This window comes from Lathamus discolor, chromosome 3 (assembly GCF_037157495.1).
Source record: "Lathamus discolor isolate bLatDis1 chromosome 3, bLatDis1.hap1, whole genome shotgun sequence".
Lineage (NCBI taxonomy): Eukaryota > Metazoa > Chordata > Aves > Psittaciformes > Psittacidae > Lathamus > Lathamus discolor.
Window position 1 is genome coordinate 100,710,926 of NC_088886.1, and position 1,048,259 is coordinate 101,759,184.

Consider the following 1,048,259-nt stretch of genomic DNA (forward strand, 5'->3'; position numbering starts at 1 on the left):
GCTTGTGGAAGCAGCAGCTTGTGAAAGCCACTATTTTTACCGTCTACACTATGAGGGTTTCATGGGACTTCTGAGCAGAGCACGTTTCCTCCCTGGAGCGGATGTAAAGGCTTGAGACTGTGCAACCCCTGTGAGTACCAATGAAGCGCTGCAGTGAGAGGAAGGGGCCGCCACTCCCCTGGGTGAGGCTGCCCGCTGCTGCTCGGTGTAACAAACTTTTAGTTGAGTCCACGCAGGGCTGGCGCGGTGAGCGCCGTGCTCCCAAGCTGCTCAGGAGCGTTCTGGCCGCAGCTCTGCCCGCTCCAGCTGCTTCCTGCACCGGGCTACCCGGGACACCGCGGCCCCCGCGCGGCGCCCCTGTACCCGTGCGGGCTCCGGGGCCGGGCTGCCCTCGCCTTCAGAAGCCGCCGAGGAGACACTTTGCTCCCGGGGGCGCTCCCGAGCGACGGCCGCCTTGCAGAGCGCGCGGGTCCCGTCAGGCCGCGCTACCACATCCCAGCCCGCCCCGGCCTCTGCTGAGCGACGGGGCCCTCGCAGGCCCAACACAGCGCGGGGCCGCGCCTGGCGCGGGTCTTGCCGCCGCCTCCCCGGGGCTTCGCGGGGTCCCGTGGTGGGAGGGGCGGCCCCCACCGACAGGCGCTCACCAAGCGGCGAACTACAGCTCCCAGCAGCCTCCGCGCGTGGGGGGGGGCGGTGTCAGCTCCGCGCGCGGAGTGCGCGCATGCGCGGCGGCGGCGCTGTCGGTTGAGTAACGCGGGGCGCGATTGGCTGCGGGCGGCGGCCGGGCGTGGGACGCGCAGTGACGGAAGGAGCGGGGCAAATGGCGGAGAGATGGTCCCGGGCCCCGTCCCGAGAGCGGCGATAATCCCGGCGCGGAGGAAGAGGCGCCGGAGGAGGCGGCGCCGGGGCTCCTAACGCCCGCGCCGCCCTGGGAGGCTGCCGCCGCCGCCGGGGAGCCGGCGGAGGTGTCCCGCCGGAGAGCGCCTTTCGCAGGCGGCACATCGGCGGCCAGAAACCGCGGCGAGAGCCACATCCGCGGCGCCGCCCGGAACGCGCAGGCCCAGCGCCCAGCACCCACCGCTCGCTTGCCCGCCCGCCCACCCACACCTGCCGCCACGACCGACGCCGAGGTAGGTGCCGGGCGAGCAGCGGCCGGGGGACGCCCGCTCGGCGGCCGAGGCCTGTGAGGGCCGCGGAGCAGGCCCAGGCACCCCGGGGGGCAGGAGCCTCCGGCCGGTGTCCCGCTTCCGGGGCGGTGGCGGCGGGGTGCGGGGGGGAGCAGCGGCCGTCCCCGGCCCTCCAGAAAGTTTTCGTTGCGGTAGTCGCGGGACTTTGCCCTAGCGTTAAGTGCGGGCTGGGGCCCGCGGGAGGGAGGGGGAGGATGCGGCCTGCAAGAGCTGCGGATGCCGGCGGGCTGTGCCGTTTGCCCCGGACCGAGGGCTGCCCCGCGGCCCGGGGACTTGTGTAATGGGGGTTGGTTTTCTTTCGTGGCGGGGAGAGGGAGCCAGGGAGGAAGGGAAATGACATCAGAAATGGCCGGGCGTGCACGGTGGGGTGACCCGGTTCCGCTGGCACCCTCTCCCCCCCGCCGCAGGGGGAGGGAGGGAGGAAGAAAAGAAACTGTCACCGTGGGATTTCATCAGCTGCTTCTGCCTGCGTGCATTTAACCTATTTTCCTTTACTTTGGTTATGTAAGAGGAGCGGTGTAGCGAGGAGCGACGAGTAGGGACGGCCGATGGGCTTTCTGGGGAATCGCCGGGGTCTTTTATGTTTAGCCGGTCCGCTGAGTTAGCGCCGGCAAAAAGTGTTGGCGTGTATTTACGTTTCTTGCGCTACTCCAAGTATTGCAGCACAGTACAGGAGAGAGGGGCAGGGAGTGGAAAGAGAAGGGAATTAGTCGAGTTTGTTATTTCACACTGAGTGAAAAGCAAGAGGGAATTTTAAGTCAAATGTCAAAATCCTGATCTGTTGATTATTCTCATGCAAGGAGGCACCTGCATGTTTCCTTGTCTTTAATCTCAATCTAAGATGTGAGTTTATAGCACGGTGTATTTATAGTTTTTTGGATACTTATCTTTTAACCTGTTTACATATTTTTTTTACAATAATTTCTTACAATTTACAGTATTTATTAGAGTTTTGACATTTTGATTCAGAACTCTGTATGAGACAATCTTAATTATTAAACTTAAAAGTAGGAAAATGTGAAGAGAGGAGCTCTAATATCTGAAAACAAAGTCCTCTTCACCACAGGAATCTTTATTAAAACTGCAGGCCTCAAGTCATAATCTAAATCTGCCATTTGCAAATGCTGGAAATGGATAAGTTGGAAACAGTTGAGTCAGGGTGTAGGGGAGGGCAGTGTGGCAAGCGAAGTGTTTAGGCTTTTTTTGTGATAGTTGTAGAGGAATGGAGATGTTAAGTATTTCACTTCAGTTTCTATAGCCTTAAACCCCGGTATTTCTGGCATAAAATACCTGTTAGAAATATTTTCAAGCACTGGCAAAATAAAACTAGTAAATTTGATTTGTTTTGCTGTTGTCTACAATATGTAGGGAAGTCTTAGTTTCACTCTTGCATGAAAAATAGGAAGTTAGAGCTAGTTACAGGGGAGCCAAAGAAGAAAAAGTTTAGCAGTGATGGGTTTGGAGCACAGTGACACTGGAGAAGAAAGGATGGAGATGGGGTTAAAGGGTGAGGCCTACTGGGAGCAACCAGAAGGAGTCTGCAGAATGGTGTTTTGCAGACTTGTGGTCAGTAGATAAGCACATGCCTTTACGGTCCATCTGCTAACCTCCTGAGGAGAAGTGCTTCCCAAAGTAGTGGCTCTTGTATCTCTTCTGCCTTGCAGTACCATCTGCCTGGTAAACTTCTGAAGTTCAAATTTGATACTTTTAATTCACTTAAAATTTGCGCAGGCATAGGTGGCCTGATGAATTCTCAGCTCATATGATAAGTGAAGCTTGGCCTCTTCTGATAAAGGAGAGTATTATTAAGTGAGATGGTCTTTTCAGAACAAAGTGATAGAATGGCATTTCTGGAAAGCAGTCTGTCAGTCTTGGCAGAAGCTGGTCTGGCACTTCAGGTTGAGAAACTGTGAGTGTTGAGAAGAAAACTAAAATATGGAAGACAGTATACCACATATTTTGGGGAATAATAATAGTAAAACCAGATGTTTTTAACACATAGATCAAGTGATAAGTTTATTAACCATGGTTTTAAATGCTATTTTTCGTATACTTTATATGAAGGCAGTTGACATTTGAAGAGTTGGGTTTCCTTGGCTCTGTATCTTAAATGAATGCCCTCTTTTTAACAGATGTTTTGCCAGTATGGAGAATAGTTTCAGAGGGAAAGATGGACTTGATTAGATTCAGACTGACTGTAAGGGATTCCAATTTCCTATTCATGTTCAGGCCAAACAGGAAAAAAAAAAAAAGTGCTGGTTTACAAAACAGATATGATCATTTTCATTTTATGTTGACTTTTGTTCAGTAGCCTGAGTATTTGGTTTGCGGAAAAAGAAACAGAGTGGTTTGTCTTCTTGAGTTAAGCGAAAGTAGGAATAGAGCACATGTAGGGAACTTTTTAAATGTGTTCCTATTTAATCTGTTCATATTTAACCTTTATTCCTTTGAGAGACCAAACTGTGAATTGGGCTACAGTTGTAACAACCAGTCAACAATTGTGGTTTATGCTGGTCTGCACAAGGAGGATTCCTCCATGTTCTTAGAAATGGATTGAGAAACGTCTTTGTTGCTGTCCCTTGATCAATTGGATTTATTCATGGGAGATTGCTATGTACCAGTCTTTACCATGGCTGTGCCGATGGCATAAACCACATCATATTACCAAATGATATGATTAGTACGTATGGCTGTGTGCAAGAAGAACATGAGTTGGTGTGGTCATAATTGTTTGTGATTAAATAACATCTAAAATATTTACAGCAACTTGAAATATTTGACAGTTTTTTTAACTACAAAGAATCTTTTAAAGGCATACTGTGCGGTTAGGCTCTAGCAGAGAGCTGCATGTTCAGATGTGGTGAAAATACTGCTTAGTTTTCTGCTGGTTGTTTCATGAAGGCAGTGCCATGTACAAAATCAGAGCAAAGCAATAAAAAAATAATGCATTTCTAGCAGTTTTTTCTTTTTTTTCATTGTGCCATTGTTTTATAAATGTACAATAACTGGATTTTGAGTTAATTTGATATATACGTATTGCAGAAACTTTTGACATAGTGACAGTCACATGTAAATGAGTTGGTCTAGAGAGAGAATCAGATGATGTATCTGTTATTCATGTGAAATGTACATTCCTGGTGCTCGTGGGCCCCGAAAGGATGGAAGTACATTCATATGCCCTAAAAAGTTGGTGAGTTTATGTTTCTTCTTCCCTTTCTGACAGAGAATATGAAACAGGAGCCAAAATGACATCCCGATTTGGAAAGACCTACAGCCGGAAAGGGGGAAACGGCAGTTCCAAGTTTGACGAAGTGTTTTCCAACAAACGGACCACCCTTAGTACAAAATGGGGAGAAACCACCTTCATGGCCAAATTAGGACAGAAGAGACCCAGTGTCAAACCAGATATTTCCGAAGTTCCTAAAAAACCCAAAGTTGAAGATGAGGTAACAGAGGATCCATTTGGTTTTGACAGTGATGAAGAATCTCTTCCTGTTTCTTCAAAGAATGTGTCACAGGCTAAAAGCTCCTCTCAGCTGGAACCCAGTGAAGCTGCTCAGTCTGAGGACTTCACTCCTCTACTTGAAGCTAACAGCAAAATTAATCAGCCAGACAGTGGAGAAAATGTTGCATCCAGCAAGTGCATAACTTTTGGCAATACTGTTCCTCTCTTAAAAGAAAAGAGCACAAGCAAAAACATGGAAGATGGAGAATGCCAAGGCAGCAGTGCTAAGCTTGTAACTTCGGGTATGTTTACTCAGCTGTCTATGGAGTTATGCTATTGTCTGGTTTTTACTAATCCACATTTAGACTTTGTGTTTTCAGGGGTTGGTTAAGTGTTCTAATAAAACTGTGGGGTGGTTAATTCTTAATTGTAAGAAATTGTCAAGAATATGCTGTTTAACTAAATCAGGAAGAATTTTGTGTTTTACATGTTGGTTTCAGGTCTTTGGTACTCTGATTCTTATGTCTGCAAATTGAAATACAGTACTTGAGATACAAAGTATTATGTTAGTCTACCTTGAACAGAATAATATTCATTTTCTAAAAATGTGTTCTGAGCTCAGTGCCTTCATGGTTTGGTTTGGGTTTTTTAACATGTAGTGTTTTGAAGAGTGATGAGTTGGTAATAACAGAGTGCTTTAAAATAGAATTCTTAAGTTGCAAGCTTTAATTTAGCGCAGGTTCATGGTTACTACCATGCAGGTGCAGATACAGCTTACTACTTGCCTTAATTATTTGGATGGAAAAAGTACTTTTCTGAACCTCAGTTGCACAAAGGTGTGTGTGTATATATATATATATATGTCTGTTTGGTTTTTTTGAGGGGGGGTGTTTTGGTTTTTTTTAAGATTGGCACATCTCTATCAATGTGTATGTAAGAAGTTCTGGACCCATGAAGTGGAATTCTGTCTAACTTCTTCTAGGAGCTGTTTTGAGGCTCTGAAGTGTTTGTAAGGTATCTTAATACTTTTCAGAGGGAAATCACAAACCCCATGGAGCTGAATATTGCTGTAATTTTGTTCAAGACATTCTTAGACAAGATCAGATGTTATTAGGTCTCATGTTTTTACATAATGGGCTAATTAAACCACAGCTTCTAAATTGGGAAGAAGATGACATTAGATGAACCTTGATGAATATGACACCTACTGACTTGCTCTGGATTATCATAGTCAACTTTAATGACAGAATATGTAACTGAATTCTCAGATACAGTTAACCTTAGGATGAGAAATTCGAGTCTACCTGTTTAGTTGTAATACCGTGGACAAGAAGATACTGAATAGTGGAAGGTATGCATAGCTCAGTTATTTGCAAAGTAATTTTATTAGTGATGTAACACATGAAAACCAAAAAAAGTGTTGACTTGAACTGTAGTTTGACAGACACAATGGTGGGACATGTAGTTGTCTTTCAATTTTACTCCTGTTTTTGCTGCTGAAATATTTCTCATTTTCAGGTTTTTCTGTAGTTTATCTATCTGTAAGTATGATCCACCTTCACACCTTCAGTCTGGAAATACAATTTATGTTTTCCTAAGTTTGAATATAATTTTCATAAGAGATTGAATAGATTCACCCTCCAACAATTACAAGGTGAAGAATAGTTGCACGTTTCCTGCGTTGTTAATGAGAGTTTGTAGCAAAGCAGGTTTTATAGTGAAATGGATTCTATGTAGAAAAGCTTTGTTAGAACAGTATTTTTCAGGTTGGAAAAGAATATGAGAGAGCAGTGGGAAGAAAATGTAATAGAGTGCTGAACATTCATAGTGCTTGAAAGGCCAAGAGGAACGGATGTCAGCAGTTTCATTGGTGCTTCCTGGTTCCTTTAGTGTAGAAAATAATAAAATAACAGTGTGTAGCACGGACAAATATTTTAATTTGGTGCTTGCTGAAATTCTAGAACTCCTTGTGAGGCAATACTATGTATATCATAAATATATACAGCTCTAAAAGTAAGGATAGGTGGGGAGGTCCATCAGGGGCTGTTTGAGCATAGTGGTGGTCTGAATGCAGAGGGGGAGATAACTTAACCAACAGTTTATTGAAGGAATTCTGTTCTTGCATGCTTTGCTGGTGTGGTTACTGACTGCAGTTCATCCAGAAGCAGGGAATGATAAGGTGGTTCTTGATCTGATTAAATTATTCTTTCAGAATCTATTAGATTCTGTTTACACCCAGTCAGATAAAGGTTAAAGTCCATTTCATAGCTTTCTTCAGAAATGAAATTCAACTGAGTATGAATCTTTGCAAAATATCCTAGGAGGGCCTTTAAATAAGGGTGAGGGAACCAAGACTATAGCTTTTTATTTTGGACAGTTATTCTAAATGAAACTTGGATGGCTTAAGCAGCTATTATGTTTGTGTGTGGATTGATCCAAAATAAATAAAATTGTCTCTGAGGATGTCACTCAGAACATTGAGCAATTAGAGGCAGTTGCATAATTAGGCAGCATAGATGTACATACTTCAGAGTCTTCTTTGCTGGATTGACAGTCAAGTTAAAAAGTTTGGTGGCATGAGGCTATCTTCCAAAACTGGAGAGTTAGTTTTAGTGATTGGGGGTGAATGTATGGGGGAAGAGGGAACTTGGCGGAGTTAAAACTAAACAGCAATAAAAATGTTTGTTGTTGTGTGGTCTTCTAAGGTATGGTGTATGTACTTTTACTGTCTACATGTCCTCACCCTCTCGACAATAATTTTCTTCTTCCTGGTGACTCTTACACTCTACTAGGTTCAACCAGATCTGTTCAGCAGGCTCTACTATTCCTGAAGGGGAAAGAAAGGGCGGGGGGGGGGTGTGTGTGTGTGGAGGGTGTGTGTGAACAGGGGGAAGGGCAAGCAAATAGAACAGTGTTAATATTCCCAGTGTGAAAGAGACTGCAATGTGAGCTTAACCTTAACCCACATATGCCAGTATTATCTCTAGGTGTAGGAAACTAGGCTATATTGGTAGTAATGTTCATGAAAGTGTTCATTAACTTGTTTAAAGTGCAGCTTGTTAGTCCTTGTCCTGATACTGACTAGACAGTGCATGATTTAAGGTCTCCTGATAGCATGTGCCATTGTTGTATCTTAAGTGTTAACATATGTGAAATAAGGTTAACAATTAGAACAAGGCAGAAACTCTGATTTGACATGGCTTTGGTAAGCGGGGAGCTGCACTTTAACCTGCTACTGCTGCTCCAGATGTATCGTCCTGCCTCAGTGTCCATTTCTTCAGACATTAAAATAAAGGTGGTGGTGGTGCAGTGTCAGTTAATTTTAACTGATGTTTGGTATTAAAAAACAGTCAGTGTGTTTGTTTGTTTTAATGTTTGTGCAACTAGATAATACAGTTGAGGATCTGTACCGTTTTATTTAAAATGGTTGGACTTACCGGTTTGTTGTTTTTTTGTTCTGTTTTGTTTTTAAATAGCCTTCAGCTAGCGCTGAATCTCATTTTAAAGGCTTTGAGAAGCTCTTAATGTGGAAAGCTTCTCATAATCTTATCCTAATGTTACTTGATCAAGACTTAGTACTCTCCAAAGAATATTCACGGGTAATCCTGTACGTAACAAATAATGTACAGATAGTAGCAATTCAGGTAAATTAGTAATAGCAAAAGAGTATTCAGTGTTAATAGTTGCTTAGGTCACTTTTGTTAAGGTTGGAGGACTTGGTAGCTAGAATGTAAGTTGTGTTATTGGAAAAACATTATACTGGTAATTCCTACCAAGCAAAAATATATCAGCTTAGTAGGTGGGGTTTTTTCATGAGGGAGTCTTACAGTAGGATAAAGTGAAAACCCACAGAGCAACACTTACTTGGAATGCTCGAAAGCCTCGGTGGGTCATGATTTTTTTTGGTTGTTTCAAACTGTTAAGCTTATTCTGTACGGCAGAGTTGTTGAGTGCAATTTACTTACCTCTTGAGGAAGAATTTCAGTTTTGGCATTTACTGTCCAAAAAATGGGACACGAAGTTGGGAAACTAAATGAAGTCTGAGCATTTGGCTGTCTTAGGAGACAGCTGACAGCAACCATAATTAAAAAGACCCGCAGCTGTGCTCTATCTGACTCAAAGCATTAAGGAACTTATAGCAGAGAAGTGGAAAGGTCTGCCAGAAAATATGTATGCCCATAGAATTTCAGTGTTAGGAGGTTTTAGAAGGCAGTAGTTATGCTGGGTATATAGGTAGGGGGGGTAAGTCCTTTCTTCTTCAGTTGTTTCTGTTATGTTTCCCCCTTTTTAAGATACTCTTTCTGCCATTACACAGAGAATTTTCTTGCTGTATGAACAGCTCAAGTTCAAACTAACGTGATACTAGTTCTCTTTCGCCTTGGTATTACTCTGATACTTTGCAGGCTTGGTGGTGGTTTCTTTTTTTTTTTTTTTACTTGAATTCAGAAATCTGAAATTCCATTTAAATTTCCGTTTTCATGCTGCTTTGCTAAAATAGCAGTACAGGAAAAAGACCCAAGTATTTAGCAAGGAATCTTCCAATTTCTGCAGCATGTTTTTTCCTAATGACAGGGAAATGCATGCTGTGTATATGCGTGGACAGGGTACATGGAACTCTTTTCCCCTCAGTCTGTAACTCTGCTTTCCCAAAGAACTGTGATGGACTCAGTACCTTCTTTCAGAATCCATACTTTTAAAATAATTTTTTTATGGACTTGTACAATGAACAGTTTTTAAAAGGTTTAAGTTTCGACCTTTTAATTTCTTTCATGCTTCAAAAGCTGAAGTAACTTTTCGTTCAAAATAGTTGGTTGTTGCTTGTAGAAGAAAACCAAACACTGTTCAGTGTGCCTCGTAAGCAGGCCAAAGCATGCAGGAAAGCAGAAGACAGTTGGTGAGGAAGCCATTTCAGGTTCAAACTGCTGAGATACTAGTAACTGTATGGGAAATGGTTTTCAATTTCAAACTTAGCTCATATTTTCTTCTAAAAAACTGCTGCTATGTTCAGTAAAGGGTTTCAACAAACTTGAGCAGTGTCTGAATTCAGACTGACCTAGCCCAAGGATACGTTTGTTTTAACAGTTATTAGTGATGCTATGTTATAATATGCTTTAATATTTTTTTTTATGAGGGCTCATGTTACAAAAGTTGGTGAAAACAAGCTTTTTTGGCACCTGCCAGCCCCTTGTTTTGCCCATGACACTTTTTCTTGTTTTCCCTGCAAGGGGAAAATAATTAACTTCCTGGATTGGCTTTCTTCTGTTCTGAGCAAAAGAGCTACCAGTGAGGAAGAATGTGTCTGTTTCATCAGACTTGCTACCAGAGGTGACGGCATAGTACAGCTAATTAGCTGTGACAACTCTCATACTGCAAATTGTGGCATCTCTTCTGACTGTTGGATTTGATGTTTTACAATTTCTTGTCTCTTCGGGATCGTTTTAGTTTTAGATTTCCAACCAAGTAATCTTGCGTGTGGTGGTGTACAGTTCTTCAAAGTTTAATTCTTTCTTGGAAGACAAAAAATAGTTTCCTTTCCATAGGAAGGGGTTTTAGCACTGTTTACTAAAATGGCAGTTTATCTTTTGTTTGATTGAGTTGTGGACTTTGCATGCAAGTTGGGTGCGGGCATTGATAACATGCTGTGTGGTATGCTGGCGTTTTGCATAGTATCGGTGTCTGTGGAGTCACGTTATAATTCATAGTGTTACGAATGTAAACATACAGATGTTAGGCAGTTAAGAAAAAATTCTTTGTGCCTGTCATGTATATACTCACCAGAAGGAAAACAAATGAGGTTTTCAGAATGTTGTAGAAGAGTTTTAAGCAAGATTAGAAAGAAGAGAGGAGGAATGACAGTTATTCCAGATGCAGCTACAGGTTGAGATAAGAAGTGATGTAGAGCGGCCATGTGAGGGATGACTTAGGGGTGTTGGTCGATGAGGAAATGAACATGACCTGGCTTCAGTGTGTGCTCGCAGCCCAGAAAGCCAGCTGTATCCTGGGCCGCATCAAAAGGAGCGTGACCAGCAGGTCGAAGGAGGTGATCCTGCCCCTCTACTCTGCTCTCAGGAGACCTCACCTGGAGTATTGTGTGCAGTTCTGGTGTCCTCAACATAAAAAGGACATGGAACTGTTGGAACAAGTCCAGAGGAGGGCCACGAGGATGATCAGGGGACTGGAGCACCTCCCGTATGAAGATAGGCTGAGGAAGTTGGGGCTGTTCAGCCTGGAGACCTCCTATCAGCCTTCCAGTATCTGAAGGGGGCCTGTAGGGATGCTGGGGATGGACACTTCATCAGGGACTGTAGTGATAGGACAAGGGGTAATGGGTTAAAACTTAAACAGGGGAAGTTTAGATTGGATATAAGGAAGAAGCTCTTACTGTGAGGGTGGTGAGGCACTGGAATGGGCTGCCCAGGGAAGTTGTGAATGCTCCATCCCTGGCAGTGTTCAAGGCCAGGTTGGACAGAGCCTTGGGTGATGTTTGGTGTGAGGTGTCCCTGCCCATGGCAGGGGGGTTGGAAATTGGTGATCTTAAGTTCCTTTCCAACCCTAACCATTCTACGGTTCTGTGATTATTCCACCTGTTAAAGCTAAGCTGTAAGACTATAGGTGCAACTGGGACAAAAATACTTGCATGGGAAAACAAAAAAGGGAGTTACAGGGCTTTAAATTGATAAAAATTGATGGTGGTCATGGTAGCTAGTACTACAGTGGTGGTTAGGGCTCAGCCTTTCACAGGGTGGAGCCACAAAAAAATGTCCTGTTCTGAAACATGAAAATCTGTTAGGTTTTCAGAATGAAAATAATGGTTTATCAGAGACACTGAACACTGTGTTACCAAACTGCTGCATCTGGGTGATTTGAGAGAAGAAAAGGTGCCTTTTGCCTCACAAGCTGTATGTTTAGAAGAATAGCTACACTAACGAAAATGAAAGGAGATGAAATTTAACAAGGGCAAGTGTAGAGTCTTGCATCTGGGGAAGAACAACCCCATGTACCAGTACAGGTTGGGGGGTGACCTGCTGGAAAGTAGCGAAGGGGAAAGGGACCTGGGGGTCCTGGTGGATAGGAGGATGACCATGAGCCAGCAATGTGCTCTTGTGGCCAAGAAGGCAAATGGCATCTTAGGGTGCATTAGAAAGGGTGTGGTTAGTAGGTCAAGAGAGGTTCTCCTCCCCCTCTACTCAGCCTTGGTGAGGCCGCATCTGGAATATTGCGTCCAGTTCTGGGCCCCTCTGTTCAAGAAGGACAGGGAATTGCTTGAAGGAGTCCAGCGCAGAGCCACAAAGATGATTAAGGGAGTGGAACATCTCCCTTATGAGGAGAGGCTGAGGGAGCTGGGTCTCTTTAGCTTGCAAAAGAGGAGACTGAGGGGTGACCTCATCAATGTTTACAAATATGTGAAGGGTAGGTGTCAGGATGATGGAGCTAGGCTTTTTTCAGTGATATCCAGTGATAGGACAAGGGGCAATGGGTGTAAACTGGAACATAGGAAGTTCCACATTAACATCAGGAAGAACTTCTTTACTGTAAGAGTGACAGAGCACTGGAACAGGTTGCCCAGGGGGGTTGTGGAGTCTCCTACACTGGAGATATTCAAGGCCCGCCTGGACAAGTTCCTGTGTGATGTACTGTAGGTTACCCTGCTCTTGCAGGGGGGTTGGACTAGATGATCTTTTGAGGTCCCTTCCAACCCTTGGGATTCTGTGATTCTGTGATAATGTGATTGAGAACTTGCTTTATACACATAGTCTTAATAAATAATAAATTCAGACTTTTCATATAAATTTCCTTAGTATTTTGATGTTCCAGATGCTGGAAAGGAAACAAGAAAAAGCAAACTATTCTTGAGGAAAATAGTTATGTGATGACAGCAAATTAAATTTTACCACTTCTGTGTTTTCTGGGGAATTCTGCAAAAGAAGATGCCACTTAAAACATCTGCTAAGAGACACTGCCTATGTAACCTGCGTGCTAACTGGTTTGGGAGCTCATTTTGATTCAAAGAGCGTGGAGAACCAGAATTAAGAATTTGTCATCATAGCTATGGATGTTGTGATTCTGTAATTTTAGCTATTTCAGTGATTGTCAACTGTGAAACTGGTCTTGAGAGTCTAGTCTTCTGAGGCTCTTACGCTTATCTTCTGTTTATGTCTCCTAATAGTTGCTGCTTTTTGAGAATTTATGGGCATCCATGGATAATGACTGATCTAAGTAAATTTTGCCAATTTCTTACAATTGTGTATTTCATATCCATAAGCTTTTTCTGTGTTTCCTAACTGTTCAATCACAGGTAGGAAACAGATCAAAGGATTTCAGCCTGTAAGCTTTTTCCTTTTGAACCAAAACATTTGATTTCCAATGTAAAGTAGAAAAGAGAAACTGTAAAGAAGTCCTTTTTCTTATTTGGAGAAAAGCATGGCTTCTCTGTGGTTGCTGGTTTTCTGTGCAAACCAGAGGAGATGCTGTGTGTACGTCTCATTTGGGCTCCCTTCCCAGAAATGAGGAATGTGATACAAGCACCTGGTCAAGATTTGTCTTTTCGTTTAGCTTGTCGGCTTCAAGTTATAGAGCAAAGGGATGTAGCTTTATGCTTGGGAACATGGGTGATTGTGTAATAGAGCCTTAATAAATATTTCCGAGAGTACAGGAACATCAGGCAGAGCTGTAGCTCATAATGAGCTTAACAAACTTTCCTGCATCCTGTGTCAGTCGTCTGTTCATGAGCTGTAGCCTGTTGGCGTATGTGCTCTCAGTAGTTGTGAGAGAGCTGAAAGCCCTGGATATGCTTTTCTCTTACTGCTGCCTTTTCCTTGATGTTTTTTGTTCTCGTGCTTTTGCATCCGTCTAGGTAGTCAGGTTTCTATTTGAAGAGAAATAAAGAGGAATATAAAATTGGAATCATGCCATGTGCCTGCCCTTTTAAAGATTTCATTGCTTCAGACTAACTTTAATATTATCTATACGTTCACAATTAATTCTATTAGTTTCTGTAGCTAATACTGCCTAGTTTAAGTTTGTAGATTTCTTTCCTGCGAGTAATAATTCAACCATGCTCCTTTTGGTATTAAAATGAAGACTTTTACAGCTAGTTACATAGGAGTGAAGGAGCGTAAGATTTCATGCTACAAAAGCTAAAGAAGGCAGTGTAGCTTGTTGCTTGTAACTTGGAGGATGCTTTGATTAACATTAAACAATTGGTAGAAATGAGAGAAAGCTAACCTGGAGTTCCAGTTACTAGGGCTAACATTTAATACTAGGAACTCTTTCATGAATAAAAAAAAAAAAGAAATGAGAGGTTATTTTGCATATGTGATAATATTTTGACATCTTAGCATGTTTTCTTAGCACACCAAGGCAAATATTGACTGTCCTTTTCTTCAGTTTCCTAATAACGTACTTGTTAACCAGTTTTGATCAAACATGGAAGTAATAAGGAGAGATTTCAAAGATATGGTGGAATTCCAAGTGCAATGAAAAACGGTGGAGTGAAAAACTGAGTTCAGTTAATTTATGTTTCCTTACCTCTCTCTTGTCTGCATGCTGGTAAGGAAAGTGCAGTTACAGCTAGGTTCCTAATTCATTTGAGAAGGCAGCAGCAAGCTGGCTAGCCAGCACATGTTGCTGCTCATAATCTGCAGTGTGGGCTGTGTCATGCCCAGTCAGACAGGTTGGTGTTGAGGAGGATGCTGAACGTGGTGGTTGAGTTGTGGGGCAACAAGCTTTGTTTGTTCTGTCAGTCCCAAATCTGTTCAGGACAGAAATTTACATCAACATTGTTCACACAGCCTGAGATTGCCCTGTGCTGCAGGTAACTTAAAAATAGCAAGTAAGATTCTGCACCTCTGTCTCTAAATGCAGTGTTTGACTTCAGGCAGGTAGTGTTAGATTCTTAATGATGATTTGATTTTTATGGAGCTGAAAATGACGTTTTCAGATTTAGAGCCACTCAACTTACAATAATGGAAATAAAATTGAAATGGGGACTAGGCTGGAGGATACCTTTCTTAATGGTTGGTTTGGATTATGGGTGTGTTCTTTTAGGGTTTTTTTTGTTGTTTTTTTTTTTGGGGGGGGTGGTTGAGGGTTTCTTGGATGTGTTGGGTTTTTTGGGGGGTTGGGTTTGGTGGGCTTTTGGTTTTCTTGAGTGTGTTCCCTCCACCAAGAAGAGTTGTTTGCTTTTCTAAGGGATCTACTGCTTTTAGGCCTTGCCTGGAGCAGGTTTTGACCAAGTTTGAGTTAATGCAGTAGTCAATACCATTATGATGAACCATGAGCAGGAATGAGGGTGGCTTGTGTAATGTGTACCCAAATGCTGAAAGTGTAATGTGATCAGTCAATCACATCAATATACTTTCATTGGAATAGAATCATAGAATAGTTAGGCTTGGAAAGGACCTCAAGATCATCTAGTTCCAACCCCCCTGCCATGGGCAGGGACACCTCACACTAAACCATCCCACACAAGGCTTCATCCAACCTGGCCTTGAACACTGCCAGGGATGGAGCATTCACAACCTTCCTGGGCAACAGATTCCAGTGCCTCACCACCCTAACGGGAAAGAATTTCCTCCTTACATCCAATCTAAACTTCCCCTGTTTAAGTTTTAACCCGTTACCCCTTGTCCTGTCACTACAGTCCCTGACGAAGAGTCCCTCCCCAGCATCCCTATAGGCCCCCTTCAGGTACTGGAAGGCTGCTATGAGGTCCCCACGCAGCCTTCTCTTCTCCAGGCTGAACAGCCCCAACTTCCTCAGCCTGTCTTCACACGGGAGGTGCTCCAGTCCCCTGATCATCCTCGTGGCCCTCCTCTGGACTTGTTCCAGCAGTTCCATGTCCTTTTTATGTTAAGGACATCAGAACTGCACACAATACTCCAGGTGAGGTCTCACAAGAGCAGAGTAGAGGGGCAGGATCACCTCCTTTGACCGGCTGGTCACGCTCCTTTTGATGCAGCCCAGGATACGGTTGGCTCTGTGGGCTGCGAGCGCACACTGAAGCTGGCTCATGTTCATTTTCTCATTGACCAGCACCCCCAAGTCCTTCTCTGCAGGGCTGCTCTGAATCTCTTCTCTGCCCAGCCTGTAGCTGTGCTTGGGATTGCTCTGACCCAGGTGTAGGACCTTGCACTTGTCATGGTTGAACTTCATAAGGTTGGCATCGGCCCACCCTACAAGCGTGTCAAGGTCCCTCTGGATGGCATCCCTTCCCTCCAGCGTATCAACCGGACCACACAGCTTGGTGTCATCGGCAAACTTGCTGAGGGCGCACTCAATCCCACTGTCCATGTCCATGTCACCCTTACAGTAAAGAGCTTCCTCCTTATATCCAATCTAAACTTGCCCTGTTTAAGTTTGAACCTGTTACCTCTTGTCCTGTCACTACAGTCCTTAGTGCAGAGTCCCTCCTCAGCATTCTTATAGGCCCCCTTCAGATACTGGAAGGCTGCTGTGAGGTCTCCACGCAGCTTCTCTTCCTCAGGCTGAACAGCTCCATCTTTTTCAGCTTATCTTCATATGGGAGGTGCTCCAGCCCCCTGATCATCTTCATGGCCCTCCTCTGGACTTGTTCTAACAGTTCCATGTCCTTTTTATGTTGAGGATACCATTACTGTAAATATTCTAGTATGTCATCAGTGATATGAGAATATATTAGTTTGAGCTGTCTGAAAAATTCTCTGAGGAATCTGTGAAGCTGTTGAGGCAAGAAGATAAGTAGCTGTAGTTTGACGAAACAGAGCCACTCTGGCAAAATGTATAGCAAATTCTGGAAAAACACTTCAGGGTCCTGGAACCACTTGTGCAACCTCTTAAATTCTTGTCCTGCCACCCACCTCTCCAAATCCCCCATTCTCCCCATATACTTTCAGGTAGTTTCTAGTATTCTCTACCTGTATTTACTTTCAAAATAGCCAGTAGGAAAACTTTGCATTAATTACCCATTGAACTATTTCTCATACTAGGCATCTTTTTCTGGCCACTCTGTACTCTTCTGGCCTGTTGCAGCTATAGTTAATACACCTGGGTTTCGCCTGTTCCTGTTGGTCTCTTGGTGCTTATTTCTAGGTCCTGAGGTCACGCTCATTTGTGTCACAGAAACTTGTCTTGTGCTTAGAGGTGATGTCGCTCATTTGCCAATATGAAGTTACTGGAATCACTTTACTAAGTGGGGATATAAATTCTCATGTTGTCTATTTATTGGTTCTTCTAGCAATTTCTTTTTCTAATTTCATTGTCAATCCAGAAGTTAAGTTGTCTGAGCCAGGTGAATAGAAAGGTTCCTTACATTCCCCTTTCTTCACTATGGGAGTGGGGAGATACTAGAACAGGTTGCCCAGAGAAGTTGTGGATGCCCCAGCCCTAGTAGTGTTCAAGGCCAGGTTGGATGGGCTTTGAACAGCCCTGTGTAGTGAAAGGTGTCCCTGCCCATGGAAGGGGGATTGGAACTACATGGTCTTTAAGGTCACTTCCAACCCAAACCATTTTCTGCTTTTATGATTTATCTTAAGTGCCTGCTCTAGAAGGCAACTTGAATTAGTACCAGAGGCCCCACTCAACTGGTGTGATGTGGCTTTTGCTCTAAAAAAAACTGTTTGTCTTAATTTTTTTTTTTTTCTTTAAGGGAATATTTAGCTAAAAACTGAAGGCAAGAAGCCTAATAGGAGGTTGTTTTTTCTATTTCCAATTAGTAACTTACCTTGTTTCCTTGTAACATTCAGTTTGAAACACTATTTTTATGGATGTCATGCAGTTTAAAACAAAGTGATTCTCTTCACTCTTGCAGTTTATGAAAGCCTTGCAGTATTTTTAGACCTTTAACCATCTCAATGAGTCTGTAATTATATGGTGTCTTATTTTACTACTGTGATCAAACTAAATGTTTTCTGGATGTGGAAATATTTCCTTTTCTCATTCAGTATGATAAGGAGATAGCAATGCTTCTGAGGGCTATTTAGGAGAACATTTTCAGGTAGACATTAGTTCCTTAACAAGAAAAACCTGTTAAATTAAGGGCAAGATGTGCTATGGGTACTTAAAAAGTAAATTGGAAATCTGAGATGTCTTAATGTCAAAACCATGAGAGGTGTCGAGCTGAAGGATGTAGGTGTCTTATCACTTAAAAAAAAAAATTAAAAAAATGTGGTCTTTAGGAAAACAAAAGTCTAGAATTGCATTCTTCCTTTTGTACATGGTTTTAAAAATGAAAAGGCAAGAGGTAGTCCCACTATGGCTACTCGTGGTAGGCACAACACATTTTCTCTTTTGTGGATATTGTAGAATAGCATTTGTTCCATCTAATAAATAAGTGTTTAAATGTGTTCTTTAAAGAAGATATAGATGGAATATTCTCTTTATATCCATCCAGTTTCAATGATATAATAAGTAAACGCATATTTTTTTTAATGTTTAAAGGTTTATTACTGAAAAAGCAGTGGGATTTTTTCACGTTCCGACTGTTTGAACATTTTCATATATCTAGAGAAATATAAACTATTAGTTTTTATAAATTGAGTTTGTTGCAGTGTATGAATTTGATTTTTTTTTTTTTTTGTCTGTTAATGGTCATCTTACTGAGGTTACTTGGGACAATAATCATCATAATTACTTAAATATAGCTTTGTGAAGTTAGGTCACGTGCATCTCTGAAAAAGTATTTCAGTGTGTTCGGTGGGAAAGTGTAGAAGTTTAACTTATTTTTTTATTTAACCACAGTACTTCAGACTTTCTTACCTTGCTAGTGACATAATGTAGAGTAAGAGGTAAGTGTACATTTGTGAGTGTTTTTCTTTACCAGTTAACTTTTAATTCAGACAGGGCAGTTGTTGACATTGGTTCTCTCATACTTTGATTATTCACTTCCAGAAATTTAAAAGGAAAACAAGTTATGACTGCTACAGGAGAGTGTTAAGGTTCTTAAGAATATTGTGCTAGTACCTGAGGGGGTGGGGAGAAAACCTCTCTGGTGGATTGTGTACTTACATGCTGTTGCTGATCTGAATTTACTTGGGAGACTTATTCTGGTATTTAAGCCCCCCAAACAGCCTAATTGTAGTTAAAGTTGGGAGGAGATACTGCATGCCTCTGAACTCCAGAATTTATTAATTCAGAATTAGTTAATTTTCTCATATTTTCTCTGTGTCTTTTATATCTGTAAATAAAATTGTATGTTACATGTTTCCTACAGTTATGCTAGCTTCTGCTGTAGTAGTTACTACTGATAAATATAGTAATTTTAAAAATCAATATTATGAGAATTGCTGGTATTGTGTGCAACTAGCAAGTGATTTGCAGCAATTCCTGGTAGGGAAGCTTCAGTCTGATAGCTGTGACCTACTGATGAGGTGAAAACCGGCATTTGAACCCTTCAAGGAAGCATTTCTGTAAATGTCACTGCTTAGTTTTCCGCTAGTGCATTATGATGGTTCAGTTTTAAAGCCAAACTTTGTACCTGGTGCATGGTAAACAGTTTACTGGTTCCGCTTTCAATCAGCTTTGCTTATTATTTGAGATGGGAAAAACTTCGGTGCTGCAGTTGCTAAAACTATTCAAGTACTGTGTGGTTATAAAGTTTTGGTGTTGGATAGGCACAGAATGAAGGGGAATGTTAACTGCCACTTACTTGCTGAGTAATTTTTTATGCTGTATTAAATTACTAGCTGAGAGTGAAAAGTGAGATGTAACATTAGGTTGATACTTGTGAAGTCTTTTCAGAGACAACTGAAAATTCTGTAAGTTAACAGGGGAAATTAACATGAAGAAAATTAACATAGGGAAAATGATGCATAGCTTACAGCAAGGCAACAGAACTCCTGCTGTGGTACAGAAAGGGCTGTTACTAATGAGTACTTGACTTTTAAGATAACTTCTTAGAAGTGTAGCAAATAAAAACAACTGTTTTACTGGGATAGAATGATCTTGTTATTTATTAGTCAGCTGACATGACTGGAGAAGGTGATTTTGCTCACATTTACAGGTGAAGACAACAAATTAGTGTCTGAAAGGACTAAATTTGTGGTGCTACTGCCTTAAGCCAGTCTCATCAAATTTTACTTATGTGCCGGTGTGCTAATACCGTGAATATGTGTACATTTTGGTGGTTCTTTTAGAGGTGGCGGAGACTAGCACTGAGGAATTAATAGCTAGCTTGATTCCTTTAGTTTTGTACTTGGGACTGTTGGGAACAAGCATGAGGAGAATAGGCAGGTTGGCTAAGTGTGAAATTGGAGGTGAGAATAAGAGCTGCTCTGGGAAGAAAAAGTATAACAGCTTCAGTGCAGCCAGAAAAATGAAATGGAGAAAATAGATATGAAGTAGGAGTGGTCTTATCATGATGTCTGTCAACTGATGCTTCAGTTTGTCCAAACGAGGCTGCTGCAATAAGAGTAGAAAGTTTTGTGCCCTTAATAGGTCACAGACAACTAAATGGGCCTGTGTTGCTTGCTCAGAGTCCTACAGATATTAGGCTAATTTTAGCACATTCTAAAATATTCTAGAACACTTTATAGAATAGTTTTTCAGTGCATGTAACTACACCATCAAAATTAACTAAAATTAACTCTTACAGAAAATACTGTCTGTATGTGTTACAGGCTAGTCGAGATTTTTGTGATGTCCTAGTAGCGGAGTGTTTAAAAAAAACAACAAACCAAACCACAACAACAAAGCCCCAGTTAAAACACATAAACAGCGAAAGGGACACCCACTCCTCTTCCCTCTTCTTCTCCCCTGTCCTTTATTTTTTTATTCCCCAGAATAGTTCATTAATGTTTCTTTGGAGTCAGATTTCTTGGGAATTTTTTCCATTAATTTTTTTGTCAATGCCAGTGATGAGTATGAGTTGTATATGTTTTTATGTATCTTTGGCCTCTTCAGACTGTTTTCCAGGCTTGAGGTGTTGATCATCATTTCTAGTTAAGAGCACAGACTGTAGCTGAGATGCTTATGAGTCAAGCAAAGAGACAATGTAAAAATTAAATTTCAGCTTTTTTCATCTCAAAACAGATTCCTGAGTTATTTGAGTCTTGGGCTGCAATGTGCAAACCCACACATGTGTTCTGTTGCTTCCCTGGGAAGATGAGATTTTATTTGGTCCTGGTATGAAATGTGGCTCATTAAAATCCCATACATCCTTGGGATGGGAAAACCATTCCCTTTCCAGATACGCATACTGAAACTTCTTCCCAGCAATTCAGTAAAGTATTGTTTAGTAAGCCAAGCCAGACAGATTTTTAATGTACTTATTTTAAATAATGCTTAGACTTTAAGTAAATGATATGGAATGGTAGCGGTGAGGCTGCAAAATAAGTGTATTTTAGCGAGAAAATTGGAAAATCTTTTGAGTTTCATTTGGTGGTTTTAATGTCTGAGTATTATGGTAGTCTTCGGTTGCACAATAATGTTAAACATATGGGTGAAGAAGGAACATACTGTGTACTGTCAAACTGATTACAGAAAGATTAATTTTGGTTTGGCCGCTTAGATTATCACAAGCATGAGATTGAAATGGGAATAACAAGATTTTTTTTGTTTAATGCGTAGATACTGAAAAAGGTTAAACAAGATTCCATCACTGAGGTGGCCGAGTGATGTTCTTTGGGGAATTTAGTTTTGCATTTCACATACTCCTGTTGAGTATGTAAACCTCTGACAGACCTCAGATGGATCCCAGAGACCTTAAATGCAGTTTGTAGGATACTTCTTGTCCTGTCTCTCTGAAGAATTTCAGCTGGGATTAAGCCAATTTCTTGCAAAACTGGTCTTGGTAGTAATTTTTATTAAATAGAATTTTCTGCTTGCACCTTAAAGTTCTTTTATAAACCACATAAGCAAGGATAGCATTTACATGATGTGGTTGTAATTTGAAAACAAATGGATAAAAGCGCCTGGGCAGAAGTGATGTTCACTTTCCCCATCAGGAAGGTTGTAACCTTTTGGTCAGTGCTGTGAAATTTTGGTACCGTTTGGGTAAATGGTAGCTGATGAAGTTTACTGCAGTCAGGACTAGTGCTAAAGGATATCAAAGCTTTATCAAAATTTTAGTCATGAATTTAGGAAGCATTTGCTACCTTTCGAATTTGAACTTTAGCTGTTGGATTCTGCCAGTAGAGCCTTTTTTATTACTGTAGCATTCTGCACCTGTGTCTTCTAAGCATGTTCTCTTCCAGCATTTTGTTTTTGTACTTGTCCCTGTGCCAGTTGCTTCTGTTTCTCTAGTTTATCTCATTATGTTCTACTCTTCTGTGCATCAGGGTCCTCTGCATTGCAGTCACACTTCTTATCTTGTTTCTCCTGGCCCAGGCAGCCAGTACAGTGAGGGTTGATAGTAACAGTAGACACCTTGGGTTCTACTGTCTCAGAAATTTCAAAGAAATTTCTGCTTATCTAGTTTCCAGGAAGTAACACACTTGTGTTTCTGGGTATCTTTGTGTGAGGTACAACAACAGAATATGACAGATGCAGATGTTATTATCTTCGTGCAACTCTGGTACCAAATCCAGTTAGCTTTTTTAGTTTAGAGGATAACAGGTGGAAGAATTCATACTGTTTTCCCTGGCATTACTATTGTGTGAATGCTGGTCAGCTGGAAACAAATCTTATGAAAACCGAGTTCTTACAGTATAATTTGTTCTCTTTGAGAGCATAAGATGGAAGTGTGGCTATGGGTTGGGGAAGTGCAAGACTAACTTGTGGCAGCATCTCTTCTTCAAATCTGCAGAACTTAATTGTAGAAACTTGCATTTCAGAAGTGATTTAATTTAATGTGGTGATAAGAACTATTGCATTTTTTTTATTTCTTACAGAAGTCCAGATACTTTAATTTGAACAGTAAAATCAAGTAACAGTCGCTGAAGTTGTGTGCCATTCTGTTTGGAGTACATTGATTGAAACTTGTGGTACAGCTTGTAACAGGGACTGTAGTATTTTTAGTACAGATACATTAGTGGATTGTTTTCAGTTTTTTAGTAGCTGTACAGTTAGTGAGGTAGGCAGTGAATTATAGGTTAATTTTCAGCAATTTTACTTACTTCATCAGTAGGTTCTGTGGTCCATGCTGATTTTAATTTCTCCCATGCTGATACCTCACTGCTATCTAGTTCTCAGACCAGGAATATCTGAAGGGACAAGCTGAAATCTGTCCATGCATCCCCTTTCCTGACTTAAGAAGAAAATTTTAAACTGGAAGGCTGGAATGTATAAAACCAGGAGGATAAGGACCTCTTTAATGGTTTTTGTCATTGACCACTGAGTGTTTGCTGTTACATTGTGACTTCAAAGTTGCCTGCACGGGTGGTTTTTTGTTTTTTGTTTTTTTTTATAATGCTTTTTAGTTATAAATTTGTCTTTTCTTGTAGATAAAATACAGAATTTGAATGAAGATAATGAGAACAGTCATTTCAGTTATGAGAACGCTGAAGACAGTAATAAAAACAGTGCTGAAACTACAGACACTTCTGGATATAACATTGAAGCCAAGGACTTGCCTGATTCTTGGGACTCCCGCATCGGAAAAACAGACTGTCCATCAGAAACATCTCGGACGAAAGGCCCATTAAGAACTCACTTGTATGAATGGGAGGATGATACTGAAGACACCAGAACTGCAGAGTATGTATTAGATTTTGACAATGAACGTCTCTCAGAGATGAAGAGCAAGGATGAGGAGTGTGATAAAGAAGATACTGAAAACCCAAAGGAAGCCATTAGTGAAGAACTTGTGCAGACTATTCCTAGGCCAAGCAACTGTAGGACGTACTGTCGATCCAACAAAGCAAAACTGCAGGGGGCAACAAATTTTGACAAGCTAATGGATGGCACTAGTCAGTCTTTATCCAAAGCAAATAATGAGTCAAATAATGATGGTCTGAACCCAGCAAGAAAAGTTCCTTTAAGTAGCGGGACCAGTTTTAGAGGGACGGTTGGACGGACTAGAGACTACACTGTTCTACATCCATCTTGCTTGTCTGTTTGCAATGTAACTATACAGGATACCATGGAACGAATTGATGAATTTACCACCACAGCCCCTACTGACCTGGGAGAAGCTGGACGCTTAAGAAAAAAAGCAGACATTGCTACTACAAAAACTACAACCAGGTTTCGACCAAGCAATACCAAATCCAAAAAGGATGTCAAGTTAGAGTTTTTTGGGTTTGATGATCAAGATGAGGGAGAGGGAGATGAAGGCGCCTCTAGAAGTTCTGGGAGTTCCAATTACAAAATCAAGTACTTTGGGTTTGATGACTTGAGTGAAAGTGAGGATGAAGATGAAGAGTGGCAGGTGGCGGAAAGGAAAGCCAACAAAAAACGAAATAGAACTGCACCGTCTTCTTCGCTACAGTCAACCTCTGATGGCAATGAAAACTGTTCCCAGGATAGCCAGCTCAGTACTAATGCAGGTAAGCAGAACCCTTCTGGAATATGTACTTAACATTAAAATTTAGTTGACCTTTAAATTTTGCTCTTTTTTGCACTATACCTGAAACTTTTTTGATTACTACTGATTTGGAAATGTAGAAGTTAAATTTCCTTATTTCTGCTGTGGTCCTGTCTTGTACAGGTGAGAAGTACACTTTTTACCCCTTGATCTCTTGCCAGGGGGTAGAGGCTTGGTTTTTGGTTTGGCTTTTTTGTTTGTTTTTTTTTTTTTTTACAGAAGATTCTTACCTTTTTGGTGTGTTGAGCATACAGTGCCTATGCCTGGAAGGCAGGTATCTTCCCTCAGAGGCTCCCCATCAACCTAGAATTATAGAGCTGAGTGCAGAAATTTAGGTAGCTCTTGAAGATACCTTTTTCATTTTTGGGCTTTTGGATATGTTTGTGAACAGTTTGACCTTTCTCAAGTTGTCTTATCCAAGGATGTGCAGCTCAAGGGAGAGAGGATGGGAGCACCTTTGGTGTCCCAGTCAGATGAGTGGCTTTGGGTGTGCCTCTGCATATTGATGTATTTCTGCTTTTGCTTTTAGCTTTCATATATCCCAGTCTTCTGCATGGGTGCACTTGCTGAGCAAGTTCTGGTGTTTTGAGTGCCTTTGAAACATTGGGCTTGCTTGGTGGTCTTTTGGGTGCTGTATAATGACTGTGATTAAGATTGAGGTGTTTTGGTGAAGAAAAAAAGGAGCAACTTTGAAAAGCTTCTTTTAGTCTTTTCTTTCTGAAAAAGTCTAATGCCAAAGAATCATGCATGTTGGAATAACTATTTCAAAACACTGCCGCTGGTTTAGGGAACTTCTTGGAGCATGAAGAATGAGAAGGTTTTATCCGTTCACCGAAGTTGTTAAGATTTTTTAAGACTTTGATTTTTAAGACTTTGGCTAGATGTATTTCATCGTGATGGGGAGAGGGGAGGACTGAAGTCTAGCCTTGCAAATGTTGGAGAAGCTGTTTTTTCCTACAAATAGCTTCTGTTAATATAATCCAGAAATAATGTTTCATAGGAAAAAAGTTCATTTCTCTAATCTAATTATAGCATTCTCCAAAACCAGAATTGTCTGTAAGCCTTATAATCAAAGGCTAATTTAACTGCTAGGGTTTTTTTTGTCAATTGTAAATGGGCTAAATTGATACTGGTATTATAGGAGAAGATTGTGTTTTCAAACAAAAAAAAAACCCAATTTGATTTGTTTTCATAAAATGTAATACTGATGAGACACGTGGATTCCATCTTCTTTGGAAAATGGATTTAACTTACAGGGCTGCTTATGAAATACTCCGAGTCCCTTTCTCTGATGAGTCTTTGTTCAGCCATTTATTCCAAGGAAGAAAAAACATCACACAGTTAATGCAGCTGATGTGCTGACCCATTAAATAATTCTTTCAGCTGCTTTTCTCTGGAGCCTTAAAGTACCTACAGTTTGCATTCAGCACATTGTTCACCACGGAGACCATTATACTCTGAGGTATCACAGATTACTTCTCTGTGAAATGACAGATACTTTCCTAAGAGATTTCCATGGCACAGGTAGATGTTAAAATTGTGTTTCGTTAGTTTCCTAGAACATTTCTTCACTTCTCAGGTTAGAGCTGCCTCTCAGACCTCTGCTGAAAGATGCTTCCCCTTTGTTTTGCATTGCCTTGGCTCATTTGATTTGTTTTGTGCTACTGTAGCTATGTTGGATTTGACTTGTGGTTTTTCTCTGAAAATTGAAAGGGTGATGCAAGGTTATTTCCCTAAGTTGCAGCACATTGCCTAGTTCAGTCCTGTAGTACACATTATAAAAACAGAGTCTTGATTTTCGCACTAAAATGCGTAGGGCTCTTTGATACATTTCATGCTGCCTTCTCTGAGACCTTTGAGTATTTTGAGCATCAGGGCTCACTTGAACAGCCACATTAAAGTCCTAAAATATAGTGATGCTGAGTCTGAGAATTTATCAAGGACTTCTGGGTTTGAGTCTGAAGTTGCAGTAAAATATATGGCATTGCTGTGAGGTTCTGTCTTCACATGTTGGAAAAAAAGTGACCTCTGTGTCCATGGAAAATGCCAAGTCTCAGAAAAAGCTTTCAGAACATCTTGCACAATATAGCCTTTCTTTCTGAAGTTACAGACTGTACTGAGAGGTGCTAATGCTACCTGAGGTCTGTGTGTGCTGTTCTTTTTTGTAATGAATAAATCCACAGATAAAAATCAAGTGTTTCTGTTCCAGGTTGACAGGTGAGATGCCAGATTGCCTCTCTGAATTCCAGCCCTGGAAATTCCTGACATTGGTGTTGGTGTTCTGTGTGTAAAGAATGTGATATGACATAGTCAGTTTTTCAAGAGATTTGATACTTTCCTTTACAATCTTAGGTTGGTTTTTTTTTTTTACATAGCACTGGTTTAGTTCATTACCATAATCTAGGCCTACGTTTATGGAATATATTTCAGAATCTTAGTATAAAACACAATACAAAGATTTTCTAACTGAACTTTCAGTGGACTATTCCTTCCATTCTAGTAGCTCACAGTTAACTAAAGTAAGTTTAATAATACGTATTTAAATGTTTCTGGAAATGAAATTCAAGGAAGCACTAAAAATTGGATGGACAGTATTGTTAGTGCAGGAAAAAATGCAAAGCAGATAAATTTGATTTTAATTAGACTTTCAGTGAAGCCTTTTTTGTTCACTTCTGCAATAGGCTTCCTTGCTAAAAATGGTTAAAAAAGCCCACAAAAAATCTCAAACAAAAGCATAAAAAATCCCACCCCCCCAAAAAAAACCCCAAAACAAACAAACTCCCTCCCCCCCAGATCCCCCTAAACAAAACAAAAACATCCCCAAACAAAATATCCCCAACCAAACCAATCAAACCATGAGAGGTGGATTTCAAAGTCCTAGATGCTGTTCACAGACTTTCTTCGTAATGAAGAAACTCTGTAACTTCAGGAGCCCAGCAAAGCAAAAGCTCCTTTGTTTCACTTGGTGGGTCTCCCAGCTGTAGTCTGCTGGAATGCCAGGGGCTGAAAGCGCTGGTGAGACTTTACTAGATGTGAGGCAATACCTGTAACCATTTCATTAGCCAGATTACAGGATGGCTCTAGTAAAGAGAGCTTGTAATATGGGAGGAAAATAACTTAATTACTTGACTGGATCAGCTCAATGAGGACTTGTATCCAGGAGCAATCTGAACTAATGAGAAAGAAGAGTAAGGCTTAACGAAATACAATTGTAAGCATCAGTTTTGAGGAGCAAGCCTGTGTCTTTGGAACGGTGTCATACTTCTGGAATTAACTGTGCCATCAGTTTGTTTCTGTCTTTTTCTAGAGGTCCTTTTATGGTTGTCACTGGTTTGTGTGGTCAGTAAGATTTTTAATATTTTTAGCTTATGAACTTGCAGTCTCAGAATGCTCTGTTTCCCACCTCTTCAGCTGAGACACCTAGGACTATGTTAATGCTTGTTTTGGTACATTTCATTTTGGTCAATGACAATAAAATTATTACAGAAAGTGTCAGGCATAACAAAAACCTAAATAAACAATAAAAAATGCTGATGCAAATTAAACGTTGCAGAATTTCTATGTAGACTGACATAAACAGGATAGAAGTTGCCCTGAAACCTCCTGCTAAAGGAATGCATGAAGATTTGTCATCTCGAACATGCTTACTTTTATTTGGTTCACCTCCTTCTTCATTATATATTTCATTAGCAGTGTAGTGATGATGAAGTTAGAATTTTCTTGATTTAAATTACATAGCAGTTATCCTGTTACTGTAGCTTAAGTATTGAAGCTTAGCCTTTTGATTTGAAAATCAGTTCTGATGCACAACTTAACCTTTGTGTCAAGCATTCATTTTTCCTTTCGGTGATGAAGTTCAGATTACTGTAATCTTTTCTGGATAACAGAATAGCTTTTGTGTACCAGCATCTAGCACTTAGCTCTCTTCTGGTGAGCAAGCCTGCTCAGTTTTGGTTTTGGTTTTTTCCTTCCTTTGTATCTCCTCAAAAATTGAATCACCTTAATTGGTTAAATGTTTTTAGCCAGTTAATAGTACATCAAAGTCCTCTAAGGCAGAGTCCTGTTTGGACTTCAAAATCTTCTGCAGAATTACCCTTGGGCACTTAAACAAATATGGGTTGTTTTTCCCAGGGAGATTTGCTGTGGTGTTGCCATCTAGTTGGTCTTTGAACATCTTTCCAATTTTAGCTGAGACAGACAAATGAGCTCCAAGACTATAAATACCTTGAAATGGTCAGGTACAGGGGAAAAGGCCTTACGTGCTCCCATATTGAGAAAAAGGTCAATATGCTCATCTTATCTGGGAGGATGAAAAAAAAACATTCATACGAGAGTGAGCCAATAGAAAACATGCTTCATTAGTGTCACTGCTTATCAAACTACTCCTGTCTTTGCCTGGCTTGGTTAATGCAAACTAAAGATTTCTCCCCTATGCCCTGTTTAGTTTAAATTTGAAAATGTGGCAAGGTATGTATGCAGAGTGCTTTTAGGATACCTGGAAGGTATCAGAGAGCATTGCTTAAATAAAAACATTTGAGATAATCTTACGAAGCTAATCCTAAAAGCGTTTATGAGCTAGCAATGTCTAAAATGCAGAATTACCCTATTGTCAGTAGTGGTTGATTCTTACCAAGAAGGGGCTTGCAGGATTGGTTTGTTTTGTTTTGTTTTTTTTTGGGGGGGGGAGGGGGGGTGTCCGATTGAAAATTACCTAATTTAAATGGGATAGTTCAGGATCACACAGGAGTATAATTCAAACAAACCTACATATTTCAAAATTGTGGCTTAGTTGATACACAGTACTGCTAATCAGTATTAACCACAACACCAGCTCCAAGTCTTAGCACAAGGCACAAATTACTGTGCTGATTTGGTGGGTGAAAACACATCCTGCATTTCTAGAATGACTTGCATGTTTGTAATTATTGGAGTCAAGCAAGGAACTTTTTAGCTTTTAACCTGTGATAGGAGGATCCAGTTCTGTTCCTTTGATTTTCTTTGGGAGTTGTATTCAGGACCTGGCTTCTTCAAAAGTATTTCAGGATTTTAATTTTTTTTTTTAATTATCTGTATCAAATCAATTTGATTTGACTCCTTTAATGGGCAAGTTGCAGCAAAGGACTAAGTTGACTTCTGTATAGATTTAGAAGCAGTTTTGCTTTATTTAAGTTAATGAGAATTGGTCTTTGGTATTTTTCCTCTGTTAGATGAATTTGATCAAAAGATCTTTAAAAGGTCAGTTATTTTCAGAGGGATTGTTCCAGTTATTAAGCTCTTATACTAACATTGTACACCTAAACTGAAATGCAAAATGGGCTAGGATGCAGGAGGCTGGTTGTGGTAGGTGCCTTGCAGTAGGCATGCTGCCACCCTGGCGCTGCCAAGCCTGTTGAAATTTACTGCAGTTTAAGAAATGCTTGAGCCTTATTCTAAGAATGCTTGTATTCCCCAGACTAGGTAAGTTTTGTGTCCTTATGAGTGTATTTATAAATTTGCTTGCCTCATCTGCTTTTGATTGACCCTTTACCTAGGTGCTTGGCCAGGCCTGTTTACTGGATGCAAGTGCACTTGGGATTAGAGTAACCAATCCAACCTGCTTGTATTTTTGCAGTGCAGTTTTCAAATAGTAGCAGCTTCTCTGGAATAGATAGGTTTTCTGATCTGTTTATAGATGAAATAGTGCTTCTCTGTGCCTGTTTTTGTTTCCAGCTTGAAATTTATGGTGGCTTCTGGTTTGTGCCAAGTAAAAGAACGTAAGCTGCTCTCCAAGGGATAATGCTTCAAATACAACACAAGTTTAAAAAAAAAAAAAAACAACAAAAAAACAACCCAAACAACATAACAGGATAAGAATTTAATTAGATGAATCAATTGCAGATTTACTGTCCAGAACTGAGTAGTAGAACCACTGCTAAGTACTGAATACACTGAAAGGTGGTTTCAGAGTCTGACTTTGTCAGCTGACTCCTTTCTGAGTTGATGACCATGTTTTTTAATACTGTTTATAGCAGAACAAGCAAATATAAACAGGCTGCCTTTGTGAGAAGTGAGATCCATTCTTCCATCCTGTAACTGTAGTGACAAGTATTCTTCTTGTAAATCTCTTGATCTCACTCTCTTGAAGAACCCCATTTACTGTTTAATTTTCCTGTTGCTCAGAGGTGTAGCAGTAAGCCATTAAGTAAGCACATATAAAAGGCAACCTGGGATTCACAGAAGTGCAAAATGGGAAATGGTAACTTGAAGCTTACACAAGGGGCCAGAGGTGCTATAATAATTATGACTGTTTACCTTGTAATGTATATTTTATGTTTTGTGACAGTCTAGCCAGGAAACGTGAGCTCCATCCAGTACTGGGTTTGGCTTTAAAGCTGATATTTCTGATACAGATTGGGTTTTTTATTCTATAATTTCTTAAGTTACACTTGTGTAAATGCCAGATGCAAGAAATGCTCTAGCACTTCAGTAACTTTTAATATGGGTATTTCATGTCTTTTACCTTTCACAGATCTTCTGGAGTTTTCAGAGGATACACCTGGTGTGCTTGAAGGCAATAAGAAATCCACAAATAAACAAGGTGATAAATCTAAGGAAAACACCAGGAAGATTTTTAGTGGGCCTAAGCGGGTGAGTAATAATACTGAGACCAAGGCAAAGTTATTTTAACTAACTCTTCGGTATTGATGTTTCCTCCTATCTAAGTACCAGGCTTTTGTCCCAGTTTGTATCTGCACTTGAAATAATTTGCCAGATTTTTAAGATTATATCTGGAAGAGTAAAACTTTCAAGTGCAAAACTTTTGTATCAGTAGGAATTTCATTTTAGAGATGCGAGCCTGGGGGTTGCACAATGGTAATGGGTAACCTGAATGTATTCCTTTCTAGGTGATTATTAAGCACCATTAAATATCGTGGGGTTTATTTTGTTGCTTTTTTTGTTGCTCTCCTAAGAAATATCTATCATGTTATAGGACTGAACCTTTCTGAAAGCTTCAAAGGTGTCACTGGTATAGTCTTCAGGGCTCGTCCATAGGACAAGTGCCTTTATCGCCTGTGGAAAATTAAGATTTTTCTTAGTTTAAAAAACAACAACCACTGACCATCACCACCAAAAAACCAAAAACCCCAATTCCACCCCAGTATACCCAAACTATGTAGTATTCAGTATGAATTTGCCCTTTCATTATGTGAATGGAGCTTATTCATTTTGTTGGTTGTATGTGGTTTATCTTACCTGTTATTATAGGTTACTAATTATTTTGAGAGTTTTTAAAATGTGCATTCAGCAAAAATTGTGTTAAGCTATTAGGTGAAAGTTTGCAATAGTGGGACCCATGTAATTTCCACTAAATGAAGTTTAATGACTTGGTTGTCCAGGATACCTGTTTCTAATGCTTAAGGCCTTTTCTTATGTTTTTTGCATAATATGTTCCTGTCGTCTGGTGAAGAGAGTAGCTGTCTCACCAGTGCTGCAATCTAGAACTGGTAATGAGAAAAAGGGGAAAGTGGGAGAGGGAATTATACTCGTATTTCTCTCTTTTTCTTAGGGTTCTATAAGTTTTGCAAGGTCTGGCATTTGCATGTTTTAATAGAAACTCCCTTTATGTGTTCAGCCTTCTGACATTTCTAAGAATTGATTTTAAAATTACTTTCCTTGTTATTTTACCTAAAATATTCCAGTAATTAAATTGCACTAAAATTTCCTATAAAGGTAGCTAATTGTGTTGTATGATAGTTCACTTGAAGTAATTTCTGAAGTTTTTGTTGGGTTTTTTATTGGTGTTGCAGAACAGGAAGATTTGTTATATCCTCAGCTGTGTTGATATATAACAATTTTCCATTTAAAAATGTGGATTTGTGGGTAGAGGAAGGAGGACAAACTTGGTTTATTTCCCAAAGCATGGAAGAGAATATTTTCATTTGGGGCAGTCCAGTAAGTACTGCCAGTTGTAATGGCCTTTTGAAAAGAAGCATCGCTTCTTGACTCTTGACTGGGAGAGAACAGGGAGCTCCTGCCTCCTGAGTTTGAAGTCAGGCTGTTGATAAGTGAGAGAAGGGTCTTTTCAGAACTGAAATAGTATTTCTTGAAGATCAGAGATCCTCAGCTTCTGCTGACAATATTTTTTGGTTTTAAATCAGCTCCTATCAGTGTACGTTACACTAGACTCGGAAACAGAAGTACAGGGAATGTAAATTCAACAGTATCTTTTTTTGCTGTATTAGCAGCATAAAACAGCTGTAGGTGTTCTGGTAAATATGGGATATTTTTTAATGTTTAAATGTATGTATGCTTCAAATACTGTTCTATAATAGCATTTTATGTGTTTCTTGTTTAATTTTTATACTTTAAATACTTGCAGGTTTATATGGAAACTGTTTTAATTAATTTTGAATGTATTGTGAAATTTTATGGAAAAAACCTTACAGCAATATTTATAAGAGAGAATGGTTTCAGCTCTAAAAAATTGTCACTTGGGAATAAACTTGAGTCAAGTGGGAAAGGTGAAAATCAAATAGCCTTTTTGATCCTGCAGTCAAATTGCAATTCAGATTTCAAACTGTAATGGTCTCTAATCATACGGCTATTTCGTGGAGTTACTAAAAAAGCTTGTAAAGCTTGTTCTGATGGTAATTAGAGATGCTATAATTATCTTCCTAAACTACAGATATGGACTCTTAATCTCAGTTGAATCTTAAGGGACTTCTAATTCTGGGAGTGAAAAATTGAACTATAAGTATTAACCTGACCACAACTAAATGATCCTCTCCTAAAATACCAAACGCAGCAACCCATCACCTCTGGAATGCCTTCACTGTTTCATCACCTTTTGGTTTTTTCTCGTAGAAACCAGCAGACACAGTATTAATGAATTTTGTCTAGGTGGTGGTGTTAGAGGTATGGCACTTAGTATCACACTGAGCTGAAAAGTACAGAGTTCTGTTGCTCAGGAAGCAGCAGGTGGTATTGTTAAACTTCAGTAGATCCAGGAAGCTTAAGTGGTTTTTTTCCAGTTTGTAGTCAGCAGGACTCTTGCTCGTGTTTGTGGTTTTGAAACCTGACCATTGTACTCTAAAGTTAAAGTCCGGTTCTTGAAACTTTGATCGTATGTGTAATAAAAGATTACAGACATTATTGACTTAGTGAATAAGTGTTCCTGAAAGTTGCTTTTAACCTACGGAGTCTTGCTGAAATAACTTGACTATTCACACACATAATAATGAGCAAAAAAGTTGCAGTAGTGTGCATGTTATGGTAGGTATGTGAAGTCTCAACCAGAATTCTGCTTTTAAGTGAATTAAATCTCTTTATCCTGAGTCTGAGTTACAAGAGGAATATTATGTTCTGTAGCAACATAATTATGTACTTACAGAACACAAATATTGGCATTACTTGACTTGCAAATTATGGGTGTGAAGCATACATGAGTAACATCTGCAGAAGTTTGTTTGCAGCTGTTTACAGTTTTAATTGAACTGGTTCAGTAACTTGTGCTCTAGCATGTAGGTTTGGGAACTGTGGGGCTGTGATATGCCCACCTGCTGGTCCCTTTGAGCTTAGTTCCCTTTTTACAGATAAAACTAATTCTCATTTATCTGGTCAAAACCAGTAAGGTATACAAGAGCTTGCTCTTTCGTGCCAGACCTGTATTGTCAGCTCAGCACTTCTCTTGTCCAGCATGTTGTTAAGGAACACCAGGTCCTCTGAACAGCAAATTTTCTGTGATGGCCCTCTGCTCTTAAACTGGAAATGAATGTTTAAGAGTGACTTGCAACTCTGTGCTGATCCTAGTTCTGCCTGTGGCCATAGGAAGCCAATGGAGACAAGGCGAATACTGATTACGTTTGAATATTTCAAGGTAAGAATAAAAATAGAGTTGCAAATCATAGTTACTAAGTATGGGAACCTTTCAGCTTGAGGAGCAAGGAAGAGGGGAAGACTATAATCCTGTTGGTGCTCTTCAGCGCTACTGAGACATATGGGAAGACTTAGTGTGTTTGTGGGACAAAGGAGGTACGATAGGAAAAAGCGCTGACTCTTTCAAGTTGGTGTGGAAGACCTACTGTTGTTTTCTCAAAGCAGCATGACATTTGAAGGTATTAGATGACTGCTATATATCAGAATGTTGTGGGTTTTTTTCTGTGCCTTGGAAATGAGTCTTTTGGAATTAATTTCTTAGATGTTGATATTTTATTTGGTTTTTTTGCACTGAGTATTTCAGAAAGCTTTCATGCTGGTGTCAACAATTCAGTTTAGCACCTATTAAAGACTGAAATTTTCTTGAGAGAATGAAATGGACATTTCTGATGATTGGTAACACGAGGAAGAAAGTGCTTCCTGCACAGACGGTCTGCAGTGGTGATTTGTGGACTATTGTTCAAACTAAAAGCTAGCTGCAATGCTAGTCCACTGCTTAGTGACTTGACTTCTGTTCAAATTTGTGTATTTCCCTTAACTCACTTTTTCAATAAGAAGCGAATGTTTATAAACAACTTTAAGCTAGCTTTAAATAGTATTTCTTGTTCTCTTGCCTTGTTATGTGTGGAGAAACTTCTCTAAATTTGCTTGTTGAGGTCTTGGCTCTAGAAAACCTGTCTATTTTGCCTCTCACTCGAGTAATACTGGGCCATGAAGTGACCTGTGCAAAGTACTTTCCTTGTTTTTTAACAGTGTCATTGCTTGAAAGTTATTCCACTAGTGTGGAATATATTTGTCAGGAAAAGTGGAGATCTTGTATTATGCATTTGAAAAAAACCCCAACGCAATGGAACTCCTCAAACTCAGCCTACTGTAAGGCCTGGTTTTGTCTGAAAAAGACAGAAACTACTGACAAGTATTTGGAGGTGTTGCCTTTGCTCTCTTACTGCTTCACCTGCTCACTCCTCTTCCCTTGCTCCTTTCCCAAGGTTGTGTATTGAGCAAAACTGAAGAACCCATCTGTGTTTAAGAAATAATCCACTAAAAGGAAACATTTAACAAATCACAGTTTAGTTCACTGGAGACTGTAAACAGTTGTATCCACTCAGCTGAGGGAACTAAAGAAGAGAGATTAAGTCCTCTTAACCTGGTTAAGTCAACATTACAGCTGAGAAGTGCTCACTAACCACGTCTGGCGTTAGCAGGATTACAAGTATTACTTTGATCAAGTGACATTAATAGAGTTAGTCATGACAGTAGTGTTGAATACATGAATGAAATCATTGCTGAATTCAGACATGGCTTAGCCAACAGACTGCTTTTGAACTCTGCATCCAAGACAGAAACTTCATCCAGTCATAACCCTGCAACTGTTTATTGCTTTTCATGTTTTATTCAAGTTTTATGAATAACTGCTGTGTTTTGTGCCCAACAAAGTACAGATACGTGTGCAAGATCTCAAAGCGTGCTTTTGGACAGATGAATTGGAAGGCATTGTCACATCACTACTGTGTGAAGAGCTTTAATTTCCAGTTATCAAGTGTTTAACCACAAAATTTTTTTCTTCCGGGTGCCTTTAATTTGATCTGCAGCTAGTCCATAGTTCACTATTTAGTTGCATCTTTCTTGCCCTTTAAGTAGGTTTGGGTTTTTTTCATAACTAGGTTGTTCTCATTAAGTTGCTATATTCCTGTTACAAATTTTAGACACTGTAACTGTCAGTCCTTGAAAATAAAGCCTATTTGAGATCCTGTTGTTTCTAATGGATTTGCTGTAAAAGAAGTTTAAGGGTATAACCTGTGAGATGTTTTATAGGTTAATGTAAGCTTTTTCCACATGGTGACTGGAGGAAGCTATAAATACCAACTTGAAACAAATGCTGTGTCTAAGTTTACTTGAAGTCCAGGATGAAATACTTGTACCTTATCTTTGGAAGTGTTTTGAAATTGAAGAAGTCTGAAACCATGCGTGGCTCTTGGTTTGACTGAGTTATCTTAGGGCTAATACGACGATGACATTTGTGTGGGAGGGGAAAGTAACTGGGCTGTGCTGTGATCTGTAGTTTTCCACTTTGCTTGTATTACACTTTGCAGTAGATGTTTATCAGAGACATCCTGCATGCGTCATTTATTTTTGCTTGCCTGCAAATCAGTCTGCATTCCCTCCAATTTTTAAAGATTTCTAAAATTTTATTTAATGTATATGAAGGTTAATCTATCTTTAGTGCCTAGCCTCAGGTAGTTTTGGCTAATACTTTTTCCATAGCTTATTTTAAGTAAATAGTCTTGGAAAATCATCAATGGAAGTGTTCTAAAGTTTTGCTATGTTAGTCGTAGCCCTTTCCATACATTTAATGATAGGCTGATCAGAACTAATTTTAAAAAGAGCTGCTTGTCTCTATGTTGGATAACCTTAAGGAAAAGTGTCCTGTCAAAAGGATGAACAGCTTTAACAAAGCATTTTTTTTAGTGGTGGTGAGCTGTTGATACTGCACACATAGAGCTGCTGTTAGCATCCTAACTTAGGATGTCAAAATTGCTTTTTTTTTTTTTTTTTTTTAATAGTAGAGTATATTAGTTGACATTTGGTGTTTTGACTCTAAGGAGTCAAGCTGAATTCTGAAAGTCACAATACTCTTTGAACTCTGTGTCTTGTATCATTATAGTGCTAAGCCAGCAGTCTTTCATCAGCAATTTGACGAACAAACAGTGATGGTCAGATCTGACATCCTGTGACAGCATGTTGTTGCTTCTGCAGTACATGCCTTTCATTTACTGTTGGATGCTTTCTGGCAGGTGGTCTGCCCAGTCCTGAACTCAAGTGATTTTTATGGGTTTTTTTTGTCGAAGAACTGTTTGTTGTAATGATATACAAGAGATGAGCTCTTCTGAGTTCGAACCAGTTATAAACAGCATTGGTATTTTAAGGAACTTTTATATTGCTGGAATTAATTAATTTAAAAAAATATTATAAAAGGTAAGAATAAATCTGTTTCTGAAATAGTTGATATGTTAAAACCCAAAGCTTCATATTGATATGATTATTTCACTTAATCTTTGTAAAGCCACATTCTTCAGTAAGCACGTTTATTTAACTCTGACTTCTTAGTGCTTACCATTCAGGGACTGGTAAGCATTTATCAGTGTAAATAGACCAAAATTAAATCTTAGTTTTTCACGTTGGTAAACAGGGTACTGGTAAGAACTGGCAAGAACTGACAGGTTTTTAGGATTAGTCACCTTTTTTGAAGATGAAGTAGCCACTGTAATTTTACTGAATTGAGTTGGGCATAACACCTTGAAGCCATCTCAGAGAGGAAGCAATTGCCTGGAGTTGGTCTGCTAACTTCAAGATAATCATGTGATGCTGATCAAAATTATTTTCTTCCCACTCCTTCATATTAAGCTGTGGTGAAGAAGGGTGTGTCCTGGTAGATGCTGAGCTGAGATCCTTCCACCTGGCAAAACTGCTTCCTCATCTGTTCTCCATATGCAGCTGTTGCGTGGAACTGTGGTAGCAGTGTTCTTGGAAGTACGTGTCTTCTGTGCAGTGTCAAGAAAGATGTTGTCAGTTCAAAGAAAGGTGGGGTTATTAAGTGCAGTGTGAAGGTAACAGGCTCCGTCCTCACAGAGGCAAGAGAGACAAATGAAAAATAAGCATGGAAGTCCTTCTCCCTATATATGTACTTATGTTTTTTCAGGGAGTAGAGGAATCAAGTTGAATGGAAAATGTTTAATGTCGCAGTGGAAACTGCTTTGCGTTTCCAGCTCCTTGGATAGTAACTCTTAGGTAAGAAGCAAAGATGCATTAAAACATTCTTGAATCAGATTCTCTTTTGCATCTTCATATTCTACCCTCTCCCTCTTCCCCCAGGTTGTATAGTTCCTAGTCATTAACTTGGTGTTTTAGTAATTAGGAGTGTGACCAGCAGGTCGAAAGAGGTGATCCTGCCCCTCTACTCTGCTCTCAGGAGACCTCACCTGGAGTATTGTGTGCAGTTCTGGTGTCCTCAACATAAAAAGGACATGGAACTGCTGGAACAAGTCCAGAGGAGGGCCACGAGGATGATCAGGGGACTGGAGCACCTCCCGTATGAAGACAGGCTGAGGAAGTTGGGGCTATTCAGCCTGGAGAAGAGAAGGCTGCGTGGGGACCTCATAGCAGCCTTCCAGTACCTGAAGGGGGCCTATAGGGATGCTGGGGAGAGGGACTCTTCGTCAGGGACTGTAGTGACAGGACCAAGGGGTAATGGGTTAAAACTTAAACAGGGGAAGTTTAGATTGGATATAAGGAGGAAATTCTTTCCTGTTAGGGTGGTGAGGCACTGGAATCAGTTGCCTAGGGGGGTTGCGAGTGCTCCATCCCTGGCAGTGTTCAAGGCCAGGTTGGATGAGGCCTTGTGTGGGATGGTTTAGTGTGAGGTGTCCCTGCCTGTGGCAGGGGGGTTGGAACTGTATGATCTTGAGGTCCTTTCCAGCCCTAACTATTCTATGATTCTATAATTAGGCAAAATTCTCTTCACAGCTCCCATGTACTTCCATGTATGGTTGGTGGACTCACCTCTCTCTGACTTTGTATATGTTAGATAATAGCATGATGCAACAAGAGCACAGCCCGGGAGTGAAACAGTTGGTGCTGAGGGCATAGTGTCCCCATGATACCCATCTAGAAGTTTTGACTTTGAGTTAGCTTTATTCTGATCTGCTTTAGGGAATGCCCAGTAACAGCTGGTGTGAGGTGGGTGCTCCTTGGAAGAGCATCTTCAAGATGGGTTTCATCAGAAGTCAGTCAGATAAGTGTACTCAGAGGCTCAGTGATGCAAACCACAGTGTCGTCACTGGGGACAGCTGGGAGATTTATTTGAAAAGTGTTTTACTGATCCCAGTGGAAACACTTACATGGGTGTGCACACACACCTACCCAGCTGTATGACCTCTGGAATTTCATTGCTGTTGAGATTTTGTGAGGCTTTTCTGTCAGTAGATTGATACACCTTAAATAGATCAGGATTAGTAGCATGTGTGTGCAGGGGGATATGTGTGTGTCTCTGCCTTTAAGTAGCAACAGAGAGGGCAGTAATTTAGTAGAACAGTTTTTACAAGGATGTGTTTGTACCAATCAGTTACTTACTGGCAGACACAGGGTATTTTTTTCTCTTGATTGATATATGTTTCCAGTATTGTGGCATTATGTCTAAGCTACTGTACCTTGTCCCTTTTAATTAGACATAACATAAATTTCAGAACAAGTCAGTAACCGTAACCATATGGCTTCTGCTTCTGAGTGACCAGCTTTGAGTGTACTCAGTATAAGCAGCATACAGAATGCCATGAGCTATTTCTGTTTAGGAATGAATCTCACGTTTATCAGACTGTCCTGTTTCTTCAAGATAAATTTTCATGTCTCACTTGGGTGTCTGACCCATTGTCTTGTTCTGCCCTGGAGGCCTCCTTTTGAGCTTTGAGGAAGGAAAAACATTTTGCAGTTTGATAGAAATCTGATGCAAGAAAAGCTTCAGTGACATTTTTCCCTCTTGCTCATCATGTTATCTGCTGCTGATACTCTTCAGCCTTGTCTGGCTAACAACTTGTAGTTGTCTAGCTGTGTGCATGCATAATGTTTTTTATGTACTGCATGAAATAGTGTAGCAGCTCACGATTAAGTGGTCCATGGCACCTACAGGTGAATTATTGGCACTTATCTGATACTGTGATCCAAATAATGGAGATTTAGTTCACATTTTGAACAATGAATAAATGACATTGTCCTAGTTTGCCTCTGGTTTTTAACTGCTGTTGAAACCTGCTATCTTATCTGTAGTCCAAATTAACTTTCTCGTGTGTTACATATACATGGCTCAGCCTTTGCTGAATTGGTGCTCCGTCCTCCTCTTTTGAAGTGTAATTTCTTTTTCTTTGCTTTGAATTTGATGTTCATTCCTTTCCCTTTTCAAAAGAAACAGTCCGTTACGAATAGTTGTGTGCTGCATAACATACTTGTTATCTTTTTCCTGTTCAAACTGAGACATGCAGGACAGAGTAGTACTCTCAATGATTTTGAATACTGAGTGGTGAATACTTATCTATTTTCTTTAATTGGTTTGGCATTTTTTTGGAGCTGGAAGCATCTGGCATACAGATACAAATAATACATTTATCAGGATATGTGTTAAAAATGGCTTTTTGGGGTGTTTTCTTTTCCCATTGTCTTCTACCTTGGAAAGCATTTTTGCCTGCAAATAGCTGCTTTCTTGTTTTGCTAGTATTTTCAGCATGACTCATGTCCCTGGCTCTTATTTTCTGCTATTCTTGTATCTTTGAATGGTAGGCAGCACAGTATCCATATGTACAGAGTATCAGCTCCTGAAAATTTCATCGTGAGGCTTTTAGAGATGGGAGGTTAAGCATGACCCATAGTTTATGCCATTTAGAGATGATTGTATAAAACTGACAACCCTGTGCATTTTGTAAAATCCCCGGTGTTAGTTCTGGTTTTGCATCTCAGCTCACCTCCCAGAACCACATGCGGGGCCCCATAGTACAATACGCTTTATACCCTCACTGCAGTATTTGCAGTCTTTCAGACATCTATCTGAGTGTAAACAGCTGTCAGTTCTATACATATTAAAAAAGGGAACTCTTCTGCTATTCAGCAGAAGCTCTTACGGCTGATTAATATTGCAGATGTTATTTGCCTTAAGAACACAGAGTTCAAAGAAGTGATATATTTCCTCTTGCATTTATTCTAACTTAAATCTTCAGAGGAAGAATTCCTGAAGAAAAGTCTGCATTATTTGAATAATTGCATAGTTGCCTTCTCTTTAAAGAGAAAGTCAGTTTCTTAAATTACTGCTGCTTAAATGTCAGCATTGCTTCTTCAGGGAAGCTTGTTATAATAAGCATTTGAGTTGCCTTAAAGAAACCCACCACCACCACCACCAAACCAAATAAACAAACCCCTTTGCTTATGTGATAAAGCCCTTCTGAAAAGCCTTTGTTCATTAGCATTCATTTGCTCTTTGATACTTTTCCTGGCTTCAGTTCTGTCACACAGTAATCTAAAAGCAAGTTCTATATGGTTCTTACAGATTGATCAGTATTGGCACAGTTTCCTTACAGTTGTTTTGGAAATTCATCTTTGTTTTGTGTTGCAGGTCAAAATGTGAAGGTTGCTTTAAGAGGTGATTGTAGAAGGGTGATCTGTTTGCCATATCCATGTGAGTTTTAAGAGAACTCCAAAGTCCGTGCATAATCATAGAATCATAAAATAGTTAGGGTTGGAAAGGACCTTAAGATCATCTAATTCCAACCCCCCTGCCATGGGCAAGGACACCTCACACTAAACCATCTCACCCAAGACTCTGTCCAACCTGGCCTTGAACACCACCAGGGATGGAGCATTCACAACCCCCCTGGACAACTGATTCCAGTGCCTCACCACCCTAACAGGAAAGAATTTCCTCCTTATATCCAACCTAAACTTCCCCTGTTTAAGTTTGAACCCATTACCCCTTGTCCTATCACTACAGTCCCTAGTGAAGAGTTAGAACTGATTACAACATACTTCTTTGGAAACCAGTGCTGGATTTTGGGTGTGTGCTGAGCTGTTTGCAGGCAGTGGACCAGATGGTAGGAGCTGCTGGGGAGCAGTTTCTGCTGGTCAACAAAATATTACTAGAAGGGCATGGAATCACAGGTGAAATCTAAACACTGTTTGGATCTGCAAGTGGAAGACCTCTGTGCCTGGTAAAATCTTGGAGCACATTCTCCTGGAAGGCATGCTAAGGCACATGAAAAACAAGGTGCTTGGTGACAGCCACCATGACTTCACTAAGGGAAATCCTGCCTGACCAATTTGGTGGCCTTCTATGATGGGGCTACAGAATTGATGGATAAGGGTAAAGCAGTTGATGTCATCTACCTGGACTTGTGCAAAGCGTTCGACACTGTCCCACATGACATCCTTCTCTCTAAATTGGAGAGACATCAATTTGATGGATGGACCACTTGGTGGATAAAGAACTGGCTGGACGGCCGCACACAAAGAGTTGTGGTCAGTGGCACAATGTCCAGCTGGAGACCGGTAACGAGTGGTGTCCCTCAGGGATCGGTGTTGGGACCGGTCTTGTTTAACATCTTCGTCACTGACAAGGACAGTGGGATTGAGTGCACCCTCAGCAAGTTTGCCGATGACACCAAGCTGTGTGGTCCGGTTGCTATGCTGGAGGGAAGGGATGCCATCCAGAGGGACCTTGACACGCTTGTGAGTTGGGCTCATGCCAACCTTATGAAGTTCAACCATGCCACATGCAAGGCCCTACACCTGGGTTGGAGCAATCCCAGGCACAGCTACAGACTGGGCAGAGAAGAGATTCAGAGCAGCCCTGCAGAGAAGGACTTGGGGGTGTTGGTTGATGAGAAAATGAACATGAGCCGGCTTCAGTGTGCACTCGCAGCCCAGAAAGCCAACCGTATCCTGGGCTGCATCAAAAGGAGCGTGACCAGCAGGTCGAAGGAGGTGATCCTGCCCCTCTACTCTGCTCTCAGGAGACCTCACCTGGAGTATTGTGTGCAGTTCTGGTGTCCTCAACATAAAAAGGGCATGGAACTGCTGGAACAAGTCCAGAGGAGGGCCACGAGGACGATCAGGGGACTGGAGCACCTCCCGTATGAAGACAGGCTGAGGAAGTTGGGGCTGTTCAGCCTGGAGAGGAGAAGGCTGCGTGGAGACCTCATAGCAGCCTTCCAGTACCTGAAGGGGGCCTATAGGGATGCTGGGGAGGGACTCTTCGTCAGGGACTGTAGTGACAGGACAAGGGGTAATGGGTTGAAACTTAAACAGGGGAAGTTTAGATTGGATATAAGGAGGAAATTCTTTCCTGTTAGGGTGGTGAGGCACTGGAATGGGTTGCCCAGGGAGGTTGTGAGTGCTCCATCCCTGGCGGTGTTCAAGGCCAGGTTGGATGAGGCCTTGTGTGGGATGCTTTAGTGTGAGGTGTCCTTGCCCATGGCAGGGGGGTTGGAACTAGATGATCTTGAGGTCCTTTCCAACCCTAACTATTCTATGATTCTGTGTTACAAACGATAGTGGCTAAAACTAAACTTCAATAGGTATTCAAGGTTTTAAGTAATTGCCATTTTCACTTCCAGTTTAGACTATATTACAACAGAGCTATTAAATGAGATGTCGTCATTTCTCAGAACAGGCATTAATGGGTGACATTACTTGATTTCTTGCATGCAGCTTTCTTCTGTATTGCATTGGTAGTGCCTAAGCAATCTGTAAAGTACTTTGTTGCAAAACACTTGGGGATGCCCTAGCTTTTGATTTAATAAGGAATTAAAGAAAATCAGGGAAGAAAAGCCCATTTTTGACTGTTAAATAAAAATGAAGCCATCTTTGACTCAGGAAGCCTTTGAGCCCTGATTATTTAGAAGGAATTGTCTTTATCTCGTTGCCCTGTTGAGCTCTTTCCTACACATCAACTGTTGCTCTATGCTGAAGAAAATGCACTAATGCTGTGAGGGCCTTTTGATTATGCTGGTGCAGCTGTTTGTATACTTTGTTCTTGTGCTGTACTGAATCACTGAACTTGATCTCTGTCATCTGTGCCTCCATGCTCTATGCATGTGTATGAAACAGCGGTGCTAAATTCTGAGAAGCCGAGACTGCAGACACTCCTGTTGCATGGTGAGCAAGGGCCTGTCCCGGCTCAGTAAGACAGCTTTAATGCCAAGCATGATTCTGCTCCCCCCTGCACCTGATAAGGGCTGTGTTTGGTTTGTCATGGAGCACTGAAGAAAAAAGGAACATGCAGATAGGGCACTGAGCCAACAAGTGAGGTGTGCTCTTTCCTTGAAGATGGATGTGGCAGCCGCAGCAGAGCCTGCTTTGCTTTGTGCCCCTGTTCTTTCTGCATGGAGCTGAGGAAGGCATACATCTAGGATCCTGTTGTGTGGGTTGCATCTCCCTGCAGCATCTCCCTGCTGGGTGCACTGGGCCCGGTGCTGCTGTGGCAGAGATTTAAAAAGCTGTGCTGCTTGTAGCTATGAGACAGGAAACTCAGGAATATTAATATATTAGTATCCTTTAAGCAGGGATAGGATACTGTGGGAGATTATAACTGAGATTCGGGACTACTAATAATGAATATCGTATGTTAATAGGATTTATGGCAGCTGTAATGCAATAGACAGCTGTCAGAACTGTAATAGTTAAGTTTCCCTGCCAGGTTAAGAAGAATTATGCATCAGATTAATATTAAATATATGCTGTGCTTCCACGCTGGGCTACTTGATAGTGTGTTACTTCCTTGAATTATCCTGTATACCAGGATATTGGCACCCAGAAACTTAGACCTTCTGTTCCCCATCTTAAGCATTGAGGTAATCTGTGGAGCAATTGTAATTCAAGAAAAAAGTAGTGAGTACCCAGAAAATACTCTGTTGTGGTTTATTTCCCCATTACAGATGTTTGTATAAAACCTTGTGTCCTTCAATATTAAAAAAGCATCTTTGTTACTAAGTTGTCCTTGGTTTGTTCATCACAAACCTTGAGTCAGACTTTGGTAAGACTTTGCCGCTCAGAAATGCAGTAAGCTTGGGGGAGAAGAGAGATAACCTTTTAGCGATTTCGTTAGCAGTTAACTTTTTTTTCAAAAGGGGATCTATATGGCACCATCTTCCTTTTTGTGGACAGAGATGTCCTCTCGTAACTGTAGCAGCATGAACTTAAAAACTGATTCTCGGTTTAACTGTTTGAGCTTGGAGAGATTGTCAGGAGATTGGTCAAGCTGGTGCTTCTGTTACTTTGGAAAGTTAAAAATTGAAATTATCAGACTCCTTATTTTGATATTCCTGCATGTGGCTATAGTGGCTGCATGTGGCTGCTGAGCAACTTTGCAATCTGTTACCTGAAAATGTATTGTTTAAAAGAGCTTCCTCAGAAAACAGCTGAAGCTGTTGAGATGGTGGCCATTGCATGCATGTTGTTGAATGGTACATGAGCATTGCCTTAAAAAAAAAAATTAATTAAAAAGTCCAACTAAGTTAAGTTTCTTATGACCACATCAAAGCTCACTGTAGGAGGGAAGGAGTTTCTCTTGTCTGGAAACTAAAATGATGTAGTTCTTGACAGGTTTTTTTGAGCTGTGAAAAGTCACAGCTGAGACTTTCATTCTGCTAATATTCTTTGAAGTTTTGTTAGTCAGGGCTTTCTCATCTCATAGAGAATGGAAGGATGCAGCTCAATAACATGTGACAGTAATACTGAAACTCTTGAAAATCTACTCTGTAGCTTTTGACATGCCAAACCCTTGTGCTTCAGAATGGTATATTCAATCCATAGCTGGGGCTGCTAGGTTTGCTGTGCATCACCCCTCTGTGGGCTGTACCTGAGCGAATATCTGCTTTAAATAGCTGATACCTTACATTTAACAGGATTTTTTTTTTAATGCCCAATATTTTTTTAAAATATATATTTTCCATGTTTAAAATGTTCTATAAGTGCTTGTGAGAGGAGGTATGTAGTTATGCAGTTTACACTATATACAGCATGTTGAGAAACTATGAGAATTGTAATACTGTATTAATCTGGAATATTACAATGCCATTAAATTGGTAAACTCAGCTGCTAGAAATGCAGTTCTGTCCTTGCGTCCTCTAAGAATTATATTGTGTTTCCCAGAAATTCAAGGACAGTAAATCTGGGTTTAGTTTGATTTGCCTTCACACATTTCTGAGCCAGAAGGGGAAAAAAAAAAAAAAAGAAGAAAAAAAGCTTGCTTTATCATATGGATTAAGGCATCCTCTTTCTCCAAGCATCAAAGTCTATGTCTAATCTGCATTTTGATTCTAAACTGGTCATATTTTCTACTGACATGATGTTTGCTAACAAGTTTTCTTTCCCCCTCATAGCTGTCTGGTTTTGTCTATGCTATGGTTGCAGACCCTTTGTCTTTGAATAAATTTAAACAGTAGAAAGAAAAATCTTGAAATACATGCACGTAATGTCTTTTGCCATTTGAGTGGGTCTGTGTGTCTTTAAAACCATCAGGTACTTCAAAGTCTTACAGATTTTCTGATATATATGATACAGAAAACTTGTATTGCTGGGAATGCAGAAGTAGGGGAAATGAAACGCGTTTGACTTGTTGGGTAACATTATTGCTACAATAAGTTTTGAAGTGCATAGTGATTATTGGTAGATTAGCTTTAAAAATAACTTTCATTTTTATCTTTTAGTCACCCACAAAAGCTGTATATAATGCCAGACACTGGAACCAACCAGAATCAGAGGCTCTGCCAGCACCACCGGTTTTGAAAACTCCCAGTGTCCCAGTAAGTAGACTGTAGACTGTTGTTTGTTTTTTCTTTTTTTTTTCCCCATGTTTAGTAAATCCCCTTTTAAGATTCACTGATACATTTTGAAACACAAGTTCTTGATATCTGGTCATGTCACAGTAATTCAGAATGAAATCTGCTTTGTGAGATGAGCTGTTGAGTATTTGATGGGAAAGAAATTGTCCACGGAAATACCTAAGAATGGGATCTTTCATATCATTTCCATATACTGATACAAAAAAAAAGACTTCAGGTTATGTTTCTTAATCTGCTGAAGTTCAGTTTTCTCACAATGGACTCCATTTCATCTTCTGAGAGAGCCCTTAGGATTAACTTGCTAATACCCATAGAAATCCACAACTTGCAAGTCAAAAAGGAAAAACTTCAAAAGAGATTTCATTTACTTTTACTTTCTAATAGAGTATTGTGGATTCCTGACTTGAGTCTTTAGACACTATGAAAGAAATAAAATGTACTGTATACAGCCAGAAATGTTAATATAACCACAGCAGATACAAGCATGTCTACAAAAAGTAGACAAGAGATGAAAAGTTCTGAAAGAAGCTTGTTTTTTCGAAAATCTGTGATTGTTCTAAGGCCTAAGGTAATTGTTTTTTAAATCTTTTGAGACCCTGACAATCCAGGGTCTTGGGCTTATATGTGTGTAAAAACTGTTATGGATTGTGAAGAGAGCATTGTACATTGTCAGTGATCTTAATTTCATTTGGTGATTTGCTTTCAGTGCTTGCCTGGTGACAGAAAATTGGAAAGTAGATATTTTTGCAGGGATGAGTCTTCAGCTTTTGCTGTTGTCACCCACTTCAGTTTTACCTTTTCATTTATTTATTTTTTCCCCCTTTTAATTCCACATGCATGTGTGTTCTGATACTAGCTCCTCTTTTATTTATGGTTGGTTTTGGTTGCATCCTGCCAGCGTTCTGAGCAGCCTTCCTTTCTTCCTCCTGCCTGGAGAATGCAGATGACTCGTTTTAAAATAACCATGACCACTACTGTTTGAGGAGAGAGCAGAAATTTCAGTCCTGGCTTTCTTCTAAATCGCTTTCTCAATTTAAGTTATGTGCATTTGAACTGAAGCTTTTGTTGCTTACTGAATCTGTATTGATACTGATTTTTGTGAAGTTCTCTGATAGCTAACTTAAAGGCAGATTTTGTCTGAGTCTTCTCAGAGAGACTTTGAATATATCTTCTTCAGGCTAGGAAAATGTCCAGATCATTTCTGTTCAGCATTTTGTCTTCTGTCAAACTTCGACTTTGTAACTGGAACCATCAAAATATTAATTCAGGAATATGGCAGAGCTTTGGCTGAAGGAACCAGTTAGGGGAGTTCTCCTCGTTTTATAGTGCGCATCTGAAGTTACTTCCATCACTTTTTTTAAACCTTGCTTTACATGTATATGATTAATATTAGAGAGTTAAAAGGTACACGAGCCTTGATCCAAATGTTCAGTGGTAATTTCTGCCTCTTGAATTTCAGTAGAAATTTGCTACCTGAAGATCTGGATAAATTTGTCGTAGATTTACGGTGAGAAATCTGTAGCATGCAAACTGCTTATGCCAAGAACTGTTTCTTACGGCCTTCCCAAGCTCCCTTGGAATTTACTTTGAAGGGGAAGCCATTAACCAAGACTTGGATGAGATATTTCAGTGCATCTCCTGTGTTCACAGACTGATAAGATCAGAGTGCTCCAGTATGTTCTCTGAACCAGCTTTTCAGGGTGATGTATTGGCACTTTTCCACTGGAGCCTAAGTGAGCAAATATACTGAAGTGCTGGACAGTGATAGAATACTCTGTTAATGTAGCATTTTTTGGCTTATATTTTGACTGTCAATGTACAATGCACAAGAAGGATATCTCTCAAAATGTCCCCTGGAGTAAGTGACAGTTAATGCATCCTCCATGCCTGCATATTAATTCTCTTTTTTTCAGTCACTTAAAAAAAAAAAAAAAATGCTCATTTTTCTGTAGAAGGAAACTGAAGTACATGATTTTATTTAGAGACTGAGGGTGAATAAATGGTCACTGGCACTGACACTTTCATATTTATAGTTTGGCATTTAGGTGTTTTTTCCCCTGTATGTCTTGTTTTCTGTAGTTTGCCTTTGCATCTGAATTTGTGCCAAACAAGGAATCAGAAGATAAGGTGACATTTAAGCTTATATAGTAGCATCAAACTAATACAGAGAAGCAGGTTGAGAAAAAACTTGTAATGCTTGCCTGAGATGTCTGGCAATGTGTCAGTGATTATTCCAGTCCTAACATCAAGTTATCTGTTACCTTTTATAAGTTCAGAATAGGTTTTTCTGTGTTTTGTGTTATAATATGTTGTTCCTAAAACACACCATAAGTATGAATAAGGCCAGTGTGCAGAGAATACCATGAAGTTACAAGAGCATACCCTACCTGCTTGAGTCATGCCTGTCTTATTTATCTGTGTGGCAATTTTTTATTGTCTACAAAATTCGTATTGGTAGTCTGCTACCTACAGGCAAAAAACAGTTTAGGGTGTCAGGTTGGAGAGGTCAGTTGATAGCTCTACCCTGAGTACAGTAGTGCGGTCGCCTCTAGTAGTTAAGAGGTGAGAACAGTAGGCACAAAGGTTTTTATTTCAGTTTATGTTAAGACAGTGATTGCTCATTGCTGTGCTTGAATCCACACCAGTGTACTTAATGGTGGTTTGGTATAGCAGCCAGTTTAGTCCTGGTATCTCCAGTGTAAGGGGGTAAGATGCTTGTCCCTATCAACAAATAACTGTTTTTGAAGGATGAACATGATCGGTTTGCTTACCCTAAAACTTAAGGAACTAGTGTAAGGAACTATTAAGTTCCAGAATTTCACTGGAGCTTTCCTGACTACATAGAGCTGGTTTTTGTATTTAAGAATGCATTTAATTTATAACTTTTTTTTTTTTTTAGAGTAGATGCATTATCACACGGTTTAGGTAGCTCTTGATAGTGCAAGGCAAGGACTAAATAGTCCCAAAATGTGAGTTTGACAATTGCACACCTGTACTGTTTCCTGATGTATTTAGTGTATGTTTACATGCTCAAAACACCTGCCCATTTTAGCACTTTCTTATTAATAGGTAAGGCTATCTTCAAAGGAGGCAATTCATAAAGATGATGGAGTTTTTAAGGCTCCTGCACCACCTCCCAAAGTGATAAAAACTGTGACAATACCTACTCAGCCCTATCAAGAGATAGTAACTGCATTGAAATGTAGGAAAGAAGACAAAGAAGTAAGTATTCTTAACAAATTTTTAAGATAAAGAATTATTAGTAATCCTAAATACTGAAGGAACAGTGTCAAAATGAAATTTGGCTTTCCTATTAAAGATAATATTTTTATTGAAGTAGTTGAATGGCCTTCATTAACCTCTTAATGTTTCCTTGCACTCAAAACTGAATAGATTTTTAAACTGTACTTGTTAAGGTTACAGTTAATTCCCGGAGCAACTTACCTAGGTCATAATATTTGTCTCTTCCAGTTATACACTGTTGTTCAGCATGTAAAGCACTTCAATGATGTAGTGGAATTTGGTGAAAATCAAGAGTTCACTGATGATATTGAGTACTTGCTAAGTGGATTGAAGAGCAATCAGCCCCTAAACACACGTTGCCTTAGGTAAGATATCCTAATATAAAACATTGACCTTACATTTAAAAGAGATACTGGATTAAATATTTACTAATGAAGTGACCATGCTTTAAAATGTGGTTTGGGTAATTACCTGGCACTTCTGTAAAGAGTATAAAGTTGGAAAACAGTCATCAAGGTGATTTACTGTGAATATTCAAAAGAAGGATGACTAGGAAGGTGAAATAAAAAACATTACAGTAAGCGATATCTTCAACAGATTTCCATTCTATAAATTAAAAAAATCCCCACTTTATTTAGTGCAGTCTTACATGCAGTGTCTGCTCTGGTTTTTTTTTTTAATGCAAAATTCAGTTCTAAAATAAAATCCTTAAGACTGCAAAGGTTGCTGGCTGTAATCTGGAAGTAATGCAATAGAGATTCTGTTTAACTCCAGCTTTCTTGGTTGTTACCTTCTGTTGAGAAATAACATAGCTAGCATTCACTGGAGGTGGTCTCAATATTAACTGGAAGCTTTATCTTGAACTGTTTGTTGTACTCTTGAATATGCAAGCTACTGTGAAGTTAGTAGCAAAAAGTGTTAGTTTGGAAAAGTTTGACTTGATGTTATGCCTAGAGACTGGACACCAAAGGTAATAAGAATGATTTCCGGTAACTTTGTAATCATATTTTTAATTTTTTATTTAATTATTTTTTAAGACTGGTAAATTTTTCTCTGTGTTCAGCAACATTGAAGTGGTAGAGGAGGAAAAATGAATCCACAGAGACAGGTGATAAGGAAAGACTTGAGATCTGACTGTGGATAAGAAAAAGCTTTAATGCTTTTGAAAGCTATTTTAAGAATTTATTCTTCATGTTCCTCAAAAACTAGCAATGCATATTGTTGCTGGAATATAAATACAAGAAATCTATTACCTAGTTTCTATGTACTTTATGATAAGTATAAATTAATACAGTTATGGGTGCACTTAACTTGCTTGTACGGCAAGCTTCCTAAGATCTGAAACTGACTTGTTTACTTTCCAAATTTATATTGTGGAATGTAACTTGTATAAACACTTGTATAAAAATTTTTTCTTTCAGTTAACAAATTAAAAGAAAAGTATTTTTCCAAAGGAAATCAATGTGTAAGGATAGGAATAGACGTAAAAGAATCAGAAACTGGTAGGTAAGCTCTAACTGGTGCTGTTGTGATTGGAGAACAGAAGGACACTTGTTCTTTAAATGCCACAACATATGAATCTTTCATAGTAAGATTCCTCAATAGATTCCTGATTGCAGAATCACTTCCACATAATTCCACATTTAAAAGAAAACTATTTTTAATAGTGTGTATGTTGCACTGTGCTAGAAATGGCAGGCAGCTTGCTAATAAAACCAGGGGAAGAATTCTGTTATTAAAATAGAACTGTTAGACTAATAGATTTATCATATTTTTCCCAAAATCTGCAATGTTCCAATCAACAGTGAATACAGCAATAAATATTAAAAATGTTTGAGGTTGTTTTTTTTTTTTTTTTTTTTTTGTAAAAGTATTGTCCAGCATAAGCAGGACTAAATACCTAGATAGATAACTGTTAGATAGCAATGGAAGCTCACATTTATAACTTTTCATAATGCTTTGATCCATAATAAACTCTCCTATGCCTCTAAATCAGAACTTTGTACTTAATTCATGAACGTTTGTTTTTCAGTTTAACTGTTTTAAGTTATTTCAACTTTTGTTTGAAAGAAGCAAGTTCAGGATACCCTTTCAAATCCTGCTTTTAGCCAGCCTTAAAATAGAGCATACGTAATTTGGTGCTAGTAAGCAGCAGTTGAATAATATGCTGCTCTGTTCACCAACTACCAACTTGCCTTATACAAATTTTAGAAGAAACATCCTAACAGAGTTTGTCAGGGTCTGAGGTACATGGTCAACCACAGTCTGTAGACTTGTTTAGCTGCCATATTCGTAAATGTGCCCATTTTAGTTGTTCTCATCCAGAATTTATTTTCTTCAGTGTAATCAGCTTGGCGACTAAGTGCGCCATGCCCAGCTTCCGAATGCATCTGAGAGCACATGGGATGGTGGCCATGGTTTTCAAAACACTGGATGATTCCCAACACCATCAGGTATGGCTATCTTGTACATTTCATTAAAGTCTGGTAATACCTGTCTACTTTGTATGAATTTTGTGTACACATAGTACAAGGCCAAGCATCCAGTATAGTGTGCCTCTGGGACCAGTGTCTTCAGTTTTGAAATCTGTAGTGAAAAATAAGAGCACCTATGTTCCAATGACAGATTCCACTTCCACTGTAATGTGCTGCTGGGTTTGGAAATTCTTTTTTTAAAAAGTCATTTCAGCTATTTAAAAAAAACTCAAACGTACTGTGCTTTGGAATGCTATTTTCTCTTAAGCTTTTTTTTAATAGTTTTAGTGTTGTGTTTATTTCTTTCACATAAAATACTTTTGAAAGGAATCCTCCTTTTATTTAAAGATGGCTCTAAGTGCTCTTCTCCAGACTTGCTTTTATGTGAATTACTGCCTTTTCTGTAGCTGTTGTGGGGCATTTTTCATGTCCTGTGCTTGTCTCCTTGAACAGTGCTGTAATTGCAGTTGTAGGATGCTTTGAGTGTGTTCAGTATTCTATGGTTTATCTAGGAAAGGTAAATTTTAACTGCTTATGGTAACGTGACTTGAAAGGCAAAATCTGAAGCAGTTTGGGGTTTCCTTCTTATCAACTTACAAGTTCAGTTCAGCTGTAATAGATGCTTCTTGCAGGTGATATTTTTCCAGGGGTTGGAAACTGTGCCTCTGCCTCTGTGGGGTATCCCTTGAGGTATTGTTACAAAAGCTGAACATAGGAAATGTTATTTGAAGTGGGTAGTAGATGCATATATCCAGTCAGCTCTATTACTTGTATTTAATAGCTCTGGAAGAATGACATACAATGCAGAAGGGAGCTTTGCACCCACAGAAATAGACATTTAAGAGATTGTATTTGACATCTTACTGTGGGTGGGGGGAAAAAAACTGTAGAGCTTTAAGTAACTTATTTAGAATAATAGCTGCTTTTCCATCTCCTTCAAAAATTAGCAGTGGTTAACTGTAAAACACAGGAACCAGGTTCAATGCGTTTGTTACTTTGTGAGCTGTCAAAATAGTGCCAAGTGATACTAGAAATAAATGAAGTACAGTCACAGTATTTAGGACAGTTGCCACCACTGAGTTGCAGGAGATCTGCAGAGGACAGCTCCAGTTCCTTGGAAAATGTACAAGTCTGCTCGGTGTATTTTTGGCTGGCTTTTGACAGTTACCATTATTCCTTCATTTTCAAAAGAACTAGCACATACAGTTCAAAAGGAAATTGCATGCTATTATTAGTCTGCAGTAACAAGAAGCATTGATTATATTCACTATTTTCAGTGTATCTGATTAAACACTTTTTGTCAGAGGGGTGAATAAAGGTAGTAACGTTTTAGTATTGTTACAGTGCATTCTTGATGCAGTTTATACAGTATTATAAAATTATTGATTTATCAAAATACTATTAAATACTAAAGTATCTCTACTGACAGTATGTGCTTCAACAGTGACTTCTGTATAAGTCTGCTGTTTCTATATAGTGCTCTTGTGTTCAACAATTATTTCACTAACATTTTAACCTGTTTAAATAGGAATTTTTCCACGAAATCTCAGTGCAGAGTAACTCAATAAATAATACATGGCTTAAATACATTTAAGTTGAATAAGGACTAGGCAAAAAAAAGAAGTACAATTATTTTGTTAATATTAAAGTATTTTGGAGATGGGAAGACTGGCATGGTGACAGGGCTAATGGAAACAAACATGTACATATACTGCATTGATTGTACTTTTACAGTGGAATAGACTGAGAAAGTGGGGGAATTTCACATTTCCGTAAGAATATGAAATAGCAGTAGCTGAGGTGTTTTGTAACCAGCAAGGAAAGCAAACTAACAAGTTACCTTACTGAGCTATGCCCAAAGTATTTACATGAATATTACACGTTCCACCATTTTTTTCTGGTACATTTGTCTTTAAGCTGCAGTTTCAGTTTTTAACCAACTGTCTCTCCAGGTATGCTCTAAAAGCTTTGGAGTATGATTATCATTTTTAATCAGAAATGATGTCCTCGCTGTAGCTGTCGGTAGTTAAGCACAGAAATGTGGTTTTGTAATGCCTTCAGCATGTGAATAATTATAAAAAAAAAAAAAGTGCATTAAATGTAGTGCTGAACCCTAGAAAATAACCATCTGTTCCCAGAAGTTGGAGTATAAATAGAACAAGCAAGGGAAGACAAGGATGAGAGTGGGTGTAAATGGTCTGCTGTTTCTGGAGTATATGTTCAACTAGGATGTTTTCCTGAATTCAGTAGAAGTATGGATTGTAACTCCATAGTTAGATGTGCCATAAAATTTCTGTCTAGAGCAAATCCTGTTTAATTTACTTTTTTTTTTTTTTTTTTTTTTACTTTTTTCTCTCAACATTTGTCTGGAAGCAGAATGTGTTTTAAGCATCTTGAAGAATAGAGTAGGAAAAAAAACCAAACCATAAAAAAAGAGCTTCACTACTACAATCCATAGGGTGGGATTTTGAGGGTATGATTTTGTTCTTGGTTTTGTTTGGGTGTTCGTTTTGTTTTTATGTGTTATTCCCCACTCAGAATTCTGTGTACTCTAGGGCATGAGATAGGGCTTTCAGAAACAGTTAAGCACATTGTCTAACACAGAAGATCAGAGCAAAATGTAGAGATGTTATATTCAAGGTTAAACTAACTTTCCTCTGGGAACTGGAGAAAAATTAGGTTTAGAAAACCCCTATCACTGGCATGTACCTGGAGGAGGTTTGTTCTACAGTATAAGCACCATTCACTTTGAAGTCCTTACTTCCCTTACATGAAAGTCGTTAATTTTTCTTACAGGAAAAACAGGAATTTTCCTGTTGCATGTAAGCATTGGGAGGCTTAGTGGCCTGATTTGCCTTCTGTATACATGCTGTTGCAGGAACCTAGTTCTTGTTACACCTAGCTGTTTCACTCCTTGCTTTTCAGGCAGTCCTTTTGTAGCCTGAAACCTTCTGTGTAATGTCTTAGTCCCCTGCTTAGGTCCCTTCTGATTACGTTTAAGTATCTTAAAACCTGGGTGGGAGGTCTGAAGAGAAGTGTTGGCAGAACCTATGCGAGGAGAAAACCGTTACTCTCTTCATAATAGTAAATTGAATTGTGAAGAAGGGAGCCTGCGACAAGCAAGGGCTTGGTACAGGGGCTTACAAAGTGAGTCTGACTGCCCTTATTAAACTCTGGAATATCTATAAAGCGTTTCTGAGTAGTGACCCAAAATCAGTCTGACTTCCTGAAATGCCTAAATATTGGCAGCCCAGATTTTAAATTCAGCAGTTTCCCTGTATTAATTGGGGGGGGAGGGGCTAAACATTATTTTATGTTATTCTATTATTTACTTTTCCATTTGCTGGAATGTGTGTGCTCCTATATCCTGCTTTAAGAACAGCCATTTGGAAGGAACAGAGTTGTCTTCCAGGAACCTGAATTTTCTTGCAGTGTAAGCCAGTTGCAACTGAATCCAGAAGAAACTATTTCTGTAATTAAAATGATAAAATTGCAAGGTTTATTGGAGACAGTTAATAGAAATTGAGAACCATGTATACCCTGTCTGTGTAGACTACATAGATACAAGCCACGTAGATTACATAGATAGAAGCCACATAGATTACTTTCTGCCCTAGAGCTGCAAAGGCTGGAGGAGTGATATTCACAGCTAAGGATTTTTATTTTTAGTTTTTGTAACTTTTTGTCTTGGGGTTGTATTCATGAAAGGAGATGTAGATTTGGAAAACGTTGCGTTCTTCCTTCAGTGTTCCAAATGCATCTTCAGTAGTTAGATCAAAGTCTCTATTCACCTGAGGGCTTCCTTGATTCAGACAGGAAAGAGTTTTAACATAGCTTTTGCTAGACTATCAGCTGTCTAAGCCTGTTTTGGAAATGCTGATACTGCTTAGTATGACTAGGTGTGATTATTACGTGCTTCTAAAATAAACAGAAGCGGCTAACGATTGGTTTGGTGCTTGGTTGAATTGTAAACAAGATGTTAATCTGCATGACACAGGAATTCTGCTCTTTCCTGTTGAGCTGTACAACATTCATGTCCCAGAATTGGTTTGTCTCCATATTTTAATTTGCTTATTACAGAAAAAATGGAATAGGTGCATACAGCACGCTGAGCCCAGAAAGACACACGCATACACCCACCCCACTCCCAGCTTTTTTCCCCCAGATACCACCAGAGGTTTCCAAAAGTAGTATATCCAGCACAACTCAGTTCTCCATGAACATCTCTCCTCTTTACTGTAACTTGGAGCTCACCTGGATGGGTGATGCTGTACTTACCAGCACTAGGGACAGATAGGTTTGCACTGATTTCTTCACTGTCATTTGTCCCTTCCTGGCAGTTTCCTTCTGCCTTCATTTCTGGATACTCATGAAGAAAAAAATTTAATTCCTTCTTGAAGAAGGACTAAGTATTCTTTATCCAGTAAGACGTGTATATACCAATTCTGTGTAAGATAGGGATGATCAAGATAATGCAGGGGGAAGCTGGCTTGTACTCTGTCTTGCTTCTGAAAAGCAGAATTCCACTGGTAATTAAATGTGTTTATGCTGGAAGGGTTTGGGTGAACTACTGATGAACAGACATGTTTGGCAGAATTGGAGTGTTATGTCACCAGGCACTTTGTCCCCCCACCCAGTTCGCATGCAGACACTGTCCCCATGATCTCTGTATTTTCTGGTGCTGTCACCAGCTTATCCCATCAAACAAGAATGTTCACCTACCTCGCCATGTACCCTGTGCTTTTCACTTTGTTCCCCTGCCATCTGTCTCTTCTACAATACTGTGTTACTGGAGTTACCGTTTCTTACTCTCTGCAGCACTGAGCCCCTTAAAAGTAGAAACCCCTGCTTTTCTACTAGGGTTTTGTAAATGTGTTAAGTGATTTATGTCTCAGTTGTTTTGCTTAGAAGAATGCATTAGTAACTTGCTAGAAGGAATCAACATAAAACAGTAAGTACTGATGCAAGTGCTAGTGTAGATTGGGACTTCTCAGGCTTTTTCTTTTGTAAATCTTTGTTTATTAAAAACTGAAAAAGGTCTGCTTAACGATTCCTAAAACCTGGTTTGTTTGGTTTTCTTTTTTCCTTTCCTCTCCCAACCCAAGAATTTGTCCCTTTGTACAGCAGCTCTAATGTACATTCTGAGTAGAGATCGTTTGAACATGGATTTAGACAGAGCTAGTCTAGATCTGATGATACGGCTTTTGGAATTGGAACAAGATGCTTCTTCTGCCAAGCTGCTGAATGAAAAAGACATGAATAAAATCAAGGAAAAAATTCGGAGACTGTGTGAAACTGTTCACAACAAGCATCTTGATCTGGAAAACATCACGGTGGGTATCGTGCTTTTATTTGCAAGCTTTGGCAGTAGTGGAATGCTTAACAAAATGGAACTTGCAAGCAGCATCCTTGATTTTGTATCTCCCAGCTGTGAGGAGTCAGGACATTTTGTCTATGTTTTACGTATTTACGACTGCACTGCAAGTATCATCGCCTTTAAGTCTGACTTTTTTTGTTTCTAAAAGGCTTTTAGTAGGAGAAAGTTCTGATGTTCTTCAGCTGTTTGGTTCACCATTCACATAGCTAAGGGTAGCTATTTAAAGGTAGCAGTTGAAAAGATGTAACATCTTTAATAACCATGTGTTAAAAGACCATGTTTAGGTTATTTGACTCTTGATTCATTGCCTAAATACTGCATATACATTCACAAACAGTGGGCTCTTATGTGGGAATAAGAGCATTGTGTGTTAAATTGAAAATGTGGTGCAGGTTCTCACATTAAAAATAAACATATTTGTCCAACAGAAACCAATTTCGCTGCCACCCAGAGTGTGGTGGCAGGTCTGTTCATTATAAATGTGGATGATTCTTTTTTCCTTCCTTTCTGAAACGTACTAGTTTTTGTGAATGTATCTTCAGCTGCAACACAGTGAACTGGTTTTGTTTAAAAATAAATTTGGCCATGCTAGCAGCAAGCTAGCTTGAAAAATAAAGGGTAAGTTGCAAGTCTTTTTAAGAGTATATTTAGAGAATTGATGACAGATTGACTAGATGAGTGGTCATAAATGGCAAAAATTAGCAATGTGGTTTTGCTTTCACCATATTTCAGTGTAACAGATGTCGGTATGATCTTAATTTCTTAATATCTTGTAGTATATTCTTTTGATGTTTTAAAGATTCTCACTATGTTTTTGCCGTTCTTAATTTAATACTTAATGCCCAACAGGAGAAGCTTCTGATTTATTGTTTATGAAGTGAGCTTTTCAGAGCTTTATCTCTGCAAATAATGTTCCAGCTCCTGTCAGTAATCTGCATTTAAGATGATATTCCATTTTAGGTTAGATTAAAAGATGACATGACTTGTTGAGCTGCCATTTTCTTTTGTAGGCTTTGTGACTTTTTTGTCAGTTTAGGAAGAGTTTGGTTGGTTTTGGGGTGGGTTTTTTTGTTTGGTTTTTTTTGGTGTTTTTCTTTTTTGTTTCTTTTTTTGTGGTGGTGGTGTGGTTTTTGGTTGGTTTCTTTTCCTCAAAAAAAAAAAAAATCAAGCTACAGAACAGTTGAATTGGCATGAAAAGTCAGTATTATGTAGCAGCAGAGAGAGCTGAATTTTGGGGGAGAGAGGTAATATTGATGGCAGTTCTTGTCCCCAAACTGATTAGCAAGGTTAAGGGAGAATTGTTTCTGAGTACCAGTTTTAGGCTTGTTTACTGCAAACCTATGAAACATGCAGGTAGGTGGCTTGTATTAATTTTCCAGCCTTGCAAGTCTGCAAAGGAAGAATGAATTTGAGATTATTTTCTCTGCTTTCAGCTTACTTTCTGAATTCACTGAATACAATCTGAAGATACTGACACAGAATGAAATTTGTTCTCCAGGCGGGGATCGGCTAGGAATTGGTATAATCAGTGTCTTCTTTCAGTGGTGTTTTGGCACCAAAGGCAACTCGTTGCTCACAGTCTGAGTGGCAGGGTATCTTTTGCACTATGAAATGTAAGACAGCTCCCTTTATTAAGCGTGGAATGGCTGGTACAGGTTCCTCATTGCCAAAGGATCCAGACACAGACCTCTTGTCTCCTGTTTGAGTTTTTCTCATATTCAAAGTGTGAGCTAGCCTGATGTTTTTCTATGAACTGTAATTCTTTTCTTGCGTTTTCTTAGGCATGTGTTTTAAAGGGAGAGGACGTGTTAAAAGAGCCTGTCTTGTGAGGAAGCTTTCCATAAGAGTATTATTATCACAGGCCATTAGTTTAAGCTGTTTTGGGTGTTTTTTTTTTTTTTTGGGGGGGGGGGGCGGTTTGGGTTTGTTTGTTTGGTTTTTTTGGTTGGTTGGTTATTTTTCTTCTTGGGTCATCTTTATCCCTTAAAATTATGTCGAGCTGTTATTGTAAATGTGTTGAATACTGTAGTACCTCACAGATGGACACTGGTTCCCTCCCAGCTGCAGTATCTAGAATCATCATAGAATCTTAGAATAGTTAGGGTTGGAAAGCAACTTAAGATCGTCTAGTTCCAAGCCCCCTGCCATGGGCAGGGACACCTCACACTAAACCATCTTACCCAAGGCTCTGTCCAACCTGGCCTTGAACACTGCCAGGGATGGAGCATTCACAGCTTCTCTGGGCAACTGATTCCAGTGTCTCACCACCCTTACAGTAAAGAACTTCCTCCTTATATCCAATCTAAACTTCCCCTGTTTAAGTTTCAACCCGTTACCTCTTGTCCTGTCACTACAGTCCTTAGTGCAGAGTCCCTCCCCAGCATCCCTATAGGCCCCCTTCAGGTACTGGAAGGCTGCTGTGAGGTCCCCACGCAGCCTTCTCTTCTCCAGGCTGAACAGCCCCAACTTTCTCAGCCTGTCTTCATACGGGAGGTGCTCCAGTCCCCTGATCATCCTCGTGGCCCTCCTCTGGACTTGTTCCAGCAGTTCCATGTCCTTTTTATGTTGAGGACACCAGAACTGCACACAACACTCCAGGTGAGGCCTCACAAGAGCAGAGCAGAGGGGCAGGATCACCTCCTTCGACCTGCTGGTCACGCTCCTTTTGATGCAGCCCAGGATACGGTTGGCTTTCTGGGCTGCGAGCGCACACACTGAAGCCGGCTCATGTTCATTTTCTCATTGACCGACACCCCCAAGTCCTTCTCCACAGGGCTGCTCTGGATCTCTTCTCTGCAGAGACTGTGTATTGTTTAGAGTATATATGCAAGCCAAATGAGATGGTTAGGTTCTCTTCCAGTTTATGATAGTAGCAGTGTTGAGCCAATAATGAACTTCATATGTAGAAGATAGTTGCTTTCACATAGGTCGAGATATAATAACCAATCTCTCTTTTTGTACCAGATGACATGCAGAAAATACTAATAAAAATGCAGATCTTCTGGGGGTAGAGATTTTGCTTTTCAGACTCAGGCATACCCACTGAGGAGCAGAAGGATTGCAGCAGATGTTTTGATAACTCCAGTTTGTGCCTAACCAGTCACACCTTTTCTTTCTGAATCTTACACCGATCCAGGAATGATGATCAAGACTGCCCATCTCTTTCCACAGTGTTGTTCATGTGACTATCTACAAATTAGTTTGGACTAACTTTTGAGTACTGTAGCAGGTATTCAAAGGGTTCTGTTTTCTAGACTGTTACGAACTTTAAAAAATGTGAACGTAGAAACTGAACAGGAGTTCTCTGGGGGTTGAATTTTGTCAGTTTTTTTGTTTTCTGGCTTAGAAGATAAAACCTGAAGAGCTCAGCCCTTGTTTTGGCAAATGGCATTTGCGTGTCGGTTGGCGTAGGCCTCTGTAGCTGATGCTTGCAGCTAGCTCCTCTCTGTTGAATTGTAATGAAAATCTTCGGAAGTGACTTCTCCTTTCTGTTGGTGAAAGAGGTTATTCTGGCTTTCACTCTCAGCATAAGCCTGAAAGCGTAAGCGATTCATGTTTTGAACCGTGGTGTTACAATTTCATAGTAATTGACATAAAAATTGGATATAATAGATTACACTTTCCTCTAAAGCAAAAGCGTTACAAGATTTTATTTTATTAAAAAAATAAATTGTGTTTTTATGCCCACTAGTATTAATATCAAATTTTCTTCTTCTGAAGTGTTTTTGAAGTCTTTTTGCCCTTTAGCAGGAAACTAAGCACCATATTTTGAATACTGAGTGGCCTTTGAGCTTTTGTGGTGAAGGTATTTAGGAAGTCAGCCTAATCTTTTGTAGGTGTTAAGATTTCTAAGGAGAAGTTTTGATCATCTTCAGTCTGCATGATTTCAGATACCCATGTTACAACATTTTCAAGCTCAGTCTATGAATTTGAAGGGAGTCGTCTGCCAGAGGACGGGGAGGCTTCGGAGAGCTAGGGATCTGTCAAAATGCAGTCTTCCTGTTCTCTCCCCTTCTCCCTCAAAAAGCTTTCTCATTTGTTTGGCTTCAGAGGGGAAGTTCTCCACCCATTGCTTAAAATATTCTCATCTCCTTTAGCATTATGCTTTTAACTTACAGCTTTTAAAAATGCAAGGTTTTGGATCTTGTATCTCCCAGTGATGAGATGAAAAAACTGTAACCAAGTGTGTTTAGTTTCCATCATGTGGGAACACTCTGTGAGGGACTGTTGGCAATTAAAGGCGGTTAGCAGTTTCCTGGGTGGTGGAACAGTTGCAGGAGTAACTGCAGCTTTTGTCTTTGCTCTGTGATAGGGAATGGAAGTGCTGCTGGCACTGGGAGGAATGAGCCACCTATTGCAGATCTGCTGCTGCTTGTGTTCTCTTGGCCCCCACAACACTTTTCATGATGCAAGACACTTCCATTTAGATTGGAGAAATGCTGTTACTAACTGTATGCTCATGAGTGACTGTGTGCTCCTAAAAAAACGCAAGTGGCCAACTTTGGGTGGTAACTCTTCATCAGGACTAATCTTCAGCTTTCTTTTCCTCCTTGGAAATCAGTATTTTGAGAATAAGGAAAGCAGCTGAAGATGTTGGGGGGCTCATACCATTTATAACTTGGTTTTCCAAGACAATGGGGTGTTTACTGGAGCCTGGTGAGTATTGTTATTCCCAGGAGGTGCTGAGGTTTGAACTGGTATCCTAGAATATACTGCGCAGCTCAGAATAAGCACAGCCCTCCTTGAAGCATTACCAATCAAATGCATCAGGGAGGGAAGTTAACTTAAGAGTGGTTAAATTCAGTTGGCTTTTATGAGATCTTACAGCTTCTTCTCTGACCTTTCGTTGCTATGTTTATGTACCATAAATGAAATTGAGTTTATAGTAGTGTTCACTGTGGCTTTTCTTGTGTATTTTTCCTGCCTGATTTGTCCATTTCCTTCCTCCACTTGTTTCTTGTGATAACAGGAGAAGTGGATGGAAGGAGTCTGCTTAGGGTTTCTAAGCTAGTAATAAAATCAAGAGAAAGTTGAAAAGGCAAAGTACCTTTTTATGTGTACCAAGTAACTTCTGTGATACTGTGATACGTGTATTTTTTCATCCGTTCTTGCTCCCTCTGGTGGTTGTTCTACTCAGAACCTGTAGCTTCCTTTTCATGGTTTTTATGTGACGTGTGTTTGTATGATTTGATACATTGGCTACATCTGCTTATGATGATATCACTAATTCTGGAACCTAATTCTTTCAGACCGGGCATTTGGCAATGGAGACGTTACTGTCTCTCACCTCGAAACGAGCTGGGGACTGGTTTAAAGAAGAACTGCGACTTCTCGGTGGTCTTGATCATATTGTAGATAAAGGTATATTGGAGCTGCTGCTTTGGCAGCACAGAAAATCAGTGAATCTTACTAAGATGTCTGCTACTTTAAATATTCGTTTTCTGTGGTTAAAAATAGAAATGTATTTTTCTCAGCAGTGTTAAAAACTAAAGTACATTATTTGATATCAGGTCACTGGCAAATTAATTAGTGACTTTAATCAGTTGCATGTGGGATTGAAAGTAGGTTTAAGGTTAAACCGAATGTGTATAGTGTTGCATATAATGTGTGGTTTAAGCTTAGGGTACATACTAGTGTATTGCATATCTCTGTACAGCACACTAATACAGCACACTTATTAGAGTAAAAATCTCCTTTACAGTCTTCTAGTATTATTTTCAGGCCTGATTTTTTTATTTTTAATTTTTGCCTTAAAACCAACTCTCCCAGAAGTTAAGAAGAAATCGTGGGGTTTTGTTTCCATATTTTTATGAAGTTATGTCTTGGTTAGGTTTTTTGGATAGCCTCTCACAGATAGGAAAAAGGACATTTCTAAAATGAATTCTTAAGTTGAGCAAAGCTTCATCTTAAACAAGCAGAGGGACAGGCAGAGGAAGCATTGAAGAGACGAAAGCATTCAACTTGCACACGGTTTCACGTATCTAAAGTGTGGGGAGAGTGTCCTTGCTGTATTGTTTTTCTCTTCTACAAAACACTGCATTACAGTTAAAGAACATAGTTTTGTGCTACACAGTCTCTTCACTGTCAGAACATAAAATATACAGATAGGTAATTCACAGCAACAACCATGAACTTGTACAAGTCAAAATTAGCATCATAGAATGGTTTGGGTTGGAAAGGACCTCAAGATCATCCAGTTCCAACACCCTGCCATGGGCAGGGACACCTCACACTAGGCCATGTTGTCCAAGGCTCTGTCCAACCTGGCCTTGAACACTGCCAGGGATGGAGCATTTACCATTTCTTTGGGCAATCCATTCCATTTCCTCACCACCCTCACAGTAAAGAACTTCTTCCTTATATCTCACTTGAACTTCCCCTGTTGAAGTTTGAACCCATTACCCCTTGTAAGTGTTCTGTTAGGTTTTATTTACTTGGAGAAATTAAAGACTTTGGAATGCTGGTCATGTCTTTGATTGTTTCCTTACGGTAGAGTCTTGAAAAGTGCAAAACAAGGTTGAGAGCAACTCTCTGAGTAGGTAGGTAGTTTGTATGCTTTGTGTTTGAAGATCTCTTATTGATAGTGGAAAACAACTCTTTTGTTGTTTAGTTAAAGAATGTGTGGATCACCTGAGCAGCGACGAAAATGAAGAGAAATTGGTCGCTTCGTTATGGGGTGCAGAAAGATGTTTACGGGTCTTGGAAAGTGTGAGTATGAGCAGGTGGATTGCATGCCTGAAAACCTCTTTTTCTGAAGCAGATCTTTTCAGTGTTACATTCTTCCAATACACAGTTGCATAACAATCCTATGATGTTGGTTATTTTTTTATAGAAGATACTGACTTTGTTGCTCAGTGTTCCTGGAGTGTTTGCCTGAAAATTTCTTTTACCCTTCTGTATGTATGTACAACATTGCAAGTTTATTTTTTATAAGAATAACCATGTAACATGATGTTTTCTCTTCCTTCAGAAAGCTGCTGTTTATAGATGCTTGTTTTCAAGGCATGAGTTTGACGCTTGGATCATTATGGAAGCAGTATTTTCTTAGCAGCAATAAATCAATGTATATTTTAAGAATTGCTTCTTTTGCAGATCAGCTGGCTAAGTGCTGAAAGAGAAAACTGCCCTGAAAGTCACACTAGTCCTGTAGTCAGTTGAGCATGTATATTGAGACAGTAAATGTTTTTTATGACAACTTTGTTCAGAACTAGAATACATGGCCCTTTTGTAGTGCTTAATTGACAGGAATGTTAAGCATATGCTTCTCTACCATGCCTTGTTTTGCTGAGTTTCATGTTTGTTACTAGTGTTTTTCTTTTTGCATTGTTATATGGTAAGCAAGCAGGAGAGTGCTGTGATGTTTAAACAGTACATCTCTATGCATCAGAAAGTGATGTTCAGGTTCAGAGTACAGGTCGATGAATCTCGGTGAACACCTTAAACCCAAATTAAAGGGCAAATAGCTACAGTGGTAACTTGTTTCCTTCACTAAAACAGAAGGACAGACTCAAAGATAGTGTAAAAGTAACCAAAAAGCTAAGGAGTATGGACAATTGCTGAACTCCTAATTCAGAAGTGCCTACTTAAAAATGAATGGCACCTAACTCTGCCTGCCTTCAGAACAGCGAGAGGAAAATCTTCACATCTGATTTCTGCTTTTCTATTTGATAGATGGAACTGCCAGGCAACAGTAGGTAGAACAGCATTGTTCAGTGGTAGGATATTCAAATTTGAACTTGGGTGGTTTGTGATATAGTAAGATCCTTAGGAACTTGGAAGAGATGGCAGAAATCGACACACCAAATCACGCAAATTTAAGAGAAGAACTTCTACTGTTTCTGGAAGTTGATTCTGAATTTCAGTCAAGGGAATCAAGGAAAAACTTGATTTTTATGGTTGGATGTGTAATAAGCTCTCAGAAGTGAAGTTCATGCCAAGTCCTAAAATAACATTACATATATAATTGTATTCAGTGTTGTGTTTTTTATATATATATATACACACACACACATATATATATTTAGACACACACACTTAGGACATTGTAGTCCCAGGATATAGATTCAGGGTGGTTCTTTGGCAGAACATTCTGCCACATGGTGTCTATACTTACTGCATCAGGGAAGATGGTTTCAGCGCAGTTTTGTGTGACAAGATAAAAACTGTAAGGACATACTGGAAAATAAGGCAAAGTTTTTACACTGGATAATAAGCAAGAAATATAGAACTGATTAAAGTGCGGTGGTAGTGGAAGGGAATGCTTTTTTTTATATTTCTGATATTACTTTTTCCTCTTTTTAGGTAACTGTGCATAATCCAGAGAATCAGAGCTATCTGATAGCATACAAAGACTCGCAACTCATAGTATCCTCAGCTAAGTAAGTTGTAACAAAAAGGCAGTTTTGCAGAGGCGCTGCACGTGATGGGGGGGGGGGGGGGGGAAGCAGAACATAATTGTTATACCATAAGATTGTAGGGGAGGAGGGGGAAACAATTTCCACTGTTGCTTTTCATTAAGTAATGCTAAAACTAATTTAGATGAGGGTATGGGTAACTGCCTGAATGCTACCAGTATGTAGTGCTGCTATTGGTGGTTATGTAGAAGCTGCAAACTGTAGATTCAGCTCCTTCTGTACCAAGTTAATATGAACACAGAAGAGGGCAGTTGACAAGCTATGCTTATTTATTGTGTTTTCATTATGCTTAAGTATTTCTTGAAATGGAGTGTAACAGAAATGACAGTGTAACCAGAAATGGTGAAATTTTGTTCTTGGGTATTCTCCCTGGCAAAGATGCCTCTACAAACCCACCTCTAACCCATTTATCAACTTGGATGAGGTCTCAGTTTACTGGCAGAGATTGTATCCCATTTGTACGGCTCTTTGTAAGAGAACAAATTAAGTTGAAAAGCTGACTCTGCAGGCTTCATTGGAAACATAATGTCCTGGTTGTATGTTACATATTTGGAGTATTTCTTTAAATAAATAAATACACCCAAAAACCCACAAGCAAAACCCCACACCAAAAATCCCCAGTTTACTGTTACTTAGACCAGTATGTATTTTTGACATTTTTAGTCTTGTTTGTAATTAAAAGCAGTGTTTTCAGTTTGACATCAAACTGATGTCATGCAGTAGAATCATGCCTGTGGTCCATTACTGTTTGAGATTAAGGTTTTACTGCTAGGAAGTCACGTGACGTTTATTTCTTGCAGAATGGCAATAGGTCTGAGGACAGAACAAGAGAACATTGAGATAACCCTGTCAGAATAATGTTGTGCACTGGTGTCAGATGATATGAGAGGCTGGGTGTGTAGGGGGGAGGAGATCTTTTCTAAGGCCATGCAGTGGAGTTGGAAAGAAAAAAATAACTTTTCTTAATCTCAGGCTGATAAAGCTCTAAGCCACAAAGCTCTCCTGATTTTTGTTTTCACAATTTCAGTTGAGCTCATAAAAGACTTTATAGGCGGTAAGTTCTTTATCTCTCCCCACGGACAGGGCATCTGAGCATCAGAAACATTCTGCATAAGCTCTGTATTTGATTTTTGTCTTTTTCCCCTGGTGAAATGAATCTAAAGGTGTAATGTCCTGTGTGTTGTGGAGGTAATTTTGTTCTGCATCTTCTCCCTGCAGAGCACTGCAGCATTGTGAGGAATTAATCCAGCGATATAATCGTGCTGAAGACAGTATCTGTTTACCAGACAATAAGCCTCTGCCTCACCAGAATGTAACTAACCATGTGGGTAAAGCAGTGGAAGACTGTATGAGGGCCATCATTGGTGTCTTGCTCAACCTGACAAATGATAACGGTAAAACAAAGAAAGAAAAATAATGTGCATATTTGGAGTTAAAGCATCAAATAAACCATTAATGTAAACCCCTTTCTTATACTCACTATGGTCTTTCCATGTGCAGTGCAATAAAGCAGTTATGTAGGGTAGATGCTTGCCTAATCAGTAATTTGTCTTTGCAAATAGGATGAGTCATTAAAAGTATTAAGATGCGAGCTCTGGCTTAGAGAGTCCCATTTACCTCTAGGGCCAGGTTTTTATCAATCTGCTTCCAGTTATGAAAAGGAGTATTTTCAAAATTGAGCCTTTAAACTCTTTTTTTACAGAATGGGGTAGTACAAAAACGGGTGAACAAGATGGTCTGATCGGCACAGCTATGAATTGTGTGCTTCAGGTTCCAAAGTTCCTACCTCAAGAACAGAGATTTGATATTCGGGTGCTGGTAAGCTGTTGGTTTTGTTACATTAACAGAAAATGATTTGCTGCCTTCTGGTGCATTTAACTACTCTGGTTCCAAATTAAGGAGCGGCCTCTACAGTTTTCATTAACCATATATGTACGCTTAGTGAGGCACTTAAAGAAGGTTTCTGTAAAGATTTGGTGGTGAGTTCTAACAATTTTCCCTGTGCTAGATGAACAAAGATTTAACTAATAAATCTGAGAACTGCCTAATTTTCAATGTTTTTGCAGCTCAGAAATACTGTGGCTGTTACTGTTTGAGAGAGAGGCTTTGTCAAATTTACCTCAGCTTATCTGAAGTGGGTCTGTGTAGCCTAAATAGCAGTAGTGAAATTGTGAATGTGAAGGGTCTTTTAAGAATACAAGATGAAGGTTGGACACCTGAGTCCCTAATCTATAAATCAAAGTTCATCTTCAAAAATATTTTCACTGTTCTCGTATACAGGGATCTCAGTTTTGCCTCATTTCTTTAAATCCTATTCCCTCTGTTTATCAAACTATTTTGTGTAGGTCTGGGTTATGTAGCTTCAGAAAGATATGGCTGAAAGAAGACATTTATCTGGATAGATGTTTTTAGCTATTTTTAATGTGTGTAATCCTCTCCAATTCTTGCAGGGATTGGGTCTGTTGATCAATCTAGTAGAATACAGTGCTCGGAATAGGCACTGTCTTGTCAATATGGAAACATCATGTTCTTTTGACTCATTCTGTACGGGAGGAGGAGATGATAGCCTAAAGATAACTGGGCAGATTGATGCTGTTCAGGCTTTAGTGCAGGTAAGAAATGTGTTTTTGTGGTTATAGTTAACCATTTCTCATTATCACAATCTCAAGGGGGAAGGGAAAAAGAATTCAGCAGTGAAGATTTGTCAGAATTGTCTTGCTGTTTAGTATTATGAGTAATACAGCATAGTGGGTGCTGTGCACTTTTTCAGGACTGTACATTACAGAAACAGCTTTTCTGGTAGAAGACAGTGGAATCATTATTACAGCATCTAAATGCTGTTCTCGTGCTCCATAAAGCTGTCTTGTTCCTATGCAGTTTATTTCTAGTTAACTCGTTCCTAAATGGGTTCCTTTTGTTAAAATTGTAAACTACCATTGTTGTGCTTTGTTTCCACAGATTATTTTTTTCAATACTATCTTTGGGGGACTCTGCAACTTTAAGTTAAAAAATAAATAAAGAAGTATCATGCTTTATAAGAGCAATAAGCTATGGATACACTGGTTCTGTGTGTGAAACGGCATTCTTAAATGTTTTCTTGACTAACTTGGTGATGGATTTCTTTTTTTAACAATTTTGGTTAATGAGTTTGCACCATGCAAACCCAAATAAAATAACTGCAATTTCAGCCTTTTTATTTCAGTTGAGATAACTTTATGAATGCTATTTAACTATGTGAAGTAACTGGCCAGCAGCAGACCAAAAAAAATCAACAATAAAAGTATTTGATATCTTAATTTGTACAGCTCAGCAAAGCAATGTTTAAAGCTGGTAATTATATGGCTTTGATAGTAATTCACAAGATACAAGTGCACAATATGAGATTGCTGGTTTGGTCACATCCTTGATGAGTCATTTTATATTACGCTTTCAAATTTTTGTGTTGTTATCTATGAGAGGAAAAACCGAGAGAGCAGTAGGGATGCTAGCATGGAGAAAAAGGAGGATTGATAGAGAACAAAAATGGGCAAGAAAATGTGGCAACCTTTAGTCTTCAAGCTGTGTCTTAAAGACAAAGATGAAACATTTTATGATGCCCAAGAGGAGCCTGCCAACTGGTTCAACACTGGGGTGGGAGAGAGGCCTTTTCTGTAGAGCACAGCCTTTGTGTAGGGATAAATGATGTTTTCCTTTGAAGAAGAAAAGGCTGTTGTTAAGAAAAGTATTGAAGGACTACTGTATTAAGGGGTGAATTGTGATGGGGAAATTAACTTTGAAGTATTAAGTCAGTGTGTTTAGGGTTTAATTTATAATGGAAATTGTCCTGAAATTTTCCCCCTTAGCTATTTCTTGAGTGTGAGAGGGCGGCTCAGCTGGCTGAGAGCCAGACAGACGAATTGATTAAAGAAGCTCCTACTGCTCAGCATGATAAGAGTGGGGAATGGCAAGAGACAAGTGGAGAGATACAGTGGGTCTCCACAGAAAAGCCAGACAGCACTGAAGAGAAAGTTAAGAAGGAAGAAGATGATGAAGAACTTGATCTTAATAAAGGTGCGTTGTCTGGTTGTGATGAGCTCAGAAGAGGCAAAGAACTCTGATACTGCATGAATTCCCACCTTGTTCTCTGCTTCCTATCTACATGCAGTCTCTTGGGCCAAGGTTTCCTCAGCCTATCCCCCGGGTGAAACTTACAGGTCATGAATAGGAGCAGTTCAGAGCTGAAGCATGAGAAGTGGAAGAAACTATGCTACTTTTTCTTACTAGTACCTTCCTTCTGTCAGTTCCTTCTTAAAGTTTGGTTGGTTTTGGTTTGGTTTTTTAGGGACATTCTGTGCAAGAAATATTCTGGAATGGATGGCTTTTTGGCCTTTATCATATTCTCCTGAAACATTCCTTGAAAGTTGCCTGCCTTAATTTTGGTTTTCAGGGTATCATGACCTGTTCTTGTTTCATGCTTTTAGGGGTTCTTTTCCTCCTCTTCCTGTTTGCATGTATGATGCTTCTGTCCCTGTTTTGTTTTTTTTTTGTGTCTTGATATCTCGCTCCCTTGGTGGTATCTCAGGTACCTGTGTAATGCCTTGATGTGCGGCATCTTTGGTAGTTTGTTCCAGGAATTTGAGTATCATTAAGTCAAGTAGCTTGTCTCTGGAAAATATATCAGGTCTGAAACTTCAGGCCTCCCTGTTTAATCTTCTAATAGTAACTGCAGTGTATTACTTCTAATAGTATTTTGAATTTCTATTAGTAGGTGTGGTGTATTACTTTCTCCAACCTTGCTTTATATCCTTCCTCCTTTTTGTAGCTCCATGAACTGGTGTCTGTAGCTATTTGTAGTTTGCCCAAAAGTGCTGAGTCATTAGCAAGAAGTACTATATCTGTTATCCTCAGTACAATGGACTTCTTTTGGTGGAAGTGTTACTGGCTTATAGTACCACATAAAACATTTACATTCATACTGTGGTGTGTTAAACATACAGTTTGCACATTAAAATCACAATTAAGAAAACATTGTACGATGTAATGTGTTGAAAGTGAGTGAACACCGGTTTTCAGTTCAAGAACGTGCTGCTGAGTTAGTAAGTACAGAGTTTGCCTGATTCTTGCCTCTGAAGTCTTAGTCCAAAAGCTCATTTTGTTTGAGAAAAAAGATTTCTGAGAAGTGATAATGAAAGATTGTATTTGAAGCAGTAAAAGATACCAGCTGCTTAGAGAATACAATACACTCAGTTGTCTCTCTTTACAGCTCTTCAGCATGCTGGGAAGCACATGGAAGACTGCATTGTGGCCTCCTACACGGCATTGCTTCTAGGCTGTCTCTGCCAAGAGAGTCCAGTAAGGGAATAAGTCAATAACTTGTTCTTAAAGTCCAGTAGAACTTTTACTGAAATAATCATTTGCAGTACTGAAATGGGTTTATTGAATTAGGCTTCCATGTGAGCTAGTACCTTGATGTATATAGTTGTGTGAGGAGTTTGTCCAAAGCCAATTTTCTGAACGGAAAAAAACTGTTGGAACTGAATATTTAACCTCTTCTGCCCCTCTGCCCTTCGCTGTTAGCCAGCACATGTACTTAACTTCAGAAAGGCAAAGAAAAACTGGCTTGCCTGTTCTATAATTATAAAAGCTTGCTTTTTTTTTCAGTAGTTTCAGTAAGGAAGGTAATGTCAAACTTGTTTATTCTTTTTCTGTCAGTTTATTTTTTCCTCCATTGAAATTACATGAAATTGTGTATGTCCACGTTAGTTGAAGATGACTGTCTCAGGTTGGAACTGGCTAATAGACAGCTGAAGTTAAAACTGAAGGATATAGAACTCTAATAGCTGAGAAATTCATATACTCTCCTGCTAAATACATGCTGAAATGAAAATGAGCTTGAGCCCTGCCTTCAGGCTTATCTAAATTTACCATGATGGCTGTAATGTCTTTTAACACGCTATTCTGTACCTTTTGACTGACCAGCTTCCGTACAGTTTCGGTGTTTGGGATGATACTGACAATAAATTCAGTAATCATAGAATAATAGAATAGTTAGGGTTGGAAAGGATGTTAACATCATCTAGTTCAAGTCTTAACAGTTACAAAGGGAGATTCTCTCCATGTCAGGAGAGTGATCTGGTGAGATTTGTAGTTCATGACAGTCTCATAGGCCCTGGGGAATTCTGGTGGTGGTACTGAACTGGAAGGGAAGGGGAGGGGGGGGAAGGCAAACTTTTAGCAGTTACTGTTTCCTGGAAACAGAAATATGAATATTGCTTGACAGAATTAAAACACAGTGATGACAGCAAAAGCTATCTTAATAATGCCATGAATCTACTTGTCTTATTGTATCTCATATGCAGAGTAACATAGTTCTGTGTCAGAAAAATACCTCCCAAATTACAATAGATTGTTTTATTTCATAGATCAATGTGACTACTGTGAGGGAGTACTTACCTGAAGGGGACTTCTCAATAATGACTGAAATGCTCAAAAAATTTCTCAGTTTTATGAACCTTACTGTAAGTAATATATATTTTAAATTGGTGTATGTAGATATTTTTGTAATTGTGTTTTCCATAAATAGTCCATACATTTTAGAACCATTTAACATTTTCCCATTTATGTCCTTAGAAGAGCACAGGATAATTTTTCTGTTCTTTAAATACTGAAAACCCAGTTGTTTATCACTATTTTGGTAGTAAATGCAATGGAGCTACTTTCATTCCAGTTATTTGTCACTGGCCAGGAAAATGTTTCTGAATCCTGTGCCTGAACTGAATAGCTCTTACTGATACGTAATTCTGTGTACTGAAATTCTGAAATGAGCATAGCTTTCAGATATTTTGAAGAGGTTTTACAAATGCTTGCTTGTTACTTCTGTTTTCTGTTACATTTTCCAGTGTGCTGTTGGAACAACAGGCCAGAAATCTATCTCTAGGGTGATTGAATACTTGGAACACTGCTAGATACTTAACTTCCGCTGCAGGCACTCTAATGCTGGAGCTACCCTTAGACAAAAGAAGAAGTCATGAAAGAAGTCCTTGAAGGATATACCAAGAGCATTCATCTGTGTTATTCGTGTTCGGATTTTTAAGGCTACCTGGTCTCTTAACCATGCATTCAGCATTTTCTAAAAGACAGTTACTACATCAATCTGCAACTATCAAAAATGAGGGGAAAAGGTTCTGAGGAAAGTAAATAAAGAACCCGTGCTGTTTATGATGCAGTGCAGTATTTAAATATTTTTTGGCAGGGTTTACCCTCCCTATCTTTATTTTTTCTTGCTTTGTTCGTGACAAGTTTCAAGGGGGAAAAACTTGCTGCTGATAGTGCAACTGCTGTTTACTGTTGAGCCACTGTTTCGTGCCAGCCAGGTGCAAAGGCAGCTTAGCTACTGAGGTATCAAACAAATGTTCTAATAAAGAAGTTCTGGACAGCAGCACCTCTCCTATTTGAGTTTAATTTGCTCTTGCTTTTTTTATTACTAGATTATTCCAAAATCATAAAAATATAAATTTTTAAATACTTTTGTGATTTTAACTACTGTCTATATTTAAAATTTGTTGGAATCCAAAGAGGCGAGGATTGGATAGTTTATTTTTTATACTGTTTTGATTGAAGTTAGGTTGTTGAACTATTTCTCAGTTCTAAAACTATCACGGCCCATGTACTGTAAACTGGTAGACCGTAACACTTTGTAGTTCTGAGAAGCATGTGAACCCATAAACACGCAAAGCCATTTGAGGGTATGTTATCCACGAAAGAAAGAGTAACTGTAAGAAGTTGTGCCCTGTTTAAAAAAAGGAGGGGGGGGAAGTCGTTTGGTTTTGGGGGGGGTGTGTTTCTTTTTTTTTTTTTTTTTTTTTTTTTTCACTTTTTAAGATATTAAATCCCAGGGTAGCTCACACTTCTAATAAGCAAAAGCTTGGAAATGCTGTTTTGTTTTAAGGAAGCATTCAAGGTGTATTTTGTAATGCTCAGTACAAAGAATTCGGATGCTTTAGGGGGACGAATTTTACAGAAGCTAAAACACCGAAGGGGATTAATGTTCCTAGCTGACATAATCTTTCTATTTCATTCTTCTGAAGTATGACAGAGTTGAAATGCATACAACATAAAGCCTTAAATTGCTGATATAGCTAAGATTTTGTTCAGTCTGAGGTCTAGTTCACAGCAAAGCATTGTGTTTGAAGACTGAAGTGGAACAAAGAATCCCAGAAAATACATGCATTTTTTTAAAACCATTTTTTTTTCTTGCACTCATTATTCAGACCAACAGAATTGGTAATTATTTTTATTAAGGTGGTCTTGAATATTTGCAGACTGTTGTGAGATCTGCTTCATCGACATTTTTAAGTACCTGTACAGGTAGTTACATCATGTTATTCCATTAAATTTGTGAAACTTGAAGCCATAAAAATATTAGTTCTATGTATAATGAGGGGGAAATAACAGGAAATCTAACCTGCTTTTAGATCTTGTGTTATCTCCATGTATAAAGTTAAGAACTTGTGCTTTTGTATCAGTGCCAGCTGTAAATTTTTTACATACAGTGGCTGCCTTCTATGTCTTCCTATTTTTGATAATGCAGATTGTTGGGAATTCTGTAAGGAAGTAACTGATTAGCGGCAAAAATCCTATGTTGGTCATACTTTTTTGCGTTTTCTCTCATCACCTTCTAAAACTGAGTGTACCAGTGTAACTTAGAAAAGTGTTTGAGGTTGTATTCCCCTTTCTTTAAGATAAATAAATCTGTATTGAGAGAGGAACTGCATGTAAACGATCTGCATCAGAAGGAAATGATTGAATATTTTGCCCATTTAGTTTTCAGCTTTTGAATATTGTCACTTATAATGGGATTTCAAATTGATTATGTGGTTTTCTGTGGAGGGAAGGCGAGAGAAAATACAATGCATATGTGCTGATGGGGGAAAGCAGGGCCAACTACCTTTCTTTGTTACACTGGTAATGGTTTGGGATTTGATTTACCTCAGTGTTTAACAGTTTTTTTTCAATGTAACTAATTGTCAAGCACTGACAAATGCAGACTATTTCTTTTTTTGAGGGTGGGGGGAGAAATCACCCTGTGAACTGCAGTGCTTTTTGTGTGTTAGACCCTCAAATAACTCTGCATTAAAGGGTACTTGAGGCCAACTTGCAAATTAAAGTTTTAAAGTAACTTTTTTTCCATTGTAAATATTTGTGTAAATACTCTCAATTGGAAATTAGAACAGTAGAGTACTTTTCTGAATCCAATCCTATTTTTATTTTATACAGTATTTCTCAGCTGTGATCTTTGGAGCAAAAGCCAACGGCAGGAAAAATAGTTTGTACCAGTTTCATGAAGTATGTCTTTGGGTTTTTGTAAATAATTTTAACTCAAATAAAATTGCTACTTTCAATACATATCTTGTCTTTTAACATGCAATAAAACACTCCTCTGAGTAATTACAGAAAGAAGGCAGTGTCAGGTAAATTGTTAAAAGGGAAGAAAAGGAGAGAGGAGTGTCTGGAAGGTACTGCTCTGTTCTTCACTGGTGTGTTGGGACGAGAAAATTCAGTGCCTGGACCTGAGGCTGCGGTGAGTCCAAGCCAACTAAGCCTTGAAATTTCCTGGAGGTGATGCTCTCAAATCTCTTGATGTGATCTGGAGTTCTCCACATAAGTTGCTGTTGATCTTTCAGCCAAAGGGGCATGTAACAACTCTGAAGAGCTGTAGTTAGAACAACAGAAATACGCTGAAGTGTAGGGGAAGTGGAGCAGTTTCTGTCATGGTGATACTTTTCACATCATGGGGGATGTTAGCGGCTGCTTGCTTCAGTGAAAAATGAGAAAATCACTGTGAGCATTGCTCTGTTTCTCTATTAATGTGAATGATGCTTTAATTTCAGGATGGATTTTTTTTCCTGTGGAATTTTTTTCTTGATACAATTTGACACAGGTACAAGATGCAATAATTCATGAGCTGTAAAGTGAGTTGAATAGGATGTGTCATCTCATTTCCACTTTAGCAAGCGTCAGCATAATGTAACTATTTCTGGGCTGTGAAGGGATGTTGTATTTTGAAATACAGAGCAATATGTTGTCAGTATGTGGCACTGTAGGGGGCAAAACCAACCTTACGTCAGTGTTTTCCAAAAAAATAACATCCGGTAAAAGTATTTCCGCTTGGTTATTTTGTCAGTAGGTGGTGGAAGTGTTAGGTGTGGATGCTTTGAGATGACATCAGCGTTTTCAGATTAACAGGACAATTGTGAAGCTTCTATAGGGTTTGGGAGTCATCACCTTTCACATATATTATTTAAGACTGTTAGAAATGCATGATTTGTATAATAACAAGTGATCTGGCATGATGTGTACAGCACTGGTTTATCAAAAGCTTAATGTAAAAGCAGGTAGGAGTGCTAGAGGCGACTCCTCAAGCTGGCCTAAAGGCATTTGTTTTGTGCTGTCAGCAGAGTGAGCCTGAGCAGAAGATCTAGCAGTCGTCACAGAAGTACAAAAGCCTTGTTTTCCTCCCTGAGCTGAGCATCTGTGCCAAGCATGCAGCTGGCATAGCACAGTTCTGGGGGGAACTCTGAATACTCACGGCACGGCCACATCTGGGCAGATGGGAAGACCAAGGGAATTCTCATACCCATCACAAGCAGTTACGGTTTTTTACCTTTTTCTGTAACAGAATATTGTAACAGAAGTTCATGCTTTTAACCAGGTTTTTGGGCTCAAGTACCTCACTTGAATTGGTAATGATGTTTTTGGTGTCAGGTGTACTGGTATCTGACACGAAGGCATTCTGCCTTCCCTCATTTTTCCTTTCTGGACATCAGTAATTCCTCCTTTGAACAAGCAGAAGTCAATGCATATTTGCGTAGCTGGGGCTATTACTAGGCAAACCGGTGTAGTTTTTCAGTATTTTTTTTTCTGTATTGTACTTCTCTTGCTTAAATAGGGCAAGGAAAGCAAAACTGTGTATATTAGTTCAAAAGATAAGAAAGAGAAGTAACTGCCATTTTTCTGCGTCAGAGCTTTTCCTTATAGAATGGCTTGTTAATTAGGTTTTTGAAGATAATGAGAATTTGCCCTGAATCCTGCTAGGCAAGTGTTTTCAAAACCAGGACAATGTAGTTCTTGATGCTGCGTCTCCTCCTTCTCCAGTATGTTAATTTGTGTTTGGGTAAAGGACAGTACTGGTTTCTCTTAGCTATGTGGAACAGAAGCCATTCATATGTATTCCTTTTTACCTGCCCTAAAGGTCCCCTATCTAAGGAACTGTAATTTATTAAGACGTTCACAGCATCAGTAGGTGCAGATAGTCTTACTGTAAATAAAAGTGAAACCATCATAAATAATGCAGCTGTTTGAAGCCCTTATCCAAGGGCGGATTGATTTACTAATGCCACAAGGATCTTCATTCCAACTGTGAAAATGGAACTTAATTTGCAGCTATATGTTAAGCCTTGGGTTGTCATGCTTGGTACGGTATGTCTGTCTGTGACAATAGGCACTCTCTGATGCAGAGGATGTTGTGAGGAGCCCTGGAAAAAGCAATTCTCACTGGGAGGAAAGTGAACTACACTGGGGACAGCCTTAAATTTGGAAGACAGACATATATCTTTCACCTCCTGTCTTCCCGACCGTATCTCTTAAGTCTCCTAATACCCAACTTTTGCTACGACATGCTGAACTTCCATTTCATCAGCTTAGAGGAGTGAAGGCCAAAGAATTTCTTGATGTGCGTAGAAAGCTAGATTGCTAAATTATAAGAAGAGCTGTTCAGGCTGTGCTGCCTATTTCCTTTATTCCCGTGGCATAGACTCAAAATTCTAGTCTGTCCTAGGTGGTCCAGAGTTACTTAGAGGAATTTTTCTTTCTAATCATTCTTTTCCAAAAGAGGACTCTCCTTGGAGTAGAGGAAAGAATAACAGGGATTTTATTTAGATTTTCTGTTTAGTGTGGGAATTCAAATATCCTGTATTATGACAGAAGATTTTGTTGCGTCTCCATTTAGTTTCTTTAAGAGTATTAACGCGGTGTGTAGAGTGGATTAAATGAGTTTCTTTCCACCTGTAAAGCTGACCCTGTGATTGTGTCCTAGAACAACAGTTCGGTGTTGGTCAGGTAAGTGAGTAATAATAGTTTGTGTGAGCGTGTTGCTCTTCTCCCTGAACTTAACAGCTCTGTTGCTTTATCCTCTTAAGAGGATTAGATGTAGTCTCACCACTGAACAGAAGGAATCAAGACAGTGAATGTTTTACCAGGAGAAACATTTGAATCCGAGGTGCACCAAAGAGCTTATGTTTAATGGTGGAGCTGGATATTTATCACCCGAATAAGTATTTCTGTTAGACCCAAAACAGGCTTCTTCTCTCCTTCACAGTGTGATGTTTAATCAGAAACAAAACTTGAGAAATGCTACAAGGGCTACAGTTGGAAGGAAAATACCAGAACCAACCCACCAGCACACCCAGCTTCCCCCAGATGCTAGAAACTATCTTTTTCCAGCCAGTAATTGACCAAAGCAAATGTACTTAGATCACCTGTTTGACAGGAGAAGGACTTGTGAATGTGGCTGTGATATATGTCCTAGTGACAGCTGCTGCTGTTTGGTTTCCTTCTGCATTACAGTATTCTTTTTGGTGGAAAGCAAACCTTGATGAAAAACGTGTGGGTATGAATATGCATACACACACATGCATGTATGTAGTTATTTTGTTGCTGTCAGCACCTACTACATGAAAATCAAGGTGAAGGGCAGTAGTGTAAAGTTTAAATGAGAAAGGAAAGAAGGGAGTTGCTTTTGCACCTGCAGGAGCTACCCCCACACCTCAGCACCTCTGGGAATAACGCCGAAGCTGTGGAACCTTGGTTTTTTTCATGAATGGGGTGTTGGCCTCTTATCCCAACCATGTGGCTCTTGAAGGTGGTTGTAGGGCACAGAGTTCCAAAATATCCAGCCTAAGTTGTTTTCTGGTCTGCTCTTAATTCATAGTCTCTGAATGGAATTTAAGTACAAACCATAAGGAAGACTTGGAAGATGATAATTTTGTGTCACTGCTTTTCTCCCAGGTGTGAATTTGGGTTCAAAAGGCTGATATTCAGGTTACTGAGCCTCACAAAGTACTTTAGTGGCATGTTACACAAACGGCTGTACAACATCTAGTGTCTTTTTCCTGGCTCAGATTTTGATTTTTTTGCCTTCATTCCACAAGGAATTTTACGGCAAAGCAAGCTTATCCAAATTAAAAATGCCATCGTGTTTGTCTAGGTTTAAAGTGCTATGATGAATTGATACTTTAGCGGCAGAAATGGAGCATTGTAAATTAAACAGAAGTGATGCAGTTGTTGCTTGTAGTCTTCTTTGCTCTAACTTTTTAAAACCTAGCAATAAATTCTTAATAAGAAAAAAATCATCTTCCTAATAGGAAAAGCCACTTGGCATTTGTGTGCTAATTCTATTCATGCATATCATACACATCAGTTTTACATTGGAACTTCATCGGACAAAACACTGGTTTTTATTTGTGGTATCTTTGATTACTGTGAGAGTCTTGGAGGCTTTTGCAAGGTCAAATTTCTAGCTAGGTAATCATAACATTTCCTCCTTCCTTATTTGATGCAGGTTATAATGGTTCTTCAAGTATCATTTCAACTGTGAGACAAAACCAAGTATCATACAGGACTTCAGATGCCACTTACGTATTCCTGTAGAATTTCAATTAAAACTGCCGTGATAAAGCAGTACTCTAGAAGGATTTGCTAGTGTGCTACACGGCCAGTCTAAGACTAAATAAATAATCGTTCTGTTGAGAGAACTAAACCAATTTTTATCTTCCTCTCAGGAAGACATGGTTTTATGGCTATCCTGGTGTTGTTCAGTGTTAAGTGGTTTATGCAAAGATGAAATACACAGCAACTGTAATTTCAGGTAGCACTTGTGATTAGCCTTTGGAAGTTCTTAGGAGAACTGGTTTGTGCTGTCTGATGAGCATCCACAATGTAGTTTCAGCTGTTTTAAATCTTCTGAAAATCACCTAGAACGAGCTTTGGTTTTTGGACTTTGCCACCTGGGCTCTTGAACCATGGCTGTCTGCACAGCCCTGCCCTTCTCTGGGAGGATTTTCACTGCGCACCATTTTCAAACTGCTGAATTCAAAGCCTGAAGTTAACTTTCATCTGTCCTGTGCTGAGCTCAATCTGTATACCCTTTTCTATACCTCAGCAAATGCTCAGTATGTGCCTAGGTCTCAGCAAGACCAAAAGTCCTCTTGTATCAGCAGGAGAGTGTGAGGTCTGATCTCGAGGAGTTGCTCTGGGGAGGCCCATGTGGCCAAGCCTATGCACTTGAAATCCACTGAGCAGGAGCGTGACACCAAATGTATTTGAAGAAGTCAGCTTGTTTATAGGGGGTTTGCTGAGATTACTAGAAGTGGCTGTGTTGGGCTCTGGCCCAGGAGCTCAGGCTGTTCATAAAGGGAAGTGTATGATGAAGTGTGAGAGGATACCTGGTTAGGTATCTTAACACCAGGATTTACTGATAGCAGACCCTACTCTGTGTTTCGTTGGCTTGACTTCAAAACCCACCTGGTTGCTGAGCTGTTGCTAGCCTCATTCCAGTGAGACAACCACCACCGTGTTACCTCTGGGGTGCAGTTTGTTTCCTGGGGCTGGCAGAAACCCTATGCATGCATTAAGATGTTGGAAATGATGCAACCGAGAGACTCAGAGGAGTTCTATGAAGCCACATTTCACTGAGACTGTATGTAGTTTCGCTTGCCAAACAGGAGTTGTACACTTGGAGAGGTGGAGATCACCTCCCTTTCAAATGGAATTTTTGGCATATGTGAGACAAGGATATCTGGAAGAGCAGGATTGTTCTGCATAGCCCTGAGTCACTGTGTTAATTGATGATGTTTCTTCAATGCCAGTAAATGTCAGATTACTTAAGGAGCATGTGGAACTGTTGATATCCTGGAGATAAAATGAGAATTCTTAAGACTCAGACTTGTGAAAGAAAATGATGTTTCAGCACTAGCATGCTAAAAAGCTTGTCATCCATCTGTGACCAACAGTGCAGGTGGCAGATACCCTCAGTTAACAAGCTTTCCCTGGAGATGAAATCAGACAGCGGTCTGACAAGGTGGAGAAGACCCATCATGCAAGTTATGCTACAGAAGCTGGATCAGCAGCTGGGCCTGTTACATGGTTGCACAGTTCTTCCTGTTCTGAAGTGTCAAGTATTTCTTGTAAAAACAAGATACCACTGAAGGCTTTGAGGAGTTCCAAATGGGTTAGCAATTAGCCAGTGAGTGCCTTTCACTTCCTAAATGAGATTCCAGTAGTACCACATGCCATCTAGATTAGGTTGCTATCTCCCAGCATTTCATGATTCTGTGATACTGCACAACATATCACGTACAAACAGTTGCCATGAAGATTGCATACACTGCTGCACCATAAGCAACTTGGTTGCAATACTGAGAACTTAAGGCAGAATACTAACTTTAGCTGGATCTTGCTAAGTTTGGCAGTACACCGTGTAACATCTGCAGATGTGAGGGCAGGCTCCAGAACACTGGCACATAGGCTGCCATGTGCTTTCCTTGGAAGCTGCTTTGCTCTCCACCATTGAATGCAGTTGGAAATTTTAGTACACAGCAGAGAAATCTCTTTGCTGTCTTCTCTCTTTTCCCATCTCATTTCAACAACACTACAGAAATAAGATTTTACGAGAAGTCCTTCTTATACAGAAGTACCTGAGAGTTGTTCTTCAGCATCAGGAAGAAACTTGTATTCTATTTTTTTCTAGGGGGGTGGGGGGAATAATCATCCTGGTCTTCTGAAAAGACTCTTAAAATGACTGCTGTTTCAGGATGCTGAGGTTTGCTTCCATCAGTCTAAGGTCCAGGCTGCTTCGTGGCACTTGGTTCCAGTGCTGGTTCCACAGAAAAACTAAGGAGACATCAGGCTATCAATTCTGAATTTTCACATCACAGTAAGGACCAGCACTGACTGGTCTACACTTAGTACCATGTAGTAATAGTAGAAAATAAGAGGTGCTTTACTCAGAAGTGAACTTGCCAACTGTCATGTCAAATTGTAAGAGTAGATACTAGAGTATAAAGCTAGTTGTTCAAGATGCTGAGGAAAGTATGAAACCCATAATCTCTTGCTGTCAGTATTACAGAATGACCATCATAAGCCTCAAATTGCAAAGGAACATAAGAAAGACAGGGTTTTTGCTTTTTACTCTAATAAGGAGAGAACCAGGAAGCCCAGGAACATTCACAACTCAGTTTTGAATGCAGCTTTCCAAAACAAGCTCTTTAAGATCCTGAGCTCAAGAGTGACAAGTATTCCTCTAGCGGGTTTTATGCTGACTCCTTTATCTCTGCAGAAATACAGTAACTGTTGGAGGCATGTTGTGACTCTGCCTCCTCTGATCTCCCATGCTGCTGGCAATAGCTCTGGGGAAGTCTCTTACCAAGTTTCTGTGGCTCTCCAGAGAAACTGGTTGTTGAAGCACATCTGAAGTCCTGTCTCTGTGATGCTCTGCCCCGCAGCAGCAGGGGACATCTGAGATCTGCCCTGCTATGCATGTATGAGCAGAGCAGGTAAGTGTGTGTGCACTTGGCTCCTGAATGCCTCATTTCTGCAAGAAGCTCTGTAAAGACAGCTGGAGCTTTATATGGGGTTACAGTACAACAGAGCAGAGGAGTTCTTTGCTACCCAAGCTGTCATACTGTTTTATGCTGCACTGGCTGAGAACTGCCCATACTGCTGCGTAACAGGCACTGCACTCTGGTCAGACTGCAGAGATGTTCAAAGCAAATCTGAGCATACAGACTGTTAGTAACAATGTGGGATTTGGGATGGGAATACGAGGTTTTATGAATGGCAAGTGGAAATAAGGTGTTAAACTGTATGAAGGATACAGTTTAACATTAAATTAACATTTTAAATGTATTATGAAATATGAGGAAAGCCACCACACCTGCTTGAGTTCACTCTGTGAAAGAGATCATGTATACAGGATGTCTTTAGTTAGCTTCCTTGCAGCATTTCTACTTAAACACAAGATTTACTATAGAGAAACGTCACTGCCAGTGTTCTGGCAGACACACAATGCTCTGGTTTCTTACTGTCTGTCACTATTTGCAAAGGATTTGAAGACAACATATTGATTACAAATGGACTTCTTGGAAACTTGGTGGAGGGAAAAGTGTTAAGGAGGTGCCAGTGTCAAAGCATGAACTGTATAGGTTCATGAAAAGACGTGATTATCAATGACTAGCAGGCCCAAGTGGTGTGAACCAAGAGCCATAAAGCAACTCAGCAAATGGCTGTGGCAGTTGGAACTAAGGAAAGACCGTGACCACAAACCTTCAAAAGAGCTTCAGAAATAGTCCTACTAACCACAGGCTAGTAAGTTTAACTTCATTCCAGAAGCAACTCCTAGAAGTTATACACTATAATAAAACACAGGCAGCTGATAAGGTACTTGGTTAAATACTGGGGGGAACCAGTTGCTGTAATACTAAGAGAAACTGTAAGTAAGGATTGCTCTTAAAACTCCAAAGGAGCTTATAAGTAAGCAGACAGGTATGACACAGTTAATGTAAAACCATGCTTGAAAGGAACCATAAAACCATGGGTGGAAGGAACTCACCAGAACATCTAGCCCAGACTTGTGCTCAAAATGAGATGGGTGACCACCCTAGTTCAAGTCAGCACTGGCTTTGTCTAGCCAGGTCTTCAAAACCTGGAGGCTTCAGAGTCTCTTTAAGTAATCCACACCAGTGCTGCACTACTCTCCTAGCAGGAAAAAAATTAGGTGTTCTTGTCTAATTAATTTTTATTTTTTTTAAATGAAAGTTTTCAGCAAAGCCTCCTCAAGACCCTAAGGTGTATGTAGGAAAGTCCTCTATTGGACTGATAATCTTTAATCCAAGGGCTTGAAAGAGAAGAGCTAAGCAGGAATAACAATCCCATCCCTCCAGGAAAGGATACTGCTGAGTTACCAAGGATGTGGGCTGAGTGCTGTGCTGTTGCATGGGGTCATGATTGACTGGACAAGAGGAATGTGGCGGGTGGGGAGGGAGATGCACTGCAGGTGTTTGCCACTCTGTGTATTTGGTTATTCATGATAGTCAAATACAAAGCCAAAAGTAAAGAGCTGTGGAGGCTATAAAGAATTATGGTATGATAAAAATGCCAATGAAACTCATCACTGATAAATGTAAAGTAATGCATGTGAGGAAAAATAACTACGCCTACATCATGTTAGACCATAAATTAACTGCTGCCATCAGAAGAAAAAAAAAATCAGACTCTTCCATTGCAGCAGGGGGCAAAAAGAAACTTTAACATATTAGGAAAAAACCCAGAAGAATCACCTTCATATCACAGGCTGCATCCGTGATTTTGCCTTGTTTTAAATACAACATGAATTTTAGGCAGATACAAAAAACCAGTCTTGTTATCTTTCTTCTGTTTTATACCCTGAATAACCAGCAATATGGAATAGGCAGAAGAGGTTAAACAGCCCAGAATTCTTCAGCTTGAAGAAGAAATAATGACTGAAGGGATCTGACTGGGAACAACAAACTCAAATATCATATGAAAAACATAAATATGAAATGACTGTTTCTCCCAAAGCTCTCCTTCACTCTTACAAGAGGGAGCCCAGTGCAATTACCTGCAAAAGGAAGTACCTTTCAACACAGCACAGAATTCAGCCACAGAACTCGCTGCCCCACAGTACCAGGGCTCTTCACTCTGAACCATTTTGCTACTAAGTATTAGGCTTCACATACCAGGCAGCTAAAATTCACAGCAATGACTGAGGGAGTAGTGGCGGGTCTCTCTGACGTCTAAAACAACTGGTCTCTCCTTTCAAATTTCGTATCAGTACCCCCACTCCTTACTGCATGATTAGTCTGGCAGCACATATGCTCTCCACTGTGTACCTGCAGCTGGAGCAGCTTTACTTGGAGCCTAATTCCTCAGCTACCTAGCAATGCCCCAGACACCACTATGAGTCAGGATTAGCTGTGCTTAAAGAGTCACGTCCCTGGCTGACAGTCCTAGAGTGGCAGACTGGTGAGCCCCTGGCTATTTGTTGGATAGGAAGTGGGTTTCCACCCCTACCACCAAAGCACTTCTGTTCCTACAGACGGATTTCCTTGCATCTGCTTGGATGATAGCATGAGTCTATTCCCCTTTTTTTCCATAAGGGGAATTTGTATGTATTTACTAGAGCTCATCATTTATCCCCTTCCTGCTTCTCTTCTAGCTCTAATTTCTATTCACCTCCTTGCTTTCTCTCAGCCTCCACATGCCTATTAACCCCCTAATAATCTGCATTCTTTTCAAAAATAGTTCGAGTCCCCTCTGAATAATCTGCTACACTCAGACTGCATTTCCAAAATAACTAAACAAATACTTCAGCCATTCAGACATGCCATGGCAGCAGGTCTTGCTCACATTTTGACCCGGAGTAGAGTTCCGGGTTCTGATGGCTGTACAGGTCACATGAAACCAGGCTGGCAAGAAACTGCCTTAGCCAGTTTTTCTGCTGCTCAGGGTTTGGCACATCACACAAGTCTTTCGGGAGAGCTCAGCTCTTTAATATTGTTCTCCCTGTGGCTTCCTTAAGAGTGACAGTGAGGAAGCTCTGAGATGGCTGTCCAGTCACGGAGATCAGTGAGAGGGCCGCCAGAGCTGCAGGCATGCTTCCATGCACCCTATGAAATGCTGGTCTTGAGGCTCAGGGCATTCTATGCTGAGAATAGCAATTCATATCCCCACGAAGTGGCAATGCTGGGCTCAACCCCTGCACTGTCACACACTGCTTGTTCTGACTCCAACCAATATCTGAGGGCTTTAGCACAATTAGGAAAGACAGCCTTTGAATAGGACTCCCTAAACTTGATTGCATATGGAAGTGACACGAATCCTGAGAGCAGCTTGCAGAAATGTATACTGCTCTGGTGTAAATCCAGCTCTGTGTTAATTATTAAGTAGTAGTATTTTTAGTCAGCATTTGCAATAGATTCCACATGATGAAACCTTGTTCCCATGAAAGTTCATCACAGTGTCAAGTATTTAATTAATTTTAATCTTTATTTTAAAGTTGTTACTGCAATTAGTAGAAATGTTTGTAAAAGCCTCTTTGATTCCTTTCCTGTCCCCTCCCCACTGGGAAGGCTAAACAATCACATGAGTTTTGGCCATGCTTTCTAACATCACAGAGTACCAAGTTTGCCCAGGATATAAATATAAATCCATAGAAAAGGAGAGGCAGGAATTGCTGGAGGTTCTTTGAAAGAAAAGCGTAAATGTCTTAAATTAAACAACTAATCTGCTATTCTGCCAATGTGCTCTTTAAAACAACAAAAAATAATAATTGCAATACTTGCAATCTTTCCTACCAAAATAAAAAAAAAATCCTGAAACAGTTGGCAGCTCTTAGTATCATTTGCCTAAATTCATAGACTAATTTACATGTAAGAGCACATTACCATGACAACTTTCAGATCTTGCTAAATTCTCTTAATACTTTTTTTTCTTCCCTGTACTTTCTCCAAGAAAAGCGATCTGTAATCTGGAACCTCCTCCACACACAAGGACCTTCATCCTGCATCTCTAAGTGCACTTTTGAGTGCTACTGTTGCAATGAAGAGTAAGCTTAAAGCATGTTACCCTCAAAATCCTGCTTATAGACAGGAAGCAAATAATTTATAGAAAGCCAAGAATTTATTGTTAGCATAACTGAAGTCTTAAGTCTAATCTAAAACTCAGTCCAGATCTAATTATTACAGAAAAAGAAAAAAAACACTTATATACAGAAAGAATTACAATAATGATACAGCTGAAATTGTTATACTCATGCTTCCTAGCTCTTTACCCTGGTGTTACGCTCCCCCTGCTACTCCTTCACAGGTTGGTGGCTCCAATGCGGTGGTGGGAGTTCTAAGGCTGGTCACCAGCACATAGGGTCTTTCGCTGGCAGGAGTATGATATTGACAATTGCATCCTTCTCTCTCCAGGATCCACTTGGGGTCTTTATGTTTGCAAACAGGCTTTCACACCTTGCTGTTTCATTGCTGGTTTGCAACTCTAAATGATATCCAACTTTACCATAAGTGATGTATATTGCATATGCTAGTAATGTGTTCTTTGTTCTGTTCTTCCATAAAAGGGGGGTTTCCTCTAGCTCTACATCTGTATTTCTTTTTAATGGAAAACAACTGTTGATTTGTTTATACCTGTGGGGTCTCCAGTGGCATGCCTGTGCCTCATCTTTTGCCTGTCCTCCTGTTGTGGTTTAAACAAAGTCAGCCATAAATCACGCAGTCGCTCTCTCACTCCCCCCGCTTCTTTCTGTCCCTCTACTCCCAGAGGGATGGAGAGGAGAATCAAAAAGAATGCAACTCCCACAGGTTGAGATAAGAACAGTTTAGTAACTAAGGTATAACACAAATCACTGCTGCTACCACCAATAATAATAATGATAAAGGAAATAACAAGAGGAAAGAATACAACACCTCAACCCCACCCGACCGAGCACTGACCGATACCTCGTCCAACCCTGCAGTCCCTAGCCCTTCCGAGTAACTCTCAGTTACATCCTGGGCATGACGTGCTGTGGTATGGAATACCTCTTTGGCTAGTTCGGGTCAGGTGTCCTGTCTCTGCTTCCTCCCGGCTTCCCCTCTTCCCTGGCAGAGCATGAGGCTCAGAAAGTCCTTGGTCAGACTAAAACATTTGAGCGGTAACTGAAAACATCGGCGTTATCAGTGCTGTTCCCAGGCCAAAAGTCAAAACACAGCACTGCACCAGCTACCAAGAAGGAGAAAAACAACTGCTACTGCTGAACCCAGGACACCTCCTCCCCATTAAATCCTGTGTCTCCACCTCTCGAGGCCTCTGCTATTCATCCCAGGCCTTTATTTCTCCACACCACACACCCTTATGTTGGTTCTAAGTATCTCATTCTGCACAAAACAACTACTTGTTACTCCTGTCTGTACACAGCTACAGTGGTACCATACTTGGATAAGCAAAAGTAAAACCAAACCATCTGTAACCATGTGGTCAGGAGAAAAAATGCTATTACAGCTAAGCCAAGTTAAAAGAAAACTTGCAGGCAGGTCAGCAAACGTTCAGCCAAAGCAAGCCTGGCATGACTCAGTGCTGAGGCCTTGAGAAATCAGTGCTAAGCACGTGGTCTGTTACTAACAGTGGCAGTATCTAATACAGGGCTACAGGCAGCTGTCCTGTCAGCAGAAAGCAGTAAGCGATGCAGTAAGTAATGCTGCTGTGTTACATTCCAGCTGCAGTTACAGCAGTGCCTGCTCTGCTGACAAAAATAAGGCTTTAAGGTGCAGAGCAGCAACATCTGGGATCTTAATTACTGCTCGTTCAATAGAAGAACCCAGCCTGGCGTTACAGGCTCGCTCCAAGATGGCTGGGCAGATGCTTGAGTGGAAAAATAGCTTACTGGTGAGATCAGCCTGTTCAACCCAGGGAAGTGAGAAGAGCAGCTCATTATTAAAATAGAAGGCAAAACGAGGCAATTCCTCTGCCTGCCAAATAACCAGGTAAATCTTCTCAGAGTCTTCGCTTCACATGTTTTGTTACATTTGGTTCCTTCTGTCCTGTGAGAGTAAAACATTCTTGGTAGAGGAAAGGCTGCTTTCACAAGCTTTTAAAAATTAATAGTATTTAGAGAACATGCTTTGTTTTCATAAAAAGGTGCTGAAACAGCCCGAGTTTCAGAGAGATTTTTAAATAATCTTTTGCATATTTTCAGGAACAATGCCTGGTTTCACTGGAAGTACAATGAGCCCAGGTATCTCTCAGTTGCCACAGATGAGCTTCTAGTATGTAAACAGGGAAGGGAAGCAGCAGTACGTAGTCTGCCTCCAGACCAGGGGAGTGGGACTAAAGTGAAGCTTGGGAGTTGGCGGTTTTTGCTTAGCCAGAGGCCTCCCCCATTAGTTTGACCAAGTGTCTTTTTGAAGTCCCCCACCGTGGGGCCCTCCACACAGCTCATCCAAATTAATGAAAGGCAGGCTGCACCAATTAAAACGTCATTAAACCTGCAGAATGGATACTAAGCCCGTGTTTTAGTTTAATTCACAAATGGGATTGAGTAAAGCATCTACCAGCTCCCCCTGACCCAAATCCCCAAAGGCTCGCTGTTCGCTCACGAGTTGTGAACTTCAACGTCTCCGCAGTCCTGCTTCTAGCCCAGGCCGTACCACGCAGGCCGCCTGTGTCCCTGCCGCAGCGATCGGGCGGCAGCCTGCCTCTCACCGCGGCCTGCCCGCAGCCCGCGTACCCCGGCCGGCGCTGGCCCGCCCCCTTTACTGCCTGAGCGCAGGCATGCTGCCCGGCCCCGCCATTGCCACGGCGGCTCCAGGCCTCCCCCCAGAGAGGCGGAGCTGGGGACCGGAGGCACAGCCGGCAGCGGGGCGCGCCGGCTTTCACCCCCGTTTCTCCCGGGGCGGCGGCCGCCTCGCAGGCCCGGCTGCGTGCCGTTTTCCGGCGCCCAGCGCACTGAACTCCGCCGCCCGTTCCGCCCTGCCCCTTGGCGGCCTTCGCCCTTCCAAGCACCGGGGCGGCAGCGCTGCTGCTGCCGCCCAGCGGTGGCGGTTGGTTCTTGTGGCGGAGGGGGCGCTCAGCGCCGACTGGAACCTTTCTCCCCCCGCCCCGCAGCGCTCAGTACCGAAGGAAGGGGTGGGGGGAACCCGAATAACTCGTCAGGGAGAGATAAAAGGAATCGTGTGGGGACACTCGTTCTGTTTAGGTCAGTTTCGCACTGCTGCTCTCCTGGGTGCGGCGCTGAGTTTGGGGGATGTTACTCTGTAGCCTGAGGTGACACCGGAGCCGTGGGCGGGTCCTTAGCACCTCAAGAACTGCAGGCACCCCTCATCCCAAAAGCCGTTCTGAATGGCTCCCCTTGGAGCTCCCCCGGCAGATCGTGCTGCCGCCAGAGAGTGAAAATCGGGATGCACCAAATACCTCAGATCTCCGTGTGCTCCAAGGTGAGCGCCAAACCCCCGCAGGGTTGGAGGCTGTGGCGGCCAAGCCACACTGAGGCTTAGGGTCAGCCCTGCGCTATGGCAGCGTAGCGCCAGGACCCGCCAACAGCCGCCAGGGCTGTGCTGTGCCTGCCGCCCCTTGTGAGCTGCTGCTCCCCAGCGGCAGCCGGGCAGTGGGAGCTGCAGGCTTCCAGAATGTTCTTCAGGCAGGTGAGTAGGCAGGGTCTTTGCTGGCCGCCTGCCAGTACTGGTGTTTGCAGGTGCTGGACAGTAGTTTCTTTCTCTGGGTTGTGGTGAGAGGTGACAGTCAAACACCGGCAAACAAGAAGGAAGGGACTTTGCCCTACTGTGCTTGTGCGCCCTGCCAAGACCTGTCACCATTCCCCTGAGGAGGGCCTTGTGGTCAGCACTGCAAGCTAGGCTTACTCTGTGGCCTGGAAGGCTTGAGGAAGTCCAGTTGTTCCACTACTTTTATTTGCTTTTATTTGCTCTTTGTAACTGTCACAGGGTGACATGCTGGAGTTTTAACTAACTACTGAAGTGAGGCACTCATTTCTTTAAAGGTCAGAACTCCTGTTAAAACTCTGCAGGTAAAAGAGGTGTTTTTTGTTGTGAGCTACTGATGACCTAGCCACTCCTCTGCTGCTCTCTTGGTCTGTGTTTGGAGCATACTAGCCACCCCTAGTCAATTTCCTGTGGAAATCTTCTCCTTCATGCTAAATAGTGATCTGTTGAAGTTTAAACTGTGGGAAAATAATTGTGAATTCTGCATTGTCTGATGTTGACTAAAAAAAAATATTTTAATATAGTTGATGTCTCCAATTTCACTAATATTTACAGGAATATATTTAGTTTAATTACTCTTCAGTTTGGAAATTTGCTTTTTTCTTTTTCCTTAAGAGACCAGACAAAATGAGTAAAACGCGTTTCTAAGTGTTAATATCCACATTGATTATCTCCGCCATGGCAGCAGTGTTTGATGCCACACAATTTGCTTCTCCCCACGATGCACTACACAGCCCTTTCATCCCAGTCACTGTCCTGTATGCCACCTCATGATCTGTTTTCATTCTGTGCAAAGCCTGAGGCTGAGGTTTATGTGTGTACAGGAGTAGCCTGTGGTAGGACCAGTAGGACTATGAAAAAGCTAGATGTGGAAAGTTGATTGTGAACAATGCTGATGGTTTGCTGTGTGGTGGCAGTTGCTGTAGTTTGCTGTAGATATATAGATGGTGCTGATGTGAAACAGATCGGATTTTGAGTGACTGATGTTGAAGACTCATTTCTGTAGCAAATATAAAAGAACTTGTGTGGTCATTTTGGGCATAATTGGCTACCCATAGTAGACAGTTACACATTGCTTGGGAGCTTATCAACAACTGGATCCATGTTTAATGACATGATCCATTTGTTTGCACTTACTTCAGTATTGAATGCTGTTGTTCCTGTAGTTGTGAATGCTGTTTAAAAGGACATAAGTATCAAACTGCAAACTAAACATGAAATAGACCCTGGGCCCTAGGGATGCACCAAGGCTGAGGAAGGTACGGTCTTCACAGTGAAAAGAAAACAATGAAATGAAGGTCGAAATGCTACCATTTGGGCCTTTAAAAGGATTTTTCATCCCATGTGTGCAAATACCAATTAGTTGTGCAAAGCCCAATTAGCAAGTAGTTTTGACTACTGATCAGCATGCTTATACCATTAAATATCTTTGCATAAAACAGGAAATGGCCTACTTTAACGCTGCAGAAACTAAGCAGGTAGTGGCTGGAGCTTAAACAATTAATAAGAAGCAGGAGACAGAAGATACTACCTGGAAAGAAAACATGCTCTGTAATGTAGAAGTGACTGCTGAAGTGCATACACAGTGAAGACTTGGATACTTTTTTTCTGGGCAGCATTTTGTCAAAATACCACTGTGTTGCAGGTTTAGGATTCCAGTGGAACTTAGACTAACACAGAGGGATCACTCTGGCAGATATACTCCTTATTCAGTTTTGGAAGCTTAGGAAGTTTTTGACTTCTTACGGAATTTCACTGCTGAAATGACTTTCTATGTTTAGATAACAATTTGGAATACATATAGATTGTTTTGTGGGTTTGGTTTTGTTTGTCTGTTTATTTGTTAGGGTTTTTTTCCTGATCCAGTCCATTACACAGGGAATGAAAAGGGCTGTAAGTGGTTCCTTGCTAAAATCCAGGCATGCTTCTATTTTAAAGCTCAAGTATGTGTTTTTATACTACAGTACTGCTGACTTTGCTCTAGCTATACATAATTCCTTGCCCTTTGTCCAAGACATTTTTAACTTCACTGTACTGTTTTAAAGAAAACTGAATTAGAGAAGACACATGCTTCTAATTTAGTCTCTTCATTTTTTTTATTTATTTTTTTTTTTAACCTCAATGGAGATGGAAACTGAAGTTGCTCTTGAGGGAAGTGTAGTAGACGGACCAGAACTACTTAATACCAGAGTCATTATTCATGCTGCACACTTCTTATCATAGAAGTACAAATTGTACTGTTCATGAAATTTCAATGCTTTTTTTACACCATTTAGAACACAGATTTGATCTCTTCAGTTTGGAAAAAGAACTCAGTGTCTTCACTGTACAGAATCTTCAAGCTAAAGCTGACTTCTGTCAGTACTTTGAGGTAAACGTTAGCTTGATAGCAATAATTAAAAGTGGAGGATTTGTTTCTGCTGAGTCACTTCTTTTCTTATCCTATGTGTTTCTAGGTAATAAACCAGTTTGTTACTGACTTTTTGTATGTACTCACAAGTATAGGAAGGCTTGTGAGTAGGCTGCATTTGGGAAATTCAGCTGCACCTGAGCCAAGTTCCTAATGATCATGGGCCATCCCAGTTGCTGTTAACTTTAGGTAGACCCTGCCCAGTGGCAGATCCCCAATAGCCTGGTGAATTCAGTAGGAGTTTCTCTTCTAGTGAAAATTGTGAAGGTAATAAAAAGAAAGGAGGACTTTATCCTCCTGTGGATCCATGTGTGCTAATTGTACTGCTTCCAGTTGTTGATCATTGCTCCTTAGCTATACTTTCTTGCCTTCACAGCTTGTTATCCACTGACAGCCAACAGTGCAGTCCCTGTGCAACTCTAGTTCTGCTTCAGAAAAAAATGGCAGATTCACTGTGACCTCAGCAAGGCCTACAGCTTTTGTCAGATCTGCCCGTCACAGATAAGATGCTGGAGTTGTGCTCTTTTCCCTATTTGTAACTCACATAATTATGCTGTCAAAATGTTGTTGTGTAAACCAAGCTGCAGTGTGTTTGCAACATTAGTGCTTATGTGGCTGGTCTAACACTTCTTCTAATTACAATTTGCATATTTGCAGCAGGTGGCTGAGCTGCAGGAGGTAGTAAGAAGGCTAGGTAACATTAGGGAGGCTGAGAGAGAGATAGCTGATTCCGAATGCAGTCTGCAACGGACCCACAGCCTGTGGTCAAATAGAGGGAAGTTGCTGAGAAGTATCTGCAAACACACATCTCCTTTAGCATAAACATGGTGTGGCCTGCCATTTACAGCACAGTTCACTGCCTGTGCGCATGGGCTCAGGGCTGGGCCACTCCTCGCTAGCTCAGGTAGCTTATCACCTTCCCCTCCAGGGAACGCAGGTGGATGTTCCCTAATGAGGACAGTCTTTTGTAACAAGAATGGAGGTGGTGCAGGTGTATTTTTGTGTGTCTCTCCTACTTTTCATTTCTTGTCTCTGAATTACCAGCTCTAGTGCATAAACAAGTGATTGTTTTCATAGGGAAAACAGGATACAGAAATTATGCTAAATGAACCAGCTCTTGGTAACCTCTTTCTTTGGAGCAGACATTGCAAGACTAATAGGCAAAGAAGCATGAAGCAAAACTGGCTGGCAGGGAGCCCCATAATACCTCGCACCATGGCCCTTTCTTCCTTGCTTGGAAAAAAAGATGGTAACTCACATCCACAGCCTTGAAATTAATCCTATTAGACACTCTTCTGGAAAAAAAACCCGACAAAAAAACCAACCACCACCACCCCAAAAAACCCTTAACCCAACACAAGAAGCATACAGGCATACATTTTGATTAATCCAATATGAACATATTATAAAGACACACCCCTCCCATCATGCTTCACATTTCCATATGCTCTTGAATAGAAATGAGCTCAAGACTGTTGGGAGCTTCTACTGTTTCAACTGTTTTGAGGGTGACAGAGCACTGGAATAGGCTGCACAGAAGGGTTGAGGAGTCCCTCTCTGGAGACATTCAAAACCTGCAAGGACATGTTCCTGTGTAACCTGCTCTAGGTGGCCCTGCTTTGGTAGGGGGGTTGGAGTAGATTTGTAGAGGTCCCTTCCATCCCTAACAGCTCTCTAATTCTGTGATATGAACCCATTCATCATATTGAGCTGAATTATCTCAAAGACAAAATTTCTGTAAATGCCATGGAAGTTGGTGGCTTAATAAAGGAGAGAACCCAATGGGTTCTCTGGCAGATGGCAATACTGACAGATTTTAGGTTGTCTGTTCTCTTTGGCATCAGCCAACTGTACAGGCAGCATGGGCTTAGTCCTGCACTGGCTGTCCCTTCCTGTGGAGTTTTCACAAAAACAGATGGAGCTGCTGCTGCTGTGAATAAGGATAGTGGTGGTGGTTAGACAATCACCTGTAGGAAACAACATGTTGTTGATCCCACTATTTGTGTGGTTTCAAAGGGAGCAATAACCAGTTCTGAGATGCTTGATTTGAGAACTTGAAATCAGCCATGCTAACAACTTGTAGATTTTCACTGTCTAACTCTCCAGCACAGAGCCGTTGGAAATTTTAGTGTGGTTTTCCCCAATTAATTTGTTTTGTCTGTTGCATATGTCTCTTGTATAAATAAGTCTTCTGTGTTTTCATTTAAAAAACAAAAACAAAACAAAAAATAGAATAGTATAAGTGAAACAAGCACCTCTGAAACATACTCCTAAGTTAGTGAAACCCCTGCAACAGGAGAAAACACTAAAGATTAAAAGGAAAATAATCATATTAGGAGCAGAAGCATTGCTTCGGTATTACTGCACTGAATATTAATAGTGAGACTTGTAGAACCTATGTGCCGTTGAAAAATAATATTTTTTATTTTTATTTTTTTAAAGGCAGAATTGTAGCATAGACAGATTTCACATTTGCAATAAGATAGGAAGAAATTTCAGGTTGAGGAAAACGATCACAGACCCTGCTATATGTGGGAGGTTTTCTGGTTGCAGAAGAACGGAGGTTGTTTTGCTTTATGTATTCAGCAGAAGTTATAAGAAGTGATAACTGGGTGTATCTGCTGGATTTCAGTACATCCTCGTTAGCTCTGTCCCGGAACAGTCTCAGAAACGTAAGGCTTGGGAGGAGGCCGTGTTTGTGTTTCCTATTGCCCTCTACAGGGTCTCAGGAGTAAAACACCAGCTCAAAAATACGGAAATACGTTGTATTAAACGTATTAACAGCAAATTGCACACTACAAGGAAGAAAGATGAAGAGATGTTAATAAGCATTATTTACCTCTGAACAATACACTGCTGCCTTTCTATGGCTAAGCTGGAAAATCGCATGTGTAACTTACTGATTTAAAGAGCTTTAAAATAAGTACAAAATTCCACAGTGATCCTTGCTACTTTCTGTTATTAACTGGATGTGTTGCAAACCCGGTGATACTCTGTGTTTTGCGGCTTGAACAAACTCAGATTCTGCCCCCACCCCCTCCCCCACCCCCCGAAAATAGAGTTCTTGTTTTCACAACGTTACCATATGAATCTACACAATTTTGGGGGAAATAAGCATATTCCTATTTGTCAAACAGTGCTTTTCAGTGTGAATTTAACTCCACTTCTGAAGAGCCAATAGCATTTGAATGCATTCCAAATTCCATTGTAATTCATGCTTAGAAGCTTAGTCAGGCTGGAAATCTGCAGGATAGCTTTGGGTTACATGAAAACAAACATTACAGTGCTGAACAGGAATCCCTTCAAATCTGTTGAAGACTTTTTCTATTCAATTCCATAGATCTTGAGTCTGACCATTATTTGCTCTCTCTTTGAACAAAAAGTTTCAGGGAACTACTTGCACGTTCACATTTGTGTAGTGTTCAATATGTCTCTGCTGTGCAGTTGTAAAGATAGGCCATGACACAGCTCTGCCTCAGCATTCTCATAGACTGGATCTTTTTCACAGTACAGGTAGGGCTGATATTACTTACACCAGTTTCTGTTACAACAGTATCTGTTTAGAGGTTTATAGCTGAAGTAAGACATTTGGTCTGAAATTTCATAATGCTGCTTCATATGAGGGAAAACTCTTTTACTGTGTACACACCTTTGAATGAATTTTGAATTATCCAAATACTGGAGTTTGTGTGTGTTTCAGCAAAGACTGGCTAGAGCTTAGCAGCTAAAATTTGTACCCACATCAAGACTCAGTTTGTCAAGTAGCTAGTGAGCAATAAATTCACCCCATCTCCTTTTGCATTAATGTCCTGTGTAATCAGGCCATGAATCTGCTGTAAATCATGTTGCTTATGAAAAGAGAGGTCAGAAAATATAAGTGTATTGGAAAATAAATGAATTGTGATGAAATGTTATATGTCTGTTGGCACAGGATGTTTTTTTGCTAGCTATTGTTACAGCATCAGAAGAACATTGAAAATCAACACTGAAATCAGACCTGATTCCTACCTGTATATTCTTTTATGTTTTGTGCTTGAATAATATCTGTTCATTTTCAAAATGAAAATTGGTTGGTTGATGAATTGGTTTCTCCAGGCAGAGTTTTCCTTTCTCACATGGATAAGTAATTAAATTTGTATGTGCTTTTTTTTAAATCTCTCTTAGCAACTTTGCATTATTTCTTGTGTTTTGACAGAAGCTACTCCTGGCATAGGGAAAAAAGGGACTAGTACCTGTCAAAATAATGGTATCTATCATGTTTTATCATTAAGAGAACAGGCTGATAAGACCTGTCAGTCTTATACCAGATGGTTATGTAGATAAATTGCTGTTGACCTTTCAGCACATTCAGTGATCCATCCTTGTTTTAGGGAAATAGGTAGGTGTAATTTCTCCATCAAGAAAGATTTATGGTCATGTAGACAAAGGGCAGGGAAAATGTGAACCAGTCTGCTGCTGTTTATTCTTTGGCCAGTTTCAATCCTTAGGCCGCTCTATATTGGCTTCATTATACCTGCTACAGCTAGATGCTCATCATAGGATTTATTTTTCCATTACAGCCTTCCTGAAACTGTGATAATGAGTTAATTTTATTGCCTTAATATTTTCAGAACACACAAGAACTTGCAAGTATGTAATTCAGCATGATTTCAAAGCAGTGATTAAATTTGCAATTGTGTTTTGGAAGACAGGATCATGAGGTGGGTTTTGTACTGTAATAAGTAAATCTGTGACACAAATCTTCATTTCCATGTCATAACTGTATTGAGAGTGACATTGGAGGTACCATTTACCATTAAAGTAGTCTATAATGCTGAAATTCAAATCTTAGATGTCGGCTATGATATCAGGCTCCTAGCATTGCTCTAAGTATGCTGTGGTAAATTAACCTGTAGATCGAATTCTTGGATCTACCCCAGTTTTGTATTTTTTTGACTTTTAATAGTGAAACTATCTATAGCTGCTAAACTGTCATTTCTGTGGAAGAAGTGCAAGTATTTTCTGTGGAAGAACTGTGCAAGTTCTGTTACATTTTGTTGCTTTTATTGGCACACTAGTCACTGAAGCTAGCATATAGAGAGCCATACTTGGTTCATGCACTCATCTGCAATCAGGAAGATAATGAGGTACCTTCAAATGCTTTTCTTTCTTTACTGCTCTTATAAGATGGAAGTTGATCGATAGAGAATTCTTTAGCAAGCCGAGCTGGTTTTGTAATTCTAATGGCTACCAGTTGAATCAGGTAAAATTAATTCACTCCAATTGCTTATGTATTGTGATTATTTCTAAGAATTCTGCTTCACAAAATGTCTCTTCAGGTGAATACAATTTAAAGGAAGTATCACAAAGCATTTTGTAGTATAAAATGGGTTTCTTTTGCATGTGGGTGATGGCTGAATGCCATAATGAAACATTCAATAATTGCCCACAACTGGGGAAACCCTGGTGGTCCAACTGGGATCAATTACAAAGTTCGGGTCATTTGCAGATGAATGGCTGAGTAAGTAGTTAATCAGGCATGTGCACTAATAGTAAGAGACCTCTGTCTCTTATAGGTGACTGAGGACATACAGTAGTCCTTGTCCCACTTGAATAGTTCTTCCATTAAAATGACTGTATTACCAATTAGACTCCTCTAAGCTTGTTTTGTCTTGCATCAATATCCATTGTGTTTCCCTTGTTTTTAATGACCTTACAATTGATCTATTTGTCTTTAATCATGGCCAGCTGACCAGGGGTGGGGGAGTCTGTCTTCAACTGCAGTCTCTTACTTGTTGGGTTTGCTTGCTGATAATTTCCTTAGATTTATTGTTACTAATTTGTATAGATTTAAGTTAGAAAATCAGAAACAGAGTGCAATGCCACTGAAATTAGGAGAAAAATGGGAAAAAAAAAGAAAAATGAAGTTAAGTTCATATGAGCTGTAAAAGGCAAAATATAAGCTGTGACCCTACATAAGTAGTGATTTAATTTTTAAAAAGCTTCTCAACAGAAGTTGCCATTTTAGGTTTTGTATTATTTTTGATGCTGCCAGATTAACTTCTTTCCCAGACTCTCAGAAGTGCTGAATTAGTTCTGTCTAGGCTACAGAAAATGTAGACAAAGTTACTAATCTGATCATCCATTTAATCACTCCAAAAGGTAGGTAGTGATGTAGGTATTCAGTGCGTATTTGTGGTGATTCACTTTGCAATTATAGCCTTCTTAGGCTAAGGTACTGGAACATTTGTTTACCTGCAAGCTTTTGTCATCTTTGCTTCTTTCACCTACCCTAAGTACCATTTTAACTGACATAGGGCATAATAATTCTTGAATAAAAAAAGTCTTAAATTTTTACTCTTAAAAACTAACTAAGTTTGCATATCATTTGTTGCCTAAAATGTTACGGGAGATACTCAATGGGAGTTGTTTGCAATAGCTGAATAGCTTTCTGAGTTGTGATTTTCTAGGCTTGAATGACTGTTGCTTCAGCAGGTGTATTTCTGTAACACACTTTTTAATTTTAACCCTTTGAGTTAAATTAATAATTTGGATAGTTCATTTGATGTTTTTCTAATATGTGCCTTCCAAACATTCACAAATATACAGACTATGCTGGAGGATGATGCTTTGTTGAAGAAAACCAGTTATGTCTCAAGGGGATGGGGGGCAGAATTTTAATTCTTAAAGACTTAGTCATGAGCCTGAGTATGCCAGTCTGAGTTCAGTGAGTCTGGGCTGAACTCTGTCAATCAATTTAATTTTTAAACTCGAGACACAAAGGAATGAAGGCTTCTTCATATTCCACACTGGGCACACCATGTGGATGATTCCACTTGAGGTCTTTCAGGTTTTCAACCCCACCACAACTGGTCACCATTTTGCCTTGTGAACTGATGCAGCAACTTTACTTGGTGAGCACTGTAATGTAGGAAAGCTGAGAGGTAAGTACAATCATTTGGCCTTTCCTGATCTTTTATGATTCACCTCACCTGCCTCCTCTGTATTACTACTCTGAAATGCTCAGCAGAGCTGAGGAGCTCGGTGTGTTCAGTAGGGTAAAACTGATCTGAAATGCTGCCCCTCTGTGTGTCAGGGAATAAATTGAATGTGGCTAATACTCTCTTCCAAACAGTTCACAGTTCCCTCTGATTTATGAGTGGAGATTTAAAACTATCCAATGAAACATTTCTCCCATGCACTCTTGGCTTCTGCTGATCCTTCTGCTGAATTCTGATGTACTTACATATGAGCTGGGGCAGCATAAGATGCATAAACATTCTGTTGTGAGTACTTATGATTACCTTACAGAAGACAAAGTATTTTATGTGTGTTCTCCATTCCTTAAAATGTGCTGATCAGGAAATATGCATGCCTGTAAGCCAGTTCAGTAGAATAATTATGAAATAAAAATACCATAGAACACAAAGCAGACTTGTAGGACTGGGGCTTTAGAGTCGAAAGCATCTAGAGTATTTTAGAAAACAAATCCCATTGAGAGTTAAAGGGATTTGACTCTTCAGCCATTTTGAAAAACCTTCTCCTAAATGAATAGGTAGAAGGAAACTACAAGTGTATTCACTCCCAGAGAAACAAAGCAAGTTCAGAAAATATATAGACTTCATGCAACAGCAGGCAAAGCAACCTGAAAATTAGCAGATGATGGAAGAAAAAAAGATTACTCCCAAGGTTTTTTTGTTTGGTATGGTTTTGTTGGGGTTTTTTAATTAATATTTTTGCTATTTGTTTTTTTACAAATACCTATTCTAACCAGTGGCTAAAGGTTGGATTGATCCTAGGTGTAACTGCTGTGACTTCAGAGTTTCAAATTTTACTCCTGATGTTTTAGAAAAATAGATTTGGGGCTGGCTGGAGTATATAAATCTCTGTTATCCTGTGGCGGATGTTGTCTCCTTCACTGCTGCCTTTCATTCAAAGACTATATAACCCTGTGTTATATCCAGAACAACCATATAAATTATGTACTTGGGAAGACGATGTTTGCATAGGCTAGTGTTTGCCTGCAAGTAGAATCTAACTCAGATCATTTGTAGTCTGATAGGTATGTACCTTAAATCCAAGTGTATAAGATGAAGCCAGAAAGCCCAGTGCAGTAACAGTTCACGGTATGCACCAGCTACATTTATCAAACATACTTTCTGCTGAGATGATGTTTCTGTTACTGTGTTCAGTGCTGAAAAAATGGTATGCTCATCACTGTGAGTTCAGATGCTAATGGCAGTGTAGGTATGGGCATCCTTCCTTTATATATAGTTACTACAGCTGGTAATTCTTCCCTGGTGCAGATGGGGAAACCAATGGAAGTATATTGTGCATGTTCTTGGATTATTTTAAAAACAAACCAGACATTTTTTATTGTTTTTGTTCCAAGAACTCTCTGAAGAAAACCTGAGATTTAAAGAAGTATCTTGTTTTCTCTTTACATGCTTTCTGAACCTGTATGATTTAATTACTTCACATGTTCAAATTTTGTCTCAAATGCAAGGGGTTTTATTTATTTTTCAATAAAGGGCAAGATTTCTGATGGATAAGTAGATGCGAAATATGAAAAAAACTGTCATTCTCTCTGCATAGACTGGTGAAAGGCAATGTTTGGACTTATTTTTTTGCCATCTGCACAAACATGTCCTCGTAACTGTTGTGGCAAATAACCACAACATGTGGATGGTGGTTAGTTTTGTTGGAAGCAAGTCCAGTCAAATACTGAGAATATATAGTTCTCCAGGGTATTATTTTTTTTCATGGGTGTGGTGTGGCAACATAGGAGATGAAAAAACTGATCATCATGACAGCTATTAGCAAAATTTGAGGCATATTATGTGATCTTCTCTCTTCCTCACTAGTGTATGAATTATTTCTGCGATCTTTTGCTAGAAAGAGGGATTATTTTCTCTAGTGCTCAGATACATTCATAATTATTTAGATCATTTAATAGAAAAATAAATAAGCACACACTTAAATTAAATTAGAGGACCCCCCCCAGCAGTCCCTGAATCCTAAACATCTACAGAGCCAGATGAAGAAATACCATAAAGCAGAAGACAGGTCCTTCCACCCTACCAGTCAGTAAGCTAGGAAAAGATACATCATATGGAACAGACCACTTGTTTTAACAACAACAGTGACAAAAAGAAAAGGAATATTTTTTATAAAGTATCCTATTCCTTACTTTCCTTATTTCCAGAATAAATAAAATTAATAGAATCGTTTCCAAGGCCAGCAAATCTAGCAGTGTGCTGAATGGGGAGCTCTGACACTGCACAGCTCTCCCACACTGAAGAATAAAAGTGACAGAGATGGAACAGAGTTACTTGTTATGTACTTGTTGATACTTTCCCGAGCATTTACTGTTGAAAAAGCTATCCACCTCTTTTTGAATTTTGAGACAGGGTGCCTGGCTGTAAAACATGAAATAAAATAGGGCAACTGCTGTCAGAGACCAGTGATAATGAGAAGAAAGGTATTTTTTTTTATACAAATCATAAGAGGAGAAGGACAAGGCACTTTTAACTCTTAAAATGTGGAAATTGTAGCAAGGCAGTGAAATTCTTAAGGCAAGTTGTAGATACTTTATCCTGGAACTGGTATGTTCTGAGGCCTGGAGTTTGTAGAAGTTCTGTAGGAGTTGCAGGAATTGCAACAAGAAAAATGGAGGGGAAAAAAGGCAGAGGTGTAAATGCATCATATCACCTATCTGAGGGAGAAAGCTGAGAAAAGATGAATGTTTTCTGTGAAAGAGGGACTAGGACTGGACTGAAGACTCTCAGTCTGTTTGTCTCAAAGGGCTAATTTCAGTCTGGGTGAATAAGGGACTAGAGGGAGGGCATGATGTCTTGGTTTGAGGGGTTGGTTAAGAACCTTTAGAAAGTGAAGAGACAACAGGAACAGAAATAGTCAGTTGGGAAAAGTTAGTTTCTGTTTTGCAGACTATGAGCTTCCCTTGTGACTGGGAGAAAAAACATAGTAGTTCCTGTGCTAGCTCAGAAGATGGGATTTGTAGTTTGGGAAAAATGAAAACTGGTCAAAAAACTGATTAAAGCCACAGGACTGAGCCACTTGTCTGTCACAGAAGTCACTCTGTATGTGCTCCACAATTTTTATTCTATCTAAACTTTTACTATGCAAGAAAAAAGTTTCTTTAGGACCTGCAGAAGTGTAAGTCTGTGAAGTTTCAGTTTTCTACACTAAGACACTTAACAAGGGAAAGAAGACCAAGGGAAATGACTGATTTTTACAGTACTGGGGACAGATAGAGGAGCAAAATTCTGCATGTGCATGTGGCTGCCTAATTCCAGTGTAATACAGATTTAAAATGCAGTTTTTCACTAAGGAGATGGACAACTTTGCATATGTGAGAAGGAAAGGCTTAAAAATGTGTTCTGGACAATTAGTAGCACTGTATCTTGAAATGAGCTGTTTACGAATTTTGATAGAGACAGCAGAGGCGTTAGCAGCACAAACCACCCTGCCTACATCTACCAGTATGCCCTTACACTGCTGTAGAAAGTGACAACCTGCCTGGAGGCATGATAGCAGGGAGTCTCCAGTTCACTCTGCCACTGGCAGCTCGTCTGAGACTGCCAGAAAGATGATAACTAGTGCCAGCTGCTAGTTCTAGAGGCTCTTCAGATCAGGCACCCTACAGCCAACATAAGGGACTGCTTTACTTTCACAGTAGTAGTTGTCAGTATATTTTCATTCATGTAGAAGGGATAAAACTCCATTAGTTATGGCAATAAAAAAGGGTGCAAGGAGTTACTTATCTAAAATTCAGAAGGAAGATTATTTGAATTACTGTCTGATAATGGAGGCACACTGAATTAAAGACAAAGGTACATGCCTATGTATGTCAGACCTTTGACTTTCTAATCCTGCCCAATTGCTGCAGCCAAGATCATAGAGATTATTTTTGTGAGCTATTGCTCAGTAAAAAGCAAAACAGATCAACCGTAGTTTGTGGAATTAGATCAGCCTTGTCCTGAGGCATCAAGCACAAGCTACAAAGCTTCTGGCAAAAACAGAGGAAATATAACCAGCTTGTCCTCCTTAAATCTAAGTGAGGAAATAGCATCTGATGTAACCATAAAATAAGAAGTGACTTGTTTTAAAAGGAAAAAAGCACCAATCTGTCATTCTGGAACTATGTTGGGATTGTTGAGGTGTTTTTTTTTTTTTTTTTTTTGTGTGTATGTGTGTTTTGGTTTTGTTTGTTTGTTTGTTTTTTGGTGGGGGTTTTTTTCAGTGCAGATTTGCTGTAGGGATCACAGTGGTCAGGGATAGAGAAAGACTATTGAGTCCATTCCCCTGTGCTCATGGACATAATCCCCTAATGCAAATACGTGGTTTATTAAGCTTGCAGTGTACTTGCTATGGGAATCAGACCTCTAATAACATCATCCCTGGAGCTGTGGATCGATGTGCACCAATGCTGTACACTGGTAAAAGGAGTAGACCGTGGAGGTAAACACAGAGCAGTAAGAAAGGCCATTTGAAAGAAACCATGAATGTTCAAGGTGTCTGCAGGCATTAAGTGCTTTACAGATAGGTCAGTATTTGATGAGAAAACTGATCTGTTGGCTTGGGACATGCTTAAATTCTTACAGTAGATCTGGAATTTCAGTCCCATCCTAGTGCACTTCAGCCTAGAGGGGAAAGCTGTGTTGAATGCCACAGAAAGAAGTGTGAGCAGAAGGTAAAAAACTCTGTTGCTATTGGAATCTCCATCAAATAACTCAGTAAAAGACCAAAAGATTAGTTCTAGCAGCCCAGACTGAGTGCAGGGAAGCAACTTACAGAGGTGGGTAGCTTTATTGTATTTTTTATGGAATATAATTCAGTAAAACCTTTGCTGAGTTCTCTGTCTTCCTTTCTTTTCTATGGGATGTGGCTTTTGATTTACAGCTTAGCCGCTAACAGCAGAGTTGGAAACACAGCCATGTTGAACACATCTCTGCTTTTATCTGTCGCGGAATTTCCTTCCTCCTCCCCCTACTCCAAGCTTTTGCAGCTGCTGTGACTGCCACATCTATACCAGTAGATACAATGGTAGGAACACTAGGATACATAAAGTGATGGGTTTAAGCTACTGTGTTTGCATAATGCAGTGCACATTGAGGGCCTGAGCTCCAGAACTCGGAGAAAGCACAACTGCATAAATATCTAACTTGCTTCACCAGAATGAGCTTGTGATACATGCCTCATTTTTAACTAAGCTGATGTTTCTTATCACGAGAGATTCGGTTAATCACAATAAAATTAATTCATCCTTCACTTGCCTGCCAGATCCTCAGGGTTGCTTCACTATTTTTCTGTTGTAGGAGATGATGTCTTCACAAGTATTTTTGTTCACTGCCTGTTGCTTTACAAGCTTTACAAGCTCAGTGTAGCATAGGACAATACACAAGAGAGGCCTTGAAATTGGGGCTATTGGTTTTCCTAGAATCTTGGTTGAGGTTTCTGGAAATTGTAACTCAGTCAGGGTTTTGGTTTGATCTGCTGCCAGGGTCCATAATTCAGGGAAGAAAACCCTAACCCTCAGAAAACAGTTGCTGGTGAGGATGTTAAGTTGGTTATTAAAAAATGAAGAAAATCACCAATGATTTTTAAAAATATTCTTTAGTTTAAAGCCTTCTGCTAATCACTCACCCGTGTATATACACAGTGCTAGAAATTTTGGATCTGAAGTAGTGTCCCTTTAAAGCTTTGATGTTCACCTTTTAGAACATTAGTTTCAGTCATTTTTCCTTTTCCTAAAATAAATGTGAGAGTAAACATCACATTAATCATAGATACAAAGGCTGCCCCTAGCAAGGTAGCTCAGTAAGCTTCCTTTTTCCAGGCTCTGTGTTTATTTCAGAATTTTAATCTCCATAGTTGTGGTTTATATGTTGGTTTTTTTTTAATGGTTAGAGTGTGTGTAGTATTCTGCAACCATGAAATGCTTTGCTGTGTCATTTATCATCCTTTGCCTTGATGTAAGCCTGTACAATTATCTTTGTGCTTGTGTTACACTCTAAAGTTTTATAATCCAGTTGTCTGTAGGCTTCTGGAACTTCTGCAGTGGAGATGCACATTAGAGAAAATACATCGTTGTTTCTGAAAGCCCATCCTTGAAGTAACATATATCCCCTTACACAAAGTAACCTGTTTATTTTTTCATTGCTGTTCTCTGGCTTATAGCACCACCTACAAGTTACTTTCGAATTGCAGATGCAGGTTGATCTTTGCATGTTTGTGTACTCTCTTTCATGATCTAGCTGCAATTGACTACTCTTCTGTGCCTCATGAGAGCATCAGTGACTTCAGCCGTAGCAGTTCACTGCTTTTAAGGATACTGTGGCTCAGTGATTTTGTCTGTGTCTTGGCAACCAGTGAACTTCATCCAGTTCTGAAGGTCAATTCAAGTCCCTGCATCACATTTATTCCTCAGCTCTGTATTATTACTGATGAGGGAGGAACCATGAAGGGAGTCTTCATTGGCACTAAGGGCAGTCCATATTCCAAAACTTGCTAAACGTGTAAAAGGCAGTGATGGAAGATCAGGTCCAAAGACAGTCACTACAGGCAACCAAAAGCAATCTTATCGTTTCTTCATCAGGTGGAGCTTCATGCTAAAACACTGAGGTTTTTTACTTCCAACTCAAGCTCTTGTCAGTCTAATGAGTTTGATTATTTAAGTCTCGCAAGAGTGAAATTATTTGCACTCCAACAGAGAAACTCTTCATCAGGGACTGTAGTGATAGGACAAGGGATTATGGGTTTAAACTTAAACAAGGAAGTTTAGGTTAGATACAAGGAAGAAGTTCTTTACTGTGAGGGTGGTGAGGTACTGGAACAGGTTGTCCATAGAAGTGGTAAATGCTCCATCCCTGGCAGTGTTCACGTCCAAGTGGGACAGAGCCTTGAGTGACATCGTTTAGTGCAAGGAGTCCCCCATGGCAGGGGTTTGGAACTGGGTGATCTTAAAACCCTTTCCAACCCAAACCACTCTATGATTCTGTGGTTCTATGACAAGAGGTAATGGCCTCAAGCTGTGCCCAGGGAGGTTTAGACTGAACATTAAGAAAACCTTCTTCATCAAAAGGATAGTCAGGCATTGGAACAGGCTGCCCAGGGGAGTGGTGGAATCACTGTCCCTGGGAGTGTTCAAAAACCATGTATATGAGGCCCTTAGTGACATGGTTTAATGGTGGACGTGGCAGTCCTGAGGTAGTGTTTGGACTCAATGATTTTGAAGGTCTTTTCCCAGCTACTTGATTCTGTGATAACTGAACTGCATGCCGCAAATATCAGTAAATTATTGCAATGGCTGTAATGGCTTTGATGGAGTTTTTTCTTCCCTGTCTTTTTCAGAGCACAATATTCCTCATGTACTTTCATGGCACTATGTGCAGTTCAGGAAATGTTCATCTGTAGCTCTACTGTCAGTTAATCCCTCTCCCCAGTGTAGCTGACAAATTTTTACCCTGGTGAAAATTGTGATGATACCCTTTATTCTCTCATTTCTGATAAAAAAAAAAGGATAGTATTTGTACTCACAAAAATAAAAGGCACTTACCAATATGGATGCACTTTACAGCTATTGAAGCTTACACACTGCTGTTGCAGCTGCTGTAACAATAAAGATGAAGCCTGGATTCATTCAGATTCTTTTTGCTATTGTTAAGCAGAAGAGGGAGGAGATTATTCTGTTCCATTTGAGGAAAGCATTGTTTAAATTGGAAAACTTTCAGTAAGACCCTTAGTTAAACCTAATTTATCCCCTAGTTAAACCTAAATTTGTCCAATTTGAGCTTTATTTATGGCTTGTTTAATGTATATTCATCTAAAACTTCTTCCACATTAGCCATAATACAGTCCCATTCTCACTGGTTTGATACGGCTGACAAGGCTATGAGTCAAAGAAAATACCTGGTGTGAATATTCCCAGGAAAGCATAAACAAAATAAAAAACAAAAATGAAAGAGTATTCCTAGCAAGAGAGCACATACTTTTTTCATGTAAAAGGCATCATTCATTTCCCAAGTGCATTTCTATTAGCAGTGGGTAGTTTATCAAAAGGACTTTTCTGCTTGGGAGTAGTCCTACTTCACCACATAGACATGAACTTCCTGACAGTTACTAACTCCTGCTGTTAAACTTGAAAAACACCAGATTTTGTTGAGCTGCAGTTCTGCAGACACTTTTTATTTTATTTCTCCTTCCCTAATTTAATTTTTTTTAAATTTCCAAATACTTTTGCATGAGGACAGGATTCAGTATTTGAAAATTCATAGCCTCCTGCTGCTTCTTCCCTGAGTGAATCACTGTCACAATCTACTTGTGACATCTGAGATTGCTGTTGTAGAGGTGGTTACATCATAAGGATCTGGTTTTGGGTCAGGAGAATATGCAGTAGGAGTAGAAGAAATGTCAATTATACAGCTTTCATACTAGCTACTGTAGTAATACAGCTGAAAACACACCTCCTAGTGTCAGGAGAGAGGCAGAATTTTTCTAAACTGAGCATAGCTCTAAAGTTTTGCTTGTTGTGTCAGATGCTCTTTTGGATTCTGTTAATTTGACAACCCGATTACCAACTGGTAGAGAAAGTATTCGTTTTAGTAGCATGCATTGTGGATTTTACTGAGCTTTTTATTATGTTACAGGTAAGGGAGAGGTAGATTTTTGCAACATGGTAGCAGACAAGAACTCTAGTCTAGTAATTTAAACAAAATCTGTTACCTGAAAACAGTGCTTTAGGTGTCTGTTGAAACAGCTGCAAAATTACTTAATTCTTTCTTTTAGCAAGATACCTTGGTGTCATGCAGAAAAGAGGGAAGGCCAAATGACAGCAGAATACCAGCTGTGGAAGTCAAGGAAATCAAATGAAGGCTTTAATTTGGGGGTTTAAGATGCTGGCAAAGCTTTCTGCTGAGCCTCTGCTGAGTCAGTCATGTCAGGAAGAAGTCTTGTGCTCTTCTTGCACACATGATGATTTGTTTGAACAGAACATGTTTTTCGGCCAAGACACCCTCCTTCCCTTTCCCCTCTCCTTACTCATTTCAAGAAGAGTAATGGAAGCAGTACTCTGAGGCCTTATTTAGCCCAGCATCTCTTCCCAATTAGCAAATATCCTGCATCACTGATTTTTAGAATTTACGTGACCGTAGTCCTCTAACTAGTTACAACATACTGACTCCATCTTGAACAGTATTAATTGTTCCCAGCAGAGTTCTTGAGTTAGGGTACGTAGAGCTGAGCATAGCAGATGGGAGCCTTTGTTTGCAGGTTAAGCAAGTCCAATTAACCCGGATCCTAATTCAGCAAGCACCTTTGTCTCCTTGATGGGGGAGTTTTCCCATCAAGGGTAAAGTGTGTAAAATGTGGGTAGAATAAATCCACCTGTAAGGTTGAGGAGAGCAAAGGTAGTGAACACTTCAGCAGGTAGGAACACCATCCACTGAAACCTCCTTCCTTCATTTCCTTCATTCTCTGGGAAGAGTAAAGCTTGCAGGGAAGGTGGACTTCCGAATCTTCTCAGTCACTGACCTTGTGCCTGTGTCACTCCACTGGCCTTTATGCTGCTTTCTATGAATCTTCTGATAAATGCATCCTTCCAGTTGACTTTTTGTGTGCACTTCAAGAGAAACTGTATGTGTCAATTACAAATACCCTATACCCTCTCCTAATATTTCCTTTTATTTGTCTTACCTAGTGTCGTGGTTTAAACCCAACCACAAACCTCTTTTACTCACTCCCCCCCTTCTTGCCCTCCCCCAACTTCTGGAGGGACGGAGAGGAGAATCAAAAAGAATACAACTCCCACGGCTTGAGATAAGAACAGCCCAGTAACTAAGGTGTAACACAAATCACTACTGCTACCACCAGTAATAATGGTGCTAAAGGAAATAACAAGAGGAAAGAATACAACACCTCAATACCAGCCGACCAATAACTCACCCCACTCCCCCCAGCCAAGCACCGACCGATACCTCATCCAACCCTCCAGTCCCTCTACCCCTTCCGGGTCACTCCAAGTTACATCCTGGGCATGACGTGCTGTGGTATGGAATACCTCTTCTGCTAGTTTGGGTCAGGTGTCCTGTCTCTGCTTCCTCCCGGCCTCCCCTCCTCCCTGGCAGAGCATGAGGCTCAGAAAGTCCTTGGCCAGACCAAACATTCGAGCAGCAACTGAAAACATCGGCGTTATCACCACTGTTCCAAGGCCAAAAGATCAAAACACAGCACTGTACTAGCTCCTAAGAAGGAGAAAAATGACTGCTGCTGCTCAACCCAGGACACCTAGCAAAGTTTTAGCCCATTGGGAACTCAGAGCAGTATCCAGCTTTACCACCTGACGCAATGGTCAGGATCAGGCTATTGATCCTGATTTCACAGTCCCCCTGCATATGTTATAAGGACACTTTTTTTTTTTTTTTTTTTAATGCAGCAGCATGTAACTCAAGTGGTGGGTGCTTCACATGCTATGAATTTTGTGTTCCCACCCACAGTACAAGGCCTTTATTTCTATTGCTTTTATTCCTACCTTTAATTGTCTTTGGATATCATCATTAAACGTGGGATAGTCTTCCCTATTCAACTGTAGTAATAGTAATCTCATAAGCTTCTTGCAGTTAAGATAGGAGTTATTGTCCTACTAGAACAGATTTGTTGTTTGTTTGTTTATTCTTGTTCTTCAATTTAATCCAGGCTTTTGGAAAACTAGGGAGATTTCTTTTAAGTATTCAGTATCTTCACTTTGGATTTCAGGAAACAGTTCCTACTGTATATTTCTGATCTAAGTAAGCTGTAAAGAGAATGAATAAATTCTCTATTTGAGAATCATCCTCTTATATGTACCTATGCCTTTTCCTTCCCGGAAGTTATAGGATTTTTCATTTATGTATGTTACCTTTTTTGCTCTGTACGCACAGTTGCTATAATTTCTCAACATTGCTTGATGGTCACGCCTTTGTCTATGTGAGTGCATTACCCCTTCAATGGTGAGATCACCCACTGAGCTGACTCCATCCAAAAAAGTCAGATAAGATACAGATGAAAATTCCTGGTTTCACATATACTTAAATAAAAAACCGCAAATAAGCACACCTGTAGAGAGCCTATGAAAAGTCTTGGACTGCTTGCTGTCCTACAGAGAACAATGTGGCTTGAAAAATATATATTTCACTATTTCTACTCTGCAGGCCGAGTGTGGGATGCAGGCAAAATCTGAGAATCATTGAATATATTCATAGCTCTTTGCGCACACAAAATCTGCAATCAAATTGGCTATCATCGTGCCATCAGGTTCTCTTCTATGGTCATGGCTGACACAAATGGATAGTAAATACTGGCTTTGCATCTGACTTCACAATCCCAAAAATACTGCTGTCCTTGCATCTAGCTGTTCTCACATAATGCAGGCTCCCTTCTCCCAGAACTCTATTTCACTGCCACTGAACCAGTGATAAAACCTGAGCACTGACAGCATGAACAATTGGCATCCTTAAAGGTAAACATGAAGCCTTATCCCTTGGCTGCTGCTGCTGCAGATTGCGATAGGGAGATGAGTGCTGGGCAGTGACAGTTCAAGATGAGAGATTGCAACAAAGGGAGAAAGAAAGGTCTCTGTACTGATAATGAAATTACTTAATAGTTCTGACATATATAACTTGGAGCAAGTAACCTCCCAATCAAATTGTCTATTAAATACATTTCCAAACTGCACAAACAACATAAGAACTAACACTGTTTTTCATTTTCACCTTTATATTAGCTTGGATACTTTTACCTAATGGGTATAAATGCTGTGAATTTGACAAGAATGGGACAGGCAAGAATTCTAAATGATACTGTATGAAGGAGTTGTGTTGAACTTTTCCAGCTCTTTCCTTTGCTGAGCAGGTCACAGGTGCTAAAACTTGAGTATTTGAGTGTGGGTTACCTTGCTTTTAATGAAGTTGGCCTCTCCTTTGCTCCTTGATTTTTGTTCACAGTTCCTCTAACCCTAGAGAATATATAAAACTGATTATCAGATCTGAGGCATACTGGCAGTGCTAGCTATGATATTAGGTATTTTTTTCTGATTAGCAATACACTGAGGTTTAGCCAGTACAGGAGCTTGTGTTCATGCTCTCCATAGAGCTAATTATGTTAAGTGCAAATTCACTCCTGTGCAATTCTGTTTCCAGTTTCACATTCAGCCAATAGGACTCATCTCCCTCCACCGCAAGATCTATACTCTGCTGCTGCTTAATCCTGTTCCTGCTTATGTTTCAGAGCTGTTTTCAGCTCTGAGCTGTGCCACACATGAACTGCATTAGAATTTAAAACTCAGGTTTCTCTGTTTCTCTTGCCTGGGCTGCTGTTGTAACAGGCATGCCTGAACTCCACTGGGCCTTTCCCTTCTAACCAGTTCATTTGAGATGTTCAAATATGTGATATAGAATCATAGAATCATAAAATAGGGTTGGAAAGGAACTTAAGATCATCTCTTTCCAACCCCCCTGCCATGGGCAGGAACACCTCACACTAAACCATCTCACCCAAGGCTCTGTCCAACCTGGCCTTGAACACTGCCAGGGATGGAGCATTCGCAACCTCCCTGGGCAACCCATTTCAGTGCCTCACCACCCTTACAGTAAAGAACTTCCTCCTTATATCCAATCTAAACTTTCCCTGTTTAAGTTTTAACCCATTACCCCTTGTCCTATCACTACAGTCCCTAGTGAAGAGTGCCTCCCCAGCATCCTTATAGGCCCTCTTCAGATACTGGAAGGCTGCTATGAGGTCTCCACGCAGCCTTCTCTTCTCCAGGCTGAACAGCCCCAACTTCCTCAGCCTGTCTTCATACGGGAGGTGCTCCAGTCCCCTGATCATCCTCATGGCCCTCCTCTGGACTTGTTCCAACAGTTCCATGTCCTTTTTATGTCGAGGACACCAGAACTGCACACAATACTCCAGCTGAGGTCTCACAAGAGCAGAGTAGAGGGGCAGGATCACCTCCTTCGACCTGCTGGTCACGCTCCTTTTGATGCAGTCCAGGATACAGTTGGCTTTCTGGGCTGCGAGCGCACACTGCCGGCTTTTGTTCAGTTTCTCATCAACCAACATCCCCAAGTCCTTCTCCACAGGGCTGCTCTGAATCTCTTCTCTGCTCAGCCTGTAGCTGTACCTGAGATTGCTCCAACCCAGGTGTAGGACCTTGCACTTGGCATGGTTGAACTTCATAAGGTTGGCATCAGCCCACCTCACAAGCGTGTCAAGGTCCCTCTGGATGGCATTCCTTCCCTTCAGTGTTATCAACCGAACCACACAGCTTGGTGTCTTGGGAAATTTGCTGAGGACGCCTTCAATCCCTCTGTCCATGTCACCGACAAAGATGTTGAACAAGACTGGTCCCAACACTGATCCCTGAGGGACACTGTCATGGTTTAAACCAGCCCCACAGCTTGTTCACTCACTTCCCCCCTTCTTCCCCCCTTCCTCCCTCTTTCTTTCCTTGCCCCCCCTCTCCCACCCCCCCCCGAAACAAGCCCAACACCCAGAAGAGAGCCCGTGCCCTTCTGGGTACACCCAGTTACCTCCCTGGGCATGATGTGCTGTGGTATGGAATACCTCTTTGGCTAGTTTGGGTCAGGTGTCCTGTCTCTGCTTCCTCCTGGCCTCCCTTCATCCCTGGCAGAGCATGAGACTCACAACGTCCTTGGTCAGACTAAACATTACTTAGAAACAACTAAAAACATGAGTGTTATCAGCTCTGTTCCCAGGCTGAAAGTCAAAACACAGCGCTGCACCGGCTGCTAAGAAGGATTTAAATTCACTGCTACTGCTATGCTAAACCCAGGACAGACACCACTCGTTACTGGTCTCCAGCTGGACTTTGAGCCATTGACCACAGCTCTTTGCATGCGGCCATCCAGCCAGTTCTTTATCCACCGAGTGGTCCATCTATCAAACTGATGTCTCCTCAGTTTAGAGACATCAAAAAGTCAAGAATCAAGCAAAATATGAGTCAAGCAAAGATAAGGAGCAGGAACATTCCCTTATATCTGCAGGTAAGTGGTATTTTAGCCATTTGGAATTGGGATGACAGTCGTTCCCACTCTCTGAATATTTTTGTGGAGTGGACCAGCTTCTGTATTAGTAATTGAGCATGTATGTCAGCCCATGTCAAAGCAGAGTTGTACGATACAGCAGGTCTGGGCTCAACATAAGCAAAGGAAACATGTTGGTTTTGGTACTGAATGGAGGTTAGGCATTTAATTTCAGTATTCCCTAGAAGTCAGCACCCAAAAGCCCCCAGAATATTTCATATGTACGTCCTTTGCAGTCTCTCTAGAGTAATTTGATAACTTGTGAATTCCAGTCAACCCGAAGTTAACTGAAAGTTACTTTTTGTGTTTTGTTGAATCTCTTCAACTTGTGAAGGAGAACTAAAAAAAAGTAGATGTGAACGCAAACCAACAAAGAGGTAAATAACTCCTCTCTAGTATACTGGGAGTTCATAATCCAGTTAGCTGGCAATATACCCTTCATATTCTTACTGGTACGGTATTAAATATCCTGCCTAGTGACAAAGAAAGATCACAGCACAGGTATTGTCTAATAGGGCTGCCACTCCCTATGGGACTTGCAGTGGGAGAGGTAATTCAGAATTGCAGTGTCTTTTAGATTTTTTTTTAAGCTCTTTATCATGAAGACCATTTATTTCCTAGCCAAGCAAGGGTCAGGTGGATAAATGATTGGACATACACTGTGTATCCAGAGCTTAAAAATATCTCGTGAAATTGGAAAAAGGCAGAGATACCCCTCATGAGGGAAGAGAGAGTGCTAATTGCATTTACATTCATCACTTCAGGAGTGTGAGTTGTTGATAAGGTGTTGATAGCTAAGATAACAAGCTGTATCCTCATGTAGTGTTCTGTTTTTGCTTGTTGCCTTGCTTCCTAAAGCATTTGTAGAGCGTGTCCCTTAAGCAGGGATTCTTTCCACTGTTTGCATGTAAAAAGCTGAAGGCAAGTATAGCATTGAAGCTGTTTCTTCCACTTTGATAAAATACCACATTTCTGTCAAGGGTAGTAGCATTATTAGCACAGGCTGTAACTTAGACTTGCTTTGACATTGCTTGGTATGTCTTATGCCAGGATGCGCTCCATGTGGAATCCCTCAGAGCACAGTTGCTGCATTATAGGCCCTCATGAGGTACACCCAAAGGCTTCAATCTTCCCTTGGAATATCTGAGTATTGTCTTTACAGTGAGTGGCTCCTGCTGCTGTTAATTAATGTAGGTTAAACCTTATTGTTTACTAAGTAGAGACAGCAGTGTGAGGAAGGCTTGCTGCAGGAATTACTAAGTAGTGCAATTCTGTTTTATTGCTGCTGTTACACAGGTAAGGGACTTCTGACTTGTTCCCCTAAGAAAACAAATAGCGCACAAAGGTTGAAATTATGGATGCTTATTTAGTGTTCAACTTTTATCTATGCCAGCCTCTGGCATAGAGGGTCCTGGTTCTTGTTTGAGGACTGTTTTACTTTGTAAAGAAAGTCTAGCTGTGTAAAGAAAGCCTGACCAAAGTTTTGGGTAGGTTTCAGTTACAAGCTTTTCTTAATTATACTTCCTCTAGAAGGACAGGACAGTTGGGGTTGCTGTCCAGGGTTGAAAATCTAAAGGAGAATTTCTTAACTGTTCTGGCGAAAAATCTGTAAATATTCCTAATCTTGGAATGGGACCCAGGACATGTAGGAAATCTGTGCTGCTTTAGTTAAATTCCTAAAAGGCTTGTTTACATTGATAAAGATGCATTTTTATGTAATACGTAGCCAACTCATATCTGGAATGTTGAGGCGTCCTTTCTTCTTTCAATTCTGTTTTTTTATGTCTCCTGTATTGAAAAACCTCTATATTATACCAGAAATGTGAAATAAGCTTTTCACTGCATGGATTACAAGGTGCTAAAGAGTGAATCCGTTGTCTGATCCTATCCTTTTGAATGCTCTTTACAGTGGTCTTCAAGTTCATAATTATGTTATGTTAAATATTTTTTGTTGTTTGTTTAAAAGAATTATGCTTTCATGTACAGTGTGGCAGCAGAACAGACAATGAAAAAAATAGACTTTTTGTGTTCATCTCTCTCTTTCAGGGTGTATTTGTGTACCTATCTGTACAAGCTTAATAATGCCTTAACCTAGTTTTTCACATTCACTATGAAATAGGGTTCATAGAAGCTCATGGTAGCAACCTCTATTTTTAATCAGAGGTGGAGGGGAAAACGCACCTTGAAAATACTGCTTAAGGCGGTCAAATGCTAGATTCTCTGGAATTATGCAGACAAGCCCTGTTTAGCTCTTTCCAATGTGTGTGCCTATTTCAGCAAATACAAGCATATAAAGTAATCACTATTTGAGACACCTGACCAGATGAAAATAACTTCCAGGTTGTACTGTACGTTGTGAGCACAGTTGAAATACTACTGGAGTTGTGGTCTGGAGAAGAGACCCGGAATACAAGCTCAGTTCAAAATTCTTTGATGACATATATTTCTTTACCTCAGGAACAAGAGATTTAGCTTTGGACTTTCGGTACAGAGTGTGTGAGAACCTTGAGGAAGGTAAAAGGGCAGCACCTTCATAGCTGGCAGATCTGCTTTTGTGGAGATGACAAATACAGATGTTTCAGTTCTGCAGTATAGACAACAGGAACAAATAGCTGCTGGAGGGCAAAAAAGGTTCTCCTTGTCTCTCTGCACAATCAAGGGGTCTGTTATTAGAGGGCCTCTTCACAAAGGACTGACTAGAGAATAGTATGTACTACAATGAACTGCAGGGAGCCACATCTGCAGATAATAAATTATAATGAAGGACTATATCTTATTTTTTGAGACCTCAGGTAGAATTTGCAGGGCCACAGCTTTTCCACCCTTCCATTGAGGTGGGGGCTTTTGGGGATTTAGGATCACAGTATTGCTCCTATAGTACTGTTCCAGTCTTTGGCTCAGGTTGATGTTCATCACTGTTATCATCACTTTCTCAGGGAAGAGAACCCTAGATTACTGAAATGCAGACTACTGGTACTGAGTTCTGTCTGACTGAGACTAATCATCCACTGTGTAGATGGGTACCAGAATTTGAAGTCTTAACTCCTAGCACAGTAATTCCTATTTCTTCTTTCACCTAGGAGTCTCTTCTTCTGGGATGTTTCAGTGCAAGAAGCAAAAGGCAGCTAGGTGGGACAACCTGTGACTGGCCTGTCACCATGGGGACTACTTCCATATGACAGACAAGCAATAATTTTCCAGGTAGCATAGAAAAATTCTGTTTCTCCTAGCTGCTTCTAGACCATCTTCTTCACCTTCATTCTTCATTTCTGGATTCGCAGAGGAATGAGAGTGAATAGCATTTTTTTTCTTTAATTTTTTTCTTTTCCCCTCTCACCACATTCTTAAACTCCTTCTGCATCCATTCCCTGAATAACAGTGAAAATTAAGTCAAAACATGCACTTGATCTTCTGCTATTATGAAGTGTTTGAAAAAATTTCTTGGGTATTCATGGGACTTGTGCTTCACTTAAATTTCTTTTTGCCCCAAACAAGGATAAAATTAAAGTTTGAAATGAAACTTTTCTGTTTTGCTGAATTTTCTAGTGTTCAGGCCCTGGCACAGGTTGCCCAGGGAAGCTGTGGCTGCCCCATCCCTTGCAGTGTTCAAGGCCAGGCTGGATGGGGCTTTGAGCCATCTGGTCTAGTGGAAGGTGTCCCTGCCTATGGCCGGGGGGTTGGAACTAGGTGATTTTAAGGTCCCTTCCAGCCCAAACCATTCTATGGTTCTACAAAATGACAACTCAGCTTTTGCACTCACTGTCTAGTTAGTTAAGACCTTACAAAATTATGCCATTCTTGCTAATGGATTGTTTATTTTGAAAAATTCTGAAAGGCTCTCCAGCATTGTTGGATAGAAGTGTTCTGTGTGGTGGTACATTTGTGTAAAACACTTGACATTTTAAAATTTGCTTGGAAAGGTAAATGGATTAGAAAGTTAATTTGTACAATGGGTTTCTGTTAATTTGTTACAATGGGTTTCCATGATGAAACATTCAAAAGGTCTGCTGCTAGCATTTTCAGGTCAGGAGAGAGTTTGACTCCCACAAGTCAAAATAAAAGGGATTTCTGCATAATATATGAATGATGTATAACTTCAAAGGGAACTTTCCAGGAGCAAAGTTTCAGTCTGTCCTTGCCTAACTTCTCTTTACTGCAGGGGGTGGGAGATAAGGGAACAGGCACACTGGGTTGCTTGAAGGATTAGTAAAATAGAGGAGACACTTTCACTTCCACAGTAGTTCATTAGTTTGAATCCATCAACAGAACTCATCGCTACTGACCAGCTGTTCAGTGGTCTTTTGGTGATCACTAGCCCTCTTTGCCAAGAAGTTGGTGACGCTGCAGTGAACATCAACTTGAGCTTTAGGCAAAATGAAAAACTGAAGTCAGTTTACAAAAATTCTTGTTCCGAAGACCTAGTGAGTTTGTGATATAATCTGTGGGCGGAAATATCTTTTTGGACCATGGGACTGAAGAAGCTGTTGAATTCCAAGCAGCTGTGTAATATGGCCCTTGCAGTAAACTGAGGCTCCATTTTAGAATGAGTCAGGCTGGGTCTTTGCCCACTCAGCTTCTGCTGGAAGGCTGTCTCACATTTCTGTAATGACCTTCCCCTTTCCAGAATGCTCTGGGCTTTCCTGCTCTAGAACTAGGAGCGTCTTTGTCCTGCAGGGCAGACCTAGGAAACATGCACAGTAATTTGCCACACTCTGTTTAAGTAGAGAAATACAGTGCTGGTAGCAAATACTGTGGTCAGTGAAAGGCATTGAAAAGACTGTTGATCTTGTATGCATAAAAATAATTAACCTGCAACTGCTTTAGGAAAGTGGGGGAAAAAAAGCATGTTTTTTGTTTGTTTTGTTTTTAAGCATGGTGCATTTATAATAGGTGTGACCAAGTAATTAGTTTTGAGTTATTTGACATGTGTTTAAATTTAAAATTAGAATCTGGACATGTCTCAAAAACCAAGAGCAACAAACAAAACCTTTAAGAAACCAGGATCTTAAATTTTATTTCTCTGCTTTGACAGCTATCGTGTCAGCGATCACGCCAACTCTGTCAAAAAGAAATTTGGTTCTAAAGAATAGTTGTAAGATAGCTTCATGTCTCCCAGGGGCTGGGAATCATGCATGTAATTTTTCAAATTAATGACGAGACTTGGATGGAGTGTGTACTCATAGAACAAAACTGTCTTGTTAAAAAGCCCTGTATTGAGACAGCTTGCAGCAGAAGGAGATTAAATTGCTGGATTGGCCTTTTATATGGCTTGACTGATGAGAAAACTATGCTGCAGTATTCATTGTTTATCAAATGACACTCAACCAGTGGCGCTAACAAAAACCAAATATTTATTGGATGCAAGGTTATAAAATGATATTGCAGAAATGTATGACTAGTTTCAGTAAAGATTCCTATACCTCTGTAGGGGCAAAAAGTTCAGATCCGAAACAGTAATGAGAGGCACTGTGCAGTGTAACCAAGGAGATACCAGGCACTGCCTCTTTTAAAGAAAAGAGGTTCTTGTTGGTGATCTCTTACTGAGGGGCACTGCAGGAGTAATCTGAATGTGTTTATAAGAACAAAAACAACTGCTTTCTCCAATTGTCTCATTTTCTCCCTTTACTCCTTTCAAAAATAAACAACCCCAAGCCTTGAGTCCTGATGGGTGTCCTTTTATTGTCGCTTTTGAGGTGTAGCTTTCTCTGTGAGGGGTTATACCTGTGCATTACAATTTATATCCACCTAGCTGCAGCATTTTTATCCACAAGCAGAAATGGGAGCTTATCCATATGGTTATCTGGTTTAGGCATCGTAGATGTTGTTTTCTTTAGGGCAGTGCTGTGAACTGTTGTCAGAGTCAGTAAGAACCTGAAAGGGGTATTATCACAATATTAACCATTTAGCAAACAAATGTGGTGACAAGTACATTGTGGAAGTATTTGATATGCTGTCTTTTCTTCCTCTCTACCTGTAGAAGTGGATTTAGCAAACATGGGTTTTTTAGGATTTGTGTGTGTGTGCAGTAAGAATGGACTTGGAATGGACTCAGGATGGACTCTGTAATTGGATGCCATGAATAATAAATAGGTATTACCTGTTCATTTGCAGGGATCCTGTGTGCTGGTTTTTTTTTTTTTTTTAATTTTTATTTTTTTAACATGCTTATCTAAATATAGTGTTTGTAAAAATGGGTCTCATATTATCTGTAGTTTAACATAGTTTTGAAGACATGCTGGGCAAACATCCTCTAGCCAGTCTGTCTAAAAAGAGCTATGATTAGTGAAATGTTATCTTGGCTAATTTGCATCATTCCCCAGTGAGTCAGCTTGAATTCCATTCTTTTATTGGGTTATTATTTTTTTTGGAAGGTAATTCTCAATATATTTGTATTTATCAGGCAATGTACAGTAGGTAGTTAACACCTGCTACCTACAATCTCTGTGAGCAAATGGCCTTCTCCTAGTGGGGTTTATAGTTACTTCATATTTAAAGGCAGAGAATTCAAATCATATTTAGTTTGCTTGGCTGTGAGCAGTTATAGTACGTACCTTCTTTCCCACAACCTTTTAGTCAGGTTTTAAACTAATGCTGCTTCTTTTATACCAAACTAGAGAATAGCTAAAACTTGGAGGGTGTTAATAATTGTTTCATCATTTCAAGGTCTTTTTACCCTCTAAAACAGGAAAAGGTGGGAGTGTGTGGAAGAAAACTGAGGAAAAAATAACCCTGTCCCACCTTATTTACTATGAATATTTTGTAAGCTTATTGTCTTAGTCTCTGCATTGTGTTCTGCTATTGATTTTTATGGAGGAAGAGTCTACGTAAGTGTGAGGCAAACCTGTGGTCTAAAGCTGTAATTGCCAGAAGTAAGAACTGTGTATTTATGTCTGGAGTCGGTATAGTTCCTCTTGGGAGGTCTGACTTAAGGTCCTTTGCATATCCTTGCAGTTCTGTTACAGCTTCTGGTTTCATTCAGAAAGTGTAGAGAAAGTGTAAAATGGGAGGGGAGAAGGAGATTTTAAGAGATCCTGGTATATCCATTATATCTCTCTTTGAAATAAGGGAATGCAGTGTTTGTGACTGAGTTTTGGTTTGTTTTGGGTTTTTTTTCAGTAACTAGTCTATAGACAGAGCTGGTAGATGTAGCTGGTGCTACCTCTACCCTACTGCAAAAACCCTGTGTTTGGGAGATCATTCATATCAGTAGTTGCTCTAACGTTAAGCAATAGGAAAAAGCTAAACTCTGCAACATCATTTCAAAATGAGAAAACTGCCTTTTGGTTAAAAATGTAATCATCATTACCTGATAGATAATGGACAATTATTGCCTTCTCACTGCAAAGCTCTGCATAGAAATGTTCACTCCAGCTGGTTGAGAGACCGTAAAACTAGATTGAGTGTTCTGTGGCATCTTGGCCCGCATAATCAACAACCTTTTGTTGATTTCAGTCTCTTGCTTAACAGGTTAAGAGTACTCAACATTAAGATGAAATTTCTCTTTTCAGAAAAGGGAAGAAGTGTTTGGGGAGGAGGGATATTTCTCTTCCCATCTTCCCCAGGAGGCTGATTATTTACAGTGCTTATCAGCTTTTCAAAGCTGTGTAGATGGAGTATGTCATAGAGCAAGCCCTCTCTCTTCTGATTATTCATCTTATTTGCTTTTTCAATCTGTTGGACAGAAGAAATGATCTCTGTGCTCATCTTAGCATTAGAACAAAATCGGCCTTTGCAATCTTACCCTTGATTTCTATCCACCTCTGTAGCCTGTAAGTGGGCTGAGCTGCAGAATGCAAAGCCTATGCTCCTGACTGCTTGTCCTCAGTTCAACAGGGACACATTTTAGATGCAAATGGCAGACAGCATGCAAAACAGAGACTTGAAAAAGAACCAGAAACACTTTGGAAAGAGAGAGAAGGATACTTTTTCAGATCAAGCTATCTGCTTGAAAAGCACTGGAGAGAGAGAGAGTTTGTCAAAGAGCATGCTCAGTATGGAAGGGTTGCTAGCTGTTTAAAGAGGACCAGTCATCCACAGTGCCAGGGTAGAACACTGATCATACAGGAAAAATTGCTAGTGTTGGGGTTTTTAACAATAAGCTGTAGATAACCTTGGAGACTGCAGAGAATAGCTGCTTCTGCAGGAGAAAGCCTGTAGCCTTACAGAAGCAGGAGGATGGGGCAGCTTAGGTGGTTGAACTGAGCTGTGGAGTCAAGTCACGCATTGTTGGCACGTCTGGTGGAGAAGAAGAGTTTAAAAGACCTCGCAGATAGCTCAGTCTTGGAGAGATCATGCAGTCAGCCCATGAGTACACCAGAGAAGTTCAGTCTGGGTGCTGGAGTGCCCCATCCCTGAAGGATGTGTTCCCTTGGTAAGGTAGGCCATGTCAGGGAACTAGTGTTCTTTCTTTCCAAATGAAGGCCTTCCCACAACTAGAAAGGGTGTTGGTTTGGGGGCATGGCAGTCTAACACCTTTACAGTGCAGAGAACACTTCCAAGGGGTAAAAACAAGCCAACAAGCAAATCGCAAACAAACAGGTTCTTGGATGATACATGAAATAGAGCTCCAGCTCTGCTTTACCTTTACAGAAACAAACACAGTTTATGGCTGGTTAAGTAGTGGCTTTCTATTACCATCTGTTGAATCTTGCATTTTCTCTTCCCTCCTGCTCTAGCATCTGTGAGTCTCAGTAGCAGAATTGTTGCTTGGAAACTCAATTGCCTTTTTGCATTTACTGGTAGAAAAGTGCTCAATTTCAATAACTTGATTATCACGACTTCTGCATAGATCTAAAACTCCTTAGCAAAGACAGTTTCTTAAGTGACAGGATAAATGCTTCAAATATACAAAAAGTGTTTAACAGTGTTTTCGGCAGGGTTGGAGCTGTTCTGATTTGAACATTTGTTGGTATCATAATTGAGGCATAAATTGTGTTGCATGGAAGCAAACCTATTGTGTATGTGCCAGTATTGATGTGCCATTTCTACTTCTGTTTTTTCTCCTGTGGAGTAGAAAACCACCTATGAGTATTCAGGTTGCCATTGTCTGAATGTGGGTAAATTTGGGGTTGTTTGTTTATTTTTCTTAATTTTTTTGTTTGTTAAACTTTAGTTTTGCAGTGTACTCTGACAATTTGTTTTGCATCTTCTGGAGGAGTCAAACTTCTAATACTTATCAACTTCTGATAAAGATTCAGTCACAACATGTTTCTGTGGTGTTAGAAGACAACACAAAAGTGTATTGAATCTTTTTGTACAGGCAGACTATTTAGAGCTAAGTTTGTCTGAAATAAAACAGTAAGCATGTTTTGTGAGTCATTATATCTAATCTCTTGATTCCGACTGCTTAGGAAACAGACACTCCCTCCTATTCCTTGAGACTCGTGTTCTCAAATTGAAAACCTGGTGTCGAGAGGCTCACTCCCTGATAGATTCACAAATAGTATGTTTGATGCTGACAACTGCTTTTTTCCCTCACTTGTTAATTTAACTTGGTGTGTACCTGGCTGAATGTTTGCCTTAAAAGACTCCTACGGCACAAGAAGGATTTTGAGTTGAGGAGTGTTTAAGAAGCAGTCATATAACGAAGTCTGACATGTAGCCCCCTGTTTAATTTTCCTGTTGGTAATTCTGACCTTCTCTCCTACGTTTTGGGGGAGCAGGTAGAGAGGGCAGATTCTGAATTGCTTCGTAGCACTCTTGGTCAAATTAATCTTCTGACTTCTGTTTGAATCTGTTCTTTCTCTGGGGTTCTTGTTTCTCTATTCTTCCCTGCTCCTCAGGAACTTTCTTGACGAGTGTGTTATGGGTAGATATTCACAGCTTGGTGAGAAGATTTTTGTGGGGATTTCTGGTTTGATGGAACACTTCTTGAGTTTGATTTCTTTGGGACTATTCACTTTGAGGGTTGCTTTGAAGGGAGGGAGAAAGAAACATGATCATTGCCTTGTTTTCTGGGTTAGTTTTTTCTTTCCCTCTGTTGCCTGAAGTAACATGAATTTCACAAACATTGCAGAGTCAATACTTAAATTGCATGCTAACATGTTTTAGAGAACTATAGAGAAGATAAGTGGATGGAGAACATAGAATGACTCTATCTTTTTTTGTAATTTGGTTTGAGAGAAAAAATAATAGAGCTGTAGTTGCCTTCTGCAGTTATGCTCAGGTACCAGCATCGGTGTGGCTCTACCAACACAAAGAAGGCTTAAGCTTTTGGTTTTATTGCCATAAGAGTTTAAATATTGGATCCCATGTTGTGTGCTCTAAAGTCATAGCAAAGAGTTATTCTTCACTCAGTTTCCAGGAGGTATCACAAGAACTGAAAACTACGCTAAATGCCAGAGTAGGCTATGTGAAGTGTTAGATCAATACTTGAAATTAGCACATGTAATGACAGCTTTGAAGCTGACCCACATGTGAGCATGATTGATAATTGCACTGAGAGCCTCTTAAGAGAAGGCTGGGGATTAATTTTGTTTAAAATGGAAGGAAAACAGTATCTATACCACACTATGTATTACACTTTATGGTGTTACAAATGAAGGCTTCAAAGAGTATTTAAGTGCTTTCTGCTATTAATTATCCTCAAGAGTACTATTAAAATCAGCATTTTAGGTTGCAGAGCTTGTGGGCTGTGCTTTCCCTTAGGATGGAGAGGTAGTGCTAGGAGGATTCTTTTCATATATTTGTGATGTGTACTTCTTTTAAAGGTTGAGTATGCACCAGCAAGTATTGCCACTTGATCAATACTTCTACATCACACCTCTTGTGGTTTTGACTTTATTCTGTGGGCCATATAAGGGTCTGAAAGTACGAGATGATAGCAAGGTACCTAATTACCCCTGCTATTCCAGTGTAGTCAGAAGCCTACACTCTCTGCACTCCTGAGGAAGTAATTTGGTGAGCTAGGATTGTAAAGAGTAAAAGGAGAACAATGTACTGCTTTAGTGCTTTGCAATAAAGGGCTATTCTTGTTTTCTCACAGACTATAACCACTGAAAAAGACTTACAACACCCCAATCAGGGACAGCCCCTATTTGGGGGCTAGATTATTGTCTTCCATTTGTGGCTTGGGTGTTTTCAGCCAAGAAGAGACCAACCTCCTTTTTTATTTTCAGGACTTGGGGATCTTTAATATTGGGCCTTTAAGCTCTTTTCATGCCATTAGAAGTTATTTATTGTCAGGTAGGAGGTAGGACAGCAGTAGGACAGCCTACAGAAGGCTCTCATTAGATCTTATTCTGAAAATTGACCTGCTGGAAAAGATTTTGTAAAGGATGTGTTCCCAAGCATTTCTCTCTATGGAAACTGTTGTCCTAACTTCCCACTGAACATTCAGAAATTAATTCTTATAATCTAGTGTTGTATGTATTTACCTATAGATCTTTTGGTTTTTAAAAAATCAGCCAAGTAGTGGGCTGAAAGCTTGCTTTGGCATAATATGAAAATGAAGATTACCTATCATTTTCTAAAGCATTTATTGCTGGAGACATCAATTCAGGTGTGATTTTAATGACACCTGTTTTTTAGGTCTACTTAACAGTTGGATTTTTTAATGTCTGAGCATGTAACTGTGTTAAAATTGGCCTAAATGAGGTTAAGTGGAAAGAAAAAAGCTGCTGTTGGCATGAAAGAGAGGCTGCAGAGAGCTGAGTAACCTGAGGTTTAAAGCAAAACCATGACTTGCTGAGTAGTGCAAGCAGCAAACTGTGAAGTACATTAATTAAAGGCCAGTAGTGAGCAGGTGGGAGAAATTATATGTAAAAAGACAGTGAGTTGTGTATCGTCAAAAAAAGAATACCTTAGGAAATAAATTAGTTGGTTTTTTTTTATCTTTGTTCCCTCACCTAGTTGTAATAAAATTTTAAATAAAATGATAATAATAGAAAAATCTTTCCCTCCACTCCAGAGGGCTTTTAGGCTCCTCTGGAGTTCCCTAAATCTGAAGCAGCCCCAGACTCCTGTTGGCATAAAATGGGGAAGGATTGATAGTGCCACTGGCCAAGGCAGAAAGGTCATGCTTGGAAGCCTGGCAGAGGTAGCATAAACACAGATGTAACTCTGTGCTCGTATCTTTAATGGTACAAAAAGGGAGTTCTTGCAAATGTCATGCTTTTCAGGATCTGTAAATATTTCCAGTGGGGACCAGCAGATACCAGCCCTGAAATGTTGTGATGTTATGAATTAACAAAAGGCTTTGGATGCTGGGCAGGGATGATTGCATTTTTTTTCCCTACCTTTTTGTATTGCGCATTCATGTCTAGCGAATGTGCAGTTAAATCCTTGACCTTTCATCTTAAGCCTTGAAAGATCCTGTGGCACTTTACATGGGAGTAATATGACTGCTGTCAGGGGGTTAGCATTTGCTAATTGAATCTGAATTTGCTTTTTCTGTGATGCACTCTTAAAAATTCTTTTGCAGACATCCTGGTATCAGAGAATAGGCATTTTGTTCTTTTTTTTTTCTTTTTATGCTGCTAGTAGACTCTGGGGTAAGAACTCTCTATTTTCTGGAACAGAATCTGTGGCTGCCAGCATGGTACAAGTATTTTAAAAATGGAACATAGAGAGGCACATGCTATGGTCATACGATATTTTACTTTTCCTTTTTGATGACTTTATCTTGACATCTTCTGAAGGCAAAGTTCTCTGCCAAACAGTTTGCTTTAGGTTTGGAGGAAATTGTACTATTTGGGAACTGGCTTAAAGTAGGCCTCGTTCTACCCAGTGCAAAAAAAAAAAAAAAACAAACAGTATTACAACCAGAATCAACTGAGTGTGGAAATGAATTGCCCATATAAAATTCATATGAATGTTTCTTTGGGAAATGTTTCTTCTTCAGTTTTCAAATAGCAGCAATGAATATATAACAGGGGATCTTCTGGAAGATGTTTTGCATTTTTCTTTGCTGAAAGATTTCACTTGTTTGCTAAGGTGTTGGAAATCTTTAGGATGTTTTTTAGTGGTGTCATGTACATTGCATTAACCATGGAACATACCAAAGAAGAATTTCCATGGTCCTGCATCCAGATGTCACTTTCATACCACTCCAGTTGTTTGAGGTTTTATTTCTAGTGAATAGAAAGAAAATCAGTTTCTTCAGAAAAGTTGTTTCAAAGTATTGTAATTGGACAGAAATAAAGGCCTTCCATGCCTTTGCCAGATTCTAGGGTAATTTTTTTAGGCTCATAATACTGAATTAAGAAAACTTGTTCCATGTAGGTCTCAGTTTTGTGTTTTCTTCCATGAAGATGACTATTAGGCACTTGTGGTCAGAACTGAAAATGTAAAAGCCTCTTGAAAGGGAAATAATTCTTAGCCCATATCACAAAAAATGGTCTCTCTTCTATGTAATAATCACCAAATATGCCTATTGTACAAAGGAATCCCACATGAAGAAGAGAGCCTCAGAGCTAACCAGGTAATTCTATTAACCAGGTGGAAATGAATAATTTGCTGGTTTCTGGGTCCAGGACATAGCTTGGGCTTCATCTTGTTCTTCAGTTTTATCCTGTAGCTTGGGTTGCCTGGAGTAATTTTTCTGTATTTTAGAGGCAAAGTCTTTTAATTTTCTTAGTGTAAGGAAAACAAGGCTTCCTATAAATTGAGTCTAGGAGTGCAGGTGCTCGTAAGTATGACATGAAGAAGCCTCTCTCAGGAAATTTAGTAGAAGTACTAAGGCTACTTCTTCTCAGCATAAGCCTGCTCCAAGATTATATCTAAACCAGAGAGGGAGCTTAACAAGAGAGTGGCTTTTCAAAGAATGGATGTAATATCTCCAGTAAAATAAGAATTTTTAATAGCACCACCTGAAGACTCCTGTAGCGATATTTCCTCATTAAATTATAAGTAATGAACTTGCCTCTTTGGGATAGGTGGCATAGCTAATTCTCAGTTGTATCAGTTCATCTGTAGTTTTCTTGCTTGAGTATGACTGGTCATTGATTTCTGTTTATTTGGGTAGGTTGATCTTAAATTCTTTCTATTCTGAGACTTTCCACAGAGCCACTTGCTACTGTAAGCTTTCACAGCAGTTAAAACCAGTTAGCTGAAGATGGTTTACTCAAAGTATTTGAAAAATCTTAGAGAAGGAGATTACATCAGCCTTCACAAAAGGTAGAGATGATCAGATTTCTAAGATAAAGTTAACTACTATGTGCTAAATGACAATTTAGTAATTCTAGAGGTTAGATTTTGATTTATTTTATGTCCCTATTGGTTTTGATTATAATAACCTGTTCAAAACAAAGTGGAAGTTAGCTTGCTTTTTGCAGGCTCAGATGTTAGATAGCTATTAGATGCTGCTTCTAATACAGGTAGGATTCTAATAAAATATTTCAGACTTATGAAAATAAGAAGTGAAATATTTCAAGCAATGTGTCTGTCGCTTTTATCACATACCCCATGGAGTTGCTGTGTGAGCTTTGAGATAATACCAGCTTCAGATTGAATCTGGAGCATTAATAGCATGTTGAACGTGGCACACTGGCTGGTTATGTAGAAATTCATTTTACTACAATGACCGATGACCACAAAAAAGAAAGCTGAGGTTTCTTGGAAGTATTCTATGGACAGCAGTAAGTGAAGAGTAAGGTTTCATTTCTGCTTTTCCTGGTGCATTTTAGTTCTGTTGCCCTGAAGAAACATGAAAAAGACATGTGACGTGTCTTGGCAGGGATGTCCAGGCCCCAATGAAGTCGCATCACCGGTCCCCGCAAGGAGAGGCAGTGTGAGTATGGATAAGCCAACGGAGAAGCAGGTCATTGACATTTAATTTATTCCTAATGAAGCAAGGGAATTGACAGGGTAGCTGTATAAGAACTGCAAAATCTGCAGTTATGTTGCAGCAGCAGTTTCTCAGGAGACTAATTGGAAGAGGCAATACTTTGAACTCTGATGACTTAACAGGCTTAGTTCCTGGTTCTTGTTCAATGGAACAAGGTGATATGAAAAACACAACAAAACAAAACAGTCTTGCAGCTGCTTTAAAGATGGTTTTGAGCTCTGTTGATTGAAATATGGTAATAGGGGGTAAACAGCCTCTGAGATCTAAGATTTAACATTACCCTAAAGTAATCATATGGTAGACTGCACTGGAGAATCGACAGCATGTAATAGATAAAGACTTCTGTCTCTTTAGAAGGTAGGCCTGCTCTTGGTTTCCAGGACTGATTTAGTATTATACTGAAAGAAGATTGGAAAAGGTCATGCAAATGGCTCTGGCTTTACTTGCATTTAACTGAGATATGTCTAGGAAATCAGCACTAACAGTGCAATAAACTAATTGTTTGTTAGCCATGGGTATTTTGGGAGGTTTGTTGTTTTCTTTTTTTTTTTTTTTTTATTTTTTTTCCTCTCCTTGCACACATGGATATCAGCATAGGATTCTTTTAGTATTGTTTTTTTTTTCTTTTTTTAATCTTTAGAGAAGGAAACACAGATGGCACCTGAGTTGATCCTAACGCTTGTGAATGATCAGCTTGAATTTCTACTGCCAAGAGCAGAGAATTGGTAACTGCTCATGATTAATGGTCAGCTTGTTTTTTAATTTCAGTTTCTTCTTGTTCTATTACCATTGAAAGGATCAAAGTTAGTATCTAAAACAGATGAAAAAGAACTTGCCACAGCAAATGTGTCCTGTCTGTGTCCTTAACCAATAGAAGTTTCCCCTGGCAGTTCTGTAAATGAAAGATACTAGTTGGGTATGTAACAGCATCCAAAATTCTGGGGAGAAATACCTTTGGGCATACCTCTGTTTACTCCTAAATTTCTTTAGACTCCTGGTTTGTGTTGTAATATTCCATTCTAATTAAAATTTTAAACTGTATATTGAGCTGTGAGGTGTTATAGCTGGTATGGTGCTTGGACAGTTACTTAATACTGAGTGCTCCTTGCTTCCTAGAAAGAGGAGTGCACATGCAAAGCAGTAGTAGAGATGAACAGATTTTCTTCAGGGATGTCTAGAAGTGTGTGGGAATTTCCTTCTTTCTGCTTACTACAAAAAGATGTAAATTGCTTTCCCTCCCCCAGACTGCATGCTGGATAATATCCCGAAAACTGACTATATATATAGAATTTGTGGAATCTCTTGCAAGTTTTTTTGACACAAATTTGATGGTGCTAGCTAGAAAGAAACTTCCTTCAGAACTTAGCTCATACAGTGAAATTCCCCAGCAACATTACTATGATGCAGTGCACATGGCACTCGTTGCTGTTCTCCAGTAACCTTCCATGTAGATACAGCAGGCACTGGTGGAGCATTTTAATCCTTGTTTTCTCCGGGAGAGAGACAATGACTGTTACAGACAGGGGATGGCACTGTTGCACTGTAGCTCCTCAGCCTTCCATCCAAAATGTCTCTATTTATAAAAAGGGCTTGGTGTTTACCAGGAAGGGAGCAGAAGAACCAGATGCATTACTGGAAGATTTTCTTGAAATTGTTCTGCATTAAATATCAAATTTGCATTACCAGGAATTTAATGTTTTGATAGAACCCAAAAAGAATGTGTTAGCATGCATATAAACTGGATGTTAGCAGTAGACATAGTTTAAGGCACTCTTGTTTATTTTAGATTTAGAATGAAGCACTTGTGTGGAGCTCTGAGGAATAGTACAATAAACTCTAAGCACCATGGCAGTAATCATTTCAATAAGAATTCAACCAAAAAGCACTTAAAGAAAATCCTTTCTATTTTTCTTTTATTCTGGAAAATGCAAACTTCCTTTCTGCAAAGCCTTAATGTATTGTTTTCTTCTGCAGCTGAGCCAGAAATTCCCTAGGGCAAGAAGCAAGTTGTGAAGGATGCCCAGCCCACGTGGGCACACGTATGTGTGATGCATGTGGAAGCAGCATTAAGCTTACTCATCTTGGCTGACCACAGTCATAGGAGCATGGCAGATGGACCAAAAGTATTTCTTTTGAAAGACGGGGTTTTGCTTTGTAAGGGAATATAGATCTTGATCAGCATCCTTCAACTTTAGCTGCTAGTCGAGTGCAGTCAGAGCTGTTACTTGAGCACTGACAACAGCTGGTGGCAGTGAGGTATCTGACTCTGCTTCAGTCATTCAATGATTCTCAGATGGTATCCCATCCTGGATGTGCTATTAACAACCTTAGTCTTGAGGTGATGAAAGTTTAGGTAATGGTGAGAAAGTCCATGTTCAAAATGCAGATGGTAGGAAAAGCTGACTGGGCTGTTGCTGAAATGTGATGGCTGAAACTCACTTATTCAGTCCCTTTTCTTGGAGGAGTACAGCTGCCTCTGGCTATCTTCCACCAGTCCACTGTGGCTCCCTTAGTTTTACCTGAAAGGTGGCTCCCTCATTTTCACCTGCATGGACACTACTCCTGAGGTAAATTGTGCAAGACAGATGAGGTAAAGCCATAAAGATGACATAAGTCAGTATGCAAAACCCACTGGTACGTGACTATGAGAAAAAACATCTGAAGTGGAAAGAATGAAGTGTCTCAAGGAAAAATTAGACACTGCACCAAAGTCTTTATCTTTCTCTCACCATTTTTTAATTGGGTTTTTTTGTCTTAATTTTCCCCTCCCCTCCCCTGAAAATGCATGACTGAGTCAACCAAAACAGTCTGTGTGAAATGACTACATGTAGTTTTTTGGGAGGGAGGGAAACGACACACATAATTCAGCTCAGACCATTTCATCTGGCATTGCACTTTAAAAAAAAAAAAGAAAATTTCAACATGACATATTTTTAAAAGTAAATGTAAAATGTTCCCTATGTTTAGTTCTGGGACAAAAGAAAATATACTCAACTTGAACTCACCTCTCCCTGTCCTTCCTGCCAGTGGTGGGAAGAGCTAAGAGAGTGAACAGCTTTACTGAAGCTTAATTTCCTATTTGAAGGGAAGTGGTTCCTGCTGGGGTGTGTAGGTGACACAACTCTGAGGCCTTCCTACTCTAAGGAAGTCTATTTTCTGGACAAGATAAATCAGATTAGAGATAATCTGTATGTTTCTGTGACAGTATCAAAGGCAGCCAATCAAGCTAGCAATAACAGCATTATTACAAGGCATCTGATTCTCATCAATCACTAGAAAGAGGTAATTAACTAAGAAGTCCTTTGGCTTGTTCTAAGTCCATGCCTAGATTACCAAGGTCAAGTGCAAGGAAGGTTATACATGCTAAAGCAGTCTCACCGTCTACCTTAGAAAGAGGAGATGAGATCTTGGGTAGTTATTTTATAATACTCTGGTGATGATCCAGAACAATATTCAACCTGTCTTTCCTGAGTTGCTGATGATCATTACTGGGCAGGAGTTTGATAGTTGTCCTTAGGACTCCTTTAGAAAGAGATTACATAGGTCTAGTGGAAAAGGTGCTAAACTTTTTTTCTTAGCTCTCCTTGAATGTTCATGTTCATGTGGTAACCTGGAAATAGCATGAATAGAAATAAACTAAAAATGTCCTAGCTTTGTTTCATTTGTGGGCTTGCATAGTTTCAGGTGCTGTTTTGGACAGAGTACTTTTCATTCTGCTTGTTGGTTTGTTTTGTTTTCTTGGTTTTTTTTTTTTTTAACTTGGAAGAATGTTTTTTATGAAATATATTGGAGCAAAGTGAATTTTTCACCTTTAAGCTTCACCTGATCATGCTGTGTATGTTTGTCCATATAGTTATGTGATGACTCCTTCCTGGGAATTAGGAAGGGAAAAAATGAACCTTTAAAGAGAGAAGCAAATTATTTCTCTTGAGGTAAATTGCTGGTCACCAAAGATGATGATTTTACTTGAAATAGGTAAAGCTAGATTGGAAAAATCATTAGAATCATATTGTAAACCTAATAAGACTGCAGTAATACAGGAATAAATTGGAAGAATTTAGAGGACAAAAGCTATCTGTATTTTTAATGCCAAGCATTTTTTGATAGGTATTAACATGATTAAAATAGAGGTATTGCTATTTTGATTTCAGAAAGGGGAAGCAAATGGACGGATGCTGAATGACTTGTTCAAGTTACTATTTGCATTCCTGTCAAGGCAAGCCTCCTAATAATATTAAAACATAATATTACCTCAGGGAGTTAAAAGAAGAGCTAAGCTTTCTCACTTAAAAAAAAAATTATTATCTTAACCTATAAATTCAAACTGACCATACATGTTTGAAAGCATTATATGGAATGTCATGCAAACCTCTGTGTTCTGCATTAAGAGCAAGCCAAATACTTGATCATGGTGTTCCTCCTGCATTCTCCTCTCCCCTGAAAACACTGAAATATTGCTGGAACATCCAAGTGTCTTCAGCAAAGTTCTGCCTATTCTTCATGATAAGGAATGCCCATGTGAAACTAATCTAGGATATGTAGTACTTATGCATTTAGCACTGCAGAAATTGGGCTATGAGTCAAAATGTTGATGACCTACTATGCACTGAAATGAGGCTGATGATGCATAAAGTGGTGAAATATTTATTTCAATACTTAGCTGATGATGCACTATTTATTTTAAGACTATTGAAATATGTAGTTGTAATAAGGTTTTGAAAGGCAGTTATGAAATGGCCTGATAGTAAATTTGCCACATCTAAAAATGAATCTGAACTCTGGAGGCAAATACTGCTGGATTCTGGTTGTTCAATATCTAAAGTTGGTTCTATATTGCTGTGGCTTAGACATACATGTCACTACATTCAGGCATGTATCTAATTTCATAGAATATTCCATTACAAAGCATACTGTTTTGGACTTCAAGATGTAATGTCTTGCAAAACTCTGTTTGGATAGGGATTTTGGACATAGACCTCAAAAAGTCACTGTTCAGAAGTTAATTCTGACTTACTTATTCCTTTACATAAGGAGTATTCACTCCAAGAAGATAAGTGTGTGGATTTATGAATAAGCATTCAGAAATTTCCTTCCCAACATCCTTGTGTTAGTGTTACTTCATCCATTTAAACTGCAGGCCTGAATTTTTATTTTTTTATTTCCCTTTGCCTCCTCTGGAGGTAAATTCCTTTAAATTACATAGCATTTCTCTGCAGGAAAACAAAATTAAGGACACTTTCTCGGAAGACATTAGTTTTATAAGCTCTGGGTCTGTGACTGTGAGACCTTTTCATAGTTTCTCTAGGACTCCACAGATCCGTTAGAGATGTACTGGCACTAAGTCCGTAAGGAACACAACTGGTTTTGGATATGCTTTATGGCTAGGAAAAATTAGTTGAGAATATAACCTACTTTCATTCTACTTCTAAGAAAAAAAGTATCAGTTGCCTTTTTTTTTTTTTTTTTCTGTGAGGAAAGCTTTCACATTGTCTTTTGAAGATGGTTTTTGTGTGGTTTGGGGTTTTCTGTTGTTGTTTTGGTTTGGTTTTTCCCACCAGCTTTATAAAACAATATTGGGGAATGCATTTAGAAATTCTCGTATGTGCTTTATGAACTGATTCACAGTGGACTGTACTGTGACCAAATACTGGTGGACCGTAAGTCTACTTACTGCATCTAGATCCAAGAGCCATATAAAAGGGTCTTTGTTTTGTAGGATCTGTTTGACCACTGTTACGGAACATGCTCTTCACAATTTGTTAAAGAATTTATGTTGCTGCCTAAAGTACCTAACAACATAAAGTAGTTTATGTGTTAAACTAAGTGTCTTAAATGAGAGATCTATTTCAGGGAACTGGTTGAGTGATCTTGTTTCCTTCTCTCATTTGGTGACTTGGTATGCCATGTTGTCTGAAGGTATGAACAGAAACAAATGTCTTCCTATGCAACTGTGATTTAAACTTGTGAAAATAAAGTGTGAGCGATGGCCACATTAGTACTGGTTTCAGGGTGACTTTTATTTTTTTTTCAACTGTTACGATTTGTGAAGAAATAAAGGCTCTTTACTATGATCACTCATATTTTTAAAATAAGCTACTTATTTTTCACTTCTTAGGATTGCAAGTGCTTTAATTATTTTTTCATTCACTTTGGATCTTTGATACGCAGTTACTATTGCTTACACTAAAAGAAGAGAAGGATTTGACTTGTGTATTAAAGGTCATCAAGTTATGGGTAACCATAATGAAACTATCTTTGGGGATGATTAGAGATGCCATACTATGATGGCCATCAGCATTGCTTGGGCTGCTAGACCTCTGCATCCTTTCTGTTTAACGCAACTGATGAAAATTTGCAGTAAAGTCACGTTTTTCAAGCCGAGAGGTCTAAGGGATGGCAGATTCCAAAGTGTAACGTGCAGGGGCTGAGGGAAAAGGGTGTGTGGGAAGGAAAGTGTGTTAACCAGATGGCTCTGCTTTACTGTTTTTGGAAGCCCTTGAAAGGAGTGAGGGAGAGATCAAGGCAGCAAGTTTCTGTCTGAGCAGAGTTTCAGCCAAAGGGAGCTTCTCTGCATGCTCTTCACCTCACTGGTTCAACTCGACCAAGCCCAAGGTATACCCTGTAAATAAACTCCCTTGTATTTTACTTTTCATCTTTCCAACATGCTGTTGTTGAATTGGATATTTCGTATGGTACTAACGGGGATCCTCTTTCTGGAAATGTACAAGCTGGTATTTACCTTTCCATTCAGATCAATTAAAAAAACCCCGAACTTTTATAATTGTGTAATTGCAGGGCTCCTGTTTATTACAAGTTCCAGGCAATGGAAACTAACCGGTATTTGGCTCATTGATGCCTGTGTACCCCTTGGTGACCTTTAGAACAATTTAATTTGGGTCATTTTAGACCCAAAATACCTCTAGAGATCTGTCTCTCCAGGCTAAGCATGGATAATATTGTCCTCTGAGGCTCCATTCAGGGAATTCTGTGTCTTTTTAAAGGTAAAGCATATGGGGATTCGAGGCTACTGCAAAAGCACAAAACAAAATAAGGGAATGAAATACTGTTGCATAACCTGTAACATTGCTCTAACAAACATACCACTAGTTACTACTGAAATACTCTGTGGTAAATGATATAAGAGCGGCCTTTAACCTAACAAACAAGAGGAGGGGAAAAATAAAAAGATAATACTAGGAAGCAGAAGCTGAATCATGACTATATATTCTCCAAAGAGGTGAAAACAACATCTATTTCTGTTTCCACGTAAGGCAGGTTTTGACGTGAGTGTACATTGTTTATTTATTTGCTTCATCCAGAGATAACCACCATTCATTTAAATGAGTTTGAACAAACTTTAAGTAGTGGCATTTAAGTAAATTACAGACAGTGTTTTTCAACTTTCATGTCAGAATTATTTGTACCATCTGAAAGCATTTTAGTTCCTCAGCTCTTCTTGCTATTCATTGTTCTCGGCTTGCTACTGCGTCACATTTCATAAACTAAGTGAGGTTGCTGTGATTCCTGCTGGCACGGTTTACTGAGTTGCCCTATCTCCTGTTAAAATTGCCTGCCATTAGCTTAAGACTCTCTGAGTTTTATAGGAATATCTCACTGACAGTGAATTGTCTAGAAAAACAGTATGTTTTCCTCCGTAAGGCATCCGTAGGACACAAATGGGAACTTCTCCATATCCACCCCAAAAGCTGCAGACCGTTTGCACTTAGTCTTGATCTTTGGCCAAATTCCAGTGATTCCTGTAAACTTCGTCTCTGAGAGAAAGAACACCAGTTTGCTTTTTAGGTGCATCACTAAAAAGATCGATATTGGAATTTGTTTGGGTGCCTTTTCATGAGAGAGGTAATTTTTTTCTTCTTTTACATTATTCTTTTTGTTCTTGACAGCCTTTCTTACACTGCCTGACTCCAGGCTAAAAGCAGCATGTGCTGCTCTTTGTGTATCAAAAATGCAAATGCAAAATTATTGTCAAAACTTTTTAGTTTCCCTCAAATACTTATATTACCCTGTCTTAACACTGAGAGCTGTGTTAAGCTTAGCACAGTGACCTCATTTTTGGTAGAAATGTAGCTTTTTCTACCATTTATCTAAACTCCATGAGGGAAGTGAGTCCTGTATTCTGGGATAGAAGGCATTATAATCCTGTTGGTTAAGACATCAGACTGCTTTGTTGTAGTGCTGTAGAGAAACAGCAAAGGCGACAGCTCCTGTCCTGGCAGCCGATGGTTCCAGTTATATGACAAGCAATGATAGAGGAACACAATGAAGAACTGTGGCAAGGCAGGGGTGGAAGACTGAGGCAATATCAGAGAATGCAGTCTACGTGAAAGCAACTGAAGTGGAAACAGAAATCGTATGTTGATATGCCTAGAAAACTGCTAAGGTATAAATCGTTCCTGACCGTGCTTACCTGTTTCTTCATGTGTGTGCTTGTCCTGTGAACAGCTTAGTGTTTACGGTTCCTGTTCGAGTCACTAGTCCTAATTGGACCTTTAGCCAGAGATATAACCCCCTTGAACTTTATGCTGATATGAATCCACTGTGACCTATTTTAAAAAAATCAATCGCAATTTCATTAATTGCACTAAACCCATCAGTTTCTGCTTAAAGGGAAATTAAGCTCTTGTATATTTGGGTCATTTGATGACTTAATTATGTATAGAAGTCATACATCTGATACATTCCAATCTTAACCTTCATAATGAGACTGCTTTATTTTAATGGTTAATATGTAAGAAAAATGCATCCTTTAGGTACTGACAAACATAATGCAGATACATCCCATTCTAACTCTGTGCTTTAAGAAAGATTTTTTTTTACTGTGTTTTTGTCTTTTTTTTTTTTTTTTTTTTTTTTTTGCGAAAAAGAGGAGTTGCCATTTTGCCTGTAGTAGTTTTATATCATCTCTTTGAGCTTCCCTCATGAGACACCTTCTCTTGTGGAGATCAAAGAACAAAATCACTTCTATCACATTTGTGGATCATTGCAATATATAATTTTGTGTGTCTTATGCTATTTGAATGACTGATCAAAATCAATTACATGAAAGTTTAAATTGCTTTTTAAATAGATTAGAATAAGAAGACAGGAGATATATTATTCAGGATATATATCCAACTTGCTTCTTGATGTTTAATGGCTCAAGTCCTCATAACCAAAGGCTTCAGTATTACCTGTTGTAGCACTGTCAACACTGCTGAACTGCAGCTCCTGAAGTCAGAAATCTTATACATTAAAAAAAAAACCAGATGTCAATTTTTAAACCCCATGTTTCATTGTCCTATAAATTTAGATAATCAAATGAATAATTAGCACTCAGCAAGAATAATATTCCTTCTCTGTTAACTACTTTATAAATCATAAACAAGCAACTAGTACCTTTTTTACCTCTTGCTGATAATTCTGTTTGTAATATACCTGGTGTTATTATCGTAAGAACATGCTCATCTCTGAGTTAACATTTCAAGTTAGACGCCAAGAACACAAGTGGCACCTACTTTTCTTTTCCTTCTGCTAAACATATTCCTATAATGTGCATATACTGGCATTATGATTATACCGTAGTTTCCAATGAGGATGGATTTCAAATGGTTGAAAATCAGATTTTCTTTTCTTAGAAGGGAGGGTGGTAACTGGCAATTAGGTTAACATAAGTCTTAGCTGAAAGGAGGTGAAAGAAATTGCATTTAAAATAATAATAATGCCAGGCAGACACAGATCTCTTATGGATAGTGTAACCAGCTGTGCAGGAGAAATGTCAAAAGATGGTTATGGGAGCATTTGGAACATAGAAAAATCAATCTGAAAGGGTATTACATAAAACCTGTAAAATTTATTATGATGTTACCTTAAGACTATTATCCTGTATCCTGTCATTATGAGATTCTTTCTGTTGTAAAGTTACTCTACCTTCTCTCATATAACTCCCTTAATGTTATTTATTGTCTTTTGTAGCAGGAAGGCAATGTGCTGCTTTTATTCATGTAAGAAGTAATGAACTCAACCATCTCGTTAAAATAAAATAGATCAGCAAATCAAAGCGTGCTTTGGAACAGAGAAAGTATTAAAAAGAACCCTTATTATTTGGTACATCTCTTTTCTTTGTGTATTCAAAGTCCTGTCAGCTTATTTAAGGCTTTGATGATGCTGCATCTGTGTAAAGGTTTTGGTTTTGCATCAGCAGTTTCTAGTGATTCCTTAACAAGGAGTTGCATCTCCCCAGATAACAGGTCATCTGAGACTTCCTCAGCTCTGAAGAAGGAAGATGGTTCCTACCAGCATTTGCTTTGGCTTGTGGCATTCTGGGGTTGATTTTTACACATAGAGAGTGGTACCTATTTTGGATCTTGCTGCATTTTTATTCCAGAAAATGCTTATTTTTGTAAGGAAAATTTCTTGCAAACATATAAAGGGAACCTTTGTTCTTTTGTGAATTGTTTGCACTGTTTGTCAGCAGATAATGTCATGAAAGGAATAAAATTGCTTCTTTGTCTTAATAACAAGTGAAACCAGTAGCCTGATAATAGTTTCATTAATAGATATTTGTCTATTAGTTAAAAAGCATAAACAATGATTACAGAACTGAGATTTGAACCTGTGGCCATGAATGGCTGTTTATGGGTGGAACTTGAGCTTTCATTACAGTTTTTGTGGTGCAGCCACTCTGCTGCAACAGGCTGGCCCCAAGAGCTGTGTTGGCTTCTCTGGATCCTGCTATAGAGCCAGGGGTTGTGCTGTGGCTGTGGAGGAGGATTGCAATAGTCCAACTAGGGTGGTGGCGGAAAGGAAATTAGCCTGAAGCCCAGGCTTGAAGCTATCCCTGGGTTGAGCCCACAGGTTCAGTACTTATGCAGTCAACCAGTTTGTTTCCCTTATCTATGAGTATGATCATTAAATCATAAACAAGGGATTGATTTTTATGTTTCTGTTGTCTTTTTTAGAGCAGTACGATATAGAAGGCTGGATTCTGTTCTAACTTAAACATCAAGATGCAATCACACTTTTTGCAGGAGAATTCTTGATAAACTTTTCACTGGTGGGAAAATGAAGAAGAAATGGAGAGGTAAAAATCTGAGCTGCTGCTAAAAGAAATTTCATGCATTTCAAACCAGCCAAGATTTTCTGGCTTCTTTGTGAGCTAGAGACCAAGAAATAAGACATTAGAAAGGTCAAGAAATAGGGTTTACCACCTCAGTGTTAAGAAACTTCTCTTGGCTCAAGTTTGAGGTCAGATGTGCTGCTGGTTGTTTGGCTTTGTTTCCTCGCCTATATTTTATTGTCCCTTGAAATCTAAAACAGTGTACTCAGCAGTTGCCTGTGTTCCTCACAAGTGTGGTTTATGCACTACAAACAAGCTAGTGCTGGCTGTGGCCTTGTGTTCAAAGGGAGCTGGGTCTTTAAATCCTCTCTATATAGAATTAATCCAAAGCCATTCTTTTTCCTGTGAGCTAGAAAGCTTATTCTTCTTGTGAGCTGATTTGGCTATCTGTTGCTGTATTAATTTAGTGATCTGATCCTTTGAACCTATTGATTCAACTGTAACTGTTCACTCAATTTTGTTCATTGCATTATTCCATCTTAAATTAGTTTAGTAAAACTGTGTAGTGAATCAGCTTAGTACAACTATGGTTGCTCAAATGTGTTGTTTTTTTTTTTCCTTGTTCAGCTTTTAAATTAAATCCGTAAATGCACAGATTTATTCCACTACATTGCAGCAACATGAGCTCAAGGTTACAGAAACCAACAGATGACAAATGTGCTTCCCTCTTGGTTTCATTTCCCCACCAATGTTCAAAAGTCCCTTTTAGTCTCAGACAGTATCCTGAATCTGTTTCCCCTCTGTAAGCAATATAAGGTTTGATTGTGTGCTAATGGAAAATCGTTTGAGCTGGTATGTTGCTACCTTCATTAACAGAAGAGTGTTTTCATCCTGTGCACAGAAAAATCACGATTCACTCCTAACTGCACATAGTGAGAACTGCTCCAGCATTTAGAAGTCTAACTAGAAGAAATCACTCCCTGCTTTTTTAAAATGCATCCTCTCAGTCCACATTGGCCAAAGCACAATAAAATATAGTGGCAACCACTGATGGAATTGAACAGACAGACAGGCTACTGCCACTGGAAGTGAGAGAAGCTGTGGATTTGTGACTGTGGACGTGGCTAGCAGGTGTGATGCAGGAACCACTCATGCAATGCTGGTAGGGAGCAGGGCAGCTTGCACTTTCCATCTTTTTAACAGTTAGGCAAATTTCTAGGGTTGTTCTCCAGCTAGAGGCAGTTGGCCCTGTGCTTGGTCTACACAACCAGGGTATGTATCTACATAATAGAAACTTCTGATCTTGTGACTTTTACTAGTAGTAACCTAGATAAATGAGTGCATGACCAGATAATGATCTGTGTCTTTGAAGAACCTGATAGATTTTATTTCTGCTCATGCAGTTTTGTAGTCAGGCAATGATGTGGGTATGTGGCCGAAAAGGACCAGTATCGCTGACGGAGAGCTTCAGCTTCTGTGGCCAGTAATGCCACTGCTGAAAACAACACTGAGCCCAGATTATAACACAAAGTTACTCATCCCAGATTACTAGGCAAAATCCATGCATCTGTATCCACTTTCACTTTGAACAGAAAAATTATTTAGCAACATATATTCAGCGTTGCCAAAACTTTGTGGAACTGTCTGTCTTGGGCACACTGGAGTAAAAAGAATAACACTCATGGGAAAAAAAATGCCTGTGCAATCAAGTACTGCACCTAATAATTACATATGCTTGTCAGGTTTTAAGAAAACAAAGTTGTGAGGTTTGTTTTCTTACATGGATGAGAGCATAGAACTGTGAATTGATAAAGTGTACCAAGAACCATGGTTTTGCAGGGATGTGTCTTGTTATAATTGTTCCTTACTATAATAGCATTTCTCTTCCACGTCGAATTAGAGGGAGGTAGAAGTTCACTAAAAGGTGTCTGTAATGTGTTTATTAATAGGCTTCTTTTATGTGTATAATGCAAAGGTGGTTGGTAGCTAGTTTGCAGTAAAAGGAACTTTGATAATTTCAAAAGAAATCCAACTAGGTGGCAACAGAGCAATGGGACACATTTGAGTGGCTGAAGTAAAACTATCCAGCAGCTCTCCATAGTGTAATAGTGCTGAGAGAAATTGTGTTCCCCTAGGTGAAGTAAGTCTATGAGCATATGTGGCAATGAAATGAGGGACCTGTGGGGAAGTGACAGTTCCACTGTGGTGATCCTAGGCCAGTCTGCTTTAGTATGTTGTATGGAAATTTTGGTTTTGCCCCATGCTGGGGAGAGGGCAAGTCACTCTTTTGTGTGGACTGTTCCTAAATCAAATGAAGAAAGTTTTCAAAGTTCTGGAGGACTATGGCACTTGCTGCTGGTTCTCCTGTGGCTTTCTGTAAGCCTTGTTAATTCAGTTGACATAGATGAAGGAGGTAGAGCAGCTATGGCTTTTATTCATCTTAGGGCTGGTTTGTGCTTGATTAGGGGGAAATCCGTGAATGCAGATTGAAAAGAGAAGCTTGAAGTGAAAAATAGGGCTTAAAGGTAGTAAGTGCTGCCATGTCACTTATCTCTCCTGAATGCATTTTATTTGGTAAATTATAGGAACTATGTGGAGTGGTTGACTTATGGATGCATCTTCAGTTAATGTTTCTACTGGATTTCGCTGGACCTTAACTGTAAGTCTGGCTCTTGAGAGGGAAACCTGCCTTACTTAATAAGCCTGAATCAGGTTGTAGAATCAAAACTCTCTGAACAAACCAGTGAGGAAAGTAAAATATAGTTTATCCATAATGGTAAGTCCATCAAATGCATAAGTGACTAATAACAACTTAGAGGTAATGCTCCAACCAGGGCTCAGAAATGGAATCTTGCTTTATTGTAACACATGCCATAAAGGTCACTGTGTACTTCAGGATTTTAGGTTTCTGGTGTTTTGTAAGTCCTGAGAATGAAACAAAGAGTTTGTGGTAAGAAGGGCAAAGACTGACAATTCTTGTTTTTCCTCCAGCTACTGTGTGAGGAAAAAGGTATATTGCTACTTGTGTAGCAGGTTCTGTGCATCTGCAGGTACACCAGCACAGGTTAAGGCACTGGTGCACTCAGCAGGTACACCAGCACAGGTTAAGGCACTGGTGCACTCAGCAGGTACACCAGCACAGGTTAAGGCACTGGTGCACTCAGCAGGTACACCAGCATAGGTTAAGGCACTCAGCAGGCTTCCCAGCAGGAAGAAAGCAGACATACATACAGAAAAGTATGGTCCTTGTGCATTATTGCAAGAACCCCACTTTGCATGCTGGGATGAAGCTGGTAAAGCAGTAAGATGACTAGGAGATGTTTACCAACTTGGGAGTCATTGAGGATATGAGAATTAAAGCACAACCTGCAGAGAAATCTTGGAGAGGTGTTTAAAAGTTAATTTTGGGATGGAGTAAGTAGCACCCCAGGGAAACTGGTCAAGCAACGATGTGGCAATAAATCTGGAGGACTGCTTGGGAGCATAAAAACTCCGTAATGAGTTTTATACTCTCAAGTATGTAATTTAAAATGTAGGTGCAAGGATATGCTTTGGGTTTGAGGCTGATTTTTTCTTTTTTTCTCCCGCTCTTTCCCTCCAATGTATTAAATGTAAAGCACTCTTCCAAGAGTGGTTTAGCTTACTTGTTTGTAGACTCTTGCATGACTCGGAGCAGTATGTGAAGAATCTGCCTGTGTTTTCAGGGAACAGAAATCCCTACCTAAATATGCTCTAAAAGGTCAAATTCAATTTAATAAATTTATCTCTCAGGCAAAAAAGCATCTTTCTTAGCTAGTGGGGGAAAAATAAAGGTTTTCCATTAAAAAATAAAAAAAATCTGAAGTATATTATAGTTGTGTAAGTTTGAAGTGCTAAAAGCTCATATTATTGAAATCATGCTGGTGTAAATCCTCAATACGTGCTGAAGTCAGTAGAATTACGAGGAATTCTATTACATAGTCTCTGTAAAGAAAGGAGGGCTGCTGGGAAATGCAATTCAAATATGGTTTTAAAGTACTTATCTAAGGTCTGTATCCTGCCAGCATTTTAAAAATAAGAGTTGTAATCAATGCCATTGCTTAAAAATCAATGTTGCCTGGTATAGTCATGTGTGATAATACAGCATTGCAGCAAAGCTATTTCAACTGCAGACTTTTATTCAGCTGTGGTATTGCTATATAACGCAGCACAGTTTAGACTGGGAGCACGACAGAGTGTATTTAGTGGTATGAGGATTGGCGGATGGCAAAGGTCACACCAATCTATAAGAAGGGCAAGAAGGAGGACCCGGGTAATTATAGACCGGTCAGCCTTACCTCCATCCCTGGAAAGATGATGGAACAACTTATTCTTGACTCCATCACTAGGCATATCAAGGATGAGGGGGTCATTAAGAACAGCCAACATGGTTTTATGAGGGGGAAGTCATGTATGACCAACCTTATAGCCTTCTATGAGGAAGTGACTAGGTGGAGGGATGATGGTAGAGCGGTAGATGTAGTTTTTCTTGATTTCAGTAAGGCATTTGATACTGTCTCCCACAGCATCCTCATAGATAAGCTAAGGAAGTGTGGGCTTGACGATCAAGTAGTGAGGTGGATCGAGAACTGGTTGAAAGGAAGAAGGCAGAGAGTTGTGGTCAATGGCGCAGAATCTAGCTGGAGGTCTGTGACTAGTGGAGTTCCTCAGGGGTCGGTGCTGGGACCGGTGCTGTTTAATATTTTCATCAATGACCTGGATGAGGGAACTGAGTGCACCCTCAGCAAGTTCGCTGATGACACAAAGCTGGGAGGAGTGGCTGACACACCAGAGGACTGTGCTGCCATTCAGCGAGACCTGGACAGGCTGGAGAGTTGGGCGGGGAGAAACTTGATGAAATTTAACAAGGGCAAGTGTAGAGTCTTGCATCTGGGGAAGAACAACCCCATGTACCAGTACAGGTTGGGGGGTGACCTGCTGGAAAGTAGTGAACGGGAAAGGGACCTGGGGGTTCTGGTGGATAGGAGGATGACCATGAGCCAGCAATGTGCTCTTGTGGCCAAGAAGGCAAATGGCATCTTAGGGTGCATTAGAAAGGGAGTGGTTAGTAGGTCAAGAGAGGTTCTCCTCCCCCTCTACTCAGCCTTGGTGAGGCCGCATCTGGAATATTGCGTCCAGTTCTGGGCCCCTCTGTTCAAGAAGGACAGGGAATTGCTAGAAGGAGTCCAGCGCAGAGCCACAAAGATGATTAAGGGAGTGGAACATCTCCCTTATGAGGAGAGGCTGAGGGAGCTGGGTCTCTTTAGCTTGCAAAAGAGGAGACTGAGGGGTGACCTCATCAATGTTTACAAATATGTGAAGGGTAGGTGTCAGGATGATGGAGCTAGGCTTTTTTCAGTGATATCCAGTGATAGGACAAGGGGCAATGGGTGTAAACTGGAACATAGGAAGTTCCACGTTAACATCAGGAAGAACTTCTTTACTGTAAGAGTGACAGAGCACTGGAACAGGTTGCCCAGGGGGGTTGTGGAGTCTCCTACACTGGAGATATTCAAGGCCCGCCTGGACAAGTTCCTGTGTGATGTACTGTAGGTTACCCTGCTCTTGCAGGGGGGTTGGACTAGATGATCTTTTTAGGTCCCTTCCAACCCTTGGGATTCTGTGATTCTGTGAAGCTGTTGGTAAGTGAAGTTTCACAAGCGTTCCGTGACAGGTACTGTGCCTCGTGGGATACTGAATGCTTGAAGGGCACCTGTTTTTTATCCTCCCTGCCCTTTGCATAAACGTTTTACTGCAATATCTCTGAGTTGCCAGAAGACTAGGGGGAAAAAAAACCACCAAAAACAACAAAGAAAGAAAAATGTTTGGGCCACTTCTTATTTTTTCTCTCAGAACTGGTGAGTCAGGTATGTAGAGAAATAGTTTTAAGTTAATTTCTCATAGAAATCAATAAAAAGAGATCATTGTTTTCAGTGCTTTTGGGCATTGTGTACCATGAACTGAAGTGTTTTGGAGCTCTTAAACTAATTTGTATTTTTTCTGTGGCTTAAACATATATATTATGGCAGTAACACCCACACAGTGCTGTATGGAATGCTACAAAGCTGTGTGGTCCTGGGTTGCCTACTTCCATTGGCCACACTATAAAGACTGCCAAAATGTATCTATGATATACACTTATGTTGTTCACAGGCTGTGTAAATAGGAAGGGAGAGGTGGTGAAGGGATGAGGCAATACTAAGATGTGGCTTTAGTGACCTAAACCAGTGGGAAGCTTGTGAATTCCTGGGTGTGTTCGTAGGCACGAGTATTCACGGAAATAGCTACTTTTCAGGGAGCAGCATGAAATGCCCGCAAGAAATCAACTTGAAATGAACTTCTTTACACAGGGAATCCTAGGTTAAAAGGCAACTGTTCTGTTCATACACACAAACACCCTTTGCAGCGTAGAAGTATGAAGGAAGATATGGGCTCTTATTCTTCCTTTCTCTCACCCTTTCTCACCAGGCCATATGGGAATATTTCAAGGTGGTTTTATTTTTTCTCTGTTTCTCAAGAGGTGTATATCCTACCCCACTCCTTCCCTAACACCTAGTCATCAAGACACTCCTTTCTCAGGTGGGAGACCTAGTTTAAGTGCGTACTCTAGCAGAATTGAAGTGACTTGAATGTAACTAGGAAATGAGTATAACCAGCTTGTAGTTCTGGGTGGGCTTCTCTGTAGAGCTTTTCCAATCTGTCTCACTGTAAGGTGGTGTCCCCTGCCACTCCTCTCTCCCTGGTTAAAAAATTGAAAGAAAAGAATCATTAGACAGCTAAAGTCTTGTCACTTAAGTCAGCAGTGGAGCCTGGATACCGAATGCTTGCATTCAGACTCAGATACATGGAATAGGCTGGTCCCAAGGACCACATGAAACATTTTCTGTTTGAAATTATTTTAAATATGACTAAAAGATTTCTAGTCTCTGTATGATCTACAGACTTGAAATTACTTGGAATTACCTATTTCACCTGCCAAAAATAAACCTACCGTGTTTCCCTTACACCTTCTAGAGAAGTAGGACAGCTGACTGTGTACAGCAACTGAGGAAAGGAACTTGGTGTTCTTGTTCACCCTTAAATTGAGAACTGAATACAATGTTCATGCAACAGTCCACTCAATTAGTCATGAAATGAATCGGTGACTGTGATGGGAATGGAGCCCGGGAATCATGGCCCCTCTGCTCCAGTGGCTGGATTGCACTGCCTTTAAAAGAAGATCCCCTTTCTTGAGCATGAAATTTAAGATATGGTGTGGCAGTTTACCATACTGGCTTGATTTTTTTTTTCATTTTTTTTTTCATTTTTTCCCCTTTTTAAAGAGAAAAATACAATAAGCAAGGGCATTGCTAGGATAAATTTTGAAGTCAGACACACAATGAGAGTCAAGTTTCTGTTACAAAATCTTCATCCCTTCCTGGAAACATGAGTATGAATTATGAACTCTATGACTGACAACCTTTTCCTGAAGATAACACAGATCCTTGGGAGAATACATTCTCTTGCCCTCTCTGTGTGACCGCCATTAATGCTAATGGAGTCATTGAAAAGGCAAATGTGCCCTTGTTTGTACAAATGGCTGCTAAGTAGATGTTGCAAAAAGAGGCTGGGGAAAAAAAAACACCCAACCACCCCACAACAAACACGCCCCAAAAGCCCCCAAACCAAACCAAACCAAACCCTACACAAAACCAACTCTGTGACATAGTGATGCAAGTCAAGAGAGACTTTGCCAGCTGGGAGAAGTGGCCTGTTGTGACATACATTAAATATAATATGGTTTAGAATGGACTGTTGAGAAAGATCACCTTTTCTTAAAGGTAAAATTACTTTCTATGTAGAGTGCTTTCTATTGTAAGGCTTTAAAGGATTCTGCACACACAAACTGCATCATTATTTAGTGATGGCAAAGGACTGAGTTAGTGCAATTGGAAAGGTCCCTATTCTTTGCCTGAGATGAAGCAAAGGGCAGTGTTCAAGTTCTTGGCTTGTAGCAAAATCTTTCTGCTTACAGCACTTCTCAGTGGAGTTTGCAGTGAAGCAGGAACAAATACAAGATCAGTTACTGTGTCTTGGCTGCAGGGCAGAACTTTTCAAATGTACGTGTTCAGACTTCTTTGGCTATCTGCTTCACCATGCAGCAGCATCTACTTTACTGGTTTTATTGCTCTCTAGATGGGTAAAGTGAGAAGGAGCAAGAACATGACTTTTCCTGTCTTCAGCCAACTGAAGTGAACTGCAGGATAACTTCTAGTAACTTGCTTTTTCCCTGGGTGATGTACCCCCCCCTGCAATTTCAGCCAATTCTAGCAAAGAAAGGCTATAATTCTAATGGTCAAGTGTTGGTAAATTTTATAATAGTGAGAGTACTGGGAAATGTATTTCAGTGAATTAACTATACAGTGTAGGTATCGTTCTTGGCTTCTTATCACCTGAGAAAGTGTGAGATAAATCTATGTATTTTTGGTGGCTACACAAGTAGTGAGATCTGGGGGTTTTCTTGTTTAGGTTTTCAGTTTTGGATTTGCCTATCTCTGGGTTGCCTGTGATGGCAAAGGACAGCTGTCCTAGCAATGTCTCATCATCTATAATAGGCAGCTCACTGAACAGCTCATGAGACTGGACATTGTGTACAGTGTAGGTGGATCAATAAGAGGTACACAAGATATTTTTTAATAACTTGTAACCATTTGGACAATGGAGACAGTATCATTTCTATTCTTTTGTCTGCCTTAAGAATTGGGAGCAAGAGTTCCCCTGGAGAGGATTTTACCTGTTTGGTGGAAAATCTTGTAAATTCCTTCCTCCCCTCCTCAGATGAGTGCTGAAAAAGTTAGTTCAGAGATTATTTTGGTATGGCTACTATTAAATAATGAAAAATTAATAAACATTCTTACTTGGGAAATTCGCATCCTTATATATCTCTACTGTAACAAAGATGGCAATCATACCTATCTTGCTCCTTTTTTTGCTTTGTCTTTTGAAAAGGATCCCTGCTCATGAAAACAAGCTAAGAGAGTTTAGCCTTTTTACCATCAGTGTCCAGTGGATATAATAACAAGGAGCTTGCTTAGCAGTGAAGGAGAAAGAGTTTTTCCTGCAAATGAGTTATACTCGCATCCCAAATGGCCATGCCAAATGATTCTTTGGCCACCTGTGTGTTAAAGCTCTCCATATTGGTGGAGAGCTTTAAAAAAATACATATTGGTGGTATTAAAATGTTGTGAATAAACAGATTCCTTCTGATTTTTTTTTCTGAATCAGTGTTTATTAAATACAAACGCCAAGATAGAGATTAAATTTACCAACACTGATACAGCTTGCCTTGGACTGCATTGAAAGTGCATTTATGCAGCTACAAAAATGTGCGAGGCTGGAAAAGCCTATATAGCCCTTGTCTCTATTGTAAAGAAAACACCCCTTAAAGAAAAACAGGGTGTTAAAAGGCACAGTTGGAAGACAGGAATAAGGAAATAAATATGAATCTTATCAAGATGCAACAGATATTGAACTGATGGAATTAACTAAACCTAAGTATGAATTAAATAAAATCTAGGTTGTGTGTATTCTGCTGAATTAAATCAAGTAAAATCGGGAAATAATAGTACTTTGCCTTCTTTATGGCATCTTAAAAGGCATGTCAAACCAAATAAAGTGGTGACTGTGGCAAAGTTTTGGATTGTTAGTAGGCATACAACAACTTACTCAAGAATGTCAACTGTCCCACAAAGAACTCTGTAATTCAGCAGCCTCTTCTTGCAGAAAGGCTCTAGCCCATTTACTGCTGGAAGATTATCATACTATGCTATCAACCGTGAAAAGAGAAAAGGAAGCTTCAGTAAAGCAACTGAAACCTCAGGCTGTCACCACAGGAAAATGACAATCAAATGACTTTTAAAACATATATATCCATAAAGTTAGGAGTAGTGTAGGTTTGAGTTTTTGCATTACTATTTCCAAAGAGAAGCAGAGCTGTTAAATTTCTCTTTCTAAAATGCAATGAAATTTGATTTTGTGTGTAACTGCAGACATCTTGGCTATTGGGGAAGGAGGGAGAGTGTTGCTGTGTTACTAAGTTGTGTATTTGAATCTTTTTGATCATTTTTTTATTTTCATTCTTCCAGCCCCATAAATTGAGCACCTAGCACTGAGCACCTTGGAGATATTTCCTGCATCTTTATACCTGCATAAGTGATACAGAGAAGGGGTTTCATTCACTTTCATAGGGAATAATAATTACTGTTACATGTACACACAGAGATATATGCACACATATTTTAGGGGCTAGCTCTTACTAAAGCTAGGTGCAAATGCCTTTTGGATTTGGGCTGTCAAGGGAACCAAAGAATCATCCTCCCCATCCCCTTACCACTGCTAGACATAAAGATTTTTAAGAAGTCATTGGAGGTAGCTTTGGAGAAGACTATTTCCCATGATTTTCTTCCAATGCTTCTCACATTGTTTTAAGTACCTACCATTATCCCAGTTTTATGTGGGGAAGCCTCAACATAGCTATTGTAAATGGGTGAAAGGAGGAGACACATAAATGATGAATCTTGGAGCACTCCATTTAGGCTGAGTATAAACTGTGATATGGTAAGAGTATCAATGTTCTGCTCTTGCAGAGTTCCTACTTATGAAGCAGCTTTGTAAATGCTCAGTAAACGTGAGGGGCTTTACAGATCCAGGCATATCCTGCAACCATAGCTCTGGTGATGTCTTTCAAAATGTGCCTTGTTCTTCTTGTGGCAGCACAGAGCGACAGACCCCTGGGCACAAGGCTGTGAGTGTGATGCTGCACAAACCTTTCAGTTCACTTTTCTAGGATATTCTATGGTTTTAATTGCAATGTAGGTTTTCGACAATAGTAGTTTTTTGACAAGTCATTCTCTTGTGGTAGCAAAACCCATTTGGTACAGGTTTTATACTATGTTTGTTCTGACAGAAGAAATAGCTCAATGGTAGGTTAGCTTAAAATTACCACAGTGATTTGCAAAGGTAATAGGGCTGTTAGAGATGTGCATAGAATTGCATCTTTTGCCATGGATTTGAACTTTGAATAGTGACTCTCACTTGAGTTGGGTACCTACCTTGCATACTTCTGATGTTGTTCTTCCATCAATACTATAAATCCAGTGGTACCTTGTGTAACGTGTAGTGAGTTGTCCCCTACACAATGATGATGGAATATCACTGTGACTTATAACACTCTTAATATGCAAAATGCTGGCAAATGGATTAGCTTTTTAGTGCTGACTGCTGCATCTAAACAATGTACACCCACCGCAAAATGTCAGTGCTCTTCCAATAGCAAATGATGAATAGCAGAATTGGAATGGGCTCTCTCATTTATACTGGCCTTAGAAATGCAACATTGACAGCTGTTTTGGAAGGAGGGAAATACTAATGGAAGCAGTAAGTTGGAGGTGGAAGAGAAAGAAAGGATAACGCAGATAATGGAAAAGAAAAAGTAATGCAGGTGACTTTAATCAAGTTTAAAACCAGAGACAGTGAAGTTTTAGTGCTGCAACTCTCCATCTTGAGATATGCTACTGAAGTTGCAGTTCTTTTTGGTGTGGTGAATCCATTTAAGTCTCATTGTCCTTTGCATGTTATAAAACAAGTTTTATGGATTTGAGATTTCTTTTAGGCCTTTTCCTCATTTGTTGTCCTCCGGCTGTGACAAACAGCCTTCTGCCCTTTTGGGGGGCCTGTTTCAGTTGGTCTGTTTTATAGTATTGTGGGCTCATGTCCCCTCTCTTGGCTAGGATTGGATCTTTTTCTGCAGGCAGAGTCTTTGCTCATGGATTTCACAGAAAATTTGTAATTTGTCCAATTCCCTGAGTTTAGTTTTTTTCAGTATAATACTATTTTACTATTATTCAAATAGCAGCCAGAAGCATCCAGCTGAGGTCAAGACCTCACTGTACAAACTGAAGTAAGAGGCAAGCCTGCTCCCAGGTGCTTGAGTATAGCTGTTTGGACGCTCACATAAATTGCAGGGTTAATAGATGCATATTTCTACAGGTTTCAAGCTAGGATGGCAAAGCACATCTCAACCACAAATAAATTTAGCCTCTTTTCCTCTGTGGAAGTTGGAGATTGGTTCTGTGGTAACACTTCCCCCCTCTCTAATTCCCACACATGTACTTGTTACTGACATATATATGACTGTGGTCAATATAGGTGCTTAACTTTTTAAAGAGCCTGTGTAAGTCACTAAGTGCATATTGATTTGAAGCAAATGTAAATTAGAAATAATTTTGACTTGCTAACGTAGTCAAAGAAGGAACATTTCTATTGATCTTTGTCCCAGAAGCCAATTATCTGGATTAAGTGTTTTTATTATATGAAATACAGTGCATAATATATATAATTCTGCATTGATCAGTGTGAAATTGCATATTTAAGACAAGCACTGTATGAGTGGTTAACAAGTGATTTATTTTTTAAAAGTAAATCCTGTTTTACTTATCCCCCACTTTTACCTGTTCAGCAGCTGTGCTTGTAACTGACCAGGAGGCTGTTGACGCATGTGGATCAACACATTTTTGTTCCTATCATTTCCATTTTGGCTTCCTTCCCTTTCACCCTGCTCCATCTACACTATGTTCCCTCCCCCTTCTGCCTCCCCAACGTTGTGGAGCTTACCTGTATTTCTGACTCCTTAGCATTAGCAGTTTTTGCCACACTGTGCTCTGCATTGAAAGACTGTTCGCTGTATTAAATAAATACATTGCGGCAATCTCTCATGCCGGGAAGCGATGCTAAGATGTGGAGAATTTAGTAGCGCATGTACAGGTGATGGTTATAAAAAGTGTGCTGAATCTACACGCTAGTGCCGCTGTACCGACGGGGGCGCGGGTCGGTGGTCCGCTGCGGCCGGGCTCCCGGAGTGCCGCCGGCGGGGCTGCTCCCCCCAGCCAAACCGGGGCCCCGGCGCTGCCTCCCGGGGGCAGGATGCGGCCGCTGCGCTCCGCTACGAGACGGGCTTGCAAAACGGCGACCTCCAGGAATCTCTTGCTTCTCGCTACCCAAACGCTGACAGTATCTACACGTATCGCTACAGCGAGCCGTGCCTCAGCCCCGCAGCAAGTTAATAATCTTGGTAACATCCTGCTCTCGACTCATTTTCTTGGCAGTAGTTTTAATTACGTTTCGGGCTCCTGAATGAATTTGTTTTCTCTGGATCCTTGGTGTATTGAGACGCTTGTCACGTTTGGGTGCCTGCAATCACTGATGCGTTTGTTTTAGGGGATGAATTAGTCTTCTGAGCCTGAGCATGTCCAATTTCTGAATTAGATTTCATTGAAAGCTAGAACAAAACAAAACAAGCAGCGGTTTTGCTGTGCCACTTTCTTTCTCCCACCCCCTCGTTCCCCGCGGCGGGGTAAAAATCGCGTGTTTCCATTCGGCTCGCCAAAAAGCGGATCCTGGCCCGAGCCCGAGCGTGCGGAAGAAGGGGCAGCTCCCTCCTCCGCCACCGCCCCCCCACCACCCCCCCCCCGCCGCGATGCCCCCGGCCGCTGAAGTTGGGAGAGCGGCAGTGAGCGCAACCCCGCGCCCCCCGCACTCACCTCCATGTGGGGGGCGGGGGGGGAGCGCCGCACCGACAGTGCAGTGCCGCGCCGGCCTCGCTCCGGGCCGGGCGAGGGCCACGCAATGCCGAGCGCCCTCCGGGCAGGGGCTGCGGCCCCGCGGAAGAGCCTGTGCCCGGCAGCCGAGATGCTGGCGAACCGCCTCGCCTTTTCTTCCGCTCTCTGGGCTGGGAGAATGGCCCCCCCGGGACATATACACACATTACACATATATATAAAATTATAATTCTGGATACATCTAAATATGTTAACTGCGATTAATTTCGCTGCTCTTGCAGAGCCACCCCGCTTCCCCCGGAGCTGCGAACTCCCCTCCATGCCGCCCTCCCGGGCACCCCGCTGCCCGATCCCCGCCGCCGCCGCGCCGTGCCCCGGCGGCACCGAGCGCCGAGGCTCCGCAGTCACGTGGCGCGGGGGGCGGGCGGCGGCGGCGGCGGGGGGGCCGCTCCGCAGTTCGCGGTCTGCCGGCGCCCCGGCACACACCGAGCGCTGGAGGCTCCGCCGCGCTGTCTGCCAACCCGGGATCTACCTCCGTGCGTTTTTATCCCCGGCTTCTTTTTTCTCTCCCCATCGCCCGTTTTTTTCAATCTCAGAAAATTCTTGGGGTGCTGGGGGAATTTGGGATTTTCTTTCTAAAAGGTGGCGTCTGGGCATCTCCCCCCCGCACCCGCTGCCTTGCTCCGCTTGCCCTTGCGCCTTTTTTCTTCTTTTCCCCTGCCAGTCTCTCCACCAAACCCGGGCTGATGTGCTGTGCAAGAGGCTGGAAATGGAAGTGTTGATGCTCTGGCTTTTCCCCTGGATATTTCAGTGCGTGTCGGTGCGGGCGGACTCCATCATCCACATTGGTAAGAGAGGGAGCGGGGCGGGGGTGGAGAGGGACGCGGTGGCTAAATAAATAAATAAGGGGAGCGTCTCGTTTAACCGCGGGAATGTCACAGGCAGCGGTTCAACCCAACTCTGCGGAGAGACAGGAGGAGGGAAGGGCGACAGGCAGCGGAACCCTTCCCCCCCACCGCCGGTTGTAAAGTTAGGGGCGAAACGGCGGCGCGGGGCTGGAGGGGTGGGGGGGGTGGTGTGTGCGCCGGGGCCGCCGCTGCGGTCTGCCATGTGGCAGGGGAGCCCGTGCGGGGACCTGTTTGCGGAGAAAGGCTTTCTTCGTCCCCCCCGCCGCCCGCCTCCTCGCCACCGAAAACAAACAACCGTCCCCAACAGCCCAGCGGGAGCGAGGCAGAACCTGAACGTGCTTGCGGGGAAAACTTTCGGGGAGCTCGAGCCCGGATTCCCAATCCCGCGTTCCCATCCCCTGCCGTAGCAGGTGTCAGCCGAACCGGAATGCGGGGGGAGGGGGAGGAACGGGGGAACTCGGCTGGGGAAGGGTTAGAAAGGAGAGATTTGCAGCGGCTGTGTGCGTGTGTGTGTGTCTGTGAGCGCAACTGTTGTGGTCTGAATGAGATCTCATTACATTAAACCCCTGGGCAGCAAGGAGGCTGGATCAGCAGTGGGAAGAAGAGAGGGATGAATAAGGGGCAAAAGAAAGGCTGATGTGAACTTTTATGGCTTCTGGGAGCAAGGCGTGCTGCTGTCCGCGGAAAGCCTGGCAAGCAAAAGCGAGTCTCTGCAGTCACCTTTTGGCTGGTGTTGAAAGGTACCAGCAGGAGCGAAAATGAGGATGTTTAGGGGCGGAGAGGGGGGAGAGAATCACTTGTGGAGGATGATCGAGGAGAGTACAGATGATCGGGAGTACGGCTGGGAAATGAAAAGCCGTAATTCCCACCGGCCTTTTCGGGAGGATGGGAGATAAAAAATAGGAGGGAGCAGGGACGAGAGCGACCCTGGCGAGGGGAGGCTCCGCGGGGACGGGAGGAAAGTCCCGCTGCGACCCGGGGCGGGGAGGGGGAGAGGGGGCCGGCCCCCGCCCAAGTTTCCTGGCAGGGGCGGCTCCGGGGCCTGCCCGGGGGGGGGGGTTTCTTTCGGCGCCGCTCGCCTCCGGAGCCTAGGGGCGCAGCCGAGGTAGACAGCATTGCGGAGGCATTAAGGAGACGGGGCCAGCCCTGACAGCTGCGGGCGACTCCGGTCCCGGGGCACTCCCCAGCGCAGGGCAGACCTGACCCCGGCAGCACCGGGGCCAGCCCCGCGGGAAGGGGGGGGGGCACCGAAGGGAAGTGCCCTGACCGAGCTGGGGGAATAGCCTCCGCTGCTCTCCTCAGCCACACTCTCCTGCGAGTGGAGAGGATGAGTTACCTCAGCTTCTCCCCGCACGAACTTCAGCCCGAGTGGTGGTGGCGAGCAAACTCCTCGGGGAAATAGCGGTCCGATGGGCAAGAAAGGAGAGCTGCTGTGTGCAGGGCCGGATTTCCCATGGGCAGTACATGGAGACTCCAGCCCCAGGCGCGCACAGTGTGAATCAGCAGGACTTCTCCAGGCGATGGGGATAACGTTTTTTTGCTTGTTTTGTTGCCAGCACTAAAGAGCTCCCACCGCCACGCAGAGCCGGGCAGTTAAGCCTAGTGTGGGCGTATATACGCGCCGTAGAGAGCGGATTTTATGTAACACACATCGCCAGATGTTTTCACGTTAACTGCATAAACAGGACAGTGAAATTAAAGCTTCCAGGTTATGGACACAAATCCGGGCTTCATGTTCGTGTGTGCATGCAAGCCTCAATAAAACCGTGCCCGAAAGGCAGCAGCCTAAGGACCCTCAAAGCAGTGAGCAAAAAAGTTGGTCAAATTCCCGAGCCTGCTCCGTTTCCCGTCACTGGCGAGGTGCGTCCCTCACTCCAGCGTGGCTCCGGCTCACGGCACCTTCAGTGCCCGTGGAGAAGAAGTGGCCGGAGGAGGTCTGAGCCACCCCATGCTCTGGATGAGCCCGAGCAGACGCACGTGTGGGTCCAGGCCCCACAGGCGTCCAGTGCTCCCGCCGAGCCGGGTAGAGCGCTGCATGGTCCGGGTAGAGGAACGGCAAGGGGGATTCTGGGGTGGCCGAACCCTCCTCACCCTCTGTCGCCTTCCTCCTCTCAGGTGCCATTTTCGAAGGCAATGCTGCCAAGGACGACGAGGTGTTCAAGCAGGCGGTGTCGGATCTGAACCTCAATGACGACATCCTCCAGAGCGAGAAAATCACTTACTCCATCAAGCTCATAGAGGCCAACAACCCCTTCCATGCGGTGCAGGAAGGTGAGCGCCCCGGGCGGCACCCCCGGTGCGGGCGGGCTGCGCGCCGGGAAGGGACCGGGCTGAGAGAAGATCTCCCCGGCCGGCCCGGCCCGGCCCGTTGGCGGGGAGGGAGTTTCAGCGCCGGTAAAGCCCGGACCCGTCCTGGCGCTCGGCTGGAAACTTTTCTTCGGTCGGGGGTTGGCGCTGTCTTACAAGGAAAAGGGACGCGCGGCGCGGTGCGGCTGTGGCATGCCCAGCCGTGATGCGCAGGGCAGTCCGGGCTGGTGGTGGCAGCCGTGGGGAAGCCGGCATGGCATAGCACGGCACAGCACGGCACAGCACGCAAGGCGGGGGTCCCGGTCGGTCCTGGATCCACAAGCGGCCGCTCTGTTCGCTGCTGCGGAGGAAAAGCCGGCCTCCACCGCCGCCCTAGTCCCCCCCGCAGGGCCCACGTGTGTACGCGGCTGGCAGGGCAGATGAGGGGGTGCTGCCGGGGAAGGGGTGGTGGTTTCATGCGGCGCCAAGGGGTCGGGCAGGTCGACTCGATGCTTGCGGGAGGTGGCGGGGCACAAGTCGGCATATCGCCCTGCGAGTCTGCCCCAAAGAGAAACAGGGTTCGGGCGGCCGGCGGCCGCAGCGCTGCCCTCTGAGAGCAGAGCTCCTCCAAAGTGGCTGAGGGTCAGGTAGCCCAGTCGCCGGCTGAAAACCTTCCCAGAGTTTACAAGATCTGACATGTAGCTACGTAGGTAAATCACTTCAATTAGATTTTTCCTTCTTCTTCTTCTTCTTTCTTCTTCTTCTTTTTTTTTTTTTTTTTTTTTTTTTTTTTCCCAAAGGGAAACGTTTAAATTAATCAGCTTGCCTTTACAAATAAGACTTTAAAAAGATATTATTTGTGATTTAATGAAACCAAGGTTAATTATGGCCTAGGTAATTTCAGAAGCTGTGTTTTTCAGTAGTAATTATTCTAGAAACAGAGAGCTATTTATATACCTAGACTAGAATATTTTAAAAAATGATTCATCACCAGCCTTACCCTTAGGTCTACAGAGCACAGAGTGAATCTTACCCTGTATGAAAATTTGCATTAATCCATATGTATTTATGCCGAGTTGTGTACATGTAAATTGTGGCTACAAAATTACACCAAATGTTAATGTTCATGAACTCCAAACAATTTATTTGGCTTTTTTTTTTTTTTTTCCCTTGGAGTAGATGCTAGTTAATATCACACACACTCAGGAGAAACAGCAGTATACACGTTTTTAAGGGTCTAATCCTGTTAGCAGTAGGATTCCTCCTGCTGCTTTGAAAGCTTAGTAAGGCAGTATGGAAAAACCCTTTATGAAAATGGGAAGAAAGGGACTTTAAAACAGAACTTTACCCACATAGTCAGACACCAGAGGAAAATAAAAATCTCTAAAAAATAATGGCATGTTGATTTATTGGCAAAGATTAACTCTGAACAATTGGATACATTTGCAAAGCTCAGTGTCCTATATTGGAGCTTATTCATATTCATGGAAGTGACAGTAGTTGGCTGGCTGAACAATTGCTTTCATCAATGTCTCTTCTCAGCACTAAAACTTTATGAAACTATTCTGAATGCCCTGGGATCTGACAGTCCTGTTGATGGAGTCCCTTTGCTCAGTTTTGTTGAAAGGAGAAAAGCACGAACTGGAGCATTCTTCTTGACCCACTAGGATTTTATTTATTTTTCATTTTTAATTGGTTTATTTGCTAACCTTGAAGATTCGTATTGCATTTTTGAAGACTGTTATGAAAACAAAACTTCTCTGTTGAAAATCCATGATGGACCCACAGAAAAGACTCTGGTCAGATTTTTAATCTTTTTGATTCTAAATCTTTGTGCTACCTGAGTATATGTAAATAAAGATATTTCTTACTGTCTCTTCCAAGATGCTTTTTCAGGGCTCATGTGCCCATTACAATTAGAATTGCTCTCTGATGAGCTGACCCCACACTGGAGAGTTCAGGAAGTGGTTGATGAATGTTCACAATTCCAAAGAGAACTTGTTCTCTGTCACTACTTGATTAAGGCATATCAATGTGTCTTCTTTTGGGAGGACTGCAAAATGATCCTATCTGTGAGTAAAAGCTTGCCACAGTGGGAGAGCCAAGATAAGAGTATCAGGCTTTGCCCAATTTCCTGGCTTGCTTTGTTGGTTCAGGTCAGCTCTTTTTTTTTTATTTAATTTCCTACTTTTGAAACTGTTATGCAACTTGCTGACAGAATGATCCACAGGATGTACAAGTTGCCACGTTATTCTTACTGAGCGGTGTCTCTCTGCCCAGTGTTACTTGGTGTCATTCTGACTATTCAAAATCTAATTGTATCGCACTGTACGGATGTCCTTCTCATTTTGGTATAATATTGCTTATAGTAGTCAAAATAACGTGGAGCAAATCTGCTGCCCAGACTGCTTGTAGGATCTTGCTGCTGCTACATAAAATGCCCTGACACCCACATTATTCTTCTGCAGTGAATTGCTAAGCAGCACCATGGAAATCAATGTTGCAAGCATTAGTTTCATAGTGATGGAACTTTTTATAGTAAAAACCAATTTGGAGTAAAAATAGACCATTGTGATACTACTGCCAGAATAGTTCACGCAAGCAAACCAATCACAAATATTGTTTTTATTTGAAGTTTCTTTTGCAGAGTCTTGTGAGATGACATGATAAATTATTCCTTAAGTCCTTTTAAAAGAATGCTGCAAGCAAAGACCTTCATTTCAGTGATACTGTGCTACCAGAGTTATGAAAAGTCATCCTTCCATGTATCAAAGTCTGTTAGACAGTAATAAGACTTTAATTACTGATGGAGATAGTCTTTAACATGCATTTGATCTGGCATTTATTGTGCAGTTGGAGAACTTCAGCGTGGGTAGGAAGTATAGGATTTTTTTGGTAGGAGCAATGCATTTGTAGAACTAAAAACCAAACAGAAGGTACCTTGCCTTTCATAAATATAGTAGTTTTCAGTGCTGGAAGGTGCTGAGAAGTGTCATAAGATTTTGAAAACAGGCTTTAGGGACTTCACTTTAGAGAGAGAAGGGCACTACTGTGATAGTTTTTGGTGACTGAAATAGATAAATAAAATGCAGAGATCCTGTTTTTTTGAAGGTGGGCACTCATGTTAATGGTGCCAGAGAACAATAATTAACAAAATGAAAATTGTGTTCCATCTTGTCTTTCATTTTAATATACATTGCAGAAACAAGATCCTGTTATGCTGTTAAGTACAAAGGTTGCTTTGGCCCCATCAAACTCATATTCTATAACAAAGTGTGGCAAGTGGGTGGAAGGAACTTCAGTGGCAAGGAATGTAACAGTAAAGAATCAACAGACCCTAGTGTACACATAAAATAGGACTTTTGTCTGTGCTTGCAAGTACTCATCACATTTTGTAGAATATTGCTTTTCTGTATGCGGGAATTACTTGAGGGAAAAATTGCTTTTTCACTGCCTGTCATGGGAGAAAATATACATGGGGAATCATTGTTCTTTTCATATGGTGTTAAGGAAATGAGCTCAAATCACAGACATGATGTTAAATTATATCCTTGCTTCCAAAAGAGCTATGTGCTCAGTTTCTCTTAAGTGATTGAAATGTGAGATAATAAGTGCTTGTTTGTGTGTGGTGTGTATTCAAGCTAGTACTGTGGTAACCTTTCTATGATTCAAGGATTCGAATAAGCTCAAAGGTATGAGAAAAAATTTAAAGCTTTCAGTTCAAATTGGGACTTTTGAGCCTGCCATTGGTTTTGAAAAGGGACTGTGTGTATGATATATGGGTGGCAAACTAGCTGGACTTGAAAACATGATTCTATGTTTAAACTAAAAACCAAATGAAGCTAAAATGTAAGTTTCTGAAATGATGCTTTTAGAGGTGGAATACTTAGCCATAAGTCAAAACTGGGGCATAGGAAAGCTAATATCGTAGTGCTCTTTGGAGAAGGGATCCAAAGGAGACAGTTACTTGGAAACTGTGAAACTTTAAAACCCTGTTTCTCAGCGGATGGTGCTTGCACATCTATGTAGCTTTCCTGGAGCTGAAACTTGCTGTTCTCTCTGCATAGCAATTTCAAATGAATTGTTTCTAATTTGGGCAGCCTTGTATGTGTGCTTGTTGATGTTAAAATGCTGTCAGCGCTGGAAACCAGAACAAATTTGGAAAATCAGTATGTGATTTGAGAGCAAGAATGGTGTTCCATAAAAGGCTTTATTGTCAGTCCCATGCATGCTGCTGTGGTTTCAGAGCATCTCAGAGCAGCTGATTTTTTGGATATCTGTGTTGTATACCATTGAGTGAATCTGATCTCTTATTATAGTCAGTAGGACTTGGTAATGATACATACTTGGCGTAGAATAGAGTAGACAGAATAGACTATTTCAGTTGGAAGGGACCTACAATGATCATCTAGTCCAACTGCCTGACCAATTCAAGGCTGACCAAAAATGAAATGCCTCTTAAAAACTGACAGGCTTGGGGCACTGGCCCCCTTCCTAGGAAGCCTGTTCCAGTTTTTGACCCACATGCTTGGTAAAGAAAGGCTTCCTTTCCCCTCCACCCCCGCACCTCCCCTGGTGCAGCTTTGAACCTTCCCGTGCGCCCCGTAACTGGATATTGTGGAGGAGAGATCAGCACAGAGTTCTTGAGCTGTCTTGGTTCAGCGCGTATATTTCATGTTACTACAACAGTTGCTTTCTAAGAGTTTTATTTGTTGAGAAGGTACAAGCTGATCAATGTGTAGATAACGAAGATGAAATACAGACATGGAGAACAGGACTCAGCAGCTATGCTGCTATTCTTACATTAATTTATCTGGCTAAAATCTCAAGTGAAGCTATGCTTGTCATATGTGCATTGCCCAGTGGTAGGGAACCGCGGAGTGGTGTGACTGTATGCTTGTGTCTGTGCATGTGTCTCGAGATATTTGCACATAGCTCTTTTTGCAAGCCTAGGACTCTACTTCAGTAGTAGTGCAAGTGTTCCTGACCAGAAGGCCACAGATGGCCCAGAAGCTGTGTCCTGGCAAAATACAGACTTAAGACTTCAGTTAAAATACTGCTTTCTCTGTTGTGAGATTTTAGGTGGCTATTAAATATAGAAGGGGACAACAGCTGTAAAAAGATACCCCTGGGCATGGTGATAACCCTTCCCTTGCCATTGGGTAAGCCCAGGTCTAGCACCGTATAAAGCTATGTCAAGTAGGTGTTTGTGTAAGTGTGGAGTAAGACGTTTTGTTGAGCTTATAGTTTCACATGCTGCAGAAGTGAAGGTTGTTTTTAGAGTTAGGATGTTTTAATATCAGAATGTAAGAGTAGAGGGAAAGGAAAGGGAAGTTTAACAAATAGAAACAAAAAAATAAGATAAAAATTCGTAAAATATTGCATATACAAATTATTAGTTTTTTGCAAAGCGGAGCTTTATTGATTTGACTGCATTAGACTGGGGAATTTGGTGCCTAGCTAGAAATCATAGGCTGTACCTAGATTCCTAATGTAAAACAAAAAAATTGCAAAATTACTATCTGCCAGATAGCAAAGGATTGGTTTGTATCAATATACTGTCAACTGATTTTTCTCCAGTGGTTTCTCTTAAGTCTTTCATTGTCGTGTAACTTTACCTTTATCTGCTCTTCTGATGTGGCTTGCTTCAACGCAGATTTCACAGTTTTCGTCAGGGTATGGGGTCTTGTTTGGCAGTTTTTGACAGGTGAACTCTGAGCACAAATTGCTACATAATTTTTTCTAGGTTTAATCTGAGCTATCAACACTTTTGAAAAACCAGCCAGGAAGCAGGAAGGGTGGTGATCCCTCCCATGGTCAGAGAGGCCTTGCTGTGTGACTACACATTGCACTAGTTTGCTGCAGTTAAAAGCTGTTGTTCCGTGGGGTAAATGGGCTTAAAAATTTTACCTCCTTGCGCCCTTTGAGACCAGACCAAGGCCTGTTAAGGACTGCCACAGCGGAGACATCTGTGACACCATTGTCTCATTGTGGTTGCGTTTGCATGCTCTGTAGTTGCATGGCTCAGTATATTACAAACTGGAGTATTTTGCAGAGCTAAAGAAAACATTCAATTAAAATGTCCATCTCTTCCCATTCATAGAATCATAGAATTGTTCCTATGTGTTTGTTATGCTGAAAGCAAGGACCTGCATATATCTTTGGTAGGAAAGGAGCCTGTTTGGTGTTGAGGATGAAGGCAGCCTACAGACTGGGCAGACATCCAAATATCCCTTTGCTTTGTTGTTTCTTTACATTTGTGATGTGTTACTTTGTAGCCATGCCTCTTCAGGTTCTGGTCACAATTTAATTGCAGGTGCCAAATATTTTGTACTTCTGTGAGGCAGTCCCGCACACACATCCCTGCTACAGTTTAGGTATTTTTTTACAGGATCCCTTTTGCAGAGGCTTCTGTCAGTTCAGGTGAGGCTGAGCTGCCCGGGGACCAAGATCCAGGCAGTGCCATGCATTGGGGTGCAGCAGGCAATGAGGAGTCAGAGGAAGCAGTAGGTGCTGCTGTGGGCTCACAGCTTAGCATCCCAAGGTAGTAAGGATTGGTTGGTTGGTTTGTTTGTTTTCTGTGGAAACACCAGGAGCATTGATGTGAGCTGTTTGGAGCAGAGAGTTCTGCTCCAGTTAGAAGGATTTTGTCTGAAATATTCCCCCGCTTCCATCTGCATAGCAGGTTAAGCTTATTTCTTCTCTCTCTTCTAATATACGAACTTGCTAATACCGTGCTTTCCATGCTGGGTGTGGGTCACCCATCTGTTTTAAGTGTATTGTGCACAAGAGTAGCTGCAGGGTAGGCTACAGGTTTTTTTGAGTACCCAATGGTCTTTCCCACTAATCCTGCTGCTGATCCTGCTCATTTATCAAGTAGCTGCAGTTGGGTTTCTTTTTCTAGGATTTCATCATCGAAAATATGCTACATCATTAGCCAGCATGCTAGAAATTATCCCAAATGATCAGAAATAAGCAGTATTGATAAAAATATTAGCAAATATGTTTCAAGGTTAAATATTTCTTTCTGTTTCTCTTTTTATTTAATTTTTTTTTTCTTGCAGAAAATATTTTTCTGAGTGCGTTGTTTGTCTGTGGCACCTTTTCTCAGCCATTACTGTGGAGGAGGATCTGTAAATGTGAAATGAGTATACAAAACCGCCTCAGCCTGATCTAGTTAAAATAATGGCAAAAAAAAAATGATCCCTAATTGTGAAATACAATCTGTAGATATGCATATATATATGTATGCCTATATATTCCATACAGATAATTTAATTGCTAGATTTACTGTAATGTGTCCAGCAGAAAATATGCCTTGAGCTTTTTTGTGTTCAGAATCTTCCAGCTGCAGATGATTAGAGGATTGACTATCTAATATTACGTTTTAACTTATGTTTTCATGCAGAATGAGGTGAATTTAATATTTTGATGTGATTTATCATGCTATGGTTGAGCCATACTGTGAAAGCAGTTAAAACTACACATTCTTTGAATGGAGGGGATATCGTCATGTTTATTAAAGCTGTTTATGGCTTACACTAGTAATTTACTGGAAGGAAAACTAAACAAAGCCTCAAAGCCTAGTTCTAGAATGGCAATAGTGCTTGCCTATAAGACTACAGCACTCTTAAGAATGTGGCTGAAATAGTTACTTCAGATTCAACTTCTTGCCACTTCAGAGGAACATAGTCAACCCAATGTTTTTTAGGCAAAGATCAAGAAGTTTTTCATGCTTTTATTCATAATAAGTTCCCTCTGAGGGGGATTCCTGTTGTGTCTTTATTTGTCTCTGTCATCTCATGCTTAGAGGTATTTTTTCAATTTGCCCCTCAGAAAAAATTTACTTAAAATGCATTGCTGGAATCATGGCTGTGTCAGTCTTTTTTATATATATATATATATATATATATACATATATATATATTTTATATATATATATATATATATATATACACACACACATATATTCATTCTTGCAGGACACTTTCACATAAAACCAGACATCTACATATATATACTCTTTTAGCCAACCTATATAATATATGTATAGTAGAATGAAAATGGCTCACACAGTTGTTGCTTTTCTGGCAAAAGATTTTTCCATAATTTATATATATTTGAGATGATTTTGAAAAATGGTTTACATGTTCAATTTTGCATTTTGACAGGGTTTTTTTCTTTTTTTTTTTTCCATGTAATAGAACTTGCAGTGATTTTTCTTACACACAGGAATGCTGTGTGGTTCTTTCCATTTAGAAACCTGTTGGTTTCAGAGCAGGTTTCAGACCAAGGAATGAAACATTTTAGACACATGGCACATACAAGTTATGCAGAGTGCCTTACACAAAAAAGTGTCAGCTCTGGAGCTCAGATCTAGGTGCCATCCTGAGAATCCTTTCCATTTTACTCTTCGTTGAGGAAAGGGAACAGCTAATGCTAATCCTTAGTGTGGCTCTTTGGCTATTAGAGTTCTTGTCCATGAGAAAATTGAAGTGAGACTGTTCAATAGAATGCAACATGTTGAGAACCTCATTTTATGTCATATGTAGATCTGTAATAATTTCAAAGGGAGATAATAATGATATGCTAATATGCCAAGTTTTCTTTCATTTACATAACTTTAAGGCAATAAATGTCTGAAATATGTTGAAAAGGTTTCTTTTATGCTTTTCCGAATGGCTTGCATTTAATTATAATTTGGAGACCTGACTGCTGTGCTTGAAACTACATTCAGGTTTGTGGGTTTGGAGTGATTTTTATAGCCGTAGAGGTATGTCTTATTAGAAAGATACTGTCTGTACTAGCCCTGTGAAGTTCTGTTCCTTTGACCCTGTTGTGGCATGTTGGTGTCTGTCTATTTTTTTTTACTTTTGCCTATTACATATTCAGGTATGCAGTAAGAATTAATACTGGAAAGTACAAGCCACCAGTGCTTAAAGGTATAAAGAACCAAGAGGCATTAATTTCAAGTGGTGTTTGACTACATTAAAACACACAGCAGGGTTTCTGCTGCTTGACCTTACTGAGAACTATTCCCTTAGCAACCTTTCATAGACAGAGTAAAAGGACAGTAAGAAAACATTTTTTCTTCCCCCTATATTCAACAGAATAATATTTAAGAAATTACTTTCTCTCTTAAAAAATACAACAAGCTCAAACCAAAAATCTCCCAGTGGGTTCAGCATCTCATTACGGATCTTGTTTCTCAGTCCAGTTATTTAATCCTCTGCTTTTTAACTTACTTATCTGAGTCTTTGAGATTTTAAGTAGTAGCATTGCTGATGGAATATTTTCAATATCTTCAAGAACTCACTGATACTCTGTTTTGTTCTCATTTAGAAAGTGAATAAAAGAATTTTCCATATAAGTGAATGTTTGTAAACTTCATGAAGATCGTCAGCAGGTGAATGACTCAGCTTTATAGGATTACTTACTACTTAGGAAATACCAATTATTTGCTGCTTGGTAAGAATTTCAGTGGGGAAACCATATAATTATCTAGGGCAGCATTTCCACAGCCCTTTGTTTCCTTAACCTCTGTGCTCCTGGATAAAAGTATAATTTGGGATAGTGAAAAGAAGAGAGACTGGGCCTCTCAGTGTTTTTTCTGTGTGTTTGGAAACACTTGACTTAATTTTATTTTTATTTAAAAAATGCTTTAGAACCCGAAGGAAAACTCTAGCATAAATTGTGCATTATCTTGTGTGGAATATTAGCTACATTTTAATCTAAAGGACCAATGTTTTGTCCATTTTCTATCCTACTGGAGCACATTTTTGGAATGATAACAGTTATCTGACACACTCATAGAAGAGAAATTTAGAATGTGATGTCTGTAAGGGTCAAAACACAGAGGTCTAGGATGTTGAAGTGCACAAAAATAAAAGGGAACAACCCAATTACTGGCTTTAACTTTATTTTTACTGAAACTTTATTTTTCTTTCCTTTCAGCTTGCTTTTGTCCCGAAGTGCTACAGTTACTGTGGAAATAACAGTTTTTCTGATACAGCTAGGACTTAGTGACCCAAACAGAAAAAGCTTGGGCTTCCTCTGGCCTGAGCAGGAGGCTTGCACAGCATGGGTCTGGATTTTTAAAGAGGCTGTGGAAGGGCAGGGCTGCCACAACGTTAGCGAGTAATCAGTCTGCAAATAATCACCCCATGGCAGGCATTTCACTTCCTGAGAGAAGAAAAGGTATTTCCAAAGTGTGCTCACAGGACAAGATAGGGAAAGATATGGTCTAGCAGAAGTTGAGGTTCACTCAGCCTCTGCTTGTAGAAAGTCACTTGTCCAGGGCAGCTTGAAATTAGAGTGCCTACATCTGATTAAAGTGATGCACAGTCAGCATGAAAAGTAATTTCACGTTTCAGCACTACCTAGGTTGGGATTTTTTTTTCTTAGTTTTATTTTTTTTTCTTTTACCTTAGAAAAAACCTATCAAATTGTAAGAATGCTGATGTATGTGATAGTGTTTAGAGAACACCTGGGAGAAAAGTCTGCCAGCAAGGCTTCTAGACAAGCAGTATCTTCAGCTATGTGGTTAGCGCACCCATTAAATGTGTTACAGTGCTTCAGCAGCCAGTGGGTCCTGCCTTGCCTCTGGGTGGGTACTCACAAAGTCAGCTGTGCAAGCAAGTCGAAGTACTGTTGTCAAGCGTGATTAGAGACAGCCTTCTTAAAAGCAGGTGGTTGGAGTAATCTTTTCCTCCCTTCTCTGCCTGTGGCAGAGGCTCTGGTGTGTCAGGATTGGTTCACAATTGGGTTTCTTAAGGCTCAATGCCTTAAGAAGGCTCAGTGTCCTCTTTGCTTTTACGCCGTTGCTTAAAAATAAAACATAATGTCAGTTAGAACTCAGTCATCTGGGCCATACATGACTAGTAATGCCTAATTCTTTTTGAATCAGATCTGCAATCCTAATTCTCAAAAGGCAGTTTGCTGTCTTTCCTTATTATTTTTTTTTTCAGTAACCTAATATTTATGTAAGGAAGGACTTTCTTCTGTTATCCATTTTATTTGTTCTTAGAGTCTTATTGCCAAGCCAGGGACGTACACTTGTAGCTGGTATATCTATGCCTGGGGTCCTTCACCAAATATTCAGTTTCTCAAAGGCATCTGGGTGGGTGAGACATACACTTTCCTGTTTGTGGTTGTCCTTTTCAGAGCCATCTCCTCACTTCCCACCATGTCTCATTTTATATGGATAGCAGACTCATCATTCTACTTCCTAGTGAGGTTTGGAAACATAGATACTTTCTCCCCAGTCTTTTTCAGCTGCCTCCTCTTGTTTGGTAGCATGGCGTTCCCCCTCTACTTCCCCCTTTCCCTGCCACTGCTCAATGCAATAGATTTTATGAACATGCTTTTTGTGATTTGCTGGATTATTCTATTTCCACTGCATTTTAATCATCATGATGACAACATCTGTTGGCAGCAGTACACAGATGTCTTTTCAGAGCATATTCTAAGGTTTGTAAATGGTTACTATATCTACATGAGAAAATGAAGGGTTTGTCTTTTCCTTTTACATTAAAAGAAATGGAACTGCATTATGGAAATGAAATGTGTGTCTCTGGGAGACTTGCTGCCTTTCAGTCACCGCCAGAGGAAACTAAGTGTTTTGCGAGGGTTCCTCTGTGTTGCCTGCTGCAGTGAGCCTGGGGTTTCTATTACAGAATTAAGTCTCTCATCCTGCTTTCACTGATATGATGGGTAATTTTCCTCTTTATTTTATTTTATTTTATTTTATTTTATTTTATTTTATTTTATTTTATTTTATTTTATTTTATTTTATTTTATTTTATTTTATTTTAGATTTTAACTTTTAAAGCTGTGTATCTCTGACATTATAAGGAAATGGACAACACATGTGGACAAGAAGCCAGCGGTGCTCCTTGAGAGCATCACAGTAGCTCTAAAGAATGGCAAAATATCAGGAATGTGAAAAAGAAATTACAGCGGTGGTCAGTTGTATTTGCTATAGTGCATTCTGGCAATGCTTGCAGTGAAATGCATTCAGAATAAAATGTTAATTTGATCAAAAAATACTTCAGAAAATGTCCATCAACTAGAAGGCAGATACTGTATTGTCATAATTTTAATGCCCCTTTATTTTCTTTCTTGTGCTAATTATCTTCCAAGAGTCATTGTCCTTTAGGCAGTTCAACATGCAGAAAAGCACCTGATGGGTATGCAAGAAGCAAAGTTTGTTGATCAAAACTGGGAGTTCATGACCTGCACTCATGGTTGCAATGGGGCTTTAAACTGGATTTTGATAATTCTGCTAACTGGTCTGTTATTGTTGCTGGCCTGTAGGGAGACTATTTGTAAACTGGAGTCTTGTCTCTTGCCTTGAGAAGTTCTGGGTGGTTGTGCTGAGTCAGTTGAAGTGGCACATCTCCTAAAAGATGCTGTAAGAGTGGCTTGAAGCAGGATGTGTATGATGTTTTGGCTCTGAAATTCATTTTCACAGAAAAATAAATGAATAAGCTGTTACATGGGGTAATTAATAGGGAAATAAATTATTTTGCATCTTTAGTGAGAGAAGAATATGCATCATACACACACATGTATCATACATGACATTTTACTTAGTTAAAATCAAGTTGAACTCAGTCACAAGATGATCAAAGGACAGGCAGAAAAAGGTGTGAGCCAGCCCTGCTCAGTTCACTCCCTGGGTAAGTTCGGTGAGCTAATAAGATAAGATTGTTCTCTTTGAAGTTGAAGAAGAAATAGGAGGAATTTCTTTGAATGTAGAACAGCGTAGTGACAGCTGGAAAGGCACTGGGAAAGGCTCTGTTGGCTCCAGTGCACCTGGAAAGTGCCTTAAGGCAAAATGAAGGCTTGTGTCAATTTGCCATTTAACTGTTCCCAACTACTTTTTTTGGTGAAGTGTATTTTGCTTAGGAAATACAAATAAATACATGGATTCAGAAAATTCTGTCTTTTAAAAATATATCTCCGTCTCTTCAGGCTTGCCTTGAATGTATGATTTGCAAATAGCTTGTCAGATTACCAGATTAACTGGGAAATAGTTGTAGATTTTAGGGCCTTTGGAAAAGCTCAGAATTTTAAGTGGGGGATCTTCAAGATTTAGCATGTTATTACAAAGTTAATAAATTGCTTGAGAATTGATAGGGAAACTTATGATTCCATTGATAAAATGCAAACCAACTGAGGAAGCTGGTCTAAAACTCAAATAAGCATGCAAGAGGGGAGATGAAATTGTTCCTGAAAAAAGGTTTGTATACATGTGAATTTCTACTTTTTCTTTCTTTTTTTTTTTTTTTTTTTTTTTTTTTAGTATTTCTGGTGATGTTATATTGATGTTTAAAAAAAATTACAACAGTTACTTTTGGCTGCAAAGTTTCCTAACAGATATGACAAAATCATTAACTCCATGAAACCGTAGAGACAGACAAATGCAGATGTACTTTGGTCTTGGTCTAATAAATCTAATTTTAAAAAGTCCTTTAAGTTTCTTAATGAGGGGTTGTTAGTATGCAGTGTGCCTGTGTTCTTTCCAAAAGATTTTCCAGGGTATCCATATTTGCAAATAATAGCTCACATGGGAAAAGTGTGGCCATCAAGGTAATAGAGTGTTCACAGTCCTTTAAAAAATTGTGCCTGCAATGCATTCATCTGGAATAATATTAGGATTTAAACTGAAGATGGGAAATATTTGCTGACAGGACTGGCCTCAAGGCATTCTTTTTCCTTCCTAAATGCTGATAAAATTGCCTGAAATGTTCTAAAGTATATTGAAGGTTGTCTCAAGATGGATGTATTGGTTTAAAAAAGGATTATTACATTCTCCCCACAATAATATTCTCTTTTTGATGAGATTTTACAAGAAACTGATTTTCTCTCTTTTTCTATAGAAAAATATTGATATAGGAAGTGAACTTGTTGAGAGTGTTAGTTACCTTGATATAGAGAAAGGTCAATTGATTTTCTGGATGCTGGTCCTGGATTAAGTTTTAAATTGTGGAAGTTTGACTCTAACTCTGGTTGCTGATGAATGAGAATTACAAGGTGAAGAGAGATGGGGTCTCAGAGCATTTTCTCATATGTTTGCTTAGCTCTGATCTGTTTAGCATGGTAAGGAAGACAGAACTTTGTGACCTCTGTGTGTGTCATTGGGATTGGCATTCCTCTTCCCAGTGCTCATGGAGTGTTATCACATACTTCATGCCTCTTCCTGACCTGTCTGTGGGGCCCAAGAAGGGATCTTTCTCTTGAAATGTAATTTAAGGTGCATGTGTTTTACTTCATTCCTTATTTCCTTCTCCCCTTTCTCTTCACTGTCATTCTTGGTTCACCCAAAGTACCAGATTGGCCAAAGGAAGCTTTGAGACATCTGGTATTTTAGGCTGGTACGCTTGTCACTTAATTCTGTTATTGCTAAACTGTATTTTCTTAAGCCAGAAATGATTTAAACTAGATGTGGACTTGTGAAGGAATTTTTGTCCCTGGTGAGGTAAGTGGGGACCTGCTACTTCTTTTTTGTTCTCTGTACTGTGTGGGTTGTGATCCATTTCTCAGGATTTTCTGATATAACACATTTCGTGTGAAGAGGGCCTGAAGTTCCCCTGCTCTGCTCGAGTTGCATTGTGGCTCTTGCCTTTGGTCTTTTACTGTAGACTGTGGGACGGCTGTAGGCCAGTTGTTTTCAAGTGTGTTCAATTTCTATACCTCTGGGAAAGTTCTTGAGAGGGGTCATAAATTAAATCAATGACAAAAGATTATTATTTTTTTTTATTGCCTGAATTGCCTTGTGAACCACAAGTTGAAACTAGTGGTAGAAGATTTAGGAAAATAGGATTAGGAATAATCCTTGGTGTTCACAGGACTGATGTCTTTTTGACCCCTTGATTATATTTTCCTCTGATAGAAAAGAATTGGAATCGATGACCCAGATGATTCTTCCAGCTTTGTCCCCAAGACACAGAGCATAAGAATAGAATCCTAGAATCATTTAGGTTGGAAAAGACCATTAAGATAATTGAGTCCAACCATAAAATGACAGTATGCTCACTGTCTTTAATCTCATACTCATGTTTATTTTCCTTAAAATGGTCTGTTAAATTTCTGTTTGAAGTACTGAAGGTTTGTCTTATAATTAACCAACTACAGAAAAAAATAGAAAAAATTGAGAAACATTTTTGAATGACAAGCTGTTATCAAAGTGCTTGCAAGCAGATGAACAATTCCCTTACATTTGCTAGTCTCAGTTGTGTTCTGTAGGGAAATATAATGGGAAGGAGAACTGTAGGTCTTTGGAGGTATAAAAGCCTCAGAGGTATAAAATGAAGAGGGGATTTTTGGGATGTCTGACAACCAACCATAAGCTCAGATACTTGCCTGTTTGCCAAGCATGACTGTGCCACTGTCATAAAGTAGACTAGAAGTCTTTAATAGCTGTACTTCAGTGCTTGTGAACTAGTGAGCGATTATTTCATCTTCTGTTTATACCATTCATCAAAGCAGTTTGGGCTGACAAGGCCTGGAAAATTCTCAAGGGTCTTGCTGCTGTTAATGCAGTGCACTACAACGGGACCTCTCTTGTACAACAATGTTGCTGAGTACTTCTAAAATTGTAGTCTATATTGGCACTAACTCACTGAATCATAGGAGTTGCACACACCTACCCATCCGCCTCATTTGAAATGATTGTAGTAAATTCTTTGGAAGTTTTTCCTTCTGTATATTGCATGTGAAGTTTTGAAGTTGATTATGTTTGTTACCATTAATAAGACACAGTAGCTATTTGGTGATTTTTAGAAACTCAGACCATCTACTTAAAAAAATAGAATTATTTCTGTGAGGATTTTGAGGAACTGAACTTTTTTTTTTCTTTCCAGAAATCTGAATAAATATCTCCAACAAATCACTGTATGCAGAGATGTTTTACTGCTTTAATTTACTAAATTTATTAAATACTACTGCAGCTTTCTTCAGTTCGTAGAAGCTTTGTATGAGGACCACAACTTGCTTGCTTTCTGTTGATAGAGATCTGAAAGCATAAGCTTATAACCATCAATAACCATGTGAACTTTTGCCTGGCTTGATCCTCAGACTTATTACAGCTGAGGGTCTAGACCACATGTAACCCCATGACAACTATTTGATTTTAAATAGTGCAAATCACAGTTAGTTACTTTTTACAAGCAGGCTAAGCATTTGTGCATAGAAAAGCTTTGCAGGCCCACATGCATTTAGCCCTGACCCGTGACCAATATAAGTACTGTGAACGTGAGCCAGATCCAGTCCTAGGGATAACTGTAGGTACATGATGCAAGCTTTATCTCCTCTGCCCTGCCATGTGTAGTTGTAGTAGAGCATGGCATACACACGCTTTGGGATGCATTTCTTCTTTCTTTTCAAGTTAGCTTGGCTCTTCAGGCTCTGTGAGTGGGCATCTTGTACAACAAAGCAATTAAATTGGTCTATTGCTTATGCTTATTGTAGTCACCTGAAATCTTTTGCAGGAATTTCTGAAATATGATGCTTGATTCTTCCAGAGTCAGAACCTGCATGTGGGAGGAGCTTCTCACATTCATGAGCTTAAAGGCAGTATGGTTCAAGGCACATGCAAGGCACAGGAAGCTCTGGAGCAAGTGACTGTGATTGCAGCATCAGCTTTAGTTGTAGTGATGAATTTGGCTGCTCTGTGAAGCTTGTCAGTATTGCTGCTACCCAATGAGAAGGGTTGGAATTTGGGAAAGACAGCTGTGGGACAGGGAAGGAGCGCCACTCCTATTTTCCATTGTCTCCCAACTGACAGCAGGGGTAAATCTGAGTGCACTGCTGGGACTTCACTTGTGGTTTGTCCCTTCACATGTATTTCATATTATGGTTGAAACAGCCTGGACTTAGCCTGAAACAACCTCTTATAATTGTGGCATCAAAATTAGATTCTTCCTAAACTTCTGAGAGGATGTGAGCTGTCTCTGATTAACAGTCCATATGATATACTGTCTGCTTTGCCTGTGTGGGAACTGAGTTCATATTTCTGAAAGGTACAGCCCATGGGAAAATTTCAAAATTTCAAAATCAGAGCTGCACCATGGGCAAAGTTGAAGGAACATTGAGTGTTCTCAGTGATACACCCATTTAGGCCAGATACAGCTGATCATTTCACAGGTGAAGGCATGTTCAGCTGGCTAGGGAAAGACAACCCAGGACTATGTCACTGGGGTGACTGCTTCCAGCTAAGTCGCAGCAGACTTGACTGATCTGTAAGGATTTGAAGTGGTTAATTCCTAAGAGAATGAACTGTAGTCTGATATATGGTATTCAATGCAGGCACAAAATAAAGACTATACTGGGGGGGAAGTTATTTGTTGAAAATTATTGTCACCTCTAGAAGAAATAGGCAATAAATCTGCTTGACTGTCTTCATTAAACCAAAAAACATCTGTTGCAACTCTTGTTATGGTAACTGAAGTAGGTATTAAGTTTGACTGTAAAAGTTATAGAAAACATAGCTTTAAAAATTCATTGCCTGTTTTACTAGTGATTGGCAAATAATTCCTAAAAAGAAGTTTTAAAGGGTCTGATCTGTGGAGTTCAGAGTTCTGAGTCTTAATTTCGGTTTGAGAGTATCTAGCTCTTCCAGGGAGGGTCTGTTTGCAGATTTAAGATCAGTATCAGATGTTTTTCTAAGCTCATAGCCGCCTATTGCACAGAAGTGAGCAAGAGCTAGGCAAGTATGGACAATGGGAGAATGAAAACAGAAAATTCCCTAAGAGGATCTTTCAGGCCTTAGTGCCAGTGATGCAGATGGAGCTTGATATCCCTATTTAGGAATATCCTTAAACTGTAATAGGAGAAAGGGTCTACTTGCTCAAAAATACCAGACTGCATTTATTAACTTACTGTAGCAGCTATAGCTGCTGTTGTATAGTGCAAAGCATACAGAAGATAAGAGTTCTGAGCCTATGATTTTCTTAATACGCAGAAATGGTTACATGTAGCACAGAATGTATTCCGTAACAGATTAGAGATCCATTATTAGTTTCTAAGTGCTTTCAGCAGCAGAATATAATGGTTCTTTGAAAAGTCATGTAGGCATCTTTACTCCTTTATCATTCTCCTGAGAAAATGTAAAACAGAAAATGCAAACAAAATTAAACTCCTGTTTTTTTAAAAATTCTTTCCATGAGATTTGAAAGAGCAGTTGGAAAAATCCTTTAATCTTTGTTTCTTTGAAAGCTCAATAGAAGGCAGGTTTTCTGTTACAGACTTCTTATTAAAAAATAAATAAATAAATACTCCTGCCTCAGAATGTTTAATTTTTGGTGACAGTGCTGTTTTCTATTACCTCTGCCCACTCTCCCAAGTAAAATCCAAGAAAACCTTTGCTGTCATTGCAGATTCTTCTTGTGGTAAGGAATATTTTTAGCTACTGAAAATGAAGCAGCTAATCAGGCTTGGGCAATGGCAATCCATAGACAGAATTGCTGCATTTTCTTACCCTCTGTAGTTCCCTTTGTTTCCTATCTTGAAAATAGTGGGGAGAAACTCCTAACTAAAATAATCTCCAGGGAACTATTTATTCTTTTAGTGTAATATGACAATGAAGACTGATTGTATTTTGTAAGACATAAAACCAAATGGAAAATATGTGACTTCTACCTTAGGGCTTTAGTGGGCTTTCTGTTCCCTATAGTCAATGGTTGCTGGGTCCAGGGAAGGATGAGGCAGACGTGGTGCTGTCCCAGTGCTGAGAGCTGCCTTACACCTGGCGGGCATCCCTGCTTTTGTGCGGGCACTTCTGGGAAGGGGGCAGCAGAAGAGTGGTGCGTCTGGACCTGCTGCCTGGGCAGCTGGCCAGGGGCTGCTGAGGCTTGCAGGCAGGCAGTCTTCAGAGACCTTTGGTCTCTGTGGGCCAGTCACAAAAGATACCTTTTGTGTACCTTCTGTGAACCGTTCTTGGGACTTTTTTTTTGTCTAATGAGGAAGCAGGATATTTTGTGTTGCTCATGACTGATTGGCTGGTGTCTTTCTTGAGAATTGTTATTGAAGTCTGTGTATGTGGGTAAAATTTGCTTTTAACTTCAGCAAGGAAGGTACAAACTGAGGCAAGGTAGTCCTGAAAGCTGGAACTTGAACCAGTCAATTGGTATGTCATTTTGTTATGATACTGTCACTGGTTTTAGCACTAATCTTTATTTTCTACTGTCTTCTATGAAATTGAAACCTGTTGTTTTCATGCCTTTTTTTTTTTTTCAGGAAAAGTTTCCTAAAATATATGTCTTGTTTTATGCTGAATAGGAATTTCTTCATTAAATCCTTGCTGTGTGGGCAGGCTGACTGCAGCCCCTGCATGGCATTGAATGGCAGTTTCTTGACTGCCCTGGTATCTCCTCTGCTGGCCCAGCCTCTCCCAGGCTGGTCTTGTGCTCTAGATGAACCAGCCATCAACTACAGAGGCACAAGTCTCTGCAGCACTTGCTGGCACCTAACTTCATGTTTGCATTTGCACTGGAACTCTTCAATCAGATATTTAAATGAGCATTCAGTGTTCTTATTTCTCACAGAATATTGAACTCTCCATTTAATATCTCCTTTCATGAGGAAACACTCTACACAAACTTTAAAACTACTTGAATGCCATTAGGAATTGCTGTGATGCCTAACAATGTGTGTCTTGTAACTTGCTATAAAGACAGTTCATGATGATTTGGTACAACAGAAAGAAGGCATATTTCCATTGAAAGTACTTTTCTTCTTGCCGTTTGTTCAGCCAAATGCTTCAGAAATAGCTATGGTGATTGGGTTTACCTTCGCAAGCTTGAGTTTTTTGATATGGGAGATTTCCTGTTCAGAAATGACCAATTAGGTGGAACCTCAGAATAAAATAAGGAAGTGTCAAATGTGGTAAGAATATCTAGGGAGGTTGCTGTGTACTTGCACTGTGTGTTTGATTAGGGAACACTTTAAAAGCCTGGGAAACAGACAGGCTGTCATTATTGCCTTTAATGGGAGGCCTCAGAACTGTTAACTGCTCTAGAGATGGCACTGTGGATTTCCCTTTCAAAATAGTCTTGAGATAATGCTCCTTCCCCAGATCCCTGGTGACATGAAGGGCTTAGAAGTGTGTGTCTGACTTACAGCCCCTCAAAGCATTCTTATTCAGGGGAAATCTTCCCAGGAGTCTCCATAAAGATACTTGAAAAGAACAGGACATAGCTGCTTGCACACAGCCATACGATCTCATAAAAAGGAAAGCTTTGCAGAATAGAGGATTTCTCTTTTTCTTCATATACCCCCTAATGACTGAAATCAGTGAAAACTCCCAAACTATAGCCTATCACACAGCAAAGGAAGAGGACTTGGGTTAGACGAAGTTTTTAGCTTGATATAAACCTTCTTTGTATTTTGTATAATAGCTGTGTGTCAATGTGAAGCACTGTAGAAGGGCTTTTATCAAGAGGGATTTGGATGAACGCTAAGGCAAGGTGGTACTAGTACTTACTTGTTTCACAGGTAGTCTTTGTCATTTTAGCAGTGTCAAAGTTTCTTATAGCCTGGATGTTTCAAAGAGGCGGATAGGTACATGTAAATGCATTGATTGTTCAGGATGGTTATAACTTTCAGGCTTGTGAAGCAGAGCTTAAAAATCTCAGCCTTTATTCAAAGCAGGAAAAAGAAAGGCAGTCAATTTCCAGTAAAGTTATATTTTTTAAACAGAAATATTTTAGCCAGACCGTTTTGTTGTCTATCACTGGATAGATACTGATATGGTTGCTCTGTAATAATATAATCTTTCTGTTGTGCCTATTTGTGAGAAGCATTGTGAGAATTAATTAACAAAGCCTGATAAGAATATTCAGCATGCTCTTAAGTATTTTATTCAGAGATATCTTGCCTTCACTACAAGAACTTGAAGTGTTTTTCTCTTCTTCATTTGCATTAGAATAAAAGGTCAGGATAGAGTCTTGCAACGTTGCCCCTCAGGACAACCTGAGGGATATGTTTTGAGATAGTGGTGTTGGGGGGGTGGCTGGCTGCGTGAGAGTCTCTGAAATTGCTGTTTTGATTGCCTTTCAAGGGGTTTGCCCCTAAAGTTTTCTGAGCATAGATGTCCCTTCCCTACTGGTGTCTGAATTTGAAAGAGAAGTAGACAGCATGTCTTGTGAGTGACCGAATGAAACAGGAAAGTGGCAAGGTCCTGTCAAAGCTGCAACTGCTTAGCTGCATAGTGATGCCTATTTTGAGAATATCCTGCATCACGAGGTGCTTTCTTCAGGCTCATCTGTTCCTTTTGCTACCGCTTCAGACTTTACTGATTTTCTCTTTTTTTTTTTCTCAGCTGTCCCTTTCCTTTTCCCTCTCTGCCTTTATTTTTGGGCCTCCTTTTTCTTCTATTTCTTCTACTGGTGCAGCCATGTTCATCAAATATTGGTCATATAGGATGTCTATTGCCTTAGTACTTTCAGAAAGCTTAAGTGAAAAGAAAAAGGAAGCAAAACTGTGCACTGCTTAGAGGTGAGGGAGGCTAAAGTGCGAGGGCTCCTTATGCCAGAAGAATATCCTTGTGTTCCTCAGTCAGGAGAAACATTATTCTCCCACATTATTTTGCTCACGTTCCTTTCAGACTGGATATACATAAATGTGGTTATATGTCAAGTCACAGCAGGAGCCATACTGAGTCAGACCATCCAGGTTCTCAAAAGCAGCTCATGTTCATCTTTCCTACAGCGGTCATGCTCTCAGATTTTGTATACCGTGGAATAAATACTTTCTCCCTCTCTATCTAGGCTGTATTTCCTATTTATGGTAGAAGAACAGAGACATCTCATTCTTTTTGATTTTTTTTTTCCTCTCTGTGCATTAGCACAGCTGGAACTCTAAAGGATAGACTTCACATGAGTTCTGAATTCTTATATTGTTTGCAGCAACAAATACTACAGTCAGAAAAAGACTTCCATTATAGTCGCTAGCTTGGCTCTTGCCTCCCATCAAGCGCTATGGATTCCTCTTTCATTTTTACTATTCATCTTTAAACAACATATGTTAACTGCAAACACAATGGAGAGACGAGCTCTTCAGATATTCATGTAATAATAATAATAATAATAATAATAATAATCCATTCTGCATGCTATTCAGCATGAGGTGGTGAGTATTTTGGAATCTGTCCTGCAGGAAAACAGTGGCATTTCAAATGAACTTTGTTTTGGAAAGGTAAGGTAGGGCAGTGTCCTGCTTTCCAAAAGAGTAAGGGAAGTAATTCATGTTAACCTGGCTTTATGGATTTCATGAGTAAATATGAAATGCTCAGTTGTCCTTCTGGATCAAGATGGCTTTAATCTACTGTGTTGAATCAGAAAGAATGACAAGTGTTTGTTTTTATCTGGGGTGTACAGTGGTGAATATCAAACCAGCACAGTGCTGTAGGTTTATAATCTGTCAAGTCTCCAATTTGCTCATGAGCATGGCTCTTGAGCAGGATGGGAAGATAAGGGATTTTGGTCTACCTGAGATGAGTTCCCCTCTCTTAGCAAGTGTGGGGATTTCATGCACTATAGAAAGTACATTTTGGGCATAGTGATCAGTAAGTGAAAGGAAACTTCTATTTATGCTGGTAGGGGAAGAAGAAAAGCTTTAGCTTCACTTTTTGTTCCCTCCATTTGCCTGCACAGTCATCTAAGGATAAGTTTCCTTAGATGGGAGACCAAAGTAGGCACAAATACTCTCCTCTTAACTGTATACTTGGTAGTTGCTTGTTAATGAATTAACTATGAAATTTGGACATTCACAATAGACTGTGGTTCAACTTCCCTAACCCAAAGGTTCTCTCATGTGTGAGACAAGTTCCCAGCTTTATTCCAGTGGCTTCAACACAGCTAATTTGGAGTCTGTTAGTCAAAGTGCATGTTTAAAGGATTTGTGCGTCTGCAGACTGATGTTCTCAGTTTGGTTGAGGGTCTGGAGTCAGTGTTTGTTGCCATTAAATAAGGATTGTGTGCAAGGTCTGGAAAATAACAAATCCAGACCTATTCAGTCATTGTCACGTAGCTGCATTATGATATGTGAAATTTGTACTGTGCTTTCCAGTGTTCTGAAGATGTGTTGTTTCTGCAGGGAACAGCTTATAGTATCTGGTAGATAAAAAAGATCTGTGGGAAATTAGAGTCATTGGGAGAGCCTCTTCTTCCTCCTCTGGTCTGATTCCCCCTAGTTTTCTGCCTGAGAAGGAAAAAATTGTCCCGCATTTCCATAGAATAACTCTTGTTGCTAAACTGTGTGAGTTTGGTGTGACACAGTAGGTATCAGGAGGATTATGATCTATATCATACTCTCCCTGAGTGTGCTTCTTTGTATGACTTTCTTGTTTGTTTTTGTTGTAAAAGCTTTTAGCGTCTTCTGTTTCTAGTCTTTCTAGCAAAAGCAATTTATTCTTATGAACTTTGATGAAGGCAGAGATAGGATGGACATAATGAAAATTTTGTTTTGAATACTTTTAATAGGCAGTTACAATTATGATCTTTGATGAAAGCAGAGATAGGATGGACATAATGAAAATGTCGTTTTGAATACTTTTAATAGGCAGTTACAATTTAACTGAAATTTGAGATTTCTGAAATAACATTAAAAAAGCTTTCATGGCACAAGCAGTAAGAAGGATAATAAAATAGGCATCTACTTTAACCCATGCCATTCTGTTGGGTCCCTCCTTTGGGTTTTCATCAGAGGGTCAAGATTTGGGACTCAGGAACAAAATAGAGTGACAGCTTTTGACAATGTATCTTTTTGAAATATGGGCTTTAAATGTCTGTATTTGCTCTTTTTTTTTTTGTTTTAATTTTTTTTTAAGGCTGTACAGAAGATCTAAAGTTCTGAACTTGGCTTTTCAATTTAATTTTCTTCCATTGTTATAATAAGAAATACAGAAATGCATAAAACTTCTGGGTAATGTCAAAGTATGTGGCTATCGAAAACCAGCTTGTGCTATTCATGTGAACTTTTAATTAGATCTTGGTAGATTTTGTGTTTGCCAAAACCTGGAGATATTTTGGGGAAGGAGAAAATAGACAAATTTAGGGTAAAATGCAATATTTTTTTTCACAGAAAGAACTGGAATTAAAAAGGCATTACAACATTTCTTGCAGTGTCTTCACATAAAATATTTTGACTTTTTCCTTTTGGAAATGATGTAGTTCAGGGATGAACCCTGTTTATATAAAATCATGCTTGACAAGTTTCTATACCTTTTGCCAACTTTATATCACAATTTTTTGCTCTAAGAATCCCCTAAATTAAAATGAAATACTGTTGAATGAAGGTCCTTTCCAACCCTAACTATTCTATGATTGTATGATTGTATGATTCTGCTTCAAAGGAGCTTTTTTTTTTTTCCCCCAGTGTTTTGGTCCTGTAGAGTATTGTTGTTCTTATTTTTTTAATTTTTAAATTTCTTTTTCTTAAACCTAACTTCAGCTCTATTTCTAAAAGCTGTAACTGGTAAACAATCACAGGTAAATGAACTATCGCAGCATATTCCAGTACATGCAGACGGCCTGGCATTCTAATATTCCCTTCAGGGAGAGAATACGTTCTGAGCAATCTAGTCAGCAAATTATCTCTAGTAAAAATGTATTATTTCTGGCAAAGCTACAAATGGGGTGCCTGTGTCGATGCATGCCCACAATGTCATTATCCATGTTCCTTAATAACTATTAATTAGTTTCACTGGAGTTTAGGTAGTCCAGATTAATTGCAGTGGGAGGGCCAAGGGGAACTAAAACACTCCTTTATTTCACTGCTTGCTTAGAGTTGACTGCATTTATTGATAAGAGGCTGCCATTTGTCTATAACTGTTTGAGTGATGTTAGTGTCCTTGGATCTTTTTACCTGTCATGACTGAAATAACACCTATTAACAGTATCCAAAATTATGATTGAGACGAGCACTCTCATCTTCCTTTGCATGCCAGTATACAGCTTCCAGGAATGCACATAGCTGGTGTGCAGGTAGCGTTAAATTTTCCTTCATCCAAGTATTTTTTCATCCCGTACTCTTTGTTGTAAACTTTCCAAAAAAAAAAAAAAAAAAAAAAAAAGAAGAATGCAGAAAAATAATGTTGTATGGCCAATGTCCTGATGAGCAGAAACCAGGAATTGCAACAGGACAAGGGACAAGAATCTGTTTCTTTGCTCTTTGAAGTTTATCTTCCCATGAATCAGAAGGGAGCTCCCACTACACAACAATCTGCTCGAGGACAACTGTTTTGGCAGAGAATTGAATCTTCCTTATTTTATCAGTTTTGAGAGCTAGAGACTTTTGGTTTTTCTTTTAAGAGTCCTACAATAGCTGTACGACAGGATAAGTTCTGTTGACCCAACTCTAATAACTACACCAGATGGATTAGTCATACCTATTGTTGATATGCAGCTTTGGTTGGAAAATATCAGTGTTTTCTCAAACTTCAGTGATTTCCAGTGATTGCCAAGATGTGTCTCCATAAAGGAATTAGCCATATTAAAAGTTAAGCCATATTTTCAAGTTATTACTGAAGAGCAGTTCTTTTTTCTCTCATTTCAGAGTATTATAATTTTGGAAGGGAATTTTAATTTGGAAGGGATAGAGCAGAATTAGTTGATATGGTCGTCTTGTAGTTTATGCAGCAATACTGGTACTGGGTTACAAATACAGGTACAGGTTTTTTTTTTATTTTATTTTTTAATCAAAAAAGGAACTTACCATTTAATCTTATACTACTGCAGATAATAAGAAAACACTGTCTCATTTTGGTTGCTTTCTAATTAGGAAGCAGGTTGGTTAGACTTTGAGCAATTTGTAGGCTTCCAGCAGTAGTAAAGTGTTCCAAAGTTTTTAACCCAGTGATTTCTAATCTAGGTTTTTATACCACTTGGAATCAATATGCTTGAAGAATTTTTGAACTGTTATTAAGGAGACTAAAAAAATGAAACTTCGAGAAATCCAGAGGGAATAGGAACTCCAGACTCATAACAGTCTGTTTTTAATGTCATTTGCTGGTTGTGTTTAGAAATTCTTGTTGATTTCTGTGGTGTTTTGTTCTCTTCAAATTTTGTATATTGACTGATCTTTTCAGAAGCAACCTGCTGGGAAGTGGAATACTGCCAATTTTTTAAAATGTATCGACTGAGATCTTTAGAGGTAGTTCAGAGTGCAGGCAGAGGAGGGAAGGGGATGTGGAGTGTGTTAATAAAATCAGGTGCACTTATATTGGTTGAGAATCTGTCCTCCCAATATAGGAAAAATTAAAAGATACCAGCTGTCTGTGACAGAGTGATACATTATTTTATAAAGGCAATGGGCTTATTCATTGTGTTCTGGGATACTGATACTACTGATAGTTGAAGTAAATGTGAAGCCTTCTACATAAGTAGATAGAAAATAATCAGCTGTGGTTATCATTAGAAAGTTGACTGTCCTTGGCAGCAACACAGTAGAATTTGCAATGTTTTGGTATTTAATTTAAAGGATGCTGAACTTGTTTTCTACTGTCTTCATAGGGATAAAAATAAATAAAAGAATAGTTATCTCTTTGTGTTTCTTCTAGTTATGTTAAAAAATAGTGCATCTTTTGTTCTAATGCAATGCACTGACAATACCTACTTTTCCTTGTCATGAAATAAGACAGGTAATACTGTATTCTTATAAATTGAATAAAAACATTTATTCTCTTCAAATGGATTACTTCTGTGAGCAACAGAGCTCACTTTGTACTGAGACTTAGGCTGCAACCTTCATTTGTATGTGACTAGCTCTTTCTAGAATTTATTTAATGATAGACTGATGAAATTTCAGCCTAATATGTGATAGAATTGGGTATTGGCATTTTGGTTCTATTATAATAATATTGGTCTTGTTGTTTCTCCGTTTGAGTACTTATTTTTTGCCTGGTATCCAAAAGTGTAGTCTTTCTTTTAGTATCCATCTCTACATGTAACAAATGCAGGGTCAGTCCGCTTTTGAAGCTGGATTTCATAAGCCAATAACGAATGAAGGGTCTTCACTGAGACTATACCCTCTCTGTATGTCTCTGGGGATGTGAAGCCAACTTAAAACTGATCTTATTTCTGAATAGTCACTCTTCGTGATTTAAAAATTCAGAGTTGAAAACATGTATTCGGTGAAGAAGATATAAAGCTATCGGTTCAGTTCATGTATTCACATTGCTTGGTACTTAATGTGACATTAAACAAGCCAAAAAGAAAAACTCAGGCCTCAATTTTCCATTATTTACAAAGAAGAGATATCATGGTGTTTTAATGGCAGATTGTCTCTACGTCTAAGATTCAGAACCATTTTACTGCACCTTTTAGCTTAGATAGAGTAAGACCTATTTTGTTCTTGTTAGATTTATAATCCTGGAATTACTTTCAGCACAGATTGCTTAATGGAACAAAATTATGCCTACATTAGGTAATTTAGTATATTTTTATTAAATTGAAGATGTGAATATGACCAAACTTGAATATGTATCACTCAGAACCTTTTAAATTATCAATTAACTCTTGGCTTGAGTAACATAAAGCGGATATTAAAATGAAGTTTAATGATTAATCTTGGAGCTTTTCTCTGTTCTTATACAAGGCTTTTTTTGTAAAGTTCCAGTCCTAATGCTTTGCAAAAAACCATCTTACATCTGTTGCACAGAGTAGGCAGGATACTGAAATTCCAAATAGATAAATGTCTTCAGCTTTATGACAGACATTTAAACAGTTTTGGCTGTAAAATGTATCATATGGTGTTAGTATTTATCATCTTATTTTATGACGTACTCATGATACTGCGATTTCTTTAAATACTAATAGACACTTTGAAACTGGAGTGTTGAACTTATCTTGGATTTGTTATCCAACTACAAGGATGTTTTAGCGGACAGTTTTTTACATGCACATTTGTGGTTCTCTATGTCTCTGTGCTTTACTGCTGTAGGTCAGCATTAAAAAGGAGGAAGAGAGGTGAAAATTCTCTTCTGCCGTGGAAATAGAATTGTGTGGTACTCTTGCTGGTTCTATATGTTACTCTGTGTATCTGTTATTAAGGCAGGTGCATTATACTATGATAATGTGGCAGAGGCCTAGTTTTTTTCCAGTGGTACATAATGTCTCTAGGATGTCATTTAATCCCAGCTGTTCTGTTGTAGCCATGGTTGGTGGAGAAGAAGCTCCATGGCAAAGAGTGGTCTTACTGGGCAACAAAAATATATGACCTATTGAAAGAACAGCTTGCAGGTGTATTGCTGTAAGAAAACAGAATTGCTTCATGACAGAAAAAATAGAAGAAATAATGTATGTCTTTTTGGGTTATGCTTCAGTGTGGTGCATAAACTGTGTTACTTTGTCGGTGGGAGGCTGAGTCTCAGTGAGAGAACAGGTGAAATTCAATATGTGCTGGCTTTGAACCAAATTCTAAAGAATGAAAGAAAGTTACAATTTTTATAATTTTATATATACTCGATGTTGCAGGAAAACTTGTAGTCTGGCTAGTTCACTGATATGCGTTGTGTAGGTGACCTTAGCTGTATCTGGAGACATACCAACAAAGTCTACAGAGGTCCTAATGACCATTTGACCTGATCCTCAAAGCCATATATAACCTAGAGCTTAAAACTGACATGGAAGTAATGGTTTTTAAATTTTGTTTTTCCATGCTGGTTGACTTGATATAGATTTTCTTACTTCAGGAAGTGAGCTTTTTATCTTATCTAGGATATTACTGGGAGATGTAATGTGGATTTGGTGATGAGATTCATTAATAACTTGCTTGCATGCTGTTAGACTGCTGAAACAATTCTCTTATGTTTACTGTCGTGAGTATGTGCGGGTCAAAAGGAGTAATTTTGCAGTGTTTACTCCACCCTGGAACCATTTGTGGTGTTCAGACTTTACATGTTCCCATTGAAAGTAAGTGGTGTTTATTGAAGAGTTTGTCTTTTCTTCAAAATTATATGGGGGTAGTGACTTTTAAAATGGGAAACAAAATCCTGGGATCTTTCCCATTTTGCAATCTTTGTGTCAAATATTTGACATCTTCCTTGAATTATTTGCATTGGTGAGAAGCCTGTGTCACAACTGAAGGATGTAGCCAGATAAGGAGTGAGAGTTGTTGGCGCTGTTCTGATTCTTGAAGGTTGGTGGTATTACTCTTTTTAGGCTTGTCATAGGCCAAACTGTTTTGTCTGGCACTATTTAGATATTTCCAGATCATTTTTCAGGATGCAATATCTGGAGAATATTTAACTTTTGTTCTTTTATACCATTCACATAAGTAAGCCTGATGGAAAATCTCACATGAATGTAAGGTAAAGCTTTATGGCTTAGCTGTACTGTGATTACCTTTATAAAAGAGGAATTATAAGCCTCTAAATTCTACTGAATTCCCTTGTTAGCAGCCCCCATATAGTACAAGGCTTATTATACCTAAGGGAAAACTAATATAAATGATATTGTAGTATGCCATTAACAGGTGGGAGACAGTTTTACTTGCACTATTAGTTTCATGTTAAAATCCTGGAGAGCAAAATATTTCATCTGCCCTTGACTATAATTAACCCCTTATGTCTTTTCCCCATAGTCATGTCATTTAACAAAGCTTCTTTTGCAGAGGCTCTGTAAGACAGTATGTGCTCCTACACATGCAATGACCAATTCAGTGTTTCCCTTCTGCTACAGGCTGGTTATCCTGTAGGGCAGCTTTGCAGGATTAGTTACTCTCTGAGTTTCTTACTGCTGTTGCCTATTTTAAACACTAAGATAGTAGGCAATTCTGCATTCCAGAGTCTGTTACTACCTACTGCTTTGAATGCTGTTTTTATGTAAATACTTATTGCCGGTTGCTTGGTTCATTCCGTAAAGCATGAGCACATATAGGACAGTAAATGCTGGTTTTCAGGAGATAGGAGAATGCTTTCAAAGTTCGATGAAACTGGACATTAGTTATGCTGTAGTTGGCGTAGCATTTGTGCATTGTTTATACCTTATATCCACAGCACTTAGCTGTATCATTAAACTGTGTTCTGCACTGGTCTAACATTGAGAAGGAAATATGCCCCTTCAACCTTCAGTCAGCTTGAGCTCTTCACATCCCTCACCTTGGACTGGTGATGGGCTACGGAAAGGTAACCCTGCGCACATGGTCCTTTTAACACAAGTGCTTAAAGGAGACATATGGATGGGTACTTCGCTGAGTTTCCTCCAGGCTGGTTTTTGGATGACAAAGATCCTGGCTGGATCAACATGTCGCTTGTTACTATTAGCCAGGAGAACTTGAAATCTGGTCTATTAACTATTCTTACTGGACTTACGGCATAAGAAGAATAAAGGTTTGTGACTCAGCACCCTGCGGCTTATGTTGTTGGAAGTGAAATTGCTTGAATAATCTTTTAACTGCAGATCAGTTGCTTAGCACAAATGATAACTACCTGCACGGTGACTGTTACACTATTAACAAATGTGTTGTAAGTCTCAGTGCATTGTAATATGCTAGTTACTTTGTAGGTCAAAGTCAGTCAGTGTTAAGAAAGCTAAGATAATTGAATTGGAAGAGGGGAATAAATTAAAATAAGTGAATTGGATAAATAAGAAACAAGTTTCACTGTTTTTTCCAACTTCATAGAAGCATGATTGTATTACCACGCACAGTGGTAAAATACTTCCCTGAATGCTCTGTCCGTGTGTATTACTTGTATGTTGTATATGATCCTGTAGATTAAATATGTAAGTAAATTTGTTTTCTTTAAGGTTTGCATTTTCTATAATCTTGTGTACCTGTCTTGCTGAATTTGATCTGTAGTAGATATTAATTAATGGGACAGTAGGCTGCAAGAGTAGCACAAAAATCACAATGATGTTTTGAGGAATTTGTTTCTGTATTGTTTTCCAGTGTTGGAAACTTGCATAAGTCACATTCATTTGACCTGGAAGGTAAAAATATTACTACATGATTAGATTAGAAAAGTAAGGAAGGAACAGGACATAGTAAGAATAATTCAAATTATTTCACAGAATTACAGAGCTGTTAGGGTTGGAAGGGACCTCTGGAGATCCTCTACTCCAAACCCCTTACCAAAGCAGGGCCAGCTAGAGCAGGTTACACAGGAATGTGTCCAGGTGGGTTTTGAATGTCTGCAGAGAGGGAGACTCCACAACATTCCTGGGCAGCTTGCTCAGTGCTCTGCCACCCTCAGTGTGAAGAAGCTCTTCCTCATGTTGAGGTGAATCTTCTTGTATTTTAGTTTATGGCCATTGCTTCTCATCCTGTTGCTGGGCACCACTGAAAAGAGTCTGGCACCATCCTCTGGGCACCCACCTTTGAGATATTGATATGCATTAACAAGATCCTCTCAGTCTCCTTTCCTCCAGACTAAACAGACCCAGCTTCCACAGTCTGTCCTCTTAAGAGAGATGCTCCAGACCCCTGATCATTGTTGTGACCTTCTGCTGGACCCTCTGAGTAGCTCCTTGTCTTTGTTGTACTGAGGAGCCCAGCACTGGGCACATTACTCCAGATTTGGCCTTACTAGAGTGTGTCAGCCACTCCTCCCAGCTTCATACCATCAGCAAACTTCCTAAGGGTACATTCTATCCCTTTATCCAGGTCATTGATAAACAAGTTGAAAAAGACTGGAACCAGTATTGATCCATGGTGTACACTATTGACTACAGGCCTTCAACTGGATTCTACTCTGTTGATCAGGACCCTCTGAACTCTGCCATTCAGCCAGTTCCTATTTAAGATTTCTATTTTTTCTTTTTAATTTTTTTTACTGACAAAGAAACCATATCCACTATGAAAACTAGCCGCATCTACGTGTGGTTTTTCCTATTGTTTTTGATATTAGTTTGGTAAGAAATCTACTGCATTTTAAAATTAAGGGAAATGGCTGAAATTCACAAATCAGAGTTATCATTGAAGGAGCTGGTGAACTATAGCTGTACACTGGAACCATGTTTACTTGTCAGCTGTTCAGATTTTCCTGGTCAGCAGGGTTTAGACAAAATCTAAAACTGTTTTATGACTAGTCTGTCTTGACTGAATGATGTACTAACCCTCCCTTCTGTGGCACCAGTAGTACGATAAATGCACGTGGGATATTCCAGGACTTGTAATTTTTTTTTTTTCCAGTCTAAATGATTAAATCCTATGTGGGGAATGGTGTATGTTGCTTAAAAAGCCACTACTACAGCCTGTGCCATCTACTTTAGTCAAAAGTAATAACTGGTTCCTTTTCTCCTAGTGTGAAACTAGCTAGAATGATATTTCTGGAATTTTCTTAATACAGATCCTGAATTGCTTCATTGTTAAGCTTAAAAAGATGATAACTGCACCTTGGCTGTCTAAGAAAGGTCACAGAGACTTGAATCACAAATTTCTTTTGATCTCTCTTCCTCAGTCACTTTACAAAACCATATCCTGCCCAACAGAGTACTAAATAAGACCGCTACAGCCATCATCCTTGCCGTAATGAAAGACGTGAACATATTTAAAAATTCAGGTTTTCAGTCGTCTCCACCCTTAAAGATAATTACGTTTTGTAAATATCAAAGCCTTGTGAAAGCGACGTACCAATGACTTATTCAGGCCTTGGATGTGAAAAGCCTAGTCTCTTCTTGCTTGTGCAATACTCATCCATGAGAACAGATTTGCTTCTCTTAAAATATTTGCTGATGCTGCATGACTTCTGAATTGGAATGAATGTTTAAAATTGTGCAAAAAAAAAAAAATCAGGGTAAAATAGGCTTGTGAAATAGATGTTCTTTTTGTGTGCTCTGAATTGCTACATGGTTGATGTGGTTGTAAGGAGATAGTGATGTGAGATGGGAGTTTCCTGTTTTGCTGGTGATGTGTTCTTGTGTGTTGAATAACTACTGTGTTTGTGCTTCAGTTTTATTTTAAGTAATATGATGGTCTTCTTTCTCAAGTTCTATGAAAAAAATATGTAAATGTTCTTAGAATAAACTTTGAAGACAGTTTGAAATTAAAATTAATGTATTGCAAGTTTGTACTGGAAAGGAGTCATGAAAATGTACTTCTCTCTCTTTGGGTGGTCCCTTTAAATACAGAGGTGCAGAGGAGTTTGTAAGAGAACCAGATTTCTGTTAAGTTCAGATTTCTGCACAGTTTTAATGGCACTATTACTTTCTTTCTTCTCCAATATTTAATACAAAATGTTTACATTTAGGTTTTTTGTTAAGTTTTAATAAAGGAAGTTACAGTTAGCATGTAATTGAATAAACAGAATTTCCCATTCTGCTGTCAGTTCCATTTGTGTACCTTTATAATTGTTCATCAGACTCTTGTAATACGCTGTCTGTACTTTCTTTTTTCTAAAAAACAGGAGTTCTTAGTTTTCTTTTTGTAATTCTACTTCTACTGCTGGCATCACTGTCTTGAAAACTTGACTGTAAGTACCTGTAATCACCTGCCATGAAACAGAAGAAATCTTTAAAACTGGAAAATCAAATTTGGCTCATAAATTGTTCACATCAGTCACAAGCCTAGTGATGCTTCTGGTGTTCTCTGGATTTCTCAGAGGGAAGTGAGAAATGTTTCTGCTGCTCCCACTTACTGATCCTGCAATCTCTGTCTCTCTGCTTCTACTGCCACAGTAGGAAGTATGTTCCAGGTAAAGCCTTGGCTAACTGAACCTGTGTTAGGAGGTGGATGTTCCCTTTTGAGTGAACTTTCTTTTTGTTGTTTTCTGAGAAGTTATGGAAGATTAGTTTACCTTCAGAAAGGTCAACAGTGTGCGTTGCCACATCAGCAAAAAGCCACAATTTCTACTAAATAGTCAAAACTACTGTCTTTGTGGAGTATGTTGAACAATTTGAAGAAAACAATCATTTCTTGAAAGTAAAGTTGTCCTGGGTTCAGCAGTAGCAGTCAGTTTTTCTCCTTCTTAGTAGCTGGTGCAACGCTGTGTTTTGACTTTCAGCCTGGGAACAGAGCTGATAACACCGATGTTTTCAGTTGTTGCCAAGTAATGTTCAGTCTGATCAAGGACTTTGTGAGTCTCATGCTGTGGCAGGGACAAGGGGAGGCCGGGAGGAAGCAGACAGGACACCTGACCTAAGCTAGCCAAAGAGGTATTCCATACCACAGCACGTCATGCCCAGGGAGGTAACTGGGAGTTACCCGGAAGGGCACGGGCTCTCTTCTGGGGGTCGGACTTGTTTCAGCGGTGGTATTGTATTCTCTTCCCTTGTTATTTTCTCTTATCATTATTATAATTGGTGGTAGCAGTAGTGATTTGTGTTATACCTTAGTTACTGGACTGTTCTTATCTCAACCCGTGGGAGTTACATTATCTCAATTCTCCTCCCCATCCCTTCAGGAGCGGGGAGGGGGGAAGGAAAGAAAGAGGGAGGAAGGGGGGGAGTGAGTGAACGAGCTGCATGGCTGGGTTTAAACCACAACAAAAGTGTACATATCAGGTGAGTTTCTTCTAAACTTAGCTGGAAATATATGCCAGCTTCTGGTTGCAGTCTGTTGACGCAGCAGGTGAGGAAGGTTCTTAACCCTGCATGTGCAAACTTAGGTGGGAATTCTTTCCTTAAGACTTGCAAAATTATGATAGGAAAATCTATTTCTCATAAATGAAAAAGAGCATAACAGTATTTTGCAAGATAAGATTTGCAACATATTTTACTCAAGTGATGAAAGCATGGAACTGAAGGTTAATTAGGTCACCATAAAAGAAGAATCCAGGTAGTGTGGTATGTTCAGGAAAGATGTAAAAGGGTTTTTGTACTCTTCTGGTTAACAAGTGTGACAGGTGCAGTGTGTTCCAATTGCTCACAATTACACTATTTGAGTTTGTCTTTCCTATTTTATTGCTATCAGATGCCAAGCCTCTAAATGCAATCATGCATCTATTGATAATAAAGCATGAAAATGTCTGTGTTTGTTTTTTACATGTAAGTACATCATATTGGCTTTGATTGCAGTAAAAATTCAAGACAACCAAGTACTGTCTGTTTGTTTGTGAATTGAATGCATTATATAATGTAACAGTTCTGGAAATGAGCATTGCATATGTGCAAAACATGTTTGTTTTATCTGAAGTGATATTTACTGTGAAAGTTTAAAACATTTATTCCTTTTCCGTTTTCTTTAAACTTTCTTTTTTGGGGGGAATCTAAAAATAAATTATAGATACTGAATCATTATGAGATGCATGTAAGTGACTGGTACAGTTTTAATTGCTGCTATGCTTCTAATAGCTTTTCATCAGCACTGTCCATTTCTGAATGGAGTGGTATATGGATTACAGAAGAATTATGAAGCACTGTTATAAAAAGGGGGAAGGGCTCCCTGTGACAATGCTAGGTGCTGTAATGAAAAGCAGACAGTATATTCCTGGCATCTGATTGTTCAGTTACAATAGTAGTTTTCATGTCTGCTGCAGTATAGTGCCAACTCTTGTAGAAGGTACGCGTTTAAAGTATTTTTTATAGACTAAATCAGTTTTCAGAATCCATACTTCAGAAGCTTGAATTCCATTAATTAAATGCTCGATTTATTCAAGACTGCTTTTTTTATGCTCTGGATAGTCTGAAAACAAGAAAAAAAAATGTGATAGGATTTCCAATGTTCGCTGACGTCGGGGTGAAAAGAATCCCTTTAAATGAACTCAAAGTTCTTTGGAACAGCACATTTTTAATTATCAAAACTATGTAGGATTAAGCTTGCAAAAGATTTACTTCATGTAATAAAAAGGTGTCAAGCTACTTAGCTGGAGCTAAGAGAAATTAATTAATTAAAGACAGTAAAATCAGGTCTCCAGTGAGTACAAGCCTTCACTGATCAATATAGCACGTTAGAAAGAACTGGGGGAGGATCTGTTCAGAATGCTAATGGTGTGCAGCCCAGTAGAAACAACAACTGCCAGCTGGAGAGCTGGTTCATGCTTCCTCATGCTCCTGATGCCTTTCATGGCCACAGAGCTGTGAGGCTGAGCATCTTTTAACTGCTACTAAACTGTGTGGAGGGAATAGCACAATGGTGGGTAAAAGAAGTGGGTTGTTAGCCCTGAGTTCGTGTTTGCAGTAAGGCCCTATTCCAAGTGGCAAAATTCCTTTGTCTAAATAAGACTTGGACAATTTTGTCTGTATGCCCTCAGTCAGGTGTAAGGTATAATTACCTGGAGTGGTCAGCTATTGCTGTCAGCCCAAGGAACCAAGGCTTCTATCAGGTCTTCTTTAGTTTTCCATTTAATTTATAAAAGCTTTCAGGAACAATTTACTAAAAACCTGTCTTGACTGCTTAGTCCAAGAATATCTGAAGCATGATTTTGTGTGATAGAGAGGTATGTGTGGCAGTTGATACAAAGTGCCGCTACTACTGAGCAGCCCCTTGGACTGACTGTCGTGAAAGAATTTGAAGTGAATCAAAACCCTTGGAAGGCACATGGAGGAATGTGAGAATGTGAGGGAATGATCTCGTAGGAAGTTCTTGCCTGAAAAAGATCTGTCGTAGCCATGAGCCTTGCACCGGGCCTGTCAGCCATATTACAAAGGTCTAAAATTAGAGAGAACAATGTTAAAAGTGAATGTAAAGAGACAGCAAGAATTATGTAGTTTTTGTCTATGTAGTGAATAGTCTTAGAGGCTTCAGTATTATCAGAAAGCTTTATATGCCAATCAGCTCTTAGTTACAATGATTTTAAGTAACAACAAATAGGATGACAGTGGAAGTGGCAATACACCTGAAAGTTTCAGCAGAGATAAGCAACAGGAGGATTTTGTGTTGGGCATTTTGGTTTTGGAGTACCTGGCAGATTGTTTGTTATTTTTGCCCAAGGTCACGTGGGAGGGTAAGCAAGATGTTTTTTGCCTGGGTGATGACTGCTCTCAGGTTCTTACAGAGCCTGAGGTTCACACTGGAGCAGGCCTGTTCAGTTGTTCTGAGCAAATATGAATGAAAGAGCACTGTACTTTTATTGTACTTGTAGCTAGAGGTGAGTACAGTAGTCTCTCTTACTTTTAGATCAGTCGTCTGAATAGAATGGTGCATGTTTTAAATTGCTTAAGTTCAGGGACTCTTCAGAAGTGTGTAGGTACTTGCTCTGTAAATATTTCAACATTTCTCATTCTGTACTTACATGTGAAGCAATTTTTAAAGAACTTGCCAGTGTCTTTCAGGGTGCAATAAGAAAAATAATAGTAAAGAATTACTGGAAGTATTATTTAAATGGAGGTCTGGAGGCAGAAACTTGTGACATATAATTCCCGTACTGAAACTAATCCTTCTGTGGCATTTACTTCTCCTAGGATTTTCCTAATCTTATTACTACAAAAATATTTTTATTACTGTCAGGCACCTATCTTCAGGCTTTAGCAGTTAATCCCCATGCTTCATTGAACCCATTGTACAAATGGGGGTGCCACTTTTCAGCATCGTTCCATGAGCATGCTGTGATCATTACTGCTCAGATTCAGGAGAAACCCTGAACTCGTTGGTCCATTGTGTTTATGACTTGATCTATACACATGAGCACATTGACTGTATGCATGTGTTTTGTCCTGAGTAAGGATTGTTTGGGATGAGAACAGAAGGGGGTTAGTGCCAACCAAATTCTATTTCTAATATATCCTCGCAATAATTAACAAAGGGTTATCCCAGATTTATTCTTTTAAAACTATCTGTGAGGTTAAATGACCAATTGTTTGAAGAGACTACTAGCCTTTATCAATCCATTTCTTAGGAATGGACCATTGAGATAAATGCTATTAATTAAATACAAATCCTTTTCTTGGTTGTGCAGAAACAGCCTTGCTACTGGTCCCTCTCCTAATCTTGTTATAACAGTCCCCTGATAGGTCTCATTAGATTGTCTTGTTAGCTGATACAGAGTATATTTTGCAGCAGACCAGACAGAAAAGTTAATCTTAGTCAGTTGTAATGTGTCTCAACCGCTAAAGGTTTTTTTTCCTCTTTATTCACTTTTGTTTACTCTTATCATCTAGTTCCTTTAATTCTGTTGCCCAAAACAATAGATGTGTGTGAAACCAGTAATTTATTTACTTTGATTAGTTTTTATTTAATCTGTCATGGTTTATTGAATTTAATTACTTTTAAATCATTAATTTAAACTGAACAACGTGAGGGGAGAGAGAAAATCCCTGAGTAACTTGTACAGTGTGAATGGGACATGCCATGAACTAGTTCCTTATTTGCCAAATTAAAGGAACTTCTTCAGACATAGAGCTTTAGTCAAGGATGCCCTCTATATTGCCAGGAGAACATATGGAAATATTGTCACCTACAATTGAATGTGTAGGATCTTCTCAGTTTCTTTATCTGTGACTTTCTTGAAGGCAGCTGCAGAGCTGACTCTCAGTTACTTGAGAGATCCAGAAGACCAAGGCCTCTTGAAAAATGACTGTTTATAAGAATGAACACTTGTAAAAGGTAATTTTGGCATCTGGAGTTGTCCGTGATTGTGCTAATTGACTTCACTGGATGGTGTGTGGAAGGTGAGTTTCAGTAGGGTTAGCCCATTTTGGATGGTGGTGTTAACAGGAGACTTATGAATTCCTAACCATGAAGAACTCAAGATTAATTGCTCTAGTACTTAGCAAACTCTTAGGCTTGTTGCCGAACTGTTGGTTATACAGCGCTGTTCGTGTGTGATATTTCTTTAAAGAGGGATGGCTTGCCACGGAGACTTTATAAATTAGCAGATATGGTGAGATGCAAAATCAGAGAAGAAACTAATAAAACTACTGGACTTGTTAACTGAATACAATCATCTGTCATTGCTTGCTTCATTTTTACTCCTGTTTCTCACAATGATATGTGAACTATCTTTGTATGGACAAGGTATTCTTATGTTTTATATCATGATTTAATTTTTTTTTTAATTGAGAATAGCAAGAGGAAGCAAGTGCTTTGTTGTCTATTTTTCAAATAGTCTGTGTTTCTTTATCCTGTTTTATTGAAGAAAACTTGGAGGGAAATGGTATACAGAATAGTCTTATTAAGAGTTTAATAATATACTAAAGCTAGTGATTTTATATATGTGTGTATATATATGTATTAGGTCCTTGATTGTTGAAATTGAGGCCTTATTGTAAATGCTTACTTTCACTTTTTGAGAAGGCTAGCTGTTGCATTTTCTGTTTACTGTATCACTGGAGACTAGTAGTTTGAGTTTCAGATTTGCAAAATGATTCCATCACTGTTCAGATAATAAGGACCTCACATTCTGCTGTTTCTCAAAAATCACGGTAGTAAAGGTACCTTCAGCAAAGCTCTTTTCTCTCTGGTGTTAACTCTCTGCTTTTTCTTCTTCCAATGTATTCCTTTGCTTTTGAGCCTTAACTATGTTAAACTTCTGAGGAGTTAGAGTCTGAGGATTTTCCTCTTCCTTCTCAGATATCTTCTGATGAAGTGAATGTAACCTGAGAAGCTGACGCCAAGCTAAATTGATCTTCTTCACAAAAGACCAATATCAATGTAAAGTGCAGCATCAGGTGCACAACACATCTGTCCTGGCTTCCAAATCTCTGTCCTTTTTCAAATGCAATTTTATTTTCTGTCTTTCATGCTCCATATTATATACATGACAAATCCCCAGCTAGAACTGGCTCTCTGAGGAGGAATATAGGTGGAAAAAACAATGGCACTCTAGGCAACACTGCATGTTCACATTTATTATTCATTCTTGCATGGATACAGTTTTATTCCATTTGGAGCTGTTCCTCTAAGCTTTCTACTACAGCATTTGTAAATACTTACGTGATATTGGCTCACTGTTCAAAGAGGGAGGATGAGAGTATCTTTGGAGAAGTGTTGGGAGTCTTTGCCAAGTAGCTGTATGTTTTAAGGAATAAAGGATGATAGCTTGGCAGATGAAAAGTGGGTGGGCTGATTCAAGTGTGGGTGCTGGGATGAAAGAAGAAATAAAACTGAGAATAAGTACAGGAAACAAGTGTGCAGGTAGGAGGGACAAGGAAACTGTTTACTCAGCAGCCTGATATCCTTTTCAACTCTGGCATGACAGAATCACAATGATCTTGGTGATTGTGAATTAACTGGTCAACAGTTTCAAGTTTACTGCCCAAGCCTTTTTAAAATTCAAAATATTTATGAGTTTGATGAAACCTGTGGCATGTTAAAAGCCGTATCTAGCTACACTGGAGCAAGCTGTGGCTCTTAGGATCATGTATGGTTTAATTTTGAATTAAGAGTGTCCATGCAAGTTTATTGTAGGTATGACTGAGTGGTCAACTATTCTTATTTCTGTTAAATCTGAGTTCAAACCAGGCCAAAATATCACCTGGCTTCATGATAGTAGTTAGGTTTTGATCTTCTAGTTGTTTTATTTTTTTGGGGGGTTGGGGGGGGTGGGGGGGTGGGTTGGGGTTTGTTTTGGTGGTTTGGTGTTGGTTTTTTTTTTTTTTTTCTTTCTCCAGCTTTGTGCATGGGAAAAAGGAAAGGTAAATTCTTCCTTGGGGCAAATACATCGGCTCTTTTTAACATATCTATCTTATTTTCAGAAACCCAAATTCAGCAATATATTGTACAAAAGAGCACCTGAGGAAATGTGCTAAAACAGTAAAGACAGCTGGTAAAGCTGCTTTTGTGTGTAGTGTAATAAGAACCAAAGGCATGAGTGATTATTATTTTTTTGTCCTGAAAGATGAAAAGTCTGTGGGTCTTCAAAGACATCAGGATGAACTTGAACAAGAGCCCATCCCAGGTCCTCCCTTGTATAATGTGAGTAGTATGGGCTTATAGTATGAAAATAGCTCCCATTTCTTTGGTGAATGAGCAATACCCCTGTGGATATTCTGGCTAGGAGCATATGATAAATTATTCTATGGGAAATAATAACTGTTTTCCTCAAGCCCATACTGGATTTTTAACGTGCATCTGCTCCTTTACCAGCAGCCTCCCACATACTGCCAAGAAATCATAACTTGCACATTTTGGTCTTCGAAGGAAATGTTTCCTATAGGCCTTGACTTGTAACGCAGAGTCCCCAAGGATGGTTATAAAATGTTTGCATAATTAATTTTTTAATGGGATACAGCTTTTGTTTATTTAAATTATACTGAATGTAATAATATCCAGGTGTCTTAAACTTCTACTAGTGTTAACAATAGAGTATTCACAAGTGTTATAGGCTGAATCCTCCAGAAAAGGCTGTCACTTGCAGGAATACAGGGAGCAGCCCTGCTGCTACTGAGATGATTTGCATGAAGGCTGAGCATCTGGTCACCTGTGGTTCCTGATTGCTGGTGAGTGTTTGGGATCTCTTGCAGAAGCAGGCAGGAGAAAATCCTTCATCTCACCTTGCAAAAGTTCGATCATTAAATCAAATGGTACTTTCACTGTTAGCTAAGCCCCCATAAAATGTGACTGGATAAGCTTTTAAAAAGCCATTCTTTCAGTTTTAAAGATCTGCAGGTTAGGAACAGAATGGAGCCATAGGTTTAGGAATTGATGGATAACCCATATTTCAAACAAGAAACACTTGAAAATATATCCCCCTTTGGTTGCCTAATTAAGTACTGAGTTATCCACCCCACCCTGTCTTTACGGCTGAAAATGTCAGTAATGAAAGAAGAGACAAAAACTGTTTATGCTTTGCAGTCATTGCCAAAGAGACATTAAAGAGCAAACATAAATTTCTTGTATTGTATAATCATAGTGGTAAAATAGTAAATGATGCAATGCAGAGCCAGCACCTTCCGGTGACTTCTAGAGCACATGTCTAAGTGTGACCTAACTCCATCTGAATACAATGAAGTAACTCCTAATATCCTCTAATTTTGTGAGATTTTTTTGGGTCTTATTTACCTCAGAAGTGTTATTGCTAATTACAAGAAAATAGCTTTAAGATCCCAGAAGCCAGAGAACTACATTGGCTTCCACAGTTGTCCAGAACCTAAATGATTTCAGCAAAGAGAGGAGTCTGGCTGTACAATCCACAGTGCAGTAAAAGAGGTGAAAGTATAATGGTTAAAGCAGAAATGTGTTGGTGGTTCAGCTATCAGTGATGAATAAGTCCAGGGATTTTTATTGCTTGGTTATTAAAAATGCTTCCTTTTGGAGAAGGAATGAGATTCATGTTCTAAATGCTTTTAATCTGAGGGTTGGTAAATGCCCGATCTGGTCCTGTTCTTATAAGCATTTTATAAAGTAAAATAAAACATATACTAAATAACATGAAATTTCAAAGAGGGGTAGAAACAAATATTTACATTAGTGGACAGTATTTTTGTTTATCAGTTTCCCTTTTTAAATATTGTTGAGTTTATTACCCCATGGACCTTTTAAAATTTTTTTCTTGTGATTTTGAGTTTTTCTTGGTTGTTTTTCTGTAAATTTTAATTGATAGTGTTGCATTTACATAATGAGCGTAATTGTACCTAATTATATGTCATCTCCCCACTGGAACTTGTAATTACAGAATTATGATGTATAATGACATCCATGTTAAATTCAGTGGGTGAATGTATAAACGAAGACCATAGCAAATTCGTTTAAAAAATGAAATTGTGTTGAAATAAAAAACCCCAAACCAAACCCACAAACAGAAATAACTGAATCCAACCAGTTGGATATTTACTATTTGGACAAGTTCTTATTTCAGTTTATTTCTTTTCCTGGGCTGGGGAAATTGTGTTCAGTTGCTTCTCAGACAGCATTTTACTTTCTCAGATTCAGAGACTAAATTTTAGGATTTTTCCCTGGCCAATATTTATGCAGTGTTTTGTCTAAGCATTTCACTTATGATGTGCAATTAGGTTAAACTGGAGAATTAAAAAGCTGCAAACAGTGTGAGGCGTACAGAAATAGATACAGATTAAAGGAGAAGATCTTTTGTATCTTAAAATCTGCTGCATTTTAGGGAGAAGTACTGCTATAGCAGTAGTAAATATTTAATCAACAAACCCAAATTTTTCTTAAAAACCAGAAATTGCTGCCTTTGTTAGTCAGTTGGAAGAAAGCTGTAATCAAAGCAGAGAGTAATTTTAGAAGTTGATTTTTAGTGTTGCGAATGTATCATTAATTTTATAACTGAGAACTCACTAAAAGATTAGAAATTTTGAAGTCCTGCTCTAGATGGGATAGCAGTTAGATACGCAGACGTGTAGCAGCTGTGGGCCTTGATGGAAAAAGCCCACAGCTGTTTGAATACACTTCTTTGTTCCTAGGCACTGTGTAATTTTCATCTCAAGAAGGTGGACAGAGCTAAGTGACTCATCGAGTTACTTTGTGCTGGAGGCTGAATGCCTAGCTGAAATGAGCATCACTTAGTGGGTTCATAGACTCTCAGGAATCATGGGGGGTACTGAAGTGTAGCAACAGAGGCCTTTGGGAAGGCCAGCATACAAAACTTTTCACCTGTCCATGTATGGAGAATCTAGAACATAGGTTGATGTTGGAGGACTTCAAGTGAACTTGTTAAGGAAACTGGCAATTCTGATTAGCAATCTGTGAAGAGGAAGAAGGTGGCCTTTTCCAGTTCACCTTGGGCTATGAATGCTTCATGGATGATCCCTTAATTATTCTGGTGCCTCGTATTTATATTGTTCTAGTTGGTTTATACTTGGTATGAGTGAGAAGGGATGCAGGCCTTTTTTATAAGAGCAAAATATTCAGAGCAGGCTTTCTGAGGTCTTGAGAACACAGTGCAGTAGGGGAGAGATGGGAAAATCCTGACTTTTGGCACATCAGGGTGAAAACCCCAAAAGGTTCTAACTGTCCTGTGTTGGAGGCTAATCCTTTCAGAAAGCAATGACAGTTGCTTGCAGTCTTCTAAAGGAAGCTGATCTGGCCCAATTCCACCTTCAAACAAGTCCTCTTCTATTGCCTCCTGACAGCCTCTTTTGCCTCATCAGTGCAAGGTCAATGTTTGACCTTGCAGTGAGTTATCTTGTGACAGATAATTCTGTTCACAGTGCATTCTTTTTGCAGTACAGCCTTGTCAATAGCCTCCTCTCTGAAAAAGTGCTTCCCGGGATTCATTTTGCAATCGCCACGCCGTTTATAAATGGGCTTTTTCAGGCAGATGATGGCTGAGCTGAATTCCACCACAGTCAAACCACATCACTTGTAACATGAAAGGGACTTTCCTCGATAGGCTAGATTTCTGGACTTGTTTATTAAAGAACTAAATGCTGTACTCCATTTCCCCTCACAATTTCTTTATGCCCTCCCTCTCTTCTCCATTTCAGTCATTCACAGTAGCAGGCTCCTTTATATAATAGCCAGCAGCACACATTTTCCACCTGTACAAATGAAATGAAACCACTGAGCATAGCTGAACCAGAGGCACAATTAAATATGTTATAAACTACCAGGAACAGGAGGAACATGCCATGAGGGCATCATCTATCACAATAGAAGTGGGGGGAAGGAATCTGTCAATTTATTCTGTGTTAATGCCATGATAAATTGGTACTTACACATGTGTATGTATATAGCTGTTTAGTCTTAATTTCTTTATAAATAGATGGGAGAACAGCTAAATGCCTGTGAAGACCTCTCAAGCTATTGCTCTGAAGTTAGCAAATTCTTGGCTCAAAGTAGCTTTTTTGCAAATGAAGTCTGAAAGCTGTTTGTGTTTGACTGAAATACCATAATGGAGAACAAATGAATGACACATTTAATTACATCTTTGGAATTAAATAAAACATGCTGTTAGAACATATGTGTAAGGGTTACAGCAGAGCGTTTTATTTTCTGAGAAATTAATTGGTTTATTTATTATTCATAAACTGAAATCACACAAAATTATATTTGATGTATCTGGGCTATTTGTCTTTAGCACATTTTAATTTTCTCTGAAAAAAAGATTTGTTGAAAGAGCTTTTGTCTGTTTATGTTTTCAGAAGATACTTTCTGAGCAGCCCTTAGATGTTTGATAGTGGCTCTTAGTTTTCCACTTACTAAGTTTTTATAAAAAATAAGGAAGAAAAAAAGAATATAGTTTAATATAATGTGTTCAGATGTATGCTACTTAGCATAAAGTTATTTCATAAGGTAGGACAAAATATTAATGCAAGAAATGGGAAAAACTGACCATAGTTTGCTGTAACTGGTACATGATCTGAGTGGAGCACAGGGAAGATAGGTATCTACCACAGAGTACGTATGCACACAGTCTGCTTTGGAGTATCCTTGTGCTTGCCCATTGTAAGCACTGGGTCTGGGATTGGTTTTCTTACCTCTATCTCAAACACCAATCAAGAGTATGATAGGAAGGCCAAAGTAGCTAGACAGCAATTTATTGTTTGAGGTGTTTTGTGTGTGCAGTGACCTATGCAGCAGCCTTGAGCCTAAGAGTCTGCCCAGGTTGTCTTGGAAGTAAGGGGGTGAAGGGTAGAAGATGACTTCCCTCTCCTAGGGGCTGTTTGGAGTTTCCTCTTGCTAGCTGTTATTTTCTGTACTCCATGTGGAGAAATGAAGTACTGAAGTACTGAACTGAGTACAGAACTGAGTATACTGTTTCATTGCAGATAATTTTTGTTTAGTCATCCAGGTGTTTATAGCTACCTTGTTTATATTCAGTGATGAGTATGTGGGCAGCAGTCTATACTGTTGATATATGTTACTTAAATCTAGGTGGGCTGTTAACTGAGAAACTGTAAGTCAAACATGGTGAATTTCTAGTTTAGAAATAGTTCTAGTCACTAGAAAAGAGCTAAAGGTAATTCTGAGGAAAAAGCGGGCAAAAAGGCAAATATCACTGTGAATACTGGGAAAGGAAGAAGCAAAATCCTCTTGGAAGATGTGAAAAGAGGATGAGGTTGCACCCAGATGTGTTACTTTTCAAGCTAGCTGCATGAAGAGCTCCAGCTGTGGCTGAGAGTTGTTGAGAAGCAAGCAGACCTGAAAAGAACTTTGAGAGATGTAGCAGAGTAAAGGAAAAGGCTTAAGGCATTTATAAAATACTGCACTGTCATTCTCACTGAACCCTGGGCTCCCCAAGGCGATGCAGTGGGGAACTTCTGCTACTCTGTCATGGCAGAGTGATAGCTGTGGTCTTGGAAAGTCACAAGAAAGGGTCAGTGTTGGCTGCTGGAATACAAATAATGTTATCTGTTCTTTTAGTTCCAAAGCTGCATATCAGAGGAAGGAATACCAAGGCTGATTTCTTTCTTCTGTCTTCTTTTCTTCCCCTCTCCTCCTGTAATCCACTATATCCTAGCAGTCAGACTGCAGGTGAAACAAGCAGAGTCACAGCTTCAGAGGGAGCAGTTAGAGATGGACTTTTCAATACCAGGGATGTGTTCTGGTTAGCAATGCTTAGTTAGTTGGTAGAAATAATACAGCAGGTAAGCTGCCGATGATTTGATGTTAGCCACTACTGCCAGCAGTTGAATTTATCCATAATGCATGTTTTAGGACAGTACATCTTGGCCATAGTCTGCAAGTGGAAAAGTAAAGAAATATTTTGGAACCTATGTTATCAGTTCCATGGTAAACTCTCAAATAAAGTTAATAAAGCTTATTCTCTTATACTTTTCATTATTAAAGCTGAATTTGCTGTGTGATTTCTTTTTCATTTATAACAAAACAAAGCTTTTCTGTGAGTTCTTAGCATGATGAAGTTTTTCTCAGATGGCTACAAAAAGTACTTGACATGTCAAGCTCAACATGGTGCTGATACTATCTGGGAGAAAATCCAGAGTACATTGAAGTTGATGATGGAGTTTTCAATATGCTCATTGACTGCTTGGACCCTGACAGATATAATTTCTTTGGCTGATTTTCAGAAATAGCTAATTAATGTCATTAATGCAATTTAAACCTATGTTGCCTTTGAATGAAAGCTGATCTGAAATTTGACAGGAGTAAAATATCACAAATCAGTTACATAAAGATGGGGAACCAATAAAAATGGAATGTACAGTACACAGTTCATGTGGTTGATCAAAAAGCAATTGTGAAACCTATGGGTAGACATGAGACTGAAAATGCAAGTTGAAATAGGAGGAGTGGACGGAAAATCAGTGAGACTAAATGGAAATTTTTCATGCATCTCTGAATTGAAATGAGGTATGAATGCCTTTAGAATAAAATCGTGCGATTTCTCCACCACTTGCACGAAAATTGACAATTAAAATGATAGATCTAGAGCAAGGGAATGTTTTCTTCATACCTATCTGCCATATGATCACAGTTACCTCTTCCAATTTCTATGACAACTTTCCTGCAAAAAGGGTAGATTATTCCTTTGTGTATTTTGTCAGAGAATATTTATGTGGAAACAAACTAGGGAACATTTCCCATTCTTTAAGTAAAAGTCACTAAGTTCGTATGACCCATTTTAAGAATCAATTTTCTTTGATTCCAGATTTCTTGTACTCTAGATAGTTACTTTTTTTGTCATGATGGCTCAGGGTGACTTAAGGCTAACATATTTCAAAATGACAGGGTGAACTTAATGCTATGAGGACATAAAATGGGTTCTGTCTATCATGTTCTTTAGAGAATTATATATATGGTGGAAGTTGTGTCAGAATTTATCTCGGTCAAAGCTAATATTAAAATCACTGTCAGTTTCCAGGCATCTATACTATATTGAAAAATGTTGTAATTGGTTAACATAGTCATGTTTAGTGATGTCAACTTTTGATGTATTGTGTGAGTAAACTAGGGAAGAAAAATATTTAATATCAATTGTACCAGACTACATTTCAGTGAACTGTGAAAAAGCACCTATGGGTAAAGTGCGTTATCTCTTAAAGCATTGCTAGTCACAGCACTCTATATGAAAAGTAAATGTCCCCTTAGCACCTTAATACTTACAGTGAATTTCCCTGGAGGAAAAAAGAAAGAAGTATATAGCCATAAACCAGAAAATAGTTTTCTTGTTTGATAGATGTATCAAGTTCCATCCAGTAATGAAGAATGGATGTGAATAGCAAACCTTCCTGATCAATGCATGTTCCAGCATAAATTTGACGTAGCCACAGTTGTCAGAGAAGTTACCTCGTGTCACCTCTTTTAACATACGTGGAGTGAGGGCCCCTGAATTCAGTTCCCATACTGACTTGTATACTGATGAGGGTAAGAATCAAAGAAGGTAGGGCAAGCCAGGTGATTGAAGGAAGTTTGCAAAAGGCAGAATGAGAATCAGTTTTATTGATTGCAAGAGATCAGTTCAGACTAAAAGATGAAAACATGGAAGCTGCTTCTCAGCTTGTTAGAGAGAATGAATGGGTTTTGCATTCCAGTGTGCATGAAAAAGCAGTTTCAGCATGAGAATCTCATCTTCGTACACAAGTACTGCTCTGGTAGGTCATGTATCAGTGTGATTATGGGTGTAATACCTGGATTTCCATGTCATTCCTTATGCAATTCTTACGTATGTTAACTGGCTAAATCTGTTATATGCCATAAAGGAAGAAACTTGTTTATATCATCACATACAGTATATTGTTTTGCAGAGCTCCCTTTTTCTGTAAACATTACAAGAATTAAAGTCATGCAGAAGTTAGAATCTATATTCACAACAGTTACATTATTAACTGAATTAAATTCAGTTACAGAAGAAATGTATTTCCATCAATTCCTGAAACCCATTATAGAAAATGTATATAGGAGTAGGACGTTGCATTTGGCAGCTGTGTTTGATTTCAGCACAGGAGATAACTGAAGGGACATTAACACAGTAAAAACGTGATGCATAGTGAAAAGGTTTCACTGCATTCATCCCCATTGACTTCATAAGGGTGTCAATATAGCACTGGTGAAAGGAATGTTTCAGGCTGCTTGACTGTTGGATGCTAAACTGTTTGGTTTCCAACAAACAGTACTTTTTGAAACTCAGTACCTGTCAGAACTGGGAATGAATGCAGGAGACAGTGAATCTTCTGCATTCATATTAAAAACAGAGAATGGCCTTCACTGTGGTGAGGAGAGATGAAGGCTTTGTACCAATGTGACACTCGTGAGTATGAGCTCTGGTCGCAGCACAGACCCACACTGAGCTGTAGTCATACTTCAGAAGGGTTTTGAGAAACAGTAAACAATGCAGATTTAAAGAATTTCTTCTACATTGAGAGTAATTTTGAGCAAAATTGGCAGAGTGACAGATACATTGCGTTTTGTGGAAAGGGTATGTTAAGATTCTGAGAATACTTTCTGTGCTGAAGTTAAATGCTCGGATAATTGAGAGACATGAATTTAAGCAGTGCATGAACTGGTTTTGCACTTTATTCCTGGCACATTCCAGCAATCCAGTCCTAGGCTTTTTAGGTGCAGAAGCTGCACCTTTGTTCAAAAGAAAACAGGAGAGAGTTTATTTCCTTCTACTTTTACAGAAAGTTTTACTTCCTATTTCTTTCTTCTTATTCAGAAAATGAGAAAAAGTCGCAGAAAAGACCACCAAAGATGATCCTACCCAAACTTAGTTTCAAGAGAGCTATGTCAAGACATTTGTAATCCTGTGTAGTTTTCTGCAACAATCTTGTGCTTATGATAGTTTTTGTCAGTTTCAAGATGTAGTTTCTTAATGTTTCTAAGCTCTTTCTAGCTTCTGTGTTTGAAATACAACATGAATTTATGACTTTACTAGTCCTAGCTGGCAGAGGTGAGACCAGTAAAGGGGTAGGGTTTCTCACTCCCAGGTTGCTTTATTTCCTCAGCAATATAGAACTGCTGTTGACTCCTCGAGTGCTTTCCTGATGCGCTCTTGATGTGGTCTTGTTCATGATGCTCCCTTTACTAGGAAGAGGAAGAGAAATTGTATTTTTCATTAAAAAAAAGGAGACAATTCAGAGATCTGTCACTTTTTTAAAATCTGCATATGGATTAGTTTGCTTATTTCAGATCTTACTATCTACTTTTTTAAAAGGGATTTTGTCACTTACAGAGAATATAACTACAATTTAAAATGTATTAATTCTAAACCAGTTTAAAGGTACACATTTGCTGTTTAGGGGCATTTTACTATACCTTTCTGCACTGCATTTTTTAGTTCACTGTCTTTAGGTTGTCTGTAATGTTTTAACACTTCTGCTATAAAAGCTATCATAATAAAATTTGTATAATGAGTTAATTGCTAATTGCTAGTAATTGTTAGTTAAAAAAAAGTCTGAAAATTACCCTGTAGTAAGAACTCTGCAAAGAGCAGAATTCCTGTTTTTGTTTAGCTCCATCATTCGCTTGTTAAGGTTGGAAAGCATGGCTCTTGCTTTCATGGGAGAAGTCTCCCCACTTTTTGATGGGAAGGTACCTTCATGATCCGCCATGAAGAGAGACACGTTCCAGGAGAGTACATGTATCCAGAGGGAGGTATGTGATTTTGCTTTTTTATAACTGTAAGTTCTCAAATGTTGGAATGTGTATTGCCTAAAATTAGCCTGAAATTGATCTGGTCTTAGAATGGGTCAGGAAGAAAAAAAAATGAGCACAGAAATATATTATCATATAATATATAAAGTCAGCAGTCTTAATTGGTAAACAATAGAGCTGTAACTAGTTTATTTTGATTGTATGCACTAACAGAGTAATTATCATTTTAATTGATATGTATGAACAGGTGCTTACACTGAAAACAATTTCAAACTGGGATGCGTTATGCTTGAAAAGTAGCCTGGGTGATTGTTCTCATTAGCTGAACAGATGGCTGGACGTTTGCTTGCCATTTTATGGAGAGAGAATTATAATCTGACAATATTTTACATAGTGTGAAGTATTTATAAATCAATAAAAGATGAAATTTATGCTCTGTAGTAGCATAGAGTAAATGCAACTCGCATGCTGGGGAATGGTATCTCCCATCATAAATATCAAGCTACTGTTGTAATTAACTCTTTCGGAGGATTTACTTCCACATGCTCAGGAGTATGTGGAAGCAAACCTTATTTTAAATGATGGATTTTAGTGCTCTTCTCTGGACACCCTGCATATATTTCATTCCCATCTGTGGCCTGTTTTTTAAAACTTTAGGGCTTCTTAGGAGGAGCCTTGCTATGCATCTCTGAATGTTAACTGGGCACGCTCTAAATGTTGGTTTGTATATTTATCCTTGTTGAAAATGAGGTTATGTGGGGATTCCCAAATTTTTAATCTAAATTTACTTTTAGATTTGAGAATCTCCTTCAGTTATTCTCTACATAGTGTGGGATAGTTCTTTGTAATCTGTGGAATAATTGTGATGGCTATATTGTGCTGCCTTGTGTGGATAGTATGGTGGTTTTGATAGTGTTTGCTCCAGTGTAATTTGAACTTTCTCTCAGTTTGTTACTGTACTTGGCCCTGCAAAATACCTGATTTTGAAAACTTCCATTTTATGTCAAACGGGTGTTTGTGTGGGCCTTTTGCTCTAAAATTTGGGAGAGAAAATGTACTCTGTAAGCAACAAATGAAGGCAGTTGCCTCTGATTTTGGAGTGACAGAACAGGAACATTTGCATTGTCTTTACATAATACCTTAAGTCACGTGGGCACTCGGCTAATAAATGTTCTTTGGTGTACACCTATTCTTGATTCTGGATCCAAAAGACCTTTTCCAGTGAAGACTCACTGAACCCTTTAAAGTCTCCTGACAAGTGTGGCTTCCAACCAAAGCCAATCAACACCTAAAATAATAAATCACAGATATCTGCATCAGAGATTACTTAACAATGTTTTCTTTGGACCTGCAGTTACAAGGTATTTTAGGTGCATCTGGTTTGGTGGCAGCCAAGCACCTAGTAAGTCTTTTAGGTATCATCTACTGCTATGAAATTCTGCACCGGAATGAATCTTCTTTACTTGGCACTTAATTCTTTCCAGAATGTTGACTGCAATATCTGAAAGAGAAACAGATGACCAGCTGGAAGGATCAGCAATAGCTCTTCACAAACTTAAGAGTTCTTGATGACTGCCTTGCTTGAATATAATATTCCTGTTAATAAATGTCAAAGAGAAAAGAATTATGCTACTGTAGCATAAATAAAAAACTTAGAAAAAAAATCATATTGTATAAAATATTCTACAGTGATAGTAACAGGTTGTTTTTTTTTTTTTATATTCAGATACCATAAACGGTCACATATTAAATTTCTAATTATGGCTTCAAGCCTGGAAACAGATTTGGGGTACGTAGGAGGGCTTTTTCTTAGCCCTGACACCGAAATAAAGCTGTTGCTACCTGTCCTTTTTACCTCCCCCTTTTTTTGTGCCTCCCTAGCCACATGATGAGCCTTTTTATTTGAGACTTTGTTTCCAGATGACCCTGCAGCCACACAAACAGCCACGCTGGCCCAAAGGCTTTCAGGGTCGTGGGTTAGGTGGAACATTTGGGACTAGAGGAAAGCAGGACTGGGCAACAGCAATAGCTTTTGCTGCCTTACAATGCTTCTGCTGCTGTAAAATATTTAAACTCTTGCCGTACCTGGAGGCCTTTGAGTACCAGGCTTGATACTGTCCCAGCTGGGGAGCCCTTCTCGGTGATAGATACTCCCTGATAAGACGACCTGCAGTGTGCTGTCCCTGTTAAAGAAGGTATTACCCTGTTAAAGAAGCAGCTGTGAATGTCAGATGGTATTGAGTTGAATAAAAATGATTTCTAGCACTTCCTTGTTTCCTATATGGGGTAATGTCCCATGTGTACAGCTTCCAATGCTTATCCGTAGCTGCACTTGTACAGTCTATACTTTGGCTAAGCATTTGAAGATAAGATGTAGAATCTCTCACGCTGAGCAGACTCTTATGCACAATGCAACTAAAATAAGCTGTCTCCTCCTTGGTCCTATGGGGCCAAGTGATAAGCATTTCATGCTAACCAGTGAAGACATTTTCGGTGCCGAAAGCATTCCTCTTTCTTTGTTAGCGCCAGGGGCTTCAGAACAGTAAATAGCATTAACAGATTTTCTCATGATTTAGCCATATTGTTCTGCAATCCAAAGACAAGGCAAAAGACAAAGCTAAAAAAGAGTTGTTTCAGTCAAAATATGATGAACAGCACACTTTTCTGAAACTCAGTTACAAATCATTCTGTCAACAAACTGAAATTACTTGGCCTTCCAAAGACGGTGATCACCATGGAAACAAAATATACCAGATACTTCATTTTCCCCAAACCTTTATTCATGTCATAAACGGAGTGGGAGCCCATCCTTCTTGTTCTAAGGGAACAGGAGAAATATTTTCATGGGCGCTTGTTACCTGTTGAAAGATCCTTGCAAACTTGCACATAACTGGGAAATGTTTGCTAGGGCAGGTGTTCCTGTAGAGTATCTATGTGTGCAGAGAGACTTGAGTATGAGCTGAGACCTAACGAACTTGGTAAAGCATTGAAATGGTCCATAATGGTTGATGAATTGCCAGGGGAGCTGAGAGGAGAAGAGAGGGAGAAGGGAGTATTTGGTACTGCTTGTATATGAGTGCTGGAAGATAAAAGCAAACTTTCTCCAAAAGTAGTTATCTTTATTTCCCATGGTGAATTTATCATATTTCAAGGGCCCAGAGCTCATAAACACACACCTGGCTCTTGAGTTGCAGTTTGTGTATTGAAGCCTCTTGTTGTGTAGGTGCTGTACTGGAATAGGCAAAGTTGTTTTACTATTATTATAGATGCTGTCAGTTCTTTCTTAATTTAATTTTATAAGCACTCCACATATTTTCTCTGTAGCTCTAGTAGGCCATCTGGAGCAGTCTTGTTTTCTTTCTTTCCACTTTATCAGTTCCACACTGAATAGTAGCCCTTCACTTTATAGTTCAATTATCCTAGGGAATATAGTAACCAGAAAGAGCCAGTTCAAACTGAAACTGTATCTTGAGCAAAGTTCCACATCTAAGACCTTACTGAGGGAAAAAACCGCCAATGGGTTTGAGCCTTGATTTTGCTTGGAATACTTCAGCGAAGTTTTCATTGGAGTAGGACACAGAGCTGGAGTAAAATTTGATTAAAAATTCACTTGCCTCTTTTTCTTTTCTTCAATTTCTCCCCTATTATTATTCTTTTTTACTGCTTTATAAAGAGAGACTTATCTTCTCAAAGCTGTTTTTTAAAGCTGAGAACCATCCCTGATAGACTTACTTTATCACGCTGTATCTATGTATTTTGGGGAACTCTTGTAATGCCAGAAAACTTTGATTAAGAGAACAAGTTTTCTAAAATCATCCAGTTGATCTTCTGTCTGACCTTCCCCTAGCTGTTGCCTTTAAGGTGACAGTCTATTTCTTAGGCTCAGAAATTTGTATAAACAACTATATTAATTCCCAAATTCAGTGATGGTTTTGAAAAGCAGCATTGTTTCAAGGTTAGTTTTGGAGTTTTTCTTTCTTATTCTAAATACATCCTACATGCAGTGTTTTGACTGAAAGCAGTAGATTTACTAAAAAAATAAACCTGAAGTCCTCTTCTATAATGTAATCTTCATTATAGATCCTGCCTTCATTTTTCATGTTGAGATGTAGTAAGATTTTCTTTCTGTTCTTTTTGTTCTTTTTTTATGTGATTCTATGATAAAACATTGATCTTGAGGTTTCTTGTTTGCAGTCCATAATTACAATTTAGAGTTAAACTAGAGAGTATGGTATTTCAGGTTAAAACTGAAAATAAGCATATAGATACATAATCATCTGTAAATTTGCTTCTGTTTTAAGAGGAGAAGCTAAATGCTAACCAGGAGAAATTTTCATTGATGCAAAGGAAAGTGTTGGCATAACTTGATCACTTACAAAGGAACTTCAGATAATTCCGTTCTAATATTCAGCTGAACCACAGACCTCAAAAGTTCTGAATGTATTAGGAGGGAAGATGTCCCAGCTCCTATCTATCACCCTCCCTGGTGATAGATTGTTACTATCACTTAGGCAGCTGCTCATTTGAGATACTGCTAAAGCATCTGGGATGCTTTCAACTATATGCTTCATTCCTGTAGTCTGTTTTGCATAACCAATGAGTAGCCCTGGATGGCAATATTAAATATTATAAGAAAGACTCATTGTTGGCCGTATAAGTCAGTAAGAATGACAATAGCTTTTATATCCTTGATCTTTAAGCTTTTCAGAGTGCATGGGAATACATCCTGCATGTGTATGTAAGTATCCACATCTTTTAGTAAGATTCTTGGTGAATATTGTTGTTTTCTTTTTTCATTCTGACCTTGTTCTGTCACAATTATTTTAATTTGAAAATGTGCTTTCTGCTAACAAAATATTATTCCTAGTGGAATTGCTGTTTTAATTTATTACAATCCCAACTATTTGCTTTGTTCTGTAAGTCATTCTAGTTACAATGAGACTATCGATTCTTTGTGGAAAACTTACAAGGGAATTTAAAAATGTTTAGGAAAATATTTTTCTTGCGCTATTATTGCAAGCAGGTGATAGTATGACAGAGTGTGATATGTGGTGCAGTGTACACAACACAAAGTAGTATGTCAGAACTTTAAGCTCTCTGTGGTGCAACTGTTAGCAGTGTGTCATAGTTCCCCTCCTCCTTTACATGATAAATACGCAATAAGGCTTTTACTCAAGCTGGGAAAAGCAATAGATCACATGTCATCTCAGAGCATAACGTCTGGTCATATATAGTAGATTTTCAACTATGTAATTCCTGCAGGTTAGGAATAGTTGAGGGAAACCTTAATTATATTCAAGAAAATTTTAATACCTGTAGAATTACTGGCCAAATAGACCAGTTAGGTCTATGGGTATGAAAACCAGGCACATATGAGGCCAAGCATTTGATTGAAGAGATTTCAGTTTAATATATGTTTTTGGTTTTGGTTTTGTTTTGTTTGTTATTGTTTTGATTTCTTTTGGTTTGCTCTTTTATGGTTTTGTTTGTTTGTTTTTTTGATGGTGGGAGGAAATAGTTAATGCATTATTATATGTCCAGACAAATTTTGGCTTTTTAAACACAGGTTAATTTAGGCGCTGGGCAGGAGTGGTATGGGATCTTTGCTGACTGGCTTAGGGAAAGAGCTTTAAACAAAGATCATGTGAGAACAAGAGAAAAATGCCAGCAACCTGGACAAGTATATAAAGATTAAAAGCCATAATCCCACAGTGCAATGAGAGAAACTTTAAATTTTGATAATTCACAAAAGACTGCACAATCAGGAATCTGGTGGGATAATTTTTAATGAATAATTTTATAATGACACAGAATTCAAGATTTGGTAGAGTGTAAACTTTAAATAGGGAGGCATGGGTGTTAAAAAATTGGTGCATACTCGGCAAGGTCTTGGAATTCATTCAGGTTGATTAACTGACAGGTATTTGTTCATTTATTATTGATAAGGACAGTGTGAAAATGGAAATTATTCAGACAGCCTTCAGTCTAATCTAGGAAAATTCAATGCTGAGGGTCATGTTGGGTGAGAAATGCTAGAGGGACTAGCACTTTTAGAAGGCAGGCATATAAACCTCTAAGATCTCCTGGGGATAGTCTAAGGAAAACAGAAAGTAAGGTGACCTGCTTTGAAATAGAAGACATTAACAGTATAATCCAAAATTATTCATGTATGGAAGAAGGATAGCAGAAGAAGATTATTAAAGACTAGCTTGGCTAAATCATGAACTCCACACTGGTTTTATGTGAAAAGAAAATTAGTTAGTTTACTAAGAACAGCTATAGAAGAGTAACACTGATTTATAGAGAGGTACTTAGAAAACCAAGCCTCAAAATTAGGTACATTTAGCAAGAAACATTAAGGATGACAAGAAATACTTCTATAATTACTTAGCAGGAAAAGGAAAAACTTTGGACCTCTTTATCAATAGAAGAGAGATTTCTCAGGAGATGATGCTAACAAGGCCAGTATTCTTAATGTCTTTTGAAAGACATCAAATATAAACAAAAGGGCAGCAAAATTAATGCTAGCAATAAAAGGAAGATATATCTTGCAGCTTGGGAAAGAATTTTACATTAAGCACTTTGATAGTTGAAAATGTTTTCACATCAGCCCAGTATAACTTCAATACATGATGTTTAAAAGCTTGAATAAACCTCCGAACCAGCAGTGGCTTTCCTTCGGGAGCTTGTGGAGAGTCACTATAGTTGAAAGAAGACACAAGCTTGCCCATCTTTAAAAGAAGTCAAGGAGGAGAAGAAAAGAATTATTAATTTCAGCAGTTTGGTTCCTACATATATTTCTGAAACACAAGAGGTATTTCTAAACACTTGTGATTTGAGGAGAAGTAGCTGCAAATCAGGTCAAACCAGTCTGATTTTCTCCTCTGCTAGGAAGATAAGTTGCTGTACACAGGGGAGGTGTGGGTGCTCTCAGTCTTGGATTTATTAAAACTTTTGCCACTGTCGAATATGTCCCATTCCCTTGTAAGCTGGGGACATGGTCTTGGGACTGCTCCTAAGGAGTGACTGCAAAGGTCAGAAAATGAAAATGAAGAATTAATCAATGAGTACTGTAAGTGTATATTGGTTAATTTTTCATGTCTTCAGCATCTGTGTTTTGCCTGCAGGAGGAAACGAACACAGATACATTTGTACACATTTCTGGTAACATTTCCCTCCCTTCCCTTTCATCTTTGTGGTTTTAGAATTTGAGTAGAACATCCCTAGAGTCATAAGGTTACACTGCATCCTGGGAATACTCCTTCTGATTTCAGGTTTCTGGTCAAAATGTTGGAATGAGTAAAAGAGTGGTGTTCCAAAGAAAATCCGTTTAAGGCATGCCCAAACAGGTCTACAATAATGTGTGAGTATTTGTGAAAAACAAGCTTCATTGGTATCATCAAGGTTTACCTTTTGCATCCCAGAATTTTGACTTGTCAAATTTATAGTTGCTTGCACTGTAGTTACCTGAAGTTACCTTTTTAATGTTACAGTTATTTTATAAATGTATTCCATATTTTAACAGAACTTGAATATGTTTCTTTATGTTGGAAAAAATTTGGGTTGGGTTGGTTACCTGGATGGATAACATTTCTCCCCCACATACTTTTGAACAATCTTTATGGTAAAGTTAGTGATGAAAACCAACTCCCGTTAGGAAATTAATTTTAAATATGAATTCTTAATTTCTTAATGCAGTTGCGTCACATAAACATGCGAGTACTAACCCTTTATGTGAAATAATGGCAAATGTTTTGAGATAATATAGGGATGCTGGAGAGGGACTCTTTGTCAGGGACTGTAGTGACAGGACCAAGGGGTAATGGGTTAAAACTTAAACAGGGGAAGTTTAAATTGATATAAGGAGGAAATTCTTTCCCGTTAGAGTGGTGAGGCACTGGAATCAGTTGCCCAGGGAGGTTGTGAGTGCTCCATCCCTGGTGGTATTCAAGGCCAGGTTGGATGAAGCCTTGGGTGGGATGGTTTAGTGTGAGGTGTCCCTGTCCATGGCAGGGGGGTTGGTTGAATCTTGAGGTCCTTTCCGACCCTAACTATTCTATGATTCTATGATTCTAATAATTAATTATATATATATATTTTTTTTGGGGGGGGGGTGTTGGAATTCATAAACTTGATCTTGCTGAACTTCAGAAATAAATAGACTTACTCCAAATCAGAATGAGAAAATTGCCTTTGCCCAGTGAAGTGGTAACTGTCTGGTAGAATGCCTTATTCAGTATTGGTGTACATTAGCTATACACATACATATAACTTGCATCTTTCAATATTTACTTAATATATGATTACTTTTTTTGAGATTATTTTACACTTGCATAGGTGTCAGTAGCTTAACCTTCCTGTCGTGTGTTAAGGGTGCAAAAATATGTCTTCAACACTCGGAGGAAGTTTTTTTGTGATTAGAAAGATGCTATACTCTTCCTTGCATTCTGCCATCCCCTCTTTTCCTCCATCACTTTGTCAGGAGTCTTGTTTAACAGCTCTTGCTAGGTTTCTAATTGTGGCTTACTGAAGGGAACACATGACCTTGTGTTTCTTTCCTCTGTGGTTTCATATCTTACTGGGAGTCACGCACAGTTCATTATGGTACCTCTTCCTCAAAAAATACGTAGTTTGTGAAGAATCAGTATTTTTAGTATGACTTGTCAGATACACTTGGTCCTTTCTCTTCTGTCAAGATTCTGTCTTTATCTTTTGATCTGTTGAACTAGTTGACAGCAAGCAAACAATAAACAAACCTATTTGCAAATAGGTTCCAGAAAGCCTTTTGTTCTGTTTATGTCACTGTATTTGCCATATAATATCGGACTGGGAAACAAATTTGTAAACAGCCTTGAGGAGTTTCTTACCTTCAGCTAAATAAAAGAGGTAATAAATTAATCCATGCGTCTGTGTTTTTGTTTGTTTGTTTTAAAAATTTTAATACAGAGTCCTTAAAATAGAGGTTAGTTTTCTTTTAACAGTCAGAGGGAATTGTTGATTTGACAGAATCAAAAGGACAGCTGACTCTGAAGTAAAGGTCACTGATTTACTTTAAGAAGCTACCAAGAGCAATGCAGCAAAAAATAGAGGTCTTAAAATGGGCCTTGCAAAATCTGATGACAAATGAGAACCTGATAGGGTGAAATACTTGTGAACGACTGATTTATGTCTTGGTTTTATTAGTGCTTTCCACCTTCCATAAAAATATAAAGAAATGATCTTGAAGCACTTAAAAATTACTTTTCTGTGAAATGAGTGCAAAGCTCTGTTGTGCCTGTGCTTCATGTGTGGATTGGAAAGGACACTACTGAATTTTTCATGCTCAGAGTGGGTATAACAACTGCAGTTGATAGCAAATAATGGCTGACTGGTAATAATAGGCTATAGGAGGTGTGACACCCTACATATACTCTGTCTGCAGTGCTATTTAAGAAGAAGAAAAACAAAAATCCCCAAGTTTGGCAATGAACTCCATCAAGTACTCCATCAGCCCTAATAGCTTTACTTCAGTAGCCTTGGAGATTCAGAGAGAAAAATCTTGTAAGGCAGATAAGTATCCTTTTGTCTTTCTGTTCTGATTGTGTTATAAACTTAGGTCATAGTCAGACTAGTGTTGCATAGAAAATACTAGGTGATGTGAGCTTTAATGTTCTCAACAGGATACTTAGGCTGTGAGGCCATATAGCCTCTACCTCTCCTTTCTTTTTTGTCAGGATTTTCATAATTACTAAGGGAAATGAGAAGAATTGTTCAATAAGTCTCTTCTCTGCTCTATTTCCTAAGGTCTCATGGTGCCTTGTGATGTGGAAATATCACGTGTTTTGTGGCAAAAATACAGGTGCCTCACCTACAGAGACCAAAAAGGCAATTTTGTCGGTAGACGAATTTACTGTCACATGTTGAACATTTGGTAAAGATGAATGGGAGGCCCAGGTGATCCATGGTGAATGAGGATACAGTATGGGGAAGATGTTCCTATACAGAATATAAGTGATTTTAGACTCAGTTTTGCCCAAACTCAGCTGAGGCTGGTAGTGGCTAGTACATTGTCTAGAGTCCATCCTTGCAGCAGCTTCTGCCAGCTTTTGCTGTATTTCAGGATGTGATCACAGATCCTTTTTGGGAAAATGAGGAAATGACTGTACAGAATAAAAACTGCTGTATTTTTTGTATGTTACTTTTAATGGTAACTTATGTAAAATTCATCAGTCAGAGCTAAAACTGATTTATGGTTTGGTGATATTCATTTAGACGGTTATGTGAGTTTATTTTGTTAAACTTTTAAATTACACGATTGCACCTTAATTTTTCCGTAGGACCCATACTCCCTTCTGTGCACAGTGGAATATGTGGAAGGTTGGTTTTCAGCAGCATTTGAACTTAGTTACTTCCATTTTAAGAAACAGAAAAATAAAATACAAGTATTTTAAACATGACATTAACTGCTAGTCAGTATTAGCTTTTTAATAGTGACAATACATGCAGTAAAAGTTAGACACCAGTAAATTAAACTGCATAAGTGTGTAGAACTAGGTATTTAATTTGAATTTCATAGTGTAGTAATCACTTGCAAAATAAATCAGTTTGGAATGCATATATTATAGATATATATTAACCATTGCATGAGAAGTAAATGTCTTATAACTGTTTTATGTTTAATATTTATGTACCATTAACATGCTATTAAATCCTAAAGGGTAACAAATTGAATTAGTTAAGGTGCACTCCCTTTCTTCCCCTTCATTACTGCAGCCCTACACTGTAACTGGTTAGCATTCATTATTTATACATTAAATGTTGCTAGCCTTTTTTCTCATGTATTATCTCTATGCTGTTTCCCTCTATGTGGCCTTGTTCTTCACTCCATGTGCATGCTTAGGCTGCAAGGAGCAGTTTTGCAAATGCCCATTAAGTGTTGTGTGCATGTACAGACTCTTACCTGCTGATTACTAAATGTAGACATTGCACATTTACAGTTTTGTGTTGGACTTTTGGGTAGATTGGAGTTACTGACTGCACAGGTAGGAACAGGATTGCTAATTGGGATATATCCTCTTAGGAAGTGTGTAGCTGAAGGTACAGTAGGGGATAAAAATGAGAAAGAAAGGTGGAAATTAACCAATAAGGCTCTATTTGTTTGATCAATAGGATCTCAGAATCTTTTACTCTCCAAGAGGTAAGAGCCTGCTGACAGAAGCTAATTGGCTTTGTCTTATTTCAGGAAAAGGTAACATAGCCTGTCCCTACTGACTCAGGAGCTCAGGGAGCTGAGAGCCCAAGTGGATTTCTTGACTGGCTCTGTCTGGCTGAGGCGCAGCTATATGAGTGCAGTAACTCCGTTGAAGTGACAGGTAGAGGAAGAGACATGCTGGTCATGTCTCCTCTGACACCTCCTTCTCACTTATGCTTCCCACTAATACACTGGAAGTGGCAGTGGCAGATAAGTTGGTCACCCTTGAGAGCAGTGATGACAGTCACAGTGGCTCTGAGAAATAGGCCATATGCTTTTCTGGTGGGCTGCAGTCCCCTCAGCCCGCAGAGTACTGTGGAACTTATGGGGGCTGTGAAAGTGTCTGGCTTAGATTGTTCTAATGTACGTGAAAATCAGATATGTGGTGAGAGGCTTCCCCCGTGCTGTATGGCTGCTTTGCTCTTCAGACAGTGGCTTATTTGTAGTCAGACCCCATGTTAGAAAAAGATGTAATTAGGAGGATGGGAAGACATTGATGTCTGATGCCTGAAGAAATTGCCTCCTGCTCCAGATGGCAATCTGGTTGCTGAGCAGAAGTGTAGGGATAAAGCCTTCAGTTACTGTAAAGAAGGAAACTAGAGAGTGAGGAGGAGGTTAGTGAGAGCTTCCTCCCAGGCAGAGTGGGAGTTGTGCCTCTTTGTCCCCGGGTGCCCGTGGCTGTTCTGTCACAATTTCCCAGGGATGGATGCTGTGATGGGGCATTGCATATCACCCCACCTGGGACTCTGCGTAGGACCTGTGTTGCAATGTATAATATACCCAGGTGGCATGCAGTCTTGTTCCTTCCATTATCACCACATTTGGTGAAGCATGTATAGATAATTTTGTTTCTCGAACAACTGGCAGAAGTGGGTGATTTATAATTTCATTTCCTCTCTGCCTTTCATTCTGTCATCATCCAGCTACAAGAAATATATATCTTTTATCTCTCTTTATCTTTATGCTATTTAATAAAAATAAATGGATCATAGCAGATTTGCAAAATTGCATAGTATACATATTTAAGTTCTCTGGATTTGGGATGACCAGCCAATAATACGGGCTAGTGATAATGTTCTACAGTAATCATACAACTGTTAGAAGTGTAGTTGAGTTCAGAATTACATTAGTAATTTTAGATTATCATATTTGTCATGTCACCAAAGAGGCCACTTACATGTTCTTGTGTTATAATAACACAAATATTAATTGGTGTGCTTTGCATTAGTGCTGAAGAGAAGAGGGAAAGTTCTTTCCATTCTTCTGTCGAGGCAACATAGCTTCTGGCCTTCTGTCTTGTCAAATTACCTTACTTTCACCATATATAGAAACATTCATTTATCCTATGGGGCACCCAGAAAAGTTTATTCTAGGAAGTAATTCTTATTGTTAATACTACAGTGTAAAAGATATGACAATCATTTAACTTCCCATTATCTTTTTGGCAGGTAAATTTGTTGTTGATTTAAGATGGTGTTTCTAACCCATTTTGTCTAGTTGAACAAATTATGATTTCATACTAATTCACATTTAAAAATTGACAAAACGAGGCATGACTCTTTAGGGTGAAATGTTGACTTTGAGCTGTGGCTAAAGGAAAATTAAGTGCCTAAGTTTTTAGTTTAATTTTACCACCAACAAAATTTTAATGTTTTAAAATGTTTGTTTAGAAAAGACAAGCTATACAAACAGGCTTTTATTAACTCTTCTCTCTTTATTAGCTTTTGTCTCTTTGGTTTCTCAAATTGTTTGCCCTCAGTTTGTCTTATCCTAGCACATTTTTCTGGTTTATAGGAGTGAATGTTTTCCTTGTCTCTTAGGATCAGAAATTTTTACCTGCTGGATTATTACTGCCAACAGAATTAATGTGGTTAAGACGTGGAACTTACTTTTCTTTGGAGAGAAAGATAGAGCTTCAGCATGTTTTACAGTATATTGCAGGTTTTATAGTAAAACAATAACAGAAGAAGAACTGCAAACAAGAAATGGTATAATGAATAAAGGTAACTCAAATCTTGCTTACCCTCTTTCCAGAATCTTAACTCATTCCTTTTGGTGAATAGGTGAAAGCAATATTTACAGAGGTGGAGGAATGACATCTGTTTTATAGGGGCAGAGGAATGACATCTGTTTTACAGATGCTGGAATAAATATGCCACAGAGGATTAAGACAGTCTTTGCCCAAGGTCATGAAATAATTCAGTCAAACAAGTTGTTAGGAAATATGATATCAACTACTCATGTGTTGAAATGTGGCAAACCATTCCCTATTTTTTTACATTCATTATTATTAGGCCTTTCTCCCGTCACTTTAAATCCTTTCTCTATCCTTATGCTTTTATTCCTTTAGGGTATTTCTCTTATGACAGTTTTGTGTCCACTTTATTCTCTATGTGTTTGTTACTGTGGTGTCTGAACATCAAATATACAGATATATAGAGCAAGCAGGTCCAGAAAAACACTAAGAGAAAAACAATTCCCATCTTTATGAAATTCCAGGAGTTTAATAAAGTTAATTATCATTAATTATGGAAATAGAAAAATAATATTCTTTAAGAAAACCAAATCATACCCTCAAGAATTCTTTGCTGTCACTTTAAAAAATGTGTATAATAAACTACAAGTAAAATTATTAAAATTAACCTTCCCATTTAGAAACAGAAATTGGTTCTCCCATAAAACCTTCAGATTTTAAGAGCTCGGCAATCTCAGATGAAAAAATGCTGGAGAATTTTGAGTAAGTAAACTATCATTTTCCTTGACTCATCCATCAATCTGTTTTGCCATGCTAATTTATAGCAATAGTGCCAAAGCATGGAAGAAATAAACCTGTGCTTCAGGAGATTAAAAGTTGTTGAACCCTTAATATACAACGAGTAGTAACAGGTTCCTTTAAATTGGGCTTCTGTTCCGGCTATACCACTGTCCTTTTTTTTTTTTTTTTTTTTTCTTTTCACTTTCTTGAATAAGTTATTATCTTTGACAGTCTGAGAGAAATAATTCTTTTCTTGTTTTGTGCTCTATTATAAAGTGGTTTTTTTTGGTATCAGTTTCCCCTTTGTTACGCTGGCTGCACCGACAATTCTATTTTTGTTTTATGTCTTGTCTCTACATGCATTTTATCATTTTTGACTGTATATTTTTGGGAAATCTGTTGAAGTCTTTGTCCTTGTACTAGAATAGTTTTCTGGGACAGGATCACTATTTGCATGTGACACACAGTTTTTGCTCAGCAGCATCTTTTGGTGGTATGACCATCCAGAGACTGTGTTGACTTTTATGCTTTGCAGAAGTTGTACGTTATTTTATTTTTAAGTTAGATTTGCAATGGAGAATATTAAAATCTTTGTTAATACACTGTCTCATATGTCTTTGTGGGTTTGGTTTTTTTCAGAGGTTTCATAAGCAACTGTGTTCTTTCTCTGTAATGAAATGTTATTGAATGAATGTATTCTGTAATGAAATGTTATATGAATATATCACATTTTGTACATTTGTTTCAAATGCTTGTAACATCTTCCAAATGAAATGATCCTTGTTACACCTTTAGCATCAAGAAGGTTTACTGCTGGGTTTTTTTGTTTGTTTTTAACTTGTTCATACTTTCAGAGGGAGATGCTCTTAGGAAAGTATGCCAATTGCACCAGTGTCTTCACTTTCTATATGCTTTTCCGTAATTTATTCTGCAGTACTTAATTCCAAATCAGTGTAACAAGGTGCTCTGGAGGAATTGCCTCAGACTCTTCCAGTGCAAGCACTCACGGATGAGCAGCAAGGAATACAGTGTATGTTCCTATAGAGGTCAAAGTCCCATTGTTATGCTGGAGAGTGCTCTGCTTACCAGTGCTTTTCTTTGGAGGTTTACCAGCTGTAAAGAAATCAATGGGAAGGAGTGGCTGTTGCTGAAAGGTAGTGATTAGTAGTTAGTCCCTTAAGAAATTGCAACATGATGATTATGTGTGCGCAGACAAAACTCCCACTTCCATACAGGAGTCAAGAGAATAACAAAGCCTGTCTGTAAACCATTGGAATGAGCCTCGTTATTTCTACACAGAGTGGGGAGGGTAAGACAAGCTCTGCATTACTGGGTAGTTTTACTAAACTAAACTAAAAGTCACCATTAGCAATACATAGGTCATTTTTATAGCAAAATGTTACAAGCTCTTACGAAGGTTTAGGCCTCTCCTTGCCATCAAATTCCTTGGCAACTGTGAGGGAATGAACTGTCCCCTGGATCTTGAAAGAAGGAGGGTCCTTTTCTTTCCAAAGCATTCTCCTTTGTATCTCCTCAGCCAGGGTAGTGATCGCATATTGCAGTGATTACCCTGTGTCTTGTCTTGTGTGGGCAGTAAGCTGTATGCTACTTCAATGCTGAAGTGCCAACGCACTCATCAGCTCTGTTGCATCGTTAGAACAGCTGTGTGACAGTGACGAAATCATATGGTTTGTGCTGTAAAAGCATATAATCAAAGGACCAGTTGGGAGGTTTAACACAACCCCAAATATTTTAAGCCTTTTCCAGCAAAATGTGTTACATTCTTTAGGCACTGTAGGGCGAGTTGTTACAGGTGTGAGCTTGTAAGTGAAAGTGGGAATTTAGCAAGACCAGCAAGGTTATAGTGTTGCTCAACGTACTGGTTTCTTGCGACACTGAGTGGCTTCTCACCACTTGATAACTATAAAGCAGTGAGAGAAGTCTGCGTTTTGGCAAAGCGTGCCTTTATTTCATGGTCTTTTTTTGAAAGCAGGCAAGTAGATAAGGGAGGAAACAAAATATTTTGGTTGTGTTTGCTGGTAGATCCAAATAAGTAGCAACATAATGATATTGATCTCTTAGTCGAAGCTCCTCTCAGTAGCAATAGCATGTGGGAGGTGAGCTGATGGCAACAAAAATTGACAAAATTGCCTGTTTGCTGCTTTATTGATAGAAGGAAGGTTCAACGGTACTGCTGCATTACAGCTGGGTAATTGCACAGTGTAATTGGGTATGCTTATTATTTTGGTGAAGTCAAGGAACACATTTATTCTCTGAAAAGCAGTGTAAGAGAGGAGAGATGCAAGAGTATGAGAGATGCAGGGGTTGGGTGGTAGCATACTCTGTGGTCTTCTTTTAATCTGTTTTCAGAGGATTATTCCTTCCATCTTCTGTTAAGTTTCATTGTAGTTGGAAGCTCTCAAAGATGTGCTTGTATGTGGGAAATGAGCCATCAGAAGTCACAGTAGAATCTTGAATAAATGAGTCTTCAACTAGTAATTTGACATGTATTTTTATTGAAGCAACAGAATTTCTTCCATTTATTCCCTTGTGCACTTGAATTTTTGTTTGGCGGTAATTGTGCCTAAAGAGAATAGTTGTTTTTTTCTGTAAAGTTCCTGAAGAGTTTAACAATACCAGGGGTAGTGAGCCTTTTTCCCCTTTCTCAGCTGCTTGTTTGGGCTTAAATTATAGGGATTAGTTTAACACTACTTGATATTGTATTTGCAGAGAAAAATGGAAGACCTGTAAACAAAATGCCTGTGGAATGCACTCCTTCCAGTTTTTATTCTCCCTACCTCTCCTATCATGTTGAGTAGTCTTAAGCTTTGAACTGCTGAAATGGAAAAATGATGTAACAAATACATTTTGCCCCATTATACAAATACATAATACAAATACATATGTGCCATCCCTGGAATTGTTCAAGGGCAGGTTGGAGAAAGCTGGTCTAGTGGAAGGTGTTCCTGCCTATGGCAGGGGGTTTGGAACTAGATGATCATTAAGGTCACTTCTAACCCAAACCATTCTATGATTCTATGATTCTATGATAATAAAAGCCTTTCATGGCATTGCATGAAACATTTTATGTTGACTGATTGTTTTTTGATGTATTTTACATTTATGTAACTGGAAAAAAATAATGTGGTGATGATGGTCGTGAAGACTGACAGGACTGCTACTCTGTGGTTCACTCATGAGGGATGTGTTACTAGAAGCTGGTTTTGGTATAATTGTGTTTTATGGTATCTGCCACTACTTCAGAATAATTAACTTCTTCCAAAAAATGAGGTGTTTAATTTTCAGTGAATCAATAAATACTCAGACAGATGTAATAGGTGTAATAGGTGTTGTGCCTTCAACAGAGTATTGTTAGGTTATAGTTTCTAGCTCTCTTGCTCTCTGCTTTAGTCATTAAGCACAGCAGTTTTGCCCAGTGGTGCTGTGCTGGACCAGTTCTGTTCTGGGATGGGAGGGATCTTTAGGGACATACCTGTGTGCTGGAGGCCAATGATTATGCACTATTACCTGTAGTTGTCTCGTTCCAGTTCTTTAACTTTTCTCTCGTGGTGCTCTTTTCTGGGTAGTAAAGAAAATAGATACTGCAGCTACTTTATGGTATTAAAAATCTCATAACATGTAGTGAAAGCACTGGTGGTTTCCACTTACTTTCGGTGAAATTTCCCCATTTGCAAGGCTATTTCATCATCTTTCAGTGTTTTCATTATAAGGAATGAGTTGGAATACAATTATCTGAGATTTATTTTAATGATTATGATAGGCCTCCTCATTTCCTGTCCTAAAATTGCTGTAATTAAATAGCTGCATCTCAGAACTGGCTGAAAATCAGAGACTAGTCAGTGGCATGACAGTGTTTTGAGGTGCTGGTGACCTTGTATTGTCCACAGTTAAGATGCTGGCTAATTCTTGTGCTGTGGAGAAAAATCTTACATTTGAAAACATAAAAAGAAAACAGAACTTCTTACATTTTCTGCTGTTGTAATTTCCTCACTGGCCTGGAAGACCAGAGTTTTGAAGGTCACAAGCCTATTCCTCACTTACTTTGCAACATGGGTTTATATGCAGCTGGTTGTATTTCAATGTCACTTTTTGCTAAAAATCCAAAGAGAAAAGAAAAGAATAGAATAAAGTCAAAGTTCTGTCAAGATTAATAATCTTAATTAGAATCTAATCTTTTTAGTGGCTCTTTTTCGGTTTTTTTAAAGGCTGTTGGAAATTTGATTATCAATAATGTGTTATACAGATCTTTTATTAATGCTGTCAGTTTATCTTTTCATAGAAAACTACACAGCAGTGTGGCTATTTCTCCATGTTTTTCTGACTAATGCTATTTTTCATGGAAAGGCAAATAGTTTGCAGAAATCACAGTTCCATGCATTGCCTCGAGATCAGTATTTTTAGGTTGATGTGTTACTTTTCTTTATTTGATCTGATTAATATGTGGTTTGATGGTGAGAATTTTGAAATGCTTTGTTCCCTAATTTTGGTTTATTTATTGTGAAAGAAGAAACTATGCAGTCAAGCTTGAGGCAATATAAGATGAAATCTAGATTATATTCCTCCTGACAAAAATAATATTTGGAAACATTTGTCAGATTCCTTTTGTCACACTTGACCATCCTTGATGTGGTTGATACTTGGGAAGTCCTAAACAGATGAGTTTGTAGTGTGAAAGGAGCTATCAGAATGTGAGACTCTGAACCAATTCTTTTATTTCAAGAATACTGAAGAGCACAGCTCAGAGTAGTTGAATGGTCCCAGAGTTGTATGCAGTAAACCTTCAACACATGGATGTGAATAAGCCTAGTCCTGCTTTGACTTTTTGTGTTATATAGCAAGTATTTTAGAAAGGAAAGCAGAGCAGACACTATTTTTCTATTTTCTGTTCCTGGTAGCACCTGAAAATGTTAAAAGACACAATTGGTTAGGACTGGCTTGTCAGAATCTGCCCATCAATTTTCTACCACTTTGTATTAGTATGTAGGTTTTGTGGATTACTTTCAAGTTCAAGGGACATTTGTGTCCTCATGGAGCACATATCTGTACAATAGAATTAGCTTGTGATTTTCACTGAGTTTTTCTATAAATAGACAGACCACTTTCTAGCTTCTTGCCCATATTGGGAAATCTGTGCAGCAGTGGTTGATGTTTACCCAGTCAGTAGCTGAGACTTGTCACGTTGTTTAGGTTATGTTGGCTCACCCTGTCTTTGGAACCATTCACCTTATGTCTGGGATGAAAGAGCAAGACGAATAAAGTATAGTAAAATTCTAGTAAAATCATAGAGTTTCTTCAATTGGAATTTTAGCTTACCTAATGTATGCAGTGAAGTGGCACATGCCTAAATTAGCAGTGGCATTGTATGTTAACTAGCCAGTGCCTTTATTGTTATTTGAATGGCAATCTAATTTTTAGTTATCCTTGGGAATACGACCTCCTCCTCTTCTAAAAACTCTCACCATTCCTGCGAATAACTGACAGTCGAGATTTGATAGAGCAGCAAATATGTAATATCTGGGCCTAGGCAGGTCACAAAAACTATATTGTAAAAAATTCACTTGATAACATGCCTGGTTTTAAATAAAGAAGTGCGTGTACTTTAACTACCTGAAGAATTCATAAAGAAAACACTAAGACAAAAATAATTTCACTTGGATCTCTCTGTTGTTGTATAGTTACTGCTACTGGGAGATACCTATTGTTCAGATACTGTGTTCTTCCTTTTTTTTCACTTCTTTCCTGAAGATAAAGTTCACAGGTTCTGCATCTACATGTAGGTCATCTGTTGCAATGGATTTTAAACAATTGTTGAAAGTTATGAAAAGATTTGGTAACACAAGCACAATGCTCCTCTAAGCTGTCTTACGTAAGAATTAGCTATCCTGGCTACAGGTTTTTTTCTAAGCCTGTTGGAACTACACAGGTTGTCAGGATCTCAGGGACTTCCACTTCTAATTCCTCATATAGGTGCACCAATGTTCTAATTCCAGATATTTTGGTTGTCACCCTCTCTTTATAAAATGAAAATAAAATATAAAAAAGAAGAATCAGGACTTTTCAGAGGGACTTTCAGGGAAAGTTCCTACTTTGGTTTATTGCTTCTTACAGTTGAAGAACATGATAAATGTTTTCTGCAAAACATATTTGTTTTGGAGAAAGAGAAATATGATTAAATACATGTTCTGTTTGGACATGAATTCCCCTTTTAAATTCAAATACAATTGGGAGTTAAGTCTTTAAAACGGGTCTGGATAATCCAGTATTTTTAAAATTGTTATTCTATTTTGTAAATACAGAACTCAGAGAATATATTTTGTTCAAATAGATGCGTATGCGCTGCAGAGATACTCTAACAGCATGACAGTGCAAGGCTGTATGGAAGCTTGATTAACATTTAGCATCATTTCTGCTAAGTGGTGGTTTGATTTTTTTTTCTCCCAGTAATTAAGGGTTTTATCACCATGTCTGCAGCTCCCCGTGTTTATCAAACTCTCCTCAGATTCCTCCTCAGTTCTGATGCCTTCCTCCCCCAGTCTCTTCCAGTTCTGGGCTCTTTCCTGACACAAGCTCTTCCTTTCTCAATATAGTGCTACTCAAAACAGATAGCTATACCTGTTTCCACTAGCATGCAGCTCCCTCTGTCCAGGACACTGCTGTCTTATGTGTCTTTACATCTGTGTAATTGCACTCAATATAGCATCTTCTCTGCAATGGTATTTCCTACACCTGAAAAATATGATAAGTGGATATTTGACCTTATCTTTTAGTGCAGAAATAGGAAGTGTTAAGATATGTTCACTGGTTTTGTGGCCACCTTTAAAATATTTCTGTCATTTAGAAGTAATGAATGTGCATTTGACCTATTCAGGCAACAAGAGCTACAGAGCTATTAATTACTTTTGTATGCATACAGGTGCACTCATTGAAATGCCACTGACTTAATTTAATAACACACTGTGAGTTTGGACATGCTGCCAATTTGATAGAGTTGTTTGTTTCTTCTTTAAGATATACTTAGCAAGATTCTTGCCTTTTTTCTGGAATCTCTGAAGTGTTCAGACGATAAATAATTTTCTTCCCTTATGAAAAGAAAGTGGTGTGGGTTTTTTTTCCTTTTCTGCTTTTTTTTTTTTTCTTTTCTCTTTTGTTTTTTTTTTTAAGTTGGTGATCAGTAGCAGTTGTTTAGAAAAAAATATCAGCTTTGATATTTGGACAAGGAGAAGGAGAACTGCATCTTTCTCAAGGCCAGTGATTTAGAGAGAAAATGCTCTGTAGAATGTCTTAATGATGACTGAATAAGTGTTGGTAAGTGAGACAGCATTTCTTGGAAACATCTATGTAATTATTCATATATCAGTTTTCAGGTTTGTTTTTTTTTCTTTATTTTTTTGAGGAGCCATTCATTGTACTGATGGGAAAATAATGCAGTAAATTACATATCTAGACAAGTCACCTAGAACCTGGTCTTGCAGCAAAGCATTCCCTGCTATTCATTCCCTGTCCCAGCACAGTTACCAGGCCAGGTTTATTCAGAACAATTGCCTGGCAAACTGCATAATATAATGATTGCTGGAATGAGTCCCGTCAGGTGTGCTGCAGGGCTGAAAGACCTGGAGGTTGTGTTTTATTCCTGCCCTGAAGAAATCAGACTTTACACATTGGAAGGAAATTAAAATAGCTTCTTGTTCTATGTGTGTAAGACTTACATTACAAAATCTAAACCAGTTCTGAGATAAAATTATAATTATATAAATATAAATATTTATATAAATATAAATTATACAGTCATTGTCTTAACGTATATATTTTGTTGATTTATCAGTATTGTTGGTAGTTTTCTTAGAATTCAGTTCTTGAGGGTTTAAAGCTGTTCAGAGGATTAATGCAATGCTCTTAGTGTCTGAACTAAACACAGTTCAGTTAAGCCATTAATTTGTTCAGAAAGATAAAGTGCTTCTCCTTCCAATCAAATTGCACTGAGCTGAATTTCTAGTTGTCTTTCTTAGCAAAGGATTTTACTGCCCTACCCTCTTCACAGAGAGCACAAGCTGTATTACAATGCTGTCTTCACTGTCTTAAGTTTCAAGGATTACACACTGTAAGAAGTATCAGCCAGTGCAATGACACTTATTCGTATGAGGGAACAGACCTTGATGTTCTCAGGGAAGAATCTGGGGTGTGGAAGGAAGAAAATCTTGCCAAAGACCTTTTTCACATTCTCAGAAAAATGAGCTTTTTCAAGAAATAGTTGACAATACTGTACAAGAATCAAAGCACCATTTTTCTCCTGTCTTGAAAGATATTTTAAGTGCGTATCAGGATAAAACGTGTTCAGTTTTGTAGTTAAACATACCAGCTTTACAAGTGTCTTCCTGAAAGTAAGCATCTCGATTTTTTTGAGTATCTGCTTTGTCAAATCAATATGTGAAATATTTCCTGAAAACAGGAGCTATTCAGGTAAGGCACAAATTCTGTCTCTTGTACAGAGTCTGGGTGTCAGAGAGGTGCCAATGCAACTCCAAGGAGCATGACAGGAGGATGACTGAAACTGGAAGATTCTGCCTTGCTCTGGACTGCAAAATGTTGTTACTCTTCTTGCCTCAATATTAACTCAGGATTCACAGCTTACTATCTGCAAAAGCACCAGTGCTCATCCTTATAATCATCAGGGAAGAACTAGCTAATGAAGTCACTAAGCCAAAATCATTCCCAGACGGACAGTGTAGTCCAAATTCCGTTAACATTTTCTACTGTCATAGTGCTTGTCAAGCTTGGAACCACTTTGTTTCTTCCTAGTGATCCTTAGACTCTCTTAGCACAACCGCTTTTTCAAGTTTCTCCTTTCAAATGCTACTCGAGAACTATCTGTTTCTGGAGGGATGCCTTATAGCTCTCTACAACTACCTGAAAAGAGGTCGTAGTGAGGTGGGTGTCAGTCTCTTCTCCCAAGTAACAAATGACAGTACAAGAGGAAAATGGAACCAGGCTGCCCAGGGAACTGGTTGAGTCACCATCCCCAGAAGTATTTAAAAGGCGTGAAGGCGTGGTGCTTAGGGACAGGATTTAGTGGCAGACTTTGCAGTGCTAGGTTAAATGTTGGACTCCATGATTTTCAAGGTCTTTTCCAACCTGATTATATGATTGATTGTTCTTTTTTACCAGCTGTCATCTTTTTGCACTTATTTTGTCTGTGGGTTTTTTTGTTTTTGTTTTTTTGTTTGTTTTTTAACCAAAACTTTCCAGTGTTCTCATTCCTGCTTATTGCACATTCCCATTTACTAGTTAAGGTCCTTAACCTTTTTTCATCCAGTTTTATATCAGATGTTGTGAACAAAGTTCTTATATTATCCCATGTTTTCCTCCTTGCAACTATATATTTATTTAATGTTTTAAAGTGTTGTTCATCAATGATTTTCATTAATTTTGAACACAAGTAAGAAAAGTCCCCCTCTCTAAGAAGCCATTTATGTAACTAAGCTCAGAGTCAAAATGCTTCTTGAATGAGATCTTTCAGTAAAGAGCAAAACACTAGGAGTGAGTTTATCATCTTATTGCTATGAAATTATACATGTTTTGCAAGCTTTTTATCTTAGCATGTGTAAGGGTTTGCATGATACTTTCTTTATGACCACCTGCTACTCATCAATCTCAGTTTCATTATACTCTCAGCTGAATTTTTTTGTTAGTACTTGTTCAGGCATTTTAACCGCAATGACAATACAGATTGCCTTTATTTCATATTCTGAGTATTTACTCAACATTTTTGTTTTCTGCATTTTCTATTTATATAAATTTTTTTGATTACTTAGAATAATAGCAGGAGTCACAAAACCATGACATTTCCACATGGTGTAAAACCTTAGGAGGTATAGCCATTCAATTTGTAAATGCTGCCTTGAAAGAACTTCTTACTAGCTCTTCATCAATGACTATTTCCAGACTGTTTGTCATGCAGCTAAATTGCCATTTTTTTGTTTATATCAGGTAATGGAAGGATATAAAATGATATGTGTAGTTATTTACTCTAAAGTTTCACACAATTTAGTATGATTAAGCTCTGATTAACTTAGGGAATGAAAAATGAGTTTGTGGAATATTTGATTAAGTGATTTCATATCTGACGGTTACTATAATTCAATATTCATAGTAAGAGAAAATAGCATCCACGAAACTTTTGCTTTCCCACTTCCTTATAGTCTAGATTTATGTGTAACACTGTGTCATCTTTATTTTTTTTCCTTCCAACAGCGACTTTGCACTGTTGAAAGAAGCAGGAATTTAATTTGTAAATCAGGTAAACCCTAACGGGCCTACCTGCTATCAACTTCATGTTTTGATAGTTTCTTTCAGCCTAATATTCATGTGGCATTGTGTCCAAAGCCTCTTCCTCTACTTTGGTAAGTTTTTCAATGTTGTCCAAGAGGCTGTAATGTTGGGCTGTGGATTTTTTCCTGAGTGAGGCATGCCACTTTTAATCTCAGATGAAGTAACAAAAAGGATTGGTTTAGTTAAATGCTTCTAATGGAGTTTCCCTTTCAGAGCTTTCCATTTTTCATTATGCTATGTTCTCACAGTAAATAATAAGAATTTCTTAAAATGTGTAGAAAACCCTCAAATAATCTGGAATGATTTAAGAAAGTTTGGGAGGGGGGAAAGTATTGTGGAAAAGTTTATTGTGTATAGTCTGAGAGCTTGTTTCATATTAACATTTGAAATTATAAATGCCATTTGAAGATGGAGTTGAGAAAAGTGAAATTCAAACTAAATATGACAGCATGAGAGTTTTGCATACTGGAATAGGCCTCCAGTGGTAGCAACAGCCCCATTTCTTCTGATACTTTAAAATCAGAGAGGACACAATTGTCAAGTTTTTTACAAGAATTGGCTTACGTTGGCTTTGTACTACATTGCCCACTCTGAAACATGTTTTCAGTCTGCTGCAATTTTTAATAGGGTTTTATTTGAAGTTCCCTGGAGTCCTCATGTTTTCTTTGCCCTTTTCAGGCTGGCTAAAGCCTCCCTCTGTATGTTAAATGCTATATAAGTTCTTATGTTGTTATTGATTTCTTCTGGTTAGTAGACTAATGCCAGGTGTCTATATTGATTATTTAAACCTGTTAGCAGTCTGCAATATTATTGACTGTTCAGGAGTATTTGGGTATTTTTAGGATCTCATGTAGATATTTGGACTCATACTTTAGTAGCTCCATTCCTTTTTTATATCAAGGTAGAATTACTGAGTATAGTGTTAGGCAGATTTATTGTGTACAGGGAGCTTCGTGGTCTCAAGTGCCACAGGCATATGCCACCACCCATTTTGCTCAGATCCATTTGTGTTTGAGATCACTAGAGGCAACTATGGAGTATTTTGTATTGCGTTGCCGTAAGGAAGTAGATTATGTGCTCCTCCTCACTCTCTTCATGTCATGGTACTTGAAAGAGACTGTTTGTCATCCAGTGCTTGCTACAACTTTTACCTAATCATCCAGTTTTAGAGTGAAGAAAGGAATGTAATTGGTGCCATGTACTTCAGGAAGTTTTAAAAGATTAAACTGTTTCTTTTAATGATAGTTCTAAGGTAGTAGACTGCCATATGTTGTATGTTATGTACAAAAATTTGTTCCAAAATCAGTTGCATAAATAGCTCTTTAAAGTGAGACTTTTCATGATCGAAACATTGTGTCTTAATACAGTGTTGCTGACTTCAGTATTTGAAAGTAAAGGTCCCAAGAACTTTGCTTTGCTGATGGTCATCCTTAGCCAGTTACAGTGGAACTCTGTTTTTTATCTTAATGTCGGGAATTCAGTACTACAGGAAAGTAATCAAATTATTTTGAAAGAAGTCAGTGTCAAAGTTTACTTTCTGTAATGCAACAGTGAATTCTCAGTGGTTCAAATTGGGCTACTTGAGCCACTGATGATGACAGTTACTGCAAGAGAACACACACACTATTTTTTTGCAGTGTTAGGGATATCAGTGCTTGTTCTGTGATTTCTGAGAAGCTCCAGGGTTGTGGTTAAATGTCTTCTCTGATGTGCTTCTTGTGACATGCCTTTATAATAATGCATCCCTAAAGTAAGGTTATGGCCCCCTAACCAATGGATAGTAAGGTAATTTCTTGCTTTTCTTCAAAAATCTATCACTGAATTTGTTGCTCAGGTATCAGTGGCATTGCCTAGAGTCAGTTGCTGCATGACAAGTTTCAGACAACACTGTGCACAAGCTTCCCCTCAAAATTTTGCGAATATATGTCTCAGGCTTGACTGCAATGCTGGCAGCTGTTCTGCATGAGAACAAGTCTTCAGCAGAAATGTGAACGGTGTCACATCAGGTGATGGTATTGTGAAATACTGTCCGTTCAGTCATTTCAGAGTGTGGATTTGTTCCCCAGGTAGCGAAAAGTTCTCAGTATCTCGCTGCACCAACTGAGATACTAAGTGGGCCCATGTAGTTTTACAGTGAAACTCTACTAGTCTGTTTTAGAAGGCAGATGCAGTTTATTGAAAACCTCACCTCTGACTAATCTGCCATTCTTTCTTTCATAGCATTCAAAGCAAATTAGAAATCACTTCAGAAGGGTGAACACTAATAATGAGTCACTTTAATTCAGTAGCTTCTTTCAGAAAATTACAAAAGTGTTTTAGTTCTTTGCATAGTCTGGGTGCTTTTGTTGTCAGTCATAAGCTTGTGTCCAAGGGCAAGCTCTGTGAACATTTATAGAAAGATTTCATAGTCATTTCATGCCTACCACAACTCATTTTAATTATCTTGTTTAAAAGAAATAGTTTAGCTTGCAATAAATGCCATGCCGTTTGTGAATACTAATGTTTTATAGTTTAGTTCTTAAAATCTAGCACAGAATACAGATAAGACACAATAGATGAAGGCTTGAGAAGCCCAATTCCTGTTCTTAAATAACTTCATCTTTTCTGATCTTCCTTTCTCCTTAAACCCTTCTGCCTGAAAAAAATGAACAAAAAAACCCTACCATCTTTATATGGAAGAGGAGAACTGACTTCACCTCTCACAGAAGAGACAGAGATCCTTTCGAAGTCTAGGAGAAATGCCAGGTCATGTTATCACGACCTTTTTGTTGTATTACACATAGTAACAATCTGATATTGCTAAAAGCCACACAACAGTATGCAGATACACTGTTAGCATGCAGTAAACTCTGACCAGATTCTCTGGTGTGTTGGCTTTATTGAAGAGGCGTTTCATTATATAGTGCATTTGTATTTTATTTATTTAAAAGAAATCCTAACCACTAATTATTGTAAGCCATTTAATATATACCATGTATTTAACACAGGCTGTGACTCTCCCCTTGCTTTTATGAGCTCTGTGCTAATGCAATGCTATTTCTGACTCGGTTGACATGCAGTTCTATAAATGGAGATAATTTGTTTTGCCTATTGAGACACTAAGTTGTCTGAGCTAGGACTGTCTCCTACTATAAACAGTACTTAAAATGAGGTGACTGTAACCTCAGCTAGTGTCTCTGGGTACTGTTGCATACTAATGCATTTAATATACATCAACTGCCAAAAATGAAGGATTTTCTTTCACTTTAAGGTCCCTTACTGTCTAGTTTTCTCTCCTCTGTCTTTGTATATTCCCAAACCTTTTGTGATTTCACCTCCTTTGTTCACACAATTTTGAAAGTTCAGACCTAATACACTTGGTAGTAAAAAGCCCAAGGCAGCAGTGTTGCATAGGCAATTAAATATTCATGCTCTTTTCAAATATTTATTTGTATAGTGTTAATAAATTAGAAGAGAGGAATGTGACCTTTTCCTCGCCGTGCGTGAGGGCAGCTCTCTGACACAGCAACACCTATAATGTGTCTTAAAAGTGTAACTACATGGATCCACCACTTAGTTGTCATTAATTTCTTTTTCAGTAGTCATTCTAGTAGAGGGCTCTGAGATTTTCAAATAAAACTCCCACATATCAGGGTTTCTCATATGTGTGAAGATTTTGAAAATTTGAGGTTTTAGTGAGCTTCTAACTTTTTAACAATGCACTAGAAATTTTAAAATTGCTGGAATTGTGTTTCTATATTTACACGTGTATTTTCATTTTTGGATCTTGTCAAAAGATACTTTTTCATGTTGAAATCTGTACTGTTGTTATTGTTGCATACTTGATTTGTGAAGGCAGAGACTGATTCGATTATTTAGGGTTGCTTGTAAGATTGTAAGAAGAAATCCAGCAACTCATGGGCATATGCAGCTGTGTAGTAAAGTTCGGATGCGTATTATTTATCCTGGCTCACAGAGAAACAGGAGAATTTTCTTTTCAAATCTTCAAAGTAAGTATTGCCAGGTGGAGCTACTTAGGTAGGTACAGACCTCAGGGGCATAAGATGGACATTCATTCATGAGGGCAAAGCAGGATGCTGGGATTGAAATCCATCATGGTCAGACTTATTAAATAAATCTCTGCTTTGTGCTGAATATAAAGCACAGTAAGGTTAGTACTGGTTCTCCATGGAATATTTGTATGCTATCATAGTTCAGATAATACTTGCAAGCAGATTATTCCAAATCCAATTGAAGTTGATGGAAAGACATTGTATTTCAGACTATTTTTTCAAAGACAACTTCATTAAATTAAAAATGTCTATGGACAAAATTGTAATAAGCAGGTTAGTGTAGTGGAATAAAGAAAACACCCTCCCACCCCCAGAAAAAAACCCTCTTACTGAGTCTTGCTAGTTACCCAAAGAGTTCATTACATAAGCAGTTTCTAATATCTGTAAGTTTAATGAAATGTGGCTGTAGAAATTAACTCAATTCCTGGATTCAGATTGCTTGCTTATTTCTTAAGCTTATTATGTTCAAATGTTTCTTGTATTTATGTTCCTCTTCCAAATAGGAAAAGTGGGGATTTGAATTTCATTCTCCTAGGAGCTGTGGCTGTGCACATGAATATCTTCCTTACGATATAGTGTAACCTTCAGCATCTTCATTAGTTTTCAAACTATTATTTTTTTATTTCATCAAAGGCTTCAGTTTCATGGGTCCTTATTGGATATTCTGGAAATTACAGAATTATGCAAGACTGGAGCATGTATTCAGTGATCTTTAAGGGCTTTTTCTAAAGCCGGTATGTGTATACAGCTGCAAATAGTAATTGTTCTAACAAGGTTTTCATTATAAGTCTAAAAAAGCTATATTAATCCAAAAAGCTAGAATATTTGGAGTTTTGTAAATTGTTGGGAGGACAAAATTAGAGCTATACAGGCATTAAAGTCTTTTCTGTCTTCCCTTTTGAACTCCTTTTCTCTGCAAAACTGAAATAGCGGCATACACAGGCAGAAAATTGGGTATACAAGTAATATTTCCTTCTTTTTTCCTCTTCCCTGTTGATTTTTGGGAGAGTTTTATCAGATGCCAAGTTTCTTGAGTATGGTCTCAAATTTTGCAGAGATGGTTTAGATATACCAGCAGCCTGGAGTTCCAAGTGGGATAGCTGGAGAGGAATGAGGAGTGGCATTCCTCAGGGGCTGGTATTGAGACTATGGTGCTGTTCAACATTGTTGGTGACATGGACAATGGGATTGAGTGCACCCTCAGCAAGTTTGCCAGTGACACCAACCTGTGTGGTGCATTTGACACGCTGGAGGAAAGGGATGCCATCCAGAGTGACCTTGACATGCTTGAGAGGTGGGCCTTTGTAAACCTCATGAAATTCAAAAAGGCCAAATGCAAGATCCTGCATCTGGGTCAGGGCAATCCCAAGCACTGCTATTTTTGGGTAAAGGATTCTGCTTCAGTTAAATTAGCTTTTTCTTTGCAATTTTTTTCAGTTTTCATCAGTTCCTTCTCCTCATCTCTTCTTTTGCCTGGTTTGTTTTCTGAACACCAGTGTATTAGGCAAGTGTGTTTTCAAAGCAGCTTTTCACTGACCTACGCTCTTATTTTTCATCTGAATACTCCTTAGTATAGCTGAAACTTCAGGGTTACGTCAAGGCTGGTTGAGAAGCATAACAGTGTTGGTGAACAAACCTTGGGGCAACCCTGACAAATATGATTTGCATTGCTGCAGTCTCTGTATGTTTACAAAGTATTATTATTTTGACAGTGTCTTAGAGGATATGTTTTTGTTGTAAGATTATGACCAGGTAGTCTCAATTTACCTCCAGATGGTCATATGTCTGCCCTTCACATTAACTTTTTATTGACAACTACATTCTCCTGTATGCCTTCAGGTAAAGGATAAATGTCTGTGTGATGGAAGTGCAATCTAACTTGTCAAAGGAACTATTTGTAGAGCAGTATATAACTCAGAGTAAGGTCATCAAAATCCTTTTAAAAAATATTTGAGATGTATTCAGCACTTCGAATCTATCAAATGTGTATAACAAAGAATTTGCCTTTCGAATGTTGGTAGTACATTCACGCTGTTTGAACATAAATAAAAATCTTTGGATATAATTTTTCCAGTTTAGTGTAGCTTGATAGAAAAAATTCTGGGGCATGTGGGTTTTTTCTTGTTTGTTTGGTTTTGGTTTTTGAAACAGTATTTTATTGTTTCATAACAATATAATGCTTTTTTTTTTCCCTTCCCTCAAGTGTGTCATTGGTATCTTACAAAATGAAGCATTGTATGCACACTAGAAAAATGCAAATTTATGCAGAGTCACACTGCTTTAAAAACCAAAACTAACAATGGCTTTTCCTGAGTAGAGAAAAATCCCCATTCCTTCAGGATTGCTCAGGAATGCTATTTTCACATGTTTATGGTAAAAAATTATACTGGCTGAACGGTGAAATCTTACCAACAAGCAACTATTTTACATAGTAGTGAGATCTCTATGTTAGTTACCAGCAGTTTCCTGGGATGTTACTCTTCGTCTGTCCCTCATCCCATTTTGTGAATGACTTGTTTTCTGGTTGATTTTTTTAGGGTTTTTTTTGTTTGTTTGTTTTTTAAAGAAGAGATAGATGTTGGATATTCAATAAAATATGGGTTTTAATGTGGTTTGGTGTGTATTTCTTCTCCCTATTGGAACAGGCATCTGCTCTGTGTATATGTTGTTGTCCTGGAAAAGAGGTAAGCTTGTAGTATAGCTCTTGTGGCAGTGCTGCTTTTCTGCTCAGACTCCAAACACCATTCTCTTCCCCAGAGGCAAGTGACCACCAGCGTGCTTCCAGAGAGAGTCCTACTTTCAGATGGAGAGAGCCTGCTCTCTGAACATAGCAGTGGATCTGTTGTCATTTTACATACTTTCATACTTAAAGTAGTAGCTGACCTACTTTTTCACTTTAATTTAAATCTCTTCCTTTCCCCAGTAACTCTTTTTCTTCTATCAGTAGTTACTGTAAGTTCATCTGGAAGATGCAATCCCAACTCTTTCTCTTTCTTTGGAATGCATCTGTGTTGTACTGAATCTGGTAATTTGCACTGGATTCTAAGTTTTATTGTCAGATACTATATTTTTTACTTTCCTTGCTCTTACAAAATTGTTGGCAGGGAACAAACAAAACAAAAACCCCCAACTAAAATTAACAGAATGCATCAGACAAAAACCTAAAGCTTTTAGAAAGAGTAAGTATAATTTAGAGTTTATAGTGTTGATTTTTGTACATCGTTTAAAATGACATCCTTGGTTTTTGTCTGGAATATGCTAAGATTATAATATAAGTTTAGAGAAAATGTAAGGTTCTGCAGGAAAATTGATGTTCTACTTTCAAAATGATTGTCCAAACCTTTATTCCTTTTTCTTCCATGGTATTTTGAGAGACAAGCCCACCCCTGAACATACGGGGTCTCAGTGATGAGATACAAACCTGGAAAATGGAAGATTTGGATCAAAAGGAGTATCTGACTTATGCGTGCGTGTGTATATGTCCTGAGAAGATGGAGGGGGATGCTGAGATTCCTATGACCCAGCAAAGTGCTGTAATCATTATGGGGTTTTTTTTAGAAAAGTTGTCTCTCTTTCTAGATGTCTCATAAACCTTCCAAACCACCGAAATATTTGTCAAACTGAAGGTATTGGATGAGTTTCCCAATTTCGGTATCTAGTTTCAGAAAACAAGTAGATTCTGTTGAATAGTTTATAGCCACTAAATTGCAAAGGTATTATTTCCTTGTCTTTCTTTGTCATTGTTATGTTTGTTACTAAATTTTCTGAGCAAGATTTACAAACTTAATATGGTAGAAATGCTGTTCTGTCATAGAAAGAAAACAGTCTCTGTGTATATTTACTTGACTCGAATACCAAATCTGTTTGTGCCTAATAATCTCATATTTAAACTTGAGTTTTATGCCAATAAACAAAATTTAGCTTTATATTTTAATATACAGTAATGAAAATAATTCAGTATCTTGTCACCACTGAGCAAGTTGCTCTTAGGAATTTCATTGTGATTTAATTTTCCTTAATGATAATCTACCTAAAAAATAGTTATGCTAGTTATAGTAATAGCAGAAGCTATGCCACACTCATTCCGCGCTTATTTAGTTTTGAAAAATAGATTGTTTGATGGTGATGATAGTAAAAGAAGTAGACACAACATTGGCAAATTATCCTAGGTTGTGTTTCTGCTCCTCTTACTTAAAGAATTGAGAATTTTCCAGTTTGCGAGAATACATGTGCGGTGCAGGGAGTTATGTGCTTTCTTTTATGCGTGGCTGCTTTAGACTAATCACATTCCCATGCCTTCATGTGAGCTGCATTGCAGTGATATTCTCTAGCACCACAGAACAAACTGAGTGCAAGGCTTTAATACCACATCTTTAGAAGTAGAAGAGACTACTGAAATGTTGCAAATTGCAGACACAGTGGAGACTTTGCTTTATAGGCTTGTTCGTTCAGAAGAGAAACAGGAATGCTTCATTTTGAGTTCTATTCCAGATTATGCAAATTGTGGGTGAAATAGGTGGCTGAAGAGAAGAGGCATTGAAGTTTTTAATTTCCAGGTCTCCATTTCAGATTCTGCATGAGGCAGAATGCTTCTGAAACCTTGCTACCAGGTTGCTGTTTGGCCAGCAGTCCAGTTTCCCATGTGTTACTGACTTCTCTAATAATTAATATGCAGAGTAACAATTTGAATAATGACAAAAGCCAGTGTAAATGTGGAATCTACTTTTTCAAACATAAAGATACCTTTATAGTTTGTCAGCAGCGCAAAACTGGCACTGCAGGAAGCTTGTGCTTCTGATGTCTTCTGAGCCCAAGAGTTTATTATCCAGGGAATCGTCTCTCAGTTTCTTGCTATAAGTAATTAGTGAAATCTTGACTATATGAAATTGCATGTGTTTATGTTGAAGACTGATATAGTTTTAATTTTCTTCAGTAGTTTAAAACCATTTGTCTTGACCCACTGCTTTTCTCAAAGGGATACATGTTCATGTTTTACTTCTTATAGCTAAAGAATATGTGAATTGACTTGCAGCAAAGCCAACTTAAAAAAACCCATTCATGGTGAGAATGGGCCAACTCTGAATGCTATAGCTCCCTCTGAAGTGACCATGTTTGGTTCTGTGTGTAGAAAAGATTAAAAGGAAGATGTTTCAGAGAGTAGGATGCTTTCTTGCTAAAGATATCCCTTTAGTAGTTTCTATCATGGTAATGTGAAGTGTGGAGACACAGCAAGTCCAGGTGGTCCCAGATGGAACACTTGGCTAATTGATTAATTCTGCATTAGTGCCTGGCCACCACTTGGCACTGTGGCACAGGAAATTTTACATAGATCCAGTAGGGAAGCTTCTGCTTTTTATTATCCTGGAAAAAGGAAATGGCTTTGATGAAATGAATCTTTTTAGTGAGATTTTTTTAAATTTTAGCATGGTCTAAGATCCCCCTCTTCAACCCTGCATGCATATCATCTTTTTGAAGTTGAAATTAAAACTGGGTCCTTGGTTTTTTTCAGTAGGATCTAGTAGTCTTAAGATCATGGCCAGTGACTCTGAAAGTGAAAAACTGCATTTCAGTAAATGTGCTAATAATAGACTTTGCTGATAGCCTGTCATAACTACTGACTAATGGATCTGCGGACAGGATGAATGCACTTGAGTCTACTAATTCAATAAAGCAAGTACCTTTCAGGACAGTGGGACAAATTTATTCTTGGAATTACTCCGTACACTCAAATGCACTTAGAGCTGAGCTGAATTTGTCCCCTAAGGTCCCATTTGGAGAACAATATTCATCATTTGTTCAGTTATGATCGCAAAGTACAGAGACATCTTTCTATTTTTATTATTGTATTTAAAGACACTGAGAAGTTGGTAGTAACACTGTAATTACAAGCTCTGCAGATCCCACGATGGGAACTAGATTTTGGGAAAGAAGGGAGTACCCACCTTCTGCAGATGCGGACTTGCAGCACATGATTTATGATAAGAGGTGACAGTTACTTAACTAGTTCTTTCCTTAACTTGGGCATTCCTTCTGAGCATTGGGAATGTATGTTTGTATCTTTTAAAATGCAGACACAGGCATCCCAAAAGCTTTATTAGGAATTACTTGGGACTGGGAATGAATTTTTAGAAGAAAAAATTTCTGTCAGAGTAGTGTGCTTCTCAGCTATGCACTATAAATTCTTTCCTGTTAGGGTGGTGAGACACTGGAATCGGTTGCCCAGGGAGGTTGTGAGTGCTCCATCCCTGGCGGTGTTCAAGGCCAGGTTGGATGAAGCCTTGTGTGGGACGGTTTAGTGTGAGGTGTCCCTGCCCATGGCAGGGGGTTGGAACTAGATGATCTTGAGGTCCTTTCCAACCCTAACTATTCTATACTTTTATGATAGGCTCATAACCCTGTCTGTTGTATTATACCTCAATGAGTACTGCTAAAAAATAAAAAATCCCTAAAGAATTGAAAATGGAAATGTATAGGAGCATGGGCTGGGCTAGCTTTGTCCATAACATGAAGCCTGGGATTTGGATTGGATGAATTCTTCTATTTCATTGTCGTTTACAAGTCTGCATTCAACAGTCACAGAATCATAGAATAGTTTGGGTTGGAAGGAACCCTAAAGGTCATCTGGTTCAACCCCCACTACAATGAGCAGGGACACCTTTAACTAGACCAAGTTGCTCAGAGCCCATCCAGCCTGACCTCGAATGTTTTCAGACACTGGAAATCTACTACAAACTGGTCCAGTGCCTCACCACCAACATGATAAAAACAAGTTTTCCTTATATCTAACCTGTATCTACCCTCATTCAGTTTAAAACCATTCCCCCTTGTCATGTTGCAACATGCCCTACTGATGAGTCTGTCCCCATCTTTCTTATAAGCCCCTTTTAAGTATTAAAGGCTGCAGTAAGGTCTCCTTGGAGCCTTGTTTTCTCCAAGCTGAACAACCCCAAATCTTTCAGCCTTTCCTTTAGGAGAGGTGCTTCAGAGATCTGGCTGTTTTTTTGGCTCTTCTCTGGACATGCTGCAACAGGTCCATATGTTTCCTGTACTAAGAACTCCAGAGCTGAACTCAATACAGCCTGGTGATTGTGCCTCACCAGATGGGAGTGGAGGAACAGAATCACCTCCTTTGACTTGCTGGCCACACTGATTCTTATGCGTGCCAGATTATGGCTGGCTTTCTGGGCTGTGAGCACACACTGTTGACTGATATCAAGCTTTTAATACACCAGTATCTCACAATGCCTTTGTCTTCTGTACTTTAGCAATGACCAAAGAGATATTGCAGATCTCTCTCTCCATTGAGATTTGCTATAAGGAGAGCTAAAGCAGGCTTTAATAAAATCTCGGAGAACCTTTAGCATGCCCAAATATGTAGTATGTTTGGAATAATTTTAAAAGGAATACCATCGAACGTAAAATATCCGTACACTTCTTGCGCACACACATTTATTACATTTTGCATTAGGTGTTTTTTTTTCATCTCAGGCATGTCAGTTGCTGTGCTAGTAGATGATTCCACCTACAGTGTATTTACATTTTCTGAAGGCATTCCCATTCTCAGTTTCTTGCAAATATTTTTCTGTTTTGATGGTGGTGGTGGGAGGAAGCAAAAAACCTCTAGTCCTGTGGTGAAGTCAGTTTAAAGATTTAAATAGCAAATCCAAATCAGAAATGAACATTTAAAGCAGTCTTTCAACAAGAATTGCTTTCTGCAGGAAGATACCTTCGTGTTTGTGTAGGCATGTATATGCACACATTTATGCCTTATTTATATAAGGAAACAAAACACACAAAAAGGCAGACATCAACTATTAAGAGCTGGTTACGGCTTGTGTGTCCAGAAATTTAAGTACTCCATATCATCTTGTTAGCCTAGCCAAACACTGTGTCTGTGTTTGTTGCATCATCACTGGCTGAGACATTTGGAATCCTCTTTGGGAATCTTCCTGCCAAAGTGGCTAGTCATGACAGTAACTTTGTGGTGACCGTAAAGCTCATTGGAAATAGGTCATCAGACATGTAACATGCCCAGTGCTTTTGCCTAATGAAAGATTGGTTCTAATTAGTTGTCTAGGAGGTTAACAAAGTTCTTTTTCCCATCCCAGTCTGCTACTGTATCTGTTTCTGTAGTGGACAGTTGTGCTTATGTTATCTGGAAATGTTTAATTTTTAATTAGTTTTGTTTTGTCAGGTGATGAAACAGAATTTTGTCTTCTATCCACTGCACTAGCACTATGTGAATTAATGTAAATAAATTTAGAGAAGTCTTTTCAGGCTGGAAAAGAGACAGCTTCAGTGGAATATGATAGAGGTCTGTAAAATCTTGACTGACATGGGAAGTGATCAACTGTTCCCTGTTTCTTCTAAAGTGAGCACTAGAGTTCACCATGTGAAAGTAGTAGGTGGCAGGTTTGAAACGCATGAAAGAATATGGCTGTTCTTGCTGCAGATTGCCATAGAGGTTAAAGTTTATATTGATACAGGAAAGTCTGGAAAAGTTAATGAGACAGAAATGCACCGAGTGTAGCTGAATGCATAGAAACTATATACAGGTCCCTAGTCTGAAAACTGTTGGCTTCCTGAGCCATCAGTATCAGGCTGAAGTAAGGAACAAATTTACCCTGTTCTTATTTTCCTCTGTGGGAATACTTTCATAACCCCTGGTGTGGAGAAGGTACAGATAGTTGAGAGAGTAAGGGTATGGGTAGTAGAAAATATATCATTTCTACCCGGAGGCATGATCAGCTTGTTCATGGCTGAACTGGTGATGAAAAGAATAGATCTGTTGACCATGTGATTTGGAAGATATTTATAAACTTTAGCCAGTCAAGATTTTAAAATATTTCTGAGATAATAGTGCAGTCAAAAAAAAAAAAACAACCCAACCAAAACCCAACCCCCCAAAAGTAATCTCTTTTTCTGTTCTACAGCTCTTGGGCATAATATACCCATGTTTTCATTCATTTCTTTTTCAGGAAAAATACAGCATACAAAACATGCTTTTGCCAATCAGTATTAAGTAATGATTTGCTATCTATACCTTCTATAGCTTTTTTTTTTGTGGGAAAAAGCAATGCTAGATTGAATTAGTTGAAAAATGACACAAAAGCTAATGATCTAAACTGTTTAGGCCAAAGTATTGCCAGATTGGAAAAGGATTTTAGTTTAGTTATGTTGGTGAGACAGTGAACATCTGAGTGTTTCAGAAGAGAGCTTTAGAATAGATTGAGTGTTGGAATATGAATTAGGATATGTATTTGGATAATCCTTTGGAATTATAAATGTATATTTCAATAGTCGAAATACATAACAATGTATAACAATGTCAGGAAAAGTGTAGTAGAGAACGTGGTTCTGTCTGGTTTCTATCTAGGTTCCAAATATTGTTTCAACATGAAGAAAAGCACTAATACAAACAGACAATTTACACTCATCTTTCTTCCAATCCTGGCAAATATTGCTGAGGTTCCAGTGTAGCACTTAAAAGCTTCTCCGATGTCCTGACAGTCTTCCATACGTACAGCTGCTTCTGTCTATATTGGTGCCTAATTTGCAGAAATGTGTTATCTTGTTCACATATTTTTTCAATTTGTCCTTCCTTTTGTAACTTAAGGATTGTCTTAAAAGACATCTTGGAGGTCTTTTCCGTGCTTAAGAAAGAGTGAGAAAGGACTCTGCTGCAAGAAATCAAATTGCTGGTGCAGAAACTAATGGAACACCACAAGGTGCTGCCCAGAGCCTGAAGTAGTACAAAACAAACATGGCCTGAATAGGACCCTGTCAAAGTGCTTGTCTATTGTAAGGTTGTGAAAGAATTCAAATACCAGAGGGAAGAAGCTTTGAAGAGTAGCTGTTTATCACACATGCTTCTCCTTGTTCCTATTTAGAGATGCTTGCAGCTACTTTCTGTTAGAGCCCTACAAGATGCATAAAGAGAAGCAGATTGCTTATAGGCTGGTAACATAACGCTTTTTTTAGCACAGAGCAGAGAGCAATGTATTAGCTCCCTTCTAATGCTGTGCATGTCAGTACATTGCCCAGTTAATACTGCTAACATGTTTTCCCTGAAAAGCTTTAAAGAATATGAAAAAAGAACTTTTTTGGAAAGCTTGTAAAATTCAATTTCACAGTGTTTTATAGTTTTATCACCTTAGTCAGTGGAGACTGAGTGCTGCATATCAAAACAAAAAGTAACAAGCTGGACCCATTGCAGCTTTTACGTGTTTTAAACAGTCTTTGACATCCAAACACCATGTTAAAGGGCTGCCTAAAATTGACAGAGGTCGTAGATTCATCAAAGGCTACAAAGGCAGATAGGCTATCTGGACAGCAAAATAGGTATCCAGAAGTGATTGCTCTTATTTATCTTTGGTTTTGATAGCATTGGTTTTGATAGCCTTTGAAAGAACTTAGAGTCTTAGGTGTGACTCTAAGTTCTTTTAAAGGTAAGCAAAGCAAGTTAAGCAAAACAAAAACTGCAATGCATTCCTTTAAATACATGCACAAACAAATAATGTGAGATAATGTAGCACTAAGAAAATTATTTGTGCTAAGTCTTAGAAGTAAAATAGCATGAAAATTTTGTAAAATTGTTGCCTTTTAGTGCTAGCTGTTCAGCAGACAGTTCTGTAGTTAAGAAGAATGTGGAACATAGAGCTGCTGATATAAAGGCTTCTAGGATTTTATTAAAGATGAGTGTGGTTTGAATATATTTAGGTGAAAGTAGAATCACTGTGATAGCCTAACATAAAACTACAGACATGAGCCAAACACCATAGTAATTCTCATCTAGAAGAAACAGTATTGAGGGGACACAGTCTGGTAGGTGTTCTCCTGTTCTGAATTCACGTTTTCAAGGAGCATTTGATTTTGTTGGCATCTCAAATGGGCTGGCCCTCCTATGCTCCTGAGTCCTGTAAGACTCTAGTGGGAAGTGGCTCTTATAGAAAGTTAGGAAGAAAAAAGGAAAGTGTTATTTTGTGACTCCTGCAGCTGTCTTCTGACATCCTATTGCTGTACTTGGCCCAGCAGAGTTGGGTTTTCACTTCTTTCTCTCTTTGTTTTCATAGAGACAACTGTCCCAAGATATTCGGCAAAAGAGGATGTGCAGACCTTCTTTGACCTTGACACAATGACATGTCAGTTTTGGTGTTCAGGCAATGCTTGGGTTGCACTTACTCTGCAACTGGTATTCCATTTGCTGTTGCAGCACTTGGTCCTCTCCCCTATCTGTGTTTTAGTGAGAAAGCAACACCTCTGTATTTTCACCCTTCTCATGGCCACATAGCAGTCTGTTCCCCAATCAGCTGCCCTTTGGAGACATGCCACATAAGCTGTATGAAATATGGTTATCAATCAGAAACTGATTTACTCAGTACTGTTTTTACAAATGACAGGAGGCTTGCTTTTGTCTTTTTTTGTTACAGTTTTGTGAACAACCTTTTCTAGAAAGCAGAGTGGCATTCAGCACATGAACGATAAATCTGGAGCATGGGGAAAGATGAAGCAACTACAGAAATTTGAAAGATATTGCATAGGTGGCAGGTGTGCTTCACTTCAAACGTTGCTGGTGCTTTGTTCTGAATTTATTCTCTGCATAGCAATTGTCATGGAGAAAAAGCAGAATGGAGTGATAATGGTTATCAGGGGTTTAATATTTTTCTTTTTAATCTGGTTATTGGTGGTGTTCACAACATAAAAATTAGCAGCTCTAAAAAGAAATAATTGATAGGCACTGTCAGTATATTGATATTATTGTTGGAAGCTCAGTGTTGAATAAGTATGACTTGAAATTAACTGGAATTGGAGATGAATATGTCAATGGGAGGAAAAAAGATTGTGACTGAATATGATTTACCAAGTTAAATATTTGTTAGCATTGTATTTCACATGCAGAATAAAAATGCAAGGATACCAAATCTGAACACTTGCAACATTTCAGCATGTTTAAAGTATAATGATTACTGTAGTTATTTAGCATAATGACTAAAATAGCTGCACAAAGTACTTTATTTATAGCAACGTTTGTAATTAGGTACTTGAACGTTTTTTATTTCAGACAGGATGTCCTGTAGAGCGAACCCATATGAAATGAATTCCCCAGTTAGTGAATTTACATATCATGCTTGTTTCTATGAAAAGTAAAATTAATTTTCTTTTTCTCAGCAACTTTTGTTACTATTAAGTTTGGTTTTAAGGAAGCAGTACAACATGGCTCTCCTTTGCCATATTTAAAACTTAAACTCAGCAACTGTATCCTCAGTGAAGAAATATCACAATTATTTTCTGGCTGGAAATCCTCAAATATTATTATTTCATGGGGATTACTTGATACATTTATGGTCATGAAGATGCTTTTTATTCTTGTAGCTTTTCTGCGATTTCCTCTTCCTCCCTCCCCCGAAAGAAGAAAAACTCAACAATACCTAGTATAAAAACTGGGGTAAAAAATATTTCTTAAAATAAATCAAGTTCATTCTTTACAAGTTATATATTATCAAGTTCCTTAGTAAGGTTTCTGTTTCTTTTAGTAATATTAAATTAATTGGAGATGGTTTGCCTGGTGCACAAGGCACAGTATGATGGAGACTTTTCAATTGCAGCACTCTAGAGGCTGGTAAAGGTGTTCATATAAAAGCTTTGTCTAAATCATTGATTTAAGGTTGAAGAAAACTCGTTTGCCACCATTTTAAGTGCCAAACATAGGAAATTAAATAAATATTTACATAACAAAGGTTGTCATGACCTCTACTGAAGTAATTTCTAACTCTATGTAGCAGTGGAAGTTTACGTACGCAAAGTTCCTTTCAGCCCAATTTTCTGCCACTATTCACACACAGGACATTGTCTTGGAGGATGGGAAACTTGTGGTCAAATGCTAGTTCCTCTGCTTGGTTTGAATTAGACTGATGAACTCAGGTTTCCTACTTCCCGAGGGCTGTTGTGATCACTGATCTGTTGAGTGAAAAGGGATCATTCCTCGCCTCATTTCTTCCTTACCGTGTGATCTAGCCGAGATGATTGTAGATTTAGTTTGTACCTGTACTCTCTAGAAGCCGCATAGCTGTTGTGATTTGCACTTACCTATGCTGAAGCTCCTCTTGCAAAGTCTGAGGAATCTGGGTGCTGACCGCAGTCCTCTGGGTTCCTCTTAGTGAAGGGACAAGTTTCACACCGATGGCTGTGTGCCTGGGGGAGATATCTTAATTTTAATAAAATGGCTTGGCTCACCCTTAGTATCTGATGAGAAAACTTACATTGTGCTGATTTAAACATATTTTACTATTTTGTTCAGATGATGGTGACTGCCAAGGAAGAACACCGCTATTTCAAGTGTTCCTTTCAGGCGCTGCAACACTTCAAGAGAAATAGAGAAGTTGTGAAGCTTAGTGCAGACAGTACCACCTAAGCTCCCATTTCCAAATAATTTTGCGGAAAGTGAATGGATGAAGAATTTGTCATATGGGAGATAAAAAGTAACTGTGACTCTGGGATCTGATCTGTTGGACTGGCTGCTTGGTTGAGTCCATGAAACACTGGTAGTGTTCCACCAGTTTATAATAGATTAGGTTTAGAAGATTAGTAGATTTTTAGTAGTATTGATAACAATGCATCCATGTCCTTTATGGCAGTTTGTATGCCTTGATTTAAGGGTGATAATGATAACAAATTTCGGTGACAATAGTGACCCCAGCCAATTTAGGAAAGACAGTAGTATCCGGATAAGCTCAAGTTTTAAGTATTTACTGCAATGAAAACGAACCATTCATGCCCGTTAACACTGATGTTAATGGGCATGAAGTATGGTTGACCTTCTGTTTTCTTAACTGTCAAATACTTTTAAATACTGATATATGTGTTTCTATTCATAAAGATGTTTCTATTGCTTTGTGAGAAATTCTTGTTGCTCTTGTTTTCTGAAGAAGCAGAAGTGGTGGTTTTGTACAACAGTTGACAATTTGCTGGGAATCAGGGAAACAGGAGTTGTTCAAGTCCTGCGTGTATTATGCTCAAGCAGCTGAATTGTTTCTATAGCCCCTTAAAAACACAAGTAAAAGAATTGCTTTTGATCAGAAAATACCAGTTTGTTGAAATGGTACCATCAGGAATAGACATCCAGGCTGATAACAGAATTTCTTGAGAAGGAAACAGATTCTGATTTCAGACAAATGAATAGCCTGTTAATTGTGTCTGACCATTGAAGGAACCTAGGGCTAGTTTGTTTGCTGTTTTACTGAACACAGGACTTGAAGTCAGATTCTCTTGGGTTGAATATGTTATGTAACTGGCATTGAACAGTTAGTTACACAAAGGCTTGGCATCCCTTGGGCAGAGCACTTGCTGGGACAGGAGACCCTGGTGTTCTAAATTGGTAAGAATAAAGCTAATATGTAGATAGGATTGGAATGCTGTGGTCACCAAGCTACTGGCTGATCTCTGCATGCCTTTGTCTTGTAGTTGATGAAGGTTCTCCCCACAAAAAACAAAATTCCTAAAGTCCTTGGTATATGAGGCATAGGTGTCTTGTCCTGTTTTATTAATGTGCAAAAGGCTGTAGGCCTGTGGATATTTCTTCATGACGATCTCTGACATTTGGACCTTTCAATGACACTCCAAAGGCAGTGCCATGGGAATATGGTAATGATTTTTGCCTGGCTTGTATGTGCCCCTTTTTATTAAATCCAAGACCTGATTGATTGTCAGTTGATAAGAATTTAAAGCCCTCCTTTTTTTAAGTTGTATCTTATCAGTTTATTTTAAAGGCTGCATTTTAAAGAAGCAACACTATACCCATAATGCAATGTTTTAGTAGGTGTTTAAAATGTAAAGTGTGAACTCTGAAATATTCTTTTATCTTCATGAATTTAAAATACTAATATTTCAAATCCTTTTCCTGTGAGTTTTCTAATATACTTGAGTGTTAATCTAGAACATACACTCTGATTTCTAAGAAAATACATTTCATTAAAAATTATTTCACATTTCTAAGAAGTGTAATTTTCTTTTAGAGCACAGCTTATGACAGCATGATCACTTTTGAAACATTATAACACAACACGAATGTGGTGCCAGGTAACATGACTAATTCAAGTCTGATGTGTAATTAATGTAATACTTCACAATATGAAAGCCTTTTTGTAAGAAATAAAAGTGCAAGTGCAATTCTGAAAGATAATTAACAAGTAAAATAACCTGAAAGGGCTGTCATTATGCTGGAGCAAGCAATGGCTGTTCGAGGCTTGGTAATGTATAGCTCACATATTGCAGATTATGTAGCTGGTAGTGTGGGTAAAGGTAGTGAAGGAATTGATGGTAAAACTGAAAAAAAAATAATGATGCATTTCTTTGGTTTTGAGAAGAAAAAATGGGCATTAATTGAAGATAGCAAAAAAAGAAAAAAATATGGTGTAATTTGTTATTTATAGTTAAGCAGCTCCAGTGTATTTAGGTGTATTTAAAATGTCAGGTTTATGCTTTTACCTAGTCCTTGGGATTTGGCACATGATTTTGAAAATTATCCTTTAAAAAGGAAGAAAACTTCTTGAAGTAGGAGTTTTATACAGGGAAAAAAAAGGAGTCAGTGTTCAGAATTCAGTGTCTTGTTAGCTATATATTGTTAATAATGCTCAAGCTTCTGGTAAAAGGGATTACATCAGTTGTCAATAACAGCAAACTTGGCTTTTCACTTAGAAAGCTTCTAAACCTAAAACTATCCTCTGAATGTCAGCTTCCTCAAAGATGAAAGTCAAAGCAGCTCAGGAGAAAAGCGGCGAATGGTGAGGAGAGGTTGGGGAAAGGAATTATGTGCAGTTCCTGGAAATGACAAAAACTCTGGTCAGACCTGGGTTTTCCCTTCTTTCTTTCTCTGTTTTCATAGAGACAACTGTCCCAAGATATTCTGCAAAAGAGGAATGTGCAGAACTTTTTTGACCTTGACACAGTGACATGTCAGTCTTGGTGTTCCGACGATGCTTGGGTTGCACTTACTCTGCAACTGGTATTCCATTGCTGTTGCAGCACTTGGTCCTCTCCCCTATCTGTGTTTTAGTGAGAAAGTAACACCTCTGTATTTTCACCATTCTCTAATGCTTTGCAGTTTCACTCAGAGACTGAAATTCTATTTCAAGGCATGAAATTTCTGCATATATGGTAAAAGAGTGTATATAGGGGTTTATGGCCACAGAGCAGTCTGGTCCCCAATCAGCTGCCCTTTGGAGACATGCCACATAAGCTGTATATGTTATGGTTATGTATATGTATATGATATGGTTATCAATCAGAAATTGATTTACTCAGTACTGTTTTTACAAATGACAGGAGGCTTGCTTTTGTCTTTTTTTTGTTACAGTTTTGTGAACAACCTTTTCTAGAAAGCAGAGTGGCATTCAGCACATGAACGATAAATCTGGAGCATGGGGAAAGATGAAGCAACTACAGAAATTTGAAAGATATTGCATAGGTGGCAGGTGTGCTTCACTTCAAACGTTGCTGGTGCTTTGTTCTGAATTTATTCTCTGCATAGCAATTGTCATGGAGAAAAAGCAGAATGGAGTGATAGTGTTCACAACATAAAAATTAGCAGCTCAAAAAGAAATAATTAATAACAACAACAGAAACTCTGGTCAGATTAGATATCACTTACTTTTACCTCATATTTGTTATGTGATGTGAAACATGAATGAGACTCGGAAAGGTCTCTGGAAGAGAAAATGTCCATGGTCTTTTTCAGGCCCTGCAGACTTTGCCTGGATAAAGTTGTCCCGTTCCTTGATCAACTGAACTCTGCATCAGTGGGACTACTTTGGGAAGAAAAGAATGAGTACTGGTTACCATACTAACACCATGCTAATACTGTACACTTCCAGCTTGAGAGCCGCTTTTATGCTAAACCTCGATGTTCAAGCTTTCTTCTCAATCATTTCCTACTACGATAGAGCAGCCACTTTCAGGGCAGACTTTTGTTCGCATGGGTTACTTCTATTTTTGAAGAGTGCACTTCTTCAAATAGTGGTAAAAACAAGTATAACATGCAGGTTTGAATAGCTGGTATGTCACATTACAGATCAAACAGTGTGTTTAGAAGCAGAATGCCTACCAAGTAAAGGTAACTTCCCTACATCTAGCAGCCTAAAAATGCACTTAAAAAAGACTCACTTATAATAGTGTGAGGTGACTGCTTTTAAGTGCTCAAAGTAATTCAGGGAAAAGGTTGTCTTCTCTATTTTAAACTCAAGCTGTTTCAAAAAAAGCATCCCAGGTGTGTGAGAACACTGAGTAATGCCTAGAAAAGCAGAAAAGGCAGCAAATTAAAAAATGCAGGCACCTACCATGCTAATGTAGCAAAACAGGTAGTCATGCTAATAAAGCAAAATCCCTTGTGATGGGAGGGGCATTCTGGCTATGGGTGTCTCAAAGGCTATGCACAGCTAGTGAGTATTTAGCATATGAAAGTGCTGGGCTCTGGAGCCAACACAGGATTATACTAATTCTGCAAGTTCATCAATAGGTGTGAAACAGTCAAGAAAGAAATGTAAATATATTTCTGCATTTGTGTGTGTGTCCCTAAATCTGTGCTGAGAAGCAAGGATTCTTCTCCTTTTCTGAAGGACTCCTGCCTTGTTTCTGTTTGGCAGTCAAGATGCTGCAGTCATTTGCAAACAAATTTCTCCTCTGCTTTCAGGCCTTAGGTCAACAAAACCCAGAGTTCAGGTGAAACTGGTAAGGCTTAGAAAGATACAACAAAATGGAACGTTCCTAACTGTTTTGCTGACTATGGAGCATTTTAATCTTCTGCAGTGTCTGTATGCCACATTCCTGTTTTATACCCTACACACTGGTATCTTCTTTTGTTTGTTGCTCTGAGAGTTCCTGTGCCCTAACAAGGGTCCTGCTGTGCTGCCTTCACTAGTATTGGCCTGCCGCATGGGAGAATGTGGCTCAAATATAGATCATAGATCACAGAATAGTTAGGGTTGGAAACCACCTTAAGATCATCTAGTTCCAACCCCCCTGCAATGGGCAGGGACACCTCACACTAAACCATCCCACACAAGGCTCTGTCCAACCTGGCCTTGAACACCACCAAGGATGGAGCATTCAGAACTTCTTTGGGCAACCCATCCCAGTGTCTCACCACCCTTAAAGAACTGCCTCCTTATATCCAATCTAAACTTTCCCTGTTTAAGTTTTAACCTGTTACCTCTTGTCCTATCACTTCAGTCCCTAATGAAGAGTCCCTCCCCAGCATCCTTATAGGCCCCCTTTCAGATACTGGAAGGCTGGAAGGCTGCTATGAGGTCTCCACGCAGCCTTCTCTTCTCCAGGCTGAACAGCCCCAACTTCCTCAGCCTGTCTTCATACGGGAGGTGCTCCAGTCCCCTGATCATCCTCGTGGCCCTCCTCTGGACTTGTTCCAACAGTTCCATGTCCTTTTTATGTTGAGGACACCAGAACTGCACACAATACTCCAAGTGAGGTCTCACAAGAGCAGAGTAGAGGGGCAGGATCACCTCCTTCGACCTGCTGGTCATGCTTCTTTTGATGCAGCCCAGGATACAGCTGGCTTTTTGGGCTGCAAACATACGCTGCCAGTTCCTGTTAAGTTTCTCATGGTGGGCTTTCATTACAGGTGCCAAAGCAGCTAATTTTATTCTGCAGCCGGTTGAATGCACAAGTGTTTTGGGAAGCCAGGAGTGCATGGCCATGTCATAGCACTTGGCTGTACAGATACATAAATAGTAACATACATAAAAGAAGGATTCATAGTCTGAGTCTTTTAGATGCTTTGTGGTCCTGCATCTCACCAAGGGTTCTCTTTTCCATCCAGCCCCACGTGCTTTCCAGATGAAGAAATCCATATGGTTATTGTATGCTTTTTTTCCTGTGAATAAATTAAGAATCACAATTACGTATGTACTTATTCTGGCATCTTCAATACATGAACATGCAGGGTGAGATTTTGTGTGTGCATATATAGTCAGAAGAAAAAGAGAGAGATGTTATTTTGATGAAACATCTGTCTCTATGTTAGCCTTTATACTGAATAGCTAACCTTAGAAAATCATTTAACTACCTTTAACTCTGTATTTTCATAATTAGCAAAGGGTACAACATTCGATTTTTGCTTTCTACCTTTCAATCCTCCTGTGTCTTGTGTGGAATTTAAATGCACCTTGTTACCGTTCTCAGTTACTTCCTAGAATGTCTTAATTTAGTTCCCATCCATTCTCCCCTGTGGCCTTCAAAGAAAAGAAAATAGGTGGGGCAGACAAATTGGAAAGTAGGAAAATACTTTGTGTCAGCTTTTCTGATTGTGTCAGGTGCACTGCAGAAAAAATAATCTACTTCATTATCTCCATGTTCAAGTGGAATACTAATCAATATCAAGGACTGAAAGAACAGCTTTTGACAAATACAGGATGCTACTGATAGTTCACTTTTTAAAGTGATCGTTCTTTAATAGTGACTTGTGGTTAACTATTACTTGAAATATTTCTTAAGTGGTTAAGTCTTTAAGAGTGCTGTGTTACTATTTATGCCTTTGAAAAGGAGACATCACTGAACTGTCCTTTACTACAGACAGGGCAAAAAAAAAGGTGTTTTTCATGTAGCTTGTTCATTTAGAGAACAAACACAAATTCTTTTATTCTAACATCTCTTCTTCCTTGTTTTGTATTTTCTGTTCTGGACCAAGTTTTTTGTATGTATTCCTTAGTACCTGATATGTAGAGAATGCAGGAGTATTAAAACAAGTTACATAGGAAGGATTAGGCAACCTCAAAAATAAAAGCCAGTGCAGATACCATCAACAATATTTTCAGCTTAAAATAATTTTTACTCTATGAAGAGCAAGTACTCTCACTCTGGCCTAAAATAAGTGGAAATACACAACTGTAGAAAAAGTGACGTATACCACCTCACTATGTATGTAGCCTTCCAGTATCTGAAAGGGGGCCTATAGGGGTGCTGGGGAGGGACTCTTTGTCAGGGACTGTAGTGACAGGACAAGGGGTAACGGGTTCAAACTTAAACAGGGGAAGTTTAGATTGGATATAAGGAGGAAATTCTTTCCTGTTAGGGTGGTGAGGCACTGGAATCTGTTGCCCAGGGAGCTTGTGAGTGCTCCATCCCTGGCAGTGTTCAAGGCCAGGTTGGATGAAGCCTTGGGTGGGATGGTTTAGTGTGAGGTGTCCCTGTCCATGGCAGGGGGGTTGGAACTAGATGATCTAGAGGTCCTTTCCAACCCTAACTATTCTATGATTCTATGTTCTGAGCTAAATGTGAACTCAAGAGCTCTACCTTTCCCATATAGCTCTTCTGTTTTCTTCAGCAAGGAGTAGCCTTAGTTGGATTAGGAGATTTAGTCAGGTGACAATCTACCTTCTTAGACGTGTTCTAACTGTAAATTTAGTCTCTTGTTTTCAGTAGAGACTTTTTTTCCTGAAAAACTGCCTTCTTTGTCCATTAGTGGGTAAAAAAGACTTGAACCCAACTTTGAAATTGCTGATCATTGCTGTTTCTGTAACCTGGTGTCATATGGAGGTCAAATAGAGCACCTGTATATTTTCTGTGTGTAATTTAATTTCCTAGGATAATATTTTTGTGTGATAGTCACTGTCTGTAAATGGTTTCTCTAACCAGGAAGCAGAGTGAAAGCCTTGCAATTATAATCACTTAATAGCAGAAGTAATCTTGATACTCAGAATTAAAGCATGTGTCTTTTTGTGTGAAGTTTGCATTCCTTCACTGCTTGTACAGCTGTGATGGCCATCAGGAGGCGGCTGTGGTGTTTGGTCTTGCTGTTCCTTTATGAATCATTGCTCAGCTGTAGAAGACCTGTGTATTCCAGAACTACCTTAGAAAGGGGAAAAAAAGAGATCTGAGTGGTGCTCTTGCTGCTTTGATGTGTCTGTCTCTGTCTGCTTTCCACTTAGCAGAGCTACTGATGCTCCAGCCCAGGATCCTCTGTTAGGGACATTCTGTGGACATTCAGACTTGGCTTTAGAGCCTGTGTGCCATCAGTCATGCCAGAAAGACCGAACTGGAGCTGCTGCTTTTGCTTGTGGATGGGAGTTAGGACAGAGCCCCGTGTTTCATTGACAAAGATGCTAGCTGGTTCAGGAAAACATGAAGTAGTGTTATTTAGTCTTTAATGTGCTTGATTGCTTTTTTGCAGGGAGGGAAGGGGTTAGAAGAAAGAGGTTGAAGCTCTCCTCTTGTTTTATGTGTTCAATTGCAGTTCACACTTTGTGTTCTTCCTCAAAAAAGGAGTTCATAAAAAGCAGTCAGTGGAGTGTCAGGGTGGTCTTTTTACCACATATGTGACTGGAAGTACAGGATCTGTATAAAAGTCTAGTACTGATTGCTGTACATATGATGATGATGGTATAAGTTACTTTATTTTGTGACGGCCCTGTTTATGGGCTGAGATCCCATTCTGCTCATTCTTCAAAAATTGCTTAAAATTTATATCTTTCAGCATTAAACCAGGACAGTCTAGTACAAGTTGCAGCTCTGAAGGTAGAACTCTTCAGGGCTCTTCCTGAACTCTTGAAGAGCTCTCTATATGAGATCACTCTTGAAAAAACAAACATTTATTTTTTAGGAAATATTCCTTCCCGTATTTGCCCTAAAAGACATCTACCTCCTCTTTCTCAGGGTATAAATAAGAGGTGTTTACTTTCTCTATTTTAATGCCATCTTCATGTGGCTTAATCCTTATGAATGACTGCAGCTTGGCTCTGTGCTATGAATCCACCTATGTCTATAGACTTAAAAAAAACAACCCAGCAGCCAAAACCCAAACTGGGAAGAATATTGGAAATCTAGCCAGAAAACCCCTCTTTAACTTCTTTGGCAAAATGCCTAGAAAGGAAGAGAGAACACAGAATTAAAAGAAATTACAGGATTCAGAAGAGCATTAAATTAGCCCTAAGAAATTGCTTTCTTCTTGTATTGGTGACTAGTGATAATCCAACACACTACAGCCCTGGCCACTTTATTATTTTAGAAGAAATGGAAATAGAGATGTAAGAACAGAAAGCTTGAGTAATGGGTCAATGGTTATGTTTTAAACTGATAAATAAAAATGTTTTGCTTAAGAGAAGACACCCTAGCAAAGAGTTAATTTTAAAAGAAAGAAGAGGCATCATAGAATAGTTTGGTCCTGAAGGGATTTCTGAAGGTCTTCTTGTCAATCCTCTTCCTCAGAGCAAGGGCCAGTGGAGATAAGGTTGCTCAAGACCTTGTCAATTAAAGTTTTGACTATTTCCAGGGCTTCAGATTCCACAACCCATGTGAGGTTTAGAGGGTGAGGTACACATTTCTCAGCACAGATCAGAGTTTCAAGCCGCAGGTTGCTGGCACTCTTTGTAGGTGCCTTCCTCACAGCTTTTTATGGCAGGAGTGCATTTTTATTTTTTGTTTTGTTTTGTTTGTTTTGTTTTGGTTTGTTTTTCCCACAGTTAATAAATAGTATAGGTCTGTCTCTATGAAGGTGTTGATTGTTTAAATCAATATTGTTTGGCCATTGTTCAGGTGGTCCTACCATGGTATTTATCTTCTTCAAGGATTAGAATTTCCCCAAAGACATTTGTAGGTTCAGTATAAAGCAAACACTAATAGTCAGGATGTGTGAGCCGACTCAGCCATGCAAGTCTGATCAGGTTATTTGGCTGCTGTGCTCACCTACTTAAGCACTAATTACAGCTAGGAGTTTGAAGTTTGCCTAATGGAAGCATGCAGAGCTGCTACAGAGCAATTCTGGCTGCTAAGACCTTTCCACTAGGTTAGACTGCAACTTCTTTTTTCTTTTTTTTTTTCCTTAAAAAAGTTGACCATATCTCTAAAATAAAAAAATAATACAGAAAGAATAATAATTACTGTAGTTTTCTCCATAGCTCAGTGGGAAAAAGACTGTATTAACAATAAAAAATCATTTATGAAGTATGCAGCAAAAATAAGACCTCCTCATTTCCTGTAGATGAAGGTAATACTTTGTGTATTGTGCAAATGTATTAATCCCAAAGGTAAGGATTTGCTGCAGAAAGTGAAATATTCACCTCAGAGCAATAAATGAAAGGATCATCACTCCTCAGTTTTCACACAAACATTATTCTTGGATTCATTTATGACTACCAGAAACAACTTTTTTGTTTGTGCTTTGCTTGTCAGTAAATGCTTAAATAATGAGCATTTCTAAGGATGCACCATATACATAAAGCCTTTATAAATGTAATATTGAAACTTTTATCCCACTGGAACCTGGTCCAAGTCCAAGGGGAACAGATCTGGAAAGGACATTCTTTTGCTCTTGTCTGCCACCCTGAATATCTGACTTAGTTTTTATTGATTGATTGATTTATTTATTTAGTATGTCCTATACGTATTTCACTGGCTGTGACTGTCAGAGGCATCCTTCAGGCTTTGTTTTCTAATATCTATCTCTTTGTCTTCCTTGATAGCTTTATTGTAAGGGAAAGAAGACACAGTCTGTGTTCCAGGAGTTGTCTGAATCAGCATGCTGTTGTCTCAGAAGTTAGAGATGTGCTGCGTAATGGATGCAGTGACACAGTGGAAGAGACAGATGAGTGGAGGGCATAATTTTCTTTTGAGCAGAAAGGAATAGTGTAGACATGCTTGCTAGTACTGGGGGAGAGAAATGAGTCCTCAGAGAGTAATCCAAGGAAAGTCTTTGGAAAAGAAAGATGACTCATTCCCGTGTAGTTCGTAGAAAACACAAAAAGCATAATCAGTACGCTGTCACGTCAAAGCAGACAGGTAAGTGAAAAGACCTTACTTCAGGAGGGTCACAGGCTGAGGAATCCCTAGTTATTTATCAGGGATACCACTTTGGTGTAACTATGAGTTAGAATTATTATAGTTGTTACAGGACAGTTATTCTATCCTATAGGTTTATTCTATAATGCATACTATATAATTTAATTTGTTTTGCTTTTTGGTGTTTGTTTAGCATAGAATGTCGCTGGCAATTTCTGCAGCTTGCAAGCTTTGTAACGAATAAGTGTTAGCATATGGCAGTGTAACCTACAAATAAGTAATGAGTGAAGAAAGGGTTTTAAGTTTGTTTATATGAAAAATATAAGAGAGACTATTTGTAAAGAGAGATCCAATGTAAGTTTAATTGAAAATATTTACATTTAGAATGTAAGATTAATAACTGTCAATTTAAGAATTTAATGTGCAGTGGTAACTTGGCTTTCAGTGAGAAGAAAGTGTTGGAGAGATTTCTAGAAAAAGAAAGTCTACAAGTATGTTTTCTAGTATTTCTTTGGAATGACTCCTGAGTTTGTCTGATCTTTTATTGTAGTTTGCCTCAGAACAAACTTCTGAGGCAGAAAAAGTGCTATCCTTATTTTAAAACTGGGGAACAGCAAAGCAAGATAGACTGTGGCTTTCCTAAGGTGCAGGAAGACGTGTGAAACTGAACAGAAACTGGTAACTTGGTTTCCCTTGTCCCGAGTTGGAATGCTAGCTCCCAACTATGTGAATTTCAGATTGCAATAGAATGTAGTTGGTTGGGTTTAAACAAGATGGCTTAGACACTGATAATAATTTCTATGGGAGAATGAATTTCAATGTAGTCGAAATTACTCTGCCCCTCATCCCAGTATCTGAAATATCTGGCACTACTGAGCTTTATGAAAACTTGGTTTCATATTCCTAGTCTAGCTAATGTAAAGGCTTAGAGTCTAGCCACTACACTAAAGTATGCTGGATAAACATACCCTATTGTATAAATGTACCACATTCTGTGGAGTAAGAAAGCGTGCTTTTGTAGTTTAAGTAATCTTAACTTATTAAGTCCAGACACATGATAGTTCAACCAGAATCTTGCAGTTCTGGCACAGATACACAGATGTGTAATCTTGGTCAGGATACTTATTCACTGTGCCCTGCAGTTCTCCTGTAAACTGGAGGCAGTATTTCCTTGCCTCTGGACAGTGCAACTAGGATAAATTCAGGTCTGTGGAATGCCAAGCGCCAGGGGGAAGACAGTCCTAAAAATACACATCTTAGTACCTTAGACCATTGAGTTGTTGCAGCTCTGTAACTGCCCAGACTGCTTTATTGCTGTTAAATTCCAACCCCAACTATTCTATGAATATTGTACAATGTCCACATCCTGTTAATGTCTAGAAATGCAATTCTGGGGGACAGTAGGGAAGGATGAAAGTTTTGTGTTTCTCTTGTTTGTTGTTTTCAAATGGAAAAATGAATTTATTATTGCTTTAAAATTAGTCTCAATTACAGGCTTCAAGAGTAAGATTGCAGCCTGCTCTATGCCTATCACTTGTTTGATTTTGTGGGGGTCAAAAATAGTGTTGTCAAATAAATGTATTTATGAGTTTTCTACCTTTCATTGAACCTTTACCATTGTACTTTATTGCCTAAAATTCTTTGTTTCTTCTGCTGCCATAAAAGGAGCCAAAAAGGTTTTCAATGAGTATAATGTCATCTTAATGTAATCACCTGAATGTGGGTTGGCCAGAAGGCTGTATGCATCCGTAGACACACTACACACAATAGATGCACAAGTATCCAAAGGAACAGAGTTTTAATTGAGGAATACTCTACAGCCAAAAGTTAAGGCTGTGTGACATTTAGTGCCTCTCTGACTTGGAATGAATAACTTAAAATTGAAACAGTTTTGAACCCCCTTCTCCCTTCAGCAGTTAGCTATAAGGCTCCAGTAAACAGGATTTGCAGACCACCTTGTTTTAGAACAGAGTAAGCAATCATTTTAAAGGATTCGAGAATGGACAGATTTTCTTCCCTTTAGGTGTTCTTATGGATAATCTCTCTGGAGTCCAAAAAACCCACAGAAGTGATGGAAAAAATGTTCTGTGACTGAACGGCTGAAGTGATTGATGAGAATATGGGATATTCATGTTTCTGTCATGTTTTAATCCAGAGCAGGTAAAAGGGTTGTGCTCTGACAGTTGCTGAGCAGTCTGTGCAAAAGAAAGCAGTGCACATTTTACAAAATCTGAAACCCTGTGAAAAGTTTAGATTATGTTTTAGGGCTACTTAGTAATACGAATATTTACTGTAATACCAGTGCATGAGGGGAATGCCTAAGACCAGCCTTTTAGAATTCAAAAATATTAGTCTGACATTGGAAAGGAACCACTAGTCTACCTTACTAAGAGATACTTACACAATTTCTAACAACAAACAATAAAATAAAAAACTCAGAGAAGATTTTAAAATAACACAGATCTTCTGATGTTGTAAGGGGGAGTATGTTGTTGCTTTCCCAAGAGGCTGAGTTAGCTTGTTCCGGAAACTTTTTCATGCTTCATCAACAGATCTTTGACACTCGTTTTGTTATCAGCTTTGTGGTGTTTTAAGCTCCGCTGAGAAGGAAATTAAAGCTCATCATCTTTCATTAAAATTTTTGTGCATTATCCTATGTGAGACATTCATTAACACATAATGCAAGATGCAAATTAATAAAGTAGCCCATCACAGAGCAGATCTCTGTCTTATAAATCACAGAATCATAGAATAGTTAGGGTTTGAAAGGGCCATAAGATAAATCATCTAGTTCCAACCCACCTGCCATGGGCAAGGACACTACACACTAAATCATGTCACCCAAGACTCCATCCAACCTGGCCTAATGTTTATAAAGTCTGCCAGCATAGGCACTCAGATCAGACTTCTGTGCTGAGAGTTGTCATGAATTTCCAAGTAGTTGTATAATTAAGCTAAGTCATCAGTAAAGTTTTGATCATGGTTTGTCTGTTGTTTTTCCTTAGTTACTAAAGTCAGACTAGAAAAACTTGTGAGCAGATGTGATATGTTTTGCTCTAGAGGTCTCTTAAATTCTTTAAAATTGCCCACTGTGTGCCTTTTCTATACATATCCTTCCTTACCAAGGGTACCACATACGTATAATTTAGGAGCTTCCTCAGAAATTCATCCTTCAGTGATCTGGGTTTTTCTTCCCCCTTGACTGGTATTGGTGAACTTTAATTCTTGGACTCTTACTGACTAATGAAAGCATATTTTGCATTTCTGCTTCTCTTGCCTGATGTCAATATTTGAAAGCAAGAAAAAACTCTACTAGTTTAATAGGTTTGAGAATGCAAAGTGCCTCAAAACAGGTATCTGAACCAGAGTTGAAAGCCTTCTAATTACCTGGGCAAGAGCAGAAATTATACTTCATGAATCATTCAGAGCAAGCATGCTTATAATCTGCTTCTTGATTAAACTTTTCAGTTGATATGCTGGAAACACCCTCCTTCCTCAGTTCATTTTGTTGGTGATGAGTTTCTGTCTGCCAGAGCCAGAGTTGAGCTGCTCCTTCCTTCTTGGCTCTGAAAGGTTCATCTTTATTGGTTTGACTCTTTAATCATGGCAAATCCGCAGTTTTTTAATGGAAAGGAAACATGTCGTCTTAGATGTTAAACTGACGCACGATTTTATCAGTATTGATTAACAGTGAGCAAAACCTTTAATTTAACATATTTATATTTATATGAAGTGAATCTCTATTTTTGCTGTACTTAATTTAGTGTTGAACTAATTACACAGTTCAATACAATGTAATAATTCTGCCTGAAGTACAGGACAGTAGAAGATATTTCTTTGTGATTTAGCTGGCAGCAAACACTAATCTTTGTGGTTGTTATCAGAGAAAAACATCTGAATCTATAGCAGTATTCGTTTTTTTTTGCTGGCACTTAATTCCTGTTTTCTCTGTGTGTCAGAGTTTTGTTTATCGTTTCCGGTTGTTCTGGGCTCATAGCATTTATCTTCATTTCTGTGTTTTTTTCCCTTCCCTCTGACTCACAGCAATAACTTATTTTCCTCTTACGTTGGTAAACAACATACTGATGTGTATTCTGAATCTGATGTAGGACATTCCTGTTAGATCAGAAGCAGTGACTCAGCTTGCTTTAGCCAGCAAGTGGCCAGTTGCTGATTCACTTTGGCAATTGTCTGTTTTATGGTGAACGGTGATGAATCTGACAGTATTTAAGGAACTCCTGAATAAAATTACTGCTCTTTTTGAATGCTTTAAAGGCTGATACGGGCACAACAGGTGGGAGAAAAAAAGATGCTTAAAGAGTGACCTTGATAATTTAAAAGACTACAGTCTCTGATATAAAAGAAATTTGATTGCTATTCCATTGTGAGAAGATACCTAATAAACTGAATTCATTCTTGGCATAGCTGCTGGGTAGGTAAATCAGTAACATAATTGTCTCGCTTTGCTTTTATTACTGTACTTTATATATTTATATAAAAAGTTGTGGAGAAATTCTTCACTTGTTTCGCATGTTTTCCATATTTTCTTGATTAGTGGAATAGAATGCTATTTTACATTGCATAAAAACATCCTTTACTAGTAAACTTGGACTGCTAATTACTGCAATACGATTTCCAACCATTCCTCCTTCTTTCTTTGTCTAGTGACTAAAAAGTGATGAATCCAAGACATCAGTCATCACTAGCATAAACCTGTTATGGTATCATTTTATGTTTCTATTATGCTGTTTCTGCTGGTATGCTTTAGATGAAGACCTTCATAAATACAGAAATTAAAATAAGGGAAATCACAGCATCTTCTAGAGACAGATGGTATTAGTTTATTTTATTTTTCCCCTTCACTTGCTTTCTTAAATAGGAAGACAATAATCCTTCTTACCAGAACAGAATTTTACTTGCCACTGATATTTAGAGAAGTTAGCCTTAAAGCCTTGTATGTTTTAAGACTGTAAATAGGATAATGCTGTAAGTGTACAACCTTAATACATGAAGATTGGCAGAACTAATCAGATAAGTGAGAATGTGCTTTCTATGCATTTACAATTTCCACTTGCTTTTCTGACTTTTTTAAAACTTTTTTTTTAGACATATGCTACTTTCAGCTTAAAATGATTTAGTTATAGTTAGTCAGACTTTGTGGTAAAGGTAACCTGCTAGGGATGACAAGCAAATTTAAATAGAGGAAGGACTACTTTTTCATTGAAAATTAGGGTGGGGTTTATTAAACAAAAATTGGATGTTTTGCTTGGATTCAGGATATAAGGTCCGGTAGAGTCAATCTAACTGAGCTAAGCTAAAATTTTGCCACAATTCTGACTTTTTTCTAATTATTTTTTTTTCTTCATCAGACAAAGTCAACATTTCCTAAAGGGAAAATGTAATATAGTTGGATGTGTTTCTCAGTCTGTGACTAGATTATTTGATCCGCTATACCAAGTATTTGGTCTTTCTTTCCTTGCAAATGGGTATTGGAAAGTAAGTGTCATCTAATGTATAAGTGTTGGATTTGCAGCAAATAGATTTTACTGACATCTATTCCTCTTGGGGGAAAGAAAAGCAGCTTAATGTTTAAAGGGAGGAAGATCATCTGATCTCATCCTCTAGAGAATGTGTTAAAAAGCACCTTAGGAAAACTTTGGTATATCACATAATTTCTGAAGCCTTGTACTCTTTATGAGTACATATGTACTGTTCATTCCTGAAAGATTTGTAAAACACTTCGCAGAGCTTTGCATTCACACTTCACACGCTTACCCTTCTGGATAACTCAGTAACTGCTTTCTGCATTTCCATACCTCTACAATGACATCCCTACTGGACAAAATTCGAAAGAAATGAAAAAGTGGAAAAAAAAAAAATGTGAAAGTGATGAAGCACATCTGTTTGAGTAAGTGCAGCAAGGATCACCCAATAAACTACATGATCACCCAATAAACGACATTGGTTTACAAGATAACTACAATATGGTCTACAATATTAGATATTAGGAAGAAATTCTTCCCTGTGAGGGTGGTGAGGTCCTGTCACAGATTGCCCAGAAAAGTTAGGGATGCCCCATCCCTGGCAGTGTTCAAGGCCAGGTTGGACGGGGCCTAGAGCGGCTTGGTCTATTGGAAGGTGTCCCTGCCCATGGCAGAGGGGTTGGAACTAGATGATCTTTAAGGTCCCTTAAGATCCAAACCGTTCTATGATTCTACGATGCAAAAGAGCTCTATAGTGGTGGAAGTGTCAAGGAGCATCTTATGATATCCTTTTCTAAAGTGTGTATCTGTGGAATTTGAACAACAGAAAAGGTATCATAAGGTATATGAAGTATTCCTTTGCAATGAAATGCTATGAAGTAAATGTAATAGTTGCCTTTTCGGGCCACACATTTTATTTTTTCTTCATCTTCTAAAAGTGAATGGATATATAAAATAAAATCAGTGTTGCTTGACTAAGGGCTAGTGAATACATGTATAGTATTTACTATACATACATATTTTAAAAATAGTTATGTGGGTAGTCTATCATTTCCTTACTGGTTTCCTCCTGCCTTTCTGTTGTGGGTTTTTTTTTTGTCCCAGTTGTTTCTTCTTGTCTGTCTTGTATTTTAATGGCTCCTAGACCCTTTGAATTATCTTTGCCAGGAGTTGCCATTTATTTTATGTCTGTACAAGGACTAGCACGAAGAGGACCCAAATTTCTGAAATCACTGGTTGCAAATGGTAATATTAATAATTAAAAATGGTAGAGGAATATTGGATTGAGACTAGGGTTTGTATGAAATGTAATATTGAATGTAACAAAAGAGGCTCTTTAACATATAAATGGATTTGAGAAGATACAGAGTAATCAAATGCAACTGCATTTTTTTAGTACTTTTCCTGTCATGTCTCCCAAGGTGCTTTACAGCACAATAATCGTGATTAACTCTGGATTTAATCAGTGAACTTGTGCAGTAACCCACAAAGTGGGACAATGAGTCAGTAGAGCTGGATGTTTGTGAGGACTCTAGTGACATGGTAAAATTCATGAAGTTCGGGTGTGGCAGAGTACATGGGTAATCAATTCTGTATTTCAGAGTAACAGTTGGAACAAAAGTCCACAAATGTTTCTTTGATGACATAATAATCTGGGGATGGGAAGTTTGGGATGTCTGCTTTTTCTAAGTATGATACTGACTAATTGTAAGTGGAAATTACACCACATTTTCTGACTTGCTTCAGTTTTGCTTTCATAAATGTTTGTAAGTGCAAATATCTCTCAAATGTGAACTCTGTGAATTGCAAGTACTGGTTTCTTGGCAACCACATCAGGACTTTTCTATTTGCAGCTATAAAGGAGGGTGCATTTTCAAACAGACTGCAAATTTAGAGGATTTGGTGGGATTGATGGTAATGGAGTTTTATGGTTTGTGTTTTAATTTTTTTAAAATCTTACATTCTCTGTCCTTAGACCACTAGCTGCAGTTAATGCATCAATGTGGTGAGTATCAAGGTAATGTTGAATTGCCTAGGTAGTGAAAACCTGGGCAGTTTTTCCTGGTTATAAGGCAATTTTTGAAATACAAACCTTCCTTAAATGGATGTTTTGTCACCAAGTGATGAAGTAAACTACTTGTATAGTGTGTTTCAGGTGGATGATGATGGGGACTCACTCTTCATGTTACTAAGAGATTATGATGATAGGAGCTGAGGAGACAGTGTTCCTGAGTGTAGTGTGTTCCCTGGGAGAGGTTGTTCAGGTATGGAAGGAAAGAGCCTGTATGGAAGGAAATACCTGAATGGGTATTTGATGCAGTGTTATGACCCAAAAAATTTCAAGTACAGTTTGCCTCTTTCTACTTCCCTCCTTCATCTCACTGCCTCAAATTCAGGTAAAGTCTCTTGAGTTGCTGTAGAACACCAAGAAACTGATGGATATCAGGCAGAATAGGCAATAATACAGTTGCTATGGTCCAGACGCCTAATATGAAAGCAGTATGATTTGAAGTCTTAACTACATTTTCCTCTACCGTTCTATGTAGTTTACATAAATTGGTATTAAAAAACAATAGTGTGGATGAAGAATTCTTTTAAAGTATTTTATTATGGTGAACAATTAGAGTGATTTATGTTATGATTTTATTGCTTTCTGAACCAAAGAAATCTGTGGTTATGAGAATCGGTACTGATTCTGTAAGATAGTGATTCTACTACATTTCAGGTGAAGAGAAAGGTCGGTGAGAGGAGAAAGATGAGATACTTTCATTCTCTTTTTGCAGATGTTGGTGTAGACTATAGAATGCATGTTCTGAATGTGGGTTGGATCAAGGTTTTTAGATTGTGGGCTCTTTAGGAGAATTTTATATTATGCCCTACTTTGGATAAGTGTTGTCTAGTATTAATGAAACAGCATCCTTGTCATGACTGCATCAAAGTTTATTATAAAGCTTCTAATTTTGTGGCACTGCAACCTCAATTCCCAGTACATTTTAAAAAATATAAATGAATTGACTCTCCCCTACCTTTAGAGAGCAGATAATTTTCCTATAGATAATGAGCTCACAAAAGAAGACAAAAGTAGTTTCTAAGGAGTTGCCAGGCTTATTGTGGAGGCACAGCTAGAAACCAGATTTTATTCTTTGTTGCCCTGACCAAAATTTTCTCACTCTACCCACCTTTAGTCCTTTCTTTGGAGTTAGGCCCCTTCAAAGCATGTCTGTTGGTCCTTTTGTCTTTGTCTTTTTTTTTCAATATCTTAACACATTTTTTTCTTCTGTGAAATGGAGAGAACAGTGCTTACACAGCCTTCAAAGGGTTTCGTAGTGTTGGCTGTTTCAAAGATGCAGAACTTCTTGAGCCAGAGATCTAGGAAGAAGGCAGAGAGTTGTGGTCAATGGCGCAGAATCTAGCTGGAGGTCTGTGACTAGTGGAGTTCCTCAGGGGTCGGTGCTGGGACCGGTGCTGTTTAATATTTTCATCAATGACCTGGATGAGGGAACTGAGTGCACCCTCAGCAAGTTCGCTGATGACACAAAACTGGGAGGAGTGGCTGACACACCAGAGGACTGTGCTGCCATTCAGCGAGACCTGGACAGGCTGGAGAGTTGGGCGGGGAGAAACTTGATGAAATTTAACAAGGGCAAGTGTAGAGTCTTGCATCTGGGGAAGAACAACCCCATGTACCAGTACAGGTTGGGGGTTGACCTGCTGGAAAGTAGGGAACGGGAAAGGGACCTGGGGGTGCTGGTGGATAGGAGGATGACCATGAGCCAGCAATGTGCTCTTGTGGCCAAGAAGGCAAATGGCATCTTTGGGTGCATTAGAAAGGGAGTGGTTAGTAGGTCAAGAGAGGTTCTCCTCCCCCTCTACTCAGCCTTGGTGAGGCCGCATCTGGAATATTGCGTCCAGTTCTGGGCCCCTCTGTTCAAGAAGGACAGGGAATTGCTTGAAGGAGTCCAGTGCAGAGCCACAAAGATGATTAAGGGAGTGGAACATCTCCCTTATGAGGAGAGGCTGAGGGAGCTGGGTCTCTTTAGCTTGGAGAAGAGGAGACTGAGGGGTGACCTCATCAATGTTTACAAATATGTAAAGGGTAGGTGTCAGGATGATGGAGCTAGGCTTTTTTCAGTGATATCCAGTGATAGGACAAGGGGCAATGGGTGTAAACTGGAACATAGGAAGTTCCACGTTAACATCAGGAAGAACTTCTTTACTGTAAGAGTGACAGAGCACTGGAACAGGTTGCCCAGGGGGGTTGTGGAGTCTCCTACACTGGAGATATTCAAGGCCCGCCTGGACAAGTTCCTGTGTGATGTACTGTAGGTTACCCTGCTCTTGCAGGGGGGTTGGACTAGATGATCTTTTTAGGTCCCTTCCAACCCTTGGGATTCTGTGATTCTGTGATTCTGTGCTTACATATCCACACAGGAAGAAGAAATTAATACCCCTTTCTTTGGGTATTTTATATTTCTAACGTCTCCCTGGACTACTGATGGATGAAGCCAATGCATCATGTCTTTCTCAAGCTCATTCTGCATGAAGTCAACATCTACCCATATATTTATTATTTATTACATGAAATATTTATTATTTTACTTGCTATTATTTTCAGAATCTCTTGACACAATTATTGAATTATGTATGATTACAGTTATGTTTGTACAGAGATGAAGATGGTACAGTATAGGTTTCAATTTTGAGAGTTAAGTAAAAGCTAGCTACATATGAAGAACAACATATCCAAATGAAGTATGTCTTCTGCTAAAGCAAATGGTGGTACTTTTTACTTCTTCCCCCTGGAAAAAGGCCACGTTTTTGAGATGAAATCCAGCATCTCAAATAAATTTTTCATATTACTTGCATGTAGCAGGGTTCATTTTCTCCATCATCTAATGGATCGTGTTTATTGAATCTGACAAACTTGAAAAACTGAACTTTCAGATGTAAAGAGTAAATAACTGCTTGCATTTAATTGGCATTATCGATTTACCAAGACTTTCATGTTGTGCAGGTTGTGTTTCCATCCCTTCGTGAAAAGTTCCATTATCTTTCTTACATCTTTAAAAACTAGTATTGAGGAAAAAATGATATTTAGGAAAACCATTAGAAATATTTTACAGACATTTTTTAGGATGCTATAGAGTAAATGAGTGGTTATTGCCTCGCTGTTCATTATGTTGATTCAGTGGAGAAGAGAATATGACTTCTTGAAGGAAAAAATAGTCTTGATACTGCTTTTAGCAAGGTCCGTAGTGAAACTTCTGCAGTTCTGCCTCTCTTAAAGATGTGGATACTCAGTTGTTTGGGCTAATGATATTTTCTTCTGTTGAGATTTTGCATCTGCAACAGGTCTTCTGTTTGAACTGTCTGTCTGGTAGTGAAAAGACCTATTGCTCCCATCACTGTGGGACAGAAACCTGCCTCTTTTCTACTAATACTTTCCTTTCTGAACACTGAAATATCACAGTTCGCCAGCAGGAAAACTGACCTTGTTACATTGAAATAAAGGGGGAGAGTTACCACTGCATTCAGCAGTAGTAGGGTCAAGCAGAAAGTTTCACTTTTTTTTGGCGTATGCCTTGAATCCACCATTGTTCTATGGTTTCTATCAGCTTTACACATATCGTAGAAATGCAGGGCACTTGGGGAGTGCATGTAGGAACCAGCAGACAACTTTAGAAAGTAGAGTCTTGGGCACATGTGTGCTTTGTGAGCAGCAAGGAGAGGCAGCTGTGAGGGATCTTTTGAAAGGGAATTTGCAACACCTGGGTGGGGGTGGCTTTGCTGGGAGCAGGAAGTGGTGTGTGCTCCAGAGGTGGTGGTTTGCTGAAGGTCTACTTTTGAGCAACAGTGTTCAGACAGGACTTCTGAATTTTAGAAGTTGATGATATAGATCATCTATGGAGGTAACAAATAAGTCTCACTTATTGTTTTTTTATATTGGGTCGTTTTTGCTTATTGTGAGCATACATGTTTGTGTATTTTTGGAAACTTGAATTATGTTTATGAGCTGGGCAGGGCATAAGTCCTTTTTAGGACTACCTTAAAGTGAAAAGATTGATGCATAGAAAGTATTTGGGGTGCAAAAACTCAAACGTAAATTAGAAGACTGAAAAAAAATCTGTCTGTATTTCAGACCTAGCAATTGATTTGGGCAGGGAGCTATTGGATTGCTACTTACCTGATATTTAGGTATGTTGGGTGTATGGGAGTCATGGAGAGATAACTATTGTAACTGCAAAAGGTAGCTCAAAGCATGTTCAGTGATTATATATATTCTTTTTAGGTATATTTCATTAGATTTGCATATTGTTTGATTTAGTGCAGCTTGGCTTTTGCATTGGCTCTTTGCTGTTAGTAACTAGAATGAGATGAAGATTTTTGTGTGTTAGGTTATGGAACTCAAATGGACAGTACAGGCTGTGAAGGATGTATACCAGAAATTTGGATTGGCTTACCTGTGTTTATGCTGGGTGGCAGATACTGCATGCTGTGCTCTGTGGTTTGATTCTCTCCTGTTTCTTTAATGAAACCCTTTTCACTTGTGAAAAGTGAGTGTAAAAGGCAATCAGCAAAGTCTTATTCTTAGCAGTGCAGTGGATGTAAGAAACAATACATTGGTATGCATGGTTCTCTTTTTGTAACAATATTCCTTTTAGAAAACTAGAGGATGTATATTTAAGAGGGGGATTTGAAAAATTTGACTGCAATTGGTCTGGTATTAGGAAGCTAAGACCAAATTTCTTCAAGCACTGGCTGAATCCTGTTGCCTTTTACAGACGCTTCATTTTCATTCTTCCTCTCCTAGATACCTTACACATACAAATTACAGGGGTTTGAAATGAAACAAGGTGTACACTCAAGGGTCTTAATTGCTGACTGTTAGTAAAGGGAAGTTTTTTTCATTAACTTGTTGCAAAGGCTGCTGAGTTAACTGCTCTGTGGTATGGTTTGCTCTCGTTTGGTGGGAGCTGTTTCACCTTTTGTGAATGCTAATTGCACATTTTGAATTACAAGGATTTATTTCAGAGGCTGGCCTGTAAAAACTGTGAGACGTCTTATCAGCTGGAAGAGAGCTCAGTGTTCTTAAACTGCCAGTCTATAAATGCACTCTTAGGTTGCATTCTTTGAGCTCCGTGAAGTGCGCTAGCATGTACGTATCCAGTTGTGAAGGATTACTTTTAGTCCCACTAGTTAATCTAGAGAAGTTTCTATTTTATTCTCACACTTTGGATGACTGATTCACATCTCAAAGGTGTACATATGGAAATGTAATCCGTTGATTACTTTACTCCCCACTATTCATATGCACTGCTTATATGTTGCCTTATCAACCATAAACTTTCATCACTGTTATCACTCTTAACTGAAGTGCCACTAATAATGAGAAAGCTTGTACCATTGTTAGCTGTCTCTGGTGTGGTAGAATGGGTTGCTTTGCCTTTCAAAAATACATCCTTCCAGAACAGTGGAAGGAGTGATGCAGTTGTCAGGGATGCCTGCACTAGTTGCCTGCTACAAAGTATTGTTTTTTTCCATTGAACAAGTTTACTGCTATCGAAATCCAGCCCTATGTAATTCTGGGAGGGGAAAAAGGAAGAAATAATAAACAAAAAAATTAATAAATAGTGCATGGTCTGCAGGCTGCCTTTCAGAACTCCAGTCAAACCTTTGGCTTCTGATAAACTGAAGTCATTCCTGCTTTAGACCCAGAGTGGAAATCTCTTTGGAGAAGGAGAAATAAACTCCATTTATTGAAATAAGCCAGGCGTTTCTTTGTATTGCCTCAAGTAAGAAAGTGAAGGGAATTTGTTTATTCAGATATTATAAAGGTATGTTTGAGACTTCCGCTCTCTTCACTCTTGAATTCTATGACTTAATGTCTGCACTGCTGGATTTATGCAGAATTTCAAGGTTAAGCATCAGGTGTCACTGGGGCATGCCACATTCCAACTAGGGCACTATATTAACAGTGGATTCTTAGTTACACTCTAGCACAAGAGGTTAGAGTTACCAGAAGCTGTCCTCTCCAGAAGTTGGGGCATGACATACTTAGATGCTTGTATAAGCAAGTTGAATTTAGTGATGAGCTGTGCTTTGAACTGACAGATACCTAAAAATATGATTGATTTTAGCCATGGAATTATGATTTCCCAAGGTTTTCTTGTAACTGCATTATTCATAAGGGAAAAATAATAAAAAGTTCCCTTTGCTTTCTTGAAAAAAAACCAACAAAAACCAAAAAACAAACAACCTAAAACCCCAATAGTCAACTCATGATATTCCAGAGAATGTAGGAATACATTCTGAAACATAAATGTTTTATTGTGACTGTGGGGGATAGTGTGCCATTTCTCCTTCCTTGCCACTGTTTATCCACAAAGATGGACTGTGATTTTTGCATGTTGTTTCTAGCTTGAGAGCATGCCAAACCTTCTTATGGTTTGATATGCCTGGTGTCCTTGTGCTGAGGCTGGACTATAACTTTTGCGATGCCGAAAAGCTATTTTCCCTAGGGGATAATGGGAGTCAAGCGTACTGGAAAAATCACATACACCCATGCTATTACCATTTTTTTGTAGGTCTTTTGCAAGAGATTTCATAAAGTAACATGAAAGCTGTGAAGGGACTACTAGATGAAAGTACTGTCAATCAAAATGTAGAACTATGTATCCTCACTAGAAGTTACAATAACATACATTCATGAATGATGCATTTTTGATGCAGAACTAAATTTTCTGGTTTCTTTTTTTTTGTCTCATAACATAGGATGTTACCAATTATTAAGAAAGTAAAATATGGAATAGTGATTCTTGGACAAAGTAATTCAGTCTCGATTCCTTTCTTTAAAAGGGTTCCTTTTGTCTTACTTTTTTCTGCTTAGCATTTTTTTCTTGCATGTGACAGCTGTTTTTTCTGGTAGGATTTTTGTTGTTGTGGTGGTGGTGGTGGTGTTGTTTTTTCTTTCTTTTTTTCCTTTTTTCCCAGAGGTAAAATAGCCCAAAGGGAGAACACTATACCTTGGTTTGCCTTTTATATGTGCATATATTCAGAGACATTTAGGTTTGCATATAGCGATACATTTATATAAATATGAAATTTAAAAAAACTTTGAGAACTTGTATAAGACGCAGCATAGATGTTTCTGCTTTCTAATTATGCTGTGCTCTATGCTTCTTAGTAGCTAAGAGAAACTTTTCATATTACATTTACCATCTTGTCTTGTTTTCCAAAGGAAACTGTGCTTGCATGTGTATTTCCTTTTCCCTTGCAGTTTCTAGTCTTGTAGTTTCTAGTCTTGTCTAATTTCAGGTGAGCTTGGCAAGATGGTGAAATCAAAGAAAAGGTAGCTGGTCTGGGGAGATGCTTTTAGCATTCCCTGCTGTGAAGAAGCCCCTGTGGCTGGAGGAGGTGTTTCCTTGTTTTTACCACAACAGCAATTCTAGACAGGTGGACAGTTTTGTATGCTGCTTGCCTATGGAAACCATTGTATTTGCTGAAACAGTTTGTGCTTTAGTTTCCTGAATCAGCTACTGTCAGGTCACAAATCCATGGGAGATGACATTTGACTAGTTATGCTACTCAAAGAACTACTTGTTACACCTTCCTGCCCTGAACACTGGAGACTTACGCTTGCTTTCAGAAAAGTAAATTTTAGAAAGTGTGTTCTGTTAAAGCAGTAAGTGGACTGCAACGTCTGATTTGTACAGACAGCATATCTGAGATGGCATATCTTTAGTTAATTAAGCTTTTTGGTTGATCATCTTGCTACATTTAATTTGGGAATATTTGAACAACATTACTTGAAGCAATAAAAGTAGATGTGCTAAATGTTGCCCTACTTCAAAGTAATGTATTGTTGATAACAACTTCTTACAGAAATTCTGTATTTGATCTGTGTGACAATTGGTCATGGAATTAGATGGAGAGAGAAGAAGCCTTTTGTGCTATTTGTTGTTGAATGACATTAGTTAAACTACAAACAAAATAGTTTTGTCCTTTGGAAGGAAAATGTAGCTGGAGAAATACTTTGCATTTATAATAAAGATGACTTACTAGTATTTCATAGTGGACTTGGTTGAAGAGGATTAAGTTTTTAATTTTTTGGAAGACACTGAAGTCATAAGTGTTTCTGTAGTACTGATGTATTTATTATTCAAGCCACAGGAAGGCTAACTGCCTCATAAAGCATTAGGAGAGCTACCGAGCTTCTTATCATTTCATGGAACAAAGCATGAGGCAGTTTACAAATGTTTCAAAGTGAAATCTTGGCGTGTTGGATGCCAAATTGTCTGATAAAGTACTCGGGAGTTTAACAGACCCTGGAATGTAAACCATCCAGCTGTTATATGCTGTGAACTGGCGTGTTCTAAGAACCTGCAAGCTGTATTTATAATTTGTGCTTTATGTCCAACCTATTAAGTCTTGGATAGAATATTTGAAGCTGAATTGTAATGTTCTGCATAACTTTTTTGTTCTTGGGGAGTTAACATTGAGATATTGATAATTGCAGTTTTTCATCTGCGATAGGTGTCTGACGGTGATTGTGGAAAGAAGACAACCAGATACTAATATTTGCTGTATGATCTGCTCTGAAGGAAGCAAGGGTTTTTCTTGGGTACTTTCAGAATTGTGTTTAAATTTATGTGGTCCCTCAGCAGTCACCATGGAAGATACTAGCTTTGCAATGAGTTAAACACTTAGACTATGGTTCTGAAAGCTGTTTAGCATGCTTCAGGGAGAACACACTGATATCTGACTCAACATGCAATTATTTACAGTTACATTTCTGTCTTTTGGTAAGGCAATTAATAACTTGTAACATGTGATTGTCATCTTTGTTCAAGGAATATGAATAATGCAAATTTAATTGGGCCTTTGGGTAATGAATTCACAGACTTATGTGTTTAAATCTTATTTCTGTTCTTTAAACTGAATGAGAGGTGTTTTGGTAGATTGAAGACCTCATCCACAATGCCCTCTAGGATAGTCCATGAAGTATTTGTCCAGTTGCTGAGCAGGCATGCAAGTCGTGACCTTATGTAAAGCTTTCTTTGCCTTTTTTTTTTTTTTTTGAGGGGGGGTGTTTGTTTGTTTTTTGTTTTAAGAAAGCAGTTATGTTATACGTTTTGTTGGAGATTGACTTCTCTTTTAGTTAATTTTTCTTAAAGATATGTCACTGAATCGGAAATATTTTCTTCAGTATCTTCTGACTGCATTTCCAACGTTTGTTGATGATAGTTGGTCCAGCTTCGTGCAATTGTTACAAAAATGCATTTGCATATTTGCATGAATGCTATGGTCTATCTTTTTCAAATGCTGAGTCTATTTTCTTTTACTGAGAAAACCTGTCCTTTAAAACTACTGGGTTTGATTAGGGATGTGTGACATGGCTTAAGCTATTCAGTTTAATTTGAAAATACAGCTTTGGAGAATTGCCTGCAACTTACTTAAAAATGGCTTTTAAGTTCTTTATTGAAAGATAAATATAAAGGTAAGTTGCTCCAGGTTTTTTTTGCCTTTTTTTTTTTTCCAGGTAATAATTATAGTCAGTGTTATTTCCCATATTCAGAAACAAGACATTTCTAGTATCTCTATATTTGTTGAAATGTTTTTTTAAAAAGAATGCCGTAAAAGATAGAGGTGAATGCTGCCATAGTAAAATAAGGTAGCTAGGATGATAAACCCAAGGAAGCTAAAAAGAAAAATGCATAATTTTCAACTACAAAGATTCATTCTTCAAGATATTTTATCTTAAACTGATCTGGAGACTACATGTTATTAATAGTAAAATATTTATTACAAAATTGTAAATCCCTCCAAGGAAAATGTATGATAAATTAAAGATCCTAATCTATCATATATCTTAGAGCTGGTTTGATCCAAGTTGAATCTCTGTAGTGGTACTTTCTTACTAGGCTGCATAAAGAATATTTGGAGCACAGTAGTTCTTTGTTGGTATTTGTCCTCCTTCCTGCATAAATAACCTTTGCTACTTAGTTCAAGTATTTTAAATACCAAAGCAAGAAGAGAGTAAGAGAGAAACCATTCTAAATGTTGGAACAAAGACATTTTGAGTTTGTGTGAGTTTTATTCTTATTACTATGCATTAGTAATGGTTTCGGTTGGAAGGGGCCTTAAAGATCATCTAATTCCAGCCCCACTGCCATGGGCAGGGATATGTTTCATTGGAGATTGCTCAAAGCCCCATCCAACCTGGCTTAAACTGTTAGAGATTCAACTTTTCTGTTAAATTTCAGATTCTTTAGAATTTTTTGTGTAACAATTAAAACCTATTTATTAAAATGTTCTAAAGTTTTTTTTAATCTGAACTATATACTCGAAATGAGTTTTAATGTTGATGTCATATTGTATGTAACATAGGCTTTACATGGATTGGATTCTGAAGTTTCCAAAGGTATACTGAATGATTAAACCATTTGTCATACCACACTGTAATTTATTCACCATAAGGATCCTCTTTTATGAAATGGAGGAGTTGAAATATTCTATGGGATTTTTTTCTGTTTGTTTTTAATCTGATCATTTGCTTGTTTCCTGCTACCTATAAAAGCTCTCTTCATTAATAACTGGACTCCAAGGGAGAGGAAAATGAAAATTTATAAATTTTAAAACATCTCATAAAAGCAGTCTAAACCAGCTTCATGAGCTATAAAAATGTTACAGATTGTAACTCATGTGTCTGGGGAGTGGGGTTTTATGATGTTAAAGCTGTGACCTGTAAGTGGAGCAAGACTGAATCTGATCTCTTTGTAGCTGAGAACAGTATTTATTTATTTTCAAATCTGGGTCCAGGCGAAAACTAAATACTGGAATAAAAAAACACTGTAAAAATCTGTGAATCTTTTCAGGCATTAGGAGTGTTAGAAATGTTAGTAGGGATGTTGCCTCCGTTGGAATGATATATGCAGAAAGGAGTTATGAATACTAACAGAAGCCTAAATGTTTTAACTCATCAAAACTAGGATTCTTGCCTTTTGCCTTCCTGTGTTGGTTGAATAGAAACTCCTGCTCTCACTTGCAGCAATAGAATCTGATATTTTCTTTGCAGTTCCTAGGTTCACTTACCCTATATCCTTTTACTTATAAGGTGGTGTTATTTTTTTGCTTTATTAGTTTTTATTGCATTAACTTTTGCCTTCTGTAAAAATACCTTGATTTGTCAAAGGGAAAATCAAATCCTGCAAAGAAGATAAAGGTGCAGTCTTGAAGTTTTGTAAATGAGCTGACTCAGGCCTTGGTGAATAGCTGCGGGACTGACAATGTCATTTACTTGCTGGAGTTCTTGGCTTCTTTATGGAGAGCTGGATATAAAGGTGACTGCTATGATTAGGGTGCTTTTCTATGGATTTGTGCTCAGAGCAGTTAAATGCAAATGCCCACCCTTTCCAGACATGTCAAGGAAGCCTCTGGAGATGGATGTTGGTGAGATTCTGCTAATTGTCAGAGCTTGAAGTCATTTAGCACCTCACAAGATCAGGCATCAGATGCTAATCACCTTTGTGTGGTGTTGACTTGGACAAAATTCAAAGTAGTGACCTATAACAAAAAAAAAAGTGTTTGTTTTTTTTTTTTTAAATAGTACTGTCAAGTTTTTCTCTTTAAAGCCTGGCAATCCTGCTGTCACTATTTGTTTTCGCACTGCAGGCAGAGCATTGATCTTTCCATTGTGTGTGTGATGCAGGAAGGCATGCAAAAGCAGTGGCTGTGATCTCCAGGACAACATCACTGTCTCTTTTTGGACAGGAAAACTAAAGCTTGAGAACACTAGAGTTTACATGCAGTTCAGATCAGGTATCTTTATTAGTTTGAAAAGGACTTGTATTTTCCAGAAATCTTCATTTGTGTAAATGTGTAGGGATTCCTGATAATTAATGGAGTTTATATGGTAATCATAGCATGGTTTGGGTTGAAAGGGACCTTAAAGATCATCCAGTTCCAATCCCCGCTGCCATGGGCAGGGACACCTTCCACTAGACCAGGTTGTTCAAAGCCCCATCCAACCTGGCCTTGAACACTTCCAGGGATGGGACATTTACTACCTGCCTGGGCAATCTATTTCAATGTATGGCCACCCATATTGTAAAATGAAGTCTTCCCTATATTTAGCCTAAACCTCCCCTTTTTCAGTTCAAAACCATTCCCACTTGTCCTATCCCTACATACCCTTTTAAAAATTCCCCCTCCAGCTTTCTTGTGGCCCCCTTTAGGTACTGGAAGCTGCTCTAAGGCCTTTCCAGAGCCTTCTCTTCTCTAGGCTGAGCAAGCCCAACTCAACCTGTCTTCACAGGAGAGGTGTTGCAGCCTTCTGATCATCTTCGTGGCCCTTGTCTGTACTTGCTAAAGCAGTTTCATGCCCTTCTTATGTTGGGGGCCCCAGAGCTGAATGCAGTACTGCAGGTGGGATCTTGCAAGAGCAGAGGGGGAGAATCACCTCAGTCTGCTGGTCATGCTTTCTTTGATGGAGAATAAATTTTCATTTGACAGGCTTTCATATGACAAATCGTAAATGATTGTCACTGGGTGGTGGGGAGGTATAAAACGTCCAAGAGTCAAAGTGGAAGGATTCTGGATGTATATGGAATCCTATGCTTCTTGCCACTGGGTACACTTGCAATGTCATTGTTACCTAAGATAAAGAGGATACTAAAGAAAAAAGGACTTCTCTGTATTGCAGTGTGAAAATACTCATAGGAGTTCTAGTTCCTTCTCAGCACAATAGGAATAGGGTTTAGGTAGTTTGAACAAGTGCGTTTGGCTTCAGTTGTTAAAAGCTCTTTAGCACTTGCTTGTTAGAAGACTGGAGGATTATGTGTAGTTCACAGGTCTCTGACTTTCTTTTCCAAGAAGAAATCTGGTTTTGTGATTGGAACTTCTTGGCCTTGACTCGCAACTACTAATTATACCGGCTAACTGCTGTCCTGCTCCTCTGGGTGAACGTTTGAAGGATCACTCATCCAGTTGTGGGTGGGCTTCCCCAGCCTGTATACTGAAGTTGACAATGAAATCAAGTAACTAGCTCAGAAATTTTTGGCTGCTCGTGGTGGTGTTTTTCCCACCTAAAATTGGGGTTGTGCAGTGGATTGTACTCAGCACATCACTGTGACACAGGACAAGTTTGTTGATTTTTCTTCTTTCTCAGTCAGAAGAAGATTTGGTCACATGTAAGTAAAGTAGTTTCTAATGAAAGGAGTCTTCTGTTGACATCATGGAAAAACGAAGCACAAGGGTAGTAAAATGAAGGACTATACAAGAGGATTGTATGTTGATATTATGCTCAAAAAACCAGAGGTATTTCTATTTTTTCTTCTTTCCTCCTGCTATGATTTAAATGATAGTGCTCTTACTTGGATTTCATTGCAAGCCTGTACCTGAATGATAGTCTTCATCAGATTTCCACCCAAAACTACCTCTGGCTCTTGGTGATCTAATCTGTTCCTGCAGTGAATCAGCCAGGTATGACTGATCTGGATTAAAAAAATAAATAAATCAAGGGGTTGGGTAGATAAAAGCTGAGTTCCCTATTTCCAAACGTATTGTTACTTTATAGAGAGAACATTGGTTCAAAAATGGCTATTGCAGCACATTTTTCATGGATATGCACCTGTGCCAGTTACTGAGATGTGACACAAAAGCTCTTCCTATAATAAGGAATTCATTTTTTTGATGGATCTTGCCTTTTGCAAATAGACTCTCTATTCTCACATCCATGCTGGTGATGGTTCAGAACAGGATTATGCTTTATTTTCATCTCAGAGAGAACATTGAAGAATACTGAGTTGATGAAAGTACCAGTAAATGTATCAGTTATTTTTTTTTTATTGATGTGACAAAGCTGCATGTCCAGTTGCAATCAGAGGGAGACAGATGAGCCAGAAAGGTTAATTACTTCTCGTTTTCTTAACCTTATGTTTATTTCAAATGCTCATCTCTTTCAGTGCCTGAAGGTGGCCAATTAGTCTGATGTACTTCTGTTTCTACAATAAGTATGGTTGTGGTGTGTCTTGCTGTTCTTTATAAAAGCATAAGAAGTTCTGTTCTGAGAAAGTATACCAAAAAGAATAGAAAAAGGCTTTTGGAAGCCTTTTTGAGGGTCTGCTTAAAGCTAAAACTTGTAGTTAACTTGTCATGAAAGCTCTTCCATCAGGAAGATTGGGATTATGCTTGGAGAGAGCTATGGTCTCTACCTTTCTTCAAAGTAGTAATTTCATTCCCTGCAAGTTGTGTTCAGAGGTAAAGCTTTCAGGCAGAAACCTAGCATGAGGGAGCCAAGCCCACCCACCTTAGTAGTGTCTATACTTCCCAGCTTCTCAGCTGTTAAAAGATTTCAGTTGCAGTGAATTTGCCACTGCATGCTCTGACTCTTCCCTACCTGTATGGAGCAGATGATGGAGCCATACCTGCTATTGCAATATTTATTAGGTATAGAACCATAAAAATGGGATTAGTAAGTGTGAGCTTTTCCTGTGGTACTCTAAAGCAAGCTACATGTTTGTTTGTTTTTTGTTTGTTTGGTTTTTTTTTTTTTTAATGCTTATTGTCCTCTCTTTTATTTTCTGTCATCTCAAAATATTTTCTTTGAGAAGCTATGTGGAGGCAAAAAGTCTAACAATAATTCTGCTTGACTTCTGCAGTCACTGTTAACTATTATTCCATGTCTACCACATCAAAACAAAACCTAACTTCTTAAAACAGATGTAAGAAAATATTTTCTCTCTTTAAATTCCTCATCCTTCAAATTTTATTTCAAATTCCCTCTCAGAATGCTGTGAGTTGCTCAGTACTCAGTTTCACTGTCTGAAAGTTGCCTCTTGGCTGGCAAAGAATTGGTAATGTATCAGGAAATTGATGTTGAAAGGATGTCAGCAGGAAGTCACCGTGCAGCAAGTAGAATTGGAAGTCCAGGAAGTTTAATAATTAGACGTGATGCCTGGTGGATAAAGGCAAAGTGCTTTAGAGATGGACCTAAAGACTCATGCAAAGGGATCTCTCTGTGATCTCCATCATAGAGTAATCAGATTTTAAAATACTGTAAGAATTCTTCCCTTTTTTTTTTAAACAAGAGACCTCTTTATTCCTGTTATTCTGTCTTCCCCTTTGCAGTAAAGTATTACTCAGAGCCACCAATGATATCTCTTTTAGGACATCTCCATGTCCTAAAAGGCGAAAAGGCTAAAAGGCGTATCTATGACAATACTTCACAGTGCTGTGCCAGTGGTGTGGTGTTGAAAAGAAAAAAGGTAGAGAAGCCAAACAGTAAAACAAGTTTTTGATGCAGCTACATTGTCTTTAGCAGGTAATCTAGCAGTCCTCTCAGTGTAGCTTACAGTTCACCTAAATTCCTTGAAGATAGCTCCCTGACTAGCTGATTACTCACAGAAAGTTGTTTTGGTCAACTATTACAAAGACATTTTGGGAAAACAGAAGTTTTGTGTAGCTCTGAGTGATTCAAGTGCAGCCTCCCTGGATTCATAGACTAATTCCTAAATCTGTCAATTGACAATGCAGTGTTTACTTTGGTTCTCGCCTCACTCTGGGAAAGCATTTGTCCGTCTCATGCTGTATGCTGTGTAACGAGAGTTGGGAAAGTTTACTCCATTCTTTTACAGTATTTGGTTTACTATGTATTTCTTCCTTTGTTATTTTACTTTAACAGTTTAATCTGTTGAAGACTTCAATTCATAAATACCATTTATCAGAGTTACAGTATTACAGTAGTGAGAACTGGTTGGGGTAGTTTAGCAAGCAGAATACCAGATACAGACCCTGGAGGCCTCTTCAGCTTTGTCCCTGCTACTTCTGTTGTCCAGTGCATGTCCAAGTTGCTTTGCCATCACTCTGTTTGTTCCTTTTCAGAGCAGGGTTATTAGTACTGTTTTAAATTGCTTCAAGATCTGTTTGTATAATCTCATACAATGAGGATCCCCCCCCCCCCCGCCTCCTTCCATTTCACTGGCTCTTTGTATTGTTTTATTAAAGAGACTGTTACTACTTTTTTATTTTTCTCTTCTTACTAAATCGTGATGAATGCCCTTTCTTACAAGGCTTGAAAAATACCTAATTTTAAAAATAATTCTCCTTGGAAATGTTTGTGCTCATTCTACTACTGCAGTAGAGGTTAAGATTTGAAAAGCAAGACTTCTCATACCCTTCCTTCCTGCAGAATTCTGGTTCTCGAAGTACAGAGCTGGTTTTTACTGGACAGGATTTAGATTAGATGTAACAGAGCTGATGGTGGGTGGTGAAAGATTTCTGTAGAAAATACAAAAGGAGTGTGTCAAGAGTATTCATGGGAATGAGGTAACATCAACCTCACTGGTAAAGGAGATCACTAATTGAAAAAAGGACATGGAACTGCTGGAACAAGTCCAGAGGAGGGCCACGAGGATGATCAGGGGACTGGAGCACCTCCTGTATGAAGATAGGCTGAGAAAGTTGGGGCTGTTCAGCCTGGAGAAGAGAAGGCTGCGTGGAGACCTCATAGCAGCCTTCCAGTACCTGAAGGGGGGCCTATAAGGATGCTGGGGAGGGTCTCTTTGTTAGGGACTTTAGTAACAGGTAACGGGTTCAAACTTAAACAGGGGAAGTTTAGATTGGATATAAGGAGGAAATTCTTTCCTGTTAGGGTGGTGAGGCGCTGGAATCGGTTGCCCAGGGAGGTTGTGAGTGCTCCATCCCTGGCAGTGTTCAAGGCCAGGTTGGATGAAGCCTTGGGTAAGATGATTTAGTGTGAGGTGTCCCTGCCCATGGCAGGCGGGTTGGAACTAGGTGATCTTGAGGTCCTTTCTAATCCTAACTATTCTATGAATGGAGAATGAAAAGTGCATCAAACCTTGCAAATGAAGCTTGTGAAAAAGAGGAACGATTGTTTGTTAAAGCCTCTTAAAGCTGAAAGTGCATACATCTCCATTTTAAGCCTGTTGAAATTGTGCATGACTTAGCATGCAGAAGTCAGTACATATTCATTGTATAGCTCTTCAACTCCAGAACTTTATAAATTGCTCTTTAACACACAGTTAATTATTGCCTTTGGTTTTAATTAAATGCAGGGTCATGCATATTGGAAACATGATTTACACACTTTTTTCAGAGTGTAGTGGTTATCAGTTTTTCTATTTGGGCATTTCAAATGTTAGCTATGAAAGTAAAATTCAGTATAATTGTTTTGCTTTTTATAAGAACTGGTTCTACTTTAGCTTTCTTGATCCATCTTGCTGTCTTCATTACCACGCAGCAGGATTTGTAAGTCTAAAAAACCTAGATTGAATTGCTAAATTATTCTACTCTGAAACCCTTGCAGCCTGTACTTGGTAATCCCAGAAGAATTAAGAAAAAAGAGGATGGACTGTGTCATATTCATTTACATCATCTTAGCTTTTCATTGGGTCACAAGCTAATGGGAATAATTGCATAACTGCTAAGGCAGAGAAAGGCACTGTTACTAGGAAACTGAATCAAACAGGCTGCTCAAGTATGTATGTGTGTAGGCCTTGGGACAGTGATAATCACAAAGATCTCTATATGCTGAAGGTCTTAAATTGTGGAATCTGTGCACACTGAAGTCACCATGGTGCCACATTAATATTTTTTTGCTTTTTAATTTTAAAATTCTATTTTAAAGGAGTCAGAAGGGAAATCCTTAAATATAGATATTGATGTAAAACTCTTCAGCAGCACTGTATAGGTTGAAAATGTGCTCTGCAGTATGGAAGCAATGCTACTCCTGTTGGTGACCCTCTTATGTGTCCTTCTTAAAGCTTGATCCCAACCCTCTGCCCTCTTACTTGCTTACCTGAAGGGGGACAGTGGAAGGAGAGTTTGGTCTTGTGCATTAGGAGGTTTGATGTATCCTCTAGCCATGCTGATGTACAGACAAGAAGCCAGTCTTGTCTTCTTGCCAAGATGCAATTATGCAAGCTGCTCAAGGTGGATCAGCTGCAGTCTCATAATGGGGCAGCAGGGCTAGACTTGGGAGCTCTAGGGAAAAAAAATCCCCACAAGCCTCAGACTGCTTGTTGTCAGGGTTAGCCTTGCTTGTTGCATTGATTCGCAAGCTTTCAGGTGTCTAGCTGCATTTAGTTAGAGGAAATAAAACTGTGGAGATCCCCTGGGAGAAAAGGAATGGATTCTCATTGCAAGTCTGAACTCTAATTATTTGCATCTATGCTACCGTGAACTTCCAGATGGCATGCTGCTCTGTTTTTTTCCAGTGCAATGCACATTTTGGGGAATTTTCGTGAAGAAGAATGAAGCATATTTGAATCTGCATTCTGTCCCAGTACCCTGCAGATGCCTTGTAAGCAAGACTTCCTTGTCTGGCAGAAAGCTTCTGTGAATTAAAAGCAACTTGCATTAGGAATCCACATGCCAAATTAACTTAGTTTTGTTCAGCAGCCCAAACAGATTTTATTTAGCAGGCAGTCTGTTCCGCATTTGGATGGTCTGCTGACATCTTGTGCTTCTTTGCTCTAAGTCATCCAGGATGAAACTGGGATTTTATCATTCATTGAACCCGTATATACATTTACTCTTTCTAACCTGCTAGTGCAAGATGGAACTTGCCTATTTTCTCTAAACCAGCTCTTGACATGCATACGCACAAGTGATCAACATAAATACTTTCTTTGAAGTCCAAGACATAGAATATATACCAGCATTCCTATTTTGAAGCCTTCAGGCTCTTATTGCAAAATGTTACATATTATGGAACAAGTCTCCTGCTCTTTCAAATATTTTAAGTTGTGACTTCCTTTAAGCTTCCTTTCCTGGGACCTTTCTTCTTGCTGTAGTTTTAAGTCCTGTAAGCTTTCCAAATGCTTTCTGTGCTGATTTCTAGTACATGATGTCACAGCTGGTGGTGAACTGTAGTTAACTGTGATCTTATAAATAGGATATCCTTATTTTTGTTTTTCCATTGAAAAGGAGCAACTAGAAAATAAATTCTTTAGTAACAAATATCCTGTTTTCATATGTCACATATTAAAAGAAAATGGAAAAGTGTGGGAAGTAGTGGCAGCTCTTACCTGCAGGCATATCTCCATCAGTTGCTTTCTCGTTCATGATTTGAAACCAGTAGGCACTGTAAGAATTTTCACCTCAAAAAAAATACATTTACAACACCTGCTCTCCAAAAGTGAAACCTTTAATTTCCAGGTACTGCTGGTTGCTATCGCCCTGTAGTAGAGTTGGTTCTGTAGCCGTAAAATACTCTCCTTTGAACAGAGGCAGATAAGAGTGGTACAGTTGTGCTGTCTCTAACTTTCTCTGATGCAGTCTTCTATCTGCTTATGGTAGCTATGGTCACACTTGACTGAAAATTTGAGAGAAAATTTTATTTCATGCCAATGTAGCTTTCAGTTTATTTTACTGGAGCTGGATCCCTGCTTTAAAAGAGCTCAGAAGCCAATGTGTTTGTTTCATAACATTACTTGCAGAAAAGAATTCACTTTTTTGTGAGAGGATTTCCAATTCATGTAGTGCCTGGGCAGTGGAATTACAAAATTGGAATTATTGTCTGACTAGCAGAGGGATAAGTCCAATTTAAAACAGGGGATTTGTGCTTGTACAGCTGTGCATCTACTTTAGGACTATCAGTTACTCTCTCAAGTAGCAGGCTTCTTAATGATTTGAGAGACATTTTCATGAAGGAATTGCACTCTGTCCTGTTTTTCAATATGTACAAAGAGCTTACGGTTTATATATTTATTTCCACAATGCAGATAACTTCTATTTAAAACAAACAAACAAACAAAAAAACAAACCCAAAACCCAACTCATTACCTTTCAAGGGGAGGTCCTGTCATGACAGTGAAGAAAACCCTGTTGATGTGGTATTACTTAGAATGATGCTGGAATAGAGTTGTAAGAATATAATAATTCCTTGGTTTTGCTCCCAATCCCCTTGAGTATTAACAGACATACAATGCCCTCAAAAATCAGCCCAGCCCCAGTAGTTTAGGACCACCTCTTGGATGATCTAATTTAGAGCAAAACATAGTGCTCATAGGTTGCTTGAGTTCTATACATTATGATTCTGGAACTATAGGGGACAGGTTGAAGATCAGTTCTGTTTCCATTTCAGACCAAATATACTCCAGAGCTTTCTTCTTTTCTGTGCCAGCAAGGAGCAGGAAAAGTGTAGTGTAAGAGCAGCAGGTGAGAGTGTGAAACATCCTCATTACTGCTGAGATGGACGTAGTGTCCCAGTGGGGATGTACAATAATTCTTGTGTGTAGGATGCTGTAGGTACACATTAGTTTGTCTTTTCTGAAAGTGTTTGCTGAAAAATAGATGTCAAAGTCAGAAAAATGACCAAACACACTTATGTCTTGTCTTCCTCTGTTTTGTGCAGCAAGGCTGAATAACTGTGCCTTTGGGAAAGGGGTAGTGTTCTCACAGCCCAACCATTCAGTTACTGGGTCAGCCTGTAGTGCATCAGGGTTGTGATTTTTACGTGTTTGACATGACGTGTTTACGTTTGTCCTGTGGTTCTGATCTTCCTTGGGGAAGGGCTAGCAAAGTCCTCCTAGCTCAGGAAGTTGAAGCTGTGTGGTAGCTGTGGCTTTGTGCATAGAGGTTTTTGTATTTAGTTAGTTTACACCTGCTAATTTCTGAGGCCTTCGAGTTTTTCCGTTTGTAGCTTTTGCACAAAATTGTGTGCCACTCTGTTAAGGGTAAACACTTCTGGTTTTGAGATACTTCGTGGGAATAAGTAAATCTTGCAGTTTTCATTTTATATAGATCATAGAAACCAGACTTGCAGGTGCATTTCCAGACTTCAGAAACAAGAGAGCAGGTTTTCTACAGTGTCTGCTTTCTATAGACTTTCTGTTCTGTCTGTGAAGCACTAAGGGCACCTGTGGCATTGCATGCAGAGCAAATGTGGCATAGAAAGCACTTTGTAAATGAAATTACATGCCTCTTGCAGTTGCTTGTACTGAGGAAGAATTTGGGATAGCTAACTAGGAAAGAAAAATTGTTCCTTGTTTGATTTGTATGCCAACTCAAGCAATGTTCTGCATATAAACAAGCATTACTGCATAATTACAAAATAAAATGCATGAAAACTTTGAAAGTATATAATGCTGTTCTTTATTGGATCAGAGTAATAGCAATTTCTTAATAGGCATGTTACTTTTGCTGTCATTCCTATAGAACTCTTTAATTTTTGAAGTTTTATGCGTAGTCTGTGGAAAGAAATCTGTTTAAGAACTGCCTGCAGTTATCTATACTCATCCATTTTATTCTGGCTGTGGTGACTAATGCTTTTGCTTACTTGTCTACACAGCCCTTAAGGAAAGGCCCCAGTTCTTAATCACGATTCTAAGTCTTCTCTCAATATACATAATTCAGTCATTATTAAAACAATTTCCTTCCTGCCTCATCTATCTGTTACTGTAATTCACACTTAATAATTTGAGAGGTTGAGAGCTCTTGGCAGAAAGTCACTGTTCACATGTGTTAATTTACTGGTTTATTATTGGTGTTCTGTGAATTGCAGTAGTCAGTCCTACTCCATCTATTGTGGATTTATAATAAAAATACAAAAATTAATACCTAGTAACAGGCATAGATAGTCAAGTAATCAATGATATGAAGCAGCATAAACAGTAGTATTAGGATACCATTCATCTGACTAGATAACCCAACCAGAGAAGTATTGTGGGAGAAGCTTTGAAGTAGTAAAGCAAGTCCTTACAAATCATATTATTTTACATGAAAAAGGAGGATATTTTTAATGCCTCATTTATTCTTCCTCTCTGCCTTTTAATTTAAAACTGAATCACAGAATCACAGAATCACAGAATCCCAAGGGTTGGAAGGGACCTCAAAAGATCATCTAGTCCAACCCCCCCGCAAGAGCAGGGTAACCTACAGTACATCACACAGGAACTTGTCCAGGCGGGCCTTGAATATCTCCAGTGTAGGAGACTCCACAACCCCCCTGGGCAACCTGTTCCAGTGCTCTGTCACTCTTACAGTAAAGAAGTTCTTCCTGATGTTAACGTGGAACTTCCTATGCTCCAGTTTAGCCTAGCTCCATCATCCTGACACCCACCCTTTACATATTTGTAAACATTGATGAGGTCACCCCTCAGTCTCCTCCAAGCTAAAGAGACCCAGCTCCCTCAGCCTCTCCTCATAAGGGAGATGTTCCACTCCCTTAATCATCTTTGTGGCTCTGCGCTGGACTCCTTCAAGCAATTCCCTGTCCTTCTTGAACAGAGGGGCCCAGAACTGGACGCAATATTCCAGATGCGGCCTCACCAAGGCTGAGTAGAGGGGGAGGAGAACCTCTCTTGACCTACTAACCACACCCTTTCTAATGCACCCTAAGATGCCATTAGCCTTCTTGGCCGCAAGAGCACATTGCTGGCTCATGGTCATCCTCCTATCCACCAGGACCCCCAGGTCCCTTTCCCCTTCGCTACTTTCCAGCAGGTCACCCCCCAACCTGTACTGGTAGCATCCTCATTGAGCTTAGTATGAATGAGTATTTCTTCTGCTCTTTGTTCTAGGAGGCAGGGAGCTGCTGGAATAACTGTGTGCTGAATGCCTGGGTCACACAAGGGACTGTGTCCCTTTTAAAATTTAGAGTAGCCATCTGTAATCTCTGTAGCTCACATGATGTTTCTCCATTACTCTTGCCATGGTCAGCTATACCTTCAACAAATAGCAGAGTTGAGACTCACTGAATGCCTTGCTTTTATGAATAGAAAAAAATTTGTTGTGTAAAATTAAAAAAAACAAACCCACCCCAAACTCATCCCTTGACATCCCGTCCTTCCCCACCCTCCCTCCCCCCCATGCCCTAAACCACATGCCGATCTTCCTCAGGTTTGACTTGGAAGTGATTTAGCTCCATCTGGCTATGGAGGTCATGTGAATCAGTGTCTGTGTTGAAACAGGTTGAACCCTTTACTTCAGAAACTGCCGCTTAAAAATATTTAAAACCAAAATCAAATACAAGTGCTGCACTGTAGTTGTCATCATGTGCTGTAATTGGTGTGATGAACCTTTTGGAAACTGCATATTCTACCCAACATCTGTTATTGTGGTAATTATTTTGGAGGGTGTTTTAAATGCCGAGAGGTCAACAGTTAGGAGTCCTAATTGTTTGTGAGTCCGTATGGAAACACTTCCAGTAGTGATATGGCCCTACAGCAGGCTGCAACTCCGGGATAGAAGAGTTGTGTTAAGCAATTGGTGTGAGAAGGCAGATCTTTCAAACTAGTTAGATTAGATTAATTTGAGATTAAAATCCAAATGGTGTAGGTGTGCGCAAGTTTCCCAATCCTTGATTGAAATTTAGACAATTTAGTTTTCGATAATTTTTTTTTTTTTTTTCCCCTCAAACTAAATGGATCATCCAAACCCTTTAAAAGTACACAGGTTTAAAGATAAAAAGGTGACATTTGTGGCTTAAATAAACTTCTGGGTTTCCTCCCATATTATATAGTAGTATGGGACAGTATTGCCTACGCATATATATGATCAGGTGCTGTACTGATGAAATCGGGGACTTTGATGGTGCTACTCCTCACCCAGCAAGGTGGGGGATTCAGTTATGAGTGGAGAAAATTTGCAAAACCTTCACATATTTCAAGATCTTTCGATCCAGAGGAAACCAAGAGAAGTAGGAGTAGAGCTGACTGTTATGGTTTGTGCTTTTCAAGTCAACTCTCTTTAGAAGAATAGCTGAGTTGATTAGGTTATTTTAGGGTAGATTGTAGAACAGTGCTTACTTAGAAAAGTTTGAAAAGTTTTCTTGTACATGCTTAGAAAGACCCTTGGTCTTCTGGAGTATGCCCTTAATATCTTCCAAGGTGGAAATTAGGAAACCTTTTCACACCTTGGCCAACCCAGTACCTGTATTCCAAAGGGAAGAGTACTCATCCCTCTTCTAGGGAAGAATAAAGGGATGGGTAGTAAAGGGAAGAGTACTGATCTCTTTTCTATCAACCATCACACACACCAAAAGAATTGTTCTTTCCTTACGGAAACTGGCCATGTCATTTTCAGAGGGGTACAGTTTAGAAAGAAAATGTACAGCTGTAGAAATCATCTGCAGGAAAGCAATGTGGTGACAAATTTCGATGTACTAGATGTTTCTTCAAAACTATAAAACTCATGCGTATATTTGTGTATCATAACATCAGCTTGAAAATGCTACTTGCCACTGTTAAAATTTCTGTTAGCATTTCAGTTGTGTTCTCTCAAGTTAGCTAAAGGTTAGAGAGAAGGAACTGGTTTGTCCCATTAATTAGCAACACAAGAATAATAGCCAATAATTCTTTCAGGTCTGAACTTTAGGATTATTTATAAAAATTGCAGAATTAGTCAAAACTCAAGAGGATATCCTCGCAGGTGTAATATTCCTCTGGTTTTGCCTTAGAATACAGCTTATATAGGTCTAGGTGTTCAGATTGTCATGACTTGTTGATATGAATTAGAAACAGCCCCACACTTGAATGTGAGGCTGTTGTTGGAGGGTGGGCAGGGACCTAGTAATGCTTATACTGTAAAGTTTTTTGTTTAAGTAAGTAAAGCTTGGGTTTTTTTGTTGTTTATGTTGTGTTTTTTTTTTTTTTCTTTTGATCCACATTTTCTACAGAAGACTGCAGAACTGCCATCCTGAGCATCTATATTTTAAAATGAGTCTTTTGGGTAAAAGAATAAAAGCAGTTTGATTACCATAGAGATCCAGTCCATTGTGCTCAGTTTGTTCCATACCCTGAGGCATGTGGAGTTTGACTGCACTCCTCTTGCAAAGCGGCATGTTTTTGTTCCCTTCCCACTTGCTGTCCTCAAAATTCATCAATCCAATTGTTTTGAGATGGAGCTTTGCTTTTTCCCTTTCTCCCATGGGTCCCCAGTGCTTAGCCATTATGCCCAGGACTATTGTTTCCCCCAAGAAAATTCCCAGCTCAGTTTAAAGAAATAAGGTGGACTGCTACTGTGGCGAAATACAAAGATTAGAATGGAGAAAAGAGACCTAGTGTTGAAATGTGAGCGAATGAAGTACAAAGGCTTGTTTGGCTCTTACAAACAAGATGCAGAAAGGGGAGAGTGATCATAATATGAGCAAAAGTCATGGCATAATCTTGTGTTTTTTCCCTTTGTCATGCTGTTTAACAACCAGTATCATGTCAGTGCCTTAACTAATGGCAATTTTAAGAGCAACACTGGGAAATATGTGTCTCTTCCTGAAGAAGACCATGTACATTTGTTGTATGATATAGAGAACAATCTTTTTCTATCTTAGAGCTGTGACTCACTGAGAACATTATTGGGTGCTTTGTAGACATGGAATAGGAAGCTGTTTTCCATAAAATCTGTAATGACATAGAGCCTAGTCTTTGAATTCTCGTGCTCTGGAAGAGTTAATCCAAACCCCTGTGGAGTAAATGAAAAGACCCTAGTGGCTTCTCAGGACTTTGCAACAAGCTGTTGAGTTGAGGAGCCTGTATACTTTTCTACTGACAATCCTCCATGAGATGGTACATGCAGACTTGTTTCCTTTCTCGGTTCTACAATCACTCTGTGTGTTGTTTAAAAACCAAAACCAACAAAAATCACCAAGCAAACCCCAGAGAACAGGTTCTCTAGTGATGTCCATTTTGGCACTGACCAGTGAGGTTTAATAAGTCAAGAAGCACATCCAGTTTCATCCAGTTCTAGAGTCAATGATAGATGATGCTGAAGAGTACATCAGAGAAAAACCTGAGCAAAATTTGGCATTGTAAGACAGATACTTGCCTGGAAAGCTTTTAGAATGACAGATATAGGCTGTATTATATGGTGTACATTGGGCCTTTTCTGAGTAGACCTGTTGCGAGCCCTTCAGTATTTGTTCTAAAAAAATATTCGCTGAAGAGTTATCAATATTTATTTTTTATTCCTTTGATAGCTTGCTTTAATTGCCTTTCTCTAGTTCATTCTAATTTCAGGTTAGTTGTACACAATTTGATGACAATGTGCTGTGTCTACCAAATGTAAATTATCCAAAGCCTTCAAGCAGCATTTCATCTTAATGAAAATGGATTTGGTAGGGAAGAAACGTGGTTTGAAAACAGAGGTCAATTTTGGCAGCTAATGACTTGGTGTAAATGAATAGAAATGTCTTGCTGCCTTTTTTTTTCCTTCAGTATAATAAAACATGGGTCTGTTTCTGTCAATTCTACTCTTGTAGTGACTTAGGAAGAGAGGATCTTTTTCTTATGGTAATTTCTGAGAAAAGAAAGAAACTTTACCAAGCCATCATGAACCTGGCCCATTTCTGTTACAGATAAAAAGTACCCCTTTTTAGCCAAGTGATCTGATGGCCAGAGATGTGGATATAGGTGTTGGGGAATGGAAGCAGCAAAGTAAACAGAATGAAAGCTGATGTGAGTGCTTCGGGTGATCCACAGAGACTGAGTAACAATGTGTGACTTCTAATGAAATAAAGATGTTTAATCAGGTAACAGGAATTTTCTGAAGCAAGAAGCAAACTGATTAAGAGAATGTAATGTGAAACTGTCGATCAGTGCTAGCTTTTTAAAAAACATGCAGTGCCAAGTTGAAGACATTCAAGACTTACTCACATGTCAAAGAAAACAGTATCAGCTGAAAGTGTGGTGATTTCCCATTTACCCCTGGGAAATTACCTTGCTACATGCTTTCCCCTCTTTAAAGGAAATCCTTCCAACTGCTTGTGTTCTCCATGGTCCTTCATCCTGGGCTGTTCATTTGACGTTGGCCAGAAAGCAGGTAGGATTTGAACGTTGACTCAGCCTGGACGTAGGGAAAACTGGGGTTTAATTACCGAAATGGAGGAGAAGTTTTTATCCCATTAGCAATCCTCAAAGACTACAGCACCATAAAGCGGAATCATTTAACAATGTGTGTCTACTGTATTAAGCACATTTGAATGAATGCCAATGAAAGCCCTATAAAATGTAACTGATAATGAAAGTCTTGGGGCATATCTAAACAGCATTTGTTTTAAGTTTTAGAAACAAGCATCAAATAAAAACCAATGAAAACGGATTTTTATGGTTAGTCTTTTCTCCTCTCTGATGAAAAGTAATTTCCTCTTTTGAAGGAAATTTTGTGCCGTAAGAAGCGTTTTCAATGAATACCAATGACATTTGATTGGTAAACGTTCAGGAAGAGATTCCCCCCCTTTTTTAAAAAAAAAAAAGTGAAAATTTCTTTTTTTAAGAACATGTCATCTAATGCCCTTTTTTCTTTTTAGGTGAAACTTTAGGGTTTAGTAGCAGGAATGCTAGCGTCAGAATACAGATTTTTTTGAAAGAAAACCTTTTGGCAGATGACTGAGCTGTGACAAGGACGTTTTTCCAATGCCAAATGGGAATTAGGTGCCCAGTTCTCATTGACTTTCAGCATCTAACTGCCATTTGTTCTTTTGTTAATCTTTCTTTGATCTGAAGTAATTGGCTTCTGCCTGTGTATCTGTATCTCCTTCTGTGAGGCATGTGTGAGGAGGAATGTGTTGTAGGGAGATTTGGGTTGTTCATCAAAAAGAGCATCATCTGTGTGCTGGCAGTCACTTCAATGTGACAGCACGCAAAATGTGGATTGCAGACCTGCAGAGTGGGAGAGGATGGAAGCAGGATTCACCTTCTGGTGACCTTATTATGCCAGTAACCAAAATGAGTTTCTCAAATATGTAATAACAAGGTACAGGCTGGATTCAGTGGATACAAGCTATGTATTGATTGCCAAAGCATGGCTGCTCTAGATGATAACCTCAGACGCCGTCCTGCTTTGCAAGCTTCTTGACTTGGATTTGAGATAAGAGGTCTCAATTTTGTGCTCTTTCTAAACAGCTCTTTGCTCCTTCAGAATGGAATACTCCTCTGCCCCCATCTGAACCACAGAGATCTCTTGAGAGTCTGAGTGGGGAATGTTATAGTTACTCAAAGTTAAATCTTCTGTATTGAAGTTTCAAAAGTAAGAAATTGTGTGTAAAGCCTGTTATGTGCATTTGTTGCAAAACTAGAATGTAATGCTAAGCAAATTGCCTAAACCAGACTTTCTATACGTTGATGATTCTGCCTCGATTTTCAGGATGCCTTAGTTTGATTTGCAAAACTCCTGATCATTAGCAGGTGTCAGAAATACAGCTGGAAGCTGAGCTAGACTTTGCAACAGATAATACTGAGGATCCACATCTGGGCTGATTTTATTGGTTTTGAAGAGGGTGATCAATATTTTGTATGTTTGTATGTATACCATCCCATGTGTAGAATTAGGTGCCATGAGTGGAATGTTCTTCTAGCATTAGGATGCTTAATAACATTAATACCATAGAAAAATCCTGGTAGAAAATGAAAATTGGGTGTAAAACTGGAAAATAAGAGGTAGGCATAGACTCTTTTTTTTCTTGATTATTCAGTCTTGGTGAGGAGGTTTGTGTGTCTTCTGTTTTTATTTTTTGTTTTATTTGTTTTCTTCCATTGTTTGTTTTTATTTTCAGTGCCTTAAAAGGCTTATGGGGAGAAGTAGGATGATGCAAATAACCATTATATAGCAATGAAAACAAGGCTGAACCAGTTCTGGTTGGGCAATCTGTGCTGTGTAACTAACTTTATTGTAGGGGTGTTCATAGGGATGTTTGTGGAGGTTTGTGTAATTCTGTTGCAAAGCAAGTAACAGTGGGTAGTTTATAAACATTAATTAAGCCACGTGGTGGTTTTATAAGTGAATAACTAGGAATCAATTACGTGTTAATTTTTTTTTTAAAGGGCATTCAATGACATGAGAAGTCACAGTGGGCTGAGAAACTCCCTCAATTCTTGACTCATAGCTGTAGTTGTAAGACAGTTCTATAAAGAGTAGCTAAGTAGTCTTTCATTGTTTCAAGTGAGGAATGTTGCATTGGGTTTCCCTGTATTTCTGGCCTGGGTTTAGCAGTAGCTGGTGCAGCACTGTGTTTTTGATTTTTGGCCTGGAAACAGTGCTGATAACGCCAATGTTTTCAGTTGCTGCTCAAATGTTTGCTCTGGCCAAGGACTTTCTGAGCCTCGTGCTCTGCCAGGAAGGAGGGGAGGCTGGGAGGAAGCAGAGACAGGACACCTGACCTAAACTAGCCAAAGAGGTATTCCATATCACAGCACATCATGCCCAGGATGTAATGGAGAGTTACCCCAGAAGGGGTGGGGGACTGCAGGGTTGGAGGAGGTATCGGTCAGTGCTTGGCTGGGGGGAGTTGGGCGAGTTATTGGTTGGCTGGTAGTGAGGTGTTGTATTCTTTCCCCTTGTTATTTCCCTTATCGTTGTTATTATTGGTGGTAGCAGCAGTGGTTTGTGTTATACCTTAGTTACTGAACTGTTCTTATCTCAACCTGTGGGAGTTGCATTCTTTTCAATTCTCCTCTCCATCCCTCTGGGAGTAGAGGGAGGGAAAGAAGGGGGGGGAGTGAGTGGACAAGCTGTGTGGATCGGTTTAAACCACGACGATTTCCTAGGTAATGTTTTGAGCACTATATTATAATATACAATCAACTTAAAATATATTAAATTATATTCAGACATATGCATTAAACTGTAAAATTTCCACAATTTATATAATCAATGTAAAGAGCTAAAAATAAATGAAAAATTGAAATGCTTTGTTAGAAAATATCAACAAAACCTTGCCTTAAAAAAGTGCAGGCTATTTGATTTTATGAAGGCAGATCTGTTAACTTTTTACCATGGTATTACTAAATTCTGGTGTAATGCTTATGTTCTATTGGTTTTCTGTATTCAAAGGAAAACCTGAAAAGACTGAAAGATTTCACCTCCACTTTGTATCCTCTTGAAGTAAGCAGCTGCTATGAAATAAAGTGCTGTTCAAAATCTTTAAAGTTCCAGGGAATCTACTTTTGCCTTTGTTAAAATGGTCTCAGGGTTGGTAGGTCTTTGGTGGTGAGGGATGTGTTCACACCAGCTTTTCCCCTTTAGCTGCTTGTACTTGATTTTACTGTTTGGAAATAAAAGTTATTTTCAGAACAGCACCTTACCTTGCTTCACAGCTCTATCCACTGTTTGGCCCACTTGGCTGCCTTAGCTTTAGAGAGCCTGAGAGTGAGATAACGGAAGGATAAGTACATTGGGGCTTACCTGTAGCACACTGGGAGGGATCTGTGGAAAATCAGCTAAGAGCCTGTCCAGGAGCTTGGCACAAAGCACTCTGCTACTTGCTTGTGTGTTGGAGCTGCCACTTGAGACTCTTCAGAAAATCAAAAGCTCCTATAACTACTGATCTCCTAAGATACTGTGCAGTCTAACAGGTTAGGTAGTGTGCCCAAGAAATAACTGTCTGATAAAGTATATGTGTGCATTTGGAGGCACTGAAAAACTGACTGGGGTAAAGTATCCAGTATCGCTAGAGGATAGCTGTGATTCAGAAAAAAAGGTAAAGCATGTACTAATTGACTCCATTGCACGAAAGAGACTTTTAAGCCTTTAAATTCCTTGTCTAAGGGCTCTCTTTGGTATCTGATGTGCTGTAATGGCTGAATGTCAACTCCTGCAAAAAGTGGCATAAATACTGTCAGAATAAAGCTCACTTTGCTAAGATCTAGGGCAGGAAGCTCCTACTGTGCAAAAGCCACAATAAGGAAAGTCTGTTGCTAGCAATGCAAAAGCCGAGTAGGAACGCACTTAACTCAGACTGAAGAATTACTGCTCTGCCGAACTGGATCCAAGCAAAAGTGTTTGTACTTATAAATTACTTGGAAGTTCTTAAATTTCTGAGTGGGAAAAAGCCCGTTGGTGTGGGCCTGGTGTTGGAAATAGGATGTACTTCTTTGGGACTTTCAGACCACTCCTGTAGCATCAATCTAACCTGTTCTGATGATTTTTGTTGTGATGGAACACCTTGCTTGGACCACATTTGTCACCATTCCTTCTAGGGACTCTCACCTATGAGGCAAGCATTACAGAGTATATTCTGACCTGTGAAGAGCTTTAAACATTATGAAAGCCTAGCTAGGAAAAAAATGAAGGCAAAGAATGGCTGAGGTTCTGTTCTTTGGCAGACGATCTTCAGTTTTAAAATGTTAGTTAAGCAGTATTTTGCGGGGGTTGGATGGGATGGAGATAGACAATTATCTTGGCATGGGAAGCCATTTAGAACTGGAAGTGAACAGCTGTAAAAGCTCAAGAACTGATTGTGGTTCTCTGTGACACTTGTCATTCAGAGCCCTGAACCTAAAGCCACTTATGCCAGTGAGTAATTTACCCTAATTTGGGAAGAAATAGGTGAAGCTTATGCAAGTAAACGTTTTCAAGTTTGGATCCATACGATGGCTCATGGCTGCTCAAAACATCTGCTTTAAAACTATTTACATGTTTTATCAGAACAAAAATTGGTAAAGTAGAAATCCTAAGCGAGAATTCAGTCACCAAACTTTACATTAATTTCTCCCGTTACCTCCAAACATGGTTAGATCACGGGGCAGTTTGGTGAAACATTCCTGTATTACCCATGATTTATGGGATTCTGCTGACAGACCAGGATACTCCCTGGTTTCTCTGAGATTTGCCACAGCTCTGCTCCTGGGCTCCTGATGCCAGGTCAGTCAGCTGCATGTGGCATTACTGATGGGTTATTAGCTTATGGCTGAGTGACTCTGTGGCCAGTATCCCAATGTCCCTGCTCTAATCTGAGCCTTATAATATCATATTAAAAGATAAATATGACTCCTGACCTATTTATTTTCAGAATGATTTGGGAAGTGCTTTGGGTTGCGTGATGGGCAAATCTAAGGTTTACAGGATTACTGGAGAACATGAAATTTATGTAGCTGGATCACATTCAGGCCAACAAAAACTTATCTTTTTTTTTTCCCCTGAAAGTTGATACAGAATGTAATTTTAGTCATCAAAAGCTTCAGGTTTGTGGTTTTATTTTGTTTTTCAATATTTGGCTTCTTTGCAGAAGCCGATAAGCTACTGACAATTTTTGTCAGCTTAGGAATCACAAGCATCCGGAGGTTTGTGAAAATCTAATTCTTAGTAAAGAGAAAGACTTTTGTTCCCTATCTGTTGAGCATTGTCAGATCCTGTATCACTTGAATGCAGAAGGGTGTGGGAATAGTTTCTTAACGTGGCACAGTTCCTTCCACTTTGCTTTCAGTATGCCATCAGAGAAGTGGATATATACCCATTACATTAATGCAAGTAGCAGCTGGAGGCCTAGTTACACTGAGACTTCAACTCTGTGTAACTACTGAGCTTAATTACATTAGCAAAGTAAACATTTCCCTAGCATAGATGGCATCTGTGTCTTTAAAGTGAGTAAGGTTTAATGCACAGTGGATAACAAAGCTATCCAAATAATGCCTTCCTTTCTAGGTCAGTGCTTTCCTTTTAAAGTATACTTCTGTTCTGAAAGTCAATCCATACAAATAGTCTGTTGGGTTCCGTATTACGTTAGTGTCATGTTTTCACTTATTATATATGTTATAGTGTTATATATGATACCGTTTCTGTAAAAGCTGTGCTACAAAAGTTGTCAGGCTTCAGAAAACAGTGTGCTCTTCCCTCGGGAGATATCACTCTAATTTTAGATATCTGAAAACAGGATATAGCAGAAATAAAGATGGGGGAAAAGGTGAGAATTGGATGTATTGGATGAGTAAACATTCCAAATTTACTCAGTAAAAGTGAAGCCCATAGAAAAAGAAAAGCTCATAAATGAAGGAATGACCTTTGTTAGCCCATTGTTATAGTCATCGGCATGAACGGGGATCCAGAGGAGATGAGAATCAGGAGAGCAGATGGGGTATGTTGAGGCTACACTGTAGGTGAATAGTGAAAATGGGAACAAGAAGTGTTCTTGGTGGCAGAAATGCTCTATGAAGTCTGTTGTGCCAAATCCAAAGTCCCTGAATATTTGATAATGTTTAATTATGGTTCTGGATGAAACAGAGAAAATGTACTTAAATGTGTAGAGAGGCCAAGAAGGTTAAGGCTGAAAAAACGAACTTTTTCTTGTGTGAAGAAAAAAAATTAGCAGAGGGACTTGTGTTACTGAAAGAATAAAGTCAAGGAAATGCAGCTCTTAGCAGGTCTGTTTTGTTGGGAGCATGTCCTTGTGTCTTGAGTGCACAAAGTAAGAAGGTTTTGCTAGTCAGATGTGTATGATGAGGGCCTGGATGAGAGTTTTAACTGTCAGAGCTGAAAGAAAAGGTTACTTCCTAGACACTGTAGTCTTTGTCCTTTAGTTTTGCACAAAGGGAAAGCTCTAAATGAGGTAGTACAGGATAAATATGCGGTTCATGAAGGGTTTACAGTGGAGAACAAACTGTATTAAATTCAAATATGCATAAAAACTAAATTAGACTAGCTTATGAAGTAAAGTTGAAGCCAATTATGGAAATTAAGCATGATGTAATAGTTAATGAAACCAGTGTAGCAAGCACAGTGAAGCTATGCTGATTGCCAAGAACATCTTGCTTTTACAGTACTTACGTAACAGTTAGGAAGGGCCTCAGAGTGTTTTTAATGACAGTAAACCTTTTTAATAACATTTAATTTCTTCACTTGCTGTTCTTTTCCCTGTGACATTTTTTGCTGCATGTGTGTGTGTGCGGACAGTTTAAAAACCCTTCTATATGTAATATTTCTAAGCGGTATTCCAGGTTATACATGTTTTTTTGTTGCCACTGTGAGCTTCTGTGAATTGCATGTGTGTAGTCCATTAGCAAGGAAAATTCGGTCTCCCGAGGACTCTTATTGCCCTTACCAGCTGAATGGAAGATTTGTGGTGGTGCCTGCCATGATTTGCTTCTGTTTTCAGCAGTCCAAATTTAATGTCATTAGAAGAAAGAAATACCAAACAAAACACAAAGCAATGTAATATTGTGTTGGCTCGGTGATAGTAGCTGTTTTCCAAACTTTTGTGCTCTTAAAAATGGTGTAACATGGATCTGAGCATTACAGAACTTGAATTGTCACTTCTCAGAATTTCTCAGTCCTGTTCTCTCAGTAGAAAACTAGCTTTCACTTCACAAATCCTTGTCTGACTGAAGTCATAATAAAATAAGCCAAATGGACAGGATACCCAGTTTTAACATAGAGATTTGTTCAGTTATATGCTGATAATAAAAGCTGACTTACTACAGATTGCCTTTTCTTCAGCATCAAGCAGGTTTTAAATTTATTCTGTGTTTCACAGATATATAATAAGTTAAACTTATGACTAACATGCTGAACTGGAAGCTGAGAGATCATCGCTTGACAGACTTCTTATAAGATCTTGGGTAATTCAGGTTACACATACCTCAGTTTCCTATTTACAAAATAAATGTTAAGAACAGTGAGGTTAGAAGGTTAAAAAATGTGTTCTGAATTGTCAAAGCCAACTCGTTGTAGAAATACCAATATTTGACAGAATTTTACCTGAAAAGAGCAACAATAGAGTATGATATGTACTTGAGCATGTGGAATGAAGGTGCTGGGCTGGGCTCTCCCTAAGCCTTATTACTGGTATCAGAAGGGGACTTTACTGTGGTTTTAAATCACAATTAAATGATATGTGGTGCTTATTTTTCAGAATATCTGAGGCATTTGTGTTTTTTCATGCTTAGCCTTTTTTCACTTGTAAGAAAGTTCCTCTGTTTGCTTTAGTCAGTATCTGGAGACTGATTTTTGTGGTCACTCCTGCTTCCTCTCTTCCCTGATTTGGAAAGTCTAAAGGAGAACATGCTAATTCTTTCTTCCGTCATGTCATCTTCTGATTTCTCCTCCTGAACTGACTACCTGGTTCATCCTGTATTTTTATTTATTTTTTTTTTTTTTTTAGCCCAATTTTGGGGAGGGCACTGGGAGTCTCAGAGGGCCTGGGAGAGGTGGTCACGATGTGCTGGTGGGTGCTTCTGGCTGGAGAGGCCTTTCTTGAATGGAAGTTGTCTCCATGCATGTTTTGAGGCATTGGCACAGGTTGCCCAGAAAAGCTGTGGCGGCCCTATCCGTGGCAGTATTCAAGGCTAGGTTGGATGGGGCTTGGAGCAGCCTGGTCTAGTGGAAAGTGTTCCTGCCCATGGCAGGGAGTTGGAACTCGATGATCTTAAGATCCTTTCCAACCCAAACCATTCTATGATGGGTGTTACTGGCTGGAAAACAGATCATCAGATCTAAGCTACTGGGTCGAGAAAGGGACTTTGTAGATAGCAGGAAGAGTGTATTTAAGTAGCCAATTCAGCTGTGATGCTTGTTTGCCATGTACTTAACAGCACTGTTAGACCCATAGGAGAATCTCTATGGTCTGTAAATTAGAGAAGCAGGCTGTTAAGAAGCTTGATTCAAAGCTCCTGTCGGTGGGTATTCAGTGAATTTCTGAGATATATGGCGCAGATGAAGTAGAACTTTTTGTGTTTGCGAAACAATTTCGTAGTTGGAAAGTGACCCAAAATGTTGAGAAAAAACAGAAGAGGCCCTCAGAGTTGGTTGTCTTGACATCCATTCTTCTGGGCATCTATATATTCAATGCATGTATTCAAGTTGTAGAGGAGAATGTCTGAAGAGGGTTGTTAGGAGTTTTGCATTGTTAAACAGGCTATAAACTAAACTTGTGTTAATATTGTGTAACTAAGAGAAACTGCTACTAAGTACTTAAAAGTTCGGAGTTGTGCATGTGGTGGCAAGATATCCCAACTAACTAGTATTTTTATCATACCAAGACAAATATGTTGAGGTGGAATCAAACCCTGGTTTTGGATTACAAGTGTTTGAGTGAAACAGTGTGGGTATAAAATAATCAGAACCAGAAGACTGATGAATAAAGCTATGCTTCAAAGAAGTCCAAGCTCTTAAAAGTGAAGTCATACTCAGTTAAAGCTTTGCTGCTTTTGCAGTTCTTGTAGGCTTTTGATAATGCTACTACTGTGTTTGTGATCCCAGGGTAGCTTTAATTAATTTAAAAAAATTAATTAGATAATTTTCCTTTTTTCTTTGCCCTCTCCTTAGGGAGTTGTGAAGCAAATTTGAGTTATTTTGCAAATAATTTCTGAGCTTGAGAGTACTGACTCTATCAGACATGAAATACTAGAAACAGTGCAACAGCTCGTTGCATTCTATGTGTATTTTTTCCCTGTCATCTATTCTGCCTCATAAATCAAAAATCTCAAAGGGTTAAAAAGAAAAAGCATAAAAGGGGATAAGACAAGAATAGGAAAGCAAGAAGAAAGCAATTCTTAATTTTCTTTCAGAAAAATTGATTATAAATGAGTGACAGGTTTCTGAAACACTGAATATTGCTTTCTTTCCTATATTGACCAAACACAATAGTGTTTTGTATCTGCACAGAATCACTGCATGCAAAGAACTTGATGTTGCTTGTTTCTATAGCTACAGTGAATGTAATCACTAGAGTATCTTTTGCAGATTCCATTGTAACTTCAGGTAGCTAATGACATTTACTTTTTTTGAAAGCGTTTGGGGCAAAACACTCATTTTGAATGTAACACAAGTAATACAGTTTTCCGTCTTAGTTAAGTACTTTGTCATAAGACTCATCTCTGCAGAGCCTGGGGTTCTGTCTGTAAGCATATTACAGATATTATTGCTACTTATTTTCTAGAAGGAAGATAAAGTACTGTGTGTCCAGAGAAGCTTCTCTTCCATTTTTACTCTTTGCTACATACCACTGCAAATTCAACATGAAATTACTGCAGAGATAATTCATACTATTCTATGAGATCTTGAATTAAACCAGAGGCACCTGAGAGACCATAACATTATCTCTGGGAATACAAACTATATAAATATAGACTTGTGATGCAGGGTTATGTTAGAATGTATGATTTTCTTAACAACTGAGGAAAAAAAACAGGTAAAGAATGTTTATTTCTTCATGAGAGCCAGTTTTTCAGCTAACTGCCTCATAATTATTCTGTGGGAAGAAGGAGACTTTTTTTCCTTTTTTTAGGAGAGGTTCTTGATGGAAAAAATGATAGATGCAGTCAAGCACAATCCAGGCTGAACAAACTTTTAAATTGTGGCATATGAGGCGTTTAATGGTTATGTGTATGAGGGGAGTTTGTTCTGAACCCACAAAGGACACAGTAGCAGAAAAGAGGTATCTGAGTTTATCTTAGTAATGTGAAAATTAGCATGGAAATTTATACAACTTCAGTTGTTTGCTGTAGTATATTTTGACTGTGTTGAAATCTAAGAACTATGTTTTATCTTGGTTCATAACTAGACAGGTTCAGGCTATCATCAGGTCAGAGATTTTTGAGGTAATTGATAAATTAAGATTTCAATTAACTGGACTGAAACAAACACTAAGAGCAAAATTAAGTTATTTAAGGAGGAAGTTCTTATTTGACCTTAACTTTGTTACTTTGTTCATCTCTCACACTGTGCAACATGTTGCATTTGAAAATAACATACACAAAAGGCATCAAAACCCCCACATTGCTAGTCCACAGAAAGTTTTCTGGGATACCAAAAGCTGTCTGAAAGAGTTAAAAGTCTGCCCAGGCTGCCATTTTGTCACTTCAGAAGAACTAGCTGACTTCAGTGTCCTTCTTGCATGAAATGCATCTCCAAATGTTTGTTTGTTTTGCATATATATGTGTGTGCATATAAAAACATAAAAGACCCTTCATGTATCTGTATGTGAATACATATACAGTGTTTATAGTGCTCATACATTGGAAGAAAATATTTTTATTCTTGTACAGACTTATCCTTGTTGGCTGTCTTGAATGAACTTACTGGTCTTGGTTTTCAGTGAATCAGTTAGTGGAGTTTCTCTTAGAACTTAATCTGCTTACAAAGTTTATTGGCATTTTATTTCACTACCATCTTCATCCATGGCAGTACTTACACTTGTCAAATGTTTGCCATTTTTATTCTATTTGACAGATATGGAAATGTCACATGTAAAAATTATTGAGCCTAACTAGACCTGTATTGGAGCATGGACAAAACTATAAATGAGAGGAGTAACAGTGGCAATGACTTGCACAGCCTTACCGTGGCCATCTTTCCTAGCTGTGTGATAAGTTATATTGTGGTCAGCAGTCACAACACATGGATCAGATACTGTCATGGTTTAAACTCAGCCAGTAACTTGGCACCACACAGCTGTTCGCTCACCCTTCCTTTTCTCTCCCTGCTCTGGGTGGATGGGTAAGAGAATCAAAAGAATGTAAAACCCACAGGCTGACATAAGAACAGTCCAATAACTAAAGTACAATATACTACTACTACTAATAATAATAAAGGAAATAGTAAGGGGAAGAGAATATAAAACCAAAAGGTGGGGAGGAGCGCAAACCTGCAGTGATGCCCAATACAATTGCTCACCACCCACTGACCGATACCGAGGCCGACCTGAGCAGCACTCAGTCTCTTCTGGACCTTCTCTGCTGCGACATGGAATACCCGTTTGGCTAGTTTGGGTCAGGTGTCCTGTCTCTGCTTCCTCCTGGCTTCCTGTGCTCCTCCTCACTGGCCAGGGCATGAGAGACTGAAAAGTCCTTGATCAGGATAAGCATTACTTAGCATCAGCTAAAACATTGGTGTTTTATCAGCATTGGTCTCAGACTAAAGCTAAAATACAGCACTGCACCAGCTACTAGAAAACAACTCTAATCCAGCTGAAACCAGGACCGATACCTTGTAAAGCTGGAAGACAGGAACAGTCCAGAGAGTTTTACAGGCACAACCTGACAGTGGATCCTCCAGACTTTCAGAGTGGAGTGACTAGTGAATGTGGCTGGCAGTTCCCTGCTTTTCTCCATAGCTGACAGCTGGCTAACACAAAAGCCATGGCAGGAAAGTCCTGATGCTAATTCTGTAATGAGCCCTAGCATAAATAAGAGTGATTGACCAACTCTTATGTTGCATGGTAAGAAAAAAGAAGGAAATTACAGGCTCGGAGCATTTAATGGGCAGAGGTTGCTTGCATTTTGCCTGCAGTTCTTTGGGCATCAAAAGGCATAAACCACATTGACAGATTTGTTAATTACCTTTCTTACACATAGCACCCGCTATAAAAATAGAAAAGGAAGGAGGAGGTTTGGGCTTATTCCAGGCAGGATCCCAGTGCCCTCCATTTGGTACATGGGTGGTGTTTCCTCTTCTGGCACTCAGGGATTTGATTATTTACACAGGTTTGCTTAGCGAGTGCACAATTTAAAAAATGATTTGACAGGAAAACAGACTTGCCTGCATGTGTGCACATGCATACGGAAATTTTTGTTCTGTATGAATGTGTGGAATGGACAAGAAAGAGCATGTTCCTTTTGACAGTATAACGGGTATGGTGGAAACATCACAGCATCTTGGCCCATGCTCAGCCTTTCTCCAGCAGCCCTTTAGTGTGTGGTGCTCTCCCTGCCACCTTGTGTTTGCTAGGCTGAGCAGTGAGGTGGATGTGGCTGACACAGTGGCTGGGAGAGGGGACCTGAGAGCCAGAGGAGAAGAGTGAAGTTATCCTTTGGGACTTGCTTCTTGTTGTAGGTACACAGAGCGTGAGGGGATTGAAAGCCCCCTGGGACTAAATAAAAGAAATGCAAAGCTCACTCGTTAACAGTGTCTCACTATGGCTTACTCAGCTGTGTGTATGCATTTATTTTACACGCTAGCCATAGTGGTTTGGGTACACATGGCAATCTGTATTGCACATGATGCAGCAGCTGTACTAGCTGTGGTTTTATTGTTGATTATAATGTGGATAGTTTAGGAAAAAAACATAGAAATGGAGAACAATGACCTAAAAAATATGTGAATATTGCATGCTTAGGAGGTTCTTTCATTGAAGTTCATCAGGATAATCAATTTTGCCCTTATATGTTGATGAAGACCTGTCTTCTCTTCAGGTTTTATTGTACTATTGGAGGTTTTTGTATTGTTTTAATTGCAGTTCTTTGAAATGAAATGGAAAGAAACCAGATTTCTCGTATATTCACACAGTTAATGGTATGGTTGCTTAGCTTATGATTATTTCTTTGCAACAAAGCCCTAAAATAAGCAAACACCCAGTTCAAATTTTCAAATTCTATATTAAGACATAATGCAGGAAGAGAAGTGAGTACAGTAAAAGAGTTGTAATTGAGAAGCCTTTTTCTAAAGCGTGCAAAAAGTCTAATGTTATTGACAGTACCAGAGTCTTGCGTAATAGTTGCAAAATCTTTGGGTGTCACATATGCTGCTGTTTTAAATTTAACTGGCTGTCCTTTGTAGTCATCCTGTTGTGTTATGTGAATTGCAGACTTAGTGGAAAAAAGGTATTAGGATATTTCATGACAGCTTCTTTAGTGATTTCAGATGAATCAGCTTAGCACTTTGGGTCGTCTTTTTCTCAACTCATGTTATTCCTTGCAACATTAATAAAGGATAATATCAAGGGTGGATTGAATGATAAAGTGACAATAGTACAAAACCGTAAAACAACTTTTTCCCTTCTCAGTCCAGTGAAAGCCAATTTTGTGCGCAGATAATTTTGCATTGCATGGATGTGGTAATCAGGTTAAGTAAAAGTAGTGTAGGTTTTATCAGCAATAGCAGAGAGTGTGGTCTTTAAATCTTCCTGAGTCCTCATATTTCTAGGGACGAATATGCCACCTTTTGCAATTTAAATTCTGTTTCAACAAATTTGGACCAGGCACACTTGTTGATTCTTGTTCCTGCTATGCTTTTCTTCCCATTTTAACTCTGCTGCCAGCCATGCATTTCCTGCCCACTGGGTACTTTCCGTACTCTCTTTTTCTATCTTCCTGATTTCTTTCTATATCTCTGCCTTTCTTACTGCCATTAATTAGCACTCTTCTGGAAGTTATGTTGATAGAGATCTCCAAAACTGATCTCTGTTGATTATGCAGCCAACAAACAATGGCAGAGCCAGGGCTGTTCCCAAGGTCTGGTGTCAGCGTTGCTTGGCAATGCTATAGGAGCCACGAATTGGCTGGGTACAGTGGAATATTTTTGTCTTCGGTTTTGTAGAGCTGAAAAATATTTCTGTGAAACCTGAAAAACCATGGGTTTGATTTTTTTTGGGTTTGTGTTTTTTAATAAAGTTGAATCAGTGCAACTGCAACGTAATTAGATTGCGTTTAGAGGATCTGGTTTAGCTTTTGGAAAATAACCTTTTAACTGACAAACAACCCTGGAAATAATGCTTTTTGACTCCATCAAATAACAAGATAAATATTGGGCAAATGCATCATGGCAAAGTTCTTTCAAGTTTCTGAGACAGGCAAGACTGTTTTATGTGAGGATGTTTTTGTGTTGTAAGAATGACAAATGACAACCAGTGATTAGGAGTTGCTTCTGTAGAGTTTAGAGAGGCATTTAATAAGCAAGAAAAGCAGTTTAGAAAATGCCAGTGTGCACTGACAGTATGGTTTTAGAAAGTATGGCAGCATTTTCTGTGACCGATAACCTGTCCAGTGTTGAGAATTCATTTGAAATGGCAAGTATAGGATAGGTCAAATAAACTGGTCATAGCAAATCTGGGGAAAAAAAAAAAAAAAGGAAAGAAAAAAGTTTGGCTTAATACAAAATGTAAAATAATAAAAGAAAATTTACATCTTGATATCAAGCTAACTTGTGCTTTTTTTTTTGACTGGAATGAATGTTGGGCTGTGTCATGGAGACAGTTTGGTCCAGCTGAGTAAATTGGCATCCAAATCATAACCATTTCCTGAGTTGGCTGCTCAGTAATGCTTCCACCAAGCTGTGCTCCCTGTTATTGCTGGCCCTTGTCCTGGGAACTGTGCTTCCCGTACTTAATTAGATGAGAAAAAGGATGAGCTGTTCCTTACTTTTGCCCTTCAGGTTCATGTCGGGAGGGTCCATCCTGATTCTAGTGCTTAGTAGCACAGCTCACTGAGCTGGCTGCTAACCTGAGAGCCTACCTTCTGAGAGAGGATCTGCTTTGCTTTCTCAACTTGAGAAGAGACTAAATTCCAAATAATATTACTCCTGTTTTTAATGTAGTATGACTATGGAAAGACAAAGTGGGAAGTTCCCAATGCCTTTGTCATTTTGGGTATCTCCATAACTTTGGTGTTAAAAAGGGTCTAGATGAGGCCCTCAGATATGCTTTAGTGGTGGTCTTGGCAGTCCTCGGGTTATCGTTGGACTTCATGATCTTAAAGGTATTTTCCAACCTTGTTGATTCTAAGATTCTTTCCTGATCTGAGTTATGTCAGTATGTGGAAAAAGGTAGCACCTTCTCTAATTAATGGTGAATACATTCCTCTGGCAAATACAGTCCTCTACATATCAAGCAGCCAGAAATGGTTCAAATGTTCCGGTACCAAGTGACATCAAGCTTGTCTGGAAAAGCCAGCATTAATAGGAGCTAACTGGGATCAGCTGAGTTCTCAGCTTCTCTAAAATGATGTGCAAAGGGGGGAGTAATTAGTACTTTCTCAGCAGGCCTACATTTGAGAATATTCAGTAAACCAGCAGCGATGACACGCAGTAGTAACATTTACACTAGTCAGGAAGGATTAAGGTTCAGAGACAGAGGCTTTAAGGAGTTGATGTTAAATGGGTCGGCTGCATTTGGTACCTTCCATGCCACATAGCTGGAACATGGGGAGAGAAAGCAAAACTGTGCACTTTCTGTGGCCACTGTTTTGCCCTAATTAACATGATGTCATTGCTGTGTCTGCTAAAAGTGTTCACTGATTCATTAGAATTAATCTATTGGGGTTACCAGTATTTAAATGCAAGGAGAGTAGGAAAAGAAAAGTTTAGGGGTTAGAATGTCTCTGGAGTGAACCTAGGTGTGCCATTTTCCCTACTACTGTGAGTGACACCCCCCCCCCCATGCTTCTTGGAGCCGTGAGAGACTTTATTCCCTGCTGGGAAATAGCATGGGAGCCCTGAGGCAGCCGTTTTTCTATCCAACCACTTATTCCCTTCCACTAATCCGCTTTCACTACAATATATGTTTTGCCTCTTAGAATAATCTCAAATTAAAAGGATATTAATATGCGCACACATGAGTTATTAGTAACAGTAATCATCTTTGTTTAGAAAAACACATGTAAGGATTTCTTACCTTTCGAAGGAGGATGCAGTTAATAGCTTATTGCAAGCAATGAGAACAGAACCATGTATTTTTATACATTGGTTTATGAATTTAGCAATATATTGGGTGGAGCGTGAGTGTTACAGTATTTGAAACCTGTATCTGCTGTCAGATGGTTACAGTCAGTCCTCTAAGGGCTGTTAGAGGATTCAGATAAAGTTCTGCTATTCTGGTGTCAGAAAGGTCAGATCCTAGAATTCAGAAAAATTATTTGCCTCAAATGCCAAATGCAGATTATCTCAAATTAGCCGTATGCCGGTTTGTTATGGTGATGTGCACACGCTTGAGGTAGTATGTTGCTTTTGATGGCAAATATCTCAGTAAGATGAGTAGAAGCAGAGTGTCAATGCACTGAATATAATCCATTCCAATATTAGAATGTAGGGCTGGATCCCGGAAGCTGGCATGCCCTGACAGCCCAGCAGTTACAACTGCAGCTGAGGGTGCTCTGTATCTCAGTGCTCCAAGCAACCAGCATTCATTTTTCTGAGAAGTATGAGTAAAGGACAGCTAGTCCCATCACAAAATGAAGTTGCAGTGGAGAGTATGGTCTAGTGGAAATGGAAAAGTACTGTGTATTTTTATTTATTTCAGCTAATGCACTGGCTTGATGGAGAGCCTTATCCGTAGTCATACTATCTACAAAGTGAGTTTGCAAGTAACAAAAGTAATACCATAAAAAAGAAATACATACACACCACCACTCTGTCCTGGGTTCAGCAGCAGAAGTAATTTTTTCTCCTTCTTAGTAGCTGGTGCAGTGCTGTGGTTTCGACTTTCAGCCTGGGAACAGAGCTGATAACACCGATGTTTTTAGTTGCTGCTCAAATGTTTAGTCTGACCATGCCTCATGCTCTGCCAGGGAGGAGGGGAAGCCGAGAGGAAGCAGAGACAGAACACCTGATCCAAACTGACCAAAGAAGTACTCCATACCACAGCACGTCATGCCCAGGATGTAATTGAGAGTTACCCGGAAGGGCTAGTTCACTACAGGGTTGGACCAGGTATGGGTTGGTGCTCGGTCAGGTGGGGTGGGGCGAGTTATTGGTTGGCAGGTGGTGAGCAGTTGTATTCTCTTCCCTTGTTATTTCCCTTATAATTATTATTGTTGGTCGTAGCAGCAGTGATTTGTGTTGTACCTTAGTTACTAAACTGTTCTTATCTCAACCCGTGGGTGTTGCATTCTTTTCGATTCTCCTCTCCGTCCCTCCAGGAGCAGGGGGAGGGCAAGAAGAGGGGGAGTGAAAGAGCGACTGCATGATTTATGGCTGACTTTGTTTAAACCATGACATACTCTCAAATCTCCTGCTTTAATTTAAGGCCTCTGACTTGGATGTAAAGGTCGAGGATTGACAGTGACCATGTGCAGAAGTAGCAATGGCTAAGAGTTGGGGTTGTTGAGGGATAGGTGTGTTGGTAGGTGAAAAGTGTTACTTGTCAGGCACTAGATTGCTTCGTTAGTAATAAGGGAGTTTTTTCAGAAGCATAAATGGCAGGTGGGTAACTCTGTCCCACCCCAATCCGTTAGGAAAACCGTGCCCGAAAAGTCCTGTCTTGACTTCGAAATGGCAAACCGGGTAAGACCGATAGGAAGGGAACTGTTCGGAGCTGATTGCTGCCACCTTTAGGTGAGCTGGAAATCGTCTCCATGCTGTTACATGTTCTCCAAACTACCAGTTGCAAATGTAATTCCAAATTCCCTTAACCTCTAGAGATTTGGTGCATTGATCTAGTCCAAAACTCACCTTCATTGCATGCCCATGTGTTGAACTTGAAGTAACATTAAAAACAATATTGTACCAATGTCAAAATAAGTAATTGTAATAAAATTTGCAGGATGCAATTGTAAAGAACAGAAATGCTTGTTTGAGTTGATATTAAAATTTACTGTCTCTTGCCTTTGTTTTATTTTACTTGATATTAACTTCAAATAAATACACCAGTGTTGATGTTTACTTCAGTAGTGTATTTGCTTAATAGTCATGAGAAAAATCACAGAGAATCTTTTCTTTGCAACCTCTTTCTACTTAGCACTTCCCACCTGTCAAATATGTCTATTTGAATGCTTTTGGTATTTTGGTCTGTTTTAAGAGCATTAGAGAATAAAGGTTGTTCTGTAGTTCATTACAAGAGGACAGTTCTGAACATAATTGAAAAATAAAGATATGTTGCCAAAAATGAGCGGTGCAGTGTCTCTGACTATGGTATTTATAGGCAACCCATCACCATAGCAACTAAGTCTATGCTAAATAATTGCCAACAGATTTGTTCCTTTTTTTTTTTTTGTCGGGGGTTTTTTCCTTCTTTTAACTTGTATAATATGTCTAGTCTTGACTATAGTTTTAAATCTAACAATTGTGTATACATATACATGTTTGCACACTGCATTTGGAAGATAAGCCAAGGGCCTCGCCATATATAATTCTAATTCTTGCAGAAGCATCTTCTGGATTCTAGGTGTCTACGGTTGCTGTTTTCTTACAAATGAAAAAACAGTGCAGAGCAGGTTTAATAAAGGCAGTTTTAGTGTTACAGTAAGATGTTGCTATCATGGAAAGCCAGACATCAGGAAAAAGAAAGTGTTTTCTGCAAAGCCAAAGCAATTTCTTGAAAGATATTAAATTTGTATTTAATAAGCAGCTACTTCCAGTAGTGGAATTGCCTGTTTTAGCTGTTTCACTCCATCAGCAGCACTTGGACATTGCCTTACTCTGTGGGGTTGCATTTCACCTGTGGGTTGGTTTGTAGGGTTTTTTTTGGGTTTTTTTTTGGCTCATTCTGTTGTGTGAAACAAATGTACAGACTTGCTTTGGAGGATTTACTGTCCTGTGGGCCATAGTCTGTGTGAACAACTAGTGAAGAAGCAACCTGCAGACCAATGGGTTTCAGCATCTTCATTCACTTTTTCAGTTGCTGATGACTGCTTGGAAATCTTCTCTTCATGCAGTCACCTCCACATCTGCTTCAGGAGCATTCTGGAGAATACTGGAGTGTTTTACAAAATTTGTGCTTTCTTATGAGGGAAGTGGCCTGCTTCTCCATTGTTTTGTTCTCCAGAAATGCTGTTTCATGAGCTTATTCTGTTTGTAACCCTATTCTTTGTGAAGAATCCCCTAGCCTATCATTCTGTTCTTAGCAGACAGAGAAACAAATTGTAAGAGTTTCCTCTGCATAATAAAGTCTTCGTTCTTAAAATGTGTGTAACTTGGTCTGGCTGAAGAGATCTAGTGAAGTAGCTATAAGTTGAACATCATCTTGCAAAGCTTTGCATTTGGGTTGAATAATGACAAGGTGAAGCCTTTGTGCTTCTGACTGACTTTAGTTTCATCTTGTTGGGAGATCAAATGGATTTATTTACTCTAGCAGCTAATGCATCTTGCTGCTTCAAAGAGCTGGTAACTGAAAGATCTCTGACTTCTAAGGTTTTATTTGTCAGAGACTTGTTCATATTGATACAGGTCATGAACCATAAGCATGAGGTCTCTAAAACACTAACTGCATTATATAGAATGTCAGTTACCCTAGAAACAGTGATAGTAGCAAGACCCGTAGCACAGAAGACCCTGTCATACAGTATTTTGAAATTAACAACAGTAACAGCAGTAACTTTGGAGCTGTATTATTCACACCTTTCAATACTATGAGCCATTTGTTACATTAAAACATGTATGTAAAACTGGATTTTCTGAATATGTTCTTTATTGTATTTGTGTAATTGTTCAAACATAGGTGTGGAATGGGTTAGGTGAAAAAGCCAGTTCAGAGCAGTTTTTCTGTTTCTGTGAATATCATATAGGAGTCTGTACAGACATGCAGTTTAAAAATTGGACTGAATCAATGAGATGGACCTAATTAAACAAACTAACTCACTTTACCAGGAATCAGACCTTCAGTGTTCAGTACCACTTCTTTGAAATCTATAAACTTACATATGTTCCTGAACTGGATGTGGAACATCTCTGCCAGTAAGAAGATAGACCCACTGAATATGGTGTGTTATGAAGTTTGTTAAACTTTGGTTCATTAGGGCATAAAATGTACATACATAGATTTCATTATCTCAATCCATGTAATTTATAGCTGTGATAAGTACTACGTCAATCAGTTATCTAATAGTAATCTTCTAAATGGCAGTATGTTCAAATTCCAAATATCTCTTAGTGCACTAAGTGAAAAGAGCTCTTCAAGCTTTTGGAGGTGATTCACTTGGGGTAATATCCTTGAAAGTGTCACCTTGTATTCTACCTAAGGACATGCTTATTAAGTTTAAGCTGCAGTTTTAAGTTCTGCTGGAGATGAAGATTTACGATCAAGGTTAGACTAAACCATGGCAATGTTGTCTTGGTTAGTATAATGGCAACGTACCTAATTGGGTTTTAAAGCACAGAAAGTACAATTTCTTGTTCACAGTATCTATCCCATTTAATATATATCAGAGAAGTCACGGGTGTAACATCTTAATCATTACTGCTCTTTACAGACAATTACTCTTCTACTGACTCATGTCCCCTCACATACAGTTTGTTCCTTTTCAAGCCACTTCCAGACTGTTAAACAGCCACACATCCCATTTGAAGTAAGTGTGTGGACTTTACATTGTAGCGTGTAGTTGTGTGACTTTTTTGTCAGTGTCTCCCATTACTCATTTTGGCATGCATATCCTAGTTTCTTTCCTTTCATGTCTACCAGTGACTCGCAAAAAAAGTGAATGAATTTGATTTTTTAAATTTTTCACCGATATTTGTTGAAGGTATGATTATTACAATAAACCAATTTCTTATTGCATGCTGAGAAATACTGAGCTATGTTTCCAAGAGTTAAATTTTATTCAACAACAGTTCTGCATGCTCGTGGTCATTAAATAGCAGTAAGTAGTTTGATAAAGTGTTTTTTCTAGTTTCATCATGAATGTTTCGGTTTAGTATGTTTAGTTGGTCGTCTGATTCTGTGCAATATAATTTGGAATACTTGGAAACTTGCGTAAAATTATTGCATGTAAACCTGTCTACCACAACTGAACTGAGAGAAATTTTAATCTACATATGCCTCAGTTTCATATTTCAAAATAATTCACATTTATGTTCCACTAGAAGAGAGCAAATTAGTGGAGTCTAGATTTCTTCAACTTCTCTGACCTTTGTGCAATGTAAAACATGAGGTACATAAGGATTAACTAGGTTTGATTTGGTTTGAAAATGAAATCATGTTATGTATGCTAAATGACAGTCTGTGCTGGGGAGCCCCACTGATTAGGAAACCTGATTTATCTGGATTTTGGCAATAAATTGTGTAAAAAAAAAAAAAAAAAATTTGTGTGAGTGAACAGCTATTGAGATATGTACTTTTAAATAAAAATACATACTGTTTGTATTGCATAATATCGAACAAGGGAGGCCTAAGAATTTAGTGGGATGAAAACAGCAACATTGTACAGATTTTTCTTTGAACTCTATAGAATTAAATCAAGTGATTATTTCTTGTTCCTAAATTGAGGCACTTTATCTTGAACAATGATTTTCCTGTGGAAAATTGGTTCAGTTTTAATAGTCCTGGGCAACCTCCTGTTGCTGACCCTGCTTGAGGGAAGGGGAGTGTATGTATGCGTAGATTTGGTAATCAAGTCTTCTATCCTCAGCCATTCTGTCACTCACTGGAATTAACTTTGCTAACTTGACAGGATTGGATTTTTCCCATAAACTCTTCCTTTTACAGTTTAACGAGGTAAATTGAGCTGCTTAAGGTGGCCATGAAATTTTATGGAGTAAAATTTGTCCATTGATTTACGACATGAATTGAATAGAGGTGATGGTTGGTTGTTTCTGTGCTTTGAATTAGCATTACGTGAGTCCCCGCTCCTTGAGAGGAGGTATGAGGGAAGTTTGAGATGGACGCTGCAACTTCTTTACTGCTTCTTTTTCATTATGCTTAGAAAATAAAACTGCACATAAACCCCTGACAAAATTAATGTCAGCTGAATTTGGTAACTTGTCTGTATGCTTTAAGGTTTTGAGAAAATGCTTTCTGGTGATTAAATCAGTCTGCACAATGTGAAGTTTCTAATAAATTTTTTGACGCAGTATAGCACAAAAAACTTGTAAAAATGTTTTCCTTAATTACATGGATCTTTACACTTTAAAAATTGAGATGGTTTTGTCTGGGAACATTGAGACCAGTAAAGGACCTTTAATTGATATTTTCAGATTAACAGCCCCTTATTGTAACAGTCCTTATGATAATAAGTTGATCAACATTATAAAAAATGGAGCCTTTTTGATCTCATAGTGAATTCTAAAATTTCCCTGTGTTCATGTGGAAATAATAGCATTTGTTGTCTTAAATTTTAATTCTTATTACCCAAGCAAAATATGTGTCTCTTTATCAAGGTGGTATATGTGCCTATTCTTTACCAGCTTAAAATGTATCTTTGGTTTAAATTATGGGAGAGGTAAATGTCATGAAAGGACACAGCATACTACATTTGTTGGCAAGTGAAGCTGATTCTAAGTCCAAGTTTCTGTCTTGCTTTACATGTTTATTAAAACCATACATTTCAGTCATTTATCTAAACCTCTTATTCTGAGTGTTCAGTTATTCCTTCTCTCACTTCACCTTGATTTGTATAAATCCTCTGTATATACCAAGATCCTTCCTACGTCCATATTATTGTTATTTTCTAGAGCTACAAGAAAAACATCATGTTTTCTCTTGTTGAAATGGATAACATAAAAAAAGATTCAAAAACTAGTGTCATGGGTATTTCCAAGGGCATAGCAGTGCTACTGTAACAAAGAACAAATAATAAAATCCGCCATGGAGAGTTTTCAAGTCTATAAATTGAATAACTTCTATGAATATGATAATAGACCTATTGCATACCGAAGTGATTTGCATTGGTACAGCTACAGGTTTTTTTTGAAAAGTGTAGCTGAATATTGATTTGAATATGTTCATGATCTGAAAACATCGCTGTCAACTTTTTTCTATTCAGAAATTCTCATGCAGGAATTGCAAGAAAGCTGTGCTCATACAGATAGGTTAGAAATAAAGGCGGTGTGAAAGAGGCTGCATAGCTGAATATAAACATCTGAAAGGTGGAAAGTAAATTACTGTTTTTCACTTTAATATTAGAAATCTTTAGCAGAAGAGTTCAAACTCAACATAAAGATATGCCGCAGGATGTGCCTTTCTTTAAAAGCTTGTACTAAGCCTTGTACAGTTTTATTTTAGTAAGGCATGAACACTTTGAATTTTTAGCTTTTAACACGCTGTTGTGCGAACTAGATGAGCAAGCAGCCTGCAGGGTGCTGGAAGTCCAGAGCCTCAGGTTGGCTTCATGCATACTGGGATGAAATAAACTAGATGCTTGGCCCCTTCTTTAGCCATGCTCCCACTTTCCAGTAAGTGGCCATGTGGGTAGGCAGATGTCTCCTATACCCCTCTGGTAGAGTGGGATGTCCTTGCTACTGTAGCAAGACTTGTGGAGTATTGTAGCACTAATCTACAAGTTGGAGGCCAGCAGCGCTAGTTGCCACACTTGGGGCCTAAACATGAGGACATAAATCTTCAAAACCACTGTAACAATACATGTATGTATTTGCTATATTCATATGTTTTTAAAACGAGTGTAATTCTTGTTAACACTGTGTGCTACTGATTTATGCTTGTGCAAGTGAAGAGTATATTATGCCTTCCTTTTTGCTTATGCACCTGTGGCTAGATCAGGTTGTGTGCCTACAGTGTGTTATCTGTAGAGCTGAGCACTTTTTCTGCATGTGCATTCATGTAGTAAAGGCATGTAATGGCTGTGTGTATATATTAAATTTATGAAATGAGATTATAACCTGATTAAAATGGGCACAAATAGTAAAACTTGCTTTTTGGGGTGAATTCAATCTGTAGTAGAACAAAACAAACAAAAAAATGGACAAATGTTAATAAGAATAATCTTCCTAAAAAGGGAAAATAAAAAGCTTTGAAGTCATGAAATCATGACTTTGAATTATGCCTGCTGTAACACAAATACTAAGAAGAAAAGAATTATTCTTCAGTTTTAATTCATTTTTTGCAGTTTATAAGAAAAGCCTGTATCCTAAAGATATGTATTCAAATTTTGGTTGCCATTACTTGTTTCTGCATGGTCTTAAGCTAGTTAATCTATATTTTTCAGCTTCTAATCAGTAAAATATTTCAATAAACTTTTCTCTTAATGTGTGTGACACATCTGAAAGTTTTATTGTGCTTGTGTAACAGAACTCCCACTGTTGGCTTGACCTTGGTTGGTTTTTAAATACAGCTGCTTTGCAGTCTGCTAATTCAAACATATTTCAGGCTGAATTCGTACTTCCCAAGAATTAGCCCATTATGAAACTCAGTTACTTCAGCAAAAATATATTCCTATAATACGGAACAATTCAGCAATAGAGTGAAACCTCATTCATGCCTTAAAGAATTTAAATGCTGACTTAAGGAATTTAAGTGCTGACTTCAAATGCAATCTTCTAGCATCATGTATTTTGAAACTTGTAGATAAAAGATTGGTTTAATAGAGTCGTGCCTTTTCTTGTCTTATCTAACAGAATGTGGATACAGATCATAGTGTCTATTCAGTGTGATATGCCTATACAAAACCATAAAAGACAAACACAGCTGCAAAAAAGCTCCTGCCTTTGAGCGATTAGGTCAGATGTATAGTACTCAATCATGAAGAAAATCAGATGCAGAAGGTAACTGAGAAAGTTAAGTACTGCTCCATTTCGGGAGTATAGTATCAATGTAAGTTAGCTGGAAGGTGCCTTTCTGTTATAAATGCTGTACTTGTGTATGATGTGACTGTTGTGCTACTTTGTGTGTGAATTCAGGGAGCTTTCAGTAAAAAAAAAAAAGGCATGAGAGGAGTCTGAAAACATACTAGCAAGTACTTTGTTGACTTTGTATTGGGATGTCACTTTACTGACACAGTTGTGCTATTACAGTACTTTTGCCTCTGGTGCTAAAACTGTATATTTGACGTCCAAGGTTTTATGGTCTTCTGGGGAAAAAAGTATTATGGTAGAGTAAGGTTAATTCTCTGAATTTACAAGACAGTGGTTTAGAGAATTGGTAGTGACCCTAATCCCACACTGGGGTTATTCTGCCAAAGATGGTCTAAGATTGAGACAAATCTGCAGGGCATGTTGTTGTACTGTTTTCTTTGAATGAGGTATTCAATACAGAATCAGCCCACTGGTAACCATAGCTGATACGTAGTGGCCTATAAATCTAAAACATCTTTGCCTTGTTAAGAGTCAGAGTTGGCTGCAGACCAGTGATCAAATCCCTGAGCAGGAAAGGAGTACAAGCTGCTAGTGAAGAAAGATGGCGTTGCCGTCTATAGCTGTGCAAGCCTAACAGAGCAGCTAAAGAGAGCTTGGAGATGCAGCTGATGAAGACAAAATAAACCTGGTTCTCCCAGGGCAGTTTTGCAGTGGGATACAGGATAGGAATGATAAGCAGCAGAAGCAGCTCCTGTTTTTAAGAAACCTGGTTGAGGAGCTGAACCTTTTTAGACCATTGCTGTCAGCTCAAATACTTAGAGGGCTGAAAGAAACTTGATTTAGTTTTATTAAAAGTTCATGGTGGCAAGGTAAAAGATTGGAACAGTTTCTTTTCCAAGCTATCATAGAGAAAAATCTCCTGAATACTGCCTTCGTGAGTGTAATCCTTCTGATCAGGCTGGTGCAAAGAGGGTGAGTGCCATAAATGTACTTGTTTTTGTGAGAATTATCTGAATTGAGATTCCTTTTCAGTGAATCAGCTGTTTAACTCTAGCTTCAGCATGGTTTGGCAGAGCAAATGGCACCAGATAGTGTCTGTCACTGACCAGCTGTAAGTTGTGCCTTACCACCAAGAGCAGGCAAATTCAGGAATGTTTCCAGGACTTACCCAGAAGGTCTCTGAGAAAATGCCAGCTCCCACATAGTGAGTTTATTTGCCTCTAGGTATGAACAGTGAAGGTGCCAGGGTTACTGTGTGCTGGGAAGCAGGGTAAAATGAACTATCCCATGGAAGGGATATTGAGGGCAGGGAAGTTATAACGAGTACAATTATCTGTAAGGTAACCACGGGTGGCAGTGCTCACTGCCAGACTCGTCATTTACTCTTTCTAGTTTATAGGTGCCAACTTGGTGAGCACTAAATGGTACAACGGTGGGTGTCATGCTTTACCCTCAGCCAGCAGCTAAGCCCAGCACAATGACTTGCTCACTCCCCCCCGGCCCGGAATGGGGGAGAGAATTGCGGTAACAATTAAAGACAAATGCCATCACTCTGAATGTCATCACATCATCTCCTTTCCCCCTCCCCACCCTCCCTGCTACTTTTTCTCTCAGCTTTGTGCTGGGCATGATGCCAAGTGATCTGGGATATCCCTTGGGTCAGCTGGGGTCAGCTGTTCCAGATGTGTCCCCTCCCAACTCTTGTGCACCCCCAGCCTACTGGCTGGTGGGGTGGTGTGAGAAGCAGGAAAGGCCTTGACTCCATGTAAGCACCGATCAGCAGACTAGTGAAAATATCCCTGAATTATCCACACTGTTTCTGGCACAAATCCCAGGTGCAGCCCATACTAGCTACTATGAAGAAAATGAACTCTATCCCAGCCAAAACCAGCACAGTGGTGTTGGTTGCGTAATTTTTTTACATCTCCAAAGAATCCTAAAGCTCTGTCCAAAATGGAAAGCTAAGTAGTAACAGCGCACTGGTCTTAGCAAATCCCAGCAGCTATTAGATGGTTGGCAATAGCTAAAGCTATGACTGGTGGTATCGTTTTATTGAGAGGCTTTCTTGGCCAGAACATGACGATTAATTCCCTCTATGTATTAAAAGAATCCTGGGGTCCTTAATTTCTCTTTGAAAGTCACTAAAGATAAGCAAAAGAGACCTTGTTTTAAGTACTTACCTGAAAGCCAGTACTTCTATCAGCACAGCAGAAGCTGTGCAACTTCCCCATGCTGTGTAGTGCAACAGCAGGAGTACTTTAAGTGCAGGCTTTTGTGAGGGTTTCCATGTATGATTTCCTTCTAGTTCAGCCAGAGTGCTGACACCTCTGAGATGATGTTGTTGATTAAGTGCTTAATACATTCTGTATCCGTACTGCCGGTGCTGCTGGATTCCTAATCCTGAAGAAGTGTGGGTAAAGTAAACTTGCTTGAAAGACAGTCTTTCTCTCACAAACTTTTGTAGCATACGTATAGGGTGTTGGGTTTTGTTTGTTTTTTTTTTTTTTTTAATAATGGTACTTGCAGGCTTCACTTAAACGCACTCCATTCTGCCAGCTCAGTGCTTGGAATACGATACTGAAAGAATGTTCAGTCTGCATTAGCAACAACAAAGCTGCCAAAATCATTATGTAAAAGAAATGGCAGCATACTGTGGGGTTTTAAACCCTGTTGGTTTTACATGAAGAAAATTTAAGGCAGATATGCTGTATGTGTTCAGAACACAAAGGGTTGAATACTTGCTGAATGACTAGATTGTGATACTGGAAAATGCCGTATCTAACGGGTGTGCATGTGATATTAGGTATTTCCCTATGGGTTTTAAGAAGGTTGTGGTTTTGGGGGTGGGGGTTGACATGAGGCATATGAATAGGTAAAGTTGCATTGTTTTGAATTGAAGGTTTGTGGTTTTACATTAAAGGTGCTTTGCTAGGAAGTTTACGTGGGCCTGATAACAGATGGGTTATTTCTGAAAGCCAAGATTAAAAACAATTGGGCAGAGTGCTTTCAAATGACACATCATGGAGAAATTGACATGATTTGATATTATTAATGTGTGCTATCTTCTTAGGCCCTTCAAGATGAAAAAAATCTTTACTCTTACCAACACGTCATTAAATCTATTTGAAAACTGGTTAAACAGGCAGTATTTGTAGAAAATGGCTTGTGATTCAGTTATTACTGAGTGCTTTTTTTTTTTTTCAGTTATTACTGAGGGCAATTTTTTTAGCAGTTGTGTGTATGTGCATGTTACTCTAAGTAGATAATTTGCAGCTTAAAGAGACCATGAAGCCCTGGATCAGTGTTTAAATTGAAAATAATTTTTTCTTCAGACAGCAGTAGGTGTTAGACCCTGGTTTTAGGTGTACTGGAAGGAAAATGTATCACTGGAAGGTGATTTTGTGCTCAAATATTAGAGGCTTATGTTCTGAAAACGTGTTAGGATTCTGAAGCTGTGGTCTATTTAGGAGCTGTGCTTTTCATCTGGATCAGTGTATTCTGAGAACAGTGCCTAAGTGCTTTTTCATTTTAGAAGAAATAAAATCTTTAATGAAAATCCTCTTAGTAACAACTATATAGCAAATAACAGCTGTTCACATTTACTGTTAAACTCTGTCTACAAACAAAAACTTGCAATCCAGTGGCAGTAAAAACAGAGCTCCTTTCTTATTGCTTCTTATTCTTACTTGAATAAGAAAATGAAGCTTCCAGCCTACTAATGCTCTTTGCCCTGCTCAGTGGGTGCTTATTATCTCAGTGGTGTCTGAAATTTATGGTAAAGATAGCCTACTTATCTTTATTGTGAGCCATACCATTTATGAGCTCTGCTGTGTGCTTTGCTCACTTTCATGCAGCAGAACTCCAAGAATAAAATGGTACCCCACTATGGCATTCTTGGCAGCTTGTAATGGGCTTGAGAGAGTTGCTCAAAATACAGTCTAAACAGGAAATGGATGTGTAAAGTGAGAAATAGCCTTAATTGTAAAAAGGATTTAGGGAATAATCTTCTTGGTAGTAACTACAGTCTGATGTCAACATTGCAAATACCTGCTAACTCAATTTAGAAGAGCAAATAATCAGTGAATTTGCAGACTTTTATGCCTTTTTCTAAAGCTGCAAACAAGTACATTCTACTTTTGAGAGAAGTGTGCTGGGGGGAGGGGAGTGGGGGTGGGAGTAACATCGGCTAGTCAAACCAAGTCAGTTTTGAGCCTTGTCGCAGAAGCCAGACTATGAACTTAGTTTAATTCTTGCAGAGAAGAGTGCAAATGTCCACATGTGCAAATGCTTCTTAATGTGATATGAAGAAAAGCTTTATTTTACTTGATTTAATATTGTTAGATTTGCTTTGTCATTGCTTATACGTTTTAGTAGCCAGGGACCTGTCGTGTGAAGAAAGGCTGAGAGGACTATATTTGTTCAGATTAGAGGAAAGAAGGCTCAGGGAAAACCTTATCACCATGTTCCGGTATTTAAAGTGTGGCTATAAAGAAGATGGAGGCTCCTTTTTTACAAGGAGTTATATGTAAAAGACGAGGAGTAATGGGTACAAGTTACCACTGGAGACACACAAGAGGAAAGTTTTTCACAATAAGAACAATCAGCCATTGAAAGAATCTCCCCAGAGAAGTGGTGGAGTCCCGAGTGCTGGACACTTCTAAGATTAGGCTGGACAGGGTGCTGAGACATCTAGTCTAGGTCATGCTTTGCCTAAACAGGTTAGACTAGATGACTACTGAGGTCCCTTCCAACCTGATATTCTGTTCTATGATTCAGTTTTCAGTCTGGGGAAAAAAGCAAATGGAGGATTTGGGAGGATGCGCACCAACATAGCTTGCTTTGGTGACTCTGAAGGCAAATTTTAGACTCTGCTACCCTTCTGCTTTTGTAAAAGGCAGAGCCCAATTTCTTGTTCCACTTAGCCTTACAGTGATTTTCAAAAGTATCAAAAAAGAAAAGGTAAGTTTTTACTGTCACTGAATTCTAGAGGATATGAGAGATGGGCAGCTCCTTGATATTTGATTCTCTGCTGTGGATAGTCCTTGGAAAGAAGCAGAGCACAAAAAAGGAGAATGTAATGAGCTAGCTCTGGATGTGCAGAAAAATAAAAAAATGGCATCTAAAAGTAGAAGGGTAGGTTTTACTTTCAAGAAGTGATATGGCATTCTGGAGAAAGGGGAGCTGTTCTGCAGTGTTCTCAACTCCTTTCTGCAGTTCTGAAAGCAATGTAACAAGATAATTTTTAAGGTAGTTTCAGTAGTGGAGACAAATAGGGATTAAGGCCTAGATAAAGCTAGCAGAAGCAGGGAACAAGGTAGAGATGAATTTTGGCAACTTTTGTTTTGCTACTCTTTCAGTAGCAGTGGCCACTTATGCTCAGCACCTCTTTTTGCTGGGAACGGCAATTGTTTCTACATGTGGTGTCTGACAGATCTGGCCAGCTGGCAGGGAAACACCTTTTCATGGGCTGAATGACCCTGTCCCCTTGAAGACTGAAGATGGATGCTGCATCTGCTGACCAAAGGAACAAGGGGTATTCTGTGACTTTGTTCTTTAGCTTGTATTTCTCCTAGCTGGAGCAGTGGGAAGGCTTGCCACACCATTACATGGCACTGGTTTGCCAAGAGTGGTTTTGTAAAATCCTCTCTTTTAAGTCTAATGAGGTTGGGGTGCTGCAGAATGGGGGAATATACATAGGAAAAGGTCGTGTTGCTGGGCCTTGGCTGTGCTTGTATCAAAGAATACTTTTAAAGTGGTTGATAATCTGTCAGGCATCATGATGAGATGCAAAGTAAACCAGAATCTCTTTGATTTCTTCACTGGTAAGGTTATCTGTATGCATGCCAGTCTTGTTTTTCTGTTCTTAGCCTTGGGCTTTGTACAGCTATTGATCTCTTTTCTTTTTTTTTTTTTTTTTTTTTTCCTGGGCTGGTTGTTACAACATTAATACATTAATGCTTATTCAGGTAAAGATATTTGTTATTTTCCCAAGACAGCCTCACAATTCATTAGGAATGTGATGGATTCCTGTGTGCTAATAATGACTGCATAATCCCAGCAAACAGGATGCCTTACAAACAGCAGGTTAGGTATTCACAGCTAGATCCACGGTCTATTATAGCAATTCCTTTTCTTCTCCACTGCAGTTAGCATTAGTATTCAAAAGCTGAAAGCATGTTGGTGGAAAGCTACCTAAATATTTATGAACTATTGTTAGGGTCAGAGTAACAAGGGCAGCAAATGAAATTAAAGATTTACCCCATGAAACAAACCAACTTATCAGTCACTCTTTGCCAAGTTACTTATGCTGTTTAAAGAAGAGATTTTCTCAGAAGGTTTTTTTTTTTTTTTTTTTTTTTTTTTAAGATAAACTTTAGTGTGAAATTTCACTTTAATGTCTGCATTTTTTCTTCCAACAAGATGAGCAGGTGGAGAAGACATTGCACAACTGACAAAGTTGGCTGTTGCATAGCTGGATTTCATAAGAACAGTACTCCACACCTTTTATCCCAGTATATCGAAGTCTTTACCAAACTTCAGGGTCATAAATGCCTCTGTATGAGCAAAGTAATGTGAGGAGAGAAACTGAGATGCAGCAACCTCAGAAAATTTGTATGGCAAGTCAGACTTTAGAATAGAAACCAAAAGTTGGGCAGACTTTGCGTTTAAACTTTGCAGTTAAACCTCAGGCTGGACAAGGAAGCTAGCTGTGCTGAGCAGTGAGCAAGCTGAGATTGTTTTACATTTTTCTGGATGGGCAAAAGCACCTGGATATCTTAGCATCTGCATTAAATGAGAAATGACACTCTTCTGTTTTGTGGAAGCATGACAGAACATATATTTGAAATGGAAATTGCCTTGCTTATTCAAATGAGAACCTCTGAGCACAGAAGCTTTGCTTTCATTATTTTGATTAGAAGCTAAGTATTTTGCAGTAGCAAGCAGATAGGAAAACAAATTGGAGGGGAAGAAAATATTTTTTTTCTTCAAAATATTATTGTGGTTTTTGGTGATTTTTTTTTTTTTGTTGTTGTTTTGGTTTTGTTGTGTGGTGGGGTTTTATGTTTTTTGCTTTGTTTTTTCTTTTTCTTGAGATAAATTTAAGTGATTGTCTAGTAAGGCTTCCACAAGGTGACAGCACAATGTGAATACATAAGTACATAACATAGAGAAAATGAGCTGAACTGTAAGTGGCTTTAATAAGCAGCATGCCAACTTTTTCTTTTGGACTTTAGCTATGGATTGCACAAAAACAAAAGACCAAGGAACTGACCTAGCATTAATGCATTTTCTAGTTTTCTCTTGAAGTAGTATTAAGTATTTAAGCAGAATTAGGTGGGACATTTTATTTCAGTAGAACAATGATGAATAAATAAAAAAACCCCAACTATTTGTGTAAAGTACATGCACATGTGAAAAATATCCTTTGGTTTGGCTAGGAAAATTCTAAGGTAGATTAGGACCTGTAAGAAGAAGTATATAATGTTCCAGTTAAATATTAAAATAGCAGTTATTTTGCCTAAGCAGTGCATGTGCCAACCTCATGAAGTTCAACCAAGCCAAGTGCAAGGTCCAGCACCTGGGTTGAGGCAATCCCAGGCACAGCTACAGGTCGGGTGGAGAAGAGATTCAGAGCAGCCCGGCAGAGAAGGACTTGGGGGTGTTGGTCGATGAGAAAATGAACATGAGCCGGCTTCAGTGTGCGCTCGCAGCCCAGAAAGCCAACCGTATCCTGGGCTGCATCAAAAGGAGCATGACCAGCAGGTCGAAGGAGGTGATCCTGCCCCTCTACTCTGCTCTTTTGAGACCTCACCTGGAGTATTGTGTGCAGTTCTGGTGTCCTCAACATAAAAAGGACATGGAACTGCTGGAACAAGTCCAGAGGAGGGCCACGAGGATGATCAGGGGACTGGAGCACCTCCCGTATGAAGACAGGCTGAGGAAGTTGGGGCTGTTCAGCCTGGAGAAGAGAAGGCTGCGTGGAGACGTCCTAGCATCCTTCCAGTATCTGAAGGGGGCTTACAGGGATGCTGGGGAGGGACTCTTCATTAGGGACTGTAGTGGTAGGACAAGGGGTAACAGATTAAAACCTTAAACAGGAGAAGTTTAGATTGGCTATAAGGAAGAAGTTCTTTCCTGTTAGGGTGGTGAGGAACTGGAACTGGTTGCCCAAGGCAGTTGTGAATGCTCCATCCTTGGTGGTGTTCAAGGCCAGGTTGGACAGAGCTTTGAGTGATATAGTTTAGTGTGAGGTGTCCCCATGGCAGGGGGTTGGAACTAGATGATCTTGAGGTCCTTTCCAGCCCTAACTATTCTATGATTCTATGTGTGTAACAATGTTAGTGCAGTCATGTTGTTTGGAATCAGCATTTGCATTTTGAAATGAAGCTGGTCTCTTTAGATGACTCACTAGAGTGGAGCTGTGTTGATAATAACCCAAAAGAGATTTTGGATATGCTTGTAGAAGACACATTCTTGTTTCTAATAGTGGAGTGCCTGGACAATAGCATTTGCAAATATTTCTGTTTACCAGTAATTTATGGTGGCTCTGTTTTCCAGAGGAATATGGCCACAGTGAAGGTGAAAGAAAAAAGAAACTGAAGAAAAGTGCAAAGTGATTTTATTTCTTATTAAAAATTTTTGCCTTATAAGGCCAAAGGATTTACAGACAGGATCTGAAATTTATTGTCTTTAGATGAGGTCGCTGCTGTTGTGTGTCCTGTCCCCGAGGAGCAGAGTAGCTGCAGTTTTACTAAATCCACAACAGCTTCAGGCTCAGCATTGCCCAAAATCAAATCAACAAAGAAATGAATATTATTTTTTTTGGATTCTTAGCCTGAAAAGAATCTTGACCTGAAGAACAGTTCTGTTGCCTAGTCACTAAAAAAAACCTCTGACATGTAGGCACTCCAGTCTCTTTGGCTCATTAATATTGGGCTGACGTTATGTATCTTGTGTGGCCAGTGTAGAAATTCCAAGAACTTCACCAGCTTCAGAGCATCCCCCCACTTATTTAGCATTCATAGTCATGCCTGTATAAACAGAGTCTTTATTCTGTATTTTACTTAAACTGTATGATCTTTTCCCCAGTGAGAAGGAAGGAGCACGCAGCCACAGATGCCCGAGTGAAATATTCCTCTTACTGCCCTGTGAAAAAATTTCTGAAAAGTCCCTACCAGTTAAGAATTTTAGATGAAGATATTTGTCAGTAAAGATCATTAATAATAAATGTTCATGATTTTTTTATTAAAGGTTGAGCTTGAGATATATGATTTCCTCAACATTTGAACCCTGTATAATATCTAATGGAAAGTGTCTTTGTTTCTCCCACTTAAAATTAAAGACATCAGGCATTTCACAGCTGTTTATTTTGCTTAGAGGAGATTATTTTCCCTGTGAAATAGATACTTCAGAGTTTGTGTTTCCCTCGCTCTACATTTACCTGCCAAGGCAGGGTTACTTACAGCAGGTTATGCAGGAATGCATCCAGGTGGGTTTTGAATGTCTCCAGAGAGGGCGACTCCACAACCACCCTTGGCAGCCTGTTCCAGTGCTTTGGCCCCCTCAAGGTTCAAGTTCAAAGTAAAGAAGTTCTTCCTCATGTTGAGGTGAAACTTTCTGTTTCAGTTTATGGCCATTGCTCCTCTTCCTGTTGCTGGGGACCACTGAAAAGAGTCTGGCACCACCCTCCTGGCACCCGCCTTTGAGATATTGATATGCATTGATGAGATCCTCTCAGTTTCCTTTCCTCTAGACTAAACAGGCCCAGCTCCCACAGTCTCTTTTCATAAGAGAGTTGCTCCAGACCTCAGTCGTCTTTGTGGCTGGCTGCTGGACGCTCTCCAGTAGCTTCTTGTCTGTCTTGTACTGAGGAGCCCAGCACTGGACAGAGTACTCCAGATGTAGCCTCACTAGGGTTGAGTGGAGGTGTCTTCTATTACCAGGACACCCACCTGATTCAGCAGCTGCCCCACGTTTTCCCTAATCATACTTTTACTGCTGATGCACTTGTAGAAGCCTTTGTATACAAGGGCACATTGTGAAAAGATGGATTCAGGCAGGTCATGCGGACCCCAAACTATACAATCTTGGTTAAAACATAATTCCTCGGGATGACAGGGGAGTTAGGGATGTTGTCAGGTATGTTGTAGCTCTACAGGACATAATACTGATTTTGAGTAGCAGTCTGTCTAGAAAGATGCATGTGGATGTGGAGTGCATATTCCTTGCTTTACTTTTTTAATAGAAAGCGTAAATGCAAGCTAGAATACAGTGCTGCACATATTTTAAAATGTATGTATACCCTGTGTTTGCTTATCTGTTTTTCACAGTGTGGGCTGTGGGATAAGCTATACCTTTCATACTCTGTCAGTCATTTTGGACAAACTCCTTTTGTATGAAAGACTCCTGAGGACTTTTCCTGCTGTTGTAGAGAGTGCCTAGGTGTCAGAAATCACTATTGAAGTTGAAGGGGACTCAGCATTCCCAGTACTGTGGGTAGTGTGTTATATACTTACACTCTGATATTTGAATTAGCTGTTGTTAAAAGAGATACTTTCCTAAGAGGTACATAAAAGTTTTGGCCTATGTATATATGTATTCTTGCCTGTATATATAGAGACGCTTTCTTTTTTGGTTTTTTTTTTTTTTTTTAAGCAGCTTTGGAAGAATTCTGGTTGTTTTTATATATAATAAATTAAATGCAATTTTTGTTCCATTCGTATCCTCAGGTTTCATTTATTATAGAAACATGTCTGACTTCCCTGAGCTGGTAGACTTGAAGGAGAGAGAAAATGAAGATATATTGACTATCTTGATATGATACTTAGAAGTATACAGTATTTCTCTGTCAGCAGGATTTTGGTTTCCATAATGCATCTGTATTTTTTCTGGCTTCCCTATAGAAAGGTAGTCAGTCACAAGAAAAAATGGTTTTACATGCAAGTGCATTTCTTACATGGTGGTGATTACTAAAGGTTGTATTAAGCAGTAGAGGAATGAAGTGTTGTCTGCTATTCATGCTATGTAGGATAACTCTTATAGTTCCCCAGGGTTAGTGGGGGCCTTCCCATGTGGAACTGCAGTGTGGAAATGGCCTCAGAGTATGGATTTCTTTTTTTTTTTTTCCTTGGAGTTGAAGGCAGTGAATTGTAGAATGGTTTGGTTTGGAAGGGACCTTAAAGATCATCTAGTCCCTGTCCATGGCAGGGGAAGTGGAACAACTTCCACTAGACCAGGTTGCTCAAAAGCCCATCCAACCTGGCCTTGAACACTGCCAGGGATGGGGCAGCCAAAACTTCCTTGGGCAACCTGTTCCAATGCCTCACCACCCAGATCATTAAAGAATTGTTTATATCTAGCTTAAATCTACCCTCTTTCATTTCAAAACTGTTACCTCTACCCTAGATCCCTTGTAAAAAGTTCCTCTCCAGTTTTCGTGTAGGTGCCCTTGGAAGGCTGCTATAAAGTCTCTGAAGTCTAATCTCCAGGTTGAACAAGCCCAACTCTCTCAGCCTGTCTTCACAGGAGAGGTGCTTCTCCCCTCTGATCATCTTTGGAGCCCTCCTCTGGACTCACTGCAACAGGTCCATGTCCTTCTTGTGTTTGGGGCCCCAGAGCTGAACGCTGTACTCCAGGTAGGGTCTCATGAGAGAGAAGTAGAGGGGGGTAATTGCTTCCTTTGAACTGCTGGTCTCACTTCTTTTGATGCAGCCCAGCATACGGTTGGCTTTCCTGGCTGCAAGTGCACAATGCTGGGTCCTGTTGAGCTTTTTGTCAGCCAATGCCCTCAAGTCTTTCTCCTCAGGGCTGCTCTCAGTCCGTTCTATGCGCAACCTGTATTTGTTTGCCTCTGTCTTTACTCCTGCAGACTCTCCCCGAGGGCCCCGGATTTCTATAGCCCCAGAAGGAGTCAGGACAAAGGAGGAGTTTGCTTTGGTAGATGAGGATTGGGTTAGGGATCAGCTATGCAAACTGGACATCTGTAAATCGATGGGTCCGGATGGAATGCACCCACGGGTGCTGAGGGAGCTGGCGGAGGTCATTGCTAGGCCACTTTCCATCATCTTTGGTAAGTCGTGGGAAATGTGCGAGGTGCCTGAGGATTGGCGGATGGCAAAGGTCACACCAATCTATAAGAAGGGCAAGAAGGAGGACCCGGGTAATTATAGACCGGTCAGCCTTACCTCCATCCCTGGAAAGATGATGGAACAACTTATTCTTGACTCCATCACTAGGCATATCAAGGATGAGGGGGTCATTAAGAACAGCCAACATGGTTTTATGAGGGGGAAGTCATGTATGACCAACCTTATAGCCTTCTATGAGGAAGTGACTAGGTGGAGGGATGATGGTAGAGCGGTAGATGTGGTTTTTCTTGATTTCAGTAAGGCATTTGATACTGTCTCCCACAGCATCCTCATAGATAAGCTGAGGAAGTGTGGGCTTGACGATCAAGTAGTGAGGTGGATCGAGAACTGGTTGAAAGGAAGAAGGCAGAGAGTTGTGGTCAATGGCGCAGAATCTAGCTGGAGGTCTGTGACTAGTGGAGTTCCTCAGGGGTCGGTGCTGGGACCGGTGCTGTTTAATATTTTCATCAATGACCTGGATGAGGGAACTGAGTGCACCCTCAGCAAGTTTGCTGACGACACAAAACTGGGAGGAGTGGCTGACACACCAGAGGACTGTGCTGCCATTCAGCGAGACCTGGACAGGCTGGAGAGTTGGGCGGGGAGAAACTTGATGAAATTTAACAAGGGCAAGTGTAGAGTCTTGCATCTGGGGAAGAACAACCCCATGTACCAGTACAGGTTGGGGGTTGACCTGCTGGAAAGTAGCGAAGGGGAAAGGGACCTGGGGGTCCTGGTGGATAGGGGGATGACCATGAGCCAGCAATGTGCTCTTGTGGCCAAGAAGGCAAATGGCATCTTAGGGTGCATTAGAAAGGGAGTGGTTAGTAGGTCAAGAGAGGTTCTCCTCCCCCTCTACTCAGCCTTGGTGAGGCCGCATCTGGAATATTGCGTCCAGTTCTGGGCCCCTCAATTCAAGAAGGACAGGGAATTGCTTGAAGGAGTCCAGCGCAGAGCCACAAAGATGATTAAGGGAGTGGAACATCTCCCTTATGAGGAGAGGCTGAGGGAGCTGGGTCTCTTTAGCTTGCAAAAGAGGAGACTGAGGGGTGACCTCATCAATGTTTACAAATATGTGAAGGGTAGGTGTCAGGATGATGGAGCTAGGCTTTTTTCAGTGATATCCAGTGATAGGACAAGGGGCAATGGGTGTAAACTGGAACATAGGAAGTTCCACGTTAACATCAGGAAGAACTTCTTTACTGTAAGAGTGACAGAGCACTGGAACAGGCTGCCCAGGGGGGTTGTGGAGTCTCCTACACTGGAGATATTCAAGGCCCGCCTGGACAAGTTCCTGTGTGATGTACTGTAGGTTACCCTGCTCTTGCAGGGGGGTTGGACTAGATGATCTTTTTAGGTCCCTTCCAACCCTTGGGATTCTGTGATTCTGTGTTTAAGGTTGTCCTGACCTAGGTGCAGGATGTTGTACTTGATCTTGTTGGACTACATGAGGGTTACACAGGCCCATTTCTCAAGCCTGTCAAGGTCACTCTGGATGGCATCCCTTGACTGTATCGCACAGCTTGGTGTCATAGGTAAACCTGCTGAGGGTACACTGGATCCCACTGTCCATGTTTCCGACAAAGATGTTAAACAGCACTGGTCCCAGTACAGCTCATTGTACGCTGTATTGTAGGAACACTACTCATCACTGGTCTCCACTTGGACATGGAGCTGTTGTCCTCAAGTATTTGAGAATGACCATCCAGCCATTTCCTTATCCACCGAGTGGTCCATCCATCAAATCCGTGTCCATCCACTTCAGAGATGAGGGTGCTGTGTGGGACAATGTCAAATGCTTTGCACAAGTCTAGGCAGATGATGTCAGTTGCTCTTCCTGTACCCAGCAATGCTGTATCCCCATTGCAGAAGGCCACCAAATTTATTAGGCATTATCTGCCATTAGTGAAGCCATGTTGGCTGCCACCAATCACTTCCTTATTTTCCATGTGCCTTAGTGTTATTTCAGAAGGATCTGCTCCATGATCTTCTGAAGACAGCCCACATTTTCCCTAGTCTCTTTTTATCACTGGTGAAGCTTTTCTTGTTGCCCTTGGTATCCCTGGCCAGATTTAATTCTGTTGGGGTTTTAGCTTTCCTAACCTGATCCCTGGCTTCTTGAACAATTTCTTTGTGTTCTTCCGTGGCTAACTGTGCGTGCTTTCACCCTGTGTAGGCTTCCTTTTTATGCTGGAGCTTGTCCAGGAGCTAATTGTTCATCCATGCTGGCCTTTTAGCGCTCTTGCCTGATTTCCTCTTTGTTGGGATGCAGCACTCTTGAGCTTGGTTGGAAGTGATCCTTGAATATTAAGCAGCTGTCTTGGGCACCTCTTTCCTTCAGAGGTTTATCCTCTCTACTCAGCAGATCCCTGAAGAGGCCAAAGTCTGCTCTCTTGAAGTCCAGCACAGTAAGCTGGCTGCATATAATTAAATGTGTGCAGGACTAGCTTAGCTAATCAAGCTGTCTTGTGTTTGCCAGTGCATGTAGCCTACCAATCAGGAAGACAATAGCAGAGACGATGGCTTCTTTCTGCCAACAGGGAACTTGGCTTTTAACTGCGTTACCAGTAGTGCTTCAGGAGTTGTCCTTTGGAGTGATGTTTGGGAAACAGCCCTATGGGGTGCAGAGTTGCCCTGGTCTCTGTGCTGCATTACTGCTGTGGTTGATTTCCATACTGGCTTACTGAGACAGTTAGAGGCATCATCTCCTGAGGATGTGATTTGCATTTTGTGTTTAATTAAAGCATGACAGTTTATGCCAGGGGTTGCTAAAATGTATCATGGAATGCTTTTTGCCAGATACTGGGATTTTATGGAGACTTGGAAACTCATTAGTAGAGAATTGTATTCATAATAAGTGTGCAGCCTCTTTTGAAGGCCCATTGAGTTTGGCCTTGTTTTCTTTCTGGTTTCTCCCTCACAGGGTTATTTCAGCCTCACGTAATGCTGTTGGAAATACCCTGCTCAGTGCCAGAACTATTCGAGAAACCGAGCACTAAAGAAACTAATGTTTCTTTACTAAGGAGCTGCTCCAGGGGACTGTTAATGAGATTGAAACATGTGACCTAGTGTGGAGGAGGTCCTCCATTTGATCAAGTTTTAGCCATCTGATAAGCAGTTAGGTGGCCTGTAAGATATGAAGAAGGTATTTTATCCTACTTGTTAGGATTTTTTACATGACACCTATGCATACCTTGTGATACTGATGACTGACAGACTCAAATGAGAAGTCAAATATTAAATAGGAACAATCATGTGGATAACTGTGCATAAATACTTTGTACAGTGGGTCAGTATTCATAACAACACACAATTATTTATCACCTTTGTGAACTGCATGACAAACATCACTTTGAAATCAGCTGTTAGCAAATGAATCCACTCAAAGTATTTGCCAGTATTAATTAAGCATGAAAAGAAATATCATTTTTACATCCTTAAAACGTCATGCCACCTGAAATTGAAGCAGGTTGTTTTTTGTACAGAGGTTTACCAGGAGTCAGATAGAATCTACCATTCTCTTAAATACGAGGCAGTGTCACCAAGATGGGGATCACTTTGGTCTTTGTCCTGATTATGTTGTAAGAAATGGTTAACCACTTCATCAGTGTACTGCAGAGCTTCTCTTCAGAGATAGGCATGGTTGGTCAATCAGCCCTGCCCATGAGAAATGAATGTGGAGATGCAGAGTTGTTAGAATTATTCAAAATCCTATTCTTCATCAAAAATTGAGCTAAAATGGTGCTAAGAAGTGACATTTTCATGTGCATGAATTGACGCTCTTCAGAAGTCCTTTCTTTCACAAAGTCAGAGAAGGCAACAGAATTCCCGTTGAGGGTGAAGGAGCAGGAAATGAGGATCAGAGACTGGGAAACTATTAGTGAAGTGTTTGTGGTAGGCTTCACTCATGATTACCCACAGACATCCAAAATGTCATTTGTTTCATTGTGTTTGGGTCGTTTTGTTGTTGATTTTTTTTTTTTTTTTTTACTCCAGACAACCCTGCGTTGTTTGTGGAGCTGTGGAATAATGTTAATACAGCTCTCTACTGCCTACCTGATGATGCTGAAGGGTTTACCTTGAACCCAGAGAATGGAAACAAATCTCCACTCTACAGAATGGATTAGGCTAATTTGTCCTAGTCCATGCAGTCCTATGCAAGACATAAAACGCTAGCAGTTAGGGCAGCTTGGACTATATTAAACTCTTGTTTAGTTTCAGATAATTAACAATGGATTCCACTATGAGATTCATCCTTGTGTGTTGAACCGAGGAGGTCTGAGTTAAACAATATCTTATGATTTTCCTTTACTTTGTATGTATTTACAGTTTATGACTTTCAGTCTTGTTTTAACCTTAAACTGTTAAATTATTTATTGATTACTCTTTGATGAAGCTTGTTTAGCTGTACAAGGAATAAGGCCCCTTAAAGACTGCCCCTCAGGGTGACTTTTTTTTGAAGCTCAGGGAGAAGCTAGTTTGGACCTGATTATGGAACAAAGAGAGGGGGGAGGTCATAGAGGGAAATGCTGCTATTGTTAACTTATTCTCTTGTACTTTGTGTACTTCTGTACGCAAGAATTGTACAGTAAATGGTGCATTTTGAGTGAAGTTTAGTGAGGCCTCATTCCTACCTTGTCATAGAATCATAGAATAGTTAGGGCTGGAAAGGACCTCAAGATCATCCAGTTCCACCCCCCCTGCCATGAGCAGGGACACCTCACACTAAACTATCCCACCCAAGGCTTCATCCAGCCTGGCTCTGAACACCGCCAGGGATGGAGCACTCACAACCTCCCTGTCCTTTTAAGTCATTGGCAGTCTCCTACCAAGTCTTGGCAAAGCATGGGCAAAGCTCTTGCTCCACTCCCTTGGGCTGTGCTGCTGCCTGGCAGATTCTGTTCTGCAGCCAGCATGACTGTAGGATTTTTCTAAACTGAAGCAGACTGCAAAACATGAAGTTAAAAACTAATTTCTAATGACTTATTTTATACAAAAGAGCCACGTAGCATTTAATAGATGCTTTAGTAGAAAGATGAGATGACCCATCACAGAGAAGTTTATTCTGCTCCTAAATACACGATTAATTTTAAATTTGAATTGTATATTTTTTACCTAAAGTGTGACTTGGGGGAGTTATGGTTTTACCTATCACAAGTAGTAAATATTCATGCTTTTATGTGAATTTCAGATTGTACCGAGGTAATTTCTTTTGTAAATAATAATAACCATATAGCTCATTTCTTATTCTGTTCTTGTACTAGACTTCTCGTGCAGTAAATCTTATGCAGGACTGTGATTTCCTGTTGATGCTGAATGTAATGTAATGACCTGCTGTGCTCATTCATGGACATCCAGAAATAAATAAATCAAAGGAAACTGTGTGTTAAAATTTAGATTCAGCATAATTACTAATACCTTATTATGAATTACTTTGTGCTATTTCTTGCAATCGAAAGTTATGAAAGATGTGGATTTTAATCAGTTTCTGTTGGAGAGGGTTATTAATAAAAATCTTCAGGGATTAAAGAAACAGAGAAGAAGAGATTATAGTTCTGCTATTGAAGCCTCATTTAAAAAAAATTCTTTGTATTTTCATCAAATATACAGTGTAACCTGTGGAGACATGATGACAGAACAAATAGCATCCACGGAATGTCCTTGGTAGCACTGTGTACCTATTCTAAGATTTTATTTTTTGAGTTGTATCTGGTTATATTACATATTCCGATGTTATATCACAGCCTATTACATAACCTAAAGCCCTCAAAATGAGAAAAGGGGTGGAGGACCAAGCAGAAGTGGACTGAAATTCAGCAGTTTCACATTTTTTTGTGTGTAACTGCAAGTGGTCAGAAAAGCAGGCAGACTTAGCAAACTTAGCAGCTGCAGTACTAGAAATTTTCAATGATGGAGCAGAATTGCAAATGAGATATTTAGGAAATTGTTGCATGAGCTTTTAAATAGACAATACTCATAGCATGTATTCAACCAAATTAAAATATAGAAAATAAAATTAGAATCAGATTATACTTAGTATTTTCTGAAATGACATTTTGAAACCATAGATTCTGTATGTAGTACTGCTTTATTTCTCTCCCTCTCTCCAAATCAGTGGAATTTCTCTAATAATATAACTTCTTCAGAATTGCCTTTTTTAACTACTGTAGTCTTGTACTTCTGGTTCGTTATTTAAAAACCAGGCGGCAATTTTTATTTATACAGTTAGGTAAGTATGTGTAAATACTTCTCACAAAAGTAATTCTGGGGTCTGATTCTGTAGATGTGAATTGCCAACACATGTACTCTGTATCTCCATTGAATAAGCATTCCTGCTGTGAACCATATTGATGGAATCAGAGCTTTGACCTGGCCAAGGGACAGATGGTCATCCCAAAGACTGGTTTATTCAGTTGTAGGATATGTGCATGTTCTTTATTGTTCCTTTTAGGTGACAGTAGTTCAGTGTGAATTACCACTAAACAGAGAGCACTCTGTATTAATTTCTGTATTAACAAATGCTGTTTGTGTGTCTTTTGGGTCAGCCACCAAGATGTTCTTGTTTACATTGCTATCACCTTCACTGAAAAATGTTTCACAATCATTGCAAATAACTTAATAACTTGTGAAGCTTTTTTTTCCTTTTTTTTATAATCTTTTATCAAATCTGTATTCTGGGTAGCAATACATTCATATCTTTAAGAGTTGTTGAATCCTATTGATAGTACCTAAAAACGTTAAAATTTTACACCAGCTTGCGCCAGAGACTTGCTGTGTGACTTGAGGTCCAGAGCAATCTAAAATACCATCAGACAGACAAGCTCTGAAAATCTTTTAGTTTTCATTCTTTAACTGCAAAGCCGTGTGGCTGTTTTGTTGTTATCAGAGCTTAGAGATAAAGTTTGGTCGTTTTCTCTGTGAGCTATTGTGCTTCAGTCTGTGTTAAGGAAGCCAGAAGGCTTCAGCAAGTAGTGAAGCAACTTACGTGATCTGATAGCTTTTTCTGATTCTAGCTCAAGGGTCATTTGTTGCCCAAACTGTATGTGGCTCCTCTGTGTGAAGGAGCATCATTTGAGTACATGGAGAGAGTACAGGCATGCCTGAGTGTTTGGGGAATTGGTAGGAAGCCATTACCTGGCCTCGTAGTCATTTGAAGTAGGATGCTTAATTCTGATAGATCTCTAAATCAAATATGGTTGATATGGTCAAGAGTGAATAAAATCTCTGAAGAGAGCCTAAAATGCTGTTTTTTGCATTGAGGCTTTTCTCAGAAATGCCTAGTTTATTATAGCTAGGAAGTGTTACATAACTTGAATTCTTCAATGATGTAGTAAAATTAAGAGCTAGTTTTCACATAAAATAAGTACCTGTTGAAAAGCATTTAATTCTGGTTTCAGTCACAGAGAAAGCTGTGCCAACACACTTCCAGTATACCTTGTTGTTCAAATCGTCAACCAGGAAATATGGGATGCGGGTGGGAAGTTATGGGTTAAAATTTCTTGCTGTGGAATATTTGGAAATATCATGCTCAGTACTCTAGATGGGGAGGATTAAGACAAGCGCTAGAAATAAAAATCAGTGTTTACATGTGCAGAGCTTAGGTGTTTAGTTGCATCATGGTAAGGTTGAATTTTGCAAAGGTGAAGGACATTCATTTTAAGTGTAGTGACTATAATGTTATGGGTGGATTGGAGTACCCTGAAATCTGGACAGTACCTTGAAGCTTATAAAAAATGCACATTGCCTTTCTGCCTGCAGAGCAGTGGTAGAAGATAAAAGCAGTTTTGGTATAAATCCATTTTGGGAATGTTTGTCTTCTGATGAAGAAATGTTTTAATTTATGTTCTGATAATAGATAATTATTTTTAATATTATACTGTTTTATTTTTATTACAACATGTTTTTTTTTGAAACTAATTTAGCTAATATTTCTTGTTCGAGATTTTGATTTCCTATTTTACATTCATAAAATAAATATGACTTAGCAGCTTAGAGTTTTAGACTCTAGTTCTGATTTAGAAAAAATTATCAGAGATGTCAGGATTTCCTGTAGAATGAAAAATATTTTTTCAGTTTTGTTATTTTTGGTTTATTTGTAATTGCAAAATAGTGGAGGGTCTTTTAACACAGGGTGGAGGAGGAACAGAATTCCAGTGGAAGACTGTGTCTTGAATTTCTCAAAGGTTTAACTTAAAGTCTTATTGAAGTCTTGTCTGATTGGTAATTGTTTTAAGCTGTGTTTCTCTGAGAAAAAGCAAAATTCCAGATTCCTCTGCATGAAGGTGGAACAGGATCATTTTTTTGAGAAGGGAAGAAAGTGAGTATCTAGCCAACTTTGATGAGTAAGGGAGCAAGTATTGAAGGAGAAAGCACAATGTGGGAGGGAGGGATGCCAGGTTGCAGAGATGAAGGCAGAAGATGATGATGGGAAAGAGGAGTGGGGTGGGCTGGGAAAGATTTGGGTGGAGAGGGTTGTCCAGTGTGCAGTAGAAGGAGCTGGTGCTTGTTTTTTAACTGCCTTACTAGGTAGGCTAGTACCAGTGTCCCATGTGTGTTCCCAGTCCTGAGCAGGCTTAGGTTTGGATAAATCTCTCCATTAGCTGTGTGCACAGGCCTCTGCAAAGGGAGATAAACCCATACTCCCCAAGCAGCTGAGCAATGCCTTTTGCTCTGCTGGGGGAAAGTGACAGTGGTGAGTCTGTCAGAGTTCTTGGGAGAATGTTGGAGTCATAAAGGGCTGTGTTGGGTGTAGGGAGATGCCCATGCCATGGATGTGGTACTGTTGAGCTGTGCTTAGGCTGAAGAGGCCAATGGGATGGCAACTGAAGAGCTTTGCTGTGGGAAACTAGATGTGATAATTCAGACATCTGAACGAGGTCTGTAACATTACAGTCAGTATGAAAGCTAGCATTAAGAGATAACTGAATGTGTCACTTCTGCTTCTGGAGCAAAATACATGCCAGTATCTTAATTTCTTGCTGCTTATTGTCTCATTAATTTTTTTTCTCAAGGCTGTGTAGCATTTTATTACCTGCTTTTGCCAATACTTGTTATAAACACCTACTGAAGCTTCATGATAAACTAGTCTCACTGTTGGCATTCCAAACTAGCCTTCTCAATTCAAGTTTGCCATAAAATTCAGTCTGTGAAATAATTATATTAGAGAACTTCACTCTGCAAAATGTTTTAAAAGCTTGGAGTATCATTAATTATAAAGTGACCTCTCAGAGTTAGATTTATTTCTTTAGCTCGATTTAATTTCCTAATAGAAATTTCAGATTTCCACCAAACCAGGAATGAGTCTGTTGGTATCTGTGTTGCTATTATCACATCTAACAGTATTTACCTGCTTTGAGGTGATGAACTCTTAGGTGAGAGAAAGGGCTGCTTGGGGGCCAGAGCTTTCCAACCCTTCCTTTACGAGTGTCATAGTAGTGCTGATATCTATTGACATATCTACTAGAATTTACTAGAAACTGTAATGACATCAACATTTCCATTCACAGAAGTGGCTGTGTGCCAGTGAGGAGGTGTCAGGCTGTTTCAGTCCAACTCCTACCAAACTCTCATTAAGACCAAGATGATGAGTGGTTTGTACTTCCTTCCTACTTTGCTGCTGGGGACCCCTGACCAGCATCCTGTTGTTTTTGTCTTAACTATCTATGCTGCATCTCTGCAGGAAATTCAAATCCTTCAATGGAGAAGACTTGTTTTTTCTTTATTTTTTTTTTTTTTAATGCAGCTTTTGTGTGTAAGCTAGCTAGACAGCCATTTGTTTTGGATATTTTGAATATACTGTTTCTCTCTGTAGCTGACAATAGTTCTAACTTAAGCTATATTCAGCTCGCCCTCTGTTGAGCACTCAACTTTTCTAAAGTGCTTAGCAGTAGCCAGCTGATCACAGAATCACAGAATCACAGAATCCCAAGGGTTGGAAGGGACCTAAAAAGATCATCTAGTCCAACCCCCCTGCAAGAGCAGGGTAACCTACAGTACATCACACAGGAACTTGTCCAGGCGGGCCTTGAATATCTCCAGTGTAGGAGACTCCACAACCCCCCTGGGCAGCCTGTTCCAGTGCTCTGTCACTCTTACAGTAAAGAAGTTCTTCCTGATGTTAACGTGGAACTTCCTATGTTCCAGTTTACACCCATTGCCCCTTGTCCTATCACTGGATATCACTGAAAAAAGCCTAGCTCCATCATCCTGACACCTACCCTTCACATATTTGTAAACATTGATGAGGTCACCCCTCAGTCTCCTCTTTTGCAAGCTAAAGAGACCCAGCTCCCTCAGCCTCTCCTCATAAGGGAGATGTGCAGAGGCTGATACTAAAGCTTTTAGAAATATAATTGTTTTTTATTTACATTTAATAGGGATTATCATAGTGATTTAAGGGAATTATAATGAATACAATTTAATTGTAATATTACTAATCCTGCTGAATACAGCCAGAGCATCCTTTGTAAATGTTTGGGTAGTGGTGGTTTGTTGTTTCCCCCCACCATGACTGGCAGTATGTTTACAAAGATTTTCTACTCCCAGATTTACACTTCTATTCAGCCCTCATGTCTATGCCAAGTATAGAAAACATATTTTGTTGTTTTCAGTCTTAATCTCTTGTACTTCAACAATTTAAAGTCATTGTCAGTGAGTGTTTTAAAAGGAGAAGAAATGGAATAATATCCTTGAGACAGATTGGAGTGTTTCTGGTGTGAAAAGAATTTTGGATGTTTAGTTTGGAGTAGTCAGTTAAAGCCATTTTTTGAATGCCAGGAACAAGCTACCTCGTGCTGCACCCTGATGCGTGAGCAGCACAGAGGGTAATGTGTACTGTGTTGGCACTGTCAAAGAAAATCACTAGCAGTGATGTCAAATATAGCCTATCAGTGTGAGGACTAAGGAAGCCTGACATCATGATTTGGAGCCTGCCACCTGTGCTCAAGTGGAATAGTATCTGATTGCATGAATGCTTGCACTGAGTGTGCTGTCTAAGAATTCGTAATCAGAGTGAGGAAGAGTGGCACAAAAGTGTTACAAGAGTATTACTGTGCAGGGCTCTGTCCCAGCCATGCAGCCAAGTATGCCATGAAGAGTGGCTTTCCTTGTTCTGTGTTGGTGCGTTAGTAGCTCTTCAGAGAGGGCACATGTGTCTCACCTAGCAGTGTAGTAGGAGAAATGGCTACTGAAAGATTCACGGCATTAAAAGCAATTAAAATACTATGGTAGGCTATTATTTTGGTCTCGTTGAGTTTGTGGTTGAGCAAGGCTCACTGTCTATGGTTTAGGAGGAATCTGTGTTAAGCTAAAGGCCAACAGAATGGGACAGATAACTGAGAGTACTCTAGAGAAAGAGAAGGTATTGTATTCTCATAGATAATTTTACTTGATTATTTTTATTATTTTATTTTATTACTTGATTATTTTATTACTTGATTATTTTATTATTTTTTATTATTTTATTTACTTGATTATTTTATTATTTTATTTTATTACTTGATTATTTTTTTGGGTACGAATCAAGGGGCTGACTGGCACGGGTGATACAGTTGTGGGGGTCTATTACAGACCTCCTGATCAGGACGAAGGAGTTGATGAGGCTTTCTACAGGCAACTGGAAGTAGCCTCGCGACTACATGCCTTAGTCGTCGTGGGGGACTTTAATTACCCCGATATTTGCTGGAAGACTCACACAGCCAGTCATTCACAGTCTAGGAGGTTCCTCGAGTGCATTGATAATAATTTCTTAATGCAAATGGTGGACGTACCAACTAGGGGAGCAGCGCTGCTAGATTTAGTACTCGCCAACAAGGAGGGTTTGGTCGAAGTGGTGACGGTCAATGGCAGCCTTGGCTGCAGTGACCATGAGATGGTGGAGTTTAGGATCCTGTGTGGGAGGAATAGAATACCTAGCAAAGCCACAGTTCTGGATTTCCGAAGGGCCTATTTGGCCTCTTCAGTCAACTGCTAAGGGAAGTCTCATGGGAAAGTGTACTAGGTGGTAAAGGGGCTCAAGATAGTTGGTTAGCATTCAAGGACCGCTTCTTCCAAGCTCAGGATCGGAGCGTCCCAATGAGTAGGAAGTCAAGTAAGGGATCTAGGAGACCGGCGTGGTTAAACAAGGAGCTGCTGGGCAAACTCAAGTGGAAAAGGAGAATCTATGGATTATGTAAGGAGGGGCTGGCCGCTTGGGAGGAATATAGGACAGTTGTTAGAGGATGTAGGGAGGCAATTAGGACAGCTAAGGCCTCCTTGGAACTCAATCTTGCTAGTCGGGTTAAAGACAATAGAAAGGGCTTCTTCAAATACATAGCAAATAAAACTAAAACAAGAGGCAATATAGGCCCACTGCTGAACGAAGTGGGTACCCTGGAGACAGAGGATATAAAGAAGGCAGAGGTGCTGAATGCCTTCTTTGCCTCTGTCTTTACTCCTGCAGACTCTCCCCGAGGGCCCCGGATTTCTATAGCCCCAGAAGGAGTCAGGACAAAGGAGGAGTTTGCTTTGGTAGATGAGGATTGGGTTAGGGATCAGCTATGCAAACTGGACATCTGTAAATCGATGGGTCCGGATGGAATGCACCCACGGGTGCTGAGGGAGCTGGCGGAGGTCATTGCTAGGCCACTTTCCATCATCTTTGGTAAGTCGTGGGAAATGGGCGAGGTGCCTGAGGATTGGCGGATGGCAAAGGTCACACCAATCTATAAGAAGGGCAAGAAGGAGGACCCGGGTAATTATAGACCGGTCAGCCTTACCTCCATCCCTGGAAAGATGATGGAACAACTTATTCTTGACTCCATCACTAGGCATATCAAGGATGAGGGGGTCATTAAGAACAGCCAACATGGTTTTATGAGGGGGAAGTCATGTATGACCAACCTTATAGCCTTCTATGAGGAAGTGACTAGGTGGAGGGATGATGGTAGAGCGGTAGATGTAGTTTTTCTTGATTTCAGTAAGGCATTTGATACTGTCTCCCACAGCATCCTCATAGATAAGCTAAGGAAGTGTGGGCTTGACGATCAAGTAGTGAGGTGGATCGAGAACTGGTTGAAAGGAAGAAGGCAGAGAGTTGTGGTCAATGGCGCAGAATCTAGCTGGAGATCTGTGACTAGTGGAGTTCCTCAGGGGTCGGTGCTGGGACCGGTGCTGTTTAATATTTTCATCAATGACCTGGATGAGGGAACTGAGTGCACCCTCAGCAAGTTCGCTGATGACACAAAACTGGGAGGAGTGGCTGACACACCAGAGGACTGTGCTGCCATTCAGCGAGACCTGGACAGGCTGGAGAGTTGGGCGGGGAGAAACTTGATGAAATTTAACAAGGGCAAGTGTAGAGTCTTGCATCTGGGGAAGAACAACCCCATGTACCAGTACAGGTTGGGGGTTGACCTGCTGGAAAGTAGTGAAGGGGAAAGGGACCTGGGGGTCCTGGTGGGTAGGAGGATGACCATGAGCCAGCAATGTGCTCTTGTGGCCAAGAAGGCAAATGGCATCTTAGGGTGCATTAGAAAGGGAGTGGTTAGTAGGTCAAGAGAGGTTCTCCTCCCCCTCTACTCAGCCTTGGTGAGGCCGCATCTGGAATATTGCGTCCAGTTCTGGGCCCCTCTGTTCAAGAAGGACAGGGAATTGCTTGAAGGAGTCCAGCGCAGAGCCACAAGGATGATTAAGGGAGTGGAACATCTCCCTTATGAGGAGAGGCTGAGGGAGCTGGGTCTCTTTAGCTTGCAAAAGAGGAGACTGAGGGGTGACCTCATCAATGTTTACAAATATGTAAAGGGTAGGTGTCAGGATGATGGAGCTAGGCTTTTTTCAGTGATATCCAGTGATAGGACAAGGGGCAATGGGTGTAAACTGGAACATAGGAAGTTCCACGTTAACATCAGGAAGAACTTCTTTACTGTAAGAGTGACAGAGCACTGGAACAGGTTGCCCAGGGGGGTTGTGGAGTCTCCTACACTGGAGATATTCAAGGCCCGCCTGGACAAGTTCCTGTGTGATGTACTGTAGGTTACCCTGCTCTTGCAGGGGGGTTGGACTAGATGATCTTTTGAGGTCCCTTCCAACCCTTGGGATTCTGTGATTCTGTGATTTATTGAAAAGCATAGCCTGAAGGGTCAGTAGTCTGCACCCTGTAATCCACTCATCCACCCCACCTGGGGATCTGCCTCACACTTAATTGGACTTGAAACCCAAATTGGTTTGCTCATGTAGAAAGCTGGTTGTTTTCAGGAAGCGATTAGCTTTGGTTTGTATTATTTATGCAACTACTTTTTATTCTTTTAAAATAAGACGGTATCTACTGGTGTAATTGAGGAGCAGGATGGGGGATGTATTGATGAAAATCCTTCCTAGCAGCAGCCGGTCTCTGACTTTGTCCAGTGGTTGTAGCTGCATGTTTTCACAGCCTGAAAAATACAGGCTGAAAAATAAGCATGTATGTCTCTATATTTGAATCAAAGGAGCCTCCAGGTGCAAGCTTAGTGAGGGTGATTCCCTTGCTAACATATCATGCATTTCAGAGCCAAGAATGAGAAAGGCCAGCAGGTGAAAACAGCCATCCGTAATTTGTGTCTTGCTTCCACCTCTCACAGCTTGACCTAAGAAGCAGCCATGATGTCTGGCTTTGGGAGGAAAAAAATGTAACTGGTGTGTGTTTGTTCATTAAAGGACTCATTTGTTGTCTAGAATTAACAGGATACAGAGCCAAGTGGATGTTGAAGTCGATTGCATGCAGCTCTGTGATTCGGCTTTTAGAGTTACATACAATTGTACAGATTGTATCAAAAGCAGCTTAATCACCTGAGCTTTATTTGTGTATGTGCTGAATTATGATGAGAGGTCAGTTATCTTATGTGGAAGACCAGATTTAAATGAATTCAGCCTATGCTCACATAGTGATGTTTGCTCAACCTCTGGGACCATGAAATTGTTTCTTTTGAGCTTTACATGTACAGTGGTTCTGAGTCTTGCAAGTACACTGGGGTGAATATGTCTTGGCTAAAAATTGCGAAAGTTAAAAGTAGGGCATGAAAGGCCTCTCAAACTTGATTACCTTTTTGATAGAACTACAAACCTGGTGAATGAAAGGTATACAGTAAATGTAATATATTTGGACTTCAGTAAAGCATTTGATACTTAATTTCATGAAATCTTACTTGACAAAATGATTCAAATTGACTGTGATGGAGATGCTCCTGTGTCATCTAAGAGTTGGCAGGGCAACTGTAAGCAAAAGATAATGCTAAATGGATGAAGCTGGAGCTTTGGGAAAAGCCTAACCTGGGAATAATGCTGTATGTGTTCTGAATGTTTAATATGTTCATTAATAGCACAGAAAATGAAGAATATAAATTAAATTGTGAAGGTACTGAACTGTGATAGATCCAGTACAGAGGAAAATAGTTGAAGAACCCAAAGGAGCATCGAGAGTTATTAGAAATGTGGAGGAAAAATAAGATTGATAAAAAGCAAAATCTGAATCATGGCTAAAGGGAAGAATAATGCATAACAAAATTTGGAACAAGCTTACATGAAACTTAGGAAATAGATTCCGCTCCCTCCTCCTCTTTTTCTAATTAACTCCAATAACTTGAAAATTGAAAAAGCTTATCTTTGGGTCTTCTCTGTCAGGTACAAAGTCAATTCCATTAACTCCTGCACCTCAAAACCCCAAATAAAAGACCAAAATAAACAAACTTCTCCTCACCTGACCAGTACTTGAGTTGAAATGTACTCATTGCAGTACTGAATTGCAAATTGCAGAAATTGATGGCTACCTGGAAGCTTAAGTATCTTGTGGCTGTACCTGAAAATGAGCCTCTTAAGGTGAGAATCCTTGCTGAATGTTTGGCTTTTGTTGAATTCATGGCCATTTCATACCAAGCCACGCATTATTCAGGTAGTGAATTGCTGAAGAACACCCCTGTTCACACCAGAAACAAATCCCAAAGCACTACAAAACCAAACCCTTTAACACAAAACTTTAAAGAAGCATAATGCTACTGCTGGTGTTACCTTGTGGTGTTAACCTTGTGGTATTACTGTGTGTGTGTATATGTGTGTGTGTGTGTGTATGTGTATATATGTAGCCACCCAAACCTGTGTATGTATATATTCATGTACACCAAAATCTACAACAACTTGATTTTCCTCAAAAAATATCGGAAGTATCTTCATATTTCTCTTGGGGGGGGGGGGGGGGGGGGGAAGGTCTGCTTTGCAGAAATACCCTTTTCTGATTTCTCTTCTGTGATCAGTGAGTTCAGTAGTTGCTGAAGCTTCTGTATGAGAGAAGGCTGCACTTGAATGTTAGCATTTCAGTTCTACACTTGTTACGAATGCAGATCTTTTCCAGGAAAATGCCCCATTCTCAGTTGTACTCCCATGGGTAAGGAAAGTGGTGGTCAACACCACTTAAATACACTGCCTAGGAGAGGTGTAGTTATAGTTGCCAAAGTTTGCCCAAGAGCTCTTACGAGAATTATTACTTGGCAGACTACTGTTTGGAAGAGCCCTGTTCATGAAATTATGACTTTAAAGACAAAAATGCTGTTTGTAAAACTTACTAAGTCCCCTGAAATGGATTGTCACTATGAAGCCTCCCAGTGAAAAAGGAAACATGGAAGCTGTTATTAAAAACCAGCCTGTATCCCCCCACACCCCCAATAATAAAAAAGCCACAAGCCCTCAACATGCCCAAAGGGAGGGAGGAATGACTTCAGCCTTCTAATCTCATTAATATGTATTTTTATGTTCCCATTTAATAAATATAACTTTCCGTTCAATAAAAGGACTCTGTGGTGGCACACCCCTAAATCACTTCTTGGCCTTGGCATCGGCTGGTGGTTAGATGTCACCTCTGCAAAAGTGTTCTGGGGGAGGCCTGCTTGTCCTCTGAGAGAATTGTGTTGTGGAGCTGAAATGGCAGTGCATGCCACACAAAGTCCCCACAGCTCTGTGTTTGGGACCCTGGAGTCCTGCTTCTAAGGGTAGATGAGTGAGTTTGCCAGCCCAGCCTCATGTCACCCAGGCATACAAACTCAGCAGAGAAGTTTCAGCAAGCACAGACATACTAAGCTGCTGTATAGTTTGCTATGAGGAATAAGACTGCAAGGACTACTGTTCACTTGGGATTTTAATATTATGGTTGAACAACACTGATAAATATACAGTCAGTAGGAAACAGACGTAGTGAAATAAAAAAAGCAACAGGAAAAGAGCCACCCAGGCCTTTAACATACAATTATATTGATGCAGAGGGTTGACCAATGTACAGGGGGGTTGTACAAGAGGGGGTTAAAGGAATTTTGCTTGCTTAACAGAAAGTATTGTTTTCAAATACCTATCATGCTTGCCATGCAGTACCAGGACAATAAGCTACTGATAAGGGGGAGAAACAGTTACTTAGTTCCAGTAAAAACCAGCTTTAGGGTTTGGACATTGACCAGACTTCTAAAGAGCATGCATGACAGCTAGAGGTGAAAAGTTCAGTCTTGAGAAAGACTCATTTACTTCATCTTGAAGACCCCTATTCACAAGAGGAAGACTCATTTACTTCATCTTGAGACCCTCGCCTGTGACCACTAGAAGGCACTGCGCAGACGCAAAGGACTTCCTAGCTCATTATAATACGAAATGGGGATAAGACATGAGTATGTATAGGCGTGTTGCGCAAACTTATGTATAACTTTAGAGGATATATGTAAGAGGGAAACAACACTGGGGCGCGCTTGCTTTGGAGGAGCTATCCCCAAGTGCTGAATAAAAGCATACCTACTTTACAACTTTAACGACTTGTGGAGTCTATCTGCATATCAATATTTGTAAATTTTCTGTCTGAACAAATGGATCTCGGGATTAACGCTTTTTCTACAAGAGATGTTTCACAAAGTTGATATGAATAAAATGCAGTACATGAAGTCTTGTTATGGCAGTGTACATGTAATCAAATCAAAGGAAAAGGCAAGGTCACTGTGTGTTAATTCTCTCTGTATTTTATGAAGTTGACCTTTTCCTGTGTTGTACCCTAATTAGAATATGCAGACCTGCTGAGTTGTGACTAGGAACATGTAAGCTTACCTCTGAAGTTTAAGTCTTTGATCATCCTATAGATGAGAATGTCTGTTCCCATCCTTTCTGAACTATGGATAAAGTGATTTTGGCATTCATCTCACTTACGTAGTTTCCCTCTGACTGATGGATGCTGGCTTTGCTGATGAAAGGTGAAGCTAATCAGTATTTGAGGTATGGATATGCTTAAATCCAGACATAGTGTGGGAAAATACCGACTTGTGTTTTCACTAATTTAGATGCCTACCTGTAGATAACACCCTGCTTAGCATTTTTATTTTGAGAGAGTACTGACCAAATGCAACGTCATTGAACATGGATAATTTTTAATATATCACTAAAGAAGGGGAGGAACCAATAAGAAGTAGAAGTATTAAAGTATTACATAAAAACATGAGCTTGCTATTAGTCTTATGTTCTCTGCTTACCTAAAGAGAATGACATCTTTGATGCCAGCGGGTTACTTATGCACCTAGTAAGTTCTTCATAAGTCAGTATGGATGGCATCAACAAGATTAGACAAATAACTAGGATTTTATAAAATAAACTTAACTGCAACATTTGTAGGAATTAGTTAACTTTTATCTATACATTTCTTATTGTTAACATTATCTTTCTACATTGCAAATGAGATTTCTTCTACAGAGAATTTATTTTCAGGTACATCACATGGGAGATTGGGAGATTTCTGCAAGTATGCCAATTAAAGATCTGGAACTTGGGCTGATATTTAGCTATACTTTACTGGTGTTACAAAGAGCATTTCTGTTCTGCAGTCATATTTAAATGATGTGAGCTCATGTTTCTGGGAATGTAGGATGTGTATCATACTTGCTTAACATAGAAGGGTATTTTTGAGGAGTTGTGATTTAATAAATGGTATGGGTCATTACCTTCTGTGACTTCCAAATATAAGCTCTTAAAGATTCATATCATCTATGAGAGCAGAATATTGCGTAAAAGCATTAGCATCACTGTTTTACTGTAAATAGTCTTAAAATATGGTGTGGCTCAATTCTGTGAGCTTTATAAAGGATTTGGGAAACTTGCTATGTTCAGTGAACAGCTACAAGGCTGGTTTGACATCTGTTTCTCTTATGCTAAGAAATTAAAAAATGTTCACTTCAGAAAAGAAAAGCTTGACCAATTTTTCTGTAATGACTTTGAGACAATATTTCTGGTAGAAAGGAGCTCCGTACTTTTGTAGAAAAAGCCTTTACAAAATGGAGAAGCTGGAGTTAGGAATAAATAAGACTGGAACAAAAAAGACACTTTCTGAAATACTAAGAGTGATAAATGTTGCATCCATGAAGCTGAGCATGTGGTGAATCCTAGGAGCTCTAGACTTGATGTGAGAGTCATTTGATAACATTTCATATCAATATGGTGCAGGAGCTCAAACTAGATGGCTATAATGATATCCTTCTGGCCTTAGAAAATATGAATCTTTATTGCAGTAATTTCTAGGTAGTGAAATGAAGATGTCAGGTTTTTAAAGGGGGAAGTAGTGTTGTTTTTGGTTTTATATTATTATTGTCTATTAGATTTTACCAAGTGATCAGTAACAGCTGCATGTTGACATGATGTGGTAAATTTAATATAGTTTATTTTGTGATATGTAAATATTAGTCACTTCAAGATTTCCTGTTGTGGACCCTGGAAGAGAATACTATAATCTCCATGTTATAATATCATCAAAATCTTGATAGGCATCTTCTCTAACCATCTGCATATAACAGCCAGAGGTTCATGCCCCTACCCAAGTGTAACTTTTTTTATTTTCTTTGTTGAGTATTTGGTATTTTAAAGATTGAGAGCAGTGGCATGTGCCCTCTCCCCAGATCTGCTTGAATTTTTGACTGTTATCACAGCTAAAAGTTGCATCTTTGGTTGGAAAATAGGTGGGCAGAACATCAAACTCTGCTGTCACTGGAGACGGCAGGAGGCAGGGATGCGATTATGCCTCCTCTGCGCTGATAAGCAGCCCTGTCTAGCCGTTGGGTTGCATGTGGTGGTCCAGGATAACCACTTCTACTTAGAGTATTCCTCTGGGGACATTTGCAAGCTGCAGTGAGCTGGGAATTTCTCCAGAAGCTTTTAGCGCACCTGCTCTTAAGACTATTACTTCCAGAGTTTGTGCGGAAAAATCTCATTTTAAAAATGTGCAAATTACCTCCTGCCTGAGTATCAGCTGCTTTTTGTGGTGGCTTTGATTACACTCCTAAATCTACAAGTTTTTGAAAGAGGTTGGGTTCTGGAAATGCTGCTCTAAATTTTTATTTGCACAGGTATGCATTTATGGATTTTGCTGCTTTGATAACAATGATTTCTGCTCTGCTACATGCAATGGAGTGTTGCAACTGAAACAACTTAAAATCAAGAAGCAGTGATTCTGTAAAATTTTATTACATTCTCATTTTGCTTTTTTTTTGGTTTAAGTTTTGTTGAAGTGCCCAGTAGCAGAAGGATCATGACTTTTTTTAGGAGGAGTGGCAAGGAGAGGTGGTGTGGGTACAAAACCTAAGAATATCACCTCTCAGAAAAACAACTAAACACCCGTTTATGATGAATATTTTAAAGAAGTAAATTTAAATATATAATGTATAAGTGTTATTAAATACTGCTCATGATTGTGTAAAGAATCATAAAAATATATTTAAAATATTACTCCTTGAAGACTCATTACAAATATTCTGAATACTGAAAGATTTTCCATGCCAAATTAATTTAATCTGATTTTCAAAGTGTTTCTTGTAATTTCATTCTAATTTATTCTTTTTCTGCTCTTGTTCATTATAGACTGCTTAACAGTGCATTCATCCTGTAATTACTGCTGTCACCTCTATGTCATTTCTCTGAACTGGAAAAAAAACTTGCACAACTAGGTTTTAGCCAACTGTCCACAGGTTCTTGGAGGTCCCTGAGTGACTGCTAAGCCTTTCAGAAAATGTGGTAAGATGAGCCAGTGATGTTTGCTGTACTGCCATTTGTGAAATTTTCAGTGTCCTATCCCTCCACTGGAAAACATTGCGAAGGTGGAAAACCGCTGACTAGGACTGAGGTGACTAAGATTAAAAAATAATGATTTTTAAGAATAAGCTTTCTAAATATTGATATGAGACAGATTGCCCCAAGTGTCTAAAGACACATACAGTTAGTTAAAAATGTAACTGTGTCAGCTTCCCTGAAAGAGGCACTATATACAACTGTGAATGACTGTGTTTTACTGCACAGCATCTAGAACCTGAGTGATACCCCATGCCCTTTGGGCATCACCTATACAGTTTTCATCCCACACTGGATAGGAGCCATCGTTCAACCTGTGTCTCCCTACTTACTGGTCCTCTAGGTGGTACTTTCTCATACAGTTGCATCTGTAACCCTGTAGGCAAGTATCGCCTGTGAGCAATAGAGCTGTAAACCCTGACTACCTTTTCAGCCTGTTGTTGATGTCTCTGAAAAATTAAGCTGCTGAAAGACAAAAGCTGTTTTTTTTTTTATGTTTGCCATCTCTTCCTTTTTGAAGTAGCATTGAAGTAAGTACAGGGATATTGTTGGCGATTTGTCATATGGATCAGGCTGACCCCTGATGGACAACACATGAGTTGAACGCAGAGACCTTGAGATGCTATTTCAGTGAGAACAAAGCATAGCTACAGATCATGTTTCTCAGAGAATTTGGCACAATTTAGCCTTCTAAAGCAAGTAGAGTTATTTCTAATAATAAAGTATTTTTAAACTCCTCAAAACAAGGGTGATACCTGGTTAAGGTTAAAAGGTTGGCTGAAGATAAAAAGTATCTGACAGGCTTCCAGCTATGTTTATGAGAGTATGAATTTTTTGTACTGCTTGGAACGTATGTAAGATGTACAAAACAGATGTAGGGAAGTATAAGAAGTGAATGTTATGGAAAAAAAAAAGTATTTCTTTTTCTTTTTGGATCTAAAACACTTTTCCCGTTATCTGCTTACAGCACAAGACACACTTGTGTAGTATCCACTTTGAGGATTAAATTAGCTGCTTGTGTTTTTGCTTTGTTTTGTTTTTTTAATTAGAGAGTATATATAAAGGCCATTTAACAGGGGTACCTCAGCTGATGAGCAGAAATTGAAGACAATAGGATTACATATAGTCCATTCTTTAGATTAGGTTTGTGCACCTTTTTGATGTTAAAACCAGGCTGTGTAGTTGTTTGTTGCTGTGTAATTTTTCACTTACTTGAAACAACATAAAGTATCCCGCTATTCTTTTCTCTTATTTAAATTAACTGTGGCTAATGGAGGATATTTGCTGCAAGTATAGATTATAAAATAAGTTAAGGAAAAACGTTTCCAAGGTGTCTAGGACTAAGATAAGCTCTCTTGCTTTCCTGTACCTTATAAAATTAGTATTACTTTTGCCAGTGTGTAGTTCTCCTTGAGTTCATTAGTTCCTCTGTGTGGTTGTGCCGTTTTTTCCCCACCATTTGTCCTAGCATTGCGAATGCGTTGCTGGAGCAAGTCTTCAGGAGAGGGAGCTAATGTAAAGAGAAATCACTCTCCATTTGTGCAAATAATTTGCAGTGGCAAGTTTGTAAAATTGAATAAAGTACCAAAACAGGATGATAGATGCTAGGAGATGGAATCACCAACTGGAAAACAAAAAAGCTATTGCAGCAGATGAGCAGGTCAGTACAAAGGAACTGGTGAATGTAGCAGTGCTCAATTGGGTGCAAATGAAAAAAACACCCAGGAAATCGGAGAACACAAATAGAAAACCTGGCAAGGAAATAACTCCTGGTGCCTCATAATATACTGTTTGATTTCACTAAGACAGGTAAAGATGTTCACAATGTTTTCTGAAAAATACGAACTTAAGTGTAGCAAAGATATTTTTATTTAAAGGAAGAGTTGTATTATTTGCAGCTACTGGAGTTTGAAATTATTTCATTATCCTGCATTTCTACAGAATATATTTTATATTCCCATGTTCTTAACAAATGTATTCATGTCTGCTGTCTGCTGTATCTGTGAAGTGTTTGTTATGTATGCTCATATGCATGCTTGTCCCTGTTGTCATGTGTGCTACTGTTATCTTCCTGGTTTTAGATGGATGTATTAAAGATACATATAAAGATAATAAAACCCAGTTCTGCACTTGGATGCAGCAGCCTTCGGTCAGAGGATGGATGTGCACAGGCTCACATATTAACAGGCAGTGTGCTGGCTGAGCACTGTAGGATAGCCTTCATCTTAAGCTTTTTCTTGTAATGGCCTGAAGCTCAAAATTTCATGTACTACAACATGCAGTGACTTCCAGTGATCTTGGGATACTCTGGATCAGGCTGTAAATTAGTCTTTCAGTCCCTACACCCTCTAGGATTCATAATAGCTGACAGAGCTATTTATTTATTTCTCTGAGCTGAGGTGCTGTCTCTGAGCAGTCTGAGAGCAGTGACAGATTCCTGGCTACGCAACCACCACCTGCAACACATATGTGGTGGGAAAAGCATTTGATGGTGACTTGCCTATTAGCTGGTGAGATCATATCTGTGCTTGACTTCTTGGATGATGGCTAAACACCAAATGTGTAAATGTGTGTCCTTCTCTTTTTATATTGTCAAAAGCATTTATGAATAATCATAGATTCAGGGGGAATGGACATAGAGATGAATAGATGCATATTGTTCAGTTGTAATTCTGAGGTGGTATGATATGACAAATTGTGTTGGTTCCCCACCCTCCAGGCATAATGTTTTCTTAGTATTGCAGGACTATCCAGAAACATTTCCTGCTGTAATATGTTTCTGCCCAGAATATATATGCATTCGCGTACACAGGAGTAATTCTAAAAGTGCTATTATCATTCAGGAAAAGATGTCTTGCATTTGTTGTGGGTATTTCTTGGAAAACACTAGTTGAATGCTTGGTGGCAATAAGAAAAGACAAATCTTAGGAATTCTTAGTAAGGGAATGGAGAACAACCAACCTCATTTTTCAAGTCTACTTCTCAAATTCTCTGTGCAGATCTGATGATCTTGTCTCTCAAAGGTCACAGTAAAACTAATAAAATCTAAAAGAAGGACAAGGAGAATGGTTGAAGTTGTAATGCTGCCTGTAAGTGTGGAGAAACACAATAGATTAGGATTGCTACATGAGAATATATGATAATAGTGTAGTAGTATATAAAGATATGGATGGTACAGAAATATGAGTAGGGAATAAGAATTACTTGTGTTTTGTAATATGGAAACAAAGGGGTGTCCAACAAAAATCGGAGAAGATTTAAAGTGAACAAAAGAAAGTACTTTTCCATGGAAAGTACAATTGAATTGTAGAGCTTCTTACTGCACAGTATTAAAGAAGACATATTATAAAGGACTTAAAATTCATAATTTTTTATCAAGAATAGTTCTTCTGTAGGCTGCTAAAGGAGTGTAGTGGAAGCCAGTTCCAACTCAAGCTAATTCTGTTAAGCTGCTGGAACCGCTCAGTATACAGACAATACCTGCTCTGCTTCATAGAGCCTTTCTGTAAGTATTAGCTGATGCATGTTGTTTATTTACAACATGCGGAGGGAAGGGAACCCCATGCACATTTTGTGGTGCATGGTTTTCGGTCTTTAGTCATCGTAAGACCTAAGGAATGAGTTTTTCTAATTTAAAACAGAATGTAGAAGTGGTGCCATTTAGATGTCACTTTCTCCACTGTTGTCCAATACAGTTTTTCTTTGAAATCTTTGCTGTAGAGTTTCAGGTTAGGGAGGAGTAGAAGGTTTCCCATGATATGAATTGACTTTTTTGTGCCTCTGCTCAGAAGCAGTTTTCAAAGTGATGGCAGGATACTTAATGAACAGAAAAACAACTGCCAACACTGCAAAATAGATTTACTGGATATTCTCAATTTTTTCCCTAGCAATACCACCAAAGCGTTATACAAGAGGCATATTTACTATGGATAGCATACTAGGTCTGTTTCCCTGTTCTACATTGTAACCAGCTATTTTAAACACAATATCTAAAATTAGGTATTGTTAGGTGTTGCTACGGTTTCAAGGAAGCATCTCAGGATAGTGTTTTTTTCTATTTTAACCAAAATTGAGTGTAATTAATTGATTTTCTATATTTGCTTTAGGTTTAAGACAGATTTTTAAGGTCGAACAGGGGATGAATTTTATCATGCATCGAAGTGTTATTCTAAATGTTTTTCTGAATCATTGCATGAATTTCTAGAACCTTTATTTTCATTCAGGTTCTTCTGTAATAAGAAGAAAGTGCTTTACACTCAAGTATCTAACATTATCTGAAGTATTCCAAATTGTTAAGCCATAAAGAAGTGAATAAATTCATAAGCTCTTTTTTTTTTTCCATTTTGCTGTTATGTTTAAATCTGGGACTTCTCCATTTTGGTGAAGCGAGGTTTTGGACTGTGACTGAATAGTTCAGTTATGGGAAGCTAATGGAGGAACACAGACAGGAAGAGTGGGGAAGGGAAAAAAAACCACAACAAAGCCCAAAATCAAAAAGGCCATCATTTACCTGTGTAGGAGCTAAAAGGTAAAAGAAGGTTTAAAGTGTGGTGACTCCTTTCTAAATCAAACACCATAATTTTCTCAATGATTTCAGGAGTGTTTGAATTCCAGATTTAGTGTTCCCATGTTTCGAAGCAAGGGCTTCTACTGACCACAAGAAGCTGAAGCAGTCGGCAGTAGCTATTTAGGAGTACTCTTAAGAAACTCAGCGGTGTAATAGAAGCCGTAGCTTACTGAAGAATATGTCTAATTTATTTTCCAAATTTGTGTTACACCATAGGTCTGTCCCAGGCAAGGACTGCAAAGTCCCCTTGGCTAATTGCTGTGCATGCATGAAAGGGCTATTTGGTATTTCTTCTATGTCAAAATGGGAGTAGCAGAGTTCTTTGGAGTTAATTTAGTTTTGTTCTTTGTAATTTTTGACAGTGCCGCTATTTCTTCTTTGTGTTCATAGCTGGATTGTGGCTGAATGCACAGCCCACAAATAGCTGGTGAATTACTAAAGGTCGTAGAAGAGCATTATGCAAGTCAGTTGACTTTAAAAGGTATGTGTGTACACACACACACACACACACACACACACACACACACACATATATAAAAACACACATAAGAAACTATTTTAATATAAAGTCCTGGGTTTATTCCAGTCAAATGTCTCTTATTCCAGCTCAGATTAGTAGGCCTGTCTCAACTGCTGTAAAATAAATTAGGTCTGAATTTTCATTCTGTGTTCTCAGAGGAACATGAAATGCAGAGGGTATTATGAAAGTCCAGCAAAGATAATGTGAACAGAAGAGTGCTTTGTCAGGGGTATGTGAATACTTTTGTGCAAGATATAATTGGTAGATCAAACAGAGCAAAATCAGCACTGTGAATTCTGAGGTGCTCCTCTTCAAAGATGCTGCGGCAAGGCTCTATTTCCATTATTTTCTGCTTGTTTTATCTGATGCTGTGCTTGAGCCAAGTGGTTTTAATTGATGGTTATTGAGGCAGTGAAACACAAACTCTGACCATGAATTCTGCTCTTTTGTTCAGAAAAACAACTTAAATTTTTTGGTTTTGATCTCCTCAAAGTTTGTTCTTGAAAGTGCAGTTCAAGCAGTTAGCATTCTTCAGTAATGTATTGGGGTAAAATATTAAGATAGGCGACATGCATATATGTCCACATGCTTTACTGAACTACAATAAATATTCTGAATAGAAAATTCAGTGAAGTCACAATCCAAGTGAAATACAAGATAAAACTTCCTCTAAAAGCAGTAGCAGCACTGTAAAAGTTCATGATGGTATAATAAATCATTCACTGTGTTAAAAGGGTTATCTGTACATCCTGAAAATGTGTTTTCTATTGAAAATGTCTTGTGAGAGTAAAAGAAATGAGTCATAAGGATTCTGATGCTGACAGTAAGCTGTACATGGTAATTTCTTGCATCTCAGCTACTAGAAGGAACCTCATTTTCAGTTTTAAGAGGTAAATCCTATGTGTGACACGAATAAAGAGAGATTTGTACTGGGGGGAATAATATCCCCTTCCATCTCAGCTTAATAATGAGGTGAAAGCCTTGTTGAAGTGTTTTGTACAAAAAAAATGTGATGTATTTCTAAGGCATTTTTAGCCCATGAATTCCAGAGCAGTGGAAAACTGATCTGATACTGAATCTTTCCTTTTTTGTGATAGGGTGGTGAGGCACTGGAATGGGTTGCCCAGGGAAGCTGTGAATGCTCCATCCCTTGGTGTTCAAGGCCAGGTTGGAAAGAGCCTTGGGTGACGTGGTTTATTGTGAGGTGTCCCTGCCCATGGCAGGGGTTGGAACTAGGTGATCTTAAGGTCCTTTCCAACCCTAACTATTCTATGATTATATGATTCTATGATCATTTTCCCAGGAAATTATATAGCCTTCTAGGGTGGATGATTATATGATTCTATGATCATTTTCCCAGGAAATTATATAGCCTTCTAGGGTGGATGATGTGTCTCTGTTGAATCTTGAATTCCATGATATTTTGCAAGATTTGTTGATGGACGAAATCAATGCAGTATAAATACTTCATCGACTCTTCATCAGAAATATGTTAAGACTTAACAAGACCTCCTGCTCTACTTTGCATTTGTGAAATATGTGCCACTTATGAACTTTCCTGCATTGCACAGTCAGTGCACTGTAGCACAGACGAAAAACAATTAACTTCATGACCTAGCTCGCATAAAATGACCTAGCTCACATACCAGAAGCTGATGCAGCTGTAAGATGCATCATGTAGACAAAATGTAGACCTTTCACAGGTCTATATTGGTTCTGCTTTTCATGACTTTCCAGAAATGGCAAGATTTGGTGCTACTCCATCTTTAAAAATGTAAAGTAGCTTTATAATCAGCTCACTGTTCTTTTAGGGTTTTTTTTTCCTCATCTTTTCAGGGGACTGGATTGAGATATTTTGCTGCAACACCGCAAACGTAAGTTCATTAAAATAGGACTGCTGCAGTGCCTTTTAGATCTTACAAAAGAGCTTGTGGCTTTTGCTGAATAAACAACACAGTTTCCCAAAGCAATACCCAATTAAACACATGGTTATAAAACAATGTGAACTTCACCAAAGGGAGAAGCATTGGCTGTAAGGTAAACATTTATTTTCAGAATGTTCAGACAATGCTGTTGTAGGTCAGTGGGTTACTATTGAAAGGATTAGACTCTATATAGATAATTAGAAAATGCACAATTATATAATTAAGAAATTGTAAAGACTTTAAATCCTCATGCTTCAGCACAAAACCTGCATGAATATGACAGTATTCTGAAGAATATTCTCTTATGTGAGTTTGGTTTGTATATGTCTGCAAAAGATTTTGCAATCTTTGATAAGATTCATGTGGTATTGGTGACATATGGGGAAAAGAACCTGGATTAGACAAGGGTCTAGACAAGCCTAGCTAGCTAATACGATAGATCTAGTATTGTATTTACCTTCAGCAAAGGTGTTGCTTACACAGGGAGTACAAAACTGAGCCCTGACAGAAGAACAATTAGAGGATAACAGAAGTCCATAAAAGTTTTATCTCAAAAGAATCTTCATCCTTAATTTATCTTTCAGTAAGACTGTGATGGATGTCTGCAAGAATATATTAAATCATAATTTGTAATACAAGAGAGCAGATCCTGTACTGCACAAGAAATACATAGACAGTTATTTACATTAAAAATAGTTCCTAGCAATTCAGATTTCTGGTAATTTGCTTTTTATAATATCTGCACTGTTTTGCTTTCACTAGCCAAAAATAATAATATATGTTACTCTATTGTGCAGCATCTGAAATGTCATGACATGTACAGATTTCTTTTCATGCTGTATTAACCACTCAAACATAACACAATTGTGTGCTTCATGCAAGTACTCCAGGAAAACACAAAGAAAAGAAATAAACAAAATGACTACACAAAGGAAATTAGTCATTGCTGTCTATTGTCTATGTAAATTATCCATATGACTCCTTTCTGTCTGTGTGCAGAGATCAAAAATAAAGTTTCCCAGCTAAATCAAATTGATGCTGTGGGTAACAAAAGTTTAGTCTGTCCTGATTTGTGTAAGTAGCTTAAAGCGCTGTGCTTATTGTAGCACTTGCTGCACTCTAAACAAACATTGGCATTATTGGTGAAGCAGAAAGCCTGTCACAGGCTTTGAGGTTGGGTTTCTGAGCAACGGAGGCTGGGAATTGTGTTTGACGGATTTGGTCACCATTTTAGCTGGCTCATGCCCAACGCGTAGGAGGGAGTCAGGCAATGATTTATGCTGGAGGCTATTTGTATCTTGCCCTTGAGATCTCAGACTCTTCATAGGAAAGAACTGAGGCAAGATGTTCCCAGCTGATGCTAACCCCAAACTAAGTTTATAGAGGCCAGCAGGTTGCCAAAATTTTCTAGGTTGCAGAACCTTGAGAAAAGTGACTGTTGTGTGTAGCATGTAGACTACAAAGTATCAGGTATGGGGACTGGTTAGCTAGCTGCAGCTGAGGCCCACAGAATCTTCTAGGTGTTTGGGGGTGATATCAAGTGTGAGCCAGTAATCAAAGGGCTCCACCTAAGTCCTGCCTGATTCATGAATTGGGGAGGGAAGAAATGGGAAAGCTTGGCAGGGATAGGTGGGTGATCAAAAGTCATATGGCCTACACCTATACACACCAAAACACCTAGAAGAATGCCTCTAGGTGAGTGCAGAGGAGGCGTTTAGCAGTACTGATTTGCTTTGGAAAGACAGGAAGTGTGCTGTAGATGTATCCATATACAGTCCTCACTGAAAATCAACATCACGTGTGCATGATCTCTTTTCCTTGGAGGCTTCAGAACATAAGCCACTGAGCAACTGTTACTCACTTTTTCATTTGTGCTGCTCAGTGGCGATCCATGTGAGTGGGCTGCTGGAGTGGACAGGTACCAAAGAGATGTCAACTGTAGCATAGCACTAATCAGTTGAAAGTTCAAATTCCAGCTGGTATGTCCTACTTCAGCTGTGTCCTGCTGGTTTTCAGTTTCAGAATCAAAACAAAATTAGGCATTTATATTTTCTTTTTGCAAGTATTTAGTTTGTAAAATGAAAAATTTAAAAAGGGAAAAAAGTCACTACCTTGATTGAAATTTCAAGGTTAGATTTAAAAAAGAAATTGTTTAATCTTTGTTTAAAAGTTTTCACATGTTCTTCACATGAAACTTCTTGTGGTTGATCTTTTCCCTTGTAGTTTTATGACTTCAGTAAGGGTCAGTGGGCAAGAAACATGTAACTTCAAAATACATATTCCTTTTGAATCATATTTGCTTTACTGTGCATTAGCACATTGTGTGGCACAAAGAGACTATCTAGCTGCTTATCTCATATGAGTCTTTATGTGCACCTGATGTGCCTGTTGTCACTAGAAGTTTGTGTTGGCTTCTGAGGCTTGGTGCAGTCCAGTTGGCTGGACTATGGACATATTGTTCCAAATGTTCAGAAGGGTATATTCACACAGTATGAAAATTGTCTTTCAATTAATACAAAACAGAAACTAGGCTAACTGATAACATTGTTAAAAAACACTGTTTTCTTTTTGTTTTGCACTTCTATATGTTCTAAAATCAGTCTATGAATTCAATGTTATCTATCTGAATAGCTTATCAGTTGTCCGTGTATCTGAAGCATTATTCTAGTATTTGGTTAATGAGTTTTCTTTTTCCAGAGTGCATCTTTTCTGGGAAAAGACGGATATCATGCAAGTTGTATGTGATTTTCTGTATCACACGTGACTTGGTCAGTTTGAAATCTTCAGACTCGTTGAACATAAGCTCCTACCAAATTCCTGCTCTGCTGCCAACTTGAACATAGATGACCAATGGATGTTGAAAAATATTTTGCCAAAAGTATGATCGAGTTGTCATTCTTGAAGGAGCTAATGAAGACTTTGTATTAGGAATCTGCACTTCCTTTAACTAACTTGTACCATCTTTCTGTTTTGCAATCTTTCTCACAGTTTAGCTGATATATTTGGGGATTGCTTGCAAAAACCTTTTTAATCCATTTTGATGTTCAAAGAAGCTTAACTCCTAAGAGTTACCTGAAAAGTTCTGGTCAGCACAGCTACTCAAGTGTGTAGGTAATCTGGGAAAAAATGAAAGTGATAGGCACTCCTCCCACTTAGAACCCCCTTTTTTCCCCACTGGAACAGGTGCACCACAGTCAGTCTCCTGTGTGCAGAGAAGTCCAAGGAGTCTGGAAAAGTCTTTGAAAAAATAAAATGTTGCATTTCATTACATTGCATAGAAATGTCTCTTAGACTGAAAGGAACTTGGAATGGAAGTGGGGGAAAAAGGTTCTCCCCGATTGCCCAGGTTCCCTGTCACGAAGTGTTTAAATGTACTTGACTCTCCTGCTGGCAGGATCCAGTCATGCAGCTGACTTGTAACATGCTGTGCCTTGTTGTAGTCACCAAGAAAGCTATGTGTTCTTACAATGGATGTTTGCCTTGGTCTCCAGTGTCCACACTTTGGTATATGTCAGTCACCCTGCACTAGGAGAGGGCTGTGAGCGAGGAGCATTTTATATATGCTGCTGTTCCACCTAGATGTAATGTACAAAGTATAGCAGGGTGTAAATTTCCCCCAAACCTTAAGCTTGCTTCAGGATTGGGCTTCATTAATGCCCTCCATTGGTACTTTGGCCAAGGCTAATGTATTATGCATTGGGCTGTATGGCTAAGGAACCCCGCTGTTGGTGGAAAAAAATAACTTTTGTAGAACTGAGAAATACTTATTGGTTTTTATATGTGTGTATATATATATATACAATATATCTATTTTATTATCTTTTTTATTTTATTTATAATAAATTTTATTATCATATATATATATATAAGACTGATTTCCATGGAATTTCAAAGAGTAGTAAACGTGCAGGTTCACTGTCTACCAGACAGTTGGTCTCAAGATGTTGATTTGTACTGTATAAAACTGTTCTTACTATCTAACGATGGAGTGCTTCTCTTGACAAAAAACCTCTCTGAGAAATCAGCTGACATGTCATGTCCAGGAGGTAGTTTTTCTGGCTGCACAAAATAGTTTCATCCTGGGGAGTGAATAAATTCCATTTAATTTCAAAGAAGTTGCTTACTCAGATGAATCGGGTCCAAAAGCCAAGTGGCTTATAGTACTGTATGTGTAATAAATACTGTAGAAAATGCTCAAGCTCTCTATAGAACTCACTTTAGGGGATATGGTAGGGGTGAGTTAATATTTGTTTTTTTGTGTGTGTATTAGCACAACTGTGCACTTGCGTTGCTGAAGAACCTGTCTGTGAAAATTTTAGGAACTTTCTAAAACAAGACACTAGGTAGACCTAGATAAAACTACCGTTGTCCTAGTCCTAGCTTTAAAACATAATTTGAGAGAAGATAAGTGAGCTGTGACAAAGGTTGAAAGGGACAACAATATTAGAAGGCATTTAGATAAGTTGCTAATGTGTAAGCCTATCGTGGTAATTCAGATTGGTTATGAGAAGAGTTTGAATGCACCATTTCTGCTACCAGAGAGAAAAAGAATTTTCTGGCTGCATTAATCAATGCAAACCCTTAACATACCTGATGAGAGAAAAAAGAAAGGGGAAAAACAAACTGCAGATCTTTCCTGAACATGAGGGAGTTCTGTAGTGGTGAATGATTTACCTCATGGGGAAACTGCATCTGCTCTGCTATTAAGTTCATATGAAAAATATTATGTGTGAATCATTTTATTTTGAAAGTTTCTTCAGAATTGGCTTACTTACAATGTGTGATTTTTTTCCAAGGTCATGAACTTTATAAAAAGTTATACAGCAGCTGAAAGTCCAATTTAAAAATGGGTATTCTCCCTTCCTCGTCTCTTATTTTTGAAAGAATTTTTTAGTAGTAATATAGAAGTAACAATGGAAAGATCCATGAACACCTGGGACTGTGGAAGGCTCTTGAAACAAAGGTTGGTTATGGTTATGATAAAAACCCCACAAGTTTATAAAAAACAAATCATATTAAGGCAGGAAGCTAAGTACATTAGTATTTTCAAAGTATTTCTTGTGTTTGTATCATCTTCAAAAGCTGTGGTATTTATTTCCACTGTTAATGATCCTTGAATGAAAAATTATATCCCAATGTAGTGCTCATGAAATTGGATCTTTGAGAAAGACCTATTATAAATAAAAGGGACTGTTGAAGAGCTAATAGTAACCATTGAGTCTGCAGAATCAGGCTACAATGTTTGAGATCTCATAAATTGCATCTTTGTGATGTGTCTGGAGACCTAACCTCAGAAGGTAATGCCTCTCTTCGTGGAGAGATTTGGGAAACGTTAAAAGCCCACAGTGCCAACTGTGTAGCTTATTAGAAATCAGAAGTGAGATTCTAGAGGGGAAAGTCCTGAGCATTGATTTCCTCCATCCTTACACCTTGAGGTTAAGATATTTTATTAAAACAACTCCGTGATTATTAGAAAAGAATAAAAGGTACAAAGAATGTGACAATTTGGCTGGTGTATATAGTATGTGTTCTGGATGGAAGAGTGATTTTATAAAGATGATGTACAATAAAAGAAAAAATATCAGAGCAAGTATAACAATCATGCAATGATAACTGAAAAAAAAAAAAAAACCCAAACAAAATCAACAAGCTTAGCCCTGCTGGGAATATAACATAGTAATTGTCAGTATGTCTAGGCTCTAAAGCTGATGTTGTGTTGTTTACGATGCCCTGTTGTAACTTGATTTTTAGTGGTCCTAGAATTTGAGTGCTGCTCTCTCAGTAAAATTCTCTAATGCTTGAGACAGTGTGGGAATCACAAGAAGGCTGCAGCTGCTGTGACTTTCTAACATTTGGCTTCTGAATTTTTTTACTTGGCTAATGTGACTTGAGCATGTGACTATAATATATATTCTCAGGAAACATGTACAACCTAATAATGAACGTACACTGAGAGACGTAGTAAAAGTGCTTAGTGAGGAGCTCGTGACGAATAAACAAACAAAATTTCTCATTGGTACTGGTAGTTCTGATTAGAAAATAACTTTTCTAATAAGTCATTTATTATTTTGTAACTGGCAAAAAGTTAATTGTTATTTGAAAGGAGGATCCTTCACTGACCTGCTCCTTCTGCTTCTGTATTTGGAATGCATCTTTTCGTTTTTGTAAACCAGTATCTCTGCAAGCCCAGGTTGGAAATTAGTGCTAGTTTCTTTGGTATGAGGTCCGTCCTGTCAGTTTAAGCATTTTTGTTCAATCTGTGTTTAACTCTCCACACAAGTAATGGTTACTGGTGTTACAGTCCCCTATAGAAACAGATTTAGGAAGATGCGATACTGGATTTCCTTAGCAAGCATTACTTGTCCTGTTACATGTGACAATGCCTTAGTAACTGCTTGTTCCCCACGATCAGTTCCTCTGACCACACAGCATATGGGTAGCTCTCTTCAGCTTCTGTTGCTTCGTTCAAATACTGTGTCAGGAGAATAGGAGCAAAATTATTTTTGTTTTAGTCTGTGACTAAGAAAGTTACCTGGAGGTTTTATACACAAACATAATGTCCAGTTAGTAACATAGCCTAAGCAGCACCTAATCAGGAGTGAAATAACATATTAATGTATAGATAATGTTGTGAGGCTCAAGTTATCCTTTATTATCTGCTTTGACATTTTTCTGGTATGTAGTTAGTGAAATTAGATGTAGTTGAAGGAATTGTGTAACAGATGAGAGAAGACCCTTTAAGTGAAACAATATCTTTCAATGGAAGGTCAAGTATTTTAACAGAAGATCCTTTGTATGTGGTTTCTTCTGGATTAGCCAGTTTAAGCTTTGCTTAGTGATGAAATATTTTTTTTAGCTCTCTTCCATCGTGTGGTCTATAGTCTTGTTTTATAATCTAATTTAATGATTAGTTTCATATCAAGTTTATACAACTTAATATCCTATTTGCCTGAAGTTATTCAATAAATTGTGTAAGCATTACAATTAATTACAGGTCTTTGAAAATATAATACTTTAAACTAATTTAATAGTGGCATCAATTGTCATCCTTTTGGTAATAAAGCAATTTAATTCTTAGCCCGGTATTTTATCTGTAGAAACACCATTTTAAGATGGATTTTGTGTAACTGTAATGAAGGTGAAGAAGGAAGAAATACAGAGGACAGAAAGCTCAAAGTGAGGTTTAGATGGGCTAATCAGTAATAGATACCATTTAAGGCAGAATAAGAGATCAGCGGAATAAAATACTAATACATATTTATTTTTGTTCAATGAATTACTGTATAAAGCTGACTTTTTCCTCATAGATTTAATATACCTGACACTTTAGCAATTTTGAGGCTTATATACATATATATAGAAAAGGTAAATTTTGCTTTGAATAGCTCACTGAAACTTGAATTACGTTGACAGATTCCTTCACAGCTGTGATACAGGTGCTTAAAAAAAAAAATAATAAAATAATTATGTGATTTCCTAGAACCCAGTCACTAGCTGAACAATGGAAAAATAAAAGTCTTGTACTAGAAAAATATATATATTTTATATATATATAATATTATATATATTATATATGTATATATATGAAGTTACTGCAGCACTCCAGGATACGTTGTTAGTTTTCATATTGGTGTCTTCTTCAGAGTGATTTTCTTGTACAGAGAAACTTTAGGTACAAGGTGTAATTAGGAAAATTTTTTAAACAATTTTTATAATAGGAGAGTAAAGAAATATTCTGCATCTGTGTTGGTATAAGGTAAACCTGGTTATCCACAGTGTAACACCTGTTAAACCGCAGAGATGGAGGTTGTGATGGCTAAAAAAACCCAACAACCAAATGTACAAAGTATATGTATATAAAAAGTGTAGTTCAATATAGGAGCAACTTTCAAGAGGTCAGATTTCATTTAAGCATAAAATAAACAGGCTTGGTCTTCAAGCAGCCTCTGTGTAAGAAGTGCATAAATATTAAGACTTCATGAAAATCTGTCCTAAGGTTCACAGTAGGAGCTATCGGGTATTAAACACATTTGAACAAATGGCTAATTCCATGTATTCAGATGGGAACTCTTTGGAAATTTGTGGGTTTTGAAGTTTTTCCCTCATTGGGCTCATGCAGAGCTGAGAGGGGAGAGAAAAATTCAGAGTAAGACTCCAATAATTTGTAGTAGCTTTATTAAGTGTTAAAAAAGTTATGTGTGGTGTCTGAACTTACTCTAGAGCAACTGCTAAAAGTAAAACTGGAGAATGCAGATTTGTAATATTTTAATGCTACCCATTTTGTAGCACTGGATGGTCATGGGGGTTTGAGATCTGTAAGCAAAGTGTTTTTTATGTAAGGAATACTGATGCTGAGTGAGGACAGGATCTTTTTCTCAGTATTGAGCAAAATTAATTTTGGCATCCATTATGTTTTCATGGGTGAGGAAAGAAGAAAGTGTTCCTTTTGAAGTAGATTTTAGAAAATGAAATAGCAGTTTTAGATTGTTGGTAGGCTTGGAATATTTGCATAATCCTTGAATGCAATTGTAAGTACTTGAAACACTGCAGAGATCTTTCAGTAGGTTGACCCCTAAAACTTGTCAATAAATATATGCTATAAATATGTACTGAGTCACAGCTAGATTCATAAACACTACAAGTCTTTCAGCAGTTGGCATAAACAAATGAATGTTGTTTGGATAAACTGGCTCCTTCACCATGGGCGTGCTTCCCCAGCTATATGAATTGATTTCTAATGTCTCATCTGCCTTACATAATATTGCTGTCCATGGCTGGAAGTAACAGCTGTTGGAGGAGGGAACTCATAGATGGGACCATAAAGATGAGTTTTAGGGCTTTTGTGAATTTACCTTAAGTCTCATAACGCTTAGCTTCTCATAACATAGCAGCCCTGATAGTGTTATATATATCCCATATGCTGTCTGTCAAGTCTCCTGCTTAAAGTTTAAGTCAGAGGATGTGAAATGCTGCTTTGGAGTGGTATTTGCAGTTGTTTGAATTTGGTGTTTTCAAATAGGTGTCTTACTGAGGCATAACGGCAAGCTGGTTATGGAAAAGAGATAATGTGTCAGTGTTTTGGTTTGCGTAAAACTTCTAGGTGAGTAGGAGTGTGCAGTGAGTGACACGTGCTCCTAATGTGCTGAGGAAACAACAGAATACAGAAATATCTTGTAGTTCAGAAGCAGTGTCATGATTCTAGGCTGACGTTCATTCTTCTGCTTCCAGCATAAGGCATGATACAGAGAACAATTTTAGGAGGGGAGACCACCCCTGCTTGAAATGTCTATTGTCAGTTTTTGCGCATATGTGTCATTGCTGCTAATTAGACAGGCAAGCAGGGCTAACATGTTCCTTGCTTGTCAATACTGCTCCAAATACAAGTGAGTTTCTCAGTGCCAAAGAAGTAGGAAGCTTTATCAGCTTGTCTGGAGTTGCTACATTTGCCTGCTTTTTGTAAATGGTAGGAGAATGTTTTCCTATTGTGTGTGCTGGAGGTGAGCCTGAGCCATGCTGATGTTAAAATAACACTGTTTACATGTAAGTTAGGCCCAAAAGAGTCAGCGAAGTCGAGCATCCCTGCAGAATGCTAATGAAGGTATGAAAAAAATTACTTCTGTATCATTATGATTTATAATAAAGCACAGGTGAAAGAAGCAGAGGGTGAGTTTTTTCACAGTTTGTTCTGTGTGGAAGGGCAAAAGAGAACTTAATTACTAAATAACTTGCTAAGAATGGAAATAAAATAAGCCATTGCTTATGTCCCTTGAATAATTGAGATGGCTTGCAGAACTAGTGTTGGAGGAGGAAAAGACAAAAAAAAGTAAAAGCTGATTCAGTTCCATCTACTGCCTTAAAACAGTACTGATGCCATTGTCATTAATGTGTAGCTCTGTAAAAACATGCTCTATTAAAAATTACCAGAAAAGCTTATCCACATTTTTGAACATCATGCCAAGCTATAATTCCAGGAGAAAACCATTACTAATGGAATTAATTTTTGTTGAGAAAACAGAAGTACAGTTGTTCTGGAGAATTTCTGTACTGTCAAGGTGCTATTTAGCTGCTTTAAGGATTATTATTATTATTATTATTATTATTATTATTATTACTGTTATTATTAATTAGTTAATTCAGAAAAAGCAGAACATGTTTAAATTCTGTGATGTTTCTCATCTTTAGCTACTCACATGGCTAAATTGTTGTTTAAAACCTGTTTAAATTATGTTTTTAGTGCATACATAATGCAGTCTTTCCTTTTTTGGTCTTCCAAATCTACCCAACTGCAAAGCCCATAGCAAAATCAGCTCTAAAGCAGATTATTAGCTATGAAGCTGTTTCTGCTGTCAGAGGCTGTTTACATTCTTTGGAGGAGCTAGAGAGCAGTATCAGATCTGTCTTTTGTAAAAATAAGGCCATCTCTTATCTGTCACTAGTGCTCTTAATTAATGCACTTTTATCAGTAGAGTATGCCTGTTACTGATTTCATGGTGGTAGCTGTTTCACACGAAGTAGTGTGTTCAATGAAGATTAACCCCAAAACTTCACTTGGAAAACAGCTGGTGCATTTGTTAACCACTTGATGGCATCACTCAGTTGTATGGAAACTAAGCTGCTTTGATAGTAGAGCAGTTTTACTTGTGCACTTGGTGTGAGAGGACTTTCATGTTTTATTTTACACAATTAAAGACTGAAGAGAGCTATTAATATGCTCCCATAAATTATGTGAAAGCCCCATGTCTAATGTTAATAACTATTTTCCTTTTCTATGGTGTATTGCTTACAATTTTGATATCATTTCTTCATCTGCATAAGCTTGAACAGAAGAGTTCTAACTTGCTCCTCTTCCTGGTTAGTTTTTCAAGGATGGCAGCTGCTGGTTTAGTGGGTTGATACTGATACAGTGAACACTGTTATTCACTGAAATGTGTTTTTTGCTTTGCTTTAAACCTCCAATAGTTGCAGTCAGTATGCATTCTGGAGAAAGAATTTATGCAGTTGTGATTGTTCATTATAGGTCCTATAAAATATGAATGTTTGCAGCCTTGGTACCAAGACTAAGTGATCTGTCTGTGTTGTGTGCAAGCCAACAGTGAGAGCTTACTGAAAATGCTGAACCAAGAGGGTAATGAAGGAATTGAGGCATAGGTATTTAGAGGTAAAGAACAGTTCTGGTAATATCAGGGGACCTCTGACAGTTGCACATGCTGAGAATTGGCCCACAAGGCATCAGGTAGTAAACATCAGGTAGCAAAGCATATAGTTGAAAACAAGCTGAAGATCTAAATACTGCTTCTCCTATGCAGCCAGTGTCAACGAGCAGTAGCAAGGTGCACCTTTAGAGCTCTGAACATGCAGGAGTGACACACAGGAGAGAGCCAGCTTCTGACCCCAAAAGAGGTTAACAGGTAATGTGGGCAAAGCAGCACAAGGAAGGAGAAATATCACCAGTGTGCTTCTGTTCTTCAAGTAATAACGTGTTTCTGGAGGAAAAAATAATAGGAAAAACACATATTAAAACCTATTCATTTTTTGTTCCTTCCTTTATTCATCCTTCTTGTTTAGCTTAGGCTTCTGAATGCTGTAAAAAAAAAACCATACAAAGGCAGCCGAAGAACTGGGGCGGGGGGGGAGGATCTTCTGCAAACATTTCAACATCTCATGCTTTCTTTAGTTTTTGAGGTGTTTTCAGATGCTGCTTTGTCAGGGATATTCTGATACAGTGATTGCATTTACACTTATGTATGCACACTAATGTATGTACATATGGTTTTTCTTGAATGTATGTACCAGTTTTCTGGAATCTTTTCCTCATAACTGATGGCCTACTGAAATAACTGTCATTATCTTAGAAAATGTAAGTGATGATGTGTGTCTGTTTTTTGGATCACAAATTAAACTGACCTACTGAGAATTTTACTTAAGTTGGAGGCTGAAGAATCCTGCTATAGGACTTTACCCATATAATATATAATGAGTTTTTCTAAAAGAAAAAGAATGTGTTTAACAAATGACTTGCCAGTATTATTTCAGTTGCTAAGGTTCAGTTGCTAAGAAAAAAACCCCTAAGATAATAGAATCTTGTGTTTTGTAAGAAAAAAAGGGAGATAATGAAGGATGGAGAAAGAATTCAGAAACAAGCTAAATGGTAAATTCAGGTTTTTAAGACAATAAAATAATAATTTAGTGTAATTTTTTTGATTGGTAGTTATCAGGACACATAAGTAGACAAAAACCACCCATGGAGGGCTCACAATGACAGTTCCACTGCTGACAAATGTTATGTTTTCACCATAGTTGCAGTCAAAAAAAAAAAAGAGCCTGACACAAATCAGCAGTGTGCTTTTCTAGTTTACATGGAATTACTGGTAGTGTGTGCCTTGTGGGCAGTGTCTTCCCCATGTGTATATGCTAATGATCCTGCTGCAGGTTAGCTTATATTTTTTTTATCTTTGGCACTGTTTTGCCTTTCTGTTCAGATCATGGTTCTTTTGTTTTAAGTTTATATCGTGTTTCTGTGAAGTCCCACAAGAATGTTTTCTATCTGACAAACTCCAGGCTTGTTCTGTCCTTTTTTGGTTCTCAAACTGGTTATTATTGATTTATTTATTGCAAGAGTTTCTGCACTGTTAATCAGTGGATATGTTTGTATTTTGAAGGGCAGGCTGGTCACGGGTGCTCTCCAAGGCTCTTCTCACAGTGCGTTATTATATATGGGGAATACTTTCATGATTTGAAATTTTCATCTCTGGCAGAAGACTTGGCATCAGATTTGGTTTCTGAATGCTAGCAAGTGGGGAACACAATTGCCGTCAGGAGCTATGGTAAAGCTAGATCAGACTCCTGTGGCTTCCAAACCAATCATATCAAGGGCTCTGGGATCTGAGAATGCCTGTATCTTGGTCCCAGATACAGAAGAGAAGCTGTTGAAATGAAAGGGAGGAACCACTTAATGTTCTCAAATGTTATATCCCCAAACCATACACACCTAAGTTGGAGTAGTTAGGGGTTTTGGTTGGTTTGATTTTTGCATAAAACCACAGTGGACTAATTATGAATTTGCTTTCCTGTTTTAAGATGCATTTTGTTTTGATTGAAGGTTTGTGTAATGGAGTAAGAAATATTCATCTTCACTTCATATAAGGCGATAGAGCAATAAAAGTGCTACATTAAAGATTTTTGTTGTCTATATTTGTTATCTTTTCTCCTTATTAAAAGTTACTCTGTGACAAATATCTATAGCTTTATGTAGGGTTTTCATAATAAAAATAATAAATTAGTTATTTGAAGAATAATAGTGTAAGTACAGAACATAAAGGTAAGGAAAAACCTACAGAAAGGGAAGACAGAAAAATATGTTTACTGCTGAGTATCCAAAAGAAGGGCAATTGCATAGCACATTACATACCGATGATGCAAATTCATTATGAATTGCCTTTCTCTGTTAATAAAAGTAGCTGAAGAGTACGCAAACATCATGAAATACAAAGTAAGAAACATATTCTTTGGGAAACCCCATTTAGTGTAGCATCAGTTTGAGCGAGTGCTTAGATGACTAAGCTTGATGTTCTTAATTCACCAGTAGCAGGAGTGAATCTTTCTGTATATTAATATTTTTAATAGGAGCATTGTCAGTGGTATTAACAAGAATATTTGATAATTTTGTCTGCCTGATGGACTGGTTTTGCACAAAACCGTTTAAATTTTAAAGGCCTTTTAAGGCTTAAAGAGAATTAAAATGTTGATAGCTAATAGGCTTTTGCTATTTTTCTGTGTGACTGAATTACCTGTAGGTTTCTGCTCCAAGTTCATAGAGGTTTCCCGTGTACCACAGTAGAAACATTTGGGTTTTGCTTAGATGTGTGTAAAAATGTTCACTTCTCTGGTTTGTGTTACTTTGGTTTAAGCTGAAGGAATTGTATCATCATCCTCTTGATTTCCAAATATTGCTTGGTGCACTGCAGTTTTCTTCCTTGTATCATCATCCTTTCTGTCTCATGTCAGTGCTCCAGACAAACCTCCCGGAAGGAATTTTTCCATTTAATTTAAGAATACCTCTATGGATATGTTTCCCACAGACCTTAGATCTTGATTAAAGATATAGTTTGTCAGCTTTCTGAAGTGTTACATTTTTATCTCTTAACTCTCTGCTATTCTAGTGTTTGATCCAAAACTTCTCTGTGTATCTGTTTATATATAAGCTGGCTAATGAACAAAATTGCTGATTAAATTTTGTACGCATAAATAATACAATAGCTAGTTTCTTCTGTGTGTGTTTGTGTATAGTGCATGATATTCTGCTTGTTTTTGTTAGGGCAGTTAGTAGATTTGCTAACTATGCACTTTCAGCAGAATAAATTACCGGCCTTGATAATCTCATGCAATATTGGGATTTAGGTTCCCAAAATAGATCCCATTCTGCCTTCATGCCTCCTGAACTTGCTACTTTCTCTGGAATTTGATGTTTTAATGATAAAATGATTTTTCCCTGCTGGTTTTCAAAGATAAACAACGTGAAAAATTAGTTTTCTGCTAGATTGACTGAGACAATGATAGTAAGGCAAGCATGAAGTCCCTCATCTTATCTCAGCAGGATGATAGCTTTGAAACCTAATTACAAACATTTAAGTGCCAACTTTGTTAATAATTTCATCGCAGAGTACTACACCAGAAATATCAGGTATATGCAGTATGGCTGGATTTCCATTCTCTTGCCAGATCTGCAGTTCTCTTCCTTCATTTGAAAATGTCAGCAAAAAAGCAACAACCTCTCAGTTTTCAAACAGTGACATTTTTAAAAATTCAAGTTATTTGTGATTAGGATGATTCTCCATTTACAGTGCTTTAAAGACCTCCTAAGGGTTAGTCAAAATGAAAAAGAAGAAAAAAAAGTAAAAATAAACAATTTGCAGAGGACTTATCAAATGTAATCAGATGGTGTCCAAAGTGGGTAGGACCAGCTGTAGTGATACATAGGAGTGAGAGACAGAAAGGCATTGAAGTTTGAAGAGGCAGTGTGAATGCCGGTAGGTGGATATATTGTTACGTCTGAAATTACAGTGGTAGCTGGTCTCTATTGATAATTGTGGAAACAAAGGGAAAAGTTTCTGCCCTTTTCTGAATAATAGGAAACCACTGAAAGGGAGAATAGAAGATGGTCATGTTGTCACTTCCCTAGGGTTAAGATAAGTTTCTTTTGGAGCATTTTGATTCCCTGCAGTCTGGAGAAAGAAGGATTTTGTTAGAGAGATCTGAGCAATGTAAATATCCCTATGAAGATAGTGCCAAATCAGGCGTTTGCCATCTACACCTATCTTCAGAAATAGGATGGCAATACAAGAGGCAGTGGTAGAAAAGCAAGACCTTAAACGTGATTGTAACAAAGCAGAATTCTTGCATCATCTCATGTGCCACAAGGAGATCCACTCATGAAAAAGGTCATATGGGTAAGGTGCAGTCTGAAAAAATAATAGCTGCTCTTCTAGGATTAAGTGTGGTCTTAATGGGACATGACTACAGTTAGAGATGTGGGTCACGGAGTGAGAGAAAAGTTTTAGTGTGTACTCTAGGCTGTAAGAGTCAAATAAGACAAATAGGAAAATTAGGGAAGCAATGCATCCAGATGGACCTTGACACACTTGTGAGCTGGGCTGATGCCAACGTTATGAAGTTTAACCATGACAAGTGCAAGGTCCTACACCTGGGTTGGAGCAATCCCAGGCACAGCTACAGGTTGGGCAGAGAAGAGATTCAGAGCAGCCCTGTGGAGAAGGACTTAGGAGTGTTGGTAAATGAGAAACATGAGCCAGCAGTGTGCTCTCGCAGCCCAGAAAGCCAACCATATCCTGGGCTGCATCAAAAGGAGCGTGACCAGCAGGTCGAAGGAGGTGATCCTGCCCCTCTACTCTGCTCTCGTGAGACCTCACCCGGAGTATTGTGTGCAGTTCTGGTGTCCTCAACATAAAAAGGGCATGGAACTGTTGGAACTAGTCCAGAGGAGGGCCACAAGGATGATCAGGGGACTGGAGCACCTCCCGTATGAAGACAGGCTGAGAAAGTTGGGGCTGTTCAGCCTGGAGAAGAGAAGGCTGTGTGGAGACCTCATAGCAGCCTTCCAGTATCTGTAGGGGGCCTATAAGGATGCTGGGGAGGGACTCTTCATTAGGGACTGTAGTGATAGGACAAGGGGTAACGGGTTCAAACTGAAACTGGGAAAGTTTATATTAGATATAAGGAGGAAGTTCTTCACTCTTAAGGGTGGGGAGGCCCTGGAATGGGTTTCCCAAGGAAGCTATGAATACTCCATCCGTGGTGGTGTTCAAGACCAGGTTGGACAGAGCCTTGGGTGACATGGTCTAGTGTGAGGCATTCCTGCCCACGGCAGGGGGGTTGGAGCTAAATGATCTTAAGGTGCTTTCCAGCCCTAACTATTCTATGATTCTATGCCCAGAATATATTAACCTATGTTACTTCTGCCATTGTCATGACAGATCTGACAGGGAAAAGCTAAATGGGAAAAAAACCCAAACCAGGGCAGTAGATGGAGAAGATAGCAGTGTCCTGTGAAACTGTAATGGAAATAACAGTTCAAGTCATAAAATGTCAAACAGATATGAAAAAAGGGAGTTTCTGAAAACAGACTTAAAAGGAATAGGTCAGGAGAGATACTTTACTGAAGCAACTAAAAAGTTGATTAATAATTTGGGAAACTTCAGTGGAATCCAAGTATAAGCTTGGGAGATGGTCTGTTAATGGAGGCCAGTATTGATGAGCAATGGCCATGATACAATTTAATCTGCTAAAGTAGATGAAGGCAGATTTATTCTTTAGGTATGGCAATGTTCATGTTTTCGTCATAACAGGCACATTTCTTACATTTCTACATCTATGTAGGATGTTTGTATCTTCTGAAAATGAAGCCTGATGGTAATGAAAGCATTCAGTACAGTAAACTAGTAACTATTGCTATTCACATAGAAGGGTAATCGTGAGGCAGGATTGCTAGAATGTTGTGTCTTTTTATCTGTGGAACATATACTTCAAAAACTTTGTTTCTTGAAACTTATCTGTGTAAATATATCTCCAGGACAAATAAATATGAAAGCAGCTTAGTTATAACAAATGTGATTTTTTTATAACAGCAACTATAGTGATTAATGGTCACTAAAGATCTCAAGGTGCTTTTGATTCTGCTTTCACTTATGTTAGTGAGTTGACATGGACCAAGGCACTTCAAATCGCTGTATTTCAGTTTTAAGGAAATCAAGATGGGGGCTAAATTAACATGCAAAAATTGAAGGTTCTTTTGAGTGCTTATGAAGCTGCAAGTAACATACAGAATTAGTCACATAGGCAGGGGTGCTTGATAGTGGCTTAAAATGCATAGCCGGTATGAAATAAAACAGAAAATTACACATATTTTCTCATGTTAGAGTTTTGTATGCAAGAAAGTACAGACATGAGGGGGTAATCCTAAAAAAATTTGTCAATGGAATTTTCTTCTGGGATTGTATAATCCTTGAACATTCTCTTTCTAAGAAATTAAAAGATGTCATAAGAGTTAATGACTTTTTAACAGATTGGAGTCTGTTATGTAGCTGTTAGCGTCTGCGTAACTGATTTAGAAAGTAATACTTTATGTTCTAAAAGCTTATTTGCACCCTTCAGTGTAGTACATGTGGAGAGGTTGAACTTCTGGGAATCCACTGTATTTGTATGTAGTGGAAGAATTCTGTAAGAAATATGACATACTCTGTTTCATATTCTGTAATTTAACTAAAGAAAGCAATTCAGAAAATATGAAACCTTTTTTGCTTAGTCATGTCAGTTTTTTACTGCTTACTATATTATCTCAAAACAGAAAGGAGCAAGGAGATAATGTTTACTGTGTAGCATATGCTTTCAGGCAGAACATAATCAATCTACAAAATACCAGGATGTAGAAGCGGGTTGACTAATTTTTCATTTTAACCCATGGACAAAAGCTACAAAATGCTGCAAAAATGCCTCAACCAAATCAGTCTTTCCTGAGATATTTCATCCATGTTTGGTTGGGCTGTGCTGGGAGATAAGGGGTGCCTATTTGCTGTTGTCTGTCAAACCTCTGGTCATTTCGCTGCTAATAAACAAGCAGCTTTTGATTAGTTTCAACTGCTGAATGCAGTTCTCTCTTGTTACACAACTGGTGATCAGATCTGTATTCCACAAATAAGTGACTCTCTGAATGCAGCCTCCCATCAGAAAGGGTTTTGCTTTTTCTCTCCTTCTGTCTGCTTTGCAAGTAAATTATTCCTTCTATAGACCCATGTGGCTTGCTTCTCTTGCCCTCGGTGACAGCAAAGCTCACTGGTTGGTGATCTCTGCAGGGGCTTATAGCTCAGCTCTGTTGTTCTCCCTCTGTGTTCCCACTTCTCTGTTCCCTCCCCTACTGTGTCTAAATAAATTACCTGTATGACATGTTCAGTTTTCTCTGGCAAGAAGCCTGGGAAATCAAATCTGTTCCTGAACCTGGGTCTCCCATTTGGCAAATGCAATGCCTCCCTGCTGTTAAATCAGGTCAGCTCTCAGGAAAAACAAAGAACAATTTCATATAACTATAATCAACACAGAGTAAATTTAGATAATTCAACTGACATATGTTTATTGTAAAGACCATCAAGGAAATAATTTTAAAAGTACTTCATCTTCCTTTGTTGGATTAGGATACGTGTTGAATGTTCTATGCATAGAGAAGATCAAACATTTTCTTTCTGCTATCCTATATCAGAGTGAAATATATTTATTTTCTGTGTGGTTTAGGAAGTTATTTGGTGAAGTGGTTCATTGGTTGCATTAGAAACAGTTTATGTAATTATGGCGGCTTTATGTGGTTAATATTAGTTGATAATTAACTGTTAAGTACTATTTATTGTATAGAATCATAGAATAGTTAGGGTTGGAAAGGATAATAAAATATATATTATTTATTCATAACCTATCCTGTCCCTTTGAATTTTTGGCTTCTGAAAATAGAGATACACTGTTTAGAGAAGGAAAACAAAATCTTTTCAATTCGTATTCATTTTTCTACTTTTCTGATTAGTTCATTTCCACTGGAGACCAGCAAGTCAGTAACAGGGTGGCAGCACCTCTGTCCTGCGTTACCAGAACTGTTATGAGCCCCAGCAGTTACACAGCACATGCTGTGCATGTGCAACCTGCTGTCTTGCATGCTGAGGCAGTCACCTTGCACGGGAGAAGCACCAATGCGGGCAGCCTTCCCTCTCCATCTGGAAAACACATTTCCAGCCCTCAGCTATTCTGCATGTCCTGGAGTGGCTCTGAATTATGCACTGTTATTTTGTTTATCCACTGTTAGCAAGCTCAGTTAAACTTCAGGAGGATTGTGGAGCATCTCTAGACCTTCTCTTTGGGACAGAAGCATCTCCAGACCTTCTGTCTGGCTTTATCAGGTTGGGCCTCTGTCCTGGGGAAGCAGAGTGGCTGGCTTCCTTTGGGCAAGCTGTGCACATGCAGGTGTGCTTAGGGGCTGATACAGCTACTGAAACCTTGAGCTTACTCCCCTCTCTCCTCAAAGAGAGGAGTAGAAGTGCCAAATGCTTCTGGGGGACCCTCAGGGCTGGTGCAGTACTAACTTATGAGCGCTCACTGTGCTGAGCTCCCAGGGGCCAACTTTGCTGCTGCTTGTTCAAGAGGGCTAGTGAAAACAGGAATCAACAGCTGCCTCAGTCTTACACAGTCTTACCACCACCACTGATTAAATAGCTGCTGAATTATAGCTGGGGGCCTTGGCTGGAAATGTTTTCCAGCCCCAGCTGAATATTAGCTTGTCTTACTTTGAGAAGTCCTGAGAGTCCCATTTCAAACTCAACTAACACTTCCTTCTCAAAAGAAAATGGGCTCAAATGTATATGCTGTATTTTTAAATAGTACGTGCTTTTCTGGATCTTTTTGAAGACAGCTACAGCCTTGTTAATAATTGTTTAGTCACTGATGAGTTGCCTTTGTTCTAACAAGTACCTTTGTTGTTTCTCCATTACTCTGAGATGCACAGTGAATGTTTTTTCATCAATTAAAAAAATCCTTCAAAACTCTATTGTGTAAGGCAAATCCTTGAAACAAAAGAAATGGCTTTTTTTTTTTTTTTTTTTTTTTGTCCAAAGTCTCAATCCAATGTGCACAAGAAAGATTAAGAAGTAGAAGCAGCGAAGTGAGTTTTAAAAGACAGGAGCTCAGTTCCTGCTTCCCCTGGGAATGGCCTGAAGCAAGGGTCATAATATCTGTCCACATTGGCTCCTGTCTGAAGAAATGACAGCAGTAATGTTATTTGTGCTCTGTCTTATCAATACAGATTGCAGATACTGTCTCCTTCCATAAAGGTACAGGACCTGACTCTGAAAGGCTTCAGCTGATACTGTAATAGAAATAATTTCAGCTCTGTGTTAATTGCCTGTCTTGTTCCCTTCTTAGCATCTAAGTTCGTAAAAGGAATTGTTGAGCTTATTCTAACCCTGCTTTATTTCTTGTCTTCTCTAGCCTGTGATCTGATGACTCTGGGGATCTTAGCCTTAGTGACGTCCACTGGTTGTGCCTCGGCCAATGCCCTGCAGTCCCTGACAGATGCCATGCACATTCCACACCTTTTTGTACAGCGCAACACAGGAGGCTCCCCACGCACAGCCTGCCACCTGAACCCCAGCCTGGAGGAGGAGGAGTACACGCTGGCTGCCCGACCACCGGTCCGCCTCAATGATGTTATGCTGAAACTGGTCACTGAGCTGCGGTGGCAGAAATTCATAGTATTTTATGACAGTGATTATGGTAAGTACAGTGGAGAATTTCAGATGCTGTTAAATTGGTTTCTTCTTAACTTGGAGATGGGGAGGAAAATATAACGGAAGAGGTGGAATATAACTTTCTGGGTTCTTCATTGACAAAGAGGAAAGTGTTTCAAGTGGATGCAGGTCTTTGGTTTGAAAGAAAGGTTACTGTGAAAACTAGTTCTCAGACAAGCAGCAAAGTTGCTTAGCAACACCTACCAAGACAGCTGAAGTTTGAATCATCTCACAGTTTTTCAGTAAAATATTAATGAAGTGTTGACATTGATTGGCAGGGGTCACAGCTGTGCAAGGAAGTTCAACATAGCCTCTACCCATTCCCAGAAAACACTTTCTATCAAAGCTGAGTACCATTCTCTTTAAAAATTAATTTTCATAATAACTATTTACAGTTTCTTTTTTCACATGCTTCCTCACACTGTTCTCCATTTGGGCTAAACTTCACAGTGATATACTTCCTGGCATTAAACCAAAGGTAGAGTTAGTATTTTCCCTATATCTAACACATTTCCTTCAGCAAAATTTTCACTTTGGGATGGAACTTGAGGAAAAGGAGTCTCTGCCCAAGCAAATTATGATGGGTGTAAAGAATGAATGGAAAAAATCTTTCATTGTGCCAAGCTCTTAGAGTGAAAGGGAATTGTGTGCATAATTTTATTTTTATTTCAACCCTTCCACCAGCTCAACTGATACGAACACTGTTCCATAGTTGTAATTCTGTGGTATTTTCAGGACTCTCATCTTTGGCTGTAGGATCTATAATAGATGTAAGGTAAAAAGATGTAATGGGGAAAATAAATTCTCTGCAGTATATTTTAAGACCCTGCAGACACTTTTCATTTAAAATGTGATGAGTAGCTTTTGGCATTGGTGACTTACTATGAGCAGAATACAAAGAAAGGAGACTAGGTTAAATTGCAGTTGGAAAAATAATCCTATGTGTATCTGTGCATGTAGTTTGGGTCTTATACTTAGTCTTCCACAATTGCAAAAGATACATATTTGTATTCATCTCTTATAATGATAGATTTTCAGTGGTGAATCAGAGAGAAATAACATCTTTGGTTTTGAGGTTTGGCTAGTCCTGGTTAAAAAACAAACAAACAAACAAACAGACTCCACAACAAAACCCAACCAACCAAACAAAAAAACCCCAAAAGGCTGTGCAAAGACTCCTAAGCTTGGATGGGTTCTGGAAGTCTTGGGTACAGCTTTCTGTTCTCAGAGATGTCACTTTGCTGTCTCTTCAACAGGTGGACCAAACATGATGAGGGTGATTTTAAGTGGGAAATCAACTGAAACTGTAGCATCCTTTAATTGTATAGAATTATTTTACGCATGAGAAGGCTGCCGTGATGCCTTCTAAATCTATACAGTCAAAAGTCTACCAACCCAGCAAAAAACCTGCCATGTGATTACTATCCTATGTAATGCTTGGCCAGTGGATGATTTGAAAGCAAAACCCACAAGTGGTAGGTATTCTGTGGGTGGCCTTCTGATATCACTAAGAAAGTTGTTAAGTAGCAGAAGATTGGGCTTAAAAAGTTAAAATTATTCTAAGAGTTACTTCCAAGAATGAAAAAAAAAGAAGATCTGAAATGGATGCTTTGCAACCATTCTTTTATAGTTACTGTTTTCATCCTGCGGATTTGTAGCTTTAAACTTCCAAAACTGAGTTAGGGATCTTTCAACCTCTGGATTGGGAATCCTAGCCCTGGTAATACCCCAGATGTTCTGTGTACAAACTGCTGTTACCCATTTTCCTTGGTAGCAAACCTGGTTACTGAACTGTGGTATCACCCATTCCAGCAGTACATCTGTGTCTTTGCCTTTTTCTGCAAAGGGTTAACATCTCGGTACCAAATCCTGAAACCCTTAATTCAAATATTCTGTAAAATGAGTTTTGATCAAATTTATCTTTTCCATTTAGCACAGACTGACCTTCAGTCCAAATCAGTAAGACACTAAAAGGGGATGGAAAATTGCCACAGGTGTTCTGTTCCTTCCAGCTGAGAGTGCATTGTGTACTGCAGCTGCCTAAGTACTGTTTCCTTTCTTCCTCTTGGATGTAACAACCATCTTATACCCATTCCAATAGATGGAATTTAATTTTTTTTTCATAAGAATTTGGTTTGAGGAGTTTCTGTAATGAAACCAACTGAACCTTGCCAACTCTGGGGAGGCATTGGTGGAGAAGGGATAAATAATCTAGTTCCCAGGAGATTGCATGCTGAGCTCAAGAACAACAGCCTGGTTCCCAGGACATGCCCATTGCCCTCATTATCTAGCTTCAGCAGAACCTTGCTTACACATTTCCAGTCATGAGGAAGCAGTTCATTTCAAGAATACATGTTAGTGATTGCAGAGGGTTTCCAGCACTGGGCTTCTGTGGTTTGCTGTAATAAATGGTCCTTCTTTACCTGCTGTCTGGATATATCTCTCTGGAAAATATACTATTTCCTTGAGTAATGTTTTAATTTCTCCTTCTGCTGATCTCTTAAAAAACAGCCAATACCTTGATGTCCTCCTTGTGGATACTGTCAAGTTTTCTAAAGACAAAATAAACATGGCACAATTTAAAGAAGTCCCATGTTTATAGTAATGCTGTGTTATACTGGAACTGAAAATTGTTCACCTCAGGAATTACTCATCCCTTATCAGACATGCATATTTGGATTATAATTATTGCACTGGCTAAACTAAGGAAAAGTAACAGACTTGGCAATTAGAAATACGGAGCAGTCACTGAACAACCTAACAAGCCCCTGAATCATTGATGCATAGAACAGTTAGGGTTGGAACGGACCTTAAAGATCATCTAGTTCCAACCCCCCTGCCATGGGCAGGGACAATGAATATTATGCTCATGATAAAATATACATTGTTTTACACTCCTAACACTAACTTTACAGGAGGACATCTGTATGCACAACTTCAGTGAAAGAATATGATCCTTTCCAGTAAAATATCTCAAATTCTGCAACAAAAAATGGAGAGGTTTTGCAGGAAAGTTGCTCAAGTTTTAAAGAAAACAATTGCTAAATGGAAATGGTAGAAACAGGGTAAAAGCTGTGGTGTTCCACCTAATGTGAAACCAGCTTTTAGATTGTGTCACTTGTGGTGAAGAAATAGATAGCTGCAAGGAATGAGTAATAGCTTGGTTCTGGAGAAGTGATCTTTCAAAGACCTCAGACTTGATATTTGCAGCATTCAGACTCTTCTCGATTATATACTATTGCACTGAGCAGTACCAGTGGGGGAAAGTTCAGTTGATACATAACCGTATAGTTCTGTATTTGTATAAGAAAATATAAGGGTTGATGTCATACTGCATCTTCATGACTCAACCCTTGTTTTTCTGTTTCTCTCACTTATGGTTTGTGCATAATTTCAGACAATGTGTGGAAATTTGTTCCCCTTGATATATAAAAGGAGCTTTCTGCCGATGAGACTGCTGCCTGATATGAAAAGAATGACTAGGCACTATAGCAATTCAAGTCATAGTTAAGTGTCCTGTCTTGCTGATGTGTTGTAGCACTGATGGAGCTCAAGGCCAGAATGAGACAGTCCGATCCCTCTTTCTGTCTCTGCCATGCCATACCATCTTGAGAAGCCTCTCTAGCCCCTGTATATGCTTGCTTTTCCCGTGTGTGAAATGGAAAGTAAAACTTTCCTCCCAGTGTGACTGAACTGGTGGTTGAAATTTCCGTAGAAATTCTTTAGGCAGCAGAATTAAGTGGCACTGTCAGGAATATGGCAATAACAGTAAGCGCTCAAGGGACCAGGGTCATGATAGATACATTATTTTACTTTAAATATCGTTATAAAAAATGGCATCTCAATTGTGGTATCTGACATTAATTTTCTGGGGAAAACACCAAGTTGATTCTAAGTTTGTCAATGGCTGTCAGATGGTGCTCTGTGGAACTAGGTCTACTAATCTGTTAAAGAACCTGCAAGAGAAATTAGATCTGTTGTGTCATCCTAATCATCATCATATGTGTCATCCTAATTGATTTCTCTTCAGCTGTTCTGATGTGTTATGAATTGCTTTTTCCTCTACAGGAAGGAGCATCTTTTGTGCCTCTACATACATTGCATCAGTGTGTAAGGGTGTGCTGGAAAGTGTAAAGTTTTATTTTGCTGACCTCTTGGATGTAGAAGCATCAGTAATCAAATTTTCTGACATGAAAATTGGTAGCATGACAAGTTTTGTAAATAATCTTACCAAGCTCTAAAGTTAGTATATGTTAAAAGCAGTGGGTGCTGCCCACAGTAAGATACAGTTGGGTAATAAACAGTTGAAAGTGTGCTTCTAGGGTGGGTAAATAAACAGGTGTTTATTAGAGGAAGGATTTGAGAAGGATTTTGGAGGCTGGATGTGAAAATGAAAACAATTATGAATACCAAGTCATATTTTTGAAAAGAAATGTAATAGCTGTATTTTCATTAGTTTAATCTTCCTGTTGAAGAGCACTTTATAGTTATATTGAGTCTCTCTGGCTTCCTACATACATGTGCACATGGCCATATTACAAAACATAAGACAGGTTTGTTGATTGTTTATTTTTGTTGTTGTTGTTTGTTTTTTTTTTTTGTTTTTTTTTTGTGTTTTTTTTTTAATGACTCTATTTTGTTGGTGAAAGTGAAACTAGATGTGTGAAAAGGAGCTGTAATATTTTATTCTTAATTTTTGGTGTCAATAAGTGAGTGTTATCTGGTTAAGTAAAGTGTTATAAAAAAATTTTTACTGAAGAAACTTTTAAAGAATATTGAACCTTTTAAATCTATCTATGGAACTTTGTAAGTACATGGAAAAAAGCCAAACCCACAATGTATCCTCTTATAAATTATTTAATTTTTTAATATTAGAGATTTTTTCTTTATGATAATCGATGCCCATTAATTTTGAATTGTACTATGTAGAAAGATCTTGATTTTTCAATATGCTGAGTTTCATACATTTTGTTTCGTGCAATAATTACGTGACAGTTTTGAGTCCTACATGTTAAGGGCCTCATACTTGGCTGGAAATTACAGGTATTCTGCTCTCAATAGTTTTATAACTAGCTGTTGGTCCTGGAATAGTGTCTTCTTTGTAAAGATTGATTTGTACAGGTGACTACTCTTGCAACTATTTAATTTGCAAAGGAATATGGTAATAAAAATTAAGAAATGAGTGCTTTCACCCAGTCCATGTGTAACTGCAAATTAGTTGTGATGTGAATCATTGTCTGTCACAATAAAAGCAGAGTAAAACATTTTCACATAAGCTACTTTCATCATAGAATCATAAAACAGGGTTGGAAAGGACCTTAAGATCATCTAGTTCCAACCCCCCTGCCATGGACAAGAACACCTCACACTAACCCGTGTCACCCAAAGGTCTGTCCAACCTGGCCTTGAACACTGCCAGGGAAGGAGTATTCACAGGTTCCTTGGGCAACCTATTCCAGTGCCTCACCACACTCACAGCAAAGAACTTCTTCCTTATATCTAACCTAAGCTACTCCTGTTTAAGTTTGAACTCATTAGCCCTTGTTCTGTCACTACAGTACCTAATGAAGAGTCCCTCCCCAGCATCCTTATAGGTCCCCTTCAGATACTGGAAGGCTGCTATGAGGTCTCCACGCAGCCTTCTCTTCTCCAGGCTGAACAGCCCCAATTTTCACAGCCTGTCTTCACATGGGAGGTGCTTCATTTTACCTGGTTTACTTTTTTTATTGTCTTTAATATTTCTTTCAATTTTGTCAGTGTAATGTAAGTTATCTTCTGCTTTCTGCATCATTATTGCAGCTGTCGGGCAACCAGTTCTGCATGAGTAGGGCTGACACATTTCTCTACAGTATTTTCCAGTGAGAATGCTTTGTTTAATGCCAATACAGGAAATCTGGTGCTTAGGAAGTGGTGAACCAGTTGCGCATGCGTTGGTAAATGTCTGTTCAGCAATTTTGACACTACCAGAAAGAGCAATCAGCCACTGGAATAATCTCCCCAGAGAAGTGGTGGATTCCCCACCGTTAAATAATTTAAGATTCATCTGGACAAGGTGCTGGGCCAACTTGTCTAGAGTGTGCTTTTGCCAGGGAAGGTCGGACCAGGTGATCCTTGAGATCTTTTCCAACCTTGTATTCTATGGTTCTATAATCTTTGCCACTGGTGCTGCTGTGTAAGTTGATAAAGGGAGGAATAGACTCAGCCTAAGCACCTTTTCATCCAGTAAGGAACAGAATCCTCTGAGCATTTATTCTACAAAAATTCTGTACTACCTAGTTATTCATGTGTAACTGGGGATACTGGATGTCTAGACTTCAGACAAATATTAAATATTTAATTTCTACTTTTAAAAAATGAAGACTTTCCCATGAAAAGAGTGTTTCTTGTAACATAGTATGTAATCGTCACTGCTGCTGCAGAGAATGCCAGGAAAGAAAGAAATCGGCCAAGTTCTTCAAGTCCCATTGGGAATTTGTGATAACATGGTGTAGAGGAAAAAAAAGAAATTGACTTTTTGAATTTTACACTGAATTTGATCTGAAATCTGTTGAAGAAATTTCATTGTGTGTTCCTATGTTTATCCTTGAACCACTTTTCTGACTGTAGCAGCACTTAAAGTAATTGGCCTACTTAAATTAAGCATAGATTTTTGTCATTTTTGGTTGTATTTTTTTATTTAGTAAAGCATCACAGTATATAATACTAAATGTAATTAAGGAAAGTCAATTTCACTTCAAATGATTACTTATAAATTAATTTTAGTACTTTTATTTTTAAGGTATATGGGTAACCTTGCCAGTAGCAGAAGTAAGGTTTCTCCCTCTCTAACGCCCTCATAATTCCTAGCATGGTATGAGAGTGGTGGACAGAGATTGTTTCCCATAAAAGCTAGTAACTAAATGATTTCAGGGCAAGGCCTGATATCATATGATCTTACAGTTATGATAAATACAAATGATGTACAAATGTACAGATGTGCATATACGTAAATGTACATACATGTTGTATGTACAATTGATCTTAAAGTTATGATAAAGCCTTTATTCTGAATAAGTGCTGTCATAGTCTACCTGGAAGTTCAGTGGTATTAGAAGCCAGTCAGCTTTTCTGGTCAGTCATCTGATTGGAAGTGATTATTAATCTAGTCCTGAAAGCACTTATTATGCATTCTTTACTCTCTCTATTTCAACTCATTGTAATATTTTAATGAACACTCCAGGCTCAACTTTGTGGAAACGATTGGCTATTGGTGACTATGTTTTTTCTCGTTTATATTCTGAAACAGAGAAATATTTCATAATGCAGCACACACTGCCTAAAGAAAATGCAAAGTTCAGCAGCCTGGAACCAGAGGGTGCAAATTAATTCATTTTGAACAGAGAGGTCTTTGAAAATTGTAGATGCCATCTGCAAAAGGTCCAAAGTTCTTGGACTTTCTTTCCCTGACTGATGATAGTTTCAATCTCTTGACTTTTCAAGACATGGCATAAGGCTAAACTGTTTGTTCAGCCATGTGAAAATGGCAAGGAGATGTAAGGATAATTTGGTGTGCTTGAACAGGGAATCCAAGGAGCTAATTCCAGAAGGGACTCTTAGTTCTGTCCTGGGTTTAGCAGTAGCAGAGTTAGCTCTGTTCCCAGGCTGAAAGTCAAAACACAGCGCTGCACCAGATACTAAGGAGAAAAAACTGCCTGCTACTGCTAAACTCAGGACAAGTTCACATTTGCTAGAGAGTGAATGTTTATATATCCATTCATCAATAAATGCGTAGCTGGAAATTGAACTGCAGAAGGATTGAAGTCTGTCCTGAGGAGGTATGTGGGGCGTCAGGCAGTAACATTCTGAGAAAAAGTATTCAGGTATCTCGATGTGCAATGAACTTTGGTGAATAAGTTCCCAGTCTCTATTGTCTTTCATGGAAACTGGTAGGGAAGGAAGAGAATTCATATATGCATACCAGCATAAATATTTATATATGGTTTTCAAGGCAATGGTAAAGGAGTGTATGTATATTTACATGCACATGTGTTTATGCTTGTGTGTAATTGTATATATGAGCTCATATATGGAATCAAGGAAACATATTTCCTCTGCTCCTTTATTGCCTTTGCCCAGTCATGCCTACTAATCTTTTTGATGCCACTCTGATCTGGAATTCTTTGGTTTCCTTCCTGAGTGGAAATGGTTTCTTTTTTGTTTTACCCAGTTAAGATTTGGTGTGGCTTTCTATCAGTGCTTTATGTCTTACTTGAGACAGAAATCCTATTCCTTCTCCTTATCACGCTTCTTGTATTTAGATACTGTGTTTTATTTATTTTTTTTTTTCATATGGTTAAGCTTTGTTGTGGCTTTGCTGGTTTTCTTCAGCACCCTTTCCATAGGCTGGTGCTAGTTCTTTGGCCAGGACTATTCCTTTTCTTTGCTGATCAATGGTAAACAGTGAATGAATGTACTCTGATTCTTTTTGTTTCCCCTCTGCTTTGAAAAGCATTGTGACTGAGTATGTTAGAGAAGAGAAAGCATTATTAGTCATTGTTTTCATAGGAGGGATTAATCTTGAGGACCACAATGAATGTGAAATGACTAAAATCTTTTTAGAGGAAAAATATAGGATGTAATTTTTACAGGGTCCTTAGGGTTGAAGTGGTTTTCTATATATTGTGTAGCTGTCAATAAATATGTGCTATTAGCATTCCTGCACAGTATTCATATGCTTGTAATATAGTCATATATTTGTAAAACAGTAGACTACTGACTTTTTGTGTATATATAATGTAGCAAAATTATTTAGGCAGAGCCAGCTTTTTATTCAACATCTGGGAATTGGAAAGATCTGATCGATGCAATCCAGGTGACATTTAAATGTAAAGCCATAGTTGTGTTTTTTCCTTCCTCCCTTCCTTTTTTTTTTTTTTCTTTTCTCATAAGACAGGACTGTAAATATTCTGTACTGCAGTGATCTTTGTGGAATATGAAATAAATATCATTCATACTGTGAATTAAAACAAACAGAAGGGCCATTCTCCTAGCCCTCATGGAAATGCAAGATAATCTTTTATTTTGTGATAGCAAGCAGGAAAGCAAGATACTTATCCTTAGCTGACAAAAAAAGGGCCAGTGATCAAGAAGGCTAAGCAAAGCTTGATTGATTTTTCATGTGGAGGTGAATGCAAACACAGATAAGTTACGTAAGAGGCTATTATATCAGGAAACAGTAGAAAATGAAGAAATGTGAATTCCTGTCAGTACACTCTTGGAATTTGTACTGTAGAAGTTTCCATCTCAATGCTCCTTCTCTTCAGGAACTAGTCAATTTGAAATGTGGAGAATCCTTCAACCATTCAGATACCAAAGGACTTGGAGTTGTCTGGTCTCAGAGCAGAACCTGAAGTTGTACACTTAGTCAATGCTGTGTTATATGTTACCTTTATGACTTTACATGAAACTGTTTAGTGAGGTTCTTTTATCATAGTATCTGTGTGATTTACAGTTCATCACCTTATCCTACAAGATAAGGTAGCTGTGCTTTTTCCATTGCGTAAAAATTGCAGACACATGGGGAGCATTTGACCATTAAGATATTTGTGTAACTATAGACTAGGTATCTTTGATTTCATTAGTGTTCTGAATCTCATTTTTATGTCTAGCTAGCTGTCTACAGCTATGCAAAGTTCCCTTCCTGTCCAGAGGTGTGCAGAGGTGACACATTTTTTCTCTTCCTTTAATTGTCTGTGCAGGCCTTTTGTGCCTTCTGGATCTATGTTCTATGTTTAGACTTGTTGCTCTTGAAGTTGTTTTAAGACTCACTTCAATCACTTTAGAAGGAAAATGCATCATTAGACTATGAAAAATTAAATAAAAAGCAGAGGAAAAAAGGCCTCACAACTTGGATTATTCAGAGTCGGAGCCCATTAGGAATATAATCTGGATGTATGAGTTCCACTGGAGAGTGATTTAATATTCATCATGTTACAGTGTTTGTTTAAATGGAAATAATACATTATTTTTGTGTAAAAGTTGAGTAAATAGAATTAGTCTCATTACTGGGGAACACTAACACCTATGGAGATCCTTTTTAAAACTGGATATTTTGGTTTTGTATCTCTCGTTTTAGTAATCAAGACCTAAATAGGCTATTTCTAACAAAATCATCTGGAAAAATTGTGGAGGGCTTCAAGACAGAGACAAAAATTGAGTGGAGGCATTCCTTGCAATAACTTCATTGATTATTCTTTGTTATGGGAGAGCTCTGGGTGGAAATATAGATATTGTAATGCTATTTGGAGGAAACATTTCAGTTCTTTAAATTGGAAGGCCTTACAGAGTCGGGAACTGTTGACAGTCCCCATTTTATGGAATCATTTAGGTTGGAAAAGACCTTTAAGATCATCAAGTCCAACCGCTAACCTAGCACTGGCAAGTCAACCACTAAATCATGTCCCGAAGTGCCACATTTGCACATCTTTTTAATACCTCCAGGGATGCTGACTCAACAACTTGCCTACTTGACAACCTTTTTGGTGAAGAATTTTTACTAATATTCAATCTAAACCTTCCCTGGTGCAATTTGTTCCTGGGGAACACCACTTGTGACTGGCTGCCAGCTAGATTTAACTCCATTCACCACCATGCTTTAGGCTTGGCCATCCAGCCAGTTTTTCACACAGTGAAAACACCCCTCCAAGTGAGTACACCCCTCCAAGCCATGAGCAGCCAGTTTCTCAGGAGAATTCTTTAGGAAATGGTGTCGGAGACCCTACTAAATTCCAGGTAGACAACAGCCAGAGCTTTACCCTCATCTACTAAGCAGATCAACCTGTGAAAGAAGGAGATCAGGTTAGTCAAACAGGACTTGCCTTTTGTAAACCCATGCTGATTGGACTTGATCACCTGCTTGTCCTGTATGTGCTGCATGATATCATGTAAAGTGTATCTGCTCCATAACCTTCCTGGGCACCTTCTCACCAGCCTATCTCATCTATCAGTAAGAACTGAACCTTTGGCTCGATAAATCTTCAGCTGTCATGCAGCAGATGTGGAAGAGAACTCGAGAACTCAGGATAGTAATCCAGCTCTGGTATATACTATGGCTGTCTCGAATTTAATTTTCAATATGATTATGATTTCCTCTGCTCTGCCTCTGGCCACCATTTGCTTACAGCATGAGCAAAGTATCTTCTGGAAAACACCCATGCAGAGTGAGGAAAACCGAGAAACTGCTGTGGAAGAATGGTTGTTATGTTTATGTCCAAAGACCAAGAAATATTTAGTCCCTGAGATACAAAATGCCTTCTTTGCATAACAGACCATAACTAAGAGATCTTATTTGTCCTAATGCAACTCCTCAGTAATTTTGAAAGTAATTTTGCTTTGGCCCACTGATATTAATATTTAATACTGCCGTTAACAGGAATTAAGATACATCTTGTCTTCCAAAATCTGTATTATAACATCAAGAGAACTTTGTTAAGAAAGGAATAAGCCATTAACTAGAATCAACACTTCCCTGTAATCACCTTTATCCTTCAAATGACAGAATCTTTACAGGAAAGAACTGTCTTCCATTTATTTTTGTCAGTAGGAATATGCATCCCCCTTGCTGTGGAAGAATAATTAAAGGTCAAATTCTGGCATTGTATTCTTAAGTCAGCACAGCCTGAGCACCAACACCTAACTGGATACCCCGCCAGGCACTTCTGGCGTAATAGAAATCTTGTTGGCTGAAGGAACAGCAGTGTGCTTTAATTTTGAGTGAAGATCTTCCCTGTTGCTCTGCATTAAGGATGCTGTGTTGTGATTGCCTTGTATGAAAGTATGTATAAGCTTATCAGATTTTATAAAAAAGAGAATAGTTTGGAATGGAGATATTTGACTCCAAATGGTAGGTCTGATGGCCAAAATGCACTATTCCTTTAGCAAGCAATATTTAGTGATATGCTCTGTCTCTGCTGTATAAAGTAACATCTGTGGGAGTCTTTGTGGTGGTGTGTATCTTTTATTCATTCCCATCTTGTGCAGCTATGGAAGTCTGGACAAGCTGTAATTAAGTGAAACTATACATTATGGTATTAAAATGGGAATAACAAGGGCAGCCTTGCAGTAAAAAGGGTGGGTGGCAAAGAAAGAGGGACGCTTCAGATTATTGACTAATTAGTGGGGTTTATAGGGTACTTTTCTTTCTCTAAAATCCTATTTATGCCATCAGAAGGGAACAGACGTCTGGATCATGGCATCAGAAGGGGTTGGAACCCCGGAGACAAGTGAGTTTAGCAAGTGCAGCCACCCTCTCAATAACCAACGACTGGCTGCGGGAAGGCATTACATTGGTGTGATGGAAGTAATACCACTAAGGGATGGAAGTGGGTTTTTTTTGTGGAATCTCAGACTGTCCTCTTTCTGTTTTGATTACTATAATTTAGTCAGTTTCCTTTGGATCTGGTTTAGTAACTTCTGCTGTGCAACAGTAATAGAAAATTAGCAAACTAGCAATAATAGAAATCTTGAATTTATATCAGAGAACAATAAGACATTTAGGGCCACTTCAGACAGTTGCATCAGATCAGTTGATGGTTTATAACATGATGTGGTGGAGAAAATTCTTATTAGACTTAAGTAGTAAGAGAGAAAACAACAAAGTTAGCAGTGAGTGTCTCCACTTTATGGGCTTACCTCATGTAGTGAAGGTGATAGAAGGGCTTTGTTTCACTAGCTCTGCAAATTCATTGCAGTACATTTAAAAAATACAGTGTAAAAATTAACTAAAAGCTTCATAATTGAGGGGAAGGAGAGAAGGAATTTTGTTTTCCAGACTGAGATCTATTTTCTTAAGTTAAAGAATCTGGATTGAGTTGAGAGTAATAAAGATGAAAACTTTATTGCCAACTTTTTCACAAATTCTGCAAGAACTGATGTACCTGTGTAACTTTAAATGAGTTCATGGTCTCCTTGAAATCTGGATGGAAATGAATAATCATAGGAAAGGAATTGGAGAATTCATAGCCTGTTTAAGATACTCAGAACTACTCCTGATAGAGTAAGTTAGAGCCTAATACCATCCATGCCAGAGAAGGTCATGAAGCAGTATCACCTCCTATCCTGCAAAATTTAGGCATATGCCAAGTTCTCGATCTTTAGACTGCATAGAGGGACTATAGAGGCTACATATAACCTCAAACTGAAACACGCATAACTATGTTTACAGAATGAGCTGTCTACTTGTAGATAGTCAGGGACTGAGTTTTTCAGTCTGTGTTGAATTTTACTTGGTTGCTGAAAAAATACAGCATCTGTGATTGCACTCTGCATGTGTGAGGTCATCTGTCAGTCTGCTTGTGTTCTAAATAATGTTGATCTTGTTGAACAATTTCGAATCAGTCTGATATGGCAGAGGCCTCAAGCCCTTTCTGTTAATAAAAGGAAAAGAAAAGGTGGTCAGTACAAGAGATCTCAGAATTCCAGCAGTGTGGAAGATTGTGCTGTGAACTCAATTGCAAGCTATTAGACAGCAAAGAATCAACCCAGCAGCAGCAGGCGCTCAGTTAGGTTTGATATCAGGGAATCCCAGAAGAAAAGGCTCTTATAGAAGATTCAATGGTTTTAAAAGCTTTAATCAGACATTGTTAAATATGAGGTAATCTAAACATCAGACACAAAATCACAGGACTCATGACTGCCATTGCTCAGGAAAAGGTTTGTTTCTAATGTTCCAGTGTTTAATCCCTTTTGTGTTTTAATTTTTCATCTTTGTTAGCTGATGTCAGGAAGACTCATTGTTATCGTTGTACTGTATAATGGATTCGGAAGGAGTAAACCATCTCTAAAAGAGTTCTAAAATCCTTGGTCTATAGTAATCACTGAGTTGTCCTAGGATCTGTGGAAAAAATACTTGAATTTAGTCACAATTAATGCAAAATCTACCTTTCTCTTGTTCATTGTTCAAAATTTCCCCTGGAGATGGCCTTTTCATTTGCTTGGGACTTCATGAAATCTATTTTTCTGTTCACTGTGACCATTAATCACTTTATAATAAAACCAGACAAATTTGAGATCCTTCGGTCACAGCAGGGCTGGCAGTGCTACCAGATGGAAAAGAAAAACTTTGCAAAACTAGTGATCATCTGGGGCTGGAGAAGTATTTGAGAAGTTCTGACCCATTGCTGAAAAGGAGTGCATTTTCATTGCTAGTTTTTAATATTCATATAGGAAGAAAGATCACCCGTGCTATCTAGCAAAACAATAGCTAATTGGATCTTTGTTTCTTAATGATGAAAGCTTAAGGGAACCATCTGGGGACTCTGAAAGATTATTCACAAAATGAAAAGCCAAGTTGAATTTCCTCTTATTCTTGGCCGCTGCTGTTTTGCAAGTATTTCTCCAGCACAATCTATAGGGACTTTTTTTTTTGGTCATGGATTTATTAGAAAATGAGGATGTAAGAATATCTATGGTCTTTGTGTGTAAATGTGAGGGATCTGGGGGATGTTTAGATCAGTGTGTTCCTGAATGTTCTTATTTATGTTACCTGCCTAACTGAAAAGAAAAACACAACCCTTGGTTGAAATGCTGCTATGAGAAATTGATATTGATTTGAGTATCCTCTCAAACAGTAAAAATCAGCAGCTAAATGTTGGGGGGGGTGGGTGTGGGGGGGTGGGTGTGCTTTGTTTGGGGTTTTTTTGTTTGTTTTTTTTATTTTGGGGTGTTTTGGGGGGTTTTTTGGTTGGGATTTTTTTTTTTTTTTTGTCTTAATCATGATTTAGAGATTGGAAATTGGCAAGCAAAAGACCTGTAAATAGCTTTGTTTTCCCATGTGTTTTGGAGGGGAGGATGGCTGTTTTATTTAACTAATCCTTTATGTGCCAAAGAGATATTTTGTGAGGGGAAAATATTGTAAATATCATGGGGTAGGTGGTTTTTTTCTAGTTTGTTTGTTTTTTGTTTTGTTTTTAAGAAAAAGGATTATAGGAAAGAAGGATTTTAAATGATTGATGTTTATAGATGTTAATTACCACGGTAATTGTATAGAAATGTGTGATATTCATTCCGAGCTTGTTTGAAACATGTACATGCACCCAAAAGTAAGCTTTTCATTATAAAATCTTGTGTAGGACGTTGCCATATTGTCAGACACCAAAATCCCCCTACAGCCTGTCTTCCAGTGGAGTGTCTCTTACAGAATTTGACTGTTGATATGCAATGTCATATATTTCAAACAAAATGAAACCATAATAGTCCTTAAAGATCACAGAACCTGTAGAGATGCTTCATCTCTATGCTTTGAATTTTATTTAATTCCACAGAAGTTTTTGGAGGTCCAATGGCAGGGTGATGACCAAGTTTCATTGGCTTTTAATGTCATCTAAGTACTTGGTCTACTAACTATTTTGCCTTTTGAATATGTTTTTCCTAAAGCCTTTTTACAAGATGTGGCAAAGCTTAATTTTACTGGAATATAAGGGAATCTTCCATGTATCAGTGTCCTGGGTTCAGCAGTAGCAGTTATTTTTCTCCTTCTTAGTAGCTAGTACAGTGCTGTGTTTTGATTTTTTGGCCTTGGAACAGTGGTGATAACGCCGATGTTTTCAGTTGCTGCTCAAATGTTTGGTCTGGCCAAGGACTTCCTGAGCCTCATGCTCTGCCAGGGAGGAGGGGGACCCGGGAGGAAGCAGAGACAGGACACCTGACCCAAACTGACCAAAGAAGTGTTCCATACCACAGCACGTCATGCCCAGGATGTAATGGAGAGTTACCCCGGAAGGGGTGGGGGCCTGCAGGGTTGGAGGAGGTATCGGTCGGTGCTTGGCTGGGGGGAGTTGGGCGAGTTATTGGTCGGCTGGTGTTGAGGTGTTGTATTCTTTCCCCTTGTAATTTCCTTTATCATTATTATCATTGGTGGTAGCAGTAGTGGTTTGTGTTATACCTTAGTTACTAAACTGTTCTTATCTCAACCTGTGGGAGTTGCATTCTTTTTGATTCGCCTCTCTGTACCACCGGGTGTAGGAGGAGGGCAAGAAGGAAGGGGGAGTGAGTGGACGGGCTGTGTGGTTTATGGCTGACTTTGTTTAAACTACGACAATCAGTTTAATGTCTCAGGAGTCTGCAGATCCTCATGGAGAAGGATTTATATAAACTCCTACCAGCCATGTTTGTATGTACATATTAGTCATGTAAATCAGACTTTAATGCACCTTATTCTTATCAATTAGAATACTTTATGCTTGGCCTCTATCAGTCAGGTTTAGATGCATGGCCCATAACTTTCCAGTTATCACATGGATTGCAGCAGCCCTAAATCTCTTACTAAGATGAGGCAATGTTCCCATTCCTCTTGCTGTGACTTTTCCAGAGGATTTTTGTCACTCTCGAATGTTAAAAATTTCCAGGTATCAGGTAGCATGTGTGTGTGTTAGGTTTGTTTGCTTTCTAAAAGTGAAGTTTATCACAAAGGAAGCTGATGGCTATGGTGAGGACTGCGCTGAAGTCCAGCCCCTAATGCTTCTTATTAAAATGGTAGTAACAGAAGCCAACCTAAAATCTAGTTGTTCATGCCTTTCAAACCTCTTGGGAATTCTCATTTTAAAGAAAAGGCGGTATGGTCTTATTTAATTGTCAGTTTTGAAAAGAAATTCTGATTCTTACTAAGTAATAGGGGTTTTTATTTGCATTTCTGTTGGAGAAGGCTCTTCCTCCTCTCTTCCTCACTTTGACCAAAGTGCTTAATGAGGCAAGGGATTATTGAACCAACTGGTTGATTTTTTTTTTTTTTTTGCCAAAGTACAGTCTTCAGGTGGGGCCTTGCTGCACTCACTGGCAGTTTTGTTCTCCTTATAGAATCATAGAATAGTTAGGGTTGGAAAGGACCTCAAGATCATCTAGTTCCAACCCCCCTGCCATGGACAGGGACACCTCTCACTAAACCATCCAACACAAGGCTTCATCCAACCTGGCCTTGAACACCGCCAGGGATGGAGCACTCACAACCTCCCTGGGCAACCGATTCCAGTGTCTCACCACCCTAACAGGAACGAATTTCCTCCTTATATCCAATTTAAACTTCCCCTGTTTAAGTTTTAACCTGTTACCCCTTGTCCTGTCACTACAAGCTTTATTTTACTTTATCTTTTTCCTTTCTGTTATGTAAAAATTTACAACGTGGGATAAAACATACAAAGAAAAGTAAGATATTTCTGGCAAACTAACAGTTACAATAGATGCTGAGGAAATAAAAAAAAAAATTAAATTAAATTTAAAAATTAAGCGCATTTATCCAATTTTAAGTATACGAAAGCTGTACCAAAAAACACCTTTCAGTACACATCTTGTTTTGCTCTTTTCAATTTCCAAGTACAAGTAAGAAAAGGCTTACAGCATTTTTTATTTGATACTTGATAAGCATAAGCCCTCTTGAAAACAGGAAGGGTGCATAGCAGTTAGCATGGAGATGGTATTTAAATGCAGTGAACCAAATGACTACAACATAATTTTTTGTTCAGACTTGAAAATGGCCAACCTTCTTCTCCAAAACCAGTTATGACCAATCATTTACCAACATGCCTTTGTTTTAAAACTAAAACCTATGCATTATTTTGGCATTAAAATCTTCATTATCTCTGTTTAATTTGGTAGCTCTAAAGTAACATGCAGAGTGGCTTGTCAGAGCAATCACAAACAGAAAAGTCGAAACAAACTACAAAGATATCCCATTCAACTGATTTTTTTTTTTTTATTTACAAGTTATTTAATAAAATAAAACTAAGTTTCCAACCTAAAGCCAAATGAAGATGTTCATTCTATTAATTGCTTTGAAGTCCTTAGCTCTGGTAGCACAGCAATCGAAGGCAAGATTCATTTAAAGATGAGGAAGTTAGATCAGTATTAGGTATGAAGTGGCTTCTGTGTTCATTTGTGGTTCATCTGACAGCTGTGCACTTTACAGTTAGTGTGTCGTATGTAAAGTACGGTCTGTCTCTGAACTTGCTTCACACAGCGATGGGGAAATGGAGCTGTCTCTATTAGAAGTAATTGGTAAGGAGCCATAGCAACTGTTATGCTATGCAGCAAGGCTCATATCTCCCTTCAGTTGCTGAGGCTACATGTCGCAGCCTTCAAAATGATCTGGCTTTCTCCCTTTGTGATCACACATTGCTTCAGAGGCTTCAATGGGCTGTGTAAATCTTGTGGACAGTGTTAGGGTTCTGTCCACCTTCCTGTGAGCCTTCTCTCCTGACATGAAAAGTTACGGAGTCATTTGGGTAACATTAGTAAGGGAGCCACCTTCTTGTGAGCCTTCTCTCTTGACATGACAAGCTGCAGAGTCATTTGGGTAACAGTAATAAGGGAACTAATCAGGAGCTGGTTGTCTTCCTTTCCCTGCAGTCTTCACAGTTTGGGACATGCCTCTTTGATAGCAGTTGCTTGTATGGTGACAGCAGCTAACAAAGCAAAGTGAGCTTTTTGAGAAAATGATGTTTATTTTGCATGTCTGTCCTTACGGCAAGCCACCTGTTGCTGAGACTAATTGGTAGCATTTGAGGATCAGTAAGTGATAGGAGAAAAGTGGGATAAATGCATATATAGACAACATCCATGAACATATGCGCTTAAAATATTTCAGAGGGTGCATTTTTGTTTGTATTCATGTCCTCATGCTGCATTTGTGTAATACATATATACATTACTTATATGCACATGCATGTACAGAACAATATCCATACAAATATGTATGTATCTGTGTAAACAAAGAGCAAAGGCAGTCTGTGCTTATACTGATGAACGTCTGTCACCTGTAATCTGTAGTTAGAAGTTCAGCTTTAATACAGAGGTAGCATAGAAAAAACTTGCAGGAATAGGAGTTTGACTTGGTATTATTTAAACACATTAAAAAAGGTGAACCTTCTGGGAAAAAAAAATGCAATTTTTTTTTCTTTTTTCAGCATAACACCAGACTTTCCAGGTTCCCAAATAAGTCAGTGTTAATGTTGGAAGGTAGGGGCTAATGCATGGCATTCAGTCTTTATAGGAACATATTGTCATTGAACTGATCAATTTCTTGTGCTAGTTCCTTTGTGTGTGCACAGGAAAAATGTTAGCTATGTATACTACCTTTGCAAGTATACATGGAAGGAAAAATGCAAAAACCCTGGAGATGCATAGTGTCTGATTATTGTTTGAGCTAGAAAGCTTTTGAAGTTAAAACTTAGTTTCCACATAGCCCTGGTAGCTTACTGTACCATTCTGTTTTCCAGATTAAATTTGTGTTTGGTCTGTCCTGGAGAATGAGTTGGTTTGGCAAGGTCAGGCTATGTAGATAATGGGATGTTGATTCAGGAACATAAAGTATCCAGCAAACACGGAGAAGTTCATGTGTTTAAGTACTGTAAACTGACTGCCTCCTACGATTTTCTTTTATTCTTGCTTTTGCCCTTCTGTCTCTCTCTGATATGTCATATAGAAAATAAATTATTTCTATCATACAGCATAGTGTATGCCAGGTACCTGGTTATCAGGGGCTTCCCAAGGTAAGACAGCCCTCATAATTGGCTTCTATCTTCACAGTATAGTGGACACATGAAATTTCTTCTTCCTGGCTTCTTTCAGGTCAGTCAGCACTCCATTATTAATGCATTCTATAAAATGGGTAGAACAAGGAAGTTCATGTTCCCTTAGCATTCATTCTTAGACTTTGCTGTGAAATTCTGAGAGCTTAATCTGATAGATGTGGTATTTGAAGTTAGCTTCATGCTTATTGTAACTAAAGTCGTACAAGCTGATAAATATTGGAAATGGTTGGCTGTAAATTCTGATGATAGGTAAAATATGTTGTAACCTACATGATACTGAAGTAAAATTAACTGAAAGACTTGTCTCAAGGTCAAATTCAACTTCTTTTCAGAGATTAACATACGTTTTATATTCAATTGAAAGATAAAAATTAAATGTGATGTTAAGATGTTTGAAAGTTGTGAGGTAGTAGAATGTTTTAGTGTCTATTTAATCATACTTCGAAGGACTTCCACCTAAATGTCCGTATGTTAGGTGAATGAGTGTTAGGGTGACTATGAAGGGACATTGCCTTCTTGGTTCTTGTGTTGGTCACTTTCGTTTACAGTTGGGAAGTTTAAAAAAAAATCATAACAAAGCTCCCCAAATTTTATTTCTGTAATATGTAGTATTTCATATCTTGGTTAAGGCAAGTGACAAACAGTATACAGTAAAGACATAAGTGTAATACAGCAGAATGAAGATGGCTATGCTAGTTCCCGCTCCCCAAGGCATTTTGATTATTGAGAACTTGTTTCTGCTACCCAATGTGCATTAAAAGGGCAATAATTACAAAATCTCAGTCCTATCATGCCGTATTAATTTTGAGTTCCTACTATATTGGTCTGTTTTGCTGTACTCAGACCCTTCTATGGCAAACATTATGACTGGAAGGTAGTTCTGCTTCAGATAACACCCCTTTTCTCTAATGTCTTTGTGTACTGATGATTGAAAGTTTAATATGTTTACACAGAAGAGGTTTCCTGCATAAAAGTGATTATGCTTTCTTTTGAGGGTGACTTTTTTAGATAGCAAATGGTTAATTAATATTCCTGTTTTCTTCTCATGATTGAAGATTTTTTGGTGGAAGTGTTTAAGATTATTTATTTATTTATTTATTTATTTATTTATAATTCCTATATATATTATTTATATGTATAAATATAATTTATTTATTTGTTTATATTTTCTATTAGTGAAAGTCAAAAGGAGGACAGCAGGAGATCAGAGTTTTTAACTGCGGCGAGATTATTATTAAGAGTGTGTGTGTGTAGAAATTGTTTCATTACTTTTTGAAGAATGTTTTGAGCAACATTATACCTGGACAGTGAGGGATACATTCGTCCTTTTGGAGTGAAAGGCCAGTGCCACTGCTGACAGCGCTCTGTCTGCAGTGCTGGAGGAAGGGTTTGGCATCAGGAGGGATTTCATGCTGTGCAGTATCAGAAGGGTCAGGAAGGAGTGCTAGCAAACCCAAATGGTACAGACCAGGTCATGGAAAAATGATTCTAGATCGTAGCAAAAAAAGTATCTTTCCTACAACTTTCCTCTCCTATGTCACAGTCATTATGAATTACATGGATTCAATGCAAAAGTGACCACTGTCTGTTTCCAGTTTCACAGTGGTAACCATGAAGAAGGCCTGGGTTTTGCTATTTGCATGGGACAGTTCTCTGCATCCACTAATGGTTTCTTGCAAGTGAGTGCTGATTAGAAAAAAGCTGCAATGTATTTCAGAATAATTGAGATATCAGTCATTTCTTGCCTGCAAAATGCCCTAAAAACTAATATTTTTCTTTCATGAAAGTGAGAAATAGTTTTTGCTAGTAATTCCTGTCCACCACAAAGACAGAGACACTAGGATCTTCATTCATTAGCAAGCAGCTGAAACTCCAGAAACGCTCTTTTGATCGTGACAAGGCAGACCTTCTGCCAGGATACATTTGGGCCAATTGGGCCTGTTCACTCTGTGTTAAAAAAGAATCTAGTACCTTGATCATGAGTTCAAAACATAAAACTGCTTTAATTTTACTTAATTTGTATTTTCTTCTGGGACATTTTGAATTAGTTTTGTCAGTGTATAAGATAAAGTGCTTCTAGGTACGTATTTTTTACCTTCAATATATATATTTTTCACATTTATAGGAATATTCCTCTTGCACACGTGTCTTTCTGGAAAATGTTTAGAAGAGGGAAAAAATAATTGAAGATGCAGATGCTTTGTTGGATGTTGATCTTCCCAGAGCAGCAGTAATAACCAGCGATGTTGTGAAAGCAAGCAGCTCACTTTATCTCAGAGCTTTTCTGTATTTTTAAATACACAGAATTGAAAAGTGGATGGAAAATGTTTATTTTTGTCTCTGGAATTATTTTTGACTCATTTTCTGTTTGCTGACAGGCAGACACTTTGTATTTCGTTACTGCACGTCTTCAGTCACCACATTGATCTTTATATTAAGAAGGCACTTAACGCAAACTTTACCAACATTTGACATGTTTTTTCCTTGCTTGTTTCAGCTAGACTACTAGATGAAGAGCTTATTGCTGACTTTTTTTTTTTAATGTGTGATTTGCTCTTCAAATTCTTGCACGAAGTATAACAAAGTATTACTGAAAGATGACAATAAACATAAGCACACCTCACTTTCTACAGGTTTGTTGACGTATTTCTATCCAGTTTTCAGTATTTGCTACTTTAAAAAAAAAAACAAAAAAAACCAAACAAAACCCAACCCAAACTGTGTTTTCTTTACATGATTTCAAGTTTTTGTCTCCAGTTTAGACATCCCCATTTAAGTTGTTTGAATCAGTAATTGACACTGATTAGCATTGACTAAAAGTTAGCAAAAAGCATTGACTACAAAAGATTATTTTTTTTCTCCTTTGTTTTCCTTTTTTTTTTTCTAAACCATTTTTAAATTGCTATTTAGAAGAAAAAGAATGCTCCCCATTTTCCCTTTATAGAATCAGTCTTCTTAATTTTTCAGGTTTTCAGTTAGTTACAGATCTTGTTAGGTACCCACATAGATGTCCTTTAAAAGTGGGTTTGAAGAATGCTTTGATTACTTATGTGTGCATGCAAACACATGTGAGCCTATTTATTACATGAATCAACATGTATGTTAACCTCATTCTTACATTTTTATATTTATCAGAAACTGTATGCCTTCATACAGTATTAAGAAAAGCTTAGGGCCTGTTTTCCCCATAGTGGTTATGTTTGTTTGGTTAGTGGAAATCAGTAATTACAGTGATAAGACCAACTTAAAGAATTCTGAAGTGTTGGGAGAGATTTATTTATCCATATCCTTAAAACAGAATCCAAAGTTTTGGACTGAGTCTTTCAACCAACTTTCAATGTGCTTATGCCTATGACAGAGCACATTATTGTGGCTAGCAGTGATCTGCCTATCAGTCTTTGTTAACTTGTGGTCGATGAGATCATTCAGCAATGGATTCCTTGACAGTTCTTAAATTACGGTGCAAAGAGACATAATGTATTGCCAGAGAGAGAAGGAAAGATCACCTAATATTTTTTTCTCTCTAGAGGGTCACTATGTTGCTGCTTTTGCTTTTGAAACCAAGGTGTGTTTCAGTGTATCACCTGCCACATCATTTCAGATCAGTTTTGCAGGGCTGTTTTTCACCATGTCAGGTTGCACCATGTTTTGCTTCAAGCTGACTGTATGTAGCATTATGAGACTTAACACAACCTGACATAACTGAAACTCAAATTCAGTGAGAGATACCCTGCTGCAATCTTTATGGGGCGATTCATCAGGTCAATGAGCTATTGGTTTCATATGCTGTTTTGCTCACAAAGTAAATTCTGTAAATTGGGCTGGGAAAAGGATGTTATTGTTTCTGGTTGCAATCTTGAGAATAATTTACAAAGATGTGAAAACACAGTTATTATGTCAGATACTTCTGGGATTTGAAAATGGTTGGAAACTCTCTCCACTTGCATCTGTAAGAGTAATCAAGTATCATCAGCAAAGTCTCAGTACTGGTATATTAAACTGCAATAGTGCCTAACCTTTTTAATATAGTCACCCTAGTATTAAATTCCTTACTCCCCACTCCCCCCAACAGAGTAAGCACAGAGAAAATACTGGAGTAAGTACAGGAGGGTGCTGAAAAGAGTGGGCCAAAGACTTGCCTGTGGATGTTGCCTTTGCTAACAGGTAAAATTATTATTACCATATTGATAGAGCTATATTTTTTGGAGTTCATAGTTCCTTGAAACTGTTTGGAATTGCATTCTGTGCTAAATTTCTAGTAACAGAAGGAAGCATTTGATGAAAAAAAAACCAGGTAACACTAAAGTGAGAACTTAGCCTGTAGAATACAACACTGTAAGATTCCATGTAAAAGGACTATTTCTTGGCTGTGTCACCTGTTGTGCCGTCTTCAAGTTACCTACCTTACCTATCTGTTTTTGACTATTGACATTCACTTTGAAGCTACTCTGCCAGTACTGTGAAAACTGAATCAAATAAAATTTGAGATTTCTAGCAATAATGCAGTACAAATACTTTAAATAATTCTGTGTGCATTCTCCATGTGCATTGTGATTTCTGCACTGAGCTAGTGAGGTGCTTTATGAGCCATCTATATGAAGACGGCACAGGAAATTCCAAGCTTTCACTCTGTTTTTATCTATATATTTATCTTCACATGAGATTCTAGATTTGGATACTGAGATGACATACTGAAGTGATACTGTTTTGGAGTGATATGACACCAATAGCATCCTTTAATTTTCATGCCTACATATCAGTAGATTTTGAGAGAAGACATGCAGGAAAGCTTACAGTTATGAAATGAACAGTAGTCATTTTTTCTGAAGAATATTCTGACTGATTTCCTCTAGAAAAGGTGTGGGTTCTTACGTACTGTCCTGGGTTCAGCTGTAACAGCTATATTTCCTCCTTCTTAGTAGCTGGTCCAGTGCTGTTTTTTGGCTTTAGTCTGGTTTAAAACATGACACATACAATCTGAGGGAAGACAGAATCACTGAAACATCTTGGGCTTTCAGAGAAGAAGCCAAAATGAGGGGCAGAAATGGGAAGCTCCTTTAATTAGTGCAAAGATATAATGAAAGAAAATATATACAATAAACTTGCCCATCTTTCCCACTGAGGATACAGGCGAAAATGGAGTGAATCTGGGGTTTCATACAAAGTTGGCTTTTGCACAGCCTCTAGTAAAAAATTGTTTCATTAGGAAATGTGTGTTTTAACATGGTAATTACTAGACACTTGCTGAGACTGATTATACTTTAAAGGAGCAGTCTGAAGGCCCGAGGGGAGATATATGAATTGGAAAGAAGTTGTCAGCCACCTATGCAATCAACAGAAAGAGAGAAAATTTTTACAGAATAAGAGGTACAATTTGTGGGGTAAGGACCCAGAGGCCAAGGAACTGTCGGCCTGAAAGGCAGCAGGAAAGTGTACTCTTAGGAGCTACTCCTGACAAATCAGTCTCCCTCTCCCCCTTAATAAGCTCATGGACCAGCTGGAGACCCCCTCAGAAATGAAACTGAGCAGTTGATGCTCAGATGATTTTTTGTTGAGTTTGTGTGGTTTTATTTTTAATTATTTTTTTAAGACCCTCTAGAAGAACTAGTTTGAATTGGTAAATTGTATTACAATTGGTAAAAATTTTAATATAGTTTTTTGAATGGCTGAGAAAGGCTCTATGTTTCTAGAAATACAATTTGGATTAGGACTTGGTTGTACCATAGCTTTTGAAGGCATGTTTAATTTTTGGTGTGATAAGTTCAGATACCAAGTATAACAAAAAGATTGCCAGGTTCAAATGTGCTGCTTCTTAAGCTCAGTTTTCTCATGCTGATCTGTCTAGGTCACAGCACTATCAGTATTAGAGTTTAGCACTTGAAAACTGGTTTCCATATAACTGTGAAGGCTGCAGCCCCCGCCTTTATCTGCAGTACAGACAAACTACAGATCCAGCTGCTTGTTGTCATTCGCTATCACACAGCATTCCTGTAAGGGGAAAGTAAATCTGCTAAGGTTGTTCTAGCCAGTTTCCAGCCACTGGAATTGCTTTCTGTCAATTTAGATAATCTCAGAAGCTTTAATGGTGGGAGGAAGAAAATTCCCTAAACTGTTCTCACTGACTAATTTTAGGGGTTTCAAACAATACCCAGAAAATGCTTGAAATGTGAAAGAAGTTGGTTCTGTGTGACTTGAATACTTATTTCTTTACAAAGCGAGGTGCAAGGCATAAATGTTTCTCCTGCTAGAAGAAAATATTTTCCAGAATAAAACTTTAAATCTAAAAGCTGCTAAGTAAGATGTAAGGAGAAGTTTGGGAAGAGACAGTTAAGCAGTGCTATGATCGTCTTTTCAGAGAATGAACTTTAGATCTCCATGATTTATAAATCAAAGAATCAACTGTTAAAGGTTTCATTGGGAAACATTATCTCTGAAGTTAATGTGTGGGATATTTTTCTTATTGCTAGATAGATGAGGTTTGTTCCAGTTGGAATCATTAGATGAGTAAGATAAGCCATTTATTTCAGTTCTTAGAAAACCCAGTTCAAAACTAGAATTTAAATTAGTATTTTAGTTAAGGATGGTAGAACTCTTCAAGCCTTGGGTTTAATCCTACAGTATGTGAAGGAAACAGCTGTTTGAGTAAGTCACTTCGTGACATTGTAGAAAAACAGACTCAATATATACAGTTATATATACCCTAAATATATAGGGTTATGCATATACAATAAAAAAAAAAAAAAAGTACCTTCAGGTTGAGTATGGTAGTTTTGGCTGACCATCAGCTGAGTAGTACAGCTAATTTAATTCTGCTTTCATAGATGTTATATTACATTGGTTTCCAACAACAGCAGACGTGCCAGGATAGGAAGGAACTATTTTCTCTTTTCAGGGCTCTCATTGCTCACTTTTGAAACTTTAGTTCTTAAACTTGGCAAGTTGAAGAGAATGGTGTATGTTGCAGGGATTATTGAAACAGTCAAGAATTTAAAGATGTTGTGTCACTAGGATCAGTAAAGAAGAAACATTTGTCTGCTTTCTGTGAGTATGGGGCTTAGATATGCTACAGTATAGTAAGAGTCCAGTCTTGGAACTAATATTCTTGAATGTGTGGAGTGCGTGCATTAATTGTCTCTTCAAAATACTTTCACAGACAATGAAACATTGTCAAATATTGAAGTGTTAGGGAAAAGCTGTTCAAAGGTGATTCACCACCAGTGTGGAGATGAATGCTTAGGAAAGAACATTGGCACCTTTTTTTTATTGTCTTAAGCTTTTTTTTTTCCTCTCCCTGTTGACTTAGAGGAAGAGAAAGTTACTGCTTTTCCTTTTGACCTCTCTGCAAGAAACTAAGACGACAATATGCCTTGCTCATCAGCCTAAGTTGGAGGTGTCTCTTGGGTCTAGTTCATTTCACTTGCTTGTCTGTTCAGTTTCCATCCAATGTCTGGTTGCTCCTTCATGCTGGGTGTGTTGAATGTGCAGAATCTCCCATTGTTCTTTCTAAATACAGAAGAGCACAGGAGCAGTTCTTACCAGAAGAAAAGATTATGATACTAGATGTTCCCTGGTTTAAAGAGTGCAGAAAGTCTGAATCAGCTCTTTTTGGTTTGTTTTTGGTTTTTTTTTTTTTTTTTGCTTGCTTGCTTTTTCATTTGTATGTGGCAGGAACAAGAAGCCATTTTAATATAACAGATCTTTGGCTGGTGAAGACTTGCAAGGGTTGAAGTCCTGTAATGTTTTCTGGTTTTACTTTCCAGAAAAACTGTGAATAAAACAGAGGTTTAACCAGATCGGCAAGTTTTAAGTATGCCACAAGCCCTGTGTACCTTCAGTTGTGGAGACCTCAAGGCCTGACTTTCTACATCACCTAAGTTCTGTGTTTTCCTTTTAACTATAACATTAAAAAGATGATTGGCCACATTTATTGCACACCTAAGGGGCTTAGAGCTGTATTTTCAACTTCAAAGTTTAAGTGCCAGATTTTACAATTGGAGTAACTTGTACAGAATGCTAATCAGCAGCTCTAGAAGCTCTGTGAAGGGCTAGTTGTAGTCATCTTGAGGACTTTTCATTGTGAATAGCTCTCTTTTGAACAGATTAATTACCAGAAAGTCATTTTCTACATTGTTTCAATCACCTCTCACTTCCTAGTAAGACTACAGGCAACCTCAAAGTTACTTTCTTTGTAGCACACATGTCATAGAAATATGGATACCAGATTTGGCTTTTAAGTGAAATGTCCACAATCTGGAGTGAAATGCCCTCTAATGTATAGGTATTTAAAGGAATCCTTGCGTCCAAAAATCTCAACTGTTCATTTGCATGTATTAATATGGCTGTGACTTTCACTTTTGACAGAGTGGACCTTGTTGAAACAGAAAGGCAGTAGTGGAACTTGTAACATCATATTTCCTACTGTGTTCTTTTCTCCTTGCAATTCTTGCCCCTTTTTTTTTTTCTCTCTTTCCTCAGTCTGTTTAGATGTAGCATGTGCTAACTGCCTGTTTTGGTTCATATGCCACATCAATCTTTGTGATACTTAAGTATCTTTCAAAACCACTATTTTATTTGTCTGCTCTGTTAATGCAGTGGGAGCACCTTTCTATATTCAGCCAGCCAGAGTTGTTTCTCAGATGAATTACCAATGTAACTTTTGTGAGGACGGAAACACAAACTGTTGACCTGCATTTCTTTTTCCTTAAATCATAAGGTTGGTTTTATGAGCCTGTCAGCCATGGTAAACCTATTTACTTTCTGATCTTTCTCTCCATTCATAAAATTTTTCTCTATCTACAGAGAATTTTTTCATTAAAAGAAAAAATGAAATCTTTAAGATCAGTCTTTTCTGACAATTCCTGTCCTTATCCGATAAACCTCTATAGATTACTGTTCTTATTCATGTATTCTTTACAAATTTAGTATGTACTGCTAAAGTAATTCCCAATATAATTATCGAAGCAATTAGTGATTTAATTAAGACACAATAAGAAAGTCAAATCAGCAAGAGACAACACAAAGTAACTTTCAACTCATTGCATGAAGAAATAACGGAGTAATTTTAATATGTACATTGAAATCTATAGAGACTATTTAATATGAGTAGGACAAACACACACACCCTGCCTCCCCCCCCTGCATTTAAAAAACCCCAGGTAACCACCACCCTGGATGTTTTGCCTACAGCAAAACTCTTTAGGACTGTTAACCCTTTTAAGGGGAAGCTGAAAAGACTGACTTTTCTGTTTTATTTATGTGTTTAAAAGTGACTGGTGGGTATTGCAGATAATCCTTGAAATATCCTTGAGAAGATTAACATTGACTTTCCACTGAATGGATAATTATCTTACAGTATCACAGCTGAATTCATATAGAGCCAGCGGGCTTTTTAGATGTATGTGACAAAGAGCTACTGTAATACCTTTAGGCAAAATGCTTTGTAATTGAATGCAAGAGAGTTCAAATTTACTTCAGACCATTAATATGTGTCTACCTTCTCAGCTACCTGTCCCGGGTAATGAGGTGGAAATTGAGAGATCATTCTGTAAAGTCAGTTGGCACAGGTTTTGTCCATTGAAGACTTTTTCAGCTGTTGCTTGTTTTGGGGGGTGTGTGTGTGTGTGTTATTGTTTTAGTATGTTTTTTGTTTGTATGCTGGAGATGTGTAAACTTCTGATAGTGGCTTCTCTCTCTCTTTCTTGTCTCTATCCCCATCTGTTTTTCCTTTATCTACATCATTTAATTGTGTTTGGTTCTTTGTAGAGAGATGTCTTAGTTATCAGTGGATTTGAGAAGCCTTCTCTGAGAGAAGGGCTTACAAGAAACTGTGCAAGTAGAAGATCAAATCCCTATTTGATGTCAGTAAAATTAAACATGTCTTGCACACATAGACTCAGGTAGCTGACTTCTTCACATTACTATGATGTTTCTGCCCATAAGCTGTTGTTCATAACAGTGTTCTGTGGAGTGCACTGAGAAAAAAGGCAGGATCTGTGGAGCCAGGTCAGAATGTATAGAGTGGCCAGCTCTATTCATACCAACGATAGTGGGGATTTTTTCAATGGCATTCTTCGTGCTGTCCTGCAATTTGATGGAAAGGTTCATGTGATGTGACTTTCTGAGTAAAATGAGTTCTTACGAAGTTATGCTTCTCAGGAGCATCAGAGCAGATATTCAGAGCCTTTACAGTATTCCGTTGCTTTTAAATCCAGTTGGGAATACAGTGTTGGTACTGTTATGGGGTTCTGCATCCCTAATCTCCCACTACAAGGGAAACATTATAGAAAGGAGTAATGCCGGAGCTGTGGGAAAAGAAAACCTCCAGAGATCTAGTGTATAAAGAATCCCATACAAAAAGCAAGGAGAGATTTGTCTGGGCAGTCATGACAGGTGCCTGCACTGTGGCTTGTATTCACCCACAAATTACTATTCTTTTCTTTCAAGCACAGCTCTGGCAAAAAATCAGGTCTGTCCTCTCCTGGTGAGAAGGTATACAGCTAGCTAACGGATGGATTCTACTTTGCTGAAGTAGAATCCTTGGCCTGAAAGCCAAACTCCTGCTGACTTAAAAAAAAAAAACAAACAAAAAAAAATCAACAAAAAAAGTCCACCACCAAACAAAACAAAAAAGAAACCAAACAAACAAACAAACAAAAAAAACCCAAAAAACCCACAAACAGAAAAAAGGCAAAAAACCAAAACAAAACACCTCAAAAACAATCCACCCCAAACAAAAAACACAGCATACCCCCCCAAAAAAAACAACCCAAAACAACCAAAAAAAAAAGAACCCCCCCAAAAAAAACCTTCCCAGACAACAAAACAAAACACAAATGCCAGAGAAACAACAGTACAAAACCCTTATGGTGGTATGTCATAGTGCTTCTTTCTTCCTTTGTCTCATAAGGCCCCATGACATTGTTTCATTGTTTTGCTTCTGAAGAAAATAACTTAATCTTCATTTTATTATCACTTTAGCCACAAAGGGGAAACAGACAGTAAATGGCCTATTTGCAGATGATAACCTCATCTCCTAATGTTCTGCCATAAATGATGCTTAATTGATGTGATACTGATGAGCTCAGCATCTTGGTCTTTTTACTTTGTCGTAAAGGGCTAGTTAATGTTTCCCACTATAATAATATTGAGAAATATTGAAATTGTAATTTTTTAATTTTATTTTTTAACATTAGCTCTCTGCTAGATTTTAGCCATATACAAAGAGAGTATCTTTCATTGCTAGACAAAGAGACAAAGCAGTGGTACATATTTTTAAAACTTATCACTTTAAGATATCTTTCACCTAGATTTAACCATTATTAGTTTAATAACCCCTGGTCTTCAAATAAAAACAGAACTGCACTCAAAATTCCATAAAGCTCTCCAAAAGGCAAAACTGTAGCCCTGTAAAATTTTGAAACAAACAGAAAAAAAAAGTTTTCCTTTGCTAATGCTTAAAGACCAAATTGAAGGAGTAATATTGTAAGCCAAATTAGGCGGCACAGCAGAGGTGTTGTGTGAAGAAAGAAAAGTCTTTTCAATAAAGGACTGTGCAGCGAATAGCTCTTTGCTTTGTTTTTGGTGCATGGCTGAGGAAGTCCAAAAGGATCATCATGGAGAAGTCTGCATATATATGCGAAGATCAGCTCTCATGGGAATGGGATTAACCTTTCAGAGTTTTTTATATCTAAGAATTCTTTGCATTTAAATTCTTAAAAAAATATTTTAAAAGTTTTATTTTTATCATAAAATGAAGACGTAATTCAGTCTTACCAAAACATAGCTTATTTATTTCTTCAGTGTTTCTGGTGTTTAGCTTGGAAATTAACTTTCAGTTTAGTATGCTGTTTCAGCAGTTAAAGCATTCTACTTACTTCTAGGAAAATAGATGGTAAATGTCTAATGTCCTTGAGTTTAAGGTGATAGAATTAGAGCAAATAACTATCTTTCTTTTAATAATTTTCATCCTAGCATGTTAGTGTATAAAACTAGTATTATGCAAGTTTGCTCTTTGTCATTATTGCAGTGGATTAGATAGCTGTTTTGTACATGTTTAAAAACTTATGGGTTGGGTTGATGAAGAGAGTTCCTCTGACTGCAGATGACAGTTTATGGAATTAATTTTCCTTGGGGGTTTTTGAAAGCCAAGTGCTAATGTAATTATTGCCCCTAAATGATGGGACGGTAGTCAGGGTGCAAAATTAATAGAAAGCACCAAGTCAAATAAGTAGACCTAGAAATGATATCTAGGCTTGTCCGTGTCTGGTTTAAAAGTTACTTTGACAACCACAGTTTCAGAACCAAGTGACAGTAGTTTGCATTCTGTCTTGCAAGAGATATTGTCACAAATAGAAAAGTAGGTTTGAGTGTCATTGGTACAACAGTGATACAGTGATAAATTACAAACATGAAAAATCATGGAGAAGCGCCAAGGAGTTTTACTTATTTATTTTTTATGCCTGTAAATTTTTTTAACCGCAGTGACTACTAACATTAGATTACAATATAATGTAATTTGAGGATACTGCACATGTTTGCAAAATATGTTGGCATTGAATCCATTGCTTATGGAAGGTAGGAACTTGTGCTTGAACTTGAAGACTTTTTTTCATGTATGTTAGCATCAGCCTGTCTCATATTTTAGTCTTAGGGTTCTTTGAAAGTCAACAGAGTACTTTTGTTACATATGGTCTTGCATGTGTAGATGCCTTGGTCAGCTCAGCAGAGAAAGTGTGAAGCTGGAAATTAAAGATGATGTTCAGCATACAAAAATTTCAATGTCTTCAATTGTACTCTTAAATATGTTGCATGTATTAAGTGCATTGTGTTAACTCTATATTTTCAGCTTGATCTTGCAATTCAGGTGCACTCAATCTTTTGCAGACTTTCTGTGGCATCCTCTGTATGTATTATGCATATGGAATGAACTTTTAAATATACCTTGCCCAGTGAATTGCTTTTTGAAGAAAGTTTCAGAAAAGCATACTCCTTTTTTTTTTTTCTTTTTTCTCCCTCATTTGTGTGTGAAACCAGCACATGTCCTTCAAGGACTGAGACGAAAATCTTAGGGGGAAGCTACCATTTTGCCAGTAGTTCTCGTTGGACCTTTAATAATTTCATCAGTTTTCATTTTTTGTGAACCTGCTTTGCTCCATTTCCTACAATTCCTTTGTGTTTATTTAACATCATTTTTCTGTGTCTTCAAGTAAATGATTTTCTGTGATAATATGAGACAAATTAGAGGTACTAATAGATTTAAAGGAATATCTTCGCAGTGAAAAGAGGAGTCGAAACTATAGGATGCTCAGCTAGCTGTGACTACAAACAGTATGGGGAGTGACTTTAAAGGCAATATTTTGGCATTGAATCAGCATCAGATTTGTTTGTAACCTTTTTTTTACTGTAACTTTTTTTAATGCAAATTAATTTCACAGCTTCCTTCAGTTGTCAATGAAGCAGAGAGCAGGCCTACCCCAAACAGAGCTCGAAGTGCCCTAGGCTGTAAGCTTTCCCTTCAAGGCCCAGGTGAATATTTGCAGTTACATCTGGCATGGTGATTTTTATTGACATGCTCTGATGTGAACTGTTCTGGTGAGCTTTTCACCAAGTACATTTCAACTTCTGTTTATAACACATACTGTGGCAGCTGAAATTATATGGCCTAATTTGGAGCACGCACTTGCATAATCAGTCCCTTCCATAATGAGGTGTTAATGTGGTGAGAAACATTGTTTATTACTTAGTTTATGTGTGGGAATACAAGAAGTTAGAGAATGTTTAATGTTCCTTCTAACATCCCCACTTTTTATTTCAATCTGCTCCTACTAACTCTCATGGCAAAGTGGCTTCTAACTTGCCAAACACTAGTTAGTTTCATTTGCAACTGTCCAAACAGTCAGAGATTTTGGGCAGCTATTGAGACATGAGTGGTAGCAGAAGTCAGCTGGCTACAATCTGCCTTGGGACAAGCACCCATCTTCCAAACATTCAGTTAATACATTCCAGTTCGAGCTACTGACATAATCTTGGAAAACTTCACTCTCCTTTCTCTGCAATTCTCAGCTGTGTGATAGGACTGCATGTAAACGGCTCTTGTACAATGCTGCAAATACGCAGGTATGGCTTCTGCAAGGGGCTTTGTATTTGCCAATAGGGCAGACTTTAAACATCTGTTTCATGTGCATGTCCTTTCAAACATACTGTTTATTGAGCTAATGTTTCTCTTGTATGCTACTCCTATCATTATGATACATTGTTTAGAAAATTATTGTATTTAAATGTTGTGCTACTTGCCTCACTGTCATTTGTACTGTACTACCGTAATATATTTGAGAGAAAATGTGTTTACATAAGGTTTTTGCTTTACTGAACGTATTTTACTAGACTCCAGATAATATATTCCTTAAATTCTTTTGCTAAATCTTTCAACAATTGAAGATATTTAAAAAGCTTCTATCACACTGTAGCCATAATATTCAATGACTAAAAGTCCATTTTGTGAATAAAGAGACTCAAGTATTGAAATATTGTTTTGCTTAGTGCATAAGTTTCAACATGACAGTGTTGGGCTGAGGAGCTCCAAATGACAATGGCAATGTGGAATAGCAACACACATGGCTGTCTTGGGAGTTCTCTGTGTTAAATGAACTCAAATGATGCAGTTGTCTATTTTAAATGTAAGATTATTATTGTGCACAATCAGCTTTATTCCAAGGCTTTGTCTTTTGTCTTATGTTTGTGTAACTGGGTGTTGCACTTTTAACAAATGTGCAATTCTTTAAATCTCAGTTGCATATTCAGTGTTTATATATTTCTATATTCCTACCATGACGTCATTTTTCTAGCTTTGTTTTGTGTCCTTACTTTATTAAAGGAAACATCACTCAAGGAATCTCAGTGTTAAAAAGAGATAAAAATTAACAATATGGTTCCTACAGTAGCTGAAATGTAATTTCACAAGAGAGATGTATTTACGCATAAATTTAAACTCGCATAAACTGAAACATGAAATATTCTGGGGCAACTTTCAATGCCAATAGTAATTATTTTATTGCTAATTTATGTGCCTGAAGTCTCTGCCACTGAGCTATCTCTTTGTATCTTCTATATAAATTTTTTGTAATGAAAACTGCAATCCTGTGTACAATTGTCTTTCAAGCAAAATAGCTGTATAATTGCAAACTTGGACTGGAAAAATGCACTGTCATAAGAATACCTGCTAATTTTAAGAATACAGAAGGTATGAATCTTTCTTCTGAGAACTTCTGTTTGATTGGGGTTGTTGGTGCTGTCCACAGAAGAAGGAATATTCTTGAACTTTAAAAGTGGTTAATTGTGAATAGGAAATATGTGGAAAGTTTATGCCACACCTTGTTTTTGAAACGTGCCAGGTACTATTTCATAGAGTATGGAATATCTCCTTTCAAAGGTGCATGGTGTCATGGAAAGTTGAATCCTAATTCTTTTAGATTTTTTTTTTTTTTTTTAACAATAGAAATAATTTATTCAGGGCCTTGGAAGGAAAATAACATTGGGTAGTTCATTTGTGCATGTGAAAGAGAAATGTCCACTTAAAAAATCCTAGTATGGTTAACACATTTGTTTTGAAGATTGAAAACAGTGAGAATTTTTTTCTTCACCTTTTTGAGATATGTTACATAATTCTTTTAGTTTTGCCCTACCTACCTTGTAACCTCTGTTCATTTCCTTCCTTATCTGAGCCTTTTTACAAATTCACGTGTTTTAAGGACAGAGAGGATTATCTTATTTGCTCTATCTTGAATGTCACTTATGTAGCAGACTGATTGAGTTACAGCATATTGCTTGGAGAGCTATTAACCTTGAACAGAAGATCTCAATTGAAGGAGAATCTGGCATTTGCCTCATGTAGATAATTCTCATAGTGCCACCAGTCTGATTCTCGCTTCCTTTTTCTATCTAGCCTTTGTAAGCTTTATACTTGCTCTTCTCTTGAGAAGGAAAAAATAAAAACCCAAAACACCCAAGAAAACACAAACCCCTCAACACAACAGAAAAAAAAACCCAACCTACCCAAACCCCTCTTTATTTTCACCTACTCCTACCCTCCTGTGTCTGTCTTCTCCTCTTAACACCTCTACACCTCTTTCATCCTTACTTGGTGATGAATACGTCTTTTAGCTTCCTAGTTCCTCTGAAGAGGTGGAATTGAGGGAGATACTCTTCCTTTTTAGACCTTTCCTTTCTGATCTGCTCTTGGATGTTTGGATCCACATGTGTTGGCCAGGGCAGGGTAGCCACATGTCTTTTAAATTTTCCAGGAAGGCATTGTTGAAAATACTGTTTTCATTGAATCATTTCTGTGTACATCTCTTTTGATCTGGATCTAGGAGCACTGTACAAGGTGAAACAGGGTACTGTGTGGCAGGAACTTGTAGCTGAAATGAAATGAAAGTGGCATTAGTAGGAACACTATAGTAAAACTTATAGCAATGTGACAGGCTTCCAAAGATAAGCCTGGAAATGTTCTACAAGAACCATTAATATTGGTTCTTCTACTGCATGTAAAAGCAAATGAACTATTCAGAGGTCACAAAAGAACATTTTTGGTTCTTAGGCTTATTGCTGACATTATTGCTGAAATTCTGGAGAGTTGCCTTCATCTTGGTCTTAGAAATTTTTTTTTTATGAATCGTTCTGTTCAGACACTCAGGGTATGCACTATGTTTCTTTCATGGTGCTTTTACGATGACAGAAATTCTTTTATGAAACTAAGGAAAAGTCTTTTCCCACATTGGCCAAGCTATCCTGAGAGATGATCACATGCACACACATTTAATACCAGGGTCTATAGCTGATATCATGGAATCATTGAATGGTTTGGATTGGAAAGGACCACAATATCATCAAGTTCCAACCCCACTGTTGTGGGCAGGAACACCTCCCACTAGATCATGTTGGCCAAGGCCCTGTCCAACCTTGCCTTGAACATTCCCAGGGATGGAGCTTTCCCTTATTGTAATGATGATTACTTTAGGATAAGTGTGAAAAAGAAGAATGAAAGAAATGTGTCACGAAAGGATATTGGGTAGCTGCATTAATATTTGTAGGTGTTTAGCAGCCTTTCAATAAAGGTGCACTAGAAGGGACCCAAGTATAAAATATATAAAATATATATTCGCTTTTGAAAAATTATGGCAGTCAGGTGAAGTTCCCAACTACTGGAAAAAGGGAAATATAACCCCCATTTTTGAGAAGGGGGAAATGGATGACCCAGGGAATTACAGACCAGTCAGTCTCACCTCTGTGCCTGACAAAATCTTGGAACACATTCTCTTGGAAGGCATACTAAGGCACATGAAAAACAGCAAAGTGCTTGGTGACAGCCAGCATGGCTTCACTAAGGGGAAATCCTGCCTGACCAATTTGGTGGCCTTCTATAATGGGGCTACGGAACTCATGCACAGGAGCAAAGCAGTTGATGTCATCTACCTGGACTTGTGCAAAGCATTCAACACTGTCCCACACGACATCCTTGTCTCTAAATTGAAGAGAGATCAATTTGATGGATGGACGACTCGATGGATAAAGAACTGGCTGGATGGCCGCACGCAAAGAGTTGTGATCAATGGCTCAATGTCTGACTGGAGACCAGGAACAAGTGGTGTCCCTCAGGGATCAGTGTTGGGACTGGTCTTTTCCAACATCTTCGTCGCTGACATGGACAGTGGGCTTGAGTGTGCCCTCAGCAAGTTTGCCGATGACACCAAGCTGTGTGATTCGGTTGATACACTGGAGGGAAGGGATGCCATCCAGAGGGACCCTGACACGCTTATGAGGTGGGCTGATGCCAACCTTATGAAGTTCAACCATGCCAAGTGCAAGGTCCTACACCTGGGTCAGAGCAACCCCAGGCACAGCTACAGGTTGGGCAGAGAAGAGATTCAGAGTGGCCCTGCGGAGAAGGGCTTGGGGGTGCTGGTCAATGAGAAAATGAACATGAGCCTCACAGCCCAGAAAGCCAAACATATCCTGGGCTGCATCAAAAGGAGCGTGACCAGCAGGTCGAAGGAGGTGATCCTGCCCCTCTACTCTGCTCTTGTGAGACCTCACTGGGAGAGTATTGTATACAGTTCTGGTGTCCTCAACATTAAAAGGACATGGAACTGCTGGAACAAGTCCAGAGGAGGGCCACGAGGATGATCAGGGGACTGGAGCACCTCCCATATGAAGACAGGCTGAGAAAGTTGGTGCTGTTCAGCCTGGAGAAGAGAAGGCTGCGTGGAGACCTCCTAGTAGCCTTCCAGTATTTGAAGGGACCTATAAGGATGCTGGGGAGGGACTCTTCATTAGGGACTGTAGTGATAGGACAAGAGGTAATGGGTTAAAACTTAAACAGGAGAATTTTAGATTGGCTATAAGGAAGAAGTTCTTTACTGTAAGGGTGGTGAGGCCCTGGAATGGGTTTCCCAAGGAAGTTGTGAATGCTCCATCCCTGGTGGTGTTCAAGGCCAGGTTGGACAGAATCTTGTGTGACATGGTTTAGTGTGAGGTGTTGCTGCTCATGGCAGGGGGTTTGGAACTAGATTATCTTGAGGTCCTTTCCAACCCTAACTATTCTATGTTTCTATGATTCTATATATAAATACTGAGCTAGCGTAGGACCTAACCCACCCCAAATTAAACGACTTGTACTGCACAGGAAAAATCTGGTGTGATATCTCTTATGTCCTCTTTTATATGTTCTTTAACTTATGTGTTGTTTTTATTTCTCCTTCTGTCTGGTCTTTTACTGTTACTGTTGTTTTTGTGTCGTTTGTTTTTTATTTTTACTCTTCTGTCCTGATTTCACTTTTCCCTTTTCCTGCATGAGGTCAAACATAGCAGCTGCTAAGGAACTGCAGCAGAAGTGACAGTTGTGTACACAAGTGCTGTACTGTACGGATTGCTCCAGCTAGTCTGCAGCTGGCTTCTTATATAAAATGCTTCTTTCTCTCAATATTGCTGCTTCCACTGATATTCCGCCCTCCTGATTTTCCAAAGCGCTACATGTGGAAGGCTGGTTATCAAGAGTTCTGGTGGATATATGTGTGTGATCTTTTGAGAAAATGCTGCAGTCTTGCTGCTGAAGAGTAAAAGTACAACCCAGGATACCAGTTTCCAGATCTTATAGGAATAATGAAGTTGTTTTGTTCACTAAATGTATTCTTTTTCACGGGTGTCTTGCTTTAGACAGACCTGTAAAATGTACAATGCAGTGACACAGTCTAGCTGACTGCTGTCAGATCTGCTGTATTAGATTTTTTTCTGTGAAAGCATTCCAGTTCATAGTAGTAATACTCCTAGTATTCGGCAAATGGTATTTTATGATCTGATGCCTCCTTCAAATCATGTATTTTCAACTTTCAAAGTCTTCCTAACTTGCTAAGAGGAGTAGTAGTAGAGAAACGATGCTGTTCCAGTCTGCATGCTGAAAAATATGAACAGAGTTGAAAATGCATGGGCTAAATTGTCAGCACCTCTATGAAATATGACTGTCATGTAGATGCCTGATAACTGTCAGTGTTGATATCCTAGGCTGCTGATGTACTGATTTAACTGAGATCAAGGTAAGTATGTACTCATAAGTTATGTTGCTGTGCACTTAACTGCACAGGACTGCACACACTGAAGTACTGTGCTTTTGAAAGGATAAATGGATATTACTTTTTCCTAAATATCTTCTTTATGTCTGTAGAAGTTAAAATATGAGTCAAAAATAGTTTGTTGGATATTAAGCATTCTCCATCCATCTCTGTATACTGCTTTTTAGAAGGTGATAGTTTGCTTCAATTATCCAAATGAATGAATGGGGACTAGATCATGGCCGTACTCCTGTAGCTTTAAATGCAGACCATGCACTTAACGCAGGTATCAAGACTTTCTTGATGCTTTTCTAATTAATTAGTTAAGAGTGATTTCATACCTCAGCAAAGCTAACATTTGTTTAGAAATAAATGCTATAGAAACACTGAATTTATCTGGGGGGGTTGGAGTATTTTTTCTTCCTCCGGAGGAATCATCTGATTGTCAATTGGTGCTTTCAGTGAACACCCTGAAAAACCTACGATCCTTTTCGTTAAGAATGAAGAGTCAGAGAAACACTGTTTTGTCTACTATAAAATATTTCTCTAAAACCTAGATCAATAAATGGCATAAATATCAAGTGTGAAAGTTTTGTTTTGAAACCATTTTGCTGCAAAGGCTACATAGCAGGAGGTAACTACCTGAACTTTTTCTCAAGAACAAAGAGCAAATGCTGTAAGCAAAGTTTTTCACTCTTTAATATGCAATTGCACATAATCAAAGTATCAAAAAAAAGAAATGCCAAACTAGCTTTTACTGTTTTTTGATTCAGCACAAAAATTTTGTTTGAAGTAATGCTGGAAGCATTAGTGCCCATGATTACTGGAAGATTATTAAAATGCAGAAACTGGGGTATGTCTTGTGCTGAGCATCACTGCCCAGCCTATTGCACTAATTGTGTTAGTCCAGTTATGCGATCTGCTAGTGGCCAGAGTCACAGAAAGGAAGCCAGCTGCACATTCTCTAGAATAGCATCACTATTTCTGGCATGGCTGGCTGAAGCCCGGGGCATGAATTTAACTGGTGATTGGCCCTGAGCCCAGACCTTACACAATGTGCTACAATCACCAGTCTTCTCCTGAAGTTTTCTCTGATCATCACATTTTCTTACTTTTAAGCAAGACATGGTCTTGCCCTCCTATTAACTTTCTTTTTTCCTTTTTTTTTTTTTTTTTTTCTTTTCCTGGATCAAGATCAGTAGGTGTCGTGGTTTAAACCAATCCACACAGCTCGTCCACTCACCCCTCCCAGCCTCCCCTCGTTCCCGGCAGAGCATGAGACTCACAAAGTCCTTGGCCAGAATAAACATTACTTAACAACAACTAAAAACAATCGGTGTTATCAGCTCTCTGCCCAGGCTGGAAGTCAAAACACAGAGCTTGCACCAGTTACTAAGGAGGAGCAAAACGGCTCCTGGTAAACCCAGGACAGTAGGATAGAGCATTTGGATCTCTGAGATCCATCCAATGTGAGAGAAAACAGTACAAAACATATGGGATGTTTTATCCCAAGAAAGATTACACTACTCACAGGTCCACTGGACCTGTATATGGAAAGTGAGCATGAGCCAGCAGCATGCACTTCCAGCCCAGAAAGCTAAACATATCCTAGGCTGTATCAAAAGGAGCGTGACCAGCAGGTCAAAGGAAGTGATCCTGCCCCTCTACTCTGCTCTTGTGAGACCTCACTTGGAGTACTGTGTGCAGTTCTGGTGTCCTCAACATAAAAAGGACATGGAACTGCTGGAACAAGTCTAGAGGAGGGCCACGAGGATGATCAGGGGACTGGAGCACCTCCTGTATGAAGATAGGCTGAGAAAGTTGGGGCTGTTCAGCCTGGAGAAGAGAAGGCTGCATGGAGACCTCATAGCAGCCTTCCAGTATCTGAAGGGGGCCTAGAAGGATGCTGGGGAGGGACTCTTCATTAGGGACTGTACTGATAGGACAAGGGGTAACGGGTTCAAACTGAAACTGGGAAAGTTTAAATTGGATATACAGAGGAAGTTCTTCACTCTAAGGGTAGTGAGGCCCTGGAATGGGTTTCCCAAGGAAGCTGTGAATGCTCCATCCCTGGTGGTGTTCAAGGCCAGGTTGGACAGAGCCTTGGGTGACACGGTTTAGTGTGAGGTGTTGCTGCTCATGGCAAGGCGGTTGGAACTTGATCACCTTAAGGTCCTTTCCATCCCTAACTATTCTGTGATTCTATCTATTGTCTTCGGGATTTTTTCTTCAGCTTTTACAGTACAGAAAGAAATTGTAATAACTAAATGTTAGTGAATAATGATTATACAGGCAGAGACAATTCAGATGTAAATTTGCACATAAAAAAATTTTGTAATATGATTTAAGTATATGAAGCACAAAACTCTTGTGGAGAACCCCCAACAGTATTTTTATTTCCTCTCTGTAAAGAGCAGGGTAGACTCTCTAAGATGCTCTTTCATGTTGAAGATATGAAAAGGTTGGCAAGGATCATGTGGTGTAGGTTTAAATATTTTTCTACATCAATTTGTTTATGGAATCACCTTTGTTTTCTCTTTTTTAATTCTCTTTACTTGCTTAAGACTCTATTTTCCTGTATGGGAGACTAATACTACAGAAATGACTCCTTTATTTCTCTTTGCAGAATAGTTGTAATATGGGTTAGAATGTAGGTAGAGTTGTTTTTTATCTTCAGGGGACTGAGGTAGTAAAATATGGGCGGTGCTGAGCCCCCTCTGTTTAAGCAAGCATGAACAGTTTGTGGCAACAAGCCATAATCTTCACCTCTGTTTTCAGTCCACATTGCAGCCCATGTTTAATATTGCTCAAAGCACACCTAAGCTACCGTGATGGAGGAGGAAATGTGTGCCATGTGTAAAACCAGATTAGGTGGGCTTGTGATGAAAATGCAGTATTCAACTGTACACTGGTGCAATCTCAAGCAGGCATTTCAAGTGATAGCAGGCTTGTGAATGACCAGAGGCAGATGAGACCCTGCCATGCCTACTGCAATCATTTGATTTCTTGGTTGCCTGGGCTCTGAGAGTCTGCAGAAACTTGTAAAGTAAGAGTAGAAATGCTGAATTTATTAAAAATGAGAAGAGAGTTCCCCTTGTGTATCAGTGAAATTAAATTTAGAAAAGCATGTTTAAAAAGTGATAATAGATTAAAACAGTCCCATAATCTGGTAAGAGGCACAGAGCATGACACTATTGCATAGCAAGACTACTGACATTTTTGTTGTATGTTCAGATCATTTCTATACTTACTGTAATTGGGTTTCCTTTATGTTTCATTTGCTTTAAAGAACCATATATTTTTGGAAGTGAACACCGATTGTTGCCCTGAAATTTCATGGAGCAAACATCTCTGGCCATAGTGGACTATGGACTGCTTTTCCCAGATGTCTTTTGTAATGTCTTAAATGTTGTGCTTCTAGCATGCTTCACAACACTCACAGGTTTCCTTCAGAAAGCCAGCCTAATACAAGGGAGGTAGGTGGGTATATTTTTCTTTCAAGCTCACTTTTTTTATTGCCTGCCTAAAAACGCTAGCTAGCCTGTTTCTGTACATGATGTATTCTTCCTCTCTGCTTAATTAAGTATCTCTTGATTGAAAAAGCATCTGTTCCAACTGAACACCCTGTAACAACCTCTCTGTCTTCTCCAGGAAGGACTGACATTGTTCACAAAGCTCCAGTTAAGCTCGTAACAGAGCCAATGAAGCGGGTAAATAAGGTTCTAGCCTTAACTTCCAGTGGTTTTTGAATATATTTAAAGCTTCAGTAGAAACCTCTTGAGAGGATGGAGTCAGCATGGCATAACAGTTGCTGTATCAGAAATACACAGCTGAAAGCTCTCTGTGTTTTCACCAGTTTTACAGGCACAAAATGCTCCCTTCCTCCTCATGCCTAAAAGTGTTTCTGTCTTCACAGAACTGAATATCTTGGGCCCATGTCCATTTAGGCTTCTTTTGGGATCTCAAATCAAAGCTTTCTGAAAGGTAGAGCCTTGCTTTTGCTTTGCCCACAATGCTAGCCAGTGCTGTGACTTTTGAGTAACTGCAGTGTTTCCCACAACCCAAAGGAACTGGGCATACCCATGACTGTGGGCTTGTGGCTAGTGTCCTGCTCTGGGAAGGAGGAACCTGAAGGGTTTTTGTACCCGTAACCACTTGTCCCTTTTCTCAGAGTAGAGCTTTGCCTCCTAATGGGTTAAAATTGCTGTTTGTCCTTTCCTTGGATTGATGCGCCTTGCCTACTTTTCACTTAGTGGAACTGCTTTGCCAGAGGGGATGGGGAGGAGTTGACCTAGAGCAATAAAACTGAAGCTTGTCAGAGATGCAGGCAGGCTAAGAAGACTGTTAGCTGCTTGCTGAGATGTGTAGGTGTCTCGGTGATTGTACAGTGAAATAGACAAGTTTGTATTTACTGTAAAGAATCGGACATTGCCCTTTGCAGGAAGCATGCAGAAAATAGGACTTGTGCTCAAGAATTTAATTACTTAAAGGCATAATCTGATACCTGTTGAGAGCAATAAGAAGTTTTGAGGTAAAAACAATGGGTAGGTTTTCACACCCAGCAGTGTACACCAGTGCTATGCAGTTTGACATCCAAGGGAGGAGAGAGCGCATGTGCATTAATAAAGTGGAATATAGGAATGGGACTGGGCAGGTATTAAATTTAGACATATACGAAAAAGGTACAGTTTGTAGATCTGACTGATGGTAGTTGCAAATTTCAATTTCTCCCAGTGATTTTCTCTGTAAAAATTACACAAATGTGCACAACCTCTGCCTGAGCACTGCAGAGCACTGGGAGGTGGATGGTGTTATGGCTCAGCTGCTGCTGGTACCCTCTGTTGTAACCTGTGTCCTGGATGGAAATGAAGTGTGCTGCATGTAGTTGCCTGCTCACTAAAGAGAGGGCACCACCATGTTCATAGTTTATTATTTCCATGGTAACTAACAGCCAGTATTACTTCCAGAATATTTTCTCAGCATAAACTTTGTGTTTTTTATACCTCCTGAATTCAGACTAAGGAAAAGAAACTTGTTTGTTGAAATATAGATTCTTATTAGACTTATATACTATGTTGAAGAGAGTGACAGATTTTCCCCAGTCTTTGCATATATTATTGGGTTCAATTACTTTATCTGACAATGACATTTATACTGTAAAGGTCAGCAAAAAAAGAAATCAATGTGTTTTAAAGGACATAAATTGGTGGTAAAAAACTCCACTGAATTGAAAATCATTCTTTAAGAAGCCGGTATTGCTATTAGTGTATTTCCTGGGAAGTTTCTGCCAGTTTTAAGGGCTGAATTCTTTCCAGTAGAAGGAAAGGAATTTCTGTAATGAAGTTGTGTATGGAGAGAAAAACCAGTTACATTGATAACAAATGGAGCAGGTTTGTGAATTTTAAACATCAGATTATTTGCTGCCCTTATTGATAGTGTTTTAGTCTGCATGATTTGATTTGTGATAATCTGTTTATATATATTCAGAATATATATATTTTGAATCAAAAATTAGATAGGCTTTGCTAATGACATGGATGTTTCTTTAAGTACTCACTTTTTCTGTGCTACAAGGCAGTGGTAGTAATTAGCCTGTGCTGCTGGCACATAAGTGCAAAATGGCTGGAGAGAAAGTTAGCTGTCTGGTCAACAGACATTGCCATGAAAAGTCAGAAAACATTGTCTTGTCTAGGATTTGAGAAATACAAGCTAATGTGAATTACTACTAGCACATTGCCTTTTGAGTGTTGGTAGGGCAGTGTGCCTTCTCACATCCATTAGCATGTCGAGTAAAAATCTACTGGGCTATTTACACAGTGGCTAATACCTTCCAAATCCTGGTTTAGAGAAACTAGCATGTAGCATTAGAGGAAACTAATATTTTGCTCCAGAAACAAGCTTATGTGAAAAAACGAGCCAGTCTTCATGCTGTTTCAGCTGCAATTGCCCTGCCAATGTCCCCTGCAGATCTGTGAAACATTGACGTCTTTGTCCATCAAACATCTTACGTTTATCCCAGATTTGCTGAAAATTCGTCACAGATTTGCATGAAAAGTCAGCCCAAGAGAACTAGAGTAGAATGGCAATATTATAGAGTACAACCACGAGGAGGACTTGTTTTCAATGTGCTACTCTGTAGGTGGTTCTGCAAGAGGGCATCCCTGAGTTTAGCCTGGCAGCAATTCATCCCATATAATCCACAGTTTTCTAGAGCTGACACATGACTTTTTGTCGTGGTATAAACCGATCCACACAGCTCTTCCACTCACCCCCCCCCCCCCCCCCCACCCTCCCCGCTCCCGGAGGGGTGGGGAGGAGAATCAAGAGAATGTAACTCCCACGGGTTGAGATAAGAACAGCCCAGTAACTAAGGTATAACACAAATCACTGCTGCTACCACCAATGATAATATGGATAAGAGAAAATAACAAGAGAATACGATACCACCACCGAATGAGTTTGACCCCCCCGAAGAGAGCCTGTGCCCTTCCGGGTAACTCCCAGTTACCTCCCTGGGCATGACGTGCTGTGGTATGGAATACCTCTTTGGCCACTTTGGGTCAGGTGTCCTGTCTCTGCTTCCTCCCAGCCTCCCCTCGTCCCCAGCAGAGCATGAGACTCACAAAGTCCTTGGCCAGAATAAACATTACTTAACAACAACTAAAAACAATCGGTGTTATCAGCTCTCTGCCCAGGCTGGAAGTCAAAACACAGAGCTTGCACCAGTTACTAAGAAGGAGCAAAACGGCTCCCGGTAAACCCAGGACACTTTTCTTGTGGAATGAAAAATGAGAATTATGTATTTTTTTGTTCAGAAAATTATTTCTGGAGACCAAGTTTAATTGTTTAGATTAGAAAATGACCCAGCTGAAAATAGTAAAGCATGAATAATGTCTCATTCTCAGCATATTTGAATTAATCTAAAAGTATCTGTTCAGATTATCAAAAAGCTTGGGGAAGAAATACTTTCTTTGTGTCTGTATTTTCTTTGCTCTTTGACTAGCAGGATTAAACCAACAGACTCAGAGCTAGGCATTGTCACTACTGTCATATATTTACTGCCCTCATTTTGTACATATGCAGATGAGGATATTAGTTTGCTTTCTGTCAGAAGTGTGTGCTACTGAGGTATCAGAAGGAAGTCAACAGAGCAACAGTGGTTCTTTTCAAGTCAGATTTGAATAATTAAGAAAGTAGTCACCAAAGTGTGCAAATCAGAAGTTACTCTGCTGGTGGGAGGTGGGAGGGACCAAATGTAAAACTTTATTTCGGTTCCAAGGGTTGTTTTCAGTAATAAATTAAATAAAAAGATTATCAAATGAATGCAGCTAGCGATGGATAAAGTTCTGAATGTTCAAACTCTGAGGATTTAGAAGTTGTGCATAGCTTCAAGAAAATGTATAATTTCTTTTTCTATCTTTTAGTTTGGTCATTGTCCAGTCTTGAATATATTCCTTTCCTCTCCAGTGAATGGGTACATAGTTTTTTTAGGAAGAAATAGGCCTCTAGATCTATGTTATGTAGTGAGGAAGTGAGAAGAAAGGTGGGACTGGACAGGTAGGAACTAGTAGTTATATGGTAGTTAGCCTACTTGATTTGTTTTCAGGCTTTTTTTCTTCACTTTCCAGTGCTTTTTCTGCTGTTAAAGAACAGTGAATCTTAGAATGGCAGCATTGCTGTACTTCCCTGTGTCATGGAAGAAATATTTTCCTCTTTGAAATCCAATGAAAACCTGAAAGTTTGAACATTTGAGAAACTTGATCTTTCCCAGGAAGGGAAAAGTAACTTACAAATTTTACATACAGTTGGTTCATTTTAAGACAAAAAAGTTCATTCATATTTTCCTAATAATTAATACCTAGAAAAATATTCTGTTATTCTGAATGTTATTGGAGAGCACTAAGTATACCTTACTTTCCAGTGTTAATTGACAGTACGTTTTCTACATCACCATCTTAATTCTGATTTCCATGTACCCTTTAATTACAGAGTACTTCAAGTGCATGATTAATACCACTGTTTAATCAAGCTGTGATGTGTAGAGTGGAGTTTTGCCATTTGTGGCTCTGTGAACTGAGGTTCTGTTGAACTAATATGTAATTCTGCATAACTGATGAAAATATGGAGCTAGTGACTCTGTACCTAAATATAGCTGGTCAGTGCTACTGTAGGTGCTTGGGGTATCTACAATAAGCTATCTACATTATCTTCTGTTAGGCTGCTATAAAATAGGCAGAGGTCACTTGTAGGCCCTGCGTTATATCTCAAATGTCACAAGACACCTATTTGCAGATGTTTGAATTGCTTCTAGTGTGTCTGACAACCAAAAGTTTCAGTTAAAGATGGGTAACATGGAGATACTTAATTAGGTTTTATTTTACTGTGGAGTTTTCTTGTGGAAAAAGTGGAAAGTGTTTTGCCTTTGCCCCTGATGAAATTGGTGGTTATGTTTCCAAGAAGGAGATTTAAACCTTGAGTTTTTCTGTGCCTCTTCTGGTGACAGCTGTACAAGTGGAAGTTCACTCTTCTGTGGCAATACTTGAAGAAGAAAGGTGTGGGAAGAAGGGCTAATTCTGACACTGGAATAGAACTTGATTTAATGAGAAAAACTAATGTGTGCAGCCATAAATGAGTTATTTCAAGTGTATGAATACTGATAATTTTGTTTTCACTCTCAGCCATCACAACAGTGTCCCCTGTAAACTTAGTCTTGCATCAAAAGTTTTTGTGAAGGATCTTATACTGTGTAAGATCTTGTACTGATCAAGGTACCTAGCCTAAAAATAACTGACAAATTTACCAAAAATAGTATTTCCATAAAAGCAGGTTACATCTTACCTGTTTTAAACCGTCTGGGTCAGTTTTAAATTTTATAAGACCTTAGTTTTGCTTTGTTACTAAGTTGGGTCCTATGTAAACGCAGTATAAATTATTGCATGATTTGAGAGGAAAGAACACAGAGTATATGGTATTCATCTCAGGCAGCATAATCTGGTACTAAACTCTTTCCTTCGAACTTTTTGTAGCAACTTGTGCTATACACCTTTGGTAGGTAGGGAAGAATGGATTTTGTGTAGGTGTGGTCAGTGTGTTATGGCACGTGGAGCAATTTGAGGCTGTAAGTGAAAGCAAATTATTCCAGTTGTCAAAGTAACTTCTACTGTGGAAACTTAATTGAATTGATCTTGAAGAGCAGCAGCAGAATATATGAGCATTCTTTAAAACACCAGTGGACAAACACAAAATATTTCCAGCTGCAGAATGTAAAATATGTTATTGTGTGTGGCTTATTGTAACCATTCGAGTTAGAAAATGGCAAAGATTGACAGACACCACATTCACTTTATTCTTTTTCTCTCTTCGCCCCCTTCCTCCCCCCTTTCTTTTTTTTTGTCCCCTTTAGAAGATTGCTTTATCCTTGCACTGACCTGTTTTCTGTTCGGGATCCCTAGTACAAATGTTGCTGGCGGATTCACTACATTATACAGTCTCAGGGAACAAAATACAAAGAAAACACCCTTCCAAGTCCTACTTGGTCATCATGCCAAAAAGGAAAAATGTGTTTGGAAACAATTCAAACTGGAAAAGAATACAAAATTGGACATTGGCTTTTGTACCTTTTCCAATTTCCATTTTAATGGCACTGCTACAAAGTCAGTCATTTTATAGATCACTTACACACGGTAATTTGTTTAAATAAAAATGTTCTCTAGCTACTAGGAACAAAAGAATTAATCTTGACCATCAACTGTTGTGTATTCACTGGCATGATTTTGAACAAGACTGAGCAGGTATCTTGTAAAAATCTGGAGGGGAATAAAAGCCAGGCAAAATGGTTTAGCCCCAGGCAAAGATGTTTTATTGCAAGATTTTTAACATATAGGCCAATAAACTTTTATTTATTTATTTATTTATTTATTTATTTATTTATTTATTTATTTATTTTATTTGGAATTCTTGTTGTAAACAAGATTGTAAGGTATTAAACAAAGAAAGAAGAGATAACACACCCAAGTACTGCTTTTCTAAGACCCACAAAAGAAAGAGAGAATGTGGAGGTAAAAAAAATATGCTATTGGAGGCACATCAATAAAACCTCAAACAATTGGTTTTGATCATGTTCTAAGTAAAAATGAGGGTGAGATATACTCTGTTTTGGTTTTATTTAGAAATATGAGTATGATCCATATTATATCATGCATCCTTTCATAGTGAAGGTAGACTAAGAGCTTTCCATTGTCATCATTAAATTTGTGATAATATCATGTGTATAAATGGGCATAAATGTAAATAATTGCACTGAAAACTGACATGTGCTTTCCTAGATGACAAAGTTTATATTCACTTAAGTGAAAAGACATTTAAAGTAAAGGCCTTTGGAGATGTTTGCTGCATGTGTTTTAGAAAGGCTTAGTGCTATGCTGATCACAGTAAAACAAGTTGGTGTGTGAGTATCATGTACACTTTTTATAGTGCAACTCAATCTTCAGACAAAGGTCTTTTCCCATGTTTTAAACTTCAGTTTCTTGAGCAGATTGGAGGAACTGGTTGACTTGGTGAACACCTATAAGCCAAAACCTACCCACTGTTTTCCAGAGCTCTGGGATGTCTTCAAATGGCTTTGCAGTTGCTGGAGAAAGGGACTGTTAACTGAGATCTGTGCCTCTTCTTTGCCTTTGAGGCTGAATGGATCAGAGGAGAAGATGATATAAATTACTCTTATAGTCTACCCATGGACGCTTGCAAAGTCAGATATCATGTAAAGAAATAGTGCACTGCTTTCTGCCATGCCCTGTTCATTAGTGGAATACATTTTTAAAAAATCTTATTGCACCTGATAAACCAGATGTCTAATTTGAACAACTCTAAAGAATGGAGCAGTGGGTACACCTCAGGTATTTGAGTTCTGACCACAATTTTCATGGCTTCGTCACAGTTACGTGCCTGGGATCTTTGTAGCTGAAAAGCTGGAATTCTGAATCATAGGGTAGAGGTGTGGAAAATGGACCTCAACAAGGTACTACTACCCATTCCTTTTGGGGCACAGCAGGTATTTGCTGCAGTATCTAAAGAGGGAAGAAAGTGTGCAGTGGAACAAGGCTAGTTCTTAAAATGTCATTTGATTTTATATGCATATTTTTATGATCACTGCAGAGATCTTCAGTACTGCAGAGATCTTCACTCTGTCACTCCTGTCACTGTATTAGTACTTGCCCTTTCCTCAGTGGTGTGAAATCTGATTCAGTCAATGCCTTAGCTCTGACCTCTCTTGTTTGCCTGTAAGGCATCATGCACACCTGAAGTGTGATCCAAGTAATAAATAATGGTAATAAGTGTGATCCAAGTAATAAATAATGGTAATAACTGTGATTAGGAGCAGTTTTTATGAAATCACAATACCACTGAGTATAGCACAAGCTTACTTTTAAGCATTTGCATACACATATACAGAAATATCTGTGTGCAAACAGTGCTAATCAAATTGATGTATACTTGGTAGGATGTGGAGAGGAACTCATTGGTTAGAATAACGAAAAACAAAATTTATGATCAATATTGTTTGTTTAAGCTTTCCAAACACTAGTTTTGAAAAATTTGACTTGTTTGTTGTTCACATGTGCTACCTATGTATAGACTGCTTTCCTAAATACTAAAACATGTAACCATAAAGACTATGTATGTATGTGTGTAATTCTTACCATTGACTTTGAAACAATTAAACTAAACAAACCAGTAACACCCAGATATGGACTCCATGATGAAGTAATGTCATGACTCCCTTAAACAACTGGTGTGAATTAGAAAATTCCAGATGTCCAATGGTCTGAATACTTATATAAATATAAAAAATATATATAAAATATATATGTTAAATATAAATTTCTGAAATCTATGAATGCTTTGAAAATTTTCACTTGTAGCACTAGACATGCTGTTATATATTGGGAAGCTTCTTGTCCTTACATGGCAGTGATTAACATTAATATTTGAAATAAATGACACAGGTATAATTATACATGTGTGAGTGTTGCTTTTAGTTAAAATACTCATACTACAAATTAACCTGGAGCTACCATATATGAGCTAAATAAATGAACTGTGTACTTACAAAATTATCCTTGTGGGTTAAATATGAGGCACAGTAGTGTCTTATGTTAGTGCTTTTTATCCTGTATTTATTCAGGGAATAAGTGGAAAACTTTAATCTTTAAATGCTGCTGTCTTGGTTTTACCTAGCTGAGATTTGAGGAGCACTGATCGAAGTCACAACTTTTAAAACAGTCATTTGAAACTCATAGTTTCCTCTAATCTTGGACTGCAGTGTAGTGTAATGCAGTCACACTTTGACACAGTGGGTTAACGTGAAGCTCAGGATCAAGATCAAGGCTAGGTGGGTTGAAGCATTAAAACGGGTTGACGTGTGTAAGAAAGTAATTTCTCTAACCCTTTTCTAAAGTTCTGTGCTGATATAATGAGTGGCTGCTGTTATATATTCCTCACCTGGAGCTGTAGATGTGAGTGGTGTCATTGGTTAGAGTTAAAATAACGGCTGTGTCAAAATACAGGAGCTTAACTACTGGGGACGGAATCAGCAGCAGCAGAAGATTGCAGTTTGCCTCTTAAATCAGATGAAATTGCTGTGCAAATGTCCTTTGCAATATTAGTAATTTAAGAGCCAAACTGTGGTTAAATGCTTGGGGAATGCTAAATATAATTTTAGGTTAAATTGTTTGTTATTTATGTTTCCCTTGAACTGTTGGTAGTCTCTAATATATGTATGCTGGTTTGTATCCCATCCTGGCAAGTGGAAGAGGCACTTTGATAAACTTAGTGAAGCTTTGTTCTGTTGAACTGGAGGAGGATGCTGTGTAATGGAGTTGATGGGCTTTGTCTTCTGAGGGGAGAGTTTGGCTCCTTCACACTGCAGTCCTTCAAACTAGACAGTTAAATGCCATTTCCAGTTAAACTCCCAGTCAATTATGACTTGCCTGTTCTCTGAGTTGGAGAGCTGCATTCTGTAACTGAGGCTCCCATTTTGTACAGTGCTAAGAAAGATTTTTCTGTTTGTGTTTTAGTCCAAGTGAACACTGAAAAAACACTGCACTGTATGCTGGGGAAAGTGGGTGACTCACATAACCTTATAGACAAAATACTTTGAATACAATCGAAGACTTTTTATATAAGAAACATATATACAAAATCTTGTCAAAACACAGGAGCTTTTTCTCTGATTGCTTGAAGTGTGTTCTTCTTGCAGGGGGCCATGTGTTAATTTCAAAGAAGAACTGGCACACTTGCATAAAAAGAGATCAGGGCAGAGCTCACAAAACTATGGATAACATTTGTAGCTGTCAAATGGTATATGCTTGTTTCCTCCTTCTGTTTGAAGTCAGCATTGTTCTTACATCTTGCATACTCAAAAATCTAAGTGCTGTTAAACAATTACAAGTTTAATATATATGTATAAAGTTACATACCAGTAGGATACCTGTTAAACCTACAAAATTAGACATAACTAGCACTTTGGAATTTTGGAGCTAGAGAAGGACTTCATGTCTAGTTTTGATATAATCTATCATGCTGATACAACCAGTTTCTTTCCTTGACAAGAAAGTTCATCTTATGCTGAGATAATAGTACTTATTTTAGTTCTCTATTCCGTCTTGAGGGTCTTGATGGCTGTGGGACAGAAGTGTGTCAGGGTGTGACTGATAGTGGGAGTATAAACTGGAGCAGGACAAAGAGGCAGGGTGGGGGACCAGGAATCCTCAGAGGGGCAGGTGTCATGACAAAAATGGGCTCACTAAAAGAGAACAGAGGCTGTGCTGGTGGGGGCTGGAGGTGGCTTCAGAAACTGAAGTCCACAAGGTAAAATGCTGTTTGTCCCTACAGTTAAGTCTTTATCCACAGATTTCTATGCTGGTTCTTCACTGATGAAGAACAACTTAATCTTCTTTTTTTGCAGCACGCCCCTCTGCTCCAAGACAGGAAGATTTGAGCATTTATGAGACAACTGCAAAATTGCAAGTACATTTTTTGGTCCTCTGCCTCTTTCTGAGAGAGAATCTTCATGGTCCTCTATCCACATTTTTGTCTTAGTTTGTTCAGAGGTTCTGTCCGCTAAGCCTCTGGTCTAAACTGTTTGATGTGAAAGGCTTGCTGCAAGAGGCTTTTTCTCCTGCCCCTTCCCAGTCTGGGAAGGTCTACCATAAGAGATATTCCTTCTAGGGTTGAGGGACCTAGAAAATAGAATTGCTTTCCACCCTGCCCTCCCCTTTCACAGCATATTTTATTATTTTCTTTCTTCTGTGAGTTCTCCATGCTACAAGTCCCACTGCATATTATTGAGGCTAGTGCTTATCCATAGGTATAATCAGTTTGTATACCATAAACCAGAACAAATCATTGTATTTGCAAGCTAGGAAGCTGGAAAGCCTGTTTTGTATCTGGAGCTTGCATTGTATTTGCAAGCTAGGAACCTGGAAAGGTTGCTTTGTATCTGGAGCCAAGCTCCTCAAATCAAGTTTATTTCCAACAGCAAGTACTATGCAAATATCCTTTATAATTTCTTTTTTTAAGATTCGCAGCTCTTCTCTTACCTGGAGTGGGTCCTCAGTTGCAAGGTTGCATTATGCACCTGCATGTTCTCTGCCGTTGCATTTGGAAGAGAACCATGTGGAAGCAACTGTTAGGCAGAGTTTAGAAGCAGAGGTCAGACTGACCTTTCCCTGTGTCCTTGCTCCAGTGTACTGTTAGAGCAGTAATTGAATGGATCTCACAGTGAATAATAGGAAATGAATCATGCTTGTTTAATTTTTTTTTTTTTTTTTTTAAATCTCCACCAGCCTAAAAAGAAATTAATCTGGCAGAAGTTGCATGTATTGCCTTTTCTCCTGGGTTTCTGCCTTCCCTGATTACCATGACAGGGAATAAAAGATAATAAAGAAACAGTACTTCTGAGCTCCCACTCTTCATGCTGCACGTAAGAAGCATGGCTGTCCCACACAGGAAAGCTGAGCGCCTTGATTCAAGAGTGTCTGAGTGGAGTCATGCACGTAGGTGCGCCAGGACAGGTGACTACCTAACACTATCTCCCTGTTCTTGAAATGACATTGCCCATTCCAAAGGCACTGCGAAATAATTTGGTACTGCAGAAAGCACAAAACTGGCATTCTTCTTTTAGGTCTGACCTGATTTTAGACAAAGAGACAGGGACAAAGGGAAGATTGATTTTTGTCTCTGTGTCTACCATATGCTGAGGGAGTATTAGTGTGCATCTGTGAGGTGGCAGAGGTTGAAGGATGTGGAGCCTGAGCTGGTGCAATGATGGGCAGGAAAGGATGGAGGCTGTAAAACAGTTTATTAAGAAAGCCCATGCAACGTGTTGCACTGAAGGGATAATATTTTCTCTGTGTTACTGTTGTTTACTGGATCCTTTAAGATTCATATTTATCTTTAGGATGGTGTACTTTAGAGTGGGTGTTTCTATTTTTAGGAAGTTGTTATGTGCTTAAGGGCTGTTTTGCAGCCAGCAGAAATAGCTGATGTGGTTGGACATGTGATGTTAGCCCCAAATTTTCAAACTTCTGCCTAAAATTTTGAATGTACAAGTCTCATTAAAATCAATGGAAACTGTAGAGCCAAGTGTTTGCAAGCTAACATTGAAATTTTATGGTTTATCCAGCAAAAGCAGTTTGCTCCAAGAATGCTGGACCATCATGCTTGAAATGAAGTAGGAAGGAATTGTCAAATAGATTTTGCCCTGGATACCATGGTGACAAGAAAGGCATAAATGCTTCAGTTCAAATCATAAGCTAGTTGCAGAGTTCCTGGAGTTTGGAAGGCTTTTAGATATAAATAAACTTTTAAGGAGAAATAGTTTAAAAAACAATTGTTAAGGGGTCTTACTAAAAAGGCTCATATCAATGGTGAGCGCTGAATATTAACTCGTCTATTTGTTCTTAAATATTAAGTGTATAAATGAAACATGGTGCCAAATGTGTCAGTAGCAACCTTCCTGGACTAGGATTGCCGGTAGATTTATATTGATTCTACAAGAAGGGATTCATAAATTGGTGAGGTTGAAGTCACTGTGGCCTGTGGCTGCCTACACAGCAACCCACAAAACAGAGCAGCTCAGTGTTAGTTACATCTACACTGATTATACTGCTGTTCTGGGAAATATTTCCTTCTAGTAGTTTGTTGACATAGGGCCATTTTCAGAATGAATCCACTTGAAATTGCACACTGAGCTGAGTCAATAAGGTAAAAAGTAGGTAATAGTTAGGTTTTCAAGTGGTCCAGTTTACCCTTTATTTCTTCTATTTCATCTAAAATAGGAAAGACAATGAAAGAATTGTGACATCTGACTGAGGGGAGGTTAAAGGTCTTTTTTTTTTTTTTCTTAGCAGACAAATATCTTTTTGGTATTGTACAGCATTTTTTATATTGCTGTGTTATTTTGAAAAGTGAGTATGTGTAAGCTTTGACAAGCTAGGATCTCACAGAATCTCTTCATTCAGGGGTTTTAAGGCAGCTTTAATTAGTTAAATAAGCTTTGTGCCACCTTCATGTAAGCTTCACTGAGTCTTAGAATTGGATGAACTCGAGTGCATCATTACTGAGTTTACACCTTGCTGAGGGCAGGTCTAAACACCATGGTGCCAAACCATCGTGAGCTTTGCACTGCCAGGAATGACAAAAAGCTATTTCTGGGGTCCAAAGCAGTTCAGGTATCTTTCTGTTCAGTGCTACATGTAGGAAGGGAAATGGTACCCATTGATAACAGCTGAAATCTGACTCATGCATTAGGTATGACAGTAGCTTTTGTTCTTCCCAAATTTCTGCCATGTTCCCAGACATGTAGTAACTGCATGAGAATTCCTGTTGAACTTTTTCAAGTAACATAAAAATGTCGGGGAGAGTATGTGTATGTGTGTAGATATAAATAAATGCAATACATAAGAATGCATTAATTTTCTCATTTCATGTGCATCTGTGTCTGTGATTAAGGATGACATTTCTCATGGAATTCACAGTGGATGCTGGATTTTTTGTAAACAAGGGTCATGTCAAGTGTTGTTGTGGCCTGGTAGGATAAAATTCTAGTTGAAATTCCTGCAAGTGCAGTAACAGGTACAGATGGGTGGATGTTAGAAGCAAGTTGGTAGATAATATTGATGTTTTGGTGAAGCATGTTCAGGGTAACATGCTCACTAGAAGAGTGGAGTGGAAAACAGGGGACAGTGTGAGGAAGTACACTGCTCTGAGCTTGAACTGATAGACTATCAGTTGTGCTGCTGCAAGTTTTCTCAAAGGGGTGAGGGAGTCTGAACAATCAAGCAGGAAGATAACCAGCATTTTGTGTGAACCAGAAGTGTGGTGGCTGTTAGTGAAGCTCAAAAGTGTACATAATCAATATAAAAAATAAGAGACTGTATCACAGTGGTGAAAGGATGGAAAGGAAACAGCAGACAGGATAAATGTTATAAAGAAAGGAGCAGCAACTTTGACTGACCCAATACATATATATTAAAGTATTTGGGACAGAGAATGGAATTCTCTTTCTGCAGTTCAGCCAGAGAAGAGGGGGTGAAGGAAACACCATGATGGAAAGATTCTGGAGGACATACTAGCCTTAGAATCATAGAATCATAGAATAGTTAGGGTTGGAAAGGACCTTAAGATCATCTAGTTCCAACCCCCCTGCCACGGGCAGGGACACCTCCCACTTAACCATGTCACCCAAGGCTCTGTCCAACCTGGCCTTGAATACCACCAGGAATGGAACATTCAGAACCTCCCTGGGCAACCCATTCCAGTGCCTCACCACCCTTACAGTAAAGAACTTCTTTCTTATAGCCAGTCTAAACTTCCCCTGTTTAAGTTTGAACCCATTACCCCTTATCCTATCACTACAGTCCCTAATGAATAGTCTATCCCCGGCATCCCTATAAGCCCCCTTCAAATACTGGAAGGCTGCTAGAAATATTAAGACTTTGTCTGCAGTAAAATATCTTATTGAACATGCCAATTTGCTTAATTTTATGAGCATGTAACACTTTGTATAACAAGTTTTCTGACAGTTATACTCTAGTCAAAATGACAAGTACAGTTTTTCCAGGACAGCCCCTCCCAACAGGATGGGGGGTCTGAGCTCAAGTCATTGTTTTGTTGGATTCCCCGAACTCCTATTAATATTAATGCTTATTATGTACAGTAATTGGAGATGTACTTGAAATGGTATTTAGCTTTCTCATTATGTTTAGCTGTATATTTTGTCTGTGCTCAAATGTCTCATTTTGCATTAAAAAAGGAAGAGGTAGGATGACCTTTTCACAGACAGAGGGTTTGCTGTTCCTTTCTACCTTAAAACACAGTAGTACTCCTCACTGATATTTATACTTGGAATTTGAAGAATGAAAATGTAGACCTGGTGTATGGCTGGTGCCATAATTATCACTGACCTATAGTTTATGAAGTTTCATGAAGAAAAAGCAGCAAAGGTGAAACTGGAATTTTATTGCTCTGTAAAGGACTTTGAGACCTTACTCTGCCTAGTGAGCTACTGCCAAATAAATACACAATCGAATCTTTTTTATTCTAGATGACAAGATTTGAAATGAAGTAATCATATTTCACTCCCATCTATTTTTTAGTGCTACTTCAGAAGGGAAGGATTAATTTTAAATGCTTTCCTGGATATTAATTTTCTTTAACCTGGAAATTGCTATAATCAAAATGAAAACTCTTGACAGTGAATTTAAATGTTCTGTTTCTCACCATAACTTTGTTTAATAGGTATCTACAGTTTACTGGGGAAAAGCCATACTGATTTCTCACAGGAAATGAAAGCAATTTCTGTATTAAGATTTCAGCCCATATGGTGAAGGAAGGCTAGACTATATACTACTTTGCTCTGAAATGGTGCTTCATGATTTGTTTCTCCCTATTTATTGCATGGAAGTATAAGACTTCGGATGGATTGCATGAACTGCATGAACAGACTGTGAAGAAGATTTATTCCAATTATTCACTTTAGATTTATTGTTAGAAAGTGCAAGTATAAAATCATCCATCCTGGTAAAGTCTGCATAAGGTATTTGATTAAAGAAACTTGTCTTTGGTCGATATCCAATAAGAAGTAAAAGGTTGATTATTTCTTACAGTAACTAAGACTGTCATAATGCTTTCTGGTAGCAAGATGCATGGTTGTAGATACACAAATGCTGATTGAAAAATCTCTGTCTAGAATAGTTTAGCAAATTATCTAATATGATGTTACACACTTCTGGATTTATTTTGGTCATACATAGTGAGATTATCTTTAGCAATAAGCTTTTCTTAAACTGTATTATAGACCTGATGTAAACAGATTTTTAACTGAGCTCTTGTTTATAATTCTGAGTAGCGTGGAGTGGATCTTTCTTGCAAGTTGAAAAATGGGTAGATATCTTGATTCCTGTATAAATTCTATTCCCAGAATTCTCACATTCTGAAGCTCCTGCAAAACAGCCCCCAATTATGTTCTGATAACTGCTTATTTTTTCTACTTGAATAACTTTCACAGCTTAAACTACTTTCTAAGGTAGTTTACTTCCTTTGATAGTAGCATGTAGCATTTCTTTTTGAGTAAGATTTTAATTTCCAGTGTGTAAATAAGCTGTGTAGCTTTGCTTCAACTGGATCTCTGTGGTGGTTTTTTGTGTGGTTTTGGTTTGGCTTGGTTTTTTTAGTTTGTTTATTTTAATTAGTTGTTGTATCAGGTTTTACTAGTCCTGTGAATTCCTTTCAGCTTTTTGTTTGCTGTTCACTATAATACTTTATCACATATAATCTGAAATGCATGTACTGGGCACGACAGTACTGTTCCCAACATTTGATTAATCTCACATGATTAATTCTAACCGCTGAATCATAGCTTTGATTTATTGTAGGTCTGGGCAGTGACTGTGGGTGATGGATCATGATGGTCATGGTATTTCAGAAGTAAAGTTCAGATTACATTTTAAAATAATTTTCCCTTCTTTTGAAGCATCATATTTGTAATCTTCCCATAGAGTTTATGGCAGTAGATGATTATAGTGATTGATTCTTCCAGGATCCTATTAGACTAACTTTATTTTGTCAGTTTAGATTCTTAATTAGCATTTTCTTCAAATCATCAGTGAGAATTGATTTCTTTAAAAAAACATAACTGGTAATATTTTTGATCTCACTCTTGGTACTGAATTCCTTCATGCTGGCAATAAACAATGTAAGGGAATAAATTTTGTCGCAGAGTGCAAATGATTTTAAACTATCTGGTCCCTGGATATTAAAGATTTTGATACAGTTTAATTTTAGCTTAATAACTGAACTTTAGTTTCAAAATGGAGTTGATCGTGTTATTTTGATTGTCTCTTAGTACTATGGGGTTGCAAATCAATCCTTAAGTAAAATTCTGGTGCTGTTCTAAGACAGACCAGGGAGTGAAAACAGTGACAAACACTGCCAGAAGGGAAATGCAGTGGATGACTTGTGCAGCTGTAGGAGTCTGGCTGAGATGGAGTTAGCTTTCCTTCATACAGTGCTTTACAGTAGCTTATGGTAACACTTGCTGGTGTTCTAGATTAGATCTGAAACAAGGAACTTTCTGTAAGGGAAAAATACTTTGTTCACTCAATTTTAAAACATTTCCAGATACAGCACAGTATGTTGCCCTTGCCCAAAAATAGCATAGGTACAGCTGAAATGTTTTGTAAAATGCATCTTTATACAAAAAGAGAAACATATCTAACATTCAAATAGGCTATGTAGAGATATAGTTGATAGGTAAGGCAGAGAAGACAAAAATATGTATGTGTATGCCTTTTTCCCCTTACATGGCTGTCTTGTGTTGTAAAAGACTGCAGCAACACCTTAAAACATATGAGATTTTTTCTCTTCTGGACCCCCTCTTTTCTGAATACCAGAGAAAGAGGGTCAGTGTCTGTCCGCATCAGAGCTACTTAAATAGATTTTGAGAGTACTCCTTTTGATACCTAAAAATTAATATTCATGCAATATCTCTTTCACATCTTTAGCGGTACCAGGTGGGTCTGATATTTCTAGGCCTGACTAACAAGCATCATCTCAAGTCTCTACCCAGTACCTTCAGAAAATAAAGCCAAAATATTTAGGTCATGTCTGCTCATGTCTGCTAATGGCCCTCCCTCACTCCTAAATGAAGAGTCAAACACCCTTGTAAAAGCATTTTTCCTCCCCCTTACATGTTTCCATGTGAAAATCTCCTTGATAATTAATGCTTTTTCTTAGGTCTTTCCCACCAAGCAGCAGCTTCTTGTGAAGCTGTTTACACTCACAAATACCACTTCTAGCCTAGAAGGGGAAGAGAGCAGGAGAGACCACAAGCACACATTGCTTGAATTAAGTAGGTCTCCAAAGTCTGGTTCTTAAGTAAGATAGGATGCAAGGAGTTTCTGAGCTTTTAGATGTGTTTCTGAACATCTGCTTTAAGGAAGAGAGTATTGCTTCTGTTAATGTAGAATTTGGATAACATACCCACTTCAGAATGAGTATTTTATCCTTGCAATACCCATGTGGGCAATGGAGGCGCAGACATTCAGAATTTTTTTTTTCTCTCTCTTTTTTTTTTTTTTTTTTTTTTTTTTTTTTTTTTTTTAGAAAAGTGTTTAAAAGTATCTGTCTCCGTAACAGTTTTATTGGAGCGTAGAACAGAAAGTTCTGAAGTTGTCATGAGGCATCTCTTTGCAACATCAGACCTTTAAATATCAATGAATATGATCCTGTGAGACTTGCCAGATGCTGGGGGTGAATATCTGAAGTATTAGAAGGCTCTAAAATTTCCTTTGGTTTACTTCCAATGTAACTCTGAAGAGTAAATAATTTTACTATAACTTTTTCTTTCCCCACTTGTTTTTTATGTTTGGATTTGTAATTACCCAGGGAAGGATCCTCTCTCATGAAATGCTGACAGGACCTGTCACAGGGTGGATGACATGCAGGTTAGGCCAGCATATGTCTACTCCACAATGAAGTAAACGCAAGATGATTTGCTAATGAAAAAAACATGAAGAACATTTGCAAGATATTTATTCAAATGTGCCTTGTATATTAGAGATTATTTTTAGATAAAACTAAATGTTAGATTATTGATAAGTTCAATTTTTCTTCCACTAATAGTTGGGAATTACATATCTAAGATCATAGGTACAGATATTATTACTTTTAGGATTTTTTTTAAAGTCAAAATGTAGTATGGGTGTCTTCCCTCTTGTCTCATGGCTCATATCCTTCAGGGCCTATTTTTTTTTTAAATGAATATAATAATAATATGCCTTCTTACGTTGCTAATAAAGATACAGAATTTAATGTGTTAATGCTACACTTATTAAAATTAATTAAATTTATCACTGCCAATGATATAAATCAAATCTTAATGCAGGTTATAGTTTTGCATTGTCAGGTGTGCTGAGGCTCGTGGCCAAAATATTCAACTCCCTCTACCTGTACCCTACCTGTATGCGATGAACAGACTCAGTGTTCTTACAGTTTAAATCATAGGTCTATTTGCGTATAACTTTCACTATAGCCCAAACACTTGATAAAGGTTAATATGAGAACTTGAATATTTTTATGCATCATAATGCAATTCCTTAGATAATAATCATAGAATCATATAATAGTGTTGGAAAGGAACTTAAGGTCCTCAAGTTCCAAGCCTCCTGCCGTGGGCAGGGACACCTCACACTAAACCACGTCACACAAGATTCTGTCCAACCTGGCCTTGAACACCAACAGGGATGGAGCATTCACAACTTCCCTGGGCAACCCATTCCAGTGCCTCACCACCCTTACAGTAAAGAACTTCTTCCTTATAGCCAATCTAAACTTCCCCTGTTTAAGTTTTAACCCATTACCCCTTGTCCTGTCACTACGACCCCTAATGAAGAGTCCCTCTCCAGCATCCTTGTAAGCCCCCTTCAGATACTGGAAGGATGCTAGGACGTCTCCATGCAGCCTTCTCTTCTCCAGGCTGAACAGCCCCAACTTCCTCAGCCTGTCTTCATACAGGAGGTGATCATCCTCGTGGCCCTCCTCTGGACTTGTTCCAACAGTTCCATGTCCTTTTTGTGTTGAGGACACCAGAACTGTATACAGTACTGTCCCAGTGAGGTCTCACAAGAGCAGAGAAGAGGGGCAGGATCACTTCCTTCGACCTGCTGGTCACGCTCCTTTTGATGCAGCCCAGGATACGGTTGGTTTTCTGGGCTGCGAGAGCACACTGGGGCTGGCTCATGTTCATTTTCTTATCGACCAACGCCCCCAAGTCCTTCTCCACAGGGCTGCTTTGAGTCTCTTCTCTGCCCAGCCTGTAGCTGTGCCTGGGATTGCTTTTTTTGCTGGTCCTTTTGCTAGGACCTTGCACTTGGCATGGTTAAACTTCATAAAGTTGGCATCAGCCCACCTCACAAGAGTGTCAAGGTGTCCCTCTGGATGGCATCTCTTCCCTGCAGCGAATCAACCGAACCACACAGCTTGGTGTCATCGGCAAACTTGCTGAGGGCACACTCAATCCCACTGTCCATGTCAGCAAGGAAGATGTTAAACAAGACCTTTCCTAACACTGATCCCTGAGGGACACCACTCATTCCTGGTCTCCAGCTGGACATTGAGCCATTGATCACAACTCTTTGTGTGCGGCCATCCAGCCAGTTCTTTATCCACCAAGTGGTCCGTCCTTCAAATTGATGTCTCTCCAATTTAGAGACAAGGATATCATGTGGGACAGTGTTGAATGCTTTGCATAAGTCCGGGTAGATGACGTCAACCGCTCTGCCCCTGTCCATCAGTTCCATACCCCCATCATAGAAGGCCACCAAATTGGTCAGTCAGGATTTCCCCTTAGTGAAGCCATGCTGGCTGTCACCAAGCACTTTGCTGTTTTTCATGTGCCTTAGCAAGCCTTCCAGGAGAATGTGCTCCAAGATTTTGCCAGGTACGGAGGTGAGACTGACTGGTCTGTAATTCCCTGGGTCATCCATTTTCCCCTTCTCAAAAATGAGGTTTATATTTCCCTTTTTCCAGTAGTTGGGAACTTCACCTGACTGACTTGATTTTTCAAATATGATGGCCAGTGGCTTTAGCAGCTTCATTCACCAGGTCCTTCAGGACCCGTGTACGGATTTCATCAGGTCCCATGGTTCATTCAGTGTGTCAGATTTAATGAGCATTATAGCAGAAATCTACTAGTAACAGAAGATTCCTTGCCGCTCCTTTCTTAATATTATTGCTTTTCCGAAGTAGTTGGAGGATGTTTGCTGAAATGACCACCGTGCAGAGTAGAACGTGTCAGCCTGATGGGAACGTACTGAATACAGTTAGCTACAGATTATTCAGGATCAAGGCGGCAGGAAACCAAGGGAGGGGAAAAAAAAAAAAAAACCCAAACCAAAACCTTACAACTACTCATGTATGAATAACTGGTGTTTTTATCCATATAGACTAAATATATCACCTCTATCCAAATAGGCTGATCTTGCCCATTTATTTCTCCATCTGGAAATGGTAGACCAAGCTGTCTTTTCTGATCCTAGTCTCTGACAGTCAAATGGAGGGGAAAGGGTGCAGAATATTGTGCTAAGAACTTGAAAACACTGAGCCTTATAGTCCACATGAGATGTAGAAGGTACCGTGCCACTCAAGAATGATGGGGTAGTTTGGAGGTGTGCTATGGAATTTCACCTTCCTAACTCCCAGCAGTATATAAAAATAAAGTGTTAAACTAAAAAACAAAACCCAAACAAACGAACAAAAAAAGCCCAACCAAAAGCACCACAAACCAAAAACCTGACCCTCTCCAAAAAATCCAAAGCAGTTAAAAAAACCCAAAGCAAACAAAAAATCCCCAAAGAAATAAAAAACTCTTTAGGATTAATTTCTTCTTATAGGGAATAATCCTGGCCTGATCATAATGAGTTCTTAACTCTTTTCATGAGTTTGGTGTAGCTGAAGTGGCACTATGGACCTTCAGGGGCTGATTGTTCACTTTCTGAATTACAGCCAGGTCCTAACCTATAAGGCAGTTGTTTTCCAGTCCCAGTGAGGCCTTTGGAAAACAAACCACTATGATTCCTCTCCTTCCCCTCTTCTGTACATCTCTGACCCACTCCTTAATAATGCCATCATTAGTGCAGCAGTTCTGGGAGATGAGGGAAAAGTAATATGCATGTAGTTGACAAGATGCCTCAGAGAGGTATCTTTGGACACACAGGAAAGGATCTTGGCATCACTGTTAATGAAATGTATGTTAGTGTCACCTGTAGTAAACAGTGTGATAAGCAGGTCTGCAAGGGTTAGACTATATGGATTAGGAAGGGCATCTGGGGCTCTCCCTCTCCAAGTCCCTTACAGGACAGGGGCCGCCCTGGCTGACTTACAGTGCTCTGGAGGTTTTTGCCTGGTATTTCACTGAATCCTAAAGGGAACCACACTGTTTTAGAGGCATTTTTAAGTGAGTGGAAGGAGAGAAAGTGATAGACCATTAATGATTTCATGAGAAGAATGACTGAGAAGTAAGTATGGGATGAAAGTGTAATGCTCTGGTGTAAATGTGAGTAGATAGGGACAGAGAATTCCACAAAATAAGAAGGGATGTTAAAATTTGATAACTACTGCCATGAAGAATGATAAAATCTATTTTTATTAAGTTTCCATTAGTTGCATGCACATATTGAAAACAAAAGTACAAAGTTATCATTTTTCATGTATTTTAATTCATTAAAACTGTATCAGATAACTTTAATGAATTTGCAGGATATGGTAGTTTTAGTTTTCAGTTAAGCATGGCTTTCAGCTGCTAAACCTTTAATAGAGGTTAAAAAGAAATTGGGCGACGTTAAGAGGAGCTTGACCATTTTGATTGTAACAATAATCAGGTTATATGAAAATTATTAATTAGGAAACTAATAATAGACATTCAAATTAGGTGACATCCAGGCTGCAACAGAAATAGGCACTGAACATCCGATGAGTCTTAATGTCAGACATCAAAAAGTCTTTAAGAAAGAGAAAGTAGCAGTATCTGTCTAAATTCAGTGATGTTCAACCTTAGTTTTTAAATCTCCATAGTATAATTTGTCTTTTAAATTCTCCAGTCCTATTATTTATGCAGAAAATTGCAATAAATAGCTGCTTATATTTTTAAAGCTTTATATTTGCAGCTTATTTTCATCTTTCTACTGGCACTGTCACACACTAAAATTGTAAATGCAATTATAAATAATAAAAGAAACTTCAACCCCCCCCTTTTTTTTAATGTTTTATTGTATATGTATATGTAATCCTGTTCAGTTGGCTGAAAGGAATTGGAAACCACAGTGACCATTTAGTGCAATGGGAATGAGGGATAGGTTGGATAAAAAAATAAAAAAGGAAAAAAGAAGTTAAGATAGGAGACTTTGAAGACAGTGGCAGGTCACAAATTCATTTGCAGTACTGAATTATAAAATCAGAAACATGGAAAATTTTTGAACAGTTAGTTTGGACTATTCTCTATCTTTTTCTGGTTTGTAGGAGATTTAGGGTCTCTATGACTTTGTTTTGGTTTTTTTTCATGTGTGTGTTGTTTGGTTTTTTTGTCTTCAGAATCAAATAAAAAATGTAAATGAAGTAACAGGCTTGAGGATACACTTCAGTTTGTGTTGGATTTTTCCTTTCTATTCTTTAGTAGGAGCTAAAATAATTTGCGTCAATATTTCCATGGCACACTTCAGTGTCCAGTTCTTTCATTTTCACAGTCAACCTCGCTATCTCTTTTCATGTCTCTAGCTCATGGGACTATGCACTTCACTAAATCCACTGCGAATTTCAGATGAGTCAATCTCTTCTGAGTAGGCTTTTTTTTTTTACTCACCATCTCTCCCAATTGTCATCAGCATACTGCAACATTCAAGAAGTCTTTCTCCTGATGTTTATCTTCAATCAACTAGTCTATATTAATTTTAATATTCCTCCTCTAGCTTCGGCACTTAAATTATACCATGGTCACTCAAGGGAAATATTTTTATTGCTTGTTGTTTATTGCTATAGCAATGGAGTCTTATTGCTCCTCCCTGCATCTTGTACAACAGAGATTTAAACAGGCATTCATTTTATTTGGTAGGACTTTTCCTAGTTGGAGCTGTGAAAGAATACTTCTGTACACGTAGGTAAACCTCTCAACATTGTAGAATCAATAAATAAATCATTATTGCTTCAGGTGGAAATCAATGAAATGAATGACTGCTCTATAAGAAGAGAATAGGGACTCCACTCTTTAAAAGTAATTTTAAATTGTATGTTTCAATCGGTAAATTGTAAAACAGAAAAATTGAGATTATATAAATTCATTTGTATATGTATGATCCTATTGTACTTGTATGAAATAAAAGAGGATGTATCAAGGATATGTGAGAAGAAAGAACAGGAAAATGTTGTGGGGTGGTTAGGGTTTTTTTATTTTTTTTAATTTTTTTTTTTTATTTAGAAGACTTGATAATAGGGGGTGAAAGAAAGAATAAATCAGGATGCTATTAGAACATAACCAGAAACTGAAGAAACTGATATTTTTAGTATTTGATTCTTTCTCCATTAAAAAATGAGGGGGAAAAAAAAGACCCTGCTGTATAAAGAATGTAATCAGCGACCTCCTAACTCTCAAGAGCCTAACTTCAAGCACTCTCTTTTTCTGGTGTTAAAGCACATTTTGCTGGTCATTCATTCCACTATTTTGAGCAAAAGAGATGTGTTCATACAAACACTGAATGCTTGTTTCCAGGGGAAAAAAAAAAAAAAAAAAGATTTTTTTTCATGCAAACAGTAGATAGTGTAATAGAGCCTTGGAGGTGGCTGGGATTTGAGCTTTCAAGTCCTGTCACTAGATACACACAGCAGTGTTTCTGGGGATATGTCAAAAGAAATGAAGTGTGAAACTGTATCTACAACCTCTTGCTAGAAGGTTTGGAAATAAGGGTGTTTCCAGCAGTTTACATGACTGTCTCATTTCCTAAATATAGTTTACAGCTATATTGTCTGCTCTGCTGTTGAAGTCATTGTAGTGAAGTGTCAGAAGATGCATCTAAATAAATATTAAGAGTGAGAAGGAAAAAGGTGCAGAATCTGTTAATGTACTCAGTGACCATGAACAACCTCATGATAGTAAAAGGAATGATTATATGAGTGAATGAAAATATTTGAAGAAATACTTGAACTGGAATGAGACTCATTTTTGCTGAAATGAGGAGATTGAGGCGATAAAAGAACAAAAAAGTCTAAGATGAAGAAAATCACCCAGCATTATTTTGCTTGCCAGTGATTTCCAGCTGGTGTTCTTAAGTGACCTTTCAGAGACCCGAGTCACATTCTCCTGACAACAAGTCTCCCACCTTGCCCCCCCCCCATCCCCACAAGTTATTAATTATTTTAAACAAATATATTTACACGTAAGTGATTGAAAATAGTATGTAGCATCAAAGCAACTAAAAAAGGCATTAGCTATACTCACTCCGTGAATGAGGAATATTAGTCTTCATCTGGTCATTTTTTGTTTAATTACAGTACATGGAAGTTATCTTAAAACTATAAACAGGCAGAGCTTGATATGTTGTGTTCCAGGAATAGAAAACTGGGATTGCTTCTACCTGGAGTATGGAGCAGAATAGAAGATAAAAATAAAAACTCTCTATCCGAAAACCTGTAGCTAGTTCATCCAGAGTTCAAGTAAACTTTCCATGCCTCTACACTAAAACACCACAAGGTTAAACTGCTTTCAGGAGCTCAGAAGATTTAGATGACATTGTTTTAGGCATTGTAGTATGAAAATAGTGTGTATTTACTAGTTAAATTTTTACTTTTTTTTTTCCCCCTTCATTGTAGTAATTTTTCTTAAAGCTATTCCACAACAATAGAAAAATTAGAAGTCAGTAATTATGTTAAAATCTTATTGTTACCTGATTGATGGATTTTTAGATGCCTGGCAGTAGCATACTGTCCTATGCTTTCTGGCATAATTTCTTGTACTCTTCCAAGCCATTGCTTTATTTAAAGTAAGTGAAATTAGCACAGTGTCTGCTTCTGCGAACGAGCTTAAGGTGTGCAGATTTGCCCACACCCACAAAAAATGTCAGTACCTGCGTGATGCTGCTCAGCCAGACATGTTCTTCACAGTCTTTTCTAAAGGTAAAGCTTTTCCTGATGACATTTGGAATTGCCTAATTTGTTTCCAGTAAATTAGAAAATATTAGTTAAGGAATTAAGTTAATGGGGGGTGGGGAATAGACCTCTTCAAATGTTAATCTTAGGTCATATTGGAGTTCCTAACTGGTCTTCATATTAGTTGCTGTAATCGGAAGATAAAAGTCTATCAGATTTTTGGGGGAGTTGCACTGAATCTTTGTCTCTGAGTTCCACAGTAAAATTTCAATTTAAATTTACTGAGGCATATAGTTCAGTTGTTTTATCTACTCATACGATTGTGTGGAGGAGATGCTATAGTACCCTCCAATTTTATATATATGCAAATAAGGCCCCCTTAGTGTCACCAAAGTAAACCGACAACCCTGAATACTACAATGTGCAGCTTTGTTTCCCTTGTCCAAGTACATAGGTATCTCTGAGCACAGATTTCAAAATAACTGTCCGTTATGACTGGAATTTTTTATTGAGATTTACTCTGGGGATGGTTTTGACTAGTAAACAAAGGACTGTTAATGTATCTGACTGCTTTTCTTCAAATAAAGGTATTTAAATTGTATTTTTTGGGGTACACTAATGGAAAGTGTATGTAGCTCCCATTTTCCTATTATCCTTTTCTATAGCTGAATATTTAATGAGGGAGCCACAGTTTTCCTAAAGCCTGTGAATATTTCTCTTTGCTGTTGCTCTGCAGAAATAAGCAAAGAGAAGAAAAAAAGCTAGTAGAGATGGTTGTTAATTTCAAATGGAATGCTTCAGTGAAACATGGGTAATTGCTCTTGTGTCTGGGCACATATGAAACAAATCAGGCATGCTTCTCAAGAGCAAGTTTACTGTGCCTTCAGAAAGGCTACATATTCAGTAATGGGCATAAGCTGTTAAAATATCAGGGTTGTAGTCTGGAGAGGAGTTACTTGGGAGGATTAGTTAAACCAATCTTTCTACTTGATTTTATTGTTGTATTTAGAAAAAAGGCTTCATATCCAAGAAGGGGGAAGCGTGTTCTCCACATTTGAAGTGTTTGTCTTCATTATCATCATAGGAGTAAATCTCAGTGTGCAGTAGCTATGTGAACACTTATATGTTGAGAGATTTTATACGTGGGAGGAAACTTGGCATTGAGTTTTCTTACACAAAGCCAAATCCACACTTGAATGTTTCCATGATTAAGGCCTAAAACATCTCATTTTTCAGTCTGTTAAAATGTATTACTCTTATTTACAATGTGATGAGTGGAGAATCTTTTGGCACTAATCTTGGTACAATGTACCACCACGGTGTTACCAGTTGTCTTTTCAGTAATCTTTACTCATTATGTTCCAAAAGCATGGAGCTAACAGAAAGATATCTGAGAAGGTTTCAATTGATGACTAAGTAAAAGAAGATTCATGGTTTTATTCTCTAGCATGTTGGTTGTTGGGTTGTTTTTTTTTTTGCTGTTTTCTGTTTTTTGTTTTGTTGTCCCTCTTTTTTTTTTATACCCTGCCCCCCCCCCCCCCCCCCCCCCGGGAACCAGAGTTGTATTGTTAAAGAATGGAGTACTTGCATTTGCTGTCTCACTAAAAGTGGTCATAATGCAAATGAATAATTGGCAATCAATTTTTTTTTTCTGTTTGTTTATTATTGGCATATTTGTACAAGAGGGACTAATTGATGGTCATTATATGTGACATGAACTTAGTTTTTGTTTTCAACTCCCTCCAGCTCCCTTCAAGAGATTTATTATCTCAGTAGGGATTCTTCTCATCTTGCTTTTGACAGAAAACAGTGGAGAACAGAGGAGTCTGTAATTGATTTTTGTATCCTCTTGCTTTTTTTGTGCAGTTTTATAGAGGCTGCATTGCAAAAATGGGCTTTAAAAGAAGTAGGAAATTGAAGAATACAAATAGCAGCCTTCCAGTACCTGAAGGGGGCCTATAGGGATGCTGGGGAGAGTCTCTTCGTCAGGGACTGTAGTGACAGGACAAGGGGTAACGTGTTAAAACTTAAACAGGGGAAGTTTAGATTGGATATAAGGAGGAAATTCTTTCCTGTTAGGGTGGTGAGGCACTGGAATGGGTTGCCCAGGGAGGTTGTGAGTGCTCCATCCTTGGCAGTGTTCAAGGCCAGGTTGGATGAAGCCTTGTGTGGGATGGTTTAGTGTGAGGTGTCCCTGCCTATGGCAGGGGGGTTTGAACTAGATGATCTTGAGGTCCTTTCCAACCCTAACTATTCTATTATTCTATGATTCTAAGAATACACAATTTTTCTAATTTTCCAAATTCAAAGAAATTAAACTTTCAATCTCACTATCCTCACTACAGCCTGATAAGTAAGGACACCTTGTAAGTAAAATAAATCGGGCAGGTGTTCCTGCTTCCTGGGTTCTGAGATAAAAATATGCAAACTGTTGTCCTTACTTGCCAGCAGGTGACCAAACATTAGCCAAGTAGTTCAGGATAGGCTTGCCAGGGCAGGTGATCTCTGTGCTGCTCAGTACCATGCTCAGGCTCCATGTTGAGCTGGCATCTGTATGGTGCATGTGGTTTGGTGACACAAAGCCTTAATGATATTTGCAGCCTGGCGCTGACTCGGACAGAGACTAATGGTGATAAGGATCAAGACAAGCTATGGGTTCACTGCCCCTGTACCACCTTGTACAGAGTGCTCTGAAGAGAGTGATGGAGTGAAACAGTGGCATCTGCCAAAGTGACATCTAGATTTCTCAGTGTAGAAGATTCAAGAGAGTAAAAAAGTAACATCAGTAAGGACTCGATTGTCCAAAATCAGAGACTGGCAGAGAAATAGTAACCTTAAAGAGATTTCCCATTTCCTTAGTGAAGACCCCATCCCTAGGTGGTGTCAGCAACATGAAAGCTGGCAGCTCTGATGACCTTTCTGCTACTTTTGTGCCCAGGGCACCTGACTTTTAATTGAACCTACAGAAATACTCCATTGAGAGAAGGTTTCTCATACAGAATTGAATCATTACTTGTTGACATGTAGTTAAATAAGTATAACAGCAACTAGCTCCTATAATGTGTATTTATAGTATATACTTTGTTATACATACAGGTGTTTATAAAGTACATTGAGATCCTTAGCTGAAAGGTGTTGTATAAATGCAAGCGATAATTATTGTTACATATATAAAAAATAAGGTCTTTCTGCCAGTAGCCTTTCCTCAAGGGGGAATTTAATTTCTTCATCTCCAGTAGTTTTATTGCAGTCTCTCTTAAGATCAGAACGTGTAGTATTTAAAGTTGATTTAAACAAGAGGGAGACTTACTCTGCGATCATTAAAATCAAAGGGATGTGCTTCTGCCTGGACAGTTAGCTACACGCACACAGAATGAATCTCAAATTCTCAGGTTAACTTCTGTTTTTCTCAGAATGAGAAGATACATTTTATGCCTTTCTATTTGAGTCATTCCCTTTTCACATTTAGGCTGTTTCAGGATGTGCTTATTTGTGTTTGCTTATCCCTAGTTTAGGGTTACCAGTATTATTTATTAAGGACATACTTCATGTGTCAAAGTACAATAACTAAACTTACAATACAGTAAAAGCTCCCTAACAGTAACATCTGTGTTTCTGTTAAGACAGACAATCTTATAGTCCCAACAGTATTAATTTGGATGCTTATGTAAAATAACATGGCTTTGGGAAGGTGCATCTCAGCCCTCTAAAAGATGTAAGATATATTTTCCTAATGTACTGATGGATAGATGTTTAGAATTGCTTGTACTCAGCCATAGCAAATATTAAGCTCAGTAACTTAATGCAATAATTAGTATCAGTTTAGGTGAAAGAAATATTTTGTTTAAACTTAGGATATATGTCATCAAAAGCATAGTTTCTGTCAATGTGTCAATTTATTTTTTTTCTCAGAAGATACAGCAATAACACTGACCAGTGTCTTTAAAAGAATTTTAACATATTAACAGCAGTAGTGAGATGAGAAACTATTACAGCTTATTTGGGTGGTTTACCATTGGGCAAACAGTTGGCAATTATTGCACTTGGAAGAATTAAATGGATGATTTGAACAGGAATGCTCGATCGTCAGTGAGTTTCATCTTTACATCAATTGTAGCATATGTCCACATTTTTTCCAACGGCAATGAATTTCCTGAGGTGGTTTCACTTTGTGCTTTCGAATGTTAAGTGTTAACATCCAGCAGGAGAGGCCTGTAGTTGACCTTTCATGCTAAATGCAAAAGGGCTGTGTAGCCTTTAAAAGGTTTTTGTGCCTTCTGGGCCTCCTGGGAAGCTCCAGTTAGCTTCAGACTGAATCAGCCGGTTTGGGTATGAAACATCAGTTGTGCAGAGTAACTTTTAAATATTTTTAATAGTGATGTCTGCCTTCTATGATAAGTTGAATCTGAAAACATCTGTTTGTGTATGCAACACATCTGGCTTTATGGTGCATTATGTCCTTTTACCATATGCTCAGGAGTGAAAATTACCAATACCTATGGTTTGCTTCTATTCAGAGTCCTTCCCATAATTAAAAACCTGATAACAAAGTCGATGCAGGCAGTATAACTGCCCAGCAAAAATTTCTGCAGCCATTTTACAAGTTTTGGCCTTTGATATCATAAGGTTTCTGAGTAGACCTTCTCATTTGATTAATCCTGATGCTTGTGTCAAGACAGCTGCGGTAAGATTTTCAGTCTCTGCAGAGAGGTGATCAAATGTCATCCTGTGAGCTAGGCTTAAATGGCAAATCAATGTTTTCTGTATTTTTCAAAGTTTACATTTCTGATAGCCTGCTTTATTCTTTCCAGAAATATCTGATTTCTTGATTTTCTCTCATCTCTTTGAGAAGAAGCTACATATCTTCTAGGTCTGTATGCCAGTATGTAGTGCCCTTTTGGTCAGGCAGTGCAGGTGCTAGTACATTGCTTTGCGTTTGATCAATGTTAGTAGAATTATCCAGGAGAGAAAAGTGTAAAAATGGGAGAGAGTCCAGTGAGATTCTGAAAATATCCAGGTTAATATGCTGAAGGTGAACTGATCTGGATGCTCATAGTTTACACTGCTTTAAAGGGAAACTACTATTCTGAGGAGGAGAAAGCCATTGGGGGTTACAATGTGGAAGTACACCAGGGTAGTGTCTGGAAGTACATGAAGACTACACCTACCTGAGGAATACCATGCACTGCAAATTGTTAACTGTTGGGAGAATGTTAAAGGGGAGGTATAACTCCATGACTGCTTCTGTTCTACATTCTGTTTGTCAGAGACATATTGAGCTCGGCAGAACTCCTCATCTGGTTTCATCTAGTACAGGTATCTTATCTAAGCTAAATAGTAGAAAAATACAATTTAATTGTTTTATCGTACTAGCTATTGTACTAGCTATTATATGTACTTGCTTAGTAAGTAACTTACCCAGTTACTGACTTATTTTCTTAGAAAATAAAGAAAATGGGATATAATTGCAGAGGTGTTACTATGAGCTTTGGTGTATATAAAAGCATGCAAGAAGGCAAAGACTTATTTAGCAACAAGTTTTTGAGGTGAAAATGAGTAATGAGGTGACTAAATCACAGACATCGTTTTGAAAATCTGAGTTCTAATGTTTGTAGAAAAATTATCTGGCTGATAGCAATTATATTAGCACTGATTGTGGGAATATGCAGGCAGACACATGAGGGAATGTGGTAGGTGGGAAAGAGATGTGACATGTTTGAAGAGAGATTGTAAGAACAAAGAAAAAAATATAAAAGTAGGAAACATACCTTACTAATATCATTCCAGTTTTGCACTGGGATCCAGTGAGCATCTACATTCTAATATTAATGTGGTCATACCTATTGTAGCAGACTTTCTGGTCTAATTACTCTAAACAGTTAAAATCATGTTGTCAGTATTTTAGGTTCAAATTTTCAGTGCTTTCTCAAAGTCTAGTTCTTCTAGATGATTTGGACAAAATAGTTCCCTTTTGGAAGCATAAATAGTATTCTTTGCTCTATTGTTTGAAGGGAGAGAATTTTGTTATTAACTTAAGAATAAGAGCAACTTCTGAACTATGCCCACTCTTAGTTTCCTAAAATACTAGAGTATATTCAAATCCTTCAAGTAGGTTATTATCTGTAGCAAGGACCCAAAATGTCCTTCAAAATCGTTCACCAAGAGAGCTTACAATTCAGCAGGAGTCTAATCATCAGGATGTGCGTCTGTGTTTCTGACACAAATGTTATTATTCCTGATTTCTTATGTAAACAAATTGCAGTTGCAAAAACAAGGGATGAGAGGCATTGTAAAGATAAAATGAATTAAACCCATGAAACTGAAATGAAAACTAGTTTGAGAGGTGCTTATAGGTTATCTTCCATATTGGTGAATCCTAGAATGTTTATTTTATTCTTTCTTAAGAAATGGAAAAATAAGTGGGGAGTATTCCATCCAATTTGCAGTTAAGAGAGAGAAGTCTACAATAAAGCAGAGTATCTTTGTATTAAAGGTAAGAAATAGTCAATTTTTTGGCTTCTCTTGGAGCTTAATTACAAGGAAAAATACCTTGATAGTGCTTATTGGAAAAGATGAATAAGTGGGTAAATACTAAAATAATCAAACTCTTTTCACTACTCTAAATACATTACCAAGCTAGTCCTCAAATAAAACTAACACTTGGAAAAAAGTATGAAGTGTAGAACCTATAATCTGCAAACGAGAAAACTGAAAATACCAGCAATTCCTACCCGATCTAATTGTTTTTCACACTTATTTACTTTTTTCATCTTAAAAACGTGCAAGTATAGGTCATTTGAAAATAGAGCTTAGTGACAATACTTCAGTCCTCACAGAATTTACTTGGTGATGGATAAGAATGAAAGTATGTGTGAATTTTATTTCTTGGTGCTTCTTTAGCCTTACCTTCAGCTCCAGCTTGGTACTTCAGTTTGCTTCCAGCTGTTTTCTACCCCAAGTAAAATGTTTCATGGCCATGTGCTGCCTCTATCTCTGTCAAGTGGGGTTAGGAACTGGTGTTGAAAAGAGGATATAATGTGCTCTACCTCCTGGAAATTTCTTTCTACAGTGAGCCATCCTTAAAGGCCAGCTGTGCCCAACCACACAGCTGTTTCACAGAAAAATAATCGCTTAAAGCTTAGTGTCAAGGCCTAGAATCAGATTGTGTGAATTTATGAAAGATAAATTCTGTGGCAGACTGCAAACTCTTTTTTTTATATAAGCAAGATTATAGATAATAAAAGAATTATTTTGTAGATGGCAATAAGCATGTAGGTAGCTAATGCCACATTTAGTACTATTATTAAATGTTTGTGTTCTAGTCAACCAGTGCAGTGACCAGCCTAACCTCCAGCAGGAAATACTACATATTATTATTCCTTATAGTTCAATAAGCCCCCTTTTTTAATGGAGAGCATTAGTTTTGTGGTCAAAGTGACAAAATTAATATCTTAACAGTGCATCAAGGCTTTCCTTCCTTCCTTGTAATAGTTATCTCTGCAATTGCCTCATTTTTCTGTTGTCAGACCTGAGCATATGCTGTATCGGCCAGTTAGGAAGAAGGCTCTCAGTCACAGAAATTCTCTCTCCAGCCACAGGTAACAGAAGAGATACAAAGTTCGTAAGAAGTTTGCTTTTCTTATGAAGCTCTAGTGAGTTAGTTCCAATTCCAACCTAATTTTACATGGTTGTGGTTGACACTGGAATATTATAAACATATCTAATTATTATATGGTTTTACAGATCACTTTTAGAGAAATGCTTACCTGAGTGCTTTCTGTATAGGGTGCATTCATTTTCCTTCTGGAGTGCAGGTGTTGCATCATCTTCAAGAAACTGATGTTCTCTACAGTGAAATTTTCTAATATTGTCTCTGAAATTCTGCATGTTGAACATGTGAAAATCAGGTGGGCAATTAGATGATTAAAATAGTAATATGTGATTTTTATGGTTGAATGTAGGCTACACCTGAGTAAAAGCAACTAGTTAGAAAACTGAAGGCAGAGACAGCTGTAGGTTGTGTACAGCAGACTGGTCTTTCATTTGTCAGATGTTCAGAAAAAAGTGTTTGACTGTGATTGAGTTTGGATTTGCTGTACTTTCCTGTAAAGTATGAAATAAATGGGCACAAGAAATTATTTTATTAGTAACAGTTCGGGATAACTCTCTAATGCTAGAATCTGAACTTTTTATTAAAAGGCCACTGTTGAGACTACAAGAGACAAAGTATATTATTTTAACAGACAAAAGCATTTATAGAATCCTTTATTTTTATTAAATTACCTGAATTTTACAAGACTCCTTTGCTGCTGAAGAAAATAAAGAATTAACTGTTCTAAATTATGAGAACTGGAAAGAAATTCATTACTGTTTCTATGAATATTTCTGTTTGAGCTGCCATTGAACAAAGCTCAATTTTTCTTTTATGTTGCATGGATTTGTGATCTACTAAATGGAGGAGAAAAAAATGAGGGCATCAAGCTCACTTTCATATGTGATATGTCAAATAAAATGAAACCAAGGCTAATTTATTATGGTTTATAAACAGATGCTCCTGCATATGTGCATGTGTTTGTGCATTTATGTACTGATACATTTTAAGAAATTATTATCCTGTTAGTAATAGCTGCAAATAATTATTTGTGAAAAAATGCCATTCTATAGGCACCTAAAATAGTAACTTCTGGAAACACTTCTCTTCAGTTCCCGCTTCCTCCTCTGAATTCCCACCAAGCCTTCTCCTCCTCCCCAGTGTCATGTAAGAACAAGCATGTCAGCATTCAGGAAGATACAGCCATGCAGTTAATTCTAATTGCCAACACTGAATAAATTCACATTCTCTTCTATCTGTGAAAAACTGACAGATTGTGCTTGTACATTTGAGCTTGGACAGTCTCTTCCATCTCAAAGTTTGTTTTGTTCTCAAGCTGGGAAAAGTCTGAATTCTTTCACTTTTTCGAACTGGGAAATAGTCTGTTTTCCTTGGGGGTAAAAATTTGTAAGGGAATACAAGATACCCTTCCAAGACCAAATATTCTTATCATATGCATCGAGTATTTTGCACTGGTCTGCAACAATATTTCTACCCAGTAGTTCAGCAGGGCAGCTGAGACATAATGCAAAAGAAACAGAGCAACCACAGAACAGTTACTCTTTTGTAAACAGATTTTCTTTGTGCAGTGATAACTTCAGGTGCTTGCATAAAAAGACAAGTCATTTCTAAACTATAAAAAAAGGGAATTTTCTTACTGCTTGTCAGGCACTGCAGTAATTTTGAAGGACTGAACATAATTGAAAGAAAAATCTTAGTGTTTCATGTATCATCAACCCATATAGTGAGCAAAGGTATAGTAATGAATGCTAGTTTACTGAATTTAAATTAGCAAAATCCAAACTTAGCTTGACAACTTCAGTAAAATACTTTGACCTATAAACAATAGTTGTTTGTCACTGTCATTATTTCAGCACATCTGCAACATTTAGCAGTTCTAGAAGTCTGAAGTCTTCAGGAATTTTCCAGAAATGCCTGCATAAGAATAAACCCGTTGCTTTCCTCAGTGACTCAGGATTTTATACAATAAGCAAATCTCATAGGTATTTGTCAGTGTGATTACACTGCTATAGACTTGCCTAAGTCACCAGCAAAACCCTCATGAGTACACCTTTCCTGATGGTGGGGCTGGCTGGAATGATAATCTTATCAACTAAACTTGAGTTAAAAAGGCAGTAAAGAGTCTTCTGTGATTGGCACATCCCTAGCTTAATTTCTATTCCTTTCTAATGTTTCTCTCTAAATGAGCTATTTTCTGAAGCTGAAGTTATCATATTAACAGGCATTCCCATATTTGAATAGAAGTACAAAGCGACTCAGGCTAAATTTCAGTGTTTTCCTTTTGGATCTATTGTTTGATTGTTACATTGTTGGCTCCAATACCTTGCGCTTGTACCTGAGCTAATTCTTTAACTGGTGTGTTCTTGCAAGGTGTTACTTGTATCATGTCTCATACAATGTTTTTTAGGGACAGAAAAGAGAAGTTCAAATGTATATTCTATGGCCATGCAACACCAAGGTTGGTGATGGTCTAACAACCCTCTCAGATGGGGCATTAAGGAATGCTACTGACTTGAATCAGAGTGGTTTTCAGTCCCCTGGCTTTGATGGTGTCTGTGGTATCGAGGCTTGGAATTTAATCAGATGGTTACTTCCAGGATTTAAAAAAAAACCCAACCCACCAGTCTTTACAATGTAGTTTGTAACAAAGATCATTAGAGTTACAGTCAAGTTTTCTGAAGTGTGGGTTTTATTGTAAGATTTATGAATGTAATGTGACTTACACCATTGAGCTTCACCCACGAGCTGATATTTGATGATAAAAGTGTGAGAAAGGAACGTGAGAAAAGGGGTATAAAAACTTTCTTATTCAAGGCAAATTATATATGCTTCACATAAAATTAAGGGCTGCTAATGACATGGTAGAGCTGTGATTGGGTCACTGTCAATTTTGAAAGCAACCTGGTTCACTATAAGCTTTGACCTTTTTCTTGCTCTAAATTTCACTACAAAATAAAACCTCAGACATTTATTATAGAAAAAGTTGACAGTCATTAAGATAGAGCACAGTTTGAACAAACAGATTTCATCATGAACATAATATGAAATGTGTGTTCTTCCATACTAGTGTCCTAACAGATGTAATTAGGGAAAAACCTTTTTTTTTTTCAGTCAGCTTGAAGTTGAGGGACAGAGTTGAATGGAGCAGGCTTTGAAAGTGCTCATTTGCAGCATTTCACCTACTGAAAGCTTTGGGTTTTTTTTTTTGTTGTTGTTGTTGTTTGTTTGTTTTTTAACCTTCAATATATCCTGATAGTCTGGGGCTTTGTGTGTGGTTTCATAGGTCCACAGGTTAATGGTAAACTCCTGGTTAGGTAAGTTATTTAAAGGAGAGGAAAAAAAGGGGTCAAAAGGAAGGGTATGTTCTGGATACTGTTATTTTTTCTTGGAAAAAGCAGGTATAATCTTAGTTAAGACAAGTTACGGTGGAAGGAGAGAAGCTTAGGGGTGAGTGATTAGTCTCCCTGCTGTTCCTGGATTTCTGCATTTGAACTGTGATATTGTCGGGGGTTGGACTGTCTTTTTGTTTGTGTAGTGTTAGGCCCTGTGGCCTTGAACTTCTGGGGAGTTACATACAGCCACCCAAATACATGAACTGGCTCTTCCAAAGAGAAATTCAGGGTTTTCCAGGGAAAGGTAATTGAAAGGAGTTTCCCTGTTGAGCACTATCTGTGAAAGAGGGCTGTGGAAGATGGAATACTCTTCTCCTGACAGCAGTACAGGAATAAAAAGTAATAAAGTCTTTTTCACCTAATTAGAGATACTTGCCTAATTGGTGAAGGTTGATGCAGCGGTTCTTTTTTTTTCCTCTCCTACCTCCCTCCCCCCGCCCCCTCTCCTGTGTTACAGATATACGTGGACTGCAGGGATTTCTTGATCAGGCCTCAAGACTGGGACTTGATGTGTCATTACAAAAAGTGGACAGGAACATCAGCAGAGTCTTTGCCAACCTTTTCACTACCATGAAAACAGAAGAGCTGAACCGCTATCGGGACACATTGCGAAGGGCTATCTTACTCCTAAGCCCACGGGGAGCCCAGACTTTTATTAATGAGGTCAGTGCACAGTTTTTATCATTATCATTTCAGGAACGGGAATAACAGGTACTCCTGTAATGCATACCTTGTGGTTAATGCAAACTGGGACAGCATGGGCCAGGTGGGCACTCTTGGTGTAATACGTAGATTTATGGGACAATTCTGTTTTTCTGATCATCTTCCATTTTAGACCTGGATTTCAATCACTGTTGACAGGTGACAAGAACATCTACTATAGTCTATTAGAAAAGAAATATAATGTGCCTGAGTCATCTTTACTGCGGAAATCTTCAAATTCATATTAAAATGGCATGTTATTGATGTTTGCAAGCTGAGTCACAAAGATGTTTATAAAGTATGAAGTAGGAATTATGTGTTTGTATTTTTTTTATTTCCTTAATGGTTCCTTGAAATCAAATATGCTAAATAGGGCAGGGAGGTAGCTGTTGGGCAAACTTGTAATTAATATTGTGTTGTGGGCTAATTTTTAGCATGAGCTGTTTTTATCTAGCTTTTTAAATATTAAATGATTAACTATTCTGATGTTTTATGTATCAACATTGTGCATGAGAGTTGGATCCTCAGTATAAGTTTATGTGTATTCATTAGCTAGGAATTTGGCAATGAAGTAGGTTGTTTTAATTCTTTTTTTATTTTAACTAACCAGGGATAATACCGACCCAATAAATTAAACTTTGGATGAGGCCTGTTTCCAATTATCAATTTTGCTGCATCAAAGCCTGATGGATTAAAAAAAAAAAAAAAATAAAGTTAAACTAGCTCATTAAGGTTTTTTTTTATCATATCAGCATAAGTAAATTCTCTACATTTATGTTCATCAGTGATTTTTAAATCAATAGTGTAAATTTTGTGGTAAATAAATTAGGCAAATGGGTAGCTTGGGACAGACTAAGTACAGACACGAATTCTACTTGTGTTTTTGCATACACAGAGATTTTCAGTAGAGGAATCAGGGAGTACTTGCCCTCAAAGTATAGTAAGTTATATGCAGCTCAGTCAGTGGTTTTATTTGCTTCATAGTAGGCTTCTGGCAAAAATACGCATTGCTTAGTTTTACAGTGAGTCCTAACAAAATATCCAAACCAGGTATTGAAAAGACATCAACACATATGTTTTACTGAGACCCAATCTGGGTAGAAAGTCTGTCCCCCTTGAGTGCATAAGGCTTCAAAAATGTCTGTAAGAGTTACGTGCATGTACCGTGAGGACCCTGCGGGTCTCAAGAGTAGGGACTAATGTATTAAACTGTTTTACTACTCACTTCACCTTTAAGCGGTGTGTATTATAGGCATTAAGGCTAATGATCCTGATATATTTCCAGATCCTTGCAGGAGTTTAACTGTGGGCAGAAATGAAAAGTAATTTATTTGGCAATCTTCTTATATTGAATCTCAATTGATTCAGAAAAGCTTTATAAAAAGAAAATTTACATCTTAGAAAGGAACTCTCAAAAGACTTAAGCTGTGAGGTGCAAGGTTTAGGGAAGACTCCTTCACTAGCAGAGGCTGGGCTTACATTTTTTGGAGGCTTGCGATAACTGTGATTCCTCAAATTATCTGCAGCACAATTCCAGAGAGTCTAGAATAACAACTTTCAGATTAAATGAAATAGGTATTCTTAGTAAATTACAGAAATACATAATTCATAACGCGCAGCAGTAAGGGCGTTTGATGGGTTTGCTTATTTCCACAGTTAGTAAATATTTCATGCTACAGGTACTGTATAGCTATATACTGAATAATATTCTTACCAGTCCAGCTCCTCACCTTGGAAGTTGTTTGAGATTCTGGAACATTTTCCCTTTTCTCTTTTGGAAAAATATTTATGTCTCTAAAATATGTAAGTAGTAACCCAAGAAGAAAATTAATGCGGTTTATTTTTAAATTTTGGGTATATTGATTTTAATCTTTTCTGTTTTAGCTCAAATTACAAATAAGAACTTAAGAACAAAGAGAATGAATTGGATTTAAAACTTTGTTTCCATTAATTTCTGGAAATGGAAAGCTCCATGTGAAAAAGATGTTTCTCATTAAGTTTTTTTGGTTTTGCTGAGCTGCTATTTTGTAGCAGGGGAGAAATATCTGAAAAACTAGATCTTGTTAAAGTCCATTAGCTACTAACATAGAATCATAAAAAACAGGTGTTGTACATGAAAACTCTTGGGGAATGCCAAACAAAACCAAGAGATTTTCTTGGACAGTCTCTGGAATATGAACAGTAATGGAAATGGTTTTAACAAATTTTTCTTAGCAAAAGTTACAGATGTCAGTCATTAGAAGCTAGTACAAGATTTGTCTCTTTCAATATTGCAAGTGATACATTTTTCTTGCTAAATATATGGATACAGATTTCATCCCTGATTATCTCTTGGGTGATCTCATCTGACGGGATGCACAGAGTTAGGGCACTCTGACATGTCAGTGAAACTTTTGAAATTCTGTAATTCCTCAATTTTGAAATTATTTCTTTAATTTTTGTTTAGGCATCATTTTCACTTTACTGACTTAGTATCCTCAATGCCTGTTTCTGTCATGTGTCAAACTTGGGGCAGCAGAAATTACTGACATTTCATAAATTTTCAAAGCTTATTATTCTTCCATAAAATTACTTTGTTTGTAAGAATAGAGAGAAAAAAATCTTTTCAGTGTTAGAAGTATAAATATGGAATCAGCCTTTATTAAAAAAAACAGAAAGTAAATGCATTTTAAAAACATTATCTACCCTAGGTTTTCCATTAAAAGGTCACTTGGGGATTAAAACAAATTTAATCTAAAGACAATGTGTCTCTCCTTAATAATTTTGTGAAAAATGTTCCCTTCTCCACCTGCAAAAATCCCCAATATATTTGGCCTGGTTCCATTGCTTAGTTCATATGCAAAAGAATTCTCAATTGTAATAGGTATGCATGTAGGAGCAAAAATTGTTTCATATTTTGAAGATGTGGTTTCCTTGCAAGGCAATATATAGAGAAAAAAAAAAAAAAGAAGAAAATGTAGCAGTGCAGAAATGGGAAGGAGATTTATTACTTTCAGTTATTCAGTTAGTTCTGGCACAGGCATGGGATCCAAGACTCATAAGTCTCCCTCGTTGTAAAGACTTCACCTGCCTCTTCCACCTTATCAATAGAGACATTTTTTTTGGTTGCAAGTAGTGGAGGCATATTTGTATGGATTGCTTTTATCAGTAAGGGCTTTACCCTGCATACTGACATGAATACATGGAAAATGGTTTAGAGAGAGGTGACAAAAATAATAAAAGGATTGTAGCGCAAGACCCATGAAGAAAGATCTCAGGAATGTGCTATATACAGCCTTCCTAAAGGAATATATATAAATACTTGAGAAGAAACATAAGAGGAGGAAGAATTGTTAAAGGTAATCGTGGGTGGTGATTTGGAGAAAACTCCAGGAGCAAACTTGCCAACAAAGTTTTCAAACTGACAAGCAGGTATTCTTTATTGCGGTGCCAGGAGACACAGGGGATAGCTCCTCCTAACGTGTGTCTCCCTGTTGCTCCACAAGCTGTCCTTATATAGTCCCTGGGCATACACACATTACGTCATTTTCCAGAAAGTTCCCCGCATGCATACAAAAATGTGGTGGTGGTCTCTGAGGGTCGTTTACTTCTTCCAACAGTCTTCATCACTTCTGGCAGCCTTTGAAGCACACGCAGTAGATGCTCATACCAGTTTAATTGGTTTGTTAGCACCAGAGACACAATAATCCTCCTATCCTCCTACTTACCAGTTAGTTTAACTGTAGCCCCTCCTGGACACCTGCCGTTCCCAGATACTGTGTCCTGTTCTTCTAAACTGTTTTTCTTAAAACTATGTCAACTATAAGGATTTATCTTGTACAAGAATTCTCAGTATGTTCTCTACCTGCACTCTATTTTTGTTCTATGTCTCATGCACCTCAGTAATTTTCCATTGATACTATTACAAAGCCATAAAATTTAACATTACTTAAAACTAATTCTAAAGGTTTATATATTCCATTTTGTGATTTTGTGCCCCCCTTGTCTCAGTGGTCTAACAAGAAGTAATGACCCAAAATTAAAAAGGAATGCTTTCTAATGGGGAGCTTAATTAGACAAAAAGTAACAAGTGATAGGACAAGAGGTTACAGCTTCAAGCTGCACCAGGGGAGGTTTAGATTGGGTATCAGGAAAAATTTCTTCACCAAAAGGGTGATCCAGCATTACAACAGACTTCCCAGAGAAGTGGTGGAATCACTGTCCCTGGAAGCGTTCAAAAACCATGTAGATGAAGCCCCTAGTGGCGTGGTTTAGTGGAGGCCTTGGCAGTCCTCAAGGACTTGGTGCTATTTAAGGTCTTTTTCAACCTGGCTGATTCTATGCTTCTATATGAGTGCCTGACAAGAGAGGTCAGTGAGGCATCGTTCTTCAGGGTGTTCAAGAAGGGATCCACTAGATAAAAAATCTTTGTAAACTTAGTCTAGTGGTCTTTTCTGAATCAGTTTGAAGGATATTCTAGATTACCCAGGGGTCCTTCTGAAGACATGTCAGGAAGCATTCGTGGTATGAAAAAGTTCAGACTTTGTACATTTCAAAAGGGGGAAGAGATCTTGTAGTTCAGTATTTCTCAAGTTTCCTATTACAAATGTGCAGTAGCTGTTAGCTGTGGAGGACTTGGTGGTGGTGGTGTGGTGGGTTTTTTTTTTTCTTCGTTGCAGAGCACATTTAATTAATTTGGAATATGTATTTTAATGAGATTTTTCATGGAAACCATAGGTGATATCCGTTGCTTTATAGACCTTAATCATGCTGCTTTCTAGTATTGCCACCTCTACTTTTGAAAGCCAGTAAAATGGAGGCTGTAACACAGTTGCATGTGGTTCCTGATTTAAAAAGAGAAGGAATTCTTTGGTTTACAAAACCTTTAACTCAGCATTGCTTTTTTTTTGGCAGCTGCATTGAAGTGAAAAATGCTTCCATTTAGGTGTGTCTTTGAAAATTATATCATTGCTTGTTGAGTCTATCTTGACTGTAGGGCTAGTAAGCTTACTGCAGTAAGGTTGCTAGTATATATGCATACCCCTGCACATACAGGCTGAAAGAGGAACTCTTTGCATGCCTAGTATAGTAAACAGGGTAAGAAAAGAAAATCAAATAACTAGAGAGCTGATTAATTGCATTAAAAATTGATGCTAAAACCCTGTATCATTGCAGCAGGGTTATCTGAATCAATGCAATTCCAATTTGAGCTGAAGCTATAAACTTCCAGAATAATACTGTTTGTTAAACAGTTGTAATTTATCTCTGTCCTGTTTATGCAGTCACCTCTGTGTCCTCACCAGAAAGCAAGGACTGCTTTCTGTTTCTCTTTTACTCTAGTTAATGTCAAATGTTCTGACTCATTCCTTAAAAAAAAAAAAAAAAAAAAAAAAAAAGTATTCTGCTTTTGGTTAAGGTAGGGCCATTTCACACTGATTTTCGACCTTTCTTCATTCCTCGTCATTGAGGATGCTGAGCGCCTTAGTCCCAGCGCACTCCCAGCTGGCACTTTTTTGTGAACAGTGCTCCAGACTTCTTTCCCCTCTGCAGTTGGTGACATGCTATTACTTGACTGGAGCTGCAGGAATTATTTATGGCATCTTGAGCAGTTTGCACCCACAAGGAATTGTATGAAATGGATTTCCACAGGAAGCAAGCACCTTTACGTTTCAGAATTTAACAGGAAAAAAGTTTAATAATAATTTTCTGGCACTTGGCATTTCATATTGCCATACAGCTCTCTTATTTATGTCATGAGCGTTCAGCATATTAGCCGGTATCTCTGCTTTATAGACAGTCTATAAACATCTTGAAATACTGGCAAATAATTTGGGAAAAAAATATTATGCCTTTTCCATTTTTAGAAGGCAATTTCTTTGTTGAAGGAGATGGTAGTGATTTGTGAATGCTGGTAACAGAACTGTAGAAATAATACATTCTTCTTTCAATAGTTGAAGTTAAATCATACTCGACTTGTTTTTTCTCAATCTTTCTCTGGTTTTCTATTTCTTCCTCTGCTAAAATCTTGTCTGCTGGCATTTGCAATATAGTAAGACTTTGTGCTTAAAGAGAATAATAGTTATAATTAATTATTAACAATATCAAACAAGCAAACCTCATTAAACTGCTAAAACTTATGTGAAAACAAAGCCTCACATTATGGGATAAATTGGCGTAGAAGCAGGTTCTTTCAATTGGGCCAAAAGAAGCCCCAAGCCACACACAAACTCTCACACATTTTGTTTCACTATGATTAATGAAAGCTATGGGATCTCTGAAAATGTTTGTAATGATAATTTGCATGTGCAGTGATAGATTTGTAGGCATTTTGAAGAGGGAGAAAAGAAAGCATAATCTGGTGAATAAATGGCTTTATGTGAATTGTTTACGTAGCTTCATGTAAATGACACTTCTTTTACTAGTGCAGGTAAGTTTAAGTGACAATAATTCTAGATTTTTTTAAATTTAATTTTATTCCACTACTAATGTTGCAACAGATTTTGAACCTGAATGTTGAACTAATGAGAAACATGAAGCCTGCATTCAGTTCCGTACATCTCTAACAATAACTGATAGCAGCTTTGTGAGGCTTTGTGGGTCAATTGAGAGGAAAAAAAAGAAAGCAAATGGGCAAAGAAGAGATTCAGAGCAGCCCTGCAGAGAAGGACTTGGGGGTGCTGGTTGATGAGAAAATGAACATGGGCCGGCAGTGTGCGCTCGCAGCCCAGAAAGCCAACCGTACCCTGGGCTGCATCAAAAGGAGCGTAACCAGCAGGTTGAAGGAGGTGATCCTGCCCCTCTACTCTGCTCTTGTGAGACCTCACCTGGAGTATTGTGTGCAGTTCTGGTGTCCTCAACATAAAAAGGACATGGAACTGCTGGAACAAGTCCAGAGGAGGGCCACGAGGATGATCAGGGGACTGGAGCACCTCCCGTATGAAGACAGGCTGAGGAAGTTGGGGCTGTTTAGCCTGGAGAAGAGAAGGCTACGTGGGGACCTAATAGCAGCCTTCCAGTACCTGAAGGGGGCCTATAGGGATGCTGGGGAGGGACTCTTTGTCAGGACTGTAGTGACAGGACAAGGGGTAACAGGTTAAAACTTAAACAGGGGAAGTTTAAATTGGATATAAGGAGGAAATTCTTTCCTGTTAGGGTGGTGAGACACTGGAATCGGTTGCCCAGGGAGGTTGTGAGTGCTCCATCCCTGGCGGTGTTCAAGGCCAGGTTGGATGAAGCCTTGTGTGGGATGGTTTAGTGTGAGGTGTCCCTGTCCATGGCAGGGGGGTTTGAACTAGATGATCTTGAGGTCCTTTCCAACCCTAACTATTCTATGATTCTATGATTCTATATCTTAAAATTACACAGTTTCTATGAGCCTAGAAAGAAATAACACTTCCTTCCCCCACCAACCAACCAACCAAATGAAAACTCAGAACAACAAAACCCAACAAACAAACAAAACCCAACCAAACCAAACCAAAAAAAAACAACTGATGCACCGTATAATTTCTCACCACCTGCTGACCAATGCCCATCTTAGCCCCAAGCAACGATTGGCCCCTCCCAGACAGCTACCGCCAGTTTCCATGCCAAGCATGACGTGCTGTGTTATTGATTATCTATTTGGCTAGTTTGGGTCAGTTGTCCTGTCTCTGCTCCCTCCCAGCTTCTTGTGCCCCTTCTCACTGGCAGAGCATTAGAGGCTGGAAAGTCCTTGACCAGCGTAAGTGCTACTTAGCAGCAACTAAAAACATTGGTGTGTTATCAGCATTGTTCTCAGACTAAAGCCAAAACACAGCACTGCACCAGCTGCTAGGAAGAAAATTAACTTTATCCCAGCCAAAACCATGCCACTTACTAAGTCTTTCAATGTCATTAATAGTATGTATGGTCTGAAGGAACTAAATTTTTCAGTTCATATTTTGAATCTGATGACTGAACACATGCATAGAGGACCATTTATTTTTTAATATTGTTAAATCTGTATGTTCAGGAACTGGACATTCCTCTTGTTCCAAATAGTTACTCCTCATTATACTGTTGGGTTCTTGTTTCACTACAGGTGTTCAGTTGCTAAAACATGACTCAATTCCTGAAAAATTTACTTCTGTCCACAAGTAAGGATGTTGGGAAGCTGTGCTGAATATCTGTTTGAAAAAAAAAAAAAAAATTGTTGAAATATTTTAATTTTACATTGTTTCATGAGCTTCCTTAATTTTTATTTTGTTATTTTTCATTCATTTTTTTAGTCCTGAAAATTGTTAATTTTCTTACCTATTATATTTTTATCTTTTCTCAATCTCTCTGTTAAGTGTGGAAATTAACAGCATGGTGCAAGGTAAGCCTGTTCACATGGGATGGCCCTGATAGAGGTGACAAGTCTGTAAAGTGGAAGGCAATAGGATGCAGAGACTAGCAACCATGTCGTTGAAGCAGGTGCTCGTGCTACGGTATCACTGTGTCGTGGTTCATAGGTTTCTCCTTTCAGGGTAGCCCCACGTTAATACAGTATGTTCCAGAAGTAGCTCTCTGCACAAATTTAATGTCAGGATTTGGTAACTGTTTAACTTGTTAATTTTTTACATGGACATGTCGGATTGAGTGCACCCTCAGCAAGTTTGCTGATGGCACCAAGCTATGTAGTGCAGTTGACAGGCTGGAGGGAATGGATATCATTCAGAGGGACCTCGATATTCTTGAGAGGTGGGCCCAGGCAAACCTTATAAAGTTCAACAAGGCCAAATGCAAGATGTTGCACCTAGGTCAGGACAACCCTAAACACAAGTGCAGGCTGGGCAGAGACTGGATTGAAAGCAGCCTTGAGGAGAAGGATTTGGGGGCGTTGGATGACAAAAAGCTCAACAGGACCAAGCAACGTGCACTTGAAGCCAAGAAAGCCAAACATATGCTGGGCTGCATCAAAAGAAGTGAGACCAGCAGGTCAAGGGAAGTGATTACTCCCCTCTACTCCTCTCTCATGAGAAGACACCACCTGGAGTACTGTGTTCAGCTCTGGGGCCCGCAACACAAGAAGGACATGGACCTGTTGGAGTGAGTCCAGAGGAGGGCCCCAAAGATGATCAGAGAGCAGAAGCACCTCTCCTATGAAGACAGGCTGAGAGAGTTGGGCTTGTTCAACCTGGAGAAGATTAGGCTTCAGAGAGACTTTATAGAAGCCTTCCAGTACCTAAGAGGGGACTACAAGGAAACTGAAAAATGTTTTACAAGGGTATTTGGGCTAGAGGTAATGGCTTTGAAATGAAAGAGATTTAGATTAGATGTAAGGAAGAAATTCTTTACTGTGAGGGTGGTGAGGCAATTGCACAGGTTGCCCAGAGAAGTTGTGGCTGTGCCATCCATGGAAGTGTTCAAGGCCAGATTGGACAGGTCTTTGAGAAACCTAGGCTAGTGGAAGGTGTTCCTGCCAATGGCAGAGAAATTGGAACTAGATGATCTTTAATGTCCCTTCCAACTCAAGCCAGCCTGTGATCTGGGGATTCTCGCTGTCAGGAGAGGTTGTATTTATGGGGGTGGTTTTGAAGGGAGAGGAGTTATTAATGTCTTGGAAACAGAACTGTTGCACTGGGCAACATGCAATTCATTTCCTCTAGCACTGTCTTTAATAGTACCCAGTTTCAGCCTTTGCAAGAGTTAATGAAGGACAGCTCTTCAGGGAGCACTAAAATCTTAGGCTACAAAAAACTAACCCCACTTCAACCTACACCCTCATGTTTATTTTGGTTTTTTTTTTTAATAATCTTCAGATTTTTCTATTGACTCTTGGGGTACTGTGCAATTTAAAGATAAAGCTTTTATATGTGTGTATTTTTAATGTCACAGAAAGTTAAATATCTTGACATATCTGTGGTCATTATAATACATAAATATATGTAAAATCTTTTTCTAAAATACTGCAAATCTGCAGATGACTTTATCCTTCCTAGCAAAGATAATTTTCTGCAATTTAGGTATAATTTACCAGAAATCAGAGACTACAAATTAATTATGGATGATTAATTTTAGAATATGCTCCTGCATTTGCATTTCATCACTATGTATTTGACTATTGTAAGACACTAGCACAAACAGTGCAGGTACATGAGAAAATGTGTCTGCCTTATAAAAACAGAAGAAGTAATGACCATGCAAATGCTATTTGCCATCTTCCAGTTTTACATTTTTTTCTATAAATTAAGTAAATTGTTAATCTTGTGCTAGGGTAGCTTGAATTTGAAGATTATAAAATACATGCTGCAATTATTCAGTTTTTGAACCTTCAACACTGCACGTTGACTTTTTCCATTGACACATCTGCAAGAGTTTCTAAGCACAGGGATTGACTTGGAGTACAGGGCTCTGTACAATCAGTTAATCGTCTCTCCCCTAAAATGCACTTCTAGAGCTGGTGCTCTGGATTAAGAAAATCACTGAGTCATTTCATTAGTAGTTTCAGAGGTTATAGAATGAGGCCATTTTTCTGTAGTAGGGGATGAGTAATACTTGCTAGTAAGAATTTTCACCTGCTTTGCATCTTTTCATAGGAGGTTTTTAATCACTTTTAGTAGGTGAAATAAAATTATATTTACCTAAGAGTTATTTTTAGTTTCAAACTTATTTGTAAAATGATTTAAGCCTTCACTAATTGCTTGTAGCATACAGTGCAGTGCTGTCTGTGTGTGAGATAAAAGCTTAGGCAAGATTTATCTTGGTTTGAGAAGATTAATCCCAAAAAAGGTGTCCTAGGACTGATGCTCTTTTTCCCTAAAAGTTACTTTTATGTTGGGCAGGCAGTGCATAGCATAGGTGCAAGGGTTAGTGTTGCTGATGTAGTACTGTCCAGTATGTAGGAAACACTAAATGTTATGCTAATGTCATAGAATCATAGAATGGTTTGGGCTAGAAAGGATCTTTAGATCATTTAGCTCCAACCGCCCCTGCCATGGGCACGAATGCCTCACAGTAGACCATGTCACCCAAGGCTCTGTCCAACCCAGCCTTGAACACCAACAGGGATGGAGCATTCACAGCTTCCTTGGGAAACCCATTCCAGGGCCTCACTACCCTTAGAGTGAAGAACTTCCTCCTTATATCTAGTTTAAACTTTCCCAGTTTCAGTTTGAACCCGTTACCCCTTGTCCTATCACTACAGTCCCTAATGAAGAGTCCCTCCCCAGCATCCCTATAGGCCCCCTTCAGATACTGGAAGGCTGCTATTAGGTCTCCACGCAGCCTTCTCTTCTCCAGGCTGAACAGCCCCAACTTTCTCAGCCTGTCTTCATATGGGAGGTGCTCCAGTCCCCTGATTGTCCTTGTGGCCTCCTCTGGACTTGTTCCAGCAGTTCCATGTCCTTTTTATGTTAAGGACACCAGAACTGCACGCAGTACTCTAGATGAGGTCTCATGAGAGCAGAGAAGAGGGGCAGGATCACCTCCTTTGACCGGCTGGTCACACTCCTCTTGATGTAGTCTTCACAGTTTAAGGTGTAGAGCTCCCTGAAATATCTAAAATAGAGCCTTGTTGGAGTTCTTTGGAAATGTAAGGGAAGAAATGTTTGGGTACCCTGTTCATCAAGGGCAAACAGTTAGATCTGGTTAAATTAAGCTTATAACTTGAGACAGTGTGGCAACTGTGCAATAAGATCGTCTTTTCCTCAGGCAAAGAATGTTCTGTGTCAAACGAATACAGTAGTATATCATCAACATAAAGCATGATGTGTCATTTCATTTACCTTTGTACTTTGAGAGTGGCAAGTATCTTAAAAATTACCAGGGGTTTAAGAGTTGTTTTGAAAAGAGAGTACAGTCTATGCTAATAATTATTTTTTCTACTGCTGCTTTTAGTACTGGTGCTATTGTAAATAGTATGCTTGAGTGTCTTCTTATGAATTGGAATGTTGCTTTACTAGATGCTAAATGAATATATCCCCAAAGAATTTACAGCATGCAAGGTGGAACAGATAGAGGTATTTGGAGAATAAAAGGGATTGATGATGAATGTTGTGCAATGACAGAGGTAGTGTCTTCATACCGGGATCTTAGAAATTAGCATTTGAAAAGGGGGGAAAAATTAAATAAGGAAATATAAGACATTTGTGGATTTTTATTTTTTTTTAAATACGGGTAGGTGAAGAGGGTTAACACTGAGGCCAAAATCCTCTTTGTAGTAGAAGTTTCAATGAGGTGTGAGAGGAGCCTACAGTAACATTTTTAGTAATCAATATGTAATGTCATCAAACCTGAGAAAGGAGTTCTAGCGTTAGAGAGGGTTAAGAAGAACTGTTTATAAGAAAGGTTATGTCTAATGAATCTCTGAGACTTTGGGCTTATCCTGGTTGACCAGTTTAGGAAGAAATGAGAGTCAAAGATGACACTTGGACTGTAGTCCAAATTGGTAGGTCTAATATTCTGGCTGTCCATTTTGACTGAGGAAAAGGATTTCCTTTCCCTGAAGGGTGAGGGTTGAGAAATCTCATTATCCACATCAAGCTTATGAGGGCATCCAGAAAGCAAGCTAACTAGACTCAATAGAATATGAAAAATGTGTCACAGAGAAGTAGATCAGGACTCATCAACATGTGAATGGCAGTGGGTTTTTTTTTTTTTTTTCTTTTTTGCTGTTTTGCTCACTGGATGAAGTTAGTGTAAAAGGAGGAGTGAATGGTTGTGGGGAGCTCCTTGGCAACTTGAAGGGGATATCACAAAAAGTGTCCCCTGGAGAAGCTGTGCTAAAAGAGTGGCATAGGAGGAAACCCAGGAGAGAAGTGCTGGGAAGCAGAAGTTTAGCAAAATGAAATGTGATCATCTATCTGACAAGTCAAAGAGAAGAGAGTAACAATTTTAAAGTTTGGCTAAGAAAACTGAATGTCAGTAGAAACAGTTTCACTTAAGTGCAGAAAGTAGAAGCCCGAAGGAAAAGAACTTAGCTCAGAAGAGAAAGTTCAAGGCCGTGCATATGAACTGTGTGTTAAAGGATCTGCAGGTATAAGGAAGAGGGAGAATGGAATGATACATATAGAGCCAGGAAGACTGTGAGAAAGGAATACTTTCTGCCCTCAGAGAAGAGGAACGGGGTAAGAAGAAACTACTGTAAAGGTATATAAGATCTTCTAATTCTTATAATGACAAATGTGTGGCCTATATCTTCAAAGGTACCAAGGACTGGAAGGCTCCATACTGTATGTATGGAGTGAAGAGACAGGCTGGCAGTGACAGTACTTTGTTGTGGGCTGGGCATCTTTTTGGATGAATAGTTGCCAGAGTGAAAAATTAAGGGTTGCTTGTTTGTCTTTCAGTTCTTATCAGATATGCAGTTTTCTTGGTGTGCTGTCCTCCAACCATTGGAAAGCTGTGTATCTGTAGACAGTAGAAATTTTACTCCCTGTTTTTGTTGTTGATTATTTGTTTTACTGAACCAAGCATCGATAAGCAGAATTACTTCACATTCCCCTTATGAGACCTTTTTCCAGGTTTTTGGACCACTTTGCAGTATGAGTGCTAAGGGAATAAAAGCAGCTCTGACAGCATCCTCTGTGGGGCAGGACATAAACTCTGTGTCATAGTTCCTGATAGAATTTTCAAATTTAGTAATATCTTCTTATTGTAAGTCTTCATACTGAAATTTTCATAGAAAGAAATATAATCAGGTTTCTGTACATGGATTTGCTGGTTTTGCCATCATTTTTGTTCACTACATAGTCAGGCTTTTACTAAGATACATTTTCACACCTTTTTTTCAAGGATCACTTTTCAAGGTTGCTCGCTCCGTGTTGAGACAGGTACCTAATGATTATCCTTACAGAGCATAGAATATAGAGGTAAAGAGTTATTAGTCCTCTTTTTTTTCCCAGCTGGGGCATGAGGCTGCAGAGAAAGTAAGCAATTTTCTGAGGTCACCTGATACGGGGGCTGAACTTTTAAACGTCAAACCAAGAACTTGCCCAAAAGGTCATCCTTTTGTTTGATACTGCCAGATATGTCTTTGCCACCACTGACCCCTAGTAGTTTCATTTGACAGAAGTGATGGGCTTGTCACTCCAATGATGCTTTTGTCAGACATGCAGCCTTTAACCCCCCCACACTGTGTCAAATATTAAAATTCTCTTTGAATAGTGTGTTTGCTTTAGTTCCAGATAAATAATGCAGCTTGCACATACATTCCTACAGAGCATTTAAAGAGCTGCTAGGGTAAATTTAAAAATCTGTATTTTATTTATTGAATTGAGCCCTTTCATTGTAATGGAATTATAGTTTGCTATAGACCATGTTCTGTGAATGAGATCAATTTGTTTGGCACTGACCCATCCATTCAACTTGAAGCAATCATATTTAAAAGCTTTGCACTTTATTAATGTGTGTGCAAATAGCAATTGGATTCCAAGGACACACTTTAGGAAAGCACCTTGAGTGATTGGTCTTGACATATAATTTGTGTTTTGCTTCCAACTTTCCAAGGGAAAAACTCTTGATAAAATTATTTTTAGATAATACTGAAAAGGGAAAAAGGCCAAGCCTTGAAATATTACAATGACTTTGTGTGTTTAATAAAAGTATATTGACTTGAAAATATTGCAAGTTCCCCAACATGTTTTCCCATAAAATTATTAAAGAGTATTGAGCATATTTCGTGATGTACATAATATTAAAACAAAACACAATCAACAAAATAAAAAGTATAATATTGTAGAATTAATTTTTGAAACTGTTCTGACTTTCAAGATATTTTAAAACTCATTGTCAAGAACACATCTTGATTTAAAGTCAGACCAATCTAGCAAATAGAGCACTTTGGCCTGAATACAGTTATGAATACTTAAAATTATGCAGTTCAAGTCAGACTCATCCCTGATAGCTTGCATAACCAAAAGGCACCCTAGCACTGGAAGTGCCATCATGTAAATAAGATGCTTACATCATCCTGGACAAATAACCAGTGGAAATGTCCAATTTGGAAATGTGTGCTGTGCAAGAGTGCTAAAAACAAATACCAAAGGGAGAAAATTGTGATAAAAATTGGACCTTAAGGTCTTCATGCCAAGACCTCTTAATACTTTGGGAATGTATGGCTGGAATTCTCACTGCCTACTTCTTTCAAGTGTGAAGCATTGCTGCAAACAACGCAATTGAGATCCAGGTAGTTTTCATGCATGTAGGATCCTGCGGGGGAGGGCACCTCCACTTTTTTTGGTATTTCTTTAAAGAACTTAAGGGAGTTTGCATAAGATTCTTCAGAAGTTTGCACTGCCCAAACTGTTGGAGAACCAAGTGAATCTCAGGTTCCTAGTTTGGATGCTCATAGTTTAAGTTTATATTACATCTTCAGTTGTTTTCTTCTTCACTGTGTTTGAATATGTTTTATACTTTTTTAAAAGGTATGTCTGGATTTGAATAAGAATACTATTTTTTTGTGGTTAGTGTTTAAAAGCCTTTAAAATAATATTACCCATCTGATTTTCACCCATGTAGCTTTTATTATCTATATCTACGTAAAAATAGATTAATAATCAATTACTTAATAAAGCTAATTAATAACAGTTATATTTAACACCAAACATATTTGAGTAAAATATATATGCTTATGTAATATAGATACTATATAAAAATATGTATGTATTATATATACACACATACACAACTTGCATATTATACCATACCCAGGTAAGTCACTTAAGCAGGAACTTGATCCTGCATAAATATGGAAGAAGAGAGAGTAAATGTTTGTTCTCTGCAGCTGGAAAAGGAAAATAGGGATACTGGAGCAGAAACGAACCAAAGAGTACAAGTTCCTCAGAGCGGTTAAGTTTCAGCTCACTGAGAACATTCATATTTCTGATGTGCTCTACTGATATTTGCAAATAGCGTTGACATCTTTCAGTGTAAACTAGGTGGAGAACTGTACCTGTAAAAGCCTCTTGGAATTTGTTATTTCATGCAGGGGATTTGCAATGCTGACCAAACGGAACAGAGAGAGCGTAAAGGACCCACCTTGCTCAGGCTCATTAGCACTGATTTTTTTCTAACAGTAAAGACACAAAGAGTAAAATGAAAAAAGGTCAAAGCCTGAGTATGAGAGTGAGCAGGGAAAAGCTACCCCAGTACTGGCATCTTCACAAAGCTCAGAGGCCTCTTGGGGAACATAAGCAGTGCTTCCGAGCAAGTGATAAAGTCAGCCAGACATTAGTCCCAAACCCCTCCATATCTTAATGATAACTTGAGCATATAATGATAACTTAAGCTGTTATTTGTAATGTCTAAATGAAATTTGTGGAATGTTGCAGTCCCCAACGAAAAGGAAAACAAGCCTGCATGAAATGGCTGAATGGAAATGTCAAAGCGTCAGCAGATTTGTGAATAACTTGAGGCTAAAGAGTTGGCTTTGCTGTTTCGAACCTTGCGCTCCTGGTGTCTGCAGAAGAAAGGCCTGGTTGGCTACTTGTATTTAGTGGTTAATAAGAATGTGAAAAGGAGTCACAAGCTCTAGAATCTTTTAAGTAGGAAAGCTATAAGTGTGTTTATATCAACGTACTTATACTGGGCAGCTTGCATTGCTGATAGCGGTTGCCTCATATGTTAGGAGAATAACAGTCACATTGATCTTCCCACAAAATGGCCTACATAATCTTTATCTTTGTTCAGGATTTTGCTACTTTGAAAAAATTAAATTTAGCTTTTTTAGCCAGAGATTTTATGTCTTGTTCTCTTTGTTTCACTCCCCTTTCAAATGTTTTCATTTGTGATAAAGTTACTAGCTGCAACAAATAGGTCAAGAGTTTAGGAGTTCCTAAAAGTAAATAATAGAAGTGCTGATGTTAAATGAACTACAGAGGAACTTAATGAGATATGTTTTTCAGTTGCTGATCTAAAATTAGAATTAGAGTACACATAAATCTTTACAGGGAGGTAACAACCCAGTTAAACAATTGCCTTATCAAGATGCTTTGCTTAAGTATAAAGCTGAAGTAAATTCTTTTCACCTTGGCCAAAAATGCATAAAAATTAAAATAAAATACAATAAAATAAATTACACCCCCCCAAAAAATCCAACAACAAAACCCCACCCCCCGCCAAAAAAAAAAAAAACCAAACAAAAAACCTCAAACCCAAACCAACAACAACAAAAAAGAAAAAAAACTGAAAACAACTCCCAATCTGCTAAAGTTTTCATGTTGACTTCTGTAATTCAAAGTGAACTGTTAGGTCCATCTGTTTTACCACATCACTGGAGCGGTGAACACTGACAGTGGGTGTAGGTGAACAGTTAAGAGGCTGGTGAGCTGCTCTACAGCATAATGGCACCCCCCAATTTCCCACTCAGCTCATTGATAATGATTTGCAAATGAATCTGCCTACTTGTTTATCGGAATTGTCATTACTTCAGCAAAGTGTTCCTGCCAAGATAGAGCAGCTTTCCAAGGGCTCTGGATTTCATTGTTTATCACTGTCACTTGCTTGTGGAAGAATCAAGCAAGCTAGCAATGGGGACTTGTAATAACAAAAAAAAAAAAACAACCCACCCACAAAAACCAACCCACACACCACAAGCCCACAACCAAATGAATAAACAAACAAACAAACAAAAAAAGAAGTGTGACTTAAAAAAGTACTATGGCACTGAAGTTTTCAAAACAACTCAGTGAAGCTTAAAGAATAAGTATGCAGAAATGGTTCAACTGTGTTTTAATAAAGACAGTGTAGTGTGGGAAAACATAGCATGTATGCCACTGCTGTTGCTAATGCTCATTATTTGCTTGTTAATATAAGCAGTCCTAAAATAGATGCTTATCTTCTAAATCAAGACTAGGGAGATGGAGACTCTATTTGCAGTAGATATAACTATATGGATATTTCAGGGATAACTCCTTCCTCTCACAGGAAAATGTGAGGATAAAAGCCAGTAACACTCATAAGATACCAGACAGCAAAATAACGAGAACATAACAAGCTAAGTGAGTGGATAGTTTAGATGACTGGGCAAGTCAGATGTTTGTTTGAAGAGAGTCATAGTTCGGGTTTGAACTATACATATAATGAGTGTTTGACAATGCTTTGAAAATCCTTTTTCTTAATCAACAAATTCTTCAGTTATCAAGTGTGACCTATTTTCATATAGTGTGTTAATGTTAGGAGGACAACTAATGATTGTGAAGCACCACTTTTCTCCTGTCATACATTTTTTTGTGCACATTTTCCCTCAATTTTGTGCTGTTTTCCCTTGATGCTGCACATGAATGAAGGAAAGGGAATAGGCTTTGTCTTTTAAAAAGCTGGGCAAGCTAACATAATCTGTATGTGAGACGAGAGAGAGAGAGAACGAAATAGCGTAGTGCCACGTTTGTCTTGCCGTCATTCAAGTAGTGACATTTCCACTCAACAGCTGAGTCTTCTGAAGAATGTCAAAATGTTATTGAAGAAAACCCCATGCAAGCTCCCTCCAGCTCTGTTACTTTTCCTTTTATGTGCAAGGGAACTATATCAAAATGGCTGTCTTTGTGCATTTCCTGCCTTTTTTTTTTTTTTTTTTTCAGGATGGCTTCTGGAAAGGTTTAAGTAGTCTATTCATCTAGAATTCTGGCAGCTAAGGTAGCCAGAGATTTGCTGCCCGTCTCCTCATTTGAGTTTGACCTTGCTTTCCTCTTCCTGTTCTCTGCATATACTACCTATGTAAAACTCTGCTGTTCCAACGCTAGAAATATTTTTGGGAGAATACTGGGGTCAGATGAGTTTGCATGAGAGCTCAGCCCCCTCTACAATTCTGTGCTTAACATTTGAGATTATATAATGCCAGAGGATAAATACATGGTTTCTTTTCCCTTGTGGTGGTAAGGTCCTAGAATGTGTGATGTTCCAAGCCAGAATTAATTTATATTTCTTTAATACATTGAGTTTGTAGGCTATTTAAAGAATAATCTCTTGCATTTTCTTGACTGCAAGCAATGACTTGCTCCTGAAAAAATTAAATATTTCCCTTTGTTTTCACTAATCACTCTCAAAAGCCATTTCTGTAAATATACAAAAGAGTAATACAAACTATCACTATTTCACATTAATTGTCTAACAGGCAGAGCCCATTGCAGATTTTCTGTGAAAATCTGGAAAAGTTTTTCTGATTTTCTTTCTCTGATTTTCTTGTCAGGTCATAATGGCATGAATCCAAAGGAATGCATCTGTTGGAATTAAGAAATATAAATGAGGATATTTTACACTTGTAATAGAATCATAGAGTGGTTTGGGTTGGAAAGGACCTTAAAGATCATCTAGTTCCAACCTCCCTGCCATGGGCAAGGACACCTTCCATTAGACTAGGTTGCTCAAAGCCACGTAGAACCTGTCCTTGAACACTTCGTAGTATGGAGCATCTACAACTTCTCTGGGCAACTTGTTCTAGTGTCTCACCCACCCTCATAGTGAAGAATTTTTCCTAATATCTAATCTAAATCTCCCCTCTGCCAATTTAAAGCCATTCCCACTTGTCCTGTCACTAAATGCCTTTATGACACAGTACAATTCAATCTGTTGATCTGAGACAATCACAGAATCATAGGATGGTTAGGGTTGAGCAATGTTAGGTTTTCCCCTATTGTAACTATGCAATAAACAATGAAATCCTGTCATATATTGTAATAGGGAAATCCTTTTGATTGTTACTATTTTGTATTGAATTATTATAGATTTTGGAACCATTTTGCATAAAAAAAGCTTTTCAATATCATTGTGGGTTGGCTGCATTACTACTGAGTAAAATTTTTCCACTGTGTTCTGCAGTATGCTTTGCCTCTATTTAAGAAACTCTTACAAAAGCTATGAACTCTTGCTTTCACTTGACTGTTTAAAAAAATTTGCTTCTGCAGCTGATTCTTGGATAGGACATGCTATTGATCAGTACAGGCTTAAGGCTACAGCATCTTGAAGCTGATAGAAATGGCTTTTAGAAGAAAATTTTGGCTGAAACATTGTTTTTTTTTTGTAGCAATGTTCTGTGAGAGCCATATTCTGTCATTTCCATTTTTTTGTATTGCAGTAGTGGTATGTGGGTACTTGTAGATATATAAAAACAATTTTTTCAGATCAGTATCTTTTCATTATTTTGAATGAAAATGGTGATCGGGTTGTGTCTAGACAATGGACAATTGCTTCTGCCACCTGTTTGCTGGTTTGCCTGCCATTTTCTCCAAAGACATTTTAAGTCTCTAGAGGTACCCGCGCCATCTATTCCTTCCTTAGGTTCCTATGCTAGAGCTCAGACTGCAGGTCCCTCCTGTTCAACACCTTTGTCTGAGAGTAGGAACCCTCAGGGTACCTGTAACCAAGGCCAAGTTCAATTTCCCCAGACTCATAATGCAGTGTAAGCAATTCCTATCCCTCATCCCAACAAAAATGAGTTTTCATTGTTGGCAGTTAAATTTTTTAAAGATGTGATTTGATGGATGAAAATGAATATGTGCACCTGTTTAAAAAATAAACCATAGCCAAAGACAAAACTGCCTGTCTTCCCTTTTTAAGTAAGCAACATGAAAGGTTTCCAAATTTTTTTATAAAATTGATACTTTCCTGAAGTGTTGTCTCCCTGCTCAGAACGTGCATGCATGCTCAGGAAAGCAGGCTCCACCACAGCATGTCACCAGACTTCTAGTGTTGAGGGCCCCCATTAGGCTAAACAAGAAGTAGCATGGCAGTGACTTTCTCAGTGTACCCATGGAAAGCAGAAATTGACACTTTTTCACCTGGTCTTTCTTAGGCTTTTCAAAATGCTCTCCATCACTCTCTTTTCTGAGTGAATCACTGTTATTTGATGACAAAAGAAGAACTCTATAGACTGGGGTACAGGTGAGGGCTGTCTTTGTCTTTTTTTTTTTTTTCTCAAATTAGAAAAAAAACTAGTCAAAGAGAACTCTTAGATATCTATGTAAAGAGCCTTCTGGTTGTGTATTTATTGCATTTTTCTTCAGAACAAGAGCAGCTTTTTTTTTTTTTTTTTTGTTTGTTTCTGTGAGGAAAAATGAAGCTGTTTTCCCTCCTAATCTCCTGACATGATTTCCAGACCGTGCGGGAGCAAATACTTGGAAAATAACGACTGTGCATCAAAGATAAAATCAGACCTCGTGGGATGTTAGCAAAAAAGATAAAGATGAGAATTCAGAATGTGGTGCTTACAGAACATATTGAAAGCAGGTTGAGGAGCATCTAGAAGGGCTGCAGGGTCGGTCACAGAATTTTGTTAAAATTAGGGGAAATGCCCTTTGGGATTAAGAAGCTCTATCTGAAGATTCATAAAGCTAATATTCATATTATATCTCATCTCTGTTGAGTAGGCCAGAAGGATTAAATGGTAGACTAACTGCCTAAACAAGGATGAATTTCACCCTTGAGACCTCAGAGCTCAATAGAAGTCCTAAAATGTTGAGTCTGAATACTGAGTGGTACTTATTTTGTGTAGAGAACAGTAGCACTAATAGAGATAAAGGAATATTTGGTAACATGCATTGATGTCTATGAACAAGTGTGTCATGGAGGGAAGGCTTCATCAAACATCTTGATTTTTTCCTAGCCTCTGCATATATTTGAACACTGCTTGCACTATTGTTCTGATTTTTAAAAATATATTTAACCTGTATCATTAAGAAAGCATACTTATGATGAAAAGTAAATGCTAAGGTTGGATAAAACATGCAGGGACTTGTATTTGTTTTTTGTCTTTTGGCTTACCTTGCGAGAATCCCATTTGTATTTAATTTAAATATTTATAACCAAATAATGAATTTTAAATGGAATTTAGTGAGAAGGGTTTAAGCTTTTTAGTTTTGCTAGTAAATTCCCTTTAAGATCACCAAATGAAATATGATATTAAAAAATAATAATAAAAGCTATTAAAATAATAAAACTATTAAAAATGCTACCTATAGAAATCTAGTTCATTAGCTGTTTTGCTAAGGCTACAAATGTCCTGGGTTCAGCAGTAGCAGTCATTTTTTCTCCTTCTTAGTAGCTGGTGCAGTGCTGTGTTTTTGACTCTCAGCCTGAGAACAACGCTGATAACACTGATGGTTTTTGTTGTTGCTCAGTCATATTTACTCTGACCAAGGACTTTGTGAGCCTCATGCTCTGCCAGGGTGGAGGGGAAGCCAGGAGGAAGCAGAGACAGGACACCTGACCCGAACTAGCCAAAGAGGTATTCCATACATCATGCCCAGTATGTAAACTGGGGTCAGTTACCCAGAAGGGTTAGATCACTGGTCGGGTACGGATGGGTATCGATCAGTGGGTGGTGAGCGATTGTATTCTCTCCCCTTGTTATTTCCCTTATCATTATCATTATTAGTGGTAGTAGTAGTGGTTTGTGTTATACCTTAGTCACTGGACTGTTCTTATCTCAGCCTGTGGGAGTTACATTCTTTCGATTCTCTCCCCCATCCCTCCAGGAGCCAGAGGGGAGGAAGGCGGAGGGAGTGAACAAGCAGCTGTGTGGCTGACAATGAGTTTTCTCAAATTCATGAGCAAAACCATCTATTTTTTATATTGGCTGTAGCAGGAACATAATGAATGTAACGTGTATTAACTTCGCTGTAGTTTAGTATGACTATAGGTATATAGTATAGACTATAAAGGGCTATAATATTTATAAATTTTGAACATATAATTGCAACTGGACTCATAAATAAGGTGTTTGACATGTAACTACTCTCTTCTAGTACAAATGCTTTACTGTTTATTTAGACAGTTTATCAGTGTTGTAAGAAAGTTATATGAACAGCCCTGTATGCAAATTTAATGCAATTTAAAAGAAAGCCTCTGTGTTTCTGGTTTGGGTAGGTTGCCTACTGTTAGCAAATAAGACATGTCATGCCTTGAAAATGCTTTGATATCTTGCATCTTGTCAAATTGAAAAGTCACAAGTCCACCTTTACCAAAACCTAGGACTGCAAGGGATAACATGGAAGAGGGAAGTACTGAGGAAGGTAATGGATTTACTGCATGGTTTACCTGGATGTATGACTGTTATTACATGTCTGTGGTGGTTCTAGATATCCTTGGTCTTTGTCTTGGAACCTTTTGTTTGGTTTTGTGATTTCATTTTCTTTGCCATATCTAGCCTGAGGACTTCCCTGCTTATGTTTTCTTAGTGTACTTTGATATTTCTATGCAGCAACAAAGCTTTAACAAAATCTTTTACTTCAGAGTTTTGATAGACAAATCAATAAATGCAGGCAATAATGTGTTCTAGCCAATAAGATATATGAGTTGTGGTAATGACCACAATGTCATAATGTGGTAATGGTTTTGTTTTATGTTCCCATGAAATTTGGATTCTGCTCTACCTTGTTTAGTCTACAGTTATACTTTCTCTGAAGTGATCCCAGTGTTCATCCTCATTTCCCTGACTATGCAGTTTTCAATAGTTCTTGGAATAATACACTAAAGAGTATAACAGATTTCCATGGCTTTTTTTTTTTTTTTTTTTTTTTTTTTTGTCTGATTGGACCTCAGAATTGGTTGGATGATCCTTATTTATAGGATCAAAAATGGTTTTAGCTATGCAAGTGCTGCTTTTGAGATAAGTAGATAATTGAAAAATGTTAGGAGTTCTGCTTAATGGCCTCATGGAAAATTGATAATAAGAATTTAAGTTGATATAAGTTGTACTGACTTAAGTCATACTAGCATCATATTTTCTGCTATTAGATGTCTAAAAAAACCTAAACAGTAAACACAAATTTGTTGTATCTGTATTGAGCTACCTACAGAATGTGTGCTGAGTGATAGAGACATTTGGCAGATTTTATTTTAGTGTTTTATCACAGAGAGTTTTTTCTTAATGAGAAAGTTGATAGGTAGATTATACTAAGCTAATCTCTGATTTAACCTTATGGCTTGTTATTTCAGCTTTTTCTATGACTCATTAGTTGTCCTGCCTGCCTGTAGTAGCTTGGCTAGGTCTTGGAAGAAGCAGATCAATAGAAATTATTTAGATGCATGGTCGTTTACTGATAAAACAGTTCTGAATATCAGTGTCTTTCAGACCTTTCTATTGCTTGATTTGTAGCAGTGCTATCATAATTTCATATTCTTTCAGCAATGTAGTGCAGTTCAAATGCGTTCTCTGTTTGTCAGTGAATGTCACAGGCTTTGCACGGTTTTTACTGTTGCTTCTGAGAAATCAGGGAGCTGGACTGTTGACTTATGTCAAGAGGACTGACTGTTTTACAAGCAGCATCCCTATTGGAACTATCAGCTAGCAATGGGTTTGTTTTGTAAGGCAAAGCCATGTGTTTATTGTATAAGAGGTATTGGGTGAAATGGTAACCTTTTTCTTAAAGCAGAAGGCTATAATTCAATTACTTCAGTTTGAATACCTTGCTGTGTTGAATGAAGTGTGTTCTAGCACAAGCCTAGGTCATATATCAGTTAGCAGATTGGTTAGAGCTGGCTCCATGGCATTTAATCAAACCATTTCATCAGTCAGCAATAAATGCTATTGGAATAAAGTTTAAGGAAATCTTCAAGGAGGGGAAATAATGACACAGGGTGACACCAGACTTTGTATAACAGAGAGACATTCACAAAGACCTTTTTTGACATGTGTAGAAAAGAAATAGTGGTTATGAGGGTGTGTATTGTTAGATTTCCAGCGCTTATTCTGGAGTGGCTAATGTGCTTAAGTAATGCTACTAATTTCTGTGATAAAGTTTTTCTTGTGCTGATACCAGTGCATTGAGGATTGTTGGTTTAAAACAGATTCTAAACTGCACCTTTCTGGTGTGTCCAGAGAGGGCTCAGGAGAATTCCCAGTGCCTTGTTACTCTTTCAGACTAATTGCAGGCTCAGGGGAGTGCTTTATCATCTCTTACCCTTGGGTCACATACTGAAGGGTTTTTTTTTTTTTGTCTGGTAGACATAAAAGATTTGCTTTAACCATAACACATGGTTGTATTCTCTTTGGCCTCCAGACTCTGGACATTTCAAGACTTAGAGGTTTCTGCCTCTATCAGGCCACAGGAAATTCTGCTCCTTAAGTCTCGGGTCTGTATCTTCACATCTGTATCCGCTCAAATCTGAGACAGGCTCCACACCTCTTACTGTGTCAGACTGCATTCATTTCCCAGGGCTAATTTTTAATTCCTAAAAAAAGGGGTCAAATTGGAAGGTGTGGAAGTCATCCTCTTAATTCTTTCCTTGTCATTTCCTTTTAGGAAAGCAGTTTCTTTTTATAAATATACTAAGAAATTGAATAAAGGAAGCATAATGTATTTATGCAGCTTAGCTAATCATAAGGGGATGAAGAAAAGTGGGCAACAATACAAAGTATCATCACTGGATGTGAATTATCAGATAGAATGTGTAAGTGGTGTAGTACAGAAATTACCTCAGATCAACTTTCTTAAGCTGTCATCTGACTTGAACTGAGAGCAGAATGCATTAACCAACCAAAGACAAATTCAGACGTTTATTAAATAATGTGACTGTTTTAAATAAGTCCGTGAAAACTGATAGTTTCATTCAGCTATACTATTTGTCTTTGGGGCTTCTATCAATGAATCAATGTCCTTTATTTGACTGGCTGACACATATTTAATTTGGTGTAATATAATGCCTTTCAGTTTCAAATGCTAATGACTGATAGACACCATCATTCAAGTTCTGCCTGTTGCAATTCGGGTTTTTTCTCTACTCATCAAGTTTACTAATAATGATTAAAGATTTTCTTAGTTACATTGTCTATGGCAGAATTGAAGATTAAAGACACAGTCAACCTGTAGTATGGAACAGTTCACTTCTGTCCACCATTGATCTTCCTTTTTGTATTATCTGCCAGTTAGACCTGAATGGAATTATAGAAGAGCAAGGTTATTCAGCACATTTGATTGAGTTATTGACAAGTAGACATTAGTTAACCTAATGAAATATATATTTTAAAGCTGGTAATCAAGGGAATGATATTTCATGCTGATGAGGAGACTAGCATTACATTGGAAATTAGATACTTGCAGCTAAGATGAATGATGTATTATGTCATAATATATAATACAGTGGTACTGCATGGGTTTGAAATAATTAAAATTTACACTTTATCTGCAGTTTAAAACTTTGTTGTGAATTCTCTGTCTTGTTATATGGAAATCCCATGCCTTATTTTCTGGGGGCAAAGGGAAGAAATGCTACTTTTCCTTAAATATAATGACCTAAAAATTAAAATCAGTACATAAGAAAAAAAAACCCAAATGTTGAACATGGTATACGTGAATAATCTGGAGTCCTATTTCAGCACTGCATGCCCTTGATAAGTGTTTCCTGGCTTAGATGATAAGCACATGACTAGACTGAGCTACCTTGGTTTCCATTCCGAGCTCTTGCTGACCTTGGACATTGGCAAGCCATTACTGTGCTGCATGTGTTACATTCCACATTGTAAGAATGAGCTTACCGATACTGACCTCTTCCTTTAAAACATACTGAAGATCATATATATTTATAAGCAAGCATAAGCAATGGTTGGTCTTTACACTTCTGCCTAAAAAGAGACTATACCTATTTGTCCTCACATGAGATTTTTTTGGTCGGTCACTGCTACAGGAGTCAGTGCTTCCTGTTCCAGGCTGTGACAGAAGGTGTAACTTCAGGTAATTACTTTATCTTGCTTCTCTTTCTTCTATTCCTGTCTGTCAAATAGGGATCATCACCTTCCTTGTCAAATGATTTTGGACATATAGGGAAGAAAAAAAAAGAAAAAAAGCAAACTACACAAGCGATACAATTTATTTCTGTTATGTTTTAAATTTTGTGCCCTAAATGGCCAAGTATAGCAATATCTGGGGAAGCTTCATTAAGGGTTTCAGTTGTAAAGGAGTAATCCGATACAAATAGTAATTATTAATGTGTAAATTAACTTTTGTTGTACACCATTTCCCACCTATTTTTGACACTCTGATACATTTCAAAATCCTCCATCAGTTACACTTTTAATCCATCATTAGTTTCAGAGTGACAAGTATGGCTTTCCAGTTAATAATTCATGTCCAGTTTCATGTCTTAAAAACTTATTTTTGTAAATATACTCTCTGGCAAACATTAATAATAAATCAGAATAATTTCAGAATTATCTAAGTAATAATGCATTTTATGTATTTTGATATATTTCATATTTTCTTGCAGATATTTGAAGACTTTTTGCAAGTGATTTATATATGTATATGCAGAATACCTTTTAAAGTATTACATTCTGAAATGTATTTTCGTATTAAATATACATAATGCACAAATAATAAATGCTATAGGATATAATGTATTTAAATAATGTGTATTTGTCCATATAGTTATCAAATTATATATTAAAAAGGTACATTTAAAAAAGCCCTAACCATGCAGACTTTAGATTCTTGTGATGGTAGCAGGTAAAGATTAGCAAGTGCACCTATGTTTTTCTACTTCAAGCATACATTCATGGTAAATATTCTGCAGTCTTTGTTGACTAATTTAGCAAAGTGAGCTCTTAAGTCATGGTTCAAGGACATGGGTGCATTCTGTGAGTGACTATCAGACAAGCATATCTTACTGCTGAGGATGTACAGATATTCTCTATGCCTTGAGTAGATCTTCAAGCCTGAATTCAGAAATTAAATCTGGCCTCTTCCTAGGAATTCACAAAATCTTTCTAATTTTTAGAGTAGGGTATATGACTGCGTCTTCATTTTCTGTCGTTGTTATCTGGTTCCTTGATCTTGTGTGTGTCTGAGTCTATTATGTAAAGCTTAATACAAATCGGTCCATTTTCAGAGTATTCATCTCTTGAGTAGCTAAGTGCTAGGCTAGCCCTTACATTAACTGTTGACTTGCATACTTCAACTGCAGTTCTGACCCTGGCTACTTAACACTTCATGCTATAGGTAGATATTTGTCTTTTAAACCCATGGAATTATGCCTGGGCTACTGATCACTCCTTGCAATGTGACTGCTGCAGTGTGGTTAGATATGTGTTAATCACTGATATTCTATAACATGCAAAAAAAACCCCACAATTAAATATGAGCTGCATAGCTTCTGTGGCTCTTTTTTCCAGATTTTGCCTAGGGATAAGAGTACAAATTAATTGAGGTGCAGTTATACCTGTTTACTTCACATGCAATGAAGTAATCCTGACCCTAGATTGTTGTTACTTTATTTTCTTTTGTCTGCAGTCCTGTACAGTTTGTCACAGCACTGTACACTCAGGTAGAAAAGTGCTGCTTTAGCAGCAAATATGACTCTAGCAGTAAAATGACTCTTCAAGGCAAGACAGGACAGCAAAATGAATCTAAACTATTTGTAATTAAAAAAGAAGGTATTTTGTTTGCCTGTATTTTGGAATAAATAAGATGGATTTTGCCTGTAATTTGGAATAAATCTCACTATGTGCTTTGTGAAAACCAGGTCACATGCTCCTGTCTATGCTCAGCTACAGCTCTTAAAAGCATATGGATAACTTAACATGATGAAAAATAGAGACTGATGGGTAAAGAAGGGTTTGGCTTTTGGGATTTTGCTGTCTGTAGTAAGATTTTGAAATGCCAACTGTTTTTGATGAATGGAGGTGCAAATCATCATCCCAATTGAAGACAACGAACAAAACTCTTTGTGAAAACAGTGCTTCCCCTCCTTGGTCATGGTTACATGATCAATCTCAAAACAACTCTTTTATTGATTTATAGAAAGAAAGCAGATTGCCCAGAATCAGTCTTACATTTCACTCAGCTTCGTATGTTGCTTTAAAAAAACAGTTCTTGGTAAGGAGACTTTCACAGCATGCACCTCTTTTGTCATGTTGCAAAAGGAAATAATCCTTATTGTACAGCTCAGCCTTCTGCCACGAGTAAACTATAGGACATTCCTGCTTTAATCCTTGATTTGTCATTACTAGGTTTTTCATGGTGGTCTTTCTGTGTAGTCTGATTCTTTGTTGCTACTGGCTTTTTGGTTGTTGGCATTTCTGAGGCATGTAATTTTTGTGAAATGGGTTGATGCATGTCAGCTAATTAGGCTAGTGATATCCTTATGAAGAAAAAAGGAAAACAAAGGAAGCATAGCTGGAGACTACTTCCGTTGCTATTATAGGCTTTGAGGAAAACAGATGTTAATTTGAAGATTTTGGAAGAAAAATACAAATGTTTTGAATTAAGATTTAAAGTGGGAATAATACTTAACCAAATTAATAAGAAGTGATAAAGGACAAATTTATCTTTTGAAATAAAGGCAGTAATTTCATTACATTCAAGTGCATCTCCATATGCTAGTAAAACATTTAGATAATTTGTTGTAATTGCCACTCCTTCTTATACCCAAGGGCTAGAAATAAGAAATGTGGATTTTTATTTTTTTTTTAAATCTGTTTCCTTATGAATTCATGCTCACTTCAGAAAACTCTTGAAATAAGAACAATGAAGTCAATACTAGTTGATAACCTTAGCAGTTTTTGCAGATAAACACATTTCAGGATTGGGACCCTGCTTAGTTTCAGCTGTAGCTGCTTGTCTGCCAATGTTTAACTCATTAGTCTATAAAATGCTTTTAGGTACCTCAAGTAACACTAGCTGTATGGACAGGAAAACCTTCCATCTGTCTATCCTCTGTCTAAATAATGGATAAAAGATTTACTCTATTGGGCTATTTCTGAGTGTTGTGTTGTGGTAAAGAGTGGTATGGAGGTATGATTATATGCTGTAGTAATTAAATGAGGTTAAGTGCTTTCTTCTATTCCACTTGTTACTTCTGTGTAAAATTCTTCTGAAATATATATCTTCTGAAAATGATTGTATCCAGTGCAGAGACTGTCTAGAGCCCTTCTTTCCAAATGTGTAAGCCTATTCGTCATTTTAGCTTTTTGTAGAATAAATGTAGTTGTAAAGGCATGGATCATTCACTGAAGTACTGGGATGGATTAGTTTACTGTAAGAACAGAGTAATGGGGTTGTTCATCAATAAGGGGCATTGTTTGAAAGCTTATCTACAGCAGCAATGGAACAAAAAGGCACATTATTTTTCAGGCTGTAAACTTTCTTATTGCTGTTTCTGTATTTCATTGGCAGGCTCTGCACTGGACAGTGCGAAAAGGATCACTTGGGCTTTTTTTTTTTTTTGCATCCCAAATTTCATGAAAATTGTAAGCCTCTTTGCTCAGATTGAGGGGAGAATGCAGTACTCAAAATGCAGTTATTATGCTGTGTAGCCTTGTCAAGGCATTTCAAGTCTGGGTTTATAACACTGCTGAAGTATGATATGGGTTCAGTTCACATAGCTATAAATGGGCTGTCTGCAGTGAAGGTACTTGTCAGAACTGGTTTTAGTGCTGGTTTCAACTGGACCTGCAAAATGCTCAGCCAAATTTTAGGTGGTGGGTATGTATTAAAAAAAAGAGTATCACAATATCATGTATATATATATAAATATATCTGGTGATATATTTAGGTGATGATAATCAGTTCTTCCTCATTGATTAACTATTCTTTTGGAAGAACGTTTGTTGTCAGCAGCCCCACAATGACCATGTTGTAGTTTTCCAAAGCATTTTTCCTTGATGATGTGTTTCTGCTCCAGAATGGAAGTTTTAGCCTGTCTGGAAGGATGAGAGGATAAATGCTGTTCAAAAGCCACAGAAACTCATATGCAGACACAGGCCTGTTTCTCAAACTGTCATTACTAGCTTTAGTCCCTCTATTGCAGGAAAAATAGAGGGAAATGCAATGAGTTGCTCAAGGCCATTCGCTTGATCAGTGGCAGAGTCAATCAACTCTCAGCTGTTTCATCTCAGTCCAATGAAGTAACTGCTACATTGCCTTGCCTTGTCAAAGAAACCCTTGCTAATTATATTAGAGCTCTTGGCAGACTTCAAGGATGTGACAACAAGGATTTGTTGACTTTTTCCTAGAAGTCGTTACCATGGCTTTCAATGGGTTTTTTTCTTCTCCCGACAGGTCAGAAAGCTGATAGTAAGATGCTGTTCTACAGGCACCAATGTGTGCTCTATTAAGTCCTGTTGTTTATGCTTATAACTGAATAATCATCTGTCATAACTGTTATCTGAAAAGCCATCCTCTTCACAGGACACACTTGTTAATAGAATTCTACATTTTCCTACTAGAAAACAAAAACGTACAGGCAGGAGTGAAGATATGGAAATCTAGAAAACATTAAATACCACAGATGTTTCAGATCATTTAAGACTGAACTTTATGTGCTGGAAAAACTCCAGTAGTTAAATACTGTGCTTTCCTGCAGGCTCTGTGCAGGCATAGGAACTTTTATAGTATTTAACAGTGACAGGGCACTGTTTTACTGTACAATATATGTGTGGGTGTTTTCATTATGGAAACTAATTTATGTTAGTTTTTGGCTTTATTGCATGGAATTTGCTCAAAGACTGAGATGAATAAATGGAGAAAATAGTAAATATAATTCATATAGTTCAGGCTTTTGCAATGCAAAATTGCCATGGGGATTTGGTTGAATGCCCTTTACTCCAGCAGAATATAATGTGTGGGTCCGTGCTTTTAACATCAATTATTTGTTTGATGCACACTGAGCTTTTGAGAGACTTCCTTTGATGTTCGGTGGTAGCTGTGTCTAGTGTGACCCTTCATGCTCCTTCATGGCTGAAGAAAAAGCTGGTTGTGAAAACATGGACAAAATCCCATTTTAATTTCATTATGTTTTTATTGATTTTTTTTTGTTGTCCTTCAGCATATGGTCATATGTCTTATAAGAACAGCAACACAACAAAGCTGAATGTATTTGCATTTCTTTTTTCTTTTTGTGAACTCTTGACTCTTTCACCTTGGTTTAGTTTCCTCTTTACACTCAGTTATCCAGCAGCAGCTGTAAGAGGCTTCATCAACTGATATTAATAAACTGTCTTGAAAGGTTTGGGGACATCACAGATTTTAAGAATTGATTTTGTAATGTTGAAGCAAATTTGCATTTTGCACTGACCTCAGTAGATAAATATTCCTAGCTGAAAACATCAATGCTTGCAACATGACATAAAGCCTTGCATGGGGAAATGGACACTAGTTTCCATCCATTTGCCTTGATATTAGATTCATATTTTTAACTTAAGTTATAAATTAAATATTTACCAGTATTAAAGTTGTCCAGGTAATAAATCTGTGTCAAAGCATGTTGAACAATGCTGACACTGGTACTGTATGTTGTACAATCACAGTATTACAGATAGTTGGAATTTCAGCCTTGTAATGAAGGCAGCCAGAGGCAGCAAAAGCCATCTCTCCTCTCCCACCAATACTCAATCCATTTCAGTATGTCCTTGTAAAAACTATTTTCTCATGATAAAGATGAAAATGCAAACTTCTGAAGCTGTGCTTTTAATACCAAAACATACATAATTTTAGTGAATGTACATGTAATTACATCCCATCCTTTTAGACAATAGTGGGAGAAATAAAATTCACTGCAAATAACACATCTAGAGAAGCTGAATGGAAAAAAAGATAGTAACCAGTTTTGCGGCATTTAATTTATATTATGGATTTGTAACAGAAATGCAGAAACCAGCTAGTGGACAACAGGTTATTAATTCCCTTTTATATTTAAAGGTTGACAGCCCTGTCTCACAGCATTCGTGAGATGTATTTTGGAATGTTGAAAATAGAAAATAAACTTTCTAACTTCAGATCTGGACATCATTAGGAGCTCAGGCAGTACCTGATTGAGTCTGTCAGGGACAAAACATTGGATGAACAGCTGTTGAGTTCACTTAGAACCTCTTTGCAGTTTCTTCGAGTTAAGTTTACTGTTATTTGCAAGCTTCGCTGTATAGTGCCCACCACTGCAAAGGTTTGGTTACAGGAGAGCAGCTAAATATTTTTTAATGGCCAATTTATTATCCTCAGGCTTGAAATTTGTACATTCCATCCATATAGATTCTTTTCTTCCACCTAGATTGAGTTGGGGTTGTGGTGATGTAGTAAAATTTCTTTGATGCCGCAGCTGCATCAGCAGCAGTGATGTGGAAATTGACTGGCTGAATTACTCAGTGTGTACTTTAATAAGGAACTAGTCTGCAGCCAGCCCTACAGATTGCAAATCTGGGTATTTATTTGGATGGAATTTCACCAGGGAGAACTCAGATTCTATTAGGTAGCCATATTCAATGGATGTGAATGGGACTGAAAGGAGACCTGCTGGACTGCCATGTCTGGTGGTTTGGTGTATTATGTGAGATTTTCTGTGTGGCATTTCCTACAGGTGTTAAGACTTCAGACATAGATAATGTTGGCTAAATTCCAGTGAGAAACCCTTCTGCCGTAGCCCTATTCTTTCTAGCATTAATTGAGTTTGCTTTTATCTGACTGCTCTCTTCAGCTGTTGTTCAGTTGTATGAAGGTCCCCTGGAATACAAAAGCTCAGAGTTTATTAATTTCTCTGTCACAGGAATGAATTGTTAAACTGATCTTTGTAAATTCTCCTCTTCCAAAGATGGGGGATGTCACAGTGTCCTGTGGTGCTGCAGCAGGTCAGTAATGCCTGGGCTGGCCTATGAATTCACAAGTGAGGACTGAAGTACTACATGAACATCCAACAACAAAGAATATTGCGTGGTCTGGCACAGCTGATGAGACAGCCAAAAGAGTGATATGGACCCAATGTCCTGATAAGGGGGGTTTCACATCCAAGGCAAGGTTCTCTGCTACTGTGTCCTCAAAACTTTTAACCTGACACTTGAAAAACATCAGCTCAGGAGTCTGTGCACTCCTATCACCAAGCAAGATCAGAGCACGGAGACAGTATCTAGTGAGGTTGCAGAACAAACAGTCTACCTATTAGGGAATAATCCCCCAAAGAAACACTCTTTTCCTTAATTATCTGAAACTGTTTTAATCTTCCCTTGTGAGATACAGGAATGTACAAGTTTTTGATAGACTAGCAGATTGTGTGTGGTCTACACAGATGACATTTTTACCTTGGGAAATTGCAGTAGAAATATGTGACTAGTGGCATGAAGCAATTATAAATACAGCCTGAACAACGAAATGAAACAAACAAACACCCCCCATAAAACAAAAAGTTAATGAAAAGGGTATGCATAATAAACTAGGCAGAAATTCAGAGCAAGGTGAGGCCACCTGTAAAATACCATCTAAGAGAGAAAGAAGAGGTTCATTGCAACTGTGAACTGCCTAGAGGAATTTGGCTAATCTACCTGCTTAATCCATCTAGTCTGAGCCCAGTGCATGATAAAAATGTAAGGTGGACATGAGGTATGAATCTCTGTAAAAGATTTGAAAAGCTGAAGGATTTGAAGATGCCTTTGTTATCTTTCCTCACTTGTCTTAGATGCCTTTACCCAGGTGGGAGAGTATCTGCAGTGAGGATATACTTTACTTGGATACACTCCCTTCTACACACAGCTAGCTCTGTAACAGAACTATCTCCATGAGCAATCAAAATCTTCATATACATTTTAAGGTTTTCTATCCTCATTTGGGAACCAGGATTGGGATAAGAGCTCTACCAGAGAACTGATTTTTAGTGAGAAAAAGACAAAAAATACATGCACTGAAAAGGCAATAAATACTTCCGGAGCAACACAATGTTATGTAGGTTTGGGATGTTCTCAAGCAGAGTATGTGCAGAGCTTAATAACTCTTGGCTTTTATTGAAAGTGAGTCTCTTTGAATAAATATTTTGCTCTTGCTCTTTCTGAACAGTTCATGTGATGTTTATTATAATCATAGTGAGGTGAAAAGGTTATGTGTATTATTATGCAGTTGATTTTGCATACGCTGGACTGTATTAGAGTGTGTGGAAAAATGTGTGTGTGTTTACATTTATATTTGAAGCTTACCTAGGACATAATCTTTTTCCATAACAAAATGTTCATAAAATAACATTTGTTTCTTCATAGTAATTGGAAAGAAACTTGTGTATAACATGATGCCAGATGCTTGCTACCATCACAAATCACTCCAGCAGGAAAAAAATTACAGGCATAATTATCTAAGGAAATAATGAAGCTAGAATTTTGGGGGAGTAATTTGTTGGGTAAATGAATCTCAGCATGAACTGTATGAGCATGGGATGACACCTTATTTGTCAGAAAGCTGTTACCTATTGAGGACAACTGCTTCATGGCTCTGGTTGTCTTTGATTCTCTTCCAGGCTTTTCCTTATGCTCTTCCTTACCCAAAACACCCATATTGAGGTTAATGGTAAAGCTCTGAGCATCCAAAGTGGCAGTTATGAAAAATTCTGGAACTTAGTGAAATAAATACTGATGATGGAAACTGACCCATATAGCACTACAAAGACTGCTTATAACTGTTGAAGAGGATAACATGGCCGAAGCATATTGCTTCTATTTTCTTAGTCTTGCTGAAACATTACTAATTGTAGATTTAAAGGTGCCAAACCTCACCCAAAACCATTTGTTTGCAAAATACAGTTGCTTATTTCAGCATGCATTTGACCATAAGAGGGCAATTCTTGTTGTAAGCCTGAAAGTCAGCTACAGAATCAAAAAAATTTTTTGCTTTTGAAAAAAAAAATCAGTCCAAATAAATAATAAAATGTTTTCATCTGAGGTAATTACATCCTTCTATTTAACATTTTAAACAGCAAATCCCCCATGTTTTTAAAATACTAAGCAATCCAAAGGAAGTGGGACTATATATATAGTTGGAACTAGATGATCCAGCTAGGAAGGGTAAGCCAGAAAGGAACTAGGTCCTTTCTAATCTTAACTATTCTATGATTTTATGATTCTATGATTGGTAGTGTGTGTGACTTGTCAGTCTGGAAATTTGAACTTGTTTGTTTAGCCAGATTTGATGTGGAAGTAGAAACTTCAGAGTTGTTGCTTTCCAATAAGTTTTCTGGGAGGGAGGAAGGAGGGAGCAGATCTGTCCCTTCCCTTTCAAAGCTAAAGCCAGGACAAATGTGTAACTTAAAAAATTATTATTTGCTTTTTAGAATAGATGGATAAATCGATCCAGTGATGAGGCTATAGAAATATAATGCACTTCCTCTAAATAGAGCATTGAATAAAATTGATCAAAGTCTTCATCTTGGATGAATTAAATTATCTTGGCTTATAAATGTAAACTGTTTATTTGTGACAACCTCCTGGTTTCCAGGAATTCTGAGTCTGGGAATAACATCAACATGACAGTTAAATCGCTCAGAAACAGCCTTACTTGAGTTTTAAGTGACTTCCTGTTATTATTTGCCTCTTATGTAAGTTATTATGTAAATAAAGGTTATTTCAATGTACTCATGAACTATGCCATTCACGTTCATGACTGCGTACACACTCATCACACACATACTCAAACCATGTTCTTTGGTCTAGCTTCCCTGAGCACTGGTTTCAGCAAGTGCTGTGGAAAGGTGTTGCTGCTTTTCAGATCATGGTAGATTTTTTTCACACTTATTCTATGGCTTCTTAGTATATAATTTCATGCTGTTGTATCTCAAACAGTTTCTTTCAGACAATGTAATGATTGCCCATGTTGTGTTCCTAATGATAGAATGGCAGCGTTCAAGGCCAGGTTGGACAGAGCCTTGGGCGACATGGTCTAATGTGAGGCGCTCCTGCCCATGGCGGGGGGTTGGAACTAGATGATCGTAAGATCCTTTCCAACCCCAGCCATTCTATGATTCTATGAATGTGTGTATGTACGTGCTTTTGCAAGGAAAAAAGATGTGGATTTGAAGTAAAAGAGGATGGGATGAGTATTTAGATCTAGGGCCCCAAAGGTTTCTCACTTTCCCAAACCTCAGAAGTCACTGGAGCAAGTCTTATGGTCATTGGAGCAAGTAGCAGGCATGAATGTAGTGGAACAGGAATGGTGTGTGGAGAGAGGGATACAGTACTGGTTCTTTTGGAAATTGCCAAGGTATTTTTTAATTTATGGTACCCATTACTTTAAGACAGTGTTCCCAGGGTTTTTTTTTTACTTTTGTAAATGTATTTGTAAAGATCAATTGGCAGTATTAAATAACAACTAGAGTGAAATTTTGCATGCAGTCATATTTATAGGGTATTACCTGATAAATATAATAACAATGGTAAGATATTCTAAATCACTAATGTCATGAGACCTAATGTGGGTGTAACTTCTTTTGGTAGCCTGTCAACAGTTATCATCAGGAAGAATGAAAGGCAGTAATGACCAATTCTTACAGTTTTAATGGAAATATTTGGATAACATTGTTCCTAAAAAAAAAAAAAGAGAAAGTGAGTTAGGGAAGAATCAGAATTGGGAGAAACAGAAGTTTTCAGAATTGCGTTGTTAATTAGTAAGGCTTGGACCACTAGTAGAATGAAGATGGGAGGGAGCACAGAATCCACTTCTTTAGAAGAAAAAAAAGGATAAAGCTGTTGCAAATGAAAAAAAGTTGGGATCAGCTCACCTGGGAATCCAAATATTTTGAAACTTAAAAGGATTTCTTTTCTTTTGAGGTTCACTCAAAACAGTTTCCATTGCATTATAAAACCACATTGTTAATTGTTTCTTCCACAATGCACGACAGTCAGTTTTTTAAGTACTCTTTCCAAATACTGCCACAAACCCCTTTTTATTGTATCAGTACAATGAAACAGTTTTTACTACAGCTTGCTATGGTGTAACAGATAATGTATACTCGCATTCTCTGTTTTACTGTATTCTACCACTGAGGTATCCTGGGTCATTTGGCTTCATATTAAGTTGACAATCAGCCTTCAGATTAAATTGGTGACTTTTGGAGGCATGGTCCTGCAATGGCTGTAGGATGTTACCAGTAAAGCAAATATAGCTATGATCAGGAATAAGTGGGAAAAGGGTTAGTACATCTTTATGTACTCTCTTTCTGCTCTTTTGTGAAGCATGAGTATTTTGGGCATAATGTAGATCTGACTGTAAGCACTTCCAGATGTTGTCCTGGAACTTGCTGTTTCTGAAGTGGAGCTTTCCTGTTACAAATGTTTGCTCAGGGAAGTTGTGAATGCTCCATCGCTGGCGGTGTTCAAGCCCGGGTTGTACAGAGCCTTGGGTGGGATGGTTTAGTGTGAGGTGTCCCTTCCCATGGCAGGGCGGTTGGAACTAGATGATCTTAAGGTCTTTTCCAACCCTAACTATTCTATGATTCTACAATTCTATGACATTGTTGGCCTGGCATTCCCAGGGTTGCTCACCATTTTGCCCTGGGTTAATGCTGCAGGGAGCAGGGACCCACCGTGCAAGCACAGTCAAAGATATAAACCCATCCCTATTTCAGATCTTTCTTAATTTAGTATTGTGACAATGTGATGAAGACTAAAAAAATGGAACAAAAAAAAATGAATGATAGTATAGGAAAATAATTAATCCTCATTTGTTCATGTATTCCCAGGAGGACAGCATGAAGCTATTGGTCTACAATGAAATCTAATTATTGCGTTGCTCAAAAATAAAGAAATCTAGTATTTTCTTTGTCCTCTGCAGAGTTCAGGACAGGCCAGGAACTGGTGTTCATGGATGATATTGATTATATTTTGATTTAGTTTCCGCTTTACTCTTCTGTTGATCAGGGAGGGCAGGAGCAGCTGTCAGTTCAGACCTCCTCTCTGATTGTATCATCAGTTTATTGCAAAAGCATCTGACACTTAGCACTGGGTATTCTTTTACAGTTTTTATTGTATATTGCCAGAAATGATTCAAATATAGAGCACTTTTGAGTGGGCACTTTGGGTGTTAGGGAAGCTGACATATAGAGCAACTGGGGTCTCTTCTATGCTTACCAAGAAAGGTGGGAAGGAAAAATGACCATCCAGAGACTAAACACAAAGAATATGAAATTTCCAAGATGATATAGGATACTCTAATTCTAGAAGTATCCAAACATGTTTCCTCATACAAATAAACCTCCTACTTCATATTGTATTAGCAAGCAATATTTTTATCCAATAAAAATATAATCCAGTGTAATGATGTGCAAGATGTCATGCAAGGGATATCTTTTGTTGCCTAGTACATGCTAAGATCTTTTTATCCCATATGGAAAGCTTTAGAGCACTCTATGTAGAAACAATCCTTCTAACTGAACATTTTATTTCTTCTGTTTCTCAGTATTTAAGAACTCCTGTTTGGTATAGCAGCTCTTTACTTCTCAAGAGCATATTCCTTTATTATAATTAATATTTGTTTATTTTACTTTCATTTATGAGCTGTTCTTGTTCCTGTGAAAATTTAGCTATGATGTGCTGGAGAATGGCAGCTTAAGGTGAGAAGCAGGCAATAGAAATAGTTGAATGTGAAGGGCTAATGGCATGAGGACATTCCAGGGAGTGGTTTGGAGGTAGACCATGCCAGGAATGTAAGGACTATTGTGGAAAACGAGATTTGTTTACCCTCTATCACACATTTCAGTAGTGTGCTCACCTCTCATAGCAATAAGCATGTTAGAAAACTTGGTCAGTGCTGCTAACCTTGCTTATGAGAAACTTCCACCCCCAACAAGGTCTTACATTTAAAGCAGTGGAGTTATAGGAGGATAATGTACAGAGAGAATTTCATTGCCAGCCCATGTTTCATGTTGGTCATCTCTCTATATAGAAAGTAGACAGTCAAAAAAAGCCTACCAAAACTGCCAGAAAGCAGAAGAGGAGTCCCCAGCAGGTTTCTGACCTGTGATGTTCTGTGCAGGCACACGACACTCCCTTTGCTGCATCTTGAACCATCTGCTCTGGCATGTTTGGCTGCCTGCTGCAAGCCTCAGCCGAGGGCCACACAGCTGATGTCAGCACCTACTTATTCTGCAGATGCGGGGTTGTAAGAGGCCAGGGCTGCCCGTAGGCTAGGTCAGCTTGTGCGCAAGGTGCTACAGGTGCCCTGGCAACATGCGGGTTCTACCACCTGTGAGGACCCTGCTGCTGACATCACTGCTCTGCTGCTGAGAAGGGTGGTTCATATATATGGAGAGATGTCCTCCTGCACTCAATCCTGGCAATTTATTCATTTCTTTGTATTGACATATGACACCCCTGAGCCCTCCTGTAGTAATTTTACATGCACTCATTCACCTGCATGCTCATATTTATTATTTATAGATGCTTATCCAAGCTCCTTTTCTGTACATTTTCATGCAGAAGAGAACTCTATTACAAGAAATTATGTGACTCCATTGAATGACATTTCTTTGTTTAAAAAATAATAAGACATATTTTTCTTTGGAAAGCCAAATTTTATCATCCATTGCCTCTGTTATAGCATACTGCTTCTGCTTATGTATAGATGATCCCCTTGTAATCTCTGATCATTTTGCATAAGCTTTAGAAAATGCTGACCTCGAAGTCATGACTGCTGTATTTATAAATGGGAAAAAGATTGCTTTAATAGAAGATTTGAAAAGTTTTTTTATGTTGTAGAATTTAAGTCTCAAAAACACCCCACCTCACGAACTTTCCATAAAAATGCAAATACTATTCTTTCAAGCCTTGTTAATGAATACATTAATTTGCATGATTAAAAAACATAACTGGAAAAAAATGTGTTTGAAAGTTGTGTTCTATAATGAAGAGCCAATTGGAACTCTTTTACCAGTTTGTTTTATAGTTTATATTTTAATTAAGTTGTTCCCTAACAGAATATACTTTTTGTAAGAATAATTTAAGATGTAAACAATCATATCTCAAACATTTAGCTGAGTACATTTTAATTTTAGCTCTGGGAAATTCTTAGGACTGCTCTTTGGCAAATATTTTCTTTGCTAATTGGCTGCCTGGAAATATGATTATGTCAACCATAAAACAATAGAAGACTAATGAAAAAAAGAACTGCCAGCCCTTCTGAAAAAAGATAAATAATAATTGAGGTGAACTTGCATCAATTCTATGCAATATAAATGGGAATTACTTGTGCATGAGTCATGGGTGAGAAGATATTGCAAAGAGTGAGTAGGAGAGCTGCAGTTTTGTGTGAACTGAGCAGAGGAATGAACTTGAGGAGGACATTTGTAGCAGAGGTGCACACTAGAGAGTGTTAGAACTTAGCATCATTACTATCATTTTTATTCTTTTGCTGTTAGGAAATTATCTGGGGCCTCTAAAGAGTTTCCTACTCAGTGTGGGAGCAAACTTTATAATTTCAGCCCAGTGTTTGCTATGTTGGTCTTATGTTTAAATTTTGGAGTTCAGTGAAGTATTTCAAGTAGTGTTTATCAAATATTTGTGGCATAATCTCTTCAAGGTGCTTCCCTTTATTGGAATAAAATACTTTTCTTGGATTTCAGTAAAATTTGAATCAGCCCTCAAGTATTTTAGTAGATTACTTATGTACTTCTATTATTCGTCCCCCCAACTTGCCTTATAAGCTTTGATTTTAGCAAGGTTTGTGCCTTCTAGCTTTTACTGCCTACCATGTGAAAAGTATAATTTAGAAAAGCTGAGGGTTAAAATGCATGTCTCTCGGTGTTAAGAGTGGGGAGGTAATGGCACAGGATTTCCTTTTTGCTCATTGCCCTTTCTCTTCTGATTATTTTCTCTCATATTTCATCTCTGAGCTTGCTCATGTAGTCTGATGCCTTATCTTAGGACCTAATTTTTGTGTCTAACTGTTACCTTTGGAGGCTGCACTGGTCAGTTTTATAATATCAGAGGATGTTTGTAGCACCTTTAGTCAGTGCTTTGCTTTGGGGAAATACCGTAACACCAGCCCAGGGAAAACTGGTAACCCACCTTACAGCAGGGTTTGAACACGTTTGCATTTGCCTGTGGATCAAAGACTTTTCTTGTGGTAACAAGTAATGTCCTTTACCTTAACAATAGTTATGCTTTAGTTTATGCCACAGGTGGCAGACAGAAGATGTGGAACAAATGAACATGTGCAGGTCTACCTTTGGGGGATTTGACTGGTGCTGGTCTGGTCTGAGAGATGGTGCCAGTCGTGGGTAGCACAGTGAAGGGAGCAGCCCCTGCCCCTGCCCTAGAGCATGGGGGTGACTAAAGTGGGGAAGGAAGGGCACAGAGCATTTGTGGAAGAAGAGGTGATTCTCATAGGCAAGTTTTGGGAGGAAAGGGGTGACACAATGAAGATGAGCATACATATATAAACCCCTTGAGGGATAGTTAGGCATCATTAAATGATGGGGGAGGGAGGACCTGAAGCTCACACAGGATCCTGTAGAATTGAGCATAAAAGGGACACAACTGGTCCTGCTGAGGGATGTTTAAGGAAACCTTGTTTTAGAAGGAAGGCTGGCTGATAGCAGTGGGAAGCGAAAGCTCAGTGCAGGATTTGTAATTACCGGAAGCAGGGAAGGGAGAAATAAAGACCATGCACAGTCTGAACACAATCTCTGTAGGACATTGGAGAACACCCATGCCAGAGAAGGGGCAGGCAGATGCTACAGGGGACAGCAGAGTGGGGCGTGTAACACTTCATTTGTTCGTTATTATGTTTTCCCTGTCTTTGTGTCTCACTTTACACTTCCCTCCGTATTTCCCAATACTTACTGTATCCTGCAAGGTTCACCTTGTGCATCTGGCTGCTGCTGGGTTGCTGAACTCATCTGTCTCTAGAAGAACTCTTGCTCTTGTACCTCTTTATAAATGATGTGCGCCTGTCACAGGGCAGCACAGCAGAGACTGACCTGGAAGCTGAGTGCTAAATGGTCTCTGATAATGCTGCAGGTGGGTGAGATAGCTACATTTTTTTTTTTTATTCGTTCTGTTTGGCCTGTCATTTGCTATCTCATTACTGAGTACCTTGGGCAGTGAACCGTACAACTGGCCTTTTCAATGATCTTTTAATTCAGTCACTGAATCTTACTGACCCTCCTTTTCATCCTTTTCCTAAGGTATTTATAAACTTGATACGCTGTGCCTGAGATAGCAGAAGTTACAGAATAGCTTGAACTTCAAAGGTGCTGAGAAATTTCAATTCTCAATTATTTTCTTGTGTTCTTTGCAAACGTTAAGGCTCATCCGTAATTCCTCTTTCTTCTACTCTGTCGTGTTAGTTTTGCATATGAACTGAAAGAAGGACCAAACCTGTTTAATAGTCTTCTGATTTAAGGCAGATCTGAACTTTGAAATTTGCTATATGGAGATGTAAGAAAGTGTATTACACAAGGAAGTGGTATGGCACAGCAGCACTTGTCAGCATTTAGCTTGCAGGTGTCTGTGCCAGATTTTGGTGTTAGGCACCATGCAACATGAGACCCCATAAACTCAGGAACATAGGTATTAAACCCAGGAGCACCATATAAAATGCATTGTTTCAGAGTAATGCTACTTTTAGTCAGGGCATTGCCTAAATATGTGACATCTCTTCATTCTGGGTGCTATGTATAAATGTTTTTCTCAATCCTTGGGATTGTTAATTCAAAATTTCCCTCTGTCTCTGTCACTGATGAACTTCATGGGCAATTGAAAAGCTCTGTGCATTTGAAAGACTCTTCCACCTAATTACAAGGACAAATAATATAGTGCTTAAAAATCCATCTACTTTACTCAACCCTGCAGTCATAAAGTTAGAGCTGGTCTCAGTGAAGAACATTTGGAGTGTACTTAAAACTACACTTAGGCTGTTCTCAGTCACCTAGAGCTACTGACCTTCAGCTTCTAATGGGAGCAGAATCTTTCAGGACACTGTCATTTTTTTTATGCTCCCACATACAGCCAGTGTAAAAATACTTCTTATCTGCTTCTTTTCATGTGTTTGCCCTACAAGAAGATAAAGTGCAGTTTTGTGCTGTGGTGACTAGAGGGGTATGTCTTACAAAAGTCAGCCTTTCATTTGAAACATAGGGTTTTGTTTGCATGGAGTCAAAGTAGATTAAAGTAAAAGCTTAAGAGTTTTCTGGTGAATTATGGAACTTTGTATAGATATTCCTGTGTCTCGTAAAATCTTGTGAAATAGGCATTCTTGGGGCAAGGAGGAGGGAGGAATCCTTTGAAATCAGAAGTATGCTTAAATTATGAGATATTTTGTTACTGCAAAATTGTATCCATGGAAAATTTTTAACAAATATGTAGCAAATAACTAGTAATGCAAAGTGCTCCCCTGATTCATTAACTTCTTGTTTTTCTTGTAACAGTGGTTTTCCCCATATTTTTTTTTCTTTTTTCAGTCTCTTTATTAGCCTGTGATTAAATTAATTATACTCCTCTTGAGCTCTCACAGCAACAAAGAAATTCTCTCGCCAAACTCTTCAATAGTGTAAGCTTGGGCACTTCATTATTTTGTCTCCAGCAGTTGATCGCAAAGTGGGGTTTGTTTGGTTTGGTTTAGGTTTTTTTTTTCTTTCTTTTCTTTTTTTAAAGAAAACAGAAGACCTTCAAATGTGTTAAAGTGACGTACTCAAAATGGAGCGCATAACATTATCGTACTAATCGCATCTACTGTGGGTTGGACTGCAGAAATAAAATGAGAGAAAGTTGCTTACAGTCCCATATCAGATAATGCTCTCTACACTTTTAGCACAGTGTCCATCCTTTCTCCTGTAGGTATCTGCTGCTCCCACCCACTCTGTTTTCCCTTCTGGACAGGCACAGCTGTCTGTTATGTCCTAGAAGAGACAGAATGCTGATGTGTTTCTAGTTCAAGTGCCAGAAGCTGTACTTATTGCTCCGAAACAATGCTGTGATTTTCCTTACCTGCTCTAAGCATCTCTACATGGCATCTTTCTGTATATAAAAACATCCTTTAAAGATGATGCTGAGCAGTGAACCTTTTTCCTCCCTGATTTTACTATGGTATCATCCTTCTACTGTTGACCACAGAGCTTTCTCTCATCCATTTTCAGACCCTTATTGAATAAATGTGCTCCAGTCCACACTGCAAGCACTGCTGTTATCACAGGTTGGAGGGTATCTGTTAAAGGATGGAAAGAAAGGTTTTGTTGCTGTTACCTATAAACTGTGAGTCTTATAAGCATGCTTTTTGTAGCTTATAATGATAATTCATGATTGAAGACTCTCAAGATAATTTAAAAATCTCTCTAGGGCAAGGAATTGGAATATATCCCACTGACCTTAAGGCCTAAGAGCATTAGTTTGACTTTTCCATGAGCAGAGAGGGGTGGTAATAGTATCTATTTGACCTTCTGGACATAAAAGTCGGAGCCTATGCGATACCCACTTTTTCAGTGCATTCCTAGGCTGCTGGTGACTTCAAAGGGTTAGCATGACTACTGGTGGGAGGAGCAGCAGACCACACTGAGAGCACACTTTAGGCTGGGTAGTTAGAAGTAAACTGCTGTAATACCGATTGCCGGTACTGGGGTTTGCAGGCTGGTGAAAAAGGTACTTTGAAAGAAACTGAGTTGCATCTAGATGATGAAATATGGAGGTCTTTGTGGCTCTCCCTGGCTTTGAATTTTAATTTTTTTTTTTCATTCTTGTACCTCCTTTGACAGCTTTTTAGGGCAGGATTGACGAGTTTTCTGTCTCAAGTTATGCCATCACCCTATGGAGTTTCTTGATTCCCATGGAAAAGAAAAAAAGTATTTGGAGGCAGCTGTTTGGTAGTCAGGTACTCTTGTAACAACAGCTCAAGAGCAGAGAGAATAGTGAAATGTGGGTCCTGGTTCATGTGAGGAAATTAAAATATCTGTGCCAGAGCACACCAGAGGCTTTCCAAGGATGAGATGCTTGCCAGTTGATGGCATCAAATGGGAGGAATAAACTAATAGTGGATAAGGTGCTAGTCCTAAACACATAAACACAAATTTTGGTTTGTTTGAAGAGGTTTATGAGCATGGAGAGTCCATAATAATCACAATTGATGGTTTCACTAGTTCCATCACTGGATCTGACACTGTGTAACAAAAGAAATGAGCTGTTTTAGCATTATACTGAGAGAAAACTATGAGTGATACTGCATATGACCTGCTGTCCCTCCAGTTATTTTGCTAACATATACATATATAAAAACCCTTTTCTTTATAAAGTATTCTGTAAAATATAATGAAAATAATTAGAATGTTTTGAAGGCATAAAATATTTTTTTATTTCCAAGTTTTAGACTATGAATGACTCGATTTACATCCTCATAATCTGATTTATACCCATTTATTGTTTATTTTTGTTTATATATAATCTGATGTCTGATCCTGGTTATCTTCTTTTAGGGCTAAGAGAGAATGATGAAGTTGTGACACAAAACAATACAAATGCTTATGTCTTCAAAGTCACCATTTTTCATGCATTGGGATCAATATAATAAATTAGTGCCATAAATTATATGAACCCAAATGGCTGTAATTCTTCACTTTTCATTGAATCATAACAGTTGCAATATTTTTGATTTATTCAATATTTTCATTAAATGGAGATTTTCCTTATGAAGCAGTGCTGGGCTCTTCAAAAAGGAATGGCTAATAATACTTTAAAGTGATCAATTAATAATATTCATACTCTAACACTTTTAAAATCAGTTATTCCTCACGCTATTCTGGGCGATGTGTGGTAAATACATTGTTTATATAATTATTATGAAATGCCGTTAATTAAAGCAGAACCCCCCCCCCCAAAAAACGAAGTTCCATTTTCTAGTACTTTTCTGAATTTGTAAAAGACAAAATATGAAAACATATTGTGTATAAGCAAACAAATACATATATTAACAAAACATTTCCTTCAGTCCCAACTATGGTTTTCAAAGTGGATTTTAAGCAAACTTTTTTATTTTTGATTTCATGCAATTTTGAAGTTATCACAAATTAAATAAAGCGTAGATTAACAGCCTAACAATGAAGGATTGGTAATACTGATTCAAGTGGACATGCTGATATAGAGGCATGCTAAGTTCTTCTATGTGAGGAGCTACCTTTAAAATATTTTCTGTCTTTAATTAATTTGATATTTTAAAGTATTTTATATATTTATATATGTAATACATATATAAAATATAAAATATATATATTTATATATGTGTAGTTTTATATTTTTTGTATTCTGCTGTAAAATTATAGAATTTTTTTTATGATCTGCCTGAAGAAGTAATAGGGGTCTGCCAAAATAAGTTTTGTTTGCCACCTTGTTAGAATCTTTATGTGTGTAAAACAGCCAAGAAAATTAAAAGAGAGGCGCATATCTCTAGTTCACAGAAAGATTTCCACTGTACCATGTGAAATATTGTGGAAGATTTAAGTTTGGTCTAGCTTACACCAAACCGCTGGTACAAACTTTCTGTATTGTAGCAGACCTGATAGAAGGTGCTGAGGACCATTTGCTTGGCAAATTGCAGTGTCCTGACTTTGATTTTTGAAAGAAGAATGAAATTAATGTCTAATCATTATAATCTAAGTATTTCCATGTATGCTCACAATTTGATTGGAAATGCTTAATCCTAGGAGTAGTATACCTTGTTGTGAACATCCCAGATATTTAGTGAGTGCCGTCCTTCTTCCCTTAGATTTCCTCCTTTTCTTTAAACTGGACAACCTGGTTAATCAAGTGTTTGGCATGACATTGAAGGAAGATTATAATTGCTTCATGTAGTTCATAGCAGAAGGAATAATAGGCTTCTTGCACTATATTGCTGTCAAGGTGTTTCTTTGTGTGGTGGGTTGGGGTCTTTTATTTTTTTTTTTTTAAAGAAAAACAGTTGAGAAGAAAGAAAGATTCTGGGAGGATGCAGAGAGGAGCCAAATTGTGTAAGAAGTAGGAGGTGGAAGGACATCAGAGGAAACCATGGACTTCAGGGTCCTGGCTGTGACTTTGGAAACCCTTTTTCTTTACAGTCACTTTGGCTCCACGCAGCAGAAGACCTTCTTCTACTCCAAAAATCAGAAGGAAATGTGAGGTTATATGACAAATCTTTTTTTTTTTTTTTTTTTTTGACAAAGTGCATAGAGATGGAATTGATTTTTAATAAAATAGGGTGAAGGAGAGCCCTTGAAGTAGGATATTCCAGCCTACCTCTCCTATGACTTGAACACAACTGATACCAAATCAGCCAATGCACCTTACTTTGCTCCTTGTGGCCGAATCATTTTAGTATGGCGAAGCATCCTTCCTTAATGGTAAGTTCAGCAAAAAGCTCGCGTGATGAATTGTCAGTTGTATTGAATTATATCCTCGCCCTGAGAAGAAGCTGTGCTTTATCATTGTGGAAGAATACTGAGAGGAATATAAAAAGGAAAGGAGGGGAGGGGAAAAGCAAGAGGACACATTTTTGTATTAGTGTTATCATTGGTACTATAAAATTATAGATGGTATTGAAGGTTCATCCATTCAGACTTCCTTTACAAATACTGAACTCACTTTAAGTGGCGTAAGTGTGCCCTTGCTGAGCCTTTATATGCTGAGTTTCTGCCCAGAGCACATCTTTATGGTTGTTATAGGTCCTTAGTAAAAAATCTTCTGCAAGAAATGCTGTCAGAGGTTTAACTGGAACATCATGAATAAAGTCCTAAAGGAAAGTGTGTTGAATAGAAAGTCAATACTGCAAAGCTTGCGCTGTGTGGAGTAATTTCCCCAATATTTCTACAGTAATAAAACAATTAAAAAGCAGTGCCTTGCTTAACAGAAAAGGCATGTGGTCTGCTCGACAGCTGGAAGACAAAAGTGTGTTGGTGCTAATTATATTCTTCTCAGCACCCATAATCCATACTGTTCATAAGCTTTAGCAACAGCCATGTCCTGCTTAGGATTCAGTTCACATTTCTCTGCCACATTCTGCAGCCGTTGCATTATCTGCAGAGGCAGGAGTGACTACAAATAATACCTGAATGGAGCAGCGCAATGACTGACCAGGAAGATGACAGCTGTTTGCTGAAATTGTTGAAAGAAAAAAGTTCTCTCAGCCCCCCACAGTAACTCCCCAACAAATATATATATTTGGCAGGTTTCTGTCCCCTTTTGCAGGAAATTGTAATAATAAATCAAGAATAGAGGGAAGTGTGGGGAGATGGTCATACTATTTATGTATCTGTTCTCACCTCTTTTGAACAAAGGATAAGTGAATGAGCTCCTCATGTTCCAAAAGTGTAACAAGTAATGATTTGCTATATAAAGATGGCATGAAAGGGGGCTTTATCCAGATTCATTCATATAAAAGCAGCTGGCAATTGATAACTATTTTTCCTGATTAACACCAGATTGCTAGTGTTGCAATTATTAATGTTGTGTCTGATTTATTGAATTCTACTTTATTGGTTTTATTTTGATTGAAGACTGATTGCCACCTTGGAAAACAAAGTTGTCCTTGAATGTCACTCTTTAAGTATTACATTCCCTAAACATTCTTTAAGCCTCATGCTTTAATTAAACTTAGTATTATTGTTAAGTGTTGGAGGTGCTAGTACAGAAGAAGCAGAAACCAGACATACCTGAGGGCTTTTTCCCTCTCACTACGAAACATCTTAATCACTGTGGAAAAAAAAATAAAAGTCAGCATTTTAATATTTTTTTGAGATCAGCTACATTAAAACATGACTTTTTCCGTATGAAATTGTTCTTGTTGGTTCATGTAACACTTTTTACCTTTTTAGAAAGAAAACTTTTTTATGTACATTTACATGTCTGTTGATTTTGTGGGGTTTTTACTGATTCTCTGAAAGTGAATGAGCTTTGGGGCAAAGAGGAAGCCGGTCTGATAAGCTCCTGTTTTAGATTCATAAGGTCTGGGGTCTGTTTCTATTACCCATTGTGTGATGTTGGGCAAATAATCTTTGTTCTTGTATTTCCTCTCCTACCTATTTTGTTGCCATCTTAGTTTCTTTTTTAATGAGAATCTTGCTGAGTTTTATTAAGTGTATATATCATTGTTTTCTTCCTTGCTGCTGTTACAGGCCACTGTATTTATTTTGCATGACATCTTGTATTAACTTCTCTAATGGTTTTGGCATGTCCTACATACCTCTGTCAGTCATTACTCACTTCTCACTCATCAGTAAAGAGCCACTTCTCTTAACTCTGCCACACTGCTGTCATCCAATATTCAGCTCACGTGCAGAAAGAGCTAAATATATCTCCTTCTTGTGTGTAGAACTTTTTATCTGTAGATCTAGAGTTGTTTAATAGTTCACATCTCCATTTTCCAGTGTCATTAAAGTAATGCAGAGAATACATACTGACTTCCCAGGGTCACATAGCCAAGTTAAAGGTAGAATAAAATACTAGAAGCAATCACACAGCTTGTTCTGCTTGTGAAAAAGTTGGCATACAGGCAGGTTCCTTGATGTTTTACAAAGCTTATGTTCCCCAGGATGAACAAGAAGAACACGTTTACTGCTGTCTTTGAATGTATATCAGAAAAGTATTTTGCTAATGTTTTCTCCCTGACGTATTTGTGCCAATTTAAGAATTTATCCCTTCTACAACAAAAATAGCTGTTGAGTCAGCAATTTGCTAATAAGATGCATAATAATGCTTAGTGTATGCTGTTTTTTAATTAGAGGTGGCACCCGGCCTTTGGGTAAGGTGCTTGAAGAATTTAGATAATAAAATACTGTTTTGTGCATTCTTGCCTCCTAACAAGTGATATGTACATGTTAAAGACATTAAGTAACTACAAATTTTTTTTGGTCCAGTGAACTCTGGAAAAATAGGGAGATTCTGTCTGTTGCCCTTTATTACTTATCATTACTCAGGTGAGCAGACTCAAACATTTTACTTTTGGCATTTAATTTACCAACATAGCTGTCTGTGGAAAATGCAACAATACATGTAATGAGACAGCCATAATCAGAATTTGCTAAGGCTTATTAACGCCTTATCAGGACTTCGGAAGTCTCAGCACATATGCACTCTTCATTTGTGTTATCTCACTTCATGAAATATGCAAACAGTCTAAGCTAAGGCGTTCTCCATGGCTCATTATATCCCAGAACATTGTCAGAGAGGCACTGGTCAGATAAATCAATGACATGTAACATTAAAATAAATTGAGATTTAGTTTTTAATTATACAAGTGCATTCAGGGATGGATGCAAAAGAAGTGTCATGGCTGCAGAGGCAATCCATGTGTATAGATACCTGGGTAATGGTAATAAATGTGTGAAGGCAAAAGGACTGTATTTTCTCCAGTAAAGTCAAGCTATGAAGAAACAAAGTGGCATGTATTTCTTTGTAGTAATAATTGATGCTGATTGATATGTTAACCACTGTTTGAAACTTGATTTTTGAAAGACAGATATAGCTTGGTGTAACTGAAAACAGTTCTGGTGGTAACAGGTAAAGTACCATGTAATTTATGACAATTACTATTGGTGGAAAAATTCTGGAACATACAGAAAAAAGATCAAAAGGCCATGGGATATCATAGTCTTGACATTATCATCTTGGGCTGTGCTAGGTGAGTGTGTTTCTGATAGAAAAATCAATATCCCAGAAAGTGGGCATGAGCTTTGTATATTAAAGCCTGTGAATTCTTACCTACTTCCATTCAGGGTGAATGGGAAGAGTGGATCTGGTTTTGGATCTCTTGGCACTGAACCATTAAAATGTTTTATTTTCAGATTAAATTGGAGTCCAGACTGAGCTTGTGCTCTCATTCTGGCAGACCTAAATTTCTGGGAAATTTAATTTCTCTATTACATTTAAGTAATTCTGTACATAACACTTTGGCAACCTCTCCACCTTGACCTGGCAGCAAGCCATAGTGTGTGCCTACTGTAGAGTGGAAGGCACTATAGGTGGCCTTAATTGGCTTCTTGGGACAGTTCTGGGCTAGAGCACCTCCTCCCCCTCCTTCTTCACTGACCTTGGTGTCTGCAGAGCCATTTCTCTCGTATTCTTGCTCCTCTCTTCAACTGCCCTTATGCAGTTGTTTCTTTCCTGCCCTCCTTCTTAAACATGTTATTCCAGAGGTGCTACCACAATCGCTGGTGTATTTGGCCTTGGCCAGCGGCAGATATGCCTTGGAGACAGCTGGCATTGGCTGTATTAGACATGGGGGCAGCTTCTCACAGAAAACACCACTGTCCTGTAGCCCTTACCTCCTCCTGTCCCCAGCTTACCATGCAAAACCAATGCACCTTCCTGTCAGAGAAAATCTGAGGGTTTGGTTCAAGATATATGGTGTATGCTATACAGGTGGAATAGAATCACAGAATAGTTAAGGTTGGAAGGGACCTTAAGATCATCTAGTTCCAGCCCCCCTGCCATGGGCAGGGACACCTCTCACTAAACCATGTTACCCAAGGCTCTGTCCTACCTGTCCTTGAATACTGCCAGGGATGGAGCATTCACAGCTTCCTTGGGCAACCCATTCCAGGGCCTCACCACCCTTACAGTAAAGAACTGTCTCCTTATATTCAGTCTAAACTTCCTCTATAGAAGTTTTAACCTGTTACCCTTTGTTCTATCACTACAGTCCCTCCCCAGCATCCTTATAGGCCCCCTTCAGGTACTGGAAGGCTGCTATTAGGTCCCCACACAGCCTTCTCTTCTCCAGGCTAAACAGCCCCAACTTGCTCAGGCTGTCTTCATATGGAAAGTGCTCCAGTCTCCAATCATCCTTGTGGCCCTCCTCTGGACTGGTTCCAGCAGTTCCATGTCCTTTTTATGTTGAGGACACCAGAACTGCACACAATACTCCAGGTGAGGTCTCACAAGAGCAGAGTAGAGGGGCAGGATCACCTCCTTCGACCTGCTGGTCACGCTCCTTTTGATGCAGCCCAGGATACGGTTGGCTTTCTGGGCTGCGAGTGCATAGCCCAGAAAGAAAATCACCTTTTAATATGTATTCCTTTTTAGTCTTTACAGAGTGCTTTCCTCTGGAATTCTGAATTTGAGCAGTAGGAGATTTTATTTATTCTTTTACCTTTTGCTCTTACCCTTAACTATGACTCCTATATGTGTTTATACATGATCCTGCCTCATCACTCCAAGGCAGATGCTGGGCCTGTGTACCTTGTAATATCTCAGTTTTACCCTATGACATTACCTAGATCCTTTAAGAACTACCACTGATGCTTCTTGGAACCTTGACAATAGCTTCAGGTGTGCATGTGAAACTAAGGTCAGATACTTATCTGATTTGAATGCAACACTGACAGCTTAGCATATCTGTGGCCAGTCTTGAGAGAGGAATCAATACGAATGATTTTGTGTTATCAAGCCAGTGGGCAGGGATTAAGTCAGTAATACTGAACTATTGATATTAACTGCAATTATTAATAGTAAAATCACAATTTATTTTTGCTTTCCAGTCTTGTAGCTTTTTATTCCAAAGTATGATAGGCTTCCAAAAACATGTTTTGAGAGTGAAAGTGAAACTTGACAGTAAATTTAATAAAACTGCATTGACTTTGAAGAAGCAAATGCAGTCCAGCCTCAACAGGTCTGCAGAGCTCCATAGCTGCCACTGTGCTGGGTGACACAGATGCATTTGGTGCTCCGCAGAGCACCTGATGGAGAAAGAGGAGCCAGAGCAGAAACAGAGAGCTTTGTCCACATCATAAAATATGATAGATTTAATCTTTTCCCAGATGTGTTGCTTTACATCTGAAATTAGTTCCTTCCTAATTAGGTAACCCAAATTCCATGTATGCATTTTCCTTGTAATTCCTGACCCTTTATTACTGTATTAAGAGTCTCTTTGATCTTCTTTGGCCTGCAGGTGATGATTGTTTTGAGTTGTTCAGCCCGTCACCCAGCATAATCCAAAGGTCCTTTTCAGAAGTACTACCCAGACAGTCCTGGCCCTTGTTCTGACAGGCATCGTGTCAGGTTTTCCCTTGACTTTGGTGCCACCTGCAAATCTGCTGAGGGTGCTGCTATGTTATCATCCAGGTTGATGATGCAGATAATGGAACGAGTCCTGGCACCATCCTCTAGGATACTTTGCCCACTATAAGCTGTCGTCAACAATAAGTAGTGAATTGTCGACTGCCACCTTCTGAATCTAGTGGTTCAGCACATTTCCAGTCTATCAAACTGCCATAATTCTCCACCTCTCAAATGAACCTGCTGTGTGAAACAGTCCCAGAGACATGGTGGAGATGAGTTTTGGTTCTCATGAATTCTGATGGTTTAGTATATGTTTAGTCTAAAAATGAGGCAAACTTCTAAAAGAATTTCAGAACATCAGTGTGCCATTGCAGAAGTACTAATTTTTCATAACGTTGAAATATTATAATGAAGTACAATAGGAAAAACATCTCTTCCTGATATTTCTAGGTGAATAGTCTGAATGATACAGGAAAGTCTGAGGCAAGGGAACCTGCTAGTTTTTAATTGATCATTAAAGTTGAAATATTTCACTACAGTGGCATCTTCTGATGGAAAACAATTTAAGCAAGGACTGACCAGCTTAACACAAGCATAATACAATGCAACTAAATGTGTATATTTTCGTATATAAGTTAATATTTTTAAGTTTTAAGGGGTTGCACAATTTCATGCTTTAAATTTTTTTAACTATCTTTCAAAATGCTCTGTCAATCAGAAAATATTTTCAGTAGAAGTGATTGCTACATTAGTTCAGATTCCTCTACTACTGGAGAAGTGAAGAAATGAAATTAACTTGTATTGTTTAGATTGAATTTTACTAATCAAAACTCTGGTATAACATACATATTTTGAATAATACCTTCTATTTAGGTAACATTTCTAGAAGTTTCAATAATCTTTCACAGGATTGAGTGAACAAGAGTAAATCAAAAGTATAAATCAACTTAATCATCATTTATAGAATGAAATAACTTACTTTGGAATTTGCTAGGAATAGAACAGCTTCTACTTGTGGAAACTGATGGATGTTTGTTTGTGATAACTGGATGAGATTAGCTTTGTTGACTAGCTCTTGGTGAACTCACCAGATCTGATGTGCAGTCAGCATATAATAAGTTGATGGTTAAAGGGACTGTCTGCATAAAGCACCCATGGTTACTAAAAAAGTAAATATTTTGTATGCGAAATAACCCTCCAGTAGTGTAGAAGACATCCCTTTCCCTTGCTACATTGGATGTTTACATTTGGCTTGTAGAATTCTTTGTATTTACTTAAATGTACCGAACACTGTTGAATTTAAATGCAGTTGAGAGTTTTTTGCCCTGAGACTGACTGCAGCATTTGTGTTTGGTAGACAGAAGAAAAGATAATAGGGAAAGCTTTCAAAGTGTGAGAGCTAGCAGACTATAAAATAAAAAGCTTATTAGGCAAAAAGTAAATTATAGAAGTCATGCCAGTAAGACAAAAAAGAACCTATGGTCACTGGCAGAGGGAGAACCTACAGTTTTTCTGTCTAATTTTCATAATTTTGTCAAGCTTTGAGTGTTTGAAGATTGAGAAGGTTGGTTTGAAGTGGTTAAAAAACTTCAAATGGCAATAATTTTTAATTAAGATGGGTTAGTCAATTTATTAATTCTAATTTACTTTGTAAGAATTGAAATGTTGGAAAACTGGTGAGACTAAGAATGGTGTTTAGAAATGTAATTAAACTGTTCACTAAGAGTCTTAATTACCACCAGAATGTGTGCACTGCCCTTTAGTAGCAAGTCTTTTTAACTTCTTCAAAGGAAGTAGTTGCATCTTTTCTCAGGGCTGCTGCAATACTGTAGCGAAAGGCCTAACTCCTTAATCATCATAATGCAGCATAAGTGATTTCAAGCTTGTGTTTTTATGATCTGTGTTCAGCTCACTGAATATGAACCTTCCACTTCACTTCATGTTGATTTAGATTTGCTAACTTTAATGTTCCTGGGTACAGTGATGGCAGTTATCCATTTTCTAGAGCTCTCTATACTTCAGTGTGTTTATCTGCATCCAGGAAACTATTTATTTGATAAATCAATTTTCCATGCTTCTTCTCCAATAGAAAATATTCTTGCATATTACACAAATATAAGTTAGAGTTGAGAAAAATTAATTACTAAATGCAGTCAATCACTGTTCTGAAGCTGAAAGATTTGGATTCCAAATCCAAGTTAATATGACTGTAGGTTATCTGAAAAATGTCTGATTGTACATCCAAAGCATTACTTGTAGCTCTGACATGCAGTGAAAACTTAGGAACATTTGGGGCTAATTTGTTTTCAGAGAAGTAATTTCATTGTTTTTCCAGAAATGGAAAATGAAGTTTCAAATAACCTAAAAGAAGCTTGTATAAAGACAGTAGACTTTTAAACAATAACTTGTTACAATTAATCATAGCTAAAACTGAAGTTTTTAAAAAAGTTAATTAAGAAGCCTGTTGGATTTTCTATCTAAGCACATGAGCAAATGCAATTTGAGTGTTACACAGATTCCCTTCCTATAATGTGACCACTTAAGTCTGAAATGCAGTTGCAGTGGTTTGTTTACTGTTAAGGCCTCCTCTGATGTCTTCTTTTCTTCCTTAACATTTGCTGCTCAGTTTTCAATATTGATTAAATGGCAACCATCTCTTTGCTCTAATCAAATTAAGTCCTGCTAAAATGAATAAAAAAATAATAAAAATCTAAACCAGTTTTGTTATGAAAATGAATAAATGAATAGTTAAATAGATACTGGTGTAGGTTTGTGTGAACAGTATTTATCAGTGCATGAGTGTGGAACAACTTGCAAAATTGCAGTCCAGTATTTTATATGTATTTATAAATAAGTGTGAGTAAGAATATTCCATGCAACTACTCAAAGATGTGCAGGGATTATAATATTTCTTTGTATAATATTTATTCTCATGGATAGCTAGTGAATCTAAGCAGATTAATCAGATCTCTGGTTAAGGAAGCATTATCTCTCTTTTAGAAAGGGAACTGAAGCAGAAGTTAAATCGTCTTCTCAGTGTTTTATATGGATTTTGTTGTATTGATGGAATTAAGTAAATTCAATACTGTCTTTAGATGTAAAAACTGTATTTACTCTTAATGGCTAAATACAGAAGCATTTTTCTCTCTTTATGTACTTGAACTATGTATGTGATGGTGATTTGATCTTTAATGATGCAATCTCTCTCTCCTCACCCCAGGTAGCTTTGTTCCATTACCTCATTTTGTTGCATATATGAAAATATTTTGTGCCAGGGTCTTAATGTAATGTTTAAATGTAAGCACATGCAGAGCTTTGTTGAGGTCAAAGAGCTATTCCCATAGGATGTAAACAAGCAAGGGAAAAATTAAACTGTATGGCAAAAAACCCCTTTATTGCAGAAATATATTAGGTTGTGGAAGAGTCATTTTAATGAAATATTAGAAACCCATTCACTTGAGGCTTTTATAACTGGAATTGACAAAACACTGGAAAATGGTCTATAGAGTAAAAGCTGAGCAGTGCAGGCAGCTAGATGAAATAGGATAATGGAGCTTTTTCAATCTGGAAATTCTGGAATTTTTTGGTTTTGCTACCTGGAATTTCTCAGCCTTAATAAACTACAGAACTTCGTAGCTTACAAATTCCAGTTGCACCATTAGAGTGCTGCCATTCCCAAGCAAACTTTTGTCAGCAGAATTTCCTACAGGTATTTCTTCTGTTAAAAAAAGGTAATTTTTTTGTTTGTTTGTTTGGGTTTTGGTTTTTGTTTTTTTGGGTTTTTTTTGGTTTTTTTTTAAGAAGAAATTGGGATTGTTCAGAAACTCAGTTTGATCTCTCTTAAGGCCCACCACAGCAGTGATCAGAAGTCATTACTATCTGCATGAATTTGATTATTTTATGCTAAATTTACATAGAAGTTTTAAGAAACAGTTTTAGAAGTTGTGAAGTTTTTTTAAGACAAGGCTTGAGATATAAATTCTATTAAAGCACTTAAAGCAAACTTGACATACGATATAAATGTAATTTGTCTATAAAAGCCTTAAAATGAGTGTCCTGAAAGAAGCTTTGTTTAGTTTTGCTTTAGTCTTTAAAGTCACTTTAATGAAAATCTAATTTAGAACGTTTGTGTGCTGACACTATTTTAGTACAAAAATCAGGGAATTTTGCCTCAACTTAAAAATTACAAAAGAAAGGACTTATTTGACTATTTGCTCTACTTACATTTTCTTTTGATCCCTACAGACTTTTCTTGTGCAGAACTTTAATTTGCTGCATTTGGCTTTATCTAGCTGAGATGTGGGGTCAACTTCTGACGCTATAAATCCAGAAATAATCAGAAAGCCCAGACAAAGTTTTTTTGATAAATTAGTAAACTGGGCACCTGAATGTACTCCTCAGTTTAAAGTCAATGGGATTTCAGCTGGTAGAGGTGCTAGTTAAATTAGAACCAGATAGATTGTGGCTAAATTCCCAGTCTGCTACTCAGAAACATACACCTTCATATTGGAAAAGCAGATTTTTCAGCCAGACAGATTTTATATGTTAGATTAGAAACTGAAACTGGGCTGAAGTCTGGATTTGAATTCCTACATTGTGATGGAAATCTCTCACAATACTGGGAGATGTTTTCTGGTTAAGATCATGGAAATTGCATCTGATGTGGTCTGGGAAACAATGAGTTTATACTGTGGTTGTGCAGTGAGGCAGGATTGGATTTGATATTTGGGAACACTTTTCCAGACCAAGAGAGATTTTGAAGGAAACTCACTTTGGCATGTTAACATGTGTATGTTAAGTGAGAATAATTTAAGTCAAGGTGGTTTTCCCTCTCCCATCATGCTTTGCAGAATTTTAACTTTTTATTAGCTAATATAATTTAAATGAGGACTTGAAGTTCACTGTAGAAGAGCAGTAATTTACATGAACAGAAATTCCCAAGAAGACTCAACTTTTCCAACGAACCTTAATGCTGGTAATTTTCAACACTGGAAAGAAAAACAGTGTTTTTGTAACTGAACTGTTATTTGTTGTTTTGTGACAGTATTATATTTGTGCTTCATATGAATCAGCCTAAGCTCTTTTGAGCTTTGCATCAACTTCTGTGTGCTCAAGTCTTTTCTTAATATTCTGCAATAATTTTCATTCTTTGCCTGCTTCAGAGATTTTGTCCAGCATGATTCCAGAGTAACAGCAACAAAATCCTGAATTGCATTGTACGTCCTGTCTGTACTGTTTACTTTAAGAGGGCTTGTCATAGGAAAATATTATCTCAAAGTAAAATTTCATAGATCTTGTTTCTCAAATGGCCATGTATAATACTGTGAATTACTTTATCAACTAGTGACTAATTGTAAAATGTAATTTGTTACATGCATTCAGGTAGAAAAGAGTATGTATAAAAATATCTCATTTCCTGAATGCTATGCTGAACTAATTATGAGCATCATGGTTAATGGGGAATGATTTGTAAAAGGACGACGCTTCAGTTGTGAGAACAGTAGTTTGTGTGTAGGTGTGCATGTGTGCACATAAAACTAGTGACAATTTGTAATTTCCTATTGATCTTTTCACCATCAGAGTCTCTAAATCTTACAGTAAGAATGCAGAATTGATCGCATTGAAAGTTAAGCTGTCAGATATAAATGTTTCAAATGTTGCCCTTGTTTCAATCACTCCCAGATTAATGTTCCAGAAACCATTTTGCTGCAGGAGATTTTGAAATGGCAGGCTTTTCTCCTGATAAAGTGCTTGCACAGTTCCACTGGAGTTGATAATTACTTGGCTCTACCAAATTAGTGAAACTGAGATACTTTTTGGATTCCTATATAGTTTATTGTCTTCGCTATTTGTCTTAAACACTGATGAATAATGTAGTTGTTATTAAACTAGAGGAAGCTGAAAATGTTGAGTCTTATTTAATTAGTTATGTAAATCTCTGCCAGATTTCAAGTAGCTTTTCAGAATGAGCACCCTGTTGATAAAAATCTGAATATTTGTAGATTTGGGCAGCAGAGCTAATACTGCACTGGCAGCATTTTGCATCTGTTCACAACTTTTGAAAGCAGCAGTTTAAAATGTGCCATCTGTAATCACCAACTGCTTTAAAAGAGGGTAATGAATGTTTGCTATTAGCTATTAATGTGGATCAAGATATTTAAAAGATCTTGTGAGCTAAGCTATGTGACATTTCTTCATGTAATACTCTGTTGACTGGGACTGAGCTGTTGGTATGAACTGCATGTGTTGAGTCCTCTCCTGCAGCATAAATACCATAACACATAATCTTTTCATTGTTTTTTGTGATCTGAGGCCCTAGTGGATTAATTAATGCTCATTCTCCCATTTTTTGTCATCTGCCCTTGTGTTTCTTTCTGGGATGCATATTCTTCTGATGGCATTACCCAAGGCAGTTGTGCATTCTCTGTTTGACCTCTTGTCTGACTGTGAAGTAACAAATCTGTCTTTGAATATGTTCCGCTTCTGGTTGTGTTCAATTGCTGTGGTACCTGCAAAGTTGGGTAGCAGGCCAAAACAGTTTCTTCATAATAGCAAATAAGGCTAATAATGTAAACAATGTGGTCCTTAGCTGGAGGTTTATCTAGAGGCTTAAGTTTCCATCTTCTGTAATCAAGGAAGATCTGAGTTTTCAGGTGACGAAGGTTTACGAGCAGCAATTTTACTAGCTTAGGTCTCCAAGTCACCTTCATGATTTTATTGCATAATTTTTTTGCAGAATACAAATACAGTATACAGTAGCTTTCTCCAGTAGACTCTTAATTGCCTGCATTTTAGTGAAACAACATTCTGTGATGGAGATTTTCAAAATTAACAAAGTTAAATGATCAGTGCAGTAACAGCAGTGGTGGGAAATTATCATTTTGGCTTAACAGAGACAGGACACCTTTTAAGTTCTACTATCACATATAAGACTGTATCTTCAAAAAATTCATTTATATGAAAATATTTTGGAATGCAATGCATACATGGCTTGTCTGTGGCAAAATATATATAAATCCTGTGGCCAATGTGGGTATTTTGTTCATAACTTTAATTGCTACAGGAATACATAGTAGGTTAGGGAAAAATAAACAAGCTGAAAGCTGAAGGAAAGGCATGACAGTCAGGTTAAAATAGAGGAAATGCATGAGGAATGAATTTAAAGAGATCAGTATTTACATAGTCTATTAGAAATCTACAAAAATCATTCACATGCAGGAAAATTTGCCTTACACATGAAGATTTATATTACAGAAAAGAAATACTAGACCTTAAAAATAAATGCATAAAACTTGTTTGTGTTAGACATTAATGTTTACAGGTATTTGGTTGATGCATGATTGTACAATGTAGGTACACGAGGTACCCTTTTTCTCAAGATAAATGCTATAATTATATAAAACGCATTCATGCATCTAAATAGACTGCCTTGACTGAACTTTAAAGTGCAGTACAGTAATGCCTCCAGCATGGCAGTCAGTAATAGATGCAGTATATGTATGTAAGTAAAATTGGATTTAAGACAAAAACAAAGGGAAAAAGTTATTCTATACCGAAATCAGGAAAAATTTAAAGATAATTTTGAAAGGAATGCCAGAGTAATGACAAAAGCCTTTTAAATAACTAGGAGAAGCTTGGAAAAACAATTTTGAAAGCCAGTAAATTTCCTGGACTTTTCATGAAGGGCCTGAGCAGCATAATGCAGTGCTGTGATTGCCTGTGCCTTTATTTTCTAACCATTTTTTTTTGTTTGTTTAGGGTCATGTTTCTTTTTTTGGGGGGGGGGGGTGGAGGGCAGATAGATGGGAGTGGGATAATATTAATAACAGACAAATCCTGGAGAAAATCCACATGTGTAAATATCTAGTGGAGGGTGTTTTTCAGTAACTGCAGAGGGAACATGCATCAGATGAGAATGTATGTATTAAAAATCTGGCATATTCCACCTGGCTATTTTTAACATGCTGCAGAAAATGTGACTGATTCCCCTATCTGCTCACACTTTTCTCTTTGAGCACTTGCTGTCATATTCCTGTCGCATACACCACATTTTTCAGTAAGCTGTCTCTTTTTCACCCTGTGCCTCCTCTTATTACTCCGTTATGAAGCTTATAAATATATGAAATTGATCTCAAAATAGAACTACCCAGTCATATTAACTTTGAATAAGAGTGGCATGTAAAGCTTTTTACTTTCATGTTATAATTTTGAATTTGATCCCATTACTTGTAGGTTTGTTGATTGTTGTTTGGCTTTTGTGGTGCTTTGTTTGTGGGGTTTTGGTGGGGGTTTTTGGGGTGTTTTTTAGTTTTTTTTTATTTTTTTGGTTGGTAGGTTTCTGGGGGCTTGGGGATTTTCCCGCCTTTTTCTTAAATGTAACTAGTTCTGACTTGGAACACTTTCTGGTGAAAAGTATTGACAAAGACAGAAATAAACTGGGTTAAACTTGCCTTTGCCTTTTCATTATGGAGAATATATTTCAATTTTTCTAGATTAATTCAGAGGCCTAGTCTTCATCCATGGGTTGATGTTTTGCTTTGTGGCATGTGGGTGTTTTTTTTCACAGAAGTGTTTTGGCAAGTCGTTAATGCAATAGGCATTTAGAAAAGTAACAACCATTGTTATAAATTAAAGTTACATGGATTCAGTTTATTATTGGTTGTGGTACATGGAAAATGTTTGCTTATGTTATGAGCAATAAACTGAAATGCCTATTGGATAGCTTCTTGTATTTAGACAAAAGCATCTTTAATAGCTTTAGTCATCATCTTATGTGGAATGACAATAATATCTGTGCTTTTTCAATTCCATCTCAATATTTACAAAGCTCAAAGCAGTCTGTTTTGTTGTTGGTTTTTTTTTTTTTCCAAAATGATTTTTTGAAACAGTAGCAAGAGAAGAGCTATTTCTCCTTAGGTAAACTTGGCTCTTTTCACTATACTAATTAGCTGGTATTGATTAGTGCAGCATACTGAATATATATAATGTGTCAAAATCCTAGCAAGTCTCGTTTATCTATACGAACGCTTCTATTTCTTGAATTTTCATCAAGATTCAGTTTCACTTGAGAAACATTATTGTCTGACTTTAGCTATAATTGTCCATATCTGCAAATATTTTTGAAGCTACTAATGGAATATACTTTTCTGTTGGGTTTAACAAGATTTAGTTTAGGTACAGAATATATTGAACATACTGAAAATTATCTTATTATACAAAGACACTGTACTAGGTTGTGACCCAGTTGTGTTTTGAAAATGTAAAAATGCTGCTCTACCTGCGATGAAGAACCACCACAGCAAAGATGCTAATTCCAAGTCAATTCCTTCTCCTTATCCAAGAATGCAGGGCTGTGGTTAGAGGACAATGGCTGCATGAGGCAGGCAGTGTAGCCCCTTTATGGCTATTAATATACAGACCACTTAGAGCTGAAGTAATCTTAAAATTAGAATTTTAAAATTAGAACTGATCCATAAATGACTAATAATACCATAATTATCACTGCAGTATTTAATTTGTTCTCCATTGTTTTCCATTATTCACTAGTACAGAGTTAAAAGTTTTGTTCACTAAAAGGTGCACTTGGTAACTTCTTTGTGTTGGATGAATGTTTTACAGTAAAAAAAAATTTACCCTAGCAATGTTCTGAGTTGATTATAGACTGCTGCTGTTCACTGAGGAAGGCAGGTTCTGTAGAAAAGAACCTGTATAATGCTTGTGTTGTTCTGAAATACTTTTTAAAGAAGCTTAATCTATAAAAGAATATACAGCATAAGAACTATTGTGTGTCAGCAATTTTTAAAAATTGTTTGAAGGAAAAATACACATCCAGCAGCTGAAGTAAGCAGCGACCCCTGTTAGCTTTATGTGTATCAGCAGCTCAGAAATATTCGCTCATTTTGGGAAATCCGATTTGTAGCCAATTGTATTCTGGTAGTTAACGTTACAAAAACATTCATAGTGAGAAAAGGGGGAAGGCTTCCTATAATGGGAGCTCCAAGAAAAGCAGTCTGGATAGAGAGTGCAACAGCTTGCATAGACTGGATTTTAAAATATGTGGAGGAAAGAAAATCTTTCCTTTTGTGGCGTCATTTGCTCTTAGGTCAGTTAAGTTGTGATTGAAGTGCTTGTGTTCAGGGGGTAGCAATTTAAACAAACAAGAAAAACAAAACCAAACCAATCATATTGAGGTGTGTCACCATTCTCCCTCACACCTCTAATGCTTACTGTAGAAATAACTCCCACTTATGCACAGATACCATTGTGGAAGGATCCTCTTTATCTGTGTACTCTCCAGGGAAGTATTTGTGGGGAATGGGATGCTGTGGTGCCCGCTGTTGGCTCACTGTCTCCAGGCATGATAGGGTTGAAGGCTTAGATTTCTTAAGCTGACTACAAACACTTCAACATCGCTTTCATTTTGATAGAACTAAGCGTTTGAATTACTTGGGCAGCTTTGACATCCTTGGCTAAAAAGTTCAGAATGTTGAACTTATGTTCTCGCAGCTCCTGCATGGTTAAAACCCAGAAGGTGCACACCACCGTAGCACTGACAGAGAGATGTCTCATTTGTAGATACTTCCCAGTCTGGTCTTTGAGCATACACCAGAGACCTGACTTGGACCAGCCTGGATCAGTCCCTGGGTGCGGACAGCAGAAGACACATATGTTTCCTTACCCACCCACTCACAGTGATTCCCTACCCATTTTTCAGATTTGGGTGATGGCAGGGAGCTGAGGAGCTGGCTGAGGCAGAGTGAGTAAGTTGGTCACTGGCCTTATGCTGTTAATGCATCTGCACTTCAATATCACCAGGAGTTAGGCCAGGCACACCCTTCTTTGGAAGACCTTTTGCAAGAGGGACACAGTGAGAAAGTGGAGGGTCTGCAATGTGGAGAGCAGGAGAATTGGTTTAGCCTCAGTGGAAGTAGCCTAATGTGGCGCATTGTAGGTGACTGCCATGGAATCATAGAATCATAGAATAGTTAGGCGGAGTACCATGCTCACTTGCCCACTCCCCTCACACAGTCTGGAATGGGGAGGAGAATCTAGAAAAGGTGAAACACATGTGTTGAGATAAGAACAGTTTAATAATGGAAATAAAATAAAATATTAAAAATAACAGTGGTAATAATAATAATAATAGGAAATAAAGACAGAGAAAGGAACAGCCATCCCCCCCCCCCCAAGAAAAATAAACCAAGCAAACCCTAAAATAGCTAACAAAAAATCCCAAACCCAACACAAAACCAAAAAGCTGATGCCCAATACAATTGCTTGCCACCCACCAACTGATATGCAGCTTGTCCTGAGCAGTGACTGGCCCCTTCTGGCTCACTCCTCCCGGTTTATATGCTGGGCATGACGTGCTGTGATACAGAATACCCCTTTGGCTAGTTTGGGTCAGGTTTCCTGTCTCTGCTTCTTCCCAGCTTCTTGTGCCCCTCCTCAATGTCAGAGCATAAGCAACTGAAAACTCCTTGATCAGAGTAAGTGCTACTGAGCAACAACTAAAATATCGGTGTCTTATCAACATTGTTCTCAGATTAAATCCAAAACACAGCTGCTAGGAAGAAAACTAACTCTGTTCCAGCTGAAACCAGGACAGTGACTGAGGAGGCTGAGAAGAGAAAATCATATATATGGTGTTTTTTTGTTTTGTTTTGTTTTGGTTCTTTTCCTCCCCCTAAAGATTTAGGACTTGGAAACAGTCTATAAAATGACAAGTTATTATGATAGTCTGGAGATTCTTAGGGTAACAAGTGACTCTTAAAACACATTATTTTTCCTGGAGCTGCATCTTTTCTTACATTTAGTCTGGTGATTGGAGAGACGTGCCTATCATTACATTTTTGTGTCAGAACCTGAAAAAGAAGTAGCTTTTGGCAAAGTTATAAATGGAAAACAAGGATAAAATTATTATTAAAATCATTATGCTGGGGGATGCAAAACCAGGTAGAAAATCTGTAATTTCACTATGTGTGGCAGATTAAAAATATTAATATAATGAGCTCAGATACTCATCAGAAAGAAGTGCCTTTTTAGTTACTCAGTTCTTGCTGTAAATTATAGACTCAGATTCTGTGATATATGCAGCTAAAGCATTTGTTGAAACACGTATTTTCACATTGTGCCATATGTCTTATTGTTAATTGACTGTTGCCTCAAAATCCTGATTGATTTTCCTTACTCTTTAATTTAAAACCATTTTAATTAGTATCTTATAAGTTGGGTGTTGTTTTGCTTTGTTTTTTAAATAACTAAGTTCAACATGACTCCAGTGAAAAGAAAAAAAATCTAACTACTGCATGCATGATAGAAAAAAGGGGAATGTGGTGTATTTCTCTATAGAAACTCCTGAGGACACCTGGTTATTGTGAGCGGATTTCAAGAAGAGGTGGTCTTCACTCCTGGTCAGACATGTTTTAGACAACAGAGAGGTTTGTGTGGATGACAGCTCTGTGGTTGCTGATGCAGAGAGTTGAGAAAAATGGACTTGATAATTCAGGAGGGCAAAAAAGATCCTGATGAACAAAGTTGGGGTTATTTCTGTGACATTAAGATAAATGTCTCTCTCCTTTGAATTGTTTCTTAATATTTCTTTGAAGATGCTGCGCCAACACCATCTTTATTGCTCATTTGTTGAATAAAATTCTGTTATTTAATAGCTTGTACTAGGCAGCTTTTGTTAAGGATTATCAAGTGATGTTCAGCATTTAAGAGAGAGACTGATTTATCACTTTTCTTTCAGAAATCCTATAGTTTGATGGCAGTGTTAACTTTTCATTGCACATGTTGTTTTCTGGTACATCTTTATTCTTAGCTCTAGGAGAATGAACACATAAATAAAAATCCACTGTTCCTCTGCTGCTCTGCTGCCATTTAAATCCCTATTTATCTCACTCTAGGATGCCAGAGAGGAAATTTAATGTTGAGTATTGGTTCAATAAATGTCAGGGAGGGCAGGCAGTTTATATCCTCTTTTGCAATAAACATTTAGTTCTCCTGACAAAGACAGCATCATAATATTGGGAGGGGAAAATTGCTCTAGTGGCCTCTGCTTCTTTCAGCAGATGAAAATGCAGAGTGGTAATGGTGACCATGTGCACAAAGCTGAATCTCCAGAAGTGGTTGTTATGCTGTCAGGGTTTCAAATGTTTTTCTGATAAAAGTAAGTATTTATTGTTCAGGAAGTCGAACTATGTGAGACTTGGTCTTGCTAAATGTCAGTGTAATTTTCCTCTCATCTGTAAGTATGTGTAGGTTTAAACTTTTCATTAATCTAGTCTCTTTGCACATATTATTTTTGGTGTGCTTTGTTTGCATTACAATAAAAGGCAATTACATCTCTTACCCATCAGGTTAATGAATGGCATGAGACTTACTGACCTAAACTTGCTTGCATTGTAATCCAGAGTGTGTGTTAGTTATAAAAAGACAAAAGTACAGATTTAGAATATAACATTGTGGAAAGTGTTGCTGCCATGTCAGGTGAGTTGACAGGTTAAAGAACTTACTATGAAATTGTTATTTTTTTTTTTTATACCTAGTTAATGTATTGTTCTGTGCATTTTACAGTGAGGAAATTAAGGCAAAATGGAAGTGAAGGAATATTTTCTAAAATTAAATGATTGTCAGTTAGAGGTACTGCAGTTAAATCTATTGAGTATGAGGTAATTGCTATACCTATCATGATGGTCCTTACCTTCCACATTCATCAGGAGTCTTTGGAGTAACTAAGCTTAATTTCCAGGGGAGCTTCACTAAGGTGATGAAGTGATGCCATGAAAAGACATAGAGACATCTGAACAAAACTAGGTTAAAATTTAAAGTTAGGTCTTTATGCCCATGGGCTTTATTTGGTATGCTGGACAGATGTTAGTGTGATGCAGTATTCTAGCATTGTTTATTTGGTATAAAATGCATAATGGTTTGCAAAGGCTTAGAAGCATTAAATGTGTCATATACTGAAAAGGTAAGTTCTGTAATGGTTCCAAAAATGTAATAGTAACAGGCTTATAAGACTGTTCTTTTAGAATCAACTAGTAGGTCATATAGAATACATAATATAATATATGCATATGCAATATATGTAGAGACGTTACTATACATACATATAGTGATGTTATTTTGTTCTTTGCCTGTACCAGAGATCCTTGCCAATGAGCTTTTTAAATATATGTAATTAAAAATTCTCCTCAGCTTTCAAATCTAGTATTTCTCATCTTCACATATCCCCAAGACGCTAGTATATTTAAGAGTCTTTCAATTTCTGAGATTTTCTTATGACCTTTCAGCTTTTGCTTTAGGCTTGTGTTTAAATGAAAAAAAAAGAAAAAAAAAATCCCTCAAAATGAACCCTACAATTTGAATAAAGAATAGAATTAGAAATATGCTTTAGAGAGAGAATTTCATCCTTAAGTGTGTTGAGTCCTGTATGCTGAGGTTCTTCTGTTTTAAGGTGTGTTTCAGCTACTTGTTAAGCAAACTAAACCCAACTTAACCAAGTAAGAAGTTTAGTCATTTTGTCCTTGGTAAAATGCACAAGTGTAAGCAGATGGCTAACATGACTAAAACCATTGACCAAACATAATTTTCAGCCTAGAAGAAGAGGAGCAGAAAAAAATTTACAAAACCTGTCTCTTTAAACTTCTTCAAGGCATTTAAATTCAGATTGGATGAAATCCCTGACCATCATGTCTCAAACAGCTTGTGCCTGTATTTAAAAAGAGGAAAAATACTACTGAGACCAAGTGGCTAGACAAATAACAGGTCAGCGGGAAGGGATATGATGCTCACAGTGTGTCACAAGCTGAAATGTGACAGTTGCAAGAGCAGCAGCTGTTAGGCTGGGAATTATAGACAGCAATATAACTTACAAACTTGGTGAGCAACTCCTCTGTGCTGCTGAGCACTGGTGGTACATCAGCTGGGGCACTGTACACCAGTGGCTAGGTTTGGCCTCAAACACACCACCCTCAGAGGAAAGACTGATTCAGTAGGATTATCAGCCTTGACAAAGGAAGTCTGTAGGAGTAGGGTGACTGTGGTATAGCGTCTGAGCTCATGAGTGCCTCTGGCAAAGGAAAGGTGCTAGACAAAAGGGATAGGAATAGTGTGACCATGCATTGATACAAAGCCAAGTACTGCCATCATGCTGGCTGGAGAGTCCCTGTTCGGCTGTGTTAAACAGGGTCTGATGGTGAGTGTCTGGCAGACTTGTGCAAACAACTGCTTTCTGGACCTGGATTTAGCTAGGGCAGAAATGGCACATCAAAATTGTTCTAAACTGATGCAGAATTCCAGTGGATGGAGAAACACGAAGGCTGCAGAGCGTGCCTGCTGAGTGTCTCAGGCACCCACACGGTCAGAGTCAGACAGCAGCAGGACTGTGCCTGCAGACTGCACTTTCTCCTGTCTCTGTGGTGCTCTGTATTCATCAGGTATTCTTGAATCTGGCTCCAAGATTTCAGCCAACAGTGGCCATATTCTAGAAGTAATGATCCCGTTAAATAACTATCATGAGAGCATGTCATTCAGGTTGTCAAGAACATGGAGGCTAAGCATGATCATTTGTTCTCCTTTTCCTCTATCTCAGTTAAAGAGATTGTTATATCTCTAATAGGTTAATCATTGAAAATTGTGGCTCTGAATTTTGACGATATGCAAATCAGGGATGCCATCTGTTGATCAGTGCTGCAAACTCCCCAGGCTCAGTGCTGAGTGGTAAGCTGGTGCTAGGTGTGGTTGCTTTATTTCACTTGCACATGTGAGTAGTCACAGAGGGAATCTGATTCAGAAATTTGCAATGATATGTCCTCTCTTCACCCTCACAGTGAGTTTATTTCAAGCAGAAGTACAAGTCTCCGTGCAGGCATCCACTACAGAACAACCAGGTGATCAGGCATAGTCAGCATGGGTTTGCAAAAGGGTCCTGCTTGACTAAGCTTATCTCCTGGGTAGATGGGCTGAGGCCAGTTGTATGAAGTTCAACAAGGCAAAGTGCCGAGTCCTGCACTTGGGTCACGACAACCCCATGCAACACTACGGGCTCGGGGAAGAGTGGCTGGGAAGCTGCTTGGTGGAAAAAGACCTGGTGGTGGTGGTCAACAGCCAGCTGAATATGAGCCAGAAGTGTGGCCAGGAAGGCCAACAGCTGTATCACAGCTGACATGTATCACAAATAGTGTGGCCAGCAGGTCTAGGGAAGTGATTGTCCCTCTGTACTCAGCACTGGTGAGGCTGCACCTCAAATACTGGGTTAGATTTTGAGCCCTTCACTACAAGAGAGATACTGAGGTGCTGGAGCGTATCCTAAGAAGGGCACTGAAGCTGATGAAGCATCTGCAGTGCAAGTCTTATGCAGAGTGGCTGAGGGAACTGGGATTGTTTTGCCTGGAGAAAAGGAGGCTGAGGGGAGACCTTATTGCTCTGTACAATTACTTGAAAGGAGGTTGTGCGAGGTGGATGTAGGTCTCTTCTCCGAGGTTACAAACAACAGGACAAGAAGAAATGGCCTGAAGTTGCACCATGGAAGGTTTAGACTGAATATTAGGGAAAACTTCTTCACAGAAAGGTTTGTCAGGCATTGGAGTAGGCTGCCCAGGGAAGTGATAGGAAGTAGGAAGTCACCATCCCTGGAGGTATTTAAAAGGCACGTAGATGTGGCACTTTGGGACACAGTTTAGTGGTGGCAGTCCTAGGTTAACAGTTGGACTTGGTCTTAAAGGTCTTTTCCAACCTATGCAGTTCTGTGATTCTATGATTTAACCACAGTCTGAAAGAAAATGCACTTGTGAAATTACTGTCCATTCTTCACTCTCGTAACTAATTCAGCTGCCTGTGACTGTCCAGACAGAGCCCTGTTGGAGCACACAAGGCTGTTTCCTCCTCTCCTGCTCAGCCAGGCACACAGATATCCTGGCAAAGGGAGGTAGACACCTTAATTGAAAGTTTAGTATCTGCTATTCTGAGTCAGAGCAATGGCACATCTAGGCTTCTGTATAAAAGGACCAATAATAGATGCCTAACAGCAAAGGCACTGGGCATGTGAAAAGGTGCTCTCTCAGCACCTGGTGTTTTGCAGCTTCTATACTCCTGGAGCCAGGAGCTGCACAAGAGGTGGAGGTAACCTTTGTGAGCGTGCCTCCTCCTTTCTTGAATTCAGTTCTTTTGATTTCTACTCATTCTTTGGAGGTAAGTTGCATACTTTAATGTGCTTTGTGTGAAGAAGTGCTTTTTTTAAATTACAATCTGATAATATCATTTGTCTCTCTCTAGTTCTGGAATTGTGAATAATCATTTTCTATTCACCTTTTCCAGGCTGTTTAAAATTTTAAAGCTGCTATTCTACATCCCCTCAGGTATATCTTTTTCCATCTGAAATGCCGTAGTCTATTTATTCTCTTCTCATGTGGAGGGGTCATTTGACTGACATGGCCAACTTGTTTCAACTTTCTTCACTGAAAAGCCATTGTACTAGAATCATTTCAGGTCATTAAGAAAATAAGAAATAGTCATGTTTTATTTGAAATTACCAAAAAATTTGCAAAAGTTGCAGAAAATCATGAAATGCTGCTTTCCTTCTGCCTTGCTTCCACCCCCCCGCCAAAAAAAAACCCAAACCAATCCCAAAACAACCAACCAAGAAATATCTAGCTATAGTAATTCCAAAGGAAGTCTTATATATGGTAGTTCACTGTGAGGCTTTCTGTTCCATCAGGTCTGTTCCTTGCAGGGTAGATCCATATCACATGTATTGATGTTTAGCAGAAGTTGTTGTTGCAGGTTGAAGCAGAAGAGAGCACCCCAATTTCATAATTGTTTATGGCTGAAGCAAAGGTAATGTCTACTCTAATCTACCAGAATAGGGCCACTAAAACATCAATTATATTATCATCACATAATAGATAATTGATATTTTAGTGGTCCTGTTCTAGTCCAACCCTGGGCTCTGCACCATTACAGTGCCAAAGTGTAAGTAGGCTTCAGTTCATTCAGAGTGACATTATTCCCCAGATAGTTGTATTCCTGTAAATGCAAGATATACTTTTTGCTAATAAAACTGAAGACAGTCATCATAGTTAATAACATGTCAACATGTGGCTGATGGTGTTTGGTTTTGATAGCCCAAAGATTTTTTGGAAAACAAAGGTGAATAGAAGTGTTCTGTCCTTTTTGTTTTCTTAATTTTAAAATGAAGGTTTGTTTTAAAACAAATCAATATCCCTGAATTCTTTACAGTCCAGCACATTAGAACATAAACATACCTAATGTGATTAATTTTCTTTGTCAGATACAAGAGCAAAATAGAAGGTAAACTACCAGTAGTTCATAGAATGGCATTTATTTCTTTACAATATGAATTTTTCTTTCAAATTAAGTTGAAATTGAAAAAACAAATTTACTTGTTCATTATTATTTTGGCATTAGGCTACAAGAATTTACAATTTGTTTTTTCTTTTGGACCCATCAATTCCTCAGTCTCTGAATTACGTTAGAGGTGTTCAGACAGTATAATGTTCCAGGCAGACACAGTTGTGTGCCACACACTGTATTTTCTGTATTTCTTCTCATTCTTATGAGAAGTAATTATGAGGAAAATTTCCATGAAATGGGATTTTATTTTACAGGAATAAACAAGAAAATAAATAACAAAACTTCTGCTACTAAATCCTATTATAGTGAGAGCATAAATGAGCTTTTTCAAGGTAATAAGTAGCAGGAGGAGATGAAATCTTCTACAAAAAAGAAAAAAATATTTTTTGAAAGACAACTCAGTCCTCACAGAATGAATCCCACATCTTTCATTAGCAGAATCTGTACTTGTGTCTACAGTAGTAAATGTAGGTTTAAGGACATTTTTCCATGTGGAATGCTGTGAAAATCCAGCTTCTGAAGCCCCCAAAGTTGCTAGTTAATGCTTCATTCCACTTAAAATGAACCTGAATACATGTCTGACATATTTGTATATTGTCTGCACAAGTGAAGTATTGTAGCTTTACATCTAAAAAGTTTTCACTTTCAGGAGGCTTCACAACAAGGAGTTTTTGTTCTCTTTTATTAACACACTTTATGAGGACACCAAATGTTCAGAAAATAGTTATTGCAGTATTAGAAAGAGCCCATTAGTTCATATCTTTAATTGTTCGGTATGTAATTACTACAGAAATTTTTATTAAAATTTATATGATTCCAAAAGTGAATATTTCTACCTCACCCTAATTTTAAGGTTGGAAGTCATCATTTTATTGTGCCTCTGTAGAGTAAAAAAAGGAAGTGGAAAAAAGGAAATTCACTGGCTAATTAGCATATGAAAATGTGTGAACTTTTACGTCCCTTTGAGATTTACATCTTTGTCCTTCAGCATTGTCAGTAAAGAACTCTACATTTTTCCTATCACAGTTAGCCTCCTATACTGGGCTACCACTGCAACAATATGAACAGGAGCCGGCAGTGTGCGCTCGCAGCCCAGAAAGCCAACTGTATCCTGGGCTGCATCAAAAGGAGCGTGACCAGCAGGTTGAAAGAGGTGATCCTGCCCCTCTACACTGCTCTTGTGAGACCTCACCTGGAGTATTGTGTGCAGTTCTGGTGTCAACATAAAAAGGACATGGAACTGCTGGAACAAGTCCAGAGGAGGGCCATGAGGATGATCAGGGGACTGGAGCACCTCCCGTATGAAGACAGGCTGAGAAAGTTGGGGCTGTTCAGCCTGGAGAAGAGAAGGCTCCGTGGAGACCTCATAGCAGCCTTCCAGTATCTGAAGGGGGCCTATAAGGATTCTGGGGAGGGACTCTTCATTAGGGACTGTAGTGACAGGACAAGGGGTAATGGGTTAAAACTTAAACAGGGGAAGTTTAGATTGGATATAACGAAGAAGTTCTTTACTGTAAGGGTGGTGAGGCACTGGAATGGGTTGCCCAGGGAAGTTGTGAATGCTCCATCCCTGGCGGTGTTCAAGGCTGGGTTGGAAAGAGCCTTGGGTTACATGGTTTAGTGTGAGGTGTCCCTGCCCATGGCAGGGGGGTTGGAACTAGACGATCTTAAGGTCTTTTCCAACCCTAACTATTCTATGATTCTATGATTCATAAACAAATGCAGAGGACAGAAATTTTACTCTTTGATGTGTTGGTTATCTTACAATTAGATGTTGTGTAATACAGTTAATTACATTGTTCCAATTAAGATCACTTGTTGCTATTGTTATCTCATTGCTCTAATCTGCTAGCATCCATTGCATTGCTTGTTGAAGGCTGTCAGTTGCCCTGCTGAGAACTAACTTCGTGTTGCTCACAGTGACTGAAAAGTTGTCCTGGGGTGGTATTTTGCAAAAATATGGTTACTTAAACAGCACAGGGAAAGTATTATTTATTCCTTTAAAACAGGAGATTTTGCACAGTGGAGGAGGGTTTGAAAGAAACAGCTTATAATGTATGACTGCTGAAGAATTCTATATTCTCTGCTTAAGCTATCTGTCCATTAAAATAATTACATGCACTCCCCTTGCCACAGGGTCTAAGTTTCTCACAACTTTCATGTTCTTAACTTCACTGCCTGACAGAGATTCCTGCCTCTTCAGAGAGGAAGTAGGGGACAGAGGCAGCAAATGACTAAGGCAAAATGAATCATGTAGACCACATCTGTAGTTTATGGATTTGGACTCCCTTTTAAAATCCCCGACCAGCATTTCTTCTCAGCACAAAGAGGCTTGTGGTCACTATAAATAGGATATTCATTGGACTGCCATGTGCTACGGGGCTGTTCCTCTACTGAAGTGCTCAGCATCTTCGGAACTCAGTACATTTATAAAATCATTAATACAGTCAGAGACTCATGCTACTTATGTTCCACCTGAGAAGCAGTAGAGAGAAAAATTATTTCTATTTTTAGAGTATTTTCAGTGAGCTTACACTAAAAAGGTCACCTATGTATTCCTGTGGTGCCTTGTGCCAGGGAATAGGGTCTCTTGGCACTACCACAAAAACAAATAATATTTAATTACGACAGAAACCAGGGATTGTGGGAGGTAGAGCATGAATAAGAAGTCTCTGAAGTAAAGTAGATGTTATTTAACATTTACTTTGCAAAAGCACTTAGAAACATTTATAAGATTGGGCTCTTCACTAGAACAGGCACTTTGCAGAATTTGAGTGAATGACTGCCCTACATCACTTTAATAAACTCAATAAAAAAGTAAAGCAGTCTACGCCCTCTGCACAATATAGGTCTGTTATATTTACATTTATCAAGGACATATTTGCAGCCTATTTGTAGCCATTTTTTGTAGCAGTGTTAGGGTGCTTTTCAGTGGTAGCCATGATGATTTGTGGCATGTGGTACAGCTGACATATTTGTCCATGTTTCACATGCTCTGCTATCAGGGCCATCAGCCAGGCAGCTTTCTAATAATCTTTCTTCTCATCTGGAGCTGCAGTATTAGCAGATAGCCTTGAAGAATGATTCCCATTCCAGCAGGAATTAGCAGGCTCTTCAATTTAGTTTTAAAAACACTAGGTCCCTGCAGTCCTATTTTTCATTCTGTGTTCTTTAATTTGCTAGGTTTATGCTTGTTTGTGTTTGTAACATGATGGTGTTCAATCAGGACTCATATCTCACTATCCTGAAATTATTCTGAGTTCTTCAATCATAAAATAACCTCAAATTAGTGTGGAGGTGGAGAAAGAATTAGTAGGTGGTGATGCTGATTTTTATTCTCTGGAGATACTGTTCACACCAGTTTGTTGCATTATGGTGTTCTGACAGTGTGGATTTCTCAGCATCTCGATTTCAGATGCTGTTCTTCAGAGTCAAGTGTAAAAGTATCATCTTTCTCAGACATTTTTTCTTCCCTCACTTTGCAGTTCAGAAAGGTATTTATAACTAGAAACATTCCAGATTTCATGTACACACTTGGGTGATACACAGATAAAATAATGCACTTTCAGAAAAAAAAAAACAAAAAACTTGGGTGTGTTGTGTTGATTTTTTTTGTTTGTTTTTTTATCTCTCTTGTCAGAGGAATTGGAATTGTCTTACTGTGAGTTGGATTGTTAGGGTGAGCTCAGGAGATGATCTGTCGTTGTTTGGTGACATGATATTTCTCACAGTGATGAACAAGAAATGAAACCTCTTCTAACAGGAGTGGAAATGCTTCTTTATCTGCAGCTTTACCATTATTGATAATACAGAGCTGTGATCTCTGCAGACTGAAAAAGAATATATATTGTTTATTTATTTTTGTTAGTTGTTGTGTTCTTGTGGGACTTAGTAGTTACCCTCCCAGTGTAGTTAAGTTGAGTTATAACCATTTGTATGAGAACAGCAGCACAATTAAATGACTCCTGCCCTTTTATGAGTGATTGTCTTTGTATTCAAAGCATTATCTAATTCGGGCTGTGACCTGTATGAATATTCGGCTAGGGTTAAAGGCATCTTCTGGAAAGGTGATACAAATCGAATTCTGGTACTTAAAACTTCCTTACAAAAATCTGTTCCTCTGTGAGCCATAACTGTTGGCTATTGAGAACTCACGTTAAGTGCTTTTTATAGGGTTCATAGGAAACTAGACAACTTGAGTGTCTTAAGTTCTTATCACAAACACAGTCTTAGATATCTGCATGAGTCTTCTGATTTGGATAAAAAATCTCTTGGTATGTGTATATGCTTGTCTTGGGAAAGAGGGGGCTCTCTGATCTGCATTCATGTGTCTGTATTTGCTTGTACCTGCTAAGACAAGCAGATCATCCCATACTGTGTGCAAAAGAATGCACTTGACACTTACATAGTTTTCAACAAAACATCTCAAAGCTTTGAATCTCAAAGCATTAAAAAACTTTCAAAAGCAACCTACTGGGAATTAGCAGCACTGTGTGCAACACTGAAGATGGAGGGCAATATTCTGATGTCAACTTTTTCATCAAGCTGTGTCATTAAAGCTGCAACTTTTGTCAGAGTCTTTTTATGAAGAATGTCATGCTGGAAAAAAAAAAACCCAACAATTTGTTTTAACATTTGCTAAATAAGCTGTCTTATTTAAAATTAGTTGTTAACTTTTTAGAAAAATAATACTTTTGCATAGCTTAAGAAATAAGGGGAAAAAAAGTTGAAATTGAATTTTCATGTTAGATAGGAAAGTTTCTGAGATATACATAGCATCAAGGTAGGCAATTAAGGTGATGAGGGTGTAGAAATACAATGTAGTCCCAAAAGAAGCTTTGCCTGCAATGTCTACAACTTTCTTTTTATTTTTTGATCTTTCAGTAGCCCTCTTATAGGTAAATTAATATTCATTACTTTGGCCGTATACATTTGGGAGTTAGCTAGTTCCCTGTGATTTAAAAGTAATGCCTGGAACATATATTTTGTAAACAGATTCTGTGTATATATAAAATTTATGTAACTACACAGTTTTTTTATAGTGAAAAAATATATTTCATTTTCTGATTTGATGGTTAAGCAGAACTAAAAATTCAAGTCTATGCATGTGATGCACAGTAAAAAGCCCTCCTAACACACCCTCTTAAAAATTACTCAATGAATAATGCTGAATCCCAATCCCTTCATTATTTTTATATTTGCTGCAGCAAAGTAGTAAAGCATTAAGATGAATTACTCAACTGTTGGAGGGGTAATTTTAGATAAATATAACTTTTCATGGAAAATATGGGTAGTATAATTTTGCTGGTGGTTAGATATCAGTAAGAATCTTTGCTTGCAAGAATTTGGTAAGGATTTTGACAAACAATAGAGAGCCTTCAGCAGTAATAACAGTAATTTTTGAACTTCCAGCACAGTAAAGCTTAGCTTCAAGTTAAAGAACACATCTTCTCTTTCTGTTGCTGACCTTCATGACGTGTACATGACGTTATCCTTTTAAAATATACCTGGCATTTATAAGCATTAGAGAGGCCCCATAAAGTAGGAAGAATCTTTGCCTTTCTCTTTTACTATATCCTTATGCTTTTCCTCTAGTTACTTTCTCTTACTTTTGACAGCTATTATCTTGGCTATCATATCTTTGAGCAAAGTAATCTGAAAGACATCCAGAATCTCCTAAATACTAGTAGTCATTGGTTTTAAGTAGTGCAGATGCCTTTAGTCCACATAGAAATGAAATCTAGCTCTGCCTATTCTGAGATTAGTAAAGCTTGGGGAGGAAAAGAAAACTTTCAGTGTTGCTGATGTTTGAGTTTCCTTTGTTGTAGGCATGATGCTAGGAATCCATCACCTGAAGGAAAAGATGATATCAAAGTACGTAATTTTGTAATATACATTAAAAAGTCATAGCTTTAGCTTTAGTCATGGAGTTTGGTAAATTCTTTTGAGTTTCACATTTCAGGTGCAATAAAAGCGCTAAATATTAATTTAAAATCTCTGTATGGTAATAAATACAACAAAAACCTTGTATTTGTCACTGATGAACAGGGCTTTTTGTTTATTGCTAGACAAAATGTGATATTTTCTTTTTAGAAGGTCTACATTTTTAAAGATTTGGGTTTGTTTCTTACATGCTTCAGGCAAAATGTGTATTAGCTTTTGAAAAGGGAAATGTTCCACAGTAATTTGAAGCCTCATTTGAAGAAACAAATGAAGAGATCTCATCTTTTTTTTTCGCAGGGTGGATGTGCATGAAGTCTTAAGGTTACAAACAAGGTTGTATTGGATAGTGAAATTTGATCTTTGGAAATTATTAAAGCATGAGTTCTAGTGGAATATAAAGCAAAACTCTCAAAGAACAAATATTTACTTGCTGCTACTTATTAACAGTTATTCTAGGGTTCTTGAATGAAACCCAGAAGGTGAGAACATCTTACATGGAGTTTAAAAATTGTGCATTATATTATACTTTAAATAAGGAGTTGTGTAGGAGTAAAGATCAGTAACAAGGAGAAAGTTCTGGTCAGCTTTTCTCCAAAAGGAGCATTGACTTTTACTACAGAGTGAACAGTAGTCAAACCTATTCTTTCCTCTCCCCAGGATCATTGATGATATATTATTACAGTTCTCAGCCATAAATATGGCTAAAAAAATATTTTATTTGTTTTTTATCTTGCAATTTGCTTTTAACCCTGGAAGTTCTTGCAGGCTATTGAGGTATCAGCACTGGAAATACAAGTCTAGCAAGAGATGGTAAATAACAAAACACATACATAAGCAACAAAGTGAAGATTACAAAGAGGACATTAAGACATTGAAAATTTTGAAATTTTGGCTTAATTCTTTTGAAGCCTAAAGAAATGTCTTTTTCATAAAGAAAATTGATAGTAATTTGCATATGAATACCAGGTGAAATCGTGACTCCGTTCAAGTTATTTATGAAGGATTTACTATCTTTTTTTATCCTACTGTGTCCTGACCAGGTCTTGCCATCTACTTGTTATGTCTTCAGTTTTCACCTTTTTAGTTTTCAGCCTCTTGAATGAGAATTGGTATGGTTATGCAGTTTATGTTAAGTCTCTAGTTTTTGCTGCAGAAGATTTCTATCAGTTATCACCCACCTAAAAGTTTCAAGGCTTGAATGCTATATGTATAATCATAGAATCATTTAGGTTGGAAAAGACCTTTAAGATCACTGAATCATAGAACAGTTTGGTTGGAAGGAACCTTATATATCACCTAATTCCATCCCCCTTCCATGGACAGGGACACCTTCCACTAGACCAAGTTGCTTAAAGCTCCTCCAACCTGGCCTTGAACACTTCCAGGGATGGGGCATCCACAACTTCTCTGGGCAACCTGTTCCAGTGTCTCAACACCCTCACATTAAAGAATTTCTTCCCTCCCCATATCTAATCTAAATCTTTTTTCAGTTTAAAGCTATTCCCAGTTGTCTTATCACTACATGCCCTTGTAAAAAGCCCCTCTCCAGCTTTCTTGTGGGCCCCCTTTATGTGCTGGAAGGCTGCTCTAAGTTATTCCTGGAGCTTTCTCTTCTCCAGGCTGGACAAGCCCAGCTTTCTCAACCTGTCTTCATAGGACAGGTGCTCCAGACCTCTGATCATCTTTGGGGCCCTCCTCTGGACTTGCTCCAACAGGTCCACGTTCTTGTGTTGGGGGCCCCAGAGCTGAATGCAGTACTCTAGGTGGGGTCTCACAAGAGTGGAGTAGAGGAGCATCACCTACCTCTTTTGATTCAGCTGAGGAAAAGACTGGATTTATGGCCTGCAAGCACATGCTGCCAGGTCCTGTTGAGCTTTTTGTCAACTAACAGCCCCAAGTCTTTCTCCTTAGGGCTGTTTTTGACCCATTTTCTGCTCAGCTGTATTTGCTGTATTTGTGCAGGACCTTGCCTTGGCCTTATTGAATTTCATGATATTTACAAGGGCTCACAAAATCATCAAATCCAATGGTTAATGTAGCACGACCAAGTCCACCACTAAGCCATGTGGTGAAACTCAGTACCAGGTATTTTTCTAAAGCTCTTCTCACAGTGTCTAATGGTACTGCATATTAAGCCTTGACATCTCCACATTGCTGCATTGTCACATTTGACTCCATGAGCCTCCTGATTTCACCCTAGTGGTACTCTGTGCTTTTTTCTAGTGATACAAGATACAGACAAACCCAGTGGTGAAAGAATTCACAATATATACAACATCTTGTATAAAGATGCTCAGCCACTCGATACCGGCATCAATTAAAAGCACCTTCAGATACAAGACTGCATACTGTCTGATATGCTCAGGGAAGTTATTTCTTAGTAGTACTTTGATCAGTGCCTTAAAAAATGACACCTCTATCAGAGGTTGTTAGCTGTGGCAAAACCCACATAACTTGTTCTTCTGGGGCTAAAATGTTGTGCCAAAAATCCATAAAGCTTCCTGACAGAATTTCAACAAAATCCTCTTGAGAGTTACCAGAAACTGCTCCAGTGCACTACAGTGAAGAAATACAAGAAATGATGTCTCCCCTATTTTCTAACGCAGTTAGTACTCCAGTATTATGCTGTGGCTAAGCTCAGCACGAGCTGAGACGGAAAAAGAATAAAAAGAATTTATCTCACTTTCCAAAGCACTGTTGTAAGCTGCTTGGTAGACTTTTATAGTGATTTTAATTTATGCATTAGCTGTAGCTAAGTCAAAGACAGAACTGTACTGAAGTACTAGCTCCACCCTTTTTCTGGTCTACCCCTCTGTACATAATTCAAGCACTATTAGTCATTTCAGAATAAAACAGTATTTCAGAGAAAAGAAAATGTTTCAGCATTTTCTAAATGAAGTGTTTTGACTTTACTCTCATTTCAGAAGAACATTTTGTTAAAAGAAGCTACATTTTAGAACACAAACAAAAAGTTTTGGTTTGAATAACTTTTGTCAGTTGACCTAAAATGGAATTTTTCTTTAATTTTTAAATTTTTACTCAGAAAAACTATTTTTAAGTAAAGACTGTTTCAACTAAGTTGAAACTATTTTATAATTTTTTTTTAACTTGTCTGCCAGATAAACAAATAACCAAATCCAAACCAAACATTATTAACTGAACTCTAACCAAAAGTATTTAAACACAGGAAATTATAGAAACATCTAACTTGCTTTGTGGTAGGTATTGAAGACATATATTTTCATATATAAAGAACGGATTTTACATAAATCACTACAAATGTGTTTTTATGGAAGGGTAAAGCATTTTTACGTGGCACATAAGGAAAACATTTTATGTTCCTATGGTATATAACACAACACCCCTCTGTCTTCCTCAGCAAAAACTTTTCTGAAAAGACAGATGTTTTTCAACTTACACAAAGAAGAATTCTACTACTTTTTTATATAAGAGGCTTAATACTTGTTAAGAGTTCCTATATGATAGTGCCCTGGAATGAAGGAATCAGTACATTCAAATGGTATATTAACCTCTATAGTTTTTATTTTACAGACATAGTACATGGAAAAAAAGGGTTATATATAATTGTTCTCTTTCTCAAAGCTGTAGCATACAGGTTATGAAACCCTCAAATAGCAACTTTCTTGACACAGAAAGAGATACTGCAAGCAAGCTGTTAATTGTATGAGAGAAATTCCACTGTCATACAGCATCTTTAATACAGTTTTGGAAGGTGATTTTTTTCTGTTGGGGCTTACATGGCATTGTATTACCAGATAGACTTTAGATGTTACCAATACCATTACCTTTATACATGATTCATGTTCATTTGTTGTAACAGGATAACAAAATAATAGCACTCTTACCAAAGCAAAAGTTTGGAAGCACCTATTTTGAAATTCTTCTGCCTTTGCAAAGATGGTCAAGAAAAGGAGGGAAAAAAAAAAAACCGGAACTGCACACAATACTCCAGGTGAGGTCTCACAAGAGCAGAATAGAGGGGCAGGATCACCTCCTTCGACCTGCTGGTCACGCTCCTTTTGATGCAGCCCACGATACGGTTGGCTTTCTGGGCTGCGAGCGCACACTGAAGCTGGCTCATGTTCATTTTCTCATCGACCAGCACCCCCAAGTCCTTCTCTGCAGGGCTGCTCTGAATCTCCTCTGCCCAACCTGTAGCTGTTCCTGGGATTGCTCTGACCCAGGTGTAGGACCTTGCACTTGTCATAGTTAAACCTCATGTGGTTGGCATCAGCCCGCCTCACAAGTGTGTCAAGGTCCCTCTGGATGGCATTCCTTCCCTCCAGCATATCAACCGAACCACACAGCTTGGTGTCATCGGCAAACTTGCTGACGGTGCACTCAATCCTTCTGTCCATGTCTCTGACAAAGATATTGAACAAGACTGGTCCCAACACTGATCGCTGAGGGGACACCACTCGTTACTGTTCTCCAGTATATAACACTAAAATCTTTGTTCCTTGCTTTTGTTTAATATATATTTTGCTTTATTTACAGTGATATTATTTATTTCTTTTCCTCTAAGCTGTTGCATTTTTTATAGCTGTTTAATTATATATTCTTAAGTGGATGAATTCTAAGTCAGCAAGTATCGGGCTTTTGAATTATACAATATGGCACTTTTAAATTCACGTCAGTATTTAATAAGCAGTTTATGTTTAAAGATGTTTGTAGTTCATGTTTTCAGATGATGTGTATTTTTGCATTTTCTTCTGTCCTATCACATAAATATGTAAAATCAGGAATTTCAATCATAATATATATTCTTGCTCAGAAAAATAGTTAAGTTTGGCTAAACTGAAAATGAACAGAGACAATTGAAACAGGACTGAGGGATAACTAAGAATTAATCAAGATTGATGAAGATCTGTATTGGATCAAGGGCATGGCTGGTGGTTCTGGTATGGTTCAGGCAATAATGCGTTTCTTCTTTATGCTTTATAGTGCAGACAGTCACAAGAAATTAGTTACATTGAGATTTCCATTGTATGACTCATACCACAGTTATTTCTTGATAGTGTGATTCACATCCATGAAAACATTGTATAATGAAAGCTGTCCGCTTTGTGAAATCATAAAGTTTTGTGTTTGTTTTGTTTTTTTGTTTTGCATTGTGTTTCTAGGGGTTCTTTGTGGGTTTTGGTTTTATTTTTGTTTTGTTTTCTATTACGTCTTCACTTCAACAGTCAGCTCTCAGTATTTTAAAATTACTGACAGATTTTTCTACTGTGCATTACAGAAGAACACAAATATCTGTAGCAAATAATCTTCACATTTTGTTGCTAATTTTAAGAGACCATTTGGCCCCTTTTTTACAGTCCCTCTAGAAAGTCTCTGGTGTTTGGCTTTTGCTTCCTTCTGTTAACACTGTTTCCTTGGTCTTTACTGGGTCTGTAACTTAGGGGTTGGGATGCAGACCCAAAGGTCCTGCCATTAAAAGTAGAAGAAGGGAAAAGGATTAAATGGGATAAATAGGATCTTAAATAGGATAAATTACTCTGGAGCTGTTTATTTCTCTTGACTTGGCCTTCTAGTGGGCTGCTTGTATTAGGCACCTCATTTTACAAAACTGAAGTTAGCAGAGATAAGTCTCTTAGAAGTAAACAAGAAGGAAAGACTTCAGTGTTTCTAATGGTGGAAAAAATTGTTGCTGAAAATTAAATGTGCTTGTTACCACATTTAGCTTTATTACCTAGGTGAAAAGTCATTAAGTGGTGCTGAATGCAGAACAGATCTCTCTAAGAGACTGTGATTCAGCCACCTAATGACATGGGATATTCAGCTTGACAGTGAAGATCAGTTCATGAAAATAGCTTATAAAAAGCAAAGGTTTGGAATTGTAGTATCTTAGATGCTAAACAGGACTGTATAAAATGCATAAGAAAGCTAATTACGCTTCAAGAAAATATCCCTGGCTTTAGAAGAGATTTAATATTATGAGTCATTAGTGGTATTTTCCTAACTAGTCTTTTGAACAGTTCCCCCTTACTGTTCAAGCAAGAGGACATTATTTTCTGGAAACTAAAGAACTGGGCAGTTAAAACTGAAAGGCATTTACACTGTCATTCAAACTGAATGTCATTTGTTTTTTAAAGCAAATACTTATGGGTCAGAAATTGGCACTTTGAAATAACTATTTTTAGGTCATTTTGGGAAGAGTGGTGAAAAAGTTAAGGAAATGAAACAAACAAAAGAAACCTAAAAACTAGGAAACCTAAAAAACTTTTTTTTTTAAAAGTTTTAATCTACATCATTAATAGACATAAATATTATTATTTTTCATATGTCGCACACTTACGGTCTCTTATCTTGGAAACATAATTCCTCTCCTCTGTCTTTGACTGTTTTCTTGGCTCCAACTGTTACTGCTCTGGATTTCCATTACACACTGCAGATGTGTAGAATCATTTCAGCATGAATACAGAACTCTGTATATCTATTAAGAAACTGGTAACTCCATAAATGGACTGCATAGGAGTTTAGAAGCTTTGTCACCCAATATCATAAACTTCCATTGTTTCTCAAAGACTTCAAGTTGTTTTCCAAAATACTCCAGCAACAGTAGAGCTTGATACTCCTTATTCGATAATATTAACTGAAGAGGACCTCCAGCAACACTATGGCCATGTAACTAGAAGGTTATTCAGTTTTGGACATTGCCTTTTACTTCCTCAGCATTGACTGGAAAGATTGGAATAACTGGGAGAGATAGTGTTTGAAGTAATTTAAATGTACATTGTGCTTTTTGAAATCAATGAGCTTGGACCAGATATATTTGTGATCCAAATGATCCAAACTACCAGAGCACTGAGATATAGTGCTAGAGGTTCATGGAATATGGTATGCAAAGATTATTATAGATTGGATTTAATTTTTGTCTGTAAACCAGATAATCCACAGGTCTCATATAGTCCTGTCAAGAAGCCTTTATACTCAGACTTGGCTTAGTATTCCCTTGTATCTGACTTAAAAATATGATAAAACTAGCCATTTATCCTCAGGAACTGACTTTATATAATTTCAGACAGATAAAATCTCATCATTTCTAGGCATGTGATAAATGGTAAGTATAGACCTAGACTGCATTTGATCCAGAGTCAGATGTGATGAGGTCCATACATTACAGGGATTTTATGACGCTATTTTCCTGAGCCTATTTTCGTAAGTGAAATGAAGCACATTTTGTCAAAATATTAAAGGCATAAAGTATATTCATGTAATTTATTTTTTCTTCCTTTTTTATCCAAAGGAAAATTGTATTCTGTGAGACACATACATTTCTTAGAAGGATTTTCTGCCAAAAGTCCCACTACTAGAGGATTTCTTTGTTAATGATAAATACAGAGGTTTGGAGAAGAGCAAGAACTCACTCACACTTAGAGGAATATTTCTATATAAAAATCTTAAGGTTATACTACAGAGAATCACTTTCTGCTCTAGTAAAATAATAAATGCTCACCTTTTGTTGTTTATGGGCTAACACTGATAAATTTCATTTTCTCACGTCATACTCAAGATACTATTTTCTTCCTCCCCTGTTCCTCCCCCCTCCCCCGACTTGTATAATGTGAGTGGCATGTTGCTATAACCCTCAGCAGTTACCACTTTTTTTCTTATCTCTCTCTACAGTCTCTAAATGAGGTAAGAGTCTGTGCTGCAGAAATAGCCTTTCAGTTTGAGTTTTGGTTTTATCTTTCACTATGCCTTCTTAAAGAGAAAGAAGAAAATTTTCTCTTGCCACACCAATTAACAGAAAGTAAGAGTTCTAAAATGTTAAACACAGCATTTTATGTACAACACTATTATACAGAAACATCAGAGCATTACTGTTGATTCCTTCCACTAATGCAGGCTTCCAAATATTACCCTGCAGTGTTTATGTGTTTAGTTGATATTTGTTATAATGGTGTAACGAAGTAAAAGTCAGAATCTTTAGAGAATACTGAAAATAAACCAAACAAATGACTTAATAATACTAGAATGTAATTTGGGACATGTTCTCTCTTGAAGGCACAATGTTCACTGTAAATTCTGTGTTGCTTTCAGAATAATAAAACAGGCACAAACACATTTATATATATATATATATGTAAACAGATAATATTATTTCTACTTCTGGGCAATCAAGCACCAAGGTTTCCATAGTCTTACGATTGTAATAATGCCTCATTTCAGAGTAACAAGCATATAGGTGGGAGAAAGTCATGTAATTTTTTTCCACTTCTAGACGATGTATCCAAACTGAAAGGTTTTACAGATTATCAGTACTACCTTTTTTTTTACCTTTTAAATTATTTTTTTACCCAGAACTTTCCCAAATTTGGCTTTTAGTGATACTAATGAATTCTGCCATTATATTATCACAAGAAGAGCTCTTTATGAAAGTCTGCTTTGTAATTTAGCATTGTTTCAAAATGAAGTATAGCAGTTGGGTAAATGCTGAAGACAATTTTGGAAGAGGGAAAGAAGGGGACAATTTGTTATTAATTGTTGCAAATGTGATGTGTTGTGTTGGTTGCTTTGTTAAAATATAATTAATATAATATTTTGTGAAAAGTAATGAATTTAACTAAGCTGTTAGGAGGAATGTGCTTTAGGTGCAGGATGGGAGTTTTAATCCCAGAATGATAGAACAACTTTATCTTTCAGGTCAAGCTGGTAGTTCTGAGCTACTGTGAAAGGTGGAGTTGACTTTCTGTTGGCTGTACTGAGGTGCTGGAGATATATCCTTCAGAAAATAAGTTAGAGAAATTTCATTTTCTTTCAATGTGAAATGGAAACAAATTCTGAAGCATATTTTTTGTGAGGAGGAGTTGTTTTACACCAGTATTTTCAGCCTTAGCTTGCGTCTAGATGGTCTTGACTGGTTCAGGGATTACATTATGCATACAGATTTCCAGACTGCTTCAGTTACTAAAGCTGAAGATTTTTTTTTTAAATAGGGAGTTTGGCTTTTTTTTTTTTTTTCATTTAAATTTAAATGTAAATGTATTTACATTTACAATGAGAATTTTGTAACCCAAACACACAAATCTTGCGTACTGCTCTGGGGTTTGCCCTGATAGTTTCTGAGACTGTAGAAACAATAAATTTTACATGCACAGCAGCTTTATGATCTAAGGAGCCATTGATATTATTTTTTAATTTTGGACAATCAAATATTTGGATATTGAATCACCTGCTCAAGGTTAAAAGTGAAATCTGGGAAGGTCAAAAAGTTTAAAATAGTATGTATTAATCCCAGGACAGTTGTTTATTTTTATAAGGATATACTTTGCTTAAATAAGCAAGCATTCACGTGGAAGATCCACGGACAGCACGCTGATTAATGTAATCAGAAACTGACCTTTATTCACTTCAGAGCACTGCCTTTTATAGTTTCCAAGCTTGGTCCCGCGCTTAAGCTTTATAATGATTGATTTCTACACACAATGCAAAGACAGCTGATTGGTCTCTACACATAATGCAAAGGCAGCTGATTGGTTCCTTCTTCAGCATCCGGGAGTTGTTTCCCTCCTGCAGAACTTCCGCATACGTGGCCACAACTTTGCTCTGAAGTAGTCTGTGAACTAGGCCATTAATCCTTACTACAAACACTAACCAATGGCAAGAGTCCTGGATCACTCACATGCCCATTGTTTGAGAAAAAGCCCTCTACACATTCACAGTAAAAATACTTCAAGTTACTGCTTTGCAGTACTGATTTTTTTTTTAATTTTTATATTTTGCAGAAGAGGGATGAATTCTGACACTTTATATAGAAGATAAATTGGAGAGTATCAGTTAGATTTTTTTTTTTTCCTTATGCATGCACAGTGCTTCAGACTGGAGCCTTAATTTGCAATTAGTATTTTTAGGGATGTTTTTGAATGTGCAAATTTACTTTTTCTCAAAGGTGCAATAGTCCAACTGAATTATCTACCTGTAAACTAAAGCCTTCATGTGCACTCAGGGTGTCAGAGACATGTATTGCTCCGGTGAGCAAAACCTATGTTTTTTCAAAGTACAAATGGCAAGGAGTATCTTAGCAACTGCTACTCTAAGAATACACTGCAAGCGATGTGAATCCAGTTACATCCTTATGATGGGCAGGCGAATGCTAAGGGATGTGTGTTTATTGAAGTGTTTCTAACTGTCTCAGAGTTTGCCTCAATACTTTATAATTTTATAACATAGAATCATAGAATCATAGAATAGTTAGAGTTGGAAAGGACCTCAACATGGAATACAAAAGATAGTCTAGCCTTTTCAGTTGTTGCAGCCTAACTTGTTCCACACTTACCAGAATTAGCATAATGATAAGGGCAGGGGGAAATAACCATACATTAATCCATCCACTGTTTGTTCTCCTAAATCCATATAAAATCTCTATTAAGAGATCAAACATTGTACAGTACTATGTTGAATTAGTCACTAAGTTGAATTACTTAAAGAATTTATATCAATAATTTCTTTTTTTGAATCTTAGAATCATAGAATAGTTAGGGTTGGAAAGGACCTTAAGACCACCTAGTTCCAACCCCCCTGCCATGGGCAGGGACACCTCACACTAAGCCATGTGACCTAAGGCTGTGTCCAACCTGGCCTTGAACACCACCAGGGATGGAGCATTCACAACTTCCTGGGCAACCCATTCCAGTGCCTCAACACCCTTACAGTAAAGAACTTCTTCCTTATATCCAATCTAAACTTCCCCTGTTAAAATTTTAACCTGTTACCCCTTGTCCTATCACTACAGTCCCTAATGAAGAGTCCCTTCCCAGCATCCCTATAACCCTCCTTGAGATACTGGAAGGCTGCTAGGAGGTCTCCACGCAGCCTTCTCTTCTCCAGGCTGAACAGCCCGAACTAGCTCAGCCTATCTTCATATGGGAGGTGTTCCAGTCCCCTGATCATCCTCGTGGCCCTCCTCTGGACTTGTTCCAGCAGTTCCATGTCCTTTTTATGTTGAGGACACCAGAACTGCACACAGTACTCCAGGTGAGGTCTCATGAGAATAGAGTAGAGGGGCAGGATCACTTCCTTCGACCTGCTGGTCATGCTCCTTTTGATGCAGCCCAGGATATGGTTGGCTTTCTGGGCTGCAAACACGCACTGAAGCCATCTCATGTTCATTTTCTCATCGACCAGCACCCCCAAGTCCTTCTCTGCAGGGCTGCTCTGAATCTCTTCTCTGCCCAAGCTGTAGCTGTGCCTGGGATTGCTCTAACCCAGGTGTAGGACCTTGCACTTGGCATGGTTAAACTTCATAAGGTTGGCATCAGCCCACCTCACAAGCGTGTCAAGGTCCCTCTGGATGGCATCCCTTCCCTCCAGTGTATCAACTGAACCACACAGCTTGGTGTCATCGGCAAACTTGCTGAGGACACCTTCAATCCCTCTGTCCATGTCACAGACAAAGATGTTGAACAAGACTGGTCCCAACACCGATCCCTGAGGGGACACCACTCGCTTCTGGTCTCCAGCTGGACATTGAGCCATTGAGCACAACTGTTTATGTGCAGCCATCCAGCCAGTTCTTTATCTACTGAGTGGTCCATCTATCAAATTGATGTCTCTCCAATTTAGAGACAAGGATGTCATGCGGGACAGTGGTGAACGCTTTGCACAAGTCCAGCTATATGACGTCAACTGCTCTACCCCTGTCCATCAGTTCTGTAGCCCCATCCTAGAAGGCCACCAAATTGGTCAGGCAGGATTTCCCCTTAGTGAAGCCATGCTGGCTGTCACCAAGCACCTTGTTGTTTTTCATGTGCCTTAGCATGCTGTCCAGGAGAATCTGCTCCAAGAGTTTGCCAGGCACAGAGGTGAGACTGACTGGTCTGTAGTTCCCTGGGTCACCCATTTTCCCCTTCTTGAAAATGGGGGTTATATTTCCCTTTTCCCAGTCATTGGGAACCTCACCTGACTGCTGTGATTTTTCAAATATGATGGCCAGTGGCTTAGCAACTTCATTCGCCAGCTCCTTCAGGGCCCGTGGATGGATTTCATCAGGTCCCATGGACTTGTGCATGTTCAGGTTCTGAAGATGGTCTCGAACCAGATCCTCTCCTACAGTGGGCCTAGGGTCTTCATTCTCACAGTCGCTGCGTCTACCTTCCAAGACTTGGGTAGTGTGGTCAGAGCATTTTCCAGTGAAGACCAAGGCAAAGAAGTCATTCAGAACCTCAGCCTTCTCCAAATCCAGGGTAGCCAGTTCTTTCAATAGCTTCTGGAGAGGGCCCACATTGTCCCTAGTCTGTCTTTTATTCTCTGCATACCTATAGAACCCCTTCCTGTTATCCTTAACATCCCTAGCCAAGTTTAATTCTAACTGGGCCTTAGCTTTCCTAACCTGGTCCCTAGCTTCCCGAACAACATTCCTGTATTCTTCCCAGGCTGCCTGTCCTTGCTTCCACCTTTTGTAAGTCTCTTTTTTCCCTCTAAGTTTCCTCAGCAGCTCCTTATCCATCCATGGAGGTCTCCTCGCCCTCCTGCTGCACTTCCTTCTAGCTGGGACACAAGACTCCTGAGCTTGTAGTAGGTGATCCTTGAATATCAACCAACAGTGTTGGGCCCCCCTGCCCTCTAGGGCTATATCCCATGGAACCTTACTAAGCAGGTTACTGAAGAGGCCAAAGTCTGCTCTCTTGAAGTCCAGGGCAGTGAGCTTGCTGCACGCTATCCTCACTGTCCTGTGGATCTTGAACTCTACCATCTCATGACTGCTACAGCCAAAGCTGCCTCTGGAGCATCACGTTTCCAAACAGCCCTTCCCTGTTGGTGAGCACGAGTAAGCTCACCAGTAAGCTTGTTAAAGAAAAAAAACTCAACCCTACCAAAACCTCTGCAAATATAGATATTCTTAAATATCTAATTATTGGTTGACCAGTCATAGGTAATTTATTTTATTACCCCAAATGAACATCAAGATCCATGGTATATAATTTCATACCTCACTCCTTAATCTTTTATATATTTTAGAACTATAACTACTTTGGATTTTCCCGGCTTTTTGAGACTTGTTAGAATTAAAATTACTGGTTTGAACTGCCCATAAGTTAATGCTGTCAAGATTCTGTTCTGTCTTTTGTTATTCATTCTTAATACTGAAATGTTTTTCATTATATATATTTTCTGAGCTGCTGTCATCTAGCAGATGAAGATCCTTCATTTTTATCTAGTAGAATTCCTGAGGAAAGATTACTTTGAACACACTGCTGAACCAACACATCCTATTCGGCTTTAGTGGGGTAATGTGTCTATATTGTGCTTGAATTATAGAAGATTTAGATGCACTGCCAGAAATGTTTCTGAAGGGGTGAATCTGTAATATCAAGTAGACTAAGGAGATTTTCAGTTTATTTGAGCAAGCAAATGAATACAGGGGAGAGAGAATTCTTTGAATTATCCTTGGATATGAATCATTTGGTATCTTGTAAAGGCTTTTCTTCACATATCTCACTGTGCCTGACTGTCAATCAAAGTTTGCCTAAGGACCTGAAAGAGGCTCTAGTATTCATTATGTTTTCACAGGAGCATGATTGCCTTTCTGCCATATCAGTTGTTATATGAAATTTGAATGTGTATTGAATACACATCTGTGGCAAAAGGAATGTATTGTTTCCTTGATGTAGATGGTATACATTCCTTAGCAGAAATGTGCAAGTAAGGATAAATTCAAAAGAAACCATGCTTAAAGTACAGACCTGTTAATAGTATCCTGGGTAGTAGGCCAGACATTGTGTAAGGATCTCCATGTCTGTTAGGAAGTTTTCTGTGAGATAATTCAATGAGCTATTAGCAATCTCTTGTTGGAGTGGAGAGGAGGGAAAATTTCCATCCAGAGTAAGCAATTGGTTCTGATTTTAGTTAATGGTGGAAAATAAAATTGTTTCCAACCTTAGTAATTTTAGTAATGAAATGACGTGTAGTGAAAGGCTGGAGATAACCTGAAACTCTGGGTGAAACAGAAAAGGCTCTACTTCAAGCAGAAATGCAGCCACAGCCTCTTGTTGCCACCTTACATTTTTTGAAGGAAAAATGTTTATCCTGTTCTCTCATCTGCTGTCTGGGAGGAGGGAAAAGCAAAACAGAAAATGAAGAGCAACAGCATGTGACAGTACTTCTCTGGTTTTGGGGAGAAGGTGACAAGATGTCAAAAGATACTCTCAATTTGTTGATATCACCAACATGTATGCACACTGAGAACATGTGAATACATAAACACCTATGTGATGGCTTTTGTCCTTCTACAGCACCCAGACATATTGAAAAATCATTGTGTTAATTGATGCATTGGAAACACACCATTCTTCATTCTTATTGTCAGAATTAAGAATGTATGAAGGAGAATAAAACGTATCTTAGAGCTAGTTAGAAATTAGACACATTTAATACTTCAAATACAGAATTTTATTTTGAAAAATAAGCCAGTCCCAGCTGTGTGCCTTTTGCACACCTCTCACTTTCTGCTTCCTCTCCCTCTTGTTTTTAAAGGATGCTAAAGCAAAAGTTAGGAAAGTGATATTTTCCATACATGAAAGGAAATAAAAAAATATGGGGGATTTGGGTTACAATCTCAACCTTTTATAGAATTTTATAGAGAGACAATATACTTGGAGAAAAATGTGAGCTCTATTTTGCCATTAAGATAAAACTGTATTTATTTCAGTTATAATGCTTACTGATACATACATTTGCAACGGACAAGTAAGCACCCTGGTACCGGTTTTCTGTTGGCAGTTTGTCACGGGTGTCATGATAGAATTGTTAGAAAGGATTTGACGGATGGTGAGATCATGGTTTTACCTTTATAAAATATGTGTGTCATACATTTATATGCAAATGAGAAAATTCTGCTGTGTGACAAAAGGAGAAAATTGTGTTGGTGCTTTCTGTTTCAAAGAGCTGTTTGATAATTTATCATATTTACTGCAGTACATTGTTTCAGCTAATGCTATACCTACTTAAAAAGGTATAAAGTCCTTTCAAATTTCTTTACAATGCTTGTGGTCAGCCTTGCATGAAAAGGCCATTTGTTCTTCCCATATTAAAGCTTGTGCTTTCATGTAGTTCTTAGAATTTCCTATTACTGTAAATTAATTTCACTTCATTAAGTGGTTGGGTCACAGGCAAAGGAATAATAGCAGTCAGAGACACAGGAGATTACTAGTTTGAATAATCGTAAATTGGCACCCACCACATTCTCTTAAATATTGGAAAGAAGCTTCTGGCTGTCACAGCCATCTCATTAATCAAAAAAGCCTATGAATGTGAACTTTAAAGTTAGACAAGATAAAATTATCTACATGAACAATATTTTACAGTGTGGAACAATGGATTCTAGTCACTATGGGAGACAGTGACACAATGCTAAAGATTCAGTTTTCTGTGTTGCTTTGCTGTTATTTCAGGTCACTCGTGATTATTCAAAGTCATCTACTCAGCAGTTGTATATTATGCATATAGGGCTCATATGTGAAGAGATGACTAGAGCACAGAGAGTTTATTATTTAGATATTAATTTGTCATCTCATGTAAATTATTATTTCTTCTGCCAAGATACTCATTAAAGCTGTTGCAGTAGTTTTCTCCCAGAGGAAAAAAATTAGAAGGTCTAATGAAAACAGATAACTGGTGTTTATTTCATATACTTTCTTCTAAGTCTGGCCCAATGCTTATCAAAAACAACTGAAAAGAGTCCTACTCATTTCAATAGATTTCTGATCAAAGTACTAATCTCTAAAGAAAGCTGAGGGGAGTAATTTTTCCAGAATCTACCTCTGCTTATGCTGAATAGAAAGAATGAAGTACCATAAAAAGCCCTGAAAAGCATCCTTAGTCTAAGTGTTTCAGAGTGTGCTGTAAAGATACCCTTTGAAGAGCAAACTGGAAACTACATGGCCAGAGAGGCTGCATGTAGTGTGTTGCAGCTGCAGGGAGCTGCAGACAAATTAGCCAGGCCCCCAGAGCTTTTGAGTCATGGTGGAGAACCCTTCAGCATTTTCTCTGAAACCTTACACAAAACACAACAGTGGTGTGGAGGGATGTTGCTGCTGCTCTCTTCTTAGCCATCCCCACTGCTACCTCTCTGTTTAAACAAGGGTGAAAATATCAATTATTTCTCTTTCGGCATCAAAGAGGGCTCCTGGTATCGAGTTTGTCTCCTCAGCTTGGAAGTGTATCTGTAATAAAGAATTTTATTCATAAGCCTGGCTGGGAGAGAGGGGAAAGGTGTATTTCTATGATGTGTCTTCTGGAAGCGCTTCGATGTTGGCAGCATGTCGTCAGCTCTGTCAGAAGGTGCAGGCTGGGGAAAAGCTGACAGGGCTTGCCTTACTCTGAAAATACTTCATGGTATTGACTGTGTGCCTTTGATACATTCAGATGGAAAGAATGGTAATGCTTTGTACTGAATTTCTCCTTGCACCTGTGCTTGTCATTAGATTATTCAATGAGAAAACCTTGTTGTAAGGATTGATTCAGTAATTTATCATTGTTTCCATCTTATCCATACCATATATGATATACTTTATGTAACTAAGGGTGGCATAATTACTTAGATAAAGGATAATTCTGCAAACATTTACATATGTAAATGTAAAAGGGGGATTGGTATGAGCCCAATTAGTCATACATTTCATACCATAGTTATCTTTAAAGTATGGTACTGAAAATTGACATCCATTTTTTAATTATGGTCGTTTTACTTAAAACATTGAAGGAACTTTGATATTTGCACCAAACAGGTATTTCTGACTTTTTTTTTTTTCCCCCAGGGTTTCTCATTTTCTGTGGTAGCAATTCAAACAGTGATAAAAACAAGACATCTCTGTTTTTTTAATTTATTACCACAATTATTCATCTGAGGCAGGTTTTGAGCCTTCCCTAGCAATTTGATGGAATAGCAAAGTTTAGGATTGTATACACTGGTTTCCAAAGCTGCACAGACATGTAACTCAGAAGCAGGACTTGAGAAGCAATCAGTTTATTGAGCAATTAATCATCAGTTATTAAATGAAAGAGAAAATTCAATTTTGGTAAATTAATAATGCTTGGTAGTCATGGAGAAGGATCCAGGCCCATGTGAAGTCTGGGAAAACTGCATAATATCCCAGTTATTTTTAAAGTACATTAATAAAACTGTTTAAAATTATTATTAAAATTATTATGCTTTTTGGTTGCTCTTATTCCATTGCGGGCTTTAGTAGTGGAGTTTCAAATTAGAACACCTTAAGAATGCCAGATAGTTGTTTCGTTTGGTGTTTTGGTGTTACTGTTTTTTCGAGCAAGTATAATTTTTCTGATAAATTTGTGGCTCTTAGCTTGTATGGCAACTATATCCTGTGGTATAGGGTGTTTGGAAGAGTATATATGCACATATGCATAGCTTTTATACAAATAAGACTATGTATCTGTAGTGGTTCTAAACGAGAACTGAGAATTACAATGGCTATTTCTTTCTGCTTACTAAAGCCAAGAAAAACTATCCTCCCATTTTATAACTAGATGGTAAATAGGGTTGAAAATAATTTGCTTGGGTTTTGAAAGCTGGTGAAGGCTTGGTTTGCATTTACCACCACTCCCTGGGTGCAGCCTTTCAGCCAGTTCCACCCCCACCGCACAGACCACTTGTTTGGACCATAATGTATCAGCTTCTCTAGGAGGAGGCTGTGGGAAACCATAGCAAAAACCTAGGGAAATCCAGTGGGACAATGTCCACTATTTACCCCACATCAACCAAGCAGTTTACTTTATCACAGAAGGCATCAGATTTGTCAAGCACGACTTTGATGGTTGAATCCATGCTGGCTTTTCCCAGTCATGTGCTTCATGTGATAGCCCCCCAGGAAGATTTGTTCCATAATTTTCTGGAGCACTTCATGAAGTAAGACTGATGGGCTTGCAATTTCCTGGGTCCTCCTTTAAGCCCTTCTTGTAGATGGGGGTGACATTGGCCTTCTTCCAGTCTTTTGGGATGTCCCCCAATCTATGACTTCTCAAAGATTAAGGAGAGTGCCCTCGCAGCAATGTCAGCTAGGTCTCTTAACACCATTGGGTGGATATTATCAGAGCTCATCAATCTGTAGGGGTCTTCCTCATGCAATCATTCATATATCAGCTCTTCCTTACTGATGGTGGATCTGTTTGCATTAACCTAGAATTTTGTTTCCAAGGCCTGGAGCTCAACAGTGCTGGTAAAGACAGAGGTGAAGAAAGTGTTCAGAATTTCTGCCATTTCATCATTGTTGGTTACTAATTCCCCTCCCCTGTTTAACAGTGGGCCAGTATTTTCCTTCTGTTTCTGCTTGTTGTTTATGTACCTGAAGAATCCTTTCTTGCAGTTTTTGACATTTCTGGCCATTTTCAGTTTGAGCTGAGCTTTTGCTTTTCTAACTGTATCTCTGCACACACTGGTAAAGCCATTGTAATTCCCAGAGGTTATTAATCTGCTTTTCCATCTCTGGTACGCTTCTCTTTTTGTTTTGAGCAGACTCAGAAGCTCACAGTTAAGCTAAGGGGCTCCTGCTCCACTTACTTTTCTTCCCTTTAAAGGGGATGAACTGTTTTTATGCTTCCAGGAGAGTGTTCTTAAAAATCTCCCAGCACTTGCTAGCTGCTTTATCCTCCATGGAAGCTTCTCACAGAATCCCTCCCAACTGAGCTCTGAGCAAGCTGAAGCTTGCTCTTCTGAAATAGAAAACCTTTGTCTTAGTACTAAACTTCAGCATGCTCAGCTATATTGTGGCTGAAGTCCACAACATTGTGATCAGTGCAGCCAAGTCTCTCACTAACAAGAGATATTATAAAGCAGGTTTTCTTGGTTTGTGAGTAGCAAGTCCATTAGTGCCTCATTCCTGTTGGCACATCTGTTTTTCATTTTTAAGAGTAGGAATATCAGTGGTGTAAAGGTTTTTCAAAGCTGCTGTAGACTCTTCAGTCTGCCTGGGAAGGCAAGAGGAAAAAGGTGGTATAGAGAAGAAGAGTTTTATGTTTGTAGAGCTTTATCTACAGATGAGGGGAAATGGCTCCATTTGTCTCCAGGTTTGGAAGAGAGGAAGTAGCTGGTGAGGGTTTCAGAATAAAGACTGGTTGGGTACTTGTAACTAATTTGGCAAATAAATCTTTCTCTGAAATAGAGAGTATGGAATAGCTAAGGGAAAGCTAATTAATAGCATGGAGTGTGCTACAGCAGTCTTTTCACTTGACTGATAGTTTTTCTGCTTCAGTCATGCAGCAGGTAAGTGAGTGATGTCTTGTGGTTGTTGAAAGGGGCAGGAAGAAGTTAGCTGACAGAGAGACAGCCAAGACATACATTTTAGAGAGAATTGCTGAATAGACTTAATGAAAAGAAATAGGGGACAATGGGAGGTTAGGGAAGGTAGGTATGCTGCTGTGAGAGGCAATTGGCACAGATCTCAGCCATGTGGTATATCATCTAACACAGCTAACTGAAGCGGTGAAATGTGCTCTCAAAGGGAAGGCAACAGTAAATCTTGTGGGGGAAATGGCTTCTTGCCACTTGTCCCAGAAGTATTGCCCTGGGTGGGAAAGGCATCTTTCCCCTAGAAGCCAGCAGTTGATGACAAAAAAATGTACATATTCAAACTGTTTCAAAAGGACTGCCCTCCTCTGTTTTCTTATTCCTAAAGCCACAGAAGGGGATGAATACATGACCTATAGGCAGAATATAAGCAAACTGTGTGGTCGACCTATAGGCAGAATATAAGCAAACTGTGTGGTCTAATGGTTTATATTATTTACAGGTGAGTGTATAACTTGACCAATAAATCCTACTTAGCATAGCTAGTAGCATACTAATACAATTCTGCTGTTCTAGATGATGCAGGTCCCTGAACACGTGCAGCTGTGATTTGCCTACCTTTGACAGGCTTAGATGTACAGCTTTTTATGCATGCATATATGTGTGTGTATCTATGTAAATGCACATACATAATCCGAAGTTAGTTATTCCTGTACATCAAACTTTAGTAAATTTGCTCATATTTACTGAGGAATTTCATGATAAATCTATGCATGAATTTTTCTGAGTCCTCTCCGTGTGGTGAGTACACAACTTTGTCTAAAATATCCTTGATTCTTGGAGTTAGATGTTCTGGGTGTTACTGCTGGCCTGGTTTTCTTCTCTCCCCTTTTCCTGTTTGTTTTATGTGCCCATCCCCAGATATCTGTGTGGGTACACATGTATATGGGAGTATATCCACACAAATGTGCATATACACAAGCACACATGTATGGCATGGTGATTCTGGATTGTGGCTGGATAATTCTGTCTGTGAGCTTGAGATTCATGGAGGAAAATAATTCTGCGCCTTCTAACGTTCAACTGAAAACAATTAAACCACAGTTTTAGGAGTAGCTGTAGGTGTGACACAATAGAATATAATTCGCAAGTGCAAATTTGCAGTGATTTCTAAGTAAGTTTTGTTTTCAGTTTGAATGTTGTAATGAAGAAAGCCACAAAAGGCACAGATTTATGTGCATAGCCAAGAGTACATAATTTTAAAGTACTCTTCAAACCAAGATACCAAATAAGACAATGATAACAATGTGTTTCTGGTGAGGGCCTCTGGAACACTGACGGAGAATCTCCAAGTCTGTGCTTTCTTCTCCCTCTTCTGGAGCATAAAGCAGCAGATTCAGTACATCCTTTGCTGCAATGAACCCTTCTTGTGCTACTGAAGGCAAGAAAGGATACAGGCTTTTAAAGCAAGGATTACTGTTGAAGACCTTGAACAAAGACAAGTGACTTGATCTCCTTGTTCCGTCATGTGTTGTGATTATCATGCACTTGCTTTCCAATCGCAAACAAGGTCTAATAGTACTACATTATTATTATTGGATTTTTTCTTTTCCATTCTTTTGAAAACCAGCCTGATTTGAACACCCTACGTAGTTGGTGGTGTGTGAATTTTTCCCTTCCCCAGAACTCTCTTATATACTTTCTTTTGTCAATAAAGTAAAGCCGAAGATTTCTTTGCTTATATTTGGTGTGCATTTGTTTGTAATAGTCATTTGTAAGGACATGTTAACAGTTACTTTACTAAATCATATAGACCAACTGACTCTTCATATAATCTGAATTTATCCAGTTTTTAGGATTTGAAGCAGTATTTGGGAGACAGAAGACTCCGGAGGATGCAGTCTTGTCTCCCATAACTCAAATGGAGCTAATATTAATCCCATATTACATTACTAATTCTGGAATCATATGGTTTCCATGGAATGCCATCTTTAGGGAGGGGTTAGAGTTGTTTGGTTGGTGTTGTTTTTTTCTGAACTGAGCTCTTCAGATCTGAAGTAATTAGTCCTCTTTTCTCAGCCCTGAATTCAGAACATGGCAATTCTGCTACTTAAATAGACTTTGAAAAATTAGTTCCTTTTCTTTTACAGTGAAGCTTTAGTAAATAATAAAGATTATGGTAGACAACCCTATCACAATGGTAAAGGATTACCGCTTTTGTACTTAGTGCTTTAAAAAATTAGAACACCTTAATCTTTTAAAAACAATTGGGCTTCGAAAAACAATTTGCATTGAAGCTGACAAGTTGCTTGCCAAGTTCCTGGAGATGTAATTTGGAACATCTGAGATATTAAACCTTGAATGCCTGAATTACTAATAGAAACAGGGACTCAATATTAACTATTTCAGGTGTGCTGTAGTCTATAAAGTGCATATTTTTGTGTCTTTTTCATAAAACTTAGGAGGCGGCTGCTGTGTTTCTGTGTTGTCTCAGGGTAAAAGATGAGACATGAACTCCTGGTTTACTTGATCCTGTCCTCTGAGAAGAGAGGGCACCATAACATGTAAATATATATTCCATAATTTTTTTCATTGACTGACCATGCACTACCTTGAAATTGAATTGTGTGTAGTTTGGCTTGACAGTACTGTTGTGAGATGAACTCAGAATCTCACCATAATGTTTAGAAATCTTTGTATTCTCAGACAGACTACATCTGTGATCCTACTAGTATCCATGTGTCTTTGTGCTAGTATGGCCATGTGAGCTTAGCAGTTGGGATGCTTTGGTTTTTATACTCCTGAGGTACTTAAAATAGCACTTGAAATACAACATGCATATTGTCTTATGATTCTGCTTCTAAACTACGTGAACTTAAACTCTGCTTTCAACCAGCTAGACTACAGAAGTCTCTTTCTCTTGGTATTCAAACTTTCTTACTCTATTGACATTTCAGGGATACATCTTAGACTCTAATTGTTCATGGGTGCACAGATTGCTAGATGTCAGACAATAAACCTCTAATAAGCCTCTAGTTTTTCAAACTGAAGAAGTTTCAAATAACAGCAATTTTTTCTTTTTTGTTTCTGAGTGCATGACCTTATTTTTTATAGTAGTGATTTTCACCATAATTATGTTTCTGTTTTCAGAAGCCATCATCTTTTTAAATGCTCTCTAAATACCTCTGCATTTATCATACTTTCTATGTTTCTATCGTAGTTAATTCCTGTAATAATATTTGTCAGGATCATTACTGATGATATTAAATATTCCTTTAATAATATCTGTCAGGATCGTTACTGATAATATTAAATAATCTAGTAAAGATTTCAGGTTCAAAAGGAGTAACTGCTGAGAAAATGGGCTAACTGAACGCTCCAAATCTGGGGACAGTAGAAGAAATCTGGAATTTCCTTAAGGTCCTCTGTTGTGAAGCTAAGAACCTCATCTGTGCTTAGCTTCTTTTAACTCATGATTTCACTATTTTACCAGATAATTATTTTTTTTTTCTCTCTCTCTGGCTTAAAGATTTTAGATTTTGTTAAATGCACACCACCTCTGTAGAACTTTTTAATAGGTGAAAGTTGTTCTTCTTTACTCACCTTTGACTGCAGGGCCACTATGCCAGGAAGTCTTTCTTTCCTTTATTATACTTCCCCCACATTACATGGATTCAGTCTGTTTTGCCATAAAGTCCTGTTTATTTATTTGTTTTCTGTTATCTTGCTATAAATATAATTCAATTTCTTACTATAATGTCACCATATTTGTATTCTTCATATTGCTATTTTTACATCCTGCACTGCACTTTCTGTTTAGATGTGGCTGTTAGTATATCCTCATTAACAATTTCTTATAGTCTTAAAAATTAAAAGTAGATTTACGACTATGAGCCTTATGTACTCTTTAGTATTTAATTTGCTTCTAGTAGTTTCAGACTTAGTCACTCAAGGCCAGCAGTGAAAGTCTTACCTGAAAGACTCACCTAGGAAAGGCTCCTTTTAATGAGAATACTTTTCAGTGGTTACATTTACTGTTTGTTTTTTTTGCACAAGATTTTTTCTGCCTATTCCTCTTCAATAGCTGCATCCTACTTTAATTTGTAGTGTGCATCTCTATGAATAAATATTCCTTTAAATTTTCAGTGATACCTGGCCTAAGTGAAGAAAAATAATTCTGGTTTTAATCTTCTTTCTATTTTGCTTCAAGGCCACATTTATTGTCCCACCTTGCTGACCTTTTTCTTCTTTGCTTTCTGATGACAGGCCAGTCAAACTGTCTCTCATGCAATCCAACAGTTCTTGGGGTTGTATGAATCTCCAGTCTTCTCAGTTTTTATTTCCATCCACCACCTTTCCCCTCTCCTTCATTTTCCTTCATTTGTGTTTTTTAATTTTCCGTATGTTGTCCTCATCACCCATAAGTCTCAGCCCTTGGATTTTATATTCTTTGTGCTTGTGCAGTTCATCTGGTCTCTTTTTGTGTTTGCCTGTTTGCAATATTCAGCATTCCTTTTTCTCTGTACAGCTATTTTGCCCTATAATGCATTTTTTTTCTTGCCATCTGTGGTCATTCCTCTGTCTTGTCTTTGTGCTTACATGCTCCAGGTCTTTCTGTTTGCAGGTATTTACAACTCCTATTATGTCAAATTAATATTTTATCTTCTTTCTTGTGTGTTCTCTTAAAAATTATTTGGAATTTCTCCCATGTGTCCAGATGCTTCTCTACTCCTTAGTTCTTCTCTTCCATGTTTTCTATCGGGTGATAACATAAATTTTCCATCAGGTCACCGCTTAAGTATGCGTCTCTATTTTTTTCAGCTAGCAATGTTTATTGTCACATTCTTTTGTTTCTCTTGTAATAATGGATGTAACCCTGATGTAAAAATAGCCTATCTAATGTAATACTTTTTCCCTCCTCTATTACATTTAACTCTCACAAACTGCATTTTGGCTTTCCAAGACACTGTCTTTTAAAAATTTTCCCTAGATGAAATCTTATCTAAAAAAAAATGATAGAAATCAGCACTAAGAGTAGTATATCACAAGTCAAACATGCTCAGATTTTAAGATTAAAAACCTATTTCACTTCTTTTTCCCTCTGGATTTGTACAGAAGCTCACGTACATGGAAATTCTAACACAAATATCTGTTTTGTCTAAATTCTACCTCAGGAACAATGGGAAAAAAAATTACAGTAGTTAAAATGCAAAAAATTAACTTGGTTTCATGAACAGAATCAAGGCATAATCTGTAACGAATGCTGGTTTCCCTGGAAGCAGAAGATAAGCTGTTGCTCCAGACAATGTAGAAAGGTTCATTCTCATAAACCCATTTGTCTATGACTTTGCAAACACTATGTGAGCTTGTGTTAATTAGAAGTGGAAATTGTTTCAAAGGATAAAATTAGTATTTTAAAATAAATAACGTTGCCATACTCTCCTGAATAACTTTATGCAAGCATTTAGGAAAATTAAGAATGTTGTCTAGTAAAATCTGCCAATTACTGTAATATATATATATTTAATATCATTCTTGCTAGTAAAGATAAAGCTGATAAAGACTGCTAGTAAAAAGTATGGGTGTTCCAATGCATCTGTGCAAGCTTTGAGAAAGTGTGGATACACAACATACAGGTTTTGACCCAGATGGTGAATATTTGAAAATCTGCTTGGAAGAAAAATCTGTGAACAAAATGTAGACTTATTTGTCTCCAATTCCCACTAGTGTGTGAAGTATACGTACACTGCTGTAGGTAATGTCTGCCTTTGCTTACCTTTCTTTAGCCCATCAGGCTTTTGCATAAAGTCATTAAGACTGTAGATATACAGAGGGTGAGTTAGCCCTTCCATTACCGCTGTTACTGCTCCCCAAAGGTTTCTCTCCTCCTAGAGCAGCCGGAAAGTGTTATCACTTGGCAAGTACATGGAAGCCAAGTATCCTCATGCAGTATAAACAAAGCAAATACTCTTTCCTTTTGGCAAATCTGATCTGGAAGAGTCTTCTGGATTGAGATGGTTAAGGTGAATTTTAAGCTATTCTTTAGAGCTCATGCAGCCCATGACACTGCTTCTGCATATAAAATGCACTGACTGACAAGAAGGTGCTCAGACCTGTAAGGATTTTGCTTTATCTAGGTATTTATTTTGCAATTTAAAATAAGGGTGCTGTAATCAGAAAAAGATTGGATTGAAAGTGATTGTTTGAGGCTGAGGTAAGAACAGTGTTGTCATCTTTTGTTTAAAACCAGGATTTTTAAGGAATATAAGGGAAATGTATGTGGACAGAAGAAGAGATGGATAATGGACAGGGTAAACTTTGATATGGATATACCTGTTCAAGTTCATAGAGTTTAAAACCCCATAACCTATGTAAAATAACAGCCTTGCAGTGTGATTAGTAACTTTGTGCCAGAGGCAATGAATCAGTATTAAAACCATAAGTTCAAGAAAATCAAAGCAGTTTCTTCATCCTATAGCTGGTTCTTTCAGCAAAAAGTTTATGTGATACATGGTTTTGGGAGAGTCAACTATCATGCTGTCAACACAAAACATACTTCTTTTAAAAAAGGAAATTAAGAATGTATAAGTTGTGTTTTCACTGTTTGGTGTTGTGTGCATGTTATAAAGCTAAGAAGTTTGCACCTTTCTTTAATGATATAGTTAACAGTTGCTGTTTATACTTACAAAAAGACCAAAATCTTTGCAAAGTCAATAAATTTATATTCAGCTTCCAGTGCAAGCAAAAGTTGGAGCTGAAGCTATTGTTTCTGAGTAGAGCTGAGAAAGCACAGTGTATGAGGCTTGTGGTACATACTGAAATACATTACACTCTGACAGTGGAACAGCTGATCGTTATGAGAATAAAAAGCAATCATCCATGCTGAAAATAGGTTGGTTTACCTGGGTTCTATGACTGAAAAGGTATTTTCAACCATCGCACCTATGTCTAGTCAACCCCATGTAGGCATTCCAAACAAACAGACAACTTAAACTGCCAAATTATTTTGGTGACAATTTCTTCTCTTAATGGGAGACAGGATAAGAACCGAAGCAAACCAACTAAAAAAACACTCAAGCTCCAACTGCTGGCCAGTTCTGATGAAGTTTTGTTTGTTCTCTGGAGTTTGGCTCTTTCAGGAGTACAGTTCTCAAAGCATTAAAAAATTGTGTCTAAAAAGCTACTCTCTTAATAGAGTATAGAGGTACAAACCTGTTACCTTCAAAAGGAAATTCAGTGTCTAAGTGAACAAAATTTAGTTATTTCAAAGATTTAATTGGGTCTTCAAAGTCAACTCAGTGTGTGTCTTTGGTAAAATTTTAAGTACAAGATTTCTGAGAGTTTATGTTCTTTAGTTAACATTAGATTTATGTCATTATGGAAATGTTGCTTTCTGACAGGTGTGCAATTATCCGGTGTCACCACTGTGCCACGTAGTTAAATGGTCAACAGTTACCATGTTTATAAATAGTATGTGACATTTGGGCTTGGAAAAGTAAATTCTTACAGGATGCATTTGGAAGAGTTCCATATACAGTACTTTAATGCATCATTCAGTGGAATATGCATTAAATGGAACAGCAATAGAGATTGAATATAATAAGCATTACCTATAGAATGGGAATAAGATTAAAAGAAATCTCAAGACATTGCATCTTAATGATTAAGACTAAAACAATAGGCAATGTTATATATTACAGTAGTTACTCAAGAACATTACAGCCATGCAGCCAGAAGAAGTTGCACTGTGTAGTTCCTCTTCTTCTACTCTTCTTTATGATTTTCTTAATTTCAAATCTCTCTCTTGATTAACATTAAACTTATACGTATGTTTTCTTCAGTGTAGTTTTTGCCTGATCACCTATGCCACAGGCATACTAGCAACTAGTATGTTGCAACTAGTGCAGTACAAACTTTAAAACATATTATTAGTATATATCAGCTTGGGTTATTATCAAATCATATTGTGCAAAATATTGTATACATCTTCTAATTAGCATTCATCAACTGGAGGGGTGTGTGCTAAAATCTGGTGAAATTTTGGGTCATATTTACTCCTGTTTGCATGAAATGTCTTTTTAGCAACTGAAAACAGAATTCAGTTGTGGACGGTATTTGGGAATTTGCTCTAGGATGTATTTTTTTTTCTCTTCCCTTCCCCTTTTTTTCCCCTCTCCCCCTCCCCCCCTTTTTATCCTCACCCCTCATCTTTTTTCCTTAATTAGGTTATTTAGCTTGTGGAGGAAGTGAGAGGTCAAGAAAAGACCCTCTCATATCGTTTGGACAGACATCATAAATGAAATGTTACAGTTTTTGGGGAGATAGCCCAGACTAATGGCTAGACTTCTGAGCAGGAGAACACAGATATCTGTATGACTGATTTGCCCTAGCTTTTGTGGGAGTTTCAAGCTGAATATGCCAAGTTTACAGGCTTATACTACTGAAGAAGCCCAGAATAGTTAAAATACTATCTAATCTCATGATAGCCCTTCAATAATTACTTGTGTTTTATCAGTAGCATTGAGGGAAGAATAGCTTTTCTTAGCAACGTAGTTCTGCAGAAGAGTAACAAGGAAATATCAAGCCTCATGTTTTGATGTAACAATGCACTATAACATGAAAAAATGTCCCGAGTGAGGTTCTTTAGTAATATGTTTATAGAGTGTAGATGAAAATGAAGTAATACAATGAATTATCAAGAAATGTGGATTTCAAAAGCATGTTATGCTTGTGGTTCATGAATAATTTTAATGAAGCTAATATGTACTGAGATTTGGAATTGACAGCTTATAAGGGAAGTTAACTGTATGATTGACATGAGGTAGTGATCACTGAAAGACAGGGAATCAGTGAGCCTGTTAGGTGTTGTTTTTTTTTAATGTGTGTGTGTGCACATTTCTAGGAATATGTTCTGAAAAAAGGAAAAACATAGAATTTATGGCAAAACCTTTTTGTTAAAAGTACAAATTTTTCATGGAGAATGATGTTCAGTAAGAAAGAGTCAGTTTCAGTTGCTTTCCTTATCTGATGAAGTATGTCATGTAACCTCTTTAAATTCCCATTTTACTATTTAAAGAGGGAAGAATTTCATATTTCAGTTTGAAACAACATTTAGATATTTTAATTAACCTGTATTAAATAAGTAAACTTCCAGTCCTAAATCAGTTTACTGCAACTGAGTTTTCTTCTTCAGGTTTCTTAGTCCAAAGTGTCTTAGTTTTATAAACTTCATCTAGAGTGGGGATGTTGTACTGTCACCTGGAAAATTTAATTTTGATCCCTGTACCAATGGTACTATTTCCAATAAAGCTTTAGAAACAATAACATGTTTGATTATTTTTTAATAAACCATAAGTATTATAAGAAGATTTAAATTATTTTTATAAATATTGGGGGTAGTAATGCTTACTTACTTATTTTTGATCTATTAAGGATTATGGGCTTTATGCTTCTCTGGAGATACCAAGAGGTATTTGTTTAAAATGCAAGAAAAGAAAGGTTCTAATGAAGTGCAAGAATCTCAGTAACTGCTCTGGAGAAACCATTTTTCTGTGAAATTGTTATCTATGCAAGTCACTCCTGGACAAGAACTGCACTATTTAAATTAAAGAAGTTTCTAAACATAAATTAGGTATCTTTAAGATATAGACTGAACCCATCTGCTCTACCAGAATTGACTTTTTCATATCTCCTATCTTATTTGTATCTGTGACATACACAAAGCTTCTAAGATAAACAGGTGCACTTTGATAGCGTATAATTAATTACTTTCAGATGTCTTGCATTGGAAACTTGGTCTAGATCTCTTCTTTTGGAGGTAAACCAGGTTCCTGATTCCTAAGGTGTTTTCCTGGACATTTAAGTCAAGAAAAAAAGCCATTTTTAAAAAATACAGGTCCAACTCCTGCAGTGAAACCCAGCAGCTGCAGCTAGGTTTTGCTCAGGCTTCAAAAAGGGTATGAAGAAGGCAGTGACTTTTTCTTTTTTCCTACTGCTGTTTTACTGTAATAGATTTCAAATTGGTTCTAAAGAATTTTTGTGGAGTGAAGACAGTAGGTAAATAATTTCTCCAATGATGTGAAGTGAGAAAAAAGCTACTTTTGTAAGCAGGTCACTGGCTATAACCTTGCTTGGGACAGTAAGAGCTGGAGACAGTTTTCTTTTGAAACCCGTTCATTGGCAAAGTAAAGTGAGCAGGTAATTAATTGTAAGGATTGAGATTGGTTCTTTATGAAAGGCTTGCAGAGACGAGATTTACTTCCCCAAGCCCTTTACTTACACCTTCAATATTAATAATTTAAAAACAGACAAACCCTCAGGAAAAAAAAATAAAATATTTCATAGTAGTAAAGCTGACCTTGAGTATTTCCATCCTCATCCTGCACCACTCGGGTCTCTAAAAAGAACTTGGGTCTCCTGAAGGCTTGCTCACTGCTCAGCTTTCTCTGTGCCTGGTTTTGTGCTATAAGCATCCTGTGGGCTGACTGTTGGCAGGCTGTCTGGTTGCAGGGGTCTTCAGTAGGGTTGCAAGCTGGAATAGAGCTGCATAGGAGGAGCTTTGTAAATGATGCCTGGTTCCTGGAGCTGTGGTCTGAGATGACTGGGTGTATCTGCTGGCGTCTCCACAGAGCATTCCATGCTGCAAATGTATCTGTTCTCTGCTGCTACCTGTGCTTAGTCATTGGTTTGCAGCAGCTTTGGTTTTGTGTTCTTTCAGTATCTCTTAGGATGCCCTTCCCAAGTTATTTTCTGTGAACTTCCCAGTCTAGGCTCTCTTTCTTTTCTGTTGGCTTTTTTTTTTTTTCTTCTGAAAAGCTATGGTGCTCTTTATCCTCAACATTAAGGTAGGGGATGTGCAAGTAATACCCTTTACTAGTTTGATATCCCTCCTAGCAAAACACTCTGGTGGTTCTTTTATGATTTCAGGGTGGCAGCACTTGTTTCCAAAAATGTAGATGCAACAGGACCATCTGTGTTTGCCATCTGCAATGCATTTCTTTTTAGGATCCCAGGGTTAGTTCTGGGGCTTCCAGACATTCCTACTGCCTGTCCCCTGAGTACAAAGGAGACAACAGGTTTGTAACTGTAACACAGATGTGTGTAAGCCTAAACTCTTCAGCACGTTCTGCTGCCACTGAACACAGTCTGCATGTGTCTGAACACACACCAGCTTCTAAGTTGTGTCCAGCCACTGATCCTTACATTCCTTTCTACACAGCCTGCTTTTTGCTGTTTATACTGAGGTGCTGACCCTAGCAAAGCAGCCAGGTATTGTGGAAAAGAGCCTTCCCGGTAGCTAGACAGCCATTATACACTTGGAAATGCTTTCAGTTTCAGATGTTTTGAGAAGGTCAGGAAAGGGTTGTGTGGGTTGGTTTTGGTTTTTTTTTCCCCTGCAGAATTGCTTCATTTCTGTATGTAACAATATCTATTGCTTACTTTCCTAACTTCTTCTTTTAAACCTGCAACTGCCATTAAATGAAATAATGAACCAAGTTACTTATTCATAAAGGCAATGTAAATGCTTGTTCTCCACTGTATTCCAATAAAACAAGGTTGTCATGGATTATTGGCAGTAAATTATTTTAAGTTATATATTTAAAAGTAAACAAAGACATATACATGAACATATCTTTGATCATTTTTTATGAAGCATCTTATTATTTTATTTTATTATTGTTATGAGATCTGAAATCTTAATGCTCGTATTTTGATTTTCAGTGTCATTTCTATTGCAGGTGTTTTCTACTGAGAAATGATAAAGTTTTCTACATTCACTGCTCCCCTTCCCATCTTTTCAGACCAGCCCAATTCTGAAAATATCATGTATATGTTGTCATTGATGGTGGTCCACTGACTGAATTATAATTCTTTTGTTTGGGTTCTGCATTTTAACATTTGGCTGTTGAAATGTAATTGGGGAAGAAGAAGGGCAAGCAGTCTCAAAAAAAAAAAAACAACAACTTTTTTTTTTACAAATCTGTAGAAGCTATTTGCTAGTCTAAAAGAAAATAGAGATGGTCTTTGATTTTCAGTGTGCTGTTTATCTCAAAAGCAGATTTGGTAGAAATGTTGAGGCATTAGTCCCAAGTATCATCTAACTGGTAGGTACATAGAGAGTATAAAAAGAACTAGGATATTTTGCAGCTGTATTAATAATTTTTCCACAAAACCCCCCAATAGCGTATTTTAGCACCTGAATCCTGCTCCAATAGATGGCAGAGCTTTCTCTCAGCCAGAGTGATCACACAAGTTCCTAGCCTGCTTTCTTTAATATAGGGTACATTTATGAAATAAACTGTAATTGATCCTTTAGGATTTTTCGTTGACATTTTTCTTCTTTTTGAATGAATGGAGACACAATCTTAAAGAAATAGATCTTGAAGAGTTTGAATAATTTAAAACTAATTAAAAATGGGTGACCATAATCTCCCAAGTGCTGAAACCTTTTCCTCTTCAAAGAAAAAGAAACCCAGTAAATTACAAACAAGTTATTTCTTTCTTACTCTGAGAATTCTGAATAAATTTTCTTGCTTTTCAAGCTGCTTAACTTCAACGACCCTCTGGCAATACACCTGCAATACACCACTGCTGTAAGAAGGTTGAAAACTCTGAGATGCATCTTTCAATATTTCATTTTAGGATTCTTTAGGACAGCAGTCTGTAAATATGGTACAAAGTCTGAACCACAAAATACAAGAAGTGTTTGCTTTCTCTCAGCATGTCTTGGTTTATAATAATGCTTCATGATACGTGTTGCGGTTCTAAACAGAAGATATTTATGGACACCTAAATTTGCCTATCTATAGTTATGTTTCTAAATACATTTCAGGCTTTTAAAATGTAGAGCCACTGACTTCTGTAGGAGGTGTAGAATAGTCTAGCACTCTGATGACTAAAGATAAACTCTTAGCAACCTAAATTTAGGCACCTCATTTTAAAAACTTTGGCCCAGATATGTGAACCCAGAAGAATGAGTCACAATAATTCATTTCAAATTCCCTGGCTCTTGTGGCTCCCCAGACTTAGCGTTTATTCATACAAATTGCTCACTGTTGCAGATAAATCACAAAAGATGGCCAGTGCAATAACTCTGCACCTGAGCATTATTTAGTTCTGCTTTGTTAATGTTGGCAGCACTTTGCTTTTCCTCTGTATGTTACAGCTCCTGGCTATTTTGGCTTTGTCTGAATATGATAGAGGGATAAATAGGGAGAAAATTTACATGTTTTTGCCCTCATTTTCATTACTGTTAGCCTTCCTAATAGTCACAATTTTTCAGTTAGGTGGTCACTGCCAGCTTAAAAGAAATACAAGGGAGACAGTTACCAAGGGAGAAAATTTTTCATGTCATGCTTAAGAGAGGATTATCTTGTCAGAAGCGTTGTTCATCTCTGTTGACACCAGGAATAGTTAATTTCCTATAATGCTGTTCAGGAAGATGATGATTTTTCTCTTTTGATTTCTTTGTGGTTTCTCTTTAGGGATTTTTGTTTCTTTAAAGGAGTACACCTTGCGGACATGACAAGTAGATTGAAGTGTGTGTGTTGCCCACAATTTTCTCTTAGGTTTTCATAGGCCACACAACTGCTTAGAGTTTTAAAATACAATTGCTTAGACAAGTAATTTATACTCAGTTTTTTAACACAGTATAAATTAAGAGTAATTTTTTTAAATGTTGGTGTTGGCTATTGAGCCAGGTTTTGGTTTAGTTTGGTTTTGTTTTTGTTTTGTTTTGCTTTTTCTAGGATCAGGTAACAGTACTTCCTTTGCCTATGTTAAGGGTAGATAACCTTTTTCACTGCAGCTTTTTAAGTAGTGGGTTTTATTCTAAGCCAGTCATCTGTAGTCAGTGTCATGAGAGAAGGTGATTCATCCCACCTGATGCTAAATATCTCAGAGGCTTATTATGAAAATGCTTTCTGGAGAGGAAGGTGATTGATGACGTTCCTGCCCAATCCAGTACCACCGTCTACAGAGCCCTTCTGTACCTGTGTAATTGTTTTGAGGCCACACACAATGAGCAGGGTGTGGAAATTACCTTGGTTAAAAAACAGTGACTGGAAGTATTTTGTTAATCTGTATGTTTGTTTGTTTGTTTTAACTGGGTTAATTTCAGTGATTCATAGGGCCATTTATAACACAGGGATAAGAATATCTTTTCAATATATAGGGGCATACTGTCACAGAAGAAAGAAGTGGTTGAAGGCAGAGACATTTAGAACTTTGTGTAGTGAACTGCCTCTTGAAATACATGTGTGCACTGGGATTGTCCTGATTTATTAGGTGAGATGAATCCACAGTAGTTGTTTAACTGTGTGTTAAGCAGGATATTAGCAATATCGTTATCACTGTAGTGTACACCTCTTGATTCTTGATATTGCTTTGTTATACTATAAAACATCTTGAAGTGAGCTTATCTAAGTCAAACAAATGGGTTATAAACTTCTATGTATATTGCCAAATCATTCCACTGAGGTCCTCAGTACTAGTAGCGCTGTCTACACTAGCAGTCTTTCCCAATTTAGCATCTTAGTGAACCATAAGGGTTATATATGTATGGATAAATATACTGCCCAATGAGATTGGCTGTTTATGTTTATGATAGTGATTATCTGAGTCCACACCAGGAAGCCAGAAAACGCGTCCATGCAAATCATAACTTTGTCTTGGGTCTTATATAAACATGGAGAGGATGACTCATATGAACTTCACTTGAGTATCTCAGAGTAGTGTTTTGCATGAAATAGGTTATCTAATGCTTAAACTATTGGAGTTGTAATGAGGCTGAGGCAGTATATTTTGGGAGGCATATTGAAAAGCAACCCAGCCTATTTGGATGCATTACATATATCATGTGGAAGTTAAATTTCATGTTCTGTGTGCAGTTGTTCATCATAGGATTCCTTATCATGATGTACCACCCTACTCCAGTATACTTTTGTGGTACATCTAGGGAATATCTTCATGGTCAGGTTAGTTTGGTTTATGTACTAAAGTCAGAGAAATGTGACTAGCACCAATAGGATACTTCCATGAAGAAGCAGTGGAAGAGATGAAAAGAACTACGCTGAACAATGCCAATAGCAACGAAAGCAAGCACAATGAGCTTTATAGTAACTTTTAATATAAGTTCTTTCTGGGATATGTTTCACTTGTTTAATTTTTATTATTATATTTCTTTTTATTTTTGTAGGCTGTGGAAACCAACCTTGCATCAAAGGATAGTCACTGGGTCTATGTAAATGAGGTAAGAAAGTCAAAAGAGATAACATAGCTTGGTACATTCACTCATCACTGTCTTTTGTTTCGTATGTTTGACACACCAAACTGAACATATACTTAGCATATTTGCTCTTTGAATGGTACAAGATGCAAACTCTGTGGTGTCATTGCTTGCCTGTCTCAGTTGAATTGGCATATGTTGAATACCAAAGCTCAAAAGAAAGCTTCCAGAATACCTCACAGCAGCTTGGAGGCTATTTTAAACTTCATGCTGACCCTACTATATCACTTCCTATTTAGGAAGCAGAGAATATCTCAAAAGAAACCTCAAATACATGCATCCATATCTGGCAGAATCTCACCCTTCACTGCTATGAAAGCCTGCACTCAGATATGAGGAGAAGAGCATTCAAGCTAGTTGCAAGCTTAGCTTGTTTGAATATGCATTTACATGATACAGAGGTTTTCTTCAGTGCAGAATTGTGTTGGTGTTTGGCCACAATCCAGGATAGCATAGATTTGTAGTATTTCCTCTATGCAGCAAATGTTGTTCTGTCCCGCTACTATAATTATTTATTTTACCTTAGTTCCATGATGCCCTAATAGGCATCAGTGCAGACTCATATTAAAAAACAATGGAAACCTTGGAATGTTTTACCCTATATAATAATTGATAAATCGCTGATTGTTCAGGATATATGTCTGGTTTTAATAATGATTTGTTAAAAGAGTAAAATATCTAAGTTAAAAACTGATCATTGTTTTATTTTTGTATTATGAATGCATGGCCTCTAATTTAATAACCAATTCCTTTTTTAATTTCTGATTCCTTTATTTTCATCTAGCTAATAATTTTGGATAGGCTACTTTTACTAGTAACTATAAATTGTATTGTGTGGCATTAGAAAAGCTCTGTAATTAAATAGGGGTTGGGGAAAGTAAGTGAAATCTCTGCTTGTAAAGGCTTTATAAATTCTTTCTAGTCCTTTTGTCAGCTGTAGTAATGACCCGCTACAAAATATTAGCAAGATGCCCAGAGACTCACTCAGTGTTTATATTTGCATAAAGATAATACAGTTCGTATTTCCCTAACCACTTACAGAGAGGGAATGTTTGTGAATTTATTAATGCTGTTATTGTTCAAATATTAAAACTTACTTCCTGAAGCCTGAATATGTAACATCACAAATAAAAACCTTCAGCAGTCATGCACAAACATGTGCATGCTTACACAAACACATCATACAGGGTGTCAAGTCTGCTTTTATTTGGGGAACTAAAAGTTCCCCCAATATTTTTTTTTTTCTTTTCTGCCCAGAGACTGAGTAGAGAAGCTATGGTAGCAAAATGTAAATCTAAAATATAATTTTTGAGCAAAAAATATTAGTGCCATACTTAAATTCAAACAGGTAAATACAGAAATTTTTCAAATTCATGAAACTTTAGAGAACTCTTTTCAGGCAAAAAGAGGAGGAAATGTTTTTTATTATCCTTTTTTTAACAGAAAAGTGTTGGTCTTTATGTGCTTAAAGCTACTGGCAACTACATGGATGTATATGTAGAAAGATGGAGGTTCCTTAGGTTTGTGTCTTATTTAATAGTGTGCGTACCCCCATGCTAGCAAGAGGACAAACTGATAGTGCTTTCTATGTACATATTTCCAGTTTGTATCAGTGAGAACTGCATGCATACTTGATGGGAAATATGTTATACCTCAACTGGATGTTGACTGGAGCTGTAGTTTGCAGAGTGGAGTTAACTTTTTATTCCCAACAGTCAAATCAGCTTTTTAATGTAATTCCACATGAATAGAAAGCCAGATGTAGTCCATTCTGTAAATGGACCAAATACTTAGCTACTTCTTTTTTTTTTTTTTCTCCCAGGCAGATTGAGGATCTTATACTTTTCACCCTGTGGTCTGTGTGACCTAATTATCCCACTGAAAGGAAAGAGAGGTACAGGGCTAACTGACACGAGGGGGCACTAGCAAGAACAGAACACAGTGACAATTATTTCCATTGACATTCCTTATATGAAGAACATTGGGTTGTAAGCAGGTTGTTTAGGCCTTTCTCACTTCAGGGAACCATTTAATGGCCTGGTAGAGGTTTGGCTGCCGAGGTCTATTGATCTTGAACACCTTCTCTCAGTCTGCTCTGTCTCCCACCTCTTGTCAAACCAATAAGAATTTGAACCTTGTACTTACCATGCTGTAATAAGAATGACTATATAGCATGGTACTATTTCAATAAGAGATTATATCATTGTCTTACTTGAATTAAATCCACTTTACTCTCTCTGTGTTGACAATCCAATAAATATTTGGGTTATTTTTTTGTTGTTTTGTTGTTTTTTCTTTTTTTTTTTTTTTCTTTTTGCCTTTATGTTTCTGTCCCATAGGGCAGGATAGGAGTTAAGTTTTAGAGTTCAAAAATATTTTATCATTTTAATGTTATTAGGTAAGCAACACCACCAAGCTTGTGATGAACAAACTTAAAACTGTATGGCTGGTAAGCTTATTACAGCAAATGAGCTTACTACAGCTGTACTGTCAAGATTCTGTATTTGCTAGTCTCCAGTAAATCAAGTCTCTGGGCTGAGTTATCTATTCAGTTTGGATACCATTAGAGTTACAAAAGGACTGAGTCATCTTTAGAAAAAAAAATAGTGACTTGGGAGCTGGATTCATTGTATGGCATTGTAAGGTTGAAAAATTACATGGCAAGTCTTTTAGGATAACATGGGTCCTTGCAGGCAATATTATGCCCTTATATGTCCTCTTTGAAGCCAAATTCATAAAAACCTTACTGTTTTAAAAGTATGGATTTCTAAGTACTTTCTTTTCTCATTTCAACATTTTATGTTTCAAACTTGCAGAGCTGTCAAAAGTAGTGGAGATTTATCATCTTCATTTTTATTCATCTAGAAATACTGAATCATTCCTAGCATTTGTTTTAGTTAGTAATTCTACCTGAATTCTGGCTTAATTCTGAATTCAGGTGCTGAAGCAGGTCCAGAAAAAGGGTAAAAAAGCTGGTGAAGGATCTGGAGAATAAGACTTATGTTGAGCAGTTGAGGGAACTGGGGTTGTTTGGTTGTTTATTCTGGAGAAGAGAAGGCTCAGGGAGACATTATTGCTCTCCACAACTACCTGAAAGGAGGTTGTAGCGAGGTGGGGGTTGGTCTCTTCTCCCAAGTAACCAGTGATAAGACAAGAGGAAACGGCCTCAAGGTGCACCATGGGAGGCTTAGTTTGGATATTAGGAAAATCTTCACAGAGAGGGTGATCAGGTATTGAAACAGGCTGCCCAGAGAAGTGGTGGAATCACCATCCCTGGTGTTCAAAATTGTGTAGATGAGGCCCTCAGTGATATGGTTTAGTGGTGATTTTGGCAATCCTAGGATAATAGTTCTACTTGATGATCTTAAAGTTATTTTCCAACCTACCTGATTCTATGATTCTATGATTTTTATTATTCTCTTACATTTCTTTGGTTTTGGTAACTGACATCAAGCATCTCTGCCTGTTCTTCCTGACAGTTTTCATTCTCCCTTTCTCGTTTTCTTCCTATTCAGACAAAATGCTGTGCATTGCCCATGGCATATGTCTATGGAAGAGGCACAAGAGCAATACTTGAAACTGAATTTTTATGTGATTGTACTAGGAGCAATGCTCTAGGAGGCTGTGTCTGCTTTTTTTATTAGCAGCAGCAGTAAGTCTGAGGGTATAAATAGTACTATAAACCATGTTCCCTTTTTTTGTTGGACACTTCAGGGTTTTGAAATTTTATCCATTGCAAAGGGAGGCAAAATATAAAAGAAATTAACTGTTCTATAAAACCAGAATTCAGACCAGAAAGAAATATTCAAATTAAAAGTAGTATTTTATTCCCTCATATCAAGATATTTAATTATAATTCCAAGTTTCTAAATATTTGTTATTTTTACATATAAATCAGTAAAGTACACAAAGCAATCAACTACTCTTCATGGAAGTGGAATGGGTACTGAATTTGACTGATAACTCAAATGAGTTATTTCACCATTATTGCATGCATCCTTTAATTTGTTTTTCAAAAACCCTTCATTGCTATTCAGAAGTTTAATTGAAAGTTGTAAGACATGGCAAGATAAAACATGAGGCTACTGGGATAATTTTTCATGAAGGACGGGTAGGGATGAAGAGAGTACAATGTAGCATTGCACATCCAACCCATACGTACTTGCTCCGAACCTAAGGAGAGGTGATGGTCAAATTTATTGAATAACCATGTGGAAATACACAAAATACATGCTCTGAGGAAGACTTTTTTTAAAAGTGCGCTTTTGACAGAAGTGCCCCAAGGACAAGAAATTGGAATAATGGAGGATTTTAATTTCCCTGGCAGTTGAAAAAGTAATGTTAGGACACAGACAAGGCTTCAAAATTTCCTGTGATTGACAGTGTTATTCCTACATGCTTAAAAAGTTAAGGCAGTTCAGATTTCATTATGTCTAAGGAAGAACAGGGCAAAGGAAGTCAGGAAATAATTGGTGTGAAAGTGTTTGAGAGATGGTAGCATGCACTGTTTGAAGAAGAGGAAGGAGTGAGAAAAGGAAAATAGGGATAATGGGCATCAATAAAAAGATTGTCCAACTTCACAAGTTTAGAGAACTAGTAGTGCTTTTGGAAAGATAATAGGATGAGTAAAGGATGGCAAAAAAAATCCTGTGAAGTTCTGTGAAGATGAAGGCATAATAAGGTATCATTATGGTTCCAATTGGTTATCTTTTCAGATCTTGAAATCAGAGAGGAATTCTAAAGAAAAAGTGATGTAAAAAAAGGCTAAGGAGAAGTGCAAAAGTGCAATGAAGTAAATTATTATAAAATGAGGCTGAGGTGCAAAATTACTCATACCAGGGGTAATAAAAAGTAACAAGAAAAGTTTAGATATAGCAGAAGATAATGGAAAATGTAAGATTACTTAATGTTAAAATGAGGTTTTACTGTTTTTTCTGACTTACTTGATGCTGGCCTTATAGAAACTATTAATTGTAACCAGACTGTTAAAACATACTGTAGTAGTTCCAATTTATTTAGATAAATTTGAGGCACTCTACCAGATGAGAATCAATATAGAGAAGTATGGAGTACTCAGGTATGGCTACAAAATTAGGTGTAGCTGGTAAGCCTCTGCAGGAGCAGCTTAGAATCCTTGTGGATAACAAACAATATCAGTCAATACTGTTGTGGCCCTGCAAAACATATATTGCTATAAACATCCTTTATAAGGTAAGTTAGGCAATTATTTTGCTCTGCTTGACATCAACTTGGCCTTGTTGGAACAGCATTTCAATTTTGGGGCAAGACTTAAGAGAATGCAGAACAGTTTTGAAAATGCAGGGAATACTTAGTATGATGGGTGCTCAGTAAAATACAATCCATGAGGAAGAGTTGAAAAAATTAGGTTTGCTTCCCATAAAACTCAGAAGATGGAGAAAGGGTATAGTATTAAACCAGGTGTAATGAAAAGAAGAATATGATCCCATGTTCACTCTGGAAAGATAAAGGAAATGCAATTTAATCATCTGCAGTAAAAATTAGCTTCAGTAATGGGAAATGGTTTATGATGAATAGGAGCAACTTCCTTGGTTACTTTCCTCCATCTCATCATCTCTCTGCCTTTGCATCTGGTTCTGCCGCTGTTTTTTATTCTTTTTTTTTCACTATCTTATATTATGTATTTGGTCTCAGTTTGGAAAGACAACCACAACTGTTTTATAAGCTCCACCGGGTATTTTCTGATCTTCACCTTCTGTTGTAGGTCTTTCGACATATCGTTTTTCAATATAGGTATAGCAGTGATAGTTTATACAAAGTCACTGAATATACTTCTGATTGAATCATTTCTTCAGTACTTTTGCTGACAAACACGAAATTTATAGGAACTGTGACTCAGTTGATTTCCAGTCAGTGTGGAGCTCTATCCTTCTCCATCTACTAGTGAGCAGGCTGGAGTTACTGCATTTGATTAGATTCTGTTAGCCAAATCCAGTCTTGGGGTAGCCCCAGCATTTTGACTTAGCCAGGAATGAACAGAGCATAATGTTTCTTGATATCAGTCCTTTGAAATGGAGGAGTATATTGTAGTTGTATGTAGTCTTGATAGAAAGATGCCTAGTGATGAATTACTGTCACTTTCATTGCTGTAAATATAGATTTACTTATAAGGTGTGAAAACTGAAGGTTAGAGCTTCTACTTGCCTACAGCTTTTCATTTATTGCTTTTCTATTGAACTGATTCTCATTGATTCAGATTAACTCTCATCAAATGATGTACAAAGGGGTATTTGTTATTGCCATAAAATTATTTATTACCCTGCTTGTTTTTTTTAACCACATTCTGTACCATATGAAATAACAAATATGAAATTCAAATATATTAACTTCCAATTCTCAAACTGGAGTCATGGGAGTAGTGAACTAGTGAAAATTTCATTACATTAGTTCCTTACTGTCCAAATGAATTACACAGAAACAATGTCAGTCAGCTAGGAGCAAGGTTAGTTGAGCTTTGACGATTTATCAGTGAAATCCGCATTAAAGTTACTGGTGTTTTGTTGGGTTTTTTTGTTTGTTTTGTGCAGCTTTTCATAACTATCAATTCATGTGCTTTTCTTCCTTTTTTCTTATTTTATTTGTGAGATAGTTACTTTTTAGTATGGAATAGTATTTTGACAAATCAGAGGATCTTTTACTGTATAGGCACTCACTACTATCTGAGAAAGACTTTCGGAGACCAAGTACAGAGTCCTTATATCTAGAAACAGAGCTAATTCAATTAAATTATAAATACATCCCTGTAGAGATTTTTAGGAATATCAGGTAAAAGGAAGAGAAGTTGAGGTAGTGTTGGATGTGTGGGAGGAAGATGAGGATGGGCGTGGGACAGGTAGTCATGCAGACTTTTATTAGATTATTTTCTGTGCTATGAAAAATGGATTGTGCTCTTGCCTTAAAAGATTAACCTTTATATATATAAGTGTGTGTGTGTGCATCTGTCCATGTGAGCTGCAGTAAAGCCAGCATAATGTTAAAGTTGAATAAATTTATCCACGGGGTAAGCTGTGACTAATATTTTTTTAAAAAAGCTAATTGAAGGATGTTTTCTGGCTTTTCAGCAAATCAACAACTGCCCCTTAATAGAGGTATGTAGTACATTGAGGGGAATTAGAATAACCCAACAAACAGTATTGATCCTAATGCAGAAATTCCACATAAATTTGTAGCTTGTCTCCATGAGCATCCTTGTCTTCATTGTCATTCAGTTTAATCCTCCAGTTTTCTCATGAATGTACTTTCTGGAAATCTGTTTTGGTTCTTTAAATGATTAATGCCATTAAAATTTATAATTTTCTGTCATTACCTCTAGGAACATAGAGATTGTAATGTGAAACATAATTGCCTCATTTTGCAATTTGTGTTATGATGGTTGAGCACGACTAGAGCAGATTTAAATATTCCCCTGATCAATATGGCTAGGTATTGCAAGCTAACTGAAGTTCTTTGTGTACAGGTAAATAAATAGATAAATGAATTCCCCAAATGACCAATATCTGTGTGTATGTAAATAGATAAATGAATCCCACAACTTCTTGAAGAGTAATCTTTGCCTTTAGTAAACCACATGAACAGAAAATACAGTGTTTAAAGGAACACCCCTTCAGTGTTGAATTGGGTAGTGAGAACTGCTACTAGCCTAGGTTAATAGTCAGTCTTGCACTTATGTCTACCTACCAAAATATTTAAGCACTCCCTAAAATGTTGGGAATAGCTAAATTCTTTCCCTTAGTAAAGGAAAAATCCAGAATAAGAGAACTTAAGTAGGAAAACCTCTTTCATTCCTGGGTAAAGTTCTCTCCCTCCACCCTCTTTCAAAAAATTCAATACTTACAGGTCTGAGTGCGGATTGCTATTAAAGGTGCAAAGCAATAGAGAGTTAGGCTCTTTACCCTTCCTTAAAGCATATCGCTGAAATAAGCAGAAGCCACTATCTATATTAAGTCAAGATTTACCCTACATTGCAGTAGGAACATCATGCGATCGTGAAAGCCAAAAGGAGGGCATGTGATAAGGAATTTTGGAAGGAGTGCTAGCCTGGCCATACCAGCTGGTAAGCTCTGCTTAGAATACAACATTCACACATGGCATCAAAGGCAATTACTATGTGGAGTCTTGTGCTGTGTAATGATCCAAGGACAAGATTGGAAATTTGGGGTACGTTTGTTTGGAAAAAAAAACCCAAACAACAAAACCCTCTTGTACCAAATTCAGTTTTTTACTTAGTTTCACAGTGTAAAGAACATTTTCATATAATGTGCAGGAAAGAAAATGCTTTGCTTTAAAAAATATAACTAGATGAATAGACTTTAATGGCAAGATCAGTGTGAAATGTTTTTTCCCTTGGGACTCCCTTGGGACTTCAAGAACTACCTTTTTGATATATGCTGTTATTCTGAGGGGTGTAAAATAAGAGCCAGCTTCACATACCCTTGTTTGTTTTTTATGGGTTGATGTTTTGGTTGTTTTTTATGGGTTGATGTTCTGGTTTCCCCCTCTCCCCCCCCCCCCCCCCCCGCCATTTATCACAGCAGAATGTAGGTGACTTTTCTGTGTGTGACCTTTAAGGTTTCATGAGCTGCTAAGCCAGGACTGTGTTTGGCAGTGTTCAAGGCCAGGTTGGACAGAGCCTTGGGTGGTATGGTTTAGTGTCAGGTGTCCCCACCCATGGCAGAGGGGTTGGAACTAGATGACTTTAAGGTCCTTTCCAACCCTAACTGTTCTATGATTCTATGACTGCAAGCCTTCTGGAAGCAAGTCTGCAGGGACTGCCAGTGCCAGGCAAGAGAAAGGGGTGCACTCCCCAGGCCAGGGAAGCTGTAGCTGGGCTGCTCTTGTGTGGGATGGTGGTGACCTACATTTCAGACACTCAGCCATGCTTTTCTGCTCCTGGACCTTCCATAGGTGCCCTGTGACGCTGCCTGTGGCTGTACCACCTTGTGAACTGGCATGGAAAGGCCCATAGTTACCTTAGGGTTTTAGAGCACCAGTTTAAAAAATGCAGACATAGACCTTTTGATCTTATCTCTTTTTTTTTTTTTCTGTGCTTTTACATTTGTAAAAAGGAATCTAATTTCTAAAAGGTGTGGATAATTTGTTGGTATAAATGTCCATCAGCTGGAAAAAAAACAGGAGCTTTGTTGCCTTTGGCATTATATACTGAATTGGGGTGTTGAAAGATTTAACTACTGTAAGCTGTCCACACAGAAAAAGGTGTCACTTTCAGAGTCAGATTTAGCCCGATTTAGGTTCTGAATTTCCTTCTAGAGGCTCCCTGCCGTTTTAGTTCTCCAGCTGTATAGTAACTAGGGTTTGACACTCAGGACTCACTTGGTGCCTGTAGCTAAGTGGGAAGAACCAGGGTTAATGTGTCTGACACAGCTGTCCTCCTCCACTACCTTACTTCTGGAATCCCACGAAGAAGCACATATAGGCTTACAAGTTTCAGGTCAAGCATTTTCACACAGGTTATGATATGTCTTTGAAAGGCTGTGCACCACTTGGGGAGGACACAAAATGTGTGGTGTGAGGTGAACTGAAGGTTTGGATGATTCATGATCTTTTTCTTTTTTCTGTTTGAAACCACTCAGTCTGAATTTGCCTGCCAAGGGATGCAGCCTAAGAGGTTATGATTTAAAGCTATCCCGTAAAATTGTCTTTCCTTCAGACTGCAGCTTAGACACACTGTGTGGTTTAATACCCTTCAGTCCCTCAGAAAGAAATCCAAGGCAGCAGTCTAGAGGGTCTGTGGGTCTGCTCTGGTGCCTTCCTGCAAGGCTACAGATGCCTCCCAGCGTTTTCTATTAAGCCTCAAAATTTTTAGCTTCTATAAGGATGTATTTATTTTCTGTTTTCATGCCACACCAGCTGGTCTGTTGTTAATGCAATGAATTTCACCTTCTGCAAAGTTAAAAATTCATGTTCCTAAAAATGATGGGAAATCAGCAAAGAACTAAAGTGAGCCAAAGCTACAGTACTAGTCAACTGTAACAATTATAATAACCCCATGGTCATTTCATTCACAGCTTGACAGAGAAAATGGCAAGAAAACTTTTTTATTTTTTTTCTTGAATGTTTAAAGTGTAAGGCCAGGGTCATTTCTGTTGATGACACATCGGAAGGTGTGAGCCTTGTTGACCAAGTACAGCCACATGCATTATCTGCAGCCCCCACTACCCTGCAATGGACTGAGAACAGTCCTGTGCAGGCTGGAGAATGAGTTGGCCCAGCTGTGCAGCCAGTGCAGCCAACATATGCTGGAGATGTGCTGATGTGACTTGCAGATGCTGCTGGTGGCAGTGGTAAGGAGTTGGGATGTAAAGATGCTGTCTGCTGAGGAGGCACCAGTGGGAAAAAATACAGTCAGTGGTGCCACTGCCTGTCCTTCTCCACAGTGAACTCTTGGCAGGAAATAACCATCAGAAGCTCTGCCACTGTTATGATTTCAGGATCAGCTAAGCCCGTGATTTTCAAATTATTTACTGTGGTGTAAACCAAGAGGTTCTGTTTTTGTGGCCTTTTCAACATACATAGAGCACATAGTTGAGTTGATTTCAGTTGCAATGTAGGGGCAATAAATGCAAGCTCTCTCCCTGGATGGATTAGGAGTCTGGGATATGGAAAGGTCCGCAAAGATGCTTTAGATGGTGCAAAGCCTAGAAAGACAAGCAGCCTGTACTTGACATCTTGTATCTTATCCAAAATTATTCTTGGTGCAGAAACTTGCATTCCTAAATGTGCCAATCCCTTGATGAAGTTTCTCCTTTTTTTTCATTTCCTAATACAGATAACCTCAAAAGACTTCCTTGAGTCATTATCAGGATTAGTCTGGAGAAATTATCTACTGTTCTTATGGGAAAAGTACTTGCTTGTAATATTGTTCTCAGGGTGTAAGGGATGTATTTCCTAAAGGTAGTTTCCATTTTCCATTTTCCATTTTGTTCTGAGTATGTAGTGAGGTTCTGTTCTGTTAAACCAAAACTTTTTCTACACAGATTTATTTTCAGCGTTGTTTTTAACTTGGAAGCCTATTGGGACCACCTTTTTTTTAATGAGGAACTATGTCTGCAGTATGTTATTATTGCCAAGATAGATGTTAAGCTGTTTTCTTTTGTTTCAGATGATATGTAAAATAATAGCCTTGTTGTTACAAAACACAAAATAAGAACATTTGGCATAGACAAAGTATGTGCATCTGTAACTTTTTTCTTCTATTGTCTTTTTAAAAATATTTATCCAATAATGAAAAGAATATATAAAATGTCTGGACAAATACATGTGTTGTTTTGTTTTTTTTAAATACTGTGTCTCCCTTCACAGGAAATCACTGATAATGAAATATTAGAGTTGGTACATAGTGCTCTGGGGAGGATGACAGTTATCCGGCAAATTTTCCCTCTCTCAAGGGACAATAATCAGAGATGCATGAGGAACAATCACCGAATATCATCGCTGCTGTGTGATCCACAAGAAGGCTATCTTCAGATGCTGCAGGTCAGTAGCTGTGCCCAGAAAAAGAGACCATCTTAGGAATTTGACATAAGAGAGTTTTTCTGTGATTATATTACATCAGAGGAAGAATAAAATGACTACAGATAAATCTGAGCATGTGATCTTTGGTCAACTTTTCTTGACTTTATTATATTTTTTATTTCCCAGGATTGATTGCTTTAGATGTGATGTTATGTCCAGGAAGTGCTAGCAAGTGGTTGCGCTGATTCAGAGCTGATTTTGTGTATTTCATTCCCTTAAGAATCTTCTGTGTAAAAAAAATAAAAGGTTGTGCTATCATAGGCTTGTGGAGTTACTGCATGCTTGTTATATTTATGCCTATTAGACATCTGTTATGAAAAAGTTCATCTGGGAGGATAACAGAACTCTGATAGGTTTTGGGCTGTGCAGCATTTCATACTTGGTTAAATGGACTGAATCCAGCTGATGTATTCAATCTGTCCCATTTGAATAGTCTCAGAAATCTCAAGCAGCTGATAATTGTCAGAGCATGTAAAATATGCACTACTAGATCAAGTTCCAAATTTTGCTAACAGATTTGACTCTGGTGTAAGCAACATCTTAAAATTTCTTGGCAATTTATCACATATATCAGATTTTTTCTGCAGTAATTTAAACGTAATCTTAGGTGCTATTTCCAAAGATAGTTCAGTAATTTAGAAACATGGGTTTTGGGCTTATGATGGGTCTTCATGTGTTTCTGATTTACTTTAGACACAGTAAGAATCCCATTTGTATCACTGTTGAAGCTGTTAACTAAAACTGAAAACCTTAGAGAGACAGAATATAATCTTGATTATAACCCTTTTATTGCAGATTTAGGCTTAACCTGAGATAGACTGAGTGAGGACACAAGTGGCTGAAGCTCCGAGTTGGCAGGTGTGGGTATTGTAAGACTAGAATGGCCTTGTTTAGCCTGTTGGCAGTGTGGACTGCTGCAGCTTGGTCAGGAAGGCAGTGTGGAGTGAGTGGTCCTTACAGAGGGAACTCATGCAAGCTTGGAAGAGTTTCTGAAGAGCAAGGTGTGAGGCTTACGGAAAAAGGAAAAGTAGGGAGAGTCTCAGGAAAAGTGGGTAGGTCAAGATTCCCCAAGGAACATGGATGGGGATCTCTGTTTTACTTATTTGTGCTGTATTAAAAAGTTGTAACTGCCGATTGAAATCCTCTAAGAGATGGATAGGGATGTTTCCTTCTTGAAGACAACCTCTTGCAACACAGATTCTGTCATAGCAGTGGCAAAGTTTGGGAAATGCCAGTTGTATGTACTGTAGTTCTGAGTACTGGTCTTTTTTTTTCTGCACGGGGGAAAGTCCTTCTTGTCTTGACTTAGGAAGAAAACACTTTTGATCTTTATCTGAGGTATGCTGTAATGAGAACAGGGCGATTTCGGACGATCAAGGCAATTTCCAGTATGATGAAAAGATTAACTATCCTTCACACTATCCTGCACCAACAAATCACTCATTGGTGAGCAGTAGGATTTTGAGTTTTGTTGTCTATGCTGGCTTATGCATAATCTAATTCAGAGTCTCATCTGAAGGGCTCTGAGATCCCTTGCCCTCTCAGCAAGCTCTTATTTGCTAAAACAGTAACTGGTTTGCTAGCATGAACAGCCTTGGGCCCTATTACTAAATTTCATTGACAAGGGCCCTTTGGGAAGGACCCTTTTCCTGCTGATTCCCAAATGTGGGTTTGGAGAAGCAAAACATTCTCAGTTCTTTCCTTCCAGAAATAATATACCAGTTTAGAAACTGTCTTTAAGAGAATGGAACAGTAATGTGCTTTGCCCTTTAGTTACTTCTCTATGAACTTAGAAATGAGAAAGAGATATAAAGAAGTTGTGGAAGGTATAAAGTTTACCTTTTGGAAATTGATTCCATGACTGTCATATTCAGCCATACTGGAATGAAATATTATGAAGGGTGAAGGGCACATGTGAGATCTCTCGAATTAGCTGCCCCCAGTACACCTTGTGTTATCTTTAAGTTTATACAGATTGAATATAGGATGCTTTTAGCATGTGCAGATATATCTGAAGCATTCTGTAGCTGCATCTTTTTCATAGGCTTTGCCAAAACACCTTTTGTGCGTACAAGCTCATATTAGTTTCCATTCATGATTGGCATGTTATTAATGGTCCTGCAATTCAGGTACTTCCAATATTCTGTTTCCTTTTTATTGCTTAAAAAATAGTTTTGACCTTTTGCTGTACAGAAGTACATCACTAAATTACCCTTATTGCCAGAGGCTGCAGTAGCTCCCAGCTCCATGTCAGGCTGCATGAATCCACCAGAGGCGGTGACCGCCTGCAAGCACCAAGTCTTTGTGTTGCTTTGAAGTAGTTTGATTAACACCACAGTTTGGAAATCCCTGGCTCATTCTCCCTTGGGCAATCTCATATTAATAATTCTTTGTTGTCAAGGTAACTTACTAGCCATTGTTGGTTAATTATTTATTTAATGACTTTGAAGAAAAATAAGCTAATCTCTGTCAGCCTCTAACTGAAAGGTTTTTATAGGGGAAAATTTAGCATTTTTATCAAGCTAGCAAAAGAAAGAAACATTTACATCATGGATTATTAACTTTATCCTGGCTAAATTAATGAATTTTTTTTTTTGAACAATCTTGTTCTCAGTGTCTTTAGTACCATATCCTGCAAAGTTGTTTTTCAGTGGGTGATCATCCCAGTTCGGCATTCTGACAAGGCTTTTAAAGATCAGGCTGTTCTGCAAGCTCATCCAAAAACTCATCTGTTCTGAATGCTTTGTGGAAATCCAATCTTATTCCATCAACCCACTTGTCAAAATTTTGCTCATGCCCTTATTTCTTGTACGTATAATATACCCAGCTGGGTTTCTCATTCAACTGGAGAAAAAGCTTTATAAAGTTTCCTATCTTGGTCATTTTATTTGAGTACAGAGGACTATAGAATCATAGAATCATAGAATAGTTAGGGTTGGAAAGGACCTCAAGATCATCTAGTTCCAACCCCCCTGCCATGGACAGGGACACCTCACACTAAACCATCCCACACAAGGCTTCATCCAACCTGGCCTTGAACACTGCCAGGGATGGAGCACTCACAACCTCCCTGGGCAACCAATTCCAGTGCCTCACCACCCTAACAGGAAAGAATTTCCTCCTTATATCCAATCTAAACTTCCCCTGTTTAAGTTTTAACCCGTTACCCCTTGTCCTTTCACTACAGTCCCTGACGAAGAGTCCCTCCCCAGTATCCCTATAGGCCCCCTTCAGATACTGTAAGGCTGCTATGAGGTCTCCACACAGCCTTCTCTTCTCCAGGCTGAACAGACCCAACTTTCTCAGCCTATCTTCATACGGGAGGTGCTCCAGTCCCCTGATTATCCTCGTGGCCCTCCTCTGGACTTGTTCCAGCAGTTCCATGTCCTTTTTATGTTGAGGACACCAGAACTGCACACAATACTCCAGGTGAGGTCTCACAAAAGCAGAGTAGAGGGGCAGGATCACCTCCTTCGACCTGCTGGTCACGCTCCTTTTGATGCAGCCCAGGATACGGTTGGCTTTCTGGGCTGCGAGCGTACGCTGCCGGCTCATGTTCATTTTCTCATCGACTAGCACCCCCACGTCCTTCTCTGCAGGGCCGCTCTGAATCTCTTCCCTTTCTTATTCTTCCTATATGATTTTCTGCATCCATCTCTCTTACTCTTGTAAGTGGAAAACAGACAGTTTAGAACTTGCTGTCTTCCATTGGCTGTGATTACTCTGTGGCTTGGGCCATCAGCACTGTCAGTATTGCCTCATCTGGAGAGGGAGTCCTGGTTAGAACTTGTATGTATCCCTGCATGTTGACTTGTGTTTAGTAGGATTACTGCTATTAAACTGTTTAGATTATTTCAGACATAGTCTTACAGAGTCAATTTGAAGAAATTTTAATGCATAACCCACTTTTTTCCAAAATCTTTCTCTTTAAATGTTATTTTCCATCTACAAACCCAGTTTTCGTTCTTTCATCAGTTTTTTCATGATGTGCTGATAAACTCAAAATCAATCTGTTATATGTTTTTGAAGAAAGTTCTCTTTCGAAATGCAAGTTCCATTAGTTTGTTTCTTCCTATATTTACCATTTATACAGTTAATAAGTTCAATCTATGTGAGATTCTATTTAGTTTAAAACATATTACATGGGAACAGTGTATCTGAAATAATTTAACATGGTCCAAAATATATAAGATTAAAAAGGTAAAGAGAAAACCCCAGCAAACTATGTCACAAAATTAATGACGTTATTCTCACAGGATTCAGAGTTCAGCCTCTCTGCTGAAGAACTTATTACAGGCATTGCTTTGCCATATTTGAAGAGATGTTGAGAAGTGTGGGAGGGTATTCATGGAAACAGCTATTCTTCTCTCTGTGTAAAAATTTCATTCTTCAAAGACTTGACCATCAGATATCTTTGTAGGCATCTCTTAGCAGTTGCTCCTACACAACTGTGTTTTTATTCATGAACTCTCTTCAGAATTTACTGCAATTTAACTACTGTAAGTGGAGATATTTTTTAGAGACCTGTTTAGCTGCCTAAGCTTCAGGGCATGATCCTGTAGTTTTGTCCAATTAAATAGTCTTACTCTCATTTGACCTGTTTACATAGCTGTTAAGTGTTACTGGGGGCAGTAAATATTGATTAAGCCCTTTTAAAGCATTTCCTTTCTCCAGTAAAGGATTGGCGAGCCTCATTTTAATTTTCCTTTCACTATAAACCTATAATTCCATGTCTCTTTAGCAAAGTTTAATTTGAACTTCTGGCCCAATATTCAGGTGCAGTGAGACTGTTTGAGTACCACATGAATGAAAAATATCCTTTACTGCACATTGCATGACATATTCTTTCCCTGAAGCCCAATGACATGTATTCTATACAAGCTGCATTAGCATAATTGGTTAAAACACCAAACAACCATGGGTGCCTTCTGGCCACATGGGATTTTGTGAGCACTGTGGAGGCTAGAACCACAGATACTCTCTGGAGCAGGATTTTCCTCTCTGCTCAAACTACCTTTTTTAACTGCTGGAGTTCTCTATTCGTGTCATTATTTCGTTGAATATTTGTTCAGTGCTTTATCAGGCATTGGACAGCGGTGGCTAGAAAAAAGGGTCAGTGCCTCTGTTTTTCATTTTTTACTGCCTCTGAAACCTAATTTGCACACATATTTATTTGTAAATGAGGGAGGGTAAAGTTATAATCTTATACTCTGCTTTGCAATTCCAATACTACCTCTTGTGCTCCTACCTGAGTCTTGGTTGTGTTCAGTTTTCTTTATCAAATATCTTCTGCTAGACTTTCTCTGGACAGTTAGTGTTAGCTGTGCCAAATTCTTGAGATGTTTAGTAAGCAAACTGCAACTAACAAGCTTGGGCAATCAAGGCCTGTGATTATTAATGTTATGTATATTAATACATATAACAGTATTAATGTTAGCATGTTATAATAAGAAAACACTTATGATACTCAAATAGCTGAAGGACAGTGAAAATTCATAGAATAAAAACTGAGGGTAGGGAAAAGTGGTGTGACGTGCAACTCAGTAAAAATAGAAAAAAATAAAAAGGAAACAAAAGCTGTTGATCATTTAAAACCTCGGATTCTGAGAGTGCAGTCTTCCAAAGAAATCTTCAGAGGCCTCATTGTTTGAGGTACTTAAAACTAGAATGGGCAAAGCACTAAATAATACACTAGTTAGATTCCTTACTGTCGGAAGGCTTGAATGAATATACAATTGAGGACTGTTTTTCTGTGCTTTTTGGAAAATTTTATTCAGGCTTTCATTTACCTCAGTGTTAATAAATAGCCCTTTGGAAGTTTGAAGTTGACATTTGAGTCTTCAGTGAATGTTTGTTTTTTGACTCTGGTTTTCGCATGAATGCCAGACTGCTGGCTGTGATTTTGTTCTCCGTGAGTAGCAAAGCATGCATTTAAAGGCATTCACACAAAGTCTCACAACGGGCTCTGCAAATGAGACAGGCTGATTAAGCGGGGGCCAGGCCAGGAGCTGTGGCAGCCACCCCCCACTCCCACAAAGGGCAGCCCTAGGGAGAGCTGTGAGCACAGCAGGCAAACAGGGCGGCTTGCAGCAAGCAGTCAGTGGTTTGTATGGGAGGGCACTTAAAAGGAGGGCCCTTAAAAGGAGGGCCATTCCACTGGCCGAGTGGAGACTTGAGGGACACACAACCCAGCAACCAGACGCCATTCTGTAACCATCTACACGGATCAGGGGCACCCATCGTACCTGACCGTCAAGACAGAATGGCAGGAGCTTCTCTGAGAGCAAAAGCTGCAGCTGCAGCTGGAGGCTCAGCACCAGCTGCCCTGGTGGCGGCTGATGCCCCCACCCACATGGAGCTGCTGCAGGGAGAGGCTGTAGTGCAGACTCCAGACTGCAGGAATTTCCCAGACCTTTCTCCTGGAGCAGGGACAGGCAGCAGACCTGCCTCTGCAGAAGGTGTGCCCAGGTGGAGGACCTCCCGCAGCAAGTAGGCTGAGCTGCAGGAGGCAGTAAGAAGGCTAGGTAACATCAGGGAGGCTGAGAGGGAGTTAGATAGCTGGTTCCAAGCACAGTCTGCAGTGGACCCACCGCCCACAGCCAAGCAGCCAAAACCTCCCCTACTGGCACACACATAAGGGAGGAGGGTCAGAATGCAGAAGAGTTGAATATTGCAACAGCAAGGACCCACAGGAGGAAGAGACTTCACCTGAAGCCTGAGGTGTCCTTCCAGAACTGCTTCACTGCTCTGCAGACTAGAGAGGAAAGACCCATCACATCAGGACAGAAGCTGGAGCTGAGTAAGGCAGCTGATCCTCTGACCCTGTATAACAACCAGCGCCACTAAGAAAAGGCAAAGGGTGATGGTAGTAGGTGACTCTCTTCCGAGAGGTAGGGACGCACCCATTTGCTGACCTGATGCACTCTCTAGAGAGGTGTTCTGCTCACCAGGGGGTTGTATCAGGGATGTCACTGAGAGACTACCAAGCCTCCTACAGTCCACCGATTACTATATCTGTGGCTTTTGTTTCATGTGGGGACCAGTGATACATCCAGAAGCAGCCTGACGAGTATCTAAAAGGATTACAGAGCCCTGGGAGCAGCAGTAAGGGACCCTGGATCACAGGTAGTTCCTTCATCAGTCCTTCTGCTCAAAGGGAAGGGGGTTTGAAGGGGCCAGTCAAATCTCGTGAATCAACAGGTGGTTAAGGGACTGGTGCCATAGCCGGAGGCTTGGCTACTTAGGCCATGGGACTCTGAGAAAACAGGTCTGCTGGGAGCTGATGGGCCCATCTGTCAGAGAAGGGGAAGAGCATCTTCAGTCATAGGCTTGCCAAGATTCTTAGAGCAGTGAGAACACCAAGCTTGCTACCCTGGACTTCAGGAGAGCAGACTTTGGCGTCTTCAGGGATCTGCTGAGTAGAGTACCATGGCATAGAGCCCTGGAGGGAAGACGGGCCCCAAAAAGCTGGTTAATATTCAAGGATCACCTCCTCCAAGCTCAGGAGTGATGCATCCCGACAAAGAGGAAGTCAGGCAAGAATGCCATATGGCCTCTGTAGATGAACAAGGAACTCTTGGAAGAACTCCAACACAAAAAGGAAGCCTACAGAGGGTGGAAGCAAGGATGGGTAGCCTGGGAGGAATACAGAGAAATTGTTCAAGCAGCCAAGGATCAGGTTAGGAAAGTTAAAGCCTTGATAGAATTAAATCTGGCCAGCGATGTCAAGGGTAACAAGAAAAGCATCTATAGGTACATTGTTGATAAAAGGAAGACTTGGGAAAATGTGGTCCCTCTATGGAAGGAAACAGGAGACCTAGTTACCCAGAACATGGAAGAAGGCTGAGGTACTCAGTGACTTTTTTGCCTTGGTCTTCACCACCAAGTGCTCCATCCGCAACTCCCAAGTTGCAGAAGACAAATGCAGGGACTAGGAGAATAAAGAACCATCTGCTGTAGGAGAAGGTCAGGTTTGTGACTGTCTTAAGGAAGCTGATTCTCTTCTATTCTGCTCTTGTGAGACCCTTTGTGGAGTACTGCATTCAGCTCTGGGGCCCCCAACACAAGAAGGACATGTACCTGCTTGAGTGAGCCCAGAGGAGGGCCAGGAAAATGATCAGAAGGCTCAAGCACTTCTTCTATTGAGGCAGGCTGAGAGAGTTGGTCTTGTTCAGCCTGAAGAAGAGAAGGCTCCAGTGGGACCTTAGGATCAGCTTCTATTACCTAAAGGGGGCCTATAGGAAAGCTGGAGAGGGAATTTTTGCAAGAGTGTAAATACAGGCTAGGATGTGTCCTATCACATGTAATGATAGGACAACAGGGAATGGTTATAAACTTGAGGAGGGCAGATTTAGATTAGATCTAAGGAAGAAGATTTTTACTGAGAGTGGTGAGACATTGGCACAGGTTGCCCTGAGAAGCTGTGGCTGCCCCATCCCTGGAAGTGTTCAAGGCCGGGTTGGATGAGGCTTTGAGCAACCTGGTCTAGTGGAAGGTGTCTCTGCCCAATGCACTGGTGGTTGGAACTAGAGAATCATTAAGGTCCTTTCCAACCCAAACCATTCTATCATTGTATGAAACTAATTTAAGAAAATTAAATAGTTCAAATTTTCAGTCTCTGCACTCTAAAAATATCCTTGTAAGCACAGCATCGTACCATAAGTAAACCATTAATTTTCACTGCTCCTACTAAGATGCGTTCTGTCATTAGAGACACAAGCTCATAACTGCGTTTGGCAGTACTTGAACTTTGAAAGTTGAAACACAGTTTCAGGGCACGGTGGTGTATGCATATGCAAGCACAACGATATCACTCCCCAGGCAGCAAGTGTTTCTGATGCTGGCAGGCTGCATTTGGTCTATGCTCCTCTTCCATCTGCTTCATCCTTGGAGCTGACTGCTGTGGCCTCTCAGAGGGTGATTTTGGCAGCAGTGAGGTACAGATGCCCGGCTTGGGAATGAGTTTTCGAAGCAGTGGCCTCTGGGTGTCAGCTTGTCTTCCCAGCTGGTCTCTTCAGTGGTCCTCTCTGGCTAGACTTCTGGCACTGCTAGCAACTCAGAAGTTGAGGTCAGTCTTTGTGGCTTGCTGGTCTTTCCAGAAGAGCACTTGTCTATAATTAGTGCCTCTGAAGGAGTGAAAAGCTATCTTTATATATAACTTCAAAAGTTATATATAAGTTCACTCTGGAAAACCTCATGAATTTCACATAAAAACTTGTATAAAATGACATTTAATCATGTGATAGGGTGAGATTTCCACTGTCATTCAAAGTTTCTGCTCTGGTCTAATAGTGTATGGTGGATTTTTAATTTATTGCAAAATAAATCTTCATAAAGTTTGGAATAATTTGCAGAAGGTATACCAAAACATGATTAAAATTACTCATGTACAGGGCATGCTCTTGAATATATTGGTGAAAGAGCAGGCAGATATATATCCTCTTTTCTGTTCCCCCTGTGAATATATAAATGGGGGAAATAAAAATTGCTTCAGAGCTTGGAAAACCCAAAGTAGGCAAATACATTCCCTTGCCTTTATTTCTGTCTTGCTTTGCTACTAATTGTGAATGCTACCTGAAGACTGATTTTTATATTTACTATATTCTCATGCCTCTGACAGCAATGGTGGAGAGTAGAGCTAATTCCTTGGGGTATCTCACAAATTCCCTTTCAGTGGTAAGTCTATATTCAGAGGGAGTTTGATAGCTGAAAATTAAAATATGTGTGCAGTTGCAGTAACAAGAGCATACAGGCTTTGTCCACTGACCTCTTTTTCTTTTCACAGTATTGATATTCTTGAGGTTATAGCAAACTCATGTTGGAAATACAATGTAGTACATACACAAACATTTTGCTGTATTAAAAGGAATATAATAGAAAATAAAGAAAATTATTATAGCCCTGGATTTACTGTGTGACTGGGCCAGAATTTCTGTGGCTTGTTGTAAGTAACTTTTTTCTACAAGGGAATACATACATAGTAGTGAATTTAGATAGAAAGTTAATACTGTCTTGAGGAGAAAAGTGTCTCTGAGGTATTTAAATATTCTTATTTTTCTACCTCAGAAAGGAATTAGGAAAAAATAAGGTAAAAAATATACTTCCCAGTAATTTAATAATATATCTTCCTGTAAGTATTGAAGGAATCAACTCTTCAGCTACACTCACACAACGCTACTTAGGCATCATATTAGACCTGGTTCCAAAACTCTGTTTTCCAGCGTAAAGCTAGTTTCCATTTGGGATTAGGTAAAGACATTCAATCCGTGCTATTATGGATGTTCAGGAGCTGAATTTTGCTCTGCATGCTGTGAGTGATCAAAAGGACATTATTTTTTAAGTTACCAGAATATTTTTGGTTGTTCTTATTTGTTTTTTGTACTTCAAAGAAGTGATTCTTGACCTAGTGGACTACCAAAACAATGCTATCATGTGAATGCCCTTCTTTCTCTTGTTTAAAACAAACTCACTGTCTACATTCTGAATTTTAATCACTGTGTAAAACCGGATACTTTGAGTCATGCATTGTAAGTTTCAAAGGGTTCTGCCCTTAGTAGGGTGGACTTCTATATTTTGTGTTAACTTATGCCTTAATTAGTAGACTGAACAAATAAAGTATTAAAAAAAAGATAATTGATTTTCTTAATATTACAAATATAGCCTTGGTTCTGTAGGTTAGGCTGCTGTTTTCTTCCTAGCTTACGTGTTTTTTATTCTAAAAAAGAAGTGTTGATTGCCTAAATAAAATTCAACATACTCTTTTCTGTAGGATAGTAACTCTTCAGTGAGTAGGGGATAAAATGTAGTAATGCAAGCATGTAATTTTTACTAGAGTAAATAGAGTGTGATTATATGAAAAAATTAATTTTGCTGATTAAAAAGTACCATATAGTCTTTTTTTTTTTTTTCTTAACAATTCTCTCAGTAGAACAGAACTAGAGTGGCAAAATACTATATTTTGCAAAATACTGTATGGATAAGTGTACAACAGGACTTGCAAAATATTCTTTCTGTGGCAAAAATTGACTTGCTGTGTTCTGTGCAACATTTTCTTCCGCCTTGGTATATATCTCCAGATGTATGACAGAAGGACGTAAATAGTGGGAAACTCCTCTTGTGCAGACCTTTCCTTGCTGTCAGTTTATATTATTCTTTCAAAAGGAAATCATGAAACAATAGTGATACAAAATCTGTCATAGGTCTAACTGAATTATGAGGATTAGATTGATAAACACAATATTGTTTTGTTTTGCTCTACAGCATAAGAGTAATTTGACTTGGATGCATGGTCATGTAGATTCTCAAAAGCAGTTTTCTCAAGCTTTCAGTCAATTATACATGCAGAACTGTGGCTGTTTCTCTAAAAGCATAAAAAAAAAAAAAAAGAAGGAAAGCAGTGTACCCAAGTGCATCTTATATTTTGCCCTAGAGCTCTGCTAACAAATCAGGCAAGCTGTTTTGGGGAACTGAGGCTGCAATTTTCTAGAATTGAAGAACTGTGCCAAACCAAGAAAATGAAAAGCATTTCTGATTTGTGGTGGCAGCAGACAATGAGTTGTCAGTAAGTGAGGGTATAAAATCATATTCAGCAGGAAGCAGAAAGGATCATGAAAGCACATAAGAAATGGCATTTTTCCTTACGCACATAAAATCTAATTCTAAACAAGTGGGTTTTGTGGTATGTGGTTTGGGGTGGTTTATTTTGTGGGCTGGGCTCTTGTTTTGGTTCCCCCACCCCCACCCCAGAGAGTAGCTTAACACAGAAAAGTGCCCTGTTGAATAAGGATTTGCTTGGTGTCTTTATTTGAAAGTTGTTTGGAAAATATCTGCAGAGTAGGGAGACAAATGCAGCTGACTGAAAGAGACTTAGTTTCTGGGACTCCTATTAACTCTTTAACTACTTGTCCTTCTTGAAAAGAGAGGAAATCTGGAAAGTAGCTGATTTGGAAACTCTTTTAAAACGTAAAGGTTTCACTGGATTAAATAGTAAATATAGTGAATGTGGACTGCTTGTTCAGGAAGGCTGAAAGAAAAGAAGGGAGAGTAGATGGCAACGCCAGATGGGAGAATATCTCAGTGATATTCTTTCATAGGTTTTGTATTATTTTCATTTTACAAACCCTTTTTATATTTAGTCCCTTAAACAAATGGGTATCCTCAACTTCTTTTTATTTTTTTTTATTTTCTTCCTATTTTTAATTCTTTCAAAATACATTTCTCTTTTTACATATTTTGTTCTGTATTACTTCTGCTAGAAGATATTTCAGAGTGCCTAGTTTCTCAATTTGTATTGCTTTCCAGATTATGAAATGTGGAACATTTTGTTTCTGAAGATTAGGATCTCAAAATAGCAGAAATTTACTTGGAGCCAGTGATGCCACAGTAATATAGGAATATAGCTTAAGGTTTCACAGCTGAGTGACATTTTTATAGGAAGTATGCAGCTGTATTAACTTCCAAGTGTAGCCCCTTCCTGGTCTCTAGGCAACATTTTCTGTGTTGAATTAGAGAAATCCAAAAGATAAATGGTAAATCCATGGATCACTGTGAGTAAAAGCTTCAGCTAGAATATCTTTTTAATAATAAAAAAGCTGTATCTGGCAACTGATTCTAACTGAGGTTTGAGTCTGGTAAAGAGTAAATCAATACCCCTGCATCTATGCATAGGTTTGAAGAAGGCTGTTCGTAAACTCCAGAAACAGGTGGATGTTATCTAATTATTTTTTTCAACTCGCTTCTCTCAGCCAACTTTTGTTGCTAATGTTTTACTAATTGCAGTGGATACCACTGCATGTCAAAGATCCGATCTTGCATTGTGTGCCTTGGTTTGAAAAATACTTAGTTGAGCATTACTAGCGTGTTGCTCTTACTAGAGCCTTTCATCAATTATTGTTCTCTTTATTTTGCGTGTAAATTGAAGAATAAGGAGGCTAAAATCAATAGCTGCAGAGAAAGCAGAATAGTAACCAGTGTCCTGTATATTTGGTGGAGAGAGATAAGACCAAAGTAATACTGTAATTTCATCTCCCTCTGTTCTGAACAGCTGCATTAGCATTATATTTTGTTGTGCCAGAAATTACCAAGGAAATGACTCAAAAAGAATAAGAACTTAATTCCATTCTTTCTTCTTTTCCTTGTTGAAAGGACTGGCAAAGTAGCAATCTTTGTCTTTTATTGATAAATAGATGTACTCCTTCTATAGCTTGAGTTTATATTTGAAGTCTGTTCTCTTATGTCTTTATAACATTGCATTGCAGCGGTGCTGGTAATGCACAGGCAATGCAAGTGTGCTAGCGTCCCTTGGCCGGAAGGACTCACGTGCCAGGCAGGAAAGAAGGTGGGAGTGAGCTCTGGTATTTGCCTCAATTGCCTTGACTGTTGAACATATCAAACATATCCAGCTTTTAGTTTCTACTTCTATCTTTTTTTGGATTTGTTTACAGTTTCTTCAAAAGGATGCTTAAATGAACAATGAGGCTCATTCTTATTATTGTTTGCAGGTTTCCAACCTGTACCTGTATGACAGTGTGCTCATGCTGGCCAATGCTTTCCACAGAAAACTGGAGGACAGAAAATGGCACAGCATGGCAAGTTTGAACTGCATGAGGAAATCCACCAAACCTTGGAATGGAGGACGATCCATGTTAGAGACTATTAAGAAGGTGAGAACAGACACACCATAGTTGTGTGAGCAATTGAAAGAGGTGCTATATTCCTACTTGAGATTAGCTTTTCAAGAAGTTTTTAACCTTTATTGAAATTTTATTTGAATTATTACAAGTAATTAACAAGTACCAGGAATGATCTACAGCTATTAAATGAATGATTTATGACAAACAAATTAGAAACACTGCAGTGTTGCTCCAATGGTGTATGTTCTACTTTTGTTCTCATAGCTACCTTTTGGGAAGATAGTGTGGTTAGGAATAGTCATAGAAATTGATGTACGCTTGCATTTTAGTAATTTCTCCAAGAAAAATTAAGGAGCTCGAGGGGCCAACCAACAGAAACATTTAGGACTTAATGTTCCATTTACTACAGCTCAACTAGCTTCATAAGTTAGGCCCAGAGCAAAAGCAATCTGATTTAGCTAAGTTGTCACTAACAGTTACATTGTCTTGCAGCATGTTGAATTACTTAAATATGGACAGTACTGTGGCTTTGCAGATGCATGGTAGCTTCCTGTATGAATGTTATTTGATCATAAATGCTAGTGAAAAAATACTAATTTTTTACTATGCTACCTTTAGCAATTATTCAGAAGAAAACCCCTGTTTCCCCATATATATTGATGAGATAGTTTTCTTCTAGTAAATGATGCAGTTTGGTCAAGTGTTATGTTATGATCTGACCATTCCCAGTGACACCGTCCTTTGTTGCTAAATTAATTCAAAATTTTGTGTTGTTTCAAGCTGCTTTGCTACAAACCCAGAATCAAACTCTGTGGTACTTTCACAGAGAGATTTTAATAATACTTAAATTTTAGATTTTCTTCATGGCTTTCTTGGGAGCACAGCAGGCATACTCTGTTTTGGGCTTTTTGCCTTCGTATTCAGTCCCAGAACTGAACCTCCTGCCCTCAATTACACTGAAAGGGCTGTTGTCTTATGGTTGACCAGGGTCCTTCTCCTCTTTTTTGAGGTCTGTCCCTGTGAATGATGAAGACCTGATGGCTTTCTTCCAAAAGTAATTTTCTAAAATATTTTTCTAAAAAAAAAATTGCTTGTGTCCGGTGCTGCATGTGAGCTATTGAAGAACATTGAATTGCCACATTTGAGTTTGCTGGAGTGTTTATAAAGGCAAATCTGTTCTATTTTAAAATTTCTGAAACTTATTTCCTTAGGGCCATATAACTGGGCTTACTGGTGTTATGGAGTTCAGAGAAGATGGCGCCAACCCCTATGTTCAATTTGAAATACTGGGCACTAGCTACAGCGAAACATTTGGCAAAGATGTGCGGAGGGTAAAGATATGCTTCTTCTTTCTCTCTTTTCCTTAAGTAATACACATTCTACTTCACAGGAGAAAATGTTGTTCTTTAAGAATGAATTAGTGCTACACTCCAGAATAAATTTACTGTAAGAGAAATATTTTCTAACATCTTACACAGTTAAATCTTGAAAGCTAATTTTATATTGCTAGTCAGGAGTCCTGCAAGTTGTTTCCACATGTGCAGTACTGATGCAGTGCCATAACAATACCGTGAACTTAATAGTGAAGTTTACACAATTCTGCTCCTGTATTTTATTTTTAATTAAGATATAGTTGATAAAGCTGGCACTTAGTAAGGAAGCTAAATGAGAATATAAATTACTTAAACACACACGAATGTTTCAAGTATAGCTGCTGCAAGAATTTGAGATAAATAAATATAAAAAACTCAAGAGAAGGTAATTTCCCGAATGGATAATGCTATATAGTGTAAAGGATGACCTATCAATGGTTAGGGATTAGAAGCCAGTTAAAGTAATTCCATGGGATTACTAACATAAATTGTTGTGGGCTGAGGCTACCTTGAATATGTTCATGCAGAGGGGATGCTTCAAAAATACCTAAAACTCTCAATTGAACAGTGAAGTTCCATCTGGAGCCCAAGCTATAAAATGCCCCTGAACTTTAGAACAGGTTGAAATACAGATGTTATAGTCAATAGGTCCTATATTTTATATAGGACCTATAGGTGATCAAACCTATAGGTTTGATTAGCAGAACTGATCAAAGAAGATTCCATGAAGAATTAAATTTTTTTACTTTTTATTTTCTTATCTGACCATTGTTTTCTTAGTTCTCTTTTGATTCACCTGAATTACATGAGTCTAAATGGAAAACTAAGCAAAGAACTTGTGTTTACATTATCATCTTAAGCAGCTAAACCTGAAATTCTTTCTGAGTCTAATTTGGTATGAGGATTCTGGACATGGAGCCAAAAGCTTCTAATGTCTATTAGAAATTCAACAGAAAGAAAAGAAGTGTTTAAAATGCATAAAACTTCAGGGTATATAACTGAAAAAACTTGTGTTGCCAGAAAAATGTCTCTGAAGACTTCAGGCTGGCTAGAAACCCTCCTTTATTGTAAGGACCAGAAAAGGCTATTTCTTAGTGCACTTTCATTTCTAGATTTCTTTTGCAAATGAGGAGTTCTAAGTTCTAAGCACTACCTGAGTGATGAAAAATTATTTTAATTTTGAAAACAGTGCTGCCTGCTTAATAAAATGGTATTGGCTGAGAAGATCTAGGAAGCAATTATATTTCATGAGCAGAAGTATCCACCTCACTTTGTGCGCAAGTATGCAAAACAGAAATATCTGGTGCTTTGCGAGGTGCTGTGGACTATCCTACTCTGTTTCCAGTTGCCACTACAGGAAAGCATGAGTGTCCTTTCTGTGCTGGGTTATCCCTAGCAGATGGATGCCATGGGATGTTTGAGTTTGATTCCATTTTTTTACAGAATTCCCAAGTAACTTTGAGTAAGTCACATAATCGCTTTATGCTTCAATTTACCTTTCAGTAAAATTGGCATGATTACCACTCAGAACAGATTTGAGGCCTTAAAGGGAAATTACGATGTGTGAGTACACATTATTACTTTTTCTTCTAATACACATTTTGAATATGGTAGCATATATACAGAAGCACTTACTTTGGTATGTGGAGCACACTGACTGAAATGAGACAGAATCCAGATGTGTGAACTGGAGACAGCCTAAAATACCACTGAAAAGGAATGACAAAGCAAAGAAATAGGTAAAATTACTTTCTCAGGGATCATTTCACCAGAAAGACTCCTAGGAGAATGTCTAAGATAGTAACACATCTTGGATTTTCACAGCTACCATGAGATCTGGTCTTTCTGCAGACAATTGCTGTTTCCACTAGCTGTGACTGAGTTATGACTGCAAGTAAATATATGTATTTACTAGCTGAATATGCCTTCTCCTTTATTCCACAAGTCTAACAACATATTTTTGTGGTAAAGGCTGATAGTGGCCTTTGCGTATTTTGTGCGTGTGTTTTCTTCTTCCTTTGTTTGGATGTACTCTGGTGAAAGGGAAACTTAAGAAAATGCTCTAATTTCTTTGGTTTAAACATAAAAGAACAAGGTATGTCCCTTAAAGTATACTACCTTGTTTTACAAAAAGCTCAGATGATTGCCTTCTATTCACTGTGTGCATGTAGAGTTTGAAAAAGCATGGTGTATTCATGCTTAAAAGAGAGATCAGTTTGGTGACTCAGGGTGTTTGAAAATTGACAAAAGATTGTGAGAGAAGCTGAAAAAGCTTAAGTGCCTATTATTTGATGATATTCAGTATGATTTATGTTCCTAATATCTGTAAACACCTTTAAAAATAGAAACCTGGCTATCTGTGTTTGTGTGTATGTATGTATATATAAAACCCAAACCCTTGTGGCTGATGCCACACTAATGTTTAAAGAAAGAATGAAAGAAACACAAAGGAAGTAGAACTCTGAAAAAAAAAAAAAAAAAGGAAAAGTGTTATAAACTGTTCAGGTGAAGCATATGGAGCAGAAGGCATGAGACTAATCACCTATTATATTCAAAACCCTTTGAGATTTTTTGATTTGCATTTGTAGTGGGTAAAAAACCCTTTCTTCTTATTTCATCTCTTATGTCCACCCGCCATGCTAAGGGTGCATGCATCAAATTCATTACCAGACTTAACTGCTGGGTTGCTCATCTTTGAACAGTCTTCCTCTGAATTAAAGTTACCAGTGTGCTTTTAAAATTATTATTATTTTTATTTTAAAATTCTTGTTTATTAGTTCTTTATGACATCTCTCTTCCCCACCCTCACCCCCCCCCCCCCCCCCGCCCCGATGCATAGAGATCTCTTGTATGTTTACATTTTTATGTCTTCTGCCTTAAGCTTCCTGAGCCTTTGGTTCATTCCCAGCACTAGCAATAACTAATGGCTGGGGGAACGATCATTATGACCCTTTGCTTCATTGGCTTACTGTCCCCGTCTGTATCATGGAGTTGAGGATACTTGCCTGCTTTGTACAACGTTTTGAAGTCTGATAAAGAAAAAAACAAACAAACAAGCAACCCCCAAAATACCCAACTTTAGCAAAAACATTTAGCTGTTATTAAGATATTGAATGAATCATAGTATTAAAAACTGAATATTCCTAATTGTATGACAGACCATACCTTCAGAGCTCATTTGGAATTGTCAGTGGAGAACTATGTCCCACTTCCACAATACAAGGGGCATGAATTTGGAAAGGAGCTCAAGACTATATCAATTCCCTCCATATTGACCATCTGTATTATCAGTTCATACTACTGAAAGCCTTGCTATAACTTTCAGAACATCTGAGCTGCTTCATATTTCTTACGTTTCTACACTTGGGTGGATTTTGCACAATATAATAGTTTAATGATCCAGCTGCAAGAGCAAAAATCAGGGAGTTGGGACTCCAGGGTGGTGTTCCTAGAAACTCACTAACCCACAGTGAGCTCCTGAGGTGTAAAACTCTCTCGTTTGACCATGTATGCAAAGAACACTATAACAACTAACTGCCCTTGTAGGAATGTGATTAAGCTTAGCTAGAGAACACCTGTAAGGAGCTTTATGATTACCTTCTTCTTGGCAGGAAGATCTTCTGTAAGTGTGAAATTATGTTGTTATTTAGTTTATTTTATGACAGGGATCATATTTTTTTATGAAGCAATCGGCAACTCTTTCCCAAACTGGCTGTAATGAAGGCAGAATTAATGGTTTACACACATGCTGTATTTCATAAAAAACATTCTGTTCAAAATGATAGTGTTTACCATTGGCTATTCAGTTCTGTCAGTTGGTATGTTTTAATTTTTTAAATTAGATTTTCTTGAAATATCAGCAGCTTCATAAACAGTCATACTTGTTTCCTGCAGCACTTCTGAGGCAGATTGCAGAAGTCACTGTAAGTAGTTTTCTGATGTTACACAGTTGCTGAAACCATATTTTTCAGTTCTGATAGGGTGCTTTAATTTGGATTCTTACTTTTAGACAGAATCTCATAATTATCATGATGAGAAATCCTGTGCTGCTTATTCATTGCAGAAGGGAACTGTATTTTTAGGTGTATGCAGTGTTAAGTGCTTTCATCTGCAAGAATATTATCAAGTCACATCATATGCCACTAAAAGGTATATACTGAAGACAACTATCTTAGGTGGTTACTGCTGTAATTTAATCAGTTTTACTCATAAGGAAAACTGCATAACTATATTGCTTGAGATTAGCTGCAGAACAGATGCCTGCTTCCTGTTTGAGCACTTCATAAACATGCACTTGGATATAGTAATTTAGTTTAATCTGGGTTGCCAAAGTGTTTTTCAGCTGAAATATAAGAAGTATTGGCTACCTGTTATCACTAAAGGTCCTCTCTAACCTTGCAAAACAAAGTGCTAATAGTCTTCTCATTCTAGGTAAAATACAATTTCCACATGTTTACAGTTGGTTGAACTTTCTGCTTCAGTTGATTGTCATGGTAGAATAATTTGTAAAAACAGCATTGCAATTCACCCTATAAATACATTGTGTCAAACTGCAGAAAAATCTGGAATATTTTATTAAAATAATAAACCTCCTTGAACTTTTAGTTGTAATTTTCTGTACAAGATGGATGTGAGGAGTAAAAGTAAATGCATTCCTTGCAAATTCCATAAATTGAATTATTCATGGTGAAAAATACAGCTGAACGGACAGGAAATGACTATGATCAAGTTTTAAACTGTGGAAGAATACTAGAGAAGAAACATGATGAACTTACGTGTTTTTTCTGAAGGGAAGGGGGAAGTCCCCGTTTGCCCAATTGTTTTTTTATTGTTAGTATTTTGTTTGGTTTTGTAATTGAAATATTTGATGCATTCATTGAAAATTATAGCTCATTATACTGAAAAGTAGGTAAGCAAGTTTCAAATGCATTTTTTGTTGCAAATACGTGTTACATAGTTCTTTTCAAGTTTGGGGTTTTCAACTTCTTTTATGTTTTGGAAAGCGTTGCCAATGGGACCTATGATTTTGTGTAAACTGTTAATTGTATTTGCTGTATGTGTTTGCAAATTATACCAGAGTCAACCCCGAGTAAAAGGGATGTCTTGCAAATTTTTGGTTGGAATTCCTCCAAGCATAAGATCATGCTGGTCTTCCTGTTTTGAAGACTGTTCATCTGTTTATATGACATTTTCACAGCATGAAGCTTGAGGCTAGATTTTAAAAATCAGGCATATCTGTTGTGAGCAGGGCCAACATATCTACAGACATTAGGATGCTGCTGAATTTTTCACAGCCCACATGCAAAGCTGCCTGTATGTTTAGAAATTCTATTTAATTCCTAAGTCACATGCTATGTCATACTTACCAGATTGTAATGAGTCTTGGGTATAACATTCCTCTTTTAACACGTATGCAATATTGCATAAAATTGTAATGTTAAGAGTGTTAAAATCAGTGTTCTAAAAACAGTTATGTCTTTAATTATGGAGTCATCAAAAAATGCCTGTAATTAATTGATGGATCCTAGGAAAGTATTCAGAATGTGATGAAGAGAAAGCCCCTTTCTGTAGCTCAGCTCATGAAGAATTCTGTACTCAAGTGTCCATGCTATGAAGCAAAATGTGTTTCCATTGGGAAACAGGTCAAGATTTTCTGAGCTTAACACCAAAGAAAATAGAAGTATTTGAAAGTTCTTCATAATTTCTTTTTTTATATATTTTTTTTTTAATGAGAATTCTTCAGAAATTCTTTTTACCTTTTTGGAAATCCAAAGACAGATTATTTGCTATTCTCTTTGCACAGCATCAGTCTTGAACAAAGGCTATAAGCCCACTACTCCAAGAAAGAGGGACAGTCTGTCTTCTTTTTTTTTTTTTGTTTGTTTAATTTCCTGTCCTAGAAAATATATTTGATTAAAAATCGCACCAAAACCAGAAGAACTTTCTGCTGAGTGTCAGACTAGCATTTTTAGCATACTGTCTGTTTAGTAAAATCACTTAGAAAGATATCAATGATAATGCCAAAATACAAGCTTAGTTATTTTAATTAAAAAATCAAATAGATGTCATCTTGTTTTCATAAATACATGAACTAAGGTGTTCTAACATATCTTCTTTTGTAGCATGATTTTAGTGTCATGGAGAGTTGCAAGGACTATATGTTGAGGGAGAACATGCAGAGTTTCCTTAGTGTTTGAAATACATTTAATTCTTCTAATCATAGTTGTTTTATATAATTTGCTAAACTGCAAATATATGTAGGTTCCAAGCATATTTTATGAAGTAATTTATTTCAGCAGTAATTTTAAAACCCAGGATAACTAGGTTGTCTTCATATGCTCTGATATATTTGATATGTCAAAAAGTGGATGTTTAAATACAAGTAGTTAATGTATTTGGTCATGCTATCTCATTGTCCAGAAAAAATGACAAAATTTCACTGTGTCTGTTTAGTTCTATTAAAATAAGCATCAGGAATAGAAGTTAATAAAAAATCCCTTTCTATTTTTGCTGTTATTTCTGCCACTCTGTGCCAGGTTATAATACTGTATACCAGTAAACCCTCTCACATGCAGGTTTTCAAGAGACAAGTTTAGTGGTAAGATATCTTAGTGGTCAGCCAAAATGAGGGACATGAAGAACTTCTGTGTCACAAAGTGCCACAAACTATCTGACTTTGGTTTGATTCTTTAATTTCATTATACTTAAAAAAAGAATAACCTTCATTCCTCAGCTTACAGTTTTGGAAAGATACATGCAAGAGGGCATTAGAGTACTGATTAAACCTCTTTGCATTGACGAATTCACTGAAATAACAGTACTTGGCAGAGATTGCCTGCTGGTGTTCCAGTTGCTGGCAGAACTGTCTTTAAATTAAGGACTTTCTGTTTTCAGACCACATGGAAAACACTAAGTTTTACCTTAAATAGGTACAATCGAAAATCAATGAGAGCCCGTGTCAAGGAAGGAATTAGGCCTCTCCAGTACCATGATACCTCTTGCTATAGGAATGAATGAATTCATATACTTGGGTAAATACACAGGTGTCACAAAATAAAACTTGTTTTCCATTTTGAGACAAAATCCTTTTACCGAAATGGAGACAGTATCAGGCATAGATAATAGCTCTCAACACTGAATATACTTTTTGAGCATGGCATCTATGTGGCAAGCTATTGGATTATAGTATGTCTATTCTTAGTATGTTAATGAGTGTGATATTCAAACATATGATAGAGCTCCCACACAATGTGGTTGCTAACAAGACACATTGTTCAGTTGTATGTTGATAACAAAATATATTTCTTTAAGCAATATATAGTAATATACACATACATTTTCAGATTTTCCAGGATAAAAGCGGTACATGAGCAGAATACAATAATAATTAAAAATACTGTCAATATTTTAAAAATGAGTTGTTGATGTTCCCATAGGCTGAAATAGCTATTAAATTTAACAACACATTTGAAATCCACTTAGACCTAAAGGGCAGAAAATTGCACAACACCACAGACCCCTTGAATACTAAAACTCACCAAAATCTACTTTTGATGGAGATTATTTGGAATGATTTCCGGAGGTTGAATCTGTCAGATAAATCACCCTGTTTTCCCTAGGAAGGCATGCCTTAGTTATTTTAAGTAAAATATGTAGCTGCCAGTAGACTGAACAGAAAATGGGATAGAGGTGATTTAGGTGGCTGGATTCCAGGTCATGCAGATCTTGAAAAAAAGTTAATAACCTGAAATGACAACTGGACCTGAAACGGTGAGTAGACTATCATAAGGAAGAGGTGTACTTTGCTGACAGTGACCATAAATGCAGCTTTTACTTCATGAAGACAGGGCAGGCTCAGAAAGCATCCTGTTAGTACAGTGTAAACCAGACAGAAGTGTCGTGTAGAAGAGCTGAAGCCTGATATCTTAAGTGGCCAAATCACCTTTGCAGTCAAAATTATCATATGAACAACTATATACCTGTCGTGAAATTGAAAGTTGCAAAAGCGTCTGATTGCATGCTTTAAGTTCATTAGGGTTTTATAGAGTATTTTGCCTATGAATTTAGATGCCATGAAAAACTCAGTGGTATAACTCTCTTTCCATATTAATTTTTAATTTTTGTACTATGCTTTGAGATCACTGGATGAAGGATGATCATGTAATTCTTCAAATGCAGGAAGTATATCTCTTTGAAACAGTGTACTTCTTTAATGTAGTAAACCAGCTCCAAGCCTGCCAACATCTGCCTCACTCACAACATCTTTTTTACGAAAAGGTGGGCTGCAAAGTCCCATAGAGCTTTTTGATGAGGTCTGAAGAACTTGCAGGTATTGGGTTTTGTTGGAAAGCAGATGTAATGAAGAGTAAAAACAATTAAAAAGAAATTAAAAAAAAATCCAGGGTCTCTCTGTTATAGTCGAAGAGTAAAGGAGAAATATGCTGCTGCTCATTATTGACCAAAGCAGGTAGCCAGATACAGACTTTCTTCTAGGAAATAAAGGAGCATAAAAATAGTTAAATATGACATCAGTTATGAGTTTCCCTGAACATGACAATTAAGGAGAAGAAAAAGGGCTTGCATGCTTATAGCACTAAATTCCTCTCAATTGGAATACCACTGAAAGGTTAGTGCTTTACTCAGGACAGCATTTGCAGATGTTCCTGTTGTGTCTGAAGTTTCTGTGCCATCTTGCCTGGTCCTACTGTTTCTCTTACCATCACAAAACCTTGGGAAAACAAGTGGGGAGGAAAATCCTTTCTACTACATGTGCTGTTTTCTGGGGTAACTTGTCTATGGTGAGAGTGGCGATGACTGTTTTGTGTTATGTCATTAACTAACATACTGGTGACTTTACCAACCTGTCATGTGAACTGTTGGTTTCAGCAGCTTAACTGCTATATCTCCCTGCATTGCTCATTGTAAAGTCTTCAATTCTTAAAATTCTATCCATTCATGAAATTTGGTTACAGTGCTATGAGAGAAGTAGGTATGTTTTAAAATAGTTGAGATGATATGATCTAGGGATGGTATCTGGCTGATACCAGTTCTTGGGCACTTGTTTTTTGTTTTTGAGTAAGGACTGTTATCTAAATACACAGAAGGTTGACAGAGTGCAAAAATAGGTATTCTTTAACAAAACAGGCCAAAGCTTTCCAAATACAGGCCTTGGGCAGATAGGCAACTTAGTCCTTGGAGCCTTACTAGGAAGTAGCCCTAGACAGGTACAAGAATTGGCAGTTGCTTACATGGATGAAAAACAAGCTAATATCCAGGAACTAAAAGCATAGGTGGTATTTAATGGTATGGGAGTATTTCAGTTGGAGTAGTTCTAGCACTATCTATAATTTTCTTAAAGCTTTATGTGCAATTTATTCTGCCATAGATTATATGGTAAGGCATAAGTTAGTAGATACTTTGTAAGATTGCTGTCTGAGCTGTATTGAATCTAAACTGAGCTCTCATTCTCTATACTGTCATTCAAAATGCCATCCAACTCAAGGTCACTGTAGCTGCTTACACTTATGTAGCACCTGGAAGCTATGGATTTGTTATACTGAGAGTTGACCAGGTAGTTAACTTAATTAATATTATTATCATGGTGTAATACATAAACCATGTTGTTGTAGTTTTGCCATCCTAACAGAAAAATGCAATCAAAATCTAAGTTTTGAGAACACTTAGTACTGGGACTTCTCCAGGATGTTTGTTAAGATAGGGAGGAATAGTGTTTTGGTGTAAGGTGTGTTTTTCAGGCTAGGTATAACAAACACTGCTGCTCACAGTTCAAACTTGAGGGCAGAGTGGCACACTTCTGGAGTTGAATCTGAAGGTTTGTCTGCTTTTGTTTGTTTGTTTGTTTCCTTTTCCCTCTGTTTTAAAATAAATAATTGGGAGTAAACTATTTCTTAGTAGGTTTTCTGAACTGCCTTAGTGATATTACAAGGTAATTTCTCTAGAAATTTTAAAGAGAAATAAGTGTTACTCCATGGTTTTATTAGGGTGAGCGTGGGCAAAAGAGAGCACAAAGTACTTTATGAGCATGAGGGAAGTGCACTGAAATTTTGTTATTAGTTTTCAGTAATGCTGATAGGTTTGTGATTGTTCAGAGAAGGACTTCTCCTTGATAGACTCACTGAAAGGACATTCAGCATCTAGAGTTTTTTTTTTTTTAACACAAATAGGGACACAGTAACCAGTGAAGCAGAAAACACAGATTTGCTGGCTGAGCTGGCTTAAAATTAAAGAGTGAATCTAGGGTACAGCCCACAGAGTCTGCTAGTGTAGTGTGGCACTCATTACAGGACATTTCAGTGACTTTCTTAATTAAAATGAAATATCCAGTCTCTTATTCTCAAGATGAATCTCTTACGTCAGGCTCTTGCTCTCTGAGACTGTTTCTCTTCCTCTTATGCATCCACCAGATTCATGCCCACCTTACATGGTCCTCACTTTTGTATTGCATCCTGCACACTGGAAGTTCTTCTCTGTGGAGGATGATCATTTCCCTCCATGGAAGCCATGATCTCGTCTGTTTCTGGAAGCAATTCAGTGTGACCCTGTGTGCAGTCTGGCTCTTTGCTGCCTAACCACAACTTCTTAATAGAACAAAACATGTACAGTGAACTGAGAGATTAAATGGATGCTATTCATTCCACAAATCAATATGACAGAGTAGAATTCAAATCAATATTGGTTTCCTCTCTGTTTCTGTTTTTGAATCTCAATGGAGGGTTTGGGCAAAGATAAGATAAATTGTTCCGAGATCTGTAACCATGTTATTTCAGCTATGGTTTGATTTAATAAAAAAAGGGGAAAAAATATAGAGAAATGCCTAGTGTTAAATCTAAGAAAGGGAGATGTTTACGTATATGTTTTCATTATTTATGTATTTCTATATATTTGCCTGTGGGTGGTATTGTAAGACTTCTGTGCATTATCCGTTCTATGTCAGCCATGACTTTCCGTCATCATAACGCTTTATTCAAGATGACTTCTGTTGAATCTTTTTAATTATCAATATGCCATGATCTTTCTCTTTTTCTTCCATTCTCAGGATTCAGTGCAAAACAGTCATTTTATTGTATCCAGTGGAGAACAAATGGCAAATATGGATTGGATTATCTTTCGTTAATATATTCAGCTTTTGGTGACAGTCAGATTTCATAAAGAATGGAGTTCAAATTAGGCTAAAAAGGCATTTTTCAAAATTAATGAAAATTTAAAGGCATTAAATAGTTTTCGCTTTAGAACAATTATTGAAATTACATTAGTTTTTCAGTATAATTTATTATGATTTTTCAGGTTCACAAGACAGCTTACCAAGTGATAGTGGTCTGTTTTAATAAGTTTTATGATGCAGGCAAAACATAGTGTCAAAGAATGTTTTGGGTTGGAAGGGACCTTAAAGATCGTCTAGTTCCAACCCCTGGTGCCATGGGCAGAAACACCTTCCACTAGATCATGCTGCTCAAAGGCCCATCCAGCCTGACCTTGAACACTGCCAAGGATGGGATAGTCACAGCTTCTCAGGGCAACCTGTGCCAGTGTCTCACCACCATCACAGTAAAGAACTTCTTGGTAATATCTGATCTAAACCTACACTCATTCAGTTCAGTCATTCCCTCTTGTCCTATGACTACCTGCGCTTGTAAAAAGTCCCTCTCCAGATTTCTCGTAGGCCTGTTTAAATACTGGAAGCTGCTCTAAGATCTCCCTGGAGCCTTCTCTTCTACAGGCTGAACAAGCCCAGCTCTCTCAGCTTGTCTTCATAGGAGAGGTGCTCCAGACACCTGATCATCTCTGTGGCTCCCCTCTGCACTGACTCCGACAGGTCCATGACCTTTTTATGTTGGTGCCCCAGAGCTGAACACAGTACTACAGGTGGAGTATCGCAAGAGAGGAGTACAGGGGAAGAATCATCTCCCTTGACTTGCTGGTCACATTTCCTTTAACGCAGCACAGATATAGCTGGATTTCTGGGCTGCAAATGCACATTGCTGGCTCATGTTGACTGTCTTGTCAACATCTCTGTAGTGATGTCCTTTATGCTTCAGGGTGGTACTTCAATGAAGAACCAGCCAGGGGGGCAGGGATATTCAGCATCCCTGCAAATCATAGTTTTCTGTTGCTGACTTGCTGTGATCATTCAGTGGAATTTGTTGAGTATAATATAGTTCAATATTGGATAGTCTGATGAGGACATGAAAGTAATTATCGCCTGGCAGGTGAATCATCTGTGAAAAGTCAAAGCCACCATCACTAAAACCTTTGTGTCTGCCACAGAGGGACTCTGCTTTGGAAAATAAATAGCCTCTATCTTAAGGGAAGTTTTCTAGGTGGAAGGGGTCAATATTGGTGGAGAGAATTAGGTTTGAATTTATTCCCTCTCTGACATATGTGAAGCCCATTAACTTGAAGACTGCTGGCACTGCCTAGCATAAAGCAGCAGTCTTCTTTCTTATTTGCATTAATTGCATGCTTGTGATGTTTAATTCCTTTTTGTCTTGTTCAAGAAAAAATGCATCACCTGCAATTTTTTTTTATTCTATATGTTCTTTATAACATGTATATGTTCTTTATATATATATATGTTGGCTATAAAATGTCATAGGAGTTCACATTTACAGGTTGAGCTGTAGCTGCCCTTATGATATTTCATCTTAACAAAATAAGGAAGCAAATTTCATTGTTTAAAATATATCAGTTGCCCTTACTATATGTATCCTCTGGCTTCAGTTGAAGAGCACAAGTACAGCCTATTTCTTGATCATTTAGAGCACTTCAGAGAGAATCTTTACGTGACCACTGTTCCTGCCATCTGCCAGATTATCTTTGTTCTCACAGATTTTGAGCAAAGTGTACTTAAAGAACCTGTACTAATTTTGCTGGTGTCTCTGTACAGGAAGATTTATGATAGGTGTTTTGAGTATTGATACCAGATTTTGAGGATAAAATGGCCTGTTTTCTCATCCTTTATGAAGCAAAGAAAAAGAGTCAGCAGGATCTCCTAGAAGTACAAGAGGAATTGGAGCAGCAAGGATCTCTTCAGCAGTCTTCCCTCCTGTGTCTTCCATTGCAGCCTGCCCACATTAATAATCCTCATTGCTCTGTGGTAGTCAGTCAGGCTGCAGCAAAGATTATATATCCTTTCATGCAGCTGAATTGACTTTCTAGATGTAGGTTGTACAAAATAGGTACATCAGTGTTCCCACTGCCTCTCTGTTTTTTAATTATTTCAGAAATCCTGTCTGTTCTGTGAATTCATTATGAGTATTTCCAAGACCTGGAAGTTCAGAATCAGACCAGCAGTAAGGCTCTGTAGAGCCGGAATTTCCTGTTGAAGCGAGGTGATAAATTTCTGATTTTGAAACATCGCTGTAGGATATCTCACTTCTATAGCTCTGGCTTGCTTCAGTAGGTATTGCATGGTCCAGTCTAGAAAGGTTATATATGGATTTAATGATTCTCCAAATCAATGAGCAAAGCAAATAATTGCTTTCTTTCCTACTTCTTCACCATTAGAAATTATACCTTAAACTCAAAGCCATTCATGTGTTTGTGTACAGCTATGATCCTGCCTGCTGTTACTGCTACAAATTCTGCAGTGTTTCTATGCTTCCTATCACCAAAAAAAAAAAGGATTATAAGTAGCTTCCAGGATAGAAATTAGGATGACTGTTAATTTGACTTCAGTTCCAGAATTTCTTTAGTTTCTGCAGGCATTTCAAAATGCCTGATGACAAACTAAATGGGGCATAGACCCAGGCAGCAGAACAATGCTCTGTGGGGTACTGCACCAAGAGCAAAGGCAGCTAATGTGAGTAATCCCAGAAACCTGGGGATGCAATAATTAGTGAGGAAGAGACCTCCAGCTGGCCTGTAACTTAAGCAAGCTGACAAAGTCTGTTGAATTAAATGCTGGTTTGATTGACAGAATCTCTACTGAGATCCACATCAGGACTAGTTCTACTGCCTTCCTGATATATATTTATTCTGAAGTATGCCTGGGCTTACTTCTGGGGTATCTCAGACTTTTTATGTCTCAATATGCTCAACTGAAAATCTAGATGTTCTCCTTTTTTTAGTTGCTGTAAACCATTTACATAAAAACGCTGTCTTTAAATTGTAGGAACTATTATAAAATATGCAAAATCATATACTTGCATACATGCGTATATAGATTTCACTGTGTCTTAATTTCCTCTGTGGCGTATTAGAATCTGTTTTTCTTGTCAGTCACTTAAAAAAAAATCCCACAAGTTAACAAAAAGCAATTTTTCTGCAGGCATTCTGAGGAGTTTATATGGAGACATTTACAGATGGAAAAGGCATAGCAGCAAGATTCATTATTTTACTTTGGTGTGCCTGACTAATGCTGTCAAAAATACAGGTTTTGAGAAACAAAACATGCCCAGTAGAAATACAGGGATGTGAGACAAACAATTTATGGATAATAATAATCAATAAACCTGACAGAAAAACTAAAAATACAATTATGCTTTCCCTACTGTACGTTAGGAGTTATATTAATATTGCTGTGAGGAAGAGTCTTTTCTTATTTTCTCTACAAAGTAATTTGAAAACAGTTATGCAATCACCCTTCTACATGCAGTGCTCAGCTCTTGCCCTTCCTCTCAGTAGAGATTCTGACCTCAGGCACCCATCAAGGTAACACTCCTGGGAGACTCCTGGTCATGTCACTGCATGGGGAGAGCTCAAAGAATCAACAGACATGATGGGAAATACCATAAAGGTGGTAACATCTGGGATGCTTCAGTTTCCTCTAGTGTAGGAAAGTGGAAGTTACTGTACTACACATCAGCTGATGAACATCTGATAGGTATTTTTGAGTAATGCCAAAAAATTGGTAACAGGTTTTCTGGAAACAGTTTAGAAATAAAGAGAGGCCAAATTTGGACATAAAGGAAACACAAGCTAGTTTAGTGCATTAAGAAATATTTCCTATTTAAATCAGATGTAATTTTTCTTTTTTTTTCAAAATAATAGACTTTTTCATAGACTAAGTGATAGTTTGCATTCTAAGTCAGCTTTTCTGTCTGTAATGTTAAGCAATATTTTTTGTTTTAGTTTCAACATTTTGATTTTCTGTTTCAAGCATATAGGTTTGGGTTTTTTTTTTTTTTGGTTTGGTTTTGTTTGGTTTTTTTTGGTTTTTTAATGTATATATGTATATGCATACATTAGCTGTTTTAATGTAAAAGATGAGGAACTCAGTCTTGAAAGTCTAACTGCATGTTACCCCAGTTTCATAGATAATAAGCAATTACTCCTTCCACTGCAACTAGCAGGCAGTGAGAACAACCATTGCAAGGAGGGATTCTGTTTTCAGAATGGGACCACATGTAAGGTAATCAAGCTAAACATACAAAACATATAATGGTCCTTTATCTTGTTTTTCTCTGTTGCCTCTCTTTGCAGCCATTCTAAATACCTTTGATTTGGCTGTGCCTCATTACCAGGCATATATATGACTCAGCGGAGAGATTATTAAAGGCATATATTTTCTATTCACGAATGTCTCTCTGATTCTAATTTACAAAGTCTACTTTATTAAAATTTACTCTCATTTGGCATTTCTTTTAATTATCTGAATGAGAATGATCAAACTAGATACCCTGTTCAGATATCCTGAGCAGTGGGAGAACAGCCTTACTTGGCCAGTAAAGTTAGTGCCTGTCTGCAGTGTTGTGAAGCTGCATAAGCACTGACATCAAAGTTAGCAAGGTAGAGTGTTCTTCAAGGTTCAAATTCAGTTATGTAGACTGTGGCCCAGCTGTGGGTAGCTATTATCTATGTTACACAGTGAGGACACTGCCAGCAATTAACTGACTGATGGCTACAGAAAAGCAGTAAACAGTTATGTCAAATTGTTCAAACAGAATTTATTAATAATATAAAGATGTTTATTTTCTGTACCATCCTTTTATGCAAACCAAATATGAATTTCCCTCCTGAAGACCAAGATGGAAAACAAAGTGCATTGTGACACTCATCTCAGGTGTGCTTCAGGACCTGAACCACTCCAACTGCCTCCAAATGGCAATAGGTGTTTGGCATTGCAATTTTCTTTTAAAAATATCCCTTACTTTTTTGTAGTAATGTGCTTAGGGAAGGAAAAAAATAAAAACCATTAAAACTTAAGATATGTTATGAACTTCAGATGTGTTTTTTTGAAATAAAACAGCAGACATCTACCTCAGTAAGGTTTTAAACAATCTTTCAACTTCAGGATTTTGTTTCATTATGCCTGTAGGAACCTATTCTTATTGTAATTATGATCCAGAGGAAATATTCTTGAACAGTAACACTTTTCTATGGTAATAGCACAGTAGATGTTATACTGAATTGATGATTGTTTAAAAGCTTTTTGCCAGCATGAGGTAGCATGGTCCAGCATCTTTGAAACAGGAGACTAACTCTGGGTTGGATCGAGAACTGTAATAAAGGAGAAATATGTGCTTAGGAAATGTGTTGAAAATTAGTAGGCTGAAGACGAAGAGACTAAAATTATTAATAAGAGTTTTTCTTTCATTGCACAAGAATAGCTGCTGGTGGTGCTGTTGGAAGTTTTGTGGCTAAAATTAAAGGATCTGTGTCCTTTCTTCACTGTTCTCCTGTCACCTGTTACTTTAATGACAGTGAAATGGTATCATGGGGTCAGTTCCATAACCAATAAATGCATAGGGTTTTGCTAATGTTCAGAGTAGTTTGATGAATATTATCAACACCACAAGCCATAATAATTATTCTATATTCTAGCATTTATTTATATCATAGAATCATAGAATACCAGATTGGAAGGGATCTCAAGGATCATCTGTTCCAACCTTTCTTTGCAAAAGCAGTCTAGACAAGATGGCCCACCACCCTGTCCAGCTGAATCTTAAGTGTATCTAACATTGGTGAATCCACCACTTCCCTTGGATGTTATTCCAACTGCTGATTGTTCTCATTGTAGAAAAATTTCCTCTTGTGTCTAATTGTAATCTTCCCAGGATTAACTTGTACCCATTACCCTATATCTTTTCTATGTGACTCCTTGTAAAAAGGGAGTCTCCATCTTCTTAGAAGCAACCCCTTAAATGCTGGAAAATGATAATAAGGTCTACCCTGATCTTTCTTTTCTCAAGGCTGAATGAACCCCGTTCTCTCAGTCTTTCCTCATACGACAGGCTTCCTGGTCCTTTAATCATCTTTGTGGGCCTTCTGTGACCCTCTCCACGCTGTCCACATTTTTTCTGTAGCGCAGGGACCAAACTTGAATGCAGTATTTCAGGTGTTGCCTGACAAGTGCTGAACAGAGAGGGACAATGACTTCTTTATCTCTGCTGGTGATGCCCTTGTTGATGTAACCCAGCATCGTGTTGGCTTTCTTTGCTGCAGCTGCACCCTGTTCACTAATATCGAGCTTGTTGTCCACCGGGACCTCCCTGTCCCTTTCCAGAGAGCTGCTCTCCAGCTGGATAGATCCTAGCCTGTGCTGCAGTCTTGGATTGTACTTACCCAGGTGCAAGACCTTACACTTGTCCTTGTTGTGCTTCTTAAGGTTCTTGTTAGCTCGCTGTTCCAGTCTATTCAGGTTTTCCTGCAGGGTGACTCTCCCTTCTGAAGTATTGACTTTCCCACTCAGTTTGTTATTGTCAGCAAACTGAGGGTACACGTCATCCCATTTTTCAGGTAATTTATGAAGATATTAAACAGCATTGGGCCCAATATTGATCCCTGAAGGACCCTACTAGTGACTCCTGCTTAATAGCAGGCCAGTATTTTCCTTCTGATTCTGCTTATTGTTTATATACTTGAAGAATCTTTTGACATTTCTGGTCAATTTCAATTTGAGCTGAGCTTTTGCTTTTCTAACTGTATCTCTGCACACGCTGGTAAAGCCATTGTAATTCTCAACCCAAGATCTTACAAAGAAGATTTTCTTGGGTTTTGAGTAGCAAGTGATGCCTCGTTCCTGGTTGGCACATCTACGATTTGTATGAAGAAGCAATCCCCTACACATTCCAGGAACTTGACGAATGATATGTGAGCGGCTGTATTGTTCTTTCAACAAATATCTGAGTAGGTGAAGTCACCCATAAGAACCAGGGTCTGTTGATGCAAAGCTTGCTTAAGTGACCAGAATACTGCTTTGTTGACCTTATTGTCTTGGTTTGGAGGTTGGTAGCAGATGCCTACTGTAAGATCCCCCTTAGAAACGACCATTCTGGTGTTGACCCAGAGACACTGGTTAGGGCTTCCACCATCGCTGCAGTTGAATTCTATAAATTCAAGGCTCTTCTTAAGATACAGCGCTGCTCCTCCTCCTCTTATACCTTGCCTGTCTTTATGAAACAGCCTATAGCCATCATCACAATCCTCCAGTCATGGGAATTGTTCCACCCTGTTTCAGTTGTTCTTATGATATTGTAACTTTCTGACGGGGTGCAAACCTCCAGTTCCTCCTGTTTGTTCCCAGGCTGCATTCATTGGAATACATACAGCTGAGGAACATTTGTCACTGCTCTGGTTTGCTTGACTTTTTCCCAAGTTGATTGCAATGGTGTGAGCTTTGCTACTTTGGAACCCACCCTAAGTCATCCAGTTTAAAGCCTGCCTCACCAAGTTGACCAGCCTGCTGCCAAAAATTCCCTTGTCTCTTCTAGATAGGTGGATCCCATCCCTCCTTAATAGGCTATAGTTATTGAAGAATGTCCCATTGTCATAAAAGTCAAAACCTTCGCAACAGGGTGAGGCACTACCAAGCCAGTAGTTGATTTGCAATATACACCTATTTCTGGCTGCACTCCTTCCCCTAACTGGTAAAATGGAAGAAAAGATAATCTGGGCATCAATATTTTTCACTTGCATCCCCAGGGGCTTTATATTTTTCCTTAATTCTGCCCAGGTTCTGGCTTGCAATGTCATTTGTGCCCACACAAAAGAGTAGCAATGGATAGGAGTCTGTACTCTTCACTAGTTGTGGCACACTCTCAGCAACATCTCAGACCTTAGCTCGCAGGAGACAGCATATCTCGTGAGTTCCTGGCTGGCTGGCAGATGGGTGCCTCACTGCCCCTTGTCAGAGAATCGTCCACTACAAGCACTGATTTGTTTTTACAGTATCTACTGTGCTGCTGGGACAATTTCTCCTTGCAGACCTTGCTTATGGGTGTCTCTAACTGTTGAAGATTCATATATGGTTTTGGTTGTGGTTCTGGAGGGTGGAGGCTGAAGCGGAGTCCTGCTTTTGTGGGTCACCAGGGTACAAAGTGGCTTATTCTCCGTGATGTATTTGAGCCCAGGTCAGTGGCTCTTCCAGTTTGGGGAAGATAAGATCACTTGAGTCGTGTGGTTAGTTATTGCTTTATGGGACTCCTGTGGGTTTGAGTATTGTCAGTATAATTGTAGTTTCTGATCTAGAAAAATGTCAAGGCAGCTGAAGGCATGTTCAGTGCTATCAAGCTAGCTTTGATAGATGGCAATTGTGTCCTTTTATTTTACTTTTTCTGTACTTTAAAGTTCCTCTTTGGGCAAGAAGAATGCTTGCCTCGAAAACGTATAGTATAAATTTTTTAGTATAAATTTACATTCTTGTTTTTAATGCAGAATTTTGGAGTCATGTTCATTTCACTTTTTTCCCTTTTCATTGTGATAGAAAGCTCTGAAACAAAACAGCAACAGTACTCAATATCTGTACATAAATAGTGAACAAAATGTGAGTTTGGCAAGACATCCCTCAGACTTGATGTATGTCTCCAATTCCACATTTTAAAATGTATCTGTAATATTGAAATCCAAGAAGTGAAAAGTTGGTGCATAACCTTGGTGGTGTTTTATATCGTCTTTCAGAATTTTGCAGCATTTTATGTATTTCTGATCTACAGTCATTTTTCTATGTTCTATATTTGCCTTGAATATCTTGCTTTCTAAGGATGTGTGCAGAGGTCAGGTTGTAATATGTCTGGTGATATGCAATTTATATGTAACTGTTCAAAAAGTTAACTTTGCTCACAAGAGCACAACAAAAGTTGTATTTAAATGTGGAGTAAATAGCCTGATGAATTAACTTCGGGGTGGGGAATGAGCAAGCAGTGTGGAGGATGATACTGAAAAGGGGAGGACAGGGTTGGAAATAACTTGAAATTAAAAAAACAAAGGATAAGTGGCAAGTAATTGTATTTTCTTATCAAAACACGGCCATCATTTGTAACCATGATAATAGTTAATAGCGGCAGTGGCTAAAAAAAACCCAAACAAACCAAACCCTGGAGAAATAAAAAAGATGGCAGCCATAACTGTAATAATTAGTGGAATATCATTTTGATAGACAGGTTTAAAATTAAAGTTTCTCTCATTTATTTAGGTTCTAATAGAATGCTTGTCTCATGTCTGTTATAAGAGATTAGGAGACATTATTGACTGCCCTTCCACAAGAAAACTGATAGCAACCATCGCCTGCAAGGGGAAGTTAGACTCCTTTAAACCAGGTGATTAACCTTGTCATATTTCTGCCAGTATAGTGGATAACACTGTCAGATGGTTTTGAAGCTATTTCTGTTTTCCACATGTTTTGATTAATTGGGAAGAGAAAGATGAGAATGGAAGGGAAAGAAGATCAGTAACTTGTTCTTATTTTCTTGTGAGCCTACAAGGGATGGTACCCCTCCATAGCTACATGGTATGAGTGGTGGGATTTATCTGTCTTGCACCTCTCATGGTAAATTCAAGACTATGGGGGCGTTGAAGACTAGAAGATTCTGATTCAAAAGGCATTATTTCAAGCCTTTTGAGTTCACATTTTACTTTAATCATGGTCATAGTTAGAAAGTAGTGGCAAACCATATTCAAAGTGTGGTTGGTTGGGGTTTTTTGTGGTTTGTTTTTTTTGTTTGTTTGTTTGGGGTTGTTTTTTTTTCAAATAATTTTATATTGCTCATAAGATTCTGGCTACCCAAAACCAGGTTTATTTTGTGTTATTTGTTCTTGTTAGATTTCTATGAGCACCAGAGGAATTACCTAAACAGCTAATGAAAATGTCTAATCGTATTTATTTGTTATCATGTTTTAAGTTTCAAGAAAGCAGTCCTGATGCAGAAAGACCTTTAACTTGAGTCTAATCCAAAATTCAGAGTGACTACTGGCATGTTTAAATTCTGAATTGACCTGAAATTTTGCCTGTTGCTAACATACACAGTTCTTGTTGACTGCAGTGAGAGCCTGATGCTTGTGTCCAAGGGCAGGTTGGCTGGCAATGTATAAATTCCAGCCCAAAGAAGATTTCTGGAGTGAATGTGATGACTGCGTCAATGTACAATGTTGTAATTATCTTGCAAGCTCCTATTACCATGTATTGGCATCTTTTGAAATGAGAAGATAATACTGTTTGTGTATGAACATGAGAGAATTTACTGCACTTGTTTATTGTACCGTGGATTAAACTATAATGTCAGTGCTAATGGGATACTTAATAAGTAAGTTAGATTCAAAATTGTGTAATGTCTCCAAATTCTGAGAAATTAAGGAAAGACAGAAAGTAGCATAACCAAAACATATCTGCTGTTTTCCATTGTATATTTATTCTGTAATAATAAACTGAGATTGTATAATAGAAATCATAAGCATACTTGCAGATGTTAATACTTTATATTTTATCATTTGGAGTTCTGCTTAATCTGCTATAGAGAAATGTTTGTGTTAAAATGCAGCATCTTTTTCAAGTAATTTGAGGTTAGTCACACTATGGTATGTGCAGAACTGTGGAAGAAAGATTTGAAGAGGCCTTTATTAGATAGCTCATCAGGGACACAACTAATAATATTTTGCTATGACATCAAAGGGCATTCTAGAAGGAACAAACAAATGTTCCTCCCTTTCTAAAGAATGCTATTTGGCTAATATTCTAATCAGCCTGTCAGGTGCATTAGCAGTAAGTGATGCTTCTGGTGACTGCAATCAAAGAAAAAAAAGCTTCATGTTCCTGCTTGCCTGCCATGTTTTATGCACTGTGGCATTCGTTCTACTCAGTCCTTAGAGTGGTTCCCTTTCTCTCCCTTTGTCTCTCTTCCTCCCACCTCCTGGCCTTCATGGTCATGTTTTTCCTGGGCATTCCCTCCTTCTCCTCCTCTCAACCCTCTGTTCCACTGCTTTTTCAGATTTTAACTGTATCCATACAGACATTCATAGTCTATCTTTTATGTCCATCAGCTATGTAGTATCATCAGGTGCATCAAGCCCCTCTGGGCTCCTCTCACCTTTCTTTTCGGGTTGTTTTTATCTTAAATGCTATGTTATTTTCCACTGTTGTTTCTGTAGTAAACTGGTATTAAGATTGTCAAGGTCTGAGATTGTGTAATCAAAATTACAAACATACTTGCAGATGTTAATACAAAGAAATTGTTTTTTGTAAATTTTTATTTTTTTTAATTTTTTTTTTTTACTTCTCACCTTGGAATATTTTCTTCTAGCTCAATTCTCTTGATGAAGAATGCTTGATCCTCACTTCTGGAAAGTAACTCGATTCTACTCATCTGTACTGTCTTAGAAGAATGCAAAATTACAAGGGCTTTTTAATTTTTCTAATGTGACTACATTTGACTTTAACATTGTCAGTCTCTATAGCCATAAAGGCTGGAGATTTCCTCTTTAAAATTAGAGATATGATGGTCTTATATGAATCCAGCATCTGGAGATTTTGAAGCTTTTTTTTGCTGGCAACATTGCAGTTAATGTTCACAAACCAATCCATAAACCAGCATAACATGATGCGTGAGCAGAATGACTGCCGATGCTTGGCACCAAATCTATAGTTTTCTGGTTTATTTTGCTAAGTTATTTTGGCCAATAAAAAAAAATAAATTATATGCTTTCTGAACAAATTCATGATTTACCTATTAGACAGCAGGCATGTGAAGCTTGTCTGCTTTGCCTAAAATGTGTTCTGCCGTGACTTTCGATTCAGTTTCAGAATAACGTATGATCGAGTGCTGATTATCCTAATAATGAAGTTTCCCTGGAATCTCACATCCCTAAACTCAGTGGCCAGCATCCTCATTTGCACAGATGAACCTTGTTGACATTAAAAAGGACTGAGCTTTGATAGTTCAGAGAACTTAGTTAATCATGTAGACTGAATGAAAGCTTTTTAACATAGTATTTAGAAAAATCGCACCAATAAAAATAATTTCTAGTGTGAGCTGGTTGGCAGTTTTTCATTGGAATTATTTTCTTGTGTGTAAATTTGCACACAAAAGCATTGATTTGGTCAAAACATATTAAATTAAAATTTAGACTTTTTTAACTGTCCTGAAGGGTTTCATTTTGACAAGATAATAATAAGAAAATAACCCACAGTATGGAACTGATTTAATATCTTCTGGTTTGTATCATTGGTCAGATTCTCTTATGTATTTCCTGTACATGGTGATCCTGAAGGACTGGAGTGCAGTGTAGGAATTTATTCAGTGGGATATATAATACACTTTAGCAACTTGTCCACAGGAAGAAATTGAGAACTAGGATTACAGTGAATAGAAATGGGGAAATGTGTTTTAATATTGGAATGCATGAGATCTGCAAAGGATTTTTCCAAGGACTCCACTTTGTCAAAACATTTTACTTAAACTGAAAATATCTAAACAAAATGTTTTGACACTGCCCAACTTAGATTTCTGTCTGTGGAAAAGCTCAGCTCCACATCCCATTTCAGGAGGAAATCAAACTGCCTGCTTTCTCTTATGATAGCAGTTCCAGGTTTTTGTCAAGTCTAATCATTATGCCCTCTTCAAATATATACATACATTAGTGTGATATTTCAGATGAGAGGAATTCTTGGGATGCTTCTGGAAAGGCAAGCATTGTCCTAGAAGAAGGATGATATTTACATAGTGGAATAGGTTCTGAAAGGTTTCTACAGAATAGGTTCTGAAAGGTTTCTACAGCATCCTTATTTGGGGAAGGAAGCAGAAGGAGAAGGTGTCAAAATGTATCTTATTAAGTATTTTTGCTGGGTTTCTTTCCCATTTGAGTGATCCCATGCAGCATAGGTTAATCATTACACCAGGAGTGTTATAATTCAGGAGCATTTTACTAGTGAATGGCTATAACAAAGAAAGGCTATATCAAAGTGTGCATTTGGGATTTTAGTTATTACAAATTACATTCTTTGAAATCTCATTTAGAACCGGGAACTAAAATGATGTTGGAAGGCTCAGAGGATTAATTCTTCCTGAACAATAGACTGTCACTGATCACTTTGTAAAGTAATTATGCCAAATTTAATTATAATACAAGCACATTGTATGATAGTCATAGTGAGCCCAAAAGAGAGTTTGAAAAGGTGCCTCACAAGCATATGGACTAGCTCTGGGAGCACAGTGGCAAATTACACAAGTTGTAATTGAGTACAACTTAATATCAGGCTTTCTTAATTAAAGGTTTGGGGTTGTGTGGGGTGGATTCTGGCTGGCATACTTTGCTTTTCAATATCATCATCATAATGGAACAAATGAACTCTCCTCTCTCCATTTTATAGATTCTGCCAAAAACTCTTATGATTTCCAGTAGCTTTAATGTATTTAAATCAATTCCAGTATCACTGTAGTGACAGAAACAGGAGTAATCAAATCGTTAGAGGGGTGGAAAAATAACTGTTCCTCTTTCCTTCAGCTTCAGCAACTGCACTATAATTCGTTGCTGATCTTTCAGTACAATCCACACAAAACCAAGGCTCCTGCTTCACCATTTCAGTCTTAAGTTTTCCATCCATCTTCATGTTGGATTTGGACTAGTTATGAAAATACCATTGACCCTTTAACTATAAAATGAAGCACTGATCCTGTTTACCATTCCACCCCTGCAGTAGGCTGGAGCCTGAGGCACGTGCTTAAGTCTGGGAGCCACTAGAGTCACAGCCTTAACAGAGGCAGTCCAAATTTAGAATAGCATTAAGATGCTTGACCAGAACAAGCAAAAGTTGTGTGTCATACATAAACAAATGAAATGACTGCCAGTTCTTAGGGAAGCAGTTCTATAGCTGGAATGACATGGTGCAGTAAGCTTGAACTGAAGTTTCATGCTTATGTTAGGGCAAGTATCTTGGCAGAAAGGTAATGAGATCTAGAGTATGGGTGTCAGAAGTAATGAAGCAGGAATGGTGGTTTGTATTACAATGTAAGGTGTTTACTATAAAGCAAAAAAAAAAGTGGTTAAGACCACGGGTCAGGACTACCAAAATGAGTGCAGATCTGATGAGTTTCCTGGGTTTGTACTCACAGCAGGCTTCAATTTGGCTTTACATAATGGAAAAGTTAAATACAGAAAATCTGTGAAGAGCAGGAAAGTCAGTCTAATCCAAAAATCTTTTTTTTTTTTTTTCCTTCTTTTACCTTATTACTTTCATACAAAACAGCTTTATTGCATAAAAAATCTGGTCAAAGTATGAATCTGGTGTTAGTCTTTCTACATCTGACATAGAGGCTACTAGTACCCTGAGTTGCAGGTGCTTTTGTTAGCATAAATTCTAGTGTAGTAGGAAACATACTCTGCACTTTGCTTCCCCCATTCTTCCATGTCCAAAAATGCCTCTGTTAAAAATTGTTGTTCAGTAGAGCTAGTGAAACTATTTAAATAAAAAGGTAGAGAAAGGTGTTTTCTCTGTTTTCCTCAGTGTAGATTTTATTTTCCAGATTTTTACAGCAATATTATATTTTCAGGGAAAGTGTAAAAATAGTTGTTAAAAAAAAAAAAAAAAAAAAAGATGTGCATGTTGGTTATTGTGCTTGACAATGTGATATAAATATTCTCCTGGGACATGTCAATAGCCACCCTTCTGTAGTGATTTACACCATCACTGAAATGTTTATCAGATCCTAAGCCATATCTGCCATAGACAGGAAGAGTGTCAGTTCGTTTTGTTGAAGAATATTGAATGTGACATCTTGCATGAGCTGTAATGTCAGCAGTTTTCACAGCATCCGCTAGGTGACATTTAACGGGTCTATGAAGAAATCTGTATTGATATGGTGGGCTGTTATGAGGATAGGAATGATGTGCTGGTGACCGCCATTGTTTGATGTGATTACTGGTCTTTTAGTCTTGTGAGATTTCTTAACCAACAGTTTGTGACGTATTCATATGCAGTCCATTATGCAAAAAATCCTCAGTTTTCTTTGAATTTCCGTGTATATATGCAGCCTCTATAGTGTTGCTGGGAGACTTGGTATAAGTAGGTAGAAGTATCCCTAAAGAAGAGCAAGTAACTAGGTTAAAAAACTATGAAAACTAATTGAGAATATTGAGTATTTTTTCCTCCCATTTCTCTAAGTTTATTTCAGTTGTAGCTCTCTATAGTGACTGTGACATTTAGTACAGAAAGGCAATTTAAACTTAGTCACATGCTTACGAGGGAAAACTGCACAGACTTCTTTATGCACATATACACACATATATATCTGTTGAAATATATCATGTATATAATATATCTATATTTAATGGGTGGATGTTCCTTAAAGGCAGGTGAAGAATTGTCATTTTTATGAGAGCTGTAGGTGAGTGCAGGGAGGGACGGAATTTTAAAGGGGAACATTTTAGCTAATTCAGTTATGATCTTAAATGATTAAGTCTATGTTATTCAACAAGGTGAAGGCAAAGTCCTTCTCTGAAGGAGCTGTCTTTAATCGGGATCTGCCTTTCGATGGGCCATCTGAAGAGTTGCATCTTGTCGCTCTTGGGATGCAGGGCCTGGGTACCAAATCCATGCATCTACGCACCCGTCCAGGCTTTTCAGTGGTTTAGATGATAAACAGTGAAATCACTTTCCCTTCCTGTACTCTAAAAGTGAGTGAATGCTTGTGCTGATACCAGACTGACAGCCCTCAGTGTCAGAGCCCTCTTTCTGCCTCCAAGCAATGAACAGATGCAGATTTCGTGGTCTGAACTGCCAATTCTGGAAGGACCTTGTCTATCAGAGTTTCTTTTCCATCCTTGACTGTTTCCAGGTTGTAAACTAACAGTGACCTTTGGAGTGATAATCAGCAGTATTTTAGTAACATCACCTGGGCTGATGTGATAATGATATTTGTCACCTATTCATTCATCCCTCCCTGTAGTTGCTACAGTTTGAAATCTGTCATAAAGCTAGTTATTAACCTGTTTAATGCAGGCCTTTCTAGTTCAGTAATGCGCAAGTTTTCACTCAAGTATCATGAGCTACTAAGTTGATGGACAGCCAGCAAATCATAGGGTGTTTCAACCATTATTGCTTGTCCCAAGCCTGCCTCAAAGAGGCTGGGAATATTGTACCATGGAGATGTGGACAACAACCCATAATTATTAACACATTTTTAATTTTGTTCCCTTTAATTAGTTTGATTTGTGAGCAAAGTCTGTAGCCTTCAGACATTCTGGGACCTGTAAGGCAAGTCAGTGGATTACAAAAACATCCGTGTTGTCTGGAACATTTGTAGGTGCCCGATGTACTTAATGCAGACAGAAAAATGGTCTACAGAAATGCTGGAGTTTCAGCAGTTGCTACAATTTGTAAACAGTAAATGGGAAAATATGCTTATCACAGTTTCTTTATGAAGAATAATCAAAGATTAGTTGTTTATTATTATATTCCTTGTGAAAACTTAGCAACTGGTATGTGGTTTATATAAATTATAATAGCTATGGATATAATGTTCATATGTTCTCTGATAATTGGCTTTGTGAGCCAGCTGATTTTATTTGCCTTACAAAACCTGGTTTATGTACATAACACAGACAAAGGGATAAATATATTTTAGAAAGCTGTCTCAACATAGCTTGTTGTTAATTAAAGCCATTAAATGTATGTCATTACACAGAAGAAAATTCATATTTTCCTTAATACTATCTACAGTTCTTCTGATTCATGGAGAGGTAATTATCCGTTACCAAACACTAAGTTATGTGGTTTTTTAATCCGATGTTTTCTTTGTTGTTGAGGAGAAAAATGTCTGCAAATTGTTCAAGCCACTTTGTGTCACATTCTATAAGAAGCAAGGGTAAGGAGGAAGTCATGTTGTAAATATCAAAATATGGGAAAGTTCAGTAAAAAGTGAAGTTTTAGATTTATTTCAGGAATTTTTAGGGTTCCATAGATATGGGTCTAGATTTCAATGCTGGTAACCAGAGCTGGTCAAAATTCACTTAAAACCTTTGGCAGGGAAAATGGCATTTAGGGTTGTTACCTATGTCAACAGAGAATATTAACTTCTGTTGACAGCAGTTCTGATAAAATACTGTTTTTTAAAATGTTCATTTTAAAGTACAAATATTTCTTCTAAGAATTTGACCTCTTTCTGTTAAGGTTTGAAATTTGTTTTATAAATTACATTGATAAAACCACACCTTTTGAATTAAGATGTGAATAGGCTATCTTTTCCTCTAGCACACTGTCCTTATTGTTATATCAAGGCTGCTACCAAAATATCGTGAGGTAATTAGGTAACAGCAGTGGTAGAAAAATGAAATAAAATAACAAATGTAATGGAAAATGTAAGAAGACACTGAATCTCAAAGTGTTTCAATTGAAAATTTTAATAAGAATTTTATTTTTAAAAAATTTTCTACAAAAAAAAAAAAAACACAGCCTCTTGAAGTTGTGGAGCTTCTCAAATATATCTGGATTTTGAGAGAAGAGCATTTTTCCATACACGATTGAGAGCTAGCTCAGCAGATGATACCAAAGACTGGGCTTTCATTCTGAGATGACTCGGTGCCAACCAGAATCAGAAAGTGAATTTGTGATGGCCAAGCTTCAGAAGGTCGGCAGCTGGTGAAATCACACCATAGTCTCTTCCTCACATGACCACAGAATGGGCTAGGCTATGAAAAGTGCAGCTGTTAGAACTGCAGATATAGGTTAGAACTGCAGTACATGTTTCTTGAATATGCAGTGGGAAGTCAAAAGCATTCATCTTGGATGATATCCAAGAAATCGAGTAATGAATTGAAAAAAAAAGAAAAAAAGAAGGGAGCAGATGCTTTGGCATAGCCAGTTGTAGCATACCAATTCATAAGTGCAGAGCTCACATGTAGAACGACTGGAAAAGATACCAGGTTCTGACAGCTGCCCAGTTGCACAGTCCTTTCTTGCTCTCCCACCCCAGTAAAATTCTCAGAACATCTCTACGGACAGGCATTTCGTTACTACACTGCACAGAGCAGGACAAGAACCTATATAAAATCAACATGAATTTGTATTTGTTAAATCCAACTTTTCAACGATTTTTGTGTTTACAGAACAGTCTGCATAGTTCTGATCTCAAAAGCCAGTAATTTCCCACCAAAAACATCTGGAATCTTTGAAAAGAATCTGTTCGTTGTGTTAAACAGATTTGTTTCCATTTTACCCACACCTAATGAGTAATGATGGGGAATTGGTTTAGTTTTGTCCACAATCAGCTACTCTTGAACTACCTGACATTCGGTATTTAACTGCAGCATTCAGACTATCCTTGGAGTCCAGCACACATTCTCTCACTGGGCAGCAATTTTGTTTGTTGGTAAAACAGCAGAAGAATGATCAGTGGCTTGTTTGTCTTCCAAATAGGTAATCCAGTGGCAAGGAGCTCATGTTGCAGGGTTTTTCAGCCAGTCACTCATGACTTCTGTTGTGGACTTTATATTTGGGTTGGTCTATCTTTCATGTTTATTTATCAGTTTTAATTTTATGCTTAGAGGCCTCAGTTCGTATCAGCTGATAATTTACAACATGTCTTGGAAGTGCCTGATTCAGTACTATCTTAGGCACTCACTGTTTGTTTATTCAAACCTCAAAAGAACTGTGATACTGCATGTACATCTTTTGCTATAGCAACACTGCCATGTGATTCAGCAACAGCATTGCTACATTATAGCATGCTGTTCATATCTTAAAACCTTGAAAAGTGGCAAAACTGCAGATAGATGGAGTGGAAGTTATCTGCCTGCTTTGCAAGAGAAAAGCCTGCAAGATCCTAAGAGAAAATAGCTCAAATTTATTTTTAACACTATTTTTCCCACATTTTGATTTTGCGTTATGAAAATGAAATGCAAAAATCCGAAGACAGAGTAATACTTGCCCACATTTGATAGAGAAGCCATCAGAGAACAATATTATTGTTCATCTTGTTTTCATCACTCTTAAGATTGCTTCATTTAATACTACATCTTTTCTAGTGCCTGTGTTGCTGCACTAATAATATCAGTATGTTGCAGTCACTGCTCCTTCAAAGATTAGAATTAATCGAAGCAATTTATTCTACCAGGGCTGAAGATAGCCTATTTATACTTTTATATAATGAATATTAGCAGGTTACATTTATCTTGTCATTCCTGTCAGCTCCTTTTTCTGCTCCATGCAGATTCACTGCCCTGTACATGCTTTGCTCAGGCTTGGCACTGTAGAATGTAGGTGTTTGTTTTGCATAAATGATCAGAGATGCTCACTAGCTACCACAATATGGAAAAAGAAGGAATTCTGAATTGGTATCATTGCACCTTCATTGACTTGATGACAAAGTAATGTCTCATTCTGCCAATTAATGGAGCAATATCTTATTTCAGCAAAAAGATAATATTCATAATTTATATCCTTCAACATAATATTAAATGTGATATATATGCAATATAAAATACAAAGTATATATGCTGATCCATTCCCAGGAGGTATGAGAAGTTTTATACTGGGTCAGTAAAAGCACCTGCTTCAATTCTGCATGAAACTCCTCAGTCACAGTACTGCAGAAACCTACTGAATACACAGATACATATACAAGAATATTTTAGCTTCCTTAATATTAGTAGTATAAGGCATAATGTGTCTAATCTTAATTTATGTTGTAGAGCTCTATTATATGTAAAATAGTTGGCTTTTAGTAATATGGCCATTGCATTTAATTGAACTGATCTTTGGCTAATGAAAAACATAAAGGAAACTGCTTCCTCTTGTTTCAAAATATTTTATATTCTCTTCAATGAAGAACCATAAAAGTAGTGGTGCAAGATACTGCTGAGTTATGCTAGGTAAGCTCAAACTTACTAATTGCAGCAAAATGCAGAATGTGTAGAGCAAGAGCCGAATAAATATACAGGCCTCTAGAGAATGAAGAATATTAGTGTTGAAATACCTCTACCAAAGCCTGGGCTTTTAGTTCTCTGTCCTCCTAAAATATCTCCAGAGTTCTAGGTTATTTTTTCCCCTGTATTTCCCTGTATATTATGTAGAAATTATTGTAAATGACAAGGAGACAGAGACTCTATACCCTAGATTCTAATTACTCTGTGATAGTGTTTAAATACTGTAATTGATCTTACATGGCAAAGCATGATAGTTGTGATACTAATTTGCAAATTTTTTTTTAATTTTAATCAGTTTTTATTGGGTTTGAGGCCTTTGACTTATTTTTACATTTTCATTCCAATTTGTTTAAATTTTCTGCTTGTTATTATGCAGCTTCTTTCTAAAGTACATTTTGTTCTGACAATTGGAGAATTGTTTTCTTAAATATTAAATGAGAATTTCATGCATCTATGTGATACTGACACAGTTAATGCTACTCTTCTCTCTTAATTTTGAGCCAGTTTCCTTACATGGTTTGAAGGGCACTGTGCTACTTACTTCAAGGGCAGTCTTCATGTAGCATCTTAATCCTAGATATTTGCCATTTATCTCCCTGGCTTCTCAGAAGAGCAGTGTTGTATATCTATTTCCTTAGATATGTCAGTTCAGGTCAATTGCTCTTTCCTACTCAAATCCCTCCTCCGGCGTTATTGAACTTTATTTTCTATTCTAGGTCTATGCTCAGTTAACTTTATATAAGTGTAACTCTCAGGATTCAATGGTATTATGTAGGTTTGCCAAGTTAAAGTACAATTGTAAGTGATTGTAGACTGGGACCTTAAATGGCTCATGGGCACTTTCTACATAGTTTCTCCCTGGCTGAGTTCTAAGAATGGCTTCATTTCAGCAGTGGTGAAGGGATTTTTTTTTTATTGAAAATTAAAATGTCTGAGGTTTTCAAGTATTCAAGAATTATGCCATTCATCATAAAGACTAAACTGATTCCTTTCACCTTTGTGAATGATAATGTGCCCCCATACTAGCCTTAAAGATGGTGATTAATCCACTCACCTGAGATGTGACAAATTAAACCTTGCAGTCTGGAACTTGAATGTTGTGCCACGTATAAGAAAAGTATCCTAATCACCTTTGGCTGGGATCCAGCATTATGTGAAGCACTGGTTCAGATCTGATGTGTCTGGTGACTTCAGGAACCACCAGGCTGTCAGGCTGTTCTATGATTTCCTTTATATATGCACTTCCTCGTATCTTGGATGTGCCAAACCTTTCACACAAATAATAGTTCCATTTAGAAATACCCAGAAAAAATCTGCTATTGTATCTATTTGGAATTTCACAGTCTGTACTGAGAATGAATAAATGTTTCTAGGAAACGGTTTGTATTTCATGTGAAAGGGTCTCTGTAGATTATTGGAAGTCAACAGCAGTGGCTGACTTACATCTAGTTTTGTTTTTTTTAATTTTCTCATTTATAAGTCATCATTATCTTAGATATTCGCAGTTGTGTGTTTTGTCGTACAAACTGACTCCTCCATTCCAGTAGTAGTTGTCCTGTTCTCCTTCGATTTTCTTCCAGCATACCTAAATCCTGTTCAGACAGATCCTAAACAGTGTTAAGACTGTATTCTTCTCAGCTGTGTTGTGACTGCCCTCTGTGTAGCCTACACCATGAGACTTGTGAAGTCCATAACCACACTAGTACTTTCACAGCTGCACTGTATTACAAGCTCATCATCCATTTGCAGAAAGCTTTCTCCCTGCAATTTTTTTTAACATTAATTTCTTTGTTTCTTCAGTTGAAGTATCTCTTTTTTTTTTCATTTTTCCTTTTCATAAATGTTTGCTTCTAGTTATGTAAAATGCATATGTTTATTATTTCATGTCTGGATTCTTAGCACTCCCATTTATTTTCTCACTCTTCTAGTCTGACGTATCTGCAACAATTCCCAGTTTTGAGATATCTTTGCATCTTAGACATTTTAATTTTAGTAATTTGCTATTTCCTGTTCCAAATCATTAAGAAAGCTACTAAGTAAATAAGATCTTAATATTGATTCACTCTAAGCTATCTCAGAACTTCTCTCTTCATCTTGATACATCATTCTTTCTTGTTGCTTAGAGGCTAGTCTACAAATCATGGGATACTGTCCTTATTCAGTAAACAAATTCCAATTGTCCTAGGTGTGGTTTCACAAGACTCTGTATGAAGAAAAACTAAAATTAAGATACAAGTGTGTTATCTTCTTCATGTCAGTTACCTGTTAATTCTGTGGTATTATTGAAAAGGCAGCCATGTTTGCCCGCAATGACTTGTTCATTACAAGGTCTTGCTGTCTAATGCTCATCTTCCTGTGATTTTCTACAGACGTTTTAGTATTGTTTGTATAGAATCATAGAATCATAGAATAGCTAGGGTTGGAAAGGACCTCAAGATCATCTAGTTCCAACCCCCCTGCCATAAGCAGGGACACCTCACATTAAACCATCCCACCCAAGGCTTCATCCAACCTGGCCTTGAACACTGCCAGGGATGGAGCATTCACAACTTCCCTGGGCAACCCATTCCAGTGCCTCACCACCCTAACAGGAAAGAATTTCCTCCTTATATCCAATCAGAACTTCCCCTGTTTAAGTTTTAACCCATTACCCCTTGTCCTGCCACTACAGTCCCTGACAAAGAGTTCCTCCCCAGCATCCCTATAGGCCCCCTTCAGATACTGGAAGGCTGATATGAGGTCTCCACCCACCCTTCTCTTCTCCAGTCTGAACAGCCCTAACTTTCTCAGCCTATCTTCATACGGGAGGTGCTCCAGTCCCCTGATTATCCTCGTGGCCCTCCTCTGGATTTGTTCCAGCAGTTCCATGTCCTTTTTATGTTGAGGACACCAGAACTGCACACAATACTCCAGGTGAGGTCTCACAAGAGCAGAGTAGAGGGGCAGGATCACCTCCTTTGACCTGCTGGTCACGCTTCTTTTGATGCAGCCCAGGATACGGTTGGCTTTCTGGGCTGTGAGCACACACTGCTGGCTCATGTTCATTTTCTCATCAACCAAAATATAGCACTGTATGTTTGAAAAAAATAAACTTGCATTAGAATTAGAATAAGATGCATTATTCTCCCTGAATATCTCACATTCTTAAAGGCCGGTTAAAGCATTAGGAGTCACATCACTGCCCTGCACAGAAAACCAGGGTCCTGTTGGACAAACAGTGGCATTGGGGCAACAGCACCAGAGTAGGCAGCGCTTCCCTAGTCCTCCATTTTTTATCACTTTTTACTGATTTCCTGGTCATTGCCTTTTGAGAGCTTACTGTCTCAGGAGATGGATTATGCTGTCTGCTGAAGTTTCAAGTATGGGAGAGATCAGCTTTCCATGATCTCCCTGCTCTTCTCTGAACTTTTATCATGCAGATGCAATCCTTGTGTGGCCCCTTCATGGCAAGCTGAGCATTCTGAGCATTCAACAGGATGTGTTAAAATTTTCACCCAAAAGCCTGAGTTTCTATACCATTTCAGGCTTGGTTCACAATTCTTCACTTTGTAGTTTTAATATGTTTTGGAGATCTCAGTGGCTATGGGTGCATAGGTATCCCAGTCTCACTGCAGATGTTCACAAGTAAGCTACATCTTGAATACAAACCAATGCAGAATATCAGAGTAGAACAAACATCTGGATGTAAATCACTTGCAGGTATTTCACTGCAGGCAAGGTCAAGTTATGCTGGACCAGAGATTTATAGCTTAATCATTTCAGCTGGTGATCTTGCCCAGTATCTTACTCTTAATAATGACTATAAGCTTATGCTTTAGAGTAGAAATGTTAGAATATTCTTAATAATTATGTAGCTGTAAGAGAAATAAATTGTATCAGTGTTTGGATTCGTTTGCATGTATGATAATTGATACCTTTATATTTCCCTAATCCTGTTTTATGTAACTACGGATTGCACAAATACACAGTCCAAAACATTTGATTGTTTTTTTTTTTCTTAATTAGGATCCCATATTTCAAATTAAAAGATTTTCATACCGTCAAGGCAACCCCAGTCATAGAAATGCAAATTATGTTTCAGGGAATCCTGTCAGTTCCTCAGGAATGACACATAATCCAATGTGTGAGTCCTACTAATACCTTATTGTGAATATTGAATGACAGGAAATTCTTTAGATTATTGATATACTGCATTTAAAAAAGAATTGTTGACTTAAATGTAAATTTTTGTTTTCTTATATTTAAATAGAATTCCTTTTATTCCTTAAAACTGCAACATAGTGTCCAGTTTGCTCCATTTATTTAATGGGCCACTGCCTTATATCATATTTGTCTCTTGTAAACATTAATTTTCTTTTTCACATTTTGGTTGGTATTTTTTATTACCATGTTTGCTTAAAATCTGCTTTTACAATGTTAGAAGTTTCAGTAAGTGTTTAGCTGTATTGCAAGACCAGCAAAGGGAGTGAGGGCCCAACACACAAAGCATACGTACATGGTACAAGGACATCATATTTGATATACGCTATGTTGACTTCAGGTTTAAGAAGTTGTCAATGAAGTGAAATCTGTTTCAATTCAACTTTAATCTAAAAGCATTATCAGACTGTGAGTGGCATAAATTAATTTATATAAGTCCATATACAAAACAGCTTTCATATTCACAGAAGATGTGCTCTGGCCTGATATAGGTATCTCTGTCTCATGGCATGAGAACTACCCACCTTGCATTCTCTTCAGTTTCCTGACTGTTAGATGTTTATCAGGTTTCAAGGCTGGAAATCCCAAACTTAATTTCTTTGGAAAGTGTAACCTTAGCTCCAAAGGAGTCAGCAGATAAAAGCTTTCAGATTTTGGTAAAATAGAAGGTGCATTTTCTGGATTGATTGTAGAACTTTCAAACATTACTATACATCTGCTGAAAACTATCATAGAATCATAGAATCATAGAATAGTTAGGGTTGGAAAGGACCTCAAGATCATCTAGTTCCAACCCCCCTGCCATGGACAGGGACACCTCTCACTAAACCATCCAACACAAGGCTTCATCCAACCTGGCCTTGAACACCGCCAGGGATGGAGCACTCACAACCTCCCTGGGCAACCGATTCCAGTGTCTCACCACCCTAACAGGAAAGAATTTCCTCCTTATATCCAATCTAAACTTCCCCTGTTTAAGATTTAACCCATTACCCCTTGTCCTGTCACTACAGTCCCTGACAAAGAGTCCCTCCCCAGCATCCCTATAGGCCCCCTTCAGGTACTGGAAGGCTGCTATTAGGTCTTCACGCAGCCTTCACCACTCCAGGCTGAAAAGCCCCAACTTCCTCAGCCTGTCTTCATATGGGAGGTGCTCCAGTCCCCTGATCTTCCCTGTGGCCCTCCTCTGGACTTGTTCCAGCAGTTCCATGTCCTTTTTATGTTGAGGACACCAGAACTGCACACAATACTCCAAGTGAAGTCTCACAAGAGCAGAGTAGAGGGGCAGGATCACCTCCTTCGACCTGCTGGTCACACTCCTTTTGATGCAGCCCAGGATACGGTTGGCTTTCTGGGCTGCGAGCGCACACTGCCGGCTCATGTTCATTTTCTCATCGACCAGCACCACCAAGTCCTTCTCTGCAGGGCCGCTCTGAATCTCTTCTTTGCCCAGTCTGTAGCTGTGCCTGGGTTTGCTCCGACCCAGGTGTAGGGCCTTGCACTTGTCGTGGTTGAACTTCATAAGGTTGGCATCAGCCCACCTCACAAGCGTGTCAAGGTCCCTCTGGATGGCATCCCTTCCCTCCAGCGTATCAACCGAACCACACAGCTTGGTGTCATCGGCGCACTCAATCCCACTGTCCATGTCAGCGACGAAGATGTTAAACAAGACCGGTCCCAACACCGATCCCTGAGGGACACCACTCGTTACCTGTCTCCAGCCGGACATCGAGCCATTGACCACAACTCTTTGTGTGCGGCCGTCCAGCCAGTTCTTTATCCACCGAGTGGTCCATCCATCAAATTGATATCTCTCCAATTTAGAGAGAAGGATGTCGTGTGGGACAGTGTCAAATGCTTTGCACAAGTCCAGGTAGATGACGTCAACTGCTTTTCCCTTATCCATTAATTCTCATGTTTTATTTCTTATGGGAATCACATTTTCCCTGAAAAATTGATCATGTTTAACATGACGTCATACTTACAATGAGATTAGATAGCAGTGACATGGTTTTTTAGACAGTAAATACTGCATCATAAACTAAAACAGTGTAGATGATGTCATTCACTGTTGTGATAGAATCATTAAATATTAATTTTTTATGGTAATGTCAGTTTTCATCAGAGTTTACTAGCAGTTTGGGATAATTTTCATCTCCATTTGTTTTGGGCCTAAGATGTTTGCCATAGTCCAGGGGTGTGAACATTCACAGCAGAGTTAGGAAAACTAAATTTAAGTTCCTGAGTCAAGGAATATTTAATTATTGTGTAATAGAGTAGTATGAACATGCAGACTTTGCAGACAAACAGATGTGTAACAAATAACTGAGTTGATCATCAGTTTAATCTCCTAAAGGAACTGGCATGCAGGATCTCAATCTAATTGATCAAATTCACAGGAGGCATTAAATCTTGCAAATGAGTGCTTAATGCAGCCTTGATTTGTTTAAGCAGAAGGATTGCCTCATTGTGCTGATGAGGGTATTCACACTTCTGTGGAGTTGTTTCTGGTATTCTCTAGTGTGACTTTACCATGACATCTCAATATGATTTCCCCTGGGGAGCTAATCACTCAAGTAAGTGCTGGGCATCCAGCAGCTGCATCCTTAATGAAGCCATGAAAGTCCTTTGAAAAAATCTGACTTCTAGTTTTTTTTTGATGGGAACTCAGGAACCCTAAAGTTACACTGACATCAAGTTTTCTTTGAAGATCCTGACACATATCAGTACAAAGTCCTGACCAGCAGGTCTGAGAGTCATACTTTGGATGACATAATTTATCATTGGACAGTCCTAGGTTGTCTAGCCATGTAATTCTTTTGCTTGTGTGTTGAGTATTTGTGTTTGGAGATACAAATTGCTTGCAAAGGTTGAAAACTCTGATAAAATTGTGACTTTCTCTCTTCAAGCTTTTCCTTGCAGTTCTGGTTGAAAATGCAGTAAATATTGATAAAGATCAGTCAGATCTTTCAGAATCAGATCAGTCAGAATTTTCCAACAAATCACCTTTCTGTCTGAATTTCACATTTGTTTCCTCTGGTATGTCTTTATTGGATGAGTGAGCTTCTGATGTATGGCTAGAACTATATGATTCCCCACAATATGTCTGTTTCAGAAAGAAACTTTAACACCCAGAACTGAGTAACTTAAAAATAAAAAACAAGAACCCAAACACGCAGGCTGCCATTAAATATTTGTTACAGATTTTTTAAATGCATGACACAAGTGCTAATTCTGCAAGTAACTGTTTGTCATAATGAGATCTAAAAGCCCTTTATCTCCTATTAGCTTACGGCTGTGCTACAACCTTTGGCTTCAGACTTCTGGTAGGAAGGTGGTACATATTTCTCCAAAGAATGAAACTCCAACAGCCTTAATAGCAGTACTCATTGTGTTTAACGGGGATGGAAATCAGTTGATCTTAACAGATCAGCTGTCTCAAATTGATAGCTGTATCTGTAAATACATATAAGCAAAATTCTGTCTGCAAGATGTGGAAGTTAAAATTGGCACACTTCTGAACAAATGAAATGTTCTGAAGCACAAGGATGCACAGGAAAAATCCCTTCTGGAAATTATTTTTCTCATGTTCCATTTACCAACTTTATGTGCATAGTTTGCTTTTTTAGAGACTGAAATGACTGTGCCTCCATAGAGAGCACTATGGAGTTCTGTGCTGAATTGAAATATGGTCCTTCTCCTTGCACTTACACTTACATAAAAGAGGAATCTTTGTCTTGCTTCTTTTGAATAAAAGGAATACATTTATGGCTTTCCACTGGCATGTCTCCATTTCCTTTTTGGAATTTTTAGAGTTAATGCAGAATGTGAAATGTAGGGTATTCAGGAAGTCGAAGGCCTTGACATGAAATCAGATAGTTTTTGAAAGCAAAAGGAGTGGGAGAAAGAATTGAAATCCTACTCCACCAGTGGTAAAGTAATAAATTAACGTGTTACATTTCCCATTTTTAAATAAAAAATTAATCACCATCTGTAGGTTGCGCAAGCTATTTTGGCCAAAACCTTTCATGCATCTTTATCATGTACTTACTGGACATGATAGCTGAAAAGGCTGAGACAGTGAATTTTCTTTTACAGATTTGGAAAATATATATGCCACACTCATGTTGGTGTTTGAAGTCTGCTGAACCACAGTGATTTATGTCAGATTACAAATTTATTAATTTGGTTTGCCAATAGCAAAATCTAAGAAAAATCTGGACATATTTTACAGCAAGCATCTAAATTCAGATTTAAAAGATACCATGGCTATAGGTATCTACCTGTATTGCTACAGACACTTTTATGTTTGGAAACTCATCTTTCACTCCAAACTGTCATCACAGGGGTAGAGTTTTCAGTCTGAGATACTTTGGTATTCAGGATTGTCATTAGAAAGCTCAATATTGTTTATTCATTCATTCTCTTCCTCCATCCCCTAGATCATCTGATTTAAAAGGAGGTATAGCTTAATTCTTTCCTGTGTTCTTGGCTTTGATGATTTAGTGACTATAGAATGATTTTCATCAGTTGTGATAGTTTTGATGGCCGAATATTTACTGACTGTTCTGTTCTTTTTTAGTTCTCTGTTTGTCAGTTCAGTGCAACAAAACAAAAATAAAACTATACAGATCTCTCCCGTCACAATTTATTTGTTGGTTTCATTTTTGAGGCTTTAGGATAAAACTGAAGTCATAGAAATAAATCATGTAGGACGTGTAGCCATAGGCATTTTCAGCAAAATAAGTTCTTTCCAAGAAGGTTTTGACTTGTTACATGAAAATTAGCTTCTAGCAGGAAGAAGCCACATTTCACAGATCTTGGACTGTGTTTAATTTCTACAGGGCGTGCCTTCAGCTAACACCACTGCTTCCACATATGTGAGCATAGTATTGGTGTAAAGCCAAAAAAAAAAAAAAGAAGCAGGAAACAGTTTCTGCTTGATATTATTTATGACTCTTCCGAACAAAATGACACCATGGATTCTGTTTGAAGGCAAAAGGAGTGTCTGACAGCTGTTGCTGCTGAAGAGCATATTTAGTTTGAATAATGCAAAGGTCACTCAAGATTGACTTTTCTATTGAACCTATTCTATTGAATTTTACTGCATTTTTCTTCAGAAAATGCAGTAAAACTGATTTTTAAAGCAATATTTTTAACTCAAAAATAAAATATTTAGATGTAATGTTCCAGGGATATATCCTGAAAATATGTGTTCAGGTACATCTAGCAGATGCATGAAGTACTGGTAGATGTAAGATTATTTGATCATCAGGAGCCTGTTATTGTTTTACTGATGAGGCAAAGATAGGGCAAGAACAGAGAAAATAGGACTTAAGATAGGATCTGAAGCAATTCTATGATTTTATGATTTTAAGTCCAAGGGAGAGAGGAGACAGCTTGACACCACAGAATTTGTGTCAAGACTTTATGACTATCCATGTGTGATGTTGTGCAGCAGCAAAAAAAGTTAGTTTTTAATAAGCAGTAGAGAGTGATTAGAAAAGTAAGAGAGGATCTGAGCAGAGAGGGGAATATGGGATAGTGAGTTCACAGATATTCCTGAGGGTTGTCAGACAATATAAACACTCTGGAGAGAAATGTCATATCAGAGGGATCCAAGTGAAATAATATGACAAATACTACAAGTAATAGAGATGTTCTGTTACAGGCATTGATGAAAACACATTCGGGCAAGGCACTTGTTTATGTTTGTCCTCTGAATCTAACTAATTCTAATTCTTCATTAAAAAAAGCCACACATCTCTCATGCTATTTCGGTCAAGCTATTGTTAAGTGCTTATATAAATACTAAAAGATTTCTGCATAATAGTCCTTCATACTCACTATACTTTCTGTTCTAGTTGGCAACATGGGACTCTGAGAAAGGACTGAATGGTAGCCTACAAGAACGACGCCTGGGCAATGACTTACAAGGATTGACACTCAAAGTGGTGACTGTCTTGGTATGATCCTGTTTGAGTTCAGGAAACAAAATGCTCAAATTAAAAAGAATCTGAGTATTTTGGGCATTTCCCACAGTTTTTTTCCCTATAATTTTCAGTACTGTATTTTTGGATGATCAGTTACATAAACAAGGAAGATATATGATGGCTTTTTATTATTTTATGTGAAGTTGTCCACTGTTAAGAGATACAGAGCATTTGTTTGCTTATGCTGGTTTTCTGCACTGTAATTCTTACTAGGCATGAAACCAGCACACGGGCCGAGTGCCCAGGGGTGCATTCCAGATACTGTACTCTAACTCAGATATGCACTTTCTAGCATTTCCTGGATTTTAAGATCAGATGGGCCAATTATGATAATCTAATCTTGGCTCTTGTATGCTGCAGGCTGTAAAATTTAATCAAGTGTTTCCTTCATCAAGATCATAAATTCCCATTGAGATAAACTATATCTTTTAGAAAGGCATAGTCTTTCCAAAAAATCATTACACTTTTGGGACTGTCTGTTAGTACCCAGAGTGGTAATAAAGCTCTTCTCAGCTAAGTGCTGAATCAGGGGCAAACTGGGGCTTGGCTGCATTCTATTGCTGTTTGCAGATTGCAGAATGGGGTCTTTTGGTTGGTTTTTGTTTGTTTGTTTGTTTTGGTTTTGGTTTTTGGTTTGGTTTGGTTTGTTTGGTTGGTTGGTTGGTTTTTTGCTGTGGGTTTGTGGTTTTTTTATGTGTGGGTTTTTTTCATTTCTCTTTTTCTGAATCATGGTACAAATAGGAAGTACTGCATAAGATCATTAAGGCTCTTCCTCCAACCCCCAGTTTTCTTTGCTTTACCTGGTGACAGGCGAGATTATGCTGCAGTTTACATGGGAGGTGAGCAGATCCCTTCCGTGAGAATATCAGTATCAAGTTTCAAAGGCAGCCAGCCTTGTGGTACGGGCAGCCCTCGAGTTCCCCTGCAGGAGAACAGGATGCCCACGCCTGACAGAAAACATAACACAAAATGCTGCATTTCCTTGGTCCCAAAACATACTTTAATTTAAAATACTCCAGGAACCAGTAGCCATGAAGGTTATTCTTTGAATTTTCACAATTTTAAATACTCATTAAATGCAGCATGTTTAGCTTTTGTTTTAGTATGTCTCCTGGACTAATCATTATCTGTAAAAAATGGCTTTCTAAATCTAATATGGACTGAGATAGATAGATAGACAGTAATGTTGGACTTGTAGGACTTGTGTGCTTAACAATAGCTAGACAGCTTAACATCTATATTCTAGACAGCTAGTTAGGACAGTAAGGTAGGTGTCTGTTCCCTTTTTATAGTTGGTGAGAAGAGGCAGGTACTTCAGAGAGTAATTAATTCTGTAGGCACCTGGAAGCTGCTAGAGGATGTTGAATTATTTTCTGGAGTCTCTGCCTCTTCTCAAGAGCTATGGAAAACACAAGCCCACAAGGCTACAGATATGACTCAGGTGCTGAGGCATTGGTGTCTAGTTGGGATGCCTCAACTATCAGTTTCAATTATCAGTTAAGATACTCTTTTATTCTCAGGAAGAACCTTTTGTGATGGTGGCAGAGAACATTCTTGGGCAACCAAAACGATATAAAGGATTTTCCATTGATGTCCTCGATGCACTTGCCAAGAATCTGGGCTTCAAGTATGAGATATATCAAGCTCCTGATGGCAAATATGGACAGCAGCTCCAAAACAGCTCCTGGAATGGCATGATTGGAGAACTAATTAACAAGGTACACAGAAAAAGAATCTGCATTTGAAACAAAGAACAACCAAACAATAACCCTCACCCCCATCTCTATGGAGTAGGGTGTCAAAGTTTTGTAATCTTCCAAACCTAAGAGAATGAATTAGGATGAAAGCACAAGTGCAGAACACTTCAGAGCCATGGGTAGTTTGAGTGTAGGAACTGTATACCGGGTAGGAATTAGAGAGTTTGTTGTTCTGTTTACTCCCAACTCAACATCAATTTTATCAGCATAAATCTGTGTTTTTACATAGCTGTAAGAATAAGAAGAGAGGGCATGTACGTGTGTGTGAGTGAATGACTATAGAAAATAGACTAAAAATAATATATTCTTCTTAAAATGTTGATTATTATTTTCATTTTTGTCATTATGTCTTTGCTACTTGTTTGTAGGTGTGACTTTCTCTGGGTCACGTTGTGGCAATGTGATAATTACCAACTGCTTGACTCCAAAGCAGGAAAAGTGCCCCATGTAATATACCATAAAGAAGTGTTTTGAGGGACCAGGATTTAAACTCATCTCAAGATTATTCATTCATTTAAAACAGAGAGGACCAAATTTCTTTTCTTAATTACAGCCTTTCAAATCAGGAGTGTGAACTCCATTGAAGTAAATGGGGAAGTTCCTAGCTTAGAATCTCCCAGAGAATGAAATTAGAGCATATTTGGTTCATGTTCTTGCTATCTAGCATGGGACAAATGTTAATAAAAAGGAGAATCAAAGGAATTAATGTTCCATGTGGCTGCCGTTTGTAGAAAAGGTTATTCTTCTGCAGTGGAGTTGTTACTGAAATTGAAAGCTTTCTCATTAACTAGTATGTAGGCAGCTCAGTATTGTGTAAGTAGTTGTTTAGGAAGACATTAAAGCAATTAAAACAGTAGCAAATGTGTGTTCGATAACGGGATATTCTTGGTTGGTGCTAGGTAGTATAAAGAAATTTTTACTTACTTTGCATTGACATAAGCTGTTTGAATCTTATTGATTTAAAAATGGGGTAAGAAATCCGGTTAAATTTCTCTGGAAATTGCTTTCTTTGAAGCAACAAATTATCTATTACAGTATTTTTTAAATGATATTTCTGCTACCAGGTTTTCCACTGACTCCAAAGGATTTCAAAGCAGACCTCCCTCATCTAACATTTGCTTTATTTGCCCAACAAAAGGCAGAGATAGGAAACAAAAAGTACATTCTATTTTTTTAAGAGAATTCTTTTTATTAAAATCGAACATTATTCATAATATAATTGCAGCTCTTCAGAAGCTTTGGGAATCTTATTTACTAACTCCTGTTCTAGCTTTCATTGAGTTTGCATACTCTTTAAGGACCCTCTGCATGTAAAACCTACTTGCTTTAAATGTTGAGGTCAAAGCAGTTTCAGGTCCTAAGTTGCCTTTGGTACATTCTTCCAATTACTAGTTTATTCAATCACTTTATTCATCGTAAAAAAAACCCACACCAAAATCTGCCCCCCCAGTTGTCATATGAAATCCCATCATAAATATGGAGTTGGCAGTTCTGCAGGGAGAACAACAAACCTTAGCTCTTTGCACCTTGCTATCAAATACTCAAGCTAAATAAACGGTGTTTCTTACTGCTTGCAGTGCACCAGCTTTATATGGTTTGGAATTTTAGGTATCCTCTGGAAAACAAATGAGAAATAAAGGTGAAATAAGTTGTACTCATTCCAGAGAGGAATTAGGGTGATGATTTTGTTCTAGATAGTGACGTTATTTTTCAGTACTCGGCTTTAGACCAGTGCAATTAACCAATGTTCAAATTATGAAGCTGACTGTGGTTTTATTTTTAGGCAATTTATTTAAATTTCTGCTAAGTTATAGAAAGAAATGCATGGAGTCACTTGGTTCGTAAAATGTTTCTCCTTAAAGCTCATGCTGGCCAAATTCATGGTGAAAGGAAGAGATCTGATCTGTTGCGTTTGTCTCACAGAGAGCAGACCTAGCCATCTCAGCCATCACTATAACACCAGAACGAGAGAGTGTTGTGGACTTCAGCAAGCGGTACATGGACTATTCCGTGGGGATCTTAATCAAAAAGCCTGAAGAGAAAATCAACATCTTCTCTCTCTTTGCTCCTTTCGACTTTGCCGTGTGGGCTTGCATTGCTGCAGCCATCCCTATAGTTGGTGTCTTGATATTTGTCTTGAATCGGATCCAGGCAGTCAGGGCGCAGAATGCTTCCCAGCCGAGCCCTTCTGCTTCCTCTACCCTCCACAGTGCCATCTGGGTCGTTTACGGCGCCTTTGTTCAGCAAGGTACTCACTCTTATAAACACCTCTGACGGAAGTTCAAAAACGTGCAGCCTTGGTTAAAGCAGCTCAGGACATGTCAGTCTTGGCCAGAATGGTCTAAAGATCAAAGAGAAGGCGCGTGCAGGGATGTAACATGTTTTATTAGCCCAGCTAATGAAAAATGGGAAGAGGTAGGTAGTTTTTGAGGTGGGGGAGGCAGTATGTTCTTTTCTGTCTCAGTAAGTCCAGAAAAAACACTCCTAGCAGGCTTTTCCACTTTGGGAAAATTATCATGTGATAAACTACAGAGCTGCTAGGTGCAGAATTACTTTTCAGACTCTGAGGCTAGCATCTTCCCTAACTGCTTAAATTCCATTTTAGAAGTATATATGTTTTTGCACTAATGTGAGACTTTTTTTTTATTCAGTGTGTTCTTTGAACTGAATAGGGAAATGATCCATAGTCGTGAAGCTAACTTCACACTCAGCACTCTCTAGGCATAGGACTAATCCTATTGAATTCAGTAGGATTACTATCATTAACAAAGTTACTTTTGTAAATAATTGTTTGCAAAATCTGCTCACACAGTCCCATATCTATAATTTAGTACTATTCTTGGAAGGCAGGTTTTGTTGAATGATAACATATGGGTAGGTTATTAACTTTTTCTACATTTTTTCATTGTGATTGGAAGCTTATAAAGCTTCAGCTGAAAAATCCTTACTAGTGCTATGAAACTTGGTCCCTCGTCTTATTAAGGTGGCATCCCTGATGGGTTTAAGTGCAGTAAAATATAATCAGCACAAACATATGCTGAAGTGACTAGTACTAGCTGTATGGTAAGATCTGGTCTCCAACAATGTTCAAGCATAACTGTGCTTGAAACCTGCTAGAAAGAAATCTTCACATTTTTACAAATTTTGTATAGAGTAACAAGTAATGACACTAGTGCTTCAGTCTTTGCAGATTTAAATACAAGACAGATAACATACAAGCCATTGGACAGCTTTGTGGGTTTTTTCCAAATCTAAAATGGTCATTGGAAACAGAATATTACTATATTCTGAACATTGTAATGATTTAATTCCTGCATATTAATTGTGCTTCACCATTAAACTTACTTTATTTAGAACATTTTTCATGTCCTGTAAATTCGATCCTAAAAAATTCCTAAGGGAAATACTTTGTAAGATGATTTTCCAGAACAGTATCCAGGGCAAGAGATTGACTGGAGAAAATGTTTGTAAGTTACCAGTCTTCATGGAGGCAGTGGTTTTCTCACAGTGAAAGGGCAGTCTGGAGGAGAACCAGAAATACAGAGATGTAGCTCCAAAAAGTGTAACATAATAGGGCAGAGAGAGAGTGATCGTAAATGGAAGCTGCTGAGACACCCTCATTTTCTCTGTTTATTTGTAGGGGGAGAATCTACTGTCAATTCTGTAGCTATGCGCATTGTAATGGGAAGCTGGTGGCTCTTCACCCTTATCGTGTGCTCTTCCTACACAGCAAACTTAGCAGCATTTCTCACAGTATCAAGGATGGATAATCCCATAAGGTAAGAGCCTCTTCTTAACACGAAGCTGGAAACCTGGATTTCACAGAAAGGTATTATCCATTTCAGCACTCATTCTTGCAAAAAGGAGATAACTCTCTAATAAAATACTCTGCTTATTCGCAGTGGCTGTTTTTTTCTTCTTCCCCCATCTTCACCTTCACTTCAACAGCCCCCAAGCAGTTTTGACAGGTGCATGAAGGGGAACAATGGCACTTTAACTGTGTATTTTTGCAGAAGAGAGGTCTTTCAGGTTTATACATATTTTGTTTAACAAGAGCTCTCACTGCTTCAGCTGTCTCTATTTCTTTGTTGAACATCAGAGGGAACTGCCACCTCTAGGGAACTATATAAGATTTCACTTCCTCAATTTGTAATTTTATGTTCTCAATATTTTGATACATGCTGTAGTTTATACTATTATTTGCACATAAGGTAATACAGACAGTCTTTTAAAATATAAATGGCCAGATTCAGTGGCATTATTTGCAGAAAAATCTTCTCAAGGAGCAAAAGTTAACCAAACCTGACTCCAGAATAATAGATGTAATACAGCAGTTGTTTTATTAAATTTATATATAATTCTCTACAATTGTGTTGGCAATATTGTGATGATAAATTACAGCTTCTGTAACAAATACAATTTATCTTGCACCTTTGACTTCTTTCCCCTGCTGTTAGCTTGCTAATCCATACCCAATGAGAATATTTTCAACAAACCAGGCCTCTGAGCAGCTACAGAGAGCTGCTGGTTGATTGGTGGCAATTTGTCTATGTGTAATTTGTTTTATTTCAGCAAATTTAAAGGATAAAGTATGGTTTTATTTTTTCCTCTTAAAACGTGGACAAAATTTCCACCTTCACACTGACATGGAGTACTGGGAGTGCCGTTGATCTGCAGTCAGTGCTGACAGGGTTAGTGCATGATATCTCATATTTGATCTGATGGCAACGGAATGGTGAGGTGGCCAGAGGATGGGTAGTGCTACACAGGCTCTCCTGCAAAATGCTAAGCCAAGGATTTTAGGTGCTAGAGAGTGACACAGTTACTCCGTCAGTCTTTTTGGGGGGCTGCAAAATTGAGACTGTAATGTTTACGGTTGGCTCCTGAAACAGAGGAATTAGCATGTAGGTGAGGCTGGCATTCAAGAAACTGCTTTTGCCTTCTCTTTGGTATCTGCACAGAAGGATATAAATAAGTGTATTTCTCATAAACATGAGTTTAACGGCATTTCCAGTGTTAAATTTGCCATTGTGTACTTGCAGGTAATATAATGCTTTGTAGAATATAAAGTTACAATAATAATAATAATAAAACCAGCCCAAAACCATAACAAGCTTTGTTATAAATTAATTTTCTGTTAGTATTACCGAAATAAGAGGGGTTTAACAGTAAGAAGTAAGAACTGCAAGTAATTTTTGGAAATTATGTGGGAAGCTAAATAGAATAAAACTACCACAGAGTATCTGTGAGATCTGGCTGTAATGGCAATAAGGTTAAGTTCAATGAAGAATTTGCTCTTGAAATCCATGACACAGGTAGCAATCCAGAAAGCTTGAATGAATGATCTTCTAAAAAAATTCTGAAAGTTCTAGTTCCTTCATGTCTGAAGAAGTTGTCCATTTGGTCTACCGAGCACCTCCCAAAACTCAGCACAGTTCAGAGGAGGACAAAAATTGGGGTGAAATTCAGTGAGGAATCTGAGGGGGGAGAGAGAGAGAAGCTTAGTAGTGTCTTAGGGGGGATAATATGGACTAAAGACATAGATTCTCCAGAAGCTATGTTGAGCCTTAATTTCTGATCTATGATGAAGATATTTTCATGTCCCCACACTTTAGGAAGAGTATCTTATTAAACATTGTGTCAGGTTTAGAACAAATATTTTTCCTGAGAAAGTAAATTACTGCTTTACAAGATGCATCGTGGCCTGATGTCTTGGCTCCCAGTACTACTTAGCTTCTGCATTGTATGATGGTGAGTGTCTATTTTTGCCTTGCTAAATCTGCCACTCAGCTTGCCCACATTATATCTTTCAGGGACCCAGAAAAGAATATTTCTGTGAAATCCATTTTTCCCACCCAAAGAGGCACAATAAGCTATAGGTAAAAATTTGCCCACCAGCTGAGAACTATCAAATACACCTGTGTATACTTCCATTGTTAAGAAACCAACCCCCCACCCTCTCAGTAAATGTGTGCTGTTATCTCTCCCTCCATAGAGAAGTTCTCTGGTGTTCTGCACTGCTGCTGCTAAATTGCCAGCAGGAGATAAAGTAGTGTTATGTTGCTGCAGGAGCTGCAACATAGTTAAGATTTTGATTACAAGGTTTATTTTCTTCCCAAGCCTTCTCCAAAATGCCTAATAAAAGTTGTTTCAGCATCAAATTTGGCATGTGTGGTCTGTGACTAGCAGGATAGGAATATGTTTGATTGAATAACTAGGTGTCAATCAACCCAGTCATCATTACCTCCACAATTTCACTGCAAAACAAATGTGTCATAGAAATCATAAATGATATTTATTAGAAAGGACTTGGTGAGACATTCACTGAAGCAAAGTTGAACAGTTGGAAGGTAGATTTTTAGAATTAGCATGTCAGATGAAAGCCTGCTCATGAGGGAATAATTATTTTTTTTTAATCTGGAATTGGAAAATCTCACAAGGCATTTCCACCCTGCCATGAATCTCAGGGACTGCCTTTGGCTCACAGAAAGGTGAAATACCCAAAGCAGGAGGCACAGCAGGAAGCACTTTTGGTATGCTGCCTGTATTTATTTCCTAACAGAGGCTTCCTAAATTCCAAACGGATTAGTTAAGTGCTGTGCTGTCAAGGTGTCCAGATCCTGTGTTAGAAATGTGCCTATCTTGGAAAGAACAAAAATCCTTCTCCTTGGATTTTCCCAAACTCCCAAGGGTTTCTTCACAACTGTGATAGTCAGGAAAAGTAATGGCTTTCTGGTCTATCATGGCTGCATGTGCTGCCTTGCTCCTCGCGTGTCTTGTGTGCTCATCACTCGGCCCAGTGTGACAGAGCAGTGGGGAAGGTCAGAACGTGGAGTTTGAGACCCACATCAAAAGCTCTGGCTTTTTAGGAGATCAAGGAAAGCAGAAAATAGTGTGAACCTTCCTTGGCTGTCCTCCAGCCATTTTCCAGTTGCTAGTAGTTGGTACTTCTGCGACCCTTTGCTCTTTTAATACCGCTTCTCTGAGCCATCTGCCTAAATTACCTTCTGATCTTCCCATTTTCTCTTTGCCTCAACCTTACAACAAGGGAATAAAGGCAATATAGTGGTTACCTCTGGATTTCTGCGTTCATGGAGATTCACAGGCAGGGCAGTGAACTCTGAAGCAGATTTGTGAACTGCACAGGAGCAGAGGAATGAGATGTTACCCAGTTCCAACAAATAAGGCATTTTGTGAGAATGTGCTAGTGGCAGCCGCTTGGGAGCTCAGGCTAGGAAGCTGTGATTCATATTCTAACTTTGTAAATGAGCATTTCTTAATTGTTGTGGATTGTTTTTTCCTTTTTTTTTTTTTTTTTTGATTGTTTTTTGCTTGTTTGTTTTTGATTTGGTTTGATTTTTTTTCAATAGAAACCCAAGTAATGTTTAAAGGCTGTGCTAATCCTTGACAAACTTGTTTAAACCCAAATGATTGGCATTCATTATTCTAATATTTGCCTTCAGAACTGTATACAGCTGAGAAGTCTTATAATGGGTCAATCTGCCAAGTAAGGACTGAATTATTGCATTCAAGTTTGTTCTTTCTTTTGTTTTATTACATTTTCATACAGCTCTTGGATCTGCTGTCTGACCTTCCACTTGTAATTATGAGTTTAATTAGCAGTGACTTAACTTCCAGCTTCATTTCTTGTTAACAAGCAGACTACATGCAGTTCAGTAGCTGCACAGATATTCGGAAACTCAGGTTTTGGAGAGCTTGTCTGACAAGATATTAAGAATCTCGGGGAAAAAAAAGGACATGAAAACAGTAGGCAATTTGCAAATTCGAGAGTTTAAAAATTTCATCAAATTGATCCTTACCATTTGCACATGCTGTGGATGCTTTTGAAAGGCATCTGTATATATGTACTCATGGACTGGATACAACTGCATGCCATATTTGCCTTTAAGTCCACATGTGCTGTTTCTTAAGGTGCTCCTTATTTCCATTTTAATCCCCAAGTTTCATGTGTTTTAGTGACAGCTGAAGATGTACTGCAGCTTAGATGGGGTGATAGTCTGTCACTTGGACAACTTGAGTGCAAATTCTTTTTCTTTCACAAGCTTTGTTTGATCTTGGCAAGCTTAGTCTTTTTTCTGTCTCAGTTCCCTTTCTGTTTAACAGAGTAACAATTGTTTTCATATCTTATGCGGCATGTTGTCAGTTTAACTGCTTTAAAGATGATAGCCAGAAATGACCACATTATAATAGCTCTGTAGGTATCAAGACAGACAGATCTTCCAGGTTGCATACAAACCAGAAGCAATCTAAAAATAAAAATAAATAAAATGAGGAAAGTGTTCTGAAGATGCCAACTGGAGGGAAATGAACAAAGGTTTCATCTGCTGTAGCTAAATGAATTTGATAGGATTGGTAGCAAGAAACTCACAGGAATCCCTCTGTATTTGCAGTGGTTTTGCCTTGAAATTTCTCATGTTTGAAAATAGCCTTTCTCTTGTTAATATCATACGTGTCTTTCTAAATATGTTATTGGATTTTCTTTTGTTATGTTTAATTTGTGCTGTTTTGCAGTGTCTGTGCAGCACCTCAGGCACGTCAGCAGGAGGCATGTATGAATGAGCATGATAAAAAATAATTATCAGGATTATTATGTAAGGCCTGTGAGCAAAAGCTTCAGTCATTAAATAACTAGATTAAGTTCATCCATAAAAAATGAAGGCTAAAAAATAGTGTAAGAAAGATGCAAGTGAATGAGCAAGGACAAAAACTCAAGACTTTTTTTCTTTCCAGAGCGTTCCCTCTTTAGACCACATCGAAGAAATTTCATAGGAAATACTCTGGAGCCTTGTGCAGCAGGGCAGCAGTGCTTAAGAGCAGAGCTTGGCTCAGGCACAGGACAAGTCACTGTTGTTGCCAGTGCTAGAACCCCCATTGTCTATCTTTTCATTTCACTTTCATTGATGGTGTTGCCCAGCAAGTGCTTCTGGGAAATCCAGGGCTTCAAAAAGTCTAGAGCCTTTTAAAATGCTTTCTGAATGTTGGCATATGCCTTTCAACCATGGCTTAAAATGAAACCTAATTACTCCTATCTAATTGAGCAAGCAGGCAAGCAAATATTTCCTGAGGACATTTTTCTGGGAAAAAATGAGAATACACAGCTGAAAATCAAGACTGCACTCTGTCTCTTCAGTTGCCATTATTAAAAATGTGGCATATATTAAATATCAATGGCAAACCAAGAGATCTGTGATTCCACACCCTCTTCAACTCTACTTTTATGACATCTATATTGTAGCATCTCTTAATTTGTTCTTGTTACTGAGAAGTTCTGTGACTTAAGTGCATTGAGGCATTAACATTCAGATGCACGAGCAGATTAGAAAAGAAAATTATTTGGATATGATGTTAGCAAAATCTACCATCTGTGCATGTAATAAAATGATTTTTTCATTATTTTTTCTTTTGCTTTGGAAGGGTAAAAATGTAGCAAGAGCCACAACCTTCATGACAGCCCATCAAAATGTACAAGGATTAGTTCAAAGCTGAGATTTGATACACAGTCTCTTCTTGACTCAGACTGAGTCACTTTTAAAGTCAGTTTTTCTCAAATTAATATATGTTGTTCACTGACTGTCCATAGAGTAGTATAGCTGTATGATTTCTGCATGTATTAAATATCATTGGCTCCTGAGTTCAGCCTTCTTTGTTGTAGTATGTGGTTTCTTTTTATTACAAGGATAGTACCTATGGCTTATTTTGTTGGGTTTTATCTTCTGTGTGACTCCTAAGGGGTAAACAACACAAAATACGGTAACAGATAATTTTTGCCCAATAGGGAATTTGTATTTCTGTTGGTTTTCTCTAAATAAGCTGATTTAATGTCTTATATGAACTGATAATACAATATAATATAACAGGATATTAAAAAGGCAAAATAATTATTACTATAGCAATTCAGAGATGTCCTTAAAGCTTCAGACATTTTCAAGCCTGCAAAAATATTTTTTCCACTGCATCAAGTAGATATTTATTTGACCTACAATGCAAAATTACCTAACTGCTTTTTGCATGTTAACATACTATTCCATGTGTTTGCCTGATGGCTATCTTTGATATTCTTTTGAACAGACAGATACTGTTACATGCCTTTATGGTAAATACCTTTGTATTTAAGTACTTAAACATATAAATACTTAAGTATTTAAACAAAGACCCTCAAAGTGAGAAGCCAAGTATAACCTGAGAAAATATAAATATCTTCATGACACATGCTAATGAAAGAGCTGCCTGGAAAAGAAAAAAAAAACAACCAAAAAAACCCCCAAACGAATCAACCAAACGGCCCCCTCCCCCCTAAGGAAAAAGAAAAAACAAACCACAACAAAAAACCCAACCAAAACCAACCAACCAAGGGAAAAAAAAATCAAAAACCTATAAAATTTCTCTTATTTTATACCATTTGTCTGTGCTGGTCAGAGTCATTGGTGTAATTGGGGACCCTATTATAAAAGTCATGCAGGTTTTGCTATTGTGAGGTAATATAGTGCATATTTCTGCATAGGTTTCCAAATTGTCTGGAGCTGGAAGGTCTCTCTGAAAGCATCCCTGCAGCCATACCAAGCAAGTAAATTGCTTTCACAGAACTACTAATAATTAGCACTTTATTGCAGTAAGCTAATTCTTTTGAAACAATGAGATGAAGTTGAAAGTAGGTGTACCTACTTGTATAAGGGAAAGTTGTACTTATTTATTTACTTGCTATCAGCTCAGACAGGACATAAAGGAGCTTCCAACTCTGCTAATCTGTTGCATATTTTGGGAAATGCTTCACTTACTTTTGTAAAATAAACCATCTTCTCATCTTGCACAGTTCCTCGTCAACATCTCCACCTAAGTAGTGCTTCTGTCATTCACATACCATGGTCGTTCAGCACCAGAATTTCTCACCCACCTGGCAGCAAAAGTAATTTTCCCACCTTCTGTTCATCGCCATATATTCAATGTCAGCAGGGTGACTGTGACTATAAGGAACATGCACTGAATTGTTTGTTTCTTTAGATTATTTTGAATTAAGGGAAGAGTTACAGTGCACAGTAATCTGTTTCATGTTGTACTGATGAAATCAGCTATAAATTAAGAAATCAGACTTTGTATGGGATAGCCGGGGTACAGGCATGTGTGTTTTCATGGGCAGAGGACTTCAGGAACTTCAGTTGAGGGATGACACAAACTGCTTTGTGCAGTAACATCTTAGAGCATATAAGCTATTTTCATTGGCATTGAGGAGGATTTATTTTTGATTCTTTGATTTTTTTCTCCCATGTATTTCTAGTATGTAATTAGTCAAATGGGTGCACTACTGTTTTATAATCAGAACAAAATGCTTTTGGTTTTCTAGGTCCTGAAAGAGCTCTTGCTGACATTGTAATAACTTTTTATCATTTTTTCTTATAGTTCCTCATGTGAAGATAGTTTGCATCTGTGTCTTTGATATGGTTTCTTTCAGGAATTGCCAGCCCTTCTGTAGTCCTGCATTCTTTAAGTCAATTTCCCAAGAGGCTTTCTCCTGCAGTTCCTGAAGTCTGTTGAGGTCTGGTCTTTTGAAATCCATTATTTTTAAGCTGTTACTCTTTTTTCCTTTTTTTTCTCTCAGGATAGTGAGCTCCATCATCTTGCAAACACTTTTAATCTGGTCGCTTTTCTCTTTGACATTTTCATTCAAATCTAAAATAGCCACTTTATAAATGTCTCCATGATAGAAGATCATTCTTTTTCACACTTAAATTCTTAACACCTTAAATGATATATAGGATGGTATTTCATCTTCTGAAATAAAAGTTGTTCCAATACATTCTCAAATGTCTATAGACCATCTATGCCATGAGGTGGAAAACTCTAAACTTGCCAGTTAAAGAAAAGGCTTTAAAGTTTGATTATTCTCATAAAGAGATTTAGAAACTATTCCTGATGATGTAAAAAAACCCACCCAACCAACCAACCTACCAAACAAACAAAACCAAAAACAAAAAACCCAAAAGAAAACAACCAACCAACCAACCAAGAACAGCAAAACACACTTTCAGGTTATTGGTGTTTAGAGGGGAAAAAGAGCTGGGCATTCTTAGTTTCTCTGGAGACTGTGATGCTACTGTTTATTACCATAAATGCTTTCCTATTATTTCTTAGTTCTTGTACAAGGTTTTCTAGAGGGAAAGAAAAATTTTCTGGAAATATTACTGTATTGCTAAGGGATGATTACACGTGTTCTTTCCACTTCCTGGGCTGATCTGCCTTACTGAGCAATGTTCTCTTCTGCACACATGCCCCCATATAACATAATACAGTTTCCAGACTCATCTGGAGATGGTGTTGCCTTAGAAAAGTTATTTTGATATAGCTGCCAAATTTGAATTAGAAGAAATGTAATCGCATGCACTAAAGTTGTTTGCCTTCTAAACTATTGAAACCAGCCTAGGAGAATAAGCCACTGATTTAATTGATTTATGAATAGTCATATCTATTTAAAAAAAGAATAGAAAAACATCAGTCAGAATAATGACTTTGTTTCTTTCGTATGGCAGTAATACAATTTCCAAGCTCATATTTCAAGGTATGTAATTAGGCTACCCAATAAACTAATTAATCTCAATATAAGAAACAGCTAGTTGGTTTTTATGCAGTGCTGTCAATGTTCCTGGCATGAGGTTCATTTTTTCAGGCAAGACGTGTGTTCCGGGTGAGGAGAGAGAGGCAAAAGGGTAAGGTTTCGTTTTCTGTTTACCTCAGGATGAAATGGGGAAGTACACCCAATGCTTACAGTCTTGGTCCTCTGACAAACAGGAAAATGGGCCTCCAGACTTTAAAATAAGGATATGTAATGCATGCACATTAGACATCAGGGATAACTGATGAATGCTGCATGTGATTTCAGTATTAATGAAGAGCCCTATGTTTTGATTTCCCAGGAGTACCCAGCACATGTTCTAGCAATCAAGATGCCTCTTCAGATTTCTTCTCTTTTCTTCTCTTTTTAATGTCAACATTGATAGCTTCTGCTTTACTCCCTGTTGTAAGGGAATGGTGTGAAGCTCTTTTCAGCATCATTTTTACCTCTGACATATCTGAGCCACGTGAATTCATCCAGCCCTTCCACCCCGGCTATGAGACTGCTGACACTAGTGCAGGCAGCAGCCCAGAGCTTTCTACACTGAGATCTCTTTTCTTGCAGGATGCAAGAGCTCCTGATAAATCAAAACTTAATAAGGAGTTGAGTAGGACCTTATCCCACACTTGGATTTCGTGGACTTTAATGGAACTCCTCACAGTATAATGATGTCATAACAGTCATTGTATAAAGTACCACTCGCCCTGAGTAAGGACTTTATAAGCCAGAACCAAGATAAGCCAAGCTTATCCATCCCCACTCTATTTAATTAAAAAGCTATTCTTTGTCATCTGAGAGCAAAACAGAGCGGCAGTGGTATCAGTACTTAGAGCACTAGTTGAGAAGGAAAAAATCAATTTCTTCCCTCTTGATCTTAGTCATTAATCTTCATTAGGATTTTTAGCTTCCAAATGTGTATGGTAAAAGACATCAGCATAGCAAACAACTTGAAGTACATCTGCATAAATAATAGAGGTAGTTTGTTATTTTCATTAGATGTAAAATTGTGTATCACTCGCCAGATGTGTTTGATTCTGACAATATGATTTTCATGCCAGCTTTATGATATGTTTGATTTACATGAAGTGACTAAAACCTGCTGTTGGGACTGAGTTGCTGTTAAACACCAGCTGCAGTTTTTATTTTAATTAATAATTTAAGGAGTAGAATACCTTGCTTTAATTAATGTGTTAACCCTTCATGCTACTGCAAGAAAGGTCGGATGGCAAAGTGTTTTAAATGTTGAATCAAATACGGAATATGAACCCAGGCTAACCTGGATTTTTTAGCAAGACTGATTATTGCAGGATGAGAACCAATTGCTCATAGCAATTATCCCTTTCCAGGCTTTTAACTGAATCTGCAAGCATCTTGCAGATGTGCTGTTGTGCTAAAGCTTTCCTTGATCCATTCTGAAAATCTGTCCAGTCATGTAGCAGTTTAAGTGTGGATCTCAGCATACAAATTAAAGCTCCAGCTTTTGACAACCTGGGCCTGCATCTTAAAAAAAATACCCAACCCTTTAATGTGGTTACTCTAAATGTCTCTTTTTCAGTCTACTACTTTCCATTCTTAAATTGAAAACATGGTGGCCAAACTGGTACAGGAAAGACATAGACCTATTTGAGAGGGTCCAGAGGAGAGCCGCAAAAATGATCAGAGGGATGGAACACGTCTCCTGTGAGGAAAGTCTGAGAGCGTAGGTTGTTCGGCCTGGAGAGAAGACTCCAGGGAGACTTTGTTGCAGCCTTTCAGTACTTAAAAGGGGCCTGTAAGAAAGATGGGGAGAGACATTTTAGCAGCCGCTGTTGTGATAGGATGAGGGGTGATGGTCTTAAACTAAAAGAGGGGAGATTCGGGCTGGATGTGATGAAAAAATTCTTTACAACGAGGGTGATAAAATCCTGGCACAGATTGCCTAGAGAGGTGGTGGATGCACCATCCCTGGAGACATTCTAGGCCAGGCTGGATGTGGTTCTGAGCAGGATGTCCCTGCTCATTGCATGGGAGTTGGACTAGATGACCTTTGAGGGTCCCTTCTGGCCCAAACTATTCTGTGTTTCTTTGAATATCTCAAGGGTATGAATTTGTTAGAAATACCGAAAAAGAGGGTGGAGAAGAGAGGTCTTGCCCCTTGTAAATATAAAGGAAGCCTTCTGATTTCTCTCCTTCAATTAAACATCAGATAAATTCATATGCAATCATAAATGCCCAGCTATTTGAGAAACTTCATCCAGAGATCACAAAGTATGTGTTGCCAGTGAATCCAGCTTTGACATGCAAATCCCTGGAAATTACATTCCATTGCTGCCTCTACTAATGGAGTTATTTGTTATGCTATTGTTTGCTTTTGAAGATATTTTCAAGCAAAGTAATCATATCTTCTACTGTAAGGACCATCATGGTTTCTTTACCATATGATAACAATGCAGAAAATCTGGGACATCCAGAAAGAAAAAATTCTAAATAAGTGACCAAAAAAACCCACCTAGTTAATGGAAAAATAAGCAATCTAAGTGACTTCTGCTTTTATTGCCTGGAGGATGTTTGGAGAACAGGAGGGTTGGAAGTATAGTTAGAAACACTGGACTGGCAATCAAGAGATGTTTAGCTTATTTCTAGCTGTTTAACAGATTTCTTTACGTGCAGTACTGGACCAGAGCCAGTGTCAGCTCTAGGCAAAATGAACTCCTACAATCCAGCAACAAGTCAAGTCATACTCGTGCAGATCATTGCAGATGACTGTAGCTGCCAAGGTGGTCCTGAGGGCATCATTTAGAAAGAGCAATGCATAGAAATAACCAGAGGTCTAATTTTGTTTACGGAAGAACCTGTTTTACTGATGATGATGAGAATCCACTTTGATTTTTGGATCCAAATTTGAGTCTCACAGCCAGAAAAAATGCAGTCTTTTTTTGAAAATGGGCATGTTTCCTAAATAAACCACTGGAAGACATTAAGATGTTCTGTGAGCAATAGGACACAGCCTAGTTGTATGGATTTTTGTCCTACATTCCCCACACTTTGACTTTAGCAAAAATGCTGCAGATTATTCTCAGATCAGTAAAGCAAAAGTGCAATTTCAAGTGATGGTAATAGAACGTATTTCTATTGCATCTTAGGCTCTTAGTACACAAAGCCTAAAAATGTTTTGCCAATACAAAGTGAGTAGCTAGTAATTAATTACTGTTAAAATTGTAAACATGACAGTGCATCATTTATTAATAGCTTGACAGTCTTTGCATTTCAGTGGGTATACATACTGATTGTTCCCTTCCTTTAAAACTTAATTATGCAGTAGCTCTGCAAGAACAGAGTCCCAGTGAAAACAATCTGCAGCGAAATCACTGCAGTATCAGGAGTTTAGAAGACAGTTAAGTTTTCTTGTCTTTGCATGTAGGAACTGAGGCTAGTGGAAGCTGTTTCAAATAAATGAAATAATTGTGGAAGCTGTAAAAGTTCTGTGCTTCTAGTATTTTGTGTATATATTACTTGGCTATTTTGTTTTGCCCTTTTCTTACTGTTTATACCTTTGTCTCCTATCCTGGAAACCCTTGAGCATATGCTTTTGTGTGCATGAATAGCCTCACTGATCTCAGCAGTTCTGGTCTACCTGTTAGGTATGCTAGGTACCCTAAGAAAAGAAATTTCTTTGAGGCAGCAGGAGATAGAAGGCCCTGATCTTATGCTGGAAGGGTGACAGAACTGTTGCCATGACATGTGTCACAGGAGACGTAGCAAATTCCCTGCTCCTGTGGCAGAAATAAAGCTGGTTTTAGCTTCCTTGCCCCGGTAAATCCATAACTGAATGTTATATTTTGCTTTTGGTTGCACCTAATATAAGGCAGTGAGTCCCAATCCAGACCACATTGGCAGCACTGACCATTATCATCATGAAAACAGCTGCTGCAGTGCCATTACCTGCTGAGGAGTTCCATCACTTTAACTGTAGTAAAAGTATGTGGTTGACATGGCAACGTGTTCTGTGACACATACCAATTGATTGGTTTCTCCACTGCAGGGAAGTCCCTGCTTCTTTGAAGTCAGGGGTAACAGCTGTTCCCACTCCACTGATGATGACAAGCGCATACATAGCCCTGACTGTCTGCACTGTTTGTCTCCTTCCGTGATTTGGATATGTTTAGTCCTGCTGTGAGGTCTGCAACTCCATTGATTCAGTGTAGTTTTAATCTGTTGATGCTTATGGCTTCCCTTGTAGAAACTCCAACGAGGCTTTTTCTATTAAGGCTTTTGTTTACACTAAAGTGGATGGTATTTTTCATGGACAGCTGATGAAACAAGTTTTATATAAACTATAGAATGATATATTCGCTGGTGAAGGACTTGATCCTGCAAAGTGTATACTAAACATGCAAGGACTGCTGCCAATTTCTACTGGCCTACCCCTATCAGTAAGGATTTTGTTTAATGAATTTGCTGAAGAAACTTGTTGCTGTGCACAACACTGCACAGAAATAAGAGCATTTAAAGTGACTTGATTTGCAGTGAAACAGAACAATGCAGAGTTTGATCATGTGACTACAGAGAAGTTGGCAATTTAGTGATTGATTTAGGAGCTCACCTTGATTATTCATAATTTCAAAGAAAGCCAGAGATGCACATATTAAAACCATGGACCTAATTCTTCTGAAGTCTAAGGTTGTTAGATGTGGGGATAAACTTGCTTTCCTTTCAATATTCTCTGTATTAAGGCTATTGTCATTTCAACAGTACTTTGAACTTGGTCTCACTAAGAGTAATCTTTAAATTGGCCCATCTTTTAGTTTATGTATCTTACATCCAATTTAACATACACTAGTAACATTCCTACATGGACCTGAAACAAATATTGGAAATTCGTAGAATCTGCCATAATATTTACTACTTTTTTAATGGGTATTTACTTTATATGCTCGCAAGTGCTAAAGATAGGTCAATTTTAATGCTATCTCATTATTCAGCTAATATATTGCTCTTTCCAATATGACTGAAGGGTTACTAAGCGTTGGTTGCATTAATGTTTAGGGGCACTGCTATTGTTTTTATTTTTTTTAAGTGTACTTGTGCTTTCATTGTTTGGGTTGAGTAAGACAGTGAAACTTTCATGTAAGTCTCTGAATCAATGAGACTATCATCCCCTAGTGGCAATTTATATCCATAACAGATGGATTTATGTTTTCTTTTTTTCTTTTTTTACCCTGGTCTTCAACCAGTTAAACTAGTAGACTAGTAGACTAGCTCTAGAGAATGTCTGTTCATGGGAATTTGGACTCTGTTTCAGATGTCTTAAGACATGCTCTGTCCATTCATTAATTTTACTTAACATGGAGATCCAAAGCCCAAAGATTGTTCATCTGTGAATAACAGAGTAAGGCTCAAATCCTTTGCCTTGCTGCTTTAAAAGTGGATATTGAAAATAAACAGGACCCAGGTCAGGACTCGAGTTCTGAACAGAAGGATCTTCTGCTCATGTAGAAATTATACATACCACCACACTACCACCCACAACCTTGATTCAGCTTTGCAGACTGCCTTCTTGCTTGAGGACATGTACAAATGAAAAGCTGATCATGCAAATCTTGCCTGGTTTACGAGTCCATCTCTCAGTGGGTTAACTGATGTTGTCACCAACATTAAATGCTACTTTCTCATTCATTCTCATTGTCTTGGCAAATACACCCATGGAGGAAGTAGTTCTGAGCAATTTTATGTCTTCAAATATGGAATGTTTTTTCTGCAGATCACAGTAGGCAGAATTCTCTTTCAGCTCTTTCAACTCATTATTTTCCATGGGTGATAATTTTATCAAACAAAGCTCTTTTGGGAACAGAGTTTGTATTCTAGGTCTCAGCTTGTAGGTATTTCTTGGGCTTATCCTGGTGGCATAAGGTGTCAAATAAATTCAGATACTTTAATTTTTACTTAGAAGTTTAGTGGGTTTACTTTTTTCCCAATGTGCAAAGTATGTATTTCACTCTCATATATCCTGTTGAGGATACACTTATAGTTAGGAACTGCCCTTATACTTAATTCTGCAGATGTCACTGGGGTGAAAAGAAAAAAGAAAAAATAAAGTGTAAAAGAAAATAAAGTTGTTTCAAGGTATTTAAAAATTTGAAATTTAGGACTTGTACCATACATTTTATGTATGCATTTCTAAGCCTTCATTTAGGCAGAGAAGTTTAAAAAGTCTCACCATTTCTGGGACATTTTATCTTGACGGCAGCCATCACCTAAAATATTATGCTGCATAGAGCAAAAATGTCAGGGCGCTGGCTTCCTTAGGTAAAAGAACATAGCTTTCTGTGCCAAATATGAAAAAGGCAGTAAATTTATTTTATTGTCTCTATGTGACTTAGGGATTGATATTAAGAAAATTAATTAATTTTAATTAAAAGGAATTATTTATATCTTCTTGTTTGACAAAACACGTACTGCTGTGAAGGAAGAGGTTACTCTGAAGTGTACTCACAACACGGAAGAATGAGGGTGAAGTGCTGATCACTACTTCTTTGTCTAATCTTAGGCTTTACTAATGCTAATGGTATACGTGCAGATGAATGAACAGTAGCCAAGCATGAAAAATCTTGCATATTTTTAAAATAATAGTGTGGTTTCAGAAACAGTGAAATATTATTTTTCCATAAGCACTAGCAGACTAGAAACATCCCCAGCTTTATAGTGTCAGAACACAGGCAGTTGTGAAGGTTAAGGAGAAACTACCTCTAAATCAAGGAGCTGTCAGGATTTTCCCATTATGGTTTTTTCCAGGGCTGAAACCAAGATTAAGTGCTACGTTTATTACTGTGGTGTAAAAGACTATTGCTGGATGATTGTGGTGCCAGCTGATTGGCCTGTTTACAGTAGCAGATTTTAAACACAAGTCCAGATGTGCAGCTTGCTACAAACTTTTTAAAAAATGAACAGTAAAGATAAAGAAAATCTCAATAAGCAAGTCTTTTTTGTCTTTTTTCCTTGATCCTTTAAGAACTTTTAATTAAAAAAAAAAATAAAGCCACTATGAAAAAAAATAAAATTCAGGTTTTTTTTTTTTTTTTTTAATTTAGAAATGCCAGGAGCCTGTTTCCTTTTATTTTTTTAAATACTTTGATCAGGTCTGATGATCCTGATGACTTAAGATGGGTTAATTGATCAGCAGTTACCTCAAAGCAGATAGTAACAGGTTTAGTCTGTCACTTAGATGAGATTTGTCCATATTATCCGTCCAGAAAGTCTTGGGTTTATAGCAGTTCCAGAGTAACATAAGCCTATAGTGGCAGCATATTTTTAGTCTATATGTCTACAGCTACATGAGTCTTTTACTGGAAGAAAACATCTCCAAAAAGTGCAACTTAATCAGTATAGTTATTCTAGCAACTCTTTGTAGTGGTCTAATTATAAATGCCAGCACAGCTATTGCCTGACTGTTTATTCTGCAGCATATGGTTTATGTCAATATGTTTCAAAAAAATAAAACAAGCAGAGAGTCCAGTTTTCAGTTGACTCCACAGGATGTAATTGCAACTCCATTGGAAATTACGTGTCAATTGTTGCATTTATCTAGCAGGCAGAACTATGCATGTTAAATATTTTGGCTGGTAATACAGTTTTAAAAGACACTCTTTTTGTTTAGATTGACCACAAATACATTTACTTAAATGAATGGGTTTACATGTACTTGTCTATTATAGCAATCACACGGTGGATGTATTTATCTATAAATTGAAGTTCGCCTCCTGTAACTGTAAGTGAGGAACATCAGCTTTTTCTGCTTTACTAGCTTTATCTTTAATCACACTTACAGAGAGCCCTTAATGGGTTGTGAGATCCAATAATTGACATGGTAAGGTTAATGGGGCATCCTGTTATGCTACACAATTTTGTTGCAAATTAGTCTATATATTAATGCATGAAACCTTTGCTATAGTAAAGTGAGGCAAGAATTAGAGTGACTAAAGAAGGTGGATCCAGCTAATGGCCAGTTGCAGAAATAAAGCTTAAGAACCCTGAGAGCAGCTGCTTTTAGAGAATGACACAATTACAAAATACAACCAGTATCTGAAATGTAGCAGTGAATGATTGTGTCTCGTAGTGGCTCATCGGAGTTAAAATAACAGTGTTTAAAAACTGCACATGTGCTTATCTTAATTCACCCTGTAAAAGTCAGGAGATACTAATCTCCACTCCGTATCTTTTATACATGTGACTGTACCCACCATGTCCAGATCTTCTCACCTCTGTCTGTGGAGATACTGGGAAATGCCACCACCTTCAGTACAGAAATATATGGAGACATTTTTTCTACAAAGAACTGTGGTCTAGACCATTCCCTGTCACAATAATTTCTGAAATAGGTTTTTGGCTAAGTGGTCCATTTGGTAGAGGCATAAGGTTATTTTCTCACTGAAACAGTCACCATCCGTCTGAACTTCTGCTGCAGGAACTGCTCGCAAGCTTGGTTACTTACTGTGCCCCTCACTGCATCCTTTGGCAACCATCTGTCTCTCTCATAGGATATTTCTGATGTTAGTGCAGTACGGAGAATTTCCTGTGTCTGCGGCTATTCTTACAGTACATCAAGCAAGGTACTGGGAGAAAGGCACCTGTAATCCATATGACATGCAATACTCCACATTATCTCTTCCAAGGAAATTCTGCCAGCAAAGGGGCAGTAGTTGCCTTATCACACTGAGGCAAAGGTTGTGCTTCCCTCCTTTCCATCAGTACTGATTATCTGTTTATTGCAAAGCATTTGATATAAAGCCTGTATTTACTCCCTGTGCCCCATGATGCTTAGTGAATTGAAGAAACTGTGCTTTTCTGTACTCAAAAAGCAACACGTACTGTGCTTTTGTAACAGTACTGATTGTCAATAAAATGTAATTTAGCTAAGCCAAAAATACTGTCAATAAAGAACAATTTAACTAAAAGAAAAGGCATATTTCTGACAAAAAATCTTCCACAGCAGCAGAAGCAGTAGAATTGATCGAGAAAATACTGACATTATTAAAAATGCAGGTTTCATTACTTGTTTTTAATATCCAAACTCTCATGTTCAGACTTTCAAACAGTATAGCAGCATGAGCAGTAGGCATTTGTAAGTTGTTATCAGCTGAAAGATCTGTTAAAAAACAGCTAAAAGGTTTCTGCTTCAACCAAACATGCACTCCTACACACGCCAAAATCTGTAAGCCAAACGTGGTGTGAAAAAGGTTGCCACAGAAACCCTCCTGTGTGTACTATCTTTCTGCATCATTTGTACATAGAATAGACAGAAATGTGTCTTTAACAGGCAGATTGTCCATTCCCAGGATGTAAGCAATTCCACGGGATATGATGAAACTTGTTTTAAAAAATAAAGACAGAGCTAAATACAGCATATAATCATTTTTGATCAAGACTAGAGGAAAAATGGTCCTGTTCAATGAAATGTACAGGAAACATTTAGGAGAACAGAATTTAACTTCCAGGACTGCTAAACAGAGAAATAAAACTGTCACAAATTCTTTCATTTTTCATTAGAATTTTGAATTTCTATCAAACTTCAGGGTGTTCATTCTGTACTTTACCGAAGTGCTATGTACACAGCTAAAGAAATCAGAAGGTTTGGGGCTTGGTGTAACTCCCAGAGTTAGCCCAAATCCACAAATGTGCAATGTATACAGAGAAAAACTGTTCACACAGTCTTACTTAAAGCTGCTTAACAGCTTAAAATGATAAAAAGTCCTTAACACAATTTAAGAACTTAAACCACTTAAACAGTTTGAAGCAGCTTGTGAGTTTGAAGAGTTCTGTCTGGGGTGGGAAAGGCATCCCTCCTGAGCTGCAGCCCTGGGGACAGAGCTGGCCAGCACAGCGGCCCTTTTGGAACCAGACTTGGGAGGCCTGGATGTGACATGATGGAGAAGAAGGAGGAGTTTTCTACATATTTTTATATAGTGTTGTGCATATGCCTGGATTGCTTTGCTTTAAATAGTGTTGGAGGGGTTTTTATGTGGGTGTGAGGTGTAATCAGTGTCATCCTTGTGGAGAAACAGGGAAGAGAATGTACTGTCTATTGTATGGAAAACAGTTTCAGGTCATGGGCCAAGTGAAGGCTCCTCAGTAGCATTGTGAAGAAATCTTCCACAAGAGCTGCTCGGCAAAATGTTTTGCTTTTGTGGCTCCAGGAGTTGGAGGCAGGTGGGAGGTGGCATGAGTTGGCCTTTCAGATGCTTTGAGGATTTTTTTTTTGTCCTAAAAGATTGTTTTGGAGAGAAAGAAGTGAGGGGAGTAGAGAGGGTTGCTTCAGTTTGACTGATCTCAAACAGTGTTAGTCTGTTGGTCATATCAGAAGCATGTTGCGTTATTATGTGAAGTTATACGTTATAAAATGCAAAATAAACCAGTTTGGTTTATTTTAAGACTGAGATCCAGTTTGGTCCCTGCATGTGGTGGTCAGTGGTTGAATGTGTATTTGTGTGTGTATATCCTCAGATTAAAAAAATGGTGGCACAGCACAGAAGTGATACTTGAGGACATAGGAAGGAGGCAGAGAATGGGAATGAATGTACAAAGGTGGATGCTGCTTCTGATGCCAAAGGTGGATGCTGCTTCTGATGCCAATGATTGCACCTTAAATGTTTTGAAACTTAGCCTGGTTTTCATTGATGCAGGCAGTGATTTACACCTTTCTGTGCAGAAAAGGCTGTAAACCAGGAGTGAATTACATTCTCTACAATTTGAAAATAAATGGTGCATTCACAGCCACTCAGGTTGAGGCCCATTTACACTTCCAGAGTGGTATGATGAGTAAATGAAAGTTAGGCCTGTATGTGAATGAAAAATGCCTGTTTTACCAGAGGCTGTGAAAAGAAAGAGAGAGAGAGATAGAGATAGAGATAGAGAGATAGAGAGATAGAGAGATAGAGAGATAGAGAGAGAGAGAGATAGAGAGAGAGATAGAGAGAGAGAGAGATAGAGAGAGAGAGAGAGAGAGAGAGAGAGAGAGAGAGAGAGATAGAGAGAGAGAGAGAGAGAGAGAGAGAGAGAGAGAGAGATAGAGAGAGAGAGAGAGAGAGTGTGTCAGTGGAATTTGGAAGCAAGACTTTTATTTGTTTGTTTGAAACAGCTGTATTGATTTGGAGTCAGATGAAGTATTGGTGTAACTGCAAACTAATTCCACTGAATTCTGCAAGGTATTTCTAGTGATGCTGATGGGGCTGGAAGTTTGTATTTATTAACTGATGATTTCCTGTGCTCAAGTAAGTCTTTGTTTTGCACTATGTTACTGTGAAAACTTAGGATTGTAATATTTAACATGAATGTTATCTGTCTAAAAAAAGTCTTTAGTGGGGTGAAAAAGAGCTTGGGTATAGTTAAATTAATACAGTATCAATACAATTACATTACTCCTTTGCTTTCTTTTATGATGAGAAAAGAGATATGCAAATGTTACTCAGTGAGGGTAAGTGCTTTTTGACTAATGACATAGTAATCATTTATTGAATGAAATCTTGGTTATGTACTACATAATACTAATGCCTCAATTATCGCTTGTATTTCAGAACATTTCAGGATCTGTCCAAACAAATGGATATATCTTATGGTACAGTGAGGGATTCAGCAGTGTATGAATACTTTAAAGCAAAAGGGACCAACCCTTTGGAGCAGGATAACACATTTGCTGAACTGTGGAGGACTATCAGTAAGAATAATGGAGCAGATAATTGTGTATCGAACCCTTCTGAAGGCATCAGAAAGGTAAAAGTGGATCACAGGGGGGTTCATTTAATTTTTGTGCTGTATTAATGTTGTTTGCATACAGTTAATAATGTTCAGTCACAAGAAAGCAATTGTATAGTCATTAAAACCAGAAAAAAATCCCTATCTAAAGTTCCTTCTAGTAACCCAATGGCAGGTTAGAATCATATTTTGGGGTCATGGTTTTGAATGTAAGTACTTTAGTTCTACCTAAATCTTCAGTATGTAAGTCCTTCTTTGGATCTGGCCACAGGGTTTCTCAGTTTCTTGAGAGCTCTGATAATACCATTTTGAATGTCATTCTTTGCATTATCCAGGTACCGACTCCTGTCCCTTGCTCATTTCAGTGTTTTTTTTTTTTATTGAGGAGGTGGATTGAGCTTACTGGAAACATGAGCAAGAATCAAGGGATTCACTGAACACAGAATTATTTCTCCTAGAACAGAACGTTAATGCAACATTTTATTTGTTTATTCTAAACTTTAAAAAATGAACTCACATGTTGCTGTGCTTTCACATGCTCTTCACCATGCTTTTATTTCTCTTAGATATGACCACACACTTATTCTGTAAGCCTACTGTCATTTATTGCAGCTAGATTTGCCTAAGCCAGAAATGTAACTGTAGATTGGCAGGCTTTTCAGAATACTTATTATATTGTCTGTATGGGACTGGCAGCTCCATCCTATCTGTGTGATAATAACTTTTATATTAAGTTTGATTTCAATATTGTAGGATGATTTTTATATAACTTGATCGGCTCATTCAATTAACGTCAACAATAACCAAATTTACTTCAGTCCCCAAAACTGACCAAGGCTGCTGTTTGATTAGACACCTGCATAAATTTGGTTTAATGTTTCATAACATTGTCAACTAAACTGTTGTGTAGTTTAAATGTTGCTCTTCCTAGCTCACTGAGCTCTTTGAATGGGGACAAGTTTTTCACGTCAAGTATTACAGCTAGAAACTGTTTTTTCTAAAGGAGAATTGATGATGGCCAAGGAAATGGGAGTTGCCATCCAGAAACACGTACTGCTGCATGGAAAAGAAGTAAATGTGCCTTAAAAATGTATTTTCTAAGAAATCTAAAATCTCTCTAGCATAAAAAGATCCCTAAGACATTTTTCTGAATGAGGGCTTGCCTGACACAATGCAAAAAAACCCAAACAAACCCAAACAAACAAAACCCCCCCCCCCCCGCCACTATTATCCTTTCTCCCCTCCTTCTTCTTACCATTTTCTTCAGACAGCATCACAGCTCAGCTGCAGTTACAAAGAGAGCAATGCCGCTTTAATGCAAAACAGGAGACTGCTGCTTATTTATGGTACAGGCAGGTATTTCAGATATTTGTCTCTATTCCATTTACCTCTCTCCATTTTCTGGAGATTTTCCTACTCCATTTGACTGCCTAAAAACAAAAGGATAAGAGTGGAACAAAGTCCTGAAAGCTTTTGTGCCATTTGGTTGCCATGGCAGAGGTCTCTCTTCAGACACAACACAGCCCCTGTAGCCACAATGACTATCTCCCATCGCCAAGGCACAGCTTCTGCAACACTGGTAGAGCTATGGAAAGGGCATTAATGCGCTGCAAAGTCACATAAGCAACAGAAGGATGTTTCAGAGCTGAGGGGGCAAGTTGTTTTTGTCGTACACTCACAGCAGTTGAAAGTGGTCATTGAAGATGGAAAACATTATGCTATTCATAAATGTCTCTGCATAGCATAGGAGGAGGTTACCAGACCAATCACCATCCAAAATGCTATTTTGCCACTTGAGTTTTCCGGTGATATAAAAGATGAGGATTGACTAATGCTGTCATATAGAAAGTTTCTTTCTGGGTCAAGCTACAGACAGGATCCCCAAGAAGCATGCAGTAAGTAGCTCCTGCCATCTTATCCCAGGTAGACATTGGTACTGGAAGTGCACACATTTCCAAGCCATTTGTAAATCTCAGCAAACTCTTTGCATTATACCCACTGGCCATCAGTTCTTCAGGGCAATTATTAATTACTACAACATATGTAATCACCTGTGACTTTTTTCACTGTGGGCAGCCATTTTTTTGCTTTGAAAGAATGAAGTAATATGGCCCTTATGTAATCCTATGTGTGTGTATATATATATATATACACACACATAGGAGAATTAAGCTGTTACTGTTGTATTTTTCAAAGGCTTGGCACCAATCAATTTGGTGCCAAAATTTCTCTGAATCCTTTCTTTTCTTCCTGTGTATCACTTTTGATGGAAAGTGATCAAAATCAAGTACAGTGCAAAATGTGCATGTATCATTGATTTAGGCAATGACACAGTAAGAGTTTATTCCTTCCCTTTTTTGCTTCCTTCAGAAGATTCTGTCCCTTACTGAACTCTAAACCTTAAATCAGAGCATTTTTTATTGAACAGTCACCTCTGTTCATTTTTATCTTGAAAGTAAAAGTAATTTTAAAAGTTGAATTAATAAGATTTTTTAAAACTATATTTTCCAATAATTTATTGTGCACAACAAATTTTATGTGACTTATGGTTGCTCATCCATATGTTTTCAGGAGTCCTCAAAAATTTCTCCACTTCTTGACCCCTTTGGAGTAAAAGCAAGTGCCTCCTTAAACCTGAATATATTACATCCTTCAGTGGCTCTGTAGTTATATTCATTTTAAAATAATTAGAACAGGATTAAATGACATGTTTTTGATTTTATTAGAACTGTGTTGCTTCTCCTAAAACACTTCTTTATAGATATTAAAAGTTATCCAAGCAGTTTTTTAACTTCTCCGCTAATCCCAATGTAAAAGGTTACTTTTTGATATTTCTGTAGTACCAGCTATATATTGGAATAAGTTGCAGTGACACTCTGTTCTGACTGTAAATTAATCATGAATGTTGCATTATACTGGTGCTTCAGTGTGGTAGCTTCTTCATAAGTTTTAGATAAATCACACATCATTGATCAATGTGAAATTCATCCTTTTTTCAAATTATTATTTCTTACCATGCTTTCTTTGAAAAAATCCATCATTTTACCATTAATAAGTCACGACCCTTTGAACAATACTCTTCCATCTCCCCCCATGTTAAAGAGTGACAATATGAGGTTGCTTACAGCTAAGTATTACTGTTCTTTTTGCAGTCTTTATTATACCTAGGAAGCAATTTTCCCGTGCCTTTTATTTTCTATTTATGATTGTGAATAAGAAATATATTTCATATAAGTTTTGCCTATGGGGTTCTTTTATTCTTAAATCTGCTTTCGTAAACCTCTTCAACCAAAGATAAATCTGGTGAATTTGGTGTAAATCACCATAGTCGTTCCACCTCGGTGGAATAAATGAGCTTTGCTTCATCTTAATTTCAATTAAAGAGGTTTTTGAAAGTTTAACCATGCTATTTTTGTTTTGTTCTGCAATATGCCTGCATGCTGAGAGTCCCACTAAGGCCTTAGCAAAATAACCAAATATGAAAGCCAATTAAAAGTCTAAAGTTTAGCTTATTATTGTGTTTTATTTCATTCTTTATTCAAGCTATCTTACCTATTCTCAGCTGCTATTTGCCACATTCCCTTTTACCATCTTTCTCTCTATATTATCTTTGCAATGGTGTCCGATCACTAGAAAATTTTGTGGGCCCTAAAAACATACAGTGCAGGCTTAGTTGCCTGTCGTGTAAATGCAAGAGCCTGAGGATATGGATTTTTGCTGTATTGTGATTAGGACTTGGTTTTATGGGTAGGTACATCTTTGTCATATGCAACTAGGTAGCCTTGAGACAGTTGCTGCTTATACATCCCATGGGTCAGTACCATGTTTCATGGAATTTTAGTCTTCCTACTGTGCATATCCCTCATGCCTGGAAGCTAAGGGCTACGCACATGTGCAAGCATGCATTCTTTCAAGTGACAAAAATGAATAATTTAAACTACTTTTTAAAGGTTTGGGGTTGATTTTTGGTTGAAAGTGTCAATTTGATTTTATTTGGCTTTTGCTGCTTGCCTCCTGAAGCTATAGAGAATGTAACACTATCTCAAACACGCATGTATGTGTGTGGGCTCTGTGTCTTGTACATATGTTTTTCTAAGTTTGACAGATTTCCTTTAAATTGAACAGACAATACTGCTTAGCCGTCACAACAGGTATTAACAGGGATATCAAGGATGCTGAATTTAGACAGCAAATAAACACTTGGTCATAAGGAAGCTTTCCATGCAATGAACACACTAATAGTACGAGGTCTTCACTCTCTAGAGAAGAAAACTATTGAAAAAAGTTTTGTTAAGAGTCAAATCTTCGCTTAGGAAAAAGGGGTATTTCAAGATTCTGGTTTCAGCAATCAAAGAGGGGAAACCATCTTACATCCAGTATTTCTGGGAGTTGAGAAGCATGCATAACTAAGAGTTCAAACCTCAGATATCCGTTTATGCTAAAACGGTCAGGCTGTCAGAGAAATAATGCTCTACAGATGTGATTGCACTGGATAGAATTATTTATGTCACAAAAAATATGAAATTGATATGAAGAGACCTGTCTGACTTTGTTTATTGACCACTTACAGTTGTAGGATGTAACTTAGGACAGCAACACTGCAAATGCAAGAGAAGTAGACCTTCTTAAAAGATCTGCTGTCCAGCATTGAAAGTGTACACAGCTCTTCTATATAAACTAAAGAACGCTGACGCTTGAAAAGTAAAATCAATAATGTGACCTGAAATCAGAACATCTAGACATTCACTTATAATTGGAATTGAATATTTGAGGAAGAGTGTGTTCCTCAAGTACTACTAAGAAAAAAATGAGGAAAATATGAAATGTCGGTGTTTTTCTTTTCTAAATTGTAAATTTGAAAAGATCACTTACAGAGCAATTCTAAAACAACTAAAAGATACAGCTGTCTAAAAGAAACAAACATACAAAAAAAAACAAACAAGCAAACAGAAAAATGCAAGACACACTTTAGCACAGTGACTTAGACCAAATTTTTTTCTGGGTTTTCTCTTTCTGTTCATCCATCATGCAAGTTTTAGCTCTCTAATAACAAGGATTTTGTATAAATTCTGTGTACAGTATCAAGTGCTGTTGTCTTTGCCTCAATTAGTACATATATTTATGCACTTGGGCAGTTTTCTATTGTAGGTAGCAAAAGCTTATGTACTATTTACCCTAAAACACAACCCGCCTGAGATGTGCAAAAATGGGACTTCTGATGGTCCTTCCCTGTCAGGAAGACCAATGGGACTGATGCCCATTGCCTGTTGTCCCTAACCAGGTAGGAGGTCCATCAGCACCACTGCAGATGTGAAAGCATAAAATGTGAACTTTTAAAGCCCATCACAGGAAAAGCAGAGGGCAAGATGCAGAGATTTGCTGCTAACAACCCTGTTAGTTGTACATGATCATTCAGAAAATACCTTTGTAAAGCACATTTTAGGCTTCCAAGAATGTGGGTTGCTGGCTGAATACAGGCTAGGTGCTTTGAGGAATCACTGCCTTGCCATGCTTAATTTTTTACACATCCTTGTGTTAACAGGTTATGAGCCTTTTCTGCCTGTTGCATACAGTAAACAGTAACTCGTTTGTTCTTTCTTCCTTTGCGCCACCATTACCAGTTTAGGTAGACAGCCAGGCATAGTATTACAATGCAAATGTGGAAGTCTTGCTCTGGTCTGGTTTCATACAGTGACATCAAAATGAGAGAGATTTCTACGAACATGCTAGTTCAGTAAGCTGTGTCAGCTAAATCAAAGTATTATTTTAACAGTAGTCTCATGGCTCCTATTTTAATAACTCCTGTAAGGCCCATACTGTAGTTCAGATTTTAATAAGATTTTGTACTAGTACAGCAACAGTTCTGTGGCTACATGTATTAATTGCTGTTACTCTGAACTCACCAGGGAGGTGGCAAATGAGAAAGAGGGGACAAACCCACAATGGTAGCAAGCCTTTAACAAAAAATTATTTTTAAAGCAGTCAGTACAGGCTCATTTAAATATTATGAAAGAAGGATATAACATTTTGACTTTGATCTAACACAGAACTGCCTTAACGTAGAGAGAAGGAAAGTGGGGAAAAGATGTGGATTGAGGCAAATAGCTTACTGAAAATCCAGACAATCTTTGTTTCCCTGGATTCTACCCACTACAGAATTAACTCACTCATTTGAATCATTGTGATATTTAAACAGCTATCAGAGACTTCAGAAAGCTATGATTTATACCAAAGCATGGTGAAGTAAATTAGCTTAATTGCTCAACTGAGGAGTCCAATATAATACAATAACTAAGGGAGTCTTACAGCCTTACAGATGAAATAAAAAACTGAGCTTACACATAAATGGAAAATATGTGGAAGCACAAGCTAATTCTATGTCAAAGCTGCAACCATGGCCTAAAGGAGCTTATGGGAACCAAAGAAATATATGCAGGACTTCAGGTCTCTGCCTTGCCTTGTTCTAACCTAAAGAAAGATCTGAAATAATTTACTTGCATTAGATGTTCCAGCCCATCTGTTCCATTGTGCTCTGTATGTTCACTAGAGACTTAAAAACATACTAATTAAACATATTAGGAAACTAATGATTACTTTAACCAAACAAAATGAGACTTTGATAACTTTTTTCTTTACAGAATCCCTATCCAGGGATGTTTCTTACATCTTATGTTAAGTAAGGTGATTTACATTCATCGTATGCACTATATACAGGTATTGGTTTAAGTCCCAGTTAAGGCTGATATGAGAGGGTGTGTGCTAAATTAAAACAGTATTTGTCCCAAAACTGAGAGATGCTGATGACTGTTCTTACCTGTGAAAAAAAAAAAAAAAGGAAGCTCAAAGCATGCCTTTCGTTAGAGGACTAACATATTTCTTAGAAGGGGCTTTTTCTTTTGTGAAGAAAGCTGTAAAGTTACAGTTTTGGTGACTGTGATGACTAGGAAGCATCACTTAGTGCTTATAATATACCCATGTTGTTACATGAATGCATGGAGCCAGTCACATTCTATGTCTCTTACAAAACATACATCAAATTTCATCAGGAAAGGCAATAGCTTTAATTTATAATCAATAGCCTGTTATGTAAACCTTGCCTACAATTACAGTTGGCTATGTTATCCTATGTATTCCTATTAAAAATGGAATACATTTTAACGAGATTGGACTAGATGAGGTAATGCTGGGAGCAAAGACTATTATAAATGTACTAAGACAAACTCTGACCTAATGGAATATCACTACAGAGTAATGACAAGCTCAGGGTTTGTTTGCTTGCATGGGTTTTGTCTTACCTAGAAATGTAATTTGGTTTAGATCATGTTGTGTTCATGCTGTATTTACAGGCAAAGAAAGGAAACTATGCTTTCCTGTGGGACGTGACAGTGGTAGAGTATGCTGCACTGACGGATGATGAATGCTCTGTGACAGTCATTGGAAACAGCATCAGCAGCAAAGGATATGGGATAGCACTCCAGCATGGAAGCCCCTACAGAGATCTTTTCTCCCAGAGGTAAAACAAAACAAAGCTCATTTTACAGGACTTCTCTCTAAAATTAGTAACCATTTATGATTCATGTTAATTTTGGCAATTATTGAATAAAAGGCCATAAATAAGGGACAGCAGACATGTTATAAATTCAGGCTTCAACAAAGCTGCTACTTTTGCTCCACATGCATCTGCCTGGAGAGGAGGCTGGGGGTGGTGTTGGCCTCACACCTCCAGGCAGCACTGCCTCTGGCAGAAAAAGGGCTGATGTCCTCACGGCTTTGTATGAGAAGACATTGAGGAGAGATTTTTGATTCATGCTACGTTTTGATGGCTGTGAAGCAATGACAGCAAGCTGTGAAGCAAAGTAAGCAAGTAATAATGCCCTGGTTTATCCATTAGTGTTGGGAGAGAGGTTGAAGATTCACAAGGGTGCAGGAAAACAAGAATTGTTGAGTACTGCATGGGATTGCGAGACTATGAGACTATAAAACTGTGCCATTTATTGATCTTTGAGCTACCAGCTAGGAGTATCTTTTCCATGTGAACGTGTACACTTAAATGGAGACATGCAGTTGTGCATGCGTGTGTGGTCTTAGCAGAAGGTGAGCGGGTGCTCTGTTCCAGGCAGGGAGCTGAAGCAAGATTTCCTTTTCCTCCTTGTTTATAAAGAGGAGTAAAACTCCAGCTGCATAACCAGAGACAAAGCTGCCTCAAGAGAAAAGATTGTTAGTAAACAGCTAAAAGAGTTATCAAACTAAATCCAAAATGAATCATTCATGGAGAGAAAGGGACACTACACAAGAGACAAAACAATGATTAATTAGCAACTGTTAACACAGTAATTCAGGCATTAAATAACAGCATTGAAGTAAAATCTTTTGCATAAACTACATTTGCTGAAGTAAATGAGTTGGTTGCTGCTTAACAGATTTGTATTAAGTGGCACACGAATAGTAGCATGCTTAGTCTCATATGATTTTGAAATTACTGTGGGAGAGCAGCAGTAGAGTGGATTGAGCATGTCACTAGTGGGACCAGCTGTTGCAGCTGAATGTAGCCAGACCAGACATGACTAACTGGAATATGATAATTTCTCTTAGAAATGCTTTTTTCATTGCAGTGGAATTTTTGACAGTCTCTTCTTTTTCTAAAGTTACCTGGTGGAGTTCACCTGCTGCTGTGAGGACAAAGAACTAGGTATAAGAGAGTTTCAAATGAATACTACTACACAGTGGTGGTCCTGGGATGCAGTTTTGAGTTGTGGGACAGTAGATTTAAAATATATGTGTCATACAGAAAAGACAAAACCCCAGAAAGTATAAATGAAAATAATACTTATCTTTCAACATTTCTGCAGGATCCTAGAGTTGCAAGAAAGCGGAGATTTGGATGTTCTTAAACAGAAATGGTGGCCACGGATGGGACGTTGTGACCTGAATAGTCATGCCAATGCACAGACCGATGGGAAGGCACTGAAGCTTCACAGTTTTGCAGGAGTTTTCTGCATTTTAGCAATAGGCCTTCTTCTTGCATGCTTGGTGGCAGCATTGGAATTGTGGTGGAACAGCAACCGTTGTCATCAAGAAACACCGAAAGAGGTCCATAACTTTTATTCTTATCACAATTAAAAGTAGAAAACATAAAAGAGAGTGAAAGTTGTGGGATTTTAGGTGCTCTCATACAATAAATTCAATTTATTTTGATTTGCTGTACTAAGCTTTGCATATAACTTTTTGGGTGTTTGTTTCTAAACAAATAAAGAAAGCAAAACATGTCTTTTGTGCACATAGAAGGTGCCAAACTGACAGCCCTGGAGACTAAAGTCCTCTATTTATTTATAGAGCAGATACAGCATGGGCAGCAGCAGTGCTAACTTCCCCACATTGCCCCACCAATGTGCCTCAACCCTGACCTGGAGAGACCACCTTTAGGGATAAGAGAGTAGTTCAGAAACATACCCTCGGCCTCTCTGCTGTGTGTGATGGGGAGGCCAGTCATGGGCATCCAGTTGTGCCATCTGTGGCAATATTTTCTCTGATCTGAGACACCATCCATCGGCTGTGAGAACCATATCCATCCTGTGCTGGCTGTGCAGCTGCCAGCCAGCTGGTAGCTGTTTTCCTTCACGGCTGACCTAGGCTGAGTTTGAAGAGACAGATTAGCAATTAAATATAAGCCAGCTAGTTATTAACGGAATAAGCCATATTGCCATGAAACTGTTTAAATTTCTTCCTTTCTTTTTAATCAGTTTTACTTCTAAAAGTAGCAGCCTCTCAGTAAATGGACCTTTATATGGCATATCTCACCTAGGAAAATACATCTGAATTTTTTGGGTTTGAAGTTTTCATGCACAGTAATGAGTAATATTTAGCAATGCTATGATGGAATCAGTCCACACTCAAATCTGTCCCGCATGAAACCGCTATGTTTACATAAGATTAAATGTTTAACAAACTAACCTCTTGTAATTTTGGAGGCACTGAGGCATTTGTAGGTGCTGTCATCTTGGAACAGATGTTTGTTACAAGCAAATAATAGCAGTGAGCTGCACTACAGCTGGAAAATAGTGCATAGCCCATCAATGCAAATCTATGTTTCTCAAGTTGCCAGGAGTACTGCACTAATTGACATACCTATCCCCTCTAAGCAATTGTGGCAAATGGGATCTGAAGATATATGCTGCAGTCTGTAATGTTGTGAAATATTTTTCAGTAAGGTTCCATTCTTCTGAGTTCCTGCTTCTCCCATTTGAATCCATCCATCAAGTGCTCAGTGACAAACATCTGTACCATGTCTGTGGGACAAATCTGCAAAGTCACTTGCCTGTGGCTCTGCAATGTACAATAGTGAAAGGGAAATTTTGGTAAAAGGAAGCATATCTCTGCTTTGCACAATGCAGCACTCTAAAAGCAGGCACAGGGGGAGCACAAGTAGGTACTCTTGTTTATAAAGAAGCTTTCATATGAACAGAAGTGCATATTTAATTGCTTTTTGGTTAAATACTGTAGCATTTTTCCCTGCTGTCTTGTAGAAATCATTCCTGCTGTAACCCAAAGGCCCCAAGCCATGTTAGCATTGCTAAGAGGCAAACGCTTGCAGTAGATGGTTCACTGCCCACTGTGAAAGCCAGGCAGAGCAAGGGGCAGGGACGTTGTCTGAAGTGTCCTCATGCTGCGTGTCCTCATGCTGCGTGTGCACAAGTATTTGTTTTGCCAGTTTTGCAGTGCATTCCCCTCTTTATGCTCAGGGACTTTGTGCGACTTTGTAGAGTGAGATGAGAATATGCCCCAAAGGCAGTTTTATATAGGTAAGGCAAAATAATTCACTCCTTTACTGCAAGGCGCTTTAAATACTCAGTTTCCATCTCTAAGAGTCTTACTAAGTTTAAGTATTTTCTTTTTGCCCATACCCTTATCTGTTTATAACTGTAAGAAGGATTATTACATATCCCTGCCTACCCCATCCTATCTTTTCTCCTCATCCTGTACCTCTTCTATTCCTCCCCTTTCCCTCCAATGCAATCTTGATCTGGGTTGCTGTGTACATCCTCTTTTGCCGTTTCTATGACAAACAATAGAATACTTCTAAGCGTCAGTTTTTTAAAGTATACTAAAGCTACTGGTCTGGTAAAGCTGTACTTGGGAAGATGACCTGGCAAGAGGAGAGCTGGGTCTGCCCTTAGAGGACAGCCAGCCTGGGTTATGGGAGGCAAATTAGTGCACATAAGCAGGCTCAGGAAAGGTCAATGACGGGGGTACTACCGAAAGAGGGAACAGAGTCAATGGGCGCCCCGGCACAAGTAGGTGTTGAGGTTGAACGAGAAAGTGTGTGTTCCCGAGGAGAAGGCACAGGGATGAGAGCTCACAGGCCAAACCATCAGGAGGGTATGTGAAGCTAGCAGGATGGAACATAATGATGGGTCCCCGAAAAGGACAGCTGGGTGCAATGCAAAGCTAGAAGCACTTTTTGATCAGGTCAGAGCAGCCACGGGGAAGGGTAGCTGCTGCCCAGACCCATCGATGGGCAGTTTTCAGAGGTCCTCTGCTTAAATGTGACACAGACGTGTTGTTATTAACAATCTAAACTCTGTTTCCACTCGGACCCGCTGCGGACTGGGTCGTGCAACACAATAACCCCAACCCGAGCTCAAAACGCACACCCGAGGTTGGTCCAGCTGCAGCAGCCATGCCCGTATCCCCACCCGGCGGCTCCGGCCCTTCTGTTCGGGCCGGGCGGCAGCTGGACGCACCAGCCGCGCGCCGCGCGCCGCTTTCTGGTTGGCCCGAGCGGCCGGGACCCTAGTAAAGCAGTAGCGAGTACGTGACTAGAGTACCCGTGGTTAATGGCTGCCCGCCCCAGGGGTGGCGCCCCGGGGATGGGAGCAGGGGGAGTGGCGGCTGTGAGCAGAACGTTCTCTCGGGTAAATCGGCAAGTGAATGTAGCAGGTGTTTGTCGGTAGAACAGTGGGCAGAGGCATTTTATTTATGTGGCATTAGAGGAGGGATTGAAGCGGGATTGCTGATGGCTGCTGTGATTAAGATAGGAAACAAAGTTTCAGAAGAGATGGTGTAAGTTGGTTGAAGATTTTAAACGTATTTAGGAGAACCAGGTTTCAAAACTTAGGACAGGATCCAGGGAGGAGGAGAGCCTTGAATCTCTGAGGACTCCCCTAATTGAATCAGGAGCCGTGGCTGAGCGTTGTTTAGGGGACTGAAAGCAAAGCCAAGATTTGATCTTCAAGAGGAGTGTTTTTTGGTATCTTGTTTGTCTCTTGGTACTATCCAGCTTTTCTACAGCAGTAGCTGTAGTAAGACAGCTACTGCATGCATAGCATATACAGAACACTAAAATCTGCCTGTTAGCTGCATCTGATACTGCAGACAAGTCGGTTAGTTCAGGTCATGCTGTTGATTTTCTTCTGCTTTTAGGAAGTCTTTGGCAAAACACGACTGTTATGATACCACCTAAAAATTGTGGGAACTGGATTGTCTCCCAGTCTTTGTTTTCTTCTAGGAAGTGCAGACCTTGTGGAGGGTCGCAGAAGGGACTGCTTCTCTTGCAGCCCAAGATTAGACTTTGGTGTCATCTGATGATGCAAAGGACAAGGAGCTAGCGTTTGGCTTCTGTGATCCTTACACTGTTAGGAGCTTTATAAATCCATTATAGAAAATTACAGTGGATTGAAAGAGGAGTTGTCGTAACTTGCAAGTTTAACGTTTTGTTTTCGGCTTGACCCACTTGGGTAGGCTGTATCATGCCAACAGTTGACAGTATATTGAGGTGTTCAAGGACGCAGATGATGGTATAAATCACAACATTTAATTACAATAAGAGTGAAAAAATTAGTGTCAGCTATATAACTGGGAGGAACAGAAAGCCTGTTCTTTGAAACCCGATAAACATAACTTGAACTTTGACAATAGAAACTTGATAGGAAGAGTTATGTCAGATGGATACTACTTCCATTGTTTGCATATGAAGAAAATCTGCCCTGCTCAATTAAAAAAATAGTACTGTTTCTACCTCCAGGAAAGATAGACTTCCTTTACTTCCCCAAAACACGGTTGCCATTGATTCACAATTCTATCATGCAGGCAATGGTGAAATTTCTTGCTAGGAGAGTGAGGGCTGGGTTGGTTTTCAAGATGTTACTGAAGATACGTCTATTCTGTTTGAAGCAGAATTGTAAAAATTCTGCTAATGAGTTAATGTTGTAAATATTTTACTGTTATCCCTTTTAATTCTTCATTTAATCCTTGTCAGATCAGATTAACAAAAAAAAGATTAGGTACAACAGGAAAAAAATTCATAGCTGCAATGCTATACCACATTCTTCTACTAGGGCTCAAGTTTGTAATCTCATAAACTTGGAAAGAGATCTAGTAATGTTTAAATGTCCTTATTATTTTATAATTCAGGAAAATTTAAATTTGGTCATCTTTCCAAATCAGATTTTCTAGCATCTGTAATCATCCTCTCCTAATTGTTATTAATACCTAGCCATCCTATACCCTATACAGTGAAATTTAGCCAGCTCATACATCTATCCCTGTGTGTTAAAATCCGGAATTTACACAGCTGCTATTCAGCCTGCAATTGTGATACCTAATCTTTAGGCTTTGATAAGGCTCAGTGATTTTGGGAGTTGTAAAATAAAACGTTAGTATTTATTCTGGAATTTCTGTTCAGTCACTCTGTGTCCCTTTTAAATAACTGAGGAATCGGATAATGTTACTGAAACCTTGCTTGATAGAAATGTTGAGCTTTAAATAATTATCTCTAGATTTCTACATCTTTTGATATGAGTCCTATGCATTTATTTCATGACATCAATAAACTATAATATAATTTGGATCATTTAGCTTCCAAGGGCTTTGCACATCATCAGGGTTTTAGTACCTTTTGTTCCATTTGACAGACTGAATGACAGTTTTAAAATCTTCATTGTCAATATGAGCAAGTGTAGCTGCTTATTGCAGTGGAGTCCCCAGCATCCTCTGCGCTTTATCAGCTGTCTTATTGTGATGTACTGTTCCCCCTGAACATTATTACTTCTGAGATCTCTTCAGAACTACTAAGAAAGTATTCCTAGTTCATTCACATAGTATACTCCGAAACAATGAAAACTTAAGAAGCAAAGATAAAATATCATATTATGAATGGAAAGAAAGTTGAATTCCGGTATTTTTCACTATGCATGAAATATACTCACTAAAAACAAATTAACAGGAAACCCCACAGCAAAGAAAACTAGTCACTTATACAGGATGGGGTTTTTTTGCTGATAAAACTGATACTTGTTGCATCTTCCATAAAGGCTGATACTGATTCACTTATTGTTGATACAGCTCTTAAAACACAGTGTTAGAATGATCTCAAGTTCTTGGTTTGATTATTTTTTTAGCTCAGATAATATATATTACAAATCAGAAATGGGTTTTTTTTCCAAACTAGTTGTGCTGTTCCTAGCAGTATGTTTCAGAAACTGTACTCAAGAGTGTCTGCGATTTTGTAGTGCACGAAGATTTGGGGTTTTTACTGGTTAAGGAATAGCATAATTTTTCCACCTAATGAGTTGCTACTAGTCACTGCCTCATAGTTTGTATCAAATTTATAATTCATTAACAATCACAGGCTCCACAGCTTAGTTTGTGTTTTCTTAACTTTCTCATGCTTTTGCAAAAATCATTTATTCAACAGACTCTCTTCACTTTTCTGTTCTCACTTTATATTTTCAAATTATAAAAAGGGGACAGCAATTCAAGTACTGTCCAGAGAACACATTTGTGTACTAGTAACAGCATCTTTTAATTCCTGTTTCCTGCTAGTCCCTGCTTAATAATGTTTTAAATGTTGTTGAATCTCAAAAAGTCTAGGCTCTACAATACTTTGTAGCTCTATAGGACAGAGGATTATAGCAAAATTACTCTAAAAATTATTACAACTATCTTGGCAGTATGCAGGATGAAAGAAAACCTGTATCTCTGGCCAGGGCAGCCGTGTATGATTTGCCTTAAGTTACCCTCTATCCATTTTCAATTATATGCAAATTCCAGCCTACCTCAAAAATCCGTATTTCCAGCTTTATCAGTGATGAAAGTTACCCGCTAGAACTCTCCTCTGGTATTAGAAGACTATGAAGCCCAGTGTACCTTAGAAGTGGAAATACGAGCTAGCAAATGTGAGTTCAATGGATTGAAATTTGTCACTGTAAGAATTGTGATTTGCGCCATATTCATCTTACTTCAGTTCTCCAACCAGATATTACTTCATGGCGATCCAGGTTTCCATACTTTCAGCATGCAATCAGCAGTGTTGTTTTTTATTATTAAAGAGTCTTATGCTTTCACCATTATTTTCACCTTCCTTGTCTTTTTCTTTGTCACTTCATTTACCTTGTCACCTTTGTGTATACTTTTTTGTCTGATAATTTTATTTCTTCTGGGATGGTTCCTTTTGAGAATGAAAGGAAACATGAGCTCCTCAAACTGGTATTTTATTTCCTCTTCATTGCATGTCCTCTATATTTTGTCTTGGGTTTATTTAAAATTATTTTTTTCTGTATTTTTATGACATGTCTGAAAACTTTGTACATTTTTTTTGCTCAGTTGCATATAAATGATCATTTGTTTGTACCACTGTATTGTATTCTACTATGAATAAATAAAGTTTTTTGGGGAAAATGAATCATTGAAACACTGGCAAAATAATGCATTTTAATGCCATCTTAAAATTCAGTTTCAAGCTAGCTTTGAATATAATAAGCTGTGAAACTGTTTTAAATAGCATTTTTAAACCGGCAGTGCAGTATTAGGAATCAGTCATGCCAGAATCCAAAGTTTAATGTTGTTTGATGATGAAATATAAGCTGGAAAAATCAGTCAAAAGAAAAAAAATAAATAAAAGGACAATATAATATATAAACTGTCTTGTATAGAAACTGATAATAACTAGAAGGGCATCTTAAGTAACTCAGTAATGGCTTTTTACGTGAATGAAGAAACAAGATTTTCTCCTCAGCTATTACGTAATATCTGGTCATAGACAGTATGCTTATCAGAATCAAATGAAATCAGTCAACTCTTCCTATTGATTGCCATAGATTTAGGCCAAGGCTGTAATGGATTTAAAAGTGACATGTCATCCCTGTTATTAATGACACCAGGCCCAGGCTTCTTCTACCCGAAGCTGTGTTGAAGCACTCAAATTTGATTCCAGCATATTTCTGTAGCTGCAAGGAAGGGATTTTTGTGTTTGGCTTAATTTTTGTCTTGGTCATAGAAAAAAATTCTGCTAATGGGATTCTTAGGGATATAATCTGGATTTACTTAGCATAAACCTTATGGGGGCCAAAAAAAAAAAAAAAAGAGTATTCAACAGAAATAAGCTTAAAAAATGAACGTTGCCATACAGGGAAGTCAGAAAGAAACAGTCTGTTTAAAGCTCCAGTTTGGTAATGAATTTAAGTACTTGCTTGTGTTGCATTATATCATCCATCCCAGAGAACTTCTGTGGCTACTCATGTGCTTGGCATGAGCTTATGTATTTTACTGAATTGAAGCCTTAATGTGTCAGATTCTTTTAGATTCTTCACACAATGTTTACAGAGCTAATGTTTGTATATTTTATCTCAGCCTACAGTGCTATTTTAAAGCTGACTTTTTCAGGGGGGTTGAATGTTCAGTGGTAATGAAATCAGTAAAAGTTTAAAATAAAAAAAAACATAAATGTGACTTTTTTTCTCAATTTTTTTTTTTTGTTTTGTAGTTTATAAAATGCCTTAGGCCTTGATTCAGCTACTCATTTAAATGTAAAACTAAGTAAGAGAATGTACAAACTGAAAATTACATGTGCATTGAAGTGATTTGAAGATTGAACTTACTACACAATAATATTAACAGGCAATTTATAAATCTATTTATTGAATTTAAATAATTTTATAATACCTGAAATAGTCTGTGCTCAATATTAGCAAAATTTTAAGAAATCACAGGTATTAATGTTGTGGAAAATAGATATATTTAAAAACCAATCGTATTTGGTTATGATTTTCCATAAGTTCAGAACCATATTTGTAAGCGCATATATAGGAAAGAACTGCTCAGACTTACCCAACATAACAAGTACTATTTCTTCAGAAGTATTCAGTATCCAAGAGTTCTGTTATGGGAAACTTGTGGACAGATTATTATGATGCTGAGCTATTTTTAATAATTTGGCTTGCTATGTATTTTCTCATGTCCAAATAGGAGCTTGGGCAGAGTTTCCAAAATATAGTCCCAAATGGGGGTGCAGAAACCTTTTCAAAATGCAGGTTTTAATTAAAACATTTGTGGCTGATAGTCATAAATAAGAATTTTCTCAGACTTTCACATATCTGGAGTGGAGAGGCTTTGCAATGCAACTATCACAACTATCACTGGGCATCAAACAGGTTGTAGAAGCAATTCCTTGTGCCAGCTCCCTCTTGCGCTCCCAGCATAATTGGGAAAAATGGGAACTTCTGAGATTTGGATTTGACTAGGCTGGAATGGTGAAGAAGGATGATGATAGAGCAATCTGTTATGCCTGATGCTCCAGTAGAGTAAATCAGACTGATAAAGGGTAGCATTGCTTTGCTTTGGGCTCAGTAGAGTGAAAAATTACATCCCTTGTGGACTAGATAATAATTTAGGATTTAAAAGCTGTATAAAGCAAGGTAAAGAATCCATTAAGTTTTAGTGAGTTTTGGAAGAGAACCTTCATGAATTTTATCTTTACTTCATAAAAGAATAATCTGTCACCTTGTAGGGTCATTTTAGATGTTGCTGAATTCTGAAAACACGACACTTTTCAGACCAGTCTTTTTGGTTGCAGTGCCTGGAATCTGCTATTTCAAAACAAAACTATAAAAAGTAGTAAGTATATGTTTGCTAAAAAGAGTGAAATATTGATTATATCATTAGCCTCACTATCTTGATCCTTCTTTTTCTTCCCACATCTTCCTTTTCCTTTCTATCTGGTGATGGCCAATGATGGGAGGTTGGGCCTCAGAAGCATGGTGAGACTTCATAATAAACATACAGATAACTGGTTTGTTGTTGAAAATGCCCACAGAGATGAATTCTTGCTAGTTTTCTTCTCATCTTTGCCTCTCCTTGGAACTCCCCTTGAACCTAACCTTTGTATTGTTGGAAATGCCTGTAGCTACAATATATGCAGTTTGTGCACAGTAAAGGTTTCTCCATGTGCAACCTCTCCTTTCTCCTAAGAGTTCCTTTGCAGAGGCATTGGCATGCTCATCAACCAGCACTCATTCAGTACTGCTTTTTGCTGCTTGTGTTGAAAAATGTTTCTTGGCATTCTCTTACTGTTCTGTTTATTCTTAACATCATGAAAACTGTGGAAACATCTGTATAATGTGAGGCAGTCATTCATTTTCTTTGTAGTTGAGTTACCAGCTTGCTCCTGAACCAAGGCTGGTAAGGATTTTAAAGCTTGATTACCTCAGCATGAGGCTGAATGTCCCCTTTGATACTGAGTAACAAATGAAGGTGCTTTCACAGTCTCTTACCTTGCAGGTTTGAATCTGCTGTTGGTTGTGAGGACTAGCCAGTGCTTCTCTGCGACTGCAGTCAATGGATTGTGATAAATGTGGGAGCAGATCACTGCAGGAGACTGTGGGGCTTCTGCTGTCATCTAATATGCAATGCTTGTCCCATTGTTACTCTGTCCTGCATATTTATTCACACAGTACTGCAGCATACAGATGCAGGTGAAGAAAAAAAAGTAAAACAAAGATGTTTAGCTGTTTTAAATTGGTGTGCATCATAAGCATCACTGTCCTAGTGGGGAGCGTAACACCCGGTGAATTTCTGGATAGGGCTCCCAGACACGAACCATGGGACAGTTATAGCCATTTTAAGAATAGATCCCTGGCTAGATGCTATCAGGTTAAGGGAGCAGTGCGGGTGTGGGAAGTTATGATCTACTGCGTGAAGCTCCTTGCTGTTCTGTAGCAAATTACTGTTACTTGATTGGTCTTTAGGTTTTTGATAATAATTTCTTTCATCAGTTACAGATATTTTATGGCTGTGGGTAGGTGGGAATGAACTTTGGCGATATATTTGAAAAAAAATTATATCACATTAACAATCTTGGCACTTTCCGTTAATTCTCACTCTATTTCAGGTTTACTTAGAAGGGAAAAGAATATTACTCTTTCTTCATGAAGGAACTTCTGCTGTTGGAGAGCATTCCATAATCAATAAGATGGCCTTTTTTACATAACTTTTTATAAAGCTTTGTTTCTTTGAAAATGATCACACATTGAATGAAATTGATATATTTTAAAACTTTATTTTATTATTTCAGTTGGCTAACAAGTCTACTGTACCTCAGCTGATGTCTCTGCATATTTCTAACAGCTGTTTTATGGATGATAGCTTAGTTAATTGGTAATTTAAAATACATGGTCTAGTTTCTACTTATAATAGCAGAAGCTTGATTGCAGACTTTGGCCTATTTATAAAAGCAGTTTTTCAAGTAGACTCTTGAGGTGCATCATACTTATTTCTAATAAGATACCATTATGGTCAACCCAGCTTCTAGCAGAGTACACTCAGAAACAACTCAACAAATTTTATGTAACATTAAGTGCTGTTTGAATAGGTCAGTTGCCTGTGTTAAATTAATGACAGGAAACATACATCATTGCTGCATCTGTTTACACGTCTGTCTGCATTTCACTGCATTGTTGTCTGCAGAATCTGTAGAATAATGAGTGTGGCAAACTGAGTCATATTAAAAAGGGTTTATTTGTATTAATATAACACCCTACTGTGTTGTCATTGTTTTGCAGAATATCTATTACATATATCATCACTGCTTTTTCTTCCTGAGCAAGCCAATTATGTCTGGGTTTGCCACTCTGTCAGAGCCTCCTGAAATAAATTAAAATTACAGTTTTACATATGCAGTAGCTGTAGCTGAAAGTAATGATAATGACCCTGAGTGAATACATAATTTCAAAATAACCTTAAACAAATGTACATATGCAGAGCTTCTTCATTTCTCCTTAAACGTTTCCGTCCACGATTTCTGAAACCCCATGGATGGAAGCTGGTAGCTGGGTGGAGCTGTGGGTTTTGATGCTGAGCTAGGAAGAGAGTAGCCTGTGGGTACCTGAGTATGCAAACTTTGCTGTTTCAGTTTTATTTCTCTGCTTTGTTCTTCAGCTGTGAAGCATGTCTGTCTGTCTGTCTGCATGGAAATGCGTCAGAGACTTCCTTTCTGCCTAGCTGGGTACATGTGTGCCTTCCATCATCTGTATTTCATGAACACTGAAACTTGATTTTCTTAATAGATGCATATGGGTTAAGAGGTGTTTTACATGGATGGTAGAGGGCCTGACATGTAACCTGGTTAAGGTCAGAAAAGGAAATGTTTGTCTGAGGTCGGAGCTTAACTTAAATTTTGAACCCCAGTCCTAATCACAAAATTGCCTTATTTTTTTAAATAGTTCTTTCACTGAGTGAAAATGTAATATTAATATTTATGTCTTGGTTTCATTTTCTCACCAAAAGATAATCCTTCATAGTGTCACCCAAGACAGAAACAGACAAACAAATGAAACAAATGTGCCATGATTGATGATTAAGACTACATTTCTTTAAAAGCATTATTTTCCGTATATCTCCTGTGGCTTATTAAGAACTGCATTTTCAGGCTTTTCATGCTTGGCACACTTATCATTATCTGACAAAGAGGTATTGGTGCATTCATGATAGCCCCCCAGTGTATGTGCCTGACTGCCCATATTGGCTAGATATTTAGGGTCAGGTCCATTGGTCTTTTTCTTCTTCACTAGTCTAGTGTGGGGTTTTTTTTGCATGTGTGGAATGCAGATGCAGCTTATCATAGTTTTGTCATAGATTTAGCATAAAATTTCTGCAGATACTAGGCCTTCCTTTTACGGCATTTGTTTCCCTTTTTGGCCTTACTGAAACTGCTTGTGATGTTTTTTATCTCTTCGAGTAGCTTCTCGTGAACTTTGAGGTAAGATCAGAGAAATCTTGAGTAAGAACAGGAGGCCACATTAGTGTCTTTAATAAAATATTCAAAAAATCTTGTCTTTGGAAAATCCCAACTGTTGCAAGCCTGGCAGCTAAACAGTCTTACCTTTGTATTAATTGTGTTTGCAGTGATGTAGGCAATTTCTTGAAAACATCAGCTCTAGGTCCTTTCCAACACTCACTGAGATGTCTTTCAGATTTGATGTTGACTTCAGACCATCCAAGTAGTTACATATTCTTTCATCCTGATTTCCCACATGCTGTCAAAAGTCACAGAAAATAAGCTAGAAAAAGATTTTTATTACTCTGTAAATCATCCTGTCTGCATTTTCATCTTGCTATAATTTCTCTCCATGTGATAAGGCCAAACATAGTTATTCCTGAAAGGGGGTTGTAGTTTCTTGCAGGTGCAGTTGTGCAGGGTTAGTTGTTCCAGGATAATTCTGGTGAACATCATTCAAGTCCATATCAACGGTTACCATGGTGTGCTCCTGCTGTCCATCACAGGCCACAGAACCTGTCGCTCGTGATCGAGTGTTTGGGACATATCAGAAACATGTCCTTCATTCACCCTTCCAGAACTCAGACTCACTGGGGAGGAATGACATTTTAAATTGGTATTTATGAGTAAGATAATTTCCTGACCAGAAGCAGTGTCTGGTTAGTTGTTTTCCTTAAGTTTGAGGAGAATAAGGCTGTGTTTATAATTAATTTTCCTTACATGTGGTATTTTTTCTTTCTTTCTTTCACTGATTAATTTCCTCAACTGATCTATTTGGAGTACAACATTAATACTGAAAATAGAATTATGAAGACAGCAAAGGAAAACTGTTTAATCTCTTTCTGACAACACAAGTATATACATTCATGCAATGTAGCTATATATGAAAAGTGAATTGGCATGTAACGTCTGAGATGTGACATTTATAGTGTTATTTTTTGTATATTAAGTACAAAGAAGAAGGAGAAAAAAACCTTTGGTAACGTCTGTTACAGACACTGAACTATTAAGTTTGGAGCTCATTCATTCAGCTCTTGAAGAGACCTAACAAGAGCTAAGTGGAGCTGAAGCCAGAAACCTTTGTGAAGAGAAACCAGTAAGGCTTTCCCCAAGGGGCTCTGCTTTGGGTAAGGGAAGTCTGTGTGCTACAAAACCAGCACACTGGCCTCCACTTTGGGTCTGTTGTTTTTTTAACATCCAGATGCCAGGTTTGGTGCCTCTGCCGTTCCCTAGATCCAAGCATCAATTATTAATTTATTAATTTTAACTCATTAAATGCAAAACCAGAAAATAGCTACAGCATTAGAAAGCTTGAAAACCTCTTGCAATGCTACATTACCATGTCACAGTTAAAGTGACAAAGTCTTGGGATATGGGAAAAAAAAAGAAACCTAACTGTTTAAAAATTATACCAGATGGCTTGTATTTAATGAGAATTATAGAACTAAAAACAAAGAAGGACTGAACTGACAAGGGAGAAAAAAATATCATAACTTTTAAGATTTGTTTTCCTGGCTTTATTACCATTTAACTCTTTTTACATTTACCTTGTTACTTTTCAGTAAGTAACATATGCTTTGTTACTGAATTTTCCAGGAGGACAAGAAAGGAAAGGAAAATGAGGTTTACAAAATTTACAAATTCTGAAAGCTTGGCTTGTCAAATAAAGCTATCCCGAAAACTTCAGTTCTGGAAATCTTGGGATTCAAGGCAGTTTTCTAGTAACGTAATGACAAACCAAACTTTTCAAGCGTTTCTAATTTTTATCATAGGGGTTTTCTTAAGCATTTGAAAAATCATTCATTCAGCATTACGATAGTTTCTAGTTTCATACAAAGCTTGACATTTAGTTGTTTAGCTGCTCTTCATATAATAAGACAAAGAGAAGAACCTTTGAGAACATGTTTTTATTATTCCTCAGAGACAGGGTTGTTTTCCTCAATCTTTACACGCATTTTAACAACAAAAAGAATTAATAATGTGAACTTCTGGGTTCTTGGAAGCCTTTAAAAATTGTTCTCCGATCTTAATAAGGCCCGAAAGTTGTCCTTAATGCTGAAGCAAGAGGCAGAAGTAAGCAAATTAAATCTCCACCCCTACCTTTTAAAAAAGCCCAAGCATTTACTTCTCTACTTACTTCATAAAGTGTTTTGTTGTAGATAAAATATGATGTCTGAGTGCAGGAATTACTTCTTTCTTGATAATGAAAACTTCAGCGCACTGAAGTGTAAGTTTATATTGTGAAACATAAGCAACTGCAAATCCATTTTCTGAGGAATGTGGTCCCAGTCCAGCTGCTGTGCTGGACTGTGCATAGCAGAAGAGGGCAATCCTGTTAGACCAACAAAGGGAAATATTCCAAGTGATACTACCTTAATAACCCCTCTGGTCTGGACCAAGAGATGTCTGTTAACAGCATCCCATCTGTGGCTCTTCAGTTTACATCTTCGAAGACCTAAGCTAAATACATTACCAGGATTAGTTTATCCTTTGAATTCTATCACCTTTTGTGCATAGAGGCTCCAAATGATGAGCACACTTCATTTGCAAATGTATTTTTCCTCTGCAAAATGTTGATGACTGCATGTTGCAAATATTGAAACTCTACCTTTCCTTCTGGCTTGGCTAGTTATCCCAGTCACATTATATTTGTTCCCGTAGCAGAGCAGGATGCAATGCACTGAGGATGTGCTTACAGTCAAAAAACATAAAAATAAATAAAATGCTGATGTATATTTTTAATTGAAATTATAGACGTCAGAAAAATGCAATTGAGTCACGAACATTTCTTCAGAGTCTTATTTAGGAAAATTTGTTGTAGTGTTTGCTCAGTTCTAACATGAGTTCTATATTTTATTTTTTAATTTTTTATTTTATAGTAGGGTCTTAGCAAGAATAGGGGTCCCAGATAGCTAGAATGCCAACTTAGGAGTCTAAATCAGGCCTAGCAGCATTTTTGAGAAAAGAAGTAGTACAGGTAACCTCAAGAAGCATTATGTAATGGGCTTCTGGGAGCTAGCTGCCTTAGACAGGTATTGTCACAAGTGGCAGTACCTGAAGTTCGTGGATAAGCAGAACTTTGCAGGAAGATTTTATTAGCAGACAGCTGAGGAAAACACATCAGTGCACAACTGGGTATCTGTGCAAAAGAAATCCACCCAGAGAGCTCCAGCTCTTACTCCCAATGGGGGATAATAGAGGGGGACTTCTCACACTTGCCCCCAGTCCACAATTTTACCTCAGGAGAGAGAAATAAATGAAATTATTAATTAAATCCATGTAATCCTCTGGCCATTGTACCACAAATCCTTAATTTACTTAGCCACAGAGTTTATGAAAAAGCTTCTGTGTTATCATCTGTTTGGTGCATTGTCTGACTTACTTACTGAATAAAGAGCCTGACAAGTCAGGTATGGCTGTTGGCAAGAAGAAATTAGCACAGCTACAGGGATTATCTGCTAAAGTATTGTGTGGTCCCTTTCTGCCACAAAAGTAACTTTTTTAATTTATTGTTGATTGATTTCCTCTAACTAAAAATGATCCGGTTATTTGCTTAAAAAAAACCCAAACCACTATTTTTTGAAAAATATTTTTTTTTTACTTGGTGAGGAAGATGATATCCCCCAGGTTTCTGTGAACTTCCTTGAGATTTGGGTGGATTTGTGGTGTATATGAAATAGGAATTAATTTTCTACTATTAGCAAAGGAGATGCAGTGTGCAGCTCAGCCCTGTAGTTGTGGAACAGTTATACTCCAGCTGAAATCAATACAGATTTAGCCTAAGCTAAGGACACAGTTTTGAGCTCATTATCATGTAGCAGATGTTCATTTCCAAATCCATACACAGATCAGCAAACCCAACAGTTCTTGAGTAATGTAGACCTGGTGTTAAATCACAAGTTTAGAATCAAATCTGTAGTTGACATTGCCTGGAATCAAGGGCTTTGGAGCTGACTTGTCAGTTTACAGGTTTGCATTTTAGTGGAGACCACGGAAATAATACTACGATTCTCTGTGCTCCACCTGAACACAAACGGCAAAAGATCATGAGGAGTAGGAGGAAGTAGAACCTTATACTTCTCTGTTCCCAGAACCTAGTTTGTGGTGTGAATAAGAGCATCTGTAAGACTGTTGGTGTTGGATTTAACAAACATTTAAGCACACCTTGATCTGAGGGCAGTCAGGGATTACTGCCACACAAAAGTTTCAGGTAGTCCTACTTCTTAGCCTGGAATCTTGATGGCTGCCTAGTGTAACTACATGGAAAATGTCAGAGAATTTCTTCATTTCCAGGATTGTTGAGCTTTTATGAATGCTTTGCTGCTATTCTGTTGTATGTTATACTTGCATCAAATAACTACAACTGCTGATCATAGCTGTGCTTTATGAAATATAGAGAAATGATACAATATAATACCTTTTTATTGGCAATACAATGCTAGCTATTAAAATTCAATCACACAGCATCCCAGGTGGTTGACTTTATGCTGCCAGTTTTGTTGCTTTCCAGTCTGAGCATCCTGAATGCTGCACTGAGGTGATAAACAGCCCATTGTAGGTCTTTTCTGCTTTAGGTTTTAAAGATGACTTCTTTTGCTGTATTTCCTCATGGAAGGTAAAACATTTTGAGTAAGTGGTCCTGAAAGTCCATTCAGGAGACTGCCCTGGGAGCCTTAAGCAATGCATTCTTAGAAGGTGGTGATGCATTTGCTAAGGATCAGTGTCACTTTCCTAAGCTCTGACCAGAGACAGGCTTTTACCAGGTGGCTTGTCAACGTGGCAGACAGCTTATAGTTGGTCACACAACTATTCAAAACAGAAATGAGTCATCCCGTCCCCAGGTCTCCCTCAGTGCTGTTCCAGTGTTTTGTAGTCTGTGCCACACAGGTGACCCAGGGCTTCCTGCTGGGAAGGGAGACTTTATCACCATAACCAGTAAATTTTGGCACATGAAGTCAATCACCCTGGAGTCACCTAGGCTGCGTATGGTGTTTTACTGACATGTTCCTTAGAAAACATGCTGCAAGTAGATAAGACAGTGGTAAGCTGTCTTGTGGTTACAAATTGGTGAGCTGCTCACTGGTATTTGGAGTCCCAACTCACTTGTTTGTCTGCCATATGCTTTTTTGCATGTGAGCTAAGGGCTTGTGTTATGTGCTGGTCCCTGGCGCAAGCTCCTGTTAGCTGAACCAGAGCCATCAGTTTACCTCCAAGGAGGGTGGGTCTGACAACATCAGGGCTTTTTCAGGCTGAGATTGAGCTGGTGTTTTCTTCTGTGTGTTTCTCAGCTGGAGATGTTGGGCAGACCTTGAGGTTTTTGCATATGCAGAGATGAAATTGAAATGATGTAATGAGTGAAGAGCAGCTCCTGTCCCACAGAGGAAGAAGAGGGCCGGGCATGACTGGAGATTGTGTTTGGACTGATTGTTCTGGTTTCTTTCTCCCTAGGACAAAGAAGTGAACCTGGAGCAGGTCCATAGACGCATGAACAGTTTAATTGATGAAGACATAGCCCACAAGCAAATCTCTCCAGCATCCATTGAAATCTCAGCCTTGGAGATTGGTGGCATGCAGCCAGCTCAGACCCTGGAGCCAGTACGCGAATACCAGAACACACAACTTTCTGTCACCACCTTTTTGCCAGAACAGACAACTCATGGTGCCAGCAGGACACTCACAGCTGCCTCAGGCAGCAACCTGCCGCTGCCCCTGAGCAGCTCAGCCACCATGCCCTCCATACAGTGTAAACACAGGTCACCAAATGGAGGACTATTTCGTCAGAGTCCTGTGAAAACCCCGATCCCAATGTCATTTCAGTCTGTGCCAGGGGGAGTCATTCCAGAAGCAATGGAACCCTCGCATGGAACATCCATATGACGAAAACTAACAATAAAACAACCAGCAGAGCTTTTTAATACAAAATTTAAAAGAAATGAAAAAAAAACAAAACGAACTCTTACATTTTTCTTGTATATACCTGTAAATAATTAAAGAATGAAGTGGGGTAAAAGTGTATTTTGAATATTCCCAATTTTCGAAGTAAGTAAAAAACAAAACAAAAAAAAAAAAAACAACAAAAATGTATGAATGACTTTGTAAATTTTGTTCTATATGAATAAAAAGGCAAACTACTTGTGATCGTTCTCAAGTGCCAAAGAAGACCAGTTACTGGGACTGAGGGCCATATGTTTTTTTTTTTTTCTGTGGATTTCAACATTTATTCTCTTACTGTTTTTTGTGGTTTTGTTTTTGTTTGTTTGTGGGGATTTATTTTTTTTAAGAAAAATGTGTGTCTGTTTCTTGCTAGAAAAGCTATCTATGCTCAGATCTCTCCTTTCTGCAGAGCCCTATTTTACAGTCAAGATGGCAATTCACTTGGAGGATGTAAGAGCTGGTATTGGTGTAGCAGTAACAAAAGTTTTAAATGTGAATTATAAACAAAGAAACAGGAAAAAGAAAAGGAAAAAAGTAAGAGAAATTCTTCCTTCTAACGAGGGATTTAAATTTCCACACAGTTTCTAAGTTTAAGTACAGGATTGTTTAATTGTGATTTTACATGTCTGCTGTGCTGTGTGGCTCTTTTTATTTAGGCTTCTGTGTTTTGTTATATATATAATGTATATTACATATATTATATATATGACATATATATATATATAAATGCTTTGATAACAGGTTTTAGTTTAAGGAGAAAGTTTTTAAGAAAAAACTGATCAGTTCTTTTTCGTGTCTTGTGTACACAACCGAAAATGTGGAGGAACCAATATTTGAAAGGAGTGAGCTAAGGAAGAACAGGAGATAATAGCGTTGCAGTGACTGCCCTCTGGTGCCATCTCTTTCTTTAAGATTTCAAGGAATCTGCTGCATAATGGATGCAATGGTTTCTGTTAAAGTCATATCCCTGAGTGACAAGGCTAAGGTCATGACTATAAGCACAGCTCTGCTTTTTTCTCACTGATTTTTGTAAAGAGAAACATTTTGATGGCCATGTCCATAATCTTAGTAGAAATGGCTGTAAAATGTTTGAGGGTTTTGTGTTTTTTTTCCTATGTAACACGATCAGAGGACAAAGGTAGAGCAATACTTATAGTGAATTTAATGTCTCCTGCAAAGGAGAAGGAGCAATTTCATATGACAAAAAATCAAAACCAAAACAGTTTCCTTTACACATAGTAGTTGAAATATCCAAGATGACTGATACCTGATGCCCTGCCCACTGTTGCTAATGTACAATCACTATCTTTCAGAATTGTGATAATTTAGTGTCTTCTCAAACATATCCGTATAGCTGGGTTATAATTTCCCTTTGTAGCTGGATTTCTTAACTTTATTAGAATACTGCTATTTGTGCAAAGGGCTGTAGATCTCGGTGCAGCAAAATCAATGCCTACATTAAATTATGTTTGAACAGAGGTAAAATGTATTCACATCCCAAGAAAGTCAGCAGGAAATCTGGGTCAGATTTTTTGACAAATAAACATTCAATTGACTGCTTCTAATCTGATTTGCATAATTACACGACAGGTACGTTTATGAGATGATAAATGCCCTCAAATTTTTACATTTCTAGTTTAAGTGATAGGGAAGGAAAGTGAATGTGTAATTCAAAAACTGCCTAACAGAAGAACATACTCAGCATACTACTTTTCAAATGAGGAATATTGATAGTGAACTTAGAGAAAGAGTATTTTTGCAGGGATTAATTTGTCTTTGTTGTCAAGCTGGCTCCTCGTGAAGACAGTCAATTTTGCAGCTTGGCACAAATTATACTATTAGCTTCAAACTAATTAAAAATTAATAATACTGTAGTCAGCTGACTAGATTTATCCTGTTTAGAGACTTGGCCCACACAAACTTGGGATTTTTTTCTTTCTTCTTTCGTCATAGTTATCACTATCTTAACAAACCTATGGCCAAAAAAAACCCAGACATTTCTTCCACTGTTTTTTTTCCTCACTTTCCATGAATACACTAATTAGTTATGGCAGAAATAGCTTAAGAAAAAACAAAACAAAAAAAACCCACACCTAGGTTCCTGTAAACACAATTAGAAGCCACTATTTGTATTGGAAAAATCCCTCATTTTAATTACTGTTAAGATTTTAGCAGCTGCAGGTGAACATGCTCCAGATGAGGTGCAAGGAGATGCATGTGTAGCTATGGGGGTGCAATCTGCAAGCTAGGGCTTGGCTGGAGAGGGTATTCCAACCCCAGCAGTATCAAAGTGAGCTGGCCATCAACCCTCGTCCTGCGCATCATCCAGAGCAGGTTGGTGAGTAGCAGACTTGGCTACCTCAGCAGCATGAGGCAATCACACAGCCATGTCCTCCCTTCTGGATGGTGAAGCACGATGGTGACCTGCTGGTGCATAGTAGCATAGCTACTGCTGCTGGTTCTGCAGCAGTGTTGTAAGAAACAAGCTTGTCAGAGGTTGTCCGAGTTCCTTTGCCATTTCCCCACAAAGCATGCTATTTATTTGCTGCAGCACAGATCAGAATAGGGAACTGAAACTCTGCTTTACTGAGGCATCATTGATTTCATAAACCATCTTAATTTTTTTTTTTTTTAGTCTAGACCATGGTACTGAATAAACAACTGCATTTGTGGAATAAACTGTGAATACAGTATATTTTGGGGATTAGCATTCTCCATATTCATTGTTCTTTTGACTTAGTCTTGCTGTATGCTGTAGAGTTTGGAAGTGGGATTTAATTTATAAACAATGTTGGATCTCACTGATTCTAATGCATAGAATATGACTCACCTGTTTGAGTCCTCTGCAGAATTACATCTGAGACAATCAGGATCTTGAAAAATCAAACCACACAGACTTCAGAAAAGTATTTAAGCATGTGTGTAAGACCTATAAGAAAGCAGCTGCTTTATGCATAGGTTGAAGTGCTTTGCTGTTTAATGATTGAATTAAAAGGCATATCTCCAATTAAATATATGACTAGTTTAAAGCAAGTGGGTGAGCTAAGCTCTCTGGGGCAATTCAATTGCTTAAAGTTAACTGTCTTGAGTGCTTTGCTGCACCAGGGTCTATACTGTAGAAGTAAGGCATCTACAATGGATCTGTCACTGTCTAGTAATTGTTTATATAAAAGTTAGCAAGTCATAGCTTGAGCCTGTCAACCATGACAGGAAGCTGTTCAATCTTTCATGTGACGGTGGTTTGGTTTTAGATTATTTAAGCAAATCACCAGGTTCTCCTTTAACATAAACAGTATTTCTTTCCCCGTAACTTTCAGTTTTGAAAGTAAATGCAGAATGTATCATTTCCATCTTCTGTCTCCTGCTTCATATTTATATCTTCAATTTGACACATCAAAGCATTCACTTTCTATATAATATGTATTCACCACACACTCATGCATATATATATATACATGCGCAGTTACTCACAGAAGAGGTGCGAAATATAATTTCCATGTGATGTAAATGAGCATAAGTTCAGAGCCCTCACGGAGCTGTGCTGATTTGCACCACCTGCAGGTTTGACCCTTCTTTTTAATATCAGGCAAATTGATGTAAAAAAAACCTTGCAGAAATTCCCAAAAACTTTGAAGACCAAACTGTGCCCTTGATTTTTAAGTGGAATTTCCCCTGAGTGTGTTTAAAAAAGGGAATAATATATGATCCCAAATATTCCAGTTCCTCCAGGATGTTTACACTGCAAAGGTGGTTGTACATGAAATAGAAATCGAGTGCCTATACCTTTCTTCTGTTGTGCTCTTTTGCTGATGAACTTTCACGAAAGTAACATCTGTGGCACAGCACTTGTAGTGCATCTTGTTCTATTGTTCCATTAGTTTAGAAATGACTTTATTTTCATACAAAAATGTGATTCTGTTTCTTCTATTTGCTTGCAATCCATGGGCAATCTGCTTGCAATCTGAAGAATGCATTGCTCTTACTTCTTAGTATGTCATGTTTTTCTATTGCAATGGAAAAAGAGTAATTGTGCTTTTTAATTTCAGAGTTGAAACTTGATAGGACATTTTTATGCTGAGTTACAACTACATGTGTGCAATATTTGTCCTGCAAAGTGAAATTCCCAATATCTGCCTTGCTTTGATAACCATTGCTACACTGTAGATGAAGTTTCAGCAAAACTCTCAATCTCTCACTTTCTCTTAGTCTGCTCATAGAATAAAACACTTAAACCTGGGTTCGCACCTCTGTAAATCAGCATCCCTCTAGTGAAAGGGTCAAGCATACCAAGTTTCAGTAGGTGAAGATTTGGCTTTTAATACTGGGCTTGAGAGCACTGCTTCCCATGAACACATATTCAGTGACAGCTCTGTAAAAGAAAATGTTTTGAGTCTCAAAAATGACCTCGAAAAAGGAATATTTATTACTATTCTAAGGACTTAATATGGATTTAAGTTTAAACTGTACGCTGAAATAGCTTAGAGAACAAATTTCTTCTTAAAATCTGTTCAATTTTAGGTATATCTCTCCTCTCAGAAAGGTTAAAGCCTGTTAGCTTGTGGAGCATTCCTTTTAAAGGAGATCATGTTACTGGGCTAGTACAGCAACCACAGTGCTCAGACCTTTTTAATTTATTATGTCTTGCTTTACTGACTTGAATGTATGTTGTGGGCAGCTAAAGAATGACATAGATCTAACCACAACACATTTGGGGGACCTGTTGGAAATTACCCAAAGAATTCACATCCTTTGGCAGCCAATGAGAAAGTTAGAAGAAAACTCTGAAGAGAAGCAAAAATTAAAGGTAAAATGAACATGTGGTGAAGGGGGAGGGAGAAAAGTGTTGTTACAACTCATATGTCTAGCAAAGCTGTATTACTTCTATGGGAAGCCTAGATTCCATCATACAAGCAGTGGCCTCAGTTAATTGTTATTTTTCTTAATTTTTAGAAACAAATAAAAACAGCATTTGTTCTACAAGAAACAGTTGTTACATTATTTAAGAGTTGGAATTATTTGTTTGATGATGCCAGTTTTTTGGCTTGATTCTCACTCAGCTGGGGAAAATCAGCTTCAATCAGTGATTTGCACCTAAACCAGCTGTAGGCTGCTTGCTAGATGACACTCCTAATTGCTCCTTAGGATTGCAGCTGTGAAAGATCAGACTCACTCAGCTACCCATAAACCTCTTAAGTTTTTTGGGTTTGGATAAGAGTTATGGTTTAGCAGTATCAGTTGCATGTCTCTGGATTCCTGTATAAGGATGCTGCTTTGCTACCACTCATGATGGAGGAAAGCAGTGCAGAAGCTTATTCTCTCCAAGCTTGCAAGGTAACTGATAACAGAAGCAAGTGATATGTAAGGCTTTAGTTTCTTACTGAGTTTTGTTTTAAGTTTACTGTCAGGCCGATGAGAGGGCCTTTTTTTTTTTTTTTTTTTTTTTAAGTGTACGCTTACAGGGTACACTTAAATTCTTTTTTTTTTTTTCCTATTTAAATTGAAATCAGATAGCTTGCTTAGAAATCAGGGCTGGTATTAATTTCATGTCTTGTAATGGAGAACCGCCATAGCAAAGTTGTTTTGCCTTTAAAAAAAAAAAAAATCCCTTTTTTGTAAATCTCATTGGAAGATATCTCATTTCTCAGTAGCTGTTTAATTCTTTTATTACAGTTATACAATTCTGTCATTTTGAGGGCATTAAGGCTTTTTTCTGGTTTGTTTTCTATATAACATAAAGGGGGGAAAATGAGTCCTCACAAACATAGATAAACACAGACATGGAAAGTAGCAGGGTAGGGAAAAAACTTGAAACCAAAAAAAGATATGTTTGTACATCTTGCTGAAGCTTCAATGGCTTGGATGACGGGGACAGAAGATGATTTCTGAATATATTATACTGACTGTGCTGTAGAAATTATCTGAAAAGTTTCTAGGTGGGAAACCACAAATCGAAGCTCAACATGCCCTCAAGTTGTTTTCAAGATAAAGAATGCCTTTTTTATTATTGCTTTGTTATAATGTCATAGCTGAAGCTGTATGCGGAGGGATATGGCACCTGCGGCTTTAAAATAGCTTTAGTTAATTATCAGGCTGCTTTTAGACTCTGAGTCTAAAGTTACTCATTAAAGGAAATATCTTTTGAGATTTTCTGTATCTAAAGATTTTCCTTAGTTTCTTTCTCTCTTGTAAGATGTATTCATTTGTTTTCTGATGGAATTATATTTAAAGCAGTTAAGTATAGCACAAAGGAGCCCAGCACTTCAGGTGAGAACTGCAGCTAAAAGAACAAGAAAGCATGCAATCATGGCACTGAACTGTGAAGAAGAGAGATCCTAGATTTATAGCATTTTTTTCTATATATCAGCAGAAAAGCCTTGACTTCTGTTTAATGTACTTTCTATATGATTTATATTGGATCAATCCCATCAAATTAAATACTTACAAAAGCAAAATATTACAGCCCACGAAAGTGCTGAAATGCATATTTGCAAATAAATCTAAGCAGACACTGGAAATGTTTCCCTGTCTTATATAGAAAGCATCATTTTAATCTGCTCAAGTGGGTATACTTACTAGTAAAATATCTGAAAGACATAACTCAAGCATTTGGTAGTGCTGTTTGGCACCTTGACTCATAGTGCCCAGTGCTCACGAAATGGTGTAGTGTCGCACAGCGATCAGTATTCATAATAGCAACACAGGGAAATGGGGATGATATTAGGCTTGGGAACTAGTTTTTCACCCTGAGACATAGTTTTCACCAGTGAATAAATCAGAGATAAAATAGGTAAAAGTCTTATTCTGCAGTCATGGGCCCTTTTCCACCTTGGTTACATTAGCAAGGATCCCAGAGGGCTGAGCTCAGCCCTGGTTCCTGCCCATGGACCCCAGCAAAAAGGATGGGAGTGTCCTGCTCTGGGTGGAGGAGAGCAATGCGTGCTGTTTGTCCATCCATCAAGGTACTGCTTTCCAGTTTTGGCTATATTGTTGCTGCTTCTGGGTGGATAATGTCTAACAGGAAGAACTCTCCTGAGAAGCCTTGGGTGCAGGCAAGTATAGTATTCGCAAGCTGTTGAAAATAAGTAGTTCCTAAATCTCAGCTGCTGTTTAAGAACTAGCCAGGAAAATACATTGCAATACTTTTCTTGAATGTAAAGCCAGCTTGAATTATGCTGAGAACGAGTTTTGTGGAGGGTGCTTTGGTGGTGAAAGCTTTCAGCTTCTGGTATAGTGACCACTAACATGGCAATAGACACGGTTGGCATGCACCCTATGGGGACCCTGAGAAGATGGCAAAGCGCGTGTGGATTAAGGCATTTGCTGTGAGCTTCCTGGAGAGCTTGGGCATGCTATGGTGGTGCTGGAGGAGCACAGGAAAACCTCAGAGCAGCAGTGGGAAGGGGAGCTGCTGGGGAAGGGGATGTGAGGCAATCCCAGAGAGCTGGAAGGGGCAGAGGTATCTGGAAATGAGTGCTTATGGTGCAGGCAAGGTGGGAACTGCCCCTCAGGAAGGGTTGGTGAGGCTTGGGAATAACATGGGGAATATGCCGTACCGGAGTATGAATACACACTGGGGTATGAACCGTGGACAGGGTTGCTGGATGCTACTGTCATTATTTACGTAAAGGTTTCCTAAAATCCAAATCATGCCAAATGGGGAAACATGGGTCAGACTGATCTCGTGGCACATCGAGAGAGCAAATTGAGATTGTATCAGGCAGTGCACATAGGGCTGTGAGTTGCAGTTTTAAGTCTGTGCTGTTTGATTTTCCCCTCCTGTTGTGTCTTTGCAGATCAGCTTGCTTGTGTCTTCTGGGCTGTGATTAGTTGTGCAACGTTTACCCAGCTCTTTGACAGGAGGAATGTGGTTTTACAACACAAGAACAGTTTTCTATTGCACATTTACATTCCTGGCTTTGTCTTGTCATTCATGTCAAAACGTCAGGCAGAGAAACATATGCTTTCAAATGGAGTTTCTGCAAACCATTTGGATCAATAAGGGCTGTCTATCTGCATATTTGTAACATCTGTCACAGAGGAATATGAAGCTCTATCAATTTAGTGGCTTAGTAAACCATATTTTACTCCAGACTTAGCTTGTTCACATTCAGTGACAGGAAAAAGTAGGTGCTTTGGGCACTGCAGAGATCTATTGAAAAGCAAGTCCTCCTTTTGGAAAGTAGAGTTCTCATCTTTTGCATGCAGCAAATACATGCTATCCTGACAGGCCGGTTTATCAGTCCCTAGATATGTCACTGAGCTCATGATAGCACAGTGCAGCTGCTGTTCATCCCTGGTCCGTGCTGAAGGCTAGTGCAGGCAATAACAATTATTATGACACAACACCTGAAAAACTGCTGGGGTGTCAACAGGAGAAACCACCTGCCTGTGGGCAGCAGGAAGGGTTTGGAGTGGGGTGGGGAAGTGTCTGGCCACAGTCCATGGGTGCAGTGAAGGCAAAGGCTCCTCTGTGCACTATCTGGTGGGATTTGGAGGATGAGATATGCCTCTAGGGTCTGAAATACCTTAGCCAGGAAGTGGTGGAAGGCAGTGATAGGAGAGAGATCTCAAAAATAAGGAGAGCCGGTACTGGAGTGCGGGACAGGTTCACAGCTTGCTTGGCTCCAGAGCAAAGCTCCTGAAGTGGTGTATGTATGTTGCTATGAGAAATCGTGAGGTTGTAAAAGTGGCATCCTACAGTGCTGCCTTGGATATTAATCAGTCAGGCAAGTCCCAGACCTCTAGTTATAAAGCCTGCTTAGTTCCATAGTATTAAGTGCTATGAAAAGTGTATTAAACCTTTTACTAAGAACTGAAACAGCAGACAGTGAAAGCACACAAAATGTGAAGTGTTAAATTAGATTGTCAATTCAGTTATTCTTTATCATTTAATCCCTTTACCTGTGTGGCTTGTTAAAGGGAAAGTCTTCTCTCTTGACAGCAGCAGTCCTTGGGGAGGCAGGGACAGAAGGAGAGGAATCGGGGAAAGCTGTCATGCAGGGGTGGGAGCAGCCATTGTTTGCGAGAGGCAGACTTGAGCTTCAGCAGGAGTAATGCATGAGCAGGGAGTGAGGATATGGCAATGATGAAGCAGACATACTTGGTCAGCAGTGCAGTGGCCCTGGCTTCCCAATTCATCATGGGTGGAGGGAGGTACAGCCAGAAATTACACCACTCTTGAGCTGAGATCTTGGGGTTTATTTTTACCTGAAGGTGGGACATGGGGAGAGTATTTCTGTTATGACACTCAGCTTGTGTTGGCAGTACCCAGCAGGATGCTGGTGCCTTGAGTGGTATGTTGCAGGTCAGCAGGAACAGGCTCAACATAGTTGTTTCAAGGCTGGCAGTAGGTGAACTTCAGCAGTTGTGACTTTGTCTTTCTGGCTTGACCTTAAACTGCTATAAACAAGCATTAAGAAGTGAAGATAGATCGAAAAATAAAAAATCAGTAAGACCTAAGGGGAATTTCTAGCTTTTTTGTTGCCCATAAAGTGCTTGTTTTCTCAGAAGCTTCTGTATATGTGGGATTTGATGAGCAGATAAGATAACAATGTATTACAAAAAATCAGAAAAGGTCCTGCTCTAAAGCTTATGATGCTTCTGGAGGTTTGGTGGTGTGGGGTTTTTTTGAGTTCTTTTTTTGTGTAGTGTTGGTTGGTTTTTTTTACTGTTGCTGTTGTAATTTTTCTTTTTTTTTTTTTTTTTTTTGCATCAGAATATATTGTTCAAAATTTTCTTGAGTAGAATTTTTATCAAAGCTTAGTTTCAAACTGTGGGTCTGTAATTCATCTAGTTGGGAAATGTATTGGGTTTTGTTTTAATTAGCCTGCCAGTATTGCACAAATACCAGCAAAAGTAAAACTGACTACTTGGTGAGTTACAAATTAAAAGTATTCGTAGTTACTAAAGAGATGTTAAAATTTCCTTTTGCTGCTGTTTTTAAAAGAAGTAATTAGTTTGAAATAATTACTGTTGAATTACTCACCTGGCTTTAGCTACAATGGGTTTATTAAGTCATTATTGAGAGATTGAATGGTGGCACATATTGATTATGTTTAGATGTCACTTGTCTTTGTTTTCTTAAGCACTAGAAAGAAGTAGCTCAAGTCTTCTGACAGGCAAAAAGCAAAAATTCATGCTATGATTGAGTCTAAGACATTTAAAATCTCCAAACTATTAAATTTTAGTGGGATTTATAAGCTTAACTCCACAGGATCCCTTTGATAGTCCCTGATCAAAGTAGAAGTCAGCTCACCATTATTTGCTGCATGTCATGTCAGAAGTATGGATTGAGGTGAGATATCAAAGCTTGTTGGTTTTTTCTTTCTTTGTTGGGGTGGGGTTTTTTTTGCTTTTGGGTTTTTTTTTTTTGTTGTTTTGTTCTTGGGGTTTTGGGGGGATTCTTTTCTTTTTTGGTTTGTTTTTTTTTTTTTTTTCCAGTTTTGAAACTTTCCTTATTTTGAATATGCTTCCATCTTAACTGACAAACTTCAGGGGAGAAAAAGGTTTGCATTCTCCTGCCAGGATAGGAAAATAGTGAAAATGGGACTTTAAATCACAGTTATTAACCATGACACTGGAAGTGCTTGCCACTTTGTTGCATCTCTGGGCAAAGCTTCATACTGTGGGGTCTTTGCTCATCTCCTAGGATCTTCTCTGTTGTGGTTCTGCAACTGAAAAAGATGTGTATTTGTGGAATTCTGATAATGTAGAAGGTTTCAGATTAATCAAATCTTCAAATACTTAATGTTTACATATGCTGGACTTCTATTATATATCCTGTATAACCCACCTTTGTGGGTCATATAGACTTTAGGTCCCACAAAAAGATCCAGCTGTTCAAAAATGAAAACAATACATAAGTCTTTCAGCAACCTAAACAAATGTTAATTCACTCCTAATGTTGTAGAGAGAAAGTACGTTTCAAGGACTATTAAAGCAGAGACCATTAAATAAACTGCAAGTGAACATGGCTTACATTCTATTAATGCTAATGTTGTTTGTATTTTTCAGTCTTCTTTGGTTAATTTAGTTTGATAATTCATGCAGCATCTGCTATTGTGTATATATTTTTAAAGAGAGATTATATTTAGCATGTATACACACAGGCAATATTACCTCTTGCAATGGGAGTAAGAAGGAATATATTTTCATCTGTATTACAGCTGTCATTCAAAGTACAATAATTTTAAAAGCACAGGAGTTATCTTGTATAAGTGAATTAATCTGGTGGAAAAACAAAGCATTTTTGAGGAATTGGGCAAAACATAGGGTCCTTCTGCCTGCCTGAAAACCTTGAAATTAAATGTGTTATTCTCTTTAGGTAGATTTTTATTTTTGATGTGAACTGTGTTTGAAATGTCTTTTTAATTTTGTTCTCAAAGGGGATAAGAATATGTGCAAAATGCTTGCCATTAAGGTTGCTGCAATACATGGGGTACATATAGGTTTCTTGGGAGAGTGTTTGTATGGGTTGGGTTTGTTGCTTGTGGGTTGTGTGTGGTTTCTGTTGACATGAAGAAAAAAACTGTCCCAGGAAAATGGTCCCAAGGTCTTAACACCCAGGACTTGTTTGCTGTCCATCAGAATCTTGCATTTTGTGCATATTTGGAACTAAATTGTGATCTGTTCTAGCTCAAACTTCCCAGAGAACTTTGATCTATTTCTGACCTATTGCTGTGGCTGGTGTAAATAAGGGTAATTTTCTATGAAATGTGATCTATCATGTTGTGCCTAATTATGTCATGCTGAGGCTTGACCTCCCATCACTGTGATGGGCACAGTTAGCAATTTTCTTAGACTTCCAAGCCACAGCTAAAAAAAAAAAAAAACCACCCAAAAAACAAAACAGCCTAATCTGGTTATAATTAAAGGAAAAGAAAAGCAATGGGGAAGAAAAGCATTCAGCTCTTCCTGATGCAATGATGTACTGTATTCCTACACATCACGCATGACTCCTTACTGAGATTGCAGGCAATAATAACTTCTTTGTAAGCAAGATTTGCTGGAGCTGGGTAATCTGTCTTCTTGCCCCAGGAAGGTGAGGTGTTTTGTTGCTGGGTTTTTTGTTGTTTTTGTTGTTGTTGTTGTGTTTTGGGTTTTTTTTTTTTTTGCCTTTTTTTTTTTTTTTTTAACTTGTCCCTTTCTTCTGCTTTTCCGATGTGCTTCAACAGTCCGAACTGCAGATATCCATGAGAGCTTATGAATGCTTTCTAATTGCTCTTTAGTCTTCTTTTTGGGACTTGCCTGCAGGAAAACCATTTTCCTTCTGAAGTAGTGGTCCACTCTGCTTTTGACGTTGCTCACATCAGTGATATTTCTTCCACTGGACTGGCCTCTTCTTAATAGAGTAACTTAGGAACATAGGAATAGCTATCCTCTTGTTAGCTAAAGTATGCTCATGGAGCAGAGAGGAAATATGGGGGTGAGGGGAATCAGCAGACAATGAGAAGCAAAATCCTTTTAAAATTTGAATTCTTGTCTGGAATAATTCTGTTTAGCTAGTGAAGATTGGAGAATTTGTTCTTTGAATACAATATATTAATGCTTTTATGTTACAGACTTGCACCAGTATGGGCAAGATTACTCAACTTGGCCTATACTTATCCCTGAGGTTGTTTTTATTACCTGCTGTGCCAGCTGCTCTTCTACATTTCCCTGATGCCTGTCACCACAGCAGCAGAGCACAGACTTGCCCCCATGCATTGCATGGGGTCAGGCTGTGTGAATTTGTAAACTAAGTAAGTTGTCAGCCTTCGAGACATAGTAATTATTGCTTTTTCTTCCTCTTTTGTTTGGGGGTTTTGGGTTTGTTCCACCCACACCCCCCCACCCCCCCCCCCCCCCCACCCCCCAGGTTTCTGCTTTTTCCTCTTAGTAAGTTACGTTCTTGGCCATCACACAGTAATCTTTATTTTGAACACAGCCACTGGTAAGCTGAATCCAGGGCTGGAAACCTGGGCGTTTCAGAGTAGAGGCTTGGCCTTAGCTGGAACTCTGCAGGGGTGACTCATGCCTGGGTGCTTGCTGCTGCTGCAGTGCACAGGCGCTCACCTCCTCACCCCTAGAGGGCAAACAGTTCTGGTCTCATTTCTGCAAAGCCTCCATATTTCATGTCCCTTGCAGCCTCCCATGTTTAGGCACTATGAATCTTTGTCCCTGTGGACGCGGAAGAGATTACAATCATGTTGGGGCATCCAAAATTGATTCCAAGTGTGAATGCTTCGGTATTCAGCCTGTTACAAAGGATGTGCAGTCAGCCTCTGTCAACTTTTGAGGGGAAAAAGATGGTTTAAGTCTTCATCTACCATCTGTACGTAATTCCTCTAAGCTTGATACATAATTTCTGATTATTAGGTTTTATTATAGACAATTGTAAGACGTGAATGAAGTCACAGGTCAGGTACAGGTCTCAGTGCTATCAAGTACATGTGCAGTAACTCAGTTTTGTTTGCACGTTTGGATTTGTTTTATGCTGGGTAGCTCAATTTGTGTGAGTGAAATGCTGAAGTTCTATGACCTTTTTAATTATTTGGCTTTTATGCGTAAACTGGTTTGATGTCAGCCAAATATTACCATAATTAGACAACAAAATATGCAGCCTGAAACCTAATGTTTCCATTAGCTTGTTTAAATAGTCTGTACATTTGGAGTTGGGCCAGATTGTTTATTCAGAGTGTATTTTTAATTGGATTATTGGCACATAATAATTGATATATCACTGATCCATTATTAAAATACAGATGTGTTTTGAAAGTGTTTCGACACATCCCAGTGGAGTTTAATTGAAATATTTACTCCTACACAGCAGCGTAGGCCTTTCTTCTTGCAGTACTAAATGATAAACCTGAAACGGTTTGATGGTGTATTTAATATATACCTCCATTTGTCAAAAGTAGATTCATCTTTTGCTCATATTTGAGATGTATCTTTGAGCTTTTTTATGTATGCAAGAAAAGCTGTTGTTTTCCTCTAAACTCTCAGAATGGATAGCTTCATTTTTGAAGTGGGAAACAAAGAGGGACTTTATTTGGTCAGAAAGGTCAGAAATTTTTATTACTTGGAGCACACTTTCTTTTAAAACTGACCAATTGTTTCTTTTTTTTAATCTTTTAATCAGGTGTAAAGATATTTCTAGAAGATAAATCCATTCTTATTCAGAGAAAAGATCTCTTGCTATTGCTTTACAACTGAGTTGCACCAAGAAACACTCTTGAAGAACAGCTTCACATGATTTTTTGAAAATGTGCCTTTATTATGTCAAGTGGATCGTCCTTTGTGACCCTTTCAAAAGGAGAACAGATTTAAGAAGCATGCCTTTTCCCTTCTGAAAAGGTCTGTATGGGGAGGGGGGTTTGTCTTCCTCAGCCACCCACCACCACCCCTACACCTACTCCCTGTAGGAGCCCTGCTGCATGGGCTGTAGGTGGTAATTTGGGAGGAGGGGGTTAGAAAAAGTGTGAGACCTGAGCATTGCCCTGTTCCGTTATGGCTCTCCCAGCAGCTTGCAGTGGGACTGCCTCCAAGGCCCCTTGGATTCACTTAAAGCTGCATGGCCAAGGGCATGTGGAGGGTCTGAGCTGCTGGTTCTGCTCCTGCCCCAGCAGAGCCCAGTCCTGTAGGAGCTACACTAGCCAGTGTTCACTTCCGTCGTTATGTTGCTCACTCCTGGATGTGCCTGTCTCTGATCAGCTCAGTAATACATAACTCGTGGGCCTGGTCTATGCTGAAAGCTGAAAGTGAAGGATAAATGAGTAACAAGCAAAAACACTGGATGGGATCCTCCTTACTCAATCCAGCTATACATTATATTGTGAGTCCATCGGTTTACTCTTAGCCTTTTCCTGGCTGTAGATGCCTCCCACCCTATAAAGCTTCTGCCTGTGCTGTTACAATCCTTTCAGTCAGCTCTGTTAGTGGATCCTCTGGAGGCTTCTGAGGTGGTCTTCCTGTGAGAAGTGGTTTCTTTCTTAAGTCCCTTTTCTCTGTGTTCTTGTCTGGAAGAATGTAATTGTGCCCTGTCTTTCAGAGCTGCTCTGTATTTTTAAGAGAGTAATTATATTTCACCACACTTCTTGAGCGATGTGCTGAATGTTCTTTTCTTTTGTTAAAGTTTATGATAAAGCAAAAACTGTCTTAAGCAGGCATTGGTTTCCAGTAACTGTGACTTGCCCAGACAGAATCAAATGGATTTGTGGTATTAGTGGTGGTGTTTTGGGTAGGCAACTCTATAAATGTGTTGGCCTATTTACATCTCTACAGCAGACTTTGGTAGATCTTCTCCCAAAGAGATGGGATGGAGCACAAGGGAACAACCGTGTTGCATGCTCTCCCCAGTGCAGTATTTAAACTCCAAATCAAAGTCTGAAAGTTTGGTTGCACAGCTTTGAGCTTAAGAGCAGCCTATATAACAGGCGGAAAGTTATTTGTTTTGCACTATTTCAGTGAGTGTTACATTGATGTTATATGTATACTTTTATAAAGAACTCAGGGGTCTGAGGAGAAGTTTTTACTGCTAGTGCTAGATGGAGGTCCCCCTCAGGAGTGTACAAGGGTTATGATCCTTCTGTGTCCCTGGGGTCTGATCCACTTCTCACTTTCCATTGCTGAGTCAAGAGTGACCAAGGGTACCAAAGCAGGGAGAATGGCATGCAGCCCATCTGTCTCTTGCTGGTCATTTTTGGGAGAGGATTTTTGTCAGATGTTGAGAACTTGAGAAGGCTGGAGAGTGGTTTTGTTGTCCTTTTAAGCTGCTTAGATTTGAAGCTTGCATATTTTGCAATCTTTTTAGCTATTGCCACCAACTATGTGTCTATAACCTTTCAACATTTTCTTTGTTAATTTGAAATCTTAAGTGATTTGTGGGTTTAGGATAAACCCTTTGTTTCCAGTTCCTAGAAAAAAGAGGCTTTATTTGTACAAGTGTGTAATCAGAGGAATGAAGACTCTTTAATGACACCTATTGCTGAAGACTCGCTCCCTCTGCCTGCAAAGGAGAGTTTCTGGTGGAAGGAAGATGAAACATTTTTAGTCAAATATAATGACAAGCTCATTCCAGAATATCAGAAATCCTTTGCAGTATTGTGTCTTGCTTGCCACAGTCACCAGATTTCTTCTAGTTTGAGGCATGTCTAACATGCCTACCCTGCTATAAAAGCAAATTATGGAAGAACTTGAGCTGTGGACTATCTCCTACTTGGAATGAAAAACTAAAATGCCACCTCCATAGCTTGTTAACTCTTGTAACCTCCCTGTCCTGGGTTGCCCTATCTGCTACTTGGTTTGACCCAGGTTTCATTCAGATAGAAATATGTCAAAGCTGTTACATTCTCAATCCCAGTGCAGCTCTTGAAAAGCTGAAACAGTGTGTACACTGAGCACCCACAGGTACAGACTACTCAACTGTGTCTCAAAGAAAGAAACCTTTCCCCTGTTTGAGATGATGCGTCAATTGCTGTTGTGGTTCTTGCAATCACAATAATCATTATGGGTGTCATAATCAGGCTCTCCTAGTTGCTACAAAGTAACCTTAGAAGCTGGCTGGTAATGGAGAGACATGGCTACCTATTAAGAATATGTATATATTTCCAGAGCAATCTTACTGAACAGATTTCCATAATGACTGTGAAATCTGTTTTCACGGGATTCAGAGCCACTATCAGGGTACTTCCACAGGATGGGAACTGAAAGAAAATACAGCTCTCCCTGGCATGCAGATAGATGGTGAAATATGATGAATTACAAACATAAAAAAGAAAAAAAATATCTGTGGATCTAGTGCAGTCCTCCAGGGCATTTTTGTTCAATGTCAGGTTTTAACTCTTACCCCAGGAAGTGAAAAAATAAAAAACTTAGGTAGGCACCTTTTGTTCATATATAGCATGGATTCATTAAATAGTAGGCAAAGCTTCGGTGGCAACAGCTCTAATTCAACTTGGTATTTCTGAAAGGAACTCTTCTCTTCCCTCTCCCCCCTGAAATTCGTTTTATGGATAAGGTATCAATTGATACTCTGCTTATATTGCCCGATACTAGTAATCTTATCGTAACATTGCATGAGCAGTTTAGAATTAAAAAAAGGAATAATGCAGAACAACAGATATGGTCAGTAGTGAGAGGAAGACCACCAGCATGTTTTGGAAATCTAGGAATGAGAGGATGGTTTTCTTTCCTGGATTAAAATATACCAGCTGTCTGCCTTTATCAATCAAATATTTCCTCTGGAAGTAAAGATACTCCCAACAATCTCCCTGGAAGCCCTATGCCTGTTCTTCAGCCAGGATTTACAGTCCTTGGTAGATTCCCAGCACCAGCGTGCAGTTTCTTAAATGAATCTTAAAGGGCTCATTTCCTTAGTTATATTCCCATTTTATTTAATTACACTTCCTGAAGAGAAGCCATTTTATTTTATGTTTAACACTGCTATCCGCATAGGAAGCGAGATGTAGATAGAGCTGGTAAAAATCTATTGCAATTAAGCTTTTTGTGACAGTAATGAAGCTGTGACCATATCACCATGATATCTGGAAAATATTTCTCCAACATTGGTCTAGTTTTTCTTCTTTGAAGACTTCAAACAAAGCATTTTTAAAAATAAAATATTTTTAATTTTATTTTTTTTAGGAAAGGTTTTACTCGCTGTAAAATTTCCTCTTGCTCTAAATCCTTTTTCTGAAAAGCCTGAAATTACTTCAGCTGAAATAAGTCTTTCCATGAATCCAAAAGGGAATTTAGTGTTTGATCCAAAAGAGACTGTTTTTAACCTTCTGTTTCAAGTAAGCAGGCTGATTACATGGAAGATAACTGATCTTTGATATGCATCGCCTCCAGGTTCCCAAGGTACAGACCCCTTTGTTTAATTGGGTAAGATAAAGCAGTAGTTTTTCTTGGGTAGTTTTTTTTCTGAAATGCTTGTCATGATTATTGCAACTGTTCTGCCCCTCTTTCTCTAAGGTTGTAGCTTAGCACTCTCTGCAAGTTTGGAGTATTACTGCTTCCCTGGTTTTCTTTAGTGTGTCTTGGCTGGGATACAAACCCAAGCTTAGTGCAATAAACCTGTTAGACTTTAATCCTTTTAGCCAGGTTCAGGGACTGGTATATAGACTATCAGTGTATGTTGCTGCTGTTATATGTAGAAATGGTGAAAAGCTAGAAGTAAAAAGATGAAATTGGTGGTATGGCTGTAGCAGTTAATATCAAAAAGTCAAAAGAAATTACAAAACTATGGTCTTTGCCAGTCTGACAGCTTTTCTGCAGCCTCTCCACCAGTACATGCTCTTGTTTAATCGCAGCCCTAACAGATATTGATCAAAATTACTTTTCAAGGTCATTGCTCTGGACAGAGCCTTGCACCAGAGATAAGCAGCATGTGCTTTGCAGGCAGAGAGAAGCCCAAGATAGCCTGTGGAAAGCGCTCCTCCAGCAGCCACGGAGGCTGTGACCTGCCTTGACAATGCTGGAGGCTCTGAGTTGTTTGGATCACCTGCATGCTGTCTGAGAGCAGTGCAACTGTGGATTTGTTAATTTGAGCTTCATGGAGTAACCCAAGCTTTATCTGAATTTAAGGGACCATTTTGATTTTTCTTTGTGGTTTATTTCTTTAGGGTTTTTTTTTTTTTTGTCTGTGCTTTATTTTCAATTTGAAATTCTGAAGATGATTGGGTTATTTAATGTACATAAACTACTTAATCTTTCAGTTCATAGTAAAAAGATTTTAAGTATTACAAGTCTAGCGAGGAATCTTTAAAATGAATGGTGCCTATGCAAAGTTTTCCTGGGGATAAACTGTGTCATGATTTAACCCAAGTTAAAACCCAAGGGTTGAGATAAGGACAGTTTAATAATTAAAATAAGATAGAGTACTATTAATAATAATAGTGAAATAGGGAAGTAAGTGATGTGCATCACTTTTGATTGTTATTTTTTAGTTACAATATAGCTGCTCACCACCCAATGACCAGCTCATGTCTGAGCAGTGATTAGCCTCTTCCAGCCCTACTGGGCATGATGTGCTGCGGTATGGAATACCCGTTTGGCTAGTTTGGGTCAGGTGTCCTGTCTCTGCTTCCTCCTGGCTTCTTGTGCCCCTCCTCACTGGCAGAGCATGAGAGATTGAAAAGTCCTTGACCAGGATAAGTGCTGCTTAACTAAAACATCAATGTGTTAGGATCGCTGTTCTCAGACTAAAGCCAAAATGCAGCACTGCACCAGCTACTAGGAAGAAAATTTAACTCCATCCCAGCTGAAACAAGGACAGCTGAGTGAATTTAATCACTACTAGAAGATCCAATTAGAATGCAGAGTGAATCTAATTTTCTTAGAGTGCAAAGTGCTGGGAAAATTATTACAGAGGATGATAGTTTTTTCTTATAACTGCCAGTTAACAATAGGACTGAAAAAAAATATATAAAAAAAATCTTGAAATATTTCCTTCCAAATAACAAAACCTCTTCATCACAGCTGAACTGCATGGGAACAGACACTGAAGTGTTTTTTGGCTATAACAGATTGAAAAGCTGCTTCAAGGCCAGGTTAGACAGAGCCTTGGATGACATGGTCTAGTGTAAGGCATCCCTGCCCATGCTGGGAGGGTTGGAACTAGATAATCTTAAGGTCCTTTCTAACCCTAACCATTCCATGTTTTCTAGTAAATAACAGATACTTGAATAATGGTGGTAAGCCCCTCAGAATTTAGTTATTAAAGGTTAAGGTTTGGGAGGCATCCAAACATGCTGTTTTGGGATGCTGTGAAATTTGGAGCATAAGCTATTTCTGTTTTCCCTGGAAATCACGGTAATGTCACCAACCTTTGCATCAAAAACATTCTGAAATTAGTCCAAGCTGCTTAATTTCTCTTCTGTTGGGTGAGCTGGATGTATAATGAAATTATCAGGTTAATTATTAAAAAGGAAAAGGGCTAGAAAGTCACCTGGTAGATAGCATCTTTCGTAAACCTTATTGCCTCATTTTTCAGTGAGGACCAACTGCCCAGTAAATATTAAGATGTTTCAGTGTTACTGTGTAATTTTTGGTGCAAAAGGATGACAAAAAATGGTGTACCAAGATCATCCTCTTTCAGAAACCGTCCTATTAGATTTTTGGGTTGGATCTGGGCTTAATGCACAGATAGGGCTGTCAAATGCCTTAATACACTATCTTTGGACAGTAACCTGTTTTCAGGGGAAGCAGGTGCATCTGCAGTGATGCTTCAATTTTTATTCACCTGTACTGGATGTTAGTGGCTGCAATAGCAAATGGAGTTCTTGGAGCATCCCCAGCATGTCCAGAACAGCTTATTTTCGTTCCATGTGCCTGCCCTGAGAACATCAGGGCTAGAGCTGGCAGGTTTGAGTAGATTTTGTAAGTACACCTCCATTTATGTGTAACAGAAAATCAGCTGACACATTATCAATTTATTTCTCTGGTGCAAAGAAATAATAGGTTGCAACTGGTTACCATTTTCTAATGGTTTCTATGCATTGAAAGAGTCATCAGCTCTGTTCCGTGTAATTGCATTCTTTAAATGTGGCTATTTGTGGCAGATTATAGCTTGCAACAACAAATGCATTGGAATAGACAGCAGACGAAGTCCATTGGGTCTCCTTTTAGCCTTACCCAAGCAGCTTCCTCTGTTTTAGTGCAGTGACAGCTGGCTTGCCTCCAGGAGAGGAGGTAAAAGTGATGTCTGAGGTGCACTTCAGTTTCACAAAAAATATGCAGTTGTCTTGGCCAGATTCTTCTGTTTCCTGACTTGTATATCAATAATGATATCAATAGTGATACATATATATCTCACTACAGAAACTTTGGTTTCAAATGTTGTGAAATAGTGCTTAGAAAAATACAAAACTAGCAAGGAACTCTGCAAAATATTTAAGCATCCTTTCATTATGCACTGAATGTTTTATACAACATTTGAAATAAAACACAAAAAGATGGAACTTCTGAATTAGTGTGGAGTGCTGGGGAAGGTCTTTGCTGTTTTTACTTAAGCTGTATCATTTTAAAGTCAATACTGATCCTATTTTCAGTGCATCAGGTAACTTAAGAATCCAAAGTACAGAAGTTGCCATTTTTAACCTTTAGTCTTTATGTAGTAATACAGGCTAGTTAGCTATTTTTTCCATTTTATTACAAGACTTGAGTGGCAATTTAGTCTTTGTGCTAGTTTAATCTTCAGCTCAGTGACTGACACTTACTAACAGAAGCACACTGATGCTGCTTTAGCAATTATGATCTCAAGGTCAAACAGAAATGAGAAGCAACCACTCTTGTTTGAAGGTGCCTAGGCCTGAGACATACAGGAATTATTCCCAAACACTAATCTTACTTCACTGGAAAAAGAGCCATACCCTTCAAACTGTCCCAAAATCTTAATGACAGTCTTCCTCTTCTGCTCTACCTCTCCAGTACTTGCTTGATCTGTATTTTCTGTTTGATTTCTTTTAATATACTAGTAAGCCTCCCTTATGTGTCATAAGGCATGCTAGGCAGATGCCTCTGGGATGGATGGGAAACAAGGGACTTGGTCATACTAAGCTCACAGTCTTTCTTTCAACCTGCACATGTGACTATGCATGCACAGAGTATATTTAAAACATGGTTATTCTGAATGTAAATATGTACTGGGTTTGTATGGCAAGCTTTTTGGTAGTGGGGTTTCTACAGGGGTGGCTTCTGTGAGAAGCTGCTAGAAGCTTCCCCCTTGTCTGATAGAGCCAATGCCAGCCAGCTCCAAGGTGGACCTTCTGCTGGCCAAGACTGAGCCAATTGGTGATGGTAGTAGTGCCTCTGGGATAACACCTTTAATAAGGAGAAAACAACTGAGCTGCAGCGATTGCAGCTGGAGTGAGGATATGTGAGAGGAGCAGCTCTGCAGACACCAAAGTCATTGAAGCAGGAGAGCAGGAGGTGCTCCAGGAGCCAGAGCAGAGATTCCCCTGCAGCCTGTGATGCAGCCCATGGGGAGGCAGCTGTGCCCCTGCAGCCCATGGAGGTTAACAAGGGAGCAGATCTCCACCTGCAGCCCAGGGAGGACACCATGCCAGAGCAAGGGGATGCCTAACGGAGGCTGTGACCCTGTGATGGAGCATCTTCCTGACAGGACCTGTGGCCCCATGGACAGAGGAGCCCACGCTGGAGCAGGTTTGCTGCAGGACTGGGGACCTAGCAGGGGACCCATGCTGGAGCAGTCTGTTCCTACAGGACTGCACCCCATGGAAGGGACCCACACTGGAGCAGTCTGTTCCTACAGGACTGCACCCCATGGAAGGGACCCACACTGGAGCAGTTTGTGAAGAACTGCAGCCTGTGGGAAGGACTCAGGTTGGGGATGTTCATGGAGGACTGTGTCCCATGGGAGGGACCTCTCTCTGGAGCAGGGCAAGAGTGTGAGAAGTCCTCCTGTGGAGGAGGCAGTGGCAGAGACAGCATGTGATGGACTGACCACAACCCCCATTCCTTGTCCCCCCTGTGCTTCTTGGGGGAGGAAGCAGAGAAAATCAGCATTGAAGTTAAGCCCAGGAAGAAGGGAGGGATAAGGGGAAAGTGTTTTTAAGATTTGGTTTTATTCCTCATTAGCCTACTTGGATTTTATTTGTAATACATTAATTTCCCCAAGTCAAGTCTGTTTTGCCCATGATGGTAATTGGTGAGTGATCTCCATGCCCTTATATCAACCCACAAGCTTTTCATTATATTGTTTCCCCCTGTCCAGCTGAGGAGGGCAGTGAAAGAGGCGCTTCGTGGGTAGCTGGCACTAAGCCAAGATCAACCCACTATGAAATGAAAGGTTTTGTCACTAGAAAGGAGCACCTTAAAATAAAACTATGTGTAAGTGTTGGGAGTGGGAAGAGGAATGCTTTGATGCTTCCCATGTGCCGTCATGTTAACTAGTAGTTACATTTCCTGACCCGATAATGGTGCTGGACAAATGTGAGCTCCCACACATGTTCCCACTTGCATACCTGTGCAACAAATGTCATTGATGGAGCTCATCTGAAATCATGTCTTGCATAGAGGAAAGAGGAATTGGGCATCTGTCACCCCTTAGAGGAAAAAGGTCCTCTCTTCTCCTCACTGAAAGGTAGACAAGATGGTATCTGAAATCCCCGTTTATTTATCTCCAAATGCCAAGGCATGCTGATTCCCTGAAAGCAGTCATCTTTCCACACGCTCTGTGTCATGTTCTCTGATTGGCGATAACCTTGGCTGAGAGCCAGGAGATTTGTCTTAGAAAGGGAGGCTAATTTTCTACAGCTCTAAAGCAGTGCTCCACTGAAAATCATGCCTATTTTTCGTGCGGGAGAGCTAGTGTCTCTGAAGGGCAAGTTACTTGGGAGCCCAAAGGAAGCTGTACCAGTGTTATCAAAAAGGAGAAACTCAAAGACTATACCTAGGGAACTTCCAAATGTCAGAACTTTATAGGGGCTGGGAGAGAAACCGAAAGAACATGCTCCTCTGAGGCCATGCTCAGTGACACATTATGCACAGTTCTAGTACTCATGAACCACAGATCTTTTCTCTAGAAACTGCTATCTCTGTCTTAATTTCTTACCTTCAATTTGCTGCCAACATATACAAGGATAGATAGCAAATGCAGGTTTGTTTTTTTACGTGATTGTGCTAATAGGTTTTGTGAAAGAAGATACCACTTGCAGCATGTATTGGCAATTTAGGATTTCTTACAGTGAAATGCCATTAACAGATGGCAGAGGAATATTGAGTTGCACAAAGTACAGGTGTAGTAGCTAAGCAGCTGCCTTGCATGTTTCTTGCCCTTTGGAGAGAGGATTTATGCAGGGGGAGAACAACACTTCACATTAGTGTCTGAGCTAAGTTGGCTGACTTCCCCATCCAGCTCCTTTGCTTTATTTTTTGCCCTGTTGCTGGTACCTTTATTTTACCTCTCCCAGAGCCACATAGCTATTCAGAAGTACTCCCTCCATGCCTGGATGCTGTTAGGGGGAACACCATGTGGTCCTGGCTGGAGCTGCGCAGACTTGTGCTGCCATGGAGGGCTGTGGCACTTGAACCCTGTCCACCCACCCCTCAGTGTGCAGTGGCATCTGTGCTTGTGCAAGAGACCTTGTCTTGGTAGTTCCCCCTGTGCGAAATTTGGTCTTAGTTCAAGTTATAGCAAGAAAAAAGTGAGTAAAATAATTTCTGCCTCTTGATTTCCTGTTCCTCCCTGCGCTGAAGAGCATGGATCTGTATTTCATGTTTGATCAGAGGGACAGAGGTGCTTTTGAGGAACTTGTCGTTAGATGATAACAACTTTTCAGTGGGAAGTGGCACCATGGGCTCTCTGCCTGGGTCCTGTCCAGCCAAGCCTGCTGTCAGGGGTGCTGATTTTCTTGGTTCTGGGAGGCAGACGTTAGCTTGAGGTGAATGAAATAAATTCTCATGGGTGAAACTCAAAGTCTTGAAAGGAGTTTCAAGGCTGTCCATCTGACACCTTTGAAGGACAGAAGAGGAGCAGGAAATGAGACAAAGTAACAGTATTGTGGGAAACTTATTTGCAGGCTTTCTTGCGTCAGTCTAATGCTGTTCAGCCCAGCCATGGCTGTGTGCTCCCATCCCGGCAGAGGTCCTCAAGGGGGCTGTACTCATGACATTCGCACCCCTTTTGATGCCATGCAGCTGACTGGCTTTCAAGCCAGCAGGCATTTGGGAAGCCTGTTTTATTTGTGTAGTTTCTGGTGCTTGTGAGTCGGTCTCTTCAGCCACAACTGTGTGCTCCTGCCTGGGTAGCTTGCTCTGGTCTTCCAGCACCCTGAGGGAAGGTGACAGGTAAGAAGAGGGGCCAAGAGTTTAAAGCCTCAAGCAAGTGTACCAGAGCAGTGTGAGCAACACTGGGAAAATATGGAAACTGGGGTGGGAAACGGAGAACCCTTAAGCAGAAGGAAGATTGTTCCCTCTGCCCTAGGCTTGGAGGTGGCCCAGGTGCCTGCAGGATGACCAGGCAGCAAAGAGGAGGAAGGTGTCACCTTGGCCCTCCTGTGAGGCCAGCTACAACTCATGGGTGTAACACTGGTAGCAGCTTCTCTTATTTGGCCTTTCCTAATCCAAAAAGAGGGGTTTGGAACAAGTCAAGTCAATTAAAAGTGAATGCGGAAGTGATAGAGAAGCAGCATGTGGGAAGAGGGTAAAGAAACAAGAAATGTCGGAAGTGGTACATCTCAAAGCCTCATTGTTACTTTGCATATTTTTGCCCTTCCTCTATTTTTTTTCCCCTTTTTCTTTAATTGTTGGTTTGTTTTTCTTTTCCTTTTCCTTGGGTATTGCTCCTGTTGTTGAAGGTAGGTTGTACAGTCAGGAACAAAAGCCTTAATACCAGACTTTATGGGGCCAGTTGCACAGCCGGTGTGCTGGGCATCCCCTGCTAAAAGGAGGAGCTACTCCAGAAGCTTCTGAAAACTCCATGAATATTATGTCATCTACTGGTTTCGAATATGGTGCTGTGTCAGGAGCGTTGTATATAACTGCATAGGTATTCCTTGTGGGTTGTTATTCAGCAATAGTCTTGCAGTAGTGAAGTATGGTAGAGGTTTGGTGATTTAGAAGACTGTTGAGGCTTGTCATGGTTTTAAAAAACTTTGCAGGAAAAATACCACGTACATATTTTTATGGTTTCCTTGAGAATACAAAACGTATATGGACACAGACAGCCAGCATCTTGGAAGATCTACAACAAACCATGTAGAGGCAATTCAGTGAAGTCTTTTCTCTGAAAATATGATGAAACACCTTATATAGTGATCAAAATTTGATACCATTCTATTTTAGTGACTAAGGAAATGAATTTAATCTAGGTTGTAAAATCCAGAATTATTGGGGGAAAAAATTCCTTAAAACCACTACCCCAAAAAGGCACATACAAGAGAAATAAATATCAAACATGAAGTAATCTTTTTCCACGCAAGTTGTCCTGTAATTTTGCAGTACTAAATCCTTGGTGGAAAGCTTGTACTCATCCTTCGTGCAGGAAAGGAAGATCGAAGACATTTCTAGTCCATGTTAAACATTGCTATTTCTTTACATGCTGTTAAATGCCGGTCATAAATACTCAATATTGCTTCAAATGATTCATGTCTCATATCAGCTTCAAAAATGAGTGAAACTGTTCTCATATATAATTAAGGAAGAAAGGCTGTATTGTCCCAGGAAGGTACCTGAAGTTGCCACTGTCTGCCTTTTCTAGCAAAAGCATGAAGTATGTAGCAGCCCCTGACAGACAGGAGCATATCAAGATAGATTACCAAACATTTACGAAGTAGATCAAGCAGAACAAGAACTTTGTTTGAGAAATATTATATTAATGCTTCACCAGACAGACCTCACTACTGTAGAATATTAATGAGGCATTGTTAAATAAAAGGTGGGTGGGTGTGTATGTGTGACCATACCTATATATTATAGAATATCATTTATGTTATTCTATAGAAGATAAACCCCTTTAGCTTTCAAAACAGGGGGCTTTTTATAATTGACTACTATCCCTTGTTACAGAGATACCCAAAGTCCCCCCAAATGCTGCCTGAGATGCTTAACTGTGTTAGTATTGTAATGGATTGGAACAAAAAATACCAAGTTTCAGCTCTGGAAAAAAAAAAAAAGGCAACAACAAAACCCAACATTTTTAAATCAAAACTATCCTATAGTGCTGGTAGCTGCCTCTGGTGTTTCTTCTCTCTCCTAGACCGTGATACTCCTGTGGTTTGGGGCATGAAGTAGTCAACTGTGCAGCAGTAGCACAGGGCTATGCAACCGATAGGGTCTTCCAGATAGCACAAACTAGATGCAGATGACTTCTGTAAGTCTTTCTTAAGTGAGCAGACCTCTAGCATTTTGCAGGGCTAACAGGAATAACTTAGTGTATTCAAGGCTTCACTTGAAAGAGATTCACATGATGAAATGAGTTTGTCAGCAGTGCTGAGCTCGACCCGTCGGTAGCTGACCTTGTGATGCTACTCACAGGCACACACTACTTCCAGTATCCTCCTTTTGGCAAGGAGGAGGGAGGAGCAGATATCAAAACCTTTTTTATACGTATCTTTGACATTTCACAGTGAGTGCATTTGTTCATCAAGTGCATGTGATTTATAGGTACCATGCACTCATGATGTGCTGTACTAGCTCTATAAGAGGGATTGCTTGTAATGTTGGCAGCAGCAGAGAAGACTCCGGCTAATCCTGGTAATCCCTCTGACTTGTTTATGCTGTACATATTTATCTGTTGTAAATGTATGTTTGATAGGCCAGAAGTTCAATAAAAGTGAATGTGTCTAACCTTGTAATACCATAGCTGCTGCCAAATGAGTTCTCAGGATCAGAGGTCTCTTCAGCTTTAAACACTGCTGGGAGTGCAGCTTATGCAGCCCTGCTAACATTTAAATAAGCTTCCTCCATGCAAACAATTGTTCCTTCCTGAACACAGGGTAGATAATCTGTGGTTATGTGTTGGCAGTAAAGCTTAGGAAATGGTGTGCATCTTGGGATGGTGGCCTGGTGTTATGTACGTCTTCAGCACAGCCTATATCCCAGGCTGACAGCAAACTGTTATCTCAGTTGGCTCAGGCCACCTTTATGCCTATTACAGAGATTTACAGGAAACTTGTGCTTCACAGAACTGAGCAGGGTTTTATCAAAGACTTTGTGAGTTCCTGTTGGCCACAATAAGGGTATTATTGCTGCTTGTCCCATTATCATCAGATGAATTACTAATGTGTTGTTCACCACACTCAGTGTGTGCCTGCAGCTGCAAATGGGACAGAGCCAGCTGACAGCATCTGAAAGCCTCTGCAGCAAGTAGATAAATGGCAGAAGTTTAGAGATGAACTTGGTTTGGAAGTGAACTTCCACTGAACCAAAAGAAATGTACAGGCTTTTCAACACTTGTTTGTTTAACTTCCCTGGAATTGAAACTAGGTACATGAATGTTCAGAGGCCAGAGGAAGGTGTCCAGAAATAGCACAGGAATTTAGAGCATCCCAGGGGTAGGGATGCAACATGACTAGTAGCTGCCTTTTTGGCACACAGGTTGGGGTTTAAGCCATGTTTCCACTCAGCTGTATTCTCTGACTTTTTTTTTTGGGGGGGGCTGGGGAGGTGAAGTGGGGAAATTAAGCACTGGTCTTCATTTAGAAATGCTGTCCCGAGAAACTCTTTGTTCTCCAACCGATATTTTCTCGTAGAAATCTTCTGCTGCAATAAATCTGCAGTTTAAAAGGGAAAAGAACAGCAACTCCTTAATTTAATTTTTTTTTTTTTGAAGGTTTCTGACCTGCTGTATTTTAGTGGATGTGCTACTGTGAAGGCTTAGATAAAACAGAAGTAAAGATCCTGCTATTACTTCTCAGTGGAGATCCTAAATCCTTTAGCATTTGAGAGCTGAATCAAAGCCCAGCTGCAGTGAGAGTTTAAGGCTTTTGCTGCTGTGGGATGTGATGCTTCTGAGGCACCTCACTGTATGTAAGGAAGCCACAGGTAAGCTGTTATGGCTAGAATTGAAAGTCTGCTCCAAAGCCCAGTGACTTCAATGGGTCCCCCATTAGCCCTTACGGTGTGCATTTTTTCTTGGTGGGGAGTTGGCAAGGGGCTCATAAACAAACTTGAGGCTCAGCCTCAGGGTGCTGCTTTGGATTTGGTTCTTGCATGGATGAGTGCTTTCACCCTTCTGTCCCTCTTTCTGCTCTCGTAACGTGTATAGGATGACTAAAATCTGGATGCCTTATTTAGGTGATGTGGGAAGATCTTTTGTTGACAGGTTGGTAAGTCAAGCCCCATGCCTGATTTGTTCAGTGAGCTGCAGGTGGTTTTATTCATTATCAGCAGAGGAGAGTTTATTTACAACTTATAATGAAACTAATGCTTGAGAAACAAGTTGGGTAAAAAATAGCAACAGGAATGGTTGTCAAAGTTGGAAAAGCGGCAGGGTTGCAGTGCAACCAGTTGCTCTGTAGTGGTGTTAGTTTCTAAGGGATTAAGCAGATCTTGGTAGGTTGATGCTGAAAGGTAATGACGAGCACCTGAAACCTCCTCTGGGGCTGGAGCTGCTCAGCACCTCCTGGGTTTGGTAGCAGCATATGCTTTGTTTATGTGTACGATCAGCACCTGTGTGACTCTGCTGCTTTGTTATTTACTTTCAAAGTGTAGTAATGCAACATAAGCCTTGAGGTTCACTAAATTCCCTGTGCTCTCACAGGATGTATGGTGAAAGCTGAATTTGCATGTACACTGAATTGCTTGAATACACTGAATCAGCTACCTGATGAAATAGAAGCATCAGAAAGATATGTGGTTATTTAGGCTTTTGGTTAATGTTTCTGTAGTGTTCAGTAATAATAAAAAGATGGTGCTTTGGGTTTTGGGGAGGCATGTGTCTTTTCTACCAGAGGGAGGAGGGTATCATCATGCACTGGTAGCTGATTCAGGTGAGGAAATAGTCACCATGGCATTAATTTGCCACTGGATTAGAAATGTCAGGAAAGATTGTGAAAATGCACTGATGGTAGCAATTATATTGATAACCTACCATTCCCAGAAGCAGAGAAATCAATCTTGCACTGACAAGATTCTGACAAATTGCTATGAAAATCAGAAAGGAATCAATATTCATTGTGTGATAGAAATAGCTGAGAGGACTTTTTTATTCTTCATGGTTTTCCCTTTCGTTATTTTTTCTTCCTCCAAACAGTGTGGTTGAAAACACTGTGAATGAAAGAAGTAAGAGAAACTTTAAAAGAGACTCATCATTGGATATGTAGAGTGGCCACCTAACTAACCTGGCTTTCTTTATACTTACCTGCATGTAGTATTTTAATGGCTTTGACATTTAGGAAGGGTGCTCTCTGTGAGTCCCTTGTTCTGAGCTGAGAAGATGGGGGGTTACATTACTGATACTGAGTTTTACACTTCTCTTTTTTCCCTCTGATGGCTCTCATCAGAGAATTAGAAACAGTTTACCTTTTGTCCTGCCATTAGTCAATTGAGTTCATTGCTCTGTTAAAGGGACATCCTCCTACAACCTCACGGGCCTGGCTGATTCTTTACTCACAGCTGTGTGCCAGGCAATAATTTCATTTGGTAATAAATGAAAAGTTTGACACTCCAAAAACTTGTCTAACCTCCCTTTTTTCAGTGAGGTTACAAAAACTTGCATCAGCTCACGATGTTCTCGAACTCTGGTTTCCAGCCCTTCAGTGTGTCACCAGCCATACACTTTGCACTGCATTTCATTTTGGTCTTCACACTGTAGTGGATTTTATTTTAGTTCCAACACATATGGAAAGGGGGCATTTGGACCTCAAGAGAGCTTTCCATTTTGAAATATAAGTGAATTTGTGATTGGGAAGCTGAAATAAAAGCAATGTGTTTTGAATGCATGGATTTTATTTTTTTTTTCTTCAGATTTTCAGTTTGCTCCTTTTGAGATGTTTCTTTTTTAGCCCAGTTTGGATTGGGGAAAACTGTAGAAATGTTCTGGCACCTGTGAGCTGAAATGGGTTATGCAAACTTGCAGTGATGGAAATAAGGTGAAAAAAATGACTGTCCCATCTGCAGTCTGTTGCTGCCTTGTTACTGACTATGCTGAGAACAAATTTGTTCAAATTTGAACAAATATTATTTGGCAAAAATGGTAAAGTTAATTTAAAGTCATCTGAATCCTACTGAATTAGAAAAGATGGCAAAAAAAAATATGGAGATGTTTGAAAGTCCATGAGTTGAAACTAAATTGTGTACCATTGATTCAGGATCTGCCCCTTTCAGCAGTATGTGCAAGAAAACCAGAGGCTTTGGAATATATTAGATTGGGAGCATTAAGTTTAACTAGAAACTGCTAAATGAAACGTTTAATAAAATTTCGGTAAGAAAGGAAAAAACCACTTTGCTCCTCAAAGCCGCATGTCCTAGGAAATGTATATGAACCCAGCTGTCTGGGTAGAGCATTGACCGTGTACTGCAAATTTGTGTGGTGGAGATACATACTGTGAATCTGAACTGCCAGAGATCCAAACCTGAAAAGGTCCAGAAAGGACCAATTCTTGTCATGAATAATAAGCAGGCCAAAGTCATGTACTGTGCAAAATGCTACATTTCTACAAAGAGCATCGAGTGCTAGAGGGTGAGAGGAAAGTTTGCTTCTTCATAATGGAGAAATAATGTAAATGTATGTAATCAGAAAGGCCTACAAAGATGTTTGAGGGAACACTGAGGGACTGACATGTTCGGGTCCCTCTCTCACTCTGCCCTTGTGAGATAGTATTTAAAAGGTGAGGGAAAGTCCCAGGTTCAGCTCTTGAAGGTGTTTCTCAGAGCCTGCAAGCCCAAGGACTGGGAGCTGTCCTTGGGCTGTGGCTGGAGCAGTGGGATGCAGGTAGGAGGAAAGTGGTCTGGCATCCAGGGAGCATTTGTGGTTCGGCGTGTGCCTGTAATGAGTACTGTAACTTGATGTGCAGTTGCAAGAACGCTTTTTCCGGGAGCAGGGTTTGTTAACAAAACCCTCATATGCAGTGTCTCCTGCCCTCTCTATATTATTCTTTCTTTGTCTTTCTAATGGTTGAATTTTTTAAATACTCTCCACATGGGGAAGTGATAGCATTCTGCTGTGGATGTAGTGCCAAGAAATATGGCGAAACACCCTTTGTTCAACAGCAAATGGATTTAAGGGACATGTACTTGCCATAATTAGAATAGCGCAACGGTATTTGTGTGTCTTAATTATCACCACCAGTTAGCAACTCAAAAGAAAACTGTAATGCCGGAATCTAACAAGCTTCTTGAATCAAAGGAAGCTAATCCCAAATTACACACGATTTTTGTTCTGGATCTCAGATTAGCATAAACATCCTGGCTTGGAAATTTTCAGAAATCTAAAATGCCCAACAGTCATGTAAATCAAGTTAATTTACAGCATTTCATTTCTAGTTTCTTTAACTGCAAATTAAACTATCTTCTGAAACAAAAAATATGTTCTCCTTCATCAAAAAGGAGATACAGGAGTATTTAGCAGCATCATAATATCTCACTTCTACAACTTGGATGTATTTTTAAACCAGAAATTGCTGTAAATGACTCTTTCCATGAGTAACTGAGCTTTAACAAAGTGTCATTTTCTTTTTGAGAAATGTCTCTGTGAAATTCCTAAGAGTTTTCACAGCAAATGATGCTCCATAGGAACTAATGTATTGTGGTTTGGCAGTGTGTTTTTAATGCCTTCAGTGAAGCAAAATGTGTGTTGAACCGGTCATGCCTGGAATATTCCTTGTCATATGAATGTTCCCGTTTTGTATAACCACAACTTTTGTGTTTTTATTGTTGTAGATACTCCAGCAAGCTTTGGCACTCTTTCTTTCCTGTTGAATGCGTGCCAAAACATAATTCTTTGCAACCATAAGTCCAGAAGCTGAGGTTTTTCTGTATTTCTTCCAAGGCAGGCCAGTGTTGCTGTCCACAGTTTGTCTGGCAGCTGACAGTGACTGGGTATAGCACTGAAAACACAACAGCAGCACAGTTAGTTTATTTGCTATTAGAGGCATCACCAGCTGTGCCCTAAACTCAAGGACTACTGACTGGCCAAGCAGTTTGCAAACCCTTTTATAGAAGTCTTTGGCAGAAAAATTCCAAATATGCACTACCACAGCAAGCAGAATATTTTCATATAGTGAAATGTGTCTCTGGATTTCGTTGGAACAGTGGGATACTTTGCATTCTGTCATGCTTCATTCTTTTGTGTACCTCTCTTGTCTGGCTATTTCTGCTCCTCTTTCTGTTTTTAAACAGGGCTTTTTAGATTCTGGGAAAGTAGACCTTACGTTTGAGAGCAACAACTCCTGCCATAGACAGCCAACTTAGTATAGTATACGTGAAGAACAACTTTTATTCTCTGTCCATATAAAAACCCCAGCAGTAGAGTTTTTAAGCCTAACAATTTATTCTACTACCAAAAAAAATCCTTCATTTATTTTACTCTTCTCTTTCCTAAATACAGAACAGTAAAGATCATTGGTTCTTATGCTTAGCAAATTGGCAGATGGGTTTGTCCATTAAATATACAGTCTTATTTTTGAAGACAGATGTTGCATTATACTCTTTGGGTTTATTATACTATCTATTACTACTACGTAAACCGTGACCTTGACTTCCAAAGCAGAGATAAGTTATCAAAACCAAGTGGTTTTTCTTTTTTTTTTTTTTTCCCTTTTTTGTTTGACTTGCGGTGTTTTGGTGGTTTTTGGGTTTTTTTTTTTTTTTTTTTGTTTTTTTTTTTTTTAGTTTTTTTTATACCTCATTCTTGTGCACAGAAGCTTTAAAAAGAATAGGAGGTTGTCATACAGAGCCATTGCTCTGATTTAAGGCTGAGGATAAGGCATCTTATCTTTCTTTTGCTTTTGCTAGTTGTTTGCTATTTGGTTACAAATGATGTTTGACTTTGGTTAAATTTCCATCAAAGAAGATTTTTTTTGTTTCTGCTGACAGCTTTGTGCTGTTGCTGAAGCACTATTTTAGCACTTTATGGACAGCATTTAAACTCTGGTAAGCCAAAAAAGGAGGAAATTTGGAACTCCTGTTTAAACCAACCTCCTGCAGATTCAAATTCTGAGTTACAAACTTGACTCCACTCAAACTGAAATTTCTCCAGGCTTTCTTCTTAGGCCTTGGCTGCCTCTTAAATAAAGTACACTCCTCTAGTTTTGCTAGATCATCTCCATTTAACTTTTGGAGCACAGGTATGAGATTCACTTGATAAACACTTGTCCCTCTGTTGATTCTGACTGTGTCCCCTGTGCAGCATGGGTAGAACAGTATCACCCTTTGAGGAGCCACAGAACGTGGTTTCTCAAGTGTTAATCCTGAAGCAGACATAGAGCAATTCTCCACATTTTATGCATTTTTAATAGCCTTATGATGAAATCTTCCTGCCCAGATTTGGACTAAAGGTTCTTAAATATCTCTTGTTTCCATTTCAGTAAATGGTCATTTACTTTTCTTTCTGAAATGGCTTTTGGAAAAGTCAACCATATGCCTCATTGCTTATAAGAATAATAAATACCTCTGGGCTTTGGCAAATCCTCAGCTAAATGACTCAAGGGTCAATTTTCTCTAATAGACTTAGTCACTTGGTGCATGCTAATTTCTGAAAGAAGAAGAGCAAAGGTGATGTATATTAAACAGTGACTTTATAGTGGCTTTCATGAGGGTGAAACATCTCGCCATAAATCCAGAGAAGGTGCTTGGAGCCCTTTTTAACCTGCTTTTGCCTGACTCTTCAAAAATTGGTCCTAGAATTATGGCAGATAGTGGTGAATTAAATGCAACACTAACCAGAGTGCTCCCCTTCAGTGTGCAGGAGTCAAGGGCCCACCACTGGCTTTTACCAATTCTGTCATGCTTTCAGCCTGGGAGTTGAGGCAAATCAGACCAAGCTCAGCACAGGTGCCTCAGCTGTACTTGAGGGCAGAGTCTGAGCTCAGTGTTACCCTTACCTGTCCCCATTCCGCCTTAGGGAGTCACTGAGCCTTGCACTTACCCTTTGGACAAGAAAAATAAACACGTTTCAGCTGTCTATATCTCAGTTATTCCTGCTTTTCTTGACCTGATTAACCTAGTTAAGCCTCACACTTGCAACTTCTCTTTGAAACAACAAGAAAAATGCTTTCTGTTTTGGCTGATGAGCTGAGTATCAGAAGAACAGTGACAAAATGCAGCAGTTACTGGGAAAGCTTTCATACTTTGCATTTGATGGTGCTGTCAGAGGTTTTTTCAAGAACTACTTATAGTTTCAAAGGTGGTCATGGCACTGGTGGTCACCAATTGTCAAATAAAATGGAATGGCAGCAAGGCATCGCTTCAAAGCAGTCTTTCTGAGGCACAGAAAGATGAGACTCCAGTTGAGATGCTCCAGAGGTCCTTTAGCTCTGACCTCTTAAGATAATTAGTGATAAAGGATTCAGGATCTTTCCTTTGTGGTCAAACTTTTGTCCCTCTGTCCAAAGGGATACTTTTGGTGAACAGAAAACTAAACCTGGCAGAAACATTGGGACTTGAAGGAAAGTTTCCGAATGTCTATGCAGGGACTGGAAGCATTTCTTTGTTTTTCTTTTTGAAGCATTCCAGAGGTAATAGCTCCTACTGTCAGTGACAGTAGGTCAGTGCTTTGCATGCCCGAGTGTCATTAGACCTAGTCCAAAATCCCCCAATGTAACAGGAATATGTCAATATGTGCAGATTCATTGTGGTATAATTGTCCCAGGGAAGCTATTTTGACTGATCAGAGGCTGACAGAATCCTCTCTGGCCTCTTGCCAGTTTGCTTTGCTGTGAGAGACCCCAAGATAATTGAGAGGCATCTGCTCCAAGACTTCCCAGTCACCTGTCTCTCTAGGTCCTCTCACTCGATTAGTGGGTTCATGGGGAGATAGAACTCTGAAAAACAGCTTTTCAGGGGCTCTGGACTCCTGGACCATTGGAGGTTTCCAACACTTCCAAACTAAAAGTGAGATGCTGAAATTCCCCAGCTCTCTGGAAATTATCATTCTCTGCACAGCCCCCAGATATATTTAGTAATCCAATTTTTCAGGCTCTTCTGGTTTTAGCTTTTTCCTCTTTCTTCTATGAAAGACCCCAGAGCTGAGTTAACTTCTAGGATCTTCCCTATGAATTCAGTCCCTACTACCACTGTAACTGCCAGACGAGCACCATGTGAAATTAACCCCTGGTCTCCCACAGGTCTTCTTGTAACAGGAGCCATTGTCTCACCTGATGAAGATTGGGTTTTTCGGCTGGAGTCTCATTAGAGTGTTATGAATAACAAATGATTCTGGGAGTTGTCCTTTCTTCCCTATTACAGGATAAGGCCAGGTAGGAACTAAATGTTTTCAGTAGTGCAGCAAGGCCTGCTCTCTAGATAAATAAATTACTTCAGCTTTGAGAGTTGTCAACCCCAAACTTGGAACCAGCACAGAATTTGAATAAACCCTTTGCACAGGTGCGTGTGTAAAATAAACTGAGGAGAGGATGGTGCTGAGCAATACAAAAAGCACAAGCCAGCTTGCGAGTTCTCATGCTATGGTCCCAGTCTCTTCCTCTTGTCCTTCTCATATCTTACATGGGGTTGACTGTCATATCTCATAATGATGTTGAAAAGGAGGAATTGCTCATTATAAAATGGAATAATATGGGAGAATTCTAAATTAATAAATAAAATGTAACACTGGGTATTGGATCTGGGAACTTTTTTGTTTTAATAAAGGACATTATCTGATTTCCCTGACAAATTTCCCAGGTATTTCTGAATTTATCCCTGGTAGAGCCAGTTGTATTAAAAAAAGAGAGAGATATTCTACTTCTGCTTTCCAGTTACATGTCATATGTGAGTCAAGAGCATTTTCTTGAAAGCTTTTTAGAGAGAAGACACTGATATGATGGCTTTAGATGAGATCAAAAAAATATGTGGGTATATTTTGTTGGCATTGAAATGTGGTGCCCTGAATAGTCTCTGAGTTGCCTATGTACCTCCACTGTCTACACAGGAAATTTAGGTACCTAGTTTTGAAACTATGCACAGGACATTGCCTTCAACACTGTGAAAAGAGCATGAACTGTGCTATAGCAGTATTGGTGTTACGTATGAGAGACTCTTTTTGGGCACTGTCATGGTACTGTTGTCATAGAGGGGTAGAATGGACTTGTGGTTATTTCCTATTATTAAAGATAGGTCATGTGCTACCTTATTTGTATCTTAGCCATTCCTAGTTGAGAATGGGCAGAACTGCAGAGTCCAGAGAGATGACGGTGCTTTGGTGAACCAACTGCTCAGGTCAACATGGAGTGTTATATCTTCCCTCCAGCCCTTCCTCCCTACCTCCCTCCTTGCTGTTGTGGAGTCTGTGTGAGTTTTGGCTTGTAAGTCCTTCACCAGCCTTAAAAATTATGGAGAAGGCTGAGGAGATAAGGAAAACAGCTTAAACAGTTCTTTGACCTCTAAGTGGAAGCTGCCAGAGCTAATAAAAATGAAGATGAATATAAATGCTTATAGGATGGTTGTGCAGGAGTATCAGGGGGGTGAAGTAAGGAAAAGTGAAGGAAAACATAACAGCAGCTACCTTGTCTCCTTGTCTGTATAGAAATATACCAAAACTAAATAAAAGCATAGAAATGGGAACAGGTTTCTTCAACTATTTTTAAAAAATGTGAAAAGCCAGGAAAAGTCAAGGGTTAAAACTAGCATAAAAGGATTCTTCAAATGAAAGGCTGAGCCTTTTATAAGTCAAGAAAAACACTGTACTCGGAAGATGTACTTATAAAAAGATGCATAGCAAATCTAGGCATACAGCAAAAAATAAACACTAAAATACCACTGACTGTAGTAATAATTGAAGCAGTGTGGTTCAAAAGAAGCAAGAAGCTAGGGAAGCCAAAGCTCAGCTTGAACTGTTAAAATGAAGGGGGGGGGGGGGATGGATAAATTTATAGGAAAGTACAAGGCAAAATAAGGAAGATTACATCTGCTGAATTTGACAAAGAGCATGCTAGTAACTGGTGTGGTGCAATGGTAGAACTCCCAGTCTGTTCCCAGTAAGCTGATACTCTAGCACTGACCACTGCAGGCTGGTAGTTCAGGACCAGGCAGCTGTGCCAGGGCAAAGCAGAGTCCCTTTGCATGGCCTGCCTTCAGCACAGACATGGTTCAAGAACTTAAAAATGCCCTACAGGATAAACAGGAATATTTCTGTGAGAATGGCAGCTGGAGAGTTTCATCCCAGGGTAGACAGAATTTTGTTGTGATTGCAAAGAAAGATGAAGAACCCACCAATTGACCTAGGAAGCTGTTTGTATTGGGTGTGACCCAGTACTTATAACACTGACTGAGGTGGGATCAGAGTTCATTCAGGATCTAGGCAAATAAATAAATATTTGCCTTCAGAACTGTAAATGTGCTCTCCCTTCCTGACTTTGCTCCATAGTTAATAGAGGCAAATGGCTGCTGATATTTTCTGCACTAGAAGGAGCTATGATGTTCCTCTATCCATTTTAGGAAAGCAAGGCATCACGTTGGCAGGTAATATCAACAGTGAAGCTTCTCAGCCTCTTAGGCTACATCTTGTAGAGGATGTTACTTTTGTCTTGGCTAATAGATGGGCATTTCTCAGACATTGTAGTGCTGGGGGCACTTGCAGCAGAGGAACAAATTTTTTCCTCATTATTGTGCGTATGGCAAGGCGCAGACAGCATGGCTTGTGCAGAGATGTAAAAGAAGATTTATTTCTTTATTTCTTGTTTGAACAGGCTGCTATTTCCTGATTGTGTTTAATTTTCATAAGGTTTTAAAACTCATTGTGAGCTGTATTTCCTTCTTCTTGACAAGGAGACCTGGGCTGTGTTATTCTTTGTGATATGTACATTTGCTCACCGAGACTATGGCAGTATGTCTAGATTGCCCGCTTTCCTCCCAGTTTATGCTATGCTCCCTTGCCAAAGCATCATGGGGAGCCAGGTGCAGGGGTACCCAGGCCACCTGGGCATCTCCAGGACCAGCATGCAGGAAGAAAAGACCATGAGGATGGGAGATACATGGTGCAGAGCCAGGTGGTTTAACTTCTGTTGTAGATCACTGTAATGAGGAGGAGAGGGCAGCAAGGGCATTTGCTTTAGAAGGTGAAAGCAGGACTTTACTAGGTTCCAAAGTATATTGTACTTTTTTCCCCGCTCTCTTCTATGGTTTATGTTTGTCAGAAGTTAATTGTTTTAGCTTTTTTTTTGCAAATCTCAACAAAAGATGTTTATAATCACCTCTATTTCATCCTTTAAGCCAACTCAGCACCATGGTAAATATATGTTACTAAACGTACTCTTTCCAGATGCCCAAAAATTGTACGTGTAGCTATGACAATGCTCAGTAGGGCTTCACTACTAGAAATGTGCAGTATGTTGGGAATAAGAAATGAAAGAAAAAACATGCTAAGCAGTAATACCAAGAAGAAAAATGTGAAGAAATCAGTATATATCACTTGTAAATCTCCCACGTAGGGAAGGAATATCAGTGATTTTCTCAGTTATTGTGAGAAACATAAAAATAATAGTTGTTGTAGTAAGGACAGTATTTAAAAGAAGTTATTGGGAAATTTGCAGTCATGGAAAAAAGCAGGCTTCAGGTTGTTAATTTCAGCTCCATAGGCGCTCTGTACTAGAATACAGTGGAAAAGAGGCTGCCATGCTACTTGTTCATCTTGCAGTTCCCTGACTTGGTCCCCAACTGAGTCCCCAACTCATTTCTTTCTTATGATTACATGATCAAAACATGAACCATTTCAGCAAGTTTAATGTAGTGATACAAGAACATTTGCCACCACAGAGATTAGGTACACTGCATTCCCAGTGAATTTCAAGGACGCTAGTACTGTGGACTGTACAACAGCTAAAAATGAAGGGGCTTTTGTGCTTTTCTAAATTATATACATTTCCTCTTGGATTTCAGTCATAAATTAGTAGAATATAGAATCTTTACAGTTAAGAACGTCTAAGAAAGCACTCAGCACGAAAGTATTCTCTTAAAAGGAATAATACAACAGCCTTGTAGGAGTCACTGGCAGAGCTTCAGTACAATGGGTGGTCACAGGCATTAACAGCTGAGCTGCAATCAGAGGATGACAGATACAGTGATCTTTGCAAGGCAGTACATTTTAGAACATGCATATAAGACAGGGTAATATGCTTTTTCATTATGTCTGGCTTAGATCCTTTATGTTATGGAAAGCTGAAAAGAATATGGGCATTTAGCACTCCAGATCACTTTTGCATATCTCTGCTTTTGTTAAAAAACAGCAGGAGGGTAAGCAGTCAGAATAAGTCACCTCATTCATTGTCTCATTGATCACACAGTGAAAATATTCGATGATAGATGTATGAATGCAACCTAGGGGCAGAGGAAGAATTGCTGAAGAGAAATGCAGCAAGAACAGATATTAAACTTCCATGGCTTGTTCTCTTTTGCATTTCTGTCTGAGAGACTTGCAAGTTCAAAAAGTTGGTCACACCTTTGTTTAAACCCAGAAATCTTCCCAGCTCACTGGGAAGATGCTCCCTGGGTCATTTAAATTGTGAACTAAAAACAATATGGCCAAGTGCAGATTTCTTAGTTCTTATTTCGGAGAATGAAGAAAATAGGGACGAGAGTTGTAGAAAGCATTTTGTCCCTGCCATGCTGTTTTTGGCTTTGGCAGATTCCTGGGTATACAGGAACAATCTGCAAAGACTGTAATTAGTATGCCAATTTTGCAGTATAAACTGTTTGTTGTTAGACTAGAAATAAGTTATTCAGCATCCTGCTGTAGCCACCTTTGCAACATGAAAGGCATTACTTAAGTATCTACTTTCTCTAAAGAATTGCACAAACTATTCAGGCTGTACTTAGAGTTAAAAAACCCCACTAATAATAAAAAAAGAACACTTGTAATGGAAATTAGTTATTTTTTTTCCTCTGCTCAGAAAGGGCTGTTTGAAAGCACAGCAATCTTGCACTGACATTCTTGGCAGAGTTACGGGTGTCTAAAGAAATCTGGTTTGTATGTCCTGAACTGTTACTGAAGTAATACTGATAGTGTCTTTGAGTGAGTGGTTCTTCTAAAAGTCTTGTTAATTAAAAAAAAAAAAAAAAGTGTTTAACTTTATTTACATAAGATCTTATTACTGGTTTTATATCAAACAAGAGTGTGGGGAAAGGGATATTCTGAGCAGAAGAAGGAAGAGAAGAAAGCCTGTTGCACTTAATGCCAGCTCCCTGCCTACCATTGCAGGTATCTCTTGTCATGTGCTCCCAAAGGCCCTGGCTAGGAGCAGGGCTACTGCATACATCACTGCGGTCTGCTCTGAAAGTAACTACATATCTGGTGGCAGGGGTAAAGGTGCCATTAATTTTTCCTTTAAGTAGGGATATCTCTTTTTGTGACTTTTGTGTAGAAGCAGAATATGCGGAATACGACTTTGTGGCTTTATCAAGTACAGAAATGCAGTGCTGGTCTTACACTCTTGCCACGATTGTTTATGCACAGTGGCAGGCTTCAGTAGTCCCAGTGTTGGGCTAATTTCTGCCAAAATGAAGGCAATCTGATCTGAATGCATACAATGAAGCCAAATTAGGTCCACTGGGCTTTTCTGCATCTATTTTGGCTGTAACACACCGTAATAGCTTTTTTTTTTTCCTTTTTTTTTGGTCAACCAGGTACCAGTATCGAATATTTTGAAAAGAGCTATTAGTATAGAAACAACCGCATTCATGTAATTGCAGAAGATGCATGGGTTAGCAGCAAATCCCCCAATGTAACAAATCAGATAATTAAGGAGGGCAGCCACATAAAGAAGCTGTAAGGAATGACTTGTCTCTGGGATCATGTCTGTCAGGCTCTCTGCAGGCTTAGAGGGCTTTGGCTGGCTGCCATTTCCCCTCTTCTGCTCTTTGGTTAAATGCTAACACCACCCAAGAAGGTGTTTGGGCTGTTTCTGCAATGAGTGTGCTCCTTATGTGTGGGAAAGGGGTCATGCTGAGAGCTGGCCCCAACCCTGGGATTGGGAGTGCTTCTGGTGGGAGTTTTTGGCAGATGTCCCCTTGCCTTGGTCTGGCCTTTTGAGCTCTCAATGCTGCAATATCACAGTTGTGTTATGACATTATCTGAGATTAAAGTTGGATTGTGCCAAGAGCTGCAAAAACACATGGTAAAAAACAGCCTTCTCAGGAACTTGATTCTAAATAAGAAAATCTGGTAAAGAGTAAGAAAGGACATGGGAGAGCAAAGGCTCGCAAAAGGTCTCACATCAGGGTCGGTGGCAGAGCTGGTAATTTGAGCTGGTCAGAAAAGTCAACCTCTTTCCCAGCGAATGCTCTCCTTGAAGGCAAAAAGTGATATTACAAGAGCTTTCAAGGAGCTTGCTAGAAGCTAAACAGCTTCACTTTTTGCCTCCTTGTCTCTCTGTGGTCTCTCCGCTGTTGGAGAGGTATCCAAACTTTGATTAGGAGCAAAACATTCCAGTCTGCTGCTTAAAACTGTAGCAAAAAGCATATGGCAGGAACACTTAAAGCATTGCTATTTATCAAACAAATGTCTTCATAGATGTCAAGAGTACTCACTGAATACTTGGCATATTGACCGCTGTGTTTAGTAAATAATATATGTTGGCTCTGTAAATGCATATTTTATTATAGCTGAAGAAGTATATTCTGTCATTTTACTGCGAAGTGACTGGCTGTCGCGCAAGTGAGATTCCATTTCTAGGGGTTTCTGTTGAAAATTGTCAACACAACTGCGAGTTAGCACTAACAAGAAACATCAGAACTAAGCTAACAACACCCAATGACACCAGAGCCAAGGACTTTTCTATGTTACATTCTTTAATTGAAGAGTTAGAAGAAGAAAAAAAGCATTCCCAAGCGGCAGAGAAAGGAAATGAAGTAAAATCTAGTAAATGTACCTCCGTATTAGGTGAGTAGATTTCACTGGCCTGAGATACGTTGGCCTGGGTCTCTTCACACAGCTGTGGCTGCCTAAGGACCTTCTAACTACATTCAACTCCTGCTCCTGGGAGAATCCCACTGCTGTGCACACTGCATCCTCGCTCTAAGCAACCCACTCCTTCCAGCGTTTCTGCCACCTTAGCCCAGCTGAATTTACCCCCAGTGATATCGTTTGACCTGCAGGAAGACTTGTGTGTGAGTTCTTGCCTCAGCTCTCCGCATTCAGCAGCCTTGCTACAGCCACCCTCCACTGTTTTGTGACAGCAGACATCCAGCCACTCACCCCACTTGTAGCCGACCTTGTAGCCAGCTCTTTTTGCCAGTGTATCACTGCCAATTCCTGACTGACAGCCCACAGAAGCATCTCTTGCAGCCCTGCCAACTGCTATGCTTCAGTTGGTTCAGGAATCAGTTTAAATCTCCCCTACAAGCATAGGGTGCTCCTGGATGCAGTTTGCAAACTATTCTCAGTTTCCCAAAGCTGCCACAATAGGTGCATTCCCCTCTGCGCAGGGACTGTGTCCTGAGTTTGTAGGGGGCACTGTTCTCTGCTGTGTTACCAAGCCATTAACTTTCCCGGGTTGTCCTAGGCTAACATCTGCCTATATTTAACAATGTTTTAATTCTATATTTTGCTCAGATGTATAGAAACACAATTCTGTAAAACACAGTACTTTTATCAAAGGCGTATTTCAGATTTTTCTATACTTCTTTTATCTTTCTTTTTGTCTTCTGAAAAAGCCATTAAAGATCAATAGTTATGCTTTAATTTTCAGCTTTTGAGTGACTAGTTTTGCCGATACAATGTTTGATAGCTGAGGTATTTCTGCTAAGGAAGTCAGTAAAAGTATTCTTTGGTACAATGTTTCAGGCACATCTTTCAAGCATTATGCCATTCCGTATGCTAGGCTAGAAAACGATTTTGAATTGGAACCATGTTCTGAGTAGCAAAAGGTTGGGGCGTGGGGGCATGGGATTTCTTGCCTTTTCTCTCAAATAAACTTGGCTTCAAAGTCTGTTCACCACTCATGTCACTCCATAAAACGGTATGACCGCTTCTCAAGAAGTTTGTAACTGTTTCTGCTGGAGACCAGATCATCTTGCCTGGTATCTTTGGTTTTTGGAAAACCAAGCAGTAACTTACCTCTTTACTGAAAAAGAAGTCCCTGGGAATTTTTATTTTCTTTCTGGTGCTCACCCTTGTTTCTTGTAGTGTTTTGTGGACAGCTGTTCTCAGTGATCTGTTGTACAGACTGCTTGAGCATATACAGGTTAAAATATGGAAGCTGGGATTCACTGTTTTGAGTGTGAGACTGATGCCAAGTTTATGAGAAGCACCACTGGCTGAGCCCTAAGTGCATGGCTGATAGTTCAGAGCTGGGAGCAGAAGATCAATGGATGCAGCTTTGGATGTACCAGTCCTATGGTTTCCACAAGCTGTCGAAGATAGCGTGCCTTACCTGGATTAACGCAATGGCATTTCTAGATGTGAGGTGAACACTTGATTTAATCAAGATTTCTTTTTACTGCATGTATGTATACATACTTTGTCACAAAAGAACCACTTTGCGGCAGCATGAGCAAACTGTTGCTAGGTATGTATTTCTAGGAGAGGATTTGCATTTGGTTTAGAGGAAACAATAAACTGCTCCAAATTTAGAGCAGCAGCAAGCAGAAGCTAGCTGCTTGTCTCAAGAGCTATCAGGCAGAGCTGGTGCTTATCATGCTTGTCTCAGCCAGCATTCTCTGCCCCAGGGGCTGGAAAAACCTCTCATGTGGTTTAAAACTCTGCCTTACATAAGGAATATATCTTATATATTTCTTATATCTTATATAAAATGTGTTTTCAGTACCTGCCTCCTTTTCAGTCTCCTCTAAGGATGACTCGTGTTTTCCCGAGTTGCTATGCTTTGACAAAGGTTTAGCTCTCTGAAGGATGACTGTCTTACTGTCTTTCCTATAACGCTACTGTTGCTTGGGACTGACCACAGACCATGATCACAAGCTGGGTCAGGTTAATCTGGATGAGCTTTCTCAGTATATTGTCTTAATGGCAAGGAGATGGCTCTTTCTTACTGGAGCTTTTATTTTTGTTACTTAACTTCTGGTACCTCAGTATCTTGCCCTGATGAGCAAAGCAGTAGCTGCTACTGCTGACAGGCAGGACTTTTTGGATTTTAAAAAAGTTCAGGGAACTGCTTAAGCTATGAAGAATTATTTTAAAACCAATGAGTCAGTCAGAAAAATTGTCATAAGTACAGTCAGTGTTTACAGCCACATTTATATGCAAAAGTTATTTTGGGTCACTGTGGTATAAATAACAATGGCATAACTAAAATGTTAACATTCTTTCTGTGTTCTCCAACTGGTTTTCTATCTTGATGGCTATACTTCAGATCAGGGCAAGTAAAGCTGTGAGGAAAAAGCAGAAAACCATGGTTTAAGACTGAGAAATACAATGCAAATGACTGGGGTGCAGACTACAATGTAGTTTAGCTTTGAACTTTGAGCCCGGACTAAATTGGTTGATGCTGAGCTTCCTACGTAAGTGTCTTGATTACCACTCAGGTTTACATCAGATCTGTTAGGTGTGGCTGGGCATTTCTAAACTACACTGCAGATAGGACAGCTGTCTTTGCTACCCTTCCCCATCTGACCAGAAACACAAACAGCAGCAGGAAATGCTGATTTGTGGGGCTGCAGTACAAAGTTAGTATGCAAAAGAATACTGCATGTTCTTTCAGTTTTTTACTTCTGCACACTTCCCCCATTTAAATAACACTGATTCAGCCTTGGGAACTTGACTGTATCATATGTCCTGGCCACTTACTGCACCTTTGGAATTATAATGAAAAGGTGTGATGTTCAAGCTTGTGATCCAAGAATGCTTGGGGATGTTGTTACAGTAAGATCCTGAGTTACTGGATGAGCTGTGTTTTATTGTGACTATTGAAGGGGCTACTAAAACTAGCCAGTAGGCTAGTAGGCAGAAAGAAAAAGCTCTGTTCAGCCTGGCTATGATCTCATAACCTTTGCAAATTTGCAGACCTGGGGGCAGCTGGAGGCAGGTTTGAGCCTCTGCAGGAATTAGAGCAGCCTCAGGGCTGCCAGGCATCCTGCCTGGTGCAGTCAGCTGTGCTGTGCATTTGCCACCTGGGACCACCAGAGCATGGTGGTACCTAGTCTCCACTTGGGTGCTAGTCAAGACAGTTTATCCCTACCCTGAGGGAGTGATTCCTTGAATTTCTTTTTTTTCTGTGTTATTGCAATGAGTAGGCTTAGGACCCAGAGAGCAGGATGTTATTCCAAATACCGATAGGAGTCAGAAGAAAATGCTTAATACTTGCGATGTCCAGATACTCTTCAGCCACACAATATGGTTCATTTAAAATCTGCTTTTTGAAGTTTAGTTTGGGTTTTTTTATTTGTTTTTTTTGTTGGGGTTTTTGGGTTTTTTGTTGTTGGTTGTGTAAAAATGGTTGACCAGTAGGGTTCAATCCATGCTAGTATGCTGCAGATTATAGCCAGTCTAGCTCTTCAAAGCAGTGTAGATCCTACTGGAAACATCCCATCCTCATGTGTACCTGTTGTCCAGTGCTGCAAAATGAACATGTCCTGCTCTGTGTCAAGGGAGGATGTTACCAGCTCTTTAGCCAGCAGCCCAGTTTTTCTAGGGCTTAATTGTCTTGACTGCCTGGGCAAGCAGTCTGACTGTCAGTCAGCTCAGAGAGAGTGCTTCAACAGGTCTTTGATTTATTTAGCTGTTGGATACATCATGCTCTTCATTTATTACCTATCACATCTTGCCCCTTCTTGGTTTATGAGGAGCTCATTCCGCAGCAGGACCCCAGACTCTCTAGCAGGAAGATGAAGGTTTTGCTCTATACAGCAGTCAGAAGAACAGTAGGAGTGTGGCACATGTTTGGCGTTTCTTCCTTTTCCCCCACTGACTGCATATATTATATCTTGAAAAGCACTGGGCAAGAGCACAAGAGGCCAGTTGAGCATCTCAGTGATTTGAAAGGTAGAAGGGCAAAACACGAGTACTGACGGCTTAAATAAATTGTGCCTGTAAACTTCTTGAGGAAGAATAGCACTGGTGGCACAGATTGAACAATTGGCAACAACAAGTGCCAATGCTTACACCTGCATTCTTTGATTTGTGGGTATTTTGGCAACACTGGAAAATCTCTTTGTGTAATCTCTATGTGTGTAAGTGGCTGTGTATAAAGTAAACTAGTGGATAAGTTGACAGCCAGCATTAGACTCTGTGGGCTGGATTCATCTCTGCCTGCCTGCAAATGCCTTTAGTGTGATTGGAAAGCTATTGAGAGAGCCCCTGTTACCCTGGGAAAGAAAGCACTTCCAGAGCTCAAATTGTTTACTTTCAGGTGCTAAGTTCTCTTATAATTTTTTCAAGAAGGAACAAGTATATAGATAACTCATTCAGTTGGAGAAACCTGTATTTAGACAAATGAATTGTACCCTGTGTGCCTGCAGCTCCCCTGAAAACAATGCCAATTACCGGCTCCTGGGGATTTGAGCCTTTGTCTGACATTTCAGGGAGGAAAAAATACCTGCAAGCACTTAACTTTGGAAAAATGCTGGACAAATTAATGAATCATGAAACACCCTCCCTATCACAACTTGTCTAACTAAAAGTAGACTCTTTTGTAATTTTTTTTTTTTTTAAGTGTGTATGTACACACTCATCCTCTCCCTTTCTTCCCCCATTGTTGTCCTATAGTTGCAGGCTAAATTAAAGTGAGTGGGGATTGATAGCATTCTCATTGACACACTCCTGACTTAACTTCTTGGGATTTGATTTTTTTAAGTGTCTTTAGAAAGTTGGTATTTTTCAGATAAAGCCAATTTAACCATAACTGCCCTTCTTTTCCTCTCAGAAATCTTCCCTCCCATAGAAAACTGTCATGGTTAATGTTCAGAATAGACAGTATTTGATCCTGGATTATTGATAAACCAAAGATTTCTAACTGTATGGCCATCTAGAATTGTACCCAGAAGTTTTTCACCTCTGGGAGAGGGAAAACTATAATTCTAGTGAGACAGCACTTTCTTCAAGCTCTAGTAGGTCATGAGTTCTGAGAAAGTAAAAGCTACAGCAGTATGAGAGATGTTTTAAATTTTCTATACCTCTGAGCACAGTACAGCATGGCTTATTTTAATTAAAGTCTGGTTTACAGTTTGGAGGATAGACGAAATGGTCACCATAAAAAATTTTTAAGACTCTCTAAAATGTGTCTTGTATAGAGTTTTTTCCATTCCTGTAAAATAAGTTGCATATGTAGAATATATGGCAATCTCATATAAAAAGGTTTTATTGGCACTTGTTGTAATGACTTTGATAACTTATTCATGAGTTCACTCCTCATGAGTAATGTGGTCATCCAAAATACAGGCTAATAAAACTTTTATCTCATACCATACTGTCATGTCTTCTAAACTTTGTGTGGGTAGATAAGCAGAGGCATAACAGAAACATGATGTACATCCTTTAAGGGAAGAATTAAAATAGAATATAAGTTCAGCTGTGATGAAAAGAGATTAGATGAAAAGAAGCTGGTAAAAACCACCAAGAGCGAAGCAAACATATTCTGGTTTTGTCCTGATAAAATTGATACCTCTTTTTAAACTGTCTAGGGTTGTGTGTTCTTATGGGTCAGAAGCTGGTGCAGGTGATATTTGCTGCTTTTTCTTGCAGGTCTCCCTTTTTTCTGTCTTTTTTTTTTTTTTTTTTCCCCCAAGAGAATGGCAATGGGACAGCTCTTGTATAACTAGAATTGTATTACACTGGACTTTTTTATGGCCTCTGAAGGTGTTCAGGAGGGAACACTTTCGTGCAGTTTGGAGCATAGATTGGATGTAAATCTAAAATTGGGCTGTCTCCAAACAGAGAAGGCAATGTTTTATAAATCTAGTTTGACACAATTCCCTATTTTTAGCTCTGTGGTACAGTATCATATGACTAAGGGCCCTGGGGGTATCTGCTGCTCCCACAAAAGAGGAGGACTTCCACCTTTGGAAGGCAGGCTCATATTTGTTATCCTACTCAAGAAATGCAATGAACTCTTGCCAAACATGGCATTTTATTTCTAAGAGAGCTTTTAGGTACCTGAGCTTGGAGATAACATACTGATTACCACTTACTTCATTTCTCTACCACTTTAAATCAGTGGCATGAAATTTATTATCTTTGAGCCTGTTTTTCTGTCAGACTGCTTATGCTATATATGTCCCTTTCTTGCGGTAGATGAAGATCTATGCTCATAAATGCTCCTCCTTTTCTTTTTTATTTTTTTTTCCCCTAAAGCATAGAATGTGCATATCCTCCTACCTGAAGCAGGGTGGATGTCCCCCCCATCACTGCCAGACCCTTTTCATTTCTTAGGCAGTTAACTCCCTAATGTGGGGAGCACTATCTTGCATGTAGTGCATTTCTAATAGGAATATTGACCCTTTAGCAGCTTGAGAGAGAGATGACCCTTCCACGTAAAAACCCATTATGGGTGGGTGGGTGGGGTATGGTAGTTGCTGACTGCCATAAGTCTGGTTAGAGGAGGGAAGGGCTTGCTTTGGAAAAAGTGGTAGTAAAGAGGGCTGGTTGTAAAGCTGCTTTCACAAGGTGAGAAGGTTTTCCAGTTAAATGAAGGAAACTTTTCAGCCTGAGTAAAGGGGAGAGAATTTTTGCTTAATGAGCTGAATGGTGCTGCCTTTTATTCGCTATTGAGCAAAGCCTGACCTGAAGCTGTTCTCTTGGAGTGACTGGTATTCACTATCCTGGGTATGCTGGAAGCAAGGTCAGGCTGTAGAGGGAATAAAAAGGCAGGGTGAGGGGGTAGAAATGAGCAACTGCAAGGACCTAAAGCAGTAAGTGAGACTGGTTCACAGATTTTCTGGTAATTATGACGAGAGGGTAGGTTTCGGGTCATCTAGCCTGACAAGAGTGCAGTTCTTGATTGAAGACAAGCCTTGAAGTGAATATGCCCTCAATTAATAAAAATATTAAAGATATTTGCTAATACTTTAATGCTACTTTAATAACCCAAGAGGGTCACAGAAAAATGCCTGGCTCAATAAAATAGATGCCTAATTGTAAGGCTCTTCAAGTATTCAGACTGGCAGTTCCAACTCAATGCAGAGTTGTCTATTGAGACACAAGTAACTGCATGTGTGATAGTTGGGGAGGTTTACAAGTTAGGTCTGTTTTCTGGGTGTTCTAGATATTGAAAATGCTGTCTGATATTTACAGTCCTGTTAAATTTGACTCATTTTATTCAAACAATTTTTCAGCAAAAGAGACCTTGTCATCTATGGTTCCTTGAATTATTATACAAATATGCACACACATCCGCTGTTCCTTTTGTTGTTTCATTCTGGTTTTGTTTCTTTCTTTCTTTTTTTTTTTTTTTTTTTTTAATTGCAGATCTATCATTAAGTGTTGTAATTTACAGTGGTTCTAGCAGAAAATGTGGACATCATGTCCCAGATCTTACTGCAATCTGAAATACAAGATAAAATTATATATCAGATAGCTTGCATATGTATCCACACCACCACATACTGTGAGTTAAACCAGAGAGAGACATATTATTAGTATATGGTGCTAAGGTTAACTATTCCTTAAGATGATAGGATTTTAAGGGACTGTTTAATTTGTTATTTAATTTCGATTCACTCACACCTGCATGTAGATACTGCTAGTGCCACTGAACTTACCAGGGTAGGAGGTCTCATTAATTACATTTTCCAATGCATCCATGTGAATTCTGTAGCACTCAGACTTTTACATCCCACTGCTAGCATAGGAAGTTGATTGTTACTCCTCCTACTCTACAAGTGTCATTCACAGGTTAAAATGACTATAAATTAATTATGTCTTTCTGAAAGATGGGGGGAGTGGATAAAAATGCCTAGATCACATAACTTGAGACAGCTCTCTGCTGTCTGCAAGAAGGGTTATTAATTTTCACCTTCTTGGCTTTCCTCCGTACATCTTCTAAAGGTCAGTAATGAACTTACAACATCAAAGTGGCTGTCACGTTAATTTTGTTACATATGTGGGTTTTTTGCTTTGCTTTTCTGAATATTTAGAATTTTATAAATGGTGGAGGGAAAATATAATTTGAATGTTGGTTTTGTAACTTGTTGCTCCTGGGGAATGAAGGATGGGGGGGGGGGGGGTTGGGTGGGGAGGTGAGCTTCCCTGGGATCTCCTGGTGGTATCCTGGCCAGAGATCCTACACAGGTTTAACCCAAAACAAACATCATCCTTCATTTGCCACTGCTTTGCCCTCCTTTACTGTCAACAAAACACTTCTCTAGATAATGTGAAGATTAGATCCATGGGGAGAAGACACCTTGTCTAATGACTTGTCTAGGTGACAAAGCCTAATGCATAAATGAACCATAATTTGTTCTTCTGCACTTGACTCTGTGTTACTTTAAATCGTGTTGGTGTCCATGGATCTCTCAGCAAAGCTCCCTTGCATACAATTTTGCTACAAGTTATGCCTAGAAAAACTGTACAGGCTAGGCAGCTGGAGCCTCAAAATTACCGGGATCTATAAACTCCACAATACTACTTACCTCACCTTCAGATTCTGCTCTGAGAAATTCTAAACCACATTTATAGGACCCAGGTCCTTTACAAAATGAAGGACTTGTGTACAGTGGCTCATACAAGCCATGAAAGACCTCACAGACAGCCCTCCTCTGTCAGAGGCAATTTGGGATGCTGCTTCTCCTGCCATTCAGCTCTGCAAAAGTCTGCACTAAAGCCTTCCCAAATTTGTTTTTATGAAAACAGACTCATTTGCTATGGAATGCTTAGTCTGTTCTGAAAATCAGGCCTGGCTCACTACCTAAGTCGTTGCTGAACGGGAATACTTGCTACGTCATGAAAAAATAGACTGAGGCATATTAAGGTACCAGAAAAATAACTAGAGAATTTATATTGTCGCTCTCAGTAAGTTTAAGCATAGTTCATTGTCATAAGGAGATTCATTCTTTCAGCGTTTGTTATAAACCGTATTTATTTATTCTCAGTCACACCTGTGAAGAGAGCAGTATTGTCCTCCTTTATACACATGGTTATGTTTGGTTGTAGGCTGCACACGGTGAATCATGGATGTGCTAGTAATAACGTTTGTTACCAGCAGCTCATTATGGAATTGAAGTTTCTATCCCAGAAACACTACAAGTTCATGCATATTCTTCACCTGTTACAAATGCTTCTCAGCTGGTGTGTAAATCATTGATAAAAGTGATGACTGGAAAATGTGGAAATTTTTGGAAAAATTTCAGCTGAAAATATTTTTTTTTTCAGCTGCAAATCGAAACCTGACATATTCCAGTTACAAATGAAAAAAAATTCAATTCTGAATTACCACTGTCTTTGTGGAGATGATTGAGGGGTCTTATGTTTGTCTGTGCCATTCTCAGGTTCTGTCTTCACTGATACATCAAGATTTTTCTCTTGTGATGGGATTTAGTGCAGTGTGGTGCTAGATGTGTGAATGTAATTTAATGGCAGGTAAGGAAGAGAAAGAAGGAAAAGACACATTCATTTTCAGTAAAATATCAATAGTTTTTTTCCAGATTGAGATATTTCGCTATTTGTTATTTTGGTGAGTTATTTTAGTGAACTTTACCAAAGCAAGGAACATCTTATAGTTTAAAAAAAAAAAAAAAGGTGTTCTATTAAAAACTCAATTAAAAAAAAAATGTTGACCTAACATAGCAAACAAGAACATTGAGCTATAAAATTACCCTCAGTATTCAGAACACGTCTTTTAGTCATAATACATATGTATGAGAAAATTATCCTGTGAGAGGCACATAGTGAAGAAGTCTTGATTGCTTTGTAGTGTTAATTATATATTTAAATTAGATAGAATTTTAAAATTAGTATATGCAGAAAACAAAGGGGATATTTAGGACATACCCAAATGCCACAATAATACCCTTATTATTAATAATTATCGTGTTGCAAGTCTGATACAACTCAATAAAAGTCACTTAATTTACACCAATCTGAAAAAAGATGAGAAACAAGACATTCTAAATTTTTATTTAATATTTTTGATACAATGAAGAGATCATCTCTTAAATCTAATTGGCTTGCATAGAGATGTTGTTACAGCAGGCTGAAAAAAAGATCTTCAGTCCACTGTCAATCTGTATCATCTGCTCCAATGTGTTAAATAAAGAGAAGTCATTCAGTGCTGACAAACTTTCAAGTTAATGGAAAGAAAACCTATGAGTGTGATGAGTGTTAAACAGGGATCCAAAATAGGCCTTGTATCTCCAGGCCAAGTCCTTCTCTGAAAAGCAAATTGTGCAAAAATGGAGATAAATGAGGAGAACATCTGCTTTGCCAGGCTCTGAGAGGAAATCCTTTATTGTTCCTATTTATTACAGAACAGTAGCTACAATGATGAGATCTTATTTTTTCCAGTTTATATTTGATACTGCTACTTGTTTAACTCTTTCTTATGCTGCATTTTCTCCTCTCACTTACATGAATTTAATAATTTCAAGAGGGTATTTTTGGAAATCTTTAATTAGAATTAGGTGTATTGATTTATATGTAGCACTTATCATATTCAAGCAGATACAAGAAGGGCTCAGAAAGGACTTTCAAAGTACCAGTTAACTGTATGATACAGACACTGGATGGTGAATAAACCAGTCTGTAACACTAAAATCAATTTTGATTCATGTTGTTCATAAAACAATTAATATAAGCAATCTGACTTCAAAACTATAAAATCAATTTTGGCTCATGTTGTTTTGTAAAGCAATTAATATGAGCAATCTGACTTCAAACGTCTGCTATCATCTAAGCTGCTGGATCATTAGCCTTAAAAATGTCAACAGCTCTCTGACGTTTCGAACTGAATTGCCAGACAAGGTAGCACAAGAGATGACAGTTTGGCTATTGGTGTTTTTATAGACTAATGAAAGGATGTAGCAAAAATGACAGTCACAATCAAAGGAGCTCCACCACGTCTATTCCACCTGCCCCTGCCTAACTGGGGCTAGTCGCCTCTGTGGAAGGTAATGTCTGCTGTGCTGGAGGCACCCACATAGCTCCTGGCTCAAAGACAATGTTTTAACCAAGAGTATCTGCCTTGGGCTCTGTAGCTTGAAGCTCTCCTTTGAGAGTTAGCTCATAATTTCTTATTTCTCTACAACCTAGACACTGTTCAAATAATTTCTTTAGGCTGTGTTAGCAGAGGTAATATTTGAGGAAAGTATACTTGCTTTAGGAGACTTAAAAGGACACAAATAAGAAAAAGGAAACCAGAAGCATTTGTGGGCGCAGAATAGAAATGCTCACAGAAACCTAAGATGAAATTAATGAAATATTTAATTTAGACAGATCTAATTTTGTCTTTGTCAGCCATAGCAGTGACCATTTAATAGACATTTTCTGTAGGATAGGTACATGTAGGATATACATCTAACAGACTAAATGGAAAAGTCAGAGAGGTAGAAGGCTGAGTGAAATTTTCTGCATGAAATTTTTCTGCAAAATATGCAAATTTAGTAACATTAAAATGTTTTGCTATTATGTATTGACTTCAGAAATCTTTTTATGTTTGAATTTTTTGAAAGATCCAAAACTGGTTCTGTCACTTCTTAAAAGAATGTATTGAATTCGGGTTGCATATGACGGTATATCAGAAAATATTTTTAATATTTTAAAATATGTGAAGTAATAATATAAAATAATTTTAATATTATATGATATTTTAATTTTTGCAACTATAAATTTGGCACATTTGGTAGGTGCCTACAGATTGTCAAATTACATTTGTTACTCTAGGAATCAGTATAATGGAATTAATCAATGAGAATAGAAAAAATAAAGTCTCCATTGAAAATGCTGCAAGAACAGTACCATGCCTGGTCTTATGTAGTGCATGTTGATACCATGTTATAAAATCTCATGAAGAGTAAAACTCATTGGTAAGTGGATATCTCTCCTAATCATGGTACTGAAGTGCTGCAGATGCCACCACTAGTTCTGCTGATCAGCAGAGGAGCAGGGATTGCACAGCATGACAGGAGCAGTTAGAAAGTGATTTTGCTGCTAACTTTGCCTAAAGCATTTACAATAATGGTTTTCTAAGCATTTCCCATGGTGTCAGTGCTTGCTGCCTTGCAGCTGATTGGGGATACCCGGGAGCTTCTGTCTTTCTAACAGAGTATTTGTTCTTTTATTTCCCCTGGAGAGAGGGGAAAAAAAAAAGGCAATAAAACAGCTCTACCGCTGAATGCACGGGGTGGTCTCTGAAGGGCTTTTAGGCACAATGACAGGCATGGCAGTGTGTTCTCACAGCCCGTGGACAATCCTCAGACATTGCCATGAGATTACTGAGGCTGCTTTTGCTAGCTTCAGGAGAGGGAAATGGGAAGGTCCCTGTCTGGAAAGCTGGAAAAAGGGAGAAGGGAATAAAAGGTCTCCAAAGTGGAGTGTGCTTTGCCAGGCAAGGCTGAAACAACAGGCAGGTCAGTACTGCTCTTGCCAAAGAACTGGCCTTTAAAGGGAAATTTTAGTGAAGCTAAAGTTTAAAAACCTGTGCCTAAGTGTGGATTCACGTGGTGCAGGTGGTTTCAGGTGCATTTGCAGCAGAGAAGTGAGGACAGCTGGAAGCACAGCTGCTGGTGTTGGTGGCTGGGGATCCATTAGGGACCACAGAGAGCTGGGGTGCTCTGTCCTACACAAACCCTGTTACCACTTCCTCGTAAGAAAGGTTTGCTCAGAAAGCTTTATTTTCTGGCAGTGCAGGTCAGTGGGTTGGCTGATCATAGCCTTAGGTAATACAGTTTTGTTTTCTTCCTCTATGTTGGGAAATAGATATATTTCTACTTACATTAGCTGATCCACATCTGATTTGAAGATTCAGAGCATGATCTCCCATTGACTGCTGTTCTGGGTGCATTTATAGTATGAATTTCCCAGTTAAATATAAAATAAATATCATTTACATCACAATATTATCCTTGGGCCCCCAAGGCAGCTAGTTCTACAAAAATTTATACTGTAAAAAATGCTTAATTCTCACAGAGTTTACTATTATTACATGTAAATCTGTAAGACGAAGAATGTCTGAGGAGGCATTGTCATCTCCATTGTTTTCTCATCCTTGTTTCAAGATAGGAAACCTGAAATAGGTTGAAGAGTTTTTTCTCTGGGTCTTCAAGAATTTCAAACAGGAGACTGGGAATTTGGCCAAAAATGTCTTAGATTGCAGACCATGTCCATAAACAATCAGTTATACCAACAGTCTGCATAGGTATTAATATTGAGTGTAAGCAAATATGTATAATTAATAATAAAGCAGTGCAGTAACTGATTTTAGAGTAAAGAGATTACAGTGTTTTAACGTGGAAGTCTAGTATCTAAAATGTGCTTTTTGCCTTTTTACAGTTATTAAAGCTCAAGTTATATTTCCTGAGTGGAGATCAGTGTTAATGAATATGTGCTACCTGAAGCTAAAGCCTGAGCCTTGCAGAAATAGATTACGTTGCTAAATTTAGCAGTCTTTCAAATTCTTGATGTATATGCATAGTACATAGCATTACCTGATAGCATTTGCAACAATATTAGCTGGTGATGTTAGAAGCTTTGTTTTCACATGCTGCTGTCATTAGTGCTAATTATCATTAGATGCATTGGAGATAATTTTTGTTCTGTCCTGGCTTTAGTTCAGCCTGCTGTCTTGATGAGGGACTGAAGTCCTGCTTCAGTGGAACCAGGGAGCAGGCAAGTCCATGAGCTGAGTGTTTCCCCTGATGTGGCGGGTGAAAGGTCTCCCAGGCAGATGCCTGCTGTAGGGCTCTGCTGTTTCCAGCAGACTTTGGGCTGTGGCATGCTTGGGGTGTGATGGTAGGCCCTTCACCTCCCCAGACTGCTTGGGACATGACTCACTCTAGAAAGCTCCACAGGATGGGAATGGGAAGCTCCAGGTATATGAGCAGTTTCAGTTAAAGATAAATAACATTTTCCCTACCTACTTTCAGTAGTCACAGGAAATCTTAAAAGCCCTAGGTTTCAGTCTAATCAGACCATTATCTATAAAGAAGAACGGTGGCAGCCTGTGCTTTGGAAACCTTGGATCTCAGTCTGTTTTTATACCACAAATCAGTGTCTTGTTTATAGCTGAACTGATTAAACTTTACCTTTCCATTTTAATAGATCCTCAGTAATAGTTTCGCTGAAATCTGCATGAGTAATACACAAAATAGGTATGACTCAGGTGGAGATGTGCGTGTTTCTGTGGGAAGAGGCAAACAAACTTCTGACTTCAAAATTTTCTTAAAGCAATTTCAAATGTGGACACTCTCATTTTGTTGGGAGGGCAAGGCTATAAAGACCTGCTCTAAGATTCAGTTAACAAATTCCTAATTGAAGAGACTGTATGACTGCAAAATGAGAGATGCAGTAAGGTCCTCTGTTGTAGTTTCTGGCACTCTGGCAACATTTAATTTCAATTTATGGAACCTATTTCACTCATATACAATAGTTATCTTTTTACTTCGGGGTCTTCCCCAAGTAGCTTATAAAGAAAATAGCTTATTATTACTCTTGAGGTCTCTGTTAAGAGAAGTTAGGAATTTGCAGGGAAATAAATTATGCTAGTCAATTTCACATTCCTGTGGTTTGAGAGAATTCACTCAAGTCCCTAATACCAAATAGAAAACAGCTGAGGTCATATACATTACAGACCTGGCAAACAGAAACACATGTTTTGGCCAGCGTTTTCCAAATAAAGCTCTGAATCTGGAGGGCATTAACCCTGGAGGGCATCTGTCCTAGTAGTGAGTTGGTTTCTAACTTTGAGAAATTCCTAATGAGAAAATAAGGGAACTACCAGGAAGGCAGTCAGTGGCGTTAAAAGTCACACTTACTAAAAACTGAGTATCTGAAGTCCTCAGAGTCTTCATAGCTAACCTGCTGGTGCAGGTGTACTAGCGACATGAATGTCCTCCACAGAGCTGAAATTCAAATATAGCTCTTTACATTTGCTGGACTGCAGACAACCAGCAGCTGATTTAGAGGAGGTCTCTTCTACTGCTTTCCAGCTCTTTAGAAAGAACTCCCATCCTCAGTGTTAGAGACTATTAGGGCTAATTTTAGGAGTTTGATGAACCATGGTTTTCTTTTCATTTGCTCATAGGAGTTATAAATTGCTAACGATCTGCAGCAGAAATTAATTATTGCTAATTATTCCCTTTCAGCCACAGCTCAAATCTTCTTTTAGCACTGTGTGTGGATGCAGGTTAAATGGAGTCCAAATCTCATTCTGTTTTCTGTCCTTGAAGTAAGTAGCAGATCCTGCTTGCTCAGTGCATCCAAATTGGCTTGCTCAGGAATTCATGGGGTGAGGGGATGCTCATCAGGTGTTCAGAGGCAGAGTGGATGTCTGTATTTAAAGCCTAAAATAGGATTAAGGCTTTTCTTTTTTCACAGGTTCACTCTTTCCTCTGGGGCTTTAAGTAAGACAAGGTGAGACTGATATCTCTTCCAAATAAATATATTGAAATTCTGTTTATAAGGAGAATAGTGCATCTGACTTCATGTAAATGAAGGTCACAACAATATTCCACATATACTATGCAAAATGATGCTATTTTCTATGCAGTCTGCATATAAAGAGTTATGCTGTTACAGAAATGTATAACTTGCAAAAAGATGTAAAATACTTACATAAAGTGACTCCAGGATAACTGATGTTGAACTAGTAAGGCAAACTAAATGAACTATCATCCAGTCTGTGGTTACCTTGCCTAACATGGACATGTAGCTTTTATCAGTACAGGAGTTGCACTGGAGCTGGGTATTCCCACTGCCTCTGCCGGCTGAGTCTGTAGATGAACAGAGAAACCTGAAAACACCTACCAGCAAAACTCCGTACTTCCAGGGGGACAAAGAGAAGTCAAAGTTTGTGGGTTTTTTCCTACCCTGTCATAAAGTTATTGTCACTTGCTGTTGTAATGAACCATCTTTAATGAGACTAGTGCATTCTTACTGGCAGGGTGATGTTTTCTTGTGTCAACTTCGGAAACATGTCAGATCTAAGGGCACTTAAAGTTTGCCGGTAGAAAAGCAAGTGACTCAATTTCTGATTTTCATTACATGCAGAATGACCTGAATATTGAGCTACATGGTTATATGCAATGGCAAAGCCCTCTCAGCAGTGAACTTATCACGTTCTGGGGCAGGCCAGCAGAACATGATTTCTTCGTACAAAGCAGCACTGAGCTGCTCTCCTTTCACTTAATAGTCCAGCACTTAAAGGACTCCTGGAGTTTGCAAAGGTGTTTTGAATCTCATCTCTCTCCGACTCAGAGCTGTGATTTCAGCTAAAATAAGGTAATGATCTTTGAGATGGAAAGAGTTCAGGTGCTTTTCACAGTCTGTGGTAGAAGCAGTGATTCAGTGAGTATTTCTACAGAGGAAAGTCAGGGCCACCAAAAGTCCTTCTTTCAGGTGCTGTCATTCTGCAGCAAAGTTCCACCTGGTGAATATAGGCTCCTGTTGACTTTGACCCATCAAACGCAAAGCTGCTTCTGCTTCTTTCACCTACATTTGGCAAGTTCACACACATCTCACTTGATATCAGTCATTTGCTGATGGGAATTTTGATAATCTTGTCTTCCATTGTGCTTGAAGTTGCAGGTTAAAAATCATCTCTTCACCTAATCTCATCCTTTTAACACAAACTACATAGCTAGAATATTCACTTACTGAAAAGGGCAGCATTATTATCTGAACGGTGACAGTGAGAGCTGTTAATTTCCACATACTTCTTAATGATACAAATCTGCTCTGAAGAGTGATTTTGCTTCTGCGGAGCCAGCTCTTCTTCATCTCACCGTATATCTCTATTATAAAACACAAAGAAAAGAGTGCGCATTGGTCCTCAGCATTATCTCTTGTAGTCTGGAAGGTACCACTACCAATTTCTTTGTCAGAGGGCTGCTGGCGAGAGCAGGGGGTTTTTCACTGCCCCGTATAGCAGGGGGTACGATTGCTCAGGCTGGTGACAATTAGCCATGTGCTGAGACATCTCTGCTCCCTCCAGCAGCTGCTGCTCCTCTATAAGAAGCCTGAATGACGGCCCTCCTACTGAGGTGTGCTGAAGAGAGTGGCCGCACATAACTATGTAGCTTGAAAGCTCATCTGCAGTCTTTATTACAACAATTACTAAGGATCATTTGACTGTAAATGCTGGCTCTCTTTCTCTATAAATCAGTCATTAACCTTTGCAGTATCAACGTGTTCTCCCTGTGCATTTCAAGCAGATTAATAAACATGAGAAAAGAGCCCATTCTGCATGCTGTGATGTATTCTTGCATTACTAGATCTGGATAAACACTGTGACACTTCATTGTACTGTGAGAGATTTATGAAGGAACTGCAGTGTGGGAGAGAAGGGGAAAGAAGCTTGTTCTGAGATGTACTGATAAAGGAGCAAAGCTAGACAGTGAAATGAGAGCAACGTGTATACATGTGCACATCTGAAAAGCAGACATCTGGCAATAAGCTGACACGTGCTAGGTAGGAATGATTTCCAGTTTCTTCTGTCAAGTCTCTGATTCTTGACAACTTTGAATCATTCTGGGAATAATCAACCTCAGTATGTGGAAGGGAAAGTAGGAAAAGAAAAGCACATGCATGAAAGTAGCTCTTTTCTGATGTGTCTTTTTTAGGTGACCATACTTAGAGCATATGCTTGTATCTTGCCAAAGTTTAGTCCTGTGTATTATGAGGTCCTTGACTATTTTAAGATATTCTTCAATAATAATAATAATAATAATAAATAATAATAATAATTTTAATAATATACTAAAGAAAACAAGCAAACCCAATGGAAACAACTAAGTCATTCAGAAATAAAATTTCTGACAGTGTATAAAATAACTTGGAGGTTTCCTTTCCTCCCCAAAAAAAATCTTGAACTTTATTTTTTAAAATTCTTCTTGGCCAGCAGGCCACAGCCGGTGATACTGACCAACATGATGCCTCTGAGGCACTTAGGCTTTTTCTGGAACAATATTCCTGTGAGCAGTCCAAGTTAAGGAAATTGCCCAAGATTTCTGCTTGCAACAGGGAAGGATTGGAGATTTCTGCTTCAAAGCATCGCAGGCCAGCTGGTGGGTGCAGTGAGAATGATGTGGAGTCCCTGGGAGCAGAGTCAGAATTGGCCACTACAGGTTGTGCTACTTGCCATCCGACTCTCACAGCAATGCTGGCACTTCATCGGGCAGTCTTGGAATGTCCTGTAGTGGCAGCCAGGAATCTGGGAAAACTGAGAGCAGCCTGCTTTTCATTACCTGATGACTCCGGGGTAAATAGGAGAACAGATGTGACAAGTCCAGCAGACAACACTGGGCTCCTCCACTCTGGATTCTGCATCTGGCTGTAGGAGCAGTCAAACATTCCAGCTTCAGTCGGCAGAGAACAGGCACCAGCTTTGTAGCTGTCTAAAACAGGAGGTCTGGAAAATAATGGGCTTTCCAGGAAACACGAAAGCACTTCACTAAGCCTCCTGCCTAAGTGGTAGGACCTAAGTCTGGAGGTCCCCAGCCTGAAGCAACCTTTGTGAATGAGCTACCTCCACTGAATAGCTGTGGAGAGAGGTGCCCAGATGGTGTCTGGAAAACCTGCCCATTTCGGTGCCCATGCACCAAGCATTCTGAAGCTTGACAAGTCACCAGAGGGCTTGGCAGCTTCATTTTTCATAATTTCTAACATATGTAGAACTTTAGCGGTGACACAATTAATTTAAGCCATTAGCAAAAGCTGGATTTGGGCCTTTGCAGAGCCAAATGGCTTAAATGTGGTTTAGGAAAGAAACATATATTCTGTTTGTTCTGAACAAGGGTTACAAGGGACTAATCTAACTTTGGGTGTATTTCCTAGCCAACTTTAAGCATGCCTACTGCTGGGTGAGGTGCCCCATGTCATGACTCTCAGTGCATGTGGGTTTTGGGGACACTCAGCCTACTCAGGAGTCAGCTCTATGCAGGCAAAAGCCCTCTGAAAAATATCAGACAGGGTGTAATTTCCAAGCACGATGGTCTAAAACTCATTGCTTTGTCTCCTTTATCTTTATTCACATTTTAAAGTGTATTCATTCAGGTCCCAGGCAAGACCTTATTAATGACCTTCTGTTAGCTTCTTTCATGAATATGAATATCTTTGTGCAAAGTTTTGCACATTCAGCTTCATTAAAAATGTGGCCTTAAAAATCAGCAGCCAGGGTCTGGAAGCTTTAAAAAAATCTTCATGTGTATGGAAGAATTTCAGTTTGCTTTTAATGTTCCCAAGTAATGTTTTATATTCTAAAGTAATATATAAAAATATTTTTGAAGTATATTCTCTTGTGTTTTAGATATTATGACTAGTTTTATTTTACTTCCTCAGACTATATAAGTGTGTTTATATTGGATGTATTTATAGAATAAACAGCTATTATGGCTGAATATTTAAATCAAAATGAGTAATTTATATAGATTTTCTACTTTAGACTTAATTAGAAAATCGTATTTTTCTTTATCAATTCAGTGTCTTGCATTACTCTTATGTAACTATACAGATTGATTTGGAGAAAAAAAACCCAAACCAACAAAACCTCTCTGAGTTTTTCAGTTTTTAATCAATCCATACTGATTAGATGTGTTTGGTCAGATGTGTAATATGACATTGTTCTTCTGCTGTGACTAGATGAATGCACAGATAATCATGATATGAATCATTACCTTTGCAAAGCAAAATCCATTTTCTACTAATTCACTTCCCAAGAGAATTTTTTATAAAAATGAATTGCTGAAAGGCAATATTTTTGAATATGCTGGTCATTTTTAAATGTCTCCCTTGAGCAGCTTTAGAGACTATTGGCAGCTGATTCTAAATGAGGCAAAGGAGCTGGGGCTCTGAGTTGGATGCCTGCAGGTGCTACTCATCTGAGTCACTGGAGTAGAGGGTGATTATTTCGGAGAAGGGGGCCAACCTGGCCTATCCCATCCCATCCAACCCTGCAGCCTGAGGACTGACCTGCTCTGGAGAGCTCTCCAAAACACATGGAAGAGGCTGGAGGTATTGTTCTGCATGAGTCTGTGATGAGCCCCTTGGCTGTGGAGGCTGGCCCTGTTTGTGCCATGGAGCAGCAGGTTCAGAGAAGCAACTGTTCCCCTGCGGCTCCTGGGACATAGCACCTCAAATGGGTCACCCCTTGGTGCAATGCATGGCTAATGGGGGAGCTTGTGGCTGCACTTTAGAAGTGCTTTCCTGGTTTGGACTGAGCATGTTTTCTTAGCAAACATTTATGCTTCTGTAAGTGCAGACACAGTTTAATGAATGATTTCCTACTGGGTTCCTTGTGGAGAAGAATGCTGAGAGTGAATTTCCTATTTTGTCAGTATTTTCTGCCTGAACTGTCTTCATTTTAGGGGCCTTTTGTTGCATGTTTTTGGGTATGCATGTTTCACGTGTAAGTTTACCTTGGTGAATAGCCAAGCTCACAGCCTGAGTAAGGTAATCTTGGACAAGTTTGTGCATGGATGAGAAGATGCAGGAATTGGAGAGGTAGATGGTCTGGTAGTAACTGAAGCTCATGAGGATCAGGCCCCTTTCAGATGCTGTGCCTGGTTCCTTGTGTTGTGCTGGTATGTTGGGGTTTCTGCTTTCCTACTCTCAGCCTGTCTGCTCTGTCAGTCTAGGCTGTGAGATGTGCATAGCAATAGAAATTATTTAGGTGAATCCTCTGATGCAAGTGGGACCCACTACCACAAGGTGTCATTAGACACAGTAGTTATGCATGAAATGGCAAAACCAAAGTACCACACCAGGTTAATACAGGAGGGAGACACACATAAAATTATAGTGCTGATAGCCCTGTGCTGATAAAGATGAATATCTCATAGACCTCCTTCAAAGCAGAGAGAAGTTCTAGCTCTTATAAGTCATTTGCAGTGATGATAGGATCTTATTTCTGTCTAAAAAAAAAAAAAGAATTTCCTGTGTAATGTTGAGGTTTCCAGGTGCCTGAAGGAAAGAGATGAGAAAGTTTTTGGCTGTGAGTACACACAGTGGGGAACTTGTCACCTCGTGGTACATCCCCAGGAGCAACTTCAGGAAACCAAGCACTTGAATTAATACTACAGAAGCAGGGTAAGACTTTTGAATATCTCATAAGCACTTAGATGCCTTAACCTCCTATGGATTTAACACCAAGTGATGTACTTGCTGGTTAAATAAAAAAACAGGAAATCTGCTCTGATCAGAGAGCCAGAGATAAAGCGCACAGTAAGAGCTCTCCTCCTGTCAGCCCAAGCACATGCTCTGCAGGAACCAAACAGTGAGCACAGGGGGAGAATTTCTTTCGATGGAGAAAGTCTCAGATGAGGACATGGGCATGAAGATGGTTCTTATTCTGCCTTTCATGGAGAACAGCAAGAGGAAAAAAATAATTCAGGCCATTAATAACTAGAGGAAGCAAATTAAATAACTGTACAGAAAAGAATAATCACTAGTAGAAGTGTGGAGTGTTGATCTTATGTATTCTTTGCACATTGTGGAGATCCTTAAAGCCTGTCAGCATTTTAATTAAATATGACAGCTTGACAAAAGGAGCAGCTAGGTGTGAAACGCATATACTGCTGGAGGGAGGCTTTCTGCACAACAGTGACCTGAAATCGGGAAGTCACTGACTGTGACCTTCACTGTGCTTTGCAGAGCAGCCAGAGCTGCAGGCAGGGTTGTCAACTGTGCAGTCCCCAAAACTGACACACCACATTCATTACTGCATGAATCAGGCACAGTGAGAGCTCCAACACTGCCACTTGCTGCTACTCATGCTTGCTGTACACGAGTAGAGAAAAGAGCTGACCCTGCCACTTTGCAGGGAAGCTTGGTTTCCTGTTGGTGCAATGGACCTCACCTGAAGAAAATGTTAAGAAACTGCAATTTTCCAACCTTTTTCTGTTAGTGAAAAAAAAAAAAACAAATAGAAAAAAAGAAGGAATTGTAATTGTAGGATTCTGACAGTTGTCTTATCAAAGACCAGCCTGTAAGTTCTTTCTACTATTACATGGCTTTTCCATTAAGTACTCCCTCCAGTATAAGGCTTCCTTGCTGCATTTCAGGCATCTCTATTATAAATGAATTTGCTGTTCACTTTAATAAGCCCTGTCACAATGAATTTATTTAGCAAAATGTAGATATTTCTGGTGCTTTGTGCTTGCTTGACTACTTCAATTACAGGATTTCTCTGCTGTCAGGACATAGTAACCTTTGACATCCTGATGCAGCAGGTTCTGACCTGTACTCTGTCAACACAACTGACTATAAGGAGACTTGAAACCCACTCCAGAAATGGAACTGAAAATGCTTTAAAAGTTTCAGTCCTGTTTCAGATTTTAGAGGGCTTGGATATTTCAGGATTTTCAAGATGAGGGCCACATCTCTGCTTTGAGAGCAGCCCTGGGGGGAAGGACTTGGGGGTACTGGTGGATAAGAAGCTGGACATTACCCAGCAATGTCACTTGCAGCCCAGAAAGACAACTGTATTCTGGGCTGCGTCAAAAGAAATATGATGAGCAGGTCATGACTGGGGGTGATTCTGCCTCTCTTCTCCAGTTGCATGAGTCCACCCTGAAGTACTGCATTCAGCAGTACAGGGAAGACATGGAGCTGTTGGATCAGGTCCAGAGGAGGACCACAGAAATCATCAGAGAGATTGAACACCTCTCCCATGAGGAAAGGCTGAGAGAGTTGGGCTTGTTCAGTCTGGAAAGGAGAAAGATCTGGGGAGACCTGGTTGTGCTTTTTGGTACTTAAAAGTGGGCTTCTAAGAAAGATGGGGTCAGACTTTAGTAGGGCCTCTTGCAATAGGACAAGGGGTAATGGCTTTAAACTAAAAGAGGGGAATTCAGGCTGGATGTGAGGAAGAATGTTTTTACAAGGAGAGTGGTGAGGCACTGTAACAAGCTGTCCAGAGAAGTGGCAAATAAACCATCCCTGAAACATTCAAGGTAAGGCTGGTTGTGCCTCTGAGCAAGCTGTTCTAGTTGAAGATACCCCTGCTCATTGCAGGGTGGGGTGGACTAGATGACTTTAAAGGTCCCTTCTAACCCAAAGTATTCTATGTTTTTGTGTAAGTCTTGGAAAGCTACAAAAAAAAAACAGCTTTGCAGAGCACTGCGGATTTTGCCTTGTGAAACTCCTCTGCTATGTTGTGTTCAGATCCTAAGAGCCAGTGATGTCACTTCCATGAGCAGTACTGCTGACTTTAGATCTACTTCCATGGTATATTACATTGTGGAAATATTTTCTTCTGTGTAATGTATGAAGGAAAACTGGGGTTAGATTCAGAAAAAAATCTGGATTGCTCATGACTGGTAAGTAGTGCAATAACTTGTAGCTTAGTTTGGTCACTTCTGTGAAAACTCTTTTAGGTAAGAAGATATATTTAGAGGGGAATGCATGTTCATTAACGTCCTGAAAAGGAATAAGAGGTATTCTGCATAGGAAAACTTAATAGTTGTTATACTTAAGTGAATGTAATGGAGCTCTACTTCCATGGTGCAGAAATAGAGTCTTCCATGCCTTGAAGGAGTTGAAGAGGTCAGCCAATTTCTCACAACCACATAATAATTTCTTATTTTTCATTATCCCAGTGGATTGCTAGCACTTGTTTGCCATAATGTCTCCCTCATATCATCAGTCGTTGGTGTACAAAAACTTGAGACAAACATCCTTTGAAAAGAGCTGATTAAACATTATATATCAGTAACATATAATTTTGTGGTACTTGTTATGGGGCAATAAGTACCTTGTTTATTTCTGTACATCAACATATAAACAGAGTGACTAATGACAAAATCAAATGTTCCTATTTTATTCATAAACTAATCATCATACCTAGAGCAGCATATGATTTGTTGCTAAAACTCAAAAAAACTGTGCCACAGAGAGAGGAAGTCCAGCTGTGATGTTGATGCTGTGGAGATGAGCTGGACAGGGCTGGGAAATACAGTAGGAGCTTTGCAGTTGGAATTCGAGATGAACTGTGTTAGATGTGCAGACTCTTTCATCTCTGAGGGGCTGAGCCACTGTCGCTGAAAACAGCAGAAATACTCATTCAGTGCCTGGCGACTAGTGTTCCGGCCCATACATCTCTGTAGCCATTTCAGAAAGTTGGACAGAGCAGTGAATAGCAGTGTACAACCCAGCATGGGCAAAATCAAACACAATGTGTGTTCAGGGGTTTGATCAATAAATGTCTTGCAATGGGGTGTGACTGCTTAGCCATTTTCTGCCTTCCTACTGTTGAGAGTTCCTTTTTATGGGGGGGGGGGGGGCAAGAGAGAGGAAAAAAACAAAACTAAACCCCCACTTTTCTGGCTTTGCAGTAAAAAAACCCACAACTGTACTATTTCAAATGGTTCCACGTTATGAATTTACCAGGATCATTTAATTTTTCAGCTTTTCTGTTGCTCATTGTAGGCTTATTAACAGGATGATACACCTTTTCATGCTTTCTCCTCCATGGAGAAGATAGCCTCTTATTTGGGCTCATCTTATCTGTCTGCTTGCACACTGGTCCATCTAAACCAAGGAATCTTTTATTGTATATTGGTGGTTTTGGTGTATTAATTCTAAAAGATTTGTGTAATGTGGCTGTTGAACAGCCAACCATTATCTAGTATTGTTAGGGTATGTAAGATAAATGCTAATTGTACCTGTCTTTTCATCTGTTACCATGAGTACAGGTGCATATGTTGTGGTCTATGATGAACTTAGAAATCACAGGTTGTCACTAGCCGGATGTGAACACTAAAAGTGATAAACCAAGATTTTAGATTGCCCTCCTCCTTTCCCCCTCAATTTTTGTTTTACTAAAGGAAGTTCCCGTTACGGTGCATTTCTTTGGAAAGCATTTCTCTGGATCTGGGAGGGAATGTGGCTGTATGGGTTGTCAGAGTATTGGTAATGATCTCTCTGTATGCACGTAATCCCACTCCTCTGGTTTAGGGGGCAGTGCTCTGTAATTATGAAGGTCATGAAGATATTTTTTCTTAATTGTGTGTGCCTGGCTGGATTGATCTGGTGTACAAAGTTGGAAACAGCTGTTATCACAGACACCTGATGGAAATTGCCTGTTGCATATACAGTAAGAAAGGGGTGGGAATCTGGTGAGAACTCAGGTACTCGAGTTCTACTTTACCCCTCCTCTGGCAGCAGAGGAGTGTGCCTTTGAGCCTGCAGTTTCTACACACCTAGTAAGCTGCTGTGTTATTGAATATACAACCTGATGTAATTTTCTTGGAAAAACTAGGTTACATTTGGATCCTTTGCCTAAGCACTGCTGGTTTGCTGAGACTAAAACTTGGCATATAACGTTCAACTTCTAAGGTCATTTTCTATTCGTTACTGCTGGTAACACCTAGTAGAAACTTAAAAAAAATCATTTTTATAGCATTAAAACAATGTTATTGGAGCAATAATATTAAAAAATAAACTATCTGTTTTATCAGAACTCAAAACAACTTCTGAAAAGCTTAACATATACATATAGACATCTGAAAATAATATGCTTCCATCTTCTGCTGTCTTCTCAGGTAACATTAAATGGTGCAAAATAGTGTGATGTTTAGGAAAGGAGAAGACACATTTCTTCTGACGTATTTAAAAGTTACCATGGTGGCATTTTTTGAGTATTGGTTCTGATCTTGAACACAATGAATAAAACAAATGGGGGAGTTGCAGTTCCTGTCACAGTCTTTACCCCAAAAATGTTTGCAATAACCCATCCTTCTTACCTCCAAAATCTCTTCTATGTAGGTTTTCATTTAACTGGAAAGACTACAAAATTATGAATCCTAGAAGTTAAATATTAGACTGGAAAGAAACCAGATCACCTTTTTCAGTTCAGAATGGTATTTAGAACAAATGTCTGAGCCAGGATTCACATCACATGCAAAATGTTTCATACAGCTTGAGATGGTAATTTTTGTCTATTTCTAATTGAACTGTTTTCTGTCAATAAAGTTGGCTTTCCTCCTCCCTCCCAAGATTCAATGACTGAGAATATGTTAAATTCAAGAAAACTTTGATCAGGAAATTTTGGTGGTGTTTTTTTTTTTTAATTTCCCATTTCATTTCAGTGAGCTCAAACTGCTTTGTACCATCTCTTCATTGGTCTAATTAATTCTGAGGGTTTTGATACCTGCGGCGTATTTTCATGCTTTTCCGTGTCTTCCGGAGCCACAATTTACCTTTCCAAGCTATCCTATCTTCCTTTGCTCTGAAGTTAAATCATTAAATAAAGATTATAAAGGTTTAAAGTAACTCCCTTGATTCACTCATTAACAGTATCCCCTTGCTTCTCCAAATCACTTTCAGTGCGTGAAACGAGAGGGAGCAAGACAGCACTACAGTTCTGTCTTTCCTCAAGCCCTGAGGAAGGGTATGTGGAAGGAAACCCAAGTCTTGCATCTCCCTACAAGCCCTTGTCTGGACCTTCACCTCATAGCTCTGCAGGAAGGATTGAAATGCGCATGAAAAAAACGTGGCATGTAGTTAGAAGCAACCCAAGAGTAATGATTTCTGTCCCCTGCACAGTCCATTCTCAGCAAGCACAACAGCAACACAGGAATACAGAATGATTGAGGTTCGCAAGGGTCTAAGGAGGTTGTCTAGTCCAGCCCCAATGCTCAAGCAGGGCCAACTAGAATTGCTTGCTGAGTACATGTTCTCAGGTTTTTAGTATCTCCGCAGCTGGAGACTCCACAACCTCTCTGTTCAACTTATTCCAGTGTTTGACCACCCTCATAGTAAACAAGTGGGGTTTCTTTTGTGTTCAGGAGTTTCACATGTGCCAGTTTGTCCCCATTGCCTCTATTCTGTCACTGATCACAGGCAGCCTGAACTGGACAAATGCTCTGCTGATCCATGCTGTGGGCTCTGGCTACTCTGGGCCCTGGAAGGCAGCCAGGAAAATATCATTTTGAAGTGATTTGAAACTCTGGTAGAGTGCTACTTAGAGAAAAACTGTTGGCTCCGATCCTGATCTTGCATGAAGCCTCTGCGCATAGCTTGGCAGAAGGTTACACTATTTTAAGTAGGCTGAACAGAGTAATTTTCAAGGCCAAGGAGGGAAAAAATAATAGATCTGTATTCTCTTGATGGGTGAACCCAACTTTGTGTGATTTGAATTTGAGTTATTTCTTGGCAGGGCTAGAAGTGGTATTCTTTTAAAGTATCAGTTAGAAATCATGTGGGAGCTCTAAGGGGAAAGATGGGTCTCACAGCCCACCTCCATCCTTGGCCCCTGAACTCTGAGGAGTGTATCTGTGTCACAGCATACCTCCTCTTGATCTTGATCTCCTAATCTTGACTGAAAGCCCTAAACACTCTTTTTTATGGAAATTCCAGTGGGGGCAGTTTCTGTTTTGTCCCTAGGATGATAAACTGACATAAAAGCTGAAACCATCTTGGGGAATACTGTAGAGGAACTAGGGGAATACTCTGGGACCTGATCACCCCCTTTCTTCCCATCTTCTGGTCTCTGTAAACTTGGGGATTTGGGTGGTTCTGTGCCTTTACTGTTTTAATCTCAGTTTATCTTAAAGCCTCCAGTCCACACTGGACTAGAAGAAAGCATATTGAGCTATCCAGGAAGGGGGCTATTTTGGTTTTGCTGTCAGAAGCATTTTTTGAAGTTAACTTCAGATAATTGATTTTAATTATTTTTTTTTTTTTGGTGATAGCTAATTAACAAATGTCTGTCAGTGGAGCTGTTTCTATGCATATTTGTCTGAATAGAGCCCTCCCAGCTTTTCAAGAAAACTTGGACAGTTTAGCAATAATTATATTTAGGGAGAAAAACCTCTGCTGCACAGAGTTTAAGTACTGGGGAATCTGATCCCCTCCTGCCGCTGCTCCAAAGACATTTCCTTTCCCAGCACTGCTCTGGTGCCTGCTCCCGGTGTCTTGCATTCCTCACCTTTGCACGTCATCCCACTCAGCTGCACTCCTGCAAATGCTTTCCCCTAGCAGCCGAGCCTGGTGTTATTTGTTGCCAAGTAAGTCTCATTGCAACATCCCCTCTAAGCACAGAGGTAAGTTGCGGGATTTATCTATATAGGTTCTCTGTGTCCCATTGTTCTTCCCATGTACAGGAGAATAATTACATCCTAGCACAAAAAATTAACAGAATTGGAGCTTTTGTCGTTATCTCTTCCTGCCTCCCTGTTCTCTTCCTATTCAGTAGTGTTTGAAAGAGTTTTCCTGTAAACATTGCAAAAACCTCCTCTCACTTTAAATCTTTTTTGTTAAATGTTATTTTAAAAAATCCCCACAAATTAAATTCCTTTTTTTTTTTTTTTCTTTTTCCCAGAAAGACCTCCACATTTAAAAGAGAAGTCCATTTTGAAGAAAGGGAAAAAGGACCCCTCAGGTGTTTGAAGTTTCTGTTCAGAAATGCTTTTGGTGCCTACAGTGCTCTCCCAAGAGTAACGGCAGCATTTACCCCTGAAGTAGCAATTAAAGATGAAAACTTAAAGTGGAATTAAACTTAGTTCCCAGGAAAAGTCTGGCTCTCTTTTATGATTAATTCTCCATATCATTTGAGAAATCAGTTTGCAATCCCCATTATTATGGATGGTTTTTTTATACTGGTGGTATGGCTTTTTGCTAAATTCACCACAGTATTGCCCATTCAACATTCATTAGGGTTTTTTTTCTCTCTAAGAAACATTCCTCTCTCACTGTCAAGCATCTAGTCATTGCAATGAATGCATAGGGGAATTTTTACAGATTCCTTTGTAAAGCAGTATGCAAACCCCTCTCCAACAAAGCACCTTTCCAGCAGATGATCTGAAAACAGTCCTGATACCTCAGTCACTTCATAAAGAGAAAAATAAGAGTCAATTATGCACTCGGAAGAAACCTGGGAATGTCTGGAAGCTCATGGCAGCCTTTATTAAAAAAATGGCACCGACACAGGTTGTGGAGGAGGTAGCACTAAATGAGGGGCAGACTTGAGTTGATAATTTGAGTGACAAAAACAGCATAAAGCATATTCTATGTGTGTTGTGTTTAGGTCATTTACGTCTCAGTGATCCTATTAGAAATGTTCTTGTTAAGAAGTACTGGAAAGTCTGGTAGATTCTGCTGGGATTAGCCCAGCCGAAGTCACCACTGAATGTTATGCACTGTATACTGTAGAGCAGAGGCAGCCCGTACCCCATGTGCAGTTTGTTTAGTTTCCAGAGATTTAAAACCCATAGATGTTGGGGGGGGGGGGGGGGGGCGGGGAGGGAGGACAGGAAGAGAGAGAAAGAAAAGTCCCCCTCCCATTAAAATCCTACCAAGGACTTTGTGTGATAGCTATATATAAGTAGACATGCTAATGCATAGGCAAGTGGGGGCTGTTGGGAATGTGATGCAGATCTCGGTGTCTGCACTGCTATAACTTTTCTGTGCACGGATTCACACAGGTCCCTTTTCATTTATTTCAGCCACTGTACAGGCAATGGCATAGTTTGTAATACTGATCTTTTCCCCCACAGACTTCATAATAATTTTTTGTCTTTCCATCATTTCTGGCCTACCATTCCTCCTCACCCATTAATGTATTCCTTCTTTAGGCTCAGTCTAAAATGCCGAGGAATGATGAACACAGTGTTCCGAGTTTTGTTTTGTTTCTTTTCATCACTGTACTTCTTTAAATTGTATATGCACTAAATAGAAATGTCATTTTCTAGTAGGCTTTGAGCAAAGACAAAGCTTCAGTGCAGTGTACTCAGGTTTATTTTCAGCTGAGTGGGTTAAATAAAAAATAATCAGCATTTATATCTGACTACTGTTCCAAACTTGAAGCAAGCAATTCAGGGGCTTCAGAGTTGTTTGGTGAAGGCTGAGAGGTATTCTGTGTTCTCTGATTCTGCAAACATCTCAATTTTCTGAAATAGAAATATCAAGAGAGCCTGTCTTTCCTTATGTGAATTCTGACCTGTCTAAAATCAGCAGTCTGAGATGCAACTATTGACAGCTTGTGATACAATCTATAGCCATACACACAGCCCTCTGCTTTCCAGAATAAAGGAGGCTGGCTGAGCTTGATAATGATCCAGAGTTTTAGATGTTTATCTGGAAAGAAGCCTTTGAAATTCATAAGTAGCTATGTGGGGTATGGTAGAGACTCCTGCTCTGTAAAATATGACGCCACACATTCTGACATAAAAGCTTTCTTAAAAATATAAAGTGCCAAAACCTTAGAAATTCTGGGAGGGAAAAAGGAAATCTGGGTGGAAGTATCTTTTACATCATTAATTGCATCCCCTGCAAGGATCTATTCCTATAATAGATGACATGATAATTAGCATAAAGAGGCAAACTGCAACTGAAAAGTTGATGGACTTGTGTTAAAGAAGGGTATAAGTTTTCTTTATACTCAGTTGGAAAGTCCTTTTTTGAAGCTTTTATTGCAGAGCTGTAAAAAAGTAATCCTTAAAGGAGAGCAACTTTACCAGGAAAATGATGCCTTAAAAGTTGTTTTCCACTGCATTGCTTGTCTTTTGTCATGACAAAAAATTTCAGTGTTTCAGGGTCCATACTTATTTATTCCTTCTTCTACTCAGGAAATGTCAAAAATCCTCAGAATGAGAAGGAAATGTCAGCAGTGCCGTTCTTAACAGGGATTACACATTTGAATAAGTAATAATTTTTGTACCTCATGGTAAACACAGACTGGTATCTGAAACCCTGCAAACAATCTAAAGCAGGTTTTTACAGTCACCAGTGCCCAAATGTACACACACGCACACAAACTTTCCCAATTTTTGACCAGTAATTATAATTAAAGCCAGTCTTTTCTTCTTTTCCAAACAGATAGGAAAAATCAAAATGTTAAGTAGCTTCAGTTTCACCACAGGGCTCTTTCAAAGGCTTTAACATTTTGGATGGCAGCCAGATTTTCTGTTGCGTTTTTCTCCTTGTGTTTAGTCCCTACAGCTCTAAAGGCATGAGAAAGAACTTATACACAGCTCCTTTTAGCATGCCCTGCTTGCTTTCTCTGCTGCTCAGTTAGCAGACTTTACTCAAAGTAGGTTAATGTTTCCAGTGCACAGCGGGCTCCAAAACCAAAGCTTGATTTTTGGCCTTTTTTTTTTTTAAAGCTGTCAGCACTCATTCATTCAAGGACCTGTTCTGTCTCCCTGTGTATATGCAACGCGACATTTTAAACTTAGAGTCTCAAAGACCTAGGCACTATTTTTAGAATTCAGGGGGGTTACTTTAAAGATGATCAGCCATTTTGGTTTTTGTCAATAACAATTGTGATTTATCTTATTGCTAAATAAGGCTTTACTTGTGGGAATTTGCATGGGGAGTCATCCAAGAAAAACAGGAAGCAGTGGGACTTGCATCAGAAGACAGGTATATTTTTGGGTAGTCCTTGTTTAGCATCTCTCCATCACCATTACACTTGCCTAAACTTTTCAGGCTCTGAAGACTTTGGACCTGGGCTTTGGATAAAGACTCTGCCATGATGGGGATGAAGGCAAGCATGGGGCTGTTTGTAGCAAAGAGAAAGGGGATGCAGTGTGGAGGAAGCAGTCAGTATGTGTGCACATATATCCTTTTCTTGTTGCCTTTGAAGTCAGAGATATTTTGTGTCCCCTTTCCTTATCTAAAAGCAACTCAGTGTAGGCACTGTGATGCCAAGAGGTACCTCTGTAAATTTGTGTACATTTTGTTGTATGTGCTTTCTGTTACTTGCCAAACCCATGTATGTCCTGGGCAAGTGTCCGTGGTGTTTAGGATTCTTCAGGAAATACATGTGGAAACTAAAAAATGGATTTTGGGAGGCCAGAACTGTGTCTCAAATTTGTCTTTAAGAGGTGTCAAAATAGGGAGGAAATAACCAATGCAAAGTGCTAACTGCAGTGTGTCAGGAGTTAGAAAATGAAAATTATTAATGCAAGAATGTGGTCTGGAGGAATAAATATATTGGATAATTTTATAATTTTAAGTTTATAATATTGGATGATTTTAACTTCAACTTTTAGCTTGGGGGGTGGAAAAAGGGGGAGAAGTGGGGTTATATTGCTTACATCGCTCTGAGTTATTTGCCTGACATTGATGGTGTTTTTCTGTGTCACTGTAGTAAAGAATCACAGGAAGTTTTTTCATCTTGGACAGGAAGAGACCTAGTGCTTCACATTTTAGTATCCCAGTGCTTATGAAATATGTTACAACTTGGCTGCTTCTCCTGAGAAGCCTTAGGAAGCAGCAGAAGTGGTTTGAAAGGCAGAAGGAGAGTTTAAAGTACCAGTGTTAAAAAAGCAATCTGTGTAAACTGCTTTATAACTTAAGAGTTATGCAAAGCTGTATCTTACCTTGGCCACATGCCCCAGATTCCACGTCTGTAAAGCACTGCAACCCTGCCTTGATGCATTTTGTAGATACTTCAGCTTTGAGGAAAAGAAACTGGTTGTTAAAATGCTTCTGAAAGTCTCATGGACCATCCCATCAGGCTATGGACAAGTGGACCTATGAGGCTGTCTCAAGAGAATGTAGGACAAGAAGTCTTGGCGGTTTGTGTGCTTGATGCTGTTTGTACTATGAGTGAGGTGCATTTATTATTTTCATTTATGATGATGTATAGCTGTACAGTAAATATGTGTTTCCCACTACCTGTGACATAGTTAGCCAGATGGTTCTCATAACTGATGTCACACAGCCTGATGAAATTGCTGCACTGTCTGGTGTGTAGTCTTATCATAAGTGGCAATAATTGTACCATAACAACTGCATCTTCAGCTTAGAAGGGGTGCTTGTAAAAGATGAGATTGTCAGCTTCTACAAAGGTAAAAGTGGGATCTAAATTATAATTCAATGGCTGACAATGAATAACTGATCTTCCACATGCTTTGCAGTTTGTAGTGTCTTTGACTGCCTAAATCAGAACTCCTTCAGTGGCTATATACCTTTTTAGTTTTATGCATGCCAATAATATACAGGAGAATTTGACTGGTACAGAACCCTAACCTCTGGCAGGAGACAGGCAACAAAAGGTTCTGAGTGCAGTGACAATCATCTGCAGCCATTACTCTAAACCACCCTTGAGGCATGGTGTGCTGCCCACTGTCTTCAGGGGTTGCGGGTGGGAACCTCCCACAGCACTTTTGTGTTTCAACACCTAATCCCAGATGGCTCCCACATGGCACGAGGAGGAGGGAAAGTGGAAAAACTAATGAGCAGAGGATTTCAAAAGCAAACTGCTTTTTATCTACAAAGGGCTTGATCCTCATTGCACTGACATGTTTTTTGCAGTGCAAAGGAGGAACTGATGTGTGAATTAGGGCAATTTATGCACATTTAAAGAACTTTATGATTCTGTAATTAGATGGGCATCTCTACAGAAAGTACATGTCATCAGCGTAAATAGCAGAAATGAGAAAATGGATATATTTTGTTGTTTCCTCTCTATTTTAAATCCAGCTAAATGTTTCTCTAGATTTTTGATCCTGTGAGAGGCTCTTACTACAATAGCATCCTATTAGAGGGATATTATTATTTTGAGGTGTTTGTGTTTACTGGGATAATGCCACTCTATAAATAGAATGCTTTACAATTTGTTTTTAAAATAGTTTTCTGCTTTTAATGAAATAGTTTTTAAATAGTTTCTTGCTTTCAAAAGAGTAAAATACAGCTGCTACTGGCATCAGATTAATGCTTGCTATTTCATGATAACTGTAATTAAATTCAGCTAATTTTCCACTGCAATATTTATGGAAAACAAGGGCCAGGAGCTGTAGTTCAGCATTTATGCTGGAGACTGTAAGAGCGCAGGAAATAACTATGAAAAGCTATAGGACAACAGCTTGGAATGGCCCACAGGGGTCCTAGAGCCTTCCCTTTGCATTATACTGGCTGATGTGGAGCCAGTATATGCACATCCTCCCTCTTGCCTCTGTTTCTTTTCTTCTGCCATGAAAGATGTGTCAGTCATTAGAGAAAAGCAGTCTTGAGGCTGTGTTACAGAAAGGATTGTTTCAGACTGTGCCTCAGCCTACACTTCTATGGAGATGCCCCTCTGACTGAGCAACCATCAGGGGGATTTACAGCCACCACTGTTTGCCTTCAGTTTAAGATGTAAGGAAAGAACAGAAAAACATCACTTCCCTGGAGAGTCCTCTTTGGTGGCAGCTTCTGAAATACCCAAGCTCTGACAAACAGATGTGATGGCAGTTCATGGGTATGTTAGCGGTTGCAGCAGTGCTACAGCTCTCAGCTCATCACATGGATATTAAGAGACGACAGGAATGCCTTCAAAACTGCTCTTCTTCCTGTGTGTCTGTACCTTTCCAAACTGATCATAGGAATTCCTGCAACCAAGTTTTTCACTTTATATGCCTCCACAATGGTGCTGTGGTCTGCAAAAAGGCAGGGATGTAGTCCTCCACAGCTAACACGCCCAGAGAAACAGTCTGGGAGAGGGTGACTGCAGGAAAATGGTGAAAAGTGCTTGCACACTACAACTGACTCACTTTGGTTTTACTAACAGGTTTTTTGGAATGAACACTATGTACACGTAGCAACACTGTGTATCTATCTCAAGCACGAACACAAAGTCTGTTGCTCAAAGAACAAATACCACAATAGACTATTGGGACGGAAAAGTGAGAACTAACCTTGCCAGACAGCCATGGGGTAAATGTAAACAATGCCCTCTCCCACCGATCATCATCAGCTGTGCTTAAACATTAGTGATACATTTCCCAAGCTCAGAGCTCCAGGGTGTCACCCAAAATACAAGTTTTATCTGTTGTACAAAACATGAATGCATGCCTGGGTTTGAAATGGGAGAGCACGTACATTTTGAGGCATATGCCTGAGAGCTGCCTGTTGTAAAATGTCATTCAGAGTATGCCTGTAAGTATACAGAGGAACGCATAATTCTGGTTACATCCTAGGTGAATAGTTGGTCATGCAGCCAGAGAGATGCATATTGTGTTTGAACGTTTCCATAAGAAGCGATAGAGGCTGTGAGGTCTGAAATGCTGCTGAAGTAGTCTATATGATTGCTGTCTCCCAGCTACCAATTCTTTCTCAGTGTTTCACTGAAGATGGTTCAGTGGTTCAAATGTAACTTAAGCCTTGGAACATCATGGTTAAATTTCAGCTTTGCTGTAGATCTGTAGTTACCCCAGTGTAATGTTGGGATCAAAGTAAACATGCTTAAAATGTTTTACTGGGCTATTTCCTCATCCAGACAAAAACATCCTTTCTAGAGGACAAAAAAACCCAAACCCACCCATACCTACAATATTTTTTATAATCCCGGCAGGGGTAGAATAGGATATTTAAATTTTTACTTTCAGTCTTAGAAGCTCTCGCAATGCCCTACTTTTTCATGCTTTTTTTATATTGTTGTTGTGTGCAGCTAAGGGAGAAGAGTTTGCTTGTCTTCTTCAAGTTTATTTGGAGCTTTTTATAGACTAATGCCTTTTGTCACAAGTGACAGTGAAGTACTTGCTTGGTAATAGAGATCAATGGAGATGAAGGTGACATTTCAGAGCAGCATTTTAAAATTAATACATTGCTATTTATCTGACCATGGAACCTAGGAATACTGGCTCACAGTCTAAGAGCATCATGACCCTGTAACTCCTCTCCCTGCTCTCCTCCTCCTCATGAAACACACATTTACTTCTTACATTGCTCTTCTCCAATCCAGCACATTTCACATTTCTTCTTGCCTATTCTAGAAAACTTGTCAGTCTCTGGTCCTATGAATTCTCACACTACCAGTGGTTTTAAGTGCCTGTCGGCTGAGGTAAGGCTTTATCAGCAACAGATCAGTGACTTGCTTCTCCAGTGTAATGGAACATTTTGATTTTGCAGGGACAGAGCCTTTAGTGATGGGGAGGTCCAAGGTCACGAAAGGTGTCACTTCCTTTTATTTTGTACTGGGAAAAGTGTGGTGTTGGCACTGAGCAAATTAAGGGAGTGTGATTTCATGCTTCATCTCTCTCTACAAATTCAAATACACTAAAGATACTTGTGGAAAGTGCTAAAGTGGTAGACAGTTAAGAACTTAAGGCCCCTTTTCACTTGCAGAAGAGGTACAGTAGAAACTAGTTGTTGCCCTACATTACATACTGGAGCAAACAGTTTCAAGTATATAGTATCATTCAATTCCCAAACACATTTAGGATTTAATCCATATCTTCTTTGCTAAGAAATCCAGGAAGGGTGGCAGCTTTCAACTCTGCAGTGATCTGAGACCACTGTATACTCAAATAAGTTTCAAAGCAGCTGCTAAATTAGAGCACTACCAATGTTGATAGGATCTGAGTAAATGTTTACTACCTTGCATCCAATTACTCCTCTCTCGCTACACATAAGCTTTACCATCTGTGTCCAGAAGTACTGGCTTTCATGGTCTGTTTGCTTGACATCCCGGCACTTAATTCTGGAATAAGAAGGTCAATTCAGATAACGCATTATGCAATTACATATAAACTATGATCTCAGTAACTTCTGTACGTAAATGAAATGAAAACATATTAATAACCTACCATACATTCTGCCGGGTTGTCTTGCACAATGTTGTGGCAATGAGTTTAGTACAGATCAAGCAAAACAAAAGACAGATTGCTTTCCCAGAATTTGCTCGGTTAATGGATAAAAATCCACCCCGATCTAAGCTAGCTCCAGCAGTTTCTCAGAAATATTAATGTTTCAAGCTCTCATGCCTTTAATAAAGTAAAATATAATGTATTTAAATGAAAAACAAATGCTCCATTTCTCCTCTTCTGGCATTTGGTGTAGCTGATAGCTACAGTACTAGTTTCAAGCAGAGCATGCTGAGCTAATTATATTTCTTGATTTCTTGATTGCTAATGTGGTATTTGTGAATCAGTTATTCTTAAATGTCAGTTTGAGAATCATCCTTAGCAGTCTGAATCCCTTAAATGAAGGTCTTGTTTTACCAATATTCCCAGTAAAGAATTACTCTCTCTACTGCTTGTCTGGCAAGTGAGACAAATAACAATTTCCAAAGGCTATATTTTTCCTGCACCACATTCAATTGGTGGGCGCATGGAGACATAGAAACATTTTCATTAATGCTTCATTATTAATCGGTGAAAGATGGATGCAGCATTTGAGGGAACTGCTGAATGGTGAATTCCCTAAACAATTTACTGTAGCTTCCTTCAAAGAAACAGCTCTTTGAAACGATGGACAGCCTTATTAGTGTGAGTATTGCAACAGCACAATGACAATGAGCTCTTCTTTTAATGTGCTTTTTATGAAAAGCAAAAAAATCCTGATAACTGTAAAATATTTGGTAAGGAAATGCAAATGTTGGTTTGGTTTTTTTTTGGATTTTTTTTTTTTTGTTTTATGGGGTTTTGTAGGGTCTTTTCTCTTCCTCAATTTTGCTAAGGTTCTGTTGGCACAGTATTCATGCAATTTTTGAATGATGCATCACATAAATATTGCCTTCATATTTTTAGTAAGTTTCCACTTAATATTCTTTTTGTTTGTTAAAATACTTCATCTGTTCTTTCTTTTTATATGTATGTTTCAGTATTGCAATACAATAGTAATTAAGCGTGGGTTTCAATTTAAATAGAGACATTTCCAGACATCCTGCAGTGAGGGTCTACCATGAGGAAAGCCTCACTGACTGCTGTTCAGAAAACCAGCAGCTTTTATTTCTAAACTTGCCCTCGGCATGCAGCTGAGAATTGTGCAAGGTCTCAAGTAACAATAGCAATGACTATGAGGTACAGAGCCATACCTGTATGGCAAAAGAGGAGGGAGTGAAAATGAGTTCCTGACTGCTGTCAGGAAAGTACATGAATAAAGTTTTGAAAAGAAATCTGGATATGTAAATTGTTTTCCAGTCTTTGCTATAAATCTGCCTATTTGGGAGTCTGTAAGGGCTCGTCATGGGAACAGTGCAAGAATTCAATTGCTCTTGTAAGCAGAACTCTTGATTTTTACAAACTTTTCAGAAAATACCTTCATTACTTACAGAAATCTTTTCTCACTGCGAGGAAAGAGCCTTTGTGCTACCACCAGCAGTAATAGAGATGATGAGGGAAGCAGAGACTTATGTAGGAAACAGGCCATACTTTTTTGCTGCCTTAGTTGTGTTGGCACCTCTAGGCAATAACAGACCGATGGGATGTGACAGATGGAGCTGTCATAAAACAGTAAACCACAGGGGTATTACTCCTTGTGGTCCTGATGTATGCCAAATCCCCCTTCTCTGCCCATCAGTTAACTAGCTAGCAGCATATCTCTGCAGTCTGGAATACAGTCACGGTCTGCCTGGGCCAGACAGGGTGAGATCTGCCTTTTTGCAGGAGGTCATGGCCTGAGTTTAGGGTTATCCTGGCATCACAAGTGAAGGTGATGGCCAAAGTAGCTCTTCAACATCTCGTGCACGTTACTGGATGCTGAAGACAGAAGAATCTACTCTTCAGTCTCAGTTTATCCCAATGCAGCTTCCTGAAACTTTAGCTTGTCTCCTGGTTAAGCTACGTCTCTCAAACACTGCTGTTTGCTCCTCTTGTGTGTCTTTGGTTGGGTGCTACCTGACTTGCTTTATTTCTTCTCAGCTGATTCTTGTAAGAATCTTGGTTTCCTTGAGAGCATTTGTTCATACTGAGTTTTGACATGGGGGAAGTATCCCATTATCCTGTTGCTCAGCCAAGAAATGTTCAGGCATGAAATGCCCACATCTGCAGATCTGTAACCATTTTTACCTCTTTGAATGAAAATATTTGGAAGTGGAGAAACTGAGGAATGAGGTTAAATTGAAAATATGGCAGTGTATTCTCATCCAACATGGTATAAAATTGACTGAATGAAAATAAAATAGCACATCTTTTTGCCTAGTTTTGTCTCTCATAGGATTTACTTTCTCAGCAATGAAAATCAAATCAGCTACATCCGTGAGACTATTTACTGCTTTCAGCTCAAATGGGAAGGGCAGCAGGTAGGAACTGGTATATTTATTTTCTGTTTAATTCTCAGGAGCAAGTTACAAACCTGGGACTTATCATGACTGACATAGCAAGTCATTAGATAATTACACGGAAACCCCTTTTATTGAAACATCTGTGTTAAAATGTGCATGCTAAACAGAATTTTAATAGGCTGTGAGTCTAACTCCCTAAGCTTTAATTTGATAGCAGAGAAACTTAAAGCGTTTTCAGCATTATTTCAAAAACACTTTAAACAAATCTCATTACAGGGCAAGAGTTTTTGGAGAGACATTATCTTGCTTTCCCATCAAAGCAAATGTTTGATAAAACTCTTGTTATGACATAAACCATATGCACAGTTTCAAGCTATAATGTCTGTGAGTCCTCTTTAGTTTCACCCTTCCCCTCCAGTTCCCTCTTCCCCTTTCTGCCAGGTCATCAACTCTTTCCTTTCACTCTAGTTCCTCTAGCATATCTTATTTATTTCCCCTGACTGAAGAGGGATCAAGCCTCTGTGTAGTTATTTTGATGCTTCACCAGGCATTACCCTTCCAGGTATCTTAGTCAGCTAAGTTCCAGCCTGCAGACTTTTGGTCTTCTCCCAAGCCTGTATCCCAAGAAGTCCTGGTCTCATAGACTATTCTGATGTTAGCAAATGAGTACAGCTCAAAGGACCAGATCTGCAAAGGACAGCAGTTGGTGTACAGCTGCTGGATGACATCCACACACTACATATTTTAGGAGATTTTGCTTTGGGCAAGTTCTAGTCTGGTCCTGTGGTGACCAGCTGAAGCAAACATAGGTGCCCCACATCATTCCTGGCTCTGCACTTAAGTATCTGTCCTTCCCATTATCCTTTCATCTGGTCAGGGGGGGCTTTTTCTATCTCCCAGGTCCTGTTTATTTGTGCTTAATGAGTGTCTCCCTTCCTGATATGAACTTTCCTAACTTAATCTTTCTTCTCCCCACTGCCTGAATTCCCACAGGAAGAGAAGGATATGCTCTTCCAGCTTGACACTTGTCAGGAAAGTCCTCAAAACTCATGAATACAGGGAAAAAGGCAAAAAATATTTACATATGGCAAGAAGAGTCAAGGATCTTTGGGAGCTGTGCCTTGTGTAAAAGTTACAGCATCATCATTCTTTATGGGTTGCAGTCATATTCAGTTATTTTGCTTTTCAGAGCAATTGTTGAAATCTTTTGATGTATGCCATATAACAATTTTGTTCGTATTTCTTTGACTTTGGTTTCCTAACCGCATATTGTAAACTTGTGAAACAAAGTTTTCAAACCTTGAAACAAAATTTCTTCATTTTCTTTGGTTCTGCTTGTGGGAATGGAAGATTTATGTAAATTGAAGAAACATATTCTGAAACAACCATTAAATAAAATTCACAAAGTGGCATCACTATGTAAAACATATACACATTACATTTAGTGCATTAGCCAATAGCCAAAGAAAACTGAGGGACAAAAAAATTGGCATTTGTTGATGAAATCTACTTCTAAATAATACCTTTGATATGAAGAAAAAATTTCTGAATTATCACTTTCATACAGAGATGAGACCATGAGGCAGTTATACAAACGTGTAACTTAACCTCTAGTTTTCCACGCATAACAGAAACCAATTAGAAATATTAAAACTTATTAGGCCAGTACTAGCCATGAGACAATGACAATCAAAATAGTCATAGACAAGCAAAAACAAATATCATCTTCTTATTAATAAGATTCTTTAAATCTGTATTGATTTTCTGTAATTGAATTTTCTTTGTGGCCAAAGAGGCAATGAGAAATAGAAAACAGACCTGATCCTTGTCTCAAGGAGTCTCCAGCTGTGGGTGCTAGGTCTTACATTGGCTCACACACATAAATAAATAAAATATCAGGTTGAATTGTTTGCTGTGTAAAAGAGTTATTCCTCCTAGGGTGAATTCTCTGGGAGAGGAATGATGCACTGAATGCACCTTGCAGGGGGTCATGCACAGCCCAGCAGTACGGCTGCTCCCCTGCCCATGGCCACCACCTGAAAGAAGGAGAGAGCAACGTGTGCCTAATGCTGTCTTTCCTAATGCAGATGAACTGCCATCTTTACTCTATTTTAATGCTATTCAGACTAAGTTACCTTTTCCAGTGTCCCCTCCCCTGCTCTCATGTTTCCAGTTTCAGCATCTCAGACACCAAATGGTCTGTTGAAAGAAATTATGAAGTCTAGCCTACTGCTGCTTGTGCACTGCCTTGTGGATGGTAGTAGGGTCCATGCTTGCCATAGCCGTCATCATCTGAAACCAAAATCTTTCAGGGTTATGTAATGCCTCAGTGCTGCTTCTTTGTTCAAGAAAGCCTAAAAAGAAATAATTTAAGAAAATTGTTCTTGTATATGCTTATCCACTATAAATGTTGTCCCTCAACAATTTTCCAGGACAAAAATCAGTTGTGCCTTGGTAATTTACTCCCATGAAGTTTTCATCAAGAACTGTTAAGAATATGTTAAATGGGTATGGAAAGATGCAGTGGTTCAAGCTGCTTGTCCCCTTGGTATCCCTGTTTGGCCCAGGCTGTCAGAAGATGTTTTCCTCTGCATGCTCATACAGTATAAATCAAACAGGACTTGGGTCTAAAGTACCTTTATTAGTGTTAAATTAGATCATTTAAACTGTTAGCCTAAGATACTTAATTTGGCATTTATGTTTTCCTAAGATCATGGGTTTGGGTAAATTTGTTTCATTTCACCCTGTACCCAGCTGTCTGTAATTTTACTATCAATTTCTATTACATCAATTTCTATACTTTTATGGTGACTTAGATAAATATTCCTAAATTATGGAGATTTTTATAAAAGCCAAACAGGCAATGGCATTAACTACAGCCAGTCAAAAATAATCCTATTAATTTCCAATCAAATTACCACATGACAAACGTGCAGTCAAACACGCAAAGCCATTTTACTGCAAACAAGTAGATCATGTACTGAATATTTTTCTTCATCTATTGCTATATCATGTCACCAGAGCTGTCAACAGTGATGCAATATGCTCTGGTCTGAGGTCCACCTTGAGGACACTGATGGTTTTTGACATCAGCAGCTACCTGCATAAATACACATTCACAGTTGTACTGCTTGGCTCTGGACGTAGGGATGGCTTCTCCAAAGACCTCAAAGACCAATGAAATATGAACTGAATTTTTTTCTGCTGTTTATTTGTCTCAATGGACAAATGTTTGTCTACTTTTCCATTTTGCATCATTTCTGTTTTAAAAAATACAAGTCTTAGATTGATCAAGCTATACCTGCACTTCTGAAGACTCTCGTAAATCTACTGGATTAAAAAATTGAATCAGTAAAAAAGAATTTCCTTATGGAGATGTCAATTAATAGCTTTGCATTTTTATTAAAGCAGCATAACTCTTAAAGCCTCAGAAATATTGATGAGCTGAAGAGTTGAAAGAAAAGTTGGTTGGCTGGTAATTTCTGCTTTGTAGGGGTTTTTTAAAGGCTTACTCCATTCCCTGACTGAGTTCTGGCTGATTAACCCTAGATCATGGGAGCTGCACCATACAAAATCTAGATTCAACTGGTGTCTGTCAAATCCTCTGAATTATACAGTCCCCTACAAATTTGGTGAGTTTTGTTTCTTTAAGGCTCTCTTAAGGCTTAACATTTCTTAGCACAATTGGTAAGAATCGCAGCTGGTATTCAAAATGAAGCAATTATCAATCCAATCCCCTAAATCCTTGGGTAATAGCTCAGTGCATCAAGTGATCTTCATCTCTGGGTGAAAAATGTGAGATAATTAGCCTGGAGAGAGGTGTGTCTGGAAAATGATCCAAATGCTCTAAATTCCCAACCTGAGCAGCTAGTGCCTCTTTTGACTAGGAGCCCACTCATGGGTAGTTCACAATTTAGATCTGTGAAAAGCCCCTAGATCTAAGTCTGGATGTAAGTGTGGGCTTCTCACATCTTTCCCCTCCCTCACAGTGAATTCTGCTTGTCCCTTTGCCCCAGGTCATACTCCTGCAGAAGCAGTAGATATGGAGTGGTGAAAGACTGAGATTTCAGGCAGCTGTTCCTCTTCTCTTTAGCTTTTTTTCCACTCTGTTCCTAGCAATAAGCAGTTCAGGCCTGAGTTTTATCAGGACTGTCTACATCTCCAACATCTCTGAAAAAACACAGGAGAGGAGAATATACATAACAAAATAAGCATGTTGGGGAAGGGAACAAGAAAATTGCCAGCAAGAAAATAGCTGTACAAGGGAGATGGAGGAAGAGGAATGAGAGCATGATAGAAGTTAAAAGCAGACATAAAGAATAAAGAAAAAAAAAAAAAAGAGGGGGAAAAGTAGAAAAAAAGGAGAAATGGAAGCATATGCCAGGGAGGAGTATAAGCCACCCTGAATTTTTTTTATTACATTTCTAAGGGACGTCAGCATAGAAAACCCATGGGAAATACTGACTCATCACTCTGTCCTCCCCTAAGCTGTTTATAACATAATCAATGCCCAGAATGATACCAAACACGCTTGTTTTGTAGCAGGATTATATTTTTCTTTTGTTTGCATTATACCTCTATCTTATATGTCTTCTATTATTATTCTTTTGGTAAGTATTGTTATTTGAAGACACTGCTAAGTTTTCCTTATGAATGTGATTTTCGTCTTCTGATTCCTGTTAGGTATGCCAAAGTGTGGCTACTATTATTAGTGAAGAAATGTGGAAGTTGGTTAACTGTTAGCAGTAAAGCAGTAAAATCTGCTTGAGAGTTGTGCATGCAGAATGGACATACAAGGCTTCTAAAACATCTCTCTAGGATAGGAGAAACAAGGAATACAGCATAGTTTCAATATATTTAAGTAGACAAGAATAGCACAGTACTTTCAAGATACAATACCATCCATTTAAAGTATACCAACCAGCCTGTTAAATAAATCCTTTCTTTTAGTACACAGAGCTAAATGTACAAAACTCCACAAAATCCCTTCTCTTTTCACAACCTATAAATCATGTAATATCTCTGCATTATATAGCTTCCATCATTCACACAATCATGTTTTGGAGTCTAGCCTCAGCTCAATCATTATCCAGCATCTGTCTTATCTTTCAATGTGCTGGAAAAAGCCCACACACTTAAATTCTGAAATGATTTTATCCATAGAGGAATGAGTAGCTCCAAGAAATGTGACTGTTCCCAGCCATTCTTCTTGCATTTAACCTATACAGTTCTTCCTTTTCTGGGGGATATAAATAATTGTTTTCCGTATGGCAGGTATAAGTCAACAATAAAACCAAAAGTGCTTTGTCAGTTCAGCTGGGAAAACCTTGGCACTCAGTGTAGGCTACACATAAACACTGAGGTCATCTTCTGCCTCCATCCTCTGCTGATTTGTTTCGAAGATGTTATAGCACAATGGCGGAGCCTGTGCCTTTGCCTGCTGGGGTGGTGTGCCTGACTGCCAAGGCAGAAAGGTCTCCCAGGTTGCCTGGTAGCAGCAAGCTCTGCTGACAACATCCCCTCAGTGCGCTTTCCTGAAGGTTTGTCAGCCTGTATGACTCCGGGCAGCTGCCTATATGTGAATCCATATTCCCATCTGACAGTGCGGTCTTATGTTGTCTGTTTTTCACTGAACTTATCTCCCTGTTCCCCTAGTTTCCAAACAGCTGCTTTTACTCTGCATGGTGGCTCTAAACTGAGTGTCCAGTTTTCTTTCCTCCTTTCCTCCAGAGGTCATGCCATCTTTTCAAAATCTCTGTTTTGAGAAATGCATTTCCACTTGGGATTACCTATATTTTGCTATTGATTTTTTGCTATTCCCAAATGAAATTGAGAAGTTTATGTTAAATCTGTTATTATCTTAATGTAGACTCTAGAGATATATGTTCGGTCAAACCCTTGCCAAAAATTGCAGGATATGTAAGTGTAGATAAATAAGGAACCGGATAAAAACTTCTAAAACTGAGAAAGAGATCTGTTCATAACATACAAAGGTGATGTGGAGGAGACACAAGCAGGTTCTTAAGGTGCTAAGCTGCCAAACGGCAACAATCCCCATCATTTCACTGACTTCTTGTTTTCACAGAAGTTCACAATCTTACCTGTGAGTCAAGAATGTTTTAAGCATTTTGGTTTACGTATTTTTCTGTTTCAGTTAACTTAGCCTTAATTAACTTTTTGGCTATTGTAAGTTCCTAGTTTTATACATAGGGTATGTGTACTTTACTCCTCACAGATCTATGAGTATTTTGAAACTCACATATAGACAGAATAAAACCTGTCTATTATCTATCTAAAATCATAGTAATGTCAGTGGCTTAATTAAATCTTAAGGCTCCTGATACAACTGTGGAAGGGCCTGACTTCTAGTAGGAGCTCTCTGCAAATGGGGGTGACTCAGGGGAAGTGCGGAGCATCAGAAACGGATAGCCTAACACTGTCTCTCACTGGCAGTAGGACTGCACTTATTTATTGCCTGTTTTATGTACTGTTGGTTATGCTTTTGCTACAGCTTTCAGGGTTTCTGCCTGACTTCAGGCTTCCCATTGCTCCAAGCCCCAAGCAAACCTCCAGGCAGTAAGTGCCTAATCTAAAGAGAACTGTTGTGAAGAACTGCTATTATACCTATGTTGGAAATACAAGACAAGGGAAAATAAATCTGTTGTTTAAGGTACTATTTAGCTCTTAGATTTACCTGAGGTGATGCACGAAGTCTAGGGCAGAGAAGGGAGATGAACCTTCACCTTCCATTCAGGTGCATTTAACCATAAAACTGTCATTTGTCATAGAAAGCATGATGAATACACAAATGCAACTGCTTTCCACATTGCTTCTCTTGGAGGATTTTACAGTCATGACACTGTACAGGAATCAACTGACTTTATATAGTTCCCTACATCTGCTGTACAGGCTCCTTAGCACTGAGGAACGAGCCCTCAAGGATGACATGCCTCTTCTGAGACATCATATAATGCACGTATTTGTATTTGGAAAGCTTTGTGGTGGGAGGATGCCAGGGCTACTGAGATAGATAAAGATTTTTAAACTGCTTTCTGAAAGCTGCTTCTGGGAAGTCTTTCTTTGCAGAATTCAGAAGATCTCTTAAGAAGTTATACAATCAACACTGGTTGCGATTAAGAAATCAAAGCATATGCAATATTAAAAAGCAAAGCCCCAAAACAAAACAGTTGCCTAAAGAGGGAGTTGTGCCTTTAAGCTTTTTGTGTTTCAGATAGACTGGATACAACTCCTACCAGATGTCTCAAAATAGTTAGAGACTCAAGGGATCTGTAGCCTTTAGTGAGTAACAATGTCATATTTTTCCTGTAACCTACATACTTCCTTGCCTTTATCCCAATACTAATGTGGCAGTCTGGGCTTTCCACTAGTTTCACTGGGCCAATAGCTGAGTTCCTGACAGATATCCTCACTTGTGTCACGTCTACTATTTAGATAGAGGGTGCTCTACAGTGTGCTCCTCACAGGATCCTACCCATCCTGTGCAATTGAGCCCATGCAGTGTCCTTCCTTGCTTCTGACTGTGCTTGCTCTGAAAAAAGGAGGAAGTCATATCAGCTGTCCTGTGCCTGGGCCAGCAGCTGGCTTCAGGGTCTGGAGCACTGGAGAGGTGGAGAGACCTGATGGCTGAGGAGCATTGGCCAGAAGAAAGCAGCTGTAGATGAGTCAGATCTTGAGTTAGCAGCTCTGTCAGAGTTTGCTTTACCTAAAGGGTCACCAGTGATCACTGTTCTTACAACTGTGAGTGATGGCATATATCCAATGCTAACACTTTGCACCATTAAAAAAAGAAGGATGGAAATCCTTTTTATTTGTTTCAATAGCACAGATGGGAACCATGAACGCTGGGTTAAAATGTGAGAACTTTCCAAGAAACCATAAAAGACCAAACATCCAGTCTACTCTTCACTTGAGACTGGTACCAAATGGGCCTTTTGGATATAATTGTGTTGATCCATTTAGTTCTAGTGACCTATTTCTTATATGTTCAATGGCATTTTTTTTTTCAGGTGATATAGTTTAATACCTTACCATTTCACATTATGTGGTGTTCAAAGCTTTTTACATTATCTCATTGTAACTTCAAAAAAGGGCAAATTATTCAGTACGTGAAAGGAAATAGCTTCCATCCACTGCAACCTGAGGCTGAAAGCAAACGTTTGTAATCTGTCCTCAACTTTATTAAAAAGTATAAGGCATCAGCCTTCATGTAGCTCAAATACATTACCTTACATAATGACATACCAAGTCCAGTACTATAGAATGAACTTGATACAACTTTCTATTCAGTGTTCTAAGCACACTGAATATTACTTAATTCTCTAAAGTTGTGTGATTGAACATAGTGATCATAGAAACAGAACACTTGCTCAGCCTTGCACAGCTTTGCATTGCTTTCCTCTGCTCTCTCTTGAGTTTTTGTTTGGTTTTGTTTTGTTTTGTTTGTTGGTTTTTTGTTTGTTTTTTGTTTTGTTGTTTTGGTGGGTTTTTTTTTTTTTTCCTTCGCTTGTTTGAGGATTGAATACTGCTTTCCCATGACCAAGAAAAATTTAATTCTCAGGCCCTGTCCTCAGCACCAGAATTGCACATCCCTGCCTTACAATAGCTCAGCAAATGTTACATCCTGTGCAGCAGCCACCCTCTCTCTCTGTATGATGCATGCTTGACACACACACGCATATGGATAGAAAAGAAGAAAACTTGAGAGTTTTAATCCATCTGAGATTTTTGATTTCGACTGTACCTGGGGGATTACCATGGTTGTAGCGTGAGGGCTCTTGTGTCTCTGTTTAGCCTGGGGTCTTAGTGGCACCTGTGACTTGGTAACATCCAGGTCTTGTCTATTGGCTCTTAGGGGTATATGGCTTGCTACTGTTGATATCAATAAGTTTTTGATATTAAGTATGTAGGGCTAGAAATTTGGGACACCTGTGCCCAGATATTTAAAACAGATATTCAAGATTTGAGAAAAACAAATTATTTTAAGTAATTGGGATAGAAGCTAGTATCAAGATTAACAAGGGAAATGGTGTTTTCTGTTCAAGCACAAAGCACTTATTTCTCAAAAAAATCCAAGCTATAGGCTTTTCTGCAGAAAACCTCCAACAATGTACATCTGTTTCTAAGACAATATCCATGCCTTGAACATTAGTTTTAGCAGTTACAGATGGCCTAGAGAAATGTGGGAAACAGACAATTCACAGGTTATCAATGCCTATGTCTCTGGTGCTGTGATTGGAAAGTTATTTCATATTACAGAGGACAAAATTTCTGCATTCTCTGTCATGTCTTCTACAGATTAAAGGAAAGATAACCTGTCTAATCATCATTATAAACTCAAAAGCATAAGTGGAAAAATCCATGCTTATCAATTCATAAGTCTCAAGAAAATTTGGATAGGAAGCAAATGACCCACAGTGAGAATGGATAATACCTTACAAAATTGGTACCTGGAAGCCATGTGGCTAAACTACCAGTAAAAATGACCCATTCTTTTCGATGTGAAATTAGTTCTCTGATGAAGTATATGAAAAAAAAGAAAGATTTTTAGGCTCTTTTACCACCTGCTCCTCATCTCTGGGATCTGTGTATTTGGGTTTGATTTATGAGGGGAAGTGGTGAGAATCAGATGAATTTTAAAGGCATGTACCAAGTTCAGAGTGATTTAGTCATTTCTTCCAAGCCATTTTTTAAAAAATCCTATTTTTGTAAAATTGCAAAATTTTAACTGCTTGGAAAGTCAGAGAATTTTCAGCTGCTTCTCTTCTAATGTTTTATCACTGCTCCTCTGACAAGCAACTATTTTCCTGAAGAATGAAAGTGAGCTATTTGATATAGACACAGATCAACTGTTACAATACTCTTTTTCTAATTTAATAGTCACTTGTATGTATGTGTACATGTGGGTGTAATTAGTACTCTCAGAAAATGTCAGTGTAACTACGCTGTCATCTGACATGCTCTGCAGCAGTAGTGTAATTAATTTTGCTATTGCTCTTCAATATGTGAAGCAGAGTATGCTGGACATGTTAAAAATAGAAATCAGTATTTCAGCAAGTTAAAAAGGATAAATTGTCTCACTATCATGAAAAGCCAGGAACTTAGGTGTGTAATTTGCCCTCAAAAGTTCTATCAAATGTCTAAATACCTCACAGGATCAAGCTTCTATTAGCCTCTAGATAGAAAGTATAATTAAAAAGGACAAATAATTTGCCTGCTAATAATCCTGACCTGTAGTGCTAGCTCATCTTTAACTTAACCATAGTAGAACTTTACTTCTGTTTCACCAAGCGGAAAAAAGTCATTGTGGACCTACAAAACTAATACTATGTTGACAATAAATCATGCAACTCACTCCAACTAGATCAGTGGATTACATGCTTCAGTCACTGTGGACCAAGAGGTTCAAAGTCTATTTGACAGTACCCACCAGGAGACAAAAGTAGGAGGGGTCTGGTGTCAAAGCACTGCAAGTAGTGTCCAATGTCTCCATACAGGGGTAAAAAAATGCAGTTATGTGCACTGTGAGTATACTTTCTTCTTCATAGCTTAGTTATTATGTGTACAGTTGTTAGAAGGAGTCCTTAGTCTTTCTGGACTCAAGCATCTACTACTACTGATTAAAAAGGGTAAAAACCGAGATGAAAAAGGCCAAAGGAATCAATAGAAAACCCTGTTTCTATGGATGTAATTAAAATAACTGATATCAAGTTAAACAACTGATATTTTTAGACTACCTGGGAAATTTTGATATAATTAATAACAGGAATCAATCAGGGTAAACAGCTTTTTTTACAGAAAACTCTGGAAAAAATGTTATTGAAAATTCTGCTGAAATATTTTATTTATAACTTTTATTACTATTTTTTTTTTCTTCCATGTTCTCAATTAAAAGTTTATCTTTTCTATTGTATGTTGGGAGTAAACAATTCTTTAGAGCTTGTGATTATGGATGAATTGGGAGAACAGTCTTTATATAGATTTTGTTTCAAATATGGTATCACTGTGTACTTTTAAAAATATGATTTTTCTTAAAGTAATGCTGTACTTCATGTTTCTCATAAAAAACATCCCAATAGCTAAAAATTACTCTTCCAATCAAGAGGTTAGAAAACTGAGAGAGCAAGAATGAAGAGCTCCTACCCTGATGATGCCTCTGTAGGTACTAAAAATAGTGTGTTCTGAGTCCTCTGAGGTATTTTGTGACAAATAACTGCTTTTGAACCTTCTTACTGAAAGTTCTCTTGAAACTTCAAACTAAATGTTATTCAGAAGTGTAAAAAAAAGTTCTAAGTACCATTGTTTTGACTTTTCATCTTTCCATATCAAGAGAATGTCAACTGCATGACAGAAATGCAAGTCCAAGGTAGATAAATATATAAAATCTATAGAAATGCCTTTTCTGGAGAATATTCTCTTTTGTATTTCTCTTTTTTTTTTTTTTTTTTGTGAGAATAATGATATTAAGAAAGAAAAAGGTGTTTCAAAGACTGTCCTTACTAGTAAGCAATTATATTACAGACTTTTATAGATAAAAAGTGGAAAACCCTAAAACCAGCTGATACTAAAATTCTAGCTTTGAACAAGTTTGCAGTTCTGTCTTTCTGTCTTTAAATAAACAATAGCAGTTGTCTATCTTTTTACTTTTTTTTTTGGATATGTGAGACCTAAATATGTATGCTATTCTTTCAGTCTTTCTCGGATAAATATATTTTTTGCATATATCTTAAAGTAAAATTGTTACGGAGACTGACTCTTGCACTGCTTCTTATATACATCTGAGTCTGAAATTATTGTTATTTAATTACTGTAAAGAGATGTTTTATGTGAAAAATTGTTAAATACCAGAATGTTGAACTATGTGCAGAAAGCATAAATGCTATTTGTTATAATGTTTCTTTAAACAGCTATGCTTCTGATTGGAGGCGTGGCATGGGTAGGGTGCTTACCAAGGTGTGAGTTATTGCCCAAGATGTACAGATTTTGATCTTGTAGGTCTGGTGCTCCAAATGGTAATGTGTTTGATCAGAGGAATGACCTAAGAATTAAGTGTAGAGAAGTTTCAGGTTTAATGAAATATAGTCACCTATTTCATGCGTATATAATTCCTGAATATTATCTGAGAGGAAAAAAATGAGTTTATACAATAAGACAGATTTGGATTTATAGCTCTTTTTTTGGTTAAAGAACTCTTTTATAGTTTTTTCATAAGAACTTGAGTTTAGTCCTGGCACAGCTCTGCTTGTTGGCTTGCAAAGATCTTGTCCTTGTGAAGTTCATTCCACACTTACTTCAGCATTTTTTTGTGGATGGTCACAGTCCCACACACTCTGTTTTTCTTCTGGTTTTCTGCTTTTCTGGGTGATGCAGTGTGCCCGTGTGCTAGTATTGGCTACAGAAACAGGGCAGTACATGCATTTGATGCCCTTGTTTTGGCTCAGAGCTTCTCATTGTCACAAACAGCCTGTTCAAGCTTCTCAGACTGACACAGGAGTTTGCTAAAAGTCCATCTCAGGACCTGAATAAAATCTAATTTACTCTTTTATTGATCTGTAATAGGTATAGTTAGCTTTAAAATTCAGGTCCATATTTTGGAAATAAAACCCCTCATCCTTCATAGTTTTCCCATTTTTGCTTCTCCTTCTTTATCACCATTTATCGTTATTAGTTTCTAAGCATAATGTCCAGAAAAGTGCACAACAGAGGAGCACATCCAGTCTGATGAGGGACTGAATATGATTACTCAGGCATTCATAAATATAGGAATTTACAATATAATTTGTTCACTCTCAGCATTTCTCACTTTTAGCATAGTATTTTTTAAGATATTCTTTTAAATCCTTATTCTAGCCTTTAAAACCATTGTGTTTTCTCTAATAAAGTGAATGTAACTTCTATTTTTAACATGATGCAATGTACAAGATCCATACTATATATATACCTGTCACTGCAGTAGTTTGCTTGGTTCATTTATCGTTGGGTTGTTTTGGTTGGTTTTTTTTTTTGTTGTTGTTGTTGTTGTTGTTTGGTGGTTTTTTTTAAATGCAAATAATATTCATTATTTCCCTCCTGCCAGGGAGGAGGGAAAGCTGGGAGGAAGCAGAAACAGGACCCCTGACCCAAACTAGCCAAAGAGGTATTCCATACCACAGCACTTCATGCCCAGGATGTAACGGAGAGTGACCTGGAAGGGCTGGTAGACTGCAGGGTTGGACGAGGTATCGGCCGGTGCTCGGTCGGGGTAGGGCGAGTTATCAGTCGGCTGGTGCTGAGGTGTTGTATTCTCTTCCCTTGTTATTTCTTTTATCATTATTATTATTGGTGGTAGTAACAGTGATTTGTGTTATACCTTAGTTACTAAACTGTTCTTATCTCAACCCTTGGGAGTTGCATTCTTTTCTATTCTCCTCTATGTCCCTCCGGGTGTAGGGGGAGGGCAAGAAGGACTGGGAGTGAGAGTGCGACTGCGTGATTTATGGCTGACTTTTTTTTAAACCATGACATAGACTTCCATAAAACAGTAGAGTAAGAGAAGGGAGTTTGGAGGAATGTGACAAAGTCATGGTGCTGCTTAGCTACAAACTCAGTATGATTCAGAGACTTTAAATTTATTGCTTATAGAACATGTAGGAAACTACAAAACCACTGTAGAAAATCAGAACTGGGAGGGCAAAAGCAATGGATTTGTACACTTTTTCTTTTGTGCATCTCTCTACTACTCCTGTCCTAATGCTATGTATGTGATTTAAAAGCAGCTAAAGGTAGTTTCTGTGCTGCCCTGTACTGAAGACTCCAGCTGCTGACCAGGGTAGAATAAAGCCCTTAAAAGAGCTGGCAAGCCAGGAGATTAATCTGCAGTTCTTGAATGAAAATTGTGTTTTTCAACTGTCCTGTACTGGAGTCCTGCAAAAAACTGACTTTTGAATCTCTCATCTTTTTAATCTTTTTGACTCAGGAGATTATTTATTTATTTGTTTTTGTGGAGAGATATTTTCTTCAGTCTTTTTGGATCTTGCATTAGTCATAAGCGTTGTCTACAGCAGAACTGGAGGTATGACCGCATTCCCTATTTCATTCAGACCATTAATGGAACAAATTTGCACCAAACTTGATAACATCAGAAAAAAGAAACACAGTTTAACAAAAACATATGCAGAATAATTTTCAATAGAAATCGAGGACAGTCAAATAGAATTCAACTTGAATTTCAGAGTATCCAGAAATGATAGCCACCTGATTTTTTTTACTACTAATAAATCTATCAGACTTTCAAACTTTCAGATTAATCACCAGTGCCAATTGATAACTGTGTTGAAAGCATAAGAATTTATTCTAGCTCTTCAACTAGAGACATTAGTAGTCTTTGAGAGAAGTAGGAAAAGTTTTATTTTTAAGGGCTGGTTTGTGAAGAAGGGTGGTGTACATCTTAGCACAGAGGGATCAGGCCTGTGCAGGACTGATGGTAAGCTGGGACAAAGTTTCAAGCAAGAAGCTCATGCACAGGTCAGGCTGCATTCTAGAGGAGTCTCAGGCAGAAGCAGGAGATGGGGTTATGGTTTAGACAGCAAATAGCTAACTACCACAGGCTAGGGCTAAGAGGGAAGAGTTATACACAGCACTCAGGATAAAGCAGCATCACTACGTTACTACAGCGCGTGGTACCAGCTCTGGAGCTGGCATACAGGAGTGCAGTAACAAACCTGCCAGCACAGCACAAATGTGCCATTTACAGATGTGCTCACTCATTACACTTGGAACAACAACCAAAGGTCCCCAAAGACAAATATCATCGCTATAATGTACATCAGCTAGCAGATTTCATGAATACTCTCTTTATCACAGCTGAGAGGACAGAAGAATGGATTTCAAGAGCATTTATTGTACATATTCATGCTTTCTTCTCCTGGGCTCATAGTATGTTTAGAGAAATTCAGCAGATTATGTTTACATTCTGAAAAAGCTTTTGAAAAAAATACAAAGCAGTCATGGTATATGCACTAAACATTCACTTTTTCAGGCACTTTAAGATGAAAGTCAAATATTTAAGATACAGAATGTTTTATTTAGAATTCTTCAACCTAACTAGAAGTTTCCACTATTCTAATACTTTGGCTAACAAAACCTCATATGAAGAAACATACAGAAACTAGAATGAAGAATTGCCTGCGTTCACTGGGGTGATACCTGCCGTAAATGCTGCTGTGCTGTAAAGGTATACCATGGTTTAAATGCAGTAGTAACTCAGTCCCACACAACCTCTCATTCAGCCCACTTCTTTCCCCCTGCCCCAGATGGGATGGGGAGGAGATCTGAAAGAATATAAAGCCCGCCAGCTTTATAGAACAGTCCCATAACTAAACTACAATATAATATTACTACTACTGATAATGATAAGGGAAATAAGAAGGGAATAGAATACAAAACCTAAAGGTGTGAGGGGAAAAAAACAGTAAAGAACAGTGATGCCCAATACAGTTGTTCACCACCAGCTGGCTGATACCCAGCCCAACCCAAGCAGAGATCAGTCCCTTCCAGGTAACTCTCCGCCCCCAGTTTATATACTGAGCATGACATGCCGTGATCTGGAATACTCCTTTGACCAGTTTGGGTCAGGTGTCCTGTCTCTGCTTCTTCTTGGCTTCTTGTGCCCCTCCTCAATGGCAGAGCATGAGAGACTGAAAAGTCCTTGACCAGGTGTCCTGGGTTCAGCAGTAGCAGGCACTTTTTCTCCTTCTTAGTAGCTGGTGCAGTGCAGTGGTTTTGACTTTTGGCCTGGGAACAGAGCTGATAACACCGATGTTTTTAGTTACTGCTCAAATGTTTTAGTTTGGCCAAGGACTTTCTGAGCCTCATGCTCTGCCAGGGAGGAGGGGAAGCTGGGAAGAAGCAGAGACAGGACACCTGACCCAAACTAGCCAAAGAGGTATTCCATACCACAGCACATCATGCCCAGGATGTAACTGGGAGTTACATCGGTTGGGCTCCTTTTGGCAGGTGGTATTGTATTCTCTTCCCTTGTTATTTCTCTTTTCATTATTATCATTGGTGGTAGCAGCAGTGATTTGTGTTATACCTTAGTTACTGGGCTGTTCTTTTTTCAACCTGTGGGAGTTACATTCTTTAGATTCTCCTCCCCATCCCTCCAGGAGGTGGGGGGGGAGGCGGGGGGGGGGGGGAGGGGGTGTGAAGGGGAGAAAGATGGGAGGGGAGTAGAAACTGTGTGTCTGACTTGCCGACAGGGCTTAAACCATGACAGTTCTCTTTGGCACCCAACGTGGGGCACGAGGGGTTGAGATAATGACAGATCTGACCGGAGTGTATCTAATCATATTTGTGATAAGCATTCATTGTTTTGGATTAATAGTCACTCGTCACAATGCTGACTTATTGGCTCTCAAAGTTGTTTCTCTTGATCTCACAGTTTCAGTATATCTTACCTTACTTATAGCCGGTATTTGCTGTGTTGGTGTTTTTCAATTGTGGGGCTTGGGCTAAGGTTCTTGTCTCGTTGTGCTTTATGGTAATGACTTGTAATACAATAGAATCATTGATCATGAAACTGATCTGGCTTATGTTCCCAGTGCACCCCATTTGCCCTTTCCCCCACCCATTGCTCTCAGTGTGGTTTTTAACAGCCCATTGTACCATTCAATTTTCCCAGAGGCTGGTGTATGGTAGGGGATGTGATATACCCACTCAATGCCATGCTCTTTGGCCCAAGCATCTATAAGGTTATTCTGAAAATGAGTCCCATTGTCTGGCTCAATTCCCTCTGGGGTGCCGTGTCGCCACAAAATCTGTTTCTCAAGGCCCAGGACAGTGTTCTGGGCAGTGGTGTGGGGCACAGAGTATGTTTCCAGCCATCCGGTGGTTGCTTCCACCATGGTAAGCACATGGCGCTTGCCTTGGCGGGTTGGTGAGAGTGTGATATAATCAATCTGTCATGCCTCCCCATATTTGTACTTCAGCCATTGTCCTCCATACCAAAGAGGCTTTAACCGTTTGGCTTGTTTAATTGCCTTACATGTTTCACACTCATGAATAACCAGGGCAATAATGTCCATTGTTAAGTCCACCCCTCGGTCACGGGCCCATCTATATGTTGCATCTCTGCCCTGATGACCTGAAGTGTCATGGGCCCACAGGGCCAAAAATTATTCACCTTTATGTTGCCAATGTAAGTCCACCTGAGCCAATTCAATCCTAGCAGCTTTATCCACTTGGTTGTTCTGATGTTCCTCAGTGGCCTGACTCTTGGGTACATGTGCATCTACATGGCGTACCTTCACCACCAGATTCTGCACCCGGGCAGCAATATCTTGCCACAGTGCAGTAGCCCAGATGGGTTTACCTCTGTGTTGCCAGTTGCTCTGCTTCTATTGCTGCAACCACCCCCACAGGGCATTTGCCACCATCCATGAGTCAGTGTAGAGATAAAGTACTGGCCACTTTTCTCGTTCAGCAATGTCCAGGGCCAGCTGGATGGCTTTCACCTCAGCAAACTGACTCGATTCACCCTTCCTTTCAGCAGTTTCTGCAACTTGTTGTCGAGGACTCCATACGGCTGCCTTCCATCTCCGATGCTTTCCCACAATACAGCAGGACCCATCAGTAAACAAGGCATACCGCTTTTCACTTTCTGACAGTTTGTTATATGGTGGGGCCTCTTCAGCATGCATCACCTCCTCCTCTGGTGACATCCCAAAATCTTTGCCTTCTGGCCAGTCCTTGATGACTTCTAGACCACCTGGACAACTGGGATTTCCTGTTCAAGCTCGTTGTGTAATTAGTGCAGCCCGTTTACTCCATGTAGCATCAATTGCATGATGTGTAGAGGAGATCCTGCCTTTGAACATTCAGCCCAGCACAAGCAACCGGGGTGCCAGGAGGAGCTGTGCTTCAGTGCCAATCACTTCTGAAGCAGCTCAAACCCCTTCATAGGCTGCCAGTATCTCATTCTCAGTTAGGGTATAGCTGGCCTCAGATCCTTTGTATCCCTGACTCTAAAAGCCGAGGGGTCAACCTCGAGTCTCCCCTGGAGTTTTCTGCCAGAGGCTCCAGGTAGGATCGTTCTCCCTGGCTGCTTTGTACAGTACATTTTCTACATCTGGCCTGGTCCGGACTGGTCCAAGGGCTACAGCATGAACTATCTCACATTTAATTTGCTCAAAGGCTTGCTTTTGCTCAGGGACCCAGATATAGTGGTGGGTAATGCGGGAAGATGGGGAAATACGATGTATACCTCAAGGGGATTTGATTTTAGGGGAAAACAGCCAATGAACTTAATTGTATGCTGTTGCCTGCTGTGTAATACTTTTATAGCCCATCAACTAGATATCTTCAGGTCACCAGCGACTGGCCCTGACTTCCCTCCAACCATCATCCCAACAGAGAATGAACTTTGATAGAACCAGACGAGTTCTGCAGTAAAGGAACGATCAGCATCAGCAGGCAATGATCCAACACTGTACACAGCCTCTCCTGCTCTGAAAGACTGTTACAAGAGATGGAGCCTGACATCATGGACCAGATAGACTCAGCAGCTTTATAGGGGCTGGTCCATGCACTAAGGTAAGAGTGCACTGAGATAAGAGTGATGGTATATTGAAAATGTGGGATCTGAGCATGACGTGAATGGTATGGAATAAGGGATGGATATGGATACTGTCCTGGGTTCAGCAGTAGCAGTAATTTTTTCTCCTTCTTAGTGCAGTGTTAACATTCGTTTGATTCTCTCCCCCATCGCTCCGGGAACGGGGCGGGGGTGGGGGTGGGGAGGGAGGAAAGAGATGAGGGGGGAGTAGAAACTGTGTGGCTGACTTGCCAACAGGGCTCTAAACCACGACACCAGGGTAAGTGCTACCGAGCAACAACTAAAACATCTGTGTGTTATTGACATTGTTCTCATACTAAAGACAAAACACAGCGCTGCACCAGCCACTAGGAAGAAAAATTAACTCTGTGTCACCCAAAACCAGGACAAGGTATTACTTGTCATCTGGGGGAAATTAGGTCTTGAGAACAGAGGCTCAAATCTCATCTTGTGGTGTCTGCCTGCTGAAGGATATTGGGGGGGGGGGAGGGGGGGAGGAAGGATCCTTTTAGTCACAAAGGGTCCAAGAAATTGAAAGAGTTAATGGCTAGGTCTACTATCTTTGGAGTCACTGGGACATATTTTGCTGACCTGAGTGAGCTGGAGTCAGACCCCGTGTGACTTACTTACACAAAGTACCAAATGGGCTTGCTACTGCGCAAAATCAATTCTTTAGTTACTTCTTCCCCTTTGCCACTGGGGTAAAGGGATGGTTCAGTACTAACCAAATTGCCCTACTTCACAGACTGACCTCAACCATCTCTGGAAGCACAGATTCCCTCAGTTTGCTGCCATGTGCTGCAAGCCTAACAATCTAAAACAATTAAAAATTAGAGCCTCCATATATCATGTTGTTGATGTCATTTTATCAGTCTAATCACAGGTGTGCATTTTACTGCAAGCTGAAAAAATATTGGATTATTGAGGTTCCATTTTAGCTTTAGCTATGGATAATTTAATATACAAAAAAAAAATCAGGTTAGGGAAAGCTCTGAATATGTACTTTATAGGAGGAACAAAAAAAGTTTTTCTCACCTCCTCTTACTGCCTCTCACTCTTCCAGAGAGAAAGAAATGATGAAAATGACACGAGCTGCTGCAAAGCCTGAAAATAAGACAGCTTTTGTTTTATATTTAGGAAGGGATATCAGTTTGTTCTGTGACTATTTTTCATTTAACTTTTTAAATCATTAGACAAAGAGGCATTTAAAATAGACATTTACCATGCCAAAAGAAGCAATCAAATTTCTTGTGTATTATTGCTGGGGAGGTGGATAATGGGAAAAGAAGACCAAAGTGGGGGAGAGGGAGGAAAATGGGGGCACTTACAGGAAAATGTATTTGTGTGGGTTGTGTTTAGCAGTTTGAGACGGGGAAGTAGTTAGTCAAATCTCTTCACATTTACACCCAGAAATAAAGAGTAGTCTTTCTCTTAAAAGTAATTACCTATGAGCCATTCTTGAAGCTAGTATTAGGTATGAAGGATTGAGGATGCCGCTGGCTGGAGGCTAAATGTGAAGTGTTAATTGTGGCCAGACCAAATGTGTGATCTTCTAGTTCAGCAAAAGTAACAGTCCTCAGGTTAAAAAAAAAACAAAAAACCAACCAAACACACAAACAAAAACACAACCAAAAAACCAACAAAACAACCCAAAACCCCAAAACCCAGAAAGACAACTGAATGACTGAATGCAATTTTTTTTTTTTTTTTCCCTGAAATACTTCTATAGAATTAATCCTGCTCCTTACAAAGAGTTTTGACATAGGTCTTGGACACAAACTGTGGAAATAAGAAAGAATAAGAAAGTAAAAGCCACCAAGTTCATGCTTTGAAGTTCACTAGGATTAACCACACAAGAGTAAATTCCAGGAAGAGAAGGTGATCAAAATGCAGGCAAGTGATTAGATCTGCATATTAAGTATGAAAGTACATGGTGCTGGGTTGCAATTGAAGCTAGTGCAGTAACCTTGTGATTCCAGAACTGCTCGCTGAGGTTACTGAGAAAGTAGCTCAGAGGACTCACCTCCTGAAGAATAAATTGCTTCCCTTTGTTTCTAATCATAATACAGTGCTGTAAATGTGCTTGATCATGATTAGCAAGCACACTAGGGACAGTGGGCAGCAGCAACCCATGCCTGGGGTGGAGAAAGCCCAGCCAGGTATGGTGGCTATCAGACAGGACTGTGGGAGCTGCCTGGGGCCAGCAACAGCCCAGGGGTGCTGTCTACCAGCCAGGGTGGATATGAGATGCCAGGGTGGATGTGAGATGCCTGAGTGACAGGGCATGGAGAGGTTTGCAGGGCAGCTGCCTACACCATGCTCGACTTGCTTCTCTGCTCTAAGCGGCTGCCTGAGGAGTTTTACTGCAGAAGGAACCTATTCTAATTTTGGAAACCAGTGCTACTGGAACATAATACATTTTATATGTAATTATTATTATTAGCCTTTTTCCTTTTCTAAAACTGAGTACTGGGATTTTCAAACGCTCATGAGGCTGCATTGGGCTCTCCCTTCTCTCCGATGTTCCTCACTAGCAGTGACCACACATTTGGGAAAAGCTCTGGCCATTTAGGCATCTATCTAGGCATGTTATTGTCCATTATTTCCAGTAGAGTTCATGAGTTTTTAAGGTAGAGTTACCTTACTTGTAAAGTTTCATCTTAGAGTTTCTATTCTGTGACCATCATCTCCTGTCTCCCTTCAAAAGGATATTTATCCTCACCCTCTTGAGAAAGATCATTGGCTTTTAGTGAGAAATATGATCACCACGTATTCATCACATTCAAAGGTTATTTGACAGTTTACATGACATGGCACATATGAAATAAAATAAATGCCACTTTGTTGTCCTGTCCTTAATTTCTTTTATGTACCTCTAATCCATTTATAAAAGTCCTTGAAGACAAGGTTCTCACCCATTCAGAGTTGTTTGGGTTTTTTTGTTTTGGTTTTTTTTTGTTTGTTGGGTTTTTTTTAGGAGCTTGATGTTGTAGGGAGTAAAGAAAGTAATGAGAAAAAAGTGGGAAAAATGATCACCTCTAAGGCAAGCAGCTTACTATTTCAGGAGCCAGGCAAAATAATTTTGGATGAGCATCAAACATACAACACAACCAAAATGTTTTATTTTTCCCCCCTCTAAAATAGCATGTTTGACAAAGCTGTCCCTTTAAAGCTACTCTTAACTTTCTCACTTCAACAAGTTTGAATTTGCTGCATTTCTTAGCCCTCTGCGGTGGTGTGGGTGTCAGAAATATGCAGGCGATGGCATTTTTCATTCCCTAACCCAGGGTTTAATTGGCACCATCATTCCACAGCCCTCCTCCTCCCCTTCTTCCACCTCTTCAGTTTAAATCTTGTTCTCCTAGGCCTTTTGGGTCAACACACTTCAAAAATGTGTTGCCTTCATTATTTAAAGTCTTCTGTAAGAAAGCGAAGCTTTGATTTTTACATCCCGGTTGGTACGGAGATTAAACATATGTCCAACATAATTTTACTTTAGTAATCCTATCCAGTGATAATCTCTTTGGCACACAACATAGATATGACACAGTATCAGTAGTAGAGAGCAGACTGGTCATCAGTATCCTTTGAATTTTTAAGATTTGTTGCCTTCATTTTATTATTTTTGTAATAAAACATATGCCTTATAAAGTCTGTCTGCATAAAATTTGGTGTTGGAATACCAAGTTTTAATACACCTGTATTAAATACATCATGGCAATAAGCCCCTGGGTAAGGTGTTTTGTCATACTTTTAATCCACTCAGCAAAGATTCCAGGGTAAACAGTAAAAGTTTTGCCTTTTTTTTTACAAGAAGATGTATCATGACTAGAAGAAATGCAAGTTTAGGAAAGAGGAGGTTGGGAGACATATAAAAGAAAAATGCAAGAACTTATTTATATTGACAGAGAAAAGGTCTCAATAGCCTGACTCCTCTCTTCTTCAAAGGATCTTCCAGCTTTTCCTGCTCCTAGTATTCTAGGGGCTCTTCTAAAAAGGAAAAACAAAAGCCCTAGGACCTGCAGTGGTACATGGGCTACACCATAGACACGTGTCCTTGGGACTGTACTGGGAACCAAAAGTCAACATCTGATTCAAAGCTCTTCCTCTGCCTTGTCTTTACCAAAGTAAATGGGAATGTGTGATGTATTCAGCTATCATTTATTGTCCCCAGCTTCATCTGATTCAAATGTAAACACAAACAAAACCAACTACTCGTTTCAATGAAGCTGTGATTGTTGTGCTGGCTGGGAGGTAACAGGTAGCATCTAAACCACTGGAGTAACTCAGGAACATAAGTCAGCCTTTTTGAAGACCAGGCTTTCAGGCTTCTAAAATTTTTAGGCAAAGCCACAGCCTAGCCTGTATCCTTTTAGCTTAGTAAGTATCTGCTTCATTATGGTTACACTACAGATAGTTGTCTGTGATTACTTATTGAGTCAATTAATGAGATGAAGTAAAAATGTGAGTGAGAGCATACTGGGCAATTCATGGGTTGAAAGGCTATACTGAAACACATCTCTGGTCATAATTAAGGTTAACTGTAGAATTTCATCTGGCCAAACGTAATTGCTCACAACTCAATGTATCTCAGCGTAGCTGATTGACACATATAATATATACCCATTGCAAGCAAGGAACAAGTTTTAGGTGACTTGCAAGAAAAAGCAAAGAGCATGCTTACAATGGCTGGGGGAGGGGATGAGGAGGGGCAGAAAAAGAAGAATTTTAAAACAAAAACTAAAGTATTGCTGTCAGTTAACTTCACACACAGTTTAAGAACCCTTTGTTAAAAAACACTAGAGCAAGGTTTTCTTTTACTTTCTTCTGAAATGTCTCTTCTGACAGGTTAAATGCAGGTATAGTACCTAGTTAAAGTGATTATGGCTTTGTCTTTTATTGTGATCAGCTGATACTATGGATGAGAAGAATTAGTGAAAAGAGAAAGGAAAATGGTAATTTTAGTGTGTGTGTGACAGGGATCGGTAGAAGTGACTGATGGTACACACAGGAGTTGGTGATTTGCCAGTGTTAAACCAATGTCGAAGCTGATTAGTTTTTGCCTAGAAGTGGTGCCTATGCGTCCTGCTGCACAAGACTTCTCCAAAAGAAAAAAACCACAACTTTGTAAAATGTGCCTTGAATAATGTTTGTAACCGCTACTACTTTTACCATTTTATCACTCCATCTCCTTAACTATTACTCTAATAAATGTCGTGTTTGTGCAGCCATGCGCTTGTGGTTTTCAGGCACAACAAAACTTGGAGCTTTGTTCCAGAATTCATCAAAAGGAGTTGGAGGGAGGAAATTCTTAATTGGAAATTGCTTTTTCACTAAATTTTTCCTTGCCAGAAAAGGCTGACTTCCCACAGATGCCATACTTTACCGTAGGCTCTGCAAGGATGCCAGTTTTACTGAAAATTCAATGTCTTTGCTACAATAGAAGCTCAGCAGAGCTGCATCCGTAGCAGCACTCAACTAACCCAATGCAAATATTGTGTGACTCATGAATTATTGTCAAATGAACTTTTGCTTCTAACTTTGAAAAAGATTAGAGATGATACTCACTGTAAGGGCAGCTCAGCAGATTGTTGTAATGGTGAGAAAAAGGAACAATTACAACTCTTGAGTTGTACTTAGAAACAGCTGGAGCTATGCTGCTTTTTTCTTGAATATTATCTAGACTCCTGCAATTTTGTTTACAGCACATCTCATAATAAGGCAACATACGGCAGGAGATGTGAGTGGGTGAAAATAAGAACACTTACGAGACAACTGTCTGTAAGGTTCCCCTTTCCAAGCCACCCCAGGAGCACTTCAAGTTGAGGCTTCAGCCTGGAGACAACTGAATTTTGCTGTAGGCTTTTCCTTTTATCAGCTGAGGTGTTTGAGTGGCCATCTGACACATGAATATATTAATGAGCGCTAAGATTATTCCAAGCCTGTGTCTTTTAAGAAGATATAATCAGCAGGATGATTTGCAATACTGTTAATTACTACAGAGGAATTTGAGGCTTTGGATCTCAGATCATCACTGCAGGTAATGGCACAGGTCTAACTGCACTCTGTTGCTCATTCACATATAAGCCACACGTCCAATGTATAGCGATGAGACTGGGCTCCTGCTTGGAGTTGTTCCCTGGAAAGCCAGCTGAGCACGGGGAAAGGCTGGAGCACTCAATCCCCATCCCTCCCTGCAACACAGGAACAACTGGGCCACAACTGCCAGCACTGGACTATGCTTTTGTTTCATTTCTGTCCTGGTTTCAGCTGTAACAGTTAATTTTCTCCTTCCTAGTAGGTTTCAGACTTTAGTCTGAAAACAGTGCTGATAACACACCAATGTTTTAGCTGTTGCTAAGTAATGCTTACCCTGATCAAGGACTTTTCAGTCTCTCATGCTCTGCCAGTGAGGAGGGACATAAGAAGTTGTGAGAAAGCAGAGACAGGATGCCTGACCCAAAGTAACCAAAGGGGTATTCCATACCACAGCACATCATGCCCAGTATATAAGTTACCTGAAGGGCAGATGACTGCTCCGGTCAGGCTGGGTCTCAGTCAGCAGGTGGTGAGAGATTGTATTGTGCATAGCTTGTATATATTGAGGATTTTTCCTTTCCCTTTTTAGTTTTATATTCTCTCTTCTTGTTATTTCCCTTATTATTATTATTAGTAGTAGTAGGTTTATATAATACTCCAGTTGGACTGTTCTTATCTCAACCCATGGGACTCAATTCTCCCCCCATCCCACCCAGATGAGCCATGCCCCATGCCTTAGTTGGGGACTCTACTAAAGGCACAGCCTTCCAGGTGCCCAGGTATTGCACATGTGTATCTGAGATAGTCCATGCATCAGTCTGAGAAAGATGATCTCTGTGGCCTCTTCTGTTGCCATGATTTATCATTTAATAATGTTGATCCATTACTGGATATATTTCAGACACATACACATGCACTCTATTTCGTAATTTTCAAGGAAATAAGAGTCTAAAATGGAGATAAAGCAATATTCAATGGAATCATGTAAGTGCCATGATACATACCATAGTTTTGAGCAGGAAATGTAGTTTGAATCTAGAAGCTCTTGCAAAAAGGAACAAACACACTGTAGGGCCTTGATTCTGTCACTGCTTTGTTATTTTCCATTATTTTTAGGTAGAGCAAATGTTTTGACATTCAGTGCTCAACAGAAGCTAGGCTACATTTTCAAATTAGGGAAGTATCCTAAATAACCCACTGCCTCCTTACACAGAGCAACCCTGGGTTTAGATCACCTGCTAGAGAACACCAGTGGGTAAAAATAAACTTCCATTTTCTCCACTTCAGACTTGCAGACTTTTTGTTGTTCACTTTAGAGAGGGTTGGGGTTTTTTTGTTTTTCTTTTTGCAACACGCACATTACTGTCAGTTGGAATACTAATGGACATCTACATAAACATCATCTCCAGGGCTGTTCAATGAAACTATCTGAGGCTGATGATTGTCTTGAAATTAGCTTGACTCATATCTGAAAATTGCCAGTGATTAGCTGATTATGGTTTGAACTGAACTCAGATTGCTACAGAAAGCTACAAAAAGTCATCCTCAGATGTATTCTAGTAAATGATATCTCGGCTGCCTCAGTTGCTGCCAGCACTTGCATTAGGGATAAAGGTCTATTACCACTATTACTACATCACATTGGCGGCAGTCATTTTAAAATATATATTCTGCCTGGAGAGAATCTGTCTCCTGGAAGAATTCTGTCTTTTTATTTTTTAACCTATTCACTAGGTGAAAAAAAACCCAAATCCCTAAACCCAGAACAAATCAAAGCATCCTTTCTGTGGGAGAAACTTGTTTCCCCTCTGTAAATACGATTATCCTAAATAGCATTATCTTAAATACAGAGTAGTTCGATCCTGGTGTCTTACTAGGAATCACAGAATCACAGAATCCCAAGGGTTGGAAGGGACCTAAAAAGATCATCTAGTCCAACCCCCCATCATCCCTTCTATACTGGTAATATGTGAGATTTAAAATAAATTTTAATATATCAGAGGCTAACAATGCTGATAGATGTCAGTTCTATTAAAAAACAAAACAAACCAAAACCAAACCACACATTATTTTGTCAGATCCTGAAAAATAGGGTCCAGTATGACATGTGAGTGTCAGTTTTTACAGCAGAGATGTAAAACAAGAGAGGCTTCAGCATGAGTGCATCATCAAAAATGACTAGAAAAGTAGCTTAATTGGGGAGGGAATGACATCTGCTCATGATAATAAATGTGGTTCATAAAGAAGAGTGGCACATGTTCAGGACCACAGAAAAACCTGCTGAGACTTAGTGACTCTTAAATGATTAACAGAAAATTATTTTTAAGAGATAAAAATAATAGCAGAGGAAATCCAGCAACAGAAATGACCATAGGAGACCCTTCCCACCCTCCTGCAGTTTTTCATATGAAATTATAATTCTTCTGCCATCTCTAACCACCAAGAAATTCCATACCTGCAAGCTAGCATTAAGGCAGCATCAACACAGAGCTAACAGTTGAACAAGAAGAAAGAAGGAAATCTGTTATTAAGACTCTTAGGCCATGTACAGAGCAGAAAGAAAGGCCATCATTAGGCATTATATAAATACCTATTTTGCCTATAATCATGATTACTGCTTGTGGTGCCATCTTCTTCCCTCTTCTCCATTTCATAAGACGGTATAGAGAAAATAAAGGGGGTACTAAGGATGACTGGATATCAACCAGCTTCTCCTGAAAGGACTAAGTGGGAGAGACCACTCCAAAGTGTAATGGGGCCAAGCAAGGCTTTGTAGAGTATGGTAAAAGCTGGGCAACAAGCTAGGTTGTATGTCAGGTATAGCCATAGTTATCGCTTAATACAATGATTAGGAACAAATGAAGGAAATAAGCAGATGGCTGATTGATAGTTCCAAAACAAACAAAAGGAAGTGTTTCTTCTCTTAGCATGAGTTTATGCTGAGAAAACACTGCTTTAATATGTTAAATGGATGCAGAGAATCAAAACCGAGCAAGACACAGCCATGGATGAAAATAATCCACTGAGGACAAAGAATTTAAATATTCGCACAGGTGGCTAACAAATTAGGTGCCATGTAAAATCTTGCTGCGTGTCAGAGTACTCTGGTGACATCAGTCTGCACTTGCTTTATTCCCAAGCTTTACTCAGGTATCTGGTAGAGATATGATAAAGGGCATGTTGAGCTAATACAGCCTGGCCAGACTTGTGCTCTCCTTCAGACCCTTTCTGTGGCATAACCAGCAAATGAAAAGGCTTAAAAATGTTAAAAGTTCCTAAAACTGTTGAATTCTGCTTGGGTGGAATCAGTGCCTGATGATATAAGATTTGAGAAAATATATGTGATGTCTGTGCTGTTAAAAGCCAAAGATATAGTTACAAGTTAAAAGATACATTTTGTAAATTTGTTCATGCTATTTAACACCTAAAACTGAATTCTGACCTTAGTTATGTAGTATATATTTCTTGTCTGACCACTTGCAAACTAATTAGAGTGACTAATTATTTAGGCTTTATGAATAATTTAAATTACTACTAGAATCTCTCCCACTACATTAAAGAAAATAAGACTGTCCTCTGGTCTTCATATTTGAGAAGTACTTTTAAAAATCTTTACATTTCTCTATATGCTCTCAAAAGTTTCAACGTCTGTGCAAGAACAAAATACAAAAATCCAAACCAAACCAAAACACAACAAAAAAAAAAAAAAAAAACCCAAACCAAAGCCAAAACCCACGGAAGAAACCATACAGCTGTAATTTAAACATCTGCTTTTTAAAAAATTCTTTGTGCTGATTAAAAGCTAAACAAAAGGCTTGCAACAAAGATGAATCTGACATTCTCAGGCCTTTCTGTTCAGCACTATAATGGGAATAAACTGATAGTTTATTACTTCTTCATTTCAAATTAGTATTCTTGAGTACAGGGTAGCCTTAGTGTCTTAGGTTTGAAATGTTCTACACAAAGAAACCTACAATTAGAATAACAGATGGATTATTAGAATTCACACCTGACTCCATAAAAGTCAAAGAAAGAAGGCAATACTACTTTGACTTTCTTCCCCCAATGACTTTCCTTCTTTACCTTATTAAACAGGAGGAAAGTGAAAGATACAGACTGAGAAATCTCAGGTAACCTGCAAAGAATATTAATTTTCATGACGGCTTAAATGACTTGCTATTTTTCTCCCTGATTGAAATCTGACTCCTTTTTTTCACTGAGAATGAAAATGGTGCCTGAGCAGGACTGATGTTTCATCTCAAGGGCTTGGGGAAAGTCTGCAGTGGGTGCTCAAGTGCCCCACTCCTGTAGCTGGTGGTTCAATTGAAACTCCATAAAAACAAGTCTGGAGCATTTCTCCCTGTGCCCACAGCGCCAGCAGCTAGGCCATTCCTCCTGTACTCACCCATGGGGTGGGATGAACTATAGCCCTTAAAAGGGGGTTAATACCCCATTTTGTGTGTGTGCGCATGTGTGTGTGTGTGTGTGTGTGTGTGTGTGTGTGTGTGTGTGTGCATGGGGTGCTCATCTGCTGGTGTTGGAGGACACCTGGCCTCTCAGAAGCTTTAACTGGCTCCAGAAACTCAGTTGCCAAGCCACAGCACTGCAAAGTCTCCAGGGAAGTGCCTTGCCCATGAAGTACTGGGGTGCTGAACTGGCCCTCAAAGTGGTAGTAATAGCGCTAAGAAACTAGTGAGAAGTTGAGATTCTCCCCAGTACTGGCATCCAACACCAGTTCTGTCAGTACCAATCACAGCACATTAACAACTAAGCCAGGATGGCAGCCATTCAGCAAGCTTAAATATTTAATTTAGGAACAATAGCAGGTCATTTAAATAATTAAATTCAAATGAACACTCACAACAGGACTCACACCACTGTAATGTTTTCATTTTATTTGACATCAATGTGTACATTAACTATATTAACTAACAACTGCAGGTGCTCAATTAATTCTCCCCACACCTATGCACCCACAAATCCGCCCAGACCAGAGTTGTGCAGTGCTGTAACATTTGCTTTGGACAGAGTTCCAAAGAAAAGAAAGAAAAAAGCCTAAAAAACCAACTAGACTACTTCTGTTGCTGTGCAGTCTGCTCTTGGAGGACCATCCCTTGTCCTGGCCCTGGGATGACTCAGCTTACTGGAGAAGTGGATGCAACTATTATTGCTATAAGTCACCATCACTCTGTACATAAAGGCAAAGGGAGTACAGCCTCAGGCACCAACCGCTGAAGTGGGCAAAACAGCTCTTGACACTGCTCTTCACACAGCAGTGCCGAAACCAAGAATGGCTGCTCTACCAACTCCTTCTTGGCAAACTCTGTAGCAATGTCTGGGAAACATGATGAGGTGCTCAAGGGGTGCCAGTTTGTATGAGTGTGCCAATGCTCAAAAAAATCCAAACTAAAATAATTAGCAACCAAAACCTTTACTGAGTTTTAGACTCAAATGGTTATGATATGAATACTATTGATGACAGCTAAAAAGTATTATATAAACATAGACTATTTATATATACTTACTCTTTCAATGTGCCTAATTACTATTTCTTAAATAACTACTTGGTCATAGGTAAATAATGTTTAGGGACACGTTCCCTTAATTATGAAGTAAAACACACACGCACTAGACTACATTGGCTGTGCAGAATTTTGTACCTCTGGGATGAGGGCCATGGATGTGGAGCTGAAACGCTAGCTACTTGCAGGTCAGAAGGCAACCTTTTGTGCACTCATTTGAAATACTGGCTTTTAGATCAAATGGCAGCATGAAACAGCTGTGGACTGCAAGTCTCCTACCAGCAACTAATGACAAGCTAAGCTAAAGGCTAATGAAACACTGAATAGGAGCCTTACTATGCCCATAGCAAAGCAGCCTGCTGCACAATAAGATGTCAATCTGTTCACATCACCTACAACTGCTAGCCCATTCAGGCACAAGGACTAGCTTAGCCCCTGCTGTGGTCTGCTTACTTTGCCAAACATCACTGCAAAAACCCCAATGTGGGCAATCCCTGGTCTACTGGGTCACTGATTTACTGGGTGCCACCCTTGCTACCTGTGGGCAGCAACTGGGGATCCTGCTTTATTACAGCTTCATGGCACCTCAAGAGGTTTGTGCTTTAGTAGCCACCTTCACCCCTCTTTAAGGGCTGCTACTCTGTCAATGTATTCTGCAGAGTGGCCCTTTATTTGCTGTAAATGGGTGATGATTTAGTAGGAAATTTCACACTGGGAAGTACAGTGGGTAAGGACCAAGCATGAGACCTGTTCATCTGTTTATGTTGAAGAGACAGTAAATTTCAGCAAAAAAAGGTTATACCGTTGTTAGCTGTCACAACAAAGTCCAACAGCGAGGCAAGACCTAACCTCCACAGCCATCTACTGCATAAAAAGAGATACTGTACTTTTAGTAAAATCCCACATTAAATGTAAGGTACTTATTTACATGTGTTACATGGTACTTACACTTAATTATATATGCTAAATATTAATTTTCAGTAGTCAAAACAGTGCTGCACCCAGAACTGCTTTGCAGTTCTGCAGGGTGCTAAAGAGGAAACGCCCACCACAGCAAATGAGCAACCAGCTGACGCACCAGTAAAGAAGGTCGTTACTGGTGCCTCCAGGAAAAAGTGGTGGGTCGTAGTAGTAGGTGACTACTTTGAGAGGCACCAATCTGTTGGCCTGACCCAGTCTCAAGGGAGGTGTGTTGCCTACCAGAGCTTGGATCAGTGTTATTGCTGGGAGGCTGCCCAGTCTAATAAGTCCTGCTGACTATTACCCACTTCTTGTGGTCCATGTGGGTGCTAGTGGTATTGACAGCAGTAGCCTGGGAATTGTTATGAAGACTACAGATCCCTGGGAGAGGTGGTTAGAGCTCTGGAGCTCAGATAGCTTTTTCATCAGTTCTCCAGGTCAAACAGGAGGACCTGGAAAGGGCCAGGCGGATTTGCCAAGCTAATAAATGGTTAGAACAATGGTGCCATTGTCAGGGGTTTGGTTATTTAGAACATGGGACTCGATTTGGAGGCCAGGTCTACTGGAGGGTGGTGGAGCTGGTCTGATGAGTTGCTTGGGTAGGATACTTACCAGGCTGGTCAAGGCAGCTTTAAACTAGATGTATTGGGGGAGACGGGCATCAATCCATCCCAACAGCACTACTGAGCTGCTAGCACCTGTAATAAATGCTTGGAATGATACAGAAATATTTCAGCCGCTCCACCCAATGAGTCAGCTTCATATGGAGTTTGGCTCAGATGGCTCTATACAAATGCCCATAGTATGGGGAATATACAGGAGGAATTAGAGATGTGTATATGCTTACAGGGATATGATATCATTGGTAGCATATAAACGTGGTGGGATGGCTCCTATGACTGGAATGTTCGAATCAAGGCTATAAGTTTTTTAGGAATGGTGGGCCATGCAGATAGGGAGGGAAAGTAGCCATTTATGTCAGTGGTAGGCTGGAGAGTATGGAACTCTGTCTGGGGACAGGTGGTCGACAGGTCAATAGAGAGCATTTGGATCAGGGTCAAAGGGAGAACAGCAATGGTGGACATCACTGTGGAGATCTGTTACAGACCACCCAATCAGGAGGACTCTGTGGATGAAGCTCCCCATATACAGATAGGAACAGCCTCACGCTTGCAGGCCCTTGTCCTCATGGGGGACTTCAACTATCCTAATATCTGTTGGAGGAACGATACAGGATGGCAGAAGAAATCCAGGATCCTTGACTGTGTGGAAGACAACTTCCTCTTGCAGGTAATAGAGGAGCCAACAAGGAGAGGTGCCATGCTTGACCTCATGCTCACAAACAGGGAGGAGCTGTTTGGGACTGTGATGCTCCAGGACAGACTTGGTTGTAGCTATCATGAGATGGTCGAGTTTGAGATCCTCAGGACAGTGAAAAGGGCATACAGCAAGCTCACTGCCCTGGACTTCAAGAGAGCAGACTTTGGCCTCTTCAGGAACCTGCTTAGCAAGATTCCATGGGATAAAAAATTGGAGGGTGGGGGAGGCCAAGACTGCTGGCTGAGATTCAAGGATCATCTGCTACAAGCTCAGGATCATTGCATCCTGACAAGAAGGAAATGAGGCAAGAGGGCCAGGAGGCCTCCATGGGTTGATAAGGAGCTGTTGAGAAAAATTAGAGGGAAGAAAGAAGCTTATAAAAGGTGGAAGAAGCGAGGACAGGTGGCCTGGGAACAATACAGGGATATTGTCCAGGAAGCTAGAGACCAGGCCAGGAAAGTTAAGGCTCAGGCAGAATTGATTCTGGCAAGGGATTTGAAAAATAACAAGGGCTTCTATAGGTATGTAGCAAACAAAAGACAAAGGATAAAGTGGGCCCTCTCTGGAAGCTAGAAGGAGAACCGGCTACCCTGGATTTGGAGAATCTGAGGTTCTTAATGACTTCTTTGCCTCAGTCTCCATTGGCAAATGCTCTGACCACATCACCCAAGTCTTGGAAGGCAGACGTAGGGACTGTGAGAATGAAGACCTTAGGCCCACTGCAGGAGAGGGTCTGGTTCTAGATCATCTTAAGAACCTTGGTGTGCACAAGTCCATGGGACCTGATGAAATCCATCTGCGGATCCTGAAGGAGCTGGGAAAGAAGCTGCTAACCTGCTGTCCATCATATTTGAAAAATCGTGGCAGTCAGGTGAAGTTCCTGACGACTGGAAAAAGCGAAATATAACCCCCATTTTCAAGAAGGGGAAAATGGATGACCCGGGGAATTACAGACCAGTCTCACCTCTGTGCCTGGCAAAATCTTGGAGCAGGCTCTCCTGGAAAGCATGCTAAGGCACATGAAAAATGAGGCAGTTGGTGACAGCGAGCATGGCTTCATTAAGGGGAAATCCTGCCTGACCAATTTGGTGGCCTTCTAGGATGGAGCTACAGAACTGATGGACAGGAGCAAAGCAGTTGACAGCATCTATCTGGACTTGGGCAAAGCATTTGACAGTGATTGTGTGACATCCTTGTCTCTAAACTGGAGAGATATCAATTTGATGGATGGACCACTCAGTGGATGAAGAATTGGTTGGATGGCTGCAAGCAAAAAGTTGTGGTCAGTGGCACAATGTCCAGTTGGAGACCAATGACGAGTGGTTTCCATCAGGGGTCGGTGTTGGGACCAGTCTTGTTCAACATCTTTGTCAGTGACAGGGGCAGTGGGATTGAGTGCTCCCTCAGTAAGTCTGCTGATGACACCAAGCTGTGTGGTTCAGTCCATATGCTGGAGGGGAGGGAAATTTAGGTTAGGTGTAAGGAAGATGCTCTTTACTGTGAGGCTGGTGAGGCACTGGAATGGGTTGGCCCTGGCAGTGCTCAAGACCAGGTTGGACGGAGTCTTGGGTGACATGGTTTAGTGTGAGGTGTCCCTGCCCATGGCAGGGGGGGTTGGAACTAGAAGATCTTAAGATCCTTTCCAAACCTAACTATTCTGTGATTCTAAGATCTTCATGTAATGCTGCCTGAATTCAAAGGCAGCCTCTCTGGGACTCCATGTTCTTCTCGGATGTCTATCAAGTTATGGCTATTTTAATGCCTAGTGGAGGCTGTTGGAGAAATTTGGCAACTGAGTGTACCTCCTGGTAATATGACTCCTTCCAAAGCCCTTGTGCTCCCTGTTCCATCCAGTGCAATCTGATTTTCTGTTCCTGGACAGCCTGCAAGTTAAGGGGAAAGTGAAGGAAGACTGCCTATTTCCCTGGTGCTATTGACAGCTCGTAAAAACTGCACTCTGAGAAGCAGGTAAGTCCTCAGATGCTTAACAAAGCCACTTTTAGGATTATTTCTGTTCTTTTCCTATCAGAAATCTTTTATCCTGCCACCCTATTGGCAATTGGGTATTTTACATTCTATCACATTCCCAGAGAAAGAAAAAGTTATGAAAGACTTTTTGGACTAAAATCTAATTTCTTGAATAATTGCAAGCTGGTAAATTACTTAGAAGTTTTTGAAATGTATTTTATTTGGCCTTTTACTAAAATAATGCTGTAACATACTGTACATCCTTCAAGGATGGCAAATACAATAGAACAATACCTGCTACTGACTGGAGCTTCTGTTTGTCAGTGGATAGTTGTGTTTTCAATCCTGTTTTTCATGGGATCTCAAAAGCCCAATTAAGTATTGATTGACCACCACTGTGACAAATGCTACTCAAGCAGTCCCCATCAGCCACAAGAGTAAGTAGAATCCATGTGTCTTTGAAGGGGGATCAATAAATACAGCCTGGTGGCCTTGGTTTTAAACACAGCTCACCAAATTCTTCAGTCCACATATAACTAACTTACAGCCAGCTGTTGCATCTTTCAAATAAGCTGAGCAATTGGATACGTTTTCTGGGATCCTTTGAGCAAGGACACTCATCCTGCAGGACATTTCTTAATGTAGGTCAGCTCAAATCATTCAGAAAACAGCCACAGCCCTAGCTTAAACTCTAATGCAGATTCTGAACTAGAAATACTTGTTAAAATATTGTTTGCTATCAGCCTTAAATACAAATGAGTAAATGTTTAAGCCTAGTTTAGCTGGAGGATGTGACCTTAGGAAGAATACTGGCTATTAAAAAACTATGAGTAACTTTCTGCGGTAAATGGAGAAATTAAACTTTGCAATTTTTCAGCTTCTCTTGTGAATACTACCTTAACATTAAACCTGATATAGAGAGAAACCAGGCAAGGGACTGTAACTTCAGCTCTAACAACTTCTCCCTAAAGGGTAATGGCAAATGCCCTTAACCTTACTCAACAAGGTCTTTGCACATAGTTAAAAGATTTTTTCCAAAGCACCTACAAAATTAACCACATCCTAGCTTTGGCTTCCCCAGCATGAAGAAAAAGAACCTCCCAAAATATCATTTCTGAGATTTCCTGCAGGGCTTGCAACTTCCACAGGGAATGCTGCAACAGCTAAGGACTGACCACAAAACTGGGAAAAGATATCCAATTCTTTGGAACATATTTTGGAAACTGTTCCCTAAAAGACCTATTTTTTTATAGTGCAAGAACAGAGAAATATATTTAAAATCTATTTTCTCATTTACTGTGTTCTGAGATGGGTTAGGAGGGGATGTTTTAAAATATTATTTCTTTTTTAAAGCACACTGAATTAAAATTTCATTAACACAGAAACTGATTGATAGACTCTTCTTAGTAGGGGCAATACCCACTGTGTTGTAGAGCCCCCATATGTTCTCCATTGACTGTATGAACAAAGTGAACGAGGTCAGTTCTGCCCTTCAGAGAAACTCGAATCAAGACAAACTGCAGTCATAATCTTTTCTCCCAGACTTGGCTGCTTTCAAGATTGTGTGCCAAGGATTAATCTTCTTAGATAACTTTCCTATTTTTTCCAAATGTATGGCTGGACTAATGAATTTTCTGTAATAATGAGCTGGCTACAGAACACTTCAAGTGTGTCACTAAGATTGCTGGATTTTAAGAAGGTGGGGGTTCCAAGCATCATGTGCATGAGGCTTAGAAACCAACAGCAATTATCGCCTTTGTGCAGAGGAAGCTAAATGGGGAGCTTGTTGTGGAGTAAATCAAAACTTCTGAACAGGTTAAGTCCTTTGAGACATATATTTGGAATGTAACTTCTGTCCAGTGGCTCAAAACTGAAGTGGCCATAAGTAAATAAAAGCATCATACAGGTAGGTCATAGAATCATAGAATCATAGAATAGTTAGGGTTGGAAAGGACCTCAAGATCATCTAGTTCTAACCCCCCTGCCATGGGCAGGGACTTAAGAAGTTCGCTCAATACATTTTTAGACAAAGGAAAAAAAACCCAATTACGTAAATTTGGGTAAACCTAAAACAATAGAAAAGGTCATAACAAAATCAAATAATTTTGCAAATAATTACGTGGCAATAAACCCCACGAGAATGGTGTTCTGAAAGCAGTTGCTTTGTGGTCAATATTAATGTTATCTAATAAAATTTAAATTTTTATTCTGCTTGCATACTCTAAAAGTCAAGTAAAAATGGTAGAAAATCAAAGTATGTTTAAAATTGGGGGTGTGTGCGTATAATCATAGATTTTTCTCCTCAAAGTACTGTGCTTCATGTACCATGAACTGGAGAGGATACACATCTATCTATAGATCATAAGTAAAATCAAGAGGTTAAATCACTAAAAGACGTTTTCTTTGAAGTGGTGAAGTTATGCTCCCCCGGAGACTCCAGACAGATGGGTTTTTTTGCTCAAACAGAGAAGCATAGAATGTCATGGTGTCATTTTTGCAACATTTGATCTAAAGTGTCCTAGATTAACGAGACAGTTATGGGAGGATTAAGCAAACAACCAAGCAAAACCTACAAAAATACTACAAGTCATATGCTAAGACAGGACAAACTAATTAGGAGCTCTTGAAAGCAATTTCAGTTTACACCAATAAAACTTGAAGAGTACACAAGATCAGAGGCAGCAAGGAAAGCTTTAGAAGAGGTCATCATCATTGGTTTTGATGACTAGGGAGAAAAAGGGGCACAAGTATTCTGTCAAGGTGTACTAGGAAACCAATGAAATACAGGAAAGCTTGCTTTATTATGGAAAGCTTGCTTTATTTCTGTGCTGCCTTGTGAAAGAACTGAGAACTTTCTGTCTACATAGAGGAAGCCTGAGAAACACCATGGGTATCAGGAGCTAAGTGTTGGTAATTTACATTAGTAGGCCCCCAAAATGAGCTCACTAAAACTAATCACAAATGTAACATAAGTCTCCTGTAAGGATTATCCTCCTCTTCTTAGCCTGGAAACAAAAAGCAGGGGCTTAGGAAGATTTCAAGTAATTTATAGGTTACTGCCTTGCTAGCTGTGACTTCATTTTGGTATGACCTTGTGTTTTAGTACTCAAAGATAGATCTTCCTTCTCTCAGATCACCAGTTTCCTTTCATACAACATACAGGGCCTGCTCTGGATGTCACATCAGTCATTTGTTCCAGGACCAGCAAATTTCTTCCCATTTGCTACTGTGCTCATGACAAAAAAGCAGATTTGGGGTTAGTTTTTGAGGCTTCAGGACCTAAGTTAATTGGTGAAAAGGTCTGATTCAAATTGCTTTAATTGTGCAACCAGAACGTACCCACTTTATGTGTTTATTTTTCCACTTCCTGCCAGGGGGCTGGCTTGAAGTTTCTGATTTAGTTTCTGAAAATAATAAGAAATGGTTGTTGCTTCAGTTCCTACACAAATGAGGCACATATTATGTGAAATGACCAATAGACTTAAAAGTTACTTAAAGAGAGAGGCAGACCAAAAAAAGCAAATAAAAAAATAACTTAAAAAATGTTCTTACTAGAACATACTAGATTTCCTGATGTGTAGTTAAAGCTGGATTATGTGAATTGTTATGCTTTACTAAGTGACTTCAGCAGAGAAGAAGCTATGGGAAGTTAAATCAGAAGAGTTGTAAAAAACTAATAGAGTTAAACTTGCAAATTTAACATGCAACATTACAAGTTTTCTGAAGTAGAGATAATCAAACCTTGCTAATCTATTTTAAAAATTCTCATCATATAGGGATGATTGTATTAAAATTAGTTCTTAATATAAAGTAGGGTTCACTACCCATACTAATATGGTAGATCTCTTAAACTATTTGCTTCAATGAGTGTTCCTTTAGTATGGTTCTAGGTATCCCAAATGCTCTCAGTGAACTGAAAAAGATGTCTTTGAATACTTTAACTATTCGTGGTCATATTTATCTTATTTAGACTGAGACTTATGATAGGTTACCTTTTCAGAACAAGTTGACCCTTCACATGTTTCCTTTCTAAAGGCTACCAATCAAATTAAAACAACCAATCACACTTTAACCTGTAAAATAAATTGGTTTTTAAGTGTTCTCTTTTAATGATTGGTTTCTGTGAAATAATTCATAATTTTCAGCAGTTCATGCTAAAGAAATTCAAGCTTAGTTGAAGACTAGGACTGAGATGGTAAGATCATATGACGAATTAGAATAGTGCCGCTCTAAATAGGGTTGGTGGCTGAGATGAACTAAATAGACTGAAACAAATCTTCTGACCACCACAGGGAGACTCCTTACTGCAGTCAACAGCTATATCTTCCACTGTTTGTTAAACTCCTGCACATTTGGGGGACTTTCCAACATATGCCTAGTCCAAAACTTTTAGAAACATTTCTCTGTTTCCACCCTGCCTCTGCAGGTGGCTGTAAGCACAGCCCACATCGCAGTAGACTCCTCCTTCTATGTGTTTTGTGGGCAAGATCATCCACATTGCAGGAGGTTGCCTAAGCCCTAGCATGTTCAGTGGCTCCAGAGTGACCACTGTTTTCTCTCCTCTTTGCAAAGCTTAAGTTGATCTGCAGGCATCAGATAAACCAAGGAGAACATATGGTCTTTTTAAAAACTTTAGCTTTCTATGCAATCTCTTTAAAAATGTGTATTCTGTTGCTGTCCTGGGTTCAGCAGTAGCAGTCATTTTTTCTCCTTCTGCCCTCAGATCCAAAAATGACTGCTACTGTTGAACCCAGGACAGTTGCGTACTTTTCCAGTACAGCTAGCTGATTGCAAATGTTTTGTATATTTTTTGGAGTATTTCACATGTCACTTCTCTAAGACACTAACTGTAAAAGGATTTAATGTCTAAATTGACAAAACTGGTAATTAACAGCTAATGTAAAATTCTTGCATAAAGCTTCCCCATCACTCCTTTGCTATATTATAATAATGACTTTCTATTACTGATATAGATTTAAGTCTCAACATTGACAAAGTTAGTTTGTATCAAAAAAACCTGTAGTGTTTGATTTAAACCAGAGTGATTTTCAAGTGTGGCTGTAAAAGTTGTAAACTTAGGGGATGTCCTAGCTGCTCATCACAAAATACCTAATTCTACATTTATTTTTGTACAAATGTTATTAGGACCTTTAAAATATTACATTTTGCAAAATAGCTTTAAGTCAAAATGTTTTTGACAATAAAAGGTCTGTGTATGTCATGATGCCATACATGAGATGGGGGTGGGGGAATCTGCTGGATCTTCATTCTGGTCTAGTTTTCTTGATAGGAAATAAGTTGGGGATCTCTCTAAGGTGTGTTTCTTCTGTCATTCAGATTTCTGTCACTTTTCAAACTATTTTATTACTCTCATGGTGTATTTGAGATTATGCCCATTGTAGCCAGCGTGTATCATTTACACTGTTGCAAACTGGTATTTTATCAATGGATAAATTTAGCCATACCTATTTCAGTATTTCCACCGTACACAGGCATAGACTAAGACATTATTATGTTTCTTGGTATGGTTATTGTTTTAACTGACCAGGTATATTATGTCTCGGGCTTGAGCATAATATGCATAGACCTAACAGAAAAAAATTCAGGGCACAAGAAAACCCTGACTGGTTTGACTATACTGACAATTTTAAATGAACTCAGCTGCAGTTCTGTTTTAGATGCTAGCAAAACCTAATCAAGGTGTGTCTACCTGGATATATTTCTTCAGTTGCCAGTGAACTGGGAGTACATGAGGGAGCAAAGCATTAACATCAGTAAATACAGCAACAAAGAATCAATAATTATAAATAATGAGTTTCTGTAACAAGGAATTAGCCTTTAAAGCCTGTTCTCTGTCCACTTCCATAAACTTCTGAGATGATGCTTTACTTTTATCTGCCACTTCTTTTTTTCCCATCTCCAATACCGTATGTAGGATTATGTAAAATTTTTTGTTAGTGGAACCAAAAATCCAGTAACACAACGGCCTAAATACAGAAGTGCAGTCAGAAAGGCTTTTCTTTCCCATTTGATAAAGAGTTATTCTAAGGCTTTACTATCTAAGCCAGCTATATTGATTTCTGCTTCTTACATGTTAAGTAGGAAATTCTCACTAGAGTTTATTTGTAGCGGCTCCTCATTGCTTTGAGGTTTCAGTAAATAACTGAATTTCACCAAAAAGTTTCTTTGTAAAAATCTTGCTTTGAAGGAAGCAAATAAATGGCAAATGAGTGAAAAGGTATCTACTGTTTTACAATTGCATCTTTTCAAGGATCTTCCCCCTTTTTTGTTTCATATTACTTTATAATTGATTAAGGATTTCAGTACAACTCTGGAGGCACTTCAGAGCATCATATGAAAAACTGATGAGTAGAAAGCGTATGCAAATAAGTTTTGTCTGTTTAGACAATATTTAAACAATAGAGTACTGTTCTGTATTTGCACATAATGCTGACAAACAACCCAGGATGACACATTGGCACTTACATTCAAACTAACTACTGACCACCTTAGTTCTTTGCTACCCACCTTCTGATAGTCTGTCATGGATCATGTTAGACCTGAAAACTCAGGTAGCATAGCCAGACTAAACATTGTCCATATGAAGTGTTGACCAGAGAGCTGCTCAAGCCTAATATTATGCTTAACTAATAGATTTAGCTTGTGTGAACATACCTAAGATGGAAGCCAGATATATATGGGGAGGTGGCAGCTCTCATTAAGCCAGCTCATATCATTCAAAAGCACAGAAAAAGATCACAGATCGCAGGCACAGCTACAGGTTGGGCAGAGAAGGTCCAGAGCAGCCCTGCAGAGAAGGACTTGTGGATGTTGGTTGATGAGAAAATGAACATGACCCAGCTTCAGTGTGCGCTTGCAGCCCAGAAAGCCAACTGTATCCTGGGCTGCATCAAAAGGAGCGTGACCAGCAGGTCGAAGGAGGTGATCCCGCCCCTCTGCTCTTGTGAGACCTCACTTGGAGTATTGTGTGCAGTTCTGGTGTCCTCAACATAAAAAGGACATGGAACTGCTGGAACAAGTCTAGAGGAGAGCCACGAGGATGATCAGGGGACTGGAGCACCTCCCGTATTCATACAGAAAGAGACAGGCTGAGAAAATTGGGATTGTTCAGTCTGGAGATGGCTGTGTGGAGACCTCCTAGCAGCCTTCCAGTATCTGAAGGGGGCCTACAAGGGTGCCAGAGAGGGGCTTTTCATTAGGGACTGTAGTGATAGGACAAGAGGTATTGTCTTCAAAGTCAGGGGAGGCTTAGGTTGGATATAAGGAAGCAGTTCTTTACTGTGATGGTGGTGAGGCACTGGAATGGGTTGCCCAAGAAAGCTGTGAATGCTCCATCCCTGGAAGTGTTCAAGGCCAGGTTGGACAGGTACATAAGCAACTTAGACTACTGGAAAGTGTCCTTGCCCATGGTAAACGGGGTTGGAACTATATGATCTTAAGGTCCTTTCCAACTCAAACCGTTCTATGATTCTATGTTTCTTCTGGTCTGAAAGCTCTTTTCAGGGTAAGGTGAAGCTGAAACCAGGCTCTGAGTCCAAAATGATAGCGTTTTATATGGCTCCCTGCCAATATTGTGATTTGACAGTAAGCATAACTACAACAGATCTGGTATATAGTAGATTTAAAGTACCTGACACAAATTAAATACTGTAATTATACCAACTCCTTTCCCTAGTGGTCATTTTGGGGACTTCTATTCCATATTATGGGCATACAGTTAACAGAGCATAATCTGTTACAATGAAGGGTTCATATTAATAATTAAGGTCATTGATATAAAAATAACTAGAGTTGTATAACAGAGCTCTTTATGTTAGTAAGATTTATAGTGAGAATTATTAACTGTAACAGCTATTTTATCTAATGCTGTGTCCATGAAATAGGATGACCTTTTATCTATTACCTGTTGGCTTTACAGCACCTATGAGTTCCAGATTGATGAGTTTCAGGCTCAGGCCAGTTTCATTACATGTTCTATTTATACCACACTTCCTTTCCTTTTTTTTTTTTTTTTTTTTTTATCCTTTCTTCCTCCGGATGAGTGTTTTCTTAGGAATAAAAATACAAAACAAAGAAAGAAAAACCCAAAACAAAACAGAAAAAAACCAACAAACCCAAACCTCAAACTGTGACATATTTATGGCATGAGAACTTGATGAGCTAACTACAGTGGTTATCAAACACAGTGACTCTAAGCCCTTGGATGAGAGAGATGAAACATTGAATCTAGCAACCCAAGAGGTTAACAGCAAATATTGCATTATTTATCATAACACATTCATTTAGCGCATGATGAGATAAGGCTCATGTGATCAAAACTAATGATGTCACAGAGATGCTTATAGGCTTTGAAAAGACTGAAATAATGTAATAACTTCAATTTATAAAGATGACAGCCAGGAAAAAATGGCCATCAGAAACTTTCAAAACAATTCTTGACTTTCAAAGAATCTTCCTCTCTGTGTGGATATCACTGCCTAGGCTGTCACATGGCAGTCTTCATCAAAACAAAGACCATCTCTTATTTCCAATCGGTATTACAATCATATGGCAATCTGACTGAAGGATGCCAAGTTGAATGAATGGCAAATAATGAAAGGGTTAATTTAAAATATGTGATGAGGTGGCTGCTAAAGTGTACAGAGAAACTGTAACCACTTTGCTATGTTCTCCCCTCAGAATACTGATCAACTGTTTTCAAACCTGCTCTCAGAACACCTCTAAAAGTCCAAATGAGTTACAGAATACATCAGTTATTCTGTGCTTGAATGGTTTTAAATAAAATTGACTATTAAAATGATCCAGTTCCTCTGTTTCTCCTAAAATATCTTTATTTCTCCTCTGAGATCCACAAGTCATGCCTCCCCTGCTTTACTCTCTCAGGCTTTCTACTGCAGTACGAAATCTTTAATTGGAATATTATTTGATCCTTTATAGCCCCAAAGTTAACTTTTGCTTACTGGCCTCTTACAATGCTTGAAATGACAGAAACATTGCTAGGCATCTGCATGAAATAATTGGTAGCTCTGAAATTTGCACCATCATCATTACACCTTGAAACTAAAAGCCAGCTGAGATAATTGAGTCCTTTTGTATTTTGTGTAGATTAGTGACTTTATGCTTTCTGTGGGAGAAGGTACATCAGCCTGAAGCCCTCTGCAGGCAGAAGAGTAGCCTCATGATAAGTACAGCTAGGATTTTTTTGCCTTCTTCATAACACTTTATTAAATAGTTGAAGTTTAAGAACAAAATGTCCAACAAAACCATGCTATCCATCATATTTGGGAAGTCACAGCAATCCAGCGAAATTCCCACAGACTGGAAAAGGGGAAACAGTCACCATTTTTAAAAAGGTTGAAAGGAACACACAGGGTACTACAGGCCAGTCAGTGTCACCTCTGTGACTGGCAAGAGCACGGGACAGATCCTCCTGGAAACTATGCTAAGGCACATGAGAAACAAAAAGGTAGTGACAGCCAGCATGGCTTCGCTAAAGGCAAATCATGCTGAATAGGTTTGGTAGCCTTCTACAGTGGGGTAACAGTATTTCTGGATAAGAAAAGAACCAACTGATGTAATCTACCTGGAACTGTGCAAAGCACTTGACGTTGTCCCACATGACGTCCTTGTCTCTGAAATGCAGAAGCATGGATTTGATGGATGGACCAGTTGGTGAATAGGGAGTTGGCTGGATTGTCACACTCAAAGAGTTGTGGTAAACGGCTCGTTATCTAAGTGGAGATGAGTGATGAGTCAGGGGTTGGCACTGGGTCTGGCACTGCTTAACATCTTTGTTGGCAATATAGACAGTGGGATTGCACCCTCAGCAAGTTTGCTGATGACACCAAGCTGTGTGGTGCAGTCAACACTGGAGGGAAGGGATGCCATCCAGAGGGACCTTGATAGGCTTGAGAGGTAGGCCCAAGTGAACGTCAAGAAGTTCAACAAGGGCAAGTGCAGGGTCTTGAAGCTGGGTCAGGGCAATCCCAACATACAAATGATGTAGATGAGTTGGAGTGAGTCCAGAGGACAGCCACAGATACGATCAGAGGACTGAAAGCACCTCTCCTATGAAGATGGTCTGAGATAGCTGTGCTTGTTCAACCTGGAGAGAAGGCTCCAGTGAGAACTTGGAGCAGCTTCCAGTACCTAAAGGGGGCCTACAAGAAATCTGGAGAGGGACTTTTTACAAGGGCATGTAGTGATTATATAAAGGGTAATGGATATAAGATGACACAGGGTAGATTTAGATTAGACATCAGGAAGAAGTTCTTTCCTGTGAGGGTGGTGAGGCACTGGAACAAGTTGCCCAGAGAAGTTGTTGCTGCCCTATTCCTGGAAGTGTTCAAGTCCAGGTTGTATGGGGCTTTTAGCAACCTGGTTTAGTGGAAGGTGTCTCTGCCCATGGCAGTGGTGGATAGAACTGGATAATCTTAAAGTCCCTTCCAACCCAAACTATTCTATAACACTATGAAGTAATTTGGGAATATATAGATCATTCCTATAAGGCCACCTGCTCTGAATACATAGAGCAATACCTTAATTCTCTCTTTTTTTAATTTTTATAATACCGCTATCAAGAAAACTGTTTATCGTACACTCTACAACAAAAGCATTTGATAATTCTAATCTCAAAGATTAGCATTAATATTATTATTATTTTCAGGTACAACATCCCAGTGTGGCTATACCCTAGAGTTTCAAACACACTTGTATTTAGTCTATTGTGACTTTATTTAAGTGCTTCAATAAATGGCTTCATATTTAAAAGTTCTGATTACCTAGCAGTAGCTTGTGCTTGCTTTTGATTTTTAACTTTATGAGGGCTTTCATTTCCACAATATTTCTTTTCTTTCTAAGCAGCAAATACTAATTTTACCATCTACACTAATGGTTATGATTTCATGCACTGATGATACCCTGTTTTGTTTTAAAACATACCACTGCTCTTTTAAGTATAAAACCATAGAGCTTTGGGGATTACTGATTGCTTCTCCTAAAGGGCATCACAGCCTCAAAGATTTCTCTCTTCCTAGGAGATAAGCAGAATCTGCATAATTTGTATTTCATGACAACACAACAGCTCACCCTCTGAATTACTAGTGTTATACTCTGATGCGTGTCAGCAATGGCAGTGCAGTGCTGGCTGGTTATTTAACAAAGTTAAATTAATTTGTAGCTGTCAGTCATATTTGTCAGATTTGCTTAGATTCTGAAATTTATTGACAAGCTATAATAACTGACATTTAAATTGTCTGTTCTTCTAGAAGCAAACATCAAGCATGGACCTAAAATATGACATTTAGTTCTAATCCCTGTTGCAAATAAAGAAGAGAGATCATTTGCTACTTCTGTAATTCTTCTATTTAAGTTAGATATTCTGAAATGGTGCAGCACCATTTTAAAGAAGCATTTGAAGATCTTAAATTTTGTCTTCCTGAAATATTTATGTCCATTTCTCAGATTCCTTTAATGTAGTTAATTTTATTCTGGCAGACAAGTGCAAATTCATCTTGTCTATACCTATACTACTGGGTCATTCAGATCATAACTAGCAGGCAGTTTGATGGCAAGAGGATTGTGAAAGCCTGGCTACACCATGTTTGGTGCTGCCACATAGGAATGGGACTTTCATTCTCTTGTGTCACTTTCCTTCTCTCCGTGACCGCTGTGATGCTCTCACAGTCACAGTGATAGAGAGAAAAGGGTCAAAACCTCTAGCCTCCTCCCCTTCTCCATCAAGGTGTTTGAGGGAAGAGAGCACATGCCTTGAGACAGCTTTGTGCTGTAGTACAGAGTTGATCATAAAATATCCCTGATGATACATCAAGGACAAATGCGTTATTAAACAGTGACAGTAATGGTATAAGCATATTATACATCAAACCTTTAACAGAAAAAAAATCAAACCCCAAAACAACAACAGAAACACCCACAAACTGCAAACCTATTTTCTTCCTCTTGATGCCAAATGCTCCCCACGAGAGGAACAGTGTGCTGAGGTGGCCTCTATCTTGTGTGGAAACCTCAGGTCTTTGCCTGACTTCAGAAATTTCAAGACTAGAAAGGAACAGTATGTTCTTTTGTTGTTTTAAAATAAATGCTTCACTGCAAAACAGATGAATAATCCATGTTAGGAGTTTGTCCTTCCATATTGACTCTACTATAAATAACTGAACTTGAACATATTTATTAGGTGGTATTACTAGTCTGAAGGGTTTGGCATTGAGGATTGGTTCAGACACAGACTCAGCTGAACACCTGAACAATGTAGACTCTCATGGCTGTGAAAGCAAATTAAATTCACAGGAACTGAATGTTCTTTCTGGGTTTTGGACGCCTGACTTTAATCAGAACCACACAAAACAAAGGGAAAGAGTCAGGCTAAATAGTCCAGGAAAAGAAACATCTGAAGCTAGAACCGGGAAATGAGAAGACTGATGTCTGACCTGCACAATGCCACCCCTCCACCTGTCTGGATAGCTTTTTTCATGGCTTGCCCTTTCAATCACTCTGATTGTAATTGCCAGCATATAGAATCAGCCCTTTGTGTAGACCACTTTTAGCTGATTATTGTAAAGAGCCTCCACTTTAAATAAGGGGTTAAATTCTCTTTCTGCTACATGAGAATATTTTTCTTCAAGGGGTTTGATTGGTCTGGTGCTCACATATTCACTCGCTGGAGGACTTGGGGCAGTGATTGCAAAAAATCATACCCAGCACAGTTCCGTTAAATCTACTATTGTGTCAGAACACAAAGAACAAAACTAGCTCCTGCTTGCCTTAAAACCTAGAAGTAATATTTTCTTTCTTTTAATAGTGGACACATTTTTTGAAAAGAAACAACATCTGATGCTTTAAGTCCTTCACTGGTCCCCTAATGATGACTGACCAGAACATTAGAGCATCCTTGGCTTCCCTTCAGGCCTTTTAGCTGTGCCAGCTGGTCACTAAGTGCTCTGTAAAAAGACCTCTGTGTGACACATTTGTACACAATATGGATCCTGCAGGTTCTCTGTCCCCACGGCACTAGTTAGGCAAGTGTTCCCTTCATGTACTGGCTATGCTCTGCCTTTCAGGCATGTATACATACATTTTTTTCCCCCTTTTGCCAGCATCTGACTTCTATTTTTAATATTCACTTAACTTTGTAGAAAGTAATTATATTCTGCTCATTCTACACCAGCTGGTATTTACTTCATCCTCCATCAGGCATCAACAGAGCATGGGGCTGCAAGACAGAAACATTACTCTGGCAAGCATAAATATTTCATTTTTCACACCACAAATGCGTTGATGATTTATTAATTAGCCTAAAGGCCTGCTGCTTCTGCGTAGCTGAGTAGCAAAATAACTCAGCTACGACAACTGAGAAAGTCTATGGCTCACATCCCATTGGAAAGCTTGAACCAGCAGCATGTCTGAAGGCTAAAAAACATTTCCAATGGTCCAAGATCAAATTACTAAGATAAATCTTGGCCATTACAACCTTTGGACTGGCTTTGGAGAAATACTGTGCTGAATTTCAAGCAGCAGCAGCTCAGATGCTGTGCTGGTTCTGCAGAGGGAACCTGTCTGGTGGCTGTCAAACACATTCTCAGCAGAACTGATACTCTATAGCAGCGATAACACTCAAGCAAGCCAATAAAAGCAGGAAACTGAGCAACAGTGTATTATTATTTCTTGGTGTTTATAATTCCAAACACAGGCTTTTTGCTTAAAAAAAAATAAATAAAAAAAAATAAAAAGAATCCTCAAACTTTCCTTTAAAATTTCAAATGATTATTTTTGTGTCTTAAATATTACTTTCAGAACAGGCTGAGACACTGCATACTTAATTTTATTTAAAAATGCAATAATTTAGAAGTTGATTCTAGCAATCTCTTCATTTTAAATGAAAAGCAGAGAGAGAAAAGATGAATATATCAAAACAACTTATACAGTTTTTAAGTATGATGAAGCATAATTTCAATTCTGGAAAACAGTGTTCCCATGTTGATAGCTTGCCTTAATTTCTGATTTTAATTATATTAAAATTAAAAAAAAAAAATTTTATTATATTAAAAATGTTTGCATTCAACGCTGTCCCACACAACATCCTTGCCTCTAAATTGAAGAGACATAAATTTAATAGGTGGACCCCTTGGTGGATAAACAACTGGCTGGGTGGCTGCATGCAAAGGGTTGTGGTCAATGGCTCAATGTCCAGCTGGAGACCAGTAACGAGTGGTGTCCATCAGGGATCGATGTTGGGACCAGTCTTGTTCAACACCTTTGTCGGTGACACGGACAGTGGGATTGAGTGCGCCCTCAGCAAGTTTCCCGATGACACCAAGCTGTGTGGTTCGGTTGATATGCTGGAGGGAAGGAATGCCATCCAGAGGGACCTTGACACGCTTGTGAGGTGGGCTGATGCCAACCTCATGAAGTTTAACCATGCCATGTGCAAGGTCCTACACCTGGGTCAGAGCAATCCCAGGCACAGCTACAGGTTGGGCAGAGAAGAGATTCAGAGCAGCCCTGTGGAGAAGGACTTGGGGGTGTTGGTTGATGAGAAAATGAACATGAGCCGGCTTCAGTGTGTGCTTGCAGCCCAGAAAGCCAACCGTATCCTGGGCTGCATCAAGAGGAGCGTGACCAGCAGGGCGAAGGAGGTGATCCTGCCCCTCTACTCTGCTCTTGTGAGACCTTACTTGGAGTATTGTGTGCAGTTCTGGTGTCCTCAACATAAAAAGGACATAGAACTGTTGGAACGAGCCCAGAGGAGGGCCATGAGGATGATCAGGGGACTGGAGCACCTCCCGTATGAAGACAGGCTGAAAAAGTTGGGGCTGTTCAGCCTGGAGAAGAGAAGGCTGCGTGGAGACCTCATAGCAGCCTTCCAGTATCTGAAGGGGGCCTATAGGGATGCTGAGGAGGGACTCTTCATTAGGGACTGTAGTGATACGACAAGGGTTCAAACTTAAACAGGGGAAGTTTAGATTGGATATAAGGAAGAAATTCTTTCCTGTTAGGGTGGTGAGACACTGGAACGGGTTGCCCAGGGAGGTTGTGAGTGCTCCATCCACGGCGGTGTTCAGTGGCAGGTTGGACGAAGCCAGATGAGATGCTTTAGTGTGAGGTGTCCCTGCCCATGGCAGGGGGGTTGGAACTAGATGATCTTAAGGTCCTTTCCAACCCTAACTATTCTGTGATTAAAATATAATTTTTGCATTATAATTGCTATAATGATTAATTCTCTTTAGGCATGGGTGAAAATGTAAACTGGCCTGCTGTGTTCGAGTGACCAGTGGTTCAAATCAGTAACCAGTTATGAATGGCATCCTTAAGAATCAATACTGTGGCTGATACATTTTCACAAGGGACCAAAATAACTGGGAAAATGCAGTCTCAGCAAATTTGCAGTGGTATCCTTTTGCAGTACCCAGAGAATCTATCTTAGGGCAGGGTACTGTTCAGGAAATGTGTCAGAATGTAAGGATGGACCAAGGGGAGCCTCAACAAGCTCAGCAAAGCAAGATGCAAGCTCTGCACCTTTGTGCTGGGCAGCTTTATCAAGAGGGTAGTCAGCAGGTTGGGAGTTCCCATTTCCCTCCACTAGGCACCAGTAAGACCACATCATATGTGCAGTGTCCCAAACACTGTCCCTCATGAGGGGAGAGGTACTGATACCCACCATGGAGGAGGCTGGAGCTCACAATTATAGGAGGGATTGAGGGACCTGGGCTCACTCAGCCTTGAGACCAGAGAGAAAAGGACAGACAACCTGCTGCAGTCTTCAACCACTGAGAAAGAGGTGGGCAGTGAAAAGATGAAGATGTGTTCATAAATCACAGAAAGATAAATCAGAGCTGGGTATAAAGCAAAGAGAAAAATGCAAAAAAAAAACCACCATGAAAATGTTAAGCACTGCAATGGTTGTCCAAAGAGTCCACGAAGTCTCCATCACTGGAAGCATTTAGTGTTAGGCTGGACAAGACCCTCGGTGAGCTGGTTCCTCTTTGAAGCTAGACCTGCTTTGAGTGCTAGGTTGGACTACGTAAACCTACCCAGTGGTTCCTTCTAACCTAAGTTATTCAATGATTTCACAATTCAAATAACTTAGCAGTAATTGCTATTTATACAGGTTACTTAACAATGGATATTATGTGATGCTTGCATCATCATGTTTTGACCCTCTTCCAGAAAGGCATCTGCTTCCTTTCCCTGTAAGGAAATCCCTTTTACATTCTGGAAAAATAATCTGACATAACTAAAATGGAAGCAGTTCCAAATACATTAGGGGAGCATTTTAATGTAAGGTTCTCAAAATGTAGCCTTTGTCCAATTTGTATTGAAAACACATTTTGAAGTACCAGAAGTTTCCACAAAGTTCTGCTTGGCAGCGCAATGCATGCACACACATCACTTTAGCTCTTACTAAACTAAAGCCTGCACTTTTGGCTATCTTCCCCTCTTGCCTCTTACTAAAACTTTTTAGCACGATGCTTTGAAAAATAAGTATTGATATTAGTCTTATTAGCAATTTCCCTTTAGATTTGCTATTTATCTTCTGCATGTAACCAGAGCCCACAGTCTCTGGGGACTCAGTAGGTGGTTTAAAAGCACACTGTAAAGAGCATTGCTGCCCAAGAGAGGTGGTGTATGACATGCCAGGTACGTGGTGGAACAGTTGGAAAGTGATAAGGAAAGGCAGCAAAAACATCAGAGCTGGGAATACAGTCTATGTCTCCAAGTCTCAGTACAGTGCTATCTGGTAGTAAAAAGCTGGGGCGGGGGGGGAGAATCATCATTAAAAAGTCTCTTGCTGACAACAGTCTGCCTGAGGTTAAAGACAGAACAAAGTCAGCGTTAGACTTCTTCCCAAGGGTTATTTTTAAGGTTATTCCTGCTTGCTAGGTAAGCATTATGAGCTGACATGAGGGCAAAAAGGGAGACACAAACATCTGCTTCATTCACACGCTGGTGGCAGGACAGCTCATGGCCAGGACAGAGTGAAACAGGAGTATTTTAACCTCTGGCAGGTTGTGGTGCCCACCACCTGCCTGGCTTCCTCACCAAAGAGAGGTGCCAGTTGCTGCAGTACTCTAACAGCAGAGCTAGGGCTGGCAGAACTGGGAATCAGCTCAGCACCAGCACCAGGCAGCCAGAAAAGGGCTGGGCATTTAAACCTCAAAAACCAGCAGTGACAGGACTCACCATATGTAAAAAAAAAGCCCAGTAAACTCTCCAAAACAAGGGTTTTATATCTAAGCGGGTTATGCCTTGCAGGGGACTTATCACTGCCAGAAAATTCAACATCCACCACAACTTCCCTGGACACTCCACATTTTCTCAAATGTTCATAACAGACTCAGCCAGCTATGTCCATTTTGTCATCAGTGTTTCTGTCCGTGCTGAGAACAGGTGGGTGGTTCATTGCAGAGCTTGCCCAAGCAAACATCAAGGGAGCTGGGCAGCCCGTGCTTCAGCTTCATTAATTTGTGAGAACAGTATCTTTTCATTAAACCCATGCTTATTTCTCACTTTTATATTCCACATTTTGAGGTTAAAAAAAAAAAAAAGTGGCCAATTTAAACATATTTTGCTTCAGCATGGGCTCTTCTGAAAAGACCTGACAACTGTTTTAACACAGCAAGAATTGAGTTACACCTATACCCCTTTATCTCACTTCTAGCAGCTCCTGTCAATGCTACTTTATATATTTATATTATTTCCCTATATTGCACATTAACAGTGTTTACTTTATCAACACTAATATTCAGTGAATAAAGGTACTTTACTACGTTTATGTGCATTACAATGAACGTACATGTTAATACACCCGAGACTGAAAATGCTTTTAAATGGATACTTGTCCATTAGCTTCTTCAAGTGGTATCACCACCTCATTATTCTACACAGGGAGTCACTGAAGGCTCAATTCCCATGACAGAAATCTGCATTTTCTTTTTTTTTCTTTAATAATCCTGGCAGTTTTGTGCACAGCAAAGATGCAGAATAGACTTTTTTTTTTTTTTTTGTGAGAAAAGAGGCAATAAAGTTTATTGTTTTGCAGTTTTTTTCCTCTCTGAAAAATTCCAAACTTTCCAAGCTGCTGCACAAAAGTGTCTGAGATCTTACACGTTTAAAACATCATTATATTTTCTGTATTTTTATACTTATGAACCAGAAGGAAACTGGCGTAAGATGTAGGTTTATTTATTTTTAAATAAAGCCATCAATAAAAGATGATAACCTATATCTGAGAAATCTCTCTGCTATACATATTTAGTATCTGACTACTTCCAGGAAAATCCCTTGTCCCTTGACACAATTTCAAATGGTAGGTAACTTGAGAATTATCTCATGAGAACATTTGCCATTCCTGTCAACACTTTGGTTGCCTTATGCCCTCAAAAACTTTGCTTAAGTCAAGAATTTGAAGTTATTAATTGCCAGCGTGCCAACTTTTCAGGCTGCCTTGAGCGTTTGTTACTTATTACACTATGTAATGCACTGTAGCTGTGAAAGCACCATAGCAACAAAGGCAAGTTGCAGAGCGCTATTAAACCAGAGCTAGGTGTGACAGAAGGCCTAGGGTTTGTCAATAATTCATACTTTATAGCAAGAGGAAATTGATAAAAGGCATTTTAAAAGAGGTAAATCTATTCTATTTCTGTGATCACATAATACATCCTTCATAAAGATGTGAACTAACACCTTTAATAGAAAGTAAAGGACACACAAATTCAGCAGCAGATCACTTTGATCTCCAGTACCCTGCTGCTCCACACAAATCAAAATTAAATGCTGTCCTTGAAGGCAAGACACGATAAGTAGCTTCCCAGAAAAAGAAGGGACAACATCCAACATGACAGCAAACATTCAACACTCTTGGTCTGACTCTGCCTTGCTGTTGCAATAGTGCCCTTGTAATTCATGCAAGAGCTTGGCATCACAGAAGCCAGGCTGAGGAGGATGAGTACAACAGCTGTGGAAAGTACTGGGGGGAGATCAGGGACTGAACAAAACAGCAGGTTTGAATTTGGTTAGCTTTAACATCAGCAATCTTTCTGAAAGATCAGACTATGTAGGGACAAAGCCAACAACAAACACCAGGTATAAGTAATGTGAATATCCAGTTCTTAAATGTCAAAGCAGCTGAAAAGCATTACTTCCCTGCAGAGTAGGAGTTATAAAGGGACATAACTTTGACGTGCTTGAGTTTCTACTGCAGCAGTTATCTGTTCATGATAGAAATAGTGTGAATGAGTTCTTGTGTGTTCCAACCTGACCTGGTAAAGCACCTTTTGAAAATTATGTCTTGGGCCAGTTTGTTTCTCTGTTATTAACAAAGAGAAGCCTATTTCTATGTGGGCATACACAAACTGAAGATATACAATCCAAAGAATATATAACGGACAGACAGTAAACTGTTAATATATGGAAATGCCTCTTTCCATGATTGCCACAGGGATACAATAGCCACAGGGCCAGAAAGTGGAAGACACCCAGCGTGGCATTCCCGGGGCAGATGAAGAGAGCAGCTTCTTCTAAGGATAAGGAAATGATAGCTCTGTCCTGCCAGATGTAGTCAACAGAGTCTAAAACATTTGCCTCTGACATGGCATGATCTCAGCCACATTGGTCTGCAGGTGGATGGAGGGAGAAAAAGAGGAAAAAAAAGAAAAGTTTTATGGAAGAAGGCCTGATGAACATTCCCTGTTTTGCATGTACTTGCTGAAGTTATGGGAAGCATGGTTGATTCTTTTCTACCCAGAGAAAGAAAAATTTCCAAGTCCTCCTCTATCTCAAAAGGAGGAAAAACAGTCTCCAGGATGCTAATGTTTTCAGCACTCTGCACAAATAGACTTGCTCTGCTCATCAGCTTTTGTAGGGGCCACAGCACCTAATGTTTTGCCAACATACAGCACTTGAGTTTATTGTGGTTAAAAGATCTGCTGCCTTGCAGAAATGAATTAATCATGAGTAGTGCTGCTGGAAATAATGGAAATATTATGTGGATAAATACTACCATGGTAAGAAGATAGCTTAGTGTAATAGCAAATAATGAAAAATAGTGGAAAACAGCAAAAATATTTAAACAAACAAACAAAAAGCCCAAAAACATGATTAAGTATCTGGAGAATTTTGTTGTCAAAATACAATGACAAAGACCTTCTTATGCATACCGCATTCATAGCTCTCATTAGAATGTTAAAAAGAAAGTTGAGACAAGCAGAAAATGAAAAAGAAAATTAAGCAAGGACTGATTGAATTAAGAATCTGGGGGAAAATATCTTGGTTAAAATGCATTTCTGTTCTTGTTTGGAGCAATACAGTTATCCAGGTTTCCTGAGATGATGTTGCCAGTAGCAGCCGTTAAAAGATTTTGAAAAATACTTTAAAGAGGACAGAGAAAGGAAAAAAAAAAAAAATCAACTTTAATTATTTGCTCGACTATCCAAATGAGATTGCGTGAAAAGCACATATACTCATCTTTTATTGTACCACTAACTAAAACATGCAAGAGCTCAAACATAAAACTAAGAAGGTAAATAACTGGGGTGAAACAAAAGAATCTTCCCCAAATGAATGAGTCAGTAACTGTGGGCTGGAACTCCCTTTTAACAATTGTTCTGCTTTAAAATCTCTGCTGCATCCTCTGAATAATTGTACCAGTGGTAAAAATAGAGACTTTAATAACAAACTTGTTAAAAAATATTTTAATCTACTGTTATAATCTAGAATAAAAATCTTTGAGGTCTTTATTATAATATGCATGGTCAAACAGTAGGAAAAAAGTGAAGTGTTTTGATGGTGTAGGAACCACACAATGATGTTGCATCCATACTTTTGTCTTAGATTGACTCTGATGACTGAACATGTCCAAACTTCCTGTCTGTCAAGGGTCAGGAATTTCTGGAGAGTCTTACAGAAATAGGGAGTTAGAGAAAGGTGGTAGCTTACAAAACCCTGATTATCTTCAATGCAGTTACTTTCTGCAGCTGCCAAATATTCAGTATGGGGAAAAGGGGAAATGCTTAGGGGAAAAAGGCAGGGGAATCTTTTTTTGTTATATGTGGAGTCAGCAAAAAAAACTCCATCTATAACCAAGTTTAAAAAATGAATTAACCCAAGTGACACAAGTCCAGAAGAATGTAGCTTCATTAGTTGTGCTTGTTCAGTAGTTCCCTTTGGAATCAAGGAAGACCTGTTTCTCTGCAATCACACATGGCCTCAACTAGCGTGAAGGTGAATGAATAGTGCATCAGTCTGCAGCACCAATAAGCCTGTATAAGAACAGCAAAGGATGCAGCTTTAACATAGACAGCCTTTGTAGGTTTGCTTCTAAAGTTTTGCATTTAGATAAATGTTCCTTTTTCATTTGCTGAGCTTAAGCAGCAAACATAGCTGCTCCCATAGTCCAATGCTCTATTCCCCTTTCCCTAAAAATTGGTCAAATGCATTTTCATGGAAGGCTTCCATGAACTTCTTGCATAATCCTATCATGTAATTTGAAAGATATGGTAACAAAACCCCAAGTGGAAGAGGTTGATACTGGTAATAGTGAGATTGCTACAAATAGTGCTGCACTATGAAAGTTAATAAGTCCATGACTAGGTCTCTGGGAAAGATGGGCACAAGCTAGCCTCACTAGGATGTATATGAAAGTTTAAATGACTTTCAGAAATATTACTCAGAAATATAAATTGAGCTATTGGCTGAAGTATGTTATTGCCTTGCTTTGTTCTGAAGACCTTCTTAGCCACAAATGCACTTTTCTTTTTCCTAACACAGCGGCCAAAAAGTTCTACTGACAATGCTTTTGAGAAAGCACGAAGTGGCAGATGCTCCTTAGAGGGGTAACCCATGTTTCATTCTTAGGGTTTTATTGTTTTAAAAGCTGAAAAGAATTGCCTTGAAAGACTTTAAGAATCAAGAGGGCTTATCAGATTACGTTCTGACAGATTGAAAGTCCGGAGTACAACTGTATCCTCCTTTACAGATTGTTTTAAAATAAATGTACTTTATTTCTCTTTCTATATGCATTTATCATTTTTCCATGGTATTTCACATTCAGTAAGACTGCTAACTTACTAAATAGTTTTGTAGTGCCTTTTTTTTTTTAACTCATTTTTCATGGACATGCTTATATTTAGGTTATATATATATATATTACTTTTTTATTGGAGAAATGGCAGTAAAAGCACATTCAATATAATATTTACATCCAAATGTAAATAAGCTTCAATAAGTTGTCATTAGTTTCCCAAGTCCTGCAATAAGAATGGAAGATACTCTATTATGTCACCTAGCTAGGTTTATAGTGTGAAGTAGACTGAGCCAGATGTCTGAACCTGTATGTGGGGTTGAAGCAGGTTGAAAACAACTAGGGTGTTCACTTTATCCCACAGTACTGACTTGCTTTTGGAGAAGTTAACCATTCCTTAGCAACCATACAATTTCATGCAAAGCCAAACATCACCAGTTTCACCATGAACATAACCCTTCCTTGTCATAGATATTCATAGAGTTCTTGGAACAGCTAAAATACTTAGACCATGAAGGAGAGCTGCAGATACATTTGGCTTAGACCTTCAGCTACTGAATGACTCGGCAGACAATAAAATGTCTCTCTGATCCAGCAAGCCAAAAGAAATTACTTTCTGTGCTACCTAAAAAAATCTGCTCTGGAAAAAGAGAATCCCAATGTTCTGGTTGTTTCTGATTCTTAGTAATCTTTGATCTTAAACTACATTCCTGCCATCTATTGAATATGAATAGAGTAATAATTTCAAGAAGCAGTTATAGCAACACGCCAAATTCTGCCGGATGATCTGTTATCTGCAGAATTATTGAAACTTGCTGTCTAAATGCTAGTGCTGGGGAAGACTGAATTCTCCAAGTTATGTCTTTCATAGCAGCAAATGGCAATTTTTCTAGTAGGGTGGGGTTTTAATATACTTTTCCCTCCATCCCCCCTAAAAAAAGGAAAAAAATAAATTACATGGAGTTTGCAGACCTAATCCTTAAAATTTTAACTGAATGTAATAATCATCGATTTTTTACTGTCTTTTTCTCCCCCATTTTTACCATATTTTTCTCCCTCTTTTTTACCTTTCGCAATATCACTTTTGAAAAAGACAAAGGGAAAATGGTAATTTCCCAAAAGCAAAAAAAATTTCTTTGTTTGAATCTCATTTTTCTGACAGAACTGGAGAACGGTTAGAAAAGCTGCAGAGTAGCAACGGAGAAAGAAAAAAGGAAAGCAGAGAAACACCAATGAGGAAGAATAGGTATCACTTCCTGCACGCAATGTCAAAACGGAAAATGAATTTGTGTCTATGCCTTCTCATTGTTTGCTGGGAGAAAAACATTCAATATTGGAGCACCTCAAAATAGAGATTATTCCAAATATGTTGAGAAAAACCACAGAAGAAAAAAAGGAAAAAAAAAAGCACTCAAAAATTAAACAAGGATTGTTTAATTCAAATATCTCAAGCTTCTGAAGGTGAAGGTGAGCAGGGAAGAGTCATTGCTTCTGGAGCAAGCTCAGGGTGGGTCTGTTATTTCCAGCTGCTGAGGTGAGGGTGGCTGGACTGTCTTGTCTTCCAAAGGAAGGGCATGTGACGAGCACATCTCTGCCAGTCTGTAAATTCATATGCAAAACTGCTGCGCACACCCCTTCAAGTGCAACCTGGCAAATAACCGAATATTAGTCCCACAGGCCTGTTGCCTTGCAGTCAGAGGTGTGAAATGCCTAACCCTAACTCTGGCAGCCCCAAGGCAGGTACAAGGCAAGGATTGGAGCCACGAGGCCTTGTCACTTGGCAGAGCCAGTGCCACTGTCCTTGGCTGCATGAGCAGGGAAGCAACTGCGCCACGAGCAATGCTGATCACCCCACAGACATCAGCTTAAGAAAAAGAGCATCCCTGAAGGCCAGAGGGAGAAAGCTAACTAGCCATACAGCCAAGTTTATGAAAGCAGCTTATTTTGAGGTTTGACTTTTGCTATTGTGGACAGAGCTACCAGCAGAGCAGGTACAAGAGAGCAGATGATACTAACTTATCTGAACTCTTACCTCTGTCATGCATGGGCTCCAAGGCCTCTGCCAATGGCTGGCTGGAGTCACAGCTCATTGCTGTTGAGCCTGCAGCACTGAGAAGTAAATCCTATTTTTGACACCCTTCAGGGTGCCCTATTTTCCATTTCCCCAGTCCTCACTGCTCTGGCAAGAATGATTTAAACCCATGAATTAAAAAAAAAAAAAAAGCAACATTTTCTAGCAGTAGCAAAAGGGTGATGAAGCCATCTTTTCACTGCAGTCAATCCTACATAGGTCTATTAACTTTATCAAAGAGAAGACCCAGCTGTTTAAAATAACAGTAAAAAACCTTTTCTGTCTGTTCTGCTCCAATAGCAATGCCAATCCCCCTCAATGCTTTCCCTTGTAGAGCTCTGGCTGTGAGGTGCTCCCAGGCTAATGAGTTGTAGCCTGGGAATTTTGAAGGACTATTCTACTCATTGGAGGGGTGAGGGTAAAGGGGAAGAATTAAAAAAAATAAAAATAAAATAATAAGATGATATATAAGGACAGAAAAAAGAACATATTCCTTGATTTTTTTCTCAAGAGAAGGAAAAAGTTTATTACAGCTGGTTGAACAATGAATAACAAAGCTTATGAATTCTACCTTTGTTCCATTTGTGGGTATTGTCAGTGAATACTTGGTTTCTCAACTGTTCATTATTCAGATAACATTTGCCAAACAATTCATGTGCATAATTAGTTCTCAAATACAAAATATGCACACAATATGACTACACACTTACAATTTAGGAAAAATATTTGGGAAATGCAAGTATGTTTCATGGCATGCACAAGTTGTTCGAAGTAAAGATCACATTGTAAATAGCCATGATTTGTCCCAAGCTGTCATTCAGTGAATATATGGTTTCTGATACTTGCCTGCTGAGAAGGGGAAAAAGAAGTACAGCCAGGCAGGCCCTGAGCTGTCAGGCCCCAAGCCACTGCTCATGAATGGAGATTTCTCATAGCTTTGCAGTTCAGCTCAGAGTTTAAAAGAAAAAAATATTAAAAAAAAATAAATTACTGTCTTGAACTTAACATACCAACAGCTCTGTAGGGCTTTTCTCTAAGAATATAAGATAAAGTAGCTCCTATAGCTACCACTGCTACTTTTCATGCTTTGCTCCCCCTTTCTGACATTCAGTGAATTAATTATTTCTCTCACCACTATTGCATTTCAAGTCTGAGCATGTTTCAAAGCTAGTGCATTTACAGACACTTCCTAAGCTAGAACCTCTTAATTCTTATATTGACTCCAACTAGTCTCCAAGTAGCTCACAGCCCACAGCACATTACTGCTCAGACCCTAACACACTGGGCAATTGCCTCCATTCCTCCAGTCAAGGAAGATGGGACACAGGGATTAGATGCAAGTGTATCTATTTTGAGGACACAGAGATGTATGTGGCTGCAGTGTAGTGAGAAGAGATGGTCCAAGCAGGCTGGATTTCCCCAAGGTAATCTTGTCGCCTTCTCCAGGGAGCTGATCTGTTCTCCAATCACCAATTTTTTTACCAGTTTGCATAGTCATTTGGACAAAATATAAAGTTTATCATTGCTTTATATCATCTCTGAAACATAGGGCTCTATTTGTGCCATGGTTTAGGAGAGATGAACAGGAATGAACAGTAAAAATAACAACGGAAGTAAACCCCCATTTTCAGATTCTTTTCAGAGTTTAGTGTTAAGTCTCCAGGGAGGACAAGACTAAGTCTAAGAGCAGCACATCAATTATTTTGTTTTGCTTTTGTTATGGAGAATGGTTAGAGGGAAAACAGACCTGGAATTCCCCACCATCAGCAGATTTAGCACATGCTGGAATAGATGAAAGCACCATAATCTCTGATCCTGTTAGAATGAAAGCATGTTTCTGTGCTTAGACAATTCTCCCTGGATGTGGCTCTTTTAAGAGACAGCTTAGGCTTCAGAGATTCAGAGATAAATCCACCATGCTGAATAATAGCATAATGTTGTCAGAGCCTGTCATGAACAGAGGCCCAAGGAGGGGTGAGGAAGGTCAAGACCAGCTAATAAGGATATAATATTTTCCCTTTTCTATTACCAACACTTGGAATACAAACCCTTGACCCCATGTCTTAACCCATCAAGAGAGATGTCAAAGGATACCACAGAAGTACTCCAACAGTAGAGGAGGGGTTCATTCTGGTCTTAATCCAAATCTGCACCAAGCTTTGAGGATGTATAATAAACAGCTTTTGTGCTAGGGCAACTTGATTTGCTAGAGAAAAATCAAGTTGGGCGACTTAATTCAGTTTGCAAAAAAACATGGATTATTTCACATTTAGAAAACAAATCACTGTTGGATGAAAATAGAGGTAGATGCCAACACTAAACTGGTATAGTAAGTTGCTGGAATGTGTGGGAAATTGGCTTAAATGCATGTTTCATTCAGTCCCTGATTTATTGCTGCTAGTCCTCATTTCTTCAGCAACTCAAAATACATGTAAGTAAAAATAACGTTTAAGAAGAGTTGTTCCACTCTTTATTGCAGCAGGCTTCCACAAGACACGGGAATTACTCTAAGTCAATTATTTTTTGCTTCTTTCTCTTGTCTTTGGCTGTGCTTGCCTTGTCTGCTCAGTCAGTGAAAGCTGTTATACAGCTGACAGGAAATTTCCCAGTTGAAAAATATGCTGAGTGCCAACTGAATGTTGCTGAGTTATTCCATCAAACAGCCACTGAGCTTCTTCACAGCATAAATGTGAAGCATGAGGCCTCTGAGAAACCCATAGCTGCCTTGTCCTTGAACTTAGTTTGCCTGCTTCTAGAGCACCTTTCCCTAAGTATCAACTATTACTCAAGAAGCCTTTTGAATTTAATTGTCTTTTCTGGGTTGTGGAAGTGTGCTTTTTTACGTGTGTGTGTAATGGTAGCACCGTGCTTGTTTAATACAGTCAGAAAACACAAGTCCTCATCAGCAATCTCCTCTCACATAAACTCTTAAAGTATGAATCACACAGTGGTGACCCGTGCAAGGTACACATGGAGGAATAAAAAAGTGGATAAAAGTTAGGCTCTCAAAACTCACCACAGGAAAATTACATACCTCAGAGTTCTTTATTTTTTAGTATTTTCCTGGGGGATATAACCAGTCAAGAAATTTGCAGAGTAGAGTCAGCCCTATATGCCTTTATCATTCAGAAGCTATTTAAATTAAGCATATCCAACTTTTCACTGAAGATTCAGGGTAGCCAAACAGATCAAAGCTGGATATCAAACAGGATTGTTACCAGTTGTTAGACTCTGCTTTTCTTTTCACCCCTGCTGCCTAAGTCCCCCACATGTAAATACCACCCGTGCCCTGGTGATTGAAATTAGTACTTTATGTCCATAAATTCCTCTCAGCTTCGTGACTGATCTGTAGATTTTACTGAACTAAGCCAATTGCGCAATTGATAGGTTTTGTCTAAAATTACATTGCAGCCATATTTCCTAGTCTCCGTTTATCCCAATTTGGCTCAGACAGAACCACTCCTCTGTGCAAGCTTAAAAAAAATAGAGGTACTGTGCCCCAAGGTTACAATTCTGTCCAAGTTCACATTCTTAATATAACTTTCTAAGGCTATAAAACATTCAAGAGACTGACAAACTCCAGACCATATTTCTTTTAGGAGAACAACTCACAGAAAAGTTAAAGACTGCTTTTAGGCATTTAGGCATCTAGTTAATATTCTAAACTTGATTTATCCCTGAATGGTCCATTGTAAACTATTTATGTTTCTCATTTAAAATAGAAAAACTGAATTCTTCTGTTATCTAAGCATGTCAGAAATGAAAATTAGATTTTTTTTTTTTTTCATTTATTTTATCATACTAGCTCAACTCCATGCCACACATGAAGTCTTGGTCTCTGCTTTGTTCTAGCCAGAAGCATTTAATCCTCTTAATGGGTGACTTGCCCATCATACTTAGTCTGGTCAGATAGAAAATCATCTGCACAGGCAAAGAATTACAAGTATGGGACAACACTGCATGAAATTACCTCAAGGATTTCCATATGGATCTTGCTGTCTACAAGACTATCCTACCTAATAAGCCCAGGGGATTCAGATAACATATTTAAAACCACTACTTTCATTGATTTTTTTCCCCTCTCCTCATTAAACAAGACAGATACCCAAATTAAGGTCACTAGTTACCAGCTAAAAGCAACTTTTACATTTTTTGTAGCAAGTAGGAGTGACAAAAACACCTTTTCTATCACTTCCTGTAGGTCAATAGAATATAACATGATGAACCATCTGCTGTTCGTTTAATGGGTAAAGGCTGGAATAACACATCAGAACTAATCTAGTCTTTTCAGGGCTGTCTTCATGATTTTTAAATGTAACCCTCCCACTGACTACATGGAGGAGCTTCTTCTCTGGAAGCTGAAGACATTCTCTGCGCTATCAATCTTCTCTGCTTCCATTCTCACTACAGCCAAGTCACTAGACAATGAAAATATAAATTAAATTACCAAAAGCACTTTTATATATTTCACACAAGTCCCGAGAATGTACTGGTATTTTAATAACACAAAGAGGTAAAAAAAATGAAGATATTAAGGATCGAATCTTGCATTTGGGATGTTCACATCTGGGAGAAAAACTCAGAGAATAACAAGTATAGAATAACAGAAGGTGTTTATATGCCACAGTGAGCCAGATGGGAGGTGGATGGCCTGCTATATGAGCAACAGCCAGAGGCTGAAGGCCCCTCATGCTGAACTGCAGGAAGATGCATGACCTTGGCAGGAGTACCTGCAGCAAGGTACAACTTGTGGAGCAGGTAAAGGCCATGTCAGCCTCCTGTTTGGCTCCAGGAGTGCTTAGAAGGAGTGCAGTTGGACACAGAAGATAACACAGAGACTAGCACCCATCCCAGACATGCACTTAACCCAATAAATCTGGAAACAACCCAGCACCCTGCAGCAAAAACTATCACCACCTTTCCAGAACCTGTTCTGGACCCGCTCAAGAAAAACTCCCACAAGCTGTCATGTGTAATTATTCCTTGCAACTCTGCTCATGTCATCGGGCTCTGCAAAGGATACAATGCCTGTAGAGAAGAGCAATGGAGTTTTACTTTGCCTTTCAGCTGATGCAAAAGAAAAAATATAGAAGATTGAACTGCTGTTTTAATCTTTTGAAAAATAAGTGAGGGAGGTTAAAGATAAAGAGCTGCAATGTAAAAGGATGTATTTAGATGTCCTAGCTTACTCAGCAGCTTAAATTGCATTTAAAACTAAGAAAATAATCTTTTTGAAATAGCATTAACTTTAAACCAACCAAATCCATTAAATACCTTCAGCTTAATTTCAAAATACTTTTAAATAATTACTCCCTTATGATATCTATTTAAGCACAAAATTTAGTCTCTTGAGGCATGTTGTACAAAGGTTCAAACATTAGCATAAATGTCTCTTTATTTCTGCAATTATCTTTCTTAATACTAATCACTAAATACAGTTTAGGTGCGGTGTTTTAGTTTGCTTTGAGTTTCTTACTTTAGCTGATATTCAAAGAAAACAAGGAGTAAAATAACAAAACAACAACACTCAAAAGAAAAGGAAATTCCTCCATATGTAAATGTTGTAAGTCATGGGCATTTTGGTTTTTTGCTTTATTTCATCCCATGTACAGAATTGGCACACTTTGGCTGGAGGCAGCCTGTTAAACATTCAGTTAAACTGTGGCTTGCTAGTAGACATACTCTGTTCTCTTTCAGACACATTTCTCAGGAATTATTTACTTCCTCATACTGATATACAGACCTAAAGTAAAAAATATTTTAAAAACTTTACGTGTTTGTATTTTTTTAATGTAAAACAGAGGGAATACTAAATTTCTCAGTGTTTCTATTAAAAAAATTACTGTCTCGGGTCTCTTAGGGCTGCTTTGACCTGAAACTGAGATTTTTTCAGATGTTTGAGAATTTTGTGAACTGCCAGAAGCGTTAAGTGATAAATGTAACTTTTTATAACTCTTCACCTCTCAGAACTTAAGACCATCTCCCAGAAAACAGAGACTAACGGATGGATTTAAGAAGTGGAAGGCTTACACAATAAATTATGGTCCAAATTGGTAAACCCATCTAAATGATCTTCAAAACAATATACCAGTACATCTCAGCTCAGCTTCGGAATCAAATTTGCCTAAACTTAGATGGGGTGATCTCATGCTCATGTAAATTACTGAAACTGTGGCAGTCACATGCCTTTCTAGGGCAGAGTCCTAAAGGAGCTGTGAAGTCCTTTACACCTCTAAATATAAAGTGCCACACATCTGGCAAGGGTCCCATTTCAGAGAAAAAAAAAAGTTTCCATAGTAACATAAGATCGTAGCCCTTACAAAAAGCAGGCCTGGTCCATCAAGAAGAGCTAAGGTGGTGATACAAGTCAAAAATCACTGGCAACATGCTGTATGAGCTTTCTATAGGGAGGCATCTTCTGTCAACAGAACTAGTACAATCCTTGGCTTAGAGTGTGCTCTGAACATGACTGTGATTTAAGACTGTTTTCTGTATGCCAAGGGAAGGATGGCTTCTTCCATTTTTTTTTCCTCCATATATCACTTTAATATTAGACCCTGTCTTTAAGCTATTTAATCTAGCCAGCTAAGGGACATTGATCTTGTGTCTCACACTGACCTCCACATTCTGGAATAAAGTGCATCTCGGTATCATATGAGCTCACTTGAAATTACATACTTTCCACTCCATTGCAATTCAGGGCATCCTTCTATTTTGTGCAAAGCTGTCATGAATTTTTTCCCAGCCTACTATGACCCATAGCATTACTCCACACCTCCATCCCACGGGGCTGCAGGGTGTCAGTGGAGCTCTGCCCTCAGAGCAGGAACATGTTTTTCAGAGAGCATGGCAACAACAGCTACTGCTGCTTCTGAGCAGAGACTGCTGTGGATGAAGAACACCCTTGCCATGGATAAGATGTATCCTGTCACCTCCCAAAATTCAGCATTCTTACTTTGCGAGAGAAAGAGGCAGTCAGCAGGTTTGTCTCTCTCAGAAGCTTTCTTTCAGCTGGATCCAGGCCCTCCCACCTTAGAAGAACCAGTATTTAAGCTGACAAAATGTTGGCTGTCAGACAACTAGAGGGAACCATACCACTGTTGACAGAGTTCCATGTTGTACTCTAGTAATAACAAAAACTGACTTACTTCGAATAATTAAAAGACCTCTTCCTTTTCAGGACTTTCATCCTATTGAATGAAACATGGGTAGGGTCCCCTCCCTTTCCCTAGAGGACCAACATTTTTTACTGGAAATGACCTCCCAGTCTACAGAGCTGAGATCATATGCAGAACCTATCACCTTCACCCGGACAGTGCAGTAACTAAATGTATTTCATTCAAAGTTGCAAGAAACAGAGAAGACCATCATCACATGGTATTTTTTTTCCAAATACTTCTGCTAAGTGTAAGCTTTTTGTTTTACCAGTTATTTTTGCAGAATCCTATTCTGCTTTCACCTTTGTCACCAATGCTGGTTTACCCAGCATGGCTGAAATATTCCTTTACTGTATATCCTACTGCTTCTCATTTGCATTTTAGACTAGGATAGTTTTTTTCCCCCTCAATTAGTTGAAACATTGGTCATGTATATCCATGCCTAAGTCACATAATTCAGGAGTAATCTTTCCACTCTGTGAAACATCATGGACTTCTGCTCATTTCTTCAATATTTTTTTATTTAACAGCGAGGTAAACGGTAATAGCCAAGGATAATGTTATCCTACACATAAAGAGCAGCTTTCTTTTGAACCTTGAGGATGATCTTATACTAAAGTATCACGACATAATTGAAGCAAACATACCAATTAACATATGTTTTATTTCTGACTTCGTTATTTTCCATCCTCTGTTATCTATTTCTTATTTTTATAGCCTTACAAAGAAAAATAATCCAACTTGCTTTTTTAAAGAAACCAAATCCTAACCAACAGCAAGAAACCATCTGAAATTCTCCCTTGGCAAAGTCTGTGCTTTACAGAACTGGCAGGTGCACACAATGGATATGACACAAAGTGCAGTTTGTGTAATGTGCCAGAGACTGAAGCTTGACAACTAACTGCTGCCTCCATCATAGGCATCACTGCCTTTACTTCTCATACTCACAGGCAACTTTGACACTCATCTACAGTGCCCTGACCTCCTCTGCAGTTTGCATACCTATGATGTCTTGAAGTAAATGCATAGTAACAAGCCTTTACTAACTTAAAGTAGTAACAAGCAGTAGAGGCAGGTTTTCTGATCAGGGTATGCCAACCACTGCTTTAAAGTGAGTTACTGCAGGCTTGATAGGCACTTTTCTGAAAGAATCAAGCAGAAAAATAAACCTGATTTTGCTGGCTCTAACCTTAGTACCAAACCAATACAGCTGTAACCAGTGTTAAGGGAGAGGTGCAGAAAGGGCCCCATTTGAAAACGTCAGCTGAGTGACACGGCAATGACTGCGCTGGTGCTCAGGGCTGCAGGGAATTGCAATTGTGGTTGTCTAACACAGTCAAAGAAAAATAAATTAGATAGGAGTTTTCTCTTTGTAGCAAGATTTGCAGGGCCATGTCTCAAATGATACACATTTTACCAGGAAGGATTTGGATAGGGATGGCAAGTAGCAGCTCTTACAAGGCTAGGACTATGACTCATGGATGCAGCCTCCTCCAAGAAGCCATTTTGTGGCCATTGCTTTTCTCTGCCTTGGCTATTGATGTTTGTTGAAATGTTTTGCTGAAGAGTACTAATAATACACCTTTTGAAGCCTGGGGGGTTTCTATTCAGAAATGTGATTTTGTTGTGGGCATACAAGCAGGACTAGATTTACCTATATAAAACTAAGTTCCTAGGTAAGTTCTGTTTAAAAATTTGTCTCACAGCATCTTAAAGAAATAAAACAAATATTTTTGCCATTTTCCTTGAGCTACTCCACCCTAACCCAAACTACAAAGCTACCTCCTACAAAAAAAAGCACCGATTATAGATACTGCAGTGCACAAAACTCATGGTTTGCTCACATGCATGTGAGCAGAGCATTCTTGAGTAGGACAGATATCTCAAAACCATGCAGCTCCCCCTGTTCTGAGAGCAGGTTGGAATACATACAGGGGTTTTAGCATGAGATGGCAAACTAATCCTGGGAAATGCTACAAGTAATCAAAACAGTATTTCATGGCTTTAATGGAAACAGAGGGCACTCAGACCCTCCTCAGAGCCACTTACCCAGTCAAAGATCAAATTCAGTATTTTTATAAGTGCTTTGAAGAAGAAACATGAAAATATTTCAGAAGACTAGTTTGTTCACAGAAAAAAAAAACAACCTCAGATGCATTTGCCTGAATCAATTTGTGAGCTTACAACAGCCAGTCAAGCAATTTTAACAGAGCAAAGCACCAAGGAAACAAGAAAAAGTCAAGGCAACCACTTGGAAACAGTCTTTCCTTTTCTGATGTGGAGATAAGAATTTTGCTATGAAATTCATACAGATTTACTTCTGTATTCAATCTCCTGATACCTGCAGAAAGTAAAATACTTACTTTGGGATTAAAATAAATTTGCTAGCTATTTACAGTGATTTTCATTTTTTGTTCTCTTCTCTCCCCCCCCAAGAAAAACCTACCCAAACCAAAAGAACACCGCAACAAAATTTCCCTCCCATTTGACCTGAATTTTTTGTTTTCAATTGCTACCTGTATAAAAACCTAACAAAACCAGCCCCTAAATGCTTTTTTACATCTAAATATTTCATAAGCAAAAAGGGAAAATACCTTTTCTTCTTCAGCCCAGGAAAAATAAGCTTCCTGCAATAGGACACTGACACAGACCACAAACCAAAAGACCTAAAAGGCCAGCAGCTGAAGTGGTTATATAGCTCCTGCCCTCACAGCTTCTTCTTTTTTTCCTTTTTTCTTTTTTTTTTTTTTCTGTTAGGACTGATTGGTTCTTTTGCAGATGAACCTAATTAAGGGGAGGTGAAGACCTTAACAATGCCCAGGTTTGAGGGCACTTTCTGTGTTCACTATCTCCCATTCCCTTGCAACCGTGTCATACTGGTGAACTGTGCAGTAGGAGATTTAATGTGCTCCCATGTTTGACACCAACATTGAGTTTGCCGTTTCAGAACGAGGCAAACAGAGCTATGTTTTATGCTCCTTTTGAGTGTAACCTGTCATCCTTCTCTTACATAGAGACACGGAAAGCCTCCTGAAAATGAGATAGAAGCTCATAAAAATGGATCACTTGTAGATCTGCTTTAGCACTTTTACTGCAATATAAAATTATATTCATGGCTTGTTTTGTGGTTTCAAAAGCAATGCAATTACTTTTTCTGAGGATGTTCAAAACTGTGAGACAACAATCTATTAAAAAAATGCTTTTTTTTTTGTATACCTTTTTTTTCTTTTCCCATAATTAGTAATTGCTTTAACATGTCTTTCTGTTCAGAGTCTGACACTTCTGTGAAGTTGATGAGTCTGTGTTGAAAACACCCTAATAAAAACAACAAGAAAGAAAAATTAAGAAATCTCATATTACTTGACTTCACCTACAGTGCTATCTGCCTATGAATCCATTGATATTTGCTTGCTCCTATTTAATATGCAACTTCTATGTTTTAGATAACACACCAAAAAATTTGTTTGTTTTTATCTATGCTTCTGATATTTTTCTTTAACCGAGGAGTGTGACTTACATTTTTGAACACATGAAGAATGAAAAATGCCTTAGCATTAAAAACACAATAGCAACGATTTTTAAGTTGATAATTTCTAGAAAACATTTATGTATCTTTCAAATCTAAATGAACAGTTCATGGGAGTGTTATATTTTGTGTTATGTGACAGCAGAATCCTGAAATCTGAGTTCAACCAAACTCTCACCAAAATTTCGTAAAAAATTGTGAATCAAGACAGAAGGATTAACACCCAGAAATTTTTCTGCAAGACCCTAGGGCCAAATTCATACTTGATTTAAATCAGGCCAGCAGAACTGAAGTCAATAAAATGCCACTGATTTACAACAGCTCTTACTTATTGCTATAGGATACATGCTTACTCCTATGCCCCCACTGTAATAATTCTCCACCATTCATTAGATGCATATATAAAAGCTGTCACAAAGCACTAGCTAACTGACTGCTCTTTGTAAAATTTCAGATGTCAGATTTCCCTCTTATCTTAATAATGCTGGTGGAACTAAAGATTACTACAACTCAGCCCCACGCTGCTCCATTAGGAAAAATGAGATAAAAATCAAGACTGGAACACAGGGAAGACTTCAGCTATTGTGAGCAGTACTGTACGTGTTGCTTTGAGAAGTGACATGCAGGGGGTTGTAGAGTTGGGTCTTTCTGGGTTTTCTTACTCTAGTAACTTCAGTTCTATTCCATAACATGAAACCTCATAATGTTATTTCTAAACAGCTTCCCTGTCATTTCCTACTGAGTTGCTTTAACTTTTTTCTTTTTGTTGTTGTTCCACAAAGATGCTCAAAACTCATTTGCACCAAATTATTCTATCCCACTATTTATGTGAAGTGAAAAATCTCTGTAATGTCTGAAAACAGAATGGGAAGGATGCCTGGACTCTGTCCAAATGAGTGGTTTGCTGCAAAACAATGGGCAGCTGTGAAGCAGATCTCCTGCCTGCCCTTGCTTCAGTTCTCAGACTGATTTGATGTCCCCAGAGCAGGTTCCTTTTGGAAAAAAACCCAAGTGATAGCTCCATGTCACAAACCATGTGATCCAAGAGGGCCTGCTGCCTCCACATGCCTCTCTCAGTACATGCATAAGACTTGTTCCTTCCACAAAGCTCCAAAAGAGAAATTCTAGAGGCATTTATCCCCAAGGAGTAGATTATATGTCACTTTTAGTAAATTCCTCAAGACAAATATATAACATAGCTATATAACAATTCTGCATGAATAGTTTTGGTCATCCAATCCACTCTTTAAAACGTATTACTGATAATATAGATGTAACCACTCTCCTGTGAACTTTTAGATTCCTTCTCCAGAACCCCCAGTGAAAGTCAGACTTAATTTGTAATACCCTGGTAACATAATGAAACAACAGCAAAATATCACTCTTGATCTACAAACCTAGTGTGGGAATTTCTACCCACACTAGGTGCTGTCTTTCACTTTCTTAGAGGTTTGTAACAGTACGAAGATAGATTTTTAATTCATTGATCATTTATCTTTTACTCTGGTTTCTGCTAGTTTTTAAGGGACAAGAAACTATAAAAGTGTAGTGTTATGTTTCTAGTCTTGCTTTCCTTTTTTGTTTTCTTCATTTTCCTTTAAGAGATAACACTGAAGCTTCATTTGAAACCGGAAAATCTTGTCTTGTTTCCCACTGCTGCAAAAGGAATTGCTCTCAATTATGCACTATACATTGTACCATTCAATTTCCTAGGCATTTACTACCTTAAATAAACAGATCACAATCTGAAAAGTAAATCTAGAACACTTGCAATCTGAAAACAGTTATACTAATAATCTTTCACATGGGCTGAAACATAAAACCTTTGGTCAAATTTCGTGAAGTACTGATAGTCTTCTGAAAATTGCTTTTTGTTCTGTGTTATACTGCTTTTACATGAGTAGATCACATTGTAAGATGGAAAGATTGTTTGTAAATAAATGACCAAATATGACTGTGAGATAGATTACTATTCTAGTGACTAGGTGCTGTCAATCATGCAAGAACAATGGAAGCCTGAACTGAGATTTTTCTCCTTTTTTGTCTAACTAATCAAAATTGAATCAAAACTGCAATCCTCTAGGTACATTCCATGTATGTCAGATTTGATTCTTATTAAATCAGCATAAGGATGACATAATCCAGCAGTTTGCCCAGTAGCAATTACCCACCAGAATTTTGGAGCTGACTGAAATTCCATTGAAGTTAACTTGATTTCATTGACTTTATCATTGATTTCAACTGGTCTTGAATCAAGGCGTTCGCTACTGCCTCTAGATATTGAGTGAAGTTGCTGTGTTATAGATACTTTAAAAGTTAGAAACTTACAAGAATCCCATCTGAGCACAACAGAGCTGGGCTGCTCTGTGTTCTTATTCAGATACGTATCTAGTCTTTTCTAAAAATTCTCCCATCTGCTTGTCTTATTAATGTCTTGAGGCAACGAATATAAATGTATTAAGATGGTTTGATTTAAATGTATTGATTTCTTTGAAAGTCCATTCACTAGTTTAAAAATATGCACATATAACTATGTTCTCCATCATACATATTAAATAGGTTTTATTACTATTTTGATTATGTATCTCCTGTAAATATCAAAACTTTACATCTGTTATAGTCAGCTTAGATGCAGAAACTTCTGGCTGAAATTTTGTAGTTCACTAACGTTTACCTGCAATTAAAAGACATGGAATCTTAATTTAAAAATCAAATCCCTGAACTCCCTGTCCCAGTGAGTTTGTATGTTGTGGACTGCCTCTGTTAGTGGTTTTCCCCAATAAATGATCTAGATAAATGAAGTAAAATTAAAATATGGAAGATAAAATAACACCAGTCATCCAGCTGTCTCAACAGGCTTTAAATTTTCAACAGTAGTAAATCCATATTTACCAACCTGTACACCTATTTTCTGAGACACTTTATATGCATAGTTCTCACCAAAGCAAACAGAGTATGTTGTTGCACAACACTGAAGAGACAGTGTCAAGTGAATTCTAGTAATTATTTCTCAAGGCTTTTTATCTCTGCTACCATATGGTTATCTGTAAGGAAGAAGACTAAGTTGAATTTAGTGGTCAGTATTTGATTAGTTCACAGAAAAATCCTTCACTAAACCAGATAAGCATACACAGTCAATAGTCGTGGTGGAACTCATATTTCCTTTACTGCATAGAGTTGACATTTTTGCCAGATCACTCCCCTTGAGAGGACTTCATTCAGTATAAAAAGCTGCTTTAGCTATAACTCATTTCTTTACAGTTTGCGTTGCATATTTATTCTTCTCAAATGACTTCTGCATCATCACCTCCTCTAATCACCTTAGCTCTGTCAGTTCCCTCTTAAATTCCTTAAAATTCTTCTAAGAATTCATAGAGCAAACTAATGTGTATGGCTGGGAAATGACTCTACCACTCTCGTCCTTGCAACTCATGGCAGAATTTATGTTTGTCATTCTAAACAGCCTGTGTAATCTTCAATAATTAATGGAGAAAGTTCTGAAAAGGCATGTGGACAATGGTGCACTTGAACAGAGGGAATTAAAAGGAACAATGTTATTGCAGAAGTGAGTTGGCCCACAGAAGAGGAGACATATGTATCAAAGGAAACGACCAATACATTAATATATTTATCAACATTGTCTGAGATGAGAAACATCAGCTGTAAAAAAAGGGACTGCTCCTGAAAAAGTACAACAGGTGGGTTGCCTATACAGATCAAATTCACTGCAAACAGTGTGTTTGTGTGGGGAAATGTCACTGGATGTCACTTCTCTGCAGAAGTCCAGCTGAAGGATTATGTTGCTCCACCTGGCATAAAAGTAGTCAGACCTACATAGGAGGAATTTTGACTTGGGAGAGGCTCAGATGTACATCTAAATGTGAAAAGCTTTTAATGAGAAAGATTAAATTCAATTTCTCACTTCTCTTTCCAATTTGTTTTTTCCTTCTTTTCTCATGGAGGTGATTTTCTTCATCATTACTAGCTGTTCTGAATGCATTGAAATAACCAAAGCTTTTCAATTGTATCTCTAAGGGTAATGCCATCTCAAAAGGCATTTTATTATCATCATATTTACCTTTATTTTGTCATTCGTTTAGCTCTAATTGTGATATGTTTTGGGTTTTTTTTTAATTCTTGCTTGTTAGATTTTCTTGCACATGCTTAAGGTGACCTAAATGCATTGCATTTGTCATTTCTTTATTTCTACTCTGCAGCAGAATAAGACTTGGAGAACATCACATTCTCCCTAAGATGTCCTGCTCTTTTTTTCTTCTTTGATGCATTCTGAGTGTGCCTTTTCCTTTGTCATATCCAGTGCTTTCTCACAGTAACTTTCAACAGCTGTGACTGATTTCTTGGCTTTCCTTTTAACCACAGTTCAAAACTTCTAAAGTTTTCTAGCTGCCACCATCCTTCAGTTTTTGTATCTTGACATTTTCTCTAGGAATTTGCTAAATGATTCTCAAGAATCCATATTTTGAAAATTCTTCTCAATGCATCTTTATATACTGTACTTTATCTATATGTAATAATAACCATTGCGACAGTAAATAAAAACTAAATTCAGAATTGTCTTTAAATATTAAATAAATTTAAAAACTTCTGTCTTTCATATTGTTAAAGACAAATGCTATTACCATAAACATGGAAAACACATGCTTGGGTTCACCTGAAATAATACTGCTAAGTATCTCATGTCTTCATTTGGAATGATTGTTTTTCTTAAGGAAAACCTGGAACATAGAGGCGTTGATCATCAAATTTGATGGTGTCAATGAGAGCACATTACAACTATATAATATCTTCTTGTACTCACAATACTATTATTAATATGGTAATGGGGATTTAAGGCACTTATGTAGTTATCCATGCTTATTTTTAAACACTTTTGGCTACAAGCAGGTGGGATTGTTAGGTATTACGTTGTCTATTTCCTTGTCTAGAGGGAGACCTGAAAACCCAATATCTCAGCAAGGTCCATTCCTTCTGATTTTATTCAGAAATTAAAACTCTTAAAGATTCACCAACATCCATTTGCATTATAGTTTTCTGTGTGAGTATGCCGATTTACTGTAGAAGTCCAATATCAGAGGAAACCGGAAATAAAAAGCACAACGCAAGACAGTTATGTGCCCAGTCAGTATTGGATTTCAGTGGTGAACACAAAGGAAGACCTTATGTGACTTGTTCCTTATTCTTTTATTTCAGGCAGGGCAAAAGAACCTGATTTTCCCTGCATCTAGGATGTTAGTCTTAGAAAAAAATATATCACATGAGAATTAGGAAGCAGATGAGAAGCTGGTAGCAGAGGAAAGAAATCACACAACTTTCCCATTTTCAATTTATGTGCCTGATAGGAAAAATCTCAGGGTAATTCCAGCAAATGAATGAAGTGGGAGTTGCCCCACGGCCACAGGAATTCTCGTGGTTTTTCCTTTTTTACAAAAAGGAAAAAGAGAATGTCGTAGAAACAAAGTGTTGTTATAAACCAGGAAGGTTTATCTCATGATCAAATATTAATCCTCTTTCTGAATCATTTTGCTGCGGTTTATTTGTATTTTGTGATATTTCACACAAAATTGACTGAAACCTATAGAGGTAGGTGCATTCAACCAGGTGAGAACTCTTATGTAGGAGGTTAAGACTTTAAAAGATAGAGTGAAGGAGCTAACTGCACTTGGCAGGGGTATCTGCTATGTATACAAATGGATCAATTTGCTTTCTTATCTCTCTCCAATACAATATAAATCTCAATAACAGCTAGATGAATCAGCAGAAGTGAAGACCTGAAAAATCAGTTTCTTATTGACCTAGGATCTCCAGGAGTGTAGTTCTTTTTGCCTGTATAAGACCAACACCCACAAATTGAGCTGAAACTTTCACTGGGTGTTCACATCAGAAGTTCCTCAATGAAGACACTATGATTTAATTAAGACAAAGAGTAAAGAAGTAGGATTTCTGGTAGAGTGAAAAGGACAGGTAAACATGCAGAATTGGGCATATTGTTAATCACTACACAGAGAAAGTCTGAAAAAGCTAGGAATTCTTCAGTGTTAGCTTAGTTGTTTCACCTAAGGAATACATTTCCTCTTCAGCCCTGAATTATTTTTTATGTCTTTGGCTCTGAAATGCTCCTGAAGTCAGATAAGATTGAATGAACAAAAACCAAGGAAAAAGTGTTATAGGTAATGTTGGTCAAAGTATTATTATTATTATTATTATTATTATTATTATTATTATTATTATTATTATTTTTATTAGCAGCGGCAGCAGCAACAACATCTTAATCAGGTGGAGTATCAAAGATGGCCAAAACTCAGAAGAAATTCAATTCAAAGTTTGCTTAAGTTCTGAGTACAGAGTGGAGCTGTTACCTGTTTTACCTGATTTCATTATTTTATAGACTACAGTATATTTGACAGGTAATCATCTAGGAAGCCAGGTGAAATGAAGGATTAGTGATATCAGTACTGTCCTGACCCTGGTCAGTAATGTTACATGCATTTTCAAGGTGTCTCTCAAATCTGTGGGTGACCACCCCACTTTCTTCCACCAACTTTTTATATTGCTCTGCGGCAGCATAGGTAAAAAAGAGCCTGTGTAGAAAAATCCATCTGTAAGAGGAGAGGAGAGAGAAGCAATATCTGTATTCCTGTGTAAACCCACGTATCGCGGACACCATCGAGATGGGTGTCGCAACTGCTTAAAATCATGGCAATTTCAATAATGTGGAGAAACAAGATGTTGAAGAGATAAAATTTACATCATCATTATTATTACAGTTCTTCAGCTGAGCCCCAAACTCAATAGAAACTGAATTTCATTTCTATGAATGTCCATTTGGAGATGTCTATATTTGAATAACTCCCAAATTCATTAAATCATTTAAGCCTGTTCTTCTCAGCCTTAAACTGGCAGGATCTTAGACCACACCACTTACACAAAACCACCAGGTTGTACTTGTGCCTATTTGATAAAAACAGACTTCAGTGAGGTTAAATAATTTGTTCAGGGAAATAAAACTAGGCAGCTACTGAGCTATGAAGAAACCCATTTTGCCTAGTATCCACAAAACGACTGTGTTAGCTTTATTCATATAAACCAACTTACAACACAGAGCTTTGGCCATAACCAACTTTGTACATGCAGGAAATGCAGTGGTAAGAATAGATCAGGGGAATAGTAAACATAAGGGCTACCAACAGCTAGCTGTGGTTTATATTTTTCTCCTTGTGTCAGGAAAAAGCCAGATGTCTAGAAAAATGGGGCTTTATGTTCTTATATATAAAAATTTCTGAGAGAATATGGAAAGGTAATATACATTTCTTAAAGCCTCTTTGTCAATAACATCTTGCTAGCTTGGTTGCTATTTCTATTTATAAAAGTTATGATATCAGGTAAGACAGTAAAAAAGCAGACTGTGTAATGAAGAATCAGTCACTCAAGTGATAATCCCAGAAATCATATAGGTATTAAAAAGTGTATGCAATTTGGACAGTTTGCCAATACTTAAGCAAAGTTGTAATCATAAAACTGTATTGTCATGTTTTCTTGTATGATAAAAAAAATGGCTAAACCCACTGATCAGGTAGTTGTTTCATTTATAGAAAGAAGGCAAATGAAAGAGCTGACAAATCCTTTTTCATCTGTTCTGTTCTTGATATCCATGTGAGTCAAACTCACTGTCAGACTAAGTGAAAAGAAAGTTTATGAAACATCTCTTTCCCATAAAAAGTTTGAGAAATTAAAACATATGTGTCTATAGAAGCTTATAGTTAGTTTTTTTTAACTATGTTAAAGCTACTATTCATCGGTTTCCTTTATGTTATGAAATTAGAAGTGTATTTAAACTGGCTTTTTTTAGAATGTTTAGACTTTGAATACACATTTTCTTATTAAAAAAACCCACAACTAAATCCTTAAAAGTTCTTAGTCCTTCCACAACTTCTCTCTTTCTAGTTTTCCAAAATAAGCAGTAAGATGGGACTTCTGCTTTCTGCCAACCAACATCTCTGATATTTGTGAGTAGAGGTAAGAGTTGTAGAGCCATATAGAAAAAGACCACTGCACTTTTCTCCACCCCTTGCTGCTCCACCCAGAGAAATATGCTTTCTGCTGATAGAATAGCCTGTTCCTTCCTCTCCTCAGAGGGGAAAAAGATGAGGACCCTCGGGAGAGGAAAAGGAAAACTAATTCTGCTGTGGAGAAGCTGCAATATATGTGAGCCCTAAACATGAATTTTTCAGAAAAGGGTAAAATCCAAATGTGGACCTTTAATTGCAGGGACCACTGGACAAATCTGGATTTAAAGCAATTAGAGGAAATGAAGGGGCTCCAGTTGACTCTGTCAACAGAGCTATTAATAAATGATGGGTTTCTCAGATAACGGTACACAGAAACAAGACGCTGCCTGCTGCTCATCTGCACACTGCTGAGAGCAAAGCATATTTGCACAGAATATTTTTGGCACTTAGGAAGGGGAAAATTAGGGTTTGTGCTGAAAAATGAAATGTTTTGTTTTCAGATCAGATGCTGCTAGTGCTCTGTTCCTGGCAATAAGGAAAAGGTTTTAAATATCAACAATATTTCTTCTGTTCTGCATGGGTTATAAGTGGACATACTCCTTTCTCTCCCCTTATCCTTCCCTACTTGACTTTTGTTTTTATTCACAAGGGTTTTTGTTTTTTTTTCCATTTAAAAAGCAGGGAGAATTAACATTTCCTCAGTTGAAGCAATATTTATATCCAATACCTTCCCTGATTTGGTTCACATTTGCAAATTGTCTATTCAGTTCTATCTCACTTGCTTCCATAATTCTCAATTTTGTTTAATCTGCAGTACACAGGAGACTGGTAAGATTACAGGAAGAAAATGAGCTGTGCAATGCAGCTTGAGGAGGGTGTGGTAAAAAGGGACTTATTGGCAAATTGATCCAAAGGGATTATTTTAAAGTCATCTTTACTAAAGCTCTATTTCAATAGAGTTGGACAGATGTCTGATGCATATTTGATTTCATGAACCTGTTAGAGACCCTTGCTTGCCTGTGGTATCTCTGTGTTGTAAAGAATGCTGCAGCTATGATATTTGTTTTATTCCAGGATAAATTTCAAAGGAAAGTAGGGTATTTTAAAGCTATGCAAAAGATGTCAAAAAATCAAAAATACTGACATTATGATCAGTATAAATATCCTCTTTTTTTTTTTTCTTTTTTTTTAATTCATTATTGCAGGCTACAGTTACAATATCTGAGGAAGTTCAACACTTTTTCTTATATGTGGAATTGATGTACTTTATCAGATTTTATATTTTTCTTTTAAGTATACAATAATCTCTTTGATGTAATTGTTCAATATATTTTAATTTACTTAGATTTCTTGAATGAGATCTTGACTCCAATGAAGACATTGGCAAAACTATGATCCCTTAAATTTCCATTTTTCTAAGTACTACTCTAATAATCTTACCACTGATCTTAGTCATGCATTATCTTCTCAGCTTTCCTCATGCTTTACATACTGCTACAAGATGAAGCACTCTGTTCTGCTGCATAATTTTCAGGAATGCAGTTTGCTTCAGACAATGCAGGTTGGTGAGGTCCCTAAGTTGTTGTTGCTTTGATTCATTTTGGCATTTCTTTAGATTTAAATGTTTGTTTATTTAACATGAAAATTTTCCTAGAGTTGTCACTGATTTACATCAAAACCCAAAGGAAACTGTTTAAAGAGAATTTGAAGAAGCCTATCTATTCCACAGGTTGCTAAAAGAAGATAACACATTCACACTAATCAGAGCTCAGCCCTTGGACTGTTTTACACAGTGGTCCAGGTTTTCACAAAGTGCTTAGTGTAAAACATGTAAAACATGTCTAGTCTCTTTAGTTTGGGGCTACCCAATAGAAGTACAAATTGACTGCAATAATTTCTGTGTTAAGTGTTCACTTAAGTTTTGGTGGATTTGGCCCCAGGGTTTACAACCTGCACCCATTTCACACACACAGAATAATCCAGGCAACTCAGAGGAATATTTTTGTTTCTCTCTTACTTTTCTCTGAATATATTTTGTTCAGAGACACACTGTTTGACTAAACAATATGAGACTTGTGGGTACAGAAGGAGAATTGTTTCATGGAGAATGATGAGATTATTATGCAAAAACAGAGACAAATCTATTCATTTATTTAGATTTTACAGTGTTCCACTTTTTTACACAAGGCTGAGCTCAAGAGGCTAAACAAGTAGCTCATCCTAGAACAATGGCCTTAATTTACTTCACAAATGAGACACAGGAGCCCTGGAGGCAGAGAGAAAACATGAGATAGGCTGAGGGGAGGTTTTAGTGTAATTAGTTCTGCTTAATGTACTTTCAAATTTAGTGTGGGGTTCAGCTCTTCCAGTTCACCTTAAAAAGGTAATGGGGCCCTTTTTAAGCTGCCAGAAAAGATTTGGCTCAGATACTGAGGGGCCTCCAGTGCAAATTTACTTGTATCATTAGAAAAACCATTTCCTCTTACGTGTGAGCCTAATGAAAGAACACTTAATTTGTAATTTTGTATAATTATAGATCTTGATGAGACAGATGAATGTGAATTCAGTATCAGCGAGTGAGTTCATCATTCCTTGTATCATCCACTTCTCAATTATCTCTAATGGTTGTCTTCAAGAGATTTATATCTTGTCATTTTTCTGCTAACCCACATAACACATCCTAGCAGAATTGTCCTAAGGAGACCAATTTCAATGTCCCATACCAAGTTTCTGAAGGTTAGGCTTCTAAAATACTTCCGGACTTTCTTCAGGTATTTCCAACCTAGACGAGACTTCCTTCCAGCTCATGGTATTCCCATGGTTTGCTTTCCACTTCCAGAAGAACAACCAGGTACTGCAGCACTGATGTCTGCTTGTCTCAAATTTCCATCCCCCTTCTTCCTTTGAAACCTTGCTCAGGTGTATGTTAGACCTTGATCATACAGCCATTTATTTCTACACACACTTCTTTTTTATACATCTGTACATTTTCCTAAATGTCCTGTGGGGCTTTCTAATTCTCTGCTTTCTTTCTTTTCCTTTCCTCTTATGTCCTCACAGATAGTTCAATGGCAAAGTGATCTCCACCCTTGTCTCTGGGCTGTATAACACAGGCACCTTCTAGGTCTCTCACTGCTCCTCTTATTCGTAGCAATCTTTTCCTCACAGTCATGTTTGGGCTTTTTGTTTATTTGTTTTTTTTTTTTTTTAATTATTATCTTACTCACAGAGGCAATGCTTATAAGAAAGCTATAAAGCCCAAAAGTAAAAGCAAACATGGGGCATCCTGGGGAGGGCCTGCACACATTTCAGAATTTGTTGCTGGTTCTTCAGGGAGCTATACATATCTGAAAAAAAAAATGTGTTAGAGACAAAGACCAGTGGTTCCTCTCCTATAAATGCCTCATTAGGAAAGAGGCCATCTAAATCATTCAGCTACAAATGAAAGAATTAAACACCCCACACCCCCATTTCTAATCTCTTTTTTACCCTTGAAGTGATTTTCTCCAGATATTCAGGACAAGGGCTCATTTTCATTGTGAAGTATGGAAAAAGTAAGCTCACATTATGGTGTTTTTTTCTGTGCTCATTCATCTTGCTGGCTTTCATCTTGAAAGCTTTCAGTACTAGCTGAGATTTTTTTTTTTTATTATATTTTTTTTCATTCTAAGGTGATGGAGGCTCCAGCCTCAGTAGAAACAAATCCTTTTCCATCAGAAGAAGTCATAATACAGCTCTGTTTATCATCTGACAAAATAAAAGATATTGCAGCTGCTCTGTCTGCCACTTTGAAATATTCAGAACTACTTAACACTTTTTCATTGCAACACCTACCATTATTTGCTTGACCAGAAAGTATTTAAATGCTCTCATGATAAACATTTTGGTTATGCATATTGTGAATTTTGCAGTGTATAAAATAACTGAGTTCCCTAAAATATCCATTAATTGTCAGGCACCCCAGGTACCTATCACTATCATATCTGATTATGGAAATGCTTGTAGGTTTTGGTTTTGTTTTTCACCCCCAAAATAATAAACATAGCTTTATGAAATATATGAATAAGGAATGTTTAGATATATGCAGATTTGAACAGGTTGGTAAGACATTAAACAAATGTAGGGCAGATTTCATCTTGCAGTGCAAGAAAAGATCACCTGCTGATCCACCCTTATTGTATTGCAAATGCTTAAGTAATGTTACTGTTTTACCAGCAATAACATGGTTGCTCAAAACCACAAAAGGCTATGCAAAGATAAGGAGAGGACAGTGCCTTTTCCATAACAGAACTACTTGATAGAACTGGCATTGCCCTGTCTTTCTCAGTGAAACTATGATTGATGTAAGAATAACCCCAGACCAAAAGCCACAGTATTACTCTACACTTCCAGCAGCTACTAGGAAATAAGCTTTCCTATTCTATTTAAAAATGAGGGAGAAAGGGTAGTTTCAAGCTCACAGAATAATAAGATTCCCCAAGGGCTCTCATAGCTTAGCTTTAATGATAAATGTGGGTCATTTTTGGATAGTATTGGGAGGAAGCTCTTGTGTGAAGAAACTGTGAGTCCTTCAGTGCCTGATTGCAAGCATACTGACCTGGGTGAAATCCTGCCCTGGCCAACGAAGATGAACTGGCAAGCAGGTAAAGGCCTGTCATCATGTTCTTGCCTGTCACAGCAGCTTCATTTAGATGATGTCTAGCCTCAGATGTCTTAATTCAGGAAAGCTTGCACTATCACAAACAAAAATAAGGCATAACTCAGATAGGCAGAAGTGGCAAGGGAAAGAGTATTGCTTAAAAAGAAATACATACAGTTATATAAATGAAGAATTTTCAGAAAAAAAAATAAGAAAAGAGTATGAATTTTGAGTACGGATTTCAATGTAATTTTTGTAAAAATATATTTATTGCAGTGTTTCATAGCTTGGTAGGAATTCTTGGCTGAAAATTGACCTTGGAAACCAATTGCAAATTGAAAAACTTGTGGTCAGTCTTAAGCTGCTAAAGTTCCACAATTCTACTTTGGACAACCGAGTCCAACTGATTTCCTCCAGCAGAGGATCTGCTGCTCTCCTCTGTTACAATCCTGATGACTAAATAGAAATAGAAATGGAATAAATTCTCAAAGAATTATGGAAAGAGGTAGTATAATTCTCAGGAATTGCTCAAGCAGTAACAACAGTACCCAAAGCTGGATTTGGGAGCTGGAGAAAGATGCAACTTTTAAGTGATGTCTCACTCCTGCAGTAAAAGTGCAACATATTTGAACAAACACAGAAAGAGAAATTATTTTTTTTTAACTGAGAAAAGTGCTACTGTAGGTATAAGAGTATCAGCAGAACAAATAAATTCCATTAATTACAATTTGTCTGTTTTCATATTTTCATTTTGCCATTTATAGAACAAAAATATGAAGCATGCAGATAGCTTACTCATGGCATGTTTCATTTCATTGTTTTTTTTTAAAGAAAGCAATAGAGGAAAAATATAATCATCACATCTATCTTGTCATATAATAACCATGTTGTAACCCGGAAGATTTAGAAAGTGGAGCAAAACTCCAAAATATTTAGAAGATTGCAATACATGGATGTGTATGTACAAAAGAAATCCTTGGCTAAGAAGTGATGTTTCTCACTTTTATATGCTAAAATGTGGTTTAAACAAGTTTTTTTTTATGTAAAGGAGCAACAACAATCCTTATTTTCCCAACTTCTATAGGGTTTTACAGCTGTTTAGATAGTAGGAATTTCTCCTGTATTTGCTGACCTCCCCATGGAACTCATCATACAGATTCTGGTAATTTTGCGTAGCTTCGTGTTAGCCTTATATCCTGTGTTCTTGACAGTATTGGCACACGACAGTGACTTAGAATATAAAGTGCTAGTCTTTGCTTGTTTCCATCCCTGCTGCAGTTGTGGGTGTGGATAACTGCTGTGTTCCCTTCTCTTTCCCCCTTTCCTTTTAAGCCCATTGTTCCAACTTCTGGCAATGGAGGAAACACTCGGGATGCCAGAGTTGTCTCCATTTTGCTGTTGCACTGCTCAGACTTTATTTCTATAAGCTGCTTATTCCATCTCTCTGCTGCCCAGGAAGATGGCCAGAAGCAGGGAGAGGGATTTGGGAAGCACAGAAAACTGTCCTAAAGAAGAGGAACTTTGTTAGCTCATTTGGCCCCATATTGTGAACAAGCCTCGCTGTTTCCAGTGGCTCGGGCCTCAAGCCTTTTTACATCAAACTTAATTTCTTTAGTGAAAGATTGAGGAAGGAAGGGAAAACCACCAATTGTTGTTTGCACCAGCAGACTCAGTTAATAAATCCCATTGTGACATTATACCCCTCTGCCTTAAAAGACACTCCTATTCCTTATTCTTTTTTCTTCCTTATTTATTTAGCACTTGGGTTTTTCTCTTGTCAACAGAAAGTGAAAAAAAAACATTTGGAAACTCAGTATAAAAAAATGATCAGATATGAAAGTCATGTTGGGCATGAGATGTGACATCATCACTATCCTGAAGTCAGCTTAAGTCTGTCTTTCTCTTGAAGAACTGGGCTCCAAAGAAAGCCCTTAAGTCCCATGCTACTTTTGACTTTTTTAATCCAACTTGCTTTAGCACTGATCTGACAACCTGTTCTGCTAGTGCTGAACTCACTGTTATTGAATGATTGATTGGCAGACTTCTCCCTTCTGAGACAGTGTGGCTGCTGCTGAGCCTGTGCTCCTTTGACTGAAAAAGGACGGATGAATTTAAAGATGCTTTGCTTTCCAAGGAGCCTCCTTATTATCCTCCAGCTCTTCTGACACTTCAGAAATACAAAGCCAAGTTTCCGCTTTGCATTTTCCCTCTTTGAAACAATTGTTTTGTTGCATTTTGCAGGCACAAAGGATTGTACTTCAAAATTAGTACCAACTTTGTTGAATGAAATACGGTTGTTAATCTGCATCTTTTGGCACTGGTGTACCAGACTGTGGAAATCAACCAAGTAGTGAGGACTGGGGTGCTAATGGGAGTAAAATTGGGATGAAAATAGATCTTTTACACCTCAAAGCTTCAATGAAGTACTGGCAATAAAAGAAAAAGAAGGTGTGAGTTTACCCCAACCTGAAAGAAAGGCTTCATTTACAACAACTGGAACTGGATTGATCTTTATTCTGGGCTTGGGCTAAAATCTTGTTGTGCTTTCATCTCTTTTCTTACACACTGCTATCAGCATAAATTGCAATGACACCAAAGACATGACATAAATACCATCTGTAGCACATGGTAGATCTGCACCCTTTCTTCTGGAAAAACTACTGAAATGGATGCTTGAGATCACCAAACCCATAGATACGTGCTTCAAGTCTGTCTCGATGAAGCGCCCCACCCTGCAAATGACAGCTGCTGTATTTGTGCCAGAATGCTTAAAATATTTAGCAGTGATGGGCATATGAAGAGACAGTACCAGAAGAGAGCTTTTCTGAATTGAATCTTAAGGCAGGATGCTCTTCGTAAACTGGAACATTTAGCCTCTGTGTCACCATCCAGAAGAAAAGTATGCAAAAAGAAGTTCTGTAGTGATGAGAATAATGGCTCATAACTAGCTCCTTCCATTTAAAAATGTGGTAGCTACTGTTTTAAAACACTTTGAGTAAATATATGTTACACTTATACATATTTGAATTTTACTAACACAGAGCTACTTTCACAGTAGTAGTAGTTGGTTCATCCATTATTTAAATTAATAACAATAACAAATATTATTCTTTAGCTTTAACATAGCCTATATTTAAATATTTTAAAAAGTTTGGGAAATATTAACCCTTCCAGTTACACAACTCTGTAAGCTTGGAAGGCATTATCATCCTCCCTGTGAACAATATGAATGTCAAATACATTCAATAATTTCTTTCAAAGTTCAGCACTGAGATATCTTATACTTTCTAGCTTATTGTCCTTCCTCTTAACCATTATATTTTACTGATTTTCAAGAAGCATGTAAAAGCTGAAGGTAGAAAATAAAACCCAAGATTGTTTATGTATGCCAGAATAAGAGGAAAATCTAGGTGAGGTGGACTACAACCAAACTGGAACATGGGAAGTAAAATAGGATTGGTGCTCTTTTGCCCTATGACAATACTTTTATTTTCAAATGTCTTTATCAAATACAACACTGAGAAACAACCCAGTGTGTGTAGGCAGGCTAATTAGTTTGTTAACAAGGTTAATCATTGCATCAGTATGGTACCTGAGACTCCTGCTGTTATCTACCAAGAAAATTGGCTATTACAGTTAGATGTTGATTTCTTTTTTTTTATTTTTTTTTTTTAATATAACAGGATAGAGCTTTTTCCTCTAACCTTATACTTGAGAAGAGTATTTTAGAGACCACTGGTGAAGAAGGGAAAAGAATATACCATGCTGATTTATGCATTTAGCACTACAAATGGTCTTTCATGGAATCAGGATGAGAGATCAGAACTGTAAGAAAATTTAAAAAAATGGTTTATGTTGCCATGCTTTTGGTAAATGCAAAAAGCCCACCATTTTTCTTTCAAATATTTCCCTGAAACGATGTGGCTGGACACCTCCTTTTGCACCAGTTCCAGCTATGGTCTACTGTTTTCTGTCCACTTCCTGATTATATTTTTGGTTGCAAGTTGTCAAATTAGGCCTTTTCTGCTTCTTTCCTCACATATAATAGAAATGCCAGGTTGAATGAAGTGCTGTCCCCTGCAATGAACCCCATCAGTGTTATCAGACTGTAAATCCATTTTTTTCTTTTTTCTTTCTTTTTTTTTTTTTTTGATCTTTTTCAAAAGCGTGGCTGGATTCCCACCTAACCTTTTCCAGTGCTGAGATCTGAAGTCCTAGAGTCCTTTTTAGTCTTCTGATAAAAAAGCACACAGGCCCAAGAAACATGTCTAAAATATTCAACCACACCAAAGTTGTTGATATAGATATTTACAAAAGACCAGAGCGAGAAGACTGAAAGAGAATAGGATATAAAAAAAGTGCCATAACTTCTATTTTTCAATAAAATAAAACTATGGTTGAACTATATGTTGGTGTGCAAGGTGCTGTGATAAATGGAGGTTTCAATTCTGTTTCACCTGCAGGAAAGGGAAAAAAATTCTTCATGATGCACTTTATCAAAATGTTGATTTTGACTTTTTGCTTATGACAGGGCAATCTGTAAGTGAAAGTAATAGGGCAGTGAAGCTTTGAATTTTAATACCTCTCTTCCTTCTCTACCTTTCCTTCATGTTTTTCTCCCTTCCCTTTTCTAGCATAGGATTCAATGATTATGACTTAAGTGCATACAAAATTAAGACCTGTACAAAATTACAAGGCTTAATGTTGTCTCTTTCCTTATTAATCCATGTAATTATATACATAAAAATCTCAGTAGTCCTAAGAAGAGGTTATCTGAGAGTACTAATGGTGTGACTATGTGACTTTTTTTCCAGAAAATTGACTTAAGTTGATGCTCTTATGTCATTTTATAGGAAATCCAACTTGAAATTGCTTTCAAATTAATCTCACACCACTTGGTGTAATTTTCTCATGCCTATTTTTTCTTAGTGGCTCATGCTTTGTATTACAGGTATAATATCCTGCAGAAGTGTCATCTAGTAGATTTAGAACAAAATGAATTAAGAAGTATCTCCCACATTGTGTATTCACCAGGTTATTTAGACTGAAGGAATTGATTTTTTCCAGTCCAGTGTTGTGCTAAAAGCAGATCTAGGAAGACAGCTGGTATAAAGAAAAATTAAACAAACCAATGAAAAAATAAACATGAATACTCCTCTCAGAAAAGCCTTTATTCATATTAATAATGCTGAATTTAAAGATCACTGTACTGGGACTTCAGCACAGGAATGGAGTCTTGTGGCAGAAGTAAACTAAGCAAAAGCTTGTGAATGAGGACCATCCGGGGATCTTACAGTCTTGGCTTAGCCAATAATTTGGTGTGTGACCTTAGATAAATCACTTGCCTGATTACACCTCATTCAAATCAGCTGGAAAATAAGTATAAAGCTGGCCTCTCTGACAAACTGTTTTGAACAAACTCAAACATGCTCTTGTGACATCTCTTACTGACATACATTTCTTTAGAAAGAGGATTGCCTAATGGGGGGCAAGTGGAAGAAGAACCAAACATGACAGATGCAAAAGGTACCTATATTCATTTACTGCATGAAAGGTTAGAGTTCCTAATCATTTAAGGTTAACAGCAGTGCACAGGGTAAGACAGCAAAAGACTGGAAGTAAACTAGGTGGTTTTCCAACTTGTTTCTTCAGATCTTACAAAAATGTAATCAGATTTGAGTACTTAGTGAAAGGTTCAAAATTCATTTGAATTTTACCCTAACCTGTTCCTCCACACCAAATGTTATAGTCTGTGTGTGGATCAAAACATATCTCAGATGGACACAACTAGTGAATATGAATCCTCTGGCACATGAAGTCTTACCCACTCTTTTACCCAATTCAACACAATCCTAACCCAATGTGCACGTCACTGACCTCACAAGTGATACATCACCTTTATTATGAATGAAATATTAGGGTTTGAAAACAGTTGGAAAACTAAGAGAAGCAGTCAAAGTTTATGCTATAGCTAACCAGCTGCTAAAAAGAGTTTCAGAAAACTTTAAATAAAAAAATAAAAGAAAAAAGAAAATTGCCATTTCTGTAGGTGAGTATATATGAGGTAAGAAATCCACAATATACACCCTGTTCCTGGTGACTCCTTAAACATTGGTGCTTTGTTAAGCTCTGCTGCACGATATTCTCTGAATATTTTCAGCAGCCCTCAGACTTTAAGCTGAAATCTGGTCATAATCTTCACACTGGTGAAAGAACTTGCATTGTTGTGCATGTTTTATTTTTGGGAATAGCAGAGGGAAAATGCAAGTCTTCAGGCTAAACACTTCCCAGATGTAAGATTGAACTTGCTCGCCATAATAAGAATTACAGTAGTTCAGATATATTCTGTAAATGTCTCTGGACCTGCTCGTCTACCTGCAGGGTAGCAAAAAAAAAAAAAACAAAAACAAAAAAACAACAACAAAAGGAAACAACAAGGCAACTTTCAGCATAGAAAGTTGGTCATAGCTAAAGAAAGCCCCTTGGAATCCAGCTTGTTCCCTGAATATCCCAGGGAAACCAAGTTGTGTCTAGTGTTGTCTGTCTTGATTCCCTGAATGCCTGTATGTGACTCTTGAATAGTGATTTCTATAATGTTAGCCCTGCTGGCAAGCTCTGGCTATGGCTCCCAGGGAGCCAAGCAAGCAGCTTTATTCTGTTCTCAGCAAAGAGCTGTGCCCTGTGGCATGTACCCAATGCATGGGAGGAGTTCACAGAGGGGACGGAAAAGGGGCACCCACTGTCGAAGGAAGGAGAGAGCAAAACTCCACTTTCTTTAAAGTTTCCTACTTCTGGCAATCAGAGCAAGAGTGACATGGATTCTGCAGAAAGAAACGTTAACAGTCCCAGGTTGCAGGCTTGCAGCAAGTTGTCAGAAGGAAGAGATTTTTGAAGATTTTTTGGAGATGCAGCTGGGGAAAGATCCCTCCTGTTCTTTTTGTCCAAGTTCATGTTTTTTTATCCTCACAGACTAGAAAGGTCTGGCTTCTCTTGGTATTGACACGAATGCGAATGAGGCATCTGCCTTACGAAAGCATAAGGAACATAGGCGCAAAAAAACCCTTTCTACTTAAATTGGCAATTCCCCTAGTGAGAGCATTTTTTGTTTTTACTACCTAGCATACGCAGTGTCCTCTGAAGGGCTTTTCCTATGAAGGTGACAAAGCCCACGGTACTGCATGAAACACTTGATTTCATACTTCACAGTGTCTCTCTGTCCCTAGGAATTTATAGCTGCTCTTCATGACAGGCGCCAGCAAAAAAGTGCATGTTTGTGTGCTCATGGGGCAAAATATTCCAGTCTCTGGTACACTGATGAGTTTATAACTGCACATTAAATCTCAGAGCAGACAAAAGCTGCCATTCATTACTTCTATTTTGTCTATAATTCTCTTCATTATATTTTAATACCATTCCTATGAAAAGAAAAATGATAGGGACCATTCCAACCATCAGCAGAAGTGGAAATCTAGGACACAAGCCAGTGCTCCAGAAAGATTTCTTTGTATGCATTAACATGTGTGCAAAACAAGACCAAACACCTAGTTAAAAGTAAGTGATATTAAACAAGAGTCAGCTGACACCAAAATCTGCAAGACAGATTGGTGTTAGAAGACCAGGTTAATAGCCTGAGAAAACTGATGGCAGCAGACAGACATTATGGCATGCCTGCGACATAAAGTCCTCATCATATAACATTATTCGGAGAAAGCCAGTATGACCCAAACCACCTCCAGATGTGATTTTCTTTATGCTAAATCAATGTGTTTTGGTAAAGCATGTCCTAGGAGTCTCAGGTAGTCTTTTCAAAACTTGCCTACCTCAGCTTATTTTTCTCAAACCTAGAGGTACAAGTTTGGAATAGTTTGGACATGGCACTAAGTGGTGAAAAGAAGATTCTTATGGCATGATAACGATTTTCACTGTAGTATAAACTTGTGCCAAATTTTATTTTTAGGACAAATGGGGGAGTGGTAAGAAGAAAGAGTCACATAAGACAACAGTAATTTAGTATAATTTACATAACTAACAAAACTTTTCCTGAGCTTTTGCAGTGTCATCTTACAAGAGACATCTACTGACTGTATTCTGATTTACTTGAAACCTCTGTTGACTTAAATGGAAAGTTTCTTCCATGAGATAAGCAGAAATTAGTGTTCTTCTGAAGGGAAAGATACATTTGTCTCTTAGCCAGGAATAAGTAACATGATGCTTGCACATCCAGAGACTCAGGGGAAGCAAATAGCTGTACTGAAGGTTCTCAGGGTTGCTGAGGATCCTTTCAGAACTGGGCTTTACACCAACATTTGGTAGCTTGCCCCCTATTTGATGGTGGAAAAATGGACCCTTAGAATATCTCTGCTAAAGACATAAGGTAAGGAAAGAAAGAGCCTGTCCTAAACCGGACCTAGACCTCTGGCAAGCAAGTCTGGCCCTCCTGAAATTATTGAATTCACTAATGGGATCCTTCTCTGTGATGAAGAAGATAAATATCCAGACCATTTATCATAATCAGGTTATTAAACATTTAAATGTGATATTAAAGGGGACGATATGAAGACTAACGCGCATATCAGAACTGTCAGCCCAAAGCATATTAACAGTCCAAATTGATAAGCCCTGAATCTAGAGATGCTAATCACAGTGTGCTGGGCTGGGTGTCTGGTGAAAATGAACATCATTTGCCTGAGGCCTTGCTGCTGTAGCTTGACTGTTCAATGCTACAATATAAGCAGTGAAACAGAAAAAGCAAACCAATATTCAGGAGAGCTCTTCACAAAAGCTCAGATCCTTGACACAATCACTTTGTTGTATCAACCTTATTTATAGCATATTTTGATAGAAGAAGCTTTTTCTTTTTGTCTCAGCCTGATGACAGTTAATTAAATAAACGTTTCTTTGGATCCTGATGCTTATTTTATGTGATGAACTGGTTTAAAGAATAAACCTGTTTGAACTGCAGTGAGTAGCTGGGGGGAAGAGCATGTGTGTGGAGGCCCTTACATAAATAATTGCATTATTTTATGAATCATCACCTAGCGTTTCTCATCATGTCCTCACTTCTCTCTAACATTTCTTCTCTAGAAATCTGTTCTGTTTGTTTTGTTAAGGTGACATACAAACAAATCAATCTATGTGCTGCTTTGAGCAGGTAGCCCTGCCCATATGTGTTCCTAAAAGCTGAGATAAAAAAGAAGAGATTAGAAATTCCTTCTGGAGTGCATGGGGAAGATTTGTACCTTTTTCAGCCAAATCAGTTTAACCCTGAAGGACCATTCATTAGGTTTTGATGTTGGATTTTGAAACAGAAAAGCTGCTAATTGGGAGCACCGAATGCCATACGATCATTTTTGTGCCTTGACCTCAAAAGGGGAATCAAGCATATCCTTAGAAATAAGAAAAAAAAAAATCATTACACCTCTGAGGATAACCACCCACATATTCCGTGGAGCTCTGCTAGCTAATTTAAAGGACAGCAGGAGGCTGAAGGAGAACTGAAGGCTTTCTCACCCCTTAATGACCTGAACCCTAAAGAGGTAACTGAATGTGACAGCCTGGGTAGCAGGAACAAGCAGGAAGATGTTCTTTTTAATTTTCTTCCTGTTTGCTTATGCTCTTGAAGAACCAGAACAGCTACTGCCTGTTTGACTACCTTTAACCCAAGTAATGATCCATTTGCAGTTATGTCACTTTTATACTACATCCCAGAGAAACACTGGTTTTAACATTTTATGTGGCTGGCCATGGAGAACACAGCAGGGATTTCTTGACAAGAACAGCAGCTAGTGACGGTGAATTACCCCTTCTTGGACACCAGTGGGTGTCCAGGCTTTTCTCCTGTGCAGAAAATTTTGATTCCTGTTCTATCATTGTAAATATATTTTAGTGTGTATTAATTATCAATACCCCAGCAGGTAGCAAAAGATTTTTTTTTGTGACAAAAATGGCAAAATCTTAATAAAGAAGTCTTCTGCCAAAGACTCAAAGATTTTAAGTGTAAAATAAGCCTCAGTCAGTTTGTTCTGGAAAATTTAGGCCACCATACTTCACACAGTGACTTCCATAGTGAGCCTAATAATTTAAACTAAAGCATCTGTTTAGAGAAAGTCCAATCTTACAGCTAAGGGAAAATTTACTGCATCACTTGGAAAGTTCTGCAATTACAAGTATCCTCATTATAAAAATGTGTTCCTCATTATTTTAGGTGCTGTTGTTGAAAGCTTAATGGTTCACAATCATTTATATATGAAAAAATAAACAGTTTATTATGAAGTATGAAACTATGCTATAATGTTCTCAAAAATGAGTTCAATTTTAATGATGCTGCAGAAAAAATAAGTTATGTTTTCATTTTTTGTTCTGGCTAGAAGCTGAAATGCAGCTGTAAAGGCTGTTCCAACCCAAGCAGAGAGACATAGCTGAATTCTCACACAAACTCCTTACAGGAGACAATGATCAAATTTTCAATAAGACCTTTGAATTTTTCTGTTTAAATCTTTAAGCTATAGGCAGATCCAAACCAAACTTCTTTTAAAACATGGTATTTTAACTGGGGGGGTGGGGGGGGGGTGGGTGGAGAGATTATTTGGTATGAAACATAGGTGCTTTTCGTTTTTTAAGTTGATCAAAAACTATGCATTTTAAAATGCACCTTGGGCCATGTACAGAAGCACTTGGAAATGGAGCAAGTGTAGCTCCATATCCTTTTTCTACAGGGTGGTAGCTGGGAAAGTTTATATCAGTCATGACAGCCCCTGAATTTGTATACAATTTCCATTCAGTTTTCACATGAGCCTTTGTAAACTGACAATATTTACCTGGAGAAAACAATTTTCCATGATGCCAAAAATGAAAATGGAACTGGAACTTACAATTGAAACAAAACAAAATGGTTTTCATGACACTGGATTAAAAAAAAAAAAAAAAATAGGAGATTGAGGCTAAGCCAATATTTTGTTTCAGTGCTTCACTTCATATGAATAAATCTGTGCCAGAGGAATAAAATAGCTTAGCATCACTGGCAGTTGAACAGATGCTCATTTCTTTATGATTCTCAGCCCATCTCTGTGGTACATAGATTCCAAATTGATACTAAAAACTAGTACTGATAAATCCTCCTTGTCACTTTGAATTGCACCATGGATGAAATCTTCTTTGACCTTCATAATCATCATATAGTACTAGCAAAAATAAACAAACCAAAGCGTATCTGTTTTTCTCACACTGAAAGAGAACAAGAGGGGCTCTTAAAAGGTGAAGGTCCTTCTATCTGTACCTATGTAAACACATACACACACTCAGATGCCAACCCTCACAGATTTTCTAGTATCGTGAATCTTTACTGTAAGACACACCAGCTCATAGAAGAAATAGGCTCACTTCCTTTGCGTATGTGACATGTAGATTTGTTAATCACATAATCCACCTAAGCAGCCAGACAGAAAGATAGAAAGATGTAACACATTCTAGCCATACCTATGTTATTCCCCTAGGGAGAATCCTTTCTTCAATTACGCTATTCACTTCCCAAGGCTGCTTTGTAGTTGGGGTAAGGTTTTTTTTATTAATATGTGAAAATATATTCTTCCAGTTTTCTTAGATCATTAGTAATTGCGGCTTTGTGGCGTATACTTCCAACTGGTATTTTCACAGGGACAATTAAACTTTAGCATCATCCCCTCTGTTCTAACACACTGAAATAACCATCTATTCAAGAGCTGCATTGTAAGGAAAATGTTACAAATACTTTGGAGCTCTTAGCAGAGCAGGCCGCAGGATTATGGATGGATTTCTATGCCCCTGGATTTTTTGAAACAGTCCCTTGTAGTCTTGGGAAGAAAAATGAGAGAGATGTTTAATACAGCAAAGAATGCACAGATCCTACAGTATGTGCTTTTAAAACAAGTGTGCCATGTGAGTAAAATTTATTCTGAAATTTTGCAGCTGACCTTGTGTAACATTTCCTTATACATCAGCAGTAGTATGAGATACTGATCTGGGTAAATCAAGAGTCAACATTCCTTCAGATTTCAAACAAAAAAGAACAAAGCGTTAAATTGCCCTTGAACAGCTAGCAACTTGGGCTGCATAGCAGTGCTGCCTGTAGCATTACAATAACTAAAATAAACAACAAACTTAAAGCCATCAATTTTAGTTTCATTACCATTTGCACCAGTATTTTAACTAATTTTCATTTGTCATATAAAGTACAGTCAAGCAGTGAGCTTGCAAGAGGCTGGGTTCAGTCATCAAAACTCATGGATGTTATTGATTTTTCTTCTTTGCCTATCCTGCACAGATTCCTCTCAGCATTCCCTTTCCTCCAAGATTCCTGAGTCAAGAAGTCAAGTCATACTCAAAACTAACTCTTCATAGACAGAGGTGAAAATTGTATGCTTCAAATTGAAATCTAATGCACAATAGATCAGTCATGTAAGATCTACAAACAGGTTCACAGATTGAAATGTTTTGTTACAGTGGAAGCTGAGGCTCCATTTAAAGGTTTTATTTCAGGATTCAAGGAAAAATAGTGGGATTTTTTCTGTTCTGTGTTAACAAAATTCAAGTTCTGTATGTATTACATAGAGTTCCTAATTTGAAGACAGCAACTCACTTACAGAACCATCTTTAGGTTCTGAAGATTTCTTTAAAGCATTTGACGTAAGTTATACCTCAGCAAAGGTCAGCTCTCACTTTAAGACTATTGAGAAGGTTAATTTGACCGGATGAATTCAGACTTCACTCTGAAACTCAGTTGACATTTTTAGATGAAAAGTGAGTGATGGTAGTAAGGGAAAAAATTGCTCTAAGGTGCTTTTGTTCAGTTGCAAGTGTAATCAGAGTATTTTATACCACACAGGAAGGGCAACACTAACCCCCCAAATTTCTCAATTATTATTTCCACATGGAAGTTCCAAGAAGTTTTATCACACTGTAGCAGTAGTAATTTATACATTTCGGCGATGCCCATCATCTTGGCATCTCACAAAAGTTAATCTTTGATGTTGCGCTCACCATGTTGGTGTAGCTTCAACAGTCAGTCAGGAGCAAGAGGAAAGAACAGGATGGGGGGATTGAGGCTTTCTGTGCTAAGGCAGGAACCTAACTGCCTGCAAAATGCACCTGCTGCTCTCCAGTGCAATAAACAGGACTTGAAGAGTGGGCAGCAGTCCTTGCTCACTGAACTGATGGTTACAAATGAAGAACAGATAAACAAGGATCTACAATGTTAAGGACTGCAAGTTAGAGTAGAAAATAATTGTTGGAAATAATTTATATGTGGAAGACACAAGAGGCATATATGTATCTGTGTACACATGCACACGTATATATGTATGATATATAAATATATATATACACGCACCCATGCATGCATACATACATAAAAAGAAACTCAACTGAAAATTCCTGAGAAACAAGCCAGACACGAGATGTTTAAATTGCCATATTCACCCACAGCGTACAATGCACTTTTGTAGTGTTGAGTAATTTTTAAGCAGGCAAGCTGCCATTTTAACAGATGGGTAAAATACAGCCATGCCAGTGAACCAGACCATCCCTGAAGTTTGAGAGTCCCTTGCCAGCTCCCCATCCCAAAACGCTTGAGCAGGATTCTTTGTTTTGCTTCTATGGCTAGAGGGGAAGTCAGTGCCTGAATTTGGAGCATGCATTAACTTTTATAAACCCAAAATCAGCAGAATCAGCAGAAGATATCTATTCTGGGAAGTACATCCACGGGTTTGGATTTTCTGTGTGAGTAAAACAGGAGAGTAAGCTACGTGCAGTGTTACATCTCTATCTGCTGGGAAGGCTCACATGTCTGTTAGGAAGCAGCAAGAATTTTAGAGTTAGAGAAAGGGGCACAGCAAGGGATGACACAACTGTTATTTCTCCAGCTGCCCTTAGGGCTTGGCTGAAGTATCCCAAATTCTCTGGGATCTTATCCAGGACTCGGCAACCTCCAGAGTGGCAAGGTGAGAACAGGAGCTAGCAATCTCTACCTTGAGCAGGGCAGGACTGTTCTGCTAGCATGACCTCTGTCAGTGTGTCTCTTGTCACAGAGATTTATCCACAGGAAGATCCTGAAGATTTCCTTGTTTTCTTTTCTACAGAGAAACAGGATGGCTTTTGACTGTATGTATTTTTCTCAACACTACCTTACTGTAATGCAGAGTACATGAGGTCTGCTTCATGCAAAAACAAGATACAAAATATGTATTTAAATTCATTATTACTTCCTTCCAAATAGCCAAAAGCAGGATCAATAACCGCAGCTGATGAGACTGAAATTCTAGAGATCACACGACTGCAAAAGGACTTTTTTTTTTCTTCCTGATAATGCTGTATCAAAGAACAATAGTTAAAGGATCTGTTATAAATTGCTCCCACTGCTTTCATACCTATTTAAGGCATAGTTTTCTACTGAGTAAATCTTCACGCGCAAAAGGTTAACAAAGCCACAGGTAGGCTCTTTGAGCTGAAAGTTATTTGTATTTCATAAAGTGCAGATGCATATAGCTTTGGAAATGTTTACCTTAACAAAGATGAAAAGAAAATATAACAGTGCATGCACTCCACAAATAAATTCATTTAATTAATACTGATTTAATGCTAATTGTCCCTTGCAAAATATGGTCACTTTAGCACTTTCTACTGCCAAAGGTGCATATTTTGCAGGTTGAAGTAGGTGATCCTGCCCCTCTACTCTGCTCTCGTGAGACCTCACTTGGAGTATTGTGGGCAGTTCTGGTGTTCTCAGCATACAAAGGACATGAAACTATTGGAACAAGTCCAGAGGAGGGCCATGAGGATGATCAGGGGACTGGAGCACCTCCCAAATGAAGACAGGCTGAGGAAGTTGGGGCTGTTCAGCCTGGAGAAGAGAAGGCTGTGTGGAGACCTCATAGCAGCCTTCCAGTATCTGAAGGGGGCCTACAAGGATGCTGGGGAGGGACTCTTCATTAGGGACTGTAGAGATAGGACATGGGGTAATGGGTTGAAACTTAAACAGCTGAAGTTTAGATTGGATATAAGGAGGAAGTTTTTACTGTGATGGTGGTGAGGCACTGGAATGGGTTGCCCAGGGAAGTTGTGAATGCTCCATCCCTGGCAGTGTTCAAGGCCAGGATGGATAGAGCCTTGTGTGACATGGTTTAGTGTGAGGTGTCCCTGCCCATGGCAGGGGGGTTGGAACTAGATGATCTTAGGTCTTTTCCAACCCTAACTATTCTATGATTCTATGATATGCTGCAAAATACCTACATATATGTGTATGCATGCACTCACATTCAAATATACATAAAAAAATTTATACATACATTAGTAGCCTTATATTAATATGCTAAAAATTCTAAAAACCTTTTAGAAATATGATTTGAACCTGGGTATGTCATAATTTACCCATAAGTGGGCTAGCTGGACAAGAGTAACTAACAATTTTCCTTCAATCATGGCTGTAATTAAGTAGGGAAAAACTGAAGTTGCTGAAAGTTCATGCTGGAAGACTGACATGATGTCAGGTTTCATAAGTAATAAGATGTGGAAAATGTCAAATTATGGCTGAGGGAGAAAATGTCAAGAATGCTCTTAAAATTAGACTTCTCACGCAAGAGTTCCAGTGAACAATAAATTGCAGAAGAAAGATTATGACCAATATCCAGATGCTGGCCTTCGGAACAGAGTGATGTCTCAGCCTCAAGCACACAGATCTGTTTCAGTTCCATACTGACGCCTGGAAAATATTTCAGTGTCTTTTCCTAGCTATTTCCACAAAAAATTCACCTTCTTTTCCAGGATATACCTTCCTTGAAATACATTCTTTTAGCTTTTCATTTTTTTATTTGGCCTGAATTGGCATAGCTCTAATGGAGTCAGTAGAACTACATCCTTTTCCTCCAGCTGAGGATTTGTCCGTCTCTTTTTGTGGATTTGTTGGGGGTTTTGGGGATTTTTTTCATGTTTTGTTTTGCTTGTTTTTCCTTTTTCAAAAAAGCTTTCAGGAGAACTTTGGAATATGAAAGTGCATAATTTACTAAACTAACACATTCTGAAATTATATGTCATGCCAAGAAACACTTCTTGGCTCATAGGACTGGCATGCCCCAGTTTAAGGAAGTCTTTAATATGGCAGGGCATACTGCAGTCAACTCCCCCGATCCTCTGTGATCAAAATACTTGAAAGTGCGTAGGCAGCTTTTATCAGTAAATGCTTGGTTTTAAATCATAACAGCTATTCAGGTTTTCTTGTCCTTGTTTGTAAATTACCTACTTTTTTTCCCCAAATGTTCCAGACATCTACCAAGGGAAAAACTCTAAAACTTTATGGTGCATCTGAGTGGATGATGAATCAATCTTTGAACTTGTAACTTGAGAGCTGCACAGCCACAGAAGGTAGCTGTTAGGAAGAACTAAAAGTATGCAACTACCCATCATGAAGTATGCATTGCTTCTTGACACCCTTCCGAATCCTGTTAGAACTTCTGTTGCCATATAACTAGTAAATTCTTTGCAGAAAATACTGCTATTTTTATGTTTTAGAGCTATATCATCTATTGAACAGTCTTTAAAAAAATCCTTATGGACACTTGTTTTTTGAAAACGGGATTTTTCACCTTCTTTACAATGCTGTATCTAGCAGAGTTTCTGAAGTCAGAGTTTTCTGACAAAAGGCTAGTATCAGTAAACAGAGAACCAGGTTTTCCTCAGACTGCAGAGGGACAGTCACTACATATTCTATTCTGCCTTGTCAAGTATGTATTAACATTCGTGTAAGCATTACTGCACACTTTTTCTGCAGAGTAAAAGAAGAGGAAGGACCTCAGTGAAGTCAATTCAGCTGTTTTATATCTGGAAAGCTCTGCACATGTACTGTTTGTACCCTGAATTTCAAGAATCACGTTCCATCTGTTTTAAAATTGCACTCAGCATTTTAATTTTGTGATGTTTATTCTTCCTAAGACTAGCTGTATTAGCACTGTACCTGAACATAAGTAGTGATGCTGGTGATATATAACACTAACTCCTCCCTGAATGTTGTTTAAGTAAGTAATTTGGAATCATATTTTGGGAAGCTTTGTAACAGGAAGAACAGAAAGAATAACTGTTTTAGAGAAAAGGCTATCTAATGAAGAGTAAGGCGCTCCTAAGTTATTTTGTTGCAAGTCAGATGTGTCTTTGTTACAGCTCAATCATCAGTGTCTTAAGGGAGAGAAAAACCCCTCAGAATACTTGTCTAATCTCAGAATATTCCATTTTAAATAAGATTAATATCAGTTGGACATTAGATATTAATATATCTACACTGAAATGGTTGGTATTTGTACTTGAAATCCATGTTTTATAATGATTTCAATATTCTATCATAATTTTCTTAATGTAGATTGCAGTGTTTCAAATTTCAGTGCAGCCTCATCTATTTTTCATTTGGGATAAAACAGTTTATAACTACATTTTCTTCTCCCATACCTAATATAATTTGAAAAAGATACATATCAGTAGATAAAAATGTTATTTTTTTACATCAGCTAAGATTGAACTATCTATATTAATGTAAATTTTCCTAGAGAAAGCAGATGTATTGGTGTAATACCCAGCAGGAGATAATTTGAATTTTAGTAGAATGGCTGGCTAGCAAATAGTCACTTTTACTTTTAAATGTATTTTTTTACTTAATTGACTTTCCAAAGATACAAGAAAAAAAACAAACAAACCAACCACCTGGTAACATCGTAAAAATTACACATATCATGTAATTATTTTTTTCCCTAGCATAAAAATCTGAAATAAAATATCAAAGAATCCACAAACAAAACAAAACAAAACAAAACAAAACAAAACAAAACAAAACAAAACAAAACCTTCATGCTGGATCCCTAGGTGAAGCCTCTTCTTTTTCAGAATAGCAATTCAGCTGTTTTACCTTTAGCACTGGGTAAAATCTCACTGCAGTTAACATGAAATACCTGTTTGTTAGACACTTTTTTTATATATTAAAATGCATTTAATGTGCTCCTGAACTGGTCTGGCCAGCTATGGGTAGCTACTTACAAGCTTTCACTGGAGCAAGTTGTGTGCTGCTATATTAAATCATCAGTAAGCCTATGCATGGAGCTGCTGCATTATGGAAAGCATGGAGGACCGCAAGAGGCAGAAAGACATTAGAAGGATGTGAAACATTCATAGCATAAAATTTCAGGTTTACAACGGAGCTATTTTACCAAGAGAGATGAGAGCACAGTCTCCCAACACTTGCACACTCTGTGCATCTAGTATAATCCACAGGAACAAGAAAAGTCTCTGCTGTTGCCTGGGAAATACAGCTGCTCTATAAGCAGCTGAATTGTCTCTGACCCTTTTTTTAGGCCTTTAGATAACAACTTGAGCAAGTAATGTTTTGGAGGCTATGCTTTTTTTTTCTGGTCATATGATTTTTGTTACATCAGAATAAGAAAGTCATCTTACTCCGGTCTTCAACTTACATCATGCAAAAAATACATCATCATCAGAAATACACATTACATACAAAAGCTGAAGGAAATTCAGATTCATCAGAGAAAGTAATGATATGAGCTTAACTGGTTTTATAGTGTTTAACTAGACATCTATATGCCACCGGTTAAAGAGCATATCATATGCTATAGGCTTACTTTGCCTTGCCTAACATTAGTGCTTGTAGTTCTATGAACCAGATGTCCTAAGAAAGTCAGCTTAATAAATTTGGTAAGACAAAGTAGGAAGGCTATTTTATGTTTTCTAGAATTCTGAATTATATTTATTTTTCAACAGTTTGGACCAAAAAGTCTTAAAGTGTACCCATTCCCACAACACACATAAATTTCTCTCTTCAGATCCTTTTGTCTGAATTTAAACTGGGTGCTTGCATCCTATTTATAACTTTTGAGTTATTAATCTTTTATTGTCTCTTTATCTTACTGCAGTCAATTCTTTGCTGCTCTGGAATATATGACTGATTTGTGTGAGTTTTTTTCTCTTCCCTGGAATTATTGGCTTCATTTATCCCTATCATGTCCACGACCTCTCCTGTTATGAGGTCTGACATTAAGAGATTGTGGTAACTGAAAAATGTAGCAGAAAAGCAAAAAAGACAAAAGAGAAGAAAGGGAGAAAGAGAGGGAGGGAGGGAGGGAAGGAGGAAGGAAAATAAATCTGCTTTCACTGCAGTTTCACTTGCAGTTTTCATTGTAAGGTAAATACCAGATGTTTCCAAGTGCAACTGGCAACCCTTCTTGTGCTGTGTTATATTTTGTTGCTTATCTTTGGATTGCCAGGAATTGCCGCTGTTTTCCTCTTAAGTTCCTGTGTCTTTAATGGACCTAATCCACATTAAGATGATGAGACACTAAACCAAGGAGATATACTGAAAGCCAACGAGCAGCTTTGACTATTTTGACCTTCTTTCCATCTTGCAGACCACTGAGTATTATTTCGTTATCTCATTACAGATTCTCTCTTATTAACAGTCTCCTTAGCTCTCCATGTTTCATATGCTCATGGTGTTATGAGTTTAAAGACAACACAAGATCCCATGATTTACTGATGAAATTATTGGCAAGTCAAGGATGCCAGCCAAACTGCTGGAGAGGGCACCACTCAACATCTGCTCAATCCTGTTGAGAGGATGTGAGAAAAATACAGGTTGTGATTAGAGCTTTACTGGAGTGCCTTGTAGAGATTTATTTTAGAGATTACAATGTCTTAATTTATTTTAGAGATTACAACAGTTGTTAGCATTGCTTTCTAACAACAAACCTGTCAGATCTGAGGATGATATTTCTCTCTTTACTTGGATGAAAATACTCAGGAACAGCTTTCTTGGGCTGTATGCCACCCCTTGCATACATAAAACAGGGCTAATCTCACCTGTTGAACAGCTAAACAACCAAGCTAAGGTAATTGCCTGCTCTCATGCTTCCTGAGAGCATGCAGCTCACTTACTTAGGTATGAAGTTGCCACTGTAGCCACCTCCCTTGTGCCACTGACTGCATGAATAGTTGTGGCAAAGGGTGACACTTGCCCTTTTTTTGGGTGAGTTCTCTTAGGTGCTGAACTTGCATACAGCTAAAGGTAGACGTATATCTCCCTCCTGCTGCTGATCACCACTGGTGCACATTTAACATGGCAATAGTACCCAGCACTGATATTTTTGGTACTTCTCTGAAACATAACCAACTTTTGAAATTTATAAATACAGTCAACCTTGGAAGTGATACTGAGTAAGCATGGCCAGTGCATAGAAAAAATAGAATAAGAAAATAGAGAAAAATTTGAATGGAAAATAGAGAACAAAGTTTCCAGAAGTCCTTGGAAAACTTCAATCTTGCTGCTACAACTGGAGATTGGGATTACACTCTGATCCTTCTATTGTCCTTTCACTGGCCACCAAAGTTTTCTGGTCTCTCTTTGGAAATGTATTATCAACATTTTTTTCCTTTTTTCTCTCTCTTGTGTGTTCTAGTCCCCAAGAGCAGACCACAGAACATGAGCTGCTTCATCACTTATCAAAGCAAACCAAAATATCTTAGATCAGAGTTTAATCCATAGGTGTAGGTAGGTAAAATATGGAGTGGTGTCAGCAGCTTAAAATGAATGATAATTAAAGAGTGTTTGAACATCCAAGTGTCAATGATGTACGTTTACTTATTTATTTTCAACGTGGCACTTCTAACAGGAAGAGAGGGTTACAAGGCCCAGTATCTGAAAGGGCAAGTTGGTTTGGGAAGGTAAGGAAAAAAAGAGAATCAGGGATCTTTTGATATTAGCGTATCTAAAGAAATCATTTTAATTTCAATTTTTCACTGTATTTTATCAATCTTGCAGAAATAGCAATCATGGAGATATAAAGCCTTGAAATTACAAATCCATCTTTATGGCATGATATTGTCTGATATTCATTCAGGCTTTTCCCAAGACATTGTATTAATCTTTAGTGTTCCTTAATTGATGTGCGTCTTTGAAGTCTGTCTCTTAAAGCAGTTTTCCAGTAACTGTATCCTGATTTGCTACCAATTCTTCCATGCCAGCTGCTCCTGCTCAGACCTTTCATGGGTCTGTTACAGGGAGATGGAATCCTTGTGCATGCTAATCTTGCATTATTACCCACAACAAATTCATCATAAGATGAACTGGTAGAATATTATTCAGAAAATATATTCCCTGATTAATTTCTCTATTTTATATTTCACTAATGCAAATTGTCTTCTGCTGTGCTTAACAGAAGAGCTCTTTAGTAGATCCAAGACTGAACCAAACCTTAGAATGTTCATCTCATTCAGATTTCAATGCAGTTGAATTATTTTGAACTCATTCCGAATATAGTTCACTCTTCAGTAAGTATTTATTAACTAGACTGCTTGAATGCAGCAGTGAAATTCGGAAAATAATAACACATTTGTAAAAAGCTTTTGCTAATAAATTAGGTCATCTATTACAAATATCCCTTGGAAAACAAGAACCGCATGAGAGACACCAGAGATTTCTTCCATTCTTTATGACCACAAATATTCTTCTACATCCTAGAACATTCTTCCACTCCTAGAACAGTCATGAATGTGACTCTGCATGTTGATGTTTATGAATAAGAATTGTCTACTAGGAGTGAAATATAAACAGCCAACTCAAAATTTCTTAAGATTTTCTTCCACTATATGAAATCTACTTCCTGTTGTGATATTTAATTTTAATACAGGTAAAATCCCATGCAGACAGAACTGCAGTTTATAGTTTCATATTTATTTGGTTTATATTTATTTGTATATTTTATATTTCTAGGTTATGTGCTGCTTAGCTTCTACTATATTAAACTTCAGTAAAGCCCCAATTTACAACAGGATCTTAACCCAAATGAAAAGCATTTTCAGAGAGGTAGTGCTAAAACAAATATTTTCATTTGTTCAGAAAATTAGTTTTCATCCAGAAATAATATAGTCTGGCTTGCCACCTTTCCGCTCAGCATTCCTCCCTGCGTGCTGTAGATCCAGTCATATGAAAAAAAGAAAAAAAAGATTCAAATATATTGATTTTCCTTCTGATGGCTCTATCATTGGACAGGTGTAGGAATCTTCTACAGAGGTAAATGATACAGTTTGCTGAAAACTTCATGCTGTAGTTTTATTTCGTGCTTTTATTTTTGTTTTATTTTCTTAAAGCCATGCCAACTAAACCTGAAGATGAGAGAAAGCTAGCAAAATGTAAAATATGAAGGTACTTGGCCTCTGACCAGGCACATATCCTTTGCTGTCTCTGCACTAGTTTGTGTTACACTACCTACTTGTGCATTTCAGTCCCAGAATTCTTCTTGAAACTGAAAGGACCACAACAGTAAGTGATCTACTCTCTGGCATGAGGAAGTGGAGAACATCCTGTCCTCTACAGGGGAAAGGGCTTATTAACATCATTGAGTTGTTATTCTGTCTGCATCATTTTGAAACAGGTAGAAAAGAAATTACACATTCAACACACATCTAACCCAGGAACGTAATGCCAGTAGCTTTTCCAGAAAGTGTTACTGCTCAAATAAAGCTGATCTATGAACCTCACAGCTCAGAGAGTTTTACAACACAGTCAGCATTTTTCCCTTTGTTCCCTTGATTGAGCATTTATAGATTTAAAACCGAGAGATTTAAGTAGACAGCATAAGAAAGAACACAAAACCTGTGATTTAAGTATCCAGAGCAAAGTTATACATCCCATTGCAAAACAGGGAAGTTACAAAGCAAAGACTTTCAGGGTCACATCACACGTAAGCTACAGGAGTGTGGAAGAAAGCAGCAATGACTGGCAATAAATGCTGTCAGATAAAGGGTCTGGGTATCCAGTAAAACCCTACCCATGCCAACAGCATCCTGAAAACCACTGAGATACCGGATGGCTGCACAGTCAGTACGTGATAATGCTAGTGAAAAATTGACATGAATTAACCACAGCACCAAATGAATTGGTCTAATCCTGTTGTTAATCGGATGTGACTTGGTGTGGAGCAAATTTGTGGCACTGATGCTAAAGGTTGGCCAAGAAGGCTTAAAGTAGTAATTCCACATTCCAGTAGTGCTTGGAAAGCCAAGTTCTAAAATAGATGCTAACAATAAAGCAGCAATTTCTTTTTGCCTTAGCAGAAATTTATCTAATTTTAACTGCCTATAATTGAAGCATCTGCCAAAGACTGACAGATTAGAATGGATTTGAACCAGCCAGGAAAGTTCTTTGTACTTCATAACAGGTTAGACACAGTTATCTAGATTTAAAAATAAAAATCATTCTGAAAAACCTTGCTTGGAAATGAAAGAACAGTTCTTAGTATTGAATAGCTTTTAAATTTGGTATCTTTTAAATGCCAATTTTTGAGATTTAAATTGAATGTTCCCACTTAAGTCACAAGTGAAAATGAGTGCAGGGGCTTTAATCCATAAGTGTTCTCCTCACTAGAAGTGTGATGCATGGATGGGAGGTCCAAGACTGCAGTCTTCTTTGGTGCTTCATATTAGCACTGAAGTGTCCTGGTGGACACCTGGGGAGCCGGGAATGAGAAGTTCAAGCCAGGGTGATCAAATATGGACAAACACAGACACATATGCCTCAAAGGCACAGCCACAGGACTGTCTCCACTGTTAGGCTGATACAATGTTTTTGTCTTCTATTTTTTCAGTGTTTAAGTTTTTTTCTTTTTAGTTGTCTTTCATTTTGAAGAGCATTCCGCCCTTCAAACTAAGAGAAAAAAAAAAAAGAAAAAGGAAAAGGAGTGCCCTTTGAAGACATTGGAGACTCTCCTTCTTTCATTCAGATAAGAAAGAAAACTAACTTCTGTTTTATCAGTCTCTGTTCATCTACTTGCAAGCTGTCATATGCTGCAGTCTCTCTGTATGACTTACTGCACATGCCCTTTCCCTGCCACATTGCTCATAAACACATCCCTGCTTCTTTCTGCTCCAGGAAGTCATTAGATGCCCAACACATGAAGTGCACATCACTAGCAGATTCCTAGAGAAACACAAATCAGAGTGTGCCCCTGTGCTTTAACAGTTGAATGCCTGTGTCCAACATTTGGAAATATGTGACAGCTGGGGACAAACTCCTGCCCATCAGAGCAATGCTGCTGAGGGATGCCCAGCCCAGAAGCCCTGTACAGAAGATGATTGCTCTGCATCCTCACACAGAGACATGGCTTTGGTGTCACGTTTGTTTCATCACAGTGCCTTCCTGAAGTGAAATTTGAATGAAGGTTTATAACAGTCTTGCTTGCCTGGAAAGCTGATACAATTCTGTTTCTCCTAGCAGGTGCATTCTTACAAAGACCTGTGAATTTAGGTCGTAATCATTTTCCTATGTTTACAGTGGACTATAACTGTGAGGAATGCTGTCACATGTTGGACAAAGTAAGGAAAAAAACAAAGCTCACATTTTAGAAGGTATGTCTGGATCTCATTTAAAGACACAGTGGCTTAAAGTTAGGTTCTGGAGACTTATGCAGAGGATGAACTTGATCTGATAAGCTCCCTGAGAAGACTGGGAACAGCCAAAAAAAAGTCTGCTGCCCTGAAAGGCTTTCAGGAAGGATGGGTCCTTGCTGTCAGAGAAGAAAGCTGTGAGATAGGAGCCAGATGCAGAGGAACTGGTGCATTGAACAGAAAACAGGCAAGGGCAATAGGTTTGCTACAAATGCCAGACACCACAAATCAGGTTTTGCTGCTCATGAGGCAGTTCCGTCTACTTGAGGAAGACAGAGCATTCAATAGTGAAGAAATTTATACTACTACCATTAATTAGCTACAATGCTTCTTCCACATCCTGTTTTCCTTAGAATTCTCCTGCCTGAGGACTGTGGTATCTGACAAGATCTATGGATTAACATAGAGAGCAACAGGCACTAAGCTGTGCCTCCAATAAACTCAAGGTCCTGTGGCTGAAAAATATTTATGCAACAGTTGGAAACTGGGGGCACTACTTCTTCCCCTCACTGGGCAGAAAATTTAAGAGACATCAACTACTAAAAAAATCATTGAAGAAAAATATGTACCATAGAGCTGTTACCTGTTTTCTAATGTTACAGCCAGCATTAAAGAAAAATAGAAAAAAAATCAAAAATTAAAATCTATCAGTGGTTTAGACATACTGCAATATCTATTTACACAGCTAGCAAAGATAGCAGGGTAAGAAACAGTTCTCCCATATGAGAAACGACTAAGCAGATTAGGACTTTCAATTTGGAGTAGAAATAAGTGAGAAGACATGATAGAGATCTATAAAATCAATGGAGCAGTAGGAAAGTACACAGAGGACAATTATTCATTTTTCTTCTAATGCAAGGAGTAAAGGGAATTAAATGAACAGATGACAGATTTTAGAAAGCATGTAAAAAAAATCACACAAAATGCAATTAAAACCATGGAACTCATTATCACAGGATGCTGGAGATGGTAAAAGTTTGCACGAGTTCAAAAAATAGCTGCAGAACATAGTGGAAGAAAAATCCAATAAGATTTTTCTCTATGCAGGTACTATATATGTCTCGAGATGTAAGCTGCAACTCACATGAGATTTGGAAGACATACTTTGGAAATGCTACTCTTAGATGTCCATTGCTTTCTACTGTGGGAGGTGAGATATCTCCCCTTGATATACTTTCAAGCTCACCTAGTGCAATGATCTTATGTCATTATTAATAGATTTGCAGTCACAGAAAACTGCAAAGCTTGGACAAGATCATGGATGCTTAGGTGCAGCTGAATCCACTGTGAGTATTCTTGCCTGTGGGATTAAAGTTTGCACAGGAACACTCGTCTCTATTAAGTACATGCTCCTAGTGAAAAGCAATGCTCTGGTTATCAGTTTGGTCATCTCCCAATTTTCCGTCTGTAAAGAACTGAAAGATTTTATTTTAGCTTTTATAATTATTCAACAACACAACCTGAAGATGGAAAATGAGCTGCAGTGACTTGAATAGTAGAAAAGGAGGTAGAAAACAGCACGCTACTTTGACTTGAGAGACAAAGAGTGCTAAAGAACTGAAATACTTACTAAAGAATTGACCCTAGCAGGATTAAAGCTGCTACTTAATGAAAGTTCACAGGAGAGCCTGCTAGTGCTGGGCAACAGGAAAGCTCACATAGATGCCATGCCGAAACCTGATAGATAGTTGTACTATAATGCAGTCAATCTGAGCAGATCCAGTATTTAGAAAGGAAAATACAGGTTTAATGTTATTTCATTATTCAACAAATTACACTGGGATGGAAAAGGTTATGTTCTTTTCAGCCTGCTTTACCTCAGCTTCCAGTGTTCTCAAGTTTTCTCCCTTTGACATACATTTTGACAAAGAACTTTGAAAATTAGAAAATTAGAACCAGAATCAGTTTAAATCTGATCACAACAGAAATTTTCACCTTCCAATATTACTTTTTTTTTTTTTTATCCTTCCAGAAAAAGTGGGAATAACTCAGAAATATGACAGTTATGGCATACGAAAGCTGTCTGACTTCTTTCCTTCTACTTGTTTTTCCTCTGGTCTATTTTTACTCCTGATTAGCACCAGTATACCTGAAAAGATAATGAAGTGTGGTTTTAGGATTGATAATTCACAATACAGGGTCTGCAGAGAAATTACTTGTACGTGTGTTTGATGTGATTTCCAGAGTGGCTGCAGCAGCATTTATAACAGCACAGTAATCTTTCTGTCACCTCTGTTAGACAGAAACTTGTTGCTATACTGAACTGGATGTGTGCAGTGCATTTTAATAAGACTTAAAAGCTATTTAGGTGCTTATTAGTTTGATTAACAAAATTGTCAGAAAATTCATGCCAAAATATTTATGGCAGCAATTTCAGCCATCAGTCTGGTCTCCCAGTAAACACCAGTAGCCAGTTAAAAAAAAAGAGGTGGTGGTGGGGTTGAGGGTTGGTGGGGGTGGTGTGGGAGTGGAATGGATTATTAACAAGTAATTAAATAAAGATTAAAGATGTATTAATCTAGAGTCCAGTCATGGAAATTCAGCTGTCAGATGATATGGGGGCTGACCGTTTTGAGGAAATATAATGAATGTAGGCTCATGGGAAGCTGTCACAATGATGAAACAAGCCCAGCCTGGGCTAATAGATTTATTTATTTCTACCTGGCAGATTATAATAGGACCTGGAGTCATCCTGCTGATCAGTGGGTACCTGTAGAAATCTCGTCACATAAAGTGTCATTAGGATCGAGGAAGAATATTTTTGAGTGAGATACCCAGAGGCATCATTGCCACTTGAAGAAAAGCAGACAGGGAAGATTGTATGTGGGGATATAACTTTTAACAGATTGTTAAACCATCTGCAAAGAAGTAACAAAAATAGCTGATATGCTACTGTTGCCTGATCATGAAGAGTTCCCGCAGGAGATTCCTTCCCTTCCCATTCCCTGGAGAGCTAATTGTGCTCTAGATCTAGTGCTGCATTATTTCTGTCTGAATGCATAGACATTTTGATAAGGGAGAGGCCGAAATAATCTGTACTTTCAAAACCTCCAGATGAAATGCTGGAGGAGTCAGTTGACTTTTCGAATTTACTAAAGATAGGTGCTAATAGAACTCACTTGGAGAGCTGGAGACAGTATCATTAAGCAGTTGACTGCAATAAAAGACAAGATGACAGCACATGTGGCATCTCTATTACATGTGTGTAAAACTAATTCTTCTGGCAATTGTACTGGAACTTGGAGGTAGCTATTGAATGCAAACACGAATCAATTTTGCTTTTATTATTTGAGAACAGGGCGGTCAGTGCTGAAGAAAAGTGGTGAAGACACATCCATGTTGTCTATGTGTTATGTCTCCTACATCTACCTGCAGAAAGAAAATGTGGAAGATCTCAGCTGACTCCGTAAATGTGCATGAACCCATGTACTGGAGAAAATGTCTTCCAGTGTGCAAATTACTCCCAAGCTACATCCACACACAGCCCTCATGGTGAGGATTGTCAGTAATACCTAGATATTGACTTGGCTTGAGCCAGTTACAAACATCTCATTTGACAGTCCAGAGGACCAACCATATTTATATGAGATATCCATCAAAGTCACACTGCTCAAATCCTAATAAAAGTTGCCAAAGCTATTAAATTTCACTTCCTTTTATTTTTCATAATTCTATGAATTCTGGAGAACAAAATATTTTGGTTCCTTTCCCTATCAGTTTCTAACTGCTCCTTGCATGACAGTAGCAGCAACCAGCACCAAAACAGTGGCCAACATAGCTCAAACACAGTCAATGTCTTTTTAATACTAAAAGAAATTAACAACCTGAAAGCTGCTTAAAACAAAACCAACAGCCCTTAAGCCCACCCAAAAGTCACTATTTTCAAACACAGATCTTGCATGTATGAAAGGGAAAAGTCTGATAAAAAAAATCAGTTTTGCTAAAAAAGATGTTCTTAAATCAATTCTGCGTAGAAAATGAACGGCCATAACACTAGGAGAAAAAAAAAAAAAAAAAAAGCACCAAAAAAGCAATTCAGCTTTCCAAGATATTTCAACATAAATAAGAAACATGTGTGGTTATTTATGAAATAATATTATTCTTGTTTCTCAACCCAGAAAGTACAGATAAAGGGAAATTGTTATGTACACATAATATGGAATGATTCTATATAAAACCAAATTTAATACAAAAAAACTAAATATGACTTATTTTTTCTTTCTGTAGTATATTTATGACTGTGCTATCCAGTCAAGAAATTCAATGTGCAAACAATAAATGGAAGGCAATTGATTCAGATATCAACAGCAACAGAGGTCAAGATCAGGATTTTCAGAAGCTGCTATGTAAACAAAATAATATTTTTAATGGGAAAAAGAATGTACTCCAATTTATCTGCAGTGGCCACTGAATTTGCATTATTATTAATATTAGAACACAGTATTGTAATCCACAAGCTTTTCATTCAATGGCAAAAAATAAGAGGCTACTTAAAAAGTTGCACCTCTGGGGTTCTGTATGCCAATAGCATCTGACATATAGACATGCAGCTGCTGCCTTCATTGGGAAAAATGGTTAGAAAACAGAAATGCGGAGAGGAAGGGAACTGATGTCAGGAAACAGCAACTCATTCAGCTCTTGACCTCCATCAGTAATGGTCTGCAAAGAAAGGGAGACTACAGCTACCTCCACAAGTACTTCAGACAAGTACTTGCGAAGAAGATCAACTTCTTATCCTCAAAATTGCTTCTCACTTAGAGTGCACAATGTTAGTGGTTTACTAAGTGGGAAAACAATCAACAGTTTGAGAAACAATACTGTATTTCCTTCTTTCTCCTTTGAGCACATAATGGTACATGTACTTCCACATGCTTTTCTGTACTTGTAGTACACCTTCATTTATAAAAGGGGCTAGTAGTGGATGGCACATTTAATGAAATCTCATTTATTCCTGTTTTAGTGTCCTTCAGAGAAAAATTTAAGACCTTATTGCTCATGTGGGATACGAGCCAAAACTTATGAAATTCTATGAGTATTGGATCAAGAAGCCCTAAAAAATAGTAGGAATAAATGGGATCTCCTGGCTAACCTTTCATTTTTTCTTTTTAAATAGTATTTCATATGCTTTGCCATTTTATGTACACACCTCTGGCTTTGGACCAAATCCTAGCTAGTATAAAACAGCCTCACACCACGCACTATCTGCAGTGGAGCTACACAAGCTAACAGCAAGCCTGGAACCAGCCCACTGCAAATAAGTTACAGATTTACCTGCTTATGTATCACACTACTAGCTCATATTATGGCATTGTAAAGTGCTTTGGGAAATTAAGGGAGTAGTAGGAGCTACACTAAATTAGATTCCAGTCTAATACAGTCTGACTTGTATTTCACAGAAAAAGGACTTCTGCTTTCGAAATGCTGAGCAATATTTTAGTATAAGATATTCAAAGTAAGGTACTTCAGATGGCTCTATGCTACACTATTCAGAATAATATGGAAAAACCTATTTCTGGCATACTGTTTTTAACTCCTCATAATTATCATTAATGCTAATTAATAAATGTATGTTAGTTTAAGCTCATTGGTTACTCCATAACGTATAGTTAAAAATTATGGCAAAGAATTAAAACTTCTCCAATTGAATAAAATAAAATGGTGATTAATATTCCCCAGGGCTGGGATGGAATATGATTTGGGGTAGGGTAAAATAGTGGTAAGTGAAGAGCTTGTTATCCATCAATTACTGAAGCTGACACAGTAAATGTAAGGTGTGATTAACAAAGAATTGCTTGGCTGAGTATGAACTGGTTGCGTACTCGTTTTCCCCTTCTTCAATTCTTGTGTCTCTACTAATCTTGCAATCTGCCCGCATATAATGCATCTTTCTGTATGGAATGAAATAAGCAAACCTCCCATTTTGTAAAATAAAAATTATTTTACCATGGGGCTAGGTAGGATATGCATAGTTAACAAAACAGCATAGAAATATAACGTGGTTCAGAGACATCCAATATCATGTCAATGCGCTTAGAATAAAAAATTTCAGGCCTTATCCCAGATTCAAGTGCCTGACATAGATATCATCCACCCTCTTATGAAAGTATCACAGAAAAGGTTCATATGCAGTGATGCATGGATGAATGCATGAAATTACCTTGGTGAGGAACCAGCAGGTAGGTGTCCATGTGAGCGTATGACAGCCACTGGTTATGAGGAACTGTGGCAGATGGGCCAAAACCACATCACTGTTCCCTCCTTCTTACCTTGGGAAGTAAGCTACTACTTTAGCATTATCTACTTTCTAGGGAAAATGACAATTGAAAAACAGTTTATCTGTTTTTTTTTTCTGTCTGGTAGGACATAGAATCACAGAATATGAAGTTGGCAGGGACCTCAAGGATTATCTGATCCAACCTTTCCTAGCAAAAGTATGATCTAGACAAGATGGCCCACCACCCTGTCCATCTGCATCTCGAAAGTATCCAGCACTGGGGAATACACCACTTCCATGTGGAGATTATTTCAATGGCTGATTGTTCTCACTATGAAAAATATTCCTCAAGTTCAGTCGGAATCTCCCAGGAGTAACTAGTGTCCCACAGCTTTTCTATGTGACTCCTTGCAAAATGAAAGCCTCCAAATTCTCTGTAACAACCCTTTAAGTGCTAGAACAAGGTGATAGTCTACCCTGAGCCTTCTTTTCTCAAGATTGAATAAACCCCTCCCTCTCAGTCTTTACCCATACTACAGGCTTCCCAGTCCTTTGATCATCTTTGTGGCCCTTCTTTGAACACTGTCCTGCTTGTCCACCTCTTTTGTTAAGCACAGACAAAAATCTGAACGTAGTATTCCAGGTGTGGTCTGATAACATTGAGAGGGACAATGAGAACTTTACCTCTGTTGGTGATGCCCCTGTTGATGTAACCCAGCATCGTGTTGGCTTTATTTGCTGCAGCTGCACACTGTTCACTAATATTGAGCTTGTTGTCCACTGGATCCTCCCCGTCCCTTTCCACAGAGCTGCTCCCCAGCCAGATACCAGCCTGTGCTGTACTCTTAGATTGTGCTTATCCAGGTGCAAGACCTTACACTTGTTCTTGTTGCACTTCATAAGGTTCTTAGCCCACTCTTGCATCCTACTCAAGTCTTCCTGCAGGGTGGCTCTCCCTTTCAAAGTCTCTACTTCCTCAAAGAACACTTTTCTTTACTTAAAAGCAAACAAATCAACCACCCTGTGCTTTCATTTCTGCAGTGGTCAGTTATTTGCAGTGAACTGGAAAGCTGTTGGAGCAGGAGAGGTGTTACTTTTTTGAATTCCGGAGTGCTAGATTTGTTAACTAAATAAAAAGGAAGTTTTACATCTTGTCTCAGAACACAGAAAAAGATCGATGTAAATGAGGGAGAATGAGGACTATGACATTATGCAATCATAGGGCAAACTCGAGAGTGACAACTGGACAAGTTTATGAAAAAATAATAGTTTTCTACCGCACTGATTTATTTATACTGAAAAACTGCAGAGCACAGAGGTTTGCAGGTTTTTTTCGTAAAAAAAAAAAAAAAAAAAAAAAATCAGTTTGGTGTTTTTTTTTTTTTTCCACAACTGGGCTTCTGTCGGCTTTAAGTACTTGTTTAGAAAAGCAAAACAGCATGCCTCTGAATGGTGTTAACACACCAAAAATGCTTTATGAAAAAGCACAACTGCATAGAATGAGTTGCTTTCCTACCTGTTAGCACAGGCTCCCAGAAACCAAAAATCTCTGAAAACTCCAGCCACTGCCTACATACACCCTACCCAGAGCTGCCACTCCACTACGCCACAAGAAGGGAGATGAAACCATATGTACACTGTGTGGTGCCACCAGCAGCTTTGAAAGAGCCCTTGGGATCATGCAATAGCTGAATGCAGGGAAGAAGAGCTTGTTTGATACTGACTCACAAACCCCTCTCAAAATAGACAGCTGGTCCCTGGGCATTGGGAAAGGTATAACAATTGGCCAAAACTCTCTTCCACTGAAATCTCTTTCAAGGAGAGAATAAATTGATACTGAAGTAATTCATGGCAATGGATTTTCAATGTTGAAGCTTTTATTATCTGAACCTGAAGAGACTACAAGTAATTGGCCTTAGACAGTAATCTCATCAAGAATTCCTATGAGAATGTCAAAGTCAAAGAATTTATTTTCCTTTCTTTGTTGTCTTAGGTTTGATACCAGTGCTCTGAGGAGATGTTGTATGGGTGAACCATGAGCTTAAAGATATTTAGGAATATTATATTGAGACTGTTACAGGAGCCAAAGAGAAAATAAATCATTGATAGAGGAAACACGTAAGGTTTACATGCTTTTAACTAAGAGCAGATCAAAGGTCACGTCAAAGGTCACTATATTTGATCATTAATTTATGCAGCTACCTATCACAGCAAACTTTCCCCATCAAACTCAAATACAGACACAAAGCAGGATCTGTCATAGTTCCCCTAGATAAGATTAATCCCTGACTCCAAATAATTTACCACAAATAACTTTATTATTTGTTTGCCTCTAAGTAAAAACAATACAACAGTATAAAAATTATCCTCACATTTGTATATATATGAAAAAAAAGGCAGAGACTTTCATTTGTTTTTACTGAATGATATCTCACCCCTATTAACAGAATGCAAGCCAGTAGCCAGTGCTAAAGAAAATCAAAATGTGATTAGAAAAATCCAGAAATAATAGCTGCGGTATATGGTCCAGCCAAAGAGAATCTGCTTTGTCATTCAAATGACACATAAAAAAATACAGAATTGATCTATGTCAGAATGACTGCAAAAGCGCTTAATAGAAAGTTAGAAGAAATTTCAACAATAAATAACTGCAATCACTCACTATATATTTTTCTGAGGTGTCCAATAGCCAAGTCTGTACAAGTTTATCTGGTGATCTTGCTCAAGCTTGATTTCATGAGTGTAAGAATAAGTAGAAGATGCAGCCCAGGAGCACTTTTGGATGTCCCTTACCCTCAGAAAGTCATCAGGATCAGACTAGACCTAATCTGAATTGCAGCTCCCTCATGATGCCCATCATGCAGACATCAGATCTTCATCACCAATTGATTTATATTATGAATTCACCCATATTGGTCCACACTACTTGTCAATGTAGGCATACCTGGAGATGCACAAAACCATCCATGTACATCCATGGCAGTGGGGTTGGAACTAAATGATCTTAAGGTTCTTTCCAACCCTAACTATTCTATGACTCTATGATCCAACTCTCAAATATCACTGGATTTAAGGAAACATTACTTCCTAGTTAGAAACAAGTTAAAAATTGTTCTTGACAAAGTAACTGGGAAGAGATTTTGGAAGAGAAAGCTCCTAAACCCTCTGTTCCAATTTTGCTAACACTGGATACTCTGGCACTAAAAATTAATTTGACCATATAAGTTCACTATCATGCATTAATTATATTTAGGAGGCAAAGACTCAGTAACCTACTCAAACAGATTTACCTCTTGCCTGCAAGGCTCACTTCTTAATAATGTAAATAGAAAAAAAAATGGAACTGCAATTCACTTGAATATTTTGACTTGCACTTTGGTGTGTGGGAAGATATTAACCAAGCATCTACTAAAGTAGTAAATAGTGAAAACAAAAGTAAAATGTTAATTATAGTTTGGCAATTAAATAAACACCCTATAAAAAAGAAAACAAAAAAGCAGGGAAAGGCTTCCAAGAGGAAAGAGTTATCTTAAAAACACAAAAAGAGATACTAAAGGTGAAAAGTCTCATCAGAATACAAGTCCAAAATCTTGAAGTTTACCCTGGTCTGAAATGAAGGACTCATGGGAATTCAGCACTTCTCGATGGAATATATCCTGTGGAATATAACACCTTTGTTTAGTTGTATACTGGATTAATTTCTATTTTTTTCTTAAGAAGTACTTACTTTCAAAAAAAAAAAAAAAAAGCTTTCAGCAAAGTTTCAGTTCAATGTGTGATAGGTAACCTGGGAAGGGATGAGGGAGGGAAGAAGGAAAAGAAAATTCTAAATTTCAATAGAGTGTGAGTTAAAATAGATCACAGAATCACAGAATCACAGAATCCCAAGGGTTGGAAGGGACCTAAAAAGATCATCTAGTCCAACCCCCCTGCAAGAGCAGGGTAACCTACAGTACATCACACAGGAACTTGTCCAGGCGGGCCTTGAATATCTCCAGTGTAGGAGACTCCACAACCCCCCTGGGCAACCTGTTCCAGTGCTCTGTCACTCTTACAGTAAAGAAGTTCTTCCTGATGTTAACGTGGAACTTCCTATGTTCCAGTTTACACCCATTGCCCCTTGTCCTATCACTGGATATCACTGAAAAAAGCCTAGCTCCATCATCCTGACACTTACCCTTTACATATTTGCAAACATTGATGAGGTCACCCCTCAGTCTCCTCTTCTCCAAGCTAAAGAGACCCAGCTCCCTCAGCCTCTCCTCATAAGGGAGATGTTCCACTCCCTTAATCATCTTTGTGGCTCTGCGCTGGACTCCTTCAAGCAATTCCCTGTCCTTCTTGAACAGAGGGGCCCAGAACTGGACGCAATATTCCAGATGCGGCCTCACCAAGGCTGAGTAGAGGGGGAGGAGAACCTCTCTTGACCTACTGACCACTCCCTTTCTAATGCACCCTAAGATGCCATTTGCCTTCTTGGCCACAAGAGCACATTGCTGGCTCATGGTCATCCTCCTATCCACCAGGACCCCCAGGTCCCTTTCCCGTTCACTACTTTCCAGCAGGTCAACCCCCAACCTGTACTGGTACATGGGGTTGTTCTTCCCCAGATGCAAGACTCTACACTTGCCCTTGTTAAATTTCATCAAGTTTCTCCCCGCCCAACTCTCCAGCCTGTCCAGGTCTCGCTGAATGGCAGCACAGTCCTCTGGTGTGTCAGCCACTCCTCCCAGTTTTGTGTCATCAGCAAACTTGCTGAGGGTGCACTCAGTTCCCTCATCCAGGTCATTGATGAAAATATTAAACAGCACCGGTCCCAGCACCGACCCCTGAGGAACTCCACTAGTCACAGACCTCCAGCTAGATTCTGCGCCATTGACCACAACTCTCTGCCTTCTTCCTTTCAACCAGTTCTCGATCTACCTCACTACTTGATCGTCAAGCCCACACTTCCTTAGCTAATCTATGAGGATGCTGTGGGAGACAGTATCAAATGCCTTACTGAAATCAAGAAAAACTACATCTACCGCTCTACCATCATCCCTCCACCTAGTCACTTCCTCATAGAAGGCTATAAGGTTGGTCATACATGACTTCCCCCTCATAAAACCATGTTGGCTGTTCTTAATGACCCCCTCATCCTTGATATGCCTAGTGATAGAGTCAAGAATAAGTTGTTCCATCACCTTTCCAGGGATGGAGGTAAGGCTGACCGGTCTATAATTACCCGGGTCCTCCTTCTTGCCCTTCTTATAGATTGGTGTGACCTTTGCCATCCGCCAATCCTCAGGCACCTCGCCCGTTTCCCACAACTTACCAAAGATGATGGAAAGTGGCCTAGCAATGACCTCCGCCAGCTCCCTCAGCACCCGTGGGTGCATTCCATCCGGACCCATCGATTTACAGATGTCCAGATCTCACTCAGCACATCTTCAGCAGAGGATAATGAAGGAAAGGACAAGCTTCAGTAGAACCTCCTGATAGCTTTTCCCTATTTGCATATAATTGAGCTTTGCTTATGGTATAACAAAAAACCCCAGCAAGTAGCTTAGAGACAATTTTTATGGTGGGGAAAGGAAAGAAGTTGATCTTTCTTACTGCTAAAATATCTACATGTTTCATGTACAATGAAACTGAGTGCACATTAGGAGGGAGATCTCATTCAGACTTACTGATGTGCCCTGAGTTACAGCCAACAATTTTTATCTGATTTTCTAACAGAAAATGAGCAGACAAGCAGCATTTGCATGAGTATACATCTTCCTTCAGAGGTTTCTGTCTGTATAAGAGTGAGAAACATTGCTTGCTGCTTAGATACCCAAGCCAAGTTGCAATATTCATCTCCTATTACTTCTCAGCATTTTGAGCAGATCGCCAGCTAACCATCAGCTTTGCTCCTGCTACAAATATGACTGACAAATATGGAAAGACAGAGCGTATACTTCACTATTTGAAAGGTCTACCTTGTCAGAGAAGAGAGCACACTGGCAGGCAACCACAGAGCATTGTTACCTTTCAAGCAATACATGGATAGGTGAATGATGCACCTAACCTAGAGTACTCTTGTCATAAGTTTGTAAAATGGCAGTAAATCAATGTTTCTATGTTGCGTTTCTAAAGACTATAGCTGAGAGAAGTACTTGCTCATGGCCTTCTAGAATCAATGAAAAGGAGTAGATGCTTCCACTTAGCAGCTTAGAAGGACCACAGAACACTTCAGCAAGATTAGAACACCTTTCTTAGGGTTTCTTAATCCAGTTTTCAAAATACAGAAAATTCTTTTAGTATTATCTGTTTCATTTATCCTTGTTCTTTAATAATAATGAAAAGGATGTTTAAGGCTGGACAATAAACCAGCACAAACAGATGCCACAGAAAGAAATGAAACGCATCAGGATACATAGTCTCTTTTAAACCCCTCTAATATTGTAATTTCCTGAAAGGAGAAAAAATGTGCAAGTTAATTTTATTTTTAAATCCTTCATATGTTTCTTTATGCAGCTTTAAATCACTTATTACAGGGATGCCATCTAAATTCCTTTCCTCTCTGCTCCATTAAAACTATAATTATATTTGTTGCAGATGTAATAAGGTATAGATATTATGGGGAGATAAATAAAATTTATGATTGTGAATGTATTGCTTTTTAATGAACAATAATTAAAGGAAACTTTTGCACAAATGTGTGCTAGCAGTATACTTTGAGGCTGCTAACATTTGCTTATAACTCTCTGTTCCCAAATCTTTCCTGTTTGTCTTTCATTGTAAATAAACTACCGGAAACAAGGATGACAGCCAATAACATCTATTGACACTTTTGACTGCCCCATTTCGCAAGGTACATACACTGAGGAGGTACAGCAGTGCGGCGGTCTGCCAAATGAGCAAAGGTGAAATAAAAGCCAACCCTTAGATCACTCCCTTTTTGTATGGCCATCATGAAGTTGTAAAGAACTGAAGACTGTAGATCTTCATGCTGATGTTGCTTTTTACATGCACAGAAAGCTCTAGGAAACACAAGATATATAGAAGTAGAAGGATTTCTTTTGCATTACATTTGAATTTGTTAAAAAATATTAATCTCTGAGTAAAGTCAGAGGCCGTGCTGCTGCCTGAAGGTGGTGAAGAGTTCATTAAGACTCCTACCAGGAAGCAGGTAGGATGTAACGCAGCACCACTAACAAGGTAAAAATAGGAAGCCATGCTCTGTGCCAGGCCAACAGAGCTTTGAACGAGGTTTTTGACTGTGCCACAGGCTTGACGAAGCAGTTTGACAATTTCAGCAACAGCAAAGGAATGGGGGGAAGGTGCTTTGAGAAACAAGTATTTTAATTCATCTAGTTAGCAGAGAAATAGCTACACTTAATATCTCACTGTCTAGTGGCCACACTCCTAAGACACCACAGCAGAGAGAAGGTGGTAAATGCACTGCATGCATTTCCTGAGGAAACACATTGCAGTGGCTGGAGCTACATTTCAAACACTGTTGACAACATTCCTGGGGGCAGTCAGCCAGTAAAGACTCACAGTTTTCTCTCCTTATCGACAGGAGCATTCCTTGGCCTTACACCCTTAAGGACTGGTCAGGCAAAACTTTTGTGCATTCCTTTCTTCCCTCTCTATCAAAGCTTTAGCAATAAGCGCCCTTTTATAGATAAAGGATTTCTAGACTTGAGACTAGACTGGATCACACTGTCCTTGAAAGCAATCATCAGTCTGAGAGGTAGCAGAACTTTCTCCTGCAGCGAGCAGAGTAGTCTCTTATCAGCTATAGCATGTTTTCCTGCCTTGTTTGGAAACTTTTAAGTGAGAAATATGCTACCTCCTCCTTTGTGTGCTTACTCCCAAGGCAAATCCCCCTTCACTTGAAATTACTGCTAACTTGAATTTTGTTTCAGCTTACAGCCCCTGAAGTTTAAAACACTGTTTTTGCCACCTAACGTGTATTAGTCAATTTAAAATGCAAACTGCTGTTCTTAGTCATAAAGGCTATTGAGAGTTCACAGTGTCAATGAAGAATGCTGATCATCCCGATTTGTCATTGATCTTCTGGGATTTCCATCATTGTAAACTAAGTCCTGAGAAGTTCCTGCAATATGTATAAGTGAGCGTCTAATCCAGCTTCTCTATTTCTCACTCTATTGGGTTGGCAGAGTGCTTGGTGCCCTGTGGGAAATGCATTTAAAAAAAATATCTAACTCTCATCATACGATCTTGTAATCAGAGAGAAAGTGTAGCTCAGATGCAAAGCATATTGATCTAGACATAAACTCTTCTTAGAAGATCTGCCATTTCCATCTTTCAGTTCTTTCTGCAGGATTGCTCCTCTTGTGATAGTGCTCCTTTTAACCAAACCACATGGCCCTTTTCACCTTTGACTTACTCCATTTAAGACTTATTTCCTTAAGACTGGTTTTCTGTCCTGAGAGTTTTCTGTGATTTTCTCTACAGAGATCGCTATCTGAAGATGAAGGGCCCTATAATGCCTGTCACAAGAAATTCCTCTGAAAAAATGAGTAACTGCATAGTACCTGTGACAGGTTTTCCTATGTCATTCTTCCCTCCAAATGCCATAGTCAAATCAAAGCTTTTACAACGCTTTCCGTACTAACGGTATCATCTCCTCTAAGGCGAGATACAATACCCCTTCACTGCTGAGCTTGCTAAATCTGCTGAGTAGCAATGCATTTTTACTGTAGCTAGCCCAATGTGGTATCTTGCAAAAGGTGCTAAAAGGCTGGGAATGAGGAGGAGGGCTGAGGTTAACAGCATCAAGGTTGAAAAGTTACTCTTAGTGAATAGCAATGTGTCTGTCTCCAGATCTTTGTCAACAGGAATAGCTGGGTATTGAGCCTCAGACCATAAAAGATTTGAAGACTGCCATAGAGGCAGCATCTCAAACTGACCAGTGCTGTGGGAACTTGATTAGAGCCTGATCGCCTTTAGGCAACATTCCAAGAAAACTTGCCCAATTTACCACTTCTGCATAACCTATGTGAAACTGCAATTTGCTTGTCTTAGCCTGATAGCTGAACAGGCACACTGCTTCTAACTTGTTCATTACTGACTTATTTTACTGCCCAGATGCAAAATTCAGGTGGTGAACCACACAAAAAAATCAAACCTTTTCTTCCCAAAACCAACATTCCAAACTGATTTCTATACAGGCCCAGATGTCTGCTTTCTGAAAAAGACACCAAGTAGAAGCATAACACAGAATCCACAGAAGACATAATTTCTACTTTTACCTTTTTTGGTAGTTTAATGGGATCATGGTAAGCAAATGTTACATGTTGGCCAACAGCAAGTGTAATGACCACTGGCCTGAAGTACAATCACACCCAGTAATTCCCAGGAAAAGCAAATTATTAATTTGTAACAAGTAATTCTTTTCAATTGCAGGGTACTTTTCCCGGGAATATGTTTTTTCACTGATCTTCCAGCTGCAAATGTGCCCTCCATTGCCCTGAGACATTCAGATACTCTAATAAGCTGAACTGTGAAAATAGCAATTACTGTGTGTTGGGTCTGAAGAAAGCCTTGGAAGAGATGAAGGTGCCCAGGCCAGTAAATATTTACTTAATATATTTTTAATCTTCCATCTGCATCTATCATGTGACCTTTAAAGTTCAAAATTAATTTACAGTATTCTATTATAAAAGATAACTTCTAATTTTTGTTATCACCCTGTTGTTGAGTTACTGCTTTCTGTTGTATATATTGTTGCCTGTGCCAACTTGCTAGATTAGATCTTTTTTAGAGTTTACTGAAACTTGAGAAAATAAAAAAGGTGTTCTACTTCTTAAGAGAGTTTTATGGTTACTGCAACTGCATACATACACCTGTTCTTTGAATAATTCATGTGTCTGCCCGGTACTAAGATATGGAAGGGAAATACTGCAATAAAGAGAGAAGGATGCAGGCAAAGTTTAAAGCCAGTAGACAACCAAGGGAAATGATCCTGAGGTAAACATATTTTCATTTTGACATGTCTGAAGTAGACACAGACTGGGTGGATAAACAGAGACAGGTCAGGGCCCTGACAGAGTAGGGCTCAAATGAAGCTGCACAGCACATCAGGTCAAGATTTCTTATGGATGTATTTTAGCCTGTGGCATGAATCATGATAATCACATCATAACTGTTCCTAAGGGGAAGCAGATAAAAGGAGTAACCATCAGGCCCTATTCTCTGCATGGCTTATTTTAGGAAAGACAGACCTGAATATCAGGGTGAATTTTTAGGTCTACCTATTTTCCAAAGCCCTATATATCCTAAAACATAACCACGGAGCAGGGGTAAGGAAGAAAGTAAAGCAGGAAGCTATAAGTAACCATTAACTGAATAACTTGTGCAAATTGGAGGAAAAAGACCCTGGATCTTGAGATGGACACCATAACTATGTCAGAACGTGCAAATTGTAAAGAGAAATGTGCAAAACGTTCTTCCTTGAAGTTACAAGGACCATTGGAGTCATAGGTAACATCCTAAAATACCTCTTTGGTAACATCATACAGCACATTGGATTGTAAAATTGCTATTTAAAACCATGAGATTTGATAAACTTAGCTCTATCACTCTACACGGACTGATGAGCAGCTCATGTTGCTGAACTTAGACTGTTCACATATCTTGGAAGAAAAATATTTCCACATCACTTGCATAAATTTACAACTGACTCATCACAATATTATTATTCACTTTAGTCTGTGGTAAATTCGTTCTTTTTCTTTGCTCTCCTACATCTACCAGAGTAGCTTCCGAGAAAACTGAAAACCTTTCCTAGTAATTTTATTGTTTGAGTTTTAATTATTTTTTTCCTAAGTACCTAACCCTATAAACAAAACCAAACCCCACCTTACAGTATCTGTTAAAAGCTATGAGCTTGTCATCAGGGTACTAGGATACTTTATGAAACTTTAGGTTTTAAGAATTGCCTAAGACAACATTTATCATGTCATCAGGAAATGAATGCTAAATCCTCTTAAGCTGTTGAGAAAATAGACTCTTCCTTCAAAGTATGCCCTCCTTCATCCTCTCACTTTTATCTTTCTAAAGTATCACAAACTGACTCTTGACAGGGCTGGAGTATATTGATATACAGAAGGAAGTTATGTTTACAGATTTCTTCTGTGTAACAGAGGTGCTCTCTCTTCAACATGGAAGATCTCTTTCAAAATGGCTAGAAAACACGTTTTTGTTGCTACTTTTTTTTTTTTTTTTTCATATTTGTTTCCCAGATTTCACTACCATTCCAGATATGGAAATATTTGGATGCTTTAGAACAGGTTTCTTTCCAAGCTTTATTTAATCCTCAAAACTGTAGATCATTTTTATGAGGGTCAGTTAGAAATCACATGGGTTCAAAATCACCTGTTCAAAATTATACAGTCACAGAAGGCTAGGTTGGAATGTGATCTTCAGGAACTTATCTATTTTATTGCTTCCAAGGGGCTTGTCAGCTTCCTACTGAAACACAGTTCAGTAATTGCATAGTGAACATAAATGTGAAGGTAGGTTTTTATTAGCACTAAATGATCATGTTGATTGACATGAGGGATCCTCTTCATACAATTTAATTGACAAAAGCATATGCTGGGAAGCATCTCTATTTTCCAATAACACTTCTCAATACAAAATAAAATAACTCATTACACAGTATTAAGGTATCTTCTTACTGATAATTTGGAATATGCCTCTATTCTAACTCCTTCTACTAGACTCACCAAAAATGTATTAATCCATTTAAAAATATTTAGGTATATATGATATCAAAAATTACTTAGAATTATTTTGTCTGTGATTCTAATGTTATTTGAATTAAACACTTTAGAACAGGGCATTCCCGAGAGGAGCTTTTGTAGTCTTTGAGCAAACACATTTCATTAATTCTCATTACACCCCTTCACACTCCTTATGGAAGTCACAGTAATCCTTCCCACTTTCAAAAGGAGGTTTCTTATTTACACCATACTTCTGAAAACCAAGCACAGCTCAGCCTGAGACATGCAACACTTCATCCTCTCACAAAAGAAACTGCTATCATGAGATAAAGGGGCCCATAACAGACTGAATTGAAGGTGTGTAATTTCAAAACCTTGTTAGGTGTTGATCTAACATTCCCTAAGACAGCTTTCAGTAATAAAATTTTCTACTATTCCCTCCAGACAATCATTTTCAGAATATAACTGTTCTCTCCATACGTTTTTTCACATATAGAAAGAAGTCTTGTAAATATTTATAATGTTATGTCTCCCAAACTCCATTCCTGCAGTCTTTTCTCTTACCTTTCACAACTTTAATTTTCACTTTTTAGTTGTTGTATATCATGTTTTCTAAATCACAATGTTTTCTACTGGTGACCATGAATTCTCTGTATTGTTTATTTTCCCTACACCAAATATCTTATCAGTCACATATGACTGAAAGAACTGGCTGAGTCTGGAGAGAATAGATGTTTTGCAGTGTATTTCTTTGTAAGTTTTAACAAATATTGGACAGCTAGAAATATTTGCCTTAGGTTCTTTGGGACAATATTCAAAAAGAAAAGCCAGAAGCCATCTGATTTCTTGTCAAGAATTAAATTAAGGAAAATGTTTCCAAAAAGATTGGTCCAAACTTTCACAATCTTAATTATTCTTTGATGTTTCAGATTTCAGCTGCCTGGGTCAGTCACAGAGCCAGGTGGTCAGTGGAATTGACACCTGCAGTTCCCATGATCAAAATGAAACCAGAGGATAAAGTAGGAGCCCCCGATGCTAACCCCACAGGCAAGTACCAAATCCTTCAATAGAATCTAATTTACAGAAGACTACAGTAACTCAGTGTATAACTACTTCGTTCATTTGTTGCCTGTGGCCAGAGATTAAGCACATGATAAGCTAATACAAGATTACCCAATGAAAGGAAAAAGTTTCCTACTTCGCATAAAAATACATTATATCGTGGGAATTACCAGAAACTTAATAAAAGTTACACAAAGGCAAAAAATTAATTTAAGCAAAAAATGCTGAAACCGGAAGTAGTCAAGTGGCCATGAAACTTTTCCTAAGCTCCAGTATGGTCTTTAACAGATTAAATGCTTAGATATAAAAATATAAACACATACCAATGGACCAATGGCCTGAAATGTGCACCATATACAAATTCATTTCTCAGATGTGTTTTATTAATAAATTTAGTATCCAGGATAAAAATAAAAACTTGATTAATACTTTTTCTTCCCATTACATATATATATATATATATATTTTTTTTTTTAGCAGTGTTGAAGAACACATGAAAAAAATAGTTCTGGGAATTTTAAAACTCTAAAAATAGAGAAGTCATGAAGTTCAGTTGTGATACATGTATTTGGATTTTATGAAGAATGCAATAGAGTGTCATGAAAATTACTCTGAAAAGTCTCATATTTAATTTTTTATAAAATGGGTTGGAGTTAAATACAAACATTGTTTCTACATTGAAAGCTCTCTGAGAGAGCTGACTGCATCACTTTTGACTACAACATAGTCACATACATCAGTCAGTGAAAAGATATGAGTAACAAGCTAGTTGTAGGAATATTAACACTCATACCAGGCGGTCTTACCAAAGCTGAATTTAGACTAAGGTTCTAATTCAAAAGAAAAGCTGCTATCCCTCTTGCTCACCTCCTTTTTAAATACAGCACCATTCTGGAGGGATACATTGACATCTAGGGCTGACTGGTAAAGTGGATATAAGAAATAATGTACAGTCTAAACCACATTACTATTATACATCTCACAGCCTCTTAAGTAGTTTTCATTCACTATAGGGTTACTTATTTGCAAGGTCTTCCCCTCTCTTTGCTGCTGAACCCCTCAAACATTCAGAACCTAACATGCAACCACAGAGCACCTTGTAGATAAGCATCTTGGCAAAGACGGGAATAGGGAGCCTATTGCTCCTGGCTCTGTTATTGATCTGCTGTTCTCTGAGATGCCTCAGCAAGTTGTTTGGAGAAAAAGAAAAAAAAAAAACCCCACAAACCTGAACAGGAGACCAATTCTTTTCCATACATAGAGTTAGCTGACAGAGTTGTTATTTCCGGGAGAAAACAAAAGACTGGTTTTAGTTGAATCATGCCTTTTTTATTGTAATTGATTATATCAGATAAAGTGCTTTTTACATCATGGCTTTGTTTTCTCTTTTCTCCAAAACCTGAGTTGTAGTTGCATGTTCTTCAGAATGACAGAGCTGTAACAAATGAGATGTGTAAACCTCCAAGAAATAGTTGAAATTAATAATGAAAAGTCTCAGAAACAGATGTCCAGTAGCTCAAAAAAAAAAAAAAAAAAAAAAAAAGGCAGAATCAAAGGAATTTATGTGAAATATGGAGAGTAAGATGGAACTGGAAGAAATGTCATAGCAGCTGCTTATAACTGTGGGATGATTGCTTCTTTGACTTGTAAAAATCAAGAGAAAAAAAGAGTAAAACAAAAGAGGAAAAAAATGTAAGAGAGGAAGAGTAAGCATTGGTAATCAAGAAGGGATAAAAAATATGCCTAAGATTATTAGTTGATACTCTTCTGGGAAAGAAACAGACACGGGCTTATTTAAACTTTATGGAAGCTTTACTTTGCTAATTAATCACTGGCATAGTTGAACAATGCTAGTAATAAGAACTATAGAGATACAAGAGAGATTTATTGGAAGTCTTTCTAACTTCTATTCACTTCCAAGTAAATCATTAATTGTTAACAAAAGCATTTCTGGAGAAAGATAAATCTTTGCCCTTTGTCCACAATGTTCACTAAGAATTATCTCAAGTTTACACAAAAAACCTGAATGCACAATCACAAGCAGAAGCAAAATCATGCTGTACAAAAAGACCAAAAAGTATCAGTACCTGTTGGCTGAACTCAAATCACAAATCTGAGATTTCTAACACTTTGGCACATCAATTCTTTCTGTTACTCTTCCTACCCTTGTAAAGCCCAGGCTGATCCACTGTTTCTATCACTTCCATAGCAAATGCATCATTCTCACTCAATGCTCTTATGAATATGTTATGAGTTGTGACTAAATGTAATTATGTAAATGATAGTCATTTGTTTGCTATACAGATTAATGTTCTGCTTCATCAGAGTCCCAATATGGAGCAGCAGAAGTTTGAGCTGTGCAGCTGTGCCTCTCTGTGGTGCTGCCTCTCATCTAAAAATTAAAATGGAGATGAAATTTGTCTTTGTGTGAACAAAACAAACCATCCTTGTGTTACTTAATACGTTATCTATTACTTTCTACAGGTAGCAGAATCAATCACCTTTCCCAGTGGTGGTAGACTCCTGAGGAATAATTTTATACACTTCCAGTGCTGTAATACAACGTCAGAGTGTTAATTAGAATTCCAATAATGGTTTTGCTTCTTGTAGTGATGCTTTTTAAAGCTAAGCTTCCTTTGTCAAATTGGAACTGAACATGAAAAGTAAAGTTCTGCTACACTGAGAAGATTTGAATAATAAAGATTTACGAAAAATGGGTTTCCCATCCTGTGAAAGTTATTGGTAATTAACAGGTTTTCCTATTTTGCATCAGGATTAATCGGAGCATTTTTAAGTGTTGGAAGAATGTCTAACAAAGAAAGCCCCTTCCAAGAAGTTAAATACTTGTGTGCTCCATAAAAATGTACGCACATGTGCTTCCCTTTAAGACAAGTCACAGCAGAAGGTCTTCATTGCTGGCTATTTTAATTCCCTTTCTAGAATGTTACCTTGAAAGCTTTTTCATAAGTAGGCTACAATACTGCTCTCAGGTTGACTGGTTCCATAGGAAGTTCCAGATGAAATCAGAATCCAGATAGTTCTGGCTAGTTCTCAAAGTTAGACAGTTTCTCTTATTTAAACTGGTAACATTATATGCAGACTAAACACAGCTTCATATTGTTACAGTAGCATTTTCAGTGTTCCTAACACAGTTATGCCAAAGTGTTTATATTCAATTTTTAATCATGTATTTTGAATTATGCATGTGTCTACTTAATACAGAAGATGCAACATTAGTATCTTGGGGAAGAAGGGTAGAAAAAATTATGCCAAAGAGACTTATATAGGTAGCAGCTGGCTTGTTAGAAGTGATGCCAGAAGATATGCAATACTCCTTCAAAAGTTCCTTTTACTGACAGAATCAGTCCTTTACATTTGCTGTACAATCAGTACAGCACAGCAATGGAAGCAGGAACAGACTAAGACTTTACTAGTAAACCCCAATAATCAGAAAAAGGAAAATGCCTCTCAGGGCTCTTGCATTTAGTAACAATGAAAAAACCTCTGCTGTTCTGCACTTCAGGTTCGTGGTGTCACCCAAACCCCTTTCTACAGAATTTTAGCCCTTCATTCATTAATCAGTTATTACACATATAAGAAAACTGTTAACGTTTTTCTGTTACTTTCTAAATTGTAACTCTGGTTGGAAAACTATGATGTACAGAAGGACTAGTTAATAGATGTTATTAGGATCTCAGGTCTCTGGTGGCACCTGGGGTGCCCTTGGTGCTGTAGAATTAAACATGAGATGAGTCTGGATCCCCCTCTTGAATCCTCTTGGGCCATGAGCATGTGTTTCCAGCTACTCAAGAGTAGCTTTACAGCAACTCTCACTCCCTTGGTGTTGTGATATTTTGGAGGAGATCCAAGACAGCAGCCCATGTGTGTCCCTGAGAACCAGACACCAATTTATTACACTGACTTTCTCAGGTCACATCTCTGTCATTCTAAACACCAAAATTTCTGTCTGCACAATAGAAAACAGAAAAGTAATTTAGTAGATGGTGACTAGTATGCCTTGCTGGTGATGTAGTAATAATTTCACACCTTAGAAATAGCCCTGCTTGTAAATTACTCAGAGCTTCTTAGGTGAATGGAAGATCTTAACCTGGCAAACAACATCTTTGATAGTGTGTTGAGTTCACAGCTATTATTCTTTCAAGTTTTACCCCCTTGAGGGAATATGTTCAGGGTATTTGGAATCTTTAAAAATGCCACCCACAGCAGGATGAAATAAGTAAAACATTTTTAGCATATTCCTGATTGATTCATGAGGATTAGCATGCATTATTTCATTACATACTTACACAGTGAAAATTAGAGGAGGGCAATTCATACAGCATACTCCTCTTTTATAATTTAACAGAAAACATTCTTTATCCCCATTTTAATCTTTGCCTACTTCCATTCACAGAATGATAACCAGTGTACAGAAAGTCTGCCTCCAGCCAACTGAGATCCATTTCCCACAGTACTCGCACTTCACAGAGAAGCATAATTGTATAGCTACAGTGACAGCAGACCTGACCTACTAGGATGCTTCATGAGTTCAACCAACTCAAATATTCATAAAGCTACTAATTTATGGCAAGTACTTGTCTCCCATCAGGGTTTTCCCTTTGATTGCATGCAGATTCTAAGCATAATATGCCTTCCTGTAGCGCAGAACTGTAAGAAATTAATATTTCAGGAAACACAAATAGGAAGAGGGAACAATTCCATGACTTTCCATATGTTTCCTAAAGGAAATACTTTTTCCCAAGTTATTAATTTTATGTGTAGATAATTACAGTTAATTTTTTTGTTGTTTTTTTTTTAACAGCTATTTCTGTTTATTGATTTTTCAACAAATTTCATTTTTTAATTAATTATGCTATTAAAAATATTTTAATATTATTAAACACCATTACTTGTCAAAGTTTTCAATCTTTTATACAATAATGTAATTTTCAATGTTTGTCACTTACCTCACTACAAACAAAACATGCATTTTTTTTCATCAGAGTGAAACAAAACAAGTGACAGAAAACCTAGAGCTCTAACTAAAGAGTTCTTGTAGCAATAAAAGCATCTTTTTGTCACAGGATTCCAGTTAAAACTCCATTTCAAAACAGTTCTAAGGGTTAGCCTGAAGTCACTGGTTCCAATCCTTTCCAGGTTATGAATTGAGGAAGGTGCAATAGATATTGCACACAAGAGGCAATCCATAGTGTTATCAACTTATGTTCAGACTACAAATTCAAATATATAAATTAAGAACATTAAAAAAAAAAAAAGGAAAGAAAAGTTATAAAGTAGCAGCATCTGGCATCATGAGAGTATGCTAAATATAAAGTGTTCATATACTACAAGCACTACACAAGCTGTCCTGCCAACGTGTCTCAGCCCTTCTCTGGAAGGCAAATGATATCAATATTTAGTCAGTCCTTGGCTGTTCAGCTAAAACTACAGGGTTTTTGGCTGTCGTTTTTTTTTTTTTTTCCTTCCAAATCATAAAGAAAATTCTTGTCAGTATTTTGGATCTACAAAGTGTAAGACCTATTCTCAAGATCAAAAGTCAATGATGCATCTAGAGGAGACAGCTAAGTTCTGCTGACCTTAGATATAACTGGCTGCTTTGGCTTTATGTCAGGCTTGGGATCTGGTTCTCAAACTCAGGAGTCAGTTTGGAGAATAAGGCCTTCCTCACAGAGAATAAAAAGCATCTTTTTAAATTCTGTTCAGCTGACTTTAAGCTGCAAGTATGAAGATATCTGTGACAGCTAGACTGAGTCATTTTAGTTATTGAGGTAAATCAATGTCAGTGTGAAAAGGCTGTAAAGAAATGCTAAACTAATAAATGATTCTAGGTCACCAATAAAGTGAGGAGTCTGAATGGCAACTCACTGATGGAGGGCCCATAATCTTCCTACAGAATCTATTAGCTCTTTAGCTGGTCAAACAAAACTGCTGCTTCCATCTGTTAAGGTTCCCAGTTTCCCTAATTCCCTTAGGGCTTGGATTTGTCTCTTTACCAAACTCACCATGCCAGCTAAAGAACTGTGCTTTAAATGACTGGCAAAAGGCAGCTGGAAACAGTTGCTTTGCTGCGGAGAGAGTCATGTTATGCACTGCTGAACAGACATCGAACGAAGCAGACCTCTGTTAGGTGCTTTGGCTCTGTTACTGGGAGTATAACAGAGGAAACCAGTCCAAATGGAAAGAAGCGAACAAGAAAACCCTCAGAACAGTTAACAGCTCTGCCAAAGTTTGGGTGGGGAAAAAAAAAAAACCATGCATAAAAAAGACAAACCTTTCAACAGTGAGAACCGTCACCAGAGAAGGTTAAAGACCTCTAACAGGATTTGAAGAGCAGACTTCATGGCAGTGAAAAGAAACATACATTAAAGGATTTGACTTCATATAGTGTTTAGCAGCCTAACATAACATTGTACTGGCATACTTTGAGGACTATTGACTCTGTGAAGATAAAAGATGCAAGGCTTTTTCTGTCTTTTTTTTTTTTTTTTTTTTTTAATCATATGGTTGACTTAGTAAAGATTAAAAAAAAAAAAAAAAAAAAAAAAGCAGGGAAGGATTTCTGAAGTTCAGAAACCCATTTCATGAATTTGGGAGTCCACGTAATTCCTGAAAGAAACTCATCTGCATTTTTAGACTGAGGTGATGCTACAGGGAAACAGCAGTTTGTGACACCCATTAGAGAGTTCTGCCATTGATACCTTGTCTCAGAAAGAAGAAACATTCAGATCATGAGCTGAAAGTTAGAGAAAATTCTAGCTAGAGAAAAAAAGAAAAAGAAAAAAAGACCAACCAACCAAAACACACACACACACACACACACACAAAACCCCACCAACAAAATACCCACAAAAAAACCCTAAGCAAAACAAATCAAACCAACCAACCAAACAACAGAAAAACTCTAAGGCAGAGTTCTGAGAAATGAGAGAAACCAACAGAATTACCTTCTGAAAATAACAAGGCCCACCTGTCCTGGATCTCAGAACACATGTACACGGACCTTACTAAAAACTGTTCTTAAAAGGGTGCTTGTTGATATTTGAAACTACAGGTATTATCTTCTTGTTGGTTACCACTAATATTATGCTTTACTTGGCAAAAAAAGTATAAAAGCTTTAAAAAAAGTGACCCAAAGCCATTAACTCAGTTGCTGTGTTGTACAATGGCTCAAATAAACAGCATGGAATGGTTAGAAGCAAACAATGAAGGAAGAAAACTTCTGTGACTTTGCATAATTAGAGCGACAACAGAAAAAAAATTCTAACCAGAGAATGGAGAAGTTAAAATAAATATAAGTACAAAATAAGTATTAAGTACAGGGGAAAGACAAAAAGCAACCTGTAACGGTCAGAATGCTATATTGTGCATGCTACAGGTTCCTTCACTTCCATGTTCAAACCTCTACCAGAGCACACAGTCTAGAAAATGTCATAGACACTAACTTGAAAACAGGGACTTTCCTGTTCTCTCCCTTCAAAGGCCAGGCAAGGAAAAAGACTGTCAGAGTCTGACATTTCACAGCACATTAGTTCATTATGAACAAAAATGGAAGCAAGTGATCACAGGGCAGAGAGATTCTAAATCTACTGTTAAACATGTTTCAACAGCCAGGGTCTTACCTCTCACCACTGAGTCAAGCTGCCACCTTTCAGCCCCTCTTCTTGTTTGACTATGACACTTGCAGCAAAACCAGCCACCATTAGCCACTTCCCTAGTAACTTCTCAACAGTTCCCTTCTCTAAACCTTAGTTTTGAACCTCTCAGCATCAGCTAGCCATGAACAAGGGAAGCAGCACTTACACATCCTTCTCTCCCTGCATCCAGCCTCAAAGAAGAGAGCTCTTGTCTCTGAAGGTTGCCTCTGTTCCACTTTACACACAACTAATTTTGCCAATACCCCCTTCACTGGAACTGCTTGTGTGGAAATCCCTTGTATTTACTGGTTTATTCATGGTGGTGGTGGTGGTGGGGGGGTGTTGTTGATTTTTGGCTTATGTAAATGAAAGCCTGTAGGAGAGAAGGAGGAGGTAGATCTTTCAAATTTATTTTGCCAAGGGTGCAAATATCTTCATTTTACCTATCAGGCTACCAATAAACATTCATAAGCCTATTAACTGAAGTCCTAAGATCTCAGAAATATCTAGATTCTTATAATTCAAGATTCTTATCTACTTTTCATCTCTTGCCTCTTGAAATTATTCCTAATGACAATGTTTCCTTTCCTAGACAGCGCTAATTAAAAACTGCATTACATGGCCCTGAAAATGTCATATAAACATTGATACAAATAACAACTTTCGGAACAGAATTTCTTCTCCTTTAAGAGAAAAAAAAAGAAAAAGTTTTCTTGCCCTTTCAATAGTAGCATCTTCACTATTCTGATTGCTGTGGACTCTTCATTATTACTATTTTCATTTACATCATTATGATTTTCATTTACTCCTCATTTTACCAAATTTGACCTGCAAACTTATACTGACATGAAATCAGTGTAAAAACACATTTCAGGAGTTAAAAGTGACTGAAAATGACACTCAATTCACAAAGCCTGCTACCTATGAAATACAGAAGTTTTAGTCATTCACTGGGCCGTGAGTCCCCTTCCTCTCATGCAAGCCACCATTGCTGTCTGTGGGTGAGGCTTAGCCTTTAGAAAAACAGCTGGGTAGGAACTAAAGACTCTTAAGCATGGTTAGTGAGCTAATGCCAAGCTACTGAACATAATAAGGCTGATATAAAGTCAAGACAGAAAAACAAGGACCTAATTACATTAATTTGAAGTTATCACAGTGGGCAAAAGCACAGTATACCCACTCTTGGCACACAGGCAAGTAGGAGATATCATAACTAATGAAGCTTCATATTAATCTTACATAGAAGTATCACAAGTCTTTGCTCTTTGGGCAAGCCTGTGCAGGGAACATTGCTGCTTGTGCCTGGGCGCATAACCATTAGCAGCTTCCAAAGATCATGTGATAGCAGTTGTAATTGCATAGTGTCTCTCTCTGTGCAGCAGGTGGCTGTTAATAGTTTTGTGGGACCACAGCAAGTGCTCTCTTCACTGCCCATTTCAGCCCCTCAGGCCAGTATTTTCATCATCAGGTGTGACTGCACTAGTAGGAGAAATCCTCAGGTGTCTGACATGTCACTTCGATGTTTGTTCCCTATCTTTACATGAACTCATCTGCTTGGTTACCAAACTCCAGCTATATCAGCTTCAAGGCCTGTTAAGGAAGCTCCTTTTCAAAGATTACAGAGTTTTGGTGGTTTACTGTAACAGTATCACTATTGTCTTCCTCCATCCAACCAACTTTCATTTTGCCATGATTGGTACTGCTAGGAATCAGGAGAAATATTTGCAGATGTTATTGATGACAGTTTGAGCATGATGCTGAAAAGATGCATGGGTGACACTGACCACACAGGTGAGGTTTGAATGTTGTGCAAAACCTAGGGAAGGTTTTAAAGATCTCTAGTATTGTTCAGGACTTGTTTTACTAGGCCATGGGATTACCTTTCTGCTAACCCATGGAAGGATGAAGTGAAATCCACCAATTTTTTCAGAGTACATGCAGATACACTAAGCATAATAAAAATGGTACTGTATCCAATGAATATTACCATTGCCTGAACTCATTACCTTGACTGCATGGCTGCTTTCGGGGCAGTTATATAAATACTTACATATTTCTTTTACTGTGTCTGATAACATCTTTATGCAGAACAGTTATTGTATCTCATTCACTTGTTCCTTTGCATCTTCCACACTTTATCTTTTGTTCTTGTTTGTTTTGTTTCAATCTCTGAAACAGTGCAGGAACTGATCTGCTACTAGAAATTCTTTTCAAGACATTACTTCACCTTAGGCTTCACTTCTGTGGCACCAAGATCAAATATTAGAATATCAACAACGTAAACGCTTCTTCTTTGTTGAGAATATTTTTGTGAGTTTTGCAATGTATTTTAGCTATACAGCCACACAATGTGCACATCCCGACACATTTTTGACACCCAGTGACAAAAGCTAAGGACAGGAGAGCTGATATTTGCACTTGGGAGCCAGACACCGCCAGTTTCCTTGTAAGAATGCTTCGCCAGATTCTGATTTTTAGCATTTTGTTTTCTAGCCTTAGTTTTCTTCAGAAAGTCTTCGTGTTCCAGTTACTCCTCAAAGATACCTCCATCTCCTCCTCCCCAATGTGTTACAGAAGTGTTACAATTTCTACTTATGTAGGGTATCAGTGGTGTCTAATCATTCTTAACCTGATTTCCAAAGGCCAGAAAGAACATTAGGAAGAACCGTTGTTTCAAATTGCTTTATTCTCCATTTGTTCCAATCCAGTCCAATTACTCTTCTTCCCAGGGTGTGAGAAGTTATTTGTTTTCTCAGCACCAACTTAATTTTTCTGTAGTTCATTTTAACATTCAATTTCCCTTTATCTGCAACCATGCAATTAGTTTTGTCTTGTGTATCTTTCAGATCATGCCATATGCAAAAATAGCATGGTATGATTTCTGGAATATGTGTTGGAGAGACAGCAGAAGATGTTCTCTTGAAATATCATTTTTCAAATGGAGTTTTGAAAGCAATAAATTCTTTTCCTTTTTTGTCCAATTGAACAAAATTAAACAGTAGACTTCCAATTAGCTAAGCAAGACTGGAATATACATCTTTCTATACTTTTGTAAAGTTGTCATGATTTAACCCCAGCTGGTAACTGAAAGCCACCCAGCCACTTGCCCACTCCCCTCCACCTCAGTGGCACGAGGGAGATAACTGGAAGGGTAAAAATGATAAAACATGTGGGTTGAGATAAAAAAAAGTTTAATAAATAAAACAAAAGCTGCACACCAAGTAAAACAAAACAAGGAATTAATTTACTCCTTCCCAATCAGCAGGCAGAAGTTCAGACATCTCCAAGAAAGCAGGTCTCCACCCTGCCACACTTCAAGTATTATTCTTAACAAGAGTGATTTGAGCTTTTGCAATGGCCAACAAGACTACCCTAAACATATACTCATGTTGGACAAGTTAAAAATCACATCTCTTCTCTCCCCTCCCTCTCCCCCATGCATTTTTTGTGATGCATCATAGCTGATAACTGTTTTTTGATAACAGCTGATACCTGTTTTGTGATATCACATAGCTGATAACTTTTTTCTTGTGCTTATCAGTGCAGTTTCCTGGTATGCAGAAAAAACAGGTTCTATACCACGTTTCAGATTTGTGTTACAAGCTGAACTTTCCATATCTTTGAAATGCAGTTTACTTTTCTCTTGATATCAGCCAAAAACTTTATAGATCAGTTAGAAAAACATTTTTTCCCTTTCTTTTGTTATTATTTGTTGAATGCTTGAGCTTTGTTTGTTTTTTCCCAGCCTACCTGAGTTTTTCCTGCCTGTTCACACGAGACTATCACAAAGCACCCATGTCCTGTATCTATCATTTTCTTCCCTTCCAATAAGTTTTAGAAACTAAGCGGATTTCTCTCAGAACCCACCCACCTAACTCAGGGTGAGACTAGTTTATGCCCTTCTGCATAGCTCTGTGTTCTCTACAGTGGGTTTGGTTAAAAGTCCACATACTACACTTCTTTGCCTTATTTGCATGAATGCCAGAGTCTATTTTTTCCTTCTTATACCACACTACTTTAATTTGATTTAGATACCTGCCAGCAATAGAGGTTAATAGAAGATAGGATGATCTAAGCTGGCTTTTATTACAACCTTCCTAAACACTTCTGTCTCATCTGCGCTGCTCACTGCATACCTAAAGAGTAACCAAGCTGTTAAACCTTTATCTCTCTTAAAGAAGCAATATACCTGTACAGGGACTAACACACACCTGAGTAATGTGATATTGAGTTTATGTCCTTGTGGTGGTTTATTAGATCATCTGCAGTCACTGCCCTTGGGCATCTTCTAATGTGAGCTTCTGAAGAGAAACTAGCCTGGGAATGCAGAAAGATGACTAGTGTTTCACAGAAGCATTTTGCTAATTTACAGGTGAAGCACTTTTGTATTTAAAAAAGAAAGAATAAAAAGTGTGCTTACACATGCAAATGAAGTAGACAAGAACAATGATTCTGTTGCTGGTACAGAACAACCGTTTTACAGTTCTGCAGGAATCACGGTTAGGTGCATATTCCCATATATACTGTTCACTTAGTGTTTAATGGTCACATTGACCTTGACACACAAGGTCAAAGAACACATCGTCTTGATAAAATATTAAGGGATTAAAAAATATATAGCTGGAACATGTCATTTGGAAAGAGAATTTGGGTTTATGGGAAACAACTTTGCAAAATATTAATAAGCAAGTATTACCTCTTAAAATTGATGAGCACCTGCTAGGATATGGCTACGGCATAACAAATCACTATCTAAAGAAATATTCCAAATAAACATTTTATTGCTGGAAATATCAAAAAGCAGTTTCTGAGCTGTTGCTGTTTAACTTAGTTACCTAAACAGCCAGCCTAGACTCCTAGTGTTTTCAAGGATGTTTGCCAAGTAGTGATTCAGAACACCTCAGGTAAAAATGGAGTAATTTTTCCCTGACTAACCAGAAAGTCCAAGTTCTACTCTGCACATATCTATCTTTAACAACCTTCATGATGCCTGATACTATTAAACTACCAGTGGTTTCAACATTGACATGTCCAAAACATAACTCTTCACCACTTCCCTCCCCAAGAAGGCATGCCTGCCTATAAAAGCCCAGTTACATCTAATTGCACAAAGATATTTTGGTTTTAATTTCTTCATAATAAAAGATCCAAACAAGAAATATTATATCACATGAAGGCTCTGAAGTGTAATGTAAACAGGTTGATTTGAGAATGCTTCACTTTTTTAGAGGTAGTGATTTTTGTTACATTTGAGCTAGTGTGGCTTAGGTGTGCAGGAAGCAGGAAGTTGACTGAGACACATCAGGTATCCTGCCTTTTACTGTGAATGCTTAAAAAAGGCTGCAATCTGAGGGATTAGTAGCTAACACAGAGAACTGCAATTCACAAGGAGGATAGGTAAGAAGCATCAGAGCTTCCTGACTGAAGAGAGCTGTGGGAAAAACCTGGCCTGACCTTCAGAGTGTCTAACACAACCTGCAACTTGATAGGCAGGAAAGTAGGAAATGTTCTACAATAAAACTCTGGAGAAAAAGATGGCAGAAAGAGAAGCAGTGTATACTTGTAATGGAAAGCACTAAAAGCAGGTTAAAACTCAGTTCTGAACAGACAATTGAAATGGAGCATACTTTACCAGCCATAGGGTCATGACTAGGACTCTAAACTTTCATACTCATTATCCAGAGACACTACAAAGATTAAAAAAGTGAGGCGAGTGGAGGTAGAGTTGCATATGTAATTGACTGCTGGAAGAACAGTGAAAGAAAGCTCTTTGAGATAATATGCCTGAGAAACAGGAACATCAGGGGAAGTTGCCATGATCAAAACCCTAAATATTGGATTGTATATCCATAAGTGATTTAGAAAAAAACAACATAAGTAACTAAATTGCAAACAATGCATTAAAAAAAAAAAAAGTATACAAAAAACTTGTTATATTCTTCAAACAAAAGTCATAACTAGGACAACTTTTCACTTGTCAATGGTGTTTCCTAGACAGTTAACTTCTCTTGTACAGCATGCACAATTGTGTGCGACTTTACTATATACCAATGTTTTTTCCATCTTTAACTGGATCTTTACAAAAGAGTTTCAAATCTCTTTGTCTCTCCTCCTCTCTACTTTATTGGGTTTTTCTAGAAACTCCTTCCCACTTGTGTCAACTGCCTAAAAATTTTCCCTCATGAATGGTTACCATGGGTGATCTTCCAAAACAAAGAATGGAAGCAGCTTGCTGTTTGTTACCAAAAAGAGTCATGTTCACAGGGAGATAGATTGTTTTTAAAGGCAAAGGAAAGATTAAATATAACCCAAAATCTTCAATATCTACAGGTCTGACTAGAGAAATACAATGCAACTGCCTGAATTATCTTTTCCAGGACTCCAAGAAGCACCTAACACAAACGCATCATGTTTTGCCCAGTTAGTTTACTTGAAGAAACAGCTTTGTCTTGCATCATCCAAATCTACTCCAGATTGCTCACCTATTCTCATAAAGCCAAGGCATTTTAGTGTCACTAAATCAGACAGAACATGGAAGTTATTGTAGCAACTATACTTTGCTTGAAAGACAGCTTGAGCAACATATTATATCCCAATCTTTATTTAGCCATCTCATTTTGTAAGAGAAGGCAAAGCTAAGATAGCAGAAATCTACCCCACTATCACCATTAAGATCTTTTCTCCCAAGAGGGGTTTCTTCACCTCATGGACCAACCCATCACCAAAGAATGCTGGGAGGTGGCTAGTACAGATGTTCCTTGGAGCCCTTTTGTAGGGGCAACAGAGGGTGCTGGGCAGTATTCCTTAGAATAAGATAACGTATCTAGATCCAAAATTTGTATTTCCAGATCTGAATAGCTACCCAGTAGTGTTTAACAATCCAGCAATACTAACTTCATAGCAACAAAGACAACTGCCAAGCAAAATGCCTCATTAGTTGACTTCAAAGCTTTCTCAGTAAAATTAAAGTTTTTGTGAAGCATGAGTTAGTATGACATGCTGAATTAAGACACTTGCTTACAGTACACAAGTATTGCTGACTGTAGCCTGGACCTGCTTATTCACAGAAACAAAGGAGTCTGGTTGCATTGTGCCTTGAGGGCCCCTGGTGCACAGTTGTATTTTTTCCAGTGTCATCCTGCACCAGTCAAGCATATACTTCTACAGCCCTTTTTGCAGGTGATGTGAAAGCCTTTTGCACTATACAAGTGTTTTACATCAAGCTACTCTCTGGGTTGGCTGGGTTTCCATTAACCCTGTCCTCCTGAGAGTGCAGCATGGCCCCAGTCACATTACAGCTGAGTCTGTCATGAAAGCCTTCCAACCAGCCAAAGGGAGCTCATAAAAAGCTGATAAAGCTCTTTAAATACTAAAGAGATGCTGCCTAAAGAGGAACAGAGAAGGGGGGAGGGGATGCAAGCAATTAAGTCTCCTTGCTTATACCATAAGCAACAAGATATATGAAACACCACCCCATTCATATTATGCCAAGCATGAATGGGTGCACATGAAACAGTTTTAGCTTTTACATCAGAAAATGGTTAAGTGTCCTTAAAAAGTCTATTGCTTAAAAGAAACCCCCCCAAAAAACCCAAAACAAAAAAAAAAAAAAATCCACAACCCACCACCATGAAAAAAAAACAAAACCCAAAAAAACCCAACAACCCCCTCCCAAAACCAAAACCAACCCACCAAAAAACCCCCCCAAAACCCAATTTTGCTACAAAATTTCACTTTGACACTAGCGGTTATTTGCATGCTTATGCATATTCGTTTGCATATTGACATCTTCCAGCCACATTTCAGCACATAGTTCTCAAAATGTATTCATTAAACAGTTTAGCAATCAACCCTCACACTAAAACACGCAAAACAAGACATGCTTATTATTTTCATAGCAATCTTCCTTCTTTTAAACTGAAAACATCGCGCAACAGGGCATATTCAGCCTTTATACAAGGGGCCATACTGGACAAAAACAACAACCCAAAAAACAGGAGCAGCATAGCTTGGGCAGTTAACCAACAGAGTATTGTTTGCGTTTTGCTTAACAAAGGTCAAGTGCCAGAACAGGAAGACATTGTAAAATTTGTAAATGAGAAATTTGTAAATGAGAAACTTGTAAATGAGAAATTTGTAAATGAGAAATTTGAAGAACTTTCACTTGTAGACAACTAATCCATTATTTCATAGCCTGAAATATGTAGTATGTAATTATTGCCATATGCAAAATGCTTCATTAAACTTTATGTCATTGTAGATGTATGAAGAGCTATGCTATGTGCTTTGAAAAAGCACACAAGAAAACAGTTAATTATCTATTTTTCAGAAATGAGTAAAAACAGGGTAGATGTAGTCCACATAAATTACTGCTTCACTGCCAGCCAAAAAAGCCAGGGGCAAAGCCAGATAGAATTTACTTAATTGGGTACAGATCCAGTGAAATATATACACATCTCTAAGCCAGTGAGGGAGCCCATGGACAACAAACTGTTAAAAGAGTATAAAAGTAACCTATGGCATGGGTTTCAGATTCAACATGTGATTTCACATATGCTCAGGATTATCTGCATGCTCAAGGATTTTGCATATGCAGTGTCTTGTCTCTTCTGTGGGAATTGCCTAGTAGGAAGCTCTAGAAAACTATCCCAAAGTTAGTTAAAACCTCATTTCATTTCTTCATTTTTTCAGTCAGCTTTGTAGAAACAAGTCTCCCTGTAAAAGGAGAAAACAGCTATCAGTACTGCTGACTGTTGGAAACATCTATGAAATTATGGATTTAGGAAAATTTAAAATCTGACAAAAATATGATTCAAAGTGTTCGCATTATATTCAAAAAACACTGAGAAAGGAAAAACTGATTGTCACCAGGCAAAGCAGAAACGTTATCAACTTATGGGTGACACATGGTTTTATAGATATTTCCTATCTGCAAAGCAAGGCATTCCTTTCTTAACATTTTCTTGAGATAAGACAGCCATCTGTCAGATCATTACAGGAAACAGAAGAACACTTGCCAGTACCTGCTATTTGACATATTCTGGGTATAAAGCAAGTCTTGGCTAGAGGGAATTCCCAAAGGTAGTGGAACAAGGTACAGCTCAATTAAGGGGCAAAGAGAGTTCAAGTGGTGCAGAGGGACAAAGCCACAAGAGAAGTATGATAGACAGCTCACAGGACAGATACCCATATTGATTTAGACACATGGCAGACAAATTATATCTGACCTGCAAAAAAATAATCATTAACATCCAACTTCCAGTCTAACCTAAACCTTAAACAAAATGTTTCACCTAAATTGACTTCAAGAAGTTCCAATAATGTGATATGAGAATTAATTCTAGAGATATTTCAAAGAATGAGATTAGAGAAAAAGCAATATAAATAAAGTCAAAATAATCCAGATATTTGTAAATTTTTAGCCAAATTTAAAAGGTTAGTATTTGCAGACATGTCTAAACTTTGAGACTCTCCTGAGTCCAGAAATAGAAATGTTACGTTGCTCATGGAAATCAGAAGTTTGAAGCCATTGTGTGTTTAGATAACTCATGTTAACAACTGAGTCTGAAGGAAAAGAGCCATTTTGACATAACTTCTGAAGTCTGAAGCACTACAGTGTAGTTTCAGGAAACTACAGACCAGTCAGTCTCACCTCTGTGCCTGGCAAAGCCTTGGAGCAGATTGTCCTGGAAGGCATGCTAAGGCACATGAAAAACAACAAGGTGCTTGGTGAAAGCCAGCATGGCTTCACTAAGGGGAAATCCTGCCTGACCAATTTGGTGGCCTTCTAGGATGGGGCTACAGAACTGATGGACAGGGGTAGAGTGGTTGATGTCATCTACCTGGACTTGTGCAAAGTGTTCAACACTGCCCCACACAGAATCACAGAATCCCAAGGGTTGGAAGGGACCTAAAAAGATCATCTAGTCCAACCCCCCTGCAAGAGCAGGGTAACCTACAGTACATCACACAGGAACTTGTCCAGGCGGGCCTTGAATATCTCCAGTGTAGGAGACTCCACAACCCCCCTGGGCAACCTGTTCCAGTGCTCTGTCACTCTTACAGTAAAGAAGTTCTTCCTGATGTTAACGTGGAACTTCCTATGTTCCAGTTTACACCCATTGCCCCTTGTCCTATCACTGGATATCACTGAAAAAAGCCTAGCTCCATCATCCTGACACCTACCCTTTACATATTTGTAAACATTGATGAGGTCACCCCTCAGTCTCCTCGACATCCTTGTCTCTAAATTGGAGAGACATCAATTTGATAGATGGACCACTCGGTGGATAAAGAACTGTCTGGATGGCTGCATGCAAAGAGATGTGGTCAATGACTCAATGTCCAGCTGGAGATCAGTAACTAGTGGTGTCCCTCAGGGATCAGTGTTGGGACCAGTCTTGTTCAACATCTTTGTCCGTGAAATGGACAGTGGGATTGAGTGTGCCCTCAGCAAGTTTGCCGATGACACCAAGCTGTGTGGTCTGGTGGATATGTTGGAGGGAAGGAATGCCATCTAGAGGGACCTTGACATGCTTGTAAGGTGGGCTGATGCCATCCTTATGAAGTTTAACCATGACTAGTGCAAGGTCCTACACCTGGGTTGGAGCAATCTCAGGCACAGCTACAGACTGGGCAAAGAAGAGATTCAGAGCAGCCCTGCTGAGAAGGACTTGCAGGTGTTGGTTGATGAGAAACTGAACATGAGCCGGCTTCGGTGTGCGCTCGCAGCCCAGAAAGCCAACCGTATCCTGGGCTGTGTCAAAAGCAGTGTGACCAGCAGGTCAAAGGAGGTGATCCTGCCCCTCTACTCTGCATTTGCGAGATCTCACTTGGAGTTTTGTGTGCAGTTCTGGTGTCCTCAACATAAAAAGGACATGGAACTGCCTCAACAAGCCTGGAGGAGGGCCACGAGGACAATCAGAGGACTGGAGCACCTCCCATATGAAGACAGGCTGAGAAAGTTGGGGCTGTTCAGCCTGGAGAAGAGAAGGCTGTGTGGGGACCTCCTAGCAGCCTTCCAGTATCTGAAGGGGGCCTATAAGGATGCTGGGGAGGGACTCTTCATTAGGGACTGTAGTGATAGTACAAGTGGTAACAGGTTAAAACTTAAACAGGGGAAGTTTAGACTGGATATAAGAAGGAAGTTCTTTACTGCGATGGTGGTGAGGCACTGGGATGAGTTGCCTAGGGAAGCTGTGAATGCTCTATCCCTGACAGTGTTCAAGGCCAGGTTGGATAGAACTTTGGGTGACATGGTTTAGTGTGAGGTGTCCCTGCCCACGGCAGGGTGGTTGGAACTAGATGATCTTGAGGTCCTTTCCAATCGTAACTATTCTAGGATTCTATAATATGCATCTAATTATTTCCTGTTTCTTTGGCCTTGAAGAACAAACAGATTTTAGCTGATAAAGGCTGAATATTCCTGATCCAAATAACAGCTCATGATAAAAATATGTATGCACAAGAACAACTTTGATTTCTGTCCCCTCCTCCCAGATATTTGCTTAGTTACTTCAGTTTTCTTAAAAATGTGAATGTGTCTTTAAAAAAGAGGGAACGTACTGAGCCAGCTTATGCTGCAGTAGCTATGACAACAGACTTTGAAACAAGCATGGAAAAAGCTAGACCGGAATCATATTTTTTTTTAATTATTTTTTCAGTTTACTCTTCACATTGACTACATTTTACTCTGAAATGCTACAGAAATTATTTATTTTGAATACTAGAGGCATGGTATCTTATGTAACAGGTTCTGTATCAAAACTGTATCATATTGTCTATTAGAGTTGAATTACTTAAAAATCAAAAGACAGAAGAATAGGTAAAGAGTCAGATTTTCAGTAAATAGGCTGAAGTGAGAAGAGACTTCAGTCCCTCTTTTCCTTTCAGTCCTTCCTATCTCCCTGGGCTAATCTGTTATAGACGTTATCCAAGATCATGGACAGTATTAACACCACTAAACAGACAATCTTGCTCCCTGTTCATGTCTCCTTTCCCATTCTTCTAACAGAAGGAGCAGGCTGCAATCCCCATGACCATGCACTGCAAAATATCAAGAACACTTTCTTTTAAAAAAAGGAAAAAAGAAACTCAATACATTATCATTAACATGTTTTCTCACTCCATAAATGTTACATCTGCCCTCTCTATTTAATTTGAACAGGTCCAAGGCTTCACAGGAAAGCCAAACTACATCACAGCCATGCCTATCCAGAAGAGGAGTCACTTTAACCTATTTTGAGGTGGTTCATGTCACCTGTGCTCCCAAAGCAACTGATCAAAGTACAGCCATCCATAAGCTCCCATACCCAAACAGACCAGGGACATTATACAGCACCCTTGCTCAATAACCCAGCTCAGCCTCTCTGAGGCCAGGGTCCCGTGAGCTCAATGCGGTGGACTGTCGGATGCCACTGAAGAGCTTGGCACTATGAGGCAAGCAGCCATAAAATACAGAAACAGTTGATCATCATGCTACTTGTTGCTTATTAACTCCCTTAAGAACTGATTGTTGAGTAATCAGCCTTCATAATTCTCCCAGAAAGCCAAAAACGGGTAAGTAGTGCATAAGACATAGGACACTCTTTTTCTTAAAGTCTGAAACCCTCATTTTTCTTTTTTTTTCCATTTAGATCCCTCTGCTTTCTCAGGCAAGTGTTTCCTGCTGCAATGAATGAATGGTTGAACAAAGACTATAAGTAAATCTGCATTATACTTCTATTAGGGCATTGCTTTTTAGACTTATCTGCCTGACTGCTGGAAATTTGTACTGGGATCATCTCACGTGTAGGTAAACAACCATGGATATATTCACAAGAGCAGGCTCAGGCGTTGGTCATAAGGCATATCCACTCACTAGAGTATGGGCTGCCCCACATTTAAATACATTACTCCCATTCACTTATTTTTTGTTCTAAACAACAACCCTCTCATGCTCTTGTACATTCTCCCTGAATTCTTAATATCTTGAATCTAACTAAATTGTTGCATTTGTTATTTGCTGATATTTGGACATTTTGAGGTACTTACAGATTTTGTCCATAGCTTGCAAGCAGCTGAAGATCACAATTGCAACAAGTCCTCAGTCAGAAGAGGAGATTCAGGTTTCATTGACTGCAGCAAATGAAAGAGATATTTGTGCAAATGCTAAAAAAGAATAGATGCAACAAGTGCAAGAAGCAAAGCCTGAAACCAAGCATAGCCCCATCTTACCCACACTGCATTTCACATAGGGGTACTCTGCTTGGATGACTGCATTTAAAGAGAACCTACTCCCTGGCACAGCTGTTACCTTTCTTCCTAATTTCCCACTTTGGGAGTGGGAAAAATTTGCACCAAATCTCTTTCTTCCTCATCCTTACCAGAATCAGAATGAAAGAGTGCTATCATACATTTTGTTCTTTCCATATGTATTCCAAATAACACCTATTGATAACATCTTTGTTTCTGCATCCACTACGCTCAGCACATAAAGTATTCATTCTCTTTCTGATGATGAGTCTTATGAAGTGCATGCAGAGCTAATTTCAAATTCCTCCTCTTTAAAGTAGATAAGATTTTTTTAAAACATGAATGCTAGAGAAGTAAAACAGAACCCCATTTTGTACTAGAGTTGGTATAGCCTTTCCATTTTTTCTTTCTTCTGCCATGCAGTAGCATTGAGAACTCTGTTTCAGTCTCTCATGTAGCAAATTTGAAAGTTATTATTTTTTCTTTTGTAATCAAGGAATGAGTCATGGGCACTTGAAGTTTGATAAATACCCAGAGCAGCCAGCTCAGTGTATTTTCAGCTCTGATGGACCACAGAGGGATTTTTTTATATTTTTCTTTTTGAATAAATGGAAATGGGAGTTTTTCCTTATTATATATAAACAATCCCCCTACCATAAGAGAGGGAAAAAGTTCATGTCAAAGGGGAACGTTTACCAAAATATCAGCTTCTCCCTTCTGCAGAAGAGTTATTAGCATCATTGAATTCCTTCTCTGTTCAAAAAAGAGATATCCATTTTTTTCAGAGAAACACTTTTGTGGCTGCTGCTCCTTGACAGCAAGTGTTTGGGTAGGAGAAACTGCGTGTGAGGGCAGTGTTGCAAAGAGAAATAAAATAAAAGGTGCTAAGTTTCCTGGTGAAGGATGTTACAGAAGAACCCCCCTTTCCTGAAGGGCTTTTGACTTTGAGGTCTTCAGCAGAAGCAGGAGATGAATTTAATCTTTTCTAGGAAACAGTCTGATACAGCCTGAAGAAATACCTTCTTAGAAAGAGAAACATTTTTACATATACTGGTGCATTCCAAAACTTGCTCTACTGCATGAAAACATAGATACAGTGGCCTGGCAGTATTAAAGAAAGTGAGCATGATGTGCTGGTCATGTACAGTAACATCTATCAAAACAGACACAGAAATGGCACACTCAAATAGTACAGAATGAGTATGAACTGGTTCATATTGTGTTTTAAGTTTTGTGGAAGGCTCCATGTAATGTATCACTGGGAAAATTTTTCATTTCACTTAAGTCTTACTGCACCTTTTATTTTTGCTCCCCTATTTATTTCTGGAATTCATAAAGCCCACTGACTTTCAGCACAAAAATTTAGCATTCAGGCTGCAGAAGCAAATTTAGCACTTATGATGCAAAAATAGTGCTGTCTTAAAAAGGCACATTTTTTTCTTATTTATTCTTCAAGGAGAAACTGAAAAAAGAATACCTAATTAAAGTGCTAAAAAACCAAAAAAAAGTGTGAAGGACAAAATTTATTTACGTTAAAAAAAAAAAAAAATACAAAATCTTTCCATGGCTTTTATTTCTGGACCATGAAAACATAGCCTTGTCTTGTTTCTCCCATTTTTTTTTTCTAGAGTAGACACTTAAGTAAAAATATCTTTTTATAAAGCTATCCATATATTTGCTCAATCTATTTTTTAATCCATGTTTCTCTACCACGTTTGATGAAAAACTACTGATGATTTTTGCTGAAAGAAAATTGTTCAGTTAAAGTTCCATGTTAAGTGCTGAATATTCAAAACACTTCTGTGTACTCTAGCTGCAAGGATGGCTTTCTTATTTTCAACTCTTCTTCTGTTTCTAACATTTGTAATACTAGTTGTCATCCAAGTGTGATTTTAAACCTCCTGGTATGACAAAAAGAAAGAAAGGTGACTTTCTAAAAGTCTTTTAAAGTTATGCAAGTACTTTGGACAATCCCAGACTTCCTTTCTAGGAAACTCTGCCTTCCTTGGATACTCCCTTGCACCACTAATTTGTGATAACATAGGAGGTCCCCTACACAGATCCACATTCCTTTCGACAGTTGTCAGATGAATACCATTTTGTGTGTTTTTTGATGGTGTTTTTTTCATTGAGCCTGTGTTAACATGTCATATTCTTTCTCTGTACCTTAGTCACTTAGGTGTTGAAAACCCTTCTCTGTAAAATGTGGTTTACAGGGATATCCTCTTCTTTTCCTGTATATAGCACACAGCATAACCCCCTTTTTCTTTTTTTTTTTTTTTTTATACTTTAGAGCCTATATTCAATAAGTTGTGAAGTGTGAAATAATTGTGAAGTTGTGAAAGAAGTTATGTTTTATATCACTACACTTCAGTCTTCAGACCCACCTGTACTCTCCTGTAAAAAGTCAAAAAGACATAGCACATGATAGTCAAAGTTTCTTAATGTCAGAACTCATTTATTTTCTGAAACCAGCACAATAACTATTTAAAATGGCCATAGAGAGCGTCATCAGTCCTGGTTTACAGTTTACAGAGTGCCGCAGACACAAGCTCCAGGTAATTTGTAATGAATAAAGAGGCTATATACACAGGGCAGGCAGTGGGGAGAAAGATGGCTTTGAAAACAGCTGGCTGCTTTGTTCTGGCTTTACACTACATCGTACACCCAATGAGTACTAAACATAACAGAACCACTTCAAGTCTTGGCAGAAAAACATGCTATGTCTTCCTAAGAACAGTTGGGTCATTAGTGGTCATTCAGTCAGACAGACCGAGGCTGTCTCAAAGCTATTAGGTAGATGACGAGAGGTTGGTTGCGAGAAAATGTTGTACTCAAGGATCATACTAAGCAATTACTTGGCTCAGCTGTGTGCAGAAATACAGCCCTTGCTGCAGGGCTGATAGACTGGTGGAAGCCAAAAGGGAAATCAGCACTTCATAAAAGTTAATGACCAAGGATTTACTCCTTATGAATCCTGATGATATCAGGATTCAAATGCAAAGCACAATATTATTTCCTCTTCCATTGCTCCCTCCATTTTGGAACAGACTGCCTCCCTCTCTTTTTTATTATTCTTACGGTTGGTTTTTAATATATACATTTGTGAGAAAGCCCTGAATAAGCTACCCTCCATCATTTTCTTTCACTTCACAATCAGTTCTGACTGAGCTAGAACTTTTTCTCTTCTATTTTACCAGAGGTAATATCTCAACTAAGATTAAACATCTTCTTCCAGATGTCCCATTTTTGGTAAGAAAGTTCACACATGAAGCCAAGCACTGGCAAATCTTAAATCAGCATCCTGCACAGAAGGGAGCACTGGCATTCAGAGTACCAGGCATTTTTGACTGCTGCTCTCACATTGTCTGTACTGATGTTAATTCCAAACAAAGATATTTCTCATGAATGTTAAACACTGTAAGTGCGATTGCCCATCTCCCAAGGTTTACAGCGTTAATTTTCATAATTGTATGAGGATTAGTGCTATTATTATAGTTCAAATTTATTAATAAATAATTATATTTAAGAACAACCATTAAGTAAATAATATAAAAGTGATTGTTATCTTTCTCTACTGGCTGGAAACAAGAGAATACAGTGATATCCAATGCAGCTTTCCACTCAGTGGCACTTAAGCATGTATGTATCTATGTTAAGGACACAAGGTGAACTGTGAAACATTAAAGAACAATAACAAATATAAATAAATCATCTGAATTTATTTTTAAATTTTTGCTATAATGTTTTTTATTTTGTTTTATTTTTTCTTTTCTTTATTTAATTTAATTTAATTTAATTTTATTTTATTTTACCTGCATATCTCCTTCTATTCTACTTGGCATATTTTGATGCTTTTCCATTCTGTAACCAGGTCTGCAAATAATACTCATAGTTACACATTTTTTTTTAATTCATATGAGTGGGAAATGCATGTGAAGTAATTCACAGAAGGGCTTCCCACTGATGATGGTGTGCCCTGCAAGAAGTGCCCACACTAGCTAGAATTATGATAGTTGTGTCTGTACAACACAGCCCTGATCTCCTTAAGTCTTTGTACTACTTTAAAAGAATAGGGGCTCATTCCAAACTCTCTGCAATTCACCCAGTGACCACAGGTAAAACTTTTCCTTTCTGATTTCCGTTTTCCAGCTGTTAAACATGCATAAAGATAGATACTTCTCATTTTTAAGGCATATTGACCCTTATGAGGAAAAAAAACCATGGAAATATTAATATTCAGTTTTGATGATTAGGATGAGTGTCATACGGCAGGAAGACACTCAAGCTAAAGTTCACTTGTATGGTACCATAAAGGAGGCTCGGGTAAATGTTAACAAGCAACAAATCTAAACCTGGGATAATTCCAATTGAGCTTGTAAGATATAGAATAAAAAAGAATATAATTTAATTATTCTGCCTTATGAAACTGCATTTTTGTTAGAATAAAAAATTATTGTATTGTTAAAGGAACAATCCGAATTGTGAAGAAAAGCTGTTGAATTACAACAGCAGCCACACAGCAACAGAGCAGACTGCTCAGTCAGGATTTTTCTCACATGTATTATATAAAACTTCTATCATGCAGTTTTGTAGAGTTCAAGTGATGAAAGAGCAAGAGGGGGATGACTGTGGAAATCTATTTGTCATCTATGTCTAGAATTATTGTTTTTTTACTCCAGTTAGAAAAGTTTTCATTAACTCCCCAGCGTCTTCCCTTCACCCCGATGTTCCTTTCTTCACACATGCATATACAACATTTTTATTGGAAGATGTGTTTTTATGAATTGTACTACCAAGATTGTTACAATGTATTTGCTACCATTGTGTAGCACTAGATTATCAGGTCAAAATAAATTATAATTGCATAGTACTGTAAAAAAAATCAAATATATGAAGAGTAACCTTTTTGTTTGACTATTTCTAGGGTCATGCATGATCTCAGTGGATTGCAAATTAAATATTACATAACAGTTATATGAATATCTCATGAGAGTTTTGAGGTTTCATGGGCAATATGATCAGGGCTATCTTTATTCTTGTCAAGTAGATGTACACCTTTGGTTTCCACCTAGGGTGTCTTTTGCCACAGGCTCCACAGTAGGATTAAAAATCACAGTCTTGACCAGGAAAATGAAAGAACGGGGAAGGGAAAAGAAAAGGATTATGTATAATCTGCTGAGATCTTGAACTGCTCTTTTGCCTCCAAACTTATATTTTTCCATGGTAATATCAATGTAAAGTACAGCATCAGTACTGCAAACCTAGCTTGGAGATAGCTTCTGATATATCTGAAATATTTTTGTGAGTGCAGATGATATTGAACATACGGTGTTTGGAAGAGTGGCCCACATTGCAAAAGCCTTTAGAACCATCTGATGTTTTTGTATTTCTTCACCCTCAGTTTTTAGTCATACATTCCTAGTAGCAAAATAGTGACCCATTAATGATAACAACTGCACATTCAATTTGTTATTAGTGATGTTACATACTATAGTGAAAAGGAAAGATTTGAGAATGCAAAGATGAGCTTAAATGTGAGGAAAAAAGCAGTGTTCATTTTGTGGCCTAGATTATCTTTCCATAGCATGTGAAGATGACTTGTTAAGCACAAGTTGACTGTACGTGTTCATAGTACATATGCAGCTTAAACAAAAGTCCTTTGTTATCTATAAGTACAGTGTTCTAGATATTTCAGGCAGAGAGCAAAACATTTTTACTGATGTAAAACGTCAGTCTGAACTGCAAAATGCCATAAAGCATGAAGCAAATCACCATAATTTTTGCCAGGCTTAATAATGCACTGTGGCTTTACATTTCACTATTTAAACTTGAGCCTGTGTTATTAACTTGGTGAGAAAATATCTAAAAAAATTAAGAATTAAAAGATAGCATTGACCCGTTTTTTACTCTCTAAGATTTTGTGCAGGTTTTGTCAACCTTACATGTAAGTGAACACTATTCCTTCTCAATTCCTGCATTATGCAGTTCCTAACTCTCTCCATGCATCATCAGCCTCATGATGAGGGATTATAGTTGAGACAATTGCAGCATACCACAATTTTGATTTTCTGCTGTTTATTCTATGTAAAAACTACTTGAATATTTTAATTCCCTGGTCTTTTCTGGGTATCTCACTATTTGTGAAGTCAGGCTTCCAAAACTTGTTTGTATAACGCAAATCCTGATCCCAAGGTGCCATAAATCAGGTTTGAAAAGTTTATAAACTTCTGCTTTGGGCTGCACTGAAAACCTGAACATTAGTATTTTGGGGCATCAGATTCTCAGTGTTGAACTTACATGTCATGAGACTTTAATCCAAAACCACATTAAACCAATCATTCAGATGAATAACTAACAATTTTTTCAGAAGGTAGTAAAGAGGCATCCTTCATACTCCATCTGTCTGTCCATGCTCTGTAGCTAGGCAAAACTGAATGGGAATTAAATCAAGATGCTAAGCCTGTATATCCGTTTTCTAATTGCTTGCATCTGCATTTCAGCCGAATCAGTTCAGAGTAAGTATGGAAGTTTAGTGGATGCTCAGCTTCTGCTCACATCTCTGCAGTTTCATGTCATCCAAATTGGTTTACAGTTGCAATTGTCTATATTAGCTAGTAAGAAAGTGAGGAATTTCTCTGTGCTAACAGATTTCTGCAGGATGTGCACATATTGATCAGACAGAATTAAAGCAAACCTCAGGAATGGATTAAAATAAGAGCATTCAGACTTTCATCTCTGGAAAATGACATAAAAGCAAGTGAAGAGAGATGATGTTATTCATTGAAAGTTCTCATGCAGTCATCTCACAGTAAGTCCATACATTGCTGAGGTGACTTTATAGTCAGTTATGGCCTTGAAGTGCTTTTTAGTTATGCAGTGCTTCTGAAGTGTTTCAGGGAAAAAAAAAATAAGAAGAAAGAGATAAATAAAGATATGAAAATGGAGTCTTTCAAAAATGCTTTTGAACACTTAAGGAGGGAATGTTCTTTCATATTTAGAATAATAGAATAGTTAGGGTTGGAAAGGACCTTAAGATAATCAAGTTCCACCCTTCCACTAAACCATGTCACCCAAGGCTCTGCCCAACCTGGCCTTGAACACTGCCAGGGATGAAGCACTCACAACTTCCCTGGCCAACTCATCCCAGTGCCTCACCACCCTCACAGTAAAAAAACTTCCTCCTTATACCCAATCTAAACTTCCCCTGTTTAAGTTTGAACCCATTACCCCTTGTCCTGTCACTACAGTCCCTAATGAAGAATCCCTCCCCAGCATCCTTATAGGCTCCTTCAGATACTGGAAGGCTGCTATGAGGTCTCCACGCAGCCTTCTCTTCTCCAGGCTGAACAGCCTCAACTTTCTCAGCCTGTCTTCATACGGGAGGTGCTCCAGTCCCCTGATCGTCCTCGTGGCCCTCCTCCGGGCTTGTTGAGACAGTTCCATGTCCTTTTTATGTTGAGGACACCAGAACTGCACACAAAACTCTGGGTGAGATCTCATAAATGCAGAGTAGAGGGGCAGGATCACCTCCTTTGACCTACTGGTCACGCTGCTTTTGACACAGCCCAGGATACGGTTGGTTTTCTGGGCTGCGAGTGCACACTGCTGGCTCATGTTAAGTTTCTCGCTGACCAAAACCCCCAAGTCCTTCTCCACAGGACTACTCTGAATCTCTTCTTTGCCCAGCCTGTAGCTATGCCTGGGATTGCTCTGACCCAGCTGTAGGAACTTGCACCTGGCATGGTTAAACTTCATGAGGTTGGCATCAGCCCACTTCATAAGCATGTCGAGGTTCCTCTGGATGGCATTCCTTCCCTCCAGTGTATCAACTGAACCACACAGCTTAGTGTCATCAGCAAACTTGCTGAGGGTGCACTCAATCCCACTGTTCATGTCACGGACAAAGATGTTGAACAAGACTGGTCCCAACACTGATCCCTGAGGGACACCACTAGTTACTGATCTCCAGCTGGACATTGAGTCATTGACCACATCTCTTTGCATGCAGCCATCCAGACAGTTCTTTATCCACCGAGTGGTCCATCTATCAAATTGATGTCTCTCCAATTTAGAGACCAGGATGTCGTGTGGGACAGTGTCGAACGCTTTGCACAAGTCCAGGTAGATGACAACAACTGCTCTACCCCTGTCCATCAGCTCTGTAGTCCCATCCTAGGAGGCCACCAAATTGGTCAGGCAGGATTTCCCCTTAGTGAAGCCATGCTGGCTGTCACCAAGCACCTTGTTGTTTTTCATGTGCTTTAGCGTTCCTTCCAGGAGAATGTGCTCCAAGATTTTGCCAGGCACAGAGGTGAGACTGACTGGTCTGTAATTCCCCGGGTCATCCATTTTCCCCTTCTTGAAAATGGGGGTTATATTTCCCTTTTTCCAGTCGTTGGGAACTTCACCTGACTGCCATGATTTTTCAAATATGATGGCCAGTGGCTTAGCAACTTCCTTTGTCAGCTCCTTCAGGACCTGCGGATGGATTTCATCAGGTCCCATGGACTTATGCACATTCAGGTTCTTAAGATGATCTCGAACTAGATCCCCTCCTACAGTGGGCCTAAGGTCTTCATTCTCACAGTCCCTGTGTCTGTCTTCCAAGAGGCAGAGATGAACATGGAAGAGACGGACATGGAAATGTCAAAATCAAAATAAATTTCAAGGTGCTTCAAAACCTCTTGCAACTGTCTGACTCACTGAAATCTGAAGTACAATTTCTATCTACACTTTGTGCAATTTGGCAAGTAAGTGGAGACAGTCTGTCATTCAGGACCTTTTCATATTTGGTCAAACTTCACAACTTATTTAACTAATGATTGGGTTAATTGATTTCTAACTGATATTTCAAGCTGATTTATGTTTATTGATAAGACTATGAACCTAGCCGTGAACATGAGCTGCACAAGGCAGAGGCGTGGATACTCTCTTAACACAACTTGAGAAACTTTGCAGAGCTACCCTATGTTGACAATTTACTTCAGAAATAGTAGAGGAACTAGTGAGGGTCACAGCTCTATTTGTATTCTTCTGCTTTCTGTATTAATTTCCTTGGCTTTTGGAGTGAGAATTCCAAAAAGGGTTCCAAGTGCAAAAAATGTTTTCTCTTCTGTATCATGAACATCTGCTTATTAGGAACTGGTTTGATGCCATGAAATCCTCTTTAACAAGTCACAAAAAGAACAACAGTTTGATTACAAATCACTGCATGGTAATATGATAATATCCATTTTACTATTTGCAGCCAGTTTCTCAAATAGTTATATAATTCTTGTTTTTGCAACATAGGAACCCACTGCTAACAGGATTTAGATCTGTAATTGCATGAGATTCCAAGACTGAACATTCAGGATGTCACTTTAAATTTCAAAAAGGTTTCCATAGTATTAATCTCTTAAGTATGGCCACTGGAGATGAATGGTAGTAGTAGCCTTTTGCTCTGTATTACAGTTCTAGTCACAGAGATGGCTTTACTTTTAACTTAGAGTCAGCCAGTTGAATGCCTGTCAGCAGTCTGCTTGTTCAGCATTGTTCTGCTCAGGTTGCCATCGCTTGTTGTTACAGTGTCAGCAATGAGAAAGTGAAGGGCCAAATTTGCTTCCTGCAGATGATGCATGAATGAACAAATGAGACATCTTGGCTCACCTGGGGACGAGGTCACTCTCAGCCTGCACAGGGGCCTCACCGACATGCTATAGAAGACTGTTCAAGTCATCCAGGTTGGAAAAACTTGGACAAAATCAGTGTGGGCTGCTGTGTGCTCTTATAAAACATGGGGCAGAGAAAGGTGACCCAAGGTCACTCTACATGCAGTCAAATTTCTTAGCCCCAACTTGCTGTTCTCTTAAAACTCTACAGCCATTTGTAGCAAGGCCACAAATGGCCTTTGGGCAGCATATGAGAGGGATCTCCAGCTGTTTGCTGTGAACTTGGCTCTCCATGAATACACTGAACTTTTTATGGGCATGCACAAAATATATAGTATAATAAATACTTGTAAAGGTTCAAACACACTGATGTATAGGTATCAATGTATATGACCACAGAAAGGTCTGTAGTGATTATGTCTCTGGAACACAACAATCAGACATACAGGATAAACTTTACAACAGTTTACATTATTGCTTTTTTAATGTTTGTTTCTTTTTGTTTGTTGTTGGTTTTGGTTGGTTTTTGGTTTTGTTGTTTTTTTTTGTTTGGTTTCGTTTTTTTGTTGGTTTTTTTTTTTTTCCTAGAGAATTTGCATTTTAACGTCAAGGGTGGAAAAAAAGAAGAAATAATAGGATTATTGCAGCTTCTGAAAAACACTTCCTCCTGCAACCCTTTTGCAACCAAAATATACTGAAGGGATTGAAGTAACCTTAACATTGCTCCATAGCAACACCAATCTTCTGTCTTCCTTTCTTCCAGCCAGGCAGTGAAATTGTCTTGGGTATTGTCTCACCTATTCAATAACACAGACAGAGAATGAAAAGGGTGAAAAAAACCCCACAGAAAGCAGAGTAGAAAAGATGAAAATTTTACCAACGGAAACAGAAGCAATATAGGGGGGATGAGAAAAGAGAGAGACTGAAACTATAGCCTGCACACCTTTATTCATGACAGTCACGAGGGTGAGCAACACTGCCCTTTTCTTTCTGTGTTAGGCAGCTGGAGAAGTTATACCTTAACATATGTTCAATGTCCAAACCATCCTTTATATATAGTGTGAGCAACTCATTCCATTTCCCATATGATATTATTCAAGTTACAGTTTAGTACTGCAGCTGGTTGCAGTGTAATGGCTTTTCAGCTGAGAAAATAGGTGGGTAAAAGATGATACAAAGCATATATGATACAAAGCATATAAAATCGAACAGAGGGGTTATGGCTGCAAACAAGGGGGAATCATCAAATCCTACTTGCTGAGCTCCCACGAAACCAAAGGCAGCTAAAAGGAGGCAGTGATTTTCATTTCTGCAACATGGAGGCAGTTGTTTGTTGTGTTGCTGCGAAGCAACAACACAAGAAAAGAAATGAAAATTTTATCTGTGCACTTTAAGCATCTGAAACTATGCCTTTGTGAAAACTGCAGTTTGGTTTCATTGTGCTACTGAATTGAACCCAGGATCTCATGTAACATTTCAAATAACAAGAACAATATATTTCTCCATTATTTTGCTTACTTTAAGCACATGTATTTTGTAGTTAATGTAGTTCCTGGTGTTAGGAGAGAGCAATGAAAACAAAATCCATGCTTAATGCACTGAACTTTGACAACAGCAGCTGCAACTCAAAATTAAAATCCACTTCTTTGCTTTGCTCTAAGGGTCTGAACCATCTCTGGGAAACTGCTGCAGCACACTGTGAATGAGGATATCTGAAATGAAAAATGCCTGCACGACTGCCCAAAGGACAGATCAAATGACCAAAAGCAAACAGTGATGTGCCAAGTTGTTTGTTGAATTCTCAGGTGAAATCAGACAAAACCTGTAAGGCTTGAAAATTTCAAAAGAAGAGAGAAATACTGAATTTGTAACATCTGCTGCAAGGCACCAATCACAGAGATATAAAAGACTCATGTATACGGGATGATTTGACCCAAAATCCAGAAGAGGCAATGAAGGTGATCAGGTTTCTGCCGTTAGACTCTGAGCACTTTAGATCTGACCAGAAGACACATCCACTGCTATTTTGGACTAAGTTAGCTTTGGGGTCTTAATTTTTTTTTCTTTTTTTTTTTTTTTTGAGTTGAGGTTTTGTTTTGTTTTTCAAACAACAGCAACAAAGAGAATCAGATATATTTTCTGTTATCTTGTGATGTCCTTCAGCTGTTTAACTGCATTTTATAATGACCAAACATGTTCTGATTTTGTTTATTTGTTTTTCCTTTATATCATCAAGGACTTGCTTTGGATTTCTAGTTGAAGTAGGAATTACACAAAACCTAGCCTGCCTCTGAAGAACGGTTCATTAGAATAGTCTCTGATGAGTGTCTGGCAGGCTTCAGCCTCAGCTGCCACTCTGGCTGAGCAAGGTGAAATTCTCTCCAGTGATTTTCTTTAAGCATCATGGAGACAGTGGGTGAAAACTCCAAAGGAGGAAGGCTGTGCAGACACTATGATCTTTAAATGACCATGAATGAGAACAGAGAGAAAACGCTGCTGGTGCCATATCACCTGTTCAAGAGAGGACTCAACTTCAATGTGGTGTCTTCCCATTACTGTCCTCCACAGAAGGGCAGGTTTGTATCAGGGGCCCATTTTTGGCACAAAGCCCCTCTTACAGGGATAAATGGCCATTAGGGAAATAATACAGCTCCACAGAGCCTGAAAACTGGCAAGTAAAGTTAGTTACTTAAAAAGGAAAAAAAAGTGCTAAAAGGTTTATGGCTGAATTATTTCCTATGATGTAAAAGGTCACTGATTCAGTTAAACAATAAATTCATATTACTGAACATGTTTCATATTATATGTTAATTGCAGTAACGTAAATATCTTGCAGATTTTTGTGCTCTATCCACCATGCGTTTTCAACGAGGAACAGAAGTAACAGGAGTCAATAGGTCTGACTCTGCAAGCTTGCTTTCTTTTTTCATTTAACTTTCCATGTATTGAAATGCTCTGAATACAGATTGAGTTGCTTTGTTCGATATTTATTATTGTTCCACCTGCGTCAAGATGGGAACACCAATGGCTTTGATAAATAGATTCAAAGGCAGTCAAAATTCATTGTGCCTTTTCTAAATGCTTTTGTGTCCTCTGCTGGAGTTCTCTTTGATAACCTTTTTCAGCAAGACACCTCTTGAAAACAAAATGGATATATTTTTTGCTTCCATAGAACATCAGTGCAAATGCTTTCATTAATCCAGATTGTCCTCTGTCATGTATATGTCCAATATTTTTTGCTTTTTTTCAAAAAGCCAAAGTCTGTTTTTCTTTCCCAGTATGCTCAGAGATACTCCCATATCTCTGTGGGGCCGTGTACATGATAACTGATAGATAATTAAAAATAAAGGTGTCAGAATCTGGCAGTAGAACTTTATTAGCCTTCTAAAGCATACCGAAGAATATTCATTATCACAGTGTGAAATACCATAAATAATTAGCACTAAACCCACACATGTCAAGTCAATGATCAATATGACTCCATACTGTGATCAGCTTGCCTGTTTATTTTATTATTGTGCTCATTTACATGCTCAATATTTTGCCAAATTCTGCCATTCATACTAGTTCTCCCAGCATTTATGTGAAGAAAGAAAAAGCCACTAATATTGTCTTGCTGTTTTCCTAAATCAGGACACCAACTAAGTGTAAATATGTCACTGTGCAATAATAGTACATTCTTGCTTTAACTCATCATCAAACCACTGCACTATGCACCAAGACAATCTCCCTCCTTTTCTTAACTTTATTAAGGTAGAATGCTATCACAGAATCACAGAATGATGGATAGAGTTGGAAGGGACCTTAAAGATCATCTTTAAGGGACACCTTCCACTAGAACAGGTTGCTCAAAGCCCTATCCAACCTGGCCTGCAGCACTGCAAGGTATGGGGCATTCACAGCTTCTCTGCATAACCTGTTCCAGTGTCTCACCACCCTCACAGTGAAGATTTTTTTCCTAACATCTAATCTAAATCTCCCTTCTGTCTGCCCAAAGCCATTCTGTCTTGTCCTGTCACTACATGTCACTACATATTACTAATTACAGTTGTAAAATAAAGCAATATTAATCATAAAGTTGATACAGACCTTCCTAAAATGAAAGGAGCAGAGTTTAAAGTTGTATATTGTGTGCATAAACTAATTCTTCACTAATTCACATTTCTGCCTGCTCCCTCGTCCTTTTATTCAGGTACTGAATAAGGACTCTTTTCTCCCAAGAGTGCACAGAAAAGAGCACTGAAATGACTTACACACATACACACACGTTTTTACATGTGTAAATATTTTAAATATGTAATATTTTAAATATGCCTTTAAATTTAGTTCCAAGATTGTCTTTGTCAGCAGCCCATGATGTAACTTGCTGAATAATGCAAGAGGGGCAGCATTAGTTTAAAGTGATTGTTGTGTTTTTTCCATTATTAAGTTTTGATGCATGGTGCTACAGGGTAACACAACATGACACAGCTAAGCGGTGAGATGAGTACTATGAAAATTTAAACTGAGGCCCACACCAAGAAGCTGGAAACAGCAGAACATGAATCATCTAAGGCATTTGAAGAACAAACAAATAAAATCCACTCATCCTATCATGCCTACTTACTTCCTCTTCAAACCTCAAACACCTGTACCTGAAATGTACCTGCTGCTTCCACCTTCACTTCAAATTTAATCAAGACACCTCTCTTGCACTATCCTATTTATTAGAAGCTTGCTGGTGAATTTACCATTACTGGCAGTTCAGCTAACTGGAGTCCCTTGATATATCCACATGACAAGAAAAAGAGATGCCACCCAGGTGAAAAGAGACAGGTGTTCAGGAGGGTACTGAAATGGCTTGCTAACCCTCCACATGGCATAGTGCTGTGCAGCATGGCATGAAGGGCTCATCTGTATGCTTCATGTGCTGCCAAGCTGTTTGAATAGTAGCTAAGAGCAATCCATCCTGCTGTGCAATCTCCTAAATAATCCACAGGCATAGTGGTAGCAGGTTCACCCCAGTTGTGATTATCAATGAGATAGTCAGAAATTTTGCCATTCTTCTTTTTTTTTTTTTTTTTTTTTGTAAAAAAAGATGTAAATTCAACCAGCAGAAATGGGAAATATCAATTATAATAACATTCCTGATACAGGAGAGATGAAAAAGTGAAAGCATGTAAAAGACGTTGAAAGATTACAATTCATTTTCCATTACAGAATTGCTCATTGTTTTGAAATTGTACAGAATGAGAATAGAAAGTTATGAAATTATCACAGCAGCATAGTTCTGTTTAAAAGAATTTACCTTTTTTATTTTTTTTACTCTCCTAACATTTGGGGATGGGGAATCACATAGTCTAAAATATTTTCAGAAGTCGCATAGCTGAGCAGCTGTCGAGAGGCTGCCTGGTTTATATTTCCTGAAAAAACATTAAAGTGGTGACTCCCATAACAGATCCCAACTGATCCTGAGCTTTCACTAGACTTGGTAAAATGCAAGCTGCTATCAGAACAGAAGGGAAGTGGGATACAGCCAGGTTTCTGCCACTAGCCAACATCACACAGCTGACGGAAAGCTGGGGCTGCTTCTCATGGAACAAAGCTCTGCTGGAGCTTGGTACAGTTGCGTATGAAAGGTTGCTTCACCTGGTTGTACAGCTTCCAGCAGGAGAAGCAGGTAGATGTTGACAAGAAGTCTGGGAAAGGAGCTGGCTCTCATGTTGCACTCACGCCTCCCCTGAGTCCTGCTGCCTGGGTTTTTACCATCCAGTCCTAGTCTGCCTGAGCATCACGAGCCTTACAACTGATTTGAGACTGTGGCACCCCATGCTTGGAGTAGGAGATGATATTTACACTTCTGAAAGCCAGGTGTTTTGGAGCACACAGGAGTAGTCCTTGTGGCATTTCTGAGTCAGGTAGTATAATTAACCGGATTCCACAGAAAATAAGTTTTGTGTGTCAGAGAGAAACTACAGGGAACTTGATTGTTGTCTACAGAAATTCTTGGGAGAGATTGTGTTCAGTAGTTCATTTTCAGAAGGTGATTTAGCTACTTGTTTTGCTTGATTTAAATCTTGAAATTGTTTTTCATAAGCTAAAATAGAGAGTCTGATAAACTGCCTATTTTTTCCTTCACAATGGCCTTCAAGCAGGACCCCCAATACTTCAACTGGCCTGGACAAATTCCCTCCTGTCTACTGTCTCCTTAGGGAAGTGTATCATAGAGACAAATCAAATCAAAGTTTACTGAAAGATTAAAGGCACTAGAGATCAGAGCAAGTTGCAAGGAACCACTGGGCATTAGATTAATGCTCAGACCAATGTTGCTTTGAATTCCACTCCAGCTTCACAGATTACCAGGGAACAACATTCAAGGTGAAACAAAGCTGTTTCTTCGTAGAAGAAAGAAGTTGGGTGGTTGGGTGGAACTTGCTCAGTCACTGCACTAATCAGTCACTTCACAGTTTGCCTGGCACCTTCTGGGGCTGTTTCGTGTCGTACCGCCCCCCCCCCCCCCCCCCCAGCCCCTCCTTCCCCTCTCATTTCAACTTCTTCCTAATTTCTTAGGCTGGTAGGAGAGAGCTTAGAGGGACATCTCACTAAATGCAGAGCAGGAACTTCAGACATATAAGGCTAAATCCAAGCACAATGAAAGATTTATTTTATGAACTTGATAGCTTGGTGATCTGTTTCTCAGGGTAGATGTCCCTGCCTTTACATCAACAAAGGCAATAACCTCCAGCTCTGCTCCTTCCTTTTTTCTCTTCCTGTTGTACAATGAGAGAAAACTGGCTGAAGGCAGCAAGAGAGAGCATAATCTTTAACTACTGCAATTCGCGTACAACATTTTCCTAACTCCTTTGCTAATAGCGCTGATAGAAATGTGAATGAGAGAGGGGAAGCCATTCTCTCCTTTCCCGATTTCTTCTTCACTACTTTGAAAGTTGTGAATATTTTTACATAGCTACAAAGCTAGTAAAAATGAGAAGTAAAATTGCTTTTGAAATGTGAAAATTCAATATTAGAAACATGATGACAAGACACAAATATAGCTGTTTGAAAAAGTTTGCTGAACAGGGAACACAGGGCTATTGTATAGCTCCTGCACAAGAAGAATGAAGAAAGCAAAAGGAGCAGGCTGTGGGCATACACAGCGGCAGATAGTCTGAGGTTCTTTTAATGAAAATTGAATCCAGCTTCATTCATTATATATATTTTTATGAAACCACGGACTGAAAAAAAAAGGTTTCAATGAAACATGGGGCTTCCTGCTTGCTCAAGAATATCACAAAAGCCCTTATTCAGTTTCCCTTGAAGCCAAGAGGAACATGTCTTTTCTTGTTCAATTTTCAGCTCTTTGAAGCAGAAACCCACTCTTTTATGTTGTCCCTACAGTGCCCAGTTCTCTAGGTCTCCTGTCTCAGCAGGAGCTTCTGAGTTCTATTGAAATAAAATTAATTAATCACAATTTTTAATGAACTCCTTCATATTTCAGTATCATCCTTAACAAAAAAATGTATGCAGGCTGAAAAGGCATAAAAGTTTCATTTAGAATATGATAAAGAGAATATTTTCTTATAACAAAGAGTAATTCAAAAGCTGATAAAAATGTTGTTTATACTAAGCAGATGCAGAAAGAGTATTAACAAGGTAACAAAACAGAAATCTAGACTTTACGTCTATTCATAACACAAAAATTAAGTATAAGAAGGATGAAATATTCACCAGCACGTAGGGATGTTATTCATGACTTTTAGAAGACAGAGATGTACTGCTATCTAGCTCCATCTCCATGGAAATGAATTGGAGGAAAATGAATTCCTCCACACTCTTTTGTAAAGCAGCACTTAACGCTGACTTCTGTACTACTATCATATAACATCAGAGTTAGCCACTGAAATGTAAGGGCCAGTTCACATCTCTTACTGGCACTGGTTTAGGTTGCAATAGTGGGCAGACTCTGCTGCATCAGTTTGCACTTCGACAAATGTTTTTAAGGCTTATTTTTTACAGCTGGAGCAGAAACGAGAAATGAGATTCAATTGTACATGTTGGCAGGCTGGGAGAAGTGCCAGTATGTCATAACCCCATGTAAAAGCCCAGCCCCTTTACTTTGTAAAGTACAATTATTGTAAATTGGTTCAGATCTCAGCAAACAGAGACATACATATGCCTCTGTAAATATGCATATACAGTACATGTAAATGATACTGGTTTTCTTATTTTTTCTGGTAAACAGAAGTTAAAAACCTTAATCTGAACTATTCTTTTCTCTCAGCTAGGTCAGACTTCTATCTGTAATTCAGTACCATGCAGCAGCATGCTTAGCCCCTCTCCTTTCCCCACTCTGGGCAGGATGGGGAGGAGAATCAAAAGAGTGTAAAACCCAGGGGTTGAGATAAGAACAGTTGAATAGCTAAAGTACAATCCAATACTACCAGTATGGGAAATAACAAAGGTAGAGAAAAAAAAAAAAGAAATAAACACAAGTGATGCCCCATACAACTACTCACCACCCACTGACCAATACCCAGCCTGAACCCACCAGTGATTGGTCCCTTCTGGGTGGCCATCCCTCCCCAGTTTATATACTGTGCATGATGTGCTGCAATATGGAATATCCCTTTGGCTAGTTTGGGTCAGGTGTCCTGTCTGCTCCCTCCCTGTTTCTTGTGCCCCTCCTCACTGGCATGAGAGACTGAAAAGTCCTTGATCAGGATAAGCGCTACTGAGCAAAAGCTAAAACACTGGTGTGTTATCAACACTGTTCACGGTCTAAAGCTGAAACATGGCACTGCACCAGCTACTAGAAAGAAAATTAACCCAGCCAAATGAGGACACTGACATCTCTGTCCAGTTTCAATTTGAGCTGAGTTTTTTGCTTTTCTAACTGCATCTCTGTATGCCTTGACCATACCCTTGTAGTACTCTACAGGTGTTCATCCACTTTTCCATTTCTGGTACGCCTTTGGTATTGAGTAGACTTAGGAGCTTGCAGTTCATCCATATCACTGAACAGAAAATTCCATATCAGGATGAATAAGAGGAAACTTTTTTTCCTACAAATTATTTCTCAAAAACTTCAGCTGTGTGATAAAACTGTGGGATTAATTAATTTAGCATGCACCTATAATTGCCTTATTGCAATCCCTCTCTCCCAGGACTAATGCTAAGGTGCAAAACCTGTAAGTATCTTCAAATGGCAGGGTTTTTTTAATCACAGCAGGCCATAAATTTATTTTCTAAGTTCAAAACATACAGATTTTTTTGTACCTATTACATACAGGTACTGTATTTACAGACAGACTGAAAGAATGCATACTACTTGATAGTAGAAACCAGAAATGTAGTTACTTTTTTCCCATTAATGCTAAATATCTTTGGAAAGTTAAGTGCAGGGCATAAATATATAGTTGTATGCCATTCCTATACAATAACTAACCAGAAGATTTTACACAAGTAGACACAACTGGATCAGCTGCTCTAACCTCATTTAAACAAGTTATGCTTTTAGAGAACCCAGCACCTCATATTTATCTCAGAAATATCTCCCCAAGACCATTCAGATCTTGATTTGTCTATTTTAACATGAATTTACATTCTTATAGTTCTTTCTGCCTCTCACATTTTTATTAACACAAAAGATCAGACGCAACAAAACACAGGTGGATTTTTAGCCATTAATATTTATTTGCATGAACACATTAGTTTACTTCTACCATGCTCATAGTTCTTGTGTACCTTAACTAGGTGAATAAAATATACCATGAACAAGTATGAAGGGCCACTCAATTAGAGATATTTTTGAACTTTTACCAGGATTTAGTAGAGAGATCATTTTGAAGAGGTTAGCTGGACAGAAAACAGACAGTTACCTGGCCAGTTTGAATTTCACAAATGAAATAAACCCTATGCCATGAATTACTGATGGAAATTACTCAAACAGTAATTAGAATAACTATATTATATCCAAGATTATTTAAAACTTATTATAGATGACTGGCAACAAAAGAAGATAAGCTATAAACTGGATTTCAAAAATTATTCCTGCTAAGAATAATTTTTTCCTTCAAGATAAAATGTGTACCATGATTTTATTTAAAACCCAGGTTTTGGGTAATGTCTGTTCCCATGAACAGACATAGCAGGTGATCAGCAAGCTCTCATTGCTCAATACCGTAGCTCAGATGAAAGCCCAGCAGTCCTAGCCATGTAGGCCAGGAAATGATGGTGATTACATTTATTATTTAAGGAAAGGGACTGCAAAGTGATGAGTACGTCTTGCAGCAGGTATCTGCAGCCTTATGGGAGGAAGCAACGTGTCCTACAGCCCTCTGGCATTGTGTCTTTTTACTTCAACAAATGTGCCACTTTGTTTCAGTAACATATGTGAGCAATCTGGAAAAAGTCTGCTGGGGGAATAGTCACTGCAAGTCATCTTGTTTTTCTGGTATCTTAAATATTTTCTTTTAATCCCTAACTAAAATATATACGTGATGAGCAAGATAAAGTAAACACTTTAACAACCTGTCTCTTCTTTTTGACAAGCAAGCCCTGACTTACAGCACAGGGGAAAGGATAATCAACACTTCCCAAGATGCCCCTTCTTTAAAATGTTGTCTTGTTAACATCATTTTTATTCTGGTTTCCAGCAAAACCAAGATTTGCACTGTCTACCTATGTGTGTCGCATTCCATTCACTAATCATTTTTGGCACTATTTTGGCAATTTCAAATTCAACAAAAGTAACTTTCGACTAAAAATATTAGTTAGCAGCTGAGTCAAATAGAGACAATTACTTTCTGGAGGCAAGTCAGTTACAATTCATCATAGATTTACCTTGCAAAAGTCAGGAACCAGCAGGAAGCCTCATAGAGTTCATTCAGCAGCTGATGGGCATGTTAGCTACAAGAAGCAAGGGGAGAAAACAAGAAGAACATCAGGTATAAGCTCATAGGAAATCTTATTCCACTAGTTATAGAATATTTTATGTTTAAGGACTGATTTTTTTTTAAGTTTATTGTAAGAGTCTTCCTAGCAGTTCTTTTAAATCCATTTTTAAAAGTCATACCAATTTTCAACTCCTGTTTGCTAAAGTTCCCTCTATATAAACATCTGCAGTACTGTAAATACATTTTCTTATGTCTTGTTCCAGCCATATAGTGGCCTTCAATCTTCAGCAATAAAAACATGAAAACTTCACCAGCTGAAGTCTGGTCGAAAGAAGAAGAAAGAGAAGCACTGGTATAAAAAAAATGTGTCAGAAGCTGGTATAGATTACATCTTTGTGAACGGCGAGCAGGAAGAATGCTTCTGTGTTCCAGATCCTACAGCAGACTTCTAGCCTTGTCACTCATTGTCCAGGCTTGCTACAACTATGCAGTGATCTTCAACCCTTTTCTGTGACCTCACGGTTATTTTTCCTGTTATTTCTTTAATCAGTAACATATTTTACCTCCAAGGAGGGATATGCTCTATTAGAAAATGAAATAAAATGGTTGAATCTCCCTTTCTTGCTCTAACTTCTTCAAGACCGTGACTTCTCTGGAGCTTCTCCCTAGACAGAGTGAGAGGGAAGCAAGGGCCCACAATCTGAATGAAAGCTTGTATTATTCATTCTTTCTTTTTCTAATCTAATTTTTATTTTTGTAATTCTCACTTTGCCTCAGGTTATTTAAGATGACAGCAGCCTCTTTTCTCATGTGCTGCAGAACTAAAACTATTTCAGAAGCAGTAGACTCAAGGAATGAGAAATAACATCCATAGAACTTGTCCAGCTGGTTTGCTTGATCTGTGTAATACTTCAAGACAACTACTATTATAGAATTACTAGACTCCCTCAGTCCCCTTAAACACTGCAAACTTGCTATATTTTTTCTTTATAAGAAAACCAACAGTATAACCCTAGCAGCATTTTTCTTTCCCCCTTGAGAGGTGTATCCTGATAGATTTTAATCTGTGATCCTCTCTATTTGAAACTGTAAATGCTATTGAATCTTGTAGCTGTAATGCTACTCCCCCACTATATGTATTTTCTATACAGAGCACAGCCCTTTTCTCACTACTTGCACAAAAGCTTGTTGAGGATGAATGCGTGGAAGGGCTGTGACATCTCCCTTAGTGTATATTGTGTACTCTTTCCTTTAGTTCATGGAAGGTTGCGACAACCACAGCTGATAAGGAGAAACTGTTACAGAATAAAGTGACAATGCAACAAATACAACTCATGTGAGAGAAAGGATGTGTTACTGCAGGAAGGCAATAGCTTTGTGTGATGCCTGAGGTCAGACTGTACAGTCATAAAGGCAATTCCTGGCTTTCTGACACATCCAGCAGAGATTCTGCAGAGGAAAGGAAGGAGCAGAGAAACCTCATTATGTCTGGTCTCAGTTCATGAGCACATTGGTGTGAGGAAGCTGAGATATAGGGCTACCCAGTCTAAGTATACACTTCTGTGGGTCCCATCAGAAGAAAGAGCACTCAGAGCCAGAATACATATATCTCTTGGATTACTGAATAGAAATCAGAAACCCAAATGGTTCCATCTCAGTTCAGCATGCCCAGAATCATTTGCTTGTATTATTATCATTCAAATGAGCCTTCCCTCAAAAAATAAACCACAGTGCTAAGAAAAAGAATTATTGATCCTGCAGCTGGGATCAGGAAATGAATGAGACATGATGAAGAGAATAAAAAACAGACTAGGGACAAAGCAGGCCCCCTCCAGAAGCTATCGGGAGAACTGGCTACAGAGGATTTGGAGAAGGCTGAGTTCTGAATGACTTCTTTGCCTCGGCCTTCACTGGCAAACGCTCTGACTGCAACAAACCAAGTCTTGGAAGGCAGACACAGGGACTGTGAGAATGAAGACCTTAGGCCCACTGTAGGAGGGGATCTAGTTCGAGATCATCTTAAGAACCTGAATGTGATAAGTCCATGGGACCTGATGAAATCCATCCGCAGGTCCTGAAGGAGCTGACAAAGGAAGTTGCTAAGCCACTCTCCATCATATTTGAAAAATCATGGCAGTCACGTGAATTTCCCAATGACTGGAAAAAGGGAAATATAACCCCCATTTTCAAGAAGGGGAAAATGGATGACCCAGGGCATTACAAACCAGTCAGTCTCACCTCTGTGCCTGGCAAAATCTTGGAGCACATTCTCCTGGAAGGAACGCTAAAGCACATGAAAAACAACAAGGTGCTTGGTGACAGCCAGCATGGCTTCACTAAGGGGAAATCCTGCCTGACCAATTTGGTGGCCTTCTAGGATGGGGCTACAGAACTGATGGACAGGGGTAGAGCAGTTGATGTCATCTACCTGGACTTGTGCAAAGTGTTCAACACTGTCCCACACGACATCCTGGTCTCTAAATTGGAGAGACATCAATTTGATAGATGGACAACTCGGTGGATAAAGAACTGTCTGGATGGCTGCATGCAAAGAGATGTGGTCAATGGCTCAATGTCCAGCTGGAGATCAGTAACGAGTGGTGTCCCTCAGGGATCAGTGTTGGGACCAGTCTTGTTCAACATCTTTGTCCGTGACATGGACAGTGGGATTGAGTGCGCCCTCAGCAAGTTTGCCGATGACACTAAGCTGTGTGGTTCAGTTGATATGCTGGAGGGAAGGAATGCCATCCAGAGGGACCTTGACACGCTTGTGAAGTGGGCTGACGCCAAACTCATGAAGCTTAACCATGACAAGTGCAAGATCCTATACCTGGGTCAGAGCAGTACCAGGCGCAGCTACAGGTTGGGCAAAGAAGAGATTCAGAGCAGCCCTGCTGAGAAGGACTTGCGGGTGTTGGTTGATGAGAAAATGAACATGACCCAGCTTCATTGTGTGCTCGCAGGCCAGAAACCAACCGTATCCTGGGCTGCATCAAAAGGAGCATGACCAGCAGGTCGAAGGAGGTGATCCTGCCCCTCTACTCTGCTCTTGTGAGACCTCACTTGGAGTATTGTGTGCAGTTCTGGTGTCCGCAACATAAAAAGGACATGGAACTGCTGGAACAAGTCCAGAGGAGGGCCATGAGGATGATCAGGGGACTGGAGCACCTCCCATGTGAAGACAGGCTGAGAATACTGGGGCTGTTCAACCTGGAGAAGAGAAGGCTGCGTGGAGACTTTGTAGCAGCCTTCCAGTATCTGAAGGGGCCTATAGGGATGCTGGGGAGGGACTCTTCATTAGGGACTGTAATGACAGGACAAGGGGTAATGGGTTAAAACTTAAACAGGGGAAGTTTAGATTGGATATAAGGAGGAAATTCTTTACTGTGATGGTGCTGAGGAACTGGAATGGATTGCCCAGGGAGGTTATGAATGCTTCATCCCTGGCAGTGTTCAAGGCCAGGTTGGACGAAGCCTTGGGTGACATGGTTTAGTGTGAGGTGTCCCTGCTCATGGCAGGGGGGTTGGAACTAGATTATCTTAAGGTCCTTTCCAACCCTAACTATTCTATGATTCTATGACTGCTTTTGTAGAGGTTCAGACGGCCTGAGCTTGCTTTAGTCATCATTTTCTGGGGTGTCACATCCTTTGTGATATAATTTTGTGTCATTTCTGACACCTTCAAATTAGATGATGTAAAATCCTGTGAGCAAGAGAAGAGACCAGGGAAAGAGGGTACAGAATAGAAAAGACAACAAATATGCCGTCCTTTGTGCTATCACAAGATTTGCATGACTTCTCCAGATAGCCACCAATCTGATAAAAATGTGCTTACAGCTGGCATGGCTAAGTGACAAGCTACATAGGGAAAAGGTCCTGCAGCATTTGGTCAGTTTCTTTGGGTTTTCTTTTCACATAACAGCCTTTCTTCTTTCTGTGCAAACTTCAAAGTTTTAAATTAACACATTTCTGCTAAATAATGATAGTAAATTGGACAAGAAAAAGACAGCTGCATGATTGTCAGCATTTATATAGGGTACTTTTCTACAACAAGTTTCTCAAGAGCTGATTATCTTGAGTCAACTCAGTGGGGTTGAACTGACATCACAGCCTTCCATCACAGGACATGAATTTACCTGGGCATGAGTTTTTGTGTACATTGATAGAGACACATTTGCCTGAGGTCAGTCCTACCACCAGGCTTATGAGGTTCAAAGACAAGCTGACAGATGAATGGACATCTAGTATAACTAGAGATGTCAGATTTGTTTAGTAAATCATCATATTTAATAAATAGTTAATAAAGAATACAAGAACATTTCCCTCTAAACTGTATCTGCCACATGAATATTTAGAGCTAACCTGCTAAATTGTCACGACTTTCATCTACAGTTCTCTCTGCCACTGAGACTGATGAGCCTTTTATTGCAAATTATCAGACTGATTCCTCAACATTTAATGGTGTTTCGTTCTGGCTAATTAGATGGTCAAAATTATTCTGATTAATCTGTGTTTAATCAACCAAAAGCTTTTCATTAAAAAATTCTAACCTTCCAAGAAGTTTCACCAAACACTTGATGGGAATTTGTCTGATTATTGACAAAATTCCATGTCTTCTCCCACCCTCCCTCCCCCATATGAGTATTTTTGGGGAGGATCCCAGAGCAGTCTAGTAGAAAGGTATGGGGAGCAGTGCTTCTGAGGTACAAATTCGGAGGGTTACTGCAGGAACAAGAAAGAGTTTCTAGACAGTTCCTGGTGAAAAAGCTGCTCAGGGGAAGCCAACTTGGGGCATCCTGTAGCTCATTAATGAAACCATAGTTTTCAATTATGTCAACCCTACAAAAGACTCTCACATACACACTGTGCATATTTTAGATACAACAAATTTGTGGAGAAATTATAGATGGACTTCCCAGGGCAAAATGTTTAAAGCAGCTCTATGGATCCTAAGTTATTCAGAAGTGACTCTTGATTTAGGCATTCTGATTCAGTTCTGAGTTCCCATTTCTCAGAAAGTACCTTTTTTTCAGGTATCCAGCTTTCAGATTTTTTTTTAGGTAGTTTTAGGGTCCTCAAAATATTGAACAGTTACTCTAAAAAAATCAGAACCCTCATGAGTCTTTACTGTCACAAGACCAAACTGGAAGTAACCAGAAATCTGCTGCCACTCTGTAGTAGTACTTTGTTCTGCTTTATGGTTTAAGCAGTTAGATAATTGAAAGTGGCTCACTATTTCCTCAGTGATTAAGAACAAAAAGTATGAATTCTCATCACCCTCAGGTAAAAATATTAGGTCATTCATTTCTGGGTTTGTTTTCTTTGTTTGCTGGGTTTGGTGGTTTGTTGGTTTTGGTTTTTTTTTTGTTTTGTTTTTTTTTTTTTTTTTTGTGATGCTTTCCTAGGAGAGGGAAGACTTTAGCTTATAGGGGAAAATGAGGACAACTTTAGTAACTAGATATTCTAGTATTTGATGTATTAATTAAGAGATAACAGTGGTTACTAAAACAAATGGACTATAGGAATAAGAAATTACATACTTTGCACAACACAATTAAAACAAAGGACCACGTTATTTTTAATGTAACTTTTATCCTTTCTTTCAGACTAATTGTACTTGATTTTCTTTAAGACCATAATCTGGTCCATATTTTAAGGCACTTCCAAATTCCAAAACTGAACAACAATTCCAGGCAGAGGACTCTTCTGTCATATACCAAAGAAAAAATGGTTTCTAGTCTTGCACTTACTGTGTTACACTGGTAAATGTGAATAGTGGAAATTCATGAATAATATAATTTCCAAAGCATGAGATCACAATACTGAAACCTAATTGTATTCTGAGTTCTCTTAATTGTTTAATCTATTAGCTATTGAGAAGTTGTAGCTGGCTTTCAAGTTTTTCCTTGTAGCAAGCCAAAGACTCACTTGAAAAGAAAAGAAAGCCAAACTGATATTCTGGGTAAATTCGGAATTTAGAGAGAAATACCAGATATTGAAAACTCACAGGAAAATTACAGGACATGCCAATATTACACTTTTACAGTGTCTGGTGATATAAAGAAAACTGGAATTAAGCTTTGAGTTTGCCTTAAATAGAAATAAATTAAGAATTAATTATAATTTATTAATGATTTATGTCTGTCAGTTCTATGTTTGTCCAAAATTAGATCACTTTCTTAAACATTTTAATATTGTTACACTTATTTGCAGCAATAACAAGTTATTGCTACAATATTGTGAAAGGAATACAAGGAAAATTCATTAATATATTTTACATCAGCCATTGAGCACAACTAAATTGTCTGCATTCCTCTACAAAGCCAGAAGAAATACAAATAGAGTATATTTTAGTAGTGTTCAGAATGTTTAGGTGACCATTACAGATTTTGTAGAGATTTACAATATAAATACATATGATTTTTTTTAAAACAGCTTTTCTTTTAACTTCAGAATGTTCTATACATCAAAAAATTTTATACATGACAAAATAGAAGTAATTTTAAATGTGCTTCAGCTGTTCAATAATTCTGGATTTTAATATTTAGCTACTACAGCAGGTAAAGAATTAAATATGCTTTAAGCAGCACTGTGAAAAAAGTACTAAAATTAACTTGGCAGGAGGGATGAAGTTAACAAATCTTAGTCTTTTGTCTCTCCATATGATCAACACTCATATACCAAAGTTATTTGACCTGTTAAGATATGCATAAAACTACACCACCAGGCCTCCTTTATTGTAACTTATTGTCTTGGACACCACAGGAAGAAAGGTAAACAGCAGTTTAATTAGCCCAGAACTTGATCAACTTTGCACATTAGAGACCTTTTCCAGAATTCACTCATCTAGTGCAGACACTGTTTGTTTGTACCATCTGGTGGAAGGCTGTCCACTGCCCTGTTATCTTCCTAGCACTTAACCTAGCCTGACCTCTCTGCAGGGAACTGACTGCCTTCAACTCACACAGGAGCTGAGGTGATGTAGTGGACATTTTGGACCTGTGCTTTGGCAGCCAAGAAAACCTTGACACCTTTCCACCTCCTACTAGATACCTATTATTGTTTTAAAGTCCTGTTTGCAGGAAATCCAGCTCATGACTGACAGCTACCTTGAATGGATAAATATCCAGCTGCAGAAACACGAATATGACCTGATCTAGGTCATAGCTCACCCTAGGAGAATGAGATTGGAAGAAAACACAGCGTTTATTGCTGTGTAAGACCATTATAAAATATCTTCATAGATGAGTTTAGTGGCATCACTTTCAGAAACATGGAAACAAATATCAGGCAATTAATACATGGGGTTGTTGGTTGTTTGTTTGTTGTTTTGTTTTTGTTTTTGTTTTTGTTTTCTGGCTGAAGGGATAATGTATCTTTCTCCTCTAAAATCAGGTGAGGTATGAAGGTGTTTCCCAAAGAAGGGAGACAGGGACAGCAATGTGGGAATAATCATGTCTCATCCTAACTTTCCATTCTCATCTTCCTTCTGATGTTGCCTCTTTCTTTCCCTATTATAAATACTTCATTTTTATCCCATTAAAAGTGGTACTTGAAGTGCTGTTTTACAATGCTAAACTGTAATGTTTGCTCTTGCAAGAATGCTGCTTATTTCCTCAATGGAATTCTGAAGGAAGTCAACTTGCAGCCATGAAATATTTCATGTAATTGGAAAGACATTTTCCATCAAAATACCTGAGAACAGTAATGCTCGGTATTTTCAATTAATCCTTTCATTTAACCGTTCCAATGTGGCTATAAAAGACATTCAGCACTTCCATCCCATATAGCATCACACTGGCATAGCAGCAACTGTAAACATAGTAATGATCGTCCTCCTGTGAACACAATGCTCTGCCAAAGCTATGGTTTTGAAATGACCATATGCATTCCAAATCAGCAGGTTTTCAAAAGACATAATAGCAACCTGTATGGGATTTCAAAATGTGCTTAGCTGCCTCAGCATGTTTGCAAAAATAAGATGAGCAGAGAAAAATAAATTCCTACTAATGTGCTCTGATGTTTTTCATGCAGAAAATTCATTTTACTCTTCTGCATTCTCCCATTCACACACATTCATCCCATACATTGCTCACCCTCATCCTGTTGTGACATTTAATCTTCCTTATGAAGACATTTATACACAATCTGAGGTGTTTACTAAATTACAAATGTCTAATGCATTTACTACCAAATTGTACGCTCTTTGCAGGCAACATCAAACCATAATCCATGTACAATGCAGCAAGCATGACTGTCCCTTAACATTTTTAATACAGAAAGATTATATTATTTGTACTGAGGGCTGAGCACTACCTGAATGTTTCCATAACCATATGCAACCATAAGCACTGATGAGTAGACTTCCCTTTACAGTAATTTCTGCAGAATTTTGGAAGAGGGTATAGAATCTTCTACAGAAAATGCTCTATGCAACTACTCAACCCCAGAAATGTTGTCTATTCCATTTATTTTTCTGTAAGCATATAATCTAGCCTGAATAAAACATAGCATGTACTATGACAAGAACTTCGATTTGTTTTTCTTTGCCCATCTATTACCTCAATCAACATATATTGAGAAGGTACAAGAGTGAATCGAGTTGTGGAAATGATCCTTCTATTACATTGAGAGAGAAGAGAATTCACAGTGTTTTCATCTGAGCACATATAAGAAGCTGAGTTATTATGCTAACCTGCTCTATTAAACCAGTGTATTAGAAAGGTCTGATTTCTTATAAGTCATTTCATAAATACATTATTATCTATCAACAGGCAAAAAAACCTCATAACTATCCACATTATCTACACTTCAGCTGGATTCTGGAAGGCAATGTGAATGAAGAATGGATAAGCTGACAGACATAATACATCAAAGGAATTAAAAGCAGCACCTGGTAGTGAATGTGTATTTTATAGCTACTTTCTGATCTGCCCCAGACGGTCCTATTCTTTGAATTCACAGTATAAGGAAAAATCCAGATTTTACACCCTACCTTGTGATGGGAATGTGATTGCTTTTATAGTCTATATCTGTCTCTTATTACCTGTCAGCTACATCATTGCACAGTTTTGTGTACTCCCTTTAGTTACACCTACCAAAATACAAATAACTCCTTTTTTGAAGAGGAATAAAATAGTTTCCATTTAGCTGTTACATGGATTGTCATTAAAGCCACAGAGACATTGGATTTTTACATTGTACCTCTGCTAGATACAATTTGAAACACTGAGTTTTTCAGCTACATAATGTATTTAACACGCATGTTCACAGGCACACAGTTAAACTCAAGTTTAATGTAATTTGACTAGAAAATCCATTTAAATTGTTCACAGAATAAAATATTATTTCAGAGCAAGGTGTCTAGACAGCACTTCAATTTAACTTCCAAGTCCCTTCCAGAGCTTATCCAGGGGATTTTCAACACAAGATTTTTCTGCATTAAAGGCAGTGTCTACATCAGGGTTTTATTCTGATTCTTGATGACAGAGACCAGCATTGCTTCACTGATCTGAGCCCTGCCACATACTGCTGTTTACACTACTAGAGATTATTCCAAACTGAAAGTGGGCCGGTGACAAAAGAGCAAGGAGCAGTTCTGTATGTCTGTGCAGGGCGATCACTGCAATCCTACTGCTAACCAGAGATAGGGTGAATGCAAAGAAAGAAGAAAAGATGCATCTCAAGCATTTCTTGATATTGATGACAAACACCAAGATAATTTCTAACATACAAGGAGGCCCCGCACATGTAGCTCTTTCAAGGAAATAATTCAAAAGTAACATTGGTCACTGCCATAGCTCCTGGTAGATGTCTGCCAGTTGTCAAGTCATTAGAAAACTATGAGTATCTTAGTTTATACTACTAATCAGTAAACAATCTGATAAACAAAGTGCTGTTCCACCCAATCTCACTTTCCCAAGATCTCCATTACCCCAAGCATGATATACTTGTCTCCTTGGAAACCAGTACTCTATGCCCTGCACATAGCAATTCTACCCACACTGCATTTGCAGAACCAGGTCCCAGGTACCCACTGAGAGAAAAAATATCAGGTTCTACTCTTGCAGGGTGTTTCTAGTAACTGAATTCAACCAGGAAAAGTCATTAACAATATGAACATTTTTCCAAATGAAATGTAAGAATACAGCAGCAGCAAGTGACTCAAGAAAGTTCTCTTTCCTCCAATTTATGAATCTGTCAGGACATGTCACAGAAGAATTGTATTATTTTAGTGATCATTTAAGGGCACTACAATTACAATATAAAACTGTCTGCTTCTTGGGGAGTGCCTAACTACTGTGTGCCAGAATCAGATTAAACTTGAATTTCCTTCCATCTTATTCTAACCTTATTATGAATTGGTATTTGAAATCCAGACCATTAAGGAGAAGCAATAGACAGTTTTATGAGAAATAAGTACTAGATCCTACCATAATCCTCTTTTAAGAGAGTTGACATTTCCCAAAAAATTATTATGGAGACACCTCTACTAAACCATAACGTTCCTCTGTGCTTGGGAAATAGTTTCTCAGCAAATCATCTCTGTTGCGAGTAGAATGAGGCCTGCACTAGACTGGCCCCAGGAGCCAGCTGCACTGCTGGCATTTCTCTGACAGGATGGGAAAGCTAAATTTCACTGCAGGGGTGGAAATGAATGCTTGGGCTTTTTTATGAAAAATTTTATGAAAGGTCAATTAAGAAGCAAACCTGTTCATTAAGCCTAAAGTTGCCAAAATTTGTCCATGGTTAGGCTTCAGGTAAAACTTGCTTTTAGACACACTTCTCTGACAACCTTCCTGCAGATTCAGCAAAAGCTTATTCTAACTGACAATAAGAAATTAAATTTAGTGAAACTTTCTGCACCCATACATAGCTGATCATTTTCAATATACTGCAAAATTTTAAACCGAAATAGGCCACTACAACACGCAAATTACTGTGAGAGGATAATAAGGAATTAATTTCCATTCCATTCCCCTCATCTTCTTCCTTTCCCTTTTGCCTTCATTGTCTCATTTTCTTTAGCTGCTTCACATTTAATTTCTTCTTCCACTCGTATAAATAACATAATTGTTTGCTATTTCTTTTCTACTTCTCTAATTGGTTTCATCAAGAGAAAAATACTGAATGGTTATGAAAGTTTTGCTTACTTTTAAATAGCATCTGATGGATAAAATTTCTGTTTGCTTTAATAGGGATGGGGATCTGAGTATCACAAAAAAAAAAATAATTTCTTGTTTCTCAGGCAAATTGGAATCATGACCTGACAAACCCCTAATGCTGCTTTCAGTGTCCTGGTTGCTTAGGGTGGCAAATTCAACACAGATCAACCTTCAGCAGTCTTGATCTTTAGAGAAAGTATGTGACAGGTACACATTTTAAATATGTAGTTTGACCTTGCATAAGAACAAAGGTTAAAGAGGTAAAATAAAATAATTTAAGAGATTTTTCTTCTCAAGGACTATATTCTCTTTCATAAATCTGTATATACTAGTAAGACTCATATATCACAGCCAGTACAATCTACAAGACAGAATTAAAAGCAATTCTTTCTTTTTCTTTTAAAAGGGAATAATGCTTTCAAAAAATGCCAGATTCACAGCAGTAGCAAATTATATCTTCTGTTTATCCACATCTAAGAATTTACATAGCTGGTGGGATATTTTTCATTAAAATCCTTTAGCTCTGACCTGTAAGTAATGGTCCTGAAGGTGAAAGACAATTTTTATCTCCATATTTGATCTTTCTAAAAGTGAACTAAAAAGAAGTTACAGCAAGGATACTAAGTGTGGGAGAAGGACAGCTCCAAGGAAAGGGACAGTTTTTGTTGTGCAATAACTACTCCACCCATGAACTAGCTAAGGCTATCGATGCATTTCAAAATCTTTATAATAGATCTTGCCCTCAAAATTCCCTCAAAATGTCATGGTCCTTACTACATGCACATGAGGAGCTTAAAACTTCCTTATTCTTAATTAGTTGCTCTGTAAACAATAAATACATAACTTTCTCTAGTTTTTGTTGTATCTGCTGCTCAGATGTACTTGCAAGCACAATAAGAAAATCACTTTGCAATATAAAACCATCACTTTTTTAGTTTTATTTTACCACAATAACTTTTTTCTACAATAAAAAATTATATCTAATTAAATATATTAATACATAATAGTCATGTTCTGGTATGCAATGTGTTTTGCTTTTATGATCACAAGTAATTACAGGGATGTTGTCTGGGAAGCTAGGGACCAGGTTAAGAAAGCTAAGGCCTAGTTAGAATAAACTTGGATAGGGATGTGAACGATAACAGGGAGGGATTCTATAGGTACATTGTGAATAAAAGACTAGGGACAAAGCAGGCCCCCTCCAGAAGCTATCTGAGAACTGACTACACAGGATTTGGAGAAGGCTGAGGTTCTGAATGACGTTTTTGCCTCAGTCTTCACTGGCAAATGCTCTGATGACACCACCCAAGTCTTTGAATGCAGACTCAGGGACTGTGAGAATGAAGACCTTGGGCCCACTGTAGGAGAGGATCTGGTTCGAGACCATCTTAAGAACCTGAACATGCACAAGTCCATTGGACCTGATGAAATCCATCCGTGGGTCCTGAAGGAGCTGGCAAAGGAAGTTGCTAAGCCACTGGCCATTGTATTTGAAAAATCGTGGCAGTCAGGTGAAGTTCCTGACAACTGAAAAAAGGGAAATATAACTCCCATTTTCAAGAAGGGGACCAGTCTTGTTCAACATCTTTGTCGGTGACACGGACAGTGGGATTGAGTGCACCCTCAGCAAGTTTGTCGATGACACCAAGCTGTGTGGTTCAGTTGATACGCTGGAGGGAAGGAATGCCATCCAGAGGACCCTCAACATGCTTATGAGGTGGGCTGATGCCAACCTCATAAAGTTTAACCATGACTAGTGCAAGGTCCTACACCTGAGTTGGAGCAATCCCAGGCACAGCTACAGGTTGGGGAGAGAAGAGATTCAGAGCAGCCCTGTGGAGAAGGACTTGCGGGTGACAAGAAACTTAATATGAGCTGACTTCAGTGTGCGCTCGCAGCCCGGAAAGCCAACTGTATCCTGGGCTGCATCAAAAGGAATGTGACCAGCAGGTCGAAGGAGGTGATCCTGCCCCTCTACTCTGCTCTCGTGAGACCTCACTTGTGTGCAGTTCTGGTGTCCTCATCATACAAAGGACATGGAACTGTTGGAACAAGTCCAGAGGAGGGCCATGAGGATGATCAGGGGACTGGAGCACCTCCCTGTTGTGGCTTAAAACAATCCAGACAGCTCGTTCACTCACTTCCCCTCCCTTTCTCTTTCTTTCCTTACTCTCTTTCCCCCCCCCCCCCCCCCCCCACTCCCAGAGGGATGGGGAGGAGAATTGAGAGAATGTAACTCCCAGGGGTTGAGATAAGAACAGCCCAGTAACTAAGGTATAACACAAATCACTACTGCTACCACCAATGATAATAATGATAAGAGAAAATAACAAGGGAAGAGAATACAATACCACCGCTGAACGAGTTTGACCCCTCCTAAGAGAGCCTGTACCCTTCCGGGTAACCCCCAGTTACCTCCCTGGGCATGACATGCTGTGGTATGGAATACCTCTTTGGCTAGTTTGGGTCAGGTGTCCTGTCTCTGCTTTCTCCCAGCCTCCCTTCATCCCTGGCAGAGCATGAGACTCACAAAGTCTCAGACTAAAATATTTGTGTTATCAGCTCTGTTCCCAGGCCGAAAGTCAAAACACAGCACTGCACCAGCTACTAAGAAGGAGAAAAATGACTGCTACTGCTGAACCCAGGACACTCCCGTATGAAGACATCCTGAGAAAGTTGGGGCTGTTTAGCCTGGGGAAGAGAAGTCTGTGTGGAGACCTCATAGCAGCCTTCCAGTATCTGAAGGGGCCTATAAGGGTGCTGGGGAGGGACTCTTCATCAAGGACTGTAGCGATAGGACAAGAGGTAACGGGTTAAAACTTAAATGGGGGAAGTTTAGATTGGATATAAGGAGGAAGTTCTTTACTGTGATGGTGCTGAGGCACTGGAATGGGTTGCCCAAGGAAGCTGTGAATGCTCCATCCCTGGCAATGTTCAAGGCCAGGCTGTGCAGAGCCTTGGGTGACATGGTCTAGTGTGAGGTGTCCCTGCCCACCGCAGGAGGGGTGAAATGTGATTATCTTAAAGTCATTTCCAACCCTGACTATTCTATGATTCTAATATATATTTTAAATAAGCACAAGGATTTTTCCAGAACTGTTCTGTGGATTATTCTGTGGGTGTTAAATCTGTAATAGGCTATTTCCCAGAGTCTTAGGAAAATATATCTTTTTTTTGTTACGTACCTTACACACAGAATTCTTTATAAATGAGTGTATTCACACAATTGTACTTCTCTCCTAAAGAAAACATCAAAATCATTGTATTTTTTCTGTCACTGCAGCAATTTCCATTGCAGACCTCACTGCTCAAATGGAAGACAAGGTTATGTCTTCCTACAAAAAAAAACAAACAGATGAACTATTAGTCTGATGTGGTAGGACCTGGCTGCATCTTCTAAAGACAGTAGACAAATATACACACTGAAAACTCACATTCATGCCTGTGTTCTGCAATGGCCGCAAACAGCTAGCTGTTTTACCCAATTATACTTTGTTTCATTTGGCTTTGTGCAGGTTACATATTTCCAGTGCATTTAATTCTGATAATGGCATCCCCCCCCCCCCCAAAAAAAAAAAAAAAATAAAAAGAGGTGGGTTGGTATAGTGTAAACAGAGGTACAGTACAGGATATCAGAAATACAACCCATGAATCAATTCAAGGGCAGCAGTTGGTTTTAAGGTGAGCAGCTCTGCCTGGGGTGGCCATGCTGCACTTTCTCATATGGATACATGCTAATGTCAGCAGCAGCTACCACACGTTCGCAGGAAAGGAGCACATCAGCTGCAGCTAGCTACCCTCTGTTAACATTTACACAAGGATGACTGTGCTGTCCTTGCTGATCTCTTGATTCTGCTCCCTAGGATTCTTTCTAAGCTACTTCACAGTAACTGCAGAGCTCGATACTTCAGTGACCATGCAGGCTTAAAAAGAAGGCAGAAACATTTACATATTCGCATCGCTGTTGTCATAAATACAGGCTGTGGTAAGAGTCTGTGAGCGTCTCCTCTGAATCAGAATGTGAGTGCTGCGGCAATGCTCAAAGTCAAAAGTGTGCAGAAATGTTAAGTGAGTTCATGAGCTGCAAATGGAATTGAATTGGTGCAAAATTGCATAGCTGGTAATTTCAGTGCTTCTTAATACCCTGTTGAGTTTTTTTTAAATACTGTTTTTGTACAAAGTTTTGTTATTCACTGTATTCAAATATCTTATTGTTTTAAAATGTATCTAGATTATACATGCAGGCAATGCATGAAATATGTCAGAAACACATTGTCGTGGTTTAAACTCTGTCAGCCACGCAGTCTCGCTCACTTACTCCCCCTCTTCCTTCCCCCTACCCCTGTTCCCGGAGGGACGGGGAGGAGAATCGAAAGAATGCAACTCCCACGGGCTGAGATAAGAACAGTCCAGTAACTAAGGTATAACACAAACCACTGCTGCTACCACCAGTAATAATAATGATAAGGGAAATAACAAGGGAAGAGAATACAATACCACCCACTGAAACCCAGCCCAACCGAGCAGTGAACTAGCCCTTCAGGGTAACTGCCCCCAGTTTACATCCTGCGCATGACGTGCTGTGGTATGGAATACTTCTTTGGCTAGTTTGGGTCAGATATCCTGTCTCTGCATCCTCCCGGTTTCCCCTCCTCCCTGGCAGAGCATGAGACTCAGAAAGTCCTTGGTCAGACTAAACATTTGAGCAGTAACTAAAAACACTGGTGTTATCAGCACTGTTCCCAGGCTGAAAGTCAAAAAACACAGAACTGCACCAGCTACTACGAAGGAGAAAAATGACTGCTACTGCTGAACCCAGGACACACATACTAGCCCATAGATTTTTTACAATCAGCGTGACTTCTGACATCATAGTGTTGATAAGTTAAAATTGTGTGGGTGTACTGAACTTTCAGACAACATTAATACCTATTTTTCTTTCTCTTCTCTTTGTATTAAGACTGTGAGCTCATGTTGTGGAATCACTGTGGCAGCCTGGGAATAATAATGCACAAGGTAGAGAAACCACAGCCCCACGCTGAGCGCAAGTGAGGGTATACAGACAGAGCTAGGCTGCGCCACCAACAGAACCCTGCCAGCCTGTTTGCTGTACAAGACAGTCACACACACAAAGATTTTTTTTCAGAAGACTGGCAAGCCTGAGAGGAGTGGGAAAAATAAATGGCAGTTAATGTGGACTAAGTACTGGGTTTATGATTTTAATTGTGAGTGACTCTTTTTCACACTGATATGCAGGTGAGCATCAGAATGAATTTGTGATGGTTTTTATTTCAGTAAATGACAGCAGCACAGTTCCATCTATTCAATCAATTGGTCAGATTTGATTAGTTTAACTACTTCAAATCTGAAATAAGAATTCAAAACAACCATTAAGAATACCATGAGCTAAAAGAAGAAATTTGTTCAGGATTGACTCCCTTCCTGCCCCAGCACACCCCTATATCCTCCCTGCTGGGGACAATCTCTTTTTCTCTCAATCCTTTTATGCTGGGGATATTCTCTGCCCCTCAGACTTTTCTTCTCTCACCTCTGCAGGTATTTAGTGACAACTTCAGTTCTCAGAATCTCTCCCTAGACCTTCACGGTACAAATCTTTCGGTTTTGTCTAGATGAAGCCCCTGAATCTTTTCTCAGAGGTAAGGAGAAGCTGTAGCATGAAGCAGTTACACTGTTCAACACAATTCAAAAAACATATAAAGGAAAAATAAGCCAAGAATGTGAAGGAAACAACAGGGCATTTCTGCTGCTTGTATTGCAATCTTGTCAAGTTAGGTCCTGAATTCCAGTCAGAGCCTGCCTGACTTGCTTTTGCATGGCAATTTATTTTAAATTGGGCATAGCGAGCCAGTTCCGTACATTTATGAATGCACACAGCTATCACAATCTACTTGTGCAGCACAGAGCGGGTGGGTAGACTTGCTGTGGGAACATCCACTGCACAGGAGGCATCCCAAGCAGGTCAGAAAAACACTAGAAATGACTACACTATAATATGTACATTCACCTCCTTTTCAATGAATTTGTTGTGAGCATGAAAATCTAGGCCCCATGGATATTTTTACCTAAAACCCACAATACATTCAGACTGAACGTAAACTCCTGTTTGAGAACAGACACACTTCAAAACATTGAAGTTATGAGTATAAGCTCAAGGCTGCAACCTCAGGCAGTGCTAATGTCAAGTGATAATTTAAGATTTCGGGAGTGTTACGTTGTTGGCTGTTGTTCAGTACTGAGAACCATTCACTTCCTCCGAGAGAAATATGAATTGGGAATATTCAAACCACACAAGACCAGACCTTTCTTCACAAAAAAAAAAAAAAAAAAAAAAAAAAGCATCTCCATCTGTATCGCAAACCAGGGCTGGCCAAAGGACTTCTTTAAGAGGCTTATTTTGAGTGACTTAGGGAAACAGCTAAACACCAAAGATTTAAAGTTATTATAATTTCACAATGGTTTGGATGGAAACAAGGACAAATAAAAGGTATGACCCTGGAAGAAATTCTCAAAAAGTTTTGAAAGATACATTTTTCTCGTGTTTTTTTCAAGACTCATTTTCTCTAAAAAAATTATCCTAATTTACTTTTGGGTATATTCATAAATTTGATTTATTAGAAAGTCATCCTACATTATTTTCAGTGTTTCACCATCTCTCTCCCCAACAATACAGTAAAGTAATTTTAAAAAGGAGAAAAAAAGATAGAATTCTGCAGTGGGAGTAGAAGACTTGGCTAGATGTCCTTTTATTTCTTTTCCTATTCACAATTGTCTTGTTAAACATTAAGATTATTGTCTGTTATCTTTCTGTTTGATAGAAAGAAATGTTGAGTAAGAGGCAGAAGCAAGGACCACTCACTACGAAAAGGCATGGATTTTCAGAATAAAATACAGCAGAGACCTCAGTCTTCCCTTTCTTCCAACCACTGCACAGATACCTCACACCTCCCACACCCTCACAGGAAAGCCTGCCATCACAAACATTGGACAGACGGTAATGAGTCTGTTTCCAGCTAACCCTCTTTCACAAATTCTAGTATCCAACATGCCTTTCTGGGGTGTTTTCTGGCTCTCTGACCTTTACTTAGGTAGGGTGATGAAGACAGTAAGAATCTGGGCTTAGCAAATGAGGTTTTGAAAAGATTTCATAGGTCATCAGAGAGAAAGGGAAATGAAAGAGTCAGATTTGTTAGCTCTTCTGCTCATTGTTACTGACTTATACTGTTGCGGCTTTTCGACCTAAGAAGGAAGCTCGGTGCTCTTATTTTCTCCAGTCATTGTATCAATCATATCTCAGAAGATTAAAATTTAATAAAGATCCGTGTCTAAAAAGGAAAAGTCTGAATAATAGAGCAAATAGAGCAAAAAGCTGAGCTGCCTATGTACTTTGTATCATATACCTTTGTTCAGGTATATGATACAGGTTGTCAACCACAAGAAAAACTGAATGAGCAGAGACAAGCAATCAGGCATGCTACCTAGTGGAGGTGGCAGACAGGAATGGGGGCACCTTTAGAACAGCTTTGATTCCCAGTTTTGAACAGGGACACCATGCTTTTTTCAGCTGGTTGTGCACATCTACGACCTATGTATGTCTTTGGGTGAGCTGGACTGTTTCCATAAAGAAGAAACATCTCCCTCCACTCCCAGGAAACCAGAGGTTCTTGGGCATCTGAGCTTTATGCTGTGTATCCAGATGCTAATGATAGTGTTCTCCTGCAAGGTAAGCCTCAACACATGGAAGATGGAAGGTGTCACATGAAATAGGAAGATAAAAAACTTCATGCCATGGATGTGAGTGAAAGTGGTAAACTATATTTCTGTTAAGGGACTTGTCCTTATTCTTTCCCCTTTTATTTATTTTTGTTTTTTTTCTTGTGTTGCATTGCTTTTCTTCAAAGGCCACTACTACATTCTTTCTGCAAATGACCAGTTAGGTCAATGGCTCTTCAATAATTTGTCAGGAGCTCCCAAAGCATAGCAAATTTCTATGTAGATATAATGAACATTTACCCCATTTATCTTCTCCCTTGCCTTTAGGAGCACCTGACTCTTGACACTTTGTATAATCCTAACCCATGTAACTCAAATGACCAGTTGTGCACTGTCTGCTGGTGGGTTGGAAAGAGGAGGGGTCACTTCAATGTGGTCTCTGCAGGCATAAGGCTGCATGCTGAAGTGTGTAATTACCCTCATTATGACGGTTGGCATAGCTGGCTCTTCATAATAGTCAAAAAACCACAAAGGCCTTTGTAAAACCCAGAGCTTGTTCCTATGATCTCCTGTGGTGGTAAATTATAGTATGAATACACAATGTGGCAGAAAATAATAATCTTGAGTAACGTAGCTGATTTTATTCCTCCCTAATTTCATTAAGTATATTCTTGTCAGGCAAGGGACAGGCTTTCAGCTCCTAGGAACAGATGCTCACGTCCTAAAGCAAGACATGAAATACTCATCATGAAGACAAGAGGCCATTTGCACAGTCTGGACCCAAAAGAGGAGTGATGTTGGCATTTTTGGTTCAGAATAATTTTCGTTCCAGAACAGACGTATGAGAGAAGACAAGTACTGGTTTATGGCCTGTGCATTTCTGTCCTTTACAGACTGACGTCTTTACCCACTCTGTTTGTGCACGTCCATGGCAAGTGGTGCCCTGAAGGGCTCACCTGACAGAGGCAAGCAGGTGGTATGAATGGAGCATCTTGGCAGTCAGCTGCCCACAGAGTGTGCCTGGGGAAAAGCCTTTCTGTGTACACCTGTACTTCAGCTCTTGTCAACAGCAGCTGATCCCACAATATCAAGGAAGAAGGAAGTTAAATCACTGCAGAGAAATCTGGGTTTACACTAAAATAAGAGACATTGAAAGACTGAAGGAGAAACATATATTTCTTTCTGCTGACTCTGCTGTAAAGCATCTAGAAAAACAATGAAACAAGTTTATTCCTTAAACAAATGAATTAGGGTTTCTCAAGGCTCATCTGCAGGCATATAAATCCATCATATGATTGATAAGCATCTAGATTCTACTACACACAGACTACACTCACTACACACAGACAGAGGAGGTCTGTAATAATTTATTAGAAAAATAATTTGAAATTAAGAGGATCACCTTTTCATAAAGAGGAGCAGAGTGTTTTTCTCTCAAAGGTCCCCCTGTCTGTATTGGATATTAGTATTAGGAATGTCTTTTTCATTCCCAGGGAATGTAGAGAAGGTAACTGCATGCTATCCAGTGGAGTGTATCCCAGCTGAATACACTTACTTCACTTTCCTTGTGACTTTCTCTCCAATTCATGTACTACGAAGGCTTGTAAAATCAAAGTCCTTCCCCCTCTAACCCTCTCCTTAATTCTGTCTTCCAAATTTACTAAAAACCTCTAAAAGCCTTTGGGAAACTGAATCAAAGGCTCATGATGAAATGGTGGAGAAAATGAGTAGTTTTACTGATTATTTGTAAAGGCATATTTTATCTCTTTCACAGCAGAGTTTTTGTTGAACTGTGAGGCACAAAGATGACTGGTTCACAGGATGAGCATTGTTGGCACAGAAAGTGACTGCAGCTCCACCCTGACTGAAGGCAAATTTCAGACCTTGCCTGGTGGGACTTTGAGATCTTAGCAGAGCTAGAGTTTTATCATTTTTAACTGCTGATCCTGTATGTTACACAGAGGGACTCCATGTCCAGGACTCATTGCAGGACTGAGGTTTTATTTATTCTTCCAATGGACTGCAAAAGTCTTACTCTGTGCTGGAAGCACCTTTCTTCGCTGAATTTTGAATATAACATGAGTTTATACAAAATAGGGAGCCTGTATAAAATCACCACAGAAGCAGAAAGCTCTATTCAACTAGCTGATTAAAGGATTCTTTGAGTAGCTCTTTAATCTAATTTTTGTGTGCTACATCCCTTTAGCAGGTTCCTAGAGAATAAAACATTTTAAATATAATACCAAATAAATTATCTTTAAGTTTGACAAGCCATTGACTGTATACAAGGTAAAACGTCAGTATCAAGAGAAGAATTAAAAAAATTAGCAAAGCCTAAACTTCTTAATGTATAGCTTAGTTATTACAGCAGTACTGGAGAAGGAAAGCAATAATTATAGTGGCTAATTTCCCTTAGAATGATACAGTGTAGTGAACTGATTTCTTCTGTGTGTGTAATATTCTCTACTGACTGCTGACTGATTAGGAAGAGGCAAAGTTTAACTAAAGAAGCCTTCCTGTGGTCTATCAAATCCTGAATCTATCTGTCAGCTGACAAACTAATTCTTCAGAGGAATGATCACCCAGCAGCATACAGCTGACTTTCAAGAGAGCTGGTGATACCCAGCTCCTTTATTACAAAAACTATATACAGAATGTCCTGGGTTCAGCAGTAGCAGTCATTTTTTCTCCTTCTTAGTAGCTGGTGCAGTTCTGTGTTTTTTGACTTTCAGCCTGGGAACAGTGCTGATAACACCAATGCTTTTAGTTGCTGCTCAGTAATGTTTACTCTGACCAAGGACTTTCTGAGTCTCATGCTCTGCCAGGGAGGAGGGGAAACTGGGAGGATGCAGGGACAGGACACCTGACCCAAACTAGCCAAAGATGTATTCCATACCACAGCACGTCATGCACAGGTGTAAACTGGGGGCAGCTACCCGGAAGGGTTAGACTGTTGCTCAGGTTTGCTGGATACCAGTTGATGGGTGGTGAGCGGTTGTATTCTCTTCCCTTGTTATTTCCCTTATCATTATTATTATTGGTGGTAGCAGCAGTGGTTTGCGTTAAACCTTAGTTACTGGACTGTTCTTATCTCAGCCCGTGGGAGTTACATTCTTTCGATTCTTATCCCCATCTCTCCGGGAGCTGGGGGGAGGAATAGGGGGAGTGAGAGAGTAGCTGCATGGTTCTGAGTTACAGCTGGGCTTAAACCACAACAGTTCTTTTTGGTGTCCAAGGAGTGTCTCAAAGGGTTGAGATAGTGACAGATCTGACTGGAGTGTGTCTAATCATATTTGTGGTAAGCATTTATTGTTTTGGATTAATAGTCACTCGTCACTATGCTGATTTATTGGCTCTCAAAGTTGTTGCTCTTGATCTCACAGTTTCAGCATGTTGTACCTTACTTACAGCTGGTATTTGCTGTGTTAGTGTTTATCAGCTGGGGGCCTTGGCCTACGGTTCTTGTTTCATTGTACTTTATGGTAATGACTTGTAATACAATATAATCATTGATCATGAAAATGATCTAGCTTGTGTTCCCAGTGTGGTCACCACCTCTATACTTTGGGAGGTATATAATAGAAGTATATAGCAATTACACGTCTTTTTCCCCTTCCTCGGGCGGTCAGCCTATGAGGGAGACATTCCCACACACCCTAGTGACAAGTACAGCAGTTATTCAGACTCTGACTAGAACAGATAACGCAGCTTCTCCAACTCCAACAACAGCAACTACATCAACCCCAGCAACAAGTACAGCAGCTTCTCAAACTCTGACAGCAGCAGACAGCTCAGCTACTCCAGCTCTGAGCACAGCAGCTACACCAGCCCCAGTGACAAGTACAGCAGCATCATTTGAGAGTTCTGAAGGTTATGAATGCCTTTGGGTACCCTTGGGACCTGCCTGCTGATTGTGATCGGGATCAGAATGTTGGCACGCATACAGAGTGTTATGGATGGTCGTAAACCATGACAAGAATCAGGGGTGAAAAATACAGGTGACGAAAATACAGTATTTGAAAATCTTTCCAGTGGCTAGCAATCTAAGAGGAGATGGTATGACATTACAGCAACAAGGGTAATATTCATTGTGAAACAGAAATTAACTGTATTATTGATATTAGTGAAAGAAAACCTCTTTTTGTTCACATGGAAAAGGTTTGCAGTTCTGTAATAAATACAGCACAGTTCTAATTTCCGCTCCCCCGGGAACATGTATAATTTATCTGAGAACTATGTCTGGCATCTAAAGCCTTTAGCATCATTATTTTATCATTCCAAAAATTACTGTTGAGTGGAAAAACACTGTGAAGGAAAAAGAAGAGGTGGTGTATATCCCACTTGTGTTAAATATTGCTGGCTGTAAGTTTATTCCCTCCAGTCCCCACAGAGTTTCCTAGTGATTTCTTAACCTCAGAGTTACCCAAATATCATACTGCTGTAAATCAATGAAGGACCTGCTGATGTATATGCCTTTCACACAAACTTGTTAGAGATGTGCAGGTGATGAAACGTGCAAGGTGTAAAACACAAGTACTTTTCCCTCTTTTTCACTCACAACCAAGATGTGTTCTGACCTCTGAGCCAAAAAGCTAAATGAATAGCACTGTGTTGTCTCAAACCGCCAGATTAAGTCTCATAAAAGTGATTGCCCATAGAGAGGCCTAGAAGCTTACAAACCTGTTCCTGACTGGGATGTGCAAAAAACTGTATCCTGGGCCATGGTGAATAGTTAAAGATGGCTCCCAGTGTGAACACCCATTAACTAATCTGGATTAGCTTCCTCATAGTCTAACAGGCATAGGAAAAGTATATGGAAAAATATGCATCTTTTCCACTTTCACACTACCTTGTCTGAAACAGAGACCAGAACATTATATATGAGGAAATATTCAAAATACAATCTTATCTGTGTAGTATTCAGGGACATAGTTGCGTTCTTTACTTTGCTTCCTGATTGAATTCTTATAGTTCCTACTACAAGGCCCTGTACCCAAGCAATAATGGTCAGCATAGACCTTATTTTATTGCAAAAATGAAACTTTCTTTCTTTTTTTTTTTCCTTTCCCAGATGTATCCCTTCACAATTATTTACACAGAATTTTATTTGCTAAATTAATAACCACTCTTGTAAGAGCCTCATGCAGTTCTTCACAGCCAGGCCTCACCATTTCACCTTCTGCAACTTACCAGGATCAGCACATTTTGCATCTTGCAAGTCACTTCTTATAAATCATTTGTGTGTTGAGCAGTATAGAGCCTAGCACATATGTTCAAGACTCTCCCCACCAACCATCTACTCATAAACTTTTCTCCCAACTTTTAGACATTCTTTGTTTAATCCATAAAATACCCTCCCGTTTTTTCTATAACACCTTTGTTTCCATAAGAGCTTTTAAGGGCTCTTGCTGGTAAACCTAGTTGAAAGCCTTTTAGAATATGGTCTACACCAGGTAGGCTTTGCAGTATTTCAGGTTTCAATGGAAATGGGATAAACCATTATAGAGCAAAGTAGACTAGCAACATATAGCCTGGGAAGCTGCCCTACATCGTGGTGATTTCATCTTTGCAGCTAACCTGCCATAGGGAAGACTATGAAGACCCTTGTTTGGAGTGGCAATAAAAAAGTATCTTTGCTAGAGTTTTGAAAGGCCATCAGTTGCAGTATTTCCTACTGGTGAAAAACTGTTTAAAGACAAGTCAAAGTCTGACCCATAAATTTTACCTAACCTGCCCCAGAAGACTGACAGAGATCATTCATTCACACAGTTTCAGATTTCTGCAGAAATGTCATGGAGCAAGAGGAATTGGCCATATCACATACATTTTCAGAACATTTTCTTGGGCATTTGGAGTATTTTAATGTCTAAACCAAAATGAACATTGATAGCAGTGAAGCACATCCAAATTCATACTTCTTTTTTTCATTGTTATTTTCATCAGCCAAAAAAATCAGTTGATAAAAGCCACTCATTTCCTACTGACTGTATGTTTCAACAGCATACCCCATTCTTTCATGTGCTGAACCTTTTACAAAACTACAGTTCTTCAACTTAAAATAGTCAAAAAGCAGAAATTAAAGATGTTTAAAGGTCGTGTGAGAAAAAACTCTCACTGAACGTATCAGAGGGTCTTAGTCTTGCATGAGGTGATTACTGAAGTAACTATTTTTGCTGTTTGATTTATTACTGTGTAACTTTAAAGCTAAAGTAAGAAGGAAATCAAGTGGCCTCCTCCAAATGACAGATGACTGACATGGCCTTTCTGAAAACCAAAAGTTTTGTGTGAAGAAAGAGACAGGGACAATAACCAAAAGTGAATGTCTTGTCTCAGGAGACAGAAAATAATATGGGTCTGGAAATGGTGGAGCCAGTTCAAGAGAAGACACATAGTATATCAGACAAACAGACGCTGCCAGCTGTCTAAGGAGCTTGAACCTTACTCTGTTGAAATCCTGGACTGATTTGAAGTATGATGTGGCTATGACTTATGAGAACTGAGTAAATGGAAGGGCTGGTAGGGAAGAATGTAGCTTTACAAGAGAAAAATGGTTCATTACAGGTAAAGGGAAGGGAAGGGAAGGGAAGGGAAGGGAAGGGAAGGGAAGGGAAGGGAAGGGAAGGGAAGGGAAGGGAAGGGAAGGGAAGGGAAGGGAAGGGAAGGGAAGGGAAGGGAAGGGAAGGGAAGGGAAGGGAAGGGAAGGGAAGGGAAGGGAAGGGAAGGGAAGGGAAGGGAAGGGAAGGGAAGGGAAGGGAAGGGAAGGGAAGGGAAGGGAAGGGAAGGGAAGGGAAGGGAAGGGAAGGGAAGGGAAGGGAAGGGAGAAAGAAACTTCATGCCTGCAAGTCTGCAAGCTGTCCTGGAAGAACACAAATTTTGCTCTCAACTTGTCAGGGGACAGCTAAAGGAAACTTGAAAAGAAAAAAGATATCAATTTTATTTTTTTTTTTAAATAATTTCATTCTGTTCACCTTGTAGAAAGCCAGTTCATTTATCTACATACTCATGATGCACTGATTGGAAAAGTCAGGTCAAAAACCACTATTTAAAATTATTTACTTCTTTTCAGATTTCTTCAAGCAAATCTAAAGAAACTCAGAAAATTCTAAGGTTTCTTAAAGCACATTTGACTTCTGGAGAATATTACAATATATTCTGCATTCTGCTTGAAATTGGACTGTTTCTGTTAGGTTATTGTTTAGCATACTTGAAATGAATTAGAAAAAGTACAAGATGGACAGTACTGACAGCCAGCAATCCTGGCATGGCCCCCTCCTTCTTCCTTCTTATCTCAGAACAGCATTTTCCCAATGTACTTGTCTAAAAGTGCTGTTATAAGAATCTGAGGCTTTGGTATCCCTAAAGATAATGAAATTATTAAAATTTCATCCCTTAAATCTTTGTCTATTAAAAATTCAGTTGAACAAGAAGGCTACACCATTTCACCCCCTTCTCAATTTTCATGGCTTAATAATCCCCAGCAGGAGTATTGGGGTGCCAAAACTCCTGCAAATAGACACAGAGGAAGCAATTAAGGTTAATATGATGGCATTTGTATCTGTACTACTAGACTCTGGTGAGCATAAGCTAAGACTTTTAACATCATTTTTTTCCACAAAGTTTTTGCATTTAATTATAGAGTAAGGACACTGTGTGTTCCAAGAGCAATCATCTTACTGACATGTTATTCTGAAGCCAGCTTTCATTCAGTTTGGCACATGCTGGTTATGCACTACCAAATAGAACTATAATGAAGTGAGGCTGGGGAAAAATACATCAGAATCTGAAATAATGCCAGCTAAGAAAGCTTATCTCTATTTTATTATTGTTATTATATTTAATAAACAGTCTATCTTTCATGCCTACAAAAGAAAGAAACAAATGAAAGCTTTCTATGGCAGGTATAAAAGCCTTGCATAAAAAATATGTTTACTGAGTTACAAGTACTGCACTTTCCATATTGCTCTAAAAAATGAAGAAATGGGGAAAGAAAGAAAGCAGGCTAAAACAAATGGAGAAGTTTACAATTATGATGTGAAGAACAAAACCCTCTAAAGGCAGAAGACAAGACTATGTGTTCCATGTCATGGCTTATGAACATCTTTGGTCAGGAATCCAACATTTTATATGAAGTGTGTCATGAGCTCTTATGTTTAGTGGCAGGTCCTATTTAGAGATCCATTGAAGGACCTGGCAAAACTCTGTTTTGAGGGTGGATTTTTTTGACATCTTCATCTAATCAGCTTTCTTAAAGAGATTCTCAATCACCACCTAACACGAGGTTGCAATGTTTTAAGGATCCTCATTCTTTGCTGGATCAGCCCCGTGAGTTGCAACCACATGGCTGGTATTTGTTAAGCAAGTTGTAACTGTGCATTTTCCACTGAGCTTTCTTCATTTCACTTCTTCTGTATCCTGACAGACTCTACCTTGTTTATCCCTGTTGACCAATAATTCCATCATGACTTGATGCGGGGTTTTGCTGCATAGGACAGGGTTCATATTGCCATAAGTTGCTGAACCATGACTGAGTCTCAAATGCTGTTACAATGTAGAGCTTTTGTTTGTTCTCCCAAAGTGCAATAATTGCTGGGAAAAGGGATCAAATTTTTAAGATGTTGCAATAGGAGTTCTGAAGATTTCAAAATCGATTTTTATTTTTGTATATATTTTCAGGATCCTTGCTTCTCTTTATTTCAAGGCAAAATCTGTCACTGAAGAATGTATTGCTCTTTCATAAGCAAATTAATAGAGTTTCATTTTTCAGTTTCCAAAAGATAGAAAATTTATCTTGAAACAGAGAAGACCTCATTCGTATTTCCTAAACTTAGGGTTTTCACACCTCTCTGACTCACTGTGGGCAAGAGCTCTTGAGTTTACTTATAGATATTATTCACTCCTTGTCATACCTACTTAATATGAGTGCATAAAATTTATAGGTGAATCCATCACTGAGTAATTTATATTGTTATACAAGGAACTTATTGCAGGAACAGTATCATGTTCCAACAGTATCATGAGACATTTCTATTCAAAATTAGAGCAGGGCCCAAGCTTTGTGAGAGGTGTATGGTGTACATTGTGAGAAATTTCATTCCTATTTTATGGTTCTTATTCTAAAAAGATATTACATAGATAATTTTGAATGTTCTAGCTACACTAATAGACATACATTCTTTATTAATTTTCATGATACACTTCACATCTGGAGGATATTATTTGCATAGCAACAGTTTCTGCCAAGATTAGATTCTTAAACTAAATTCCAAGAATATGAAGTCAGAACAGAATTTTATAGCAAGCTCAATGCAACTATTGCTCAAAATTTAAAAAAATTTCTAAGCAAATATACTGGTTTCTGTGTGGTACCTGAAAACAGAGTTTCTGGGGGCAAAACCAATCTGTTTGGAAGCTTACTGTGTTCCTGTGAGGACGCATGACTCAGTGCCAAACTAGTTATACACTTAATTAATTTGGAGTCTGTATAGGGCAGCCCAATGAAACGCTAGTATAATGTAGTAAACTCCTTTTCCTCCATTCAGGAGGCATCAGCCCCCTACATTCCAGTAATACACAGCCCCATAGTCAGATCTGGGAAATATATGACAGCCATACAGACTGTGAGCTTGGACTGAGAGATGAGAATTAATTCAGATGACATTTGATCCTTTTACTAACCTTGGTTCTGACCTGCCTGTCAAATTATTATAAGCTGGTATGGACCTAGTTAAGCAATAGAACAAGGCAAAGCTAATATTCTTTTTTTTTTCATTATTAAAATTTAAAAAGTTTTCCACCATGGTTTTGGTTTAAATTCCCCTTCATTTTTAGCATGACCTGACACTGCAAGAAAGTCTTCTGATAAAAACATTGCCCTGAGAAAAGCTCTGACATTTGTTTAACCTGTACATGTGTTTATCTCCTTTATATATCTCCAATTTAACACGGTTATTTCTGTTCTCAAGTACTTCCAAACTGGTTTGTGATTCCAGTTTCCTTTTCTGGCAACACACATAATCTCTGTACATCTATGGCAAATCAGCATCAGCACTTATTCCTACTATAAAGCAATTGCTGTCAATTAATCTTCCACTTCATTACAAAAACAAAATTAAAAAAAAAAAACCAACAAAAAACAGAAACCAAAACCAACCAACCAACCAAACAAAAAAAAAAAAACCAATAGGCTATGGCAGCAACCTGAACAACTCAAAAAATAGGAAATATTTTTCCTTTGTGTCATTATAATCTTTTGAGTTTCTCATCCCCGGCAGTGTTCAAGGCCAGGCTGGACAGAGCCTTGTGCAACATGGTCTAGTGTGAGTCATCCCTGACTATGGCAGGGGGGTTGGGACTAGATGATCTTAAGGTCCTTTCCAACCCTAACTATTATATGATTCTATGAACAGCCCTGAGATTGTTCTAGTAGCTTCAGTATATTAACATATAATCTCTTATAAAACAGCTTCCTACGGCTAAGTCTTCCTTACTTGCACTTCTACAATGAACTTCCTTGAAGGTGACAAAGCCCCCAATAAATTAGTAGTACTATGTTTTCTAGGGAATGTAATTGTAAAAACAAAGATACCTAAAGTAAAACTCAGAGATTATTCTATTTAAGTGTGCACACTAAAACATATCTAGTAGTACATGACATTTTTTCTTAGTAAGAATAGGCAGAATATCACCTTTTCATAGACATGGTGTCAAAAAAAATCCTTTCAGACAAGCCCAATATTTTAGCAAGCAATTATACTTGTGGGAAACAAGCAGGAAAATTCTGTCATGTGCAGATTTTTACTCAGGTAATCATTTCAGAGATCTAGAAAAATCCTCAAAAAATTCTTGCTGATATTCTGTTGCTAGAAAGTTGCCGTGGTTTAGGTTTTACTGCTGACTTTCTTTTCCTGCATGAAAGTGCAGCATATTAGATTATCTGTATGTGTTATGTTCATTAAGCTAGACAAAGATGTTGATAATTTCCCAACGAATTGTTGTACAGTATTAAAAAAATAAGAAACAATATTAAGAAACATCCTAAAACTACAAAGCTGAACAATTAAACCCAAATGGTAACTGTCATCATATATGCATATGCATACTATACTTATATGTGCATTTTGAAAGGATTTAAATATATTTAGTAATAACTAAAATGTGTATTTCTTACAAATAGCAGCATTTCCATGCTTATAAGCATTGCAGACTTTAATAGGATGACATTTCAGTATTTTTATGATAGAGGTGATTAAAAGCAGGATGATAAAAAGAGATTAAAGTTCAAGACACTGTTAGCAGAGCTATGACTTCAGGCATCTACTATCTAACTCCAAATCATACTTGACTTTCCTGTCCTATCTTTCCCTCCCTATAAAGGGTCTTTACCATCATCAGTCTAACTCAACCCACTAGTCAAATATTTTTAACACCTGATTTTATACCACCTGCAAGCAGTATTTTTAGATTCATTAATATGTCCTCTGGCAATCCTATTATCTTGATTTATCATGCTAATCAAAGCTTTAATCTCCCTAGGTGCAGACTCCAGGGGCTACTGTCTCACAGCGCGCCACTGAATCTGATTCTATTTAGCCATTTGGACTATCCTAGAGCACTTCAATCTGCTTTTCAGTGAGCTGATGGTTTTCGCAGGACCACCTGAGTTCAGAGTATCCAGCCTAGTCCATTTTTTGGACATCATTACTGAAACTCCTTGTAAGAGACAATGTGGTAAATTTGGCTATGCAGCATGTACTTGTTACGTGCTTATTGCCATAATAAAAGATAGTGTAAACTCATATTTTCCTTAACTTTCATTGAGGGTCTCAGAGCTGTTCAAGACACCGTGTCAACTGTTGTGGAACACTGTGGAATACATGCTGCTGTTACTTGCAGTGTAATTAAGTGGGTTTTTTGATGGGAAAAAAACATCTAGATATCACTGTCAGTGCCTGATTAATTCCTCTAGAAGTGGTAAGAATAGCAATTGCAACAAGAACACAAGCAGGAATTGGTCATGTAACATGATCTGGTTAAGCAAATCTCTTTTCTGATCATGAGTTGTTTCTTGTTGTTTCTTCTAGCTTTATATCTTAACCAGTCAACACATGCAACCGCAATCTTGGTTTGTTGGCTCACTGCCTCACTTGTTTGGTTAAAAATGGCAGGCAGTTGTGAATTGAGTTATTGCTAACTGGTACATTTGAAGAAATAAACTAAAGCATTCTTACTAATTTCAGCAACTTGAATGCTTCTATATGAGAGACAAGAAATATAACAAAAGAAAATTCTTCTATCAATCAGCAGCCAAATCGCATAGCCTTGATAGTTTACAGAATAGAGACAGCTTCATGACACCATGAACAAAACAAACAGAGGTCTTTGCTGGAAAAGGCATGTTAATGCAGTTTGAATTCAGTAAGTTATCCATGGTAAATTGAGGTAATTTTCAATTTTGTTGTTGCAGATATAGAAAAGACAGAACCCCTTCCCAGACAAAACAATATACATCAACCCCCCTCTGCCACCTTACAATAAGGGAAATCATAATCAAGCATTGTAAAAGACACATGTTTTCCTTTCCTAAAACTGCCTCACTTTTTTGAGATAAATATTTCAACTCTGAGAGATTCATGTTCTGTTCTTTTTTCCGTCAAATGTCAGTCACGTAAATATTCTCAATTCTTGCACATTGAAAATGCCTCTGACTTCCACATTATGCTGAAATGATTAGCTTTATGAGAAAAACAAGAAAATATGACTGTTCAAAAAGGACAGTTGCAATAGCTACTTACAATGCTTTTTACATACCCAAAGATTCAGCCTGTTATATGCAAAGATACCTAATGGGATATGTCCTTGTATGAAGCAGAAATGCCTAATGCAGGAATAGTGGTGGAAGTCTGTGTGTGTGAGTGACAAAAAGAGTGAGGCTTTTCATGAAGGTTTCTTGCATTTCTAGCCAGGCAAGAATTTTAAATGAAAATTGTTTTTATTAATCTTGAGGCATTTGTAGGTATTTCCATTTTTCTCCCCATTCCTTTTGAGAACTTCCCCAAATTAGGCCACAATAGTTTCCAGAAAAACTCAGCCATAAATCCCTTCATTATCAACTGCTGGTGGAACATAAGGGTTACATGCCTATGAAGTGTCAAAGTTTTAATTAACCACCAAATGTAGAAAAGTAGGGCTGACAACATCCTTCATAAGTTACCTCATTTGGCCTGCCTTTTTCCAAAGGATATTCATTATTCCATTCCTAATAGATTTTTTTCCTTACCTGCTCCAAAAGAGCTGCAGTGATAGAATTCCACCTCCTCAACATGTTTTTACAAGCTAGAGGTTTAAAAGCCTGCTCAACATATTTATGTATTTACTTCTCTCCATTGTTTGTAATCTCAGGGTTGAAACCTCAACAAACAAGAGAAATTTCCTGTGGGAAATGGAAGGCCTGGAAATGAGCTAGCTGAAAGCAGGGGTCTTTACAGCCTTCTGGACCTGACCCATTTCATAATTCAACTTGGATTATGGACTTTGCTGTTAGTATTTTTCTTGGGATTTTTTTTACTTGAGGACAGGTAATTGTCCTTCCTCCTGCAGGAATCCTTAATGCTGACCCCTACTGTGACCAGCTGGCCTTCTTTCAACTTTTCTCCTAGATACTGTGTTTGTTTGAGTTAAAGCAGCATTTGCAGATGGAATTTTACAAATAACGATAGAAGCAAGCAGTAGCACAATTCCTATATCTTTCTTCCACACCATAGGAAAATCTGCCCTTATATTTGTAGCTCAGTTGGAAGCAAGGAAAATTAGAGATCTTATAACAGAAGTTGAGATCAAGATCTTCAAATGGTCAAATATTTGAAATAAGCATCTTACCTGTTGAGCCAGCACAGCAATGGACGTTTTGAGATTTTCCCATTCTTAAATTCAAACATCTTTTTTCAGCAACAGATGTCTACCCCCATGCATGTTGTTAACACAATGAACCAAACAAGGTTAAGAGATTCAATTTGCCATTTTTTGACATCTAAAGCCCAACTGAGCCAACTTTCTACAGACCTACACCAGCTTCCTTGTTTTCTCTCTTGGCTAAACCCTGCTTATGCATACTGAAGTTTCCTTTAGATGGAATTTGTAACATTTCAGAGAAGGAAATCATTTCCTCTATCCCACTCACACTTTTAGCAGTTTTGGGGGTGATATTCAGATTCTCCTTGTGCTTCAGAGTATAGATTGAATTCAGCTGGTATGTCTCCTGCCCTCTGACAAATCCACTACTTGATCCAGCATCTGCTGCACCTGCTTATTAGCAAATGCCTAACTTGACTGCTCTTAAGTCTATCAGATCTATCACAGAGGCAATTCCCTGGGTAAATTATGATAAATAGCACCACACACATACACACAACTCACTTATGATAAGTACAATAAGCATGTTTCAGAACCAGTTATTTATCTCCTTCTAACTTTTAAAGCCAGATTTAGCTGAGGAACAAAACGCTGTAGGGGCTGAAGAGTCTTGAGAGTCTCACAATATAAACTGCCGTGTTATAATTACAGCCCAATTAAAATTCAGTGTTGCTCTCTTCAGTAATTATCATCTCTAGCCTTATAAAGAAGTTGTGAGAGACTTATTTTGTAGATCATGTAGCTCTCCTCCCGCTTCTTTGACTTTGAGAAAATCGTGGCTAGGTTCTGTGCTCCAGTAATAGAGGCTGAAGCAGGTAAAATCCCTGGTTTACACTCTCAGCCTCATAATAACCCCATTCTGTGACTCACAAATGCTCAAAACTCTCCACTGAACTCAAGTAGAGTTCTTGATTAGCAAGTGTCAAGATCTGAAAGTCTTATCAATAAGAATGTAAATTGTGGCTATAGTATGAGTATTTACAAAAGCTGTTGATAGGCTGTACAGTGCATGAACTCATTCTGCTGTTTTAAAAACAGCTAAAAAATTTGCTGGGTTTATTGTGTATGCTTTACATCATCTCTAGTGCCATGCATCTCATCACTTCAAACTTAATTTCGGAAGAGGTTTTTCCTGTCCTTCTGGGACCTTGATAAAGGCACAATAAACACTACAGAAAGCTTGACTTTGATCAGGCCTGTGCCAGTAGGTGAGGAGCAGTTCATAAGACCCTCTAGTCTGAAGGATCAAGAAATCACGACTTCAGGCTGTGTTTATAAATACAGCAACACAGGAACTCATTGCAATTTAACAATTTCGAAATTGCTAAGTTCCGAAGGGAGACAATACTATAATTTACCTTTTATTATTAGACTCACCTTGTATTTCACAGAGAATGGCTTGCTTTAATTTTTTTAATTTTAGTACTTGCTTAGGCTATTAGTGCCAAGGTCTATCTGAGTGTATGCACTAAATTAGCAGGAATCAGACCAATATGAGAACATTATTTAACTATGGCAAATGAAATACTTCACAGTACAAAACAAGTGCTTCCAAGACTGTTGCTCCATGCCACACACATATTTTTGGCCTGGCCAGAGCTTAATCACCCTTCTTTGCACCAAACAAATATGGTCACAAGCTAAACAAAAATACTATTTCGCTTATATCTTCCTCATTACGCAACTAACTCAAATATCTTTTTTGTTTGTCAGACTCATCGTTCAGATTGATCACCTGCTGTGTTATACAAGTGCTTGGACCATCAGAAACAGCTGATTTACTGGTTCAGCATTAATAGGTTTTAGTTGGTTCAATGCATTATTCCATTCTTAATTAGCTGAGTAAAATCATAGTACATTAACTCTGTAATATCTTCTTTTTTTGTAAGTAAAATTAGCATAACAATACAGAGGGTTCTTTTTCTCCTCTTAAAGCACAACAGGAATCTAACCTCAAGAGAGATGTTTCCCAGCAGCTAGACTCCTATTTCAAATTAGTAACCACATCCCTCGCACAGATGTTGAAAACCCAAAAGGGTTTAATTATCATTAGAAGAAATGTAAAACTATAATGAGAGAACGATGTGTTGCAAAAGGGACTAGAGAAACTAGAGAATGAATAAACAGACAAGTAATTTAAAAGATATTTCTGCCTTAATAACATCCGTCAATTCTTCTGTTGTGTTTAGAAACTAAAGATCAAAGTATCTTTTGCTTGTACAGGTTAGTAATGAAGATCACAACAACCAGCAAGAAATAGCTGCTTCAGGCAAAGACTTACAGGGAAGTGTGAGAGGATAGCAGTACCTACTTTCACACCACACGCTGAAAGGAGAACTGCTATTAGAATTTGGACAGGTCTTGGAATTTCTCACACTTCCCTCAGATATTCCTATGAGCTTCCTCTTCATTGATGCTGGTCAGTATCCCAGTGCAGTATGTCTTCTCTCAGAATGCTGTTGAATATGAGGACACAGATCTGTACCCAGTATGCTGAGGACATGAATGGTATTTCCCCTTTTTGCCTCCCGATTTTTTTTGCTGCTTTGTACCTGTGTTTTAAATATGCTTTCTATTCACCAAAGGATAACAGTTATTCTGAATTAAACATGATTCCCAGGGACTGGAGAGATTTCTTCTCCAATATGTATATACAAAACAAAAACTAAAGCTCAAAAGAAATGTCAGGGCTAATTAGAAAAAACAGCGTTATGTACACTGACAAGAAGAAACCCATCAAGTAGCATATGTAAAACGAGATTCCTAGTCATCAAAGCACTCCTTTCTAGACACATACTGATTTTCATTTCCTTCTGTCTGGCATTGAAGCATCAGGCTTTGGAATCTTGCTGCTTTTTCTTTTAACTTTACATTAGTTATATATTTGGGCAACATAAAGGTTGGTTTTACATTTCTTTCAGCACAAAGCCAATCAACAAAATCGGTAGGTTTTCCAAAATCAGAGTTAGCTTTTTGTATTTGCACAGAGAGGATATAAAATGTAATTAATGTTTGCAAAGCACTAGAAGATTGTTGCATAGAAAGTTCTAACTTTTTGTCAAGTATTTGATGCAGGCAGGGCTGGTTCTGTCAAAATTCCCCAAAGTGACTCAAGGGCAGATTCAAAAAGGAATAGACACACAAATAAAAAACAGCTTTTTGAACTTTCACTGCACAACCTAAGAGCCTCCCAAAAGTCTACCTCAGAACTACAAAACTCACCAAGCACTTTCCTTTTGACTCAGAACTCTCCAGGCAGTAGGAATTGGGTTTCTGAGCTTGCTGTGAGCTGCTTAACTCGCATAAAACAAAGAAATGGTCTTGTGCAGAGATTTAGCTCCTTTTAAAACATCAACCCCAGCTATGAGGATTAAAACTGCCATTGCCTTCTTTTTGCAGACTTGCTTGTACAACAGGTCAGAAGGAGGCCTCCCACACCGTCTGGGCTGCTCCAGAAGATCATGAACTCTGCAAGCCAAGAAAGACTCAGTACAAGAATACCATACATGATGGTGAATTCTCCACGTGTTAAATACAGCTACCCGTTATACCCTAAAACTGCAAGATTTGAATATCATTCTATGCATCACAGGAGTTCTGCTTCCAGTCCCAGTTTAAATTAAAGACCACACATGACATCAAAATTATTTACTGTTTTCGAAAATGGTATACTCATTTAACCTGAACAAACTAAATTCTGTTAAGGATCTGTAGCTGAAATGTTTTCACAGTGAAGTCTCAGGACTATCATGAGTCATAGGTTAATATATGATATGTCTTGGGGAGTTAAGCTTTTCTTTAGGTGCAGCATGTGTTCTTTGCAGTAACTAAGTGAAGAGGGGAAAAGAAAAGCCTCTTTCTAGAGGTCGCATTTTTTAACTACAAAATACTAAAGACATCTACTCTAAAACTATTACACCTTTCAACCAAAACAAAACACAAAAAGTAAAACCAAAATGAACCACCACCACTAAAGATTTGAGCATGTTGAATGTCTTAAAAACAACAGCAGAGAACAATGAAAATGCAGATAACTGAGTTTGTTGGCATACTGACAGCATTATTATCAGCTAGGGGGCAGAAAGTTTGTTGGAAAGATGGATATCTTTGTAAACCCTTTGTTAGCAGTGGACTTAAAAAGTATGGGATTATAAAATTGCCATACTGATCTAAGCCAAAGGCCATCTAGTTAAGTGGTTGCCATTAGCTGTGTCAGAAGAAAGCCAGCAGCACATCCTATGCTCATCAAATTACTGTATCTGACCTTGGCCATTGCAGGTGAGAGAGGTCTGTTTTGTTTATAGAGGGAGCTGCTCTGCGAGCGAGGTGTAATGCTGGGAAGCTAACGCCTGTAAGCTTTGTCTGTTGTCAATGAAGGCAGAGCTGCTTGGAAATGCACCTTTCAGCGGCCTAAATTCAGAGCACAGGCTCAGAATTGCTCTTTGGAGGGGCTGTTTCTTTTCTCTGGTTTCAACATCAGGATTCTGCAGTGGTTAGTGCCTAACGCATGCCTTGGGGTGCTTTCTGATCCCTACAGTCAGGCAGAGCCACCCACAATAGCCAGAAACAGTGCCCTCAGTGCGCACAGTCACTATTTCTGAAGCTGTAAAATATGACTTTGCTGTAGCAGCTAATACATGCCAAGGCAGATCTCTGATTCCTGGAAGCTAAACTGTGGAAACTGTTCATTTCCACCCAGGATCTGCAATGTGACATGAATAGAGATGTTGCCATTGTTCTCAAGATTTGACAAATTTAGCTGACATACACTACAGAGTGTAATCATACCCCAGAGACTGTGAAATCATTCCTGAAAAAAGATCAAGGACAATGTTATGCACACATATGTTTGAAGTATGGATGTGTAAATGTTATGTTGCTACATTTGAAATTGTTAGATTTAAACCAAGGCAGAGTGAGAGAGAAGGATTATGAGGGGTAACCACAGATTTATTGTGTCATAGATGCAAACCAATATATTAATATTTTAATTGGCCTTTAGAATGGTATTAAATTATTTAATATTTTTCTCTGCTCAACTAGTGCAACATTTTCTAATTTATGTTGCATATTCTATAAAGCATGCGTGGAGACTATCAAGACCTATTTATTGAGTTGTATATGCAGTAACTCAGAGCAGTTTGACTGCATAGTGCTTTCAGATATTTTCTGAGAAGACAGATTGATGACTTGCAGGTGAGGAAAGCTACAGGAGAAAAGGGGAATTTATTTTTTTAATGCAGTACTTCCTCAGTTACTTATTGTGTCTTTAAATATGTATTTTGGCTTCCCTGCAAAAGCTTAAACAAAGCTTTTTGAGGACTGGTTATGTAAACTGTATTTCTCAGGAAGTGAATACTTTCTATGATACCTGAGTATTTTTCAAAAGTTGATGACATTTATACATTTTTTGCATATTTTTTTATATATCAAGTGTAAGGCATTAATATTGTACATCATCATGAAGGAAATGATAATATGACAAATTTTAACATTTAAAGAGAATCTGGTTTTGACCATCAAACTGCTCTTTTTGCCTTGTAATCAGATTCCTGAGTCAAGCTGAAATAGACCATTAAGAACAATGACCCATCAAGGAAATTGGTTGCATTTTGTCCTGTAATTTAAGTCCCCGCCCTTGAACAAATGAAGAACTTTCATGATGTGTTTTTTTTTTATAGGAACAAGTCTACATTCTTCGGTAATATAACTCAGAAGCAAAGCAGTATTTTTAGATTTGGAAGCTGAAAACAGATTTTTGTTCTAATTCAGTGCTTTGAAATATCTGTAATAAATGGAATATGTGAGCAGTGAGGAGATCATCTTCATGATGGGTCTGTTTGTCTCAGCCTAGAAAGCATATGCTCAGGGCAGATGCACTGTGTTTGCTGATGAAATGGTCAGGGAATTCTGAAAAGGTCATTTGAGCTGGTAGAAAAGTTTGACAAATATTTCAGCACTTCAGAGATATCCATTAAGTTAATCACCATTTTTTGGTCACACTTAAACCCAGTGATTCAAGATTTGCTATAATGTGCTAGAGCAATATCTGTTTTGGAAACAGCTATGTGACTAGCTAAACCAGTTGATTTTAAGGAACATACAAAAAAAAAGAGGCGGTGTTCATTACAGAAAACCTTGGCCTGCTTCAGCGTTGTATTAATGTACTTTAGCTTGATTATGTACATTTAAGGCCAACCTATATGCGGTTTGTGTCTTCCTTGGCAGAAAACTAGATTAATCTGAATGGCTTGGTATTTTTATGCTAATGCAAAATTATGGTGAAGAGGCATTGGAAGCAGCATCTTAGACATCTTAAAAATGTACCTTAATGTTCTAGTAAACCCTAAGGGTGAAATGCATGTTGTCACATGGTTAACCAAAAATTAAGAAATCCAGGTCACAAGAAAGATAGTAGGTCAGTGTGTTTTGCTGTTTTATTGGATTATTTAGAATTTGGCTTGAGTGTCTCAAACACCTATTCTCTCCTCTGCCAGATTTCCAGCCACTTTTGCTCATATTGTATGGTGGAAAACTGAGGAAGGGCAAGGCAGGACTGATACATGACCAGCTAGACCAGAATCATTGAATTTCATAGCAGTAAAATCCTATGACACCTTAATCCCTTTCTTTCTAAGAATCCTGTAATACCTTACTGGATGTAGTTACAGATGAAACAATAACTCTTGAATGACAAGTACTGACCCATAACGCAGTACAAGAAGCACTTACTAATGTGACTGTCCAGATTAAGAGAAAAAGCAAACACCCTTCACCTTTCAGTCAACACTCGTGGGGACAAAGAGATACAAACTATCTTAAATACCAAGGCAGAAATAACAAATTTATAGCTTCATGCCTAATGATAGGAAACATGGATTAGTAGGAAATCTTATAGGCTATGTGCATCTGCCTCATACAACTGCTAATGAAATCACACTGTGGAGTGCTTACATAAGAAATTACATAGGTAAGGTCATAAGCAGAAGATTATACCTTCAGAAAACATTATAAATGAGGAAAAAAAAATAAAGATACAGAAGTTTGTAATGTGTGTTTGTTAGACAACCCACAGCAAAAGAAGGCTTGCTCTAGTGGATACATCTGAACAGACACTGACAGGCTCACTGTGCTAGCTAAACAGTTTTTGAAGAATACTTCTTCACATGTAAACATAATTTTACTTCTCCTATGTTTGCAGTCCATTTATACTGGCTCTATAGAAAACACTGAAGAAAATTAACGCTATTTGCGTGACTATCAGTGGAAAGCAAATTCCAAGAATGTTGATGGACACATTTTTAGAAAGTTAGTTGTAAATATCAAGCATGAAAAAAAAAAAAGAAAAAAAAAAAGAAAAAATGTTTTATGTATGGGTGAGCAGGTATATAACACCTAATATCACCACTTTGGTTATTCCTTTATTCCTTTCTAACTATCCATCAGCTTGGACAAACACAGCAACACTCTGATTAAGATGTGTTAGAATACTGGCAGACTTCAAATTTTGTTAGAGCGTTTTATTACAGTATGGGTTGGGTTGGAAGGGTCCTTAAAGATAATCTTGTACTATCACAGTTATTTCAGAAGAATGAAAGCATTGGTATATTCAACACTGCTTACTGTTGGTTTAATATAAGAAAAATGCTTTTACTAAACTTCATGTTAAATTCCTGGCCAAGAGGTCATTAAAGGGATCAAAATCTCATTAGTCGAGGAGAACTGGATGAATATACAAAATATCTAACATACAGCTGCAATATTGCTAGAGGTCAGTATTTTGGAAGACCCCTGTAGCTAGGATTAAAAAGAAAACATTTTATGAGATTGCATTATTTTATCAATTTTCTCTGAAAAAGTTTCAATAGCTTCTAATAGATATCATGATTAGATAAGCTGTGTGTAGTCAATGAGTTCTTTATAATTAGACCAAAGAAAATGAAAAAATATGTTAATAAATATTGGCAAGTAAATTTTAATGAGAAAATTATGTGTATGCATGTTGTACAAGAGGCACTAATATAAGAACCTAACTCAGTCAGCAGTGATCTGCAGATGAACACTGCATTCAGTTCAAAGATGAAGAGGCTACATTAATAAAATCCATTATCTATTTTAAAAATGTACTCAGTTCAAATAATTCTTAAATCTTCACACTGGTCATGCAGCTGCTCCCTCAGTAACAAACTAGCAGAGGTGAGCTAAGGTGAGCAAAATGGCTGATTTTAGGGGAAATCTTTAATGCAGTAAGGCCATACAAAATAAGAAATCAGTCTGAAGAAATCCTAAGAACACTTCTTCCAGCCAGCCCAGCTAGGTCATGGGGGTTAGGAGAGTCTTCTCATTAGGTTTGTACTGCCATGCAATAGAGTTTTTTAGGCTCAGTTTGCTCAGGAATACCGGAAATTTCAGCTGGAGGAAAGAGATATTATTCCCCCATCACTGCAGTGCATTACTGGACAGATTTAACCTATTTACATCTGAAACATTAACACTAGATTTCCTTATTCTGCAAGTTTTCTGAGATCCATTCACACTACTAATGCAAACTCTTGTTCTACTTTCTCTTAGTGAGACAATTGTCTTTGAAGATACTGCCCAAACTGTTTTCTTGATGGGCCTAGTTCTAGGAGGAGGGGAACATCACTGTTGAGCACAGCTCAGAAGGAATAAAAATTTCTTTTACAGACTGTCTCACTCCATCAATGAGAGAATATGAGAAATGTTTTCAGTTCAAACAAGAACTAGGCAGGAGAAACAATCTCAGAGAAGAACTAAAAATCTGTGACAGGCAAAATGAGTTATAGCATCATGCTTATCATATGGGAAGTGCACAGTCTTCTCATCTTAAATAAGATTTCCTGTTGCAATTCTTTATTAGATGACATGAATTGCCCTCAGCAAAACATTTTTTTATGGATAGTTGCCATAGGGAAATGTCTAGGAGGATTAAACAGTTCACTGTACTATGGTATCCTTATATCAGGCACTGCTAGTGGCTGCAGCATTATGCCTTTAGGGACAAAAAGGGGAAGAAGACAAGAAAAGTGAAAGAAGAAAAATGGTACAGAAAAGACAAACAATGCAATAACAAAAAAGAGAGCAACTGGGGACATGGAAGGAGTTCTTAAAACGTTACAGTGGGAACATATTAAAGTGTAGATTGTTGGCACAGAGACACCAGGGAAATCACAAATTCACTCGATTCTGTAAGGCTGCCTGGTTTCTACAGACTGTTAAACTAGAGTCAGTTGATCAGGAGACTGTGTTGCTGAATTTCCAGAGAGATGTTACAGCCATTTTTGCGTAATCTCTTTCAAGATCTTTAGCATAAAAACAGATATATGTTTATTGATCTTTGTTTCACCTGTACTTACTGGGATAGTATGCAATTTTCAAATTAAAGTGCTGTTATTGACATAGACCAAGATGTATTCCTAGAGACAGATCTGTACGTCGGCAGTGGTATGAACTTTGCTGCTCTTTCCTTAAGGTTTGCCCTGAGTTCAGCAGTAGCAGTCATTTCTCTCCTTCTTAGTAGCTGCTGCAGTGCTGTGTTTTTGACTTTCGGCCTAGGAACAACACTGATAACACCGATGTTTTTAGTTACTGCTCAGTAACGTTTAGTCTGACCAAGGAATTTCTGAGTCTCATGCTCTGCCAGGGAGGAGAGGAAGCCGGAAGGAAGCAGAGACAGGACATCTGACCCAAACTAGCCAAAGAGGTATTCCATACCACAGCACGTCATGCCCACTATATAAACTGGGGGCAGTTACCTGGAATAGTTAGAACCCTCTGGTCAGGCTGGGTATTGGTTGGTGGGTGGTGAGCGGTTGTATTCTCTTCCATTGTTATTTCCCTTACCATTATTATTATTGGTGGTAGCAGTAGTGATTTGTGTTATACCTTAGTTACTGGGCTGTTCTTATCTCAGCCTGTGGGAGTTACATTCTTTCGATTCTCCTCCCCATCTCTCCAGGGGGAGGAAACAGGGGGGAGTGAGCGAAGAGCTGCGTGGTTTCTGCGTGAAAGGCTGGGCTTAAGCCACGACAAGGTTTTAATATGTGACTCATGAACAACTTCACTGAGGTGTAGAATAACCTCCAGAGAAGAGTATTTTTCAGTGAATTGCACATTACTAGACACACAGTGCGTACATGTATAAACTAACTGAAGGATGTGTTTCCTCAGTCTAAGTTTTGTTATCATACTCTAATTTGACACATTTTTTGCAATTTAACAGTTCCAATTGATAACAAGTTCACTGTGATACAGGGGACTTACATAGCATATATAAGAATTAACTAATATTTTTGTAGGTAAATTTTACAGTTTGAGATTAAATTAAAGCTATCAACATGTTCGCAATTGCTCAGAAAGAGCGGAAACCTCGCCATGCATAAATCGGTCGCATAGAAAGCCTCCTTGATGTCCTTGTCCTGATTGCGCTTCCTTTACTTGCCACAGAAGAAGCTGTCTGGTATTCCTGAACAGGTTAAAAGATCTCATACCCTCATAGTACTCTTTCAGAAGTGCCCCCACCTGTATTTAATTGTCAAAACCTGAATCCTAACTTCTTATCGTCATTGCTGAATTATGTACATTTAGTACAGAAATGGCACACACATTCCAGAGGCACAGAAAAGTTAATGCAAGCAACAGAAAAAGAAGTGTGTTATTTAAAAGCAGTAAGGTGACACAAATTTAAATCAAATGTAATATAAAACTCTTTGAATGAGTAGCATCAGAAATTATGCCACCCAAGAAGTAACTCCCAAGAAGCACTGAATCAGTAGCAGAAGGATCAGAGGACATTCTGGTGGAAACACAACAATCCATGAGTAAAAATCCTCTGTAATTCAGAGTAATAAAGTGAAGCAGCAATATCCCCTGGATCCTACGCTATCAATGCAGTCCACATGAGCAGGGTCTCAACAGAGGAGTCCCTGAGGTGTACAGCAGGCTGGCATGAGAGACTATAAATGTGCTGAGAGATTCATTTCAATGTTAAAAATGAAGACTTTTACTGAAATTTGTGTGTACAGGAACTTGTCAGCATATAACGAGGTTGTTCAAATATTCTGTTTGGTTTCTTTTCTCCTCTACTTTTATTGTATTCCTGCACTTGTAAATCAAATTTGCATTGCAGTTGTCATGGAAAGCTGGAGGTTTGAACAGTCTGGGTACAGATGAATATCTGGTATCCAGAATTTACCTCAGGTTTTATTGCTTCCAATGAAAAAAAAACATTCCATGTGTGTTTGGATTTGAGCACATCACAGGCAATAAAACTTAACATTCTTGGGATAAGCTTATTGGTCAAAGGTTTCATCCTAAGTACTCACTCCTACATGAGTGAAGTTACATTCAAGTTCTCAACTCTCCTTCATTCATGTGAGTTTTCATGCGTCATGCTTTATTCACAGCTAAAGATACCTAAGCACATAAAACTATTTATACGTTAGAGTTTCAAATGTCATTGGAAATCCTCTTGGCTCCACCTAAGTATAATGGGAGTCTTGTACACAGAAGTTTTTCCATGACACTTTGTGTTGTCCTCCCATTAAGTTTGGGTAGAAACTCTACCTGTCAGAACAGGAACAGACCTTCGTTGCATCTCTAGAAACAGAATCCTTACCAAACTGACCTGAACATTTTTGTAATCCAGTGATTTATTTTTTTTTCTGGAAGAAAGTTTTGAGAAGGTCCCAAGTTTATTTAATTTTTTTTTTTAATTCTAATTTTTAGCCTGCATGTCTAATTCTCTTTCTACATGTCTCTTTTTCTAGGTCTTCTGGGACTTGGTGAGCTTTGTACAAAGGTATTCTAAAATTATGACTTTACTCAAGTTTTCTGAGTTGCAGAAGAAACAAAAAGCCAGGATGGGGCATGAAAGAAGAAAATAGCACCCTTCAAAATTTTTCCAGAAATCGTAATAATATAACACTATTTTCAGAAAGAGAATGAGTGAGCATGTGAGTATGTCAGGTTTGTATTATTCTTCAGGAAAAAACACTGTATGACAGGGAGAGGAGACTTAATAAAGGGGAAAATAGGGAAAACTGAATAGCATGTACCAAAGGAATTCTCCTTTTGCCTTCTCTCTCTTGCCAATATGACTTAGAAAGAAGGATCAGTTCTCATCAAGACATCCCTCCTTCTGGATATTCTTTGTATACCATGTTTAGCACAAGAAGACGCCAATTCTGACAGATCCATGAATGTCTGTAATAAATTTATAAAGTCATTTTATCTTATACTTCCTTACACAGATACCTTTTTTTTTTTCCATTTAGTGCCCAAATAGGCGACAGTCCTGTTTATCCCAGTATATTAAATCATAACAGCTACAAGAACTGTCAAAATCAATTCCTGTTTCCTTGCACTGGAGAGGTTCAGCATGTGTTGTGGCTTTATGGTTAACTTTCATTAAAACCTAAAAAATGATACATACAACACCACTGGGAGATATTGAATTAAATGCTATCCTAACTTTACAGAAAATGAGATGTCAAGTGTTGGGAAGTAGACCTTTAATTGCCTTTACTGAGAGAGACAGCTGGAGCTGATCACTGCTGTTTCTCCTGAATGAAAAGATATCTCTCTGGCTGTCCTGAACTTTCCCAAAGGGTCAGATTTCACTTCAGCTGGTGTAAAACTCTCCCACTGATTTACTTTACTTACTAATTTCTTTGCAGTTGAACCTTTCTTAACCACTTTGCAGCTAAAATAAAACCCACAAGCAGCGTTAAAGAGCCACCTTTGGGAAACTAATTCCAACAGATACTCCAGGTTTCTGGCCTAGATATATGCCTGCAGATATATATATATACACTATACGCATATCAAATCAATTTGAGGTTGCATTAATAAGAACGTTCTAAAAGCAGTGTGATTGAAAGGGTTAGGCTATTCAAGTTATATTAATAAATGCATGCCCAAATTTCCAGTCTTCTGTTAGTGCACACCTTTATCATTAATATAATTTCACTGCAGTAAATATATTCTTTTCTTCTTCTTCTTCAGAGGACAGGTTTTTTTCTATTTCTAAAAGCAAAAAATGCTCACTGTCAAATTCATTCAGGAGAAGAAGTTAAAATAAACAGCTGAAGTTAACTACAACACTGACCTTCCACAAAAATATTTTAAAGAGATAACAATGGATTGTAGCCAGAACGTGGCAAGTGCCAGTTTTCATTACAATTTTTCAGTATATTCATCTAATTGACAACTTTTATGATATGCTGAGAAATTCTGCTGCTTTTCTTTCTTTTTCTTTTTCTTTTTTTTGTAATGCGTGTCATTACCATGGTAAAGGGACACCATTGCCAATGTTTTGCGGGTGCAGTATTGAGTGAGCTATTGGTGACAGTGAGACCACTATCCTTGTTATCTTGTCCAACAGTGATCTTAAGAGCAGCAATTATAAAGCTACTTTCAAAGGTCTAAGAACATTTTTGTTTCAGAATGGGTTTGTGCTCCTAGTTTACACTCTGCCATCAGAAAACCCACACCTGAGGTTAGTGATTTTCAACTGCAGATGGGTTTTAAGCACAGATATTTCAAGGAGGACAGGGGAAAAGAGTATGTCGTGGTTTAAACCAATCCACACAGCTTGTCCATTCAGCCCCCCTCCCCACTCCCAGAGGGATGGGGAGGAGAATCAAGAGAATGTAACTCCCACGGGTTGAGATAAGAACAGCCCAGTAACTGAGGTATAACACAAATCACTGCTGCTACCACCAATGATAATATTGATAAGAGAAAATAACAAGAGAATACAATACCACCGCCGAACGAGTTTGACCCCCCCCCGAAGAGAGAGTGTGCCCTTCCGGGTAACTCCCAGTTACCTCCCTGGGCATGACGTGCTGTGGTATGGAATACCTCTTTGGCTAGTTTGGGTCAGGTGTCCTGTCTCTGCTTCCTCCTGGCCTCCCCTCATCCCCAGCAGAGCATGAGACTCACAAAGTCCTTGGCCAGAATAAACATTACTTAGCAACAATTAAAAACAATCTGTGTTATCAGCCAGGCTGGAAGTCAAAACACAGAGCTTGCACCAGTTACTAAGAAGGAGCAAAACGGCTCCTGGTAAACCCAGGACAGAGTAGAAACAAAGACCCACAAAAGTCACTGTCTTCCACATTCCTGAATGAGAAGCACAGCTTCCAGTAAGGGTTGGTACCTCCTCTGTCTCTCTGACACTACAGATTCAACCTACTCTCTCAAAAAGGTGAGGTATTTGATCATGGGTTAGGCTACAGCAGACCAAGATGAGCCACTTATTCCACAAATTTCTGATAAATGACATTCCCGTTTCCTTCACCTCTGTACAAATAATGCTGTTTTCTCCAGATACTGTACTGAAGTGGCTTCAGTCTGTCACATCTAAGGCTTCATCTGTCACCTTTTCCCTTTTACTAAGTGATCTCTTTATTTGTAGGTAGGTATATTACCCATACAGTCATCTGGTCTTTTCATCTTTCTTCTATCTCTCATCTTCTCCAGTCTTTGCTTACAGCCCTGACAAAGGATAGAAACACTACAACTTCTCCCTTTCTTTAACAGAGAACATTAAGCAATCTTATTAAATTTCATTTTCCTCTGCAGTATCAGAGCTTTCTGTCTACCTTTCAGAGAGCAAGAAAAGGAAATTTGGTTTGCAATTCAAAAAACACCCTAAAGAAGAAAGCTCTGAATGTTTTCCCCATTTTGCTCTCAGCCACAAAACTACCCCATTAAAATCAGCTTCCAGGCAAACTGATGTTTTCTTAACATATGTTCCTCAAAGCTGTGCCAGCTCTAGTGCTTTCTACAGCCAATCCCTGTGTTAATTGAGGTAAGCAATGAAAACATAAACACCTAAGTTATAGTAGCTTCTAAGATATATAAAGCTGACTTGGATAAGCTATGTTAAACTACTGAAACTGTGTCTCCTGTCCTTTCATATTTAAAGTAATGAAAATGTTACTGGTGGTTTTGTTTGCTTGTTGCAGCTTGCAGTTTACAGGAATAAGTGAAACAGTAAAGGTAGCTTTGGCTTCTGTTTCTAAACTCAGAATAACCTTAGTTAGGAGTGTCTACTACAGGACCCAACTTGATATATGAAGTATTTGAATCTCTATCAGCAACTTCTTTGGTCCAAACTGGTTTTGCCATTAATCATTTTAAGATAAATAGACATTAACAAAAATATTTCAATCTTTCTCAGAATTAAGGAACTCAGCAGGCTTACTAAGGACCACATTCCTCTCCAACATTAAATTTGGTTTATGGGGTTTAACACGCTTTTGAAAGATATTACAGATTTGCCTCATAATTCCATCTAGTGGATCAGGTAGTGTACAATATTTTGGCACCTGGGACAGACGGTGGAAATAATATTATAAAAAAGAAAAAAAAAAAAGATCCTTAGATTCCTGTGTCATGCACCTCAGAAAAGAGCCAAAAACCTGGAGGAGAGCTATCTAATACTGCTGAAAGTCATAAAAGAAAGAATCTTCTACTTAGCTAAGAAGTACATCTCTGTCCAGTAAGCATATTTCAACCAGTGAGGTGATGAAAAAACACCATGTCCATAACTTTGAGGAGGTGCCCATAAAGAAAGCCCAAGAACACATGCAGAGTAAGGAGACAGTGACAGACTGGCTTCCCCTAAAGAGTCCTGTGTCGCTATTTTAGCTTACAGATGATGCTGATCTCGTATTCGAAAAAACCAAGGAAGCTGCATGAAAATGGAACTGCTCAGTCCTGTCAGGATGTAACTGGAGTTTTGGGCAGTCTTGAGGTAAAATCTTAAATTCTGCTAAAGGGTTTAAGTCTTCTTTTTTTCTGGTAAGGAAATGGCTCTCCCATGTGTTAGTAGTATGGAAGTTTATATAAACTGGAGGTTTTGCCCTCCTGACTTTTCTTCTGTTAGCATTTAATGATTTCACGAGTTTCTAGATGAGTAACCCAAAAAGCAGACTGCATTTTTACATAAAACGTAAATTGATAACAAGAACGAGATCATTTTGTAATCATTTTTTACATGCAAAATACTTTTCATAAAAAAGCACACATCCCCTCTTTTTTCATATTATTTTTAAAGAGGGGCAATGCCCACGACCTTCTCAAGGATGCAGGAAAGTCCTACAAATGCAAAGAACCTTTCTTCCACACCCTATGAGAGGTGAACAATTGCCCTCTGTCTTACAGCTAGTCATTTAAATCCTTATGTGCTATGATCTCTGAGACGTTGTGCCATTTCGAACTAGAAAAATGAGTTATTAACTTGATGAGAGAAGCAATGGACACAAACTACATTCTATTACTCTGCTTTTTTATTGGGTTTTTGTTGGGTTTTTTTTTTCTTTTTTTACAGCTTCTACAGTTCCTAAAAATCTATGGTTTTAAATTAAGGTCTTTGACAGCAAAAACAGCACACATTTTATAATTCCCACAGCTACAAGAAACAGCTGTATATAAGCATAAACCTAGACAGCTGCTGTCTTAATGCGCTCCAGGACACTGCTGGCCCAGTTCTCAGTTGTATTACAGCCTCAATTGTGCCATTTCTCTCGTGCAAAAAGGCTATAAAGCTATCTTAAGAAGAAATCCCTTCAGCAACAGGTCAAATGCTGAACCATGCAAAGCCAACATTGTTCATTGCCCTGACTTCAGTGGTCCAAAGCCTTAGGAAATGCATGGCTCGGCTGTAGCATTACTTGTCTGCTCTCTCCAGCATAGCTCATCTGCATGCCAAGAAAATGGGTTACTGTAGTCTTCAAGGTATGCTAACTTTTACAAGGAGAAAAAGCCTGTTCCAGGAGATACAAATATATATATATATATATATATATATATATATATATATATAAAATTCAGATAGTCTTCTCTCAGGGAACTGTCCCTGTGCCAGAAACTCTCCTGGCACAAACGCTTGGCACAATGGCTCTTTCCCTAGGCCATTGTAGCCATTTGTTGCTAATTATATGGTAAAAGTGTTTTTTTCCCCTCTCCCCTAGTGGATTACATATTCCACAATCATATGTTCAACCCAGATTAAAAACTAAATAGAAAGATAACCTTCCAGGCACATTATTTCTCCTAGGCTGCACAGAAATAACTCCATGAATATTCATCGTCACTTCATAGATTACATGGGGAAGGAAATAAGTTTGAGCTGTTCTTGCTTTTGGATGGACACTGCTGTTGAAACAATTGTGGCAACTTTTCAGGAAGCATACAGATAACCTGTTGATTGCTAAAATGGTGGAGCCTCAACACCGAAGCCAATTACAGAATAGGAATTTTTAGCAAAGAATGATGACATTTATTGATGACATATAAGTTTTTATATTTTTTATGTAAATTTTGTAAGAAGGGGGACTGAAAACTGCACTGTTTTATCTGAAAAATAAATAATGTCAGCTTTTCCCATTTTTAACTCATAGAAAAAGAATGTGAAAAGGAGGTGCTTGTTATGAGGAAAAAGCCACATACACAGAAAACCCAATTTTCCAGTACAAGACAGTCCAGTAGAAAATTTCTGAGGAGAGTTCTTCAGCTCATTTGCAAGTTCTTCCTCAGATTTTCTCAATGTCTCTGGCCAAGAAACTTCATTTTTTCTGTCTTGGCATCACATTTGAAAGTAGATAAGATAACATTTTTTCATGCACCTTTCTTTGAGTCTTGGCTATGTAGGCAGCAAGCCATTTTGCATGGGCATTTTCCTGCATTGCACAGTAAGTTACAGCTTATTATTCTGAGTTCCTAGGGACTGTCCTAATGCCAATGATAAGTTAGACTAACTGACATTAACTGAACATTTTTTCCAGGTTTACTTGTGATTTTCCAAAACTATAAGTACATAATTATAGAAGAACAGCTCTATGGGGATTAGTTGCTTTCTCTTTAAATTGAATCAGTCTGTTTCCATAGTATCCTTGAACAGATTCTGATACTCGCATTTGAAAATTTACAAAGTGAATAACTGAATAAATTGTATTGCAAAGTGTATAAAACTCCATAACTTAGAATTTTAAACAACAATCAGCCTTCAGGGATAAAAGTAATAACTCCAGTTTTTAGTTGCAACACAGAGGTTTTGTACCTTATGTAAAAACATATTTGTTCAGCTTGCTTGCAGCCAGATGAACTCCATGATAGTTTATCATGACTGACTGAACATAAGAGACCTGTGCATATGCTTAAAAGATAGTCCTTCTGATGGCATCTTTACTTCTTATAAAGGCTAATCATAATTTAAAGTATCATTATGAAACAGGACGCATTATTTGTTCTAGGCATGTTCTGGCATGATTATCAGTGTAGCTGATGAAATAAGCTTCTCCTGTGAGTTTTAGATCGCTGCCAAAGGCAGTGTCTTTTGCATCATATTGCAGTTCAAGAACTCAGTCTAAACTGTGTTTTTTCTTCTTTGAGTGAAAAGGAAAGGGTCACTATGTGAATAGCACAGCGGCAGCAGTGAACTCTTTGTACTTTGTACAAGGCCTAAAGCAATGCAGGATTGCTTAAAGGGTCTTTGAGTACCAGGCTGGAGTTAAAGCAAAACCACCGCAAACCAAAATGCAGACCAAATCTTTAACAGGTCATATCAACAGGTTATGCCAAATATTTCATTTCTCACCAGCACTGAGAGCCTCAGTGAAATGAGATCTGCCATGGGGAGCTCCTTGGTTAACATGGTAGGTAATTCTTGGAGTTGAAGCTCTTAACTCTCATCCAGAGCAGATATATGCCTGAATGTACTGCAGTGGTTATTTGGTGAGGGATCATATTTTTAGTGAGTGTGAAAGGGGCAGCAGGAAGGGCATTTGACTGTCGTGTTAGATACCCACAGAATACATGACAAAGAAATCCTCTCACTTAGGAATTATAAATTCTCACTGAAGGAAGGGCCGCCAATCCTCTCGATCTATCATCCCAGCTGCAGTATCCAGAGTGTGAGAAATTAGAGTAGATGCCTTTGAATCCTGCATACCTGAAGCTGCACATCAACTGTTTGTGTAGGAAAATGGGAACACAATGTAACGGATTCTTGATTTGGGTGAAAAGCTGAAAAGTGTTTCTTAACACAGGGGATTTTAATGAAGGGATAACTTAATGTGTATATTACTTAACTGTACACACACAGAATCAGTGTCAGAATCCATGGCCTTGTCCTCCATACACACTGACAGCAAATAAAGTGGTGACACCAGCCCACCTGGCAGAAGGAACCAGCACAAGCAACTGGCTTTCTGCACTTTCTCCTGTGAAGGACAATATATCAGGAGACAGTATATGTGAGAGGCTCTTCTCCCAGACTTGCTGTCTTCACTTCCGGAAGTTACCCTGTGCTTAGTGCAGTGGTGGGGCAGAATCACTGTATGGAGTGCCTGGATAGCCCAGAATAAAGACAGGCACAGGGATATTTCTATGCCTGGTTTTTAAAAGGCCACTAGTCTAAACCTTCTGGTTTAGACTGCTAGCAGCCCAAGCAACTGCTGTCACAAAGCACTGCAAACACAAATTATATAGTGGGGGTAATGTTGCTGTAGTCGTGATGGTCTAAGAATGCTAGTGATGGAACGTTTGTAAGTAGAGATAATGTCTGGTATTATGAAGATTTATAAATGCCTATAGTGTCAGCAACCTACAATAAGAAGCAGTGAGGCAGGTCTACAGAGCATCCAGAAAAATTTTCCTCAGCCAGAATTTCTCTGTGGGTTTAAGCCCACTACATGCTGCACTGGGGAAGCATCTGACATTGAAGGCAGAGTGGTTTAGTCGCTAATGTGAGCTGAGTGGGCCAGGCAGGTGGTGCTTTGCTCCCCTCTCTTCTTCTGCCTCAGTAGTTGCATCTATGGTCCCTACACCCTTCAACTTTCCCTGCAAGCAGGTTTGTCAAATGGCAGCTTCTCTGAGTTGTCCTTGTGATTTGTTTCAACCCAGTTTTAAAAATAATTTCTAAGCAATTATGTGTCGCATAAGAATAAACCCACATGCTGGTGCACCTTTCCTGTCACCACAAAATAACATAACATAGCAGTTCCGCAGTTTGTTTTGTTGTTGTTGTTGGTTTTTTTTCCCTGCAAAGATCAGCAACTTCTGCAGCAAAAGGACATGGTATAATCAGGAGATCATCAGCCTGAAATAATTATAAAACTTGCAAAAATTATACACTCTGTGGAAAAACCTGATGCTTATTTTAGTATCCAAGCACACATATTGCAAGGCCAAATCCATCTATAAAATAAGTTACACAAGCCTCTTCACATCACCGGGGCTGCATTTACTAATGAGGACTATATATATACACACAAATATATATATATATTTTCCCTTGAAACCAGATGATTTGCATATTTAGGATGATCTGACATAATAGGGGCTGCTTTGTTTCACAGTGTTCTCAGGAGCTCTACTGAGCCTGGTTCCAGGCATTCGCACAGTAAGGTGAGCCCCGTTCCCCGTCCCCCTGAGATGTTCTGCATTTCCTGTGCTTAGGCCAACTACCTGATACTTTAAAGGGGAGACATTTGTATATAAGTGAGCATCCCATGTACATTGTGTGGTCATACCACTTAAGAATAGCAAAAAGCTTTGTCATGTTCTTATCCATGCATTGAAATGATAAGAAAAAAGTTATTGGTTTTCCTGTCCATGACATGAAATAATTATTTCTCAAATCAGGAGCCATGCCTGTTCCCCATTGCTTGAAATAATATTGTGCTTTTACTCTCTCAGAAAAATTATTTCCTGTTGTCTGCAGCTACCTTGGACTGTTCTAGAGCTTGCTTAAATCAGTTTTTCTTTTGAAACTGGAAGGTCTCCATTTGCAATTACATTTGATATCCCAGCTTCATGGTTCAAAAAATATTTGAGTTGGTGTAAGTTCATGGTCATCCAAGGAACTGTAGCATCATTACCACCCTGTAGGGACCAATGGATTTGTTCCAGTAAAGGAAAACTTTAGTAAAGAAAGCTGTCAGGGGACTCCAGCCTTAGATCTCAATACCTTTGTTATGGCAGCAAATAATTTCCCAGAATATTTCACAGTATCCTACAGAGCTATGTTGTAAGTTGAGATTTCTGTGTTACTTTCATGGGCAGTGACTATGAACATGAACAGTTGTCCGGTCTGTCTTCGTGACTACAGATACATGTGAGAAGAAAGCTGACAGAATTTCTGGCAGATACTTTCGTATAGCAGACACTTTTCATCATGCATGGCAAAACTTCAGCTCAGTTCTGCACTGAAAAGTCAAAAAGGAGGGACTTGAAATGACCTCTGAATCACAGAGGTACAACAGAAGACAAAACTTCAGTGGCCGTGAAGCTGGTATCGTTAATATGAAGGGGATTTGACAGGAACTGTGGCATACTGGTTTGACATTAACAGCATTTTTTCCTGGCTTTCTTTAGAGTGATAACTCCAATAACATTGCAGGATAAGCTGAGATAATAAAGAAAAACAGCACTAAGGAAAAACCCTTCTGGGGTTTAAGCTCAACAGCTTCTTTTTTTGTAACTCAATTATTATATATCTAGTTTTTCAAAGCTCTGGGACATTAAAAATAATAAAATCTCTTCAGTTATAAATTAAACAAATAGACAAATATACTGCAGCCTGTGTGACCCCAGTCTGTGAGCTTACCACTCTGTTGCATGAACAGAGTGGATGGTGGTGTTATTAAAGGTAACAAGACCGATGATACACGCAGAGTGGTCCAAGACGACACGCAATTATAAACATTTCCTGTTGAGCACATTAGATCTGCAGGTTCATAAGCGCCTTTTAGAGTCCATATTTTAATCACCGGTCCTGAAAGAGACTGAAAAAAACCCCGCATACGCAAAGTCAAGAGTAGAATGTTTTTTTCTTGAACAGGAGGAATGATTTTTTGACCTTGCCCCTCTCAGAGACAAAACTGTACTTGTTCACTGATGTTGGTCATAGCACTGACACCAGAAGAGTAGATCTCAGGTATACAGATGAGTTAGCAGATTTATAAGGCCAGACACTCAACCCATATAGATCAGTGACCTTACACTGTCTTTGCATGTCACCAAGTGGCAAGAGAAGGGCTGACCTCACCAGCTGGCTGGTCTCAAGCTACTATTTTGTAAACTTCAGCTGCTACCAAGGAATCATTTATAGAACAACAAGGGGTTGCTCACTTTCTCCTCAAACACTGATGAAGCAAAAGAATAAAAGGAAGAAATCAAAATTCTAACTGTCCCAAGCAGTTAGAATGAAAACAATCCTCCTCATCTCTGCAACACTTGGAAGAACTGAGTATAACTGTAGATCCCAATTAAAGTGACAATAAAACAACATGGACAGTCCTTTAAACATAAACAAAGATGAAGAAGTGCTATTGATCACTAGTGTTAGCATAGTGGGTCAGCATAAATTAAATCTTTCCATTAAGGCTCAAACATGGGTTTTCAAGATAGGGCATCAATGCAATTATTGAGCTGAGTAGGAGGTAGAAATGCAATTATGTAGACTAACTAAATTAAGAGGATCGCACAGTTCATTAGAGTCCATTTTTTTAGGTCAGCATTTTGGATCACCAGCTGCTATAGAATTTCATTTCCATTAAAAAGCATTAATTGCACCTCTTCTGTGAAATCAGAGAAGTTGTGCTAGTGTGAGCAGCTTCATCCTTGCTATTCTGTGCAGGTGTGGAAATATCCTTCTGCTCCCTGCCAGCACTCAGGACAGCCAGCCTTTGAGGGAAACTTTGAGGTTCCTAAACCTTTGAGGGAACAAGGTACTCCTGCCAAGAGTACCTATGATCACACTGGTTGGTAGGAACGTGTGTAGTCGATATTGCTAAGGATTTGGGGCAATTTATTCAGGAAATATGATGGAAGAGAGCATTGCACTTTGCTAAGTAATTTCTACACACAGATACAAAATTAGGCCCTTTCCAAAGGAGTACCTCTGTAGTCAGAAAGAAGAGAGGCGGGAGGCTTAGTTACTGTATGTTAGATATACTGAACTGAGACAGAGAGCTCATTTCAGGCTGTGACTTTCAAATAAACCAGAGAGAACTGGGCATGCTATTCCAAGGAAACTGTGATCAGTTATCAGTTACAGGTTTACCAGAGTCTGAAAAATCCAGCCAAAAATACTTCCCTGGAGTCAGTTGAGAAATGTAGTCTCAGATATGTGGACCTGAGTGACTCCAGAGGAGGGCTATGAAGATGATCATGGGAGCACCTCTCCTTATGAAGACAGGTTGAGAGAGTTGTGTTTGTTCAGTCTAGAGGAAAGAAGGTTTCAGGGAGACCTTAGAGCAGTCTTCTAGTAATTAAAAAGGGCCTGTAAGAAATCTGGAGAGTGACTTTTTACAAGGGCATGTAGTAATAGGACAAGGGGGAATGGCTTTAATTAGAAGAGGTTAGATTTAGACTAGATATAAGGAATGAATTCTTTACTGTGAAGGTGGCGAGGCACCACCACAGTTGTGGATGCCTGATCTCTGGCAGCATTTAAAGCAAAGTTGGACAAGGCTTTGAGCAACCTTGTCTAGTGGGAAGTGTTCCTGCACATGGCAGGAAGGCTGGAACTATGATCTTTAAGATCCCTTTCAACCCAAACCATTCTATGATTCCATAATTGTATAATATACCCATGTTGTTACCACTATCTCTTGGTCCACTTTCTCATACACCCCACTGAAGAAATAAACAAGACCCTGCTGCCAGATAAAGAATTCAGGAGTAACTTGAAAATCCATGAGCCAGTCTACGTACAGCTGGAGACTTTACACTTTTCTTGTCTCTGGCTTTATTATCCTCACAGTATTATTAAGGTAAGTATTCCTCTTTGTCCTGCCAAATAATGCAAAACTCACCTTTGGCCCTTAGGAACAGAAAGGTTTCCATCTGTAAGAGGTCAATTTGAGGAATTCTCAGACTATAGCTGAAAATACAGCACTGCACCAGCTACTAAGAAGGAGAAAAATGACTGCTATAGCTGAACTGAGGACATAATTCAGAACTGGAGATTTTTTTACTTGTTAGTTATATGTGAGTCTCCCTTCCTCACAGTCTTCCTTCCTCTTTGTCATCAACTATTTTTATACAAACAGCGCTGGCTGGCTGGAGTCCACGCTAATCTGTCGCCAGCTGCTCCTGCCTCCAGACAGGGTGTCCAGTCTACAACAGACAAATTCCATCCTTACATCCCTGCCACACTGTTTCTTGGGGGTTTATTTAGCCTTTTAGGATTTTTTTTATTTTAAGATCTTCACTAAAGACAGGGAATGCTTTTATTGCAATGCTCTAGTATGTTTTGCCTCACAGACTGGTCACTCAAGCTCTACACATATGAGAGTTAATGCTGAAGAACTTCATAAAGACAAATCTCTTGTAAGTATAAAAATTGTAAATGGATATACTAAAGAAGGTGATCAGACTGGCTTCATTTGCTGAACAGTAAGCAAAAAAAATCCGTAGTTCTCCCCTCCTCCAAGGAAACCACTGCACAAAGACACAGAATGTTTGCAGGGAGAGACTGTTCCTCACTCAGGATCTTATTTACAAAATATTTTTCTATATGCAGGGGAAAAGGAGGACTTGGATATTCAGATATGAAACTGGATGCTTGTGCTGTGTGAGGCTGCTATGGAAGTGTATTTAATTTTTATAGCTAACAGCTTCTGAACAGGATTTACCTGCAGTAAGCATCTGACTCTGTACTTGTTTATAAATGAGCATCCTACAGGTGACTAAGCAAAACCTATGGAAATCTCCTCTTATAGCATGAAAATCATTGCTGCAACATTTTTTTTAATCCTGCTGTCGGTATTAATGTGTTGCTTGCATAGATAAGTCGGGGACTTTAGAGCAACACATTCAGCAGCCCTCTGTGCCCCCACATACACATGCTTCACTTTGGCACAGGGAGAACTCCTTTGTGCCCAGCAGAGTTTACTGTGATGACTCATTTGTAATACACGGATGTATCTCACAGAAACCATCACGGTGCAGTCTACAGCACCAGAATCAACCCCATACTTAAGGGCTGCACTTTGGTATGCCAAGGAAATTTATAGGGTCCCTACAGGCAAACCACTGCTGACCCAGGCTCAATGGGTAGTACAGGTCTGTCACTTTTACTCAGACTGAATACCTCAACTCGATAACCCCAGCTATTCATTTTCATAGGATTTCGTAAGGTTTCATGGCAAGTGAGCTGGACTGCATTTTTCTTTTCCAAAGTAGGAGCTAAATATGGCTGGAGAATGGCAGTAGGAGGGGTGAGCTGCTGTCTCACAGAAAGAGAAAAACCTGCCAATCATCCTCTTGTCTCTGTGCCTGGCAGAAACTCTTGGGCCCCAGACCCAGAGCAGAAAAGCAGGAGTATGCAGGAGTATTTGCTGCTCAAAGATCCACAGCACCACAGAGCAGCAAAGCCAGATTCAGGATCCCGGAGCCTCATGCCATCTTCCACAAGTGAAGCATAAGGTACCTCACCCTGGAGTAGCAGCAAAATGAAGGAATACAGCTATAAGTGCAACAACAACTGCTACAGAAAGGACCAGATTAACAGAGATGTTGTGAAAGAGCAGACTTAAGGAGTTGCTCTAAAACATAAACATAGTTCTGCTTCTGGGTGACAACCTCCTATTAGTTACCAGATTGGCTCATTCGCGATAGTCTAAGTTCATATTAAGATGCACTGGTACAGAATCAGCGAGATTCCTAGATCAATTAAAAAAAGAAAAAAAAAGAAAAAAAAAAAAGGCAAAAACATGCAGGGAGAAGAGACACAGAAAAATTAAATCAGGCACCAAGAGAAAATAATGAAATAATAGAGTAAACCTAAAAGAAACAAATACACTTCCAATACAAAGCAGAGAATTGAAATAAATGCTACCACCCACAATTTTCCAGACCTATAAATATCAGTGAAAAGCTATCAGTGAAATAGGGTAAAGACTTTTTTGGCATTACTTCAGATGGGCCTCTGACAGTGTCTGCAATATCTAGTCCCACTTATGTCACATATGTCTCTCTCTAATAGGAAAGCCAAACAGAGTTACACATACATGGTAGCTTAGTGTCAATGCCATAGGCTGTGTACAGTGATGCAGCATTTTGGCGCTTTCTTTAGGACTGTGTTTGAGAAACCATATTAATATTTTTTCATACTGAGTTCCACAATAACTGCAAGACCACCTTTAACAAAAGTCAAACCTGACTTCTCTTATTTACTATTAACATCTATAATATGATTCTCAAATTGCACTATTATCTTCTTTTTGACTCTATTAAAACAAAAGAACACAAGTTACCATGCCTCTTAATTTTGATCTCAGAATAGCCATAAGAGCCCCTTGTCTAGAAAGAAGAACGTTATAAAGAACTCCTTTATTTCTAGAAGAACTTCAGCCATAGGAAGTCTAGTGTTTTCTTTTTCTGCACGAGTTGTTATTTTTTATTTTGTTTACCTAGAATATATTATTTTTCAGTGGTGCTGTCACTCTTCCTTTAGTTCTTCATGTAAAGCTTCCCAAATGACTGATGCTAATCCAGTTGTCAAAAGGTTTTAAAACGTTTGACTTTCCTTTTCACTAGCCCAGATCCACTTTTATACATTCTGGATCTACATTTTCATCTCAAATAATACAATGACTAACATGTTACTAGGTTAATTGATAAATGCCTCACCTCTAGTAGTAGAAATCTACAGTGCAGTTAATTAAACCATTTCTAGGACTAGAATTAAACAAACTATTTATGAAGATTGTGGCAATTTTTTGACAGCTTTTCCTGATTTAGGATCAAGAAAGCAGGTTGACCTAGCAGCAGTGCTACTGACATTTTACTTAAACTTTGATATTGCAAATATATTTGGTATATCCAATTTAAATAAAGGGGTGGAGAGGCTTCCAGAATTTTCAGTTAATGCAAAGATCTGTCTTGACTACTCCCATACATATGTAGACTTGTAATAACTAGGTATTTCTTTCTCTCACCCCAAATATTTGTAGCTAGATTCTTAGAGCCAGCTAACCACATTTCACTGTTCTTTCTTGCATTGTAACTTTGACAAATACAATTTTTATGGCACACTTTTGACTCAATTCCCCATATTGCTTGAGTTATAAAACAAAATATTTTCTCTTTATAATTTAAAGTTGTTCAAAGCAACCAGATCAAAAGCAAATACCAACACAGTGATCTTAGCTAGACCAGATTACTCTATTCCCATCTTTATCCTAGTTTAGAAATAAAGAAAATGAACGTGAAGATAAAAAGGAAGAAAATCTTATATTCTCCCTGCTTGAAATAAATCCAGACTGTTGTTGGTTTGTTGTTTTTCTTTTAGTTCAAGGCACAAGTTCATATAAATTTCCCATATGATTAATAATAAGTGTTTCAAGGTCCTTTGTTCCTATGCTTACAAAAGTTAGAAATAGAATCAAAGGCTTTGTACTGATCATAATTTCTTACCTTCCTATTTACCAACTGTAGAAACTTTAAATTTCCTGAATATCTTGGACCTTCGATAACACCTTTTCTTCTCACATTGAGAAGACAAACTTTTGCTAATCTGTCTATAAAAATGATTGAATAAAGTTCAACTTCAGGTTAGTCCTCAGTTTCCAATGCCATGTAGTTTCTCTACAGGCAATCCAAATACATTTTTTTTTTATTTCATTTTTGCAGAAGTTGGTCTTTTAGTATCCACTAATTATATTTATCAACAAGTTACCATCTAGATCAGCTAAAAAACGTCTATGAGACAAACCAAGTTGAGCTCTGGGAAATATTTTTTTGGCATTTCCTTCATAAAATTCACCACTTTTCAAGAATTCTGTCAAAAAAAAGAAACGATCTGTATTTGCTGGTACTTCAAAGGTATAAAAGCTTTTAAAATTTGTTTCTCTCTTTCCATTTCTGTTTGTAAAATTAATATAATTAATCACTTGTAATTTCCTACTCATCAACCAAGCTCTGTCTTCCCTCTTTTTGTGTTTCTAATTGCAACTTTTTCATCAGACCTCTGTTAACAGAAACATAAGAAACATAGAGGAGATATCAATAGGTGGAAAGGCAATCCTTCTTAAGACACATATATATCACATCCCACATTTCCATGTTTTTTGACATTTTTTGCAGGAACTGCATAAGAAACACAATAGCACAGTCTATAGTTCCATCACATTTATGTTTGAGACATACCAACCAGCCGTGGACCTGTGCAATAAATTAATAATATATTCCACTGGGAAGTTTCACTTTGAAGTGTTGCTGAGTGCACTCTGGCTGGCAGCACTCAAGTGGGAAATAAGCATATCAGAGTTAAGTAACATTAACTGTCAGGGCTAGACCCACCACTCAGGACAAATGCATTTCCAGGCAGAATCACAAGACAACCTTCGTATGCGGAGCAGGTACTTTGACATTATGATCATGGCTAGTCTTACAGCTTTATCTCCCAAAGTCTCATCCATAGGGATTGAGAAAAAAGAGCTCTGGATGAGAAATCCAACAGAAGTGTGCTGAATCAGTCCTTGGTCTTCACTGGTAGAGGTGTAGAGTCCACTATTATTCTTAGTGCTGCTTTATTTGCTTTCCTCAAAGCATGTACTTGAGCTGCAGTGCATGGAAACTACATGGTGAACCTACCTGCTGCATTTGTTATACCACGAGTTCATATCAAATGGAAGTGAAATGGTGCATCAGACCAGCCACAGAACCTGCTGCCTGCCACATGCTGGTGTAAAACTCTTCCAGTGTGCTTTGCATGGTTTCTATTCTGAATCTCTGACAGCATCAACAAGCTGAAATTCCTCTTAGCTCCCCACTCTATACATACTAAAATAAAACTTTTGATTTGCTTCCAGATAAATGTATCTTTTTGATTGTTATATGAAAAGGTCACATTTAAAGGGCAAGTTGCAGACTCATATAGCCAAGGCTGGTGCACTCAGAAACAATTAGGACAAGCCACAGTCTTTGTATTCTTGAGTGACAGATGCTCTCAGCCCTCAAAAACGTTGCTGGAAAGAAGCCCTCAAAGCTGCCTTTGAAAGTCAAGGCCATAGCATGCACAGCACATAAAAAAGCAAGTGTTAGACCTTGCATTAGCTTAAATTCCCATAAAAAATGAAATTATGAAATGCAGTGTACACCAGGTTTGTTCCTTGGTTGTACTGCATTCTACTTACTGAAAACATCTGGATACCTTTAAAAGGTAGAATGACAAGAGGCATGTGAGAATGAGACAAAATATAGACTCCAATAATGCAAAATAAAGCCAAAGCTTTCAATTAGATGCTTGAACTAAATTAAACTGGATTTGAGGCTCAAAATTGAGCTACTCATGCTTTTCTACTTTCCTTCTTTCTCCAACTTTTATTATGTGTATTTTGAATGTGCTGCCTACCACAAACTTCACAGTAAAATTACTTCTTTACTGTCCTTTACTTCAACTGTTTAGAAAGAGGAAGAAGCAGTCATACAACATAAAAACAAACAGCTGCAGAATTGCAGAGAGAAGATCTCTTAAATCTATTGTCCTGTTTTCAGTAGTAGATTATCAGAGGCATTAAGGAAAGAAGCTAAGAAACTGAGTCACAAGGAGTTAAACGCATCCAAATGAAAAACTAATCAAAATGTTGAATATTTTGGCCAAAAGTTTAAGTTATATTTCAGAATAGATTATGTGTACTTCAGAGAAAAGCCTGCAAGAACTGTTTATCTGACACCAGTGGGATGTTGTGTCCCTCCACATCTGGGACTTTGCAAAAGCCCATTGCTAATTTTGTGGAAAGTCACCTCTTGCACATGCACAGTGAGATTCTCAAACAGTAACTTTGCAGCAGCCTGTCCTGGGTTTACCAGGAGCCGTTTTGCTCCTTCTTAGTAACTGGTGCAAGCTCTGTGTTTTGACTTCCAGCCTGGGCAGAGAGCTGATAACACCGATTGTTTTTAGTTGTTGTTAAGTAATGTTTATTCTGGCCAAGGACTTTGTGAGTCTCATGCTCTGCTGGGGACGAGGGGAGGCCGGGAGGAAGCAGAGACAGGACACCTGACCTAAGCTAGCCAAAGAGGTATTCCATACCACAGCACGTCATGCCCAGGGAGGTAACTGGGAGTTACCCGGAAGGGCACACTCTCTCTTCGGGGGGGGATGGACGGACTGCAGGGTTGGACGAGGTATCGGTCAGTACTCGGCTGAGGGGAGTGGGGCAAGTTATCTGTTGGCTGGTGCTGAGGTGTTGTATTCTCTTCCCTTGTTATTTCCTTTAGCATTATTATTATTGGTGGTAGCAGTAATGATTTGTGTTATACCTTAGTTAGTAAACTGTTCTTATCTCAACTTGTGGGAATTGCGTTCTTTTCGATTCTCCTCTCCATCCCTCCAGGAGCAGGGGGAGGGCAAGAAGGGGGGGAGTGAGTGAATGAGGTTTGTGGTTGGGTTTAAACCATGACACAGCCTCTAAGACATATTTTTTTTTAAGTGAGTCAAAGCCACTTTGCCTATACTGAGGAGCAAGCTCATGGCAAGACAGATGTTCTAAGAGAATCTATTTCTGAGTTATCTGAGTGCATACGTAGCTCCTGAAGATACTTTGAAAGAATGGAAAAAAGTTCTTAAAAGAAGTAAAAAGAGGAATTTAATACTTTGGATCAATGAAAACTGAACAAATAGAATTTCACCAAATGTAGCAAAAAGGAGACCTTGTTTAAAGAAAAAGTAGTAGAATTCAAATAAAGTACTTTAGAAACTGTTAGTGGGTTACTAAATTAATGCATTTAAAAAGAAAGTTCGTACTTAAACTCCAGTTGTAGAAATTACTGTAGGATTTAAACTTTTTACTAAAAAAACTGTGTTCTGGCATAAGAAGCTTAGCCTGTATTTCATTAAACTTATCAGCAGTGAAAATTCTTCGTTGGTCAAGGCTCTGAACTAAACTTGCTTATGATGTAAAGGACCACCTTTATATCACAACACCTGCTGCATGTTTTTTATCAACCTGGTAAGCGAAGCTGCATCATAAAATAACAATAAATATCCAGTCACTTGCTATCCATGCCTAGACATAGCATATTTTTAGTGATAAAAATAGCTGAAGCAGTACACTGATTAAGAGAACGTTATTCAGTCACAATGTAGCACCGGAAGCCTTTATTTGTTTTTCAACCAAAATACTAGAAAGAAATCCTTATTCCTGATATGCAACAAAACTTCCAACTAGAATCCTTCTAACTCCCCCTCTGGTGCATGTTTTCCCCAGTTGCTTCTGTCAAGACACATCCTCAAAAGTTATTGGGAATTATTTTGAAGAGGGCATAACAGCAGCAAACGTGGTATAACAAGGGCTGCATGCGCTTCCTTGGCTATGTGGAATTCCAAATCCAGTGTAGTTTTAGGAATCCCAATCCTTTTGTAGGTTGGAAGTGTATGCCATGGATTTCAGTTATGATTTGACAGTGAAAGACGACATGATATGATTACCTGAATATTGAAACAGATTTCCAGGGAAGCTGCCTGTCTCAAATAATTGCATTTTTATTAAATTTGACACTACACAAACAGATAAAAACAGTCAGTGACTACATTTCATTATTATGGTAAAAAAAAGACTCCTTTAGTATAAAGCTTCCAGACTATCTAAAGGTCCAGACTGTGCTAATGAAATGTATAATCTGTATTGCTTTGCTTCTCAGATAAGTTTGCTGCAGTGAACACCAAGTGGGCAAAAACATACCACTCAGCATAGGTTGTAGTAGCACAGTCTGTCAAAGATCTGTTTGGCAAACTAAGATGTTATTTGGGGTGAGTAGATGCACAGTTTAGTCTTAATTACCATGGAAATAGTACAGTAACTTGGCTCATGAGACAGGCTATGGATGAAGCATGTTGGTGGTGTTTGTGTCACATATACTATGGTATTTTTTCATTAGGTCAGATAGTTACACAACAATTCTCAGTATTAGATTCATTGAAGGAATTTTATTTCACTGCCCATACCAGATACAAGATACATGGACAGCTTGTATATGTCAGAAGATGTAAGATACTTCAATTTCAATAGTCTCAACAAAAAAGTTCTAGTAATCCATGCCAGACAGCTCTCAGTTGGAGAGGCAGTTCATGTGGTTATGTATTTCCAGCATTGTTGCTAGCAGATAGTTTCCAGGCATTATTAAATTCCTACTCCCTAACAACCAATTCTCCATTATTAACATGCATTGACAGCCCACTCACTACCTGTAAATGTACAATGTATTTGGCACCAATCAATCTTCATTTGCTGCCTAAGGGTACAGATTTATTTTGATGGACACTATCAAAAACACACCACAGAACGAGTTGGAGCCAGATAATGCAGATAAGCCAGTGCAAACTGAAATTTCATCTAACAGCTGGAGAAGTCAACTGGACAGCATCACACAGTGCCACACAGTATAAGAGGACAGAAGAAATTGACTGCATTTCAGGCAAATTACAGTGTATTTTCCAGGCTTACAAAGATTTTACACCCCATTATCAAACAAACAAAACATGTGATTGTGAAAATTGATGAGCGTATCTGTATTATTTGTGTGAATATTACAAAAAAACCTTATTGATTATTAATGCATTAATAGTTAATGCGATGGAGCATTGAACAGAGATGTCTTTCCAGGTACCCAGAAATCCCTACGTCAGTTTGCTTATTGAATCACCAGATATCAAGGTAGACTCCTTTGACATCCTGCCTCACGCCCCACTGGGGCTACTATGTTCCAGTGTAGGGCTGGGGAGAGCTGTCCTAGCTTACAATTCAAGGGACCTTCCTGTGCTCTGGGAACTGATGTTTTGGACACATAAAAGGCGCAGATGTGAGAAGTAGAGAGGCAGAAAGAATATTTCCAAAGAAGTTTATCATAAGTTGGCTATGAAGGAGCTAGGTCTCATCCAGAGATAAGTTGAGCCAGCCAAAATTCTGAAGAAATCACGAAATTTATAAAACCTGTATTACATTAACAATTTTCCCTCTTCTTGTTGGAATTTTTGCAGTACCCTGTTTCACAGAACAAGCCCTCTCTTATTCAGTTTCCATGTTATTGGCCATCCATAAATGAAGTCATTATCAGGGAGCACAACTGACTAATGATGGTGAGGTAGCAAAACTAATTAACAGAAAATAGCCTGATCAGGAAGTATGATCTAAAAACTCAGGGAACTGCCAAGAGAAGCACAGGTAATAGACTTCACACTTAAAAAAGTTTGGGTTTGTGGTGGCTTCTTTGGAAAGGAGGTACAGAGAAAGAAAAGTGAAATGTTGGTACTGGGATTACTGTAATAGCAAAGGGAGTGATTGCAAATGGAGGTCTTAAAGCCTCTTGAGAAAAATGCATTACTCTTTATTTTTAATTTTGTTTATAGAATACAGGGAAGAGGGTGTCCTAACTTTTCAACCATGGAAAAAGCCTACAACATTTTATTCAAATTTCCAGTAATGTGAACAATTAGTAAGTGACCGATTTTAACGAAACCTCCAAGAGTCGTTAGAATGCTAATGGTTTCTCAGATGATATCACTTTGTCAGTTGATTACTTTGCTTCATGTGGGGAATGCATGTGATTACTGCCTTGCAGGGATCAGCAGCAGCACTTTTCATACTAATGGCAAGTAGTGAACAGTCTGACTTACCCTTTCTGCTTGCCCTGGGCTTTGGCTGCAGCTCCTTCCAAGGCAGCCAGCAGAGCTGATACTTACCTTGGTTCTGCAGCTTCCATCTCAGGGCCAGCAGCAGCCAGTGAGCTACTTCACGCTTGTCTCAACTTACCGCTTAACCCAAGTAAATGCCTTGGATGGCTGCTGCAGCTGGCTGACAGAGGCCTCATTTCACAGAGGACTTGAGCCCCAGGAGGAGAATAAACACACTGTTAAAACTGAATTTGTTTCTGGTAATATTTCCATGATCTCCTGCGATATTTAACCCACACAACACAACACTGGTATGCACCGAGTATGATAATTACTTATTCAAACTATGTGAAACTGATGTTTCTCACTACAATTCCATCCCTCATAAAAATAAAATAAAAAATAAAAAATAAAAAATAAAAAAAATAAAAAAAAAAAGAGTGCAAAAATCCCCACCACAATGGAATTCACACTGATGCCATTTTAAAGGGAGGATCCCTGCATGTGCACAGTCCTTAGGTGATACCATTGTTTTTCAGAAGGTGAACATGGACCTTTGCCAAAGGGAAAATAAAATGGTTTTGAATATGATTACGGTTCACTTACTGTTAATTTCTCTAGAAATAACTGCATTTTCTTGAAGCCTTTCCACATTAAATGTTTTCAGATTTATCATGGCAAATGCAGAGTATCATCAAGATATCTGCTTGCAGATCTTGGCTAATAGCTAAAAACTGAATCAGCTCTATTATGGCCTTTATTACTGACATCTGTTTCTCCCTAAAGATGTGTAAATAACTGCAGCCAACACAGCTGACAGAGAGGGGAGACATATAAGCCAAAAATGAATAGTGCCTCTGGGATATTTTCAGGCCCACTGACAATAAATTTCAAAGACTACTGTTTTTTTGTGGTATGTACTTAGACCTTAGGCTAAGAATAGAGTACTGTAGTATAGATGCCTCTTTTCCTAAGATACAACCTTTGTATTCATGCTAAAATGGGGCTGTATTGCTAGTGTTTCCCATACTAAGGAAGTGAAAGAATACATGTTTATCCATAAAAGCTGTAATGATGTCATATAAAGGGTAAGAATTTGAAGAAATTTAAAAACAGAAGACCTGGTGAACAGAATTATCCTTCCAAATGTTTGTGCTGAGAAGATAAGGAAAGCTAATTTGCAGTCCTGAATTAAGGGTTGTACTGCTACTGATTTGAAACAGTCCCAGGGAAGCCTCCTCTGCACATCATTTATTGTCTACATTTGGAATATCCCATCTGGCTTTTTCTACAGATAATTTAAATGTAGTAAAAAACACATTCTTCACTCAGACCCATCTTCATGCATTATGAGTGGAGAAGTGACAGTGAAAAAGAAAGCTCAGTCAAGTGGAAGAAAGTGGATAAGTTATTTTGTTTATTATATTCATTGCAGTCATGCCCAGGGACACAGTGATAGGGCCCTGTTATGCAAAAATCACTGTGAAACAGATAATAAGAGCCAGTGTGAGTTCTGCAGGCAAATAGACGAGGCAAAACCACTGCATAAAGCAAGAGCACCAAAGGACTGAGAACACTGTGATCATGGTAAACATCATCTCAGTGTAATTTTGTTATTTTCTTAGTTTCATGTTTGATTTGCGGTGAGCGAAAGCGCAAACTTCTGTTGGGAAAGGACAAGCAAAGTGACAAACCAAAGGGACAGGGCAATGAGAAGAGGAAAGAGGAAAAGACAGCAGGAGCAAAAGGAACAGCAGAAGACATTTGGCTGCACAGGATCCTGCAAGGGAGCACCTGACCTAAGGATTGGGGATAGGAACAGGCGTGAAGATGCTTGCAAAAATAGTTACAAAAATTGTAGAAGACCAAACATCATATTCATGATATTGGTGTTTGTAGCAATATCATTCACTGGTTAAAATGATGAATACCAATTCTATACTGACACTAGATACTGAAAAATGATATTTTTTCAGGAATTTCCCTTTCTTTTGCCATGTGTATAATTTTCCTCTTCACTAACACACCCCAAAGCCATGAATAAAAACAAACAAAAAAAGAGGTCTAGTTTAGCAATTTGATTTCCCAAAGCTAAGTGGGTTGGAGTTTTCCAGCAGTTTCATCCGATTTTTTAGTATACAGCACAGACAGGTACTTCTAAAAGGAAATCATCAGAGCTTACACATGGATACAAGTCACTCCTGCCAACAAAATCATAGAATCATAGAAAGGTTAGGGTTGGAAAGTACCTCAAGATCATCTAGTTCCAACCCCCCTGCCATGGACAGGGACACCTCACACTAAACCATGTCACCCAAGGTTCTCTCCAACCTGGCCTTGAACACTGCCAGGGATGGAGCAATCACAACCTCCAATCAACCAATTCCAGTGTCTCACCACCCTAACAGAAAAGAATTTCCTCCTTGTATCCAATCTAAACTTCCCCTGTTTAAGTTTTAACCCGTTACCCCTTGTCCTGTCACTACAGTCCCTGATGAAGAGTCCCTCCCCAGCATCCCTATAGGCCCCCTTCGGATACTGGAAGGCTACTATGAGGTCCCCACACAGCCTTCTCCAGGCTGAACAGCCCCAACTTTCTCAGCCTGTCTTCATACGGGAGGTGCTCCAGTCCCCTGATCATCCTCGTGGCCCTCCTCTGGACTTGTTGAGACAGTTCCATGTCCTTTTTATGTTGAGGACACCACAACTGCACAAAATAGCAGAGTAGAGGGGCAGGATCACTTCCTTCGACCTGCTGGTCACACTCCTTTTGACACAGCCCAGGGTATGGTTGGCTTTCTGGGCTGCGAGCGCACACCGAAGCCGGCTCATGTTCAGTTTCTCATCGACCAGCACCCCCAAGTCCTTCTCAGTAGGGCTGCTCTGAATCTCTTCTTTGCCCAGCCTGTAGCTGTGCCTGGGATTGCTCCGACCCAGGTGTAGGACCTTGCACTTGTCATGGTTAAACCTCGTAAGGTTGGCATCGGCCCACCTCACAAGCCTGTTGAGGTCCCTCTGGATGGCATTCCTTCCCTCCAGTGTATCAACTGAACCGCACAGCTTGGTGTCATCAGCAAACTTGCTGAGGGCGCACTCAATCCCACTGTCCATGTCACCAACAAAGATGTTGAACAAGACTGGTCCCAACACCGATCCCTGAGGGACACCACTCGTTACCGGTCTCCAGCCGGACATGGAGCCATTGACCACATCTCTTTGCATGCAGCCATCCAGACAGTTCTTTATCCACCGAGTGGTCCATCTATCAAATTGATGTCTCTCCAATTTAGAGACCAGGATGTTGTGTGGGACAGTGTCAAATGCTTTGCACAAGTCCAGGCAGATGATAACAACGCTCTACCCCTGTCCATCAGTTCTGTAGCCCCATCCTAGAAGGCCACTAAATTGGTCAGGCAGGATTTTCCCTTAGTGAAGCCATGCTGGCTGTCACCAAGCACCTTGTTGTTTTTCATGTGCTTTAGCATGCCTTCCAGGAGAATGTGCTCCAAGATTTTGCCAGGCACAGAGGTGAGACTGACTGGTCTGTAATTCCCTGGGTCTTCCATTTTCCCCTTCTTGAAAATGGGGGTTATATTTCCCTTTTTCCAGTCATCGGGAACTTCACCTGACTGCCATGACTTTTCAAATATGATGGCCAGTGGCTTAGCAACTTCATTTGCCAGCTCCTTCAGGACCCGCGGATGGATTTCATCAGGTCCCATCAACTTATCACATTCAGGGTCTTAAGATGGTCTCAAACCAGATCCTCTCCTATAGTGGGTCTAAGGTCTTCATTCTCACAGTCCTTGTGTCTGCCTTCCAAGACTTAGTTTGTTGCGGTCAGAGCCTTTGCCAGTGAAGACCGAGGCAAAGAAGTCATTCAGAACCTTGGCCTTCTCCAAATCCTATGTAGCCAGTTCTCCCGATAGCTTCCGGAGGAAGCCAACGTTGTCCTTAGTCTGTTTTTTATTCACTATGTAACTGTAGAATCCCTTCCTGTTATCCTTAACATCCGTAGCCAAGTTTAATTCTAACTGTGCCTTAGCTTTCCTAACCTGGTCTCTAGCTTCAAGGACAACATCCCTGTACTCTTCCCAGGTTGCTTGTCCTTACTTCCACTCTTTATAAGCCTCTTTTTCCATTTGAATTTTCCTCAGCAGCTCCTTATCCATCCAAGGAGGTCTCCTGGCCCTCCTGATGCACTTCCTTTTAGTTGGAATGCAACACTCCTGAGCTTGTAGCAGGTGATCCTTGAATACCAACCAACAGCCTTGGCCCCCCCTGCCCTCTAGGGCTATATCCCATGGAACCTTACTAAGCAAGCTCCTGAAGAGGCCAATGTCTCCTCTCTTGAAGTCCAGAGCAGTGAGCTTGCTGCACGCTCTTCTCACTGTCCTGAGGATCTCAAATTCACCCATCTCGTGATCACTGCATCCAGGGCTGCCCTGGAGCGTCACATTTCCAACCAGTCCTTCCCTGTTGGTAAGCACGAGGCCAAGCATAGCACCTCTCCTTGTCGGCTCCTCTATTACTTGCAGAAGGAAGTTGTCTTCCACACACAGAATCACAGAATCCCAAGGGTTGGAAGGGACCTCAAAAGATCATCTAGTCCAACCCCCCTGCAAGAGCAGCGTAACCTACAATACATCACACAGGAACTTGTCCAGGCAGGCCTTGAATATCTCCAGTGTAGGAGACTCCACAACCCCCCTGGGCAACCTGTTCCAGTGCTCTGTCACTCTTACAGTAAAGAAGTTCTTCCTGATGTTAACGTGGAACTTCCTATGTTCCAGTTTACACCCATTGCCCCTTGTCCTATCACTGGATATCACTGAAAAAAGCCTAGCTCCATCATCCTGACACCCACCCTTTACATATTTGTAAACATTGATGAGGTCACCCCTCAGTCTCCTCTTCTCCAAGCTAAAGAGACCCAGCTCCCTCAGCCTCTCCTCATAAGGGAGATGTTCCACTCCCTTAATCATCTTTGTGGCTCTGCGCTGGACTCCTTCAAGCAATTCCCTGTCCTTCTTGAACAGAGGGGCCCAGAACTGGACGCAATATTCCAGATGCGGCCTCACCAAGGCTGAGTAGAGGGGGAGGAGAACCTCTCTTGACCTACTAACCACTCCCTTTCTAATGCACCCTAAGATGCCATTTGCCTTCTACACAATCGAGGAACCTCCTGGATTGCTTGTTCCGGCCCGTGCTATCGTTCCAACAGATGTCAGGGTGGTTGAAATCCCCCATGAGATCAAGGGCCTGCGAGCGTGAGGCTTTTCCTATCTGTCTATAGAGTGCTTCATCCACAGGTTCTCCTTGATCAGGCAGTCTGTAACAGACAATGATTTCTAGGAATCTATTATTACCACTGGTCTAGATACTTTGGAGAAAATATTACTGAAAACCCATCAGACAACATTAAATATCATCATTAAACACTGTCAAGCTGATATCATTAAGTTATGAAGATTGATCAAATACGTTTGACAGAACTGTAGGAGCAGCAGAAGGCCTTCCAGTCATTGCGTGCTAAAGATGAAACTGCTATAGCTCTGATTTTCTGAGGACCCAATCTGTAGTGGGAATATTATATTAAGACTGTTTAAATGGTTTCCTAGCTGTCTTTGAACTGTGCACAGGAATAATTCTGGGACAACTGGCAGTAAAATAGTGAGCCTATAATTGCTTAGGTCCTGGGGTAAACAAGAATATATTTTACACACACATTTCTGGTAACTTTCCAATTCTTAGAGACAAATTGCAATAGCTTGGCAGCATACAAACAAGTATTGTTTGTTTGGTTTTGCCAAAAAGAAACAGAGTAGAAAGAAATATATATGCACAGAAAATGATATTCACTGCCATCCCCAAACCCAAAGCATAAGCAGTTTCTGTTGAAGATACAGCCCTGCAGTTTTAACAAGGATTGCATTTAAGTACTTTCTTCCCTGGCTCACACTAGCCGATGCCAAGGCCTGCTCTCTCTGGCTGCTCACATTTGTTTTGGGCTCCTCTGTGAGCAGAGAGGCTGCCTATGCTCTCAGAAGCACCACTAGCACAAATTCTACCATCACCTTCATGTTAAAGCAGCACTACCTTGAGAACTGAGAACTGCAATCCGCTTTCCAAAAATATCTTGATGAAAACAAAATTGCAATAATTTTTGTTCTTAGCTTCTTTACATTCTTCAGTTTTGCAAGTTTGAAGTTTTGCTTATTCTTTCTCTCATGGTTAAAGTCAAAACTTCTGAGAGAGAACTTGGAAGTTGAGAAGGGGACAAAATGTAATTTCAAGTTTTGGAATTTCCTAATAAACCATCATTTGACAAATTGTAGAACTTTATCATATTGCTAAATATATATATGCTTTCAAAAAAAAAAAAGTGGTTTTAGTTGCATAAAATGAAAATAAGTGTGAGAAGAGAAATTTCAGTTACTTCAACTGGTCTCAGCACAGTAATGAAGACAATCAAAGCAAATGTCAGTGTCCTGTATCTTTTGGTACAAGGCAGTTTCTTTTATTCAGCCATTAATCTTAGTGTCAGTCTCCCTGAAGGTTTCATCATTCTTTTCTTTATCCAGTAATATTTACCTTACCTTTTAAACTGTTTGAAAAAAAGCTCATCATTTTGTGTGTAATTTCAGCTGAAAATAATAAAGAAAAACTTTGGGGATACATACTTAAAATTCAACTTGTACAGTGCAGTGAAACTTCTTATATTGCTGCTCAAGGTAATGACAGAAATTGGTTACTCCACGGAAACTGTCTATCAATAGGAGTGAAGCAGACCATTACTCAGTGAGACATATTGGAGAATACCCAGAGGGGGAGCCTGATAGTGTTGTGAATACCCCATCTCTGGAAGTGTTCAAGGCCAGGTTGAATGGCGCTTTGAGCAACCTGGTCTAGTGGAAGGTGCCCCTGCCTGTGGCATGGGGGTTGTGATTAGATGATCTTTAAGGTTGCTTCCAATCCAAACCATTCTATGATTTATACAATATAAAAATTCCTTTATGCCTAGAGTAGGCAGCAAGAGTGAAATAGTTTTGCTGCATGTTACCAGATAAGATTCATGGTATTAATTAGAGTTACTTCCAAATGACATGGAAGTTCTGTATCAGAATATTTTTTAGCTCAAGTTAACTCAACAAAATTGTCACTGCTTTCCCCACCAGGCCGAAATGTCCGTCTCCGGGCGCTCCCCTCGTGGAGACACGGAACCGCGGATTAGGACTCCACACTCGCTTCGTAGCTACGCTACGTCTCAGTCACACAGAAACACATGGGATCCCACACACACTATGGTTCCGCTTACCCTTCTCCTGCTTCCTACACAGTCATTAGCAGGTCCGTCCTGGCTCCCAAAACCTGGGATGCAGCGGAGACCTGGTGGGTTCGCCTACCCTTCACCTGCTTCCCTTAGCAGGTCCATCCTGGCTCCCAAAACTTGGGATGCAGTGAAAACCCAGGCTCGCCCGATCCGCCTTCAGGATCGCTCACGGCCGCGCTATCAGTCGACGAGCCCCCAGCTTGCAAAGCCCTACCTGCCAAGGGGAACTTTGCTGTGCGCCAGACGTCTCTGCACGCCTTACCAGCATGGTTACTGTAACCCCAAATCCACAGAAAATAGGCAATGCTGCCCATTTTGCTTAGAGTTTTTTGGTTTGTTTTTTTGTTGTTTTTTTTTTTTTAAGGCCACCCAAACATGTGGTTCAAATTAAAAAGAAATTCAGCTCAACCATGTTTGATTTTTCTGGCCTACACTGCAGCCTGGAGCAGTCTGTGACTGTTTACATGCCACTGCAGCTGGTTCCAGACTGGTAAAACAGTGGTGACAGTGTAACAGGAATGGACGTTAAAGGATTTCCCCCCCCCAAATTACCAAAGATAATACTGTTTGATCAAAATATCACTAGAGAAGAGAAAGAGCTGCAGATATGCTTCAGCTTCAACGCTAATATCAGAAAGAACACTTGCCCACAGATCTATTGAAAGAGCCTAAATGTGACTGGATGAGTCTCAGGCAACCATTGACCGACTGCAGAGAGGCAGTCATTCTCCTCATGGTACACCTGACTGCAGATGGGTTGCAGGTATCTCTGACAGGATGGCTACTTGCTTTTCTACAGAACAACTCAGGCAATGATTAGCCCTGCAAACAACAGACAGAGTTTAGTCCAGAAAGCACAGAGAAGCAAAGAGGGTATTATTAAAGCAGTAGGTAGTAGAAAAAGTCTTGTTGATGCTGCACTTGACTTGCACATGAAAGCTCTGTACTTGCTCACTACATGAGATGACACCAGCCTGGCTGAGAGCATGTATCTCCAGAGGAAGAAGTGGAAGACACTGTGAGTAGAACAGCCCAAATGTCAGAGGTTCTGAGTATTTCCATTTTCATTAAGAGAGCCAACAGCATCTGTGTCAGCACAGACACCAGAAGATGATCTGCATTTGACAGCTTCTCTGGATAGATCACAGCAATGCACTCTTTTCTTGCCACAGCCTACCCCCACTGTTCACCCTGCCTCTCTTCCTGCTCTGTTCCTGAGGCACGTAAACCACTCCCTGAAGTAGTGAATGGGGTTAATCTGATGTGAAAATTTCATTTAAGATGGGCAAGTTAAGTTGATTGTGCCGTATGCATCATCCCAGTGCTGCGTGGGCTGTGCTGTGTGGGCTTCGGAGTCTGACTCTGCATTGAGCTCATCTTGTTCCAGCAAGCATACACACTCACTTCTGCCTTTTGTTACTGGCAATGAATGTTAATCACTAAGGCCTTGTTTTCAAGTAAAGGTCTGCTGCATGAATCACCCAGAAGATGGTTGTAATTCAAAACACACCACTGAAAACCAGTACAACATAGCCTCAATTGTCTCCCTTTAATATATTTCTTTCAGGTTGTAATATGTCTAATTTCACTTCCCCAAAGTTGCAGAGATAAGAGCAGTATTCCCCCCCCTTCTCCTCTGTAGCCTGTAACTATGGTGACCAATGCCACTGTGATGCACACACCTTCTGTTCCAACAGGACACCAGAAGCACTGGAGTTAGGAATGACAGAAATAAAAATAGGGTTGAAAAGAAAACCAAAGCATAGACAAAACTTTGTCTGAGTTTTAAATACAACGCTACGTAATAATGATGTATTAATGCCCGTGTATGTGAGATATGTATATATCACAGTCTTGTGACCTTTCACCATTTAAAAAAGTCAGATAAAACCAGAAAAGTGTGTTTCTTTGTATTTAGATGGAAAGAATAGAACATACTTATTGCTGCCTTAGCCACCCATACACACACAAAGGTATACATGAACACACTTTGGCCGATTCCTCACTTCCTCCTTATAAGAAGTTCTAGATCCAGTCAGGTCTGATATGTGACACAAATGCAATAATAAGCAGATGCAGGCTTGAAGGACTTAATAAATCTGATCCAAAGTCATGCATTCAAGGTACTGATCTGCAGTGGACATGTTCTGCTGGGGAAGAAAACACGGGATTTGCATAATGGACAAAATGCCACCCAGCCTTATTCCCTAAGTACATTTTAAGCTGCTGCTGTCTGTTAAGTACTGGAGACCTTCCCTTGCAAGTGCAAGCAACGACTTAGAGCAGAAGCATGATGGTTCAGGAAGCAGCATATCACTGAAATTGCTTTATATCACACAAGAGAGGTGTTGCCTATGCATCCATACACCTGCGCTGTGCCTGTGTGCACAGCATGCAGAGACCTATGCTTTGTCCTAACACTAAAACCAAGTGTGACTTGGAAATGACTTTTCTATCTGGGAGAAAGACCAGTGCTGGGATGTTGTTTCAGGCTGAATTCTGCTTCACATGGTCCCCACTGACACTAAAGGGTAAACTGGAAGGCAGTGATTTACCAAAAGCTGCATAATGAACTTTGCCAGAATTAGAAGCCAAGGTCTTTAGTCTCCAGTTAAGCAATGAGCTATCATACATAATTCAAAAGCTTTTTCAGAATATTTCACACATTAATTAGTAGTAGTACTATGAATATTCTTCTCATTTTATCACTGATAGTTTTTTGCTGTTTCCTAACTGTACAAGAAAGACTTTTTTAATTTCTAGAATTTACACAATACATTGCATTACATCTGCTTTTTCCACCTTTTAAAAAATGTGTGTTTGTTTATCCTAAGCATGTCTGAAAGACATTTGCTATGTAGCTGGTAGCTGGTTTGCTGTACTGTGGTTTTTCACAGGTCATATTCTAGCCAGAAATCGGGACAGGGGACAGAAGGGGAAATAGGCTGATTAGAGTGATGGTTTGCCGAATAATGTGCTGCTTTATTGCCAGTGAAAGGATGGAAAAGCTATGAGTCTGAACAGTTAAATGGACAAGACGAGAGTTAAACAGAGAAGTGATCTTAATTTACTTTAATGTCTTTGCTCACAGTCAGCAGGTTTCAGTGTGCTTGAGTATTCAAAGTAATCAAATTCTAGTTTCTGTGTGACAGTCTCTCCTCCCTAACAGCCCTGAAGGCTGCTTTAAGCTCACTGAAAGTATTCAGACACAAAGTTTGGAGAACCTGAGCCAGGCATGAATTTTTGCTGGTGAGGAGGTAGAACAAACCCCAGACCTTATTTCGTGTTCCTTTTCATATGCTATCTCAAGGCCTCCCCCCTCTTCCTCCAGTACAGTTCTATCTGAATAAACACACAAACCCAAAAGCCCTCCTTTCCCCTCTGAAAATAAGGAAAACCACAGCAACTAGCATTATAATGCAGGCAGCTCACTTTAGGACACCTTAAAAGTTAGCTCTGTTGCCAAGTTAGGTAATTGAATGGTCACTTCACCAAGCTGTCAAATAACTCATCCTTTTGGTGCCACCGATCATGTATGTTCTTCTTTGATCCTTCAAACACAACCAAGATCTGGTTGTTCCCATGAGTTCCCTATTGCTTTATTTTTATTGTTTTATTGTTTTAACTACGCTCCAGGCCCAAGGTGCAATAACTTATGTGCTATGGCTACCAATTGCAGGGACACAATATAGCAAGCAACATACCATGAGCAGCAGTGGAATGCTCAACTCTGCCAACATCTGTTCCCTGTTGTCTGTAGTTAAAATGCAAGTGCCATTTTATTTTCTCTCCCTTCTCCTTTCCCTAGACTACTGTGAGACCTGCTACCTGTTTTTTAGGCAAAGTAAAAGAGCTTTTCCTTGTTAGCTCTCTCAAAAACTTCAGGGAACAAAACACTTGTTATTTTTAGATCCCGCAGTTCTGCTGCTGCTTGCCTCAGTGTGGGAGACTCTCTGTCCTGGAAACATAAGGATTATCCTGTGTAGATTGAAAAATAAGTTTTTTTCCACTGCTGGTTTAACCACTTATTTTCGGAGTGCTGTGTCAAAATCTGCTAATGGAAGTAGCCAAAAGCTGTTAGAAAAGTCTACTTGTCCAAGCATCCATAGCTGAAATGTATGTCCAAGCCTTCTCACATATTTTCTTACTCATAACCCCATTATTTCCAGACTGACAGTTTCCCCGGTCTGTACCCTCAAGCCTTTCCCTGTCTCCATTCCACACTACTTACGTTCCTTTGGGTTAAAACCTTTTTCCTCTCTGACATCACTAAAGGATCCCACTTCAGAACTAAGCAGCTCTCTGTCTTTCTCACTCCCCCATATGATTTGTGAGGGTTTTTTCCATATCCACATCACCATGTACTTGGCATCACATTTAATGTCAATTCCTAGTGAAGGTGGGCTATAAAATGCAGTCCAGCAACAAATGAAAGGTAACTTGAAAAACACAAGGTCCCTGCCAAATATTATTCCTTAAAAGAGGAACGAGGAACTCAGAAAACAAGTGAGATGCAGATACATACAGGACCATACATATGACATGAAGCTTTTCAAGCAGTTTGCATGTCAGATCACAGACACACGAAAATACATTATTCAATTAAAGTAATTAAGTTCTGTATTTTCAGAGATCTTTGCCTTTTTTTCAGATATAGTACATATGCTTACATATGTCTCCACCCCAGAAAACGTTATATTTTTAGAAGACTCTGACTTCTTTCCAGCCCAATATTTTTAATCACTATCACGTATAACTATTAACTATAAAGCAATATACAAACTTCAGAAAAGGTATTTTTCTCTAACGCTACTTCTCTCTCCTAAAAGAAGAAATCATCATTAGCAGTATGTTGATTATTTAGGCAAGAAACCCTCATCACTGACCCACAATAGCTACTAAACCAGTCAGTGATCTCTGGTTAGGACATAGATATTTTAACAAATAATTTTGCAGAGGGATTCTTTATTATCTATATTCTTTTAGACTACAATCACAATGAAATTACTCTCTTACTGTATATTTCAGCATTAGCATTTTCAAAGGTCAATAAAATGGATATAATAAAAAAAGGAACTTTTCTTAATTACTCTTTTAGATATCAAAACATGTTTAGTTTGAGTTATGAGCATATGCTAGAGGCAAAGCATGGCCTATTCAGAATGGTTTCCATGTTCCAAAAGTGATACACCTCATTCTTTTGATACTAACACAGATGTAAGGAAGAATCACATCAAAGTAATGAAGTACGGCATGAGAGTAGAACCTACTTACATTTTTAAAGAGGTTTTCTCTGCAGACATAATTTGAAGGAGAAATAATAAAAACAGCAGAAAGGAACATTTTTACAAAAATTAGTAATCTCAATTCTGGCATGACATTTGTGTCACATTTGTGACACATATTGATTTGACCAATAAAAGAACACCAGCATTTGGGGATGCTACATAGCAACTTTGTCAGGATGGCTAAGGAAGACACTTGGAACATCCTCACTTGACTCGATGTGTTGTCACAGCAATTTGAACTGATGACAGTTTTGAAATCTACACAAAACTTTGTATCTTGACGCTACCTGGAAAGTCATGATGCAGTCAGAACAGCTTCATCCAATGATCACAACTGCTCAGATTAAATTAGTTCCCATTCATTACCTTCAACCCTTTAGATCTAACATGTTCAAAAAATAAGGTCAGTGATGAGGTGGGGTATTTCTTATAGGAAACTCATGTCCCAGAACAGCTCTTAAATGGCAACACTGAGATAATGTTAGTGTTATAGCACAGATATGCAAAATGCTGCTGTATCCATTAACCTTATTGTCTGTGTGCTTGTAGAGCTCAAGATCTTTCTCACCCGTTTCCTTTCTTTCCCCCCTTCTGTTTCTATGTGTCTCAAGGTACTGAGAATAAACATGTAATCAGAAAAAAAAAAAAAGAACAAAGAAAGAAAAGACCCAAGCAAGAACCTGTGCTTTTAAGAAAGGAGTGAAAAATCTAACTAAGGATCATTGCTTCCGAAAGATTCAGTTCTGTCCCTAAATTTTATTTAGCACATTATTCCAAAGCATGAGACTGTGGAAAAAATCTTAGCCAAAAGCGTAAGCTAATCTGACAGAGTTCAAGGTTGAAAATTCATTATTCATGAGAGGCCTGAGAACCAACTCTTCTTTTCAAGGGGAAGATAGATGAGCAGAGAAGAAAGCAGTGTTACAGATAAATACACGAGGTTAATCACTGCATCCAACAGAAAATACATTATTATTAAATTCATTTTTTGAATCCCCATTGAATAAGGAAGACTATACAGAAAAAAGAAAATTTCCTAAGAGCTGAAACAGCTATAACAATTAGGAACTCCCCTGAAGGTAAGGAACTGCATCACCCAGGAATGACAGGGTAAATTCTAATGGCAGAGGGAGGATGCACCTGATGGGAGCTGGGCATGGTTCTTTTGGCGTTAATGTAATAATTTCCAGAAGACTGTAGACACACAACTGCACAGTCACCTCTTTCAGACTGGGGGTGCATTGACCCCCAGTGCTGAGAAACCAGAATGACTTTTTTTTCTCTATTAATTGCAATTGATCTGGTCCTGTTCTGTCCCACAGCCTGTGCATTGCAGACCCTTGGACTTTTTGTTTGTTTGTTTGGTTGGTTGGTTGGTTTTGGTTTTGTCCTCTAAAGAACCAGTTCATTGACCTTTACCTCCTGCCTGCTGAGACTGAAAGAGTCATCTAGATCTCCACAGTACACACCTGAGTGCTGCAACACATATACACAGTTATACCCAGCCAAGTGTTTTGACACCTGTGACGTGTGCAGCCATGCCTTCCCATTAGATGTGCACAGCTTCATTTTCATGAAGTGGTTGCGGTTTCTGGGACTTGAAACCATACTGAGAGGTTTGTTTTATCTTATCTGTCACTCTGCATGTCTGCAAGTACCCACTGGCTCTGACATCCATTTTCAGAAGCCCAGACAGCTCTGTTTTCTGTTGAACAAGACGTCAGCAGATGACAACCCATATTCCACTACTGTCATTCTGTAATTTAACAATGTTAAATAAGGGCCAGAGTCTGACCCCCATCACCTTTTTAGTAGATACTTTATTATTTTGTTTTCCATCAACCAGTTAGACTGGGGATAATGGGGATATGCTGTGCCATAAATTCATTGCAACTGCCTAAGCATATACACATGAAATGGCAGCCTGTTGTCAGACACAATTATGACAGGCTTATCACAGCTACCAAAAACAGATTTAGTACAATCAGCTGCCGAACTCTACAGTCTTCTAATACAACTGTTCTAAAAGACATACTCAAATACTACTTGATGATAAATAAATTGTTGGTGTTTATTTCCGACCCCTGTGTTTGCATGAATAAATCTGTATTATTTCATCCAGTCGACTATCATGCAGAAGCAGCAACAGTAGGTTTCTGACTTGGTAACTTCATCTTTTTTTTTACTGGGATATATGACAAACCTTAATCTCTTCCTGAAGGCCACCATTCAGGGGAAGCCAGTACACAATTGATATAGTCCCTCTCAGAATTCCCAGTCATTAACTGACTTTTCTGACCACTTTATAGAAACAGTTGCTTGTGACACCTTCAGAACAACTACCCTTATGCCAGCATAGAGGCTCCTCTGGAACAGGTAAAAGGGGCTATAAATGCTCCTTTTAAGGCCCAGCTTCTCCTAGTTACTATAGATTTAATCTGGCAATTGACCACTGCTACTTAAACCTGGGGTTTTTTCCTTTTTTTTTTTTTTTTTGTATGGATGAACCTTTGTGGCAACTCATTAGCTCAACAATTGAAACGGTTGAAAGACTGCAGTACTAGCTACTGGGCATAGCTGTTTGTAGGATTCGCTACAGAGAACAAATCTCACTATTTCACCTCAACATAAGGTTTGAATTGGCTGTAATGACAAAAAGCATCTGCTATGTCCTCAGTATCCTTCTCTGGCTTTTGATGGAAGACTCTGATAAAGGCAAAAAATATCCAGGTCACCCTGTTGAAAATCCTTGAAGTGTCCTGGAAGAATCCTGGATTCATGTTACAGATACAAGCTGGGAAGCCCTGATGCCTGCCTCTTATTGAGTTTGAAAGGAAAAGTACCTTTTGGTGTGAATTCTTAGCTAGGTCAATGACAAGCAGCAGCCTTAGGCCCTACACTGCAGCAATTCAAGTAATCAGAGAAAAGATTGGTCTCTCAGAAAGACAGACACTCAGGGTTAATGAAGAAGATCATAGTATATCTATCCACTTTTTAATTCCCATTTCAGAAGACTGTGGAGGACTCAAGATGGGTGGAAATGCCAGACAGGAGGAGGAGCCAAAAAAGGAGGACTCCTGGACCTTCAGAAAACCCCATGCAGACTGCAGTTGACTTTCACGTTCTGGTTAATAAACATATATCATGTTTTCTACAAAGTTTGGCAGACATAAGATCAGACATATCTGCTCAGCTCCTCCACAGAAACCCAGTAAAGCACAGATCAGGTGTCAGTTCATCATGAACTATAGCTTCACTCAATTCCATATTTCTTGCTCATATCTTCTCTGCTTTTCCTCTGATTTCATATTTTGTAGTGGGTGTCCTAGTAAGTTAGCTTATTTCTTCTACCCCCTCATTTCCATAATGTGGAAATAATCTGACATTTGCTGTCACCAGTTTTATCCCTCCCCTTGTCAACCCGGTGACCCCATTTCCTCTGCTGTAGCTGTCTCCTCCCTTCCAGCTACGAGCTCCTCAGTGCAGCCAGCTCTCTGACCGATCTGTGTTCACATGGCAGAAGTGCTCAAATAGGAACAATTTACTGTCCATTTTGCTTGGCCTTTAAACACAACCATAGCTACACTAATAATAATTTTCTCATGATATATAAATAACAAATACTTAACTGACCACCTTAGATTCTCCATATTGTATTTTGTAGGTAGACATATCAATAATTGCAGAGGGTTGTGAAAAAACTTTAGTCTTAAAACATAAGGAACAGTGAAACTTGACAATTTGGGATGCTTGCAGCAGCAAGTAGGAACTGGTGCATTAGCCCACTGTGCCAAAGCTGTTTGAACGTTCTGGGTCTCACATGCCAATGACAGAAACAGATACCACTGCAGAAGCTGCCATGCTGATGTTGTGCCCATAATCTGCTCTCATTTCATGTCTTATTTCCTTTGAATTTAAAGTTGAGTGGTGTGTGAGGCACCATCCTTCAGGCGTCTTTCTGCAGTCTCCAAGGGCTCCTCCTTAGCTGAGTACTCCAGAGGCTGTAAATACAGCTGTTAATTTCTCTGATAAATAAAATAAGGACACAGGAAGAGGGAAGGAATTGGCACCACTCTATCAGTTCTACTACTTAGGAAAATTATCCTTCTGCTCTTCAGAGCATTTGCATCCTTAGCCCTGAAGCTTTAATTTGTAGCCTCCATTCCTGTGCTGCAACTCAGTCCTGGAACTACAAAATCACTAACATATAACAGATTTAGAAATAGCACAGCTTTTTATTTTTAAAATTTTTAATATTTTTCTCTTTCTGGCTGCTAATTTGAAGAAGATCTTATGAATTTTCCCTTTACTATCACTAACACTAATCTTGTTTGAGAGCCTCTATTAAATGGTTCACACACAAAAGTAAAGATCTGTAGAAGCATTTATGTCCCTACTTCAGCCGTATGTCCACTCACTTGTACTGTGTTTTCCTTCCTTTTATTTTGTAACTTTGTTTTCCTTTCTTGTCATTATTACTTTGCTTTTAAAGCAACAGAAACATGTTTTTCTTTTGATTGTATCCATTTGAAAAACAAATATTAAATTTGCTTTTAATATTAAGTTGATATTTTCAGATGGAGTTGGTGTGAACATCTGTTTGATCTGACAACGCCCTAATTACATGTACACTTTTGCTGAAAACCTGTGTAATTGTATGCCAAAATAATTTATACTAGTACCAAGGCTACAAGATATCTTTTCTTTTACTGTAGCAATCGCAGACTTCTTCAAGACAACGGTTCTACGGTCTTTAAAAATAGTACTGTAACTCTGTCTGCATGTTTATTATTCCCCCCTGACAAAAATCAGTGAGAAATGGTTTCTCCTCCTGAAGAAAATATTGGACAAGAAAAGGAAAATAAGTAAATCTTTTTTTTTTTTTTGACAATATTTTAAAAATACTTGTTTTGTTGTTTTTGGTTATTATAAAATTTTACCTCTTTGAGCATAGCATAACCTACGAGACATCACAAACCCATAGCACCATATTAGAGTCTAGCAGGGTTTCTTTAATATATTATCACACAAATCACGTAACTGGCAACACAATCATTTTTTTACCATCCTTGGAAGGGTTTTGTAGAACAGAATATATGTAAGTTTTAGTTCTTAAACATAATTTCCACAAATGACTGGATCACCCAGTGTGATTTACTGAATGCTGCAAAGTAACAAAGAGAAGATACCCAATTATTTTTAAAGGGCTAATAGATTCTAAAATGTATTGTTTATGTACTTTAAAGATGATTTTAATTATTCATAATCACAATGCAATAGGAAAACATAGCTAGGCATATCTGTACAGATAATGAGGCTAAAATCATCTCCCTATAACTATATCTGTGCTGGTGATTTTAGCATAACGAAGTATGGGACTGGGAGGGTCATCTGGAGTGGCACCAGCCATGGTAGCAAGTGAACATAAGTCAGAAAGAGGTTTCCATTTCATGACCCATTTTATGGTTCCATTTTCATTTCATTTCATAAAGGATAGTGAAAGGGACTCAGATCTGCTGTACACTAAGTCCCTGTGCTACAGGCAAAGAAATCACAGCAGTTTCCAGACCTGTCATTCAAGCTCCTTTTGCTGTTGCTGAGACTAGTCTAGAACCATGCATACTTTACATAGTAAAAGCATGTTAATACTCTACAGTGTGCTCCCAAAGGACTTGGCAATATCTCCAAGATGCCAGCTTACCTTCTCAGCTTCTAGAGCCACTGGTACCATATCATGATGGAAGGATTTCATCATGGCGAGGCAGTGTACCCTTCAGTAGGAGTAATTCTTGCTATAAGTAAACTGCATCTTCAGGTAGCCAAAGGGAGAAGTGACACACACCCTTTTCCTCCCAACACATCATAACAGAGATACTAACTCTATGCACTTGATGAAGAAGGGAACAACTCTGCAACCATCAAAGTGTGATTTTCTGCTAGATACTCCAACACTCCACAGAACATCAACCCACTCTCAGCACTTTGCTGCCGTTGACTGCCAGAGTTGTCACAGGAGTACAACTATAATCATTACTTACTATGGAATGACAGAGCTGGACAGAAATGGCAAAGACATGCATATGAGTTAACATGAATGAATCTTTGAAATAATATTTGTTAAAAATTAATATTTAGGAAAAACAAAAGCAACACTACACTAAAGTCTCCTTACTCAAGCCTCACACCCTACTGCTGACCTTTCCTCTGCAGCAGCTGTTCAGACCCCTTTGAATGTTTGCTGGTGCTGATGTATTTGAGCTCCTTTAACACAACAATAGCTTTCGATTTGGCTATTGCTAGCTCTCCCCATTTTCAATAAAGTCAAACACCAACACCTTTAATGAATTTCCAGCTGTGTTGCTAAAATGACTCCAGTTTCCTAAATAACTCCTGTTAAAGTAAAGTTGTAATTTTTTTCTTTTTTTCTGCTTTGGTAAGCACTGCATCTTATTGTGAAAATAATTGGGTTTACTAACAGTGAGAAAATCTTGATATTATTGGGCCAGTCATCATTAGCAGCTATGAATCTATTTCAGATCAGAAATGATTACTGGCAGCAGCTGAGAAGCAGAAATTGTCTCCTCATGGAGCATGAGCCTGGGGCTGAAACCTCTCCATGAAGATGTATTCTGTCTTCATGTTCTCAGCCATGCAGGACAAGAACATGTAAGGTTTGCTAAAAACTTATCTAGCACTTTATAGAAGCCCTGTCTTTGGCACAAACAAGGAATTGCAGTTTGCTTTCATGCTTTAGAAATCATGTTGATCTCATTGGAAGAGCTGCAACCTATTCAGCATGAAAGCTGGTTTGCGTAATTGCATTTCTTCTTAACCTGTTTTTTGCTGGTCACGTCTCTTTAAATCACAAATAGAGGTTATTGAAGATTTTCCCACAGTTCAATTAAGGATAACTTGAAAATGGATCCTAGCTGATCTAGATATTGTTTTGATGAAAAAAACCTAGTGCAGCCTGCTCAACATGTTACTCGTCTGGTGTGCAGACATTTACTAAGTTATTTGTTCTTGTATTTTTTTCAACTAAGATCTATAATTTTTCCAATTCTTTCTATTTCCTGGCTTCCTAAAGAGACAATGCTTATGCAAATCAGCTGGCAGACACCCAGTCCCCAAGCCTGGAAAAACTGGAAAACAATTTAAATCATGTCTGAAAGAAAAACATGCCACTGTTTTTGTGGAGGTGTTTGGCTGGAGGAGAGTGACCAAGGCAGAGACAACCTAGTTTCTACAGATGTCCTGTTCAGTGGTCACCAGTCAGCCAAACTAAACCTCCAGACTGTCTGGTGCACACAGCACATGCTTGCTATCTTTTCTGTGGGGACGTTTGAATAAAGGGGCAAGAAGGAAGCAGAGATACTATGGTAAGGGGAAGGAGTCAAGCACAAGACACACATTCGCTATGAATTTCCAGAGAGGTCTTCCAGATCATCACACCCAGATTTCCTTTGACAAGGTCTTTCTTCACAGACAGAAATCCTCATGCCCTGGCACACTGAACCTGCAGATGCTCCAAGTCCTTCCTTGCTTTGGGCTGGCTGCTGTTCCTGCGCTGAGATCTTCCCTGAGGATGCCAGCCCTCTTCTCAGCTTTTGTATTCCAGTAAGTAATTTTGGGTCTAATCTTGTCCAGATTTGTGTCAACATGTCCATGTCAATCATCCTTAGCCCTGTGTCTTATTTATACTTGATTCATTTTTTACCTTGTTTATGCTTTTCCTTGGTTGTTCCAGTCATTTTGAAACTCATGGTGGAATCATAATACCTCCTGCTACTATTCGGTTTCTCCTTCCGGTTTTCTTAGTCTAATACTTCACAATAACTGCTGTGATTCTTTCACTTGGTTTGGGTTTTTGTACAGTTCAATCCCCCAAAGGGCCTCAGAAAACCCAACATGCTAACAATTTTTTTTTTAATTTTGTTTATGAAGACCTCTTCACTTATTTTTCTGCTCTCATTCCTTCCTTTCTCACCAAGTCATTTTGTAATCACTGTCACCCAAATGATTTCTCACCATTGAAGCTAATCAGTTACTTCCTACCAATGAAAGCAAAGCCTAAATTAGGTACTGGTCTGGAATACCTTCTCCTGACATAGAGAGTAGTCTCACAGTACAAGAATGTGGTAAGACATCTGTATCCTGTCATATTCTATTTCTAACTACCCAGTTAATTAACCTTATTATCTGGGGTTAATTAGCCCCAGAATCCCATCAGCATCATATTCTGCCTCTGAGAGGCTTCTATCAGTTGCTCAGAAACCTCCAGCTTCATTCACTCCATGGCAGTATCACCTCAGAAGCATCACTTAGTAAAAATGTTGAATTAAACTCTGACATATTAGTATGGCATATGAAACAGAGTTTTTTGCATCTGAGGCTTTTCTACAAGTTTGTTGTGACTCTACTTAGGAAGGTCATCTGAGAAATGTAAAAGCTTTTATTTAGGAGCAGGATGTAACTGCCTTGCAACTGGGGCTGTGGAGGAATAGAGGTAAAGTGACAGAAAAAAGTAAGGAAGGGGAAACTAATATGAGCAAACTAACAGACTCTTTCCAATAATCTATTCAAGCTGAGGGGTGTTAGAGTATATGTCTTCTTTACATCCACTTGTTTCCCACATAGTTCTTCCCATTTTCATTTTGGTGATCTTGCCTTTCTGAAGAAAAGGCCAGGCTGAAGAATTTCAAAGCTTGGCAATCATACAGAGCAGTGATAACTAAAATGTGCAGGAGATTTTCTTTTTTAGAAGTTAAAAGCAATATGTCATATCAAGATAATATTTTTATAGTCCTTTAATAAATACAAAATTGGGAGGTTTTTTTATATAACATAATTTTTTTCTCTTCTATTTTACAATCTGTGTGATAATTAAATTACCTAATAGTATATGACAAATATTTTTTCTTAAATAACTGTATACAGCTAAACATTTCATAAAAAAAAATTATTTTAAATTGAGCTCCATAATATTTTTAAAAAGTCCTGTAGAAAGGCAAGCTACCCAGAAAGTCAAGCAGGCTATTAAAGCATTGCAAAGTTCATACTTGCTACTGAGCAGAATCTCAGCAAGGCTTGAACAAAACCAGCTGGAAATATTTCTACAAACCATATCCCCACCTCTCCCAATTGAGAATTTTTTATCATTTGTTTAAACTTGAAATGCTAAGAAATGAAATAATTCCATATATATTAAACCACTAAAAATTATTAAGTTAAATATAATCTTTAAACTTTGAAAGACAGTCTGAAATATTAGCACTTTTTCCAGGAAATCTAATTGCCCTCACAACAGTGATCTTCCCCTCCTACTTCTACAAATTTTCTCTTGTATATGTTTTGGGAGCAGGCACCTAATTGATTTTTATCTTGTATTTCATAAGGCAGTACACAAACCTTCCAAACCTTCTAATGTGCATCTGTTTGGCACACATTTTTTGCAATGATGTTAATGGGAGCTTTGAGTTGACTTCACCTGACACTGGGGCAGCTTCTACACGAAACAGACCTCAGTAATGGCAGTTTAATGCTAGACATATAATTCTGTGCTGTTTCATTATAATTAATGAGCACCAGCTCAGAGACAATGTAACAGCTGAAGATAAAGTAAATCTATTATGGATCTATTATGCTATTAGAGAATTATGTCTGTTAGCACATTCATACATAAATCTATTCACCCATAACAAAATTACCATCTATTGATGGGAGAAAAAGTTATTAAATGCAAGAGATTCACACAGAAAGTGAAGAATAGCATCCATCATGAGGGTTCTAAGTTTACATCTTAAAGCCTCTCTAAAGGACTACAAAAATGAACTTCTTTCTTGCAAGTACTATGATACATTTAAGAATAATGTATTAGAGCTCTTTCTCAATATGGGTAAAAGATGTTGCTGTCACAGCAGAAGTGTTTTGCTTCTAAGTTTTAGCTCAGTTACACAAGGGTAAAGCTAAGCTTGTGCACTGGACACTGTGCTACTTTATTGCTTCATGAAGAGCAAACAATTATGATGCACCTGAAGAATTTTCATTTTAGTTAACTGGAATTTAGCAGTGACTGGCTGATAACACTTTTTGACAGAATTTATCCCTGTGTGAGTCATGCTCATGATTAGCCTGTGCTGTCAGTCCTAATGCATATTCTAAGTTGATAAGAGGAAAAATCAAAAGATAGAAGATCTAATGAAGTCTTGAAAAGATCCAGATGTGAGATTAGATCCATTTCCCCCACAGAAAATAATTCAGATCATTGACTGAATGGTAAAAAGTGAATTATTCGCTGTTATACTGAGGAATGAGTTGCTGATTTTACCAAATAAATTCACCTGATTCTCATGAAAGCATCTTGTGATATAACCTCCTGTCTATAAATTCTTCTGTATACTTGGGAAAAATATTTGGTGAAAGTTACGCAATAAAATAAAAGCCTACTTTTATAAATATTCCATCATACTTTCTACAGATGTTGATAATTTCTTCAAAGAAGGCTGACAAGCCCAAAATTGAACCACTCTTGATAGTTGTCCCCATAATCAAATACCGAGATGCATTCAGAAATGCAAGGCATGTGGGTTTTTTTGTTCAACAGTAGTTTCTTCCCACTTTTGATTCTAGTTTTTCTGTCATAGAAGAGCACATGTTCATATCTTTACAGGATAGACAGAAGATTTTCACATACAGGGACCAAAGAGAACCAATTAGCATTTTTAACTTAATCTTATGTGTAGATTAAGTCTAATGTTGTGATTTTATTCTAGTGTTATAGACCATTTCATCGCATTTTGTAGAACTACCAGAGTATGAAATTATATGTGATATCAATAAACTACCATTACATATTTATTAAAGGACTGTTTTCACTGATAATTCTACACCAGCATCTGCACACATGCATAAAAACCCTTGTTCTCAAATATCTATCCGCCTTTTTTTATCAATGAAAACCGTTTTCAACACTCAATCCATACAGCATTATTTACTGAGGAAAAGTTGTGTGTAATTAAGTACAACTGCAAATCTAAATTCATGTTAGGTAAGCACTATATGAACACAGGGATGGCCCTCCCTCATAACATCTCCAGATTGTGCACTTAACCTTGAAATGAGAACACTTTGCGGATCAATGAGCTCGGCATCTGATAACAGGTTAGATCTGAGCTGCTGAAATGCCCTTCCCAGCTGCTGCTGAGAGGCTCCCTTCTGATTATGCCAACAGCTGAGTTGATGTCAGTGGTACAGAAACCTTTTTCAAATGCAGCAGTACAGAACAGAGCCTACAGGTAGTAGGAGTAAATGGTAAAAAGATGGGAGTAAATAGTACTTGTAGCTGCAGTGAAGTCTCAAGAGGGCTGATTTGCTAAGACCTTAAGAGAGAATTTTTGTGCTGTGAAGAAAATGTTTCTGATATCAAGTACAGTCTCTGCCTCATAGCTAGTCAATCACCAGCCAATACTAAACAGCATTTTAAAGCCTTGCATTCAGGTGATTTCCTGTAGCTCTTCCTGTGCTAGATCCAAAGACCACTGAAATTAATGGTAATCACCTCACATAGTTACAGGAACAACTGCAAGGAAGTCCAAGCAGACCATTTTTAGTCCAAGTGGAAGGGCACCATATCAGAGATGCACAGGAAGTGATCTGCGGGAGAAATGTTCTTGCCTGAAAAAATAGGTCAATAAATGCTGAGTTAATTTACCTTCAGCTACACATGTGGAATCTAAGTTTAACCATGAAAACCTCAGTGTAGTATCTTACATTATACAATTACTACTGAGGCTTTTGTAGTCTGGGTGGTATCTCATTGGATCCCTGCCCCAACTTATGCAGTACCCTCTTTCCCAATAGGTATCTGTGGATTGAACTTCATGGTGCAAAGGGCAACTCCTTGCAATTTTCCAGTGGGCTCCAGATACCAGACCCTGTTCTTGAATAACTGTTCTTTGAGGACACACAGTCGATTCCCTTTAGCATACCACGATATCTAAAAAAATAGTAAGAATAATGTATGCTAATTTTTCTTTGCACTTTCAAAAGATGGAAAGCATTTGTTTGTTTTCGTAGGGTATGTCTTGGGGTAGAATGACATGTTTTCACACTACCATGAAAAAACAAGAGAGAAGGACACCAAAACCGTATTTCCCAAATTCCCAATCATCTCTCAACTAACCACGTTATGAGATATACAGCCACTGGCCTAACTGTGGTTTCATTCATTTTAAGGGCTCAAAAATGATCAGCTTTGTCTCACTGTTCTTTCATCAATGCTGCTCACAAAGCAATATTGTTATGTGCTGTAAAAAGTTATCCCAGAATGATTTACACAATTTTGAGGCATGGCAGGCAACACTTGGAATGGCAAAGTTTTCTGCTCACTATTACGGCCAAGAGACCCAAATCCTGAATTGTTCACAGCTCCTAAGGGATTTAGCAAGTTCTTCACCATGGCAGCTTGGAGCAAAATAGATTTTAATAAAGGAAACAACACTTAAAAGTTTATCTTCTGTGGCTTAGTCAATCACAAGAAAACTGATCAGACCTCAAGAGTGTGGGTTCATGTTGATTCATTAAGTGTAAATATCAAGACTGAAATCTAAAGAGAAATATGCAGATACTAGCAAAGTACCACACTCTTTGAAATGTCAAAGTTCTTACAGATTAATTATGCAACTATGGAAAACAGTAAAACTTTGTTTGCTTGAACTGAAGAGTAGCTGCTTCAATTACAGAAATAAGAAAAAAGTAGGCAGAAGTGGCTACAGATTATTTTGCTGCATTTCAAAAACCTTAGTAATAAAGGAATTTAAAATTCCCTGATCTTCTCCTTTGGAACGATTGCTTATTCTCTATGAAATGAGGAAATTCATAGAGTGAGGGAACCTAAACCCTGACCTGAACCCAGATCAGTGAAATTTCCTGTTCTATACATCTGCGAAAGTTGGATTAGTATTAGGCAATCACAGAAATACATGTGGTCTCGTTAATAGACCATGCTGATTACACAGATTGCTTCAGGGGAGGTATTTTTGTTTGCTTGCTTTGTTTGGAGACCTGCTTGCATAGTAGTTTACTTGGTGATAAAGGGAAAGTAATTTCCATCCATTGCTAGGATAGGCATTTAGTAAATGAGAGAACATGGAACAATATTAGGTGGCTCACAACAAGCGTATCTGTCCTCCACTGAGCTATTGCGGCCTTGTGACTCCTAGAACGAGAACAAACGTGTGTCACCCAGACACCCTGTTATATGTGAATACAAGGCTAAATTTCAGGACAGGCATTAACTCGGGCTGATCTCACCTTTCAGTTAACCTACTTTTGCATAAATTCAGAGTAGTAAGTCTGAATTGAGATGTATTAGGTGGCTGTTTACAGTGTCACACAGTCCCAGTGTACGGAGTGTGGAACATTCCACTTTCTGACTTGTAATATACCCAGAGCATGTTTTACCTGGGACCTGAATCAGATCTCACTTTCAGAAGCTCTCTATTCACTTCTGCCCATTTGGATTAGTACAAAGGAATACGATGCACATGCCCAGATCACAAGGCATGTGCTTTCCCAGTTCCAGCCTATTATACCAGTTTCTACCAGCTGACTTAAAGGGAAATTAACATAGGACAAAAAAACTTTGAATTATTGGTCAGAAGTGGTAATATAATCAAAGATACTGAATCTGGCGGTCTTGGAGAGGAAAGCTGTGGCAGACCATTCTGGTCCACAAAAAATTGCAGCTCAGAAGGCTTTGGAAATTAGGTGAGAGAGATGGATGAGTTATGTGCGAAGGCTGGAGAGAAAAGTGCATTGCTAAGGAATCAAAAATGAAAAGCAAGAGACAGGAGCAAATCCACATGCAATCATTGAGAAACGCATCTGTCCCAATATGTATTTTTTAAACATCAGTTGTAAAGGAATTTCACTTGCAAGAAGAGTATGTAAAGAATAACATGTTGAAACACAAAGCAGACTGGAAACCAGTGCAAGTATTTAAGGATCTGGGATTACATCACTGAGGCAGCAAGTAAGGTGGATGACTTAACCTCTGTTATAGATCTCACAGGATGCTGGTAGGTGCTACACAAGTCAGAAAAAGGGAAGATTATAGTTTTTCAGACACTGAAAACACAGTTTTGGTTGAAAAGGGAACAAATTCTGCCTTCTATAAATCACAAATGATAAATCACAAATCAAATCTTTATACCTAGAGCAATTCAGATGAAGTCAGTTTTGCCAATGAAAATTAAAATAGGGATATGAGTCCAAAATCTGCCTCAGAAAACGGACAACTAGCATTTAATGGACAGCTGACTTTCTGCAAATTGGATCTTCAGCAGCGAAAACACCTCAGGGCCAATGCTTATCAAGAATCTGTTGTGAAGAACTGTAGTTCTGTGAAGATGATAGAGCCCCAAGCACACCCAAAACCCATCTGAAACCTAATACTCCAACAGCTCAGTGTCTCTGAGAAGTATGCTCTGTGCAGTGGTGAATGAGGCTGCAATTACGCACAGACCTGAAAGCACGATCATTCATTTTCAGAGAAAAGAAAAAAAAGTGTTATGCAAGACAGCAGTATGTCAGAAAGAACATCACTGAATGCTCAGCAACGGAGTTGGAAGTAACCAATGTATTCAACATTTTTCTGTTTTTCTTGTTACTCTTGCAGTTACTCACATGTCAGGAATTTCTGAAAAGGCAACATTTCAGCACTCTGATTCAGGCAGAAGTAGGAGCTCTACCAGACAAACATAAAACAATGGCAATGATTCAGGAAGCCAGACATTTCTCATGTGCAGGCTTCATACACAGTGTTGCAAAGAACTGTAACAGATACAAGATGTGCCACCACATAGCATCTAAAATGAGCTCGGGAAGGGTTCATAATGGTTTCCATTCACTCCCAAGCCCTTTATAGTGGTCATCACAACAATCACTAGTGTCCTACTAACAAGAATTCTCACCTGAATCTGCAGCAGCAAAGATCCTGATCCAAGATAGAACTAGTCTACAGTGACACAACATGTCTTGTGCCTTGTCATCTGGATTCCCAAAATATCCTGGGGATAGTCAGCCAGGACTGCTACTACCGCAGCTGTAAATGAAGCTGACCAGCATGATAGACCTGGAGCTCTGCACTTCTTGCCTGTCCATCCTTAAGCAAATGACTCCTGCTGCCTCTGTCCTGGTAAACCTCAGATGCACAGTAATCTCTCTATAGCAACGTTGGCTTATCCAGAAAACTCACTTACTGATGGAGGTGGAAAATCAGGGGTTTTTAATACAAAACATAGATAAATTAAAAAAACAACCAACCAAAAAAAAAAAAAACAAAACAAAACACCAAACCACAAAATAACACCAAAAAAGCTTACAGAGCACAAACTCATCTCATGATTAATCAAAGCCAGCAGTTTAAATAAATAAGAACACAGTGGATGCACACTTTTTCTCTAGCAAGAACTTGAATATTTCAGCAAAAGGTATTTGGTATAGTACTGACAAGTGAACTTGAATTGATATAAATTTTGTGTGTATTTGTCCTCTGTGACCAGCCACTATCTTAACCACATACTAGATCAAAAGCCTCAGGCATCCAAATGCTCCCTGTGGTGAAATGCACTATGCATGCATACAAAGAGAAAAGATCGTGTCACTACACAGTTGAAGACTGTGGCATCAGTAATCAGACAGTTATGCTATAAATTATAATGATCTGATATGTCCCAGTCACAGTCCCAGTTTATTCACTGAACTTGCATCTCTTTTTCCTCTGAAAAGTATTTGTTTAGATGCTTAGTACCCAGTAAGTCAGCACTGAAATGGCATAATTTAGTTATTCCTTCCACATCAACTGCTGAAAGAAAAGTGCATGCAATAAAGTTAGATCTTAGCCATGCCTACACTCATAATAACTAAACATCTAGTCCTTTGTTCACAGTTGACAACTTGTCAGTTGTGGGGAGGAAACAGAGGTTGTAAAAACCATCTCTCTGGAGCAGTCATCATCCTGATAGCAACACAGTCACATATGCAGAAGAATATCCATAGTACCCTGGGTGCAGTGGAGCAGTTGTGCCCGCTCCCTGCCCTGATCAACCTGCTGAGACATGCTGCAGCTGACTTCCCTTATGCTCTGTGATCTGGCAATTTGTCTGCACTGTTAACGTATAGCAATATGCCAGAAAAGCATCTCTAATGTTCATGTAGCTACACAAGTCTACAAAACATTGCCATCATGTTTAGATAAGTTTCTAACATGTTAGTTATACCTCTTATGCTTTATTATATTACTTTATCATATTACTAGGCCAACGTCGCTGTTTCCAGTATAGCTAGATTGGTTATCTTAACTTTGTCTTCACAGATGGCTATTATTTAAATATTACAAACCTGGTAGGACAATAACACACAGGCTTTGACAGCAGTGACAAGGACCATCACTGGGAAAGAAGAATTATAGCAGCTTTTTATTTGCCTGCTTGAGACCTGATGTTTGGAAAAAAACAAGCAAGCAAACAAACAAAAAAAAAACCCACCCAACAAAAAAAACAAAAAACAAAAAATTCCCTAATTCTGTTGAATATTCTGAACATACCACATTCAGTGGTACCTTTACAACAAATTTACTGCCAAATGCAAAGAACATGCCTACTTCAGTATTTTGTATCTTCTCATCACCAATGCTGTATGAATTACATGGATAAAAAATAAAAACACATTTTACTCAAATCTTGTAACAGCCAAATTTTCTGAAACCCAGTCAAAATACTAAGATCTTCCAAACATCTGAGTGCATATTTGCTTTAAATGGCAGCTGTGGTGTTATGAAAATGTAGCTCTACATGTAATTAACACATATTGTGATAAAGTTACCAGTTATCAGTTAAGTTCTAAATAGAATCGGAAATCCATTTAGTTAGTGTACTGTGATTTCCTATATATGATCAGATATTGCATGTATCTTCTTAGCTGAAGCAATAATTAAGTGTTAAATAAAATGTACAGGAAGCATTGCCTTAGTCTGAATTCTTTTCTTTGGCTGTTATATCCTTTCTTTTAATCTGTTTCCTAAACTTTGGGGTTTTCTCATTAGTTCTAGAACAACCAGCATTAGTACAGTGAAAATGTTAACTCTTTCTCTAACTGTTCCATACTTAGAAAACAAATGAAGGTTGTATTTGCTGCAGGACTGAACCTCTGTGACCCTTTTTACCTCTTGTATTGCACATTTTCCATTAAAAGTGCTTTCTGTTTCCTAACGAATAGTGCAGTAACAGAGGCATTGCCCCTGCATCTATGGCTTTCAATGCATCCAGATTAATATTGAAGGTAAACATTTCTCCTGCTTCACTGAAGGTATAGAGTAAGTAAGGCATAGTGTGTTTCTACGCTTGCCTTCGGAATGGCCCACTCCTGAGGATTTTCCTCTTCCTTTCATCTGGGTTTTCCTGTTTTACCCTTTTCTTTCTTCCCTTGATATTGTCTAATTTTTACCCTAGAACAGCTTGCTTTTTTTTCCACGAATATCCTTCTATTAACTTCTATTTACTACCTGCCATAGAAACCCTTAATCATAGAAACCCTTAATCTACTAACTGGTTCTGCAATAAGGATAATCTCTCTAAAGCCTAGAGAAATAAATTCATGTAGCCTAGCCCAAAATGTCATCCTTCTCTACATTAGTTTTCCATCAAAAAATGTCCTGGTTATACTAGTGATAAAACTCAGATTTCAAACCAACCATTTGTTGCTACTGTACCAGTAATCATACAGTAATGAAAAATGCCACATGTAAATGCAACTTATTCATCTATAATAGGCATCTTTGCTTTATTTTTGCTTCAGGCAGAAATAAGGTAAAGTTTATGCTGACTGAAGTAGAGGGGAAGAGTTGAGAAAACCTGAGATAATCGTGAAAATAATATAAACAGGCAACGTTTTCTTTTCGTATTAGGATGTATTTGTTGTGACATACTGCATCAGAGATTATTTTACAATTAGAGTTTTCCATTTAAATCAAGCAGCACTTGTTAAATAAAAAGGTAGAACTGCAGACAACTAAATGAACTCCCACATATATTGAGCTCTACCACCGTGTCTCATCTTAATCATGGTGAAATGTGTAAGCTCACTTAATTAGCATAGCTAGCTTGAAATAACTTTCATTTCACACTGATGTTCTTTGGGCCTCATTTATTCTGTAGTTCCTTTTTATCAAAGCTATGCAGCATACTAGCAGTCAAGTCTGTTACACAGAAAACTTAACAACTTGATTATTAATTTACAAGCTTATTCCAAAATAGATCATTCTAATAGATGAAATCTAAATATGCATCAGACCTGTTAGCACATACATTCATCACTTTGGCTCTATGGACATTAGCAGACTACATTTGTCCATGGCTAAGCAGTGCACCTAAATCTTGCTGGACCATTTGTTTCTCCATCTGTCTAGTGCATCCATGCTTATCGAACTCAGTTCTGAAAAAACAGTGCTGTTACTAATTGCTACTGTACCAGTGCAGACCCATAATCCCAAGCTCCTTCTCACAGGCCATCATACATCCACTGTAACTTTCCAGCCGTCATCCCAGCTCCCAGAGCAGAAAATCACAAAAAACTGAAAGAATACTTGCTGAAAAGTAAAACAGAACAGATAAAGCTTCATCAGTCTGTCCACCATTCCATGTAGACCTCTGCTTTAGGTGAAATGTACTTAAGGTAAAAGGTCTCAGCTTCATATAGAGTATCCCTGACTGCATACCCCATCCCAAATTCCTGCATCCCCAACCCACAGCCTCCAGACAGACACAAATTCCAATAGACTAGGTGAAGATAACTGTTCTCCAGCTCTTGGAAAAGTGAACCATATTTTTTCCATTTTAGTGGAATGAGGAATCTATCTCCAGAGACAACAAAATGGAGGTCAGGCTATTCCCAGCTCATGGAGCTGCTTAAAATTGGGGACGTAACAAGAAGACAGGAGCACACTGAGCCCAGCAGGCACTGTCTGTGTGCTTGCTCCCCAAAGACTTGTCTGTTTGTTTCACAGGGTAACATTATTGGAAGCAGAATATTTGCTACTGAAATATTTGAATCTCAGTGAGAGGGGATAATGGATAGCATGGCATATATGTGTCACAATGGCATGGTTACAGCCTTGCTGTTGAAAATGTAGGTGTGATACTGACTTTGGTTGAAGATAAACATGTCAGTGTTCAAACCTGTTGCTCCTATATTATAGTCACTATATTATGGCATCGTACTATGCACATTTAAGTGTGTAGCAGGCTTCTTCTGAATAAATAGGAACATTTACTAAAGAAAACTATTATGTGACTTTTGATCACAGAGTCCTGAATTTGGTTTTTTTTTACACCACCTCACATACTGGATTCCCAATATGCTTGACCTCTGTGCCTGTGTTAAAATATGCTTATCTGCCTCAAGGTTTCTTCATTTGCCAGGGAACTATGTATTTTCCTACAAAGGTCCCCTGGAAATTTACAAAGTGAGAGCATTCAGTCAAATAACAACCAATCCTTGCACAGTTTTAAGATTTGAGAGATTGGTTGTTGGAGCAATTAATTAACACTCAGGACTTTACTTAACAGTCCCCTTGTAGTGCCTGGCATGTACAGTAATCTTCGCATCCTTTGATATGTCCTTGCATCTAATAAGCCTTCAAAATTATGCAGATTTAGTCCCTTTCTACCTCTTTATCAGACCTGTTTTTTGGGTGGTTGAGGAGGAAAAAGGACCAGAGGCCCTGTATTTTTTGCCTTTTCAACCACTCATCCTTAAAAAAGCCAATAATCAGAGGGAATTTACAGATGAGACTGGAGATTACTGGAGAACATCCAGCTGGCTTTTTACCTAAAACTCCCTGAAATATGTGCCGTATTTAAGATTGCTGATGATCTGTCATTAGCCAGAGCTTTCTCTCCACCCCTTCCCTTCTACCAGGGCAACCTTCATGAAAGCTTTCAATTCAAGTAAGAACTAAAGTCACCACTGCAAGTTCAAGCAAGCAACACACAACTGTGCAGAAAGCACTTCCACTGCACAGATTTATATTTTACATCACATCAGGAGAACCAAAAAAGAAAGAAAAAAATAAAAGGAGCAGACTGCATTTAGGGCCATTAATGTTTCATGAAACTTCTCACACCTTCCTTACAACTGATAGGATAAAAAAAGATACTGTCATTAAAATTCAGATAGTAGAATACTACTTGGTGTTCTCTATATTAAAATTCTGAGCTAAACTATTGTTTTGCAGAAATTTATGTCTCTTCATATTCTCTTACATCAGCGCCTCAGGAAAGTCCTAGTACTCCAGTTACTCCAGGATTGCCCATATTGCTCATACAGTGCAGTTTGTTCCCTTACGGCCAAAGTTTTTGTTACATTACAGGGCCACAAGTCTGTATCATTGAAAAGGTTACTACAAAGTAAAGTATATGTACAGAATTCAAGGCATTTTTTTTCCTTTTGCTAGAAATAGATGAAATAAACACTGAAGTTGGAGAAAGAGACTGAAGTGCCCGTAGGTAAATTTTTCCACCTCCCTTGTCAAATTCTAAGAGCCATTTTGCAAGGGAGGAGTTCAAGAACTGGAATCTGAAAAAGAACTGGAACTGAAAACCCCCACATTTTTACTGTGTTATTTTGCATAATTAGTGTTGCCAAGGTGATAAAGAGACAATGTAAATGAGAAACAGAATTTCTGAGCAGAACTTGAAACTTTTGAAGCTTTAATTTAATATATCTTTTATGAAATCATAAAGGTTTGGTTTGGGTTTGTTTTTATACTATTCCCTTATGAAACCTAGGAGAAGTAGTAAATGCTTTTTCATCATATTAAGAAAGCTTTACATAATGTTCATATTTAGAAGTGGAAAAGATCATGAACCAATAAAGGGCTTTACAAAACTGCACCTGGTGAAAACTTTTTTTCAGGATTTGTTGAAAGCAACTCCACATTAAGTTTTCCCATCCCTAACTGTTTTGGAGATCTTAGATTTGCAGCCTTTTGCTTTCTGAAACATGGGGATTTTGGTAGAATACTACAAAACAGAAGAATGCCACATTATTTACAGTTATCCCACAAACGTACAGCCTCTGCTGATTCATTACTATCATACTAACCATCATACAACCCAGGCTCAGCACATGACAGAAATGGCTTTTCTAATCAAACATGAACTTTAACAAAGAAAAGAAAATTTGTTCCATGAAGAATCAAGTGCACTTTACAAAAATGTATAGAAGAAAATAAGGGGGAAAAAAAGCAGATTTTTCAGAATTTTATCTTTTTTTAATAAAAAATATGATTATCTGTCAGACTTTGTAGTTTGCTTCATTTTAGGTATGGGATGGGTATAATCTTTCTTGGCATCAGTGGAAATCCTGAACAAATACCAAAAGGAAAAGATCTTAGGTTATTTATGTGTCTCTGACTATATTTTATCAACACACAAGAAGCTCATTTACAACCTTTTATTGTCACTGGCTCTAAGAAAAATAACTGGGAGCTAAATGTGCACCTATATTTTTCTACATTTCTTAGTGTATTACCCCCTGACATACTGATACCTCAAACAAAACAGCATGTTTGTATAGCATGCAACAAATCCTATAAACAATGTCTGAAATAATAAAAACAACAAATAGATTTATGTGACTTATGACTGTTTTCTAATGATGGACATGGCACATGGCACTAAATGACAACCCCTGCTGCGTTAAGTTCTAGTAACAGTCATTAGAAAGATGCTCAAGCTACTTACCATTGTTAAAAAACACTATGTAGTTTTCCTTTCAGCTCCAACCTGGGACCCAGCTCTCATTAAAGTAAATAGGAACCTTTTGTTCTCTTTGCCCATCTGGAGACTTCCTGTTAGAAATTTATTTCCTTAAGGTGCAATCTAGCATTAGGACCAGTGAAAAAATGCTGGAATCATAAACAGGGCCTCAGGTTCATGCAAGCCAGTATACTACTGTGCAAACACTTTATGTCTGATTTAAGGTTCAGTACAAACTGCAGCATTTTCTTGCTACACCTTTCCCTTCATTTAACTGTTTTGTTGAGTTCTGAGTAGCAATCAAGGAAATTTATAGTCTATGAGACTCATTTTTCCTTGAAAAGTGTACTTGAAAACATTTTCAGGTGTGTCTCTGAATATACGAGAGTCATTCCTCACAGGAAAAAAGTGGTTTCCCCTCAGATTATGCACATTATGTAGTTTATGCTATTAAAAAGGAGCTATAGTTAGAGATTGATAAGATGCTAAATGTTTGAATTATTGAGCACGACAAGCCTATTATTATTAAAACACAAAGATATCACTTATTTAAGAAGTATGGCATAAGTATACACATTGAAAATAAATATTTGTTTTTTCCTACAGCGACCTAACATATCCAGGTAGCTGTCCCTGCTCTATAGCCAGGCTCATGAGGCACTGTGCACTTGTGAGAGGTCAGCATCAGCTTTAAAATTAAAAACATATCTTGGGAGTTTACCAGAGTTTTCCCCTGTCTTTGGAAGACACCTGTGTTAAGAAGGTGACAATGGCAATACTTATGAGCTTGTGTGAAGATGTGTGAACAGAGACATAAACATACAGGTGTACACATGCTCCCACATTTTACCTCTCTCTCAAAACTGCACTGGTCTTCTGAATTTTATTTCAAATCTCAGCTCACCCTCTATTTTCCCAATGCGCTTTTCCAATAATAAATAAATAAATAAACAGAATAAATAAATAAATACATAGTATTCTTGGCAAATTAAAAACCAGCTAAATATCAGTATAATTAATTCCCACTTTTCTGTCTGTCTAAAAGAATGTTACAAAACTGTTTGATTACAACATGTACCAAGGAACATACATGACAATCCTTAAAGTGGATGATTGTAAAAGACATACGAAACACTATCGCAGAACAGAGACATATCCTCATATGCTCTGGAAATACGAGTTTTTTGCATGTTGATTTTACCATGAGTGAAGTTCTTATAATTTTTTGTTATTTTTTTTTTTCTCTATGTCAGCTGTTGCCTGTTCAGTAATCTGTACAAAATCCTCAGCTCTGGTAAAATAGCATTTCCTGAGCCCCACTGGGCTTTGGTGGGAAGAAGAATTGAAAGGACCAGACTCTGAAGGTTTCTTCATTCCTTGCAGGACTGCTCCACTGGACAGAAGCAGCCTTTGGAACTGTCCTAGCTTGCAACAAAATAAACTGGTTTTCTCCTTAACTGCACGCTTTCCTGTGAGGTTGGTTTCACCAAGGACCATGCCCACAGATGTATCAGTGTTTTTGTGGATTTGGCTCCCCAAGCCACAATTCTTACTGGGCTGCAACTGTTGACAGTGGGGAGTAAAGGAAATGCAAAGGATTCCTACTTCTAGGACTGGTGTAACTAATGTTTTTATTCCTTTGAACTCAAAAGGACAGCAAGTGGTGACACTTAAAATGCTATTTTATCTGCTTATGGTATCTTTTCCTTCCAAACAAAAAGGAAGAATGCATAAATCTGGATAGGCAGAAATCAACAAAGCATGTTTGAGGACAGGATACTTAAGTCTCCTAAGTCCTTAAGTCCCTAACTCTGCCCTGCTGCTTTCAGATCCTGTCTGTGGCTTGTTTTGCCAGTGATGTGACTTCAGCAGCTTTGCTCACCTGGGCCAACCAGCTCACTCTGCTATCACACACAGCCCACTGATCCACAGGAGTGAGTCAAACAGCTTAGTACAACTCTCAACTTAGCTAAAAGTACCATTTGATCCCTTAGTACCTCAGATATGTAGCAGTGTGTATTTACTTCGAAGTCCCCCTAATCATCTCCTCCCAGTAACTCAGCAGTCTCAAAGAGATTTATATTCCTGTCTCAAGTCTCTGTCTGCCAACTCTGAAGTGCAGCCTGTCCATCTGTGACTCTTGATATTAGCTCATTCAGACATCTACTTGTTAAAAAAAAAAACCAAAAGCAAACAAAAAGAAAACAAAAATAACAAGCCAACATGTAAATATGACTGAGGTCAACAGCAGAGTAAGTGAAAATGCAAGTCTTATACATCTTTCCCCAAAGGAAACCAGAAAGGGGAAAAAAAGAGTAATCAATTACAGCAAATTCAGACCAGTTAATATGAAATTTGAAATAAGGACCAGCTATTTATTCTTCCTCTAAAGTCTGAAATATCAGTGCTCTTTCACCAGCTGAACATCCACCACAACTGGTTTTACATCGGTAAAGCTGCATTTCAAATGAAACAAGGGTAACACAGTCACCAAAAGCAATCATTAAAATATTCAGCTGTGCTACCTGCTTGCCTAGAAAGCTTTCAGAAATTTTGACCCAAAGGGTGTTGCACCAAGTCTTTCTGGGGTATATCCAAGTTTCTTCAATCTACTTTGACCAGCCCGTGCTAACAGTCCTTTTATAGCTGTAGTTATTAGTGCTGAGTGGATTAGTGAGGTGATGGCGTATGTTCATGCACCATAACTGCTAGTCTCTGGGCTACATGATAAAATTTAATTGCCCAGTCCCAGGGCACTTCCTATCCATTCTTTTAATTCTGGATTTATGTCCCTAAAATTACTTTTGCTGAGAATTTTACAGCTAGCTAATTGACTTTCTGTTTCTTTTCTTGCACTGTGCATGAGTAAGGTCTCTTCAGACTTCTGCTAGCAGCTCTTTCCTTTAATAAAAATATTATATTGTATTCATAAACCACCAGGATGGAAAGAAGGCTTACAAAAAAAACACAACAGTATTTAGAAGAGGAATAACCACTGAAGAGATACTGAGCCTTATATGGTATTTACTGGACCTCTATTTCATGCAAAAATGCCTGAGATGTAAATTCTATCATATGCTGAAATGGCAGCCTAATCTTTAAGAAAACTTGGCACTGCAAATTATTCTCTCCTATTTTCTCTCTTTACTCTTTCTATTCTTCTCCTCTATTTCAGTATTTGATTAATTCTGGTACTTGATTCCATTAAAAAAAAATATATTCTTTTCCTTCGATTTTCTTTTCATAAAAAAATCTATTTTTCAAATTTTACAGAAATTTACATTGATTCTTAGAGGAATTTGATTTGGATTTTGTATTTCATGATGATTGATAAAGAGGTAGTGTCCAGGATTCCAGGAAATATTCTAAGATTTTTCCACAGTCTTGTTATGAAGTTGACTTTTCAGAGAAGGAAGGGAGTGAAACAGTAAAAGCATCCCATGTTTTAGGTCATCTTGTACCTGCATATGAATCCAGCAGCAAAAAACTATAAAAGTTTAAATTATTCATTGGAGATTACACAGTCATCATTATGCTTCAGAGCCAGAGCACAAGTGCAGCCATTCTTCTGCCTTTCCAAAACATATTTCATTGAATGTTCATTTCATATTTTGGAGACCATCTCTGCACCCATAAAAGCTGAGCACTACTACCATACTCAGCATCAGACATACTCTGTGTATGTGCATTTGCTTTTATATAAAAGAAACATATTTCAATATAAAGATTTGTAATGAACTTCCAGTTTCTGTAATATTGTTCTAGATTGATGTTTGAATTCTGTGACTAAAAGTGAACTTTCCTCATGGATTTTCCCTGAATATTTTGTTTCCTTCACCTGATCTCAGAATTACATAGAACCAGCATTTTTTATTATTATTATTATCATTATTATTATTATTATTATTATTATTATTAGTCATTTGCACCATTTTACTTCTTGGCTTCATTCAAAACATGAAATTTAAACTGCATGTGATGGAAAGGTAAAGAACTGAGGAAATACTCTGTTGCTTCCCAAAGAGATTTCTACTGTCCAACTCAGACTGTCATTTAACTCTGAAGGAATGGACTAGCTAGATCTTACTGACCTTTTCTTCTAATACAGCCATTTAAAATGAGGTCTGACACTGATTTTAATTTGGGAAAAAATTTTACCTCTGACATCAAGTCCTGAGCTCAGAACATCTGTGCAAAGGCTTATGAGCTCTGTGGGGTGATCTGAGTAATTTCTAATGACCACTCAAGTATCTAACAGTTTTGTGTTACAGCTGTTTTCTCTAAACACCTGACCTGACCATGAGGTTTCCAGGGAAATAGACGCTGACAGATGATTTTTTTTTCACTAGTTTCTTTACAAAGCAGTATATCAAACAAGTAATAGCTTGCAAAGTCTCTGGAGGCAGGTAACTTGTCTGCTTATACAGATAAGTGGTAGATTTCTTTTGCAAAGAAGATGGTTGTCATGAAGCTCAAAACTATTCTCAAAAGTTTTTTCAACATCCAAATAAAGCTGAGGTCAGTGACAGAGAATAGCCCCACTTGCTGCCCCATGTGATTATGGGCAATTTCTTGGAATTACAACATTCAGCTCCTTGCCATATGTGAGATGATTGACCAGGAGGTAGGTAAAAGAAAGGAACAGACTGACTGGGCATGTATGAAGATGCTGTCCCTGTTTTCTTGTTTTCTACTTCCTGTTGTATCAGGCAAATAAAGAGAAGGGAGCTGTAAATAGCTCAGAGAATCTGGAAATGTCTTCGCACTAGCAAAAGGCATTCAGATACATATTTACTTCAAAAACACAGATATGGGCACACCCCCTCTGCCCCACTGCATCCTGACACAAAATCAGAATAATTTTTAATCTTTTTTTCCACTCATGAGCTATTTTAGTCATTAATGTATCTACAAGAGCAACACATTTCAATCTTGAATGCATACAGTTATTGTTCTTAGAAACACTCTCAAATAGACAGTAAAACTATTTATCTTTCCTATATCATATTCACAACAGATTTTTACCCCTGTAAAGTGATTACTTGCATTAGGTATGCACTTAGAGAAAAATGACAAGATTACCATTTAGCTGGTTTTAGTTAAAGTAGCCTGAGTACTTTAGCTAAAACAGCTATGAGTAGCCTGGAGGACTGTATTTCATGATACATTTCTACTCACTGTATCATGGTAAAATGATATGGAACAAGTCCAGAGTTGAACTAACCATCTACTTATGGATAGAGTTTGGCATGGGTGCCCCTGATGCTGAACTACTGTTCTGGAAGTCAGCAATGATTTCCTGGTCCCTTGCTTGTTGCCGGGGTAAGTAAAACCAGCACTGAATGATTTCAGGCTAGTGAAAGAGCAAGAGGTTCAGGAGAAGGAAAAATGCCAAAACGGTCTGTCAAAATGAATATGCTACTTGTCAAACTGGAATTAGTCAACTTTTTTTTTTTGAGCTCTTGTGGTTCCCTCTCATCAGGAATCTGAAATAGGTGCACAGGGTTGCTAGTTACTGCAGTGCTCCTGAACCTTGAATCTCTCCCTTTCCAGCTCTCTCCAGCAACTCTATTTGGACACATTTATGACACACCTTTGCCACCTCTCTCGCTGTGAGACCTTATATTCCAGATACAGCTGTTTAGGGTAGGATCTTCTATCACATGTACGTGCTGGGAATCCTGGAATGGCACTGTACTGCAGTCAGTGCAAGACTCTCACTAGAAGAAATAGTCCTTTGCTAAAGCACTGTACCTGGCCTGCTCCCACCTTGGCATGCCAACCAACATGACTCCACAAACGTTATTTGTCCTCACACAGCCCTCACTGTGGCAAACCTTAGGCCCTTACTGTTTGACTGCAGAAGTGGCCCTCACCATGTGAAGGCAGTAAAGACTGGGAACCACTGGTAGAGTTAGTCCTTTAACATGGCATACTAGAGTACAACTATCGCGTTTTAGTACTTGGCATACAGCAGAAGCAGCAAAAAACACAACCATGCTGGCAATGCTGAAAGCAAACACAAGTTGCATTTCAGATCTCCATGGTGAACCCAGCTTTTGCTATTCAGAAAAAGCTCTAAGCCAAAGAATCTGACCAAGGGCTGCCTCGCTCACTGTCAGGATTAACACAGCAGCACGGAGCAGCCAGAGCTTCTGCCTGATGCTATACCAACTGGCTTCAGCTGATTCTCACTCCGGAAGGCAAACTTTCCCTCAATCTTTGTACTCCTGATACATAATTTCCACTGTCATCATCTGGTGCTAACTCAACTACTCTGGCTCAGCAGCATGTTGCTCAGCAACCACAATCCACTGCATTTGCTGTGTGGGAAGACCACAAACTGGGTCATCAAATATTAAGACTAGGCATTTCAGTGCCATCTGAGAGGACTATTTTACTCCAGGCCTCAGTTCAGAGACCTGTAGTCAATTACCAGGAACC

The 1,048,259-nt window shown here is 38.7% G+C and overlaps 2 protein-coding genes and 3 long non-coding RNA genes across 9 annotated transcripts; 3 read left to right on the forward strand and 2 right to left on the reverse strand.

Annotated features, from left to right (window-relative positions):
* The first annotated feature begins 925 nt into the window (after positions 1-925).
* WAPL (WAPL cohesin release factor) lies at positions 926-75,254 on the forward strand. 2 transcript variants are annotated; one of them, XM_065670829.1, is made up of 19 exons: positions 926-1,130; positions 4,411-4,934; positions 22,989-24,032; positions 30,579-30,697; positions 46,228-46,323; positions 49,432-49,584; positions 49,834-49,970; positions 51,947-52,058; positions 57,185-57,412; positions 62,706-62,817; positions 64,067-64,164; positions 65,758-65,834; positions 67,089-67,264; positions 67,573-67,688; positions 68,321-68,482; positions 69,713-69,920; positions 71,113-71,201; positions 72,272-72,367; positions 72,749-75,254. In XM_065670829.1, the coding sequence occupies exons 2-19, from the start codon at positions 4,433-4,435 to the stop codon at positions 72,812-72,814; spliced, it is 3,591 nt and encodes a 1,196-aa protein (XP_065526901.1). In that variant the 5' UTR covers positions 926-1,130; positions 4,411-4,432; the 3' UTR covers positions 72,815-75,254. The 2 variants fall into 2 exon arrangements, with proteins under 2 accessions (XP_065526901.1, XP_065526900.1); XM_065670828.1 differs by lacking the exon at positions 49,432-49,584 and having other exon boundaries at positions 1,046-1,130.
* Positions 75,255-153,594: 78,340 nt separating this feature from the next.
* Positions 153,595-692,917, forward strand: GRID1 (glutamate ionotropic receptor delta type subunit 1). 3 transcript variants are annotated; one of them, XM_065670830.1, is made up of 17 exons: positions 153,595-153,658; positions 153,847-153,970; positions 156,146-156,301; positions 378,821-379,105; positions 458,934-459,139; positions 571,559-571,612; positions 583,007-583,180; positions 596,719-596,880; positions 598,062-598,181; positions 639,380-639,481; positions 641,029-641,226; positions 643,189-643,513; positions 644,906-645,044; positions 665,437-665,632; positions 672,961-673,127; positions 674,464-674,704; positions 692,109-692,917. In XM_065670830.1, the coding sequence occupies exons 2-17, from the start codon at positions 153,892-153,894 to the stop codon at positions 692,535-692,537; spliced, it is 3,033 nt and encodes a 1,010-aa protein (XP_065526902.1). In that variant the 5' UTR covers positions 153,595-153,658; positions 153,847-153,891; the 3' UTR covers positions 692,538-692,917. The 3 variants fall into 3 exon arrangements, with proteins under 3 accessions (XP_065526902.1, XP_065526904.1, XP_065526905.1); XM_065670832.1 differs by lacking the exons at positions 153,595-153,658; positions 153,847-153,970; positions 156,146-156,301 and adding an exon at positions 270,037-270,144; XM_065670833.1 differs by lacking the exons at positions 153,595-153,658; positions 153,847-153,970; positions 156,146-156,301 and adding an exon at positions 369,656-369,693.
* Positions 692,918-697,808: 4,891 nt separating this feature from the next.
* On the forward strand, positions 697,809-763,730 carry LOC136011156 (uncharacterized). 2 transcript variants are annotated; one of them, XR_010611240.1, is made up of 5 exons: positions 697,809-697,925; positions 705,155-705,334; positions 706,714-706,928; positions 720,868-721,079; positions 763,538-763,730. It is a non-coding gene; the product is annotated as an uncharacterized LOC136011156 (long non-coding RNA). The 2 variants fall into 2 exon arrangements; XR_010611239.1 differs by lacking the exons at positions 720,868-721,079; positions 763,538-763,730 and having other exon boundaries at positions 706,714-709,092.
* Positions 763,731-835,425: 71,695 nt separating this feature from the next.
* On the reverse strand, positions 835,426-842,522 carry LOC136011157 (uncharacterized). The gene is made up of 3 exons (XR_010611241.1): positions 842,444-842,522; positions 837,610-837,720; positions 835,426-837,110 (listed from the first exon to the last, which is right to left on the reverse strand). It is a non-coding gene; the product is annotated as an uncharacterized LOC136011157 (long non-coding RNA).
* A 76,257-nt stretch (positions 842,523-918,779) lies between these two features.
* On the reverse strand, positions 918,780-941,309 carry LOC136011158 (uncharacterized). The gene is made up of 4 exons (XR_010611242.1): positions 941,094-941,309; positions 940,862-940,927; positions 920,187-920,270; positions 918,780-919,199 (listed from the first exon to the last, which is right to left on the reverse strand). It is a non-coding gene; the product is annotated as an uncharacterized LOC136011158 (long non-coding RNA).
* Positions 941,310-1,048,259: the final 106,950 nt, after the last annotated feature.

What these genes read in the sequence shown, in the direction of transcription:
- GRID1 (XM_065670830.1), top strand. Translation starts at nt 153,892, where the DNA reads ATGGAAGTGTTGATGCTCTGGCTTTTCCCCTGGATATTTCAGTGCGTG. An exon ending in TTGGCAAAGATGTGCGGAGG is followed by an intron (nt 598,182 to 639,379) that starts GTAAAGATATGC and finishes TTTCTGTTCTAG; the next exon opens with TTGGCAACATGGGACTCTGA. An exon ending in TTGGAGAACTAATTAACAAG is followed by an intron (nt 641,227 to 643,188) that starts GTACACAGAAAA and finishes TTTGTCTCACAG; the next exon opens with AGAGCAGACCTAGCCATCTC.
- WAPL (XM_065670829.1), top strand. Translation starts at nt 4,433, where the DNA reads ATGACATCCCGATTTGGAAAGACCTACAGCCGGAAAGGGGGAAACGGC. An exon ending in CCAGCTCAGTACTAATGCAG is followed by an intron (nt 24,033 to 30,578) that starts GTAAGCAGAACC and finishes TACCTTTCACAG; the next exon opens with ATCTTCTGGAGTTTTCAGAG. An exon ending in GATTTGATATTCGGGTGCTG is followed by an intron (nt 67,689 to 68,320) that starts GTAAGCTGTTGG and finishes CAATTCTTGCAG; the next exon opens with GGATTGGGTCTGTTGATCAA.